The following is an 886,268-nucleotide window of genomic DNA, read 5'->3' as shown; positions in this document are numbered from 1 at the left end:
TGAAGAAATGTTATTAAAAGGGAAAGAGGGGGCCAGACTGATAGCACAGCAGTAAGGCATTTACCTTGTACACAGCTGATCCAAGATGGATGGTGGTTTGAATCCTGGCATCCCATATGGTCCCCTGAGCTTGCACCGGATGTGCCCCCCCCCATATAAAGGGAAAGAGAAGGTAACATATGTAAGAGAATGCTGGGTTGTCCAGAGAGTAAGAGCCTTCGAAGCCTCAAGTGAAAGAATGCCAAACTGCTCAGTCTGGTTATTTCTGAGGGTTGCTGAGGTAATGGCCCAAACAATGTCCCAGACTCCTTGTCAAGACTGCAAATGGTGGGCATGGATGCAGCTCAGTGGTAGAACGCATGTGTGGCATAGATAGGTCTGACTCTGCTACCCCTGACCCTTCCAAAAAAAAAAAAGTTGGACCCTCTCCCAACCCAGTCCCATGAACCTAGTCCATCCAGATGTCTGAATATCCTCAGGATAAATGGGAGACCTAGGGCATCTCATCGCCTTCATTCTTACCCTCTGTCTATTGTGGGTTTCAGAAGTAATAACCTTCATCTAACCCCAAGAATTTGGTATTTTCTGGCAGGATCCAGGATAATTTGTTGGCTTACAAATAGGGTAAGATCCTAAATTCTCCTGTCAGACAGACCCTGTCTGGCAACTTCTGACCATGAAGTGTGATAGGGATGAAAGTTTCTGGGTATTTTCTGTAGGGGTGGGGTGGCACATTCAGTTGTACTCAAAATTGTGCTATGCAGATCTTTGGCCTCTGCGGGGTCCTGAAGCTCCCCAGGGGGGCCCGGCCAGCAGGAATTAGCTGGGAAGACTTCTCAGACAACCGCACTCCTATTTTGCTGGGTAGAAAAACAACCACACCTGTAAAAATCTGAGAGAGGTTAATAATAAAGACCCAAGGCAATGTCTCACTGCTCAAGGGCAACTTTATTTGACTACAGCTCCTTCTTATATAGTGAAGGAGAAGGGGGCAGTACAAAGGTGATGTCAGTCATACTTTTGGCGCGAAGGCCCATACAAGGCAAGGATATATTTCAGGCTTCAAGGAACAAAGAAAGTAAAGCATTCTCTAAATAAGGAAGTGGGCAGTGGGCTAGGGGGCTGGATGACCTTCAAGCTATGATGAACGTGTTGTTTCCATGGAAATTTCTAGTGACCTTCTAGCTACATTCCTAATTGCTTAGCTATCAGGAGGTGGTGCAAGATGTGCTTGCCTCAGTGATCTTGAACAGACAATGTAGCATACACTTATTGATAACAGCCTAGTTCACTCCGGAATGTGGTCTTAAGGAGTGAGGCCTAGTTTCTGATAACGGTACCAGGCAGCTTTGCTCTCCTCCGGGCTAGAGTTAATTATATCCTGCAGCTGCACATTCCTTTCTCTATAGCTCAAAAACTTACAGCAAGACTGCATGTAGCCTTTATAGTGAAAGGCTGGACTTATGGCAGAAAGAATAGCAAAATGGCCTCAAACAAGTCACAGTCCCCAACAGGCCTCTGCTTAGGGATCATTGGTTGTTGGGGGACCATATGCAGTACTAATGATAAAATTGTTATTGAGTGTCTGGGATGAGACAGTTCTTTTTTATTTTATTTTATTTTGCTTTGTTTTGTTTTGTTTTTGGGTCACACCCAGCGGCGGCATTCAGGAGTTACTCCTGGCTCTGCACTCATAAGTCACTCCTTGTAGGCTCAGGGGACCAAATGGGATGCTGGGATTCAAACCTGGGTCTATTCTGTGTTGGCTGCATGCAAGGCAAACGCCTTACCGCTGTGCTATTGCTCCAGCCCCAGTTCTTAGGAGTTTTCTACTAATGACTTAAAATTTATTTATTTATTAATTGTGGGGAAGGCATACCTGGGTGTGCTCAGGATAGTGCTCATGGGGGTACTGGGGGAATCAAGCCTAGGTCAATCATGTGAAATTTAAGTGGCCTAACCACTGTACTATCATTCCAGCCCCTGACTCAAGAATTTTCTGTATGGGCTGGAGAGATAGCACAGCAGCAGGGTATTTGCCTTGAACGTGGCCGACCTGGGACAGACCTGGGTTCTATTCCCAGAATCCCGTATAGTCCTCTGAGCCTGCCAGGAGCAACTTATGAGCACAGAGCCAGGAGTAACACCTGAAAGCCATCGGGTATGCCCCCCCCCAAAAAAAAGAACTTTCTGTATGGGGGCTAGAGTGTTTGTATAACAGCTGTCTTGCACACAGCTGACCCAGGCTTGATTCCCGCACCCCATTTGGCCTCCTGAATAATACCAGATTTTGTAACTCTGTGTGTATGTGTGTTGTATATATGTATGTGTATTTAGTGCAGGAGATCAAACACAGCTCATGGATGCAAAGCATAATACACATTTTGTTTATTTTTGTTTTAGAGCCACACCTAGCTGTGCTCAGTTCTTTACTCCCAGTTTCTGCTCAGGGAACATTCTTTTATTTGTTCAGGGAACATATTATGGAAAATATTATGCTAAATTAAGAGGAGAAAGAGGAGGAGGAGGAGGAGGAGGAGGAGGAGGAGGAGGAGGAGAAGAAGAAGAAGAAGAAGAAGAAGAAGAAGAAGAAGAAGAAGAAGAAGAAGAAGAAGAAGAAGAAGAAGAAGAAGAAAAAGGTAAATACAGAATGATCTCACTTATATGTGGTATTTAGAATAACAGAATGAAGAAATGAAATGGTCTAAATGGGAGTTGCCTTGAACACCCTTCGCCCCAGAATATAGCGAGATGAAGGAAAGAAACTGAGTGAGAGGATAGGGTGCCAGAGGCCAAGTGGTCTCAGGTGCATTGGTAGTGTTAAAAAAGGACAGAATTGCGGCCGGAGAGATAGCATGGAGCCTTTCATGCAGAAGGTCATTGCTTCAAATCTCGGCATCCCATATGTTCCCCCGTGCCTGCCAGGAGTAACCCCTGAGCACTGCCGGGTGTGACTCAAAATCCAAAAAACACAAAACAAAACAAAACAAAAAACACAAAAAGGGCATAATTAAATATTCAAGCTAAAAGCAACAACAATGGAATCCAGGGACCCAAACTTTAACAATCTAAACTTAAAATGGGCCTGTTATGCTGGTAGGCTGCGGGCAGGGCGGATTGTGTGGGATGCCCTTGGGGAGCATTGGTGGATGGAGGAGGGCATTGGTGGTGGGATTGACTCTGGGTCGTTGTATATCCGAAACCTAACTAGGAAGGACTTTGTAAATCGCAATGGTTTCAATACAATCAAAATTAATAAAATGAATAAGAACAGAAAAAAAAAATAAAAATAATGTTTGTTTTGTTTCGTTTGGGCCACGCCCAGCGATGTTAAGGACTGACTCCTGGCTGTGCGTTCAGAAATCACGCCTGGCAGGCTCAGGGGACCATGTGGATGCCGGAGACTGAACCCGGGACTACGCCCGACAAGGGAGCACTCTTGCTAGCGGCAGGCTGAGACCCCGCTGCAAGTGAAGCTCGTGCCCTCTCGTCTCTCTCTGCTAAGTCGGACCCATTTATCGGAGTCCCCGGGCCACTTGGCACGTCTCAACGCGCACCTCCAGGCACCGAGTGCCACCGAGCGGACAGAAGCCTAAAACAGCTTGGGCGGCTGTCGGCATAGAAGCGCATCTTTGGGTCCAGGGTCCAGCTCAGAGTTAATTAAGTCTTTGCTTTGTGATGACTAAGTTGGTAGCTTAGTAGCTTGATGCTGCCGAGAAGTGCGGGTTTGGCCTCCAGAAGCGAAAACTAGGAAATGCATCTTGGAGTGTCTCTAGAGATGCTTGGTAAAGTGGAACTTTTTTGTTTACCTTACGCACTTCCCATTGATCTTCATCCTAATTGCATCTACACGACACTCACATATAATAAGTTACATATCTACTTACCTATGGTAAGTTCTTTTTTGGGGGGGTCCCTAGATCCTGGGGAACCCCAGGTGATACTCAGGAGGTTTTGTGCTACTGGGAATCCAGCCAGGGCCTTGCTCGTCTGTACAAGCCAGGCATTCAACGCTTCGGACCCTTCCCGAATCTGGATGGAAGTGACCCAGGTGCTGAGAATTCAGCTCAGGTCAGCCGTGTACAAGGCGATGCCCCCCCCCCCCTGCGGTACCAGCGCCCCGATGTTCCACTGGTTGAGATTCTGAAGTTCATAATGCTGCTAGCGACGCTTTGCCACGCTTACGTCTAACCCTGCGGGGACCCTCTGGGGGTGCTGCCTGGGAAGGGGCAGGGTCCCGGCGAGGCCGGCTCAGGACTTCCCCACCCGGGCTGGAGCGCCGCCCCCTTCTTTCCTTTCCGGCTCGGGTCCGAGGAGCCGCTCCCCCGAGGATGCCAAGGGAGCCGGGGGCGGGGCAAGAGGCGGGGCGGAGGCAGGCATTACTATTTCTAAAATGCATAGTTTCTATGATATATAGAATATAAAACTAAACCAACCTCACATTTTACTTTGTAATTAATGAACTGGCTTTTTTTTATTTTTGTATTTTGGTTTTTTTTTTTTGGGGGGGGGGGGGTCACACCCAGCAGCGCTCAAGGGTAACTCCTGGCTCTACACTCAGAAGTTGCTCCTGGCAGGCTCGGGGCCCATATGGGATGCCGGGATTTGAACCACCGACCTTCTGCATGGAAGGCAAACGCCTTACCTCCATGCTATCTCTCCGGGCCCCGATAGACGGGCTGTCTTATTTGCCTGGACACTCCCCTAGTATATGGTTACTATGCCTGATTAATTGAACAACGCTTATCCTTACCCTGTTCAATTTTAAGTAGGATAATATCGATTTAGTTGGTTAAGAAAAGAAAGGCTTATTTAGGAAAAGGAATCCCAAGAAAAACAAAATGTACGTGAAGGGATAAGCCTAAGTCCCTGTGAGGTAAGTTAATTTGAACAGAAAGCATTTATATATCATAGAAACCATACATTTTAGAAATATTAATGACTGCTCTCATTGTTCAGAACCTTATGAAGGGAAAATCAAGAAGTACATTGCTAAAGAAAGTTTTATGTTGTGTTTTCATACTAGTTCACTCAATTGCTTTTGGATGGCATATAATTATTCATCTGTCCCTGTTGGAAATGAATTTCTTTTTTTTTTTTTTTTTTTTTTTTTTGGTTTTTGGGTCACACCCGGCAGTGCTCAGGGGTTATTCCTGGCTCCAGGCTCAGAAATTGCTCCTGGCAGGCACGGGGGACCATATGGGACACCGGGATTCGAACCGATGACCTTCTGCATGAAAGGCAAACGCCTTACCTCCATGCTATCTCTCCGGCCCCTGGAAATGAATTTCTTATACCCACTTATTTTTGTTTCATCAGGGCCTTCAAATGAACAAACTCACAGTAGAAAAATGGTGGAGAAGAAGACAAATTATATTTTAATCATGATTACAAAAGTCACTCAAAAAGTTACACTCTCCAGGTGGTGTTTAAGGGACCTATGTAGTAATAGGGATTGAGCTGGAGTCTGTCACATGATCACACCTTATTCCCTATACTATCTCTTGAGTCCAATACATCTTTGAAATATTTCAAATTATTCTTTATCTTTAGTATGAGTGGGCTCATGTAGTGCTATGGATTGAACCTAGGACTCCCATATGCAAATACAGTTCTTTCAGTCATATTCTCTGGCCTCCAAAACCATTTGTTGAAGAGTTTTTTTCCATGAAGGACATGCTGTGTTTTTGTCATAATCTAACAAACAATAAACAAACAATAAATGTGTATATATATTTAAGAAATTTCCATTTTATTCTGCTGATTTTTATGTCTTTTGTTTATGGGTAACACCCAGTGGCACTCAGGGGTTATCTGTAGTGCGGTAATCAGGAATTACTCCTGGTGGTGCTTTGGAGACCCTATGGGATGCTGGGGATTGAACCCAGTTGACTGAGTAGAGGTGGAGGTAGGGTAGAAGTAGAGGTAGAATAAAGGCAAGGAAAGCCTTTACCTGTAGTACTATCAATCAGGCCCCACGTGTGTCTGTTTTTATACATTATTAGGGTTTTGAATTGCTATTGTTTAAAGTCAGAGATGATAACTCTGTTTGCCCTCTACCTCCCCCCAACTCCAGGATTGGTAACTTGAGGTTTTATGTTGTTCCAGACAAATTCCAATATTGCTTGCTCTATTTCCTTGAATAATGCAATTGGAGCAGGTTTGGATAAATAATAAAAAGAGTTAGATTACATGAAAAAGATTCAATGCCTGGCATTTCATGGACTCCTGGCATCACTAGCTATAAATACTAGAGGCCTGCATGCATCTGCAGGAGTGGCCCTGCTGGTCTCCAGCACGGCAGAACCTGAAGAGCATAGCATCCTTGTGCACCAGAACTGAATAGCCAACTCTATGGTTCTGTTATTACCAGGAATGGACCTTGGGACTCCTGAACTTTCCCAAATGTAAAGGAATGTGTTAGGGATTTTGATAAATATTATTAAATATGCATATTGCTTTGGATAGCATTACTCTTTTTTGGGGGGCGTCAAACCCGGTGACCCCCAGGGGTTACTCCTAGCTATGCGCTCAGAAATCACTCCTGTTTGGGGGGACTATATGGGATGCCTGGAGATCGAACCACAGTCCGTCCTAGGCTAGTGCCTTGCCACCACTCTGGCCCAAGGATAGCATTACATTTTAAACAATATTCATTCTGCTACATGAAAAAATTTTTCAGTTCCTTTGTATTTTTAATTTATTTTGTTTATACAGATTTTTATTTCCTTTGTTTAATTTGTTCTAGTACATTTGATTCTTTTATTTTTATGGTTGTTGGTTGTTTTTGAAGCCACATCAGGTGCTGTTCTGAGGCCTGGGCAATATTTGAGACCATAAGTGCCATGCCCAAAAGAATTATTGTTTTAATTTTTATCTCCCTGATGATTAGTCAAGTGGAGTATTTTTTTTTCATGTGCCTTTTGGCCACCTATATTTCTTTGAGAAAATGTCTGTTCATTTCTTCTCCCCATTTTTGGATGAGGTTGGTTTTATTTCTTGTTAAGTTCTGCCAGTATCTTGTATATCTTAGATATTAACCTTTTATCAAATGAGTATTGAGTGAATAATAGTTTCTTCCACTTTGTAGGTAGCCTTTGTATCCTAGTACTGTTTCCTTTGAGATGCAGAATATTCTGAGTTTAATGTAGTTCCATTGTTTGTCTCTATTTTTACTTGTTTGGACAGTGGTGTTTCCTCCTTGAAGATCCCTTTAATCTCAATGTTATGGAGTATTTTGCCTGTTTTCTTCTATGTATTAAATTGTTTCAAGTCCGATAACAAGATCTTTAATTCATATTGATTTTTACCTTTGGGCATGGAGTTAAAGAGAGGTCTAAGTTCAATTTTTTGCATGTAGTTGACCAGTTTCCCCAACACCACTTGTTGAAGAGGCTTTCTTTGCTCTACTTTGTATTTTTCCCCCTTTATCAAAGATTAATTGGTTGTCATTCATGACTGAGCGGAAAGTTTTCAGACATCACAAAAGGACTTAGGGGAGAGAATAAGTGCATGTACGGAGCCTGTAGTTATTCCCAGGACAGTATGCTTCAAGGGCGGAGAAACCCTGTATCTCTTAGGCCAAGGGAATTCCCTTTCTAATCTCCTCAATATTTACTGTGCCTATGCCAAAAAAAAAGCACAAATTAATTTTTTTGGTTATTGTTATTGTTTCTTGTTTTTTGTTTGTTTTGTGGTTTGTTTTGTTTTCATCTCAGGTTCATGGTTATTGTTTGGTTGTTGTCTTTATTGCTGTGATGCTTATTGTTGTGGTGCTTTTTGGGTTCTTTGTTTGATTTTTTGTAAAATGATATAGCCTCTCGAAGGACTCTTCCCTTTTTTTGCTTGTTTGATTTTTGTCCCCCCTTTTTTTTCTTTCTTTCTTTCTCACAGAACCACATAACTTGAACCATCTTGTTCTACCTCATGAATTGGAGGAGAAATAATGGAGGGTACCAAGACCAAACAGTCATATGAGCATCGAGTAGAAATAAAAAACGATCAGACTTGAATAACAAATCCAAAGCCAACGACAACAGAATCTATACCCAATCTACAACAAGCTAGACACAGAGGGGGCCACTTATACTCATATCCTGGGGGCCAAAGTAGTAGGATATGGGATGCATGCTGGGAACAGGGGTAGAGGGAGGAGAGAAGACAACATTGGTGGTGGGAATGCCCCTGATTCAATGGCACTATGTACCTAAAATATTACTGTGAAAGATTTGTAATCCACTTTGGTCAAAATAAAAATTATTTTAGAAATTATATATTATATATGGCATATATTGTATTTTATATAATCAGATATAAATATATAAAAGTATATACATTTAATAAAATACAAACTTAAAATTTTATATAACTTTATAAAACCCATTTTCTATGAGTTCTCATTTTAATGCATGATTTCTTAATTTTATAAAGTTATTTAATCTCCCTTAAAAATAAAAAGATTAATTGGTTGTATACCTGGGGGGTAGTGTCAGAAAACTCAAGTATATTTTATTGATCTGAGGATCTGTCTGTATTCCATACCATGCTGTTTTAATAAATATTGCGTTGTAGGACAATTTAAAGTTGTTGCAAAGTGATGCCACTCATCTTCTTTATGCCAAAATTGCTTTAGCTATTCATGGGCATTTACTTATAAAATAAATTTATAGATAAATTTATAGAGTGTTTGATCCACTTCTTTGAAGAGTGTCATAGGTATTCTTAGAGGGATTGCATTAAATATGTACAATGCTTTGGCATATATTGCCATTTTAATTATATTAATCCTCCCAAATCCATGAGCAGGCTATCTGTTTCCATTTACTTGTGTCCTTTCTGTGAAGAGTGGAGCAACGGGAGACTGGCTGCATCTCCTGGCCTATAAACCCCAACACGTATAGAAAACACCACTAATGGGGTGGGAGAGATAGCCTGGAGGTAAGGCGTTTGCCTTTCATGCAGGACAGCAGTTCAAATCCCCGAATCCCAGATTGTCTCCCGAGCCTGCCAGGAGCGATTTGTGAGCATACAGCCCGGAGTAACCCCTGAGCACTGCCTGGTGTGACCCAAAAAAAACAAAAAGAAAGAAAAAAGAAAGAAAGAAAAGAAAAGAAAACACCACTACAAGTATGACAATGGGAGACAATACAGGTCTCCTTGTGTCCTTTTTTATTTCTTGAAGTAGTGTTTTGTAGTTTTATTTGTATAGGTTTTGGGCCCCTTTATTTAACTTGATTCCAAGATACTTGATTTTCTGAGGCATAATTGCAAATGGGATATTTTCTAAATGTCACTTTCTTCTCTTCATTATTTGTATAAAAAATGTCATGGATTTTTGTGAGTTAATTTGGTAGCCTGCCACTTTACTATACAAATCCATTGTTTCTAGAAGCTTTTTTGGTAGAGTCTGTAGGATTTTCTAAATATCGCATCATGCCATCTGCAAACAGTGGTTTTGGGGTCACACCTGGTGATGCCTCAGGGTAACTTCTGGCAATACTTAATTCTTTTTAATGCAATTGTATATGAGTTGGTTTTCTTGATTTCTTTCTTTTCTACTTTATAAAATATTGATATAGAAATGCAGCAGATTTGCCATTTTAATATAAAGATTTATCATTCTTGACAATTTCTTTCAGTGGGGTTTTTGGTTATGCATGTGTTTTGTCATGTCATCTTTCAACAATTATAGTTTTATTTTTTTCCCTTTAATTTGTATTCCTTTTATTCACTTCTTTGTCTAATTGTTCAAGTTAGTACTTCCAAAACCATGACAAATAATCATGGTGAAGTGTATATCCTTAATTTTTACTTAACCTTAGAGGAAAACCTTTTGTTTTTCAACACTGAATATGATTTTAGCAACTGATATTTTATATTCGGTCTTTATTATTAAGGTACGTTTATATATTCTAAGTCTATTCAATTTTAAACTCATAAATGGACTTTGTATCTTATTAAAAGTTTGTAAAATTTGGGGCCAGAGAGATAGTATGGAAGTAAGGGGTTTGCCTTGCATGCAGAAGGATGGTGGTTCGAATCCCAGCATCCCATATGGTCCCCTGTGCCTGCCAGGGGCGATTTCTGAGCATAGAGCCAGGAGTAACCCCAGAGAGCTGCTGGGTGTGACCTCCCCAAAAAAAAGTTTCTAAAATTTCTTATTATGATTATGTGACCTTTACCTTTATTTCCCCCTTTTTTTGTTGATTCCAACTTATTTCTATTACTATTTAACTTACGTATGTTAAGCTATCTTTACATTCTTTTAATAAGCCCAACTTGGTAATGATCTAAAACTCTTTTAATGTGTTGATTGGTATGCTAGATGCTGAAGATCACTGCATCGATGCTCATCAAGGATATTGGTTAACAATCCCCCAACTAAAATTATTCTGCATAAAGAAAATATTCTTAAAATGAAGACATTTTACTGAACAAGAAAAATTATTTGCACACCATACATCCAACGAAGGTATTCATAGCCATGATTTATGAAGAAAAGGTACAACACAAGGACAATAAAATAATCTAATTTAAAAATTTTAAGTAATCTAATTTTAATATAATTAAATCAATTAATTTTAATATGATAAAAAATCTGATTAAGAAAACAATTCTCGCTCAGAGATATACAAATGAACATGAGCGCATTTAAAACTGTCCATCAGGGCCCGGAGAGATAGCACAGCCGCGTTTGCCTTGCAAGCAGCTGATCCAGGACCAAAGGTGGTTGGTTCAAATCCCGGTGTCCCATATGGTCCCCCGTGCCTGCCAGGAGCTATTCTGAGCAGACAGCCAGGAGGAACCCCTGAGCACCAATAAATAAATAAATAAATAAATAAATAAATAAATAAATAAATAAATAAATAAATAAAATTTCCATCATCATTTATTATCAGGGAAATGCAGATCTAAACCACAGTGCTATAGTATCTCACATCTTCGAGAGTGCCTTCAAAATGCATAGAAAGAATAACTCGTGGTGAAAGTGTGGGGAAAAAGTCTTGCACACTATTGGTGGGACTGTAAATTGATTTAACCACTATGAAAATCAGGATGGAATTTTCTCTAAATTCTAAATATACAACTACCACTTAGTCAAACAATCCAATCTCAATCTCAAGGTATCTTTAGTAAAGAACATAAAACATAGAAAGCATAGATTTGAGGGACTAGTACAGTGGGTAGGGCATTTTTCTTGTATACAGTTGACTTAAGTTTGATTCCTGACACCCCATATGGTCCTCTGAGCATTCCAGGAGTGATCCTTGAGCACAGAGCCAGAAGTAAGACCTGAGTACCACCAGAAAACAAAATAATAAAATAGACCCTGTGTTGTTGTTTTTGAAGACATCCAAGAAATAAACAAATTTAGTTAAAGAGCTGATTGTGGAGAGTGGTGAAAAAGATTATTTAAGGGCTTTTTTTGGGGGGGGGAGGGGTGTCACCCGGCGAAGCTAAGGGGTTCTGGCTCTGCACTCAGAAATTGCCCCTGGCAGGCTCAGAGGACCAGATGGGATGCCGGAAGTTGAACCAGGGTCTGTCCTGGGTTGGCCGTGTGCAAGGCAAACGTCCTACTGCGTGCTATTTCTCCCTATTTAAGGGTTCTTAATTTGAGTTACTGGAAAACAGGCATCAGCAAAGAACTCTTCGGATCCTATCTTCACATATTTGTCTGCATCTTTCCCAGAGGAATACCATTTACAGAGACTTTGCTCTAGCTTCCTCTTCTCTTCACAGACCCTTTTTGAGATCAAAGACCCACTTAAGCTTGGTTAGCATTAAAAAGGGACTTTCACTAACAACTAGCATGACAATGTTAAAGAATGAGAGAAGGGGCCAGAGAGATAGCACGGAGGTAAGGCGTTTGCCTTATATTTAGAAGGACGGTGGTTCCAATCCCAGCATCTCATATGGTCCACTGAGCCTGCCAGGAGTGATTTCTGAGCGTAGAGCCAGGAGTAACCCCTGAGCGCTGCTGGGTGTGACCCCAAAACGAACAAACGAACAAAAAAGAATATTTGGTGTGAAATAAACACAATTAAGTTTTCTTGTAGTGTTCCAGACTAGAATGACTGACGAGACCACTCAACTGGAATAAAGCTTAACACTTTAATTCGTCTGCCAACAAGATACCCCAGCCTGGCCAGCCGGGGTCATCCCCCGAAAGAGATGAGCCCCGCCCAAAGTCATGATGAGAATTATATAGGGAAGGGATATAGGGAGGTTCTAGCTTTCTGATGATCCCCCAAATGATTGGTTCCTGCTAGAGGTACCTTCCTACTGCTCCCTTGTCCTTCCCTGATAGGCTGCCTGGTATGGCCAGTAGATTGGGGCAAGGTCTATGGAAATAGGCTCACACCATGTGGTCCTTACAAAATGGTGTTTCTCCCTGTTCAGAACCAAAGAAGAAGCCTCCCATGTGATTTTTACAAAATGGCGTCCTTCTTTGTTCAGAATTCAGGTCCCAACATTCTGTTATTAAAGTAGAAAGTAATAATGTCTTTAATCCATTTGGATTTGACTTTTGTGCATGGTGTTGGATGGAGTTTCAAGTTTGCTTTTTTACATGTGGTTGACCAGTTGTCCCAACATCATTTGTTGAAGAGGCTTTCCTTGCTCTATTTTGCATTTTTTATCCTTTACCAAATATTAAATGATTGTATGTCTGGGGTTCATTTTCTAAATACTCAAGTCTATTCTATTGATCTGAGGGTTAGTCTTTATTTCAATACCATGTTTATTTTGATAACTATTCCTTTGTAATCTAATTTAAAGTTGGGAAAGTGATGCTTACCATCTTCTTTTTCCTAAGGATTGCTTTAATAATTCATGGGTGTTTGTTCATCTAAGTGAATTTCAGGAGTATTTAATCCACTGCTTTGAAGAATGTCATGAGTACCCTTAGAGGTATTGCATAAACCTGTACAATGCTTTGGGGGAATACTACAATTTTTTTTTTTTTTTTTTTTTTTTTGGTTTTTTTGGGTCACACCTGGCAGTGCTCAGGGGTTATTCCTGGCTCCAGGCTCAGAAATTGCTCCTGGCAGGCACAGGGGACCATATGGGGCGCCGGGATTCGAACCGATGACCTCCTGCATGAAAGGCAAACGCCTTACCTCCATGCTATCTCTCCGGCCCCGAATACTACAATTTTTAACAATTGATCCTCCCAATGTATAATCAGGGAATATGCCTCCATATCCTTGCGTCCTCTTATTTATTGAAGTAGTGTTTTGTAGTTTTCTTTGTATAGATTCTTCATCTCTTTAGTTAAGATCAAGGTATTTGAGCTTCTTTTTTGTTTGTTTGTTTGTTTTTTGGGGGCCACATCCAGTGATGCTCAGGGGTCACTCCTGGCTGTGCACTCAGAAAATGCTCTTGGCTTGGAGGACTATATGGGATGCCGGAAATAGAACTGGGGTCCTTTCTAGGCTAGTACTTGTAAGGAAGATGCCTTACTGCTCCATGCCACCTTTCTGGCCTCGGTATTTGAGTTTCTTTGGTACTATTGTGAATGGGATTGTTTTTATAATGTCTATTTCTTATCTATCATTATTTGTGTTTAAAAATCTTTTGGTCTGATAAGGCACATGAAAAATTCTTTATATCATTGTCGGAGTAACTGATTTTTATTCTATTCAGGATCATTCTTCTATGCTTGTGCCTGCCACGCATGGACTGAAAGTACCTCTGGATTGGTCCATTATCCCTATCTGTTCTCCAGAGTGGTCTTTCTCTTCCCAATAAAGATCTCAGTTCTCAGGAAGAAGCTGGTTTTGGTTTATTTTTCTATAACTAGTCTATCTGCTTGCTGGTATCTTTTGCTAGGGAGCTGAAAGCTTGTGGTGGAATTTTCCTGAACCTGTTTTATTCTCCGCAATCTTTCATTGATTATTTCTAATGTCAGCATCTGCTTCCAGACCCACACTCCCCAATCCCTTGGTATTAGATATGAAGCTTCTACTTCAATCTTTAAACATTGGGGAGATGCAAATCAAAATAACAATTTTAACATATCACATCACAGGGACTTGTATACATCAAAAAGATTAACCAATGTTGGTGCGGGTCTGGGGAGAAATGAACTCTCATTCATTGCTGATGGGAATATTGACTGGTCCAGCCATTTTTTTTTCTTCTTTTCGTAGCCCTCCCCAAGGAGGGGAGGGTGGGGCAAGAGGGGAGAGAAAAAGAGGGAGGGGAGAGAGAGAGAGAGAGGGGAGAGAGAGAGAGAGGGGGGAGAGAGAGAGAGGGGAGAGAGAGGGAGAGAGAGAGAGGGGGGGAGAGAGAGAGAGAGAGAGAGAGAGAGAGAGAGAGAGAGAGAGAGAGAGAGAGAGAGAGAGAGAGCCTCTGAGCAGGGCAGGAGAAAATGGAAAATGGTCTAGCCTTTTTGAAAAACAATATGGACATGCCTCAAATAAACTATGTGATCTAGCGATATCACTCTCTCTATATAGTGATATATAGAGAATATACCCTGGGGGCCCCAAAAAACAATGTAGAAAAGGCAGCTGCACTTCTATGTTCAGCAGTTTTCACAACGACCAGAATCTGGAAACAATCCAAGTGACTGAGAACCTACGAATGGATAAAGAAACTTTGTTGCATCTATGCAATGGAATACTATGAAGGTATAATGAAAAATAAAGTCATACAATTTGCTTATACATGAATGGATATAGAAAGTATTATGCTGAGCAAAATAAGCCAGAGGGATAGGGATAGTGATTGCACTCATTTGTGGGTGGGGAAGGAGGGAGATCGGGGCATCTACGGTGGGGATGTTGCACTGGTGAAGGGGGGTGTTGTGTTTATGACTGAAACCCAGCTACAATCATGCTTGTAATTGTGGTGCTTAAAGACTTTATTAAAAAAAAGTATTTAAACTAAAACAAAATAAGATAGTAATGGTATTATTACCCAAAGTCAATATAGCCAAGGGCCAGGAGGACTGTTCTATAGTAGGAATCTTGTTACAGAAAGAGGTGGAGTGCAGTTCAAGCAGAGAAGGGACTACTGTGACAATGATAGTTGGAAACGATCACTCTGGACAAAAACTGGTGTTGGGGCCAGAACGATAGCACAGCATATAGGGTATTTTCTTTGCACACAGCCAGCCTGAGTTCAATCCTTGGCATCTCATATGATTCTCGGGCCTGCCAGGAGTAATTTCTGAGTGTAGAGCCAGGAGTAACCCCTAAGCATAGCTGGGTAAGTCCCCTAAACAAACAAAGAAACAAATAAAATACTGGGTGCTAAAATGAGGTTAATATGCCCGATACTCCTTCAGTAACAATATTGCAAACCATAGTTCCTAAGAGAGATGGGGAGAGGAGAGAGAGAGAAAGAGAAGAAAATGTCTGTCATAGAGGTAGGGCTGGGGAAGCAGGAGGTGGGGAAAGTCAGGGAGGGAAACTGGGAACACAGGTGGTGTTATACACTGGTGAACGGATTGGGTGTTGGACATTGTGTGACTGAAATTCACTCATGAACAACTTTATAACTATCTCAAGGTGAATGAGTTAAAAATTTATTAAAATTCTTTTGGCCTGGGGAGATGGTTCAGGGGTTGGCCTGCATGCTTTGCATGCAGTAGAGTTCTGTATTGCTCCCCAGAACCATGTGGGCCCCATCTTTAATAGTGGCCCTGCTGGCCCCAGCACCAATTGGCTGAGTTGATGGTGAATCAGTGGGAGTAATGAGAGGCTCCGGGGCTCTCTGCGTATTGCTTGATAGAATAAAGTTTTTTTTAAAAAAAATAAAGGTTATGTATGAGTTATAGTTAACTTACTCCCCAAATGTATCCTCTTTAACAGTGGCTTAAGTTAACTATAACTTATACGTACCATTCTTTTTTTTTTTTAAACTTGATTGATTGATTGATTGGTTTTTGGGCCACATCCAGGGGTGCTCAGGGGTCACTCCTGGTTCTGCATTCAGAAATTGCCCCTGGCAAGCTGGGGGACCATATGGGATGCCAGGACTAGGACCAGGTCCTTCCCAGGTTGGCCACATGCAATGCAAATGACTTACTACTGCTGTGCTATCTCTCTGGCCCCTATAAGTACCATTCTTTAACAGGGAAAATAAGGATAACTTCTTGTGTTATTCAATATTTGTTGAGCGCCAACTCCATGGCACAGGGCTAGGGATATGACTGGGTATAAGGATGCCCTGTTTGGGGCCTGAGTGATAGTACAGCACATAGGGTGCTTGTTTGTATGTGGCCGACCCAGGTTTGATCCCCAGCATCCCATATGTTTGGTTCCCCTACACTGCCAGGACTGATTCCTGAGAGCAGAGCCAGTAGTATGGAAGAAATGATGAATGTTATCCCAAAACAAAACAAAACTAAAAAAAAGTATGCCCAGATCCTTTCTCCAGAGTGTCATGTAATGAACCTCCTGTTCTTTTCTGTTGATTTACTCTTTGACACTACAAATATTTTTGGAGACATACTGTTAGCACAAAGCTCAGTCACATTTGGGCTGAATAAACTTTTCCAATCTGGCCTTCATGTTTTACCAACATGTTTAATAATGTTGCTTTGAAGAAAATGTGTTATGCATTCCAAGCAACTTTTGTTGAGCAAAAAGGAACCAAACATCAGTAACATTTCTACAGTTATCTCTTTTTCTTTTTCTTTTTGTTTTTTGGGCCACACCAGATGTTGCTCAGGGTTTACTCCTGGCTCAGAAATAGCTACTGGCAGGCACGGGGGACCATATGGGACACCGGGATTCGAACCAACCACCTTTGGTCCTGGATCGGCTGCTTGCAAGGCAAACGTCACTGTGTTATCTCTCCAGGCCCTACAGTTATCTCTTAATAAAAGAAGGGAAAGTTGGAATTTCATAAATTCATATCACTACAAGATTCACAACTCTCAACAAGTGAATTTCGTTTTGTTTTGTTGTGGGATCACAGCTGGAATTAATTGCGCAGGGCTCACTACTTCTGGCTCTTCACTCTGGGGTCACACTTGGCAGGCTTGAGGAACTATGTGTGGTGCTGAGAATTGAACCCTGGCAGATTCCAAGCAAAGCTAGTACCCTAGGCACTGTACAATGGTCGCAGCTTCTTGGCAACTGATTTCAATGAGAGCTGACTATATTTATTGTTAGATTGTACATGTTTTTCCAGTGAGAGTTACTGATGGTTTTCAAATTTATTTTGCATAGTCACCTTCAAAACTAAAAGCCCAAAGCTGTGAATATCTGTGATCTATTTATCCATTTAAGAACATTTTTATTAGGGCCGGAGAGATAGCACAGCGGCATTTGCCTTGCAAACAGCCGACCCAGGACCTAAGGTGGTTGGTTCGAATCCCGTCCTCCCATATGGTCCCCCTTGTCTGCCAGGAGCGATTTCTGAGCAGATAGCCAGGAGTAACTCCTGAGCGCCGCCGGGTGTGGCCCAAAAACCAAAAAACAAAATTATTTTGAAAGAGCCAATTAATTTTGGAAATAATTTAGACTTAATACAAATATGAGACTAACGAATCTCAAACAATAAGGTTTTATATGACCCCCTGTATTTACTTTGGATCTTTCATCACAAGAAAGTTAGAAATCATTTAAGGACTTAACATTTGAAAGTATATAAAGAAAAAAATTATAGAAAGTAGCAAATATAAGGGCCAGAGCGGTGACACAGTGGTAGGGTGTTTGCCTTTCATGGCTAACCTAGGACGCTAACCGGCGTCCCATATGGTCCCTCATAGCCAAAAACAATTTCTGAGCACATAGCCAGGAGTAATCCCTGAGCGTCACCGGATGTGATCCAAAAAACTAAAAACAAAAACAAAAACAAAAAAACAACCAAATATTGAGTTTTAATAAAATACAGTTAAATGTCTAATTCATTCTCCTTTTCACTTGCAGGAATTATGGCTTTTTCATGTTGATGTGCATTGATACTAGATTTTTTAAATATAGATTGGCTTTTTGGTCTCACCCAACTTACATTTATGAAGATAGAATTTTGCATGTACATATGCATACAATATTCTTTTAACTCCATTTGTTACATAATAATAGTATGTTTTTGTCTATACCTAACTATTCACAGGGCTTACTCCTGGCTCTGCATTCAGGAATCAGTATCAGCAGGGCTCAGGGGACCATATGGGGCTGTGAGATTGAATCCAGGTTGGCTGAGTGCAAGGCAAGAGCTTGTACTTGATGCACAGTGATATTTTTAGATTAGAATATTATAATCATAGGAGATACTATCTGGTGAGTGCTACTCACATCAAGACATTTTTAAAATCTGGTTTTAATGAAACATTTCTCATATCTTTTTTCTCCCTTTAGACATGTGAAAGTTGTAAATAACATATTTTACCTTAAATATTGTAGTACATATCACCTAATAAAATGTATTCTTCCCTTTATTCCTCCTACTTTGGTTATTTTTATTAAGATTCCTTGGTTTACAATGCAATTAATAATGGTTTAGCATGTACTTAATTCCAACTCCACACCCATTGCCAATGTACCTCCTCCTTCCTAATCCCAACTCAGTTTTGTGGATCAATTTTCCCATTTTGTTGCCTTTGGAACAAAGGCATGTATCTTTAAGTCATGTATCTCTAAGTCACACATATGACAGAGATTATTTGGTATCTATTCCTTTCCTCCTGACTTGACTCAGCATGTTATCATCCAGTTCATCCATGTTGCTGCAAATAACAATTCAAATGCTCAATTATAGGTGAATGGATCACGAAGTTGTGGTACATATATGTAGTTCTTTTTTTTTTTTTTTTTTTGGTTTTAGGGTCACATCCAGTAGTGCTCAGGGGTTACTCCTGGCTCTATGCTCAGAAATCACTCCTGGCATGCTCCAGGGACCCTATGGGATGCCATATGGGATTTAAACCACCATCTTTCTGCATGCAAGGCAAACACCCTACCCTCCATGCTATCTCTCTGGCCCCAATACTATGTACAAAAGACATCTTCTATATAATATTTATGTATGATTTTTGGTCTATACCGGAGGTGCTCAGGGGTAGTCTAGCTCTGTATTCAGAATGGACTATGGTGGTGCTCAAAGGGAACATATTTGGTGCTGGGATTTTACTGGGTTTGGCAGAATGCAAGAAAAATGCCTTACTCCTTGAACAAGCTCTTTGGAACCCATAATATTCTTTAAATTTTTATTATTTTATTTTTTTTGCTTTCTCTGAAGCACCATAATCTATATGACTATTAGTGACAGGGTTTCATGTATACCAAACTCTCTTCCAATGTTTGCTTTCCTTCCCACTGCCTCAGGGTTCTCTTCTAATCACCTTCTCTCCCTAACCCTCTGCCCAATTTTGGTAAATAGAATTCTGTAAATTGGTTCTCAGGTTTTGTAATCTTTGACCATGTGTTGTTTCCACATTGTGTTTATGTATTGCAGAACAGAGATAATAAAACCTAAAAATTAATATTTTGAACAGAAAAATAGTTCAGGGGTTAGAAGAAGATGCCTTGCGGGGCTGGAGTGATAGCACAGAGATAGGGCATTTCCCTTGCAAGTGACTAACCCAGGACAGACCTGGATTCCATCCCTGGTGTCCCATATGGTCCTCTGAGCAAGGAGGGATTTCTGAGTGCATAGCCAGGAGTAACCCCTGAGCATCACCGGATGTGGCCCCAAAACAAAAACAAACAAACAAAAACGAAGTAGATTCCTTGCATGTATAAGGACCCAAGTTTTATCCCAACAGGTAATGGTATCCAAATAGTATTGATGAGTTCCAGCAGTTTTGGCTCTAAACTGTAGGGTGTTTGTCCTCCTAGTTGGCCAAGCATTACTGGGATGGCCCTGGTCCAGTGAACACTGTTTGGGAGGCCACCTTCTCCCAACATAGGACACAGATCATTTCTAACTTTCCACAGAACAAGTTTTATTCTTTTATTCTTTTTTTATTATAATACTAATTTTTATTTTGACCAAAGTGGATTACATATCTTTCACAGTAATATTTTAGGTACAAATTGTCATTGAATTAGGGGACTCCCCATCACCAAAGTTGTCCTCCCTCCACCCCTGTGCCCAGCATGCATCCCATATCTCCCTCCCTTACCACCTGGACTGCTAGTATAAGTGGTCCCCTCTGTGTCTAGCTTGTTGTTGTATCGATTCTGTTGTTGCTGGCTTTGGATTTGGTGTTTAAGTCCAATCATTTTTTATTACTACTTAATGATAATACAACTGTTTGGTCTTGGTACCCTCCATTATTTCCCTTTTAATATGTGAGGCAGAACAAGATGGTTCAAGTTATGTGGTTCTGTTTGAAGAAAAGAAAAAATAAAATGGGGCAAAAATCAAACAAGCAAAAAATGGGCAGAGTCCTTCTAGAGACTATAAATATCAATTTGAGAGAAGGGAAAAATGAAGAGAAACACAACAACAATGTAAAAAGAAAAATCAAACAAAAAATCCAAAAAGCACCACAGCAATAAAGACAACTACCACACACTAACCATGGTCCTGAAATAAAAACAAAACAAAGCACACACACAAAAAATAACAATAACAAAACCAAAAAAATTATTGTGATGCCTTTTTTTTCTTTCTGCATAGGCACATTAAATATTGGGGAGATTAGAAGAGAAATTCCCTTGGCCTAAGAGATACAGGGTTTCTCTGTCCTTGAAGTATACTGTCATGGGAATAACTACAGATTCCCTACATGTTCATTTACTCTCCCCTAGGTCCTTTTGTGGTGTATGGAAACCTTCTGCTCATTCATGGATGATAAAATCAGACCTCTGTATCTAAGGATCTTGGTATCTGCACAGTCAAAGATGGAGCCTAGGATGTAGTCTTTCTTTATGGTTCTAGAAGTAACCTTGTCCTCCTGGCAATTACTACCCCCTCTTTTTTATGTTGGTTTTTTTTTTTTTTTTTGTGAGCCACAGTTGGCAGTGCTCAGGCCTTACTCCTAGCTCTGTGCTCAGTTGGGCTTAGTGGACCCATACATATAGAGTGCTGGGGATCAAATCTAGGCCAGACACATGCAAGGCAACTGCTCTACTGTCTATACTACTACTCTGGCCCATGCCTTTTTAAGGCAAGTCATATATATGAAATTGACTAGGAAATCATTTTGAGTTCGAAGTCATTCAGTTAGTATTATGCTTTAGCAGTGTGAAGGCTCAGATAATTATTAGTAAGGTCACTATATTTGCAGACTTTCTCATCACGTATTCATTTATCTTTACTTAAATAAACACCCAATGGATGGCACAATGCACGGCAATGCCGCCCGCTTTATCAATCACTCATGTGAGCCCAACTGCTTTTCGCGCATCATCCACGTGGACGGCCAGAAGCACATTGTCATCTTTGCCCTGCATCGCATCCTGCGTGGTGAGGAGCTCACTTATGACTACAAGTTCCCCATACAGCAACAAGCTGCCCTGCAACTGTGGTGCCAAGTGCTGTCGGTGCTTCCTGAACTGAAGCTTTGGCTGCCCAGCAGGATAACATCCAGAATTCCTGCTGCCATTTTACCCTGCCTGGGGATTTCCTAGTTCCTCCCAGAGCATCTCATCCCTACTTGTGTTCATGGTGGATGTGGGCATCCTAGTGGCAGCCTGTGATGCTGCCCCCAACCCTCCAGTCCACCCAGCAATCGCCCTCTACCTACTCTGGGGGCCCAAGATGTAGATACTGTACAAAGGTTTCTAAATCCCTTCTTTTCTATGCCCTTTTTTATTTAAGAGGGTGGGATCCCAGGTGGGAAACCCCCCACAATAAAGTCTGTCAATGTTGGAGAGAAAAAAACACCCAGGATTAAAATCACAAGGTCATATCATAAATGATGTGTTTAATTTTTAAGAGAACATGAAAGTATTATTTCTAAAGTCTCTACTCTCTTAAAACACTATCATTCAGATATAAAGTCATTCTACATCTTTACTGTTAGTCACTATATCTCTCATCATATTTTGGTGATAGTGGTCTGTGTATATAGGGAGGAGAGCATTATCAGGGATTGAATTCTGGGCCTACAAACATTTGAGACATGCACTCTATACTGAGCTATATTCTTAGTGCCCTACTGTTGATATTTGAAATTTTACTTATTCCAATTAATATGTGATTGTGTATCATATTATTACCTTTTTTTTAAAAAATATCTTTATTTAAGCATCATGATTAATGAACTTATTACCTTAATGAAAAATGTTCAACCCAGTTTCTGGGGACAGGAATAATAGATGGTATTAGAAAAACTGTCAGAGTACAGCCCCGGGTGAACAGGCTTGAAGTAGAGGCTCCACCAGGATTAAGAAGACAAGAGACATAATATAGCAAAGCATGGGGCCAGGGGAATTCCCAGCTTTGTGAACCTAACACTCCAGTTGTCCTCCAAGTATAATATTGCTTAGTGGGAGGAATATTGCAACATGGGAGGAAAGGAGAATATTAAGAAAGGTACCTATCTGATGCTAACCACACCTAAATGGGTCTTTACATCTAAAAGGGTGTGTGTGAAAGGAAGAGGACTAGGGCAAAGTCTTGGTGGATTGTCTCTTCCTCTGGGAGAGATGGCAGACAAAAGAGCGAATACTCTTTGTTGATGCCTGCTTTCAGGTAATTCAATTTAAGAGGCCTAAAATAATCTCTTCCACCATTCTCTATAGACTATGAACTCTAAATTTATTTCTTAGATGTCTTTATAATACAACATAATACCTCATTCCACCAGTATTTTGTCTTTTCTTTGGTTCTTTTATTTTCACTCCTTTTCTTTTTCTGATAATATAAACCAGTGCTTCTCAAATAGTGGGGCGCCCCCCCCCCACCCGGGGGGGGGGCGGTGAGGCTCCATAAAGGGGCCGCATTTGACGTCGGCAAACACTGTCATAACAAGCTAAGCCCTGTGTTTATGTCTCTGTATGTCTCTGGAGCTGAGAGTTTATGTGTCCTGCTTCAAACCCTGCTTTGAAAAGCTATGCAGTGCAAAATGTGCTCATTGTAGTCATTAATCCTGACATCACCTCTGATGAAAAAAATCAGCTCAAATTATTTTATATATTTTTGTTTGGTTAAAGTTTTATTTATTTTTTTGTTGTTTTTTGGGTCACCTGGCAGCGCACAAGGGTTACTCCTGGCTCTATGCTCAGCAATCGCTCCTGGCAGGTTCGGGGGACCATATGGGATGTCGGGATTCGAACCACCGACCTTCTGCATGGAAGGCAAACGCTTTACCTCCATGCTATCTCTCCGGCCCCGGTTAAAGTTTTTTTTTTTTTTAATAAATAAACAAATTACAGTCATGCAGGGGGCATGAAAAATGTTTTCTTCTTCCTAGGGGGACATGACAGAAAATAATTGAGAAGCACTGATATAAACCAAGACCTGAAATTCAAGTCTATCCAGCCAGGTTAACAGAGTTTTCCTGGTTGTGCTCAGTATTTACTCCTAACTCTGTATTCAGGGATTATTCCTGGTGGCCTCAGAGAACCATCTGCACCAGGGTCAATTGCATGCAAAGCAAGCATCTAAACACACTATGCCATCTCTCTGGCTCCTGCACTGATTATATTTTTACTTCCTTGTAGTGGGTAAATTATTTTTAACAAAGTTTTGTTTCTTTTTCCTTCTTATACAACACAGAGATTTCGCTTAATCTAAAAAATGATGGCATTGTAGAACATATATTTAATTTTATAAACTATTATTTTACCATTAGCCCACTCTTCAAAATTTCTATTCAACATAATAATTCTCCAACTAGTTTTTAGCAAATATTCCCTTTAATTCTCCTAAAAATGATTATAAATTTTCTTCCTTAAAACTACATCTATAAGAAAAGACTTATGAAGCATATCTTAATACTGTTGATGTGTAGTCTGGAATAATCAGAAATGAGACACTTCAGGGGTGAAAGGAGGTTGGTTGGCAATCAAAGTCAAAGAAACAGCATGAAAATGGCAATACGATTTAAAGTACATTTTAGGGTTCATTTCCTTTAGAATTAAAGTTCAGTTTGAAATAATTTTTCTTGTAGTTCTATATATATTCTTGTCACTTCCCAATGAAGATTCTGATATACTTTAGTGCCATTCAAAGTAAATTTTCAGAAGAAAAAATTTGAGTGATAGAATAATTTATCCTTTTCTAGTTGACACGGAAAACAATAATATTAATTTTAAAATCAAAGTTTTTACCCATGAGAACAGTCTACAGCTGTCTTTCCTATCACTAAGTTGGCGGAGTAGAGTTGATTTGTAGTTCAATAAAGATTCAAAATGTTCAATTAAATGGAAGTAATGTTTAGGGATATCAAAATGATAAATCTGAAGAAAATCGGAGTAAATATGAATTTTTCAAGGAAAATGATGAGCAAAAATAAAAGGAATTGGGAAAAACCCAATTTCCTGTATTTTCTCCCAAGACACACACCACTTCGAAAATAAGATTGAAATAATAATACAAGGCAGTAGTGAGGAAAGTCCCAAAGGACAGTGTGATTTCTATAAAATAGACTTCTAGTTGATTTTTGGATTAATTTCCCTAGATATGGCAAAAGAACCTAATAAGTGTGTGTGTGTGAGACAGACAGACAGAGAGAGAGAGAGAGAGAGAGAGAGAGACAGACAGACAGACAGACAGACAGACAGACAGACAGAGACCAAGACAGAAACAGAATGTTTGAAGGCCTTTCATGTAGCTGATGGACTTCCAGGAGAGACCTCTGAGCATACAGCCACGAGCCAGAGTTGTGTATGACCCTTCCTCCTCAACAAAAGAAAACCTAACTTCCATATTTCATACAGTTCTTTTTTGGTATTTGGTTTAGGGAGAGGTGATTTTTAATAACGAACATTAGTGAACAACCAGGTGTGGAGATGATGGCTTACAAATGGTTTATTGGCTGAATACATTTTAATCACTGTACTATCATGTTACATGCCATTCGTGCGAAATAACTGACCCCAAATAGGATGGCCACATTTGCATCATTACATACTGCAGATGAATCTCAACAAAGGAAATTAAAATGTTATTAATATATCATTAAGAAAGGGAATGTGGCAGATTAAAACCTATATCTACTGGTTACATAATGATAAAATATCCTTCCAGGGCCCAGAGTGATAGCACAATGGTAGGGCATTTGTCTTGCATGCCATTGACCTGGGTTCGATCCCCAGCATCCCATATAGTCCTCAAGTACCACCAGGAATGATCCCTGAGTGCAGAACCTGGAGTAGCCCCTGAGCATGAACCAAGTGTGGCCCCCAAACCAAACCAAAACAACAAGAAAAACAAAAAAAAATTCTTTCAGAAAGTTGAGGCATTTCCAAAAATAATTTAATCAAACAATACATTTTATTTTATTGTGGGTTTTTGGGCCACACCAGTGACACTCAGCACTTATTTCAGGTTCTGTATTTAGGGATCACTTCTGTTGGACTAGGGGAACCATATGAAATGCTGGGGATCGAACCTGGGTCAGTTGCATACAAGGCAAATACTCTACTAGCTATACTATTGATCTGGCCCCAAACAAATTTTAAAATAAAAATGTTAATTAAAGAATTTAAAATAGCAGGGCCAGAGCCATGGCACAGTAGTAGGGTGTTTGTTTGCCTTGCATGTGGCAACCCCGGAAGGATCCTAGTTTGGTTCTTGGCATCCCATATTGTCCCCCGAACCTGCCACGAGCAATCTGGGTGCAGAGCTAGGAGTAACCAGAGTGCCTCCAGGTGTGGCCCAAAAACCAAAAAAAAAAATTATTTTAAATAGGGCCCCAGAGTGATAGTACAGTGGGTAAGGCACTTGCTTTGCACTTTGCTGATCCAGGTTCATTCCCTGGCATCCACTGAGAACCAACAGAGGGAATTCCCAAGGACAGAACCAGGAGTAACTCCATAGCATCACTGGATATCCCCCCCGCCAAAAGAAACTAAAATACATTTTTATAATTTTTATAAGATCACAGAGAACAAATTTCCAAATCAGTTTGTCTGTATCACTCTTAGAGATGACTCTAAATTTCTAGTTTTAGAGAGAAAAAAAAAATAGATTTATATCCCTGCAGGGCTGGAGTGGTAGTATAGGGCTTAAGGCGCTTGCCTGGCACGTAGTGAATACCAGTTTGATACCCAGCATTACAGACCTAAGCACTGCTAAGACAGATCCCCATGTGGCCCAAAAGACAAAACGACAAAAACCTGGGGGGAGGGGCTAAAAAGATGCTGTAGGACTGGAGAGTGTGTCATGATTCTTGCCTAAACATGCATCAGACACCTATTCAATCACTGGCATTGCATGATCCCCCAAACATTTCCAGTAGTCCCTGAGCATTGCTGGGTATGACCCAAACTTTTCCCATCTCATCAGTGCTTTATTATCTTTCCTATATAGCAGGATTCTCCACTTTTTGAGTAGCAACACTGAACAATATTTTATCACTTGCCAAGAAGGCAACATAAGGCCCAACAAAACCAGCCAAATGCAGAAATGAATATTAATTATAAGAGAGGATCTGGGAGCCATGAACAATAACTGAAATGTTACTTCTGAATCACCACTTGTCTTTTGATTCCTGTTTGTCCCAAGAACTGCACATGTGTGTGCTCACTTTGGTAGTACATATACTAAAATTGGAACAATACAGAGATTAGCATGGCCCCTGCACAAGGAGGACACAACAATTCGTGAAATGTTCCATAAAAAATTTCACATGTAATTTGAATGCTTTTTTTCAAAATGATGCCAGCTTTGTGGTCTATATCTCCAGCAAATATGTAACCATTTAAAATATATAAAAAATGGAACCAGAAATATAGCATAGGGGCCCCATAAATACTTCCAGTAGTGACCCACAAAGTACCAAAAGGTATAGATCAGTGGTTGGCAACTTTTTTTCAACTGAGCCAAAGACTGAAATTTATTTTTAGAACAGCACAGGGCAGGCCCTGACAGAGGCTCGGAGCAGAGTCAAGACTCCTGGAGTGGCTGCCCGGTGCACAGAAGAGCCAAATGGAAAGTGGAAAGAGCCACGTGTGGCGTGTGGCGTGTGGCTCACGAGCCGCAGGTTGCCGACCACTGATATAGATCAACTCCTAAAACTCAACTATAAACAAGAGGATAAACACAAAAGTTGTTAGGGAGACACAGGAAGCATCTTTTTATTTTCATACAGGCCATATTTTACCATTTGAAAATATTATTTACATAGGGTATAGCTGACACATACTCAAGAGACTGTAAATGGTATAACGTCTTTCTGTTGCAGCCATTCAAGTTAAGAAATAAATATGACTTTCAAGGAACCACCTCAATTTCTCATGAAAGGGAATTCTATTATTCAAAATAAACTCGTTTTGGTTTGCTTGGTTTCTTTAAGGATCTTGAATTAATCTTGTGAGAATTGTGATTGTTTCTACTTCTGTTAATTTGTACTGAGTTGGGGCTGGAGCAATAGTACATCAGGAAGGTTCTTTGCCTAGCATGAAGTAGGCTCCCCTACGTTCAATCCCCGGCATTCCATTTTGGTTACTCAGACCCTTCCAGAGTAGATTCCTTAGTGCAGATTCAGGAGGAACCCCTAAGCACCGATTTGTGGCCCCAAAGAAAAACAAAACTGCAACAAGTTTTATATTTGGTAGCTGAATATGTTTCCATCATACGTTTCCACTGCATTCTACAAATGCAGTGATTTCAAACAATACCCATACATTGCTTGAGGTTTTAAAGTCAAGAGTATAGGTATAGGGGCCTGCGAGATAGCATGGAGGTAAGGCGTTTGCCTTCCATGCAGGACGGTTGTTCGAATCCCGGCATCCCATATGGTCACTGGAGCCTGCCAGAGGCGATTTCTTTTTTTTTTTTTTTTTTTGATTTTTGGGCCACACCCGGTAACGCTCAGGGGTTACTCCTGGCTATGCGCTCAGAAGTTGCTCCTGGCTTGGGGGACCATATGGGACTCCGGGGATCGAACTGTGGTCCGTCCAAGGCTAGTGCAGGCAAGGCAGGCACCTTACCTCTTGCGCCACCGCCCGGCCCCCAGAGGCGATTTCTGAGCATAGAGCCAGGAGTAACCCCGGAATGCTGCCGGGTGTGACCCATAAACAAAAACAAACAAACAAAAAAAACCAAAAACAAAAAAGTTTAGGTATAGGCTTAACTAAATTCTGTTGGGTCAAAATCAAAGTGTCAGCAAAGCTGTCCCCATTTTGGCTGGCAGAATTCAGAATCTTGTAGTATTGAGAGTGGAACTTCAGGCATCAGCCAGGGAGCTCTGAGTTTGACATTACCTGATGTTTCTTCCCAACAAGTTGGGAGTTGACTTATTTTTCAAGGCCAAGATCAGAGTATTGTTTACTGTTTGAATCTGACTTTTGCTCTATTCATTACAGGAATTTTTTTTGGGGGGGCCCACACCCTTACTCCTGGCTCTCTGCTCAGAAATTGCTATTAGCAGGCACGGGGGACCATGAGATGCTGGGATTTGAACCACCATTGGTCCTGGGTCCGCCGCTTGCAAGGCAAATGCCCTACTGCTGTGCTATCTCCCTAGCCCCATACTGTAAATTTTGGGGGGCCCCCCAGAGAACAGGGGCTAAGGCCCTTCTTTGCATACTGCTAGCTCTGGATGGATTCCCAGAACTGCATATGTCTCCTAAACTGCCAGATTGGGTCCAAAGCTGACCCAAATCCCTCTATTTTTCTTCTTCCAAAGAGTTCTGCTGGACCTAATTTTTTTTTTAAATTTTGGTTTTGGGCCACACCCAGCAGCACTCAGGAGTTAATTAATCTACCAACAGAAATGACTTCTGTCAGGCTTGGGGACAATATGGAATGTTAGAGATTGAACCTGGGTCTGCAGCATGTAAGGCAAATGCTCTCGCTATAGCTCCAGACCCCATATCCTATTATTTTTTAAATTAATTTCTATTTGGATCACATGTGGTTGTGCCCAGGTCAATTCCTTTTTTTAAATATATATAAAATCTTTACTTAAGCACCATAATTACAAAAAGATTATTTATAGTTTAGTTTCAGTCATAAACAGAACACCCCCCTTCACCAGTACAACATTCCCACCACTGATGCCCCCGATCTCCATCCTTCCCCCACCCCTGCTTGTATTTGAGACAGGCATTCTACTTCTCCCATTCATCAACTCTGTCATGCTAGTTGTTAGTGTAGTTATTTCCCTAACAGCACTCACCACTCTTTGTGGTGAGCTCCATATTGTGGGCCTGTTCTTCTGGTCCTTTACTCTATTGTCTCTGGGATTATTACAATAATGTCTTTACTCTTTTTTTTAAAGCCATAGATGAGTGAGACTATTCTTTTTTTTTTTTTTTTGCCACACCCGGTGTTGTTCAGGTGTTACTCCTGGCTATCTGCTCAGAAATTGCTCCTGGCAGGCATGGGGGACCATATAGGACAACGGGATTCGAACTACCACCTTTGGTCCTGGATCGGCTGCTTGCAAGGCAAACGCCGCTGTGCTATCTCTCCGGGCCCCGAGTGAGACTATTCTATGTCTATCTCTCTCCCTCTGACTTACAGATTCCATGAACAAGAGATCACTCTTTGTAACAGGATTTAAGAGAACCTTATGTTAATCAGTTGTCCTAGCTCTCTGACCCATGACCTTTTAAGGAACTCATCTGTGGTCCAAGAGTGCAGAGTTTAAGGCACTTTGTATGTGACTAGCCCTGGTTCTATCCCTGGTACCACATATTGTGGTCCTTAGAGCCTCACTATGTGTGATCCCAGAGCCAAATCAGGAAGGAGTACATCCCAAACACCAATGAGTGTGGCCGTCCAACAAAGCAGAAACGAAGAGCACCTCCTGTGAAGAGTACATGTCGCCCACCCTGGATAATCCCTTTAAAATATAACCGATTAACAGGTTTAGACGCTGGTAAATGCAGTTGACTCAGATTGAGGTCTGTTGACTTCAGTAGAAATCCATTATTGATTTCTATAATTGATAAGAATAATTGATAAGAAAATCAGGTGTGTGACATATATATATATATACACACACACACACACACACACACACACACACACACACACACACACACACCTAAAAATTCTAGTGACTGTCAGTGTTATCTAGGCTGAGGTGGAAGATGAATTCGAATCTGTCATGAGAAGAGCTTTGAGGGAGCCAAGTCCAGGCAGCAGGTAGTTGCACATGCATATTGTGCCTGAAACAAAGTACTCACGATTATAGAAGTCCAGGTATCTTAGCAACATACATGACCATCATGGCTCAAGTGCAATCATTACTATCTTTACCTATGAGTATCTTTGTCCATTTTTATGCTTTGGGGTCATACCCAGTGGTTCTCAAGGTCACTCTTGATGGTGCTGAGGAAACTTATGGGTTCAGGGACCAAACTGGGATTGGTCAAGTGCAAGTGCGGCGCTACCTTCTGTCCTATAGCTCTTATTTGATAAGCAAGTGTCCATTTCCACGCTGGTACAGTGTGCAGCTGCCAAAAGAGAAAGGGTCTTTGCTCAGTGTTTTCAATTCACATACTTGCTTTCAGTTTTTCGGTTCGCTAAGTGGCTTGACATCCATTCCAATTTGTAACTATACTATACATTTCATTATTTGATCACAAATACCAATCGAACCCGCTGTCTACATCAGTTTTCACCTTTCGATAATTCATAAACAAGTCCGGAAAACTGCTTGTAAGAAGTGTTGGGGTTGGGGGCCTGCTCGGTGATGACACACATCCTGTGTCTCTTAGCCCCAAGCGACGCCTCTTCAGCCCCACCCCGGGCTCCTTTCCCCTACCTTCCTTTAGCCCCGGTTCACCGCCTTGATCGAGCTTTGGCCGCGCTCCCTCCGTTGCCCGAGGGCAGGCGGCTTCAGCTCCCCGCTTTTCCTAGTCTGCCTCCTCCCGTCTCCCCGGTGAAGGCGGTCCCGCCTGGGCCGGGCTCCGGACTCGGTCGGGGGCCGAAGCCCCCTCTTGGGCCCGCCGGTCGGGGACAGCCAGGCCCGGTGGATCATTTTTGGTCCCCTGGGCCACCGCAGCGGCCGGCCGGTGCCCGGCACGGAGGAGCGCGCCCCGAGTGGCGCCGGCCCGTCCCTGTCCGTTCCTCCGGCCAACGGCCGCCCTCGCCCCGGCGACGGGCGACGGTCCCCGCGCAGCCGGCCGCCCTGGGCGCCTTCCCGGCGGGCCCGGGGATTGCGATTGCGGGCCGGGCCGGGCCTCCGCGTCCGCCGCCGCCGCCTCCGCCGCCTCCGCGTCCCCGCCCCGAGCGCGCCGCCGGCTCCGCTCCGCCCCGCCCCGGCCCGGCCGCGCGTCCCCCGCGCGCGCCGCAGCCGCTCCCGGCCGGGTCGCGGAAGGGCCGCCCGGGGAGGGAGGGAGGCAGGCGGCAGGCGGGCAGGCGGCAGGCGGCAGGGGCACGGCGGCGGGAGAGCGGGCGGGCGGGCGGGCGAGCGCGCGCCGCCCCAGCCGCAGTTGCCACGGGCCGCGCTCGCCCCCTCGGACGCCCGACTCGCGCCCGCCCGCCCGGCCTCCCCGACCCGGCCCGGCCCGGCCCGGCCCGGCCCCGCCAGGGCGCAGCATGTAGCCGCCCGCTCAGCCCCGCGGGCCGCCCATGGGCCACCTGCTGTCCAAGGAGCCGCGCAGCCGCCCGAGCCCCAAGCGGCCCCGCTGCTGCGCCTGGTGCCGCCGCCGCCCCCGCCGGCCGCCCCCGCGCCGCGGCCGCCCCCCGGCCCGCGCCCGCGACTGCCTCCTCCGCGGGCCCTGCATGCTCTGCTTCGTCGTGCACAGCCCCGCCGCGCCCGCGCCCGCGCCCGCCTCCGCCGGCCCGGAGGAGGAGGAGCTCCCGCCGCTCCCGCCGCTCCCGCCGCTCCCGCCGCCCTCGCCGCCGCGGGCCGGGCCCCGCGAGTCCCAGGCCGAGTCCCAGCCCCAGCCCCAGCCCGCGTCCGCGTCCGCGTCCGCGTCCGAGCCCGCGCCCGCCGCCCACCGCCTGCGCGCGGCCCTGGCGGCCGAGGACTGCGCGGCCGCCGCCCGCCGCTTCCTGCTGTCGTCCGCCGCCGCCGCCGCCGCCGCCTCGTCGCCCGCGTCGTGCTGCCGCGAGCTGGGCCGCGCCGCGGCGGCCGCCTGGGAGCAGCAGGGCCGAGGCCTGCGCCGCGCCGGGGCCGGGGCCGGGCCCTGGCCGTGGCCCGCGCGCCTGCTGGGCCTGGGGCCGGGGCCGGGGCCGGGGCCGCCGCCGCCGCCGCCGCCGCCCGCCGCCCTGCAGTGCCTCCGCGGCAGCGCCGGGCCCCCCGCGCCCGCCGACATGGTGTGCAAGCGCAAGGGGGCCGGGGTCCCCGCCTGCACCCCCTGCAAGCAGCCCCGCTGCGGCGCGGGCGGCGGCGGGGGCGCGGGCCCGGCGCGAAGCCCCGACGCCGGCTGCTGCGGCTGCCCGGGCGCCCACCGGCCCCCGACGCCCGGGGCCCCCGGCGGGGACGCCGCCCCCTCGGCCGCCCCGCCGCCGCCGCCGCCGCCGCCACCGCCACAGCCGCAGCCGCAGCCGCAGCCGCAGCCGCAGCAGCAGCAGCAGCAGCGCGACGGCGGCGACGCGGACTGGCGCGAGCCCCCCGACGACCCCTGCGACCGCGCCCGGGAGCCGCCGCCCGACGCCCCCGACATCAACCAGCTGCCGCCCTCCATCCTGCTCAAGGTGGGTCCGGCGCGCGGGCGTCCCGGGCAGCCAGGGAGGCGGTCGGACGCTTCTGCGCCAGCCGTGGACTTGGGGGCCCGGCCCTCGGGCGCGGAGACCTGTTGCGGGAAAGTCGGCGGCGCCCGTTGCCAGCCGTCGGGCGCCCGCTGGGCCACTTGCGGAGAGCGTGGCTCTTTGGGGGACGGGGTGCGCCCTCCTGCAGCTGTCGGGGCGCCCTCGTGGCACGCAGGACGGATGGCCCGGGCACAGGCCACCGGCCGGGCACGGAGGGCTGCGAGGGGTGAAGCGACTGGGCCAAGGTCACGTGCAGGAAGCGGCGGTGGAAGTGTGTCTGTGAGAGAGAGTGTGTGTGTGTGTGTGTGTGTGTCTGTGTGTGTCTGTGTCTGTGTCTGTGTGACGCATGATGTTGCCTTCCTGCTTCCGAACGCGTGCCAGAGAAGCGCGCGGAAGTTGGCTCCAGGCAGAGACAGGTAGATGGGTGATTCTCCGCTCACGGCGGCAGGTGCCTGGGAGTCAGTGGGGTTGGCCTTCTGCAGCTTCCACACACTTGGGCCCTCCAAGGAACTTCTTTTGGGCGCGCAACAAGATGAGGAGGCGCAGGAGCTGTTCTGAAGACGTTCCTTTTTCTCCCTCCTCCCCAACCCCTGTCCCGCCAATGCTCACTCTCCTGGAGCTTAAGAAAGAGAAACTTCGGGGCCCCGAGAGAAAGTCAGTCCACGGGTGAGGCACAAGTGGGCCGATCCGGCAGATCCGTCTTCAACCGCCTACACCTGTTAAGGGTGGCGAGCCCCACCAGAAGGGACCCCTGGGCGCAGAGCCAGGAGGAACGCCCGAGACGACTGCTTGTGGCTCCCGAACCAAAATTAGTCCAGGCATTTTTCTTTTTGTAAGAGCAACGTCTATGTGATTTCCTTACTGAATCAGTAACTTCATCAGAGTAACTTGTTGCGAGTCGGCACTGCCAGCGATACAGTTGGATACAACTTTTTTGTGTATCTCTGATCCTAGGCATTTAGATCTGTTTCTGTTTACTTGAAAGTAACGTGACAAAAGAATAGGAAACCTTGATGTTTCTTTGTATTAAAATGTAACTATTTAACGTTTTCGGGGAAGGAGGGTCAAGCTACAGGTGTTCAAGGATATTCCTGACTTTGTGCTCAGGAGCCTAATAATGTGCTGGGCCTTGAACCCAGGTCAGTCATGTGCAAGGCAGGTGTGATACTTTCTCTGCTCCTAAATATTTCACTTACAGAGGTGTCAAGAACCTCCTCTCTAGCATCAGGACGTGTGTCTTAGGGCAGTGGGCAATTCTGAGCTCTTTCAATTAATGAATGATATGGGTCAATAAAATATCAACAATTGAGACTCATGGCGATGTATTATCAGAAACAAACACCATCTATTCTACTTTATCCTTACTATCCAAACCATTATTTTCAAAAGATGGGGATTTTTACATAAATAAGTAATAAAGAGAAAGCCCACAACATATACTTACTCATTGGTTGTGTTTTTCACAACTTTTCTGTAGACTCCTGAAAATTCGGTCTAGGAACATTTGGGAATTATCCGTGGCACTTCCTCTGTTGTGTTGGGTTATTAGACTTGTGTAGACTTTGATTTCTTACTCAGAATTTGTCTGAGATTCTTTGAGAGGTCTGGAGAGAGAGTCAGCAGGTAGGGGAGAGTGCTTGCCATGCACACAGCCTGCCTGGATTTACTTCATGCTACTATGTATGTTCCTCGAACCCCAACACCTTCAGGAGTGAGCACAGAGCCAGGTGTGAACCTTGAGCACTGTGAGGAGACCAAAACCGTAAAACCAAAACCCAACCCAACCAACCCAACCAAAGAAAATTAGTTTGAGGGTTTCTAGGTGATGTTCATTCAGGAATTCAGCATGATGTGAGCAATGAATGTTTGCAATGAATTGAAATAGAGGTTTTTCATGTTTCTCTCTCACTCAGGTAGAACTTAGGCTCTTGGTTTCGGGGCAGAGGCTGTGTTGACCTAGATCTTGCTCGCTGCTTTGCCCATTCCCGAGTGCAGTGCCCGCTGTAGCAGCACTCTACATATTTTGGAACCGTATATAGCCTAGTGTCCAGGCAGTATGGGCTGAGACTTGGTGAGTATGTGAGCATGCCATACCACTAAGACAAGTCCGAGTAATGTTTTTCTCACCAGTCCGTATATTTGGAACCACTGTAGAGTCCTGTAAGCAAATGAAATAAAGACTTCACATGACCGTTGAAGGAGTTTTACTCGGAGAAATAAACTTAAGACCCTCTGACAAGTTTTGTTTTTTTTTTTTTTTAAAGTATTATTGGAAGGTTCTTTGCATAGAGAGATTCCAAAGTCATTACTCTTACTTTTAGGAAATGAATCTTGTTTCCCAAACATTGGTTCGGTTCTGTGTCAGCGATGGCGAACCTATGGCATGCATGCCTGCTGTGGCACGCGAAGGCCTTGCAGCTGGCACGCGGGAAGGTCCGCAATTAAGGCATGCGGCTGGGGGGGGGGAGGGAGCGAGTCTGCCCGTGTGCCGGTTTCCGCTTTGCAGCTTACCTGGCAACAGGGCCGGACTGGCCATTGGGAGGATGTGCTGCATTTTGAGGAAATTGTTTGGTTTTGTGCGGCAGTTTGGGCACTCGGACTCAAAAAGGTTAGCTATCACTGTTTTATGTCTAGTACCTTGTTGTCTAGCAACAAGTTATAGTTGTAGAAGAGATAGAGGTGATGGGACTATTTAGGAAAGATATGTGAGGAAATGTTATTTAAAAGGTGGTTTTAGAGGCAGGCCAGAGCAATACTACTGTGAGTAGGCCCTGCGTGGCAGTGATCTGGGTTCATTTCCTGGCATCCCATATGGCCACGTAAGCCTACTAAGAATGATCCCTAAGAGTAGAGACAGGAGTTAGTCCTGAGCACCGCTAGGTGTGGCTCCTCCAAAGAGAAGCTTTTATGAAAAACTTACAGTTTTTATCAGAATAGGACAAAAAACGAAAGAAAAAAAACAACAACAAAAAAAATTCTTATGTTGCTCCATTGGTATATTTCTGGCTCAGTATTAACAAGAAATAACTTATTTGGGCCCGGAGAGATAGCACAGTGGCGTTTGCCTTGCAAGCAGCTGATCCAGCATCAAAGGTGGTTGGTTTGAATCCCGGTGTCCCATATGGTCCCCTGTGCCTGCCAGGAGCTATTTCTGAGCAGACATCCAGGAGTAACCCCTGAGCAACGCAGGGTGTGGCCCAAAAACCAAAAAAAAAAAAAAAAAAAAAAAAAGAAAATAAAAAGAAATAACTTATTTTTATGCTACTAATAGATTTTTTACATTCATTAAAACATTGAAGTAGTGCAAGTGAAGCATTTTACATACAGTTGAATCTTGACCAGTAACTTAACTATTGCTGCCACTTTAGAAGCTTCCATTTGTTTCCAGACCTATGCCGTTGAATATGGTAGCCATTTGCTCCACGTGGGTATGCTAAGTAGTTAACTAGATTTAAAATTAGTAGTTACAGTCTAGAGATCAGCATCATATGTGCCAATATGGGTATTGAACAGATCTCAGAGTATTTTCTTTATTATAAACAGCTCTGGGTAAATCTTCATGGCTTTTTGCATCAATGACATACACATTACATGTTCTGTCATCTTTTTTTGGGGGGGGGGAGGGGGATTGGAGGATACTAGTATAGGTAGAAGTCTTTCTTGGCTAATGAATACATGATTTACTTTATTCTAAAATGCTGCAAAGTATCTTATAGGGTCATATCATACTTTATTTAATTCTATATAAGGATGTTTCTTTCCATTTTATTACTAAAAGCATTGTTTATGGATATTTTTCTGAAGAAGAGATGAGGCTTTGTAGAGAACATAGCTCGCAAGTGTCAGACCTTAGGTTTAATTTTTGATACCAACAACAGACCCAAAATGTTTCCTGGGCATGATTTTTTAGGGCATATTTCAAGAACAGGACATTTCAGTGTTGAAGACTGAGTATATTTAGTTACTTTTATTTTATAATATATATATTTTATTATTTTGGGGGTTATACCTGGCATTGCTCAAGACTTTTTTTCTGGCTCTTCTCAGGGATCAATCCTGGTGGGGTTTGGCAACATGGGCTGGATATTTAACCTGGGTCAGCCTCATACAAGGCAAAATGTCCAAACCACTGTACTGTTTCTCCAGCCCCAGGTGTGTATGCTTCAAAGTATTTTAAACATAGAAAACACATTTTCTGTCTATTTTCTTCTTCCTTTTTTTTGTTTTTGTTTTTGTTTTTTTGTTTTTGAGTCACACCTGGCAGCATTCAGGGGTTACTCCTGGCTCTATGCTCAGAAATCGCTTCTGACAGGCTCGGGGGACCATATGGGGTGCCGGGATTCGAACCGCTGTCCTTCTGCATGCAAGGCAAATGTCCTACCTTCACACTATCTCTCTGGCTCCCAGAATGAATTCTTTTTTTTTTTTTTTGTTTTTTTTTTTTTTTGGGCCACACCCGGTAACGCTCAGGGGTTACTCCTGGCTATGTGCTCAGAAGTTGCTCCTGGTTTGGGGGACCATATGGGTCGCCGGGGAATCGAACTGCGGTCCGTCCAAGGCTAGCGCAGGCAAGGCAGGCACCTTACCTCTAGCGCCACCGCCCGGCCCCCAGAATGAATTCTTATTTGAAATAGTGAGCCTCACTGGAAATCACGATTATGTAATTTAAGAACAGAAGGGACCTCTGAGATCAGCCAGTCACTTCTCACCTATTCATGCAGAAATGTGCCGGAGATCCTCCCTTCTACTCAGGCTGGAGAACTGCAGTAACTCAAAGATGTTTCTGATAGTGAATGAATGGGAGACCCTGGGCTGGAACCCGGTTCAGTATTTCCAGGGTAGAGTTCTTTTCAACAGCAGTTAGTGTAAGAGGGCCTGTGCAACCTTCCCTCTTGGATTTTATGAAAGAGATTCCTGAATTGTGGTTGTGGTGGGGAGTGAGGAGCTTACACAAGATGACTTCTAAACCATCATGCGTCAGAGGCTAATTTTATAAGTGGGTCGTAGGGTTGTGTTGTGGTCTTTAAATATAAGAAACATGAGAAGCAGGGACTAGCTCTTCAAAGGTCAGTGTTGGAATAGCACATTCTGGAGTATGTAAGGCTGTTACTCTTTGGTTAATGGATTGCTTTGGACAGTTTTAATAAGCAACTTTGGTTTGCTACCTGTTGCCTTGTTGACTTTAAGCAACTCTTCCTTTTGAGGGCATAGACTTTGATGTTGCGAAACAACTATGTAGCAGTTTTATCAAATGATAGCAGATATCTCAGAATTATTATCCGGGCACTTGGGTATTTTGGATCTATACTTAAATTTTAGAAAATGTTTCTTGTTTAAATATCTTACTCTCTGACACTGCATCTACACTAGATGAGAAAACCAGTCTGTTCTCTTTATTAAAAACTGTTTAATAATACATGTATTCCTGGTAATATGCCACTAGTTATCAAATCTTTATTTTTACAGTTTTATTACCAACAGGTTGCTTTAATAATCAAGAAAGGTGTGTGTATGTGTGTGTGTGTGTGTGTGTGTGTGTGTGTGTGTGTCTACATCAACAGGTTGCTCTGGTATCAAGAAGGGTGGTGTGTGTTTTGAACCACACCCAGCAATACTCAGGGTTACTCCTGTCACGGCTCTGGGTACCATAAGTAGTACTGGGGATTGAATTTAGATTGGCTGTCTGCAAGTGCCTTACCTTTTTACCTCTGGGCCTATTAAGGAAGATTTTTATTTCTATTTTTGTTTTTGGACCTTGCTCTTTGCTCAGGTATCACTCTTGACTGTGCTTGGTGGACCAGTAAGGGGTTCTGGGGTTTGAACCTGGCTCAGGCATTTGCAAGGTAAGTGCCCTAACTGTACTACTATCTCTCTGGCCCTGAAGGAAGATTTTGTTTGTTTGGGGGGCATGCTCAGGGCTTATGCCTGGCTGTGCATTCAAGAATGACTCCTGGCAGATTGAAGGGCCATGGGATGCCGAGATGGCACCTCTGTCTTGCTGCATGCAGGACAAGTGCTCTACCCATAGTACCTGCTCCAGCCCCTGAAGGAAGGTTTTTTTTTTGTTTTTTTTTTGTTTTTGGGCCACACCCCCGCGATGCTCAGGGGTTACTCCTGGCTGTCTGCTCAGAAATAGCTCCTGGCAGGCACAGGGGACCCTATGGGACACCGGGATTCGAACCAACCACCTTTGGTCCTGGATCGGCTGCTTGCAAGGCAAACGCCGCTGTGCTATCTCTCCGGGCCCAGGAAGGTTTTTTATAAGATAAATATACTTGGAGAAAAAGCTATAGTTTTTGTTTGTATTTTGGTGGTTCTAGGCAATCCTGATGCATTTTTTACAAGTAGAAATATAAGTCAGGCAGTTAAAGGAAAATGGACTGCTTTTTCTAGCTTTCTAGATTCCTGGTAGGTGAGAGGGATAAGGTTGGATGTAGCGTTTCATGAATGCTTGAGTTAGGATTTTGGTATTTGATAATCTCTGAAATAGGTTCCAGCTTTGGCTGTAGACAGTGCTGAAATAGTCTCCATAGGAAATCCGAGGCTTTTCTTTGAAGGTTGGTGAGTAGTAACTAGTTTCCTGAAAGGTGAGATTTGTTTTCTTTTCCTTGTACGCCCATACATTTTGATGCTTTATATAAAGAGAGCAACTGTAGGAGGTCTCCTTGAACTCTTTGAGAACGTAAGGGAAGTGAAGGCAAGTACCCTTAATAGTAGTGCAATTGTTTAAGGGCGGGGACTGTGACTCAACGTAGGGCACTTAGCTAGCACCCGGAGATCTCTTTAACTACCATAAAATTTATAGTCAAAGGTGCTTATTGTTGGCTGCATACCCTATTTTATGGTTACCAAGTATTTACCTAGATTTAGATTGGTTTGCATCCTAAGTGTTGTGGTAATGGCCACTGTGTAGAGAAAAGAGTGAACTGCAATACACTGATTGTTTGTAGAGCACATACAAACATATATGTTGATGTATTCATTCTCTAGCACCCTCAAGAGAGGGCCTTGGGGCAGCCATACCTGTATCGGTGACGATATGAGTAACCACATCTTAGCTCCTAAATACTGTTTCTGCTGATTGGGATTAGTGTGTCTTGGAGAATTTGTGTTTCCAGATCTGGGAAAAGGAAAGAAGATAATAAATGCCAGGATACAAGAAAGTGCCAAAAATAATGGACATGTTGGAAGGGCACAGTATTGTATACTGTCTTCTCTCCAAGTACTTGGTGCTTGCGATTTCTAATCGAATTCTATAATTGGCTTTGGAATAAAGCTGATTTTTGTTGTTGTTAAATTTTATGGGGTTTTTGCTCTAGAATAACTATATGATGATTCTTGGGGGGGTCTATTAATTTGTGTCCTTGGGTTGACTTTCCAAGTCATGCTCACGAGGGTCTCTGCCGATCAGGGACTGCGCCTGGTGACTCTTGGCCCAGTGGCTAATGACTCAGTGCGAGGGGTTAAGGTGCTGTGGTGCTGGGTTCACCCAGGCCACTCGTGCTTGGAAACACCGCTTCCAAAACCCTTCCACACCCCTGTGCCGGAGCTGCATTTGCTGATGCTTGGTGTCCTCCAAGGCTGTATCTGCTCTTACTTGGGGACTACCAGGGCTGCATCTGCTTATGCTGAGATCCCTAGAGCTGTATCTCTTCATATTGGGGACCATGTATGTGTGTGGTGCCAGGGCGTCTCCCTCATGCAAAACATTAACTCTTTCTCTGGTATTTGTTTTAATAAAGTATACTAAATTATCTTAAATTATAGACAACATGTTTTAGAATCTATGACTTTTCTATGATGATATCTTAGAAAAATTCAGAAACAAATTTTGTGCCTCTGTTTGAAATAGCACCGTATCTAACACACCAGTATTTCACTTTCAACCATTTTCAGCACCAATCTTTAAGAAGGAGAAAATAAAGGCGTATATGAAAAGAATTGAAAAGACTAGAAAAGTTGGACTTGCATGAAAGACAAGAGATTTTAAAGATATGTATTGAATTTATAGGCTATTATTTCGTGTTTCAATAAAATCTATGTGTTGGATGTGTGTTTTAGAAATTCAAAAGAAGGGCCGGGAGAGATAGCACAGCGGCGTTTGCCTTGCAATCAGCCTATCCAGGACCTAAGGTGGTTGGTGCGAATCCTGGTGTCCCATAGGGTTCCCCGTGCCTGCCAGGAGCTATTTCTGAGCAGACAGGCAGGAGTAACCCCTGAGCACCACCGGATGTGGCCCAAAAACGAAAAAAAAAAAGAAAAAAGAAAAAAGAAAAAGAAATGCAAAAGAAGATTATAGAATGATAGACATAGACTGTTAACTCAGCTTTTAAATATATTTGCCCATTTTAAGTGTACAGTGTAGTTTTAGTAAATGTACAGTTAGTAAATGTCATTTATTTTTTTGTTCAACTTTGGTGCAACACCCAGCTGTACTCAGGACTTACTCCTGACTCTGTGTTCAGGAATCATTTCTGGAGGACTTGGGGACCATACAGGATATTGTGAACTGAACCCAGGTTGGTCACATGCAGGGCAAATGCTGTACTACCACTCCAGCCCCAACAGTCACTTAAAACAGGTATTTAAAACTACCTTCTTAACTTTTTGGCTTTCTGTAATTTAGTGTGGCTCCCAACATTATCCACTGATGTTTTCTGCTTTTACAGTTTTGTCCCTTTTGGGGGGGTCGTGAGTCACCCGGTGGCGTTGATGGTTCCTCCTGGCTCTGTGCTCAAAAGCTCCTGGCAGGCTCGGGGGACCATGTGGGAGGGATGCTGGGATTTGAACCATTGTCCGTCTCGGGTCGGCTGCTTGCAAGGCAAATGCCCTACTGCTGTGCTTTCTCCAGCCCCCAGTTTTGTCTTTTCTAGAAACTTTATGCAAATAGCATCGTGCATGATGTGACCAGGGGATGCTGTGTTGCATCTTCAATGCCTCTGGTGATACCTAATACAGATCCAGGTACCCAGGAATAGTCATGGAAAATAGCTGAACAAATTATATTTCTTAAATGCTTCTATAACTTGGTTTTAGCCATTTTCCTCATAATCTTTAACTCATTTTTCACAGTGCTATATGATAGCCAATGGGATTTTGTTTTCATTTAGAAATGAAATGGCTCAATGTAAGTGTTGGTTTGCTAGATATATTTCTTTATACACCTTTTTTGTGCTGCTAGGCATGAACCCGGTTCTCATGCATACAAAGCACCTGTTGAGCCATATCTCTGCCCTCTAGTTTTTCTTTATTATTGCTTTTTGGGCCACTATCGGCAGTGCTTGGGCCCATTCCTGGCACTGTGCGCAAGAGTAACTCTTGGTGGTGTTAGGGACCCACGTGTGATACTGAAAACTTGAACCAAGGTTGAGCATGTACATACAAAGCAAGTGCATTACCTCCTGTACTGTCTTTCTAACTTTGGATCATCTATCTTTAAAAGTATTGTCAGGTTCTGTGAGATAAGTATGTGAAAGCCTTAAGTTACAGTGTGCTGTCTGGAAGTTTACTAATCTGAATATCTTCTCACATTAAAGGAAAGAACCTTTCGTGACTTAAGAAATCTTTGAGTAGTGACCTGGTAATGATGCAATAATATCAGTCATTTCATTTTTTTGTTAATTGGCACATTTTGGTTGATGGATAGTTGTTAGATCTGCCAGTAAGGATCAAGAATATTGGACTTCTCATGAGAAGAGAGTTGTATCTTCATTTGGCCACCTATTCCATCATGTGTGATGCACTGTGACTACCTGCTTTTCAGCCTGATTGTAGTTAGGAGGAGTCAGGTACTAAAACCAAGAAGCAGAACAGGAGTTGAGGCAATGTGTACAGATTCCAAATGAGGTCCTAAAAGGCAGCTGCTGCTTGTCTTTTGAAGGGCTTGTCCATCTGGAATAGGAAAGGAAACTAATATGTACCCTCTAAATGAGGGCAGTGATGAAAGAGCAGTAAAATCATCCCTAGATAAATAACTTACATCCTTAGACTATCCATTTAGTCTGGACAGCTGTCACGTTCAAGCCCTTGCTAAGAGGCTTGAATTAAAGTAAGGACATTTCTGACTTGATGCTGTGTTTCCAGTGTTTTCCCCCCACCTTTTTACTTTATTATATATTTTTTTTTAGTTTTTGGGCCACACCTGGTGCTGCTCAGAAGTTACTCCTGGCTATGTGCTCAGAAATCGCTCCTGGCTTGGGGAGACTGGGGGATTGAATCGCTGTCTGTCCTAGGTAAAGACAAACATTGTGCCACTGCTCTGGCCCCCTTTTTAATTTTTATTTTATTTTTTTGTATGTATATATTTATTATAAATTTTTTTTTATTTTAACACCATGATTACAAACATAATTGTGGTTGGGTTTCAGTCATAACAAGAACACCCCCTTTCACGTGCAACCTTTCCATCACCAATGGCCCCGTCTCCGGCCCCTTTTTTTAATACTTTTTTTTTGTTTTTTTGTTTTTTGGGTCACATCTGGCAGCGCTCCTGGCTCAGAAATCACTTCGGGCAGGCACAGGGGGACCATATGGGATGCTGGGATTTGAACCACTGTCCTTCTGCATGAAAGGCAAGCACCTTACCTCCATGCTATCTCTCCGGCCCCAATACTTTTTTGTTTTTCATTCAGTAAATGTATTCAAGACCAGTTCTCGATTTGATACATTATTTGATCACATCAATTCTTGATTAGATATGTTATTTGATCTTTGGAGTATTCTTTCTCCTGGAGTCATTTCCTCCAACCCCTGAATCTTCATGTCTCTCTGTGTGTATATTTTTGTTTGGGGGTATTTAAAAACATTTTTTTTTTATTGAGTTGCTGTGAGATACAGAGTTAAAATGTTGATGGTTGAGTTTGAGTCATATAGTGTTCCAACACCCATCCCTTCACCAGTGCACATTGCCTGTCACCAGTTTCCCTCCTCCTCAGCCTTTATTGTTTTGTGTCACCACCAGGAGAGTCCATCTTGTGGTGCAGGGGACCACATGGTCCATGTGGTGGCCATTGAGCTCTCTTCAAGCTTGGATTTTAAATTTGAATTTTAAATTATTCAGCTAAAATTCAGAAATGCCTTTCAGTAGATACTCTGAAAAAACAATGAATCTGGGGCCAGAGAGATAGTATGGAGGTTAGGTGTTTGTCTTGCATGCAGAAGGATGGTGGTTGAATCCCGGCATCCCATATGGTCCCCTGAGCCTGTCAGGAGCTATTTCTTTCTTTATTTTTATTATAATTTTTTTATTTAAGCAATATGATTACAAGCATGATTGTAGTTGGGTTAGAGTAATAAACAGAACACCCCCTTCACCAGTGCAACATTCCCATCCCCAATGCTACCTACCCCCAACCTCAGCACTACTAATCAGAATCAGAGAATTCTTTTTTGGAGGGAAGGGCCTGTGTTATGCATTCTAAGACATTCCACAATATCTCTGGCTTCCCTTTGATAGTCCACAGTTGTGGCCATCAAAATTCCTACAGATGTTGCCAAATGTCATGCTGTTACCAGCTGTCCTACACACATCATTTTATTATTATTATTATTATTATTATTAATTATTATTTTTGCTTTTTGGGCCACAACCAGTGACACTCAGGGGTTACACCTGGCTGTCTGCTCAGAAATCCCTTGCCAGGAAGCTATTTCTGAGCATAGAATAACCCCTGAGTGAGTGCTGCTGGGTGTGACCCAAAAAACAAACAAAACAAAACAAAACCAAACAAACTGAATCTCATGTCTAAGTCTCTCCCACAGAAACCTAGATACACATGTACAGATGTTTATTAAATGAGGCATGCGCCTGGGAGAAAGGTAGTTTTCTGAGGAATTAGGTTATGCACATTTTAGCATTTTAATGACCAAAAGCGGGAATATTTAAACATGTGTTACTTACATATTTCTGTGTAACAAATTACGTTAACACAAACCTTACTTATTTTGTAGTTTCTCTGGCTTAGAAATCTGTGAGTGGCTTAGCTTAGTCTCTCTGATGTAGGGTTTTTCATGCAGCTGTAAGAGGCAGAGACTGAGGTTCCAGAATTCCTGTCTGAGCTTACGCAGATGGTTGTTGGCTGTTGGCCAGTTGGCAACTGGAACCCTTTCCCTCCTCTCTCCATAGATCCCAAAACACTGAAAGTGGAAGGCACGTTTTATAATGGTGACATCAGATGTACCAGCCTGTCATTTGTGCTATGTGTTGATCATTAAAAACATTGGCTATGTGAAGGTGAGTGCTCTACAAAAATAGGTAATACTGTTCAGTCCTCTTTGGATGACAGAAGACAGGCCTATTGATTGTGCAGTCTTTCTTCTTGGGACATTCGTCTGCTTTTTAGGAAAGCATCTAGTCTCAGGCGAGAACAGTGGAAAGCTACAGTTAATTTGTGCGCGTCATCTCCCTTCTGCCTAAAGCAAGAATCAGAATTTGAGAAACTACCAACTTTACTGCCAGAGAGGCTCGATTTGGGGAAATGAGTTAAAACCTGTAATTGCTATTGAAAGTGAGAATTTGGTAGGAAACCAACAGGAGAAATTCACTTCTTGTTGCAAATCTTGGGTTATGGTGCTAGGATGTGTGGGCCATACTGGAATTTAAGATTATTGGAAATAAGAGAATTGTAATTGTTGTATAAGATCACCATGTTCTTGTGTAGGGGAAATGCGAAGCGTGTGGAACAGAAAGTGAGGGCATATGCAGATTTGAGCCCACCTTGGATATGCCCACTCCTCATCTCCACCTACTCTTGAATCTTCTGGCAGGATGTGAGATATTTGTACATATTTATGTCCAAGTCTCTAGTAGAAAACTCTTGGCTTTTCAGGCCAGGGTCATCTACCAGGGGAAGCAGGGGAGTTAGTTCAGTGGGTAAAAGTACAAGTCTTGCATGTCCAGAGACTCTAGTACTGTCCAGGTACCTTGACGCTCCTTGACACTTCTAGGTGTGGCTTAGCTGGTGTACAGCTGGAATGAACCAAGCAGGGAACATAGGCAAGCATATTCTTTTTAAATGGGTTATTAAGTATTTTTGTAGTACATGGTAAGGAGTGGAATTGTTAAGTCATTTGATTTTTCTTTTCTTTCTTTTTTCTTTTTTTTGTTATGTATTCATTCTGTTTTCTGTAGCAGCTTGAATCTGAAAACCATCTCCCCAAGGTTCTGAACGACGATACCTTTTCCACCACTTACCCATGAGCACTGAGCCTTTATTTTTCCTTAAATTTTATTTATTTAAAGAAATGCACTGGGTGGAAATAAAAAATGATCAGACTTAAGCACCAAACCCAAAGTCAAAGTCAAAGACACCTGAATCGATACCCAATCTACAGCAAGCTGTACACAAAGGAGAACTCCCAGTAATAGTCCAAGGGGCAAAAGGGGGGGATATAGGATGCATACTGGGAACAGGGGTGGAGGGAGGACAACCCTGATGGTGGGAACGGCCCTAATTCTTTGTCACTATGTACCTTAAATATCATTGTGAAAGACTTGTAATTTACTTTGATCACAATAAAAAAAATTTTGTTTTGGGGTCACAACCGGCAGCACTCAGGGGTTACTCCTGGCTCCATGCTCAGAAATAGCTCCTGGCAGGCTCGGGGGACCATATGGGATGCCAGGATTATAACCACTGACCTTCTGCATGAAAGGCAAACGCCTTACCTTCATGCTATCTCTCTGGCCCCACAGTAAAACTTATTAAAAAAAGAAAAGAAAAGCACTGAGACTTTTGATATGTGAGTTGATACCTCATTTCTGTTTTGATTTGTATTTCCCTGATAATAAGTGATGATGTTTTGTATGTCTGTGTTTCTTGAGGAAGTTTCTCTTCAGGACATCTTTGCCCTCTTTTAGGGGTGTTTTAGCCGCACTCAGCAGTGTCAGAGACTGTTCCTGGCTCTGAGCTCAGGAGTGACCCTCGGAAATTCTTGGGGACCATATGTGGTGTCAGAATGGTGACTGAACTCTGAGGTTGGCTGCAAGCTTGGTGAACACCTAATCCCTGTTCTAATCTCTCCCGCCCATCTCCTTGCTTTTTGATCCCTCTTCTTCCAGTGCTTTATGTATCTTGGGTATTCGTCCTTTAGTACGGTGTATGAATGTTTTTCTTCTATCAAATAGGGTGCTTTATTATTTTTACTGTAGTCTCTTTAATTTGATGCTGGTCCCATTTATTTTTGCTTCTGTTTTCTTTGCTTAGTGGAATTAGTAATAAGACATCTTGAAGCCTGCCATCAGAGTTAGTTTTAGCAATTTTCCTTGATGTATTTCATGGATTCAGGCTTGATATCTTTAAATGTGAGTTATCACCCAACTATAAGCATGTTTGTAATTGTGATGCTTAAATAAATATATATTTTTTTGTTCTTTTGGGTCACACCCGGCAGCGCTCAGTGGTTACTCCTGGCTCTATGCTCAGAAATCGCCCCTGGCAGGCAAGGGGGACCATATGGGATGCCGGGATTCGAACCACCATCCTTCTGCATGAAAGGCAAAAATGCCTTACCCCATGCTATCTCTCTGGTCCCTTAAATAAATATTTTAATTAAAAAATGTGAGTTAGCTTGTCTTCTTTCTTTCTTTCTTTCTTTCTTTCTTTCTTTCTTTCTTTCTTTCTTTCTTTCTTTCTTTCTTTCTTTCTTTCTTTCTTTCTTTCTTTCTTTCTTTCTTTCTTTCTTTCTTTCTTTCTTTCTTTCTTTCTTTCTTTCTTTCTTTCTTTCCTTCCTCCTTCCTTCCTTCCTTCCTTCCTTCCTTCCTTCCTTCCTTCCTTCCTTCCTTCCTTCCTTCCTTCCTTCCTTCCTTCCTCCCTCCCTCCCTCCCTCCCTTCCTTCCTTCCTTCCTCCCTCCCTTCCTCATTCCTCCCTTCTTCCCTTCCTCCCTTCTTCCCTCCCTCCCCTCCCTCCCTCCCTCCCTTCCTCCCTTCTTCCCTCGCTCCCCTCCCTCCCTCCCTCCCTCCCTCCTTTCCTTCCTTCCTTCCTTCCTTCCTTCCTTCCTTCCTTCCTTCCTTCCTTCCTTCCTTCCTTCCTTCCTTCCTTCCTTCCTTCCTCCCTCCCTCCCTCCCTTCCTTCCTTCCTCCCTCCCTCCCTCCCTTCCTCATTCCTCCCTTCTTCCCTTCCTCCCTTCTTCCCTCCCTCCCCTCCCTCCCTCCCTCCCTTCCTCCCTTCTTCCCTCGCTCCCCTCCCTCCCTCCCTCCCTCCTTTCCTTCCTTCCTTCCTTCCTTCCTTCCTTCCTTCCTTCCTTCCTTCCTTCCTTCCTTCCTTCCTTCCTTCCTCCCTCCCTCCCTCCCTCCCTTCCTTCCTTCCTTCCTTCCTTCCTTCCTTCCTTCCTTCCTTCCTTCCTTCCTTCCTCCCTCCCTTCCTCATTCCTCCCTTCTTCCCTTCCTCCCTTCTTCCCTCCCTCCCCTCCCTCCCTCCCTCCCTTCCTCCCTTCTTTCCTCCCTCCCTCCCTCCCTTCCTCCCTTCTTCCCTCCCTCCCCTCCCTCCCTCCCTCCCTCCCTCCCTCCCTCCCTCCCCCCTCCCTCCCTCCCTCCCTCCCTCCCTCCCTCCTTCCTTCCTTCCTTCCTTCCTTCCTTCCTTCCTTCCTTCCTTCCTTCCTTCCTTCCTTCCTTCCTTCCTTCCTTCCTTCCTGTCTAGCCAGTTATTCTAGTACCATTTGTTGAATTCTGTCTTAAATCAACTGTCCTATGCTCCTTGCATTGTAATCCGGGATCACTCCTGGCAGGGCTTGGGGGCCATATGTGGTGCTAGGGATCAAATCTGGAACGACTGCGTGCAAGGCAAGTGCCATACTTATTGTGCTATTGCTTTGGCCCTGGATAGTCATTTTTACAACATAAGTCTTCCAAGCCATCATCATAGAATATTTTTTTTATTATTCTCTTTTTTAAGTTTCTAAGGATAAAAAGGTTTTAGCTTACAATTAAGAGAGAACCTAGGAGTCAGTACATAGAGACATATTTTCAGCACGCAGGGGCAGGGTGTGTGTGGTCAACACCTAGGGGTTGGTCCCCTCTCTTGCTGCTTAGGGGACCATGTGATGTGAATTTCGTTTTATAAAATGCTTTATTGAAACCATTATGATTTACAAAGTACTTCCTAGTTGGGCTTCAGATATACAATGTTTCAGGGCCAATTCCATTACCAGTATCCACCTCCCTCCACCAATGTTTCTAGTGTGCATCTCATGCCTTCATCCCTGTCCCCATCCAACCAGTATAACAGGCCCATTTTAAGTTTTGATTGTTAAAGCTTGGATCTCATGTTCTGTCCTTTCTCAACACCATCATTGCATAGGAGACCTTTTGGTCCCTGGCTCCCGTTCTTTTATATTTATGTTTTTCCTCCTCCACTCAATTTCTTTCCTTCTCCTCACTGTACTCTGGGATATAGAGTGTTCTAGACAAGTCCCACTTAAAGCATTGCATTTCTTCATGCAGTTATTCTAAATACCACATATAAGTGAGATTGTTCCGTATTTACCTTTCTTCTGGCTTACTTCATTTAACATAGTATCTTCCAGTTCCATCCATGTTGTATCAAATTGCATGATTGCATCATTTCTTACAGCTACGTAGTATTCCAGTGTATATAAGTGTCACATAGTCGTGATCCAGTCATTAGTTTTTCGACATCTAGGTTGGTGAATCCCAATCTTTTGCATGTCCATTAGCCTATATCCTATATCCTAATACTACAGAGTTCATCAGTAATTCATTTATCTAAAACTTCTGTTTGTGGGGCCGGGCGGTGGCGCTAAAGGTAAGGTGCCTGCCTTGCCTGCGCTAGCCTTGGACAGACCGCGGTTCGATCCCCCGGTGTCCCATATGGTCCCCCAAGCCATATGGGAGCAACTTCTGAGCACATAGCCAGGAGTAACCCCTGAGCGTTACCGGGTGTGGCCCAAAAACCAAAAAAAAAAACCCCAAAAAACTTCTGTTTGTTCTGTACACCTGTTGAATATATATATATTTTGTTTGTTTGTTTGTTTTGTTTTGTTTTGTTTTGGGCTCACACAGCTGTGCTCTGGGCTTATTTCTGGCTCTGTGCTCAGAGATCAATCTCTCCAGGTGGGCTCTGGCAAAGGACTATGTGGGAGCTGGGAATTGAATCCAGGTTGTCAGCATGCAAGGCAAGCCCCCCTGTTATAATCTTTCTGATATGACTCCTATTAATATGTATAGTGAATTTTTATTTCAAGTTTTGTACAACTCATCTGTAGATACTCTGTTTTATCTTTATCCATAAATTCTTTTTTTGAAAAATAGAAAATTTTTTTTTTGGGATCACACCTGGCAGCACTCAGGTGTTACTCCTGGCTCTACACTCAGAAATCGCTCCTGGCAGGCTCGGGAGACTCTATGGGATGCTGGGATTTGAACTACCATTCTGTATGCAAGGCAAATGCCTTACCTCCATGCTATCTCTGCGGCCCCCAAATAGAAAAGTTCTTTTGGTGGTTATTGTCTCAACCTGATTATTTGAGTCTCATGATTGAACTTTTTTTTCCAGACATTTTTATTTGTTTGGTACCACATCCAACTTTTCCTAGGGCTTCCTCCTGGCTTGTGTTCATGGATTATTCTTGGTGGTACTCTGGAAACCAACCTACATGAGGTGCCAGGGATCTAACTGGGCTAATTGCATGCAAGTGAAATGCTTTATTATATCTCTTTCGCCCCACTCATGGTTTTCTTTGGTTCTTTGTACAATTATTTTTTTCCAGCTCTCTTCTCCCATACCTTTTTTTTTCTCTCCCCTCCTCCTTTCCTCTTTCCCATCCCCTTTCAATTTCCCTTTACCTCCTTCCTTTCATTCCCTTCTGGGGTTCACATGCAAGGAAGTGCTGAACTATATCATCTGATCTTTCGCTTGTTTCTTAGCCTTTGGTAGGATTTTTTTTTTTGGTGGGGGGAGAGAGGGGAGGACACCAGCTAGGTTCAGGAAACACCCCTTGTGAGGCTCAGAGAATCTTATGCAGCAATACCAAAGGATGCAAATTTATACCTTCACCCCTGCACTATCTTTTTGGCCTTTGCTACATTTCAATTTTCATTCAGCTCAAAATATTTTCTAGTATTCTTGTTATTTCCCCCAGAACCCTTTGGTTGTTTTGAAATGTGTTGTGTAAAGGTCACCATTTTTGATTTTCCAGATTAAAATATGGTTTTGGGCCAGGGATGTGACTCAGAATTGAGTCCACGTCTCCATGCGTTAGGCACAACATTTGAGCCCTGCTGCTGTGAGAAAAGGGTTTTTTTTTAATTTGACATTTCTTCAGAGATGTGCCTTCTTTTTATTACATAATTACCAGTTGCAAGTGGTTGTTTTATTTTATTTTATAATTTTGTAAGTTTGGTCATTTTTGGTAACAGTGCTCCTTGGTTTTTTGTATTTGGAAGCTTGCATTTTGTTCTCACTGGGTGAAATCTTTCTAAATACCTGTTAGGTTTTTGGAGTTGTATTGCTCAGACCTTCATATGCTTGTTGACTTGGTGTTTTGTTGATTTAAGAGAGGGACATGCTGAAGTTTCCAGGTTTTGGCTTTGCTTTTTTCATTGCATTCTTTGGTTTTCTACTTTAAAACTGTTGTCAGAGTCATTGGGAATTGTGTTTTTTTAGGGAATTTTTAAAATAATTAATAGTAACCTCTTTTATCCCCTGTAAGTACAGTTTTCAATTATTAAAAAAAAAACAACACCTAATAAAAGGGCTGGAGAGACAGCTCAGAGGACTGGGTACATGTCTGTCATGTGGAGGTCTCAGGTTTGATTCCTGAACCCGCAGGATCCCTGAGCAGCACTGAGATGGCCTGTCAGTTGGGTCAATGCTACTGGTAGCAGTAACCAACACCCCTGAGCACACACCCTGTTGCCGCAGACCCACTAAGAACTTAAGAAAAAAGCATCTTTCTCATATGTAGATCCAGATTTTTATTACTTCATTATGAATGTTTTATTTTTTGTTATAATTTTCTCTTAAGTTGAAGAAGTTTCTTTGCCTTTTGTTTTAGAGACGTTTTCTTTTTTTCTTTTTTCTTTTCCTTTTTTTTTTTCTTGTTGTTTTTGGGTCACACCCAGCAGCGCTCAGGGGTTACTCCTGGCTCTACGCTCAGAAATTGCTCCTGGCAGGCTAGGGGGACTATATGGGATGCCGGGATTCGAACCAACATCCTTCTGCATTAAAGGCAAACGTCTTACCTCCCTGCTATCTCTCTGGCCCCAAAAGACATTTTCTTGCTTATGAAGTTTTTTAGTTTTCTTTGAGAGTGTTTCTGTTGTAATTCTTAAGTTGAAGAACTTCCTTTGCCATTTGTTTTAGAGAAGTTTTCTTGCTTATGAATTTTTTTTGTTTGTTTGTTTTTCTTGGAGAATGTTTCTGTTGTAATTCTTGAACTTGTAATCCTGGGCTGACAATTCCATTTAATTTTTTGGAAAATGTTTCTCCACTTTCTTTTTAAAACTTATTTTATTATTAATGAACTATGATTTGCAAAGTTGTCATTGGCTTAGTTTTAGGCATTTATTTCAATACCAATCCACTGCCTTTTGCCAGTGTAATTTGTTTGTTTGTTTTTGGGCCACACCCAGCAGCACTCAGGCATTACTCCTGGCTCTGCATTCAGAAATCATTCCTGGCAGGCTCCGGAGACCATATACGATGCTGGGGATTGAACCAAGGCCCGTTCTGGGTTGGCTACATGCTAGGCAAATGCCCTACTGCTGTTCTATCACTCCGGCCTCTGTAAATTATTTTTTAGACCATACCCAGTGACCCAGGATCACTTCCTTGGCTCTGCACTCAGGAATTATTCCTGGAGGTGATTGGGGGATCAAATGGGATGCCAGGGATCCAGCCCAGGATGGCTTTGTGCCCTACCTGCTGTACCATTTTTCCTGCCCTTAGACATTTTTTAAAGTAAGTTTTTCATTTTGAAATAATTTCAGAAAACTTTCAAAGATGGTACAGAAATCTTATCTATTTATTCCATACCCACTTTCAGTATCCCATGATTTTATCATCTTGCCTCATCATGATAGATTTCCCCAGACTTTGAAATCAGTATTGGCGTAGTAGTCAGTCCCTTCCGCCTTCTCTCCCTCATATTAGTTTGCAGTTCTCTATTGAGAACTCTATTTAGTTCTCTATTGCATGTAGGCAAAAACTAGTTAATCTCATGACTTTGAGTTTTTGTTTTCTTTGAAGTCAGAGAGCCAGCCCAAGGCCTCAGACATGCAGCCAGTTCTTCCACTGAGCTTATCCTTTGCCCTATGACCTTGAATTCTTTTCCAGTTTTAGAATTGTCATATGTGTAAGTTTAAGGTATCAAGCAGGTGGTTTGATCTGCATATTGTTGTGAATGATTTTTGTAATGGAGGTTTAGCTAAAAACCATTCTTTTATATATATATAGATATAGATAGATAGATGATAGATAGATAGATAGATAGATAAAAGTAAAGGAAAAAAGGACAAGAAATGTCTCCTTGTGATAAGAACTCAGGAATTACCCTGTCCCCAAATTTCCTTTGTATCCTGTGGCATTCCTAGTGATTGTTATTGTGCTGACATTCCATCTCTATTATTTACTTGTCTCCTAGCTGGAATCCTGTAACTTGATCATCTCCCTCTAATTCCTCTTCCACTCCTAAGTCTTAAATTGTTGAGTCCTGATTATTTGTAGAATGTCCTATAACTGGCACAGAAAACTTTCTTTCAGGGTTAGATTGAGGTTGGTTGTGAATTTCTATACAAAGTGGTAATTGTTTTGCTTCTGTTTGGGGGCACCCTTGTGTTGCTCTGGGGACCATATATGGTGCTGTGAATTCAAATGGGGATCAGTAGCATATAGGCAAGCTCAAGTGCCTTACCACTTGTTAAAGTCTTTCTTGAGCTATTTATCATTGCAAATTACATAAGTATATACAATTCTAAGGTCAGTCTAAAATTAGTTACTTTCAGAGAAGTCATGTTTCCTTTCATCTTCCTAATCCTAAAATGAAGTATCTTTTTATGTTTTTTTTTTTTTTTCTTTCTGGCAATATACAATTGGTAATACTCAGGGCTTCCTCCTGCTTTTGTGCTCAGGGATTACTCCTGATTGTGCTTGGGACTATCATGGGGTGCTGAGGACCAAATCTGGGTTCCACACTACCATTGTTCTGTTCCTCTTGCTCTTGTTCTGAAAAGTTGCTTGCATGCTCACCATATAACTTTTAACCTCAAAACATATATGCAACATGAATGTCCTCATTTTCAATCCTGTTCTCATACAAAGGGAGCGAGAATCTGTGTCCTTGACCCCTTATTAATAAATCTTGTCTTCCGGGCAATCCCTAATAGCTGCTCTTTCAGTAATGGCCCCTTGCGTTCAAGCGGCTTTCTGTTTTCAAAAGTCACTGTTTCTCATATGTGGGACATAAAGATATACAGCAAACGCCAAAGGTAGCACAAGGGAGAATTGATGCAAGTAATTGAGAGAGAGAGAGAGAGAGAGAGAGAGAGAGAGAGAGAGAGAGAGAGAGAGAGAGAGAGAGAGAGAGAGAGAGAGAGACAGAGAGAGAGAGAGAGTCTACGTGTGCAGGGGGTTGAGAGAAAGAGGAGAGGAGAGTCTGGGTCGTTGGCATGGGAATTATGTGGCCTTGGAATCATGTGCACAAGAAACCATCATTGTATTGTAAATCAGACCCTTAGTTCATAAAAAAGGTTACTTAAAAAGTTATAGTATATAGCTTGTGCATCTTAAAAATGTTTATTAGCACTTTATATAATATGATTCCTTTTCTTTATCCACAGATATTTTCCAACTTATCCCTGGATGAGCGTTGTCTTTCTGCGTCTCTGGTCTGCAAGTATTGGCGTGATCTTTGTTTAGATTTCCAGTTTTGGAAGCAGTTGGATCTTAGTAGTCGTCAGCAGGTATGGAATAGTATTCTAAGAAACACTCTAAAAATATATACTTTTAGCTCACGTCATTAGTCATTTCTTCTATCCTGTAGGTTTTAAAGGCAGTTTCAAATGACTCAATTTATATTTATCTGCTTTATTTTGTTATATATTCAGGTTAAACTAGTTTCTAATAGTGTAGAGGTAACTTTAGTGTCATTTTGAGCTACTTTTTAGTCTCTGTTTTTTTTGTCTTTCTTCCCTATTGTCTAAAATTACTAATACCATTTTTAGGTGTGGAGTGGTCATATTATGAATATGTGCTTAAATACAAAAATATGGCAGGCAGGGCCCGGAGAGATAGCACAGCGGTATTTGCCTCACAAGCAGCCGATCCAGGACCAAAGGTGGTTGGTTCAAATCCCGGTGTCCCATATGGTCCCCCGTGCCTGCCAGGAGCTATTTCTGAGCAGACAGCTAGGAGTAACCCCTGAGCAATGCCCGGTGTGGCCTGAAAACAAAACAAAACAAAACAAAACAAAACAAAAGGCAGGCATGTAGTCAGCTGATTTGCCATGTATTATTCTGTTTGTTTTTGGGACACACCTGGTGATGCTAAGGGTTACTTCTGACTCCGAGCTTAGGAATCACCCCTCGTGGGGTGCAAGGCCATATGAAATTCTGGTGATTGAACCTGGATCAACTGTGTGCCAACACCTTACCCCCTGTACTTTTCTTGTTTACAATTCTGTAAACAAGAATTGCTCCAGCCTTCTTGTCATGTATTATTCTACAGCTTTATACATAGTGATCCATTTGACCCTTCTGCCAGCGTTATGAATTGATGACATTATTCTTTTTAATAACATGGCGTATTACTGTGGTATTGCAATATAATGCATATATGCATTCTTACAGATATATTTTAGAGATGGAAGCAAAATGGATGAAGACAACATGTTTGAATACTTCTTTTTTTTTTTTTTTTTTTGGTTTTTGGTTTTTGGGTCATACGTGGAGGCATTCAGGGGTTACTCCTGGCTTTGCGCTCAAAAATTGCTCCTGGCAGGCATGGGGGACCATATTGGATGCTGGAATTCAAACCACCATTCGTCCTGAATTGGCTGCTTGCAAGGCAAATGCCCTACCACTGTGCTATCTCTCCACCCCTGCTTTAATACTTCTCTTTATTTTATTTTTTTAATGGTTTTTGGGTCATACCTGGCTATGCTCAGGGATTACTCTTGGCTTTGTGCTCAGAAATCGCCCCTGGCAGGCATGGGGGACCATATGGGATGCTGAGATTCGAACCACCGTCCTTCTGCATGCAAGGCAAACACACTACCTCCATGCTATCTCTCCGGACCCTGTTTTAATACTTCTTGTCAGGATTGTCTAATTCTTCTGGTCAGTTGCCAGTTTCATAATGGCAAAAATTAAGAACAGGATAGTGTTGATAGTTTATTGCAATCATTTTGTTAGACTTGATAGATTTATTTTTAAAATTTGGTCTTGTTGGAAATGTTCTTATGCCCCCATATATCTGATAGCACCACGTGGCTTTATATCTTGTTTGCGTAGGCACACTAACATGGGAAAATACTATACATACCAATAAGTTCTTATCTAATAAAAATGGAACACACAAATCTTGTAGTGCAATGAGACCTTACACCCTGAACATTTACATAAAGACCTGGCACAGGCCTCAGAAGAATGGGCATTCTCCATTCACCCCTTGATCTACAGAAGACATTTACAAACATCCAGGTTGTATATAACATACCTGGTGGCATTCCTGTACCAGGAAAGACCTACAGCTGCTTCTGACATCTTACTCAAAAGAAAACACCCCTTAACACTGAGAAGACAACAAGAACAAAGACCTGGCTTAACTGGACAGGGCTTGCTGTATTGCCCCTTAATTGTGAGGTTTGTCTATAACATCACCTGGAAGCAATCCTCTACCACGGAAGACCCTACCACTGCTACAGACATCGTCCTGCTCAAAAGAGACTTCCCTTAACACTGAGAAGACTTAACAACAACAACCTGCTTACAGGGAAAGGGCTTCCCTGCATTTGCCCCTTTCATGGTGAGAAGGCACTCCACATCATGACTTCAATGTAGGACATGCAGATTCCAGAATCTTTAATACAGAAAACATGAGACCAACAACAGAGACTGTGTGATAAGTGTGTTGGCGCTACGGACAATGTCTTGGAGTGAACAATAACTTTCCTGAGGCCTAGAGCTGGTCTTATGCCAGAAAAACTTCAGGGGTAGGATCTCTTTGTAATTTAGGCCCAAGGTTATTCCTTTCCATGCCTCTCATATTTTGGTGGGCCTATGCAACCAACAATTGCCACCTCTAACACCGGTTTTATACTGTGCTCCTTAGACTCTATAATCCTTAAAACGCACCCACTTAAAATTTGAGGTTAACTTAAGCTAATATGCATGTACATGGAAATGTAAAAAATACTATGCCTCTAATGTTTAAGGAGTTACGTAAGTTTGATGGCTTTAGATTGCCTTGTGTGCTGTTAAGAAGTATTATAATGTGCTACAATCTGGGGACTTGAGGGACAAAGTAATTGCACATGGATTCTGTTTTATTTATCTTAACTTTTTTTGGTGAAAGTTCAAAGTTAAGATATCAGCAAGGGGACTTCTGATAATTATGTTATGGGTGATTGTCCTTCCACTGTAACTTTACCTTATCCTCTTTCTTTGCATCTTTTGTTCTCATAATTCAAAATAAAAAAATTCAAAAAAAAAAAAAAAAATTTGCTTATCAGTACTTGGCATTGAAATAGTTCAGATAAGAATAAATTCTTTAGGGGCCGGAGCGATAGCACAGTGGTTGGGTGTTTACTTTGCATATCCTGGCTGACCTGGGACGGACCAGGGTTTGATCCCCGGCATCCCATATGGTCCCCGCCCTCCCCCCGGGATTAGAACCACCATCCTTCTGCATGCAAGGCAAATGCCCTACCTCCATGCTATCTCTCAGGCCCCTGAATTTTTTTCCCATGGGAGAACAGTACTTAGTTAATTGAAACTATTATAATGGAAAGTAATTCATTTCCTCTTTAGTAGTCTTGGATGTGTTAGCTACTTATTTCGAAGTAATAAAAGAACTCTCTTTAAAGGAATTGTACAAATATAAACAAAGGTAATTTCCAACTTGGCTCTTATTTCTCTATCTTTCAGTATAGTTCTTTTTCTCTTCTGTGTCCTAAATTTCATCATGTGCATTTCACCCTGACCCTGTATTTTTTTTTAAATCCTAACTAATGCTGACACTTTCCCCGTGTGGCTTTTGGGCAGGGGATATTTAGATGCAGGTTTTAAAACAAAATTAAAAATTAATGTACTGAGCACTACCAGTGGACACGACTGAGCACAGAGCAAGGAATAGTCTGAGTACCAGTAGGAATGCCCCAGAACCAAAGTCCTTCCAAAAAATCACATGAACATGTCAGATTTTTCCTAGATGATCCCCCTTTCTTGTAGTGTAGTCACAGGTCCATACAGCTTTTGTGTTAGTGCTTGTATATTTGGTGGTACCATGGGCCAGTGTTTGCTGGGCACTTGTACAGTTCCTTCGGTGATCGGAAACAGAGGCTCATTGGGGTCAGACTCCGCCATGGGGCTTGTGAACATTCCTGTGCTTACGCCAGTCAAGTCCACTTTGGGCCTTCATAGCCAGGTGTGGTGCTTACAGATATTGGACCAAGATGCCCCAGAGCAAGGGTGGCGAACACGCGGCTCTCCGGCTCCTGGCCAAAATAAATGCTGCTCTTTGCCTATCATGAATTGGTATACCGTGGCTCTTTGCCAAGTTCAGATTTTGTTCTGCTGCTTCTGAGGAGGGATCTCTGAGGAAAGATCTCCGAGCGCGGAGTCCCGTCTCCCATTCCTCGGAAACAACTGCACGGGCCAATGAGCGGGGGACACGTGGGTCACAGGTTGGGTCACATCTTGCCTTAGTTCTTAGTGTGGAGGACGCAGCACACCCTCACCGTCACTGCAGGATTTTGACCCTCACTCAAAATGGCAAAATGCTATATGTGTTTAATAGATTATTGTTAAAATTAGATGCTTTTGTGTGTGTTTGTTTTGGCAGGTCATGGTGTGGCTCTCTGACTCTCACAGCTTAAAATTTTGGCCTTTTGTGTCGAATTTGTTCGCCACCCCTGTCCCAGAGTTTCCAGATGGCTGCAGTGGCAGAGCTCCCAGAGAGTAGCACAGCTGGGGTCACTTCCTTCCTTCCTTCCTTCCTTCCTTCCTTCCTTCCTTCCTTCCTTCCTTCCTTCCTTCCTTCCTTCCTTCCTTCCTTCCTTCCTTCCTTCCTTCCTCCTTCCTTCCTTCCTTCCTTCCTTCCTTCCTTCCTTCCTTCCTTCCTTCCTTCCTTTCTCTCTCTCCTTCCTTCCCTCCCTCCTTCCTTCCCTCCCCACCTTCCTTCCTTCCATCCCTCCTTCCTTCCCTCCATCCTTCCCTCCATCCTTCCTTCCCTCCTTCCTTCCTTCCCTCCCTCCTTCCCTCCCTCCCTCCTTCCTTCCCCCTTTCTTCCCTCCTTCCTTTCCTCCTTCCTTCCTTCCTTCCCTCCCTCCCTCCCTCCCTCCCTCCTTCCTTCCCTCACCCCCTTCTTCCTTCCTTCCTTGCTTCCTTCCTTCCCTCCCTCCTTCCTTCCCTCCCTCCTTCCTTCCCTCCCTCCTTTCTTCCTTCCTTCTTCCTTCCTCCCTTTCCTTCCTTTCTTCCCCCTTCCTTCCCTCCCTCCCTCCTTCCTTCCCTCCTTCCTTCCTTCCCTTCCCTCCTTCTTCCTTCCTCCCTCCCTCCCTCCCTCCCTTCCTTCCTTCCTTCCTTCCTTCCTTCCTTCCTTCCTTCCTTCCTTCCTTCCTTCCTTCCTTCCTTCCTTCCTTCCTTCCCTCCTTCCTTCCCTCCCTCCTTCCTTCCCTCCCTCCCTCCTTCCCTCCTTCCATCCCTCCTTCCTTCCCTCCATCCTTCCTTGCCTCCATCCTTCCTTGCCTCCATCCTTTCTTCCCTCCCTCCTTCCCTCCCTCCTTCCTTACCCCTTCCTTTCCTCCTTCCCTCCCTCCCTCCTTCCTTCCCTCCCTCCTTCATTTTTTCCTTCCTTCCTTGTTTCCTTCCCTCCTTCCTTTTTTCCTTCCTTTCTTGCTTCCTTCCTTCTCTCCCTCCCTCCTTCCTTCCCTCCTTCCTTCCTTTTTTCCTTCCTTGCTTCCTTCCTTCCCTCCCTCCTTCCTTCCTTTCTTCCTTTTTCCCTTCCTTCCTTGCTTCCTTCCTTCCCTCCCTCCTTCCTTCCCTCCCTCCTTCCCCCTTCCTTTCTTCCCTCCCTCCCTCTTTCCTACCCTCCTTCTTTTCTTCCCTCCCTCCTTCCCTCCCTCCTTCCCTCCCTCCCTCCCTCCCTTCCTTCCTTCCCTCCCTCCTTCCCTCTCTCCCTTTGTCCCCTCTCTCCTTTCTTCCCTTCCTCCTTCCTTCCTTCCCTCCCTCCTTCCTTCCCTCCTTCCTTTCCTCCTTCCTTCCCTCCTTCCCTCCTTCCTTCCTTCTCTTCCTCCCTCCTTTCTTCCCTCCCTCCTTTCTTCCTTCCTTCCCTCCCTCCTTCCTTCCCTCCTTTCTTCCTTCCCTCCTTCTTTCTTTCCTTCATTTCTTCCTACCTGCCTTCCTTCCTTCCTTCCCTCCCTCCCTCCCTCCCTCCCTCCTTCCTTCCTTCCTTCCTTCCTTCCTTCCTTCCTTCCTTCCTTCCTTCCTTCCTTCCTTTCTTCCTTCCTTCCCTTTCTTCCCTCCCTCCTCACCTTCCCTCCCTCCTCACCTTCCCTCCCTCCCTCCCTCCCTCCCTTCCTTCCTTCCTTCCTTCCTTCCTTCCTTCCTTCCTTCCTTCCTTCCTTCCTTCCTTCCTTCCTTCCTTCCTTCCTTCCTTCCTTCCTTCCCTCCTTCCCTCCCTCCCTCCCTCCCTCCTTCCCTCCCTCCCTCCTTTTCTACCTCTTTCCTCCTTTTTGAAAATTTGTCAGGTCCTAGTCCTGGTTCTCTTGGTTGTGCTCAGGTGTCTATATATTGTGCCAGGGGTTGAAATGATATCAGTTATATGCAAGTTAAGTGCTTCACCCCTGTGTTTTCTTTATAGCTTGAAAACATAATTCCTAATGTATGGATTAATTATAGGTGAGGCAGTATTCTAATAAGAGAAGTAAAACAGCTTAAATTTATATACCATGACTTTAAAAGGTATGTGCCTTGCATGCAACCTACCCTGATTCAATCCCTGGCTCTGCTTAAGGTCCCCTGAACATTTCCAGAGTAAGCCTAGAGCATACCTGTGTGTAGTTCCAGTTATCTCCCTTCCTTTTAGTCCTCCAAATGGGGAATAAAACATTTACAATTCCAATGCAATTTTTGTTGGTAGTGAGGTGTTTATTTATTTATTTTTTGCTCGTTGCTCGGTGGTTTCTAGCACTATTTTTGATACCAAATGTGTGGAGTTTTTTCATTCTGATAAGACATATTTGATTCCAACTGAATGTCTAACAATGCATGTTTGCTCTGAAACTTGTGGGCTGAGCACTGAGATTGCAGATTAAGGCTTCGTTCCTGTAAGCTACCCCATGTCATGCCATATAGACCCTGAAGTTAACCATACTTCTGACTGATCAACTGTATTTTTCTTTCCAATTCTCTAGTTTGCTAGAATGACTTATAGAACTTATGAAACATGCTTTATGTTTATAAAATAGTATTTTTATAAAGGATACAACTTAAAGCCTTGCTAAGTGGAAAAAATGTGTAGGGCAAGTTAAGAAGTGAGAGGCTTAGAGCATCTTTCCCTTCTTTATTTTACTACCACCCAGCACTTGAATGTGTCTCCAACCCACAAGCTCTTCAGATCTCTTGAAGTTTTATCATCCAGTTCTTTGCTTCCTCTACCAGGATGTCAGTGACTTGGAGTAAAAGTTTTTTTTCTTTAACCAAGTACTGTTTGTTCTTCATGGTGATTATTTTTCATCCTGGGCTATATGGGGATATTAATCTAAGTCACTTTACTAGTGGTCTCTCTCTCTCTCTCTCTCTCTCTCTCTCTCTCTCTCTCTCTCTCTCTCTCCCTCTCTCCTTCTCTCTTCCTCCCCCTCTCTCCTCTCTCTCTCCCTCCCTCCTTCCTTCCCTCCCTCCTTTCTCTCTCTCTTCTCCACCTCACCCCAAGATAAAACTGAAACCCCTTTATTTCCCAATCAGAAGGGGAGGGTTGGGCGAGTGACTAAGGAGGGTATTTACATTTCCAAGGGACAGGTGAAAAGGAAAGAGAAAGATGGGGGAACATCTTTGTTTTGGGTAAAGGCAGAGTGTGACCTAGCACTAATATATTTCTTAATATATTAGTTCTTATGCTTTAATATAAGGTTTTTCTTTTTATTGTGCCATGTATGTTGTGAGCTGTATGTTCAATGATCTAATTACTTGTTATTGGAGGAACGTTTAATGAAAGAATACAGTAAATTTACACTTACTGCAAAAATTTAATTCTAAAATAAAAATGAGCCGTTCTAGACCAAACAGCCATATGAACATTGACTGGAGATAAAAAATGATCAGACTTAAACACCAAACCCAAAGTCAACAATAACAGAATCAATACCCTGTCTGCAACAAGATATACACAGAGGGAAACAGTTATACTAGCACTCTGGGGGCAAAGGAGGAAGACATGGGACACGTGCTGGGAAAAGGTGTGGAGTGATGACAACTCCAGTAGTGGGAATGACCTTGATTGTTAGTATGTACCTCAAATATTACTGTGAAAGATTTGTTATTTATTTGTGTTAGTTATTTATTTCATTTATTATTAATAAAAAATTTAATTCTATTGCTTTTTTGCTTTTATAGGTCACTGATGAATTATTGGAAAAAATTGCATCAAGAAGTCAAAATATAATTGAAATCAACATTTCTGATTGCCGCAGTATGTCTGATACTGGCGTGTGCGTTCTAGCATTCAAGTGTCCTGGACTTCTTAGGTATACAGCCTACAGGTGTAAACAGCTCTCTGACACCTCTATTATTGCAGTTGCCTCACACTGCCCTTTGCTTCAAAAAGTTCACGTGGGCAACCAAGACAAACTTACTGATGAAGGACTCAAACAGGTACAGTTTTCTATTTATAAATTTACTCACATTAACTCAATATTTTTGTATTTTTTTCTCCTCAGGAATGTTTATTTAGACAACATGATTTGTAAAGTTGTTCGTCACATTTATTTTAGGTTTACAATGTTCCAATACTAAATCCACTACCAGTGTCCCCATCCAATAGCTCCTTCTCTCCACCAATGCCCCACTTTCTGGCATGCTTATAACAATTTTATTTCATTTTACTTGCTCCAATGAAACTTTTAAAGGAATACAAATAAAATTAGCAGCAAATAAATCAAGTAAAAGTCAGCTTGTCATGATTAATTACATGTTTTTAACCTTTCTTAATCTAGTATAGGGCAACTATATGCACCATTAGTGAATGCCATACTCAGTGCCACATGATGAAAGTTTCTCCTGTCCTTTAAAGGAGCACTTATAACAGCTTCTTGCAAACTGATTTCAAGCCTATGAATTCCCTGAGCTGTTTCCTTTCCATGCTGTTCTATACAGTTCTTCAAATCTGAATCTTGAGTATTCTTGGTGAGATGTTCATTTTATTGTATTTTTGAACTATATATATTTTTTCATATATTTTTATATTTCCTTACTCATAGAGTCTCATTTGAAGGACTGTTGTACATCTTATTAGATTTCCTTAATATGCAGGTTTCTTCTTCTTTTTTTTAATCTTGCTGCTTTTGATATTCTGTCTCTGTCTTTGGGTTTGTCATTTTGAATATAATGTGTCTTAGAGTTTTCCTAATTGGGTCTATTTCCCTGGGACCCTTCAGACCTCTTGGATCTCAGTACCTGTAATCCTCAATTTAGGCAGACTCTTTTTTTGTGGTAAAAGCAGACTTTATCCGAAGGTACTAACTCTGGGAAATTTATAGTGATGATATGACTATTTTTTTCTTCATCACATGCCTTTCTGTTCCTGAGGGACTGCAATGATTCTTACACTGTTCTTCTTGAGCTCATCGCATAGTTCTCTAGTGTTCTGTCCATTTCTTTTCAGACTTATTTTTTACCTTCTGCTGTTTCCTACAGGTTTCCTCCTTCTCAATTTGGAACTCCTTCATCTTATGCTCAACTGCTGTTACCTGTTACTTAGAATTTCTGTTGAACTTTTTTTTTGGTCACACCCAGCAGCGCTCAGGAGTTAGTCCTCGCTCTACACTCAGAAATCACTTTTGGCAGGCTCAGGGGACCATACGGGATGCCGGGATTCGAACCACCATCCTGCATGAAAGGCAAACAAACGCCTTACCTCCAAGCTATCTCTCTGGCCTCTTCTGTTGAACATTTTATATCACCTACTATGCTCTTCACTTCTGTCATTTGATTGTAGTTTTTTTAAATCTCTTATACTTTATTTAACACCTTTCTCTTCACTTGTACATTGATCTCTAGCCAGAAAATCATTAAGGAAATATTGACCATAAAGGAAGAAATAATAGGGCTCTCTACCTCCAGAATTCCAATTCATGGGGCATTCTCCATGACCTTAGATTTGTTCCACAAATTCTCAGAAACCAGTGCTTTGAAAGTGAAAATTAATCACAGAAAAATGGAGATAAATTTAAACTCTTGGAAAGTAATCAATAATCAGATCAATAACAAAGAGGAAATGAAGGAACAAATAAAGAAAAAGGTTGGAAACAAATAAGAATGAAGTAATGAGTTACCAGAATATGTGGACACAGCAAAAGCTATATATATAAGAAGGGAGTTCATAGCAGTATAAACATTAATCAGTAAATAAGACGCAAACTGAAAAAACCTTACTAGGCCAAAGCAATAACACAGCGGTAGTACATTTGCCTTGCATGTGGCTGACATGGGTTTGATACCCAACATCCCATGTAGTTCCCCAAGCCAACTAGGAGTAAATTCTGGAGAAAGAGCCAGGCGTCCCTCCTGAGTGCCACCAGGTGTGGGCCCCCCAAAACATACATGCACAAAAAAAAAACAAACAAAAACACCTTACTGTATAGCTGAAGTTATAGCTATAAAAAGACCAAGTGTAAGATATTCCATAATAAAAATTAGAGTGAACATCAAGGAAATAAAAAAAAGTATAAAAGATTAGCAAAACCAGTAGATTTTTTTAAAAGAATAAAGAAGATCTACAAACTATTAGCTAGTCTCAACAAAGAAAATGCTAGAAAAACAGATTATAAATAAAAGGAGTTATGACAGATACCATGGAAATAGAAAGAATTTTCAGATATTTCTGTGACTAAATTTATGCATGAAATTAGAGAACCTTGAAAAAAAATAGATAACTTTTTGGAATCCTGTAACCACCAAGACTGAGTCAGGAGGAAGCAGAATATCTGAACAGAACAATTACAAAGAAATTGAAATAGTGTTGAAAAGTGTCCCCAATAAGAAAAGCCAAGGCCCAGATGGATTTATTTGTGAGGTCTTCCCAACTGATCTTCCAGGAAATTGAAGAAATAGGAATCCTCCTCAGCACTCTTTATGGGGCAACAGCAAACTAACATCAGTTAAAAGGGAAATTATGGACCAGAACCCCTGCTGAACATAGATGGAAGGTCCTTGACAAAAATGTTAACAAACTGAACCTAACAACACATTGCTGTACCCCACGATCTGGGATTAATCCCAGTGATTTAATATATGCAATTCCGTCAATGTATTATCAGTAGAAGGAAAGTCAGAAATACCTTACAAATAGTCAGAGGCAAAGAAAGCAGTTGTTAGAGCTAACCCCAACTCATGATAAAAATTATTGAAAAAGAATGGGGACAGGGGCCCGAGTAATATTGCAGCGGTATGGCATTTGCCTTGCACGCAGCGGCTAGCCTAGAACGGACCATGGTTGGATCCCCTAAGCCAGGAGTGATTTCTGAGCGCATAGCCAGGAGTAACCACTGAGCATCACTGGGTGTTGCCCCAAAACAAACAAACAAAAACAATGGAGAGAGAGGGAATTTTGCTTAATATAGTTTAAGTCAGTACAGTTTAAGGCATGAAGCTGCTCAGAACTTGTGTTGTGGGCCACAAACACCCCCTAGGGATGATACTCATTCCTCCCTTGTTACTTTTCTAATCTATCCTCCCACCCTACCCCCATTCTTTCAGGACCACTCTTGGCAGTCCTGGGGATCTGGTGCTGGGAATCCAGTTGGGATCCCACCAAACTCCAATAGTATATACCCAGTCTCTGAAATTTAAATTTTATTTGATCTATTTTATATTTGTCTGTTTATCTTATTTGTCTGACTGTCTGTCTGCCTTGCTCTCTCTTTATATCTAACCTATCTATGTTTTTGGGTCACACCTGGTGGCACTGAGGGATTACACCTGACTCTGTACTCTGAAATTACTCCTGGCCGGCTCGGGGAACCACATGGAATGCTGGGGATCAGATCCCAACATGTGTGCTTTTACTTTGGCCCTAAGAAAATTAACTTTTAATTCATACAAACAAAATATATTTTAAGGTATACTTGAAATCCAAACTAGAGTACAGAATGAAGGAAATGTGTTAATTAGCTTATAGTTGGCCTAATAGTTCGACTAAAAATAGTATTCTCAAGGCGAGAGAGATAGTACAGTGTTTAAGGTGATTGCCTTGAACATTTCCCATTTGTTCCCTTGAGACCTGAGAGTAAAGCCCTGAACATTGTCAGATGTGGCCCAAACCACCAACCATCCAAACAAACAAAAACAAAAATATACCTCAAAAGCAAACAGATAAATCACTACCACCAGTAACAACAACAAAACCATAGAAATCAAACCAATATTCTTTGCACTTTCTATATTATATACTTTCTTTGGAAATGGTCATTTGGTTTTTTTGTCTGAGATTATTTAATAAGTTTTGAGCCCCAAATTTTGTGAGTATTTGAATATGTAGTAATTTACTAGGCATTTTTTGTACTTTTTATCTTAAAATAACTTGAAATAACCACAAGGTAATTTATATTGAATTCAGTTTTTAAAAAAGGTTTAAGGTGTTGAGAGATTAAGGGCTTGACTAATATATATTTACTTTTCCTCAAGACTACATGTAAAAAAATAGTTCCCCAACAGAACTGAGAGGTTCTGAGAGGTATTTTTTAAAATAATATCTTTATTTAAGCACCATGATTACAATCATGTTTGTAGTTGGGTTTCAGTTATAAAAAAAAAAAACACACCCCTTCACCAGTGCAATCTTCCCACCATTAATGCCCCTCTTTTCACTCCTCTTCCACCCCTTGCCTATATTCAAGACAGACATTCGACTTCTCTCACTCACTACCATTTCATATATTTGTTTTTGTTTTGTTTTGGGGCCATACCTGATAGTGTTGAGGTCTTACTCTAGGTTCTGTCTTCAGGAATCTTGGGGGAGGGGGACCATATAGGATGTTGGTATTGAACTTGGGTCAGATACATGCAAGGTAAGCATCTTACCCACTATCCTATGACTCCAGTGTGCTTGACTAATTTTGGCAGATGGTTAATATAGGTTTTATTTTTAAGTCTAAAGTCATTTCTCCAGGCAGATAGACTATACTTTTTCAAAGGAACCTATACACATATATCATTCATCCATAGGACCTTTTGCAAATGTTTATTGAAAGATTAATTCCATTCATTGACTTTGTCAGGATTATTTATGCTCAGATTCAGGGGGGTAGTTCTTATACTTCCCAATGAAATAGAGTGCCAGTAAAATTCTTCATTTAATTTTGGTGTGAGTTGAGGTCAGATGAAATGAAGAACCCTAAATTTAAACGCTACTTAGGAATTAAATAAAAGCTTGATATTTAGAGATGTTTAGAAAAAAACTGTCCTGGGGTCAGAGCAATACTACAATGGGTAAGGCGCTTGACTTGAATGTTGCTGACCGGGGCAGTACCAAGGGGGATGATCCCTGAGTACAGAGCCAGAAATAAGCCCCAAGTGCTGCCAGATGTAGTTCCTCTATAAAATAAACAAAAATATTATACCAGATGTATTAATTTAACTTACTGTTGAGATTGATACAGTTTGTGAGAGTCTTTTGTGGGCAGCAGTAAATTATACAATCACCATATTGTTACTTGTTCTAATGTTTGTACTGTTTCATTTCAGTACAAGTATGTGTTTATTCCCTAATAGTATTTATAAATCTTTAAAGTGAAAATTATGCATATTTTTGAATAGTCAGGACTTTTTTGATGAAAATTTGTTAGATTTATACTTAATAATGAAGTATTTTTAAGTCCCATATGTATATTTATTTGTAAATATTATTTAGACACCATAGTTACGAGGTTGTTTATCAGGTTTTTTTTTTTGTTCATGATAGAGTTATAGTCATACAGTGTATGACTTTCACCAATGCATATTTCCTGCCACCAATGCCATTTTATTTTTTTGAAGTTCCATATATATATTTTAACATATGGATATAGAGGGATCAGAGAGACAGTACAGGATTTAAAGCCCTTTCTTTGCATGTGGCTAACCCTGGTCTCAGGTGGTCATCTGAGCATTAACTGGAATGAATACTGAGAACTAATGTTTGTGCCTCTCCAGCCAACACCCCTGTTCTCTCAGCATTTCTGGGTATATCCCTAGTGGCACGAGCCCTGATGAACTGAACACTGAACTTTTACATCTATATGCTGGTAGGGCTGGGAGTTCCACTAGGCTGCCTGAGCATCGCTTGGGATGCCCCTCCAGCAAAAAAGCAAAAACTAAAAAGAAATGAATCCAGTTTGTTACATATAGGCACCAGTTAAGCAACTGAATAGTTATAGTTGAAATAGAAAATAGAAAGTTTTAAATTTCTTGCTAGTCAAAAAAATTATGAATTCATCTACTATTTGGTGGTGTGTCTTTTGGGACCTATTTTCTAAAGTAGGACTCCTCATTGTGACCAAGAGTTCTCAGACACCAAGAGCGTGTGGAGAATTAAATTATCTCCAGATGGAATCCCACTGGTGAAAAGTTGCCTTCAACCTCAGACACTCAAGGCAGGACGGCTTCTGAGCCGGCACTGGACATAAAGGGAGTTTCCACAAATGCCCCTTGGAACTTCATTGGCACATAATAAACCCAGATTATTATCTGTGCTTCCGCTACAAATCTAATGTGTTAGAACTGCAGAGAAGTCTCAACACAGGTACTCACTTGTTGCTGATTTATTACCAGGGATACTAGTAGACAGGAGTCAATAATGCATAGCATGGGTCTGGGAAAAAGGTGCAGAGCTTCCATTATCTTTCCTGGCACCTCATTCTACCTCAAATACTCACATTCATCAACTCAGAAGTTTCCTGAGGTTCCTTCTCTCTCTCTCCTCTTTTTAAATGGAAGGCCTCTTTATAATCATGATTGATGAACTCATTGATGACAGTTGAATTAGGTTTTGAACGGCCTTTTCCTCCTCCTCCTCATCATTTTTTTTTTTAGCCACACCTGATGGTGCTCAGGACTTACTCCTGACTGCTCAGGAATTACTCCTGGCGTGCTCTGGGGACCATGTGGGATATCTGCAATCTAACCTGGGTTGGTTGCATACAAGGCAAATGCCAATCTGCTGTATTATTGCTCTGGCCCTGCATTCCCGTCTTTAGTGTGAGTAGCACACTGAACATGCCACCCTCTCTTTATTCTAGATATATTCCTTGGTAATAGAGTCCACTAGTTAAAGTATTTAGCTTTATTAACATAGCAACAGTCTTACCTGCACCACGCAGGAAATTTTAGGGACTTTGGGAAACTGGAGCCAGCAACTGTGGATAAAGGCCACATATCTGTGAAAAGTTTTCTTGTTTTTTCCAATGACTAAAATCAGTATGCTAATCTGGATGACCCCCCCTTCCAATCCTATTAATCAAAACTTACAACTTTTGAGATTCATTGCTTAAATCTTCCCTAGTTCTTGGAGGAACATTTTACAAATCCAGTGGTTGCTTCCACTTTTTATTGTTTTTGAATTATGAATTGATTATATATGAGGTATAATAATCTTACAGTAGTAGTAAAATTCTATTTTTCTTTTTTTTTCTTTTTTTTGGCCACATCCATTTGATGCTCAGGGGTTACTCCTGGCTAAGCGCTCAGAAATTGCCCCTGGCTTGCGGGGACCATATGGGACTCCGGGGGATCCAACCGTCCTTCCTTGGCTAGCGCTTGCAAGGCAGACATCTTACCTCTAGCGCCACCTAGCTGGCCCCTATTTTTCATTCTTAATTTTTCTTCTTTTTTTTTAAATTTGTATAGATTTTTTTTGTTGTTGTTTTTTGGGCCACACTCGGTGACGCTCAGGGGTTACTCCTGGCTTTGCGCTCAGAAATCGCTCCTGGCTTGGAGGACCATATGGGATGCCAGGGGATTGAACCCCGGTCTGTCCTAGGCTAGCGTGCACAAGGCAGATAGATGCCTTACTGCTAACGCCACTGTTTCAGTCCCTGAGCTGATATTTTAAAGATAAATTTTACATTTATCTTTAAGACATTAATTTTTTTCTTAAGAAATTATCTTAGTTACGTTACTTATACTGGAACCTGACTGCATTGTGGAGACTAGTATTTCCTCTGCATCAGTCTGTAAAGTTTTTTTGGGGGGGTTATCAGGTTAGGCCACACCCAGCAGTGCTCATGGGTGTTCATGATTTGGTGCTCAGGGGTATTCATGATTTGGTGCTCAGGGGACCATACTTAGTACCAGGAATATGAATCCTGGTCAGGGTACTGCGATTTCATGCAAGGCAAGTGCCTTCACTCCTATATTTCTCTTGGACCCCTCTGAAGAGCTCTTATTTGAATCTTTTTATTCTGATCAAATAGTGCTAACTACTCTTTCTGATATTATTTTTTTGGGCCAAATGTGGTGTTAGTCAGGGGTTATTCCTGGCTCTGTGCTCAGGGATAATAAGGATGGGAGACGATACTGGAAAACTGGGGATCAAACCTGGGTTGGCTCTGTGCCAGACAAACTTTCTGCTTTTTTATTGCCGAAGTCTTTTATCTAACACTATTAACTAACACAATTAGAAAGAGACTGGAGCTCATAGGTAATCTTTACAAAGTAGAATTGTTCTGTAAATTAGTACATAGCCTAAGTTCATTGCACATTAGTAGATTTTGTTCTATCTACACTATTCTGTTAAATATGAGCTTTCATCCACTTAGTATGACCCAGTTATGTTTATTTTTTATTCATTCATTATTCATTCATTCATTTATTGATTGATTGATTGGTTTTTGGGTCACCCCTGGCAGCGCTCAGGGGCTACTCCTGCTTCTATGCTCTTCTATGCTCAGAAATTGCTCCTGGCAGGCTCGGGGGACCATATGGGATGCCGGGATTCAAACCACCGTCCTTCTGCATGCAAGGCAAACGCCTTACCTGCATGCTATTTTTCTGGCCCCAAAGACTTATTTTCTAATGTATCTTAAAACTTAATATTTTAAGTATGCATTACACTTAATGTTTCTAGTAATTATGATGAAATGTCTAAAATTTCAGTTTTTAATAGAAGTTAAATACTATTTCATTTCCATTAAATAACTCCAAGTATGTTTATTAGTTAAATGATTTTTTTTTTGTTGTTTATGGGTCATGCTAGGTGGTGCTCAGGGGTTACTTGTGGTTCTGTGCTCAGAAATTGCCCCTCGCGGGCTAGGGGGACCATATGGGATACCAGGGATTGAACTGGGGCCTGTACTGGCTCGGCCGCAAGGCAAATACCCTGCAGCTGTGCTATCTCTTTGGACCCTAAATGTATTTTTATTATATACATCTTATTAAGCTACAACTGGGGGGAAAAGTCTCTAAAACAAGAAATGGCACAAAGGTTAAGGCACTGCCGACCAGGCCTACCATGAGTGCTGCAGCCTGGGTTGAATCCTGAATCTCATGTAGTCTCCCTCTACCCTGTTCCCAGCACTGCCAGTAGTGATCCTTGAGCATGGAGTCTAATCTAGGCCCTGAGAATCACAGGATTTGGATCAGAAACAAAAACATAACCAGATGCAGTTATACCTGGGGGTTATGACCTGTTCATTAGAAATAGTATAGTTATTTTATTACTATCTCTTTTGTTAGCAGTCATGATAGTAATATGAGAGTAGCCAAAAATATTGTTCATTAAACCAATGCTTTAGTTATTTGTATTTGATTTCTGTAGTTTAATACTTCAATCTTATACATAGGTCTCAGTAGAAATCCTGGATGTAATTGTTATTGGCACCTGGGAATAAAATGACACAAATATAGGTTGCATTGGCACATATCAGTTTGGCTACAGTTTTAGTTTTTAGATCTCCCAAGAACATTGAAAAATAACAAGGACTATTAGGAACAAACTTGCTACAGCTCTACAAATAGTCAGAACTTCTCAATGTGTGGTATATGTTATACTGAAAAAAAGACGATTTGAAAACTGTAGGAAAGCCTGGTGACATTTTCCCTTATCAGTGTCCCAGTGGCTTCACAGTTTAGTAATGGTAACAGTTTCTGAAAACATTACTGGAGGAGGACATGGGCTTTGATTGCAGAGAGCAGAGAAGGATTTATGCACCATCACAGATAGTCTCTCAGCAACCAATTGGAAGCACTGCTTTTGGCTTCATTAAGGCAGAACCATTTAGGTTGGTAAAGTAGTGGGTATTGAATAAAAACCCTATGAGGCAAATTTAAAAAGCCCACAGATAATAGGGGTAGAAAATAAGGTGTGAATCATGCAGTAGACCTTAGCTTTTTAATTAGGATGAGGTCTAGTAAATGAATGTGGGAATCACATAAAGTAAATTTTTCACATTCATGCTTTTTTTTTTATAAATAAATTCCTTAATTGAATCACCCTGGGTTACACAGTCAGAGTTGCTCATGATTCAGTTTTAATCATACAATGTACAATGACTCCTCATCAGTACACATTTCCAATGTACTACCACTAATGCACTAATGTCCCTAGTTTTCCTTCCTCCTTGCCCTCCCTTGCATGCCTCAGTGCAGGATTTTTCCTCTCTCTCTCTCTCTCTCTCTCTCTCTCTCTCTCTCTCTCTCTCTCTTTCTCTTTCTCTCTCTCTGTCTCTTTCTCTTTCTCTCTCTCTGTCTCTTTCTCTTTCTCTCTGTCTCTTTATCTTTCTCTCTCTCTCCTCTTTTGCTTTATTTCCTTTCAGACCTTTGCTATTTTCCTTTGCTATTGTTACTGAAGAAGTATTATGCATATCAATTTATCTCCTTTCAGTATCCAGTTCTTATCCAAGAGATCTTTTTAATCAGAGATAATTATTATCATTATTTAATATCAGAGACTATCAGTCTCTTTGCCCTAATTGCACTCCCCTCTCTTATTTGTTTAAGCTTCCTACCATGGACTTGTCCTCCTGGCCTTCATCTCTGTTATCACCAGATATTAATATGGTACTATCTTTCTTATATTTATCCCATAAATAAATGTGATCATTCTATGTTTATCCCTGTCCCTCTGACTCATTGTGTTCAGCATAATATTCTCCATATACATCTATATATTAGCAAATTTAATGACTTTATTTTTTCTAACAGCTACATAGTATTCTAATGTGTAAATGTACCAAAGTTTCTTTCTCCACTCATCTTTTCTCAGACACTTGTGTTGTTTTCAGATTTTGGTTATTGTGAATAGTGCGCAATGGACACAGCAGTGCAGAGGGCTTTTTTACACGGTGTGTTTGGGTCCCTAGAGTATATTCCTAGGAGTGGTAGTTCTGGGTCGTATAGAAGCTCAGTTTTTAGTTTTTTGAGGAATATCCATATTGCTTTCCAGGAAGCTTGACCATTTGACATTCCTACCAGCAGTGAATGAAAATCCCTTTCTACCTGCATCTACGCTAGCACTAGTTGTTCTTATTATTTTTGATGTGTGCCAGTCTTTGTGGTGCGAGATATCACACTGTTGTTTTGATTTACATCTTCCAGATGATTAATGATGTGGAATATTTTTTTCTGTGTCTTTTGGCCATCTTCTTTAAAGAATTTTCTGTTTATGTATACTTCCATTTCTTGGATGAGTTTATATTTTTTTTTTCTTGTTAAATTCTAGATATATCTTAGATATTAGTAAAGTAATTTTTTAATTATTTCAGTAAATGTTTGATTTATAAACTTATTTTTATGTATCTGTGTACCTGATATACAAACATAGTTCTCAGACAAAAGGAGGAATAATTTTAAGAATCAACTCAGGCCTGTAAAGACAAAGTCAAGGAGATTATTGCGTTGGGAAATTAAGGCCGTCAAAGCACCACTATTGGAAGAGAAATTAGAAGGCTTCATACATATTCAACCTTAAACTTTAATCTGTATATTCTAAATTTTCTGCAGGAAGTGGGATGAAAGCAAAGCTTTCCATGGTTTGGATAAGTACTATAGCACTTGATGAGTTTGTAAAGACTAAGAAAAATTTTATTAGCTTTTGTTTGTTTTGGGGGGTGGCTCTCACAGTCAGGGGGTCCAGGTGTCACTCCCAGCAATACTTGATCAGTTGAGTTCAAATGGCTCAGTGATCATGCTTGACAGTCTGGAGCTGTTCAGATGGAGCCTGCTGGGTCGCTCTTGTGGAGTTTGGGCTTGACTGCTGCCCCTACACATTTAGGGCTTGTGCCCTTGATCTCTGAAGTATCTTCTTACTCCCTATTTTTTAAATTTTATCTGTAGTTTAAATTTTTGACATTCAGGAAAATAACTGTTGAATCATTGGCTGACCACAAGAAAAACCTTCAGTAATGAAAGAAAGTAAATGTTAGGGAACAGGGAGAATCTTGATTCCAAGATCATGGTGTCCTGTGATCCTCGAATGCCCAGTTTTCAGCAACAGTACAAATCACAAGGCATGCATAGAAATTGTAAATTAGGGGCCAGTCAAATAGAGCTGAATGAACTGAAACCAGTCTTGAAAGGGTCCCACGCTTTAGACTTAGTGCTTAGTGGGTAAAGATTTTAACTGATCTTAATATATTCTAAGTATAGCAACCATGAACAAAGAACTAAAGGCATTGAGGATATTATTTTAATGAGGTAGATATTACAAAAGGAATAAGTAAAAATTCATGATGTTAAAAGTTCTTGGAGGAATTCAATACCAGATATCAGGTAGCTGTAGTTAGTTGACCATTAAACCAATACAAGACATTTGCAATGAATAAGCTGTTCTACATTAAGTGGTTAGTAATAGAAACTATCAATATATGAATCAAAAATATCCCAAATTCCTATTTTTGCCACACCATTATGCTCAGGGCTTATTCCTGGCTATGCACTTAGGAATCACTCTGGGCAATGTTTTGGGCACACTAAATGGGATGTTCGAGTGCAATCCCAGGTCAGCCATCTGTAAGGTATATGCTCTATCCACTGTATTTACTATCTTTCTTTGGTTCCAAATTCAGTCTCGAAATGAGAAACAGTTGTACATGAAAAGAGATTTTGAAATCCTACTTAATGGTCAAAACAAACAAGAAATCAACAGGGAAATAGAAAACTTAGACACCACTATGAATAAATCATATAAAGCAAACACGATGCAGTCTACTACACTTAATAGCAGGATGATAATCTTTTTGGGGAGATTCCTAAGAACTGCTCAGTGAGACTTGGTCTCTACTTTTAGACAGTTCTTTTTTTTTTCTTTATTTAAACATCTTGATTACAAATATGTTTGTGATTAGGTTTCAGTCATGTAAAGAACACCCCCAGTGCAACATTCCCACCACCAATCTCCCTCCATCCCACCCCACCCGCACCTGTACTCCAGACAGGCTTTCCAGTTCCCTCATTCATTCACATGATTATGGTAGTTCTGTGTGTAGTTATTTCTATAACTGCACTCACCACTCTTTGTGGTGAGCTTCATGAAGTGAGCTGGAAGTTCCAGCCCTCCTCTCATTGTCTCTGAGGATTGTTGCAAAGATGGTTTTTATTTTTCTTAAAACCCATAGATGAGTGAAACTATTCTGCGTCTCTCTCCCTCTGACTTATTTCACTCAGCATGATAGATTCCACATACATCCATGTATAGGAAAATTTCATGACTTCATCTCTCCTGCATAATATTCCATTGTGTATATGTACCACAGTTTCTTTAGCCATTCGTCTGTTGAAGGGTATCTTTGGTTGTTTCCAGAGGCTGGCTATTGTGAATAGTGCTGCAATAAATATAGGTGTGAGGAAAGGGTTTTTGTGTTGTATTCTTGTGTTCTTAGGGTATATCCCTAGGAGTAGAATAGCTGGGTCGATTGGGAGCTCAATTTCCAGATTTTGGAGGAATCTCCATATCGCTTTCCATAGAGGTTGGACTAGATGGCATTCCCACCAGCAGTGGATAAGAGTTCCTTTCTCTTCACATTTCCGCCAGCACTGATTGTTCTCATTCTTTGTCAATCTCTTTGGTGTGAGATGGTATCTCATTGTTGTTTTGATTTGCATCTCCCTGTTGATTAGTGATGAGAACCATTTTTTCATGTGCCTTTTGGCCATTTGTATTTCTTTTTATCAAAGTGTCTGTTCATTTCTTCTCCCCATTTTTTTTATGGGATTAGATGTTTTTTACTTGTAAAGTTCTGTCAGTGCCCTGTATATTTTGAATATTAGCCCCTTATCTGATGGGTATTGGGTGAATAGTTTCTCCCACTCGGTGGGTGGCTCTTGTATCCTGGGCAATATTTCTTTTGAGGTGCAGAAGCTTCTTAGCTTAATGTATTCCCATCTGTTGATCTCTGCTTCCACTTGTTTGGAAAGTGCAGTTTCCTCCTTGAAGATGCCTTTAGTCTCAATGTCATGGAGTGTTTTACCGACGTGTTGTTCTATATACCTTATGGTATCAGACCTGATATCAAGGTCTTTAATCCATTTGGGTTTACCTTCGTACATGATGTTAACTGGGGGTCTATGTTCGCTTTTTTGCAAGTGGCTAACCAGTTCTGCCAGCACCACTTGTTGAAGAGGTTTTCCCTGCTCCACTTAGGATTTCTTGCTCCTTTGTCAAAAATTAGGTGATTGTATGCTTTAGACAGTTCTTGGCTAGCTAGGCTGGATGGTTAAGTGTAGAGCTGTTTAGACCCTGTTGTACTATGTATCACCAGGACTACCATGGTGTCTGTGGGCCTACAGGCTAGACCCAGTGGTGCTTGGTGGGGTATATGCTAGAGTTCAAATTCAGCCCCAGTACTTGCAAAGGACAAATCCCTGTCTGTTGAGCTGTCTGCCCAACCCCAGAAAAATACTTTTTTTTTTTTTGCATAATATCTGGCAATGCTTAGGGCTTTCTCCTGGCTCTGCACTCAGGTATCACTCCTGGTGGTTTTGGAGGAAAATATTGGATGGCAGAGATTGAATCCAGGTTTGCTGAGTACAAGGCAGCATTCTACCTGCTGTGCTATCTCGTCAGCTCCAGAAAACACATTTTTAAGTGCATGTGGAACAGTCTCAAGATTACACCATATTTTGGGTTCAAGTTTATAGACAAGTTTTTACACATTTTTAAATATTTGAAAACATTTCAGAATCCTCTCTGAAAATAGGAATTGGTAGCAGAAGGAAATTGGAAGAATACAACATGTGGAAGTAATGACACTCTTTTTCTTCCTCTTCCCTTTTGCTGCTGTTGTGATGACCAGAGTCACACACACTAGTGTGATGCTTTCTTGTGTTTGCACATCTGGTTGCAGTATTGGCACAGTTGAGGCTGCTATTTGCATGGGTGAATGGTGCTTGCATATCTGCACACTGGAGGCCAAAGTTTTGGTTGTGGTGCCTCTGCATATCCTTGATGCAGTGCCTGCAGTGGGAAACTGATGTTCTCACATGCTCAACGGGGTGTACTCTTGGCCACAGTGCTCGCACATCTGTTGGTGTGGTTCCCTGGAAATGACACACTAGTTGCTGTGCTCATCATGCACAAATCGTGTTATACACTACTGATCACACTTTTGTGGGGAGCTATGGAGTCTCAGATGGTAAAGTTGCCTGGAGCACAATCAGTTCAAAGAATGTCACTGGGGATTGAACTCCCAAGTCAGGTACTGCTGTAACGGTCCTCCTTGGGGCTTTAAATCACATATTTTTATACAGCCAATGTATTAGAGAAGAACACAAGAACAATTAGAAAATATCTCAAAACGAATATGTGTTTTCACATTTATATGTAAATATAAATAAAATAAAATAAATTAAAAAATGATAAGATGCAACCAAAGCAGTGCTTACAGAGGCATTTTGAACTTTAACCATTTACTCCAGGGGTTGGAGCAATAAATAATACGGTGTGTTGAGAAATTTCCTTGCACATGTCTAACCTAGATTTGATCCCCAGCACTTCGTATGGTCCCAGAGCCTTGTTAGGACTGATCCCTGAGTAGAGAGCTAGGAGTAACCCCTGAGCACCAAAGGATATGGCCTAAAACCAAACAAAAACAATAAAAATATGCAAGAGAAAAAAGGTCTGAAATTAGTAACCTAAGTATACACCTTAATGAACTTGAAAGAGGAACAAAGAACATCTTCATAGAAGTTGTAGCCAGATCACTTTGGCAAGTAAAGAAAAGGTTTACAAAAGAGGAAGAAGGAAGCAGTAAAACAACCCAAATTTATTTTTTTTTTTTTGGCCACACCCAGTGGTGCTCAGAGATTACTCCTGGCTTTACGTTTAAAAATTGCTCCTGGTTCAGGGCACCATATGGGATGCTGGGATCGAACCTGCATCCATCCTGCGTCAGCTGTGTGTAAGGCAAATGCCCTACTGCTGTGCTACCACTCTGACCCCATTTTTTCAATTAAAAATTTGGGCTTGATTTTTTTCCAGGGGGTTACACCTGGCAACACTCAGGGGTTAGTCCTGGCTCTATGCTCAGAAATTGCTCCTGGCAGGCTCAGGGGACCATATAGGATGCCAGGATTTGAACCATTTTCCTGCATGCAAGGCAAACGCCCTGCCTCCATGTTATTTCTCTGGCCCTTGATTTTTTTTTTTTTTTAGAAAAGTGTTCAACTTTCAGAGTTTAAAGATTTGCCATTAAAAATTATATATGTAATGGAAAATATTTGCAAAGCCCTGAAGACCAATTGAAGACACAGTAGTGTTTTGAAAGTGTACTAATTTGTCACATTCACTTGTTTTTTTTTATCCCTCAAATTACCTATTTACTCCTTTCATGTGAATGGATTTTAAGTAATAGATTTTGGTGAGAACAGATTTTCAAAGATTAAGAAACATAAGAATTCATAATCTGTATTTATACACTATTACTTTGCTCAGCAGTACTTCTCCTGATAGCATTTAGAACTTTCTAGATAGACTTAAGCATTGTTCTGTCCAAGAGTAGTATATGTTTTGTTCTTTGACTACATTTGTTACACACATAACTATGGCTCAGCAAATGTGAAAAATACTTAAAATTCAGTTTTGCTTTACAAAATTCAACATTTTAAAACAGGCATATGTATATACATATTTTTTTGATCTTGATTTTTTTGGGCCACACCCAGTGATTCTCAGGGGTTACTCCTGGCTATGTGCTCAGAAATTGCTCCTGGCTCAGGGGACCATATGGGAAGCTGGGGATTGAACCGAGGTTCATCCTGGGTCAGCCACGTGCAAGACAAATGCCCTGCCATTGTGCATTTGCTCAGGCATATTGTTATTGTCTCTGACAAAAGCGTTAAAAACTGATTTTTAAAGGAAGAATATATAAAAAAATGTTTTGTTTTTTTTTTATTGCAGAAGAATACCTGCCAAGAAAACAGTTGAAATTTTATGTCATACAGTCCAGGAATTTAATACTAACTATATTATTCACAAGCTACTTAATAGTGGCAAGAACATTTAAACCCTTCTTTATGGTTAAAGTGGTGGCTATATATTTTCCTCTCAAATTCCTCTGTAAATATAAACAAACAGTATTATCGGTATATTTTTGATACAAGTATAATTCTTATCTTAACAAGAAACATTAATAACTTTAAGTAGTAGACCTTTTTTGGAAATCCGCAATCTTCTACATTAGAAAAGTTTTGTAATATTTCTGGGGCCGGAGAGATAGCATGGAGGTAAGGGGTTTGCCTTTCATGCAGAAGGTCATCAGTTCGAATCCCGGCACCCATATGGTCCCCCGAGCCTGCCAGGAGTGATTTCTGAGCATAGAGCCAGGAGTAATCAATCCCTGAGCGCTGCCGGGTGTGACCCAAAAAACAAAAAAAAAAAGAAAAGTTTTGTAATATTTCTAATTTGGGGGCCAGAGTGGTAGCAGAAGCGGTAAGGCGTCCCCTTGCCCATGCTAGCCTAGGACGGATCCCAGTTCGATTCCCGGTGTCCCTTATGGTTCCCAAGCCAGGAGAGATTTCTGAGTGCATAGCCAGGAGTCATCCCTGAGCATTATCAGGTGTGGCCCAAAAACCAAAAAAAAAATAAAAAATTGATACAGGGGCCGGAGAGATAGCATGGAGGTAAGGCGTTTGCCTTTCATGCAGAAGGTCATTGGTTCGAATCCCGTCATCCCATATGGTCCCCTGAGCCTGCCAGGAGTGATTTCTGAGCACAGAGCCAGGAGGAACCCCTGAGCGCTGCTGGGTGTGACCCCCCAAAACAAACAAAAAAACAACAACAAAAAAAAACAATAAAAACAAGACATTTGATGCAATTGCTCTAAGTAAAATCCAGATATTATCTTATACTACAGCTCTGTGTTCTGTAAAGAAATCCTCTCATAGTGGAGTTGCTGAACATAGTTTTAATTGTTTTTGTTTTGTTGAGAAATCCATGTGATATTTTTCATTTAGGCTGAACTAGTTTCTGTTACTGTGACAGTGACTGTCAATGACTGTCAGTGTCACAGACAGTGACAGACTTCTTTCTCCTGTAGACTTCTGCTGGTTCTTATGTCTTCTTTCTGATAAAGGCCCTTCTCATTGTTGTGAACTGATACCGCATTGTAAATTTGATTTGCATTTCTCTGTTTTACATGGTGATGGATTTTTTTTAACGTACCTACTTGCTGGCCTTCTATATAGTTTAAATATGTATCTTTTCAGTTCTCCCCATATTTGTTGAAATTTGCTATTTTATAATTGAGTTTTGTGAGTTCTCTATATATAAATAGGGATTAGCCCTTTATCAAATATATAGCATATGAATATATCGCAATCTGTAGAATCTGTAGTTAGTGGTACTTTCTGTCTTGTTCTTCTCTTTGTGAGACTGTGTGTGTGTGTGTATGTATGTATGTGTGTGTGCCCTGTGTGAGAGAGTGGGGGAAAGGGAGGGAGAGAGGAGAGGGATGGCAAAAGGGAGTTAGGGAGGGATGTTAAACTTCAAACGTGCAGAGCAAATGCTCTATGCTGAACTGTATCTCTTGCCCCAGTGAGTTTCTTCCCCTGTACAGAAGCTTTTTTTTCAGTTTGATGTGATCTCATGTATTTATTTTTGCTTTTATTTTCATGACTATGGAGTTGAAACAGAATCTCTGCAGTTGCTATTGAAGCCAGTATCATGGGGCATTTTGCCTTTGTTAAATGTATTTTATGTATTTAGATATCTAACATCTTAAGTCTCTAGTCTGTTTTGAGTACCTTGTGCAGAGTGTGTGAGAAACCAAAAGGGGTCCAGTTCTACTTCTTTGCATATGGCTACCCAGTCTTTCTTATACCATCTTTCAACGAGCTTTTCTTTCTTCATTTTATGCTCTTAATTCATTTACTTTATTATAAATTTAATGTCCATATATCTAATGCTTTCATTCTTTTTATTTATTATTTTGGTTGGGGCTAAACTTGGCGTTGCTTAGGGTTTTACTCAGGAATCATTCCTGGCAGTCTCAGAAGCCCTGTTGTGGGGTGGCTGGGGTTGAATCTGGGTCAGGCACATGCAATGCAGGTGCCGCACCCTGCTGCATTATTGTTCCAGCCCCATTTGAAGATTTATTTCTTTTTTCTCTTTTTTCTTTATTTAAATATCATGGTTAACAAAGTTGTTCACAATATAGTTGTTTTAGGCACTTAGTGTTTAGTGTTTAGGCATCAGTTCCACCACCAGTGTAATATTCCCTTCAGCACTCTCCTCAATTTCCTAGCCAACCCCCCAACTCTTCTCCCTTAACAGACACAAAAATTATTTTACATTGCTTGCTACAATTATATAGCTAATGAAATTATCAAAAAATGGTTCAAGTAAAAGAAAATTGGTGAAAATGGTTATATCTCACAATTAAATTAAAGTTGTTGTCTGAGGTTTATTTAAAAAAATTTTTTTTGGTTTTTGGGTCACACCTGGCAATGCTCAGGGGTTACTCCTGGCTCTATGCTCAGAAATCACCCCTGGCAAGCACAGGGGATCATATGGGATGCCGGAATTTGAACCACCGTCCTTCTACATGAAAGGCAAACGCCTTACCTCCATGCTATCTCTCCGGCCCCTATTTTTAATTTTTTTTTTTTTTTTTTTTTTTTTTTTGGTTTTTGGGTCTCCCGGCAGCGCTCAGGGGTTCCTCCTGGCTCTATGCTCAGAAATCACTCCTGGCCAGCTGGGGGATCATATGGGATGCCGGGATTTAAACCACCATTTTTCTGCATCTAAGGCAAACGCCTTACCGCTGTGCTGTCTCTCCAGCCCTATTTTTAATTTTTTAAAAAGTTTTTTGGGGCCGGGCGGTGGCGCAAAGAGGTAAGGTGCCTGCCTTGCCTGCGCTAGCCTTGGACGGACCTCGGTTCGATCCCCGGCGGCGTTCCATATGGTCCCCCAAGCCAGGAGCGACTTCTGAGCGCATAGCCAGGAGTAACCCCTGAGCGTTACCGGGTGTGGCCCAAAAACCAAAAAAAAAAAAAAAAAAGTTTTTTATTTAGTCACCATGAAATTACAAAGTTATTCATGTTTGGCCTTCTGACACTGTTTCAACACCAGTCCCTCCACCAGTGTTTACTTCCCTCCACCAATCCCCTTTTCCATTTTCCTTCCACCCATCGGTCTGCCTCTAAAAGGGGTATTTTTCATATCTATAAATTTCTCATTGTGATTTATGGTACACTGTTGTTGATAGGGCTTCACACATAACTTTGCCATCTATAGCATCTCTTCGTTTGTTTGTTTTTTGGTTTTTGGGTCACACCCAGCAGTGCTCAGGGGTTATTCCTGGCTCCAAGCTCAGAAATTGCTCCTGGCAGTCTCGGGGGACTGTATGGAATGCAGGGATTCGAACCAATGACCTTCTGCATGAAAGGCAAATGCCTTACCTCCATGCTATCTCTCCAGCCCCAGCATCTCTTCCTTTTCCCTGTTGAACATTTTCCTCCTGCAAAGTCATTGCCACCTCTCTTTCCTATCCCTCAGACCTCTTAGGTAGCATGTTTCCTACTGAATACCAGTTATGGTCTCTTTTCCATTATCTTTGGGCATTCATTATTCTCCCCATTATGTTTCTTAATATCCTGCCAATGAGAGAACTCATTCTGAGTCAGTCTCTCTCTGATGATTTATTTTTGAGCTCTCAATTTTCTTACAAATTCTGCTTGTTTTACTTCAGATTAATATAGCATAACACATAAAAGCATAGATTAAAATTAAAACATAGAAGGTACTGCAGGGCCAGAGCAGTACCTTGCCCTAGGGCCTAGTATTGACTCCTTTGGCCCAGTTCTGGAGTGTCATTGAGTATACCTGGAGCCTCATGAACGTTGTTGGGGAATAAATTGTAAAAAAAAAAGTGATATTTCTTTTTTTTTTTGCTTTTTGGGCCACACCCAGTGATGCTTGGGGGTTACTCCTGGCTGTGTGCTCAAAAATTGCTCCTGGCTTGGGGGACCATATGGGACGCCGGGGATCGAACCACGGTCTGTCCTAGGCTAGCCACATGCAAGGCAAATGCCCTACTGCATGTGTCACCCAAAATCAAGATGATTTTTATTTCTAAACTGACTCAAAATATCTAGAAATATACTGGAAAGTAATTTTTTGGTTTTGTTTTTGGATCACACCTGCCACCTTGCACTTACGTGTGTGGGAGATGTTCCTGGATGTACCCAAGAGGCCATTTACTCTTCTGAGGATCTACACTCAGCCCCTTGAATTATCTCTCTGTTTCAAGAACACACACATTTTAATTTTTGATTGTGTGTGTGTGGTGCTGGCCATGAACCCAGAGCTGCACACATGCAATGCGTGGACTTGATTGATCCCTGAACTAACTACTTCCTTAGCCCCCCCTCCCCCGCCCGATATTTTTCTTGTTATTTGTTTGCCCAATTGTGTGATTTGAACGTGAGCTTGACCAATGCAAGGCAAGACCCTATCCTCTGTCTTATCGCTCGACCACCTCACCTTTCTTTTTTTGCTCTCTATGAGGCACAGTTGGCCTGTGGTGTAAAACAAAGGCCTAAGGATGTGGTTCTACTTGGGACACATTGTGCCTGGGATTATCTGGGCCACCAGAGTGATGCTTGAGAACCTCCAGGGTTTTAGATGTCAGTTCTTGGGGACCATGTAACAATATTGGATAAAATAGGTCACTGAATGCAAGGTGTAAGATTTTCAACTCTGTACTATGTATCTGATCTCTCAACATTTCTATGCCTATGGTTTAGTTTTGAACTGTGAAACACCCACTGCTGGCAACAGAAAGGATTTGGTTGAAGTGATTTCACCAAGAGGAGGTATCTATATCTATATCTATATATCTATATCTATATCTATATCTATCATTTCTATCATCTATCATCTATCTCTCTATCATCTATCAGTCATCTATTTATCTATCATCTATAACTGTCTATCTATCATCTATCTTCTATCTGTCACCTATCTATCTCTATCATCTATCAATCATCTATTTGTTAATAAATATAATCAAATATATATTTGTTTTGATTCATATATATTGATATATATTTGATTATTTTGGGGCCACACCTGCTGGTGGTCAGGGGTTACTCCTGGCTCTGTGCCCAGAAATTACTCCTGGCAGGCTTGGGGGACAATATGGGATGCTGGGGGTCCAACCTGTGTACAAGGCAAATGCCCTACTCACTGTGCCCCCAAAGGGATATTTTTACATAAATATCTAAACCTATATGTATGAATCTACTAATCTACATGAATATACATACTTTCAGTTTGCCTCTTACTGCTCAGAGGGGCCTGGGAGAAAGTCTTTCTTCTGGGATATGATACAAAAAACCTTTTGTGACAGTAACTCATCCTAGTAAATGCCATCGCCAGTCTCTGACCCTTATTTTGGGGAGAGATTGAGTTTGAAATATCATGCTTTTGGGGCCAGATCTGGAGAGTTTTAGGGACTCTGGGTTCTGCACTCAGGGATCACTCTTGGTGGGGCCTCTGTAGAGGAGCCTCATAGAACACTGAGGAGAAAAAACAGCTGCTTACTTATTGCTGTCATATCTCTGAATGCCCTCCTTGATTAGCAGGTTCTGTGTTGTAGGTGTCAGCCACAAATCCTACCCTATGTCTCTGCCTCAAAGAGGTGGATTGGACTTTGAGGACATGCAAGTGTTCCAGGAAATTCCCTTCACTGTGGCTGTTGAAGAGAGTCTGTGACTCTCCAAGGGTCTGGTAGTTACAGCTGATAGTGTGGCAGAGACCCCCATAAGCCTCAGTCATCAGTTTACAGAAGCCTTCCCTGTAGCTCAGGCTCTGCAAGTGGAGACTGACATAGCATGGAGGTTGCAACCTCCCTGTTTCATTGGGTATGCAGGAAGACTGTCTACAGAGCAAGCCACGAACTTTTAAAGTATCAAAAGTCTGATAAAAATATTAATGACAGCTAGGAAAAATATGAAGCATACAGAGTGGCTTTGGGCTGTCAATATTTTCTTAGCAAAAGCTTTATGGGCAAGGAGAGATATTATGCAACTTATATTTCTTTTGGGCCACACCTGGCCACACTCAATGTTACTCCTAGCTCTGCACTCAGAAATCACTCCTGGCAGGCTTGGGGGGGGGACGGACCCTATGGGATTCTGGGAATTGGACCCAGGTCTGTTCCAGGTTAGCTGTGTGCAAGGCAAAAGCCCTACCGCTGTGCTATTTGTCCAGCCCCAACAACCTGTGTTTCTAAAAGACAACTTGCTCATCCAAGAATACCCTTCATATTGTCATTCAGATATCTTGGAGAAATAAAGGCTTTCTCTGGCAAACAAAAGTGAGTGGGGTTTAATTCTGAAATGTTGAAAGGTGAAACAAGTTAATTTTTTACAAGTGGAAAAAAGAAAAATATTTGGTAATAATACAATAAGCAAAATCACAAATATTTGGTAGTAATGAAGAGGCAAAAACACAAAAACACAGAAACAAAATATAAAAATGTAGAAGCAAAAACTCCAGTACGATTAGAACTGGTGTTATAATACATCATCTAGGGCATTTGCCTTGAATGTGGCCAATTCAATCCCTGGCATTGTAGATGGTTTGTTGAGCACTGCCAGGAGTACAACTTGAGCTTCACCAGGTGTGTCCCCCAAACAGATCCCCCCCAAAGATTATACAATAAACAACAGTGAAGAAGAAAAGGGCAGAGATTTGTTCAAGAGAATGCTTTGATAACAACATAAAGAAGATTACTTGCATGTGGATAAATGAATTTAAACAAAGACAACAAGCAATTAGCAATTCAAAAACACTTAAGAAAAAATAGGAAGGGATTGAGAGAATCACTAGTTAAAACAGACAGAAAACTAAAATAAAATTAATGAAGACCTTACATAGCAGTAATTATTGTATCACTATACCTTAAATGTGAGAGGTTTGAACTCAACAAAAAAGGATGAGTGCTTGGATGTTTTAAAATAATTTTTTAATTGAATCGCCATGAGATGCAAGGTTGTTCATGATTGAATTTCTGTCAGACAATGTCCAAATCCCATCCCTTTACTAGGATACATTTCCCACCACCGGTATCCCCAGTTTCCCTCCTGCTCTCTTCCCATCCTTCCCACTGTCTGCCTCTCTAGTAGACATTTTTCTACTCTTTCTCTCTTTCTTCCGTGACCCATTTCTTTTTTTTCCTTTTAGACAGTGTGGTTTGCAATATTGTTACTGAAGTGGTATCATCTATATATAACTTTACTAGGATTTTTTTGTTTGTTTTTGGATCACACCTGGAACCGTTCTGGAACTTGGCTCTGTGCTCAGAAATCACTCCTGGTAGGCTCCTGGGACCATATGGGATGCTGGAAATTGGGGTCCATCCTGGATCAGCAAATTGCAGGCAAACACCCTACTGCTCTGCTATCTCTCCGGCCCATATCACTTTACTAGATTTAAATTTTATTTATATATACAAAGAAACCTTATATTAAAATGAACATTTATAGTGAAACTGGAGTGTGGAAGTCAGCAACAGGAAGAAGGCAGAAGCAGTATAACGGTGAGAGTTGCAGTATAAATCCTTAAAGCAGTGTTATGGTGGATAAAATTTCGTTGTTTGAGATAGTATAGCTAGAACTTGAGGTGATTATACTAGAAAAAGGTCAGCAATTAATAGGCATTGAAGTAAAATTAAAGAAATTAATGGTTGATTTCACTCACATGTAACATAAATCACAAAAACATGAGCTCACAGATTGGGACAAAGATAACAATAAAAATATATGGTAGTTACCATAGGGAACAGGAAAGGGGCTGAGGAGTTCATTTTGATGGTACTGGAGTTTTGATAGTCGATGAGTGGAAATTACATAAAGAGGTGAAGATTTACTTCTAAAGCATTAGAATATTATAAATCAGTGACAAATCAAATAAGATTACAGATTATGGAACTTCAGTTTTAATTTTTATAATGGAAAAATGAAAAAAAATTGTTCCTAAAGTCTGTGAGCAATTTTATTCTTTAAAAGTGGTATATAGGTGCATATTGTGAATGCAGCTGATCAGAGTTTGGTTTATGCCTAGTACCACATGACCTACTAAACCAATGGGGCCATATGCCTCCCGCTGTGGATTAAAATTCTACTGGGGACCACAGATGAAAATTGCATTATTTGGGGGACCATGATGTAAGGCAGAGGATCAAGATGTAAGACGAAGGGCCACAGAAAGGATACATGGTCAGAATGGGACCAGGGTCTAGAAAAGTTTGAGAAACAGTAAACATTGTTTATGCTTCTTCCCCAGCATAGCTACAGGCTGAAATGCCAGCATATCTTCGAGTCTTGCCACCAAGAATTACTGGGTGTGGGGTGGGGTTCAGTATTTATCAGTAAGACTTAGAACGTCCTCACTCCTGACCACAAAGTCTGATTGAAATATAGTAACACTAGAATTACAGAATTACCATATTGATGGATCTATACTTTTCAGTTAAAAATCTTACTTGAAAAGCACATTGGGGCCTTAGCGGTGGCACAAAGCAGTAAGGCATCTGCCTTGCACATGCTAGCCTAGGATGAACCATGGTTCGATTCATCGGCATCCCATATGGTCCCCCAAGCCAGGATCAGTTTCTGAGCGCATAGCCAGGTGTGACCCCTGAGCGTCACCGGGTGTGGCCTAAAAATATACAAAGAACAATAAAAAAAAGAGAAAAGCATGTTAATCAAAGTAGTGTGACAGTTAACATAAGAATGAATATATGGGGGCCGGAGAGATAGCATGGAAGTAAGGCATTTGCCTTTCATGCAGAGGTCATCGTTTAGAATCCCGGCGTCCCATATGGCCCCATGTGCCTGCCCGGGTGATTTCTGAGCATAGAGCCAGGAGTAACCCCTGAGCTGCTGGGTGTGCCCCCAAAAAACAAACAACAAAAAAGAATGAATATATGGACTATTAAAATAGATGTACTGCTGCAGACGTGTTAGCGTTGCTAAGCAGAACCTTCGTGGGGTCTGGGAACCTTTCACAGGGAGAGAAGCGGGAGCATGAGTGGACGAATATGAAATAAATGAGACCACACAAAATGCATTGTATGGGGACCCTCATTCAAGAGATGAAAGACAAATTTATTTTTCAGCCGATGACATTTTAAGCACAGGCTCTGGAATGCAGGGTGTTGGCAGGGAGAACAAAAGAGTGGGAGATGTTCCGGAGAAAGTACAATGAGGGACCAAGCATTAAATTTACATATTAAAAGACCGTTCTTCAGGTGAGAGAGAACTCTGCCGGAGGACAGTGAAACCAGAACTAGAGATGTTTTTGGTTTAATAAAAAGCAGGATTTTCAAGATACCAGGAGGAGAGAGACAGAGATATTTATGATGTCTATGTAGTAGCCACAAAATAGATTTTAGGGGGGACGGAAATAATTGTTTACCATCATAGAGCTAGACTCAAAAACAAAGCTGTTGATGCCAGGTTATATGAACTAGCCTGCAGGGAACTTTTGGTGGGCTTTTGGTACTGATATTTCTTTGTCTGTAGGAGAGCTGAGGCTGGATTTCTATAGTGGCCAAATAGAGAGAAAAATGTAATGTTACTGCCATGTTGGTATTACCGCCAATGATCCACGCAAAGGGTCAAATGATTGACTTCGCTAAGCGGGCCTTTTGGCAAATAATTCTTTTAGAGGAAGGCACTGCACCAGGGAAGGGAAAAAACCACATCTGGTGTGTGCTTTCCTTAAATGGGAAGTAACAATGTACTCTTTCATCTAAAGTGAAGTGATTTTTTTTTTAAACCTTTATAGCAAGAATAAATGAAAGAGTACTCTTCAATAATTACTTCTGGAGAAAAATCATCAATATATGTATTTATCTACATCTATATATAACTCAGGGCTAGAGCAATAGAATAGCAGGTAGGGAGTATGCCTTGCATATACCAACCCAGGTTCAATCCTTAGTACCCCAGATAGTCTCCCAAGCCTGCCAGGAGTATGCTCTGATTAGAGCTGGGCATGGCCCCAAAGCATACATTTATGTGTATAAAGAAATACATAAATATATTTATATAAATTTTATTTATGTATATATAAATATATAAAAAATATACACATATCTATACACATCTATAGATGTATTATTTTAACCTAATAAATAGAAATTAACTCAAAAGTGGTAAAAGACTTAAAACTCTAAGTTCTTTTGAAGAACTTATAGGTATAAACTTATAAGTGTAAGAACTTATGAACTTATAGATATAAATTATTGTGATTTTAGACCTGGTAGAAGTTTAAGTACAGACAATAAAATAAAAAAAATTGACGAATTGAACTTTTTAAAAACTTTTATGATCCCAAAGCTATTCTGAAGAGATAAGAATATTCTTATTATGTATCTGGTAAAGTTTTAATATTCGGAATATATGAACTCAGAACTCCATAACAAAGCTCTCAAAAACCATTTGAAAAATGAGCTCAATACTTGAATAGATCTTTATCCAAAAATGCTATATACAAATGGCTGACAAGCAAATGAAAAAAATACTCAACATCATTAATCATTACGGACTTGGAAATTAAAACCAGTGACCAATTTACACTTACTCAAAACAAGAAAAGCCAGAAGGGAGTCGGATGTGCTAGTTCAATGGGAAAATTGCTAAAATAGTTTCCTGCTGTGGGAGACAGTTTAGTTCCTCAGAAGATTCTACAGAATTATTGAATTGCCCAATGCTTTTAGCCTACTTAAGTATTTTCCAAAATTATCAACAGTGATTCAAATATATACTTATTTATATTTCCATAGTGACATCATTGCCTTTAGTCATTAAGTTCATTAGTTCATTAAGAAATGTGTGAACGGTTCAGAGTGACAGTGGGAAGGCCCTTCTTGTCTTGCGTGAGGCTAAGTTGGGTGCAGTATTTGGCATCCCTTATAATCTGTCAAGTAATTTCTGAGAGCAGAGCCAGGAGTAATCTCTGAGGATTGCTATGTCAGACTTCCGCACAAAAAGAAACGTATGAATAACTAAAATGTGTATGCATGCAGTAGAATATTAGTTATATAATAGAACAGAATAAGGTACTCTTTTTTTTTTTTGGTTTTGGGCCACACCCATTTGACGCTCAGGGGTTACTCCTGGCTATGCGCTCAGAAATCGCTCCTGGATTGGGGGACCATATGGGACGCCAGGGATCCAACCATGTCCCGTCCTATGCTAGCGCTTGCAAGGCAGACACCTTACCTCTAGCGCCACCTTCCCGGCCCCAGAATAAGGTACATTTTACTGTAGTAATTAGTCTTGGATATTTTTTTTTTTTTTTGGTTTTTGGGTCACACCTGGCAGTGCTCAGGGGTTACTCCTGGCTGTCTGCTCAGAAATAGCTCCTGGCAGGCACGGGGGACCATATGGGACACCGGGATTCGAACCAACCACCTTTGATCCTGGCTCGGCTGCTTGCAAGGCAAACGCCGCTGTGCTATCTCTCCGGGCCCAAGTCTTGGATATTTATATGCAGTCTTGTGAGACAGTTCAGGAGTCAATGACACAGGCATCGTGTACACATGAGGCATGGAGCTTCATCCTTGTCCCTGTGTGACCTTTAATTCGTCTAATTCTTCTGCCCCAGCTCTGCAAGGCTCAGGGTCCAAGCAGCACCGTATTGTAGGGCCTTAGTATTACTTTAATTGAAATTTAGATCGGATCCAGTTGGCTATTGAAGGGAGTGGCCAGTGATCCCTTGGGCACAGCTTGGAAGCATCCTCTACCCTCAAGAAAGAATATATACAGTTTAGTAGGCCCAACATACATGTAAGGTTCTACTTACAGGAAATACCTAGAGTGACAGATTCACTGATATGAAGTTTTGGGAGGATTGAAGCAAGTAAATTGGAAAATTGGTGCTAAAGTTTTAGAAGTTTTTGTGTCTATTCTGTTTTCATGGAATATAATTAATGCCATTGATTATGTATCTAGGCTCAAAATAGCAAATTCTGTTAAATTTCTACTTCAGTGAGGGAACACATAAGCATCTAAGTTTTAGATTGTGATTTTCTTTTTTTTTTTTTTTTTTTTTGGTTTTTGGGCCACGCCCAGCAGTGCTCAGGGGTTACTCCTGGCTGTCTGCTCAGAAATAGCTCCTGGCAGGCACGGGGGACCATATGGGACACCGGGATTCGAACCAACCACCTTTGGTCCTGGATCGGCTGCTTGCAAGGCAAACACCGCTGTGCTATCTCTCCGGGCCCGTGATTTTCTTTTTCTTTCTTTCTTTTTTTTTTTTTTTTTTTGATTTTGGGCCACACAGTGATGTTCAGGGTTTACTCCTGTCTCTGAGCTCAGAAATTGCTCCTGGCTCAGGGAACGCTGGGGCTCAAACCCAGGTTCGTCCTGGGTAAGCCGCAGGCAAGGCAAATACCCTACTGCTTAACTATTGCTCTAGCCCAAAAAACATCAGTCTTAGGTCTCTTTTGTCTTTGAGTGATATTCAACTTGGAAAATAACTGGTCTATAACATTTATTGACCATCAAATATCTATAAGTAATATGCTTTTTGTTTTTGAGCCATACCCAGTGATGCTCAGAATTGACCGCTTCAACAGTTCTCAGACCCATATGCATGCTGAGACTCCAATCTGCACCCTTCTCCCTTAATAAGTATTCTTTCTACTTTTGGTTGGTTATACTTTGGGCACTGAGATTAATTCTTCAATGGTGGGATGCAAACCAAGGTCAGCTGTAGTAAGGCAAGTGCTGTAAATCATACGTCTCTCTGCTACTAAAAATTGTTATAATTTAACTTAAATCTTCTTTTTCTGGGGGAGAGGGACTTTAGATCACACTCATTGGTGATAGGGGTTATTCCTGGCTCTGCACTCCTGGCAGGCTTAGGAGGACCATATGGGATACAGGGAATCAAACCAGAGTTCATCTGGGTTTGGACATGTGCAGGCAAATGCTCTACTGCTGTGCTATCGCTCCGTCCCCAAACTTGAGTCTTCTAACTCGATGAGTCTGAGAATGGCAGTAGTTTAGTTAATTGAAAGACATTTTTGTTATAGAGTCACAGACTGGATCGTATAGGGCAGGGGTCTCAAACTCGCGGCCCTCCATACAACATTTTGTGGCCTGCGGCCGGCCTTCAAATATTGCAGTATTCACGCTTATTCGCTTACTGAATAATCGCAGTAAAAATCGCATTAGTAAGAAAAAAATCTCATTAAACATTCGCATACCCGGAGCAATTCCGTTCGGGGTATGCAAATGTTTAATGCGATTTTTTTGCGTTTTTTTTTTTTTTTTTTTTACTAATGCAATTTTTTATTGCGAATATTCGGTAAGCGAAATCCCTTATGTGGCTCTGCCTCACCCCAACTTTGCCTCCTGCAGCCCCCAGGTAAATTGAGTTTGAGACCCCTGGTATAGGGGTTATGGCACTTGCTTTATATATGGCCAACAACGGTTTGATCCTGGGCATAATGAGGCATGGCCCAGTAAACTAATTCTGGTATTACAAAAATCAGTATAGATTATATACATTAAAGATATCTACAAATAGATTTATTAGAAAATCTCTTGGTATAGAGTCAAAGCTTTTTTTTTTTTTTTTTTTTTTCTGGTGGGGAGGAGGTTTTTGGGTCATACTAAGAAGTACTGAAGGGCTCTTCCTGGGTCTTCACTTCTGGCCTTGTTCAAATGCACGTAGTGTACAGAGATGGTACCTGGATCAGCTCACGCAAGATACATGCTGTAAACACTGTTTTGTATCCAGGAAGTCTTCCGCACCATCATGAATCAGAGATGAGTAGTTGTAATTTTTTCTCTTTATTTTGATTAAATTGCATACATGATGCAACACCCATGGGTTCTTTATTTTCCTAAATTGAAGTAGAACAGAAACTTAAAGTATTTATGAAGCAACATGAATGTAACTCCTTTTCCAATATATTTTCAGTTATTGGTAATTTTATGGTAATCTTGTCTGAAACTAAAGCAACAGTTTTTATGTTTTGCTTTTATTGAATCATGGTTTTATATTTTATTTGATTTTTGTTCATTACGGTAATAGTATTTTTGCTTCTCATTTGATTTATTTATTTTGGGTTTTGGGTCATACCTGGCAGTTCTCAAGGGTTTCTCCTGGCTCTATGCTCAGAAATCGCTCCTGGCAGGCTTGGGGACCATATGGGATGCCAGGTTCGAACCACCATCCTTCTGCATGCAAGGCAAACGCTCCACCTCCATGCTATCTTTCCTGCCCCCTCATTTGATTTATTTGATATTTAATATAATTTTGATAATCACAATGGGGAACTGATTCTAGAAACAAATATCATTACCTTGTGACAGAAGTTTTCAGTCATAATTGAAGTTAGCAATGTGTTTACTTAAAATGTTTCTGTGTTAAAAAGGGAGGAAATAAAAGGAAAAAAAATTAAAATAAAATGTTTCTGTTGCAGTAAAACATAAAATTTACATTTCTAACTTTTTTCTTTCTTTTACCATTTTACGTGCATTTTTTGGGACGGTCACACCCAGCAGCGCATTCCTGTTTGTTTAGGGCTCATTTCAGACGTTGCCCAGGGGACCATATGGAATACCAGAGGTTCAAACCTGACTTGGCTGCTTGCAAGGCAAATCCCCTACCTACTAAACTATGACTCGGACTACAGTTTTGACAATTTTTAAGTGTCTTTTTTTTTTTTTTTTTAGTAACGTTACTTGAGTTTACAAAGCTGTGTAATTATTACCAATATCTATTTCCAGAAACTTTTCATTTTTTCAGATCGTAGGTTCACAACTATTTTTCCATTTTTCCTGCCTTCTCTCAACATGCTAGTTTTTGTCAGTATGAATCCTAGACATAATCTAGGTATATCATCATTCAAGTGGAATCATTTGATATTAATTATTTTGTTTTGTTGTTAATAGTGTTTGCTTAATCAAGTACACTGAGACAATTGGTGGCAGAACAAGGAGGTCTTTATTACACTGATTGATCAGACTGGTGGTTTTAGTCTAGGCAAACACCCGAAACTTTAGGCAAAGCTTAGGGGTTCAAGAGACTGTTTTTATTGGGCATTGCTCCAAGCTCATCATTACTTTGCATCATGCTGTGGAGGTGCATGCAATGTGGCATCTTATCAGCATGGCTACAGGGAGTTTCCTAAAATCAGCATTTTCTTAGCGTGGAAGTTCGTCCCAAGAGTAGACAGGGTGGACTAACTTTAGAACTTAACACTCACAAGCAAAATCATCTCTTTAGAGTACATGTTACAAGTCAGTTATAAAGCCAAATATACATATCGTAAGTTTTCATCATAACAGTTTCTGGGTTTCCTTCAACATCAGTGTTTTCAAGGCCCATTCATCTATGTTGTATAAGTCAGTTTCATTCCTTTTATAATTGATACTCCATTGTGTTTATAAAGTGCTTTTTTTTTTTTTAAATCTAGACACTTGGTAGTTTTCTGTATGTTTTTGTTGCTTTGTTTTTTCATTGTTGACTATATCTGATGGTACTCAGGACTTACTCCTGACTCTGCACTCAGGGATTACTCTTGCCTGGGATCATGGGACCATATGTACTGCCAGGATCAAGCCTGGGTGGGCAGTGTTTAAGGTGCCATCTCTGTTTCTTAACGTAAGATTGCAAAAGACTCATTTCACTCCTCACACCCTCCCCCAAGTTTATAGTGTCAGATAAAAGAAGAGTAATCTGTTACTGACCTCTGTCGTACCCAATTCCAGATTGCAACAGTTTGGGGGCTTGAGCGATAAAACAGAGTGTATGTTGCTTTTCATGCCCTCTGCTGCGCTGACCGGGCTCTTGGCACCTTGCCTGGAAAAATCCCTGACCACAGAGCCAGGAGCAAACCCCAATCACTCTCTGTGCGTTCCACAGTCAGACAAACAAGCAAATCGCAACAATTTTAGTCAGTACTTTCTCTGTTGAAACATTAGTAATACATGCATAATTTTTGTGTATAGGTGGTAGAATAGCATTTCCTTTGAGTTTTGTAGAAGATACCTGTTGTATTAAGATTATTAAAATGATTTCATATATATTCTGAACGTCATCAACCTCAGCAATGGAAGTTTGTAAACAATATAATTTGGACACTATATACCTTTTTGTTTTTTCTTTATGTTGAATTAAGTAGTTTCTTTGTGTGAAACAAAATGGTTCTATTTCAAGAAATTTAGAGGGCAGAGATTTAATGAATGGGAGAGAGGATTGGTAGAGAGAGAAAGAAAGAGAAAAATGGGGCCTGCGAGATGGCACTAGAGGTAAGGTGTCTAAGCCCTAGCCAAGGAAGGACCGCGGTTCGATCCCCCGGTATCCCATATGGTCCCCCCAAGCCAGGGGCGATTTCTGAGCGCTTAACCAGGAGTAACCCCTGAGCATCAAATAGGTGTGGCCCAAAAAACTAAAAAAAAAAAAAAAAAAAAAAAAAGAAAGAAAGAAAAATTAGGAAAGACGAAAGAAAAACCTTCAGCATTTCCAGAGTGGGAAAAACTAGAGGAGAGAAAGAAATGTATGTGCTTGCAAGAAAACAAGGGGTTAAAAGAAAAGCCCAAGGCAGTTTTAAACAATAGTAAATTTAGGGAAAAATATATTTGAGTTTATAAAGTGGGTCAGATTAGTGCCAGTTTGAAAATTTTGCTTTCATATCATTGTACTAGTTATTATACTAACAAGTGGGGTGGGGGAAGAAGTAATGTGTGATAGCAGAAGACTTGGACTTTAGTTCATTTTTTTGTTTTGTTTTGTTTTTTGGTTCACATCTGGTGACGCTCAGGGGTTACTCCTGGCTATGTGCTTAGAAATCGCTCCTGGCTGGGGGACCATATGGGTTGCCGGGGATCGAACCGCGGTCCATCCTAGGTCAGCCACATGCAAGGCAAATGCCCTACCACTGCACCACCTATCCGGCCCCATGGGCATTACTTTTAAGATCCTGAATTTGATCCTCAGTGCCACACGTTCCACCCTACTAGCTAGACCATCTCTGGGTTACCCTGGTGGCCCGTGAGCACCACCTACTGGAGTGATTCAGAAGTGACTTCTGTAAAAACTAATAAAACTAAGTATAAAATTATAATTTTTATTTTAAAAACACAATACAGTTGAGTGAAGTTATGAGATGATAAGGATTGGGACTTTTCACAGCTGATGCCAGTAAGTTTTGTTTGAATTGGTGATAAATATGGAATGCGAAGTTGAAGGCACAGCTTTCTTTTTTTCCTTTTTTTCTTTTTTCTTTTTGGTTTTTGGGCCACACCCAGCAGTGCTCAGGGGTTACTCCTGGCTGTCTGCTCAGAAATAGCTTAGCTCCTGCCAGGCACTGGGGACCATATGGGACATCGGGATTCAAACCAACCTTTGTTCCGGATTGGCTGCTTGCAAGGCAAACGCCACTGTGCTATCTCTCCGGGTCTTTTTTTTTTTAAAACTATTTCAGTATTTAATACTTCAGTATTGTTCTTAGCAAATTTCAGATGACATTTGGAAGACTTAATCTTGTTTGGAGGCTAACTCAAAATGGCTTGATGCCTTTTGATGCCTTGTGCTCAGGGGTTGCTCCCAGCAGTGCTTATGGACCATGTGCCAGGGATTGAACCTGGGTAGGTCAAATGTAAAACAAGCACTGTACTCGCTGTACTCTCCCTCCTCCTTATCTTCTTATCCGATGAGCCACACAAATGTTTTCAGTTGTCTACCTTCTTTGTCAACGGAAGTGTATATTTTTTCTAAGTATTTTTTAAATCATAAAAATTATTTTAATGTGAGGCTGGAGTGATTGCACAGCACATGTCTTGCATGTGCCCATCCCGGGTTTGAGCTCTGTCACCCCAGAGAATTTCCCAAGCCCACCAAGACTAATTCCTGAGTGTAGAACCTGGAGTAACCACTGAACACCAATGGGAGTGGCTCCCCCTAATTATTTCAGTAAAAACAGGTGACTTATTAAAATACACAGATTTTTCAAACTCATCCTGGGTACTGGGTACTGTGCAAAATTTAACATAAATTGAAAATGTTAGAAGATTACCTCCTAGCATTTTATAGAAAAAATGGAAAAATGCCTTTGAACTTTTTGCTGGCATTGGATAAAAGTTAATATAAGTTAATATAGTTCAATTTGTTTACTTGCTATGAAAGGAGATCCATTTTCATCTAGTGTTTCTAATCCTGTCTACTGTTCCTGTAGTTTCTGCTTCTGGGTTTTTACTAATTTTTAAGTCTCTCTCTCTCTCTCTCTCTCTCTCTCTCTCTCTCTCTCTCTCTCTCTCTCTCTCTCTCTCTCTCTCTCTCTCTCTCTCGATTTTGGGCCATACCTGGTGTTTATGTGCTCAAAAATCGCTACTGACTTTGGGGACCATATGGGACGTCTGGGGATCAAATCACAGTTCCTCCTAGGCCAGATGTATGCAAGGCAAATGCCTTACCTCTGTGCCTCCCCTTCAGCCTCTCTCTCTCTCTCTCTCTCTCTCTCTCTCTCTCTCTCTCTCTCTCTCTCTGTTTTCTTTTCTTTTTTTTTTTTTGGGTCACACCCAGCAGCGTTCAGGGATTACTCCTTGCTCTATGCTCAAAAATTGCTCCTGGCAGGCTCAGTGGACCATATGGGATGACAGGATTTGAACCACCGACCTTCTGCATGCAAGGCAAACACCTTACCTATCTCTCTGACCCACCCCCCCATATCAATTTGGTATACTGTAGTTTTCTCTAAAACTTCTCTTCAGTGGATTTTGAGGCTTTTCAATTCATTGTTTGGAAGGATCAATAGCAGCCAAGTTATTCAATGATGGTTTGAGAACCAGATATAATTGATTTTTAAGGCATTGCCACTTTTAGACTTTTTTTTTTCACTGCAGATAACCTAAACTCTTTTCTGAGCCTTTCTGATTTGGATGGTGTAGAATAGGTTTTACTTAAGTGACTATCTTTTGTGTTTTGTTTTGTTTGGGTTGCACATGGTAGTGACCAGGGCTTACGTTTTGGCTTTGCTTAAGGATCAATCCTGTTGTTACTGGGACCACGTAGGGTGCTGGGGATCAAACTCAGTGTCGTCACATGCAAGTTGAGCACCTTCCACAGTATGCTATCTCTCGGGTCCAAGAACTAGTATCTTTCTGTCCCTTTCAGTTTTATTTATTATATGGTCTTGTCTTCTTTATAATTTCATGATACTAATGGAATTCAGGGCATCTCAGAGCTCTGTAAGCATACATAGATATTTAGCTAAAGTTTTCTCCTTAGAACAGATTTGCCTGCTGCTATAGCCTGAAGATTCCCATCTGGACTTTGTGTGCATTAGGAATTGTTTTAGTATCTTTCTTTCACTGTTATCCTTAATGGTTTCCTCATCTTGGTTTTGTAATGGGAAATTACTAAGGGACCACGTGCAAGGAAATACATGCTGGGCTCCACATTGCAACAGTTTTGGGCACAGAGAGAGAGTGCTTGGGTAAGGTGCTTGCTTTGAGTTAGGCTAACCTGAGTTAGATTCCTGGCATCTCATATGATCCCCTGTGCTCCATGCAGAAGTATTCCTGAGAGTAGAACTCAGATCTGTGCGTTTTCATGATTTTGTACTAGAGTACAGATCCTATAAGGTTCCTAAGAATGTTTTAATAATGTGTGGAAAGTAGGTGTTTGGGAACACTGAAAATACCTAAAAATGTCTCTGTTTCACCTTTACTCTTTTTTGGGGGGTGGGGGGGGAGACTTACAATTTTGGTTTTCAGGAGCTGTTACTGCTTAGTGCTTGAGGATTGATGGCTGGCTGTGCTCAGGTGACCATGCAGTGCTAGGACCCTGTCTTACTCCGCGTAATGCCTACATTCCAGCCCAAGGAAGCTTTCTTCAGCCCCATTCTCACTCTTAATTTTGCCTGTGTCCAAAATTTGCCCTCATAATTTGCCGCTGTTCATTTCTTTCTGTATAAAAAAGTTTATCCTTTCAAAATCCTTAATTCTTTGTATGAAATCTATTTCTCTTCAAGCCTATATAATTGTTTTACAACAATACATGGTTCTTAAAGTTTATTATTTGACTTTCTTGTATATTTTTCTCATTGGTGCTAGACATGGAAATGAAGCTTCCCGGTCGGAAAGGGCCTATTATTTATGTCCTTTTATACTGGAATTCTTTATAGAACTGTGCTTGTGAATGCCCTGATTTTTCACTGTGTGCCCAGAACTTGCTCCTGGCTTGGGGGACTATATGGGACACCAGGGTATCGAAATGCAGTCCGTCCTATGCTAGTGCGGGCAAGGCAGACACCTTCCCCTTGTGCCACCTCTCCGGTCCTTCTTTGCATATTCTTACTTCTACTTGTGGACAATTTAGAATCTACTTTTTTGTTTGTTTGTTTTTTTGGGTCACACCCAGCAGCACTCAGGGGTTACTCCTGGCTCTACTCTCAGAAATCGCCCTGGAAGGTTCAGGGGACCATATGGGATGCTGGGATTTGAACCACCATCCTTCTGCATGCAAGGCAAACAACCCTACCTCCATGCTATCTCTCCGGACCCTAGACTTTACTTTTCTATGTTCACATTTTAAATTCACTGCAACACAGGGAACATGTTCATAATCATCATATGTGACCATTTTTCAAAGTATTTCTTTATAGTTCCTAAAGCTCAGGAGCATTTTAACTTGTTGAACAGGCATTTTCTAAGCTTCAACTAAATGTAGGACACTGGGTAGCAGAAATCTTTCACTGATAAAATAGACCAACGTCTGTCATCATGGAGTTTACATGTCTAGTGGAATATTTCACTGGTTATAGTGTGGCCAAGATTAAAATAGCAGATTATGGGGCTTTAGAGATAGCATGGAGATAAGGCATTTACCTTGCATGCAGAAGGACAGTGGTTCAACTTCCAGCATTCCATATGTTCCCCTGAGGCTGCCAGGAGCAATTTCTGAGCATAGAGCTAGGAGTAACCCCTGAGCGCTGCCGAGTGTGAGCCCCAAACCAAAACAATAATTAATAATAATAGATAGCAGATTATGTCACACATTTTACTGAATCAATTTTTTTTACCTGAAGTAAAATTTAAATGTTTTTAATTATAGAGCTTTTTGTTCTTAGAAAGTTCCCTTTGGAAGCAGCTAAGTATGCAGTGATCCGAAGGTGCTGGAGTTAGGGCAGGGACTGGGGTAGAGGGAATTTTAAGAAAGTACTTCTAACATCTTGTGTATTTTAGTCTCTCTCTCTCGCTTGCTTTCTCTTGCTCACTCTCTTACTCTCTTTCTCCCCTAGAGACATGAAATTAATTTTTAAGAGGAAGATTAAAGCATACCAACTTAAAAATTTTCACATTTTGGCAGGTGTTTACTTACATTTTAATAGCTCATAAAAACTTTATGAAAAAATTATTTATATTCTAGAATACTTTCTTTTTGTATTATAAAATTTCTGGGTCTGGAGAGATAGTATGGCAGTTAAGGTGCTTACCTTGCATGCAGCTGACCTGGGTTCAATCTCTGGCACCTGTATGATCAGCCCTGACAGGACTGATTCTTGAATAAGGAGCCAGGAGTAAGCCCAGAGCACAGGCAGGTGTAGCCCAGAAAATCCAGAATGAAACAAAGCAAAACAAAAAAGTAAAAAGAAACCCTCTTTTATTGTTTCTTTAGCTACATCATGCCAAATCTTTATCTCCTATTCCAACTGTTTAATACAAAAATTTAAGTATGCAGGACATTTCAAAGAAATTTACATTGAACTCTATCTAATACACCCATACCTGATTGTGTAGTTAAAATTTCAGTGTGTTTACTCTCAAAATTTCTTTCATAATTTTTTAAACTAAATTTGAATGTAGTTTTACAGGTACATGTTATAAAAGTTTTTTATTTGCACTAAGCACTTTAAGAAGATTTTGTGTGTGTGTGTGTGTGTGTGTGTGTGGTTTTTGGGTCACACCCAGCAGTGCTCAGGGTTTTTTTCTGGCTCTGTGCTCAGAAATCGTTCCTGGCAGGCATGGGGGACCGTATGGGACACCGGGATTTGAACCGATGACCTTCTGCATGAAAGGTAAAAGCCTTACCTCCATGCTATCTCTCCGGCCCCTTAAGAAGATTTTTCCTGCTGATTTACTCTCCTAGTGAATACAGAGGTGTTATTAGGTGTACTTTACATAACATTGGGTTTTACTTTTTAATGTAACCTTTTAAAAAGTAATATTGTAATACAGTTTATTAGGTAAGCTTAATTTTATTGCTAAGATGACTTTTGAAATGTAATATTCATAAGTAGCATTCACTTATAGCTTTCTCTATAATTTGATCATTTAGTCTCTATTGTAGATTTTGGAAAGAAATGTCTATAATTTGTTTTATATGATTTTTAGTGTTTTTTAATGGGAACATTATACCTGTTTTGTATATTAAGGTATACTACATATTAAGTGTATTATATACAATATATCTTATATAAGCATATTAAGGTACAATAAATATTTCATTTAGGAACTAACTAGTCCTTTAGTTTTTAGTTTAGTAAGTTTTAAAAAAATTAACAATACTGTATTATAATTTCTTTTCTTTTTACAGAATTAATGAGCCAGTGGAGACAAAGGGATTAGAAGTAGATCCAGAATCTCACGTATTAAATATTTTTTCATTCATGGGTCCTTTGTCTCACATTTTGAGCCTTTGTTTTATTACTTAAAATTTTGTATCACTAAGACTCAGGAGAAACAAAGCTTTTCTAGGTTTATTATAGATGGACATGAGTGCCATGTAGTTGGACCAGGAATGCAAATTAGCAACTTATACAATATTGTTAGATAGATGGTGGATAAGTTTATTCAATACTTTCCTAAATTTTAATGTCCTATCCTACTATAGGAGTACTTTTAAACAGTTATTAACTCCAGAAAATTATAGGAAATATACACTAAAGATAAGTTACTTTCAGTATTTTCTGAACATTCAGCCAATCTTTTTGTTTACAGCTGGGCTCAAAATGCAGAGAACTCAAAGATATTCATTTCGGCCAGTGTTACAAGATCTCAGATGAAGGCATGATCGTCATAGCGAAAGGCTGCCTGAAATTACAAAGAATATACATGCAGGAAAACAAATTAGTAAGTACTGGTTATCATCCTGTGTCTTACTATTGTCTCTTATTTTCTTATTCTTTATAACTCAGTTTTCTTTTGCTTTGATGCTTTACTTTATTTTATTATTATTTTTTACTTTGATGTTTTAGAGCGTGTTTTTCAACCTGACCTTCTGTGGGCCCCATGAATAGTCCAAGGGGTTTACAGGTGAAAATTGTATATAAATAGCGAGCTACTGTACAAGATTAAGGAACAAAATGGTAGGCCAGAGGTTGGAGTGGCACAGGAGGGGAAAAGGTCAAAAGGCCAAGATCAGAAAAAGGTTGAGAAACAGATTTAGGAAAAAATACTTTAAGAATGCGCTCAAAGTGGTGACTTCATAAATTGGTTATATATTTGTCTATGTGTTTGCTTGTGGCACTTGGATGTTCTAATTTTCACATTAGCTTCTGAAATATGTTTTATTTCAAATTCTGACAGTGAAATAACTGATAAATTGGAAAATCAATTTCAATTGCCTAATTTAAGTTGTCATGATTTGTCACTGTTTGTTGGATTGATTCTCCTAGAAATTGTGATGACTATACACAGGGATTTTTAATGTTCAGGAAGAGATACACTTGTACATTTGACCTTTCATTCATGTGGTAAAAAAAATGGGATTCAGTAAATTGAGGCAAATAATTTTGGTAATTACATAGAGTTTATTTTGAAAACATGTGTAACTCATTACATTTAAACGCATTTAAAACCATGTAATTTTCTTTATATATAATCAACATAAAATAAGGTATAACTCATATAACAAAATATACTACTTTAGTATTTATTTATTTATTTATTTATTTATTTATTTATTTATTGGTTACTGGACCACACCCAATGTTGCTCATGAATTACTCCTGGCTATGCGCTCAGAAATCACTCCTGACTTGGGTGATCATATGGAATGCCAGGAGATCAAACTGTGGTCCGACCTAGGCTAGCATGCGCAAGGCAGACAGATGCCTTATTGCTTGTGCCACTGCTCTGGCCCCAAAATATGCTACTTTAAAGTGAACAATAAAGTTTTTTTAAACCAGTTTTACAAAGTTGTGAAATATTAATGATTAATCTAGAATGTTTTATTATGCCTTCAAAGGAAACACTATACCTGAAAGGTATGATTTCTCATTTCTCTCTTTTTCTAGTCTTCTATTTACTAATTTGATTTCTCTTTTTTTGGGGGAGGGAACCACACCTGGTGGTGCTTAGGGTTTACTCCTGGCTCTGAATTCAGGGATCGATCCTGCTGGGATTATAAGAAACACTGGGGATCTAGCCCCAGACAACAATGCACAAGGCAAGCACTGTACCAGCTGTACTTTGTCTTCTGCCGCAGTTGAATTTGTCTTTATCTGTCAAGATATTTCATATAAATGGAATTGCATAATACATGTAACACTTAGTAAAATGTCTCAGGATTATGCACATTATCACATAGATTGGAATTATTTTGCTTTTTATGGTTGATTGACATTTCAAATTCATTTCATTGATAGACACAATAGGAATTAACAGAGAAAGTAACTAGGAAGAAATTAGTGGAGGTGCCGGTGCAATGGCGCAAGGGGTAGGGCATCTGCCTTGCATGTGCTTACCTAGGATGAGCTGCGGTTCGATCTCCTGGTGTCCCATATGGCCCCCCAAGATAGGAGTGATTTCTGAGCGCATAAGCTTTTCATGGTTTCTCAAATGAACAAACTGTATTTTGAAAGTTCTAGTTATGCTCATGGTTTTCTCTTATTTCTTAGTTTAACAGAACATAAAGATGTTCTACTAAGGAAGAGTCAGTTTTATTTGTGGTAATATGCACAAATATTTTGAGTTTATTGTAAATTTGAAGTAATTTTTCTAATAATAAACCTCTTTTAGTTAAGGTTTTTAGAAAGGTAAATTTAGAATTTGAACTTTTATATTTTACAATCGGTGTACAATTTACTTCTGGTTTTGGGTCATACCCGGCAGCGCTCAGGGGTTCCTCCTGGCTCTAAGCTCAGAAATCGCCCCTGGCAGGCATGGGGGATTCGAACCACCGTCCTTCTGCATGAAGGCAAATGCCTTACCTCCATGCTATCTCGCCGGCTCCCCTACAATTTACTTCTTTAGAACTCTTCTTTATTTCGTTGGGAACTATTTTGTATTTTTAGGACTAACAAAATAATGAGAAATAATGTATTCTTGCAGAACTATACTTTTAAATACTTTGGGTATTTTTAGTCTGAGAACTTGATAGTAACTTTTTTGATTAACAATATTTTTATGACTAACAATGACTGACAGCTGTTTTTTTAAAGGTAAGTAAAAATAGGTTAAACAAAAATTATATGCATATATAAAATTGAACTTTATTTGTAATTTCAGATAGGTATTATGAATATAAAAACTGTTATCTTAATAACTAATCGATGCTTAAGAGAATATCATATAGAAAGGATGCTGACAGATTTTATATGTGCAAATACTGATCATTAAACAGTTATTTTGTTAATTATCTTATTAAATTGGTCTTCGTTTTTTTGGGGGGTGGGTGTAGTTTGAGCCATACCTGGTGGTACTCAGAGATTGCTCCTGACTCTGCATTCAGAAATTACTCTGGTAGGCTCGTGTGACCACTTGTGGGATGCTGGGGATCAAACCTGCTTTGGCCACGTGCAAAGCAAATAAATAAATGCCTTACCCACTGTGCTATCACTCCAGCCCTTAAGTTGATCTTTTTAATAAGTTTTAAAGCTTTGAGGTCAGAGATATACAGGGTTAAGGGACTTCTCCTTAACCTTGCACTGACCCTGGTATAAGTTTTGGCACTATATTTTGTTACTGAGAGTCACTGTCAGGAATGATTCCAGAGCATTGTTGGATACGGCTCTAAAACCAAAAACCAAAACTTTTTTTTTTTAGTATAAATTACTTTATTTAAGGACCATGTTTCACATAGTTTACTTAGTTTATCATAATACATTTGTTTCCAAGTAAGTGGAAACAAAATTATTAAAAAAGAAAAGAAGGAAAAAGAAGAAAGAAAAAAAGTACAGCAACAAGAAAATATGTCAAAATTATTTATCTCACAATGAGGTCATTAAGTCATTGTCAGAAAGTTTAGAAAGCTCTTGTTGCTAGTTGATCATCGTTTTTTTGATTTCTGAACATTCGATGACTACACATTGAAGCTGAATTGGTGTGTTCCTGTTAGGATGATAGTATTAAAAATGCTTGGAGTTGTTGTATGGCTGTGAATGTGGCCACACGCTCTGGAATTCCAAGCACTATTGCTGATACTGTGGCTTTGGGGGTGCATGTTTTAGGCATGAACTTCCTGAAGTATGAGAAGGCCAGGGGAAGGTACCCATATCACTCCAGAAAAATTCTGTGGTGTCAACCCGAATACTAGCATATCTGGAGTTCTGGTCAGATCGGTGTTTCTGCCATGGCAACATTGTTTGTGGATGTGGCTTCAGCTGTCAGGTCTTCTAGAAGTATAGGAAGAAGGGGAGAGGTTGCCTACTCTCATCTAAGGAAGGCCTGGTGACTTCAACCAAAATACCAGCCTATGTGAAGTTTTGATCAGATTGATGTTTCTGCAGTGAACTGAGGAGGAGTGGCAAAACGGGGTCGGGATTTCTCAAAACATCATTGAACATGCGAAGCAATCTAGTAGAGTGTTTTTTTTGTTTTTTTTTTCCAATTGGGTCACACCCAGCAGTGCTCAGGAATTACTCCTGGCTCTGCACTCAGAAATTGCTCCTGGTGGGCTTGGGGGACCATATGGGATGCCAGGAATTGAGCCCAGGTTTGTCCTGAGTCATATGTGTGAGAGGCAAACGTCCTACTGCGTGCTATCGCTCTGGCCCGTAGTATTTTTTCTTTTTTTTTTTTTAAACATTTATTTATTTATTTATTTATTTATTTATTTATTTATTTATTTATTTATTTATTTATTTTGGGCACACCCAGCAGTGCCTTTGCATTACTCCTCGCTCTGGGCTCAGGAATCACTCCTGGAAGTGCTTGGGGGGACCATGTGGGATGCCAGGAATTGAACAGGGTAGGGTTTAGCCATTTGCAAGGCAAATTCCTGAGCTCCTGTACTATCTCTGTGGTCCCCATGGTATGGTGGTTTTTTAAATGATAAACTTTATTGATATTATTTTTAATTGTTAGGGGCTTTTGGGCCACACCCAGTTATACTCAGGACTTACGCCTGGCTCTATTCTCAGGGATCACTCTGGGTGGGTTCGGTTGAGTATATGGAATTGCTGGGGTTGAATCTGAGTCAGTCAGCATGTAAGAAAAACTCCTTGACCACTGTACTACTACTCCTGTCCCAATTTTGTTGGCTTTAAAAATGCCAGCTTGGTGGTTTTAATACTTTATAAAATACATTTTATTCCACATACATTAGTTCTCATATTATGCTTCGCCTTTAGATGGCAGCATTGTCTTTGTATATTGCAGAGACAGCTTTTGTGTCTTTGATAAAACTATAAAGATATAAAGCTCTTGTCTACAGAAGTTGTAGATATTATGGTTTATTTTATTTTATTTTTGTCCCTTAACCTTCGTGGGAACATTTTTTCTGAAAATAATTGCAAAAGCAGGTACATCTAGAATGTTAGAAAATGAACTGGCTATGTTGTACATAGTAAGATATTAAAACATTCTTATCTGTGATACTGATTTAACTGAAATGAACTTTTGTAGAGGAAAGGATTCCTGTGTTCATAAGTTTTACTTGGGTGGAAAATTAGTACAATGTCTTGATATTATAAAATTGAAACGAGTTATCATGAGGCAGATAATTGAGACATGCACAAACTTGCCGAGATTGAATTTCTGTTTCAGCAATTTAGAAATTTTTGAGTGAGACACTTACATGATTATATTTTGCATTTGCTATCAAACTTTTATGGAACTGTATTGCATTTATATACAGTACATTCTTATACTCATGATAGTTTTATATTACTATGTGCAGTATTGGCTATAAAGTTATGTACTGGATTGATTATGGAACTTTTCAGCACTTCCTCAGGAGACCTTGGTCCACTCTCAATGGTACTTGGCCAACCAGATTTGACAGTGCGTGCTAAGACCCTACATGGTAGTGATGGGGGCCTCCAGGCTGCACAGCGAGCAGTTCCAGTGCCAGGCAGCGTAAGAAGCTGAATCTAGCTCTCCTGACTCCTTAGTAGCTCTCCAGTCCTTAGGAAGTTATTTTTAAGTCGTATTAGTTAGTGGATGTGAGTATAGTATTGACCATCTTTAAAACCAATGAACAAGCAAAAGCAAAACGAACTACCTCCTTGGTTGTACTCTCTCTGCTTTACTCATTTTGCAGATTCTGCTTCATTTGGAGAGCTATTGACTCCGTTGTAAGATGATATGGGTGACTAAAGAGATGTTCTATTCTTTTTTTTTTTTTTTTGCCACACCTTGTGATGTTCAGATGTTACTCCTGGCTCTGCACTCAGGAAATACTCTTGTCAGTGCTGGGGTGGGCAGAACCATAGGGATGCTGGGGATTGAACCCAGGTTGGTTGCTTACAAGGCAAATGCTTTAGCTACTATACTATTTATTGCTCCAACCCCATTCTTTGTTTTTTTTTATCCTGATGTTGTAGTGTACTAGAATTTTGTGGTAAGTTTTGAAAGTAATTTCTGCATTAAACCTGAGGGTCAGCATACTTGATGTAGATGGGTATATGAGGTATTTTTAAAATTTCCAGATTTGAATTATGAACTAATACAAATTTCTGAATGATGATGTACTGTATTATAAATAGATTTAATAACATTTTGGGAAAGTGACTAGCATGTCTTTGTTTAAATCTTAGTTTTTCTCATAGTAATAATGATCATTTCCCCAACCTCAGGGTGATCTAGCTTTATAATATTCTGTGACCTAGTTCTTTGGCTACTGCTATAATATTATTTGTGACTCTATTTTATATTGAATAAGCCTTTATTATTTTTATAGTGTGTATATATGATGCCAGAGATGAAGCAGGATCTCAAGCCACTCACCAGGCTTTTCCCTTCTCAGTTGGACATATTTATGGCATAATTGAGGCAAATATATTGGAATTTATTAATTTTTATTTATTTATTTATTTATTTATTTATTTATTTGAATTCAGTTTATACTTTGATTCTGCTTTTTCTTACACTTGTACCTTGGGTTAATTATTTCTACTTTTGTGTTTCCATTTCCTCCTTTACAGAAAGGAAATAATAGCTAGCTCCCTCCCCTCAAAATGCTGTTTTTATGAGGATTATACAAAATGATTTGGTAAAGAGGCATGTTATTAAGTGCATAGAAAGTTTTTAGTACACAAATTGCTTTCCTGTTCTTTTTGCCCTACTTGACTTTCTGGAGCCTTATCAATTCAAACTGATGTGTGTTAGGCCTAGAATCACACATGTTCTTATTTCACACATTAAAGACCTGTAACTTCCTTTTCACTTTTGCTCTAATTTGGGTCTGGTAGGCATGTTGTCAATTTGGTCATGGAAATATTTGTATCAGTGCTTAAATAGCAGTAGTTATTGGAGAATTATATGAAGGTCTGCCTTTCCTGACCTTTTCACTAACCGTTCAGATCTGAAATACTAAGAGATTTTTATCTTCTAAACTCCTGATATAGTATTTCTCAAACCATTCCTTGTAAATGATTTTCCTTATACCCCCTAGACATAAATTATATTTATGAATGAGTACTAATAATTCATTTAAAAATAAATTTGGGGGGGGTCGAATGATAGATAACACAGGTAGAGTATTTGCCTTGTATGCGACCAACCTGGATTCGATCCCTGGCATCCCATATAGTTCCCCGAAAGTTTCAGGATGACTCTGGAGTGTAATGATTTTTGGGCTGCAGGGTGTGGCCCCCAAGCAAAACAAAACAAACTTTTGTATTTTAGGTATTTGGTTTCTTTGCTCTTTTCCCTCTTCCCCTACATCAAGCCTAAAGAGCCAGAGACATAGAACTCACAGGACTCTTGTCTTGTTTCAGATCAACCTGGGTTCTATACCTGGCACCATATAAGGTTGTCTAAGCACAATTAGGGGTGATCTTTGAGCACAGAGCCAGGAGTAAGACCTGAGGACTGCCAGATGTGGCCCACAAAACAATAAGAACAACAAAAAAGTAATGATATTTATGCCTTTTTTTTTTTTTTTTTTTTGGTTTTTGGGTTTTGGGCCACACCTGGCTACACTTGGGTTACTACTGGTTCTATGCTCAGAAATCACTCCTGTCAGACTTGGGGACCATATAGGATGCCAGGATTCGAACCACTGTCATTATGCTTGCAAGGCAAATGCCGTACCTCCATACTATCTCTCTGACCCTAATTATTTTTCTAATCTTATTTATACTCTGATATTTTTATAGTGTCCTCTTCATGGTGGTAATTCTTTGTTAGTTTAGGGTATGTTTTTGTCCAATGTCATAGTTAACAGAAGATGTGGGGTCTTTTTTATTTTCTTCCCATCAAATTTGTTAGTTGTTAGAGAAACTCCATTGATGGGAAATCACTTTTGGGATTCTGCATTTATTTGTTTTTATACATTTATACATTATTATAGTAAAGATACATTAAATTAGCATGCGTATCTTATGTGTACATTTCCTTCTTTTGACCCTTTAAAAATTTTAGGAAACAACTATTTCTTTAAAAAAATTGATGACCTTTGGGGTCGGAGAGATAGCACAGCGGTAAGGTGTTTGCCTTGCATGATAAAAAGATGGTGGTTTGAATCCTGGCATCCCATATGGTCCCCTGAGCCTGCCAGCAGTGATTTCTGAGCGTAGAGCCAGGAGGAGCCCCTGAGTGCTGCTGGGTGTGACCGCCCCCCCAAATTGACAACCTTTGAAAATAATTCTAAATTTGAAAACCTGTAAACCTGCTTCTGCAAATTCCTTTATTGTATCTTGACAATGAGTCATATCATCATATGTATATACATAGGGTTCTTTATACAGGATTTTTTCTTTATGCATAGTGTTAATGATAGTTGAAAAATTACTAGTAAAATGATAATTGATCAGATTTATTCATTTTCTAGCATTATGTTTTGGAATATTAGAAGTACCTTTTGAAAAAGGTTTGTATATTTCTACTGCTTTTTTAAAGCAAAACTAGATCAACTTACTTTTAGTACAAATTCTGACACAAAATCCGTGAGAATATGTAGTTAACAACTGAACTCATTAACATTTGCAAACGTGTGAATTTTTAGGAAATCTTTCGTTTTTTTCTTTTTTTAATTAAACAATGTAATGTACTATCTACTAAGTATAGGCTTGGCTAAACTTTTGTGGTTTTATTTGCTAATACATACTCTTTTAGAGCTGGCCTTCACTATTTTCACACCATGGGTTTGAAATTTTTGCCTTAAAGGTTTATAGTTGAGTTACAATACTTTGTGTCCTTTATTTTCTCTCAGAGGATTTAAACAAATTTTCAATTGCACTTGTTGAATATGTATTTCATAGTAACCACCATGAAATTTGCAGTATTTAAGAAGATGAAGAAGCAAAGATAAAAGATGCACATTCAGGAAAGCTTGGTTTCAAGCATAATCCTTTCTGCTGTCACTGCAACCCTAACTCTGTACCTTCCAGAACAAAAGAAACTGAATTGGAAATTGTGGGAGCTGGGGAGCATTCACTTGGCAGCCGGTCGCATGGCCCACAGGCGTTGTCAGGTCTCAGTTTGATGCCCTTTATTCTTGCTGACAGATGTGAGGTAGGGTCTACGAGGGGGAAGTCATTACTAGAGAGAGGGCAGTGTCAGATCAAAAGTAACCAGTGATCAAACAAGGTAAAGAGCTGTGGAAAGTAGGATCTCATTGTGGCCTCCACACCTGGCTGATCACTGAAGGGAATAGTCCTTATGTGTCAGGGCGAGTTGATTTTCTTTGATGTACAGTGAATTAGAAGTCAGAATAGAAACTTAACTGGAGTACAGAAGATTTTGACTTCCTAGTTTTTGGGCAGTTTAGTTGTTTAATTTTATTATTTAAAGACTCTTAGCTGTAGAAGTTATTTTCTATTTTGACCATAATGTTACAGCTTTCCCCTACTAGCACTGTCACCACAGCGCACTTAGAGAAAATACTTGTAAACACGTTCCTTGCAGCATAGTGCAGACTTTGGAGGGAGCAACTCTTCATGTCTTTCTTTCAAGCTTCTTACTATAACGTCAGTTGTAACATTTGGGTGACTGTAATGTTAGGTATGAAATAGAGAGTGCCCGAGTTGGACACATAATATGTCTTTTATGGGAAAATCTTTAAGTTAAGTAGGGAATATCAAGAAGTTGACTTGAATGAACTCCTTTGCTTCTGTGATTTTTATTGGTTTTATTTTGGAAAGTAACCCTTTCTATGGCACTGGAGCAATACTAAAATGGGTAAGGTGCTTGTCTTGCATGTAGCTGACCCATGGTCAATCTCTGGTGTCCATATTGTCCCCCAAACCTGCCAGAATGATCCCTGAGTGCAGAGCCAAAAGTAACCTTTGAGTACCACCAGGTATGGTCCCCAAAACCCAAATCCTTAACTCTCACAAAATCAGTTTTTCTCCTTCACATTAAAAACAATGATATGGGGCTGGAGTGATAGCACAGTGGGTAGGGCTTTTGCCTTGCATATAGCTGACTCAAGTTTGATCCCCAGCATCCCATGTAGTCCCCCAAGCCTGCCAGGGTGATTTCTGAGTGCAGAACCAAAAATAATTCCTGAGTGCTGCATAAATAAATAAATAAAAGCAAATATATGATACTTCTAGGTACTGTATCTCAACATTGGGCACTATAAATGCAGCTGAACTTAGTTCAGAACTTAGTTTTATCCTTAAATTCTGGAAATTATTTAAAATGATGAATTTTCATGCCAGAGTGATAATACTTCATAAAAGTGAATGAAGTATTTATAATTTTATTTATTTATATTTTTGGAGATGACATACCTGACTGTATTTGGGTGTTACTTCTGACGCTAGACTCAGAATTACTCCTGGAGATGCTTGGGGAACCTCCATAAAAGACAAGTGACTTGCCCTCTCCACTATTGCTCAGCCTCAATTTTTCTCGCTCCTTTTGGTTTCTTCAAAGGAGCAGTAGTTGGTTAGTATGTGGCTCAGTCATACAGTCCATGCCTTTCATGTGTAAGATTTAGATTGGAATTTCTCACACTATAAACATAAAAATAATGAGCCAAGGAATAAACTTACCTTTTCCTCTCTTGGTAAAGCTCTTGTTCTTTCTTGAACATGAATCTCTCTTTGTTTCCACACATATTCTTTATTTGCATTTCTTCAAGTAAAACTATTTTACTTCACACACACAGAAACGAATTTCCAGTTTGATATGTAGATGAGTGAAAAAAATTTTTTTTGTTTCTTTATGGGCTACACCAGTGGCACTCAGGGTTACTCTTGGCTTTGCACTCAGATATCACTCCTAGCAGGCTTGGGGGACCATATGAGATGCTGGGGATCAAACCTGGGTCCATCCGTGGTCATGTCAGCAGTGTACAAGGCAAACGTCCTACTGCTGTGCTATCACTTCCGCCCTGAATTGTAAATTTTCCAAATGATGTTTATTGTTAACACATTTTGAAGTTTCTTGGTTATTTAATACATTAATTAACTTATATCTTCATAAGATTTTGTTATATTGATCAGTTCAGGATTTTAGATATCAAGTGTTTTGCCTTTTTTTTTTTTTTTGTGGGGGAGGGGGTTATCCCCTGATGGTGCTCAGGGGATACTCCTGGCTCTCTGGTTCTCCTGGCTCTCAGAAATGCTCCTGGCAGGCACGGGGGACCATATGGGATGCTGGGATTCGAACCACCATTGGTACTGGGTTGGCTGCTTGTAAGGCAAACGCCCTACTTCTGTGCTGTCTCTCCGGCCCCTTTTTATAGCTACTATGTTTTATAATAAATACAACTAACAATAATATTTCAGGCATGCAATTTTGTTATACCACAGTCATCACCAAAATATTAACTTCCCCTTCACCACTTTTTATTACTTCTCTCCACTCCTCCCTTTACAGCTTGGTCCTATAGGCTGATTCTTAGGGTTTATTATCATTGGTCATTTCTATGTTTCTTTATACACCACATGAGGGAAGTCATTTAGTATTTTTCTTTCTTTGTTTTACTTTGCTCAGCATGAAATTTCTCATTAGCATCCGTATAGCAGTGATGTGCAAGATTTCGTCATCTTTCGTCACTGTATATGTAGGCCACAGTTTCTGTAGCCACTTACTCTTCAGTTCTTGGGCATGTTTCCACAAACTTGGTTATTGTTATAAATACAGAAGTGCAGATATCTTTATGAACTAAATGGCTTTGTGCTCTGGGGAAGGATGCTAGGAAATAGAATATAGACACTTAATTAATTCTTAATTTGTGAGTTGTTTCCATGAGGTAAAATAAAATCAATATATATGTATATATATTTAGGTGCAAGGAAATTTTTATAATAGTCTTTTAAGTGTCTTAAAAACAAAAATTAGGGGCCAAGCGATAGCATGGAGGTAGGTCATTTGCCTTGCATGCAGAAAGACGGTGGTTCAAATCCTGGCATCCCATATGGTCCCCCCAGCCTGCCAGGAGCGATTTCTGAGCATAGAGCCAGTAATCCCTGAGTGCTGCCAGGTATGACCCAAAACAAAAACAAAAGCAAACAAACAAAAAACAAAAATAAATTAGATTTCAGGTTCAGAGAGGTAGTATAGCAGGTAAGATACTTGCCTGGCATGTGGCCAGTCTAGGTTCAATTTCTGACATCTGATTTTACCTCACAAACTTTGCCAGGAGAGAATCCTGAGCATAGAGCCAGGTGTTATCCAGAAATATCAATAGGTGGGACCCAAAAATTAATAACAAATAATATTTTATATCTGCCCTCATATTGACACTAATCTTTTGCAAATGTGGTTGGTTATAATTAATCCACTGTTACAGTTAAGAATAGTCAGTATTCGAAATGGCTAATGATTTGTAAATATTGAGCAAGGTGATCAATATTGGTGATAAAATGAGCACATTTCCTCTTTGATCTTTTTCTTTTTGAACAAGTTATGATTAATAGTTTTTATGAGAATGTGGAATGCAAAATAAAGTTTACTTTAACCAATCAACAAAGGAATGCTAGTACATAAATTATGTCTATGTAAACATATACACTTGTCTATATGATTTAATAATAAGATATGTGCAATGATTGTAGATTGATGTGATCAGTGTTTAAATGGAGACTTCTTCTATTCCCTTTCCTAGAGTGCTAGCCTGTGCTGCTTTACGTTGTGAGGGAGTCTGAGGTCCAAACTGAGTGTTGATTTCTTTCCTTTCTGAAATAGATTGTGATTACCCACACATCACAAGGTGCAACACAGAGGCCTCTCAGCACAGCAGGGGTTGCACTGGTAACGCATTCTAGTGCCCATATATTGAACCATTGACCTATTTGGCCGAGACTTGCAGGAAGCCCTCTCTGGTTTCTGAGCACTGTTTTGGAAGGCTCCATGCTCAAATAATAAATCAGATAAAATAAATCAGATAAAATAATAAATCAGATAAAAATGGTTAGATTACATATGGATGATAAATGTAGTGCACAAAGTGTTTAGGTGATAGTTTGAGAAACCTCACGTAGTTCATTACATTGAGGTTTACCCATACTGCTGAAGAGATTGTACGGCAGGTAGGGTGCTTGCCTTGCATGTGGCCAACCAGATTTAATCTCTGGCTGTGGTTGCCTAGGCCCCACTAAGAGTCATCCTTGTGCACTTTCAAGTGTGGCCCCCAAAACTGTAGGAATGGCCCTAATTCATTGTCACTATGTAACTTAAATATTACTGTGAAAGATTTATAATTCACTTTGATCACAATCAAAATTATTTAAAATAAATCCCTAGAAACTACATTCAGATTTTTCTTGTATTTTACATTGCGAGGCACCTCCTAAGAATACAGCGTGGTAATTCTCCTGCATGGCTTTTTAAAGTGTTAAGTAGTATTGTAATGATACAATTGTATAAAGTTCTTTGCTTTTTTTCCTCATGTAGGCCAATCATTGAGACAACTTAACCATTTGGTTTAATGACTTGTCTTGACATCAATCCTGATTGACTTATGATATGAATATGTTTTATGATGGTTTGACATTACGGTGATTTGAAAGTGATATGCATCCCATAGACACTGTATTTTGAATTTTGAATCTTGGTCTCTTACTGGAGGCTAATGAAATGCTCTAAGATACTCTCTTGTGATACTGAGCAGTGTTCTGGTAGCTAGGCTAAGATTTTCTTTTTTTAGGTTAGATATGTTAAATGTGTTATCGAGTGAATGAATTTAAAGTTTTGATGAGTTTATTGGGTTGTAACTCCTTTATAAGTCGTGAAAAGACCTGGTCTCTGGGATATAACGATCCAGGGCCTCGGTACTTGCAATCTTTTGTGTACTGAAAAAGCAAGAGTACATTTTAAGAGTAAGAATTTGAGGGTTCAAGTCAATAATACAGTGGGGAGAGTGCTTGCTTATCAAGCAGCAGATCTGGTTCTGTCATGGATCATAGTTTTCTGAGCCCTGCCAGGAATAATAGAGCAGAGAGAGACTTTGAGCTCAGCCCTGAGCACTATCGGGTGTGGACCAAAAAGGAAAAAAAGGAAGAATTTGAAAATAATGGCATGAAGATAATATTTTATTTGCTAATGATGGTAATTTATCAGTTATTTCACCTTAATTGCCTAATTAAAGTGAAATATTTTGGAGATGATAATTAAGGGAGCTATTATAGCTACTACTTGGTATATTTATTACAGTGACTTACTGTTAGTTTTTTATAAAGATTCTTTGCTATTAAAGATTTATTCCATTGAGTAATAGTAGTTTTGGGGAGTATATGGGCAGTTGCGTTTGAAAAATTAAACATTATGAATTGAGTTTAGACAATATTACATTGGGTTAATGGTTTTGTTATTCTAATCCTTATAAGACATTGCCAACTATCACATAGGGAACTATATTATTAGAACCCTCCCTGAAAATAGCTTCTGGTTATAGTCCTAGGGAAAGCTAGACTTCTAACTATTGTTTTCTTTTACTATATTTTTACTTTGAGTTTTATAAAAGGTATTTTGATTACTTTTCTCATCTTAGAAATTAAGAACATTAGTTATTCATGTAGGGCAAAGCATTAAAGATGTTTTGTTGTATCTTCTCCTCTTTATCCCTTTTTTCTTGCCTTAATTTCTATTTCCTTGTAAGTGGATGGATATTCATCAGTACAAAAAGAACTATTTTCATAAGCACATTTTAATTTTAAAGCACCCTTTTTCTGAATAGTGTTTGATAGAATAGAAAGTGCTTTGGAGCTTGAATTAGGAAGAGAGTTGAATTTTATGTCCGCCCCTTGATGGAATGAATGACCTTGGTCTGATTGGCAGCAGGATACTGAAATACTGAATCAGAAACTTTATCTCAAAACTTGAATCATTAAGCTTTTTCAAAGGCATTTATCTGTCAGACTCGATAAATATTGGAGGTTAGCCACAATCTGAAAAGATTTCAGGGCCAGAGAGATGGTGCGATGTGTACCCTCTCGAGGCTGAGCCTGATTCGATCCACAACACCCTTCACGAGTGCCCCACCAGCTATATTCTTTTAGTGCAAATCCACGATGAAGTTCTGTATATGGCTCAAAAGAATAATAATAGTAAATTTTAAAAAGTAATAATAGTAACAATAGTAATAACAATACTTAATGATATTAATAACTAATAACAATACAGTAATAACAGTAACAGTACTGTATTTTCCGGCGTATAAGACGACTTTTGAAACAAAAAAAAGTCAACCGAAAATCGGGGGTCATCTTATACGCCGAGTATATCCCGAAAAATGTTTCAATATGCCGCTAAACGAAAATTGTCTGAACATTGCCACAAAACGAATTTTCCAACTCGATCCTGCACCAATCACCAATCTGAGCAAGGCTGCTTAGACCACCTTTCTAACTCAGCCAATCCAAGCAGGCTTTTTATGCATGCAAATTAGACAATGTTCTGGACCGAATCAACAGTCAAAAGCCTGCTCAGATCGGCCAGAGTCAGAGAGGAAGTCTATTCCAGTAGAACCTCTGAACTTTTGCTTGTTGTGATTGACTCACTATGTTGCAGCTCAGGAATGTTCTGCCTGATACAGCGAATATAGGCCAATGCTTTAACTGTAAAATTAGGGGGTCGTCTTATGCCCGGTCGTCTTACACGCCGGAAAATACAGTAATAATAGATATCTATGTTTTTTTAAATCGGAAGATTTTTTTCCCCTAATTTTAGAATTTAAGCACCATATTTATAATACTCTTAATAATAGAATTTTAGACATACACTATTCCAGTAGAATATCCTCTGCCAGAGTGTGTCCTTTACCAGTGTCCACCCACCCCTTGATACCCACCCCACAGGAAGACTCAATTCTGTAGTCTGACTCCAATTTAAAGGCCTTTTTCTATTGGTGCTGTTTCTACTCCTGTATTACTAATTTCCTTACTCACAGATGAGAGGGGCCATTCTGTATTTGACTTTCTCCTTCCGACTGACTTCACCCAGCATGTTGCCCTCTAGTTCCATCCCTTTTGTACTTAACTTTTCTTATAACCATTGTATTTTCCTTATCCACCTGTTATCTATTCTTGGGCACTTAGGTTGTTTCCAGATCTTGACTATTGGGAATAGCGTTGCAATGAGCACAGGAGTGCTAATGTCTTTTCAAAATAGTGCTTTAGGGTCTTTTGGCTCGATGCCTAAAAGTGGAATTGTTGCATCATGTGGAGATTCAATTCTTAGGTTTTTGAGAAAAATTCATACTGTTTTTATAGAGATGAGCCAGACAGTATTCCCACCAGCAAAGAATGTATTATTCTAAGTGCCTTTATATTGTTGATCATTTTAGTAAAACAAGCATGATCTCTATACATACTATTTTTCTCCTTTCCTGATTTTATTTTCTTTTAAGCTATAACTATGTTGATTGCTGCAATTTTTTTGAGATCATCAAAACTCCTAGTGACAGACAGGAAATAAATAAAAGGCTTAAGTTTTTTTGATTCTTTGTCCTCTGTCATATCATTAGAGAATATTTTTGTGTGGAAGTGGACCTTTCCTGTGGACCAGCTCAGAAAAAGGGTCACACAGCTAGACCTGGCTGCTGCCTTTTGTTGTTTAGTTTTAATATAAGGTATAAAGGTAGCTTTGTATCAGATAAAAATTTCAATTCTAACAGTAGCACTTTAACTATAGATTCCTCCTTAGCCATTTTGGATTTCATGTAGATAAGATTTCCTTATGGATAGAGTAGAAATCTTAAACTCTCTGCTTAGTATAATCACTGAGAAAAGTAAATGGACTAAGATAGTATATATATATATATATATATATATATATACTAGATAGTATATATATTATCTTTTATATATATATATATATATATATATTATTGTCCAGTCAGGCATCTTGTCAAATAGCAGTTGTTCAGGGGCTAGAATGATGGTACAGTGGATAGGACATTTGCATTGCCAGTCTTCAACCTGGGTTCAATCCCTGGCATTCCATAAGATCCCCTGGGCACTGCCAGGAGTACAGAGCCCCGAGTATTACCTGAACATTTCTGGGTGTGACTCCCAAGCCCAGACCTCAACAAAACAAAGCGAAAACAAATAGCACAAATGAAAACAAATGAACAAATCGTTCATAAAATGCTAGCTTTTCCTCTTGTTAACTTTCAATTACAATTTCTCTCTTCAAAATAAATGGAAACCTGAAGGTAGTCATGGCTAGAACTTTGCTGTTGTAGCTGAGCAATCTGGCAGCCTGGAGAAGTACTTATAAAGGTTGTATGTGCTTGGAAGAGTTCGATAAACTTGTATCTTGTAAAGAATTTCTGAAAGAGTCTTTTATAACCTAATGATGTTTACTTTTGTTTTTAAACTTCAGCTTTCTGCTTCTTTATTTTTCACTTTAAATTTTTATCTTGCCAAATTATTTAAGTTTATTTTTATTTATAACTCCTAATTTCTATAATTTCCTTTTCCTTGAGTCCTCATTCTTAGCAGTTAAATTCTTTTATATGAATTACATCATATCATCTGTAAATCATTTTAATTATAAGTAATAAGAATTATATTAAGTTTGGTTATATAGTAAATTTATTGGGCTAAAGCTATGTACTCTATTGATGCCTAACTGATAGTACAGTGAGCAGGGCATTTATTTGCCTTGCGTGTGGCCAACCTGTGCTAGACCCCTGGTATACCATTTGGTCTAGCAAGCCTGCTAGGAGTAATTCTTGAGTGCAGAGTTAGGAGTAAACCCTGAGTATTGCCGGGTATGAATCCAAAATCCAAAATCAAAACAAAACAAAAAACCCTGGGCAATATATTGTGGGAGTTCACATATTAATAGATGTTTTATTTTTGTCTTTTGGGGGAATATATTATTGCAGTTTTTCTTTTGACCCCTGTAACATTCTGCTATGTCTTCTTCAGTCTAGATCTGAGTATACATGTAATTCAAAAATCATTAAACATTTATGAACAAGTCTTTGAATAAACAAGTCTGTGTAAATGTCTAGGTTTGGTATAGCTGGGTTATATGGTAAATGTTTACATTTGCTTGTGAGAAATTGTCTAAGCATCTTCTTTAGATAGTTGCATTGTTGTTTTCCTTCTTCCAACAGTGACTGACACCATTTACACTGTATCCCTCCCAACAGGTAGCAGTGCCACACTTTCTAGTTTTAGCCATTTTGAATAGCTAGGAACCTACTATCACCTTCATTTGCATTTTTCTCTGATGTTGAATGACATTAATCACATTTTATATGCATATTAGCTCTTCATCTCTGTTTTTTTTAAATAATTTTTATTGTGACCAAAGTGAATTACAAATCTTTCACAGTAATATTTTAGGTACATCGTGACATTAAATCAGGGCCATTCCCACTACCAATGTTGTTCTCCCTCCACCCCTGTTCCCAGCATGCATCCCATATCCCCCTTTTTAACCCCCCCGGCTGCTAGTATAAGTAGTTCTCTCTGTGTAGCTTGTGTAGATTGGATATTGATTCTATTGTTGTTGGATTTGGATTTAGTATTTAAGTCTGATCATTTTTTTATTTCTACCCAATGTTCATATGGCTGTTTGGTCTTGGTACCATCCACCCCCCCCCCTCCAATTTATGAGGCAGAACAAGATGATTCAAGTTATGTGGTTCTATCTGAAGGAAAACAAAGCAAAAAACAAACAAAAACTGGGAGGAAGTCCATCTAGAGGTTATATAAATATCAATTTAAGAGAAGAAAGGGAAAAAGAAGAAAAACAAAAGACAAAAAATACAACCCCCCCAAAAAAACCCAGACAAACAAGAAAAACAAAACAAAACTACAATGACAAAAACAAAAATCAAACCAAAAACCTGAAAAGCACTAGAGCAATAGACAACAACCAAACAATAACCATGATATCGAAATAAATAGAAAAATAATTGTGTTCTTTTTTTTTTTTTTTTTTTTTTTGCATAGGCACAGTAACTATTGGGGAGATTAGAAAGGGAATTCCCTTGGCCTAGGAGATACAGGGTTTTCTCTGCTCTTGAAGCATACTGTCATGGGAATAACTACAGGCTTCGTACATGCTCTTTTTCACTCCCCTAAGTCTTTTTATGGTGCCAGGAAATTTTCCTCTCAGTCGTGGATGATAAAATCAGGGCTCTGTAACTAGAGATCTTGGTATTTGCACAGTCATAGGATGGAGCCTAGGATAGAGTCTTTCTTTACAGTTCTAGAAGTTCTGTTCCATCACTGTTGTTTTAATCAGTCTTCTGTAATTGGTGGTCTTGGTTTTTGCACCGATCCTAGGACAAAGCCTAGGATAGAGTCTTTCACTATGTTTCCAGAAGTTCTACTTAGTTGCAGTTGTTTCAGTCAGACCTCTGGAATTAGAGATCTTGCTTATTTTACAGATCCTAGGCCAAAGCCTAGGCTAGGGTTTTTCTTATTGATCCCAGGATAAGTTCTGCCCAGTCATGGTTTTCATGTGACAGTCGGTCTTCTGTAGTTAGTGATCTTGGTTTTTTTCCTCACAGATCAAAGGATGACGTGTCTTCTGATTTCATCTTATCGTTAGGCGATGAGATAAGACAACCTGCCATTTTCTCATTGTCAGTATGTCATATCAAAACTGGTGAATGTTGGTGTCAGAGCAGTATTAAGAATGTCCCAGAGGGAGTTTTGTTTCTGGAGTTGTTGTGGAGAACTGTGTTGGTTCTATATCTGAGATCTAGGATTTGGGATTTGATGGTCACTGTCTAATCACATGGAGCCTAATTTGACTCCACATGACATATATTCAGGGTGGAAGGCGCCCCTTTATTATAAAATATATGAATTCTTATCATAAAATTTCCCCTTTTTTGTATGCCTTTGCAAAAAGAAATGGTGCTATATTATATTGCCGGTGCATTTGCGGGTAAGAGTGTCAGGCTCCATCATCTCTGTGTCCTGGTATTGACCTGAGCTTGTATCCCAGGCAAGACTTTTTCTTGTAGGTTTTTGTACGAAGCAGAACCAAATCAGGTGAAGTTAAGGAAGAGAAGAAAAAAATATATGTATATATGTTTATATACATTCATCTCTGTTTTTTATTATTTGTTTATTCCCCTTCTATTTTTTGTTTTGTTTTTGTTTTTATCGGCCACATCACTTTGATGTGCAGGGGTTACTCCTGGCTAAGCGCTCAGAAATTGCCCCTGGCTTGGGGGGACCATATGGAACGCCGGAGATAGAACCATGGTCCTTCCTTGGCTAGCACTGGCAAGGCATGCACCTTACCTCTAGCGCCACCTCTCTGGCCCCTTGTTCCCCTTCTTTTTCTTTTTAATCCTAACTGATGGAACTCAGGGTAAGAGATAACTTAGGATGATTTCTGTACTCTTGCACACGGTACTTAGAATCAGAGAGATTCTAAGGGAAGAGATGAGAATCAAAGTTAAGACAGGTTGTCGTCTGTATCAGGATTTTCTTCTTTTCAGACCAAATCCTTTTTCATGTTTTTAATAGGTCTGTGTCTGTGTTTCTGTCTGTATTCCTATTACATGCCTCATTTTATTTTTTATTTTTGGTGATCATGAGTCAGCTCCATAGTTGAGCTGTTTTGGAACCATGCTCTATGGACAAGGGCTTACTAATTTTTGGAGATTTTACTTTCAAGATAACATTTGTATCTTCCCTTCAGGTGTCACTGCTTTCTATTTCTATCCCATTCTGGGGGTGGGGATGGACCACACCTGGCAGTGTCAGTTGCTTACTAGGATGGAAGCTGGAGTTGCAGTTCTGCTGCTTGATGGGCAGGTGCCTTGTGCTCTTTCTCAAGCCTCTTATTTCTGTTCTTACCTAGTTGCTTTGGCTACAACTTCCAGTAGTTTATAGAATAAATGTGACATATGTAGAGATAAATGGAAAGACTTTGCTTTTCTTTTATAATCTCTCTTAACTGTGTACCCTTTCTATTTTTATTTTTATGTTTTTTTATTGAATAAAATTGGCTACATTTAGTGTACATCATGTTTGTTTTCTGGCTGCAAGTTGACCATGCAGTGGTAGTATTAAACACAGTGTTGAATTCCTGCCTCTAGGGTTTTTACGTACAGTTTGTTTCTAAGCAATATTTTTTTCTTTGTTTTGGGGTTTTTGGGACTTTGTTCTTGCTCTGTGCTCAGGGATCATTCTTAGCATTGTTCCAGGGAACATATGGCATACCGGGGATTGAACCCAGAATCCTCATGCAGTGCAAGCTTCCTACCTCTGCTCTCCCTATGGTCTCATCTACGCAATGTTTCAAAGACTGTGTAGCCATTGATATAGCCCTATTGCCTTCATCTCCTACTTGGAAATGTCAAGTAAGTGGTAGCAGTATACAAATTAATTGAGGGGTCTATGGTAATATTTCCCCACTAATAATTGACAGACTTATTATTTGAAAAGTTACTTGTTTTAAATAAATCTCTTTAAAAAGAATGACTACTATGAAATCTTATTTCAAGTAGTTTCTATCTTTTTGTTGCATTTGTAGTTTTTTTTATGAAACATAAAGAAGTCTAATTGTATATTCTTTTCTTATATAAAATGTAGATTGACTTGCACAAAGGGTGGTATCTTTTTATGCAAAAGTTAAATTAATATATATTTTACTTTGAATTTTAACTTCAGAGATATGTCATAATCTGCAAGAACTTTCTTTGTCTTCATATTCTTGCATCCTTCTTTTCCCATATTCCACTGTACTCAGCTTATTTCTTGGTGAAAACACATTCCATTCAGCATTTGCCTTTCAACACTTATGTCATATGTACTCTATGTTACAAGAATTTTTATGTCATTTATACATGCATTTTTTAAATTTACATATATTTGCAGAAGAGATTCCCAGAATCAGGGAACATAATTCCATTGATTTTGGTAACTGTTTCCTCCAAAATGATAGAGGATAATATCATTTTGCATTCCTAGAAGCAGGCAAAATGGATTTAGAATCCTTGTTTCCTTCAGTCTTAACTGTCAGCTTACTAGACAGTTTCAGATTGATAGACAGAAAATGGTATTGAGGTGATTTTGATTTGTATTTTTTGACAAATCTGGTTGGGTGCTGGGTGTCTTTTCGGATGTTTAAATAATTTGGGTATCTTTGTGATTATTCGATTCTGGACTCATTTTGTTTCCAAGTTATTCATCTTCCTCTAAAATATACAGTAGAAATAATACTTCTTTTACGTAACTCGAGTTGTAAATATTTTTGAGTTCTGAATTTGAATTTATTAATTTCCTATAATGCTTTGCTTCATGGGATTTTTATTTAAATTTTTATTTTAATTCACACTTTTTTTTTGACCTGAATTTTGAACTATTGTTAGAAAGGCAGAAGCAGCACTTGATGGACTTGACTATCCCTAAGTAGTGGGCGGGACTGTATTAACTTACTTGCACAGCTTATTTGTGTGATAGATGTTCAAATATTTTCAGGGCAATAATATGCAGATATACTTATACAGTAACATTTTACATTTTTCTACCTTTCCACAAACCAAGTCAATTTTTTAGGTGAAGAAAGTGTGTAAAGATACAAGGGCCTTTCAAATTTTCACTCAAAATGCATGCACTTAATTTTTTTTGCATTTGGCAAGGAGCCCTTTTCTCCGTTCTTGCCTCAAAGAAGCAGAATAAATATTTTAAAGTCAGTTAATATATATTTACAGTAATTGAGATACCAGTTCTTGCCTTGTGAAAATCCTAATATATTTACTTCATTGTGGGTTGTTTGATATTTGAACATACTATATCAAGTCCATATATGCCATACTTAGTATGTAGTCATGATGTATTGAAAATATTTTTATTATCAATGTTGGACAATGTGAAAATTGCTATTGTTAGATATTTTGTTGTATACAAATTCAGGACACTTGCTAAGGTGAACAAGTTATTGATCATTTTATTTTAGATTTTTATCATAGTTTATTTGCAGGCAGACATTAAATCTGTACTTTAAAAATAATAAATGCATGATAGTTATGCAGTTAAAATTAGCATTATCTATGAATCGCTTTTTGTAAAACTAGAAATTGCTACTCAGATATGTTAATATGTTTCTGGGCATCAAAGTTTTAAAAGGTTATGAAATTGCTTAACTTCATTAGTTGTTAAATATAAAGTGTTTGCTTTTGGATAAATTAGCAATTTGACACTTAATAATAGATATTATTAATTGGAACAAAATTGTGGGAAACAGAAAAGATTTTGTATTTGCCGCAGATTTGTATTTAAATGAAATTAAAAATGATAAAACATTTGAAGTTTAGATTATAAAGATTTTATTTAAGATATTTTGGTGTTCAATTGACTTGTTATAGAGACTAAATCATTATAGACCAACCTGAGTCTTTTTCTGTAGATGATAGAAGAAACCAAAAAAAAATTTGGATGCTTTCCAAGAACTTGTATGTGTGCAGGAGAAGGTATAATCACTTGATTCCAGTCTGAGGTTTATTGTCAGACTTGTTTGATGGGCTTACGAACCCCCTCGTCCTCTCCCGGATGATAACTAGTCTGTTTTTCTCCCCTTAAAAATATTAAGAATTTACTTTTTATCTCAGGCCTGGTGACTTAGGCCATTTTGACTTCATATTCAGCTGACTTAAAAGAGTGAAATTTGAAAAATGAGAAACAAAGAAGAGCATTAAAGAGAAGGTAAGGAAAGAAATAAAATTTAAGGTAAAAGAACAGCAAGTTCAGGATTAAAAAGATGAATCCTACCATCTTATTTATCTTAAGTCAAATTTAAAAGCAAAGTGGCAAGGAGAGACAATAGCAACATAATGGTAAATATTTTAAAGGAGGATATCATTATGGTAGAAATACATTTTGTAGTAGGAAGAGGCTTTTTAAGAGAAGTTTTAAAATGTAAATTTTTTATGTAAAAATAATATGGAAGGTCAGTAATAGAAAATTATTTTTATCATGATTGATACTTATTTTTTATTCAGACATCTCAGGAACACATTCACAAACAAATAATGCTGTTTTTTTCTAGCTTTAAAAAATAGGAGCTCTTATATACTTAGAAATAAGTTGTAGAAAAGGTAATAGCTATATATACAGCTTTGGGATGGTTCTATTGTAATTGTACTGATTTAAAGTAATTCTATATTCTTTTTGTCTAAACTATTTTATAAAGGGTGTTTATAATTAGTATCCAAATTTTTGCATTTATTTAAAAGAACATTCTTTAAAATATTTAGGAAATATGAATCAGAGCTAAATTATTCGCATTATTTCAAATGTTTTATGAAATAAATTGTTTTCAAAATATCAAGTAAGCAAGTTTTTGTCGATTGCTTTGTTAATACTTGTTATCTGCCTTGTTAATCCTTGTAGCATTAGGCACACCATTGAAATGTACTAGGTACAGCTTTCCCTAATGGTAGTTCTTGTCCTAAACAAACTGCTTGAATCCAGGAATCGGGGTACTTAACTATAGGTATAATGACATACTGATGACTTTTACCCCTCTGATTTTTTTAAAGTTCATATTAATGTTTTTTGAAATGCCTTAATGGGAGTAACTTTTATTATTCAACAGAATACATTTTCTGTTGCTCCTAGTGCTTATTCTGCACTTTGAAGCATTAATTTTAAAAACTAGGTTGACTGTATAATTTCCACACTGTTATGTGGGCGAAAGTTTTAGATAAATGGATTATTTAAAATTTTTTCTTTGTTATGTTAGAAAAACCCATTGGGAGGAAATGCTGTGTTCTCCACCTGTGTCTTTCAGGGGAAGTAGACAAAGCAGAGTGTTTCAGCTGTGTCCAGTCACCTAGGATTAGTCATGGTTGGATTTGACCTTGACTTTGGCTCACATCACCACGTTTTTTAAATGAATATGTAATTTTCACTGGAATTTTTAAATGGACAATTAGAGCTTTTTAAATTTATTACTTTTAATTTCTCTGTCCTAAACATAATGTATATTAGGCCATTGTCCTCATAACAGTAGGTTGTTTTGACTTAAGATTTTGAATATTAAATCATGTGCTATTTAAGAGCAGCCATATTGTGTCTTTATATTATACACTATTGATTTTGTCTACACAAATTCTAAGTTTCTCAGGCTTATAAAAGTGAAATGTTCTTTGTTTCCTGCTTTTGATAAGCAGAGAGAGTGCCAGAGAAGCTGCAATAAACATTATTGATGAACAGTAATAAGAATAATAGTTCATATTTGAAAATGTCACATAAAAGGGGTAAAAGATTTTATGCTTTATGTCTTTCTGAAAATTAACCTTCACATCTTGTTGCAGAATTTCAGGGTGTTTTGTTGATTACTAGGGACCACAGGTGTTTGTATATATAGCTTTTAGCAGTATTAGGTTATTTGGGATTTATTTAAAATGCAAATGATTGCACATAAGCTAACACTGTACATTGTAAGGTGTATAATAAGTCAGTCTTATTTTTCATTTCTGTTTCTTATCTGTGCCTCTTCGTGTTTCAGTAAAGAGTGATTCTGCTGATGAGACATTAAGAGATGAATGTGATGAGTGTGGTGAAGCTCTATTTTGAGATGTGATGTGATGTGCTGTGCTGGGTATAGCGCATTGCTTAAAAATTAATCTAATTCAGTCTATATAGTAGTGTAAGTAGGATGGTAATTTTGGCAATATTTCGATCTGTCAATATGGGACATTTTTGCCTTCCTTAAGGTCTTCCGAAGACTCTTTGTTATGTGATTTAAAGATTTTATAGTACAGATCTCTCAACTCTAGTTAACTTGATCCTAGATCCTTGATGCTTTTGGACAGTATTTCGAATGTGCTAGATTTCTTCTATTTTTCTCTGATTCATATTTACACAAGCTACAATAACTTGAATGAGAAATGTGCCTGTCAAGGTGGCATACTGGGGATTGGGAGTGAATCTTGGAAACGTTGATGTAGGGAAATTGATGCAGGTGGTAGGATTTTGTGCTAGAACACTGTTGCCTAATAATTATCAGTAACTTTATAAATCATGGTATTTTAATAAAATAAAAAAATATAAACTTGATCAAAGTGATTAAGAATACAGGGCATCATTATTGAGATATTTCCTCCTCTCTATTAGTAACCCTAGCATTGATTTTTTAGGAAAGAAAAATATAATTTTTATACTTCCTAGTTGTATTTTAGTTTATTGTTTGCATAGGCATTGAAATGTTTTGCGAATTGTTTTACAAGTCATTTTGGGCAAGAATCATGCTTTTCATTTTATCATTGATTAATGATCTATCAGTGTTTACTTTCATAACTATAATTAAAAACCATTAAGTCTCATTTTCATATAGATACATTCATTAATAATTTCTACATTTAAATTGATAGGTTTATATGCACACATACTCTTAAAAATACTTTTATAGTACATTATGCCGTTATATTTCACTAATAGCTAAAATTTTGTACAGGTCCTAAAATAGATGTTTTATTTTCTTTTATGGTAGTTATTGAAAGTTTAACTTATTTTCCAAATATGACTTATGCATGCGGCCATGGTTATTTATAGCATGTATCTACTATAATAAGATTTGTGGAAATATTATCTTATTGTACTTAGTGTTAATTTAAGGCTGACATTTTAATTTTATTCCAGAATACTCAGTGTATTTTCTTCATCAGATTGTAGAAAATATGGGCATCATTAAAAGTACTCTTTATAAAGGTATTTTTTAAATGTATGATCAAGGTTTGGAGCTATGATTTTATTAAATGAGATGTGTAGGTTTAATTTTTGGAGAATTGTGTTTTTATAAGTAAATAAAATGTTAAAATATAAAGTGTGATTGAAAAGTTAACATTTAGCACATGCACATGGTAAACTTAATACCTGGTAGGACAAGATTTCTGATAGTTTTAACTATATATTGCAATTTAGTGATTACTGATATTCAGAATGTCAGCAACATAATTTTTTATATGTCCTATCTTGTATCTTCTGAATTTTATTATGTGATGGATTGTGTACTGTATTAGTTATTATATTATCAATTACTATTCTATTATAAATGACTATGGTATTGACAAGGTTAACCCGTTTTTAATCTAGATTTTCTATTAGAGAATAGGCAATATAGAACACAGGAAATAGATGCTGTCCTTAGACGTGAATTGTTCATGCTACTGTTTTTAATATCTTTGTAATTAAAATTTTTAATTTATAATTTTTAATTTAATCACCACTAGATAGTTACTACTAATAATAATGATATATTCTAAGTTGTTCATAATTAATTTTCAGTCAGACAATATTTACAACATTGTTTTAAATAGTCTTAACTTAAAAATTTACAGTCATTATTTCTTTAAGATTCTGAATGTCTGGTATATGACGTTATCATTTTTGAGTTTTGAAAAGCAATTCCACTAGTCATTTATTAAATACTAAATATATTTAAGTTTTAATTTGTGATCCGTGGCAGTTATTTGTAGAAGTTATTAAACAATATGAATTTAGAATTGGTATTAATGTTTAAATGCCTACCACCAAATATAATTCCTCTATTGTTGGTATCTTTGAAAATAAATTTGCCTAGCAAGTGTTTTATGGCATCATGTTTTTCTCCTTCATGGTTTTAGAATTCTGGGAAGCAGAAAAGATTTTACTGAAATTCTTACTTTTTTCTTAAACATAAGTTTAATTGGATTCCCAAGGTCTATTTTAGGAATCATAAAATCTTACAGTTCATATAGATGGCAATGTGGACCTTCTATAAACAGGCACAGTTTTCAAAAATCCTGTAACATGGAAGGCTTGAGCCTAGCAGCGCAGGGTATTTATTTGATTGCAGGCAGAATTGCAGAGGGATCCAAATTACATTTTGTGCCGCTTTCCTGTTAGTAACAATGAACACTTTATTGGAAATACCCTTTACATCCTCTTTGCTCTGTATTTTTATAAGTATATTAATTATTATAAATCTGTTAATGTTTTCTATCTTTGTCAATCTAAAGTACTGCTTAGGTTCAGAAGACATATTAAGGTATTCTTTAGATATTTAAAACTATTTAAAGCCAGTAACATTTAATTGAGTCACCAAATGTATACAGATTTAATTAAACTTTATTAATATTGGGGTAGTTTGTATGTTAGTTTACTTAAAAATATTTTTAAAGAGCATATTTAATACAAATGCCGTTCACTAAAATACGTATATTATGAGATCTATAAAAATTAACAATAGCAGAGTTTTTGGAGTTGAACAATCAACATGGCAGCACAAAATCATTTTAAAGAAGGATAATAATTTAAGATAAATAGAGAAAAAGGGAAAAACAAGTTCAAAAGAAGAGGGAAATACTTAAATAACATTAATGAGCCCACTTTTACTGAAGTAAAAAATAAACACATAGTTGAGAAAAGGAATTTTCTTGTTCATAGGGAACACAATTAGCTTGAGCAACCTATTTGCACTTTTATATTTTTGAATTGTTTAAAAATAAAATTAAGACTGAAGATTTACTGTAATTTAATATTTTGTGCATTAGAATGGTATGTAAGTTTATGCAATTGTAGTATATTGCAATTGTTAAATATACTATATTTCAAATGTTTATAAATACAAATGTAATGACACATAAATATAAATAAGATAATTGCTAAGCTTAGCTGACCTATCCTTTGCTGCTATTCAATTCTTTTTTTTTTTTTTTTGGTTTTTGGGCCACACCCGTTTGACGCTCAGGGGTTACTCCTGGCTATGTGCTCAGAAATCGCCCCTGGCTTGGGGGAACCATATGGGACGCCGGGGGATCGAACCGCAGTCCTTCCTTGGCTAGCGCTTGCAAGGCAGACACCTTACCTCCAGCGCCACCTACCCGGCCCCTGCTATTCAATTCTTACTGAAATGTAAATGAGCAGAATAATTTGGTATAATTTACTAAAGGTATATTTTACGATTGTTAGCTTATTCTCTATGAGTGACAGAACTAGGCCTATTTCTTTTAGTTCTTTCCTCACCAGTAGAGTGGTGGACTTCCATGTAGTGGGGTTAAAATTAAATGGCCTTAAGCCTTTGCTTGAAAATGATTGGCTTATCATTTTCAAAGTGAAATATCTGCTCCCAAAGGATGAATCTATTCCAGAAGCCTAAGGCTGGAAATAAATGTAAGTTGGAGGTAGAATTTATTTTGGAGTGTTTGTGTGACAGAAGAGCTTATTATGTTCTTGAACGTTCAGATTATTTATCAGGTAAAAAGTTGAATAGGTGATATATATATATATATATATATATATATATATATATATATACATATATATACATACTTAAAATTCTTTCTGTTCATTTAATGGGTAAATGTGAAGAAAACTCAAAAACAGTTTTGTATGGTTTGATCTATGGTAACTGATGACATATGCTTATGTGCAATCTTAACCTTCCAGGGGTCCTCAAACTTTTTAAACAGGGGGCCAGTTCACTATCCCTCAGACCATTGGAGGGTCTGACTATAGTAAAAACAAAACTTATGAGTGAATTCTTATGCACACTGCATATATCTTATTTTGCAATGAAGAAACAAAACAGATACAAATACAATATGTGGCCCGCGGGCCATAGTTTGAGGACCACTGCAAGGATCATGTAAAGGGGCCCAAGTGATAGTACAGTGTAGTAGAGGGTAGAGCACTTGCTTTGATGCAGCTGACCTGAGTTTAATCTCCAGCACCCTAAATGGTCCCTTGAGTCCTACTAAGACTGATTCCTAATACACAGCCAAGAATAAGCTTTGAGCATTGCCAGGTACCTTACACCACTATACTCCAAATAGTATCATGTAAAGGGGTAGGAATGTATCTTAGTGGTTAGAGCACAAGCCTTGTATGTGTGAGGCCTTGAGTTTGATCCCTGACTACTCTCTCCCCACCCCCAAATCACAGAAATGACCAGTTGAAATGTGTAATAAGTTAAAATTTATATTCTGGTTTATTTCATACGTTTCTTGGAAACCTCAAATCAGAAAATCAAACTCTACCATTCTTAGTTTAGTTTCTTGGAATGAAATGCATCAAGAATATGTTTTAACTTCTGAAATGATTATACAGTAACTTAGGAGTTGTTAGTATTGGAACACTTGAAGTAAATACCTGAGAAAAGAATCTTTATATGGATATGGAACAAATAATAGTAGAGTAAAAGTCATTGCTGTGTATTTGTCAAAGTTGTAAAAATTTTTATAGTATTTTAAAGGATAAAATTTTTACTATATTATATTATATTTACTTTAAAGTATAACAAATTCAGATTTGGAATAGCCGGCTTTCCCCCCTTACCTTTTAAGGGGTTCTTTAGATGGAAGTCACATTTATAAAAGTTTGTTTCTATGCCCATGGCTTTGCATTTGGGCAGTGTCATAGTATGTCATAGTATGTGTGACTGCTTAAATAGAAGCTACTTGTGAAATTACTCCCAGCCCACTATTGGGCTGTCTTCTGCTATAATCGGGTAATCTGCTACTCAGGATATTGAAACCTAGTGAGAAATTCTTTTTTAAAAAATAGAAAAGAAAAATCGCTTTTGTACATAATACTGTTGTTATATTGTTGTGCTTGCCTGCAATGTGTGTGTTTATACATACATATATATGTATGTGTGTGTAGTTCTTGGCATACAAATGGAGAATATTCAAAGGCTAGAATTTTTTTTACTTTTAAATTGAGATATAGTGATTGACAGTATTATTAATTATGGTTTCCCACGTACATACTTTTCTCACCACACCGTCACCAGTGTATCAATCTCCATCCCCTATGGTTCCCTGTGGCCCCCAGCAACAAATACACAAACTCGGTTTTGTGCATCAGTTAAGAGCTGACTTTATTTAAGAGTTGAAATTTTTTTAGGAGTTGAGTGGAAATCGGGATAGCATTTCTTTCTAGGAATCTTTGTGTAATCTATCATCACACAAATTATTGCATAGATTACATAAAATATTAATCTAACCAACAGTACTCTTTTGTTTGTTTTTTGGGTCACACCCTGTAGTACTCAGGGCTTACTCCTGATCAGTAATTGTATCGATCTGTCATATTCTATTTATTATTGTTACATGCTTAGTTTCATGTTATAACATCCCTATCATACCCCTTTAGCTTTGCCCTATGCTTACTCAGGGATTACTCTTCCGTAGGGGATGCTGGGGAGTGAATTTGGGTCAGCTGGACGAGGCAAGGGCCCTACCTGCTACACTATCTCTCGGGCCTCTCTACAATCCTCTCTAGTGAGAACTGTAATCATGAGGTTGTGATTTCTAGGCACCTTGAATTAGCATTGCTTCCAAACCAGAATTCTCTCTCAGAGAATTTTCTTAGGAGATGTTCTGATTAGTCTAGTGACATGGAACCCTAGCAGTGTTGTGTCAGGGCACAGGAGCAAATGTGCCTGGATTTCTGGTTTAGAGGTCAAGACTATGGCTAGAATTTTTATACTGCAAACATTCAGAGCACATACAGCTTTCTGTGGCATCTGCTTCATCTCTCCTTTTCCAAGCTACATTATTGGCTTTTCATATATATTATACCTAGGATTTCTTTCTTCTTCAGCTAAGACTAAATATAGTATCGGTATTTCTTTTTCTGTCTTCAGTGTAACTTTTGGTTTTATTTTGGAGGTTTGTTAAGAGTTTATACTAATAGCAAAAAAGAACTTGGAGAAAGAATAAAAGACTCTTAGGAAAGGCTTAGTCCAAGAAAATGCACAAGTGGTGCATTTCTGGGACCCCAAATCCCAAAGTCATTTTCTACATACTTCCCTGAATCATTTCCAAGGAGGAACAGGAAAATAATTAGTGATGAGAAATTATGTGAGGAAATGGTAGGTAAGTTAACTTTTCTGCAATAGGAAACTAAAGGTATGCACTTTTAATGATACATCCCTTCCCTATTTCTTTGTTTCTTTCACATATGAAACTAAGTTGTGTTTCTTAGTCCTACACTATTCCACACTGAAGCCAAAATGTCAGTGGTTAAGAGTTTGCCAAACATTTGGATAGAAAAAGAAAAGAAGGGTACATTTGAACTGGCACAGTGTATAGTGAGAGATTCATCTATGTGCATGTCAAGAAAGGGGCTGCTTCTAGGTCACATCATAGCTTTTTTCTGTAAAACAAGATAAACTCTGCTTATAGCACAATGAAGTATAAATGGTGGTGTCTAATACCAATAGGAGAAGGAGTCTGTAATAAAGTTAAATAGTTTTTAAATGCAAACGTTTGAGTAATATTTTCAAAATTAAAAAAAATTACTCAAGTTCTAATGGGAAGAATTTTTAAAATATACGTTACTAGTATATTTAAATTTTATATACGGTAATCACAATTTTATTTACTGAAATGATAGTTTAAATGGCAGTTTCTGACACAATTAAATATTTTGGAAGTTGCTTTGATGGAAATTAAATGTAAATAAAGTAGACAAATAATGGACAGAATATTTTAAAATTATTTCTGAGCAATAAATTGTTGTTACATATTGTAATAGGAGATAGTGAAACATAACAGAAGTTGAGTAATTTGTTTTAGAGTCATGGTAAGAGTATAATGCATTGTTCTTGTCAACAACTATCTATTTTTTAATTTTTGAAGAAAATAGTTCACCCAGAAATCTTACGTGGGAACTTGTGAGACCTTATGGTAAAAGTAATCTGTAGGAAATCATATACAGAATATACTGGTGATATATAGGATGACCAGAATTATCCTCAAACAGAATTGTTTAAAAGTAGCAATGGTGAAGGTGTAGTGTTGGAATTATTTGCCTGAGAAATCATTATTAATAGTAAGTACTGAGAACCATAGAGTCTCAGTTTTAACCCTTACAAAAGACCACCTTAGTAATATCTGAACTAAATTTTAGATTGATTCTTTGCATTTTGATAAAAGTTTGGAGTATTAGTTATTGAACGTGTGTTACATTAAATATAAGGAAACGAGAAGTAAAGAATCCTTTTCATTTCTTTGTTTTGCTTTTGTAAATTATAAAATCAATATATTCTAAAGAAAGCTTATAAGCTATAGAGCACAAATGGCAGCAATCATCACTATTTGTATCTGAATGAATACACTACACTCAGCCCTTTTCTATGTATATATGTTTTCTTTGTGTTTTCATAAAATGTACTTTAATGTATTCTGATCATTGTCTCATGCATAATGTCATCGAGCATTCATTCTTTGTTACTGGGAAGCATAAAACTGTTTACTATTTAAATCATTTCTGCTTTTTTACTTTATACTTCACTTTCTTTTCTTTACACATACATCTTAGTGTGTGAGTAGTATTTTGATAGTTTCTTTCCTCTTCCTCCCCTTAGTTTTGATATCAGTGAGTCATCCATGTTTGATTGTGGTGCTCACACATTTTAATTTGGTGCTCACCAGGAGGTGGAGTTTGCAACAAATTGGAATGCAAGGTACTACCAAAGGTTGTGCTTTGTTAGCTGTGTGGTGCTTCTACATAAGCCCCTCAGAGTTGCCCAGGTTGTAGTGCTTGCTAGGGGTTTGCCAGTTGTTAGACTTTTTGGCTATGCTTACCCAATGGGGATGATGACCATTAGTTGTGCTCTCACACAGGCTGTGGTATGGCTGATAGTTGCTGTGGAGTTCACAGCCAGGCTCACATAGCAGAATTGTCAAGCCTGGACATGTGGCGTGTGTGTGTGTGTGTGTGTGTGTGTGTGTGTGTGTGTGTGTGTGTGTGTAGCAGTGGTCCTCAAACTACTGCCTGTAGGCCACATATTGTATTTGTTCCCGTCTTGTTTCTTCACTTCAAAATAAGATATATGCAGTGTGCATTGGAGTTTGTTCATAGTTTTTTGTTTTTACTATAGTCAGGCCCTCCAACGGTTTGACGGACAGTGAACTGGTCCCCTGTTTAAAAAGTTTGAGGACCATGTGCTCGCTTCAGCAGCACATATACTAAAATTGGAACCATACAGAGAGGATTAGCATGGCCCATGCACAAAGATGACATGCAAATTCGTGAAGCGTTCCATATTTGAAAAAAAAAAAAGTTTGAGGACCACTGTAAGGCAGACACTGTAAGGCATTCGAAGCCACTGAGCTGTCCCTTGAGCAGCTATACATTATTTTTCTGGTTATAAATGTCAATGCATGAGACCTTTAATTATACAAGATACATTATATAGTACATGGCAAAATATTTTTATAGTTTTTTCAATTATCTATAATTGTTAATTTGTTTTTGCCTTATTTTATGTTGATGGATTTAGTTACAAATGTGATGCTAATTTAATTTATTAAATAAAAGCATTATTTTGTAACTGTTTCTAAAACTATCATGTTTGATTCTTCTTCAATAAATAGATTATACTATTTAAAACCTTGTAGTTCATTCTATTTATCCGTCATATTCTATTTAACTATTATTGTTACATGCTTAGTTTCATATTATTATGTCATCTCTATAATATACCTTTAGCTATGCCCAATGCACTTCCCCATATTTTATCTAATTCATCTGCAATTATTTTGTGGGACTGTAGTTCAGAGTTCAAAGTGTTGATGTTAGAAGGTATTTGATTTTATCATTTCCTACCTATTGGCAGGTTACCCTTCAGCTTTATAAATTTGTATTCTCATGGTATATGGCTTTTGCTTTCTTTGTGTCTATTTTGAAATATATGATGTCTATGTTTAAAATTTTAAATCATCAAAAATGTAATTAATTAGTAATTAGTGGGTTTGGGTTTATTTATTTTTAATTTTAACTATTTTTTCTCTTCCTTTTTCTCTTTTTTTGTCTTTTTCTCTCTTTTCATGTGATGAAGGAATGAGGGAGGGAGGGAGGAAGGAAGGAAGGAGAGAAGGAGGGGGGAGGGGAGGGAAGGAGGGAAGAGGGAGGGGGAGGGAAGAAAGGAAGGAAGAAGAGGAGGGAGGGAGAGAGAAGAAAGGAAGGAAGGAAGGAGAGAAGGAGGGAGGGAGGGAGAGAGAAGGAAGGAGAGAAGGAGGGAGGGAGGGGGAAGGGGGAATTTTAACTATTTTATTGGTGTTTTGGTCCATATCCAGCAGTGCTGCAGACTTACTTCTGGCTCTGTGGTCAGATAATTCCTTTCAAGTCTTCTGGGACATATATGCGGTGTCTGCACATTGAACCCACATCAGCTGTATACCAGGCAATCACTCTGCTTTCTGTACTATTGCTCTGACCTTTATTATTTGTTTTTTAAGCCCAAATAAGATTTTTCTTTAATTGATATAAAAAGATTAAAGAAGTGAGTGTAGAGTACAGGTGGGGGTGGGATAGGGAGGAGGGAGATTTGGGACATTGGTGATGGGAATGTTGCACTGGTGATGGGTGGTGTTCTTTACATGACTGAAACCCACCCACAATCATGTTTGTAATCAAGGTGTTTCAATAAAATATTATTTAAAAATAAAAGTTAATTTTCTTCTAATTATAGGCAGAGGTAACAAACATTTATATTGTTAGTTGAGAAATTCTGTAATTACTTAATATAATACATAAGAGAGTTTTCAAATTCAGATTTATAATTCTACCAACATTTTTACATTTAAAATATGTTTTGATGGCAGAATATTAAAGAGGAATCAGGATGCTAATAGTGATGCAGACTTGGTTTGAATTTCTTTTCTACCACTTATAACCAGGATCATCTTGAGAAAGGTTAAGCTCTTGAACCATATATTTTCTAGCCATAAAATGGGATTAACATTTACTCATAGGATTAATGCAGTTTCCGTGTGCATCATGTGTGATGCATGAGTCTGAGTCTAGGTACTCAAAATGAAGACTAGCGTTATTTATTACTGTTAATAATTCTCTGGCTCCTATTATTATGTTTACTACTACCAACCTTATTCTTACTAATATAGATACATAATTTTTCATTCTTTAATGTTAGTTGGTAATTTAAAAAGTGAGAAACAGCAGTTTGGTAGATGGGGTGAAAATGAGTCAAGGTTGTATTTGAAACTTTATAGAACTAAGTAGAGCAGAACATTTATTGGAATCATCTGTAAGTAAGAAGTCAGATCTTATTGGATGTGTCCTTTCATATGGTTCTTAAATGCCATGGTTTATCACATAAGTTAAGATATAATTATAGCTAATTAGAGATACTAACAAAACTTGTTAATAGTTACTTTATGTAAGCACTGTGGTTACGAAATTGTTCATGGTTGAATTTCAGTCATATAATGTACACCACCCTTCACCAGTGCACATTTCCCACCACCAATATCCCGTTTCCCTCCTACTTTGCCTCCTGCTTGCCTATGGGCCAGACAGTCTCTCTCTCTCTCTCTCTCTCTCTCTCTCTCTCTCTCTCTCTCTCTCTCTCTCTCTCTCTCTCTCTCTCTGACACTGTGGTTTGCACTATTGTTATTGAAGGAGTACCATGCATATCATTTTATTTCTTTTCAACACTTAGTTCTTGTCCAGAGTGATCAGTTCCAACTATCATTGTCATAGCTTCTCTACCCTAACTGTACTCTCTGTTGTTTGTGCCAAACTTCCTGCCACGGACTGGTCCTCCTGGCCCTCATCTCTATTTTCTCTGTATATTATTACCATACTATCTTTTATTTTTCTTATATCCCACAAATGAGTGAGATTATTCTCTGTCTATCTCTCTTCCCTTGACTCATTTCACTCAGCATAATAGTTTCCATATCCATCCATGTATGAGCAAATTTCATGACTTCATTTTCTTTAACTGCTGTATAGATGTACCACAGTTTCTTCATCCACTTCCCTGTTCTCAGGCATTTGGATTGTTTCCAGATTCTGGCTATTGTAAATAGTGCTGTGATGAACATAGGAATTTAGAGGGCTTTTCCTCAAAGAAGAAATATGGATAGCCAAAACACATGAAAAAATGTTTCTCATCACTAATCATTAGGGAGTTGCAAATCAAAATAGCAATGAGATGATCTCATACCACAGAGATTGTCAACATATCACACACAAAAAAATTATCAGTGCTGGCATGAATGCAGGGAGAAAGGGACTCTCATTTACTGATTGTGGTAATGTCGACTAGTCCAACCTTTTTGGAAAACCATATAGATATTTCTCAAAAATCTAGAAATTGAGCTTCCATATGATCCAGCAATACCACTCCTAGGGTTATACCCTAGCAACCCAAAAGCACCATCAGAAGGGCCTGCCTTTTCTTTATTTATCAAATTTTATAACAACATTTCTCTAAAGAAGCAGCTGGTTCCCATACTTTTCTGCTATTTTAAATATTGGGTTGTTTGTTTTATATTATAAAATTTTAGTAATATATTTGAATACTTCAGTATAGAGTTGTAACACATTAATTTGTATAGGATTCATCCCAAAACTTTAATGCTACCCTAAATCTTTCCCTTCCTTTCCTCCTTATCCTCCCTTGCTCCTTTTCTTTTCCCCTCTCCTTCCCTTCTCTTTCCTTTCTTCTTTATGTCCTCTTTCTACTTTGTTTGCTTTAATTTTATACATATATTTATGAAATTGATAATTTTCTTTCACCAACTATCTCAATTTGCATAATTAAGTTCTATTTGTTATGACCTGAATGGCATGATCTCTTATATTTTTTCTAAGTGGCTGAATAGTATTCCATTGGGAATAAATATCACAGAGAAGCAACTTTGCATTATAACTAAGATGCTTCAATAGGTTAAGATAAAGCTGAATTTTACGAAGACTATTTTGTCCAACAGAAACTGCTTTTAGCATGTCAATTTGTAATAAACTTTATATAAAGATTACCTTTCAGCAACTTGAAATATATAAGTTCAATTTTATGTGATATATAATAGGATTTTATTTATACTACAGAAGAATTAATATTTTTGGCTGGATAACTAAATTCACTTAACCACAAACATTTTCTTTCTTTTTTTTTTTTTTTTTTTTTTTTTTTTTTTTTTGGGCCACACCCGGTAATGCTCAGGGGTTACTCCTGGCTATGTGCTCAGAAGTTGCTCCTGGCTTGGGGGACCATATGGGACACCGGGGGATCGAACCGAGGTCCGTCCAAGGCTAGTGCAGGCAAGGCAGGCACCTTACCTTTAGCGCCACCGCCCGGCCCCACCACAAACATTTTCTGAAAAATCAATTTCTAAAATATTTTGTGAGACGATAATATATATTCAGGGGTTTGGGTTCTTGCCTTCGCAGCAGCTGCTTCTGATACTATCTCCAGTATCTTATGTGATTGTAGTAGCACTGCCAGATGTGACCCCTGACCACAGGACTGGGGATATACCCTTAGCACCACTGGTTGTGCCTCTTCACTAACATACATATATATACATACATATGCACAATGTTAAAGGAACTATATTAAGATAATTATCTTTTATGGTGAAAAATCTGTAAAATTTCTGTATTATATGTATTTAGGTACAATTGTTAAATAAAGGAATATTTGTCCTGATAGTGATCTTAGATTCTTACTTTTGGAGTCCATGAAGCAGAGTGATGGAAGTATAGTTTATAAGTCTGGCTAACATGCTTTGCATGCAACAGGCCTGGGTTGGATCCCTGGTTCTGCATGGTCCCCTGAGCACTGCCAAGGGAAGCTCTTAAGCTTAGAGCCAGCAGTAGCCCTTGAGCATTTCTGGGTGTGGAATATGCAAAAGTAAAAAGTGAAAGGAAAAGATTTAGGAACCAGTGACAACTGAGTCTGGAAGAGTATAACAAATCAGGTAGTGGCTTCAGCCTCAGGTATAACATATGCTCCCTGAGCACCACCAGATGTGATCTCTGAATACACAGCCAGGAGTAAGACTTGAATTCCTCAGGTTATGAAACAAAAGGGCCGAAGAGAAGGTTGAGAAAGTCATCATTATTAAAGTCAATTTATATCGAGATTTGATTTACATTGCTTTGCCATCACACCTGGTGATGAGCTTCTGGCTCATTCTGGCTCAGGGCTCATTCTTGGTAGGCATGGGGGACCCCATGGAGTGCCTGGGATGGAACCAACTGTTTACAAGACAAGTGCCCTATCTACCCACTGTACTATCACTCTGGCTTCCTTCTTTTTTGGTGGGGGGGAGGCTTTCCAGCAGTGCTTTTAAATCACTCCTTTGTGAAGCACTTTACAAATTTTAACTAATTAGAACTATTCTTAATGTCCAAGAGACAGGTATTATCAACTCCATTTTCTGAATGTTGAAACGAAGCATAGAACAATGACAACTAGTAAATTTCAGAGCCAACGTTAGAAGCTAGGCACCAAAATCTATGTTAACTACTGTTCTCTATATTACAGCAAACTGTTAAACCTAAAGTGACAAAAGATCTACAAAGTGGTAAAATTAAACTTTTATCCTTTCATGATTTATATATAGCCTAACATCACCATCATCATCATCATTGTCATCGTCATTTTTATTATTCGTTGCACAGCATGGAAAATTTGTTTTGTTTTGTTGCTAGATCTGTGTTTACTCCTGACACTGTATTCAGGTATCACTCCTGGTGGGGCTTGGAGGATCACATGGGACACCAAGATTGGACTCAGGTCAGCCGCACTTCTTCTCTGTTTCCCACAAATTAATTCTTCTTTTGATGTTGCTCTTTGGGTCACACCTGGCAATGCTCAGGGGTTACTTCTGGCTCTGCACTCAGAAATCGTTCCTGGCAAGCACAGAACCATATGGGATGCTGGGATTTGAAACACCGTCCTTCTGCATGTGAGGCAAACATCCTGCCTCCATACAAATTAATGGCCCCCACAAATTAATTCTTATTTTTTAAATAATATTTTATTTAAGCACCTTGGTTACAAACATGATTGTTGTTGGGTTTCAGTCATATAAGAGGACACCCCCCATCACCAGTGCAACATTCCCACCACCAATGTCCCAAATGTCTCCACCCTACCCCCACTTGTACTCTAGACAGGCTTTCTATTTCCCTTGACATTCTCATTGTTAGGATAGTTCACAATGTAGTCATTTCTCTACAAATTGATTTTTAAGGCTAACTAGAAACACTGGGAAGTAATCGCCCAGAATATAACAGTAAGTATACATCCATATTTTCCAAGAAAATATATGAAACTATCCTTTAATATCCTTAAAGCAAAAAGATCTTCTATACTATTCTATACTCCATCTATGTAAACAGCTATTAATAAGATTTTAAACATTTGAATGTAACTATCTTTGGATAATGAAGTCTGCTCCGAGTCTACATTATACCAGTATTATTCTGTCTTTAAGCACTCTCAATCATAAGCCTTTCATATTTGATAAAAATTTGTTGGACCAAACTGATGTTTTTAAAAGATAGGAATGAAAGCAGTCAGATTCACTACATGGTGAAGGACAATATTGTTTTTAGGACCTTTGGATGGAAAAATGGATGGCTGTTTCTTTGGATCAATCAGAAGCCGTTGGGAAAGTCTGAGCTTAACATCTGCTTGCATCTGACTTCACTTATTCCCTGGACTGTTTAATAATTCTCTTGGTCTTATTCTCCACTTACACTGAGCATGCCCAAAATTCAAGTTGTACCTGCTTCTTATCTTACCTACCTGCTTCCTTCAATCCTTTTCATCTGTGTACTCATTCTTGTGTAAAAACTCTTCAAAGATTCTTTTCTCTCAGAGAAGAGAACCTATGCTTCTATGTCAGGTTGTTGTCCGCATTCCTCCTGTGTGACTTTTGCTTAGCAATCGCTGCTCTTGCTAATCGACTCTTAGCTGAATCCATATGTGGTTTTTCTGAACATGCCTTTTATTTTCTCCGTTCCTTGCTTCAGATTCCTTTCTCTATTTTCCACAAGGCACATTTTTATAGACCTGTTGAATTATGACATCTTTATAAAGTAGGCATTGTCTCCTCTTTTTTTAGACAGGAGAAAGTAAAGCTCAGGAAGTGACCTTTCCCAAAACTGATCAAAATTCTTGCCCAGGAGTTACACAGAGAAAATTAGTCAGTTCCTAATAGAAGAGCTTTATTTCAGACATGCAATAATTATCGCCTAATTCAAAAATGTAAATATCATTGAGGCAGAGGAAAATATAACTTCTCCTTAGGGGGAATTGGACTGATTTTCAAAGTTGTGTCTGTATAAAGCTCAGGTATGAGTAACAGAAAAGGAGGATACTGTGTGGGAGATAGAAACAGATGCAGAAGAGCAGCTTTCTGGTTTAGTTATAAATAAGAGACTTATTTAGTTAAAATAAGAGACTTTCCTGTCTTTGAAATTAATTTGAATTCTTGGTAAGATAAGGAGAAAATTAAAGCAGATATCTATGCTTATATATTTTGTAAAGAGATTTAATTAAGTCAGAAATATTCACTGAAAGTGATAGTTTTACTTTTTTTAAAACAAATTTGTTTTTAATCTAGTTAAATTGTTTCTTAGAAAACAATTATAAATGACAATTAATGTTTTGGTTAGCTTCTAAATGCTGAGTTAACCTATCAGGTTTGCCTACTGATATAATAAATGTGGATAACATTAAACTATGACTAGTAAAGCAAAATTAGTAACTCAAATTAATGGAAAAATGGTTATGATTAAATGCTACTAATTGAAAAATATTTAATTTTAAAAGGATATAGTAGAATTCACATGGAAAATCTGACTGTTTACTATTTCAAATTACTTTAAATGTTTAATATTTGTGATTATTTGTTGAACTTAAAATTGTAATAAATAAAATAAAGTGATCTATGTTTCTTATGAAAGAAAAGGGGAAAGGAATATATGATCTTTCCATAAAAATTAGTAAGCAGTGATCAGTTTCCTCTGGTCATTTCTTTTAAAATTATCAAAGACTACAAAGAGCTTTTTTTATATTGCTACATTTTTTCCCTCTCCTATCTCCTTCCCCCTTTAATCCCTATTGCTACATTTTTTACATTTTTCATTTGGTGGTAAGAATGAGAAAATTTGAATTTGCAAGCATACATACATACCACCAGTCCTCATATTGATGGTGATATCACAGGTTAAATCATTCCTGACAAACTTTACTATATATTCAGAAAATGGATAGAAATGGAAATTAATATCATTAGTATTGAAATAGTTTTGATCTTTTATATATCTTGAGTAGATTTTGGCTGAGAATCCCTTGAATAAATGTTGAAAACTGCTTCTATAGTTGAAACACATATATTTTTTTCACATCTATTTTGAAACCATTTTAAGAGGAACAAATCTTTACTTGAAGTAAAAACATAAAAAACAAATAGACCTCTTTTAAAATTAGTCATTTCCACAGTAAAAGCAATTTAATTATATTTGCTTGCATTTGCCTAAAGTTGGAAGATTTTAAAAAAATCAACGGAATAGGCAGTGCTGTCAGGGGTGAATAAATTTGAGGGTATGTCTGTCATCTGGTAAAATGGAATTGAGCTGGGATTAGAAATATGCTGTAGTTTTATGTTTTCAGCCATACATTGCACTCACTATATATGGTTATATACGTTTTATATCTGTCAATTTAGAAATCATAGTTGAAAAAAAGGAACTATACTTAGAAATATACTGTGAATCTCAGTATCCTTATGTGTATTAGGAATATTATTTATATTAAGGCTTAATCATTTAGTCTTGTTGCTAATAATACCTGGGTCTGAATCAGAATAAATTGTACATGGTAACAATGAAGTTACACTATTTCATGCACTAGTCTTTTTTTAAATAGTAGTATTTGGAATTTAGAATATTATCTTTTAAAAAACATGTAATCTTATGTCTGGTATTGATATTTTTATATTAAAATTCTGCAGTTTTTAAAATAAAATTGTGAATTATTAATGAGCTATCATTGTACTATAAAGTGTAACTTTTAATTTAAAATTTAGTATTTATATAATGGAGTTCTATAGGTTAAAATGGAGCTTACTTATATAAGATAAATATAATATAATATATAATATAAATATAGCCTACATCTAAAGGATAATATATATTTTATATTCAACATATATTATGTAACATAATATATAAAGGATATTATGTATAAATATATAACCTATAAAGGATACTATGTTGAGTTCTGGACAGAAGTTTTATAGTAGGGTAGCCCATAAATTAAAAATATCCTGTTTCTTAAAGTTTTATTTCTGTATACTTAAACATGTAATAAGATATAAATAGATTTAATAACAGTAAAAAAATCATGATACTTATAAATTCACATAATAAACTTCTTTTACTTAAAACTTGAATTTCTTAAATGGTTCAAGGGTTTGATGAAGATCTCTTATCTCAATTGTAGGTATTTGGTTTGATGAAAATTTTCATTTCTATATATAGAACTATGTTTTATAACTGAATGTTTTCAAAGTTGTTCAAGCCTAGGCAATTAATAATAAGGCAATTTACTTTTTAAAAAGGGTTAATATATGCTTAGGCTGAAGCTCATTGGAAAGGTTCCAAGATACCTTACTAGAAACAAGAAGCAAATGTGTTTTTTTTTTTTTTTTTTTTTTTTTTTGGTTTTTGGGTCACACCTGGCAGTGCTCAGGGGTTACTCCTGGCTGTCTACTCAGAAATAGCTCCTGTCAGGCACGGGGGACCATATGGGACACCGTGATTCGAACCAACCACCTTTGGTTCTGGATCGGCTGCTTGTAAGGCAAACGCCACTGTGCTATCTCTCCAGGCCCAAGCAAATATATTTTATTTTATTTATTTTTGATTCACACTTGGTAGTGTTCAGAGGTTACTTCCTGGCTCTACGCTCAGAAATCACTCCTGGCAGGCTCCAGGGACCATATGGAATGCTGGGATTCAAACCACTGTCCTGCATGCAAGGCAAACACCCTACCTCCATGCTATCTCTCTGGCCCATCAAATGCATTTTTAACTTTAATTTGGGGGTTGTTGAAAGTTATCTTGTAAATCAAAATTGAATATCATGGTAACTTTGAGAGCAATTATTTTTATAGTATATTGATGCATCCTTGGAAAGTTTTTTGACTTTTGATGACTGCATTCATAAAGAACTAATTATTATATTTTGGAGGCTGGAGCAGTGGCGCAAGCAGTAGAGCATCTGCCTTGCATGTCTAACCTAGGACAGACTGCAGTTCGATCTCCCGGCATCCCGTATTGTCCCCCAAGCCAGGGACGATTTCTGAGTGCATAGCCAGGAGTAAACCCTGAATGCCACTGGGTGTGGCCCAAAATTAAAAAAAAAAAAAGAACTAATTGTTACATTTTGTGCCTATTTTACTAATTTTATTATTCTGTACATGTGTTTAGTTACATTGATGGCATCAGTATTTTCGGCTTAATTGGAATTGACCAGATGATTAATGATTGGCCCAAATTTATGGCATGTTTTTCAGAAAGATATATGAAGGATCATTCTAGAAATAGATATCCCGAGCTCTTACAGATTCCAGATTCCAATCTTTATTTATTTATTTATTTATTTATTTATTTATTTATTTATTTTTAGGCCACATCCTGTTGTACTCGGGGTTACTGCTATCTCTGTGCTCAGAAATTACTCAGGGGACCATTTGAGATGCAGGGATTTGATCCCGCTCCATGCAAGTCAAATGCCCTACCTCCTATTGCTCTGGTTCATAGATTCCAAACTTTTGATGACTTTTTTAAATTTAAAAATTGTGTCACTTTGGGGGCCGGAGATATAGCATGGTGGTAGGGCATCTGCCTTGCATGCAGAAGGATGGTGTTTCGAATCCTGGCATCCCCTATGGTTCCCTGAGGCTGCCAGGAGCGATTTCTGAGGGTAGAGCCAGGAATAACCCCTGAGTGCTGCAGGGTATGACCCCAAAACCAAAAAAAAAAAAAAAAAAAAAAAACCAAAAACAAAACCCAAATGTGTCACTTAGAAACTAGTTACTTACTAGGAAAATTGAAGTATTATGTAACCTATTCAAGAATAAACATTATTTTTCCAGTGTTGATTTCTTAAGAGTAAGTATCTGAGGGGCTGGAGTCATAGTACAGCGATAGGGTGTTTCCTCGAACGTGGCCGACCTGGGATGGGCCCAGTTTCGATCCCCAACATCCTATATGGTCCCCTGAGCCTTCTAGGAGTGAGTTTTGAGCCAGGAAACCCCTGAGTGCTGCTGGGTGTGGCCCAAAAAACAAAAATCAAAACAAACAAACAAAAACAAAATTATTTGACAGGCTGAAGAAATAAGATAGTACAGTGGGCAGGACATTTGTCTTGTATGTGGCTGACCTGGATTCCATTACTGGCATCCTGCATTAACCCTGGAGCCTGGCAAAGTAGTTCCTGAGTTTAGAACCAGGGATAACCCCTGAACAGTACTGAGTTTAACCCCGAAAACAACAATAATGACAACAGACAAGAAATTTGATTGAATTAAGACTGGTTTGCAATTAAAATGATAACAATAGTTCTGCATTAAAAATGACTTGTTTTAAAATTATTTTTCATTAGTATGCAAATTCATTAGTATTTTAGTACTCATCTTTGATTTTTCTAATTATGTGATTCATTTATTTAAATAGGTACCCAGTTATTTTTAAGAATGGATAGTAGAAAACTGAAGAACAAATTAAAACAAATGGTCACAGAATTAATAGGAAAGACAGACTAGTAATTTCCTTTTTGTTTTTCAGACTTCTGATTTCTATATGTAGTTTTCCTTAAATCAGGGAACACCAAAATGAATTTAAAAACTTACAGCTAAAATGCTAAGTGCCTACATAATTATTAATGCTTATTTCATAGAAAATATTAGATCTTTTAGTTTTTCTTATATACATATATTTGATTATATTTTTATGTTATGTAATCTAATTAGATAATATTTTAAGTATTATTTTAATACGTAACATACTGAAGCATATCTTTAATATTTTATAAACTACAATTCTTAACTTTAATCTTGAGTCATCACTGTTTTTAAACTAAAAGAATTTTGATCTGTAGACAGAACAATTCCATGTAGACCTTCACTGTTCAAACTTTAGGTAATAGAGAGGTAACCAGAAATACAAATCTTTCTTTTTTTTTTTAATCTCTTTACTGCCTTTTTATATGTAAAATAAGACAAATATTTAAGTTATTTTATGGTAATTAATAATTTGTAGTTCTAGGAACTGTGCTTCAGGGCTTCTCAAATTGTTGTGGTAAAATAAAAATAAATTTTAAGTATAAATACAGATCTTAAGATATAGGATATTTATGATTTAAATAATCAAACATTTATATAGAGATAATTACATAGAGATAAGTTATATGGATATAATTAAATAGAAATAAATTACATAGAGGTGTATAAAAGAAACATTTTTTGAAATATTTTATTTTTAACAGCTGGCCTGCTATAGATTAGATTATTTAGCCCACACATTTCAAGTCACTGTGATTTGTTTAAAGTATTCATTGTTCCATTTATAAAATGGTACATGAAGTTAAAATAGTCCTGAATCTGTCTCTGAATTGGATTACTTTAGTAGAATATCTTTGTTAAACATTCTACATTTGATTTTATTAAATGAATTATTATCTTCTGTACACGTGTGTGTATATTTTAATATTTTTAATCAAGTAGAAGATGTACTATCACTGAATAAAACTTTTGCAAATTACTTTAAAATACAGGACAATTTTGATCATTGATGTAAATATTAACTCATTACTAGCAGAACCAGCCAGTAATAACCAATAGTATCAATTAGCAGTAACCAAGCAGTAAAAAGATCTTTAGAAATGAAACACAATACATTACCATCTCCTTCTGGTTTAAAAATTGTGGGTGACAGAACTCAAATATTATTAGAGTTTGCGATATTAATGGACCCTTGCTTTTGAGCTTGAAAAGTTCATTTCAGTGTAGGACAGTTAGGTTCATTTGCCCATCCTTTCAGATGTTTTGGGAAGAAATATCTAATGGTTTTTCCATGACATCTACCCTTTTTTTCAGACACTCGACTGACATTTTATCGTGTTATTGTGTTCCACGCTATTTAGTTCCTCCTGGATCCTTGGGATTTCACATACACTGCTTCACTCAGCTCCTGCAGAGTGGATACTTTCCTAGGGATCCAGGCCTTACTGGACAAGCAGCCAATTCTGAATAGACGTACTAGACTTGTTTTAACAATAATTTTTAATATATTTTGCATTTCAAAGTATAGATGCTCATTTCAGTAATTATTGAAAAGTATAAGTCAGTGTTTTTTTTAAGGAAAAATATGTCCTTAATAAAAGGATCATTTTGAATAAGCCTAAGCACTGGCATTCTTTTTTTAGTACTTTACATTGTGATTTAAGCATTTTCTTTCTCTAATGTATGTCTTGTCATGTGAATTTGCTTGTGTTGACATAAACAAAACCAGACTTCAACAGTTTAAAATTATTCTGTATTAACGTAAAATACATTAATGTTATCTTAGGTTTTGGATTGGAGTCTCAGCATTATTTAGGCAGTAGAAGAGAGGAATCTGTGTAAGGTACTAAGTACTGCAGGTAGTTTGGTAAGCCATAAAGCTGTGATGCTACCATCAGTTTAAATGAAAAATAAAATTTGGGTAAAATATCGACTAAATAAACTTGTAGAACAGCAACAAATGTTTTGGGGGTTTTGGGGGTGTGTGTGTACTACTAATAAAGTAGTGTCAATACTGGCAGTTATGTAACAGAAGAAAAATCTATTTGTATTCTGATGACATTTTGACATGATGTAAAACTTAATTTTAAATGTCAATACTTTTTGGCTACTTTGCCAGTATTTCAGTGTGGATGTGCAAAAAGGGAAAAAATAAATGTGTGTATATTAATTCTGAACTCTCTAAATTTTAAGTTATGTTTTATTTTGAGAATGCATAAGGATTTAAATGATTAATGATAGTGAAATACTATCAGCTTTAAAAGATTGAATTGTGAATTGTGAAGCTTGTTATTCTCTAAATTAATTTTGAGGAAGATAGTGTTCTTTTAGGGGTGAACCATATTTTTAGTTGATTGAGAGCTTTGCTATTTAAAAAAAAATTCCCCCTTCTGATTATAACATTGCTTCCCATCTCTTAAAATGAATTTGAGTTGATTTTGTTTTATCATGATTAAGCAAGTTAGTAATCAGTGGCATTTAATTTTTGTAAAGGGAAACTTAGAGATTTATTTCTTTCAGTAGAACTAAAAAGCTCATTAATTTCCTCGTGATTTTAGTTGAGAACCAAACCTATTCTGTTACTGCTGTCCTTTGACTAGCAGATAGAAATACCTTTCTTAATATATACAGATTTTATAAAATCTAATTTTAATTAGTGTATTCTTTTTGACCTTTTGGCTAACTAATGCCTTTTTAAGTAGCACAAAAACAGCAATTTGACTAGATTAAAATTCTTTTTCTGGATTATTTTTTTCTCATGCTGTACTTTGTAGAATTTCTATAGTAGTTTGTTTTCTTTTCCTTAGAAAAAATAGTTAAGTATTGGATAAGTAGAAGTTATATGATATAGTGCTGCTGAAAATATATGTGGCAGTGACTCCATAAAATAGTTTAATCATGCTGATAAAAAGTAAAAATACTGCTTCAGAGAATGATTTATATTTAGAATTTATCAATATAATTGGTTCTTAAATTACTTATATAAATATTATATCATGTAAAAACCAGAATTATAAAAAATACAGTTTGCTTTATTTGTAAAACTAGAAAAGAAATGGAAGAATTTTAAATACTCAGACTTCCAAAGCAAGAATTAAATTGGTATACAATGGTAAAATTAGTTTTTTCTTAAATTATAGTGAACACTATAAACTTAATATTTATTTATAGATTTCTTTACATTATTTTGCAGTAAATGTTATCTTAAATTAATAAATTTTGATCTTAAAAATTATTTTAGCAACATAAAAAAACCTTCAAACTATATCTTCCTTTGATGCGTGAGTGGTCAGATGATTTTAAAATTAAAATTCTTTTGTAGAGTATACAAAATTATGTTTCTTCTCAAGAGAAAAGCAATTTAAATAGTTCCTATTTATTGTTTAATTATGATGTTTGACTTTTAGGAATTATCAGAATAAAAATGGTTTCATTGTACTGGAAATGTTTTTGAGACTATTTTTTTTATAAACGGAGATTGAGCACCACCTGTTGGTCAGACTCAATTCACTAATTCAGCAAAAAAAAATCGGAGGGGGGTTGGGTCACACCCAGCAGCGCTCAGGGTTTCCTCCTGGCTCTGTGTTCAGAAATCACTCTTGGCAGGCTCGGGGGGACCATATGGGGTATGAGAATTTGAACTGCAGTCCTTCTGCATGCATGCAAGGCAAACACCCTACCTCCCTGCTATCTCTCCAGCCCCTCAGCAAAAAAATTTTGGTGAATTAATTACATTCATTAACAATTGAGATCTTTAATTTGTTGAAATGAAAATTTATATCTAAAAACTGTAGTTCTTAAATTGATCAGAATGCTTTTATTTTTGTAGATTATATAATGATCAACTCCGCAATCTTTACTATTGTTCCCAACATTGTTATAAGTATGCATGCTATTGAATTTATGAAGTTATTTTTAAAGATTATTTTTGTTTTGGGAGAAAATGTCAAATTGGAGAACTACTAGATATTTGATTCCTGTTACTGTCTATTCATTACTTAAATGTTGCTAGATTTAATTTTTTTTAAGAAAAATGGAATCTTTGTTTTGTTTTCTCTCAACAGCTTGAAGTAGCCATGAATTCTTGCATTAAAAACAGCATCAATTGCTATTTTTAATGTACTTATTATAATCTTTGCCTTATGTTAAATGTTTTCTTTCACAATCATAGCACTAGTGGCATTTATAAAAAATTATGTTATAATTTTTATTAAATCACCATGAGATAGAGTTTAATTGTTTAAAACAAATTATTGACTTTAGATGTGTCTGTCTTGAGATAGGTACTAATACAAACATTAACAAGATAAACTGATTTTCTCAGCGCAAAGATAAGATATCTGAGGTGACATTTGGTACTCATATAAATATGTTTTTATTTATTTATTTTTCATATAAATATGTTTTAAGACTGTAGATGGCAGCTGTGGTACTTTGCTGCTGACATCAAATGAGAGCTAGGACTTTATCAAAGTCTTAACCCTCATCTATTAATAAAATATACAGTAAATAAATTAGTTCTTTGGGGTTCTAGGAAGAGTAGTCTTTTAGGTCCCACTTTCAAAGAAGAAATTGTTGCGTGTTTATTAGTTTTATGTATAAATAAACAAAAATAGTATAAATATGACCAAAATAAACAAACTTAAGAAAGTTACATTGCTATTTTGTATTTCTAAATGAAATGACTTATTATATGAAAATTGGTCCATGTAGTGCCAAGCTCTATTGTGGATTTTAAAATCATGAAATCTGTCACAATTTCTATTAAGTGCTGTTGCTTTTTCATAAATTTTAATGTCAAGTTCCAGTTTCTCCGCCATGAAAATGACTCTTCATTATCTTTTTTCATACTTTAATCATCTTCATCTCTCTATTTCAGTGGTGTCCTAACTAATGCTACTGTCTCAATTTTTTTATTTTAACCTCTCTTTAACAGTTCTGGCTAGTTGAATTTATTTTATTTATTACTAAGTTGAACCCTGATCCTATTAATTTTTCCTTTATTTTCAAATATTTAGTACAGTAAATTCTAAGTTTCTTCGATGGTATCCACTTGGACCTAACAGCTTGACTCTACTCTAACTTCCTGGACTTAATTTTTCTCCTCTTCTCCCCACCCTTTTGGAACCAAATGTCATTACTTTGTGAAAAGTCTTATCAAGAATTAATTATACCGACTTTGAACTTTACTAGCATTTAGTTCGTATTTCTCAAAAAGTTGTTGGTTTTTGTATTGTTTTAATTTGAATTCTTCAAAAGTGGTGAGTGACTTGAGTGTTTTTGTTTGTATGAGTTTTGAATTCTAAATTATTATTCTTTTTGTTTTGGGGCCATATCCGGCAGTTACTCAGAAACTGCTCCTGGTACCCTTGGGAAACCATACGGAATGCCAGGGATCGAGCCCGGGTCTGTCCCAGGTCAGCCGTGTGCGAGGCAAACAACCTACTGTTGTGCTACTGCTCCGGCACCGAATTCTACATTCTTAACATATTATTCATGGCACATGGGAAACTAAACAGAAAGTCTGTACTCTGGACGAAGAATATGATTAAATTCCAATTTATGTCTCCTGACTAAAGCTTATTTACTTAGTTTCTAAATGTGTTAATATATATCGTGTGGAGCCAGAAAAATAATACCAAAGGTAAGACTCTTGGCTGCTTTCTGCTGCTGATCCAGATTTAGTCCACAGCATGTAGTCCCCTGAGCACTGCTAGGAGTGATCTCTGAGCACAGAGCCAGAATAAACCTTGAGCACCATTCATGTGGCCCAGGCCCCACCTCCCAAACAGTATTTAGTGTACTTAGTACTTACATTTTTTTTTTTTTTGGTTTTTCGAGCCACACCCATTTGATGCTCAGGGGTTACTCCTGGCTACGCGCTCAGAAATCGCCCCTGGCTTGGGGGGACCCTATGGGATGCCGGGGATCGAACCACTGCGGTCGCCATCTTTCCTTGGCTAGTGTTTGCAAGGCAGACACCTTACCTCTAGCGCCACCTCGCCATTTTTTAAAAACTTTATTTATTGATTGGTTCGTTTTGGGGCCACACCCAGTGGCACTCAGGGGTCAATCCTGGATCTCTCTGCACCCAGAAATTGCCCCTGGCAGGCTGAGGTGCCTTACGGGATGTCAGGAATCAAACCAGGTCCCTCCCGGATTGGCTGCATGTAAGGCAAATGCCCCACTGCTGTGTTTCTCTCCGGCCCCTGTACTTAGTTTTGCATAATGTTCAATAAATGTTACTTATTATTTTAAAATAATTTAAATAATACAATTTGGAAAATTTAAATTTAATACTTTGGAAAAGTATACATGTTGGAAGGAAAGTTTATATATTTTTAATTTTAGGAACTGTGATTTAAATACTGGTAATGGTAGGGTTTCATTCATACAGGGTTCCATCCTACATTCTATACTAGAGTGTCTGTTTTCCTCTTCACTGTCCAATATCCTCTCCAATGATCAGCCCTTTAGTAAGCCAGGTCCAAAGACCAGTTAGCTCTATTGTGTTTAGCCATCCTGTATGGGATGTTGGGGAATTGAACCATGGTCTGTCCTAGGCTAACGCTAGCAAGGCAGACGCCTTACCGCTCCATGCCACCCCTCCATTTACATTGGCATCTCTACAGTACAGTAAGTAGTCCTTGTCACATAATACCATGATGGGATTCAGAATTTTTGTCTTTTTGAGTACTCAAAAATGGCTTTAATAACCTAGAGATTAAAGGAAAGAACAGTTTGAGAGTGGGAGAACTTCAGTTATGTTTAAGATGTCATAGAATATATCTGAGGACTATCAAAAGAAGGATATTGGTGTCTAAAATCCAGAGTCTAGACGATAGATATGGAAGTTATTTCCCATTCCAAACACATCATCAGTTTATTTTTGTGTTTGTAATGACGGAATGAAATGGACAAAGAAAGAAAAGCAATGGTTATTGAGAACGTAGCAAAACAAGTCTCCTTTTCTAGTCTTTCAAACTAGGGTGTTGTCTGGGCCACAACTTAAGGCCAAGTGGCGTTCCTGACTACTTGGCAGCTCCTTATCATGGAGTACCCAGGCATAAATGAATGAATGCCTTAGAATGAAATTCTCTAAACCAAATCTTCTGACACCTCCCTCAAGGAGCAGTCAGGAATTCATTTCTACAGTCTTTATATTTCCATTCTCAGTCAGGATTTTGATCTGATCAGCATCTTCAGGGAATTTATCATAAGAGAACAGAAAAACAAAAGTTTGGGGTACTTATAAATATGGGGGATGTCTAACTTTTTAGTATGATTATATTTTCTACTTGGTTTACTTGAGTAGATTGTAATTTTTTCATTTAGTTTTTAATATTTAAACAGCATAGTTTTATCTATTATAAAGCATTATCTGAATCTGAGTGTAAATTTTGGAAGCTGTGTTCTTCCCAGGAAAATTTAAATATGCTTAAGATGTTTAAAGTTAAGTTTTGTAACATCCCAAGACAATTGAGACGATGGCAGGAGGACCAGTCCATAATGGGAAGCTTGCCACGAAGAGCAGTGAGTGCACTTAGGATAGAGAAGAGACAATTAGGACACTGATAGTTGGAACAGATCACTGTGGACAAGAATTGAGTGCTGAAAAGGGATAAAATGACTTGCATAGTACTCCTTCATTAACACTGGTGCAAACCACAGTGTGTGTGTGTGTGTGTGTGTGAGAGAGAGAGAGAGAGAGAGACAGAGACAGAGACAGAGAGACAGAGAGAGAGGAGAGAGAGAAACAGAGGAAAGGAAAGGAAAGGAAGGGAAAGAGAGGGAGGGAAAGAGGAGGGAGATGAGAGAGAGGGATGGAGGAAAAATGCCTGCCACAGAGGCAGACAGGAGTGGATGGGTGGGAGGGAAACTGGGAGTTTGATGAGGGAAAAAAAAGTGCACTGGTGAAGGTTGGTGACAGAAACTCAAGTGACAGAAACTCAATCTTGAGCAATTTTGTAACTACGGTGCTTAAAGTCATTAAAAATATAAGTTTATATGTTATAAATCTTATCTTTGGACTTTTGAGTATTAATATTTCATGCAGAAAATAAAATATTGTAGCATACTTTTATTCATTTTAAAAATATTTTGTATTTTTTCATTTTGTTTTTGGAAAGATTATAGTTTGTGTGAGTATTAATTACTGTTTATGGTATTGATGCAAGTTACTCCACTATCACCAAAATATCCGAGAACATACATTGTAGAACTACTATTTTTTCAATTGTCATGTTTGAACATACCGAGTAGCACAATTAAATATACTGATATTACACATGTTAATCCAACCAAAGTGTGCAAATATTTATGTGAAAGTGTAGAATTGTGCCGTTATCCAGGCAGTTTTCCACAGGTGGGTTACCTGCTGTAATCTCCAGTATTGCTAGGCTTCTATAGGTTTACAGGTTGCTGAAATAAGCTGCAAGTCAACCTGCTGCTCTGCTGCAAGGGCTGCATGCTGTAGGGGCCTGAAGCCCCCAGGGACCATTGCTGCAAGGCTCACAGGTGCACAGGGGTCTGGCTACCAGGTGGGGTCTCATGCCCATCCAGGGATGCCAACCTGTAGTGATCACCTCGGAGGGGGTGGAGAGAGAGATATAAAGAGGAAAGAGGAGAGAGGGAGAGAGAGAAATTCACTAATCAGAGGTGACCAGGGAAGGGGGGAGAGAGAGAGAGAGAGAGAGAGAGAGAGAGAGAGAGAGAGAGAGAGAGAGAGAGAAGAGAGAGAGAGAGAGAGAGGAGAGAGAGAGAGACAACGAGACAACATCTTTTCAGGATTTATCTCTGGGACCCTGTGAACTGGCAGACACTTCTTTTATACCCAGCATGATAGGGGGACATGTCCAGATTCAGTTGTCATTACAGTGGGGGTATTCAAGGAGGTGTGTTCAAGTCCAGCTGATATTACATCAATAGAGAAAAATTATTGAACTTATGAAAGACATAGAGAAAAAATGGAGTGAGAAATATAATAGAGAATTTCCCAAATGAGTCATTTGAATTAAACACAATTCCGATTAAAATGTTAACTACAGTGTCCAAGAATAGCTAAATCAATTATTGGGAAAAAGATGGGAGAAATCTTAAACTGAACTATAAAGCCATGGTCATTAAAACAGCATGGTACTAGAATAAAGACATTTTCAGATCATTGGGATAGAATTGACTATTCTGAGAAAGACCCGCAGGTATAAAATAATTAATTTTTGATAAAGGAGCAAAAAATACAAATTGGAGCAAGTAAGGCTCTTCAAGGAGTGATGTTAAGCAATCTGATCAGCTAGCTACATGCAATAAAAGCGAACTCATGTAATGCCATGTACAAATCAAAATGGATTAAAGACATCGATATCAGACCTGAACCCATAAGGTACATAGAGGAAAATTTAGGCCAAACACTCCATGACATGGAAGCTAAAGTTATCTTCAAGGAAGAAACATCACTAGCAAAAAAAGTGAAAGCAAAGATAAACCAATGGGACTACATTAAACTAAAAAGTTTCTGCACCTCAATGTACTGGTGATTAGGATACAAATACTACACACGTGTGGGAGAAGATATTCATTCAGTAACCATCTGATAAGGGGTTAATATCTTTTGGCTATTTCTATGCCTTTCCCAATTGTTTCTGATTTTCATATCAGAAACCCACATCCTATACTTTCGTTCTCAATGTTTTCATTGTCGTTATTTTGTTGTTCTTTTTTTTTTATTACCATAGCTGATATTATTCCATTTTACTGATGTAATTCAGGAATAAATGTTGATTTAATTTTGACTACAACATTCAGCTACAGTGTTTTCTTCAACATTGGTTATTCTGATTTTTAAAATGAAATGGAAGAGTCAAACAATTTGAAGAACAATAGGCAGACAGTAAGGTATTCATTTATATGTACCAAAATCTATACCCTGCCATATAAATCAATAGTAGATTGTTATTTTTATGTTAGGTAATTAGTATGTTAGAGACATACTAAACCCTCCTGCTTTAGTGTTTATTTCTTTGGTCTCTTAGACTGGAGGCCGTGCATTTTCTGATTTTCATGTTCCTCTCTTGTTTTGTTAGTATACATTCCTCAAATACTTGATTGCACGTGGGGGGAGAGGAGAGGAGAGGAACCATAGTGGTACTGAGGTTCCACCTGGGGCCGGGGATTATGCAGTGTGTCAGAGATTCAGTTCGGGGCCTTACACATAGTGAGCATGTGTGCCACCCCTTGAAACCATTCTCTGATAGCTTCTCGACTAAGAAAGCATGACACCCCTTCCCCAATCCCTCCCCCCGACCCCACCCCCACCCCGCATTTCCTTAGTAGTCCCTAAACTCTGCTGGGAGGGTTCCAGGCTGGGTGTGGTCCTCATGAAAGCAGCAAAATAGCCCTTTCCTCTAGTGGCCAGGAATATGGCACAGTGATAGAATGCATGTTCTCACATGTAAGGTACCCTGGATTTTTGATCCTTGCAAAACCCAAACAAAATGTTTCTGTAATGGGCTGTTAGTGTGTTAACAAAGAAAAAGGGCTAAAAGTACTTGTATAAAATTAAATATAGAGTGGACAAAAAAAGAAAAACACCTAAAACAAAACAAATGAAAATACAGTATCAATAGAGTTATGTGACTCACTCAACCATCTGCACCTGCCAGAGATGCTTAAAGTGAAATACTCTTTTCAGTTCAGGAAAATTGTTTGGCTGTTTTTAAACTGCCCAATTCTTTGGTGAATGAGGAAGGGAAAGTAATAGTTTGGGAGGAATTGCTGCTTGTTGAAACTTTTCCCCCCTCTAATTTAATGCTGTCAAAGTTTTCAGGTTAGTTGAATTTGATAACTTATGAAGCACATGGAAATTCAGAAAAGGCAGTTAAGACCCCTTAAGTAAAAGAGACAATGTCAGTTGTAAAGCACGGTGTCACAGCTCTGTTTTCTTTAACATTACATAATTTATTTTAAATCTTGGTTTAACTGAAAACATCACAACTGTAGCATTGAAAGACTATTTAATTTCCATATAAAGATGACCAAGGTAAATTTAAATATAGGTTAACTTAAAATAATTTTTAATTGCCTATTGAAAGGTGTTAACGAGTAAGCTTGTTGGCTTACTTTTTGTGGCTTTTAAGTGGAAGCTCTGTTTCTGACATTGCAGAGAAGCCTTTTCACATAAATAACCTCCTATAAATCATTTCAAAATGTCTAAGTAAGGTCCTGAATAATAATTTTTTTCTTGAGTAGTCTGCAAATGACATCTCAGTCATTAACTACTTCTAGATAAAAGCATTTGCTAAGATTGAAATTCACTCAAAATTCTTAACTTGTTTAGATTGGCATATGCTGTTTATAGTATTGTATTTGACTGGTTTGTTGGATGTATGCTTTTTTTTTCTTAGTAAGAAATTTTACTGTTAGGTAGCTTGTCAGAGATCATTATAAATAAGGGATAAAAATCTTGGCGGTAGATTGCAGTGTTTTATACTGAACATTATTGATCCATAAAGACTTGAAATATGTTATTCTAAGGTTGTCATTTCTAGAAAGGATTGAGGAAGGATTAAGAAACTACATTGACAGAAGTCATCATTTTAATGACAGGCAATTTAGTTTGAGGTAACTGAAGCAAGGAAAAATGCAATCAATCATCACAGTAGGGATTTTGAGAAATGTTTACCAGTCTATAATGAACGTGTGTAGATCATCACGGTCATTTGATAGCTTCTCCAAACATAGTATTTTCATATTCTAACAACAATTCAAGCATCTAAACTACTATGAGCATTTCATAAATTTCTATCTTACAGTGAATGAGTGAATAGAAAGGATTAAATGTTGGAAACAGAGGCCAGAGCTATAGTACACAGATTAAGATGCCTTGCTTTGCATGTGACTAACCCAGGTCGATCCCTGTCACCACATATGGTTTCCTAAGCACCACCAAAAGGGATCCCTGGCTTTGCTCACCGTGACCCAAATTAAAAAAAAAGGAAGTACGAGATATTCAGAAATTTTTATTTCATTTTTTCTTTTTATTATTATTAGTATTATTATTATTAGTTGTGAAGCCATATGCAGTGATTCTAAGGGATTACTCCTGACTCAGTGCTTGAGGTGTTCTGGAGACCATGCAGTACCAAGGATCAAGCCAGGCCCTCTACCTGAAAATCATGTGCTCCAAATCTTTAGCTCTCTCCCTTACCCATAGGACCTATTTCTTTGGAATTGGACTGTTTCCTCCCCATGGACAGTATTTTCAGTCTGGCTAATAGATGCAGCTATAGGATAATTTAATAATGTGTCATATTTACTTTTATTTTCAGATTTTAATATTTAAAATTTTTCGTTAATTTGTACACTTAGTTTTTTTTTTTTAACTGCCTGAAAGGGAAATTCACATGCATTATATGAATTCTTTACTACCAAGATTCCCTCACCACATTAGCTCTGGTGTAATAATGGATAGGACTGCTGAGTGTTTAGTGAGTTTCGATCCAGGAACCAAACCCTTAGGTTTACTAATCTCCATATACTATATGTACAGTAATAGTATAGTGTTTGAATACATTGTTGGGATATGTATCATGTACTTTGCTTGTTTGTTTTTAGGGGCCACACCTGGCAATGCTCAGGGTTTATTCCTGGCCCTACACTCAGGGATAACTCCTAGAGGGTTTGAAGGAATACATGGGATTCCAGAGATTGAATCTAGATTGGCCACATGTAAGGCAAATGCCCTACCTGCTGTACCTTTACTTTCCATTATTAAAAAATTGGTATGGGGCCAGAGTAATAGTATGGTGGTTAGGGTGCTTAAATCGCAAACAGCTGACCCAGATTCAATCCCCAGCATCCCATATTGTCCCGCCCAGCCCACCAGGAGAGATTTCTGAGTGTGGAGCCAGGAGTAATCTCTGAGCACTGCCAGGTGTTGTCCCAAAACAAAAAATTGATCTGTATTAAAAGTCTGTTTCAATGCATGTCTTGAAAATAATGCCTTTCACTTATTTTTGAAGGATTCTGTGCCCAGCTGTTTCAAAAATGTTACATTTTCTATTACATTAAAAAGTCAATTGGAAAAAAATTAATGTCAAACATTTATAGTTCTGTGCGTATTTGTAGAAGCTTGGGAATACCCATCAAAGTAAAATTGTAAAAATGTACAACCTAAAATTGTTTACAATGTGGCCCTTTATGCCAAGTGAATTTTTTGATAATACCTTAAAATAATTTCTATCAATATTTCTTAATGTAAAAAACTAAAAATAAGATGCTTGTTTTTAAAAAAGTTTACTTATATTTAAATGTAAAGTTAAGAACTGCTTTTAAATATAAATTTTGTAAGAACCTTAAATATGCTGTAGAATGTATAAAATATTTTCTCAATCATTATTTATTAAACTTATTTTTTAGTAGTTAAACATTAAATTTAGAATATGGTTAGATTAATATTGGCTTCCTCAAACAGAAGTATTAACTTACAAGCACCTTTTGGTACTTATGTTTTTAAATTTTGAAAAAAAATTTTTATTTGGGGCCGGAGAGATAGCATGGAAGTAAGGCGTTTGCCTTGCCTGTAGAAGGACGGTGGTTCAAATCCTGGTCCCTCGAGCCTGCCAGGAACGATTTCTGAGCATAGAGCCAGGAGTAACTCCTGAGCATTTCCGGGTGTGACCCAAAAACCAAAAAAAAAAAAAACTTTATTTTTGTCATCTGTGCTTTAACTCTTTTATACTCATCAGGTGATTTTCAACCACTGACCTTTAGGTTGGTGCTGGTCTGTAGGTAGAAAGAGGATGAAAAGTTCTCATCTACTTCTGTCAATTTAGAGCTGATTTCTCAAACTTTTCCTGACTATATCCCCCTAGGTGATATTGTTTCTATTCTGCCCCCACCTCCAATTCCACCCTATTATCTGATTTCATTTGTGGACCACTTGTAATATCCTAGGAACCTAACTGTGGCGGTCATATGGTCTCCAGTTGAGAAATAGTGACCTTGTATGTAAAGAAAGTGATATTGCATGCCTGTAGAAGTTAGTTGCAGCCTTGAACTTGCTATATAAATATGATCTGAGGGCTCATGCTTTAATTTGTATTATCTCTGGTCTCTCCCAGATGCACTGGATGAAAATCAGCATTTTAATCTATATTTTGATTTTTGGGTCAAACTGGCTGTGCTCAGGTCTTACTCCTGACTTGAAAACTGGAATCACTCTTGTAGAGTTTGATAGACCCCATGTGGTGACAGGATGAAAACTGGGTCAGCTACATGCAAGATAAGAACCCTACCCACTATACTATCACTCCACTTCCAGAACCTGCCTTTTAACAGATGATAGTCATGCACACTGAAGTGTGAATTGCCCTATTAGAATGAGTTGTTAAACAAGACAAACAGAATGCTATTACTATATTATTACTACTAATGACAATGGTTAATTTAGGGACATGATGGACAAAATACAGTAAGCATTAGAATATTTTTGTTTGTTTGTTTTTGGGCCACACCCATTGATGCTCAGGGGTTACTTCTGGCTATGCACTCAGAAATCACTCAGACCGCAGTTCATCCTAGGACAGAGCGTTCAAGGCAAACACTGTACTCTGTGCCACCACTCCGGCCCCAGCATTGGAATATTTTTATGTTGATATTTCTGTGATGATTTTAACTAAAATGATGGGGGGGGCATGTGTGCCTTGTACAGAGCCAACCTGGTTTCAATTACATCATTCCATATAGTCCCTTGGCCCCATCAGGAGTAATTCCTGAGTGTAAATCCTGTAGTAACCCCCTGCACTGCTTGGTATGGTCCCCAAATCAACAAATAAAGTAAAGTGACATTGGGTTGAATATATCTTGGATTTAATAAATATGAATACTGGAAAAATGTAATATTGACTATGGTGACTTAATTTCTGTCATTAGATTTTTATATTGTTATTTGAACCATATGCCTAGATTTAAATATTGTGGTGTTTTTATCTTTGAATGAAATTAATTATCTGAAATTGAGCAAAAGTATTTTGTTTTCCTTTTATTCCTAATTATGTAGAATGATAACAAAAATTGTGTTTCACACAATAAGGAGCTTTTTAGAGTAATGAAATAATTAGTTAAACATGAAATCTCCCCCAAATCTTTTTGTTTGTTTTTTTGTTTTTAGTTTTTTTTGGGCCATATCCAGTGGTGTTCAGGGATTACTTCTGGCTCTGTGCTCAGACAGAGGTGGCAGGCTCCAGGAACCATACGGGATGCTATGGATCAAACTTGGGTCAGCTGTGTACAAGGCATTGGATCTACCCACTCTGCTACCGTTCTGGCTCCTTCCCAAAAATCTTTTAAAATATATAAATCAGGGGCCGGAGCAGTGGTGCAAGCAGTAAGGCGTCTGCCTTGCGCATACTAGGCTAGCCAGGAGTAACCCCTGAGCGTCACTGGGTGTGGCCCAAAAACCTATATATATATATATATATGAATCATTGGTCAAAATAGCAAATTGTTCTGTAATTTTTTCTTCAAGCAGTATTAATGTGTAACTTTAAGATATAATAACAAATTATTCTGTTATTTTTTCCTCAAGCAGTATTAATGTGTATAACTTTAAGATACAGAAAAAATGAATTGTGCTTAAGAAGTTGAAATATAATTCTCAACATTTTAAAATTTTCTCCATTTGTTTTATGTATACTGATACTGCATAGAATTGGGAACTCTAAACCTGTCAAATAGAAAATAATTGACTGCTTATTCATTTTTCACTGAAATTTTAGGGGCATTATACTCGGTACTGTCATACCAACATTTGTTCTTCTATTGGGGGGTCAGTAAAGCTGGCAATGATTGGGACTGATCTCATCTTTAAGAGTTGGAGTGATAGCACAGCGGCTATCACGTGTGTTTGCCCTGCCTGTTGCTGACCCAGCTTTGATCCCTGGCATCCAGTATGGTCCCCTGAGCCTGCCAGGTTTAATGTCTGGGGGCTGCTGGGTGTGACCCAAAACCCATAAAACCCCCAAATCTTTCTTCTTAAAGGATTAAAATCAATTTGGAGACTTACAGATAAAATTTGGACTATTTCAGCATTTTATATATGATGTTACAAATAAGACTTTTGTATATTATTTTCACAGAAGCTATGCTAAAGATATTTTTGAAGTTCTTGGATTTGGAGTACTGTGCATGGAATATGTATATATATAAAAACCTCTTAAGTTCTAAGAAGCAATGCATGATTTGGAATTCAGAGGGTCAGGAATATAATAAGATACCTTCGGCATTTTTTTTTTTGTCATTTTTAAAATACATGAACCGCATTTTACAATTGCTGCTTTTTTGTTCTATTTATTCATGTGAACATTTGCCAGCTTCTGTGATCTCCTGAAGTTCCCCCTTAATTTATTTATTTGCCTTTTAGAACCTTTCCCCTTAACTCTAACTTCTGATTCCGTAAAATACCTTGTTTTTATGACTGGGTTTAACTTACTTTAACTGACATTTCTTTATTTTTATTTTAAGCTTTTTTTGATTCCTGTAAATTTACAAACATTGTATAAGGAGCTAGCACAGACACATTTTGTTTCTTTACACTCCAGTGTGATTCAGGTCATATATTTTTCTATATACTCTCTCCAATAGTTAAATAACTTTTAGTGCTATTTATCATTTATTCTCTGTTCTTAATCACTCAGGACAGAGCTCCTAAGCCTTTGAATGTTCTGCATCCTCTTACATTGTAGATATCTAACTTGGGAGGAGAACCTTTTCTTTCCTTATTCAGGCGCAAAATCGTTCATGTTTAAAAGGTGCTAATTAAAAAAAAAAGTGCTGTAGAGGTTCTTTAAAGCAAACATTTCGCATTAAATATTGGAATATTTTGTTCCTTTAATCGCCTGTGATGCTTGGAGTAATTCCTGGCTCTGTTCAGGGGTCACGCTGAAAGGTGCTCGGGACACCATGTGGTGTGAATGATCTTGCCTACCATTGTACATTATCTCTGCGACTGCTCTACCTGGCTTGTGCACTACTGAAATGCTTCACTTTACTGGATTGATGATCCTTTCTAATCGTAGTTTCTGAAAAGTTGATTGTTATGGGCAATTTGTTGGAATCAATGGAAGCTATCTTAAGATAATGTTAAAATTTATAGAAAAGATTAATGTTTTTTAATGTCTTAATAATATTGGCTGATAATTCATAATTTTATAACAGTCATAAACATGCTATTTTAGGATATCTTTAATAAATAATGATATATGGAACTATAAGTTGTATTGGTGGCCACTCCTGTGATAAATTGTTTTTATTTGTAACTGAAGAAAATGCCAAGTAGTAGAGTATGAATATAAAATGAAATAGTTTAGCAAAAATAAATGGATTCATTGGGAGAACATGCACTCTAAGAACCCCTTTATATTGCTAATTCTTACAATAATGTTCTGTTACAATATCATACATGTTTCAGATATATTTTATGTATTGTTCGATTCAGCTTGTGAAGATTTTATTGAGAATTTTTGCATCTATATTCATCAACAATATTCTTCTATTTTTCTCTGGATTATGATTTTGGGATCATATTGGTGTCTTAAAAGAGTTTTGGAAGTGTTTCCGAAAAATAGGTGTTCTTTCTAAAAGAACGTCTTCTTGAAAGTTTGGCAGGATTTACTAGTGAAGCCATCTGGTTCTAGCTTTTGATTTTGGGAGATATTCACTTCTGTTTTGATTTCTGAATTTGTGTTTTCTTTGATTCAAACTCTGTCTTTCTTTTTTCTTAAACCTCTCAGTCTTGGGAGGTTTATAATGATTAAAATGTCTCCATTTCGTTTAAAGTGCCCAATTAAAAAATTGATTTTAATAACATCCTTAGGAGCCTTTGTATTTCTGTACTTAGCCTTGCTTGTTTCTGAATTTTTTGTTGTTGTTGTTAATATAACAAGTCACAACTTGATATGTTCAGAATTTGTAGAGCACAACATAATGTGTGATTCTGGAGATCAAACTCAGAGCCTTTGGACTCTTTCCCCATTCCCTCTGATTCTATTTTTGGAAGGGATTTAGGCCACACCCCTGTGCTGTTGATGGCTTTCTCTGGGTTCTGAGTTCAGGGATTATTTCTGGCAGTGCAAGATGGGCAGCAGCCACATGCATAACAAGTGCCTTAATTTTGGTACCTTCTCTCTGGCACCCCCCCTTTGATTCTGTCTTTCCTCCCTTGTTTTGGGGCCACACCCAATGATAGTCAAGTCTTATTTTGTGCTTTATGCTCATGAGCCACTCCTGACAGTGCTCATGGTACACATTTTGGTAGAATCTGGATGGGTCTCATAGGCACTTACACACTATCCTATCTCTGATGTTGCGCTCTCTCTCTCTCTCTCTCTCTCTCTCTCTCTCTCTCTCTCTCTCTCTCTCTCTCTCTCTCTCTCTCGTTAGTTTGTTCTTTCTTTGGTCATTACTTAGAAAGTGTGGTCTCTGCACTGTGTTCAGGGGTCACGCTGAAAGGTGCTCGGGACACCTTGCTTGCTCTATGGGTTACCTATTATGTTTTCCTATTATGAAGTCTAGTAGTTTTCTTCACCCCAAATCTCATTTCTCTTTTACATTTGATTAATTACTAAAATTATATCTTTGTGATATCACTGATTATTTTCTCAATATGATTGAACATATTCTTTAGTGTTTTTTATTCTACATATTATTTCATTTCTGTGCTCGTTATATCCAGTCTCACTGTTTAGGATTTTTCATATTTCAGTCTCTCTCTTCTCTCTCTCTCTCTCTCTCTCTCTCTCTCTCTCTCTCTCTCTCTCTCTCTCTCTCTCTCTCATGTTGTAGGCTCTCTGTCTCTCCCTCCATCTCTCTCTTTCTTCTTAGCCTAGATAAGGACTTACCAATTTTATTTATTTATTTTTCAAAGAACCAATTGATCTTTTATTATTTGTTTCTGTAACATTTATTTCTGCTCTGATTTTATTACTTTCTTCCTCCTCCTGACTTTTGATTTTTTTCTGCCCTTTTTTTTCTTTTTACTTCTAAGGTTAAATTATTCAAATCTTTTTGTGTGTGTTTTTTTTTAATGTGGCCCTCTACTGCTGCTTGAAGTACTAATATCATGCCACTAATATTACAATTCAAGAATCTGATACTTATCTTTTCATTTTGTCTCTGGGGAACTTTTCATTTTTGCCTCTGATTTTTTCATTGTCCCAAGGATTATTATTCAGAAGCATGAATTTGGATTTTGTTCCTAGTTTTTTTTGTGATGAATCTCTAGCTTTATAACATTACAGTGTTGATATGATCTTGAAAAGATTCATAATGTGATTTTAATCTCCACATATTTATTGAGACTTGTTTATGTGTCAATATATGATATATCTTTGAGAATATTTCATGCACATTGAGAAGGATATGTATTTATTTCTTTTGGTGTGAAAATTTCTGTCTGCTACGTTCATCTGTTCCATTACTTAACCAAAGGCCATGATATTTTTAAATATTTTTGTTTGAATGATCATCCATTGATGAAAGTGCTGTGTTGAGATTTGTTACTATTGTTTTACTGTCAGTAATTGTCTTACCACTATGAATAATTATTTTATATATTAAGGTATGTCTGTTTTGGCTATTAATGACTGTTATATTGGCTACTAATAACAGTTGGCTATTAATGGCCCTTATGTATATATGTTTTTTGTCATAATCACAGCAATTTTAGTTGAAACTTTGATTTATCAATTACAAAAATAGCAATTTTTACCTCGTTCCTTTGTTTTATTGGCTGTTAAGTACTGTATTCAGTCTTTTTTTAACATGAGTCGGTTTGTCTTTTGGTCTGATAGGAGTTTCTTTTATGTGCAGTGTAGATGGATCCTGCTGTATGATCCATCCTTCTACTTCATGCATTTTGCTTCAAACTGTTTACAGTTAGGGTGACTGTTGATATATGGGGCCTAATTACTATCATCCCATCTTATATTTTCTCATTGTGTTATATTTCTATGGCTTCTTTATTCATTGTGCCTTTTTATTTGGATGATTTTTTTATTTTTTTGTTTCTTGGGCCACACCCGTTTGATGCTCAGGGGTTACTCCTGGCTAAGCGCTCAGAAATTGCCCCTGGCTTGGGGGGACCATATTGGATGCTGGGGGAATCGAACCACGGTCCTTCCTTGGCTAGCACATGCAAGGCAGACACCTTACCTCTAGTGCCACCTCACCGGCCCCTTGGATGATTTTTTTTACTGGACTTTTTCTTTATTTCTCTATCTCTAGATTTTAGTTTGGTGATTACTGTGAGTGTATATGTATATGTGTGTGTGTATATATGTGTGTGTATATATATATGTGTGTGTGTATATATATATATATATATATATGTATATATAGTGTGTAATTACTAATGCTGAGCTTCCTCTTGGCTCTGTACTCCTAGTGGTGCTCAGGGAACTGACCCTCTGTGATACTGAGGATGGAGCCCAGTTTGACCACATACAAGGCAAGCACCCTACCTGCAGTGCTGTCTCTTCAGCCTCATCATAAGATTATTCAATTCTTTATCTCTAAAATAGATTGGTTTTGTGCTGGCATCAACCCATTGTCCTTAGACTATATAGACACTGTACTTTTCTTCTTACCCATTAATGGTAACAACCCATTGTTGTTGTGTCATATTATTTCTAATTCTGAATTAATTTTTTTCTTTTTCTCAAAGTTTTTTATTGGAGTCTTTGGATTTAATTACTTGTTTGAAAAAAATTGACAACTCTTTGAGTGGCATTGTGTTCCATTATCCACATTTTCAGACACAAGATCACCAGTATGAAGTTTTCCTTCAGGAAGTTTTCCATCAGGGAGGTCTCTTCACATATCAAAAGCTGCTGGACAACTTCATCAACGGTCACCAATGAACTTGCCGTTTCAAAGACATTCCTCAGGGAGCAGATCCCAAACTTCCGCTACCAGGTTAAAGTACTGACCTCTGGGACTCATCCCTGGCTAGACATCATGCTGTACTCAGTAATCACCTGGAGGTCGCCACAAACGCCTGTGGTGCCATGGCCCACCTACATTTATCAGGCACCTGGGTGGGGAGGAGAGAATGAATCAGCAGAAGTTGGGCTACTCTTAGCCCCCCTGACCAGGGCCAAATCAGTTTAATTCTGACTTAATATTGACATCTTGTTCAAGGTTTGGGGTTCTTATGTTGCTTTTTTTCGTTTTATGTTCAATATTTCTTGTATGGCAAGTCTTACAGGGCAACTCCATTAGCCTTTATGAGGAATGCTGCATTTCTTTATATTTGAACTGTAAGTTTGCAGGGTAGAGTGTTCCTGGGTGTCAGATTTTAATCTTATTTCCCTCTTTTCTAGCCTGTACTGTTTTTGCTCAAAAGTCCAATGAAAGCTTGGTTGAAGTTCTTTTGTATGCTATATGCCCTTCTTTCCCCATCAGGCTATAATAGTTTTCCCTTAACACTGACTTTTGATCATTTACAGCGATATATTTTGGTGTAGTTTTTTTTTTTTTTTTTTTTTTTTGCATTTAGAAATGTGGAATTTTTGATTGTTTTTTTTTGGGCCACAACCCGTGACGCCCAGGGTTACTCCTGGCTATGTGCTCAGAAATCACTCCTGGCTTGAGGGGCCATAAGGGACACTGGGGAATAGAACCGTGTCCATCCTAGGTCAGCCACGTGCAAGGCAAATGCCCTACCGCTGCACCACCACTCAGGCCCCTAGAAGTGTGGCTGTTTTATCAGTTTTGTGGACAGCAGGTTTGTTCTTTCTTTGGTCAGTACTTAGAGAGTGTGGTCTCTGCACTCTTCTTGCTCTATGGGTTACCTATTATGTTCTCCTATCATGAAGTCTAGTAGTTTTCTTCACCCCAGATCTCATTTCTCTTTACATTTGATTAATTACTAAAATTATATCTTTGTGATATCACTGATTATTTCCTTAGTATGACTGAACATATTCTTTAGTGTTTTTTATTCTACATATTATTTCATTTCTGTGATCATTATATCCAGTCTCACTGTTTAGGATTTTTCATATTTCAGTCTCTGGTAAAGTAATCCTTCTCTTGGTATATCTGTTTTCTGATATTTTAGACTCCTTTTCTATATTTGAGATTCTCTAACTTAGTTAAGTTTGCATAAGATACTTTATAAACTATCTGCTAAATCCTCCCATTTTGTGCCTTTAAAATTTATCTGTGGAGATTTTATTTCTCTCTAAATATTTTCATCTTGTTATTTCAAAGGGATGTTTTGAAGGATGTGTGTGGTTTTACATTTTCACGCCTGTCTTAACTTTTCCTGTAGATGGCGCTGTGGCTTTACAATGTTGGCATTTTATTTTATTTTTTTATAGCTGCTAAGGGAGACAAAATGAATAGGAGGCCAACAAACAAGCTCAGTCTTGCAAGTGGGTGGGGGGTGTAGTTTGAGGTGGGGTTCCATGCTGCTACTCCTCTCCCAAAGCCAGACTCAGTCTTGTGCAAAAGCTGCTCTTCCTCATCTCTACCTCTTTCCCCACCATTTTATCTGATACTTATTATCTGGGTGTCTTACACACCTGCTTTTTTTCCTGTTGTTTCTTTTCTTTATGATATTATTTATCATTTGTTTTTTGTCATTTTTTTTTAATGGGCCACATCTGGTTGTGTTCAGGGCTTCTTTCTATCTCTGCTCTCAGGAATCATTCCTGACGGTGTTCAGGGGACCAAGTGAGAGGCTGGGGTGGAACCCAGATTAGCTGCTTGCAAGACAAGTGCCCTCCTGCCTGCTGGACTATCTTTCCAGTCCTGTTCTTTTTGTTTGGTTTTTATTTTTTATTTTTATAATTGTCCTCAGTATTTTTTTAAAACAAGAATTGAGTCTTTAGATGTATTCACACTGCTGTTGTATTTTTTTTATTGTATTCTTATTATAGCTGTTGTATTTTTATATTAATTTTTTGTCTGTTTGGGGGTTACACCTGGTGGTATTCAGATCTTACCTCTGGCTTCACACACTCAGGATTTACTCCTAGCAATGCTTTGAAACATACGGGTTGCTGCGCCAAACCTGGGTTGACCTTATGCAGTATAAGCACCCTTGCCACTATACTGTCACTCCAGCCTCAAGTATTTTAAATTGTTATCATTATCATTATTTTAATTTTAGTCCACACCTGGCTCTGGGCTTGCTCCTGAATCTGTGTACAGGGAATCGTTCGAGTAGGTGCTGGGAGAAACGTAAGTGATGCTGGGGATCAAACTCCAGTTAGGCTGTGCTTTACTGCTGTACTTTACTTACTGTTAGCTCTGGTCCACTTAGCGCTATTTCTAATAGGGGCCACTCTTGGTAATACTCAGGCCAGCATTGTGGGACTAGTATGTAATGCTCTGGCACAGTGGTTATTGGGGATCGCCAGGTATGATGCCTGCAGTGCTCAGGGGCTGTAATTCAATTATACCATGGGGGTGGCACTCAGAATTTTTTATATGCTACATGTGTACTCTGTCACTTTAGTTATAACCTTGTTCCCAAATGGGAAAAAACCTTTATTAGCCCTTCATAGTGTTGATGAATTTTTGGCTAGATCCAGCTGTACTTGGGCTTATTGCTGGCAGGGCCATTTGGGGGTGCCAGCAGTGAACTGGAGTTGGCTGCGTGCAAGTCAAATACAGCATTAGCTAGTGCCTATCGTTTTCTTCCTTAATTTATTGCTTAAGGTATTAGTATATGCATTCTAATAATTCTGGCTAAGTAGATATTCCTAGTCCCTCAAAAATACAATAAATGAGTCCACACTTTTAATCGTATATGATATTTATGGGGATGAAACAATTATGGTCTCTGGGCCCACAGCCAGAGCCTCATTCTGGCTGTGGTTTGGTGCCCCCTCGTGGCCACTGCCTCCTGTTTTCGTTACGTGAACATGAGTTTTGCCATACAATTAATTTCTTGTCATGAATCTTAATTTTGTGGAGCTGATTGAAATGACTTGTATGGGAGAAATCTGGAGTACAGGAAGTCACACATTCCCTCCTGCTTCTGGAAGTGATGTTGCTTTGCATGGCTTTGGCCTGTTTTTCACTTTCCTTTTTTTTTTTTTTCAAAATTGATATCTTTATTTAAGCACTGTGATTAAAAACAGGCTTGTAGTTGGGTTTCAGTTATAAAAAAGGATACCCCTCTTCACCAGTGCAATATTTCCACCACCAATGCCCCCATTTCCCTCCTCTCCCACCCCTGCCTGTATTCGAGACAGGAATTTTATTTCACTCAATACCATTGTCATGGTAGTTGTCAGTGTAGTTATTTTTCTGATTGGACTCACCGCTCTTTGTGATGAGCTTCATATCATGGGCTGGTCCTTCCAGCCTCATCCCTATTGTCTCTGAATATTATTATAATAATGTCTTTTATTTTTTCTAAATCCCATAGATAAGTGAGACTTGTGTCTTTCTCCTTCTGACTTATTTCACTCAGCACAATAGTTTTCATGTCCATCCATGTTGTACCTCTCCTCAGTCTTACCCCCAAGGCAAGTCAGTAATGTATGTTTAGATATGTGGATCAGTTTATAGGAATGATTAATTGTTTAATTGTTTGGGTGTCTAAATTTCTTAGTCTGTTCTTTTCCCCAGGTCGCTATCTGTCTGGAAACAAGAATGGGGAAGTATTGAAAGTCAACCAACCTCTAAGCACTATAAATGTGGCATGGAACTAAAAGAATAGAATTCTTGCTGCTCTTTAGCTGCCTCTTTTCTACTTTCACGTCTCAAGAGCCTGGAGAGGCCCACCTTACCTTCTGATAGTGTCAATCAGGCCTAGGCTGCTAATTTGTGGTGGTGTGCAGGGAAGGAGCATCTGGGACCCATGTCTAGGGAGCCCCAGTGTTCCTGTGTCTTACCCAAAAAGCTCCCTCCAGAACTGACTCTAGCATCCAGAACTTTTATTCTTCTTATTCAGGAAAGTTTTCTGTAAAACTAGCAGAGAATCATACAAGAGTGATAGCATTTGCCTTCTGTGTTACTAACATAGTTTGATACCAAACACTAGGGTCGAGCACTTGAGCACTGCTGGGTGTGGCATCCAGTTTGCATGTATGCACAAATACACACATACAAACTCTCTTCACTTAACTAGGGTTTTGTCTACAGTTGTTTTTTTTTTTTTCCATGTGCAAGGCCATCACTCTTTTACCTGTATACTATTGCTCTGGCCTCCTTAATTGATCTGTTGACAAAGTTAGTAGTAGTTAAGGAAGTTTACCATCAAGATAGGAATAAGGAAATATGCTCCCTTATATGTAGTTACATATCAAGTTTCATCATAGCAAGATTAAAAATCCACACTCCCCCATATTTACTCATATCTATACCCCTATGTTTACTCATTACTGTACTATTCACAATAGCCAAAATCTGGAAAAAATCCAAGTGCCCAAGGACAAATGAGTGGATAAAGAAACTACATTTACACCATGGAATACTATGCAGCTGTAACTAAAATGAAGTCATGCAATTTACTGAATATTGGATAGACATGGAGAATATCATATTGAGTGAAATAATTTAGAGGGAGACAGACATAAAGGTCTCTTTTACTTGTGGGATATAAACAAAAATTTATTATGACAATAATTCCCAACTTTCTTAAGCCAAGGTTTAGCTTTTCATTCCAGTGCTTTTTGTGGCTTGTTTCTTTTTGGGATGGGGGGGCACATTTTCCATTGCTCAGAGCTTAGTCCTGGCTTATTGTTTGAAAATGCACTCCTGGCGGGACTCAGGGAATTGCATATGATCCGAGGGATTGAAGCCAGGTCAGCCAGATACAAGGCTAGCTTCTTACCTGGCCCCAAATGGTTATTCTGGTTTTGTTTTTTGGAGGTGGTGGTGGTGGTGGTGGTGGTGGTGATGGCTCACCTGGTGGTGCTCAGGGCTTATTCATGGCTCTGTGCTCAGTCCTTTTTAGGCTCAGGGGATCATATGAGGGTACTGGGGACTGAATCTGGGCTATATGTGTAAGGCAAATGCCCAAAACAGTGTATTATCTCTTCTTCCCATCATTCAGGGTTTTCTGTCAGCTACACTATAGCTGTAACAGGAATGTTTTTCATATTGGAACTTCTTGATATCTTTGAAATTATCTGATATCTAGTTTCTCGCACAGTAAAGTATGTTTCAGGTTTTGTCTTTTAGACAGTTTTTACTTCCCTCCCTCCCTCCCTCTCTCCCTCCCTCCCTCCCTCCCTTCCCTTCCCTTCCCCCTTCCTTTCCCTTCCCTTCCCTTCCTCCTTCCCTTCCCTTCCCCCTTCCCTTCCCTTCCCTTCCCTTCCCTTCCCTTCCCTTCCCCCTTCCCCCCTCCCCTTCCCTCCCCTTCCCTTCCCCCTTCCCTTCCCTTTCCCCTTCCCCCCTCCCCTTCCCTCCCCTTCCCTTCCCCCTTCCTTTCCCTTCCCCCTTCCCCCTTCCCCCTTCCCCCTTCCTTTCCCTTCCCCCTTCCCCCTTCCCCCTTCCCCCTTCCCCCTCCTCCCCTCCCCTCCCCTCCCCTCCTCTCCCCTCCCCTCCCCTCCCCTTCCCTTCCCTTCCCTTCCCCTGATCACTCCTTGCAAGCTCAGGGTTCCATATGAGTTGTCAGGGATCAAACTTGGGTTGGCTGTATGCAAAACAAGCTCTTTACCTGCTGTGCTATTGTGAAGGTCCCTATGTTATATATTTTAATCTAGCATATTGTTTTGTACTGACCATCCTTGATCAAATCACATCAGTTCCTAGCTCTCACAGCTTGACAAACACTGTTGTTTTGCTGTATTTTCTCCTGCTCATACTCTGCTGTGAAAATAACTGGTAGCACCTAGGGAATTGTTGTTTGTGAGAGTAAGCTTTAAAATTACAAAAACAGTTTATTTAAATAGAAATTGTGTAATTGCTTTTTATTATGATCTATAGATTAGACAGCCTTGGAAATATGTAAACTTTGGAACTGGTAATCTGAGTTTTGGTTATGTTTGTTTTTTATCTGGACTGCTAGGATCTAGTTTGTGTCGCTGGAATCTCTTTTAAATTCTTTGTGTCACTACTTTGCTCTATTCCCTGAGTAGATTCTTCTATTGGCGAGTTTTCTACCACCAAGATTATAGGTCTCTGAAGTGATGTGGCAAAAAGGAATTTAAATGTCATCTAGATTGACTTCTTGATTCTATTTAACAAAAGGAAAGATCGAGTGACTTTGCCAACGCAAAGGAAGAGCAACTGCCTCGAGCCCAGGCTGTCTTACGTCTTCTCTGTTCTTTGTACTATACTGCCTCATCTTCTTCACCAAAAGTTTGTCTCTTTAAATTTAAATGTATTGTTCTCTAGAAAGCTCACATAATTTTTCTTTTTAATGATCTTATCTTTGCTACTATAGTTCCTGAACTATAGAATGAGGAAGAAAAGAAAGTGAGCATTAAATTCCTCTTAATTCTCTTCAACTCATGCTCCACACTAGTCTAATTGGACTGCCATGATGGAATAGCAAAACTCTGGTTTTTAGCAGTGTTCTTCTTCATTCTTTGCTCCCCTGGGGATCAGCCCTGTCCTGCATGAAGGGACACGAGTAAGAAGTTTTAAGCAAGGCCGGAGACCAGGGGTTTTTACGAGGCTCTAATATCAAGACCTTTGAGGGTTCAGTTTGTGAGGGGAGTGTCCTTTCTGTTGTGTCCAGCTTGCTGATCGTGCTTTGTACCTGGCGAGACAGAGTGCAGAGGAGGGAGGCAGGAAGTGGAGCAGAGACATGTCTTCTCTTCCTGCTCTGCCTTTGGCCACAGTCCTGTTGATGAGCGGTTTACCAGATCTTTCCAATATGTGTATCATCAGTACCTCAAGTAATTTTTGCCCACTCGACTTGTCCTAGAAATCTCTGTGGCAGGCATTATTAGGTTGTGCTTGAATGTCTGCGTACACCAGCATCAAATTTCTCAGATTTTGCTTTTTTTGGTGCTGCCAGATATCTGTGAATTGACCCTCTACAGGGTCTCTCACTTTGCCTCATCTTCTCTTCTGTAAAGAGAAACAATTACAGGTGCTGACATTGAGGATTAAAGGAAGGGTGCCTACAGAGTCCCAGGTGTCCTGTTGTTGATAATAGTCATGAGCGTCTTCTAACCTTTCGGTGATTCTACCGTATTTACTCCATATAAGACTTAAAAAATCTTTGCCTGTTATTTAAAACCTGAAATTTAGCTAATTTTTTATGTTGAGGACATTCTATGGCAGTTTATTCAAGTTTTTTGATACTTTTGAATTACTCTAAGTAGGTAAAGAAATCTCTGCCTTTTTTTTATTGATGAGGGAAGTACTCAATTAGGGGAGAATCAGTTTTCTCTACTAGGCCTCTCTCTAAATATCTTAATCTGTTTCCTTTATACGCATATAAACTAAGCAAAGGAAATAAAAAATAGGAACAAAATAATCTGGTAAATGTCAGTAAGCAAGTTGTGCAGGAAAGGACAAGTATTAGTGTTTCACTATCTAGCTCAGCTTTGACTATTATTCATCTAGTCCTACTAGTGTAAACAGTACCTAGGAATCTGATTAAATTTATAACCAAGTTGGAGATACTATGTTTGTCTTGGAACTGGATAAACAAAATAAAGTTAATTTTTATTTTCAGATTCAAAATAATTTTTTTTGTTTTTTTTGGTTTTTGGGCCACACCCGGCGGTGCTCAGGGGTGACTCCTGGCTGTCTGCTCAGAAATAGCTCCTGGCAGGCACGGGGGACCATATGGGACACCGGGATTCGAACCAACCACCTTTGGTCCTGGATTGGCTGCTTGCAAGGCAAACGCCACAGTGCTATCTCTCTGGGCCCAGATTCAAAATTTTCATGTTGAAAATTCAACAGATAATTCCTAACTTGAAATCAAGAAGAAGCTGCATAAACTTAAGACTTAGAGAAATGAAGTAATTCCAAAATGATCACCTGAAAATTGGAAATGCTCTTAGAAGGGGAAAAGGCCAGCAGATGAAGTTTCTGCCAATCTTCAAAATCTTTTAATGTTATTTGCTAATTTATTGCAGATACATACATACATTTAATAAAATAAAGCCAAAAATAAATATAGTTTTGGAGCCTGAGTAATAATAGTATAGCAGGTAGGTTAGTTTCCTTGCATGTGGCTAGACCCTGATTTGATTCCTGACTCCAGGAGTGATCCCTGAGTGCAGAGTCCAGGGTAAACCCTAAGCATTGCCAATTGTGCCCCAAACATATATATGGATAAATATATAATTATACATAATTATACATATGTATATGTATGTACGTATTATATATGTATACATTCTACATGTATACATATTATACATATGCATATACATAATTTAAAATTGTCAACACATAATTTACTTAGTAATAGTTGTTGCAAATAAATGGTAATTGAATTAAAAATATCAATATCCCAATATCTTGGAATATTGGTGATGGGAATGTTGCATTAGTGAAGGGATTTATATATATATATATAAATAAATTAATCAAGGGTTTTGGAACCAGCTTAAAACATGAATGAACGGGCCCGGAGAGATAGCACAGCGGTGTTTGCCTTGCAAGCAGCCGATCCAGGACAAAGGTGGTTGAATCCCGGTGTCCCATATGATCCCCCGTGCCTGCCAGGAGCTATTTCTGAGCAGACAGCCAGGAGTAACCCCTGAGCATCGCCGGGTGTGGCCCAAAAACCAAAAACCAAAACAAAATATGAATGAAAATAAACTACAATTTGCTACTAAGAAAAAGAATTATCAGAAAATTTCTGTGAAAGTTGTCTTATCTTGAAATAGGGTCATTATATCATTGGCTGAAGGTTTACTAGGCTATTTATTGCTAATTAAGTGATCTGTAGTTTTTGTTAAGCTTATGTGGCTTCTGTCATAATTTCATATATAATTTCTTGCATTTCTACTGGGATGTCAGTATTAAAACTATGGAGGTATCATATTGCTGTGTATGTGGCCATCCTTTCCAGGACTTCAAAGATCTGTGGAGCTGGGCTAATGAACTCATACGATGGCAGCTGTGGTTTGTAGGCATGACTGTCTGGACTTTAGAATGTCCAGGTGTGAGGAGAGGCAGCTACCCTGGTACCAAAAAGTTCCTGGAAATGTCAGCCACAAAATTAGTAGTTAGGAACCTCTGCAGAGATTAGTGGAAAATTCATGAGGCTCAGTGCAGTTAATTGCAGTAACAGTGTACCTATGAGTTTTCACAGCTTCCTTTGCTTCTTTTTTGAGAAGTTAATTGTGTCTATGGTGCTGCTCCAATGGGCAGGCATGGCGGGGCTCTGGATCATGGGTGTGGCTCACTTTGGCTCCTCCGAGGCCAATCCAGTCCCTCTCCACTCCCTTAACCTGCTACTGTTGGTTACTTCTGTTCCATTGTCAGAGTCTGTTGGTTTCAGTTGACACTCTCCCTTTGCCTTTTTTTTTTTTTTTTTTGCTTTTTGGGCCACACCCTTGTGCCACTCAGAGGTTATTTGTGGCTGTGCGCTCAGAAATTGCTTCTGGCTTGGGGGACTATATGGGATACCAGGGTTCGAACCAAGGTACCGTCCTGTCCTGGATCAGTCACATGCAAGGCAAATGCCCTACCGCTGTGCTATCACTCTGGCCCCTTTGCTTGCTTCTTTATATGCCACACACGTATGAGCATTTGTTCTTCTCTCCGAGATTTAATTGGCTTAGCATGACATCCTCCAGTTTCATTAATGCAGTGGCACAAGGCAAGACTTCATCTCTTCTACAGTCGAGTAGTATTCCTTTGTGTTTGTGCATGTATGTTAATATATATAGCACAGTCTGTAGCCACTATTTGTCCTGTGGCATGGAGTTGTTTCTACGTTCTTAGGTATTATCAATAGTACTGCAATGAATTATAGACATATGTCTTTCCAAATATATGTTTTAGTCTTCTTGGGATTTATTTCACTGAGTGGATCATTGGACTTTATATAGCTCTATGAAATGTTTTGAAGTTTCTTCCTAGTATGTCCCACAGAGGATAAACCACTCAACAGTAAAACCAGAAATGAACTGAGGGTTCATTTTTTTCATTGTAAATGTTTATTTTGGAAACTGTATTGGCAGAGGTAAAGGTACTGAAAGATTCTTATAATAGTCATATGAAACAGGATCCATCTGCACTGTTAGATTGCGGACTAGTCCTTTGAGTTAAAGAAGTTAGAGTTGACAGCAATGCTAATGTTTAAAGGTCGTGCAATACCACCCCCCCCCTTTTTTTTTGATTAACTCTTTTAGATAGAGCCTCACTTCAACATAACCCTTTCTTGCATGCCCACCATCAGAAAAATTGTTTGGAAGCTATATTAGGAACATTTTTTTAGATCTAAGTATTATTTGTCTGAGGTTGTCAGAAAGAAGCTGAAAAATTATTTAATTTAAGACTCCCTCATTTGATTTTCAACCAGATGAAACAATATAAAGAATAGAATCTAAATATGAGCCCAGTCATTGTTTGGTCATAGTTTCATAAACTAGAAAAACTTGTTGCTGAATAAAGTCAGTTATTTGATTGCTAAAAAAGAGAAAAAATAATGAGGGCTAGAGTTATAAATAGTTGATAATATGTTTGATTGCATGCAGCTGACACAGGTTTAGTTACCAGCATGCCATTTGATTCACAAAACCCACTAGGAATCATTCTTTTTTTTAATTATTTTTTTAATTTTTATTTTTTTTTAATTTTTTAAGGAATCATTCTTAAAACAGAACCAGGAATAAGCCTTGAAGATCTCCAGCTGTGGTCCCAAAACAAAACAAGTGAACAAAATATAATCAAATCTGAAATCAGTTTTTTTCTTTTTTAAGAACTTAGCTTTGAATCTACCCATTAAACGTAAAGGTTAATGAGCACACAGTAAAATTTACTTACCAGTTATTAAATCTGTGATGTAGCTAAATTTGTAATAAAATATTGCACAGAAAAGATTGTAGGGCAACCAAATTGTTACTGAATCCGTGTGTGTGTGTGTGTGTGTGTGTGTGTGTGTGTGTGTGTGTGTCACAGAAAAGATTGTAGGGCAACCAAATTGTTACTGAATTCGTGTGTGTGTGTGTGTGTGTGTGTGTGTGTGTGTGTGTGTGTGTGTGTGCACGTGCAAAAACAAAGCAAAAAAAATAATTTTATTCAGCTGCTAACCACCTGAGAAGATGGAAAACTTTTTCTCCCAATTCATCTTACTTTCAGTCTGGAACTAAAAGTTTATAGAGAGCAGGTTGGAAACATAAGTTGGAAGAAATTTGTGATTGAGGGTCAAGGTCAAAGGCAAAAGGAGGGAGAAGGGGCAAAGAATGAAGGAGACAGGAGTTCTTTCTGTCCAGGCTGGCATCAATGTTTAATGGCTGTTGGGGATGATGGTCATTCCTTGCAAAACTTTGTGATAACTCCATTAAGAAATAGGCATTGCCAGGGTCTGATGATGTTTAAGGTTCTTTCTAGAGGGCAAGATGTGTTTTTCTCCCACTTCAACCATGGCTGGACCTTGTTTAACATTAAACATACAATGCAAGAGAACATCTCTTAGGGCTGAGAGACTTAACAAAGGCCAAATGGTAATGGAAAGTTATAAAAAGCACTTATCTGGGGTCGGGAGTGAAAGTACAGAGGTAGGGTGTTTGGCTTGCTTGTGCTGACCTGGGTTTGAATCCTGGTAACTCCTGAGCACCGCCGAGTGTAAACCCCCCCCCCCCAAAGCACATATCTGAGGAATCTACTGTCTTGTTATCTTACAAAATTAAAGCTAAAGTTCATATTATGATATATATGCACATATGTGTGTATCTGACATATATTCGTACATACTAACACACTGTGTTAAAGTCTTAGGAAAGTGGATCATATTCTGTTTATTATACAGTGACTTCTGCCATAGGTCTGTTCTATCTAAATGTTCTTTAGGATCTTGGAAAAATATTTTAGTATATTAAAGAATAAGTGAATTTATATTGATATATGTTTGTGTTTCTTCAAGATTGATTTATCTCTTTGACAGAGTTTATATTTTCCTATTCAGTTATACAGGCCCTTTGTATGCTCATGAAGGTCAAGGTAAATTGTTTTTAATAATGTTGTTAAGCCATATGACAATGAAATAACCATTAAGTGAAAAGATATTTTTCAGCAGTTCTGAGGACTTTGAGTGGAAAGGGTGAACTTTGTGCTGTTTTAACAAGTATAAAAATGCTTTGTGTAACTAGAATTTGAGAATTCATCCATTAGATTGTAAAGAATAGTAATACTACTTATTTTCCAGCTCTGTGGATGAAACAGTATTTGCCTTTCTGTTGTCAGAGAAATCCAATATCTGTAAAGCTCTCTTGGGTACACAGTTATTTTTGTGACTTTTAACCCTCTTGTCAACGTAATGCATAGACTGATAAGAGATTTCATGTATTGTATTATGTATTCAAATTCTCAGGTTTATGTGTAATGACAACTAATAAGGACTGTTGGAATCTCTATCAAATATATTATTATATTTTACCACGTTTTCGTAATTTTGTTGCATAAATTATTGAAGGAAGTTGAAAATGATATTCTTTCAGTATTCTCCATCCTGTTATTTTTTTCCTGCAGAATTTGTTATTATCATAGTACCTGTCTTTAAAAAGCTCATTGGTGGGCCAGAGTGATAGCACAGTAGTAGACCGACCCTGTACACACCTGGGTTTGATTTCAGTACCCCATATGGTCCCCTGAGCCTGCCAGGAGCAATTTATGAGCACAGAGCCAGAATTAACCCTTAGTGCTGTGTAGCCCAACCTGCCCCCGCCCCAAGCCATTTGGCTTGATCTTATATTTTCACTGGTTTTTAATCCTGACAATACTTTCCTACATTTCTTACATTCCTGTATTACTCACTTTCCCATCGTTGTTAATTAGACTAAATTCACTTCTTCAAAGAACTGCATAAATACAAGGATGTAATGCTACTGTTATATTTGTGTTTTTTAAAAGGTTTTTAGTGACGTCAATAGTACAGTCTTCCTGGAAGACAGCATAGCAAAATATCACATTTAATAGTAGGACAGCATTTATAGATATGCCACATAATTCTTTGCTTCAAATTATATAGTTACTGAAGAAAACTTGCACATTTCCAAAACATACTGGAATGGTCAATGAAGTATTTTTTACAATAGCAAAGGAAAATAAAAACAAACCAGGGATTGCTTTGGTATTATCAATAAGGTAATGGCTAAATAAATAAATCTGTATTTTCACATGATAGAAAAATTATTTGGCTATTAAGTAATTGAGAAAGATTATGCTTATTGGTTTCCAAGAAAAATAAAGAAGAAAAGAAAACCATAAAGCAGTGTTTCAAGCATGAAACTTTTTTTTTTGTAAAATTCAAAGCATTTTCGTAAAACAAAAATTTTTTTTGTAAGTCATACTAAGAAATTTAAGGTTGGATCAGAAATTTAAGATTTCATTTCTTCTAGAGAATGAAAGTGAAGAACAGAAGGCTTTTACCTTCAGTTCTATACTTCCGTTACTGTTTTTTTTTCCTAAAACTGATACATGTTCAATTTATTTTATTTTCATTTATTTAATTTATTTTTATTAGTTTATTTCTAAAATTTTCTCCCAACCTTCTACCCTTATTTCTACTTTGTGATAAAATAAGGCCTGCTATTACAATATCAAAAATAATTGAGTGATTGAATGATTATATAAAACACAACAATTATGTTTTCAGTAGAAAAAGATGGTCACTGAAAAATAGCTTTCAAAATAGGTCATTATTAAAAGTTATTTATTGTCTTGTTAGTTTAAAACATGACGTAAAAGGTCAGGACAATAATGGCTAAAGCCGATTGTTCATTAACTCTGGTAATCATTGACCTTAAAAAAAGGAGATTTGGTCTTCTAAATGATTTTCTGGAGTTGTTAATAACTGTATTTGAAGATTAGCTGTTATATTGTGGTAGTGACAAGCGTGCCAAAAGACATTGGCCCCATTCATATGAAAAATTATGTTTTTAGTGTGTAATTTGCAATAGCATTCATCAAAATTATTCATTCTTTCTGAAGGAAAAAAATTGATTGGTAGCAGTCACAGTGCCAAGGTTAGCATTAATGGTGCTGAAACATCTAAATTTCCTGGTTTTTAAACCTTTTAAAAAACCTTTGAAGACATTTATATGGCTTCTTGGAATGTAACAGTTCTTTAAAAAAAATAGCGTTTCCTTTTTTTCCTTGGATGAAAAATGTTTTTCTGGGCATCTAGGGCAGTTGTTAACTTTGCCCAACTATTTTTACATTCTCTTCATTCATTAGGGTTTACTTTGAGGTAAAGGGAGAGGAGTTGGCTTCTCTGCCCTAATGTGGTAGCCTCCATTGGGATTTTCCTGCACTCATATTTTATTTGTATAAGAATGTATCTGATTGTGGACAGATGACCTCTAATAGCATGTTCTAGAAAATGTGGAGAATGTTTTGTCTTTCTCATCTCTTCACTGTTCCTTAGAGTATCTTGCTTAGGGTAGTGGATTATAAATTGAGGCCAGAATAAATACGAAATAGTAGATAGAAAGCATTTCAACTCTGAATTAAAAAATGCAGGCTTGTCATGTGTCTTTTCCAACTGATGGATTTGCTTTCTTATGCTAAGACCATGTCCTTACAAAGGTCAGACACCAACCAGCTTCGTTGTTTGAATGAGTAAATGTAGAATTTTCCTAATGTACAATAAAATATATATACTATTTGTAATACTTGTTAAAATAGTGTCTGTGAATTAACATTTTCTAGCCAGGAGATTTTTTTCACCAGAGATGTATACTTTCCCTCGCTTTTCTCCAAATAAGATTATTTTACATAAAATTAACATATTATAGAATAAAATATGATAATTATTTTGCCCAAATTACAAGTAGGAATGATCCTTCACTTATGACATTTCTCCCCTCTGTCGTGGTTAAAAACTACATTTTGAGATCTTTTGTGTCAGTTGCATTTCTTATCCTTTTCCGTAGCAGGGGAAGAGATGAGCTTTCTTTCTTAAAGAACATCCATAGATGAAACATGTCCTGTCACTGCAGAATAAGTTTAGGCCTCTCTGAGACCCCAGGCCAATGCAGTGGATCTGTTTGCTGGTTGAGACAGGTAAAAGAATGGGAAGGAGAGCAAGATTTGTTATGAATTGAACCAGAATTTGAATTCTCAGATGGTCACTTTTTGGCTATTTCAGTGGCAAATATATTTTTAAAATTTCAAAAGGAGGAAAGTATTATCTTAGTCTGTGTTTATACTTCTTTGCTTGTCCTTCCCAGTATTCCATATTCTGTCATTTATCATTTCCTTTAAACTTTAGCAACAGGCTGTTACTCACTTTGAGTAGATTTGCTGATCGTAAGTCATATTAGATTTTCTTTCATTTGTGTAGATAATAAAAATGCTTTGGTTTCTTTTTCATTTATAAAAAGCTATTTTTACTGGATATAAAGTTCCAGTTTGTCAGCTTCTTTCAGCTCGTGAAAAAAGATGGTCTTGTTTCTACTTTTGTATCTGTTTTCTGATAATAAAAACACCCTACTATAATATTTGTTTTTCTTTTTTTTTTTTTTGGTTTTTGGGCCACACCCAGTAACGCTCAGGGGTTACTCCTGGCTATGTGCTCAGAAGTTGCTCCTGGCTTGGGGGACCATATGGGACACCGGGGGATCGAACCGCGGTCCATCCAAGGTTAGCGCAGGCAAGGCAGGCACCTTACCTTTAGCGCCACCGCCCGGCCCAATATTTGTTTTTCAAATTCCAACTATAGAGAGATATTGCAAATTTTTTTTGCTTTAGAAATGCAATCATGGTATGTATTGGCACCTATTTCTTTGATAGCCACTATGTTTTCAGTTTTCTTTTCTTAAATATGTAGTTTTATTTATTCATTTATTATTCAAACTCTAAGTACAGGTTGAATTCCACATGCATTGTCTTTCTCTGGAATTTTGATGACATGAGCATGACGTCATTTGCTCTGTTGACCAGGTGTGCTTTCAGATTGGGTACTTCCCACTATTATATATTTGTCTCACTGATGCTTTCTCTCTTTTCTTGTCTTCATTCCATGGTTGTCACTTTTTTCTCTTGGTTGTTTGATTTTTCAGGTTCTAAAAATCATATTTGATTTTTTTATATCCTTTCTTTGCTGAGACTTTATTTCATTTTTTTGTCTGTTTCTTGGCCACACCTGGCGACTCTCAGGGGTTACTCCTGGCTATGTGCTCAGAAATTGCTCCTGGCTTGGGGGATTATATGGGGAATTGCGGTCAGTCCTAGGTTAGCGCATGTAAGGCCCTATCACTTGCGCCACTGCTCTGACCCCTTTCTATTTCTTTATTTGCTTATTATACCAGGTTTCTTTTTCTGAGAAGCTGAGAGCAGGACCTTAGTCCATATCTTGTATTTTCTTTCTGTTCCCCCACCCCCTAATCGTATGCTAGATATCAACTTGGAAGCATCACAAGATACAGTCTGATAAAAAATCATAGGAAGAACTTGAAGAAGGCAAACACCCTACCACTGTGCTATCTCTTTGGCTCCACTACTTATTATTTATGTTTAAGTGAAACTGTTGGCACTTGGAGCAGTGAAGTATAAACTGGTAAATAAATGCTTTGTGTCTAGATCTTATGACTCTAGATTTGTCTTATTCATTTGATATTGCATGGATATCTGTCAACTTATTTCTTTTTGTGTACACAGTTATACACATAGTTTTTGCCAATTTCTGACTGGTATTGTATATGAGAGAGATCATACTGGAATCTGTGGTCCTGAATAATATAGGATTCCCCATTTTGATAACTTGCATCCCTTATCCTGCTATTCCGTACACCACAAGCAGTATTAATTTTCTTCTAAGTTACTTTATCTATCATGCTATAAGATTATAAGTTCTTTTTGGGGGGTGGGAGTTTGGGTCACACCTGGCAGTGCTCAGAGTTTTCTCCTGGCTCTTCACTCAGAAATAGCCCCTGGCAGGCTCTTAGACTATATGCTATGCTGAGCATCAAACCACCATCTCCTGGGTTGGCCATATGTAAGGCAAACACCATACTACTGTGCTATCTCTCCGGCCCCATAGATTATAAGTTGTTCTTCCTTTTTTTTTTTTTTTAATATAATTTACTTTATTTAAAGAGCTTGTATCACGTTGTTTGATCATAATACATTTGATTCCAGGTATGAGGAAGCAAAATTACTAGAAAAAGAAAAAAAAAAAAGTAAAGAAAGAAGGAAGAGAAAAAGAAAAAAATACAGTGACGAGCAAAACTGGAAAATTTTGTATCTCCGATAAGGTCATTAAGTCATTGTCAGAAAGTTTGGAAAGCTCTTGTTGCTACTTGATCATTCTGTTTCTTCATTTGTTTCTGAACTTTAGGTGACTTTAGATATACATTGGTGTCTAAATTAGTGTGTTCTATGGGAATAACAGTATTAAACAAAAATGGGTTTGTCCAGGAATTCCAAGCACTCTAGCTGATACTGCAGCTTTTTGGGGCCCATTTTAGGCTTCCAGAAGTACAAGAAGGCAAGTTAAGGGGTTGGAGATGTGCAAAATTGTCTGCACTCACTCAAAAAAAAAATCCTGGTGATATTAGCCCCAATATTGGCATACCTAAAGTTTTGGTTAGATTGGTGTCCCTGCAGAGAGCCATAGAGGAGTGGTGAAGTGAAACAGAGCCATTGGCAAAGTGGCAGTTGTGATGGGTGCAGCAAGCGTGGTTGCTTTAGGGCAGGGACTTGGCCTTCCTAGATTGCTAGCTTTCAGCTGCATGTCTAGTGTACCCATAATTTTTCACAATTGAAAATGTGGGCTTCTTGAGAGTGGAAAATTAAGTCAAGACACCTAGCGACGAGAAGTCGAATGTTTTAGGAGAGCATGGGCCTGAAGAGTGAGCCTTTAATTTAAAAAATGAAATAGGTACTGGAGAGATAGTACAAGATTTAAGAATTTTTTTTAGATCACATAGTTGTGATCCCACATATGGTCTCCTGAGCAGTGACAGGAGTTATTCTTGAGCAAAAGTCAGAAATAGCCCCTTAGCATCGTCATGGAGTATGGCTCCAAAACCAGATAAGAAAATAGAGGGAAGCTCATTGCTAGTAATATGCTATTTGCCGTGTTTGAATCACTGATGCCACGTATAGATACCTGCACACTTCTAGGGGTCATTCCTGAGTACAGCACCAGGAATAGCCTCTTAATACTCTGAATTGTGTATGTACCTGCCTCCCCAAACAACAGCACGGAATGATTTGCATACTGTCTTTTTTTTTTGTTTTCTCTGCCAGAATGAACTTTAAAAAATAGCTTGTTTACATTTATGTTACTTAGAATGTCTTCCTTTGTGAAGGTCGCAAAGCTTACTTGGTCAGGGTATAAAACAAAGCAGACATCTATCTTTCTATTATTGTGGGAACCTTATAAAATAGGGGTGGGGCTTGATAGGCTATTTGAAATGTAGGAAAGAACATTTAGGGAGCCGTGAATATATTTGTTTGACATGATGAAAAATGTATAACCTAATTTTAGGTTTTGTTTTTTGATGATAGGTTTTCTTGTTTAAAGAATGTTAACATGAATATGTAAGAAATGTTCTATATTCATACATTAGGGTGTTTGTACTCTCCCTTTTTTTAAAACAAGTGATTATTGTCTTTCATTATCATTAAAATACAGATTGTGGGCTTCACTCCTTGGTTAGATTTTATTCATCTTGGGAAGCATTTTCTCCTGTTAAAATATTAAAGCCTAATTTGAAATATTTTCACAAACGCAAGTGACTTTTTGAAGGTTGTACTCTTGCTTCTGTGCATTTTTTTTGCATATTATATATCAACCTCTCCAGGATAGATGTGTTCTTTGTTGTTATAGACTATTACACATTTAAATCGAGTTTTCTCCAATATTCATGAGTTTAATTCTTTAGTGTAGATGTGACCTTACAGTCACAGATAAGGAACTTGGCTACATCTATTTATACCCTGGACCTTGTATTGAAGAGTATTGCAAACACTGAATTTGTGGTATGTGTGTATATATATATTCATACATATATATGCTTTGTTGTAGAAATGGAATGTCAAATCCAAGTGCTCTTAGAATGAGATGCAACATTAAATATAAAATCAATACAATAGGCTTTTAATGGTGGATTCAATGTAGTATATATACATGTCGATTTTTAAAGATGCAAACTGGAAATCTATATAATGATACAGTGATTTTTCTTCAAAGAAAAATCAAGTATGGAGTAAAAAATCACAAGCATCACTCATGTCAGATAAAGATAGAATCAATATAAGCTAATAAAATAGCTATCTGTAACACTTTTTATATGACTGCTAATTTAAGTAAATTGCAAAGTATAGGAAAATCTTTTGTATTCAGTTCAGCTTGTTACTGACTTTTCATTTGTTTTGGGGCTACACTTGTTGATGCTCAAATCTATTGCCAACATGGGGGAACTTAAGAGTTGGCTCCTGTGGTCTCAACAGGACTATTGGAATTGAATCTATGCTTCCTGCTTGCAAAGTATGTGTTTCTTGGCCTGTGTTAATGATGTTTTCCCAACTGAAAGTGACATTTAACTTGCAGATTTCCTCTGGATACATAATATAAGTATGGCAAATACGCATAGAGTAGGATTATTATGAATTGTCATTATTTCTTTGGTTTTTGGAACCATACCTGTCCGCACTCAATGACACGTTGAATTTGTGGGACCATTTTTTGGTGCCCAGGGTTTGAACCTGAGTCTGTGTGAAACAAGTGCTTTATCTTTTCTCTCTTATGTGCTTACTCTGGCCCTACAAGTTAATTTTGTACAATAGTTTTTGAAATGCTAGTTTCAAGAAATTAAAGAAAGGAAATATATATAAAGAGATATAGATATAATAGAGGCTAAACTTTATTGAACACTATGTAGAGTGTACACACAATTCATATATGTTGTGGAATTGTGTACAATACTGCAATTTGTTGCTCCCTCTCCACAATTTCTGGATTATAAATAACTTGGTTAAGCCATGCAGATGTGGGTGGGATTACCACTAGGTGATAGATTTGATTGAGAATCCTAATGTTATTTTTTTGGGGATTAAATAAAAATTGGCATTTCACTGATACTAAAATTAGTACCTAAAATGATAGTGGGATATTAGCAGCCTAAGAATCGCATCACAAAACTCAAGAGAGACTTTTCAAATAAAGCAAATTAGTATTTTGTTTCTGGACTCAACTATGAGACTAATGTGAGGTATTAGCAATCACTAGTCTGACTCAGAATGTTAGGCCAGTCCAAGGCCTCTTTTTACGTTGAAGGCAAAAAGAGGGAATTAAAACAATCACTTGAGGGGCCAGAGGGTGGCGCAAATGGTAAGGCTCCTGCCTTGCCCGCGCTAACCTAGGACGAACCTGCAGTTCAATCCCACAGCATCCCATATGGTTCCCCAAACCAGGAGTGATTTCTGAGCGTGTAGACAGGAGTAACCCCTGAGTATCACCAGGTGTGGCCAAAAAACGAAACCAAACCAAAACCAAAAAAAACAAGGGGGCTGGAGAGATAGCATGGAGGTAAGGCGTTTGCCTTTCATGCAGGAGGTCATCAGTTTGAATTTCAGCATCCCATATGGTCCCCTGTGCCTGCCAGGAGCAATTTCTGAGCATGGAGCCAGGAATAACCCCTGAGCACTGCCGGGTGTGGCCCCAAAACCACACCAAAAAAAAAAAAAAAAAAGGAAGAAAACAAAACAAAACAAAAAAATAAAACACTTGAAATTGAAAAAAATGTATGTATGTATGTATGTATGTTTAAAACAGTTAGTATAGATTTAAAATGCTTTTCTTTCCTATTATCAGATAACAAAGATTTTGGAGCTGCAGAAAGAATATAGTAGTTAGAGCACTTTATCTTGCATGTGACTGACTCAAGTTCAATTTCCGGGCCCCCATATGGTCCACAGATCCATACCAGGAGTAAGCCCTGAGTACCCCAGGTGTGGTTCTCCAGGGAGGGAAAGACAATGGGTATAAAAGATTCAGAAAAGACATGGCAAGTAGACCTGAAAAAGGGCTAGGGTATCAGCTAGAAATGGGGGAGAGGAAGACAAATAACATGAGAAGTATGCAAATAGAGGTGAAAGAAGGAAGCTGAGATGCACAGCATAGTTTGAAAATCTCAGTAACCTGTCTTTTCCACAGCTGATTTTTAACATTCTTGAATTTAATATATGCCTTTTGAAAAAGTAAGTAGCTCTGATAGTCAGAGTTCTCTCACTCCTCTTTGTTTTGCTTGCCTTCTGAGACTTAGGTTCATTTCATCCTTTATAGCAAAATGTCATTTAGAGTTAGATGTTTCAGAATTCAAGTTGTATTTACCACTTCCTTTTTTCACCCTTATTTTCTCACATAGCACATCTAAAGAATCAAATTTTTGTAAATCTTCTGTCTGGAGGATTTAGTTTAGCCTTCAGTCATACTCTTGGGAATTTCTCTTTGATATTCTGTAAAATGAATTACCTCACTAACCACATCTATTAATTGAAAGGTTTTTTTGGAATCTGATGTTTAACAGAAAGGAAGGGATTTTACTTGTAAAGAATTTTAAACTTTTTTCCTGTGATATGACCAAAGAAGTACTGTATGTTTATGAAACTATCATTATGTTTACATGCTAAGTAATTTCAAATTTAAGAATTCAAATGGATTTTCTGGTTATGCTTTTATAATTGAGAATGTTGTAATGAAGAGACCACTGGGCTCACATGTAACCCTGAACAGGTTTGTTAACTTTTCTATTACTTCATTTGTAAAATGGAAATTTTACCTTTCTCTTTATCTCAGAAGATGACTATATATAACTCTTAAGTGTTAGAAGGTAAATATTGTTAAATACACATATGGCTATGTTCACCATTAGATTACTTTTAGTCACTCTCATTTACTAAAAGATGAGCAAATGCAGAATAAATTCTCTTTTTTTCGATGATCCAAATATTGGATTTCAATAAAGTAAAGTAAAATTTGTCAAAGAAACTTGTGAGCAAATGGAAGTAAAGTGGGTAAGTCATACATAACTTGTCATAGATCTTTTTAACAGGGACAAAGATCTAAGCCATTAGTTCTGTCTTCTTCTCTAATAATACTTTTATGCGTAACTTATAAATCTTTTTACCTCCAGTCTGTCTTACTTTTCCAAACACAGACTAACACTAAGCAAGATAGAAAGAATAAAAATCATAGGTCAAATAGGCAGCTAAGCGATCTGACGCTTGTTGGACACTAATGGAATTGTAGACTTTTAGAAAATGATTAGTTATGAATTTCAATGTCCTTGTTGACAAAAGGTCAGTTTTTGTAAAATTGTAATAAATTTTTAATGAGGTTTAAAAAAAATCACTGTGTTAGATTATCACCATAAAACCTATGCAGTTAGTTTTTCATATTAAGCGTCACAGAATGTTTTCTGCTAAAAGGACAATAGTAGCTGTGACTTTTTAAAAAGTTTTGTCTTCTATGTATAAATTTTTAAAATACATACTTAAATATGTACCAATTAATGTGGTTTCAGAACTGCATGGAGCTATTGGCAAAAACGGTTGGCAATAGATGAGTAATTTTTGAAATAACATCATTAGTAGATGGAAGGTTTCCTTAGCATTTTCCCCACTTTTACCTATCTTTGACATTTTCCATAAAATATTAGTTTTCTTTATGCTTCTGATTTGCTTAATGAAATAATTGTGTGATCATTATGATACAAAATAAGCCTATTGTTGTATTAATATGTATTCTTAAATAATCCTTTTTTCCTCATGATATAGAAAAATAGTATTCATTACAGTCCTCTGTGAGATTGGTATCAGGTGTGTAATTAGGCTTAGCTTGAAATATTTGGGCAGAATTATAATAGGTATAATTTAGTCATGTGTTTGATCCCTTTCCATTTAAAGTATATAATTATAGCATAATATAGAAAAAGTAATAATTTCTGATTTCTACATGTGATAGTGTCAATATATTGCCATAGATTTTTCAACATGTTCCTGATATGAGCTGGCCTATATCTCTTTTTTTTGGGGGGGCACACCCATTTGACCCTCAGGGGTTACTCCTGGCTAAGCACTCAGAAATTGCCCCTGGCTTGGGGGGACCATATAGGACGCCGGGGGATTGAACCATTTATGGTCCTTCCTTGGCTAGTGCTTGCAAGGCAGACACCTTACCTCTAGCATCACCTCTCCGGCATATATCTCCTGGCATATATCTCTTAATAATTGTATGTAGCACAGTACTTAGTGATTTATTGTCTGATCATGGTTTCAAAGAAACCCTTTTATGCCTAAATAATCTGCATTGAGATTTCCTTTTAAAATTACTAAAGATAAAATGATTATAGTAAATGAGGAACTCAAGACGTAGATTCTGTTGAAATGATTTAAAGTAAATCCATATCAAGTATATTGACTTCATATTTAGCAATTTCCTTTTCTTTTGCAAATGTCAGTGTGTGGGTTTGGGAAGGGGATAATTCTGTTTGAAAAGAGAATATTTTGTGGTGTATTACTTGTGAGTGTACATCCTGCATTCTAATGTGAAAGAATAGTAAAAGCAAGGTGAAAATGGAAACTTAGTTTTGCATAGATATTGAAGACTTGAACAAAGAAATTTAATCCATTTTATCCAGGTATTTAGATAAAATTTCTCTCACTTAAGATTTTTATCAGCAGAGTAGTTCTTCACATACTGCTTGCTAGTTGTTCAATGTGGTCTATGGCTAAGCGGTTTCACTGCACCCCTTGGTGAGATAGTTGGCTTTCTCCTGGGGGACTAGCCATGTTCCATAGCCACATCCTGTCTGAGGCCAGAATATTCCTATTTAGCTGCTCCTGTTTGTTCCTGCTGGACTTTGAAGTACTGTTTTCCCATTATCTACCTTCCCTCAGATTCTTGAATAAATGACTCCATCAGTCAGTGGGGCCACTGCCTATTGCACTTCAAGGGAAGCCTATTTCCTAAGTTCTATGTTTCTCCTATTACCAATAAAATGGATTTACTCAATATCAAGTCATCACTATTCTACCCAGCTTTCGACCTCCGCAATTCAGCGACCTCTTTCCCTTTCATTTCCAGTCTCATCTACAGGCTTTGGGAAGCTGAACTGAACTCAACTGGGGTCTAAAGCACAAACGGAAATATTCCCAGGAATCTCACTGTGACCGTGACTTATCTCTCCTACAATCTCGGCTCTTATTGGCAGGGGCTGTACTGAAGAGGAACATGAGGGATTGTGCACATGCTAGGTACTGGAATAGCTGTTGAACTGAAGGATGTAGCAGGCTAGGAAATTCTGAATGATAGAAGCCCCTAGTTGGACACTCTGTAAATGTTCCTTTTTTATTTTCAAGGCCATCGATGATTTAGTGGATGGGGTAGCCTTCATTATTCGGGTTACTAATTTTATGCTTTTTTAAATCGCTGACCCATTCAACTGCTTATTGCCTACTGCAAGACTGCAGGGATACTCTCATTACAATACCTCTTGCATAGAATCTTATCTGGCTCTTCAGCTGAAGCTTGGAGAGTTGAAACATATGGGAATATTTTATCCTTTGGTTCTAAAGCTCATTTAGAAGCTAACTAAGTGTGTTGCATTAGACAGGCTTTCTTTTGCATTTAGAAGAGGAGGCACTGGGACAACTCTGACTTCAGTCTATGAAAAAAATAAAAGTTAGCTTTACTCTTGGAAAATTGTCTAGTGGTGCAGTGGTAGGGCATTTGTCTTGCACGTGGCTGACCTAGGACTGACTGTGGTTCACTTCCTCGGCATTCCATCTGATCCCCAAGCCAGTAACGGTTTCTGAGTGCAGAGCCAGGAGTAACCCCTGAGGCTCACCGGGTGTGGCCCCAAAACAAAACAAAACAATTCAAAAAGGAAAAAAATGTCTAGGAAGTAGACTCGCCATGTCCCTAATCCAAGTTCTTTTTCCTTGGCTGTAGAAAGAAGACTTTCCATAGTCGTTGTCATCTTTTTTTTGCTTTTGAACCACACCCAGTAGGTCTCAGGGGTTACTCCCAACTCTGTGCTCAGAAATTGCTCCTGGCTTGGGGGACCCACATGGGATGCTGGGATTTAACCACATCCATCCTGGGTCAGCTCAGCTGTGTGCAAGGCACATGCCCTACAGCTGTGCTACCATTCCAGCCCGATAGTCTTCTTTACTATTGTATATTTTGGTTTGGAGGCTATACCTAGCTCTGCTCTGGATTTGCTTCTGGCTCTGTCCTCAGAGATCTCTCCTAGCCATGTTTTGGGGGCTATAGAAAATGCCAAGCTTTGAACTTGGTTTAATTGTGTACAAGGCAGGTCCCTTACCCAGTTTACTATCTCTCAGGCTCTGGAAAGAAGACTTTAAATTGGTCCTTGTGGTCCCAAGTGAGAAGAGATCGTTACATTGCTGATTTTCTGTTTTCATTGTCCAGTTAACTACATAAGTAGAATTTTTTCCCCTCGAAAATCCTGTCTTTAGCTTTGTAATTTTTCTTAATCCAAATGTGCTACATGTATAGAATCAAGATCAATCAAATATAACATTTCTTGTCACTAATGAGATAACTCACACCAGTGAGAATGGCACATATCAGAAATATGGGGATCAGGGGCCGGCGAGATAGCATGGAGGTAAGGCGTTTGCCTTTCATGCAGAAGGCCATTGGTTCAAATCCCGGCATTCCCTCTGGTCCCCCAAGCCTGTCAGGAGCAATTTCTGAGCATAGAGCCAGGAGTAACTTCTGAGTGCTTCTGGGTGTGACCCAAAAACCAAAAAAATAAAAAATATATGGGGATCAATCTGTGTTGACAGGGATGGGGAGGAGGAAGAACTCTCATCCACTATTGATGTGAATGTTTTTGGTTCTACCCTTATAGAAAAAGGGATGGAGACTTATCATACTTTTTACTTCTTACTTTCTCAGCAAAATTTTTTAAATGTTACTTTCTCAGTAAAAAAGTGGAGATTTCAGATTTCTCAAATCTCAAACTAAGAATGGAGCTGCCATATGAACCAGCAATATTACTTCTTGGGTAGCTGCTCCCAGGACATAAAGCACTTACTCAAAAGGGTGTATTATGTCGTTATTCATTGCAACTAATTTAGCACAATAGCTAAGAAATGGAATCAATCTTGGTATTCAATGATAGATAAGTGGATTATGAAGATGTGGTAGATATACAGAATGGAATACAGTGCAGCTATAGTATATACTATGCAGCTGCTAGGAATGATGAAATCATGCAATTTGAAAGCATGGCTGGAACTAAATGATAACGTTAAATTTAAGCAAGTCAGAAAAAAGGATAAACAAGATGATATCCCTTATATGTCGTATTAGAATAACTGGATGAGGGAATGCAATGTATGAGAAAAGGATTCTTGGAGCTGGAGCAATAGCACAGTGGGTAGGGTATTTATCTTACATCCATCTGACCTGGGTTCGATCCCTGGCATTCTAAATGATCCCCAAGCTTGCTGTGACTAATTTAGGAGTTTAGAGCGAGGAGTAACCTTTTAGTGCCACCAGTTATGGCAAAAATTAAAAAAAAAAAAAAAAGGAGGGTTTTTTGATCACCCTTGAATAGAGAGATTGGTAGAAGGACAGAAAAAGAAATTTAGGGTATCAAGGTGGGTGGGAAGTAACAGGCAGGAATCAATGGCCTTGGATATATTAGTAATCTGGGGAATGGTATAGCTATGTAACCAAACAGCAGGTTCAAATCAGTTAGAACATGAAATCCAAACTATAGTAATGAAACTTAGAAATGTGCCAGTCAAGGTGGCAGGCTGGTGAGGTGGGAGTGGGCCTAAGGACACTGGTGCTAAGATTGATGCTAGAACAATATATGTCGAAAACTAAACTATGAATAATTTGATAAATCATGGTGTTTTGATGACATTTTAGAAAACCTGTAACCTGTAAACTATAACAACTTTTGTGATATGTTTAAATAAAACCCAACCCAGGAAAACAGAGATTTAATGATGCTAAGAATATTTTGTTGGGGCCCGGAGAGATAGCACAGCAGTGTTTACTTGCAAGCAGCCGATCCAGGACCTAAGGTGGTTGGTTTGAATCCCGGTGTCCCATATGGTCCCCTGTGCCTGCCAGGAGCTATTTCTGAGCAGATAGCCAGGAGTAACCCCTGACCAATGCCGGGTGTGGCCCAAAAACAAAACAAAAAAAAGAATATTTTGTTCTCAAGCTGATACAATCATGGTTTCCCCTTCTATAATCATATTTTATGTTACTTTCCACAATAATTTAAAATATCCTCATTCTTTTTAATTGCTCTGTATAGAAAAATTATTGTTATTAAAAGAATTTGTTTTTTAATATTGAACCAAATGGACACACATATATACAGATAGTACCTCACTTACTCATTCACTCACTCACTCGCTCATTCACTTATTCATTCTTATTTTAGGAATTTCTGCTTTATGATAGATACTCTGCAAAGAATTAGAAATAGTAGATGGGATCATCACATACTAAACAGGGAGAGAGGTTGTTGGGATGAAGTTAGAAATGGATAGGGAGGAGTCAGATTGGGTAGTGCCTTGGAGGTTAGAGCAAAGTTTGAACTGTATTTTTAGAGTAATTAGTACCATTGGAGAATTTTCATTATGACTTGATCAGTAGAGAGAATTGTGGAGTTAAGATATCCAATGTGTAGGCTACCAAAAATGTTGAGAATGACGACATGATTTAGACTATTTCTTTTCCAAATAAATAATCCCAATATGTACCCAGAGCCATCTTCTACTTATATTGGGAGGTTCTGCTTAAATATACTTGTTAGGTTTAATTGTGAGCTGTTTCTGAGTTCATTCAATAATACTCATTAGGGAACTTATTTAAAGTTTATATTTCTAGTTCCTGAGTTAGTAAGTTTTGGTTGAAGTATAGGAAAAATTTTAGTTTTAAAAGTTTTCTGAGTAAGTCAAAAATATTTTTATATTAGCAGGATTAAACCAAATAAATTATAATTATTCTATAAAGGCATCCTTTAAAATGTAATTTACAGAAAGTAATTTCATAAAGGTAAGCATTGATTTTACATTTTAGAGCTATACTACAAATTGACTTCTTCCACTGATATGCTAGTAGTCATTTCCAGAAGTTCAATCTTCAAAATAAACAGACTACAAAACCCTTTTGGCTTGAATGAATATCCCTTATTCTGAAACGGATCTGAACAGTGTGTTAGGGAAACTTTAAAATTTTAAAATAAATGTAATTGTGTTTTCTTATTTGTATTTTTAAAAACTTTACTCAATCTTGCTTTTTTTAATTCTTTTTTGTTTGTTTGTTTTTTGCTTTTTTGGGGGGGCCACACCCTGGAACGCCTCAGGAGTTACTCCTGGCTGTGCGCTCAGAAATTGCTCCTGGCTTGGGGGATCATATGAGACATCAAGGATCGAGCCAAGGTCCGTCCTGGGTCGGCTATGTGCTGTGCCATCGCTCCGGCCCCAATCTTGCTTTTTTAAAAAAAAATTCAATCCTCTCTAGATGTTTTCTTGGGTTACTGAGTTCTTCTTTGGTATTCTAATTTGTCATTTTTTAAACCAGCTCCTTAAACACCCACCAACTCCTCAGCTTTCTTTTCTTTCCTGGGAGAGTTCTCAGTACATATAAGACTATCACTTCACTAACTCCACAGCCTTTCCATCTGAAGAATATGAAAAAATAAACAAAACTGATGACAGTTCTCTTCAAATTTTTTTTGGCAACTAGAATTGTTTTTAATTATTTTATTTTTAATTTTAAAATTAAAATTTTAAAATACTAATGATATACAGTAAATAAGAGTAAATTGTGTTTGTGATAGGTAGAACTATTCTAATACCACATCAGTTTTCACCTATTCCCACCATTATTGTAGAATGTCCGCGCACAGTCCTCCACATGGACAAGCTTGGTTCAGCATCTATAACCTGGGATCTGTCCTTGTCACTCACTGGGACTGGAGATCTCAGTCAAATGCAAGATCTGATACATGAAACACAATGTAGTGCTTATGAGACAAACAGCAGGAGTTTCAAAACCTAAGACTGAAGTTTAATATTCTGCTTCTCTACTGGTTTTGAAACACTAATTGGATTAATTTAATTTAGTTACCGATTAAACCTACTAAGTTCAGGTAATTTGTCTTTTGAACAAGGGAAATCATCCCAGTTGGTAGCTAGAGAGCACTTAGCTCCACACATTGTAGAGCCAGCAAATCTCACGGCATTTATTATTCGGATCTTTCTACACTTTCTTTAACTCTTGGGTTTTTGTTGTTGTTAGGGATTTGGTGATACACCTGGTGATACTGAAGGGTCGTTCTCAGCTCTTTGCTAAGGGATCACTTCTGGAGCTGCTTGAGGGAACATAAACTGTGGGGTGTTCAGTACAGGGCTCACCACAAGTAAGGCAAGTGATTTCATGTCTGCACTCTCTAATCCCGCCCCCTCTTAAAATTCTTTCTTTGACTGTTAATACCCAACACACACCCAGAATACAATCCCCCTCACGCCTGATTTTCACCAGGTGGGGGAATTGCGGGCAAACAATTTCAGGAATTACAGAATCAAGAACTCATATTTATTAGTAGTAATTCTGCAAGTAAAATCAGGGACGCTTTTGCAGTTTTTCATCTAGTCAATATACTTTCACCACTTCTAGCCACCTATTGTAGTTGCTTACTATTTTACCACTTTCTTGGCCTCTTATTCTACCTGTTGGAGAGAGGATTTGCTGTTGTTCCTCATTTGCTATAAAAAGATACCATCCTTTAAGAGACTCATGATTGAGTGCAACTCCAAATTGTTTATGAGAACCAACATCCTCTTCCTTTTCCTTTCCGTCCTGAATTTCTGTTTTTTATTTGTCTATTTGCCCTCAAAAGATTTCTGATGTGGTGCAACTTGGAAGAGTTATGAGACCAACATTTTCTTACCTTTCCCTTTGGCCCTTTGCACTTCTGTTTTTTATTTGCCTCAGGTTTAGCAACTAGAGAAAACCTCCTTCAGATTTATAAATGAAAGCTCCACTGAATCTTGTGCATATTTATATTATTCAAGTTTTTCATGGTTCTCTTGACTCTTAAGGCACAACAGACATTCTTTATTACTGATGCTTTTCTTTGTTGGAGCACTAAATGCACCTGCATCCCTTTCATAGAGATATAAGAGTATACCTTGACTTTTAGAATGCCAGCTTAAGGAGTTGATAATTTATTTCTGCCATGCAAAGGGGTGACATAATGAAATCTGAAGTTCATCTTCTTCTTCCTCTCACATCCTTGACTAAAGATTGAAACCTGCTTTTCAAGCTAATCCCCCTCGCCTCATTTTCAAATGATTTCTCCCATCTTCCAATTCTGAGTTCAGTTTTTATTCACAAAGAAATTCTTACTGTTCTTGAACTACTGCTGGTTATCCCACAGTCTATGAGTTAAATATGAGCCTTTCAGTCAAGTCATTTCAGAATGGAGTTTTAAATTTGTTTCTTGCAGTATGTGGTCTTTTCAACTTTTCAGTGATGCCAGGGCAATTGTGTAATCACACAGAGCATTAATAAAGGAATGAAGCCTTCACCTTGCTTCATGTTCTTCACTAAAAACAAATCTCAAAGCATGATAGACCTAAGGTTAGAATTTAGATTGCCATTAAGAAATAAAAGATTGGGGCAGGCCAGGTGGTGCTAAAGGTAAGGTGTCTGCCTTGCAAGCGCTAGCCAAGGAAAGATCACGACCACGGTTCGATCCCCCAGCGTCCCATATGGTCCCCCCAAGCCAGGGGCAATTTCTGAGTGCTTAGCCAGGAGTAACCCCTGAGCGTCAAACGGGTGTGGCCCCCCCCAAAAAGAAATAAAAGATTGGGCCAGGGAGCTAGTTAACTGGGCTGCAGAACATGATTTGCAGAAGTGCTGGAGTTCTGCAACATTGGTCTCTTAAGCCCCACTGGGAGCATGAAGAACTAGTAGGTGTGGTTCTCCCAGGCTCACCCCCAAAATAAATCAAAAAACAAAATGAAGGTCAGTCCAGGATTAGAGGAAAATATTTGTGAAACAAATACCTGATTAAAAAAAGGAATATCTAGAATATTAAAGAACTCTGTAAGCATTGTAAACTAGTAAGAAGACAAGCAGTGTAATTTGCAAATAATTTGCAAGAAGGAACACTCAGTACACTTCCAAGAGAAATGAAAATTCATATTGATACAAAGAATGCTTGTGAAAGATCATAGTAGCATTTTAATGCTATTCTATTAAGAAAAAGTTTTCAACTGGTGAACAGATATAAAATAGCATAACTAGAGAAGTGAATTCTATTTAGCAATCAAATGAATCAAATACCAGCTTAGAGTATTCCTAAACACAGAGCCAGGACTAAGCCTTGAATACAGCTGGGTCTGGTTCCTCAACAAAACAAAACAATGTAATCGTTTTGCAGGGTTTCCTAGGACTGCTGTGCTTGAAGTCCTTTGTAGCTTGCTTATATTGATGGCTGTAGTCAAAAGAGAAAGACAAACCAAGCAAAACTTTAATTCCCTTTTTTTTTGTTTCCCTGAAGGCTTTAACTCCTTCAAGCCAATCTTTCTGGTGTCCTTAATCCTTATGCTCCTCTTCTTTCTTTTAAGATAGATATAGATCATTCTTGATATTGGAGTGAGATTAAGACATTTTACCAACTAACAAATAGTTGACCTGTTATCTCCCACCTTTTTAAAATGAAGATTGGGCTTTATTAACATCGGTATTTTTAATGTCTTAAATATTTTCTTGTGAACATAGTGTTTTTAAAAGCTGAGTATCAGGGAGGTGCATTGTTAATTTATCAGTGGCACCTCTGTCTAATATGCTTAGGCATTCTTTACTTTTGAAGGCAGAATTAATCTTTGATCAGATGTATATCAGGGGTACTGTTGGTTTTATTATTTTACAAAAATGTTCTTGTGATTGTCTTAGTTTAATACTACCCACCCACATATATTTTTGAATATACAGGATAGATAAGGAGAATACAAAGAACAGAATGGTTCTATTAAATCAAATGCAAAGGGAGACATAACTACTGCTATTTGAAAAACTAATATAGATGTTTAATTAGCTTTCTTCTTGTCTTTGAGGAAAGGGAATCTGAAATTAAACTGATGAGAATGTTTGGATCTTCTTATATAGGTGCAACTTTGTGGAACAGTGAAGAAAATCTTGATTTCATTTCAAGAATATATACATATAGATAGATAAAACAAGGTAGTTTTAATTTAATCTTAATTAGAAAGGTGTGAAGGGAGATACAAGAGTACATAATCAAGAAAGAACATGGGCTTCTCTAGAGTGGAAATAAGAAAACAAAGGAATATAGAGACAAGCAAGCAAGATACATGTTCAAGAGAGAATAGGGATATGAAGAACAAGCCAAGAAGATCTTATTTTTAACCAGGGACGTTTTTTGGAGACAGTAGAGAGACTAGGGGGAGGAGTAGGCAGTGATAGAGGATAGGGAGAGAAAGTCATTTTATATTTAAAGTATGGCTAGGCAAAAAATAACACTAGTGCCTGCAAAGCTTTCACATGCCTCTGTGACTAGACATTTGTTCAAAATAGAGATACTTGGACCAGTGAAAAGCCCAAAGGGCATAGCACATGCTTTGCATGCTAGAGGACTTGCTTCAGTACCTGTCATAGCATGGTCCCCCAAGTATGCAGAGCTGGGATTAGCCTTTGAATATCACTGGATGTGATCCAAAAGCCAAAAAAATATGTGAGTGTTTATGTATATATATGTATAAACATATAATGTACACATATATTATGCCTAATAATAAATGAAGGAAATAAATTATTTAAAGAAAAAGTGATTCATTTAAATTTTTGAATTTTTTCATACTAATAGTGAGAGATTGTTCAGGATACTGATTGGTATTAATTGGAGCTATCTGAATGACTATACTAGTTAGAATGATTGATCAGTTGATCCAGTGTGCTTGGGGATGAGGGGGTCTTCTGAACCTGGGACTTTGGGTAATGCTATTGAGACTGTCAAGACCAGTCAGAATGGCTGCCTAATGGAGGTTAAAGTGTTCTTGAGAGGGAAAGGATGAGGTCTTGGTCTTGATGAAATTATGATTAATGGGTGAAAGGCAACAAACTTCTAAGTGAGTTGATATGTGGGATAACCGAACAGTGAGAAATGCTATGAATAAAATCAGAGTGAGGCATGAAACAGAGTAGCTGGACGGAGGACTTGTTTTTATGATTTTAGTGAGAGTGGTGTTGAAATATCATATGCCTAAAACTTATTTACATATAGCTTCATATATTACGATTCTTTAATCACATGTAAAGATTTATATGTAAAGATCTTTGTAAAAATATAGATAAAAGATTTATATAAATCTGTATATAAAGATCTTTATAAAGTGTTTATAAAGACATTTTTAAAACTAGTTTGCTAAAGTTTCTCTTTTTTTAGACACACTCATTTCTGTCAAAGAAATATAAAAACTTATTATCAGCATCACCATGAAAGGAAGTATTTTCTGTTGTTCTTAAAATTGCTGTATTTTTGGGACCAGAGAGATAACATGGAGGTAAGGCATTTGCCTTTCATGCAGAAGGTCAATGGTTCGAACCCGGGCATCCCATATGATCCCCTGAGCCTGCCAGGAGCAATTTCTGAGCATAGAGCCAGGAGTAACCCCTGAGTGCTGCCAGGTGTGACCCAAAACCAACAACAACAAATTGCTGTATTTTTTACTTGGTTTATTTTGGGACCACACTTGGTGAAGCTCAGGGGTTATTGCTGATTACATTCAGGAATAACTTTTGCAGACTCATGGGAACCTATGGGATTCTGGGGATGGAACCCAAGTCAGCCACATGCAAGGCAAATACCCTACTGGCTGTACTATCACTTTGGTCACCAAATTGCTGCATTTCTAGTGTCTTCCTCAAGACTTCATGTAGCAGTCAAATCTCTACAGGTGCTGCTTGTGTAGAACCTTTAAAGATTCCTGTCTTTAAAGAACTTTTTTTTTTATTAATACCTTTATTTAAACACCTTGATAAGAAATATGATTGTAGTTGGGTTTCAGTCATGTAAAGAGCATCCCCCTTCACCAGTGGAACATTCCCACCACCAATGTCCCAAATCTCCCTCCTCCCCACAACACCCTCACCTGTACTCTAGAGAGGCTTTCCACTTTTCTCATTCATTCACATTGTTATGATAGTTCTCAGTGTAGTTATTTCTCTCACTGCACTTACCACTATTTGTGGTGAGCTTCATGTCGTAAGTTGGACCTTCCCGCTTTGTCTCTGAGGATTATTGCAAAAATGTCTTTGATTTTTCTTAAAAACAATAGATGAGTGAGACTATTCTGCATCTATCTCTCTCCCTCTGACTTATTTCACTCAGCATAATAGATTCCATGCACATCCATGATTAGGAAAATTTCATGACTTCATCTCTGCTGACAGCTGCATAATATTCCATTGGGCATATGTACCAGTTTCTTTAGCCATTCATCTGTTGAAGGGCATCTTGGTTGTTTCCAAAGTCTGGCTATTGTGAATAGTGCTGCAATAAATATAGGTGTGAGGAAGGGATTTTTATATTGTGTTTTTGTGTTCCTAGGGTATATCCCTAGGTGTGGTATAGCTGGATCATATGGGAGCTCAATTTCCAGATTTTGGAGGAATCTCCGTATCGCTTTCCATAAAGGTTGGACTAGGCTGCATTCCCACCAGCAGTGAATAAGAGTTCCTTTCTCTCCACATCCCTGCCAACACTGTTTATTCTTATTCTTTGTGATGTGTGCCATTCTCTGGGGTGTGAGGTGGTATCTCATCATTGTTTTGATTTGCATCTCCCTGATGATTAGTGATGTGGAGCATTTTTTCATATGCCTTTTGGCCATTTGTATTTCTTCTTTATCAAAGTGTCTGTTCATTTCTTCTCCCCATTTTTTGATGGGATTAGGTGTTTTTTTTCTTGTAAAGTTCTGTCAGTGTCTTGTATATTTTGGAGATTAGACCCTTATGTGACAGGTATTGGGTGAATAGTTTCTCCCACTCAGTGGGTGGCTCTTGTATCCTGTGAGCTATTTCCTTTGAGGTGCAGACGCTTCTCAGCTTAATATATTCCATCTGTTTATCTCTGCTTCCACTTGTTTGGAGAGTGCTGTTTCCTTCTTAAAGACGCCTTCAGTCTCAATGTCATGGAGGGTTTTACCTGTGTGTTGTTCTATATACCTTATGGTTTCAGGTCTGATATCAAGGTCTTTAATCCATTTGGATTTTACCTTCGTATTAAAGTTTCTATAACTTTAATTTATATCTAATACTGCATGGCCTAAGAAATGCTATTTTTTTCTTTCGGGTCCTTTCAGAGGCTGGTAGGCACTGGGGCACTTTTGGTGCCAATCTTTTTCTTAAGGCAGAGGCTCTGCATCAGACCTCTTCCTCTTAATTTCTATGAATTTGTAGACTGTCTTTGGCATTTCTTGGCTTGTGGTAGTATAATATTGGTACTTAAATTATTTTTCCTATGTATGCATCTGTGCCAATTTCAACTTTTTTTCTAAGTATCCTAGAAAACTCCATTCTAGCTCCATATATATATATAAATTGCTTTACTTCCAAATAGTGTCACCCTGAGATGAAGGGACTTTGAAATGTGAATTCTAGGGAGATTTAGTTTAGTTATTTGGCAATAAAAAAGTATACATATGAATACATTCTACAGGACTGAACTTAGAGACACTCAAGTTGGTGAATGTAGCCAGATATAAAAGATAGCATATATACAATTTCAATCTAACTAAGAGAGGGAAATGCAGAGAAATGGAAAGTTATGAATTTTGGAGAGCAGGAAGTGATCGCTAATTGCCATGGAGTTTCTTTTTTGAGGTGATGAGTGTGTTCTGTAACTAGATATTGATGATTCTAAAATTCTAAAACTAAGAAATGTGCCTTCCCTTTAAATAAGTGAATTTTATCATCTGAAGTACATATCAGATGTGTACGTGTGGAATTAGCTGTGTCAGTTACTTTGAAGATGTATAAAAAAGATGGGGTGACAGAAGAGAATGTGGGTTCAAGCAGACTTTGTTTCATAAACCACAGAAGATGCCACAGCATATTTCTGTACTGATTCATGTGCTTCAGTGGAAGTGGAAATAATGATGCCAGCTAGGGCAGAGGGACAGTTGAGGAGCCAGCTCTTGAATTCACTAGAACACAATTGTGAATGAGCTTTTTCTATTTCTCTTCCTTCCCTAGGTGACAGATCAGTCAGTGAAAGCATTTGCTGAGCATTGTCCTGAACTTCAGTATGTTGGTTTCATGGGTTGTTCAGTTACTTCCAAAGGAGTCATTCACCTTACCAAGGTAAGCAATATGGCATTTCTAAGTCCATGTCCCATTTCTATGTCTCATTCTTGTCTCATCATACCCTGAGTTGTTAAACACAATGAATGAGAGGGGAGGGCAGACAGATAGTAAGAGATGGGTTAAGCAACTTGCTTTGTATGTGACCAATGTTGATTTGATCCCAGCATCATATAGGACCCCCGAGCACTGTTCTGGTCACTCCTAAACACAAGAATAGGCCCGGAACACCAAGTGAGGTTTTCCTTTCAGTATCTGAATGAGAAATAGTCAGATCATTAGAGAAGTCTATTTGCATGTGATAAAATTGAAATTTGTTTTAAGTCAGCAATACCGAAACTATATTCTCACATTGGAACATTGCAATTAAACTAGAGACTTCCAAACTAATTTGGTCTACTGCCCCCTTCTCAGGAAAACGAAAACCAAACCCTCTGTGTGTCTTGGCAACCTACCTTTTTAGGTGAACGAACAAAAGGCACACCCTAAGTTGCTCCTGAAGTCGTGGCTCCCTGGTGCCTCACTGGTTCTAGCGGGCCTTAAGGGTAGTCTCCCACTTTGGGAAATACTGTTACAAATAAACACGTTCTCTTTGCTAATGATCAAAAAACATATGCATTAAAGAAACGGATAAATGGGAAAGGAACTGTTAAATGTTGACTATTGTAATGCATTGACTTTTTGGGCAGAGCTTTTTGAACCACATCCACAAGTGCTCAGGACTTATTCCTGGCTCTGTCTGTGATCAGGGAACACTCCTGATAGTGCTCAGGGGATCATATGGAATAAAGGGAAATGAATCTGGGTCAGTTGCATGCAAAGCAAGCACATTGCCCACTAAAATATCTGACCAACTTCTAATGTATGTTTTAACTGCTCATATAACACTAGTTTCTTTGAACATTTGACTTTTTTTTTTTTTTTGAACATTTGACTTTTGACAGTGAGAGACTTTGGGTCACACTAACAGTGCTTGGGGCTGCTCCCACCTTTGTCCTCAAGGTCACTTCTTGTAATCCTGATGGGGGCATGGAAAATTGTGGGTGTCATTGATCAAATGGGGTCAGCTACATGCAAACCAATTCTCCTAGATTCTGTCGTATCTCTTTGGCCCTTAACATTTAACTGTTAAGAAGTGAAGATAGCCGGGCCCGGAGAGATAGCACAGCGGCGTTTGTCTTGCAAGCAGCCGCTCCAGGACCAAAGGTAGCTGGTTCGAATCCCGGTGTCCCATATGGTCCCCCGTGCCTGCCAGGAGCTATTTCTGAGCAGTCAGCCAGGAGTAACCCCTGAGCGCTGCCAGGTGTGACCCAAAAACAAAAAAAAAAAAACAAAAAACAAAAAACAAAAAAAAGAAGTGAAGATAGCCCATGCAGTTCATTTGATGAGGCATATGTAAGATGAATTGAAGTGATTGTATGTGAAAAACTCATCTTAAAACTTAGTTTATTTATATGTCAAATATATAAAATTTCATATTTTAGCAATGATAAAATGCTTATTCTTTTGTCATTTCTCATTGTCATCTCTATTGCTTTCCAAGCAATTTATTAATTTATTGGAATTATTAATTTATTGGAATTATTTCGTTCCTACCTTTTATGGAAAAAATAATTTTTCTTAACTTTATCTGTGTACTCTCTGAAATTTGTCACATCAGAGTTTTTAAGTGTCCATGCTGTATTTAGGAGAATGGATGTGTCTTACCTTTCCACCTAATCACTGAGGAACTTTTTATCTAACCTCCCTTCATTTCACTGCTATTAAAGAACTGCTGTGTTTGCAACACACTACTGAAATGAAACAGGTCTAATCCCTGGTCTCTTCCAGCTTTGTCCCTTCAGGTTTCTTTACACTTCCACTTTAGTGGGAAATAACATTTTTCATTTCTTCCTGGGAAAACTACAAATGTTTATGAATTACTAGGACTATGGCAGTAAGGCCCAAGGGGAGGGGCTAAGCTCTGCTGTCACTTTCTGTGTGATCTTGCTTCTGCACTTAATAGCTAAGTGGGCCAAGTATTTTTCAGGATATTAATTAAGTGATATATGCAAGGTGTTTGCCTCAAGTTCAAGAGCACTGTAAATGCTAAGTAAATATACCTACTAATGTTAAAGTAGATGCTTTATTATCAAAATTGTGGAATGTCAAAGCAAGCTGGGAGAAAAAAAGTTCAATCACTGTTCTAGTGTATTTGGAAGAAAGCCCGATATTTTCTTATGTCTGATCAGCTTTAATTATATTTTGATGTTCACAGCCCAGAGCTAGCAGAGAGGCATGTTATCCTCAGCTATTGCTCTATCAGAACACTTTCGGCTAACGAAGACCATATGTGACCATCCTTTTTTATTCATTTTCTATAACCTTGGCCTGAAATCTTGGTAGATGAATATCTTTCTAGTTACAAATGCCTTTGGAGGAACAGATTGTGCACAACAAGTGTTATGACCATATGAGGAATTTTTACGATCACTTGAAATTGTACTCATTAAGGACAAAACAAGACTTATTAGATCAGTGAGTGCTTCCCTGAGCATTTTGAGATAGCCAAAAATTATGGTACATTGGTACTTATAAAAATCAGAATTATTCTGTGACAAAATAGCAGCTACAGCAAATGCCTATGTTGGAAGTCTCAATTTGCTGAGAAGGTTCTTAAGATCATAGGCCAAGATTTCTGGTTTGGCCTGTCAGCACTCAGAATCTATTGGACTCATATCAAAGCTGATCTACAAAGTTTTGAGGATCATCTTTGTTGCTCAGGAAAGTCTTTGATGAGAGGATTGGTCTGTGGTATAACTTTGTTTCATTTACTGAATTCAAGGAAAGACAAAGTGGCATTTCAAGCATGTCTAGGTTTTATAAATTAATTGCTTAATCTTTAATAATAATGGCAGAATTCACATTTCCATAAAATAAAATCTTTTTGTTTATAATGTTTGCATTTTACCAGTGTTTCATACTAAGGGTTGTAATAAATATCATTTACATTTGTAGACTGTTTATGATTATATAAATGCTTCTAGAAAGTTATCCTATCCTTATTATATCATGTGATATAATTTTAAAATATATGATATGGGAGATTGTTGAGAACCTTTGGTTTCAGTGTTTGTATTACTTAATAAAATGTCTCATCAGACAAGTGGTGTAAAAATATTTGTGCCTGAAAATAAAAAACTATATCTTATTGTCTAGTTCATGTGCCTGGATTTGGTTATCTCTTGTTAGGGTCTCTTATACTGAGGAGAATCAATGAATTTAGGAATTGTTGGCCTAGTGGGGATTTTACCATGTTCTCTCTAAAACTAAGAAACATCAACTCTTTAGTCTGTAGAGAACCAGATTGTTAAACCAAGTTTCAGCGAACAGAAGATTGGAAATAGTTGGGAGACAATTACTATCCCATTCTTGCTCCCCTTTGAGGTTAATTTTACATTGATTTTTTTCAAATCATTATTTACTGACTTCACATCTTTAGTCTTCAGTTGGAAGACTAATATGAAGTAGAATTAGGAAAAGGAAATCTTTCTGACAACTTCTTAAACACTAGAAATGTAAGTATAGGAGTAGGTAGGAATGAATGTATGCAGCTTGTAAAAGATCAACTGAAGCTTATTGGGCTGTTTTTGCTGCTTATCCAAGAATTTTAGATGCATTGTAGGAATCAATGACAATAACTTTTGAGGCTTCTATTAATAGGTAAAAAAAATGTTAGTAGCAGACTTGGATTTCTTTCAGCAGAGGTATGTTCTGTCATACCATTTACAAATATAAACTATAAATATATATGTAAAATATTTCTGCTGTTTTTTGAAAGTAAGTCCAATAAATGCAAATTATACATTAAAATTTCTTAGTGTCAAGAGTTTTTATGTCTAAATATCATTTAGGACATGTCAGATTGCACTATAAATGTAGAATGAATGCCTCTGGGATACTTTGTAAATAAAAAATGAAAAGGACTCCAAGGCAATTTATAAAAATATCACAAATGTATAATGATGTAATAAAACAAACAAAGCTTTAGTTCTTTGCCTGACTGCAGTGGGATACTAGGAAACCAGCTCATTCTTCCTACATGCAATGAATGTTCTCTGTCCTTTGAGTTAACTGTCTAGCCCTATTTTTAAAACATCAAAAAAAGATATACCTGAGTATTTACTGATGAAATTATACATTCTTAGGGATTTTATTCATAACTTTAGGAATTGGATAAAAAATCAAAAGGAAAACTGGACAAGAGAACCATAAGGGAGTCCAAATATGACAAAACATAGATAATTAAGCAGAATTATTGGACATAGGTACTTTTTATACATTGCTTTTGCTTATATTTGAATATTTTCATAACAGTAAGGGTTCAAAATGTTAATATAATGTAATATAATCATGCTACTTAATATCATACATTTTCAAAATGAATAACAAGGAAAGATGATGATTAATATATGTTAACATAACACAGTTGAATAAATATAGCTGTCAAGTTGGAAATGTCAAGGTGGCAATTTAATTTTACTAGTGGTTGAAGAAAAAGCCTCAGAATTGCTGTGAGTTCATAAATATAATACTTCAGATATATTATGAATTGATATATATCATATTAGTTCAAATCAGTATTCAGTAATACATTGTTTTTAAAACTCTTACGATGGGCTGGAGTGAGAGTACAGTGAGTAAGATTTTTGTCTTTTATGTAGCCAATCCAGGTTCAATTTTTGGCATCCCATATGGTTCCCCAAGCCTACCAGGAGTGATTTCTGAGTGCAGAGACAGGAGTAGGCTCTAAGCACTGCAGAATATGTACCCCCAACAAAACAAAACAGAACAGAATGAAAATTTCTAAGATGGTGAAGAATTTTTGGACAAAAGTTTATTTTTTATGATAAAATACTATTTTATACTATATAATGTAAGTCATATCTATTCACATTTATATTAATGTAAATTTAGACTTGTCATATATATATATATATATATATATATATATATATTTTTTTTTTTTTTTTGGTTTTTGGGCCACACCCAGCAGTGCTCAGGGGTTACTCCTGGCTGTCTGCTCAGAAATAGCTCCTGGCAGGCACAGGGGACCATATGGGACACCGGGATTCGAACCAACCACCTTTGGTCCTGGATCAGCTGCTTGCAAGGCAAATGCCACTGTGCTATCTCTCCGGGCCCTAGACTTGTCATATTTTTATGAAATTCATATTCACTAGAGTGAATTATAGATATGTTCGATTTTTAGAATGTTGGTATACTTTACTTTTATTTATTTAATTATTTTAGATTTTGGTCACACCTGGCTATAGTCAGTGCTTACTCCTGGCTCTACTCTTAGGGATTATTTCTGCCAGTACTCAGGAGCAATATAGAGTATTGGAGATGGACTCTAGTTTAGATGCATGCATGGCAAATGCCCCACCTACTGTACTAATTAATTCTAGCAACCTTTCTTTTTGTGCTATATTAGAAGTTATTGTTGCGTAAACTATCCAGTTTGTAAATCTGACTTGAATTCCTGCCGCATGTCCAGCATAGGTTAATTGAGAGTTTTATTTCATGGGTTGGGGGATTGGGCCACACCAACCTTTGCTCAGGACTCCTTCTGGTTCTGTGATCAGGGATCACTCCTGACAAGGGGTCGGACCTATTGGATTGAACCTGGGTTATTCGCATGCAAGGCAAGTGGCACTATCCTGTACTACCATTCCAGCCAAAATAATTTTAGGAAGGGAATTGAGAAACAAAATGCCCAAACTTCAGATATTTTGGGGACCATTTCATTAAAAATCTCATTTATTTAAAAAGTGCTATGGCTGAAAATATAAATTTTTTCTAAAGGAGAACAAAATTGATTTTTTTTCAGTCAATTTAAACTAACCTAAAGAATGTTCATTCGTGCAGATAACTCAATTTTAATTTCCCTTTCCTTGTTTTCTTCAGAGACTAGAAATGAAAGGAGAACTTTCTTGCCTTTTAAGTTTCCAAATAGCTGATCAATTAGAATGCCTTATTATAATGGAAGACATAGTATTTTTCTGTTGTAGAGATAATACTGCCGTTTTGTCATAGACCATAATTTCATTTGATTCTGATAAGTATGGATAATTCATTGAATTTGAATCTACAAAATACCAATTTGAGATGTGGAAATTATGTGTTTTCTTAGTTCACCCAGCACTGAAATAATTCCTATTGAATATGACCCACTGAACATTGGGGGGGGGGATATTTTTTGGAAACTATGTATTCAATTAAGAATTATACAAAGGTAGAATGTTGAGAATGGAGGCAGTGGTTATTGGTTCTGTTGATAGATCCATTGATAGATTTTTATTGACATTTAATCAAACTGTTTATGTATTGTTATTAAAGCTAATGATTGACTTTAGGCAAGTCACCCAATCTCCTTTATTCAGTTTCCTATTTGTAAAATGATAACAATGGTATATACATACATCTAGGGTTGTAGAGAAATGTTTGGCAAATAGCCAAAAACTATTAAGAGAGAATTAAAGGAGAAAATACTTATAAAATGGAATGTTTTTAACTCTAGTTAATTTTGTTTTTGGGTTATACCTGTCAGCACTTAGGGATTACTCCTGGCTCTGTGCTTAGAAATCACTCCTGGCAGGCTTGGGGAACCATATGAAATGCCTGGAATCAATCTGGGTTGGCCAGATGCAAGTCAAACACTCTACCTGCTGTGCTATCACTTCAGCTCCTCTATTTAAATTTTTGTGTTCATTTCACTTCATTTGTTTGTTTGTTTTTTGAATCATGCCCAGCTGATTTCATGGCTTACCCTTGGCTCTGTGCTTAGTGCTTATGCATGGCGCAGTGCTTTGGTAACTATATGGATGCCAGGGATTAAACCTGGGTTGGCCGTGTGCAAGGCTAACACTCTACCTGCTGCACTACTACTCCAGTTTCCATTTTATTTTATTTTTTAATTGAAGTAATTCTGGTTTTTTTACATGCAAAATCGTAATTTAATGAGCATGAAGAACTATGTAAGTGAAATTAGGGGAAGAATTATGTACAAATTTCAAACAACATACTCCTAAAAGGTGAACTTTTTGGGAATGAATTTGGAATGTTAAAGTGGTTGGTGAGTTCGGAGCAAATAGATAATGAAACGATATGCTACAATAGATAAGTAACAATTAGATTCTGATAGTCCTTACACACTGTTATATGGGTTGTTGTTGTTGTTTTTTTTTTTAAGTAATGCGGTACCACTTTTACGTAGAAGTCATTTCTGTTGTATCAGCACTCTGACAGAACAACTATAACCAAACAAAATATACATAGAAAACAAAATGCTACACTAGCTGAAGTTATTGGAGTCTACAGACGTGCAGGTAGATTTGGGGAAAGAGTGAAAGTCTTTGAAGAGAAACTGGTAGCTTTTGGATTTGCAGTTTCTGGCCTGAGGGTAGCACACTTTGAACACAGAGAGAGGCTACAGCTCTATGAGAAACCTTGACATCTTTCGTGTCTTTGAAAGTTAGTTTGAACCAACAATGATCATTTTCAAGTAATGCTTCAGTATGAGCTCAGAGACAAAAGTAGTGGCTTAGATTGAGTTTTGCTTATAAGCCATGCCTAGATTTCATATTGACCTCTAAATTACATAGGTACAGCCCAGAGCGAAACATTCCTATGAGGGATAAATGAACTGAGCAGAGATTGGAGATTCTATTGAAGAGACACACTTCTATGTGTGAGTCTAAGTTAAGATTTGAAAATAAACAACCCCCACATTTTTCAGAGTAATAATATAGAACCCAAAGACTCAGAAATGAACAGTATCTATAGGCAATCCAAACTTATTCAACAAAAGACAAATTAGGACACCATATCCACTTTCAAAAGAAAGTCAATGAGATCAAATGTTGAAGTGAGAAAAATAATGTCCAACACCTTAGTGCCTGGGTTTGATTCCAGGCACTGCATTTAATTTGCTGAGCCTTGCCAGGAGTGATCCCTTAGTGCTTATCCAGGAGTAAAGCCTAAGTAATTCTCAGTGTGGCCCAAATGACAAAAAAAAAAAAAAAAAAAGTGTGTAAAATAATTAAGCATATATCACATTTCTTGTTTGTTTTCTGTTTTGTTTTGTTTTGTTGGGCCACACCCATTTGACGCTCAGGGGTTACTCCTGGCTATGTGCTCAGAAATCGCCCCTGGCTTGGGGGGACCATATGGGACGCCGGGGGATCGAACCTCGGTCCTTCCTTGGCTAGCGCTTGCAAGGCAGACACCTTACCTCCAGCGCCACCTACCCGGCCCCCATATATCACATTTCTACAGAGAAAAATACATGTTTGAAAAACAAATTATAGAACTAGAAAATATAGTATCAGTAGTTTCAAATTCTCTAAGCTTAACAGAATGGCAATAATAAGGAAAGCATTGATCATCTTGAATGAGTCCTCATTACTCAATAAGACTTCTAATTACTGTCCACATTTTTATGCTTTAGAATATGGCAACCCCACTTTTCATTTCCAAGTGGTGTTTTGTTTCTCCTTTAAATGTTCCTCAGGCTGAAGAAACAATGAACCAGATAGAGCTTTCCTGGCTTGATGCTGACATGGGTTTGATTTCTGAAGGTCTCCTGAGTGATCCCTGAGTGTAGATGCCTTGTTTGCTGATGCCAAGATAAAGAATTCTTGATAATTTTCTCTCAGACTCCAGTAGATCAACTTTTTGCTAGGGGTCAGTGGAGCTCTCCTCGGGGATTTGCTTTTCGGGACTGTTTCTGTGAAAATTGAGACATCTGCCAGGTGATAGGTACCCCCTCACAAAAAAAAAATCTTACTGTATATAGACATTCCTTATTTTTCCTTTGGAGATCTGATTTACTGATGATGTATTCCTTTAGCTTTTGTTTCCTGAAAACACATTTCACTTTTCTGAGTGATAATTTAGTTAAGTTGAGTCCTCCTGGTTGTGGGTCTTTTTCATGAAGACCTATGTCTGGGTCATAGCTCTTCCTTCTGAACAGTCAAGATACTGTGATAAGATTTGCTGATACTCTTCTGAGGGTTCTCTTATATGTGACTTTTTTCTTTTTTCTTATTGTAATTAGAACTCTATTTTCATTCTTGATGGTTTTCTAGTTCTCACTTTGTTTTGGTCTCCTTGAAGCCCTAGGGCCAGTCCTAATGATGCTCATCCTGGCCATGCAATACCAAGAAATCAAACTCTGGTTTTGCATGTTTTGTTTGTTTGTTTGTTTTTTGGTTTTTAGGCCACACCTGGTGACGCTCAGGGGTTTCTCCTGGCTATGCGCTCAGGAGTCGCTCCTGGCTTGGGGGACCATATGGGACACCGGGGGATAGAACCACGGTCTGTCCTAGGCAGGCGCTGGCAAGGCAGACACCTTACCTCTAGCGCCACCGCACCGGCCCCTGGTTTTGCATGTTTAAGGCATATTTTATGCCTCCTTTAGCTAACTCTCCAATCCTTTTTTCTTTTTTTCCAATGGAAGCAGCCAGAGATATAGTACAACATTTACCTTGAATGTGACTGCTCTGGATTCGATCCCTGGTACCCCTGCAGTCTCTGAATTTCCAGGAGTGATTCCTAAACTCAGAGCCAGGAACATGCTGATTGTGTGTCTCTTTTCTCTTTACTTTAAACTTACATTCGTAGTCTAACTCTTTTCATGGTGAGGAAATTTTTTGGTATATTTTAACATAAGAATTCTTCCTCTTTCCCTTTTCTCCTTATGGAATCCTTTTGATGTGTATGGTTCTTAAGTAAATGTCTCTCTGCTGGTGACAGAGCAAGTGCTCTTTGGCTCTCAAGTACAGGCTGTCAGACCTTGCTTGTGTTGACTGGGACACATAATGGGTTCTGAGGCCCATGTGGAAACTGGCTGTACTGTGGGAATTCTTAAGGTTACTCTCTCTGTGTTGGGGGTATGCCTTGTTTGCTGGTGGCCCAGTGTTGATTGGAAGGGTCTGCCTGTCTGTCAGGATAAAGAACTCTTGATAATTTTCTCTCAGGCTCCAGTAGCTCAGCTTTTTGCTAGGGGTGAGTGCATCTCTCCTGGGGATTTGCTTTTAGGAACTGTTACTGTGGAAATTGAGACCCAATATGGTGTCCATAAGCCAATCCATGAACAAGAAAGTACCATCCTGTAACTCTGATTCCTTTCAAACCTGTGGTTTCTAGCTCTCATTTTAGAGTTGAGATCATAGGATTGTGAAATCAAGTATCAGGCACAATCTGTACCTTAGAAATTGCTACCTGATTATAGCTGATTATTCTGCTGCCTACAGGGTAATTTTTCTTTCTTTCAGCAGTTCATCTGGATTTTTGCCCTTTTGTCAGTTTTTTTAAATATAAAAACAATTTTCAATGTAGATTTGCTCTGAGCACAGTATTTGCTTCATTGCTTCACCACACCTCTTCATTTGGGCATCTTGACCTCGTCCTCCTTATAACTCTTTAGTTATAGTCATTTAAATTATTTCATTGAGAGAAAATATGAAATGATTTTTTGTGATAAAAAATCTTAACTTTACATGGTATTTTTACATGATATGTTTTATTTCTTTAAAACAAATGCTGACTGTTGATTATTTATCTACTCTACTTTTTCCTCACTTTTAACTCTGTCTCTGTAAGGGTAATTTAGTGGTTTATTTTACACACTGAAAGATAAAGTAGTTTTTAATAAAAAATAATTTTAAATTCCTAAAATTTAAAAGAAATTCCTGTTGTCTTTATTGCTTTGTTGCTTATTGCTGAGGTGCTTTTCGGGTTTTTGTTTGTTTGTGTGTGTGTGTGTGTTCTTATGTTTTTCTTCATTTTCTCCTCTTAAATTGATATTTATTGCCTCCTCCCATTTTTTTGCTTGTTGATTTTTGCCCCCACCCCTTTTTTCTTTCCTTCTAACAGAACCACATAAGTTGAACCATCTTTTTCTACCTCACAAATTGGAGGAGAAATAGTAGAGGGTACCAAGACCAAACAGTCGTATGAACATCGAGTAGAAATAAAATATGATCAGACTTAAACACCAAATACAAAGCCAATGACAACAGAATCGATACCCAATCTACAACAAGCTAGACACAAAGGGGACCACTTATATTAGCAGCCCAGGGGCACAGGAAGGGATATGGGATGCATGCTGGGAATGGGGTGGAGGGAGGACAACATTGGTGGTGGGAATGCCCCTGATTCAATGTCACTATGTACCTAAAATATTACTGTGGAAGATTTGAAATCCACTGTGGTAAAAATAAAAATTATTTTTAAAAAATTTACCTTGCTTCATACAAGTTTGAAATAAGTAATGTTATGATGAAAAAAATCCCAGGTTAGGGGCCGGAGCAAACGCACAAGTGGTAGGACATCTGCCTTGCACACTCTAATCTAGGATGGACCACGTTTCAATCCCCCTGCATCCCATATGGTCCTCCAAGTCAGGAATGATTTCTGAGCACATAGCCAGGAGTAACCCCTGAGTGTCACTGGGTATGACCCAAAATCCAAAAAAAAGAAAAAAATTTTTTTCTACCTTAGCAGCATCCTGATTTAGGAGAATTTACAGTTGCATCTTACTACTGTTGCCCAAACTAGATCCTTTGATTTTTGTTTTTCTCAGGATAGACCATGTTTGTGTAAACTATAACATTTTTCACCATTATGTCAATAATAATCATTCAGTGAGGCTCCTATTTTTGCATCTTATAATGACCATATTTTCCAACATATAAGACGACCCTTTAACCCATGAAAAACTTCCTGAAAGTCTTAAAAGTAAGTTACTTCTTAAAAGTAAGAGGGGGGCAGGTCACTCGTCCCTGCAGCTGGAATAAGTTTCAGCATGCCGTATACCAACTCCCGACTTTTAGGAAGTTTTTCATCAGTTGAAGGGTCGTCTTATACACCAGAAAATAAAGTATTTAATGCATTAAGTAGTTCAGATGTGTATCTTTGCAACATTCAATGCCTATAACAACAGGATACATCTAAGAAATTGAACCTGCTATTGGGTATATGAGTTCTTGAATAATGTGATGAAGATTTGCATCCTAAACTCCAGATATCCATGTAGTAAGTCAGTATTATATAGTTTAGCTAGGTGGTTCTAGGTCATTCCTGATGGTTAGGCATCTCTGACTTGTAAACTTTGTCCTTACTGATCTCTTCAATATACAGTGACTTGCCCTTAGGTGCCCTGTCCCCTCAATAAACTAAAACTGGAACCTACCTTATGCTGCATTCGGTAATATGGTCTGAGTCTAATGTCTGTGGCTGGAACATGGGGACCTTTTCCTTTATGGTGCTTACTGCTTGTAGTTAATCAACCTGGGCTTGCCTCTCAAGCACTTTGTTCCTTTGATTTTTTTTTTCTTATTTCCTGGCTTTATGGACATCCGTAAAACTTGCTGCCTTCCTGCTGTCTGCCTGGGCATTGGTGACAGGTCAAAGAGGAAGTGACCTTACCAGAACCTCTTTTATATCTTACATTGTCCAACTGCCCCTCAATTATAAGTTTTGTTGCTTCCTCTTGAGCAAGTAATATTAAAGGACCAGTTAAATTAATAAAATTGCCTTGGGCTCCTTTCCTCCCCACCACTCCACTTCCACCTGAACACACTGAAAACATTAAGTCATCTTTCAGTTTGGGAAAGTCCAAATATGTAAAAAACAAAACAAATGAGGATCTTGACTGCACCTATACTTCGATAAAATAGTTTCTTCAAGTCTTACATATAGAGCTATGAAATGAACAGATGACAAACTTTTCTGAAAGAGCCCTTTGTTGCATATTAATTTTAACTTTTATTTTATTCTGTTTTTTGTTTGTTTTGTTTTTGGGTCACACCCGGAGGCACTCAGGAGTCACTTCTGGTTCTGTGCTCAGGAGTTGCTCCTGGCAGGCTCTGGGTACCATATGGGATACCAGAATTTGAACTGGGGTCCATCCTGTGTTAGCTGCGTACAAGGCAAATGCCTTATCTCTGTGCTATCACTCTGGTCCCATTTATTTTATTCTTTTATTTTTATTATTTTGGGAAGCAAGATTTAGAGCTACACCAGTAGTGCTCTCAGGAATTTTAACTGGGTTCTGCCACATGCAAGGCAAGCACCTTACCTCCTCACTCCAGTCTCACTGGCTTTATATTTTAAATATTGCATTACTTTTGAAGAGGGGAGGAGGAGTAGAGGAGTTGACCCACACCTGGCTATGCTCCTGGTGGTAGTTGGGGACTAGATATGGTGTTCGGAATAGAACTAGTCAACTTGTGTACAAGACAAGTACCCACCCCTCTGTACTACTTCTCTGCTTTTTGCTTTTTAATATTGTCTTCAAGTCTCTCCTTTTAATTATACCTGGATATTTATTGCGTTTTTTTATTGCAAGGAAAAAATTGTGGGTTTTTTTTTGGGGGGGGGCCACACCCATTGATGCTAAGGGGTTGTTCCTGGCTATACACTCAGAAATCGCTCTTGGCTGGGGGAACTTATGGGATTCTGGGGGATCGAACCAAAGTCCATCCTAGGTCAGCCTTGTGCAAGGCAAACGCTCTACCACTACGCCACTGCTCTGGCCTCTATTGCAAGTATTTCTTTTAAACAAGATTCTGATTTTATTTATCTGGTCTGAGGTCAATCCAGAATGATACTACATTTTTTGACTTACAAATTCATTCATGCTTTTCCCCAATTCATACTTAACATCAATTGTAAATACTTAACATAAATTCATACTCGACATAAGTTGTATTGAATATTTGTGTGAATTTTAGTTTCATATTTTATACATAATGATTTTTGGACATGGATGTGTTTCCCTCTCAAAATCACCAGAGGATTTGTAAAGAAGCCAGGTTTGGTATTTAATGAGAATAAGTTAAAAAGTAATTGATAAATGTTATAAGTATAAAAAGAGAAAGATTTTATTTATCAATGTAAAGATAAACATTTTTGTGATTCTGAAACATTGAGAATAGAATTAAATAGAATCCAGTTTACATAGAAACATCCAATTGATTTAAGACATTGACAGTTCTATTTACTTAATAATTTTGAACATTTATAAATTTTGTAGCAGAATTTTATTTTTGATTCATTCAGTTGAGTAAAGTCAGACTTTTATTGTATCTGGGTAGGTCTAGTGAGTAGTAGAGACATTCCTGCCATGCTCTCATAATCTATTCAGTCACTTACACACTGAAAGTCAGCACACATGAAAATATGTCAGTTGCCAGTCAGAGGGAATTCAAAAAAAAGTTTCCTTTACTTTCTATTTAACTTAATAATATCTTTATTTAAGCACCATGATTACAGACATTTTGTAGTTGGATTTCAATCATAAAAATGAATATCCCCCTTCACCAGTGCAAACTTCCCACCACCAATGCCCCTTCTCCCTCCTGATTAGAGGTTTCTTTAACGTTATTTACTGGAGTGTGATTTTTATGATTATCTATAAACTCCCAACATTTAATAGGCCTCCTGGATACAGAAATATGAAATATGTAAATTATGTTGCGTCATTTATTGCAACTAGTATTGCAGTCATGTTCTTTGGAAGGAGGGATTTCACCTCCAAAGTTAGTCTCTAGTTGGGAGTTATTTCTGAGAGACAATAGGAATATGTGTTTGGAAATTTTAGCTTGGACTCTCAACACTTGACCAGAATCTGGGTTTACATATTAGTTAAAATGATTTATTATATGGTTCTTACTTTTCAGATTGAGTTTTGAAACCAATTTGATTCTAAGCTCCTTTTCTAGATACTCTGGTCCAATAATAGAGTCCAGCAAGGTTCACTGCAAGCAGTTGAGCTCCTCAGATGTTTACTTACCAGTCCCGAGCTATCGCGGGCATTTAGACAAAAGCTGTTGATGACAGTGTATTTATAAAACATCTAGGAACAGAGCTGCTTCCTCTACTGTAGACTTTTCTCAATTGATTGCATCCCAGTGGGATGATTGGCGATCAGCTTCCCCCCATGGAAAAGCCTCCTACTGGAACTCTTTGTGTTACATTTCTTAGAGGTAATGCTTGGTTATCATGTTTGATCAACGGCATCTTTTCAACATGCAGTTGACTATCAATCTTGTATCTTTAAAAGTGAAACAATGTCTCGTGCCTAAGAAAGCAATTCAATTTTGACCGACTTGAAAAGAGATTGGGAAGCTGCTGGGAGCTCCTTCCAGCCCGGCTTTCTCAGAGAAGCTAGCGGAGTAGAGCGGTCATGGGTTGGAAAGAGCTCCACGAGAGGGGCGACTGCTTTTCACTGTTGGAAGCTGGCACCGCCTTCTCCCTGCTCTCCTTATGATTAGTGTTTACCCTGGTTCTTTTTGCCCTTGATTTTTTTTTTAGGTACACTTTTTTTTATGGCATGGAGGGCTTTACACTGTCTACAGGTTGCTTTTTATGGAAGGCAGAAAGGTCAATGTTTCTCAATGTTTGAGAATCACAAAAATGTTTATCTTTACATCAATAAATGAAATCTTCTTGCTCTTTTTTATACTTACAGCATTTATCAATTCGTTTTTAACTAATTCTCATTAAGCACCAAACCTGGCTTCTTTACAGAGGCAGTTTCTCTAGTGATTTTGAGAGGGAAATCAGGATTTGGGGGTGGGGGGTGGGGGGTACACTCAGATGTGTTCAGAGCTTATTTCTGCCTCTGCACTCAGAGTTCACTCCTGGCAGGCTACGGTGGGAAGACCATACCAGGAGTTGAACCTGAGACAGACATGCAAGGCAAGCACCCTGCATGTTGGACCATCTCTTCAATCCCCAAGAAATTGCTTTTTGCCTCTCTTCAGTCTTGAGGTGCTGGTATCTTCCTGCTGTTGCTGATATCTGTGGTTTCTACTGCCATCTGCACTTCTCTTTTTAGTTTATACTTCATCAGAACTCTCACTTTCCTTTACGAATTCCTTATAAGTACTTATAGCAGTTTTCCTGTTTATTTCCAGTGTGCCATTGGTTTGAGGGCATGTTTAAAAGATAAGAATTGGGGCTCGAGTGGTGGCACAGTGGTAGAGCTTTTGCCTTGCATGCGGCTGACCTAAAATGAACCTCGGTTAGATCCCCTACTGTCCCATATGGTCCCCAAAGTCAGGAGCGATTTCTGAGCACATAGCCAGGAGTAACACCTGAGCGTCACAGGGTGTGGCCCCCCCAAAAACAAACCAAACACACACACACAGAAATATAAAGATAAGAATTGATCATTCTTTTCTCTCAGAGAATCTTGTGACCATGGTGATCAAAATTAAGAATTACATATTGTAAAATTTAAATTAGACTTGACCCTTCTTGAGACTACCTTTAGCCTAAATTCAGACAAGATCTAACTGGAGAGATATGGCCGCTACTTACATGACAATTAAAAATAATGATGCTACAAAGTCATGATGAAAGTCCCAAGATTAGACAGAGGGCTGAATACTTAATTATAAAGAAGATGGTTTTTACTTCTGCTCCTAACACAAATAAAAATTCATCAGCCTTATAACTGTAATGTTAAATAACACAAGTGCATGAAAAGGAAAATATTAGACTAAATTGATTTTGTGAACTACTTATTTGAATTATTGGCTATCTTAGTTGGTTGTTATATTTATACAAAAGTAGAATCAATAAATTTGTTTATTGTAAAACATTTCGGAAAATCTTCATCATACTTTTAAAAGATGTGTTGACATATGTGATGCATAAAGCATATGAAATTAAATCAAAAATTAACACTTAAAATTACCTTCCTTGTATGCGAGATACTTTCATCTTAAATTTTCTCTCAGCTGGCTGAAATGGAAATAAATGGTTGTATCAGTGCTTGTAACATTGCATATTTACATCAATGTTAAAATGATTTTTTCAGTTCACTTTGTGTTTATTTACTATAATAATATAATTTATCTTTTGTTATTAAATATAAAGGAAAACTATCTAGAGTTTTATTCTGATAGCAATTTTTAAAAATGATATCCTTTAACACAGTGATTAATCTACGATTTTAGAGAATCATTTTTAACTTTTAACATTATGTGTACTTAGAGGAGTCATGAATTACAATTCACAGTTTCAAATTTAAATATAATGTAAGCTGAATGTTGGGGCCTCTTGGTATTAAGGTTAGAAATCAGTTAAAGAAATAAGTTAAAGAATCAGGAACCAGAGTAATAGTACAGTGAGTAAGGCACTTGCCTTGAATGTGGCTTACCCAGATTTAGTTCTTGGAATCCTATACACTGGCATAACTATAGTTTTGGTCAGTTTGGCATCTCTGCAAGATCAGTGGTTAAGTGGTGAAACGGGGCCATTGGCAAAGGAAGGTTGTGGTAGTGGATGTAGTTGGTGTGGCTTCTGGACAGATTGTGGATCTGTTAGGTTGACATGACCAGGCCATTTTTGGAGTGAGTGTCGGCACTCTCTCCAACTCCCTCACCACACTTTCTCATACTTCCAGAAGTCCTGAAAACCAAAACGCTGCCCCTCAAACACCATGTCTCCATGTCTGCATTTAGCCAGCTCCCTAGCTTCACTTTAGTCTTGAAATACGAGGCTGTGAAAAATCATGGCTGCACTAGCTGTGCAGCTGAAAATGGCAGTTTTGCAAGGAGAGTGTGGCCTCACCAAAGCTACAGCAGCTGCATCTACTACTCACAAGTGCTGCTTCACCAATGACTCAGATCCATCACTTAACCACTAATCTCTGTAGAGACATCAAACTCCAGGGATTCAGGCCTTTTTAAAGGAACTTCCTAGAGAAAAGGGGGAAAGGAGAAGAGTGAGGTAGACCTTTTGCAGGGTTTCTTTTAACAAATTGACATAAATGTTGATGATTCAGAGATGATTGATAATATGCCCAGGTTTTGTGTTTCTTCTTGGGTCACTGAGGATTATCCAGATCCCTGGAGAAACACCAAAGAGCATTTTCTGGTGCCACTGACAGGGCATAATGATGTCTCTGCAAATGTAAAATCTTTTCCTGGTGGTTCTTGGGGTGGAATTGGAATTTGCCTGATATACTAACTATGACTCGTTCAGCTTTTATTGCCATTTCTATACTCAATAGCAAGCTTTAACCAACCTGAGGTTCATGCCTAGTTGATGAACAACTTATCCAAGTAAGTTCTGATCTAGATGTAGAAGTCAGAGCACACTGAGGTCTCAGAGACAGTGATCTCCCACTTCGAGATGGTGATCTCCATCCCATCCTCCATAGTCTTAGATTATGTTGCTTGGGACTGTATACTCCTGTGCTGTAGGTCTCTGACTCACATTCTACAAACAGCAAGGGGTCACATACTAGGGACATTAATTTTTTTATCGAATACCATGAGATATACAGTTATCAAGTGTTCAGGATTGAGTTTCAACTGGATAGTATTTGAGCTCCCAAATTTTCATTGGTGTCCACTTCCTGCCACCATTGTGTCCCCAGTTTCCCATACAACCCCCAGCCTGCCTCTGTGGCAGATACTTTTTAAAAATTTCTTTTTTCCTTACAGGCACTGTGGTCACTATACTGTTACTGAAAGGATATCATGCATATCACTTTACCTTCTTTCAGCACCTAGTTCCTGATCAAAGTGATCATTTCCCACTATCATTGTTATAATACCTCCCTTCTCTGACCTAATTAAACTCCCTTCCACATTGCGAAAAGCTTTCTACTAATGGCCAGTCCTTGTGGCCCTCATTTCTATTGTCTTTCAGTATTATTCTTAGATTTTTCATATCCTGTAAATGCCTACAATCATTCTATACCCTCTCTCACTAACTCATTTAACTCAGCATAACACTCTCCATGTTCATAATGTGTAAGCAAATTCCCTTGTATAGACATATCAGTGTTTCTTTATCAACTCATCTGTTCTTGGGCACTCAGATTGTCCTGTGATGAACATAGGAGACCAGATACCTTTCTGCATTGTATTTGTGGGGCCCTGCGGTTATATGGTACATTTCTAAGAGTAGTATTGCTTGCTGGGTCATATGGTAGCTTAATTCCTAGGGTTTGTTTTTTTTTATTGGTTTTTTTTTTTTTTTTTTTTTTTAGGAATGTCCATATTGTCTTCTTTTGGGGGGGTTTGGGGGGGTCACACCTAGTGACACTCAGGTGTTACTCCTGGCTATGCACTCAGAAATCGCTCCTGGCTTGGGGGACCATATGGGATGCTGGGGGGATGGAACCATAGTCTGTCCTATGCTAGCATGGGCAAGGCAGACGTCTTCTAAAAAGACTGAACCACCAGAGACAAATGAGGGCGATGCCACCTTCCCCCTCATTCATGCCAACACTGGTTGTTCTTTTTCCCTCCCTTCCTTCCTTCCTTCCTTCCTTCCTTCCTTCCTTCCTTCCTTCCTTCCTTCCTTCCTTCCTTCCTTCCTTCCTTCCTTCCTTCCTTCCTTCCTTCCTTCCTTCCTCCCTCCCTCCCTCCCTCCCTCCCTTCCTTCCTTCCTTACCTCCCTCCTTCCCCCCTCCCTCCCTCCCTCCCACCTTCCTTCCCTCCCTCCCTCCTTCCCTCCCTCCCTCCTTCTCTCTCTTTCTTTCTTTCTTTCTTTCTTTCTTTCTTTCTTTCTTTCTTTCTTTCTTTCTTTCTTTCTTTCTTTCTTTCTTTCTTTCTTTCTTTCTTTCTTTCTTTCTTTCTTTCTTTCTTTCTTTCTTTCTTTCTTTCCTCTTTCTCCCTTCCTTCCCTCTTTTCCCTCCCTTCCCTCTCTTCTTCCCGCCCTTCCCTCTTCCTCCCTCCCTCCCTCCCTCCCTCCCTCCCTCCCTCCCTCCCTCCTCCCTCCCTCCCTCCCTCCCTCCCTTCCTTCCTTCCTTCCTTCCTTCCTTCCTTCCTTCCTTCCTTCCTTCCTTCCTTCCTTCCTTCCTTCCTTCCTTCCTTCCTTCCTTCCTTCCCTCCCTCCCTCCCCTCCCTCCTTCCCTCCCCTCCCTCCTTCCCCTCCCCTCTTCTCTCCTCTTTTTTTGGGGGGGCTACACCCATTGACACTCAGGGTTTACTTCAGGCTCTGAAATCGCTCCTGGCAGGCCCAGGGGACCATATGGGATGCCAGAAATTGAACCTGAGTCCATCCCAGGTCGGCTGCATGCAAGGCAAATGCCTTAACACTTGCTATCTCTCAGACCTTGGTTGTTATTTAATTGTGATGAGTGCCAGTCACATTGTTGTAAGGTGGTATCTTGTTGTTTTGATTTTCATTTTTAGTATGGTTAGTGATACAGAGCATTTCTTCATATGCCTTTTGACCATTTGAATTTCTTCTTTTAAGGAAATTTCTGTTCACCTCTTCTACAGAGGCCAATTTTTGAAAAATTAGTTTAGGCAAGTTTTAGTTTGAGGTTCAGAAATGAAGTTTGAGGCTAACAGATTTTGGGGTTTTGGGGGGTGAATTAGGGCCTCTTTCAGTAATGCTCAGAGCTTCCTTCTCATTCTGTGCTTTGGTATCTCTCCTGGTAGTGTTTGAGGGGCCATATGTGATCCTAGGGATTGCACCTGGGACAGCAACACTTAAGGCTGCTGGTCCTATCTCTCTATTTTCACTGTTAAGAAATTTTTGCTATGTTTAGGAAGCCTAGTTTTGTATTTTAAACTTGGAAGAAAGGGAAGAGACAAAGAGTGAGTGAAGGAAGAAAGGAAGGTAGAAAGGAAAGAGGGAGGGAAGGAGGAAGGAAGGAAGGAAGGAAGGAAGGAAGGAAGGAAGGAAGGAAGGGAGGGAGGGAGGGAGGGAGGGAGGGAGGGAGGGAGGGAGGAAATTAGAGTAGGAACAGGAAGTCTATAATTCCAAACACAAGAAAACATATATTCCAGAGTATTTATTTACTTCACAATCATTAACATCATTTCTTTTTGAGACAACTTCATTTAGGAAGTTTTGTGGAGCATTGAAGAATTGATCAGTTCACTTGGGTTGGATTTGACACCCTTTGGTTTTGGGCTATTGGCAATTCGTTATTTTATGTTCCTTTTTCAAATAATGTTGTAAAACTCATCTAGAAGATATTTATAAAAGTTTTGACACATGAAATGAGTTGTATGGATGTAAAAGTGACTGAAATAGGTCCAACATGCCATGAACTGTCTATTTTTTTAATTGCTCTCTGAACTTGGGAGGAGAAAATTAAAGAGGTATGGTATCAGTCCAATTACATGCAATAATCTCTTCTTTCTGATATTCACATTTGACTTACATTATCTAAGCTTTAATTTTTTTTAACCTATGTAAGTCAAACAGTGTGAACATTTTATTTTTAATTGATAAGAAGTTCTGTTTCTTGGTTCTTGCTGGGTAAAGTGACAGATTACTTAGTGCTGCCAAATTCAAGTGTAGTGTTTGTAGTTTATTACAAGCTCTAGAAATCTTATATAGAGAATAGAATGGGATTTGGTAGAGAAAATCTTAGAAAAAGTCAATTAGAGATTGTGCTGCCTGCCAGAGTGAAAGAGGAAAAGCAGAGGATACATTCTAGTTGGTATACTAGGAAGCAAAAATCCAATTAACAAATTCACATTGCTGCAGCAGAAGACAGTGATTAAAATTTGCGGGAAGTAGTCAGAATTTCTGCAACACATGTCAAAACTCTTGACAACTACACAGGCTTTTCAAAAACATTCATTTTACCTAAAACAATGTAAATAAAGAACTGATTTTGTGTTTTGTTCTAAAATGACCACTGTCTGTATGAAATTATTATAGTTTAAAAATTGTGCTTAAAGTTACTAATTGTAGTAAAGTTTATATGTGAATGCATCACTTTAAAAAACACAGGATTTGGTATAGTTTGCATTTGGTACAATTCAGTGAATTGATATTTGATTTTTGGAAATGGAAATAACATTGTCTTTAAAGGTTTGTTCCCTGTTTCACATGTGCTCACTCCCATTAAAGATTCCAAAAATGTGTTGAATGCCCCCAGTGCTGTGTTAGATACTGGTGACACAGAGGTGAGTAAGCCGTGGTCTCTCACCTGCAGTACTTTGCCTCGGACTCTAATGGGAGGAACATATACTTAATTAGAAAAAATGGTAAAGTCCTAGTGGGAGAATGAGTGGCATTAGTGAGTGGCCAGAGGGCAGAGGTTGTGGTGGGGCACCTCTGGAGGCTTTAGAGCTGGGTCTCTCAATTATGCTTTCAGAGGAGTTGAAGCTGACCATTATTTCAGGGTGTGTGTGTGTGTGTGTGTGTGTGTGTGTGTGTGTGTGTGTGTGTGTGTGTGTGTGTGTGTGTGTGTGTGTGTATGTGTCACAATTGCTTTTAATGCCCTTTATTTGGATTGTCTAGGTTACTATTCTAATTGATATGAATTCTTGCATATTAACCAGAATTAATTTCTTCACAAGTATAAAATAAAACCTACTGTGATTATACCTGGCTATCCTAATGAATTCAGGACATTTATTTTTGATTAGTACTTTCATATATTAAATATCTAAATATAAGTGGTATTCATGTATTTATGACTCCCCAAGCTATTTGGTGCCTTTCCTTTGTTTAACAATATAATTATATAATACTGTATAGAATAGATATATAATATATATAATAGATATATAATCTAATAGGATATTCAAAACTAAATTCGCATCTTACCTACCTAATTTATTTTAGTTTATTGCAGAAAGAGAACCTTTCTCTTTCTAATAAGGTTGACCCCTTATTAGTAGCTGTATCAAGGATGATTCGTTTCTAATGGGCATCATTCTGTTAGGGATGGCCTGGTTGATATTTTTGTATTAGGCTAGTATATTTCCAAGATTCATTAATTTTCCTTCTCCTTGAAGTAACTGGGCAATGAGATATTGCTTTCTCACTGCCCAGTGAGGAAGGCTTGTCCAAATGTGCCATAGTTGGTTTGGGCTGACTTAACAGATTTCAGAGAAAAGTAGCAATGCACAGTAAAGTATTTTGAAACACTTGGAATGTGACTTGGAATATTTTTTTTGCATTTAATTTTTTTAATATATTTTTTTATTTAAGTAACATGATCATAGTTGGGTTACAGTCATAATCAAAGTACCCCCCCCTTGACCAGTGTAACATTACCCCCTCCCCCCTTTCTACCCTGTGCCTGTATTCGAGACAGGGATTCTACTACAGTTATTTGTTTTTAAGTTCAGTAAGTTGTATTTTTTTTCCTTAAAGGATAAGAGTAAAAAAATATAATGAAGGTGTGATAGTGGCAGTCACCGTTGTTTGCATAAGTCCAGAAAAATGGGGAAAATGGAAAAAAAATCCTTGACCTGATTACAAAAAGCCTCACCACAGAAGTTTATTGGCATAAGAACAACTCTGGGTTCCAGGCATACCAGTCCGTCCAACTCGAGTCTTTCTCCGTGATCCCGGTGAAACTTTTTCACACTTTAGCTATTGTTGGTATCAGATTCTTATATTTAAAGACTCTGGATTCTGTGCATTTCTATCATCGATGTCAGGATGATGTGGAGCATCTTCTAGTTTCAGCATACCATTAAATGCGGAGCGATCTGCCCTGCATGCAGACAGTTGCTGAGTCATCTGGGTGTTGGGAGCACTCTTTGGAGTAAGTCAATGCCACAGCAGTGGTAGGTCTTCCCTGGTAGAGACTTGGATCCTGGTAATGTTATAGACAATTGTGGTTGTTTCCATAGATGGTATCCATTGTTCAGGTGTGTGTGGGCGATGCCCATTCTTCTGAGACCTAAGCCAAATCATTATGCCAATGTTCAGGGTAAAAGGCCTAATTACATTACTAAATTTGTGTTCCCACCTCTATTAGATAAGAACTTGTTTGCATATGTATTATTTTCTCATTTTAATGTGCCTATGCAAAAGAGAAGCAATGCCTCAAGATATTGTTGGTGCATCTGTGGGCCGAGGAAGAAAGTCCAACATTCCCCGTAACTTGGTACATACATGAAATTTATACAGAGATACTCTTCTACCAGTATTGTTTATAAAACAGATCTCAAAGGGGGAAAATCAAACAATCAAATAACAAATCCAGTAGGCAAAATTGTCACTATATGAGGATATTTGAAAAGAGTTATAGATGTTAAGGGAATACATCTGAGATATACAAAGGAGATACACGTGACCCTTTTATGTTTTAAAAATAGTCAAGAGGGAGGGGGGTGTTTTCAAGACACCACTTTGGTCTGTGATTTGGACAAGCGAAGAGAGCATGGAGCCATGTCCTCCCCATGTTGCCTGCTGAAGCTTCTGACTCCCCCGAGAGGCGTTTGCTTCCTAATTGCTGGAAGTTAAAAGTTCAGCAGTTCCTTCCCAGCCCCTTGCAGGAACAAGGAAGCCTGGGGTGTCTTTTAAATTGCACCTCACGGGAACCCACTTGCTGGGACTCTGAGCAGTTGTCCATGAATAACCCTGAGGACGGGGAGGAAGGAGAGAAAAAGAGAAAAAGCCGAGGCTGCTCTTTCACCTTATTTTGGCCAAAAAGCCTACATCATGGAACCTTGCCATGACACATTGCCTGCTGAAGCTTCAGACTCCACCAAAAAAATTACTGTGAAAGATATAATTTTTTTTATCTTTATTTAAACACCTTGGTTACAAATATGAATTGTAGTTTCGTTTCAGTCATGTAAAGAACAACCCCTTCACCGGTGCAATATTCCCACCACCAATGTCCCAAATCTCCCTCCTCCTCACCTCACCTCCATTTGTACTCTAGACAGGCTTTCCACTTCCATCATTCATTCACATTGTTATGATAGTTCTCAGTGTAGTTATTTCTCTCACTCACTCACCAGTCTTTGTCTCTGAGGATTATTGCAAAAATGTCTTTGATTTTTCTTAAAACCCATAGATGAGTGAGACTATTCTGCATCTGTCTCTCTCCCTCTGGCTTATTTCACTCAGTATAATAGACTCCATGTATATCCATGTATAGGAAAATTTCTTGACTTCATCACTTCTGATGGCTGCATAATATTCCATTGTATATATGTACCACAGTTTCTTTAGCCATTCATCTGTTGAAGGGCATCTTGGTTGTTTTCAAAGTCTGGCTATTGTGAATAGTGCTGCAATGAATATAGGTGTGAGGAAGGGATTTTTGTATTGTATTTTTGTGTTCCTAGGGCATATTCTTAGGAGTGGTATAGCTGGATCATACGGGAGCTCAATTTCCAGGTTTTGGAGGAATCTCCGTATCGCTTTCCATAAAGGTTGGACTAGATGGCATTCCTACCAGTAGTGAATAAGAGTTCCTTTCCTTCAACATCCCTGCCAGCACTGCTTGATCTCATTCTTTGTCATGTGTGCCAATCTCTGTGGTTTGAGATGAAACCTTATAGTTGTTTTGATTTGCATCTCCCTGATAATTAGTGATGTGGAGCATTTTTTTCATGTGCCTTTTGGCCATTTGTATTTCTTCTTTATCAAAGTGTTCATTTCTTCTCCCCGTTTTTTGATGGGATTAGATGTTTTGTTTTTTTTTTTCTTGTAAAGTTCTGTCAGTGTCTTGTATATTTTGGAGATAAGCCCCTTATCTGATGGGTATTGGGTGAATAGTTTCTCCCACTCAGTGGATGGCTCTTGTATCCTGGGCACTATTTCCTTTGAGGAGCAGAAGCTTCTCAGTGTAATATATTCCCATCTGTTTATCTCTGCTTCCACTTGCTGGAGAGTACTGTTTCCTCCTTACATATGTGTTTAGTCTCAATGTCATGGATTGTTTTTATCCATGTGTTGTTTTATATACCTTATGGTTTCAGGTCTGATATCAGGTCTTTAATCCATTTGGATTTTACCTTTGTACATGTTGCTAGCTGGGGGTCTGAGTTGCTTTTTTGCAAGTGGCTAACCAGCTTTCAATGCTCCATTTAGGATTTCTTGCTCCTTTATCAAAAACTAGGTGATTGTATGTCTGGGGAACATTCTCTGAGTATTGCCTTCCATATTCCTTTTCCAAGGAGTGATTTAGCTATTTGAGTGTATTTATTGTTCCAAATGAATTTCAGAAGTATTTGATCCACTTCTTTGAAAAATGTCATGGGTATCTTTAGAAGAATCACATTAAATCTGTACAATGCTTTGGGGAGTATTGCCATTTTAATGATGTTAATTTTGCCAGTCCATGAGCAGGGTATATGTTTCCATTTCCGCATGTCCTTTCATATTTCTTGGAGCAGGGTTTTCTTTCTTTCTTTTTTTTTTTTTTTTTTTTTGTATAGGTCCTTCACGTCTTTAGTCAAGTGGACTCCAAGATACTTGAGTTTGTGTGCACTAATATGAATGGGGTTGTTTTCTTAATGTCCATTTCTTCCCTATTATTATTGTTATATAAAAAGACTATTGATTTCTGTGTGTTAATTTTGTAGCCTGACACCTTGCTATATGAATCTATTGTTCTAGAAGGTTTTTGGTAGAGTTTTTTGGGTTTTCTAAGTAGAGTATCATGTCATCTGCAAATAGTGAGAGCTTGACTTCTTCCTTTCCTGACTTGTATAAGAATTTAGAGGAAAGGCTTTTAGTTTTTCTCCACTGAGGTATGATATTTGCCATTGTCTTGTGGTCGATGGTCTTAACTATATTGAAAAAGGTTTCTTTTATTCCCATCTTGCTGAGAGTTTTGATTAAGAATGGCTGTTGGACCTTATCAAATGCTTTCTCTGTATCTATTCATATGATCATGTTACTTTATTTGTCTTGTTGATATAGTGTATTATGTTGATAGATTTACAGATGTTAAACCATCCTTGTATTCCTAGGATGAAACCTACTTGATTGTAGTGAATGATCTTATTGTTGATACATTGGATCCTGTTTGCCAGGATTTTGTTGAGGATCTTTGCATATGTGTTCATCAGGGATATTGGTCTGTAATTTTCTTTTTTTTGTAGCATCTCTGTCTGGTTTTTGTATCAAGGTGATGTTGGCTTCATAAAAGCTATTTGGAAGTGTACCTGTTTTTTAACTTTCATGAAAGAGCCTGGCCAGGATTGGTAGTGGTTCCTCTTGAAAGGTTTGAAAGAATTCATTAGTGAATCCATCTGTGCTTGGGTTTTTATTTTGGGCAGACAGTTGATTACCGTTTTAATTTTCTCAATGGTGATGGGGATGTTTAGATATTTTACATCTTCCTTATTAACTGTCGAAGGTTATAGGAGTCCAAGAATTTATCCATTTCTTCCATATTCTCATATTTGGTGGCATAGAGTTTCTAAAATTAGTCTTTGATTACCCTTTGAATCTCTGCAATATCTGTAGTGATCGTCCCCTTTTCATTTCTAATATGAGTTATCAAGTTTCTCTCTCTTTGTGAGTTTTGTCAATGGTCTATCAAAGAACCAACTTATGCTTTCATTGATCATTTGGACTGTTTATTGGGTTTCCACTTCATTGATTTCTGCCTAAGCTTTGTTATTTCCTTTTGTCTCCCTATTTTTGGTTCCTTTTGTTGATCATTTTCTAATTTTATGACCTGCGTCATTAGGATATTGAGGTATGCCCCTTCTTCCTTCCTGATGTGTACTTGCAAAGCTGTAAATTTTCCTCTCAGGACTGCTTTTGCTGTGTCCCATAGATTCTGATAGTTTGTGTCTTTATTGTCATTTGTTTCCGGAAAATTTTGATTTTGTCTTTGATTTCATCGCAGACCCACTGGTTTTTTAGTATCAGGGTATTTAATTTCCAGGTGTTAAAGTTTTTCTTATGTGTCCCTTTGTAGTTCACATCTAATTTTAGAGCCTTGTGGTCAGCGAAGGTAGCCTGCAAAATTTCTATTCTCTTGAGTTTATGGAGGTATGTTTTATATGCCAGCATGTAGTCTATCCTGGAGAATGTCCCATGTACATTGGAGAAGAATGTGTATCTAGGTTTCTTTGGGTGGATTGTCCTATATATGTATAATTACTAGTCCTCTTTTTTCATTTCTCTTTTCAGTTCTAGTATATTTTTGTTGTGTTGAGGTCTCCCACAATTATTTTGTTATTATTTGATGTCCTCTTTCAAATTTGTCAATAATTATATTAGATAATTTGCTTGTGTCTCATTGGGTGCATATATCTTAATAGTGTGATTTCTTCTTGTTGCACATATCCCTTGATTAGTACAAAGTGTCCATCCTTGTCCCTTACTGAGTCCAATTTTTGTGTCGTCTGATATTAATATTGCCACCCCAGCTTTTTTAAGGGTGTTGTTTGCTTGAATATTTTCCTCCAGCCTTTGATTTTGAGTCTACATTTGTTCTGACCATTCAGGTATGTTTCTTCTACTCAGCAGAAGGTTGGATTCATTTTTTTTGATCCATTTAGCCATTCTGTCTCTTAACTGGTACATTTAGTCCATTGACATTGAGGGATATGATTGTCATGGGATTTAATGTCATCTTCGTGTGTAAGTTTTGTGTGTCTGTTGGTCTGTCTTGTCTTAACGTAGACCTTTCAGTTTTTCCTTTAAGGCTGGTTTTACATCTGTAAAGTTTCTGAGCTGTTGCTTATTCATGAAGCTTCCTTCAAACCTGAACGTGAGTTAGGCTAGGTGCAGTATTCTAGGTGAATGTTCCATATCATTCAGTCTTGTCACAATATCCCACCACTGTCTTCTGGCCTTGAGAATTTCTTGTGACAGGTTTGTTATAAATCTTATTGATGCTCCTTTGAATGTAATTTCCCTTTTTGATTTTGCTGCTTTCAGTATTCTATCTCTGTCTGTAGGATTCGTAATTGTGACTAGCATGGGTCTTGGGGTGTTTTTCTTCAGGTCTCTTTTACTCTTCGGGAATGTAGGATGTGATTGCATGCAGTCTTTAGCTCTGGGAGTTTCTCTGTGATGATGTCTTTGACTTTTGATTTTTTCTGTGGATATCCTTCCTGGGCCTCTGGGACTCCAATGATTCTTATGTTGTTTCTGTTGTGTTTATCAAACTCTCTATTTCTATTTTCATCTGTTCACATTCTTTAAGTACTTTTTCCATTGTCTGATCCTTTGCCTTAACAATCTTTTCCAATCTCTTCTGCTGTATGGAGTTGTTCTGCATTTGATCTTACAGTTCACTGATTGTCTCCTCAACTGCTGTTTCCCTGCTGGAGAGGCTTTCCATTGAATTTTTCAGTTGAGCTACCGTGTTTTTCAAATATGTTATTTCAGTTTGGAATTTTCTGATTTCTTTCTTTGTGTTCTGTTCAGTTAGAGCTATGTTTTCTTTGATTTTCATGAGGATCCTCTATATTTCTATTCTAAACTTCTTATCTGAGAGGTTAATCAGATGGTTTGTATTTTTTTGGTCATCAAGCTATAATCTTCATTCTTTATGCATGGTGTTTGCCTGCGCGGTTTCCCCATTGTCATGCTTGTTTTATAGCTTTTTCTACGTGTTATGGTGGTATTCATTAGCTAGAAGCAGAGCAACCGCGCTCCTGACACCCAGCAAAAATCAGCAGGAATCACTCTGTGGCCGGTTGGACTCACCTCTGAATCAGGCAAACCCTCTGGTAGGAATGCTGAATAAATCCAAATCTCCAGCCACTGGATGTAGCAAGGCCCAAGATGACTGCCACACTCCTGTTGTCCAGCAGAAATCAGCAGGAATCAGTCTGTGCCAGTTGGACTCACCTCTGAGGCAGGCAAACCCCTCTGGTAGGAATGCTGAAGAAATCCAAGTCTTAGGCTGCTGGGAGCAGCACAGCCCAAGATGACTGCTGTGCTCCTGGTGCTGAATAGAAATCTGTACGAATCAGCTATTCTTGGAATAGTTTTTCTTTTTTTCTTTTCATTTTTCCTTCTTTCTTCCCCTCTCTTCCCTTCTCTTCCCCTTCCCTTCCCTTCTCCAGTTGAAATAGTTTTGATTTTGAAATAATTTTATTCCTAATGGTGGGAGGTAGGGGCAAGGTTATGTAAAGAGGGAAAGGGGTAAAAAAGATTAGATAAAATTTCCAGATATCCTAACTGTGATTCATTCAGCCTTTATCACTGTTTCCATATTTAAGTGCCAGCTTTAACTTCAATTTGAACTTGGTTGTCCAACCAAGTTTTGCTCTATTTTAGATGCTACACCATGCTGAGGTGCTCAGGGATACTGATCTCCCACAGTCACTCTCTATTCTGTACTCCACAGGCTCAACTCACAATTTATTCTTTTTTTTTTCTTTATCTTGCAAGATTGGTGTTACAGGTCTATTCCCTTTCACCTGCCTATTCTAATCAGGAAGTGCCATCTCTTTCCTATTGCTATGAGAAGAATCAAAATTGCAGTTTTTGATCTTCATGTGTTCTTTTAATATTGTTAATTTTTGTTTGGGAAAGCTTAATGGTGATCTAAGTCACCATCATTAAGTGAAGTAGGAAACTTAGGAGTATCAACAGGTTGGAAAGCAAGTCACTGAGAAGCAGGTCTTTTGAGTGAAGGGACTGGACAATGATGAATGGTGTATAAATTTTAAGTTATGATTCTGAACAGAAAGTCCCAGATAAACTTGTTAACCAAGGCAGGAAGGGGGAATGTAGCTACTGAAACAAATAGTACATTAATAAGTGTCTGTATGAAACCTAAAACAATACAGAATGTACTAAACATAAAGATTCCCAGCTACAAACATGTGTATATATGTGTGTATATGTATATACACACACTTTTATATACCCTTTCTGAAGATTGGATCATGACCAGTTGGAAAACTCCATTCTTAGGCTGCTTTTATCTTTGTCTCCTTTGTTTTGATTGCCAGAAAAACCCTATTCTGAGCCACAATTTCAGGTGATTGTCTGGTTTAGGTCTGCCTAATGTCTAACATCTAATGATTTTATTTAATTAAATGTCCTTGCTTTCTCACCTAAAGATGCTTTTGTTGTGATTGGTGAAAAGAACTCCACACTAGTTACCACACTGGTGGAACTTGGATTCCAACTAGTATGGGCCACATGCAAGGCAAAAGCTTTCACTCTGTACTATTTCTGCCAGTTCTTTGGTTGCTTTCTCTGCCCCTTTTGCTGTGCCATTGTCTTCTTTTGTAATCTCTATCCTGGTCAGTTGACAGGGTTTTCCCTGTCTTCAGCAGCATCACCTCTCTAACCCCTTGATTGGACTCTGTTCCCTAAAGATAATAACTGATTGCTAAGAAATCCAGTCTCCCCAAAACCAGAGCTCACAGGAGGTAATTTCATTCTAATTGACATTTGAACATATTTAACTAGACGGAAGTTTTTATTCTTTTCATAAATTATTATCTCCAATTAACTTTACAGAAATGATCATCTTTAGTCTGAAAATAGTGATACATATCTTCCACCTTTGCCAAGGTTCTTGGGTTGCTTCATCCACTGTAGAAAATCTGTATAGTTGGGATTTTTTTTCACATTTTAGTTTTCTTGGGTGTTAAGAAAATCTGGAAGCTGCTTGAGTCTTTTTATATCTTCCAAGCCTGTGTTTCCTAGGTAATATTTTAGTGATTCATTTTATACTTAAGTAAATACATGGCCATACTACTCATTGACTAAGTTTAAGTCTTAAACATGAACTGCTTATAAGTAATATTTTTCTAATAAAAGCATTATCAAACTGAAACTCAGTTATCTCTGATCTAGATTTTGACTTGAGTTTCTTTTAAAATACTTTGTTGTCTAGGGTTGTACCCTAGGAACCCAAAAAAACATGCAGAAAACCTCTCTGCATTCTTATGTTTATCACAGCACTATTTAAGTAGCAAGAATCTGGAAACTACCCCAGTGGCAACTGTGGTACATCTACACAGTGGAATACTATGCAGCTGTTAGGAAAAATGAAGTCATAAAATTTGCTTTTACTTAGATGGATATTATGAGTATTATGCTGAGTGAAATGAGTCAGAGAGAGTGGGATAGAAATAGAAAAATCTCACTCACTTGTGAGATATAAGAAACATAAAAGGTAATATGGTAAAAATAACCAAGACCAATGTAACTGAGTGCCAGGAGGACCAGCCCAAGGTAGGAAGTTTGCCACAAAGAACAGTGAGTACAGTTAGAGAAGAGATGGGTTCACTATGACAATGAGAGTTGAAACAGACCATTCTGGACAAGAACAGGTGCTGAGAGGAGATAAAGTGACATGCATGGTACCCTTGTCTTAACAATAGTACAGGACATAGTGTTAAAAAGGATGGGTGGGGGAGACAGAGAGAGAAGTGAAATGCATACCCTGGAGGTAGCAGAGGCATGAGTGGGAGGGAAACTGGTTTTGTGCACTGGTGAAGGTAGTGTACATTCTATAGCTGAAACTCAATTGTGAACATTTTTTAACCAAGGTGCCTAAATGAAGTAATTATAGATTATAAAACAAAGTAAAAAATTCCTTGCTGAATGTTTAAGATTCGGAGTATGTACGTAGAAGATCATGGTTGTATGGCTCTGCTAACTCAAATCTTTTGTGACTTGTATGGCCCAAGAATATCAGTGAATTTACAAGCAAAGCAAGTTTAATTAAAATGTCAGTTTTCCAAATTCATTTCAGACCATGAAGAATTATTTTAGGCAGCTTTTTATGAAACACTGGAGGGCACCATTATGAAATTTTCATAGCAGGCATAGGGAGGTGATGGATTTGACAGAGCTGTTGTTTGAATAAAAATACCACATCGCATGTGCTGTAGTGATGCTGGGTCCTGGTAATTAGCCTCCTAGAAGTGCCTTTGGATGCTGTCATATTGCGAGTTGAACTTGCCAGAATGGTCCCAGGGAAGGTCATATAATCATCGCCAGTGGCAGTTGGTCAACTTATGAAAAACGAGCCCTAATTGAATTGGAGGGTAGAATACTTTTTCAAGATCTCAGTAGCATGCAGGCATGTGATAGCTGAAATGGACCTATTTCCCCAGGTATGAGTATGCTCTCCAATGGAAGGGTAAGAAATGTTCTTCCTTTGGACAAGAAGTACAGGTAAAAATCAGCACGAATGTCCTAGTGTAAACATATGAATCTCTTTGCTAGAAGGAGGACTGAATTCAGGATTTTACAAACTTTAATCAATTTTCTAGAATTAGAGTTTTATTGGGATGATTGCTTCTCACATTCCTCCATTCTTCAAGATAGATTTGGATTTTCCAAATAATAAAAGTCTCACAGTAAAATTTGCCAATTTATTTTTCAGTTGCATTAGAAGATCAGTTGAATTTAAATCACTTAGAACTTTGAGCTACAGTTAGCTCCTCTAATATGATGGCACATAAGTGGCTTAAACTTGGTCTGTAGGGGCTGGAGCCGTGATGCGGAACAATGTGTCTGCCTGACTGGCGCTAGCCTAAGATGGACCATGGTTCAATCCCCCAGTGTCCCATATGGTCCCCCAAGCCAGGAGCAATTTCTGAGCGCATATCCAGAAGTAACCCCTGAGCATCACTGAGTGTGCCCAAAAATCCAAAAATAATAATAATAAAACCCTTCGTTTTTAATATGCCCTTTTATTTTATTTTTTAATAATTTTTATTTTACCAAAGTGGATTACAAATCTTTCACAGTAATATTTTAGGTACATATTGACATTGAATCAGGGGAATTCCCACCACCAAAGTTGTCCTCCCTCCACCCTCGTTCCCAGCATGCATCCCATATTCCTCTCCCTTAATATGCCCTTTTAAAGTAATTGATGATGTGATCATTTTTATTGTGAAAAAATATACTTACATAAAGTACTTTTATATGTGATTTAAGTTTTTATTTCAGTGGCCTTAATTTTGATGGAGAGGTATTTTTCAGTGAAGAGAGCTAAGAGATAAGTAAGACTTCTCGAAGTTTGTGTCAGAGGTTTGGCTAGACCCCAAATATGCACATTAGGAGAAAACAACTACTAACATATTTGTAATCATGGTGCTTAAATAAAGATATCATTTTAAAAACTAGAAATAAAATAAAATGACAAAAGTGGGAGATATTTGTGGCTAAGGTAAAAATGTTTGCGTTATTTCTTTCTAGGGGCGCTAATATAGGGTAATTGGGAGGCAAAAGGGATGCTGTGTATTTAATTCGACAGAACTATATTTTAGAGTTCCTTTATGCATATGGTTAGAAATGGCAGGACTTATCCTCAACATTCACCAGCTTTAATAGTCCTGATTTGGAGAGTGTTTTCAAGCAACTATTTGGCTCCAGTTCATATATTTATATTGGTCTTTTGCTTTTATATAGACAATGGTGTGTGGTCAGCATCAGTAAGATTATATGTATTTGAAGAAATTTGAAATTTTTTTAAATGTGGAAAACAAGATAGAGAACTTTACTATGGGGAACATTAATAAAAGTAGCATAAAATTTAGCAATGATTGGTTCTCTGACATATTTTACAAGTTAATCATGCATCATGAATAAGAGAACGTGATCAGTGAAACTGTTTTATACACTTTTTAAGTTTTAGTGAAAAGTATTTTGTGGGTTGTTGCTTTGTTGTTGTTGTTGCTGTTGTTGTTTTTGGACCACACCTGACTGTGCTCAGAGATCACTTCTGGCAGGTCTTGGGAGAACAACCCCTATGCCATTAGAGATTGAACCTGGAACGGTCATATACAAGGCAAGTGCCATACCATCTGTACTATCTCTCCATCCCCCTAGTGTAAAATATTATGAAAAGCACATCTTAATGAAAGGGAAAAGATAGTTAATTCACACTGATATGTTCATAAAACCTTTCATGAGTATTAACAAAAGAGGGATTAAATAGAAGCTAATTATTAAGTCTGTCATCCCAAGACTCCTTCCTTACCTCCATCTTGCATGAAGTTGATGAAGTTAACAAGAATAGAGTGTTGCAGCATCAGAATATATTAGTTTCCTAGAAAGCACCTCTTGGCCACTTAAATTATACCTATAGGAGAAGGTTCAGTGAACCAACAATATGCAACCCCAAAAGGGCCATCCATCATGGGGTTTAAAGTACAGTGGATAGGACACCTAGCTGGCATGTGACTGACACGGCTTCAACCCTGTCACCTCATATGGTTCCCTGAGCCCCAACAGAAGTGATCCCTAAATGCATATCCAGGAATAATCCATGAGCACCACCAGGGTGACCCCCAAATTAAAAAAATAATAAGAGATTTCAGGTGGCTATGAATATTCCCCTTGTATTTAGGTAATCTAGTCTTCTGTTTAAGGAAACTGAAACTTTTACAGCCCTTCTGGTTTGATTTTCGATTGCACAGCAGAGTACTACATGGTTGGCAGCTGAAAGCAATGTATTTATTATTTGACTATTTTTATGGGTCAGGAGGTCAGGCACTTCTGTTTGGTTCTCTGCCTAGTCCTCCAAGGCTGCACTGAACTGCACTGCACTGCTTCTTGAAATAGCTTCAAGTCTCTTTATATATTTAGTGCTCTGCAGTTCACATCCAGTTGTTGGAAGAAGCAAGTCCCTCATAGTTGGAGGACTTATGCCCCATTTTTCTTCCAGTCAACAGCCAGAACTACTCTCTCCTTTCCCTGAAGGCCTCTGGAGGTCTCTGAGTTCATTTCGCAGTGTAGCCAATTGAGAGAGATCTCAGAACCAAGTGCTCAATTGATAATATCAGTGTGTCCAGTTTTGTCTCTTTTGATTACTCCCAATGTCAGCTATTTAGGACCTTAATTACAGTTGCAAACAGAAGTCTCTCTGGTCTTAGAAAGTCTCACCCATCTATTCCTATCTGTGCAGTGTGGTCCTGCTCAGACTGGCAGGGCATGGATTCAGTTCTGGCAGGGCTCATCATATAATTCTTCTTACCACACTTATGCATCTTCCCCCATTTTTCTCAAAATGAAAGGCTGATCATAGTATGCTTTGACTCTCCACAGCTGCTTCCAGACAACGACCTTTCACATAAAATAATGATGACTATGGCTTGTGTAACACTGACACTTAGGGTCTGCTGCACTGTGCCATTGCTACTCTTTTCCTTTTGTCATCTTCCTATACTCCTGGTTCTTTCTCATCCTTTGTGGAGATATGGGCACTTGATTCATGGTCTCATACATGGCCTTCCACAGATCTCCAAGCCAGACATTACTCCAGATAATTCTAAAAGCACAATACAAATGTATTTTCTTAGAATACCAGAAGTCCAAGATGAGTCTTACTGTTAAAGGTATTTACAGGTATTGCAAAGTTGTTCAATTTTGTGTTTTATACAATGTTCCAACACTCATTCTTTCACCAGTGTTCATTTCTTACGACTAATGTCCCCAGTTTCCGTCACGCATGTCTCAAGAGTATCTTCCCCCACCCATTGCCTGCCTATGTGACTGATACTTTTCTTCTCTCTGTCTCTCTCTATTTCTCTGTTTGTCTCTCTTTCCCTTTTTCCTATTAGTCACCAAGGTTTGCAATCCTATTGGATATTAATTTACCCAGTTTTTGTCCAGTGTGATAATTTCCATCTATTATTGTCATAGTGGTTTCTTCTCTATCCTAAATATACCCCCCATTCCTGTTGGTTTGATCAAAGCATGTTTTTCTTACATTTTTAATTAAAATTACATAATTAATATTATTAAACTGATTTACCAAGTTGTATTATATTCATTTTAAGGCATTAAATGATTGAACATCAACTTCACCATCAGTATGACCTTCCCTTTACCCGTGTCCCATCCATCATCATAGCCTGCCTCCTTGAAGGCACAAACATTTTTAATTCATATTGTTTGGTTCAACACAAAAAAAATTTGAGTTACCAATACTTAGATCATTACTGATAATTGTTATCATTATTGATAATTGTTATCTCTCCATGTGTTACTAAAATAAGTGTCTAAGCATCTACAAAACATCCAAGGTTGTCTATAACATCACCTGGAGGCAGTCCTCTACGAGGGAAGAGCCTACAGCTGCTCTGACATTGATCTACTCAAAAGAGACTTCCCTTAACACTGAGAAGACTTAACAAGAACAATGACCTGCTACTGGACAGGGCTTGCTGTATTGCCCCTTAATTGTGAGGCGAAACTAGAGGATACTCCACACCAGCCTGACTTCAGTGTAGGATGTGAAGATTCCAGGATCTTTAATACAGAAACCTGATGCCAACAATAGGACTGCATGAAAAATAAAACTGTATTGGCACACCAGACAATGACTTGGATTGAATAAACTAATTTGCCTGGATCCTAGAGTTGGCCTTATGCCAGGAAACTTCAGGGGTAATGGTCTCCTTGTATTTATACCAAGGCTATTCCTTTCTACGACCCCCATATTTTGGTGGGCCTATATAAACAATATTTGTCACTCTAATACCGTTTTTACTGTGCCCTTTTAACTACCCTTAAAAAAAAAACCTCTTAAACTTTTGATGTTAACTTAAACTAATATGTATATGTATGGATATATAAAACTACTATGCCTTCAAAGTTAAGGAGTCACATTAATCTCATGGCTTTAGGTTGCTTTGTGTACTGCTAAGAAATGTTATAATGTCCTACAATCTGGGGACTTGTGGACAAAGTAATTGTACATGGGTTCTGCCTTATTTTTCTTAATGTTTTTTTGACTGTAAGTTCAAAATTAAGGCGTCAGCAAGGGGATTTCTTCTGAGAACTCTGTTTATGGGCGATTGTTCTTTCACTGTAACTTTACCTTGTCCTCTTTGCATCATTGTTCTCATAATTAAAAATAAAAAATTAAAAAAAATAAGTGTCTAAGGATTTAGTGGACTTTGGTTAGTACTAGTTGAACCTTCTGTGTTACTATTTAGGCTCACTGAATTTGGTACATTATAGGAAATTTTCCTATCAGATTTTCTGTGAATGTAGAGTGCTAATACTATAAAAATTTTTGTTTGTTTGTTTTTGGGTCAAACCTGGCAGTGCTCAGAAGTTACTCCTGGCTCTATGCTCAGAAATTGCTCCTGGCAGGCTCCGGGGACCATATGGGATGCCGGGATTTGAACTGCCGTCCTTCTACACACAAGGCAAACACCTTACCTCCAAGCTATCTCTCTGGCCCCTAATACTATAAAATTTTGAGGTATCATATAGTACAGGATCTATAGATCTGGAGCAAATTGGTGGCTTAGCAGTTAGATCAGGTTAAGTCAAGGAGCTGGGCTGTTTCTGTCAGAGAGAGTCAGGTCTGGCATTGGGTTGCTGTCATCATGCAGAAAGGGAAATCTGTGTGTCTCTCTGACTTTCCCCCTCCCCAATCCTGAATATGCTGTGGAGGTATCAGCCCTGACCATACTACCTAGGAAGTAGCAGGGACCATTAATTTTCTTTTTTATTAGTAGCTAGGCTGTTTTTCTGCCAGGAAGATGGCAGGTGCTGGATTTCCTGGTGGTGGTGTGGGTGTGGAGTGACAGACCCAAACTCATTTTGGGAAAAAAAAACTTAGAGGTTTCAGTCTTATAGCCTGATCCCACTGAACAAATTCAGCAACTAATATTATTTGAGTTCAGCCAAGGAGCTGCACTATTTTTGTCAGAAAGAGCACGTAAGGTGTGGTGCTGGGTGGCTGTGATTGTTGCAGAAAGAGGATCCTGCCTTTCATCTATTCTGAGCATTTCATAGAGGTATCAGCCTGGATTAGTCTACCTAGGAATTATTGGTGGCTATTATTTTCTTTTGGAGAGGAGCCAGGCAGGACACTTGGTAAAGGAGCCAGGACACTTGAAGATCCAACTATTGTTTTATTAATATCTCACCAAAGAGTTCATTTTCTCTAAGAGCTGAGTATTATTCCATGGTATAAATGTATTATAGTTTCTTTATTCACATATCTAGATAATTTTAGATGTTTTTCTCTGGGGGGGGGGGTGTCACAGTACACCATTTAAGAAGTTAGGATCTAGCAAGTCCATGAATTTCTGTGAGTTGCTCTAGCAAGTTAATCATATCTAAGAAATGAGTATTGGGCACCTTTGATCTCTAGCCAGTTGGTCAGAAGCACAAGTAATAACCTGGTTTTGTGCTATCAGCTGCAGTGGGAGGAGGACGTCACAACAATATACAATCTGTTTGAAGCCTGGGTCACAGCCTAGGATTGCTCTTGGGGATAGATAGTCTTGGAGATATTTGTTTGGTTTTGGTTTTCTGGCCATACCTGCAGCACTGAGGGATTATTACTCTTGGCTCAGAAATCACTCCTGGCAGGCTGGGGGTGCTATGGATTGAACCCAGGTGGGCTGCCCTACTTGCTGTACTATTGCTCTGGTCCCTAGTCTTGGAGATTGTGTCCCTGACTGTGAAATTGGTGCAATTTCTGAGTAGGAACTGTCCAGTTGAGCAGAATGGAGTAAGATTCTCTAGCTGGTGTTTGAAATTTCTCCTCTATGTAAAGAAAACTTCACACACTCATATTGGAATTGAGTTGCCTTGACGTGTATGATGAAATTAAATTCTTGAAGGTTATTGGTCAGAGGTTCTAATTTTATTTATTTATTTTTTTTTGGTTTTTGGGCCACACCCGGCATTGCTCAGGGGTTACTCCTGGCTGTCTGCTCAGAAATAGCTCCTAGCAGGCACGGGGGACCATATGGGACACCGGGATTCGAACCAACCACCTTTGGTCCTGGATCGGCTGCTTGCAAGGCAAAAGCCACTGTGCTATCTCTCCAGGCCTAGAGGTTCTAATTTTTAAATAAATTTATTTGAGCATTATCATCTGTGTTTCCATGTTACAATGTTCTAAAACCATATCATGCACCAGAGTATTAGTATCTCCACCATTGTCTGTCTCTTTCCCCCTTTCCCTTCCCACCATGTTGAGGTTAGTTCTGTGTTTTGTCATTGGCCAATTGGTATTCCCTCAAATTTCCTCTTATTTGTTTTGTTTTTTGGGCCACACTGGGTGGCGTTCAGGGGTTACTCCTGGCTCTGTGCTCAGAAATTGCTCCTGAAAGGCTTGGGGGACCATATGGAATGCCAGGACTTAAATGAGGTTGGCTAAGGCAAACACCCTACCAGCTGTGCTGTAGCTCCAGCCCCACCCTCTGATTTTTTAATATTCCATATATCAGAGAGAACATATTGTAACTATCACTCTTGGTTGACTTTAATTAGTATGACACTTTCCAGATCCATCCACGTCTTGGTAATTTGCAAGATCTCATCTTTTCTGTTGACTTTCTATTTTGGCCAGTTCTCATATTCTCAGGGCTACCAGTATTTCTTGATTCTTTTTTGTTCACTTTTTTCTTTTTCTTGTCACATTTTTTTCATGCTCAAAGCTCAGTAAAAGTAGTTTGATGTTATTTAATAATTCAAATATATCTTGCTTCTTTTACAACTAGCTAAGTTTAGCTAGTAAAAGTTCTCTATAAAGGTTCAGAGGATTATATTGGGCCTATCTTGATAATCCAGGATAATGTCCTGATTTAAAAGTCTGTAACTTTAATCTTGTCTGGAGTGTTTCTTGCTATATATGGTGATATTAGTTATGGGAAGTATAATATGCTCTGCATATCACCAGATTAATTCTTTGCATGCAACTAACTAAAAATAGCTTACTTTGAAATGTAACTTGTTTAAGGAAGATAATTAAGATCCTATCATCTTTGTGTAAATGACATTATTTATTTTCTTTGGAGACTAAAAATCAGGGGGAAGATAGGAAGCACCAGGAAAGGAACAGAGAAATGGAAGAAGTGGGTCAGTGGTAACTGGAAAAAAATCTTTGCTTCTTAAATGGTGTTTTGATTTTGACAAGGTGGCATCCACAACTGAAAATAGTACAACTTGGAGTACAGTCCATTGATAAAAATGTCAACAATATAGCTCTGAATTAACCACAGCTTTTTAGATGTTTCATGTTTACAAAATTGTGCGTCTATTAAGAAATGCAAAATGATCTTAAGTCTGAAACTTAACAGTAAAGAGAAAATGAATATATGAAATTGCAGATATTTAACAGCTAACCCACTCACTAGGTTGCTAGCTTTTGATTTTTATTCTGCTCAGTAAAATTGTTTGAATTTTATGTCTATTGCTATTTACATAGCCACTATGTTTATCAGTTTCTTATTTAATATGCAAAATATTAATTATTGAATAACAAGTTAATTTGTGCTCAAGTTTAAGTGACACTCTACTTTGTAAAAAATATAGTTTTCAGATGGAATGTATATTTATTGCTCTCTTCTTTTGTTCTGTTAGCTAAGAAACCTTTCCAGCTTAGACCTACGTCATATCACTGAACTGGATAATGAAACAGTGATGGAAATTGTCAAGAGGTGCAAAAATCTTAGCTCTCTCAATCTCTGTTTGAACTGGATCATAAATGACAGGTAATGTTGTTTAACATCTCAAAAATGCTTTCTTGAGAAAAGAGTGTACTTTTATATTAATTATCATTGTTGCAAGGCCTGCCAGCTTTAACGAACATTGATAAGATAGATAAATTTGGATTTAGAAGTTTTCTAGATGCATACATTTTTATTTGTAATCAGATTTTTCTGTGTTAATTTTTGACACCCATAAATGATAATATCAGTCTTCTGAATTTTTCTTTGCCATCCATCTAGGATATATTGTTTATTTGACCTTTTTTTTTTTTTTTTGTTTTTGGGCCACACCCGGCGGTGCTCAGGGGTTATTCCTGGCTGTCTGCTCAGAAATAGCTCCTGGCAGGCACGGGGGACCATATGGGACACCGGGATTCAAACCAACCACCTTTGGTCCTGGATCGGCTGCTTGCAAGGCAAACGCCGCTGTGCTATCTCTCCGGGCCCTTATTTGACATTTTTAATACTTTTGTAACTATTAGACTTTTCTATTCGCTTTTCAAGAAAAAATGACAATGGGAAAGTATTTCAAACATTTTGTTTCAAATTCTTTCTCAAGGATAACATTTTATTCTCCATATAAATCATTGACTTTGGAAATAGAATCATGTCATAGTTAATATATAGTGAGAATTAGTTTAAAGTGGATATTTTCTTCCTATACATAGACTGAACTCCTTTTAAAAATAGCATGTAAAAAAAGAAGCAAGAAACTTTGACTTTTATATATTTTAAACAAGTGCAGAGCAATGGACTGGTATTATCTATTTGGTTAGGTGGTTCTTAAGCACTAGAGAATATTCTTGTCCAGTGACTTGTCAGTACTTTTCTTTAATTTACAAGCAGGCCACTGAAAATATTTTGAATTTTCAGTCATAAGCTTTATGTCAGCTAAAATTAGAACCTCTTTAGACTCAGGATTTTTTCACACTGATGCAATAATTTATTGTTTATATTAGATACTGTTTTAAATTTAAGCAATCTATACATTTAATTTCCTTTTTTACTTAAAATTAATTAGGTAGGATCCTTTTCCATAATTTTGGTTAATTCTAGTGAAATATTTTCAAAACATTACTCATTACTCTTATGTCACAGTTTTTACATTGGCTTTTTATTGGTAGAAAAAGTCATAATTTAGACTGGATTCAGTAATTGTTTATAAATGGTATTTATGGTATTTACTTTTGAACTAGAGTCACCAAATGAAGTACAGAAATATATAAAAAATGTTAGTGAAGATTTTGAAAGTTTCTTTTTTTCTGATCATTTTAAAAAGACTCAATTTGTATGAATCTAAAATATGTCTGATTTTTTATGACTAATAAAGTTAAATACAAAATGAAATGCTATTCTCTGGTTTTAAGCATTTTTACATTAGCCAATGTTGAAATAACCTTAGATTTAAAAGTAGAAAACCTTTTTTGCAGAAAATATGTATAAAGAGTTTTTGTCTTTTATTTTGTAATACTTTTCTGTATGCCTATAGCAGAATACCTATTTAGAAGGATCAAAATTAGAAGTGGCAGAGGTAAATGAGAGGTAGTTCATCTGTGATTTATAAGGGTTCTCGCTTAAGTAAATATTCTACTTTGGCATCATTTAAAAACAAAATAGGTTTAGGGATTTCCAGTTTTCAACTTCTTGGAATATTTATGTAGCCACAATGGGGTGTTTACAGATAGGAATGGGCCTTCTCCCTTGCCTTGATTCCCTCTGATAGGCTACATTAACTCAATTCTCACACTTCCAATCATATTTTCCCCCTCAAGTATGATAATCATTTGATATGTACTATCGAGATTTATTTGCAAGGAATGAAAGTGTATTTTTATGTTTTTTTAATGGAAAAGTTTGGATTAATTGAGAAAACATGCATTTTAATGAGGTTGAGCAGTAGAGTTTTAAAGATCAAACTCTTTCAGGTTTTAATTACACTACTTGCACTTACCCTGTATACTGTAATAGAAGTTTCAAACATTAAAACCTACTTTGCAGTATCATCTAAATTACTCATCTCATTGTTCTTGCCATTCTCTATCACTAAGATAAGTAATATTTGTAATTATATTGGTATAAATCTAGAACTTCCCGTCAGACTTAATTATAATTTCAGCACTTAGCTGAGATGGGTCAGTAACCTTTCATATACTGAGCACTGGAATGCACTAATGCATTTAGCCTATCAATTAGCATCTGTTTTACATTTCTTCATTATTATTATCCTCTGGTAAATCAGGAAGCATTTATTAACGCCTTACTAATACTTGGCGCTGTTTCTTAAGCTATGTTCTTGCGTCTCTCAAAGACTGATCCTTTAGGTGACATAGACTCACTGACTGAGATAATAGTGAACATTGTCCGGATAGAAGGCAGGAAAGTAACCTTTGTTACCCAGGTAATTAATTGATGGGCAGTTTACATATGTTCTCCTTTAATCCTTTCAGCATCTTTTGTTCAACCGAAGGTCACACTATCCCCATTAAATTTAGGGCATTTATTTAACTTTTCTACAACTTTTAAGGTGGATGTATTTTTTTCATAATTGTTGTAGTAAAAACTAGATGAGGATAAGCAGCAGCAACAACAACAAAAAACTGTTTATTTAATTAAGTTGAATTTACCATTTTAAGCTGGGATTCATATATAATTGACATTTATGCGTGATTAAATCTTTTAAACCAGTGTCAGACATTTATTTTATAGTAAAAATATAATAGAATATTTAAATGTTATTTTACATAGTACAGAAGAAATAGAGTTTGTGTTTAATGTTAATAAAGGACTTCACATCAAGAGATACTTTGGCATTCTTCTCATATCTTTAAATACAAGTTTTATCTTGGAATTTCAAGGTATTTAGCTGTAAATGATTTTGAACTTAAAATGTAAAAATATGTCATCAATGAATTTCTTTTTGTTCCTGGTACCTTTTAGCATTTTGTGATTTTTGAACTTATCTCTGTGACAGAAACATGCTGTTTCTTATCTTTGTTTTTCTGGAAACACCTTTTGTGTTTAGAGAGTTAAACAGCATGGTATTTTCTTGTATTCAGAAGGATGGTCTAGTAGTCATTTGACATTTACCATTGCTTTTGAACACAAATAAAATCCAAGTGGCTTATGAAAAGAGGAGACTGACTATTTCTATCAGTGATTTAAATAAAACATTGGCTTGTTCTGTTCTCTGCTCTATGATTCTAAGTGTATTGAAATGTTTATTTGTATTTGATATAAATCTTAGGTTATATTGTATTTGGTTGGTCTTCACTGTTTTTTGCCTATTTGGTATCGAGTCCAAAAAACTGTATGCAAAAATCTGATATGCTTCAAACAGAATAGTACCTTTATAGTGTCATGCTACTGGGGTACAGTGATTGTCTTGCACACGGCCAATTTGATTTTGATTACCAGTATCTCCTATGAGTCCAAGCTCGCCAGGGCTGTGATCCCTGAACACAGAGCCAGGAAAAAACTCTGAGCACTAGGTCTGGTCTCCTTCAAGATGTACAGTGATAACCTTTTAATAATAATTTTGCCTTTTTTCCTCAAGGAGAATTAAATGCAATCGACTGATCTCAACAGACCATTGTAAAAATTCTTTCTAAATTTTAAATTGACTATCAAAAACCAGAACTTATTTTTTAAAGCTAGTCTTGAAAAAAAGTAATCATGATTGAGAAACCCATTGTCAAATACATGATTTTTTTTCAGTGGCATGGGCTGGAGAGATAGTGCAGCAGATAAGGAGCTTACCTTGCCTTTGGGTTTGATTCCTTACACCCCTTATGTTCACATGACCATCAACATGCGTGGACCCTGAGCCAACTGCCAGGAGTAAACTGTGAGCACTGGCAGGTGTGGTCTTTCAAAACAAGATCTTCAGCGGATGGGCTCAGGGGACCATATTGGGTGCCAGGGATTGAACCCAGGTTGACTGCATGCAAGGCAAATACCCTACCTGTTAGGTATTTCAGTTATCTTGTAATTAGCTTGCTAGAGAGTGGGAGAGGGAGGAGGGAGGAAGAAGGTGTGTGTGTGTGTGTGTGTGTGTGTGTGTGTGTGTGTGTGTGTGTGTGTGTGTGTGGTGTGTATTTAAGAGAGAGAGAGAGACAACGAAAGAGAGAGAAGAGATCAGGGAGAGAGAAGAGAGAGGAGAGAGAGAATTGATTTTTAAATGCAGTCCTTTTGTCACGGACACTTGGTTGTCTCTAGATTTTGACTACATGCAAAGATCTTTTCTGAGAGTAGTGTGTTGCCTTGGGAAAGATGATGAGAAATGGAATTGCTGGGGCATATGGAAACTAAATTTCCAGTTTTTGAGAAGCATACATACCCCGTCTACATATTGAGTTTTTTTTTATGAAAATTCAGGTGTAACTATAAAAAGTTAGTTCCCATTTGAAATCGAGTAGTTCTTTTAAAGTTGAATCTAATAAAATATATGAACAATAAAATAAAATAAAATTTCTCCCTAAATTAACATTATTTAGATCTTAACACTTCTATTCACTGGAGAAATTACAGAGGAGGGAATAATTCAGCTTAAAATAATCTAAAATGTTAATTTTCATTGACTACCTTTTGAAAAGAATAGCTGATTTACACTTTGGATTCAAACCAGAGTATTATTTAAAATGTTTACTGATCTCTAGCAAGAATTAGGCAAGTTTACTAAATTCTCTCCATCTTTTAAAAATTAGGTGTTTTTGGACAACACCTAATGTGCTTAGGGGTCAAACTATGATCAGCCACAAGCTCTACCCACTGTCTGGCCCTAAAATAATTTTTTAAATAATTTACTTGCTATGCTATGCTATAATTTACTTGTATTTCAGTCCTTTGTTTATAGAATCATGAAAAATCTTAATAGAATTTTTCTTTTCTTTGTCACTGTATAGCACTTTAAGTGTTCTCTCTAATCTATTTTAAGTGTACTTGGTTTGAAGTTATAGAGTGACAGATCATTCTCGCTTTTAGAGAGACTGACAGCACCTCAGCTAATGTAAAACTCAATGCGGCTTTCTATAAAGATTTTTCTAACGCCCTTGATCTTCTTTGGATGTTTATTCTGTTTCTTCTTCCAAATTTCTGTTGATTCAATAATCAAAAAAACGATGACATTTAGAAATAAAGTTCAGAAAGGATTTGAGCAGGTGTTGGTGGTATAAAATATTTGCTGAGTGTCCATTGTGTTTTATTTCGAAGAACTGTTTTGTGAACATATGCTATGTATTGTATTTGTAAGTGTTCAAGGACTGCATGGATAATCTACCATCTTCTGTGAATGTCATGTCACAATGGACTTAGAATTTTATTTCATTTCAATCCCTTAATATTACTTAACTCTCCTAGAGATTAGGTTTAAAGATTGCCCAAGGGGGACAAACCTATTCATTAAATCCTGCAGGCATAGTTGAATTTGAGTTTGAGAATATTTTGTTTTCTATTAAACTTAAGTGGTGTGGAGGTGAGGAATACATTTCACCTTGAAGCACAGAATTTGAAGTTACAACAGTTTTGGAAATAAAGAGGCAGCAAAAATAATGCTCACAGTTGAAACCACTCCAGGTTGCTATTTTGAGCATCTTTGTCCTGTCTGGCTCCAAATAGTGTCTAATACTGTGTCAATAGTGTAGCTAAAGTAGCTGGGTGAAATTTGGTGCATTCGAATTTTGTCTCGGTTCCATAATTTGCAAATTTTTATGTATGTTCTACCATATTTATTTATACTGTTTCAAAAAGAATAGTAAAATATATGATTGTATTCAAAAGGTTTAGGGATGAGAATAGATGTTTCTGAGCTGGTGGCAGTTAGTTTGAGAAATATGTTTTGATGCTACTTTTTTATTTATTTATTGATAATTACTTGTAAGGCCATCCCTAGAAGGTAAAGTACTGGAGTAACTACAGTGAAGCTTTAAAATTCACTAAAATTTGAAATCTTTTGTGTCCCCAGAGGCTGTATATTATATTTCTTTAAAGCATGACTAATTTTTGTAGTGTTTAGTGAGATCATAGTATATAATACTTCCTCCTTTTGGACCAAGGTTATTACCAATAACTAATAATAGCTGCTACTTATATAGTCTGTGTAACACTATGTTTTTATACACTTTTATTCAGTGTTTTATAAGTACCCTGAGGAAGAAATGATTAACCATTTTCAAACAAAGGAATCAAGACCAAGAAAACTTAGACAGCTTATCAATAATACATAATAGAATTCACTTTTGTGTGTCTTCCAAGTCTGATGTCTAACTCAATAAGGATCCCTGTCCTCCAATACCTTATTCTACCTCAGACCAAAAGTGACCTAAAATCACGATCAGCTGAGGACAGTCCCACAAGCCTAGTCTAGTTTGGGGTTCCATAGGGCTTTGCATTTTGACTGGCCATGTTGCCTTCTGTGTTACCAAGTGCTCTGACTTGGGTGATAAATCATAGAGGAATTCTAATTCAGAGATTGTATCTTCTTGTGTTCTTAGCATTGCTGGGATGTATTGCCTTCTCTTTTTCTTAGAAAATATCTGTGAAATGACAAAGTTTTTTTTCAATGGATTTTACTTTAATGAAATTCTTCAAAGAACAATATATTATGTTCCAAAGATTGAAATTATACATTAAATGAAATGACTGAATATGTTGTAATCAATTTATAGAAAGTTTCAATAGAAAACTTAAGCTTTTAAATCATATAAATTTACATAGATTAAAATGTTTTAAATGAGTTTCAAGTATTATCTTGTATTCTTTATTCGTAGAAAACTATAATTAAGCAAAAAATAAACTAAAGCAAAATTAAGTACTACAATTTTACTATATATTCTAGATATTAAATAGGCTTTCAAGATGTATTTTACATTAAGATCTTATTTTTAATATATTTTTATTTAAACACCTTGATTACACACATGATTGTGTTGTTTGGGTTTCAGTCATGTAAAGAATACCACCCATCACCAGTGCAACATCCCCATTACCAATGTCCCAAATCTCCCTGCTACCACCCAACCCCTGCCTGTACTCTAGACAGGCTTTCTATTTCCTTCATACATTCTCATTATTAGGATAGTTCGAAATGTAGTTATTTCTCTAACTAAACTCATCACTCTTTGTGGTGAGCTTCCTGAGGTGAGCTGTAACTTCCAGCCCTTCTCTCTTTTGTGTCTGAAAATTGCTATTGCAAGAATGTCTTTCATTTTTCCTAAAACCCATAGATGAGTGAGACCATTCTGCGTTTTTTCTCTCGCTCTCTCTGACTTATTTCACTCAGCATTATAGATTCCATGTACATCCATGTATAGGAAAATTTCATGACTTCATCTCTCCTGACAGCTACATAATATTCCATTGTGTATATGTACCACAGTTTCTTTAGCTATTCGTCTGTTGAAAGGAATCTTGGTTGTTTCCAGAGTCTTGCTATGGTAAATAGTGTTGCAATGAGTATAGGTGTAAGGAAGGGATTTTTGTATTGTATTTTTGTGTTCCTAGGGTATATTCCTAGGAGTGGTATAGCTGGATCATATAGGAGCTCGATTTCCAGTTTTTGGAGGAATCTCCATATCGCTTTCCATAAAGGTTGAACTTAACGGCATTCCCACCAACTGTGGATAAGAGTTCTTTTCTCTCCACATCCCTGCCAACACTGCTTGTTCTCATTCTTTGTGATGTGTGCCAATCTCTGTGGTGTGAGGTGGTACCTCATAGTTGTTTTGATTTGCATCTCCCTGATGATTAGTGATGCAGAACATTCTTTCATGGGGCCGGAGAGGTAGCATGGAGGTAAGGCGTTTGCCTTTCATGCAGGAGGTCATCGGTTCGAATCCCGGCGCCCCATATGGTCCCCTGTGCCTGCCAGGAGCAATTTCTGAGCCTGGAGCCAGAAATAACCCCTGAGCACTGCCGGGTGTGACCCAAAAACCACAAAAAAAAAAAAAAAAAAAAAAAAAAGAACATTCTTTCATGTGTCTTTTGGCCATTTGTATTTCTTCTTTGTCAAAGTGTCTGTCTATTTCTTCTCTCCATTTTTTGATGGGATTAGATGTTTTTTTTTTTTTTTCTTGTAAAGTTCTGTCAGTACCTTGTATATTTTGGAGATCAGCCCCTTATTTGATGGGTATTGGGTAAATAGTTTCTCCCACTCAGTGGGTGGCTCTTGTTTCCTAGGCACTATATCCTTTCAGGAGCAGAAGCTTCTCAGCTTAATATATTCCCATCTGTTAATCTCTGTTGTCACTTGTTTGGAGAGTACAGTTTCCTCCTTGAAGATGCCTGTAGTCTCAATGTCCTGGAGTGTTTTGCCTACGTGTTGTTCTATATATCTTACGGTTTCAGGTCTGATATCGAGGTCTTTCATCCATTTGGATTTTACCTTCGTAAATGAGGTTAACTGGGGGTCTAAGTTCAATTTTTTGCAAGTGGCTAGCCAGTTATGCCAACACCACTTGTTGAAGAGGCTTTCTTTGCTCCATTTAGGATTTTTGCTCCTTTATCAAAAATTAGGTGATTGTATGTCTGGGGAACATTCTCAGAGTATTCAAGCCTATTCCACTGATCTGAGGTTCTGTCTTTATAACAATACCATGCTGTTTTGATAACTATCGCTTTGTAGTAAAGTTTAAAGTTGGGGAAAGTAATTCCTCCCATATTCTTTTTCCCAATGATTGCTTTAGCTATTCTAGGTGTTTATTGTTCCAAATGAATTTCAAAAGTGCCTGATCCACTTCTTTGAAGAATGTCATGGGTATCTTTAGAGGGATCGCATTAAATCTATTTAATGATTTGGGGGAGTATTGCCATTTTAATGATGTTAATCCTGCCAATCCATGAGCAGGGTATGTGTTTCCATTTCCGTGTGTCCTCTCTTATTTCTTGGAGCAGAGTTTTATCGTTTTCTTTGTATAGGTCCTTCACATTTTTAGTCAAGTTGATTCCAAGATATTTGAGTTTTTGTGGCACTATTGTGAATGGGGTTGTTTTCTTAATGTCCATTTCTTCCTTATTACTATTGGTGTATAGAAAGGCCATTGATTTTTGTGTGTTAATTTTGTAGCCTGCCACCTTGCTATATGAGTCTATTGTTTCTAGAAGCTTTTTGGGTTTTCTAATTAAAGTATCATGTCATCTGCAAACAGTGAGAGCTTGACTTCTTCCTTTCCTATCTGGATTCCCTTGATATCTTTTTCTTGCCAATCGCTATAGCAAGTACTTCCAGTGCTATGTTGAATAGGAGTGGTGAGAGAGGACAGCCTTGTCTTGTGCCAGAATTTAGAGGGAAAACTTTTAGTTTTTCTCCATTGAGGATGCTATTTGCCCCTGGCTTGTGGTAGATGGCCTTAACTATATTGAGAAAGGTTCCTTTCATTCCCATCTTGCTGAGAGTTTTGATCAGGAATGGGTGTTGGACCTTATCAAATGCTTTCTCTGCATCTATTGATATGATCATGTGGTTTTTATTTTTCTTGTTGTTGATGTTTGTATTATGTTGATAGATATACGGATGTTGAACCGTCCTTGCATTCCTGGGATGAAACCTACTTGGTCATAGTGGATGATCTTCTTAATGAGGTCTTGAATCCTATTTGCCAGGATTTTATTGAGGATTTTTGCATCTGTGTTCATCAGTGATATTAGTCTGTAATTTTCTTTTTTGGTAGCATCTCTGTCTGGTTTAGGTATCAAGGTGATGTTGGCTTCATAAAAGCTATTTGGAAGTGTTCCCATTTCTTCAATTTCATGAAAGAGTCTTGCCAGGAGTGATAGTAGTTCCTCTTGAAAGGTTTGAAAGAATTCCTTAGTGAATCCATCTGGGCCTGGGCTTTTGTTTTTGTTTAGACATTTGTTTACTGTTTTAATTTATTCAGTAGTGATGGGGTTGTTTAGATATGCTACATCCTCTTCATTCAATGCTGGAAGATTATATTAGTCCAAGAATTTATCCATTTCTTCCAGGTTCTCATTGTTAGTGGCATAGAGTTTCTCAAAGTAGTTTCTGATTTCCCTTTGAATCTCTGCCATATCAGTAGTGATCTCTCCTTTTTCATTCCTGATACGAGTTATCAAGTTTCTCTCTCTTCCTTTCTTTTGCCAGTGGTCTATCAATCTACTTTATTTTTTCAAAGAACCATCTTCTGCTTTCGTTGATCTTTCGGATTGTTTTTTTGGTTTCCACTTCATTGATTTCTGCTCTCAGCTTTGTTATTTCCTTCTGTCTCCCTATTTTTGGTTCCTTTTGTTGAGCACTGTCTAATTCTATGAGTTGTGTCATTAAGCTATTCAGGTATGCCCCTTCTTCTTTCTTTTTTTTTGATTTTTGGGCCACACCCTTCAGTGCTCAGGGGTTACTCCTGGCTGTTTGCTCAGAAAAAGCTCCTGGCAGGCATGGGGGACCATATGGGACACTGGGATTCGAACCAACTACCTTTGGTCCTGGATCAGCTGTTTGCAAGGCAAACACCGCTGTGCTATCTTTCCGGGCCCCCTTCTTCTTTCTTAATGTGTGCTTGCAAAGCTATAAATTTTCCTCTCAGTACCGCTTTTGCTGTGTCCCATAAATTATGATATTTTGTGTCTCTATTGTCATTTGTTTCCAGGAAGGTTTTGATTTCCTCTTTGATTTTATCTCGGCCCCGCTGTTTATTCAGTATTAGGCTGTTTAACTTCCAGGTATTAAAGTTTTTCTTCTGTGTCCCTTTGGAATTTACAAATAATTTCAGAGCCTTGTGGTCAGCAAAGTTAGCCTGCAAAATTTCTATCCTCTTGATATTATGGAGGTATGTTTTATGTGCCAGCATGTAGTCTATCCTGGGGAATGTTCCATGCACATTGGAGAAGAATGTGTATCCAGGTTTTTGGGGATGGAGTGTCCTATATATATATCCACTTTGCCTCTTTCTTCCATTTCTCTTTTCAGGTCTAGTACATTCTTGCTGGGTTTCAGTCTGGTTGACCTATCAAGTGTTGACAATGCTGTGTTGAGGTCTCCCACAATTATTGTGTTGTTATTGATACTATTTTTCAAATTTGTCAACAATTGTATTAAGTATTTTGCTGGCACATCATTCGGTTCATATATGTTTAGGAGAGTGATTTCTTCCTGTTGTACAAATCCCTTGATTAATAAAAAAATGTCCATCTTCGTTTTTTATAACTTTCCTGAGTATAAAGTTTGCATCATCTGATATTAGTATGGCCACTACAGCTTTTTTATGGGTGTTGTTTGCTTGGATGATTTTCCTCCAGCCTTTTATTTTGAGTCTATGCTTGTTCTGACTATTTCTTGTAGGCAGCAGAAGGTTGGATTGAGTTTTTGATCCATTTAGCCACTGTGTCTCTTAACTGGTGATTTAGTCATTGACATTGAGAGAAAGAATTGTCCTGGGATTTAGTGTCATTTTTCTATGGAAGCTTGATATCTCTGTTGGTCAGTTATGTCTTAAAATAGGTCTTTTAGTTTTTCTTTTAAGACTGGTTTTGAGTCTGTAAAGTTTCTGAGCTGTTGTTTGTCTGTGAAACCATGTATTCTTCCTTCAAACCTGAAAGTGAGTTTTGCTGGGTATAGTATTCTAGGCGAAGCATTTATTTCATTGAGTTTTGTCACTATGTCCCACCACTGCCTTCTGGCCTTGAGTGTTTCTGGTGACAGGTCTGCGGTAAATCTCAAGGATTTTCCCTTGAATGTAATTTCTTTTTTTTGTCTTGCTGCATTCAGAATTCTGTCTCTATCTGTGGGGTTTGTCATTGTGACGAGGATGTGTCTTGGGGTATTTTTTCTGGGGTCTCTTTTATTTGGTACTCTTCGGGCATGCTGGATTTGATCGCTTGTATTCTTTAGCTCTGGTAGTTTCTGTTTAATGATGTTCTTGACTGTTGATTCTTCCTGGAGATTTTCTTCCTGGGTCTCTGGGACTCCAATGATTCTTAAGTTGTTTCTGTTGAGCTTATCATAGACTTCTATTTTCATCTGTTCCCATTCTTTGACTAATTTTTCCATTGTTTGATCATTTGCTTTAAGGCTTTTTCCAATCTCTTCTGCTGTATGGAGTTGTTATTCATCTCATCTTCCAGTGTACTAAGTCTATCCTCAGCTACTGTTAATTTGTGGGAAATCTCATCCATTTTTTTTCTTCAATTCATCTACTGAGTTTTTCAGACCTGTTATTTGACCTGAAATTTCAGTTTGGAGTTTTCTGATTTCTATCTTCATATTCTCTTGATTTTTATTAGTGTTCTCTTTTATACTTTTTTTGAGTTCTGTAAATATCTTTCATATTGCAACTCTAAACTCCTTTTCTGAGAGACTTACTAGTTGGTTGGCCATGTTCGGGTCATCTGGGTTGCCGTCTTCATTCTCTATGTCTGGTGCTGGCCTGCATTGTTTCTCCATTGTCATACTTGTATTGTAGGTTTTTCAACTTGTTGTGGTTGTATTCATTGGCTTAATGGCTAAATTGGCTCCTCCCTTTCTAGGCGTGTAAACTCACCTTCAGGGAAGGCTAGCCGTTCGCAGATGAGCCACACACAGGATGAATTCAGGCCAAGAATGCAGCACAGCATAGAAGACAGGCAGATAGGGGTGCTGGCTTCAGAGTTCCAGCAGAGTTCAGTGACTTCCCCTTTCTGGGCGTGTAAACTCATCAAAGTTTGTTTCTTTTACTAAACACACACACATAGTCACATATATTCTAAACAGCTAACTTTAAAATGAAAAGCAAATTTTTCCAACAATCCTGTTTAAAAGTATTCTTTATAAATTATTTGAGGGAAAGTAGAAAGTCTTATATTTATGTGTTATTTTTTAGTTAGCAAACCATTGACTTGTATTTGTATCAATAGATTTTCTTAAACTACTTGAATAATTTCAATGTTGGAACCCTAAGTTTATTTCCAGATACTGTACAGTCCCTGAGCTAGATATTTTCCAAACAATAAAAGCAAGCAAAGAGAATTTCAGATTAATTTTGTATATTTATTTTTGTCTATAATGTTTATATATATGTTTTGAATTAGTGATACAGAAATGAAAGGAATTTCGCCTAAGCTTTTTTTTTGTTTTTGTTGTTTTGTTTGTGGGCCACACACGGTGGAGCTCAGTGGTGTTCCTGGCTCTGTGCTCGGAAATCACTCCTGGCTGGCTCGGGGAACAATGGTGAAATGCTGTGAATTGAAATTGGGTTGACTGCATGAAAGGCAAACACCTTTCCTTCTGTATTACTGCTCTGGCCCCAACTGCCAAGATTTTCTTACCTTTTTAAGTAAATAATTGCTATAATTAATCTGTACATTTCCTCCTAGTATTTGTGCTTTTTCAAAAGGATAATAGTCTTTTTCTATAGAGAGTGCAGAACATTTTCTTTTTTTTTTTTTAATAAAATGATTTGTATATGTGTTTATCTAAAGTTTAACTTTGTAGTCTACTTCATTATAGTTGTCAGGTAGTGATATGTGATAGTAGTTCTGATATGATCTCGTCAGTGCCTCTTGCATGTATTCAGCTTGGCTTTGATTTTTTTCTTAAAAAAATTATTTTGGGGCCTACTCAGTGATGTTAGAAGGAGTTACTTCTGGCCTTGCACTCAAGAATTCCTCATGGTTGGTTCAGGGGACCATATGGGATGCTGGGTATTAAACCCAGGTCGGCTATATGCAAGGCAAATGTACTACTTGTTACTACTACTCTGGCCCCCTTTGCTTTGATTTTTAACTTAATTTCTACAGTTGGGATGGAAACTGATTTTATTGATTAGTTTAACTTATAGATTATGCCTGTCCACAATTTTTTATCTCATAAAGTAATGTGAATTTTTATGATAGTGCCAATTTATTAGTGGTAATTTAAGATTTACATTTTGTTATGTGCTCCTAATTAACATTAATAGTACAAATCACAACAGTTCCATATGATTGGTCATCATGGATATGCTATACCTCAAATTCTATGATTGGTTTTGTATTTTTTGAAGAACATAACATCAGCACAAGGGCTAGGACTATGACTTTTGAGCACAATGGTCTTGTATGGTCAGACTCTGTGTTTTTTCCGACGACCCATTTATCTGACTCCACATCAGTACTCTGACCTCTCCCTCACAAAACAGAAAAAGATCATAAACAGATATATAAAAACCACATGTTTTGTATTATGAACTCAGAATTTTGGATACAATTATAGGAAAGAATGGGACACACATTTTATTTGATGATGAATGCAATGTTATGTATCCAGGACTTGAGGTTTTCTAAGTTTGCACTTTAAACTTAAGTAGTGAAGAAAATAGTCATTTATTTTCTGTAATGATTCATTCATTCATTACATTTTCTTTGGCAACGAAGAAAATGTTTTTTAATCAATTACACTGACGATCAGTTACTGCCTGCTTAGACATGTCTATGACCATCCCATTTTCCCATACTCCTCCAAGAATTTCCTTCCTCTCAATGTCCAATGAGAATTAGCAATTCAGATAACTCATTGTTGTCAGAATTTTAAAATAAATGATAAATGAAACCCTGTAAATAGTGAAAATATGAGAAAGATGATTAAATCTGACATTTTTCTTGTAAATGATTTGAGATGATAAATATCTCCGGTGATTAGTTATTCATTTAGGGCAATGGATTTTGCTTCAGCTTAAACTATTTTATGAACAGTGGCATCTACAAATCTTTTAGAAGGTAGGCATACACAAGTTTAACCAGAAGAACAACTGTGGGAACCTGATTGTGAGAATTAAACATGGCGTACTCGGCATGTATGTTTCTGGGCTACTTTCATGTGAAGAATTTTTTTTATTTTATTTTTCCCCAAATAGCCGAAGACATAAGTCGTGTTAGAATACCAGTGAGGTCAGTAGCTACAGGGAAACAGAAAATGTACCTACATCCTTACCTACATGATAAAATGTTCCCATAAAATAATTCTTTGCTTACTAAATTTGGGAAATAAAATCAAATTTGTTTTATCCATAGTTATAGTTGCTACAAATAATTTCACCCAAAATGAATGAGTTCGTGGGCCAGAACTGTGAGTAGGGCATTTGTCTTGTGCTACACTGTCAACTAAGGTTCAATCTTACGGTCTTCAAAGCCAAAAAAACCCCAAAAAAACAAAAAACAAACAAACAAACAAAAAGTTTAAAATGAATGGGTTCCTTTATATGTAAAATAATAATGATGGTAGTAAGTGACTGCTGCCTCTTTCTAATGTGGACTGAATTCACAGCATGTCTCTCTATTGGTGGCATATGGATTCTTATGTATCTGTGTAGATTGTTTTAATTTTTGCATTTCTCTCCTTGGAAGGAGGACCTGTGGCTTTCTCTGGTTCTTTGCCTTCTCCTCTGCTCCCAGAGGCTTCCAGAAGGCTAAGAGCAGAAAAATAATTCAATCCACGTGTGCTGAGAGAATTGTAAATGCTGCTTTTGTAAGATGAATAAATCTGTTTTTAAATTTGCCTTGAACTCGGGCTGAAATCCAGGCAATTGGCTCAAATGCTCTTTTACTTCCAGATTTATTTATTTCTGCATATAGTTGATACCTAATAAAGTGAGGATTTAAGGTCATTGTCTGAGTTCAGAAAATGCTTGCTTTTATGCATTGCAGGCTATTTATCTGAGAACCGAGACTCATTTCTGGAACAATAAATTGTATTTTATTGTTGCTCTTTTAATAGGTTCTCTGAAATACTCTAAATGAAGAACTAGACACTTCACTTGCTTTCCAAGTGGAATACTACCTAGAATTAATTGAAAAGAGGCAGTTAAAACGTTTTTTTTTTTTTTTTTCCACTTTTGCTTTTTGGTGAGAAAAGTATGGTTAAGGTTACACATTTTTCCCTAGCTCTTCTTGTGTCACTTTTAAGTCCTCTTTAAATGTATGTTTAATATTTGGCTAATTGCTACCGGAGACCAAAACATACTTATTAAGGCCAGGTTCACATTAGAACAATTATCTGGTTAATTGCTCTGGAGCAAAAATAGGCTAAAAATCATCGAAACATCAAGTTGTGAAGGCACTGGCAGGAGTTTCCAAACCACCAAGCATACCCACTGCATATCACATCAGCAAAGCAATTAATTTAGGCTAATTGCTTTTCTGTTTGTTCAAGATGCACTTTGGAACTGTCTTTGGAATCCATAGCAATTAAGATTAGTAAGCAATATAATTATAGAATTTTAAAGGAGTCACTATTTTCAAATGTGGTAACTTCCATTTGAACCTATAGTGTAGTAAGAGTTCAAAAGTATACATTTGACTAGGTTCATATATACCTATTTTGTAAGAATTTTGGAGGACTTTGAAATGATGAAAATGAAGCAAGGGTACTATATCTACTTAAAAATTTGATTTTAAAATGAGTTGAGTTAGATGACCTATTATGGAATGATAGCATGGAGTCATTTTTAACTCCTGTCAATAAGAATCAACTGATTTCAGTAATGTATATAAGGGTGTTTTGTTTACAGAGGAGCAGAAGAAATACCTAATCCCCAACATCTCTAGACAAGTATGTGTTTGACTTTTCATAAGATAATCAGGGTTTTTAAGTGTGTTGAACATCAGTTCTTGAAGTTCTGTGATATAGAGAATTATAATTTGGCAGAACTAATTTGCCGAAAATGGAAAAACTGTAGTTTCCGTGTGTGTGTGTGTGTGTGTGTGTGTGTGTGTGTGTGTGTGTGTGTGTGTTTTCAGCAGAAATTCAACTGAAAAAAATTAAGGCAGGTTGAGGAATATGTTGTTTATGGGAAAATAGGCATGTCATTAATAGGTGCATCTACAATTATTTTTTTGTCTGCTGTATTGTGAAACAGGGTAGTTAGCTCTTTCCCCTTTCTCCTTTGGTTAGGAGCAATTCTGTTCATCCATAAGATTAGTGGTCTCTTCCAGCTCCTATATTCTCTGGAGCAAATGCCTTGTGTTATTTTTGTTAAAGACTACAGCTCTAGAAGTGAATCAAGAAACATGAATGTTTGAGGAAATCCAGAGAGCAATGTTTATTTTGTGGCATGAAAAGAAAGTTAGAAAGATATAGATTAAATAAGGTTCTGGTACAATGAAGGTAAATATCTAGTTTTGCTTTAGCATCTACTTTTTGCTTATAAATAAAAAATTTTTGTTTTTGTCTACTTAATTCAGTATGAATAGATCGCTGGGTATAGCTAATTAGCTGCATGACAGAACACAACTTTTCTCTAGTGAATATTTGCATGGAGAAAAATAATATGTATGTGCCTTTAAAATATTCTTTTACTATGGTTTGTTCTCCACTTCTTCCTCCTCTTTCTCCTGATCCTCCTTTCATTCATCTTCTTCCATACTTAGTTTCTAGAAGTGCTGTTTGCTACATACTTGATCCAGATTTCTTGGTATTATTTGTTGTGAAATGTTCAATTAAAAAACTTCTTCAGGGCCCGGAGAGATAGCACAGCGGCGTTTGCCTTGCAAGCAGCCTATCCAGGACCAAAGGTGGTTGGTTCAAATCCCGGTGTCCCATATGGTCCCCCGTGCCTGCCAGGAGCTATTTCTGAGCAGAAAGCCAGGAGTAACCCCTGAGCATCGCTGGGTATGGCCCAAAAACAAAAATAAAAACAAAAACTTCTTCAAAATTAAAAAGTACAGCCAAATGAAGATGCATTTGTTGATTAGATCAAAGAGGAAAGTGTTGAAAACTCATATCTTAGAACACAGAAAAATAAATTCAGGTAATGGTATCTGGATTTGAGTTTGCATGTTGGTCATATCTTAGAACACAGAAAAATAAATTCAGGTAATGGTATCTGGATTTGAGTTTGCATGTTGGTCTTCTGAAATGTGCCATTGAATACACGGGGAGAATTACTCCAGTTGGAAGAAAGCCCAAATAGGGCTCCAAATTTTGGCCTCCAGAATGTGCATTGTGAAATTATTTTGACATGAATGATAATATTTATCATTACTTTGTGCACCTAGAAGGTTTCACAGTAGTGTAGCTACAATTGTTTTCCTTTCCTTTATGCATGCTTTGTTTCTGTTACATTGCTTTGTTTTCCCATCAAAAATGGTATCTGTTTCTTTATCCTTTTCTGGGCCGAGTCTTTATACAAATTTTGTTTTGGGGCCACATTCATAGTGCTTAGGCTTAACTCCTGCCTCTGCACTCAGGGATCACTCCTGTATTGATCTAGGAACAATAGGGGATGACACATAAGGCAAGAGCTCTGCCCACTGTGCTCTTTTTTCTGGGGCTGATTAAATATGATAGAAATTTGTGGAGCTTAGAGACCAGTGAAGTCTCCAAGAGAGCTTGCAACTTCTTTTCGACCAGTACCAGAAGCCTGCCTAATATCTCTGAAGAACGGAAACCATATCAAGAGACAAGTCTAGTTAACAGCCAAGTCTAGATGCCAGACACAGGAGTAAGGCTGCTGTACATCATTCCATCTCAGTGAAGCTTGTAGATTCCTACAGTCAGAAGAATGGGAACATGTTGCACTGGTGAAGGGGGGTGTTCTGTTTATGACTGAAACCCAACTACAATCATACTTGTAATCTTGGTGCTTAAATAAAGATTTTATTAAAAAAAAAAAAAGGGGGGGGAACAACAGAATGGTTCTGTTAAGTCCAGTAGAAATGGTCTATTCCTGACATTTTGAGCAAAACAGATTTTTTAAGAGTTAATGTTGAGCGGGCCCAGAGAGATAGTACAGCGGCGTTTGCCTTGCAAGCAGCCGATCCAGAACCAAAGGTGGTTGGTTTGAATCCCAGTGTCCCATATGGTCCCCTGTGCCTGCCAGGAGCTATTTCTGAGCAGACAGCCAGGAGTAACCCCTGAGCACCGCCGGGTGTGGCCCAAAAACCAAAAAAAAAAAAAAAAGAGTTAATGTTGAGTATTTATTATTTCAGCTAAATTTGGGCTTTTTATTTTGTTTGTTTTTATTATCAGCCATTAACCAAACTTCCCTTGTTGGAGATAATTTTATCAGGCAAGGTGTCAGCAACTTTCATTATCTTAATTCTCATCATATTTGTGGTTTATTTTATAGATGACTGAAAATTAGAGCAGGAGTGGTAAGTATATTGCAGATGTCCATAGTCAGTAAATTTAATGTGGATATGTGTGACCTCTGACCTCAATCCCATATTTCAAGTGGCCCCAGTAGCTTACTCTGAATTAAGAAGCATAATAATAATAATAAAATAAATAAAAATTAAAATAAGAAAGAAACATGATAGAAAGCAATAAGCAATTTGTTAAACCTACCTCTAGTGTCTGTTCAAGGGTTTGCTGAATAGTGCTAAGATTAAATATTCCATAGAAGAAATTAGAATTTTCAGTTTTCAGTGTTCGTGTTCATCTTGAGTACTTTGGGGGTCACATGAGTCTCTGAAATTATGAGCCTGAAAATTCTGTGAATACACATGTTTAAATACAGCAAAACTAGAGATTGGTTTTATAAAGAATAAAACTCATTTTCGGTTTTAGTAGTTCTTAGAATCTATCTTTGATGTTTGCCGATTATGGAGACTTGAGAGTTATGGCTGGGGCCAGAGAGATAGGAAGGGGTTAAAATGCTCGCCATGCATATGAATTATGCAGCTTTGGTCCGTAGGCCTCCATAATGCCAGGAGTCATTCCTGAGTGTAAAATTGAGGAGTAACCCCTGAGCACTTTTGAATATTGTCCCCTCCTCACTTTTTTAAACTGTTATTACTGCCATCAACAACTGTGTTATCTAAGAATCTTGCCTTTGATGTTGTTGTTGTTTTGGGGCCATACCTGGTGGCACTCAGGAGTTATTTCTGACTCTGCACTCAGAAATCACAGCTGGCAGTGTTGGGGAGACTTGATGGTTCGCCAGGGATAAGCAGACATCCTCCCTGCTGTGCTGTGGCTCTGCCTCTCATGTCTTGTAAGGACACAACTTAAGACAACAATGGTACTAAAACCCACTTGAAAAATTCCACAAATAGAGACTTCCATCTTTTAAATGTTTTAATTTTAACTATCATCTTATTAAGCAAACATCGGAGAACCAGTTACTAATAGTTGATCCTGATGCCTCTAGCACCGTCCATTGTGTTCTAGGAGCACGCAATGATCAAGCTGCTTCTGGCTTTTATTGCCTGTTAAATAAAACCTGAGAACATTTCCTTCATGATTTATTAGAGTAGCTGGAGAGCTAGTTTTATTTGGGAAATACAGTTGCCACTCACTTTTCTTTTCTATTTTTGGTTTTGATTAATTGCTTTTTTTCTTTTAATAAATTACCACTCTATTTGGTGTTTTGATATTTTATTCTGTTATTCATGGGCACACCTATTTTTCTTTATATGAATGTTTCTGGAGCGTATTATTTTCTTTTTCAGTTTTTTTTATTTAAACATCTTGATTACATATATGATTGTGATTAGGTTTCAGTCATGTAAAGAACATCCCCTTCACCAGTGCAACATTCCCACCACCAATGTCCCAAATCTCCCTCCATCCCACCCCACCCCCACCTGTACTCCAGACAGGCTTTCCAGTTCCCTCATTCATTCACATGATTATGGTAGTTCTCTGTGTAGTTATTTCTATAGCATATTCACCATTCTTTGTGGTGAGCTTCATGAAGTGAGCTGGAAGTTCCAGCCCTCCTCTCATTGTCTCTGAGGATTGTTGCAAAGATGACTTTTACTTTTCTTAAAACCATAGATGAGTGAGACTATTCTGCATCTCTCTCTCTCTGACTCATTTCACTCAGCATGAAAGATTCCATGTACATCCATGTATAGGAAAATTTCATGACTTCATCTCTCCTGACGGCTGCATAATATTCCATTGTGTATATGTACCACAGTTTCTTTAGCCATTCGTCTGTTGAAGGGCATCTTGGTTGTTTCCAGAGCCTGGCTATTGTGAATAGTGCTGCAATTAATATAGGTGTGAGGAAGGGGTTTTTGTATTGTATTCTTGTGTTCTTAGGGTATATCCCTAGGAGTGGAATAGCTGGGTCGAATGGGTGCTCGGGAGTATTATTTTATATTTGTAACTAGAGGAGAGCAACTTGCATTTTTTTTCCTTTCAGTTTCAGTGTGTGTTCTGATAGGTTGCAATTTTCTTACATAGTTACATTTTATAAAAATATAGGAATTAAAACTAAACTAACTGTGGTAGAACTAGTTTTACCACAGTCACTGGGCTTCTAACCAGCAGTTTACTAAATGCCAGTTAACTGAATAAATGACATTAAAAATTAGTGAATATAAGATTCACTAATAAGATGAAAAGGGAAAAAACTTTTTAAGTGGTAAAATAGAGCAAGTCAAAATAGTCAGTCAAAACAGCCTAGTACTTTTAATGGCTATAAAAGTAGCCTTTAGGGACCGGAGAGATAGCATGGAGGTAAGGCGTTTACCTTTCATGCAGAAGGTCATCGGTTCGAATCCCGGCGTCCCATATGGTCCCCCGTGCCTGCCAGGGGCAATTTCTGAGCATGGAGCCAGGAAAAACCCCTGAGCATTGCCGGGTGTGACCCAAAAACCAAAAAAAAAAAAAAAAAAAAAAGTAGCCTTTAGAGCTGCCACATAAATGTGACTGAAGAGTAAAAAGGATATTTGCTGGATTCTTTAACACAGAGGGTGGTTTATGTGTAGACTAGAAGTATATAATTTCAAGCTAACTGGAATCAGATTAACCTCATTGGATTAAAATAAAATTGACTTAAAGTAAGGGGAAAAACCCCAAAGGAGATATCTTTTGGCAGCAATAGTTTAAAAAAGGGGGATGACAAAATACGTGAAGGCAATATTCTGACTTTCTTTAGTATACTTAATAAGAAATATGAAGAGAAAAAAGATTATTTTATTCAGCATCTTTATTCAGCATGGATTTACTGACACTTATGGAATTATAGTATTAAAAAATCTGCTCTTAATATACAAATAGTGTTTAGGATAGTATTGGAATTGGAAAACTTTGGTAGCTTACTAATGCTGTAGAGGACTTTGGGAGCTCTTCCTTTTGCTAATGGCTGGTGGCAACTGTCTATCGTCAGGAAGGATGTAACAAAGAGATTGTTAGTCCTGGTCTGAAGGACATTTAGATATCTACACATACATATTATTGCTACCTGGCTATCATCTCCCATTTTGAAAACAAAACTTTTAAACAGAGAGGTCACAATAATTTTACAGTAATAAAATCACTCCTGTCACTTATTATATGCACATACGTTTTTTAAATTTTGGGGGTATTTTTGGGAAGGTGGGTGCGTACTGCAGAGCTACTCAGGGTTTACTCCTGATGGTGTCCAGGGGTCTGTATGCAGTACAGAGGAATGAACTTTGGCCGCATGTTAGGCAAGTATTTGATTGTCTCTACTATTGCTCCAGCCCTTACTTGTGATTTTTACAGTATTTTTCTAATGTTTAATTTGTTTGCATTTATCATTTTTAATTTGTCCCTGTGAGTTTTTCAAGGATTTTTAGTTCTCTGAATCTCAGTTTACTGGAGTCAGTTGCATGTACTGCATCCTTTAATATTTCCAGCTGCTGAATTATTTGTGTATAAACACACTGCTCTTGAAGAAGGGATTTAGAATTTGTGGGCTGGGGAAATAGAATAGGGATTAAGACACCTACCTTGCTGTCTCTAATCCTAGTTGATCCCAATACTGTATATTGTCCTCTGAGCACTGTAGTGGGCCCCTCAGCACAGAGCAGGACTTAGCCCTGAGTACTACTGAATGTAGCCCAAAACTGTTCAAAAATATTTAGAATTTGTGATATGAATGCTAGTGTGCATTCATATTGTATGTATAAAGAGAATTAATATTGCATGTACAGATGAGAATGCAGGATAGAATATAAGCTAGCTGTAACTCTAGACAAGTGTCTTTTTGTTTCTTTAACACTCAAGTTTACTCTTACTTTATAGGCAGGATAGTTTCTATAAGAATTTTGTTGAAAGAAACTCTTGTCATAGACCTAGACTGTGCTAACTATTCAAACAGTTTATCTTCAGGAAAATAACATTGATTTTTCATAATCATATTTGTAATCTGGGCTCCCATTTCTCAGTGTAAAAGATATTTTCTCATTGAAATGATCCTTTTTAAAATTCTAAATAAACGGACACTTTTTTCTTTAACTTTTAAGGCTTGTTTTTACAAGGAAATTCTTTATATGGTCATTAGAGGAAATAACTTTTGACTATAAGGACAACAGGGAGTCATTTTTGTTCAGTTTCTCTTCAAATGTTTTGTGGTTCTAACATTCACAATTTTTTTTTTATTCTTTGTGACATACAAGTAAGTTAGACTTTGGGCTTTGTATCTGAGTTCTCAGACATGTGCAGGGCCATACTCTGTCAAGTATGTATTTTTTCTCCTCCCAAAATTGTTCATCATCTCCAGATGAGTTATTTTTTTCTATAGATCTTTCTGAAATTTCCCTTTCTTACCCTTTTTGATCCCTTCCCAAGAGAGTTTGGCTTTCAGGTGATTTACCTGCCCCTTCATTCTTTTTTTTCTTCCCATACTGAGATGTATGGGAAGAAGTGTCTGCTTGAAGTACAGATAGTACTGCAAGGTGGGCTCTTGACCTGCATGCGATAGACCTGGGCTCATCCACTGCACCCCATAAGTTTTCCACCCCATTATTACCAGGCATGCATTCTGAGTGTACAACAAGATGTAATCCCTGAGCATTGCTGGGTGTGACCTAAAAATCTATCATTCAATATGTGTCTGTTTGACTTTTAAAAGATTTAGTCACTGATGACATATTTTTTTCAGGTAATTTGCCCTTTTTAGCATGATATTCTTTCCATTTCTTTAAATCTGCAGAATATTTTCTCATTGTTGTCAGTGTCACTGATGACATTTTCATCACATTCTTGACATATTCATTTTATAATACACAGTATTATAGAACTTTTTGGTCAGTGACATTTTGGCAAACACTTGCCAGTGGCCACCAGAAAAGGTCATTTGGATTCGGAACAGTGAAATAAATTGTCCTCAAAGGTTTTCCTTCATTCTATTGACTTGGGCTTGCTGAGGTAGTTGAGCATCTGGGGTACTTTATATGTTTGTGTTGTTTATTTTTTTAACAAGTTTGTCTCAAACTTTTAAAATGTATAGTCTCGGGGCACAGTGGCGTTTGCCTTGCAAGCAGCTGATCCAGAACCTAAGGTGGTTGGTTCGAATCCCAGCATCCCTTTTGGTCCTCTGTGCCTGCCAGGAGCTATTTCTGAACAGATAGCCAGGAGTAACTCCTGAGCACAGTCGGTGTGGCCCAAAAACCAAAAATAAATAAGTAAATAAACAAACAAACGAATGAATAAATAAAATGTCTAGTCTCTTTGTAATATGGGGGTGGAATGTTTGTATGCTTAAGCAACTTTCTAAAACAACTTGTTTGTGTATCATTAGCTCATCAGAATGGTAACTTGGGCAGTAGCTGCTTTATTCCCATTGAAGCCTCTTATCTTCCTGCAATTTGACATTGAATGTTTGAAACTACAGCCACTCTTGAAGGATGTTGACTGTTACTCAACAGTAATACTTAAATGTCACAATTACCTGGTGAAAATGAGACAGCACATATTCATACATTTATATAAATGTATTTTGGATTAAATTGACAGTGTTGGTTCAAATTCTTAAGTAGAGGTTAAAAAATGTAGCAGTGCTGTTTTTCACAATTAGGCTCCTTACTTAACACTTTAACTTTTTTGTTTTGTTTTTTGGTCACACCCAGAGGCGCTCAGGGGTTACTCTTGGCTCTACACTCAGAAATTACTCCTGGCAGGCTCGGGGGACCATATGGGATGCCGGGATTTGAACCACAGTTCTCCTGCATGCAAGGCAAACACCCTACCTCCATGCTATCTCTCTGGTTCCAACACTTTAACTTTATATTTTACATTTATTTTATTTTATTTTATTTTATTTTATTTTATTTTTTTTAATTTTTTTTTTATTTAAACACCTTGATTACATACATGATTGTGTTTGGGTTTCAGTCATAAAAGGAACACCACCCATCACCAGTGCAACATTCCCATCACCCAAGTCCCAAATCACCCTCCTCCCCACCCAACCCCCGCCTGTACCCTAAACAGGCTCTACATTTCCCTCATACATTCTCAATATTAGGACAGTTCAAAATGTAGTTATTTCTCTAACTAAACTCATCACTCTTTGTGGTGAGCTTCCTGAGGTGAGCTGGAACTTCCAGCTCTTTTCTCTTTTGTGTCTGAAAATTATTATTACAAGGGTGTCTTTCATTTTTCTTAAAACCCATAGATGAGTGAGACCATTCTGCGTTTTACTCTCTCTCTCTGACTTATTTCACTCAGCATAATAGATTCCATGTACATCCATGTATAGGAAAATTTCATGACTTCATCTCTCCTGACAGCTGCATAATATTCCATTGTGTATATGTACCACAGTTTCTTTAGCCATTCATCTGTTGAAGGGCATCTTGGTTGTTTCCAGAGTCTTGCTATGGTAAATAGAGCTGCAATGAATATAGGTGTAAGGAAGGGGTTTTTGTATTGTATTTTTGTGTTCCTAGGGTATATTCCTAGGAGTGGTATAGCTGGATCGTATGGGAGCTCGATTTCCAGTTTGGATAGCCACTTGCAAAAAATTAAACTTAGACCCCCAGCTAACATCATGTACAAAGGTAAAATCCAAATGGATTAAAGACCTCGATATCAGCCCCAAAACCATAAGATATATAGAACAGCACATAGGCAAAACACTACAGGACATTACAGGCATCTTCAAGGAGGAAACTGCACTCTCCAAGCAAGTGAAAGCAGAGATTAACAGATGGGAATATATTAAGCTGAGAAGCTTCTGCACCTCAAAGGAAATAGTGCCCAGGATACAAGAGCCACCCACTGAGTGGGAGAAACTATTCACCCAATACCCATCAGATAAGGGGCTAATCTCCAAAATATACAAGGCACTGACAGAACTTTACAAGAAAAAAACATCTAACCCCATCAAAAAATGGGGAGAAGAAATGAACAGACACTTTGACAAAGAAGAAATACGCATGGCCAAAAGACACATGAAAAAATGTTCCACATCACTAATCATCAGGGAGATGCAAATCAAAACAACGATGAGATACCACCTCACACCCCAGAGAATGGCACACATCACAAAGAATGAGAATAAACAGTGTTGGCGGGGATGTGGAGAGAAAGGAACTCTTATCCACTGCTGGTGGGAATGCTGTCTAGTTCAACCTTTATGGAAAGCGATATGGAGATTCCTCCAAAAACTGGAAATCGAGCTCCCATACGATCCAGTTATTTTATTTTTTTAAAAAAATTTATTCAAACACCTTGATTACAAACATGATTGTATTTGGGTTTCAGTCATGTAAAGAACACCACCCATCTTTCTTCTGTGGTTTTTATCCAAATCTGTTTTTCATGAATTATACTTGGAGAAATACATCTTATTGTTGTCTTTATATCCAACAAACACGATGAATGAATAGAGCCAGTGAAATTGAAAATATTTTAAGAAGCAGTATTTCTAATGTATAGTTTAGCTGAGAAAATGTACTTTTTCAAAAAGAGAGAAATGAACTATTTGGTTGTATTTACTCTGACTTTTACGTATTCCAAGGATTTATTTGAAAGAAATTTCAAAAGCGCCTAAGTATAAGATCCAGATTCTTTTGTTACCTGTAGTTTTTCTCCCTCACTTTTTTCCGTCTCTTCTTTTTGTCACCTTTCTTTTTTCTTTCATCTGGGTTCATTTAATTACATTAAATGACATTGTGACTCTCCGACTCTCAAATTCTTCCCTTAATTTTATTTTTTTAAAATCAGGTAACTTAGTACTTAGTTGTTTGTGTGTGTTTTTTTTTTTTGTTGTTGTTCGTTTTTTGTTTTGTTTTGTTTTGTTTTTAAAGAACATGAATTCTCTTCTGTAGAGCTTGGGTGTATCTGAAAGGTTTTCAAGTCCAAAACCTTCTTCTGGACTTGTTTTTCTCTGCTAAAGGAGCAAGAGGTCACAGTGGACAGCCTGAAGGGAGCCATTTCACATGCGAATTGTCCTTCATTCTCTCTTGCTCTGCCTTTCCAGCCTCATGGCTTGCAAGTTTATTAAAATGCTAATGACAGTTATTCTGTTTTTATTGGCAGCTCTTCAGATTTGATTATTGATATATGTGAGCAATAACAGAGTGCAGCATCAAAGTCTTACTAGACTATTTTCCTAAGACTTTTATCAGTGGAAATATAAATGTTACAAAGTCAAATAAATTATATGTCATTTTCAAAAATCTGTATAAAGTGAAATGTTATAAAAGAATTGCAATTTGTTTGAAAATGAGCTTTTATTGGGTTAGTGACTAAATTCCCATGAACTCCTTCCTTATGAATGATTTTATTTTTGTACAGGGTGAAATTAACAATCACTTTATTTATAGGTCATATTTTCTTTTTTTTTGGTATTCATATTTTCTTTAGTTATGCTAAATCTGTGATGCCTTTTAAAGCTTAAAATCCTTAAATAGAATCAGGGGAGTAGCTCAGCAATATAGAATTATTGATCTGTAAGATAAATTTGTAAGATTCTACATTAAATCTCTTACATCACAAACTCAGACAGACATTTACACACACACACACACACACACACACACACACGCATGCACGCACACACACACACACATGGAATTGTGGTTTTGGCCAAAATAGAATTAAAAAGTGAAAATAGCAAAGACAAAATCAATTTTGAACAGTAAGCTATTTTCTCATTGGTATAATTCAGAACTATACATTTCTCCTGTGTGGAAAATGAAACATTTGCAATGCAAAATTTTGTAAAATAATATAACCCTGTTAGTCACTGATGAATAATAAAAAACAAAACCGAAATCTCAACAGACAATTTTTTTTACTGTGTCAGAGATTTTAAAATGAAAGAGTCAACCAGTGATTTTTTTATAGCACCTGTTTCAACTCATTATGGAATCCATGTTTTTTAAAATCCAGATTTTAAAAATCCATGATGAAACACACAAAAGGATTTATGATTATATGAGTTGCTCGTAGTAATCTCTCTTTTGAGCATCAAGAGCCTTTAATAGGGTGAGTGTACTTTAATACCAAGATCAGATTTATATATCTTAGAAAACGGGGCTACACACTGATGAACAGCATTAAATTGACATAATGACTCTTGGTGGTTATAAATGTAGCTTTTTCCTACTTTAATTGGCTATGACTAGACTGACCTTTTCTCTATAATTGTAACTACCGTACAGTAATTAGACAAACCACTATTTCTTCTGAAATAGAGTAGAAGAGAAAGCTCTCAGTCACAAGATTAGAGAATACAGAGTAAAATTGGGTTGGCATTCTGTTGGGAGAAAATGAGCTATCAAAGAAGAAATGTAGTTTTCCCAAATTATTTTCTGCATTGGGTTTAATATCTGAACTAAGGATAAAAGTCCCTGCAGAAAGTTCCTTTCATGTTCTTAGAGTCAGTGCTCCTGCTTAAGGTAAAAATTTACTCCTGGAAAGAAGTGGAAATCAAAAGAGAAAATCAATTAAGATGTTACTTTTGATGAGTGGAAGAAGTGTAGGAGCAGAGAGGTCCACTCACATTCCTCTGATAATAGTTCTAAAATTAATTCCTGTAGTGTGCTGAGCAGTTCCACCTTCTCCAGACTTCCACAGTCAGGCAAGATTTTTGAATGTGATCCTTGGTGAGAAATCATCTCACCACTCCTAAGGTCTGGCGACAGTTAGGGGGAACATTTCCTTAGTCTGAGGGCAGAACCCCTTTTCCACCCACCTTCCCTTTTGCCCGCTAGTGAAGACAGCTGTCAATTCCAGAAGGATCCACAGTGGAGAAGTAATAAGGTTCTGGCAGAGAGGTGGGAGAAAAAAATTTTTCAGCCACCAAAATTTTACATCAACTACCACCCTATCTAGAAGGCCTTGGAGAAAGTGGTTGTAGCAAGTTGAAAGAAAAAAAAAAACAATATAGGAAATGCAGACTTTTAAGTGGGTAGATGTTTTCCTTGCATAGGGCTGACCCAAGTTCAGTTCTTAGCGCTAAAATAATCCTTCCAGCACTGCTAGAAGTGATGCCTGTACAGAGCCAGGAGTAAGCCCGGAACACAGCTGGGTAGAGTCCCAAAACAAATAAGAGAGGGTGGGAAAAAGAGGGAATGAGGAAGGAAATAGGATTGGAAGGAGGGGAGAAGTAAGGAAAAGTGGTCGGGAGGGAAGGAGAGAAGGAGTAAAGAAAGGAGGATTGGAAGAAGGGAGGAATATAGACTCAACCAGTGGGTTGACTCTTTGTACTCAAGCCCTACTTCTTAGTATTCCAAGGCCTTCACAGAAGCAACCACTCCCCACCAGATGTATATATGACCAATGAGTTATTCATGGCCACTGAGTCCCCCCCCCCGTTAGAACAATCAAAACATATTTATTTTCCCTATATGTTAAAAAAAAAAAAAGAAAGAATGCTTCGAGTAGAAATTCTGCTTATGCAGAATTGCTCTGTAAGTCACTGGCAATCAGTTAGAAAATCTATGTGGAATCTTCTTGAGTCAGCTAGAAAAAAGTGTAACTGATATATAAAAGACAGTTTAAGGAGTACAATATACTATAATACAAGTTCTATCAAATTTCATTGTGTAGTCATTTAAAAACATCCACAAGTGAGCTTGAGAGATACTGCAGGAGGTAAGGCACTTGCCTTGAATGCCACTGATACTGGTTTGATCCCTTTACCACGTGGTCTCCAGCACAAGCATTCTTAGGAGTAGTTCCTGAGTACAGAGCCAGGAGTTGCTCCTAAGCACCATGAGGTATGGCCCAGGGGATACTGGCATCTTATTCCCCCAAACAAAACCAGAATTGTCTACATGTGCAAATTGTAGATCATTAATTCCAAGAATAGGAACAGCAAACCTAGGTTTCAGATGCAGACTTGAAAGGATTGAAGAGAAGTGATGAAAATGGAAATCAGGAATGTCATATATAATTACCCAGAAATCCCTTGACTCTGTCAGAGGCAGGTATTGCTAAGCAAAGAACTCCCTGAAATCTTACAGCACAGATGTTCTGCTTACTGCCCTGTCGCAAATGTATAACCATGGTAGATGCTTAATAACTATCTACTGAATGTGGAGAGTAGAGGAAATGATACGCAGCCATTTCCTCCTATATTTCTTGGATTACACAAACAACTGCGCATACCAACGCTTAGTAACAAAACAGGCATGTGGATAATGTTGCTTTCAAGAATTCATTTAGGAATGGAAAATGTAACATTGGGCAAGCTGGCATGATCTCTTTTGATTCCTAGTTTCCTGATTTGGAAGAATGAGAATAACTAGCTTGAAAAGTTGTTAGGAATTTAAAAACTTAGAACAGTAGTTAACAGATTCAAAGTATGTGACAGTAGGCTCTGTAGTTTTTCTGTAGTGATGTGCAGGGTGAATATTTTTATGCTGTGTGTGTGTCTGTGTGTGTGTGTGTGTGTGTGTGTGTGTGTGTGTGTGTGTGTGTGTGTGTGTGTGTGTTGGGGTGAGAGCAGGGGCATTTCGTCTATACCCAGATGTGCTTACAGCTTACTCCTTGTTCTTTTTTTTTTTTTTTTTTTTTTTTTGGTTTTTGGTTTTTGGGCCACACCTGGCGGCGCTCAGGAATTACTCCTGGCTGTCTGTTCAGAAATAGCTCCTGGCAGGCACAGGGGACCATATGGGACACCGGGATTTGAACCAACCACCTTTGGTCCTGGATCGGCTGCTTGCAAGGCAAACGCCATGTGCTATCTCTCCGGGCCCTTACTCCTTGTTCTTTACTCAGGGTTCAATCCTATTGGTGTTTGGGTGGTACAGGGGATTGAGTCCCACATTAGCTTTGTGCAAGGCCCTAGACAGTGCTTTAGATGTGTGCAGTGCCCTAGAGCTACATATATAGCTTTATTTATTTATATATACATATATTTATAAACATTTATATAAGTAAATATTTAATATGTATGCAAATAAATATTATAAAATGTATTATATATAAAACTTTCTTAGTGTTATATGTTATTATTAATCCCTGTAGACACTTTCTACTGGTTCTTTTTGTGTGTGTGTGTTTGGGCCACATCCGTTTGATGCTCAGGGGTTACTCCTGGCTAAGTGCTCAGAAATTGCCCCTGGCTTGGGGGGGGTGACCATATGGGACCCCAGGGGATCGAACTGCAGTCCTTTCTTGGCTAGTGCTTGCAAGACAGACACCTTACCTCTAGCGCCACCTCACCGGCCCCTCTACTGGTTCTTTTTAAATTAAACTTAATATTAAAGTTGAATATCATTATTTCATAAAAACATTACAAAAGTTTCAGGTGTGCATCATTGAAAACCAACATATACACTGAATTGCATTCAGTTCTTCAAAATATTTTCGCCATTTTGATTGTAATACCAGGATTTACAATACTATCAATCACACTTCTCATGCAAACAACATTCTAACACTAACCCCATCATGAGAAAGCCTGTGTTTTCCACCAGTGTCCCAAAAGACCCTCCCCTCCATTCTGTAAATAGAATCTTCAATTTTGAAGACTTTGACCATTTTTATTTCCTTACTGTCTTTTTTTATTTTAACCTACACATGGGGATGATTTTTTTTTTTTCATTCTGGAGATGGTGACACTTATACAACTCTTGAAATTTTCAACTAATGGTAAGTCAGTAAATTTTTTTTCAAAAACTTTCAATATACAATATTTATGTGAAATAGGTAAGTCTACAAATGTAAATTTCAGTAAAAGTAAAGAGAATTAAGAAAAATTCAATGGGAAAATATAAATAGACCTATGAAAGCCTTAGAGTATGTATTATTATAAGGAAGGTAAAGTTGACTATGTAGTAGAAAGTATTAGAGACACTATTTAGGTATCTGTGTTAGTAAGAAAAAGATTATAATAAAATCTCCATAAAATAAAAATTAAATAATCTTACTTTATCAGATATAGAATATTCAATATAAATGAAATGTTAACTTTTTCAAAATGTATAAAATCCCTCAGTTAGCTCTGAATATACAAACTTGTTAATCGAGTAGAAGGCAACTATAAGAGACATGAGTGAACGCGATGCTCAAAGCAAGTGCTGTGAGAACTTGGCCCTTTTTTTGGTCACACCAGCATCACTCAGGGTTAGTCTTGGCTCTATACTCAGAAATTGCTCCTGGCACGCCCAGGGGACCATGTGGGATGTCAGGATACGAATCACCATCCTTCTGCGTGCAAAGCAAATGCCTTACCTCGAGCTATCTCTCTGGTCTGAACTTGCTCTTTTAAAGATGCTCTTCTTCTAATACTTGTTGCAAGACTGGTTTCAAGGCGATGAATGAATTCCCAAACCGAGGCCTGCCCCTGAAGCTCTGTTTTGTTCCTTCAACCCTCAATAATAATCTAACTGGGCAGTGCTCTTAGTTTTATGTTCATTTCATTATGTTTTGGAGTTTTTCTATTTGATTCTGTTTTTACTGGGATCCTTCTGGCCTGTTGGATCTGGTGCCTGTATTGCTTCGCTCTGGGACATTATCTATGATTTCATTAATTATTGGTTCTTCATTGAATTTACCTTTGTGCTCATTAGGAACTGATGATTCTTACATTGTTCTTGGGCTCGTACTCTTATTTTCTGCTTTTCAGACTTTATTCATTCTTCTGATAGTTTCTCTCTGCTTCCTCCACTCATCCCGGAGCTCTTTGATCTTTTTCTCCTCTGTTATTCTGCTGCTCTGACCTTCAGTTGAAGTTTTTATTTTTTTATTTTTTTTTTTTTGTCTTTTAATATCACTACCTTCCTCTTCATTTATGTTTGTTTTTTTCTGAGTAGTTTTCTTGCTTTGGGTCTCATACATTCATGTGCATTGTTGACTGCCTGTGCAATAATTACATATGAGATAGAGAATCAAAGGTCTTAAATGTTTTAGCCAGGACATATTATAAAGCAAATTTCTGTTCCTTTATATTCTTTCTTACATTACATTCTTCTGTCTTTATAGTCTTATATTCTTATTTAATCATCAATCTAACACTAAGTCAGTCTTGAGTGAATTACTGTAAAAAAATCCAGGAAAAGCAAAAATGGAGTTTTAACCTACAAACAAATTTTAACCTACAAACACATTTTTTGGAAGTGAGCTGTCAACAGTGTGGATATTAGTATTTAGAAAAATAGTTCTGAAGATAAGGAGAATTGCATATTGCTCTAAATTACAAGTGCATTTTGTACAAAATCACATACTAGAATGGATTTGTTTTGTTTACGGATGTCAGTTTTTCTTCTTAACCTCTATAATTTAGCCTGAAATATTTCTGTCATTGATTTTAGAAAAATCATTTCAATCAGCACCTTGATTATTTAAAACCTGACAGTAAACTTCTTTCACCTCCTTTTGTTGGGGTGGAGCATACTTTGTGATGCTCAGGGATTATTTCTGGCTCTGCACCCAGGAATTACTTAACTTCTGGTGGTCGTCGGGAGACCATATGGAATGCAAGACTAGAACCAGGGTGGACTGTGTGCAAAGTAACCGTCCTTCTTGCTATACTGTCTCTCTGTTCCTCTGACAGCAAAATTCTGTTCTGTGTTTGTCTACTAAAATTTGTAAGCATTATATGATACTTAAGAATGAGTTTCCTGGGGCCAGAGAGATAGCATGGAAAATATAAAATATAAATAGATAAAATAATAAAATATAAATGTGAATATAATTTATAAATTAAAATTTACAAAAATTATAAATTATAAAAAAATAAAATAAAAAGTTTCTTTTTGGTTTTGTTTGGGGCCACACATGATGGTGGTAGGGGTTACCCCTGGCTCTTTGCTCAGAAATTACTCCTGGCAGGCTCAGGGGGACCATATAGAATGCTGGGAACCAAACCTGGGTCGGCCACATGCCACTGTGCTATCGCACTGGCCCTCAATGTTTGTTTTCTCAGAGCAATCTGTGCTATTTTAGTAGCATCTTCTTTTACAAACAAAGGTGTATATTATACATTGTGTTTTTGTATTTTTATTATGTAACTTATGCATAATTTCTTTGATATATGTCTATCATTAGATTATTGTCATTTTTAAGTGCTTACTGATAATAATTTTTATGCTTTTATGCTCAGAAAGTGCTCTCTGTTTTATGTATATAGTCACCTGTAAGTCACCAGGATTTTTATGAACTACAGAGGGAGTATATGTCTTGTGCTCTATTGCAAATAGGTAAGAATTGGCAAAGCCACAACTTTACTCCAAACAGTCTGACTGCAGGGCTTAAGCTCATAATCACTAAGTACCATGGACACATGCACAACCTGAGTTGGTTATCTCTGAATATTTTTACACATAGAACTTATTTGTGCCTCTCTTTTGAGGTTCATTGTTTTCTTATTTTAGGCTAAATGGATTTCATATTGAATTTAGTCTCGTATTCAGTAATTTCATTCCTATGATATCATTTAAGATGGTTGTTATTGGTAAATAGCAATAAAATCTTTGCACTGTTCAAATCTATCTATATGTGAGTTGAATAACTAACGAGCATTCTGAATTTACACTGTTACCTAATAGATTTAAAGTTAAACCTCTCCTGGCTTGAAGGTTAGATAGCATCTGAAAATTATGATAAAATCGACCTCTTTTATTTTCTTCATATTTGATTGTATTTTCTAAGATGTTAATGGGGAAGTTACAGTATTTAATGCTTAGAGCTTAATTATTTACATCTACTTGCTTTTCCACTAAAATTTCTTTTCTTAAAGCAGGTGTATATTAAATGAACCTAAATGACAACAGATAGTGAATGAAAATTACCTTTTTTAAGGCAATTAGGACTGAAGGATAGTTTACAGAAGTGATTAATACATTCCTTTTATTTTACATTGAACATTTGAAAATCTGACATTTGTTTTATTCTTATCAAGAATAAATTATTGACTTTTAAAAATAATTAACTATGCTAAATGGCGATTCTCCTCAAATAGTGCCATTACATAATTTATTTTGTATGTAGTATAACAAAATGAATAATTCAGCTATAGCTGGTAGGGTTTTGTTTTTGTTTTTGCTTTAAAGAAAACCCTAATTTGAATTCACTGATTGTTGAGTCTTTACACAGTGTACCAAGAATTGTTCATAAAATACAGCAAATATTATATTTTAAAATAAATTAAAATATTGCATTAAATTTAGTTGCCTCTGTCTCGAAAGAAAATGAACCTTCCTATAAAAGATACCATGGCATATTTATATAACTATATTTACATATACCATATTTTAATATGAATTTTGAATTTTAAATATTTTACATATTAAGAGCCTTTTATATAACAAAGTAAACAACAAAATGAACAATTTTGAATGGAAAAGTTGGAAATGGACACTTGGCTTTTCATTCAGTAATTTTTTCCTTCCACTTTACATTTGCATGGTGTTCTTTATTTGCTTGTATCCCCCTACTCCTCAGTTTTCGCAGTTCTACTCATAGACAAATTTATTTGAACTTAAAAGTCAGGCAGTAACTACCAGGTTCACTTTATCACATGGTAGATCTTCGTGTTTCCTAAAGCAAGATCCAATGCTTTTGTGTTTTGAATGAAACTGATTACATTTTTAATAATTTGTTAGAAAAAGGTAAAGAATAGTTAATTCAGAACATTATGCTAAAAATTTCAATAAACTCTAACAGTTTCCTCTGCTCCAGAAATTTTTTAACTTCTGATTTTGTGGAAAAGGCCATTCTTTTCTTGTTGAAGCGGTGTGATATGGATAGTATGTACAAAACTACAATTTGTAATAAACTGCATTAATTTCTACTTCTCTAGATCATTATTAATTGATAGCTAATGCATATGTCTTGTTCTTAGGTTGAATATATCCATAGAGGATTTTGTTTTTTCAATTTTATGTATTCAAATATGTATGTTTTTGAGCATCTACTTTATCTTTTTTTTTTTTTTTGTGGTTTTTGGGTCACACTCGGCAGTGCTCAGGGGTTATTTGTGGCTCCAGGCTCAGAAATTGCTCCTGGCAGGCACGGGGGACCATACGGGGCGCCGGGATTTGAACCGACGACCTCCTGCATGAAAGGCAAACACCTTACCTCCATGCTATCTCTCCGGCCATCTACTTTATCTTAATATGGTTCTAGATGTTGGGCATAAAAATAAAAAATGTGGAATCCTAGCCTTACAGGATATCTACATATCAGAGAAGGGAATGACAGATTTCTAAATGAATAACTGTAGCATAATATTCTGCTTATCAATATAAGTCATGAGAAGCATAAAATAAAAACAAAACCCTACTAGGGTAATAGAAATTTTCACACCTACTTCTATTTTTGATGGCCAAAACTCTTAGTACCACTTATATAATTACATTTTTAAATTAAAATTAAATTTTACCACAAAATGGGGAGTCGGAATAATAGGACTGGGGATAAGGCATTTGCCTTATACTGGGTCATTCTGAGACTTCTATCTTTCTTACCTCTTGTTTTCCCTGCAGCTCTCCTTTCATTTTTGAGATGTTTTCTAATCCCTTCCTCAGTTTTCTTTCTTAAATGTTACGCAATTCTTTTTTTTTTTTTTTTTTTTTTGGTTTTTGGGTCACACCCGGCGGTGCTCAGGGGTTACTCCTGGCTGTCTGCTCAGAAATAGCTCCTGGCAGGCACGGGGGACCATATGGGACACCGGGATTCGAACCAACCACCTTTGGTCCTGGATCGGCTGCTTGCAAGGCAAACGCCGCTGTGCTATCTCTCCGGGCCCATGTTACCCAATTCTATTTCTGCATTACTTCTTTCTCTTTTGTCTCACATATTTTGAAATTAATTTTGTCTTTCTAATCAGATATTTAAATCATTAGTATTTGATGGAAGGTGAATCATAATGAATTAAAAAGTACTTACCACTAATATTACTCAGACATAGACCTACTGCCCCATTAGTGGTATTGACCAGCTAGTGTTTGGGACATATTTGACTCCCAGCCTAGTCTGGGAACTTCCTGAAAAGAAACTTTTGCAAGCTGATGTGGCTCTGGACACCTAAGTAGGACTCAGAAACATTAGTGTTCAAACCATTTGAGCATTAACTATTTCTAAGACAATTATAAATATATTTTTGTGCAACAATTATTTATAAATGCTCCTGACATTGGTGAGTGTTCTTGTGTATTTTACCCTTTATAACTTGATGGTCCTGGTCTTGAAAAAGTTTTGTGTTCAGAAAGGGAAAGTGGTCTTTTATATGTGTGCTTCTCTATGTCCAAGCGTGTGTGTGCGCGTCTGCACATGCATAAGCAGGGAGCAAACCCAATTTGACCTGTGAAACAAGTACTGGATCACTGAGCTATGTTCTCTGCTCAATTATTTTTATTTTATTTTTTTTTGTAAAGGATGATGGTTTATATTGAGTGAAACTTGCTTAGGAGGGAAAATATGTTCAAGAGAACACAGGCTTCTCAGAAAGAAAGAGACAAGCAAGCTAACTATGCATTCAAGAGCTGGAGAGCAACTTAATTTCATTTAAAGTGGTCTAACTCATTCATGAATGTGATGGTCTGGGCCAACTATAAGTAAAACTGGAGTTTCCACTTAGTTGGTTTGCACAATAAACCAGAGGTTTCTCTTCAATTCTGAGTTCACTAATACTTTTACTTTATAAGGAATTTTTCAAAAGATTAGGTTTACTGATACAGTTATTAGTGATACTGTTATTATGAGTTGAAAAGATGAAGTTCTTCTTTTTTTCATTTTTTTTTATTTAAACACCTTGATTACATACATGATTGTGTTTCAGTTTCAGTCATGTAAAGAACACCACCCATCACCAGTGCAACATTCCCATCACCAATGTCCCAAGTCTCCCTCCTCTCCACCCGACCCCCGCCTGTACTCTAAACAGGCTCTCCATTTCCCTCATACATTCTCATTATTAGGACAGTTCAAAATGTAGTTATTTCTCTAACTAAACTCATCACTCTTTGTGGTGAGCTTCCTGAGGTGAGCTGGAACTTACAGCTCTTTTCTCTTTTGTGTCTGAAAATTATTATTGCAAGAATGTCTTTCATTTTTCTTAAAACCCATAGATGAGTGAGACCATTCTGCGTTTTTCTCTCTCTCTCTCTGACTTATTTCACTCAGCATAATAGATTCCGTGTACATTCATGTATAGGAAAATTTCATGACTTCGAAAAGATGAAGTTCTAAACTAAATAAATTCAGTGTTGTCTTGTAGTTGATGCCACAGTTGGGATTCGAATTCAGTTCATGCTTTGTGTCATAAGCATTTCTTTTCTGTTGAGTAATGGTTTTAAATTATTTAAATATTAATTTATTTTTGGAGAGCGATTTTATTTTTGTGGCAATCAGGGCTAACTCCTAGCTCTGCAGTCTGGAATTACTACTGGTGGGCTCATGGGAACATATGGGATGCCAGGGATCAAAACTGGAATAGCTTCTTGAAAAGCACATACCCTACCTGCTTTAGCATCACTCTAGTAAAAGAGAGAACTATTTTGAAATTTGCTTTATGTGGTACCTAGCACCTTAGGATCACCAAAGAAAACTTGGCATGCCATTCAATTTGAATTTCAAATAGAAAATTATAAACACATTGTAAGATTTTATTTCATGTAGTATTTGTTTTCTATTTGCTAAACCTGCTTTTGTACAGTTTCTAATATTCTTTTTTCTAATTCACCTCTTCATACTCTAGAGACAGGACAGGAGTTAAGACACTTGCCTTTCATTTGTCAACCCTGTTTTAGTCTGTGGGACCACTAGGATTGACCTCTGAGCTGAGAGCCGAAATAACAGCATCACTGGGAATGACCTTACCTCACTTAATTCTCCCACTCCCATGTGCTAATTCATAATGCCTTTTCAACAGGATCTTGTCCTTCTCTGTGGTACTTTGTATTTAATGCTACTTGTTTTGCACCTGTCTCTTCACTTCTGCGAGACTGACATTTCTGGAACGGTGGTAGTTAGCTTTAAACATTTTGATCTTTCACCTGTTGAAAAAAAATGAATCCTTAAATCTCTAGTGGCTTACTAACCACTTTAGAGCCCGGGGCAAAACTATTAAACAACCTGTCAACTTGTAACTCTACATATTCTTCTCAAAGTGTCCTGCCATACTTTATATCAGGTATCAAAGTTAATCAAACCATAACAATATATAAAGCACATTGATCAGTCTCTGTTGGATATGAGACTTAAACTTAGAAACTTATCTGTTAGGGAACAAACTGTGGGCTGAATAGAAATGAAGTTTTGCTGTACAGTAAATATTTCAAGGTCAGGCCCGGAGAGATAGCACAGCGGCGTTTGCCTTGCAAGCAGCCGATCCAGGACCTAAAGTGGTTGGTTCGAATCCCGGTGTCCCATATGGTCCCCCGTGCCTGCCAGGAGCTATTTCTGAGCAGACAGCCAGGAGTAAGCCCTGAGCACTGCCGGGTGTGGCCCAAAAACCAAAAATAAATAAATAAATAAATAAATAAATATTTCAAGGTCATAAAATACCACAACTTACCCTCATTTAAAATTTAACATTTTGTTAAGTATAGGTTTTTTTCACTATTTAAAAATATGCATGTATATATAAATTACATAAAATATTGATTGGTAAGTAATTTTTCTATCTTAAAATTATATGATTTCGGTTAATATTTGGGGGGAACTGAAGATCTTATATCTAGTACCTATGAATGAGGTTTTGGTTTGCTTATTTTCTCCTTTTGCGGGGGGTGGGGGTGGGGAAGGGGATGTTTGGGTCAAGGCCGACAAAGATAAGGCTTACTCCAGACTCTACTGAGGGCTTACTTCTGATGGTGCTCAAGGGCCCACCAGAAGTGGGCACTGAATGCAATCAAATACAGTGCTGGGCATTGAACCAGGTTCTGCCTTCCATCAGCAGTGCTGCTTTAAACTGTCTCTTCAGCCCCCACTCTATATATTTTTAATATCTTAGACTTCTATTTCATTAGTCATAGAGACTGAATATAAAATATCTAGCATTTTAATATTGAAATAATCAGATAGTAAAAGATACCATAGCAGCAAAGTTTAAAATACAATTCATGCTTCCATTGTTTTTGTTTGTTTTGTGGTTTTTGGTTTTTTATTTCTTACCATTGGGTTTTCTTGTGGAATAATGAATCATTTAAGTGATTTTTTTTTTTTTCAGCCTTTGATATTACAGCTTCTAAGAGTAAAGAATGACATTGGAGCATATTGTATTCATTATTGTAGACATAAAGCATATTGTTCATCCCTAGATCACTTACTTTAAACATCTGCCAGGTTTTTCACAGAGGAAAAAATTTAAGTGGAAACATAGGTGTTCTTATTTAAATTGCTTTTTCATTTTGCATAATAGAAAGATCAGTTTTGGTTTCTCTGGGTAACATTTCAGTCTAGGTCACAGTTACTTTCTCCAAAAGTTCTACTGTCGTAATTATCTGTCTTTGCAAAGTTTCTTCTGGGTGTATTCAGATGTCTCTGCTCCTCTCAGGATTGCCCTCTTGACTTCTGATTTGGGAATTAAGATTTTGATAGAAACCTTATCTCACCTTCCTATGTATCCAGCTTCATTATAGCTGATAAAGTCAGTTCCACAGCAAATACAGAACACTGAAGTTGTGACAGACAACCTAGTACAAATCTTTTAGGAGACAAGTTACAAGATTGATTGACAGATTGTCCGATAATTTTGTGAGTGAAGCAAAGAGAATTTTCTTTATTAACCAATAAGACAGATGGGCCCAAGTTTGATGGGCTTAGTTTAGTTCTGCTTATGTTTGGATGACTTCTTTTTTTTTCTTTTTATGGAAAGCAAGATAAGCAGATACAATATGCACATTGAGGCAACTACTATATAAAATGCTATATTTGAAGCTCTTATTCAAAGCAAATTATGAAGAAGTTAGAGACAGGAGGGAGTGTGGAATGGACTGACTGAGGACTTCAGCAGACTGTTGAGGCTAAAAGGATAGGCCTCATCCAGAGCCTTATGGTATGTTACTTAAGCTGGCTTTTTGAGGACAGATTGGTTAATATAGAAACCATAGGGATGAGGGGCCCACATGAAACCTAAAGTTGTTAGATTCATCAATGATGCTGAAATCATTGTGTGGAAAGTTGATGGGAAAAAGATAATTTCATAACCTCACAAGATTATTGTGAAGGGCAAAGGAAGGTACCTATACAAAGGCGAAATTCAACAGACATTACCTTAATCAAGTCTTCAATCCTCACCTCCAATATTGGAAAAAAGGTCATTATGTGCCTTGTGATGTGATTCAGCAGAAATACAGCATCTCCTTTGGTTTTCTTGCCAGAAATGCTTCATCTGAACTTAATCACCAAGCAGTGTTCAGGCAAATTGAGGGTATAGAACATTCTACAAGAATTCTTATGGACTCTTTAAAAGGGAACATGACCATTAAATACCTGATTCTCCATTAGACCTGGGTTGGAAAAAAAAAAAAGTAACAGTGAGAGGGTAGGTGCAGGTATAAGAGGAAAAATAAATGTACCAGCATTTAATTTCTTGCACATGATGATTATGTTGTGATTTAAGAGGAGATTGCCCTAGTTCTTAGCAGACATGTGTTATGGTATTTATGGACAGAATGTTATGGTTTTGAAGCTTACTTTCAAATGTTTCTGCAAAGAGAAAAATGTGTGTTTATCATGCAATGAATGTGAAATGTTAACTATAAAGTTAGCTGGTTCATAGGTGTATAGTTTACTATGCCCTTCTTGGCAAGCTTGAAAATGTTTAAAATTAAGATAAGAATTTGTTTTTATTTTATTAAAAACAAATTAATGAGACTCAGATTCCTAACCACATCCATAATGAAAGTTAAAGGGGTACAGATCCAGGAGAAACCAACTCATAGTTTTCTGACAACAATATTCCTTCTTTAATGCAGTGGACTTAAGAACAGGAAAGTAGGTCAATAGGTTCCTCCCTCCCTCCCTCCCTCCCTCCCTCCCTCCCTCCCTCCCTTCCTTCCTCCCTCCCTCCCTCCCTCCCTTCCTCCCTCCCTCTCTCCCTCCCTCCCTTCCTCCCTCCCTCCCTTCCTTCCTCCCTCCCTCCCTCCCTCCCTCCCTTCCTCCCTCCCTCCCTCCCTCCCTCCCTCCCTTCCTTCCTTCCTTCCTTCCTTCCTCCCTGCCTGCCTGCCTGCCTGCCTGCCTTCCTTCCTTCCTTCCTTCCTTCCTTCCTTCCTTCCTTCCTTCCTTCCTTCCTTCCTTCCTTCCTTCCTTCCTTCCTTCCTTCCTTCCTTCCTTCCTTCCTGCCTTCCTTCCTGCCTTTCTGCATCTACATGAGAAAATATATGGAGAATATGGGTGTCTTAAACTCAGGATAAAATTTTCCTGTTCAGAATAGCAATAGATAATTCATTTCAACTTGGTCTGAGAAAGAGTTGATGTGCTATCTTGGCTGTCTAAAGAGTATGGGCTGATAACAGATTTGTATTTGGAAGACTTAGCTACCACTGCTGTCATGCACTTCTCAGAGCTGATGCACCATGGGTACCATGAGTACCGAACAGATCTAGATCTCTCTTAATGTTTCACCTGTGTTTAAATATACTTCCTAGTAGATAAGCTTAAATGTAAATTATTCGCACTGAAGTGAAATAAATGTGTGAGACAACAGTCACGGTGGCACTGAGTCTGTGCTCAGCTGGCTGTTCCCATCAAGCGGTATGTGTGGTCCTTGGTAGAGGAGTGCTTAGGACCACTAGGGCCACACCTGACAGTTCTCATTGTTTGTTTGTTTGTTTGTTTTTTGCCATTTTTCTTGCTTTATTCAGATTCCACATATGAGTGAACTGTTTGGAAGCTACCATTCACTTCCTTATTTATTTTACTTAGCATAGTCATTCATTCTGGTTCTGTCCAGTTTGTCACAAACAGCACAACCTCATCATTTTCAGTGGTCAAGTAGTATTTCATTCAGCATTTATTCCTCATTTTTTTTATCCATTTAAAGGATAACTCATTTGATTCATTTCTGTGTTGTAAATTACGCTGTTCTAAACATAGAAATGCAAACTGTCAAACTGTAGTCCCTTTAATTGAGTGTTTTCATATCATTAATATATATCTATAAGTGTGGTATTGCTATATATAATGTGACATTCTATTTTTTAAGGAATCTTTATATGTTTTCCATAAAGGCTGTATCATTTTTTATTCTCATCCACAATGCACTCTTTTCTCCACATTCTCACCAAGACTCGCTGTTTCCATAGGCTTCTTTGCCATAGGCCATGCTCACCAGAATGAATGAGGTGCTAATTCATTAGGATTGGCTTTTTGTGTTGTTGGCTTGTGAAAGCTATTAGATTTTTGATGCTGTTACAATGTCAGGTATGATGTACAAATATATTTTCCCTGTTGTTAGGTTGACATTTAGGTCTTGGGTAGGTTTTTCCATCCTTTTTTATTTCCTGCGTAAAAAGCTTTTACGTTTTATTTAATCTCATTTATTTATTCTTCTTTTGTCACTTATTTGGAGTTGAGTCTTCAAATATAGCTCTGACTTTGAACCTAGAACGTGTCACCTATGTTTTTTCTCTCTGTATATATTATTTAGTGTGTGTACTATCCAAAATTTTTATTCTGTTTAGATTGACTTGTGTGTGTAGTGTTAGCGATCAATTTACCCCTTACACACATACACATTTGTTTCACATTTGTTGCAGAGGTTCTTTTATTCTTTTCTATATTAGCTCCTATATTGTAGATCAGATGTCCATTCATGTGTGGGAAGATTTCAGGGGTCTTCTCTCCACTATTGGTATGCCTGTTTTTTTTTTTTTAATATAATTTTTATTTTGATCATAGTGTCTTACATATTGTTGACAATAACATTTTAGGTACATATTTACATAAAATCAGGGGGGATTCCCATCACCAAATTGTCCTCCCTACCCCTCCGTTGTTGTCCTACCTCTCATTTCCTCTTCCCTCACCCCCCAGGGCGGTATGCCTGTTTTAACTGCTTATACTTTGTAATTTGAAGCGAGGGAATGTGCGAGGGAATCTTTTTTTGGGGAGGGGCCACACCCATTGGCGCTCAGGGGTTATTCCTGTATATCTGCTCAGAAATAGCTCCTGGCAGGCACGGGGGACCATATGGGATGCTGGGATTCGAACCAACCACCTTAGGTCCTGGGTCAGCTGCTTGCCAGGCAAACGCCGCTGTGCTATCTCTCCGCCCCCTTTTATTTATCTTATACCTTAGAATTGCTTTGATTTTGTAGTTCCATGTAAATTTTAGAGTTATTTCTTCTGTTTTCCTTGAAAAACTCCATAATTTTTATTAGGGATCATATTGAATGATGCTTTGAAATACCAAAGTCAATTAGACCATTTTATATTATCATATCTTATGTTTACTCTAATCCATGTACAATGGATGTCTATTTCTTTGTATTTTGTTTGATTTTTTTAATGATATTTTTTCAGTGTTAATACAGATCTTTCATCTTCTTTGTTTACTCTCATATATTTTATCACTATTAATGCAATTATAAATGGGATTGCTTCTATATTTCTCTTCATTAAACTCACTGTTTGCATATAGAAATGAACAGATTTTTAAGACTTGATTTTGTAACCTGCCACTTTACTGAATTCAGTTATTCACAGTAAATTTGTAGTAGTTTTGTTTTTTAGGGATTTCTGTATACTAGTACTATTAGAAATAGCAATTTTTACTCTTTCAGTTGGAATTTCTTTCATATTTGCCGAATAGCTCTATACCATGTTGAAAAGTAGTGATGGAGAAGGATTATTTTTGGCTTTTTCAGATCTTAGGTTTCAGATTTTTACCATTGAATTTACTACTACTCGAGTACTCTCCAACTCTGTTTTTTTGTTGTTGTTGTTGTTGTTGTTTTGGGGGGTGGGTTTTTTGTTTTTCTTTTTTTCTGCTCTCTCTCTTACTTATAATTAATTTTATTGATCCTTTCAAAGAACTTAGTCTTGGATTTCATTGGACTTTTGTATAGACTTTTGTATCTCTGTTTATTTATTTAGACTTTAATTTTCTTATTTTCTCCCTTTTAGTGACTCTTGGTTTCACCTTTCCAATCTTTTCAGATGTAAGGTTAGACTGATTATGTGGGATTTTTTATTGTTTAATGTTGTGGACCTATATTGCTATGAATTTCTACTGCTATTTCACTCCCTCATACAAGATCTTGTTTTATTTATTCTTCAGGTACTTTTTAATTTATCCTTCGACCTCTTCAAGCTTTATTGAGCCACATATTATTAAATCTCCACATGCTTAAGGACTTTCCATTTATATTTGTTATTAATTCCTAATTTCACACAATTGTGATAGGAAATTGTATATTATTTCATCTACACTTATTTATTTATTAAGATCTTTCACTCCCAGCACATGACCTGTCCTGATGTTCCATGTGCACTCAAGAACAATGTATATTCATTTTTTGGGATGGTTGTTTTTATTTAGTTCATTTTATTGCTTTCTTCTTTTTTTTGGGGGGGGGGTTTGGGTCACACCCGGTGACTCTCAGGGGTTAACCTGGCTATGTGCTCAGAAGTCGCTCCTGGCTTGGGGGACCATATGGGACGCTGGGGGATCGAACTGCAGTCTGTCCTAGGCTAGCGCAGGCTAGCCTTACCTCTAGCACCACCACGCTGGCCCCTACTGCTTTCTTCTTTAATGCTAATATTTGCTTTCTAATTTTTAATGTCTTATCAATTGTAATATTCTATTGACCAAATACAGCACAATTATTGTGTTTCTGTCAGTTATTCTTGAGTTCTGTTTTTGTTTGTTTGTTTTTGGGTCATACAGTACTCAGGGGTCACTCCTGGCTCTACGCTCAGAAATCACTCCTGGCAGGCTCGGGTGATGATATGGGATGCCGGGATTCAAACCAGCGTCCTTCTGCATGGAAGGCAAATGCCTTACCTCCATGCTACCACTCCGGCCCCATTATTGTGGTCTGTTAATAATTGTTTTGTATATATTTCCCACCCCTCCAGTATTGTTGATACTATTAAGGAACATTGGATCTTCATAATGGTTTGATCTTTTAAGTTTACATATATATGTAATATTTATCTTCATCTCTTACCACCTTTTTTGTTTGAAGGTTTTTATCATACATGAAAATAGCAGTTTTCTCTATTTTTTTTTTGTAATTTTATCTTTTATCACACCCTTTCTCAGCAATTTACTCTTGTCTTCTCTTTGTCTGAGACTCTGACATGCATGGATAGATGACTTCTACTTAAAAAACATTCTAGCCATTCTTCATCTTTTGCCTGTATATGAACATTTACTTTGGGACATATAAATAATGATTCTCAACCTCTGAATTTATAAGTTGTTGAAGGAAGGAACACATACCTATAAGTCACTGCCATTTTGCAAGCTACATTGGTGTATGTGGCACAAAGCAATGGTGATCAAGAGAACAGATGTTGAAATAATGTAAGCAGAATTCTCATTTCCCATATCAAAGTCTGCTTTTTTCATTAGCAAAGTGAGATGCCCCAGATTTGCTTATGACACATAGTACAGTGATTGCGGCTTCCATAGCATATTGACTGAAACGTAGTGAGCACTTCAGGGTAATAATAGTAATGGATTTGTTATGACTTACTGAAGGGTAGAGAGGACTCCCAAGCAATGCTTTTGGAACTGTAGGGCCACTTGGTAATACATTTTTTTGGGGGTCACACCCGGCAGTGCTCAGGGCTTACTCCTGGCTCTATGCTCAGAAATCACCCCAGGCAGGCTAGGGAACCATATGGGATGCCGGGATTTGAACCATCATCCTTCTGCACGCAAGGCAAATAAATGCCTTACCTCCATGCTATCTCTCTGGCCCCCACTTGGTAATACTTAATCAACTAGTTTTATAGTTCAGTGCTGAGACCTGAGGGTATAGTGCTACGTTTGCCTTGCAGTGCAAGTGCATGCACGGTTACCAAGCTGTATTGGGGACTTCCTGACCACCTCTAGCCATGTGGTGCCTCAGGTTTTTCAAAGTCATCCCCAGTCATGCGCAGAAGGTTTTGTGGTGCTGGGGCACAGCCCTATAATACCTCATTCACCCTTGTGTTGATGGAGTTCAGAATTCTGTACTTTTTTCAAAAATGACAGCATCATTACTGTTTAGTGTCATTTATTAGAATGATTAGATTTATAAAAATCTGGGGCGGAATGTCCTACCAGACATATCTTGTGTTATGTCCTACCAGACTTCTGATTATTGATTTATTTTTAAATTACGTTTTATTGGGGAGGGTGTAGAGCACAGCTGACGGTGCCCAGGGGCTATTCTGTGCTGTGCTCAGAGCACCATCACCCTAATGATGGTGCTTGGAGGAGCAGATGTAGTCCCTAAAGTTCAAACGGGGACTGAACACGTGCCAGGCAAGCACGTTGCCTCCTCCTGTGCTCTGTTTCCAACCCAAAGGTTTTACATTTCATTTTTTGCCTGAGAAATGCAATATGCTTTTTTAAAATTGACTTTTATATTAAACATTCTGTTATTATCTATAGATTCTTTGGTGCTTTCTAAATAGTCACGCCTGTAAATGGTGAAAATGTGTTTCTTTGCTTTTGCTGTGGGACTTCTGTTTTACTTTTCCCTGAGACTGGACTGTAAGATTCTTATTAATTTATAATTTTTAATTTTGTTCTTGAGAATGTTTTACTTTTCTCACATGTTTTTTTCACTTCAGATGTTTTTTTTTATTTTCTATATCTTTTGTCTGACTTGGTTTTAGAATGATAATTTAGTTTTTTTTAAGTGCATATATAATTAATTGCATGCATGCAACTTTTTTAAAAATCATTTTTTAAATTTTTAAATAATTTTATTAGAAGCACAGTGGTTTACAGTACTGTCTAATGCAAAATGTTCCAATACCACACCCTTCCCTGGAATATTAATTTACCTCCACCTTGTTTGTTCGTGCTGTACCTCTCTTCCCCTTTCTCCCCCTTCCTTCCCCTTTTGTTTCTCCCTCCAAGCTCAGTTCTACAGAGTAGTTCTCAGATTTTGTGCCTTTGACCATTGACTGTATTCTGTTTCTTTATTGAATTTTCATCTGTTTGTTTGTTTGTTTTGGGGCCACACCCGGCGGTAGTGCTCAGGTGTTACTCCAGGCTCTGTGCTCAGAAATCACTCCTGGTCGGCACATACACTCTATGTTTGCTCTTTTTGTGGTTATGTTCTCCATTTTAATGTGCATGCTTTAAACAAAGTATAAAAAACTATATTTTAAGTGTTATTTAGAATTGGTTTATGCAATTAATGCTTATTAATATTTATTACCCTTCTACTGATCATTTTTTACGTGTCATCCTTGTGCAGGGGCCATGCTAATCTTCTCTGTATCGTTCCAATTTTACTATATGTGCTGCCAAAGTTGACCAGTTCTCCTGATCTTGGCTTCTGTTGTCTTTTGACCACTATTTTCTGCTTACTATTTCTTCTTGGAACTCAAAGCTTCCATCTGGGATCATTTTCCTCCCATCTCCCTGGAGTTCTTTAGAATTTCCTTTAATGAGAGACTCTTTCAGCTTTTGTTCTTTTGACTATGCCTTTATTCTTTTGGAAGATAGTTTGAGTATGGAATTCTAGTTTACAAGTTATTTCCTGAAAGTTCAGTGAAAATATTTTAGTGTATTCTGGTGTTCTTATAAATCTGATATTTCTTTATAGACTATCAGTTTTTACTTTATGACTGGTTTTAAAATACCTTTTAATAGCATGGTATTTTGTGATGATGTATTGGGGTATAGATTTTGTAATTGCTAAGCATGCAATTTACTGATTCTTGGATTCAGGATTGGTGTTTATCAGTCTTCCAAAATCCTTGGTACTATCTTTTTTAAAATGTTCCTTTTCCATATATTATATGTTTTGGAATTCTGAGTACGTTTTCACCTTGCTACATCTCTCAACTCTGCTCAGTATGTCCAAATGTTCACCTTATATATTTCATCTCTTTATCTTTCTGCTACATTCTGCTTAATTTCCCCACATCAGTCTTTAACTTCTTGATGTTGTCTCCTATTTTAAGAAAAGGGCAATGACAGCTAAGATCAAGTACTATATTATATAACAACTTGGTTCATAGAAGTTAAAAAAGATAGTAATTTGCTGTTTTCCCATGACATTGGTAGAATAATCATAGTCATATAAAAATGAAAATTTTAGTTTCTTACATAATTATGTAGACTAAAATAATATAATTTTTCTAAGGTTATTTCCAAAAACTATTCCTGTCTCATTTTATATTTCTGATAAAGCAAATCAGATATTTTTTCTAAAATTTGCATTGATTTTAGATGGAATTGGGAGTAATAGTAAGGTTTTGTTTATAATTTTGCCTTTCCTCTGTCATCTGTATCAAGTTCTTCTCATGTGTGTTTGAAAAAAGAGTCTTTTTTTTTCTTTTTTTTGGTTTGTGGGTTATTCCCAGCAGCACTCAGGGGCCACTCATGACTATGCTCAGAAATCGCTCCTGGCAGGCTCAGGGACCATATGGGATGCCAGGATTCAAACCACTGTCCTTGTGCATACTATCTCTCCGGCCCGTGAAAAAAGAATCTTTTGACAAGTAAAATATATTATAATGATCTATTTGGTTTATCATCAGACCAATAAACCTAAATGTTTTATTAAAATTGGAAGTTCTATGTTTATTTGATCTGAGTTGTTGATTTATTTACAGCTCCTTTTAAAAATTCAAATAATTTTCAACATGACATATTAAGACAAAAAGTCTCTTTCAAAATTAATTTCTACAAAAAGTGAGAAGCAGAGAAATGATAGAACTACAAATGCTGATAAAATTAAAACACTGCCTCTAAAAATATAAATGTAATTGGATATAAATATAAATATAATTGGATAATTTATGAATGTTTGCATCTTATTTTTATCAATTAAGTATATAATTGTTTTCTACTTTTCTGTGAAGTAATGTCCTCAAGATTCTGTTCTTGCCTGTTTTCTGTGTGCATAGTACTTTCAGTGGATGTGAATGAGGCCATAGGGTGTACACTACCCTTCAACAATGCCCATTTCCCATTGTCATGTCCCCAGTTTCTCTCCCATTCTTCCCTCTGCCTGGCTCTGGAAGGGACATTTTACTTTTCTCTTTCTCTCTTTTTCCCCCCTTTTAGGCACTGGGGTTTGCACTATTGTAATGAAAGGGTGCCATGCATATTGCTTTATCTCCTTTCAGCACCTATTTCTTGTCCAGAGTGATCAACTTCAACTATCATTATCATAGTAGTCCCTTCTCTACCCTAATTGCACTGCTTACTACTGTGCTCTGGTGCTCTGGCCCTCATCTCTATTGTTTCTGGATAGTATCGCCATTTTTTTTTATCTTATATCTCACAAACAAGTAAGATCATTCTATGTTCCTCTCCCTCTGACTTATTCCATTCAGCATAGTACTTTCCATATCCTTCCATGTATAAGCAAATTTCATGACTTCACTTATACTAACTGTTGCATAGGATTCCATTGTGTAGGTATATCACAATTTCTTTAGCCACTCATCTGTTCTTGAGCACTTGAGTAGTTTCCAGATGCTTGCTATTGTAAAGTGTGAACATAGGGATGGATCATATGGAAGCTCATTTTCTCCTTTTTTGAGGAATATTCATACTGTTTTCCAAAATGGATGAGCCAGTCAGCATTCCCATCAGCAGTGAATGAGAGTCCTTTACTCCTCACTTCTGAGCCAGCACTGGTTGTTCTTGTTATTTGTGATTTGTGCCAGTCTACCAGTTTGCTACAATCCAAAAGGCTGCATTTATATGTCTCAAAGACTTGAATTATGTTTCCCTAAGATTTAAGTCAGGGAGTATCATTGTCTTAGCCACTTGGTTTCAGAGAGGATCAGATCAGAGGACCTGATCAGAAGGGGACAGTTCTTCTCTGACTGACTAACATGAACATGAATTAGAAAGGATCCCCAGAATTCTTAAAGAAACCAAGAGTAAAACAGTTCTCACCACTACATGGAGATTTACATCAGCAGAGACAACTCCAGACTTAGTGTGCATGTGCAGGGTCCAGAGCGGGCTCCTGGCTCCATGAAGTCTCCCTGTCACAGGGAAAAGGATCTCTAGATCCAGAAAAGTAGATTTGGAATTGACCATTTTTCATGTCATGTGAGGTGAAAAGTTAATTTAGATTCAAATATCATGACTTTTGGTGACAGGAAACTTACTAGCTCTCTTTGTTCCTTTCTCTCTGTCTTGGTAGTCATTGACTCTAAATTGTAAAATTACTGCTTTAAAATAACTGCAGTTACGTTTTGCAGCTGACAGGACTTACTCATTCTTTAAAGAACAAAAATTTTGGAAACTAACTCAGGCACCTACAGTTCTAATTTTAAATAACTGTTTGATTTCAAATAACTGTTTGGAGCAGCTGTCCTTTTTCTGTTAAACCCCTTTCCTTATTTGCAGAACTTCAGGCTATAAATTTGGTGTCCTAGACTTGCCCACAATATTATTGTAATACAAATATTGTGAGACAAATCTTTTGTTAGCAAGTAAAAAGAAGAAAAGGGGAGAATGAAGGAAAGGTGCAATATTATGTATTTAATGAAGCTGAGATGTATTTAAAGAGGGAAATTCTTAAGTGAGTTTGTTAGGTGAGAAGATAAGATGGAATGTGTCATGCCCACATGACATAGTGTTTATGAGCCTTTAAGCTCTTAGTATTCTGAGAGAGAATATGAGATGCTAAAGTCAAACAGATCTCTGAAAATTCAAGTTCTCTTTCCACGTAAATCCTTACTCATTTGGTATGACTGTAGTTAATCCTTTGTTTCTAATGGTTTTTTTTTCTTTGTTTTTAATGTAATTGTCCTACAAGCACATCTTAAGACACTACAACAGAAGTAGAAAGTGATCTGACAAGTAAAACAATACATTTATTTTAAAAAGCTAAAACAGAGGCTTGAGTTAGATAGTACAGTGGGTAGGGTCCTTCCTTCCTTCCTTCCTTCCTTCCTTCCTTCCTTCCTTCCTTCCTTCCTTCCTTCCTTCCTTCCTTCCTTCCTTCCTTCCTTCCTTCCTTCCTTCCTTCCTTCCTTCCTTCCTTCCTTCCTTCCTTCCTTCCTTCCTTCCTCCCTCCCTCCCTCCCTCCCTCCCTCCCTCCCTCCCTCCCTCCCTCCCTCCCTCCATCTTGGGCAGACCCCCAGTGTCTATCCTTGTACCTAATTTGGTCCTGAGCTCCCCCTAGGGGTGTTCCCTGAGTACAGAACCAGGATGGCCCCAAAACAAACAAATTAAAAGCTAAACCTGTTTCTTGGTTTACCATTTACCATTCGTATAAACTGGAATTTATTCAAGTATATGGAAAATTGTGTCCTTTGTTGCCATAAAGAGAAACTTTTCTAAAATTCTGGTAATAAGTTTTCTTAAGTGTCATTGATTCCTTGGTTCTTTGAGTTTGATTTGAAGCAGCCTAATTCCAACAATACATATTTAAAATGTTATTGTGCTTTTCTGTCAGATTTACATTTTTAAATGTAGAAAAGCCTGAATCTAGCTAAATTACTTGAATATTAAGCACGTTTATTTTCAATATATATGGAGATTCAGAGTCATGAGCTCTATTTTACTAGTTTCTCCTGGTAAAATAGACTACCTAAAAGATTTTGTCAGTTTCATTCATATTATGATTTAATTTAGTTTGAGAATTTCAGTAGATTATATGTGTTAAAGAAGTTTTTGATAAGAGAAAGTATGCAAAATCTATTAGACATACCGTATGAGCAGCATTTATGGAATGTTTTAAAATATATTGGCAGTACAAAATTACTCAGTACAGGTTTTTTATTATTATTATTTCTGCCTATAGCAGTAACTATCAAATGATTAGAAATGTTGGAAAGCTTGGTCTGTCTTTGAAAGAGAAATCTGCAAAAGTCTGTATCTACCTTTGGCCAGTTGCCAAGTATGCCATGTATTATAGCATTTTAATATAATTTTATTCTTATTTCAGATTTTAAGATGTTTTTATCCATGGGAAATTGCTTTCTGCTGTTGACAAATTATTAAATGATGGCCATTTTATGTTAGACATTATCCTGGTATGTGTGTGTCTGTGCCCATGTATCCATGTGCGCTGGCTTATGAGAGTACATAAAGTTAAATCTAGTGATTAACTGTTTGTCACATTATTTTGGATTGATACAGGATTAACACCTTTTAAGAATCCGATTCCTAATTGCATCTGCATGAATGCTTTGAAGGCATCAGAGTACAATCAATTGTAGTAGATTATAATGGCCCAACAAAATAGACATTTCATTTGTTTGCTTAAATAACTATTATTTTTACTTGGCGTTCTTCCTTCCTTCCTTCCTTCCTTCCTTCCTTCCTTCCTTCCTTCCTTCCTTCCTTCCTTCCTTCCTTCCTTCCTTCCTTCCTTCCTTCTTCCTTCCTTCCTTCCTTCCTTCCTTCCTTCCTTCCTTCCTTCCTTCCTTCCTTCCTTCCTTCCTTCCTTCCTTTTCTTTTCTTGTCTTGTTTTCTTTTTCTTTTCTTGTCTTGTTTTTTTTTTTCTTTTCTTTTCTTTTTTCTTTATTTCTTGGGTCACACCTGATTATACTCCAGGATGTTTCTGACTCTGCCTTCAGAAATCACTCCTGCAGGCTCAGGAAACCATATGGGATCAAATTTGGGTGGATCATGTGCAAAGCAAGTACATGCTGTTCTATTGTTTCAGCGGATTTTTAATTCCTTTTAATTTGATTTTAGTGTGTTGAAAATACCCAAGAACTATAAGTATGAAAGCCAGAGAGAAGTTTCTAGATGTATCAAATGTCTGGGATCATTTATTAGTCTATAAAAATGAGTTACTAGTCTATTTTTTAAAAACTTTAGGTGAGGGGATATGCATATAATGTCTATGTGATTATTTTCAGCCATATCTTCTCCAAGTAGTTAAGAGAGTTTTGTTGTTGTTTGTTTCTAATTTAAGATATCTTTACAGCTTCTTGTTTTATTGAAGAATTTGAAATTTTCATTTGCATTATTCATGCAAAAATAGATTCTTCCAGGGCCAGAGAGATAGCATGGAGGTACAGTGTTTGCCTTGCATGCAGAAGGACAGTGGTTCAAATCCCGGCATCCCATATCGTCCCCTGAGCCTGCCAGGATCGAGTTCTGAGCATAGAGCCAGGAGTAATCCCTGAGCGCTGCCAGGTGTGACCCAAAGAACAAAAAACAAACAAAAAAATAGATCCTTCCAAATTCATCTGGGAACAAATTGTACAAGCATCCACAGACAAGACATGTATCTAAGATTTCATGCATCTGTGGTGTGTACAAGGCAATAGACAGTATAAATGATAACACATTTTTGTCACAGATTATAAAATTGAATATTAATACGGAATGGGAATGAAAGATATTTGGAGTTGGTTCAGGAGTGTTTAGGAGAATCATGTGGTGCTGGAACCAAACCTGAGGCCCTCACATTCAAAGCATAAGCCACAACTTTTGGAGCAATATCTCTGTCCTGTAACATTTTTTTTCATAAAGAAAATGAGTTATGTTTTGATTATAAATAATGAACTTAATGTAGAATATACAAAAACTGGTATGTAAAGATGCCTATATGAAATATATAATGAATAATCCAATATTATTTTCATTAAAAACAAAATAATGTCCATAGTTTATACATAAAATGATAAAAGAAAAATGTTCAGTTGTGCTTTACAAATTGCTAAATTACACAGTTCATATAAACTGATTACTAAATTTCTACAGCATGCTTTTATTGTAGAAGCTGCAGTTCCAGTGTGAATTTAATGGTTACTTAACATGTAGCCTTACAAAACCTACAACTTCAAAACAAATCCACCATTTTATCTGTGGGGGAAAAACAAACAAAACTGTAGTATGAACAACCTTGTAACAACAGTGTTTAAATAAATAATTTTAAAAATATGTAAATTTTAAGTATATAAAGAAAACCAAATCTTCCCAAATGCTAACTCCTTAGAACTTTCCTTAGTCCTGTGTCTCATAACACTCGAAGATTTGTAACCGTCTTGGCCCATATACCATCCTACATTTATAGCCAAAAAAGAAAATAAAAGAAACCAAATAGAACAGAATCAAAAAACCTGCTGCTATGAATAAATACATTAATAGCATGTTCTTTTAATATGTAGGTCAATGCTGTTTTTTAGTTAAAAGGTGTTAGCAATCTTTGTGCATTTATTTTCTTTTGTAATGATTGCTCTAGGATAAAGTTTCTTCAGTTTAAAAATAAATGGTGCCCAGTTCTTCTCAAACTTTTAAAAATATTTTTCTTTTCAATTAGTTTTTAAATGCAGTGATTATTATTACTTATGTTAACTCCAAGGGGAGAAATCAGTTAACATATTGATGCTCATAAACAGATAGCATTTTTGGACAGTGGTGCTCTGATGAATGCCAGAATGCTGCTGCTTGGATTTAATTTAAGGAAATAATGAGCATCTGGAAATTTAAGCCCAACTGATTTACCATTCTCCATATCTTTTTGGTTCTATATAGATTAAGCTCATTAAACACCTTTTGAGGATCTCCTTTTGCTGGAAGTAACGTGAAAAAAAAATTCCCAGAGCAGTCTTTGAAAAATTACTATTTGCAAAAAAGATTACAGGGGAAGCAAAACATTGTATTCAAAGTAATTATACCTACAGTTTAGCCTCTTAGAGTTTTTAAGTGCCAGTGCAAAAATGATAATGGTTGAAGGAGAGAGTATTTTGAGTTGAGATAAATTAATGCTAACCAAAGTGAGTTAGAATGTGTTTAGTTTGAGTGGGTATGTATTTACACATGCTTATTTTCTTATCCTAATGTACTTAGAATATAGTCCTTAAAGTGACACAGATTTAAAAAGAAATGTTCTAGTCCTGATTTGAGAGAACTGATAGTCTACTAAGCAATCCACATTGAACCAATGATTAAAGTGTTGGGAGGTGCCAGGAAAATGCAGAGCTATGTACTAGCTCTGTACAGAGTTATAGCAGAAGGAAGTTTACCATCTCAGCCTGGAGTGAAAGCTCCAAGGTGTGTACTGTCAACTCACTTAAGCATAGCAGTGTGGTACCAACTCACTGAAGGACTCACAGATGAGCAGGATGAGGGGATTTTCCCATGTGGCCCTGGAGGATTACAATACTGGGTGCACTGGTCTGGAAACATAGAATAATATCCAGCATGACATTGCTGGAGTGTCTCACTGGAGAGTGAAAGAATAAATAACTAATTTTTGTGGAGAGCAAAGAAGATTTAAGTAAGTGATATGAATTGGATCCCAGGTTTGAATATTTGGACATTACTTTAAAGATTCCTTACACTTTCAGATTAATTGGGGAAGTCATCTGATAGTTTTTACCAATAGGACTCATGTGGATATATTTTTATGTGGTGAAAATGCCCTTTGTTCATTGAAATAATACTTATTTGTTCCTACATTGACTTGGAGGTTATTGGAGATGGGTTACAATCTAAAAGAACCTGGCTTGGCCATCTTACAAAATAGCAGGCACACAGTTTTGTTATCCTATTGGCATGTGGGATAGAAAGGTTCCTATTTATGGTATTGTTTTGACAAGAGGAAAAGGGACACGAGAAACTACTAGGTCTATGTGTATTTGGGGGTCAGGTCCAGGAAAGGGCTCCATGGATGTTTCTAATGAAGGAACTGGGGTCTAGAAGCTTAGTTAGCACATTTCCCAAGTAGCTGAGCTATTCTCTCTAGCTAGTGAGACTTTCCATGGAACAGAACTTGGCCATAAGCAGGAACACCATTTTTCCAAGAATAGAAAATTTTATTGTTAAATAGAGGTTGACAGGCAGGAGATCAAACAAGAGAGGTACATAGAGATTACCATGAAGGAAACTTTTAATGACAGACGGCATTTCAAATATAGCCATACAAAACTTAGAACACATTTAATGGCAGAGAAGTGTCTTTGCCTTTCCCTCTTTAAGACATAAAAAGAAAGTTTAGATTTAAGGTTTAGGAAAATTAAATTCAGGGAAACAAGTTGGGTGAGCCAGGCAAGAGATGACAGTAATGTGTAGACTTAAGATGGGGATATGGAGAAAGAATTAGGGGAGATAAATTCAAAAATTTGGAGAAAAGATTAATGCATTTCTGCATCAGTTTGGTATGATCATGAAAAAGAGAATCCTCCCCCCCTCCCCGGCTCCCTCCCTGGCTCACTCCTTGTCTCCCTCCCTCACTCTCTCCCTTTTTCCCTCGCTCTCTCACTTGCTCCCTCCCTAGCTCCCTCTCTCCCTCCCTTTCTCTTTCCCTCTCTCCCTCCTATGTACAGGGCAAGTGCTCTTCCCCTGAGCCACATTGTCTTGTTTTCTTCTGTTTGGGGCTATACCCAGCAATGCTCAGGAGTTACTCCTGGTTCTGCAATTGGGAATCATTCCTGGCGGGCTATTGAATGCCAGGAATTGAGCCTGGGTCAGCCAACATTTGCAAGGCCAACACTTTTACTCACTGTACTATTGCTCCTGTCCTGATTTCTTGTAGTTGTAATTATGTGGTGTTAATTCAGTTATTCATTGAATAGCGTGGGTTTATATATATATATATAGATATAGATATAGATATAGATATAGATATAGATATAGATATAGATATAGATATATAGATAGATGTTTATGACACTGAGGATTGAGGAAAATCTGAGAATGGATTTGTGTGGATTTGTCTAAATGTTCTAAGTTTTGTAAGGCTATATTTGAAGTAGCCATTAAATTCACGCTGAAATTACAGCTTCTACAATAAAGACATGTTGTATAGCTTCAGCAGTCAGCTTATATGGTCTGTGTAATTTAGCAATTTGTAAATTACATTGAACAGTTTCTTTCATCATTTTATGTATACAAATGTAAACATTATTTTCCTTTCTATGGAAATAACATTGGTTTATCTATGTCTCCGATAGGCATCTTTACATATCAGTTTTTGTGCTTCATTAAGTTCATTACTGATACCCCAGCCATCTTTTAAGGAGCATTATAAGGATCATGCTGACATTAGTGAAAGCTGTTTTAGTAGAGAAGTGGTAGTGGGGAAAACTCTGATAATAGTGAACTGAGCATAGCTAACCATTTTAAGATGGAAAAGCGTTGATAACAGTATTTCAAGGCTGAGGTAAAGGAGATGATAGTTAGAAAAGGACATAAGTGAGATGTCGGAAAGAATAAAGGAGTAAGAGGACTATAGAACTAACCTTGAAGAGATGAGAGGAGAGAGAAGAGCGAGGAGAGAGACACACATAGAGACAGATACAGAGACTAATTCTGACACTCTTTGGAGAGTAGATGCTGATGGTATGGTTTGTGGAGTCCAGAAGTTGAAAGAATGCAAGCATGATGGCTTCTAATTATTCTTTGAAGCCTAATGAGTGCTCAGATAAAAGCCGAAGGCAAGAAAGGAATGGGGGAGACCCCTGGGACAGGAGCTAAACTTTGGAAATGTTGCTGTGGGAGGTGGCAAAGATAGCTGACCAGCAGAAAATAGAAATGCTGAGTGGTTTTGAGAGCTTGGAAACCATAAATTTGGAGTGGCACTAGTCCACACGATGGTTGTATTTCCTCCAGCAGAACGCAACAGCCAAGTTATAAAAACCTGAAAAATGTGGATTGGAACTGAATCTGGAGATCTGGGAACTCAGGATGGTATATGACAGCTATCAAGTTCTATAAATTCCTTATGTATGTGACAGAGTCAGCTGAAAATCCTATGAATTCTAAAATTAGCAAATGCTCTCTCAGGTGCTGAATACACATAATTCAGGCCTAGTTCAAGCATGTCTCCTATTGAACCCTGGACGTGATCTCTGCATGTACCCTCTCCTTCCACCCTACACATACTCACAGTGATAAAATTACAATATCGATGTGAATGAAAGTATATCTTGTTCTCTTTTAAATTGTCTTTTAGATAATTATGGCATTGCTTTTCCTGTGTTTCTGAATGAGAGAAAGGAAGAAAGTATTTTAGTGGCTTTAACTTTTTTTTTTACCTATGATTTACCTTTCACCAACTCAAGTAGATTGTTTATTTGTTTGCCATCTGGCCCAGCTATTCTGGTCACTTGAATATGGTAAAGCATAAGATTTACATAAAGTACAAAAGTCCTTTTGCTAGAGTCTGTTTTAAAAGTAATTGGGGACGGGCAGAGAGATAAGACATTGTGTAGGGCTCTTGCCTTGCAAGAGGCCAACCTGGATCCAATCTCTGGTCTCCCTGTACACCACCAAAAGTCATTTCCAGGAGCCAGAGCACAGTAGTTAGTATGATGCCTTGCATGTAGCCAACTGAGATTCTATCGCTGGCATTCCATGTAGTTCCCCAACTCTGCTAGGGGCAATTTCTGAGTGCAGAGCCAATAATTAACCCCTGATACCACTGGGTGACAAAAAAAAAAGTAATTTCTGAGTACAGAGGCAAAAGTAGCCCCTGAATACATTCAAGTGTGCCCTCCAAATTAAACAATCAGAATAACTTTGAACACGGTCTGGAATAATAATAAATCATTTTGCCAATACCGCCATTGTCCTTTTTAAGGTACTTAAATTGTCTATGTATTATAAATATTAACCTTGAGAACTTTTATGGAAAATTACCAAAAGTAGTCATAGAAATTGTTTTAGAAAAATGAAACAAAGTAATTCAAAACTCAAAACTTTAAGTAGCTCTCCTGTTAATAACTAGCTTTGATATCAGAGGTGTTGTCTGTAGAAGATCACTATCTTGGCATGATATTGAGTGTCTTGGAAAGTCCTTCAGTTTTCACTCCACTCCATTTTCTTTTTTCCTCCCATCTTTTAAATTTTCATTTTGTTCCATAGCTATTATAGATAATTGGACCTGTTGGGTTATTATTAGGAAAAAGGTTACTACTAAGATACCTGCCCAGACAATTCGGATATCAAATTGATTTTCTGTCTTTTTCTAGAAACAGATAATTCCTAAGTATAGTTCATTTTCTGCAGCAGATAATTGTCAGGCAGTGATAAGCTCTGGAATAATTAACTACTCTCATCCATGTGCGGTTATCATCTTTAGCAGCTTTCCTGAGTGCCGTGCTACTTTACTACTCCTATGCATGATTACCAGCAGGCGATCATGCCAAGATTTTAAAATACCAAGGTGATGGGTGAAGTTCATGATCCAGCAAATGTGGGTGATAAGGAGCAACCTGTCCCAGTGTCAAAACAAAGAGCATAGATGGATTTACCAAATGCAGAAGAGAGAGCTGCAACTTAGCTTCTTGGGATCCCATCTAGAAACACAGCCTTGATTACTGGCTGTGTATATCTGAGCAGATGACCTGTTCTATAAAGTGAGGGTGAAATTAAGTATTGTCAAAGAAAGTACAAGGTATAACTGATCGGTATTTCAAGAGGATTTTGGGGACAGGCAGGTGGTTGGATCACCCAAGGTTTTCCGAGGAGGTCCAGGGTCCCTCTTAGAGATGTGACTTTATGGTGGTCATCAGTTCACTGTGAGGGCCTGAGGCTATGGTGCTTCTGTGCCTGTTGTTGTTCAGGGTACCACACAGTACTTGGGATCAGACTGGGATTGGCTGCATGCAAAGCTGTGCCTTACTCCCTCTACACACACACTCTCCAGAATTTCCTGCTTGTTTTTCCCCTCTCTGTATATAATGATTAACATGATTTTGTTCCTAGTGGAAATGTGTGGAGTTTATTCAGATCAGTTCATGGAAACTTTTAAAATGATCTTTGTTAATGTTCTTTGTAAATGTTCTGATTTTTAAAAATCTTTATTTTTATTTGTTTAAAAACTGTCTGATACTAATTATCAAAGTGAACTTTTTAAATTTAACCCAAATATTATCAAATATGCACCAGGCTTAGCCATATAGGTGTCCCTAACATCACTGGTGTGGCCCAGTATATCACTAGCTCTTCTGGGTACAAACAGCTTTGTTTCTTTGGTTTCTTACCAAGAATCACCTAGACCTTCTGAGCACTGCTTGGCAGCCCCCAAATAAAATAAAATTTAAAAAGAAAGAATAAAATGTAGACTTTTTGCCTGTTCTATTGAAATTTCATTCTAGTTTACTTCCTGCTGTTTAACCAATGTAAAATATTGTGAAGAATACACAGTAAGAAAGTCTGGATGTGTTTATATAACTAATGAATAAGTAGAGAAGATTTGAAGTGGGGGCTGACTTACACAGTTTGTACCTCAAGAATTTAGGAAGTTGGGCCCGAGCAGTGACGCTAGTAGTAAGGCATCTATCTGCCTTGCAAGGGCTAACCTAGTATGGACCATGGTTCGAACCCCAGGTCCCATATGGTCCTCCAAGCCGGAAGGAATTTCTGAGTGCATAGCCAGGAGTAACCCCTGAGTGTCACTGGGTGTGGCCCAGAAAGAAATAAAAATTTAGGAAGTTACTCAAGCCCCACTTACTGCCTCATTTTTACCCTTTTGAATCTAAGTATTCAGCTGACTACCACATTTCTTACTGAAATCCCTTAATTTGGAAGGAAGTAGTGTCTTTGGGAGCTCTCTTTGCTCCTTCAGCACCATCTCCAAGTCTATGGGGAATGAATGAATGAAATTCTTGGTCATAAAAATTGAGCCAGTGCTCTGTGGACATTACAGGAATGGAATGCACAGATAATTACTCCCCATCTCTTTGACACTGTCAGGCTTCTTTAACAAGAAACTCTTAAGAGGTCAGAGTGATAGCATAATGATAGAGCATTTGCCTTGCACACACGGCCAACCCCAGACAGAGTCTGGCTCAATTCCCGGCATCTCATATGGTCCCCCGAGTCTGCCAGGAGTGATTTCTGAGCGCAGAGCCAGGAGTAATTCCTGAATGTCATCTCCGGGTGTGACCCAAAAACCAATAAAGAAATAAAGAAATTTTGAAGCTGCTATTAAGAGGAATACACAGAAGGATCTCCAATAATATCCATTGTCATAACATTAGTGAAAAATAAATCTAGGCCAAGAACGAATCTATTCCAGGAAGTTTTTTAATCAGTTCACTTAAAATTGCATTTTCCAAGAATTTATTGACAAAGAGCTACATTAGACAGGTGTTTTCTGCCTTTTTAAAATTTGTGGGTTTCTAATTACAGTATAATTTTGGGTTGTGAGAGACTAGAAATACTTCTTAAATATATAGTGACCAAAGATGCATTTCTGTGATATAGCAATGATTAAATCACTAATATATTATGTGCTTTACCAAATCCATAGATATTGTTTTTGGCCATAAAAAAAGAGGCAGGAAAGATAGTACAGTAGGTGCTTGCACTTTCTTTGCCTATGGCTGACCTACATTCAATCCCAGGCAACCTACATACTCCTCTGAGCACAGAGCCAGAGAACTCCGAGTACTGCTGTGGTTCTCCAGTAAAACAAAATAAGATGCAAATGCATATATTATTAAGAAATATTTATTTATTAGTATACTAATACATAATATATATAGCTGCTGCTTCTTGGTATTGGGCTAATTAGTGATTCCCTAAAAAAAAAAATCCAGATCTAGGTCATTTAAAATTTGTGGATGTTTAAAAGAAAGATAGAGGGCAGGCCAAGTCCCTGCCCTGCAAAAACCATGGCTGTTACACCCATCACTCACAATCTCTGCTTTGCCAGCGGCTCTGCTTCTCCACTCCTCTATAGCTCTCTGCTAGCTACAGGGATAAAATCTGACCAAAACTCCAGATATGCCCATATTTGGTCTGTCACCATTAGGGAATTTTTGGAATGAATGTGGTGGGTAAACTCCCCCCAACACTCTGCCTTCTCGTTCTTCAAGAAACCCTGATAGCTGAAAACACACCCATAAAAAACTTCAGTATCAGCAATCATGCTTGGAAATTCTGGACCACTAGGCCATGGTTACAGTCTAGCAACAATCCAATTTTTGTAATACTGTCATCCCCATAGGAAAGTGTAAATTTAGACACCATTGTGTATATTGTGTAATATTCATAAACAAAGGAAATAACAGAGTTATCAACTATTATTGAAAGTTTATGAAACTTTCTGCTAATGACTTAGTGACCTCATAATGAGATAAAATAATTTTTACAAATTTTCTTGTGCTAAACTCTTTTTTCTTCTCTTCTTTTTCTTTTCTTTTTTTAAACTTTTAAATCATTTTGTTCACACTAGCCGGGAAACGGGTGGACTATGATTTAAAAAAGAGAAGAAAAGAAAAGATGAAATCATTTTTGAGGGAGTAAATAATTGATGGGAGCCAGAGAATTAAGGTGCATGATTGGCATGCAGCTGACCCCCTCGATGCCCTGTACCGTATGACACCTCAGGTATGTTCGGAATAGTCCCAGGAACCCCTGGCACCACTGAGGGCAGTGTGGCTTTCTTGGGCCTTTGCATTAAACTGCTCCCTAGGTTGACAAAGAATCTCTGGAGGAACCCCCAGCCTCTTGAGCACTGCAATGTTTCTCCCAAACCACCCTTTGCCCAAAGAAAACAGTTGAAGAAAGAGGAAATTTACTGGATGCCTTTCTTTACATGTTTCATGTTTTGCCTCCATCCTTTTACTCAGAGTGTCTTTTATATCACAGTCCTGGTATTTGAACTATTTCTCCCGTGCTTAATCTCTGTTCCCCACGTTCTTCAGAGTGAGCAACCTAGTGGCAACACTCAGCTGATGGGCATTTATCACCTTTCATTGGACCTTTTCCCTCAAGGCAGTGAATATTCATTCACACAATTTCAGATTTTTCCCAAAGGTTTTTGATCCATGGTTATATGAAAGCTTTTTTATTCATGTTTTTATGCAAAATTTAGGAAAAAAGCAGCATGACTGAAGTCTATAAATGACAACACTTTTAACAATGGTTAAAGATAATGATGCACTGACTTAGTATTGAGTTTTCATTGTTTAATAGTTAAATGAAATGACTTAATTTTTGTTTGATTTTGGGAGGTCACAACCAGTTGGTGCTTACTCATGGCACAGGAATCATGCCTGGAAGTGCTTGAGGATCATATGCAGTGCTGGACAAGCAAACCAGCTGTTCTCTCTCTCTCTCTCTCTCTCTCTCTCTCTCTCTCTCTCTCTCTCTCTCTCTCTCTCTCTCTCTCCTTCTCTCTCTCCCTCCCCTCTTCCACCCTCTCTTTCCTCCCCCTTTTTTCCTCCCTCTCCCTCTATCTGTCGCACATACACCCAAGTAATATTAAAAGAAAATAACAAGGTCAAAATATTTTCTAGAACATTGTTTACTTGAATCAAAGACAACTAAAATTATTTTAGAGTTTTGAAATTTACTACTTATTATTTTTCTAAAATACAAAATCTTGGAGCCGAAGAGATAGCATGGAGGTAGGGCGTTTGCCTTCAATGCAGAAGGACTGTGGTTCGAATTTTGGCATCCCATATGGTCCCCCGAGACTTCCAGGAGTGATTTCTGAGCATAGAGCCAGGAGTAATCCCTGAGCACTGCCGGGTGTGACACCCCCCCCCAAAAAAAAAAGAAATACAAAATCTTTTGATTAAGTACTTTTTTTATTTTAGGGACCACACCTTATGATACTCAAGGGTTACTCCTGACTCTGCACTCAGAAATTTCTCCTGGCTTTGGGATACCATACAGGACACCGGGGGATTGAACCTATGTCCATCTTAGGTCAGCCACGTGCAAGGCAAATGCCCTACCACTGCACCACTGCTCTGGCCCCATTAAGTACTTTTTTTGTGTGTGTGGTGGGGACATACCTTGTGGTACTCAAATCTTACTATTGATACTGTATTTTCCAGCATATAAGACGACTTTTGAAACAAATAAAGTCAACCGAAAGTCGGGGGTCGTCTTATATGCCAGTATATCCCAAAAAATGTTTCAATATGCCGCTAAACGAAAACTGTCTGAATATTGCCACAAAACGAATTTTCCAACTCGATCCTGCACCAATCACTGCAAGCTGCTCGGACCGTCTCTCTAACTCAGCCAATCCAAGTAGGCTTTTATGCATGAAAATTAGAATGTTTTGGACCCAAATCTACACTGTCAAAAGCCTGCTCAGATTGGCCAGAGTCAGAGAGGAAGTCTATTCCAGTAGAACCTTTGAACCTTTGCTTGTTGTGATTGGCTCACTGTGGTACATACAGTTGCAGCACAGGAACATTCTGTCTTATACAGCAAATATATAGGCCTAAACCTATGTTTTAACTGCAAAATTAGGGGGTCGTCTTATATGCCGGCAAATACATATTTGTGGTGTCCAGGATTGGCACCTTAATCACTGTGCTGTCTTTCCAGGCTCATACTTTTATATTTCTTTTTTATTTGTTTGATTGTTTTTGTTATTGTCATGAATTGTTTTGTTTTTGCAACATCCTGGCAGTGCACAGACCTACTCCTAACTGTGCTCAGGGATCTTTTCTAGGTGATTTAGAGAATCAGATCTGAGTTAGCAAATGCAAGTCAAATGTTCACTTGATTTGCTATTGCTTCAACCCCTTTTTTATTTCTTTTTATTTTTAAAGCAGTTTATTTATTTATTAACTGATTGTTTGGGGGCCACACCTGGCACTGCTCAGGGGTTTACTCCTAGCTCTGTGCTCAGAAATCACTCCTGACAAGCTCAGAGGACCTAATGGGATACCAGAAATCAAACAGGGTCCATCCCAGGTCAGCCACATGCAGGCAAATACCTTACCACTGTGCTATCTCTCCGGCCCCTGCCTTTGTATTTCTTAAAACAGATTGATTACCTTTAGTCAAAGTTAAAATAAATTTTTTAAAGAAACATTAACTTTATTTTTAGTAGAATATACTAGTGTGATTATGATTGTATATATATATATATGTTTATATTCCAGTTACTCTAGGTAATAAATAATTTTATGGAAAACATCCTTATATTTTTGCCTTGACATTTATTGAAGTAAATTAAGGCTTGAAATCTTCTAAAATAATGAAAATATAATTATTGTAACTATATAATGACCATTATGTTATTATAACAAATACTGTGATAATTATATTTTGCTTGCTAACCTGTGTTCTAAATTCCCTCTGCAGTAAGGATTTATATTTTGATGAAAATGTGGTCTCTTGCTGCTCTGAGAATATAAGTGAATTCACAGAGGTGATTAGCTTATAAGGACTGTATCCTCGCCCTTCACTTTTTTCCTAATGGAATGTTTTATTAGGATTTTCCTTCAAAGGTGAAGGGTTCTCATTATTAAAACCAATAATATGGTCTTTCCATAGAAGCATTTTCTTTACCACAATTTTAAATCATTTATAGTCATCCTATTAATGAGTACTCTGGGGGTATCTTCATTTGTGATTTTGGCAGTTGAATTCTTAGGCTGTTGCAAGTCTTTCACAAATGCCTCTTCAAGCAAACTACTATTACCAAATAGTCATGAGTTTTATTCGAAATAGAATTTAGCACTTCCAATAGGGTGTCAAGGAAACACATTTATTATTTAAGATTCATTAGATGTTCAAGGACCTCTTAAGATAACCAGGAAGAAATATTTAACTAGCGTCAGAAATAACTTGAGCAAGAAGTTTATATAAAATAGCATAAAACAGGAATAGATCAAAATCTATTAAAAATGCTTCTATTTCTGTTTAAAATGTTATTTCATGTAGCAGAGTTAAAAACCACATACATATGTTCACTATCTTTCTAGAGTCCTTTGCTCATGTCCTAAAATGGAAAAATACTGTAAAATTTGAAAAATAAAGATTTTAAACATCTGAAATAATGATATTTTCAGTTATTCTCTGTTTTATTTTTGTTTGTTTTTTTTTATTGTTTGATTTTGCATCCCACCCCATGACATTCGGGGGTTATGCCTGTTTATGCATTCAGTAATCGCTCCTGACTCGGGGGACCATATGGGACGTTGGGGATTGAACCCAGGTTCATCCTGGGTTAGCTACATGCAAGGCAAATGCTCTACTTCTGTGCTATTGTTCCAGCCCCCTAGTCTCTGTTTTTAAGAAACGAATTCTAGGGGCTAGAGTCATGGCACAGCAAGTAGGATGCTTGCCTCAGCATCCCATATGGTCCCCTGTTCCCCACCAGGAATGATTCCTGAGTGTAGAGCCAGGAGTAACCAACAGATTTGGCCCCAAAACAAAAACAAACAAGCAAAAAGAAACAAAACCTAACTGAAAATATATTCTTTAATTGATTTAAAACCATTGGACAGTGGGGAGAATTCGTAAAAAAATTATCGTATTATCCAGTGATTCCACTCGTGGTTATCTCTCCTGGTTAGCTACAAAAAGTACTTTGTAAGATAATTTGTACACCTTAGATCTTTGCAGCACTATATGTAATACCAATGTTTAAAAACAACCCAAGTGGGGCCGGAGAGATAGCATGGAGGTAAGGCATTTGCCTTTCATGCAGGAGGTCATTGGTTCGAATCCCGGCGCCCCATATGGTCCCCTGTGCCTGCCAGGAGCAATTTCTGAGCCTGGAGCCAGAAATAACCCCTGAGCACTGCCGGGTGTGACCCAAAAACCACAAAAAAAAAAAAAAAAAAACACACACAAAAAAAAAACAACCCAAGTGTCCAACAACAAATGAGTAGATGGTACCTCTACACATAGGGGTATTGCTTAGCTGTTAAAAAAAAGGAAATTTTGTCTTTTGCTATGATATTGATGGAACTAAAAAGTACAAAATAAAAAAGAAAAAGACAAATAGTAGATGTGTATAAAGAAACTAAGCAAAGAAGATCCTGTGTCCAACGTAAACAGGCCTTTTAATCTGATACAGAATCTTGGCTTGTGTGGTCCTAATCAAACCTATCAAGAATTAAGGAAGAACCAAGGATTAGGGAGTAAGTGGTTGACCAAAGTCCTATGGACAATGACAGTGGTGGAGACATAGGGCATTTGGTGGGTACATGTGGCTCAGTAGCATTGAGTCCTTAAACAAGCATTCTTGTCAATCAATTTTTTAAAAACACAAAGCCTGCTTTTTCAGTACTATGCAGTTGTATTAATTGAATATATAGTATCACCTCAGCACATGGTTAATGCAGTCATATCCTTATATGAGTAATATTATTATGTAGTTAGAACACAAGTGTCAGTATGTACAGAGTTAAAACATGCAGTGTGATACTGAAGTTGACTTTGTTTCACACTTTGCACCTGAGTGGATGATAATTGTGCCTATAAAGTAGCAGAAGAAAATAATTGGTTTTATAAATTTTCAGCAGGCAGAAAAAGTCTTTACAAATGAACTTGTTCTTGCTTTTTACATTTTACCACCTGGAGTAAAATCTTGAACAGATAGCCTTTGTAAAAAAATCCATATAAATTGATTGTACATATAATAGCCCCTGATATCCCATTCATAGACCTAATAATTACACTGACACATAATCATTTCATTGTATTTGAAGATCATCTCCCCAAACTCTCTGGCTTTATCCAGACATTATGGAGATATATTTTTCTTTTCCACTCCCTCCCACAGCTTGTTGATTACAACGATATGTGATGCGTTCCTGATTTTAAGGTCTCTGAAGATGAATTTTCTTCTTCTCATTTCTTTCCTATTCTGAATCATTTTGATACTTCATAAAATCCATGTCATATTTTCTTGCTTATATAATTGTATATTAACATTTAATTATATTAATTGTTATATTCATGTTTGTATTATATGCATGAAAAATCTTGGCAGGATCATGAAAAATAAAAATAGCTTGTATATAGTCTGTTATTTAAGTTATTTTTCATTAACATTTTACTATTTTGATACAAAATTATGATAAACAACTGTTTATTCTGACTCTTTAATATCTATATTGATTCTTACATTGCCTAAGCTCTTTTTATTAGATTATTAAGTATATATGTATAAAAGATAGTTATTTAAATAAAAGTCTGTGTAATGCAAGAAAATAACCTTCCTAAAAATTGACTTGGCATTACTTTGAATTTGAAATATTTTAGAATATAAACCAATAATTATTTTTAATTCTTTTGAATGGCCTTTATTCTAGTAGAATTTTAGAACAGATTTTAAAGCAATCTATCATGATAATGAATTACTACTTTAAGGAATGCTATTTGATATATTCTCAGGAGTTATGTAACTACCATGACATATTTTTACTCAGTAATTTTCATCTCAGTAGAGACATATTTAAATAAGTAATGTTATTCTAAATTGTTCCTGAAGTCTTTTGACTTCTTTTCACTGTATAGAAAATATTAAGGTTAAAACTGCAAAGTGATTGAAGCTAAATGGGAGCCTACTCTGATTATAAAGGAAAATGATATTCAATTAGACAATTTCATACCTGTGAGACTTTTCAACAGATAGTGGTGGGTTGTCTATTTTAAGAGCATACATCAGACTGCAAATGGATTTCTTTGAAATATGTGTATGCAACCTGCTTGAAGATGCATTCGCTTAATTTACCATACTGTCATCCTGTGAGTGACAACTAGTGAATACATTGCATTGATTTCATAATACCTGACAGCCTATACAAGGGCAGAACAAATTGGTAAAATCCTGCTTCGTGAAAAGACAGTGCTAAAAGAGCTTTCTTTTGGTTTTCTCTTTCTTAACTCATGCGTTCTGTCAGGATGCAATATAGGTAGATTGATTGCTTACAGTTGAAAGAAAATACTGAATTCAAATTTTTTGCTAACAATAATCAAGACTTGAGTGCATTTTAAAGCCAATCTATTTGGTGCAATTCTCTGAGAATGCAGTTCTCAGTAGCAATTGGTATCACATCTACTTAAAAATCACATCAACCAGAAAATTCCATTTAAATAGCTAAATGGGGAAATGAGTTCCTACATACTATGAACATAAATGTAAAAACTAAACTGAGTTGAGCTTGTTTTTATATTGCAGATATTTAAATCCCAGATGTTCCTGCTAATAGTGTATATATATGATTGTGAAAGTTTATTTTCTTTACTGTTACCATTGTCTGCAGAATTGTGCATTGGTTAGCTGTACTGCATGCCCACTCCCAGTACTTAAAGTGCTTGAAAAAATTGAGCAACAGATCTTCACATTTTAAACTGTGCTTCATATACTCTTGTTGATTTTGGTCTTTTTTTAATCAAGCTATCATCACAGCCATCAAAAGTGTTCTGTTAAGGGAAGCTTTCTTGGTTGTATTTGGCATAGATTTTCTGTATGCCACAAGCCAAATGTTTTTGTGGTGATAAATAATTGGTGGCATGTTAACCCTTTCATGTTTATCTAGTTCATGATCTTCTGTTTTATTGTAATAGTGTTGTCAGCATGAGGTTGAACCCAGTCTTAGTCTAAGACACCCCTCGCACGACTGACTGGTAACACTCAGCATACTGTGCTGAAGAGGAAGAACATAAAATATTGGTCTCTGTCTCAGTGAAAGTAAATAATGTGAGTGGATAATGATTAGTTTTGATTAATGGACAATTATAGAAAAACAGTAATTTTCAGTCAAGAAGTTGGGTGGAGATGATGCTGTTCCTAGAAAACTCAAAACTGGTAATTAAGGTTTCCCCTAATTAACACATAATGTATTGAATAACTTGTTTGGGTGCCGCACCCAAGTGTTCTTGAGGGCTGTTCTGGCTTCATGTTTATGGACTGTTTTAGGGGTTACTCTGAGGACAGTTCAGTGTTGAGGATTAGCTTCTAGTCTCTGACAGTAAAAAGTAAAGGGACAGTGGTCTCTTGGGGCCCTCTTCTTGAACCCTATTAATCAACTTTTAATTCCTTCCTTTGTAATTTGATTGAATCCATTAAAAGAATTTGAAATTAGACAAGAAGCTTTTAAATTTAGCTTTTTTTGTATTTATTTCATCTTTGAGGAGACACCCAGCTTTGCTCGGGTCGTTCTCCTAACTCTGCTCTTAGGGATCACTCCTTGTGGGCTTTGGAGAACATCTGGTATATAGGAGATTAAACCTGGGCCAGCTGTATGCAAGAAAAGTACCTGCCCGGCCGAACTGTCTTTCTGGTCCTCAAGAAGGTGTTGTTGTTGATTTAATGCCCCAAACTGTGACCTCTCTATCTTGCCATCTTAACTGTAGCTTTTTGGAATAGGATTTTAAAACTCATTTAGCTGAAATCATCATACTAGGGGCTGGATACTTCCTTTGCATATGGCTGACCAGGGTTCAATTCCTAGTACTACTTGTAGTCCCAATTTCCTGCCAGCAGTATTCAACAAGCACAGAACCAGGAATAAACCCAGAGCACTGCCAGATAGAGCAAAACTCAGTTAAACAAAGATTTTTGTTTGTATTAGAAAGAACAACAACCTGCTAATGAATTTCCTCTTCCATAATTCTTTGATTTCCTCACTTCTTTTTTATCATCTTCTAACTATATGCACCTCTTTTTCTCTGAGGAAATAAACATTGTATGACAGTAACTTTGAAACAAAGTCCTATTAGTAAGGCTGATTCTGCATTTTACTTACAGGAATAGAGAGTACATTGATGGAACTTTCCAAATTAAGATGCATAATCCCCTTGTTTCCGCAGTTTCTAATATTGTTTTCTATAACATTATGATTTTGATAGTGGTTTGGCATTTTGTTTGTTTCTTATTTTGTTTCACTTTAATTTGTTTGCTGCCATGTCCTCAATTTGTACTATATTGTTACTTTCTTGTAGAAAATTAAATGAAACATAATTTTAAAACTTACGTTTATGACTTTATCCTTATTTTTCTTGTCACAGCAAAATAATAAAGCAAAATGCAGAAAGGTTAAAATAAGATTGAGATCATTTTGATTCTTCTTTGAACTAAATGCTTTGTCTTTGCATAGATTCCAGTGAGTGTGATTCTCTCTTCAGTGGCTACTGAGATGTTTGCCTCTGTTCTTGATCCCTGATGATTCCCCTCCTGTTTCTAAATACGTCATTCAGAGAACTAATGAATAGATTAAACTTTTTTATCTGAAGTTTGCCTTGCCGTTTTTTAAGTCATGAAAGCATTTTCATCTCTTTTTTTGTTTGTTTGTTTGTTTTTGTTTTTTGTTTTGGGGCCAGACCTAACAGTACTTAGGGGTTTCTCTTGACTCTGCACTCGGGAATTACTCCTGGTAATACTCAGGGTACCATATAGAATACTTGTGATTGAACATTGATAGGCCACAAGCCAGGCAAGGACCCTACCCACTGTACTTTATCTCCAGTTTTGACCATTATTTTATGATCTTATTTTATTGAAAGCATTATAATTTATAAAATCTTTGATAGTTGGGTTTTAGACATATAATGAATCAGGTCCAATCCCACCACCAGTGTCGACCTCCTTCCACCAATGTTTCCCAAGATATTTCATACCACCTCTCCTGTCCCTCAGCCTTCCAGTATACAGGCCCATTTTAAATTTAGATAGTTAAAGTTTGGGTCTCTTGATTCCATTGTTGTTGCTGTTAGCTTGGGTATTTACTTCTGTCCTTTTTAGCACTACCTATGCACCTGAGACCACTTGGCCCCTGGCTCCCATCCTTTCATATTTGTTTCTTTCCTTCTCCTCGCTATACTCTGGACTAAGGGTATTTAAGACAAGTCTTTTTTAGATCATTGTATGTTTCTTCAGGCAGTTATTCTAAATACAATACTAAGTTATGTTCTGTATTTATCCTTCTTCTGGCTTACTTCATTTAACATAATATCTTCCAGTTCCATCCATGTTGCTGCAAATTGCATAATTGCATCATTTCTTACAGTTATGTAGTATTCCGTTGTATATTTGTACCACATCTTCATGATCCAGTCATCTGTTGTTGGATATTTAGGTTGACTCCAAGTCTTAGCTATTGTGCTGAGTGCTGCAATGTGTAGCAGGATACACATCCTTTTGAACCTTATTTTAAAGACTAGTCATTTAGCTGACCCGTGTAATATAGTTTCTTTAAGAACTAATGATACATTTGCCAATATTTATAAGTATGTATAATAAAATATTAATAGCCTGTGATTATTGTAATATAGACTGACAGTTTTTCCTAGGGCCATAGCTATCTTGAAGGCTATTAATAATTTTTAATCTGAAATAAAAATAGTCTTATTTGAATTAGATGGAATTTCCAAGCCTATTACTTCAGCAGAAAAATTAAAAAATACTTAGTGGATTAACAAAGGATCAGAATCAAAGTTCAAGAGAGAAAAGTGAGCAAACCTTATCTAGTTTTACCTCCAAAACATCCCAAATGATGTCTAAGAAAATATGGCCTTGGGCTGGTATCTCCTCTGCCAGGGTCTAGCCTAGGATCCAATTTTTATCCTCCCTGATTTTGAAACTGATCAAATTAGAGGCTAAATTATGCTCTCTATTTTAGTTAAGCCATGTGCTATTTGTTGGGTTCCCTAGGACTATCTCTGGTCTACAGCTGACCGGAAACTACTTGCCTCTGCACGTCTCAGAACTGCACATGATTGCGCTAAAGAAAATTCTCAAAAGCCCCATTCCATCAGTGTAATCTAAAATGAAGAGGTTGGGAAATAGAAATTTTTACACTTGTGGGCTCTCCAAATTTTTGTTGACTCTTTGGCCCTTTGGACTGTGAGAAGATTCTGGTGTTTCCATGTGGCTCACATTTTTAGAACAATAGCAGCTTATTTATGATCTAAGGCCTGGGAGTGTTTTTTCAAGGGGGTCCTTATAGGATCCTTTGTTTCCCAGTACATTACAAGAGGGCTCCAGGTGGAAAATCACATAAATAACTGTGGAGGGCTTGCATGGCATGAGATTAAAGGGCCAGCTTCTAAAATGGAAGACACAGGAAGCAGACAAGGTTAGAAGAGGCTACATTTAGAAAAGGTTGAGAAACACCTAATGGTCTAATGTAATGTTTTCTAGTATATCTCTAAGGGTTGGATATTATTTGGATGATTTATTATCATAAATGCACCTTGTTTTATTGATCCCTATCTTATCTATTTTGGGGTTTTGAGCCACACCCAGTATTGATCAGGGGTTTCTTCTAGCTTTGCACTCAAAATCACTCCTGGTGGTGGTCCTGGGACTATATGGGATACCAGAGATCAAATCCAGGCCAGCAGTGTGCAAGGCAAGCCCCTACCCATTATATTATCTCTCTACTCTTTATTTTGTTTGAAAAGTATCATTTTAAGCTTTCCACACATAAACAGTAAGAGTTATAGTAACAATGAAGTTATGTGCTATTACCCATCAAAATGTCTAATACTAATACAGTGTTGGGCAACCAACACTGTTTAGGTCATTGAAAATCATCTGCTGTTTTTTAAGTCTGGAGAGATAACTCAAAGCTGTGGAGCACATGCTCTGCATACAGGAGTCTCAGCTTCTCTCACAGGGCCTGAACACCAAGCCAGGAATATCTTTTAAGGACCACCAGTCATGGACCAAGAACAAACAAGGTCTGAGAAAATTCCATCCCCTATCCCTCACCAAAGACTCATAGCTATTCAGAGATTCAGCCACAAATTTTAAGCATCTCATTTCAGATTTCTTTTATTTCTGTATAACTTAAATTCCAATCTACTCTTACTAGTCTTATTTTAATTTTTCTCCCTGATCATGCTTTTATCTATATTTGCAAAACTTAGAAGTTTCTCTTTGTATTTTCCTGGATTTTGGGAGCACTGTCAGTGCTTAGGAGGCTGTTCTGGCTCCGAGTGAAGATTGCTTCTGGTGGTGTTCAGGGGACCATACAGGCGATAGAATACTGGGGTTTGCTTCTTGCAAGGCAAGTTCTTTAACCCTCTGTTATTTCTCCACCTCCTCCATAATTTTTTCTGAGCATTTCTGTTACTGTATAGAACACTCAAAAGAGGATATAACATGTTAGATCCTTTAATTCTATATACACATATTGCATGCTACTTTTGTGTGTATGATTTTAAATAATTCCTTTAAAAATTGAATTGTAGAATTGTATGGATTTTTAGTATTCTAATAACAAGGAGAAGTTTCTAACCTACAACCATTTTCCTTGAGTAATTAGGTAATTTTTGGACTAGTTTAGTTGGACATGGAATTTTATACTTAGAATATTGCCCTCGTCTTTTTCCTTTCTTGAAAAGGGGATATTTGATTGCAGTTAAATTGTGAAGTTCTAAAGCTATGTTAGCTAAATTTTTTACTATGTCAGCAAGCAGAATATTGTTTGCACTTCTTTGCTTTTTAAATGCTGCTCAGGGAGCTGCGTAAGTTATAATTGATGCACAGAAGAGATTTCGAATTTTATATGCCTATAAATTGGCACTGCTACATAGACTAGAAAGATGAGATTGGAGAAGTTATTTTCCCGTGAGAATGATACAAATTACTGTCAAACTGTTTATGCTTGCTGTAAAAATATTTTCTATGTACAGGTATTTGCTTACTAGCTGGGTAGCATGCTTATTAAAGTAGAATAACGTTTTGAGCCAAAGTGAAATGTTTTCAGTACACTGCATATTGTTGTAATAGGCTAACTTAGTCATTTCAGAATTTAAATACTTTTAATTGTTTATTTTCTGTATAAATTCAGATAATTTTGCTGAAATTCAGAACTTTAAAAAATCAAGAGAAAAAAATAAAATAAAAAAATCAAGAAAATGTATATGATCCATCCTTTAATTTTGTGTGTGAAAAACCTGAGCCCATTGTCAAAGATGTAGAAGCTTGCGTAAATGAAACTAAACTTAATTTTTCTGTGTAACATTGCTTTGTTGTTTTTTTTTTTTTAACTTCGGTTCATGTTTAATGAAATTGCTGTGTTTAAAGTGTATTTATTGCAGGAAAATAAATTATTTTTCTTATCAACTTTATCTTAATCTCCAGAAAAACTGAAATTGTAGGGTGTGGAGTAAATCTGTAGGGTTTATTTGGTGAAAATGACCAAAACTTGATAATTATGTTCTTAATGAAGCATAATCAGAAACAGTTTTCAGTGTTTTTCTTGGTTATCAGGGCAATTTAATAATGTCTACTTGGTTACGGGAAATGCTTCTGTGCCTTGAATAAACTGACAGTTGCCGATCATATTTGGGGTATCTTTTAATATAGTTTCATAAAGACCGATGACGAGCATGCATTCTGTCTATTATTGTGACTTAGGGAAGGAATGCAGAGCCCCAACATTACAGACGAATTTCTTTGTTCTTACTGTGAGTGACTTCTTCTAGTAATAATGAGATATGGGTTATATATGGGGATGCTGACTTGAACATTTCAGAGGATAATCTCTTAGGGTTCTCCCCCCATTGCCTTGTTGCAAAATACCCTGTTTGCAGTGGTTGTTTTTCTTTGCTTTTTTGCTTTTGTAGTTGTACAAAGAAACAGAGGAATCAGATTCTCAATTAATGAAAGTTGACAAAGAAACAACAGCTAGCTAATAAGAAACTTGCTTTCACTCGGCTCTGGGTCCCACCCACCCCCACTCTGGGAGGAAATTACACTCAAAGGAAAAGCAATTGATATATCTTTACTGAAAATACAAGAAGCACTAGGATTTGTTGACATTAAAGTTGTACCTGTGAAAATGAAAACTTGAGTTACTTTTTTTTTTAAGACATAAATATAGATGATTGCCTATCTACCTTCAATTATTCTAAGTGTCTTTGATATTATTTTTGAGCTTTTTCGGTGTTGTGCTGATGAGGTTGAGGGAATTTAATAAGCTAATGTCCTTTTCCAGGGAAAAAGTATTCATCAGACTTGGAATAGTTTTATAGAATTTTGATTTTTCAAAAATATGTTTTTGTTAATATGGTACGGGAAAGGAAAAAGGAAAGTTTGTGGAAAGAACCTTTTCCTAATAATCCTTTCTAGCTTCTTTTTACAAAAAGAAATACCTTAAGGACTTGTTAGGCACTTTGGTTGTTGTGACTGTGGAAATCAAAACCTTAAATGCTGACATTATTGTAGCATATTACACACGTCATAATGACAGTAAAGAATAAATGTTTTTGAAAATTCATTATGATCAGTAGGAAGTCGTGGTGCAGCTAAAGAATAGAAAGTGAAAAGTCGGACTCAAAGGTGAGAAGCTGTAATGCTGTCTCTCAGCCAGACTAAGGTCATATGTTGGGAGTATCAAAAGCAGATGCTCTAGTGAACAGAACATTTGGCTAATGAATGTGGTCGCCCCACCAATAATCAGGGGTAATGCTGTTTCCTTGCACTTTTTTTTTTTTTTTAGAAAGCTGAAGAAATGAGAGTGTGAGACGAGAGTCAGTGCTGGGTGGCTGCTTCTTATGGGCATGTTTCCGTAAAGTCCTTTACTGACAAAGAATGTAATAGAAATGATAGACTCGTTTGCTGTGCCTCACTGAATTTCAGTATTTAAGCAAAGGTCTGGCTTTTATATGATTGTAAAATTGACATCTAGTTTTAAATTCCTGTGATGTTTACTTTCTAAATATAGATTTTCTCCCTAGCAGAGAATCTATGTATCTGTCCTCTTGTGTGTGGCCTCCCACTCATGGTAACTTAAGGCTGTTGTATGTTTGAGAAAAGTACAGAAGTACAGAGGTGCTTTTAATACTCTGTTTATATTTTCTGCCAGTGTAATTCATTTGTGATGCTTTCACAAAAAGTTGGATTTTATTCTTTACAGCCTAATATTTTGTGAGAGATATATGCGTATATGTATCTGTATGTTTTTACATTATGTAAATTATATTAACATGATAGATGTAGCTAGCATGTATCTGAGACCTGATTAATCCTTTGTAAGAATTAATTCTTGCTAGTCTTGATATTTCTATTATGAAGGGCCAGTATATATTCAAACTTTAGATTTTAGAGTATAGAGAATAATATTGCAATGCTCTTTTTGAAGATTTTGTTAATATTTGTTATATTGATTTTACTCTCCTTTCTATACACAGAATTATCCAAATAAAGGTAATATAAAAGTATAGAGTAACAGTGTCATTTTTACAATAATTTTGAAGAGAACATTTAAATTGTGACTATGTTTTTTAATCCATACGATTTTTATAACCGATTTCTTTTGTAAAATAATTATAAATTGCCAGAGAATTTAAAAATGCTTAATTCTTTTTAATTTTTGTCATCTTTACTGCATGGGAAAGTATACATAGTATCTGCCATAAATGTCACTTTTTTAAATATTGTAGCCTAGCTTGTTTAACAATTATTTAATAGTGACAGACTAAACTGAAGCCTTTTCATCAAAATGAAGAGCATAATAATATAATAAAAGAAGACCCATTCATTCATTTGTTAAGAAACTGGCAGGTGCTGCTCTAGACACTTAAAATGCATCAGTGAAATCTTTGCCTGAGACAATAAGCCAGTAAGTTATTTTCTCCATGTAAAGAACCTGCCTGGTCATAATGGTAACATTCAGATATGCATTGAGTACACAGAGTCTCATTTTCTGGCCATGCAGTTAAAATGGCATTTTATTTTCTGTTATAAAATAGTCGTTATAACAATGGTTACATCTGAAATTCCACCTCTTAGAAAGGCAAGCTTCAATACAATGGAATTGTGCACAGAGCTTTTACCTTGATATAAGGCATTGTTTATTTTTTAAGAAAAACAGTTTCATGAATGATGGAAGATAACCATGTACACTCAATATATACATTATAGATATGTGTGTAGGCATATATGTATATACATGCATAATAAAGCATAAGAATTGTTAGTATTTTAGTAGTAATCAATAATCTTGACAAAGGCTTTTTAAAAATGGAGCAGATTTGGATAATATGTGCTATTATAAAAAACTAATTTGAATAAGTTATTTAGATGAAGGATCAGTCTCTATGACAGAAGGCTGAAGGAACAGAATAGGAGGGCTTCCTGCTTCTTCTGCTCTCTCCTTTCCCAGTGATGAAGTTATGATGTTGATCTTAGCTAAATTCCCATTGCCCTACACATGGCTTTTGGGATATAGTAAAGGATAAGTGGATATTAATTGTAAAACTGAACACTGTATATGTCCCATGTATCATATGTTAATACAATAGTAGCTTACTGGAAAAATAAAATAAGCAGTGAGACACATCAGATTCCAATCTCTGTTTGTTTTTGTGCTTTGGGGCAAACCTAAATGGTACGCAGGGCCCACTCCCAGCTCTTAGTTCAGGGTTTGATCCTGAAAGTACATAGTAGAGCATGTGGTCGCCAGAGATAGAAACTAGATCTTCTGCCTGCAAAGTATGCACTCAGCATGTTGAACTCTCTCTCTAGCCCATGCATCTTTGTTTTGTAGTGCATTGAACCCAAAACCTTAGACGCACAAGCCAAGTACTCTACCTCTGAACTACATCCTTGGCCCTGATCCCACTATTTGTAAACAATCCTGTGTTTTGTGAAATTCTGTCCCATGCAAATCTAGTTTAATTGAATATGTATTTGGTCTTGTTCTCTGGAACTATTTAAAAACATAGAGAAGCAAGCAGGAATTGTTATTGTTTTAATATAGAGAAGCAGCTTAATCTCAAGATGAATAGACTATGAAGGCCTGTGTTCTCATTACACAGACACAACTGCAAAATGTCTAATTATGTAAGAGGTTTCTACTCTGGGTTGGAATTATGTGCATGAGAAACCATTATTAATCATATTGTAAACCACAGAATTTCAATTTCAAAATTACTTGAAAGGAAGAAGCTTCACCTCCACAGCCATCTCCTCATTATTGTATTAGAACTACTGACTGAATTTTTGTCAAAAATATGAATGTCATACTTTGGTCCTTTCAGACTACATTCCAGAACTTTCTTCATGAGTTTTAGAGAGATGGGAAAAGACATTCTTTCTAAAGTTGAGGCTTCTGATTTTCTCTGTGTTAACAATGGGCCCTATTATGCTGCTTCCAACTGAGCAAGGCTAGGAAGAGCTTCACAGCTGGCTGGGCACCTGACATGCCCAAGGCAGGTACTCTGACCTGCTCATATAGCCCCGGTTCCTCCTGGGGAGAGTAGCAGTTTCCATTCCCCGAAGTGCCTAATTTATTCCAGGCTATGAATAGAATGAGCATGTTGATTTGGGACTAGTGGTGTTCCCCTTACACAACCTCGGGACATGATTATCCACGCCAGGGTCAGATGGGAAGGGCCCATCTGACCCTGTGCTAGTCCTTACCCGGGGCACTTAGCAACAATGATATGAGGCTGCAGGAATGTCACTTAGGCTCATATTTACTTATATTGTAATGAGCTTTTGATATCCACTTATCTGAGCCCAGATTCCTAGAAACCTTGACTTAAAAAGTGTGTTAACTCTATGAGTAATTTGATGGAATAGATTGATACATGAATCAGGAAAACAATCATTTCAGGGTATTGCCTCTCAAATTACAAATCCTTTCCTTTTGTTTACAGTGTATTCGGAGCTGTAAGCTAGATGCTATCAGTGACAATAGAGATAAACCTGGAAATATCGTTGCTACTTCTGAGACAAAAGTCTATAGATACAGCAAAATGTTCAAATAACTAGAAGGCCTGGAAAGATCATCTGGTGGTTATCTCGCATGCAGTCAACTTCAGTTTAATTTCCAGCACTGCATATGTCCCCGTAAGCATTATTGGGAGTTATTTCTGAGCACAGAGCCAGGAGTGGCCCTGAAGCACTGTCATAGATGAGGGGAAAAAATGCTTAAATTACAAAAGATTAAAATAATTTAAGTGGCACTGGTCAATTTATGTGCTTGTTGTATTAGATATTTTTTAAAGACCTAAAAATAATTCATGCTGAGACTTGAAGGGTAAGGCGAATCTGGAATGCAAAGGACTGGAGATAATTAGCAGAGGAAGGGAGCTACCAAAAAATAGGAAGTTTTCCTGGAAGAGGTGACATTTTATTTGAATCCTTGATGATAAATTCGGAGTTCGTTGAAAGACAAGATTAGTAAGAACTTTCAGCTCATAGTTAATCAGCTATGTAGGGATAGATCATAGATCATAGAGTGTACTAGTAAATACAAGAAGTTGAGTTTACCTTTGTGAGAGAGGTAAATAGAAAGCAGCACTTGGGAAACTGCAGATGTCTTTCTAAGAATTGAGAGTTTCATATGTAGAAGATAGAAAAGCACTGAATCACTTGTACTAAAACCAATCAAAAGCCAAAACAAAACACCTCCATCCAGTGGAGAAGTGAAGAGAGTGGAGCCAGGAAACCTGACAGAAGACAATTGCAGGTCCAAAATAAGTAATGGCAGGTCTGAAAAGCATGGCAATGACAATCCTTCCTAGGAATCCTTAAAGATGTTTATCTTTGTGGTCTAAAGCTGAGAAAATGAATGAGTCTAGAAATCATTTGAGTGGGTTTTTTTAAGCTATTTATTTATTGGTTTGGGGCCACGCCTGGCGATGCTCAGGGATTACTCCTGACTTTGTGCTCAGAAATCGCTCCTGGCAAGCTCTGGGGACCATGTGGGACGCTGGGTATAGAACTGGGCCTATCTCAGGTTGGCCACATGCAGGGCAAATGCTTTAACACTGTGCTATCTCTCCAGCCTCTAAGTGTTTGGTTTGAGCATCTGTTAGGTGAAATTCTGTTATTCAAATTGTTAGAAAGAGACTTAACAGATTTGGTGTGAAAAGAAGAAACTCAGATCTAGATTGATAACAGAGAATTTTTTTTAATTTTTTATTTTTAATTATGAGAACAAAGATGTAAAGGAAGAGAACAAGATAAAGTTACAGTTGAAGGACAATCACCCATAAACAGAATTCTCAGTAGTCCCATTGCTGATATCTTAACTTTGAACTTTCAGCCAAAAAACATTAAGAAAAATAAAACAGAAACTATGTACAATTACTTTGTCCCTCAAGTCCCCAGATTGTAGTACATACTATTTCTTAGCAGCACACAAAGCAATCTAAAGACATAAAACTTATGTAACTCCTTAAACATTGAAGGCAAAGTACTTTTTTATATTTCCATGCACATGCATATTAGTTTAAGTTAACCTCAAAAGTTTAAGTGGGTTTTTCTTAAGGATTAGAGTCAAAGGAGCACAGTAAAAACGATGTTAGAGTGGCATTATTGTTTGCATAGGCCCACCAAAATATGAGGGAGATGGAAAGGAAAAGCTTTGGCCTAAATACAAGGAGACCCTACCCCTGAAGTTTCCTGGCAAAAGACCATCTCTAGGCTCCAGGCAAACTAGTTTGTCCAATCCAGATCATTGTCTGTAGTGCCAACACACTTTTATTTTTCACATAGTCTCTGTTGTTGGTATCATGTTTATGTATTAAAGATCCTGGAATCTGCATATCCTATATTGCAGTCAGGATGGTGCAGAGTGTCCTCTCGTTTCACCTCACAATTAAAGGGCAATGCAGAGAGCCCTGTCCTGTAAGCAGGTCATTGTTGTTGTCAAGTCTTCTGAGTGTTAAGGGAAGTCTCTTTTGAGCAGGTCGATGTAAGAGCCATAGTAGTGTCTTCCCTGGTAGAGGATTGCTTCCAGGTGTTGTTATAAAAAAACCTTGGATGTTTTGTAGATAGCTTCCCTGGTTCAGGGGTGAATGGAGGATGCCCATTCTTCTGAGGCCTGTGTCAGGTCATTATATCAATGTTCAAGGTGTAAGGTCCCATTGCACTACAAGATTTGTGTGTTCCAATCTCTATTAGATAAGAACTTATTTGTATGTATAGTATTTTCCCATTTTAATGTTCCTATACAAACCAGGAACAATGCCATGTGGCGTTATCGGTGCATATGGGGGTCATAAGAACAAGTCCAACAATCTCCATGACATGGTTCAATCATAAGCATTAAACTGAGGGACTCTTCCACCAAAATTCCTTATTGAACAGCTCACAAAGAGAAGACAAGATAAACAGTGGGTAGAATCGTCACGGTAAAAGAATGTTTAGAAAGATTATAGCTGTTAAAGAAAATACACATAAAATATTCAAAAGACATATGGGTTCATTTTATGTCTTTTGAAATAGTTGGGGGTTGTTAAATCAAATGCACGACTTTGGTCTGTGATTAGAACTGTGTAGTACTGAAGGATAACAGAGAATTTAGCATGGCTTACCCAACCAGAGCGTTCATTTTGAAATGACTAGAAAGTTGAGTCTGAATCTGCAGATTGAAGTAAGTAATGGAAATAAGAACTTTGAGTCCTCAGAATAGGATCACAATGAGAATCATGTAGATGGTTGGGTCTTAAAGAAAAGTAGGGACCCAAGAGTAACACTTAGGAAAGTACAAATGGGTTTTGAACCATGAAAATCTCCTGGGGTAGAACAATACATTCTTTAAGATAGGCTGCCTGCCCACTGTTGTGTGATACTACCAAATAATGAAAACTTTAAACCCACGTAACTGCTTCCTTATTTGTGAGAACATGGTGACAAAGAAGCATTTTTGAAAGAATTTCCAAACTATTCCATTGCCTTTTGCAATTCTACATGGTATTAATCAATAACAAATGAACTGTTGTACTGAACTTCAGTAAAAGAATAAAACAAAGCTGTATTGTAGAACTTCTAAAAATCTTTAATAATACGTACCTATACAATAAATTTTCAATTAGAGGTTATAGTTAGTACTTCCAAGTTTTCTTTTTTATAATGGCAGATTCCTTTTCTTTTTAGAATACCTACTGATATCTCAAGGTATTACCAACACAACACACCTCTTGTCTATAGAATTTAGTGTCATCTTCATGAGATTATTTTTTAAATAATTTTTATTGTGACCAATGTGAATTACAAATATTTCACAGTAATATTTGCGGTACATAGTGGCATTGAAGCTGGTATTCCCACCACCAGTTTTGTCCTTCCTCCACCCCAGGTCCCTCCTTTGCCCCCTGAACTGCTAGGGTAACTGGTTCCCTCTGTATATAGTTTGTTGACGATTGGCAATCGATTCTATTGGTGTTGACTTTGGGTTTGGTGTTTAAGCCTGATCATTTTTTATTTCTACTCAATGTTCATATGACTATTTGGTTCTGCTACCATCCATATTTTCCCCTCAAGATTATAATTTGGTTTTAATATTTACATATAAAAAACACTCATTTTAATGAGTTTTAATTCTTTAAATAAATGTGTTCAATTCTTACTTTAAACAAGTTTTAAATCTGAAGGCTATTTTTATAGGCTCCCAAATGACTAGATTTATTACCATTAGTAACTAAATTTAAGAATTACTAATTTCAGGGCCGGAGAGATGACATGGAGGTAAGACATTTGCCTTTCATGCAGAAGGTCGGTTGTTTGAATCCAGGCATCCCATGTGGTCCCCCAAGCCTGCCAGGAGCAATTTATGAGTGTAGAGCCAGGAGTAACCCTTGAGCATTGCCAGGTGTGACCCGAAAAACAAAAACAAAAAGAATTACAAATTTCTTAAATATAGTAATTTCAGGTTATATTTAAATACCTAATTTTTTATTTTCTTGATTAGTGATCAAGAAAGTTGCTGATAAAATGTACAGATTTAATTTTCCTGAGAATTTTACATAAAATTTAATTCAGATAAAATATTTCACATCAAATTTGACTAAATGATCTTTTTTAAAGATTTCATACTATAACCCCTCAATGTACTTGATTTCCTCAAGAACATTTGAATTTATCAAGACTACCTTAAAATCTTAGTCTTCTTGTGTCCTTAAATATAAATTATAAACTAAAAGTCTTTAGTATGTATTAACGAGTCTGTTTTCAAGTGTGTAAATTTAATTACATTAGCAGTAAATTTTTTTAATTTAATTTTTTGGGGGGTTGGCCACACCCGTTGATGGTCAGGTGGTACTCCTGGCTATGTGCTCAGAAATCACTCCTGGCTTGGGGGCCATATGTGACACTGGGGGATTGAACTGTGGTCCGTCCTAGGCTAGTGAACACAAGGCAGGCGCCTTACTGCTTGCGCCACCACTCTGGCTCCAGCAGTAAATATTTTATATGAAAATGTAAGTTTAGGGCCCGGAGAGATAGCACAGCGGCATTTGCCTTTCAAGCAGCCGATCCAGGCCCAAAGGTGGTTGGTTCAAATCCCGGTGTCCCATGTGGTCCCCCGTGCCTGCCAGGAGCTATTTCTGAGCAGACAGCCAGGAGTCACCCCTGAGCACCACTGGGTGTGGCCAAAAAAAAAAAAAACAAACCCAAAAACAAAAATTAAAAAAAAAAAAAGAAAATGTAAGTTTATTAAAAGCCAACTTTTAAAAAATACTCTAAGAATTATTAGCCAAAACACAATGGATTTTATAATATGTTAGATTCCTTTAAGTGTTTTGGATACCCTAAATATCAAATAAATTATCTTTCATCCTAATAACAGCCTAAAAAACTATTTTTTAAAATCTAGACCATCATTATGAATTTAATTTCTTTGCTCTCTGATGTTGCAAGGTCACTTACCTGACAAATGATAGAAAATTGTCATCTCACTCTTCCTGAAATGTTAACTATTCAGGGTGTTAGTAACTCTGGAAATTAAAAATCTGGTTTTCATTCCAAGATGAACCTGTTCGTATTGTTTTGAGAGACTACCTAGCAATGTTCAAAGTTTATTCCCAGCTCTGTTCAAGGATCACTCTTGGAAGACTCAGGTGACACTATAGGATGTTTGGAAAACACCTTATCACTAATAGTATCAATCCAGCCCCAGGCTGGGTTTTTTTGGGCAACTTTTTATTTTGATTTGGTTTTTTTGTGCCTGTAACTTTTTCTACCTCATGATAAAATGTCAGACAATCTCACTTCTGTGCTATATAAAATATCTGGATGAAGAAATGAAAGGTGTAATGTAGTAAAGAAGGGAGGTGGTGCCTTAATCATCCTTAACTCAGAATGTAGAGAGGAGAATGGCAGAGAAGGCAAGAAGCAAAGACGGGAAGGAAGAACATAAGTAAAGGAAGTAATGGGGAAACAGGGGCCAAGACTTTGGTTATATTGGTGATGTGGGAGAGTGGTAGGGCTATATATACAAATCACAGACTCCACAACACGGACAACTTAATCTCAAAGCTGTAACCACTGAACTTTGTAATGCACCTTCCAAGATGGCAGCCAAGGGTTAGGGATGGAGGCAGGAGATGATTGAGCACTAGTTTGAGCACTAGTACTAGGAGTTGACCCTGATGGTGAACTTGATTTTGAATAAATCTCAACTATTATTAATTTTGTGATTAATGGTTATTTAAATGAAAAAGTTAAAAAGTAAAAATAAAGTGTCATTCATCCCTCATCCCATTTTTCTATATATAAATCTCCTTTTAATTTCTATTTTGATTGTCCAGTTTGAATCGGTATTTTTTGCTCCTTTCTGGGCTTCTAGAATTTCCCATTACGTGACTTGGTTCTGGTCTACTTTCTATTTTAATTTTTCTTCTTTCTCCTACACAACCCATCTGGAGTCTTTTTTACTGATAATCAGGCTTTTACTGCATTTTTATTACATGCTTTCTTCTACTTTCTCTTGTTTCTCTGTTTTACTACAATCCTTCTAAGGAGATTTTGTGTTTGCTGTCATCTTCAGTTTGATGAGATTCTATTACATCTTTTCATCTTTCTTAAAGACATGATTTTTTTCACTGAAAATTCTAAGTCAGTGATTATGTTAGAAAAAGAAAAACATGAATCAGAAGACAAATCTTGTACAACAGTCAGACAGTGTTTTTATGTAATTAAAATGAGCTTTAAACAATTCATTTTAATCTCTTTGCACTTCAGTTGCCTCAGTCTTTAAACTGTACAGATATCTTACAGCAGAAGGCAGTCAGTTTAAAGAAGGGGCGGTCATAGGGCCTCATTCATCTCTTGATGCTTACACCATGTCTTGTTTACTTGCTCATTATTACATGGACTGCATGTGTGACATAATTTGTAGAACTACTCAGAAAAAACTACTTTTCACTGGAAAGTGAGTTGTGAAAACTCAAATTGGGATATTTTAACCTTTCAATCTTTTTTCCTAAAAACTGAAGAAGACAGAAATATTGTACCTGCATTTCTATACCTCTCCAACCACTCCAGTAGACATAACTGAGTATTGAATTCTGGATTGGCCTGTGCTTTCCATGTTGTCTCAGGTTTCTGTGTTAGAACAAGTGAGTCTGTAGGATTTATCTAGAAGTATGTCTGCATGAGGCCAGTGCTGTAAGTTAAGGACCAATATACATGTTTATGAAGTAAGAGCCTTAAATTTTTTTTCTTTAAAAGATTTTATGAAAGCACCATGATTTACAGTTATTTATAGTTTCGTTTAGATTTATAGTGTTTCAGCACCAATACTACCACCAGTGTCAACTTCCCTTAACCTATGTTCTCACTCTCCAGCTGCCTTCTTTATTGGCATTGTTTTAAGTTTGATTGTTAAAAGTTTGTGTTTCGTGTCTTCAGTGTTGTCAACTCTAGTTTTGTTGCTAGGATAAAGAAAATGTTTCTTTTCTTTGTTTAAATTTTTTTTAATTGAATCACTATGAATTACAGTTTTTCATGATTGAGTTTCAGGAATACAGTTTTGTGACACCCATCTTTTTCACCAGTACACATTTCCTACCACCAATGTCTCCCCAGTATACATACCTTTATGACAAACACTCATTTTTCTTAATTTTACCTCCCTCTGCACTTTACTTATTTGGGGCCATGCACAGCAGTATTCAATGATTACTTCTCGCTCTGCGCTTAGGAAGCTTAGCAAGCTTTGGGGAGTTTATTGGATACTGGCGATTGAACCCTGGTTGGTGGTGTGCAAGTCAGGCACTTTCACTCACCTCCACTTCACTCAGCCCACCTCTTTTAAGCACTGTAGTTTACCTTATTGTTAATGATAGAATACTATGCATCTCACTTTATCTTCTTCCAGCATCTAGTCCTGGACCAGAGGGACCACTTTCTTCTATCATTGTGATAGTAGTTCTTTCCCTCACCTATGCTCTTTCCCTATTTCCCAGTGACAGGCTTTCTACTAAGTACCAGTTCACCTGCTGTTCATTTTGCTTTTGGATTTTAGTTATTCCCTCACTATTTCTTTATATCTTTCATATGACTGAGATCAATTTATCTCTCCCCCTCTTTCTCTCAAATTTTCTGAATTGTCAGGTGATTGATGTAGTCATTTAAAATTTGGCTTGGGAACTTTGATCATGTATACCAGGGGTCTCAAACTCGCGACCCATGGGCCATTTGCAGCCCTCCATACAACATTTTGTGGCCCTGCTCTAGAGGAATCTTTTTTTTTTTTTTTTTTTTTTTTTGGTTTTTGGGCCACACCCTGTGATGCTCAGGGGTTACTCCTGGCTATGCGCTCAGAAGTTGCTCCTGGCTTCTTGGGGGACCATATGGGACGCCGGGGGATCGAACCGCGGTCCGTCCTAGGCTAGCGCAGGCAAGGCAGGCACCTTACCTCCAGCGCCACCACCCGGCCCCAGGAATCTTTTTTTGTTTTGTTTTGTTTTAGTTGTTTGGGTTATACCCCCCAGTGTTCAAGGCTTACTACTGACTTTGCACTCAAGGATCACCCCAACTTTGCCTCCTGCGGCCCCCAGGTGAATTGAGTTTGAGACCCCTGATGTATACATTTAAAAGAGTATGGTAAAATGAAATGGCTATGTTTGGGTGACTTTCCTTATAGAATTAGAGGGACTCTGTTAATATTCTGGATAAGAAAAGAAATCTGTCACATGTTTGTCACTTACCTTGGTTCTCTGGACTTAGGACAGGAAATTCTATCCAGCAGCTTCAGAGCAATATTAAAAAATGATGTAGCATCACAAGTCAATGATAAATATGTTCACCCTAAGAATTTAAATGTGGTGAGTAGATGCAGCACTGTGATTAGCATTCAGTGGCCTATGCCTAATACCCTTTAGAGGCATTGAAAAGCCAACCAAGCTTGAAACATTCTGCAGTGTGCCAGGCATTTGTGTGCTCCATTCACCATCAGTAAATTTTGCCTATTTGAATGTCTTTTTGATATATACACAGTTTGAAGAACAGATGACCACAAGTAGGATATGAAAGTGTAAATATCATAGACTATCATAAAGAATGTAGGTCCACTGACCATGAAAAACCTTTGTTTTCCATTACTGGTCATACTATTATTTTCTTGACTTGTTTTAATCAGACATGTAAAGGTGTGAACCTCATAACAACAACACTCAATATAAATGATGATTTGTATATATTGTCATGCTGAATTTATGGTAACTTGAAAACCAGAAACAGTAGTTTTCAGAGAATTGAAAAATAAATTCACTTATAGTGGCAAATAAAAACTAAATGTTTTGGACCATATGGCTCTGCTCTTAGGGATCAGTCCTGACAGAGCTTGATATAGAACCTGGCCCAGCAAATGCATTAACCACTTTAAGTTCTTTAGTCTCTTTAGCCAAGTTTTTTAAAGATGTTTTATTTATTTACTTTTTCTGAGGGGTGGAATGTCACTGGGGCGATGCCCAATTGTGCTCAGGGATTCCTCCTGGCTGTGTTCATGAAGCTCTCTTGAAAGTACTTCGGGAACGAGCTAAGTGCTAGGAACAAGCCCAGATTGACTGCATCTGATGCAAGTGCCTTACTCACTCTATTATCTCTCCAGCCCCTTAAAAATACTTTAATGGCAAATAAATTGTTATGCTGCAGACAAGCCCATAAACAATAATAAAGTTCCTAAAATTGGAAATGGAAAATCAGTGCATCTTATATTTTGTTGACTATTTTTTATTGGAGACATTGATGACCAAAATCAAATTTTATGATTTTCATATTCAGCACTGCTGTGTAGTCCAAATAACAATGACCATAAGTCTATTTCTATAACCGAAGACATGCAAAACTATATTCAAATGACTGATTATAAGATTATCTTATATGCAAAAATACCTAAAGAAGAAACTTAAATGTGTATATTTATGTCTCACTTCTGTTCTGCTTTTTTTACAGTTTATTTATTTATTAATTGATTGGTTTTCGGGCCACCCCTGGCAATGCTCAGGGGTTACTCCTGGCTCTGTGCTCAGAAATCGCTCCTGGCAAGCTTGGGGGATCATTCGGGATGCCAGGAATCTAACTGAGTCCGTAGTGCATCAGTTGCATGCAAGGCAAATGCTTTACAGCTGTGCTATCTCTCCAGCCCCTCTGTTCTTTTTATTTTTGTTTTTGTTTTTTTTTTTTTAACAAAAAGACATTCTTCGGAGAGCTGTTTCAAACATAGCAGTCAGGGATTATTGTAGGGTTAAAACATATATTGTGTAAGGGCATTCTGCAGAGGACATTCATGAGTATTTGATGGAGTCCTGGTGTCTGTTAGGAGATTTTCTGCCTCTGAGGAAGATATCTCCAAATTATTTTTACTCTTTGCACAGTCAATATTTCTCATTTATTCTCTTGGATCGACTTTCTTACATATATTTCATCATTCATAGTTTCTCCCACCCATAACACAGAAAGCAAATTTAAGGAATAGAATTTTCCGAGTACACAGTTTTTTTCCTTCTACAGTTATTGATTTATATTCACAGAGAGCAGCTATAATTGTTCTTTGGATTGTTTTTTTGTTTGGAGGCTGCACCCAGTGTTGTTCTGTGCTTACTTCTGCCTCTGTGCTCAGGTGATGCTTAGGGTCCACCTTGAACTGGGATCAGCCACATGTAAGGCAAGAGCTTTCTCCCCCATGCTATCTCTTTGGCCAACATTAGTTGTCTTAAAATTACAGCTGCTATTGGGAACAATACTCTGAGCTAAACGTCTGATTTTATTAGCAGTAAACTGGTCTATATATATTTATAAAAAAGCTTAATTAGGGTAGTGAAGTACTAGTTTTCCGATAATCAGTTATTTAGCCTGCATTCCTATTTGATACTAATCAAACTAGATTTTGCCGACTCAGCTTGAGTTTGATTCTCCCACTCGCCCCATTTCCCTTGAGAGATTGCTTTCATCTGCAGCTGTCTTAAATGGACACACTGTAAAGCCACCATTATTTCTTTTTGTTTCATCCAGTAACCCAACTAGTAGCAGATACTCAATACATATTTGTAACTAGGTGATTCAGTAACCTGAGGAGTTGAAAAGTGAAGATAATCCAGTAACTTTTAAAATCACTTATTTAGAGGCCGGAGCAATAGGGCCAGAGCGATAGCACAGCAGTAGGGTGCTTGCACACGGCTGACCCAGGACTGACCTGGGTTCTATTCCTGTCATCCCATTTGGTCCCCCAAGCCAGGAGCAATTTCTGAGTGCATAGCCACAAGTAACCCCTGAGCGTCACTGGGTGTGGCCCAAAAAGCAAAAAATATCATTTATTTAGCAACCATAGGGGTGTTAGATGTGAAAAGAGGCTGTTATCCTCCCCTTCCCCCAGTTATACTCACAGACCCTCACTCCCAACTCCCAAAAAAATGTAACCATTTACCTCTCTTGCTTTCAGGGCTTAGAGGACTCAGTAGTTTTAAAGTATTACTAGTAAACAATCAAATGCAATCAAGCTATGTTAGCCATATTCGAATCTTTCAGTTCTCCCAAATAGAAATTGGAACTTCTTGGGGCCGGGCGGTGGCGCTCGAGGTAAGGTGCCTGCCTTACCTGCGCTAGCCTAGGAGACGGACCGCGGTTCGATCCCCCGGCGTCCCATATGGTCCCCCAAGCCAGGAGCGACTTCTGAGCGCATAGCCAGGAGTAACCCCTGAGCGTCACCGGGTGTGGCCCAAAAACCAAAAAAAAAAAAAAAAAAAAAAAAAGAAATTGGAACTTCTTGATTCCTGTCCCAGGCTTTCTCTGCAGCACTGACACCTCCACAGGAAAGTTTTTAAAGTCCATGGGCCAGAGAGCAGACAGGTGTTGGCCCCTCATGTGACTGACCCCTATTTGATCATTCGCATCACAGAGGGTCCAATGAGCATTGCCAGAAATTGTTTCTGAGCACTGCTAGATATGACCTTAACCTTGCACCCTCACCCCAAAAGAAGTTTAGAGTTAAATCACAAAGGAGAAGGAGGCAAAACAAAACCTAAATTTTCTTCCACTTAGTTACTATGTGTTTTGTAATGTTAGAGAAGTGACTTTCTGCTCTACGCAAGCCTTGATCAGTACAATATTAGATAGAGTTATTGGCAGGTTGGACATAACTACCTAATCCCACTTTGTCTACACCTTTCCTAATCTATTAGAGGGCAACCATGAGTGAATGCCAGACTTAATAGCAAAAGGCATTGAGAAATTTGTCTTGACTATGACTCCCCTAAATTGCTACCTGTCTAAAGCTTTGTACCTCTGCTTCAAATTATCTTTGAATAATAATATGATTGCATAGAGTGAGTTGTTCATTTCAGTGATGTTTTCTTGTTTGTATTTATTTCCTTTTTAATTTTAGGCACCATGGTTTACAAAATTATTAATGGCAGAGTTTCACGCATAAAACATTTCAGCAACATTCGTCAGTGTCCACTTTTGTCTCCATTGTCTTAAAATCTCTGCTCACCCTTCCCCTGTGGTAAACTTCCTGTTGAAGATTAGTTCTCCATTTCTGTTGCCTTTCAGTATTTGTTATTTCCTTTCTATGTTTCTTTCTATCAGGTGTATTAGAGATCATTCTGTATCTGTCCCTCACCTTTTGACTAACTTCACTCAGTCTGATATTCTCTTAAACTGTCCACATGGCAACAGATTGCATGATTTTATCTTTTCTTAAAGCCAAGTTGTATTCCAACAAATATGGATATCCATAGTTTCTTTATCCAGTCATCTATTCTTCAATACATGGGTTGTTTCCAAATTCAGGGCTCTGTAACCAATGTTGTAAGGAACACAGGAGTGCAAATGTTTTTCTGAATAAACTCGATTTTTTTAAATCCCGCCCCGTCAAGATAAAAAGCAAAACAAATCAAAGAAAAAAGCTAAGCATTTTATTAAAATGCTATTGTTAAACATAGACTACTTTTTTCTTAGGGTAGGTTGTTATGAGACAATTTACTCCCTGCTTTGTGCTCAGGTCACTCATAGTGGTAGTGAGGGGGTCCAGGGTTTCATTTGTGATACCAGGGTTGGAACCAGAGTAGTCTTCATACCTTACCCTGTGCCTTACCCTGTGCCTTACCCTGTGCTCTCTCTCTCTGTCCCTATGTTTAGACTATTTGTTGTTGTTGTTGTTGTTGTTGTTGTTATTTTTGGGTTTTTTTATTGGGTCACACCCAGCAGTGCTCAGGGGTTCCTCCTGGCTCTATACTCAGAAATCACTCCTGGCAGGCTCAGGGGACCATATGGAATGCTGGGATTTGAACCACCGTCTTTCTGCATGCAAGGCAAATATCCTATCTCCAGGCTATTTCTCTGGCCCCAAGTTTAGACTATTTTTACTTTTAACTTTGAAGGATGTCAGCATGCCATTTCTCTATTATAATTGATTTGGATTATGCCTTCATCCTTCCGTCTTCTGATGATGCTTTTCCCTTCCTTCTGTCTTTCTCAAGCAACAATCAGGTTTTTTTTTTTTTTTGGTTTTTGGGTCACACCTGGCAGTGCTCAGGGGTTATTCCTGGCTCCAGGCTCAGAAATTGCTCCTGGCAGGCACAGGGGACCATATGGGGCGCCGGGATTCGAACCGATGACCTCCTGCATGAAAGGCAAACGCCTTACCTCCATGCTATCTCTCCGGCCCCAACAATCAGTTTTATGACCAAATAAATGCCCTAGTTCTCTTATTTCATTCAATCCATTCCTTTTCTATCTTCGTTGGGTGGTTGGATTTTGTGGTTGTTTTCCTCTTGGTTATGGGATACATTTCCTTGCTTCACCTTTTTATGCCTGGTTATTTGCTTGTCGATAAATATGGTGAATATTAGGAGTTTGGGAGCTGATTATTTTTTAGAATGCCTTTAAATATTTCTAGGCTTTGGCCTGGGCTGCAGTCAGTTCCTTGGATGCAGCTTGATCATCTGTAGCTTGCTTTCAAGCTTGGAGAGATAAGGACAAAGCTGCTTTTGTTCAAGAACTAATTTGGCCACATTAGTGAACCATTGTCCTTCTGATCCCCTGTGGACCTGCTCTTTCTGTCTAGGCCCATGGAAGCCTCTTGTGTTTTGGACCTTGTGGGCTTCAGACGAATATCGTCCTACTTACCTCGGAAGTGTTTTTTGTTTGTTTTCCCTTTTTCCTTGTGGAAAACAAACGAGGCTCTTCACCCAAACATTCATCTGACTCTTGCATATATCTCTGTGCATTTGCTCATGTGAATATTGTTGTTTTGTTTTGTTTTGTTTTAATATAGCTGCTTCCTTTCTTTAACTCTGCCCCTGGGCTTCTAGCCCCCTGGTGTTCTACAGTTGGAAGCTCTGTCTCCGTAACTGAGCAAGACTGTGAAGCTCTGTTTGGGATCTCCTTCTCCATGCTGTGATCTGGAAATGTTCCAGGCAGTGGATGAAGGGCTCATCCATTTTACTTGTTTCTCTGCTGCGAGATGGTTTTCTTGCATGACCTGTTATTTAGTGTCTGAATGCCTTTTTTTTCTTTTTTTCCAAAATGTGTTCTCTACCTTGGTGATTGTCAGAGACAGGGAGGCAAACCTCATCCTGTTTTCTTCAATACTATCAGCAGAAATTCCAGATTTTATTGAATCTATTCATAAAAAAAGTTATGATACTAGAGAAGTATTACAGGCATGCTAGCCTTGCACACAGTCAACCTGGGGTCTGACCCCTGTACTGCATGATTCCTGGAGACCCACCAGCAGTGATCTGTGAGCACAGAGCCAAGAGTAAACCCCAAGCACAGCCAGGTGTTGCCCCAAATTTAATAATTACTTCACCTTGATCTCATTGATTTAACTTCCTAGGTCTTTTAAGAAGAGTCCTAAATGAGAATCTTTTGCTTTGTTCAAGATAGAGTGTGGGGCTTGGTTTATTTTATTTTTTTATTTTTGCTTTATTTATTTATTTATTTATTTATTTATTTATTTATTTATTTATTTATTTAATTTTATTTTTTGCTGGTTCCATCCAGCAGTGCTCAGGGGTTACTCCTGGTTCTATGCTCAGAAATCGCTCCTGGAAGGCTCGAGGGACCATATGGGATGCCGGGATTCGAATCACCATCCTTCTGCATGCAAGACAAACACCCTACCTCCATGCTATTGTTCAGGTCCCATGGGGCTTGGTTTAACTCTCGTGAATAATGTCTAAACTTCTGCTCACTTTTCCAGGATGGGAGGAAGCAGTCAATTTTCGTGGCAAATGTTTGTTGATGATTTATTCTCTGATAAGATTTTGTTAAGTCATCGGTCTGAGGAACTGAATCGAGTACAGTTTTAGCCTAGTGGACAAAACTGGCATGAACAAGTTTGTAGACTCTTACAAGAATTCTGAGAGCTCAGAAGTTCTTAGAACGTTAATGTGGTGTAGAGAGGTCTTTGCAGCTCATGTATAGGAATCATCCCTTTAGAAATAGTTCTTTTCTTAATGCTCTAGAAGAGGTGGCTTAAATAATTAGACAATAGGAATATGTTGATCTGCTTTTCAAGTAAAATTTTTATTGCATTTAGCTTGCACTATCATGACTATTTTTATTGACAACTCAAAGACCTGAAATATAGAATAGAAATCTAAGTTGTGTAGACCTGCTTAGTTTCTAATTATCATATCAAACAGTTCAAAAGTACCAATTCAATCAAGCCTTCATTTTAAGTACTGCTCCCCCTCCTTTTCATTTTTTTTTTTTGCTTATTCCTGTTCATATTTTCAAAAGCAGTGTCTGCAGATAGTTATTTATATGTATGAATTCACTGGTTCATTCTAGTGCGAAATAGGTCATTCTGGAACAGTGAGAAATGTGATTGCTGAATTTCAAGCAGTTTTGGCTGCTCAGCTGGATCTGTAGAAAAGGAAAAGGGGTCAGGCCAGCACTTGTTGAAGCTTTTCTGTGGCTATTGTCCTGTGAATGAGACTCACTGCTGGTAGATGTGGATTCTTTAGTAGAAGACTGAAATTCTACATTCAATCCCTATTTGAAGATTTTATTTGAACTCCTAATTAGTCCCTAAAAACACACAAAATACCATTCTAATTAAAGTATGTGGGGCCTTTTCTCCTCAGGAGAAATTAAGTGGTAGTATAATATTTTTTCAGGCACAAGTCTACTTTTATTATTTTTTTTATTAAAACATTCTAATGTCCCAAACAAGAGAGAATATCTCAGTAGGATTGGCAAACAATGGGTTTTGTCAAAATAACAAATTCTTCTATATGAAGATGAAATATTTAGAAAATACTTTACACTCATTGGTATTGAAAATTCAGAGCTTTTTTTTAATCCCCTGTGGGATACAGTGTGGGTCACACCTTGTGATTCTCAATAGCCATTCCTGGCTCTGTTCTCAGGAGATACCCTTGGTGATACTCAGGGTTTACTGAAGTGACTGTATGCAAGTCATATTCCTTATATTTTGCACTATCTGTCTGACCTCTAAAAATTGAAAGCATATTCTCCGCATGGAAATGAGGGCTCTCCATAGAAAATATTTACTTTTCTAAAATATTTTATTTCCTTATTTATAATTTTCTGTATTCTTCCCTTGACTATTACTATCATTGAACTTGTTGCAATGACTTGTAACATGTGCCTGACTGTGGCATTGAAATGTTGTTCTACTGTAGTGTTTACCAGGGACACATATCAACTTTTCATGCATACTGAGCTTCAGACTCATTTAGTTGAACAACTACTTAGCAGGGTCCCATTCTTAGTGGAGGCATGATGAAGGTTACTGAGTACTCACATAGTGTTCCCAAGGTTGACCTTATGAGGTGGTACCTGTACATTGTTTTATTGTTGCCTTCACCTGGAGTCACAGCCCTTGCTAGTCACAGACACCTGGCTATGGTGCAGCCAGAAATTGTGTGTGTTGCCATGGACATCAGTTATTTAGTCAACTCAAACTTCAGAGCTGTGAGGCCTAGGTGCAGCACAAGTGGACTGCTGGGGCGTTGAGTTCATGACCTAATGCTTGCAGGGTAGGTATTTTATGCCATTGTGCTCTTTCTCTGGGTCCCTAAGAAACTACTTCAAAGCAGTGAAATAAAATAAAAAAAAACAACTCGATGAGAGACTCATTAAAATCTAATTCCCATAGCCAAGTGGCAGTTTTGTTTATGACACATATATTCATCCATTCATTTGTTTTTGTTCTCTGAATGGCTTACCTCTAAAGCATTCTAATTATGTCTACTAATAACCAATTATGAAATAGCAGAAATTCTCTATTTGGAAAGGCCCATTTTATTTCATTTCAATTGTTAATTTAAATAAATAGCTTGTATTACTGAATACTTTGTTTTCGATTAAACTTGAAGAGAAGGACTTCTGAGAGATTAATTCAAAAGTACACTTCATATTCTGCGAAGGTATTCTTGAATGCAGTGATTTTTCTCAGCTCCATCTTAAGTGAAGACAGGATCTGGCCAGAAACAGAAGTTGATGAGGTGACCTCAGAGCCAAGAGATGCTGGGGGATGCAGGGGAAGCTTGGGAAGCCAGGGGTCGTGCAGGAGCTGGGGAAAACAGGAGGGGCTAGGGGGGCATCATCACTCCAAGAGTGGCACAAGGAGCAGCTGTCACAGAATATCTGTAAACTATACTCATCACTTTAATAACAGCAAACTGAAGAAGAAGGGCATTTTGCTCTGTCATGTAACAGACTTCTAAAAATTATTATAAAGAGAATAACTTATTTCTTGGGTGTTGAGAGTGGGCTTAATAATAGAGCTGATGTGTTATTCAAATAACATGAATGTCTCCGTGACTATTAAAAATGGTGCGCAACATTTTAATCCTGTACTTCTCTTTATCTGCTTTTCATTTTCTTGATAGGCATATGTAGAAAAATAACTGAATTTCTAGTTTTTAAAATGATAGCATGTTTGAGAAGCATATTGAAATGCCTCATGAAGGGGGCACTGGCTCTTCATTATTCTTGAGTCCTTCCTCTGCAAACCCTAGGTGTTTTCCTGCCCATACTCCTTTTTTTATTCTCCTCAAGGGTGTTTAGTTTTGGAGGTGAGAGGTGAGAGTTTTTTTTCACTTGTTTTGTTTTTGGGTTTTGCCTACTGGGAAACCAGATCTAATAATATTTCTATCCAGTTTGTCTTGTTTTAAATAAGGACAAATACAGGATTCTCTAAGGTGTGATGTTCTACTTAGTGCTGCAAAATACAGATTGGCAAATTAGTTTTTACAGCAAGAAATCCAGTGGGTAATTAAAAAATTGAACAATAACTTCTAATATCTTTATTAAAATATAGCTCTATCAGGAGTGATGCTATAGAGTGGAAGGTGTTTGCCTTGCATGTGGTTGACCTGGGTTTTATTTATTCATTTATTTATCTATTTATTTATTTATTTATTTTTTACCTGGGTTTGATCCTTAGCATTCCATATGGTCCCCAGAGCACCACAGGAAGTAATTCCTGAGAGTACTGAGCCAAGAGAATCCCCTGAGAATTGCCAGAGGTGGCCCCCAAACCAGTGTGTGTGTGTTTATGTACAATATATAAACATATATGTAATAACATATATATATATACACAAGTGTTTATATATCATATAAACACATAAAAGTGTGTATGTATATATCTACACAAAGAGAGAGAGGGTACATTCTAGGAGACTAGGACTGTAGTGCGGTGGGTAGGGTGTTTGCCTTGCATGTGACCGACCCCAGCAGCTCTTATGGTCCCCTGGAGTCTACAGAAGTGATCCCTGAGACAGAACCAGGTGAAAGCCCTGAGCATCAGTAGGTGTGGCCCCAAACCCAAAATCATATATGTGTGTATACATTTATGTATAACCTAAGCTGGTCTTTCTTATATATATTCATTCATGAATGTATCTAATCATCCTTAAATGCTCAGCCCCTATATCTAAGAGATCTTAATAATTCAAGCACTTTCCCTGGGGTTCATCTTTTTGTTTATTCTTTTGCAAAGTTGCTCTTTCTTGACAATGGAGGTACAACAGTGAGAAACACATGTTCATAAATCCCACCTTAGTGAAGTTACATTACAGAAAGTCAGGCTGTTACTTGCACCAAAGATTGTCCCACTAAAAGGAATATGGCAAGTAGGGCTGTTCCTGGAAGCCACTGTGTTTCCATGAATGGTGAGGATGTGACTTATGGAGAAAATTGCAGTAGAGACTGAGGACATTAAGGAGTGAATAGTACAAATCCACAAGAAAACTCTTAAGGTAGAGTTCTCAATAATGAGTCCACATTTTTTGATGTTTGGGAAAAGGAGAATATATGGGACACTGCGGGGTCAAACCAAGGTCTTTCCTAAGTGGCTGCATGCAAGGCAAATGCCCTACCGCTGCACCACCACTCCGGCCCTACCTTTTTTGTATTCTTTATGCTATTGAACCTTTGCTGGCCAAACATATATATATGTATGTATGTATGTATGTATGTAATTATATTGTAGTTTTATATTAAAGGTTTTCATTGAAGATATTAGTGATAGGATCTATTGGCTAGGTGATCACATTAAAAAAAATAACAACATGAATAACAATTGACTGTTTTACAACAGAGGTAATGTTCCAGTTTTGCACTTTTACTAAGAAACCTACCTTGAATTTGAAATATCATGTCATTGGTAAGCAGAATGCTATATTTTAAAATTTAAGCTACAGGATGTTTGGGAAAGTTTTTCAAACTGAATTAGGAATTTTACATAGATATGTAACCCTGATGAAATTGTTCTCTTTTGCCCTGATTACTTTTCAGGTTTTATCCAAGCCTATTTAAAACGATTGTTTTATGTATGTTAGGACAAAACTGGGTAACATGGAATAAAATCTCTAAAGATAGAAAAATTAAATAGACTTACAGCTTCAAAAGATGCTATATTTGCAAAGTACCTAGTAATTCCAGTAGTAAATATCTATTCCACTTTATGATTGACTTTATTATATTATTATATTGACTTTTTCTTATTAGTCAATATTATGTCTTTTATTTAGTCTGACTTTACAATGCTTAAAATAGTAAATGTTATTTGTAGGGAGGAAATGTCATAAGAAAATTGCTTTGTCATAATCTTAAATTAGGGGCCAGAGATATAGCATGGAGGTAAGGCATTTGCCTTGCATGCAGAAGGATGGTGGTTCGAATCCCGGCATCCCATATGGTCCCCCGAGCCTGCCAGGAGCGATTTCTGAGTGTAGAGCCAGGAGTAACCCCTGAGCACTGCCAGTGTGGCCCCCCAAAAAATATTATCGACATGAGAAAGAGCACGATTGAAATATTTGTTTCAGAAATTCTTGAAATAGTTAAGCATTAGTAGGAAAAATATGCCTGTCTCACTTTTGCTTAAGCATCATCTCAAGAGGTTTTAAGTTTTATGTTTTGCGTTGTTCATCATCTGCAGAGCAGCAATATTAATGAAAGTGAAATGGGAGACTAGGGAAAAAGTTTGGGAGCAAACTTTTTGGATCTGCAGTGTGGACTTATGGAGGGTAAGCCCAAACACACACCCCCCCCCACACACACACACACTCAGAGTCACAATGAAGACATAATTTGAGTTTTACAAATTTTACCTATGACTAAGAAAGATGAAATAATTGGTGCATAATCCTGCGTGTGTTGAAATCATTATTAGAATTCAGGTATGTCTGGTTTCGAAAGTTTATAAATCACCACACTTAGTATAAACAAGCTGTTTTTAGGCCCAAGAAAGGAAAGGCTTCTAATGACTTCCTTTTCTACTAGAGATTGAAAATCGACTGATTTGGGATTTGAAATGGTCATTGCATTCTAAAAACAGTACCTGCCTGTCATTCTCCACTTGGTTATTGGAGGATTAGAATGGCTGACCCTTTCCGTGTGTCTCCATGTTTCATTTCCCAGAGCCTCACTTTCAGAAGACAGTATAACCCTTTCATTTGTAATGCCCGTCTCTTTCGAGGATAACCAGAAGCCACATGTAATCCTCCTTCCTTGAAGCCAGTGAAACTGATTGAACTCTCAGCTCCCTCTTGTCCTAACCACATGCATCCTTGTTGGACTGAGTACCCTGGCCCAAGGGGCTGAATCTCTGGGAACCTGGGAACCTATTAGAATAAGTCTCTGGCAAATGCATCATTTTTTCAAGTGTATTTTTTGTTTTGTGCTGTTTTGCTTCTGTGATGTCTATTTTAGGATTTTTGAATACTCTATCCTTACCATCTATTTCTCTTTGCTAAAATAGTTCACTTTTGGACCTTCAAGCCAATGTCTGTTGTGCTTTTAAACATGTTTGTGTTAGTTAGTTAGTTAATAAAAAGGCAACAGATTGGGTGATCATTAAAAGTAGCCCTTTTGCCCAATCTTCCTGCCCATGTGCCATTGTAAGGCATAGGCGAAGATTGCTTGTAAAATTGTCATCACACAGTATATTTAAAATGTCAAATTCTTTTTTGGTGTAAGTTAATGTTAAAATACAGAAGAGAGGTAACCCATTTAGTGCAAAAGGCAGTTTCTAAATGAGAAGAATTAGCTGGGAACAGTGTTACATTAATAGATACTGCCAGCAGCTGGATTCTGCATACAAAACACTGTTCATGTTTTCCTTGAACTCCTTTGATTGGGCCCAGCACTGAGTTTATACTGAATGGGCTCAGTCTGGTCCTTGGCAAGCACCAGGGAATAATGAATAGTAGAACATCGAAAGGCTTAAATGTCCTGGCACAAGCCCTGTGTTGGTATGATGAGCTAACCGTGGAGTTGTTCAATGAGAAGGCCCTGTGTCCCTTTGCAAATAAAATCTTGGCCTGTAGACAGAGGTCTATGTACACACATTGAAATTCGCTGTCTTCCTTCTATGCTATTCCATTCATAATTAAACTTTGAAAGCGAAGTTCTGAAGAGGTTCTTGAATGCCTTTCCTCCTAGCATGCCAACAAACAAGTGGTTGATGCAAAAATGACATAGCTCTACCCTTTTCTTTGGTTGCTCTCCGAGATTCACATCAAAGACTGGTAGAGCAAACCCTTAAAGCTAGAGCAGTACACAGACTTTCATTACTGCACCCCCATTCCCTGTTTCTTTGTTCTGAAGGCTGTAGTTAATTTATTACAATTTTTTTCCATGGAATAAAATCCGATGTTCAGATCTTTTCTACGTTTATGTTTACAGCTCTATCACTATTTGTAGCGAAATGTCTAAATTTGTTTCAGTATATCTAAATTTCGAGAATGAATTTATCTTCTTATGAGTACTTTTGCCTTGAAAGTAAAAGAAAGAATAAACAAAAAGTAAGCACTACTAATGATCCAAACTGTGATAACTTATTCTTCCTTTCTGAATCTTTATTGTTTTAATTAATTAATTTTGAAAATAAAGATTCTATCATCTGTAAGAATAAAAATTCTACTGTCAGGCCCTATCAGAGAATAATTAAAGCAGGGAATATAAACATATTTAAGCCTTGTTGTTGATCTCTAAGTGACCAGCAAGTTTTAAATGAGCCATTTAAAAATATATTTCAGTTCTGTATTTGGGAACAAGGTTCCTGAAAGGGTATAAACTGCTAAATATGGAGTTACTCCTGGCTCTGCGCTCAGGAATCACTACTGGCCGACCTGGGGACCAAGCCAGGGGGACCGTGAATGAAAGCAAGTTGGCTGCATGCAAGGCAAACAAACACCTTACCTTCTATACTATTGCTCTGGCCCCTAAATAGATATTTTTAATAGGTAAACAGTTTTAAACAATGGCTTGCTATCATAGCTTTATAGAACTGTTGTTTGCTAAAGAAGCAAAATTTAAGAATTTAAGATACCCTAGAAAGTTTTAAAAAGTTTCATGATATGCAAATAATGCTATGATATATAAAGATTTTCTGTTGAAAATGTAAATATGTGGTCACTATAGTTATAAAAATCATGCTATAATTAGTTGATTCATGGAAATGCTAGAATCCTTAAGATCATTAGTAATGTTAAATTGGTCTTTAGTTTAGATCAGATCAATCACAGATGTCAGTCCTTCAGAAATTACTCAGACATTATTCAGACAGAATACAAGCAGTAAATCCATACCAGGCACAGTCTTTTCAGTAAAAGTAATTAGAAAAACAATTGCATTGTTATAGTTATGACTTATTCTGCACAAGGAAAATTTAACAGTCTCAGTTAATAGAATTAAAGCTGTTCTTTGTGTCAGTAGTTACCTGATACGTAATACCCTCATATACCATGTACAAACTCTGTTATACCTCAGTTTAGTTTAGTTTGATCTCTCATTTGTACATATGAATTAAGTATTTAAAAGTTCATTTATAATGCTGGGGTAGTTCAACAGACTGAACACATGCTTCACATGTGGGGGAGATTGGGCTTGGTCCCCTAAGCATCCTATGAGTGACTCTCTAGCAAATAATTAGTAGTAGTTTCTGAGCAATTCAGGTTATGCTTCCTCAAAAAAAAAAAAAAAAAAAAAAAGACAAATGAGTACAATGTTAGTACTTTGTAGTTGGGGATACGTAGATAATGATAGATTTCCTATAGAAAAAATTTACTTCAATGAGACTATAATGTTAGTGTTAGAAGCAAAGAAAACCCAAATGTATCCTTATGATTCAAATAACAAGATACGTTATTGATGTCACTTTTGGTTCTGGTGCTACTTTTAGTATTTTTAAAGTAAAGTATTTACGTAGCATAAGAGTGCAGGTAACAGATAATCTCTTCTCTGAAATGTGTTATATCTTTTATGTATTTATGTAAATAGTTTGTTTATTTCTTCAGTTAAAAATATTTGGCAGGAGGGCTGCAGCAATAGCACGGCAGGTACTGTGTTTGCCTTGTATGCAGCAGACTTTGGTTCAATTCTTAGCACCCCGTATAGTTCCCCACTATTGCCAGGAGTAATTCCTGAGTGAAGTCAAGAGTAACCCCTGGACACTACTGGCCCAAAACCGTGGGCAACTATGTGGTAAATACAAAACAAAACAAGCAATCAAACAACAATAAAAGTACATTTGACAGGACCAGAGTATAGCAGTATAGAGTATAGCAGAGTATAGCAGGACACTTGCTAGGTAGGACACTTGCCTTGAATGTGAGTAACCCAGGTTCTGGTTCCATACCAGGCATCCCTATACACCCAAAAACTCCACTAGGGGTGATCATCCACATGAGCTCCAGCAGAAGTTAACATTCTCTCTCTCTCTCTCTCTCTCTCTCTCTCTCTCTCTCTCTCTCTCTCTCTCTCTCTCTCTCTCTCTCTCTCTCTCTCTCTCTCCTCTTTCTCTCTCACTTTCTCATTCTCTCTTCTTTCTCTCCTCTCTCTCTCACTCTCTCATTCTCTCTCTCCTCTCTCTCACTCTCACTCTCTTTCTCTCTCCCCCCTCCTCCCTCTCTCTCAGAGAAATAGAAAAATGTATGTGATCCTGGATATTTTTGTTTTGTTTTGTTTTTGGGCCACACCCTGTGATGCTCAGGGGTTACTCCTGGCTATGCGCTCAGAAGTTGCTCCTGGCTTCATGATCCTGGATATTTTTAAAGAAATAATGAAGACCATTTATATAATCTGTGATCTGGGTTAAATTTCTTTTCTTTGAACAGCATAATAAATCAGTCAATAAGCAGGACTTACTGAAGTAATTGCTTTCATGCATCTGAAAGTACATATGTGTCTTTGTTCGCTCAACTAATAGGCAGAATCTCCTGAGTTTCCAGTAAATCCAGAGGTGATTGAGACTGAAATATTTCCTGTCCTGAAACTTTCATTGTTAGGGGTGTGATTAGATAAATGAGTTGGAAAACTATGGCATCAGATAAAGTGTCACTGGGAGAATGGGTATCATGAAGTCTTTATACATTAGGTGGTCAGAGAAAGTTCCTCTAAAGATCTAATCTCTATTTTATTTAAAAAATGTGAACACTTGGGTTTTACTGGTCTAGTCAGAGACCAGACTAAATGCCCACAGATGGGTCTTTACTCAGTGATCGTCCTTTATTCATCAGCACACCACACTATGCCTTTCTTACTTCTTTTGCCTTAGGGCACTTTAATTTGGTGCAAAGCTTGAAGAAGGCCATCATTATTTTGAAGCATCACTCTGACCAGCCCTCTATGCTGCCTTGAGTTTGTCCAGGAAGCTTTTTCCTTTTATACTAATCAGTCATTCATTTATTTTATTTCCCCACGCTCTCTCTTATTTTCTTCTGCCTCTTGGTACAAAACTCTTGTCTCCCAAAGGTTGTTTTTGGCTATTTAGATATCTGAATCTAGAACAGTATGCCCATTGAACAAGCCTGATTGTTCTCCTCTGTCTTCCACTCTATTCCTCATTTCTTTCAAACACATGTTCTTCCTTCAGAGTGACATAGGCACCTATCCTAGTATTGTTTGGGACAGTGACCCAAAGTTTGATGTTAATTATGAACTGCCTTATAGTGCCACAGTGATCTGTGGCTTATTTCAGAACTCTTGCTTGTGTCTGAAAAACACTTGGTTTTCCATTTGCACAGGAGTACTGTTACTGATGATAAATTAATGGCTTCTAGCTGAGCTGTAAAATCATTTTGCTAGATTGGGGTTTCCAAGCCTAAGTAAATTGTTGGATTTTCCAAGGATATCTAGTATGTGTGAACGAAACCAGATAGAATATTTTGTATTTTAGTAATGACTCATACAGTTTGAACTGCTTAACTTGATAAACCTGCAGACATAACCATTTGAAAAACAACAGTGTATACCTAGGAAGAGAACTAGGTTGATAGGATTATAATGCTCTTTACACAGACAGATGAAGAGCTTTTCCAGCTCTTTCGAATTTTAAACTTTTAAAGGCTAATTTTATCTAATTAAAGTTGTGTTTTTGAGTAGACAGCCAGTTCCTGTTCAACATTGATTTTTACCTGTAGGTAGCTGTTTTATCCATTTTCCTTATTTTGAAGAAGACAGTTCTCTCCATAAAATTTACTTCTTCTTTTCAACCAATTGAATTTGTGTCAATTTGTTGTAGAATGACTTAAAGGTGGAAATGCTATGAGCTATGTGACTTAAACAACACATTTGTCCTTATTGTGAATAAAATGTAACTGTACTTGTCACTACCTCTGGCTTAACATTTACAGATGAGTGTGTGGAAAGTTTCCTCACATATATTTTAATATCAGCAAATATGATTACAATTTATTGAAGCGATAGAAAAATGATTTCAGTTGTCAGAAATCAGCTGGATTGTAAATACATTTGTATTAATTTGAATAGCTATTTGATTTATTTTAAGTAGTATATAGGGTTAAGTCAAGAGGAATCCTGTGTTCTCAATTTCGTTGTTAATATCTTATTAAAAGAATTAATTTGAATTTTATATAGCTTGAATTTTCTCAAATAATGGACATAAATACCACTTGCTTTCCAACAGTATGGTAAAGGTTAAATAAATACCACCTTTCAAGTGAAAAAGCAATTGAGGTTCCCACTGATTTCTGTTCTTACTTCTTCCTACTTCATTTTCATATCATAGGTAAACAACTTTGCCATCAGATGGTATTTGTAAAAATTGCTCAGAGGTCTTTAAAAGTAAAGTTCTGAACACAAGTGAAACACTTACCATTAATAGGAAGAATGATACATATGCCCTTCCTCCCCAAATATAAACAGATGACATGACATAGTTTTTAAATGAATCCCTTAAATGAAATATTTTCTTTCTGAAAGGACTCACTTATATATTAAATTGGAAGCTAAATATATTACTTACCATATTTTTTTCAAAGAATCGAGATTTATTTTATTCTTTCAAAGTTGTGATGACTGATAGCAATGCGTTTTTCTTTCCATTTTAAAATGCTTTGTTAACATGCATAAAAATAAGCATGATGAGATAAACATAAAGTTAAATTTTCATAGAAGGTCACCCACTCATTTTCTTTTCTGGACCTTTGTATCTATTGAAGTTGATAGGAGTTTTCGAAATCTAAGCTTTTAAAATCATTTTCTTTTTGCTTCAGTCTTTATACGGTCCCCACTCGTAGTAAATCAGGTCATGATAAAAATCCAAAATGCTTTACATTTGTAGAGCAGAATATGAGTCCATTACATACCTTGAAAGTAATATATTTTCAATTACCAAAAGACCTTTTTGCCCATAAAACAGTAGGAACACATTTACAGCTTGGTGTGATATAACCACGGGCCCATTTTTCTACATGAATGAAATATTTCAAAATATTTGTTGTCTGTGTGAATGAGCAGAATGGAGATCAGAAATAGTTTTATTAGAATTTAAAGATATCGGAGAGACCTGAAACAAGGAAAGGCGAAAAGGCCTTCTGCATTTATTTTTTCCAAATCACTTGTACTGTTTGTTTGCACAGGTTTGGCCTGCTGACATTTGTATTATGGAAACTTGAACATAAAATAGCCATCTCTCTCTCAAAGGAGCACCAAGCTTCCCAAGGCCCAGACAGGCTTCTGGATGTAAAACGAAGAGATACATCATTGATTCCCTTCCCCCCAATATCAGAAAGATAATTTTGTGATTTTAGGTGTTTCCCTCATGTTTGGTCATGTTTGCCTGATTAACATAACTTGCCTCAGAGATCTTCATTAGTACAAGTAACTGGAAAAAGAAAGCTTGCGTTTTAAGTGCCAACTTCTCCATCATAACTATTTTAAGTTGATGAGACCATCTCCTAACTGTACAGCTTTTAGATAGCAGATTCTAGGCACCTGTTACAGGTGGGGTAGCGGATCTGTTTAGTCTCCTCAACAAGGAACAGAAATATAGAAATGTGAAATACAGAGCAAAGCTGGCCAGAGCAGAGCGATAGTAAGTACAGCAAGAAGGGCGCTTGCCGTGCACTCAGCTAACCAGGTTCAAAGATCCCCAGCAAATGGTGCTCCAGGAACTGCCAGGAGTGATCCCTGATAGGAGAGCCAGGGTATATACTGATGTTGAGGACAGCCAGATGTGTCCCAGAAAAAGAAGAGTAGAGTAAGAATTTATTTTGGAAGCAGAAAGTATATTGTGGACGGCATTGCAGATCTGGCAGACCAGAGTGGTGGAATGCCTGAGGATGTGTTTCTAGGTGACTGGGACCATTGATGAGTCTTAATTGTGCAAAAGGTCTTCCCAAGGTCTCGGGTTCTCTTCCTTCTTGCTGTTGACTGCCTAGAAAAGAGAGGTGTGAAAAGCCCCAGCTACAACCACTTCCAAAGTCTGCAGGCGACCTTTGGCATTTTTCCCAGTGTTCTCATCTTCCGCACCATTATTACAACTACAGATTTTGACCCTTAACCTATAGACTTTGTCTTGCCCTTTTTTTTTTTTTTTTTTTTTTGCAATTCACAGTAATTGAGGAACTGCAAAGGGAAATTTGGACATCTAAAATTAAGGATTCATTGTTCATGCAAATGTGTTCTGGCTCCAGCATCTTGAATCTTTGGCTTTCTAAGTACTTAAGACTTTGATTTTTAAAAAAATTATGCTCCATTTCTTTTCAGATTATCATACATTTACATCGACTTCTTGAAATAAAGTTTCAGCATTAGAATAAAACACAGACACCCTACTGAGTTAAAGATTTTAAATCTTATTCTATTGTACTTACCCGTAGACAGATCCACCCACTTAACTCTCAGGTCTACCTATAATCTTTGCAAATATAAATGCTGTGATACTACTAAATCAAAAGGTGCTCAAAAACTGTCAGTGTCGGATGATGAACCTGAGTGGTTAGTTAAGGAAATTCTTCTAAGACGCTCAACATTGTAATATATAAATTTTTTATTGGTGACCCTTAGGGAATAGCTGTGTGTAAATTTTCTTTTTAGCATTTAGATATATTTCAGAAAGGATTTTTTGTTAGTAATTTAAAAAAAAATCTTCTTTAGTAATCTTTTTAATGCTCCACATCAGTGGATTTGACTTTGCCTCACCAGAAAATTTTGCTTTTGCTTAGTAATCTACTGGCCAGTGTGTGCATCCCCATTTAGCCCCAGGCAGAGTGGAAGGGGTATGCTAGAATGAATTTGCGTGTACCTTGAGTATGTATAGATGTATGTGTGTGTTTGTGGGATGTGCTGGGGACTGTACTATGTCCTCATGCTTATACTACATTATACTCCATTGAGCTACATTTTTGGCTTCAGGGTTAAGCCTTCCTTCCTTCCTTCCTTCCTTCCTTCCTTCCTTCCTTCCTTCCTTCCTTCCTTCCTTCCTTCCTTCCTTCCTTCCTTCCTTCCTTCCTTCCTTCCTTCCTTCCTTCCTTCCTTCCTTCCTTCCTTCCTTCCTTCCTTTTCTTCCTTCCTTTCTTTCTTCCTTCCTCCCTTCCTCCTTTCCTTCCTTTTCCTCCTTTCCCTCCCTCCCTCCCTCCCTCCCTCCCTCCCTCCCTCCCTCCCTCCCTCCCTCCCTCCCTCCCTTCCTTCCTTCCTTCCTTCCTTCCTTCCTTCCTTCCTTCCTTCCTTCCTTCCTTCCTTCCTTCCTTCCTTCCTTCCTTTTCTTTCTTTCACCACACTGGTGACACTCATGGGTTACTCCTGGCTCTGCGCTCAGAAATCGCTCCTGACTTGAGGGACCATATGGGACTCTGGGGATTGAATTTCCTTATAAAAATCGAGGAGCAACAGTCTTTGTGAAAGTTAAGTATATTCCAAACCCTATTGGGTTTTATCTTTTTTTTTCAAGTAGATTTAGATTTCTAGAGGGATAATTATCACTAGTTGGTTTTTTCTTATAAAATGCAGGAAAAGGGGGCCGGGCGGTGGCGCTAAAGGTAAGGTGCCTGCCTTGCCTGCGCTAACCTTGGACAGACCGCGGTTCGATCCCCCGGTGTCCCATATGGTCCCCCAAGCCAGGAGCAACTTCTGAGCACATAGCCAGGAGTAACCCCTGAGCGTTACTGGGTGTGGCCCAAAAACAAAACAAAAAAAAAATGCAGGAAAAGAAATTTTGAAATGAGATGCTGCACCAGACACTAACTCAACACAAATAAAACCAGCAGCAAACAAAGTAGAATACCTACTGCTTTTGATAAATTATACAACTTGGGCCTTAATTGGTGCTCCCTTGGAAGAGCACTTGGAAGGATGCTTTTCACTCTTTGGCGAAAGAGTGACTGTGTATGTGTCAGGGTGAAAATTCAGTTATTAAATATTTTATTATTTGTCCAAGTAAATGGCTTAGAAATAGTTTACTCCCCTCACCATTACTGATTTCTCTGGGTAATCTCACAGATTAATTATATACTTATAATTTGGGGATTGAAGAGAAACACTCTAATTATTCCCTCAATAATTCTTTCTTCAAAATAACAATTAAATTTTATAAAATGTACACTGCATCTTTTTTGTGTGCACCGAGTGAGTGCTTATTTTTATTCAGTTCCTTTGGGAAACATTCATCCCTTTGGTATATAATTGAAAAGACCTGCTTGTGTCTCATTTTGGCAGGAAAACATTTAATGAAACCTTTACATTTCTTAGCAATAAAAAGGAAACAAGTACAAATTTTCTCAATATTCCCTGTTCCCACCACCACCACTTTTGTTTGTTCGGGGGCCCAAACTAGCATTGCTCAGGGAATACCTCTTCAGCACTCAGTAGCCACTATGTTTGGTGGATGTTTTGTCATTTTATCTTAGTTTGTGTAAATATTGGCCCACTCCGTGTCATCTTGTTTAATTTTTCAAGGCCAAATTTGCTACTGTTGCTGTTGTCACCTTTCCCTGGCCATTAAAAATGCCCCAGTGGTGATGAGAGTGATAGTAGAGTGGGTAATGTGCTTGCTTTTCATGTGGCTGTCTGGGGTTCAATTTCTGACAATCATATGGTATTCCACCAATAATAATTACTGAATGCAGAATAAGGAGTAATCTCTGAACATTGTCAGTTGTAACCCTAAAATCCAAAAAGAAAAGAAAAGAAAGGTCCATATGAGGGCTGATCAGTGTGTCTAAGCTCAAAGTTGCTTTGTCTCTGATCTATAATTGCAAGCAAGGTGGTAGTTAATTTCTATTATAATATTCATATGGATTTTAACTTTAAAGGAAGTGATATATGAGACTGAATAAAAGAATTAATACATGAGTCAAAATATTCTTAACAGACTGTAGAGCACTGATAAAGTGAATTCTAGAATTGCAACACCGGAGGGTATTGTATTTTCTAGACAGGTATTTGACAGAAGAATCAGCAGAAGAAATATGCTGTTATAGATTATTTGACTTTTAATAAAAGTAAATATTTTCTTTTTTTTTTCTTTTTTTTTTTTTTTTTTTTTTTTGGTTTTTGGGCCACACCCGGCAGTGCTCAGGGGTTACTCCTGGCTGTCTGCTCAGAAATAGCTCCTGGCAGGCACGGGGGACCATATGGGACACCGGGATTCGAACCAACCACCTTTGGTCCTGGATTGGCTGCTTGCAAGGCAAACGCCACTGTGCTATCTCTCCGGGCCCTTAATAAAAGTAAATATTTTCTTACAACCTATTTTAATCTAATCTGAAATATAATGTAGGATCATTTTATAACAATTTGGTAGGAGTTCTTAGATGCACTTCACTATAACTAAAGTGCATTTTGTAAAATGTAGATTTAAAAAATTTAAACAATGGAATTGCAGAAAGCTGTGTAGACCAGAATGTAGGTTTTCCATGGAAGAGGCTAAAGCTCAACCCCCCAGCTCTGTGCATGGTCCCAACATCATATAAACTTGTCATTAGGAAAGCCTTTCATTGACCCAGAGACTATGAATATATGCAAAGAAAATTCTAATATCAGAGGGTCATTGAAAGTTTCACTCAAGAGATAAAGGTCTAGCTTAAATTCAGGAAAAACACAGGTCTTCCCTGCTGGTGGTTTTGGAGGTTATGGTGGTTCTTCTTGACTGGTGAGTAATCGGGCAAGAAGAAAACATATGTGAAAAATTGCCCCAAAGTTCAGAGACCTAAATCATGTGCCTGGTATACACAAGGTCCCAAGTTGGATCCTGGCATTGCAGGGACTTTGAATACCTCTGGATGGCCTAAGTGAATACCTAAGTGGGCCCCCACCTAGCCTGGGGCTGGGCAAATTTGTCCTGCCCAACAGCCTGGTTGAGTATCACCAAGAGGTCACTCTCCCACCTCAAGAACGATGCCTCATGTACCCCCACACCAAGCGCGCGCGCACACACACACACACACACACACACACACACACACACACACACACACAAATCCAAAAGGTTATATCCTTTGGATGAGAGTGAAAATTTATCACCAGCCAATGAGGAATATGGTCAAGGGTAAAACTAACAAAAGGGAAGGTACAGGACTGTAGAGTTATGTGACACTTGACTTTTTCTATCCTCAGAGCAGCTAGATCAGTTCAAGAGATTGGGGCTCCATTAAACTGTGGGGCTTGTATTTCATTCTTGGATAAATAATAGGACTGTTCTCTGAGACAAGCACCCCAGAGAAGACCCATCAAGTGTTCAGGCTTTGCCTATGAATTCCGAGTTGCCTTGTACACATTCATTTAAATTGTCTCTGAGTGGTCTTCATGTATCAGTGGTCCTCAAACTATGGCCCACGGGCCACATATTGTATTTGTATCTGTTTTGTTTCTTCATTGCAAAATGAGATATGTGCAGTGTGCATAAGAATTCATTCATAAGTTTTGTTTTTACTATAGTCAGACCCTCCAATGGTCTGAGGGACAGTGTTTAAAAAATTTGAGAACCCCTGATAAGTGAATTATGTGTTAGAGAGACACAGCAAGGTTGTGAACACCAGTGATTGTTCTTATAAAACAAAAACAAAAAAAAGGGAGGCAAGGCATATTGGGCCAAGATCTCGAAGGTCATTTAATGACTGGATAGAAGAAAATGAGAAAAGGAGAGTGAAATTAAAAGACTATTGTGTGGTAGAAGTTAAAAAGAAGTGCCGAGGGAATGATTATGCCTGCGAAAAGTCAGCAAAAAAAGATTGATGAGTGGATTTTGGGACATGAATGTCTTCAGTTACTAGAGCCTGAAATGTTTTGATGAGGCAATGAGAATACAACCCTTAAATTACTGAGTTATTGAAGTTATTTATACCTTTAACTATATTAGTTTTAAAGAAAACCTGCATTCCCAAGTGTGATCTTTTTATTGTTCAATTGATCCCCAACTTTACAATGGTAGTTAATTAAAAAATGGGATTCACCGAAAGAAATTTGCTTCTCAGCAAATTTTTATTGAAAACGCCTATTTCTCATCTCCTAAATGCTTGAGTCTTACCTAGATTATACATCAAATCCCCCTTTAATAAAAAAGGAAAATAATGAGAAAATGGTTGTTGCAACAAAGTGACTTAACAAAAAAAAAAAAAAGACAAAACTGGTGACTCAGGAGAATTATCACATTGCAGGTCTTGTCAATTCTAAGTAGGTTCTCAGCCAACTTAATTGTATTAAATAATGTCTTCCTTCCCTTACCAGAATTTCTTCTTTATGCACGTAAATGAAAGGGCTTATCAAAGGAAGGTAGTTACAGGGGAGGGTAAGAATAGGGCAGAAAAAAAATCTATTAGTTTTTTTGTTTATAGGGAGTTGGTAAGGTTTTTATAAATGGAAATTATTTTGCTTTTTTTTTTTTTAACTTTTTATACTGTGGAAGTGAACGGAGACTGGAGCTATCAGTATTGTGTTTTGTATATCCTTTGGTTTGAAGGGCCATACCTGGTGGTACCCAAGAGCCGCTTTCTGGAGTGCTTTGGAGCCAAGGGTGGTGGGGCATCAGCTAGAAATTACAGTTGCTCGGCATGCATGCAAGCCCATTGAACTGTCTCCCATCTCACTATTGTGTTCACTGACTGAACAGAAACACACACAGTCATGGAGGTTGGGGTCTAAGATGCTTATTGTTTTTGGTGGGGAGCCACTCCTCTTGGTGCTTGCAGGACCATTTAGAGCCTGGGATAGAACCTAGATGCCAGGCAATTGTACCAGATTTTTTTCTTTATGTGGAGCAAGCACTCTAGCCCACGGGACCATCTCCTTGACTCTCTTTGAGTTGTTTATTGAGGTTCTGCTCCTGTAGAATGCAGTTTGCTGCTAGGTTGAGAGAGCTGGAGAGTATCGTGCACAGTGAAGTTAGTCAGAGGGAAAGAGAACACACAGAGTGATCTCTCTCATATGTGGGATAGAAAGAAACAAAATGATGGAACAAGGAATGCCCCAAAACAAAGAACATGAGAACTGGTCTTCAGAAGGAAACATGCCACCTGAGAAGGCTGAGGGATAGGACTGGAAGGAAGAAAGAAGACTTGGAGGAGATTGAGTAGAAGGAAAATTCCAGCTGTGATGCATGCCAGAGATTCAGTGGCATGGCCATCCCTGGTAGGAGTGCCAGGACTAAGATCATTTGTCTCAGCAGCCTGCCTGGGGCAGAAATGACTAACCACTTAACCTTTCCTCCTTCTGCCACTGTTGTAGGCTGCTGCTTGGGCTCTATGCTTAGATAACTCAAAACTGTAAACTCAAATTAACATTCTGACATCTGAGTTTGGGCTTAAGTTACTACACTGAAGAGTAAAAGAAAACCAGTTGTAGGAATTGTGTTAATTTATTTATCCACTTTACAAGTTCTTAGTTCCATGTGGGACCACCTATTATAAAGATAGGAAACAGATTCTATTATATATTTTTTTATTTTCCTGAGTATTTTTATTGGTATTTTTATAAAACATAAGCTTTTGATTTCTCTGCCTTACTAAGTGGTTGAAATTGCAGACTGACACTTATTAATTATACCAGATTTCTAGTTTTAATTAGAGAAACTCTTCTGAGACTAAACCTTTTTACCATTAGACTGTTTGAAACCTATGAGATAAAAAAGGCAGAGTTCTTTCAGAAAATTATTTACATGATTTTAATTAATGATTATAATCTCCATGGTCATTTTTGCAAAAGAGCATTTAATCCCTTAACCGGTTTTCATGATTTGCATTTTTCAAAAACATGTCAGCCCTGCAGGCTTATTATGAGTCACGTTTGGTTTTTTTCCCCCCAGATGAAACTTATTTTGGGTGAGTTTTATTTTGCTTCTGCTCTAAACCCTGTGTCCTACCCTAACACCTGTTTCTCATGCAGAGCAAACCAATTGGTAGAAAAGTAAAGTTTGCTTCCTTTAGCCAAGACAGAACATAGCCCTTGGCAAGGTTACCTTTGAAAACAGTTTTTCATGCAGAGACCGTATACAAGTAGCATTGCAGTTGCCTGCTCCTCTGACTAATGAAGGGTCTGAGCGATAGTGTATTCTTTTTCATTGCTCGGGGCACGTAGATGTAGCATTTCTTCTGAGAAAAGGCACTCTAGCGTTTCAAACAGAAGCAAGAAGTTTAACCTTCCAGGAGGAAGGTCAGTGTTAGTTTTTATTGATAAGACAGAAGAAAGCTACTTTATAATAATATGAAAGGTAGATTCTTTGCTATGTAGAGAGGATTAAATCCTGAGTTTTTCACCTTTCTTAGGAAAATCAGTCTGTTTTCTATTTTCAAAGATAGAAGAAGACTAAGAAGCTTCCCCAGCTTCCTGGTTTAGATTCTCCACAGAGCCTCCGAACTGATGCTTCTTCCCGCTGGTCCCCAGCTAGGAAGCTTCAGTCAGAGTAAGTTAGAGTTTCAGCCCGGCTCCGTCTTGCTGCTTGCTGCATTGCCTAAGTTTGTTTAGGTTGTGTTAAATCTCATTTCGTGAGAACATTGTCATGCCCATAGGCTTCAAACTGACAATAGTTGACATTGAGTGCGTGTGTGTGTGTGTGTGTGTGTGTGTGTGTGTGTGTGCGTGTGTGCGTGCAAATGTTTTATGCCATTTCAGCTTTTTGGGTTCCATTTTAACCATTGAAACTTTTTAGGGCAGTACTTCATATTATTTTTCTTATTTTTCACTTTTTATTCATGATCATCAAAGATAAAATAATTGGGTACAGCAGGTAAGGCGCTTGCCTTGCTTGTGGCCAACCAGCTCTGATCACTGGTATCCCATATGGTTCCCTGAGCACTACCAGGTGTCCCCCCCAAAACAAAAAAAAATTAAAAATAATAAAAGTAAAAAGAATCATGAAAAATTTAAAGGATTTCAGCAATAATGATACAGTATTGCTTTCCTGAACAAATGCAAATAGCTGACAAGGGCAACAGGTACTTGAAATAATGAAGTTTCTTATCTCAGCACAACTTATTCTCACCCCATATATTGCAGAAATTTACTTTAGTTAAAATAATTTTTTTTTACAATTCTTTGGTCAGAAGTGATCTAATTGTAGTATGGTTCAATTATTCTTATACTTTTCGGGTGCGGAAGGAACAGGTTGGGCCAGGCCACACCTAGCAGTGCTCAGGGCTTACTTCTGGTCCTGCATTCAGGAGTCACTCTTAGGTGGATTTGGAGAACCAGAGGGGTTGCTGCAGAGCACACAAGTGCCTGCTGCCTGCAAGACAAGTGCTTTACCTACTGTGCTATCTCTCAGAACCCAAAATTCAATCTTTTTCATCAAACATTGGAAATAAATGACTAAAGAAGAACTAGAGAAAAAACAGTAAGCCCCCCACTCTCTAAGTATACACATCTGTTCTATAGATCTATTTATACTTCTCTATATATAGTACATATAGATCTTTATATTGTATATACATATATATGTCTATGCATATATATGAGGATATTATTGTTTCTCCTCCAATTACTGTCTAAAGTGGCATATGTTACATAATTGCATACATTAGATATATAATATTTCATATTATACACTTTATAATTGCATATTATGTATTATATAATAACAGCATATAACTATTTTGATTATTTTATTTTGGGCCACGCCCAGTGACATTCAGGGGTTCCTCCTGGCTATGCGCTCAGAAATTGCTCCTGGCTTGAGGGATCCTATGGGACACCGGGGCGGGGCTATAACCACTGTCCATCCTGGGTCAGCCACGTTCAAATGCCTCACCGCTGCATCATCGCTCTGGCCCCAACTGTTTTGATTATTTAAAGAAAGAAGTTTGTAAAAAATTCTTCTGAGATGTTTGGGGTTCTGGTTTTTGTTTCCAGCACACTTTGTAGATAACAGAAATATATTTTCAGGACTTTTCGGTGTTTTTTTTTCCTTTTTTGGTTTTGATTTGCTACCACACCTGGTGTTGCTCACTCCTGGCAGGCTTGGAGGACCATGTGGAATGCTGGGGATTGAACCTGAGTCTGCTACTAAGTACAAGGCGATTCCCTATCCACTGTACTATCACTCTGACTATCCACTGCATTATTTCTTTGGCTCCTTATTATTTTTTCTTATGTAAGTTTTTGTCTCAATAAGAAATCTGATATTAGTAAAAATTTTTACTAAATTTTCGTCAGCTATGAGAAAGCTGGCTTGTCAGGTTGTAGTTGGGAAATTTTATAATAACAAGAACAACTTGCTTTGTGTCAGGCCTTTATTTTTGGCTCTTATTGATAATTCTGAGTTATTTGATTTTTATAAAGTGCCTTGAGTTGTATCATCATTTTTAGAGCGATAAAACCAGAGGCAGTTATTGCTAGAAAGTGATAGAGCAGAAAGATGAGTACAGGTACTCTATGAGTTGACTGCCGGTGGTTAAAACATGGCTCTTCTATGCTGTGAGCCAAATTCTGTTGCAGTCTTCAGCGCCTGCAAACAGATCCTTCGGGTCAAGTGATTTTGACTGCTTTAAGCAGGCCTTTTTTGCAAATAATTCCTTTTCAGGAGGGCACTATACCTTGTGGTGTGTGCCTCTCCTGAGTGGGATGTGGCACTTCTATTTTAATATTTGGGTATTGGGTCCCTGAAGGGACTTGGAAAAAGGCACTATGATATTTTCTCAAAAGATTCTGTGATTTTTTTTCCAGTTTTCCTGTTTCCTTGTAGTTAAATATGTAAGTGAGAGAGGGGAGATGGAGACAGAATTAAGCCTGCATGCCCTGTGGTCCAGGCTCCTGTGGAGATGCTCTGCGTGAAGGCTTTGTTCATATTAGATATAGGATTGTGAGGCTATGAGCTTAAGCTTTTCTTGATGACCTTGTAGGGCACAGAGTCCAGGGGGAGAGGGGATGTTTAGCTAAGTTTATAACACTGAAGGTTCTTGGAGAGCAGGAAAGTAGAGAAGGGAAGCCAAATGTGTTGTACTGGGGCAAGACCTAAGAGAAGGTAGAGGCTGGAATGTCTCTGCAATACCCAACAATTGAATGTTCTACAACAATGAGAATTGTCAGTTATTATAGCTTGTCCTTGCCCTTCCCATTTTTTTTTTTAATTTTGGGGCCATACGTGACTGTTCTCAAGGAGCAGTCCTACTTACCAGATGTGGTGCAAGAGATTGAACTTGGGTCCGTGACGTGCAAGGTAAGGAAGGACCTGACTTCTATGCTGACTCTCTGGCCCCTGAGATAGCATTTTCTAGTGAAAAAGGCTCTGTATTGCAGGGGTCTCAAACTCGCAGCCCATGAGTTGTTGCGGCCTCCATACAACATTTTTGTGGCCCACGCCGGCCTTCAAATATGCGATTTTTATTCATTAAGCGAATAATCATGAATACTACAGGATGATCTTACCCAACTGAAAGCTATTGGTAAGTATTCTCAACGTGTTTAAGCTGTGAGGTTTTTTTGGTAAGTTTAGTGTATTAAATGCATTTTTGACTTAAGATATCTTCAGCCCTTGATGGGTTTGTGGGAATGTAAACTCAAAGGAACTGAGGACAGTCTCTCTGACTTGAAACAGATGAATCTAAGACAACTTTGTTACTAGCTGCGCGCTTTCTTAGTAAAGGCAACTGTGAACAGGCAAGGGCTTAAATTTTCAGAGTGAAAAGCTGAGTGTTTATGGGTCTGGCTTAGGCAGGGTGCTCGCCTTACACGCAGTAGACCAGGACTCAATTCCCAACAGCTCATAATGCATCTTGACCCCTGCCAGAATTGATTTCTGAGCACGGAACTTGAAATCTGCTTGAAACACTGCTGAGTAGCTCCAAAGGTGCCCCCCCCCCCCAAATAAAAGATGAGTGTTCACATATGGCTCTTTATATGTGGCTGTGATGTTCAAATTCGCCTCTTCTCGCAAAGGAATGATTTCTTCTTTACTGGACAGGAAAAGCAAAGCCTATTTAAACATTGTTTCTCAGTTCTGCCTTGCATGCAGTTAACTTCAGTTCAGTTCTCTGCTCTGCACATGGTAACCTAAGAATCCTCAGGAGTGATTACTAAATACAAAGCAAGAAGTAAATCCTGCACACAGTTGGGTGCAGCCCCAAAACTAAAACAAACAAAAATAAATTGTATTATCAATGTCAAATATAATTGAAAAATATAATTGAACAGGAAATTTCTTGATCACTTTGGGTAGGAGTATTTATAGCCAGATCACTGACTTCCATAATTCTATGATAAAACCTAGTTTTAAATACAGGTAGCCTTTTATTTATTTATTTTTTTGGTTTTTTGTTTATTGGGGTCACACCCGGCGGTGCTCAGAGGTTACTCCTGGCTGTCTGCTCAGAAATAGCTCCTGGCAGGCACGGGGACCATATGGGACACCGGGATTTGAACCAACCACCTTTGGTCCTGGGTCGGCTGCTTGCAAGGCAAACGCCGCTGTGCTATCTCTCCAGGCCCAGGCTTTTTTTTTTTTTTTCTTTTTTATTGATTTATTTATTTTATTATTTTTTTGTGTGTGTGTGGTTTTTTTGTCACACCCGGCAGTGCTCAGGGGTTATTCCTGGCTCCAGGCTCAGAAATTGCTCCTGGCAGGCACGGGGGACCAATACTGGGACGCCAGGATTTGAACTGATGACCTCCTGCATGAAATGCCTTACCTCCATGCTATCTCTCTGGCCCTGGCTTTTATTTTTTAAATTACTCTTAGGAAGCCAAAGATTTCTGCTGCAAACGGGTTAGCATTGCTAAGCAGAACCTTCGTGGGGTCCGGGAACCTTTCACAGAGAGAGAAGCGGGAGCACAAGTGGACGAATATGAAATATGAAATAAATGAGACCACACAAAATACATTGTATGGAGACCCTCGCCCAAGGGACGAGAGACAAATTTACTTTTCAACAGATGACTTTTTATAAGCACAAACTCTGGTATGCAAGGTGTTCTCAAAGAGCAGAAGAACAGTACAATGGGGAAACAGGCCTTGAATTTACATATTAAAAGACCATTCTTCAGGTGAGAAAGAACTCTGCTGGAGGTCAGTGAAATCAAAGCTGTTTATGTTTATGTTTATGGTTAGCAAAAAGCAGGTTTTTCAAGATACCAGCAGGAGAGAGACAGATATTTTTTTATGTCTATGTAGTAGCTGCAAAATAGATTTTAGGGGGGACAGAAATAATTGTTTACCATCATAGAGCTAGACTCAGAAAAACAAGCTGTTGGCGCCAGGTTATATGAACTAGCCAGCAGGGAGCTTTTGGCGGGCTTTTGGTACTGACATTTCTTTGTAGGAGAGCTGAGGCTGGATTTCTATAGTGGCCAAATAGAGAGAAAAATGTAATGTTACAGCCATGTTGGAATTACCGCCAATGATCCACGCAAAGGGTCAAATGATTGACTTCGCTAAGCAGGCCTTTTGGCAAATAATTCTTTTAGAGGAAAGCACTGCACCAGGGAAAGGGAAAAAACATGTCTGGTGCGTGCTTTCCTTAAATGGAAAGTAACAGAGATCGTGCAGCAGGTAGAGTGATTGCCTTACATGTTACCTGACGTGGTTTGATTCCCAGCACCACATATGATCTTCTGAGCATTGCCAGGAATGATTCCTGAGCACAAAGTCTGTAGTTAGCTCCCAGCACAGCCAGGTATAACCTCCACACCCAAAATGTGTAATCAGCTACATAAATCTGGTTTGGGGTCTTCTCTAAAATACTTTAAAATCCATTTTAATCCTTTTCATCAGCCATGTCCCAATGTCAACCAGGATACTCTGCAATAACCAAGCAAGGATCTGAGACTGTAAGTAGTGATCAAAACCGCACACAAAAATGCTGTGTAATGTCATATACTGAGCCTACTATCTACCTCTGTGTCTTGGTGTTTTTTTGTTTGTTTGTTTTTGTTTTTGGGCCACACTCAGCAGTGCTCAGGGGTTACTCCTGGCTGTCTGCTCAGAAATAGCTCCTGGCAGGTATGGGGGACCATATCGGACACTGGGATTTGAACCAACCACCTTTGGTCCTGGATCTTGTTTTTTAATTGGATCTGTGCTCTCAGGGGCTCTAGGTTGAAATGAACAACAATGTAGAAATGATATTGCATTCTTGAAGCCAAGCCAATTAATCACTAAATGCATTTCAGAGGAGTTACTTTTAAATAATTGTGCAAATTAGGCCCTTTGCAATTGCTGGTTAGTAAATCAGAGACTAGTCTACATGCAACCTCAAATACGTAATATACCACAAGTTTACAACATATTATTGCTGGAGCCAGAACAAAAGTACAGTGGATAAGGTACTTGCCTTGCATGCAGCTAACCTGGTTTTAATCCCTGGCATTCCATATGATACTTTGACCTTGCCAGGAATGATTGATGAGTATAGAGTCAGATATGTCTTGAATACTGCTAGATATGATCCAATTATTTTTTAAGAGAACACCTTTATTTCTGATCCCACAAAATAGACATTAATTTTTTATAAACCCATGGGTTCCCGAAAGAACCTATGTGCATACATTTTACTGTATTAGGAAGACTTTGGCATTTTAAGGGTGATCTCTTTTCCTCTGATTGCTTCTTCTGATTTTTAAAGATTGAAACAGGTAAAGAATGACTTACCATGTTTTCCGGCATATAAGATGACTTTTGAAACAAAAAAAAACGAAAATCGGGGGTCATCTTATACGCCTAGTATATCCCAAAAAAACGTTTCAATATGCCACTAAACGAAAATTGTCTGAATATTGCCACAAAACAAAATTTCCAACTCGATCCTGTACCAATCACTGCTAGGCTGCTCGGACCGCCTCTCTAACTCAGCCAATCCAAGCAGGCTTTTGATGCATGCAAATTATACAGTGTTCTGTACCCGAATCTACACTGTAAAAAGCCTGCTCAGATTGGCGAGAGTCAGAGAGGAAGTCTATTACAGTAGAACCTTTGGATCTTTGCTTGTTCTGATTGGCTCACTGTGGAAGATACAGTTGCAGCACTGGAACATTCTGTCTTATAAAGCAAATATATAGGCCTAAACCTATGTTTTAACTGTAATATTAGGGGGTCGTCTTATATGCCTGGTCTTTTTCATAGCACAGAAATTCCATCTTGTGACATCCCTTACACCAAGGGACATCAAGTATATTATTTTTTTTTTTTGGCCATACCCGATGACTCTCAGGGGTTACTCCTGGCTATGTGCTCAGAAATCACTCCTGGCTTGGGGGACCATATGGGTCCCTGGGAATCAAACGAGGTCCATCCTGGATCAGCCACATACAAGGCAAATGCCCTACTGCTGAGCTATCCCTCTGCCCCTCAAGTAGATTATTTTTATTTCTAACCAGAAGGCATATTATATCTTGAAACTTGAATTTGAGGAATATATTGAAAAGTCTATAAAGGGCAGTTGATGGAGAGAGTTGCAGGATCATGTTGCCCATTATTACACAAATTGTTTTTCAGCAACATACCCCAGGCTTCCCACTAGACTCATTAGGCAGCACCCTGTTTTCTAGTAAGCCTTCCCTGGAAGTTCAGTTCCCACTGACCCAGGACTGACCAACTCACTCATGGTCCACATTTCACTGTCTTCTACAGCAGTAACTTTGGTTTCAGACCTCTAAGGTGGTGTTCCTGGGAAGGTTTGTTTAGTGATTGTTCTGGATTCATAAGTACCCCAGTTAGAGGCCAGAGAGATGGCATGGAGGTAAGGTGTTTGCCTTGCATGCAGAAGGTCGATGGTTTGATTCCCAGCATCCCATAAGGTCCCCAGAGCCGGCCAGGAGCGGTTTCTGAGCATAGAGCCAGGAGTGACCCCTGAGCGCTGCCGGGTGTGACCCATAAACCAAAAGTAAACAAATAAATAGCCCCAGTTAGTTCAGCGCAATAGACAGGAAGGTGTGAGCACACAACTGGGATTCTGATCTGTAGAGACAATGCCTCAGAAAATGAAGCTAATATTCAAAGAGAAGAGGAGACACAAAGTAGGATTTTAGTATTCCTGCTTCTTTTTTTTTTTTTTTTTTTTTTTAGTTTTTGGGTCACACTCAGCAGGACTCAGGGGTTCCTCCTGGCTCTACGCTCAGAAATTGCTCCTGGCAGGCTCAGGGAACTATTTGGGATGCCGGGATTCGAACCACTGTCCTTCTGCATGCAAGACAAACTCTCTACCTCCATATCTCCTGACTGTGCTCAAGGGACCATTTGCATTGCTGTGGTTTAAACCATAGCCTTAGTTGTGCTAAGAGCCTTGACTTTTGTACTATTTCTCCGACCCCTATATTTTGACCCTGTAAGGTCTTTCAACTTTTTCTCTAAAACCATAGTTAGGTGGAATAAGTTATGAAGAAACTAAGATGATGACTGGCTTTAGAAACGGGAGGATAGTGCAGTGGATTTTGGCATTTGCCTTGCATGTAGACATACAAGTACTGTCTGTGGTTTCTGGAGCACCACGAGAAGTGACCTTTGAGTACAGAGCCAGAAGTAGCCCCTGAGCACCACGGGGTATAGCACACCTACCCCTCTATTTCCACTTCCCTCCAAATAAGATGATTAGTTTTAGACATGTTAAATCTTAGTTGAAGTCTGTGTAATATTGTCAGATAATATGCTAGTCACAAGTCCAGCTTATCACCTGTATTTCTAGCCCACTCGATATAAATTATAGGTTCTCACAGATCCTTTGATTAATTTGCTAGAGTGGCTTTCAGAACTCAGGAAACTCAATTATTCAGTAGATTAGCAATTTATTACAAAAGAATATAACTCAAGACTAGCCAGTTGGAAGAGAAGCATTGATGAAGGTAGAGGAAAAGGGCATAGGGCTTTTATGCTTCTCTAGGTAGCCAAACTGGAAACTCTGCAAAGCTGTTTCTTTGGAATTTTTATGGATTTTTTTTATTATTATTTAAACAAGATTGATTGAATAATTGGCCATTGCATGTGATCTCTTACTCCTTTTCCTTCAATAGCAGTCTGGGGATAGGATTGGAAGTTCCAACCCTGTAATCACATTCTTGATTCTTCTGTCAACCAGTTCCCATCCTTAAGTGCTTCATAATTAACATAACAAGAGAGAGCTATATGTCTCAAAACTAGAAAATTACTGTAATTGAGAGCTATAAGCCAGGAACTGTGAATGAGGACAGAATGTGCATAGAAATACATTTTAAATATTTGAATGACTAAAATTAAGTAATTTATTTATATGTTATATAAATAATTATATATATTTAACAGTGTCACAGTATTTCATTCCAAAGCCCCTGGAGACACCATTAGATCCCTGCTAGTAAATGAATTAGTTAGGCTGAAGAAATAGTACAGCAGGTCAGGCACTGCCTTGCACACAGCTGACCTGGGTTCATTCCCCAGCACTTCCTGTGGCCCCCTGAGCCCACTAGGAATCATCTCTGAATGTGAGCCCAGGAGTAATTACTGCTGGTGTAGCTCAAAAAATGAAATTAAATTAAAAAAAGGAAAATGAGGGGGCAATCAGGACAATAAAGATATGGAGAAAAAAGAATTTTAAAAGAAGGGTATTTAAAAAAGAAAAGGATATTTAAGAAATCTAGATATTACACAAGTTGTCTAGGATATAATCCTAAATTGGATTTTGACGTACAAAATTCCGTGACTGATGTTTCCAGGAATTTTGACCAGCATCTCAGTTTTTGGAATGACTCCTAAGATTAGCACACTGACCACCATATGGCTTCAGTGCTAGAGCTCTTATTTGAAGCTCATGTAGGCAGGTTTCTGCAGGCTTACTCTTTGATGCAATTATCATCCACCACAGATGTCTCTTCTGAGCTATTCACTGTCCCACTGATAACTGCTTCATGGTCTCACCACCTTCCATCTGCCTGTATATGCCATTTGCATTGTCTGCATCCAACTGAAGGTTGTTTTTGTTGTTACTGCTGGTATTGTTGTTTGATAAAATGACCAATCAGATGGTGTATACCTAATATAATGGAGATCATTTTTCTCTCCTTTCTCCCTTTACCTTTGGTGAAGTTGTCCTCTAAAATGTAGAGGAGAGAAACTACATTATTTGCCTGTACTTATTAAGGAAAGAGGAAAGTGTGATAATGACTTGAAAGGAGAAAAGGGAAAATCTATTTTGAATTACAAAATTTGAACCTGAAGAAAAATGGAGTGATAGAGACAGGGGTCTAAATGAGAGGAGGATAAAAGATAGTTCTGAAGTAAAGGGAAACTGAGATTTGATGTGGGGAGGAGAAAAGTTGCTTCCTCTGAGACATCAGGACAAGGTCAGAAGAACAGAATGCTCACCTACTCTGCTCAGATGGAATTGAATTGGTAGAAAGTTGGTGTCATTTTGAATCTGGGTAGTGGTTAGTATAAAGGGACATCCATGCATTATCATGACATTACCTTTCCCACTGGAGATGCCTAAAATGAGATTATGTGTTCTAATTTCTTTTTGTTGTTGTTGTTGTTTTTTTTTTTTTTTTTTTTTTTTTTTTTTTTTTTTTTTTTGTTTTGGTTTTGGTTTTTGGGCCACACCCGGCAGTGCTCAGGGGTTACTCCTGGCTGTCTGCTCAGAAATAGCTCCTGGCAGGCACGGGGGACCATATGGGACACCGGGATTTGAACCATCCACCTTTGGTCCTGGATTGGCTGCTTGCAAGGCAAACGCCGCTGTGCTATCTCTCCGGGCCCAGTTTTATTTTATTTTGTTTTGTTTTGGGTCACACCCACTGGCACTCAGGAGTTACTCCTGGCTATGCACTCAGAAATCCCTTCTGTCTTGGGGGACCACATGGGACGCCGGGGGATAGAACCACGGTTCGTCCTAGGATAGGTCTGTCCTAGGCTAGCGTGCAAGGAGATGCCTTACTGCTTGCACCACCACTCCGGCCCCAACGTATTCTAATTTCAAAACTTAGGAGGTAGTGTATGATACAAAGCGGGTTTTGTTTTGCTGCTATCACTAAATTCTGAATCAAGTATTGCCTATTTCAGCTTCAAAGACAGACTATTTTTATTTCTTAATTTTGATTATAATACCATGATTTACCAAATTGTTCATATTACAGTCGTTTCAGATGTTAAATATTCAAACCCCAATCCTGTGCTACTTCAGTCTCCCAAACCCCACCATAGCCACCTCCATGCAGGAACAAACAAATTTACTTCTATTGTTACTAAACAAATGCTAATGAAATTATCAAAACGTAGATCAACACAGGTCATTTGGAAATGATTATTATTTAGTGATGTCACTAAAGTCACTGTCTAAAATTTACCTGGCTGTGGTTGGTGTAGTTGAGTCTGCTATTACTGTTTAAAATCACTGGTCTTGGTTGATTCCTTTGTAACTTGCCCATCAGATTTCCTGTGATACTACTGGGGCTGAATACTATAAAATACTGAGGTGATTTCTACTTTTAAAGCAGCATATTAAAATGTCAGTTCAGCAACCAAGCTAACAGTTACAAATTAGAGAATTTCAGTGAAACAATTGAGTTGTTTCAAAGTGCCACTGTGGATGGCTATCCTATTTGTTTCTTGCTACATTAAATTTCAAAATGGGTCAATTTTGGGCCCGGAGAGAAAGCACAGAGGCTTTTGGCGTGTTTGCCTTGCAAGCAGCCGATCCAGGACCAAAGGTGGTTGGTTCAAATACCGGTGTCCCATATGGTCCCCCGTGCCTGCCAGGAGCTATTTCTGAGCAGACAGCCAGGAGTAACCCCTGAGCACCGCCGGGTGTGGCCCAAAAACCAAAAACCAAAAAAAAAAAAAATAAAGGGGTCAATTTCAAAATTTTGAAATGAGAGAATTTTGGGAATACTGGATTGTAATTAGCTGAAATATTCCTCCCCTTTTAACCAGCCATTGCATCTGAATAGTATTTAAAAGTAAAAACAGAGTAATTGCTTACAATGGTAGGTAGGTGTGCCTATTATGTAGTAGGCCTTCAGTTTGCTACTCATTACCTCATATCCCACCCCCTTTTCCCTGAACACCACCTTTTCTGGACCCTGAGCAATTAATGTTTGAGGCTCTGGATCTATAAGCATTACAGGGAGTAGGCTTTAAAAATAAAGTGAAATAAAAAAGATATAGAAATATCTTATTGACTTAATTTGCAAAATTACTGAAAGCCTTTTTCAAAAGATTTACTTCTATTCACCCAAATATTTTCTTTAAAATCTTGCTGCAAATTAAAATCGCATTTCCCAGTGGAAGTTGCATAGTACTATGTATTCTGGGCTAGAGATCTATGTTTCAGAATGCCTTTATGGAAGGCTGCACTCTGGAACTATGCAGCCCTAAATTATCTTAATCTCACTAGTCCAGATAATAAGGACCAAGGTTGGCAAAAACTGTCTGAAATAAACCATATATTTTTAATTAAGTGACATTAACTTAGATATCTTTATATCTATGTTTTCAGAAATGCTGAGATTCTTGCAATTGAGGCTTGGCTTACTCTAATGAGTTTAAACTAATGAGTAGTGTTTTGATCTGTGCAATAGAAGCCACAGGAAAAGCAAATGTATCTTGTGTGATAGGCTCAAAGTATTTGCAGTGAGAAAGTGGATCTGTTAAACAAACCCTATTGGTCACTTAAAAACTATCTCAATTTTGTTTCCTTCCTTTTGGATTCACTTTTTAATACTTTTATGAAATACTTTGTATCTGCCAACATGAGGGATAATATTGTTAGGAATAGAAAGAACTGTGGAAATTGTCTTTAAAAGTTTTTATCTCTGAGCCTTACAGTAGCTTTTAACTGGCTACCACACTTGCTGAACATGTATGCAGTCCAGAAGAAAACTGTCACCACCTACCTACCTGTGAGATATTACTGAGTCTTTTACAGTTTCTTTGTAAGGTCTTAGTTGATATAATAGGATGAGATATAATGATATAATAGTGGGCATACTAATTTATGATAATGCTTACAACACTAAAAAGAAATCTTGCTGATTTTTTTGTTGTTGTTGTTGTTGTTGGTTTTTGGGCCACACCCGGCGTTGCTCAGGGGTTACTCCTGGCTGTCTGCTCAGAAATAGCTCCTGGCAGGCACAGGGGACCATATGGGATACCGGGATTCAAACCAACCACCTTTGGTCCTGGATCTGCTGCTTGCAAGGCAAACGCCGCTGTGCTATCTCTCCGGGCCCAGTCTTGTTGATTTTAATGTTTTGGATTTTGTTGACTTGTGTTTTGTGGTGCAGGTTATGAACCTGGTGTTTTTCTTTCTTTTTTTGGGGGGGAGGGGGGACACCTGTTTGATGCTCAGGAGTTACTCCTGGCTAAGCGCTCAGAAATTGCCCCTGGCTTGGGGGGACCATATGGGATACCGGGGGATTGAACCGAAGTCGAGATCTTTCCTTGGCTAGTGCTTGCAAGGCAGACACCTTACCTCTAGCGCGACCTCGCCGGCCCCAAACCTAGGGTCTTTCACATGAAGGCATGAGTGAGCTATGCCCCTGAACTGTATCCCTGACTTAATGTGTTGTGCTAATCATACAGTGATATTGATATGAGGCCATGTGTCCAAAGAAATAGTTTCAGCAGAAGTAGAGGAAATTGAAAGCATCTAATGTAGATGAATAATTCTCTTTGTATGAATATTCTACGGATTCGTTTTGTACTTTGACCACTGGAGTGTTGTATAGCTTCAAAATAATTAGAGTTAGTAGACTGGAACATAGAGGGATAAAAAGTCATTTATCAGCACTTAAGAGAAGTTGGTTCCAGCCATTTGCATGAGGAAGATTTTGAAATGAAAAAGAGATTTGTAAAGAGTTGTCAGCTCTCATTTCTTCCACCAGCTGTTTGGGGCATGACACCATTTGAAACCAAGGAAAGTAAAAGAGTGTTCTTGACTGCCTTAAAACAATCTAGAAGGGAAGGCAGAGTGAAGGAAGTCAGAAGTAATCTTCTCCTCCTCCATACATCAGCAGGAAATTAAGTTTATTTCTACAATTTCCTGACTTAACGTTTATAGGATCTAACTTTATAATAAGAATGGTTTTCTTGTAACCTTTTCTTTACCAGTCACTATTTTCTGTTTATGCCTCTATAGGCATAACTCTCTCTCTCTCACACTCTCTTCAAGAAGTATAGCCCTCACTTTTCCTGCATACTAGTCTCATGCATAGTCCTGACCTTTTATTTCGTGTAGGCACCTTTCCTTCTCATTCTTTTTGTTTGTTTGTTTGTTTTGTTTTGTTTTTGGGTCACACTCAGCAGTGCTCAGGGGTTACTCCTGGCTCTGAACTCAGAAATTGATCCTGGCAGGCTCGGGGTACTATATGGGATGCCAGGAATCGAACCACTGTTCATCCTGGGTTGGCTGCATGCAGGGCAAATGCTCTACTGCTGTACTATCTCTCCAGCCCAAATAGGAGAACCTTGCTATAAACAAAACAGTTCAATTAACTTGTATTTCTTTAGATCTATAGTAGCTCTTTTAAAAATCAGTAAATGCAGATAATAGGATGTAGATGATGTTCTAGCAGTAAACAATATTCAGTTGTAAATTTTAAGGCCTGTCCTTTGTATTAGTCTTCTCTCAATTTTTGTCTCTAAAAGAACAACATGTGCTTTGCATTACTAGAATCAGCATATAAATGGAGGGAGAAAATGGATGGAACCACGACCAGGCAGTCGTATGTTCATTTGGGGGAAATAAAAAATGATCAGACTTGAATACAAAATCTAAAGTTAACAACAACAGAATCGATACTCAATCTACATCAAGCTGTACAAGGGGGAACAGTTACACTAGCATTATGGGGGTGTAAAAGAGGGAGAAATGGTGCATGCTGGGAACAGGGGTGGAGGGAGGACAACACTGGTGGTGGGAATGCCCCTCATTCATTATCACTATGTGCCTTAAATATTACTGTGAAAGATTTGTAATTCACTTTGACCAGAATTAAAAAAAGAAAAGAAAAAGAACAGCATATGCTTTGAATTGGATCAAAATAGTTCTTGATGTAAAGAAAATATTTCTTGGGGCCAGAGCAGTGGCATAAGTGGTAAGGCATTTTCCTTGCACACAGCTAACTTAGGATGGACCACAGTTTGATCCCCTAGCGTCCCATATGGTCCCTTAAGCCAGAATCAATTTCTGAGCACATAGCCAGGAGTAACCCCTGAGCATCACTGGGTGTGGCTCCCCCCCCCAAAAAAAAATTCTTGACGTATAAAAAGTATTTCTTGTGTGTGTGATGTCATACCCACACCTTGGTCATTTATCTTAACGAAATATCTTGACATCTCAGCAAAATCAGATCTTCTTTAAATGTTCTCTCACACTACTGCAAGACCAAGAGAATTCATTTGCTCTAGCCAGCAGTGATACATGAGTTTCACTGTTGTTTTTATTTAATCTGTGTCAGTGTCTCCATTGCGAGTGCTATTTTCTTGCCATTTATTGCAGAGCAAAGACTGGAAACATTCATCTTGTCTAACACTTAGCAAAAGTAAAATCTGTTAGCAATTAGAAATATTTATATTTTATTGGCATAAAAGAGACTTACTTTTGCTAGTGTGTTTAACAAAAACATCTTTGACCCAGAGTATTTCATAGTGCTGTCATGGTAGTTGACTTTTGGTATTCTGGTAGTATGTCAAAATATTTAACAAAATTAAATGCTTTGTACCGTATGTATTTTTAATTATGGCACATTTTTACAAGACTTCTTTGAAGCAAAAAATCAACAACTTTGTGATATCCTCACATGTTAAGTAAACCATAAAGAATCTAAAAATTAGTATCAAAGTGTTTTTTTAAGTACATTCTATCAGAAAATATAAGTAAAAGTGAAATATCAACACATGAAGTTTAAACAAGTAAAGTAGTAGAGCAGCTGTTAAATGTTAGTTAATAAACGTCCAAGTTTAATTACCAGGAAAGAAAACTGCAATTTGTGAAAATTTGCTGCTGCATAATTGAAATTTCACGACATGACTTACATGATGAAGTCTATTTTGGAGTGTTATGCTAGCTCATACCTTCAGTTTGGCCTAATTTTTTTTTTTTAATTTTCAAAAGTAAATGACAGATACATAAGTGTGAACTAAATCTTTGTTTTCTAACTATGTGATAGTTGAGATTAACTCTGAAGTTAATTTATAACTCAGTTTAATAGGCAGTTATGAAGGAAGACATCTACATCTCTGGAATCTGTCATTCTTATCACTTTCTCTATACCCTTACAGAAATAAAACACAAAATCGTAAATTAAAAATAAGGATCTAGGGGCTGGAATGGTGGCACAAGCAGTCGGGGATGTGGAGAGAAAAGAATTCTTACCCACTGCTGGTGGGAATGCTGTTAAGTCCAACCTTTATGGAAAGTGGTATGGAGATTCCTCCAAACACTGGAAATTGAGCTCCTATATGATCCAGCTATACCACTCCTAGGGATATACCCTAGGAACACAAAAAATACAATACAAAACTCCCTTCCTTACACCTATATTCATTGCAGTGCTATTTACAATAGCCAGACTCTGAAAACAACCAAGAAGTCCTTCAACAGATGAATGGCTAAAGAAACGGTGGTACATATATACAATGGAATATTATGCAGCTGTCAGGAGAGATAAAGTCATGAAATTTCCCTATACATGGAATCTATTATGCTGAGTGAAATAAGTCGGGGGGGGGAGAGAGAGAGAGAGAGAGAGAGAGAGAGAGAGAGAGAGAGAGAGAGAGAGAGAGAGAGAGAGAGAGGAGAGAGAGAGAGAGAGAGAGAGAGAGAGAGAGAGAGAGAGAGAGAGAGACTCAGAATGGTCACTCATCTATGGATTTTAAGAAAAGTGAAAGACATTCTTGAAATAATTTTCAGAGACAAAAGAGAGGAGGGCTGGAAGTTACAGCTCACTTCATGAAGCTCACCACAAAGAGTGATGAATTTAGTTAGAGAAATAGCTACATTGAGAACTATCCTAACAATGAGAATGTAAGAAGGAAGTGGAAAGCCTGTCTAGAGTACAGGCGGGGGGGGGGGGTGGTGGGGGAAGGAGATTTGGACATTGGTGATGGGAATGTTGCACTGGTGATGGGGGGCGTTCTTTCATGACTGAACCCAACCACAATCATGTTTGTAATCAAGCTGTTTAAATAAAATATTATTTTTTAAAAAAGAATAAAGAAGAAGTAACCCCTGAGTGCCACTGGGTGTTACCATAATAAAAATAAAATTAGTTTTTCAGTGTTTTATTTGATTTGATTTGATTTTTTTATTTGATTTATTTATTTTTGCTTTTTGGGCCACACCTGGTGACGCTCTTGGCTATGTGCTCAGAAATTGCTCCTGGCTTGGGGGACCATATGGGATGCTAGAGGAACAAACCACGGTCCATCCTAGGTCAGCGTGTGCAAGGCATATGCCCTACCACTTGCACCACTGCTTCGACCCCGAGTTTTTCAATATTTTATATAAATTACTAATTATTTTTGTTACATCTACTTTTTTTGGGGGGGGGGCACACCCGGCAGTGCTCAGGGGTTACTCCTGACTGTCTGCTCAGAAATAGCTCCTGGCAGGCACGGGGGACCATATGGGACACCGGGATTCGAACCAACCACCTTAGGTCCTGGATTGGCTGCTTGCAAGGCAAACACCACTGTGCTATCTCTCCCGGCCCTGTTAAATCTATTTTTTACTACTTATTCTCCATTAGATAAAGACTATTTTAAGGGCTTTAAGGTATAGCATGAGTTCAGATATATATGATATTTTGACCTTGCTTTGTTAGAGTTATCAGAAGAAATTATTTAGAAGATAAATGAAATTATTTCATATGTAAAATATATTTTTACCTTTCATTACTTATTTGCTTTTATGTTTGCTTCTTCAATGCTCATTTTAAAGATCCAATGCTTTATTTAATTTCAGGTACTTATCATTTATTTTCATGTACTATTCAAATTCTTGAAAGTTTTATGTATTGTTATTTGAGGAGCTAAGAGTAAAAGAGACATTCTTTTGTCTCACATGAGATAAACATAATTATAAAATAGACACTAGTTTTGTTAAAATATCATATGAAAGTATAAAAATATGACTTCTATTTAATATCCTACAAATGTAAGAAAATGCATAAATGGTAAAAAGATTTCATTGCAGTTGATAAGAAATATGGAGTTGATGGAAGTTATTTTTTTGTTGGAATTGTAATTATTATGATTAATTCTTTTATTTAAAGTTAAAGATTTTGGGGGAGGCGATTTGCGTCCTAAGGAGTCACCCTGATGTTTCTTGGCCACCTGGACCAGGGAGTCATTGAATATGATATTCTTTCATCCCACAGTACCAGGGATTACCTGGGCCACCCCAGTGGTGCTCTGTGGCCTCCAGGCTACACGTGTTATGGCTTAAACACACACACACACACACACACACACACACACACACACACACACTCACAGCTGCTTACTCAAAATAGCCAGCATGCAATACTATCAATGCAAATTTATGTTGAGTGAATACAGGTATGGGTGTTTAATGCAACATAGTGCCTTCATTGCTAATAGTACTGGTTAGCAAAATTTCTCCATTAGATTTGATACCTTCCTTCTACGTTTTGATTTTTATTTGTATTTTGTTGTCTTTATTGTTGTTTTTGCCTTTGGAACATATCCAGCTGTGCTATGGGCTTTCACTTATGTCTCTGAGCTCAGGGATCACTACTGGTGAGACATGGGATGCCAGGGAACAAACCCTGGTTAGCTTGGTGCAAGGTACAAGGTAAGTGTCATACCTACTGCACTATCTCTCTTGCCTCATACTTAGTATTTTGATCTCTCTTTCATCTCTGATAAGGTATTTTAGGTTTGGAATCTGAAAAGCCCTAGTTTCCCTTTCTACTCCCCACCCCCTTTTTTTTTAGCATTTGGAAATTTCTTCAAAGAGGTATCTTAGAGAAAATCCCTTCAGGATACTAATCAGTAGTCTTGTTCTCTTAGGAATCTGAAGCCATCAGCCAAAGCTGATCACTTTGGCAATCAGCTCTTCCTCTTAGGAAACTCTCTTGATCTGACTCGGTCAGATATGATTGATATATTTGATATTTTTGTGGGCATTGTGCAGCACCCAGCTGTGCTAAGAGATTACTCAGGGCTTTGAACTCAGGAATTACTACTGGTGGTGTTCAGGAGACCATATGGGATGCAGCAGATTGAAACTGGGTTTGCCATGTGCAAGGCAAGTGCCTTACTCACTGTATTATAGCTCCAGCCCCCTACTTCACATTTCTTTTCTTTTCCTTATCACCTCTTACTTGATGGCAGTAAGAATTTTACTTCAAAACCCCAAGATTACTGGACAAGGGGACCCTTCTAAAACCCAGATTAAGATATTTTATGCTTGACCTCAGTTGATCAGTTGTTTATCTCTTAGGCAGTATATTCCATGTGATCAATGAATTTATTTTCATATATATTATATGATAATCAGATGTCTTATATATCAGCCTTCAACTGTTGGATTTAAGAGTAAGAAGTACAATTGAATTATTTTACGTAATCATTCCCTTCTGCAAAGATTCATAACATCATTCTATGTTATGCCACATAAGGGATTAAGTGACATGTGTGGGGTTATTTTGTTTTTCTTGTTTTTGTTTTTGGTATTGCCTGGTTATACAATTTGAGGAATTATTTGAGAGTACTTTTCCAATAAAGATGTGCAAACCCTTCGACAAAGTATTCTACTTTTAAGTGTTTTTGTAACACCACAGTCCTGTATTTGTGAAGTAATGCTGAAGAATATTTACTATATAGGTGTTATTTGAGTATACAATGTACATTTTTAAAATAGCAAATTTTGCTGGTGCTGTTCAAAATAAAAATTGTTGAAACTATATGTGTAGTTTCACTTTATGTGGAACAATATCATAAAATATTTTATGTAGACCACATATACATGTATATTTTCATCTACTTGTAAGTACATAGATAATATCTGAAGATAACTCAAGGAATTACTACTAGAATAGTCTCAAGGGAAAGAAATATAAAAAAAGAAGAGGAAAGAAAGCTTCATTTTGTTGTTTTTGTTGTTGGTTTTTGGGTCACACCCGGCAGCACTCTGGGTCTACTCCTGACTCTATACTCAGAAATCGCCCCCAGCAGGCTCGGGGGACTATATGGGATGCCGGAATTCAAACCACCGTCCTTCTGCATGCAAGGAAAACGCCTTACTTCCATGCGATCTCTCCAGCCCAAAAGCTTCATGTTAATTCTTTTTTTTGGGGGGCAGCCACACCCAGCGGTGCTTAGGGGTTACTCCTGGCTGTCTACTCAGAAATAGCTCCTGGCAGGCACTGGGGACCATATGGGACACCGGGATTCGAACCAACCACCTTTGGTCCTGGATCGGCTGCTTGCAAGGCAAACGCCGCTGCGCTATCTCTCCGGGCCCTCATGTTAATTCTTACCATTGAAACATTTAAATGTTTTGCCTGTTTCAAAATAAATTAATAGTTAAAGATTTAACTTAAGGCCGGTGAAAAAGAAAAAAAAACAGATTTAACTTAAGAGATCAGAGAGGTAGTACAGAAGGTAAGTCCTGTTTGCATTACATGCAGCCACAGCAGCTTAAATCCTGATTTAAATTCCTGACACCACATTTGGTCCCCTGAGAACTACCGAGGATCACTACTGATTACAGAACATGGAATAATCCTGCCAATGATGGTGTAATACCCCATACCAATGAATAAATAAATTTTAAAAAGGGGGCTGGAATTGAGAACAGATGAGTAGCTGAAGAAACTGGTACATCTATACAATGGAATACTATACAGCTGTTAGAAAAAAGAAATCATAAAATTGCTTATGCACCTATGGATATGGAGATTATTATGCTGACTGAAGTGAATTAGATGTAAATGGATAGACATAACATAATATCACTCATTGGTGCAATATAAGAAAAATAAAAGATAGTGGGTAATAATATCCTGACTATCAAGATGAGGGTCAGGAGGACCAATCCATGGGAGGAAGCTTGCAGCAAACAGTGGTGAGTGCAGTTCATAGTGCAAACTGCAGTGTCAAAAAGGGAGAAAAAGAAAGGGATGAGGGAGGGAGGGAAAGAGAGAAAAGTAAGATGCCTACCCCGGGGGCAAATGGGATGGTAGGGTCATGGGAGAGAAACCAGGAACATTGGTGACAGGAAATGTGCACTGATGAGGGATGGTGTACATCCTATAACTGAAACTCAAGCATGGCCAGTTTTTAACCATGGTGCTTAAATAAAGTAATTATTAAAAAATAAAAAATTGGGGCCGGAGAGATAGCATGGAGGTAATGCGTTTGCTGTGCATGCAGAAGGTCGGTGTTTGAATCCTGGCATCCCATAATGTCCCCCGAGCCTGCCAGGAGCAAATTCTGAGCATAGAGCCAGGAGTAACCCCTGAGTGTTGCCAGGTGTGACTCCCAAAAAAAATAAATAACATAAAATAATAAAATAATAAAAAATTCTGGGGCCAGAGTGATGGCACAAGACATAAGGCCTTAGTCTGCCTTGCTCGCGCTAGCCTAGGACAGACCTAGCCTAGGACCAACTGAGGTTCAATCCCCCGGCATCCTATATGGTCCCCCAAGCCTGGAGTGATTTCTGAGCACATAGCCAGGAAAAGCCCTGAACATCACCGGCCCTAACCAAAATTAAAAAAATAAATTAAAAAAAGCTGATACACACACAAAAAAAGGTCAAATGATAATACTGCTGGTGGGGCGTTTGCCTTGCATTTAGCCAACTCTGGTTTGGTGCCTAGCATCCTATATGATGTCCTGAGGCCATCCAGGAGTGATCTGAGTGCAGAACCTGGAATAAGCCCTGAGCATCAGCATGTGTGCCTCCCAAAATGATAATTAAAAAAAATTAAACTAAGTTCAAAGCATCCAATTTACAGACTGTACACCCTGTGAGATTCTCTGGCTGCGAAGCAGACTGCTCCAATATGATTCAACAAGCTCCCCTAAAATACAGTCCCTATGTCATATGGGCTGTGACCAGGTACAGTTCAAACTGCACCAGACATGCCAGATGCAGGAAGTGTCATAACACTGTCATTCTAAATTGGTGCTGTCTGTTTGTGTTTGGTTGGTGAGAGTTCACCTCCTCGATGCTTCTCAATTACCTTGTAAGTCAAAGGCATTTCTTGAGTGCTAAGATCCTTGGACTCACCAACTGTGGTGAAGAGAGATAAGGTATGACCTTCCAGAGGTCCAACCTTGCCCACCCTCAGCAACCGTGGTTGTCACCTCACTGGCAGGACATGAGAACTAGGCAATTTACTGCCCAATCTTACTAGCTGGAGCTGCCTTGAATTTGAATTTCAGTTCTTTAGTTTTTACTGCAGAGACAAAAATGTGCTCAAATCCCATGAGAAGTAGGAAATGAGTGCTCATTATCGGCATTATGAATTGTAAAATTATTTCTCAGAAAGTGAAACTTGAGAGCCTCATAAAAGAATATTCCCTCTATGTATAATAGCTCAGAATAGAATCAAAAACCCTGTCAATGATCGACAAATATAGGTGTGTTTGCAATTGACGTTAATAAGTGGGGCCATAATGTTGGTGACCCAAAAGTGATCTATTTCATATTTAAAATATCAAGAAAAGTTATCTTCACAAACATGAATATTTAAACACTATTGCTTCTCAATATATTAAACATGTGAACATGCCACATCATTTTTATTGCCAAAAAGGGAAAATAATTAAAACTATAAAAAGCTGTTCTTAGTGTCATTTTAATGTGCCTTTGTTATTACCGTTTATCTCAGAGCAATAATATGAACAAGAAATTGAGGAATAATGCATCAGTAATGCATCAGTAACACACCAGTTTATTCATCGCCTACTTTTAGAATCCCTATTGTTTTTCATCTCTGAAAACTACAAAGAAAATAAGATATACTTAATATATATGTCAATTTTGTATTACAGAATTTTAAAGGTAAAGATTTACTTCCCATTCTCCCAGACCTTCAATTTGATATTCCTCTTTGTCTGATTTTACTCTGACCTAATATCCTTAAAAATAAGGGATTTTTCTGTTCGTTTTAATAAATGCACTTAGGGAATAAACTGTCTGCAGTACAAACTGATCCCAGCATGCTTACCAATCCAGTACTTGGTCTGAAAAATTATGAGGCCTTATTCCCACTTAGACCTGCTCCTTTGCCTAGGAGTTAGTCTTAGCTGAGGGGCCTAAAATGGGGAGAGCTTTGGACTGCAGAGGGTTACAGTTTAGGTTTTTAATGTTAAATAGTTCACTAAATAGGTTTTACCTTCTATTTAACATCACCTCAGGCTTGCTGTAGCTGAGAGGTGAGGATCATTCCTTGAATAGTTGATGAGGAAAAAATGGGTTTTCTCTTAGGCTTTAGTTAACCAGAGCAATCTGGTACTTTCTTTCCTCAGAGTTCTTTCTCCAAAAAAACACTCTGGTGTCTTTCAGTTCTCTGGAAAACAGCGCCTCCTGAGTTCATTGAAGAATGTCAGCTTTCTCTTGGGATAAATAAAGATAAGATGGTTATTGAAAGGAAAGATGGACTTACACACACATGAGTACACCCATACATACTCTGGGTGCAGAATGCTTCTTGATATATTAACTGAAAAGAAGCATGATTTTGCTGGTCTCTGTTATAGATGTATATATGACACAAAAAGAAGCCGTTAAAATATTCAGAAAACTGAAAGAGATGTAAGAAGTGAATGGAGGGAAGATAGCACTGTTTCTTTGAAATTTGATATTTTTATATTGTTTCTGTTTTTGGAGTTCATCTGGATGCTTCTCCTTAAAATATGCATATATCAAAAAGATAGTGAGAAAGAGAATAAACCACAGAAAATATTTAACACGGGAAAATATTTTGTAAATGGTTTACTCAGACACACCTCACAAAATGTTGATATGCAAATCTCCTTGGTATTAAAAGCCTCTGGGGGAGAATATGATGTTGTATTGTGCTGAGGGAGTTTATATGTTTAATGTGTTTCCTGTAACAGAATCAGTTTACTCCTAGCTACTGAATAGCTTTTGATTGTTATTTGTGGTTCCTCTTAGAGATTCTCTCCATTTTCTTTCCATCGTGAATAGCTGATGTTGTTGTTTAAAAAGTTTATGTTCTTCTTAACTGCTATCTAAACTATTAAAATTATGAATTTTATGTAGGTAAATTTCTGGCTTTCTGTGGGATAACCCTCATCTCTGGCCACATGCATGATGTCTGTATGCTAATGTGCTTACTTAATCTTTTATACATTTTATTTTAATAATATAGGAATGCCAAGCTACAGAAGAGCAAATGAAAAGGTCATTTTTTATTCATGTTCTACTGAATGTTCCTTCTGCTGATAACTCATTATACATGCAGTTGAGCCCAATTTTTTCCAAAGTGGAAGGCATACCAAATTAAACCCCAAGTTTCACAACTAATGTTTCTTTTGTAAGACGAGTGCTCTCCACCTTTTCAATTTTATATATTCTGACGGCTTGCTACTCATTTGTGCTTCTCTCTTCTTTGTGATAGTCAGTATTTCGAATCCCATTTCAAGCAGAAGGCTGCCACATTTCATCAGAGAAGAGGCGATAAACACATATCGCACTTTTAAATATGCAGGCTTTCATCTGGGGAGCTCAAAGTGTTTTCTGCATAAGTAGCATTTTCTTGGTCTTTTTTTTCCTTTCCTTCTTTCTTTTTAAAGTAGTAAAATTGAAGCATAGAAAGTTTAAATAACTGAAGAAAAGCCACACCTATAACAATGGAAATCATGATTTTAATTGACTACATAGCTGTGAAAATATTCAGGATTCCTTGACCTGACTATCAATTTATGTGCTCTGCTTGAAGAATTACAAAAGTGTTCAATTGAAATTGGTATGTTTAGGTCATTGCCCAGTTAGAAGAAATAGTAGCATAAGGAAAATGAGCTCCAGTTCAGAGTAACTTCATGCACCTTGTTATTCATTTAGTATACTTTAAATATCAAAGTTCTAAGAATCAATTCAACTGAGAAGAAAATGTATTTCCAGGGTCAGACTTTTGAATATTTGTGACTGTGACTGACAGGACCCAGTAAAAGGGTACTATTTCTCAGGGTACAGTCAGGGGAAACAGAAAAAAAAAATCTTTCTAATGTTTAACTTAATAAAAAGGCTGGCGGCTAGCTGAAGTACACCTAGCTAAGCATTAATGGGGGTGTTGTTCTGTCACATTTTCTACCTGATGAGAAAAAAATTTGAGCAGTGCTTTACTGTGTTAATTATGTATTATATTACTACCTCATCTCTAAATCAATTTCGTCTTCATTTACCTGAAAAATGGCGTGAAGCCGATTTTACCAATACCAGCCATTTTGGGGGTGTGGGGGGTTTGATCCACACCTGGTGGCGCTGAGTGGTTACTCTTAGCTCTGCACTCAGAAATCATTTCTGGCATGCTCTGGAAACTATATCGGATGTTGGGCATTGAACACTAGTGGGCCACGTTTGAGGCAAATTCTCGACCCACTGTGCTATATAGCTCTAACCCTACCATTGTATTTCCTTAGCTATGATATGCCTGTATACATATACATTTATAGATGTTTAGTAAATTGTAGCTCTATGTAGTTAGCATAATATTACATGTATGGCAATTTAGAATTGCCTACTAAATTATTATGAATGTAAAAGTATTTCTTTGGATTTTTTCTGTTTTATTTTAATCTCCATGATTTATAATACTATTTTTCATGACCTAATCAAATTGTATGGAAACCATTGTGATTTACAAAGCCCTTCATAGTTGGATTTTAGACTTACATTAAGTCAAGGGCCAATCCCACCGCCAGTGTCAACCTACCTCCACCATTGTTCCCAGAGTGCATCCCATCCCACCCCGCCCTTTCCCCAGCCTTGCCAGTCTCACAAGCCTGTTTTAAGTTTAAATTGTTAAAGTTATGGGTCTCTTGATTCCATTGCTGTTTCCTTTGACTTGGATATTTAGTTCTGTCCCTTTTTAACACTACCAATGCACCTGAGACAGCTTGGCCTCTGGCCCCCATCTTTTTTCATATTTGTTTTTCTCCTCTTCCACTCAGTTTCTTTCCTTCTCCTTGCTGTATTCTGGGGCCAAGAGTGTTCGACACAACTCACATTTAAACCACTGCATTTCTTCATACAGTTTTTCTAAATACCATGTATAAGTGATATTATTCTGTATTTATCCTTTTTCTGACTTACTTCATTTAGCCTAATATCTTCCAGTTCCATCCATGATTTCTCCTAGGAAACTACTATAAAACCACTGTCTAGGAAGGAATAATGAAATATAGTTCTTTTTCCCTTTAATAAGTCTTAGAAAAGTTAGTAATTCTGCTGAGAGTTGTAAATGCCTTCAGTGCGTGGGGTGGGGAGTAGATTGTGGGTGTAGTAGTCTTAACACATATATTAGGATTGTCAGTCACCTGCTTGATAATCTCACTATGAACATTTCATGCTTAAAATTATAACCTAAGACTGATACTCAGAACACTTCCTTTTAGAGGAATTAGTACAGCCGGAGACAGAGGTTCTATTATGTGTGCATGGTACTCCATTTTGTCAGGAAGATACCAAGGCTACACCTCCTGAGAGAGGCAGTCTCTCATTAGCAGCACAGCTACTTTCCAAAACCCAGAGATCTTAGAGCAGGTTCTCAGTCCCTTTAGGCTTTGGCTCATTCATATGTAAATTGAGTGATAAGGCCCTCCAGGCCCTGCCAAGATTTATAATCCAAGATCTTTGCCATTTAGTCTCATATGCCTAGGGGCCATTCTTTGTCTTTGCTTTGGATAATACACTTTGGGTCTGTACCTGGTAGATAATATACTAAAGGTTCTATGGGATAGCAATTAATATTAAGAGAAAAATCACTTTGTGCTTCAAACCCAGAGTATTTTCCATGTCAAATAATATGAAATGAAAGTTGTTCCATGGATTAGTAATGTCTTATTCTTAGGAAACACTTGGTCAAGCAAGTGCAACAGAGCTTCTGCTCAGAGCTTTACCTTGTGTGTGAGCTTTATGATCCAAGAATCTGATGGGAGAAGGATGGTTCCAGTTATTTAGCTGAAATATTTGTGTTTGTGAAAAGACTTTGTACCTCTGTGCTGTAGGAAACAATGGATTTTTATTTTTTGGTCTGTCTTCATTCCATTCATAGAGATTGACTCAGAGATCATTAGATATTGTGTTCCTCTTCTGAAAATATCTTCCTATCTTGTTTTGATTTGTGTTGTGGTTTTGTTTTGACTTGAGGGCCACACTAACATTCTCAAGGTTTCCTCATGGATTTTTGCTCAGGGATACCTTCAGAGGTGCCTCAGGGTCCACAGGTGGTGCTGGCATTGTACCCAGACTTATGCAAAGCAAGCACCTTCCCAACTCTACTATCTATCTTGGCTCCTATCTTTCTTTCAGTCTCTAGAGTCAATTTATACAGAGTCACCTGTCTGCATTGTATTACAAGTTTAGAGCTAGGATGCAGTATAAGAAAATCAGAACTAGGAATCTATTGACATTGCCCAAATTTTACTTAGTGTTTTGAATGTATTCCCATCTCTAGCTTATAGAAAATGTCCATAGAAAAGGAGGAGAGGGCAGAGCAATAACACAGCGGGTAGGGCATTTGCCTTGCACTTGGCAGATCTGGGTTAGATCCCTGGCATCCCATAATGTCCTTTGAGCCTGTCAGATGTCTGAGTGCAGAATAACCTCTGAGTGCTACCAGGTGTGGCCCAAAAACTAAAAAGGAAAATTAGTGGGAAAAGTGTGTGTATAATTCTTCTTCTTCTTCTTTTTTTTTTTTTTTTTTGGTTTTTGGGTCACACCCGGCAGTGCTCAGGGGTTACTCCTGGCTGTCTGCTCAGAAATAGCTCCTGGCAGGCATGGGGGACCATATGGGACACCAGGATTCGAACCAACCACCTTTGGTCCTGGATCGGCTGCTTGCAAGGCAAACGCCGCTGTGCTAGCTCTCCAGGCCCGTATAATTATTATTCTAAATAATTTTTCTACCTTTAATTTTTTTCCCCTAAGAAAAAACATGGACTTTGTCACATAATCACATTGAGCTCAGTTAAATAAAAGCCTGCCACTTACTAAATAAAATAGTAATCGTGAACATTTCTGCATTTGTAAAATAGTAGGATGATAGAGTTTTATGAAATGAAATGAAATAAGTAGATATTTAGCAAGTTATCAACTGTTGTGTACTCACTAACGTTAACTCCCATTATTCTTTCATTGTCTGATGGAAATGTCTTAGACCTAGGAGCTTAGGAACTTGATCTTATTACAGTCAATTATTAACCTGTTGCTAAATATCCTATACATTATTTTTGGTTAAATCATTATAAAAGTGTTATTACTGTCTTTCTAACAAGTCTTATGATTTGTCAAATGAGGATAAATTTACCGTAGAAGGTATTATAAAGTATAAGCTGAGATGATGGATGTATAATTAATTTCAAAAGATTTTTAAAGATACCAATTAATACTTAGTATTCAAAGTGACAATTAGTCTGACAGTGGAAACTTTTTGTTTGCAGTAAAGTATCTATTCTAATGGGATTGCTGAAAGAGCATATACTGTTTTAAAAAATCTCTTAGGACAGATTTTAGATAAGTCTCTGAGTCTCTACTTCCATCCTACATAGGAAAATTTATATAATTTAAACATTTTTGTGTATATTCTTTGATCTTCAGTTGCAAAACCATTAAAGATACAGAATTTTGGAATGTTGTGGATTTACAATTTAGCTGAGTTGTATATAGATCAAATTTAGGTCGCAGAAAAGCTTCAAAAAAGAAAAATACAAGTGGGGAGCTGCATTTTAAAACATACTTTTGGGACCTCTAAATGAGAAACATCTGAAAAATATGTTGTTGAGAAATTTTAAAACTTTTATTTGGGAACTATGGCAAAATAGTTTAACAAAAAATATCTTAACAAATTCTTATGTAAAAAGACCTATTGTTTACCTTGATATCATTTAATATTTTTGAAATTTTATTATTATTATTGTTATTTGGGTTTGGTTTTGGACCAAGCTCTATTGATCAGGCCTACTCCTGGCTTTGCTCCGAGGAAACACTCTTGGCCAGGCCTGTGTAGCATATCTTCATATGCCAGACACCTAACCCAGTTCAGCTCCATGCAAGGCAAAGTGCCTTTCCTGTTGTATTGTCTTTATGGTACCTAAAATTTTGTTGATTTAGTGTCACACTTGGTAGTGCTTATGGCTTAACTCTTAGTTCTTCTATACTGACAGATTAGTACTAATGGTGCTTGGAGAGCAATTTGTGGTTCTGGGATCAGATCAAGGTTCATCATGTGTAAATTTTGTGCCTCCTGCTTTTCTATCTCTCAGATCTCTAAAATAGTTCATATAAAGTTAAATGTAAGTTACACAAAACAAAGGTGCTGTAGACATTACAATTTTGTTCAAGTCTTCTCTAAAACATTTCTTTTATTTTTTTTTTAATTTTTATTTTGATCATAGTGGCTTACATATCTTTCACATTAGTTTTTTAGATACATATTAACATTGAATCAGGGGAATGCTCCATATTTCTTTTCAAACTCCTTCTCTGAGAGGCTAATTAGATGGTTGGCACTTTTTGAGTCATCAGAGCTGCCATCTTCATTCTCTATGCCTGATGTTGGCCTGCGTTGTTTCCCCATTGCCATGCCAGTTGTGTGGATTTTTCTACACGTTATGGTGGAGTTTATCGGCTAGAAGATGTGCATAACAGTGGTGGTGAGTCTAACCCTGCTTGGGCATTTCTGGCTTACCTCTGCTCACACAGCTTTAGCAGTGTCTTCTACACGGGGGTTGGTCTCAAAATTCACACTGATGATCTGCTGCAGCCTTTTGTAATTATTTCTGATGGCTTAGTACGAAAGGTTTAGACCTTTTTTGAGGGAGGAGTATAGTAATATTGAAGTCTGGAGTATTACTGGAGTCTCCCAGTATTACTGAATCCCAGCAGTGCAGACATGTGCTGTGCTGGGGTCTGTTATGTGGGCTTCACATGTCCGTGCTTTGGGTCTGCTTGGTGCTGATTAATCTCATGTATTTGTGTATGCAGAGAAGCATGCCAGCTCTTTGACCCCTCTTCTTAGCCTCAGAATTTTAGGTCTATTAAAACATTACATTTTTCCATTTATTTAGAAATATGTCTTAATACATATGTCAAAGGCATTTTTTATGTATGTACCTTGTTTGACAAAACTAATAGTTTTGAAAACATTAGCTAAATCCTATTATTTGATGGATCTCCATTTCCTCATAGAGAGATCTAGATTATTTGGGTAGATCTGAATAGCCCTTTTTATTCATAAATCACTTGCCCTTAGGTGGATTTTTTTGTGTAACTTTATACATACTTACATACATATATATACATACATACATATATATACATATATATATAGGGGGCCAGAGAGATAGCATGGAGGTAAGGCGTTTGCCTTTCATGCAGGAGGTCATCGGTTCGAATCCCGGCGCCCCATATGGTCCCCCGTGCCTGCCAGGAGCAATTTCTGAGCCTGGAGCCAGGAATAACCCCTGAGCACTGCCGGGTGTGACCCAAAAAAAAAAATGATTCAATACATATATATATAATATCTTTAAGCACCATGATTACAAATATGTTTGTAGTTGGGTTTCACTCAAAAACCGTAAGCATTGCCTATTACAGGGTATGGTCCAAAAGCACCCCCCACCAAAATAAAATCAACCTGTGAATCATTGATGAAAACATTTCAATCATCTCAAAGTTTATGCTTAAGTTTTTGACATTTTCAGGAATCCTAGTCCAGGTATTTATTTTCATTTTGTAAATGACAGCAAAAACTGCTTCAGAGATGTTTTCCTGAGAGTTCGTGGTTGAGTGCATGATTGCATGAATTTCTATAAACTTAATTTTTATTTCTGTTAGCAGTACTGTAGCAACACCATCTACAAGAAATTCTCTTCAATACACAGTTATTGATTTATCACAAACCTTTGTTGAAAGTAGGAACTTTCTAATGTTGAGAATTTTAGTATAAAAATTGAAGGAATAAAAATCATTTAAATAGTTTAAAATACTCATTTTCTAATGAGAATTACTTAATAATGTGCACTGTAATTGAGTATGTATGAATATCATTGGATTGTTCTGCTATTTTATCATCACAGTAATTCTATGAAATTATTATTTCCATTTATATTAGGGCAATGAACCATAGAAATTCAACATTCTGGTGGGCCTATGCAAACAATATTCGCCACTCTAACACCATTTTTACTGTGCTCCTTTGACTCTAAACCTTAAAAGAAACCACTTAAACTTTTTTTTTTTTTTTTTGGGTCACACCCGGCAGTGCTCAGGAGTTACTCCTGGCTCCATGCTCAGAAATTGCTCCTGGCAGGCACGGGGGACCATATGGGACGCCGGGATTCGAACCGATGACCTTCTGCATGAAAGGCAAACGCCTTACCTCCATGCTATCTCTCCGGCCCCACCACTTAAACTTTTGATGTTAACTTAAACTAATATGCATGTGCATAAAAAAGTAAAAAAAATACTATGCCTTCAATGTTCAAGGAGTCAAATAAATTTCATGGCCTTATATTGCTTTGTGTACTGCTAAGAAAAGTTATAATGTACTACAATCTAGGGACTTGTGGACAAAGTAATTGTACATGGGTTCTGTTTTATTTTTCTTAATGTTCTTTGACTGTATGTTCAAAATTTAGGCTCAGCAAGGGGATTTCTTCTGAGAACTCTGTTTATGGGTGATTGTCCTTCCACTGTAACTTTACCTTGTCCTCTTTCTTTGCATCATTGTTCTCATAATTAAACATAAAAAATTAAAAAAAAAAAAAAAAGAAATTCAACATTTTGGTCCGTAGTCAAAAAGTTTCATAAAGTGAAACTAAATTCAGACCAAATTTCTGCTAAGTCCTAGATTTTGCTTTGTTTTCAAATTGACTTCCTTTTAAAATTCATCAATTTTTTGGAAACTATACATTTAAAGTAATATCCTTCTATTATTTCTATACCAAGATACTATAATTAATTTAGCTTATATTATTGTGTTTGCAGTAATAAAATTGTGAGCCTACCAAACAAAGTCATTGATCATTTCCTTACATTGGTGCATCCTATTTCTTAGAATCTTGCACATCCCTTGGCCATCTAGTATAGCCCATATGTTTATACATGAAGAAATAAATAATACCAGACGACATTCCAGAATGGTTTTGCTAATTTATGCTCCTGCCACGGTTGTATCTTTTCCCCTATATCTATCTCACAGCAGTATATGAAAGTTGACAACTGAGTCCAAGGGGCTTTTTTTTTTTTTGAAAAAAATAATCTGCTTCCTGAGTGAGAGTAGATATATCAAATAATCAGACTCATGGTTGCAACTGTGACAGCTTCTAGATAGCACACAGTTCTCTGCATTTTTAAGAGGCACTGTCTGGTTTCTAAATGCTTATCTATAATTCAAGATTTTATTATGCTTAAATATTCAATTCTGTAATTTTAAAAGTTTGGTTTAAAGAAATTATATTATGAAATTTTATGTTTTGTTTCCCAAGGTACAGAGTTATGTGCTTCAGCATTTTTACATAATGTGATTCAGCATTTTTATATAAACAATAATTGTCATTTTAAATAAACAATCAATGTCATCTTAAACAGCCAATATAAATTTAAAATTTATGATGACAAGGAATTCTGGCATAGAATTTTAGGATCATTATGTATTAATTTAATCTGATTTGCTACCTTTTGCATTTTCTAATAGCTTTGAGATGGGGCCTATAATTAAGTCAAATATACAGCAAGTTGCATTTTATTAAAGTCAGTTTTCATTTGTGTGTGTGTCTGTGTGTCTGTGCCACACGTAGCAGTACTCAGGACTTACTCCTATTCTGTTCTCAAGGATCATACCTAGAAGGCTCAGAAAACCATTTATAGTGCTGGGGATTGAACTCAGGTCAGTCCCATGAAAGGCAAACACTTTACCCACTGCTCTGGCCCTTAGGTCTTTTTGTTGTTTTTGTTGTTGTTGTTGTTGTTGTTGTTTTTGGTAACACTCAGGGGTTACTCCTGACTCTATGCTCAGAAATTGCTCTGGGTAAGCTCGGGGAACATATGGGATGCTGGGATTCAAACCACCGTCCTTCTGCATGCAAGGCAAATGCCCTGTCTCCATGCTATCGCTCTGGCATTTTTTAAGCTTCTGCTTCCTTCTTTTCCTCTTCCTCCTGCTCCTCCTCCCTCTTGCCTCTCCCCCCCAAAAAAAAACAAAAAACAAAAAACAAAAAAACCTGGTCACACTGAGGGGTTCCTCCTGGCTCTGCCTCAGAAATCACTCCTGGCTCAGGGACCATATGGGACGCCAGGTATCAAACTCAGATCCGTCCTAGGTTAGCTGAGTGCTAGGCAAACGCCCTACTCTTTTGCTTTCACTTTTAAATTTTTTTAATTTTTAAATTTTTTTTAAAATGCCCTTTTTAAAATTAGAACATGAATTAAAGCAGGAATAAAACCCAGACAGAGTTTTGATGCAATTTACATATTAATTTTGAATGCTGATAATTTTTGGTGTGGAGATGGGATTGGGCTACATCCGTGCACTGCGTAGAACTAGGATCAGCTTTGTGTAAGTCAGATGCTTTATTCCCAGTTTTTCTGTGTGACCCTGGAATGATGTTTTAAATAAGATGTTTGTATTTTGGAATTTTATAGTACTAATTTAATATTTTCCTTAGGGTTGGAGCTATTACTCAACAATGAAGCACATACATAGCATGCATGAAACCAGCCTTTAGTTCCCAGCACCACCAACAAACATAAGGCTATCTTTTTTAACATAACTTTGGGAAGATAGCTCATATTAAGCTTTATTTATTTCCTTTTATTTTTATTTTTATTTGGTTTTTGGGCCACGTCCGTTTGATACTCAGGGGTTACTCCTGGCTATGCGCTCAGAAATTGCCCCTGGCTTGGGGGGACCATATGGGATGCCAGGAGATCGAACTGCTGTCCATCCTACGCTAGCGCTTGCAAGGCAGACACCTTACATCTAGCGCCACCTTCCCAGCCCCTGTTTCCTTTTATTTTTAAATTTTGTAGACAAAGTTTTTAATTGAGAGTCTATTGAGTGTGTGGGGCCTCCAATGCTACATTCAGGAGAACTGAGAGGAGCATATGTTGTTGAGGATGGAACCAGGGTGAGGGGCATGCAAGACATGCACTCTAACACTTGTGCTATCTCCCTACTCTCATTTATTTATTCATTTATTTACTTAAGTCACACAATTAAGGTAGAAAATACAATGAGTAACACCAGATTGAGGGCAAAAATGGTAACATCATTGTATAAGAATTTTTTAATTTGCCTTTTATTGTGGAAAAATTTTAATGCACAGGGGTCGGAGAAATAGCACAGTGGTAGGGTGTTTGCCTTGCATGCGACTGACCCAGAACAGAAAAAACAAACGAACAAAATTTTAATACACAGACATAGAGTCTTATGATAGACCTTTGTTTACCCTTAATAGTTATTGATATTTTTTAATATGGAACGCTTCACGAATTTGTGTGTCATCCTTGCGCAGAAGCCATGCTAATCTTCTCTGTATCGTTCCAATTTTAGTATATGTGCTGCTGAAGCGAGCACAGTTATTGATATTTTAATTGTGATTTTCCTCACTGGATCCCTTTAATTAATCTTTTGGTTGTTTTCTTAAATTTAGTCTTTGCCAAATAGCCACTTGCAAATACTTCATTTATCTTAACAGATGATTTTTTTTTCTTTTTTGGCCCATATTCTGTGACGCTCATGGGTTACTCCTGGCTATGTGCTCAGAAATCGCTCCTGGCTCTGGGGACCATATGGGACACTGGGGATCAAACCAAGGTCCGTCCTAGATAGGCCACATGCTAGACAAGTGCCCTGCCACTGTGCTATTTCTCTGGCCCCAAATGATTAATATTTTTATTTGGTAGAAATATTTGTATACATACCTGATTGTTCTCAGGGGCTGCTCTCATCTCTATGCTTGGGAGTTGTTCCTGGAGGTCTTTAGGAGATCATGGGATGCCAGGAATTGAACTGGGGTCTGGCACATACAAGGCAAAGAGCACCTTGCCTGCTATACTATTTTTCCTACTCTCAGATGAAAATTTCAAAATGTATACTACTACAGTGCTTTTATTGCAACTAAAGCAATGCTTTATTAAAGATTTTTCTTTACTGTATTCAAAGTAGGATGTAAATGAAGTTACTTTTGCACTTGATGTATATATCCCTTAAGTCCCTTTTAGTGTATTTGTGTCTCCTCCTTCTTCCCCACACAAATATACTAACCTTAAACCTTTTTTAACTCCTTTACATTTCCAGGTTATTTATTTCTTTGTTAGGCTTGAAAAATATATTAAGTTATTATTTCACCTAATTTTCTTTCAGTTTAACTGGCAATATACCTGACCTTTCCATATATTTTATTTGCTAGTTTCTTGGTTTTGGTAGTGTTTCCTAGATGTTTCTTGACATATCTTATTATATTCAGTCATGAGGTATATAATGTCTGGGGATAATGAAGTAATAACAGTTCAGAGATGTATCATTTAATATGTACAAAGAAGTATTATAAACATTTTTGCCTGTGCCCATTCTTTTTATACTCATTAAAAATCTTTGAATTAGCTGTGAGGATATGAGGCACAGAAGGTTGAGCACCTGAAGAGGACAGTCTGCCTAGATTTGGTGATTTCATTTGTACTTTGCCATTCTGCTTCTCCATGACACTGACATCTTTCTTTTACCAGGAGGAAATGTTCTTCCAGATTCCTCCAGCAAATATACTGTGTTAATAACTATAAGCAAGTCACCTTAAAGGTTTTGTGTGTGTGTGTGTGTGTGTGTGTGTGTGTGTTTGGCTTTAGGTCACACCTGACAGTGCCCAGGGCTTGCTTCTGACTCTGTGCTCAGTGATCACTCTGACAGGGCTTGGAGATCATATGCATTTTCAGGTATTGAATCAGAGTTGACTATATACAAGGCAAATGCTTTCACCCTTTATACTGTTTCTAGGCTTTCAGTGTATATATTTTAAACAAAACAAATTTTAAGCTCTTTATTATACCTTACTTGAAAATACCATGTAAAATCAGATTTTTTTATATTTACTCTCACATTGGCAAATTGTGATTATTTTCCTTGTTCTGCAATCAAGCAGTCTTTTGGGGGTACACACCCACCTGTGTTCAGGCTTACTCCTGGCACTGTGCTTAGGAATCACTTCTGGAGGGGCTCACTTGATCATACAGGGTGCGGGAACCAAATCCACGTTGGACACGTGTATGTTCCTTACTACTGTACTATCTCTTTGGTTTTCTCACCCTAATCTTTTTCGGTTTTATGCTGTATTTTGGGGGCTACCTCCCGGGCAGTACTCAAAGCTTTCTCCTGGCTTTTCACTCAGGGATCGATCAGATCACCGGAGGCAGACTGTGAGGGACCACATGTTGTGCTGTGTTTCTAACCCAGTTTGACCCCATGCAAAACAGACACCTTCCCTGCTGTACTATTGTGGGTATCCCCTCCCCCAACTTCTAATTTATCCCACCTGAATGATCAGAACTGCTCACACCTAGAATGGGGCGGTAGAAGAGTCTGCATAGGGGAGTGAGAAGCGGAAAAGGACAGTTGGAGAGAGAAGTGTAAGAGAAGCATCATCATCAGAGATTCAGCATCAGATTTGGCATCAGCAATTGAGCATCATCACAGAAGCAGCAGCAGTAGCATCACCAAAGGGAGTTAGTCAGCCTGGAAGCCAGTTAGGAAGCCTGGAAAAAGCAGCTGAAAGAGAGACAGAGGCCGAGAGAGCCAGAGGGAGTAGAGAAGTAGCTGCTAGGAAGAGGATTAGTATAAGAGGCCATGTGAGGAGGTGTGCATGGTGGTAGGGACTGTGAAATAAAGCTGGTTGACTCCTGGAACTTCACCAGACTGCCTTGTGAATCTCTCCGCCCTCACCCTGCAACCTTCAGACTGGCCAGGCCATGGGGGCTGCGGGAACCAGGTTGAGCCCAGCAAGGCCTCACCATCCCCACTCCAAATCTAGGACTCTTTCTTTTATATTAAGACAACATACTATCATATCACTCAGACCCCTCAACTTAATCTTCTCTCTTTTTTTTTTTTTTTTGGTTTTTGGGCCACATACAGCAGTGCTCAGGGGTTACTCCTGGCTGTCTGCTCAGAAATAGCTCCTGGCAGGCACGGGGGACCTTATGGGACACCGGGATTCGAACCAACCACCTTTGGTCCTGGATCGGCTGCTTGCAAGGCAAACGCCGCTGTGCTATCTCTCCGGGCCCTAATCTTCTCTTTTAATAGCAAGACAACTGGGTCAGAGCAATGGTATAGCAGGTAGGTCACTTGCTTTGATGCAGTTGACCAGAATATACATGCACTTTGTGTCCCCTGAAAATACTGTACATATCACATACACATCAGTGCTTGACTCAGACCCCAGAACTGGTCCTTACTCTATTGCCCTTGAAGGCTTTTCTTTCTCTATCATGAAGCGTGTCATCATCTTGATGATGGTAATACAGGCCCATGCTTTACTCACTTTTGATAAGCTGCTTAAGACAGAGTTGGTGGATCCAGGAGGAAAGAAAAGACTTAGTAAAACTAACAAATAATAGGGCCAAAGAGATAGAGGTGATTTGCTTTTTACATAACTAACTCAAGTGTGATCTCTGGTAGTACATACAGTCCAAACACCACCAGGAGTACTAGCTGAGCACAGAGACAGAAGTAAGCACAAGAAGTAAGCACAAAAAGTAAGACCACAGATGAATGTGGTCCCCAAACCAGAAGGAAAACAAACAACAACTAAAAGCAGAAAATGCGCTATATAATCTATGCCAAAAATGTAAGATGTTACTATTTTGTGAGTATATTTAGTAATAAGCAAGTTTATTTGGGAAATAAGGGCAGGGAAGGAAAGGGGTAACTAAAACTATCTCTAGACAGAACATGGACTTCTATTGAGTGCAAATAAAAAAACAGAGTGCCTATCCTAAGCATGGATATGCTGGCCATTTCCCCAGGATGAGGAAGTGTGCACTAAAACAAGATTATGCGTATCATAGGCAGATGCAGGTCAAAGAGACAGGACAAGGTTAAGAAATTCTACATCTAAAGAGGAAATGCAGACAAGCTTTGGAAATGAAGATCAGATTACATGTAGTTATGAAGTAAATGCCTATATAAAACCCATCTATTAGAAGGGATATAGAGCATGAACAAAATATTCAGGGGTTTGAAGGAGGGCAAAAATGTATATGAGTGTCAATGTTATGAATAAGAAGTTATTAAATATAATAGAAGCAAATGTGCTGAATTTTCCCAGTAAACTTATTGCATACACTGGAAAAGTCAAAGGAGATACTATCTATCTCAAATTCAATTTACCTGGGGGCCACAGGAGGCAAAGTCAGTAGTAAGCTTTGAACATTGGGGTGTGACCCAAACAACTAAAACAAAACAAAACAAAGAAGATTCCTCTAGGGCAGGGCCATAAAATGTTGTACAGAGGGCCGTTTGTGGCCCTTGGGCCACAAGTTTGAGACCCCTGATCTATAGTATCTATTCCGAGCTAAGTGAAAGACGCCACTAAGCTATGATAAAATTTTAATGCTATGACTACTAAGTATAACTTGCCATTAATTTTAGGAAGCTCTGAACTTTGTACTTTCTGATCAGGAAGTAGTATCATTTATCTAAATTTATTTTCTGTCCATGAAAATTTGACTACAGGACAAGAAATAGGGCTGAGAACCACCTGTATGAATAATATCCCAGAAAACTCATTCTCCAGCACTGCATGGCCCCTGGGGAACTGCTTTTATGTAGCTCTGGTGGTTTCAACAGTGCTGTGGAGTTCTCCCACCACAAATTGTTTGATTGGGATATGTGTAGACCATAAAAATAGATAGGGCACTTGCCTTGCCTGAAGCCAACCTGCAAGTTCTCACACCACTTATGGACCCCAAGCCCCAGCAGGAGTGATTCAGAGCACAAGATCAAGAGTAAGCCTGAACAAATATGAGTGTCACCCCCCCCCCCCCCTTAAACTTTTTTTTTGTGTGGGATTGGGCCATATCCAACAGCACTCAGTGCTTACTCCTGGCTCTGTGCTCAGAAATTGCTTCTGACAAACTCGGGGGACCATATAGGATGCCAGGCATTGACCAAGATGGCTCTGTCCCGGGTCAGCCATGTGCAAGTCAAATGCCCAACCACTGTGTTATCACTCTAGTCTAACCTCCCCTTAAAGTTGATTGCAGAACGAGGAAAATAGTACAATTTGTTAATGTGAGAGTAAATATTCAACACTGAATATTCAAAAGTAAGTTCAGCTCATGGCCAACTATGGCCCCCAAACTGAAAACCAACCAAATAAATCCTTTGGTTGTTTGAAAGTGATATAGATAATTAATGATGCAGAAGTCAAAAACTGCTTCTTGTGGGCCCGGAGAGACAGCACAGTGGCGCTTGCCTTGCAAGCAGCCGATCCAGGACCTAAGGTGGTTGGTTCGAATCCCGGTGTCCCATATGGTCCCCCGTGCCTGCCAGGAGCTATTTCTGAGCAGACAGCCAGGTGTCACCCCTGAGCACCGCCGGGTATGGCCCAAAAACCAAAAAAAAAAAAAAAAAATGCTTCTTGAAAATTTTTATATGGTTTATAACTATAGGTAAGTCGCATCCATTTTTAAACATTAATATGCTGAAAAACTAAATGATCCACAAGATTCTGACTTTAGTTTTCCATATTCATGAGTTCAAAATCCAATATATTTTTGTTTCATTAAGTAGCAGACCTTGATCTTGTGAGGTTTCTAGTAGTACAGTCAAAGTTAATAGCATCTTTTTTTTTTTTTTTTTTTTTTTGGTTTTGGGGCCACACCCTGTGGTGCTCAGGGGTTACTCCTGGCTGTCTGCTCAGAAATAGCTCCTGGCAGGCCCGGGGGACCATATGGGACACCGGGATTCGAACCAACCACCTTTGGTCCTGGATCGGCTGCTTGCAAGGCAAACACCGCTGTGCTATCTCTCCGGGCCCAAAGTTAATAGCATCTTATTTAAAATTGTTGTATTCATGTCTTCAGCTATTATTGGGTTACTGATCCTACCCTAATCAATAATTTTACTCCACCATAGGGTGTGATCTGGTGATAGTATATTGGATTGTTCCTTACTTGGTATTCTCCCACTCTAGGGTCAATAAAAGTAGCAGTCTGCGGAAGGCAGGGGCTCATTCTTTGGCCTTCTTCCACTGAGCTGCGCTCCATCTTAGGAGCAGATAGCTTGGGTGGTTTGAATTCCTTGCTCAAACACTGAATTTCCTGAACCCATCCTTGTACCTCTTCACTGTGTGGATTATTTTCTGTGGATCTCTGTAACTGGAACTGTTTCCCCACAGGGGAATGGGAACTGCCTTTCTGGTCTGGGAGCTCAGTGGGACTCAAACCTCAACAAATCTCCTAGAGAACGTGACTCTTCAAGTTATATTTACTATATATTAAAAAAGTACTTTCAGTTACATTCAAACATCTTCAACTATAGTGGCTGATATTTAGCGTATTTAGTAGCTATCTAATTGTAGTTTGTCCTAACTTTTCTTTATCTTGAGCCTTTTAGAGTACTTTAAAAAGCTTTGGTTCTTTCTCTCATGATTATATTTGGAAGCCAAATTTATGGGGTTCTTTAAATACCTTATATTTTCTTGATTAATATATGTTAACTAGACCACAGGTGTTCTGTTTGTTTATGGTTAGAGAAAAAATTTGACTGTCTAGTTGGGAATATTAGTATTTTTCTTTTCATTCAAAAATTTCTGTGGTTTTCTACATGGATTTGTGAAGACTTATGTTCATTGTAAAGAGGCTATGAAGATGATTACAATGCATCTTTCTTAATTTCTTAATTTGTCATTCTTGGACAATTTATTTAAATATATCAAAATCATAAAAGAATAAAACCGACATTTTCAAGACAATTTCATGAAGAAAACTGCATGATTTCATTAATTGCCAACTAATGCTATAGTTGTTCAATTTCTGACAAAAATGTTTTTGTGCACTTGGTGATAGACAAACAATCTATTTTATTGGTCATAACATATATAGTTCTTACATCAAATATTCATGTTAGAGTAACACTCTTAATTGTGAAGCTTTATGATGCTTAAATAGGAGAGCGCGATTTGAGTTGCTTTTAAATTGGTTCCCAACCTAGAGTTTCATTCACAAGCGATTACATGGAAAATGATAGAGAATATAATGTTTAGGGGTATATGAAATGACGGAGTTTGTCTCTGGAAGTTATCTAATTAGTGTTAAGTAGCTTGCTTCAGTACTCAGAACTCACTTTTGGCAGTGCTTGGGAAATGATATGTGACGGTAGGATCAAATCCAGATCAACCATGTGCAAACCAAGTGCCTTAATTCCTCTGTGTCTCAAACTGCAAGTAGTATTCTTTAATTGTTTTCTTTTTAGTGTCTTTCATAACTTAAAATAAGATCTTCCCCTATGTGATTTTAATTCAAATTAGTATATTACATCTTAAATGATACTCCTTTGTGCCCTATGTATTATCCAGAGAATAATAAAATTTATTAGGCACTGTATTCATTTTCTGTAACTACTCTAATAATTTTTATAAACTTGGTAGCTTATAAACAACAGATACTCTTATACCGTTGTTAAGTTAAGGCAGCTAAATCCAGTTTCACTCAGTCAAAATCAAGGTATCAGAGCACCAAAGACACAGTACAGCTGGTGGGCACATGCAGCCCATGTATTTCCCTGAGCCCTGCTGGTAGTGATCTAAAAAACAAAACGCAAAATCAAGATTTCAAGGGCCAGACAAATAATACGGTAGGTAGTGCACTTGCCTTGCACACAGCCAGACTTGAGTTCTATCCCCAGCATCCCCAATGACCCCCATAGTCCATTCATAAATTTCAAGCCCCTGAATACAGGGCCAGGAGTAAGCCATGAGCACTACCACGTGGGCTCCCAAACAAACAAACAAACAAACAGAAAACCCCAGCAAAAAAAAAAAAGATCAAGCAAACAAAAATATCAAGACATCAGTCTCCTCTTCTTTTTCGCTTCTTTTTTAATATTCCTATGTCATGACTATTTTGCTCCGTCTCTGCCTGCAGGGTAATAATAGGCCTTTCTCCTCTCTGTGAAAATCATCATCTGCCACTCTCATAAGTACACTTGTGAGTGTATTTAGGGCTCACCCAAGTAATCTATGATAGCCATTCCATCTCAGAATCTATAATTTGATAACTTCACCAAAGATCCTTTTTCTATATAAGGTAACAGTTACAAGTTGCATGGTTTAAGAACTCATATCCATGGTGGCCATTATTCAATCTATTATAACCATTGTGCCAAGTTCTATACTTGAGTCTGAAAATAATTATTAAAATTTTATTGCTCTAAATCTCTGCTAGGCTCTGTCTTCAGTGCTTATCTGCTTCCCTCACCTACCAGGCCTGTCCCTTTAAAAACTGCGTAAAATTTTTGATTTCACATAACCATATTTAACATTCTTGTTTTTTGCATCTATCAACATTAAAGCCCTGAGTGCTAGGTTTTGTTTTGTTTTGTTTTGAGAAATATATGTTAGAAAATTCTATTTTATTCTAAATAACCCTTTAGGGTGGGGGTTATTAAAGTGGACAAGAATGGAAATTCCTCCTGGGAAAAATCTAACTTGTCCATCTTTGTATCCATATAGTTAGGGGGAAAGTGAGGTTTGTAAATGTTTGTCAAGTAACTAAATATACCTTTGCAAACATTATGAAATGTGCCCTTTACAAATTCTTGGAAGTAAGATTGTAATTTCCATTTCACAGAAAAGATCTGGAGAACTTGAATTGCATTCCAACTTTAGGACTTTATCTTCCACATGAGTACAACACACACATGTCTATAGTCTTAGCCTCTGAAACATTTATCTTCTAGATCATAGATTTTCTACATGAAACATGAAAAATTATGAATTTTGGCATAGTTAAGTTGTTATAATAATAATCATGTACAATATACTTAATAGCTTTTTAAAAAATAACTTCTGAGAAGCTAGTTTCTCATGAATTAAGGCTTCAGTGGTATTAAGAAATATAAGGAAGGGAGATACAGAATATTTTACTCCCTATTGAAATGTCAGCTTCTTCCTAGAAACCCTTCAAGCATATTTGGTCTTTCCTGTGGCTTCTTTTGGTCATTATGATTTTTAAACTCATTGATTTTATGAATCTTATAAATAATCATATATCCCTTTATATATTGTCTCCTTGAAAGTTTATTCAGTGACCTAATTCTCTTACAGAAACTTATGAGAACTGAGTTACTTGAATTCTTTCATAATAAGGATATACCTGATTTTACTGTCTCAGTACCATGATATTTTCTCTCTTCGTTGAATCTCTCAGATGTTCTTTTTATAGTTTTGTGTAATGAACTTTATGCTGAATTGAGGTTGGATGTAAATAAGGAGCTAAAATTAATTTATTAAGTAGTAATTATTAATAATTAGTAATTAGAAGTTATGAATTATAGAAATATAGCATAGATATTTAAATAATGTTATATGCTTATATACTACGTATTCAAAGTATTATATATCTTCCTTTCCTTTACGATATTTTTTTCAGAACCTGAAGTCATACCAATGATACAGTAATTCAATTATTGGTCCGCTGAGTATATGTCATTCACTGAATAGCATATACTGCTATATGATTACATTTTATATTTTTCATCATCCTTTTCAAAGTATTCATGCTCTGAATTGCTATTATTTTCCCCATAGCCCCCAAATTTACTAGATGGCAGAAATGCGTATGTGTACATGACATACTTATATTTCAATAAAAGTTCACAACAAGGGATTGTAGCCTGACTTTATTTTCTTTTAAAGACTATTCATTGCAGGTAGAGCACTTTTGTTCTACTTACCTGATATTGCTTTGATCCCTAGCACCTTTTATGGTCCCCTAAATACCAATAGAAGTGATCCTGAGCACAAAGTCAGGATTAAGCCCCGAATACTGCTGGACATGGCACCTACTCAAACAAACAGACAAAAAATTAATAAAGTAAATTTGGTTACTCTGAGAGAAATTTTACAGTATACTCAGGACCTAATGAAGCAAAGGTTGACCAGTTGACTTCAAACACATTTTCCAGATAGACCTTTGTTGTTGTTATTGTTGTTGCTGTTGTTATTGGACCACACCCAATGATGCTTGGCTTATTCCTGGTGGTGCTCAGGGGATTTTATGGGGTTCTGGGGATCAAACTTGGATTCGCTACATGCAAGGCAAAAGCCCTGCCTGCTATATTACTGCTCCAGGTCCAGATATTACTTTAAAATGCTATTATTCACTTTCCCCTCTTTATTCTACTGATTATTTCATTTCTCCTCAACTCTCAATAACAGAAGCAGGTTTGTCATTTAAAAGAGTACTTGAAAAAATTGATTATTTTCTATGTAGAGCAATAATGTTGATGTCGGTGGTATATTTTTTTCCACGGGTGTTGGGTATGTAGACAGATCAGTACCTATATTAATAGTACATTCAAAATCATGCCAGAGATATATTGTTCATTTTCATTTCCCCTTTAGATGACAGAAAGCTGAGTACAGGAACTCAAAAAGAGTTTTTTTCTTGCTTTTTTCTTGCTGACTCTGAGACACAAGGTTGCCTACAAGGTGCTCACTGTCAGAAATAGTGAAATGTGCTTCTTTTCCATGTTTACTCACTGGCTTGCTTTTGTGTTTTTTCCAAAGAGGAAATTGATTTCAGGGAGCATAAACCTGTTCCCAGGGTTTCTGTCAGTCTTCTATAGAGATTATTCACTTTACACCACTTTTTCAACTATAAAAAGATGCAAATCCCTTTCATAGAGACTAGATTTATGACTAGTCCAAACAAAGCAACTGCGATTTAAGTTAGAGCATTTCAAAGGTTAGACTTTTAAAATTGCCTCACTATATAGTTCCTAACAGCTATATACTCATGACTTAATGACAGATTATTAAGGGGAAATGCATTAATTCTATTTATTATGTACATAAACAGATGTACACATATACATCAATGTGTTGATATGTTTATATGTTATTGACAATCAGATATGTATAATAGATTTAAGAAGAATTTTCTGAATGTATGTTTTATAAAGAAATGGGCTGTTTTCGTTTTTTTTCTGAGCCACACACCAGTTAGTGCTGAGACTATGTCCCCCTCTTTTCTGGGGGTGGTGGTAAGATGCACGGGTCACTTTGGGCTGTGCTCGAGGGATTGAAATCATGCATATAAAGTATGTGCTTTAGCATGCTCCTAGATATCTCTCTGGGCCCAGAAATTCAAAGATGTGCTTGGGGGTAGGAATTTGGGGTACACGTAGTGATGATCAAGAGTTAATCCTGGTTTTGTGTTGGGGATCATATTGGAGTCTGCCACATGCAAGTACCTTAACCTCATTAAGTTTAAACCACCTTAGACCGATACTATACCTTTTAGCCCTCAGAAATGAACTTTTAATGAAAGGAATTCAAATGAGCTGATAGCCTGAAAGATAAGTAAGGTTCAGTAGTTTTCCTCTGGACTTTCTAGGTTTCATTCCATTGTTTTTACTTGAATATTGTTTAAGAAGAAAATGTTTCTCTGTCCTTTGGGTAATAAAAATGAACTAGAATCAGTTTTCATTCTTCTCTAGGGATTAAGAATATGCAAACTGGTCACTACTTAGAAGAGAATGATTGGGTTATATCCATTATTGTAATTTGGAGCAAAAATTATGTGGACTTTGTATCTCTTTTGAATAAGAAATATAACTGTCACTTCTCTTTATTAAAGTAAAAAGGTTATGTCTCTGTGCACACATAATGGACCCAAACAACCAAACATGACCAGCTGCCTCTCTTGCCTATAAAGGTGAAAGCAAAGATAATTTCACTTTTAATATGAAATATAATATATTCTATATAATGTAATATGGAAGAAAAGAAAAGTAATGCTATGGCAATAAAGCTTTGGAAGTGTGATATTTTTTTTGCTTTTGTCTTGTCTTTGAGTTGAGCAGTGATGACCATGAAGTTTAAAAAGATTCGGAATTCAATCTACAATATCAGTAAAGTCAAATTATATGGTTTCCTTGAATTCTTCAATAATCTTTCTTTTTTTCCTTCATGAATTAGGAGGCTATGTGGTTCCCACTGCCTAGAATTTTTTCACTCTTTAATCTAGTTTTGATTGTTGTTTGCTTGTTTTGGACCACGCCCGGAGCCAGAAGTAAACCTTCGGTATGGGGTTACTCCTGGCTCTGCACTTAAGGATCATTGCTGGTGGGCTTGGGGGACCTTTTGGGATACCAGAGATGATTGAACTGAGGTCAACTGCAAGCAAGGCAAGAGCCCCACCTGCTTCACTCTGGTCTAGAACTACCCTTATTCCTTCTCCTTTCAGACACTTACAGGAAGCTTTCACCATTGTTTCTCCCAAGTAGAATATTGCTAATTTTTTTGTAACTACTATTTAAAATCACCTCCAAAAAGTCTATTTGCTTGATTAGATGAGAAAGTTTGTAAACTTAAAAAATAAAATGAAGCACTAGCTACAAACTTCCTGAGTATGGGTGTGAAGCACATGGGAAACATTTGGAGTCGAAACAGTTGACCTGCTTTTTTTTCTTTGTGTCTAATTTCAGCTCTCTAATTATAAATTCTTTCAAAGATATCAAATTAGGTATTCTCTTCGCCATATTTTAAATACGTCTTTGTAAAATAAAAATGTATGCCATTTACAACCACTTTCTCAACCAAAACTTTAAGTACATCTGATATTTAGAACAAAGCATAGCTAAAGTGAAACCATTTGTTGGAGTTTTTAAGTGTCTTTACCTACTGTGTTTTATAGCCTTTGGAGAAATTGGCTTATCCAAAAGCAGAGATCCTGTGCTTTCCCAAGTGAAAAGGAAACCTTTTGTCAGCATCTTGTCTGAGTTAACTCCTTGACTATATGGGTCATGGGAGGTCTTTGTCAAACATCAGTCTCTGGCTCTATCACAAAACTAGGATTGAGGCACAGACCAACTCCCAAAGTACAGAGGTTAAAGAGGCAATTAATCACTACAAAGCTGAATTGCTAAATCTTCTGGTATAAGGAAGTACTTAACTCCTTTCTGTATGATGGCTGAAAGCTCATCTTCTGGATGCTTTTATATTCCTCTAAAATAATTTAACCACCTTAAACATGAGCTTATGTATGCAGTGTCGGTTAACTTAAGACTTTATCAGTTATAGGACTGATAGTAAAAGGTAAGGGCAAGAGTTTATCATGAATTTTATGTCTAATAGATCACATAAAATTTAGTTTGGTTGTTTGGAAAACTAACAAGTCTCTTTGAAATAGTTCTAGGTTTAACTATCACATTTTTTGTAGTAATAGTAGTAGTAGTAGTAGGAGGAGGAGGAGGAGGAGGAGGAGGAAGAGGAGGAGGAGGAGGAAGAGGAAGAGGAAGAGGAGGAGAAGGAGGAGAAGAATGAGGAGGAGGAGAAGAAGAAAAATTAGGAGGAGGAGGATAAAGGATAAAAAGGAGGAGGAGGTTATTCCTTAATGTCAAAAGTAGGGTCTATGTAGTGTTCCATTGTAGAATGAATCAAGTGATAAATTTAAGGACTTTTGTCTCTTTCAGTTCTGGAATATAATATTTACTTGCTTTTTTGTTTGTATTTTTGTTTTTGTTTTTGGGTCACACCTGGCAGTGCTCAGAAGTTACTCCTGGCTCTATGCTCAGAAATCACTCCTGGCAGGCTCAGAGGACCATATGAAATGCTGGGATTCGAACCACTGACCTTCTGCATGCAAGGCAAACGCCTTACCTCCATGCTATCTCTCCGGCCCCTCTGGAATATAAATTTGCAATAGAGATCATAGCAGTTATTCAGATAGTGATGCTATTTTTTCAGCCCTTGTGTACTAATATTTATAGTAACAGCCAAAATAAGTGGTAGTTGATCTCTCAGTTTAAAGTATTATATCCATCATTGCACATTAATGTTATTTTCTCATATATTTTAACACTTCGAATACATAGATACTATAGCTCCAGACTCTCCTAATTATTTCCAGCAATTTGAATTCAAAGGTAAACTTAGTGTTTACCTATATTGTTGAAAACAAAATCTTAGTTTTTTTTCTTTTATTTTTTTCCTCTGAGGATTGTTCAGTAAAAAGTAGATCAAGCTGCAGTATTGTGATTCGGTATAGTTAGGATAAAGGATGATGAGACAGTAGCTAAAATTAAAAATAAATATTGGCTAATGATAGCTAAAAAGTGAAAGTATATTTATCACAGTTCGGTTAGTTTGCTCTCCCTTCTCAACCCATCTTGAAGGGTAAAACTTCAAACTTTTAATGTTTTTATTTCTTAGTAGTTTAAAGAAAAGAAACGTTAAAAAAAAAAACTGTTTTGGGGCCGGAGTGGTGATGCAAGCCATAAGACATCTGCCTTGCCTGCGCTAGCCTAGGATGGACCAAGGTTCGATTCCCCTGCGTCCCCTATGGTTCCCAAAGCCAGGAGTGATCTGAGCACATAGCCAGTAATAACCCCTGAGCATCACTGGGTGTGCCCCCCCCAAAAAAAAGAAAACCTGTTCTGCTGAAAAAAATTTTAATTATCCTAGTAAACAAATCACATTAATATATTTTACTAATGAAGGAGCAAAATATTTTGATATGATAATGGTGTTTTTATAAGATATGGTTATATCTTAATGTACTAGAAAATATTAAGTTGTAGAGCTCCCTTCTTAGTGCTAACTCCTAGTAAGGCTTATGTTTGTTGGAGAGGCTCTGTTTTCCTCAAAAGTCTAGCATCTGCTGGTCAAGATGGTTTTGTTTTGTTTTTATGTATTAACTTTTTTTTTTTTTTTTTTTTTTGTGGTTTTTGGGTCACACCCGGCAGTGCTCAGGGATTATTCCTGGCTCCAGGCTCAGAAATTGTTCCTGGCAGGCACGGGGGACCATATGGGACGCCGGGATTCGAACCGATGACCTCCTGCATGAAAGGCAAACGCCTTACCTCCATGCTATCTCTCCGGCCCCTATGTATTAACTTTTAATAGCATTTGTTTCCAGATCACTTGTTGTGTGTGGTCTGTCTCACATGGAAGTTTACTTTCTCCTTTGTAGGGTTTCACTATCCTTGATTAAACTGGCTTCATTTCTCCACTATTGAAGTAGGAAATACCTCAGTTAATCCTAAATTTACCTACTTTTGAGAGAATAACTTTTGTAAGTAAAAAATTAATGAGTGTCTCAAGATAATGACTAATAACTGATAGAGCTGGTGACATTTCACATGCACTTGCCCAGTGGTATATTAAGAATGTGCTTTAAGCAAACACTTTAGAATTTTAATTATATGGCAAATCTTAAAGGAGGGAGATGTGGGATGCATGCTGGAAACAGGGGTGGAAGGAAAACAACACTGGTGGCGGGAATGCCCCTCATTCGTTGTCACTGTGTGCCTCAAATATTACTGTGAAAGAATTGTAATTCACTTTGACCACAATAACAATTTAAAAAAATTACATCTTCTAGAGCAACTATCACTTCTTTGAGAATAACTATAGAGGTTTGCATTGAAAATCTACTTATGTATATTTTTGGCATTATGTTGCTAATGGGCTGGGGTAGAACATTCATAAGACTGTATTTCATAAAAACAAAGCATAGCACTTTGATGCCATCTGTTCTTTCCTAAAATAGTCTTTTCTATTTTTATTTTTACAATTTAGACCACACCTAGCTGCTGTACTTAGGGCTTCATTCTGGCCCTGCTCTCAGAAATCACTCCAATTGGGGACCAGGGAACCATTTGTGGTGCAGAGATCAAACCTTGTCTATTTGCAAAACAAGTTGCCTTACCTGTTATAAGATCACTCCAGCCTATGATATAGTATTTTCTTTGTCATATGTGCACTAGTTTAAGGGAAAAATAAACTAATTTTGTATGCATGCTATTTCTGTAACATTAAGGCGCCATGTTAGTAGAAAAAAATCTATGAATGAATTTGTTTTAAATATAAAGGAAACTATATATTATATTAATAGTTTCTGTGTTTATTCATCCTGTTTTATCTGAAATGTTTTTATAGTGAAGAATAGTTTACACCATGCATATATATACTTGGAAATCATGCCTATTCATTTACTATGCTGTGACTGGATTATTCTTTCATGAATCTTGATTTGAGGCTTTGGAAAAAAATCAATCAGTTATCATTATTCTTTCTGTAAAATGCCAAATTTTGATGACTTTGCTGTTATTTAAATGACCTGTATATGAGTCTGGATAAGCTTTTGCAGTGTAGAATTAGACCAAGTCTCTTCTGTCTAGATCCTAGATCATTATAAGTCTCTCTCTCTCTCTCTCTCTCTCTCTCTCTCTCTCTCTCTCTCTCTCTCTCTCTCTCACACACACACACACACACACACCTTTGTCTCCTCTCTTCTCTCTTCTCTTTCTCCCTCCCCACCCCAATCCCATACCTTTATTCAAGTTCAAATCTGAGATGGTTTTGTTCTCCTTTTTAAGTACAAGAAATAGGATATTGAAGTGTCCTTTCTAAAACCTTTCGAGTAGATCCACTTTAGTCATGTTTGCATTTTAAGATGCTTCAAATTTGGTCTACATGTTTATTCAACCTTAAACATACCTCGTTTCCTATTGCACTTATTTGTCAATTTCTTTATAGCACTCTGCGTAGTTTTTACTTTAAATTTTATGGGTTGGTTTTTGCCTGTTCCATTTTATCTCTCCTTGAAGATAGATCTATTATTCAAATATAAAAGTGACTTATGAAAGAACTTCCCAAAGTTTATTTAGAAATTCACCAAGCCACATACTAATGCATCTCTAATGGGGACATTTCTTTTCACACCTCTAAGGTGATTGAGCCTGTCCTTTAAAGTGAGATTTGCAAACCAGTGGCTGGCAGCTCCAATTAGCTTCTTTGGGGTTTGAAGCACATCACAAACAGTAACAAGGTCTCCTAGGACACTCCTCTTGCAAGCAATGTAGTCATATTTCCTCATTAGTTCTTTACAATTGTCACTAATGCCATGTTCCAGCTCTTGAGTAGGAGACAAAAAAAACATTAAAATGTGGTATGTATATAGAATGAGCCATTGTTTTCCATAATTCAAGGCTCTTTTGAATTCCTTTGATAGTTTTGAAGCTTACACAGCTTAATTCATTAACCTTTCCCCTTCCCATAAATCAGGTGATTAGGAATTTATTGCTAAGGAAACAGATTTTCTCTCCACTGAATCTTAAGCAGTAATTCTGCCTTCTCTTTAAAAACGAAACAATATGCATTATAGCTCACAAAAGTAACCTTTTTAAGTTGCTTTTAAGTTTCATCAAATTTTTGAGGTATATTTTGGAATACTATCAAAAGCAAATGAGCATGACATTATGATATTATTAAAAATAATTCTGGAACCTAGGTCCTTCGGAGCAGGTTTTCTGGCCCTTTTCAACATTTTTTTTGGGGGGGGGGTGTTGGGGCCACAACCGACGGTGCTCAGGGGTTACTCCTGGCTGTCTGCTCAGAAATAGCTCCTGGCAGGCACAGGGGACCATACGGGACACTGGGATTCAAACCAACCACCTTAGGTCCTGGATCAGCTGCTTGCAAGGCAAACGCCGCTGTGCTATCTCTCCAGGCCCCTTTTTTTTTTTTTTTTTTTTTTTTTTTTTTTTTTGGTTTTTGGGCCACACCTGGTGACGCTCAGGGGTTACTCCTGGCTATGCGCTCAGAAGTCACTCCTGGCTTGGGGGACCATATGGGATGCCGGGGGATCGAACCGAGGTCCGTCCTAGGCTAGCGCAGGCAAGGCAGGCACCTTACCTCTAGCGCCACCGCCCGGCCCCTCCAGGCCCCTTTTTCAATATTCTAAGAAGTTTTGATATATTTTTTCAACAGTCAGTACTCAAAAAATTTTAAATTGTTGCAATTTTTAAAATTTCTCTTCAATATCCTGCCAAAAACATAAAAGCAAGAAAATATCATGAGGGGAGAAAATTCAGAATAAATGAAAATGTTTCAATGAACCTAGGATATTGATTGGGGAAATTTTTCATATAGGCCCTTCCTTGTTTAATGGGGAATAATGGTATGGAACTTCAAAGAAGGTAGATGACAGACAGTTCTGTGGCTCAAGAGTAGTTATTCCCCCTTCTGAAGTAAGACATCTCCCCTTATTTTCCAGATCTTGGGAAAATAATTTAGTATGTTTTTGTTTGATATTCATAGACTCTTTTAGCCATATTCTCTGTATTTTTCCCTTCTGCTATTTTCCTGTATTACAAAAGTTTTTTTTTTCTTTTCAATTATCTTTTTTACAATCCCTTACCTAGTTCTGCACGAAATGGAAATCTTTAACATGACTCATAGTCTGTTGCTTCTGTATTATAAGAAATAAGATAGAAAACATTTGAATTGTTGACTCTGAGACTATTTATATAGCTCACAACAATGTCACTTTCTCCAGCAAATTTGTTTATCACTGAATTGAGATTAACAAGTATTATCCTGAAGCTGGAGAACTAGTATATAGCAGGTTGGGTGCTTGTCTTACATTCTATCTCCATGCTGTGTATCATCCCCTGAGCACCAGCAATAGTAATTCCTGAGACAGAGAGCCACAAGTAAATCCTGAGCATCACCTGATATGACTCCAAAACAAAACCATCTTATACAATGTTTGTAAATCAGAGAGGGAATAGGAAAGTAAAAGTTTAAAATGGGTCACTGGTTGTCTCATTTCATTTAATCAGTACTGTTCCTAGAATATCTCTTTAAAAACTTATACTAAGTAAGGCAGGGTTAAGGCAGGGTGGGAGGGAAACAGGGGATATCAGTGATGGGAGGGTGCAGTGGTGAAGATGGTGGACATTCCATGACTGAAAGCCAAAAATGAATAATTTGTAGCCACGTGCTTAAATAAAGCAAATAAATTAAAATATAAACGTATACTAGTGCTTGCTAAAAAAAAAAAAATAAGACTTAGTTGCTTAGATTTAAAAGCATATATTTGATGCACTAGAAAAGTCTCTTGTATTTGTACACTGCAAGCCTGACTCCTTTAATAAAGATTAAACTCTTAACAGGTTGACTCTTTTAACACAGATTAGAATTACCAAGTAGAAATCTGTCTAAGGACTTGTGTTACCCCAGGATATGTCTTGGAACTATATTCTAGAATGAACTTTTAACCATTTGGGAGAGGGGCAGGTATGATAATCTACCCCTATCTATCTTGAGTCAGGTACCTCATTCCCACAGATTCAGAGACTAGCCCTGAATCCCACTGAAGCTTCATCTCTCACTGTGCCAACAGGAAAAAACAAACCACTTCCATTTTTATCTCTCAAAGTAATAACTATTTGTTCTTTTTTTATTTAAAGAAAAACAAAACTATTCCATCAGCCAAATGCCCCAAAATGACCTTCCTTCTCTGGGAGATGACCTGCCAAGGTCACAAGCTAGTTTTATAGGGAGGGGATGAGGAAGGTTTTATCTACTGATGATCTTTAAAACAATTGTCTGTTTTGTAGGGTACCTTCCTACCACTTTCTCATGTCCTTTCCAGATAGACTACCTGGTCTGTCCACTTAGCTTGGAGCAGTGTTAATGGACACGTATCTTAAGAAAGAGAACCCTAACGTGTGGTTCTTTACAAAATGGCGTCTCTCCTTGTTCAGAACCCAGAGCCCCACATTCGCTCCTCTTCTTAAGGACCTGAGTCAAATCCTTGACTCTTCTTGAGGTTCCTTATCCCCATCCTTGCATATGGGCACATACTGGGACCTTAGCACAAGCATCTTAACTGCACCTATGTGTGCCTGAATAAAATGGCTGAGGAAATTAATTATGCAAGGACTTACTAGGAGCATAACAAAAAGAATATAAATGTGGCAATTATCTGGGAGGCAGAATCTTTCCGTTCCTTCAAACTGTCCACCTGCAGCAGTTTCCCGCCTTCTATGACCAGGATCTGTTTCCCTTGGGCTATACACAGTCCACCTTGTTTTTAAGAACCTTAGGTCCAAACTCCTCCTGATCTGCAGGGCTATTTCTATTAAGAAGTCCAGAGAGTGCTCTAGATGTATTCACAATCAACAATCTTTAGCAACTTCTGGGGAAGTCTGATCCTAGGCTCTCTTCTACTTTATGCTTGATGGTGGGGCTTACACTAGTACCTTAGGCAGTGTTGAACATTGGCTAGCTCCTCCTTCTTATTTGCCTTGACTGATACTACTTTACTAAGAAGTAATTCTGGGTGCATTCTCTTAAAGGCCCTCTTCAAAGCAATAACTAGTTTTGCTATTGATTTGAATGACTCAAGCATCTGCTTTGATGTTTTACTAAGAATTTCAGTTTGCATTTACAGAACTTCACGGTGTTTCCTCTGTCTCCCTATGAATAATATGATAATAAATTAAAAATTAAATTTTGCTGCAAATCTTTCAAAGAATGGAGTATTTTTCTCGTGTTCTATTTGAATAATAATTCTTTATTGTGTGTAACTTCTAGGACAGTGGGTATGATTATAGGGTTATGAAAAGTATTTGGAAACCCTTATGCAGCTGAACTTAAATGACAATATCCTGGGTCAGTGATGGCTAATCTTTTTGAGCCCGATTGCCAAAACTGCCGCACAAACCAAAGAATTTTCCTCAAAGTGCCAGCACATCAATTAAACCTTAATAACAAGATTTTAGTATCTAAAAACTCTTTAAATTTTTATAAATTTATTAATTGCGGACCGTCCCACGTACCAGCTGCAAGACCTTCGCGTGCCACTGCTGACACGCGTGCCATAGGTTTGCCATCGCAGTCCTAGATGATGCCTTGTGAGAGCAATGTGCTTTTCTCTTGTAATTTTCTTTTAAATATGAAATGTACAATTGTGACTGGAAAGACAGATCAGTGGGTAAGACACTTGCCTTGCATTCACCCAACCAGGGTCAATCACTCTCAAGGAGTGATACTTGAGACTACAGCAGGTGTGACCCCCAAAATAAGCAGAAGGTAAAAAGTGCTTTTTCTCTTGAAAAAAATTAATAATTATATGTCATACCGCTGACATATGTGAATATATTTTATATTCACAGTAACTTTACCTCTGTGATTAAGTAAGAAACCTAATGCCCATGATCTTTTATATCTTTCTGCTAGTGTGCATCCAATGATTATCTTATTTTCTTTGTTTTTTTGGGGGGGTTGGGGTCACACTCGGCAGCTCTCAGGGGTTACTCCTTCTCTATGCTCAGAAATCGCTCCTGGCAGGCTCGGAGGACCATATGGGATGCCAGGATTCGAACCACCGTCCTACTGCATGCAAGGCAAATGCCTTACATCTGTGCTATCTCTCTGGCCCCGATTATCTTATTTTCAGTGAATATCAGTTCTTGTTTCCATTAATTTTTATGACCATAACAATTTGTAATAAATTATTTAAAATTCATGTTTATATGATTTACTGTATTTTGTTGTCAAGCTCCATCTAATAGCTCCAAATGTATGGTTTTATATTTGATTATTAAGAAAGCACTAAGCGGGGCCCAGAGAGATAGCACAGTGGCATTTGCCTTGCAAGCAGCTGATCCAGGACAAAGGTAGTTGAGTCAAATCCCGGTGTCCCATATGGTCTCCCGTGCCTGCCAGAAGCTATTTCTGAGCAGACAGCCAGGAGTAACCCCTGAGCACCGCGGGGTGTGAGCCAAAAATCAAAAAAAAAAAGAAAAAAAAGAAAGCACTAAGCGGGGCCGGCATGGTGGCGCTAGAGGTAAGGTGCCAGCGCTAGCCTAGGACAGACCAAGGTTCGATCCCCCGGCATCCCTTATGGTCCCCCAAGCCAGAAGCGACTTCTGAGCACATAGCCAGAGTAACCCCTGAGCATCACCGAGTTTGGCCCAAAAACCAAAAAAAAGGCACTAAGCGAATTTGTGTCTGTCACTTGACTCCATGTTAGCTATGATACATACACATAGAAACATTAAAGATATACAAAATGTATCTACAGGCAGCAAATAAAAATTAATGTATCTGCAAAGTTTTTTATAGTTAGTGGAAGGAGATGGTAAGGGTTTTATTATTATTATTATTATTATTATTATTATTATTATTATTATTATTATTAGTTGTTGTTGGACTGGGGTTTTGTTTTTGTTTTTTCCAAACTTGGCATTGCTCATAGGCAACTTCTGGATCTGTGCTCAGGAGTGATCTTGGCGGAGCACATATGCATGAAGAGGATTCAAACCTGGTAATGTGCTGGAAGACAAGAACTTTAACTGCCAAGGCCAGAATGATAGTACAGCAGAGAAGATGCTTGCCTTGTATGCAGACAGCCTGAGCTCATTTGCTGGTGTCTCAAATGGCATCTTTAACAGCACCAGGAGTAATTCCTGAGCATCACCAGATGTAACCATAAACAAAACAAATAACCAAAAAAAGAACCTTAACTGCTGTGTTATCTCTCCAGCCCCAGGATCAGATAAACTAGTTAGACTTCCTTTAAAAAATAAAAACTTTATAATTTCTAGGCCCTTTGATTTTTATCTTTAGCAGGTGAAAATTAGAGTATTTTTAAAGTTAAAACCAATTATGGTTATTGCTTACAGTGTTTATTTCTGGTCTAACCTTTCTTTTTTTGTTTCACTTTGTTTGGTTTGGGTTTTTGGTCCATACCCAGCTATATTCAGGGCTTACTCCTCGAGGTCTGTTAGAACCATATAGAGGCCAGGGATTGAATTTATGTCAGCCTCATGCAAGGCAAGCAATGTACCTACCCTCTGTACTTTGGTTCTGACTACAGCCCTTCCTTTTTATGAGTATGTTAAAATGTTACATTAAAAGGAGATTTTAAATCACATTTAAAATTATTTTTAAATTTAAAAATTTTTTCTTAATAGTTATGGTTTATAATTGCATTGTATTATTATTTCAAGTTTTTGCTTAAGCCATGGAAAAACTTGTTTCTATATAATAATTTTTAGATTGATTTCTGTTTGGGGGCCAAACTACAATGCTTACGAATTAGTTTCTGGGTGAGCTTAAACCAGAGTCAGCCATGGTAAGCCAAGCACTTTACCCTGTTTTTCATCTTTTATTCTCTTGTGTCATAAATTTTTAAAGCTAGTCTAAGCTGAACGTGTATATGCTTATTCTGATGATCTTTGAAATGTTAATCAATTAAAACAGTATTCCACACAAATATTTTAAAGGAGAAATGTTTTCTCTATCTAATTTAACCTTCAATATGAATTATGTGAAATAAAATTGTCTAAAATTCCCTGACATTTTATGAAGATGCGTACAAGTAAACCAGACAGCAAATAAAATATATGACAGGCAGAGATGGATACTCGGTAATTTCTTGATGGATTATACACACAAGTATCAAATTACTTGATCCTTTCTTCCTAGAAAAGGTTAATGATTTTCTTTTTTTGCTTTTACCCTTTTACTTATCTGATATTTATAAAGATTAAAACAGAGACTGCACTGAAGAACACATATGCCTTTGCCAGTTAAGTCTGGACAGGTTTTTCTGATATTACAGGGTACTAAGTCATGTAATAGAATGGTGTTGTTAATCATTATTTTTAAAGTTCATTCAGCTTTGTACTATAAGTTCTGCTCAGTCTATTTGAATAGGGTGAAGACTTTAAATCCTACTATGTCTATTGAAAGTCCTATAGCTATACAAGATTTTATTTAGAATATTAAAATTAGGAACCAGACTGATAGTATAGCAGAGAGGGAAATGGCCTTGCATGTAGCCAGCCTTAATTTTATCCCTGATACCACATATATTTCATTTAGCCCATTAGGAGTGATCCCTTTACTCAAAGCCAGTAGAATGCCCTAAGCACTACTGGGTGTGACCCCTCTAAAGTAATCAAAAACAAACTATTCACACATAAATATAATTTTCTTTCATATTTAAAGCCTTGTTATTTCTTGAAATAGTTGATCAAAACATGTGTAAGAGGTTGGAGTAAGGCATTTACCTTGCATGGTGCTGCCAGGTCCCCTGTGCCTCACCAGGAGTCATCCTTGAGCTGGAAGTAAGCCTTGAGATAGTCGGGTGTGGCCTCAAATTCAAATGAAAACAAAGAAATCCATTTGTATTTCAAAAGACAGACAGCACTAGGATTAAGGCACTTGTCTTCCATGAAACCAGCCTTGGTTGGCTCTTGAAACTCTAATGGTCCCCTGAACTCAAATAGAAATGATGTCCGAGCACAGAGCCCAGAGTACTCCCTTAGGATCACTGACTGTAGCCCCAGATCAGATCCCTATAAGCAAAAACACAAGCATGTTTCAGTGTTAGCATGCTATCAGTTGTGATTATTAGTAATTGAAATGGACAATGTTACATGTGTATTCCACAGTTTAATTATAGTTGATTTCATATTAGTTTACTATATGTAATATATCTTCATTCTATGAATATATTTACAAGTGTTTTATTACAATCTGTGCCATTATCCTTATAGAAGTATCAGTGTTCATCCTTTTAGCTTTAAAATATGCACCAGTCCCAAATGTACTTAATTAACGTCATTTAGTTATTAGAGCACTTGAGTTAAAAGCAAGGAATGTAATCTCTTTTCTAGAAACACCTTGAAAGAGGCTTGTTGAAAGAAGAGGGCGTTGGCATTCATCAAACGCTGACCTCTCCCGTTCTGCTCTCAGCCAAACTCCTGCTAATTTCACTTGAAATGCATTAGTGTAACTCGCCACTTCCTGTGTGTGTTGCAGGTGCGTGGAGGTCATCGCAAAGGAAGGGCAAAACCTGAAAGAGCTGTATTTGGTGTCCTGTAAGATCACAGATTATGGTATGTAATGATCATTGTCCGGGTCCTTGTCAAGAATCAAAATCTTAAAAAAAAAATCTTTGAAAGCTTTTGATAAGAGTCAAGATCTACCATCTCATGGAGAGTATTTATTTGAGCTCTCGATCATTCAAAAAAAATAATTCATGAACCAAAGTAAAATGAACATGTGTATCAATTTATTGTCATGTGCAATATGTTCTATCAAATGCATTACTATTACTTCAAATTCCAAACTTCTCAATGCACTGAATTTTTAAAGCATCTAATTTTGACTATATATGTCAAAGATATACATGTGTATGCCAGATATCATTTGTGTTTGTATGCATGGTTTTAAAATCTCTGAATTTTCAATATCGTTTCGAAGAGAAGAAAAGCAATTTGTTTATAAAAAGTATGAAGTAATTAATCCCTTTGCAGTAAACACAAAAAACTGTTCATATTTTGTTTATATTTTTTATTTGTTACTTTGTATATTTAATGTAAATGTAGTTTAAATCAATTATTTGAAACTTTTCATTGTTCTCCTTTCTGATTTTTGTTGTTGTTGTTGTTGTTTTGTTTTTTGGGCCACACTCAGCGGCACTCGTTAGTTACTCCTGGGCTCTGCAGCTTTGGCAGGCTCAAGGTGCCATATGAATCGAACCCAAGTCAGCTATGTATAAGACAAAGGCTCTACCTGCTTTGCTGTCGATCCAGCCCTCCTTTCTGATTCTTATTTTTAATTGAGACTGTGTTTTCTAATTAATGAAATTAACCATTCAGGTAATTTTTATTTTTCTGTTTGAGCTTTTTTTTTTTCTAGCGTTGATATTTGTGAATAATACAATCTAGCTGACCAAACTGCTCTGGTTGGGATTTCAGGAGTTTTTAAGAGTAACTGAATATCATTTATTTTGAATGCATATTTTGGAAAAACTCTAAAATTTAACATGAAAAAATTTAGCTTAAAAATGGCTTCAAATTTTAAACTTCATTTCAGTGTGGGAAATATACCATATTTGTATTTATCCAAAGAGTTTCTGGTTGTGGGGTTTGTTTGTTTGTTCTTTTTTTGGTTGTTTTTGGTTTTTTGAGCCACACCTGATGACGCTCAGAAATCATTCCTGGCTTGGGGGATCATATGGGATGCTAGGGAGTCAAACTTCGGTCCGTCCTGGGTTAGCGTGGGCAAAGTAGATGCCTTACCACTTACTCCACCGTTCCAGTCCCTTGTTGTGAGGTTTGGTTTTTCCCCTAATTATATCATTCAAGAGGAATGTTTTCTTACATTTTCCTTTTTTTGTAATTTGTTTTCTGGTTTGTATATTAGATTGCCACTTAGATACAGTAAAATTGAAACTTCAAGTATCTTCTTTTTTTTTTTTTTTTGGTTTTTGGTTTTTGGTTTTTGGGCCACACTCGGCGGTGCTCAGGGGTACTCCTGGCTGTCTGCTCAGAAATAGCTCCTGGCAGGCACGGGGGACCATATGGGACACCAGAATTCGAACCAACCACCTTTGGTTCTGGATCTGCTGCTTGCAAGGCAAATGCCGCTGTGCTATCTCTCTGGGCCCTCAAGTATCTTCTTAATGTCTTGATTTCAGTATGATTTCTCTGCCCAATACCAAACATTTACACAATACATATAACTTTAATGAGTACAATTCATACATTCATTGGCATTCAAGATTTTTCACCTGTAATTTCCCTCTCTGCTTCTTTAACCTTTTCTTATATTCTCCTATTTTCCTCTTTGCTGCCAACAAAAGATTGCTAAAGCCATTATCTATGAATTAAATTGCTTAGTATAAAATCTTCAAGGTCTTTCTAAAAAAATGTCTCTGAATTAACATTGTGTTCCAGCATCCATCCATTAAGTAGCCAGTTTAAAGAAATGTTCCAGAAAATAACAGTGAAAAGAAAGGCTTTGAACTTGGAGCAAATTTAGGATCAAGTTTTCAATTCTTTGGCGTTATGGAAGGTTTTGCTCATCTGAGTCTCAGTTTCCTCATTTGGAAATGGGAAATTAATGTCTGACTTTATGCCACCATATATCTAGAGTCAGCACATGATCTGCTGGTGATAATTGTTGCTTTCCTAGAAAGGGAAACAGAGATACACAAAGTATTTTCTTAAATCTTTCCTTTTCTTGTTCTTTCAAGAGGTTCTTGGTGATGTTATTGTTTATTGTTATTGTTTATTTTTGTCTGTACTATTTTTGTCTGCTCTAATTATTAATTCCACATTTTGAGATTTTCTGATGTTTTTCTTCTTGGTAAAGCAGAAAACCATATTAAAACCTTACCAATATGGTTTACATTCAGTTGTCTCTGAATTATTTTAGTCAGAGATTCTCAATACATTAACCTATTGATGCCTTTACCTTACTCAGCATTAATTAAATGAGAGCTTCTGGTTGATGGGCCCAGAAAGTAGTGTTTTAAGACCTGCCTACATGCTGGTTCTATCAGTCACAGTGAACAATAACTAAGCTTGTTCACTTGAGAGGAACAATTATGTCATTTGCTAATTCCTCCCACACCTTTTAAGAAGAAATGATTCCTTTCTTATTTGAGCTCTCAAACTGAATGTCCACTTCTCATTTTCATCTTCCAAATCATCTGACATTCAAAAGCTTCATGGCAAAGGTCTCTCTGCACCTGTTAATTCTCTTCTTCAAGATATTGGGGGTGTAATGGAATGAGAGAGACAAGTGAGATTCACTTTCACTTTCACTGCTATTTGATTATACAATCAATAAAACAAGTTATGGAAACTCAGCTCAGCCCTTTATCCTGGTACTGTGCCATGAAGAGTTTTTGTCAAAAAAAAGACAGAGAACAAGGATTATTTGTTGTAACCAGAGAAAATTCATGTTTTTCAGAAGTAACTGCTCTGCTCAGCGAGGCTGTTTATTTCCTTGCCTGTGTTAATTATCTTTTTTTAAAAAATAAAAAGCATGTTTTATTTCTTCTTTAAATACATATATATGGTCCTATTTAGGAGACCTTTTCAACTGTGGAGGCTGTTTATTGTGAATTTCATGTTATATCAAATACTGGTGGGGTTTTATCGTTGAGAAGACCATCTGATGATTTCATTTGCTGTTACTTTCTTTACTCATAATCAAGCCTGTTATGTCTCCTGCTCCCCTCTTGATTCTGTGGTAGTGTATCCATCTATCCCTTTATTACAATATGGTGAACATTTTGAAGCTTTGCAGGCTGCATTGGTTCAGAAAGGGCAGCTTGCTTAGCACCTAGATTATTTTTAATTTTTGTCAAGATTGTTGCAGGTGTTGAATGTATTCACCTATTTAGCAACACCTGGCCAGCTTGTTTTAAAATTATGTTCATCTTAGCTGATATATGTTACAGTTGTCATAAAGAGAAAAGCCATCATTCTAATAGGCTCCTCATTTCCCAAATTGATCATAGCTCTTTATGGTAAAGGGTAGCAATTACAAACAAATCAATAATTCAGACATAACTAAATGGAAAATACAGTCTTGGGAAGTTACTCCCTGAAGGGAAATCTAGTATTTTAGATTTCACTTTTCTTTTTTTTTTTTTTTTTGTGGTTTTTGGGTCACACCCAGCAGTGCTCAGGGGTTATTCCTGGCTCCAGGCTCAGAAATTGCTCCTGGCTGGCACGGGGGACCATATGGGATGCCGGGATTTGAACCGATGACCTCCTGCATGAAAGGCAAACGCCTTACCTCCATGCTATCTCTCCGGCCCCTAGATTTCACTTTTCTATCACTAACAGATATATGTTACAGGTTTTTAACAGATAATGTTACAGGTTATATAAAAGTTGGAGTCAGAGAATTAGATGAAATTTCTTGCTTAGGCCCTTCTTTTCTTTATGACCCTGAGTACATTCTATAACTTACTTGTTTTGTTGTAGGTTAAGCAAATCAAAGATATTGGAAGCCAATATAAAATATGTGTCTCTTGCCAGGTAGCCTTGTGGATATCCCATAATTGGTGCTTCTAATAGAATTGTCTTTCCTTAAAAAAAAAGAATAAACCTGTCCCCTCCTCCAAGTGAGGTTTTTGTGATTGGGAGAATCATTAGCATTTTCCTGCTTTCATTTCTATGGGAAGTTGCCAATCTGCCCTGTGTCTATGAGCAATAGAGAAAGATTTCTTTGGAGTTGTGACCACATTTGTTTTTATAGGACCACTCCTAAGAGGCCTAGAAATATACTCTAGGGCAGGGTTTCTCAGCTCTTTTCTGACAGTGAGCCCTTCATGTTCCCATCCTGCCAGTTGACCCTTTGTGCCACAGTCTCCCCAGTTTATGGACTTTTCATCTGTGACCCCTTTGTAGTATGAGAAATGTGCTTTAGAGGATATTTTTTGTTGCCCTTCTTAAATGGTTAAATAATCTTTTCATGAAAGAGAATCTGTAAATACTCAAATATTGGCATCAATGTTGCTACTCCACAAGATCAGTCAGCCCTGAGACTCCCTCAGACCCTCTCACTTTGGGCTTCCCCCTCACACACACACATTGTACCCTTTACATGGCTACTTCAATGTTCATCATCTTTCAATGATGAAATACCTTTAACCTTCATCACAAGATTTACCATATAAATTTTTCTTTTGCTCTGAGGACAGTATCTTTTTTTTTTTAATTATGACAAAAATGCAAAGAAAGAGGACAGGGTAAAGTTACAGTGGAAGCCCAATCACCCATAAACAGAATTCTCGGTAGTCACATCAATGATATCCCAGCTTTGAACTTTCAGCCAAAGAACATTAATAGAAACAAAACTGAACCCCTGTACAATACAATTACTTTGTCCCTCCAATCCCCAGTTGTAGTACATACTATTTCTTAGCAGCACACAATATAATCTAAAGACATTAGACTTATGTAACTCCTTAAACATTGAGGGCAAAGTACATTTCTCTAGTTCCATGCACATGCTAACTAGTTTAAGTTAACATCGAAAGTTTTAGTGGCTTGTTTTTCTTAAGAATTGGAGTCAAGGGAACATAGTAAAAAATGGTATTAAAGTGGCATTTGTTTGCATAAGCCCACCAAAGCATAAGGGACATGGAAAGACAAATTATGGTCTAAATACAAGGAGACCTTACCCCTGAAGTTTCCTGGCACAGGACTGACTCTAGGCTCCAGGCAAATTAGTTTGTCCAATTCAAGTCATCGTCTGTAGTGGCAATACACCTCCATTCCTCACATAGTCTCTGTTGTTGGAATCATGCTTCTGTATTAAAGATCCTGGAGTCTGCATATCCCATATTGCAGTCAGGATGGTGCAGAGCATCCTCTCGTTTCACCTCACACTTAAGGGGGACTAGAGAGAACCATGTCCTGTAGAGCAGGTCATTGTTGCTGTCAAGTCTTCTCAGTGTAAATGGAAGTCTCTTTTTAAGAGGTCGATGTCAGACCCTTGGTAGTGTCTTTCCTGGTAGAGGACTGCTTCCAGCTGTTGCTGTAAAAGACCTTGGATGTTTCGTAGTTAGCTTGCCTGGTTCCGGCGTGAATGGAGGATGCCCATTCTTCTGAGGCCTGTGCCAGGTCATTATATCAATGTTCAGGGTGTAAGGTACATTGTACTGAGATTTATTAGATAAGAACTTATCTGTATGTATGGTGTTTTCCCATTTTAATGTGTCTATGCAAACAAGAATCAATGCCATGGGGCGTTATTGGTGCATCTGGAGGCAATAGGAACAAGACCAGCAATTTCCATGACATAGTTCAATCATAGGCATCAAACTGAGGGACAGTTCCACCAACAATCCTTACTGAACAGCTTACAAAGAAAAGACAAGATGAAAAGTGAATAGAAACATCATGGTAGAAGAATATATAGAGAGTTACATCAGCTAAAGAAAATACCCATAAAATATTCAAAAGATATATGTGTTCAATTTATGTCCTTCTAAATAGTTCTGGGATTTGTTAGATATACTGTATGTCTTAGGTCAGAGATTAGAACTATGTGTTACTGAAGTTAAGGAGGGTAAATCTGGGGTACTGATGGTTGGAAGGAGCGAGTGCCCCCGCGCGGTTTGCAAAATGTAGACTGGTATGAAATTACCAGTGACAGACTGAGTATAGCTAAGCAGCTATCTGCCACCCACCAAATCAAACTCCACCCCCTAAGCCCCACCCTAGGCCAGTGCTGAGGACAGTATCTTTATTGTCAAGGAGACGATTGCTTATTTGGTTATCTATCCAATGATCTATCTATCACTTGAGGTGGCACATTAATCTGCATTCATTCAGACAATAAGTAATGATAATTTCTTCCTATATGTAGAGTTCTATACTGGATGCAGGTTTTTAAAGTTTCTGTAGCCCTAGAGTATTCATTTTACTGTATCCACATGGAAGAGTTTGCCTGCTTTATTATTATACTTTATTAAATACACTTCCTCTAATCAAGAAGAATGGAAAGGAGTAGCTTGCTGACATTAATCTTTGCTATTGTGTAACCTAGTGTCCATCAGTTTATTGACAGCTATTGAAAGATTAATAGGTCATGACTACCTTCCTTCTTTATGGGACAAGAGACCTCTTTGACTGTTAATTAACCAAAATTTAGATCCCAGATACATTATTAAAATAAACATGTTGAAGAAACAAAAAGAAATATCACCAAACTAAGGAGTTTGGGCTTCACTACTATCTAAAAACTATCAAATTTTAAAAAAATCATATGACTAAAACTATTCTGCTCTTTGTTACATCATTTTATTTGTATATTAAGTATTCATTATATCAAATGATGTTCCATGTAAAATTTAATTTATGTATTTTCCTTTTGTGTTTTGTTTTCAAATTGGTCTTCCAAGTGTTCTGAGATTCCTGTGTAAGGTTCAAGCCATTTTGTCAAGCAAGAATAGCTCTAATACTTAAAAAGTGAAAGAACTTTATAAAATATATTTGAAGACTAAAAGATAGTCATTTTTTACTGTTGATTACTTACCACTTCTTTATATCATTCAATATAGATAGATAGCTTTTATTGTTTCTAAGAAAACTTCTTTTATATCATTTCAATATAGATAGATAGCTTTTATTGTTTCTAAGAAAATAGTAATAAATTAGGGCCTGAGCAGTGGTGCAGCGATAGAGCATTTGCCTTTCACACAGCTGCTCCGGGGCAGACCACAGTTCAATTCCCTGGCATCCCATATGGTCCTCGTGCCAGGAGCAATTTCTGAGCTCATAGCCAGAGTAGTCCTTGAGGGTTACTGGGTATGGCCCCAAAACAAACAAACAACAACAACAAAAAAAAACAAAACAAAAAAAAAAGGATTAAATTGCCTATTTTTTGGCAATTGAGCTCCCATATGATCCAGCTATATCACTCCCAGGGATATACCCTAGGAACACAGAAATACAATAAAAAAATCCCTTTCTCACACCTATATTCATTGCAGAGTTATTTACAATAGCCAGACTCTGGAAACAACCAAGATGCCCTTCAACAGATGAATGGCTAAAGAAACTGTGGCACATATACACAATGGAATATTATGCAGCTGTCAGGAGGGATGAATTCATGAAACTTTCCTATACATGGGTATATATGGAATCCATTATGCTGAGTGAAATAAGTCAGAGGGAGAGAGATAGATGCAGAATAGTCTCACTTATCTATGGGTTTTAAGAAAAGTAAAAGACATTTTTGCAATAACTCTCAGAGACAAAAGAGATGAGGACTGGAAGGTCCAGCTCACAAAATGAAACTCACCACAAAGAGTGGTGAGTGCAGTTAGAGAAATAACCACACTGACAATTATCATAACAATGTGAATGAATGAGGGAAGTAGAAAGCCTGTCTAGAGTACAAGCGGGGGTGGGGTGAGAGGAGGGGGATTTGGGACATTGCTGATGGGAATGTTGCACTGGTGAAGGGGGGTGTTCTTTACATGTCTGAAACCCAACTACAATCATATTTGTAATCAAGGTATTTAAATAAAGATATTAATAAAAAATTGCCACATTTTCTACTGTTACAAATTGTCCTGTTTCTATGTCCATCTTAAAAGTTATTTCTTCTTGATTTATAATTCTTTATTTTGTATTGGAGTTGCTCACCATGTACTAAGGTTCTACTGATTTAGTTTCTTTTGTTATCTTTCTTCTCAGTACTGGGCATAATTTTTCATCCAAAATCTAGTATTTAGTTATATGTTTTCTGATGCCTTTTTTTTTTTTTTTTTTTGCCAAAAAGCCAAGAAATCATAAACCTCATCCCATCCACCCCTCACCTTTTGCTGGGGGAGGGGTCATTTTAAGACTACAACTATGTAATCTAGTAATAAAGACTGAACAATAACAGTGCTTAGAAATAGTTAACTCTAAATCTGAAATATATTGATAAGGACTTAGCTAAAATATTTGTTCAATAAAATATTTCTATAATAAGTTCATGTAAACTCATTTTTATATAGTAGGTTTTTAAAGACTTAAGTTATATAAACTACTTGAATGATTATTAGAGCTGATCAGATATAAAGCTAAATATTATGAAAATATATGTGCTAGAAGCCTGAGTTCTCGCCTCAACACCACATGATCTCTTTTAGATGAAATAAATTTGTTCCAGATCAGTTATTTTTCACAATTATCTTTAAACTTCCCTGCTCAAGGTCCATGAGAACCCAACTTGACATTTTTTTTTGGCTATACTATAGTAATAGAATAATTATTGATAAATACCAATACTCTGATAAAAATGTGATCTACATCAAAACTTTCAGTAGTTTATCAGTGATAGAGTGCTAGAACTAAAATGGACTAAAATGAATACCAGGATCATTGCTATAATACTACATTACCTGTGTTCCATACAAGAAACCATTTTCTAAGGGCTGGAGAGAGAATGTAAGATTTAAGATACTTGATTTGCACAGAGCTGACTCCCAGCTCAGTCTCCTAAAAATTGCTGAAAATGATCCTTGTGGACAAAGCTAGGAATAGTCCCTGAGCATCTCTGGGTATGACCTCCCCTCTCCTTTAAAAACAAAAAAAAAACCAAAAAAAATCTGTTTCGATGTTTAAACTTCCTTGAAAGTAGATGTTTTGCACAGTAGTGTGTTCTTTATTACAAGATTTACTCAAGCCCAAACAATTTCTTAAACATTATGTGAAAGATGGAAGTATTCAGTAAGTGATAAACTTATCTGATGTTTAAATTTCCTTCAAATCCTGGAACTTACTTATGGTTTGTGTTTCAGCAAGTGTTTACTTGTATTTATACTGACTGAGTGCTGATAAGAAGTCATAAATATGTGACTTATATTGAAAAAGAAGATAATTGCACTTAAGATTTTTATAACATTAAGCTGTCAAATATATGGCAGGGCTCAACAAAACAGAATCATCAGATATTGACATGGCTGGGAAGAATTTGCAGTAGAGAAGGCTTGTATGGGGAGACAGGTGAAAAGGAAGGCAATTTGAGGTAGTACAGCACTAAGAAAGGCTCAGAACAAGATCAATTGCCTGGATGGACATGTTTGTACATATTTATAAACCTAAAGAAAAAACAGAAATCATCCAAAATAACTACATGTACACACAGGCAAATTTTGAACAAATCTTAGGAAAATATTCTAATTGAAAGATCACGATAAATTCCAAATTTGATCTCAAATTTTTCTCTCTAATTTATCATTCCCATGGAAACAACTTTATTTAACATATATAAAAGGGAACACATCTTTGATTTTTAGCTACTAATCAAGAATCCAGCTTAATTGAAAGACATCCAAGAAAACTTTTCATAAAAGTACAGTTACAATAATGATGATGATGATACCTTTTTTGATGTTTACTGTGGGCATTGTATGATTCCCATGTCTTTCACTAGGACCATTTTTATTCAAGTTTGCAGATGTGGTATCTGAGACTGGGATACGCTCAGATTCACATAATGTGACTAAAAGTATCATATGGATTCAATTACTATAAGATAAGCCCCTGTTCAGGTGCCAGTTGTAAAATATGAAAATATCCACAAGCTGGTGAGACTGCCCCAGTCACCATGTTTCTTTTTCTTTTTTGTTTTTGGTTTTGGGCCACACCCGGTGGTGCTCAGGGGTTACTCCTGGATGTCTGCTCAGAAATAGCTCCTGGCAGGCACGGGGGACCATATGGGACACCGGGATTCGAAACAACCACCTTTGGTCCTGGATCGGCTGCTTGCAAGGCAAACGCCGCTGTGCTATCTCTCCGGGCCCAGTCACCATGTTTCTAATTTCTTAGGCAGACAGGTCTGATGAAGCAGGGTAGTGGCAGAGAAATAAGACCAAGCCAGTCAGGAGATTCATCAGAGTCAGTGTGCTTTTTTTTCATGGCCTATTTGCCTCATGGCCTCTCTCTGCCATGTGATCTCTCTCCTGGAAACCACCCCCCAAATCCAGGAGGGAGAAGGTCAAGTTAGATATAAAATTAACTATGCAGTGGGCTTTTACATCTCAAAAGAAGATGTTACTGGGAAATGCAAGATGGTGGAAGGTTTACCTTACACAATATTAAGTCAGTTCTTGCATAATCACTCATAGGTCAGTGATGTGCTTAAGAGTATTTATTACTAGAAAGCTGATCCCATGTGACCAGGTGTGCCCATCTGTGTATCTTTAAAAAATGGCACAGAGCAGCTGTCCTATGAGATCTAATTATATAGTTATAGAGCTTAATTGGTTTAATGTGCTTATTCATTATAACTTTGTTTTGTTTGACACCAAACATCAGTTTCATGCTGTGATTAAACATTCCCTAACAAAAGGTGGAGATTCTCATTTATGTTCAGGATTTGTTCAAATGTTCAACAAATATCTTTTTTTTTTAATTTTGATTTTTAGTTGGGGCCCTATACAGCAGTGCTTAGGGCTTGCTCTTGCCTCTGTGCTTATGGTGCCACTGGTGGTACTCTAGAGACCATATCAGTGCCACGAATTGAACCTGGGTCAGCAATGTGCAAGGTACCACCTTATTTGCTCTATTATTTCTCTATCCCCATTCCAATTTGTTAACTGGTTTACATGCAGATAGTTTCTCAAATTTTTCTAGTTTTCATGTAGAAATTGCTTGATTTATTTTATTTCTTTACTTTTGGATTACACCTGACTGTGCTCAAGACTAATTTCTAGCTCTGGGCTCAGGAATCTCTCCTGGAAGTCCATATTAGATTTCTGGGACCCATTGCCTGTTAGCTGCTTTCAAAGCAAGTGCCTTACTAGTATTATTACTTTTGCACAGGAATGATTTTATGTTAATAGTTAAAGTATTAGCAGAGAGAGAGAATTGGTGTGCATGCTTAACATATTAAGGTACATTGCCTCTCCCCACCCAGTACCACTAAATCAAAGTTCACTGAAACAATTCTATACAACTATATATGATGTGACTTTAGTATCTTAAAGAGCAGGAATTTCCAGGGATACGCAACTGTGTCATTCCACAAAACATAAATAGTAGTTATATTCTTTATTTTCCTTAAAATTGATTTTAGAGTAATCATCTGTCTAGTTGCCCATTATTTTATTTCATCTGGAATCCTCTCATCTAAGAATTTCTCTGTGATGTCAGAATTGAATCTGGCATCTGTTTATTTGAGATTTGTCCTCTGACTTCCTAGCTTTATTTCTCCTCAATTTATGATGTTATATTATAACATCATAACATTACATATCACAACATTACATTGGGTTGTGGGGTAGTATGGGAAGGAACCTGGGAACGTAGGTGGAGGAAGATTTATACTGGGGATAGGATTGGTGTTGGAACATTGTATATCTAAAACTCAACTATGGTTAACTCTGTAAATCATGGAGCTTTAATTCAAGTTTTTAAAAGGGAAGGGAAATGCAAGAGCTATGTTTCTTCTTTCTGAAATTTCAGATTCTTCCTCTACTTAGAAATGTTTTCTTAAAGTTTTATTCTCTCTCTCTCTCTCTCTGTCTGTCTCTGTCTCTGTCTCTGTCTCTGTCTCTCTCTCTCTCTCTCTCTCTCTCTCTCTCTCTCTCTCTCTTTCTCTCTCTCTCATTTTTATACCTAGTATGGTGATGCTCAGGAGTTATTCCTAACTCTGCATTTAGGAATCACTCCTGGTAGAGCTTGCAGGGACTATATGGGATGCTGGGGATTGAACCTGGGTTGCCATATGCAAATCAAGCACCTATCTGCTATCCTATCACTCCAGTACCAGGTTTTACCTTCTTTTTGAGATAATTTTGCCCTCCCCAGCTGATATTTGATTAATGCTCCTTTACAGTTTAGTGCTTATTAGTCTTCAGACATTTGGTATCTGATTTATTTCGAAAACAGAACAAAATGAAACAATTAGCCAGGTTTTCCATTAGAAAGTGATTGTAGTACTCAAAAGCATAAAAGAATTAAACATTAAAATAATTGGTTATACTGTATGCCTATTACTAATTAGATTCGCATCATTATGTTTACTAGGAGATAAGATTATCTCTTCCTAAAAGATGTTTCTTTTTTATTACTAGGACTTTTTAATATCAAGAAAACTTTCCTTTGTCAACCTTTTAGTTTATCGTAATTCAGTTCATGTAAGAAAGGATAGAAGAATGCACAATTATTTTTATTTGCCAGTTTTCACAATAATCACTTGGGTTTCTCTCTCTTTTTCCCCCTAAATGGTGCTTTGGAATATCGCTTTGATAGTATCATTTTTAGACATTCTAGTTATTTTTCTTATTGGGTTATTTAGATTTCCTGTTAGTAGAAACTCCTTCAAGTTGCTTTCCAGGTCTTTTTGACATGGAGTGATGTTGTCAAGATCAACTGTACTCATGGTGTGCATCTTCTGCTGGATTACTTCAGCTGTTTTTCTAAATAACTCTTAAAAAATATCAGTAAGAATTATGTCTTGGCAGGGGAATTACATACAGTTAGGGCTTCCGAACATACCAGAAACTTCTATTTCTTCCATTTTCTTCTGTATTTCCCCCATTTTTTTTTGTTTGTTTTATGAAGATACAGAGATGGAGCATGACAAAGAAAACTAGTTCACCTTTTTGTTTTTTTTTGTTTTGTTTTGTTTTATGCCACACCTGACGATGCTCAGAGCTTACTACCAGCTCTGCTCTCAAGTATGGCAGTGCCAGCAGCCCATATGGGAGGCTGATGATCAAGCCCCAGTGGATCAGTTTCAAGGCAAGTGGCCTTCCTGCTAGAATATTCCTGCCCAGTAGTTCCACCAAACATGTGTTTAGGCTCAACTTTCCCTCCAGTATATTCATAGGAACCAGGCCATGCAGTCAATAAATTGTGCAAGAGCAGAAAACTGATGTATTTCCTTGGACACTGTTCATTAGAATCAGAAGATACCCCAAATTCATCAAGTTGCATATTGATTTTATTATCTCTGAAATTAACAGTTTCTCTTGCTTCCATCTCTTACTTTGGGGACTTAGAGTCTCGAAAAGATTCTCTTGATGATTTCACTTTGGCTCAGTATTAAATGGAAATTTCTCTAGAGGCCTTCACCCCCAAAGTAATCTTGTTAATTTTGTTTCATAATTAATTAAATCAAACTTTTTTTAACTTAAAGTCTTCACTTGAATACTTATCTGGAAACATTCCTTTGGTTTTGTAAGATTTAGTCACTTAGAATTTATCTGTCAAGTGTGTTTCTTTTATTGGGTTTATCTGTCTGACATTAAATAAATACTTTGAACTTTTCAACTTTTCAAACAATTGTATGGAGTTGACGTGGCAGTTCTGGCTTATGTGCCTCTGTGCAGTGTACTGAACCTCTGAAAGCAGCTTGTCTTTTATTGACAATGACTGGGTATTGGCAGAGAAAAAGAGATTTTACAAATTAAATGAAGTAAACAGAAGAAAGTGTTCTCTAGCTTCAGAGAATTGTAGTAGTTTGCTGTGTGTTATATCGAAAGAATTTAACAATGAATACTGATATGCTGTGAATTTTGCTTGTCAAGGAACTTTTATATGGTAAATAATTCTTCAAAGCAGGAAAAAACATTCTGCAGAAAGTACTGTTTTGTAATAGATATTTATAGTATATTTTTCATCACTTTCTGGAATTAAATTGTCCATTGTTTTTCTTTCCTACTATCTCTTTCCTTATATATTTATTGCTCTAGGAACGCCCTATGAAAAAAGTTTTGGTTTGCAGAGATTTTTCTTTTCTCTTATAATGATCTTCACTTCTGTTAGCTTTTAAATCAAAACCAGACCCTTGCATAAATCTCGCCTCTTCCTTGACCTCTGTGTGTTTGAAAACCACTCCTAAGTCAGTCTTAGGAGATCAGCTTTAGAGATTCAAAGATCAGAAATGCTTTGAGATAGGCGAAGGACCACACTGTCAAGCAAAACACTGCTCACGACCAAGCTGAAACTCTCCAATTTAACACTTTCTGAATGAGCTTCAAGAAAATATTGTTGAAATTAAAATCTTATCTGATAGCAACCCCAACCTTCTTTTAAATGAATGAGAATAATATATATATATATATAAATACATCTGTATAATATCATACACATATATGCTATATATGGATATATATCATCATAGTAAATAATTTTGAAGCCAATTTGAACAGCAGTAAGGAGCTTAACATTTCAGCTCTACAAAATAAATGAGGTCTTTGAAATTCAGTCATTTCTATCTTATGTTGCTGCAAATGTACTTGGCTTTTTTTGAGATGCGTACCGTCTGCTCTGGTTTACATAAAAAATTAGGTGAAATCTGCTAAAGCATTCCTTTCAACTTTGCATCACAACGCACCTTGCAATCAAGGTTTGCAAATGATTTACTTTCTAAAAAATTAAAAATTAGAACATATTCAAGAATGTTGTCTTTTAACTTGAATTCTGGGAAAAAAATTTTGAATGGCAGAAACAGGATGAGTTTATTGAGCACCATTCTCAAACCTGCACGTAATTTGTGGTGTTTTGTTGCTTTTCATATGTGATCATTGTCAAATAATACTTGTTGACTATATGTTTGTGTGTTTATATTATTATAAAATTCCCTACTGTTCACATGTATGTTTGTCCAGATTTTCAGTCATTGTTCTTTCACTCCCATTGCATTTGGTACTTAAGTTTGGGGAATGCTCATGAGTTACATACATATTGATCTTCATATTTATCCTTTGGAAGACTCACCATTCGGGGGAAGAAACAGTGATTCTAATTCTGAAGCTCCTGGGGACAAATTGTATATCTAAACAGTCACAACCTGAGGAAGGAACCCTCCCTCCAAAAAATGTGAAAAGCCTCAGTCTTTTCTTAGTTACACTGTTTTTTCCTTGCAGCTCACATTCATCATTTTACTAATTAGACTACTGATTGGAAATATACTTTCAGATTTATGAAAAAATATTTCATTTCTTATCCAAGATAATGTTTTAATTACATACATAGCATATGCTTCTGTGGTGCTGGGCATCAAATGCAGGACTCATGCATACAGGATTTGTGCTTTGTTACTAAGTTACATTCCTAGCTTAAATTCATTATTTCATTACATTTTGACACCTACTATAATTTCTTAAAATGTTCTGATACATGACAAGGTTCTTTAAGACATGTCACACATACAATGGACTCCAAAAATATTTACCTTTCTTCTTCAACTTTAGGAAATCAGTTCAAATTTATAGAATTAGACTTTGGAGCCGTGTGGTGTATTTTGGGGCTATTACAAATCTATCTAAATCTACAACCTGCTAGGAAAGATATAATCCCTTCCAGCTCATGATTGTAGTATATGATTTGTGCAGACTTGATTCTGCCTCACAAATGCACTTAGTATTTTCTGAACTGAACATCTGTTCCAGGCCAGGCAGTTTTCTGACTGTCTGGGTTCAATCCACTGATTGACTGACTGAGAGTCAAACCGTTTTCACTAACACATACTCAATTCCCAGCCACTATGGAAAAGATGGGCTCCAGGGCCAAAATTGGACCCTGCTAACAAAGTTTGCTTTCTACCAGTATTAATACACAGTGAATGAAAATGCAGTGACCTATATTCTTCCATTTAAGTCCTTAAAAATTTAAATTAAAACTTTGTCAACAGTAATTCTAACCATACTGAGGCAAAAAGAGCGTTCCCTGCAATCTGGCAGCACTAAATGTAATTCATAACTATCCAAAATCCGTTTTCTCTGCATAACTTTTAAGAACACTCCTGATGTCTTGAAAATTCCATGCAATTTTCTTTAAAAGTTGGTTTGGAATGCCACTGTGCATCTTGAAGCCCACATACAGTGAGTTAAATTACAGCAATAGCATATTTCTCAAGCACCATATAGTTGCAAATCCTTTATCCTGAAGTACATAGTAAAGGATTTTCTCCTTGAACAGCGAAGGTAGGTGAACTTCGGAGTTGTTTCAATTTAACACATGACGTGCTGCACACTTAAAGCTGTGTTTTTGCCATTGCTTCATTTTCTTCTTTATTCACCCCTGATTTCCATAAAGGGAATTAAGTGCATAATACTGCTTATAAAACTGGACCTGCATTATCACTACTCTCAAAGTATCATTTCCTAACCCTGGCTTCTCCAAGTCCTTTTTATGTTTAGCATGTTCTCCTAAATGCAGAGTAGAGACTGTTTCTTCTTCACCACCATACCTAACTTATCTTTACTGGTCTCTGACACAGTAAATTACATCACTATTTGCATTTTCAAGTGAACAAAGCTTGGGTGTTCAAAAAGTGAATGCCTCATTTTCTGCATACCTTTCATCACACATATTAATAAGGTAGATTAGCTCTATTCTGAAAATGGATATTACGTAGAGCTAGCTATTGTAATAACTATACTTTTCACTTAATATTTTCACTGTTTATCTCTCCCCCTTATACTTATAATGACAGCAGCTACAAACAATTTTCTCAATATTCCTGAATGAATAATTTAAAATATTACTTATTTTTATGACTAGGAATTTGTTGTCTGTCCTGAGTCGTATACAAGCATAATTCTTTTTTTTTTTTTTTTGGTTTTTGGGCCACACCCGGTGACGCTCAGGGGTTACTCCTGGCTATGCACTCAGAAGTCGCTCTTGGCTTGGAGGACCATATGGGACACCGGGGGATCGAACCGCGGTCCGTCCTAGGCTAGCACTGGCAAGACAGACACCTTACCTCTAGCGCTACCTCGCCGGCCCCATACAGGCATAATTCTAAGGAATACTGATAATTAAACTCAGATACCTTGTGTGTTATTGTTTCTACTATGTTTCCAACTAAACATTTAGTCCTCCTAGGCCACTGTTGGCCCAGTGTTCTCAGAAGAATAAAGGGGGCAGAGCCAGGAAGTTCTTGTTCAGGGAGGCAGCCCATCCACCACCTCAGACAACATTAGGGAAGCAGCTTCCTCATCAATTTCTTGAGGACTCAATACAAGAAGATGAGATCCAGAGTATCTCTAATGTCAGCTTTTCAAACAACCAAGCACTAAATGATTTAGGTCTCATTAGTCAGGAGAGATAGCAGCTTGCATCACCAATAATTTCATACCCAGTTGTGAGTTTGTTTTTATTTTTGTATTTGCATCTCACTTGGTACTGTGATCAGGGGTTACTCCTGGCTCTGCATTCAGAAATTACTCCTTGAAGGGCCGTATGTGATACCAGGGATCAAACCTGGGTCAGCCATGTGCAGGGCAAATGCCCTACTCTCTGTACTACCACTTCGATCCCTTAGTGCTTTCTCTTTGGGGTGTTGTATTGAAAAAGTTGTAGGTCTTACACTCCAGGAATTCCAGGATCTGTGGAGCTAGGCTGATGATCTGACACAATGGTGATTGTAGGACTTATCGGTAACTGCCAGTGATTACAGATATATGGAAGGGTGGAGAAATGTGCTTTACATTCTATTTGTATTTCCAACAAGCTGTTAGAAATGTTGATTCCTATGAACCTATTATTTTTTATACAGAAGGAATCAGAAACTCAGTTTCTCTATTTTTAGAACCAGACCTCTAGTCTTCTTTCTTAGCCTGGGATAATGTTTTCTTCTACAGTGACCATCCCTCACATTTAAGCACCAGGTTTCATGTGTGGCTTTGTAAAGAGTTAAAAAGTAGGGTTAAGGATTGGAGAGATAGTACCATGGGAAGGGTGCTTTCCTTGCATTACAACTAAAAAGGTTTTAATCCCTGGCGTCTTATGTGGTTCCTTGAGCCTATTCAGGAATGATCCATGAGTGTAGAACCAAGATTTTAGCCCTGATCACCACCAGTTGTGGCACCAAAAAAAGTAGATTTATTGTTCATATAAATGTCATGGAATAACTGAACACTTTTTCTTTATTGTAATGTTTTAGTTTTCTTTGTTAATTTGTAATATAAATTACCTTTGGAAGTATATAATTTATTACCTGATAGATTAGAATTTCATCATAATGGGGAAAATTGTGCTCATTAAATTATAAAGCTTCTGTACTCTAACTTCTTTATCAATATCACATGGCATTGTTATTTACATATGTTATATGTGATATTTAATCGGTTTCACACTTAAGAATTAACACTTTGCTTTCTTGAAGTTCTTATGCCTTTGTTTTATGACTTCTTATGCATTGACAGTTTTGACATTTTGACATTAGTCATACCTTTGTTAGTAATTGTCTCCCTCTCTCCTTTTTTTTTTTTTTTTTTGATTTCTGGGAACATCTTTCTCTTTGCGCTTTTACTGTTCTCCATTTTTTTTTTTGTAACGATCATCCTTATGCATTTCTTTTGATTTATTTATCATGCTTAGAACTTGTTCTCACCGTGTGGACAGCCCTAGGATGAAGGGAGCAGATGCGGACTGTAGGTCACCTGGAGAACTCAACTTTTAGTTGAGTTTTAGCAGGCAAGAGAGCAGGAGCCACAGTATCCTAAACTTAAACCTGAAACTTAGTCTCATATCAGAACATTTTGAAAAACAATTTTGAAACTCTCTTCCAATTTACTATTTCTTCATCTCAAATTTGTTCTATATATTACCTATTGTATCTGAACTTTAGCTATTGTATTTTTAATTCTTAGAAATTCTGAATTTCGAATGGTCATTAGGCAGCTCATATTTTTAATTTCACTTTTACTTCTTGAGTTTAAATACAATGTATTATATTTGTGTCTTGTACTTTGCTGTCCTGTGGGGGTTTGTTGTTGTTCTTTTCCTCTTGGGTTTCCTTTTTGGTTTTTCCTTTTTGGTTTTCATTCTATTGGGTGGTATTTTGTGCTTTGTTTGTTATGTCAGCTTCTATTTGGGTATGTCTGGGAAACCAGTGGAAACTAGAACTGGATTAGCGCCTGGGGTTAATATCAATTTGTAGGTCCATTATTTTAATTTTTGAATCGGGATTTGCACAAGCAGGAAAAGGATGATTCCTATTTTAGATTCAGAAAAGAGTTGTGTTTTTGTTTTGTTTTGTTTTGTTTTTGTTTTTTGGGTCTGACTCATGTTCAGAAATCACTCCTGGCAAGCTCGGGGGACCATATGGGATGCCAGGATTCGAACTACCGTCCTTCTGCATGCAAGGCAAATGCCCTATGTCTATGCTATCTCTCCGGCCCCAAGAAAAGAGATTACCTATGACGAATTCTCAAGAGAAAAATTTTCCTATCCCCACCACATTAGCATTTAGGGCCTTTAAACTTAGGTTTCTAAAATTAGCAAGTATCCTCAGATAAATCTGTTATTTTTTCTTAATTTTGGGTCCATAATTTGTTTTGCTTACTTTCATTTTTAAAGGTAATTCTATATCATAAAATTTACCCATTTTAGTGCACAATATTACTCATATTTAGTGCGCTGATATGATCATTTTAGGGAATTAACAGAATTTACCTTCCTTCCTTCTATTTCCTATTACTACAATACATTTTTGTGTGTTTGTTTGTTTGTTTGTTTGTTTTGGAACCACACATAAAAGTGCTAAGAAATTCCTACTGGAGGTACTCCAGAAACATACGGGATGCTGGGGATTAAACTTGGATTAGCTACATATAAGGCATACAAGGCAAGCACCCTGTCCATTTCTGCACCACACAATACAGTTTTAAAATATTTCCCACTATAGAATAATACTCATGTTTGTTTATAGTAAATCACTATTGCCATATCTAGCCTCTAAATTTTTCTTTTCTGAACATTCCATATAAATAGACTTATTGAAGGTGCAACACTCTGCATCTGCCTTCTTTCACTTCCTATTATGTTTTGAAATTCATCTGTATTGTGACATGTGACATGTATCATGTATTGGGTTTTTGTTGTAGGGGGAGTTTAGGTTTGTTTTTGTTTTTGGGCCACACCTGGTGATGCTGGGTGTTAGCCTATGCCTTATTTTACCCTAAACAAAGATCATCCCTGGTTTCTTTGTATCTATTTGTTTACAACTTGGTTTTACCCAAAACAAAGGCATTCCCCAACTTCCTCTTTCTTTTCAACAAGCCCTTTGATTTGTAAAAGTCCACCTGGATAGGTACTTTTACCTTTCTTTCTCTGGACATTCCCCCTCCCAGTTGATTTTGAACTGGTAAATAAGGACAATTATTAGTTTTGGCTGGTCCAGAAAGACCAGGAGGTGAGAAGCCACCCAGCTCCATAATTCTCTCCTGACTGGCTTGGTTTATTAATTCACACATGACTCTGCTTCAGACTCTCTCACCCCGGGTTGGAAATACAGTGTGGGGATTTATTTTACATTCAGGAGTTACTACTGGCTCTGCACTCAGGAATTAATCTGGGCTTAGGGATGCCAAGGTTCAAAAATGTTGGTTGCATGCAAAACAAGAATCTTACTCACTATGCTACTTCTCTGACCCTATTGTGTTGTTTCTATTGGTACATGATACTCCATTTTTATAGCTATTCCTCATTTTATGTATTCATGCACCAGCTGATGGGCTGGAAATGTTCACTGGTGAAAGAATGGGTGAAGTCGTGAAATGGCTGAAACTCAATCATAAACAACGTTTTAGTTATCACAGTGATTAAATTAAAATTTTATTTTAAAGAACCCACAAGAAAGAAAACTTAATATTCTGAGTGAAGTTAATCAGGAGACAGAGACACAGAAAATGATCTTTTATGTAGGATATAAGGAAACACAATAGGGGAATAAGAAAGGCAACAGAAAATGAGGAATTTGTTTTCAGTAAGAGGCTGACCACAAGGTGTCATGGAAGGAATGGTTGTGGATGAGTTAACTTGAAAACCGTGTGGAGTGAAGCAGACACTCGAGTCTAGTGGAAGCTGTGGTCCTGGGTTGCATTATGGATGATACCTGATGAGTAACAGTACTATAAATCAGTGTCTAAAATATTTTATAAGTACATAGTAGAAAGAACTGGATTTTTTTTTTCAAAACACAGAAAGAAAAAAACTGAAAAATTATCTTTACAATTTAAATTAAACCCCAAATCTTTTCTGACCCAAAGTTGAGTTACGTACCCTTTCCACTAGAATATATTGCCTGTGTAAAGTATTTTCTTTCATGATCTCAGTAAGTATGGTCTGACTCTTTAGTGGGCATGTGCAGATGAACTAAAAGGAAGTTTAACATTTACCTTACTGCTGAGCAGGTGGGTGGACAGGAAAGATATTACCTTCTTGGCCAAAGCAATAGCACAATGGGTAGGGCATTTGCCTTGCACCTGACCACCCGGATTGGATCCCTATCATCCTATATGGTATCCTATGCCTACTAGGAGAAATTTCTGAGTGGGAAGACAGAAATAACCCTTGAAAGCTGCTGGGTGTGGCCCCAAAACAAAAAGGATACTACCTACTTGGGATGGCAGTGGGTAAAGCGATTGCCTTGCTTACATATAACTAACTTGGGTTTAATCCTTGGAACCCTATATGATGTCTGAGTCTTCCAGGAGTGATCATCCCTGAGCTCAGTGCCAGAGTAAGCCCTGAGCACTGCCCTTGTGGCAAAAAAAAAAAAAAAAAAAAAATCAACAAAACGTATCCTCTTTATGAGATTTTATTCAATATCTGTCTCAATGTCCTGAAGGAATAAAGTTAGAAATATAATGTACATCTAAGAGAACTACGATGGTTCAGTAAGTTTGCTTATCTCAAATATCATCTACTTGAAGTCAAAGGTTTTGACATTAGTGGTTTGATTTTGCTTTCTTTTGTTTTGGTCACACCCAGTGATGCTCAGGTCTTAAATCTGGCTCTGAGATCCAGAAACCAAACCTGGCTCAGCTGTTGCAAGACAAGTTCCCTACTCGCTGTACTATTTCTAAAGCCCAGGAGATTTTAATCATTTGAAGTTTAGTTGACCCTGGTTCACAACTCAGTTCTGCTTAGTATTTATGAAAAAACAAGTCATTAATTATTTAGTCTCATCAGATCTCAGTTTATTCTGTTGCGAATCATATCTTTGTAAAAATTCAGTAAATCAACTTGGATCTTTTTAGTTTTGTTGTCAGAAAAATTACTTGTATTCATAAACTGTTTCTTCCTTAAGAGCTACATTTTTTATATCAAAGATATATGGAGAAAGAGAAAGGAGAGTCAGGCAGGAGGAGGTTTGGCAGGCCCACGCCATGCCGGAGGCCTGCTTGGCCAGGCCTAGGGGGGGTGCGGGATTTGGGTAACCCCAGCACCCCTCTGCCGCCTTGCTCCAGATCTCCAGGGCTTCCCCGGGCCACACCCCTGGGCAAGCCGGTGAGTTGGGTCCCTTGGTGGAGCTTGAAGGACCCTAGGCCTTCCCCCACTATCCATGCGGCTCCTTAGGGAGGGTCTGGGTGGGGCTCTGAACTTCTGTTCTCCCAGCTTCTTGAAGGATCTCTCCTTCCTGGGAGCCGGGAGTCAGGCAGGAGGAGGTTTGGCAGGCCCACGCCATGCCGGTGGCCTGCTTGGCCAGGCCTAGGGGGGGTGCGGGATTTGGGTAACCCCAGCACCCCTCTGCCGCCTTGCTCCAGATCTCCAGGGCTTCCCCGGGCCCACACCCGCTGGGCAAGCCGGTGAGTTGGGTCCCTTGGGGGAGCTTGAAGGACCCTAGGCCTTCCCCCACTATCCATGCGGCTACTTAGGGAGGGGTCTGGGTGGGGCTGCTGAACTTCTGTTCTCCCAGCTTCTTGAAGGATCTCTCCTTCCTGGGAGCGCGGGGAAGTCAGGCAGGAGGAGGTTTGGCAGGCCACGCCATGCCGGAGGGCCTGCTTGGCCAGGCCCTAGGGGGGTGCGGGATTTGGGTAACCCCCAGCACCCCTCTGCCGCCTTGCTCCAGATCTCCAGGGCTTCCCCGGGCCACACCCCTGGGCAAGCCGGTGAGGTGGGTCCCTTGGTGGAGCTTGAAGGACCCTAGGCCTTCCCCACCACTATCCATGCGGCTCCTTAGGGAGGGGTCTGGGTGGGGCTCTGAACTTCTGTTCTCCCCCAGCTGCTTCTTGAAGGATCTTCCTTCCTGGGAGCCGGGAGGTCAGGGCAGGAGGAGGTTTGGCAGGCCCACGCCATGCCGGTGGCCTGCTTGGCCAGGCCTAGGGGGGGTGCGGGATTTGGGTAACCCCAGCACCCCTCTGCCGCCTTGCTCCAGATCTCCAGGGCTTCCCCGGGCCAACCCCTGGGCAAGCCGGTGAGTTGGGTCCCTTGGTGGAGCTTGAAGGACCCTAGGCCTTCCCCCACTATCCATGCGGCTCCTTGGGAGGGTCTGGGTGGGGCTCTGAACTTCTGTTCTCCCAGCTTCTTGAAGGATCTCTCCTTCCTGGGAGCCGGGAGTCAGGCAGGAGGAGGTTTGGCAGGCCCACGCCATGCCGGTGGCCTGCTTGGCCAGGCCTAGGGGGGGGTGCGGGATTTGGGTAACCCCAGCACCCCTCTGCCGCCTTGCTCCAGATCTCCAGGGCTTCCCCGGGCCACACCCCTGGGCAAGCCGGTGAGTTGGGTCCCTTGGTGGAGCTTGAAGGACCCTAGGCCTTCCCCCACTATCCATGCGGCTCCTTAGGGAGGGTCTGGGTGGGGCTCTGAACTTCTGTTCTCCCAGCTTCTTGAAGGATCTCTCCTTCCTGGGAGCCGGGAGTCAGGCAGGAGGAGGTTTGGCAGGCCCACGCCATGCCGGTGGCCTGCTTGGCCAGGCCTAGGGGGGGTGCGGGATTTGGGTAACCCCAGCACCCCTCTGCCGCCTTGCTCCAGATCTCCAGGGCTTCCCCGGGCCACACCCCTGGGCAAGCCGGTGAGTTGGGTCCCTTGGTGGAGCTTGAAGGACCCTAGGCCTTCCCCCACTATCCATGCGGCTTAGGGAGGGTCTGGGTGGGGCTCTGAACTTCTGTTCTCCCAGCTTCTTGAAGGATCTCTCCTTCCTGGGAGCCGGGAGTCAGGCAGGAGGAGGTTTGGCAGGCCCACGCCATGCCGGTGGCCTGCTTGGCCAGGCCTAGGGGGGGTGCGGGATTTGGGTAACCCCAGCACCCCTCTGCCGCCTTGCTCCAGATCTCCAGGGCTTCCCCGGGCCACACCCCTGGGCAAGCCGGTGAGTTGGGTCCCTTGGTGGAGCTTGAAGGACCCTAGGCCTTCCCCCACTATCCATGGGCTACTTAGGGAGGTCTGGGTGGGGCTCTGAACTTCTGTTCTCCCAGCTTCTTGAAGGATCTCTCCTTCCTGGGAGCCGGGAGTCAGGCAGGAGGAGGTTTGGCAGGCCCACGCCATGCCGGTGGCCTGCTTGGCCAGGCCTAGGGGGGGTGCGGGATTTGGGTAACCCCAGCACCCCTCTGCCGCATTGCTCCAGATCTCCAGGGCTTCCCCGGGCCACACCCCTGGGCAAGCCGGTGAGTTGGGTCCCTTGGTGGAGCTTGAAGTCCCTAGGCCTTCCCCCACTATCCATGCGGCTCCTTAGGGAGGGTCTGGGTGGGGCTCTGAACTTCTGTTCTCCCAGCTTCTTGAAGGATCTCTCCTTCCTGGGAGCCGGGAGTCAGGCAGGAGGAGGTTTGGCAGGCCCACGCCATGCCGGAGGCCTGCTTGGCCAGGCCTAGGGGGGGTGCGGGATTTGGGTAACCCCAGCACCCCTCTGCCGCCTTGCTCCAGATCTCCAGGGCTTCCCCGGGCCACACCCCTGGGCAAGCCGGTGAGTTGGGTCCCTTGGTGGAGCTTGAAGGACCCTAGGCCTTCCCCCACTATCCATGCGGCTCCTTAGGGAGGGTCTGGGTGGGGCTCTGAACTTCTGTTCTCCCAGCTTCTTGAAGGATCTCTCCTTCCTGGGAGCCGGGAGTCAGGCAGGAGGAGGTTTGGCAGGCCCACGCCATGCCGGAGGCCTGCTTGGCCAGGCCTAGGGGGGGTGCGGGATTTGGGTAACCCCAGCACCCCTCTGCCGCCTTGCTCCAGATCTCCAGGGCTTCCCCGGGCCACACCCCTGGGCAAGCCGGTGAGTTGGGTCCCTTGGTGGAGCTTGAAGGACCCTAGGCCTTCCCCCACTATCCATGCGGCTCCTTAGGGAGGGTCTGGGTGGGGCTCTGAACTTCTGTTCTCCCAGCTTCTTGAAGGATCTCTCCTTCCTGGGAGCCGGGAGTCAGGCAGGAGGAGGTTTGGCAGGCCCACGCCATGCCGGTGGCCTGCTTGGCCAGGCCTAGGGGGGGTGCGGGATTTGGGTAACCCCAGAACCCTCTGCCGCCTTGCTCCAGATCTCCAGGGCTTCCCCGGGCCACACCCCTGGGCAAGCCGGTGAGTTGGGTCCCTTGGTGGAGCTTGAAGGACCCTAGGCCTTCCCCCACTATCCATGCGGCTACTTAGGGAGGGTCTGGGTGGGGCTCTGAACTTCTGTTCTCCCAGCTTCTTGAAGGATCTCTCCTTCCTGGGAGCCGGGAGTCAGGCAGGAGGAGGTTTGGCAGGCCCACGCCATGCCGGAGGCCTGCTTGGCCAGGCCTAGGGGGGGTGCGGGATTTGGGTAACCCCAGCACCCCTCTGCCGCCTTGCTCCAGATCTCCAGGGCTTCCCCGGGCCACACCCCTGGCAAGCCGGTGAGTTGGGTCCCTTGGTGGAGCTTGAAGGACCCTAGGCCTTCCCCACTATCCATGCGGCTCCTTAGGGAGGGTCTGGGTGGGGCTCTGAACTTCTGTTCTCCCAGCTTCTTGAAGGATCTCTCCTTCCTGGGAGCCGGGAGTTCAGGCAGGAGGAGGTTTGGCAGGCCCACGCCATGCCGGTGGCCAGCTTGGCCAGGCCTAAGGGGGGGTGCGGGATTTGGGTAACCCCAGCACCCCTTCTGCCGCCTTGCTCCAGATATCCAGGGCTTCCCCCGGGCCACACCCCTGGGCAAAGCCGGTGAGTTGGGTCCCTTGGTGGAGCTTGAAGGACCCTAGGCCTTCCCCCACTATCCATGCGCTCCTTAGGGAGGGTCTGGGTGGGGCTCTGAACTTCTGTTCTCCCAGCTTCTTGAAGGATCTCTCCTTCCTGGGAGCGGGAGTCAGGCAGGAGGAGGTTTGGCAGGCCCACGCCATGCCGGAGGCCTGCTTGGCCAGGCCTAGGGGGGGTGCGGGATTTGGGTAACCCAGCACCCCTCTGCCGCCTTGCTCCAGATCTCCAGGGCTTCCCCGGGCCACACCCCTGGCAAGCCGGTGAGTTGGGTCCCTTGGTGGAGCTTGAAGGACCCTAGGCCTTCCCCCACTATCCATGCGGCTCCTTAGGGAGGGTCTGGGTGGGGCTCTGAACTTCTGTTCTCCCAGCTTCTTGAAGGATCTCTCCTTCCTGGGAGCCGGGAGTCAGGCAGGAGGAGGTTTGGCAGGCCCACGCCATGCCGGAGGCCTGCTTGGCCAGGCCTAGGGGGGGTGCGGGATTTGGGTAACCCCAGCACCCCTCTGCCGCCTTGCTCCAGATCTCCAGGGCTTCCCCGGGCCACACCCCTGGGCAAGCCGGTGAGTTGGGTCCCTTGGTGGAGCTTGAAGGACCCTAGGCCTTCCCCCACTATCCATGCGGCTCCTTAGGGAGGGTCTGGGTGGGGCTCTGAACTTCTGTTCTCCCAGCTTCTTGAAGGATCTCTCCTTCCTGGGAGCCGGGAGTCAGGCAGGAGGAGGTTTGGCAGGCCCACGCCATGCCGGTGGCCTGCTTGGCCAGGCCTAGGGGGGGTGCGGGATTTGGGTAACCCCAGCACCCCTCTGCCGCCTTGCTCCAGATCTCCAGGGCTTCCCCGGGCCACACCCCTGGGCAAGCCGGTGAGTTGGGTCCCTTGGTGGAGCTTGAAGGACCCTAGGCCTTCCCCCACTATCCATGCGGCTCCTTAGGGAGGGTCTGGGTGGGGCTCTGAACTTCTGTTCTCCCAGCTTCTTGAAGGATCTCCTTCCTGGGAGCCGGGAGTCAGGCAGGAGGAGGTTTGGCTGGCACTGGTAATCTCTGTCCAGTCTACATTTTCAAAATCGCGCGGGGGCTATTGCCCCCGCGCGCAGAAGAAACATTAATAGTACTCTCACAAGAAACATTACTAGTACTCACTATCATTGAATTATGTTTTTATGTATGCAGAATGTCCATTTTGTACTCTGCCCTTTTGCATACCCCTTCATAAGTTCATATTTCTCTTTAACTTCTTTAACTCCTATCATCATTACTCCTTTTTTACCCTTTCTAACTTAAGTACTCTTGAGTCCTAATTCACAGACCAAAGTGGTGCCCTAGAGTTAACACCCACACAACTATTTTAAAAGGCATAAAAAGGACACATATCTTTTCAACATTTTATGCGTGTTTTCTTTGACGGCTATAACTTTTGCTAAATACTTTCTTATACAGTGATGATCCCCCCCATTTTTTTTTATCTTCTCTTTGTGAACTGCTCAATATGGAATTTGGTGTGAAAGAATCCCTCAGTTTAATACTTATGTTTGAACCAAGTCATGGGTCTTGTTGGAAATGTTCTTATGCCCCCATATATCTGATAGCACCACGTGGCTTTATATCTTGTTTGCGTAGGCACACTGACATGGGAAAATACTATACATACCAATAAGTTCTTATCTAATAGAAAGGGGAACACACAAATCTTGTAGTACAATGAGACCTTACACCCTGAACATTGACATAAAGACCTGGCACAGGCCTCAGAAGAATGGACATTCTCCATTTACCCCTTGATCTACAGAAGACATTTACAAAACATCCAAGGTTGTATATAACATCACCCGGAGGCATTCCTGTACCAGGGACGACCCTACAGCTGCTCTGACATCGATCTACTCAAAAGAGACATCCCTTAGCACTGAGAAGACAACAAGAACAATGACCTGTTTACTGGACAGGGCTTGCTGTATTGCCCATTTATGGTGAGGTTTGTCTATAACATCACCTGGAAGCAATCCTCTACCACGGAAGACCCTACCACTGCTCAGACATCGTCCTGCTCAAAAGAGACTTCCTTTAACACTGAGAAGACTTAACAACAACAACAACCTGCTTATAGGACAGGGCTTCCTGCATTCCCCTTTCATGGTGAAGTGAAACGAGAAGGCACTCCTCATCATGACTTCAATGTAGGACATGCAGATTCCAGAATCTTTAATACAGAAACATGAGACCAACAACAGAGACTCTGTGATAAGTGTGTTGGCGCTACGGACAATGTCTTGGAGCGAACGATAACTTTCCTGAGGCCTAGAGCTGGTCTTATGCCAGGAAACTTCAGGGGTAGGATCTCTTTGTATTTAGGCCAAGGCTATTCCTTTCCATGCCTCTCATATTTTGGTGGGCCTATGCAAACAACAATTGCCACTCTAACACCGTTTTTACTGTGCTCCTTTGACTCTAATCCTTAAAACACACCCACTTAAAATTTGAGGTTAACTTAAGCTAATATGCATGTACATGGAAATGTAAAAAACACTATGCCTCTAATGTTTAAGGAGTTACGTAAGCTTGATGGCTTTAGATTGCCTTGTGTGCTGTTAAGAAATATTATAATGTGCTACAATCTGGGGACTTGAGGGAAAAAGTAATTGCACATGGATTCTGTTTTATTTATCTTAACTTTTTTTGGTGAAAATTCAAAGTTAAGATATCAGCAAGGGGACTTCTTCTGATAATTATGTTATGGGTGATTGTCCTTCCACTGTAACTTTACCTTATCCTCTTTCTTTGCATCTTTTGTTCTCATAATTCATAATAAAAAATATAAAAAAAAAAAAAAAAAAAAAAAAAAAAAAAAAAAAAAAAAAAAGAAAGAATGAGGTAAAGGATTTTTAGTCATTTTATTAGCATTGTATATGGCTTTTACACAGCTAGAGTAAACCCAAACTGACTTTTAAAACTTAAAAAAAAAAATCACTAACAAAATAAGATGCTAAATAAAGCTTGGGATATTATTTAAAAAAAAAAAAAAAAAAAAAAAAAAAAAAAAAAAAAAAAAAAAGAAAGAGAAAGGAAACTAAGAGCTGGGATTTGATCAGGAAAGATTTCAGGCTGGTGAAAGAGAGAGATAATTTGGACAGGAGAACTGGACACTGGTACACAGTCTTATGAGCAGGGGTAAAATCAGGCATGTTGTATGTGTGGGAACTTGCAGAATTTGTGATGCTTTCTAAGCATTTTAACTTTGTTCAGGATGTTAGCTTTTTTGATCAAATCATGCCATAAAATTGAGTAGTTTCTTCTGTCTGAGTATCTAACTATGCTTTGTTGCTTCATCAGCTGCAGATTTCAATTTTCCAGCTTCTTTAGTGTCTGCATTTTTCCATGTCTACAGTTTTTCTCTTTTCATGTTCCATGTGCCATGTTCAATTTCTTTTAGAATAGCAGTTTTTATATCTTTTATTAGGTTTCAGAGAACTAAGTCAAATGCTTCTTGATTTAATACTATTGATTTAATATTATTTATTTTTATTTGATAATATTATTAAGTTAAACTTTGAATAAGACCAGACTACTTAAATTTCTTGCTAGACATCTCGTATAATTTTTCTAAAATAATTAAAGATCTTGAATAATTTATAAAAGCCCTAAAAAATTTTATGTTTTTAGGGTTTTGATTACATTGAATCAAAAACTCAAATTCTTATGGTATATATATATTTTTCCTCATAAGGAAGAGAAAATTGGTAAGGCTTTAAAACAAGTCCTACTGGAACTGATGAAGTGCATCTTTGTTTTTTGCTTTGTTTACCTTGAGAGTTGTGACTTCAAAAACTTTCTTTTCAAAGGTGTTCGTTCTCAAAGGAATGTGCGTCTTAGATGAATCAGGCTTAGTTGAAAATATTTGGCCTGGGGCTGGAGAGATAGTGTGGAGGTAGGGCATTTGCCTTGCATGCAGAAGGATGGTGGTTCGAATCCCAGCATCTCATATGGTCCCCCGAGCCTGCCCGGAGCGATTTCTGAGCGCAGAGCCAGGAGTAACCCCTGAGCACTGTCAGGTGTGACCCCCTCAAAGAAAACAAAAAACAAAAAAAGAAAATAATTTATATTCTGTAAATATAAATAATATATAACATATATAAACATAATAAAAATATATGTGAAAATACATATATATCAAATAATTACTATATTCTTTATTTGTGAGTGTTTGAAAGTATTTGCCAACCGAAAAATACAAAATGCCCCTAATAGTGTTAAAATGACCCAATGACATTTTAATTACTTTAATGTCTTTTTAAAAAATTTACATTAAATTATAATATATGTAGAGAAAATAAACATAGATAACACAAATTACAAAATTCACCGAATTTTTGCAAACTGAGTTACACTCTATAACCAGGATCCAGATAGAAATAAATTTCCCAGGGTCTACATGTCTGCCCTCTACTGTCATCACTAACTCCAAGACTAAGTAGAATCATTGCTTCTTTTTTCTTTTTTGGATACGTTCTTCCTCTTGGCATATTTACTTTGAGATTATTTAGTTCATGATTCTGCTGTTGATCAATAGTTTCTTTCTTTTATTGCCATATTGTCTTCATTATGAGACTATGCCATAACTTATGCCGTAACCTGTTTTTCCAGTCACCTATCAGTAAAATTTAAGTCATATCTAGTTTTTGCCTAAATTACAAGTAGGGCGATTGTGAGTATTTTTTCACAAGTCTTTATACTAATATTGGCTTTCATTTCTCTTGAGCATTCAGGAATAGAATGGCAAACTTATTTTAAGTGTCTATTTAATGTTCAGGAAGGACTAACTTTAAAGAGAGAGACAATTAGTAGAGGGGTTAAGACACTTGCTCTGCAAGCAAGGCCTTGGTTTGAACCCTAGCATAGCTGGGACTGACCCTAAACACAGAGTTAGGAACAACCACTCATCAGAGGTTGTGACCCAAACTCTCCCTCCCACCGTGCAAAATGAAGCAAAGTACTTTCCAGCATTTGTTGTGCCGTTTTTAGTACGATATGAGAGTTTCTCTTGCTCTACAGAGTTTTCAGCACTAGGTCTGGTCAGTCTTACAGTAGAGCCATTTTTTAGCAAGTGAGTAGTGATGTAAGTACTGAGGCTTTATATAATTGATTTATATGTGGCTTTGTAGCATTACTTCTAAAAGCTTAGGTTTATTTCTCTTTCTTTTTACTTAAAATCTTTGTTAAGTGTGTTGTATTTTTTTAAATAGCCAGAAACAGGTCTGTAATGGATTGACATGTCATGCTTACTATTTTTTCCCTTTTTAAGTTCTTTATTTAAAGATCTGTGCTTCTCAAAGTTATTGTTCGTTGAGTTACAGGCATATGTTTACTCTTTTTAAATATGTAATTTTGATACTGTCCACCCAGAACTTAAACTGCTCGTGAATTACCTTGAACTTCAAAGAGAAGGAGGGAGACTTACACAACCGAATTTGCTCTCCCACAATTGTTCTTACTTAGAGCAATGCAAATTGTAACAAAACAAGTTATTTTGTTATTTTCTTCTTTAACATTTGGAATGATTTCACATAAAAAGGAATAATTTTGTTTTTCAAAACAATTTTTTGAGACCAAGGCATGATCCTTTATTTTGAAATCTCCTAGAATAATTAGGGAAAAGACACAATTTGGGTTTATGAATCCGTGTTTATTCTATTGATGGATCAGTATTATCCTCTCTTCCAAGTCTAATTGATTAATATGACAAATTATTTCTAAAAAATTTACAGATATAAAATTTATCATCTTGATTTCAATATAATTTTAGAAAACATAGGCTAGCTCATTCTTTTTGATCTCTACTCAGAGAAGAACCTGTATTTTTGAGCACTTGGGTGGTATTTAAAGTGAACTTGCTATGATGCATTAGGCTTTATTCCCAAATTGTTTGACTGTAGCATCTTCTTCCAGGTGGAAGTTTTCACTTTTCTACCTGTTTACTTTAACATTTATATATACTCCAAATTGTGCCATGACAACAAGGATTATTATTTAAAGGATTGCCTTAGGAATAATAACATTGGGGTTAAGCACTTGTCTTACATTCAGCTGACCCCAGTTTGATCTCCAGAATCACATATGGTCTCCTGAACACCATCAGGAGGTGGTCCTCAGAGCTCCTCTTCTTTCCCTACAGAATGACTAGTGACACATATCTTTATTTTCAGCATTTCCATTTGAAAATGGAACACCCTAGAAAAATATATATTAGATATAATGGTTTGAGGGAAATAGGACATTTTCCTATTACATAAAGCCTTCTTTGCATCTGTGTATACAATTCATTGCTTTGTCATATTACTGTGAAAATAGTGAATTGATTGACACTGAGTTTTTACTGCTCTATCAAAAATGTTAGAAAAACTCTACTAGGTGTGGTTTTGGTCAGAACATACTTGCAAACAGAGGTGGGTATTTTTGTTTGTTTGTTTTGTTTTGTTTTTGTTTTTGGGTCACACCCGGCAGCGCTCAGGGATTATTCCTGACACTACGCTCAGAAATTGCTCCTAGTAGGTTCAGGGACCATATTGGATGCTGGGATTCGAACCACTGTCCTTCTGCATGCAAGATAAATGCTTTACCTCCATGCTATCTCTCTGGCCCCAGCAAATGGAATTTTATTAAATACACCTATATTTAATTTCTTAGTGATTACCCATGAGTAAAAAGTGAAGAATAAGTACTCATCACTCATGCAAATTTAAGAAATTTCTACCCCCCCCAGAATATTGAGTATTTGAGGGGGCCAATGTGATAGCACAGTGGAAGGATGTTTGCCTTGCACGTGGCTGATTCAGGTTTGATTTCCAGCATCTCAAATGGTTCCTCCCAGCCTGCAAGAAGTGATTCCTGAGCACAGAGCCTGGAGTAACGGCCTGAACATGGCCAGGTGTGACCCCAAAAAAATGGATTGCATGTATATATATATGCATATTGTGTGACATATATAGTATGCATAGAAAAATAATAATTCTTTAAACCATTTTAGCAAAATTTTTCATATTTTAAAACATTTTAAATTTGATTAGTTATCAGTTTTACTTGTTATTATTATGTCTTCTATTGCATTTATTTTTGTAATAGATCTAATTATTCAACCTTTTTATATATAAGGTTACTAATAGTCATTGTATGTATTAATTTTAGGAGGTATATACTTACAGAAACGGTTTTATTAGTATATACCTAATGTACTAAAACAAAGTTTCAATAATGCATATTGACATTTGAATTCTTTTCATGTAAATGGAGATATTTATTTATTGTATTCTTAGTACAGTGAAACAGATCAGCATAAGTAAGTATTGTTTGTGTTATGTTGCTCTGACAATGAAATAAACTATTTCTGGGGAATAGCACAGTGAGTAGGGCATTTGTCTTGCATGTAGCTGACCCAGGTTCTATCCTCAGCATCCCATGTGGTCATCTGAGCCTACCAAAAGTGATTTTTGAGTGCAGAACTAGGAGTAACCTCTGAGTGCCACTGAGTGTGTCCCAAAAACCAAAATAAATAAAGAAAGAAATAAACTTTTTTCTTGTGTTTATTTTTTTGTATTTTGACCTTAAAACTAAACTTAAAGCATTGATATTATTTATAACTGGAAGTCATACATGACAAAAAAAATTAAATTTAAGTAATTGTTCACTTAAGGTTTCCTTCTGTTCTCTCAGTTACAATTGATTTAACAGCTAAATTTATAAGTTTGAAAAGCATCCATCAGTATTAGACATTGAAATATTTACACCAGCTACAGATATATTTTACCTCATAAATTTATTATGGTCAAGTAAAGTAGTTTAGTACTGGTGATTATAAAAGAATATTTATTTCAGTCACATTAGATATTATTATAGCCTTCTAAAATTGCTAGGTTTTATGTTCTTAAATGTTTATTTCATGGAAAGTTACAAATATTTATCCATCTCTACAAAAAAAAATAACCAGAAATCTATGTACTATTGCTTAATTTCAGCATTTACCAAAAGACATCTCACTTATTTTGTCTATATTTTCTCCTTTCCTACCTGCTTTCCAATACCGAAGGAAATTGAAAAGAAATTATGTATACAGTTAGAAATTGGGATATTTAATCACTTAATTAACAGAACTTTGGCTTATGTTTACCATTCAGTTGATTTAGCCAACTGCAAAGTTAGAGATGTTTAACTGTTACCTCGTGCATAGTCTGATTGTTTTCAGACAAATGGAAAGCATTAGTGATCCCCACGGAATTAGTTGCCATAGTCTAATACTGATTGTTCTGAAGTATTGTAAGCTATAATAAAGGTGGGAAAAGTCATGTGGATATAGATTTTTTGACAAAAGGCTTTAAGTTACTTTATGTTATGTATCTTGGCAGTATGACAAAAAAAAATGAAGAAAATAACAGAACAAGGAGAGTCCTTTAAGAAGGAGTGGACCTGAGTGGTCAGGACAGTCTGAAAGCACACATCACAAGTACAAAGAGAATGTCTCTCTGACTCTGACAAGCTTTCAACAGAAAAGCTAGAATGTTCTCTGAGGTAATCCTGGAATAGGTATGCAGTCTGCACCAGTTCCTCTGAACTTTTAGCTTTCTCTTGAGGCACTTGGCTGCATGCCATATCCACCTGATGCCAGCGGTACAAGGACTAATCATCCTTAGACGTGGCATGCTCCGAAGGTGCATATAATTCTTTCAAACACTGAAATAGGATCACAAAACTGAGGCATCTATTTCCAATTAATTTGGTCACAGGAGTTTATCTGTCATCTTTGTTCTGTCACAGCAGTTTGTGGTAAACCTGCTTCACATTGGGATTATCAAATATTAAGAACAGTGGATTGCAGAAATTTCCCCCCAGTCAATTCTTATTTTTGTCACTTTTGGTTTAAAGTAGATGAAACCTAGCCATGGGTTTAAAAATGAACTTGACAATTTTCAAACTTCCATGAAAAGGAATTGGTCAAAACTTCTGGCATGATGACTATAGTTGGTTCTCATATATACCCTATTAATTCATTGCGATTTTCTACAAGAGGATTATATAAAGTTTTAAACTCTAGGAAAATATAGATAACTTCAGTAAAAAAAAAATAATTCTATCATTGCCAAAAAAGCATGCCTAAGAATTCCAGGGTATAGCTTTCTTTATTCAGTACTAAATAGAATACTAAAGAACATGAAAGCTAATTTTATTCACTTTACCTGGACATGATAATTTTTCTCTGAATCAAAAACAGATAGGAATTTAGATGACAAAAAAACCTTTTTTTTTATTTTTATTTGACTTTGACTCAGGTGTTTTGTCCTATTTTGAGCAAAGTAAAAGGTCATTTGAAAGATGCAGTTGTTCTACGGCGAGTGGGCATTGAAATCGTATGCCTAACTTCCTTGGTCTTGGAAATATATCTGATAGTTTGAGTGACTTCACAGTACCATGGATGTGTCTTTCTTAACATTGTCCTTGTAACTGTGTTCACTGTATATATAGTGGTGTGTGTGTGTGTGTGTGTGTGTGTGTGTGTGTGTGTGTGTGTGTGGACCACGAATTTCAACCAGGGTCATTCTGGCAAGTGACCACATTGACCTCATTGCAGCATCTCTTTTAGCACCTATATAAACTTTATTTTTACTTTTTCTTTATTTTGGGGGCCCACACTCTACGATGCTCAGGATTACTCCTGGCTCTGTGCTCAGGGATCACTTCTGGGGGTCTCAGGTACAATCTGAAGTCCTGGAGAATCAATCCCAGGTTGGTTGAATTCAAGACAATCTCCCTACCCACTGTACTATCTATCACCTTGGCTTCCTCTCTGAATTTTTTAAATTAGAATTAAGTGTGATTTCTTTTATAAGTTTATAATAGGAAGATAGAAGTAGCATGGCTTTTTAAAAACTTACGTTTTAAAGGCAGATGTCAGGACTGACTACAGAATCACTTCTTTTTTTTTGTCACCTCATCCTTTTTGTTTATTTAAAGCACATCAAGTCAATCAGAAATTCCTTCCCAACATCTTCATCCACATTTCTTCTTTTGTCTATATCTTCCTCTGCTTCTGTTACTCCCCAACCTTGCAGACTTTGTTCATGGTCAGCATTGCTGAGTGTTAACAGACATGTTATAATGCTTCCACCCGAAGTCACCCGTGAACCCAAAAGGATTCCCTACGTTTTCTAGTTAATTCTTGTTTTGTTTTGTAAAGGGTCTTTTTCTATCAACCCCCTTTTTCTCTCCATTTGCCATATTTCTATTGGCTTTTTTTTATGAGCTTAATTTTTATGATTATTTTTTTTCTCAGATGTCTCAAGCTTGGACTCTGCAGCTCAGAGAGAGGGGCATTCAGGATTCTGAAGGACTATAACAGGGCAGATATCAGTCTGGATAAGGAAATAGATCCAAGAGAACTTCATAGTTTGCTCTAGAGAATATAGAAAATACTTTTATCTAAAAACATTATTTTATCTTGATTTTTAAAATGGTTCATAATACAGTTGTTTCAAAGCATTCAACATTCTGCCTTACATCAGTGTGACCTTCCCCTCCCCACTGGCTATAGTTTCCCTCCCAAAGCCCAAGCCTGTCCCCTTAAAGGCACAAACAATTGTACTTCATATTGCTTTTCACAAACAAAATGACAAACCAAATTATCAAAAATTGGACCAATAAAAAGTCAATTATGTGATCATTGGGTTATACCCTCAAAGTGGTGTTACTAAAGTCGTCTGAGGATCTACTGAGTTATATGAGGATTTACTGGTTGAGCTGAGTTAGTCATTTGTGGTATTGTTGTTAGTCATTGAGCTTGGTGCACTTCTACACAACTTCCCATCAAATTTGCTGTGCTCCTGATGACCTTTTAGTACTGTAAAATTTGAAAGAGGTAGGGTCCGGGTGAAAATCATAGCAGGAAGGACATTAGCCTTGCATATGACTGACCCGGGCTCAATCCTCAGCATTCTATATGGCCCTCAAGCCTGTCAGGAATAACTTCTGAGCAGACAGCCAGGAGTAACCCTGAGTGCCACCAGGTATGGCCCAAAAACAAACAAAAAAAAAATTGGAAGAGGTGTTGCATGGCTGTATATGCAACTATGTTCTTCAGGAGCTGTGGGGCTGGGCTGTTTATATGGCTGCGGAAGTCAGGAGAGGCAGCTGCTATCTTAGCTGGAAGAGAGGGGAATCTGCTCACCCACATTGCCACAAGGCTGAGAGTTTTCAGCACAGAGAGAGGTCCACCTGGGCTGATTTGGCAATTTGGTGACTTGTTGAGGTTCAGTTGTGCAGAAAAGGACTTTTACGAAACTGAGAACTAGAAGAAACAGAGGCTGATGGAAAGGGCATGGAGGTCAGAAAGAAAGAGAACAGCTTGATAAAAATGGAGGTGCTGATAATCAAACAACTTTCCAAACCCTTCTCTGATAATTATGTCTCCAATCCCCATGATGCAGTGGGGCATGAGGAGAGCAATGGGCTGAAGCAGAAACCTGAAAACTCCTCCATTTGTTCCCTTCCTTGATTCTTGATCATAAAAGAAATGCTGCAGACCCTTAATTATGAAAGTACAACAGGCCATGAATGTAATTCATTGCCTGATAAAAGGAGCACTTGAAGTCTATTTACGAGAAATCTATTAAATATGACAGGAAGACAGATTACACTCCATTTCTTAACATGACATTATAATCAGGACGTATGCTCAGTAAAGTGATTTATAGAAACCTTGTCTGTGAGTCCTATCAATTAACTAAAACTCGGCATAAATGAAATGTAGCGGCAGTACCCTGAGCAAATGGATTGTTTCTCCTTTTCTGCTCCTTAGCAGAGAAAAGTTTCATTTGAAAATAATGGTGGTGTTTTCATAGCAAGTTCATTGCCATGTATTGTACTCATCAATGCATGGAATATAAAGATCATAAAGCAGAGTACTTTCTCCCAACTATGTTTGAATGCTGCAGAGTTTGTTATTATTTGAACTTTGCATATTTCCTTGACATCCTGACATAAAATTCTTTTGTATAGATTAGGTCAGCATTGATGACCTGCTACTCAATCCTTAAAAGCATGCCCTTATGTATCTTAAAGAAAAAAGATTCTTTTTTTTTTTTGGGGGGGGGAGATTTTTAAGCTCACCTTCATAAGCTCTTCTATTTTACAAATCAAAGAATTATTATGTGTATTAGTTGTTTACCAGTTAAAATTTAGTCTGTCTGACTTTTAAGTGGAGACTTTAATATTTTCTTTTTTTATCTTTATTTAAACAATCTAAATTACAAATATGATTGTGATTAGGTTTCAGTCATGTTAAAGGAACACCCCCTTTCACCAGTGCAACATTCCCACCACCACATGTCCCAAATCTCCCTCCATCCCACCCCACCCCACCTTTACTCCAGACAGGCTTTCTCAGTTCCCTCATTCATCTCACTGATTTGTTGTAGTTCTCTGTGTAGCTTATTTCTATACTACTGCACTCACCACTCTTTGTGGTGAGCTTCATGAAGTGAGCCTGGAAGTTCCAGCGCACCTCCTCTCATTGTCTCGGGATTGTTGCAAAAATGTACTTTTACTTTTTCTTTTTTTTTTTTTGCTTTTGGGCCACAACCGGTGACGCTCAAGGGTTACTCGTGGCTACTGCGCTCAGAAGTAGCTCCTGGCTTGGGGGACCATATGGGACACCAGGGGGATCGAAACCGCAATCCGTCCTAGGCTAGCGCAGGCAAGGCAGACACCTTACCTCTAGCAGCCACCCACCAGCCAGCCCCCTTATTTATTCTTAAAACCCATAGAAGAGTGAGACTATTTGCGTCTCTCTCTCTTCCTCTGACTTTATTTCACTCAGCATGATAGATTCCATGTACATCCATGTATAGGAAAATTCATGACTTTCATCTCTCCTGACTACTAACATAACTATTCCATTGTGTATATGTACCACAGTTTCTTTAGCTGTTCGTACTGTTGAAGGGCATCTTGGTTGTTTCCCAGAGCCTGGCTATTGTGAAGAGTGCTCGCAATAAATATAGGTGTGATGAAAGGGATTTTTTGTTTTGTATTCTTGTGGAATAGCTGGGTCAAATGGCTGAGCTCAATTTTCCAGATTTTGGAGGAAATCTACTTTTCGCTTTCCATAGAGGTTGGACTAGATGGCATTCCCACACAGACAGGTGGATAAGCATTCCGTTCTCTCCCATCTCCTGTGGTGTGAGATGGTATCTCATCTTTGTTTTGATTTACATCTCCTGAGGATTAGTGATGAGGAGCATTTTTCATGTGCCTTTTGGCTATGTGTATTTCTTTTATATCAAAGTGTCTGTTCATTTCTTCTCCCCATTTTTTGATGGGATTAGATGTTTTTTTCTTGTAAAGTTCTGTCAGTGCCTTGTAATATTTTGGAGATTAGCCCCTTATCTGATGGGTATTGGGTGAATAGTTTCTTCCACACGGTGGGTGGCTCTTGTATACTTCAATATTTTCTAATGCATTTTGCCCTTGTATTTAAGGTTCATCCTTGTCCTTTTTTTCTTAAGGAAATTATGTGAAAATTTTCTCATTAAAATATTATAATTAAAAAAAGATATTATATTTAGAACCCCACATTTTATTATTCCAGAACTTTATCAAAAGTGGAGCAATAATGCTTACCATTGGTCATAATGAATGGTACTTAAGATCTCCTTTTACGTATTTGGTCTAAATAAAGTCTATTCAAGCACATTTTTCTCCAAAATGAGGAGTTAAGTTTGGCACTGCAATGAAAAAAAGTATAGAAAAAATGATAGTCTGTTTGAATCTTTCTATACCAGTATTTACATCGTTTTACATCTGTTTGTCATTGATTAGTTTTTCTCCCCTCTACACTATGAAAGAATGTCAAGAAGATCATCTTGGGAATGTCTAAGCAAGAGTAGTAGCAGAGTTCTAGGAGAAAGGCTCTGCCCTGGTGCTATTTTTTTGAGTTAAATTTGAAATAGGAGCTGCCACCACCAGCTGAGATTTCTATAAAATGAATTCATTGTCTTTTGGTCAAGTAAAGAAAGCATTTCATTAAACCCATGGGACATGTGAAGCAAAAAGAGAGGGGAGGCTTATCTAATTAGTTCTTTCTCTCCACCTATCCTAGCCTGTCTGAGCACATTTCACTCTGCTTTTCCAACTTTCCTGCTAGCCAGGAGTTGCTGCTTGGTCAAAATTTCATTCCCCATGATTCAGAGAAGAGCACTGCTCAATGGCTTTGATCCTTCTAATATCTTCTGAGGTCTACGAATGGCCAGCACAGAGTTCATATAAGAAAGAAAATTAAAATATTAGGGTATTAGCCTCTCAAATAGAGGGAGAAACAAGGGAGGACACCAGGTCCAAACAGATGTATGATCACTGATAGTAAGCTAGACAAAGAGGGAACCTCCTACTCTAGCAGCCTGGAGATGATGGTGGGGGATATGGGTTGCAGAAAGGGAACGGGGAAGGGGGGGAGGACAAATTTGGTGGTGGGTATTCCACTGATTCAATGTTAATATGTACCTAAAATACTAATGTGAAAGATTTGTAAGCCACTATGATCAAAATAAAAATTAAAAAAAATACTGGGGCATTACCAGGATTTTAGCCATCAGATTATTTGCCATTGAACAGGGTGATGAATGAGATCAGCAGAGTTAATTTTGTCCTTCAGGTTTTCTTTCATTTCCCCATTGCCTCCTTCTCTAGCATCAAGCTCTACTGGACTGCTTCCCACTCTTCATTACACATTTTATTCTCCATCCAGTCTCTGCCTTTGCTCCTCTTTCTCTCATGGCCTCATCTCTTTCTTTCCATGATTTTCAGCTCCCTACTAATAACCAAACACTCATTTCTCTCCTGAGAATGCAATACAGGATACTCACTAAGGAGGATACATGGGTAGATCTGTCTGAGTTTTAGCCTTATTCATTTAAATTAAAATAAGTTTTAGCTTATTCATTTAAATTTATTTGTACTCTGGATCTGAAAATGCGTTTTAATTAAGCTTAGTATTTGCAATCACGTAAGATGCATTTACTCTGAAAGCTGATCTTCAAGATAATTTACTTTCCTTTGTATATTCAAAAGGTAAATAAATGGGTTCTGTTTCGTAAAAATCTTAAGTCAAGAAAATAGTCCTTTCATTGGGTTGTAGCTGTATACACGCCTTTAAAATGATGCTCTGTGAAGAATAGTTTAGGTTCATGATGCATACTTATTAAAATGAACAATGTAAGTCCTGGTTAGCTTTTTAGTCCTCAAAATAGAAACGGTCATTATCATAATCAAGTCCCTATAATAGAGTCCTTCCTCTCTGAGAGGAAACCTTGATGCTTCCTCATATTCCAGAGGGGCTTTGAGAGAATTAGCCTCTGCAAGCACAGCTGTCAGACTCTGGGTCCTCAGCAAGACACTCTGGGGTGGACAAGACAACTTTCCAAAGGGCCAAGGAAGCAGAAACTGATTTCTTACACACCATTGCATGGTTTAACTAACATAACAAATGCCAAATTATTGCCGTATCTAATGGGGTGGGTGGATGTTTATTCTGTGTGGCTTACCATGGATCCCTTCTAGAAATGTGTATGTCTGCTGTGATTGAAATGCTAGAAATTTAAGGAAATGGCAATGATATGATTAGCTTGACTCCATCATTTTAAAAGGGTTTATTTATCTAAAAGGCAATTAAAATCATATTGTGACTATTATGCTTTCATTTGATAAATTATCCCTATGGGAATTGCTTCAGTAATTTGTTGTTTAAGCCAAAGTGTGTATGTTTGTACATACATGGGTGTTTTGAATTTACTGACTTGTGTATAAAATATGCTTGAATGAGATCAGTGAGTACTTAAGGTGTCTTATTCAGTTTGCTGTTCACTGGACATAATTATATCCCGTTTTTACAGATTAGACTGTTGAGGTGTGAGAAATTGTCAAGTAACTTGTCCGTTATCCCACATCTAATCAGAAGCACACCAAGAGCTTTAGCCCCACTGGCCCCCAGAATCTGTGCTCACCCCCTACCTGGTTCCCATTATCCTATGGCTTCAAGAGTACCCTCGTTATCTTGCTAGAAAGGTAAACTTTCAAGCACCAACCAGGGTTGACTAAGTCAGAAACTCTGAGGATGAGACCTGGCATCTATGGACATGTGAAGCCTGGGTTTCAGGCTGTTAGGTTCTCCCTGTCCTCGATATCTGCTCTAATATGCTCTGCAGGAAGGTTCTGGGCCTCTGGTGGCTGAGAAGCAGGCCCTGCCTGCACTGATTCTCCCCCTTCAGCAAGACAGCGTCCCCCTGCCCACTATGTCCCATTGTACGCGCTATATCTTTCCTCCCAGACCCTCTTTTGCACTTGCTGTCTTGAGTGATTCCCACCATACAATGATTCTTAATTAATTAGAATAATTAGTAAGTTTAATGAACAAGATATTTGCTCCGTTTTCTCTTGATCCAACTTCACATGGATCCCAGGCAATAATGCGGCAATGCCTCCTCTCCCCTGGAAATGATCAGTGTGTATGTTCATAAGCTTTGTTTTAAGTTGTTGGTTTTGTTTTTTGAGCCACTCCTAGGCAGTGTTCAGAGCTGTCACTCCAAGCTCTGTGTTCAGGGATAAATTCTGGTGGGGGCTCTGAGTCCTATATGTGGTGTTGGAAGGAAACGCTGCATTGGCTAGCTAGCCGAGGCAAGCACCCTACCTACATTCTTCTTCCAGCCCTATCATGTTAGCTTTGTGAATCTCATTTCCATTGAGTCCAGTCCATGGATTTCTGAGGAGTTCAGGGATATATTTTGGGTGGCTATAAATAAATGTCTAGCTTCTATCTGAGGCCCACAAATGCCCCTCTGAGCAGTGATAAGCCAAGCATCTCTTTTTATGAAAAAAAAAAGCCAAACTCTGACAATTATCTATGTGGGAACTTAAGAAAAACTAATCTTGGACCCTGTGGTGTTTTCCTTTGAAAACTGGAATAATATTACCCAGCTAGTAAAGCTGTTGAAAATCTAGCAGTAATAGAGTTAAAGCTACTAGCATAATAGTTGAATATTTATTGAAATGTATACATTTATTCTTTCTCTGGAAGATGCAGAAAATTAAAAAGGAAATAAATAATAACTCATAAATTAACAAGATGGAGATAATAACAGTCACCAGTCATTTCAATACACATTTACGTTGAATAGACACCAGGTTTACAGAACAGTAGGTTATGATTGTTTATATGCCTGCTTATAAAAAGAAATTATAAAAAATTCTTATAAAAAAGAATTATTTCCAGTGAAAATTTTAGTACAATATTGAATAAGATTTAATACTTTTTCCACCTACATCTAACTATATTGTCTGCCAGTAATAGTGATGAGGGTTAGACATGTTATAATTTTAAATTTTTTTAATTTGGTGCTTAGTTCGCAAATATTTTGGACTTATTCCATCTGTATCTTCATTAGCTTCTAATGCCTCGGTTGGAAGGAAGAGAGGTGATTAACGCTTAACCCTGCCTCTTATTCTCCTGTTGTATTCTCTAACTTACTATTCTACTGTACCTACAAGAAGGTGCAGCTTGAGATCTTAAGTTTATGGGCTTTTTATGTCAAAATCTCTTTCAAGATCTCTCTTAAAATTTTGCCCATTTTTTTCTCCCATTGCTTACCATAATATTAAATGTGCCCAAAATGCAAGAGAAGAAAATGGCATTGAAGAAAATTGAAACAAAACAAAACAAAACAAAACAAGTGTTTCTTTTTTTTAGTCACTTCTTACCTCACAAGATTGATCATCCTTGTGGACAGGCAGCTTCCTAGAGTTACATTGAAAGCACTGTCTACTCAAACATGGAAAGTTATAAATGGACATCTCTTCCTCTCATATCCCAGGCACCAGCACCTTCTACTATTTGGGTTTCCCATCAAGAGCCCCCTTTCAGTTTTCATCCAGTATCTAGTGCTAGGTAACCCAGTAACTTTTTGTTGCCTGATATTACATATGAGCTATTAGGAAGCATGAACAATTAAAATCATATTTTTGCCACATCTATTTTAGATGTTCTATATTGACTTTGTTTTTGTTTTTGGTTTGGAGGCCACACCTGTCAGTGCTCAGGGCTTGCCCCTAGCTCTGCACTCAAGGATCACTCCTGGTAGTGCTTTGGGGAACCAGGGATTGAACCCAGTCAGGCATATGCAAGACAAGTGCCTGACTAGCTTGTACTATCACTCCAGTCCAACTATAGTACTTAATTTCAGTTTGAGGATAACCTAGCAAAGAGAAGAAATTCTGTTAGAGAAATTTACTGCTGCTTCTTCCAGGGAGAGAAGACAATTTTTTGCTTTCCTTTTTTTTTTTTTTTCCCCCTGGTTTTGGGCCACACCCGGTGGTGCTCAGGTCTTACTCCTGGCTATCTGCTCAGAAATAGCTCCTGGCAGGCACAGGGGACCAGATGGGACAGTGGGATTTGAACCAACCACCTTAGGTCCTGGATTGGCTAGAGAAGACAAATTTTTGAAGTTAAATCCTAAGTCTGCAATGTGGTTGTAGTTCAGCCTGTGGAAAGTATGAGATTGTGTTCACTTAGAAAGCACTGGCAGAAATCTTGTCTTCAGCTTTCAAACTTTTTATATTTATACCTTTAATATCTGCAGAAATTGTCCTATTCATAATCAGATATTTGAAAGAAATTATAAAAGAAGAAAAATTACCATTGCCAGCATTCAGACATACAAATAAACTCATTCTACCTTTTTATTCAATCTATGTCAACATTTTTTTTTTTAATTTTCACCAGTGGTGCACAGGATTACTCCTGGCTCTGTTCTCAGAAATCACTCCTGGCAGGTACAGGGGACAATATGGGATGCCAGAAATCAAACTGCGGTCTGTCGAGGGTTGGCCACATGCAAGGCAAACGTCCTACTGCTGTGCTATTGCTCCGGCCCTACATTGACATTTCTTAAATATAAGACAGAGGAGTGTTCCTTGTACACTGTTATCCTAAATTCAATCCCGGTACCACATATGGTCTTTGGAGTCCCTTCCAAAGTGATCCCTAAATACATATATAGCGGTGCTTCTCAAATAGTGGGGCACGAGGCTCTGTAAAGGGGGCACATTTGACCTCAGCAAACATTGTCATAACAAGTTAAGCCCCATGTTTATGTCTCTGTATGTCTCTGGAGCTGAGAGTTGCTGTGTCCTGCTTCAAACCCCACTTCGAAAAGCTCTGCATTGCAAAATGTGCTCATTGGAGCCATTAATCCAGGGATTACCTCTGATTTAAAAATCAGCTCAAATTATTTTATATATTTTTGTTTTGCAGGTTAAAGTTTTTTAATAAAGTTATAGTCGCGATGGGGGGCGCGAAAAATGTTTTCTTTTTCCTAGGGGGGCATGATAGAAAATAATTGAGAAGCACTGATATATAGGAATAAGCCCTGAGCATTTCTTGGAATGTCTACAAAACAAAAAGAGACTAAGGGTTACAGTAATTCAGTGTTTATGTTATGTTTACATTATACGATAAGTTAGTATTAGATTCACTATTGGGGTTATTAAATTGGAATATTAAACCTTTCCTATATAGAACTGTATTACTTATATCAGCCATCTTAAGCTTCTTTTCTGAAAAAGTTACGTTTTTACTAAGGTACTGTATAGCACCCAAAACATCTCAAAGAAAAAGCCTCCTCATGGAATCTTACCAATGGAATTATGGCTTTTTGCATGGCGATTACTCCTAGAAGTGTTTAGGGGACCACATATTGCTCAAAGTCAAAGCTGATCATCTGCATACAAAACATATGCTCAGTCCATTGAGCTTACTCTCTGGCATTACAAATGAAATTTTTGATATTACTTATAAGCTTGTTATTCAAAGTCTGATCAAAAAGATAAACTGTCAGACATGTATCCTGATTGATTCAGATTCATGTGTCCTTTTTTCATTTATAGAATTTAGTGAGCGTTATTGAAGAAAGACAATGAATTTAACTTGCCTCCCCTTCCCCTGTTATATTTTACTACTTCTTATTCTACCCCATTCACAAGAAACTAGAATCTTATTTTTCAGGGGGGGGGTTGTTTGTTTTGGGCTTTTTGAAGGCTACACCCAGTGATACTCAGGGGTTACTCCTGGCTATGCGCTCAGAAATCGGATGCATGCTGGGAACAGGTAGAGGGAGGATAACATTGGTGGTGGGAATGCCCCTGATTCAGTGTCACTATGTACCTAAATATTACTGTGAAAGATTTGTAATTCACTTTGGTCAAAACAAAAATTATTTAATAAAAAAAAGAAAGAAATTGCTCCTGGCTTAGGGGATCATATGGGACGCCAGGGATCAAACCCAAGTCCTATCTAGGTCAGCCACATGCAAGGCAAATGCCCTATTGCTGTGTTATCTTCTGGCCCCTAGAATCAGTTATTTTTAAATCATTATAAGCACAGCTTGATATATTAAGTTTATTAACTATTTTGATTTATTTTGATTTAATGATTTTTTTATAATCTTTATCCTGCTCCTTTCATTTTATGTCACATTCCTCTAATCCTGATGTCATTATTACAACGCTAAACACTATATTAAATTAACCAAATTAACCAAATATCAGTTAACGACAATTTTTTTTCAAGTGCCATTTAAGGTAGTCTGTTATGCAATACAAGTTAAAAGTGTACTTACTTTAAAAGTTTTTTATTTGTATTTTTAATGTTGAATGTCAAGTAAACAAGTATCAAATATTAGGAAAAATACCTTACAAACTAATGGTATATTAGAGTTGTAGTGATATGTTATATAATTTTTGTATGTGACCAATTTACTTGGACTTGAACCTATTCTTATTAATTAAACATATTTCAAAGATTGTAAGAAAAATAAGATTACTTTAGGGATGTGAATTCCCACATATTTTTGGTAAGCCATCTAATTTGGTAGATTTTTGTTACCCAGTCTTTTCCTGGAGCTAGTGTTCAGTTGACAGTACATGAAGGAAATGAAGGGAAAGGAGAAATATTTCAGCATTTTTGTAGGTAGCCCATAACTCAATAACTAGACACTTCATATCTAAGAATTGATGGTATTGAAGATGAGAACTTTTCAAATTCTTTTATTCCCAGAATACCCAGCACTTTTACTACATTTTTAGGACAGTTGTCTAGGGCATTCTGTTGATCTAAATAAATGATGCATTAACATTATATACAGACAGTGTATATGCCAGCAGAAAATTAAATGGCAGAATTGTGTGTTTATACAATTCAATTCCAAGGTCAGTTCACTACCTCTGTTCTGAAAATCATAGTTCAGATTTTGTTCTTCATTTAATAGATGTTCCTTCTGTTAATAGCACGTCCTTTTATCAAATATTTCATCAGTCAAAATCTAGTGAAATAATGTTTTGGTAATTCTTTCTTGACCTATTTCTGTGCCTTTTTAAAAACAAACTAACCAAGTAATGTACAAAACATGCTAGCTAATAAGTGGAAATAACTGAAATGGAATAAAATAATTTAGGAAATAAGAGATGCGATATAGTATTTAAATTTTTGTTAATAAAAATATTTATGATTATCTATTAATGGAATTGTTCTTTAATGGACAGTGTTCACTTTTTCATTTTTATTGTTTATGTCATTTTATTGTTTGTCATTGTTTATGACAATATGAGAGAGCTAATCTGAAGAAAATTTCTGTATTATCAAATATTTTAATAGCAATTAGATGCATTTAACCAGTTAAAATGACTAACAATGAAAGCTGTGCAATTATAGTTGCTTTACTATTTTGTATTTCATTGTGTAGAGTATTAAATTTTTGTTTTTTGGGGGGCCACACCCGGTGACACTTAGGGGTTACTCCTGGCTATGAGCTCAGAAATCGCGCCTGGCTTGGGGGACCATATGGGAAGCCGGGGGATTGAACCTCGGTCCGTCCTAGGCTAGCACAGGCAAGGCAGGCACCTTACCTCTAGCGCCACTGCACCAGCCCCAGAGTATTAAGTTTTAATTTTAAAAGTTTGAGTCTTAGTAATTGGAATCTTGGAAGCTAACAGCATTTGATCTTAAGAATAATTTTTCACAAAGATTTCTTTCTTCCTTCCTGTAGTTACTCAGTAAGGATTTTGTTCAATCAATCAGCAATTTGATCTCATGATATTTATCAGGTCCCATATGGGCTTCTGTGTTTAGAACTTGGGTTGATTATGTGTAAGGGAAATACCCTAACTGCTATACAATTGTTTTGGCCCCTAAACATGCATTAAACTTTTTTTAGTATTAAACAAGTATTATTTACAAAGATATTGAGTTAGGTTTTAAAAGTTGGGTTTTAAGCATAAAATATTAAGAATTTTCTCTTAAAGTTCTGTTTTATCAGACTCAGGAGCCTGTTAGCTGGAGAGCTTCAGGATTCTGTCTTGTCACCCATGTTAGAATTCCTTTTGTATTTTCTTTTCTGTCCTGGGTGACAGCATCAAAGTCATGCTGAGTACATTTGGAGATTACACTAAGCTAACAGGAGTTACAAACACTTGGAAAGCAGGAACTTGAATCCAAAGTGATCTTAATAAATTATATAAATCACATTTCAAAAATAGAAAACAAATCCAAGGTTATATCCTGAGGATAAAAAGCAAACTAGACTGCAAGGAGGAAGATCATCTCAGTTAAAAAAGGCCTCTGGGGCTCAAGCCCAACTAGACACATCCCAACTACTAAGACCGTCTTTACTATTCAAATAGCTCTGTTCACACCTCGGTGGCAAGAACCCTGCCTTCCCCTAGTTGAGTTGAGCTACCTTCCAAAACTTGTTCCAGGCCCCTAAAGCCCTACTGTAAGCAATGGGGGAGTAGGCATAGGGATGCTGCTTGTGTTCAAGGGCCCACAAGTATGGGTGCTGACTCCCCATATATTCAGCTAAGGTGAACACTTGTTGACTTTTAGCTAACATTCCTTTTAACTCATATGGTGCTATATTGAGGGGGTTGTTTTTTGTTTTGTTTAGCTTATATAATTTATTATTAAGCTTTTATGTTGAATTTGAGTTTCCAAGTTATTGAAAAAAATGTGAAAATTTGAATAATCTTTAAAAGAAAAAAATAAATTCTTAATGGGTGTAAAATAGGTCATGTATGGAAGATTAAAGGAGTTTGGTCACTTAGCCTAGAAACTAAGAAGCTAAGAAATGACTCAGTAATTCTCATATCATACAGAGTCTTAGAAGAAACATGATGTTGAGTATTCTATCTCAGCAGAAGAAAGAGCAAAATCAAGTTAGCTTGAAGTAGCAAGGGAGAGCTTGCTTTTACATCGAAAACATTCCTTGATGACAAATTACCATTAAGCATTGTCAAAGGTTATCAACAGACATAATGAAATCTTTGAAGACATTTTAAGAGAACATATAGGGGCTGGGTAGGTAGCTTAAAGGAGTCTGAGTTTGATCCCTGGCACCATCAAATGATTCTCTTGTATACCCTCCAAGTTTAGTAGCCCCGGTCACCCAGGCTTCTCTTTACTGGGCCCTGAACACCTCTGGGCAACCCTAGTCACCTTAAGCACTGCAGTCCAAGCATCTTGGCAACACCTACATGAGCACCTGATCCTTCACTGATCTCCTCCAGGCCACACATGTATTGTCTCCTCAGGCTCTTGAGCACAGCTAGGAGTCCCCCACAATTGTAAAATGGGTTGGACAGTCACCTAGTTGGAAGATATAAATAATAGCCAAAACCTCTTGAGATATTCAAGTTTTTTTTATCCAGTTTATATGTTTATATATATATCCAGGTTATAAAATGATAGTCTTTTGTTATCCATATAGAAATATTAACTTGTTTCATAAATTCTATCACAACTTTATTTTAAAGAATTCATGACATCATTTATAGTTTTTCTGGTTGGTTTTTCGTTTGTTTGTTTGTTTGTTTTTGTTTTGTTTTGTTTTTTTGGATTTTGGTTTTTAGGTCACTCCCGGCAGCACTCAGGTGGCTCTGTACTCAGAAACTGCTCCTGGCAGGCACGGGAGATCATATGGGATGCTGGTATTCGAACCACCTTCTATCCCAGATTGGCTGCCTGCAAGGCAAACCTTCCCTCTGTGCTATCTCTCCGGCTCCCATTGTCCTGTTTTTAAATAATAATACTACCTGTTTTTTTGTCAGTGATTCTACCATTGGTTGTTGAATGCCTGTTCTGTACAAAGCACAGTGCTCAAAAGTCTGTGAGTGATACAAGGAATGGGACTTTCCTTCATTATCTTTCACAGACATTTTCTGGACACTTAACTGTGATGCATCACAGAAACCAGGTATGTATGCAAAGTCAGTTTGAACTAGCTCACAGTCTAGGAAGGAAAAGCAGCAACAAGAATGACAGAAAGGAGAGCTGAGACCCAAAGGAAATTCAAGTTGAAGGTGTGAGCAGGAAGCTTTGAGACACAGGGAGTAGGAGAAGCATCTACTACTGATAGGCATCTTTGGGGGAAACCAGGTTGCTGGAGATGAATTGGGTTGTAGTGAGAAGGGAGCCCTCTGAGCTCTAAAATGCCAAAAGGACTCTCATATGTACTGATTGTTTCTACCTAACAAGATACATAGAAGCATTTGTTTCATTTTAGCAGCTGAAATGTTATCGATTCTGTCCTTTGCCCTTTCTTTGATCTTTTAGTAGAACACTAAAACCTGATTTATAGTTAGCTCAGTTACAAAGTGACATACGTGTTTCTATATTCAGCATGCACAGAGAACACATGCCACACAGTAGTTGCAGGGAAAATGTGTCTGGAACATACACACAAACCCTCATAGCAACTTAGAAGATAGAACCTAATAAAATAGTAGCCTGGGTTTATACAGAAAAGAACTCTGAAGCTCGAGCTAGTACCTTCGTAGTGAGGATACTGTGTTAGTACTCTGACTAGTGGACCTTGAAGCAGTCCCTAAGTGTAGTTGTGAAGGTTGGTGTCAGAGATTTTCAATAAACTGGAGAAAGGGAATGCTGGTAAATCTGATGAAGACTTGGGACAACAAACAGGGCTGTGCATGAGTCATCATACAAAGAAGTGAAATGAGAAGTTGAGCTATGTGCTTGGAGGCATTCTGGAGTTCCTCCACAGTTCCCTTCATCCGCCTAGAGTCTTCTGTGCTCACCTAGTGTTTCTCACCAAGAACTTGGCAGAAGCAAACCTGAAATTTGCATTGTGCTCTAATTATTCCTTGAAATATCAATCTTGCTGGAACAAATTGACAATTTAAAAAAAAAACATTATTGTGAAGCTTTTTATTGTGTACTTGACAATTGAATTCAAGTTTTTTACTTTATTTCCTATACTTTCTAATATAATGTGTTTCAAATCTATTGGACATTTGAGGACTCATTGAGAATGCACTTTTCTTCTTATATAGTACTTCTATAAGTGGTTTCCTCACAGCTCCTCGGCCAAGGATATCAGGAGTTAAAGACCATGCCAATGCAATGATGTTCAATAGCTCTGTTTGTTTTGTGTTGTTTCTGTTTGGGGACCAACCCAGCTGTGTGCGGGCATACTCCTGCCTCTGTGCTCAGGGATCACTGCTTGCGGTACTGAAGGCAACCCTATGAGGTTCCAGGATCAAACTTTAATAAACTGTGCAAGACATTTTTCTGCTGTACTATCTTTCTGGAGTCTTTATATCTGCACTCTCACTGGAAGGGTGCAAATGCAGTAACAGAGGCAGCAGGTTTAACTGAGTTTTCCTACACTCTAGCAAAATGGATGGTAAAATACTCCAGTGGGAAGAAAAGCACCAGCTATTGGGTCTTTAGCCATTACCAGCTGCCAGCAGAAAGCATTTCCTGTAGGAATAGGTGTCATTTTTTAATAGGGAACCAGTACATCCAAAGAAGTAGCCTTTTATCTTTTTTCTTATTTGTATGTTTTGTTTTTTGAGCCACACTCAGCGATGCTCACGGGCTACTCCTCTTTGCTCAGAATCACTTCTGGCAGGCTCAAACAGCCATATGGGTTGCTGGGGATCAAACCTGGGTCAGCTGCCTGAAAGGCGACATGCCTTACCTGTTGTGCTATTGCTCTGGCCCTGAGAAGTGGCCTTTTTTTTTTTTTTCCGTGTTCTGCTGTTTGGCAATAGCATAGCTTCTGGCCTAGAATTGGAAAACTATCACTGAAGAAATGAAAGTTAAGGGCAGCAAACACTGTTGGAGTGGAAAAGGACAGTCAATGTCCTTTATTGGGTCCTAGAAGCTTTATGAAATATCTTCTAGATCAAAACGGTGTTTTGTTTCTTATGCATGCACTGCGTTGGTAAACTTTATACCCTATGCTAATGTTCCAGCAAGGAACGTAATTCTTAGTTGCATTACTTACAGTAGGGGAGCGGAGACAATTTTGGATGTGGATTTAATAGCAGCAAAACTATGACTGCCCCTCAGGTAGTGTTCTGGAAGTCACTAGAATCTTCACAATCGAAGAGCAGGGTAAGTTCCACCTGTTCAAATGTAGCTCCCAGATTAGTTCCAGTATCAGAACTGGGTGCCAAAAAGGTAAATTGATCCAGATGATAAAAACTCCTCAGCTAAGCATTCAGCTGACCAAACAATGCTCTCTTTTCTAAAAATTTGAAGATAAGCCTCCATTCATTAGATTTCCAAATATGCAAATGTATCCTAGTGAGAGTCTTCAGAAAACATGTTAAAATTAAGTGTTGTGGTATCAGTGTTTAAAATACTGAATTGTAAGTCATTGCCTAAATAGCTACTAACCTATAATAGGAATTCATAATTGATCAAACCAACTTATTCCCACTATCCACATTACACTGTTCAAATTGGGTTAGAAAATTTTATGGAAATGTGGTCCTCCAGCATGCTTTAAGGAAAGATCAAGGAGTTGTTTAAATTACAGCAATACTTCTTCAAAACTGCCAATTCACTTGTCTGATAATCAGTGCTTCCAACATGCTCAGTTTAGGAAACATGAAGTTTTAGAGCCCTGAAACTGGATTACCTGAAGGAAACTGGTGCTGAACTTTGATCTGAGGGGAGAGAAAGTATTTAGCAAGGGCATCTGAAATGATTTTTGTCTTGTTCATTTGCTTGTAGTCCTGAATAATATTAAGATGAGCTTCTGAGTAGCTTTTCTTTGAATAATAGAAACATATCACTCATTTGCCTATTCTGGTTAATTGAAATGTTGCTCTATGTCAGTTAAAGAAATAATCACCCTTTCTGAAAACATTTCTGAAATGCATTACAGTCTCTCGTGCTTTATGAAACTAGCGTCTATTGAAGTACACTAAACATAAGCCAATATTTTCTGGATAGCTTAGTTGTGTTGGGTCCCACAGGAACCAGTGAGGTTTAGAAAGCCATTTATCCACACTTTTAATGACCCAAGATCACAGGTTTGGCAAACTTTCTGTAAAGAGTCAGAAAGTAAATATTTTAAGTTTTTCAGGCCACATGGTTCCTTTTTGCTTTCTACTCAATCATGGTTCTGCCATGCAAAAGTCGTAGACAGTATTTGTGAAGTGAACAAAGCTGATTTTCAGTAAAACTTTGTTATTAAACAGGCAGCAGGTTAAATTGGTTTCCAGACTGTGGCTTGACAACCTCTGAATCAGTTACATCTTTTTTCAGTTATTTTTTGAAGTTCATCATGGTCATTTCTTAATGTTTTGATGTTAGCATGTTCCTTCTTTTAGCAATATCTCACCCCTTTACATTGATTGCTTTTGTTGTACTTTGAAGTATAAGAAAAAATAAACTAGCTTGTTAGGATTGTCCCTAAAATAAGTCATTCTACTCCAAAGGAGGGAAAAAAGGCTTTCTCATTGGGTATATTTACTATGCCTTTTCTTCCCAACATTTGCTTTTCTCTCTATTTCTAGATTTAGCCAAGTTGTGAATGTATAAATTTGTTTCTTGCATTGAAAGACTTTTGTTGTGGTCTAATGATTATTTTTTGTCTCCTTTGCTTTAAAACAAGAGTAAAACTGTCCACTCTATTTTCATGGGTATAGGCCAATGTGCTTGCCTGTTTTCCATGTTTAAAAATAGTTCATTGATAATAACATATGCGAGCTCTAAAAGAAATGAAGCTTTGTCTTGAACTCACTAGGACCTCTCAGCTGTCTGTGTGGCTGAGTTGCTAAGAGCACTGAACCTTGGTTCAAATCTAAGCTCTGTCACTCATAGCTCTGTAGCAAATAACTGAATTTTTCTGAGGCTCAGCCTTTTCTGATATAAAGAGCCTAAGTGTTTCTCTCTAAGAACATAGTGTTTCTTGGATATTGTGACTCATCCTCCTCTTTTTCTTCTTTCTTCCTCTAAAGATGAAAATCATCTGTCAGCTTAAACCTGGTCACGATATTTTCAGTTATTCTATTAAGATTCTTTTTTCTTGGGGCCTGAGTGATAGCACAGTGGTAGGATGTTTGCCTTTTATGCGGCTGACCCAGGTGGACCTGGGTTCGGTCCCCAGTGTCCCATATGGTCCCCCAAGCTAGGAGCAACTTCTGAGCACAGAGCCAGGAGTAAACCCCTGACCATCACTGGGTGTGGCCCAAAAAAGCAAAAAAATATTTTTATGAGTTTATCACAGAATAAAAGATAATACATGAGATTATAGGAAATAATGGGTATCACTTTAAAATAGGTGACCACAGCAAAACTTGGAAGTGAGGACTTGGGAAAAAGCTGAAGTCCAAAACTGGAAAATGTAGGGGTTGGAATGCTTGCCCAGCATCTGGCTAGCCTTTATTCGAGCCTTGATATCATATCACCAAGCATTTTTGATGCAACCTTAAAAGCTCATGAAAATGTGGGTGGCCCAGGCACCACAGAAACCCAGCAGCAACTCGTTTTAGGTCCTTACAGAACCTCTAATTTGGTCAGCCAGGAATAGCTGAGAGGTGTCCCTAGAGCTCCTGAACATTGCTTGGGCAGAACTGCCTACCAAAAAAAAAAAAAAAAAAAAAAAACCAAGTTAAAAAAAGCTGCAGCCAGATACAGAAAATACTATTTTATCATATTAACTCTGCTATTATAGACCTTTACAGCATTATTTACATCTAATTTAGAGTGCATATGAGGTAAAATATTGAAAACTTTATTTAACAGGCCCTAATATAAAGCTTGCTAGCTTTAGGAATAGGTGATAAATTTAGCTGTCAAAATTGGTCAGCAACAACTTCCACAATAGCACATCCTAAGAGTTTCAGATCCTTAATTCTGTTATTCAATATCTTGGTTGCTGTCAGCATAATAGAAATTTTGGGAGATCCAGCTTTCAAAGCAGCTACTCTCCAGCAGTTATGGTCTAGTAGTTTCTGTGGAAACATTATTCTAAATTGATTTGTATACACAATTTAAAATGTAAACAAAGAAAAAATCCAACTTATATGGAACCCAATAATGAAACAAATATCATCATAACTTTTGAGGCAAAAGTTATCCCATTTTTAAAATGATATGAGACAAGGTTTTACAATGACAGAATAAAAACACTTATGCATTCTTTTGAAAGTCATCCTCAAAACTAGAAAAAGGAAAGCAAAAACATAAAATTCAGTTGTAATTAAAGTAAAATATCCCAGCACCCAGAAATCTACCCTGTGCCACTGAAACATTCATTATAAGAATAATACACAATTGAGATAATGAAAGCCTTTGGAAGTAGTGGAGTTGCTTGTATAGTAATGTGAATAAATTCTTGCCAGTGAATTTCGGTAAATGGAAAACTATTCCATGTTCATGACTTGGAAGATTTAATCATGTTCAAATGTCTCCATCTTAAGAGTCAATGCAATTATATAAAAAAAAGTTCATGGCATTATTTAGATAACTAGAACCCTTAAAAATCATATAAGACTAATTACAACCCTAAATATCTAAGGCAATTTTTCCAGTGTTGTTGTTTCTTTGTTTTTACATCATTTCCACCAGTCCTTGGGACTTACTCTTAACTCTGTGCTCAGGAATCGTTCCTGATAGTATTGGGAGGGATTGATGGGGGAACACAGCATGAAATGCCATGGATCAAACCCTGATTGGCTGTCTGCAAAACAAGCACCCTACCTTCTTGAACCTAGGCATGGGAACCTTGAGAAAGAACAAAGGGCTCCATGCTCCTTGCTTTCAAATTATATTGCAACCCTATATTAATAAATATAGCACTGCCATTAAATACAGAAAGACACAGATCAGTGGAAAAGAATGGAAGAAATAGAAATAAACCCACACATATAGGCAATTAATTTATAATTAAGGAATAAAAATATTTCACACAGAAAGGATATTTCTTTGATAAATGGAGTTAGACCCAGTAGTCTGCAGAAGAAAAAATTACAAAGGGGGCCGCTCTTTTTTAGCACTTATATTTATTATCTCAAAGTGGGTTAGAGACTTTAATATGGACCTGAAACCATAAAACTCTCAGAAGAAGACATAGGCAGTAAGTTTCATGACTTTGATCATCTGATGATTTGGGGAACTTGACACCTAAACTAAAAACACAAAAAGGCCTTCTGCACATCTATATTCATTGCAGCACTATTTACAATAGCCAGAATCTGGAAACAACCCAGAGGCCCAACAAAGATGAATGGCTAAAGAAACTGTCTTTTTTTTTTTTTTTTTTTGGTTTTTGGGCCACACCTTGTGATGCTCAGGGGTTACTCATTGCTGTCTGCTCAGAAATAGCTCCTGGCAGGCACGGGGGTCCATATGGGACACCAAGATTCGAACCAACTACCTTAGGTCCTGGATCGGCTGCTTGCAAGGCAAACGCCGCTGAGCTATCTCTCCGGGCCCAAAAAACTGTCTTTTAAGACAAGGGTCCTCAAACTCCAATCTACAAGCCACATGAGGCCTGTTGAGGATTTGGATGTTTTTGGGGTTTTTTTAGTTTGTTTTTTTTTTATTTAAACACCTTGATTACATACATGATTGTGTTTGGGTTTCAGTCATGTAAAGAACACCACCCATCACCAGTGCAACATTCCCATCACCAATGTTCCAAGTCTCTCTCCTCCCCACCCGACCCCCGCCTGTAAGGATTTGATGTTTTTGCCACCACTGCCTGTCCTGCTTAGCAGCCTATTCTTCCCATGTATGAAATGTGCGCATGTATGAAATGTGCACTCTCACACTCCAGCTCCCTTTCTTCTCTCTGTCTTTTAACTCCTACTCTCGGTCTCGAGAGGGGTCCTCAAACTATGGCCTGCCAAAAGTAGGCCCATGGTTCCCATTGAAATACTGGTAAGCTTCTTGATTTAACTTTACTTGTTCTTCATTTTAAGTATTGTTTTTGTTCCTGTGTGTGTGTGTGTGTGTGTGTGTGTGTTTACTTCAAAATAAGATGTGCAGTATGCATAGGAATTTGTTCATAGTTGTTGTTTTTTTATTATTAAAAAATACTATAGTCCGACCACTGGTCTCAGCCCCCTGTTTTAAAAGTTTGAGGACCCCTGCAGTAAGAGCTCCAAAACTGCATACTTGTACTTATCTGGGATATTTTACTAATAGAGTCCCAGAGGGGCTGGAAGTAGAACATAGCATGTAGGGTGCTTGCCTTGAATGTGACAGAACACACTCAGCAGTTGCTCAGGGCTTGTTTCTGGCTCTGTGCTTATGGATCACTCCTGGTGGGCTACAGAAGACTGGGGATCAAACTCTGGTCAGCTGAGCACCAGGCAAATGCTCTACCTACTATATACTGTGGTTTTGACCCCCCAAAAAAATACCTTTTCTGAACTCTTCACTTGTTTCGGGGGATAAATAATCAAAATATCTATTTCAGAGGAGTCAGTTGTTTCATCATATTTAGTTTCTGTGTGTATTTAGGAATGTATTTCCCTTTAGAAATTATATGTCTGTACACTGCACCATGTCTCCTTCATGAACATTGGTCTTAATTCAGAATCTCTAGTAGTACAAATTGGACTAGGCATAGCTTTATTTTTATTTTTTCTATAAGGAAATAATTTACCGAGTAATGGAAGGGTTATGTTTAAAAACATAGTTGAGGGGCCAGAGCAATAGCACAGCGGTGGGCATTTGCCTTGCTTGCAGCTGACTCAGAATGGACCTGAGTTCAATCCCTGGCATCCTGTATGGTCCCCTGAGCCAAGAGCGATTTCTGAGCACATGGCCAGGAGTAACCCTTAAGTGTCACCAGGTGTGGCCCAAAAAACTAAAGCCAAAAATGAATAAATAAAAACATAGATGAAGAACAAATGCCCTATCTAATATTCATCTCCTTTGCATTTACATAGAAAATGTGTATTGATTTCAAAGGGTCTTCTCTAGATCTCAAAACAAGAACTGGATTTTTATATCTTCCAGCTTCTTATTTTTACCTAGACAGACAGATACATACATACAAATCTCATTGGCCTGCTCAGTAACTGGCATGTATTTTAATTTTTATAAGTCTGTACAATGACATAACAGGCATTGTTTTAATAGACATTTTTTAGCAGACTACTGCAGTTGATTTATGCAGCTCTTTATGTTTACTCCTATAAAAAGACCATTTTCCTCTTTTGTTTTTATTTTCCAAACATGCCAGGGTCACTAAACCCCTTTAGAAATTGCTTTTCAATAGTCATTCTTTGCGTGGAAAAACTACAGTATATACCTTAAATGAAATTCAATCAACTACTTTTATGGTGACTGGACTTAAAAGACATCAGTGAAAATACCCACACAAGCTCTTCAGATCAAGGCGTTTGTTTCAGCTGACTTTAGTATGTACTTATCCATTGTGCATCAAATAATGAGCAAAATAGGCAGACTTCTAATAAGCAAGTACAATATAGACAAAAGAGAGCACTGATTTAAGGTCCTAGTGTCAAATGCGGTAAAACACTCTGTTTATAGCAGGTCAGGCTTGGGTTTACAATTAGCACTAATTACCAAGAAAAAAATCAAAAGCAAGGCTTTCAGGGAGGACATTTTTCAGTGCAAGATCAAAGCCAGTCTCTGCAGAATAGGGAAGCCTCCACCACTTAATTGCACTGAAGTGCTAATTGGATTGTAAGGAACTTTCATGAGTTCCTCCAATTAGCCAGCCATCCCTGACTGAAGCTCAAAAAGAAGAGATTATGAGTTTTTAGAGCTTTTGTCTATCTGGATATCATTTGTATACCTGAGTGAATGTAGTTCTGCCTTCTTTTTATGCAAATGGAGGCCTTTGGGGTCTCTGTTTTTTAGCCTTCTATTAATAGCTTTGGAGGTAAAGCTATCTATTCTCTTAGAAAGCCTCAACTTAGCACTAATGATAATGGGGCAACATTTAATGGGAACTATCATTTTTTTTTTTTTTTTTTTTTTTTTTTTTTTTTGGTTTTTGGGTCTCACCTGGCAGTGCTCAGGGGTTACTCCTGGCTCCATGCTCAGAAATTGCTCCTGGCAAGCACGGGGGACCATATGGGACGCCGGGATTCGAACCGATGACCTTCTGCATGAAAGGCAAATGCCTTACCTCCATGCTATCTCTCCGGCCCGGGAACTATCATTTTTATTAAGTTTCTTCATTTAAAATATTAGAAATGGGTGTTGCTTCTTTTTTTTTTTTTTTTTTTTTTTTTTTGGTTTTTGGGCCACACCCGTTTGACGCTCAGGGGTTACTCCTGGCTATGTGCTCAGAAATCGCCCCTGGCTTGGGGGGACCATATGGGACGCCGGGGGATCGAACCGAGGTCCTTCCTTGGCTAGCGCTTGCAAGGCAGACACCTTACCTCCAGCGCCACCTACCCGGCCCCGGGTGTTGCTTCTTGACTCAGGATTTTTATCTCAAGCAATTAGGACCCAGTGGGGATATTTGTATTACCTTTTGATATTTATATTACATTGACTACTATTCACTTAGTGTAATTTTCTGAAAGAAATAAGGCATCAGTTATTTCATGGTGCTTATTCTCAGAGTAGCAGAACAACTCCCTAGAGTTGTTCATCAGTCTATTAGTGCTTTGTGCATAGATTACATCACCTATAATTTTTATTGTGGGTTGATCATACAAATAGCAACAAATCTACTAGTTTTACTACACACAGAAGCTCATATGACACTATGATCTGTTTGAACAAAATTATTTATTTGAATATAAGGAAAAATGAGTATCTTTGCTTGGTGCCAGGTTATCTCTATACAAAGTGAAGTAAGAAATCGACAACAGTACTGCGAATTCACATATCTGTTTTAGATTGGGACTGTAATAAATCTTGAAAAAAAATTCTTACTAACTTAAAATCTTAAAAAAAATATTTATACTCTTCAAACTTTGCTTATTAGGATATTGGCCTCTGTATCCTTCTTCCTGGAAACGAAAAATAAATATTGAAATGCTTGTAAAAAATCTGAGTTTTAAATATTCTGAATTATCTATTGATTAATTTTATTAGCTAAAAAAGAATCTATTTCTCATCCTTCTTTTTTTATTACTCTACCCAAGGTAGAGTTTCCAAACTATTGTTGATTTACATCTACAAAATTTGAATATTCTAAATCCGTCAAAACAAGATTGTTATAGAAAAGCAAAGTGATTTCCCACATTTCCAGAATTGATTGCAAATTGATATTTCTTGTGTGTGTGTGTGTGTGTGTTGTTGTTGTTGTTGTTGTTGTTGTTTTTGGTTTTTGGGCTACATCTGGTGACATTCAGGGGTTACTCCTGGTTATGTGATCAGAAATTGCTCCTGGCTTGAGGGATCATATAGGTCACCGGGGGATCAAACTGAGGTTTGTCCTAGGTTAGCCGAGTGCAAGTCAAATGCCCAACTGCTATGCCACTGCTCTGGCCCTGTTTCTTGTTTGTTTGTTTGTTTTTTGGTTTTTGAGCCACACCCGGTGATGCTTGGGGGTTACTCCTGGCTATGCTCTCAGAAATCGCTCCTGGCTTGGGGGAACCATATGGGACCCTGGGGAATGGAACCACAGTCCATCCTAGTCTAGCGTGCAAGGCAGATGCCTTACAGCTCACTCCACTGCTCTGGCCCTGATAGGTGCTGGAGCAACAGCACAGTGGTAGGGCATTTGCCTTGTATGCAGCTGATCTGGGACCAACCCAGGTTCAATCTCTGGCATCCCATATGGTCCGTGGAGCCAGGAGTAACCCCTGAGTGCCACCTCGTGTGGCCCAACCTCCTGCAAAAACGTTTAAAGATAATGAAGGTACTAGGAGAGACTAATGGAACTAATTATGCATTGGTCATTTTACATGTTTTAGTCTATTTCCAAAAAAATAAGCTAACTTTATTTTACAGGTGAGAAAACTTAAGCTTAGCTTCCAGTGATGACACAAGCATAGAAGACTTACGCTTAGAAAGATTTGTTGAATAGCACAAGGATAGGGACAAAAACCTTGTTTTTCTAAGTTCAAAGACTCCGTTTCTCAGTATTGGAAATGAGATCTCCCTCTTCTTGGCATGTTTGGTCTTATAGCACTTTGCACATTTCTTATGTAGGACTTGTAATCATTTATATCATATTTAACATTGCTATTGCTTACTTTAATTTTCCACAGTCATTTTGGAACAAGGGCCTTTTTTGTTTTGCCTAATAAAAGTTCCTGATTCACAGTAGCCTTTGATTAGTGAGTTTCTAGACGGATGAGTTAGTGTCAGAACCAGGAGCTTCTAACCCCAAAGTGAATTCTTTAGATATTTTGGTACCGTTCTGTAATTTTAGAATATGCAAATTAGTGAAGGATTTTTTTAAAATCCAAGAAATAGTAGCCAGAAAATATAGTATTATTTTTGTGATTACATCTTTCTAAAGTTTTAAGTGTTTTTCTGTTTTTTAGTTCTCATCATGAATATATAGTTTACTGTTATAGGAAAAGAGGGTGATATTTGTGCCATGAATTTATTCAAATGTCTTTTTAAAATTAGGTTATTGCATTGATTAAAATAACTGTCTTCTCTGTAGCATCTTTTATTTTTACCAGATTTAGGAAGACTCTTGTATAGATACTGAAATGACTGGTTATGATAGGAAATTTATCAGTTATGTAAATGTATTAGTATCCACTTCAAAGTCATACCTTACGAAGGTTTCTGATTAAACATGTTTCCTTTATAAAATGTAAAGCTTATGTTTATTTTTAAGAGAAATTACTCTCATGTAGTTGCAAAATAACCCTAAATAAACTAGTTCTTAGCTCCAAAGTTATAAAATGCTTCTAGGAATGTAAGAAACATAAAAGCAAAATATTTGCTCTTGTATAAGCAATAACATCTCTAATGTTTCTTCCAATTTTATCCAATGATAATTGCCCTAAGTGTAGATTCTTTATCCACAAATGATAATAGCATGTCTTAAGGCCTGAAAGAATAGATCAGCTTTCTAAAGTACACCTCCCGTCTCCAGGGTACTGGATGGTCAGGACCACAGTAACCTCTGGGGTTGCTTGAGGGAAACATTCCTGTTTTCTTAAAGAATCTAACTTTTCAAGTGGTGCTTAATCATTTTTCTCTGGAAAGGAGTAGTGGGCACCTCTGGAGTAGGTCATAAGTCCCAGTAATTGAAAGTTATTTACATTGTGGGATATTAGTCTTCATTGTGAAAACAAATCATTAAATAAAAAAATGTGAATAGAAACCAGAGCAATACTATATATTTAGGAGGTAGGGCACTTGCCTTGCATGTGGCCAACCCTGGTTCTATCCCTGCCTGGCATCACATATAGTTTCCCCCAAGGCCTACCAGCAGTGAGTCCAGAGTGCAGAGCCAGGAGAAAGCCCTGAGAATTACCTGTTTTATCCCCTTCCCAAATAAACAAAAATAATGTTAACAGTTTCTTCCTACAAGTTTCTTTTGCACTATAAATCCTAGCCTTATACATATGTATATAAAGCTATCATATATAACTATATTTTAAAATATTCTATAGTATGCTTAACATAAAATTTACGATTGGAACCATTTCTAAATATATTATATGGCAATATTAAGTAATTACAGTGCTATGCAATCATTACCATTCTCCTTTTCCAGAACTTATGCATCATCTCAATCAGAAACTTTATGTATTTCATTTAAAATTTTAAATTATGATTTATATTTATAGACTTAGATTAAAAAACATATTTAGCCATAGCTATATAATAGAATATGCACTATCTTCTCTATTATTCCAAATGCATTTCTTATGAGTCACAATTACTATAAGAAATTAATGAATTAAAACTAACAAAAGTTCAACTTCCCAAACTCCAAATATCCATTTCTTCTACTAACCCAGTTGTTTCCTTTGTCTTTACTTTTGCTTTGTTTTTGTTTTGGAGCCACAGCCAGGGAAGATCAGGGTTAACTCCTGGCTCTAGACTCAGAGGTTACTCCTGGTGATGCTCGGGGGACTTTATGTTGTGCCAAAAATTAAATTTAAGTTTGTTGTGTGCAAAGTGCCCGAGTCCCAATCAAGAATCTTTTGAAGTAAAATATTTGGGCTGGGGAAATGACACAGTACATAAGGGCACATGACCTACCCTAACTCTCTCCCTCCCTCCTGCCTTCCATCTGGTTGTATTCAGGGCTTATCCCTAGCTCTGTGGTCAGGGATTACTCTTCATGGGCTCACAGGAACATAAGAAGTTCATACAAGGCAACTGCTCTAGCCACTGTACTATTTTTCTTTCCCTAAATGACCCCTTTTTCAATCCTTGGCACTGTATGCTCACACACACACACACACACACACACACACACACACACACTCATTTGACAAATTTTAGTATATGTGTTGCCGAAGCGAGCACAACATTTGACAAGTTTTAAGAACAAAACCGCTCCCACCCATCAAACAAAGTGATCTATCAGAAAAATATTTTTACGTCAGTTACATTTTATCCGCATTGTGCCAGGTGGCTGTTGTGTTGTTTGGGGAAGGACATATCCAGTAGAGTACCCAGAAGTATTCACAGGACCATTTTGTGCTCCAGAGCTCCAGTCCTTCCTTTATGGTAACTTTGACAGGTTTGGACTTGTTTTATTACATTTGCAATTCAAACTTGCATTATCTCTGATAACGTCTGGTGCCCTTGTGTCCCTCTTGACCCTCATCTTCTACCACTGTTTCCTAAGTTGACCAGAAGTTGACCATCCTTGAAGTTTCATGTCTGTGCACCTTGTACATCTTTTTGTTGTTGTTGTTGTTTTAAACTATTCCTGGTGATGCTCAGGGGTACTCCTGGCTATGCGCTCAGTAATCGATTCTGGCTTGGGGGACCATATGGGATGTCGGGGGATCAAACCACAGTCCATCCTAGGTCAGTGCGTGCAAGGCAAACACCCCACTTGCGCCACCGCTTCGGCTTGTCCTTTTGTAATCTCCTGCATCTCTCACTCCCTCCATCCCTCCCTCTCCCCTGCCCTCTCCTCTCTATTTATTTAGGTTTGGGGCCACACCCAGTGATGCTCAGGGGTTATACTGTACTATCTCTCTGGATCCTCAGATAGGTTCTTTTTTTTTTTTCCCCTTTGGGCCTTCCGGTGGAGACCAGAAGGCCTGCTGGACCAATACTAAAAGAGCTGTAATACTGTCAGATAGGTTCTTAATATTACTTCTTTTCAGCTCAAAATTTACCTTTTCTGGTAATCTTCTTAGGCACACAGCCTACCTATTGGTGCTCATAACTTCCTGTGCATATTTGCTAATTATCTGCATGACAGTAAGAATTAATACTGACTTACCTTCTTTCCTTCTAGACTGTCAACTCCCTCAAGTGCAGTGATTTGCTTTCTAAATGTTTCTATTTGAGCTTCCTAGCAAGGAGGAGTCAGCCAATAGTTATTAGAATAGTGTTTGCAGGCTTATAATTTTTCCAATTGATTCAGGAGCCATGGATTGCTCCATTTTGTATTTCACTCCAGTAGAAACTTTTAGTGATTCCTTTAAGAGAATAGATGAATGAGCAACTGTGCATGTCAGGCGACATCATCAGGGCAAGTCAAGTCCCAGAACCAACTAGAAAATAAATGAGTGACTTTGGGCCACATGAGAAGTAGGGCATGGCAGAGAAAAAATAAAAAGGAATCAAGATCAGGAAGCACAAAGTTCTCTACATTTGCCTTTCTACTCATATAATTTCTGTTCTTGATTAATCAGAATATCAGTTTCCATAAAAAAAACAATAAGGCCCTGGGACTTGAGTCACGTGAGAAGGAAGGTACATAGATTAATTTTAATCATTGAGAACAGACATACTGAAACATTCCCTGCAGTAAGTATGGATTTTATTACATAGTGCTGAATAAACCTCCCACAGTTTTATTTTTGTGAGGCCGTATTATTTCCAAAGAGCAAAAATTAAGAAGAAAAAGAACACATAGAAATGAAGAATTCAGAGGCTCTTTCTAGCCACAGCTACCACAAACCACTTTAAGTTTTCTGTTCTATGTCAGTCTCAACATTATTGGAAGGAACCTGAAAGAGGCGGTTTTACAAGCAGCAGACATGACTTCCATTATTTTAAGAATCATTAGAACAAAACTTTTTCTAATGGGATTGGGAGTATGTGACTTTTTGTTATTGTTGTTTGTTTGCTTTTTACAACAAATCTAATTCCACTAAAACAGAACATAAAACAGAGTGATAATTAGCATGCATTTCCCAGTGTGGCCATCAAAACATACGTAATGAATAAACTAGTGAATTTGATGAGTGATTGACTAGGGCTAAAGAATTGATTAGGACCAGGTGAAAGGCAGTGAAGCCCGTCAGAAAATGCAGAAATAAAATCAGCATCAAAAAGTCTCCTCTGTGTGTGTGTGTGTGTGTGTGTGTGTGTGTGTGTGATTGTACAGCAGCCCTGTTTATTAAATGATCGTTGTGACTTGAAGTGCTGCAAGTTTCTGTGTTACTAAGAAAAAAGTTGAAAATATACAAAGTTCTATATTATTCCTAAGCAATTAAAAAAAAAGCAGTCTTTGTATTCTGCGAGGGTTGCTACGATTGGATTGATAATCTTCGTCATCAACACTAAACTAAGGTTAGGGGCCAGCCTGAAATGCTCCCTAGGGCTCCCACCCCGAGGGAGAACAATTCCATGGTCCAAACACTCATCAGAAACATCACGGGCTATTGTGCATGAGGAGAAGGTCCTTTGATGTAAGTAGCCAGGCTGTTACCATGGAGACTACTACAAGATTCAAGTCACTTCCTGATACTAAAGCACCTGATCTTCATGTCGCCACTAATTTCCACGGAACCTTGACCATACTTGACATTTTAAACTCTAATACGACAATTTATTTTAAGACACGGGGTGAGCGCTCCATCATTCGTTAAGCTGAAAATGCAAACTTTTGGGAAAAAAAACCTGCAAGCATCTCTCTAAAATGGGAAACTAATGCGCTTTTGCCTTCATTGTCTTGTTTCTTCGTATTATGTGTGAGCAAAAGGCTTTTATGTTGCTGTTGAATATAATTTTGAGTGTTTGAGTGTTTGTTTTTTTTAAGGAGGCACAGACCTGTCTAGGGCAAGGAAAATAGGTCACAGTGTTTGCTGGCAGTCGTAGGACCTCAGAGAAGACTGTTCTTTAGGGCCGTGCTCCAAGCACCCACAGAAATGTGGCTTTTAGAGCTGTGGCGCCATTCGTGATTCCAGTCATCCATTAGCATTGTTCGTGCAGACTTCTGATGAATGTGACACCTTTGGGGTCTGTCTGGTTATAGAAGGGGCAGTTGCTGAGAAATGGAGAATCTGGGTGACTTTTCATGGAGAGGTGGGAGAGGGCTTTGTGTAATAGAGTCCTCTAGGTGTGCAGAACACAAACATACAGCGTTTTGTTTTAGGATCACATCTGGCATTGTTCAGGAGTAATTTATGGTTTTGTACTTGGGAATCACTCCTAGAAGGCTCAGGGACCATCTAGGACGCTGAGGATTGAACCCAGGTTGGCCTAATACAGAGCAATTGGCCCTTCTTACTTACAGCAAGAACCTGCAGTTTCTTGCAAGCTATTTCTAATGCATTGTGTTGTTGTTGTTTTTCCCAAACTCTGTGCAACATCAGTTGAAATGAAATTAAAGAAGAAATGGAAGAAATAGGGAAGCCTGAGGATAAAGGAGCACAGAATAAATGTCTCCCATTAAACAGCAGAGACTTTTGTGTTTTGCTGCCTTTTCAGGAGTTTTCTTCTGGCATAAATATGAGGGTTATTAAAATTTAGTTAGAAAAGACTGATGGCCAGTGAGCTGAACTTAACCCCCACCAAAAAAAATTATAAAGGAATAGTTTTTAATTCCCTGTAATGAGAGCAATGGGGGAAAAAAGTGGGCCAATGTGTCTCTTATTTTCACTCATAATTCTTTTTTATCCATGTCTCTTCATCTGTGTGGAACACAGTTGACTCATAAGCATGAGGGGGAGATTATTATTCTCTTCACCTGTGCTACATGGTTAGTAATCTCCCTAACATGAGATCTTTTGTCTGCCTCGTCAGTAGTCAAGAATTCATTATGATGGGGGGGCCTCATCAGGATGCATTTTTTTTTTTTTTAGGCTACACCTAGTGAAGCTCAGAGGTTACTCCTGGCTATGAACTCAGAAATCGCTCCTGGCTTGGGGGACCATATGGGACACCGGGGGATTGAACCACGGTCCATCCTAGGCTAGCACACACAAGGCAGACATGCCTTATGCCCTGCGCCATTGCTCTGGCCTTAGGATGCACTTCTTAATGTCCATGTCCCTCAGCCCAATGAATAAATGAGGTTATTGAAAAAAAAAACGCTCGGAGAAAGTGGGTGATAGGGATTCATTCTTAAACAGTTTTGTTGTCTTCTCAAGCCAACTGAATCGTTAGTGTGTCTTTAACACAATTATACTTTACACATTTAAAAAATATTTCTATTGCAGTAACAGCTCATTTTAACATTGGTTTTCCATCATGCATAATTACAAACCAACGTCCAAATACTACATGTTATTCATGCTTAATAATGTATAGATTGTGTACTATGCAGACAAAATAGTATCAAAAGTGTGTTTGGTAATGTGTGTTTTGGAGTGTTTGAGCTTGCAAAGGAGCTGTTTTTGCACCCAGTGTGAGCAGAGAAGTATACAGTTATATTGGGGGAACAAGTGAAATGTGTCTTAATTTTTAGGAATCGGGAGTTAAAAATCTGTAAGAACGGGGCCGGAGAGATAGCATGAAGGTAAGGTGTTTGCCTTTCATGCAGGAGGTCATCGGTTCGAATCCCGGCGTCCCATATGGTCCCCCGTGCCTGCCAGGAGCAATTTCTGAGCCTGGAGCCAGGAATAACCCCTGAGCACTGCCGGGTGTGACTCAAAAACCACAAAAAAAGAAAAAGAAAAAAGAAAAAAAAATCTGTAAGAAGCTCTGAAAAGATGATCATCTATAGTTTCTTCTTTAATGTTTTAACTAGAGTGCTAATGTTAAGTGATGTACTTCTATATGTATAATCCAAGTTGGAACAAAAGATTATTTTTAGTCATATATATGTACATATATAAATATATAGTTTTGTAATCTGTCCTGAAGCCATTTTTCTAACCCATGAGAAGATCTTAACTTCCTCTCACTTTATTCCAGTGTGAGAACTGTTTATTAGCATGTTACTTCCTGATCTACTAATTGGCTGAGGACAGTAGAACAGTCGGTGGGACCAGATGTTGTTTACACCCCACTCTTCCTGGGTCTCTGTCCCCATTAGCCTCACCTGGCTTGCTTAGAATTCCAGTGCTTTGTGTCCTGTTAGCTATGTGCTTCTAGTGTAAGGACTCATAATTGGTGACATAAATGGTGAAAGCACACAGGAAATAAAGAAATAACCAAGAAGTGACTATATTAGCTCTATTAAGCAAAGTAGCAGAATCATGAAATATAAAACCAAAGAAATCACCTTCACAGTCCTGAAGATGGCAACATTAGTTCCTAATGCTGAATGGGACTATACAAGTAGATTTGCTCTTTTTCCAACGCTTTGGGTGCCTAGGTTTGAGCACAGAAAAGTGTTTCAATTTACCTTTGGTGTCACTTCTCAGTGCTTTTCTTGACTTCCAAACTGTCCAATGAGCGGCTTCTCTCCAGCCCTCTCCCACAAAATTAGCTTCTCAGGGCTTCATCAAATCACCTTGACTTGGGGGAGGCAGGACAATCTGTTTTGCAGTATGTCCTTTAGTCTCTCAGCAGCATATGTCATTATCACTGTGGGTGTTGTCCAAATAATGACATCTTTAGTAGTCTCTCATGCCAGTCTCTTAACATTAATTTTACTTTTAGCACAAAAACTTTGTATGAAATATGAAAACACTCTTTTGGGGGAGGGCCCCAAGTCATAAAGAGTGAAGTGACTTGCCACAAATGTGTACAAGAAAGGACAAGATTTGGAGCATCCTGTATGCCTGACTCTGACTGCACTATTCCTTTTGTCTCTGAAAGAAACCTGTAGACTCAGCAGTACCAAGAACTAAGTCCTAGGTACAGCAGAGATTGCAAACCTTGTTTTGCAAAATAATCACTGGAAAAGTAGAGTAAAATTTCAGATTCTAGTTCTACCAGTGGAGATTCTGGTTAACTAGTATCAGATGATTCTAAGTGCAGATCCAGTTTGAGAATTGACTTTGTAAAGTTACCAGTCAAATTTTCTGTAACCAATCATTATAATTTTGACTTAAAGGAAAAAGAAATGAACTATTCTTGCCACATGATGGTTCATTATTTGATCATTTCAATCTCAGTCTCTTTACTATGCTAAATATTTCTTCTCAGTCTACTTTTTCCCTCCCAAGGAAACGAAGGGTTAGTTTTGCTTCATTAATCCAGATTAATTTAGGGTTATTGTCTTTCTGTTTTAAATTGAGGTATAATTGACATGTAACATATTGGTTTTAGGTAAACAACCTAATGATTCAAAGCAATCTAGATTACACCCATTTTATGTATAATGACAGTTTTTTTCCTTGTATTGAGAAGAGGTCATTGATTTTTTGTTATAACATTTCAAATATTGCCAAAGGTTTTGGGGGGGGTGAAATTTGAACTTTATTACTGATATCAATAGGTGTGTTTGCTAATCCTTTCCTTTGGCACTTTCAGCCATAAATGTTTTTAATTAGTGGACACAACTAATTTTAAATAATCATTAGGGAGACAGGTTATACTGAGACCAGTTTTCAAAATAAATTATTCTGAGAACGTGTCTCTGAAATAATAACAAATTGAGGGAGAAAATAGATAAAGTTTCTTTTTTGTTAAGAGGCAATTTTTTCATTTAAAGTATTAGTTTTCCATAAGCCAAGGCATTTTTCATGGAGAACGGCTGTTTGTGACACTTTGCAAAGTGCCGCAACATTTCGCTAATTTCCAAAAGGTCTCCTTCAGATCGATTGCGACCTTATCAATAGCAAGATCTCATTCATCTCTTTCGGAGACTCTTGTCACATAGGGCTGCACTGCGTTCTGAGCTGCCTCCGCTCTGATGGCAAAAATCCCATTCAAGGGAGTTTCAGACTCAGTTTATGGTGAAGCAGCATCTTTGTGATCTTGTTGTTGTTGTTGTTGTTGTTGTTGTTGTTATTGGTTTTTAAAAAGTGAAGCATTTTTGTAATCTTCCTGAGTTATTTTTGAATTTTAAAAATAAATCACACACATACTACTGACATAAAATTTATGACTTTTATTTTAACACTAACTGCTGTTTGAGAAGAATGAATTTGTAATACGTCTCGTGAGTTCATTCTTTTCTGGGGGTGTGATTCTTTTGGAGCAGTATGTCCTGTTAAATGGTTTAATATTGTTACTTTATGTTATTCTATTATTTGTTACAGTGTTCAAATATATTAAGACAGTGGAATTTCTTGTAATTTACTTCTACGATAATTTTAAAAGATAATTCTTTCTTTGAAAAATTTAGAGCTATTTCCCTAAGTGCCTCACATGTTCCATATGCTAAGGTAGGCAGTTAAATTCATGGTATTGAATTTCCTGGGTAGCTTGTGGAATAAATACCAGGCTTTACACGTTAGATTTTATATCAAAGCTGTAATTGTGCAATCTGTAGTTCCTTGATTACATTTTATATATAATAAAAACACAATAAATTAATTTTATCCTGTAAGTAGCCACTTTTCATTTCTTTCTGCTTTCTATATTTATTAATTTTCTAACCTTTATAACTTTCAATATTACTCTGCCGTCATTTCAAAATCTACGATCAAAATTCCTTTCTCTCCATCTGCTATCTTTTCATTTATCTCTCCTTTTAAATTGTGTTTCCTCTCCTGTCTCCTCATGAATATGCTATGGTATGTCAGCTTTCTTTGACTAATTAAGGAGGGAGAATGATTTCTTTGCTTTTGAGATTGTCATTCTTCCTGTGTACCAGTCTAAACAATTAAAATCAGCTGTCTTTGCCTACTAATGATTCGCCAAGTTGGATGTGGGAAATTGCATTAGGATGTTTTCCTTTTAAGGACCCCTGCATTCTTTAACAGCGAGCCTGCCATTTGTTGTTCTCCAAGCCTATTGACTGGTATTCAGTCAGTGCACGGTTCAGCCTACCTTCCAGCCTGATCCTTCTTAATGAGACAGAACTCTTTTCTTAAAGTTGTTGCTCTTTAAAATTACTTTTGTGTGTTTTCAAATATGTGTCAGGAAAATATTTAATTGGCTTCATTGGAGTAATATCCATAATACATAATAGAGATATCTCTGATGTTATTTTGTGCACAACTATTACTTAACCTTTGTCTTTGTTTGGAAATATTATGTGAAATGAGGTACTCTTCTAAGAAAAGTATACATTCTGAACTCATTTTTTATTTCAGTATTCAAAACTTATCAGAAACATGTTCAAGCATCTTGCTCATGCATTGGAGCTATGCCAGACAATAACAAGTTAGGCAGAAAAAGAACTCAAATACATTGCATTTATAGAGTACTTACTCTCTGCAGAAACCTCTTCTGGACCTGTGAGGATTAAAAAAGAAGTTAAAGTTTGGTCATTAGTGACACAGTACAATATGTGATTAAGTATCAAAATAATTGGAGAACTCAATCAGTCCTCTGTGGTTTCAGAAGAAAGGGAAATCAATATAAATTGATGACCTTGGAAGGCTTCATTGAAGAGCTAGAATTTGCATGTGTCCTTGAGAGATAGATGTTTGTACGTACCCTCCATATCAAAGATCTTCTATTGATCATATTCAGAAAATAAAAGGCAGGCACCAAAGGTGATTTTAGGATTTCATGTTAGGAAAACCTAGAGAAAGAGTTGTCATTTGTGGGGGAAAATATTTGAAAGAGAAGTTTGGGCTTTGGAAGGTTGGGTGTGTGGTCATCTCTAAGAACATAGAGATACAGGAGACTAAGTGAGACACCAAGTCGAGACATAGGATCAGCAGGATCAGCACCAGATAGTAGAGAGCAGACAACAGAAATTGCAGAAGACTTTGTTCTTCTGCCCTCCCTGACACCAGTTAGGTGGGCAAATTTAGTCTCAGCTTCACAGTTTCATCTTCCATCGTTTATAAAATAAGAGAATCCAGAGAGTGCTGTGTTGTAGCATTTCAGAAAGAGCCACTTTCAGAGTTCTCCACACAGAAGCCATAATTGAACCACAAAAGTACATCTGACCTCTAAATAGAAAAAGGAAATATTTGGTGAAAAGGACCAGCCTCTAGGGACATTGTAGCTTCTAAATGAAAGAAGACAAAAAATGTGTTGCTGCAGGCGTTTAATAGTGTCAGGAGAAGAGATTACTAGCAGATGGAATGACAGAAGAGGAAAACCAGAGGTGTTCAAGACAGTTTCAAGTGTCCTGTTTTCATCTTGTCTTGGGTCTTGGGTCTGCCACTAGACATAGACATGTGCCTCTCTCTGGAGTGAATCTTTTTTTTTTTTTTTTTTTTTTTTGGTTTTTGGGCCACACCCAGCGGTGCTCAGGGGTTACTCCTGGCTGTCTGCTCAGAAATAGCTCCTGGCAGGCACTGGGGACCATATGGGACACCGGATTTGAACCAACCACCTTAGGTCCTGGATCGGCTGCTTGCAAGGCAAACACCGCTGTGCTATCTCTCCGGGCCCTGGAGTGAATCTTTTTAAAAGGGCCTAATAACAAATCGCAAGCTATACTCATGGATTTCACCTTCTTCTAGCGTTGGATATTCATTGATTAAGCATCAGCAAAGTTCTCTTACTGATTGCTCTAAAAAAAGGTGAATTTCTTTAGGGTGATTTTCATTCACATGAGCAGAATAAATTAGAATAGGAGTTTTAGTATACTATTTTGGTCAAATTATTCAAATAAGTAATTTCTGATTTATTTTTCTATTTTTGGTTTTTGGGCCACACCTATTTTGACGCTCAGGGGTTACTCCTGGCTATGCGCTCAGAAATCGCCCCTGGCTTGGGGGGACCATATGAGACACCAGGGGATCGAACCACGGTCTGTCCTATGCTAGCGCTTGCAAGGCAGACACCTTACCTCTAGCGCCACCTTCCCGGCCCTGTTACAGTATTTGAAAACATGGTACCACTGAAAAACGGCATTTAGTTGTCTGAGCTATTTGATGGACTGTTGAAATAATACAAATACACTTGTAAGCCCCAAAACAATACAACTTAACCCCCAAAACTTAATCAGAAAGTTTATCATTTAAAAAGGTCTTCAAAGTTTTATCAGTGCTTTCTTTCAATTTAACTTTTTAATCAGAAACAATTATATCCAGCCTGATGCAGCAAGTAAGACGATTGCCTTGCATGGAGCGAACCCAGCCAAAAGGCCCATATGATCCCGTGAGCTCTCTGAGAAGTGCAGAGCCAGTAGTATGCCATGAGCACCACTCAATGTGACCCAAAAACTGAAAAAAGAAAGGTGGGGAGGCAGGGAAGCGCAAGGAAATGATCATATTTTATTAGAATACCATCGTGTCTAAGCAAATTTGTAGCAGCAATTTACAAATAACTACTAAGTTTCATCCCCAGAAATGACAGCAGAATGGTTTCAGTAAGTTGGAGGCAGATATGGAAATTTGCCAGAATCTGTTTTTCACTCTAATACATCAAAACTAGCAATGTGAGAAAATAAAGCTTTATCCTAGCAGAAGAGATAAAATTTTAGAAAGATCTTTATAGAAAAGTACAATGTATTAATTTTTTTTTTTTTTTGGTTTTTGGGCCACACCCGGTGACGCTCAGGGGTTACTCCTGGCCATGCGCTCAGAAGTCGCTCCTGGCTTGGGGGACCATATGGGACGCCGGGGGATCGAACCGCGGTCCATCCTAGGCTAGCGCAGGCAAGGCAGGCACCTTACCTCTAGCGCCACCGCCCGGCCCCATAATGTATTAATTTTTTAAAAAAAATGGATCATCCATTATTTTTTCAGTCATTAAACTGGCAAAAAAATTATACTTATACTGAATAAGAGTTCAAATGATCTGTTTTAGGTGACTATCATTAACAGTTTAAGATTGTTGAGCTCGGCCTCGGAGAGATAGCATAGCGGCATTTGCCTTGCAAGCAGTCGATCCAGGACCAAAGGTGGTTGGTTCGAATCCCAGTGTCCCATATGGTCCCCCGTGCCTGCCAGGAGCTATTTCTGAGCAGACAGCCAGGAGTGACCCCTGAGCACTGCCAGGTGTGGCCCAAACCCCCCCACCCCCAAAAAAAGATTGTTGAGCTCAGATGATATTCTCCTAAAATATTTTTCTAATGTTCACTGTCATGAAGATTTGCTCATTTGGTACAGATTTTTTTAAAACATTATAAGAAAATGTGCTTAAAATTGTATTTTTCTGGGTGGGGTTGTTTGTTTTTAAAGACCACTTTGAACAAGTAGAGATTATTTATATTCATCCCATAAAGTACACTGGAGAACTCTTATGACTGTGGACCTAAGGAAACACTCTCTGGACTTCATCTTTCTTTACCTCATCCTTCCCAGGCAGCTCTCTTTATTAAAGTACATGTCATAAAATGAGTTGCCATTTTAAGCACAACTTTATACTAAATGCTTTAATATATGGTTTAATTTAATTCTCACAACTGTTTGTCATTATTGTAAGGAGAATCACAGAAGTCAAGAACCGGAAGTCTGAGCCAGGATTCCAAGCCTGTTGCTTATTTTCAGCTCTTATTGATTACTTGAGTTTGCCATCTACTCCAGCAACTTGCTCAGTGCCAGGGATATGCCAGGATCTTCCCCAGGGAACTCAGTCTAACAGGGTAGGGTCAGTACCTTTCCTAGTGTGATTCATTTGCAGTGCCAAGCTGCCAATGTGGGTTCAGCCCCCCAGTACCCAGTGACAGGATCTGAAGCTCTTGTTTCCTGCAAAACTTCATTGTACTAAATGCTAAAGTTGCCAACCAGCAAAAACTCTGCATACATTGAATATTTTCATTACTGTCTCACCACCATGCATTTCTCAAGTGTTTTGGTTGTCTATCCATGACGAATAAGGAAGAAACACTACACAGGAACAAAATAAAGCCTACCCCTTATCCTGCATGCATTCAGAAGATATTTATGCAGCGTAAATCAGAACTCGCAGACACTCTGCACCTGTGAGTCCGAGCTGGTAATGGAAGTCCCTTTTTTTGCTATCACCCTGTGACCTGCTGCCTGACCAGGCCATTATAACAGCGGCAGTAGGGACTGCGCGCAGCTTCCCCATGATGACAGCTTTGCCACTGTGAGCCTGCCATTGATTAGTACATTAGTGGGCAGCCACCCTCCCCATGCCTGGTCGTGACTATCACACAAAGCAAACACTCACTCTCTTGGATGCTGGTATTATAATTTGAAAATTAGTTTTGCCTTCATGGCTGCATCATATTTGGAATCTCTCTTTGATGTTGTTATTAGTTTGGGCTCCTGGTGCTCATGATAACTGTCACACATTAATCACGACCATCATGTGATTCTTAATTTGCTCGATTATGACAAATGGATTTAGACACAAACTTGCAATTACCTATTTTGAGGTTAATAAGAGATTGGGGGGTATAATTGGTTCCCAGATATTCAATTTAGGGAAATTATTTCTCACCCCGCTCTAAAACATGTTCAAAATGAGCATTTTGTATTTTTGACTATCACTGCAGAACTGTGCCAGCTGAGACCATATGGGATATCTGAGCATAGTAATATACCCCAAATTTTTACCTGAACAGAATATTTGTGCATTATATGTCATGTATGATCTTAGCTACTGACTCATTTGTCCACTCCATTTTTATCAGTATCTGAAAATTAACCTAAGCCATTTTACTTTGTAAATACCATATTCTCCTTGGGGAAATGAGAAGTATCATGTAGAGATTATTCTAAGAATTAATCTTTCTGCAGTTTTGTTAAAATGCGGTGGCGTTAAGATATTTGGTATTTTATTTTATGCTGTTTGTTTTGGGGCTACTCCCATCAATGCTGAGGGATTACTTCTGGCCCAGCATTGAGGAATTACTCCTAGCTGTGTTCAGGTGACCATGTGAGATGATAGAAATTGAACCTGGTATCTGCTGTACTTTTTGTCCAAGCCCAACATTCAGATACTTGTAAAAGTTGCTGTGAGTTTTAATTTTCCTTTGGACCTCTTTCATTATGAATTGCACATGCAAGTGATTTAATATTTAAAATCAGCACAGAGATAATCTTTTTGCCTGAGTAGAGAAATCTTATGAGCTTCTTCCTGGTAACATATTTCTGTCATTATTTTATATGGTTTGCATAGACTAGTAGTTTCCTTTTGCCACCATTGTTGTCCCCTTCCACATGGTATCCTGTTCATGTCTAGTGAATGTGCACATTCACCTAGTCCAGAACCTTCCATGTTTACTAAAATGCTCTTAGTGATCTGTCAGCACAGACACAGATCATGCTACCTATCATTGTAGCTGCATACAGTTGTGTGGTGGAAATGTGGAAAGCCTCAGTGCAGGATGTTCAGAAATCAGCCAGAGTGGAAGTTTTATCCCACAGAGGTTAAGAGTTGAGGTTCTGGAGTCAACTGGTCAGGATTTGATTCGTCTTTTTGTGTTTTTCCTGTCGGACTGTGGGCAGGTCACTTCCAGTAGTTTTCAAACTTTTCCACCTGCAGACCAGCACTGGTCCACATAAAGCAGTTGAAACCACTGACTTAACCTATATCAATTTTCTCATCAGCAAAATTGCAGTATCTATCTTATCAAGTTTCTTGTGGGGATTAAATAGGTAATTTTGTAAAGCGCTTAGCACATCAAGTGCTTAGTAAATGTTAGTCTTTAATACTAAAGCCTTGCTCTTATACAAAGAGGAAATTATTTCCACATGGCTCCTTGAGAAGAATCATTTACCCAGTATTCAACTTTTTAACATTCAGTTGAACATTCAGTTCATTCTGTATTTGAATAGTTCCAATAATTACAATTGATGTCTTCATCATAGGGGGTGCTGTGGTTCAGTCCCAGCTCCATCATTAAAATATATGTAATGTGTTCTCTGTAAAATGGTTTTTAAAAAGGTACTTGGAAGTATCCTGTCCATCAGATCTTTTAGGTTTTTTCTTCCCAAAGTTAATTCACCTCATTCCCTTCATTATTTCATAGAAGACACTGTTGGGGAGCCTTTTACCTTCCTACTAAATTGGCCCTCAATTCACAGGTCAATGTTGCTATTAAAATGTTGTACAAGGGCCTGGAGAGATAGCACAGCGGCATTTGCCTTGCAAGCAGCTGATCCAGGACCAAAGGTGGTTGGTTCAAATCCCGGTGTCCCATATGGTCCCCCGTGCCGGCCAGGAGCTATTTCTGAGCAGACAGCCAGGAGTAACCCCTGAGCACCGCCGGGTGTGGCCCAAAAAAAAATGTTATACAAAAAAATAAAACCACAGCTTATCTGCTATGTACTACAACTTCGGTTTGATATATAAACAAGTATTTTGCTCTAAGGCTATTTAGTTCTTTCTTTTTCTGTGTGTGTATTGGGGTAGGGAGGCAACCCTGTCACCACTATATTCTATTAGATGTGTGAGTGCATCTAAAATTCTTAAAATCTTTTCACATTAGCCAAGAATATTCCATAGGACAATTTCTTTTAAAAGATTGGGAACCAGGAATATGGTAGAATGCAAGTCTCAAATATGGGGGGGGGGCACAGTTGTGTCCACATGGGGATGGGCAAAGGCAAGACTTCGGGAGGAGTCTGGTGTCAGCCATCTCCTTCCAGTGTCTCAGGTTCTTGCTGCACTGTCAGGAAACTACTCCCTACACACTGTGCTATTGCTCTAGCCCACTTCTCTTGGTTCTTGACAGCCCCAGGTCTCAGTGGCTCTTACAGCCCTGTAAACCATAATTTGGTACTATTGATATTTTGACTTTTGTCCAAGACTTTCTTTTTTTTTTTCTTTTTTTTTTTTTTGTGGTTTTTGGGTCACACCCAGCAGTGCTCAGGGGTTACTCCTGGCTCCATGCTCAGAAATTGCTCCTGGCAGGCACAGGGGACCATATGGGACGCCGGGATTCGAACCGATGACCTTCTGCATGAAAGGCAAATGCCTTACCTCCATGCCATCTCTCCGGCCCCATTGTCCAAGACTTTCTATAGTTAAATGCTGTATTCCCATTATTGACATGGCAATATGGAAAGGGTATGCTAGAATGGGCTTACTATTTTTAATACAAGTCATACACAATATAGAACATTTGGACATTACATAAAAAGAGGAAAATGACACTTTATTTCATCCTTTAAAGATAACCACTATTTTTTCCTTATTTTTTATCCTTTAGTTTTTGGGTCACACCCAGAAGTGCTCAGGGCCTGTCTTGGTACTCAGGGCTGGATTCTAGCGGTACTTATTTTCCTGCGGATCAAATCAGGGCTGCCTACATGCAAAATATGTGTTGAGCTTCTTATATTATCTCTCTGGCCTGCCCCAGATTTATTGTTTTCTTTGTTTTTGTTTTTTCTAGCTCACAGGACTTTTGTTTGTTTTCTTGTTTGGATTGAGGTTGGTTCTGGAGTCATACCCAGCTGTCTTCCTGACTCACTCCTGACTACATTCAGAGATCATGCCATGCAGGGGTTGAGGAACATATCGAGAAGAAATGCCTTGTTTATTTTTATACAGAGAATAGGTGCTCTATCTTATTCAAATAACACTCTTTGAGCCCTATCCAAGAGCTGCCATACACACACGTAACAGTCAGGTTCACTTTTTAGTTGAATCTTTTAGGCTTTTGTTCTTGTTATCTTGGTTTTTTGGACTAAACTCAGTGGTTCTCTGGGCCTTCTCTTGGTTCTGTGCTCAGGGGTTGATCCTGATAGTGCTTGTCAATGTTGGCAGTACTTTGTAGTACTAAGTATTTAACTGGAGTGCTGGTTGCATACAACAAGCACTGTAATCTCTGTACTAACTGTCCAGCCTCAGCTCAGTTTTATAGCATAAAAGTATAGTGTAAAGAGAGATTCAGTAACATCTAGTGATAGAAAAGAAAGGTAGAGGGAAAGCAGAAGCAATCTGTCTGGTTGCTTTGCTGAAAGAAAACTAGAAAATGATGAGTGCAAAGCACTGATTCCATTGCATGGCTGGGCAGGCTTCAGAGCAGCAGAGAAGTAGGTGAATTCCACTCTATTTTGGAATCTGTGTCCCCAGGACTTGATGGTTTGTCAAGAGAAGCCAGGCCTGGGGCTGGACAGCAGGTAGGGTGTTTGTTTGCACGTGGCAGACCTGGGTTAGATCCCCTGAATCCCATATGGTCCCCTGAGGATCACCAGGAATGATCCCTGAGTGCAGAGCAAGGAGTAATCTCTGAGCATTGTCAGGTGTACTCCTCTCCTCAAAATAAAATAAAATAAAATAAAATAAAATAAAATAAAAGAGTTAGAGAAGGCAAGACGTTGGGGTAAAGCCTCAAGTTTGGAACTTCAGCCACAAGACGACTGTCAGGACATAAAATGCAGTTTCTTAGGAGAACAAGTTCCTTACTGTTAAGTATATAGAGGCTAAATCAAGAGCCCGCTAACTAACTGCCCAAAGGACCCTGACTTCCCAGCTCATCACCTATTTATTCGGATCTGAACAGTGCCCCACCTTGAAGGTCGTAGGTGGGAAAGCAGGCGGAGAAATAAATATCTAAGAGAAATATTCTTAAACCCTCAATATACTTAACACCTTACATTACATGTATTGGAAAATATTTCAGGGTGTGGCTAAATTAATTGATGGCATGAATTCAAAGAACGTATTTTCTTTAATAAACTTACCAGTCTTATTACCTTATAGTCTCAAGGAAATTGGTGCATGACAGTAACCTTTTCCTTTTTAGTCATAGTACCTTGATAGATTATTTTTTACTATAGAAGAAAATGTCTTTTCTTCTGGGAGGAAAGTTGCCAGGCAGCAGTTCTTATTTGTTTCTTTTTGTTGCCAAACTTTTCTGTTTCCTCTGACATATTTCTATGAGATTAAATCATGGGCAAATATATCTAAACACATCTGTTCTGTTCAGAATATGTTTCAAATGCTTAAGTGGAAAAGGTAATAATAGAGCTAGAAAAGGTGGACTCCAAAAGAAGTATAGAAGTTTAGCTCTGTGAGGAACCTAAAGATAATGTCTGCTCAGTGGCTCATAACGAAATCAAAGATTAGAGGCATTGTTCTAATCCACCCTGGTGTCTAATTCTTCATGCTAGGTTTATCTCTACTGCTCTGACTTTCTCTATGAAGTTATTTTCTAGATCTCTGTTTTTTTATAAAGCAGCCACAGGAACCAGGGAAGGGAGGTCCCCAATTGTACATTAAGGAAGTAGTTAACTTATTCCTCATTGGTGGGAACAATCCTAGAAAGAGCTATGTATGACAGATACATGTTTTAGGGGTGAGTACATAAGGAGATGAGAAGAGGGAGAAAGCATAGAATAGAAACTCTTGTAAATATTAACTGCACAGGATCAGGATCACTTAAACTCAAACCAGTAGCTTAAGAAACAGTAAGCTTTAAGCAACTGGGGAGCAAGATGTAGAGGTTGCCCCTTTCTACCCCTCAGAGCTTCAGGCCTCTGGGCAGAAAGCAACAGACTTGAGGCATTTCGAAGCTAGATCTGAGTCCTTGAATTTGTGGTCCATGACAGTGCCAAGGTGATGATTTTGAGCTTCACTGTCAAGAGTTTGACTGTGAGCCATCATTTTCTGATCACCCACTCAAAAAATATATATGATCCACATAGGCATGAGAAGAGGCTGAAACTGAAGTTCATTGAGAGAAAATCGTGAGGAGAAAAAGTCAATCGTTTTGCCTTTGGGATGTGATTCAAGTAGCAGAACACATGCTGTGCATGTAGAATGCTTTGGATTTGATGCTGGACAAGACACAACCCCAAACAGTGCAGAGTATGACTCTACCAACAACAACAATCATGATGTATCTCTTTTATAATAGAGGAATGAGGTCAAAGCATATTACTGGAACTTTCTTTTAAAGTTCTTTTATTTCCTTTTCAATATGTAATGGTCCAGATGGAAAAATAAGAAATGGTGCCAAATTCTTTAAGTATTCATTCCTGCTAACCACTAACTATTCTTCTTCTTTATTCTTTATGGGCATTTTTCTGTGAGTCAAAACCAAGCAAATACACTATTTTTGTTGTCCCTAATTTGTTATGGAGTGATGCTGTATTATATATTCTGTTTTGTATTGTACTTGAGCTTAACCCATCTCAACCTAAACTGCATGTAGACTCTGCACTAATGACAGTTTCAAGATGCGCATTTGTGTTCAGGATTAAGGGAAGATTCATAAAAGTAATAACGCTAGAACATTGCATATTGTGCTTATGAATTGCTTTTCAGTCGGGGCTTCTAGCACCTTAGGCACAGAGTCAGCTGCCCTAACCTTGTATTAAGCTATCTTGTAATATTTGAGTGATTGGATTATTCCTTCTGTCATCTTACTTGCAAAAGGGAAAAAGTTAAACTGATAAAAGTTAAGCCATGAGTCTAAAATTGGTGGCACAGAACTTACCAGTTTGTTGTAAGGGAATGGGAATAACCAGTTGTTATGTGTTATGACAACTTCCTTTAACAAAGAATTGTCTTCATGAAGGGTAATGCACATTCAATATCTGTAACCCAACCACAATCAGTACTTAGGTAAAGAAACTATTAAAAAAAAAGAAAAGATTTGTCTTCTATTGTTATTTACTTATAAAGATTGTGGGCTATACCTGGTAGTACTCAGGCTTTACTTATCATTCTGTGCTTAGGGATCATTCCTAGCCAGGTGTGATAAGATTCCACATTAAAACTTTGAAAGAAGGAATTTAGATAAAGAGAATTTAGATAAAGACATACTCTTAAGTTTACATTAGGGTGAGGAAATGTGACAGAGATGCAGGTGGCAGCATTGGCAGTTTTCTGAACTGGATAAAATTGGGGTGAGGGATTGCTGTGGAAATTCCTGGATGTCTTTCCAGAATAAGGAGACTTTAACTTCAGCCCTAGACTTTTCACAGAAGAACCAGTGTGGAAAAGGATGGCGAGGAAGCTCCCTAGTCAGTATATGTTAGATACTCTGAGCACAACCGTTAGGAACTGAGGACATATTCTTACGGTAGCACTATTTAGACTGAGCCAACAGGTACTTCACACATCAGTACCTTTCAGCAGCCTTCCCTGGACAGTGAGCACCCCGGCACTTTTGTGTTGGCAGCACACATATCACATGTGCGCTGTTACCCCCTGGCATGTGAGCAGTCAGAGCAAGCAAGGCCAAGGACCAGTAGTTCAGCCACACAACATTTAGTGATTGCCATCTGGGTGAGATCCTCAGTATCTGTCCTCACTCTCACAGCTGAAATAGTTTATTTCTCTAGTGCCATTTGAGTTCTGCTGGGAGCAGGGGTGCATGGAAGATGCTGAATTTGGCACCACTTTAATTCTTCAGTCCTTTCAACACCGAAAGGCTTCTCTTCTCTTTTGAAATGTGAGTGCTAACTTGAAGAAAGTGAGGGGTTTCTCCCTGTTCTATCTCTAACGTGGAATCAGGATTATATCCATCCTCGACCACCAAGTCTTGCGTTAATGGAACTGAAACTCTCTGGGGAAAAATCCCAAACCTCTTTAATGTTCCCAGGCACTTAAGTTTACATTAAGACTTTCACATTAGATGAGGTGTCTATAAAAATACATTCTTGCAGCCAAGTCCCTAAGTGGCTGCAAGTTTCTTCTCATCCAGAAAAGTGAAGCATCAGTCTTCCTACCCAGCATCTGAAATAACTCTCAATGCTGAAGAAAGACTCATTATGTTCCTCAGCCAAGAGTGTTGTGCAATTGCCATGACAGAGCTTAGCTATGACAGAAAAATAGCATCAAGGTCCAATTGGATTTTTAATTATTGTCACTCAAGATGCATTGATAATCTGCATTTTAGGAACAGATTTGCTGTGGATATTAAAAGATAAATGATTGGTTTTCTTTTGATTTTTTTACATATAGTCTCTTTTCCTTATAGTTTCATCATCTAGTATTGCAACAGCATTCTGCCAGAAAAAACTTTGATTTAAGAATATAATCACAAGGGGCCAGAGCAGTGGTGCAAACGATAGGGCATTTGCCTTGCACGCTAACCTAGGACAGACTGTGGTTTGATCCCCCAGTGTTCCATTGGTCCCCCAAGCCAGGAGCGATTTCTGAGCACATAGCCAGGAGTAACTTGAGCATCGCTGTGTGTAGCCCAAAAGGCAAATATATAATCACAAGCCAAAGTGTATTTTTTTCTTTAAAGCTGTACTTGTTCTATTGAGGTTTTTGTTTGTTTGTTTGTTTGCTTTGCTTTGCTTTTGGGGGTTTTATTTATTTATTTTTTTTAAGTTTGACACATTTTACTTGCAACTTAGCTTTATCAGTACTATGAGGTGCAAAAACATTCCAAGGGCCCCACCCGTTTAGATCCCCACTTAGGGGATCCCAACCAATTTGGAACCAACGTCTGGGGGTACCATCCACCCCAAACCCACGGCGAAAACCTCACGCAGGAGCTTTTGGGGGTTTTAAAAAGAAAGTGTTTTGCCATGCCACATTGTACTTAAGGATTCCTCTCAGGAATCACCGCTATTGAGGCTTGGGGAACTATTCAGGATGGGGAATGGAAACTGGGCCTTTTTCATGCTCAGTCCTCTGAACTGTCTCCCAGGCCTCTCAAGAATATTTTTAAAACCGTCAATATCAGTGTACAGCTGTGTAAAATTCTCTAGTGTCTAATGTTACATATTCTCAAAGCTCTCAATATGGTTTATTGTTATTGTTGACGCTATGTTCTGGAGCCAGGGCCCACACCTGGTAATGTTTAAGACCCATGGAGTGTTAGGAATCAAACTCATGGTCTCACATGCAAGGACATGTTCTATCACTAGATCTAGCCACATGCCTGGCTAGGTTTAGCAGTTACTTTGTGGAAGGCATTTTTACAATCTGTCTTGGGCAAAATTTTCTATGTTGGCTATAAGTTTTGCTGCTCTTATATTAACTGGTTAATAGAGTCAGTTTATTTTTTATTTCATCAGTAGATACTAGATGACACAAAGCTGATTCTCGGCCTACGTTGCATATTTGAATACATTTTTTAAATGTATTTCAAATAATTTTTTATTTTATTTGTTTTTTTTTTTTGTTTTGTTTTAGGGGGGCATACCCGGCAGCGCTAAGGACCTACTTCTGGCTCTACGCTCAGAAATCGCCCCCTGCAAGCTTGGGGGACCATATGGAATGCCGGGATTTAAATCACTGTCCTTCTGTGTGCAAGGCAAATGCCTTACCTCCATGCTATCTCTCCGGCCCCTTATTTGTTTTATTATGTGGTTTTTGGGCCACACTTCGTGGTCCTTAAGGGTTACTCCTGGCTCTGCTCTCAAAAACCACTTCTGGCAGGCCTAGGGGACTGTAGGGGATGCCGGAGATCGAACCTAGGTCAGTTCGGTTCTGTGCAAGACAATTACCCTACCTTTTGTGCTATTGCTCTGGCTCTCCAAGTAATTTTTAAAAGACTTATGTGCAGAACCTCTCAGAGTAATTGAATTTGATTCTCTGGGAGTGGAGTAGAGACTACAACATCGCTTTCCTTTTTTTTTAATTTTTATTTTGGGCCATATCTGGGTGTGCTGAGGACATACTCCTGGCTGTACACTCGGGGATCACTCTTGGCAGGACTTGGGGAACCATATGCAATGCTGGGACTCAAACCCAGGTTGGTTCCATGCAAGGCAAAATGCCCTCCCTACTGTACTATCACTCCACTTCAGGTTCCAGTATTTTTTTTTACAAGAGTCTTCTATGCTTCTGATATGCAGTTGAATTTGAGAACTTCACCGTTTTCTATGTAGACCCAGTTGTATGCTCACCCTCCTATACACATCCTCACCCACACCCTTTTGTCAATGTGGAGGAAGTCAGACTCTTGTTTTTTTAGTCCATCCTAGCATGGTCCTAGGACTTCTCCTGAGAATGATAGTACACTAGCTGCATAACCCTTCAGTTGCTCCATTTCCTCAGACTGGACCTCTCTACTAGGCCATTCTTTGTACTTGTTTGGTTATTTCACTTGCTGCCACTTGTCTCCAAAATTCTGAGTTACTTAAGTTTGGATCTACGTCTTAAAATTCTTTTTTTTTTTACCACTTAGATTATTACGTCTTCATTTAGATGAAAGAGCTGTATCATAAAACTGCATTTCCTGGGAAGCAGTAGTGTGGGTGCTGGAATCAAATGTCCTGGTTTCAGCTAGAAGTTTTATTGTTTTCTTGTTTTAACTTCATTATGTACAAAGGATAATAATACTATTTCCTACTTCCTGGGCTTATGAAAATTAAAGGATAGGCTCTTTGTAAAGTATCTCTAGGGTGCCTTAATATATCATAGACATTGCATAAATGCAATCAGTCTGGTCTAGATTTATTGAGCCCTAAACTCTCTTTGTTCAAACACATTTTCTGCTGGCCTTGAGAGAGTTATATACAGAACTACATGAAAAAAATGTTAGAAGACTTAGAGCAGGACTCTCAAACTCAATTTACCTGGGGGCCGAAGGAGGCAAAGTCGGGGTAAGGCAGGGCCGCATAAGGGATCTCACACACACACAAAAAAAGTTCTCAAACGTCATTATTAACAGTTTTAATTATTTTTTCTGATCATGACTAGAACATTGAGTGACGATCATGAATAGTTCTTCTGAACATGGCATCTTTTGCCTATTCCTTGCTGCCAGAGACTTGACAGCGCTTCTTCTCACAAATCCGAACCACATTTTGCTTTAGAGAGGAAGCAGTTGAGACCCTCAGTATGACTTGAAGATGATCATCATTAAGTCTAGACCTGAACTTTGACTTATTGAAGTTCAATGTGGAGAATAACTTTTCACACAAATATGTACTCCCAAAAAGGCACATGGTCCGCTTGAACATTTGGGAAAGCTCAGGGAAGCTGGGGGCAATTCTATCAAAAATTGCCCATGCATGTCTACTTTTCCACTAATCTCCCTGAACTTGGCTTTGAGATCAGAGTTGCATTGCAGGTCAATGAGCTCCATTTGAAGCACAGGAGGGGTATCTTGCACATCAAAGGAAAAGGGGTCCACAAAAATTTGGAAAGTGGCTCTGTGCTTTTTGAAGTCTGCAAATCTGTGATCAAATTCTTTCTCTAGCTTAAAAATAGCATCAGCATATTTCTCACCACTGAATGGTATGCCTGCATCCACAAGTTTCTTGCATGCTGGGATATGGCAAAAGTTTGTCTGAGAGAGCTGGGATTTTCATAACACAAGTTTTGTGGAGAATGCTCTCACATTGTCATAGGCAGCACTGATAAGCTACCCCAGCCCTTGTAATATCTTGTTTAGTACATTCAGCTTATGTGTGATGTCAACAAGAAAAGCTAAGTCCATAAGCCATTTGTGATCACTCAACTCAGATACAGCATTCCTATCCTTCTCCATGAAGGCTTTCACTTCTTCTCTCAACTCAAAAAATCTTTTCAGGACATTTCCCCTGCTGAGCCAATGTACCTCGGTGAAATAGAGCACAAATCCATATTCTGACTCCATTTCCTCTAAAAAAGCATGGAACCTCCTGTGCTTTAAGCCCCTGGATCTGATTTGGTTAATGCATTTCCTGACAACAGACATCACATTGTCACAAGGCAGGCATTTACTGCAAAGGGCCTGGTGATGGATAATGCAGTGAAGAGCAATGGTCTTCTCTACACCCTCCTCTTAAAATTTTTTTGAACAAGTGCCGCCAGTCCATTTTTCCTCCCTGTCATCAATGGCGCTCCATCGGTTATTATTCCAACAAACCTCTTCCATGGTAAACCTGCATTCTCAATGGCATCACACAGATGCCAAAATATCTCATTAGCGGTGGTCTGGCCATGCATTGGAATTATTGTGAGCAGCTCCTCTGTCAATTCAAAATTGCAATCAACACCACGGACATAAATTGTGAGTTGTGCAGTGTCTGTTATATCTGTGCCCTCGTCAAGAGCAACTGAGTATGCATCAAAACATTTGGCTTTCTCAGACAGTTGATGATAAATGTCACTTGACATGTCAGAAAAGCGCTCTGCCACAGTGTTAGCAGAAAGGCTGATTTTGCTAAACTGACCTTTCTTTTCTGGACAGATAATACTTGCAGCCTGTAACATGCATTTTTTTTAATTTTTATTTTGATCATAATGGCTTACATATCTTTCACAGTAGTATTTTAGGTACATATCAACATTGAATCAGGGGAATACCCATCAGCAAATTTGTCCTTCCCCCTCCCAGTTCTACAACCCATATACCCCACCATCACCCCCCGAACTACTAGAGTAGGTGGTCCCCTCTTTGTTCAGCTCACTATTAGTGATCATATATCTGTTTGGACCTGGTATTCTCCCCTGTCTCCCCCTCTATTTAAGAAGCGGAGCTAGATAAATCGAGTTATGTGTCTTTTTTTGAAGAAAAGAAAAGCAATAGATTGGAGTACAAAATAAGAGGAAAAAATGTCAAATATGCTGAAAATAGATGGAGTCCTTCCAGAGAATTTCAATCTCAGTTTGAGAGAGGATGCAATAAAGGCAATTGAAACACCAGCACAATGCAGAAAAGAAATATCAAATTAAGTATCCAGTGAGCACCACAGCAATAGAGACAAGCACCACACAACATACTCAGTTCTGAAATCAGCTCCTGCTGAAGTGCAAAAAGAAAGAGAAAGATAAGATAAAATAAAATAAAATAAAATAATATTGGAGACATCAACTTCAATCTCTACCAGTGGTTCTCAAACTATGGCCTGCGGGCCACATATTGTATGTGTATCTGTTTTGTTTCTTCATTGCAAAATAAGACATATGCAGTGTGCATAAGAATTTGTTCATAAGTTTTGTTTTTCCTATAGTTAGACCCTCCAATGGTCTGAGGGACAGTGGCCCCCTGTTTAAAAAGTTTGAGGACCCCTGCTCTACACTAATATAAAGATATCAAAAAAATCAATCGATAAGTAAATATGTGGAAAAATGATTGTTTTGTGCTTTTTTTTTTCTTTTCCCCCTGCATAGGCACAGTAACTATTGGGGTTTCTCCCCCCTGAAGTGTACTGTCATGGGATTAAGTATAGACTCCTTGCATGATCATTTGCTCTCGCCTCAGTGCTTTCCTGGTGTATGGAAGACTTCTGTTTCGTCATGGATGGTAACATCAGACCTCTGTATCTAGAGATCTTGGTGACTGTGCAGCTCAAGGAATGGAGCTTATGATGAAGTCTTTCTTTGTAGTTCTAGCAGTTCTGTTTCTTCAGTGTCGTTTTAATCCATCTTCTGTAGTTGGTGGTCTTGGTCATTATGTTGCTTCTAGGATGGAGCCTGGGATAAGTCTTTGGTTATGTAACATGCATTTTTTTTTTAACAATCCTTCTGTGCATGGTTTCCCTGCCTTAGCAATCATCTCACTAACCATGTAACTAGCTTCAACTGATGCAACATTCTCTTTGGTTGCTTTCTTGAAGAAATCTTGTTGCCTCATTAGACATGCTTAAGACTGGCAACCTGCTTGGCTCTCTCATTTCCTTGATATTTTGCACATTCCTCAGCATGTTTAGTTGAATAATGGAGTTTCAAGTTGTATTCTTTGTGCACTGCAACTTTCTCTGAGCAAATAAGACATGTGGGGATGCCCCTGTGCTCAACAAAGAAATATTGCGTCTCCCACTTTTCCTGAAATTGTCTGTGCTGGTCATCAGTCTTTCTCTTCACTGCAGGCTTTGATGAAAAGGTCTGACAAAATCTAATTCTGTAATAAACTTCTTTCCCTTCTCTCCTTTAGGCCTCCAATTATGCAAGGGACAGCGGGCAGGAGCAGTGGAAATGACGTCTGCGCTAGGCGCAAAGTATTCGCGACTATTTGCTTACTGGATATTCGCAATAAAAAATCTCATTAGTAAGAAAAAAATTGCAAAAAATCGCATTAAACATTTGCATACCCCGAACAGAACTGCTTAGCATATGCGAATGCTTAATGCAATTTTTTTCTTACTAATGCGATTTTTATTGCGATTATTCGGTAAGCAAATAATCACGAATACTGCGATAGTTGAAGGCCAGTGCGGGCCACAAAATGTTGTACGGAGGGCCGCAAATGGCCCGCGGGCCGCGAGTTTGAGACCCCTGACTTAGAGTAACAGAGGGCACAGAGACAGTACAGCAGCTAGAATATATGCCTTGTTTGTGGCACACTCACATTTGATCCCCAGAACCACAGGGATCCTTTATGTCCTGTCAGGATTAATCTCTAAATTCAGAACAAGGCCTAAGCCCTGTGTACCACCAGGGATGACCCCTCCATCCCAAAACAAAAGAAGAAAGAATAAATAGAGGATCTAGGAATTCAAAAGTATATGTCATAGTAAGTGTGAAATACTTTAGCATGTTATTTGAACAGAATTATTAGAACATTCTATACATTTGACATGAATAAGAAATGCTTGAAGTGGGGTGATGCTTCTGAAGTCTGACTTACAGTACCTATCAAGGGCAAAAGCTGACTCTGAACTTTGTACTCTAAAGTAATTTGAAGTTAGAAATAGCAAACAAAATGAAGGCACAACTGTACCCTCTCTAATATTGTACTGCTGCTATCAACCACCCGGGTTGAAATCAGATCAGCAGAATCCTTCTTGGTGGGTGTTCTCATTGTGAAGGTTCCACCAGTTTTAAAGGGAGAAGTGAATTCAACCTGAAAATAATGTAGTTGTAAACATCATTAGTACATTTCCACCCCTTGACTTTGTAGGTAAATGAAAATAGTGTCAGACTCCTTCCTGTAGCACAATGTCTGGCTTATCATTTACACTCGATTTGAATGATGAGTATCCGTGATTCATTTCTCATTCCTTCCTTGACATATTTAGGAATGTTGGTTGGAATGAAGCATTCAAATTTATGGCAAATTTTCCGACCCCCAAATAATGTTACCGTGATGGAAGAGTTTGAGAATTTTAGTGTTACAGACTAGATGTTTGTAGTTTCTAGATTTTGCACGAATATAAGTAATTGAGATCATAACTCAACTGGTTACAGTTCTTTTCTGTATTTAATTCCTATAAATAATTTAAAATCGACACAGAATTGATAATGACCAAAGGGTAAAGGATCACTATTACTCAGGTGCAACATATGGTTGTTTTCTAGAAGATATGTTTATGGTAGTGTTACGTGTGGGTTTATGGGAAAATCAGGTTGGAATCACTTTGAAGATTACACTAATATAGCATCACTAAGCAGCTGCAAATTGTATTGCTTTACTCACCTACTCACCATCTCTTAGAATTTAAGGAGTTTTTCAATAGCTGAGGCTGAATTTATTTTTAAAAACAAAATTCATTTGGATACACATTTATATGAGATCTGCTTATTCTTGTGTTTAGTATTTGCAGACAACATTGCTGGTTCTCACTACCATCTGTGAGCCAGAGGATAAGAGACAGATGAGTGACTCATCACCCTTTTTAACCTTGGGTCATAGAAACTAGTGACTTTGCTGCTTCCGTTCCTGTTTCCCACATAGTCTTTCTCACTTTGGACTGTCCCATTTCTAGATGACTGAGAACCAGATTCATCTCAGCCCCTCTGTTTTCCCAGGATTGTTTTTTTCTTTTTAGCTGCTTGGTTGTATCATTTTGAACGGTGCTTCACTGGGTTCTTTAAAGAATTTCTAATGCTCATCCGGCTTACGTTAATCCCATTTCAGGTCACCATAAAGCAGTTGTTTTCATGTCTAATCGGCATGCTTGTGTAATCCACAAGAAGCCTCTTGTCAAGTGCACTTCTTCAAGCTGGCAGGCCTGCTGTGGGGCTGGACCATGTTATTTGTGCTCTGCTCTCATTGTTGACTATTAGCTCAAGTCTTACTCACAGGTGATGCTGATGAAATCGTGCAGATGATCAGATGTGGTCAGTTCAGGTCTGCAGCCATGTACTAGAAGGTTGGACATTCGTCACTTTGATCTTGACCTTGTTGCTACAGTGAGTGCACACCCTGTCTGCCTGACTCAAAGGTCATGCTGCCTTTCTTGATTTGATTTTCTACTCTGTCTGTCAGTGCACCATTAGGCAGAGTGCTGCCAGTGACCCCTGTAATCTCAATATTACCAGTGAGTGGTGTGCGGGGTTATACTGATGGAGACAAGTCCATGATCTCATGCTGTAATTCAATTCAGCATGTATTTATTGCACACTTGCAGTTTTTCCAGAAATATGCCAGGTGCCACTAGATAGAAATCCAGGCGCCATTTCTCCCTCCAAGGAGTTTATGATGACAAAAGTCTATCTCAGTACTAAAAGGGACAGATAAAAAATGTGCTATTGAAGGTCCAAGTAAGCTATTGGACATTTCGGTCATTGGACTTATTCTCAAAAAGACCTGTACCAACAAGCAGTCTTTCTGGCATGCAAGTTGGTTGATACTAGTAGCCCTTGAATAATGGTCTCACAGGCTTTTCATGATATTCAGAGCTGTTAAATGGAGTTTCCCAGAAGACAAAAATCACAGTCTAGCACTGGCTTCTGAGCCCTTAATTGCACTTGCAGAGAATCACTGCACACAATAGATTGAATCAGACAGGGCTGATTTGCATCACTGCTTCACCTATTGGTTATTTCGCATCTTGGCCTGTTTGTGTTCATATATTTCTTGGATGCTTCCTATAAACCAAATAAAACTATTAACACTAAATTGATTCACACCTTTTAGTATGTATAATGGGGACATAGAATTTTTGCTTAATAATAGGACTTTGTGGTCACTTAGGTTTTATCTTGATTTCTTCTTAATTAGGAAACATTTCCCTGTATTTATATTCCTGTACTCTCATTGGCCTATGGTTGTTCTCAATGGTAAAATGTTCATCTAATTTTTATTTTTCTTTGAACTACTTTAGATCACTAGCCTATCTAACACCATACAAAAATATGTACTAAAGACCATTTTAGGGTGGATAAAATGGGCCAGCTTGTTTCTCATGTAACACATAACCAGGAGAGTTTAACCATTGTAAATATTTAGGACAATGGTCTTGTCAAACCCCTCATGTTTACACTTGGGACTTACAGGCCCAATGTTGGGTCAAAAGTCAGTATAAAACAGGAATGGAGGCTCTGATGTTTCTAACTTGGAAATGTTTTTAGAAAATTCCACAAGCAGCTCTCTGTACTGTGAAAATAATAGGCTGCTTAGCACATCTCCAGTCTTCACCTACATAAGGGCCTTTGTGTAACACATCAGTCATTCTTCTAATGTGGAGTCATCAATAGATTCGAATTCAAGAAAAGTAGGACAAAAGAGGACTTGTTAGATCTGCCAAGGTAGTAGGTGGTGCAGAGGGAGGAGAAATAGTTAGCCAGAAGACAAAAGAAAAACAGCAGCAAGCTGAAGAGGATTCTCAGCCACTGGGAATTATTTTAGAAGAAATAAATACTGTATTAGGTGACTTACAAGCTTCTTTGACCCTCCGTTCAACATAAGTTGAATTATCTTGCCACACAAACCAAATAAATCTTAGGGAAAATTGGGTACTTTGGCTTTTTCAGCTAATAAAAATTTGTAGAGATTCAAGTGTACAAAATAGACAGTAAACATTTAAGTTCTATATAGGATAACTTCAGAGTTAGTAATAAAATACTGCACTCAGAGAAAACAAATTAATTTTCAGATTTGTCAACATTAGTGTAAATTAATGTAAATTTTAAGGAAATTAATCAGTGCAAGTCTTCATTAGATAAATGGCTGTTATATTTGCAATAATACCATAAGTAAGATTTCTTTGGAGCAGATGGCTTACAGCAAAGTGGCTATTTCATAATGAACTGCAGTGTTACTAATATAGGCATATTAATATGACCATGTGTTGCAAGTTGAAAAAAGAACTCCCCATTAAGTTTCTCTATGCTACTTGGCTGTTATCTACAGCAGTATCTACAGTGGATAATATTCTTTCTTTGCATCTTTACATACAGCCAACCCAGTTCAATCCCTAACGCCACACACGGTCCCCTGAGCACTGCCAGGAGTACTCCCTGATTACAGAAATGGGAGTGAGCCCTGCTCTTCACCAGGTCTGCCCCCTACACAAAAAGCAAGCAAACAAAAACATGCAGCAGTGTCTGAAGCCCGATTCACGTCTTCCAGATTTCTTGAGCTTGAAGTTTCCTAGTTGATTAGCAGGTGTCCTGCTTGTTCCTTCCCTTCTCCCTCCTGCCCCCATCCTTTGCTATGCTGCTATGATCTTAGCTTCCCCTAAATTGCCTCCTTGTCTCTTCAGGCTAAATTATGGAATGAGATTTTTTTTATTTATTTTTTTTTTCCACCCCGACCCCTATGGAATGAGATTTAATGAAACCTATTGGACAAATTGATGTAGGCATTTCTACTTAGCTGTGTTACAAACATTCCTCTTTGGCTTAATAAAGGGAAAATAGCCTTTTATGTCAGCTCACATATTTACATTTTGCAAAATGCTTAAAGAAAAAATGCAAGTAATTCTATTGGACCTATCTTTTATTTTATCATGATTTCTAAAGTACCAGGGTAAAACATATTTTTAAGTAAAAAACTTGAAAGAACACTATCACCTTTTTTTTCACTACCAAGACATGAACTTAGGATCTCTATTTAGGTGTGCTCTCCACCACTGATACCTCCATAACTTCACTTACCTTCTTTCTTTTATTGGGTTGTAGAGTGTATTCCCCATCAGTGTCCTCAGAGGCTCAGTGATCCAAGATCACTCCCAGCCCTTAGCCTATTGAGCTCTCATTTCTCATCAACTATCTTTCATGTTATTTTCTCAATGACTGCGGAAAGTATTCTTTTGCTATTTACTTTAAAAGAAGAATGCTATACAATATTGCAAGATGAGGCACATGCACATTCCTTTCTACATATATATATATATGTATACACACACACACACACACACACACACACACACACGTGTGTGTGTGTGGCACTTTTTGTTTTGTTTTTGTTTGGGGGCCACACCCAGTGATGTTCAAGGGTTACTCCTGGCTATGCACTCAGAAATCGCTCCTGGCTTGGGGGACCATATTGGATGCCCGGGGATCGAACTACGGCCTGTCTTAGGTCAGCTGCGTGTAAGGCAAATGCCATACCACTCTGCTATCGCTCTGGCCCCAACACTTTTATTTTAGAATCATTATGAGAATCAAGTGCATTATTTTGTTTGTTAACTTTGAATTTTGCAGGATACTTAAGGCAAAATGTAGCATTTACATATTTCTGCTGCCTGTTCTACTAATATTTTTTAAATGACAGCAATTACTTGCAAATCAATTTTTAAGAGTTCTTGATTTTCAAAGCTTGCTATTCATACATAACAACTGAGGAGTCTAATTAAGGTACATATTTCACCTTCTTTTAAAAAATGGAATTTTGAGCTATATCTAAACACACCACTTTTTATTTAAGCACTATCCATTATGTTCAAGTGCAAAATGCCATCATCTTGTTGCTTTCTCTGGGGACAGATGACACAGATAACCTCTATAGAACGCACATTTAAAGCACCCACCCCTGAAAACCCACAGCTATGGTACACTGCATTTATGTCGCACTATAAATAAGAGTATTGTTTTAAGCCAATATTTGGTTCTAAACTTTTCAAAATGATTTTACATGTTTTACTAAGAGTGCTAAAGGATATGGTTAAATATGCCTAAGAAAAATGGTTTGAAATGCATTCCTGTATTTCCATAAGAAAGTAAATGCAATGCATAATAGGAATTTCAACTTTGGAGACTTATGAAGCCACGGAACCCCAAAAATATTCAGAAAGATAATTCTTTGACCTCATTCTCTCCAGTAGGACATCGCATACTACACTTCACATCCAACTAGAATCTGTCTAGTGAAGGAGTGGGTAGTGAAAGAATGAAAAGAAATTGAAATGGAGGAAACTAGGAAAGAAGGAAGACTGTCTTTAGTAGTGGAACTGTGTCCCTTGTCTCCAAAGGAAAACAAAGTCTTTTTTAAAGTTATCCAATTAAAAAAATGGTTAAAGACTTTTCTCAAGTTTCTAATTATTGTAATGTGGGGATACTAATTTTCAAGTATTTTTTTAAGTTCACCAGATAACATTGCCTCCTTATTCTGTCTACTCTTATCATCTACTTTGCATGCAGTGCCTTTATTGTATTGGTAATTAATCAAACATGATTCATTAGAATTGTGCCTTTCAAAATCTACAATTCAATATATAGAACAATGTCATTTGAGATTAGCATTTTGCATTTTACATTGTTACTATTCTGCAATGAAAATAATTCCTTTCCTACAGGCTAGATTTGTGGAAAGTAAAAGAGGTAAGGCAAGGGTAAGGTAAGGGGGGAAACACTTCAGTACCACGAAAGCATATTCTATAGATTCCCTCAAAACAGACCATACTTGGTGCATCACTGGGTCTGTTTACATGGTAGCACAGCAATAGTCCCTTGTCGTTGTTTTTGTTTCGAAGTCACATCCTGAAATACTCGGGATTTATTCTGAGCTCAGAGATCATTCCTGGTAGGCTCAGGGGACCATAGAGGGGACTGGAGATCAAAGCCTTGAACAGCAGTGTGTGGTGTACAAGTGGCTTACCCTTTGTATTATTTTTCTGGCCCCTGACTGTCCCTTGTAACAGAAGCATCCACTCTGCTTCTGTCACCATGAGCCTTCTCATGTTTCCTTTCTATGAATCATATGTAAAGCTAATTGTGCAGTTGTGAATAAATTTATATCTTCCCCTCTCTCTCATGGTCTTTCTCGTTTGTGTTTGCTTGTTTGGTTTCTAAGTAGAAATAAATAGAATGGTTCAAGTTAGACAGTTCAAAAACAAAGTATTTTGGAATGAGTCACAGGTTTTTAATGTCTATTATAACCTCACACCTTGCAAAAGGAGGACTGGTCAGGATGAAATCCACAATCAAATAAAAGGCAAATTGACAAAAAATGAGAGAAAAGAATATTGAGTGCATTTCAATGACCATATTTTAGCTCTATCAGGATCAGGGTTTTGTTAAAAGACTCCACATCTTGAAAAGATGCCCAGCTGCTGCATCTTCCCAGGTAGATGTGTCTCCAAGCTGAGAACTGGGGAGCCCTCTCAGAATGGAGTGGGTAGATTCCCCTCCTGCTCAAAGGCCCAGCAGCTTTCACCTGACATTCTCCAGCCCAGCTCCAAAACTGAACCTCATCAAGCTGCTAATCCACCATGGGACATGTGGAGCATGTGGCCACATACCTGGCCATTTAACACCTCCATATTTCATAGCACTGATGCCCAGAAGGACAACAGAAATATTTATTGGAAAGTTGCAAAAAAAAAGCCCAATGAGTGAAAACAGTGACACATTCAGGCTCAACTAACACCAAGTAGCTCAGTAAATTCTCAGACAGTGACTTTAGTAGCACTGTTTGTGGTGTAGCAATTATCACAAATTCTCTCTTATTGATCTATTACCTTGATCGTTCCTTTTTCCATTTTGTTTTAACAAGCAATATGAAGTAAATAAATTTGTGCCTGCTAAAGGGGCAGGCTGAGGGGTTAAGTGGGAAATTGGGGGCATTGATAGTGAACACGATCTTGGAGCATCACATGGATGGAACAACTGTACAATGAACAACTTTGCAAATCATGGTGTTTAGAAAATTTAAAAATGTTGTCAATGTACTTATCACAAATGCACAAGAAAGGCTTGAGGTTTTCCATTTCTTTGAGTTCCAGTTACTCAATGTAAATTATTCTTGAAGCAAATCTAGTCGACATTTAATAGGTATCATTTCAGGCACTGGTTATTATTGTTAAATCTGTGGTTGTAATTTGAATATGTGGTATGTTCAACAAAACAGAGGATTTTGTGCGAATTGATTAGTTTGGATAGAAAAAACATTTTACCCAATGTCTGTCAATTTAGTTATCTGCCAATTTTAACCTATTAAATATATTTATGTGCATCAATAATTAAATTCAAATCATATCCGCCAACCATTTGTAAGATACCTAGTACTTAAATTGTAGCATTCTCAGAATAAGCTTGCATGTTCAATACCACTTTACGTACTATTTCATTGTTTTGTTTTATGGTCACACTTGGTAGTACTCAGGACTTACTCTTGGCTCTGCATTTGGAGATCATTTCTAGCAAACTCCAGGAATTAAATGTGATGCTGGAGACCAAACCCAGGTTGGTTGCATGGAAGGCATGTGTCTTACAGACCCTGTTCTGTATCATTCTATACCTAAAATAAAACCACTAAGACTTTTATTTTTTTTTTTTCAATTTTTTTGGAGACCACACCTAGCAGTACTAAGGGCTTACTCGTGGCTCCCCTAGAGGGGATCAACAGACCATATGCAATGCTAGAGTTTAAATTTGTGTTAGCTGAATGCAAAGCAATTGCTTTACCCACCACCATACCACTCAGCCTATTCTAATTACATTTTTATGTTTTAATAAAAATAATTACCTTAAATCTAATTCATAGAATTTCTTGTGTATATTCATAATCAAAATTGATTAAAAATCTTTTATATTTTTTTTTCTGGGGCAACGCACATTTGTCTTATTCCTGGCTCTGCAATCAAGGATTTTGGCAGGGCTCAAGGGAACATATGGGGTGCCAGTGATTGAACCCATGTCAGCCGCATGCAAGATAAATGCCTTACCTGCTGTTCTATAATATCTCTGCAGTAGGCCCCTACTCCCCATATTCTTTAGCAGGCTCCTTGCTTTTTGTGGTTATGGATACCTCAGGCATAGAGGCAATTTAAATTGAAAACATAGTCTTAGATATAGGTTATATAGGATGTTCTCCGATCTGCTTTCTTTTCCTTTGCTCTTTACTCTTATTTTAACAAGTATCATTAAACAGAAATAAATCATATACCATTCAAATATTTAATATTGCCTTTTACTCTTAAAACTCTTTATCCTACACAAAAGAATAAAAAAGTTTAGTTCATTCAATGATTTGATACATGATGTGAAATATGGTTTTCTTTTTAAAGAAATAAAATTAATTTTATTAAACATATTGGAGTTGAGAGTTTTCATTTAGTGGAAGTGCATAAAGTATGTTGAATAGTGTAGAGTGAGTGCTTTCCTGGACAGGGAACAGCAGTGCTTTCTTGTCATCCAGAGTTCAGGGATCAGTCTTGAACTCTATGAGAAGCAATGCCCTCTCCTAGCCAAGCAGAGTAGCCTTGCCAATTTGGGCTGTGGCAAAGCCAAAAATAAATCTAAATGCTTTTTTTTTTTTTTTTTTGGTTACACCCAGCAGTGCTCAGAGGTTACTCCTGCCTCTATGCTCAGAAATTGTTCCTGGCAGGCATGGGGAACCATATGGGATGCCGGGATTTGAACCACCATCCTTCTGCATCCAAGGCAAATACGCTACCTCCATGCTATCTCTCCGGCCCCCTAAATGTTCTTTTTAATATAGAGAACCCTCGCTAATATTCACCATAATTCCACCTGCTACTACATGGATGTCATTAAAATAGTCCATTTGGTATTTATAAAAAGACTTCGATGTAAATATTTTGCTTAAAGGTGCCTTTTATCCTAGGATACCATTAATTAACATACCTGTTTAGATTTTAGGCATAAGTGATTTCCCACTTACTCAAAGTTTATGTTACCACACTATCACACTAGCAATCTACTACTACTTCGAGTTCTCCCCCTAGTCTTTGGATTCCATGTACTATTTGTTAGTATCATTTTTGTGATATGAGTTCATAGATTCATTTTCAGTTAGTTTTGTCTGTTCTTTTGCTTTGCTGCTTTATATATGTACATATGCATAAGTTCATTCTTTTTCTGACTCACCTCACATACCATTAGCTTTTTCAGTTCTACTCATGTGTTATAAGAGGCAGGACTATTTTTCATTATGCCTCAGAAGGATTTCATTGTGCATACATCCCATCTTTCTTTATTCACTTATTTATTCCTGGGCACTTGTTTTGTTCCTTTTCTTTACTGTGTTAAGTAGCAGTACAGTGAATATGCATGTGCATATATATGAAGTGTCACATTCTCTAGCTCCCAGACAGGAAAGACTTCCCATTCCCCTTGTCCGATTAGGTCAGGGGAAACAGTACCAGTTGTAGAGATGCGCAGGAAATAATTCATACAGTGAAGAGTACAAGAATGGGTTCAGGAAATCCAGTGCTCAAGCAAGGAATTCAAACCACAAAAGCTTTCTGCTCCTAAGATGGAGTGCAGCTCAGTGGAAGAAGACCGAAGAATGAGCCCCAGTCCTCCTCAGACCCTGGCTTTCATTGAGCTTTCATGGACAAGAATCAGTTACCACCCTTGGGTGGGAGCAGAATACCAAGGAAGGAATAATCCAATATACTATCACCAGGTCACATTCTAGAGTGGGGCACAATAATTGATTAGGGTAGTATCAGTAGCACAACAATATCTAATCCAGTTAGAATTTTTGTGTTCGTTTAATAGATACAGAGTGAAATATCTGGATCATATGGTAGATCTACTTTTAGAATTTTGGGAATCCACATCCCGTTTTTCATAGGGGCTGAACCAGTTTGCATTCCCAACTGACAGTGAATTAAGATTTTTATCTCTATCATGTGTCTTTGGGGTCTCAGCTATTCTCATTGTGACATGACAGCTTATTGCTACTTGGATTTAGATTTCTCTGATGAAAAGTGATGACCAGCATTCTTCTGGCTTACCTGTTGCTTTCTATATGTCTAGTAAAGTATCTATTCAGTTCTTCTCATTTTTGTATGGGGTTGTTTTCTTCTTGTTGGCTTTTGTGAGTTCTTTATGTGTCTTTTATGTTAGCCCTTTAGCAGATATGGTATGTGAATATAGTAACTGTGCAGAAGCATTTTAGTTTGTGCAATTCTCTGTTTTTATTATTTTGCTTCTCTTGTTATTGGAGTCTAATACAAATTTCCTGAATACTTCATGGAAGTCAGCATAATGGAATGTTGTGCCTATATTTTTAAATATATTTTATGCTTTCAGACCTAACATTCAGGCATTTAATCCATTCTGAGCTAACTTTTGTGTAGAATATAAGATGGTTTCAATGCCTTGCAGCTGGATCTCCAGTTTTTCCAGTACTACATACCAAAAAGACTTTTTATTTTCTGTTTTATACTTTTTCCTCCTTTATTTTATTTTTGATTTTAGTGCCATGCCCAGTCATGCTCAGGGGTTACTCCTGGCTATGTGCTCAGAAATGTGCTCCTAGCTTGGGGGACTAACCATTGGGATTGAACCATAGTCCTTCCTAGGTCAACCACATGCAAGGCAAACGCCCTACCACTGTGCCACCACCACTCCAGCCCCCTCCTCCTTTATTTTAAATTAGATGTCTATATGTGTGAGGATTTAATTCTGAGGATTTAGTTCAGTTTGGTTGGTCTGTGGGTGTATGTTGATTCCAAAACACTGCTATTTTGATTAGTATAATTTTATAGTATAACTTTGTAGAGGCATCTATATTTTCCAAAGAAGTTGAAATAAATTTGTAATTTGAAATTATGCTCCTTCTATTCTTTTGTCTCCTTTGATTAAATCTTTGAACCTCTTTGATTTTATATACCCACTACCCCCATCCACCACCACCCTTGGTAAGTTTGGTTCTTTAGACTAGTTCTCATTATTCTCTTACTATACTTCTTTACATCCCGCATAGGGGATGCATCTGCTTCTCTCCTTCTGACTGACACCACTAAGCACGATACCTTCCATTTCCATCCATATGATTTCACCTTTTCCAATAACTAAGTAGTATTCCATTATGTTTATGTCTCACAGTTTCATTACCCACTCACCTTCTTGGCTGATCAGGTCATTTTTATGTCTTGACTATGTTAAGTAATTGTGCTGCAGTGAACAGAGGAGAGCAAAAGTCTTTGAAATGTTTTTCGCCCTTTTTATAAGAAATGACATTATATGGAAGCTCAGTTCTTATTTTTTTGAGAGGCATAGCATCTATACTTTCCAAAAAGTCAGTAGTCTGACCACCATGAAGGTTACTTTTTTCTACATCAGCAAGTCAAGCCTTTTAACTCAAGCCATCCCTAACCATATTATTTTTATTTTTCCTTTGTATATTGGTATATCACATTAATTGATTTATATATATTGAAACATCCTTGTATCCTTGTAATGAATTTTATCTAGTTATGATGGTTGGTCCTTTTAATATATTGATTAATTTCAGCTTTCCAAGGTCCTGTTGAGGATATTTGCATCTATGTTCACCAGGGTTTTAGTTTGTTGTAATTTGTGTGCAAATGAGTAAGGTTTCTGACTGCTGTTGGTATCAGGATATTAAACTCACCTTCTTTCCGAAAAATTTAATACATAGGGACGATTTAATACTGCTTTTGCTGTGTCCTTAAGTTCTGATAGTGTATGTCTTTATTCTTGTTTGTTTCTAGTATTTTAAATGTTCTGTTACATTTTTTTAAAATTTTTATTCAGTAGTATTTTTTAGGTAGTCAAGAACAGGCTGTATAGTCTCCAATTTTCAGCTCTCCTGTTATTATTGATGCCTAGTATTGGTCCATTGTGACCTCATTTAAATGTGTATGACTTCATTGACACTTGTTTTTCTGTCTTAGCATGTGGTTTATCCTTAGGAATGTCCTATGTGAACAAGAGTTCAACTTGTAAGGGATAGATAGTCTTATAAATGTTTATTAAATTCATATGATATAATTACTCAATTAAGGCTATTGTTTTCTTTTTATCTTATGTCTGGCTATTTTGTCAAATGCAAAAGTGGTAAAAATTTGACCATTTTGTTAAATGGTAAAAAAAAAGGACAATTGTGAGTTCTTTACTTTGTGTATTGTTATTCATATCTTCTTGTATTAGTAGTAAAATTACTATAATTACTATGTACCATATATAGGATATCTATCCCTTTATATAGTACATACACCTTAATTAATGTTAAGTCCCTCTTCTTGAGATTTGGGGTCAGGGGGTGAGGGAATAGCAAAAGGTGCTCACAGAGTTCAGGGGCCACTGTGGCAGCAGTTTGTCCAGAGGCACAGAACTGACAATTCAGCGCTCTGGCCCAGCAAAGGGGTGCTGCTTCAATCCTAGCAGTGGTGGGGGCAGTCAAGCCACCCAGGTAGCACTTGGGATCATACAGTGCTGAGGATCCAACTTGTTGGCATGTACCATGCAAAGTGCATACAATTGGGCTTTTTGAGCTATCTCTTAGGCTTTTATTGATGTAGTGATCCTTTAATCACTATATAATGTACATTGCAGTCTCTGATTACCTTTTATACTTTGAAGTCTGTTTTATATAATATAAAAAATGTCTTCTGCTTCCTTTTTTAGGCTGACATTTCCTGAAAATGTTTTATTCTCCAAACTTTTACTTTGAACCTGTATTTATTGTTAAATTTTATGAAGGTCTCCTGTATATAGTTGAAAGATGAGGGTGTTTTTTTTTTATTTTGCTGTTTTCCTCAGCGATTTTTGTCACTCTGCATTTTGATTGGTCACATAAAATCATTTACTGTTTAGAGAAATTATTGATTTCATTGAATTCATTGCTATTTTTCTATGTGAATTTAGACCATTACTAACACAGTATACCTTTGGTTATTTGTTTTAATTTGGTGGCTAGACCCAACATTGCTCAGAAGCTCCTCCCCACTCTGTGCCCAGAGGTTAGTTCCAGCAGTTTTCAGGGGCACCCTGAATCAAACCCATGCCTCCTGCATGTTAGTCTTGCTCGGAGCCTTTTGGGCCACATCTCTATCCCCAACTCTGATTTAAATAGAAATTCTCTTGCTTTTACTTTTGATATCTGTCATTTTTGTAGTTGATTAGAATCTATTTCCCTTTTCTTATTTTCTTCTTGGGGGGGGGGGTGAAACATCCAGAATTGCTGAGTTCACTCCTGTGCTCAGGGTTCTCTTCTGGTGGTGTTCTGGATACCCCACATTGGCGAACCTATGGCACATGTGCCAGCAGTGGCACGTGAAGGCCTTGCAGCTGGCACGTGGGAAGATCCCCAATTAAGATATGTGGCGTGTGCCACAAGTTTTTAGATATTAAAATCTTGTTATTACGGTTTAATTGATGTGCTGGCACTTCTGAGGAAATTATTCGGTTTTTTTGCGGCAGTTTGGGCACTCGGACTCAAAAAGGTTAGCCATCACTGTATGCAGTGCAAGAGATGAAACCAAAATTGGCTTCATGCCTGTTTGTCTTTTCGGAACCTTTTAATTTTACATTGAAATTACCATGGGGTTTACACTAAACCTATAGCACAGATGAAATTGAAAGCAAATAAACCTTGGGGCTGGAGATAACAGACAGTGGTTATGGCACTCGCTTTCACACCACTAACCTTACTGCAATCCACAGCACCACATATGAGCCCTACACACTGCTAGAAGTAATCTATGATCAAGAAGTCAAGAGTAAATCCTGAACACAACTGGGTGTGACCTGACACCCCCACCCTCCCGCAAACGCCCCCACATACACAGAGTTGCGATTATTACTCTTCTCTTCCATGATTTATAGTTTTTAGTTATCTTACTACTTACAAATGGGATTTCTTTTTTCTGCGAAGCATTTCTCAGAAGACTGTTTTGTTAGAGATAAATTTCTTCAACTGTGATCCGTCAAACTCTTAATGCCTGCTTCAGTTATGAATGACAACCTATCTAAATGATCCACAATACCATAGGGCCAGCGCAGCAGCATCACTTCCTTAGGTTCTCACATTCAGCCACTGGTCTTGTTGGCCAAGTACTTCTGGGAATGAGTCCACAGCCCCCTGTGCACCTTCAGAAGCCAAACCAAAATAATCAGACTGGTATTAGATAACACTGTTATGCAGATCAATGAAGATTTTTAGTTAAATATTGAAAAATGTCATAAAATAAATTCTCTATTTTCATGAACAATCCATTTATTGAATATGTAATAATGCCTCCAAGTTGCTAAGTAATATATGATGTACAAAAGAGAATGAATGATTTTTTTCATAGTTTTTCATTTCCCTGAATTTTATTTAGGTACCATGATTTATAATATTGTTAATAAAGTTTCAGGTATACAATGTTCCTAAATGGATATACATTTTTATTAATTTTTTATCTAAAGCATTGTAATTTAAAGTTTTGGAGAATCCTTTGAGTAAATTCCCAAGTGGAATTGCTGGGTTATAAGGCAGCTTAATTCTGAATCTACTGAAAACCCTCCATACTGGTTGCTCTAAAGGGTTGAACCAGACTACATTTCCCTAGCTTGCTGCTACTCAGGCACACTGATCATCAGGGGCCACTTTGTGACAGGGATGAAGCCATAGGACCTCTTGCATGCCAGACATGTGCTGCAGCCATGTGCAGTTTCCCAGGCTCAGCTTGGTCTTCTTTGAGTGGTCATCAGAGATGCATTGAGCCTCCTTATTTATTGCTGGAGGACAAGCTAGAGCGAGCTGTGCAAGACCTTCAGCTGTACTGTCCTGGATTCCTCCCCAAAAGTGCTGCAGACACTGTGAGCACCTGTGATCTCATCAACAAACGGAAACATTCTTAGTACTGTTGGATTTCTTTGGCATCTGATTGCCAATCGCCAGATTTCTGATAACAATATTATTCATTAACAATAACTTTAATATTATTTGTTTTTTGTGTGTGTGTTTTTGTTTTGGGACCAAGACTTGCTTCTGGTTCTGTGCTCAAGGTTCACTCCTGGTGAGCTCAGTAGCCATATGTGAGGTCCTGGATTTAATGAGGGTCAACTGCATGCAATACAAGCACCCCTGTACTATCTCCCTAGCACATAAATCAATATCTATGATTGAAGAATAAAATTTAAAATTAGTGTTGAGGGGCCAGAGAGATAGTTGCAGGGTGTTCGCCTTGCACGCAGCCCAACCAGGATCAAGGGTGGTTCGAATCCCCACATTCCACATGGTCCCCTGTACCTGCCAAGAGCTACTTCTGAGCACAGAGCCAGGATTAAACCCTGAGCGCCACTAGGTGTGGCCCAAATAACAAAAAATAAAATAAAATAAAATTAGTGTTGAATTATTTATACAATTTAAAAACACATTTTAAATATTTGGAATTTGCCTAGCATATACTTATAGAATACTCTGCCGTAACTTAATCTTTTAATAACAATAAGTTAATGTTTGCCCAATAAATCTTTTTAAAAGTAATTTTAAATCCTTTTGGCTAATTTATCAGATTTAATAAAGTCAAATGAATGTGGCTCATTTTAAGTAAAAAGACTACAGTAGGAAAAGAAGCATCAGGAAAAATCAGAAATCGCAAAATAATTAGATTTAGACCTTCAAAGGCATTTTGTTCCCTACCCTCCACTCTCTCCCTGCGGAAATAAAAGGACGAGCCATTTAAAAACGAATTCTTCTCTGAAGACTTTCTTTTGTTTAGTCTTCACAGTTTTCAGTATTGACAGTGAGTTTCTTTTCACTATCAATATGGCTAGATTCTTTGAGGTAGAGATTTCACCTTTCATTGCCTTGTGTTATTTCCCCTCTACTGAACTATGTAAAAAAGGTATATGCTAAAATGGCAGTGCATGCGATAGAGATGCTTCGATTATTCACTTCTGCACAGGAGAATGTTTTCCTTTTCTCTGATGCCAGTGCCTGCTTTCACAAGAAATTCTTCTTCCGGAGAGGTAATTAGGAAATACATAACTTGTTTTTAAGAATAGGCTTCCTGCAAACGGCTGCTTGTGCTTACTTTCATGATGGCAGCAAAGACAACAGGCCTACAACTAAGTAATAGATGAAGGAGCCTAACATGGCATCATAGGGATATAACCCTTTTGCTCATATAATAATAATATATTAAGAATTAATTCTGTGTTCAGACCACCGGCTCTTTCTCTTTCAATTCTGCCTTTTCAAAACCAAATTTTGACACTATTTATCTCTGTATAAACTCAATGTGTAAATTAAAACTGTTACTATTTAAGTTAAATAGTAACCTATAAGAAATGTAGAAGTATCTGAGTTGAACTTCAGTATGTAAAATAAGGACATAATATTATTACCAAAGGTATTAGTGCCTCTTCAAAATGAGTACTAGCAACTATTTAGGGAGATCATCTTTGCTGATTCTTGAAATATGAAAGTAACTTTTTGTCAGTAGAACTAATCGTAGAGCCAAATTCTCTTAAGTAAACAAAGATTTAAAAGAATGACTGTTTCATGGCTATGAGTGTGATGAATTGCTACTGTATATGTATTTTTCTTACAGAGCTAGTCAAACGCTTTTTTCCCTTTAATCTTAGTGAAAAGCATTCCTTAGAGCTTGAGAAGCCCACATTGAAACCCTGTTTTCTCTTTATGTATGTCTGCATGCTGCTCTTTTTATTCAATTTTAACATCTGCCCACGTCTGCACCAGTACACTAAGAGCCATCATGCTTTCCCATGTTAATTATTATTTAGAATTTCTTTGTTATGGTTGAGAGGAACTATTTAAGACACTCTTTCCTCAGCATAGCTTACTATTTTTAAATACTAAGCAGGCATGGTGAGAAATTCATCATTTTGTAATACGATTGCCATTCTTAAAATATATGGGTATATTATATATAAATGCCAAGTAAGGTCAGTTGGAAGAACAGGTGCATTTGAAAAAGGAAATGGTAATAACATGATATGAAAAAAGCCATGTTTAGCCCCATTCTCATTTCTTGGTGTAGATGCAGGTTGTCAGTCATCATATGACCAAAAAAAAAAAAAAAAAGATTGGTTATATTGGAAATCAATTTCTCACTTATTTCTCCTAATGAGAATACTTATTTGAAATTTAAGAACTTTTTAAGATAATTACTATGTTACTAAAAACTGTAAACTTGTAATAAATAATATGCTCTTATATATCCAGTTTTATTTATTTGGGAACCATTGTCTTTTAACCATTCATAACTTTCCAAGATATTAGCTGGAAAAATTGTTCTACGTATTTCAGTTATATACATTTTTGTATAAAGTAAACGTTTATAGTTATTGGGCAGGCAGGGTACTCAATAATCTGAGATTTTGTTTTTTTTTCATAGGATCTTAAATAATTGCTTCTTTCTCCTATAAATCTCAGGTAATACAAGTGCAGTAAGGATTGCTCCACATTTTGCCCTCATACAATTAATAGCTTATAGCATGCAATGTGTTTTTTGAGCCATTTTAACAATATAGTTGTAATGTAATAGAGCTCCACTGTCTATTATTTGACTCTGTATTTCTTACAACATGTAGCTCTGCATGACTAGTCCAAAATATATTAACCTTTAACATTTTATATATTCAAGAAAAATTTATTTAGTATATATTTTTCTATTTTATCGTTTTATTAAAAAACCATTGAGCTTTAGGGATCTCATTTTAATAACCACTAAGACCTGTTCTATAGATGAGTTTAAGTTAGCATGTTTTTAATTGCTCATATCCCCCTTTGTATTTTATTTTATTGCTTTTAGGTGCATCATTATTATTTTGTTTTCTTTAAACTTGGGGTCAATAATCATATTATGCTTTGTTTTTAAGCAAAATTTAAGACACTAGTAAAACAAAAACAATGTTTCTATTTTATAGTATTGTCAAATTATTAACTGTTACAGTTATGCAGTACTGTATATACAATGGACTATTACACAGCTCAAAGGAATGATGCTGCAAAATGCATAGAACTGGAAGATACCATGTTAAATGAAGTAAGCCAGAAGAAGAAAAAATGAATCTAAAATATTAATTATCTGTGGGATTTAGAATAATTGTATGAAGGAATACAGTGGTTTAAATGGGGGTTGTCTAGAACATCCTTGACCCCAGAGTATAGTGAGGAGAAGGAAAAGAATTGAGTAGAGGAGAAAGGGGGACAGAGACCAAGGGGACTCAGGTACATTGCTGGTATCAAGAAAGTACAGAACTCCCTCTCTCCTCTTTCTCTCCCTCTCTCTCCCTCTTTTTTCTTTCTCCCTTTCCTTTCCTCTTTCCCCTTTTTCTCCCCCTCTCTCTTCTCTCCCTTCTTCTCTGTTCCTCGCACCCTCTTTCCTTCTCTTTCCCTCTCTCCCTGTCTTCTTTTCTCTCTCCCTCTCTCCCTCTCCCTCTCTCCATCTCTCTTTCTCCCTGTCTTCCTCTCTCCTTACCTCCCTTACTCTTCTCCCTCCAGCTCTTCCTCCCTCTACCTTCTCTCCCTCACTCTCCCTCAATCTCTCTCCTCCTTCTTCTGCTGTTCAGAAATACAAAGAAAAAAAAAGAAAGTACAGAACTAAATATTCAAACCACAGAATCAACAACAATGAAATCATGAGACCCAGACTTCAGTAACCAAAGTGAAAAAGGTACCTGTAGTAATATTGGGCTGTGGTGGGGTGATAGTGCAACGGGATGGACTCTGGGAACATTGGTGGAAGGAGGCTGACACTGGTGATGGGATTGGTGCTAAAATATTGTATGTCTAAAATTGAACAGTGATGAATTATAAATCACAATACTTTAAGTAATATTTTAAACGTATGCAGTACCAAAAAAGAAAATTAACATTCTTGAAATACAGGATATTCCTAATTTATTTTGAAACAGAAAACAAGTATTGTCCTTACTTCTTCTTGTCCCTGACTCCTTATATATTACTATATTTTAAGTAGTAGCAGTAGTAGTAATAATAATAACAAAGGAAACATTTATTTCTTTTCCTAACAGAGTACATCTATTCTCCCTTCCAAAATTGTGACTTGAGAAATGATTTTAAACAAGTAGGAATTTCACCAGAGATACTACCACATCTATTCACAAAATTAATCATTGTCATCTCACCATACACAAGGGAATACATATAGATTTACTTATTTAAGAGTTGTTGAAACATTTGAAAAGGGTGTTCATTGTCAAGTAATTTGGGTTAGCTATATTATAATCATTTATAAGCTATTATCAGCTATTATAATCAGTAAATGACTGCAGTTCATACAAAAAACTTTCTTTGACAGTAAGTATGTTGACAATAAAGCCCACATGTTATAAGATCTCTCTATAAGCTCAAAACAAACAAATGTGACTTAGGTAGACTCCCCACTCTTTTCTCAAGTATAATATTGTGTAAATTGTGGTAATATTGCGATAAAATCTTTGACTATAAAATTGGCTTCATTATGTATAACTGCTGAACTAAAAGCATATTCCTTCCTTCCTCCTTCCTTCTAACTTCCCTGCCTTCTTTCCTCTCTTCCTCTCTTTTCTTTTGTGTTTTGGGGTCACACCTGGAAATGGTCAGAAGTTATTCCTAGTGGTATTTGGGACCCTGAGAATCTAACTTAGGTTAACTGCAAGAATGGCCAATTCCCTACCTTCTGTACAATCATTTCAGCTCCACCATAATCATGTTGTTTTTTTTTTTTTTTCTTTTACCTAAATCTCTGTTATGTTATCTAAAATTGCAGCAGGTTGTTGGAAGGAATTTGGAGACATTGGTATAAGGAAGGGTACACTGATGGTAGAATTGGTGTTGAAACATTATATGCCCCGAAAGAAACTTGAACATTATATGCCTCCCGAAATGAACAATTTTGTATATTAGTGCCTTAATGAAAATTAATAGAAAAATTTAAAAATTAAGTAAATTTGCAGCAGGTATTAATGAGTATATTTGAGTAATTAAAGTTTGGTTGTGAAACAAAAGAAGTACTTCTTGGGAGGGTTGGGGGGAAAAAAAAAAAGAAGCACTTCTTAAGTTGCATTTATCTTATAAAACTGTTTTGAATCAATAAAGCATAGAATTTGGCATGATGCATGATACTGCAGCCATACTTGGTTGATATTGGCTGCTTTCTTCATCATTATCAATATTATATATTATGCAGAAAATATCAAATTCAATATTGAATAAATGCATCAGAGTTCTATATATACCCATCATTTCAAATTCATTGTCTCTGCATGACTAAGATAACAATGACTATGTAAGAATTCTCAAGAGTTGATTCCGAAGCAAGGACTTGAATGCAAGTAATTTATTTAGGACTTTACTTCAAGAAGCAGTGATGTGGAGATGGGAGTAGAACAGGGGGGAGGTGAAGAAGCCATTAGTGGCCACATTCTTGAACACATCCTTGCTCTAGTGGATCTTTCTTAGAAGAGTGATCCATCTCTCCCTTAGGAGTCTTCCTGGAGATGGTGACTTGGAACCTGCCTTTAGAAGAATGTTTCCTTCCCAAGGAGTAGGAGCCATATGCTTGGGGTTGGAGTGTAGAGTAGATATGGGATTTGCCTTGCATATGGCTGACCTGGGTTTGAGCCCTCATACAGTTCCCAGAGCCCCACCAGGACAAAACCCGAAGCACTGCCCTGTGGCCTCCAAACCAAGAGCAGTGCTATTGTTATCTGTCTTTGTACCATGTTGCTTCTGGAGAATTAGTGCTCTGGAATTTCCAGCAGTTCTCACATATGATACAGGAATGCTCTGGACCCGATTTCTCCCTCAGCAGAGTCATGAACGCTTCAATAGGAATCATTGGCTTTTTCAGAAATATTTGTGTAGAAGCATTGGGAGGCGCCAATAGTATTACTTCTACATAGAATTTGCCCCAGAAACTTATAGTATAAAGCCATTGAGACAAGTTCAAAATACAGAGAAGCAGGAGGCATGGAAATGTACAAATACTGGGTTCATATTTCTCTTTTAATAATGAGAGTATTATGGGAACACAGCACCTGACATATAAAGGCCTCACGCATTTTCCTTTTTCTTAAAAACATTACAAGCAATTGCTTGCCACAATGCTACATGTAAGATTGGTCTCCATTTTTTGATGAGCTCTTTTATCCAATTTGAACTTAATTTTATAGCATCTATATGAAAAATCAGCCCTCCTCTCCCTCGTAGTTGCTGAACACTTGACACTCCAAAGTAAATTGAATCTTTACATCAATTTTCCAGGAAAAGAAGCGATAAAATGTTTGTCCTTGAGGTTCCAGTTGGCAGGGTCAAAAGCAATTCTTTTATTGTATTATACCATAACACAAATCAGAAAATGCAAAGATTTCAGAATTGCTCTATTTCACATATTATCTTCTTAGCTTGACTCTGCAGCTGAGCAAGGATGTATAAGGCACAAGAAATTTTGTTGAATTTTTAAATTGGTCTTAAGAATTTTGTGATGGATGGTTTACTCAATTTAAAACAGATCATCTGGTGAAATTGCTTTGAGGGTAAAAGGAGGGTTCCTCAGATTCTTTGTAGGGCAGATCCTTTCAATTACTTAGTAAAGTCCAGAATTGCTAAACTGTAAAGTATGAAGACTCGGGGTACATTGGTCATGAATATGATGAAAAGACAATTCTAGAACAAAAGAACAGTTGCAAGTGCACAAATTATCTACCTGAAAGTTTCACTGAGAGTACTGGCTTGCCTAGTTGTTTATCCTTTTTTTTACCCAGCTTATTTCAGAATAATATAAACCTAATTAATGATTATTAATTTGACACAAATCTTCAGGCAAATGCCTAGATACCATCTGGAGCATTTTACTTGGTTACATGTAATAAATATTTCTCTAATAAGACTCCTTGTTCCCAATTAGAAATGTAAGTGGCTCTTTGCCATGAAGCTTAGCTTTTAGTAAATCCTAAACTACATAAATGCAGGAAAATATATTTTATGTACTTCCTTCACATTTTGGTCATATCCTGGTGAAGGCTACAAATGAAAGAAAGCTTCAAAGAAACACTCTTTGTGTAGTTGGATCTGGGGAGCACAGAAATAGCCTTTTTCTCAGACAGAATTTCTGTGTTATTGCATCCAGATTGCTTCTCTTCCCAGTCCTCATCTCCACTCCTATCCTGTTTAATTTCCTTAAGTACACCTATCACTCCCTGGTGGTCTTTATTTATTTGTGCTCCTTTATTTATTTGTAAGTTTGTCTGCCTTCTCCCGCTGGAATGGTACTGCCATGGAGAAAGAGAATTTATCTTATTCACTGTTATACCCCAGTGTCAAGGACAGTGCTTTCCACTGAGTAGGCGCTCAATAAATTTTTGTTGAATGAATCAATGAAAGAATGGATATTAAGAATCTCATGTCCTTGAAAATAAACGTAGCATATCAAGTACCTTAGTGTTTTAGGAAAGCACTTTAACTCTTTCTAGTTTAAAAACGCATTTTATTTTTCATTGCAGCAAAATAAAACTATGAAAAAGAGACATTACAGGACTACAAGGCTGAGCTGTTTGTTGACGTCAGTCTCTCTGACCAGGAAAAGAGTTGGGAAAGTGAGCAAGAGTGGACACTCTGGGTCAGAGTATGAGGCAACTATGAAACTATAGTTGGGGAGTCCCTGGGATTAAAATGATCTGAATTAGCCAAGAAATGGGAGAATCAATTGCCCCGTAAATTTCTACTTTCTGTCTGCACTCAGGCAGCCCCCAGCTATTCATTAGTTACAGAAGACCTTTACCCAAGACCAACCAAGTCATATAAAAACGTTATCAGTGCAAAGGACGAATTTAGTGTTTTTGAGGTAAACAGGCTATGGGGCTTCTAAGCAATCTAGCTCATTCCTGTCTGAAATTACAGGTCATTTATTATTTTCACTATTTATCTAGCACCTTTAGTGCACTAGTGCTATTTAACCTGGCCCTCATATTTATCCATAACTACACATTTGCAAAATCCATTGCTATAGAACCACTTAGCTTTTGATTATTATTATTATATATTGACCTCACATGTAAAGTTTTGTTTGAAAAGGGACTTTAGGACCTGGAGAAATAGCACAGCGGCATTTGCCTTGCAAGCAGCCGATCCAGGACCAAAGGCGGTTGGTTCGAATCCCGGTGTCCCATATGGTCCCCTGTGCCTGCCAGGAGCTATTTTGTGTGACCCAAAAACCAAAAAAAAAAAAAAAAAAAAAAGGAAAGAAAAGAAAAGAAAAGGAACTTTACCACTAGAACAAGCTCAACTAGCTTCTCAGCATCTTAACACTGGTAGGGAATTCTTTAGGTACTGGAAGGAATATGTCTGTTCCAAAACACAAAATGATTGCTTTCTGTATCGTCAAGAAATTTTCTGCTCCCCAAAGAGGCTGGGAAATCTCCAGGCTTAGTCTTGATATCCCATCACTTAAGTGAATGCTTGTTGTTCCTTTTTCTTTTTCCAGATGGCAGATGACCCTGTGCCTTTGGGTAATCGAGATAGAAAGTTGGGTTTCTACCTGTTATTAAACTGACTGACTTTTTTTGTATGTTTGTTTGTTGACTGAATAAAAAGAATCTGGATATTTATAATTGCTTTTGTTGTATTTCCCAAGATGTGAGTATGATAGGAGATTTTATCTTTAAGCAATACATTGATCCATGTACTTAGTGACAGATGTTGATTTAAAAAATATTTTTCAGTCTTGAAGAAATTGAGTGCAGCTTAACTGTTAAACGGACAAACCAGTTGTGGGAGCCAGAACGAACTCATTCTCGTTCATCGAGTTCTCAGGAGAGTTTTATTAACCTACAGTGTCCTTGGGGTCTACTTAGTCTTCTTCCCAGTGGGGCCACCCCCACTGGGATTGAACCAGTTGAGATCCTTATATAGACTCAGCATCTTAGCCCAAATGAAGACAATCTCATGTTGCCTTTGAGTTTATTTGGAGGGAGAAATACTTTTAGGAACGACAACAAAAAAAGATAATTGAAAAGCTCTGTATTCATCTTTCTGTGCCGTAGGACATTGATTTTTTTTCCCCAGACATCATAATGTATTACATGGTGAAATAGTACCACAGACCTCCATACATATTAGTGACTCTGGTGCCCACAGCACACTTGCAAAGTTCCCAAATCAGTATGCCATGCGATATTTCTGTCTGACCTCAATCCATTCTGGAAATAAAATGTCCCATGCACTAAGGGAAAGCAGACCTTAGCAGCCACTCTCTGGCTTACCGAGCATCCCTCTGTATCTGCACAGGGAAGCCAAATACGGGCATCCTTGATCAGAATCTGATGTATGAGTCTCAACTCTGCTTTAGGATCCTGGTTGCATGGTGGTAACTCCCAGTAATTTTGTTTTGATCTCTTGACAGAGGAAACAAGAGCTTTATTTTCAGCAATATCCCTGGCCGAATCTATTATCCTTGTCTTTTTAGCATAGCCTATGGAAAATGTGGAGCTCTACTACAACCTTCGTATCATAAATATGGCACATAAAATGCAGCTGAAGGAGGTGAGAAACAAACCAAATTGCATTCCCAAAGAAATAAGTCCTGACAAAATCTGAAAATTTAATTAGAATTTGGAAGTAAATGTTTAGAATTTTCATAAACTATCCCCAAATTTCTTCCTTGACTTTACCCTTTCAAAGGATGGTCTGGACGAAAATCCAGTCTACCGTGAGTGATGGACAGCTTCTCTACCCGACAAGTCCTCTTGAGACTCATCATTATTAAACAGACTTGTCATATATAGGCCGCATTCTGAAAATAACTGCTGACATCAAATAAGTACATATACGTCAAATAAGATGTATACAGACTTGCACAATATTTACAATAATCCCCTCCACTTCCTCCTCTTGCTCATTCTCTTTTCTTCCTCCTCCCCCTTTTCCTTTATTTCTTCTTCTGCAGAATAGAAGGAAAATAAGTCTTTGCCAACTGGGTCTTTATGTGAGTATTTAGTATGTAAATGCAAAAATAATCTCTGTAGATTCTACAGCATGAATTTTGACCTCTAGTGTATTTGGCACATATGTTCTTTTACAACTAACATAATGGAAATAACTCGGGGAAGTGCAGCATTGCTAAAAATTTCTAAATAAACCTCATGGACTAGAATATAGTTACTGTGCTAGGAGTATTAGAATATTTTTCAAATAGGTTAGAAATAAAAAAGTCAATGACCACCTTCCTCATCCCCATTTCAATCTGAAATTTTCTGTTCACAAGATGTGCTTCTCAGATAAGCAGCATATGCTATTTTATTCAGTTTATTATAGTCAAACTATTTTAATATTTAGGATATTAAGTATTTACCCTGTGGATTTTAACATCATTATTTCCCATGTCATTATAGTGTATGTATATTTATGTAATACATATTTTATCAAGGAATAAACAAAGAAAAGCTATGAAATATAAAGAAATTATAAACTGAAGCCTTGATATGAACAACTTAGCTCCTAGTGAGATAGATCGTAGAGCAATTTTCATTGCTTTTAAGGAAAGCAAAAACTTCTGTTGGTGATATATTATACCATGAAGACCTCTTAAACACTTAGCCTTGGTGAACATTAAACCTGTCTCTTCAACAGGTTTATTGCAGGATTAGGCACTTCCTAGAGAAAGATTCACTCTGTCTTTGGCATTGATATAAATCTGGTTTCTGCTCAATTTATAAAAAGGTGCAGTACAGAAGTCATTTAGCTTTCTCAGAAGTTCACTTTAGAATTTGGTGATATGGAGTTATTCATGTCCCAGAACTTATTTCTATGCCCTTCAAAGATGATCATTTAAAATGATAATTACTTCTTGGGTTTATATTGTGATAACTTTTCCCAGTCCTTGTAGTGATTTTTATTCAGCAAAAAATAAAAAATAAAAAAGTGCTAACTCTAGACTTAAGTCAATATGAAGATTCAAATTTACAGTTCAAACAGGAATGTCATAGTTTAAGTCCTTGGTTCTCAGTTTGTAAATTTGTTTAGAAAGACTTCATAAGTTTTTTCTTTTTATTTTATTTTGACCAAAGTGAATTACAAATCTTTCTCAGTAATTTTTTTAGGTACATAGTGACATTGAAATCAGGGACATTCCCACCACCAATGTTGTCCTCCCTCCACCTCTGTGTCTAGCATGTTGTAGATTGGGTATCGATTTTGTTGTCGTTGGCTTTGGATTTGGTGTTTAAATCTGATCATCTTTTTATTTCTACTTAATGTTCATATGACTGTCTGGTCTTGGTACCCTCCATTATTTTCCCTTCAATTTGTGAGGCGAAACAAGATGGTTCAAATTATGTAGTTCTGTTTGAAGGAAAGAAAAAATAAAATAAAATGGGGCAAAATTCAAACAAGCAAAAAATGGGAAGAGTCCTTCTGGAGGCTATAAATATCAATTTAAGAGAAGAAAGGGAAAAAGGAAGAAAAATATAACAACAGTACTAAAAAAATTTTTTTTAAATCAAACAAAAAACTTGAAAAGTACCACAGCTATAAAGACAACAACTACACAATAACCACGGTCCTGAAATAAAAACAAAACAAAGCACATTAAAAAAGAAAACCCATGGGGGAAAAAAAAAAAGACAACCAACAACAGTAACAAAACCAAAAAAAAAAATTGTGCTTCTCTTTTTTTTTTCTTGCATGGGCACAGTAAATATTGGGGGAAATTAGAAAGCGAATCCCCTTGGCCTAAGAGATACAGGAGTTCTCTGCCCATGACGTATACTGTCAGAATAACTACAGGTTCCATACATGTTCTTTTACTCTCCCCTAGATCCTTTTGTGGTGTCTGGAAACTTTCCGCTCCATTGTGGATGATATTTTGAAGTATTTAATGTCTGAAGAAGATGCACAGCACAACTTTTGCTTAAGATTTGACTGTGTTTTATATCTGCAGCATGAAACTAGACTTTAAACTTTGGTTTGGTTTCATTAGTTAGTGTTTTTCTAAACATTTACTAGCTTTCTACCCTACTCTTTGTTATAAGTGCTAGAGATCTAGCAGTGAAGAAGAAAATAGCAAAAATACTTGGAGGGAGTTGCTGGAAAGAGAGAGAAAAGAGAGAGTAATTTTCTAATGTAAGTAAATAAGTAAAATCAATGAATATGGAGTCAGAAAGCAAATAAAGCAGGACAGAGTCAATGGGAAGTATAAAAAGGAAGAAGAGGGAAGGCCATACTTGAACTGGACAAGATGTACAGGTAGCTGAGAGTCTAAATAAGGATGATTTGGAAACAGGTAGATTGAAATGTTTGGGTGAAGATAACCAAACGCCCTGCACTTTGAACAAGACGTACTTGTTTGTAGAACCACAGTAAAGGCAAGTAGAACAACATCTGGTGAAGTGCACAGATGGAAAACAAGGAGAGAGAAAATGTGGAGCTAAAAGGGTCAGAGTACATAAATCTTTATGGCATCACTCTGAGCAAGGTAAGAACAAGCTAATGGTTCTGAAATGATGAGAATCTTGAGCTGACACACTTTAAAGGGAGCCCTTCGGCTGTTCATGATAGTAGGTTGTACTGAGATAGAGACAGATGGAGGAGTGGTCAAAGATTGTTGCTCCCATCACTTTGTCGATACTGAGAGGCTGCTAGATTGGGGTTATGGATTTTAGAGGTAAGGAAGGCCAAGCCAACAAGACTTTCTAATGAAGCAGATGGGTGTGAAGAGCAAGAGAGCCATGCCAGCTAGCCCTCTTGTCCCATTTCGGAGTGTCTTCTGTAGTATCCAAAATAAGAAATTCATTTTCCATTTAATCAGATTGCTTCTTATTTTTTCTTTCTAAATTAATGAAAATCATTTCCTTGCTCTATAAAAACAATAAGTAACCAGCAGTATTTGTTGCAAAAGTAAACAAAATTTTATTCTAGCATAACAGAATAAGAGATGTTGCCAGAAAACTGATATCAAGGTTTGGGACTCTATTGCACTAGCCCTAAGAATAAGCGAGAAATCACAAGTACAAGCCAAGGGAGGGGCATGTGCAAAGTACAAATTTAAATCTGAACAAAAATTTATATCTGACCTCCCTAATCTCAGAAACCAAATCGTAAGAAGGGAGAGATGGGTTGAGAGAGCTAATAGGGCATATTTGACAACTGAGAATCAACAGAGGAATCCACACGTTGAAATCCACACATTCCATGTCTTTGATGATCTCCAGGTCCAATGACTGCACTTTCAAAGCCCTTAGTGCAACTTACTTGCTGTGCTCCTCTACCTTCACTAGAGCCATCCTCTGCAAATGAATAAGGTGATAATGAATAAAGTGGCGTCAAAAAGAGACACATAAAAGGTTTCCTCTGACACTTATCCACCATTAACATCTAAGTGACGCGGTGCTAAATAAATAGGAAGACCTTTAAGCAATTAATCCTCAATCAGCCGGTGAAAGATAAAGATAAGTTTTACCTACTTGTGTCTTTATTTTTGGTGGGAGAAATTTCATTGCTATTTAACTCATCTAAGTTCTTGCATTACTTCATTTTACCCCTCTCTCCCTCCTTTCCCCTCCTACTTCTAAGCTTCCTTTAACTCATTTTGGAACAAGTCAAAATGCAACAAAATCATGCATTCTAAACGGATTGCTTAAAATGGAACTGAGTTCATTGATTAAATATGAAAGGGAGCATCTTTAGTGAAATGAAATCCAAGTTTTTAAATCTCCACTGAACATTGGTTAGTCTTAAATCATCCTGGCACTAGTTTCTTCATACAATTTTGCATATCAGGTGTTTACAGACGAAGTACTAGATGAGCTCCAAGTACACTATGCCATTTAATGTCAATGAGCTAACCCTGTTTATTCCTGCTCCACACTTAGCAGTTGAAATAATCTGCATAAAAGTGCTCAGTATGCTACAATTAAGAAGCATGATTGTCGAAGGCGCACTCTTGGTTCATTTTTTAAAAAGACCATCTGTTTCTTGGTATGCTACTTGTGCAGGTTTTCCTTTCATCTTTCACCTTTAAAGGAAATATCCTCAGCTTCCTAAAGCTTGGGATATTATTTAGTTCTTAAGTTTTTTAGACTGTTCTTTCTGTGGATTTTCAGATGTGGTTTTAGCAGCATCCTTAAATATCATGTGAACTCAGGAATCTTAGAAACCAGAATAGGAATCGAGGCAGGCCTACCCCATGTCAGCCTGCATTGGTTCCTTCTAACCAGCCCTCAGTTTCCTGTTAGCAACTGTATTGTGAATCCAATTAATAACAGTCGCATTAATAATGTACAAGAGTTGCAATTAAACAGGGCAAAGTCTATTTAAGGTTTATATATTTAAATATAAGAAACTTTTACTTGTTTCCTTGAATTGTCCTTAGAAAAGAAAAAAAATTAAACCCTAAGAGACTGGGAAATAAGAAATCCTAAATAGAATTCTTTTTTTTTTTTTTTTTTTTTTTTTGGTTTTTGGGCCACACCCTGTGCCGCTCAGGGGTTACTCCTGGCTATGCGCTCAGAAGTTGCTCCTGGCTTCTTGGGGGACCATATGGGACACCGGGGGATAGAACCGCGGTCCGTCCTAGGCTAGCGCAGGCAAGGCAGGCACCTTACCTCCAGCGCCACCGCCCGGCCCCCTAAATAGAATTCTTAAGCCACTCGTTGCTATGTCCTAGTGACTCAACTTTGATCATTCAAAAAGATTAAATTTTTAGCCATGTAGAAAAAAAAATGATTTCTTATTCCCAATGTTTTTGTTTTGGTGGTGCTTAAGGCTTACTCCTAGTATTATTCTCAGGGATCATTTCTGGCCAGTTTAGGATTCCAGGTATTAAACCCAAGTCAGCAGTGTGCAAAGTAAATGCCCTACTCGCTGTATTATTGCCCTGGCCCCTTTATTCCTAGTAATTTTAATTCTGAAAGCAAACTTACTTAAACACATCTGTTTATACATGTTATTTTGTGGGAAATGAAGAGGATATAGGTAAGCGGTAAAAGACACTTTAGTTAAATGACACATTTTATGCACAGCAGCCACAGGAAATAGGATGGCTTGTTTAAGGCGTTTATTTTCTCATAGACGGAAAAGAAAGATGTTTGTATAGCCTGTGCTCTGGAATAGAAATAGAACATTTTAGACTTGACTTTATTTGAAATGATTGAACTTAATGCTTATTTATCGTTGAATTTCTTGGAGGAAAGTACACTCTTTTCAGAAATCATATATTCTCTAATCTCTTTATTTGGTTTCATTTCTAGCTCATGAAACGACATTAAAAAGATAAACAGGAAGTGATGCATCGTTTTGTAATTTGAGGAGGGTGTGGGGGCCACATGTAGCAGTGATCAGGAATCACTCCTGGCAGAACTCTGGACACCATATAGGCTGCCTCTGTGTTGCCAGGGATCAAACTAAGATTGGCTGCATGCAAGGAAAACACTCTACCTGCTGGACTTCCAGGCCTTCAGCCCCAGGAAGTAATGCAGCTTTAAGAAAAATTACAGTATTAGATAAGATATTGAAGTAAACAGGCTACCCCCTCCCACACACAGACCCATGTTCACCTAGGACATACATAAACTGAGGTTCTTAAAATGTGACCCTAGCTACAGTCTGTCTTCTCAAATACTACTGTGCATTGGATTACAGATATTAAAAGCATCAGCTTAAACCATGTTTAGTGGTCTTACATTTTATAGGACCACTAAATATAGTTTAAAAAATCGAAACCCTGTGAAAATAAGGTCCTGATTAGCATAGTCCCAAATGACATAGTATTTGGAATAAATTAAGGACATAAAAACTGGAATATGGACCTAGTGTTCACTGCACCATCTACTTCAGCTATGGGTGCTTAGGCACAGTCTCTGCACTGAACAGAAGAATCTTTAAGCAGCCAACTTGGGTTCTTATTGGACTGTCTCAACAGAAAGAAAATCCGTTGTCTGGCGCAAAGTATTGAGTGAACCTTTTGGGGTCTTTTGGCAGGGTTGGGGGTTCAGGGCTTATTCCTAGCTTGGCACTCAAGATATCCTGATAGGCTCATGAGGCCACATGGGACACCAGGAATTGAACCCAGATTGCATACAAGCAAGCATCCTATTGCTGTACTATCACTCTGCCCCCTGTGGAACGTTTATATAGTGAAAAAACTTACCTGACGCCTTTTTTGGTGAGTGTAAAGACCTGGCACCCGCGTTTTCTTTACTGGTAGATGTATAAAGTCCTTTGAACCCATGGACAACATTAGCCTGTTGGAACACAGAGGGGACTAGCAATAACGATGAAATGTTTGGGAAGTCAAGTTTGGGTGAAGTTTATGGTTCCAGCAGTTGAACCGAGTGACAGGTAAGCTAAGAGTAAATACACCTTATATAGCTTATATAGCACCTTATCTAGCTATTGATTTATTATAAGTTTTTAAATTACTTTTAGTTTTACATGCAAAAAGGTATATTCAGGTTCCAAAATTATATGTCCCCGGACTAAGTTACACAAGAACAATGCAGCTCACTGTAAATTTCTTAGAAGCTTAGGAGGGAAAAAAAATCTCATTACTTTCATGCATTCTTGCAGAAAAGACTGTTGTATATTTGTAAATTTGGTGGAAATTTTTCTTCTCACATAAAGAATAAACCATTCCCCCACCTCAAACCCCTACCCAATCTGGGAAACCGCTCTTATGAAATAGCAGTTCTCTAAAATAAAAGCACCAAAGACATATTAACTAGAGCTCTTTTTTTATTGTTGGCATAGAATAAAAATCAACATTAAATCTGAGACCATTTTTAGTGTCAGATTCCCAGATCTAAAATAGGGTATACAAATAAAAAAATTGGCAAAAATGTTTTACTTATGTTTTATGCAGCTTGTAATGGTTGAGACTCTTCATTTAGAATTCAAACATACCCCTCCAGATTCCATATGGAATAAATTTTGGGAAGTGCCAAAAATAATGAAGAGATGCTTGGTCTAAGAAAATAATATATTAAAAAATTTCAATTATAGTAAGGAACTAGTTTTTCTTCACACAAAAAGATAGTTTATTTGTCTCTCCATCAAACAGTAAAATGTAGTGCAGTGTTCTATCCAGATCTTTTTTAAAGCCATCAATCAAATAAATGGAATATTGTCATTTATGAATCTTTTGGGTTGTAATTAATAAAAACACCAGCTCAACTGACTGAATCCAAAAAGTAGGGGTGGATTTGACTAGCTTATGAAACTGAAGTTGTTGTTCTAGTCATATTCTTGGGTTCCACCATTGTTTTGCTGCAGTTCACACTTTACCTTCTTCGATATATTAGTATTGTCTTTAGATCTAGTGGTATCACAAAGGACTGTAGTAGTGCTAGACCTAATGCCTTGTAAATATTGCCTGAATAAAATGGTATCTTAGCATTCTCAAAAGTTCTGGGCTTAATCTTATTGCACTGGCTTAAGTCTACTAATCACTGTTGTCAGATATATGGCATTCACAGGGATATGAATGCCATAGTTTGAACTATGCAAAATTTAGAATAGTTTGACTCCAGAGTTCTTGATGGACATGATCCCACCTTAGAAGAGCTCATATTTTGGGACTTCCATTGTTTCTTACAGTAAGATTAGAGTGTTCTTTGGACAAGGAATGAAAGGTGGTGACAGAATAATTGGGAGGCAGCTAGCACCTCTCTTGCCCAAACATATACCCAGTTAAGATTTTGGCACCTATTGGCCTGTTTATTTTTTTTCTTTTTTTGATTTTGGGGCCACACCCATTTGATACTCAGGGGTTACTCCTGGCTAAGCACTCAGAAATTGCCCCTGGCTTGGGGGGACCATATGGGACACCGGGGGATTGAACCGCGGTCCTTCCTTGGCTAGCGCTTGCAAGGCAGACACCTTACCTCTAGCGTCACCTCGCCGGCCCCGTGGCCTGTTTATTTCTTAAGAGAAATCATTTCATCTCTTTATTTGGATATTTCCAGTAGGGCAATTGTATCCTTACTTTAGCTCATCAATTCTTAACTCTTTGGACAAAATCCATTTTCAAAGCAGGATCATCAGTATTATCAGCATAGATGAGGAGAATCTTCTCTAGTGACTCAACTACCTCATTCTTGCACAAAATGGCAACATTCTCCAGTCTCTCTAGAAACATCCACTACTTTGGTTTCACTGACCCTCTTGCAGGGTATGGGTAAAAACAACTTCCAACAGGGAACATCTTACTTTTAGATTTTGCATAAAACCTTTAATGAAATCTTTCTTTCGATTGCTCGGGATCCATAGGGTGGACTCAGAGTTACACTTTATATTCATCAGCATGTAAAATTGCTGTTGTGCAAAAAAAGATCATAGGATGGAATATGCAATTTTTACTTTCTATTATTCCTCTGACTCTATAAACACATCCAGATATTCCTGTCGTGCATGGTAGATGCTCTTGTGCCTTTTGTGACATCACTAAAATTGCTTTGACCTGCCTTGGTCCTAATTTGGATTTGAGTTTCTGCTCACTGCTGCCAGTATTTACAAATGCAATTTGAGTACAAGTCTTTTGGATGACAAAGTTGTGCACTTTCTATATTATTGCATTTTAATTGCATTGATAATTGACTGTTCTTTGAAAGCATGTATGATGTTATAAATACAACTGAAATTTCTTTCATCTACCTTTATACTCCCCTAGTGGAAAGTACTGTGACAAGTGTAGTGGTTGTTCTTCCTATCTCTATATATATTTGTAGTGTAAACTCTTCAAAAGCAGATGATATTAAGATGAATTATACTGTAGATATCATTTCCACTCAACAGTATTCACTTGAGATTTGTCTATATTGTTATATGTGTAGAGATTCCAGGAAATGAACAATGCATATTGTGTTTATTGTGTTTTTCTGTTGATGAACATGAAGTTCTTTTTCATGTTTCATTTTTAAGAATTTCTTAAAGACAAAATTTGTTTGGCTGGTTAAATCCCTGCTCTTTACCTACAAGCTGTGAAACTTTGAGCCATTGCTAAACCAGTGATATAATTTTTACTTTTTTTATTTTTGTGTGTATAGAGGGGGAGGGCTGTGGATCATACCCAGCTGAATCAGGGATTGATTATTCCTAACTCTGTGCTAAAGGGATCACTCCATTCTGGGCTCTTTGAATCATCTTTTCGGCATCAAATCAGTGATTCTTATCTGCCAATCTACAGACCAGTGCTGGTCCAAGGTGTGGAAAATTTGAAAGGTACTGTTCTAAATAATCTGAGCTCCATCTCCTTCACCACTCAGCAGTTATAGGATTAAATGAATTAATAGGTTTAAGATACTGACTAACAGGCTTGGCACATAGTAAGTATGCCGTAAAGTTGTTATTATCATAAATGTCTGTGTCCTGAGTTAGTGTTCATTTTCAGTTTAATTGGTACTTCTGAATTGCCATCTATATTGGTTTCTAACTCCCTCAACAATGAGTATATTTCTTTTTCTCATTCTTTTTAACTCCATTGATTACCAAACCTTTTTATTCACTATTCAGTCTGATAACATACCCTCTTGGAGGCATTTTAGTTTGATTAATAGGACTGGAATATTTTTATGGATTTTTATTTCTTTTCTAAATTAGTTGCCAATGTTCTTTTCTAAATTATTTGTTGCCATTATTCCTTTTTGTAGTCATTTGTCAAGCTTAAAAAAACTGTGCGTATATATGTATAATTATGATTTTTGTGCCACACCCAGTGTTATTCAGAGATTTTTCCTGTCTCTAGAAACAGGAGTGATCCATAGCAGTTGATTAGTGCAGTCCAATAAAATTCAACCCTTTAAAGAACAAATACTTTTGTATTATAAATAAGATGCAAATGTGAGAAAATACTTGCAGCATGTAACAAAATGTAACTATCAAGAATATGTTTTAGGAGTCAGATAAATAATATAGTAGTTATAGTTCTTGTAAACCATGAATTGAACCCCAGCATCATATATGGACCCCCAGTTTAGATATATAGCTGTATCATTCCTCTATACCAGTGATATGCTAGAGAATGCTTGACTACTTCCTGCCTCCCATTGCTTCCCATCTCTTACTTCTATCCTCAATTTCTTTTCTTCTATGGAATGAAGAGTGGTGTAGACATCCTCTTTTCTATACATTTCTTTTTTTTTTGGTTTTTGGGTCACACTGACTGCACTCTACACTCAAAAATCGCTCCTGGCAGGTTTATGTAACCATATAGGATGCTGGGATTTGAACCACTGACCTTCTGTATGCAAGGCAAATGCTTTACCTCCATGCTATCTCTCCGGCCCAACATACATTACATTTTCTTGTCTACTTTTTCTATCTACTACATATTAGTAAGCTCAATATGTTAGTCCTTCTTCAGGCTTAGTTCATTTAACATGATCCTATTTTTCTATAAGAATGTTTCATGATTTCAGTCTATGTAACTTATTATTAGTTACTATTATTAGTATTATTAGTATTTATTATTATTCATATTAATAACTATTATTAGTTATTTGTCTGCATGATATTTTGGGGGGGTTTTGGTCACACCCAACAGCACCCAGGGGTTACTCCTGGCTCTACACTCGGAAATCACTCTTGTCAGGCTCAGGGGACCATATGGAATGCCAGGATTCGAACCATATCCTTCTGCATGAAAGGCAAACGCCTTGCCTCCATGCTATCTCTGCAGTCCCTGTATGATATTTTTTAATTTAAATGTGTTATTTTACTATATGAGAATGCAGTATCTTGAACTGACCAACTTCCTAACTAATACTCTCCATATTTATCCATGTATAACCAAATTTCATGACTTTATTTTTTAATCAGCTGCATAGTATTCCATTGTATAGATAGATATACCACAGTTTCTTTAGCCACTCATCTATTCTAAGGCACTTGGGTTGTTAATTGACTTTCTTTGTTAGTTTCCAAATTGGTTTCATTATTGCTCTTTCATCCTTAAATGTTTCTTTCCTTGAATTCTCTAGCATGTCTTATAATTTCTTTGAATTTTTTTTATCTAATCTCACTTTATTTAGTTTCTTTCCATACTATACCCAATCTATAATGCAAGCAAATGATTCGGAACTACACTTGAGTGAATTGTGATGGCTTCACTGTGGTTCAATGTATGTAGCTGGCCAAAAATAAACTGGTAATTTTACTGTTCTAAAGCAGGTTCTCAAGGTGTAATCAATATATACCCAGTGCACTAACTTCAGCACCACCCAGTAAGTAATATAAGTATTAAGTATGAAGTAAGGTAAATATAAATGTGTGTTTGCCTTCCTCAGACTGATATTTATCTCCGAAGCATTTTAACTTCCTTGAAGAACAAACCTCTCTGGACGGGCCTAGTTCCAGTAGCATGAGGTTTACCTAATTCTCTTCAGATTGTGTGGATAAAGTGTGATTAACACCTGGTAACAACCTGCTTCCTCTTTGTGCAAACCCCATCCACTCACCTTTCTGTTTCTGCACATTAATTTTCCATCTTATTTCAAGTCAGAGATTTATTGTGTAGGGATCTGAAGGAGATGCTGTTATTTGTATTATATTTTCTTGAACATTTCCTGAGGCAAATGTCCTTAATTAGTGAGATAAGAAAGATTTTGCTACATAATCTCAGGATGCAGGATAAGCAGGGGGAAATGTTTTATTTAAGAGGGGAAAATGCTCTAAATGCCTTGGAATAGCTCTCCTTTGTATTTCCATCATTCACATTGTTGCTTAAGGAATTTGAAGACGATGGCAGTCAGCCACCTTTCTAAAGTTCCATGTGTACTCATTAGGCAAGGCAGCTAATTATTGTTTGAAACTCTGTTAATATAAAGAACATGCAAGTTATGTGTAGTTGTTGCTGCTGAGCAATCAACATTATTCACATACTCTTAAGTATCATTATTTGAATTTGACAGTCTTGAGGCACTGTACACAAATTGTGGTTCTTTCCATGGAAACTTGGCACAATAGTTCTTTTCTGAAGTATTTGGGATCCACATAAAGGAGTTAATAAGGAGTCTTCAAAGTGGTCTGACTGGAAATACTCCCTGCATTGTTTTTACTCAGTCTGCATTGATTCCCAGTATAGAGTTCCACTTGAATTTTTTTCAGTTCCTTTCAGAATCTCAGCACATATTGTTCTGTACATCTACTTCTATTCATTTAAGTATGAATATGAGATCATCACAGGTTCAGTTCATCATAATTAATACAGGGGCCATGTAGATTTACATAGCTATGAATATATATAATATATACATATACATATGTGCAGCATATATGCATGTAATATAATATATACATAGCCCCTATATTAATATATATTTATTATTATATATTTTATTGTAGTGTTATATAATAACATTATATATTAATATATATTTTATATTTACCATTTGCTCTGTTACAACCATCATTGAGTGGCATCACAGAATGAACCTCTTCAGATCACTTCCCAGATCTAGAAGACTATTGAGAATTTTCAACTTGTTCAGCTTCTCAAAGCAGCATTTTAGCCTGGAAGGAAGACCCCAATCTACATTTACCATCTTGTAGTCGTGTTTTTTTTTTCTCCTATTCATATGCTTATTGAAACCCAAAAATTTCTAATGTCTCTGCTTCCCTAACCTCTTTTCAGAACACTTCTTCATCAATTTTTGTTAGGTTGATGTCCCAGGGCCAAACTCACTTCCAGTTCTACTTTTGTTTCTTCCTTACTGCTCAGTCACTTGTGGGATCCTCCCTCTACCACTTAGACCAATGACTTTTTTTAAATTTTTATTGAGACCAATGTGAATTACAAGTCTTTCAGAGTTATATTTAAGGTACATAGTGACAGTGAATTAGGGCCATTCCCGACCAGTGTTGACCTCCCTCCACAGGTATTCCTAGCATGCTTCTCCTGTCTCCACCCTTAGCCTCCTGGACTGCTAGTCTAACAAATCCCTTTTGTGTTTAGCTTGTTGTAGTTTGGATCTCTTGATTCTATTGTCTTGAATTTGGGTTGGGTATTTAGGGCTGGTTTTGTTGTTATTGCTTGTTGTTTTCTTCATTCAATATTCACGAGATTGGTTGGCCTGGTACCATCCACTTTTTTCCCTCAATTTATGAGGCAGAACAAGCTGATTCATGTTCTATGATTCTGTTTGTTTGTTTTTTTAAAGCAGTATGAGCCCCTTCTATGTAGAAGCTGAGTTTAAATTTAAAAGAAGAAAAAAAGAAAAAGAATAAAACAAAACAAAACCACACCAAACTTTAAAAATAGAAAAATAAATAGGGGGTGGGAGCTGGTGTTCTTTTTTTTTGGGGGGGAGGTGTTTTTGTTTGGTTTGGTTTATTTGGTTTTTGTTTTTTGGGGGGTTTTGTTTGGGTTTTGTTTTGCATAGTCACAGTAATTGGGGAAATTAGAAAAGAAATTTTCTTGGCCTAAGAGATACAGGGCTTCTCCATCCTTGAAGCATACTATATTGGGATCAACTTTAGGCTACGGTTATGTTCATTGTCAAACCCAAGACTTTTTTTGTGTGTTTGTTTGTTTGTTTGTTTGTTTTAATGATGTCAGGAAATGTTCTGCTCATTGTTGTTGTCAAGGTCAAAATGCTGTAATTAGAGATCTGGTTTTTGCACAGGTCCTAGGACAAAGTCTAGGATAGAGTATTTCTTTATGGTTCCAGAATTTCTGCTCAGACACGATTGTTGCAGTCATTCTGTAATTAGTGCTCTTGGTTTCTGCACAGCTCAAAAATTCCGCCTGCAGTTAATTCCCTATATTGAGTCACTGGTATATGTACGAGATTGAACATTGACTGTCCAACTCCGAACCCCAGATCTCAACCTTAGAACTGACACAGTTCCCTGCACCAGCACCGGGAACCAAACTCCCCTGGGGGAGTTCCTAATAACACTCTGGCACCAACTTGCACCAGGCTAGGTGCATTCAGCATCTTGATGATGAGAACAAAGTAGCAATTCTTCTGATTTCATCTCACCATTAGGTGATGAGGTTGGAGAATCTGCCCTTAAATCAAATTGTTACTTTGTTCTCAAAAATGTCATTTAAAAACTGTTATCTCCATTCTCTCATTTTCTATATCTCATTTTCTAACATGTAACCATTGTGCTTGGAAACTGTTAGATACTAACAATAATTTGAATATCTGGATTTCTCTGCATACAGAAGAGAGTATATACTGGTAAGATTAATAAATAAATCTAGCCCATGACTAAGAAGAAGACAAACAAAAGAAACATTTTTTATTTTTATTAATTAATTAATTTTTGGATTTTGGGCCACACCCAGTGGTACTCAGAGGTTACTCCTGGCTCTGTACTCAGAAATCACTCCTGGAAGGTTCAGGGGACCATATGGGTTATATAATAGTACCCAGGTCTGTCCTGGGTTGGCCACATACAAGGCAAACACCCTATGGCTGTACGGCTGTGCGGCTGTGCTAACTCTCCGGGCCAAGAAACAATTTTTAGCATATAATGTCTTTTAATTGTGTATTTGGTTGGGTCCTTTTTTTTTGGTAATTGTTTTGATTGCTTTGATAAATTAGAGGCTATAAAGCAGAGGTCTTTAAACTATTGCCCGCGGGCCACATATTTATTGTATTTATTCCCATTTTGTTTCTTCACTTCTAAATAAGATATATGCAGTGTGCATAGAAATTTGTTCAAAAATTTTTTTTACTATAATCTGGCCCTCCAACAGTCTGAAGGACAGTGAACTGGCCCCTGTTTAAAAAGTTTGAGGACCCCTGCTCTAAAGTGAAGTTCAAATGGAAAAGGCTCCACCATGACAATGATAGTTGGAACTGATCAGTCTGGACAATAACTGGGTGTTGAATGAATATAAAATGATATGCACCCCTTTATTAATAATAATGCAAACTACAGTGTCTAAGATGTAAAGAGAGACAGAAAGGGGGAGGGAGAGATGGGAGGAGGGAGAAAGGGAAAGGGAAGGGGGAGAGGGAGGAGAAAAATGTCTGCCTCAGGCAGGCAGGGGTGGAGGAGAGAAACTGAAGACATTAGTGGTGGTAAATATTCATGGGTGAAGGGTGGTGTATATTGTAAGACTGAAACTCAATCATGAACAACTCTGTAATCATGGTGTTTAAATACAAAATAAAATAAATTTTATTTAAAATAAAATTAATGTAATCAAGGAACAAGAAGAGGAATGTTATTTAAATAAAAGGAAAAATAATTAGAGGCTTTAGTAAGCCAGGCACTAGCCTGTTATACCTGGAATGTTTTATATATATATATATATATATATATATATATATATATATATATATATATATATATATATATATATATATAAAACATTCCATATTTATTTATATACTGAGTTTGTAATTTTGCATTTTATCTATTGCATAGTTTCATTGTTCTCAAAGAATATCTAAAATATTGTGACTAATCTTTAAAGCCAGCATCCAGGGGCTGGAGCTATAGCACAGTGGGTAGAGCGTTTGTCTTGCATGTGACCAACCTGGATTTGATCCCTGGCATCCCATATAGTCCCCTGAGCTTGCCAGGAGTAATTTCCGAGTGCAGAGTTAGGAACAATCCCTAAGCGCCACTGGATGTGGCTCATAAACCCCAAAAATAATTTTTAAAAAATAAAGCCAATACATACTAATTTTTCCATTTATATCACTGTTAACTTTAAATTAGTCATCTTTTGAGACTTTTCCTTATTTGCACTCTAGTCACACGTCATGGATCTTTAGTGGGTAAATGTGTTAAGTGCAAAATGGTCAAGGAGAAGTAGAGGATGATGGGTATAGAAGTGCAAATTAATGATGAACATCTCATTTCGATTATCAATGATTTATAGATGTCATGGCATAATTTTTGGCCACATCCAGCTGTGCTCAAAGCTTGTTTCTGGATCTATGCTCAGGGATCACTTCTGGCAATGTTCAGGGATTCATATATGGGATCGGAGATGGAACCCAGGTCAATAATGCGTAAGAAAGGGCCTTACCTACTGTATTATCACTGTCTTAGACATCGGACTCACCTATTGTTGTAAGATTTCCATTGTGATTCAAAAGTTGACTCTAAATCTGAATCTGACTGAGTCTTACATTCATTTTATATTACTCTGCAGAATGGAAATGACTACAAGAAATATGCCAAATTGAAAGCAAATTAGGTGTATTGTAAGAAGAGCATTACAAACTCCAAATATTGCATAATCTTTACCACTGTGTAGCTTCTTGATCTTCTTAATTTTTCTTAAATGTTTAAATGAATGGTTATCTTGCTCCTCCTTACTTGATTTGAATATCTTCGGTTACTTTACTAGACCATTTATAAAATTTACATTTTTAACTGTGTTCATGGATGTACTTTTTATCGAAGTCCTTTTTGTTTTCTTTCTATTATGAGTTTCATTTAATTATCCATTATTAGGAGGGGAGAGGCTGAGCCTGGAATAACTAACTGTCCACTACTCTTTAACTGTTCCTGTTGTTCATCCTCACCTGGATCAAAGCCTTCCATTATGTGATACAAATAGCACCTCTGTTACGAAAATGGAATGAGGATTAATTGGACAAATTTATGTAAAAGCAGTTAACATGATGTTGCCATTGCTATGTTCTTTTTCATATCTCAAGCAGATGCTATATCCTATTTTAACTTTATTTTTTTAAGATTTAATCCATCACATTATAGTTGAACATGTGAAACTTTAAGTACTACTTTTCGTGTGTGTTTATTTACATCAGCATGTGCTTACAAAATATAACATAACTTGAATGCCTGTGATGTTTAAGGAATGTGCTTTCAACAAATATGTTTTAGTAAAACTATTCTCACTGTTTGACTGCCCTGTCATTTAGTTTCCAAGAAAAGGTCAAAACGCACATTTGGGCCCAGGGAATTTAACCCGATTTGCTGAACTCCCTGAGGAGAGGGGGTGGGGAGTTTTGCTTTAGGCGTGCAGTCTGCTTCTCTTCCCTTGCAGTTCATTTGGGCATAATATTAGATTGGTTCCCAACATGGTCATGCCCTTATATTCCTGCTGAGAGTGACTGCAGGCCCATACTTCATTCTCAGGAAATGTTGCCCAAGGGCTCAGAGGTAGACTCACAAATTACCACAGGAGGCCGCCGCTGCCTGAGGCAGGTGAGGCCAAGAGAAAATATGAAACATATAGAACTTATTAAAAGGCAGTCTCCACCCTAAAAGTAGGATTTGAAATTCCATTATGAAAATAATTCCAGATGGATCAAAACTTGAAAATGATCTTTTTGCGTACACAAGTTATTGCTTCATCTCTGTATCCAAAGAGAAGATATTTATTTGTACGTGTAGACACGGATGCATATGTAATTATTTTTATATGTATGTTGAAATTATGTGTCTAATTTTATTTGATTCTGGTGATATTTAATAAGAAATGTCTGCAGTTTTGTGTATTGATATATATTTTAAGGCTCATTTTAATTTGTATGCTAACTAATTATTAATGTATAAGTGTGAGTAACTATTCCATACACCTTGTTCAGTATTCAAAAGTAGATTACGTGAGAAATCAAAGCAAAAGAAATTATTAGAATAATGTTGGGGAACATTTTGTTCAGAGAAAACTCTTTTAGTAACATATCAAGTATTTCATAAAATATTTAAGAGAACACAATTTATTATATAATAGGAATTTTTTGTTATGTTCACACTTATTTGGCTAAAAAAATTTAAACTTACAAAATAAATTTAGACATACACTCACAATTACTAGATAATCACCAAATGACAATATTTTCATCTACTCAACTTCACAGCAGTAACTTTTAAATTGATATTAATTTTAAATTATGTTTAAGCATAAATTTTATCTGTATTATAAAGGTATAGAAAAGTTGTATGTAATATGTTTAGCAAAATAATTGTTGAGCTGACCTGCGGATGATGTTGGAAACAAGAAGGAAGGAGTCCAATTTATTTGAATGTCCCTTCTCTCTTCTCTACTTTTCTTCCCTTTTCTTTTCATACCTTTTCTCCTTCTGTCCCACCTCTGGACTTGATGATGATATAAAATTAGAAGATTTTAGAGTTGCTTGTAGAATAACAAGTCTCATGGCAAGTCAACATGAGTCATAATTCCAAGAGTAATTATACCTAAACATTGAAGTTGTTAGTGATTTATAACTTTGATCATTAAGTGACTTTATTTTGAGAAAATACCCTTTTATTTTTTGTTCTTGCATTCAGTTATAGGCAGTAATAAACATTTCAGTATGAACCTCTGCATATGGCCGGGCAGGGAGATTGTTGAAAGGGTTGTAGCACATACTTTGCATGTGGAAAATCTAGGTTCAATCCCTGGCTCTAGTTCCCTTAGCATTGCCAAAACGATCTGGAAGCACTGAGCTGAGTGAGGACAAATCGAAACCTCACAGAAGTAACACAAAACCTCCTTATACAAAGCCAACACAATTGGCTTGTTCTTCTTTTTTTTTTTTTTTTTTTTTTTTTTTTGTGGTTTTTGGGTCACACCCGGCAGTGCTCAGGGTGTTATTCCTGGCTCCATGCTCAGAAATTGCTCCTGGCAGGCACGGGGGACCATATGGGACGCCGGGATTCGAACTGATGACCTCCTGCATGAAAGGCAATCGCCTTACCTCCATGCTATCTCTCCGGCCCCAATTGGCTTGTTCTTCAAGCTCCTATTCTCCCTTCAACATGTATCTCACTTGTTTGTTTGTTTGCTTATTTCCACTCTGGAGAAGCCTGTCTTCTCTTGAACACATTTAGCCTCTTTCTCTCTAACATATTTCTAAGCAACTTTCACTCAATAAAAACTACCTTGCTTCATATACTTCACACACACACACACACACATACACACACACACACACACACACACACACACACACGATAGTCAGTAGGTGTTACTTACCTGTTAAAGTATTTTTTGTTCTATGGTTTGTTTTTTTTTTCTTTTTTTTTCTTTTTTTTTTCTTTTTTTTTTTATTTAAACACCTTGATTACATACATGATTGTGTTTGGGTTTCAGTAATAAAAGGAACACCACCCATCACCAGTGCAACATTCCCATCACCCATGTCCCAAATCTCCCTCCTCCCCACAGAAATTTACAAGAAAAAAACATCTAATCCCATCAAAAAATGGGGAGAAGAAATGAACAGACACTTTGACAAAGAAGAAATACAAATGGCCAAAAGACACATGAAGAAATGCTCCACATCACTAATCATCAGGGAGATGCAAATCAAAACAACAATGAGATACCACCTCACACCACAGAGAATGGCACACATCACAAAGAATGAGAACAAACAGTGCTGGCGGGGATGTGGAGAGAAAGGAACCCTTATCCACTGCTGGTGGGAATGCCGTCTAGTTCAACCTTTATGGAAAGCAATATGGAGATTCCTCCAAAAACTGGAAATCGAGCTCCCATACGATCCAGCTATACCACTCCTAGGAATATACCCTAAGAACACAAAAATACAATACAAAAATCCCTTCCTTACACCTATATTCATTGCAGCACTATTTACCATAGCAAGACTCTGGAAACAACCAAGATGCCCTTCAACAGACGAATGGCTAAAGAAACTGTGGTACATATACACAATGGAATATTATGCAGCTGTCAGGAGAGATGAAGTCATGAAATTTTCCTATACATGGATGTACACGGAATCTATTATGCTGAGTGAAATAAGTCAGAGAGAGAGAGAAAAACGCAGAATGATCTCACTCATCTATGGGTTTTAAGAAAAATGAAAGACACCCTTGTAATAATAATTTTCAGACACAAAAGAGAAAAGAGCTGGAAGTTCCAGCTCACCTCAGGAAGCTCACCACAAAGAGTGATGAGTTTAGTTAGAGAAATAACTACATTTTGAACTGTTTTTTTTTTCAATGAATTCTTTATTTAAACAATTTATTTAAGCAATTTTGGCTATAAAATTGTTCATGAGTTTCAGTCATAGAATGTATACCACCCTTCACCTTCACCAGTGCACTTTCCCTCCCACCAATGTCCCCAGCTTCCAACCTTCCACCCATTCCATTCCCCCACTTGTCTCCAAAGCAGGCATTTTGCTTCTCTCTCTATTTCTCTATGGTCTTTCTCGCTCTTTTTTTGACACTGCAGTTTGCACTATTATTAATTAACGGGTACTATGCATTATCACTGTATTCACTGTATCCCCCTTCAGCACCATTTCTTTCTTTCTTTTTTTTTTCAGTTTTTGGGCCATACCTGGCAGTGCTCAGGGGTTACTCCTGGCTGTCTGCTCAGATATAGCTCCTGGCAGGCACGGGGGACCATATGGGACACTGGGATTCGAACCAACTCAGCACCCATTTCATATCCAGAGTGATCATTTCCAACAATCATTGTCATAATGGACTTTACTCTAAAGCACTTATTGCTCTTTGTATCAGGCATCCAACCATGAACTGGTCTTATTGGCCCAGTCATTGATTGTCTCTGGATATTATTTGCCTTCTTATTGATTTTGAGTTGTTTTGTTTTGTTTTAATGTGTAACTTAACTTTATTCCAAAGAAGGCTTAAAGATGAATTATAGAGCCTTGGAGATTATTGCTTAAAAGGTTAGAGCATCGTTTTTTATTCAATAAATTCTTTATTGAATCACTGTGGGGTACACAGTTAAAGTTGTTCATAACTGTGTCAGTCATAAAATGTCCAAAACTCATCCCTTCACCAGTACATATTTTCCTTCCTAATGTCCCCAGTTTTTCTTCCACCCTCCTCCCTGTTCCCCGCCTGCCTCTGTAGCAAACACTTTGTTGTCTCTCACTCTTTTTTCTTTTAGACCCTATGTTTTGCAGTATTGCTACTAAAGGGGTATCATGGCTTATCATTTTCTCTCTTTTCAGCACTCAGTTCTTGTTCAAGTGGGAATTTCCAGCTACCATTGCCATAGTGTTTCCTTCTCTTCCCTAATTGCACTCCCCACTATTTGTGGGAAGCCAACCCAAGTGCCTGAGAACAGAGGAGTAGATAAAGAAACTGCATCTACTTTTACACAATGAAATACTGTACTGCTGATAGGAAAAATGAAGTCGTGAAATTCATTTGTACATGGTTTGATATGAAGAGTATTTTGCTGAAAGAAATGAGTCAGAAAAAGAGGAATAGACATAATAGTTTGCACTCACTTGTGAGATTTTAAAAATAGATAGTATGATAATAATACCAAGATAACATAGAGATGAGAGTCAGGAGAACCATTCCATGGTAGGATGTTTGTTTTGTTTTGGGTTCACATAGGGATTACTTCCTGCTCTGCACTCAGGACTACTCCTGGCCATGCCAGGGAGCAATTTCAGGTCAATGTGGTAGGCAAGCACCCTACCTGCCATACTATCACTCTGCCAAAATATTCTTATCTAGTGTGTATATCTAGAGTTGATCTTAGGTTCAGGCCCAAAACTTGGTTATGAAAATAAAGAAGGTTGGGTTGTGGGTTTTTTTTTTTTCATCACTTTAATGTTTTCTATGGTTAGAAACTAATTTGAACACATTAGAAAGCTGGTTTTTCTGTGAAGACTAAAGGCTAGATTACAATGGGGCAAGAATGCTGGGAAACAATGGAGTAGTCAGAGGTAATAGAGGCAGGATCGAGGTGGCAGAAATGGACCCTCATTTATCTATGAACAGAAGCAAAATAAGAGAATAGACAGTACTGAGCAATGACAAATCCTTGTCCTTGGAGCACAGAGCCAATTACCAAATACTGAGGGAAGAGGAAAGAAAAATATGATAAAGGTGACGGTGGTGGAAGGTCACAGGCACTTTGAAAGTGGTGGCCTAGTAACTTAGTTTATCAGTACCATAAACTTTAATACCATCGTTACTACTCTAATTCAAAGCAATTACAGGAATTTCTAAAAGTTACTAAATATTGAAGTAGAAATAAGAAGAAGAATGATGACTCTTGGTTCGATTTAGACCACTCATTTGGTGTCATCACTAAAACAAAGAGAATAATAGGTTTTCAGTCAAGAATTGTGACTTTGGGGGCAAGAAAGATAACTCATAGGGCCACAAATTATACATGGAATTTTAATGTCTTATTTTCAGAAAAATTCTGATTTTCATCTTTTAAATTAAATGCCTAGGTGTATAGAACTCCCAGATTCAGTCCTCAACACAGTGTGGTTTCCTAAACACAGCTGGCCATGCAAATGTAGAGGAGGCACCAAGCATCACTGACAAGCTCAGAAGACAAAGTGGGGGCCCGGAGAGATAGCAGAGCGGCGTTTGCCTTGCAAGCAGCCGATCCAGGACCAAAGGTGGTTGTTTCGAATCCCGGTGTCCCATATGGTCCCCCGTGCCTGCCAGGAGCTAGTTCTGAGCAGACAGCCAGGAGGAACCCCTGAGCACCGCCGGGTGTGGCCCAAAAACCAAAAAAAAAAAAAAAAAAAAAAAGACAAAGTGGAAAAAGGAATTGTAACTTTATTTCATGGACATGTTACTTATTAATTTCCTTAGAATTAATAAATCTATTAGAAAAGTACCAGAGGTACAAGCACAATATAAGAAGAAGCATTCAGAGGCTGAAGTGATAGCACAGCGGTAAGGCATTTGCCTTGCATGTGGCCAACACAGGACGGACCCCAGTTCAAATTCCGGCACCCCATATGGTCCCCCGAGCCTGCCAGGAGCAACTTCTGAGCGCAGAGTCAGGAGGAAATCCTGAGCAATGCCGGGTGTGGCCCAAAAACAAAAAAAAAGGAAGAGGAGGAGGAGGAGGAAGAAGCAGCATTCATACTATACTATTGAAGTTTATTTTAGGATGAATTGTAATCTAAAAAATCAAAATGCTATTTTTATAAATGTGTAGACTATAGGTAAATCAGAAAAATGCTTTGCCATTCTGGATCACTTTCAACTCAAGAGACTAATTTTGACAAGGTGAAGTGGTCAGAGATATCACAACAGTCAAGCTAAAAATCATAGTGTTCCATTAATTTGCACTCTCTTTATGACTATTTTTAATCTTTTCTGGATAATTTGATATATCTTCTCCTCCTCCCACAAATGGTAAATATTTTGTAGTTAAGGAACTATCCTCCACCTTAGCCCCTGAGTTCTGTCTTCACCTTCATTAGATGCAACCAGCATAGTGCCTTACTATAAGAATATAGATTTGAGGATTTGATGTGCAGGACTATGAATTCCAGCTCTACTTTTTTTTTTTTTTTTTTTTGGTTTTTCAGGCCACAACCTTTTGATACTCAGGAGTTACTCCTGGCTAAGCGGTCAGAAATTGCCCCTGGCTTGGGGGGACCATATGGGACGCGGGGGGATCGAACCGGGATCACAATCTTTTCTTGGGAGACACCTTACCTCTAGCGCCACCTCACCGCCCCCCAGCTCTACTATTACCTAACTTTTTGTCATTGAGTAGATGACTTCATCCGTGTCTGCTCAATTTTCTCTTTAATGTAGCACTATGCTAATAGTACTTATTAGATTGGATCCTTTGAAATTGATAGTAATTGTTTCTACATGTTTTATGTGATTTAATTTCATGCTCTATGATATTATAGTGAGAATAAGATGCTTTTTATTTATTTATTTATTTATTTATTTATTTTGCAGGGAGGGGTACTTTCAGCAATGCTCAGGGCTTACTCCAGGCTTTGTTCTCAGGGATCGCTTCTGGTTGTACTCAGCTGACCACATGAGTGCCAACCTGGGTTAGCTTTATACAAGCAGCTTGTACTTGCCCACTGTACCATATATCCTGCCCTGATTATGTATTTTAAACTTGCAACTGTTAAGGAAAGTTAAAATGCTTGAAAATGTAAGGCAAAGAAACAAGTATATAGTTATCAACTTTAACATAAGTGAAATACAATTATTTCACAGAAACACGTTGTCTAAAATTTTTCTTTAGTTTAGGTTACAGATCATTACAATAACAAAGATGGGATCAAAGTACTTAATGGTTTCTATCTTTATTACATAGAGGTTCATGAAATATACCAGGGAAATATTTCAGTTCCATAATTTCCTGAGATAAAACAGAAAATTTCTGTTCTCTTCACATTTTATTTAGTTGGTGCAGTGAATGATGGTTTTTATTAAACAAACTACAGTAAAATTTCAATTGTCTGGAGATCAATTATCAACCAGCTTCAACTGGAACACAAACCAAAAGCCTGCAGGTTATTTAAAAAAACACAAAGTGTGCAATTAAAATAAGTACAACAAAGTACATGCATAAAATCTTCTGCTCTTTTGTTTTTAAATTTCCATAATAAGAACTTTTAAAAAATAAATAAAGGCAGATAAGAAAGTACAAAAAGATATTTTTAGATAGTCTTCTAGAATATATCATCTTCAAGGAACAAGCTACTTTTCTTTATGGAAGAAAGAAAACAGTTTCTGAGGTACCATATTGTACTTAGATACTAAAAGGGAATACTAATTTGGGAATTCTTAGAATGTTAAGAATACTGACACTAACCATTGCCCTAAGAGGTTTGTGCAGTGGGAGGTAACAATACATGATAACTGCTCTCCTGTCCTTTGGCATTCCTAGTTCTTTTAGTACAGGTAAATATTTAAAGCCACCTTGTGATCTCATAGGGGAATAATATATTAAAATATGGAAACAAATATCTTGTCCTTTTCTCCCACGTATTCATCCCAGCTCTGTCCGCTATTGTGACAAGTGACACTCTCTGATTTCCAAGTTGTCCAACTCTATTAGTAGTCACTGGAAAAATAACAATAGCCACAGGGAAGAGAAATACCTAGAACAGCTCTGTGTAGAACAGTCAGAGCAGAGATTTCAAGTTGGGTTTATATATCATGTCATCTCATATGTTGTGTTTAACTCCCAGAATGTTGATCACCATGACATTTTGTTCCTGTGACAGGATATTTTCTTTCATTTGCTATCACTTAAGTATTTGGATGCCCTAATTCTTGGGAAAAATTGATTTTAAGTCTTTCTTGAAGAACAGAAGATGTAGCAACACCAAATCTACATTCATAAAGAAACTGGGAGCTTGGGAGGTTAGATAATTGCAGTGTATATAGTTCTTGAGACCTTAGATGATTGCAATGTATGTAGTGTCTGTCTAGTTTGCCACTTGCAGAGAATTTCAGTGTCTACAATACCCACATCTCCATTTTCTCCCCAACATTGCCTCTCAAACAGTTGAGTGATAGCTTTTTATGTTTGGATTTTTTTTTCTAATGGAGCAACTAAAATGGAATGGAATAAGCTATTTGTTTCTTCTGGTTCTCTATCAAAAAGTAAAGAACCACATTCCTTACTTGTTGGACAACTTGAGAAATCAAATAATCTCACTGGTCACAACAGTACAGAATGTCAGGAGGAATGGTTTCTCCCAGGAGCTGAGAACAAGTGATCTCTTAGAAAATGATTCAGTTAACTTTATTGATTCCAACATGGAATCACAGAGTGAGTTTTAAAGGAATTAAGGAGAGGAAAGGCAGAGTTAGTCAGTTGAAGGGTGAGAAATGTTTTGCTTTTTTTTTTCTTCAGGAAAAACATTCCTGTGTGTGATACATAAAGGGTGTCTGTGTCAAAATAGTACGGTAAAGCAGCTTTGTACATTCACTTTACCTGTGTGGCCCTGTAGGCTCTTGTCTTCTTATTCTGAACATCACTTTTTATTACAGTAGAATGTAATCATAATAATCAAATTGCGTAAGTGCTATTAGAAATACAAAGAGTGGGCCAGAGTGATGGTACAGTGGTTGGATGTTTGCTTTGCACACTGCCAACACAGTATGGACCTGGGTTCTATCCCTGGCATCCCATAGGGTCCCCTGTGCCTGCCGAGGTGATTTCTGAGTGCAGAGACAAGACTAACCCCTGAGTGCTTCTGGGTATGGCCCAAAAACCAAAAAAAAGAAAAAAGAAATATAGAAGTATGTAAAACTTCTCAGAACCATTGCCACTCAAAGTAACTAAAGTGAGTAACTTTGAGCATATAATTTGAGCCACACTGTCAGTATTTCATAACCTGAGGTCCACAAAAATGTCAACTTGGGGCCAGTGAAGTGGCGCTAAAGTTAAAGTGTCTGCCTTGCAAGCTCTAGCCAAGGAAGGACTGCGGTTCTATCCCCTGCTATCCCATATGGTCCTCCAAGACGGGCAATTTCTGAGCGCTTAGCCAGGAGCAATCCCTGAGCATCCAACGAGTGTGGCCCAAAAAAAAAACAAAAAACTAAAAACTAAAAAAGTCAACTTAACATAAAGTTAGGGTAAGACAGTATGTTTCCGCTACCTGTTTATTTCACTTAAGTGCATTCCTTCTTTAACACAATAACAAATAAATGAGACTGCTTTTTCTAGGTTAATAAAATTCATTATAGATGGAGAATAATTGTAGATACTATATGAATTTTATAAGAAAGCAATTAAAACATACACTTCTTTGTTTCATTGTGCCCTGAATTATAGCTTATGTTCATGGATGTGATAATACTGAGTATAAAGAATGAAAATATGTTCCAGTTGTTAAGCCCTTCATTATGAGAGGAGAATAATGAGAACAAATCCTCAAATCCTCTTAGATATAATGCTCTTTTCAGAGAGGCTTACTTTATTGAGCATCATCTAAATGTGTTCTCAAAATTAACTACGTTGCACTTTGCTCATTTTTTTTTCTGAATGCCACTTTCTGCTTTTTTAAATTCACATTAAAATCATATTATTGTGGGCCTAGGGAGATAGTGCAAAAGGATGGAGCTTGGCTATTGCATATATAGAACCATGAGTTCAAACTCTCCATACCCTCAAAATTACCAGGAGTAGGCCTAGTAACTCCAGAAGTCTGGAGTGGCCTTGTGCACTGCTGGAAAACCAGCAGCACCTTACCAGTCCAGAGCCCTGAACTGTCAGGCCCTCACTGTAACACTGGGAATGGCCTCTAGAACCCTCATCTCTAAATCCTCAACATCTTGAAAACGCCTCCGAAAAAAGAGAGAGAGATAATCACTAAATTTAGATGATTTTACTGGACTTTGAAGTCCCACTAACCTAAAGAGAAGCTTTACGGAATAGTTTTAAAAACAAGTAGTATAATTGTGCACATATACAAAGAATTGACAAGTACCTTACTAATCTTTAGTTGGATATTTCTTGTTAAAAGCATAAAATTTCAGAGAACTGTTCTCTGCAAAGTGTACCAGTCTCTGTGGCATGAGATGGTACCTTATTGTCGTTTTGATTTGCATCTCCCTAATGATTAGTGATGTGGAGCATTTTTCAAATGCCTTATGTTTTCCAGGAATTACTTACTACTCATCATCAATGATATGTTTTTCTGCCTTTACTTTGGCTTTAAATTTTGTTTTTTACTAAGTGAGTATCTAACATATCACTTGGAAAGAGATTGACCTTTTACTTAATTATATATTTCAATCAAGCCCAATAGAAATATGATTTTTAATTGCAAAAAAAACTGAAAACAAAAGGAAAGATGTTAGATTTACCATACCTTTTCTAACTAAGTAAAATCTTGCCTTCTAAAATCTCAAAAAAAAATGTTATGAAAGGAGTTATTTTAAAACTAGGAACAGAGATAGAGCAGATAACATATCAACACATTTATTTTAGAAAGCAGAAATCAGAATGAGAAGGACTAATTGTCTAATGATTCAGAGGAAAGTGTGCTTACAATGCTGTGTGTTTTCAAAGAGGACATCTATGACACGTGGGCTTGTTGGCTTCTGAATTGGCGTGAGACTCAGTTTCTTAGAGGCATCTGATACTCTAAATACCATGAGGACATGGTCAACCATGCTTAGGCAACTGGGCATTTGAGTAAAGCTTCCCAAATACAGATGGGAGGAAATGAGAAAAATGAAGACACAGGAAATAGGCAAAGCAGAGAATGAAAGAAAACACTTAAAACTTTCAATAATCTCAGAGATAAGAAAAAGTAGAAACAATGACAATGGAAAAATTATATATATATATGTATGTATGAATGAACATATATAGCCAAAAGTAAGAGAGGAGGAAGGAATAAAAATGTTGATGAGTTTTCTCATCATTACTCAAAGGTGATAGATTCTAAGTATAAAATGTTGAATTATTTATTGACTCCAAATTCTGAAATATGTTGATAATTTTTATATTACATACATTCTTTTAGAAGTACTATATTTTGAGGTAAAGTAATTCCTTAATTGTAGTTCTATGATACTTTAATTTCAGTTCACTTTACCTATTTTGATTTAGGTAATATAAAGCATGTTTCATGTTGCTTGCTTTCTTTCTTCTTTCTTTCTTTCTTTCTTTCTTTCTTTCTTTCTTTCTTTCTTTCTTTCTTTCTTTCTTTCTTTCTTTCTTTCTTTCTTTCTTTCTTTCTTTCCTTCCTTCCTTCCTTCCTTCCTTCCTTCCTTCCTTCCTTCCTTTCTTTCTTTCTTTTCTTTCTTTTCTTTCTTTTTTGGGTTTTTGGTTTGGGGGGCACACCCAGCAGTGCTCAGGGGTTACTCCTGGCTCTGCACTCAGAAATCATTCCTGGCAAGCTTGGTGAACCATATGGGATGTTGAAGGTTGAATTACATTGGCTGTGTGCAAGGAAATGCCCTACCCACTGTGCTATCTTTCCAGCCCCATTATGTTGCTTTCTTTACCAAGAAGGCCAAGAAGCGATAGTGTTTTTTTCTTTTGCTATATTTCTACACAGAAGGTGCTAGGAGAAGCTTACCATCAGTGGTAGCATTTCTGAATGATCAGATGTGTTAATTTGGTTAATTAGATTTTCATAAATTATGCTATTTTCAGTTAATTTATGGAAGTCATTTAAAATGTTAATGTATTGGGCCGGAGCAGTGGTGTGGAGCAGTAAGGAGTCTGCCTTGCCAGCGCTAGCCTAGAATGAACCGCAGTTCGCTCCCCCAGCGTCCCAAATGGTCCCCCAAGCCTGGTGTGATTTCTGAGTGCATAGCCAGGAGTAACCCCTGAGCGTCACCGGGTGTGGTACCCCCCAAAAAAGAATTAAAATGTTAATGTATTATACAATAAATTTGCTTTTATTTGGATGCTAGCAATGTGAATAGAAAAATTTTAGTAATATTTATCAATCAATAAAATGTCTATTATTTGAGCCATATGATTCGTTCAGCTGCAATGACAGTCATTTGGACATTGCTTAGAATCTTTTTGTGTTCTTTTTTTTTAACTTTTTATTGTGGTCAAAGTGAAATACAATTATTTCACAGAAATATTTCAGGCACATAGTGACAATGATTGAAGAGCATTCCCACCACTAGTGTTGTCTTCCCTCCACCCGTTTCCAGCATGTATCCCAGTATGCAGAAAATAACAGAGTTGTATTTATAGTTTCCTGTATCAGTTGTTTCTTTGGTTGCAAGTAAGTAATGGACACAGGAACAACTAATTTAAATAAATACAAAACTGAGAACAAAGGCACAGAAATTATTGGGAGATAATAGGGTTATTGGCAGGAGCCAAATAAAACCAAGGCCTTGGAAAGAACTACTACTACTCATGTAGTACATATGCTGGTAGACTGGATCCCTCTTGGGGTGCCCACATGCAACTGGAGCAGGTCTAACCCTCTGCTGAGCTCACCAGAGTTCACCCATGGAAAGGGAAATCAGAGATTTGTCACCAGAAAATGGGCACGGATGGACGTCAAACTCCCCATGTCCCTTTCCTTGCCTCTCTTTAAACCTGCAGTTAAGTGAGCTTCTTTCCCACTTAGCTTTAGAGTAACTAGCTGATTTAGTTTCCTTATCAGATCTGTTCCTTCATTTCTTTCAAAGTAATTACAGGCTGCTTCTTCCCTGTCTCCTGACACTGATTATTAGCTAAAGCTAATTCATCAGCTAGATATAGGTGAAACACCTTTAGCTATCTTTCAGGAAAAGCTTAGTAAATTATTTGTCATTCTCCAACCCAAGAAATGTTCTCCCTGTAAGTAAAAGTTTATTAGATACCATGAGAGGTCTTTGAGTTCAGCCATTCTCTGTCTCAGCTATAATTAGAAAGCTAGACAAATCATACCAACTCCAAGGGAAAAAACTCCACACACATACTCTTTAATAAATCCAATTTATTCTATTTGCTTGGTATTAACAACTGTTAATGTTATGTCCAAATTCCCTTCCTTCCTGGTAGAAAAGAACTGTATGGCTGCAGCCAGTACATACAAATGGATACTTAATTACTTGGCACAGCGGGGCCTGTGATCCATCACTGCAATGTAGACGTGAATGCTGCCAATTGTCAGCTCTTGCCAAACTACCTTGTGTTCTATGGTTGATATCCCAATCAATGGTGGCATTGCTCCAGAAACAAATACCATGTCGATGTCAGGTACTCATTAAACCAATCGGTCGAGTCCTTTGCCAGTGATTTTCAAACTTGGCTGTGTATCAGAAATCACTTGATGATCGAACCCAGATACACCCTGCGTGTGCAAAGCAAATACCCTACTGCTGTGCTATCACTCTGGTACCAATATAAACTCCAAAATATATTACTACAAAATTTTCTAGAAATTTTCTTACTAGTGACAGGGAAGAAAGAACAATTACCACAATGAGAACCAGGTAGAAGAAGAAAGTAAAATGTAATCTAATATATTGTAGATGCCTAAGTTGAAAACTTAGATGCCTAAGTCTCATTTATGTAAATGAGACTGAACATTATATTATATTGTCTTAAAGGATTTGAATTTTTTATTTACATAGGTTAAAATCACATAGCAATAAATCATCACAAATTGACTTTTACTGATTTATTGTTTTATAATTCCATTTGCCATTTCTTTAAGTTTTGTTAGGAGCAAGCAATATGAAATAAATTTGTTATGTGCCTGCCATGGGGGCAGGCTGGATATGGGAGGAAACTTGAGAACATTAATGAAGTAAAGGTCACACTGGTGTTGGGTTTAGTGTTAAAATGTTTTAGAGAACTGAAACAACTCTACTATTAGACACAAGCTAAACCAAAATAATAAATAAATTTTAAAGAAAAATAATTTTAGGAATTGAATCTTGTCACCACTACATGTTTACACTATGAATGTTGAGAAAAGAGAGAAAGCCTACTACAGACAATACTAAGTTCTCTAGGTGATCTATCTGTAAAACCTTCTTAAAGCCTTTGCACAGCCTAAAGCCACTTCCAGTGGCAGGGAGAAAGGCTGTGGAGCACATCCTGATATGTGCAGACTTTGAATTCAGTTCCTAATACCACATGGTGCCCCAAGGAGACCCCTACCCCATGGAGACCACACACTGCCTGTTGCCTTGGAGGCCCTCAAGACCTTGTTAAATGTCTTAAAAGACATTCACATTACAGTGCTTAAACCATCTGGTGTCTTTGATAGAGCAATGCAGGGAATGACACCCAAGACTCCTGAGTACTGCTTGGGATGCTCCATTCCCTCATGAAGAGCAAATAAAATATGACCAATATTGAGAAATTTTTAAGTGCAAAATATGTAAGGGATATAAATGTTACCTATAACCTCCCCCAAAATGTACCTACAATCATCACAGTGACTATATGCTCTGTAGTCATTCAAAAATCGTTTTTCAAAGGATGGAGAGATAGTACAGAAGATAGGATTCTTGCCTTGCCCAGTGCCAACCGGGGTCCAATTCCCAGCATACCATCTGTTCACCCAAGTTTGCCAGGAGTGATCCCTCCATGAATGCAGAGCCAGGAGTAAGTTCTGAGCACTGCTGAGTGTGGCCCAAAAAATTCAAAAAAAGAAGATAAAGTATTTTTAGAATAAAAGAAAATATGTAAATTCTACATATTACAAAACAGACCACTTTCTCTGAGTGTTTTTCCACAAGTGCTTATAATTATGACAATTAAGGTGCATATCTTTTGTTGTTTATTTTAGAACCATATCTGACAATGCTCAATACTCTTGGCTCTGTATTCACGGATATCTCCTGAAAGGTCTCAGAGAACCCTAAGTGCTGTCAGTAAGGCTAGCAACTCACCCATAGCATTATTCTTCTAGCCCTGAAAATACATGTATTTAAATGAATGTATAGTGAGTAAAAAACAAGTAAAGCACCTAGGCTAGTGATGGTATAAAATGAACAAATATGATATACTATGGATGGTCTTGTCCATGAAGTTTATATCCACCAGAAGAAAAACATTTTCCTATAACAAAGCACACAGCTTTGAAAAAAATTTTCTGTCAAAAATTTCTTTCAAAATAGTTTACCCTTCCTCTCCCTAAAAGGGACCCCAATTTTTTTCTCTTAAGCTTTTTTTTTTTTTTGTCTTTTCTTTCTCTCATTCCTCATCCTATCTTTAAAATGTATTCCTAATTCAACTCCTCTCCATTTCTGCTCTATAGCCTGGGCCAAGACACTCTCACTTCTTGTCTGCAAATTCTATTCATTGCCCTCTAGTCTCTCGGCTTCTGTTGTATCTTCCATACAATCTGTCCTCACCCCTGAAACGAAGTCCTTTGAAAACTTCACTTAGATCATATCACTGCTCAACCCCCAATTTTTTCTTCAGAATTGTCAGTGACTGTGGTGTATCTCTCTAGTGGCACTCACTGAAGTCACATCTTGCTCTGCTGCACTCTGGGGCACATTACTGTTTGTGTCTGATGCTCTATGCTCCCAGACATCTGGAAAGTTCACTTCACAGTGGTGGACATGGCAGATCTGTGACAGACACTAATGTACTTTATCATATCCATGAACCAACATACTTAAGCCCATAATTCACCTTTCATGAAGTGAGAAAATCTAATATAATGTCAGGATCTTGAAAAGGATGCATTATTCTTTGAGACATAATACATGTATTTATGCAGCAGAAATGAAAAAGAATCATTGAACCAGGAACTTTAGGTTCTTGGCTAATGTAGAGTGGTTAGGCTTTATTTTCCTTGCTCATCTTGAATTCTAATTCTTAATAAGGGGACTATTAATAGGGAAACCTAACATTTTTCACTCAAAGGATTAGTTGCCTAAAAACAGAGTAGAGGACCAGATTCCTATCAAATGAAAGTAAGTTCTATATATTCTCCTTTGCCCATTCCATGACTGAAAGACACCTATTCAGAAAAATTTTACACTTATCCAATAAAATTTTTATCTTTCTACTATTAAAAACTAGGTAGCAATAAAGCTAAAGAAAGGCTATTTTTTCCCAATGATCTTTGGGGGAATTTTTTTTCTTCACCTGAGCTCTTACATTTCCATCATCTTCTTTATATCATAGGAAAAGAAGTTACTGCTGCTGATAAGTAATTCTGTGTTTTTATCATTCCAACATACATAGACATAGGAGAGCCTGTGACCCCAAAAGGTCATGGGCCAACTAGCTAGCTCCTGTTATAAGTCAGGCAATACTTGTTTGTTACTCTATAAAATATCTTCACAGTCTGAAATTTTCACAAATGAGTATTTAGAGTTTCTATAGGCTTAATTTTCTCCCCTCTGCCCCTGAATTTACCTGCTTATTTTTAGAAACTTTAAAAATCATTTTGTCTTCAGAGCATAGACTTAGTTTATTTTACCAGTGCTTTCCTTCAGCTTTCATGAGAATTATCTGTTGCTTAGAAAACTATTCTTTGCCATATAATCTAACAATAAGAAAATTTCCTCTATGCCTTTTCCTTCTTGATCGGTTTAATAATAGATATTTACAGAGCTATTGCAAGGAATGAGACATAATGTTAGGGTTTAAAAACACCGCATGACACCTTAAAAAGAAGCAAGTCATTAGTTTTTAGGGAAGAGAACATTAAAATTCACAATAATGTAATCATTTCACAGCCTTCTGCTATGTAAAGGCATTCAGCGGTTTAGCTTATTCTTTTTTTCCTTTTTCCTTTTCATTTTGGAGAGGGAGGGAGAGAAAAAAGAGAAAGGGAGAAGAAGGGGAAGAGAGGGAGAAGAGAAGGAGAGGAAAGAGGGAGAAGGAGGGCAGTGGAGAGAGGAAAAGGTGAGGGAAGGGAAAAGAGGGAGAAGGAGAAAGAGAGGGCGGGAGAGGTGAGGAGAAGGAGGAGTCAAGTTTGGCTTTTTTATTTGTTTGTTTGGTTTTTTTGGGCCACACCCATTTGATGCTCAGGGGTTACTCCTGGCTAAGAGCTCAGAAATTGCCCCTGGCTTGGGGGGACCATATGAGACGCCGGGGGATCGAACAGCCGTCCTTCCTTGGCTAGCGCTTGCAAGGCAGACACCTTACCTCTAGCACCACCTGTCCGGCCCCAGATTTGGCGTATTCTTACACAATGCTGTACATCAATTACCTCTCAGTAATATAGGAGAAAGAATCCACAGTTAGGTACCAATTTCTATTCTTCTGAATGGCTTTAATCAGAGATGAATAGTAATAAACCATGGCAAGTATGGCCAGAATTGTCTCACATTACTTATCAGGCTGTAAAAGACTCACTCACTTTGGAAACATTTAGACAGTTTTTGTGGTGGATTTACTGTTGTTTGTATTCTTGTTGGGTTTCAGCCTGGTTGACCTATCAAAGTGTGAGAGGGCAGTATTTGAGGTCTCCCTCAATTATTGTGTTGCTGTTGATATCTTCTTTTAGTTTTGTCAGCAATTATATTAAATACGTTGCTGGTCCCTCAGTGGGTGCATATGTGTTCAGAAGTGAGACTTCTTCCCGTTGAACATATCCTTTGATTAGTATGAAATGACCATCTTTGTCCTTACAACTTTTTTGAGTCTGAATTTGCAGAATCTGATATTAATATGGCCACTCTAGCTTTTTTAAGGGTATTGTTTGTTTGGATAATTTTCCTCCAGCCTTTGATTTTAAGTTTGTTTGTTCTCACTATTCAGACGTGTTTCTTGTAGGCAGCAAAATGTTGGATTCAGCTTTTTGATCCATTTTGCTACTCTGTTCCTCTTAACCAGTGCATTTAAACCATTGACATTGAGAGAGATAATTGTCATGGGATTTCGTATCATCTTGGTGTAGAAGTTGTATCTGTTGGTCTTTCTTGTTTTAGAGCAGACCTTTCAGTTTTTCTGTTAAGGCTGGTTTTGAGTCTATAAAGTTTCTGAGTGTTGTTTATCTGAGAAGCCATGTATACTTCCTTCAAACCTGAAAGTGAGTCTGGCTGGGTGCAGTATTCTAAGTGAAGCATTCATTTCATTGAGTTTTGTCACTATATCCCACCACTGCCTTCTGGCCTTGAGGGTTTCTTTGACAGGTCTGCTGTAAATCTTAAGGATGCTCCTTTGAATGTAATGCTGCTTTCAGTATTCTATCCCTGTCTGTGGGATTTGTCATTGTGACTAGGATGTGTCTTGAGGTGCTTTTCTTTGGGTCTCTTTTAGCTGGTACTCTTCGGGCATGTAGGATTTGGTTGCATGCCATCTTTGGCTCTGGGAGTTTCTCAGTAATGATGTCCTTAACTTGATTTTTCCTGGGGACTTTATTCCCAGGTCTCTGGGACTCCAATGATTCTTATGTTATTTCTGTTGAAATTTTCATCTGTTCACATTCCTTGAGTATCTTTTCCATTGTCTGATCATTTGCTTTAAGATTCTTTTTTTTTTTTTTTTTTGGTTTTTGGGCCACACCCGGTGATGCTCAGGGGTTACTCATGGCTATTCGCTCAGAAGTCGCTCCTGGCTTGGGGGACCATATGGGACACCGGGGGATCGAACCGCGGTCCGTCCTAGGCTAGCGCTGGCAAGGCAGACACCTTACCTCTAGCGCCACCGCCCGGCCCTGCTTTAAGATTCTTTTCTAATCTCTTCTTTGGGGGGGGGGGTTGAGCCACACCCGGCGGTGCTCAGGGGTTACTCCTGGCTGTCTGCTCAGAAATAGCTCCTGGCAGGCACGGGGGACCATATGGGACACCGGGATTCAAACCAACCATTTTAGGTCCTGGATTGGTTGCTTGCAAGGCAAATGCAACTGTGCTATCTCTCCGGGCCCTCTAATCTCTTCTGTATGGAGTTGTTCTGTATCTGATCTTCCAGCTCACTGATTCTGTCCTCAGCTTTTGTTACTCTGTTGGAGAGGCTTTCTATTAAAGATTGAGGTTTTTATTTCATCTACCAAGTTTTTCAGTCCTATTATTTTAGTCTGAAGTTTTCTGATTTCTGTCTTCGCGGTCTGTTCAGCTCAATCTATGCCTTCTTTGAGTTCTAAGAACATCCTCCATATTTCTACTCTAAGCTCCTTATCTGAGAGGCTAATTAGGTGGTTGACATTTTCAGGTCATCGGAGCTGCCACCTTCATTTTCAATATCTGATGTTGGCTTGCATTGTTTCCCCATTGTCACGTTTGCTGCATGTTTTTTTCTACATTTTATGGTGGAGTTCATTTGCTAGGAGATGTGCGTGGCTGCAAAGCAAAGCAGCTCCTCTGGCCCCACCCTGCTCGGGCATGTCCAAGTCACCTCAGTCTCTCTACTTTTGTTTGAAAGTACATCCAGCATTGCTCAGTGCTTACTCCTGACTCTGTACTCAGGTTATCATGGATCGAATCTGGGTCAGTTGTGAGAAAACAAGCACCTTACCAACTGGACTATCTCTCTGGCATTAGACACTTTCTTAAGAAAAACACACTGATTTTCTTCTTATATATTCACCCAGGGAAATATAAGCATCTTTGCTTATATCTCTTATATTTGTCGAAAAGTTGTCTGTGATAGCCCAAAAGTAGAAATGAGAATACTTCTCCTGTATAGTAGAATATTATGCAGCATTCCCAGCAAATACATTGAACCCCAGAAGGTGAATCAGTGGTTTAAGGCACTTGCCCAGGAAGTTCAAGTCCCAGAGTTTTTTTCCCACCTCTACACCATCCCAATAGCTCTGTTCCTATGTTTCTCTCTGGTAAAGGTTAGGATTATAGCAGTGGCATAATAAGCTTCCAGAGCAAGGACGAGGACTTGACTTTAAGCTCTGACGCACTCATGGATTGAGAAACACAACGTGTATGATCCCCAGCAAGGAAAAAGAGAGAAATGGCTGTCAGTGTACATAACAGTGTGGATAAATTTCACAAAGGTACTGAACATATTTATTTAAGATACTTTTATTCAGGATACTAACAGTTTCAAAAGCAGTATGAGAGGGATTTACCTAGCATGAAATTAAAATAATTGTAAAGGACACAATTGAGATAGGAGTTATACAATGTAGTTTATACAAAAAATTTAAGTGTCAAACTGTAGAAAATAATAGTTAAATTTCATAGCCATTAAAAGAAATATATACATTTGAAAGTAAAATCCAGACTTTCATATATATATATATATATATATATATATATATATATATTTATGCACAACCGCAGTGCTCAGTCTTTCCTCCTGGCTCTACACTAAGAGATCACTCCTGGTGATAATGAGGGATCATAGGATGCCTGGGATCAAAAGAGGGTTGCTGTGTACAAGACAGTGTCCTACCAGCTATACTGTTGCTTGGCACTAAAACATTATATTTTATAATTTATATTAAAAGTAATTCTGATAACAAGCAACTTTAACTTTTATAGTAAAATTAAAATGGAGCTAATTGTCTAGCTTCTAAAATATGTAGATATTGTTTTCTTTTTAATTTATTTAAATAGTGTGTTTATAGTTGATCATAATACATAGTTAATCAAAATATATAGTTGATCGTAATATATAATACATTTCAGGTAAATAGGAGCAAAATTATTTTAAAAGAATTAAAATGAAGGAAAGAAAGAGGAAAAAAAGAAGGAAAAGAAAGAAAAAGAATACAGAGACAGGGGCCAGAGAGATAACATGGAGGTAGGATGTTTGCCTTGCATGCAGAAGGACGGTGGTTCGAATCCCGGCATCCCCTTTGATCCCCCATATATCTCCAAAGAGGTCATTTAGTCATTGTCAGAAGGTTTAGTAAGCTATTGTTGCTAGTTGACCATTTCATTATTTCATTTGTTTCTGAACATCAGATGGTTTTAGATACACATTGGCATCTAAATTGGTGTGTTCCTACGGGGATGACAGTACTAAACAAAAATGGTGTTATTGTGTGGCCATGAATGCAGGAATTCCAAGCACTGTTGTTGATACGGTGTCTTTTGTGGGGCATATTTTTGCCTTCCAGGGCTTCTGTGAGTACGAGAAAGCGGAGCTAGGGGAACCTGCACTCACTCCACAAAATAAATGTCTTGGTGGCAACAGCCCACATGCCAGCATACCTGAAATTTTGATAAGATTGTTGTCTCTGCAGAGAATAGTAGAGGGGCTATTAGTGAAACAGTGGATGTGGGTGATGGGTGTCGCAGGCATCGTTTTAGAAGACCCGGGATCTGGCCCACCCTCTCCTCCGAGATTGCCATCTTTGAACTATGTGGCTGGTGCACCCATAATTTTTCACAGCTTGGTTTACATCTCGCTTGAGAATAGAGTGTGTCGATGGGCTTGGCAGAGTGCAACATAAAACGTATTTCTTTAAAAGCCAAGTAAAAATGTTTGACTTTATTTATACGAAGTTTCCATGCAAGAATACTAACATGCATGACTGGAGGTTAGAAGGCTTTTTATCCCTTTGGGGGCAAAGAGTGGTGACTAGATTTGGGGATGAAGGACTTCAGACATGCTAGCGATGCTTTGTATGCAGTCTGGACACTGATACATAGCTGTTAAGTCTCAAAAGTTATTCATTATCAGAACTGGTGGAAGTTCAGAGGGGAATGTGCTTACTACGCCAATACCCCATATGATTCATTGAGCTCCACCAGGACTGGTCTATGAAACCAAAGTCAGGAGTAGGTGTGGCCCCTAAACAAAACAAAACAATCTGCTGTTATCTTTAGGATTTGTGCATTTGTGTAGAACACTCATGCAAACAGAAACATGAGCAGTACTTGATTTTCAGAGGAGTGTTCTCCCCATTTACTACTTTGAAAATGTCATAGTCTATGGGGAGGTCTAGCATCTTGAAAAAGAATTCCAGCATATAAGAACATCTGATGCATGCTGCAATAAAAATATGAAAGTATTCCCATGAAGGAAGGGAAAGTAATAATAGAAAAAGGACAACCTGGAAAAAATAATAGTGTGAGCAGAGACAGTAGATTGTGAGTAATAATAGGGAGGATACATTTCTCTCTAAAAGTGGAAGGAAAGTATGCTGATCAAAAATAAACATAGGAGATTACTTGCTAGAATTCACAGCTGTTTGAGAAACAGAATGGTTTTTAAATATCAGAGTACCTAAGTCATTCACGTCTGCAAGTTGAGCGCTTTTGTTTTGCGTTGACTGACATTGCCCAAGTTGTAGGTTATTTTAGTGGTTCTCAGCCCCAGCTGCTCCTGGACAATCAATGGAGTTTTAGAGATGCTCTTGAATCAAAATCTCCAGGGCTGGGAATTGGGTTTCTGTTCTTCTCTGGACACCCGTGATTTGCCTGAACCCAGAGGACAAGGAACTGTTGCTGTAGTTCCTGGGTGCTGGAGGCAACCTTCTCTGGGTCTGACACACAGCAAAGTGTCGTTTCTTTGTTGCTGGAGCTTCTGTGGCTTCCTCACAGAAGATAGCTTTGCAGTTATTTCTTTGTATCTGTGCCAAGAAATGTCTCTGCAGATGGCTTTCATCCAAGTATTACATGAAAGATGTAAATTCTCCTGTTAAATTTTGACCCTAATTCTTTTAAGCACTAGGATATTTTGTCCAACTTCATTACAGGGACATAGATCCATAGTAGATGACACAGCTGGGAAGGACACGATGGCATGCAGGTCACTTGTTAATGCACGCACATGACTAATCCTCGATGAGGAAAAATATATTTTTAGTATTAACGTTTCTATATCAGATTTTTCAATGTGAACCTAATCGCTGATTCTACTTAGAAATTTTTCCTTCTCTACATATTCATTCACATATCTATTATTAGCTTTCCCATTACTTCAAGGCTCTTTATTTTGAAATACTTTTAGGATTAAAAGAAAGTTGAAAAAATGGTAGTGTTCATAATATATATATATATATATATATATATATTTTAGTCTTGGTTTTGGTTTTGTTTTTGTTTGGGGGCATGACCAGCAATGCTCAGGAGTAACTCCTGCCTCTGCACTCAGGAGTCACTCTCTGGGAGTGCACAGGGGAGCATATGGGATACCAGGGATTGAACCTGGGTCAAACATATACAAAGCAAGCACCTTATCCACTGTGGCCCCCCGTATATATTCTCCACCCAGCACCCTTTTGTGTTTATTTACTTTCAGAATAGCTACAATGAACAAACTAGAAAAATGAGCATTGAAGGAATAAATAAGATTCAACTGTAAACTTTATTTGAATTTCATCAGTTTGTTCCCTGTTTTATTATTTAGAATCCAATCCAGGATCCTACATTGTATCTAATTACCATATCTCACACTCCTCCAATCAGAGACATCGCTTCATCTTTTATATCACTTTGACTTTTATGAGTTCTGGTAATTTATTTAGTAGAATGTTCCTCAGTTCAAGTGATATTTTGCTATGAATAGATTGAGATGATTCATTTTGGCAAGAGACCAGAACAAGTTAGTGATCAGGTGGTAAATGATGTTGACACTTGTTATTGCTCTTGATATTGAACCCCATCATTTGGTTAACATAGAATCTGCTGACTCTATCCATTGGGTATCTTACACAAAATATAAAGTTACTATTTTCCCTTGGTAATTAATAAATATTATTGGCACTATGACAGTATGACATTTCCATCCACTGACCGAATTTAGCATCTATTGGCAATCTTGTCTGCATCAATTAGTCCAATGGAATGGAATGGTTTGTTGGAGTTTGTGTATTTCTCTTCTTCCTCCCACATTTGTTCATCAACATGCTTTTGAAAAGAGAGCTGTTCTTTTGTTGTTGTTCTTTTTTTTGTTTTGTTTTATTTTAGGGCCAAAACCAGCTCTGCTCAGGCCGTACTCTTGGCTTTGTGCTCAGGGATCATTCCTGGCAGGTTTAGGACCACATGGGATTATGGAGACCAAATTCGGTTAGCCACATGCAAGGCAAATGCCCTTTCCACTGTACTAGCACACCCTTTTCACTGTATTATCATTTCAGCCCTAAGAAGAGTTGTTCTTTCTAGACTATTTATTTGTATGAGAATAAACTTATGAATGCATATGTGATTTCTGAATTACTAATTATAATGTTCACATTGTTGTAGCCGTGGCCGCTGGTGCTCTTGATTGTAGTTGTGCTAATTTTACCTGTCCTTTGGTTTTTTTTTTTATATCTTAAAAAGTTTCTAACTAGGAGCCAGAGAGAAAACATGGAGGTAGGGCATTTGCCTTGCATGCAGAAGGACAGTGGTTCAAATCCTGGAATCCCATATGGTACCCTGAGCGCTGCCAGGTGACCCAAAAAACAAACAAAAAAAAAGTTGCAAACTAACTTATTTTATTTTTCCCTTGCTTGATCCTACAACCATTTTTCTAGGAAGCTGTAACTTATTTTATAAAAGAGAGCTATTTAGAGACCAAAATCTCATTACTCGATTATTGTTCTTGACAAATTATTGGTCCTAGATCCTTTCAGTGAAAAAGCTAAGAAATGTATGTCTATATACTAAATCATACAAACACATATCTTTTCATTATTATTTTTATACCTACTTATCTCATTTTCTGTATGTATATACTAAAAGACATGCTTCATTTTAATATCTCTGAGTCCAAGTCAAAAGAATATATTTGTTTTGTGGACCATACCCAATACTGCTAGGGTTTGCTTCTAGTTCTGCACTCAGGGATTGCTACTGATGGGGCTCACTCTTTTACACACCCCAAGGTGTTTTTATGGAACCAATAGACTTTTCACTCAGGTCTGGGCGATGACGTCCCGCCTCTGTAGCTGAAGATCTTGTTATTCGCATAGATTATAGGGCGAAGGCTAGGAGAGAGATTTTTTTGTTTGTGTGTTTCTTTGTTTTCTTGTTTTTTTTTTGTTGTTGTTTTTTTATGGTTCTAAGATTTCTGTTTCATCACTGTTGTTGTAGTCAGTCTTCTGTGGCTAGTGGACTTGGTTTTTGCTCAGATCCTAGGTCAGAGCTTAGGCTCTAGTCTTTCAGCATGGTTCCAGATGTTCTGCTCAGTTGCAGTTGTCAAAGTCAGACCTCTGGGATTAGAGCTCTTGGTTTTTGTATGAATCCTAAACTGAGGCCTAGTCTAGGAACTTCCTCATTGGTCCCTTGCTAGGTTCTGTCCAGTCCGCAAATACAATGTTTCTATTTAGCACCTAAAAACACTAACTTCTTGGCTTGCTTATAGAGTAATCATTAAAGATGCCTCAGATTCCCTTTACCGTTTTTAGAGAAACATAGGATTTTTCATGTTCTCTCTCAACCCTTAGTAGGGTCACACAATCTACTGACCCAGGACCAGCATGCAAGTAATGTTTGTCATCTTTGAAAACACATTGAGCATTTTGTTCTGAAAGGCATTTCTTTCATCTGTCTTCCATTGAGTTTCTCCTATAGACCATGGATCTCTCTATAATAAATAGTGAAAATGATGACACCCCCAAATATGTTAAGAGTTTTTCTTGGTCATGGGGTACCAATAGAGTTAAGGTTGGCTATTGTTCCTATGACATAAAAATGTAACTCAAACCACCCAGCAAACCTTTGGTAAGATCATCTCTGTCCTGTCTCACCTCCCCAGAAAGCTAAATGCCAAAATAAAAATTGCAAAGATAAGAATATTCACAAAAGCTTGGGGCCGGAGCAATGGCATAGTGGTAGGGCGTTTGCCTTGCATGCATCAGAGTGCGGTTCATCCCCTGGAGTCCTCAAGCCAAGAGCGATTTCTGAGCAAAAGCCAAAGTAACCCCTGAGCAACACTGGATATGCCCCCCCCCCAAAAAAAAAAGAATATTCACAAAGTAGTGGCATGAGTAACTGTAGGGGAAATATTGTTTTCCTCTGTGGCATTTTCTCTGGAAAGCCCTGATATTGTGGACCAGGAAGAAAACTGCTTAGAGAACTGGAGCACTTGTTTGCATGGAGGAATCTGTGTTTGATTCCGAACACTACTTGGTCCCCTGAGATCTGCCAAGAGAAAGTTGAAGCACCGAGTACTGCAGAACTGCCCCCAACATCTCTTCCTAAAAAATAAAATACCCAGAAAGATTTAAATCACTGAGATAATTAGCAAAGAAATTTTTCCTGGAGCCATAAGAGTTAACACTTCTTTGCTCTTATCTATCTAGTCGATTGGAAAATAACATCCGCCTTTAATGTCACAGAAATCAACTCATCCTGCCTTTCTTAGAATGAGGAAATGAAAATATAAAAAAATTAAAAAAAAAGAATGAGGAAATGATTAGCAAATAATTTTCTTTCCTTTTTAAAATTTGTGCCATTGTTTTCAAGGTTTTTCTTTCCAGACCAGCACTCTGTAAACTTCTTCGTGCTGATGGTATTGAAATGGGCTTTTCTGCTCCACGAGTGCTGAGGTGGGTTGTCTGTCAAGTTTCAAGAGCAGAGCACAGAGCCACCGTTTCCGATTGGCTGCCCTGACAGGGATGGGTTATGGAGCAGGGATAAATAGTCACACTGAGATTAGAGGATAAGCATCTGCACCCCTGGGTGGCACAATGCTAAAGAGTCAGGAAGATTAGAGATACTGTCATCACTTCAATGAGAGTCTCCATTTTTATGTTAATGGAAGAAAGGCTTCTGATATGGGCTGCTTAGCCACTGTAACAAGCGCATTCCCTTTACTTATAGTCTAACATGGCACCAATTAAGTTCAACTGTATGTCTAATGAACTTCTAATTCCTAACAGCTACAAGAAGGACTAATGGGGAAAAGGCTATATACTTTCACGTCTTACAGATCACAAACAGCTGGAAAGAATTATGCCATATTATGTACACCTCACAATGATGTTCACATGGATTGTTCTTTTTAAAAAAATTCAAGTTACTTTAGAGTTTAGCCTCTCTGGGGGACCATTGTGTGTATTTATTATAATGTGCTTTTTTTTTTAAATGTATTCCTCTGCTAGTTTACAAGCTTGGAAATACAGGTAACCTTGTGATGAATAAAACTGATAAAAATTTGTATTTCGGTGAAAGGGACGTTATGGAATCATTATTCACTTTGTGAAAGGATTTGTTAAGGGCAAGCTTCCCCAAAGCATTTCAAATTTCATTTCATTTACAAGACATTTCATTTCTACTCAGTATTTGAGGAACAAATTTAGTAAGGAAATGGGAAAACCCATCAGAATAAGATAGGGATCCCTGATGCTGCTAACACATGTGCCTTTTCTCTCCCACAGCACTGATAGCCATTGGGCGCTACAGCATGACCATAGAGACGGTCGATGTCGGATGGTGTAAAGAAATTACAGACCAAGGAGCCACCCTGATCGCACAGAGCAGCAAATCGCTGCGATATTTGGGGCTGATGAGATGTGATAAAGTAAGCGTTCTCGATCACATTTGTTTTCTCCATATCAGAGCAGTGAAATGGCTTGATCTCATTGTCTTCTCTCTTTCTCCCCATAGAATATGCATCCATGCACATGACTGTACTGTCAGAGCCATGCATTGTGAGATATCTGGTGTTCTATATTACCTCGGCATATCTCTTTAAAAATGGAGCAGAGAAAGTGATTTTTAGATTTATGCATTAAGAAAAGAAGCAGTCATAAAAACTTCTGCAGCTTAGGTTTTTGACCTGTCCATATTCTCTGGACCACAGCTTTCGAAGTTTGTTATCATAGCATACTGCAGCGTGCATGATTATCACCAGAAAATCCTATTTGGTTCCAAGTTTCTTGTGACATTAAAGTTGAAAGAACAGTGGCATCTAATTTTTTCACAATTTAAACTGTATGATTTTAGTGCTCTTATCTAGCCTTGCCATTTGGGCATAAGAAAGAACCAGTGAAGGAATATTATATGCAAACTGGTCTCTTTCCACACTTACAATGTCACTTTAAGCTGAACACAAGGTGAGAAATCATCCCGTAGGACGTGCTGTTGAGGGTGTGTGGCATTGGCCGAAAATGTGAGTGTGAATTTGGAAAATTAGGCTATATTTAATCTGATGCCCCTCAAACACTAAGAAGAAAGGTAATAAAAAATCTATATGGATTGCTGGCAGTAGAGAGATTATTCCCCCTTTGTCACGTCCATCTTTCATATATATTGAGTCAAAGAAATTTCTCCTTGCACTGTGAAGGAGAGAAATTGGAAGCTCAGAAAAAGTAATCCTGGGCTAGAGCCATAGTTCAGCAGTCTTGTGCTCTGCTGACCAGGGTTCAATCCCTGGCAATTTATATGGTCTCCTGATTACTGCTTTGAATATCTTAGTGCAGAGAGAGAAAGGAGGAAGTCCTGATTATGACTGAATATGGGGAGAGATTTAGGGGGAGGTAGGAAGGAAAGAAGGAACGAAGGGACAGATGGACAGTAAGACAGTCATTTATTAAAGGCCATGCATAATTAGTTCAACGTAGGTCTTGGGTCTTCAGAGTTGGTTGTCTGTGCTGGTGGCTCAGCCGGGGCCATTTCCCAGCAAGAGCCTGCTTCTTTGGTCAAGATTCACCTCAGACTGTATTTTGAAAGACTTTGTAAACCACAGTGTTTAAATAAAGTAATAAAAAAATTTTAAAAAGAAAACCTGACACTGAAAATAAAAATCAAAACAAATTAATTGCCAGTGAACATTTAGAAAAAGAAAAAAAGATTCACCTAGGATTCTTGCCCAGAGCTGGCCTTTTCAATAATTTACACATGTGTGCTACTTTTGCAAATGGTGATTACAGACAAATCTAGCCAAAGAAAATGAACTAAATGTGCATGTCTCTAAAGGACATGCATTTCCTAAATGTAGCCATTTGGGGGCTAATGGAAGAATGGTCTAAAATCCTTCATGTGCTTTGTCATTTTTGTTAATTGACCTAGTTCTTTTTTTTTTTTTTTCAAATGCTTTCAACTATCAACTTGGACTAGGCCTTTGCCAGTTAGTTATGTTTAGAGAGCTTTTATTATCTATTCACAGCCCAGTCTTTTTTTAAAAAGCCATCTCTGTTACTAAGCAACAGCGTTGAGACCAGGAATTGCAAGTCTCCCTCTGATTTCTTTACTAAAATCATGACTAACATGTGACTTTAAAGCAAGCTAAAATGTGGGGCCAGAGAGATGGTACATTGGGTAAGACACTTGCCTTGCTTGAGGTCAACCAGGTTCCATGCCCAGCACCACATTATGGTCCCCCATCAGGAATGATTTCTGAGTACAGAGCCGGAAGTAAGCCTTGGTCACTGCTGGGTGTAGCCCCAAAACAAAAAATAAAGGGTTACTACCTTCCATCAATTATTCAAGAGAAGAATTGCTTATTATTAGTTTGGTTTGGGTCAGACCTGACTGTATGGGGGTGAGGGGTGGAGGGTGGGGGATACATGCTTATGGTCTGTGTTCAGATCATATAGGGTCCTCTAAGACCTGCCAGTGAGTTCAGAGCCAGGAGTAAGCTTTGAGCACTGCTGAGTGTGGCCTTCAAATAAAAACGAAATAAAATAGAATAATTTAAAAGGGCCACAGTAAGTAAAAGATTCTAGAAATGACAAATAGAGCTCCTCAGCTTCCTCTTTTTTAGGGGTGGGTCCACACCCGGCAGTGCTCAGGGGTTATTCCTGGCTCTGTGCTCAGAAATTGCTCCTGGCAGGCTCAGGGGACCATATGGGATGCCGGGATTTGAACCACCATCCTTCTGCATGCAAGGCAAACACACTACCTCCATGCTATCTCTCTGGCCCCTCAACTTCCTTTTAAGGGGGGAGTAATACCAGTGCTCCCTAACATGAGTATTTACACACCAAAATGTAGTCATTAGAACATGCCCATGTACCCATATTCATTTCAAAAATTCTGTTTTGGCTGCATCCTAGATTTGTTCATGTCCACAGTCTTCAAAGCCAAATTAGGAGCATCGAGGCATTTTTGTGCTGGCCTTCTTTTCTTATTTTCAGATTAAGATGAGTCTCTTTCATGAGTAGATAGATAGATTGATAGATCAATAGACAGATATAGAATTATCTCATTCATATTAGGGACTTGTAGATACACAAGGTGACAACATAGGTCCAAAGGCAATATAATGGGAGTATTGATCCACATAACTGAGTTGGTGGGGTACTGAGTTTGAAAAAGTGGAGGGACACTGGGATTCTTAGAGGAAAATGTGGGTACACTGGCGGTAGAGGTGGTGTTAGAATTATGCACAGAAAAATCATCATTAACAACACTGTAAATTACAGAACCTTAATAAAATAAGCCCTTTCAAGTCAGAGATCATACTATACAGAGGTTAAGGCTCTAGCATTCCCAGGTGGCAGTACCAGTTATGGTGCTTGAGTGACCTTGGTGGTGTCTGGTACCACAACAACTGAGCCACATAGCACTCTTTGGTACTGACATTGAATTATTGCTCAGCTTGGTCAAGACCACAGAGAGTGGCCCTCAGGTAACCTTAGCTCTGCTTAAGAATAATACACACACACACACACACACACACACACACACACACACACACACTAAAAAGAAAGGATTCTCTTATTTTTAGTGGCTGGGTCACATCCAACAATCCTCATGGGTTACTCCTGGATCTGCACTCAGGAATCACTCCTGGTGCACTTGGGAGACCATATGGGATGCGAGATTTTGAACTTGGGTTGGATGCATGCAAGGTAAGCTCTCTACCTGCTGATCTACCTCTCCAACCCACAAAGAACTCTCTACTACCTAAATACAAATTAGTCCAAGATAGGAAGTGGGCAATGTTCCGATAAGCTTGATGCTGAGCCTGCCTCTCCAGCATCCTTGAGAACTATCAAGGAGGCCATGAGGATAGGACTTACCATACTACACACAAACGTAAGTGTTTCCACCTAACATGAAACTGACTGTTGAAGAAGAAGGCAGAACCAGCAGCTAGTTGGATTTCAGAAAATGTATGCTCCACAACCACAGATTGTTGAGAAAATTGTCATCAAGATACAGAGAATATTTCTTGCAGCAAAGAGGCCAGAGGCTCTAGACCAAAAGTTCAGGTTCCAAATCTGGGTTCTGATATTTATGTCATCTTAGCAGTTCTTTCCCTCTTTGTGCCACTGACTCCTCAATCATTGGATGAGCAAGGCCAGTATTGTAGAATTCTGAATATCTGCCCGAGTAAATTTGTTTCTCTCTCATCTTTACTAGATGAAAGTTCCCTGTTCTTGATGATTGTACCACATTATTTTTTTGGTGTGATGGATCTTGAATTTCCAAATGAGAAAGAATGTTAATTTTTCTTTCTCTTTTCTTTTTCCTTTCGATCTTTTTGGAGTAGTGCAAGGAAACAGTTAATACACCCCCTAAAATGTAAAATGGAGATGACTTTCTACATAGAGAAATACATATTACATTTTAAACACACTCTATAAAAGAGAACTAACACCTTTGGGGGATGCTCTGGGTTAGGTATGCATCAGTTGACTAGCTCAGGCGTAGGAATGAAGCAAGATGTGGAGTGAGAGCAAAGAGGGAGTTGAAGATATAATTATTCAGATGGACAGGAAAATAAAACAAGTAATAAGAAAACTAAAGGAGAAACTAACAGTAAGAACAGGAGCCAGCCTTGTAATTAAAATATAGAGACAAAAATCAACTCTAACTCAACGGCGACATTTGTGCTACCAGTGCCATTTGCAGCATTTGTGCTGTTTGCAACATTCTGTCATTTGTGCCAAAGGACAAAATGAATCAGAGGCTCAAACCCTTCCCTGTACCTTAGTCCAGTCTGCTCACCACTAATAACTCATTATTAGCGGGTAAGCTGGAGCTTACCCACTGTTTCTCCATATCCACTGGAGCCACAGAAGGGAGCTATGCAGGTCAGCGGTTTACATAATTAACCCCCTGTCAGGAGTGCTGTCAGTGGGATCTCTGCCCTGGGGAGGTGCTGGGGTTTGTGAGGTCACTGTGTTGCATTGCTTATGGTCTGTCAGCCTGTGGTTCTGATAAATAATTAAAGATTAGGTGCATCGTCAATCACATGTAGTTCGTTTTGTTGGGGGCCACCTATATTTAATTGAAAAAGTATCCTTTCCTGAGCTTTTTTTCTGACTTGAGCTTTTGAGGAGTTGTAGAAATAACAAAATGCATTGTATTTGTTGTAACTAAGAGCGCTGTCTCTCTCTCTCTCCTCACTCTTACATACATTAGGTAAATAAAAGCAGATTAGAAAAACTAAACCTACTTGTTGCAGATAAAAGCAGCATAGACTGATCAGTGTCTAGGGTAAATCGTGGCAAATTCGTTTGCTTCAATTTTGGTTAAAGTGAGGAAACCTCCAGCCAATGGGCGAGTGCAGCATTCCCTGGACACTTGCTTGTAAAGTGAGGACGTGCATTAAGAAGCCCCTGTTGGAGGAGCTTTTTTGATTGTCAGATGGATAAGCATATTAGAGGCTTTACTTTGGGGTTTGAAGCCGACTTCACTTAATCCCCTAAACTTGAGTGCATTATAAAAGCCAAGAGGAGAAAACGCTGTGTGAGATGGCTTTGATGAATTGGGGTAAGCTAGATTCTTAAAGACAGTTTTCAAAGACTTCTTTGACCTTGGGAATTAGAGATGACCTGAAATCACCTATCAACTTAACGCACATTTATTTGGTGATTTCTTAAAATGACTTGTGAAGTCAATGGAATGCTCTTAAGAGAGCAACATGTTTTACTCCACTTTCCACAGTTTGAGTCAGTGGCTTGGGTCATAGAAATTATTTTTTTGCAACTTCAGTGAATTCTAGGTTCTATATAGATCTGTTTCTTCTAATAATATGTTTTCCTCATTCCTTACAAGGCAGTTTGGATGCAAGACAGAACTGAGAGAACAAAAAATATGTCATGGGAAAGCTGTAGGGCAAATGGAAATGCAGTGTTCAAGGTTAATGAAAACAGTTTGGGGTAACAAGGTTGATGAGAAGAGAGGCAGCCCAGTAGTAGCATGGCGTTGGCTGAAAAACCAGACCTCGCCAGAGGCAACCTGGCTGGTTTGGGAAACCTGGTGATAAAAATGTAGTGGTAGAAACCTCTACAGTGCATGTTCATGCAGAAGTTTGGAGACAGAGGGCCTGAGTTATGAGCAGAGAATCACTTCATAAATGTAGCAATTTTCAAATGCCAACCCCTCATGAAAAGCAGTTGGATAGAGAAGTGCTGAAGCTTTTAAAAGCTCCCTTTCACTTTCTTTTTCTTTTTTTTTTTTAACTTCATGCAGAACTAATTTTATACACTGTTCATTTGATTTGAAAATGCCAGCGTCTGGGGTATCATTAAAGAGCGTTATTGAAGGAACCACTCTTGGCAAAGCATATTGCCTAAAATGCTTATTAGTTCTTATGTCCCTGTAGAGAGTCACAGCTAGGACTGAGACAATTGTGCCTCGATTTACCTAATTCTGCTCCCCATCCCCACCTTTGCCTGGCACTGGAAGGTGCCTTTTGCTAAGAGGCTGCTGCTTCTTGGCCTACAGAGGCACCAGGAGGGCCTTGGGGAGCACATTACTTAAGGAACAGACATAAATAGATTTTGAAAGGTCCACCCTAATGTCCTATGACCAAAGCCTCTAGGAATTTCTTTGATTTCTAGTTGACATAAATTAGAATTACACAGGCGTGAAGAGTTTGCCCAGAAAAGATCAGAGAAGCTGCCGGGGGTGGAGGATAGGGGTGGGGGGACCCGCCTTGTTGTGATCCTATTGATTATCCAGCGGCCTTTGGGCCAGGGGCCTTCGTCCAGGCTGACTATTATTGATCCCCACCATGGAAATCATTGAATTAATTCATTTCTCATCCAACTGCCATGGCCAAGACCTTTCTTCTCACCTGCCTCAGTTCCTGAAGAACTAGGTGGAGGAATGAAATAGATGGTTTTTCTTCAGAAGAAATGATTTCTTCAGGTGCTGTGAAATCCATGTTTTTACACAGAGTTCCTCATTTAAATAGGAGAGAGGTTTGCTGTAATCAAATCAATAAGAAACCAATACAGAAAACCAGTAATAGAAACCAGTCAGCACTTTAAAGCCAGGAATCTGCTTTCCAACTTTAAAATATCAAGAGCCAAGTTTTGTTGCCCAATTTAATGTAAAAATATTCAGGAAAAATTGACCACTGCATTTTTCAGGAAGTAATTATGGTAAGAGAAAGCCTTAACCACCTAAATATTTCTGGGGAGAAAATAGAGTTTTTATCAGCTTGTTTAGGACTCATGAACAGGAAAGCCCTATGGGGAAAATAATATATGACTCTGTAACTAATATACTGAACTAACTGGAAAAATCAGTTTAAGGGAAAAATAATTTGTGGGACACTGTGTCCAGGAGTGTTTGGGTAGCAATTCAGCCATGAAACAAAGCATGTACCTACGGGGTTCCCTCTTCTCTACAGCATCTGCACAGCTGTATCCAGATTGCCCACAGCCATAATTTAAGATTGAAAATGTATGTTTTATCAAAGAAAATAAAGTGCAAAAACAAAACCCAACATTCTGTCCTAATAAGGCAGGGCTGGTTTTGACTGTATCAGATTGCACAGGCCAAAGTCTCGGGGCTGCAACTTGGAAGCAGCCAGGCTGCACTGCCAGGCTTGCCGCGAGAATGGGACAGTGAAAAATGGCAAGGAACTCCGGCTGGCACTCTGAAAGTCAGACTTAAGTCCTTCACTTGAAGTATCAGCATCTTGTTCCTTTTGCTGATAAAACAGTTTCTCCAGGTGATTTTCGCATAGGAGCACTTTAAAACACATTTTTACAACCCTCTTCTGATTATTCCTGGTAATTGAAACAGGGAAAAACACATCAGCTGAAATTCAGAGGTTCACTCTCAGCCTCAATTTAGCCAAGTGTTCCCATCTCTTCTTCCCACCCTATTCACGTGAACCACTGCAAAGCCAGAGTGAAGGCTTTTCTTGTCTTAAAACATTAAGCCAAGAAACAATAGTGTGGAGACTTGTGGCAGAGGTTACAGTCGTGGGCACTAGTATAGACTTCTAGGTTTTCAAATTCTGCTTCCCTCCCTCTATGTGGAAGTTGGAACACAACCCCTAAAAGTCTCTGTTTTACCACCTCAAAATCGCAGTAACAATATTTACCCCATAAGATTGTTAGGGGATTAAATGAGATAGTGCGATAAATTACTTAGCCTAAAGACATGAATACCTTAAGCACTCAATAAATGCCAGCTATCTTTATTACCATTATTATGTATGATGCATAATATACACACACCTGCTCTGCAGTCTTATATCTGATAGAATAACCATCTGGTCCAACAGGTTTGCAGAATTCAAGCAATGAATATAAATTCACTTGCTAAGATCTCACAAAGAAAAACTAGGCCCTTGAGATGCAGCTATTATTTTTTTCCGGTAGAGAATGGAGCGCAGGCTCTCACATACATAGGCCTGTGCTCAAGCTGATGAGTGATTCCATGGCCTCAAACAGCAATTTTTAAAGAAACAGTAAGATCTTTCATTGTTTTTATTGGACCAAGTAAATTATAATCCCACTTGTGAAGAGAGTTGAAACAATCTCAAAGCTAGAAAAGTACTAAAAGAAAGATGCTTTCTTTGCACATGGCAGGCCCGAGTTTGATCCCTAGCAGCACATCGAGTTCCCCATGTACTGCCAGGAGTGATTCCTGAGCACAGAGCCAGGAACAAGCCATCCCCCCAACCCCTGCAAAAAAGGCAAAAAAAAAAAAAAAAAGTGTGTGTGTGTGTGTGTGTGTGTGTGTGTGTGTGTGTTTAAAGCCTTTATTTCTTTATTTCTTAGACTTGCCAAGTCAGCTAGCCAGTGTCCAGCCTGGGACTTGTTTGCTTTGTTCCTTCATGAAAATCAAAAACTCCCTACAACACTTTCAGGGAGTAATGCAAGTAGTTGCTGACATTTTGCTTGCTTCTGTTTCGGCATTGATGGAGAGTGATTTTTTTTTTCTTGGAAGACGAAGAGGGCTTCGTGCTCCCAAATGCTGGAGGGTGAATGGAACTTTAGGATGCAGTTTGCCCGAAGGCGCCTCGGAGCTTCATTGCTGTGCAGTAAATAATCCCTCTGGAACTTTGATTTGGCTTTAAGTAATTATAGGACAGAATTAGGTTGCAGGATCATATTATTTTTTCTCATTTAAAAATAGAAATGTACCATCACTTCCTTAACAGAAGTTCAGATTAGATCTCTGAGCTCCCAAGCTACTGAGTCCACAAAGCAGAGGGAAGGATGATCCGAACTGGCTCAGGAGATGTTGGGGGAACATCTGCAGGAGACGGTGGGTGAAGGGTTTACTCTGCTGGGCTTCATAAAAGCCCAGAAGTTTACCAGCAAAAGCAAATGTTCTCCCCAATTGCGTTTTTACTTTTATCATGTTTTCTCTATTGACTTAAGAAATCCCCATCAAGCACCTTCCTCCACCTTCAATATTGCTAAGATGATCAGAAAAAAATTAGTGAGCAAAAGAGCATTCATACCCTGTGGAGCCAGCCCATAGTCCAAGGGGAAGAGGCAAGAAAATAAGCAAGGCCCTAATATTCCACAAAGGCTGTTGGGAAAGGCAGCATAGTGAAGTCAGTTGGTGGCCTGATCCTGATCCTACCTCCTAAACTTAGGTAGAAAAAAAACCTCTTTTTACTATTCTTATTTGATTGGTTTATCATTTGGATTGTAGAAATATTGTACTGCAAAAAACAACTTTGAAAATCTTGAGAACCTGCTACTGCTTCAGAATGTGAGAGATAGAGCCGGATAGTATAGTGTTAGGGCACTTGCCTTGTGTATGGCCAGCTCAGGCTTGATTCTCAGCATCTCACATGGTCCCACAGGCACCACCAGGAGGAACTACTGACTGCTGAACCAGGAGTAACCTCTGGTCACAGCCAGGTGTGGCCCAAAATGGGAAAAAAAAAAGTTATAGGATAGGACTGAAGAGATGGTGCAGCACCTAGGGAGCTTGCCTTGTACACATGTGACCAAGTTGACCCCTATGGTCCCTTGAGCCCTGCTAGGAGTCACCCCTGAGTATAGAGTCAGAAGTGAACCCTGAACACCACCCCTTACTCCAAACATATACACATAACAAAAATATGTGATAGGCTATACAATTTATAGATGATATTTATATAATATATTTTATTATCCACATATTTATAGGTATTATATAAATTAGCTAGACAAGGAAGTCGATGTAAAAATTGATACCTTGGATTTCCTGAATGCAGGGGTCTTGAGTACAACCCAAAGATCAGGGGCCAAAGAGATAGCACAGTGATAGGGCATTTGCCTTGCACTCAGCTGATCCAGGACGGATGGTAGTTCGAATCCCAGCATCCCATATGGTCCCCCGAGCCTGCCAGAAGCGATATCTGAGCACAGAGCCAGGAGTAACTCCTGAGCACCACCAGGTGTGATCCCCCCAAACAAAACCAAAAACCAAAAAAAAAAAAAAAAAACTACCCAAAGACCAGAGACTCAGAATTTAGACTCAGTCACAGAATATAGGCACCTACCAAGTTACTGAGCACAGCGGCCATCAGAATGCAGGCCTGCAGAGCTGATTTCTATGGGAGGACTGAAATTATTACTCGTTTTTTAGATTTTTCCTTTAATCTTTGCCACAGAGTACATTTTTGCTGATGTGAGTTGTTTTTTAGGAGACAGGTCTGCTCCAACAATTCTCCCCAAAAGAAAAACTACAGCTCAAGAAAGATACTTTTCCATCTCACGCTCTCTGGTGACTCCCACTATCTTCAGCTTTGTGTCAGAAAACAAAGACTGAAATCCGCAAGGCTGTTCAGCACGAAGGCCATTTTTCAGTTCAGAAATTTCTGCCCCTCTTTTGTTTTTCAGTGTACCTGCACAAACGTCATTTAGAACCCCCTCCACAGTGCTCTAGGATGCACTTACTACTCATGCGGTGACTCCATCAGTTATCTGATCAGAGCCCAGTTTTCTCCACTCTCCGTCTCTCAACGCACAGCCTAGAGCACTGCAGACAAAGCCCCATGTGGCTTCTTTAGCCCACCGTCCCACACATGACATTTGGATTGTAATCTGCGTAGAGCATGGACATCTACACAAAAAATAGGATTTGTACAACAGACAATTCCACGGGTACCAATTTATGGCCTGAGAATGGCCGATGAAAGGCCGAGTGCCGAGAGAGCTTACATTTGGCTTGAAACCTGCATAGGTGCAGAATGACTTGGTAAAACAGGAAATAAAAATGTCACTAATTTTTCTCTCTGACAGACTGGTGGTTGGACTCCTGTCACACTAATCTCTAATTAGAGGCTTCAGGTTGGTGAGCTCTGGTTCTCACTTAACACGGCAGGCGTCCCTGGAATCCCCATCCTCCCAGGTTCTCTGCTGCTTTCTCACTGTGCTAATTCAAGTGAATAGAAGCAATGCGAGTGTTAACAGGCAAGCCACATTTCATGAAAAGGAGACAGCATGAAGCCAGGCCTGTTGTGATATTGACAGACAGAGCATAGCACTCCCAATCATTGCAGATTCGAAAGGGAATGAGTGCATTTGAGAAAGTTGACTGAATTTATGAGCCAGGTTCTGTGATCTGCATCATGTTTTAGTATATGGCTCTCTCTGCTTTGGGATTTTAAGATCAGAGTTTCTACCTAAAAGCAAATCCATTATTCCTATATGGAAATACATATACATAAATATATATTCTAATGGTCTCCGCTGTTCTCCTTGGTTTGGAATTTTTTGATAAAATTTTCTATGTCAAAGCAAATCCACTAACCCTATATATAAATAAACTATATATACAAATATATGTGTATAAGTATATATATATATATATATATACATATACATATTTATTTCTAAAGGCCCTCCTCTCTTGGTCTAAGGCCCAGGTATCAAGGTCTGAATAGAACACAAAGGGGACTCAGGAGTCAGCTGGCTCCATATATGACTGGTGGCCTTTAGACTCTTAATAATATATGCAGCTTTTCTTCTTTAAATTATATCAAATGCTTAGTCATGTGTGATGCTATTCTCACCTCATGGGTGATTCATTGAGGCAGCCTTGTCCACGTGAGAACTGGACTTAGGGGCTGAGGTTGAAAAGGGCCATTTGACCTTCCCCACACTGACAGAAGAGAATCCTTTATCTGAGACTGAATGCTGAAGGAGACAAAATCAGTTTAGGTTTACCACATTTTATTCTTGACAGGGATAAATATCTAAAGACTGGGAAGACTTCTAAACTAAGGAGCAAGAGTTTTCCCCTCCAGAGGGCATCACTCATTAGAATAGAGGGAAAGAACGAAGAAGCTTCATAGCTGCAAATAATCTGAGAAACCCAGTAAGATGCCTGTACCCAACCTGGTTTGATTCCCAGTGTCCTAAGCCTCCCCTCCAACAATAAAAAAAATAAAGAATATGAATTCAAATATTTCCTCTAGATTCCTAAGTGTCAAAATTAATTGTACCCTTTAAGAACTCTTTAATCAGAGGCTTTAGAAATCAGCCAGTCTATACCTGAGCTGCATATTAAAATCTCCTAAATATATTAAAAACTGCCAGCGCTGGAAAGGCAGCACAGAGGTTAGGGCACATGGTTTGCATGCTGCCAGACCCCATTTTATCCCCAGCACCACTGTGTGCTTCCTAAACATTGCTAAAAGTAAATAATAACCTTTTTTGGTTGGTTGGTTGGTTGGTTGGTTTTGGAGCCACACCTGAAGGCACTCAGGAGTTACTCCTGGCTCTGTGCTAAAAAATTATTCATTTTAGGGGGTGCCTATATGGGATGCCATGGATCCGACCCTAGTCGACAGACGTCCTACCTGCTGTGCTATCAATCCAGTCCCAAAGCCAATAATCTTTTAAACTTGAAACTGCTGTGGTTAGGGGCCAGGGTTATAGCTTGAGAGGTAAAGCCTATGTCTTGTATGTCTGAGGTTCCGAGTATGAAATCGGACACAGTTTCCAAAGACAATGACCAAAAAACAAAGCTCAAAAAACATATATACACATTAGCAGATGCCACGAGCCACTTCAACAAGAGTCATGTACAGTTGAGATATAGTTCAGGCATCCAGTTGAGATCTGGCTTAGTTTTCAAAGCTCCCAGGTGATTGCAGCGAGAACTGGGCTGAGACTAATCCATGGTTGCAATTACAGTTGAGTTTATTCCCCACTGATGGGCATGTATCAGACATTTCTTCTCTAGGAATCAATGTGGAATTAGCTAGAGAATAAAGAGCCTCAGTTTGAAGAAGAAAGAGGGAAATAAGGAAATGTACCTATACGAGATCAAAGGTGAGGAGCCTTGATTACACCTGGTCTTCTCCCCTGCCACTAGGGATCTGGGAGACAAGAGCCTTTCTCTGGGAGATTATAAATGTGGTGCTAAACTCCTACTTCCTCGGACCTCTGTTTTCTAACTAGAGGGGACAACAGCATGTTGTGGAAGGTCCCCAGCAGGAACTGACAATTACTACTTTGCAAAGTGAGGGAAAGAGAAACATGGAATCTGCAGGCTAAGGGGACAGAGTGAAGAAGTCAATGTATCTTTTGTTGTTTTATTCTTTCCTTTTTTTTTTAATTGCTTTTTGGGCCACACCCGCATTATGCTCAGGGGTTACTCTTGGCTCTGTGCACAGAGATGACTCCTGCTGGTGCACAGGGGATCATATGAGATGCCAGGGATCAAATCCAGATCAGCCACCTGCAAGGCAAGCACTCTCCTTATTCATTTGTTAAGTATCCTTATTAAAAAAAAATAGTTTCTGCTGTGCTTAGGTGACTCACCTCCTTTCCATGCACATTTGAGGTACTGCCAACATTCCTATTATCTATATCTGATTCATGTGTTATGTAGACATTTGGTGAAAAAGCAATTAGACTCATTTGAATAGGGCCTTGCCACTTGGTGAATGGCAGGTTCTGTGGAAAAACCAGTCGGGGTTTTCCAGAGAGCCAGCACACTCTGGGAGAAGCAGAAGACTCATTGCCTGAGAGATAACACTCAGCCCTAGGGATGCTAGGAGTCAGCCTCTGGGACTGTTAGCAGTGAGTGGCATTGCCCAGGGAGATTGAAGAATGACAAACCAGCATCCAGGGAGAGCCCAGAATGTGGAGGCAGGAGCTGAGTGTGCTACTTACAGCACATCTATGTACATTTGTAGACCCCTCTACCCTCCTCCTACCTCCAGAAAAGGAGGGAGTAGCCGTTTGTCTCTGCCCCCTCCACAGGACTGTATCAAGAACTTATTTAGGCATACACTTGAATGTGTTGGATGAGCCCAAAGAAAGGCTAGATGGGCTGCTTGAGTCCAGCTCACGAGCAGTTCTTTTTTCTTCCCTGAATGATGTGTGTATTTTTGGTGCTTGTGTTACATGGGCTGATGCCTCCTGATCCTCCAAAAGTCCCCTTAAGTATCACTTCTATTGGCAAGCCCTTTGGAACGCTCTTGGTGAAGGTCGGTGCATACTAAGTGCTTCTGCCCTGCAGACGTTATTTCTCAGGCTTTGCTGCAACTGGCATCGTTAGCTTCCCTGCTCCAAGAGGAAAGGCTCCACATCTATCAGCCACGCGGGCCATTCTGCCTCTGAGTGGTGGACACATGCAGTGATGCAGAGCGGGAGGAGGAAAATCTGGTTGCTGGCATGGAGGCAGTAGAGCCTGCATCTTCCTCATGAGGCCATCTGTGCTTCCCAATCTCCACACTCACTGGATCCTGGGCGACTGACATTTACTGTCATTTACATCCCTAAGAGCTCAGCCATTTTGAAGAGAGGGCAGGGGCTCTGGCTGTGTCTCTGTATAAACTCCACTCTTTCCCCTTTTAGTGTTACATGGAAAAGGAGTGTCGGTGAGCTTTTCACTAGCAAGATATGATGGGCGGGCTCTATCCCAGCATGGAGTCCCGTCCCCCACAGAGTTCACTACCTGCCATGATGCAGGCTATGGTACCTGGACTGCTAGTGTCCAAGAAGTCCAGGTCTCACATCCCAGCTGCCATTACCTACCCTGTTAGCCCTGCTTTGCTCACAATTCATCTAATTAATTGCCTAGGAAAATAGTAACTGTCCATTGTTGACCGTTTTTCTCTTCTTCCTTTTCCATTCTCATCGGCATAGCAGTGGACTTTTATGTACTCCATTGCTATAAATTTGTCAGTGAATGAAACCAATAAGGTCTAAGAATATGCTAGATGATGTGTATAGGATTGAGAACAAAGAAGTGCCTAAAAATACTCTTTGCTTTCAAAGAACATACATGTCATATATTTTTATTATTGACATTTTAAATGTAATGTTACTTTTTAAATTATTTATTTAAAATTATTTAAATTCTTTTTATGCAGACGTTTTACCATGCAAAAAGTTAAAGAGTTTCATCATATTATTGAAATATAAGTTTAATATACCACATATCATATACCTCCCCAACAAGGGCCATGACCAAGAAATATGAATATTTTATAAAATGCCTCCAAGAGTAAGTAAGAATAATATTTCTTCAAATTTTATCAAAAGACACATTTTCTAGTAGATATTATCTGGGAGGTTCTTGAGAGTAGACTTATACGACTTATACTCATCTGGAACTTTTGGGGAAAATATTGTTATGGCAGTGATGATATAGCCTAAGGCAGGGGTGGTGAACAGGATTTGACCCTCACTCAAAATGGCAAAATGCAATATCTGTTTAATATATTATGTTAAAATTAGATGCTTTTGTGTGTTTATCTGTTTTGGCAGGTCACTACCGTGGTGTGGCTCTCTGACTCTCACAGTTTAAAATTTTGGCTCTTTGTGTCGAACTTGTTCGCCACCCCTGGCCTAAAGGGTAGGGAATCTGATTGAGCTGAATTATAAGAATTTCCTAATAGGAAATTAGAAAAGTTCTCTCCTCATGTTCCATCCTATCGGCACCAAATAAATAAATAAATAAAAGGAAACTACAGTGTGATTTACCTTAATTAGGATAGCAATTTGTCTCACATTTTCAAAAAGCGCTAATAGACGTTAACTCAAAATAGATTAAAATATCAGACAAATTGTTACTACTTTAAAAATAATTCTAATAAATTTGAAAATGTAAATTATGGTTATGAGTCTTTGGAGATATATAGCCTGTGGTACATATATTTTCCCCTTTAATTACAGTAATTTCTTCAATAGATACCATTGCCTGTTTCCTTAGCAAGATGTGCTGCATTTTTCAAATCTCCTATCTCATGTAATAGAGAAGTTGCTATTGATTGTTCTCAGCAAGGGTGAAAGAAACTGCAGAAAACCAGGAGTCATGGTAAAATATTTATAGCTTCACCCTTATTTCTTTTTAATATTATGTACATGTTATGAGTTAAAACCAAGAATGGTTCTTTTCATTTGCGGGAGCAGAGTTGTGCATGACAAAATGTGGATGTGGATGGCAGGATTTTAATGGCCAGGCCCTCCTATTGTCTTCATGCCAAACTCCTCATCTCAAGTACCAAAGTTCTTAAATGTGCATAATTTGTCTTCTGAGGAATTAAGGAAAGTAGCTTTCATATACAATTTGTCTCTCTCACTGCATAGCCAGGACACACTCTGAGTAGAAGTTAGAACCTTCCCTGGTCTGAGCACATATATTTCCTTTGAATAACTTCTACCCAACAAAGCTCTAAAATGGAATATTTTAATTTCCCCCTGCTTTGCTTTCAAGAATTTATAGAGCAGTTAGCAAAAAAAAATTGCTTAAAAGATACATAATATGTATGAAAGAATAAAAATGCTATAAAAGGTACTCGTTTTCTATAATTACACTAAATTTAATTTCTGTCTGTTCATTCTTACCCATAGCCAGAATGAGTACACATTCTATATGACTGATCCAGGTGTACCTTACATTAAGTAAGAGAAAAATAGAAACTCAAATTTTGGTATACCAAAGGATATTTAAAACACACTAGGAGATAGAAAAATTAATCCTATTATAAAAGTTTTTATTGAAGTAAACATCAGGGGTATAGAGATAGTTTGGGAATATTGCCTTGAGTGCATCTGATCCAGGTTTAATCCTGCCTGGCCCCATATCTTGTCCTCGGAGTATTTTTCAGTGGTGATCTCTTAGCACAGAGCAGAGTACAGCCAGGTATGACCCCAACCTTGAAAGAAAATACATTAAAGAAAACAATTATTCCCTAATTTATTTATTAGTGTATGAATGTTTAATTGTGAGTAATTCGAAGTCTTTATGTAGCATGTGTGCTTAAAGTAACTAATACTGCTTTTTGGAAAAATAGTGTTCACAGATGGATATTTTTATTATAAAAGCTGGACTTCTGGAGCCAGAGTGGTAGCAAAGTGGTAGGGTATTTAATGCCTTGCATACAGCTTGACCCAGGATGGACATGGGTTCAATCCCTGGTATATGGTCCCTCGGGGCCAGGAGTGATTTCTAAGTGCAGAGCCAGAAGTAAACCCTGAGCAATGCTAGGTGTGGCCCCAAAACAAACAAACAAACAAACAAACAACAAAAATAGCTGGACTTCTAGGGTCAGAGAAACTGTGCAGCTGGTAGGCTACTTGCCTTGCTCACAGTTGACCCAGTTTGATCCCTGCCTTCTCTCTAGTCCCCTCCTCCCACCAGGACTGATCCCATCCCGGAGCACAGCCAGGAGTAAAGCCTGGTGTTGCTCTCAAACAAACAAAAAAGGAAGAAAAATAGTTTGAACCACTGTTGACAAGTTGATTAGAAAAGCTGTGCTGTAGAAGTCAGCCTCTACCTTTTTGGTGAGTTTAAATGTTTTCAGTTAAGTTGTTCAATAAATAAGTCAGAGTCTCAGACTGTTTTTTCCATTTAAATCTCCAATTATATAATGCTGACTTTCTGCATCCTCTTTGACACAACAGCTTCTGATTTCCTTTAATGAGGCCTGTGTTCATTTGGTGAGAAGTCAGGGAGGAGGGAATATAACTGCATCATGGAAAAATGAGGTGAATAAAAGGGTTTCCTGAGAGTAAGCACTTAAAACCTGGAGGGTAGAGGAAGTCTTTTGGAAAGTTCTGGAATCTCCATAAAGTATTAAGATAGAGTCAGTTCTCCTTGAAATATGCTTTAAGGCTTCTGTCTTCACCTTTGATAATTTTATTTCGAACATTGCAACTAATTTTAATGAGCTTTATTTCTGAATTATCTCAGAAGTGTAAAAGTATTGAATATCATATAGAGAACTGGTCGCCTTAATATACTATTAATTAACTCCTGCATTCAGTGACTACTTATTGAATTAACTGCTATAATAATAAAAGCTACCATTTGGTGATTTCTTTTCTCGCAGGTATTTAAAATAACTTTTTTTTTACTGAACATGTGCTAATAGAAAACTAAATAAATACAAGAAACAAAGAACAATCCTATATAATTATTGGCAGTTCCAATTTGATGTCCTTCTGGGTCCTGATTACATAAGTACACAACAAGCGCATAATGCTACTAAAATTGTGCAGTATGTATCATGCTTCTTTGTACACAAACCTGAGCACTTGCTTCTTTCATTCCTTCCTTCTCTCCTTCCTTTTTCTTCCTGCTTTTTTCCCTTTCTCTTACTTTTTTTTTTTTACTCTTTTTTTTTCTTGGGGGAAGGGAGTATTTGGTTTGGGGTCCAAACCCAACAGTGCTCAGGGCTTCCTCCTGGCTGTGTGCTTGGGAATCATTTCTGGATTGTGCCAGAGAACAATATATGTTGTGCAGAGGATTAAACTAGGACAGCTGCAAGTAAAGCAGGTGACCTATCCACTGTATTGTTTCTTCGTGTCCCCCCCCCCTTGTAATATTTTATGTTCCTAAATCATGCCACTTACACACATGAATATTTATCATTTCAAAGTAGGGACTCTTTTCTAAATTGCCACACTGTTAGCCACATTATTGCAATTCATCCGTACAACAATCACAGGACATACCATTCTTTTTTTTCTTTTCTTTTCTTTTTATATACATCTTTATTTAAGCACCATGATTACAAGCATGTTCATAGTTGGGTTTCAGTCATAAACAAAATACCCCCTCTTCACCAGTGCAACATTTCCACCACCAATGCCCCCCATTCCTCCCCTATCCCTGTCTGTATTCACGACAGACATTCTACTTCTCTCAATCTTGAATATTGTCATGCTAACTGTTAGTGTAGTTATTTCCCTAACAATGTTCACCACTCTGTGGTGAGCTTCAAATTGTGAGCTATTCCTTCCAGCCCTCCCAGCCCTTAACTCTATTGTCTCTGGGCCTTAAGACATTATTGTAATAAGGACATTAATACGCTTATCCTACTCACACAATTAAGGACCCAGATCTTAAAGCACTGAGACCAGAATTCAGAGGTGTTTTTGGTTGACTCCATATGAGTCTATGATAGGAAGCATGTTCATGTTTCTTCTGATTTTATGCAGTTGGATAACTTCCAAGAGAAAAAGTAGTTTCAGGTTTCCAATGCTTTTTGTTCAAATGAGAGAAACAGGCCAATAAAGAGATGATTACAGTATGGTGTAAGTGTGCAGGGATAGGAAACCAGCCTTTGGGGTGCCCACTACAAGTGCTCAGTGAAGGCCAAAGAAGCCCAGCTTAGTAGGGTGCGACTCAGGGAGAGAAGCTTCCTAATGGAAGGAATTCCATAGCTGAACATCAGCTTCTGTGAAATCACTGAGGTTTCCGACTTTGCCTTGCTCTTGTATTTTCCTTTACATTTAGAATTATTTCATTATTTCTTCACTAAAAACTATACTTGGCTGGTGAGTACAAGAACAATCCCAGCTCTTGTAGATCTTAAGTTAGACTAGAAGAAACAGACATTAAACAATTAAAAAGTAAGTTTTTAAGGGTGGATCCATAGAATAGCTGATAGGTCACTTGCCTTGCACACAGCTAACCTGGGTTGGTTTCCCAGAACCCCATGAGGTCCTCAAGCCCTCAAAATTGGTCCCAGAGCACAGGGTCAGGATTAAGCCCTGAGCACTGCTGGGAGAGTTTCCCTTACTCCTACAAAAAGAAAGAAATTAAGTTGAGATAATAGGTACTATGGTACTATGTATTGTCGAAATAAATTAACCTGGTTGTCTGTGTTTGGGGTAGGGAAGTTTTATAAATTCCTTGGGAAAATGACATCAAAGTTAAGAATCCAAGACTGAATTTTAAAGTAGGTATAAGTCGAGAATCACAGAGTTAGATTGTAAAGTGTTCCAGGTAAAGAAAGCAAGTGTTGTGGACAGAGAACACCTACAGCTTGCAGGGATATTTTTGTTGTTGTTTTATTTTGTTTTGGGGTCACACCTGGCAGTGCTCAGGGGATACTCCTGGATCTGCCCTCAGAAATCGCTCCTGTCAGGCTCGGGGGACCATATGGGATGCTGGGATTCGAACCACCTTCCTTCCACATGCAAGGCAAAACGCCTTACCTCCATGCTATCTCTTCGGCCCCATTTATACAGTTTAGTAATATGACAATAGCCAGAGTATCAAAAACAGATAACTTGGACTAAAGAAGGGATTGCCTCCCGGATGTCCTTGCTGCCTTGACTCAATAAATACCAGGATTCAAATGTAAATGTAAATTTTTTAATTACTACATTGTTTTAAATTTTATTTAGCTATCCACTAATGTTTAACCCTGTGTTGTATATAAGCTTTACAAAATCTGTTTTGAAACATGGATTTAAAACAACCCATTCAAAATGATGTTCTTATTGTTGATCACCTGTCTATCACAGAATGAACTACTTTACTAGCTGGCTTGAATTTTGAATGAAAGTCAATTTTCGTAGAAACCAGCCCTACATAGATACATATTCTGGCAAAGGTTAAATAACATAAGCACTGTTTTAAAAAATGAACTCTCAATTTTTTAATGAAAGGTTATATATAATGTAGGTTTCCAAATCATTCACAAAGCACTGTATTTCAGAAAAGTACAGACGTCTGGATACGTTGTGTCCTCAAGCTTCTAACTAGATTTTCGAAGTATAAGACGGTGAGATAGTTTTGGGTTTTCTTGGTGGCTCTGATCTTTTTCAATAATGGACAGACTCGGAGAGGGAAGAACAAAATTGTCTCTCGCACACACCTTTTAGACCTGCTTACTCAGTATAAATGAAATATTGATGTATTTGGAAATGCCCAAGTGTTCAATAAAGATTTTAAATAAAGCTACCTTAAAGTTGTGGTTCTTAGGTTAATCATTTATTTATCTAAAGGATGAAGGAAACTGTCTAGTTCTGTGATATGAGCTGCAATCAGCTTAAAAATAATTGACAAATTAATCCCTTCACAGCACAGCAATTGTAAAAGTGTTAGTTTTAATTAGGCCTGTCTGATTGCCTTGTCTAATCAAGAATCAAGGTGGTATCTTTGATGGTTAAGGTCCATTGGGGCCATCTCTGACCTGCCAGCCATGTATGTTTTAATTATTGATTCCTCACATTTCAGCCCTTTTCACAAAAGGACTGGGAGTTGGCAATACTTTAACATTTCAAGGAAAGAAAATTTATTTTGCTGAACACTCACTTCCACCTAGACCCTCTGGATATTCTCCACCAAGCAACAACTTTTCCCTAGAAGAGCTGTGAGAAGGGCTACAATGATAGTCCAATAGTTAGGATACTTACCTTATATGCCGCCAACCCTGGTGGTTTGATCCTTGGCACCCAGTGTGGTCCCCTGAGCTCTCCAGGAGTAAGCCCTGAGCACTGTTGGGTTTAGCCCCCAAACCTAAATAAGTAAATAAAAGTTTTTTCAAACTTGAGATTGTTGATAAAGTAAATGATCTAATTAAAATGTTGTCTTACTAAACTTTCTCCCCTGCTTTTACGCATAATTTCAACACCACACCCATCACCAGCGTACCCTCTATCCTATGTCTTTCGAAGAAATCTCCAGCAGTGAATCTACTCTTTGAGTGGGCATAGTGGTCAGACAAAATGAAAAAAAGATCTTTTTTGCCACCACCAAGATGGAAAGTGAACAGCCCATGCACTTGGCCTCAGTGGTTCCCACGGCCCTGTGATTGACAGCCCCTCTCTCTGCTTGCAGGTCAATGAAGTGACCGTGGAGCAGCTGGTGCAGCAGTACCCACACATCACTTTCAGCACCGTCCTGCAGGATTGCAAGAGGACCTTGGAGAGAGCATATCAGATGGGCTGGACCCCCAGCATGTCGGCTGCCTCCTCCTAACACTCACGCCCACGTAGGTCCGCAGGCCAGGAGAGGTTGTCAATTTGGGGTGGGTGATCTCTTTGGAAACGTTTAAACTGTAACGTGTCTGCGTGTGTATCCAAGTGTGTATATTTGTGTCTTGTTTGCATATTGCATAGCATAAGCGCAATTGCTATTTGCTCCCCGGTGAGCTGTTCTACTCTTTAAAAGGAAAGCTTTGAAAGCTATAAACCTTGGCGTTTTTAAGTTCAAAGGCTTCTTTCTCTAAAAGAAAAAAAAGTTGTGGTTTTTTTTTTTTTTTTTTTTTTTTTTTTTTACGATAGAATAAAACAGTTGGATGAATTGTTTTTGCAATCTAATAACTGCCACTTTTAGAGAGCTCCAAAATGAAAGTGGTGGCCCTCTTTTCAGAAGGGGCAGAATTGTGCATGTCTGTTGATGTCAGAACAGAAGGATGTTGCACTAATTAAAATTCTAGAAACCAGAGTTTTTCAAGGTCTCACACACACACACACACACACACACACACACACACACACACACACACAAAGATAGTCTCATGCGCTCTTGTACTGATGAATCTTCACTGGCACAGGGATCTTGTCCTCCAAATTCAGCTCATCCACAGATGCCCAACTTGCTATATGGTGCCTGGTTTAGAAACTAAAGAGAATTCAGCCTTCCGTTAAACTTTTATGGAGATAGCAATCTGAACTCCCCGTGTCAGCTCACAAAAGTTATTAATTATTCATCCTTCCTAAAATGCATTCTGTTGAGAACTAAATATTTTAGTTGAGTTTCATGTTAATGGTGTGTTGTGTTAGCTTTTTGTTTTATGGATAGTAACTGGTCAGGATATATTTTAATGATATTTAGAGCTAATCTTAGTATCATTCATATTAAACCACCAATGTAATTAATAGTGTGCAGTTATTAAAAAACCTACAGATCATTTAATTATTTTTTGTTAATTTTGGTAATTATGAAAGTATATTTCTGAAATTTGGGGGTAGTCATGTAGATAAAAGATTAATGAGTGAGATATAAGTAGACAATCTTCCTATTAAATTTTTTTTTTGCTTTGCTTTGGGCATTAGAACAGGTTTTTGGGAAATATGCATGTTACCATCTTTTGAATAGTTCTGCAGCTGCAAAGTTCTCTTTCCGGTTAGTGTATAAGTTAAGAAGAAAAATTAGAAAATCTTTTCATTAAGATTCTGTTTACATTTGTCAAAAGTACGCATTTGTTTAATTAAATTTTTCCATTTTTCATTTAAGACAATATCAGTAAATGAATATGTGTTTTGATTTCACACATCTTTTATGATGAATTCAGAGTAGGGACTCAGGCTCAAATCATCTTTCCTGCGTCTAGATTTATATAGTCAAGACAGCAGGGAGCCTTTTTAAGCTAAAGAGTGATGATTATCTTTTACAGTAGAATTAGATATAAACCCTGACTTGTGAATTTCCTATTTATTCTTCCTCAATGTGGACATAACTGTTTTTTAAAATTATAACAAATATGCTGGTTTTTAGTTTCACTTTATAATCCCCAATATTGCTCAAATGACACTAGTTCTAAGAAACAAAAGTTAGCTTTACATTCGAATGCCGTTCATTTATTTATAATGAGTCTTTTTTGGTAAGCAGTTGTCTCCTTTGATTATGTCAGTGTTTCTGATATGGCATTTTTATTTTTATTTTTATTTGTTGGCTTTTAACCCAGTCAGTTAGGAAAATCTAATCAGTAAGCACCAAGGGTATTTTCCCTTTACTAAATTCATTACTAAATTAATTTAAAGGGAATGAAATTGGTATAAGAAAATAAAAGGGTTGCCATTAATAAGCTCTGGGTCTTTTTACACATCAAACTGCATCAGTTTCCTATTTCTTTCCCCACCATGGAAAAATATTAATTCACAAACTTTTAACTGGTTTTTAATCCAAAACTAATTTATAAGACAGTATGTATAGTAAAGTAGCTCGAGTGAATAAACAAAAGTTTAATTTTTATATATGTCACATTATATTTTAAATAGGTAAAAAAAGAAAAAAGAGAGAGCCATCAGTAATATAGATGGTACCATTTCAGTTCAAAGTTGTAATAATCTTTAGAGTATTATAGTTCTGTTGTCAAATGGTTTCAGAAGTGTATACCTTTTAATGTTGCATTGTTTTAATCTAAAGTACAGCACTATAACATGCTTTAGCTTGGGGGGGAGGGTGGGCTTGGGAGGGCCTCACACTTACCTTTAAAATGTTGACTAATCCAGAAAGCCTGTTGCAAAATAACCTGGAAAACTGCTTTGGTATATTTGTAGAAATCTGTAGAAATGTCATACCTGACCTCAAAGCATTAATCTCAAAAAACAACTTGCAAAAGCATCACTTTGAGTGATACAGTCATGGTTGTTAAATGTGTTCTCATTAGATGCTTGAAAATGAGGCTTAAAATGATTTTTCTGGGCAATATAGAGTTTCTTTTTTTTGCTTAGAATGTCATAAATATATGTGAACACATTTGATGCAGGGCTTTTTATCCTTTCCAAAATGTCAACAGTATTTTCAGAATAAAGACTATGAAATATATTGCTGTAGTGGAAAATTCTGGTCCTTTGTCTTTAATGTCTTTTTGAGTGGATAAAGGAAATTCACCCAGTTTGTAGTTTCTATATTTCTGTGAATCTTTTGACCTTGCAATGGGTTGCAATAAAAGAGAAACAAAACACGGTGTCTGTTGTTTTATTTTAGATACAATAAATGCCAGGCTGATGCTGGCGGATGTGATGCCGGCTAGGGTCTGTGTCCTTGTGTGATTCATCACTGATTTTATGTAGGTTCAACTCACCCAGAATAATAAACAAGACTATGTTTAGGCGCTTCTAATTTGGCTGGTGATCGCTGCAATAAGATTGAAACCTCGAAGAATTAAACAAGTAGGTTGTTTAAAATCTAGTTCTCTAAACACTCATTTACTTAGCTATTTACCCAATTTTTCAGTAGTGAATAAAATGAAGCATTTATTGAGTTAAAGACATGTGCCAGACACTGGAAACTTCATGATAAATAAAACCCATTTCCTCCAGTTGCTCAGAGCCTGGTGAGAAGACATTTTTAAAAATTAGCAATGGCAGCAGAGTACGACAGATGTTAATAATGGACATAATTATGGGAAGTCTCCTAAGACAGAGCTGCAGCTTGGGAAGGAAGAGCTTTATAAGAAGGTGGAGTTTTTAATAAGGGTGAAGGAGTTGCAGGGATTTACCAGACGTACTGCATGGAGACAGAAGGGGCAACCTGGAAAATAGAAAATGTCTGGAACGGTATGAGAAAATGAAGTGGCAAAATATGTGTGGAGATTGAGGTAACTGAGCAAAGGGGGAAATACAAGATTTGCTCAGTACAGGCATAAGATAGAAAAATGTTGGGTGGACAAAGGAAAGGGAAGTATAAGCTTCCCATGACCTACTCAAGATATTAGACTGGTAGGAAAGTCAAGTCTGCTTTATCACTTTTTATAAAGTTCACCCTAATGTCATTCAGCAAGCAGAAATTTAAAAGCACCCTGTTGGCACTTTGAAATAAAGAGTTTGAAATACTTTCTGCTATATACCATCTAATTTTTTTCATTAAGATCTACCCAAATAGAGGTGGCACTAGAGGTAAGGTGTCTGCCTTGCAAGCGCTAGCCAAGGAAGGACCGCGGTTTGATCCCCCAGCGTCCCATGTGGTCCCCCCAAGCCAGGGGCAATTTCTGAGCGCTTAGCCAGGAGTAACCCCTGAGCACCAAACGGGTGTGGCCCGAAAAACAAAAAAATAAAAAATAAAAAAGATCTACCCAAACAAACACACAAATACTTTGTAAATTAATGTTTCTTCAAAAAAGCATCATTATTTACAGAATAAGAAATAAATCTGTAGCAGAGATCATCAAACAGTTCCCTGGCCAAACCTAGACAAATTAACATTTTTTGTAAGTAAAGTTATATTGGAACATTCCCACATGCATCTGTTATTGTTTTGCTTATGGTTGCTTTTATGCTACAGAGCAGAAATGAGAGGTTGCGAAAATAATATTTACTACCTGGCATATGAAAGGAAAAGTGTTCTTGCTTTTTGTCTCAAATTTGTGTGTCTTTCAGACTGATCAAGCCAGCATCAACTGAAAATCATTTAGAACTATAAATTCAAAATCACCCCAGACCCATTGCATTCAAAACAGAAGGAATAAGGTCCACCAGTCTGTTTTAGAAAAACTGATGTTTCTAATGCATATCAAACCTTAATCTCTGCAAAGAGAAGCTTAGAAGTTATTAAAATATGGGATACTATATTGATTATCACAGACTACGAATGTACAGAACACTGACCCCGTGAATATTGGAAATTCCAGTTTCTAGAAAGGCTTCTATAATCCCTTTTACAAAGTGAAACAAATTGAGGGTCAAGAAGATAGAGAGTAAGGCATTTGCTCCACATATGACCACTCTATAGGCCACTCTCACAGGTTTTAGGGGATTATTCAGAAGAATTTGTATGTGATTGGTGCTAAACTATATTACCAACATTTTTGGAGAACTGTTCAGTCTCCACATTTTTAATAAGTCTGTTTGTTGTTGAATTTTATTAGCTATGCATGCAAATGTATATATAAATATGTTTCCAGCTCTTTATCCTATAGTGTACAAATATTTTTTCCAGTTTACTAGATGTCTTTTTTATGATAGCGCCACCGTGCCAAAGCATTTTTGTTTGATATAATCTTATTTTTACTTTTCTTTCCATTGACATTTGGAGTTGAATGCCTAAATAAACTACATATGTCAATATGCCTGTGTTTTGTTCAATGATTTTAGGGATCTAGATCCTTAATCCATCTGTGCATAGTTGAGCTAAAGGTTATTTTTTTTTTATTTTTGCATGTAGCTATCCAGCTTCCTCAGTACCAGTTTTGAAGGGGCTTTCTGGTCTTCGTTAATGTTAATAGAGGCTCCCACATCAAAAATTAACTGTCGTGGTCGGAGTGATAGCACAGCAGTAGGGTGTTTGCCTTTTATGCCACTGACCCAGGATGGACCTGGGTTTGGTCCCCAGTGTCTCATATGGTCCCCCAAGACAGGAGCGATTTCTGTGAGCATAGCCAGGAGTAACCCCTGAGTGTCACAGGGTGTGGCCCCCAAAACAAACAAACAAAAAACTGTCCACCACTTAGCTTTTTTGGTATCTAAATTCTATTTCAGTGGACTGATTCTATTCCAATACCACACCTTTTTGATTACTTTAGCTTTGTAGTATAATTTAAAGTTGGGTATGCCCAGTATCACACACATAAAAAGAAAGGCAACCCCAAATTATAGGGAATGCAAAATCTTTTATCTTTCCCTCAAAAGTTCTTTGGCAACTTGCAGATATTTTGTCTTTTTATAACATTTTGGTAATGTTTTCCTACGTCCTTAAAAAAACGTCATTAGAATTTTAATAAGAATTGCATTGAATCTGTAATATTTGTCTTAGATGGTCATTTTAACTATGTTAGTTACTAATCCATCAACATGGAATATTTTCTGTGTCTTATTCTAAAATTAATGTATAATTTTAGGGTGTTTTAGGGGCACTCCCAATCAGTGCCTAGGAAATCTTGTCCACTGATTATTCTCAGCTAACTGAGCTATTAGTTCAATACATGAGTTTGAGGATGCAAATTAAATTTCTGTCAATTGTCTAGCACATGCCTGAACTTCTATACTATCAGCCCCTTCAATATTTTTTTAAAAATATTTCCCCCTTTTTATTGCAATATAATTATTTTTAATGACTTGGATGTGTCTTTTGCCTTTGTTGATTCCTAGATTCTTTTTGTGAAAATTATTGTATATACAATGAAGTCACTCTTGTTGCTAGTTGACAATTCTGTTACTTGGTTTCTGAACATTAGGTGCCTTCAGATACACACGAGAGGATAATAGTATTAAACACAAATGGGCTTGTCATGTGCCTGCAAATGCAGTAATTCCAAGCACTATTGCTGATATAGCTGCTTCTATAGGGCATGTTTTTGGCTATCAGGTCTTTCGAATATGAGAATATGGGGCAAGGGGGCCTGCACTCACTACAAAAAGTCAGCCCAAATACTGGTACACGTGGAATTTTTGTCAGCGAGCCAGGGGAGTGGTGAAGCAGACCCGTTGGCAAAGTGATAGTTGTAGGTGATGAGTTCAGCAGGGTTGGTATTAGCAGGGTAGGGATTTGGCCTGCCATCTTCTCCAGAGACTGCCAGCTTTAGCTGCATGGCCAGTGTTGCCAATAAATTTTCACAGTGTGGTAAACATCTTTCAAAAACAGAGTAGGTCTATGGAGCTGGCTGGGTGCAGACATGATGACTGCTTGATTTCTAGATTCTTGGTTCTCTCCCCATCCCATTTTTATTAGGGTATTTGCAATTGTTTGCAACAGTTTTTTTTTGGTTGTTGTTTTTCGGGCCACACCCGTTTGATGCTCAGGGGTTACTCCTGGCTAAGCGCTCAGAAATTGCCCCTGGCTTGGGGGGACCACATGGGGCGCGGGGGGATCGAACCGCGGTCCTTCCTTGGCTAGCGCTTGCAAGGCAGACACCTTACCTCTAGCGCCACCTCGCCGGCCCCTGGCAACAATTGTTAATGGCAGTTTCATGCATATATCATTCCAACACCATAACAATCACCAGAATGTCCCACTTTTCTTCATCAGTGACCCAAAGACCCCACTCATTCATCCTTTCCTCACTGCCCAAGGTTAGTACTGTAAACCTTTTGCTTTTGACCATTTATTGTTCTCTTACTATGTAGCTCTATAGCTCTATTATTTTCAGAGATAATTTTCAATGTTTTTTTTAAAAAACTGAGTTAATTTTTAAATTTTTTAAATTTCGAGGTGTTTATGATTTTTATCCATTACTTTCAATTTATTATTAAATCAAAATTTTAAAGCATCATACTATTATAGGAAAGTTGATATAATCTCTATCTTCTGGATTTTATGAAGACAAATTTTGTAGCCAAGCATGAGGTCTGTTTTAGAGAATGTCCCATGTGCCCTGGAGAAAAATGTATACTCAACTTTTGGAGAGTAAGGACCATATATATGTCTTCTAGTCTCATCTCTTCCATTTCTTCCTTCAAGTCCAGTGTTTACTTGAATTTTTGCCTAGTCAATTTATGTAGCAGTGATAGAAGCGTTGAAGTCTACCACTACTACTGTGTTGCTCTTATTATCTTCTATCATGTCTAATAATTTTTTAATTTTTATGGCTCATCATTAGGTGCAAATATTCTTAGAAGTGTGAATTCTTCTAGACCTATTAATCCCTTGATCATTAAGAAGTGACCATTCCTGGACCTTGTAGCTTTTAGAAATTTGTAGTCTGTGTTGTCTAATATAAGTATGGCAACCCCAGTCTTTTTAAGAAAATTGTATTCAAAATGTATTTTAATCTTTGACTTTGAGGGTTTACTCTTACTGTTGTTCAGCTGCCTCTTATAGGCAGAAGAAAGTAGTTTTTTTTTAATTAATTAATTTTTTTTTTTGGTTTTTGGGTCACACCCGGCAGCAATCAGGGGTTACTCCTGGTTCCATGCTCAGAAATCGCTCCTGGCAAGCTCAGGGGACCATATAGGATGCAGGGATTCGAACCAATGACCTTCTGCATGAAAGGCAAATGCCTTATCTCCATGCTATCTCTCCGGCCCGAAAGTAGTTGTTGTTGTTTTTTAATCCATACTCTAGCTCCTGATTGGTTCATTCAGGCCATTGGTGTTGAGTGAGATTATCAGATGAAGGAATTTAGTGCCATCATTTTATTGGAGTTATGACTGTGAAGTTTGTCTTATGTATTAAAGAAGTTCCTTTATTGCTTCTTGCAATAAAGGATTTATTGATTTATTGATTTAAAGGCTTTAACTTTCTACACTGTTGTTTGCCCATGAAACTTTGTATTATTTCCTCAAACGTGAATCATAATCAGGTCTAGAGAGATAGCACAACACAGCCCTGATCTGGCATATAGGTGACACAGTTTCCTTGCCTACAGCTGACACAGGTTTCATCCAGCACCACATATAGTCCCCCAAGCACTGCTAGGAGTTTTCCTGAGCACAGAGTTAGAAGTAAGCTCTGAGAATAGCTGCATGTGGCCCAGAAAGCATTAAACATGACCTTTAATTAATTAGGACAAAGTATTATTCTTGGGGTGGTCATTTCATTTCAGGTTAGTTATCACTGTTGTTTTCACTATATATCACCAATCTCTTAAGGCCTGTAGAGTCCCGTTTGATATATCTGCTATGAATCTTCTGACAGTTCTTTGTACCTGAGTTCCTTTTTTGATCTGGTTGTTTTCATTATCCCATCTCTGTATTTTACTTTTGTTATCCTGATTACAGTGTGTCTGTCTAGGTGTTTTCCTATTTGGTCTGTTTTTACTGAGACCCCTCAGACTTCTTGAATCCCGGTACTACACTACTTAACTCTGGGAAATTCTTACTTATGGTTTCTTTTACTAGAGTTCATTTTGAATTCATCTTTATATTTATCTTCCTATCCACAGGAATTCCAATGAGTCTGATATTGTTTCTCTTGAACTCATGCGATATTTCTCAGATGTGCTGTTCATTTCTCTTAGACATTTTTTCTCATCTTCTGAGTTTTTTTTTTTAGTTTTTTAATAATATCTTTATTTAAGCACCATGATTACAAACATATTTGTAGTTGGGTTTCAGTCACCCTCCTTCAGAAAGAACACCCTCCTTCACCTGTGCAACATTCCCACTATCAATTCCCCCTTTTTCCTCCTCCACCACCCCCTTTCAAAACAGGCATTCTACTTCTCTTACTAATTAACATTGTACTGGTAGTTCTTTGTGGTGAGCATCATATCATGAACTGGTCCTTCCAGCCCTCATTTCTATCGTCTCTGGGCAATAGTGTCTTTTATTTTTCTTTTCTTTTTTTTTCCATTTCTTCCAGGTTCTCGTGTCTTATGGCATAAAGTTTCTCAAAGTAGTCTCTGATTACCCTTTGGATATTTGTATTATCTGTAGTGATATCCATCTTTTCGTTTCTAATCTGGTTTATTACATTTCTCTCCCTTTCTTTGTGAGTTTTGCTAGTGGTTTATCAATCTTGTTTATTTTTTCAAAGAACAAATTTTGCTCTCATTGATCTTTCGGATTAGTTTTTGGATTTCCACTGCATTAATTTCTGCTCTAAGCTTTGTTATTTCCTTCTACTTATTTTGGGTTCATTTTGTTGATCATTTTCTAATTTTATAAGCTGTGTCATTAAGCTATTTATGTAGGCCCTTTCTTTCTTCCTTATGTGTGCTTGCAAAACTATAATTTTTCCTCTTAGTATTGCTTTTTCTGCGTCCCACAACTTCTGGTAATTTTTCTGATAATTCTAAAAACTATTGAGATGCTACTTCCTCTTTAGCCTTCAAGCCTAGATCTTGGTCTTCAGCCCCCAAAGTGCCCTGCTATGATTATATTTCCCTACCATTGAGTTAGGAACTTGTGTATGTTTGGGGGAAGGTAGTAATGGTTGGGGGCAAACTTAAGAAAACACAAGGGCCTCAGTCCAATAGGCAATGGGGTTCCCCTTGCTAATGAGTTTTTGCAGGGTAACAATGTTCTTTCTGGACTATTGAGATGCTACTTCCTCTTTAGCCCCCAAGCCTAGATCTTTGTCTTCTAGGCAACATAAACAGACTAACTGGGGGTCTGAGAGTGAGAGAGACTGTTGTCCTTGGGATAGGGAGGTGAGTACACTAGTGATGGGTATAGTGCTGGAGTTATGTGTATGAAAACCATTATTAACAGTACATGAGCCACAGAATCTTAGTCAATAATTTTTTTGGGATTTTGAGCCACACCTGTTGATGCTCAGGGGTTACTCCAGGCTGTGTGCTCAGAAATCCTTCCTGGGATGCCTGGGGATTGAATCGTGGTCCGTCCTAGTCTAGCACAGGCAAGGCAGACACCTTACCACTTGCACCACTGCTTTAGCCCCTCAATAAATTTTTTAAAAGAAGGTAGGTGGGTAGAAATGAGAACAATAGAATAATAATATAATAAGAAACATAGAATATGATAGATAAAATTTAATAGAAAGAAATGAGAGATTCAGAATAACCCCTGCCAGCAAGATGATGAGAAGTTACACAGATACTGTTGTGACCCCATTTCTCTGACCTGCAGGGTATAATATGGAATTCTCCAGGGCTGTGTGAGGTCACCAAAATGCCTCTGGTAACTAATCCCTGACTTACTTTTCAGTTGCATAATGCTGATTTCAGGATTATAAGGAACTATGGGGTTAAGGGTATGGATTTTCCTCATTGTGAGATTTCTTTCTCTGTGAGAATATCCATCTCCCTTCAGTCTCTCTGGGATTTTGTCTTCTAACTGTGGTTCCTTGGGATTGCAGGTATGTTTCTGAATGAGAAGCATCTTCACTGTGGCTGTTGAGATTTTGTATTTAGATGCAGTTCAGTCAGAGAAAGGGATATATGAGGTGGATGAATGACACTTTAAACTACAAATCTATCTGAAATCATCTTCCGTCATTTATGAACCGAGATAGAAGTCAAAAGACTGTATTCCGACGCAAGACATTTGGAAGGAAGAGGAAGGAAACTGTTTGGAAGAAACAGAATAGACTATGAGGCTTATTCCCTGATAGTAAACACAGGCAAAAGAAGCTATTATTTGACAAAGGTTTTTTTTTGTTTTTTTTTTTTAAGGAAAAAGAAACCGGGAGCAATGGTAAATTTTCAGGGTGATGGTTACCTTTAGGCATTCTAACTGTGGACTGGACTTTTAAGACCACATGGAAGACCTCCATAGAACCTAGACTATTCTGCTTCTTAAAGTAAAGTGTGGCTTCACAGCATTTGTTTTATTAAAAGCGTTATATATACATATAACAACTTGTTTTTGCATACATTATTAAATATTTAAATGCATAAATTTTGATTTTGGTAGCTGCATATCAAGAATCACTAAAGCTAGGTGTGAGTTTCCCTGCCTCTGTAGTAGTGAAGATTTTCTCTTTATGAAGCAGAGTCCCATTTCTAAGAAGGTGGCACAGTTGAGAGAACCTTTTAGACTCATCCTTCTCCCCTTCAGTGTTGGATTTCATCTCTTCCTGGTTTCTGTCTGATCATCATTGTAATTCTAAGCATAACCCTACCCAACATAACACAAAAACTTTCATTTGAAAGGACAAAAGCATACCTTTGCTCATTGCTGCATTATTTACAATAACCTATATATACACAATGGAATTCACCTCAGCTATGAGAAAAGATGAAATCTTTCAGTTTGCTGGAAGCTGAATGGTATAAGAGGAAGTCAAGCAGAGCAACGTGAGTCAAAAAGAAGAAGACAAATAAATGCCAGATTATCTCACTTATATGCGAATATGCAGAAAGAAAGCAAAAGATTTGTGAAAACAAACTTAAAATACAGCCAATAGAACTGTGATCTGAGGGTGTAGGAGCAGGCAGGGGTGGTGGAGGGAGACCTTGGGATATTGGTGGATGGTTCCTGGCACTCTGGTGATGGGCATGGTATAACAGCACTCAAATATAAAACAATCGGATGGTGTCATTGAAAAATGGGGGACCAAGAATTATTTGCCTGTTTTTGAAGGCCACACCCAGCTATGCTGGCTTACTGCTGACTTTGAGATCACTCCTGGCAGAGCTTGGGGGCATAGGGAGAGCCAGAGAGCAAACCTGAGTCAGCCTTGTACAAAGCAAACACCTGCTTGCTGTTCTATCTCTCCTGTCACAAGAATTCTTGAATTTTCAGTAAAGAATCTGTCTTTATGGTGTGGAGACAGCTGTGAGAATTCTTGTGGCATAGCCCTCATGTCATCACAGAAATCAAAGGGTCACACTATATGTTTTGCAAAGCAACAAGGGATCTTTTGTTATTGTTTCACTTATAATTACACAGATGATCTGTTAGTAAAGCCTTTGCATAATACAGAAACTTGTCTAATATGTGTCACCCTTTCTTGAAGTTGGGAATCCTAACTAGGGTCAAATTTATCCATTTTGTTACATGAATAAATCACAGCGTATTTATCTATACTGGTATACATTAGAGTGTTTTGGTTTGGAGTATTGGGCTTATATTAAATTCAACCACAGGGAAGTTTACATTGTTGAAGGCATTGGTGTTAAAACATTGTATGCCTGAAATCCAATCATGAATAACTTTGTAATTCCATGGTGACTAAATACAAATCTTAAATTAACACAGGGGTCAGAGAAATAGGACAGAGGGTAGCATGTTTGCCTGGCACCTGGCTGACCTGAGTTCAATTTCTCAAATACCATATGGTCATTGAGCTTACCAGAAGTGATCCCTGAGCATAGGAGTAAGCCCTCAGCAACAAAAACAAAACAAGATAAATTAAGCAGAGATTCTCTAGATATTTAGTAGAAATGCAGTTATATAACTTTATCAGTTACTGAAATGCTATCATCTCTAGAGAATAAACTTCAAAATGAAAATCATCTTTAAAAATAACCATATGGAGCAAATCCTGTTCTATGATTCTGCTTGTTATTAGCCCAATAAAAGATACCCCAAAAGGCACACATTGTCTCACCTGTTGGCCACCACATGATATAAGAGATAAACCCTTTTTCTACAGTTTCTACATGTTTAGCATCACCTAATAGATCTTGTAGAGAGAAGCATCAATACTGAGTGCACTAAGGATTCTTGGCTTGACCAGGCTTGTGAAATTCACACAAATGAAAATTAGTTTCTAAAGAAGGGCTTTTTAATAAGAAATGCTAGGAACCAAAGCAATAGTACAGTGAGTAAAGTGTTTGTTTTGCATAATGCTGTCCAGGGTTCAATCTCCAGTACCCCATAGATTCCCCTGAGTTCTGCCAATAGTGAATCCCACAGTGCCAGGAAAAGACCATGAGCACAGCTGCTGTGACTCAAAAAGCAAAATAATGTTAGCAATAATAATATAAAGAAGTGCTATTTAAAAATAAAAGATACTGCCTTGGTGGGCCTATGTGACTATCAACAAGATCTTTTAAATAATTTTTTTTAATAAGTAACTTTAAGATGCCTGGAGAAAATTGATAAGACTTGTTTTATCACCAGAAATACTTCTGCATTTCAGTTGCATATCTAACAGCTGACTCATTTAGTAGTTCAGCTGGATCATTGGATTCAAGAGAAATTTGTATACTTTTTCCTTTATTCCAAATCAGAGGATTAATTATTATGCAAAATTTATGAAAATATGGAGAAAAACACTGGTAAGTACACTGATCAAAATGTCAATAATTGGATTGAATGTGAAATTGTTTTTAGGTCCTCTTCTGATGGCTGGATTTGTTTGAATGTAAATTACTGCATGCTTAGTTCATTTCCCTGCTCTTTCCTGTGACTTTTGAGGAATGCTACTGTTATATGGCCCTACCTAGTTCTTATAAATAATTAAGATTCTAAACAACTATGTGATCAGAGTCTCATACCTTCAAGGATGAGTGGTGTCAGGAAACACACACTAGATGTCTTAAAACACTCTGTATTAACTCGAATAGGAAAAAGACAAAACCTGTATATGTACAGTCATAGTGTGGTTGTGCAGCAAGCACCACATAAGGATCAGGCAGGTCAAAGAATAGGGTATTCCTGGCACCCCACAGCTTCCTTTTGCAAGATGTCAACACTTTCCTAGTTCTGTCTTCCCATTCTCTTCTCTTTGTTGCTTTGGAGACCACGCACACTTGGCTGTGGTGCATGGGATACTATAGCCCCTTTGTATATATATATATATATATATATATATATATATATATATATATATATATATATATATATATATATATATACTGGGGGATCACAGTGCACAGTGCTGCCAGGATGCTTGGAGCCTTGGGGCTAGTGACATGATTGAACACAGAGCCTCATGCCTGGAAGGCATGTATTTGACTACCTTGCTTTTGCCAAGACCCAATTTTCTCACTTCTATTTGGAGATTACAACCTGTATCATCTTTTAAGATGTAGTTTTAGTTTGAACGTTGTAGGAAAACATCATGTCATGTGAACAATGTAACAGGATCCTCTTTGTACCTGAAAGTCTTTGTAGCATCTATTTATTCTGCTCTGTGTTAGCTAGTATATAAGACCCTATGTACTTTAGTATGTAAGACTCTATGGAATGAATGCTCAATGCCACTACTTATCCATTTCTACTGCTGAAAAGCATTCGGTTGTTTCTAGTTTGGGGAAATTACAAATGTTACTAGAAACATTTTGTACATGTCCAGGGCAGACAAACCAATATTCCTGGCCAGCAAACATGATCAGAGAATCACTAATACTTGCATAGCTTCCATTCATTTAGGTTGATGCCTTAATATTTTTCAAATGAGTCAAACCAATTTACCTTTTCACAAAGCAAGTATAAAAGTTCTCATGGATAGGGCCTGGAGAAATAGCACAGCGGCGTTTGCCTTGCAAGCAGCCGATCCAGGACCAAAGGTGGTTGGTTCGAATCCCGGTGTCCCATATGCCCCCCCCCCCCCGTGCCTGCCAGGAGCTATTTCTGAGCAGACACCCAGGAGTGACCCCTGAGCACCGCCGGGTGTGGCCCAAAAACCAAAAAAAAAAAAAAAATTCTCATGGATAGCCTTTGTTTCATATTGTCATGTAATGTTTTCTTGTCTGCATCCTATTGAAAATTAAAATTTTGACTAATTTACATTTATTGACCAGTTAGAGTGGCAAAATGACTATATGAAGCAAAGTTGAGTGATCTGGAAGTCCAGATGAAAGGAAAGTCACACACACACACACACACACACACACACACACACACAAAAACCCAACCCTATTTGTTATAGAATACACAGATATAAAATGAAAAAGTTACAGATTCCTGAAAGGATTTTGCATTTAGATTGCTTCAAAACTGCATTGTATTTTATATTCCTTTGTAAAGTAGTTGAAACTAGAAGACATAGATTTTGAGAGTTATTTTGGGTATTGGTTTTGGTTTTGGTTTTCTTTTGAATTTAATTGTTATTTGTGAGAGGTTCAACCTAATAATGAGTAGCTCTACCACTAACAGAACTATAATTCTTAAAGTTTTGTTTATAAAGAGATCAAATTTACTAGAAGGGTGCTTCTAGTACTATATATACACATTCTGTGCAGTGACAGAAGGGGCCTAATGCCCCCAAACACCTGTATTCTCTTTCTTTCTCTGGAATTGAAATCCAATTCAATGGAGAGTCACAATGCACATCTTTCAGTTTCCTTTGTGGCAGTGTAAGCTCAGTCTCTGAAATAATCACATAAATTGTTGGGAGAAAATTTGTGGACGCCTCCTTAAAGAGTAAAACAGCTCTGTCCCTTTGCCCTTGATCCTTTTCTTCTCATCTTCCAGCGTGTGGTGTGCCATAATGCTTGGAATGTCAGGCTCCATCTTGAATCTTATGAATTGACAATGGAAAAATGGAACAAAAAGTTAAAAGAGTTGTGGGTCCCTGATGTCTGCAGAGACACATTCCAGATCCATTTATCTCCTGGGCTTTCTTTAAATAAGTGACATATACTTTTATTATCTTGTTTTTGCTATTGCTAATAAAAGTTGATGCAAATCTTAAAAGATAAAAGTATCATCAGACTTTTATATACATAGTAAATCGACAAGCACACAGCAATTTTAGGTCGGGCATTTGCACCATATCTGGCTTTACCACAAGGATTACTCCGGACTCTGTGCTCAGGTTCCACTTCTTGCAGGCTCAGAGGAAATGTATAGTGTCATAGATGAACCCTGAGGTGAACTGTGCCAGGCAGGTGCCTACCTGCTTTGCTGTCACTCTAGCTCACATGAAATGATTTTTGTACAGTCTGTTGTACAGGACTTCTAAAAACCTTTAAACCAAGAGTCTTGTTTGAAATTACTTACAGGTCTTGAGCCAGTCCACTTTTTGGTAACATAGTTTCCTCATCTATAAACAAATCCATGACAATAGTTCAATGGTTCTTATTTTTTCTTGTTATTTCCTTTAAAAAGCTCCCAGACATAGACCACATTTATGCTACTTGAAATATTGGCATTACTATTTTTTCGATTTGAATGAAGCTTTTCTAATAAACAAAAATCCCTGTCCCCTCCATTTCCAGAAATATTTTGCATGCAAAACTCAAAGACCACATGTTCGCATGATCCCAACCCATTGGTGTTATGTTTTGAATGTAAAAAGACAAATTTGTTCAGGAAACTCCTCTGCTTACAAATGTATTCCGAAATTTTTAAGAGGCTAGAACCAGTCAGTGATACAAATCAAATAAATAAAACACATCTCACAGTGCTGAGACTCAGAACTGTGGCTGAGGCAATGAAATAGTTTTATTTTCTAGATGACTATTTTTCAAACTAGAAATATGTTTTGCATCAGTGATGTGTTAAGGTCAAGTCAAGAGAAGAGACAATATGTCCCATGTCACAGAGACCAGGATAATGAGAGTGTTCTCTGGGACTAGCACAGAGGCTGTTCATTTCACCGGCAAAAGGTTATATCAGACAGATTGTTTCTCATTTGATGTCTTAAATTAAACTGCTGACATGACCTGCCTCAAAGTAAGAAACATACGTGTTTGCCAAACAGACCCTAAAGAAAATCTCTGCTTAGGAAAGTTAGTTCCTTTAGCAGCAGTCTTGTAAGTTATTTTGCTCTTAAGGTGCATTTAGAAATGGAACTTTGGTTTCAACTGCAATAAGGGGGCGGCTCCCCAGGAGGACTTGAGGCCTGGTGGCTTGTCAGAGTGCTATGGGACAAAGATTGTAGGCTATCTAGCTCTTTCTGTTTGGTCTTGTTTCGTTCAGGGGTCCCACCCAGAAGTGCTCAGGACTTATTACTGGTTCTGTGCTCAAGGATCACTCCTAGTGGAACTTAGAGAACTATACTTGATGCCAGGAATTAAATGAGAGTCAACTACATGCAAGGCAAGTAAGTATAGTACTAAGTCCCCAGCCCACAATCTAGTTCTTAATTAAATTATCTAATAATTGAATAACGCCAACATCAAAATGCACATGACATCAAAAATGAATTCATGCAAATAACAAAGTACCAACTGTTTGGTAGAATGAGAATTAGTTCCATTCTGCTGCTGTTTTGCGTAGTTCTACAGACATTTCCACTCCCTTCCGAAACAGAACTCCCAGAGGATTAAATGCCCTGGTAAATGAATATTTACCCCAGACCAGCATCACATTTCACATTGTGATTCACATCACAGTCCACTCTGTGCCATCACAATTCGCATTTGAACAAGATGTCCAGCTGATTCCAAAGTTCTGGTCATATCTCAAATAAGAGTAAATGAGAATGGTTGGACCAGTCATAATGCTTAGATTTGGAGCATTCAACTGTGAATGTAACAAAAAAGTCTGGCTCATGTTGAGTTGACAGTATAATTAAGAAGGAAGAGAGTTCGATAAGCAAGTAACAAGGAAGAATTCATATTTCTTTTTTTTTTATGATTTTTGGGTCACACCTGGCAATGCTCAGAGGTTCCTCCTGGCTCTACACTCAGAAATTGCTCCTGGCAGGCTCGGGGGACCCTATGGGATGCCAGGATTCGAACCACCGTCCTTCTACATGCGAGGCAAACGTCTGACCTCCATGCTATCCTTCCAGTCCCCAAATTCATACTTCTTAATATGAAAAGTACCAGGGCAAAAAGTGTGATAAGAGAGTGTTGATGCTAATTGGAAGTGGTTCTATTTATAAACAGCAATCCAGGTATTCTGCCACCAAGAGAATGAAATATGGGTAAAAATGTTGAGACACAGAGGGGAACTGGAGGCTGGGTAGTCTGAGGTTCTGAATGGTGATCCAGGTCTCTGTGTGGAGAGCAACACATTGCCAGTTGATCTCTTCATCTATTGACTAAAAGTGTAAATACCCTAAGTGACCGATTTGTGGGTAGTTCCAAGAATCAGATCAGCACAAGAGAACTATCAATCTTTTGGCCAGGTTCTCAGCTCTAGAGCGACTGTTCAACAGTGAATCCTAGTGCACTTACAAGTAGAAGTGAAGAGTTGAGTTTTATGTACATTCTTAAGGGCTCCTGATAGCCATATGTAAAGCCAGTCCAGAAGTGGTATCCCTTGACCTCCATTCTCTCACCTCCCCACCTGTCCTCCAACATGCTCACCTTCTGCCTTTCATTATCCTCTGACATCTCCTGTTGACTTGTTCCAACTTTTTATGGTCCTTCTCCCAGAGACTTACTCTTTACTTAAGAGCCTTTGCCTAATAACAGATAAGATTCATCATTTGCCTTCATTCATCTATGGCTGGAAAATGGGTAAGAGCCATGCTGTTGATTAAGTGATATTCATAATACATACTCCTTCTTTAACAGTAGCACAAACCACAGTGTCATAAAGGGAGGAATGAAAGGAAGAGAGAAAAGTAAAATATCTGCCAAGAGGAAGGCAGAGGAGAGGGTTGGAGGGAAACTGGGAACACTGGTAGTAGGAAACATGCATGGTGAAGGATGGTGTACATTCTACTCATGAAAATCAATCATGAGGGGCCGGAGAGATAGCATGGAGGTAAGGTGTTTACCTTGCATACAGAAGGTCAGTGATTCGAATCCCGGCATCCCATATGGTCCCCTGAGCCTGCCAGGAGCGATTTCTGAGCATAGAGCCATGAGTAACTCCTGAGCACACACACACACACACACAAAAAAAAAAAATCATAAAAAATTATAAACGTGGTGCTTAAATAAAGTAACTATTATTGTAAAAAGAAAAGAGCCAGTCTGCTTTGTGACTCCTGAAACTAGAATAATATCTACCTGTTTGTCCCAATTATTAGGTCAGCAGGTCAATAGAGGTGACCATCTTCGAGAGACTCCCCTATGCCATTTAATAAAACAGATGCTTCCCCCAACCCAGCCGCATATAGCCAGAAGTTGACTGCAGTCTACTTCCTGGAGTTTATTCCTCACCAACTTTCAGTTCTTTCTGGTTAATTTAAGAGAATGTCTGTATTTGGTGTTTCTGTAATTTTATTTTGTGTTTCAGTTGAGTAAGTGTTGCTGAATATCTGTAGAATGTGTGATAATTTTTTGTAAAAAACTCAATAAAAGAAACATTAACATAGGAAAATATTTTATGTTGTGTAAAGCACTTGGCTGAGGACATGTTTTAATGTATTATATCAAAATGCTACAGACGCTGAGCAGCTAGATTACACGAGCAAGCTGGGTTTAGCACTGACGGAGGCCCAGCTCAGCATTTCTGGGTTGGGTGAAGGAGACCAGGGAGGCCTGGATCAGGAAAAAAGATTAATATCAGAGGTCTCTTTTCATTGAAATAGGAAGGTATGACCAGCTTCACACAAAGCACTGTTCTAGGTTCCTTGGATGATGCATTAAGGAAACTACATAAAACCTGCCCTCTTAATTGACAAGAAAGAATAGTGTAGATATAAACATAATTCATTTGTGGGAATCACTGAGCAAAACACGGTGTAGGATGCTATGAAAGATAAAACAGATGTGGTCCCTGCCCTGAATGGTTATAGAAAGTGTCAAATGTAATGAGCAGTTGATTTTGCATTAATGAATTACATCACATGTTTTAGCTGTTCACATTTTTTAAAAATTTACACACTGTAGTTACAAGATTGTTTGTAATAGTTTTCTTTTACAGATAAAGTTCATGATTGAGTTACAGTCATACAATGTAAAACAACCTTCACCAGTGTACATTTCCCACTACCAATGTCCTCAGTTTCTCTCTCACCGTCCATGATACCCTCTTTCCTTCCATTACCCTCCCCTGCCTGCTTCTATGGCAGGCATTTTACTTCACACACACACTTTCTCTTCTTTTTAGACACTGGTTTGCACTACTGCTAAGGAAGGGGTGCCATGTATTGAATCACATTTTTTAAACCCTGAGTCTTGTTGTCCGTCACAGCTCCTTCATAGGCTTTTATTTGTAGCACTTTGGTGACTTGTGGACTCGCAAAGGCCATGCTTCCCTTCTGCTGATTGTGCTAATGGTCTCCCCGCAATACCCTTCTTAATACTCCCCTCTGTAGTAGATTCTTCCGCAGTAAATGTTCTTGAGCATCTGTGTGCTGAAGGAACTGACCCTGCTCTTTGCTTGCTGGGCTTTAATCCGAGGCTGTCTGACTATTTAATACATGTGCTCCGAACCTTAATCACAACTTCAGTGAATGACAGCATGCCCTCAGTCTAAGTGGACAGTCCAGAATTTGTTCTGTCTTCCCTGTTTCAGAGTTTCCATAGAAAGCCTGTAAACCTGTAGAATTCAGAGCATGGCATCAGGCGTGTTTTGCTCCTTGGAAAACATTTGGTTGTGGGAGGTTGAGACATTTTTCAGCCATACTTCTAGCACTCACTTCAGCCCCCTTCCTTCTTTCAAATTACCTGATTGGAAACTAAAGACATGCAGTCAACCTCTAAGCCAACAGTTTGCCCCTCAATCCATCCTGAAGCCAGACCTGAGCCATCAGGGGCCTTTCTGCTGTTGTTCTAAACCCCTGCCTTTCCTGCACCATAAAATTTAGTGCTGCATTAATGCTCCTCATGACTCATTGCAGAAGAAAGCCGAACTTCTTAGCCCACTTCTAAAGGGTTGTTGATCCCCTGACCCACACAAATGCAATCGTCATTGAGAAAATATTGGAAAAGGTATTTTATGGGCGGCTGTGGGACACTAGAGTTTTCCTGTGCTGCAATGGAAGCTGTAATAAAAGTACCGTGACTTAAAAGCACCAGAATTTTTCCTTTTGCATAAAAATAATCTAACAATGGAGCAAAAGAAATAGGAAGTATATCAATTTTTAATAAATACAAGCCACAAAATAAATTTAATAAATTATAAATGATAAAATTATTGAAAAATTAAATATTAAACATCCTTACATAAAAATGTAAAACATTTATTAATTAGGGATTATTTTCAGAGTAATACTTGCACTTTAAATGGCTCTTTACTTTGTTGCCATCCCCTGTGGTAGACCTGGATATGGCCTGACTGGATTTGTGTGGGGGCTGCACCAAAGCCACATCACACTTCCTTTTCCTACAGACCTATCAGTGTGGGGTTGCTGAAAGGAAAGTGAGAACAGGGAGCAGTGGTAGAATTCTCAGGACTGGTGTTAAGGGCACAAACTGAGAGGGTTTATGTGTTTGTTTGTTTTCAATAAAAAAATAGTGAAGAAGAAAATAAGAACATTCCTGATTCGACTGAACATTTTGTCAGGAATCTAGAAGAAATTGTTCTACAAACATGTCTGCCTCCTTGATGGGAGCTTTAAGAGCAATTCCTAACCTAACTCATTCAGTCTGGGAAAAATGAGGAAGGAAAACAGTGAGATAGTGCAGAGGTGGAGAAGACTCCCTTTACCCAAACGGTGGGTGCTTCTTTCTTTTTTACTCCCAGATCACCCACCGTTTGAGTAAAGGGAGTCTTTTGCACCATTTCTCCCTTCCACATCAAGGACTCAATGAGTAGAACTTGTCTACCAGGAGTCACAGTGTGGTTTGGGTGAAATGCTCACTCTGCACAAGAGTGCAAGTCTTGTTTCCTAGGGCTCTCTTAAAAGCACAGGGTGGGAGATGCTCATCCCCAGCCCACCATACCTGTACCTGTCAAGGCCAGCATCAACTGCAAAGAGCTCTAGCCCTTCCTGCTCTTCCAGGGCAGCCTCAAAAGGCCATGGGCTCCAGATTGCTGCCTAGGTTAGCCTCCTCTCATCTGCGCTGCAAATCCTTTTCTCCTCATTTCTCTCTCTGTTGGTAATTAATCCCTGTCCATCTTTTGCTTCTGAAACTTCCCTAGTGTCTCCAGAGACTCAGTCTGCAAACAATTGGCACTGAGCTTCCCAAGAAAGCAATGGCAGTAAGGAAGAATTTTAAAAGCCAATCACTATTTTATTGGCAATCAAGACCCATTTTCTAACACCATGTAATAATCATATTGTTAACAGATTCCTCCATGGTGAATTGTGAGGGTATATTAGCAGCAGAAAATGTACCAGTAAGAACAATAAGGTTCCTAAATCATACAAAGGTGTAAACATAGTTGGATTTGTTAGCCTAATTGTCATTGTTACATCATAAAAATTACCAATAGCTGAAGAGAAGAAACTGGAAGGCAGAGATGTAATGTTGAGAGTTTCTTTGCCTCCACACACGAAGGACTCATTTTCCTTAGCTTGAGGGGCAAGACAGTGTTCTTGGCAATTTCTTCAAACCGAAGCATAAGTCAGGGATTCCTAGTCTAAGGAGTTGAAGCAAACAATACGGGTCTCTTAATCCGAGACCAGAGCTTTGGTTGGGAAACTTGTGACCTTGCTGTATGAACAATTACCATGTATCAAGGATGAATACCCTCAAGGAATTTGTGGAAAGTTTAAGGGGGGAACCAACAGAGACCGCTAATGTGATTTTGAATAAAGCAATGTTATTTACAATGGAGAGTTATTCAATGTTCTACTAGTTTTATTGAACAAGCATTGACAAATGTCTTTATGTAAGTTTAAAGTGTCATCATGATGGTTCACTGACACATGCAGGTTACTCACTTATCTGAAAGTACATTAGTAGATAGTATGACTTATTACATTATTTGGAAGGCTTTGGGAATGTTAGTACCATTCATTTACTTACAAAAAAACTAATTATTTTCAGACCCCAAAATAACCTACAAAAGAGCACTAAATTGGAATACTATTGGAGTACTATTGGAATGCTCTCTCTATACAATACATATATTATGACATGGTTACTACAACAGGTTTAGTTAACATTCATTATTTTAAAAAGATACATTAAGAAGTAAAAGAATTTTCCCCTTATAATAATAAGTCTTCTCAATGACTTTCTTAAATATTCTGGAGAAATATTAGTTAGAATTATCATGTTGTACATTATATCCCCAGTACTTCGTTATCTTATAACTTCTTTTTTTTTGTTTTGTTTTTGTTTATGATTTGGATCACACCTGGTGGCACTCAGGGGTTACTCCGGCTCTGAGGTCATAAATCGCTCCTGGCACCAGAGAGATAGCATGGAGGTAAAGCATTTGCCTTGCATGCAGAAGGTCGGTGGTTTGAATCCTGGCATCCCATATGATCCCCTGAGCCTTCCAGGAGCGATTTCTGAGCATAGAGCCAGGAGTAACCCCTGAGCGCTGTTGGGTGTGACCCCCCCAAAAAAAGAGAGAGAGAAAGAAAGAAAGAAAGAAAGAAAGAAAGAAAGAAAGAAAGAAAGAAAGAAAGAAAGAGAGAGAAAGAAAGAGAGAGAGAGAAAGAAAGAGAGAGAGAAAGAAAGAAAGAGAGAGAGAAAGAAAGAAAGAAAGAAAGAAAGAAAGAAAGAAAGAAAGAAAGAAAGAAGAGAAAGAGAGAAAGAAAAAGAGAAAGAAAGAAGAAAGAAAGAAAGAAAGAAAGAAGAAAGAAAGAAAGAAAGAAAGAAAGAAAGAGAAAGAAAGAAAGAGAGAGAGAAAGAAAGAAAGAAAGAAGAGAAAGAGAGAAAGAAAGAAAAAGAGAAAGAAAGAAATAAGAAAGAAAGAAAGAAGAAAGAAAGAAAGAAAGAAGAAAGAAAGAAATAAGAAAGAACGAGAGAGAGAAAGAAAGAAAGAAGAAAGAAAGAGAAAGAAAGAAAGAAAGAGAAAGAAAGAAAGAAGAAAGAAAGAAATAAGAAAGAAAGAAATAAGAAAGAACGAGAGAGAAAGAAAGAAAGAAAGAGAAAAGAAAGAAAGAGAAAGAAAGAAAGAAAGAGAAAGAAAGAAAGAAAGAAAGAAAGAAAGAAAGAAAGAAAGAAAGAAAGAGAGAGAGAGAGAGAGAGAGAAAGAAAGAAAGAAAATGAATGAATCACTCCTAGCAGGCTCAGAGGACCATATGGGATGCCGGAATTCGAACCACTGTCCATCCTGGATCAGCTGCGAGTGAGGCAAATCCTCTATTGCTGTGCTATCTCTCTAGCCCATCTTATATCTTCTTTAACTCCTCTATTCCTCTTCCCTCTACCCCTCATACACTCTGGCAATAACATTTTTTCTCTTTTGATATGCATTTGATGTTTTTATAATTAGATTCCACATATAGTGAGATCTTTCTTTGACTCACCTCAATGAGATCTAGCATGCTCTCAAGGTCCAGTCCCCTGTTAAAAATGGCAAGCTTTCTTTCCTTTCTTCTTATATCTGAGTAGTAATTGTGTGTATGTATATCTTTATCCATTCTTGTCCATTCATCCGTTTATAGATGCTTAGTTTTTTTCTATGTCCTGAAGTTTCAAATATTCTACGTTGAACATGAAGGTGTAGACAGCTTTTCAAATCAGTGCTTTCATTTTCTTTGTATATATTCCTAGAAGTAAAATTGCTGAATTATACAGTAGTTCTATTCTTACTGTATTAGAGGCTGCTCCAAACTGTTTTCATAGTAGCACTTACCAGTTCACTTGCCCACCCACAGTGCACAGGCTCCCTTCAATCTATATCCACATCAGCATTTGTTTTCTCTTGTCTTTTTGATTATGATCATTCAAACTGAAGAGAAGTAATAGCTCACTGTGGTTTTAATTTGCATTTCCCTTCTGACCTGTAACATTGAACAACTTTTTTATTTTGCCAGTTTGCCATTCAAATACCTTCTTTAGAAAAATGTCTATTTGTGTCCTTGCCCATTTTAAGCTAGGATTATTTTATGTGCCTTTTAAAGTATAGCTTCTGGCACTCTAACAGAGCTTAGTAGAGTCTAAATGATTATCAGTTGGATGACCAAGACATCCTAGTTTGAAAAGACTTTTTCAACTTTTTGGTTTTATCACCTAAAAAGCTTTATTAAGAGAAGTCACTTTAGGACTGGAGAGAGAGCACAGTGGGAAGGGCATTGCCTTGCTTGTGGCTGACCTGTGCTCAATCTCTGGCATCCCATGTTGTCTGCTGAGCCTGCCAGGAGTAATTTTTGAGTGCAGAGCCAGAAGTACCTCCTAAATGCTGCTGAGTGTGGCCCAAAAACCAAAGTTAAGATTCTTGGCTCCAGGAGCAAGTAGGTAGGAATAGTGTCAGGGTCACTTGGAGCAAATAGCTGCTCAAATTTGTGAGAGCACCCAATTGGTTCCTCCTTTTTCCTTCCTTGAACAATTGTAATTGGATCTCTAACAACCCTAATCAGAGAATGACTAGCCCAAGTCAAGGGAAGTAGAAACCAATGCTGGGTAAATGGTGACAAAGGAGGCCATAAGCTCAGATATGGATCTGACAGATCGGTCTCCTTTGGGCATCATCACAGGAGGTCAGAAGCTCTCGTTCACCTCTGATTTTATCTAAGAGAATTTTATCTTAGAAACCCCATGAGATAGTTGTTCTCTGAATAATCCATAAAGAAGTGATCCCAAAAAGTTAAATGGTAAACTTTGGGGACACTGAGAGGTGCTCTTCATGATGCTGCAAGGAAGGCTCTGCTGGCCAGCTGTGGGGAACACTTTGGACATAGAGCTCCAACTGTCAGATGGGCTCTGATCAGTGTCAGCTGCAGAGGGAGCCTTGCTGAGGTCATTATGTTACCAGAGCAGCTATGCTTATGGCTGAGTGAGGTGGAACAGTATGCAGGCATGATCATCACAGTATATCCTGATGGTCTACATTTATTCTGGGGTGGCTGCAACTGGATAGTCTTGCTCTATCATTTTACTTCTTCCTTTGCCTAATGCTTCTTTCCAATCACTGTTATTAGTGAGCAGACAACATGCACACTACATAATAGTATAACATATTGTATCTCAAATTCATCTCAGCATCTGCATCTGGAGCATTTATTCTATTCAAGTTTTGAAAAAATTTTGAGTCAAACAGTAAGGAATGGAGGTGAAAACTATTCCAATCCTGGGAATGGAAGCTGGGGCAGCTATCTATTATGTAAGGGGCAGTCCTGAAGCAGTAATTAGGGGTTGGGAAAGCAGTTTCCATGTGTCAAATAGTTAAACTCTCCAACTTCTGGGAATCAGGTGAAGCATCAAAGATCAAAGCCACCATCAAGAGTAGATGGATTATGGGCCAAAGAGACAGTACAGTGTGTAGAACACTTGCCTTGCACGTGTCTGACGTAGGTTCAATCCAGGCATCCCATATGGTCCTACAAGACTTCCAGGACTGATACCTGAGAGTAGAGCCAGGAGTAATCCCTGAACACTGCTGGGTGTGACCCAATTTTTAAAGAGTCTAGGATTCTTGTCTATGAAGCTTTGGATGATATGGTATAGACACATTCTACTGATGTGGGTGACCAGAATAAGATGTGATGGTAGTAGAGAGAGGTATCCAGAAGAGAATTTATTAGAGTTTTAGGGGAACTCAGACCATTGAGTCAGACTTTGGATTAGGTGGCCTGTTGAGTGGTCTAGACACTTGTCTCTTCTCTCTTGCAATAACTATGTTATTTATCATAATCACTACAGGACCCAACAGAGATATTCTAAAAAGGTATTTAATAGGAATAAATGAGGGCTGAAGGAAGTAAAAACAGTACTTACCAAAGTGGACTCAGGTGGGTTTAATTTTTGGCACCATAAAGAGTTTGTGAGAATGCCTAGAAGTGACCAGTAATGAGAATAAGCACAAATGATGACTGGGCTGATTTGGTTCAACCAGTGTCTATGACTTCAGCTCTTACTATGTTTGGTATTTTGTTTTAGTTTGTTCCCCACAGGTGGGATGGCCTGAAAAGCAATATGCTCAACTGTCACATGGATGGTCAAATGAATGTTGGATGGATGACTAGTTGGATAGAAGAATAAATGGAGAGAAAGAATAGATCCTGCATGCACAGAAATTTACAGAGAAGAAAGATGAGTATTGTATATCAGAATGTTTTGGAGCAGCAAATAAGAGAAAAATCTGACTCTAAGTAGCATAAAATATGGTATTTATTATTTTATATAAGAAATCTGGTGAGGTCTGAGAGGTAGTATAGGTAATGAGGTACAAGCTGCCTGCATGCAGCTAAGCCAGGAGCAAATCCCTGAAAACTTCTGGGTGTAGTAGCCCAACTCCTATCCTTCTTCATAGATAAAGCCTGTTGACAGAAACTTTAAGGCTTACTTCTATAGTGGAATAATATTACTCAGGGCTCAGTGGCTCTCTGTGTTTTCATTTGCTAGCATCCTCCTATGAAGTTGCTTCATAGTCTATTTTTTCATGGTTGCAAGACAGCATCAGTAGTTACTGGTGACAAAGTCTCACAAGAGACTCCACAGTAGTTAAAGGTTGTTACTTCTTTCTCCAGGGAGAAATGCTGTGTCCATCACAACTGGATGTATTGATTGTAGTAACAAATAATCCCTATATCACAGTGAATTACAATAATAAAAGTCCATTACATGCTCAGATGCCAAGTCACATGCCCACTCCACAGATTTATTTTTTTTAACTTATTGAGTCACAATGAGATAAAAACTCACAAAATTGTTCATGATTGAATTTAAGTCATACAATCAAGCACCCATTTTATCACAAGTCCATGTCATCCAACAGTTTCCCTCCCCATCCCCAGCCTGTCTCTATGGCAGACACTTTTTCTTTTTCCTTTTTAGGCATGGTGGTTTGCAATACTGTTACTGAAAAGGTATCATCCATATTACTTTACCTCCTTTCAGTACCCGTTTTTGTCCAGAGCAATCTTTTCACTGTCAGTGTCATATTGGCTCCTTCTCTGACCTGACTGCCTGCCCCACCCCATCCCCATTGCAGCCAGTATTTTTTACTAAGGACCAGCCCTCCTGCTTTGTATTTCTATTTGTCTTCTCCTGCTATGTTTCTTTATATCTTGCAAATGAGTGCGATCATTCTGTCTGTATCTTCTAACTGATTTCACTCAGCATGCTACTCTCCATGTCCATCCAGACGCATTCATATTAAAGAGAGTTTCAGATTTTATGATTGTAAGGGGGGGAAAGGCTCAGAAAACCAAGCTCCTGCTGTTGAATCTTTAGGCCTGAGAAATTCATAGGTAACTTCCCCGTGCATTTTATCCAACACAATTCTCCATAGCCTTGCCTCACTCCAAGAGGGTGATGAGGCACAGCTTGTCATGCATGCATAGTAATGATGAACTGTCTATTAGTCAACATTCGTTATACCTTCCAAAGCAGCTTTACTCAGAAGTCCCAAGTCTCTTAGACCTGTGTCCCCAGAGTTGGTACACATGATGGGACTAAATAAAAACCCAACCAAGGGAAATGTTTTCCTTTAAATCCTCTGGGCAAAGAAACATTTGTGCCAGCAAGTCAGCAAGAGGGTCGATGTTAGTAGAAAAACAACAGCACCTACTGTTTTCTATCAAAGAACTTACTTGGCAATACCTCTGATTCAATTATGAAGGCCTTCACAGAGGTTCTCTTTTAGATTTAAAAAGTAATGACGCTCATAGGTTAGCACCTTGTTCACTGACAGTTCCTTAATCACCGTGGTAGGACAGACCAAAATAGATCCTGTAATGGGTACCATTAAGGATTTTACCTTCATTCCTAACAGCTTTGAGTGATGAATGATGAACTTTAGACAATAAGAAAAGCTGTTTTGCTAGCTTTTCCAGAAAAATATTGAATTCAAGCAAGCCCTCAAATGAAAAGTCTTTGAAATAAGTATTTTATTTTTTAGTTACCCAGAGTTAATGAAATACAGTAGAATGAAGACGTTTCTTCCATCTTCCTTTCTCTCAACCCATTTATCCCACTATAAAATAAAACATTATAAATAAAGTGCTGTTACCCTGTTTGCCAAGATTTGGGGCTCAGAGTTTGTGATTCAGTGGCAGCAGGGGGGGGGGGCGGTTGAAGTGCACAGTTGAAAAGGGAGAGGAGTGGCAGCAAATGGGTGAGATTTCAGAAAAGTCCACTCTAGCACCCCACTCAGATGAAAACTGCTCTATTTCTGGATGGGTATAAACCTAGAAACTTTTTTATTTATAACCTTTTTGAAAGATAAAACAGAGGGTTGGGAGATGGGTTCAAAATCTTTACTAAGTTTATGGTACCAACTGAATCCCAATTCTGAAACAGGTGGTGACGATGGTGTGTATGTGTGTATATGTTCATACTCACATGTACACACACGTGAGACATATGGCCATTTTATATAGCTAAACATATGAAGGTGGTTTTTCATTCACAGATGGTATAAAAAAAGAGAGGCATTTATTTTTTCATACAACACATTCCTACATTGTGAGCCAAGGCCTCCAGGGAGGATCACAAACAAGGCCATTCAGCGTCCCTAATGAGTTTCTTGATACTTGCAGGTCACCTTCAACGAAAGATGAATAAGACTGGTTAGGTCAGAGGTGCCCCGGGTGACTAAGACAGCAGACGAGCCATGTTTATTTCCATAAGGCTATATGAAAAAGTCTAACTTGTAACATTTGCTTCAGACCCATCCACCTGTTGGAGGCAGCTGCAAGAACAACATTTATCCAGTGGACTAAATTCTTCCTATGGCACTTAGCCAACTCTGCATGCCAGCTCTCCCGGGATGGCTTCTGGGCTGCAGAGAGAGGCAGGAGGTAGCTCTTCTGTGGCAGCTACATTGTCCTTTTCCTCTGGTGAATCAAGCTTTGATGCTTTCCAAGGCTTTCCTGCAGCTAGGAGAACACATTGGGGATCCAGAATGTCCAATCAGGGGACCACAATGCTGCACAACTTAAAAGACAATGATCCCACTGGGGCTTTTGACAGTATGAAAGAAGAGTTAATTAAATATCATTGTAAAATTAAGTAGCATGGCTATATATTTTAGAACAAGTGCAATTATGCCTTATCTTGGAGTGTTGTAAGTTCTTTGTGATGATGATGTATTAACAGAAATTTTCCCTGACTTCTAGAAATCAGTGAAGCTTTAAAAATCACTTGGTTCAGCAAGTGATTTCTCAATCTCTTATAAACTCACTTCCTTTTATGAAGATGAAGGAAAAAAGTCCTGAGGCAATGTGACAGACAAACGCCTACAAATTTCTTGACTTAAAATCTACTCCATTGCCATTTTTTATTTGCATTTTAAATAGAGATAAAGTCTACATCAAGTGACCATTACAACAAGTGGTCAAACATCCTCTATGAAATCTCTTCAAAGGTGCTATGACTCGAAATGGGCAAGTTTTCCATCAGAGTAGGTCATTATTTCTCAAGCTGTGCACGAATTAAAGCAATGGGTTGGGGTTTAGAGATAATGTTGTATGGGAAATAGGGCAGTTTTTGTAAAGGAGGTCCCACCCACAAGAGGCATCTAACTCAAGAATCAAGAGATCTTTCAATTGAGACTCAAAGAACATGAATTCTTAAATTCTCACCTCACTGAGACTTGCCTGGTGAATTGTAACCTTCCTGACTTCTATGACTTCATATTTGTTTCCTGATCTTAGCAAAGATATGAGTTAGCAATGACTTAGAAAAATCTTTGGGATGCATTACCTCAGGCTGGAACCTCATGATCATTCTCTAGGTATGGCCAATCTCATAGCTCACTTTGAGGTTTTCCAGACATTCTGAACCAACAGGATGTGTCTGACATCAGAAAGAGTTGCAAGTGTATAATCTAATGAATCCCAAGATCTGTAGTTGGCAAGTTATAGAAAAGTAGAGGGTATAGTGATGATCTATTGGCTATAGGCCAATAGGTCCAGGGAAATCCAATGTTTTCATTTGAGTCTGAAAACAAGAAAACAATGACAACCTAATATTAGAGATATTAAATTTGAATGAATCTTCTCAACTATCAGTGAACAAAGAGAATTCTCTATCATTTCTGGCATCAGCAATTTTGTTCTCAAGTCTTCAGACCCACCTACATCAGGAAGGGGTCTCTGTTTAATCTCTGATTCAAATCTGTTACTCTGACCCACAAACAGCCCCTATTTTAACAGCTGGAATACTGCTTAGGCAAATATCCAGGCACCTCATGCCTTAAATGTCCTACCTTAAATCAGTCCTCATAACTCTCCAACTTTGCTTGTTCTGAGATAGGAAAAGATTTTTACAAAAAAATATATTTTCTTTTTGTTGCTGATTTTAAAGAGGAGAGAGTAAATTCCACCATGACTAAAAGGAGAGGGATGACCGATGTTATTATTTCGAAGGATACCACTGAATGACCTACCTGTGAGGTCATCACTTTGCGATCATGCAAGAGGCAAAAGACAATGAAGAAATGACTTCATTCCCTGCCTCAGTGGCAGGATACATGTCTGAGTTTTAGCTTCAACCACAGAAACTCCTGTATCTCTGTATGAAAAACTTGTCATAAAAAACTTATCCATAATTTTCTCTTTTGTAATGAATGACCCTGATAATCTCAAAATGTTTACCATAGGATTTACTTAGGAACTTTATTCATGTCTTATGTCCAATTTTTTGGCTTTTTGTGTGCATGTGTGCATAAAAATGTGTGTTTATTCATCTCTAGGAACTGTTTATATAGAAAAAAGGACACTTTTCTTATGTAAAGGTTGCATTCCCCCCCCCCTTTTTTTTTGCTACTCCTATATGCAAAGGTTTTTTTTCTTTATCCTGTACATGAATTAATCAATCTCTTTCTTTATGGGTTCTCACTGTTAATGCTAGAAAGAAATTTCTTATACAAAAATTATATAAAGCATTAAAGTTTCCTTCTAATAGGTTATTTTTTGTTTGTTTTGTTTTGGGGTCACACTCGGCAGTGCTTGGGGGTTACTCCTGGCTCTACACTCAGAAATTGCTCTGGCAGGCTTAGGGGACCTTATGAGATGCTGGGATTCGAACCTCTGTCCTTCTGCATGCAAGGCAAACACCTTACCTCCATTCTAACTCTCTGGCCCTCCTTCTAGTAGTTGTCCTTCACATTTAATTAATTAATTAATTTTGGTGAATAATGTGAAGTTATGACTCCAATTTCATCTTTTAGCAAAGAATGCTCTTATCTCAACAATCAATATAAAAAGTCTATATTTTAATACCATATATTAAACTTTATACATATTTTATTTTTTAATTGTAAGCTCTAATCTATACCAAAGGTTTCTCATTTTATTTGGAAGCCCCACACTGTTTAAATATTAGACATATTTATTATTATGTTAGAATATATATACATATATATTCAAATTGGTCTCTAACAGCCCTGTACTGTCTAATTGCTCTTCAGAAATATCCAGGCTCTATTTTGATTGTTTATATTTTCATATGATTTTTTTGCTTTTTTTTTGGGGGGGGTCACACTCAATGGCACTCAGGGGTTATCCCTGGCTCTGCGCTCAGAAATTACTCCTAGCAGGCTCAGAGGACCATATGGGATGCTTGGAATCACACCACCATCTGTCCTGGGTTGGCTGTGTGCAAGGCAAATTCCCTACCACTGTGCTATTTTTCTGTTCCCTCCACATAAATTTTAAAATCATTTGCTTTAAATCCCGATAAAAACCATTCAGACTTTTACAAAGGGCATACAAGAAACTAAGAGTGAGTCTTGGGAGAAAAGACTGCCTGATAGAGAACATTTGTGGATCCTGGTGGCATCGAAGATTCCAGGAGATTTTGATGATTTCTCACCAAAGCTTTGTAGATGTGACTGTGAGCTTTGCATATTAGAACTATGTGTTATAGGTAGGCCAAATAACCCAGAAGTCCATGTTTAGAAAATATCATGTGTTTTTAGGGCATTCTTGTAATATGCTATCTACATAGACAGCACAAGACTTACAAAATATATTGCATTACTTTCTGATAAGATTGGCCTTATGGAAAAATTATGAAGTTGGTCATTTCTACCCCTTCTTTATTGTTCAATAAATACATAAATAAAACAATACTATATTGTTTCTCCCAATATAGTATCTATTCTATTCCAGCTATCAGGATTAATCCCATATTCTCTCCTATTTTCATTTCATCAAAATCCATTCTTGGGAGTAAATCTGATACCAATCATTTATAGTTTCATATGAATTGTTTTCTCTCTCTAACAGAGGAAGGAGGGATTACATTTTATTTCTGAGTCTTGAACTCCTGAGAATAATGGGAGGAAGCTGGAACCTTTCAGGACACAAATGTGTCCCTGGAATTTTCCAAGCTGACCAGCAACTTTCAAGTCCCTGTTTTCAGGCTTAAGAGGACCCTGTAGACTTCAGGAAGTTCTCTTCTCACCTTCCCTCCCATGCTATGAAAGGCATCTCCAGAAATGCATGTGACTTCAATGACCCACAGAAGCTTACAGAAGGAATACGGGGGGGGGTGGGCCCGGAGAGATAGCACAGTGGCGTTTGCCTTGCAAGCAGCCGATCCAGGACCAAAGATGGTTGGTTCGAATCCCGGTGTCCCATATGGTCCCCCGTGCCTGCTAGGAGCTATTTCTGAGCAGACAGCCAGGAGTAGCCCCTGAGCACCACCGGGTGTGGCCCAAAAACCAAAAAAAAAAAAAAAAAAAAAAAAAAAAAAAAGGAATACGTGGGGGGCGGAGATATAGCATGGAGGTAAGGTATTTGCCTTGCATGCAGAAGGATGGTGGTTCAAATCCCGGCATCCCATATGGTCCCCTGTGCCTGTCAGGAGCAATTTCTGAGTGTAGAGCCAGGAGTAACCCCTGAGTGCGGCCAGGTGTAATCCCCCCCAAAAAACAAACAAACAAACAAACAGAAGGAATACAGTTGCCATGATCTGCCAGGGCTTGACAATGTATATTCAGCATTAGATTCTTCCCCAGATAAGCCAGAAAGAGTGTGATTAGAAGCAGATAACTGGAGTGTTTTGCATGCAACTTCTACCTTACACATACAATGTCATCCATCTTAACCTCTTGCAGCCACACCAGGGAGTTTTTTACATTTTGTTTACTGATTGTCCTTGGCCAGCCCTTAATGTTTTTGTCATTTCAAGGATTTTGCTTAAAGTTCAGCCAGCCTTGTTTCCTTGGTGCATTTGTCAGCTTCTCTCAGCACTGATAACTGACTCTCATGCCACAGAGTAAAATGCAGCCGCTTTATTGGCATTTACTGGTGTGGTGCTTGGAGCTCGGCTGTTGACTATTTTAATGAGCAGAATCTCCCTCTTTACATTCAGGTGCTTTCTGGCTCCTTTTGGAAGGCCCGAGTCCACAGTGACTCCGAGTCCGTCTTCTGTAGGCCCCTTGCTAAGAACCTGGCAAGCATTCCTTGATGTGCCTCAGGCACTGGGCTCCACTGCTACTGCTTTGGATGGAAATCCTGCCCATCTCTAAATACAGCATTTGAACAGTTGAAAAACCCAGACTTCACCCTCCAGTGTAAGGGGAGCCTTTGGAATAAAACTGAAAGGAATGTGAGTTCACTGGAGTTCCCAAATGTACAGCACTTCATCTGTAAAGACTGCAGAATGACTCTGCTTCAAGAATTAACTGCAGCGAGTGCTTTCAAGATTCCACTTTTCTCTGACAGAACAGACTGCTTCCCTCTCTGCTTCAAAACTTAACACAAGATGGAGAGCCAAGAGCAAGCATTTCCCGTGGCAGAGCCAGGTCAACACATCCTCCTTGACCATTCTCACTACTCTCCTCCGCCTTTGCTTAGCCTTCAGGATGATTCGTATCACTAAAGCAGGTGTGCAAGGATTATGGGCGCTTATTTTTCTTAAAATATGGATAATTTTTGGTGAGATACTGACTGAGGTGGAGAGTATCTACATTTCTTTTTTGGTTGTTTTGTTTTGGGGCACACCCAATGATGCTCAGGGGTTACTCGTAGTTCTGCATTGAGGAATTACTCCTGACAGCACACAGGGGGATCTTATGGGATGCTGGGATCGAACCCAGGTAGCATCATACAAGGCAAGCATTTTACCTTCTCTATTATTTCTCCCTCCAGACCCTAGAAGCTATATTTTTCTCCCCTTACTTTTATTCCCTCTGAGGCAGTCCCTAGTGCTGAGAGAACAACAGTGACACATGGGGTAGGGTGGTAGGAGGGGACACTTTTGGATCTTGGGGTTTCTGTTAAATAGGTGTCTATTTGTCTTTATTTCTTTGCTCCTGGTTCCTTAACCCTACCACCCTACTCAGGTTCTCAGTGCTGTAATTGGCATCAGAGTATCATCTTACTATTGAGACCATTTCATGATTCCTGCCACATTGCGGGCCATGTGCTGTTCTGAGGCTGATCATTTTCTACAAGGCCATTATTAATCTTAGGCTGTTTGCCTATATTTACTTCATTTTGTCACTAAGGAATGAAGCTGCATGTTTTATCTGCTCTTAGATTTTGGAAAGTACCTTCTGCCATATCTGCAGAACCAGTTTCTTCCATCTAGGAGCCTTTGTTTCAATTCTACCTACCCCTCTTCTCAGTTCCTCAGTCCAAGAAATCTGTTATAGTCTGAGAATTAGGAAAGAAGACTTCATTTTAGTATTTCTCTCTTATGCCTGCTCCTCTTAAACTCTCTGTGATTTTTCTCTTCTAAGTATTTGGTCCTCACCCATTCCTCCCACCCCATCAGGCTTTTGGAAGACAAAAACCAGAAAAGCATTTTCATTTCCTCCCAATAAAGTATTTTTCCCTGTTTGAAGCAATAACCCTAAAATGGCCTTTCTGTTTGAATGGGTATAAAATACTTTGATTAATATTTCAAAAATGTTTCTCTGCCAAGAAAGATAGCTTAAGCCTTTTCCTAGAGGCTTCTTCTAGTGCTGCTCCTAAAACTCGTTGGCTAAAGGAAGATGCAGGAGTATATGTGGATGAAAGTTTGGTCAAAGTCTCTGCATATGAATATAGTTTTAAAACGATGGCTGTTCTTCAAGTTTATTCCTATATTTTAAAGGATTTTCTTCTAATATACAGGCTGAAGAAAGGGCTGCGTCTCCTCTAAGGCTTTAAAACTGTGATCAACACAAGGGTTTCTTCCAGTATAATTAGTCCTGTTCTGGGTCTACCTTTGTTATTATGGCACATTCAAGGGTGAGATTTAATAAAAATTCAAGCTCACTAGGGCTTGGAGAGATTCCACAGGGGGTGCTTGCCTTGTATGCAGCTGACCCAGGTTTGATCCTACACTCAATATAGTTCCCCAATCTCCACCAGGAGTGATCTTTGAGTGCTCGAGGCAGAAGTAAGCCTTGAGCACCATTGGGTATGGTGCTCACACAACAAATCACATTTACGTGTCTTTAAAGTATTTTCCTTATTTAGAATTCAATATTTTCTTTTTTTTCTTTTTCGGCCACACCCTAACACTCAGGGGTTACTCCTGGCTATGCACTCAGAAATCGCTTCTGGCTTGGGGGACCATATGGGATGCTGGAAAGGGGATCAAACCGTGATCAGTCCTAGGTTAGCACGTGCAAGGCAAATGCCCTACCGCTTGTGCCACCGCTCCAGCCCCTTCTTTCTCTCTCTCTCTCTTTCTCTCTGTCTCTTAGAATTCAATGTTTTCTTTAATGTGAAAATTTCTAATAGATGTAAGTTATAATTTTTTTATGCTTAGAATGCAATTCTAAGTGTATTTTCAAGAAAACTTTCAAGTAAGTGTATCTCATTTAAATTTGCTTTTTAATGACAAATCCTTTTGGCATATTGTGTGATCATGAATTTAATTTTAAAATGAGCACTTTTATTAATTATATCAATTAGAATTAACAATAGCATTAAAGGTGCTGGAGCAATAGTACAACGGTAGGGCGTTTGCCTTGCACGCAGCCGGCCCTGGACGAATCTGGGGTCAATCCCTAGCATCCCATATGGCCCCTTGAGCCTGCCAGGAGCAATTTCTGAGCACAGAGCCAGGAGTAACCCCTGAGCACTGCTGGTTGTGGCCCAAAATTCCACTCCCCACATAGCATTAAAAATGTAAAGGGATCTTTGTATCCTTGTCATCGTGTCCTTTGAGGTGCAGAAGCTACTGAAACTAAATCTTGAACAACTTTGTAGCTATGTATCTCACGATGATTCACTCAACATTTAAAAAAATGTAAAAGACATAAATTAATAAGATAGAATTATTTTGAAATTCTTGAAGATGGTGCAGAAAACACAGCTGTTGGGCTCAGTATCAACATATAGTGACATGTAGGTAATGACTAAAATGTATACTTATGCAGAAACATAAATATGTGAATGGAAACACTCAGAGTGGGAAAATAGGGAGAGTAGATAAAACCTAGTGAGAAAGAAGAGAGTGAACAAAAGCATAAGGTTCCATAATTTTGTTTGATAGCCAATGATGCAAATATTTCATCTTCATTCTGCCTTTTTAAAAGGAATCAAGATTCAGAAGTTTTAGAAGTTTGTCCAAGTTTGCATGTCTATTTAGTTACCAATATTGGCTTTGAATCTGAATCTGTGAGATGCACACGTGTCATATCTGTGACATCGCACAACCAAACTGTGGCTGTTTTAATGTCCACAGAATGCCATAAATGTGGCCATGCTTGCTTGTGTTTTTCAGAACTTATAAAAACCCAGGCAGGAAATTGTCTAGCAGGACTACAATAGATGTTCTTCAACATCTTAGTATCTAGTTAACACATTGGAACAAGGTTGGCTATCCCAAGTCTTGTGGAAGATATTTATTTGATCAGTGCAATTTTTCAAGAGAGGATTCAAATCTTTAGCAAGCACATATTTTATTTTTTGAGAAACATTGAGTGATGACGGGAGTTTTTGCCTCACACCATCACAAATTTCCCAAGAGAGTTAACGAAAGCTGGAAATCTTGGTAACAGTCAGAGAGTGCAGTATTCCACTCACAATTTAAAAGTAATGTGGCACCCTTGCATGAAATGGCAATAAAGTCTGTGTGGATTTTAAGTGAAGAGGATTTGGGCAGGGTAGTTCTCCACACAGAGGATGGATTAGAAATAGCAGGTGATACTATATTTCCCATAACAGATTCATTCTGAGACTGTCTAGCTATTTGTGGTTTAAATATCTTTCCATTTTTCCATGTCTTCAGCACATGACTAGAATTCAAGCATTTTTATATGAAAGTCAGTTTTTACATATGACACTCATTTGCTAGCACTTTAGTTTCCTTGGGAAAAAGATGAAATCAATTCAATACTATTGAACTGAATACTATCGATACTATATGATCTACTATATATTGATACTATATGATCCTTTGCATAACATTCTTGGTACAATATGTATACTGTTTAACTTATACATATGTTTTATGTATAACTGACACCTTAATAACTGATTTGAGACTTCTTAAAACTATTTTATTTCAGAAGCAAAAATTTATATAGCCTTTGTCCAAACTGAACAGGGCAAACTCTTCACAAACTTTTCCTTATTTTTCTTTTATAGTAGCAGCTCAATCCTCTTTCTTCTAGTTAACCTGTGTGCTGATTTCCAACTCTGCAAATTGAAGAGAGCCCTCTCTAAAAGCTTGCTGTTATCTAGAAATGAAACAAAGAACAAGTCAACCAGTTACTCATCCTCTTCCAGGAAAACTGCTTTAGTAAACATTCTTCTCCATCTTCTTCTCCAAAGTACATTTATTTATTGAAGTCAGCAAGAATAAAAAATACTACAGGCACATTAGAAAATAACACTTTTTCCTAGTTTTAAATTAAACCCAATGCATTGAAGCAATAGCTTGCATTCCCCTCAAAAAAACTGGGATTATCTCAGGCAGAAAAAGAAAGTCAGTCTCTTTCAGAGAGGAGACAGTTGTGTTTATCACTCACTAAGAAGTTTGACCCTCCCAAATTGTTGGGTCTCAGTGAGTTAGATTACATAACATAGGAACAGATCAATCAGCCTTTTTTATAGTATTTTCTAAATACTGAAAAAAGAATCCAGACTTTTTAGAATATGAAATTCATATCTGAAGCATTCCATTATTACAACAGGGAAGTTTCTTAAATTGTACTTTTCTTTATCCTGGTTGGAGAATTTCAACCACAGTTGAAGTCACACAAATTTTGAGATTCTGAGTTATGTAACCTTCACCAGAGGTCTGTTTAGTAAAGCAGATCAATTATGGAGTCCAGGATGATGATGGATGATGGTGAGATGGATGGAGGGGCCTTTTTCCTCCAGCCTGGGCCACGAGCCTCCAATCCCCTTCAGCTGGCGGGTGTGAGGGTTCAGGGTAGCATTGAGAAGAAGACTCACAGCAGTCAGGTTTCAGGAGACATCAGCTTTATTCAGGGCCCTAGCCAACAGGTGTGGCTTCTATCATAACCTTTCAAACAAGCTCCATTATTAGCCCTGCATTCAACATGTTTCTTCTCGCTCCATCCTGCCAACTCTCCTTCTCCTCCTCTCGTGTTGAATCCTTCTTAATCAATCCCCTTCCTGATCCTGAGGCAAAGCTTTTGTTACCTACCAAGGATCCCTCCCAGAAATGGCAGGTCTTACCATAAGGTAAGGTTACACAGGAAGAATGGAGGATGGGGGTAACAGGTGTAAATTTTATTTTCCATAGCAAAAAAAAAAAAAAAGTGGATTTCTTTCCTATCAAACTAAACCCAACCTCGTTGTTTTTCTTTTTGAAAACAACATCTATTTGTAGTTGAGGCTTCACCTATTCAACTTTTTTTTTTTATGTTTTTGGATCATACCTGGTGATATTCAACAGTTACTCCTGGCTGTGCAATCACAAATTACTCCTGCTCAGGCTCATGGGGCCATATGAAATGCCAGAATCAAATACAAGTTGTGTGTGTGTGCAAGGTAAGTACCTTACCCATCACTATCAGTCCAGCCACACCCCCATTTAACTCTTCTTCTGCACTGTGTACCCTGGAATCCAAGATTCTCCTCTGAAAGAATGTTAAGGGAACGTCTGTCCTGTGAATTCCATGAGAGCAAAGGTTGTATTTGCAGCTTTAAGCACGTTGTTGAGCACAGAGAATACTCAGGAAGTGATGGTTGTACTAAAATGCCATTGGGGAGCAAATACGTAGGTCAGTGTCATAAAGTGAGGGACACAGCCAGGATTTGAATAGAACCACCTAGCCTGCAGGTAGTAGCCATTCTACTCAAGAGGTCTTGAGTGAAGGTGAGTGGAGGTGTATTTGCTAATTGCGTTTAAGATACAATCCTCTCTCCTTATGAGATTTGTCTATTCCTTTATTTGTTTAAGCATGTAGCCAGGAAGATGTCAGTAAATGAAAAGTGGAATGGCCATATTTTCAATGGCTGGCTATATAGGCAGCTTTATTTCTGTATGTGACATTAGTGCTTAAAAATATCAAGACCCTCTTCTTGCTCTAGTTGTAAAAGTTAATCTACTTTGATTTTTCCAATCTGACTTTCCAATTTGGCTTTTAGAATCAAAATCTAATTTTACTTTTTTTTGTCTTGCCACAGCTTATATATACAAAGAAAAAATAAGTTATAGATGAAGGGGGGAAAATCAGTCTATAATCAGTTTATAAACACATTAACATGTGTCATTTCACTCTGATACCTCTTGGCTCTGAATTCAGCTGTAATGGGTCCAGCAGTGAGCATGGCAGTGGTTTTGTAGGAAGTCAAATAATCCATTTTAGTTACGTGTTGCCATATCCTTAAACAATGCACCAAGCATGGAAATGTTCAAAATATCTTTCCTTCTGTCTGATTCCACTTGAATCAATTCAGATTTGGCATCACTGCTTTCTGAAATATTTTTGATTGTGGAGCATCTGGTGATTTTTTGTGGGTGAGAAAGCACACCTGGTGGTACTCAGGGGTTACTCCTGGCTCTGTTCAATTCTCAGTCCTGGTAGTCTCTGGGGACCATATGGGATCCTGGGAATCAAACTCAGGTCAGCCATATAAAGACAAGTGTCCTACCTGCTGTACTATCTCTCCTCCCCCATAGTTGATGATTTTAATAATTGAGTGCATAGGAGAGAATGAAGAGAAGGAAATTGGATTTTAAAACACAATGGCCAAAGAAAGCTAATTTAAAGTGGTGTTTGGTTTTCCAAAAAAAAGGTCCCCTATGTGATGCTACTGTGTAATTGAATGGATTAAGAAACTTCACTGCTGTCTCCGTGGAGGTCTCGGGGTCAGCCTTGAGCCCTGGTACCTCACATTAAACAAGTCTGTCAATTTCCCCTCAGATTGATTTTTCTAGAAGGTCTGAAGGCCTTGTCTTATTTCACCTTATTTCCACAGAGGTTCTTAGCATTGTTGCAAACTTCCATTTTCTTTTGTTTCAAATTGTGAAGTGATTATTTTTTTTCTCTCTGAGAGATAACCAAAACAGAAACCTCTGAAATGAAAACTCCTATTTTAAAATTTAGACCATGTAGGCGGTCAACCGATTTTCCATTATTTATTTTTCTCTATTGGAATGAATCACTCTTTAAGGATCGCCAGTTTTCGCTAGTTTACCTAGAGTTGTGTTCTGCATTTGATTTTGTCCAAATATAAACTTACAAAATAGTCTCAAGGTAACAGGTTTTCCTTTTCAAGAGAAGTTGTTAAACACCTGTGGGTTGACTCTAAATAGACCTAGAAAATACAAAGGGGACTAATTTTTAGGAACTGATCTACCTACCCAATGTCATCTGCAAGAACTCAAGTTCTTAGTAAAGATTCTAACTCCAGGCTTTTTACTCTAAAGAGTTCCTTTGTGTTAAATATTGGATCTCTAGTGTTTTCTTTTTCCTTGTTCTTTAAATTTTAGTCATGTTCTGTTAGTTCCAAAAAAGAAAAATCACTTTTATTCCAATTTTGTTTAAGAAAGTTCCTTAAAATGACTTTTAGTCTTATGACTTCCTTTTAAATTTTTTGGAAAGCATATAAGGAAAACCACATTTGCATAAGCAGAATCAATTATGTCTTCCATTGCTGTCCTTCTACATACTTAGCTATTTCTTATTTAAATAAGAAACCTTAAAAATAGACATATTGTGCACTTTTTGTTTTCTTAATCTTTCATACACTGTCTTCACAAATATGACATTGTTTTCTCTGCCCTTCTGGGCTATGACCTCGGGACCATAGGACCTGTCATCCTACCTTTTACAGTGTGACCTGCCCCCAAACTCTCCAGCCAGTCACTGTGAAGTTGAATCTAGAACCCTGGTCTTTAGAATCCTCCACCATGAGCATTTCAACTGTATCCCTCTGCTTAAACCGTTCATAAAAGGCTGCTGACTCTTCAAGTGGATTCCCTAATTATTTTTCTTTTAAAAAGTGGAAATGGCAGGGCTGTAAAAATAGTACAGTGGGTCCGCGGTTTGTTTTGACTTAGCTAACCCAAATTCTATGCCTGACATTTCATATGGTTCCTTGAGCGCTGCTGAGATAGATAGATTCCTAAGTGCAAAAGCCAGGAGTAACCCTTGATCATTGCCTGCGGTGACTCAAAGGCAAACCAAAAAAAAAAAAAAGTAGAAATGACCTCTGTCTCTTCAATAGTACAATCATATTACCACGTGAATATGGGGATTTTTTCATATCTATATTCTTGATAATTACCAGTAACCATATCCATATTCATATCCATATTAAATAATCTTGATAATTACCAGTAGTAATTCTTTTTGTTTTCCTACCTGCTAATTTATTTGTTGTTTTTATACACACACAGTACCAGGTTTGAGAGAACGTAAACAGATTTATCCAGAAGTTTTTGAATGCACCACATCTCCTCTGATCTTGGAAGCTAGACAAGGACAAGTCTATTTTAGTACTTGGGTGGGAGAGGAAGTAAAGCAGGTATCTCTAATGTCTGAAATGTTACCATTGTCTCTTTCATTTCTTTGTTACATTTGCCACTGATAGTAATGCAAATAATTCTCAGAGACGAGAAATATTAGGTACAATTTTTACTATATGTTATCCTCCATTACTGATACAAATCATAGTAATATGTATTGAGCTCAGTACCACCAAGTACTTGGCTGAACATTTCATCTCTCACCCAATGGCAGGTTCTGTTGTGAACCTCATTTTAGAGTTGAAAATAGAGACTTAAGTAGCAAAGAAAACTTGGCCATTGCTTCTTACACTGTTAAGCAGTAGGTCAGGCTTTTGAACTCACTAGATTTGGCTCTGCAACCTTTTAACAATCATGCTCTACTAATGATTTTCCTTCCCAGAGACATCCACGTTAGTGTCAGAGACCAGAAGGAGATCATGGACATTAGAAAACTATGAGCACACAAATCAGGTAAGTTATACTGTGCTTCTAGCAGAGAAGGCTTCATGGAGAAGCGGACTAGGGTCTGTATGCTCTTGGAAGCCAGAAGTTCTAGGCTTGACATGGCGAGGGCATTCCACAGCTAAGACCAAAGAAACATGGTTACATAGAGTATGCTTGAGAATTGCTAATTTGTTGTCATTGGAGAGGAGTTCTTGAGGAATAAGATTATGGATAAGAAAACAAGTGATAGAGGGCTATTGTTCTGAGGTAGCATGTATATACTTCATGTACATACTTTACAAGCCCTGGATTTGAGAACCACACAAACACACACACACACACATTGACAGAGCACATGTTGAAAAGCAGAAGGTAAAGCCAGATTACAAAGACCTAAAATATTCTGTGCTGGGTTTTAATGGCTTTTCTTTTGGAGCAATAAAAAATCATGAAGTATTTTAATAAGATAAGTATGATTAGACTGTGGTGAGGAAAATTTGAGTCTAGAGAAAGAATATCATTTGTCATACTATTGAAATAACCTAGAAAAGGCAAGAATGACAGTATCAATTATATATCTTGTCTAACAAATTACTCCAAAATATAATGGTTAAAACGATCAACATTTATCATCTTATAGTTTTGAGAAATCAGTAATGCAGGCATGGGGTTTCTCATAGATTACAATCAAAGCTTCAACCAAAGCTGTCATCACCACACTATGTGGCATGAGTGAGCCTGTCACCACCCTTTTGTGACTGTTGGCAGGCCTCAGGGTCTCATGGAGAGTTGGCTATGAAATCATTACCTTCCTTGACACAGGGTCTCTTTATAGACTCCTCTCAAAGTGGCACCTGGATTCTCCAAGGGCAAGTCCTGAGAGAGAGGAAGAGGGATAGAGAAAGAGAGAGAACAAGTCAGAGGACAGAGTCTTTTGGGAACCCAACTTCACCATCATGCCCATTATTTTCTATTATATTCTATTTTTAAAAGCAAATCACCAGTCCCAGAATACTCATGATGGAGAATTGCACAGGGCATGATACCAGAAAGCAGTGTCAGACCACTGGGATTAATTTTAGAGGTTGCTATCACTCCAGTCTTCAGAATATCTTGTGGAAAGGTTCCCCAAGAGGTAGTCAAAAGACTAAGGAGCCCCTTCTGGCAAACATTAGCTCACTAAACCTGAGTTCAATGCTAGGATTTAAGCATGTGGTTCACTTGGGCCTTAGAGTGCTTTGGGTTATCCAGACCATGTAGGTGGCACTAGAGAATTTTCAGGACTTCAACTGGCAATATTCATAGGCCATGTGTGACTGAGGAACAAATCCAACATTAACCCTACATTATCTGTCTGGCTTCCATTTAAATGAAAAATAAAACCACACATGATTATAAATAAGTATAACTTCTAGGTCAGCTCATCCTATCTGCTTGCACAAAGCCTCATTCCAGAGAGGGGAAGGTTTCAGGACATGGTTGGGAATTGACAGGGAGGTCAGCCAATGTGTATAGAATGACTGATATCTTAAGATGGAGGAACTTATGCTAAGTCTCAATTCAGGGTTCTGGGCAATGGAAGTACAGAGCTGCAGATTTATAAAATACATTGTCTTCACCACAAAAACTTCAATTCTACTCATTACCACATGATCCCTTCTACTCAACTTATCCACACTTCTTGGCCTAGAATCTCTGGAAAAGGACCAATGAACACAGCTTGGGAGTTCCTCACCTCCCAAACAGAAAAGATATATATCTGAAGTTGAAAGGAAAAGTTATCTCAGTGTATAATTGGGAGGTCACTTATTTTAGTAACATTTGAAATAGGGGCCATACAACAATATATTCTCATTTACTTCATAAATAGTCAAGCGCCTTCTATATGTAAGACGCCACATTAAACTTTAGTAAGTACTTTGCTGTATTATTTTTGACTCTTAATAATAAACTTTTATCACTTTAGAGTAATAATACCTTTCTGATGGTGTAGAAATGTAACGAGGAAAGCTCTAATATTCTCTCCTAACATTGCCTCAGCATGACCAGCACTAGGAGTGATGATCTTGACAAAGGAAACACCTCATACAACCAGCTCATGTGAAGAAAAGGCAATGTTTTAGTTACAATTAAATATACTTTCTCCATGTTCAAGCTGATCTAAACAAGCAGCACAGAATGCAAAACTGACCAGGACAAGGAGTTCAAATTCACTATTGCTTTCAATCCAGTAACTCAGAGTAAATTGTTTTGCATGTACCATTATTTGAGTTTATGGTCTGGAAACTCAAATGATTCAGGCAGGGACAGTCACTGCTTGTCTCTACTCAAGGTAGATTTCCTACTTTAATTTAAAAAAAAATAAAGTGATCATTTAAGGCCATTTTATAGGTAATTCAATCAGATTACATCTGATTATAATAGACACCAATACAACCATAACAATCTATCTATAAAGACTTAATGCCCAAATGATAACTCACTTCTTGCAAAAAATATTCAAAGTAATTAAGACGGTATCTTAAAGTTGGATGAAATTGGATTTTACTCATATCCAGATAATTAAGATGAGTCAGTGGTTTTTCTAAACTCTCCAGATCATCGCTTTCCTTCCCTCTTGGGATCTATGTGAACAGCTGAATCCCCAGGCACCGTAAGTAAGAGTGAAACTGGCAGCACCCTGTAATTGAGTACAGAATCCAGCTATTACTCAAGGAGCAGAGAAGTTACAATCTTCGGATAATTAGATGCTCAGACTGTCAACACTCAATGAGTTACATTAACACAGGAAAAATACGATGTATTAGCGGACAACTTTTAGGAGAAATATAAGACTAAATCTGTCCTAATCAAACTTTGCAGGAGGAGAGATATCTTTGGAGCCAGGGAAATAAAACCACTGTTTTACATAAATTTGTTTCTGGTCTTTCCATGAAGTTACTCCAGATCACTGAGATGTAAGTTCTGTCATGAAACCTGACTCCTGTGGGTAAGAGGAAACTTGATCAAGAAGCACTCTAGGAGTTCTCCTCTCTCTCTCTCTCTCTCTCTCTCTCTCTCTCTCTCTCTTCTTCTTCTTCTTCTTCTTCTTCTTCTTCTTCTTCTTCTTCTTCTTCTTCTTCTTCTTCTTCTTCTTCTTCTTCTTCTCTTTCTGTCTCTCAATCTTTTTCTTTGTGAAATCATCCAGAGAGCTGCCCTTGCTTCCTTCTTGTTCTCTTCCTTCTTTGTGTATCTGTTTATCCACCTTGACTTATGACATACTCATGACTGAATTTTTTAAATATGTTTTATTTAAACACCTTGATTACATACATGATTGTGTTTCGGTTTCAGTCATGTAAAGAACACCACCCATCACCAGTGCAACATTCCCATCACCAATGTCCCAAATCTCCCTCCTCCCCACCCGACCCCCGCCTGTACTCTAAACAGGCTCTCCATTTCCCTCATACATTCTCATTATTAGGACAGTTTAAAATGTAGTTATTTCTCTAACTAAACTCATCACTCTTTGTGGTGAGCATCCTGAGGAGAGCTGAAACTTCCAGCTCTTTTCTCTTTTGTGTCTGAAAATTATTATTGCAAGAATGTCTTTCATTTTTCTTAAAACCCATAGATGACTGAGACCATTCTGCGTTTCTCTCTCTCTCTCTCTCTCTCTCTGACTTATTTTACTCAGCATAATAGATTCCGTGTACATCCATGTATAGGAAAATTTCATGACTTCATCTCTCCTGACAGCTGCATAATATTCCATTGTGTATATGTACCACAGTTTCTTTAGCCATTCGTCTGTTGAAGGGCATCTGGGTTGTTTCCAGAGTCTTGCTATGGTAAATAGTGCTGCAATGAATATAGGTGTAAGGAAGGGGTTTTTGTATTGTATTTTTGTGTTCCTAGGGTATATTCCTAGGAGTGGTATAGCTGGATCGTATGGGAGCTCGATGTTTTTTCTTTTTCAAGCTTACAAATTTATATGTATTGGGGAGGTGGACTATTACATGTATTAACAAGAGGGTGGAACACTCCCAGCAGTGCTCAGGAGCCATTCCTGGTTCTGTTCTGTGCTCAGGGGTGAAGAGGAAATGCTCAAAGGACTTTCAAAGAACATAATCAATGTTGGCTACATTGCAAATCCAGTGTCTTAACCCTTTCTAATCTCTATGGCGCTCTTTATGTACTTAAGGTTTTTTTTTAATTTTTAATATTATACAAAGCATGTGTCATAGATCTTCTATTTGGGGTGAAGAGATGGATATTTAGATATTTTGAGTTACTTATCTAAATTCATGTACATTGGATGACAGGATGAGGATGATAGATTATTCCTTTTCAAACCATCTGGTAAAAATAAATTCACAATATATCTCCTCACTATTTTCATGTCATAGCTGCAAGCTTAAGTCCTACAATGTACATATTTACTTCAAATTCAGAGTTTCTCTTCTAAACAGCTCCATCATTTATTTGATTGTTCGCTCTTGAAACAGATCCTCCACCCACTACCACCAACACGTATACCTTGTGCCTTGAATTGTATTCTAGAAAAGTAGACCAATAACCTCAATTTCCCAACTTATCACAGTGTTTGGATATGGTCACATGTGTTTGGAGAACTTGGACAGACATGAGCCAATATTTCCATACAGTTTAACAATCCTATATTTGTTGTGAATTAGGAAAGTGGCTCAAATGGCAGAGTACATACCTCACATACAAATGCCTGTGTACAGGCTTTGATTCAATCTCTGATACCACATGCCCCCTCCAGCAGAATTATACCATCACTATGAAATATAGCCCTGGTAGTGTCCAGAAAAAAAAGCATTAAATATGTGAGAGAGTATCCAGACTTGGCAAGAGCTAGTACCAAACTCAAGATCTCAAATGACGGAGACCCTCTGAATTGCTATGTAATGAAATGATTTTTTTCCCTTTTTTTCTTTATTTAAACATCTTGATTACATATATGATTGTGATTAGGTTTCAGTCATGGAAAGACCACCCCCCTACACCAGTGCAACCTTCCCACCACCAATGTTCCAAATCTCCCTCCATCCCACCCCACCCCCACCTGTACTCCAGACAGGCTTTCCAGTTCCCTCATTCATTCACATGATTATGGTAATTCTCTGTGTAGTTATCTCTATAACTGCACTCACCACTCTTTGTGGTGAGCTTCATGAAGTGAGCTGGAAGTTCCAGCCCTCCTCTCATTGTCTCTGAGGATTGTTGCAAAGATGACTTTTATTTTTCTTAAAACCCATAGATGAGTGAGACTATTCTGTGTCTCTCTCTCTCTCCCTCTGACTTATTTCACTCAGCATGATAGATTCCATGTACATCCATGTATAGAAAAATTTCATGACTTCATCTCTCCTGATGGCTGCATAATATTCCATTGTGTATATGTACGACTTTTTTTTTTGTTTGTTTTTCGGCCACACCCGGCATTGCTCAGGGGTTACTCCTGGCTGTCTGCTCAGAAATAGCTCCTGGCAGGCACGGGGGACCATATGGGACACTGGGATTCTAACCAACCACCTATCACAATCTTGTTAATTTTTTCAAAGGACCAACTTCTACTTTCCTTGATCTTTCAGATTGTTTTTTGATTTTCCACTTTATTGATTTCTGCTTTCAGCTTTGTTATTTCCTTCTGTCTCACTATTTTTGGTTTCTTTTGTTGGTCATTTTCTAATTTTGTGAGCTGCGTCATTAAGTTATTCAGGTATGCCCCTTCTTTCTTCCTGATGTGTGCTTGTAAAGCTATAAATTTTACTGTCAGGACCGCTTTTGCTGTGTCCCATAAATTCTAGCAGTTTGTGTCTTCATTACAATTTGTTTCCAGGAAAGTTTTTATTCCCTTTTTGATTTCACCTCAGACCCACTTGTTGTTCAGTAGCAGGCTGTTTAATTTCCAATTGTTAAAGTTTTTCTTCTGTGTTCCTTTGTAGTTCACTTCTAATTTCAGAGCCTTGTGGTCAGCAAAGGTAGCCTGAAAGATTTCTATCCTCTTGATTATATGGAGGTATGTTTTATGTGTCAACATGTAGTCTATCCTGGAGAATGACCCATGTACATTGGAGAATAATGTGTATCCAGTTTTTTTTTTTGGGATGGAGTGTCCTATATATATTCTAGGAATATATATATATATATATATATATATATATATATATATATACTAGTCCTCTTTATTCCATTACTCTTTTCAGGGCTAGTATGTTTTTGTTGGGTTTCAGTCTGGTTGACCTATCAAGTGTTGATAGGGCTGTGTTGAGGTCTCCCACAATTATTGTGTTATTATTGATTTCTTCTTTCATATTTGTCAGTAAACGTATTAATTTGCTGGTCTCTCATTGGGTGCATATATGTTTAATAGTCTGATTTCTTCCTGTTGCACATATCCCTTGATTAGTACATATTGACCATCTTTGTCCCTTACCACTTTTCTGAGTATAAAGTTGGTATCATCATATATTATTATGGCCACCCCAGCTTTTTTGAGGGTGTTGTTTGCTTGGATGATTTTCCTCCAACCTTTGATTTTGAGTCTATGTTTGTTCTGACTATTCAGATGTGTTTCTTGTAGGCAGCAGAAGGTTGGATTCATCTTTTTGACCCATTTTGCCATTCTGTGTCTTTTAATTGGTGAATTTAGTCCATTGACATTGAGCGAGATGATTGTCGTAGGATTTAATGTCATCTTTGTAGATAAGTTTGCTGTGTTTGTTGGTCTCTCTTGTCTTAGAGTAGACCTGTCAGTTTTTCCTTTAAGGCTGGTTTATCATCTGTGAAATTTCTGAGCTGTTGTTTATCCATGAAGCTGTGTATTCTTCCTTCAAACCTGAACGTGAGTGGGGCTGGGTGCCGTATTCTCGCTGAGGCATTCATTTCATTCAGTCTTGTCACAATATCCCACCATTGTCTTCTGGCCTTGAGAATTTCTTGTGACATGTCTGCTGTAAGTCTTAGGGATGCCCCTTTCAATGTAATTTCCCTTTTTGATTTTGCTGCTTTCAGTATTCTATCTCTATCTGTGGGATTTGTCATTGTAACGAGGACGTATCATGGGGTGTTTTTCTTTGGGTCTCTTTTAGCTGGTACTCTTCGGGCATGCAGGATTTGATTGCATGTAGTCTTTAACTCTGGGAGTATCTCTTTGATGATTCTTCCTAGATATCTGCTACCTGGGTCTCTGGGACTCCAATGATTCTTATGTTGTTTCTGTTGAGTTTATCAAAGACTTCTATTTTCATCTGTTCTCATTCCTTGAGTACTTTTCCCATTGCCTGTTCATTTGTCTTAAGGTTCTTTTCCAATTTCTACTGTTGTGTTGAGTTTTTCTGCATCACATCTTTCAGTACTCCGATTCTCTCCTCAGCTGCTGTTACCCTGCTGGCGAGGCCATCCATTGAGGTTTTCAGTTGAGCTACTGTTTTTTTCAGATCTGTTATTTAAGTTTGGAGTTTTCTTATTTCTGTCTTTGTGTTCTGTTCAGATCGATCTATGCTTTCTTTGAGTTCTTCAACATCTTCCATATTGCTATTTTAAGTTCCTTATCCAAGAGGTTAATCAGGTGGTTGGAATTTATTAGATCATCTGAGCTTTCGTCTTCATTCTCTGTGCATGGTGTTTGCCTGTGAGGTTTCCCCATTGTCATGCTTGTAGTGTGGTTTTTCCTGCGTGTTGTGGTGGGGTTCATTGGTTAGAAATAGTGCGCTGCCATGAAGCAAAGAGCCGTGCTCTTCTGGGGCCTCTAGGTGACAGTTTTTTGGGGGTGCACTCCCTAGGCCTCTGAGGAGACCTTCAGGTATTCAGAAACACAGACAGGCACAGGAGAAGTTTCCCTTGAAAATGAAATGATCTTTACCAGTCTCTGAAATGTTGTCCATTCCTTCTCAAAACTTTTGGGACCATGTTCTCCACTCACTTGTAACTATGGCATGTCTTGTTAATTCACATGTTTTCTTTCTCTCCCCTTGCTTTCCCTTTACTCTTTCCACAAAGGAATTTCTGTTACTTCTGGTAGGAGGCTTGAATTTTTCCTTTGTTTTATTTTCCACTAAGAGTATCCGCAATGTCCACAGTCCTTCCTAGATCACATTCTCACATTTGATTGGTGTCTTCTAGATACAATGTTTTTCCACCAGAACAGCAACATCAGTACTCAGAATTTAACTCACTGGGGCTTGAAATTCAGATATTCCATAGCACTCCAAAACACACCTTTAAAAAATGTCACAACAATGAATTGTTTTTCCAATATTTTAATATTGTGAATGAATTTCATCCCCAATAACCTTTCTTATCATTTTTGGTCTTACTTTGATCTAATTGTTTAAGGTTGTTGTTGTTTTTAACAGTCCACGAGGATGTTTTCTCTGTCTGCTATTCTTTCTTTCTTTTTTTTTTTTTTGTGGTTTTTGGATCACACCCGGCAGTGCTCAGGGGTTATTCCTGGCTCCAGGCTCAGAAATTGCTCCTGGCAGGCACGGGGGACCATATGGGGCACCGGGATTCGAAACGATGACCTCCTGCATGAAAGGCAAACGCCCTACCTCCATGCTATCTCTCCGGCCCCCTCTGCTATTCTTTCAAGCTTAACAGCACTTGATCTTTCATCACACTACAAGTGACATAGGCATAATAGTAGAGTGTCATGGACATTTTTGAGTTAGAGGTACAGTAACTTCATACAACACCACCATAGAGTTTAACATTACTATAAACTAAACAATAATGAAAAAGAATCAAGGGATTGATCTTTCAAAAAACAAAGGAGGTTAGGACACTAGCTATATCTTTGGCTTGCCTAATTCAGATGAATAAATTTTATAATTGTAACTTGGACAGCCTAAAAGCATCCCCTGTCACTTGTCTTTCAAAGTCAAGTATTGAAAGAAACCCTGTCTTATATGCCAGCGATTTAGCGACTGTTGAAAATGCCATTTAAGGAAAGTAAAAAAATGAAAAATCTTTATGAAATGTAATGAAAGTTAATTTCCATAGACACTTTTCAAAATTAACTAGTTGAGACACCTTACAATTTTTGCATAATTCTAAAAATAATTAGATCACAATGTGGATTAATTTCTTGTCACATTTAATTTTTTAGACAGGCTGTTGTTCAGTTGGACACCAAAAATAAAAAAATTCCCAATAACATTACCTTTCCCCCTCTTGTATACTGTCTTTCAAAATTAAGTTTAGGCTTCTTATAACTAAGACTGAACATTAAAAAAGAATGTTCAGGGATAGGATAAATAATATAGTGGGTAGGGTATTTATACTTGCATTTGGTGGACCCAAGGTTCAATTTCTAGCATCTTTATGTTACTTTGAGCACTGCCAGGAGTAATTCCTGAGTACAGGTCCAGGAAAAAGCTCTGGGCATTGCCAGGTATAACCTAAATCCCTTTGTCCAACCCAAATAAAATTTTCAGTCTGTTTCTTTTTTTAAAGTCATTAAATAATAAAAGTGTCGATTGAGAAAGTTTTACATTGACTTCTTACAATATTGGAAGTAATGTTGGATAATTTTATTCCCAGAGCCCCAAATGTGAAGGTTAAACATATCCATAATGCCTATTAACAATACACCTGTTGCTAAAGTCTTTGAGTCCAGAAAGATACAGATTTTGACCACAGCTCTGCCATTCACTCTCTATTGACATTTCCCTCACCCCTCTCAGCCTGGTTTCTCCCTTTCTCTGAAAATGGAAGTTAATAAACCTTCTCCTCAGGACATCATGGTGATGAAATGAAAATCAATGCAGAACACTTATCAGAGGTTAGAGTTCCGTATAAGAAAATTATTCGGAGGAAACCACTTGCTTTCAGGACATGACAAAAATATTGTCCACTTGGAGTCAAATGAAGACTTACAGGTAAGGAAATGGCTTTGAAGTTGAGAAAGTGCACAGGGATCATTTAACCCTAACTCGAAGAAGCTGACATTGAAGAACTTTAGCTTTAAGCTTGTGGTAATTTCATGTCACTGCCCATATTTCCCTGGAACTACGTGACCTTTGAACAGCCACCTGACCTTTAACCTGTTGTGTTGAAACTCTCCCAACAGGATGTTTGTCAGGGGTTGTAGAGTTAAATAATTAATGATGGTGCAACAGAGAGGAGGCCTGTGTGAAAAGTTTATGGGACCTGATGCTTGAGCATCTGTGGAAATATTCAATAGCTTGAATGCTGGGGAGTTCAGCTCTGAGGATAGGCCAGTCCAAGTGGGTGGGCTGCATTAATTCATGGGCTAAAATTTCTCTGAGGAAAGATGGAGGTGAACCAAGAGTAAAGTTAGGAATCTGGGTCTCTGAACCTAAATGGACAAAAGCGCCATAATACACCAATTTCTCTGTCTCCATTTCTTCTGGCTACACTGCTCTTCTCTGACTCCCCTGGAATAAAATTTCAGAATTCAAAAAGTCCAGCCCTACCACTTTGTGGCATTTGGAGAGCTGCATCATGTTTGTGACTCCAGTGACATCCACTGACTCATCTCTAAGTCAGAAGTGGCATTTTTCTATAATTATAGAGCTTGTTAAATTAGATGAATAATACAATCTTCTCAATGAGCATTGTCTAGTACCCAGTGTGTGCCAGTGCAATTTAAGAGTGGGTCAGTCCTAAATTTCTGGACAATCCTCCAGAAAGAAAGGGAATCCAATAAAGAAGCACAAGGCCAAAAAAAGACAATGGGGTGTAAAGAACAACACTATGAGAATATCAACAAAGTTAAGGGGAGTCTTCTTAGAAAACAGAATAACTTGACAGACATATGAAGAAGCCATCTGCCCAACCTGACATACCTGGCACCCTACCACGAGTCCTTCTGCATGCCCTCTTTTTATTTTCTTATTATCTGCACCCTGTCTGTTCTAGACTTTTGTCAACTAGCCTTTAGAAATGCTTAACCTCTAAGAAGTGTTTTGATCAGACTCCTGCAGTCATCAGGTGAAAGATTCCTTTGTGTCAGAGATACCTATGCATTTCCAGGAAGACATAGAGCCACTTTGGAGAATGGTTTTGGTATTCAGGGATGAATCCTTAATAGTGGGAGGATTTATCTAGGAGAGATTTAAACCTTTAATCCTTTCTATGTGAATTGAACAGGAAAGTAGAAGGGCTCATCAGATGAGTACCGAGTCTACCATTTCAAACTTATTCTCTGGTAACCTCACTCTGTCCAAAAGCTTTACTTTATTTCACACTTATATGCCTCTTCTTATTGTAGGAGTCTCTGCTCCAGCCTTATTAGGCTCTGTGAATACACTCACTGCTTCTACACCTCCTCCTTCCTCATCTCTCTCCTTATGGTTAGAATTGCCTCTGAACATATCTTCAGTCCTTTTTCCCCAAAGCAAAATTGACCACTTCATCTTTAACTTCTACTGTATCTTTGCTTGTCTGGAAACCTTACCATCTCAGAGGTTAATCAAGGCCAGGAGATACTACTGCCTTGGATTCCATGTTACTAGAGCATAGTGGAATTCAATTCCTGTATTAATTTTGGAATTCCCTTAATTCTGGCTGAAGAGTTAGTACAATGTGTAGGATACTTACCTTAAATCTCCTCAACATGCTGCATTTTAAGACCCTTGCAAACAGATTCTAAGTTTTATAAAAAATAAACTAAATTATTTAGAAAAAAAATACCCTTCCCATAATACTTTTTATTAATAGTTCAAACTTCTAATTCTTGCATGTCTTATCTTATCCTAAATCGTACCCTCGTTCAAACTCTGAATATATTTGTAAAATTTACTAATAATGAGCCTGAGAGACAGCATAGAGGTAGGGCATTTGCCTTGCATGCAGAAGGACAGTGGTTCAAATCCCAGCATTCCATATGGTCCCCCAAGCCTGCCAGGAGCAATTTCTGAGCATGAACCAGGAGTAACCCCTGAGTGCTATCAGGTGTGATTCCCCCCAAAATTGACTAATAATGCCTTTCATCCTACAGTTATTTGTCCCCCAGTGATTCTCTAATATGTAATTTATACATTGAGGTATTAGAGAGCCCCTCAGATACTTTTAATATTTAACTCACTCTTGGATGAATTCTGGGAATTTTTCTGGGTCAGTCACTTGGCCCCCATACTGTCTAGTTGTCTTCCAATCTTCCATCCCCCATGAGTTGAGTGACAGCTTGTTTCAATGGTCAAGACCAATAACTACCCACCCCCCCTTGAGCCCATGTCCCACACAAGTCAATCTCTGAATCACTGCAGTGGGCCTTGCCAGAGTGGTGGCCACTTCTGGGTGGAAGGTGGAGAGGGGAAGAGAAGGTGGAAGGGAAGAGAAGAGAGAGATAGAGCTCCCAGCTGCATGACTGTCAGGGGCTTCTGGTGGGGAAATCTGATGGAGTCAGGAGGTGAGAGGAGGACCAGCTGCTTAGTAGCTATTTATAAGACTGTCATATGGGAAAATATGTCTGGCCAGCAGAAGCAAAGGGGGGGTGTTGGACTGAACTGGCTCCTTATTTAGCTTTCTGACACACACACACACACACACACACACACACACACACACACACACACACACACACACACACACACACACAGCCTAACTGTGAGAATCTACTCTGTGTGGAGACACCTGGTCAAATCTGCCTCAGTCGGATGGTGGGAGAGAATGTTGACATTTCTCAATGGAACTGAAAAGTGGCAGTGCAATGGAATTTTCAGCAGGAACAATAAACTTTTCTTCTACCTTCTTTCCCTTCCTTACGCAATCTCTGAGGGCTCTCTTCAACCCAGCTTCTTTACCCAAAAAACCCAGGAGGGCCAACCTGATACTCATGCAATATTAGCCAGGAATGAATAGAAATGGAGTTAGACACTGCTTAAATCTGGGCAGGAACGTCACAGGCTGGAGACTTTACAAAACCAGCTAAGTAGCAGGAAACTGTCAGTTGGTTTCCTAGAGTGGAGGAAGGTTAATAGTGTGGTGCATTTGGGGTTTGTTTGGGGACCAATGTTATTTAATGTGCTTATTATTGATTTGGAAAAGTGAGTAGATAGTAAGTTAGTAAAGGCTGTGGAGGGCACTAAGTTATTTTACTTAGTAAACACCACAGAGATTTGGGAAGAATTCAGAAAGGGTTTTCCACGAAGTTAAAGAAATTAGAAATGAAAACATCTTGTTAGATGATGTATTCCATCCCAGTGGGCCAGCTCAGAATTGTTGTCGACAATAGAAAATATTTTCTAGAGTCTAATTCAACCTCTGTTTTCAAATGGCTTAAATGTACTCACCTTCCCCTGGGAGTAGTGAAACTTCATCTCTTCCCTATTGCCTATCTCAGTTTTCCCTTTAAAAAATCTGCCTATTATGCTTCACAGTTGGTTATATCATTGGAGTAAGTGATCCTTGTGGTTTTTCACTATTTCATTTTCTATACAAAACAAGATTGTTAACCTCATATTACTCCTAACCAATTCTGCTCCTCTTTTTTTCTTTCATTAAACCATTTTATTATTATTCATTCTTCCCTTTGTACCCAAATACTTCACCGTCACTTATGTTTCCTTTGGGTTTCAAACACAGTATGATGCCAGGGTTAAAATGGCACTGAGTTTCAAGAAGGGAGATAATTAGTGAAATATTGTGCAAGTATATCTTTCTTCTGCACTTCACAGTATCCTGTGCTTGAAGCTCAAAGTTCTAAAAAACATACTTTGCAAGTGAGTGTGTTGAAAATTCATCTCCATCTTGACAACAAGACTCACTTCCCAGCATTCTCCAGTCCCAAGTATCCATGTAACTGAAATTATTTGTGCTTCAGCTTACTATTGGCTGGCAAACTGGTTTGCAATTTTCAATTCCCAGAACAGGGAGTTCTGGACTCCAATAAGCTCCACCTAGCATTTCTTGTTGTTTATACTTTTAAACATGCTGAGAGATGCAGCAACTTAATGAGAAATGACTTTTTAAATACAAGTCAATTGTTTTAAAACTGATACTTGCATGGAAAATATGACTGGAAAATGAAGTGTAGTATGTGTTCAGTCATAATGATGAAAAAGTCTTAAATGTTCTACTCCGTTTTCAATGTGGTCTTCTCATTCTAGCATATTCTTATGTGCACCCTCCCACCAGAAAGCTTCATGAAAATTAAAATCTCCTTTGAGCATTGTTGGTATAGAAGACGAGTTTTATAATGCACTCAGACTAGCAAAAATACATTCTTTATATTTTTCTTAGATTGACTTCTCTTTTCTGGGAGAAAATCTGGTACTCTCATCTCAAGGTAAATACATGGGGAATCATAGAACCATGGAATGAAATGAAGCACATGGTTTTGCTTTTAAGCTCACATTTTAAACACAAGCAACAAACCCAGAAACTAATCCTTGAGAATCAAGAAAAAAATTTAACCAAATATAATATAACAATATACCATGTTTTAGGAATCACAAGATGACTACAAGTTAATTGAGAGCATTATAGGCATTATAGAAGAACTCAGCTCCATTTATATTTCTTGTCAAAAAACAATTTTTCTAGGATCTCAAGCAGTGTGCTTGCCTTGCACGTGACCAATCTGAGTTTGTTCTCTGACTCCCAAAATTATCTCCTGACCACACCACGAGAGGTCTTTGAGCACAGTAAGCCTTGAGCTCAGCCAAAAACAAAATCAAAGAGCGGTTACTGTCTTGATGAAAAGTATCTTCTGTTTTCATTTTTTTGTTTTCGTTTGGTTGTTAATTTTGGGGGTAGCACACTAAACAATTATTAGGGCTTACTCCTGGCTCTGTGCTCAAGGATCACTATTTGCAGTACTGAAACCATATGTGAAACTGGGATAGAACCTGTATTAGTTATTGTAAGGTTAGAATCTTACTGGATGTAACCTGCATAGCCCCTGAAAAGTACCTTCTTTTGGAGGAGCACAATTGGGAGTGCTTTATTCTTGGCTCTGTGCTCAGGGATCATTCTTTCTTTTTTTTGGGGGGGTGACTCTCGGGGTTACTTCTGGCTATGCGCTCAGATATTGGGGTCCATATGGGATGCTGGGGAATCAAATCGCAGTCCATCCTGGGTCAGTCATGTGCCAGGCAAACGCCCTATTGCTGCACCATTGCTTCAGCCCCTCAGGGATCATTCTTAATCAGGTTGGGGAACCATATGGGATGCACAAAATTGAACTGGGCCAGCCATGTACTGGCAAATGCTCCACCAGTTATACTATCTCTCTGGCCTAGAAAGTACCTTCTTAATTAAACTGTGCAGATTTGGAAGTTTTAGAACTAGATATAAAGTCTCAGGAGTAGAAAATGTATTCCTATTTTATCTGTATAATTATTGTATAAACATCAGCAATCAGGGTATTCCAGATATTCTAAATGGATCATTTTCACATCAAAAATAAATAAAATTCAAGAGAGGAAAGGGGAAAAGGAAGAAAAACATCACAAAAAGACAAAAACAAAACAAAACAAAAACATCTGAAAAGCACCTATGCAATATAGACAACCAAGCAATAATCACCAGCCAGAAATAAAAAGGAAAAAAGAAAAAGAAAAAGAAAAGTGCTTCTGGTGAAGAATTATATATATATATTAAAAAAAAATTTAAAAAAAGGGGCCGGCGAGGTGGCGCTAGAGGCAAGGTGTCTGCCTTGCAAACGCTAGCGAAGGAAGGACCGCAGTTCGATCCCCCAGCGTCCCATATGGTCCCCCCAAGCCAGGGGCAATTTCTGAGCGCTTAGTCAGCTTTCTGGTGGGAGGGTGCACATAAGAATATGCTAGAATGAGAAGACCACATTGAAAACGGAGTAAAACATTTAAGACTTTTTCATCATTATGACTGAACACATACTACACTTCATTTTCCAGTCATATTTTCCATGCAAGTATCAGTTTTAAAACAATTGACTTGTATTTAAAAAGTCATTTCCTGAGCATCAAACGGGTGTGGCCCGAAAAACCAAAAAAAAAAAAAAAAAAAAAAAAAAAAAAGAAAGAAAGAAAAGTAAAGAAAAGAGGGGCTGGTGAGGTGGTGCTAGAGGTAAGGTGTCTGCCTTGCAAGTGCTAGTCAAGCGCACCCCATATGGTCCCCCCAAGCTAGGGGCAATTTCTGAGCACTTAGCCAGGAGTAACCCCTGAGTATCAAATGGGTGTGGCCCCCCAAAAAACAAAAAGAGAAATAAAAAAGAAAAAAAAATAAGGCCTCCCAATTCTTACCACAGGCTGTGTGTTCTTTACACTGACTGTATAGATAGAAGAGGTACAGTAAATGCTCCCCATATACACCTCAACCCAGGCCCTTTGCCTGGTGTGTATTGTGAATTGGGGGACAAAAAATTGTGCTTCCTTCCCCCCCCCTCTTTTGCATAGGCACAGTAAATATTGAGGAGAGTAGAAAGGGAATTCTCTTGGCCTAAGAGATACAGGGTTTCTCCGCCCTTGAAGCATACTGTCATGGGAATAACTACAGGCTTTGTACATGCTCTTTACTCTCCCCTAGGTCTTTTTGTGATATCTGAAAACTTTCTGCTCAGTTCTGGATGATAAAATCAGACCTCTGTAACTAGAGATCTTGGTATTTGCACAGGTCATAGAATGGAACCTAGGATAGAGTCTTTCTTTACGGTTCTAGAAGTTCTGTTCCAACACTGTTTTAATCAGTCCTCTGTAATTGGTTGTCTTGGTGTTTGCACTGATCTTAGGGCGGGGCCTAGGACAGAGTCTTTCATTATGTTTCCAGAAGTTCTGCTCAGTTGCAGTTGTCTCAGTCAGATCTCTGTAATTAGAAATTTGGTTGTTGTACAGATCATAGGCCAAAGTCTAGGCTAGGGTCTTTCTTATTGGTATAAGTTCTGCCCAGTCATGGTTGTCACAGTCAGTCTTCTGTAGTCAGTGATCCTGGTTTTTGTACAGATCAAAGGATGATATGTCTTCTGATTTCATCTTATTAGGTGATGAGATAAGACAACCTGTTCTTAGATCAAGTTGTTGTCATTTTCTCATTGTCAGGATGTCATATCAAAACTTGTGATGTTGGTGTCAGAGCCATATTAAGAAGGTCCCAGAGGGAGTTTGGTTCCTGGAGCTATTGTGGAGAACTGTGTTGGTTCTATGTCTGAGATCTAGGGTTTGGGGTTGGATGGTCCCTGTCTAATCATATGAAGTCTAATTTGTGTCCACATGACATATGTTCAAGGTAGGAGACACCCTGTATTGTAAAATGTATGAGTTTTTATTCCTAGTAGGTAAGAACTTGTTTCTATATGTATGCTTTTGCAGAAAGAAATGGTGCCATATTATATTGCTGGAGCATTTGGGAGTGAGAGTGTCAGGCTCCATCATCTCTGTGCCCTGATTTTGACCTGATTTTGACCAGGCAAGACTTTTTCTTGTAGGTTTTTGTACTAAGCAGAACCAAAACAGGTGGAGTTAAGGAATGAAAAAAAACAAAAACAAGACAAAAATATATATACACACATATATAAAGGAAGACATAAAAATGAATTTTAAAAAAGTAATTATTTTGTCTTTTTGTGATGTTTTTCTTCCTTTTCCCCTTTCTTCTCTTAAATTGATATTTATAACCCTCTAGATAGATCCCTCCTGGCTTTTTTTTGTTTGTGTGGTTTTCGTTTTTTTGTTTTTTTGTTGTTGTTTTTGTTTGTTTTTTCATTTTTTTCTTTTTTTTCCTTTCAAACAGAACCACATAACTTAAATCATTTTGTTCTGCCTCATAATTTGAGGGGAAGGAAATGGAAGGTACCAAGACCAAATAGTTGTATGAACATTGAGTAGAAATAAAATAAAAAAAAAACATTAGTGTTAAACACCAAATTCAAAGCCAAGCTAGACACAGAGGGGACCAATTATACTAGCAGCTCAGGGGGCAGAGGAGGGGGATATGGGATGCATGCTGGGAACAGGGGTGGAAGGAGGACAACACTGGTGATGGGAATGCCCTGGGTTCAATATCACTATGTACCTAAAATATTACTGTGAAAAATTTGTAATCCACTTTGGTTACAATAAAAATTATTAATAAAATAAATAAATAAATAAATAAAATTCAAAAGTCATTGTCAATAGAGTCCTTATGGGTCAGTAATGGAAAATAATTATCTTCTTATCTTCTCAAGTACTTTCCAATCTCTTGGCAAGATCTTTCTCTCTTTTAAAAATAAATTCTTTAATTGAGCCACTGTGAGATAAAATCACAAAATTATTCATGACTGAGTTTCAGTCATACATGTACAACTTCCTTCACCAGTGCACATTTCCTGCCACTTATTTCTCAAATGCCTTCAGTTTTCATCCCCTTCTCTGGCCCTCCCCCTGCTTGCTCTGTGGCAGACATTTTTCTTCTCTCTCTCTCTCTCTCTCTCTCTCTCTCTCTCTCTCTCTCTCTCTCTCTCTCTGTCTCTGTCTTGCTCTCTTTCTTTTTTTCTTTTAGACATGGTGTTTTGCAATATTGTTAATGAGGGGATATCACGCATATCACTTTTTATCCTTTCAACACCTAGTTCTTAACCAGAGCTATCATTTGCAACTATCATTGTTATTGTTATCTGCCTTAACTGCACACCCCACTATTCGCGGCAAGCTTCCTACCATAGTTTGGTTGTTCCTACCCTCATCTCTATTGTCTTTGAATATTATTATTACATTATCTTTTCATTATAGTCCACAAATGAGTATGGTTCTTCTATTTATATCCCTCTTCCATAGACTCATTTTGCTCAGCATAATACTCTCCATATTCATTCATATATAAGCAAATTTTATGACATTTTTCCTAACAGCTGTGTAGTATTCATTTGTGTAGATGTGCCACAAATTTTTTATTCATTCATCTCTTTCTATATTAGGGTTTCTTAAATATTTTCCAATCATGACCTCTTCATTTGGTTTGGTTTTGGGCCCACACCCAGTTGTTCTGAGACTTACTCTTGGCTCTGCTCAGGAATTACTGCTGGCCATTGCTTTCATGTAGGAATCTAAGTTGATTCAACACATTGAACCTTGGTTAGCTGCATGTAAGTAAGGGCCCTCCCCACTTTACTCTTTCACCTGCCCCAAAAGACCTATTGTGGGAAAGATTTTTATGTGACCCAGGTATATAGATATATAATAGCTATGCAAATCAATCAGTTGCTGATAATAAATTATAAACAATTTATTTTGAGCATTTGGAGAGATACTACAGTGGGTAGGGTGCTTCTCTTGGATGCAGCTGACCGAATTTTCATACTCAAGCACTACATATAGTCCCCTTAGACATGCCAGGATAATTGAGCACAGAAGCAAGAGTAAGCATTGAGGACTGTCGGGTGTGGAAAGAATAAACATAAATAAAATGATATATTTTTAAATTTTGGACGTCAGAAACTCAACTCAAGGGACGGAGAGCATACATTGTATACAGGAAGCTTAGATTTGATTCCTGACATTCACATGATTCTCTTAGTACCAGAGGACTGATCCCTGAGCACAGATATAAAGTAGCACCTTGGCACTGTTAGGTACGCACCTCCGATTGTTATTTTAAATTTATATTTTAATTAATGACACGACAGGATGGCCACCCAGTTTAGGAAGCTTTGTTCTAAAAGAAACTGCAGTGGATGCTGTGCATTATAGCCTAAATACCATTCCCCACTCCCAGTTCCTCCAAGTGTGGGTGGAGGAGTGGATTGCAGAGCCCTGACCTACTCAGGTCACACCACAATGTACTTCACCAGCACCAGAGGATAATCTTGAAAAATATCCTCTAGTAAAATTATATTTTTAAACCTTTTTCTTTGAGATAGTCTATTATTGTTAGTCATACTTTTCATGAATGCATCATTCTAATTCCACACCCACACCAGAGAGCCCGTTTCTCTCCACCACTGTCCCAAAAGCCCCTCTCAACCTACTCCTAAATTCGATTTTTTTGCCACACCCAGTGATGGTCAGGGGTTACTACTGGTTATGGGCTCAGAAATTGCTCCTGGCTTGGGGGACCATCTGGGACACCAGGGATCGAACCAAAGTCTGTCCTGGATCAGCCCCGTGCAAGGAAAACACCCTACAGTAGTATAGTGCTATAGCTCCACCCCCTCCTAAGTTCAATTCTATGATTTTGATCATTTGTTGTTTCAAAATGTGTTTCTATCCTTAAAATCTCATATTCTTGTTCTCTTTCTCTCTGTTTCTCTGTGATGACACCTATTCTTATAGATGAGTACAGCTAAATTCCTGGAAATCCAAAAAATTGTAAATCAATGATACATTGTTTAAGATTCCAAAACATATTTCTACAGGCTTACTTTAAGGCTTACTTTTTTATTTGTTTATTTTTTGTTTTTTTGGGCCACACCCAGTGATGCTCCGGGGTGACTCCTGGTTCTGTGCTCAGAAATCACTCCTGGCTTGGAGGACCATGTGGGACTCCACTCCTGGGATCGAGACGCAGTCTGTTCTAGGTTAGCCACATACTAGGCAATGCCCTACCGCTGCACCGTCACTCTGGCCCCTAGAGCTTACTTTTTTAAGTATATATTTAAACACTATACAGCCATGGAGTTAAGGAATTTGGCATTTGAAGGTGTGGTTAACTTACACACCTTCAGGGGAATCTGACCTAAGAAACTTCTGCAGGACAAGCATTAACTTCAGGACTGAAAACTCAGAGCCCACCTAATGCACCTTCTGACAAAGTAGTCATCACTTATTATTGCTTAATTATAACATTGCTCTATTCCAATCAGAGGCTCTAAGAATCAATGAAGCTTCTTCTTAAAATGTATATCCTTAAGTTAGACTCTTAGGATGTTACCCAGACTACTAAGTCTGGCAGAGATGACATGAAGAAATAATAGCCTGTTTCAGGACACCCAAGAAAAAGGGTTCAGGGTAGTTTACCCATTGCTTTCCTCCAGCATTCCAATAATGCCAGGCATATAGACTGTACTCAATAAATGTGAAATAAATGAACAAATTATTCAAAATCAGGTAGCGGTTCACAACAAAACCCTACAACTCCTGACCCATCGCTTTTTCTGCTGCAGGTATCCAAAATAATAATAATAATAAAGGCAACTTTCTTATCAATATCATCATTATCGCTCCTTTGGTAATTGTTTGTTTAACATCCTAAAATCTCTCTCAGCAATGATAACAAAAATTAAACTACCCCAAAAAGCTGCATTCTAATGGACGCTCTTAATAATCATGCCACCAAATTCAATTGTACAATCTCTACCACCAGCCCCCACTTCAGAATTGTCTGTGCTAGAAAGATGATGGATATGCATATTAGTATCTGGCTGTAATGAATCCATCCATTATAAAAGCAATAGCAACTGCAATGGGGATTCTGAGCGTGGCGAAAACATCTCCAGTGCCTTGTAAACACCTCAGCCTTCTGGCAGCACCCCTGTGGGCCTATTTACTGCCTCCACCATGCAAGGTAGCTACTGTCTAATTATACACAACTGGTTTGGTTAATCCTGTATAATAATAATTAAAAACAATTCATAGTTTTTTTTCTTTTACTCTCTTTATTAACTTTAAACTTTTAAAAGCCTTAGTGGTCCCTGTAGAATCAAAAGCTTATTAAAATATCAAGACATGAGAGCCTTTTCAAGTGCATATTATTACATTTGTTTTGGCTAACATGACAAGGCCCAAAAGAAACTCAGCAGACTTTCAGAGATCAAAACAAAGGCATTGGGAAAGAAATGGGAGCACCTGTGCAATGTCACCCAGAGTGAAAAGAAAACAGCAGGCCCCCAGGAGCGTCCCTCCCGTGATAGGCCAGATGGGCAGGCCAGTGTCAGGGGACAGTGGACGACTCTGAGGGAGCAGCTGCACCTCCTCTGGGAGGCCCCTCTGGGCTCTAAGGGAGCCTTTGCTGCCTTGACTACTTCAGAACCCTTAGTACGAGATCCAGCCTGAAATCAAGAGTAGGCCTCACACGGATAGAAAACACTAAGTGCAAAGCTGTCTTTGGTGGCTATTTGGGGAATGGAAAAATAAAGTCTTGCTTACACATACAGAATGCCTACGCACATTTGTGGAATCTATCATCCCTCCATTTATCTTCTGTGGTCCTAATACAGTATATGCCCCAGGCCACTTTATTTCTTTGCCCCCTTTGCAAACTCCCCTTGGCCTTATTTCACCTCCTTTTAGATTGGTACAGGGAGGGGGAGGAGGGGTCGAATTATTGGGACCAAGTTGTGTACAAGATGCAATTACACTGCTGCTTGGGGTTGAGATCTGGCCCTGCAGGCTCTGCAAGTCACTCCAGGGAATGGGATCGACTCATTCCCGAAGTAGATCCTACTTACTCCCTTATCAAAGAAATCCATAGGCGCTTTGGTATTTCAGAGTATTGTGGTTGGAATGTTGGGCAAAGAAGATATCCCCCTGCTTACTAATCCTGTTTAGCATTTACAGAAATGAACTTTGTAAACCTCAATTGGCCTGATCCTTATTTTAGACACTTTCTCCCTCACTATCATCTCTATTGAATGCCATAACTCAAAATCCTGACAATTCCCTCATTTTTATTTCTAGCCTAAACATCTCTCCCCACTTTAGAGGTTTCTACCCAACAGTTTCTCAGCACCTCCCAACCCTTTCCTGTCCATTTGAAGGTCATGTTTCAAGTTCATCCTGTTGACCCAGGAAACTTCTGGTTTTCTACTGACAAATCCATTTTTGGTGATGCCCTCTCAGCTCAGTGACACAATTCAGCCTTTCTTGTTGCTCAGGACAAAATAGCAACATCCTCCTAGAATCATCTTTTTTTTTTTCTTTTTTGCACCTATCCATACCTTCACTTCAAAATTGCCTATACACTAGGCCTCCTGTCATTCCTCCAATACTGATAACATAGTTCGAACCTCTCTGAGCTCTAGTGAATTATTACAGCAATTAATGTGATATATAAGGGCTACATCTGCCCTTTTGTCTGTTCCCCATATTCTTCATTGGCTGAAGAAATGTCTTACCTTGAAGTAGTGTAGAATAGGAAACTGTATAAGCAGAGTGGTAGTGGGAGTCCAGTCCTCAGAGTGACCCCTTTGAGAACCAGCCAAAGATGATAGGTTATAAATCATAAAGTTATGACTAAAAAGACAGAACAAAAGAGCCAGGCTGATTTGGTTGCCACTGCAGAGGACCAGATCACAGAAAATGAAATACCATTGGTAACAGAATGTATCCACTCTAAGGACTCTCAGCAGCGAGGGGTTTGTTTTGTAGCCCTCCTGGTCAACGCATCTCGAAACCATTATGAAGCAGTCAGTTGAGAAACTTAATTTTTTTGCTCTTCTCCCCTTTGTTATACACTGTGCTACACTGCCAAGAATCATCCTATCTACGGCTCTCAATACCTCTGCATTAGTCCTCAATTTCAGGTGATTGCATCATTGGGGTCCATCTAGATATTAATTTAATCTCTTTACTTTCTCATCCTAAAAATGGTCTCAGTGTGCTGATTAAGCAAACTTTCTTTGGGGGGGATTGGGGCCACATCCAGTGGTGCTCAGGAGTCACCCCTGGCCCTGCACTCAGAAATCACTCCTGGCAGGCTCAGGGGACTATATGGGGTGCTGGGAATAGAATCTGGGTCCTTCCAGGGTCATCTGTGTGCAACACAAATGCCCTACCACTGTGCTATCACTCCAGCCCCCTAAGCAAACTTTCTTACAACACTACATAGTCCCACTTCTTCTAGCCTTTCTTCTAATGTCTGCAGCTAGAACTTTTACTCAAAGTCGATGACATACCAGTTTGCTCAGTTTTTCAGAGTCAAACTTATTTATCACTTTCTAAATTCAATATGAGCTTCCACCCTCCCTTACTTCCCATGCACATCTCTTTAGCCACTCTTTAACCTCACTCCTTCAACTATAGTTTGTTTTAATTCCACTCTTTTTCTCTGGCTATTTCCTCTACTCAAAATAGTCTTCTTCCAAAAATTTGTAAGGTAAATTAGCATGCTTTAAATCTTTGTACAGGCCACATTTTCTCCGAGACCTCTAAGAGAGTATGACTCAGTCAATGACATAAATTTATAACCTGAAAGTGTGCAATCATCTTCAGAACAATTTGACATTTCTCTGATGTTCAGTGCCTTTGAGACAACCACAGGCCAGCTAGGGTTTCATGGTATCACATGTGGTTCAAACTTGCATGACTCCATAGCAGACTGGAATCTGAATGATGACTGCTTTGTCACAGTAAGTTTGAAAAATAATAGTTCTGGAAAATTTTCTCCATTGTTTCCAGCCAATCTGATCATTTCGTTGAACCTTTCTTCTCTCTCTCACTCTTGGCTTTGGGACCATATTTGGTGGTTCTTGGCTAACTCCTGGCTCTGTGCTCACAGATCATTCCTGATAGGACGTAGTAAACCAAATTTAGTCCTGAGATCAAGCTGGTATCAACCAAAGGCAAAACAAGTGTCTTATATTTTGTACTATCCCTCTAGCTTTGCCTCTTTTCCTTTCAGGATTTGTATACTCCTTTTATTCCACTCCACTTGGTTACCTTGGGGAGAGAAGAGGGAGAGGTGAAATCCGAGAAACAAAGTATATAATGCTTGGCATCTGCTGCTTCTGTTACTGAAAGTGGAAAGGAACTGAATTGAGGGGATTGGGCAGAATTAGCAAGAGATTGAATGGGTCTACTGGAAATTGGTTCACTGAGAAAGATGGGGAATTGTGGAGTGGGGTTGGGATCAGGAGTTCACCAAAACTCTCCTGGGTGAGCACGCATCCAGTTCAGCTGAAGCTGCAACAAACTCTTTCCCAAGCAGATGGGGTGCCTACTTCCCAGCTTAGCCCTGTGCTCACTACCATCCCTTACTATGCCCGTACCCGACATTTCTCCTTTTCTTTCTATCACCTGTAGTAAAGTAGTTATCTTGATCAGGGAAGCATGAAGGGCTCTGACATTTTAATTATCATCTGTCTCCTGGAACAACAGGAATAAGAGGAAAAACAAATCCCCTACGAGTTGTCTGCTGGAGGGATTTTGCTAGCTCTTCTCTTACACTATGTCTCCTTGTATGTGAGTGTGGTCCAAGGTGGGAGATGTGGGAAATTAAAGAGTGTGTATGATCAGAGGGAGCCTGGGATCTGATGTGGAGTGACAAGAGAACAAATGCCCTCTTGACTCACTTCTTAGCACTTCTGTGGTACATAGAACGGTGTCATGATCTCTCTTGGTCTGTTTCCTCATCTGAGAAATTGGGTTCACTAATATTACTTGATGGATGAGACCATCAACTGTCAACATAAAATGTACAACAAGGCCCTTAGCACAGAACTAGATATCTTATAAGCGTTCAAACAACAGGCAGTGGCAATGTGAGTTTTTAGGAGGTTTTCTTTAAGAACATTTTACCAATGTGTGGACACTTGCATCTCTGACTCTCACTGTCGAAGTTGGATGATGCTTCTTCTCCCCTCCCAAAAGGTCATCCTAGTAAGTTGTGCATATGTTACATGACTGTGTAGAAATAAAATGGATAGGGACTAGAGAGATAGTACAGGAGGTAAGGAAGGCATTTGCCTCTAATGTGACAAAGCTGAATTTGATCCCTGGCATGCAATCAGATCCTCCGGGGACCTCCAGGAACGATCTATGAGCAGGGAGTTAGGAGTAGTTCCTGAGCACCTTTGGGTGTGGGCCCCAAATTTAAACATACAAAAATTAGATTAGTTAAAGTCGCTTACTAGCTAACTACCTTGGATGACTCAAATAGGCATAATAAAATCAAGAGAAGAGAAAGGCCAAGTAAGGCCATGTGAAGACTCAGCTCTCCTTATTTCATCCTTTGCAGATGGAAGAAGGATGGAGGACACAAAGCAACGAATGGAGGCCTGACTTGATACTCTGGAAAATACAGAGAAATGGGTGTTTTTCAAGCACTTTCAAAGAGAATGCAATCAACTAAATGGCTTGGTTGTAATGCTTTCATGCACACAGACACACACAGACACACACACACACACTCAAGCCAAAACCATTTCAAACTTTGGAGATCTAAGAACTGTTAAATAATTAATTTGTGTTGTTTTAAGGCTGTAGTTTGGTGCCCTTATGTTACAACAGCAATAGGAATTTAAATACATTTTTGTCTGCTGTTTAGAAAGCTGTACAAAAGTATGTTTTTTATTTATTTATTTTTTGTAATAGTCATTTAACATTCAGCACAAGCTTGCTAAACTCCTGCTATGTGCTTAGCGTTGTTCTAGGAGCCAGGGGAGAACTGGAGGAATGCAAGAGCGTCTTCTAGGACTTAGCATCTAATTAGAGAAAATAGATGTCTAGAAAATAGACATGTACAGATGAAATTTCTGATATAAAGTGTTCGAAGAGGTACAGGAAGGCAGTGCTTGTTCTCTATAGGGGCTGGTGAAGATCTGCAGAGTTCATAGGCTTGACATTCCCATGGAACAATTGTACATGATTCATGATGTATTTCTGAAGGAATGTGTCTGGCTTAACTTTCTGCTTTTGTGATTGCTAAAGATTGATACTAGGACAGAAGTGAGGATGTGGACTAACTCCATTACTCCTTAGCTGACAAGCCAAGGATAAAAATGCCCCTTTATCCTTCCCATATATGCAATGGGGATAGATTATTTAGAAATTTTATAAGGATTAAGTTCAGACATGACATATGAAATACTTTGTAAATGATAAAGCACACCTAAAAAGAAGCCTTTTCTGCCCTCTAATCTCTTTTCTGAAAGTTGATAGCCAACTGGCATCCTTAAGAGTTAGATATGAAAGCAAAAGCTAAGCAACCTCTGGCTTGTCCAGAGACAATCAGATAAAGACTTAGGGTGCTTTGGAGGAAACTGCAAATGACAAATGAATCACTTCTTTTCTTTAGCCTGATGTCTCTGCAAACACCAGAATAGAGTGTAGCTTCTATAACAGCACTGCTCAGAAGTGGAGCCCAATGTCACAAGATGAGACTTCACAACACTTAGCAGGAAAGGTGGGACATGTGGAAGTGTCTAGTTAGAAGGGCATCATTTCATGAGGGATGAGGTTTCAGTGACACGTGAAAAATTGAAAAATTCATTGCACATGAAAAATCTTTGAGTTCAAGGGCATATATGGTAGTAGAGATCAGGTTGCTTTGGACAAGGAAATCCAGTGGATAAGAGGTGCCAATTAAGCTCCTAATCAAAAATACCTCTATATTCATAGATTTTATGTCTGCTGTTTATTGAATTCATGAGTGCAGAACCTGTAGACAGGAAAAATAAAACCATCAAGTCTGGTGTTTTTCAAGGGTCAACTGCACAAATAAATTCTCAGAGGTTAGAGTCAAAGCAGTGTTTGGAAGGCCCTTCTTTTTCTTCTTAGGCTTCACACTGAGCAATATTATTGGTCCACATAGCCATCCCAGTGACCCTAATAGCACCAGCTCACCCTGAGAACATCATACAGGAAAGATTTGAAAACAGGAAAGCAGTGTCTCTTAGAATGCAATTTCAGAACAGAGCAACAACCTGCTAGAAATACAAGTTCTACTCGATGGAGAACTGTGGTGACTTACAGTTTTGAGGGTTTTGAATGTATTTAAGAGTACAGGTTCCTGCTATCGTGCAGAAATTCTGCCCACTCATAGTCTTACTTCTTTTCAGAAGGATAGCCTGGCACTTCTACTTCCCTCTCTTAGAATAAATGGGTTTTCTCTTGGACCTCAGAGAGCAGAAAGTCTGGTTTGCCTGGAAAGTATCAATTTTACCATGGAAACTTCTTGTTTCCAGAAACTCATTTGCAGGTAAGCAGTTTCGTTCATCCTAACTAGAAAGGGCTTGATTTGGGGCAGAGAAATAAAACACAGGTTAAGTCACTTGCCTACCCTGTGACTGTGGCTGTGACCCAAGTTTAAATCATGTAAGTGCTTTAAGTTCCCTGAGAAATAGTGACTAGTGTGCCCCCAACCCAAAAGAGAAGACTTCTTGATTGTTTTGTGATTCTGTCACTAGTTTTTCTCCTTTTGAGTTCTTCAAATTTTTTAGTGACATTGCTCCAGTCCAGACTTCCATTGCATGCATTCTTACCTACTGAAGCATCTCGAATCACTGGAGGGCAAAGAAGATGGGGTTAGAATGAGGTAGAACCAACTTAATAGTGGTTCCATCCACTCAATCTTCCAGCCACTAGTCATCTGTTCAATCCTATGTATCACTTTGCTTGTTTTTAATTTTGTTTGCCTTTTTTCTAAACTGACACTGCAGATATTTACTGGTAAAATGTTAAGGACACAGAGGTAGCTAACCAATTTACTTAGCTCATTGTGCCTGCAATTTCTTCCTCTGTAATTCCAATGAGAATTCTAGAAACCTCTTCATAGAGCTGCAAGGCTGTGAAATTATAGACAAAAAGCACATTCTCAGATAGGGCACTGCCAACAAAACACAGGCTCAATTTTCCATTAGACTTGCCTTCTCTCAGCTCCAGCGCTCAGGGTTGATGTCACTGTCCAAAGCAGCCCCGCAGTGTCTTCCTAAGCACCCTATTGATCTGAGCAATGCTTCTTCACCTGTCTCTATGGTCCTGCACTTCAGACATAATCTAAAACATAGTAATCCCAAATGCTCCTCCATCTCTGTCTCCTATGACATCCAAAGCTCATATTTCCTATAAAAACTTACAAAAATAACATCAAACTTGAATTGCTCAAAAAAAGTCTTTTTGAATCTTCTGAATTTAACATAGTCCTTGCTTTGTTTTCTCCAGTTTCTTTTTGTATTGGGTATATTGTTATACTTCCCCTACTATCTCTGCAGAGCCAGGCAGAAAGGTGTGCGAACAAATGAAGCTCTTGGAGAGATTATTTGTGTGATTATTACACACACAGGGCTCTGAAGTCTCAAGGATTTTAGGCTCTGCAGCAGAGAGACAGACAGGATATTAACGAATTAGTCCACCTAAGACAAGGTAGAATTTTGCAGCTGAGGGACATTAAACTGAATATTTTCCTGAGGCTAAGAATGTGTATCCATGATGGTAGATTGTCCAATCTGTAGGAGAACTCAGAGCTTCTCTGTGTCTTTGTCTCTGTAACTTGGCTAGATACAACGTTTCCCCACCTCTTGGTTTCCTAAGGCTGGAGAGCTTGGTGAGGCTTTCTAGGAGCCCCTTTGAACATTCTTTAATGTCTTAAGAAATTGAGAATGTACAACAGAGTTCATAGACCAATGCTCCCTCCCACTTGAACAGCAATGTATATACTTAAGCATGGCAAATCATTCAACTGTCTCTATGATTTTGAGAGCTATAAATGCTATTGCTACATTGAATTGTAATATTTTGTTATAATGGACTTATGATGACTATGTAGTAAAAGTTGTTTTTCAAAAAATACTGTATCAAAAGCTACAGTGGTCTTTTTCTCAAAGGAGATGTAAACCAAGCCATAAAATATCATGGGTATATGGTCATTCAGCAGAAAGCTGGACATCTTAGGATCAGAGCTTGGGCCAAGCTCTCATCACTCTGTCAAAGCCAGAGTTTAGACATGAGGCTTAGAGTTTTGTCTTGCACTCCTCCACTTGCTTGAGGTCATAAAAGGGCACTTTCATTTGGAATACCTGTTTGTACAGTATAACAAAATAGATGTGAGAGCACCATCACTGAAGCACTGAAGAATGTAACTCCTGGTGAGTGTAATTCTATAAGTACTGCAACCAAAAGAGGGAGAGGGAGAGGAAGAGAGAGAGAGAAAGAGAGAGAGAGAGAGAGAGAGAGAGAGAGAGAGAGAGAGAGAGAAGGAAAGGTGAAATAAGCAAATATAGAACTACAATTTTTTTTTCTGGAGAGAGAGTACAGCAGAATAGCATATAATTCACAAGTATAGCCAGAAGTTAGTCCTGTGCACCACTGGGTGTAGCCTGAACTCCACTCCCTAAAGTAAAATTTCATAGCTATAAAAATTAGTGTAATTTTGGGAAAGAAGCATAAACATTGTTAGAAATATACTGCAAGTGGAATTCTACTCTCTTGAAAAAATTTAATTATGTTCTTTAAAATATCAAACAAAAACTACATAAAACTTCTGGAAATAAAAAAAAATCTGCCTTATTATTTATCTATCTAGTTTTTGTCGATGTCATTGTTTTGATGTGGTTATTGAACTTGTTGTCTTCATTTATATTTATATATCTATTTTCTTCCTTTCTTTTCTTTTTTTATGTGCTCTGCCATGTTTTTATTTCAAAATCATGGCTTTTATGTAGTGCTTACCTTTATTGTCGGAGTGCTCACTGGATATTTTATTTGGCACTTCTTTTTGTACTGCTGGGGTGATTCACCTTTCTCCCCTTCGTCTCTCAAACCGATGACGAGAGCCTCTAGAAGGACTCCACCCGTTTCTGGCATTTTAGATTGTTACCCCAGTTTGTTACTTTTCTCTTCTTCAAACAAAACCATGTAACTTTTTTTTTCTTTTTTTCTTTTGTTTTTTTTTTTAATGTAATTTTTATTTTGATCATAGTGGCTTACATATTGTTGACAATAATATTTTAGGTATATATTTACATAAAATCAGGGGGGATTCCCATCCCTAAATTGTCCTCCCTACACCTCCGTTTTTGTCCTACCTCCCATTTCCTCTTCCCTCTCCCCCAGGGCGTCTAGAATATGTGGTCCCCTCTGTATCTAACCTACTACTTAGTAGTCTTGCATCAGTTTGGTCTTGATGCCTCCCTGATTTCCCCCTCTAAGTGGGGGCAGGGCTAGCTAGTTCAAGTTGCGTGGTTTTGCCTGAAAAGGTGAAAATATATAAACTGGGGGTAAAAGTCTAATACCCCGAAGATGGGCAGAATCCTTCTAGAGGTTCTCATCATCGATTTGGGAAATGAGTGAGAGAAAGAATGTGAAACACTCCACCAGTACCAAAAGAAGTGTCAAATATCCAGTGAGGACTCCAGCTATATCGATAAGCACCACAAAAGACAGATAATCAAAATAAAACAAAACAAACAAAAACCAAAAACAAACAAAAAACAAACAAACAAACAAAAAAAAACACGCCGTGGTCTTGAAATAAGAGACATGGCGTAGCCCCTCTCGAAAGAAAAGGAAGAGAGAAAAGAAAAAAAGTAAATAAATAAATAAGGATATCTGGGGACAACGATTTCAATAATCACATCCAAACAGAGAAATCGACCAAAATAGCTAGGTAAATAAAAATAATAATAACAATAATAAATGAAGGTAATATATATACATATACATATACATATATATATATAAATGTCCAAGGTTTTGTGTTTTTTTTTTCCCTTCTGCCCTGGCACAGTAAATATTGGGGTCATTCGAAAAGGAATTCACTTGCCCTATGCGATATGGGGTTTCTCCGTCCTTGGAGTATACTGTCATGGGATCAACTCTAGTCTTTGCTCAGGATCATTACTCTCCCGGTGGTGGGTTTTTTTATTTATTTATTTTTTTTTGGTGTGTGGAAGACTTCTGCTCTGTCCAGGGTGATGCAATCAGAGCTCTGTGTTTAGAGGTCTCAGTATCTGTACAGATCCTGAGATGGGACTTATGGTGAAGTCAGTCTTTGTGAATCTAGAGGTTCTGTTACCTCAGTGCCATTTTAATCCGTCTTCTGTGGTTGGTGATCTTAGTCTTTGCCCTGAACCTAGGATGGCATCTAGGATAGCGTCTTTCTTTGTGCTTCCAGAAGCCCCTTTCCGTTACAATTGTCTCTGCCGGACCTTTGGAACTGAGGATCATGCTTATTGTGCAGGTCTTAGTTCAAACCCTAGACTAGGGCTTTTTTATTGGTCCCAAGATGTATACAGTCTGGTCGTGGTTCTCGTATCCAGTCATCTGTAAAACACAATCTTGGCTTTTGGACCTACCAAAGGGTGCCACGTCTTCTGGTTTTGTCTTGTCGTTGGCTGGTGAGGTAGGCTAAACTGCTCTGAGGTCAAGTTGTTCACATTTTCCTCATTGTCGGGATATCGTGTTTAAGCTGGCCCTTGTTGTTGACCCTGCAGTACTAAGGCTGTCCCAGATGGAGTTTGTTTCTTGCAGCTGTTGTGAAGAGCTGTGCCGTTTCTATGTCTGGGATCCAGGGTTCAAGGCTGGTTGAATGGTATCTAATCACCTGAGGTCTAAGTTGATTCCACATGACATATTTTCAAGGTAGGAGATAACCCTGTATTGTAAACAACTATGAGTTCCTATCTTTAGTAGATAAGATCTCTTTTTTTTTATATATGTAAGATTTCCCCTTTATTTAGTGTGCCTTTGCAGAGGGAAGTGGTGCTCCATTATATTGTCGGTGTATTTGGATTGGACAGAGTGGGTAACAAAAATAGGTCGCATACCCAAAAACGATTATAAAAAAAAAAAAAAAAGAAATAAAAGTGTATGTGCCCACAAATATATATGTAGGGCAAACATTTAAAAAAAAAAAAAAGGAGAGAGATAAAATGAGTTAGCGAAGTTTTTAAAGGACCAAAGTGGTGCAAGAGACTACTTTACATTTGGGGGAGAACATGTAAAGAGGTGGTGTATTACAGGTCTTATGCCTATGTTGAAAGTACAGTTTTTCCCGTTGTCTTTTGGATTTTTCTTGTGGTGTGTGGGTTCCCAGGCATCTTCCAATCACTCCCCCTGACCTTCTTCATATTGGTAAAAATTTGCGGCAGGGAATTCTTGGAAGAGTTCTTGCATTGGGGATACTATTGGACCTAAGTCCGGTTTCAGGAAACAGTCCACGTTAGGGGGAGATGGTAGGGAGGGTCTCGTAGCATGAGTCTTCAGGGAAGTTGGCTGTCTTTTCTTGCAGGAGACGAGGTGTGGGATTGGCTGGGTGTCCCCTCGCCTGGGTGCTGGGTACTGGTTCGTTGGGTAGGAGGTCGATCTTGATGCCTAAGAGATTAGGGACTGAGGGTGGAGAGTTTTAATATGGTGGGAGATCTGGATGGGATTGAGGGGTGATGGGATAGTTGGATTTCCGGGGGGGGGAAGGGGAAGGTATATGGGAGGGGTATGAAGGAAGAGAAAAGAGAAAATACCATAGAAAGGGAGAAGAGAAAGGGGAAAAAGTAAAGAGAAGAATAGAAGAGAAAAAAAAGAAAAAAGTAGCGAGAAGAAAGGAGAGAATAGCAAGGGAATGCTGGTTTGGTTGAATGTGTTCGATGACTAGAGCCTGTAGTTTAGGTCTGTACGTCGTCACAGGTACTGCTTTGGTGGTCTGACTGGTCCCGTGCTTCAATTCCTAAAAGAAGGTTTAACCTAGAAATAAAGTCTATGTTAAAGAGTTTTCTCGTGGCCATCTCGTCTTGCAAACAAGGTATGGTATCTCGTGTGGTATCCCGAGTTGCCATCTTAGTTTGTCCGCCCTTTGTATCTAAGGGTGCCTGTGGACAGAAAAGCTGAGAGGTTATTTAAAATGTATCAAAGTAAAGGAATTAAAACGTAGTGTTATGGTATATTGCCATTGCAGTCCGTGATTTCCTGTGGTGTTCTATACTTGTGTTCCTGTTTACGATCTCTAAGGGATTATTGTGAGCTTTTGTTGTGGGGGTCTGATTACGTACCTGTTCTCTCTATGTTGCTGTTTCTGTTGTTGCTGTTTTCTTTGTGGTATAATGAGCCGTCAAGAGTTTGCGTTGTTCCTTTTTCATGTATTTTGGACACTGCTCCCACGTATATGTTGACTATTACAGTGTTCGGAGTTTCTACCCTGTTAAACCCTGTTGTATGATTGTTAGGTATTAGTTGTGTGTAAAATATATGTTCTAGGTGTTTCAGAATAGTGCTACCATTCTGTGTTTATCTTTTGTCTTCTGACTTACTTTGTTTAACATAACATGATCTAGGTCCATCCACGTTGCTGCAAAGTCTGTGATTGTATCATTTCTAACTGCCATGTAATATTCCATTGTGTATATGTACCACATCTTAATGATCCATTCATCCGTTGTTGGACATCTAGGTTGGTTCCAAGATTTGGCTATTATACTGAGTGCTGCAATAAATAGTGGGGTGCATACGTATTTTGGAATGAATGTCCTTCCATCTTGTGGATATATGCCTAGGAGAGCAATTGCTGGGTCAAATGGCAGCTCAATTCTGAGTTCTTTGAGCACTCTCCAGACTTTCCTCCATAGGTGTTGGACTAGGGGGCATTCCCACCAGCAGTGGATGAGAGTTCCTTTCATACCGCATCCCCGCCAACAAAGGTTGTTTCCATTATTTTTGATGTGAGCCATCCTCACTGGTGTAAGGTGGTATCTCATTGTTGTCTTGATTTGGATCTCCCTGATGATGAGTGAAGGTGAGCATGTTTTCATGTGTTTGTTGGCCATCCTTCTGTCTTCCTCAGAGAAGTGTCTATTCATTTCATCTCCCCATTTTTTATGGCTTTATTTGGTTTTGGGGGGCTCAGCTTTCTGAGTGCTTTGTATGTTCTAGATATCAGCCCTTTATCTGATATGTCGAGTGAAAAGATTTTTTCCCATTCTGTTAACTGTCTTCTTGCATTAAGTAGGGTTTCTTTTGCCATGCAGAAGCTTTTAAGTTTAATGTAGTCCCATTTGTTTATATTTGATGCTAATGTTCTTGCCATTGGTGCTCCATTCTCAAAGACCTTTTTGATGTATAGGTCTTCGAGTGTTCTGCCTATTTTATTCTCGATAAACTTTATAGATTCAGGTCTGATTTCAAGGTCTTTGATCCATTTTGAGTTAACTTTTGTATAAGGGGTGAGGTATGGGTCAATCTTCACTTTCGTACATGTGGTTTTCCCGTTGTACCAACACCATTTGTTGAATAGACTTCCTTTGTTCCATTTCAGGTTCTTACCTCTTTTATCAAATATTAGTTGGCTGTATATCTTGGGGTTTATGTCTGGGAATTCTGTTCTGACCCACTGGTCTGAAGTCCTGTCTCTGTTCCAGTACCATGCTGTTTTGACTACTATGGCTTTATAGTATAGTTTCAAGTTAGGTAAGGAGATGCCTCCCAGATTTTTGTTTTTCAGTATGTTTTTGGCTATCCTGGGTCTTTTGTGGTTCCAGATAAATTTTATGATTGATTGTTCTATTTCTTTAAAGAATGGTGTCTGGATTTGGATAGGGATTGCATTAAATCTATATAGTAGTTTGGGTAGGATAGTCATTTTGACTATGTTAATTCTACCTATCCATGAGCATGGGATGTTTTTCCAATTCTTTAGATCGTCTTCAATTTCTTTCTGAAGCATTTTGAAGTTTCCCTGGTATAGGTCTTTCACTTCCCTTGTAAGGTTGATTCCTAGGTACCTGATATTTTTTGATACTATTTTAAATGGTATTGTGTTTTTAATCTCTCTCTCCTCGATTTCGTTGTTTGTATATAGAAATGCTACTGTCTTTTGTGTATTGACTTTGTATCCAGCCACTTTGCTGTATTGGTTAATTGTTTCTAGGAGTTTTACTGTGGACTCTTTAGGATTTTCGATGTATATCATCATATCATCTGCAAATAGAGATAGCTTGTGTTCCTCTTTCCCAATTTGGATTCCTTTGATTCCCTTCTCTTTTCGGATTGCTATTGCTAGGACTTCTAGGGTTATATTGAATAAGAATGGAGAGAGTGGACAGCCTTGTCTAGTTCCTGACCTTAATGGAAATGCTTCTAGTTTCTCGCCATTAAGTATAATGTTGGCTGTAGGCTTTTCATAGATAGCTGTGACTATCTTGAGGAAGGTTCCTTCTAACCCTATTTTGCTGAGTGTCGTTAACATGAAAGGGTGTTGGATCTTGTCAAATGCCTTCTCTGCATCGATTGATATGATCATGTGGTTTTTGTTTTTCTTGTTGTTGATGTGAAATATAATGTTGATTGATTTGCGTATGTTGAACCAACCTTGCATTCCTGGTATAAATCCCACTTGGTCATGATGTATGATCTTTTTGATGAAGTGCTGGATTCGGTTTGCTAAGATTTTGTTGAGTATCTTTGCATCTATGTTCATTAGTGAGATTGGTCTGTAGTTTTCTTTCTTGGTGGTATCTTTGCCATCTTTGGGAATGAGTGTGATATTTGCCTCATAGAAGGAGTTAGGGAGGATTCCTGTTTTTTCTATGGCTTGGAAGAGCCTATGGAAAAGTGGTAGTAAATCTTCCCGGAATGTTTGGTAGAATTCACCTGTAAATCCATCTGGGCCTGGGCTTTTGTTCTTAGGGAGTTTTTTAATTACATCTTCAATTTCCTCTGAGGTGATTGGTCTGTTTAGGCTTTCTAGTTCTTCCTTTTCCAGTCTTGGAAGAGGGTGTTTGTCCAAGAATCTGTCAATTTCTTCTGGGTTCTCTATCTTAGCTGAGTATAGTTGTTCATAATATGATCTTATGATATGTTGTATTTCTTGAGGTTCTGTTGTAATCTCTCCCCTTTCATTTGTGATCCTACTGATTTGGGTGTTTTCCCTCTTCTTTTTGGTGAGTTTTGCCAGTGGTTTGTCTATCTTGTTTATTTTTTCGAAAAACCAACTCCTGGTTTCATTGATTTTTTGTATTGTTTTTTTAGTTTCTATGTTGTTTATTTCTGCTCTGGTTTTTATTATTTCTTGCCTTCTGGTTGTGGTTGGATTTCTCTGTTGCTGTTGTTCCAATTCTTTGAGGTGATCTTTTAAACTGTTGGTTTTGTTATTTTCTTGTTTCTTGACATAGGCCTGTATCGCTATGAGTTTCCCCCTAATTACTGCTTTTGCTGTGTCCCATAAATTTTGACATGTTGTCTCTTTATTGTCATTTGTCTCAAGGAATCTTTTTATTTCTTCCTTGAGTTGTTCTTTGATCCAGCTGTTGTTGAGCAGCATGTTGTTTAATCTCCAGGTATTAGTTTTTCTCCATTGTTTCTTCTTGACATCGATTTTGAGTTCTGTTGCATAGTGATCTGAAAGGGTACTTCTAATGATCCTTACCTTTGTGGTCTTATATAGGTTGGTTTTGTATCCCAAGACATGGTCTATTCTGGAGAAGGTTCCATGTGGGCTCGAGAAGAATGTGTATTTATTCTGCTTTCTGGGGATGGAGGGCTCTATATAAGTCTATTAGCCCCAAATCTTCTAATTTTTCATTTAGGGCTCTTATTTCTTTGCTATTTTTCTGTTTGGTGGATCTGTCCAGTGGTGATAGTGGAGTATTGAGGTCCCCTACTACTATCACATTTCCCTTCATGTGTTTCTCCAGGTTTACGAGCAGTTGCCTCACATATTTTGCTGACTCTACATTGGGTGCATAGATATTGACCAGGGTTAGTGTTTCTTGATCTAATGTTCCCCTGATCAGTATGTAGTGACCCTCTTTATCTCTGACCACTTTCTTGAGGTTGAATGCAATTTGGTCTGATATAAGAATGGCTGTCCCTGCTCTTTTTTGTTTTCCATTGGCCTGAATAATTACTTTCCATCCTTTGATTCTAAGCCTATGCTTGTCCTGTAGCTGTAGGTGTGTTTCTTGTAGGCAACAGAAGTCCGGTTTATTTTTCCTAATCCAGTTCTCTACTATGTGTCTTTTAATTGGAGAGTTTAGTCCATTAACATTTAGGGAGATTATTGAGAGAGAGGACTGTTGTGCAGTTGTGTTGTTTAGGGTGGCTTTTGTTACAATCGGGGGTTTGGATTGTGTAATTCATCTCTGAGTAGGTCGTTTAGGATCGGCTTTGTTTGCACAAATAGCTCTAGTTCGGTCTTGTTTGAAAATGTTTTCAGTCTGTTCTCCCATATGAATGATAATTTTGCCGGGTATTGGACTCTAGGTTGGAAGTTTCTTTCATTCAGTCGTTTAAATATGTCATTCCACTGTCTCCTTGCTTGAATTATTTCGATTGGGAGATCTGGTTTGATTCTTATGTCCCTACCTTTGTACTTGAGGTTTTTTTTCTCTCTTATTGCCTTAAGAAGTTCCTCTTTCTCTTTGTTTTTTGCCATTTGGATTACTATATGTCTTGGTGTAGGTTTATTAGGATCTATCTTACTAGGAACTCTCTTGATTTCCTGGAATTGCCCTGAAGTTTCATTCCAAAGGGTGGGGAAGTTCTCTGCTATTATCTCTCTGACTACTTGTTCTTCCCCTTTCCCTATTTCCTCCCCTTCTGGTATACCCACGATTCTTAGATTGTTTCTTTTGTCCTTGTTCATTAGGTACTGGACTTTTCCTTCCAGTGCTTTGCCTTTTATTTCTTTGTTGGTTTCTTGGTCATTTTTTGTTTGCAGTTTTCCTTCGAGTTCTTCGATGTGTTTCTCCAACTCTGTGTTTCTGCTAGTAAGGCTTGTTACTTTGTCTGTTAATTCCTTCACTTCTTTTTGAATGAACTCTCTCATACTCTTTAACATTTCTTCTTTAATTTGGGTGATTCGTTCCTCCATAGATATCTTATACTCGGTAGCTAAAGTTTCTCTCATTTCTTTTATTAGTTCTTGTGTTTCCTTCCTCATTGCTGCTTTTAGGTCACTTTCCCACAAATCTGTGCATTTTGGCGGACTTGGATATTTGTTAGGGTTTGTCTCCGTATCTTCAGATCTTAGGGTTCTCTTTGATTTACCCATATTTCCTTGTGTTTATTGGTGTGCTTTGGAGAGCTGTTTCTTCCAATTTCAGTCTGTTTTGATCCCCTGTGGTGTGGGAATGGGTCCCCTCCCTGAGGGTGGATCTAGTGGTACTGTTGGGTGGGCTTGCCCCGGTTTGGCTCCTCTTGTGCTCTTTTTGTGGCCTGATTCGTTGCTTTGCCCTATTGTTGTCAGCTATTTCTGGGAGGCAGGAGATACCCGACGGGGGGCGGGCACGTTCACGCTGTCCGCGTGGGTGAGCGGAACTTCCCTACCTTCCTGTGGGCAAAGGACCCCCAGCAGGAGGAAGGCAGCCGGTCGCACGGTCGGGGCGGGCGGGAGGCACTTCATTACCCTCCCGGGGGCAAGGGAACCCCAGCAGGAGGCAGGCAGCCGGTTGCAGGGTCGGGGCGGGCAGGTGGGATTTCCTTACCTTCCCTGGGGCAAGGGAACCCCCGTAGGAGGAAGGGAGTCGTTCGCGTGGTCGGGGCGGGTGGGAGGGACTTCCTTACCTTCCCGGGGGCAAGGGAGCCCCAGCAGGAGGAAGGCAGCCGGTTGCAGGGTCGGGGCGGGCGGGAGGGACTTCCTTTCCTTCCCAGGGCAAGGGAACCCCAGCAGGAGGCTGGCAGCCGGTCGCGCGGTCGGGGCGGGCGGGAGGGACTTCCTTACCTTCCCGGGGCAAGGGAACCCCAGCCGGAGGAAGGCAGGTGTTCGCACTGTCGGGGCGGGTGGGAGGGACTTCCTTACCTTCCCGGGGGCAAGGGAGCCCCAGCAGGAGGAAGGCAGCCGGTCGCACGGTCGGGGCGGGCGGGAGGGACTTCCTTACCTTCCCGGGGGCAAGGGAACCCCAGCCGGAGGGAGGCAGGCGTTCGCGCGGTCAGGGCGGGCGGGAGGGACTTCCTTACCTTCCCGGGGGGCAAGGGAGCCCCAGCAGGAGGAAGGCAGCCGGTCGCACGGTCGGGGCGGGCGGGAGGGACTTCCTTACCTTCCCGGGGTCAAGGGAACCCCAGCCGGAGGGAGGCCGGCGTTCGCGCGGTCGGGGCGGGCGGGAGGGACTTCCTTACCTTCCCGGGGGCAAGGGAACCCCAGCCGGAGGGAGGCCGGCGTTCGCGCGGTCGGGGCGGGCGGGCCAAAACCATGTAACTTTATCTATCTAATCCCGCCTCCCAGTTACAGGAGGAAGGCACAGAGGAGACCATGTATTCTCGCAGCCCCGGGGGTGAGGGAGGAAGATATGGGAGGTAGGATGGGAACGGAGGTGGAGGGAGAACAATTTGGTGATGGGAATCCCCGATATTAAGTTAACATGTATCTAAAATATTATTGTCAACAATATGTAAGCCACTATGATCAAAATAAAAATTATATTAAATAAAAAAACTGCTTTACATTCTGTTCTGTTTGTTTTTCTTATATACTATTTCTCTGCTGAAAAAGATGAGGATTCAAAAAGTTAAAATAATCCAAGAAACACTATGAAAATGTATTTAAAATTCAGAATTTTTAATAGAAGGCATTCTCTATCTGTTGTTTTCAAACATGAAGGCATCAAGTGTTGTGTGTCATGTGCCCATGCAGGGTAGAGAGAGCACTAAGGATAGCTTGCCCAGTAAGCTTGAGTCCCTAGGATCCCTAGTCCAGAGGGTGTACTGAGCTCCAGACCAGCATGCAATATCACATTGCTGGGCTAAGAACTGACCTGTCAATCCCAAACTGCCTCAGAATATTTCCAGGGAGTGTCCTTAAATTTTATGTGACTCTCCCTGATAATTTATGTATAAAAAACAATTTATTACTTTTTTTGTGAAGCTGCCACTCATGTAGCAACTTTGCTCTAGTTCATTCTCTGATAGAAAAAAGTACAATTTGTTTTGAAGGGCAAGAAAGAAATACACCACCCAACCATTTATAAGTCACATTTTCTCTCTAGTTTTAAAGGCGTTTCTTAGCTTTTTAAGAAAAGAGAATTAGTATAGAGTATTTCCTGGGCAAATCTTAAGGCTAAAAACTGAAGGAAATGGAAACAATAGGTTCTGTGTTTGTCTTCTTCCCCCATAGCTGAAAACTCTTCCATATGTTTGCTGTTACCCCTCCCTGCTCTGCCATTCCGTCTCTCTGTAATTTCCGGAAGGTGGGTCTCCACTTCCTGTTTCTGTTTGGTCTTTGAGGTGTCCTTAGGAACTTCTGTCTGACTTAAATAGTCTCTCTTCCCGCTGAAAGGCCGAGTGAAAGGTTGTCCTCAAGTTGATAACTGGAATTCTCAGAATTAAGGGCCTTAAACCACTTATTAGGGTATGAAGTGCATTTTGTCACTCACCTCTTTGGGGCCAAATCCCTCTTTAGAATTCAATTGACTGCAGAAAGAGAAATAAACAATCTTTGACTGTGAGCAGCAATGAATGTGTCTTCCGTGCAGAGGTGAGGAGACAGTATGGGATCCATTTTCAGCAATAATATATTGACTGCTGCTTCTGGGAATTAAGGAACATGGATAAGGCAGAAGGGCAATGTCTCAGACTTTGGATAAGGGAATTGATTGTGTTCCAGCATCTGGCTCCAATTATTGCTTTTTGGGGTGTATCTGGGATGACATAGAATACTTACCCTGGCTTCATACAAAGGATGATTTAACATAGACGCTCAGTTGACCGTATTTCATTCAGAATTACAATTAAAACTGGACTGAGGATAGTAAAGAGCTACACAGATAGTACAGAGGGTGTAAAATAAGAATCCATGGGTTGTGGGTATCTGTTTGCCTTGCATGCAGCCAACTGGGGTTCAGCCTCTGGTGCCCTGTATGGTCTCCTGAAATCACCAGGAATCATCCCTGAGCACAAAACTAGGCGTATTCTCTGAATACTGCTCAATATGGCTCACAAACAAACAAAAACAAATGCAATTAAAAATTCTACCAAACTTTGTAAACGTTGTGTGGTCAAAACTACCTATAAAACTCTAGTGTATATAGCCCCTACAGTAACTCTTCTATCCTCTCATCCCCCAATCCTGATCCATTATCCCTCCTTATTTAACCCTCTTTACTCTCAGTTCTTAACACATTAGGCACCGAGACCAACCTCCTGCCCCAACAAACTACCACCCAGCTCCCAAAACGAAAAGACACCCTCCAAGTCTCACAACTCATGCCCCGGCAAGAAACTACAACCAACTCACCTGCTGACTCATGCTATGTGGCCCTTCTCACCACCCCCAAATGTGAACTGTTGCATGGTACCGGATTCAACTCCAGAAGGACCCCCAGCTCAAGGACACTATCTGATCCCTTAATGCTGCAAATCATTTCTCAAACTTAACAAGACCAGAATATGTGATAAAAATGCCTTAGATTTCACCCCCCACCCTATATTGCCTTTGTATGTTTAATATATCTATACTAATGTCTCTTAGGGTGTTTATTCCCAAACATAAAGGTAGCCTCCTCCATCACTTTTTCTATAATTACTTTTAAAATTCATTTTTATTTCTTCTATTTTATATAGATACTTATTTTTTTTTAACTTCGCTTGTTTTGGTTCTGCTTGGTAGGAAAACCAAGAGTCTTGCCTCGGATAAAAGCTCAAGTCAAAAGCAGGGCGCAGAGATTGTGTAGCCTGTCATTCTAACCCCCAAATGCATCAGCAATATAATATGTCACCATATGCTTTTGTATAGGCACAGTAAAAAAGGGAAAACCTTATGCACAAAAGCAAGATTTTATCTTCTAGGGATACAAACTCATACGTTTTATAATGCAGGGGCGCCTCCCACCCTGAATGTCTGTCATGTGGACCCAATTTAGACTCCATGAAATTGGACAGTGATGGTCCAATCCCAAACCCCAGATCCCAGACGTAGAACTGATATAGTTCCCTGCAACACCACCAGGAACCAAATTCCCCTAGGAAATTCCTAATACCACTCTGGCACCAACTTGAGACAGTTTTGATAATGACATCCTACCATGGGAAATAGCAACAACTTGATCTAAGACCAGGTTATCTTACGTCACCACCTAATGACAAGATGAAATCAGAAGACACGTCATCCTTTGATCTGTGCAAAGGCCAAGAGCGCTAACTACAAAACACTGACTTTGAAAACCATAACTGTCAGAACTTATCCTGGGACCAATAAGAAAAACCCTACCCTAGGCTTTAGCTTAGGACTTGTACAAAAATCAAGATCTCTAATTCAAGAGGTCTGACTTTGACAACTGAGACTGAGCAGAACTTCTGGAACCATAATGAAGACTCTATCCTAGGTTTTGCCTAGTATCTGAGCAAAAACTAATACCACTTATTACAGAAGACTGTTTACAACAATGATCAACAGAACTTCTAGAACTGTAAAGAAAGACTCTATCCTAGACTTTGTCCTATGACCTGTGCAAATACCAAGATCTCTGGCTACAGAGGCCTAACTTTATCATCCACAACTGAGCGAAAAGTTTCCTGGCACCATAAAAAAGACCTTGAGTGACCTGGAGAGATAGCACAGTGGTAGGGCGTTTGCTTTGTAAGTGGCCAACCAAGGACCAAAGGTGATTTGAATCCAGGCATCGCATATGGAACCCCGTGCCTGCCAGGAGCGATTTCTGAGCAGATAGCCAGGATTAACCCCTGAGCACAGCCGGGTATGCCCCCCAGAAAAAAAAAAGACCGTGGAGTGTGGTAATGAGCATGTACGAAGCCAGTAGTTGTTCCCATAGCAATATGCTTCAAGGGCAGAGAAACACTGAATCTCTTAAGCCAGGAGTCTCAAACTTGCAGCCCACGGGCCGTTTGTGGCCCTCTATACAACATTTTGTGGCCCGAGGCTGGCTTTCAAATATCACAGTATTCGCAGTTATTCACTTACCAAATAATTGCAATAAAAATCACATTAGTAAGAAAAAAAATATCATTAAACATTCGCATACCCTGAGCAGTTCCATTTGGGGTATGCAAATGTTTAATGCGATATTTTGCAATTTTTTTCTTACTAATGTGATTTTTTATTGCGAAAATTTGGTAAGCGAATAATCGTGAATACTTTGCGCCTAGTGCAGACGTCATTTCTGCTGCTCCTGCCCGCTGTCCCTTGCATTATTGGAGGCCTAAGGAAGAGAAGGGAGAGAAGTTTATTACAGAGTTAGATTTTGTCATACCTTCATCATGATTTCATCAAAGCCTGCAGTGAAGAAAAGATCGATGAGGAGCACAAACAATTCAAGAAAAGTGGGAGATGCAGTATTTCTTTGTGGAGCAAGGGGCACCCCCACATGTCTTATTTGCTCAGAGAAAGTTGCAGTGCACAAGGAATACTACTTGAAACACCATTATTCAACTAAACATGCTGAGGAATGTGCAAAATATCAAGGAAATGAGAGAGCCAAGTGGGTTGCCAGTCTTAAAGCATGTCTAATGAGGCAACAAGATTTCTTCAAAAAAGCAACCAAAGAGAATGTTGCATCAGTCGAAGCTAGTTACATGGTTAGTGAGATGATTGCTAAGGCAGGGAAACCATTCACAGAAGGAGAGTTTGTTGAAAAAAAAAAAAAAGCATGTTACAGGCTGCAAGTATTTTCTGTCTGGAAAAGAAAGGTCAGTTTAGCAAAATCAGCCTTTCTTCCAACACTGTGGCAGAGCACATTTCTGACATGTCAAGTGACATTTATCATCAACTGTGGAAGAAAGCCAAATGTTTTGATGCATACTCAGTTGCTCTTGACGAAGGCACAGATATAACAGACACTGCACAGCTCACAATTTATGTCCATGGTGTTGATTGCAATTTTGAATTGACAGAGGAGCTGCTCACAATAATTCCAATGCATGGCCAGACCACCGCTAATGAGATATTTCGGCATCTGTGTGATGCCATTGAGAATGCAGGTTTGCCATGGAAGAGGTTTGTTGGAATAATAACCGATGGAGAGCCATTGATGACAGGGAGGAAAAATGGACTGGTGGCACTTGTTCAAAAAAAACTTGAAGAGGAGGGTGTAGAGAAGGCCATTGCTCTTCACTGCATTATCCATTAGCAGGCCCTTTGCAGTAAATGCCTGCTGTGTGACAATGTGATGTCTGTTGTTGTGAAATGCATCAACCAAATCAGATCCAGGGGCTTAAAGCACAGGAGGTCCCGTGATTTTTTAGAGGAAATGGAGTCAGAAGATGGAGACGTGCTCTATTTCACCGAGGTACGTTGGCTCAGCAGGAGAAATGTCCTGAAAAGATTTTTTGAATTGAGAGAAGTGAAAGCCTTCATGGAGAAGGATGTGAATGCTGTATTTGAGTTGAGTGATCACAAATGCTCATGGACTTAGCTTTTCTTGTTGACATCACACATAAGCTGAATGTACTACACAAGATGTTACAAGGCCCGGGGCAGCTTATCAGTGCTGCCTATAACAACACAAGAGCATTCTCCACAAAACTTGTGTTATGGAAATCCCAGCTCTCTCAGACAAACCTTTGCCATTTTCCAGCATGCAAGGAACTTGTGGTGAGAAATATGTTGATGCTATTTTTAAGCTAGAGAAGGAATTTGGTCATACATTTGCAGACTTCAAAAAGCACAGAGCCACTTTCCAAATTTTTGTGGACCCCTTTTTCTTTGATGTGCAAGAAGCCCCTCCTGTGCTTCAAATGGAGCTCAGTGACCTGCAATGCAACTCTGATCTCAAAGCCAAGTTCAGGGAGATTAGTGGAAAATCAGACATGCATGGGCAATTTTTGAGAGAATTGCCCCCCAGCTTCCCTGAGCTTTCCCAAATGCTCAAATGCACCATGTGCCTTTTTGGGAGCACATATTTGTGTGAAAAGTTATTCTCCACATTGAACTTCAATAAGTCAAAGTACAGGTCTAGACTTAATGATGATCATCTTCAAGCCATACTGAGGGTCTCAACTGCTTCCTCTCTCAAGCCAAATGTGGTTCAGATTTGTGAGAAGAAGCGTTATCAAGTCTCTGGCAGCAAGGAATAGGCAAAAAATGCCATGTTCAGAAGAACTGTTCATGATCTTAGCTCAATGTTCTATTCATGTTCAGAAGAAATAATTAAAACTGTTAATAATGTTGTTTGAGCACTTTTTTTGTGAAATCCCTTATGCGGCCCTGCCTTGCCTCGACTTTGCCTACTGTGGCCCCCAGGTAAATTGAGTTTGAGACCCCTGTCTTAGGCCAAGGGAATTTCCTTTCTTACTTCCCAATACTTACTGTGCCTATGCAAAAAAAGAAAGAAAGAAAGAAAGAAGAAGAAAGAAAGAAAGAAGAAGAAAGAAAGAAAGAAGAAAGAAAGAAAAGAAAGAAAGAAAGAAAGAAAGAAAGAAAGAAGAAAAGGGGGGAAGCACAAAGCCTTGTGACTCAGCAGTCCTTTTGTTTATTTTCTTTTTCTCTTTTTCTTCTTTCTTCTTTTCTTTTCTTTCTTTTCACTCTTGTGGTTATTTTTGGTGATCTTTTGTTGTTGCTGGGTGTTTTTCTTTTAGTAGTTACTGCCTTTTATTGTTTAAACTGTTGTTTGTTGGGTTTTATTTGTTATCTTCTTCTTTTTCTTCTTCTTTTGTCTTCTTCTGGCAGAACCACACAACTTGAATCATCTTGTTCTGCCTCATGAATTGAGGGGGAAAATAAAAATAAATTGTGCCATATGAACATTGAGTGGAAATAAAAATGTTCAGACTTAAACACCAAACCCAAAGTCAATAACAGAATTATTACTCTATCTACATCAAGCTATACATAGAGGGCAATAGTTATACTAGCACTCCGGGGAGCAAAGGAGGAAAATATGGGACACATGCTGGGAAAAAGGGTGGAGGTAGGACAACCCTGGTGGTGAAAATGGTCCTGATTCATTGTTACTATGTACCTTAAATATTACTGTGAAAGATTTGTTATTCACTTTTGGTTACAATAAAAATTATTTTTAAAAAACTACCTATAAAACTCTACATAATCTATCAATTTATTTTAAATTCAGAGCTCTAAAATCAATCTACATATTTCGTTTATCATTTTCAGTATTGTTTATTTACTATTATAGTTAGTGGGTTTTCTTTTCTCCATTGGTGTCAGCTATGCTCCTAAATTTTCTCTTCCTTCAGAGTCAGGATAATTCCTGAGCACAGTTGGGTGTGGCTACCAAATGAAATTAAGAAATAATAAATAGCTGCTTCAGAGGTGGGTCAAGATGTACACACACTGATTCCTGCTGGTTTTAGCCAGGAGTCAAAACTGCAGAAGCCATCTTGGGCCATGGTGTTTCCAGCCGCCTGAGACTGGATTTCATCAGCGTTCTTGCCAGCGATCCTGCCTGCTTCAGAGGTGGGTCGGGACATATACACACTGATTCCTGCTGGTTTTAGCAAGGAGTCAGAAGTGTGCAGAAGCCATCTTGGGCCATGGTGTTTCCAGCTGCCTGATACTGGATTTCATCAGCGTTCTTGCCGGCAATCCTGCCTGCTTCAGAGGTGGGTTGGGAGGTACACACACTGATTCCTGCTGGTTTCTGCCGGGAGTCAGAAGTGCGCAGAAGCCATCTTGGGCCATGGTATTTCCAGCTGCCTGAGACTGGATTTAATCAGCATTCCTGCCGGCAATCCTGCCTACTACAGAGAGTGCTTGGCTGGCTCTGCGCTACTGCTGTGACTTGGATAACCCTGAGGGCTTGAAGGGAACTCTTTGCTTTGCTTGTCTGTCATCCCTGAATACTTTAAGCTCTCATCAGAGGACTAGGAAGCACACACCCCCAAAACTGTCATGTAGAGGCCACGCACTCTTCTAACCAATGAAACCCACCACAACACGCAGAAAAAAATCACACTACAACTGTGACAATGGGGAAACCTCACAGGCAAACACCATGCACAGAGAATGAAGATGATAGCTTGGATGACCTAAAAATTTCAACCATCTGATTAACCTCTCAGATAAGGAACTTAAAATAACAATATGGAACATAATTGCAGAACTCAGAGAAAGCATAGATCGATCTGAACAGAACACAAAGACAGAAATCAGAAAACTCCAAACTTAAATAACAGATCTGAAAAAAACAGTAGCTCAACTGAAAACCTCAATGAATGGCCTTGCCAGCAGGGTAATGGCAGCTGAGGAGAGAATCGGAGTACTGGAAGAGGAGATGCAGAAAAACTCAACACAACAGAAGAAATTGGAAAAGAACCTTAGAACAAATGATCAGGAAATGGAAAAAGCACTCAAGAAATGTGACCAGATGAAAATAGAAATCTTTGGTAAACTCAACAGAAACAACATAAGAATCATTGGAGTTCCAGAAGCCCAGGTAGGAGATCCCACGGAAGAATCAACTGTCAAAGACATCATCAAAGAGATACTTCCAGAGTTAAAGAATACATGCAATCAAATCCTGCATGCCCAAAGGGTACCAGCTAAAAGAGACCCGAAGAAAAACACCCAAAACACATCCTCATTACAATGACAAATTCCACAGATAGAGATAGAATACTGAAAGCAGCAAGATCAAAAAGGGAAATTACATTCAAAGGAGCATCCCTAAGACTTACAGCAGATATGCCACAAGAAACTCTCAAGGCCAGAAGACAGTGGTGGGATATTGTGACGAGACTGAATGAAATGAATGCCTCATGAGAATACTGCACCCAGCCCAACTCACATTCAGGTTTGAAGGAAGGATACATAGCTTCATGAATAAACAACAGCTCAGAAACTTCACAGATGAAAAACCAGCCTTAAAGGGAAAACTGAAAAGTCTACTTTAAGACAAGAGAGACCAACAAACACAGCAAACTTATCTACAAAGATGACATTAAATCCCATGACAATCATCTCTCTCAATGTCAATGAACTAAATTTACCACCTAAAAGACACAGAGTGGCAAAATGGGTCATAAAGATGAATCCAACCTTCTGCAGCCTACAAAAACACACCTGAATATCAGAACAAACATAGACTCAAAATCAAAGGCTGGAGGAAAATCATCCAAGCAAACACCACCCTTAAGAAAGCTGGGGTGGCCATATTAATATCTGATGACACCAACATTTATTCAGAAGAGTGATAAGGGACAAAGATGGACACTTTGTACTAATCAAGGGATATGTGCAACAGGAAGAAATCAGACTTTATATATGCACCCAATGAGTATGAGTGACCAGCAAATTATCTAATATGGTTACTAAAAAATCTCAAAGAAGAAATCAATAATAACACAATAACTGTGGGAGACCTCAACATAGCCCTGTCAACACTTGATAGGTCAACCAGACTGAAACCCAACAAAAAAAAATACTAGCTCTGAAAAGAGAAATGGATGAAAAAGGACTAGTAGACATATATAGGACATTCCACCCCCAAAAACCTGGATACACATTCTTCTCCAATGTACATGGGTCATTCTCCAGGATTGACTACATGCTGACACATAAAACGTACCTTCATAAAATCAAGAGGATAGAAATCTTGTAGGCTACCTTTGCTGACCACAAGGCTCTGAAATTAGATGTGAACTACAAAGGGACACAGAAGAAAAACTTCAACGATTGGAAATTAAACAGCCTGCTACTGAACAACCAGTGGGTCTGAGATGAAATCAAAATGGAAATCAAAACTTTTCTAGAAACAAATGATAATGAAGATACAAACTGCCAGAATCTATGGGACACAGCAAAAGCAGTCCTGAGAGGAAAATTTATAGCTTTGCAAGCACGCATCAGGAAGGAAGAAGGGGCATACCTGAATAACTTAATGACACAGCCTCAAAATTAGAAAATTACCAACAAAAGAAACCAAAAATAAGGAGACAGAAGGAAATAACAAAGCTGAAAGCAGAAATCAAAAAGCAATCCGAAAGATCAATGAAAGCAGAAGTTGTTTCTTTGAAAAACAAACAAGATTGATAGACCATTGGCAAAAATCACAAAGAAAGAAAGAGAAACCTGATAACCCATATTAGGAATGAAAAGGGGGAAATCACAACAGATATTGCAGAGATCCAAAGGGTAATCAGAGACTACTTTGAGAAACTTTATGCTACTAAACATGAGAACCTAGAAGAAATGGATAAATTCCTGGACACATAACCTTCCATGGTTAAGTAAGGAGGATGTAGTATATCTAAACACCCCCATCACTATGGAGGAAATTGAAACTGTAATCAAACATCTGCGTAAAAAGAAAAGCCCAGGCTCAGATGGATTTACTAATAAATTCTTTCAAACCTTTCAAGAGGAGTTACTACCAATCCTAGCCAGGCTCTCCATGAAATTGGAAAAACAGGAACACTCCCTTATACCAAAACCGACAGAGATGCTGCCAAAAAAGAAAATTGCAGACCAATATCCCTTATGAATGCAGATTCAAAGATCTTCAACAAAATCCTGGCAAATAGGATCCAATGTGTCATCAAGAAGATCATACACTATGACCAAGTAGGTTTTATCCCAGGAATGCAAGGATTGTTTAACATCCGTAAATCTATCAACATAATACAAAATATCAACAACAAGAAAAATAAAAATCACATGATCATATCAATAGACACAGAGAAAGCATTTGATAATGTCCAATACCCATTCTTGATCAAAACTCTCAGCAAGATGGAAATGAAAGGAACTTTTATCAATCTACTTGAAGCCATGGCAAATATTATCCTCAATGGAGGAAAACTAAAAGCCTTTCCTCTAAATTCTGGTACAAGACAAGGCTGTCCGCTCTCACCACTCCTCTTCAACATAGTACTGGAAATACTTGCTATAGCGATCAGGCAAAAAAAAGATATCAAGGGAATCCAGACAGGAAAGGAAGAAGTCAAGCTCTCATTGTTTGAAGATGACATGATACTCTACTTAGAAAACCCTAAAGACTCTACCAAAAAGCTTCTAGAAACAATAGACTCATCTAGCAAGGTGGCAGGCTACAAAATTAACACACAGAAATCAATGACCTTTTTATACACCAATAATGATAGGGAAGAGATGGACGTTAAGAAGGCAATCCCATTCACACAAACTCAAATATCTTGGAGTCAACTTGATCAAAGGCATGAAGGACCTATACAAAGAAAACTATAAAGCCCTGCTCCAAGAAATAAGAGAGGACAGATGGAAATGGAAACACATACCCTGCTCATGGATTGGCAGGATTAACATCATCAAAATGGCAATACTCCCCAAGGCATTATACAGATTTAATGCTATCCCTCTAAAGATACCCATGACATTCTTCAAAGAAGTGGATCAGGCACTTTTGAAATTCATTTGGAACAATAAACACCATTGAATAGCTAAATCTCTCCTAGGGAAAAGGAGTATGGGAGTCATTACTTTCCCCAACTTTAAACTGTACTACAAAGCAATATTATCAAAACAGCATGGAATTGGAATAAAGACAGACTCTCAGATCAGTGGAATAGCTTGAGTTCTCAGAGAACGTTCCCCAGACATACAAACACCTAAGTTTTGACAAGGAGCAATAAATCCTAAGTGGAGCAGGGAAAACCTCTTCAACAAGTGGTGCTGGCAGAACTGGTTAGCCACTTGCAAAAAAGCGAATATAAACCCCCTGTTAACACCATGTATGATGGTAAAAATCCAAATTGATTAAAGACCTTGATATCAGACCTGATACCATAAGGTATATAGAACAACACGTCGGTAAAACACTCCATGACATTGAGAGGAAAGGTATCTTTATGGAGGAAACTGCACTTTCCAAACAAGTGGAAGCAGAGATCAACAGATGAGAATACATTAAACTGAGAAGCTTCTGCACCTCAAAAGAAATAGTGCGCAGGATACAAGTGCCACCCACTGAGTGGGAGAAACTATTCACCCAATACCCATCAGATAAAGGGCTAATATCCAAATATATAGGGCACTGACAGAACTTTACAAGAAAAAAACATCTAATCCCATCAAAATATGGGGAGAAAAAATGAACAGACACTGTGACAAAGAAGAAATACAAATGGCCAAAAGGCACATGAAAAAATGCTCCTCATCACTAATCATCAGGAAGATTCAAATCAAAACAATGATGAGATACCATCTCACACCACAGAGATTGGCACACATCACAAAGAACGACAACAATCAGTGCTGGTGGGGATGTGGAGAGAAAGGAACTCTTATCCACTGCTGGTGGGAATGCCATCTAGTCCAACCTCTATGGAAAGCGATATGGAGATTCCTCCAAAATCTGGAAATTGAGCTCCCATTCAACCCAGCTATTCCTCTCCTAGGGATATACCCTAGGAACACAAGAATACAATACAAAAATCCCTTCCTCACACCTATATTTATTGCAGCACTATTCACAATAGCCAGGCTCTGGAAACAACCAAGATGCCCTTCAACAGATGAATTGCTAAAGAAACTGTGGTACATATACACAATGGAATATTATGCAGCCGTCAGGAGAGATGAAGTCATGAAAATTTCCTATACATGGATGTACATGGAATCTATCATACTGAGTGAAATAAGTTAGAGGGAGAAAGAGACGCAGAATAGTCTCACTCATCTATGGGTTTTAAGAAAAATAAAAGTAATTTTTGCAACAATCCTGAGACAATGAGAGGAGGGCTGGAATTTCCAGCTCACTTCATGAAGCTCACCACAAAGAGTGGTGAATGCAGTTATAGAAATAACTACACTGAGAACTACCATTACCATGTGAATGAATGAGGTAACTGGAAAGCCTGTCTGGAGTACAGGTGGGGGTGGGGTGGGATGGAGTGAGATTGGGGACATTGGTGGTGGGAATGTCGCACTGGTCAAGGGGGCTGTTCTTCACATGACTGAAACTTAATCACAGTCATATTTGTAATCAAGATGTTTAAATTAAAAAGTTAAAAAATAAAATAAAAAAGATTAAAAAATAACTAAATGATACAGTAATAAGTAACTAAATAACACAGTTCTTTTGGAGTCTTTTGGTATCAGCCTTCTTTCTTGATGAGTATTTGACCATGTATAATACTTCTTCCAGATGTTTCTATTTATCCCAAATATTCATGTAGAAATAAATCTTAATAATTGAAAGATCCAGCATTCAAATGGGAGTAAACGTAGATGAGCCATAAACATTTCAGTCTTGTGCTCCTTCTAAGCTCCATTAGACACCAAACATATTCATTGTCTTGAGTGGTCAGTCTTTATCTTGCTATTTTGGTCAACCAAAATAGAGGTTCTACATTATCCCCTGCACCCTCCAAAGAAATGTGTTCTTCAAAAGCACAAAATAAAAGATAAGATTGTCTGAAGGTGAAGAAGTTAAAATTGGAAATTTTTTCCTGCCTTTATAAAAGAAATATTACTATGAAATAAATAAATAATAAAGAAAATTAAGAACAGACAGGGAGATACTATCATACTTTTGTATTTGCTAATCTGAGTCCAGCATGACCAAGCATTATTCCAATCTTTGTGTGGAGCTTGGAAAACACATTGGTTATTTGTCTTCTCTTTGCCTTTTCTGTGCTTCCTCAAGACCTTCAAGGACCAGCACTGCTAGAAAAATTGCTTCTACTACTCTGAAGCCTCATATGTGTAGATGATTTTAGCAAGAGTTGTGGAGCAAAGAGGATACTTGAGTTCTTATATGATAGAAAAGGTACACATTTTTGTTCTAAACAGAGGATCCAGATCAAGAAGAAAGGAGTGAGGGATGATTTCTCCTTTTCTGTCTGTGTGTATTATTTGTTTAGTTTGGGGCCATGTTTCCAGTTTCAGGGATTACTCCTGGATCTATATTCAAAAATTACTCCTGGAAAAATCTAGGATTGAATCTGGATCAGACAAGTGCAAGGCAAGTACCCTACCCACTGAACAGAAAGGTTCATATTTTTTCAGGTATAGAATAATACATATGAGGTTCTTATTTTTGTTTGTTTGTTTTTTTCTGAGGAAACTGCATGTTGCTTTGCACAATGATTATGTTCACATTTTACCAACAACATAGAAGTAATTTCCATATCTCAACATCCTATCTAATGTTTGTTTCTTTTCTTTTAGATGACAGCCATTCTCATATAATGTGATATCCCTTTGCTCTGTTTGGTATTTTTCTCATAATAAAAGATGCTAATAAAGAAATATCCTTTTTTGAGAAATGAATAATAATCCACTCTTCCTATTTTTCAGGCTGTCTGTGTTGTTGAGATTTATGACTTCTCTATATATATTGGCTATCAACCCCTTGCAAATGCAAAGATAAAGCCTTTTGAAATATTTCTTACTGACTAAGTAAATACTAGTATTTAAGTATTCTATAGAGGGGCTGGAGAAATTTCTGAGTGCAGGGCCAGAAATAACCCCTGAGCACTGCAGGGTGTGGCCCAGAAACAAAAATAAATAAATAAATGTGTTTTAAAAAAGAATTCTTTGGAAAGAAGGGATGCGACCAGAACTAGTAATTGCTTATAGACATCCCAGATTTCCAAGAGAAACTAAACCAATGTACACATTTTGGGAGGAGAATAGCCTGTGGGCATATCTGAAACCTTCTTCAAGAGCTGGATGGTGCCACGTTCTGGCATTCTATTGAGAGCATCTAAGATTTTCTTGGTCAGCATCAAGGCAAGGCAGACAGTAGCACTAGAGAAGCAGCATTTTTTACCTGGGGACCACGGAGACCTCTGTTGTACTGTGAGATTATTCGAGTAACAAGTAAAATAATATGTAAGTAGGGGGCCACAACATGATAGTAGGGGGCCAATAGCAGGACAGAGGGGATAAAAGAAAGAAATGATGCTGGAAGTCACTACAGTTAGATAAGGGTTAAGAGACTCTGGTCTATAGCAGCAGTTTGCAATCACTAGTCTGTAAAACAGCATGAAAAAAGCTGTTTATTTGGGGTCATACCCAGTGGTGCTCAGGGGCTTTTCTTAGCTCTGTGCTCAGAGTGACCCTCGGAGCACAAGATTGCACAATAGAAAATCGGTTCCAGCTAATGGATGCCTTGAGAAAAAATACTGTCAGATACTGCAAGTTTTAAAAGAAGCTAGGAATTTAGATTTGCATATGACTCTTGTATGAATGCTAGTTCAATTTATAAGAAATATAACAGATCCAATCTGTGGATGGCCATTGGCTACTTTTTACTCTAATACTCTGGCATTAATGCATTGTTTTCCAAGGTTGATTATAATGACTGTTTTATAAAAATATAGTATTTCTGAGAAATTCAACAAAGAGTGGTTCTCTGAGATGTGGTTAAGGCAATGTGGTTAAAGCTTATACTTTAAATAAAGAGGGATGTTCCAAAGAATGTGTTACGAGAGGATAGCATATTGAGTGAAGCCAGTTAGAAGGCGAGTAGCACATAAGAAATGATATGGGATATAATGAAGGATTTTAAATGATTAACAAATGGCCAAAGACAAAAATAGAACTGGAGAGGTGGTCTACAAAACTGAACTTCTTTGTGGGGGATAGAAAGGGAATGAATGAAAGGGAAGCTTTATGGAGAGAAGCCTGGTGGGTGTGGTGTTGGAATGATATGTGGGTAAATTGGGGGGTGGCATCTAAATACAAACAGCCACTTCTTACTACCGACACTGGTCCAGGTTGTTATTACCTCCTACTTGGATCACTGCAGTAGTCTTCACACTCATCTCTCTGTGTCTGTTCAATCATGTATGGCTGACTTTATCACATCATGTAATGGCATTGAGCCAGTGACGGGCTATGTGTACAATAACGTCCAAACTTGTCTCTTTGTGTCTACAACTGTACATGACTGACTTCAGCATATAATGACATTGAGTCAATGATGACTTTATATACAACAAAACCAAAACTCGTCTCTCTGTTTTTGTACAACTGCATGTGACTTCACCATGTAATGACATTTAGTCAAAGAAGGAATTGGTCAGAGTAAGTAGTGTCCATATGTCATTGTAGGCCAATCATTCTAGGCTTGTGTAATTACACTCTCTGACATTCACAACCAAAAAATTACCTAAGAACACTTTCTCAGTGCACAACCCTGTTGTTAAGGGCTACATAATTGTAATTGTCCCTTAGACCATGATCTTTTCAAAGCATGTCAAGACCATCTCCCTTTCCTACTTAAAATGTTGCGATTTCACTCTGAGCTAAAACCCAAGCCTTTCCAAACACGGAGGGAGGCCTCAATGCTGATGGTTTTTTCTGCTATGTGACTCCATTTCTCATTCCTCTCTCCCCCACTAATTCTGCTTAGCTACCAGCTCTGGGCATTCATACTGGCAGTTTCGCCTCCTTAAACACTCTTCCATATAATGTCTCACTAATGAAAACACCATCCCTAATACTTTCTTTTATAAAATTCATTCACTGGGAACCAGGAATGATAGTTCAATACTAGAGGAATGTCTGAGGCTCTGATTTGATCCCCATACCAAATACATCTTGAAAAATAAAAATATGGGGAATATTAGAATAGTATAGAGAATAGTATAGTAGTATAGCAGGTAGGGAATTTCTCTTGCAAGAGGTTGATATGGGTTTAATTCCCAGAATCATATATAGTAACCCAAACCAGCCAGGAATAACACATGAGCACCATTGGGCATAGCCCAGACCAATAAATAAATAAATAAACAAATAGACAATGTTTCAAAAATTTCTGAGGCTGGAGAAATATTAGAGTATGTAGGCATTTGTCTGGGATGGAGCAGACCCACATTTGACCACTGGCATCCCATATGGTCCCATGCTTTGCCACCACCACATGCTTTGCCCTGCTTTACTTTTTCTTTTTATCCATACACACAACTCTTCCAATATAAAATTTTTATGACTATAATTCACTGATGCAAAAGTTCATTTTCATATCAAAAGTTAATTACTTCCAAATAGGGAAAAGAAAGTGTGGAAATATTAGTCTGTTTCATTCACTGATGCTCTCCAGTGCACTGCCTTGTGCTTATACAGATTATAGGGGATCAATATAGCTTTATTGTGAGTTTATAAAGCACTGGAAAATGTGGAAGCCAGTCTCTGCAGAAATCACTGTGGCCTAACAGTGCTGTCAAAAAAAAAAAAAGGCAGGGCAGCCTGTTGCTTGTCAGGATTGAATCTGGAGATCTGGGGACTGGTCCACGTGTCAGGACCACACACAGTGAGTGCCCAGAAGAAACAACAAGGTCCTTCCATTGTACTTGTTTCTAGGTACCACGGGAACACATAGGCCTGGAAGTGGTGGGTCTTAAAAGAACGCATATGAGGAGAGTCCCTCGCTTCCAAGGCATGTTTGAAACATCGTCTAGAATGACATCTCTTTGGCAAGAACTCAGTCCCCGTAGCCCTGACTAATGTTCCGTTAAGACCTTGAGGTAGTCAAAGCATTCCTCCCAGGAGCTGGATTGAGCCCTGGCAGAAAGACAGGCAATCCATCCCTGCGTGCTGGCAACTGGCCTCTCTTCAACATCTGTTCCCTTCATTTTCCCTGTTACCACACACAAGCCAATTAATTTTTAACTCCATTAACATAGACTTTCTCCACACCATCCTCCACTCTCGCCCTTCTCTCAATGATCTTCTTGTAGTCCTATTCTCTGGAGAGGGGCATCCTTACATTTTCTGAGAGGCTTGATCCATCAGTGGAGTCTTATTTCAACCTCAGCCCACTAGACTTGTAAATGAAATTGCACACCACACAAGCATAGCATACTGGCAGGCTTTTTAACTCGGAAACTTGAGCTGCTTGCCTAGCAGAGAGATGCTACTGCTGACTGGAATTCCCTTCCCGTTACCTACCCAGCCTGGTCCCACCTAGACAGAGAAGTCCCGGATTGATGACTCTATGGGGAAGGGCCCAAGAGGGAGCCTAAAGCAACGCAGCTCAGGAAAAGGACTTTGCCTATAGAGTTTTGTGAGAACTATGGACAGACCGTAGTTACCCTGACAAATAACTCCGGAGAGGACAGTTTCAGCCTCTGGAGTGCCTGAGAATTAGGGAACAAACCCTATTGAATCACTTTGTGGCCGACAGGACAGGAGCTTTATAGCTTCAAGGTTGGCCTGCACCGAGTCTTTCATTTAGGCTCATCTAACAGTCTTCGGTGTTTGGGTCACATTTATCCTCCCTCCAGGCTTTTGCTCGCTTTATAGTTCCACCCCAATCTTATTTTAAAGGCCACTTTATCCTTTCCTCTTCTGTGGACCTTTTGTGACGACACTAATCCAATGAATTAAACATCTGAAGATTGCCTGAATCCCAATTCCCCTTACCACAGCTTAGTGTTTCACCGCTTTGGGTAATTTCATAAATATTCATTCTTTCTCCTACAACTTTATCAAATGATACTCACCATAATACAATGCTATTACAATTATGTTATAATAAGGAGGTCTCAGAGAGGTTCAGGATAGTATGAAATTCAGGTGTAGTTTCAATGTGAAGAAAAATGATATCCACATTGGAGGTGAATACATAAAGGATTTACAAGATGATCCATACAATGAGGGAAAAACAGTATTTTAGCTTATTTTGATTTTTATTTTATTTACATTATTTGGGGGATCTGGGAGGGTCCCATCCTTAAGTCCTCAGGGACTGTGTATACAGGAGTGACTGCTGGCATTGTTCGGGAGATCATATTGGTGCCAGGGATATGAATCACAATCGCCTGTATACAAGGCAAGTGTCTTAAGCCCCTAATTATTTCCCTGGCTTCAAATTTCTTTTTTATATTTACTTTCCAATTTCATCTTTTGTATATTTTAATTTTTTATTTTTAATTATGAGAACAATGATGCAAAAGAGGACAAGGTAAAGTTACAGTGAAAGAACAATCGCCCATAAACAGAGTTCTCAGAAGAAATCCCCTTGCTGACGCCTAAATATTGAACTTAGAGTAAAAAAAAAAACATTAAGAAAAATAAAGCAGAACCCATGTACAATTACTTTGTCCACAAGTCCACAGATTGTAGGACATTATAACATTTCTTAGCAGTACACAAAGCAACCTAAAGCCATGAGATTTATGTGACTCCTTAACTTTGAAGGCATAGTAGTTTTATATATTCATGCACATACACATTAGTTTAAGTTAACATCAAAAATTTAAGAGGTTTTTTTTAAGGGTTAGTCAAAAGGGCACAGTAAAAACTGTGTTAGAGTGGCAAATATTGTTTGCATAGGCCCACCAAAATATGGGGGTCATAGAAAGAAATAGCCTTGGTCTAAATACAAGGAGACCACTACCCCTGAAGTTTCCTGGCATAAGACAAACTCTAGGCTCCAGGCAAACTAGTTTATTCAATCCAAGTCATTGCCTGTAGTGCCAATACAGTTTTATTTTTCACACAGTCCTATTGTTGGCATCAGGTTTCTGTATTAAAGATCCTGGAATCTGCACATCCTACATTGAAGTCAGGCTGGTGTGGAGTATCCTCTAGTTTCACCTCACAATTAAGGGGCAATACAGCAAGCCCTGTCCAGTAAGCAGGTCATTGTTCTTGTTAAGTCCTCTCAGTGTTAAGGGAAGTCTCTTTTGAGTAGATCAATGTCAGAGCAGCTGTAGGGTCTTCCCTGGTAGAGGATTGACTCCAGGTGATGTTATAGACAACCTTGGATGTTTTGTAGATGTCTTCTCTAGATCAGGGGTGAATGGAGAATGCCCATTCTTCTGAGGCCTGTGCCAGGTCTTTATGTCAATGTTCAGGGTGTAAGGTCCCATTGCACTACAAGATTTGTGTGTTCCCATCTCTATTAAATAATAACTTATTGGTATGTATGGTATTTTCCCGTTTTAGTGTGCCTAAGCAAACAAGAAATAAAGCCACGTGGCATTATCAGAGTATATGGGGGCGTAAGAACAAGCCCAACTTGGTTCAAACATAAGCATTAAACTGAGGGATTCTTTCACATCAAATTCCATATTGAGCAGTTCACAAAGAGAAGATAAAAAAAAGGGGGGGGGTCGTCACTGTATAAGAAAATATTCAACAAAAGTTATAGCCGTCAAAGAAAACACCCATAAAATGTTGAGAAGACATATGTGTCCTTTTTATGCCTTTTGGAATAGTTAGGTGGGTGTTAACTCCAGGGCACCACTTTGGTCTGTGACTTAGGACTCTACAGTACTTAAGTTAGAAAGGGTAAATGAGGAGTAATGATGATAGGGGTTAAGGAAGTTAAAGAGAAAAAATGATCTTTTGTAGGGTTGAGCAAAAGGGCAGAGTACAAAATGGACATTCTGCATACATAAAAACATAATTCAATGATAGTGAGTACTATTAATGTATCTTGTGCGCGCGGGGGCGCTGGCCCCACGCGATTTTGAAAATATAGCCTGGAAAGAGATTACCAGTGATTGCGTCAAGAAGCTGGAAGGCCAGAAGTTCAGAGCCCCACCCAGACCCTCCCTAAGGAGCTGAATGGATAATGGGGGAAAGCCTAGGGTACCTTCAAGCTCCGCCAAGGGGCCCAACTCACCATCTTGCCCAGGCATGTGGCCCAGGGAAGCCCTGGAGATCTGGAGCAAGGCAGTAGATGGGTGCTGGGGTTACCCAAGTCCGGCACCCACCCCTAGGCCTGGTTAAGAAGGCCTCCGGCATGGCGGAGGCCTGCCAAACCCCATACTGCTAGACTCCCATCTTTTGTATTTTTTTTAAAGAACTGTCTCCCAGGTTCTTATGAAGTCACAAACCTCAGAACCACCAAGGAGTTTGTTTGCTGTCTGCAGTTCTTACCACCGGGTCTCACAGCTCGGAGAACAGGATGCTCTAACTGTATCCCAATTTCATCTTTTTGAGATTTATATTGAATATATGTAATTAAGTATACAGGTAGGTTAATATAGCTAAATTATTGGTGAGCATAATTTATTGAGAATAATCTATTAATAAATTATGTGAAAATATCAGAGAAACTAAATTTAAAAACTTTTAAGATGTAGGATGCTTTATCAAATCACTGTTATATTTCTAGCATAAAAGGCCAAACAGGAAAATAAGAATCTTGCTTTGTCTACTACATATTCCTACATAAAGTTAAAAACAAGCTGATCTTTGTTTTGTTTTAGTTTGGGGCTATACCTGGCGGTGTGCAGCACTCCTTCCTTCCTTCCTTTCTTCCTTCCTTCCTTCCTTCCTTCCTTCCTTCCTTCCTTCCTTCCTTCCTTCCTTCCTTCCTTCCTTCCTTCCTTCCTTCCTCCCTCCTTCCCTCCCTCCCTCCTTCCCTCCTCCCTTCCTTTCCTCCCTCCTTCCCTCCCTCCTCCCTCCCTCCCTTCCTTCCTCCCTCCCTCCCTTCCTTCCTCCCTCCCTCCCTTCCTTCCTTCCCTCCCTCCTTCCCTCCCTCCTCCCTCCCTCCCTCCCTCCCTCCCTTCCTTCCTCCCTTCCTCCCTCCCTCCCTCCCTCCCTCCCTCCCTTCGTTTCTTCCTCCCTTCCTTCCTTCCTTCCTTCCTTCCTTCCTTCCTTCCTTCCTTCCTTCCTTCCTTCCTTCCTTCCTTCCTTCCTTCCTCCCTTCCTTCCTTCCTTCCTTCCTTTCTTCCTTCCTTCCTTCCTTCCTTCCTTCCTTCCTTCCTTCCTCCCTTCCTCCCTTCCTTCCTTCCTTCCTTCCTTCCTTCCTTCCTTCCTTCCTTCCTTCCTTCCTTCCTTCCTTCCTTCCTTCCTTCCTTCCTTCCTTCCTTCCTTCCTTCTGGCTCTGAGGTCAGATAGCACTCCTAGTGGTGTGCAGAGAACTATACAGGTTGGCTACATACAAGGCAAGTGCCCTACCTGTTGAACTATTGCACTGGTTCAGTTAATCCCCATTTTTTGTTGTTTGTTTCTTTGTTTTTATTTTATTTTATTTTTTTGTGGGAGGGCACACTTGGCAATGTTCAGGGATTACTCCTGGCTCTGCACTCAGAAATCACTTTTGGCAGACTCGGAGAACCATATGAGATTCTGGGACTCGAACCTGGGTCCATCCCAGGTCAGCAGCAAGCAAGGCAAATGCCCTACCACTGTGTTATCACTCCAGCCCCAAGTTATTCTTTTTTTTTAAATAAAAATAATTCATTAAAATAATTTATCATAGTTTCCAACAACAAACCATGAATATTTTCCGCTTTAAAAGTACCAGGACTTTGGAGAAACCTCCCTTTTTGGTGGGCTTAAAAAATAGTATATAGCATCTGGGCAAGTAGCTGACCCAGGTTTGATCTTCAGTATCCATAAAACCCAAAAAGAATGCCAGGAGTAATACCTGAGCGCAGAGCCAGAAGTAATTCCTGTGCACCCAGAATGAGGCCTCCAATCCAAAACTAGATGAATGAATAAAAACTTAAAAGTATTTGATTATGACATTTCAAAATACAGAGATTTATGAACACTATGAGTTGTGGAACCAGGAATACTGAGTACTATTTTTTGATACATGTAATTAGTGAGTTAAATGTGAATTGGTCTACTAAAGTCATTATAAGTTTTAACTGACTACTCACGTTGTTGGACATAAGCAAAGAGAAATAAGTGACTTAAAAGAGATAGATCTAATAGATGGACCCAAGACTTGTTATTAACTTCATGTGAACTTTATTATGTAGTCAGAAGTTAACTATAGGCCTCGGTCATTCAACCCTTTCATATTCGAAAGAAAGTTCTAGTATTGGACTGGTCCTGGAAAATAATGTCTAAATTCTTGTACTAGCCTTGTTTGATCAAATTATCTTTGTATCCTTGAAACTTTGGGGAAATAGATAGTTCATTTTAATGATGTTTGTTGGAGAGATATGAACTGTGGTGTATCAGTTTGACCTTCAGAGCAAGGTAAGATTTAATAAATAGAGTCAACCACATGATTTTGTGACCTATACGGTCATGGTCTACTTGGCCACAATGTTGGACACCAACATAGGAGTGCAGAGGGTATTATTGTATTGTGTTTTAGTAGTCCTAAGGAATGTCTTTAGTAGTGGTATTTCTGCATCATATGGAAGCTCAATGTCCAGATTTTTAAGGAATATACATATTGTTTTCAATCTGAACTAGACTGTATTCCCACCAGCAGTGAATGAAAGTTCCTTTCTTTCCACATCTATGCCAGCAGTGTTTGTTCTTGTTCTTTATAATGTCTGCCAGTCTCTGTGGCATGATATGGTATCTCATTATTGTTTTAATTTGCATCTCCTTGATTATTAGTGATGTGAATCATTTTTTCATGTTCCTTTTTGCCATCTGTATTTCATCTTTGAGGAAATGTCTGTTTATTTCTTCTTCCCATTTTTTTGATGGAGTAGATATTTTTTCTTGTTAAGTTCTATCAGAATCTTGTATATCTTAGATCTTAGCCCATTATCTGATGGTTATTGGATGAATAGTTTCTCTTATTCCACAAAGTAATAATGCCCTCTGCACTCCCATGTTCATAGCAGTACTTTTTACAATAACCCTAAAATCTGGAAACAACCCAGATGCCCAACAATAGATGAGTGGCAAAAGAAACTATGGTGCATCAACACAATTGAACACTACACAGTTATTAGAAAAAAAATGAAGTCTTGAAATTTGCCTATATATGGATGAATTCGGAGCCTATTTTGTTGAGTGAAATAAGTTAGAGGGAGAGAGATAAACACAAAAGAATCTCACTCATCTATGGGATATAAGAAAAATAAAAAAGACAGTATACTAACTAGTAAAACCCAGGGACAATAGAGATGAGGGACACACCAATCCATGATATAAGCTTACCACAAAGAGTGATAATTGCAGTTAGATAAATAACTACACTAAAAATTACCATGACAATGATAGAGAAAGAAATACAATGACTATCTCAAAGACAGGCAGGGATAGGGAAAGAGGGAAATGCGGGACATTGGTGGTGGAAAAGTTGCACTGGTGAAGAGGGGTGTGCATTTTATAGCTGAAACCCGATTATGAACATGTTTGTAACCATGGTTCTTAAGTAAATAAATGGTTCTTAAAAATACTGTTTGTCTCAAAATAACAGAAGCTAATAAAAGTAGGGGGAATGTTATCACTGGATTTTGTTTAAAAAAAAGAAAAGAAAAGAAACCCTGGACACCAAGGCAAAGATGTTCCTGGTTTCAACATTATATTTGTTGTTCTAGTTCAGTACTTGGAAAATTGCCTGTGAGCTCTACTGAGACTGAATAACTGGGATCTTAGACTCTATTTTAGAATGTATCTTAGTTTCTGCCCTATACCTCTTTGCTGATTTTAATATATGTCTATTTACTCTAATAAACTACAACCTTAAGTAAAACATTTTTAGTGAATCACTCAGTGTATTCTTGGGTAATTCCAGAACAGTAGTGAGTATATTCATAATGTAAATCACACTCTCTCCTATGATGAGATTGTTTGGAGGGGCCGGGTAGGTGGCGCTGGAGGTAAGGTGTCTGCCTTGCAAGCGCTAGCCAAGGAAGGACCGCGGTTCAATCCCCCGGCGTCCCATATGGTCCCCCCAAGCCAGGGGCGATTTCTGAGCGCTTAGCCAGGAGTAACCCCTGAGCGTCAAACGGGTGTGGCCCAAAAACCAAAAAAAAAAAAAAAAAAAAAAAGAGATTGTTTGGAAGAGAAACATGAATGTTCGAGAAATAAAGTGACATTTAGAAGTGCCTGGAATACAATAAACACCTAGCTGCTACAAGTGCACATAAGTATTATAATAAAACAATTCTTGAGATAACTTAAACAGAAGAAATGTGCACTAGCTACAAGTGTGATGTGTGTTGTGTATGGACACATGTCTACATATTAGCTTCTCCTAAACCGTGTACTTGCTGCTTCCTCATATCAGCACTTATTTTATGTGTTGATATGCTATTAATAATGTTGGACTTAGTAAATTTTAGAGAAAAATATGGACTATTTGCTCTTTCTCTTTCCTGTGGATGTAGCTTCCATTGCCAGTGGCAGTCATCATTTGCAGTAAGCTTGAACTGATGCTGATGGCAAAGTAAAAAGATGGTGGAAAATTCCACACACACACACACACACACACACACCCTCAAACACCCAGTTTTTGATTCTTGAGCTATTGAATCTTGCAATCTGCACTATTTATAGATTTCTGGTATGACATAACACATTTCATTATGTTGAATCACTTTAAATGAGAGATTCTTTCATTTGTCACATATAATGAAAAGTCTTACTCAAATACAACCCAACTCCTTAACTGATTTTTAACTTTATACTACTTTGTTTTGGAAAGTCTAAAGACAAAGAAGCTTTTCTTGCCTTCATTCAACTAGAATTTCTGAATTGCAACAAAGAAAGCAAGAATTCAAACTGACTTGACTACCAAATGGTTGTATTGATGTACATCAAAGGAAATTTTGATGAAATGTGAGCATCAAATGTGGTTTGATGAGGAAACCATTTTCTCTCCTACTTTTCCTCTGCAATCTTTCCTCAGGGCCAGTTTCCTCTGAAGACTGGTGCTGTAATATTACTACTTCTAGTAAGAGGCTTATTCCATCTGCTGCCCATCCGGAAACTAATGCCCACATGCGGGCATATGGGCTCCAAGACAGAACACCACTTTTGTTTAAATGATAGGAAAAGCCATTCAGCTTAAGAGTAGGTGCATGACTCAGTCCTGGCTTTGATGAGATTTTATTATGACTTCTTTTCATCACATGGAAGGAGGTATGAAGGGCAAAGTAATGTCCTGTGCTTTGTGCCCCTCTGCGACTGCATATAAATACACAAGGAAGAAGCTGCTGCCATGCTGAAGCCTAGTGGATCATGGAGGTTCTGTTGCAAAATCAGTGAAGCAATGTTTGCAATCTCTCACGTCTGATCTTCTTGCGCTTCGACAGTAACATGTTTCTTTAATCAGGTGTTTAGTTTACATTTGGCTGAAAGTATGGTTACTAGCATTTAGACTACTAGCAGCAATGAGGGTTGCAAACTTCCTTGTTCATCTAAGGAGAGACATCTTCTACTCACTACTAAAGAAAAGTCCTAGAATCTAGGACCTAGATTTTATCCTGGTTGAATCATCTGAGCAAAACTGATTATGGTATGGGGATGGACTATGTTTGTAGGTGATTATCTTGATCTAAGATGAGTTTAATCTTTCTCAGACTGAAAAAGATCACGATGAAACTTTCGAAAGGGGGTTAAGGGTAATCCGGTGTTCACTCCGTACTTCAAATCACACATACAAATAGTAATATGCACCCTGGTAACCAGAGTGGTAAACTGCTCAGCTATTGCTTCAAAAAGAACTTTATGTGGAGTGGTTCAACTGACAGTCTCCGACTGTGCCTCTTCTTGCTCCACCCTGGTGTTCACACTGAGGATGGATTATTAGTTTCTGGTTGTTCCTTCCCTGTGGGGGACCTCTACTGTCAGTCTTGCTCTTGGGTTCTCCATTCGTCAGGATGAGATGTTCACAGATCAGCCTTCTGCTCTCTGGGGCCCCTCCTAACCCAGGTTGTTTCTCTTCTTTCATAGGTCCAGACCTGCCTAGCCCTTCCACATCATCTACCTGCCACCTTCTTCTCTTCCTCTTCCTCATTTGCTCTCTGTCCCTGTTCCCAGATAGCTTTCCACATCCAATTCTTCCATACATTCTGCTCTTCAGAACCTAAAACAACAACAATCATCAGCTAGACAATTCAGTGGTGTTCCTATTTGAACACAGAAGTGCCTTAATACTTAAGAGCCAGTGCACCCACTTTCTCCCTAAGAATAAGTGCAGTCTCATTCTCTCTAAGAGTGAGAGCACTCTCATTCTAAATCTAAGTTTACCTTCATTCTCCCTAAGACTGAGGCATCCTGAGGCCTCACTTTCCTTTCTAGTCCAAGCCTTGGTGGCATAGCAAATATTTCAGATTTTGTAGACTTCATGGTATTTTTTTAAACTAATCAACTTTATTGTTTGGAAGCAAAAGGAACAAGAGGCAATCTGGGAAAAAGTAAGGAGGGCAATGTTTCTATTAAAACGTATTTACAAAACAACAGACAAACCAGAAAGCAATTGAGCCCTAATAGACAGAGTTGAATAGAAATAAAGGAAAATTAAAAACTAAAGTAAGATAGTTTGAATGAGATGTAATGATATACTAACAACCATAAAACAAAATGAAATAAAAGGAACATTTTAACAGTCTCCATAGCATACAATTAATGCTAATATTAAAAAATTACTATGGAAAAATACAAAGAAAAAATCAGCCATAATTCCAAAGCCATTTCCATAGTCCAATCCATAAATCCCTTTTAACTTTGGTGTGATTTCCTGTCAGTAAATTTTGACCAATATTTTAGTAATTTTCAATAACTTTAAGTAATATTTCCAAATTCTCTATTGTTTCATATTCTTGTGCATTATGCTTTCATTATTAGAATATTATATACCATTATGAATTTTTAAAAATTAATTTGTAGTGGTATAATCCTCTACTGTATGTTCTATAATTTAGTTATCCTTAATGAACATGTGTAAGATTGGTTTAAAAATCTCATAGGAAGGGGAGTTGAAGATTTACCTGATAAGACTTGTTTTCTTATATTCATTTCTCTTGGCTTCTGGGTCATACCAGACTATACCTAGTATATTCCTGACTCTCCACTCAGGTATTACTCCTGGCAGTGCCCAGGAGTAATATATAGTAATATATAGTATTATATAGTGCTGATCATCAGAACCAAGTTGGCCCAAACAACTCACCTGCTTTATTATCTCTCTCACCCTAATTCTATTATTTTTATTCTGGGCCTGGCAGTGCTTGGATAGTAGGGGTCACCTAAAGTTGCTCCCAACAGATCTTGGCAGGGACACACAGTGGTGCTTGTGCAAGGTGTACTTGAGACAATCTGAGCCAAATCCAATAAAATGGTATTTAGGCAGCATGAGAACCTAGAATTGAATTTATGGTCTTGCACATGCTAGTTCTGTGATTTACCACTTGAGCTTTCTCTCTAGGCCCCAAATATATCTATATATTAAAAGATACATGAGCTGAAGAAGCAGCTCAAGTGGCAGGTTTATACCTATCATGTATGTGACCCTATGTTGAATCCCCAGGACCACATGTTCCCCTAAACACCACTGGATGTGGCCCTTTCAATTAGAAACAAATAAAAAACTAATCATATTTTATGGCATCTAGTGAAATCATTTTGGATTCCAGGTGGGGTGATGGCTCAAAAGTCTGGAACACCATCACTAATCATCAGAGAGATTAAAATCAAAACAATGTGAGGTACCATCTCATGCCACAGAGACTGGCACACATCACAAATAACAAGAACAGTAAGGGCTAGCAGGGATGTGGAGAGAAAGGAACTCTCTTATTCACTGCTAGTGAGAATGCTAGCTAGTTCAGCCTTTATGGAAAATAATATGGAGATTCCTCAAAAAAACCTGGAAATTGAGTTCCCATATGATCCAGCTATACTACCTCTAGAAACACAAAAATACAATTCAAAAATGCTTTCTCACACCTATATTCATTGCAGTGCTATTTACAATAGCCAGACTTTGAAAACAACCAAGATGCCCTTCAACAGTGGTACAAACGGTGGTACATATACACAATAAAATATTATGTAGCTGTCAGATGAAGTCATGAAATTTTCCTATACATGAATGTACATGAAATCTATTATGCTGAGTGAAGTAAGTCAGAGGAAGAGAGTAAGGCAAGAATAGTCTCACTCATCTATGGGTTTTAAGAAAAATTAAGGACATTACTGTAATAATGTCCAGAGACAATAGAGATGAGGGCCGGAAGGACCGGCTCACAATATGAAGCTCACCACAAAGAGTGGTGAGTGCAGTTAGGGAAATAATTACTCTAACAACTAGCTATCATGACAATGTTAATGAGTGAGAGAAGTAGAATGCCTGTCTCAAATACAGGCATGGATTGGGAAGGTGGAAAGGGGGATATTGGTGGTGGGAATGTTGCACTGGTGAAAGGGGTGTCTGTTTATAACTGAGACACAACCCAATCATGCTTGTAATCATGGTGCTTAAATAAAGATTTTATCTTATAAAAAAATCTGGAGCACATAGAACTAGGAGCACTTCAAGCTCCTTCCTCACTAAGTAACTAGAGTAGTTCCCCCACATAGTAGAGTGAGACCCAAAACAAAGAAGGATCTAGAGTTCCTTGCAATCTTACAGAAATTCACAAGACACAATAGAATTAAAATTCTAAGAACTATAAATTAAAAAATGAAAAACTTGGGGCTAGAGTAAGAGAACAGATGTAAATCCTTGCCATATATGTGGCTAATCTAGGCTTATGTATAGTTTCCTGAGCCCACCACAACTATTCTCGCTGATGGAAGATCTAGGAGTTAACCAGTAGGTGTGCCCTCAAAACAAAGCAAAAAAATAAAAAAATAAAAAATAAAACAAAACGAAAGAGTGAAAACTTTAAGCAGGGGGGCAGAACAAATAATAGGGCACTTCCCTTGCATGTGACTGACTAGGGTTTGATCCCCTGTGCACCTTGTAGTCCTCCAACACTCTCAGGAGTGATCCCTGAGTGCAGAGCCAAAACTTCCTTAGTACTACTTGGTGTGGCACAAAAATTTTTTTAATTAAAAAAAGAAGACAAACAACCACAACAGAATGTTTCCTGGCACCATAAAAAAGACCTTGGGATTCGATAATGAGCATGTCTGGAGCCTGTTGTTGTTCCTATGACAGTATACTTCAAGGGTGGAGAAACCCCGTATCTCTTAGGCCAAGGAAGTTCCCTTTCTAATTTCCCCAATACGTACTGTGCCTATGCAAAAAATAAAAAATAAAAAAAAAATCCACGAAACCTTGCCACAGCAGCTTCCCTTCCCTTTCTTTTCCTTCTTTCTTGTTGTTTTGTTGCTGTATTTTTTGTTGTTGCTTGTTTTGGTTTGGTTGTTCCTTTTTCTTCTTTTATTTATTTTTAATTTTTTTGATTTTGGGGTCACACCTGGCTGTTCTCAGGAGCTATTCCTGGCTCTGCACTCAGAAATCACTCTTGGCAGGCTTGAGGAATCATATAGGATGCCGGGATTCAAACCTCCATCTTTCCTGGATCCGTTGCATGCAAGATAGCACACCCTACTGCTGTGCTATCTCTCTGGCCCCTTCTTCTTTTAAATTGATGTCTATTGCTTCTAGACAGGTTCCTCCAAGTTTTTTTCCCCCAACAGAACCACAGAACTTGAATCATCTTGTTCTGCCTCATAAATTGAGGGGAAGGGGAGTGAATGGTACCAGGAACAAACAATCGCATAAATACTGAATGGAAATAAAAAATGATCAGACCTAAATACCAAACTCAAAGCAAACAATAACATAATTAAGATACCCAATCTACAACAAGCTACAAACAAAGGGGACCTGTTACACAAACTGTTCAGGGGCAAAAGGGAGGGAGGTATGGTATGCATGCTGGGAACAGGGAGGATAACACTGGGGGTGGGAATTGGCCCTAATTCACTGTCATTATGTACCTTTAATATAAGTGTGAATTCTCATTAGTCACAATACAAATTATTAATAAAAAGAAGACAAAAGCAAAGTTTTAGCCAAAAGTTTCCCAGAATACTCATCAAGTTCTGCCTCCTTTTTATTTTTATTTTTTCTTGAAGACCTATTCTACTGCTCAAGACTCTGATACTCAAAAATATGCTTTGAGAAGAGGTGTTTGAAGGTTTTTCTATCGCAGAATGGATCTAGATGGAAAGCACAGTTTGCCAAGTACAGTTCTATTGAAAATCGAAATGCCTTTGTGACTTCAATAGGTAAACCTTTAAGAATGCAATTAATGAATGTGAATATAATACATAAACTTATTTTGTTTCTCAGTTAATTCTTAAAAACCCTTTTGTTAAAGTTAGGGAGTGTATTGAACAGATGTCAAAAAGACTGTATATGGTCACTGAACTGAGGCAAGAAATGAATTTATTAATCCTACTACAATTGCAGTCTCAACATAAATAAAAGACTTGGAACTCTGGATTTAAGAGTCATAGATTTCTATAACTAGAAAGGCATGATAAATGATGAGAATTGGTAGGATAATTTCAGCATAAAACATAATGACCGAATATTATTTATATTTTATTACATATCAAGGGTATTGCCATGTTAAAATTTCATCTTAAAATATAAATCTAAAGAAATGTTCATCTGCACCTGTATTTCTAAAATCCCCAGATGAAATTGGCACTGTGAATTTGTCAGCTCATTGATACTCTTGTCATTTTGTGGAAACAAAGACAAGGAAAGAAATTTTCTATTTTTCAAGGGGTTCTGCTTCATTTTTCCTAGGAACTTATATTAGCAAGAACCAGTTGAGTATTCTATTGTTGGGAATAGGGATTTCAACAGCTGTCTGTGAAAGGAAATTACTATCTTATCGCCAATGACAAAAATTAAGCTTGAATTTCTAAATATAGGGAGGCCATACAAAACACCTTCAGTGCCATTACAAAAGGGCAAGCTCCAGGCTAATATCCTTTTTAAACAACTTTCCGGCTGTCATATTAGGAAGATGAGAGCTGTTTTATATAAAAAAAAGTTGAATTAAATGCCAGAAGCATTGCAAATGGGATCAAAATGCTCATAAAGTATCTCTATTTTTAAAACTAGTCACCTTTACCAAAGAAGTTCAAAAGGAAAAAATATATACATAATTAGAGAATTAATTTGTTTTACATAGCTCAGATGTTGTCCTTGGTCTATTTTATTAGGCAGAAAATGATAAACAAGAAAATCATATGAATGCTTTAAAATAATTTGTATTCTTCTTTATTTTCATGTATAGTACCACTTTTGTTGGTATTTTAGCAAAATCTCTGCAAGATATTGCTCTTAGAAATGCCCCATTTTATATTATCAATGCTGTAATCTCTTTGACTAAGTCTGGATACTTGGCAATAGTATTTCACATTCTAACACACATGCCTTCCACTGTCCTTACTAAAGCATCACCCAATCTCTTGCAAAACTGAAATTATGAAACCATTTGTATTTTATTACTGGTAATGGACTAGAATGCAGTATATTTAACTTTATGACTTCAATTTACCAATATTATTACTGTAGGTTATATTCACCAAATTTTTTTCTATAGAGAGCTTGCTTTTCTTCCTACTCTTGAACCAGATCAACACTCCTAAAACTAATTTGAACTGAGGAAGAAGTTTGAAGTGTATCATAGAGAGTAGAGGGTTACTGATTTTTTTCAGTTGTTGTTGGTGGTGGCATTGGTTTGGGATACCCCATACCAATGCTCAATCCACGGTCTTTTGTGATGTGCTTTGGGACCATGCAGTTCCAGGACTAAACCCAATCCTCCTGTATAATAATATTTTTAAGAAAAAAGGAAGTTCCTGGGGCCAGAGTGGTGGTGCAAGCTGTAGGCCGTTTGCCTTGCACAGTCTAACCTAGCACGGACCGTGTTCAATCCCTGACATCCATATGGTCCCCCAAGTCAGGAACAATTTCTGAGCACATAGTCAGGAGTAACTCCCTGAGCATCACCGGGTGTGCCTCCCAAAAAAGAAAAAAAGGAAAAAGGAAGTGCCAGAGTTTAAAAAAATATATCATATCCTCTTTTTATTTGCTTCTTCCTCTAACTCCACTTAGATTCTGGAAATCAAGGCTATGACTATTTACTTACTTCCTTATTTTGCTTAAAGGAATGTGTGAGTAGTTCTTTCATTTTTATACATTCTCACCTGGGACTAACACTACAATTTCCTGGATTAAAGACTACTATTAAATAAATTTTAAATGCATATCACTTGATGAGACAGATTTCAAAGATGCAAAATTAATGAAATATTAGGATTGGTATTCTAAATTCAAATTATATTTCTGTAGATTCCTCATATGAACATAACAGTATAAAGTCAGCATTGTTTTGTCTCTCTTCCATAAAACAGCAAAAAGATATTGAAATTTCTGTAAACAGCAATTTCAGTGAGAAGAAAGAACAACGATACAATGAACAAAATCTAAAATACACATAAGATACATAAAGCTTCTAGAGAAAACATGACAGAATGTCATTATGAAACAAAGGCAAGGACAAGCCACAGAGGCACTAAAGAAAGAAAAAATAATGACCTAGAATTCTTCATATTGAAATTTTTCTTATGAAAAGACTTAAATAACCAAAAAAGTACAAAATAAATATGAAAACCATACTGGAAGAAAATATATTTCTTTTACCTACTTGTGCTTGCATTCAGAATATGTAAAGAACATCAATAACATAACCAACAAAAGGAAAAATTCCAATAAAAATGGGCATTCTTAAAGCCAATGAAACTACATTGAACTCCTACCTTCAACAAGATTGCTTTCACCTTGACACATTTCAAATTTGAGTGAGAGGTCCAAACCAACTGAAAGTTTAATAATTATTTGGAAGTACTCAAAAATATTTGCCATTTATTAAAATTAAAATATAGATATCCAAGCAATGAAAGAGATTTTTCAAGTCTTGGGCTGGAGCCATAGTAGGTAGGTAGAGAACTTGCCTTGCATGCAGTCAACCCAGGTTTGATTTCCCAGTATCACATATAATTCCCCATTCATCACCAGGAGTAATTTCTGAGAACAGAGCCTGGAGTAACCCTGAGTACTAACCCAAAATACAAACAAAAGAGGTTCTTAGAGTTTAGGGAGTATATAAAATGTGAAGCTTCCATTGTTCATTAGAGGCATTCTCTTTCTAGCACTAAGATAATGCACATGAAAGAAGTTTCAAAAACAAAACAAAACAAAACTTGGATATTGAACTTCTAGTCTGCAAAATGTGAAGATAAATTGCTGAAGCTGCCAAGCCTATATTTTCTTTGACAACAATAGCAATCCAATAAAAAAGTAAAGAACATTCAAAATATGTTGCCATTGAAATTATAAATATACCACAAACTATATTTTCATTATTTTTAAGGAAGTTAAAAGATGCCTTCAGGGAGACAATAATGTAGGAAAAGAAGCTATAGAAAGAACACCAATGGCAGATATGAGACATGACATGGCACAACTAAAGAAAGAATTAGAAGAGAGGTCAGAGAGAGCACTCAAAGGGATGGGGTGCACACTTTGCATGAGCAACTCAGATTCCATCTCTGACACCACATCCACATGCCCTGGAGCCACACCAACTGTGCCTCTGAGTATGGACAACCTTTGTGTCTGAAAAAAAAAAATGCAAGAAAGGAGTTGGAGAGATAGTTCAGTGTGTAGCGTGCTTCCCTTACATGCACCTGATCCAAGTTTTATATCTGGCATCCCAGTTAGCCCCCAAGCACTGACAGACATGATCCATGAGAAGGTCAAGGAAGCAGTAGGAAGGTTCCCCTAGAGTCTAGAGGGCCAATCATTTTAAAGATTATCAGAAAGTGAGGCCGGCGAGGTGGCGCTAGAGGTAAGGTGTCTGTCTTGAAAGCGCTAGCCAAGGAAGGACTTCGGTTCGATCCCCCCGGGTCCCATATGGTCCCCCCAAGCCAGGGGCGATTTCTGAGAGCTTAGCCAGGAGTAACCCCTGAGCATCAAATGGGTGTGGCACGAAAAAACAAAAAAACAAAACAAACAAACAAACAAAAAGATTATCAGAAATCTGGAACTTTCTTATATCCTTTCCCTATATAATCTTCCTTGTGACCTTGGGCGGGATTCATCTCCTTTGGGAGTTTGCCCTTCTGGCCAGTGTGGGTGTCTTGTTGACTGATGGATTAAAGTATTAAACTCTAAAAAAAAAAGGTTCCCTGAGTACAGAGCCAGGAGTAAGCCATGAGCATCAACATATTGGTTCAAAAACAAACAGCTAAAATTAGAAGAGAAAAAAATTTTATAAAAATTAAATAGAAGTATCTTAAGGAGAAAAATGAAAATATAGCTTAATACCAGTGGTTAAACGAAGTAAATATTTCAAGAGTTAAAAATGAGGGACCAGAATGATAGCACAGTAGATAGGACATTTGCATTGCCTGTGGTCAATCCAAGTTTGATCCTTGGCATCCCATTTGGTCCCCAACTCTGCCAGGAGTAATTTCTGAAAGCAAAGCCAGGAGTAACCCTGAATGCTGCTGGGTGTGGCCCAAAATCAAAACCAACCAAAAAAACCCAAAAAAGTGTTAAAGTGAAAAGAATTTGTAAAGAATAGTTATAGGACAGAGCCAGAAAAAGATGACCCAGCATTCATATAACTAGTCTTAAAAAAGAGATAAAACCTCCGGGCAAGTAATTCAAAGGATTGGAACATATGGCTGGCATGGACAAGGTCCAGGTTTGATCATTGATACCTTATGATTTATACCATTATGGAAGACATCCCCAGCCCACTAACATTTATTTTTAAAAAATCAAGAAAATGGGAAAATTTAATATTTGAGATAAAATCCATGATTTTAACCATTATAAAAACTGAATTAAGGGCCAGAGTAATTGTACAGTGGGTAGGGCAGATTAGGTTTGATCTCCAGGGTCCTGTATGGTCCCCATGGCTACAGGAGTGATCCCAGAGCTCAGAGCCAGGAGTAAGATCTGAACATTGCCAGGTGTGCCCAAAACAAAGCAAAACAAAACAAAAAATTCAATTAACTTTATAAATCATATGTTTATGCTGTATAATAGAGAAAATGGAGCCAACATGGCCAAAAGAGACATCACTATAAAAGATACTTATCCATATATATCATATAGATAGGATATCATATACATACACACACACACACACACACACACACACACACAGAGTAAAACCAATGTATCACATCACCTGTGGGGGCTGGGAGAAAGAGGGAGAGATTAGGCTAGTTTCAAATATCTTCAAAGCAGCTTTCAACACTTTAACATTTGGAGATATTTAAAGAAAGAATGTGGGAGCCAATGACTTTATATTCAGCCAAACTTTTATTTTCAGTAAATGTAAAGACTATAGACAAAAGTTTTTAACATACAAAACTCAGGAAATAGAAAAATATACACTTCTAAAATATCAGGTTAAGTCTGTTCCAAGTATCTGCATCTCCATGAAAGCAGTAAGAAACTGGCAAAATCGTCTAAATTAACTTTTTCAGCACTTTGGAAATTATTCAAAACTCTGAAGCAATCAATTAGAGTATTTATTCAAGACAAAAGGATAACTTTAAATATGAAAAGTATTTGAAGGTATGGTGATTGAAAAATGTATACATGCCAAAAGAAAGCTTAGGAGAATCTGAGTTGCTATACTATTGTCAGATAATTGACTAAAATATTATTTTATTTATTATTTTTAATAATATCTTTATTTAAACACCATGATTACAAACATGACTGTAGTTGGGTTTCAGTTGCAAAAAAGAACATCCCCTTCACCAGTGCTTTGAAAGTTTTTATTACTAACCAGAAAAATAGTCTAGTGGGTAGATCACTTGCTTTGCACATGGCCTACCCAAATTCAATCTCTGGCATCCCATATGGTTCTCAAAACCCTGCCATGAGTAATCTCTGGATGCAAAACTGGAGTAAGCTCTGAGCACTGTAATATATGGCCCCAAAAGAAAACAACAAAACCCTGCTTTTCAGTTTTAGAAACAATTTTTAACTAAGTAAATTAAACCTAAAGTAAGCAGAAGAAAGGAATAAAATGAAAACTAAATAGAAATAAATAGAATAATGGGAAAATAATGGAAAATATCAATTGAGTCAAAAGTTGGTTCACTACAAAGATAAGAAAATTAAGAAATCTTTAGCTATAATGAACCAAAAAGAGTTAAAGTCTCAAATTACAAAAGTAAAAAATAAAGAACACTGTACTGATTTACAAAAAGAAAAGAAAAGAACTTAAAGTGTTTTATAGGAATGCTAAACAAATTTGCTAATCTAGGCAGTGTAGAAAAATCCATAAATGGTATAACCTACTAATATTGATTCAAATGAAATGTAAAATTTAAAAAGAACTGTTTTAGAGAAATTAAATTAGCAATTTAAAACATATTTTAAGAAATACAGCAACAGGTATTTATCATTGGGTAAAGCTACCAAATGCTCTCTCTCTAATATATAATGTGTATAATATAAATATGTATATGTATATTAACTATTCATAGAAAAACCTTCTATGAATAGTTAGTGCCATTTTTATAGTTTTGTGGTCATACCGGTAATACTCAGGTCTTACTTCTGGCTCTGTCCTCAGGAATCACTCCCAGTTAGCTATGGAGACCACTTGAGGTTGCTGGGAATGGAACCTAGCTAGGTAGGTCTGATGCAAGGCAAGTGCCCTATTCTCTGTGCTGTTGTTCAGACCCCTTACCATCTTTTTTAAAAATCCCTTTAATAAAAATCCAAAGCAGGGAAACTTTCAAACTTCATATTCTATAAATCCAAGGTTGTCCTGATTCTGAAACCAGACAAGGGCATCATAAAAAATTGTTTACAATAAAAATTATTAAAAAAGTACAAGCCATGGGGCCGGGCGGTGGCGCTGGAGGTAAGGTGCCTGCCTTGCCTGCGCTAGCCTAGGACGGACCGCGGTTCGATCCCCCGGCGTCCCATATGGTCCCCCAAGAAGCCAAGAGCAACTTCTGAGCGCATAGCCAGGAGTAACCCCTGAGCGTCACAGGGTGTGGCCCAAAAAAAACCAAAAAAAAAAAAAAAAAAAAAAGTACAAGCCAATATACAATTAACATAGATGCCAAAGTTCTCAATACAATGCTAAGAAACCAAATTCAAGAATACGTTAAAAAAGTATACACTCTAATTCAGTGATACTTATTTTTTTATTATAGCATGATTTTCAACATATGCAAATAAATATGTGTAATAATTATATCAATGAAAAGAAAAAATCATATAATCTCGTAGATTCACCAAAAGTGGTTGGTGAAAGTTATCATTCTTTTATAATTAAAAACATTCTAAATAAAATAGTACAGAATAATTGTAAACCCAACATACTATGAGCCATATATGACAAATCTTGCAAGCGGTATCATATTCGATGCCAAAACCTAAGTCTTTCACTTAAGACCATGGCCACTCTCTCACCATTATTACTTCAAATTCAGATTCTAGAAAATGCAATTAGAGAAGAAAAAAATATTAACAGACTTCAAATTGGGAAGAAAGGAGTAAAACTATGTTTATTTCCTGATTACATGATAAAAATTAGCATCAAAATTACCCAAAAGTGTAATAAAGTGTCTGGCTGCAACATGAATATATATAAAGAGGTTACATTACTATAAGCAAATAATGAACTAGCTGAAAGAAAAATCATGAAAGCAATTTCACTTACAATTGCATCTAAAAGAATTATGCCTGAGAATAGATTTAACCAGAAAAATGATATAACTGCACAGAGAAAATGATAAGAAATTGTTAGAAATAATGCATGCTATTGGAGAAAATTGAACAGCCACATGCAAAATTATAAAACAACTAGTAATCTCACATCACACATGAAAAGTAATTCAAAGTGGCTTAGACTAAGAATCACAAAATACTAGAAGAAATCATAGGTTGTATATTCTTTGACATCACCATTTGAAGGCCCAACTTTAATAAGGAGAACAAAACTAAACAAATGTTGTTATGCAAACTAAGAAAAATTCTGCACAATGATAGAAATTATCAAAATGAAAAGATATCCCACTGAATGGAAAAGATTAATTGTATCTCATAAGTGAGATACAAAAATTCATTAGGGAGATATTTCAATAATCTGGAGCCTCACTTATATGCATGAAATCTAGGTTCAATCATGAGTACCAACAGGTGTGATCCCAAAAGAACAACTAAAATCAAAATTAAATAAAAAGTTTGTAATGCTGGGCTAGAGACTGTACAATGATTAAGGCACTTGCATTGCACTTGTAAAATCCCAGCAATGCATCCCTAGGATTGATCTCACCAGGATTGATTCCTCTGCAGAGTCAGGAGTAAGCCCTGAGCACTAAGAGGAATGACCCTCAAGTTAAAAAAAAACCACAAAAACCAACAACAATAACAACAAAACAACAATAAATAAAGCCACACACACAAAACAAAGAGCAATAAAAAAATCTTATACCAATGAACAATAAAAAAGCAAGCAACCTGACTAAATAATAGATCTAAACAGACATTCTCCAAAGAAGACACGTAGATGACCTAAAAACCTATGAAAAGATCTTCATTATCTTATATTTCTGATGAAATATAGATCAAATAACAATGAAATATCACCTCTTGTGAGAATGACTATTACCTCAACAAAAAGAACACAGCTCAGGATATGCCTTCACCAACTTGAGTGTCTGCATCTATATGGGAGAACCAGGTTCACTATCCATTACTGTTTGGTCCCAAAGAAATTTTTACTTGATGACTAATTATTTTTTGCAAGGGTGCAATAAATCATCAATGGGCAGAACAAATTATCTTTTGAACAAGCAATGCTGAGACAATTGGATATCCATATGTAAAATAATGAAGTTGAATTCTACCTCATGCTGAGAACAAAATTAACTTAAAATGGGTCATAAACCAAATGAAAGAGATGAAACTACAAAATGCAGAAGGAAACATTGAACAAAATCATCAAGAGTTTACATCAGACAATGCTTTCTTAGACACAAATGAACAAACAACGAAAGAAAAAATAGATGAATTAGATATATAGGAATTATTAAGATTAAAGCCCTTGGTGCTTTGTAGAATACCATCAATAAAGTGAAGATATAATCCACAGATAGTACACAGTGTGTATAGAATACATTAAAATGATTATCATTCAACAACAGTTTTTTTCTTTTTCTTTTCTTTTTTCTTTTGGGGGGGGGGGTTGGGGCCACAACCAGTGATGCTCAGGGGTTCTCCTGGTTATACGCTCAGAAATCTTTCCTGGCTTGGGATCATATGGGACGCCGGGGGGATCAAACCTAGGCCAGAGTCTTTCCTAGGCTAGTGCAGGCAAGGCAGAAACCTTGTTGTTTGTGCCACTGCTCTGGCCCCAACAACAGCGTTTTTAATGGGCAAGGGATTTGAATAGATATTTCTCCAAAGAAAATATAATTACTGATAATCTTAGACAGTTGGTCTAAGATCCTTTGGGATGGGATATTCATGAAACCCTATCTATTAACAGTATCGTAAACTACAGTGCCTAAAAGGAAAAGAAAAAAAAGAAAAAAGTACCTAGTGTCAGAGAGATTGTACAGTGGGCAGGGCGCTTGCCTTGACTTTTCCAATCCCTGGCTCTCTATCCAGTCCCCCAAACCCTGCCAGAAGTGACCCTGAGAGCAGTCAGGAATAAACCTTGAGACTGGATGTGGCTCCAAACATACTGGTATAAAGTGTCTGTCTTACCCTGTGCAGTCCTGTTTCCACTCATTATTCGAAGAGGTACCCACAACTCCGCATGAGAGAAGCCATAGTTTCATATGAAAGCTGAGGATTTCATATAGAAATATTAGGTAATTAGTGTTGCATAAGTTTGTATATATGTAGTGAATCATAATATAAGTAAATCTTGAATGGTAATACTGTGTATAAATTAATTATTATAGAAATAAAACTTTATTTTTGAAAAAGTAAATACAAATATTTAATTTTAAAGTTTTATAAAATTTAAATTTAGCAATTATAATTTGTCTTTCACTTAATTTTAAAATATAATTGGACTCCACGTCTGATCCCCAGCAAGCATAACCAGAAGTGATTCCTGAGTGCAGAGCCAGGAGTAACCCTTAAGCATCATCAGGTGTGGCCCAATCACACACAAATACACACACACACACACACACAAACACACATAACCAAACAACAAAAAAAGAAATTTAACTGAAAGGAAGATAAGAAAAATGTGGCTAAATATGTTACTTTAAATTCTCTATTTTTTGTAGTATTAGTTCCCTAAATATTAGAAACACATCAATAAATATCTGACCTAAACAAAAAATATTCAGTTATTTTTACCCTGGCTGACTTTCAGTCATAAAAATTTGACACTTTTGGGGCTGGAGAGATACCATGGAGGTAAGGCGTTTACCTTTCATGCAGAAGGTCATCGGTTCAAATCCCAGCGTCCCATATGGTCCCCCGTGCCTGCCAGGAGCAATTTCTGAGCACGGAGCCAGGAAAAACCCCTGAGCACTGCTGGGTGTGACCCAAAAACCACAAAAAAAAAAAATTTGACACTTTTGCATATTATTTAATTTTGCTATTACAAATATTTATTAAGATAAAGAAGTAAGTGTTTTGTTTTGTTTTGTTTTTAATTTGTGGGGCCAGAGAGTTTTTAAGATGCTTGGATCCAATTTCCACCGCTGGTCCACTGAGCACTGTTAGGAGTGATCCTTGAGCGCCAGGAGTAAGCACTGACTACCACTGCTAGCAGATCCCAAGACAAAACAAAATGCTAGCTTTAATTTATTATTAATCTATGAATAAAGTGTAAATTTATGTTATTTAAATATGCTATATTGACCAACATTTGCAGACTTCGAAACTTTGAGCATAGTGTGGAGTAGTAGATACTTTCTCAGTGATATTTCGGAGTAAATGATGAAATTTCCAATTATGGCTTAATTTTTCTATTTTATTTTCATATGTTTAATGAGCATGAATTGTTTCATGAGAATTGAGAAAAGAGTTTAAATAGAGGAGAGCTTAAATCTTTTTTGTATCAGCAAAATTATTCTAGCAGACTTTACTTCTCTATTTAAAATATATATTATCGGAGCCAGAGAGATAGTTCTGAGACTTAGGCACTTGCTTTGCACATGGCCAACTCCAGTTTTATCCTTGGCACTCCATGTGGTTCTCCAAGCACTGCCAAGAGGGATGCCAGAACACAGACCTGGGAGTAAGCCCTGAGCTCAGCCAGGTGTAGAAATAAAAGAAAGTGAGAGAGAGATAGAAAGAAATATATAAATATTAAATCACTGACATCGACTATTTTTTTCTAGACATTGGTGTTATCAACAAGTATATACTTTGAAATGGCAGTGGACAAGATGACCTTTTATTCCCCTGTTCTTACACTCGGTTTTGCCACCGTGAAATCACCTTAGGCACTTGGCAAACATCCTGTGGTCACTCTGACTACAAAATAATTGTTATTCTCAGTTCTTTACAAAGACTTGGAGACTGTAAACAATCTGAAGGTCAGGGGAAGTCACCCCATTTCCTTTGTAGCTAACTTTAAGCACTCATGACTTTAACTGTATGGAGAACTGGAGGTGCATTACAATTCTGGGAGGCTTTGATTGACAATGTCGCATGAGAGCCCATCCAAGAAATTAATCTGTGTTAGAAATAGTGAGATTCCCCAAGGCAGTTTGGTTCTTTTTCACTTTTCCTTAGAGCTAGACAGGATTATGGTGGTTCTTCTCGTCCTTAAGAAAAGATGGCATGCAGACATCTGGACAGCAACTTTTCTCTGCGTTTTCAGCAGGCCAACTTGCTGGTCGAAAAGTTTCAACCTTCTTCACAAATGTACTGAAATGTCGACATGCCAAAAGATAGAATCCCTCTGTGCCAAAGTCCGAGTGATGGGGCCCAACTGATTGATAATGGAGACACTTGAAAGACAATTACAGAGACATAGAAGCTGTGTCCAAAGCATCTTCCTTTGTCAGCTCTTCAGAAACTCCTTCGTAACCATGGTGTTCTTGAAATAATCTTTCATGTGAAATATTTCAAATGTCACATTACAATTGTTATGCTTCTAGCAAGGGGTGGATTTTCATGGAGCAAAAAAGGAGAAGTACTTTTGAATGTAACCCTTGAGAAGACAGGAACCAATTCTTCTTCATGATCTGATGGCTTTCAGTTCTCAAAGACCAGCAGAAGACCCGACCTAGGCATGATAGAACTTTGAAGTTTCCAGACCCTAAGAGATCCAAATGGCCTTGAAGTTCATGAAGTTTCACCTCAAACCCGCATGCCCTCTATGCCCTCCATTTCCTTCAATCCACACCTAGAATCCCCATTCTTTAACTTAGTGATCTTTGCCATTAGAGGATACGCCGCATCTTACATAAAACCAAAGTCGTAACTTTGTCTAAGTGCTCCTGCCCGACACTGTCATTCCTTGCAGAATACAAAGGAATATACCACCGAAGACAAATCTATACAGGCATATCTATTAACATAAGCCAACGCTATTAGCATATTATGTATTAATATAGCAAAACACTGTCAAAAATGAAATAGACCAGGCCAGCATTTGTTTATTTCTCCCATAAACAATCAGAGACATGATCGAGACCAGATCTTAAACAAGGAGCTTTAGGATTGTAAGGCAGACCTTACACAGCCATCTTAGTTGTGCTGTGTGTTGAAGGAAGTGGTCAACTATTTTACTTAGCTAGAGATAAAAATCCCCTGTGCAAATGGGAAGGGCTGAACGCTATCTTTTCCCCCTCTGACTTCTGCTGCCTCGGTCTGCTGAAAGATGTTCTGGCTGAACGAACCTCAAAAATAGACACAGTGATGGTGATATATTGTGGCCCTTGAAGAATTTAATTGTCAAATTGACATTTATCAAAAGCTTCAGTGCATTTGAAAGATAAATTGTGCAAGTTTGGTTCAGATCAAAGCGCTCCTGTCCTCCATTCAGAGCACAAGCTGGCTTCAGCGGCAAGTCAAGTGTGAAAAATGATCCCCTTCTAGTCCCAACTCCTTTAAGCTCGGCACTGGTGACAGATAATCAGAAATTTAAATGTTAACCTCTTCAGAAAGTTCTTAAAATAATGGAGAACCCAATGAGACCGTTTGTATTTGAAAGGAATGCTAAATAATTTAGTGTTCGGGCGCAGGATGCACTGTGCCGGGCAGATAAATGATGAAACCCCAGCACAGACTCTCTTCAGTAGTTGCCACACTAATTACAGATCAATTACTTCCCCGTTGTTTGCAACCTTATCAAAGAATGGTAAATTTACTGAGAGCAAAGTGTGATAAGATGACTTTTCATTATTACAGTAGATTTGTTGAAACAGCTTTGACACTGAGATTAATAAGAGCTCTCCCGGAGGTAATAGGATCTGTGCGCATATAGGGAGAATTTAAGAGCTAGAAACCAGATGCAAGACACTATCATAAAAACTCTTCCTCGCATTAATTGTTATCATGAGGATGCTCATAATACATAAGTAAGGCGGGAAACGACCCATTCACTGAAACTCTCCTAAAACAATGTGGCTCTATACAGAGAAAGGCATCTTGGATATCAAAGAGAAGTGGAAACAGGAAAGAATGTGTTATGTGTGCTGTGTAGTGTGTTGTGTGTGTGTTTGTGTGTGCATTTATGAACACTTTGAAATTCCATTTTCATTAGGATAATCACAAAGAGATGATCTGTCCAGTGTCACTATCAAAGCAAAACTCATTTTTGAGTAGGTTATCAGTGTACTCTTAATAAAGTTAAGACTAATAAAGATTTGGGGTGGTTTCTTGTGTCACACAGCAAAATTCCTCCTAGGTACAAAGGTCTAAAAGAAAACAGAGGGTTCTCGGAGGCCAGGGAATTTTTCAAAATGAAATAAGTAAGATTCAATGTTCTTGAGATAGCAAGTGGCCAATATGCAATCCAAGTTTAGTTTTATTTTTAAATTTGAGATATAATTGATTGATTTATATTAATTATAACCCAATATAAAAACACTGGGGTTCTAAACACAGGATATGCTTTCAGGCTCCATCTTCAAACCTCCTAATAAGCCCAAATTTGAGTTAGACCAAAAACACCTCTGGAATTGTTTATTCAAATCCACAAATTATTGCCATTCCAAAATTTATTTTCTGGCTAGAGGAATCTGTGGGAAAAGAAGAGGAGCTTGAGTTATGAGAGTAAAATTTCAAATCCCAAAAGAGGTGATTGAGGAGGGAATCTGGGAGGCAAGAAGCAGTCTTGGAGAAAAGGACAGTGGAAGACATTTTAATGCTTTTTGTAGTAATTTCCCCCTGACATTTTAAAGGAATTAGGAGACTAAAGGGTAAAGGTCAGATTTCTTTGTGAATTGAGAACTAGAAAGGGAAAGACTCGGTAAATTTGTGAATCAGTCTTAAGTTGTTGGACATGCAGACCTCTAGTGCTCTGGAGTGTTGCTGGTGGGAGTGTAAATGAATATGGTTTTCTTTAAATGGTGTTTACTGTTTGAGGAATTCTAGGCAATTTAACTTTATATGATTATCCTCAATTTTACAGCCTCAAATACAGACACTAAAGACCCACAGCAGAATAAGTCCTCCCACAATACTTTCAGAAGCAAATGTGATCTGGAGGTTTGTACAATATTCAGTGTCAGTGGCTCCCCTCAAGAGTAAATCAGAAAAATTGGTAAAAATGCTAAGAAAGCCTGAAACATCATATCTGAACAACTAAAGGAAAAATGATAATGACAGTAAAGATATAAAAATCAACTTTTCCCCCAGCGATCTGAGCCTCAACACCTTCAAGATAACAAGATGGTAAAGCAAATTTATAAGGTATTGCTTCTCGTCTTCATCTGTGTGTGTCTTTTGTATCTTTTGCCATTATAAAGCAAACAATACTATGAGAATAATAAAATGTCGCCTTTAAAGTTTTTCTACATTAGTCTAGAAGGTGGCAACTACCACAGTAACAAAACCCAAACAAACAATTGTGCCCCTTTCTACTCAGTGGGCTATTTGGAAGGTGATAATAGAGAAGTGAAATCTCTGCAGAGTCATTGTAAAACCATATAGTGGAATTTCCAGCCTAAATTTCTCTGCTCTCATTGTAGGCCTCTCCCTTTACCATCTAGCCTCTTATGGGCTGGGTTGGTTTTATTTCACTCCTGATGGTTATTTGGATGTGGCTGCATACATAGTTTTGCACAGTCAGTTCTGTGGTTCTGTGGCAGCTTTGTTTTCCTTCATCTTCAGAATCAGGCTGGGAAAATGGTATTGTATGTATGTGTGAGCTACTCTTACATACAGAGAAGAACAGAAGGTGCTGGCCTGGTATATGAATTACACATGTTGAGAATATTTAACATGGATTGTCTCAAAGCAGATGTATTTGATGTACTGAAACATGTGCATATTCAAAAATCACAAGAGGTGTTAGGAAAGCTGATCAGTTCTCTCCATACTTCCTGCCCAGAATGTCAGAACAAAGGATCACTTCATGAAATTGAAAGACAGAGATTTATGAGGGGAGGAGGTACAAAATGAAAGGAAATTCCACTTCACGTTGCATTCATTCAACTTCTGTATCTACTTTCATGGAAATCCCTGCCCTAATACTATAGTTGGTATCTAATAAGGTTAATTTCTGACTTGGACAAGATTTAGTTGATATTAGCAAAATAAGATGAGCTTTGGCTTTGGGTTTTAAACAATTCTTAAAATGGCTGATTAAACCCTTCAGTGCATAGTATTGGCAGAGTTATTTCACGGAAGGCTTTTATTTTCCTTCCTCAAAGGCACTACTATAAGCTGGTGAGTGAATTTTTTCCTTCGGAAAGTCTTGTTTTTGACAACACAGAATACCCTTTGTTGAAGAGACGGCTTTATTTTCAGGTTAGCTGTCCTTGTATAAAGCATTAGGGCTGAATCTTATATTGCTATTGTCAACATAGTATATGCTCATTTAAGAAAAGAGAAACTACTTAAAGAGATAAAGGCTACTTTTTATTGACTTTGACTTTTTAATGAATTTTCTTATAATCCCAAATTTTCTATTATGAAGGCTATTGGCTTGATAACTGGTTCGCTTGTGATATATAATCATGCTCATTTAGAATTTTACATTTTGTCTTTGACAGCATTTTAGCATAAGCATTTTCTATGTTGTTATATAATCTTATAATCATCATAATGGTCATCCATTTTTAGAATTCTTTCCTTGAAATAAATTCCTGAAAGCAGGATTACCAAGTCAAAGAACAATGAATATTTAAAAATATTCAATGAATTTGAAATGCATATATATATTGATAAGTTTTTGTGATTCCATATTCTAATATTCAAATAAGAAAGCTCCTTTTGGGCAGGATATTAACAAAGACATCAATTGTAAGCCATTTTGAGTAATCTGATGTTCGCTTCTTCATACAACTCAGACCAGAAATCTCTACTATATTTTGCTTTCTCTGGCACTTATGCCATGCCAAGTGGTCATCATTTTTATAAACTGTCAACTTGCAATCTGGTTTGTTGGCTTTTTTTAAAACAACTTTTTATCTTTTCCACAAAGCATGTTTTCCGTTTCTTTTGTGGTAAATATCAACCATTGCTTCCTTAAAGCTTCTTGAAGACATTTTTCTTTAATTATTGATATAAATTGAACTGACATTTTCTTCTTACCACCCCGTCAGTGCCAAGGATTAAATCCAGAACCTTGCACTTACAAGACTAGCACCAAGCTACATCCCCTACACTTGTCTTCTTTATACCCCTCAGGTGACAGTAAATTAACTTGGACATACTCAGGGGCAAATATAAGACAAATTAGAATGAGACAGGATTTTAGAAAAGGTATTTTTGTATGGGGGAAGATTTTATGCCACATTCATAAATTTGCAGAGTTGGGGAGGCACACTGGAGGTTGAACAGGCATAAGTTTCATGCAAGGTAAGTGTATTTACACTTTACATTTATACCATGTACTCTCTTCATTCATAAGTAGATTTTTTTTTTTTTGGTTTTCAGACCATACATGCAATACTCAAAGCTTACTCCTGGTTTACATTCAGGAATCACTTCTGACAGGGATGGGGAGAGGGCATAAATGAACCTGGAGAATGAACTGGTTGACTAGATACTTGCAAGGCAAGTGTGTTATCTGCTAGACTATCTCTCCAGTCCCCATAAATATATTTTAAAAAACTATATTGATAACTTGATGCTCTAGGAAAGAGAATTTATCAGGAAGGCAAAAGATAGGTGTTATGGTCAAAAGTACAATCTTATCATCAAAGTAGAATTGGAAGACCAAATGACGCATTTTGTCTTTGACAAATCTGAATTATCCTCTATCCTGGACTCACATCCCTGCACAACTTTTGCCCTGGATATGTCTATATTTTTACTGTGATATTAAGCAACTGTGCCAGCCTTCTGAAGGTCATGCATGGGTTTCATGCTGGGAACGATAGGGGAAGCAGAAAGTCTGTTCCTGAGCTTAGTGAAGCCAGGGCTTTCAGACAAAAGTTGAGAAAATGGTTGTCCTTAATCAGACTTTAATGAAAGAAATTGACATCAGACTCTAAGGCAGCTTCTAGGCAAGTTTATCAGTTCTGTGCTGTTTAATTTGATAAATATATTTTTAAACATTGGGCAAACTCGCATAAAAGTTATAATTATTTGCACAATTTTATTTATAAAAGCATCATGATTTACAAAGTTATTTACAGTTGTGCTTTCGGTATATAATGTTCCAGAAAGGTCCCACTACTAATGATAAGTCCCTTTATCAATATCCCAAGATCTCTCCCGCAACCCCTTCTACTCCATTTCCAGCATTCACCTTGAAAGGCACATTTTTAAGTTTGGTTATGAAGTTTAGACCTCATGCATATTTTCTCTATTGTTGACTCTTTGGGCTAGATATTAGTATTCGTAATTTCCTTTTAAAAATAAAAATAAAACTCAGGCACAAAGCACTGATATCTCTATAAGCAACTGACTCAAGAAAATGGTACTTAATCCTGCTGAATAAAACAGGTCTGTTGAGGGAGAGTACCTTGGCATGACAGCACTTTTCTTGGCTACACTCCCCAAGAAAAAAGGGCAATTTTTATTTACATGAAACCTTCTGTGATATTTAAAACATTACATTATGACATGAGGAATGGAATCAACTTTTGAAAAAACAAATCAGGGTATAATGTTATATACACAGTAGACCCCAATTTGACAAAAGTGACATTTTCTATGCATATAAAAATCTGAAAAGAAAAAGTATACAATGTTAATTGTAACTGTGTCTAAGTGGTGGGATATGAATAATTTTCCTTGAGACATATTTCCTTTACTCTCCTTGGGTCAGGGTTTTTAAATAGGAGAAAGTTTTAGAAACTCTTACATTTAGCAAGGTAAATTAACATCCTAAAACTTTTCCTTACAAAGATATTAGTTGTTGGCTTAATGACATTGTGCTCTCTATTGATGGAACTCAATATTCAAGTCAAATAATTAAATGTATATTTTCTAACTTTATAATAAGAAAACCAAACTGTCTTTCATATCTTTCGCTGTGATATAAAGTCAGTTCTTTTAACAGTCAATGCAACGGACAAATCTCTGGAAAACAGGGACAAACGGGGAAGAGGATATATCTGATATATATTAGCCTTTAATACATTTTAACTAAATAGTAATTCACTCCTTCTCTTCTGGGTTTCAGGGAAAAGGCATACATAAAAATGACAAAAGAAGTTAAATCTAATTTATCCATTGGTATGGAGGGTGGACTCCATTTCCTCTTTTTGCTTCTATTATGTGACATTTTTCACAATAAATTGAGGAACTAAGATGCAGGTTATGATAAAAATGTTGCCAAAGGATGGACAGTCTGGAGAGAATACATCTAAATTTTGGTTTGCTAACCTTAAAATAAAATCATATCTAACATTGCTACAAATTTACTTGGACTTAAAAGGAAATTGCAATTAAGGGGGCACAAATTTATGAGAAACCTAAAATATGTCTCAAGGAAGAACAATAACAACAAAAAAAGCAAGGTTTTATGGAGAGAAATCGGAGGACGAGGTAACGATTAATGAAGTAACTACAAGATAAAGGCCAGTGGTGTGTCTAGAGGCAAATTGGTAAAAGGTCACTTCCAACCACCCTTCAAACAAGGCTGTTCCAGTAGTTCTTGCTGCTTCTTGGCATAAAGTGATTTTGCCTAGTTCGTATAAAATCATTCTGAGAGAGGTTGCCCAGCTCCATTGTGCAATGACTCCAACTATGTCAACATTTTTCTGAGAATAAGATAGGCATTTAATGAGTAAGATTTTTCCCTGTGAACTATTAGTAATAGATAGTAAACATTATTTATTAACAGGACAACCAGACATGAGATTTCTTTTTCAACATGCACACCTGATTGTAAGAAAAGCCACTGAAACCATTCAGTTTGATATGAATGGGTAGAAATCTCACAGGGACAACTGATCCAGACCCTGTTCCACATTGATTTATTTTACAAAGAAAAAGCACTGCATTGAATCAATGTTCCTCAATTAGCTGAATGTATTTAGACATCCCTAAACAGAGCCTGGATCTCTATAAACATCTCTTGCATTCTTGCCTGGAGATGAAACAGGGAGAGTCCATTTAGAAGACCATGTAAATGATTTTACGCAGTTCCTTGAGGGATTTTGAAATGACTTCACAGGAAACGTTCTCCTGCAGGTATTAGTTGTGTCCTGTAACGAGCACACTTTGTGCTCCTGATCAACCTTCAAGGTTTCTCCCTGGCTCCATCTTCTTTTCAGCCTTTCCTTCAAGAGCACCTAATGAAGCCCATTCTCTCAGGCATATTTTCTAGTTGCAACTATAAGTATGTTTTTCTCTCTTTGGAAAATTGAAGGAATTGAGCTCTTTCCCAAACCAGGACACTTCCTTTTGCTGTCTCTGAGTTGCCTGTGAGTTATTTGGCTCTCCTTCCTCTCACACAGGGGGAAGGTGGGCTGGTGTCACCCATCAAAGGACTCTAGAGTCTAGAATCATGGAGGTTACACAAGTAAGGAGTTGGAAAATCACACACAGAGATTCCCAGTTCTTTTTCTGAATAAAGGAGTATTTTTATTCATGAGCTCCCATCTGGCAGAGAAGGTGTCTTTTTCACTGATAAGTGTCTCTCCCTTTGTGGCAGAGAAGTCCAAGGAGAGTGAACTTTTTCCTTTGTTCATTTACGCCCAAGGAAAGGAAACGTTTCTGACAATGTTTCGTGAAAAACTATTTTAGTCCATGTCCTCTCTGAGCACTGAAAAGCTTTTTGTTGTTGGCCCATTCCTGATGGTGTTCAAGAATTACATCTTATTCTGCATATAGGATGCTGGGGATCAAAGCCAAGCAAAGAAAATGCCCTATTCTTTGCCCTATGTTTCTGGCTTCACCACTGAACAACTTTGAACTATTTACCTCAGGATGTATCCACACTCAGAGGATTAAGATATTTGTCCCTCTGAGAGAAGAAAAGAACTTTGCAGCGCTCAGGGGTTACTCCTGGCTCTGCAATCAAGAATTGCCCCTGGCAGGCACGGGAGACCATATAGGCTGCCGGGATTTGAACCAACGTCGGTCCTATGTCGGCTGTTTGCAAGGCAAATGCCCTACGACTGTGCTATCTCTCCGGCCCGAAAAAGAACATTTTTTTTTGTTTGTTTTTTGGGCCACACCCGGTGACATTCAGGGGTTATTCCTGACTATGTGCTCAGAAATCGCTCCTGGCTTGGAGGACCATATGGGACGCCAGGAATCGAACCCAGGTCCATCCTGGGTTAGCCATGCGCAGGGCAAACGCCCTACCCCTGTGCTATCACTCCCCCCCCACCCCAACAAAGAACATTTTAAGACAGTAAATACAACTAAAACCATTAGCCTACACTACAGTTTTTGTCTGTCTGTTTGGTTGGTTGGTTGGTTGGTTGGTTGGTTGGTTGGTTGGTTTTTGGGTCACAGCCAGCAACACTCAGGGTTCCTCCTGGCTCTCCTCTCAGAAATAGCCTCTGGCAGGCTCGGGGACCATATGGGATGCCGGGATTCAAACCACCGCCCTCCTACATGCAAGGCAAGCACCCTACCTCCATGCTGTCTCTCCACCCCTACACTACAGTTTTTGACATTAGAACTTCAACAGAGAAGGAAACAGTAACTTTTGATTGATGGCCTCTGATTGAAACCAACTTGCAAATAATCCAGTCTACAAAGATTAAAAAAAAAAAACACCACACAATAACACCTGACCACTCACTGTGTTCATTCACTATCCAATGTCAAATGTTGAACACATTGTATTCTGAAAAGCTATGGCTTAAACATTCTAGGCTGGAGCCATAGGATGGTGGGTAATGAACTTGCCTTGCATGTGGCTGAGTCAGGTTTGATCCCAGGCACCACATCTTCTCCCTGAGCCTATCAGAAGTATTTCCTGAGTGCAGAGCCAGGAGTAACTCCTGAGCAGCACCACATGTGCTTCCCCAACAGAACAAAAAGAACAGAAAACCAGACGGACTCAAATCTCATTCTTCATTAAAGACTAGTCTATGACTTTCCACTTGCCTCCCAAATTAACACTGGCTTTTTAGGAATATACCCATTTATCATGGTGTAAATAAACTGGTGCAGACACAGGTGAATCTCAGCATTGCAAATAGAAAATCTCAGATCACTAACAGAGACAAGGACCTTATGAGTTCCTACATACCATGGTTCTCATTCCTGTTCTTGCTTAATAACTCTGGTTCCATTTCTCTTGGGACAGAATCCAGTACCTCAGACTTCTCGTCAGAATCCTGCCTGTCACTGCTCCATCACAGCTCCATCTCTCATATAGCCAACCCTGACCACCCATCACTCTCCTGGTACTTAACAACCAGACTAAGACACCAGTCTTCAATTTCAGGAGAGGGACCGAGAAAATCTGTAGCTCTTCTCTGTCTTCAAGGGCCCCTGAGATATGCTACCCTGTGTTTACCTAAATCCTAGAAATGAGTCTAATTGCAGATTCCTTACCACCCCAATCACAAGAAAGGGAGGCTGCCAATTTTTCCCATGTAGAGGGGCTGGGCTTCACCATAAGTATATGTATGGGAAGTCGAATTGAAGTAAGCAAACCTAGTATTTACCCTGACCTGAAATTATTAACTTGGAGGTCTTATCAGGGCTTCTTTTTTTCTGTTATGCTGTATAAACACAATCCTTCGCACTTAGGCTTTGCTTTTGCCTACTGAGAGCAACCCAGGAGCTGTTCTCAACCGCCTGCTCACACCATGAGGGTAAGTCATGATCAGGTGTGAGATGTCACAAAACATTTGTTATCGTAGAGTTTCTGAAGCCTGCTAAGTATTTGCTTGCCTTTTTTTTCCCCTAACAGGAGAGTTTTCCAGGCTAATGGCAACCATCTCGAAGTCTAGTTACAGTTAGAATCGCCCTGACAGCACCCTTGAGAGTGTGTTACACATGTGAAAGTCATCTAGTATGGACGCAGAAAAAAACGCAGCATTGACGAACTCCACAATACAGCCCTGGAGGATGTAGTCATGAAATAAGAGGGAGTTTACTGCATCACTTACTCCAGTGAACTCCCATTCAAAGAAACTATAAACACACACCACACTCTCCCCCCCCCCCAAAGCAAGAAGGACTGGAACACCCCAGATTCCAAAGAGCTGTGGCTCCTCTGCTCATTAATTGCTGCCCAAGCAAGTCCAAAGTGGCCAGGCTCCCCCTGTTCCAAAGAGACATGTATACATTAAATGGGGGGTTTTCCCCTTTGCAAATGGAAGCAAAGTTTAGGACCTCATTACAACTTACTAAACTCTGGGCCAAGTTATCCTTGACCCTTTTACAAACACTGCTCTGCAGACCTGTTTGCAATTCAGAATTCAACAAAACCTTCACTAAGAAGCAGAATGCAGTTTTTCAGCTTTCAAAGAGGAGTAAGGTCCAATTCTTAATGGCAAGAAATTGATAAGGGTGGAGGGTAAGTGTCCAAATAAAGGCAAAATTAGGCAAAAGATGATAATATGTTTGAGAAGAAGCACAAAGTAGTAGGCTGGGAAGCAGAGCAAATCATTTGGCTAGTTGTGTTTTAGCCCAAGGTTTGCCTACAATTGAGACTGTGACAACAGTCAGACAAGTGTGGCGCCTGATCCTTCTCCCAGCAGAGAAGCATCATCCAATATGTCCACTGGACCACTGAGCAAAGGTAAATATGAGCCCTTTTAGTCAAAAATCATTTCTCAAGCCACATTCCATCCGAAGACTTGTAGACATAGCCTGTTTGCATGAGGTTATATGTAAAAAGGATAAATACAGAGTAGGGGGAAAGTCTTCTTCCTCTGGACATTTGAAAACCCATGGCAGGATGCTCTGCTTGGTTGACATATTAAGGCACGAATTTTATCCCCAAGTTCTGCTCTTGGCTGAATGCCCTCTTGCAAGGCACATTTTCCGAACTGCCCTGCATCTTCTAGCTTAGGTGTGCCTTCCCAGATGAGCTTTTCTTGAACCTGGTAAAATGCAGACTGTATTGAAATTCTTTTCCTGCAGCTTTCTTACCTGCCTTGTGGATGGAAATCAGGAGCCCCTGGGATGTAGAGCTATTTAAAAATAAATGTGGCATATGTAACCATAGCAAGCGATTATATCAATTCTAAATGGACTTTGCCCTAAGAAAAATAAAAAGCCAAGCTTTGGGATTTTATTTCATTTACCAGAACCCCAGTGAATTGAGCATGATTGAAGTGCTTGTGTTTGGCTGGGCTCCTCGATGTAATGCTGGCTTGTTGGACTGGTTTGAGTGGACCCAGCTGTAAAACTAAGAAGCCCCTCTGGACACAATTCTCTTCCCAGATGCCAAAAATACCTCCTCTTTGAGAAGCGAGAGGAATAATTCTGCTCCAACAATAGGACATTCTTTCTTCTTGAAGGTTTTATTTTTTCAGGGACTAGGAATGGTGCAGGAGGTTATTCTCTGCCACAAGGCAATGCTTAGAGCAGGGACAGAGCACTAACCTAGTTAAGAGATGGGGAACTTGATCCAGAGTCCCAAAGAGAAATTGTTCTGTTTCTCTTCAGACACAGCACCCTTGTCTCTAGCGTGCATCCATTTTGTGTTGGTGTCTGTGCACACATGGAAAGGCTGCTCTGTCAACATTGCCATGAGGGGACCAGGAGCACTAAGATTTTTCAGGATCCAGTTTGGCTTCTGTCACCAAGTGCCTCTCCTTCACACAATTACTTTCAGAAATAGCTTAGCATACCATAGTTCAGCAGTGTGGATATGGTTGCAGGAGGCAGGCACGTGTGTGGATTTTGTTGCCTCATTGAAACGTCTCATAGAAACCTTAGACCTCCTATATTTTTCAACAAAGGCATATGCAGTGGTTCTCTGTCTCACACCACCTTGTAAAAACAGTTGCCTCCCACTTTCATTGCAGCTCACCACTTAGTTCAAAACTCTTGCTTCTTCACAGTAAAAGTTATTTAAAATAAAACGAACAAACATAAAAACACCCAAAACTCTTACTTCTGGATTCAATTTGAACAACAGTGCAGGTTCAGACAGATACAAAAACAAAAGCAAAGCATTATCTCTTTGTCTAATGTAGACTTTCAAATTGACTAGAACTCCTGGGATGAAACAGAAGTGGAGGATTTGCTTATAAAGATCTCTCTCTTCTCTCTTACACACACATTCTCTCCTCCCCTCTCTCTCCTCTTGTTTTAATTTATTTTTTAGTTTATGGGCAACACCCACGGATGCTCAGGGCTTTCTGCTACTCTGCACTCAGGGTTTCCTGATACTCTGCATTCAGAAGTCACTTCTGGTGGTGCTTAGGGGAGATGGTATTATAAGGGTTGAACCTGGGTCAGCAAGGAGTCTGTACTATCTCTCCAGCCCCATCACTCTTTCCTTTTAATTGAAATTTTCTGACCAATCAAAAAGGCAAGGAAAGTCCATTGGAAACAGAGCATCTCAAGTAGCCATGCCAATGGAAAACCAGAATGAGGTTTAAATCTCATCCAGCTCCTTAGTCCCTTTAAGAGAATCATAAATTTTTAAAGAGCGGTGAGTCATTTCCCCCAGGTTCTCAAGGAATTACGAACTTCTTACAAAACCATACTCTGAATGGCTCTAAGCATCCTAGAAATGTGTAGAAGCTGAGGCGATGCGTTCTGAAAACAAACAGGAAAGATTTTATTTGCTTCTTCACTCTTAATAGCACTCACTCCTTTCTGTCATGTTGGGGCTGATCTTCCTGACAAGAGAATTAGAGCTTGTTATATCAGGGTTGTGAAGGAAGGGTGTACCTCGCCAAAGAAAGCACAGTGTTATTTTTCTTAATTATTTTAGAAATGACATCTTCAAGACCATTGCGTTTCTGTACTTAGAAGAAGCTAGAATAACCACCCATTTCCCGAGAACCAATTTCATAAACTTTGCAGTCAATTCCCCACCCCACCCTCCCTCAGCCCTCACCATGGTCATGAGACAATTCAATGATATGGGTAAGTTTGCAGAATGGTAGGAACCCATTACATGTAATCAGGAAAAAAAATATTATGGTGCATACAGATGGACTGTTTCACATAGTTCAGTTAGTTTAGGTTAAAAAATGTTTTCTCTCAGGAAATGTCTTTAAACCAGGGCTACATTTTATTTAATGATGTGGAAAAATTCCACAAAATATCCTTATGAGAAATGTATTTAATTTTCTCTTTTTAAGCCAGTCAGCAAGTAAAGTGAGCTGCATATTGCTTGCATTACTAACACCGCCTGGCAGAGCGTGCTGAAATATGCCCGGTCACGCACAGTCGAGGTAATGTTTGTTGGGAACACTTGGTATGGCTGCTTAGCACTTTCCAGTAACCGATCGACTTAGGCTGCCGAAGATTTCTGCAGGAATACTGACAGATGCTGAAACTCAGAGTAAATTCCCCTTGCCCTTTTCTGTCCCTAAGAGCAAAGGAATAAACAAATATGTATTTTGGGCCTTACTATACCAGGCCCACAACTTTCTTTCAGCACTGAGGAAAAAAGTATTTAGGTTGAGTTCTGAAAGTGCTATCACAAACCTTGGTATCTTCAGGGCAAGCCGAGTGAAAGAAAAAAACAAAGACACAAGAAATATGACTGATCCTTAGACATACGTCTTGCCTATTGCTCTGGCCTACCACCCGAACTCATGATGGGTCAGTTTGTCCAACCTGGGTTATTTGGTTGCTCTCTCTGACCTTTAGTGGAGGCGAGCTTGGTCTCCTCTGCTCTATAAACATTGCCAGGCAGTAATGAAATTCACAAACTATGTGGGATTCGGTTATGAAAACCACTGGGTTGACAGTGATAAAAACTGTGCTAAATTATCTGTCCCCCCTATATTTACAATTTGCAAACTCTAATTTTTACTTCAGGTAAAAAGCAAACTACGAAGATGGACTGATTTGTGATAGAGGTAAATGTGACAGAAAATTTGTGGCGCAAACTAAAATGATATAATTTATTTAAGATTTCCTCTTAGTTGACCTTCAGTCTTGCTTTTAGCTCAAGGCTACTTGCTTGAACACTACAAAGACAATGTATGTTTTTCAGAAGTCAAATAGGCAAAGGAAAATCGTATTAGCAAGGCTGTTTAGGCATTTTAATTCTGGTAAAACTGTCACAGGATAGTAGGGGTTTTTTTGTAATAGAATTATCTTCTGCAAAATTTAAATATGTACAATGAGTCTAAAATGTGTACAGAATCAGAAAATGAACAGAAAATCTGTGCATTAAGAGTAAAAGCACAGAAAAACACTAATCCTTGACCTTGGTAATGACATTAATTATAATTATTTATTTTCCCACTGAAGGTTAACAGTTAGAAGTTTTTAATGTGCTAATAACTCTTCAAGAGGATGTCAATGATCTGTTAAAAATGAAGTATCAGTGTTACATAGGAAGAGCTTCTGCCTTCCAGCCTACTGATTAACTTGGGCCTTGGGTAAACTTTGGGACATAGACTGGCACAGACAGTCACTTGAAGCCAAGTGTCTGACTTTATCTTAATCCGATGGGAACAAAAGGAACTGCTGTCCTGCAAGACAGTATATCAGCTCTTTGACCCGGAGACAGATGTTATCTCATGCTTAATAGAGGTTATTTTACACAGAGCTTTCAGTTTCCTGGGAAACATTCTGCTCTTCCCGAAGGAGGACAGGAACTTCTCTTAAATTAAAATAGTGTGAGAAACAAAGATTTCCTCAAATCGTTGATTGGACAAATAGTTGATTCCCCTCACATGATGTCCCAATTCATTATATCTCATATCAGATAATTCTGAAATAAGTGTCCACTTAACCTACAATGCACTAACCAAAGGAAATGTGTAACGTGTTGAACAATGAAAATAAGTGTAATCTCCTTTGTAGGCAACCAATTAATGTTTATTTATTTTCATAGGATTGGCTAATTATAACAGTCACTAATAAAAATGTTTATACCTGAAGCAAATATGGTTGATGATCACAAAAAATATATATGTGTCTCTGAGCCAAAGAGATGGTATAGTGGGTAAAGCATTTGCCTTCCAGGTGGACTATTGGAATTTGATCCCCAGCAATCCAAATGATCATTCAAACCCCAAAAGGAATGATCCCCACCCAGTGCACCCCAAACATATATTTATACACATATACTATTCCTACTATAATTTGACATAGTGTTTTATATGTTAGCACCTACAAAATAAAATATTATAAAAAATAGGATTACATTAAACTGAGAAGTTTCTGCACTTCAAAGAAAATAGTGACTAGGGCAAAAAGTCACCAATGGAATGGGAGAAATATTCACCCAACATTCATCAGATAAGAGGCTAACATCTAAGATATACAAGGTACTGACAGAACTTAATAAGAAAAAATGTATAACCCCATTGAAAAATGGGGAGAAGAAATGAACAGATATTTCCTCATAGAAGAAATACACATGGCCAAAAGGCACATGAAAAAAATGCTCCACGTCTCTAATCATCAGGGAGATGAAAATCAAAACAAGAATGAGATATCATCTCACGCCACAGAGACTGACACACATCACAAAGAACAAGAACACCATTGCTGGCTTGTATTTGGGGAGAAAGGAACTCTAATTCACTGTTGTGGGAATGCTGTCTAGTCCAGCCTTCTTGTAAAACAGTACGGATATTACTTAAAAACTGGGCATTGAAGTTCCATATGATCCAGCCTAGGGATAGACCCTAGGACCAAAAAAACACAATACAATAATGCTGTCTGCACTTCCATATTCATAGCAGCACTTTTACAATAGCTAGAATTTGGAAACAATCTAGATGCCCAACAACAGATGAGTGGCTAAAGAAACTGTGGTATATCTATACAATGGAATACTATGCAGATAATAGAGGAAATGAAGTCACAAGATTTGCTTATACATAGATTAATTTGGTGACTATTATGTTCAGTGAAATTAGAGGGAGAGAGCTAAAAACAGAATGATTTATAAATAAAAGACAGTATAATAATAACACCCAGAGGCAATAGGGATGAGTGCTGGAAGGACCAGCCCATGATAACAAGCTTATCACAAAGAGTGATGAGTGCAGTTAGAGAAATAACTACATTAGCAGCTACCATAACAATGATAGAGAGAGAAATATGCCTGTCTCAAAGACAGGAAGGTGATGGGGGAGGAGGGAAGTGGGAGGACAATCGTGATGGAAAACTTGCACTAGTGAAGAGTGTGTGCATTTTCTGGCTGAAACCCAATTAAGAACATGTTTGTAACAATGAAGCTTAAATTAAAAATTATTTATTAAAAATGAAATCAGGACATGCCAGGATTCCTGCTCCTCTCCTACGGGTATGGCTGGGAATCTGGGCAGACAGCTGGCCAATGGCCTCCTGGGCTGACCACAGTTGAGGAGACCGAGATCCCCTCATGCCAAACTGGTCTTCAGGGCCAGGTCTGGCAACTGGGCTCTGGGGGGAGGGGGGAGGAGGGAAACTCCTCCCGTATTCATACTGGACCCCCTGCAGCGGCGTCTTTTCTTACTAATACTCATTTTCATAAAAAATACTTTTTAAGCATTATCTAAAAATGTTCTTCATTCTAGACAGTTCCTAGGAAAGGAAACGGAATACCAAAGATTTGGATGATAACACTCTAATAGATCTTTTTTTTTTTAATTTTATTATTATTTTTTATATATTTTTTTATTTAAGTAACACGATCATATTTGGGTTACAGTCATAACCAGAACACCCCCCCCTCAACAGTGCAACATTACCCCCTCTCCCTTTCCCATCCCCTGCCTGTTGTCAAGTCAGGCATTCTACTACAGTAGTTTGTTTTTAAGTTCAGTAAGTTGTATTTTTTTTCCTTAAAGAATAAGAGTAAAAAAAAATATAGTAAAGGTGTGATAGTGGCAATCGCCAATGTTTGCAGAGGTCCAGAAAAATGGAGAAAATGGGAGAAAAAATCCTTGACCTGATTACAAAAAGGCCTCACCCCAGAAGTTTATTGGCATAAGACAGACTCTGGGTTCCAGGCATACCAGTCTATCCAACTCCAGTCATTCTCAAGGTCCCGGTGAAATTTTTTCACACTTTAGCTATAGTTGATATCAGACTTTTGTATATCTCAGATGTATTCCCTTAACATCTATAACTCTTTTAAAATATTCTCATTTGTGACAATTTTGCCCACTAGATTAGTTATTTGATTGCTTGATTTTCCCCCTATGAGATCTGTTTTATAAGCAATACTGGTAGAAGAGTAACTCTGTGTAGATTTCACGTTTATACCAAGTTTCGGAAAATGTTGGAATTTATTCGTTGGCCCCCAGATGTACCAACAATGTTTTGTGGCATTGCTTCTCCTTTGTATAGGCACATTAAAATGGGAAAATAATACATATACAAACAAGTTATTATCTAATAGAGATGGGAACACAAATTTGGTAATGTAATTAGGCCTTTTACCCTGAACATTGGCATAATGATTTGGCTCAGGCCTCAGAAGAAAGGGCATCGCCCACACACACCTGAACTATGGAAACAACCACAATTGTCTTTAACATTCCCAGGATCCAAGCCTCAACCAGAGAAGACCTACCACTGCTTTGGCATTAACTGACTCCAAAGAGTGCTCCCAACACCCAGGTGACTCAGCAACAGTCTGCATGCAGAGCAGATCACTCTGCATTTTATGATATGCTGAAACTAGAGGATGCTCCACATCAGCCTGACATCAACGAAAGAAATGCACAGAATCCAGAGTCTTTAAATATCAAATAGATCTTTAAAGTCAGTCTTTATGGACATGACTTTCTGTACTGACTCCAAGTCGAAATCACAATTCATATATATATATATATATATATATTGTATAGCCCCTGTCATGTATTGCCTCTCCCCTACCCCTGTGTCTCTTCTATCCCCTCATCTCCTAATCCTGATCCGTTATTTTCCCCTAATTTAACCCTCTTTACCCTCAGTTCCTAACTCAGTAGGCACCAAGATTGACCTCCTGCCCCAACAGGCCAACTCCAGCTCCTCAGTGAAAGACACCCTCTGGGTCCCCGTTCTCATGCATAGGCAAAGAACTACAGCCAGCACGCCTGCTGACTCATGCTTGATGGCCCCTCACACCCCCACCAAATTGTGGACTGTTGCACGATACTGAGGAACTGAGGAATCGGCCTCAGCAAAACTCCCAGCTCAAAGACACTATATGGTCTCGTAATGCAGCAAAGCATCTATCAAACTCAATTCCAAGGCCTGTGACTCGAAAAGTACCTTGGCTTTTACTCTCCACAAGAATATAAAAACTTAATTGGGAGTCTTATATTACCTATGGAAGCTCAATACCTGTATAACAATACATCTTAGATGTGTATTCCTAAATATACAAGTAGCCTCCTCCACCACTTGTTTTATTTGAATACCTTTTCTTTTTAACTCAGTTTTATTTATTTGTTCTATTTTAATATATACATTTTTTTTCTCTATCCTTACCATTTTTGGTGCTGCTTGGTACAAAAAGCCTTGACTGGGATAAAAGCTCAGAACAAAACCAGATGAAAGAGACTGTGTGTGCAGCGTGTCATCCTTACCCAGAATAGCACCAGCAACACAGTATGACACCATAAGTTTTTGTATGGGCACAGAAAAAAAAAGGGGGGGGGGAACCATAGACACAGAAACAAGATCTTATCTTCTAGGGATAAGAACTCACTTTTTATAGCAGAAGGGTGCCTCCCATCCTGAATATGTGTCAGTCCAATCCAAAACCCCAGATCCCCGAAGTAGAAATGATACAGCTCCAGGCAACACCACCAGGAACTAAGCTCCATTAGGAGATCTATAACACTACTCTGGCACCAACTTGTGCCAGTTTTGATATGACAACGAGGAAAGGAAAACTTGACCTAAGACCAGGCTGTCCTATCACATCACCTAACACTAAATGGAAATCAGAAGAGATATTGTCCTTTGAACTGTGAAAAATAAGAGCACCAACAATAGAAAACTGACTTTGACAACCGTGACTGAACAGAGCCTACCTTGGGACTAATAAGGAAAGCCCTACCCTAGGCTGTAGCCCAGGACACATAAAACAACAACAACAACAACAAGATGTCTTATTGCAGAGGTCCAACTTGGACAACAGAGATTGAGCAGAACCTTTGGATCCATAATATCCTAGGCTTAGGGACTGAACAAAAACAGGGACCAAGTGTTACAGAAGACTGAACACAACAACAACGATGTATAGGAACCTCTGGAACCTAGAGACTCTATCCTAGACCCTGACCTATAACCCGCGCAAATACCAAGATTGCTAGCTACAGTGGCTTGATTTTCTCACACACAACCGAGAGGAAACTTTCCTGGCATCACAAAAAAACCTTTGGGATGGGGTAATGAGTATATATGGAGCCAGGGGTTGATCCCATGATGGTATGCTTCAAGGATGGAAAAACCCTGAATCTCTTAGGCCACAGGAATTCCCTTTCTTCCCCAATGCTTACTGTGCCTATGCAAAAAAAAAAAAAAAAAAAAAGTGGGGGGAACGCCAAACCCTACCACTCCAGCACCATACTTTTTCTTGTTTTGTTTTGATTTGTTAGTTTTTGACTTTATTTTCCTTCTCTTTTTTCTTCCATTTTTCTCTTTCTTTTTCACTCAAGTGGTTATTATTTAGAGATTTATTTTTATTTTTATTTGCTGGGTCCATTTTTTTCTTTTTTCTTCCATTTTTTTTTCTTTTTTTCCTCTCTCTTCTTTCTTTTTTTGGTAGTTGTCACCAAATTTTTTTCTCCCCTTTTTCTTATCCTTTTTATCTCCAATGACGGTGGAATAGATGCTCAATCTACAACAAGCTGTAAAGTGGAGACCAGTTGCACTAGCATTCTGGGGTGTAGAGGAGGGAGATATAGGCTGCATACTGGGAATAGGGGCAGAGGGAGGACAGCACTGGTGGTTGGAATGCCCCTCATTCATTGTCACTATGTACCATAAATGATGCAGTGGAAGATTTGTAATGCACTTTGGTCACAATAACAATTAAAAATAAATGAAATCAGTTAATATTTTGACTATTTTTTTCTAGTTCTTTATTTTTTCCTCCACCCCACCCCAAAGCCTCCTAGTTCTTTATTTAATACAGTATTTATTTTTCTAACTTAGCTCTCATAGGTTAAAATGTAGACAAAGGGTCTGGGGGAAAAGATAAGCAGTAATTAAGGCTTTCCATACACCAACCCTACTTAGATTTCAGACACTGTATGGTCCCTTGATATTCATCAGACATGATCCCTGAGCACACAGACAAGAGGAAGCCCTATGCACAATTGTGGCCCAATTGTGAGTACCCAAATATGGGTTGAGTGGTTCCAATTTCATTCAGAGCTTAAAACCACAAGAACGGACCCCTAACTATAGAGCCAAAGCAACTCCTGAGTATCACTGGATATGGCTCCGCCCTAAAAATTGGAACAAATAGTCTTCAATATTTTTCTATTCCAGAAAATATTAATGCTAGACTCTTCCATTTCATATCTTGCATTGGACTATTCATCTTATAGTCTCTTTTCGAAGTGAGAGTGACCTCCATGACGCATATTATGTTTGTCTCTTCATAACTAGTTTTTTTCTATCATCTTTTCTGACTTTAGGAATAATACATATTCATGATGAAACAGCTTGAAAAAGACAGAGAAATCTAAATCTAACGTTGGATTAGTTATTTTTCACCACTTTGTTGTCGTTCCCCAGAAAGAATGTAAATTGAATATTGATTTTATTTTTTTTGCTTCAGAATATATCAAGATTATAACTGCATATTGATTCAATTAGTCTTTGAAGCAAGTGTTTTCAGAATTCACTATTTAGAAGGAGTGAATTTAGAACGAGTTTTTAAATATCTAGTATCTCCTGAGACCAGAACATCTTTCTAATTTCCAGAAATAATTCCTCTGTACTAATAGATGATGGGACCCAATTCTCAAACCTTCATGAAGGGAAAATTTCCTAGAGGAATCCAAGGTTTAAGTACGAATAGAACAATTCCGGTTGTATTACATGTCCTGACCCACACCACGACCATTCACATTGAAATACTCCTGGGACCCCAAAATGAATACCAGCTGGCTTCGGAGAGTTAAAACACTTATATATCTTGGTCTACATAATGACTTCCTGAAAGACTTTATTCTCCATCAACCAATTGCTAAAAATGACTGCAGGGGAAATTTTTGTCTTACCTCAAGTTTCTATTGTTTCAACTCTTCTCTTAAGGCCTTCTTTTTTATTCTACTCTTTGTGAAACGTATCTTTAACTGCAGTTTTTCATTCAACTTCTAAATGGTGCTATGCAGTTTACATGAAGATTTTCAATAATCTGTCTTTGGTACCATCTGTTTATCTAACTCATCCTATTTTAATTTAGTCTATGCATTTAATCCTTGGAGAGCTATAATTATAGTCAGGTAGTTTTTTATTTTTCACATTATATTTTATCTTACAAAATGTCTTGTTTCTGGAGAAGTCATTTCTCTGCTGCTTCATCCTACAGGAATTGTTCTTTCTTGCTCTGTTGCTTTACTTTTCAAAAGTACAGTGACCTTCAGTACCTTTAACTCAACATGCTGCCACAAGCTTAAGTCTAACTATAGCTTGCTGGGGACTTTTATTTTATGTCTTTATTTCGGTTTTCCCCTTTGTTTTTCTGTTTCGTTCTTATCACTCCTCTGTACTAAATTTGTTCACTGGGGTTGCTGCTGCTAGTAAGAATTGTACAATTTCAGATTCTCACTTAATTTAACAGATTTTTCAGAGCTTCATTATGCTTAGTGCTCTTAATCTTTTGTATGTTGTGTCTAACCAATGTGACTCCTTCATGGCAGCAAAGGTAATTTACTTAAATTAATCAAAATATTCCCTAGTGTCTTGCAGGGTACTGAAAGTGAGTTAATATGTATTGACTTATTCGATACTCAACAGGTATTGAATAAAAGAATGAACGAGACTCCCTAGGTCTTACCATAACTCAAAAATCCTCGGTATTTCTCAAGCATCATATCATTATATATAATAAAACACATGCCATCTAAGGAATATTTCAAAGATATTTGAAATATTTGCAGATGTAATTTTGAACGTACTATTGAGAAAAAAGAACTTCCATTTAGTGCAGAGATGGTCTTGATGTGGTATTGCAAGGAAAAATAGAAATTGTGGTGAACAGCACTTCCTTAGTTGTTCTAAAATTTTGTGTCCTATATCTATTTATTATCCCCAGAGGCATGCAGCCCCCTAGCTACACACATTATTCTGTGCATTGCCCTCTGACCTCAGCTCACTCTCTGCATGGCTTCCTACAGCAGCTCCTTGGAGTGACCACACCATTGCCCGCAGCCATTTCTCCATCCTTAGCCTGAATTTGCACCAGGACTGGACTACTGAGCTTCAAAACTATGCAAACCTGTGCTCCTACACTCGTGCTGTTGACCTTTCTAGCAAATTCTTTCTTATATTTCAAAGTTATTTCCTATAACTCACACACATTTTATCTTCTTTCACATGACAAGCCTTTGAATACTTTACTGATGAATATCACATCCCCCTGAGTTGCTTCGGCTTCATTGTTTTTTTCCCCTCCCACCAATTCACAGAGGATATTAAATAGAATCTTTTGATTTCCTGAATTAGTCTTCCCCTCTTGTCTTTTAAGTTTTTTTTTAATTCACAAACTGAACCTAGTTTGGCAGAGAAATTGTTTGAACCCTTGTGGCCTCATAGTTTGGTGATCATATTTCTCCTAGTTTAGCCTGAAATTGGACCATTTTATCTTTCCTTTGGCTTAGTTTGAGTTGAAAGCCTTTCTTTCAGTTTGACCCTGTCTCTGCCTTGTATCTAGTTTTCGCTATTGTACTTTCTAAAATGTGCAAATACCTTTTTGAATTAAAATCTGTCATCTGCAAGGTCAGCTTTTCTTTTTCTTTGAGTTTGTCTCAATTCCAAAGGTCACTTCATGTTCTTTTTGCTATAAACTAATCAACCCCCTGATTTTTGCTAATTTCTTTTAGGTTATTCTGTGAACAAAAAAACTGCCAGCTCTTCCATGTGTCCCTATAGGTCTGGGTGGGGTGGGATGGTGGTGGTGGTAAATTGTCTCTCACCTAGCAGGTATGTCTTATACCTTGGTGGCCCAGTCTCCTACTTCTTGAGATAAAGGAGGGGCAGTTAAAAGAAGTTTCTTGTCACACAGTGGCATACTTACTTCATTGCTGTAAAACAACAATCTGGATGAGAGTTTGGGAAGAATAATTTCTAATTAACATTAACTGTATTAGATTGTCATATGGATATATGGCAAACTCATGGAAGTAATAAAGTTGAAAAGAAAAGACATTCACTAGTTTTTAGGAGAGTCTATGTAGTGGTATTCTTATGAGACCAGGAATTCGTGGGAAGATATTGTTATATAATCATGATGCTTTCTTAAAAAAATTGTTAGGACAATGATAGTGTCTCAATGGTAGAATAGTCTCTGTGCATAAGTGAGTCCTTAAGTTTGATTTCTGGAACCACAAAACAAAACAAAAACATTTTAGAGATAAATAATTTATTCATTTATAATTGACATGATTTTTGTTTTATTTTATTTATATGTTTTTAAGAAGTCAAGAACAAATCAAGGCCTTACCCAAGGCATATGCTTTCCCATATCCTGCTAATATTATCATCTCTTTGTGCTTATTTATCTTCTTTACCAATAATATTGCTGGAAAATTATTTGATAAATAAATTAATCAAATAATAATAGATAAATTAATTGATAAATTGCTGTAAATATACTTGAAAAATGTATAAAACACCCAACCAATGTTTTTATATCAGCTAGTCTCTGTCTGATCAATGTTTTCTCTTCTAGGTGTCAGTAGGTGTGTGAATAAAGGAGACTTTAGAATTCAGCATGATATGAGCTTGTTTTGTTGGAGAACTCTCAGGCTCTTAAGTTTCCAAAATGCCTATCATTTGAAATTGAATTAGGTAGGACCTATCTACCAAGAAAATAAGAACAGTTTGAAGGTGATGTGCTGGGAAATTATTTCTAATGCAACTCATCTATTCTGCCCTGAAAAGTCCATCTAGGATGATTATATGGACACTTTCTCTGTCCAGAACCCTTAATGACTCTCCCTGGTCCAGCAAGGTTGGGATTACCTGGGAAGGAGGGGGAAATCTTATTAGAAATTCAAATGATCAAATTTGATCAAATTCAAATGATCAATACTGATCAATGATCTGACTGCTGCATCAGAAACTAAGCTCTGTAGTATAGTCTGATGTACTGCACAGCTGAGGACTACTGGTTTCTATCTGGGAGAACTGTGAGACTATTCTTTAACCTCATGACTATATTTAAATGGTCTTAATTTGAAAATGGCATCCTCCAAACTCCAATCTAAAGTCAAAAAATTTGGTTTGAAATTACCCGAATATGTTTTGTCTTCAAATTATTGGCTTATCAAACTGGTTCTTCCTGTCTTTCTTTTTGGTTTTTGGGGCCACACACTGTGGTTTTCAGGAATAAATCATGACTCAGTGCTTAGAGGTCACCACGACAGTGCTCAGGGCACCATATGCAGTGCTGTAGAATTGAACTCAGAGAGCTCATACTGAGCATAAGTTCAAGTCCATGGAGCTATCTCCCCAGCTCCTCTTTTGCCTTTCTTTGCTCTCATTTGTTTTTGTAGAAAACTGCCACTCACCCCTTAAAGTCCTAAATAATACTTTATTGAAAAAGCTTCCCTGACTATTATTTTCTGCTCTTCAATATCCTATGGAAGTTCTTTCTACTCTTTTCTAGAAAATTTTGTCACTAGTACTTTTATGATCTACAAACATTGGCTACAAAGGTTCGCCTCAGTCTCAAATGATTGTTCTTTGACTTCAGTCAACTCCCAAGTTTTCAATAACCTCAGACATTTCTCATTGATATTCTTACCCTGTATGAACTCATTCATTGGTTTGGCTTCAATTTTCTTATGATCAAAAAGAAGAAAGAGAGATGGGAGAACAGAGTGATAGTACCATGAGTAGGGCACTTGTCTTGCACTCAGCTAACTCAGGTCTGACCTCTGACACCCTATATGATCCCCTGAGTTCCACCAGAAGTGACTTCTGAATACAAAAGAGGACTATGTGCCCAACATCTCGGTGCAAATAAAAAAAAATTTACAATGTGCGTCTACATACTCTTTACTAGATTAAACATTAGTATTTTTCTATACTTTATGCCATAGTATGTGAGTCATACATATAACATATGTCATGTATCTCCCTATTACTTCCATTGTCCACTCTATACATCTATCAACTCATCTGATTTTTTAGTCTATCTCAAAATTAATTCCAGCGTCATTACACTTATCTTCAACTATTATAGCATGCATGTCAGTAACAAAGCTTTGATATTTGTTTACAGATTCTTTTCATTTGGAGTAAAATTATTTATAATGAAAGGCACAAATCTTAAACAGTTCTAAATTTTGATCAAAGTATTCAAGTTCCTTAAGTAGAATGAAAGTATTAGTTATGCTTTGATTAGTTTTAGGGGGGAGGTCTGAGAAAGCATGTGTATTCCATAGGAAGCACAGTATTCCATAGGAAGTAGAATTTTTAGGCCATAAAGTAGCTCGTACCTATTACAAGTTTTCTCTTCTTTTTTCTCTTCTTCTGAGTTTTATCTTCTTCTAGCTTATGTTTGAGAATTTTAGTAATTTTATATCTTTGTCAACTTTTAATCTTGTTTTACATTTTAATTTTCCTTGTGGATATGCTTATTTCATTAAATTTTAACTTTCATTTCCCCATATTAATTAATGATGTCAAATATCTTTTCATAAACTAGCCATTCATTTGTCTTCATTTTAGGGAGTGGAGAGAATGGGAAACTATCTGTGCTTAGGAGGTTTACTCCTACCTCTGAGGTCAGGAATCACTCATGGTGCTTGAGGGTGCTGGATTTGAACCAGGATTAGTCAAAGGTAAGATAAGCACCTAAATCTCTGTATATCTATTTATACCACATATACACATATATGAATGTATATCTTTTGCTTTTAAATATATGTTCAAATTTGTCTCTCTAATATTGATTTATTTGTCTTTATACTTTAAGTTATAAGTTCTTTGTATGTTGTATATGGTATTTTTTTAAGCTATATGTTTGGTCAATATTGTTTCCTAATCTTCAGTTTTCCTATTAAATTTTTTGCCATGTCTTGTGATTAGATAATATTTTAAATGAAGTTTTTTCTTTTATGATTAATATTTCATTGTTCTATCCAAAATAAACCTAGCCTACCTTCAAATTGTGAAGCAATTCTCTGTCCTTGTTTTCTTGCAAATGTTTCTAGCAGTGGCTTCTATGTTAAACTCTCTTATCCATCTTGATTCTCTTATCCATCTATATTGATGTGAGGTAGGGGTTAAGTTTACTTTGTTCAGATTGAATTTATTGTTATACCCTGATATTTATTATAATACAATTGATAATAATTTTAATTTATATGGAATTACTTTGATACCTTGGTCAAAATTAAATGACTACCTAAATTAATGAATATTACTATGCTTTCTATTTTGTTCCATCTCTCTGTCAGTCTTTATAACAGTGTTACCTTGCCTTTACTACACTAGTATCCCAGAATATTTTACTTCCCAGGTAGTGAAAGTTCTCAAACTTTCTTCTTTTTTTTTTTACAATAATTGAACCAAATATATACAGACTGTTACATTATTTTTTGCATTATTATATAAATTTTAGAAACTGACTATAAAATTTTAAGAAAACCTATTTATTTTACCCTAAATTTTTATGTGTTGCATGTTATTTATTACCCTGTAGATAAAGAAATATGAAGAAAACACTTTCTTTAATAAAGTCTTGGTGCTAACCACAGGACAGAAAGACTTTGATAGCATAGTTTAGGATTCATTTAATTCTAGTTTAAAAAATTCCTCTTTCTATTCTGGTAAATTTATATAATTTTATTTAAATATTATAATAAATATTTTTCTACAAGCACAGATAAAGAATGCACCTCAATGCTTCATTAAATGTTTTCCCCTTGAAAGGAGAGAATGTTCCCAATTCATCACCTCAGTTGTTTCCTCTCAGGAGTCTCTTTTAACAAGGATTATTGATACAGAGTGCAGTTGATTTTTGCCTGGATTCTGTCTACTCTTCATCATTTTAATCATCGCTATTATCACCACTATAGCTGATATCTTTTTGTAGTTCTTCCATTGCCCCCACAAGCTTTTCTAAGATTGTAATTTCTATTTCTCTTAACTCTTACCTCCAGGAGCTTGGGAAATAGCTTAGTGTCTTAAGACACTTGCCTGGCAAGCACAAAATGATGAGTTCAAAGCTCCAGAGTTGCTCTTACACACTGAGGGATGCTTACAGTTCTTCTGTTAAGACTTCCCAGTAGAAAAGGATCTACAAGACTCAGAGGCTTAAGAAATGTTCAAGGCATGAGAATGGAAAACCCTCCAACACCATGCACCAGCCCGATCTTTTCTAACTTATTTTTACTGTATTGACTTATTTTTCATTTCTCTTCTCTCTTATCTTTTGTTTCCCCCTTCTTTCTCTCCTAATCTGTATCTTAGCCAATTATTTATCTTTTCTTAACTCAATTATTCTTAAGAGCTCAGACCCAGCTTAAGAGGGTCAGGCCTCCAACAACAACCTAAGAATAGATCACTAATGTCTGTCTTTATGTGGACATGAGCTTGTAGACAGTGGACTCTGCTCTGATTGCCAAACTTAAAATGTAAACAATCCATGCCTAAAGTGTATATAACCCCTCTATATATTATCCCTCCATCTCTTTCAGAAATCCTTCTATCCTTTCATTCCCCCAATCCTGATCAGATATCTCAGCCTACTAAAGCCTCTTTACCCTCAGTTCTTAATTCATTAGGTACTGAGGCCAACCTCTTGCCCCAATAAGCCACCACCCAGCTCCCAAAGCAAAAGGACACCCACTCCGCAAGACATTACAACCAACACTCCTGCTGACTCATGCTTTATGGCTCTTCTTTTCACCCTCCCAAATGTGGACTGTTGCATGTTAGCAATTCAGCCCCAGAAGGACCCCCAGCCCAACAACACTATCTGATTGATCCCTATGGCTTCAAATCAGTTGTCAAACCCAACAAGAACACAGTGTGTGATGAAAATGTGCCCTGGATTTCATCCCCCACAAGAATATCTCAAAAGATTTAATGGGGAAACCTATATGTCCTTTATATGTTTAATACCTGTATAATAATACCTCCTAGTCTGTTTATTCCCAAATGTAAGGTAGACTCTTAAATAACCTTTTTTCTTTAATTCTTTTTTAAAATATTTTTATATATTTCTTCTATTATATATATATATATTCCTCCTCTTTAACTTCACCTGTTTTGGTTCTGCTTGGTACAAAAACCTACAAGAAAAAGTCTTTCCTGGGATACAAGCTCAGGTCAAAACCAGGACACAGAGATTTTGTAGCCTGATATTCTTACCCCCAAATGCACCAGCAATATAATATGGCACCATTCTTTTTTGCAAAGGCATATCTAAGAGGGGGACATTTTATGTATAGAAACAACTCTTATCTACTAAGGATAAGAACCAATACATTTTATATTTCAAATACTACTCCCACCCTGAACATGTGTCATGTGGATCCAACTTTGACTCCATGTGATCAAGCAGCGACCGTCCAATCTTGAGACCTAGATCCTAGACATAGAACCAACACAGTTCCCTGAAACAGCACCAGGAACCAAACTCTCCCCCCTGGGAAATTCCTAATACTGCTCTAGTACCAACTTGTGCTAATTTTGATAAGACATCCTGACAAAGAGGAAATGGCAATAACTTCATCTAAGAGCAGGATGTTCTAATGGTATGATGAAATCAGAAGACATGTCACCCTTTGGTCTGTGCAAACACCAAGATCGACAACTACAGAGACTGACTTTAATAGCAATTAAAGTCTGGACAGTAAGACTGGACAGTACTTACTCTGGGACCAATAAGCCTAGGCTTCGTCCTAGTGCCTGGACAAAAACCATGATCTCCAGTCCCAGAGGTCTGACTTTGACAACTGCAATGGAACAGAACTTCTGGAAACATAATGAAAAAACTCTATCCCAGGCTTCATCCTAGGATCTGTGCAAAAACCAAGACCACTGTTTATAAAAGACTGATTACAACAACAGTGATGGAACAGAACTTCTAGAACTGTAAAGAAGACTCTATCCTAGGCTTTGTCCTATGACCTGTGTAAATACCAAGAGTTCTGGTTAGAGAGGCCTGATTATATCATCCACAACTGGGTGGAAAGATGCCTGGCACCATAAAAAGACCTTGGAGTGTGAAAAAGAGTGTGTAAGAAGTCTATAGTAATTTCCATGACAGTAAGCTCCAAGGACGGAGAAACCTGGTATCTCTTAGGCCAAGGAAATTCCCTTTCTAATTTTCCCAAAATTTACTGTGTCTTTTCAAAAAGAAAGAAAGAAAGAAAGAAAGAAAGAAGAAGAAGAAGAAGAAGAAGAAGAAGGAGAAGAAGAAGAAGAAGAAGAAGAAGAAGAAGAAGAAGAAGAAGAAGAAGAAGAAGAAGAAGAAGAAGAAGAAGAAGAAACACAAACACAAACACAAACACAAACACAAACACAAACTTTTATGTAGTTGCTGGTTTAGGTTTTTTGTTTCTTTTTGTTTTGTTTGTTTTTGTAGTTGCTGGGTTTGGTTTTTTGTTTGTTCTTTTTTTTGCTGTTGTTGCTTTGTTGTTTTTTGTTTTGTTACCTTTTTCTTCTTTTTTCCTTTTCTTCTCCTAAATTGATATTCATAACACCTGGAAGTCTCCACCCAGTTTTGTTTTGTTTTGTTTTGTTTTTCTTTTCATCTCCAACAGAACCACATAACTTGATTTATCTTAATCAGACTCATAAATTGAGGGGGGAAATGAATGGTACCAGGACCAGACAGTCATATGAACATGAAGTGGAAATAAAAAATGATCAGACTTGAACACCAAACCCAAAGTCAATGCCAACAGAATTGATACTCAATCTACAACAAGGTATAAAAGTGGGGACCAGTTACACTAGCATTCTGGGGGATAAAGGACAGAGATATGGGATGGATGCTCGTAACAGGGGTGGAGTGAGAACAACACTGGTGGTGGGAATGCCCCTCATTTATTGTCACTATGTACCTTAAATATTACTGTGAAAGATTTGTAATTCACTTTGGTAAAAATCAAAATTGAAAAATAAAAAGAAATGTTCAAGGCAGACATAAAATCCTGACCTTAAACTCTGGTGCTATAAATGCAATAAAGTGATTCTGATCACCCCACAGTCTCCAGTATCAGCCAAGGGTGAAAAGGAACCCTGACATCAGACCTGTATAATGCCCCTAATTAATGTGCTCATTTACAGAAACAATGGTCTGCAATGGTGAAGAAAGTTCAGGGGTCAATAGAGTCAGTGGAGGTGTTAAGGATCACACTTGCTATTTCCTAGTACAAAGGCTGACATTTAGTCATCCTTGGTAAAAAAAAGTCTCACTAAATTCCATGCAATAGCATTTCATTTGTCCATGCTAAGATATTGTTGTTCTTACAGCAAAATATGAGACACACCCTGATAATATTGTCATATGCTCCTCTAACACTACAGTTCTAAAATTCTGAAGACATCTGGATAAGTTGGTTCAGTTGTCTGTGGCATTACATGGGGTTTTATTCAGAAGTAATTTAGCCTTCCCCTCTTGTCTTTCACAGTAGTAAATTATTTTCATAGTGTCTAAGGACTTCTTTATACATCATGCATGTCTCATTCCCATCTTAAGCCATCTTTATGTATAACTCAAAGTAAAGATCGTCATGCCCCACTGATTTCTATCAACCAAACATGTTGCTAAAATTCCAATTATGATGACTCTGAGTCAGTCATAGAAATTCAGCTCTACAGTTTAGATTTTCAAATTTTACTATTAGCATAGATGTCATCATTCATGTTTTCTTTGCATTAAGTTATAATATAAAACACTTTGTACTGAACTCTTTTTGCAAAGAATAAAGCATAGTATGCCTCAGTATCCTTAGTCTTAGAAGTCAAACTGCTTTTTCAAAAGGAAATATATAGTGTGTCTACCACACATTCAACTTTGTATATACTATATGGGTATCTCTAGAATTCTGTTATCATTAATTGACTCATGAATTAGGAATTTAAAATCTCCCAGGGATGTACCTATATTGATATTTGATCACTGCTGCTAAGATCAAAAAGACGAACTCTTCACTTGATGAAAATAGGGAAGAGTTAAAGGATTTGAACCCTGGGATCTCTGAGAAAATGGCTTCTTATTTTCCCATGAAGGTAAATGGTAGAGGAAAAAAGGGAAAAAAAACCTAACATTTTGTATATTAACTTCTGGCTACCAATAAAGGCTGTATCGCAATTTCATCAGCTGGTGAGAAAAATGTTATAGATCAAATTAAGCATAAATATATCAGTTGCTATAAATACTATTTTGCGATGTGAAATTAAATTCAGGAATGTTTTCCATGTCTTCATCCATTTTATGAAATAGACACCATATTTGTAAGCTTAATTGCTTTGGTTGAAAGGGTAGTGAAAAAATAGGAGCATTCTCAGCTTAATTTTATAAAGATCACATAGTAATGGTGACAGGTGGAGCCACGTGGGGGTGGTGGCAAATTGGTCTTCTGTCCCAAAAGTCAAAGGCATGCTGCAGACATCAGGGAAATGTCTCGTGGTTGGGAAAGGTAAGGAAACACAGCAGGCTGGGCTTTGATACCTAGGGCTTTCATTTTTAATTAAAGAACGTAACTCTGGTGAAAAGTCATCTTATCATCCTATCTTATATAGAGCTTGGATTATTGCTCTGTATAGAAAAAAATAATTGGGAATGAGCCTAACTGGATAGTGCCCAGAAGGTGCTATCTGTCTAATGAAATGGCAAACAAAAACATTTATTGAGCATCATCTCACTGACTTCTTGAATCACTGTGAATGAAGCACAAATTCCATCCCCACTTGGTGAATGAGAAAACTTCTCTTAAGAGTAAACAATCAAATTTCTGAAGGTCCTAATAAAGGGAGCGTGCATTCCAGAAGTAGACATTCACTTCAGACTGCACATTCACCAGGCATGCTGGAGTCTCAGAGCTCCCTATCTGCTTGTAGCACAGATTAGATTCGTCTTTTAATTTGAGTTGTCTCTATACTCTATGATATAATTGTTGATTCGTGTATGTTTATTTTTGTGTAGCCACATTTGATTAAAACTAAGTGAACATAATCGACTGTATCTTTCTTCCAGGCTGGGTACCATTCTGATCTTCCCTCTTTAATATCTTAGCACACTCACAATTTTAAATTTGCTTTTCCTTATGTCTCTTCAGGATCTCTTTCCAATAAAAAAAGGCTTTGTCATTCTTTGGAAAGAATATGAAACAGCTGTTTATTGTCACACATGTAATAGACTTTTTAGACCATTGAAAACTAATAGCTAGCATCTCCTGTCCCTACCTTTTCTTTCCTGAGTCAGATAGTTTTGACCTCCACCTTCTCTTTGTCTTCCTCCTCCTGCTTCATACATAAATTACTTCCACACAGGGCTTATTTCCAGAATTGCTTATTATTTTCATTCTTGTCCTCCAGACTCTGCATCTGGATGTTCCTATGTCACTAAGGACATTGCCATACAGTGCTGAATTTAGAGCATATGGGAAAAATTTTAAACATGTCCACAGGAATATTTTCTGTTGTTTTACAAATTACAGTCAAAGATTCAAGAAAATTATGGTTTTCCTGGTTCTCGGATGGTCTTTTGAAAACACTAATGAAAGATAGGAAAAGCATAGGCATTTGGGTTGTTTTCTGGTGTTGAAGATGTAAAGTTCTTTAAAGTTAGTGTTTGCATATTTGAATATATAGATGAAGGAATGCCAATGGCTTTGGGAAGTAAGAGTAGAAAATCTACTTTTCTATTTAAATTTTACTTTTTGTGTAGGAGGAGTCTCTCAAGCACTGCTCAGGGAACTAAAGAACTAGGGAACTCATGGAGATATGCCCAGCTGCGCAAATCTATAGACCCAATACTTAGGTCCCACAATGTAGTGTTTATGTACCCCTATAATATTGGGATCTGCTAGGGCATCACCCAGAAAAACTGGGGGTGGGTGATGCTGTGTTAGAGCGTGAACACACAGGTATACACCCCTAGTCATCTAAATTATCTCCTTGGGCCAATGTTACTCATTTTAAAAGTCTGATATGACTCTGGATAAGAAATAGGTGCTGAAAAGAGATAAAGTAATAGGCATGATACCCTTTCATTGATAATATTATTGCAAACAACAATATCTGAAGGAACAAAAGGAAGAGAGAGGAAAGTAGAGAAAGAGAGAACGAAAAATGTCTGCACAGTCACGTAAAGGGGAGAATGGACAGAAACTGGTGACAATGGCGGTGGGAAATGTGCACTGGTGAATGGTATTGTATATTGTATGACTGAAACTCAATCAAGAACAACAGGAGTGAAAGCACGTTGGGTAGGATGTTTGCCTTGTGCGTGGTTTATCCAGGTTCAATCCCGTTTGGTCTCCTGAGCCTACAAGGAGTGATTTCTGAATGCAGAACCAGGAGTAACCCCTGAGTGCTGCTGGATGTGACCGAAAAAACAATAACAAAAACCCAAACCAAAAAAAGAGAACAACTTTGGAATTCTGAAAAAAAGATAAAAATCCCCAACTGTATTATGAACAACCTTGTAACCACAGTGTTTAAAGTACTTAAATTAAAAACATTAGGTAAAGTGTTAGAAAGATAATGAGTAGAACACTTGTCTTGAAAGAAGCTAACTGGGTTTTTTCACTGGTTTGTTCACATAGTGGTCTCCAGAGCATAGTGCAGAAACAAACGAAAACATAAAATAAAAGGCAAGGCTCCACAGTACAGGTAGTACTGGTGAAAAAGCATAGTAGTATGACATAAATAAAATGGAAGAAAATCTCAGCACTATCAAAAAATTGAAGAAGTAGAAAATTTTTGTTTGAAAAGAAGGAAATGAGTTTGTTTGGTGTTATTTGCTTTAGCAACTGGGTAAAGAAACACTAGGCAACATGGCAAGGAATGGAAATTTGGGGCAGGTTTTTTAAAATTATTTAAGTGAATTAACTTTACCATTGTCATTCTAGCAATGAAATATGCAGATGCTTCTTGACTCACAATGGGTGCACATTCTGATAAGCCCACTGAAAACTGAAAGAGTGTAACAAAAACAATGCATTCAATAAACCTACCCAACAAGCATCTCAGTTACGTTGCCTAGTCTACCTTAAAAGTGTTAAGAGCATTTACATTAGGTCTACTGTTGCTCAATTATTTTGAGTTTCATCTTAGAATAATTGCCTTTTTGGTTTTCGCACCAGATACAGGAGATCCAGGCGGTAATTTTATAGATGAGAAAAGAGTGATGTAATATTGTCTATGACTATGCCAGGCAGCTCATTAGACTTGGGTTGTACCACGACTGACAAGAAACATGGTTCATTTTGCCAATTAAAATACTAATGAAGGCATGAAGGCATAGAAGAATCAAGGATCAAGAAATTTTTAACCCAAGGCTGGACACGACGAGTACAATAGATGAAGTTTCTTCATGCTTTGCATGTGGCTTACTAGTATTCAACACCCTGCATACCATATTGTCCCTTTAGCAAACCAGGAGTAATCTCTGAGCACAGAGCCAGAAAAGCCTTGAGTACTGCTGGTTCTGACCAAAAACTTTAAATTAAAAAAAGAGAGAGATCACTGTCACTCTATGCCTGAAATACAACTGTGAAAGATTTGTAATTCACAATGGTCTCAATAAAAAATTTAAAGAGAGAGAGAGAAATGCTTAATCCTTTTACCAAAAATAGCTTTCAAATGTTCACAGGGGTGCAGAAAAGTATTCATTGGGTCCAGTGAGCCCCAGGAAACTGATTATGATAGTGGAGAGCCACAGCACGTACTCAGGGAAAAAATGTAAAGGGCTCTGAGACAAGTGTCTTTCCTGTTTGGTTTCAATATGACTACTAGTGGTGCTCTCTGCAAATAAGATTCATGTCACCAACCTGCTCACAGCCATTGGAAATATTCTCACTGTTCTAAGAATAAAGGCCAGACCCTCATTAGGGCCTACACTGTTACGCCACTCAAAAGAGAGAGAATGGGGGCCTTCTTAGGGGGTCCTCCCAGCCTGCATTTATTTTTTGTTTGTTTGGGGGTCACGCCTGGCAGTGCTAAGGGTTTACTCCTAGCTCCGTGCTCAGGGATCAGTAATGATGGTACCAGAGTAAGGGGAACCATATGTGGTCTCAGAGATTGAACCCAGTTCTGCCACGTGCAAGGCAAGTGCCTTACCCCGCTGTACTATTTCTCTAGCCCATGCCTATGATCTTCTGAGTCTCGAATGTGATCACATCCTGAACAAAATTAAATTCTACTTGATTCTGTGAATCTCATACCCAAAGGCTTTCCTCCAGAAAGTCTTCTAAGTCTGCATCTGCAACCTGGGATTCTTTTCTTAAGGTTACAGTTTATTTTTTTAAAGTACATGTACTAGGGAGTGGGGGCACAGGTTTTTTTTATTTTGGTTTTGGTTTTGGAATCATACCCAGCAGTGTTCAAAGCTTACAAACGGCATCAGAATCACTTTTGTACTCAGAGGTCACTTCTGGTGGGGTTTGGGGCAACATGTGTGGTGCTAGGGATTTATTGTAAGTCAAGTGCCCTGCCCTCTTTACTATCTCTCTAACCCCTCAGCTGTGTTAATACATTCATCAGCTTCACTAAGTAGTTTACTACTTAGTCTCCTATTAGCCTTCAGCTCCTAAGCAAGGAAGACTTACCTAATCCATTGAACTTGTCTAAGAGCCTAATTTAGCCCCCAACCCCCAAGTAACTCTCAATGAATATATTTTAAACGAATGAGTAAAGGCATGGACTAACCTGTGCTTTCCTTCAGAAATTTTAAATTCTCTAAAGGAAGTAAAGTGTTAACCAGATATCAGAAGAAAATTTTAGTACTGTTTCCTCTGCTTCCATGCAGTGATTTATTTTAAAAGGCAGAACCCTGCAAGGTCTAATCTTCTCTTCATTTTATATAGAAATCAGTTCATTAAAACAACCTCTAACTCTACCTGGTATTCTCATTTATTCCCCATATTCTCTGGAATGAATATAAGTAGTCCTTCTTAGGGTTCATCTTCTTTACAGAACTCAGAGGGAGAACATTTTACTATAGGTTAATCAACTGCAATTTTTAAAGCACCCTAAGTTAAGGCATTGACAGGCAAATGCTTATGAAAAGAAATATATAGATCACATGCTGTATATATGCATAGCTATCAATTCATCTAAAATGGTGAGTTTTCATGACTTGAAATAGAAAGGATTGGATTTAGGAAAGAAAATCATGACTGTCAGTTTCCACCCCAGACACTCACCCTCTCTGGCTGAATCTGCAGTATTCTGTGGAATCTGTAGGCAGTCCTGATTTCCTAAACACTGGCTGTAGGACAAGTACTTCCCTTCCTAATGAAGCTTAGCTTAGTGAGTCATCATGCCAGCGGCACTACTCTCCCAGGTTCCCACTGCTGTCTATTTCCAAACCAAATTCCAGAAAGAGCACACATCTAGAGGCAGGCCTCCGAGCTCTGTGTAAGTCTGAAGTGTACATGTCATTTCTAACTTCTCACTCTTTCTAGAATCCTCCACAGTGCACTAACTGCCGCCAGCATGGTCAACTTCAGTGACCAGGATGAGAAGAAAGGACTCAACGAGTCCTAGGTGCTTGCTGACTGTGCCATTTGAGGAATGTCTCTTTTAGCATGCAGTAACAAATGGACATTGAATCATCCACAGGGTCGTGGTAGAGTCCAAGTCAAATATAACAGACACTGACTGGCTTTCTACAAATGGTGAAAATGGAGAAAACAAATTGTTTTTACTCAGTAATTTGATACTTCTGCCATTCAAAATTTATTTTTTCTTCAGCTATTTGAATGTATGGAAAAAATTCATTTTATTCCATACCCCCACAAAGGAATAGATAGATTTTTCTCAATTTGTTCTAAGTGGACCTTTCCTAGGAAGTGTGTTATCTTGATATAGGAAACTCACTGTTGGTGGAGGCCCTTTGGACTTTGTCGGAAAGTTTTAACACTACTTCAATAATGCATATTATTTAAAATAAAAGTCATGATGAGACTAGAGACTGAGAAGAAGCTCTAGTTATTTCTTAAACCTTTTACCCTGCTTTTTTTTAAGTTAAAGAAGAAATCACCAATGCCCTTTCATACCTGGATCAATGAAATTTAGAGATGGGTTACTAGTTTTCTAAATTTGTGGGTTTACCTGTAAATAAGTTCTCACTGAGGACTAGAAACAGAAACTAGACTCCCAAAGTCCCAGAGTGTAAAAGATAAATTCACTTTCTTGTGATGGGAAATTCCACTCATCTATCTTTGATTGGGCCCAGGTTCCCTGCCATGTGATTCTTGATATTCCTTTTGTCTGCCCACATTGTGTTTAAAAAGCAATTTTGTTCCAGGGGCTATACTTAGCAGTGCTTGGGACCTACTTTCTTTGGGATTTATATCATTGAAAATTTTCCATATATTTATTCTTAAATTTTATGTTTTCTCTACTAATCTATTTCATGGTGATATAGTTGCCCATCCTCAGAGGGGGAACCCATTTGGTGTTGGGGATTTATGGATTCTCAACCATATTCACTATATTTTCACTGCTCTCTTTTCTTTTTTTTTCCTCACTTTATTTCATATATGGGCTATAAGTGCTGTGATCAGAGCTTACTTCTGGCTTTGTGCTCAAGGATCATTCCTGGTGATGTTTGGGAGATGATAGATGATGCAAGGGATTGGATTGAGTTTGGCTGTTTGCAAGACAAATGTGCTACCCACTATCACATCTCTCTCTCTGGCCCCTCACTGAAATTTTTTTAAAGAATAAAATTTTCTTAAAGAATAGTCTGAATCCACACTTCTTTTCTTCACCATCCATGTTTTTCTAAAATTCTCATAAGTTTTTTATTCTGCCACTAAATCTGATTTCACTAAGATTTTAGAACTCTACTTAAACAGCATTTTAATATTACTGTTCAAATTTAATCTTTGGGAGTTGGACATTCTCATTCTTTTTATTTATTTATTTATTTTTGGTTTTTGGGCCACACCTGGTGACACTCAGGAGTTACTCCTGGCTATAAGCTCAGAAATTGCTCCTAGCTTGGGGGACAATATGGGATGCTGGGGGATTGAACTGTGGTCTGTCCTAGGCTACTGCGTGAAAGACAGAAACCTTACTGCTTACACCACCGCTCTGACTCCATTCTCATTTTTGTTGTTCCTAATAACTTCAGTTTTTCACTGAATTCCACAAAGACCCTCTGGTCTTTTGTCTCTTTTATTCCTTTGGGGGAGAGTTTATGTCATGTCATGTCATTCATGTTATGCTATGTTATATATTGTCATGTCATGTTATACTATGTTATGTTATGTATTGTCATGTCATGTTATACTGTTATTTCATGCTATGTTGGATTATGTTATATGTCTCCTACAAAATATGAATACCCTGAAACTTTAAAGGTAAGTAGGAAAGATGGAAAGGAAATAATGTATGTGAGTGAGAGATTATTTTGTAATCAGAAAATGACAAAGATTGCTACAATAAGGAATATAGTGTGTACTCCACAGCAGGGTCCCCCCTAAAAGCAAGAACTTGAGGACCTACTCAGAAAGTGAAGGTATGTTCACAGTCTTAGCACAGATTGGACTATTCTATGCTAGTGTATCTCAAAACAGCAGCCACAAGATATCAGAAACTAAGATCAGATCAAGAAATAACAGTGTCAGCCTCCAGAAATCTGAGTGAAAGATAACTTGGAAAAGATTCAGACCTTCTACTCAGCATTCAATATAATTTCAAAATCTGCCTCCCTTAAGCATTTATGCAACAAAAAGATGCTGTGTGTCATGAGATATGGGAGGAAGGATGTTGATACTGCTAGTGAAGAAGAGTTGGAACATTGCATGCCTGAAACTCTATTCATAACAATGTTGAAAATAATGTGTGTGTCATTCTGCTAGGACCACATATGCAAAATGGAAACTTTCTGCCCTTTTAATCATACTAATAGGGCAAATAATTAAACCATTAAATCCTTTCTATGACAGTCTTTATAGTCAAATCTCCCTAAAGAAATTTTAGTAGCATGTAATCCTAAAGAGAGATCGTTTTATATTTGTTTGAGTGTTTATTTAATACATTTTTCTCCCTCCCTATAGATGGCAAGTACCACATGAGACTATGTGTGGTAAGTGTTACATCAAAAATGTATATGTTGGGGCTGGAGTGATAGCACAGGGTAGGGCATTTGCCTTGCATGCGACCAACTAGGCACAGATCTGGGTCAATCTGCAGCATCCTGTATGATTCCCCAGGAGGGTTTTTCTGAGTGCAGAGTCAGGAGTAAACTTTGAGCGCTGCTGGTTGTGGCCCCAAAACGTATATGTTAACATATAAACATGTGACTTAGACTACCATAAGTAGTATATGTAAATAATAATATTTATAATACATATATACCAATATATTCAGAAAAACATTGATTATTATGAAAAGATTAAGCTATGACCGAATCATGTTAGCACTGTAACAAAATAAGTAAATATGATATTCTATTTTTTGATAATAAAAATAAATGATTTGGAGCATTCTGTAGACCCTACAATGTGTCTTTCTTTTCTTTATATTTTTACTGTCCCCATCATAACCATATAATCAGACATGGTCTATCATAACTTCCATTTTATAGATAGATAAGCATAGAGACATAGACTTTATATAAATTGTTGAAGGTAACACAAATGGCAGATAATGGGGCTGTGGATTTGAGTCTCCATAGAGATTTGGAGACAGCAGCCTAACCTGCTGTCCACCACCACATTCTGCAGCCTGATCCTACTGGTAAAGAGACATAGAGTTGACTGTGTTGAAATTAAATACTTAAAGAATTCACACTTTTTGTGATGAGCCTCTAAGGAAACTCCATGGATTTGTGCAATTAAAATATAATGCTATAGTTTTTATCTGGTAGTGGTAAGAATAGGATAAAAGAAATACAGAGGCATTCATATATGCAAATCATAATTTTCAAATAATTTCAGGATGTCATTCCACAATTTCATAATGTGATTGAATATATGTCATCTAAATACACCCAGAATGACAGTATTCACAAAGAATTCTTGTTAATTTTAGCATGTAAGCTCACCTAGAATTTTTTCTCAATATATTTTAATTAGTTCAATTTAATCCTGACATTGCGATTCCTTCAAAACTCCCTTTGAAATGTCTCAATAGTTTCCCTTTCTTCTATTGCCAAATCGTCATCCTGGGAATGATTCTTGAGCACGGAAGCAGTAGTAAGCATTGAGTACTATTGGATCTGACCTGAAAGCAAACAAAATCAATATGTTTTCATCTTTATTGAGTAGTAGTATAGCTTCCAATAGATTTTGCATCTTAGGATAGGGTACTTGCTCCACTGCTATTTCTGTTGGACAGATTGTGATGTACTTGTCTTCTAGATAGCTTACACTGGTTAAATCTCAACGCTGCATATTGTCCCCAGAGTACAGTCAGGAGTGATCCCTAAGCACAGAACCAGAAGAAAGCCTTGAGAACCATCAGGTGAGGCTCTCAAACAACAACAAACAAAAAGATCATCTAGGAGTTCTGTGGAGCACTTCATTAGTCAGCCTCTTAGTAGTGCTCTGCTGGGATCGGACAAATATATGCCCAACTTCAGAAAACACATTTTTTAAACTTACTGTGATCACCCTCCACTGGTTTTCCTTATACAAAGACACTTTCTTTTGTATATCTGAATAAAAAGACTTTCGGTGATATATAAACACATTCTAACTTGAACCAAAATATAATCTCATCATTTAACATTTTAATTCAAGGGTAAAAAAAATAAATATTCCTTACCTCCAGATACTTAGTGTCTTAGCTATGTAGCTTGGTAAACACTATCATCACACATTGGCCCTAAATACCTTCCTCATCTCTGTGCTGCAATATCTCTCAGATGGATGATACTCATCTTGACCACTGCAATCTCTAATTTTCTTTTTATACTTTTGTATTTCAGGGTTCAGTGGAAATTAACTGTTTACATGAATGGAACTGAACTTCTGAATTGTTCATTGCATTGAATGGTCTGAATGCCTTGGACATCTCATGTTCTTTTAGCACCAAAACTCTATAGTCTTTCCCCCACATATGTAGAATATACAAAAAATGTCAATAGGTTTGAAGCATACAGAAAGAAGCAGGATATTAAATTATGCAGCCTACCAGGTTATCTTTTTAATCTAAAGTGGGTTGATCAGCCTCATACACAATACATTTTTGTGAGGCAGTTTATTGCTAGGTTTTGTTTATTTTTATTTGTGCCAAGTGAGAGCTTTCCAGGAATGTTCATTTAAAATCTAGAAATTTTTATTATATTTATATTTAGCATCAGAAGAATTAAATTATAAGGAAAACCATTCATTATGTAATATGGAAAAAGAACAACTAATGTCAACTGTATTTGAATGAATTATCCATTCATTTGAGCTCTGTCTCCAGACTCTTCATTAAGAATTTATCATTTTCTTAGAAGGAAAACCCACTATACAGTGACTCCATATCAATATTTAATGTAATAGTGCCTAGAGCACTGGATTGACTTACTTATTGTGAAAATGGAAAAGGAAATTAAGGCTCTACCCTATTTTCAAATGGTGGGACTCTCAGATAAATTACAGTTTTGTTGTTGTTTTTTACATCCCGGGAGTGATAATGATCAGAGTCTCTGTGTTCATTGATATGTTCTTGCTAGTTTCATTTTGTCAGACTTAACTGTTGAATTTAATGTTATCGATCAGTCTGGAAAGTGCTCAGCTTTCCTAACTCTCCCATGGTTATATGATTTGGCTCTGCTTTGTCAAGAAAAAAAAAGGTTAGCTTCTTAGTCTTCTTCATTGAGTTTCTGACACATCTGCCAGTTTCCCTATATTTTCTAAGGGTCGTTCTTCATGCCCTAATATGTGTAGCATATTAGCAAAATTCCCAATAGATTTTTGCTTTACTTTTTACATCTAATACATACATGAAAGGTAACATATTCCTGACAATTCTTTTCCTATTTCTTTGCTGCTTGTCTGTCAACCCTTCACTGACCCCAGATGCTGACTCTGACATAATAACAAGTTTATCCAAACCTAAACATTGTATAATCTAAATACTGGGAACATTAAAAGAACAGACATTAACCAATAAGGGCAGAACTATTTTGTTCAGTTTCACTTCATAGCATGATTTGGGGTTACACAGCAATGGGACTGGGGTCTTATCTTCCTTGTTGCTGGCTTTTCTTCCGAGATGTCTGGCTAGTAGAGGTACAAGAAAACTGATCTCATGCAGAAAGATCTGAAGGATTTCCCATAGTCTATAAATCTAACTGAAAATATTTCTATATAAAATTGTGTCACAAAATTTCCTCGATGTTCTCTTTCAAAAGTACTTACTTAAAGTAGCCCTTAGAGCATTTCGCTGTACTCACTGCTCTCATTAGCAAGTTATCACAAAGTAAGAGAAACTTCTCCATGGACTTAAATGAGAATAGAACAGAAAAAAAGTAAGTGCCTTGGTAACAAATCAATTAGACCAGGAAAGAGCAACTCCATACCAGATTCTAATCACTATTTTAAAGTCAAAATATAGCTCTTGGTTCTTATAACTTTCAACCCTGGCATTTCATGTTGATTTAAGACCATAATATTCTGGATCGTGTATTACAATTGCCATCCAAATGAATCAGTACCAGGAAATTAGCTCTTTATAACAAGACAGCTCACCACAAAATGCATACATGATACCCCCACTCCTCATCTACAGACAGAGTCTTTTGCCCAAATTTCTGTGGTGAGTGGGTTTTAAATCAGTTAGCCAGCTGCAGAACAGAGAACATTCATTAGTCACCCCTATAGAAATAAATTTCTGATGATGCATTGTTTATCTGAGGAGACATCTTCCAACTGCTTATTAATTATAAATAATATATCTATTTAGTAACTATGTATGATATAACATTTATAATTGGTTTATATAAATGCAGGATTGAATATATAAAAAGTGAGTATAATATGTCAAATTGTGTATTATAATGTATTCAAAAGATACTTTGAAGTATATTGATTTGTAAGAAATTTTCCTTATATATGAAATATCCATTCATCATTCTTCATTTGATGACCTTGTTATCTTTGAGGTTTTCTTGGCTATGTAATTTGGGAGTGCGGAGTCCAATTTTCAATGTCAAGAGTCTACTGGTGATTCACCGAGTCTCCTAAGATCTTTCCATCTCCTGGATTTGCTTTAGAGATGGGCTCATGATTCTGCTAGAGACAATAAACCTCTCTTTTAAGATCTCAAATGAAGTTTATGGTGAAAAAATCTCTACCTGAAGGTAGCCATCAGAGAGAGACATCTCAGAGGAGGGTAGATTCAAGAAGGGGAGAAAACAATTACTTTGTTTTTTTTTTTTCTTCTGAAAATATGAATTGAATAATTAGGGAAATCTGTAAATAGCCTCTTCACTTTACTCTGATTTTAAACTAAAATTCTGAGAGAGACATCTCAGAGGAGGGTAGATTCAAGAAGGGGAGAAAACAATTACTTTGTTTTTTTTTTTTCTTCTGAAAATATGAATTGAATAATTAGGGAAATCTGTAAATAGCCTCTTCACTTTACTCTGATTTTAAACTAAAATTCTGTCATCTGAAAGTTAAATAGACTTGATTAGTACATAGGTTCACTAACGAAGTAGGTGAAAGAAATGCTCTACATTCAGTTTTTCAGTATTTCTATGAGGAATCTAACAGAGTTTCTCCTGAAACCTTTGTGGATAGCATGCAGAATGTGGACTGGGTGCAAACACAATCAGGTGACTTCATTAATAATTGAAGAGTCATGTCCCAGAATGCTAATTCTATGTCACCCTGAAGGAAATGTTAAGGTGATGAGCCTCGGGGGTTTTCCTTGGCCCTGTCCTTTCTGACATACTTATCAAAGGTTTGGATGAGCACACTGATGGCTTTCCAAGCCAATTCTATAGATGACAAGATGATTGGAACACTGGATAGTAAGTTGTATAACAGAGACAAGTTTCTTAAACTATAACCTAGAGTATCTGAATAGCATTTTAAGGAAAAAATTTGAATTAAATTTAAAATGAATTATACAAATAACAGATATTATAAGCCTAGTTAAGTTCAATTTCAGCAGCATGGAAGGGCTGCCCACATAATACATAAAGAGCTCTATGTTCATTGCATAAAGAGAAACCAATTGGGATGGAAAAGATGTCATAGTGAACAAATCATGATTAGACTGGTATGGCAGAGGATGTAGAGCAAAAAGAATAAATGTTTTAATCTAGTTCTTTTTATCTAATCCTGAACATCTAAGGATCTGAAGCAATGTAACAAATCACATAAGCAGAAAGAATAAAAATTACCAATAGAAATGTTGGCAGTCCTCCCATTTCTAATACTTGCCACTTGAAAGTATTTTCCCTTTTGAGGAAGGAAAGGTAATTTTTCTCTGAGAGAGAAGGTAAGTAATCTTACATAGTCAAGGGTAAAAAGAAACAGAAAACTAGGTAGAGAAAGATGCAGGAGGCCATTGGCCAGCTGTCTGCCCAGGTTCCCAGCCACACCCGTAGGAGAGGAGCAGGAATCCTGGCATGTGGGATCGTCTGGGTCCAACTGCCAAAAATCAGACATATCTTGAGGGAGCAGCAAGCAGTACTGGAAAGGCAGTGAGGCTGGGAAGGAGGTGCCGGGAAGCACACGAGTGGGCCAGGGAGCCAGGGGGCAGCAAGCAGTGCCGGAGAGGTGGTGAGGTTGGGAAGGAGGTACTGGGAAGTTCATGAGTGGGCAGTCGGAGAGTCACCATAACAGGTATCCCAGGAGGACCCTGAGTCCTGAGAGAGGCCAGATGGCGCTTGAAAACTTTCGCCAACTAGCCAACGTGTCATAGGCAGCCTGGGGGGGGACAGAGAACCAGAAGTGGCAGTGACTAGAGGGCCAAGAAGGAAGCACAGGCTGACTCCCAGGTGGGGGAGGTGACTCATCTAGGCTCAACGATGCCCTCTGCCACTGTGGCCAGGAGCGGACTACACTGTCTCACAGGAAAGAGAAGTGGTTGTCCAGGCTTGACTAGAGGATGGGGAGGGGCCAAGTCTCAGCAACATACCCACCAAGAACAGCACTCCAGAGAAGGGACCCGGCCCCAACATACAGGTGGCAAAAGTAATCTGAATTCAGAAGGCACTGCACTCTAAGCCACACCAATATAAGCAAAGGATTATGGGTAGATCAAGGAAGACCCTGAATCCAAGGGTTATGGAAAGGATCGCTAATACATTTCCAAGTCCTCCAAAATGCACAGACCCAACAGAAGAAGATCTTAAATTAGCCAAGAGGAATGACATGCAAGTCATGTTAAAGAAAATGAAAGAAACAATAGCCAGCGAATACAAGAAATTCATGGACAAACAGATCAACCAAGTAAAAGAAGAATTGTTACAAAATATGAGAGACTCCATGCAAACAGAATTAAAGGAATTACATACAACCGTAGAAAGCCAGAAGAGCAAAATCACACAGCTCGAGAATCATCTTGAACAAAGATAAACTGCAAACAAAAGACAACAAAGAAGCCAACAGAGAAATAGAAGGTAAAGCACTGGAAGTAAAAGTCCAGTATTTAATGAACAAAGACAAAAGAAACAATCTAAGAATTGTAGGTATACCAGAAGGGGAGGAAACAGGGAAAGGAGAAGAACAAATAGTCAGGGAAATAATAGCAGAGAACTTTCCCACACTCTGGAAAGACACATCTGAGAAAATTCAGGAGGTGAAAGAATCCCCAATAAAATAGACCTTAACAAACCAATACCAAGACACATAGTAATTCAAATGTCAAGAAACAAAGAGAAAGGCGACTTACTTAAAGCAATAAGGAGAAAAAACCCTCACATACAAAGGAAGGAACATTAGAATCAAACCAGATCTCCTATATGAAATACTTCAAGCAAGAAGGTAGTGGAATGACATATTTAAATGACTGAATGAAAGAAATTTTTAACCTAGAGTCCACTATCCAGTGAAACTTTCATTCACATGGGAAGGAAGACTAAAATCATTCTCAAACAAAAATGAACTCGCATTATTTGCACAAACAAAACTGACCCTAAATGACCTACTCAGAGATGAATTACACAATCCAAACCCCCGATTGTAATGACAACCACCCTAAACAACACAACTACACAACAGCCCTCTCTGTCAATACTCTCCTTAAATGTTAATGGACTAAACTCTCCCTTTAAAAGACACAGAATAGAGAACTGGATTAGAAAACATAAACCAGATTTTTGCTGCCTACATGAAACACACCTACAAGTACAAGATAGGAACAGGCTTAAAATAAAAGGGTGGAAATCATTCCCTGAGCTGCACAGCCACCAAGATCTCTAGAAACAGAGGTCTGATTTTACCATCCAAGACAAAGCAGAAGTCTTCCACACACCACGAAAGCAGCAAGGGGAGAGTAAATGATCATGCAAGGAGTCTAGAGTTAATCCCATGACAGTATACTTCAGGGGTGGAGAAACCCTGTATCTCCTAGGTCAAGGGAATTCCCTCTACAATATCCCTAATAGTTACTGTGCCAATGCAGGGGGATAAAGAAAAGGAGAGAAAAAAAAAGCACAAAACAGGATGGAGCACCAATGGCAAGAACTTTAGCGTCAAACATAAACAAATGGGACTACATCAAGCTAAAAAGCTTCTGCATGGCAAAGAAACCCTACTTAACACAAGAAGACAGTTAACTGACTGGGAAAAAAATCTTTTCACCCATCATATCAGATAAAGGGCTGATGTCCAGAATATACAAGACACTCAGAAAGCTGGGTCCTCCAAAACCAAATAAAGCCATAAAAAATAGGAAGATGAAATGAATAGACACTTCTCTGAGGAAGACTGAAAGATGGCCAACAAACACATAAAAACATGCTCACCTTCACTCATCATTAGGGAAATCCAATGAGGATGGCTCACATCAAAAATAATAGGAACAATCTATGTTGGCGGGGATGCAGCATGAAAGGCACTCTCATCCACTTCTGGTGGGAATGCCTCCTAGACCAACACCTATGGAGAACAGCCTGGAGAGTGCTCAAAGAACTCAGAATTGAGCTACCATTTGACCCAGCAATTGCTCTCCTAGGTATCTACCCCCAAGTTGGAAGGTCATTCATTCCAAAGTATGTATGCACCCCACTATTTATCGCAGCACTCAGTATAATAGCCAAGTCTTGGAACCAACCTTGATGTCCAACAACATATGAATGGATCATTAAGATGTGGTATCTATACACAATGGAATACTACATGGCAGTCAGAAATAATACAATCAGAAACTACACCTGCCCAGTGGGGCCCACTGTGAAAAACTGTGAGTGCTACCTGTGTATGTCTGTCTACTGTCCTCTTGCGTGAAACTCTTGGGAGTGGGGCGAAAAGAGGCTCCAGAAAACTTGCTCTCCCAGAGGCCATTTTCAGGGCGGGACTCCAGAACATAAAAACCGGCAAGCTTTTGCAGAAGCCGGGTCCCCTGTTTGGGACATCAGGCTGGGAAAATCCACGAAACTACGCCTGCCCAGTGGGGCCCAACTGTGAAAAACTGTGAGTGCAACCTGTGTATGTCTGTCTACTGTCCTCTTGCATGAAACTCTTGGGAGTGGGGCGAAAAGAGGCTCCAGCAGAGCACGGCCACGTAGCGAAGCTCTTTCTAAGAAAAACATCACAACAAGAAGAAAAAAATCACACTAAGAACTGTGCTATATCACAGAAGCAAGCATTTCTCTCCGGACTGTCTTCTCTGTTGCATGCTCGGGCCTAAGATTTGATCCAGTGTGAGGCTTCATCCACAGAGGACTCCCCTCCCTTAGAGGCAAGTGAGCCCATCCAGAAAGGGTGGAGCCAGAGGAGTGTGCTGCCTCCATCATATAGCCAATGAGTACCACCACAACACGTAGAAAAACCCACAACACAGGTCTGACAATGGGGAAACAACGCAGGCCAGCATCAGACATAGAGAATGAAGATAACAATTCTGAGGACCAGATAATGACCAACCAACTAATCAACCTCTCAGATAAGGACTTTAGACTAGCAATATGGAAGATGCTCAAAGAACTCAAAGAAACCATGGATAGAGTTGAACAGAACACTAATAAGAACCAAGAAAATATGAAGACAGAAATCACAAAACTCCAAACTGAAATAACATGTCAACTAACAGGCCTGAAAAAGTCAGTAAACGGTGTGAATGACAAAATGGATAAGCTCTGGGACAGGGTATCAGAAGTTGAGAATAGACTTGGTGCTGTGGAAGATGAGATACATAACAATTCCATACAGCAGGAGAGATTGGAAAAAACTTAAAGCAAATGAGCAGACAATGGAAAAATTAGTCAAAGAATGGGAACAGATGAAAATAGAAGTCTATGATAAGATCAACAGAAACAACTTAAGAATCATTGGAGTCCCAGAGACCCAGGAAGAAAATTTCCAGGAAGAATAAACGGTCAAGAGCATCATTAAAGAGAAACTTCCAGAGCTAAAGAATATATGTGATCAAATCCTGCATGCTCGAACAGTACCAACCAAAAGAGACCCAAGAAAAACCACCCCAAGACACATCCTAGTCACAATGACAAATCCCACAGATAGAGACAGAATTCTGAAAACAGCAAGATCAAAAGGGGAAATTACGTTCAAGCAAGCATCCTTGAGATTTACAGCAGACCTGTCACCAGAAACACTCAAGGCCAGAAAGCAATGGTGAGATATCGTGACAAGACTGAATGAAATGAATGCTTCACCCAGAATACTATACCCAGCAAAACTCACTTTCCAGTTTGACGGAAGAATACATGGTTTCACAGACAAAAAATAGCTCAAAAACTTTACAGACACAAAACCAGTCTTAAGAGAAAAACTGAAAGACCTACTTTAAGACAAGACTAACCAAAAGACACACCAAATTTTGATATAAAGATGGCATTAAATTCCAGGACAATTCTTTCTCTCAACATCAATGGACTAAATGCACCAGTAAAGAGACACAGAGTGGCTAAATGGATCAAAAAACTCAATCCAACCTTCTGCTGCCTACAAGAAACGCACCTGAATAGTCAGAACAAACATAGACTCAAAATAAAAGGCTGGAGAAAAATTATCCAAGCAAACAACACCCATAAAAAAGCTGGAGTGGCCATACTAATATCAGATAATGCAAAATTTATACTCAGGAAGGTTGTAAGGGACAAAGATGTACATTTTATATTAATCAAGGGGTATGTAGAGCAGGAAGAAATCACTCTCCTAAACATATATGCACCGAATGAGGGGCTAGCAAAATATTTAATACAACTGTTGACAAATCTGAAAAATAATATCAATAACAACACAATAATTGTGGGGGATCTTAACACGGCTTTGTCAACACTGATAGGTCAACCAGACTGAAACCCAACAAGAATATACTAGACCAGAGGAGAGAAATGGAAGAAAGAGGCCTAGTGGATATATGGATATATATATATATATATATAGGACACTCCATCCCCAGAAACCTGGATACACATTCTTCTCCAATGTACATGGGACATTCTCCAGGATAGACTACATGCTGGCACATAAAACATACCTCCATAATATCAAGAGAATAGAAATTTTGCAAACTACCTTCGCTGACCACAAGGCTCTGAAATTATTTGTGAATTCCAAAGGGACTCAGAAGAAAAACTTTAACTCCTGGAAGTTAAACAGCCTCATACTCAATAACCAGTGGGTCCGAGATGAAATCAAGGAGGAAATCAAAAGGTTCCTGGAAACAAATGACAATAAAGACACAAACTATCAGAACTTATGGGACACAGCAAAAGCAGTACTGAGAGGAAAATTTATAGCTTTGCAAGCACACATCAGGAAGGAAGAAGGAGCTTACCTGAGTAGCTTAATGACACAGCTAATAGAACTAGAAAGTGCTCAACAAAACGACCCAAAAATAGGAAGACAGAAGGAAATAAAGCTGAGAGCAGAAATCAATGAAGTGGAAACCCAAAAAACAATCTGAAAGATCAACGAAAGCAGAAGTTGGTTCTTTGAAAAAAATAAACAAGATTGATAGACCACTGGCAAACCTAACAAAGAAAGAGAGAGAGAGAAACTTGATAACTCATATTAGGAATGAAAAGGAGAGATCACTACTGATATGACAGAAACTACTTTGAGAAACTCCACGCCACTAAAAATGAGAACCTGGAAGAAATGGATAAATTCTTGGACTCTTATAATCTTTCACGGTTGAAGGAAGAGGATATAGCATATCTAGACACCCCCATCACCATTGATGAAATTAAAATGGTAATCAAATGTCTGCCGAAAAACAAAAGCCCAGGCCCAGATGGATTCACTAATGAATTCTTTCAAACTTTCCAAGAGGAACTACTACTAATCCTGGCAAGACTCTTTCATGAAATTGAATAAACGGAAACACTTCCAAATAGCTTTTATGAAGCCAACATCACCTTGATACCTTAACCAGACAAAGATGCTACAAAAAAAGAAAATCGCTGATGAATGCAGATGCAAAGATCCTCAACAAAATCCTCGCAAATAGGATTCAATGCCTCATTAAGAAGATCATCCACTACGATCAAGTAGGTTTCATCCCAGGAATGCAAGGATGGTTTAACATTTGTAAATCTATCAAGATAATACACAACATCAATAACAAGAAAAATAAAAACCACATGATCATATCAATAGATGCAGAGAAAGCATTTGATAAGGTCCAACACCCATTCTTGATAAAAACTCTCAGCAAGATGGGAATGGAAGGAACCTTTCTCAATATAGTTAAGGCCATCTACCACAAGCCAGAGGCAAATATTATCCTCAATGGAGAAAAACTAAAAGCCTTCCCTCTAAATTCTGGCACAAGACAAGGTTGTCCTCTCTCACCACTCCTATTCAACATAGCACTGGAAGTACTTGCTATAGCGATTAGGCAAGAAAAAGATATCAAGGGAATCCAGATAGGAAAGGAAGAAGTCAAGCTCTCACTGTTTGCAGATGACATGATACTCTACTTAGAAAACCCTAAAGAATCTACCAAAAAGCTTCTAGAAACAATAGACTCATATAGCAAGGTGGCAGGCTACAAAATTAACACACAAAAATCAATGGCCTTTCTATACACCAATAGTAATAAGGAAGAAATGGACATTAAGAAAACAACCCCATTCACAATAGTGCCACACAAACTCAAATATCTTGGAATCAACTTGACTAAAAATGTGAAGGACCTATACAAAGAAAACTATAAAACTCTGCTCCAAGAAATAAGAGAGGACACTTGGAAATGGAAATGCATACCCTGCTCATTGATTGGCAGGATTAACATAATCAAAATGGCAATACTCCCAAGGCATTATACAGATTTAATGCTATCCCTCTAAAGATACCCATGACATTCTTCAAAGAAGTGGATCAGGCACTTTTGAAATTCATTTGGAACAATAAACACCCTCGAATAGCTAAAGCAATCATTGGGAAAAAGAATATGGGAGGAATTACTTTCCCCAACTTGAAACTGTACTACAAAACAGCATGGTATTGGAATAAGGACAGGCCCTCAGATCAGTGGAATAGGCTTGAATACTCAGAAAATGTTCCCGAGACATACAATCACCTAATTTTTGATAAAGAAGCAGGAAATCCTAAATGGAGCAGGGAAAGCCTCTTCAACAAGTGGTGTTGGCACAATTGGATAGCCACTTGCAAAAAATTAAACTTAGACCCCCAGCTAACATAATGTACGAAGGTAAAATCCAAATGGATTAAAGACCTTGATATCAGCCCCAAAACCATAAGATATATAGAACAGCACATAGGCAAAACACCCCAGGACATTACAGGCATCTTCAAGGAGGAAACTGCACTCTCCAAGCAAGTGAAAGCAGAGATTAACAGATGGGAATATATTAAGCTGAGAAGCTTCTGCACCTCAAAGGAAATAGTGCCCAGGATACAAGAGCCACCCACTGAGTGGGAGAAACTATTCACCCAATACCCATCAGATAAGGGGCTAATCTCCAAAATATACAAGGCACTGACAGAACTTTACAAGAAAAAAACATCTAATCCCATCAAAAAATGGGGAGAAGAAATGAACAGACACTTTGACAAAGAAGAAATACAAATGGCCAAAAGACACATGAAAAAGTGCTCCACATCACTAATCATCAGGGAGATGCAAATCAAAACAACGATGAGATACCACCTCACAACACAGAGAATGGCACACATCACAAAGAATGAGAATAAACAGTGTTGGCGGGGATGTGGAGAGAAAGGAACTCTTATCCACTGCTGGTGGGAATGCCGTCTAGTTCAGCCTTTATGGAAAGCGATATGGAGATTCCTCCAAAAACTGGAAATCGAGCTCCCATATGATCCAGCTACACCACTCCTAGGAATATACCCTAGAAACACAAAAATACAATACAAAAACCCCTTCATTACACTTATATTCATTGCAGCACTATTTACCATAGCAAGACTCTGGAAACAACCAAGATGCCCTTCAACAGACGAATGGCTAAAGAAACTCTGGTACATATATACAATGGAATATTATGCAGCTGTCAGGAGAGATGAAATCATGAAATTTTCCTATACATGGATGTACACGGAATCTATTATGCTGAGTGAAATAAGTCAGAGAGAGAGAGAAAAACGCAGAATGGTCTCACTCATCTATGGGTTTTAAGAAAAATGAAAGACATTCTGCAATAATAATTTTCAGACACAAAGGAGAAAAGAGCTGGAAGTTCCAGCTCACCTCAGGAAGCTCACCACAAAGAGTGATGAGTTTAGTTAGAGAAATAACTACATTTTGAACTGTCCTAATAATGAGAATGTATGAGGGAAATGGAGAGCCTGTTTAGAGTACAGGTGGGGGTCGGGTGGGGAGGAGGGAGACTTGGGACATTGGTGATGGGAATGTTGCACTGGTGATGGGTGGTGTTCTTTACATGACTGATACCCAAACACAATCATGTATGTAATCAAGGTGTTTAAAAAAAAAATAAAAAATAAAAAAACAAACAAAACAAAAAAACAAACAAAAAAAAGATATCAGCAATGGGACTACTGAGAATTCTGTTTATGGGTGATTGTCCTTCCACTGTAACTTTACCTTGTCCTCTTTCTTTGCATCTTTGTTCTCATAATTAAAAATAAAAAGTTAATTAAAAAATCAGATATATCTATATTATTCCTACAAGAATCACATAATAAAGACAAACAAACAAAATCCCAGAGAGAAAAATTGAAGCAAGTATCTTTAATGCATAAAAAGGTAAGAGTTGAGATTTTCATATCTGTTAAGCCAAAAAGGTAATAATATAACCATTATATAATGATTAGGGGGAAATTACATACATCAATAATACATTATATTACCAATATATATGCATCCAAATACAAAGCAAATGAGATGCCTAGATCCCAACACAATATAGTAGGAGGGTTTTAACATTTATAGCAATGAAAAAATGTTTGAAAAAATTACTTATGAAATGTAATAGTCTTATGTAAATTTTTATTAAAGATTATAAATACACATGGGGCCAGGAAGGTGGTGCTTGAGGTAAGGTGTCTGCCTTGCAAGCGCTAGTGTAGGACGGACAGCGGTTCGATCCCCAGGCATCCCATATGGTCCCCCCAGGCCAGGGGCAATTTCTGAGTGCATAGCCAGGAGTAACCCCTGAGCATCAAACGGGTGTGGCCCAAAAAACAAAAAAATTAATAATAATAATAATAATAATAATAATAATAAATGCACATTATTTTTAAGTATGCCTGGAATGTTCTCTAAATAGATGATATTCAATGTGTCCAACTCCACAAACTTGCTGCTCCACCTCTCCAGGTGAGGTTAATCCAATACAAAAATCCCTTCCTCACATCTATATTCATTGAAGCGCTATTTACAATAGCCAGACTTTGGCAACAACCAAGATGCCCTTCAACAGGTGAATGGCTAAAGAAACTGGTACATATACACAATGAATATTATGCAGCCATCAGGAGAGACAAAGTCGTGAAATTTTTCTATACATGGATGTACATGGGATCTATTATGCTGAGTGACATAAGTCAGAGGGAGCGAGATAGATGCAAAATAGTCTCACTACCTATGGGTTTTTAAAAAAATAAAAAGACATTTTTGCAATAATTCTCAGAGACAAAAGAGAGGAGGGCTGGAAGGTCCAGCTCACAACATGAAGCTCACCACAAAGAGTGATGAGTGCAGTTAGAGAAATAACTACACTGAGAACTATCATAACAATGTGAATGAACGAGGGAAGCCTGTCTAGAGTACAGGTGGGGATGGGGTGGTGAGGAGGGAGATTTGGGACACTGGTGATGGGAATGTTGCACTGGTGAAGGGGGGGGGTGTTCTTTACATGACTGAAACTCAACTACAATCATATTTGTAATCAAGGTGTTTAAATAAAGATATTAATAAAAAATTAAGAGGACTTTGTAGATTGGGAGGTCGACTCCTCTCTCTTATGAGCAGGCCCCAACAACCTGCATCATTCTAATGGGCTAAACTCCACAGCTCCTACCAGCTCCTCAACAAATTTCTCATTGCTCACAGTTACGCTTCTATCATTGGGTGAAAATGGGTAAGGAAAAAAAAGAGCAATTTCTTGGAGAGTTCCGGGGGACTGACTGACTACAAAGATTCACTCCCAGAACAACAGTAACAGAGCAAACCTGTTGGGGATGATGTGTAAAAGCCCACCAGTTCAATGACAAAAAGCAATGAAGAAGGTTCAACTATTGTGAACCAACTCAGTAAATCCTCAGAGAAATAACTTTAGTGAGGATGTTTAATGGGTTCAAAAAATGATGGCATAGGTAGTCAACAAAGTGCAAGAAATTATGGGAAGTAACATAAAAATACTACAAGCAGAAAGGAGTATTGTAGGTAATATAAAATAATTTGATAGGAGCTTTGAGCAACAGAATAACAGCAGAAAAACAAAAGATTGAGGTTTTGCTAGATAAGATGGAGGAAACTTTATAGAATAACAAATGTTAGAAAATGTATGAAAGGAACAACATACCAAAGAATTATGGAATTAGTTTAACATGAATAATAAAAGAATTATTGGACTCCCTGAAGAAGACTGATGAAGTCTAGTTCGGTCGTATGAACATTAAATAGAAATAAAAATATGATCAGACTTAAACACCAAATCCAAAGCCAACGACAACAGAATAGACACCCAATCTACAGCATGCTAGATGCAGAAGGGACCACTTATACCAGCAACTTGGTGGGTGGGGAGGGTGGATAAAGGAGGGGAATATGAGATGCATGCAGGGACTGGGGTGGGGTGGAGAGAGGACAACATTGGTGGTGGGAATGCCCCTGATTCAATGTCACTATGTACCTAAAAAATTACTGTGAAAGATTTGTAATCCACTTTGGTCAAAATAAAAATAAAAAAATAGATAAAAATTTTGAAGGGTTGAGGTATATAAGCAATCATATACAAGAGGTGCAAAATGTCCCAGTAAAATTATACCCAAATATGAAAACTCCAAGACACAGTGTATCCAAACTGACAAAAATACCAAAAATAGAGACAGAATATTGAAAACAGCAATATAGATAAATATAATAGAAAAACTCAATGAAATAAACATATTAAGAATACTATTTCCAGCTAGATTATCATTTGGATGTGAAAAATACAGAGCTTTTCAGGGACTGGCAACATTAGGGAATTTATAGCCCTGAAACCAGACTTTAAAGAAGCATTAAGAAGTATTTTTAAGGCAAGTCAGGGATTAGAGAGATATTACAGTAGATAGGGCACTTGCATTGCACACAACAGACCTGGCTCAATTCTCAGCATTCCATATGGTTTCCTAAGTCTACTAGGAGTAATCCTTGAGTGCAAAGTCAGGAGTAAGTCCCTATCACTACCAAGAGTGGTCCTCAAACAAAATAAAATACTGCTCTGCTATTAAAGATATAAAAATTGTATTTTTATGGATAAAATAACTATACATTTATATAAACTATAAAATAATTAAGAAAGGTGATTCTGCTTAGATATGGAACAAAAATAAAGAAAAACTGTTAAGAAAACAACATCAACAATAGCAAAAAACAAGCAAACAACCCCTCAAAAAACAAACACCACCAACAAGGCAAGTGCTAAACAGTGTTTAACAGAGGGACTGGAGTGTGTGCAAAATTAGCTCATGGTATTTGATTAATGGGATGACTTGGTGGTGAGTCTCTGGCATGTATTATGTTAGTAAAACTAACCCTCCAAAATGCTATAATCTTGTTACACAATGAGAAATCAACTAAAACAGGAGAAGGCTTACACAGTAATATCACAATACTAATTTATAAGAAGTGGGCTTCTTAAAAATATGTTTAAAATTTTACCAGCAGTGTAAATTGATGTAAATTGGTAAAATGCATCCTATTGAAGATGCATCAAGCTTCCAGAGGCTCCTGAAACATCTAAAAATTAACTTTGCTTTGAAATTCTGCAGGGAGGGAGCCAGGCTTACTTTAGAACTTGTTCTTATAGGTTCCCTGCTCTTGCCTTTAGAGACAGAAATCAGTGATGATATTTCCCATATTGGGATTGACAAGGCCTAATGGATAGGCAAGAATTAGGGTAAAAGTATGCTCATCATCCTTCTGTATCCATATTTTCCCCTTTGGGTAAAGTTCAAGCTCCTGAATAGGTCTAATTCTTAAGAAATTCTTGAAAGGTTTTATCACACTTAGAAACTAGTTTTCCAGCCTAGACAGACAGTTGAAACCCCAGAAGAACTTAAACACTGATACCTTTGCCCAGAAAACAAGTTCAATCAGAATCTCTGAAAACAGCTCTTATATGTCTGAACTTGATTGAATATCTCCCTAAATGGTGATGAAAATGTTCTGGAATTAGTGCAAATGATAGTATAACCTTTCGACTCAATGAAAGCCACTCACTTGTACAATTCAAAGGAGTAATTTTTATTGTATGCTCATCTTCCTTTAATTAAGAAAAAAATGCATAGGTATGTTACTCTAATATAAATCTTGGGCTAAAAACCTGTTAGATTGACCAGGTTTCCCAACTGGGTGTGTACCGTACAATGTATTTGAGAGATTATTGGAGACTTGAGAGTTTTCACTTCCCATTTCAGGTCTTCTCTACTGGGTGATAATCAAATGAACACGATACATATTTATAAGAGAAAACAATATTATTTATAGAAGGGGAATCTACATAGGTGTGAAGAATCGAAGACGGTTAGGCAAAATAAGAGTATAAATATACACATATAAGTTAATTTGAACAAGAGAGGGGCTAAGGATATGGGACTTCGATGGGATGTAGGAAAACTCACAGGAAGATGAAAAGATCACATATTTGGCAAACAAATGTTGGCTGGGCCATGCAGAAAGCAATGAATAGGACAAGAGGAATTTTAACAGATTTCCCAAAGTGCCTCCCTGTTTCCCACACCAGCTCCTCTTGTGCTGTGGTTATCTTTGGTGATAATTCTCTTCCGGAACAGGTCCTATACTTAAATGCTTTAGGCATTTAAAGTAAAGGTTATAAGCTCTTCCAAGTCTTTGGTTTTTAACTGACCTTCTTTTTTTTTTTAATTTTTATTGTAGTCAAAGTGAATTACAATTATTTCACAGAAATATTTAAGGCACATAGTGACAATGAAGGAGGGGCATTCCCACCACTAGTGTTGTCTTCCCTTCACCCCTTTTCCCAGCATGCATCCCATATCTCCCTCCTTTGCCCCCCATAATGCTAGTGTACCTGTTTCCCACTTGTATAGCTTGTTGTAAATTGGGTATTGATCCTGTTGTCATTGACTATGGATTTGTTGTTCCAGTCTGATCATTTTTTATTTCCACTAAATGTTCATTCAACTGTCTGGTTTTGGTACCATCTATTTTTCCCCCTCAAATTGTGAGGCTGAACAAGATGATTCGAGTAATGTGGTTCTGTTGTAGATATATAAAAAGATAAGGGAGAAGAAAAGAAAAACAAAAACAAATACAAAAGCAAAAGGAGAAAAAAAAAAAGAAAAGAAAAAAAGGAACTAGGGGGAGTCCTTCTAGGTGTTATAAATTTTCCTTTAAAAGGAGAAAGGGAGCCCTCCTCCCCCCCCCGCCCCCCCGCCAGGACTCCTTCTGCCTGCCCAGTAAGCAAGTGCACCTGGACGCCCAGACCCTCCGCTGGTCTGGGACTGCCCTGTCCCCCTCAGGACCCCTTCCACCCACCCGGTAAATGTGCGGACCTGGGCGCCCTGACCTTTGGCTGATTTGAGACCACCTCCACCCGCCCCTGCATCGCCTCTGCAGGCCCTGGGCCCCCGAAACTTTGGGCTGGTTTGAGACTGCCCTTCCCCCCAGCAGGACACTCTCCGCCAGCTGGTAAGCGAATGCACCTGGGTGCTGTATCTTTGGGCAGGTTTGAAACCTCCCACCCCCATCTGCCACACCAGGAATTGCTCGTACCTTGGCGTGGAACCTTTGGGCAGGGTTGAGACAGCCAGCTCCCCTCCCCAGGACTACGAACTGTGTGAAGGCAAGAGATTATCTAACTTGCAATGCATAGGTCCAGTCATCTCAGACCTAACACTCGATTTCTTCAGATAATCCCACACTCCATAAAACAGGATAGCAAAACACTGAAGCAGCCTGTAATCTCCCAATCATACTTAAACAAGCATCTGGCTAAGGAACAATAAACTCTAAATCAAATATTCCTTCAAGCACCTCTAATACAATCAGTACAGCAGTCCATTTTATTAAACAACCAGAAAACTCAACATTCAAAACCAAGAGATGCAAAGAAATATGGGTAAACTAAGGAAGACACTAGCATTTGGGGAAATAGAGAGAAGTCGTATTAAGTTTCCAAGTCCACCAAAATGCATGAGCCCAATAGATGAGGACCTAAAAGCAGCAATAAATGCTCCAGCACGGGAAATCAAGGAATCACTAGCTAGGGAGATTAAGAAATTTATAGATGAACAATTCAACCAACTAAAAGAATAACTTTTGCAGAAGATGAAAAAATTCATACAATTGGAATTAGGGAAAATAAAAGGTATGCTAGCAAGCCATAATAGTAGAATTACACAGAAGAACGCATAGGGGAACTTGAGGGAAAACTATAAAACAACAATGACAAAGAAGTCAATAAGAAAGCAAGAGACAAAACATCGGAGGAAAAGTTTGGTACCTAATGAACAAAGAATAAAGAAATAGCCTACGAATGGTAGGAATACCAGAATTTTGTAGGAATCACCTAAGGAGCTGGAAAAACAACAACAAAGAAATCCAAACACAGCCAGAAGAAAAGAAATAATAAAAACCAGGGCAGAAATAAACAACATAGAAACAAAGAAAACAATAACAAAAAATCAATGAGACCAAGAGTTGGTCTCTCGAAAGAATAAACAAGATAAACAAATTTCTGGCAAGACTCACACACATACACACACACACACACACACACAAAGAAAACACCCAAATATAGTATCACAAAAAAGGGTGAGAGATTATAATAGAACCCCAAGAAATACAAGACATCATGAGGCATACTATGAACAACTGTACTCAGTGAGACTAGAAAACCCGGAAGAAATGGACAGATTTCTGGAAAAATAGCATCTTCTGAGTGGAAAGTTTCCTGGCACCATAAAAAGACCTTGGGTTGTGTAAATGAGTGAATATGGAGCCTGTAGTTGTTCCCATGGCAGTATGATTCAAGAGCTGTGAAACCCTGTATCTCTTAGGCCAAGGGAATACCCACTGTAGTTTCCCTAATATTTACCATACCTATGCAAAAAAGAAGAAGAAGAAGAAGAAGAAGAAGAAGAAGAAGAAGAAGAAGAAGAAGAAGAAGAAGAAGAAGAAGAAGGAGAAGGAGAAGGAGAAGGAGAAGGAGAAGAAGAGGAGGAGGAGGAGGAGAAGAGGAGGAGGAGAAGGAGAAAAAGGAGAAGGAGGAGGAGAAGAAGAAAAGAAGAAGAAAAGAAAAGAAGAAGAAGAAAAGAAGAAGAAGAAAAGAAGAAGAAAGAAAGGAAGGAGGAGGAGAAGAAGGAAAGGAAAAGAAAAAAGAAGGAAGAAGGAGGAGGAGAAAAAGGAGGAGGAGGAGGAGGAGGAGGAGAGGAGGAGGAGGAGAAGGAGAAAAAGGAGAAGGAGGAGGAGAAGAAGAAAAGAAGAAGAGAAGAAAAGAAGAAGAAAGAAAGGAAGAAGGAGGAGGAGGAGAAGAAGAAGAAGAAGAAGAAGAAGAAGAAGAAGAAGAAGAAGAAGAAGAAGAAGAAGAAGAAGAAAGGAAGGAGGAGAAGAAGAAGAAGGAGGAGGAGAAGAAGGAGGAGGAGGAGGAGAAGAAGAAGAAGAAGAAGAAGAGGAGGAGGAGGAGAAGAGGAGGAGGAGGAGGAGGAGGAGAAGAAGGAGAAGAAGAAGAAACACAACCCTCTTTTTAAGAAGCTGCTGGTCTGGGTTTTTGTGTTTTCTTTTCTTTTCTTTACTTTTTCCCCCATAGCTGATGGTTTTGGCTTTTGGTTTATTCTATGTTTATTCTGTTTGTAATTTTGTTGATTCTCCCTTGTTGTTTTTGTTTCTGCTTTGTTTTGTTTTACTACCTTTTTCTTATCTTTTTCCTTCCTTCTTCTAAATGGATTTTTATAACACCTAGACGGACTCCTCCTAGTTTTTCTCTTTTTTTGTCTGCCTTTTTTTTTCTTCCCCCGATGGTACCAAGACCAGACAGTTGAGTGTTCACTTGGTGGAAATAAAAACTGATCAGACATAAATACCAGGTCCAAAGTCAACGACAACAGAATCGATACCCAATCTACAGCAAGCTGTACAAGGGGGGAACAGTTTTACTAGCATTAGGGGGTAAAAGAGGGAGATGTGGGATGCATGCTGGGAACAGGGGTGGAGGGAGGACAACACTGCTGGTGAGAATGCCCCTCACTCATTATCGCTATGTGCCTCAAATTTTACTATAAAAGAATTTTAATTCACTTAGACCACAATAAAAAAAAAAGAAACTCAATTTACCATATGTATAAATGATGATGCTCTTGAATTGGTTTAAGACTTGAGTATTGAAAATGATTTTGGAAATTATGTATACACATACAATATAAATATTATAAATAGAATATATAAATACATAATAGAATATATAAATAGAAACCCATCTTATAGCTATAAATGCATATAATTTAAATTTTTGATTTTATTGTTTAATTAGGTTATCATTACTTTTTGTTTTCTGTTATATTTGATATTGTCAGAAATCAGTCTTTTTTCTATGCATGTGTTCATACTTCTTTTTTTTTTATTTAAACACCGTGATTACAAACATGATTATAGTTGTATGATTACAGTCATGTAAAGAGCACCCCCCTTCACCGGTGCAACATTCCCACCACCAATTTCCCAGATCTCCCTCCTCCCTATGCCCCTACACCTGTACTCGAGACAGGCTTTCTACTTCCCTCATTCATTCACATTTTATGATAGTTTTCAGTGTAGTCATCTCTGCAACTGCACTCATCACTCTATGTGATGAGCTGCATGTCCTGAGCTGCACCTACCAGCCCTCATCTCTCTTGTCTCTGAGATACTGTTAAAAATGTCCTTCATTTTTCTTAAAGCCCATAGATGAGTGAAACCATTCTGCATCTTTCTCTCTCCCTCTGACTTACTTCACTCAGCATAATAGATTCCATGTACATCCATGTATTGGAAAATTTCATGACTTCATCTCTCCTGATGGCTGCATAGTATTCCATTGTGTATATGTACCACAGTTTCTTCAGCCACTCATCTGTTGAAGGGCATCTTGGTTGTTTCCAGAGTCTGGCTATTGTAAATAGCGCTGCAATGAATATAGGAGTAAGGAAGGGATTTTTGTATTGTATTTTTGTGTTTCTTGGGTATATTCCTAGGAGTGGTATAGCTGGATCGTATGGAAGCTCAATTTCCAGTTTGTGAAGGAATCTCCATATCGCTTTCCATAAAGGTTGTATTAGACGGCATTCCCACCAGCAGTGAAAAAGAGTTCCTTTCTCTCCACATCCCCGCCAGCACTGCTTGTTTTCCTTTTTTGTGATGTGTGCCAATCTCAGTGGCGTGAGGTGGTACCTCATAGTAGTTTTGATTTGCATCTCCCTGACGATTAGTGATGTTGAACATCTTTTCATGTGCCTTTTGGCCATTTGCCTTTCTTCTTTTTCAAAGTGTCTGTTCATTTCTTCTCCCCATTTTTTGATGGGGTTAGTTGTTTTTTTCATGTATAGTTCTGTCAGTACCTTGTAAATTTTGGATATTAGCCCTTTATCTGATGTGTATTGGGTGAATAATTTCTCCCACTCAGTGGGTGACCTTTGTATTCTGGGCACTATTTCCTTTGAGATGCAGAAGCTTTTCAGCTTAATATAGTCCCATCTGTTTATCTCTGCTTCCACTTGCTTGGAAAGTGCCGTCTCCTCCTTAAAGATGCCTTTAGTCTCAATGTCCTGGAGTGTTTCACCTACATGTTGTTCTATATACCTTATAGTTTCAGTTCTGATATCAAGGTCTTTAATCCATTTGGATTTTACCTTTGTACATGGTGTTAGCTGTGGGTCTGAGTTCGCTTTTTTGCAAGTGGCTAACCAGTTGTGCCAACACCACTTGTTGAATAGGCTTTCCCTGCTCCATTTAGGATTTCTTGCTCCTTTATCAAAAACAAGGTGGTTATATGTCTGAGGAACCTTCTCTGAGTACTCAAGCCTATTCCACTGATCTGAGGGTCTGTTTTTATTCCAATACCATGCTGTTTTTATAACTGTTGCTTTGTAATACAAATTAAAATTGGGGAAAGTAATGCCTCCCATATTCCTTTTCCCAAGGAGTGCTTTAGCTATTCGAGGTTGTTTGTTGTTCCAGATGAATTTCAGAAGTATTTGATCCACTTCTTTGAAAAATGTCATGGGTATCTTTAGAGGAATCGCGTTAAATCTGTACAATGCTTTTGGAAGTATTGCCATTTTAATGATGTTGATCCTGCCAATCCATGAGCATGGTATGTGTTTCCATTTCCGCGTGTCCTCTCTTATTTCTTGGAGCAGTGTTTTGTAGTTTTCTTTTTATAGATCCTTCACATCTTTAGTCAGGTTGACTCCAAGATATTTGAGTTTGTGTGGAACTAATGTGAATGGGATTGTTCTCTTAATGTCCATTTCTTCCCTATCATTATTAGTGTATAAAAAGGCCATTGATTTTTGTGTGTTAATTTTGTATCCTGCCACTTTGCTATACAAATCTATTATTTCTAGAAGCTTTTTGGTAGAGTCTTTAGGGTTTTCTAAGTAGAGTATCATGTCATCTGCAAACAGTGAGAGCTTGACTTCTTCCTTTCCTATCTGGATTCCCTTGATATCTTTTTCTTGCCTAATCGCTATAGCAAGTACTTCCAGTGCTATGTTGAATAGGAGTGGTGAGAGAGGACAGCCTTGTCTTGTACCAGAATTTAGAGGAATGGATTTTAGTTTTTCTCCATTGAGGATAATATTTGCCACTGGCTTCTGGTAGATGGCTTTGACTATATTGAGAAAGGTTCCTTTTATTCCTATCTTGCTGAGAGTTTTCATCAAGAATGGGTGTTGAACCTTATCAAGTGCTTTTTCTGCATCTATTGATATGACCATGTGATTTTTATTTTTGTTGTTGTTTATGTTGTGTATTATATTGATAGATTTACGGATGTTAAACCATCCTTGCATTCCTGGGATGAAACCTACTTGATCAAAGTGAATGATCTTCTTGACGAGGCACTGGATCCTGTTCGCCAGGATTTTGTTGAGGATCTTTGCATCTGTGTTCATCAGGGATATTGGTCTGTAATTTTCTTTTTTGGCAGCATCTCTATCAGGTTTTGGTATTAAGGTGATGTTGGCTTCATAAAAGCTATTTGGAAGTATTCCTGTTTTTTCGATTTCATAAAAGAGCCTGGCCAGAATTGGTAGTAGTTCCTCTTGAAAGGTCTGAAAGAATTCATTCGTGAATCCATCAGGGCCTGGGCTTTTGTTTTTGGGTAAATTTTTGATTACAGTTTTAATTTCCTCAATAGTGATGGGGGTGTTTAGATATGCTACCTCTTCTTTATTCAACCGTGGAAGGTTATATGAGTTCAGAAATTTATCCATTTCTTCCAGGTTCTCATATTTAGTGGCATAGAGTTTCTCAAAGTATTCTCTGAATACCCTTTGAATCTCTGCAGTATCTGTAGTGATATCCCCCTTTTCATTTCTAATACGCGTTATCAAGTTTCTCTCTTTCTTTTGCTTTGTGAGTTTTGCCAATGGTCTATCAATCTTGTTTATTTTTTCAAAGAACCAACTTCTGCTTTCGTTGATCTTTCGGATTGTTTTTTGGGTTTCCACTTCGTTGATTTCTGCTCTCAGCTTTGTTATTTCCTTCTGTCTCCCTATTTTTGGGTCGTTTTGTTGAGCACTTTCTAGTTCTATTAGCTGTGTCATTAAGCTACTCAGGTAAGCTCCTTCTTCCTTCCTGATGTGTGCTTGCAAAGCTATAAATTTTCCTCTCAGTACTGCTTTTGCTGTGTCCCATAAGTTCTGATAGTTTGTGTCTTTATTGTCATTTGTTTCCAGGAACCTTTTGATTTCCTCCTTGATTTCATCTCGGACCCACTGGTTATTGAGTATGAGGCTGTTTAATTTCCAGGTGTTAAATTTTTTCTTCTGTGTCCCTTTGCAGTTCACATCTAACTTCAGAGCCTTGTGGTCAGCAAAGGCAGCCTGCAAAATGTCTATCTTTTTTATTTTATGGAGGTATGTTTTATGTGCCAGCACGTGATCTATCCTGGAGAATGATCCATGTACATTGGAAAAGAATGTGTATCCAGGTTTCTGAGGATAGAGTGCCCTATATATATCTACTAGGCCTCTTTCATCCATTTCTCTTTGCAGGTCTAGTATATTTTTGTTGGGTTTCCATTTGGTTGACCTATCAAGTGTTGACAAGCCTGTGTTGAGGTCTCCCACAATTATTGTGTTATTATTGATATCCTTCTTCAGATTTGTCAACAATTGTATTAAATACTTTGCTGGACCCTCATTCGGTGCATATATGTTTAGGAGAGTGATTTCTTCTTGCTGTACAAATCCCTTGATTAGTACATAATATCCATCTTTGTCCCTTACAACTTTTCTGAGTATAAAGTTTGTGTCATCTGATATTAGTATGGCCACCCCCGCTTTTTTAAGGGTGTTGTTTGCTTGAATGATTTTCCTCCAGCCTTTGATTTTGAGTCTATGTTTATTCTGACTATTCAGGTGTGTTTCTTGTAGACAGCAGAAGGTTGGCTTCAGTTTTTTGATCCATTTCGCCACTCTGTGCCTCTTAACTGGTGCATTTAGTCCATTGACATTGAGAGAAATAATTGTCATGGGATTTATTGCCATCATTGTGTAGAAGTTTGGTGTGTTTTTTGTTCTGTCTTGTTTTTAGAGTAGATCTTTCAGTTTTTCTTTTAAGGCTGGTTTTGAGTCTGCAAAGATTTTGAGCTGTTGTTTATCTGTGAAGCCGTGTATACATCCGTCAAACCTGAAACTTAGTTTTGCTGGGTGCAATATTCTTGGGGAAGCATTTATTTCATTGAGTTTTGCCACTACGTCCCACCACTGCCTTCTGGCCTTGAGTGTTTCTGGTGACAGGTCTGTTGTAAATTTCAAGGATGCTCCCTGGAATGTAATTTCCCTTTTCGATCTTGCTGCTTGCAGTATTCTATCTCTATCGGTGGGTTTCATCATGGTGACTATGATGTGTCTTGGGGTGTTTCTACTGGGGTCTTTTTTAGCTGGTACTCTTCGGGCATGCAGGATTTGGTCACATGTTTTCTTTAACTCTGGTAGTTTCTCTGTGATGATGTTCTTAACCATTGATTCTTCCTGAAGATTTTCTTCTTGGGTCTCTGGAACTCCAATGATTCTAAAGTTGTTTCTGTTGAGCTTATCAAAGACTTCTATTTTCATCTTCTCATATTCTTTGAGTAAATTTTCCATTGTCTGATCATTTGATTTGAGGCTTTTTTCCAATCTCTTCTGCTGTGTAAAGTTGTTATGCATCTCGTCTTCTAAAGCACTAATTCTATCCTCAGCTGCTATTAACCTGTTGGAAAGCTCATCCATTATGTTCTTCAATTCGTCTACTGAGTTTTTCAGACCTGTTATCTGATCTGATATTTCAGTTTGGAGTTTTCTGATTTCTATCTTCATATTCTCTTGATTTTTATTAGTGTTCTGATTTATACTTTCTTTGATATCTGTTAGCAACCTCCATATTTCGTCTCTAAACTCCATTTCTGAAAGACTGCTTAGGTAGTTGGTCGTTGTTGGGTCATCAGAGTTTCCATCTTCATTCTCTATGGTTGAAGTTGGTCTGCGTAGTCTCCCCATTGTCACGCTTACGCTGTGGGTTTTTCTACGTGTTGTGGTGGTACTCATTGGCTAGGTGGAGTGCGCGGCCGCGAAGCGCAGCGGAGCGGCAGCACTTCGGCCCCCAAACACTCACCTCAGCTGAGGCAAGCCGTCAGGGGATGCCAGGAGAAGTCCCCAAATGTCCACAATCCACAACTCCAACAGAAAACACACGCCTCAGGAGACACGCCTTGAAGAGATTAATGCTGAAGGAGGTCAAAGTTCCCAGGTTGATGCAGGCTGGGGGAGGTCCCAAAATGTCTGCCGGGCCTAGGGGTCCAGCAGTCAGCCTGATCCGCAACTCCGGCCCCCAAACACTCACCTCAGCCGAGGCAAGCCGTCAGGGGATGCCAGGAGAAGTCCCCAAATGTCCACAATCCACAACTCCAACAGAAAACACACGCCTCAGGAGACACGCCTCAGCCGAGGCAAGCTGTCAGGGGATGCCAGGAGAAGTCCCCAAATGTCCACAATCCACAACTCCAACAGAAAACACACGCCTCAGGAGACACGCCTCAGCCGAGGCAAGCCGTCAGGGGATGCCAGGAGAAGTCCCCAAATGTCCACAATCCACAACTCCAACAGAAAACACACGCCTCAGGAGACACGCCTCAGCCGAGGCAAGCCGTCAGGGGATGCCAGGAGAAGTCCCCAAATGTCCACAATCCACAACTCCAACAGAAAACACACACCCGTGTTCATACTTCTTAATATATGTTTGTTATATTTTACTTGGTTTTAAATTTTTCCAAGTAAAACTAATCATGTAATAAAATTGAAATAAAATATTAAAAAAAGATCCTAGGCATATGATCTGCAGAATGTATTTAGTCTCTGCTTTTGATAAACCTATGCTCTTTATTCTATATTTGCATTTGGGGGACTGGCACATGAGCAAATTTGTAATCAAATGGCATCAAATACCAAAAAAAGGGAGAAAGGGGGGAAAAAGAAGAAAAATGTAACAAAACAAAGCAGAACAAACAAAACAAAAACAATAAATACAATAGGGCAGTAATAACAAAGTACAGAAAGAACAAAAAAAAGAACCCACTTCCCCCCCCCAAAAAAAACCAAAAGAAAACAGAACAAAATAAAATAAAAAAAACTAAAAAAAAACAACAACAAACTAGCTACTACTTAAAAAGGTTTGTTTCTTCTTCTTCTTCTTCTTCTTCTTCTTCTTCTTCTTCTTCTTCTTCTTCTTCTTCTTCTTCTTCTTCTTCCTCTTCTTCTTTTTCTTCTTCTTCTTCTTCTTCTTCTCTTCTTCTCTTCTTCCTTCTTATCTTTTCTTCTTCCTTCTTCTTCTCCTTCTCCTTCTTCTTCTTCTTCTTCTTCTTCTTCTTCTTCTTCTTCTTCTTCTCTTCCTTCTTCTTCTCTTCCTTCTTCTTCTTCTTCTTCTTCTTCTTCTTCTTCTTCTTCTTCTTCTTCTTCTTCTTCTTCTTCTTCTTCTTCTTCTTCTTCTTCTTCTTCTTCTTCTTCCTTCTTCTTTTTCTTTTCTTTTGCAAAGGCACAGTAAATATTGGGAAAATTAGAACGGGAATTCCCTGGGCCTAAGAGATACAGGGTTTCTCCACCCTTAAAACATACTGCCATGGGAACAACTACAGACTCCATACCCACTCAGTTTTACACTCCAAGTTCTTTTCATGGCACCAGGGAACTTTCTGGTCAGTTGTGGGTGATGACATCACGCCTCTGTAGCTATAGATTTTGTTTACATAGGTCATAGGATGAAGGCTAGGAGAGAGTTTTGTTTTGTTTTGTTTTTTATTTAAGTAAAGTTTTTTTTTATTTAAACACCTTGATTACATACATGATTGTGTTTGGGTTTTAGTCATGTATAGAACACCACCCATCACCAGTGCAACATTCCCATCACCAATGTCCCAAGTCTCCCTCCTCCCCACCCGACCCCCGCCTGTACTCTAAACAGGCTCTCCATTTCCCTCATACATTCTCATTATTAGGACAGTTCAAAATGTAGTCATTTCTCTAACTAAACTCATCACTCTTTGTGGTGAGCTTCCTGAGGTGAGCTGGAACTTCCAGCTCTTTTCTCTTTTGTGTCTGAAAATTATTATTGCAAGAATGTCTTTCATTTTTCTTAAAACCCATAGATGAGTGAGACCATTCTGCGTTTTTCTCTCTCTCTGACTTATTTCACTCAGCATAATAGATTCCGTGTACATCCATGTATAGGAAAATTTCATGACTTCATCTCTCCTGACAGCTACATAATATTCCATTGTGTATATGTACCACAGTTTCTTTAGCCATTCGTCTGTTGAAGGGCATCTTGGTTGTTTCCAGAGTCTTGCTATGGTAAATAGTGCTGCAATGAATATAGGTGTAAGGAAGGGGTTTTTGTATTGTATTTTTGTGTTCCTAGGGTATATTCCTAGGAGTGGTATAGCTGGAGCGTATGTTTTGTTTTTTACGGTTCTAGAAGTTCTGTTCCTTCCCTGTTTTTGTTATCAGTCTTCGGTAATTAGTGGTCCTGGTTTTTGCTCAAATCCTAGAACAGAGCCTAGGATAGAGTCTTTCAGTATCTTTCCAAAAGTTCTGCTCACTTGCAGTAACTGACCTTCTTTTAAGGCAATTCATATGACAAAGAATAAGATTTGGGCATCACATATTCTGCTCCTAAGTAAAGAGTTTTTGAAAAACATTCAAACCACAAGGGGTTCAGATACTATGGGTCCAGGTAATGATGAGAATACCCAGAGTTAAAACCCCAGGAAGACATATATATATATATATATATATATATATATATATGAAATGTGTAGCTAAATTTGAGACAATTGGTTCAGACCAGGATAAACAGCCTATACTCCTTTGAGAATGCCTTATCTGGGAATTGTTGCAAACTATGGCTCTTAGTTCCACCCTAGACCTACTGAGGATTGATCTAACAATCTGCGTTGTAATAAACCCTTTCAGGGAGTTGATCAATACTACAGTTTGAGAATAGCTTCTCTAGAAAATTATGTTCAATGTAATTATCTTTTTATTTCTTTAATCCTTTTTCCTTTGTAGAAATCTTATTCAAGAGATAAAATACTTATTTATATAGTCCACCATACTAAATAGGAGTGACTAAGAGTTCTAAATCCTGTGTAATCTATGTGGAACCAATGAAATGAGAAACTACACAAAAACACAGTTTTTGTTTACTGGAGGAATGGGACATAGCTATAATGTTCAGGGCTTAATCTTGGCTCTGGCTAGGGGATTATTCCTGGCGGTACTCAGCCCTATATGAGGTTCTAAGAATTGGGCTGCCCTGTGCAGGGAAAGAGTCTTAACACCTGTACTATCTCTTCCTCCAATAATGTTTTTTTCCTAACATATAAAATCTTATTTTAAATCTCACCTAAGTTTTAAAAGCCAGAATTACAAACTACAACTTGCATGATCTGTTATTCCTTTAGTTCTTATATTTTCAAACTCAAAATGTATTTTGTAACTTCAAAATCTTTCCTTAACCTTTGCATTGTGAGCTAAAAAATCTTTTTCATCTTGGCTTTGATGAATAAATGATCCTTCTTTCCCCTTTTGATAGCCAGTTGAGAACATAATTGAAATAGTTACAACACTGTAGAAAAATAACATTGTTTAGGATTTTGCTTTCCAAAGGTTCAGAGTAAGAAGCCAAGATTTAAAACTGAACTGAGTATTTTAAGATGCTTTTTATCTATACATAGCCCGCAGTATTAGAGTTGTCACTGAATCATTAAGAACGGTCTTTCAAGTGAAGCAGCTCTTCCTCAATTTTCAATATTTGTGGACACTCTCCTAAGAATATTGATCTAAACTCAGGCTGCAAAAATGATTGGTTTATTTGTCTTATGGTAATGGCATTCTAATAGAACAGGGCTGCTGATAACTACTCCCCCTACACTCATTACTTCTAAACAATATCTACTAGTAGAAGTCTCAGAAAAGGAGACTCAACCCACTTTATGTGAGAGTATGATAGGCTCACACACACATCCAGGTTCATTAACATAGAGATGACACAGCAAGAGTTCTGAAATCTGAGTTGAGATTATTCTTTCACTTAGACAAAGAGAGAAACTAAAAAACAAGATTTTTTTTTCATGGAAAGAATTAAGTTTGGCTTTCAAGTTCTGTCAGTGTCAGAGCATAGTTTTATGTACCTCAAATTTACTTCTTATTCTTTCCCCAATTAAAAAAATTTCAATTCAGCCTGTCAGGCATGTGCCTCAACCCACAAGCCTGTCTCATTCTCACCAGGGCTTTGCCATAGCACCCATCACCACAGTGATATTCAGGTCTCTCTCATGAGACTTGAGAAGAGCACTCCGAACATGGAACTCCTTATGCCTAGAGAGGAATGAGTAAAAGAGATGTGGGAAAATCGTGGAAATAGGTCAAAGATAGTTATTAGTATCTTTTATGGAAACTTTTTAGTGTTTGATGATGAAGAAAAATCTGAGAATAGGATTGAAAATGATTGGAGGCAAGGCCGGTAGATCTTGTGTAAAGGAATTATTTAGTTTGGGCTATCTAGATAGTATAGAGCATAGGGCACTTGCCTTGCATACAGTCTGACTTGGATTACATCCTCAGCACCTGACATGATCCTCAGAGCCCTGCCAGGAGTGATGTCTGTAGGCAGATCCAGGACCACTAATAAATGGCTCAAAAATAAAAGAAAATAAAAAGAAAAAACTCAGTGGTGAATGAAGTCTTAAAAGATCAGATACTCATTTTTATACATATGTTGAGAATTACTTTCAACAAGATCAGGTGAACAGTTTTCACTGAGTCACTGTAATTCTTTTGCCTTGGAGATTCTGGGAAATCTTTTAAAAATATGTTGCTAAATGTACTTCATGTACATTTCTCGGAACTGCCCAAATCTGGAAAATAATTTTTCACTCACTCTACATGAACTTCATTATCAAAATCATATCAGGAATAATTTTCAATATTAATCATGCAAAAGCATAGAACTATTATCTTTTACTCATAACATATCTATAATCTCCTAAAGTAGATAATTATATAATTATATGCAACATGATCTAGGAGCATAACAGGTGCATTTCAGAGAAGGTACAGACTATATGACAGCATAAGATCTTCTCAAGGATAAATTTCTTAAAAAATTATCTAGTAGTTCATAAATTTTACCACCTGCAGATAATAAAAAATACTTGATAACATACTTAACTCTGTTTTTCTTCTTGTGCTCGAATTATTCCTTCTGTAATAAAAAAAAACATTGAATTTTTTCTTTTCATTATATAACCAATCAAAACACAATGAATTATGTATTAGCATTAAAGTTACATTATATACTATTTTATAATAGCATGTATTATTAGGGCCTCAGTAGAAAAATAAAAAATCCATTTTTATAGAGTTAATAATTTTTTTGCTATAATAATATAATAATTATAGAGTTTTACATGAGAATGTGAAATAAAATATCCTACATTATCATTAAAAAGTATACATATTAACTTTCAAATAGCATAAAAATTTATCTATATTTTTGGCTTGAAAAGGAGCCACAGTGATAGAACAGATTAGGGTGCTTGCGTTGCATGTTATGTGTTTGACCCAGACTCAATCTCCCGCATCCCATATGGTATTTCCAACCAATAAGGAATAATTACTAGGAGTGATTACGAGGAGTATCCCTGAGCACAACCAGTGTAAAGCAGAAGCTGAAGATGAATGAAAGAAAAGAAAGGAAGGAAGGAGGGAAGGAAGGAAGGAAGGAAGGAAGGAAGGAAGGAAGGAAGGAAGGAAGGAAGGAAGGAAGGAAGGAAGGAAGGAAGGAAGGAAAGAGGGAGGGAAGGAGGGAGGGAAGGAGGGAAGGAAAAAGGAAAAGAGGGAGGGAAGGAGGGGGAAGGAAAGAAGGAAGGAAGAAGGAGGGAAGGAAAGAGGGAAGGAAGAAGGGAAGGAAGGAGGGAAGGAAGGAAGGCATTGCTTTAAGATCAAAATTAAGAAACCTCAGTGGTGGTATGATTGTAAAAGCAATTGAATAAACCATCTCTCCCTAGTTTTCACAGAAAATTCACTATATACGGAATTCTAAATGTGAATCTAAAAATGGTATGTTTTGTAAAGCTACTTTAAAAAATTTAAATTATATTTTAGAGTAGTTTTTTAGGTTCATAGCAAAATTGAACAAAAAGTTGAGAGAGTTCCATATACCCTAGTCCCACCACACACTACCTCTCTGCTCTCAACATCTCCCCCACTAGCATAGAGCATTATTTTAATTGATTTCCTCTTAATGCTGAACTCTCCTTAATTTCTTTTTTGCTTTTGTTTATTTTGAGACTCAACTAGCAGTGATCCAAGCTCTATGCTCAGGTTAACTCCTGGCTATGCTAAAGAAACCATGTATTGTTCCAGAATGGCTAAAGAAACTGGTACATATACACAATGGAATATTTGCAGCCCTCAGGAAAGATGAAGTCATGAAATTTTGCAATACATGGATGTACATGGAATCTATTATGCTGAGTGAAATAAGTCAGAGGGAGGGAGATAGACACAGAATAGTCTCCCTCATCTATGGGTTTTAAGAAAAATGAAAGACATTTCTGTAATGAGGCCCAGAAGGACTGGAAGGGCTGGAGGGACTGGCTCACAATTTGAAGCTCACCACAGAGTGGTGAACTCTGTTAGGAAAATAATTACACTAATAACTAACATGACAATATTAAAGAATGAGAGAGGCAGGGGTGGGGGAGGAAGGGAACATTGGTGGTGGTGGTGGGAATGTTGCACTGGTGAAGGGGGGTATTCTGTTTATGACTGAAACTCAACTAGGAACATGCTTGTGAAAAAAGAAACCCCGTGTTGTCAGAGATCCAATTTCGGTTTCCAGCATGCAAAGCATATGCTCCAGTCTAATGAACGTTTATAATATTTTATAATATATCTATAATATTTTATAATATTTTTATTGAGGTACCATAATTCCAAACAATGTTCCAATGTCAGTCCCACCTGTGTCAATTTCTCCCCACCAATGTCCCAGGTTCCCTTCCACCCATATCTACCTCCGTGACAGGAACATTTTGCAGCTTAATTATTGTAGTTTGGATCCTGTTTGCATTATTAGTGGTTCTGTGGGTTAGATATAAACATGTACTACACTGTACTTTTTCTTTTTTTTTTTTTTTTGGTCACACCCAGCGGTGCTCAGGGGTTACTCCTGGCTGTCTGCTCAGAAATAGCTCCTGGCAGGCACTGGGGACCATATGGGACACCGGGATTCGAACCAACCACCTTTGGTCCTGGATCGGCTGCTTGCAAGGCAAACGCCGCTGTGCTATCTCTCCGGGCCCTACACTGTACTTTTTCACCTGTTACCTCCTGTTTGCTTCTTCTTACTCCTCTCTTTAATTATCACCTCCTCTGGACTTTTCACTTTTATAATCAAGTACCAATACTTTGCATTCTTTTGTCATGTTATTCTATATACTACAGGTAAGTGAGATCTTTAGTATTTACACTTTTTCTTCTGACTTTGTACTCTTTTTTTTTTTTAATTTTTTTTTTATTTAAACACCTTGATTACATACATGATTGTGTTTGGGTTTCAGTCATAAAAGGAACACCACCCATCACCAGTGCAACATTCCCATCACCCAAGTCCCAAATCTCCCTCCTCCCCCCCCAACCCCCGCCTGTACCCTAAACAGGCTCTACATTTCCCTCATACATTCTCAATATTAGGACAGTTCAAAATGTAGTTATTTCTCTAACTAAACTCATCACTCTTTGTGGTGAGCTTCCTGAGGTGAGCTGGAACTTCCAGCTCTTTTCTCTTTTGTGTCTGAAAATTATTATTACAAGGGTGTCTTTCATTTTTCTTAAAACCCATAGATGAGTGAGACCATTCTGCGTTTTTCTCTCTCTCTCTCTGACTTATTTCACTCAGCATAATAGATTCCATGTACATCCATGTATAGGAAAATTTCATGACTTCATCTCTCCTGACAGCTGCATAATATTCCATTGTGTATATGTACCACAGTTTCTTTAGCCATTCGTCTGTTGAAGGGCATCTTGGTTGTTTCCAGAGTCTTGCTATGGTAAATAGAGCTGCAATGAATATAGGTGTAAGGAAGGGGTTTTTGTATTGTATTTTTGTGTTCCTAGGGTATATTCCTAGGAGTGGTATAGCTGGATCGTATGGGAGCTCGATTTCCAGTTTTTGGAGGAATCTCCATATCGCTTTCCATAAAGGTTGAACTAGACAGCATTCCCACCAGCAGTGGATAAGAGTTCCTTTCTCTCCACATCCCCGCCAACACTGTTTATTCTCATTCTTTGTGATGTGTGCCATTCTCTGGGGTGTGAGGTGGTATCTCATCGTTGTTTTGATTTGCATCTCCCTGATGATTAGTGATGTGGAACATTTTTTCATGTGTCTTTTGGCCATGCGTATTTCTTCTTTGTCAAAGTGTCTGTTCATTTCTTCTCCCCATTTTTTGATGGGGTTAGATGTTTTTTTCTTGTAAAGTTCTGTCAGTGCCTTGTATATTTTGGAGATTAGCCCCTTATCTGATGGGTATTGGGTGAATAGTTTCTCCCACTCAGTGGGTGGCTCTTGTATCCTGGGCACTATTTCCTTTGAGGTGCAGAAGCTTCTCAGCTTAATATATTCCCATCTGTTAATCTCTGCTTTCACTTGCTTGGAGAGTGCAGTTTCCTCCTTGAAGATGCCTGTAATGTCCTGGAGTGTTTTGCCTATGTGCTGTTCTATATATCTTATGGTTTGGGGGCTGATATCGAGGTCTTTAATCCATTTGGATTTTACCTTTGTACATGATGTTAGCTGGGGGTCTAAGTTTAATTTTTTGCAAGTGGCTATCCAATTGTGCCAACACCACTTGTTGAAGAGGCTTTCCCTGCTCCATTTAGGATTTCCTGCTCCTTTATCAAAAATTAGATGGTTGTATCTCTGGGGAACATTTTCTGAGTATTCAAGCCTATTCCACTGATCTGAGGACCTATCCTTATTCCAATACCATGCTGTTTTGATAATTGTTGCTTTGTAGTACAGTTTAAAGTTGGGAAAAGTAATTCCTCCCATATTCTTTTTCCCAATGATTGCTTTAGCTATTCGAGGGTGTTTATTGTTCCAAATGAATTTCAAAAGTGTCTGATCCACTTCTTTGAAGAATGTCATGGGTATCTTTAGAGGGATGGCATTAAATCTGTATAATGCCTTGGGGAGTATTGACATTTTGATGATGTTAATCCTGCCAATCCATGAGCAGGGTATGTGTTTCCATTTCCGTGTGTCCTCTCTTATTTCTTGGAGCAGAGTTTTATAGTTTTCTTTGTATAGGTCCTTCACATATTTAGTCAAGTTGATTCCAAGATATTTGAGTTTGTGTGGTACTATTGTGAATGGGGTTGTTTTCTTAATGTCCATTTCATCCTTATTACTATTGGTATATAGAAAGGCCATTGATTTTTGTGTGTTAATTTTGTAGCCTGCCACCTTGCTATATGAGTCTATTGTTTCTAGAAGCTTTTTGATAGAGTCTTTAGGGTTTTCTAAGTAGAGTATCATGTCATCTGCAAACAGTGAGAGCTTGACTTCTTCCTTTCCTATCTGGATTCCCTTGATATCCTTTTCTTGCCTAATCGCTATAGCAAGTACTTCCAGTGCTATGTTGAATAGGAGTGGTGAGAGAGGACAGCCTTGTCTTGTGCCAGAATTTAGAGGGAAGGCTTTCAGTTTTTCTCCATTGAGGATAATATTTGCCACTGACTTGTGGTAGATGGCCTTCACTATATTGAGAAAGGTTCCCTCCATTCCCATCTTGCTGAGAGTTTTGATCAAGAATGGGTGTTGGACCTTATCAAATGCTTTCTCTGCATCTATTGATATGATCATGTGGTTTTTATTTTTCTTGTTATTGATGTTGTGTATTATGTTGATAGATTTACGGATGTTAAACCAGCCTTGCAATCCTGGGATGAAACCTACTTGATCGTAGTGGATGATCTTCTTAACGAGGCATTGAATCCTATTTGCCAGGATTTTGCTGAGGATCTTTGCATCTGCATTCATCAGTGATATTGGTCTGTAATTTTCTTTTTTGGTAGCGTCTCTGTCTGGTTTAGGTATCAAGGTGATGTTGGCTTCATAAAAGCTATTTGGAAGTGTTTCTGTTTGTTCAATTTCATGAAAGAGTCTTGCCAAGATTGGCAGTAGTTCCTCTTGGAAAGTTTGATAGAATTCATTAGTGAATCCATCTGGACCTGGGCTTTTGTTTTTCGGCAGACATTTGATTACTGTTTTAATTTCATCAATGGTGATGGGGGTGTTTAGATATGCTACATCCTCTTCCTTCAACCGTGGAAGATTATAAGAGTCCAAGAATTTATCCATTTCTTCCAGGTTCTCATTTTTAGTGGCGTAGAGTTTTTCAAAGTAGTTTCTGATTACCCTTTGAATCTCTGTCATATCAGTAGTGATCTCTCCTTTTTCATTCCTGATACGAGTTATCAAGTTTCTCTCTCTCTCTTTCTTTGTTAGGTTTGCCAGTGGTCTATCAATCTTGTTTATTTTTTCAAAGAACCAACTTCTGCTTTCGTTGATCTTTCGGATTGTTTTTTGAGTTTCCACTTCGTTGATTTCTGCTCTCAGCTTTGTGATTTCCTTCTGTCTTCCTATTCTTGGGTCCTTTTGTTGAGCATTTTCTAGTTCTATTAGCTGTGTCATTAAGCTACTCAGGTAAGCTCCTTCTTCCTTCCTGATGTGTGCTTGCAAAGCTATAAATTTTCCTCTCAGTACTGCTTTTGCTGTGTCCCATAAGTTCTGAGAGTTTGTGTCTTTATTGTCATTTGTTTCCAGGAACCTTTTGATTTCCTCCTTGATTTCATCTCGGACCCACTGGTTATTGAGCATGAGGCTGTTTAACTTCCAGGTGTTAAAGTGTTTCTTCTGAGTCCCTTTGGAGTTCACAAATAATTTCAGAGCCTTGTGGTCAGCGAAGGTAGTCTGCAAAATTTCTATCCTCTTGATCTTATGGAGGTATGTTTTATGTGCCAGCATGTAGTCTATCCTGGAGAATGTCCCATGTACATTGGAGAAGAATGTGTATCCAGGTTTCTGGGGATGGAGTGTCCTATATATATCCACTAGGCCTCTTTCTTCCATTTCTCTCCTCAGGTCTAGTATATTCTTGTTGGGTTTCAGTCTGGTTGACCTGTCCAGTGTTGACAAAGCCGTGTTAAGGTCCCCCACAATTATTGTGTTGTTGTTGATATTATTTTTCAGATTTGTCAACAGTTGTATTAAATATTTTGCTGGCCCCTCATTCGGTGCATATATGTTTAGGAGAGTGAATTCTTCCTGCTCTACGTACCCCTTGATTAATATAAAATGTCCGTCTTTGTCCCTTACAACCTTCCTGAGTATAAAGTTTGCATTATCTGATATTAGTATGGCCACTCCAGCTTTTTTATGGGTGTTGTTTGCTTGGATAACTTTTCTCCAGCCTTTTATTTTGAGTCTATGTTTGTTCTGACTATTCAGGTGCGTTTCTTGTAGGCAGCAGAAGGTTGGATTGAGTTTTTTGATCCATTTAGCCACTCTGTGTCTCTTAACTGGTGCATTTAGTCCATTGACGTTGAGAGAAAGAATTGTCCTGGGATTTAACGCCATCTTTATTTCAAAATTTGGTGTGTCTTTTGGGTAGTCTTGTCTTAGATTAGGTCTTTCAGTTTTTCTCTTAAGACTGGTTTTGTGTCTGTGAAGTTTCTGAGCTGTTTTTTGTCTGTGAAACCATGTATTCTTCCATCAAACCGGAAAGTGAGTTTTGCTGGGTATAGTATTCTGGGTGAAGCATTCATTTCATTCAGTCTTGTCACAATATCCCACCACTGCTTTCTGGCATTGAGCGTTTCTGGTGACAGGTCTGCTGTAAATCTCAGGGAAGCTTGCTTGAACATGATTTCCCCTTTTGATCTTGCTGTTTTCAGAATTCTGTCTCTATCTGTGGGATTTGTCATTGTGACTAGGATGTGTCTTGGGGTGGTTTTTCTGGGGTCTCTTTTGGTTGGTACTCTTCGGGCATGCAGGATTTGATCACATATATTCTTTAGCTCTGGAAGTTTCTCTTTAATGATGTTCTTGACCATTGATTCTTCCTGGAAATTTTCTTCCTGGGTCTCTGGGACTCCAATGATTCTTAAGTTGTTTCTGTTGATCTTATCATAGACTTCTATTTTCGTCTGTTCCCATTCTTTGACTAATTTTTCCATTGTCTGCTCATTTGCTTTAAGTTTTTTGTCCAATCTCTCCTGCTGTATGGAATTATTATGTATCTCATCTTCCACAGCACCAAGTCTATTCTCAGCTTCTGATACCCTGTCCCAGAGCTTATCCATTTTGTCATTCACTTCGTTTACTGACTTTTTCAGTCCTGTTAGTTGATTTGTTATTTCAGTTTGGAGTTTTGTCATTTCTGCCTTCATATTTTCTTGGTTCTTATTAGTGTTCTGTTCAAATCGATCCATGGTTTCTTGGAGTCTGTTGAGCACCTTCCATATTGCTAGTCTAAAGTCCTTATCTGAGAGGTTGATTAGTTGTTCAGTCATTATCTGGTCCTCAGAATTGTCATCTTCATTCTCTATGTCTGATGCTGGTTTGCGTTGTTTCCCCATTGTCACACTTGTATTGTGGGTTTTTCTACGTGTTGTAGTGGTATTCATTGTCTATATGATGTAGGCAGCACACTCCTCTGGCTCCTCCCTTTCTGGATGGGCTGACTTGCCTCTAAGAGAGGGGAGTCCTCCGTGGATGAAGCCTCACACTGGGACAAATCTTAGGCCCGAGCATGCAACAGAGAAGACAGTCCAGAGAGAAATGTTTGCTTCTGTGTTATAGCGCCGTTCTTAGTGTGATTTTTCCTTCTTGTTGCAATGGAGTTCTTTCCTTAGAAAGAGTGCACGGCCGCGTAGCGAAGTGGAGCGGCCGTGCTCCTCTGAGCCTCTTTTTGCCCCACTCGCAAGAGTTTCACGCAAGAGGACAGTAGACAGACATAGACAGGTCACACTCACAGTCTTTCACAGCTGAGCCCCACTGGGCCGGTGTACTTTTGCGGATTTTCCCCGCCTGGTGTCACACACAGGGAGCCAGCTTTTGCAAAGGTTAGCCGGTTTTTATGCTCTGAAGTCCCTCCCTGAAAATGGCGTCTGGGCGAGCGAGGTTTCTGGAGGCTCTTTTTGCCCCACTCGCAAGAGTTTCACGCAAGAGGACAGTAGACAGACATAGACAGGTCACACTCACAGTCTTTCACAGCTGAGCCCCACTGGGCCGGTGTACTTTTGCGGATTTTCCCCGCCTGGTGTCACACACAGGGAGCCAGCTTTTGCAAAGGTTAGCCGGTTTTTATGCTCTGAAGTCCCTCCCTGAAAATGGCATCTGGGCGAGCGAGGTTTCTGGAGGCTCTTTTTGCCCCACTCGCAAGAGTTTCACGCAAGAGGACAGTAGACAGACATAGACAGGTCACACTCACAGTCTTTCACAGCTGAGCCCCACTGGGCCGGTGTACTTTTGCGGATTTTCCCCGCCTGGTGTCACACACAGGGAGCCAGCTTTTGCAAAGGTTAGCCGGTTTTTATGCTCTGAAGTCCCTCCCTGAAAATGGCATCTGGGCGAGCGAGGTTTCTGGAGGCTCTTTTTGCCCCACTCGCAAGAGTTTCACGCAAGAGGACAGTAGACAGACATAGACAGGTCACACTCACAGTCTTTCACAGCTGAGCCCCACTGGGCCGGTTTCCTTTACGGATTTTCCCCGCCTGGTGTCACACACAGGGAGCCAGCTTTTGCAAAGGTTAGCCGGTTTTTATGCTCTGAAGTCCCTCCCTGAAAATGGCATCTGGGCGAGCAAGGTTTCTGGAGGCTCTTTTTGCCCCATTCGCAAGAGTTTCACGCAAGAGGACAGTAGACAGACATAGACAGGTCACACTCACAGTCTTTCACAGCTGAGCCCCACTGGGCCGGTGTACTTTTGCGGATTTTCCCCGCCTGGTGTCACACACAGGGAGCCAGCTTTTGCAAAGGTTAGCCGGTTTTTATGCTCTGAAGTCCCTCCCTGAAAATGGCATCTGGGCGAGCGAGGTTTCTGGAGGCTCTTTTTGCCCCACTCGCAAGAGTTTCACGCAAGAGGACAGTAGACAGACATAGACAGGTCACACTCACAGTCTTTCACAGCTGAGCCCCACTGGGCCGGTGTACTTTTGCGGATTTTCCCCGCCTGGTGTCACACACAGGGAGCCAGCTTTTGCAAAGGTTAGCCGGTTTTTATGCTCTGAAGTCCCTCCCTGAAAATGGCATCTGGGCGAGCAAGGTTTCTGGAGGCTCTTTTTGCCCCACTCGCAAGAGTTTCACGCAAGAGGACAGTAGACAGACATAGACAGGTCACACTCACAGTCTTTCACAGCTGAGCCCCACTGGGCCGGTGTACTTTTGCGGATTTTCCCCGCCTGGTGTCACACACAGGGAGCCAGCTTTTGCAAAGGTTAGCCGGTTTTTATGCTCTGAAGTCCCTCCCTGAAAATGGCGTCTGGGCGAGCGAGGTTTCTGGAGGCTCTTTTTGCCCCACTCGCAAGAGTTTCACGCAAGAGGACAGTAGACAGACATAGACAGGTCACACTCACAGTCTTTCACAGCTGAGCCCCACTGGGCCGGTGTACTTTTGCGGATTTTCCCCGCCTGGTGTCACACACAGGGAGCCAGCTTTTGCAAAGGTTAGCCGGTTTTTATGCTCTGAAGTCCCTCCCTGAAAATGGCGTCTGGGCGAGCGAGGTTTCTGGAGGCTCTTTTTGCCCCACTCGCAAGAGTTTCACGCAAGAGGACAGTAGACAGACATAGACAGGTCACACTCACAGTCTTTCACAGCTGAGCCCCACTGGGCCGGTGTACTTTTGCGGATTTTCCCCGCCTGGTGTCACACACAGGGAGCCAGCTTTTGCAAAGGTTAGCCGGTTTTTATGCTCTGAAGTCCCTCCCTGAAAATGGCATCTGGGCGAGCGAGGTTCTGGAGGCTCTTTTTGCCCCACTCGCAAGAGTTTCACGCAAGAGGACAGTAGACAGACATAGACAGGTCACACTCACAGTCTTTCACAGCTGAGCCCCACTGGGCCGGTGTACTTTTGCGGATTTTCCCCGCCTGGTGTCACACACAGGGAGCCAGCTTTTGCAAAGGTTAGCCGGTTTTTATGCTCTGAAGTCCCTCCCTGAAAATGGCGTCTGGGCGAGCGAGGTTTCTGGAGGCTCTTTTTGCCCCACTCGCAAGAGTTTCACGCAAGAGGACAGTAGACAGACATAGACAGGTCACACTCACAGTCTTTCACAGCTGAGCCCCACTGGGCCGGTGTACTTTTGCGGATTTTCCCCGCCTGGTGTCACACACAGGGAGCCAGCTTTTGCAAAGGTTAGCCGGTTTTTATGCTCTGAAGTCCCTCCCTGAAAATGGCATCTGGGCGAGCGAGGTTTCTGGAGGCTCTTTTTGCCCCACTCGCAAGAGTTTCACGCAAGAGGACAGTAGACAGACATAGACAGGTCACACTCACAGTCTTTCACAGCTGAGCCCCACTGGGCCGGTGTACTTTTGCGGATTTTCCCCGCCTGGTGTCACACACAGGGAGCCAGCTTTTGCAAAGGTTAGCCGGTTTTTATGCTCTGAAGTCCCTCCCTGAAAATGGCATCTGGGCGAGCGAGGTTTCTGGAGGCTCTTTTTGCCCCACTCGCAAGAGTTTCACGCAAGAGGACAGTAGACAGACATAGACAGGTCACACTCACAGTCTTTCACAGCTGAGCCCCACTGGGCCGGTGTACTTTTGCGGATTTTCCCCGCCTGGTGTCACACACAGGGAGCCAGCTTTTGCAAAGGTTAGCCAGTTTTTATGCTCTGAAGTCCCTCCCTGAAAATGGCGTCTGGGCGAGCGAGGTTTCTGGAGGCTCTTTTTGCCCCACTCGCAAGAGTTTCACGCAAGAGGACAGTAGACAGACATAGACAGGTCACACTCACAGTCTTTCACAGCTGAGCCCCACTGGGCCGGTGTACTTTTGCGGATTTTCCCCGCCTGGTGTCACACACAGGGAGCCAGCTTTTGCAAAGGTTAGCCGGTTTTTATGCTCTGAAGTCCCTCCCTGAAAATGGCATCTGGGCGAGCGAGGTTTCTGGAGGCTCTTTTTGCCCCACTCGCAAGAGTTTCACGCAAGAGGACAGTAGACAGACATAGACAGGTCACACTCACAGTCTTTCACAGCTGAGCCCCACTGGGCCGGTGTACTTTTGCGGATTTTCCCCGCCTGGTGTCACACACAGGGAGCCAGCTTTTGCAAAGGTTAGCCGGTTTTTATGCTCTGAAGTCCCTCCCTGAAAATGGCGTCTGGGCGAGCGAGGTTTCTGGAGGCTCTTTTTGCCCCACTCGCAAGAGTTTCACGCAAGAGGACAGTAGACAGACATAGACAGGTCACACTCACAGTCTTTCACAGCTGAGCCCCACTGGGCCGGTGTACTTTTGCGGATTTTCCCCGCCTGGTGTCACACACAGGGAGCCAGCTTTTGCAAAGGTTAGCCGGTTTTTATGCTCTGAAGTCCCTCCCTGAAAATGGCGTCTGGGCGAGCGAGGTTTCTGGAGGCTCTTTTTGCCCCACTCGCAAGAGTTTCACGCAAGAGGACAGTAGACAGACATAGACAGGTCACACTCACAGTCTTTCACAGCTGAGCCCCACTGGGCCGGTGTACTTTTGCGGATTTTCCCCGCCTGGTGTCACACACAGGGAGCCAGCTTTTGCAAAGGTTAGCCGGTTTTTATGCTCTGAAGTCCCTCCCTGAAAATGGCGTCTGGGCGAGCGAGGTTTCTGGAGGCTCTTTTTGCCCCACTCGCAAGAGTTTCACGCAAGAGGACAGTAGACAGACATAGACAGGTCACACTCACAGTCTTTCACAGCTGAGCCCCACTGGGCCGGTGTACTTTTGCGGATTTTCCCCGCCTGGTGTCACACACAGGGAGCCAGCTTTTGCAAAGGTTAGCCGGTTTTTATGCTCTGAAGTCCCTCCCTGAAAATGGCATCTGGGCGAGCGAGGTTTCTGGAGGCTCTTTTTGCCCCACTCGCAAGAGTTTCACGCAAGAGGACAGTAGACAGACATAGACAGGTCACACTCACAGTCTTTCACAGCTGAGCCCCACTGGGCCGGTGTACTTTTGCGGATTTTCCCCGCCTGGTGTCACACACAGGGAGCCAGCTTTTGCAAAGGTTAGCCGGTTTTTATGCTCTGAAGTCCCTCCCTGAAAATGGCATCTGGGCGAGCGAGGTTTCTGGAGGCTCTTTTTGCCCCACTCGCAAGAGTTTCACGCAAGAGGACAGTAGACAGACATAGACAGGTCACACTCACAGTCTTTCACAGCTGAGCCCCACTGGGCCGGTGTACTTTTGCGGATTTTCCCCGCCTGGTGTCACACACAGGGAGCCAGCTTTTGCAAAGGTTAGCCGGTTTTTATGCTCTGAAGTCCCTCCCTGAAAATGGCGTCTGGGCGAGCGAGGTTTCTGGAGGCTCTTTTTGCCCCACTCGCAAGAGTTTCACGCAAGAGGACAGTAGACAGACATAGACAGGTCACACTCACAGTCTTTCACAGCTGAGCCCCACTGGGCCGGTGTACTTTTGCGGATTTTCCCCGCCTGGTGTCACACACAGGGAGCCAGCTTTTGCAAAGGTTAGCCGGTTTTTATGCTCTGAAGTCCCTCCCTGAAAATGGCATCTGGGCGAGCGAGGTTTCTGGAGGCTCTTTTTGCCCCACTCGCAAGAGTTTCACGCAAGAGGACAGTAGACAGACATAGACAGGTCACACTCACAGTCTTTCACAGCTGAGCCCCACTGGGCCGGTGTACTTTTGCGGATTTTCCCCGCCTGGTGTCACACACAGGGAGCCAGCTTTTGCAAAGGTTAGCCGGTTTTTATGCTCTGAAGTCCCTCCCTGAAAATGGCATCTGGGCGAGCGAGGTTTCTGGAGGCTCTTTTTGCCCCACTCGCAAGAGTTTCACGCAAGAGGACAGTAGACAGACATAGACAGGTCACACTCACAGTCTTTCACAGCTGAGCCCCACTGGGCCGGTGTACTTTTGCGGATTTTCCCCGCCTGGTGTCACACACAGGGAGCCAGCTTTTGCAAAGGTTAGCCGGTTTTTATGCTCTGAAGTCCCTCCCTGAAAATGGCGTCTGGGCGAGCGAGGTTTCTGGAGGCTCTTTTTGCCCCACTCGCAAGAGTTTCACGCAAGAGGACAGTAGACAGACATAGACAGGTCACACTCACAGTCTTTCACAGCTGAGCCCCACTGGGCCGGTGTACTTTTGCGGATTTTCCCCGCCTGGTGTCACACACAGGGAGCCAGCTTTTGCAAAGGTTAGCCGGTTTTTATGCTCTGAAGTCCCTCCCTGAAAATGGCATCTGGGCGAGCGAGGTTTCTGGAGGCTCTTTTTGCCCCACTCGCAAGAGTTTCACGCAAGAGGACAGTAGACAGACATAGACAGGTCACACTCACAGTCTTTCCCAGCTGAGCCCCACTGGGCCGGTGTACTTTTGTGGATTTTCCCCGCCTGGTGTCACACACAGGGAGCCAGCTTTTGCAAAGGTTAGCCGGTTTTTATGCTCTGAAGTCCCTCCCTGAAAATGGCGTCTGGGCGAGCGAGGTTTCTGGAGGCTCTTTTTGCCCCACTCGCAAGAGTTTCACGCAAGAGGACAGTAGACAGACATAGACAGGTCACACTCACAGTCTTTCACAGCTGAGCCCCACTGGGCCGGTGTACTTTTGCGGATTTTCCCCGCCTTGTGTCACACACAGGGAGCCAGCTTTTGCAAAGGTTAGCCGGTTTTTATGCTCTGAAGTCCCTCCCTGAAAATGGCATCTGGGCGAGCGAGGTTTCTGGAGGCTCTTTTTGCCCCACTCGCAAGAGTTTCACGCAAGAGGACAGTAGACAGACATAGACAGGTCACACTCACAGTCTTTCACAGCTGAGCCCCACTGGGCCGGTGTACTTTTGCGGATTTTCCCCGCCTGGTGTCACACACAGGGAGCCAGCTTTTGCAAAGGTTAGCCGGTTTTTATGCTCTGAAGTCCCTCCCTGAAAATGGCATCTGGGCGAGCGAGGTTTCTGGAGGCTCTTTTTGCCCCACTCGCAAGAGTTTCACGCAAGAGGACAGTAGACAGACATAGACAGGTCACACTCACAGTCTTTCACAGCTGAGCCCCACTGGGCCGGTGTACTTTTGCGGATTTTCCCCGCCTGGTGTCACACACAGGGAGCCAGCTTTTGCAAAGGTTAGCCGGTTTTTATGCTCTGAAGTCCCTCCCTGAAAATGGCATCTGGGCGAGCGAGGTTTCTGGAGGCTCTTTTTGCCCCACTCGCAAGAGTTTCACGCAAGAGGACAGTAGACAGACATAGACAGGTCACACTCACAGTCTTTCACAGCTGAGCCCCACTGGGCCGGTGTACTTTTGCGGATTTTCCCCGCCTGGTGTCACACACAGGGAGCCAGCTTTTGCAAAGGTTAGCCGGTTTTTATGCTCTGAAGTCCCTCCCTGAAAATGGCATCTGGGCGAGCGAGGTTTCTGGAGGCTCTTTTTGCCCCACTCGCAAGAGTTTCACGCAAGAGGACAGTAGACAGACATAGACAGGTCACACTCACAGTCTTTCACAGCTGAGCCCCACTGGGCCGGTGTACTTTTGCGGATTTTCCCCGCCTGGTGTCACACACAGGGAGCCAGCTTTTGCAAAGGTTAGCCGGTTTTTATGCTCTGAAGTCCCTCCCTGAAAATGGCATCTGGGCGAGCGAGGTTTCTGGAGGCTCTTTTTGCCCCACTCGCAAGAGTTTCACGCAAGAGGACAGTAGACAGACATAGACAGGTCACACTCACAGTCTTTCACAGCTGAGCCCCACTGGGCCGGTGTACTTTTGCGGATTTTCCCCGCCTGGTGTCACACACAGGGAGCCAGCTTTTGCAAAGGTTAGCCGGTTTTTATGCTCTGAAGTCCCTCCCTGAAAATGGCATCTGGGCGAGCGAGGTTTCTGGAGGCTCTTTTTGCCCCACTCGCAAGAGTTTCACGCAAGAGGACAGTAGACAGACATAGACAGGTCACACTCACAGTCTTTCACAGCTGAGCCCCACTGGGCCGGTGTACTTTTGCGGATTTTCCCCGCCTGGTGTCACACACAGGGAGCCAGCTTTTGCAAAGGTTAGCCGGTTTTTATGCTCTGAAGTCCCTCCCTGAAAATGGCGTCTGGGCGAGCGAGGTTTCTGGAGGCTCTTTTTGCCCCACTCGCAAGAGTTTCACGCAAGAGGACAGTAGACAGACATAGACAGGTCACACTCACAGTCTTTCACAGCTGAGCCCCACTGGGCTGGTGTACTTTTGCGGATTTTCCCCGCCTGGTGTCACACACAGGGAGTCCTGACTTTGTACTCTTAACATGATAGTCCCCAGTTTCATCCAAGGTGCAGTGAATTACATTATTTTATCATTCCTTACATCTGTGTAGAATTCCATTTTGTGTATGTATCAAAATTTCAGTATCTACTCATCAGTTATTGGACACCTGGGTTGATTCTAAATCTTAGCTATTGTACTGAGTGCTGCAATGAAGAATGGTGTACATATGCAACTTTGAAAGAACATATATATTGGGGAATATATACAAAGAAGTGGAATTTCTGGGTCATATAGACCTCAATTTTCACTTTTTTTTTTTTTTGGAGAAATTCTCATCCTGTTTTCTATAGGGGCTTAACCAGACAAAACATTCCTAACAGCAGTGATTTAAGTTCCTTTTAAAGCTATTTTCCTGAAAAAATTATTTTCAGTTTTGTATATAAAAAAATGTTTGCCTGGGACCTTACACCCTGAACATTGATATAATGACCTGGCACAGGCCTCAGAAGAATGGGCATCCTCGATTCACCCCTGAACCAGGGAAGCTATCTATGAAACATCCAAGGTTTTTTATAACAACACCTGGAACCAATCCTCTACCAGGGAAGACACTACCACAGCTCTGACATCGACCTGCTCAAAAGAGACTTCCCTTAACACTCAGAAGACTTGACAACAACAACAACCTGCTTACAGGACAGGGTTCTCTGCATTGCTCTTTAATTGTGAGGTGAAACGAGAGGACACTTTGCACCATCCTGACTGCAATATAGGATATGCAGATTACAGGATCTTTAATACAGAAACACGATACCAACAACAGAGACTGTGTGAAAAATAAAAGTGTATTGGCACTACAGACAATGACCTGGATTGGACAAACTAGTTTGCCTGGAGCCTAGAGTTGGTCTTATGCCAGGAAACTTCAGGGGTAGGGTCTCCTTGTATTTAGACCAAGGCTTTTCCTTTCCATCTCCCTCATATTTTGGTGGGCCTATGCAAACAACAATTGCCACTCTAACACCGTTTTTACTGTGCTCCTTGGACTCTAATCCTTAAAAAAACAACCCACTTAAACTTTTGAGGTTAACTTAAGCTAATATGCATGTGTATGCAAATGTAAAAAAGTACTTTGCCTTCAATGTTTAAGGAGTTACATAAGTTTTATGTCTTTAGATTGCTTTGTGTGCTGCTAAGAAATATTATGTACTACAATCTGGGGACTTGAGGGACAAAGTAATTGTACATGGGTTCTGTTTTATTTTTCTTAATGTTCTTTGGCTGAAAGTTCAAAGTTAAGATATCAGCAATGGGACTACTGAGAATTCTGTTTATGGGTGATTGTCCTTCCACTGTAACTTTACCTTGTCCTCTTTGCATCTTTGTTCTCATAATTTAAAATAAAAAATTAATTAAAAAATGTTTGCCATTCTCCTGATGTGAGATCTCTCATTGCTATCTTAATTTGGATTTCCCTGATAATATGTGATAATATGTGAGACTTTTTCTTACGACTACTAGCCATCTGTCTGTTTTCAGAGAAGTATCTATTCATTCTTTTCCCCATTTTGGATAGGGTTATTGATTTTTTCTTGTTGATCTTTGTGAATACCTAAATATCTCTTTATCTGATTACTATATGCAAATGTATCTTTATATATATAGACATCAAAGGTGTTCATGACTGTTGGCAAATACAATAGATGTAAAAATAAGCAAATGGGACTACATCTAAATCCTAATATCATTTTTAAGTATTGCCTTGACTCCACATAATAATTTTGGCATTATTGTTTCTTCGAATCTATGAACACAATAATTTTCAATGTCCTGATATCCTCCTATTCAATGTATTTCATAAATGACTTACAGTAACATGGCATAGATCTTTATTATTTCTTTTGTGAAGTTGATTTTTAGTACTTGATATTTTTGGACACTATTTTGAATGAATTGAATAGTTTCTTTTTCCTCTACTTATTTATTTGCACATAGGAAATTTTTGTGCATTGACTTTGGAGCTTGCTACTTTGCTGCATTTATTGTTTCTCAGTGCTTTATAGTGAACTCTTTGGAAATTCATGTATATTATCATGTCATCTGCAAATAACAGTAACTTGACTTTCTTCCTGATTTGAATCACCTTGATTTATTTTTCTTGCCAGATTACTGTTGTTTGGACTTCTAATATTATCTTGATTTCAGGAGGAAACAGTGACCATCTTTGCTTTGTACCTGATCTGAGAGAATATTTTCAGCTTTTCACCACTGGGAATGATACTGGGTTTCTTATATAGGTGACCCTTACTATCTTGAAGAAGTTTCCTTCTATTCTTATTTTGTTAATCATTTTTAATCATGACTGAACCTTGGGTTATGTCAAAAACTCTGCATAAATTGCTATAAACATTAGAATTATATCTTTTCTTTTGTTAATATGAATATGTTAATTGTTTTGCATATGTTGTACAATCCTTGCATTCTGGAATGAATCTCAGGGATCGTGTGTCTGATATTTTTGATATGTTGTTGGATTCAAATTGTTAATTTTTGTTGGGATTTTTTGTGTCACGGATTTTTGTGTCATGCAGGAAATTGGTCTGAAATTTTCATTTTTAGTATTATCTTTATTTGTTTTGGGTATTCATATAATTTTGGCTGCAAAGAAGCTGTTAAGAAGGATTTTTGTTTCTTCTATGTTTTGCAAGAGTTTAATGAGTAAAGATAGCAAATCTTTGAAAGTTTGATCAAAATCACAGTGGACCTGTTTGAACCAGAGTCTTTGCTCTTGGGGAGATTTCAAATTATTGTTTCATTTTTATTGCCTGTGATTAGCGATTCCAGTTTTTTCTGTTTCCTTCTTGCTTAGTTTTGAGATGCTGCATGATTCTAAGACTATGCATTTCCTCTAGGTTCTCCAGCTTACTAACACAAAGTTGCTCATGGTTACTTTTCATGATACTGTGAACTTTTGAGAGATCTTCTCAATTTCTACTCTGTATCTCTGATCCAAAATTTTTTTTGGGGGGCCACACACGGTTACACCCAGGGGTTATTCCTGGCTATGCTCTGGATATTATTCGTGGCTTGGGAGACTACATTGGATGCTGGGGATTGAGCCGAGGTTCATCCTAGGTCAGACACATGCAAGACAAATGCCCTACCACTGTGCCACCCCTTCAGCCCCTATTTTCTCTTTTATAAATTAATCTAATCAAGGTTACTGTATTTTGTTTGTTCTTTTAAAGAATCAACTTGTAGTTTGATTTTCTTTTTGTTTTGTTTCTTGGTTTCTCTATCATTGATGTATTTTTTTTGGGGGGGTGGTGGTCATACCTAGTGTTTTCAGGGATTATTCCCCACTCTGAACTCAGAAATCCCTCCTGGTGGGCTCAAGAATATGGGATGCTAGGGATTGGAACCCAGGTTGGCTGTTTACTGTTGCTTGGGCCTTATATCTTTGATTTGCTCTAATTTATATTATTCCCTCTTTTCTACTAATTTTGAGATTCATTTGTTATTTCTTCCTGAGATGTTTGAGATTTATTTAAATTATTAGGTTAAATATTTTCTTCTTCCATATGTAGACCTATATTACTACAAATTTCCCCCCTTAGTATTGCTTTTGTTTTTCCATAGAAGTGGTAGATTACTTTTTATTCACTTTTTACTTTATTATTTTTTGTTTGTTTGGGGGCCAAACCCATCTCAGGTCTTACTCTGGCTCTAAATTTCAAGGATCCTTCCTGGCAGACATTAGGAACCATCTATCAGAGATAGAACCAGGGTCAACTGAATGCAACACAAGTACCTTACTGCTCCACTATCTCTTCAACCCCATATTCTCTTCATTTTGAGAAATCATTTTTTAATATTTGTAATCACTTAAGTTTTGACAAATGTTATATGACATATATCCATTATAGTATCATGTAAAGTAGTTTTACTATCTTTACAGTCATTTTACCATATTCATTTCTCCCTCCTCAAAAAACCCTTAAACTTCTAATCATTTTACTATCTTCATGACTTTGCCTTTTCCAGGAAGTCAAATTGCTGAAATGACCCACAATGTAGTGTTTTTGGATTTGCTCCTTTCACTTAGTAATAGGCTTGTGGATTTCCTCCATCAGACCAGAAAGATAGTACTAGAGTCAAGGCACCTGTGGCCAACCATGGTTCAATCCTAGCATAGCACATTTGTACCAAATGTGCACTCAATCATAAAAAATATTTTCTCTGTGTATTTTTTCTCTCTGTGTATTTTTATAAATGTTTGCACTGAAAAACATTTCTTTGTCTAAATGTGTTAGAGCTATTTTATTTATTTTATTTTAAATTTTGGTTAGGATTATGGTTAGGGTATTAATGTTAGGGTTATGAATATGACTAGTGATAGAGTTACAGTTAGAGTTAGAGTTATGGGTAGATTTTTTAAGTTTAGGGTTAGGTAAATTTTGAGTGTTAGGGATATGGTTAGTATTAGGGTTAGGGTTATATTTAGGTTTAGGGCCTGGCCTAGGGCAAAGATTAAGGCTAGGATTAGAGTTGGTGTTTTGTTTTGTTTTAAATTTTTATTTAATCACCATGTTTATAAAAATTTCCATACTGGGGTTTTAGTCATAGAATGTATACCACTCTTCACCAGTGCAATCTTCCCACCACCAGTGTTCCTGCATTTGCCTCCCCCACCCCAATCCTCTCTGTCTCTCTCCCTCACTATCATTGTTGTGGTTAGTGCTCTAGCTGCACTCACAGCTCTTTGTGGTAGGCTTCATGTCATGAGCTGGTCCTCCAGGCATTCAGCTCTGTTGTCCCTGAATATTATTGCCATACTATCTTTTGTTTCTCTCTCTCTCTCTCTGTTTCTCTCTCTCTCTGTTTCTCTCTCTCTCTCTCTCTCTCTCTCTCTCTCTCTCTCTCTCTCTCTCTCTTTGCTTTTCTTTGGTCACACCTATAATGCTCAGAAGTTACTCCTAGCTGTGCACTCAGAAATTGCTCCTGCCTTGGGGGACCATGTGGGACTTTGGGGACCACGGTCCATCCTAGGTCAGCCACATGCAAAGCAAAAGTCCTACCACTGCACCACCGCTCCAGTCCCATCTTTTACTTTTCTTATCTCCCGTAGATGAGTGAGTCTATCCTATCTCTATCCTATTACTTCTGGCTCATTTCAATCAGCATAATAGTCTCCTGTCCATTCAGGCATAAGCAAATTTTATAACTTCATTTTTCCCAAGATCTATATAGTATTCCATTGTATAAATGTACCACAGTTATTTTAGTTTGGCACCTGGATTGTTTCCAGATTCTTGCCGTTGTAAATAGTGTTGAGATAAACATGGGGATGCAGAAGACATTTTTGTATTGTGTTTTTGAGGTATTAGGATATATCCCTAGTAGTGGTATTGCTAGATCATATGGGAGCACATTTTCCAGCTTTTTGAGGAATATCCATATTGTTTTCCAGACCATATTTCCACTAACAGTGAATGACAGTTCCTTTCTTCCCACATCCCCACCTCTTGTTCATTGTGATGAGTGCCATGTTCTGTGGTGTGAAATGATACCACATTGTGGTTTTGATTTGCATCTCCCTGGTGATTAGTAATGTGAAATATTTTTTTCTCATGTGCCTTTTGGTCATCTGCATTTCTCTTTGAGGAAGTGTCTGTTCATTTCTTCTCCCCATTTTTTGATGAGGTTAGATTTTTTTTTCTTGTTAAGTTCTGTTAGCCCTTCTTTATCTTGGATTTATCCCTTTACCTGATGGGTTTTAGGTGAATAGATTCATTCTCCCATTCTGTGAATGGCCTTTGTATCCTACTCACTGTTTCCTTTGAGGCTCAGAAGCTTCTCAATTTAATATAGTCCCATTTGCTTATTTCTACTTCCAATTGTTTGGTCAGTGGTGATTTTCTCTTTAAAGATGCCTTTAGTCTCAGTGTCATGGAGTGTTTTGCCCACATTTCTTCTATATATCTTAGAGTTTCAGGTAAAGTCTGTGTCATCTGACATGAATATGGCCTCTCCTGCCTTTTTAAGGGAGTTGTTTGCTTGAATGACTGTTCTCCCACCTTTGACTTTGAGTCCATGTTTTCTCTGGCTATTTAAATATGTTTCTTGAAAGTAGCAAAACGTTGGATTCAACATTTTGATCCATTTTGCTGCACTGTGTCTCCTAACTGGTGCATCTAATCCATTGATATTGAGAAAGATTATTTTCATGGGATTTAGGGCCATCATTTTTTAAGAGTTTGGTGTGTTTGTTGGGTCTCCCTTGGCTTAAAGTAGACCTTTCAGTTCTTCTCTTAAGGTTGGTTTTGAGTCTATAAACTTTCTCAGATGTTGTCTATCTGTGAATCTGTGTACCTTTCCTTCAAACTTGAAGGTAAAGTCTGGCTGGGTGAAGTATTCTTGGCGAAGCATTCAATTTGTTGAGTTTTGTCACTATATCTCACTACTGCCTTTGGGACATGAGGGTTGCTTGTGGCAAATCTGATGTAAACATTAAAAATGCGCCTTTGTACATTATTTCCCTTTTGATATTGCTGCTTTCAGTATTCCATCCGTATCAGTGGAATTCATCATTGTGACAAGGATGTGCCTCGGGCATTTTTCTTTGGATATCTTTTAGCCAGAACTCTTTGGCCATATAGTATATGGTTGCATATACTCTTTAGTTTGGGGAGTTTTCTACAATAATGTCATCAACCGTTGATTTTTCTTTTGGGGGGGGTTTGGGTCACACCCGGCAGCGCTCAGGGGTTACTCCTGGCTTCCCGCTCAGAAATCACTCCTGGTAGTCTCAGGGGACCACATAGGATGCCGGGATTCAAACTGATGACCTTCTGCATGAAAGGCAAACGCCTTACATCCATGCTATTTCTCCGGCCCCAATTTTTCTTTTTTTTAATAATATTTTATTTAAACACCTTGATTACAAACATGATTGTGGTTGGGTTTCAGTCATGTAAAGAACACATTATCAGTGCAACATTCCCATCACCAATGTACCAAATCTCCCTCCTCCCCTATACTCTAGACACCCACCTATACTCTAGACAGGCTTGGAGATTTTCTACCTGGGTGTCTGGGACGCCAATGATTTTGTCTTTATTCAGTTTATCACAAACCTCTATTTTTTATCTGTTCACATTCTTTGAGGATTTTTTCCATCATCTGATCATTTGTTTTAGGGCACTTTTCCAGCCTTTTCTGTTATATGGAGTTGTTATGCATCTTATTTTCCAGCTCACTGATTCTGTCTTCAGCAGTTGCTACTCTGTTGGTGAGGCTTTCCAGTGAGGTTTTCATTTTGGATACCAAATTTTTTAGACCTGATATTTCAGTTTTGAGTTTTCCTATTTCTACTTTCATGTCCTCTTGATTCTTACTTGTTGTTCAATTAGTTCATTTATGGATTCTTTGAGTTCTTTGAACATCCTCTAAATTTCTTCTCTAAAGTCTTTCTCAGAGAAGCTATGTATTTCTCAGAGAGGCTGGTACTTGTTGGGTCTTTAGATCCATCATCTTGATTCTCTAAGCCTGGTGGTGTTCTGAGTTGTTTTCCCATAGTGTACTTTGCAGTGTTTTTTTTTTTTCTTCTTCCTATGAGTTGTGCTGGTATACATTGTTTAGGGGGTAATCTTAGCTCCTCTTCTTTTATGTCTCTGAGCAGGAGAAGCCTCTGTTCCCTCAGTGGAAGAGGGGCGTCTTCAATCAGATTAAATAGTCCTTTGGGGAGGGGGCACTCATCCCTTTTGCATCAGGGCTTCTGCCAGATTTGGCTTTAGTTGGGGTTTTTGCTGCTTTTTTGTCTCTGAGCAAGAGAAGCCCCTCAGCCTAGTTAATTTATTTGTTCAATCACTCTCTGAATAAAAAATCTTGGATGCTTCACATTTTGATAACTTTAACTAAAGCTGCTATCAAAATTTTGTGCAGGCTTTGTTAGAAATATGAATTTAATTAATTATGGTATGTACCAGAAAGTACAATATGGTAACAGCATATTTTATTTTCTAAAACACTTCAAAGTTTTCTTTATCTTTCATGGTGAATGTACCAATTTGAATTGTAACCTGTAGCAAATAAGAATTGTTACTATTTGAAATCCTTGCTGACATTTGTTTTCTATAGTAGTCCAGATTATTACATTCTATTAGGTGCATAGTGGTATCTTATTTATTTTGTTTTTGTTTTGGGTGAGGCACATCCAGCACATCCAGTGCTTAAGGTTACTCCTGACTCTGTGCTCAGGCACCACTTCCGGCAGTGCTTTGGAAATCGCAACTGGTGCAGAGACAGAACTCAGTTTGGCTGCATGCAAGGCAAGCACCCTATCCATTACATTATCCATCTAGACCCTGTTATTTATTTTGAATCTAATCTATATGATTCCATATTAAAAATGGTGCATAATTTTATCTCATATATGATGAATTTGAATTTCCTCCATCAGGCCAAAGATGTACCTGTCTTACATAATTTATGTCTTAGAATTTGGCAAATGGATATTCAACTTTATTGTTGCTATTGTTTTATATAAACTTCTCTATGATCAGACTGATTAATAATAAATAATTGCTCTTCATTTATTCTATATTCAATGCTATTCTTGTCACACATGAAATTTTCTCTCTGGGGCCTGGGGTATATAGTTCAGCAGCCCTGTTTATAAGTTTACAAGTTTATTAGTGTACAAGTTTATAAGTTTACAAGTTTATAAGGTCTCAAGCTTCGTGCCTAGCCCAAAGCTATCTGAGAGTCTGGTAATACAACGGCTTGGTAATACTGCATGCAAGTACCACACCACAACTAAAGGCTGAAACTCCTGCTAAGCACAGCACTAAAGCATCACAACCAGGAATGTATGTGAACCTTGCCCAGCACAATAGCAAAAAAAAAAAAAAAAAAAAAAAAAAAAAAAAAAGGAGGACAAAATAAAGACATAGATGTGTAGGAAGTCAGAAGAAAACAAGTTCTTTCCCCGGAGAACTTATAATTTGATATTTCTTGCTGTGTGAGTCCGCACATGTGGTTAGAGCTTCAATATTTAAGTGGTAAGGGTCTGCAGTTCATCCTATAGCCCCAGGATTGTAACCTTGGCTCTATTTTTTTTTTCTGTATATAGTAGAAATTGGCAGTCTTTGGTATTATAACAATAACCAGGAGAACTTTTGTTTGTTCTGTTTTGGGCCACACCTAGCAGTCAGTGCTCGGGGATTACTTCTGACTGCACTCAGAGGTCACTCCTGGTGGTGCTTGGGGGACCATATGGCCCAACTAAGATTTTTCCTTAATAAGAAACTACTAAAATTTTTTCCACCATTTTTTTTATCTATCTGAACTCCTAAGCTTCTCTAAAAGCAATGCATAATACTACTACTATTGAAAAGAACAGAACACATTTGGGAGTTGCAGAGTTAGGCTTGGAGCTGTAGAGGGCCATGGTGGCAGCTGCTGACTTGGTAATAAAGCCCAAGAGAAGTGTTCATGTGTCCCATGAACATTCCATTGAGAATATGAAAACCTCAGCCTGTGTTCTTGCAAATCAATATCTGTGCTCTCTACCCCTGTGTTTCCAAGGTACTTAGCTTGCAGTGAAGTATCATTTTTCCAATGCTCTCACAAGGTGTAGTCTGGGTTGGCAATCATTGTTTCATAAATGGTTGACTCCAACAATAATATGTAGCTAGATCAGGGTTTTCTCTTTTACACAAACCAATATTGGCACCTTTGTTATAAGTGTGCATCATTGTTATAGCATGAGCATGCCATCTATTTAACTTATAAATATTATATTTATTTAATATTAATACATGAAAATTATACATTACATTTTATATAGACTAAACAATATAATATTAGGCATAAAATTACTACAATATTAAGTATAAAGTTCTTTTCTTTTCTTTTTTTTTGTTTTGGGGTCACACCTGCGATGCTCAGGGCTTAATCCTGGCTCGGGGGACCATATGGGATGCCGAGAATTGAGCCCAGGTTTGTCCGGGGCAGCTGCATGCTAGGTGTCCTACCGCTGTGCTGTACTATCTCTCCAGCCCCAAGTATAAAGTTTTAATTAAATATTTAGTCATATCAGATATATTAAGTATGAAATGTTAACTTAATATTACATATAAAATTACTCAGTCTTACACACTAAGCATATGTAGTCTTGAAAAAATATAAATAGGAACATCAATTTAACCCTCCAACCTCCTGACTGCTCCTCTTTAAACTTCCTGAAAGTTCTCCATGTCCTTAATTATAGAGTTGGAATCTCTGCAAAAAAATAAATAAATAAATAAAAAATAATTTTTCATCTGTCCCATCTTTCTGCACTCTATTCCCTTCCCATTGTCACCTTCACTGTTCTAGAAAGGAAAAGAATATCTACTAAAAGATAAACATGACTTTTTTAAATAAGATAATGAATGTTCTGAGCAGCCTGTAACTTTCTTATCATACTCTTTCATCCTTTTCCATCTTTCTGTGCAAAATCATTGATTCAAGTTTCTCATCTAAGAGCCATATGGCCTTTGGTGGGCCCTCAGGCTATTCCAAAGGGGCTACAAGATAAAGTTGTATAAATAGGGACCTTAACTGTGGGGGCCATCTGGTAGCACTGAAGATACAGGAATAAAACAAGGTTAGAAGAGGCACAGTTAGAAAAGGAAATACTGATCTAAACCATAGTACCTGAGGGGTAGAATTCATCAGCATATCAGGTTTATCACATTTGGTATGTGATTATAAATTTAGTACAATCAGACAAATATTTGGATGCATAAATAATTCACTAAATTTATGTACTTAACGCTAGTGTCAAAACCAGATTTCCTAGTTTATTAGGAATGTGTTTGAGGAATACGTTACTTGCTTTATATACCACCAACCCTGATTCAAACCTCCAGCGCCTATTCTGGTCCCTGAGCACTGCCAGGGGTCATTCTTAAGCACACAAATGAGTAGGCCCTGAGCAAAGTGGGGTGTGGTCTAGCATCTCAGCCCTCCCCCCAAAAAAAAACAAAGTAATGTATTTGACACTAAAGCAAATAGGTAGAGAATGAGAACAAGAGGTCTCAAGTAAAAATTAATTATTGTTAGTTCATGCTCATGACATGATTTAACTACTATGAGTTCTAACGTTTTTCTAGACAATTATCTACATGAGGCTAAGATGTAGATAAGTAAAAATCATGTTTATAAAGACTTATTCTAAGTACTGGTTGGTCGCCCTCATAGGGCAACGCATCAGTCTCAAAAAGACTTATTCTAAAATAATGACTAAAAGAAAGTTTAAAATTTACTGCATGAGGGGGCTGGAGAGATAGCATGGAGGTAAGGCATTTGCTTTGCATGAAGAAGGACGGTGGTTTGAATCCCGGCATCCCATGTAGTCCCCTGAGCCCGCCAGGAGTGATTTCTGAGCATAGAGCCAGGAGTAACCCCTGAGTGCTGCCGAGTGTGACCAAAAAAACAAAGAAACAAAAAAAAATTTACTGCATGGTGTTTTAACCCTGTCTTCAGATTCCCTGATGGTGACTTGTAACATATTTTAACTATAGTCTAAAAGCAGAACTTAGACAGTAATTTACTACTGTTCAAAGGACTGTAGATATTGTTTGGTTTTTGTTTATTTTTCTTTTTGTTGGTTTCTAGGCCACGCTCTGCAGTCCTTAGGACTTACTCCTGTCTCTGAGCTCAGGGATCACTGCTGGAGATGCTTGGGGGATCATTTAGGGTGCCAGGGATCAAACTCAAGTCTACTACATGTAAAGCAAGCAACCCTACCCACTGTATTATCACTCCTTCATTAGTTTGTTTAGTTTTACTTCATTTTTCACATACTAATTTTGTGTATGTGTTGTTCAATACAATAATGTTACCTATAGATAGATAGATAGATAGATAGATAGATAGATAGATAGGATTACTGCCACCACAACCAAGATAGAAAGCTGCTCTAGCTGCTCAGATATACTCTTATATTATCCCTTTATTAGTTATACCCAATTCCACGCTTTTTCCCTGATGACTTTTAATAACAGCTGTCTCAATAGCTTTTTATTTTTAAACAAACTAAACCATAAAGTACAAAGCCTTCAGAGTTTAACATTTTTCACTCAGTACCTTGGAGATCCATCCAAATAGTTGCACACAATACTATATTAAACCAGAAAGTGCAAAGAAATAAAAACTGCATTTTGAAATCTCTGTTAAACTTATTTATATGAAATATATTGACTTGAATCTCTTAAAATCATTTAGAATATTTTCATCCTAATTAAAATTTGAATGCTTATAGAGCTGGAAAAATGGTACAGAAGCTTGCCTTGCACATGCTCAACTCTTGTTTAATCCCCAGCACTGCATATGGTATCTCAAGTACTTCCAGAAGTTACCTCTAAGCCAGGAATAAGCTTTGAGTACTGCTGGGTATAGCCCCAGAAAGTAGATTAAACATATAATTTTAATTCAGGTATGATTCGTTTTTATGTTGTTGGAAAACATTAATGAAGGTTTTATGTATCTACTGGATAAAAATAGAAATTTATACTGCACCATTTTGAAATAATAGTCTTCAACATGAAATAATACTCTTCAATATGATTTTAAAAAAAATCTCAAAATGCTACTCAAAGACTACCAATATCCAGTAAATATTTTATTGACTTTTGTTAAGTAGAAATATAATTATAGTAAGATTGGTTTGGGACCTTGCTTAATTTGCAGGTTTTTTTGATCTTCCTAGTCCTGTGAATTTTTCTTCTCTGCCACAACCTTTTATTATTGTCACTCTTTCAAAATGCTATTACAGTATTTCTATTCAAATGCAGTTTGAATTTTCTTCATACTTTTTAGTTACTGACAGCTATCAGTTTTGTGACAGGTAGCATTTATGATAATATACTCACAAATTGTTGAAAGAAAAGTGAGTGGTTTCTGTCTTGGGTTTAAGAGGTTAAATTTGATTTTATTATAATGAGACAGTGAGACAGTCTTGGTTTTGCAGCTGTGAGCCTACTGGAGTTATTATGCTTTATTGAGCAAAAGCTTTTTTCCATGTTTAGCCATAAGACATTCACTCTGCAAGAGGAAGGTTCTTATCTTCGTTCGAAGATTTGATTTTTGAGTAGATTTTTGAGAGAGATTTTATCCCACTTATGCTCTGCTTATGTTATACAAACATATAGGAAAGTCCCCCAAATTCATTTTCTCCAGGAAAACCATTTTTTCTTCAGCTTTTACCCTTTTTGATTTGCTGACTTCACTATCAACTACTTTTTCATTCTTAGACAAGATAAGAATTTCGAAACTTTCAATTTCTTTGGCTCATTTTTTTCCATATACTTTCCCAGCTACAATCTTTTACATAATCATTCTGATTTGTCAAACAAATATAGCAAGAGACCTATAAAATATATTTTCTTAATATTCTTTTTAATTTTGGGGCCACACCTGAAAGTTTGGGGATCACATGAGTTTCTGGGTTCAAACTTAAGTTGGTTGCATACAAAGCAAGCACCCTATTATCTGTGCTATCTCTCTAACCCCTTTTCTTAATTTATTAAAGTTCTTAGACTTTAATAAAATGAATACAACCCCAATCTAAACTTTAGAATATAAATGAACAATTCATAAATGAAGGAAAATGCAATAAATTTATGAAGAAATGTTTGTCTCTGTTGGAAACTATAGAATTTTTTTTTTTTTGGTGTTTCGGTCACACCCCATGACGCTTAGGGGTTACTTCTGGTGCTCAGAAATCGCTCCTGGCTTGGGGGGACCATATGGGACCGAATCACGGTCCATCCTAGGCTAGTGCAGGCAAGGCAGATGTCTTATCCCTTACGCTCCAGCTCCAGCCCCGGAAAGTATAGAAATTTAAATTTATAAAGCAACAGTACTAATTCTTCTTTTGATCAAGAATGTTCATATTTGGCTAGGGCTTAGTGAAATAGACACTTCATTAAGTCTGGTATGAATACAAATTTATGTAACATTTTCAAAGACAATTTTGTGGTACAAATCTGGTACTTTTGTCATTTACAAATATTTAATATCATCATGATTCATTTCATTTACAACATATTATAATGGAAGTAAACTACATGTACAAAAATAATAAATGGCAAATAAATCATGGACTAATCATAGTTATGCAATTCTGACAATGTCCAGAAATCATTAAATAAAATATGACTTTTGAGTGACCTCAATTTTGTTCCGCCAAATATATATATATATATGTATATATATATATAAAGATAAAAATATTTTGGGAGTATAAGAATACTTAGCTAAAATCATTAGTAATTATCTCTGTGCAGAAGAATAATATTTGCTATTTCTATCTTACTATACTATCCAAATATTTTATAATGTCTATTCAGCTGGGAAAATAGAAAAGCATAAGAGATATCGAAAAAAAGCATGCAACATTTTGCAATGCAATATTTTTGCATTTCAATAATTTATAATATTTTAAAATCATGTTAAACTGATTTAAAGTACTGTAATATAATGAAAGTCCTGTGTTGAACAAATTCTACCTCTTTTGTCTTTTATTTAATTTAACCAACAGGAATTATATTTGTTTTTTTCCTTCATGTATAAATCTCATAGATCTGCAAATTTCCTTCTACTAAAGAAACGTGAGTAAAGGTTAATGAATGTGTTTTTTCAATTTTTGTAAAAATTGAGCTGTCAATTATAGCTGAGGAAGTAGTTGTTAGCAAGCTCAGTTATAAAACATTACTGATGCAGTGTTGTAATTACAGAGTACCCTTGTCCTGGGAAAAAATCCCCAGACCCTTCCCAGGGTCAGAGTAAAATTATAAAGGGTAATTGTCCCCATAGACTGAGAAGATCTGGCTTACTTGAAGTGATTAAAAAATATGTATTGATTACCTTATTTTACCACATATTTCAGCATTTTTATATAAACCTAAGAAGAAAGGAACAAAGAAAGGCTGCAGCCAGGGCCCAAGTGGTCTTGGATGCATTGGCGGGGAAATAAATAAGAGCAGAACTAAATATCAAAGCCGAAGTCAACTATAACAGAATCAAGGGACCTAAACTTTAACAATCTAAACTTAAAGGGGCCTGTTAAACTGGCAGGCTAGGGGCCAAAGGGTGGTGGCATAGGATGCCTCTGATTGCATTAGTTGACATTGGTGGTGGGAACTGCCCAGACTCAATGTATATCTGAAACTCAACTATGAAGGACTCTGTAGATCACAAGTGTTTCAATACAATAAAATTAACATATATATGTTTCAGTTTAATCATTCTGAAAGTTTTACAGTGATACTCTACTATAATTTAAAAAAATGTATATCTTGGGTCTGGAGCGGTGGCCAGGTCATTTGTCTTTCATGCACTAACATAGAACAGTTTGTGGTTTGATCCCCCAGCATCCCATATGGTCCCCCATGCCAGAAATGATTTCTGAGCACATAGCCAGGTGTAACCCCTGAGCATCACTGGTGTGGCCCAAAAAGCAAAAAAATTGTATATTCCTAATGACTAGTGATGTTGAATATCTTTTTCTGTCTTTAGTGGGTGTTTGGCTATATTTTGTGATGTTTGCTTTTATAACTTTAGTTACATTTTGTTGTTTTGTTTTGTGTTGTTGTTTTGTTTTGGGGCACTCAGGACTTATTCCTGGTTCTATACTCAGAAATGACTTCTGGCAGGACTGGGGTACCATATGGGATGCCAGAGATCAAACCTGGGGTTACTTGCAAGGCAAAAGCCCTGTCCACTGTGTTATCATTCTAGCCCCAAGTTTTGGTAAATTTTTACAAATATAGTCATCTTCTACTTATTTGAAATTTTCTTTGCACATTCTCTTAGGTATTTTGTGAGATCTGTAATAAAAATATGTTTCTCTTGTTTTTATCCCCCACTTTCAATGACAAAATTTTTTAATAGATCAATTTAACTAATTTTAATGAAATCAATATATCCATCTATTTGTTTTGTTTTGGGGGCCACCCTTGGTAGTACTCAAGGGTTACTCCTGGCTCTGTACTCAGGAATCACTTCTGGCAGGCTGGAAGATCCATACAGAATGCTGGTGATTTAAACAAAATTGGCCTCATGAAAGGCAAACGCTCTAAATAGATGCATCTTTTTTTTTAATGCTTAGTATTTTTCATTTCCTTTAAGAAATCTTTGCTAGTCTATTGTATATGAATAACTGATTTTTATCACAGACCCTTATATCATTCCCCAAGCTAACCAATCAGTAGTGATCTTTCCCCTAAATACCACCAGATATGGTCCAAAACAAACAGATAAAAATGTCTGTTGTTATGTTTTTTTTTTTCCTTTTCCCTCTCTGCTCTTAAACTGATAGATATAGCCTTAGAAGGTCTCCTCTCATATTTGCTTGTTCTATTTTTTGTTTCATTTTATTATATTATTATTTATTATTTATTTTTCTCTTTTCTTCAAATAGAACCACACAACTTGAACCATCTTGTTCTGCCTCACAAATGGAGGGGGAAATAATGAAGGGTACCAAGACCAAACAATCACATGAACATTAAGTAGAAATAAAAAAAAGTTCAAACTTAAGCACCAAATCCAAAGCCAACAACAGAATCAATACCCAGTTCACAACATACGAGACACAGAGAGGACCACCTTTACTAGCAGCCTGGGGGTTAAAAGAGGGGGATATGGAATGCATGCTGGGAACAGGGGTGGAGGGAGGACAATATTGGTGGTGGGAACACCCCTAATTCACTATCACTATGTACCTAAAATATTTCTGTGAAAGATTTGTAATCCATTTTGATTAAAAGAAAAAAATAGAAAAAGAAAAGTAAAAAAAAAAGAAGAAAGAAAGAAAGTTAGATAAGACTAAAGTAAAAACATAAATAAAAGAGAAAAGCACCAAACCTTTATGTCATTTCCCTGAAAACACAGAATTATACCTTGGTCTCAATGAACTAGGATTCTAGTCAAATCTGGTTTTTAAAATTCTGAATTTCTTCAAGTTCAGAAACTTGAAATAGAAAAAACTTGAGAACCCAGCCTGTGCAAAGAGAAATAAAGAGTGATATTATCATGACATTGAAAAAAAAATCTGACGGGAGCCAGATCCCTGCTCTGTGGGTTTGCAACACAGGCCATCTTGAATTGACAAGCAGCTGCCTTGAACAGGCCCGCCCAGAAGAGCTCTTGACAGCAGGTCAACAGAAATGATCTGACCCTACCCAAGAAGGGTGGAGCCAGAGGAACACAGATATAAAGATCCTCAACAAAATCCTAGCAAATAGGATCCAACACCTCATGAAGAAGATCATACATCATGACTAAGTAGGTTTCATTCCAGGGATGCAAGGACGGTTTAACAAATGTAAATCAATCAACAATACATCAATCGTATCAACAAAAAGAAAAATAAGAGTCCTAATCATATCAGTAGAAACAGAGAAAACATTTGATAAGGTCCAACACCCATTCCTTATACAACTCAATAAGATGGGAATGGAAGAAACTTATCTCAATATAGTCAAGGCCATTTACCACAAGCCCATAGAATACAATTAATGGAGACGAACTAAAAGCCTTCCCTCTAAAATATGGTACAATACAAGGCTGCCCCTCTCACTACTCCTTTTTAATATAGTACTGAAAGTACTTGCCATATCAGTTAGGTAAGAAGAAGATATCAAGGGCATCCAGATAGGAAAAAAAGAAGTCAAGCTCTCACTGTTTTTTGTTTTTGTTTTTTGGGTCACACCCAGCAATGCTCAGGGGTTACTCCTGGCTCTATGCTCAGAAATCACTCCTGGCTGGCTGGGGGGGGGGAGCATATAGGATACCGGGATTCAAACCACCATCCTTTTGCATGCAAGGCAAGCGCCGTACCTTCATGCTATCTATCCAGCCCTGCTCTCACTGTTTGGAGATAACACAATACTGTATTTAGAAAATCCTAAAGACTCTATCAAAAAGCTTCTAGAAATAATAGATTCCTATATCAAAGAGGCAGGCTATAAAATTAACACAAAAAAAAAAAAACAATGACCTTCTTATATACAAATAGGAATAGAGAAGAAATGGACCTTACAAAAACAATCCCAGGGGCCACAGTCGTGGCACAAGCAGTTAGGCATCTGCCTTGCCTGTGCTAGCCTAGGCCGGTTTGATCCCCTGCCGTCCATATGGTGCCCCAAGCCAGGAGCGATTTCTGAGGGCATAGCCAGGAGTAACCCCTGAGCATCATCGGTGTGGCCCCAAAACCAAACCAAACAAAAGCAAAAAACAATCCCATTCACATCAGTGCCACAGAAACTCAAATTACCTTGAAATCAACTTAACTAAAGAGGTTTATAAAATTAACTTTTAGGAAAGAAATAAATAGCTAAAAAAACATCTACCTTAGTTCTTTAAGTAAAAAAATAAATCCTGAAATTTTGATTCTGTCTAAGTTATAGTAACAAAATACTGCTTGATAAAAAAAATCAGAATTTATTTTTTCACAATCCTAAAGTGGACAATCCCCAAATTAGGGTGACAGGATTGAGGGATAACAATTTAAAAAATAAAAATACCAGCAAAAATGCCTGACTTCAAGTTACTCAAAATCCTCACTAATATTAAATATGACCTTTTTTATTTTAAGAGGTTTTCTTTAAGAATGAAATAATCTTCTATAGAAAATATTTCTATATGGGACATAATTTCCTAACCCATTTGATGTTTAAAATCTCCTTTAAAGGACCAGAGAAATAGCACAGCAGGTAGGGGCTCTTGCATTGCATGTGGCTGACTTGGGTTCAATCCCTGACATCCCACTTGGTACCCCCATCACTGCCAGGAATGATTTCTGAGTGCAGAGTTATGAGTAACTCCTAAGCATTGCCAGTGTGGCCAAAAAAAATCTACACACACAAAAATATCCTTTCAACTGTCATGACAAAGAGGGACTAGCAGTTTAAGTCTGTAAGTATTTTGCTCTATAGTTTTTCAAGTTGTCACTCCGTCTGATGCCTTATTCCTTCGTCCCCCGGCACTTTCATTTTTTATTTTTCATTTTAATTTTTCAGTTACCTCTCTTCAAGATTTTGTGGAAAAACATTATTGTTTTTGATATCCCTGTTTACAGTGGTGGGAGTTAGGCCCACTAGTTTGCAAGCCAGTCTCTGTCACTTAATAGCTTTCATCTGTATCCACTCTGTCTCAGATTTACCACCTGTCAAATGGAGAAATTGTTGCTTTGAGTAATTTAAGTTAATGAATTAAATTATTAAATTCAGTAATCATGTTAAATATTATATATGAAGTATTGAGGTAACAACTGAGTAAATTAAATGATAAATTGAATTTTTATAATAATCAATGGTAGAATTGAACTGTTATTCAGTTCTTCCATTTAACTCATTCAGTTATTTCTCCATTTGACTATATCTTCTGAAAATAGACTCCTCTTTTGTTTGTTTGCTTTTTGGCCATATTCAGCAGTGCTCGTAGCTTACTCTTGGCTCTGTACTCAGGTATCACTCCTGGTGGTTAGTGCTTTGAGCCAGGGATGGAACCAGGATCAGCTGCATAGAAGGGTAAGCTCCTTATCCATGGTACTATCTCTCTTGTTTCAATTTTTAGAATATTAATAAAATAATTTAAGTAAAATGTTTACTGAATACATACTTCTGACTAAATAATTCTGAGTAGTTAATTTATTGATGTTTGATTCTGCAGTGGCCTCATGTGGCTCTAAAGACTGAACCCATTTCTAGCCCCATGAGCTATCTCTCTCTGGCCCTCAGTTAATTAACTTAAAAGTTAGAATTGCTGTATAGTATAATGTAATATTTTCATTGTATTTTGCTATATAATGACTGTGTAATCACTGAACTAAATGATTCTAACTTGAGTTCCTATCCCTGAGAATCCTTCTATCTTAAAAATTTTATAAACCAGTGACATAAAAATCATGCCCAATTAAGTAGTGAATTCCATCTTCTTAAATCTCAAATTGTTTGTCTACATATTTGTCTTCTTTTTCCAGACCATTGTCTCTATCTGATTGGATATTGACCAAGTGATTGATAGTTGTACAAAACACTTCAGGGCAGTTCTTTAGAAAGGACTAGAAAGCTATATAAATTCCTTGATCAAATTTAAATACCCCTAAGCAACCTCCATTAATCTTGAGTACCCCAAGCTGTTTCCCATAGATTCTCCAAATTATTCTGAAGCACTATGTTCTGTGTAAGAATGAGTTGACCCACAAAGAAAATATGATTCACTACTTTTTAATAGATGTTAATAAAGAATAAACTATATTCTATGAATGCATTTATGACATCAGCCCACCATTATGTCTTGTTAATTCTAAAGAAGATATAGCAAATGCCCTAGTCAAAGATCATAGTATTTATTCAGAAATTAAATATAATATTCACAAAACAAATTGCCATTTAAGTTTATTGTTTATTGCTCTTTCTACATTAAAAATATTGGATTTAGTGATTTTTCCTAATATTTTTTATAACTCAGAGGTCCTTATCATTTTTTTCTCACCAACACATTGCAACTACACAACATTTTCTACTCGTTTCTGTGTGTGAGTACTTGTATGATGTGAATTTGTGTGTATGTACATATGCATACATTTAAGTATCCATGTAAAAATATGAAAAACATTGCCTATCGTAGAAGACCAACTCAGCTGGTTTTAATCATTTAAATTTATATTTATCCATTTAAAATTAAATTCAAATAGTTCTAAGGTGAAATGGGGATATAGACAAAGCAGAATAATGGAAATAAGGCAAAAATTATATAGGGGTCGCCCCTAGCATTAGCTCTTTTAAACTGTGAAGTGATTCCCGAGAGAATCCGAGGAAGCTCGATCACTTGAATCATTTCAAATTGGACTGGACTGAGCTCCGGAGAATATACCATTGGGAGTCATCATGCTTCGACAGAGAAAGACTGAGAGATCTTTTCCAATTCTAATTGCCATGATCCTATGTAATTCAATTTGAATTGGCCTTGCTATTGTAATTCACAAAGATCCTATTTTTACTAACTCTCTTTCAAAATCCTGCTTCTGATACCACTACTTTATAAGGAAAATGAAACTCATAAGCTTGGTTTCCAAGTATTCATTGAATTACACTCCTTATTCCTCCTGGGTTTTTTCCCTCCTGTCCAGACAGACTGTTTTTGCAGACTCAGGATCTGCACTCCTGGCGGGCAGACAGTGATTATCAGCACCTCCTGCTTTTATGCATTAGAGCTAGGCGTTAGTAGGTAAGGGTGAGGGCTGACAAAGAGATTTTCAAAACTGGTCAGCATAAATGCTTCCAGGAGGCCAATTCCAGATAATCTATTGAAATGTAGATCAAAAATATTGCCAGCCAGGGCTGAATCCCTCTATCTATTGTATTTAAGCACAAGCAAGAGAATGCTTTTGTGGGTGAAAATAACAAAAGTCATAATGGGGAAGAGTCGTCTGTTCACATCATTTGGGGGTTAATTTTGCAAAATGGTTGCCATTCTGTCTGGGTCTAGTGTCTGTCTCAGCCACTTTATTTGTTTTGAGATGCTTCGGGGTTAAGGTCCCTGGAGACAGGAGTCCAGGAGGCCTTCTGGTTTCCAGGAGCCAATTTGCAAGAAGATCTAAGAAGTCCTAAGTAAACTTTGGAATTTACAGGTGTGCCTCATTTTACAGAGCAATTCTATATCTGAAATGTATTGAAAGGTAAATGTTCAAGAATTGAATTTTAATAACCCATTGATAGTTTCAATTGGTAGTGGCCCTTGGTCACTTAATAAAAATTGAAGTAGATCCATAATGTGAACTATTTAAAAAGCTAACAATGCTTTTGTGACTTAAGTGTCTTACAGCTTAAATTTTTTTCTTTTTTACATATATAATGTTCTGAAAATTTGGTATAAGATTTGCAAACATTCCCCAAGCATTTATTATAATGCCTCAAAATTTCAGCAGTAATATTTTAAATTAATAGTGATGAATCCCATTTCCCTGTAGTGATGAATCCCAATTCCCTGTAGTAGAGGGAATTATTTTATACAATATATTATTGTTAAAATATTAGCAACCTAATCTAAGTGCATGAGTATGTAAACAATGAGTGAATATTCTATACCACCAGCTAAAATTTTTTGTACTCTGATCTATTCATGTGTTTATAAGGTAGAACTTAAAAAATAAAATATTCGGGGCCGACGAGGTGGCGCTAGAGGTAAGGTGTCTAAGCGCTAGCCAAGGAAGGACCGCGGTTCCATCCCCCGGTGTCCCATATGGTCCTCCCAAGCCAGGGGCAATTAATGAGCGCTTAGCCAGGAGTAACCCCTGAACATCAAATGGGTGTGGCCCGAAAAACCAAAAATAAATAAATAAATAAATAAAATAAAATAATTAAAACAACAACAATAACAACAAGACTTTGGGCCAGAGCGATAGCACAGCGGCTAGGGTGTTTGCCTTGCACACAGGTTATTATATGGGTTATTAAACCCATTTGGTTATCGAACCCAGCATCCCATATGGTCCCCTGAGCCTGCCAGGAGTGATTTCTGGGTAGAGCAAGGCATAACCCCTGAGCACCACTGGGTATGGCCAAAAACCAAAACCAAAACGAAAGGACCTAAGAATGATACCATGTATGAACATTTTTAGATAAGCTCACAAAAAACTATTTGCTACAGGAATTTTTCATATACTTGTGACTTAATATATATCACTACAGGGTATTTCCATTATACATTAACACTAATCCTTTATTTGGAAGTATTTGAAATATACAGAAAAGTGATAGAGTAATAAAAACCTACCACTCAGAATTTTTTGAAATAACATATATCCTATTTGTTTTTTAAAAAATAAAAATAGAGGGGCTGGAGAGATAGCATAGAGGTAGGGCATTTGCCTTGCATGCAGAAGGACGGTGATTTGAATCCCGGCATCCCATATGGTCCCCCCAAGCCTGCTGGGAGTGATTTCTGAGCGTAGAGCCAGGAGGAACCCCTGAGTGCTACAGGGTGTGACCCAAAACCCAAAAATTAAAATAAAATAAAAATAGAGGCTTATGCATTAAAAGAAATAAAACATTGGGGCAGGGGGAAAGAAGTAAAACATTTAAACTCTACCATAGTATTATTTACTTTTTTCTTCTCCAAAATAGCTTCTCTCCAGAATCAGGAATGTACTTTGCCTATCTACTGCCTATATTTTCACACTTGTATATGAAAAAACCTGGAGCCAAATATTTTTTTCTGAGCTCTAAAAGTGTCCATACATGGTATCTTCATTAAGCCTTGCTTTTTTATATTAAATATTTTATTTTTAAGTTCTACCTTATAAATACATGTAAATGAAAGTATAAAAAAATTTAGGGACCAGAAAAATATCACAGCAATAGGACATTTGCCTTGTACATGGTGAACCCTGGATGGACCCAGGTTTGATCCCCGGCATCTCATATGGTCCCCAGAGCCTGCCAGGAGTGATTTCTGAGCACAGGGCAAGGAGTAACCCCTGAGCACCACTGGTGAGGCCCCAAAACAAAACAAAAAAGAATTTTAGCTAGTGGTATAGATATTCGCCTATTGTTTACATACTCTTGTGCCTAGATTAAGTTCCAAATATTTAATAATAGTATGTAGTATAAAATAATAATTCCCGCTATTAAAGACTATGCAGCACACCTCATTTACAGAGATCAAGTTTCTTTAAAGAACTATAGTTTCTGAGTATATAACACACTCACCTTTAGATTCTAAGAGATTGTGCCCCAAACTATAATCTCGCCAAAATAATGTTGACAAATTTATCTTTGCCTTTTTGAGCTTCACTTTCTGACTGGAAAAATTCCTTCCCTTTTCAACTAGTAATACGATATTTGCTATTTTCACATTTTTGTCTTGGTTCATCTGGATTTTATTTTGTAGTATGATGGTAAGGAAGGAATTTATTTTCATCAGAAGAGTAAAATTACTTACAATGAAAACAGGTGATGTTTTGTTTTGTTTTGGTCTTGAGAGGCACTTTCAAAAGCTGCTCAGGTGCTCCTGGGGCCTCCAGAAAGAGTCCATCGACCAGGCCCAATGATTTGGTGATACTCCAAGAACCCCACCAAGATGTTCTCAGAAGCTTCCAGGTAACATCAGGTGATGTTCAAGATGCCATGATATACAAGGATATACCCTGGGCATGCACCCTACCCCCTGTACTGTCTCTTTGGCTTCAGGCCTGCAGATTTTTTTAAGGTCACTTTTGCACACACCCACATCTGTACTAAGACTCAATATTTCCATTTTCAGATGTGTTGACTTTCTGCTAAATTATTTTAATAGCTATAGTGATACCACTAAAGTATGCTTTCTAATGAAACAGTTCCTTCCTTCTTATTTTTCTTCTTCAAGTTTGTCTCCTTTGATCTTTATGCTCTTATGTGAATTTTAGAATCCCTGTTTAGTATATTTTTAATATTCCAAATTGTTCATTAGAATATGGGCCCTTTTGGGGAGGCATACTTGGTGTCTCTCAGGGGTTATTCCTGGCTATGTGCTCAGAAATCACTCCTGGCTTGGGGGAACCATATGAGACACCGGAGAATCAAACTGTGTCGTCTGTCCTGGGTCAGCTTCGTGCAAGGCAAACAAACGCCCTACCACTGTGCCATCACTCTAGGCCTGAATATGTAACCTAATTATTTCACTTATACCACTAAATATAACTTATTGGTAATTTGTCAATATTAAATGTTTGAAAAAAACACATATTTTGCGATCTATATTCTTTAAAGAATTACGAACTTCTCAGGGCCAGAGTGATAATATAGCAGGTGGGGAATTTGACTTGCATGCACCTAACCAGGTTTGATCCCTTACACCCCATATGGTCCCCCAGTCACTCCAGGCGTGATCCTTAAGCACAAAAGCCAGGAGTAAACCCTGAGCACTGCTCAGCTGTGGCGTGGAAAACCAAAAATAAACAAGCAAACAAAGGTGAGCTTCTCCTATTCCCATTCCTCTGCCTTTTGATTTCCATCATTTTAATCTTATTTCATTGTTTCCTCTCACAAGTTTCATATCTATTTCTGAACCAAGTTTACAGATTCAACCCTTCTTGTCCTGCTATAATATTTTGTAAATCTCTCACTGCCTCTATCAAATCAAATTTATAAATAACTTGCAGAGCAATGCTTACCCTGCTTTTATCATGTCACCTTCTGTGAGGTGAAGGGAGGTGTGTCAAAGTGATGTTTGGTAAGCCTTTGGGACCACACCAGCAATTCTTGACCAATTGGGTCTCCAGGGTTGCACCCTTGATGCTCAAGGTACCTCACTGTCCCCAGAATCCAACACTGTAATGTCTCATGAACCCTAACATGCCACTTTATTCCCCCAAACTGTGATTCTTATTGGCCTGCATGGTAACCTTCACATCACACTCAGCAAGCTGAAAAGGCTTGAGTTAGATGATTGATTCGCCCCAAGTAGCAAGTTCAAGAAAGAAAGTAGAACTCTGCTAATCTAGAGCCTTCTGGTCCCTGAACCAAATCTTTATCTCTCTTATGCACTCCACCAAATATTCTAACAACATCTCCAAAATGATATTGGCACTGTATTTATTTTTCCTTTAAATAAAAACCCAAAAGAAACCTGACTTCGCTAGGGTTTTTTCCAAACGGTTCTTGTTCTTTCCCACTGCTCAAGAAGTACAAACTTTCATCTAAAATCTAGTCTCCACTTTCAATTGGATTACGTTTCACCTTCTTGGAAATATGTACTTGGGGACCTATTGCTGTTGCTATTAATAATAAAAACAGCTCTTGATGTGTCCTTAAAATGAATCAGACTTTTGAAAATGTGGCCTCACTTCGCTTCTCTCCCACAGAATTGGGATTTGAATTCCAGAGAGGTCAAGTGACTTGTCCACTGATCTACAACCAGAAGAGCCTAAGTCTCCCTAGTGAGTTTAACACAGCTTCTATGCTTCTGAACTCTACTTACTGGATACTTTTAGCGGTAGATTACTCTTCTAGTTTTGTTTGGTTTTGGTTGGGGAGGAGGTCGGGATACATGCAGCAATGCTCAGCAGTTTCTCCTAGCTCTGAATTCAGGAATTACTCTTGGTGGTGCTAAGTGGACCACATGGAGTGCCACGAATCAAACCTGGCTCCACTGCATGCAAGGCAAGCACCTTACCTGTTGTACTATCTCACTCCAGTCATAGATTATTCTCGAATGTACATTGTGCTTACTCTTATTCTTTTGGTACATTCTTCTTTTTTTTATAATTTTTATTGTGACCAATGTGAATTACAGGTCTTTCACATTATATTTAAGGTACGTAAATATACAGTGACAGTGAATTAGGGCCATTCCCACCACCAGTGTTGTCCTCTCTCCACCCCTTTTCCCAGAATGCATCTGATACCTCGCCCCTTTCCCCACTGGACTGCTAGTCCAGGTCCCCTTTGTGATACATTCTTGTTTTTACTTTTTCTTTATTTTCTTCAGTGCCAGAGAGAAAATCCAGGACTTCAAGTAGGTCTGAGTCATACTTCTGCTCCTTTGAAAAGATTCCTATGTTCTGTCATAAACTGATGGTCTAGAAGACTAAATATCCTCCAAATAGATGATCAGTTAAGACAATCTTAAGGTGACACTGTTTCTGAAAGCAGCCAGCCTGAGAGCACGACTTGTTTGGTGTTCTATAGATAAATCCAAGAAAACATTTTCTGATTCATCATTTACAGCCCTCTTCCACATATAGTATGTTGTTAAAAGGAACAAACAATACCTGCTGTGGGATATCCACTATCAGCAATTATGAATGTATTCCTCCAAACATTATTTTGTAAAGAGAAACCACAAAAGCAAGCAAAATTGCTGAAATAAATATATTTATATGTATTATATAAGTACATATTACATGCAAATATTGAGGTCCACTGAACATAAAGTTAAAATAGAACTTTTCAGGGATTTGAATGAGAGTACCCATTGGTAAGTTTAACATGGATAGAAGTCTTGTGTCCATGTTATCCTGAGCAATCATCTTCAAAGACCTAGTTAAATGAGTTTTAGAGATTTTATCACTGTTCGATTTTTAAAACGTAGCATAGAAGGTAGAGTTTTTGGCTTGCTATGGTTGACCTGAGGTTAGATCCCTGGCATCCCATATGGTCCCCCAAGCATGCCAAGAGTAATTTCTGAGCACAGAGGCAGGAGTAACTCCTGTATGTGGCCAAAAAATTTTCACAAAGCATTTAAAAAATACTTTTATGGGACTAGATAGCACAGAGTTTACGAAATTTACCGTGCCTTGGCTAACCCTAGGTTTTATGCCTGACTCTGAGTATGATCACCTAAAGCAGTGATGCCCTAAGCACAGTGCTAGAAGTCCTCTGTACCACTTAATATGGCCCCCAAACAAACAAATATTAAGATAAATACTGATATGCTATATTTTAAGGAGAAAAAAGTTTACAGAGAAAGTTGGGAGAACAGAGAGTTCCCATATACCCCTTCCAGCAGTGTTACCCACTCCTATCTTTCTTATTTTCAACATCTTTAACTCTTGTGGTATATTATTATTGATGAGCAATATTAATACATGCTATAATAAAAGACCGAATTAAAACTAACTTTAATTTTTTCCTTTTCTTCTTTTTCCCTCAAGTTGTACTTACCACTCTTTGTGGTAAGAATCACATGGGCTGGTCCTTCTGGCCCTCATCTCTTTTGTCTCTGGGTATTATAACCATGCTGTCTTTTCTTTTTCTTTTTTTAAAATTTATTTGTTTGTTTGTTTATTTATTTTTAATATATTTATTTAAACACCATGATTACAAACATGGCTGTGGTTGAGTTTCAGTCACACAAAGAACACCCCCCTTCATCAGTGCAATATTTCCATCAATGCACCCCTTCTCCCTCCACCCACACCCTTCTATTTCTCTCACTCATTAACATTGTTATGGTTTTTTTGTTGTTAGTGTTCTAACTGCACTCACCCCTCCTTGAGGTGAGCTTCATATCATGAGCTGGTCCTTCTGGCCCTCATCTCTGGGTATATTACAATAATATCTTTAATTTTTTTTAAAACCCAGAGATGAGTGAGCCTATTCTGTGTCTATCTCTCTCCCTCTGACATATTTCACTTAGCAAAATGGATTCCATGTACATCCATGTATAGAAAAATTTCATGACTCATCTCTCCTGATGGCTGTATAATATTCCATTGTGTATATGTACTACAGTTTCTTTAGCCATTCATATGTTGAAGGGCATCTTAGTTGTTTCCAGAGTCTGTCTCTGGTAAATAGTGCTGTGATGAATATAGGTGTGAGGAAGGGTTTTTATATCGCATTTTTTTGTGTTTCTAGGGTATATCCCTAGTAGTGGTATAGCTGGATCATATGGGGCTCAATTTCCAGTTTTTTGAGGAATTTGCATATTGTTTTCTATAAAAGCTGAACTAGAGGGCATTCCCACAAGCAGTGAATAAGAGTTCATTTCTCCCCCCATTCCTGCCAACATTTATTGTTCTTGTTCTTTGTGATATGTGCCAGTCTCTGTGGCATGAGATGGTACCTTATTGTTGTTTTGGTTTGCATCTCCCTGATAATTAGTGATGTAGAATATTTTTTCATGTGCCTTTTTGCTATTTGTATTTCTTCTTTGATAAATTGTTCATTTCTTCACCCCATTTTTTGATGGGGTTAGATTTTTTTATTAAGTTCTGTCAGTAACATGTATATCTTAGATATTAGCCCCTTGTCTGATGGGTATTGAATGAATAGTTTCTCTCATTCTGTGGGTGGCTTTTATATCCTAGGTATTATTTCCTTTGAGGTGCAGAAGTTTCTCAGCTTAATATAGTCCCATATAAAATAAAGAAAGAAAATTAAAAATATATATAGTCCCATATAGTCCCATCTGTTTATCTGTTTCCACTTTTATGGAGAATGCTGTTTCCACCTTAAAGATGATTTTAGTCTCAATGTCATGGAGTGTTTTACCTACGTGTTGGTCAATATACCTTATGGTTTCAGTCTGATACCCAGGTCTTTAATCCATTTGGATTTGACCTTTGTGCATGGTGTTAGATGGAGGTCTGAGTTCGCTTTTTTGCAAATGACTGATCAGTTGCTCCAACAATAGGCTTTCCTTGCTCCATTTTGTATTTCTTCCCCTTTATCAAAGATTAATTGATTGTGTATCTGGAGCACATTTTCTGAATACTCAAGTCTATTCCACTGATCTGGGGGTCTGCCTTTATTCCAGTACCATGCTGTTTTAATGAATATAGCCTTGTAATAAAATTTAAAGTTTGGGAAAGTGATGCCTCCTATAATCCTTTTCCCAAGGGTTGCTCTCTAATAATCTGTGGGTGTCTATTGTTCCAAATGAATTCCAGGAGTGTTTGATTCACTTCTTTGAAGAATGTCAAGGGTATCCTTAGAGAAATTGCATTAAATCTGTACAATGCTTTGGGGGGGGGGTATTGCCATTTAATGCTGTTAATCCTGCCAATCCATGAGCAGGGTATGTGTCTCCATTTCCTTGTGTCCTCTCATTTCTTGAAGCAGGGTTTGTAGCTTTATTTGTATAGATCCTTCAGGTATTTAGTTAAGTTGATTCCAAGATATTTGAGTTTGTGTGACACTAATGTGACACTAATGTGTATGGGGTTGTTTTTTAATGTCCATTTCTTCTTTATCATTATTGGTGTATAAGAAGGCCATTGAGTTTTTTTTGGGGGGTACACCCAGCAGCGCTCAGGGGTTACTCCTAGCTCTACATTCAGAAATCGCTCCTGGCAGGCTTGGGGAGCCATATAGAATGCCTGAATTTGAATCACCGTCTTTCTGCATACAAGGCAAATGCCTTACCTCCATGCTATCTCTCCGGCCCCAAGGCCATTGATTTTTGGCTTGTTAATTTTGTAACTGCCACTTTGCTATATGAATTTATTGTTTCTAGAAGCTTTTTGGTAGAGTCTTTAGAGTTTTCTAAATATATTAACATGTCATCTGCAGTGAGAGCTTGACTTCTTCCTTTCCTATATGGATGTCCTTGATATCTTTTTCTTGCCTAATTGCTATGGCAAGAACTTTCAGCACTATGTTGAATAGGAGTGGTAAGAGAGGACTGCCTTGTGTTGTACCAGATTTGAGAGAAAAGTCTTTTAGTTGATCACCATTGAGAATAATATTTAAATTAGCTTGTTGTAGATGGCCTTCACTATATTGAGAAATGTTCCTTTCATTCCTATCTTGATGAGTTTTTATCAAGAATTGGTGTTGGACCTTATCAAGTGCTTTCTCTGCATCTGTTGATACAACCATATGGTTTTTCTTTTTCTTTTTGTTGATATAGTGTATTATGCTAATTGATATACATATGTTAAAACATCCTTGCATTTTCCTGGAAGAATCCTATTTGGTTGTGTTGTATGACTGTCTTGATGAGGCATTGGATCCTATTTGTCAGAATTTTGTTGAGGATCTTTGCATCTGTATTCATCAGGGATATTGGTCTGTAGTTTTTTTTTTTTTTTCTTGCAACCTCTCTGCCTGGTTTTGGTATCAGTTATGTTAGCTTCATAGGTGAGTTTGTTTCTAATTTTTCAATTTCACAAAAAGAATCAGAAAAGGACTGGTAGTAGTTCCTCTTGAAAGGTTTGAAAGAATTCATTAGTGAATCCATCTGGACCTGGGCTTTTTTGGGGGGGAAGACTTTTGATTACTTTTTTTAATTTCCTCAGTAGGGATGGGTCTATTTAGATGTGCTAGATCATTCTGGTTTAACTGTGGAAGATTGTAGGAGTTCAAGAATTTATCCATTTCTTCCAGGTTCTCATGTTTCATGGCATAGAGTTTCTCAAAGTAGTTTCTGATTATCTTTTGGATACCTGGAGTATCTGTAGTGATCTCACCCTTTTCATTTCTAATCCTGTTTATTAGTTTATCTCTTGCTATTTCTTTGTGAATTTTGCTAGTGGGTTATCAATCTTGTTTATTTTTTTAAAGAACCAACTTTTGCTTTTGTTGATCTTTCAAATTGGTTTTTTTTTTAATTTTCATTTCATTGATTTCTGCTCTAAACTTTATTATTTCCTTCTGCCTACCTCTTTTTGGTTCCATTTGTTGATTATTTTCTAATTTTATTTTTATTAATAATTTTTATTTTGACCAAAGTGGATCACAAATCCCTCACAGCAACATTCCAGTTATATAGCAACATTGAATCAGGGGCACCCCATCATCAATGTCTTCCTCCCTCCACCCCTGTTCCCAGCATGCCTTTGCCCCCTGGGCTGCCAGCATAAGTGGTCCCCACCATGTCTAGCCTGTTGCAGATTGGGCATCGACTCTGCTGTAATTGACTTTGGATTTGGTTTTCAAGTCTGATCATTTTTTATTTCTACTCAATGTTCATATGACTGTTTGATCTTGGTGCCCTCCATTATTTCCCCCTCAATTTGTGAAGCAGAACAAGATGGTTCAAGTTATGTTGCTCAGTTTGAAGGTAAGGAAAAAAAGAAAAGAAAAAAGTGGGGGGGCAAAATTAAACTATGCAGGCCCCTTCTTCCTTTTTGATGTGTGCTTGTAAAGCTATAAATTTTCCTCAAAAGAATGCTTTTGCTATGTCCCATAAATTCTGATAGTTTGTGTGTTTATTGTCATTGTTTTCAGAAATGTTTTGATTTCCTTTTTGATTTCATCTCTGACCTGCTGGTTAGCAGTGTGCTGTTTAATTTCCAGGTGTTAAAGTTTTTCTTCTGTTAACCTTTTTAATTTATTTCTAATTTTAGTGCCATGTGATCTGAGATGGTAGTCTGTACAAGTTCTATCCTCTTGATTTTATGAAGATATGTTTTATGGGCCAGCATGTGATCTATCCTGTAAAATGACCCATGTGCATTGGAGAAGAATATGTATCCAGTTTCCTGGGGATGGAGTGCCATATCTATCTATCTATCTATCTATCTATCTATCTATCTATCTATCTATCTATCTATCTATCTATCTATCTATCTATCTATCTATCTATCTATCTATCTATCATCTATCTATCTCTATCTGTCTGTCTGTCTGTCTGTCTGTCTATCTATCTATCTATCTATCTATATCTACTAGTCAACTTTCTTCCATTTTCTTTTCAGAGCTAGTATATTCTTGTTGGGTTTCAGCTTGGTTGACCTATCAACTGGTGACAGGGCAGTGCTGAGGTCTCCCAGTATTATTGTGTTGCTATTGATGTCTTCTTTCAGGTTTGTCAACAATTGTATTAAATATTTTGCTGATCCCTCATTAGGCATGTATATATTTAAGAGAGTGATTTCTTCCTACTCTATGTATCCTTTGATTAGTACAAAATGAGCATCTTTGTCCCTTATAACTTTTCTGGGTCTAAAGTTTGTGTCATCTGATATTAATATGGCCACTCCAGCTTTTTTTTTTTTTCTTCTTTATTTGAACATCTCGATTACATAAATGATTGTGATTAGGTTTCAGTCATGTAAAGAACACCCCTTCACCAGTGCAACATTCCCACCACCAATGTCCCAAATCTCCCTCCATCCCACCTCACCCCCACCTGTACTCCAGACAGGCTTTCCAGTTCCCTCATTCATTCACTTGATTATGGTAGTTCTCTGTGTAGTTATTTCTATAGCTGTACTCACCACTCTTTGTGGTGAGCTTCATGGAGTGAACTGGTGTTCCAGCCCTCCTCTCATTGTCTCTGAGGATTGTTACAAAAATGACTTTTATTTTTCTTAAAACCCATAGATGAGTGAGACTATTCTGCGTCTCTCTCTCCCTCTGACTTATTTCACTCAGCATGATAGATTCCATGTACATCCATGTATAGGAAAATTTCATGACTTCATCTCTCCTGATGGCTGCAAAATATTCCATTGTGTATATGTACCACAGTTTCTTTAGCAATTCATCTGTTGAAGGGCATCTTGGTTGTTTCCAGAGCCTGGCTATTGTGAATAGTGCTTCAATAAATATAGGTGTGAGGAAGGGGTTTTTGTATTGTATTCTTGTGTTCTTATGGTATAGCACTAGAAGTGGAATAGCTGGGTCAAATGGGAGTTCAATTTCTAGATTTTGAAGGAATCTCCATATCGCTTTCCATAGAGGCTGTACTAGGCGGCATTCCCACCAGCAGTGGATAAGAGTTCCTTTCTCTCCACATCCCCGCCAGCACTGATTGTTCTCATTCTTTGTGATGTGCGCCAATCTCTGCAGTGTGAGGTGGTATCTCATCATTGTTTTGATTTGCATCTCCCTGATGATTAGTGATGAGGAGCATTTTTTCATGTGCCTTTTGGCCATTTGTATTTCTTTTTTATCAAAATGTCTGTTCATTTCTTCTCCCCATTTTTTGATGGTTTTAGATGTTTTTTCTTGTAAAGTTCTGTCAGTGCCCTATATATTTTGGATATTAGCCCCTTATCTGAAGGGTGTTGGGTGAATAGTTTCTCCCACTCGGTGGGTGACTCTTGTATCCTGGGCACTATTTCTTTTGAGGTGCAGAAGCTTCTCAGTTTAATGTATTCCCATCTGTTGATCTCTGCTTCCACTTGTTTGGAAAGTGCAGTTTCCTCCTTGAAAATGCCTTTAGTCTCAATGTCATGGAGTGTTTTACCGATATGTTGTTCTATATACCTTATGGTATCCGGTCTGATATCAAGGTCTTTAATCCATTTGGATTTTACCTTCATACATGATGTTAACTGGGGGTCTACGTTCACTTTTTTGCAAGTGGCTAACCAGTTCTGCCAGCACCACTTGTTGAAGAGATTTTCCCTGCTCCACTTAGGATTTTCTGCTCCTTTATCAAAAATTAGGTGCTTGTATGTCTGGGGAACGTTCTCTGAGAACTCAAGCCTATTCCACTGATCTGAAGGTCTGTCTTTATTCCAATACCATGCTGTTTTGATAACTATTGCTTTGTAGTACTGTTTAAAGTTGGGGAAAGTAATGCCTCCCATTTTCCTTTTTCCTAGGAGTGCTTTAGCGATTCTAGGGTGTTTTTTAAGTCTATGTTTGTTATGACTATTCAAATGTGTTTCTTGTAGGCAAGAGAAAGATATATGTCATGGGATTTAGTGTCAACTTGGTGTAGAAGTTTGTTGTGTCTCTTTGACTGTCTTGTCTTAAAGTAGACCTTTCAGTTTTTCTTTTAAGGCTGGTTTTGAGTCTCTAAAGTTTATGAGCTGCTATTTATCCGTGAGGCTATGTATACTTCCTTCAAATCTGAAAGTGAGTCTGGCCGGGTGCAGTATTTTAGGCGAAGCATTCTTTTCATTGAGTTTTGTCACTATATCCCACCACTGCCTTCTGGCCTTGAGGGTTTCTTGTGACAAGTCTGCTGTAAATCTTAAGAATGCTCCTTTGCATGGAGGTAAGGCGTTTGCCTTTCATGCAGGAGGTCATCGGTTTGAATCCTGGCGCCCCATATGGTCCCCTGTGCCTGCCAGGAGCAATTTCTGAGCCTGGAGCCAGGAATAACCCCTGAGCACTGCCAGGTGTGACCCAAAAACCAAAAAAAAAAAAAAAAAAAAAAAAAGAATGCTCCTTTGAATAAAATTTTCCTTTTTGATCTTGCTGCTTTCAGTATTCTATCCCTATATGTGGGATTTGTCATTGTGACTAGGATGTGTCTTGGGGTGCTTTTCTTTGGGTCTCTTTTAGCTGGTACTCTTCGGGCATGCAGGATTTGGTTGCATGCTGCCTTTAGCTCTGTAATTATGTCCTTGACTATTGGTTCTTTCTGAGGATTTTCTTCCTGGGTCTCTGGGACTCCTATGATTCTTATGTTGTTTCTGTTGAATTTGTTAAGGACTTTTATTTTCATCTGCTCACATTCTTTGAGTATTTTATCCATTGTCTGATCCTTTGATTTAAGGTTCTTTTCCAGTCTCTTCTGTTGTTTGGAGTTGTTCTGCATTTCATCTTCCAGCTCTCTGATTCTGTCCTCTGCTGCTGTTACTCAGTTGGATAAGCTTTCCATTGAGTTTTTCAGTCCTGTAATTTTAGCTTTGATTTCTTTCTTTGTGTTCTCTTCAGCTTGAGTTCTATGAGCATCCTCCATATTACTACTCTAAACTCCTTGTCTGAGAGGTTAACTATGTGGTTGGTACATTCTGGGTCATCAGAGCTGTCATCTTCATTTTCTATGCATGCTATTGTCCTGCATTGTTTACCCATTGATACACTTGTAGCGTGGCTTTTACTGAGTGTTGTGGTGGGGTTCATGGGCTAGGAGATGCACACGGCTGCTCCTTCCTGCTTCTCCGTTTCCTGGCTGGCAAACCTTGATGGGATTAAGTTCACTGGGGTCTTGCTTGGCAGTCTCTCGCAGGGACCAGAAAGCCAAAAGTGGAGGAATGCAGAGGCTTTTAAAAGGCACCAGGCAGGAGATAGTACCACCTTGTAGCTGGGACCTCCTACCTGGCTGGTGAACCTTGATAGGGTCTTGCTCGGCAGTCTACTGCAGGGATCAGGAAGCTCCTAAATTGACTTTAATGTTTTGTTTTAAACATTCAGAGGGGGGCCAGAGCGGTGGTGCAAGCAATAGGGCATTTGCCTTGCATGAGCTAACCTAGGACAGACCAAAGGGTTTGATGAATGTATGTTGACTTGTAGCCATGATTAGAGCAATATCAAAAATATTTTATTTTAATTACTTGTTGTTTTGGGATTACATTCTGCAGTGCTTAGGATACTTGGGTTTCCATATGTTAAGTATATATTCTAGTCTCTGATCCATTTTCTCAACCCTCCCAAAAAAAGACTAATTAAAAAACTAAGTTTAGTCCCAAAGTAAATTTTGGGGTTAGACAACTTAGTATTCCTGGAGGCTGTCGTTGGTCTTATGGCAGAATAATTCATGAGTAAAGTCTCCCTATTTTTAGGCCAAAGATTTTTCCTTTCTATTTTCCTCATATTTTGCTGTACCTATGCAAAACAAAACAATAAGAATAGCAACAAAAACCCTGCCCCCCACACACCTTTTTTATTGTGTTTTTTTTTATCTCTTATCTTTAAATTGGGGCTCTTATTTTTTTCATAGAGACTTGGGACATGGCTTACTTTATTTTATTACATATTACCTTATTTTTCTATAAAACTAAGAAGAAAGGAATAAAGAATGTTGGGGGCCAGGGCCAAATGGTCTGATGCACTGGAGGGGAATAAATACGGACAAAACTAAATATCCAAGCCAAAGTCAATGATAATACAATCAAAGGACCTACACTTTAACAATCTAAACTCAAAGGGGCCTGTTACACTGACAAGCTTGGGGGCAAAGGGTGGTGGGATAGAATGCACTCTGGGTCCCTTGGTGGAGGGAGGTTGACTCTGGTGATGCGAAGGGCCCTGTCTCATTGTATGTGTGAAATTCAACTATGAAGGACTCTGTAGATCACAATTGTTTTAATAAAAAAGTAACTAAATTTAAGCAAATAAAATATAAACTAAAATATGATATTTTAAAAATATTATATTTAACTGTTTAAAAAAGTTAAACTAGAATACTTAAACTTAAAGAAATTTCTCCTTGGCATTTCTAGAATACAGCAAAATAGCAAAAGTTAAGTAATGTGTTTTTTTAAAATCATAGTTATTTTGATAAAAGGTACTGTCAAAATAACAAACCCAAATACCACATATTCCAGTTAATACTCTCTCATATACTACTCTCAAGTTTTGGCATCAATACTTCATGGTTAAAGATTGTCTTCCCTTGAGGATCACACAACCATTTAATTTTTGTTTTGGCATTTGGTCTATTGTGTTTAAGAGGTTCTACGAGAAATAGAATTGATGACTTAAAACCACAAAGAAAAGATTAGATACTTACTGGTTTTAACTCACTATTATAGCTTTTTTTTTTTTTTTTTTTTTTTTTTTTTGGTTTTTGGGCCACACCCAGCGGTGCTCAGAGGTTACTCCTGGCTGTCTGCTCAGAAAATAGCTTAGCTCCTGGCAGGCACGGGGAACCATATGGGACACCGGGATTCAAACCAACCACCTTTGGTCCTGGATTGACTGCTTGCAAGGCAAATGCCACTGTGCTATCTCTCCGGTCCCACTATTATAGCTTTTCATGTTGTCTGGTAGTTTTTTCTTCTCTCCCCAAAAAAGCTTAATTAAATGTCTAAACTCTTTTAGTATCATTTATCCTTCAGTATTTGAAGAAGTTTCACCAAAGTTGATAGGAGGAAGGCTAGAGTTTTTCTTCTGTACTTTGGAATCTATCAGATACCACTGTCTAGCCTGATTGAACACTGTTGGTTCTTTCTTACATAATTAATATATTTTTATTAAAAATATGGAATGCTTCTCGAATTTGCATGTCATCCTTGTGCAGGGGCCATGCTAATCATCTCTGTATGTATTGTTCCAATTTTAGTATATGTGCTGCCGAAGCGAGCACAGATTCTTTCTTCCATAATTATTAAAGTCAAGAAGTCCTCCCCCCACCAATAAGAGAATAAGGAACTGGAAAAATAGTTCAGTGAGTAGAGCACTTACCTTGCACATAGCTGACCTGGGTTCCAACTCTGCTACCACATATGGTTCCTCTAGCATCAACAGGAGTGATCTCAGCCATGAAAAAGCTCTGAGCACAATCTGGTATGGCTCCATATGTACCCCAGACCCAAATAAATGAAAATCAGAAAGAGTGAATTTCAAGAGTGAAGCTCTTGATCCAACTATTTAGTTCCTCACAGAACTTTCTTGTGAGTATATATTCATTGTAGTTCCCTCAAAGACTTACAGTCCCTTGATTCTACGTGAAATCAAAAGTGAGGTTTTTTCCATGTATTTTCCTTCCTGTAGATGAGGTGCTATTTTGTTTGGTCATTGTTCTTCCTGTTGTTGATTTTGAGACTCAAAATCCAAAATGTAATGTACAATATTTCATCTGGAGATGAGTTTAACTGTTGGAGACATTTGGCATATGTCTAATACTAAGATTTAATAATATTGAATACTAAGATTTAGAATAACTGGACAGACACACTTTTTGGTGGTTTCAAACAGTAGTTAGGGGTAGGCTCTGGCATATGGCCAGGTGAAGCCCTGGGGTGCTGTTAACAGACTGCAGTGCATGGGACATCTGTTGTAAAAACTAAAACTGAAGGACTGAGACCTTGTTCAGAGTTTTTGACAGTAAACTATTTTTGTCATCTTGTGTTGAAATGCTTTGCATTTCAAAGTATAAATGTGCTGAAATATTAAAACATTGCATCTTGCTTTTTAACATATGATGTCCAGTAATAGTGCAAAACTATGTTTCCCTGTCACCTTGCTCGAGAATAAAGCTGCACTATTTGCAAAGTAGGTAACTTCAGTTGTCACTCAAAATGTAAACTGTCATAAGGGGATAAGAGATTAACTGATTTCACCAACTTTTATGGTGTCATTATTTTCCCCTCTAACTACCTTCTCAGTATCATTGCTGACAAAGATGTTTGAAAATGGAAGACAATTAGAGGCTTTTTGTTTATGAAAAATGAAGTGTTCAGGCACAAAAGAATTCACAGTGGACCGCTTATAGAATGTTTAAAATCTCCTTTCATTAAAAGATTTTCTTAAGTGGCTGTTTGTCACTTAATAGGAATTCCTGTTGTTATTACTGTCATTTTTATGCATAAACACCAGACTCCTTCGATTTCTAGTCTATCCTTTAGAATTTCACATTCCTAGGTTTCAAGTTGAGCTACTTCTGAATATGTTTTCATCTTAAAATTATATTATATTATAGTGTCTCTAAAAATATACCAGAAAGATCAGTGAAAACTGGTACCAAAAATCTAGATCCTACTCACAGATGTATTTTGCTTAGCCATAATAGAATTTAAAAGTGTTTTATTTTCCCAATGAGTTGCCAATATTCAGAAAACATATTAGATTGCTAATATATATATATATATATATATATATATATATATATATATATATATATATATATATATATAATCTGGGTATATCGACCAGGGTTGTGACTCAGTGATAAAACCCATGTTTCACACATAAAACCATGAGAACAATTTCTGGCATGTTGAAAATGTTTTTTTTTCTTTTTGGTGCCGTATTTTAATGTTTTTTTCTTTTTTTAAAAAATTTTTGTATTGTGGCCAAAGTGAATTACAAATCTTACACAGAGGGCCCGGAGAGATAGCACAGCAGTGTTTGCCTTGCAAGCAGCCGATCCAGGACCAAAGGTGGTTGGTTCAAATCCCAGTGTCCCATATGGTCCCCCGTGCCTGCCAGGAGCTATTTCTGAGCAGACAGCCAGGAGTAACCCCTGAGCACTGCCGGGTGTAGCCCAAAAACCAAAACAAAAAAACAAACAAAAAGAAAACCCCAAAACAAATCTTACACAGTGATATTTAAGGTACACAGTGACAATAAATGAGGGCCTTTCCACCACCAGTGTTATCCTCTCTTCATCCCTATTCCAAAGCATATATCCCTTATCTCCCTCTTTTATCCCCCAGAATGCTAGTGTAACTAAAAGCATATATGTTAATAGTAATGTAAACCATTTTTTTTTGCAGTTCCAGATATTTTTACTAGCGGTTTCTTAAAGGTTTAGAGTCAAAAGAGAGGTCCCTGCTCTGTTGGGGGGCAGAGGAGGGGACCGGGGAAGGAATTATCTTTGCAGCTCTGGAGCTGACAGTGCGGTGCTGAGATTTCCCGTTTCCTGTGCCAGGAGGCTCAAAGATTTGGAACGAAATAGCTTGACCGAAACTTGAACTATTTGTGCAAACTAAGCCGATCCTAAGCGACTTACTCAGAGACGAATTACACAATCCAAACCCCCGATTGTAACAACAACCACGCCACACAATACAACTGCACAACAGTCCTCTCTATCAATAATTTCCCTAAATGTTAATGGACTAAACTCTCCAATTAAAAGACATATAGTAGAGAACTGGGTTAGGAAAAATAAACCGGACTTCTGCTGTCTGCAAGAAACACACCTACAGTTACAGGATAAGCACAGGCTTAGAATTAAAGGATGGAAAGTAATTATTCAGGCCAATGGAAAACAAAAAAGAGCAGGGACAGCCATTCTTATATCAGACCAAATTGTATTCAACCTCAAGAAAGTGATCAGAGACAAAGAGGGGCACTACTTACTGATCAGGGGAACATTAGATCAAGAAGTGCTAACCCTGGTCAATATCTATGCACCTAATGTAAAGTCACCAAAATATGTGAGGCAACTACTGACAAACCTGGAGAAACACATGAAGGGAATTGTGATAATAGTAGGGGACCTCAATACTCCACTATCACCACTGGACAGATCCTCCAAACAGAAAAATAGTAAAGAAATAAGAGCTCTAAATGAAAAATTAGAAGAATTAGGGCTAATAGACTTATATAGAGCCCTCCATCCCCAGAAAGTAGAATACACATTCTTCTCAAACCCACATGGAACCTTCTCCAGAATAGATCATGTCTTAGGATACAAAGCCAACCTATATAAGACCACAAAGGTAAGGATCATTAGAAGTACCCTTTCAGATCACTATGCAACAGAGCTTATAATTGATGTCAAGAAGAAGCAATGGAGGAAAACTAATACCTGGAGATTGAACAACATACTGCTTAACAACGGCTGGATCAAAGAACAACTCAAGGAGGAAATAAAAAGATTCCTTGAGACGAATGACAATGAAGAGACAACATGTCAGAATTTATGGGATACAGCAAAAGCAGTACTTAGGGGGAAACTCATAGCATTACAGGCCTATGTTAAGAAACAGGAAAATAACAAAACCAACAGTTTAAAAGATCACCTCAAAGAATTGGAACAACAGCAACAGAGAAATCCAACCACAACCAGAAGGCAAGAAATCATAAAAACCAGAGCAGAAATAAACAACATAGAGACTAAGAAAACAATACAAAAAATTAATGAGACCAGGAGTTGGTTTTTCGAAAAAATAAATAAGATAGACAAACCATTGGCAAAACTTACCAAAAAAAAGAGGGAAAACACCCAAATTACTAGGATCACGAATGAAAGGGGAGAGATTACAACAGAACCCCAAGAAATACAACATATCATGAGATCATATTATGAACAACTATATTCAACTAGGCTAGAGAACCCACCAGAAATCGACAGATTCTTGGACAAACACCCTCTTCCAAGACTGGAAAAGGAAGACCTAGAAACTCTAAACAGTCCAATCACTTCAGAGGAAATTGAAGACGTAATTAAAAGACTCCCTAAGAACAAATGCCCAGGCCCAGATGGATTTACAGGTGAATTCTATCAAACATTTCAAGAAGACTTATTACCACTGTTCCATAGGCTTTTCAAAACCATAGAAAAAACAGGAATCCTCCCCAACTCCTTTTATGAGGCTAATATCACACTCATTCCTAAAGAAGGCAAAGACACCACCAAAAAAGAAAACTACAGACCAATCTCACTAATGAACATTGATGCAAAGATACTTAACAAAATCTTAGCAAACCAAATTCAACACCTCATTAAAAAGATCATACATCATGATCAAGTGGGATTCATCCCAGGAATGCAAGGTTGGTTCAACATACGCAAATCAATCAACATTATACACCACATCAACAACATGAAGGACAAAAACCACATGATCATATCAATCGATGCAGAGAAGGCGTTTGACAAAATCCAACATCCGTTCATGTTAAAGACACTCAGCAAAATAGGGTTAGAAGGCACCTTCCTTAAGATAGTTACAGCTATTTATGAAAAGCCTACAGCCAACATTATACTTAATGGCGAGAAACTAGAAGCATTCCCACTAAGGTCAGGAACTAGGCAAGGCTGTCCACTCTCTCCACTCTTATTCAATATAACCTTAGAAGTCCTAGCAATAGCAATCCGACAAGAGAAGGGAATCAAAGGAATTCAAGTAGGGAAAGAGGAACACAAGCTAGCTCTATATGCTGATGATATGATGATATACATCAAAAACCCTAAAGAATCCACAGAAAAACTCCTAGAAACAATCAACCAATACAGTAAAGTGGCTGGATACAAAGTCAATACACAAAAGACAGTAGCGTTTTTATATACAAACAATGAAGTTGAGGAGAGAGAGATTAAAAATACAATTCCATTTAAGATAGTATCAAAAAATATCAAATACCTAGGAATCAACCTTACAAGAGAAGTGAAAGATCTATACCAGGGAAACTTCAAAACACTTCAGAAAGAAATTGAAGACGATAGCGTCAAAAGAGCACTGTAAAAACAATGTTAGAGTGGCAATTATCGTTTGCATGGGCCCACCAAAGTATGGGGGTCAAGGAAAGGAAAAACTTTGGCCTAAGTACAAGAAGACCCTACCCCTGAAGTTTCCCAATATAAGACCATTTCTAGGCTCCAGGCAAACTAGTTTGTCTAATCCCCGGTCATTGTTTGTAGTGCCCATACAGTTATATTTTTCACAGTCTTTGTTGTTGGTATCATGTTCCTGTATTGAAAGTCCTGGAATCTGTATATCCTACATTGAAGTCAGAAGGGTGCAGAGCGGCATCTAATTTCAACTCAGAATTAAAGGGCAATGCAGAAAGCCCTGTCCAGTATGCAGGTCGTTGTTGTTTAAATCTTCTCAGTGTTAAGGGAAGACTCTTTTGAGTAAATCGATGTCAGAGCAGAGGTAAGATCTTCCCTGGTAGAGGATTGCTTCCAGGTGATGTCATAGACAACTTTGGATGTTTCGTACATGGCTGCCCTGGTTTAGGGGTGATTGGAAAATGCCCAAACCTCTGAGGCCTGTGCCATGTCATACACCTTCAGGGTGTAAGGTCCCATTGGACCACTAGATTTGTGTGTTTCTATATCTATTAGATAAGAACTTATTTGTATGTATAGTATTTTTCATTTTAATGTGCCCATGCAAACAAGGAATAATGCCACCTGGCGTTATCAGCGCATAAGGGGGCCACAAGAACAAGTCCAACAATCCCCATGACCTGGCTCAAACATAAGCATTAAACTGAAGGACTCTTTTACCAAAATTCCTTATTGAATAGTTCACAAAGAAAAAAAAAGATAAAAAAAAAGTGGGGAAAATAGACAATCTAACTTAAGACAGTGGACACAATTGTCACCGTTTAAGAAAATTTGTGTGTTCCCATCTCTATAAGATAAGAACATATTTGTATATAATTTCCCATTTTAATGTGCCTATGCAAAGGAAGAACAGTATAACATGGCGAGATTGGTGCCTATGAGGATGCTAGAACAAGTCCAACATTCCAATTGACTTGGTTCTTATATAAACATTAAATGGAGGGACACTTGGGGCCGGTGAGGTGGCGCTAGAGGTAAGGTGCCTGCCTTGCAAGCGCTAGCCAAGGATCAGGACCACGGTTCGATCCCCCGGCGTCCCATATAGTCCCCCCAAGCCAGGGGCAACTTCTGAGCGCTTAGCCAGGAGTAACCCCTGAGCATCAAATGGGTGTGGCCTGAAAAACAAAAACAAAAACAAAAACAAAAAAAATGGAGGGACACTTAAATGGAGGGACACTTCTACAAATTTCCTTATTTAACAAATACAAAGGGAAGGAAAGATAGAGAGGGACTCTTTCACCAAAATACCTTATTGAACAGTTCACAAAGAGGAGAAAAGATAAAAAGTGGGGAAAATAAACAATCTAACTTAAGAAAGTGGACTCAATTGTCACCGTTTATGGGAACTAATCAGAAACCTAGTATGGTAGCAACCACAGTTACACAATGAAAGAAGGAAGAGGCCAAGAGGCCGCTGAGAGTAAACAAGTAGGTAAAGATTACTGGCCTCTTCCCAGCCTGAGAGTCCATCCTCTCATTTTTAGTTTGAAAATATATGGTACCCCTACCCATACTGGTCTCTTCCCAAACTGAAAGTCCATCCTCCCATTTTTATTTTAAATATATATGGTACACGCGGGGCCAAGTGCCCACGTGTGGTTTTTGAAATGGAGACCAATGGGGCCTGGAGAGATAGCACAGTGGCGTTTGCCTTGCAAGCAGCCAATCCAAGACCTAAGGTGGTTGGTTCAAATCCTGGTGTCCCATATGGTTTCCTTTGCCTGCCAGGAGCTATTTCTGAGCAGACAGCCAGGAGTAACCCCTGAGCACTGCCAGGTGAGGCCCCAAAACAAAACAAAACAAAAAACAATTGGAGACCAATGAGAAAAAAAATACCAGTGAATGTCACGACATATTGTCCCAGCATACCAGTGCTGCAGCAGCCTGCCATCCACCCCATGTGTCCCCCCCTTTGTGTCGGGAGAGAAAGGGGGAAAGCCTGAAGACCACAATAGAGTCCACCTGGGCCAGCAACCAGGGAAGGCCTGGAGTCGGGGAGGAAATAGGGGAATGGCTGGAGGCACACCAAGCCTCCCAGCACCCCCCAAGCTAGGGAGAATGCCTCTGGCATGGGGTGTCCCCTAACCCCATACCTGGGAAGAGTTGGCCTCCAGGATCAAGGCACCGGAAGCCAGCTATCTGCCCGGCCCCTCCCTCTGCTCCTCCTCTCTAGAGTAGGGAGGGGGGAATTCTGGAGACCCCTAATAGAGTCCACCTGGAACCCACAGCAGGCCACTTGAGGTGGCAATCAGGCCAGACCTAGAGTCCAGGGGGAAATAGGGGAATGGCTGGAGGCCTGCCAAGCCTCCCAGAAAAATTTTAAAAATAGTCTGGATAGCTCTCATTCCTTAATAGCCTCCTGGATTGTCCCCAGCCGTTCACCATTCACCTGCCTTGCAACTCATCATTTATGTTTACAATTGCTACAGTATTGAGTTTAGCAATTACAGTTGTTCTATACTTAGTGCAGCCTAGTTTCCAGCTCATAAACAGACTTAACAAGTTATATCCCAAGCAAGAATGGTGATCCTGGGGTCTGTGAAAGAATGGAAGGGGAAAGGTCAAGATAAAACCATATTTTAAACTGAAAACAGATTCAGAAACTCCTGTCAGCTTCCTACTATCATCTCTGTGAAGAAATTTTCTCAAGATGAGTGAGGAGACGGTAGGCCAGGGAGTGGAAATAAAAAATTTACAACCATCTTCAAGGGTCTCTGCTGCTGAATTGGCCTAGGTATCATCATTCCTAAGTGTCAGCCTCTAGTCCTGGCCTGTGTTCTTGGGGGCACTACTGGAATTAGAAATGGGTACCAAGAAAATGTCTATGTTGTGTAAGTTATTCCAAAGGAGGGAGTTTCTTTCTTTTTCTTTCTTTCTTTCTTTCTTTCTTTCTTTCTTTCTTTCTTTCTTTCTTTCTTTCTTTCTTTCTTTCTTTCTTTCTTTCTTTCTTTCTTTCTTTCTTTCTTTCTTTCTCTCTCTCTCTCTCTCTCTCTCTCTCTCTCTTTCTTTCTTTCTTTCTTTCTTTCTTTCTTTCTTTCTTTCTTTCTTTCTTTCGTTTTTGGGCCATACCCGGCGTGCTCAGGGGTTACTCCTGGCTGTCTGCTCAGAAATAGCTCCTGGCAGGCACGGGGGACCATATGGGACACCGGGATTTGAACCAACCACCTTTGGTCCTGGATCGGCTGCTTGCAAGGCAAACACTGCTGTGCTATCTCTCCGGGCCGGGAGTTTCTTTTATTTGAAGCAAAGAAAGTTGAGGTCCACCCACTGTGGTGCTCAGGGACTACTCCCAAAATGGTACTTTTCTGGCAGTGCTTGGTGGAACATTCTGGGTCAAGATTAGACCAGACTGGACCAGAGTGATAGTACAGTAGGTAGTGCAGTTACCTTGCATTCAATGTAAGTGGGCTCAATCCCAAGCATATGGTATGGTCCCCTCATCTCTGCCAGGAGTGATTTCTAAACATTATTGGATGTGGCCTCAAAACAAAGACCAGACCTTCAGATGGAGCATGAGCTCCAGCCCTTTCAGCTATATTCCTGTATATTAGACAGGATAGAAACAAAGGTGGAGAGAACAGCAATCTCAAACTCAAAGCATAAGGACTATCAACTCCAACTACTGAAATTTAAATTTTCAGGCAAAAATATGGCCACACTAGGAAAAGACAAAGTTGCTTACTGGCTTTCATGTTTCCTTATAGGACTCTGAGAGATGGATAAATTGAACTGATTCAGGCATTGTGTTCTGCCTGTGCTGACCTTTGACTTGCACCTGAATGAGTCCCTATTTGATACCCAATTCTCTTATATGTCGCAGATTTGGTGTTTTAGGGTCCAGAGTTGAAGGATGAGATCACAAAATTGCAGTAAAGCAAAACAAAACTTTATTCTGTCAGCCACAAATTCTAAACTGACAGGTCAAAGCAGTCTCCCAGAGAGACTCTTGCCAAGGTTAAAAGCCAGTTTTTATAGGGAGGATAGGAAGAGGTATGAAAAGGATATGAAGAGCTTCTGATTATCTTTAAGATGATTAGCTGTTGTATAAGGTACCTTCCTATCACTTCCTTGTGTCCTTTCCAGGTAGGCTACCTGGTATGGCCAAGTAGCTTGGAGTGGTGTTAATAGAAATTTAGACTTGAAGAAGAGAAGCCTAACATGTGGTCCTTTACAAAATGGAGTCCTTCCATTTTCAAACCCTAGGTGAACATATCATCCTTTATCCAAACGTGAGCTCTTCAAGAATGTACGTGGGAATTGCTTCTTAATAACTCCTGTCATGGGGGAGTCTAGCAGGAGGAGGTTTGGCAGGCCCCCGCCATGCCGGAGGCCTGCTTGGCCAGGCCTAGGGGGGGTGCGGGACTTGGGTAACCCCAGCACCCCTCTGCCGCCTTGCTCCAGATCTCCAGGGCTTCCCCGGGCCACACCCCTGGGCAAGCCGGTGAGTTGGGTCCCTTGGTGGAGCTTGAAGGTACCCTAGGCCTTCCCCCACTATCCATGCGGCTCCTTAGGGAGGGTCTGGGTGGGGCTCTGAACTTCTGGTCTCCCAGCTTCTTGAAGGATCTCTCCTTCCTGGGAGCCGGGAGTCTAGCAGGAGGAGGTTTGGCTGGCACTGGTAATCTCTGTCCAGTCTACATTTTCAAAATCGCGCGGGGGCAATACATTAATAGTACTCCCACAAGAAACATTAATCGTACTCTCACAAGAAACATTAATAGTACTCACTATCATTGAATTATGTTTTTATGTATGCAGAATGTCCATTTCGTACTCTGCCCTTTTGCATAACCCTTCATAAGTTCATATTTCTGTTTAACTTCTTTAACTCCTATCATCATTACTCCTTTTTTCCCTTTCTAACTTAAGTACTGTTGAGTCCTAAGTCACAGACCAAAGTGGTGCCCTAGAGTTAACACCCACCCAACTATTTTAAAAGGCATAAAAAGGACACATATCTTTTCAACATTTTATGGGTGTTTTCTTTGACGGCTATAACTTTTGCTAAATACTTTCTTATACAGTGATGATCCCCCCCCCATGTTTTTTATCTTCTCTTTGTGAACTGCTCAATATGGAATTTGGTGTGAAAGAATCCCTCAGTTTAATACTTATGTTTGAACCAAGTCATGGGTCTTGTTGGAAATGTTCTTATGCCCCCATATATCTGATAGCACCACGTGGCTTTATATCTTGTTTGCGTAGACACACTAACATGGGAAAATACTATACATACCAATAAGTTCTTATCTAATAGAAATGGGAACACACAAATCTTGTAGTGCAATGAGACCTTACACCCTGAACATTGACATAAAGACCTGGCACAGGCCTCAGAAGAATGGGCATTCTCCATTTACCCCTTGATCTACAGAAGACATTTACAAAACATCCAAGGTTGTATATAACATCACCCGGAGGCATTCCTGTACCAGGGATGACCCTACAGCTGCTCTGACATCGATCTACTCAAAAGAGACACCTCTTAACACTGAGAAGACAACAAGAACAATGACCTGCTTACTGGACAGGGCTTGCTGTATTGCCCCTTTATGGTGAGGTTTGTCTATAACATCACCTGGAAGCAATCCTCTACCACAGAAGACCCTACCACTGCTCAGACATCGTCCTGCACAAAAGAGACTTCCCTTAACACTGAGAAGACTTAACAACAACAACCTGCTTACAGGACAGGGCTTCCAGCATTCCCCTTTCATGGTGAGGTGAAACGAGAAGGCACTCCACATCATGACTTCAATGTAGGACATGCAGATTCCAGAATCTTTAATACAGAAACATGAAACCAACAACAGAGACTGTGTGATAAGTGTGTTGGCGCTACGGACAATGTCTTGGAGCGAACGATAACTTTCCTGAGGCCTAGAGCTGGTCTTATGCCAGGAAACTTCAGGGGTAGGATCTCTTTGTATTTGGCCAAGGTTATTCCTTTCCATGCCTCTCATATTTTGGTGAGCCTATGCAAACAACAATTGCCACTTTAACACCGTTTTTACTGTGCTCCTTTGACTCTAATCCTTAAAACGCACCCACTTAAAATTTGAGGTTAACTTAAGCTAATATGCATGTACATGGAAATGTAAAAAATACTATGCCTCTAATGTCTAAGGAGTTACGTAAGTTTGATGGCTTTAGATTGCCTTGTGTGCTGTTAAGAAATATTATAATGTGCTACAATATGGGGACTTGAGGGACAAAGTAATTGCACATGGATTCTGTTTTATTTATCTTAACTTTCTTTGGTGAAAGTTCAAAGTTAAGATATCAGCAAGGGGACTTCTTCTGATAATTATGTTATGGGTGATTGTCCTTCCACTGTAACTTTACCTTATCCTCTTTCTTTGCATCTTTTGTTCTCATAATTCAAAATAAAAAAAAGATTATAAAAAATGTAAAAAAAAAACTTCTGTCATATAACAGCATAACTGTGACATCACTCAGCCAACTGGGACATTGAATTTTAATACTATGGACTGGTCAAGCTTTCTACAACTCTGCCCCATCTCTTTGCCTCAACCCCCTGAGACTTTAGGACTCTATGGATTTAGAAAAGCTAGAAGAGATCATCCTGAGACTTCTAGTTTGCATGAAGCAAACCTTGCAAGAAACAGCCTTCTATGTTCTCTTGGTCTGATTGGAGCCAGACTGTGTACAAATGCCTTTGAACTGAGAAAACTTGCAGAGCCCTATCAGACAGAACTAACTGATGCAGATTGCTCAGGGTCCTTTCTCACCCTCTGGCCTCCTTGCCATGCCTCATAGCAGGATTTTTTTTTTGACATTTTTATACATGGAATATATGTCCACTGTGTTCCTCAATTGAACATGCTTATTATTCTCCCTCATGGCTGTATGTGAAAATTTGCTGGAAAATTCCCAAGATATGTATAAACTGTGATGCCACTATACTGGGTACAAACCAGATCCTCTGGTCTGACTCTTCAAAGCTGCTCTGTCATCCATTCTGTTAGTCTTGCTCCCCAACTTTCATTCCCATAAAAATCCTCTTTCTAATAAGTTGTTCCAAGACTCATCTGGACAAGCCCCACTCTCAGAGCAGGCTGGTGAACTTCCAGCTTCTAGCTCATTAAAGAACTCTTTTCTCTTCTGAGAACCGGAAGCTTTTGCCAGCATGGTGAATAGCAAGGCTCCATGCGTAAGGCCTTTTTACCAAGCTTAGGGGAGCTGCAGGGCTCGGGCTGCCCCCAACAGCCTTCCCTCTCCTTCCTTCCGGACTCCAAGGCTATCCCTGGGTGCCTACCCAGGGGGCCAGTGAGGTGGGTGCTGGGGAGGATTTCAAAGGAGACCCCAGGCTTTCCCCAACCCCCACCCTGCACAAGAGGGGCTGGCTTGGGGAAGTTGCTGGCAACTTTCCTTCCCGCCAGTGTCCATTCTCAAAGAAAGTATAGATAGTTTAATAGGGTATCATAGAGTTTAATCTATGTTTATAATATAGAGAATGTTTATGTTATATACTTCCCTTCTCCTCTGGGCTCATCACCTTACAAGCTCATTTCTAGACCTTTACTTCCTCACCCCCACCACCTATTACCCCACATTAAACCCTTTTTACCCTCAGTTCTTGGCTCCTCACAAAGCAGATCTTTATCCCCACTCAAGCCAGCTGCCAACCAGCTCCCAAAGTGAAAAATAGACTCTTAGCCTGAGAAGAAACCAATACTCTGTTTTTATTTATTTACTCTCAGTGGCCTCCTATCTTCTAGCTTCCATGTTGCTACCATACTCGGTTTCTGAGATGCCCCAACTCAAAGACATTTCCTGATATGGGACTACTGGGAGACTTGTAGACTCCAGAAGGCCAAATCACAGACCCAAGTGGTGTCCCGGATTTATCACCCTCCTCCCAACTACTTCTAAAGACATAAAAGGGACATGTGTATCTCCTTTGTATATCTTAGATCTATTCCGTTAACATCTATCACTCTTTTGAATATCCTCCTATATAGTGACAATTTTGCCCACTGGTTTTTTCCCCCTTTGGGATTTTTTCAATAAGAAATTTTGGTAGAAGAGTCTCTCTGTTTAGAATTCATGTTAGAACCAAGTTACAGGATTGTTGGACTTGTTCCCTCAGCCCCACATGCACCAATAATACCTTGTGGCATTGTTCTTCTTTTGAATGGGCACATTAAAATGGGAAAAATTACATATACAAACAAGTTATTATCTAATAGAGATAGAACAAAAATTTTGTAATGCAGTTAGTCCTTATACCCTGAACATTGGTATAATGACTTGACTCAGGCCTCAGAAGAGTGGGCATTGCCCATACACCGCTGAACCATAGATACCATCTATAAAAACAACCACCATTGTCTATAACATCACCAGAAAGCAAACCTCTACAAGAGAAGACCCTACCACTGCCGTGGCATTGACTTACTCCAAAGAGTGTTCTCTTAACACCCAGACTCAGGGGTTGGACAACCTAGTATGCCTGGAACCCAGAGTTGGTCTTATGCCAGAAAACTTTAGGTAGGGGTAAGGTCTTCTTGTATTTAGGCTAAGGCTTTTCCCCCCATTTTTTCTATATTTTGCTGGGCCTAGGCAAACAACAACAATTGCCACTATCACACCATTAGTACTGTAGTTTTTAAATTCTTATCCTTTAAAAATAAAGAGCTTACTAAACTTAAAAATAAAGTAACTGTAGTAAAATGCCTGCTTTGAATACAGGCAGGGGATGGGAAGAGGGGGCCATTGGTGGTAGAAATGTTGCACTGGTGAAGGGGAGGTGTTCTATTTATGACTGAAATCCAACTACAATCATGTTTGTAATCATGATGCTTAAATAAAGTTTATATAAAATATTGGGAAATATTTGTATAGGATATTTCACAAAAAGTTGTACCTCTAGTAAAAATTCTAGAGACATTGCATTAGCTAATGATTTCTTCACATCCATCAAACTATTTTTCATAAGGGAAATGTGGTGATAATTTTAAATAAAAATCCTTAAGCAATGGGGAAAAAAAGCCCCACTCTTATAATCACAACCATCTTGCTAAGGTCAATGGAGACTCAAGCCTCTCACTAGAGGTCCCCACTGCACCCAAATAATGGAGAAAATGAAGATCCTTTCTTGATTGAGGTGAAGAGAGGAGAATTTCTCTTCAATATGTATCAAAATCACCCAGAAACTTAAGACAGTTATGGATGTCCAGGAATTCAATTTTAATGATTCTGGATTGGGCCTAAGCAAGAAATTTTTGTTGTTCTCCAGCACCTCAAAGATTCTCAGTGATTTTTGGTGGGCTTTCTGCCATTTCCTTCATTTCCCCACCTTCTAGGGAACATGTATCCTCTTGTCTTTCCTCAGTATTATACTGTGCCAACAGGTTGGCAGGAGAGACCTAAAAGTGGAATTTCATCTCTGGCCCCAACCTCTCTATTCTGAGTCATCAGGAGATAGCAAAAGGTGGAATAGAAGAGGCAGAGTCAGAGATAGATTTGACCAACTGAGGTCTTTATTGGAGGGGGCGAGTGCTCTCCTGGTGAGATCTGACAATGTCTGCAGAGGCTGCCAGCAACCTATAGTAGGGTTATATAGCTCACATCTGTTGGGGAAAAGTGCTGGAGGCATGTCCAGCTCCCCTCCAAGCAGATGGGGTGAATTTTTGAGCTAGTCCTTATCTTATCTCTTATGGTTGGGGCCAACATCTTTGTTTTTCCTCTGTTTTTGTTCCTTGTGACTCATGGTATGTATGTGCAGACATCCAATGTCTTCAGGTCTAACTAGCCTTTCTCCTGGTGGGGGTGTGGACTACCTGATTTTCACCCAGCAAATCTTACTCTGGAAGGTTGGGGGTTGTAATAAAGTGCTTCTGTCTTTAAGTGGAAACATGCATTTCTTCTCAAAGGCAACACAATATTCTTAAAAACCAAACAACCAACTGAGCAAAACTAATGCACAAGAGCAGTTTCAGATCTTGACCTCACAACTATGATTTTACAAGTACTACTTGGGTTAGTACATGATCACTCCACAGTGCCACATAAACAAATGCATTAGCTTATTATCAAATTGACTTTTGACCTCAGAGAATCACATTAAGCCCATATTTAGGGGGCGTCAGATCTGTATTTCCTGAAATACAAATCAGGAGGTGAGTAGGAAACGTATCTTTCATGGCTGGGAAGACCCACACAACTCGGAAAGAGCTGGGCTGATTTTGAACTGTTTGGTAAGAAGCTGGTGCATAATAAGAACGGTAAGTTTGCACAGTTTGAAAGGGAACCAGCCGAACCAGAAGGAACACTCTCAGGCAGGAGCTAGGGACTGACAGTGAGGGTTCGACACGGAAAGAACATCACTTGAATGGCTCCAATTTAAAGCAAGGCTGGCTGCTTATGATGGCTGGTCTCAGCATCCCTGGTAAGTGCAGCCTCCTCCAGGGCTCCTGTTTGCTGGGCATACAAACTGCCCCACCAAGGCCGTTGTCTCCTTGTCTCTCTTTTTTCTATTCCTATTGTTTTGTGACACTAACCAAACCCAGAACTTGCACTTCACATACCCCAGCCCTTAATCTAAGGTGCTGTCACCCTCCCCACATTATCCAGTGGTCATACAGCCAGTAGAGACACAGCCAGAGGCAAGAATGAATCAACATCCTTTAAATATCCTTATTGCTGCCTCTCAGAAAATCTCTGAAGGATTCTGTATAACCCAGAAAAGCTTCTTGAGGTAATCATGCCTTGGCTCATTTTACAATTTCTTTATATTAGCATCTCTTCATCTCCATGTTTCATCTTCCTCCCAAATCTCAATGTCTTTCAAGTCTCACCATGGAAACTGATTTTTTTTTTCCCTGCTCTCTCTGCCTATTTTCCCCACACCACCTTCCTATCCCCAGTAGTTCCAGACTATGGTTCCTAAGCCTTTTCTATCATTGCCCCCCTCCTACTCAGACCCCTAGCTGAGGTCTGGGCCCTGTGGTCTTTAATATGTAAATTCCACAGTCCCGTTCTTATTCTAATCAGCACAACAAAAGACCAGGCAGGTCCAAGCTATAGTATCTGCTAGGATCCTTCCTCCTGGATCCTGGGAATGAAGAATAGGGATTGCAGTCACTGTTAGGAAGGAAATGAAAGGATTTATGGTGAAAATTTGTATGCAAACATATTTATATGTGCATATGCAGATGTACACATGTGTCACTACATCAACAGCCAGAGAGAGGTGTCATGTTCTATTGTGAAAAACTCAGGAATGATTCTGTCTGGGAATCAGAGGCCTTATGGAGAGAATTAACTTCTAAATTATGTTTTTTGCAAATGAAATTTTGCTGAAAGGAACTAAAAACTTCTCTCAATATTCCACTGTTGTTAATTTTACAGCAATGTAATATCAGTTACTGTTAATAGTGCTAATAAAGGTTAGATGTAGAGAGACAGGTCTGTGCGAAGCCTTTGCGAAAAATGGAAACACAGAATCTTTTAAAAGGTTCATAAAGCAGCATAAAATTCTGCTCACTTTTTTCATTGTTTGTATTCTTATTAAATTGAATATTCTGGATAACTTGGGTTGCCTTATCAGTGCAATTGTAGAATTTAGCATGGCGATGATTAAGTGAATAAATAATCCAAATCGGAATTTATGGAGCATTTGCACAGTGCCTGGCATTATGCGTATAAGCACAATATTTCGATCTTATGCTTTTTTGCTTTTGGTATTATGTATAGAAAGGATTGTTCTTCTATAAGATATTTTAAGGCGGGCTTGGAGAAATAGCACAGTGGTGTTTGCCTTGCAAGCAGCCGATCCAGGACCAAAGGTGGTTGGTTCGAATCCGGTGTCCCATATGGTCCCCGTGCCTGCCAGGAGCTATTTCTGAGCAGACAGCCAGGAGTAACCCCTGAGCACCATCGGGTGTGGCTGAAAAACCAAAAAAAATATATATATATTTTAAAGCTTATGTGTTCTAATTATTGAGAAGCCTTGTTCTCTTTTTTCTTCTTTATTCTTTCCTTCCCACTTTCTCACATCTCCTTTATTTTTTTATATTTAAATATTTAAACTAGAGTTGTCCAATACAAACATAAAAGCTAACTGCAATGTGAGTGGCACAATTTTTAATTTTCCTAATAGCCATTCTAAGAAATAAAAATAAATGTATAGAATTAATTCTAATAATAGATTTTATGTAACTCAATGTATTAAAATATTGTTTCAATGTTTAATTGAGAAGAGCAAATTACAATACAATATGTTGTAGTCCTTTTTGTAATGCAGTGTTTCAAAATCCAGAAATACTTCTGTGTTTTGTTTTGGGGCCACACCAGGGTTATCCTTGCTCTGTACTCAGGGATCACCCTGAGAGGCTCCGGGGACCATACAGATGCCAGGACTGGAACAAGGTCTGCCTTGTGCAAGGTAAGCACCTTATCCAATGTATTATTGATCCAGTCCCAAAAATATATTCCAGCCCAGAATATATTTTATATATTGAGTACATTTTCACTTAAATCAGCACATTTTTAGGCAGGTTAAAAAGCACTGCCTCCTCAACTCCTCCCCCCACCCCAACAAAATAACCACATTTCCAATAACTTATAGCCACATGTGGCTAATGGTGACTATTGGACAAGAGAGTTTTTGGTAATCTGAGTTAGAGATCAAAATTGCTAAACTCACTCAAGCTATTTCTAAATAAACATCCTTTTTTTTACTTAAACATCCAAAATGACTCACTTATTTCTATGTTTTTAACTTGTAAGTATGTACAGCAATCAATGCAAATTGCTAGAATGACTGTAGAATAGACTAATACATGATTTAATTTATTTTTACTGAGGTACATTATAGTATAATATTATATGCATTCTAGGCATACTACATCACTTAAAATCAACACATGTATGTATATGTTACATTTAAGTCATTAATGAAGGGTGAAGGTTTGACATTAATTTTTACTTACATTATTGACTTGTTTTAAATCCCTGATATCAGACCAGATGTTTGATAAATATACTACTCACAGTATATTTTGTGAGATTAATTTCACTTTTACAAAGAAATTGATGCTTGGTGATATTTAGTAACATGCTCAAGGTTTTGCACAATAAATTACAGAATCAAATTTGGAACATATTTGTCTGATTCCAGACTGAACTCTCATAACCACACCATACTGCCTTTTCCAGATAAGACCAAGGGCATAAAAAATAGCAGTGAAAAAGAGAGTATGTATTAATTCAATCATGTTAGGAAAAAAACCATTGCTCACTATAGCTGCTGAAATATTTTTCTTAGTTTGATGCTATTCATAGAGTAGAAAATATTATTTCATTGTTTACACAAGTTTTCGATTTGTTCCCAGAACTTTTATTGGAAAGACATTTAGAAAATTATTTTTGTATTCCTTTAAAGAAAGAAAATATATAACTTGTATGCTATGTTTTGAAACCCCTAAGTGATTTAAGAGTTTCACAAAGATATTAATGGTAGCGCCAAGAATTTATTGTTATCACAATATTCTTTTGAAACTCCTCTAAGTAACACTATTAAAAAAAGTTCTCTTCAGATTAACTTTACAAATTAGGATGATAAATTAGGTGAAATATCTTCTTTAACTATTATTCTGTAAGGTAGATTGCCTGCTGGAAGTCAGAAAATAATGCATCCTTGTGCATATGTAATTGTACAGATAATTGCCTCTATCATTTAAAAATATCATTTGACAAAATGGGTACCTATGATTAATTATATACATTTATCATTGAGTCAACTGGGATGCATTATAAAATCCATTCCCTAAATTCATGTATTTTTTTCTTCTTGTTTTTTTTCCTTCTAACTTATTTAGTAATTCAAATAGTTTTGCTCTTCCTTAAGCAGTAATTCACCTGCACATCTTTTGGATATTCACAGGTTACCTTTTGACTTAACATTAAGGATCAAGGATGATACTTAAAATTCCCCTTCTTGTTTCATGAAGGTGCTTCAAATTTTAAACTGGGGACTAGGATGTAGATCAGTAGAGGACAAGCTTCACACTTCCTGAATCAAGCTCACATGAAGGTGCTTCAAATTTTAAACTGGGACTAGATTAGATCAGTAGACACTTCACATGCGGAATCACCCAGCATCCACAATTTTATACATAGATATAGCTGAAATACCAGGGAATCACATTGATATTCAAACACCTCCATTAGGATCTTCTTAATCCCAAACCAGATATTGTTGGGCAGGTCAAATGAAAGGGAAAAAATAATTTTAATTATAAAAGATTATTTCACTGTTGTTAGATGATTCTTCATTGTTTTGATTTGCATCTCCTTAATGATCAGTGATGCATAGTTGTTTCATAAAGCTATTGGCCACCTATGTCTTTTTTTGAGGAAGTTTCTGTTGATCTCTTCTCCCCATTTTTGGGATGGGATTGATTTGTTTCTTGTTAAGCTTTACAAATGTTTTGTATATATGATATATTAATCTCTTGTCAAATGAGTGGTGAGCAAATATTTTCTTTCAGTCTGAGGGTGTTTATTTACTCTGATCATCCTTTCTTTTGGGGTACAGAAGCCTTTCAATTTGTTGTTCCATTTGCTTATCTTTACATTTCTTTACTTGACCAATGACACTGAATCATTGAAGAAGCTTCTAAGATCAAATACAAATCAGAAAAATAATGAGATATCATCATATCTTACCAGTGACATTGGACAACAGCAAAAAGAACAAAAATTGCCAGTCATAGTGGTGGGGAGGTCCTTATCCACTGCTGATGGGAAGATCTTCTAGCTCTATTCTTTGGAAACAACATGGTCACTTCTCAAAAAACTTGAGAATTGAACTTCCATCTGACCAGCAATTCCACTTCTTGCTATTTACTTCAAGAATCCCAAAACTGTTTTGAAAATACATTTGCACAGCCATGTCCATTGCAGCACTATTAACAATCATCAAAATCTGGAAACAAGAAAAGGAGGAGGAGGGAAAAAAATCTGGAAACAACCCAAATGTCCAAGAACAAATGGCTGGAGAAACAAATGGTTGGCACACACACACACACACACACACACACACACACACAAACAAACACACACACAGAATTAAATATTATTCAGTGATGAGAAGATTACATCATGCAATTTATCCCCCTTGGAAGGAGCTGGAGAAACATGCTGAATGAAGTCAATCAGGAAAGTGACAGACACAGAATTCTCTCTTTTATGTGTGGGATATAAAGAAAAAGTAAAAGAGTAACCAATGGCCAAAAGCAACAGAATCTGAGAACTAGTATCCAGAGTTGAGCTTATCCTGAGAGTGAGGGTGGGGTAGGGCAGAGATGGGGCAGGACTTGAGGGTGGTTCCCTGGAATGATGGATGGTTGGCTGGTGAAGGGAAACAGACTCTGGTGGAAATGTGGTTCTGGACACATGAAGTCCTACCATTTACAGTATTGTAGAAAACAATGTCTAGTATGAAATTATACACATGTGTATATGTGTATAAATCCTGACATGTAGAACATACCTAATGTGAATAAATATTATAGACAATATGGGGTTGTAGTGATAGTACAGTGGGTAAGTCTCTTGCTTTGTATGTAGACAAATCCAGGTTCAAGTACTGGCATCCCTGAGCACTACCAGAAGTAATTAAGTGTGAATCCCACCTCCAGATAATAAAAATTACCTGTAAAGAAACATTTTTTTTTGTGAGGCCCCTTGTTCTCTCCTAGCTTCTGTGCTTCTGTACTTGCCAAAAATTTTAGAACACCCTGATTCTCTCTTTCTCTTTCTCCCTCTCTCTTTTTCTCTCTCAAAACTCACCAAGTTCCACCCTCTGTTGAGTGCTCTATTCTTTCCTCAGAGATTGAATGAGAAGTCACAGTAGAAATATGAGTTTCCAGGGGCCAGAGAGATAGCATGGAGGTAAGGCATTTGCCTTGCATACAGAAGGTAGGTGGTTCGAGTCCCGGCATCCCATATGGTCCCCTGAGCCTACCGGGAGCGATTTCTGATCATAGAGCCAGGAGGGGCCCCTGAGCGCTGCCGTGTGTAACCCAAATACAAAAAAAAAGGAAATATGAGTTGCCACATTTATGACCAATTTTGGTCATAAATTCCAATTATCTTGGAAAAATCATTAGAAGCAATGAGTAATCCTAGATCTAGTTAGCCCTCAGTTCTCAAGGAGAGAAATCCAGCTCCATTTGCAATCCCAGTCAAATCCCTTCCTTGTTTGGCCTCATTTGCCATGTGTTGACGTACAATGTGCTATTTCATGGAACAGAAACCAAGAAAATGCTTCTAAAGGCTTTTAGCATGAAGGTAGAATGGGTCCCATACTTCTATGGCAGATTGCCTTCTCCTCAAAATTGTTTATATTTTTATTATAATTTAGGACCAGAGGGACAGTTTCATAGGTAAGACCCTGGCCAACCCCAGTTCAATCCCATCATGCCATGTTGTCACCTGAACACCACCAGAAGTGATCCCTGAGTATAGAATCAGAAATAAGTCTAAAGTACCACCAGGCTGGAGCCGGAGAGATAGCATGGAGGTAGGGCGTTTGCCTTGCTTGCAGAAGGACGGTGGTTTGAATCCCAGCATTCCATATGGTCCCCTGAGACTGCCAGGAGCAATTTCTGAGCATAGAGCCAGGAGGAACCAACCAGCCAAACAAACAAACAAACAAACAACCCAATAAAGTACCACCAAGTGTGGCCTCAAAAACAAATAAACTTGTATCAATATATTTATACTAGAATCTAGAGAACACAGTTACAATATTGTTAACATTAATGGCTTAAACTTTTTTCTTAATTAATTAATTAATTCAACAATGGCTTAAACTTTTTTTTTTCTAACTTTTATTTGAGTTTTATTGGGGGAAGAGGGACTCACAGCCTATGGTGATCAGGGATTATTCCTGGCTCTGCACTGAGTAATTACTCCTGGTGGAGTTTGGGGATGCCAAGATCCAACTCTGGTTGGCCATGTGCAAGGCAAGCACCCTACTCATTATGATTTTACTTGAATTCTGCATTATGATTTTGATAAATAGTTGCTGAACCTTCATCACTACCAAAGTGCCCAACACCCTCTACCATCTCCTTATGTCATTTTCAGGTGGCTCTTGCTTTCCTTTTGCCCCCACCTCTACTTGGTCATCTGTTTTATATTCCAAGGTCAAGTTTTGTCAAGATTTTTTATTGTGGGTTTCTTTCATTTGCAAGTGGGTATCTTGTGTTATAAATTTGGTGAGGCCAGGGATCAGTTCTTCTTGTGGATCTATATTTAAGCCATGGCACATGATTGATGTTGAATCATACTCTGAAAAATCAAATAATTCAACAGCAAACTTCATGGAGACAAATTTTTTATCTTGGTTATTGGGCCACACCCAATGGTGTTTAAGGGCTACTCCCCATGATGTACTCAGTAATTCCTTGCAGCATTGCTCAAGGGACACTGAAATGCCAGCAATGGAATGGGGCCTCACACTCTCAGCCAAAGTTTGTGTCCAGCTCTTAGAGCATTTCTCCAGCTCTAAACAAATTATTAATATCCTAATGACCTCAGAACAAGGATATAAATTAAATGTTTCAGTTTCATGTTGATTTGGGACCATCTGGGGTACACAAGAAATATTGCTAGCTGTGTGTACAGGACTGACTGACCTCTAGCAGTGCCTAGGGGACCATATGCTATGCCAGGGATTTGATCAGAAGTCATCTGCATGCAAGCCAATTGCCTAAGCCTGGTACATTTTTTCTGGCCCATGAGCTAAATGTTTAATGGCTTTGTGCTGAGGTTCCTGGGGAAAAGGAGAAGCTATGAATTTGATTCATCTGTTAACTGGACCAGGCACCCTTTCCCCTGACTAAGGAATTATAATTGTGAATTGATCTCTTTGGCACCCTTTTTGACTGGCTTCCTCTGAGGTGGGGGTGGTGGCAAATTCCTCCTTTACAGATGAAGAGAGCTTCAGTGGGTCTGGATTTTCCTGCAAGATCTTTCTTAGGCTTAGTTTTGTCTAACTCTGTTGGGGTTCTTTGTGAAGAGCTTCCCTGCTTAAACCTTCTGAAATCTTACATTTCTCAATCTCTGAGAGGCTCCTCACTTCTCTTCCTTCCTATCTACACTATTCTTTTTTTTGCCCAATTCAGAGACTAGGTAATAGAAATAACTAAAAAGGAAAAAAAAAAGCTAGCATGCCATTTAGTTTCATAATTCAATGTATATTACTTTAATATTTCCAATACACTATACCCAATGCTAAACTCTGGAGAAGTAAGGTTAAGTAATTGGACAAGAGGAAGCACATGAAATGCCACATAAATGTGCAGTTCCACTTGGGGATGGGGGGTACAAAAAATAGAACTCAGTGCCATGTGATTTTTTAAGGATCGATGTAACTCTTTGGGTGAGAAGACATGTCTCCAAGGAAGTAGCTAGTTGAGATGAGAAGGATGAGAACAAGTTAAATAGAAAGGAGCAGTAGAAGACTGAAAACAGGGCAAAGCATAGCTTCTCCATGGCTGGAGAGATCAGGTGGCTGGAGTTAGTGGCTACAGTGAAAATTCTATAAGAACAGGTCAGAAAAGACAGGAGTCATGTTGTGCTAATTTTGGTTGTCATGTTAAAAATGTTATCATCATTTTGAGAGGCATAGAAGTCATTCAAGTGGTTTATTGGTGCCATATCAGCAGTAGGTCACTGAGCAGCATGATGGAGAAGAGATAAAAGTGAGTAGTGAAACCAGGTTGAGGTAACTTCATATAAAAAAGAGAAACTGAGTAGCATATTTTTTCATTTCTTGTAGAAAACCTGAGCTTTTGCATTAGAAACTCTATCAGCTATAAATTCTTATTTTGAAGTGATGGAGGTTTTTGTCCTGAAGTTTGCATATTGTACTTTTTATATAGTTTTAACTATTTTAAACTATTTTTATTATTAATTGAGATAGGGCAATTTATAATAGTGATAATGATGGTTTTACATGTTCATAATTCCAATACCACATCCATCATCAGTGTTCCTATCTCTTTCCTCTAAGGATCCTAGTGTCCTACCCTTTCAACCCCTACCCCACACTCATTTGTGTCAATCAATTTTCCCATTGTGCTGTCTTTGGCTCTTGTTGCTACAGACTTTCTTTCTTTCTAAGTAAATTCACTCAGCATGCTATTTTCTAGTTCTATCTGTGGTGTGGCAAATTGCATGATTTTATTCTTTATTGGAGTTTCATAGTAATCCATTGTATATATCTCACAACTTCTTGATCTATTCATCTTTTGTTGGTCATTTGGGTTTTTTTTTCAGATCTTACCTTATACAAAGTGCTGTGATGAATATAAGTGTTTATATAGCTCTTCAAATTAATGTTTCTGTGCTTGGAAGTTAGATGCCAAGAAACAATATCACTGATTTATATGGTAGTTCTATTCCTATTTTTTTTGATAGATCTCAGTATTACTTTCCATAGTGGCTGGACCAAAAAACATTCCCACCAACAAAAAGATGAGAGTTCCTTTCTCATCACAACCCAGCCAGCAGTAGCTGTTTCCAGACTTTGGGTATGTGCCATTCTCACAGGCATGAGATGATCTCTCAATTCCACACTCCTTTTGAACTTGCTGGTTTGAAATGCTACAGTGCAGTCAGATGAAAATTGGTTCTGATGAGGAAAAGCATTATATGCCAGTGCTACATGTTGGGAGATGCCAAAAAGATCCCATGTGGGAATGTGGCCATTACCAATCATGTTAGTGTAGAGGAAGAGAGGGACCTAAATTAAGTGCCTGTATAATGAAAGAATGGCAAACATTTCGCAGTACTTGTTAGTGTCCTCTGTCTGGCTCAGGGTTGGGAGACCTGGTTGAGTAGAGAAAAGAAACTAGTGGTAATAGGAGTGTGTTTGGAAGCTGTGCAATAGCAAACCCTCAAGGCTGAGGAAAACTCACAAAGGTAACCAGTGGTTTCATAGCTATGGAGGCTTAAAAAAAGACAGAGATGGTGGAGGAATCTCTCTTTCTCTCTCTCTCACACAGCTCATTTGAGGAAGTCAGCCAACAGCTCTAGAAGAATCTTCTATATAGTGTATCATCAAAACCTTTCTACCTCTTTTGACTTAGAAATTATAGGTAGATAAGACAAGGTAAAATTCCACTTTCCATCTCACTTCCTCAGGACATGTGGGTGGTTCCATCTCTGGAAAGCAGATGTACTTCCCACTCATCTGTGACTGACAGCCAGGAGCATCGATGTGAGAATTTGATAGTAACGGCAAAATGACCCCTCCAGGGTCACTAAACTCTGTCTTCTGACAGATCTGCCTGAAATGTGGAGATGCCATGGTATTAAATCAATGAGTGAGTGAAGTGGGGATTTGAGATGAAACTAAGCATAGCTTCCTTTGATTTACCTTTTCATTTTTCATGCTGGGTTTTATGTTAGAAAAAGAATTACTTCTGGAGAAATCATATGCTCAAGTTTGCTCACCCACCCAAATACAATATTCTAAGAGAATCAGAAGGACATAAAAGTTAATTACACTCATTTATGGGTCCAGACTGAAAATATTCCTCACATAGTATAGCACGTGCCTTGTCCTTGGGTAGTCCTGGGCTTGATCCCTAAGATTGCAGAGTCCCCAAGCCCGTGACCATGGATGGGAATGTTCTCCATGACAATTAAAAATAATTCTCCATTCCATGAAATTTGTTTTTACTGAAGGAAAAAATTCTCTTTATCAAAGTAAAGTATAAGTATTACTAATTCTTAATTACTAATTCTAATTACTTTAATTACTGTTGAGTAATGAATAAAAATTATCACCAATTATACTTGTAATGTCCTCTATCTCAGAAATGTAAATCAAATTTGTGAAAGATTATCTTTTGGGGGGGAATTGGGCCACACCCAATGGCTCTCAGTGCTTACTCCTGGCTAGGCCCTCAGAAATTGCTCCTGGCAGACACTGGGGACCGTATGAGATGCTGGGAATTGATCTAGGGTCTGTCCCAAATGGGCCAAGTGCAAAGCAAATGCCCTACTGCTGTGCTATTGCTCCGGCCCCCTGAAAGATTACTTTTTAGAAAAATAATATTTAAACTTTTATTTTAAATACTCTAAGAATAATCATAATTTAAGAAAATATGTTAACTTTATTATATAACAGGCTATCTCCATATTTACTTAAACCAGAAAAGGATGGAATCTCAACTATTTTAAGTTTTTGGATTCTTTTTTCTTTGTTTAGGTGTTATGGGCTTACTCCTGGCTCTGTGCTCAGGGACCATTCCTAGCATGACTCATATGGTCAGTCTTGTACAAGACAAGTACTGTCCCCTCTAAACTATATCTCTGACTCCCAGGATTCTGTGAATTGGGATTTAGAATGGGATCAGTAGCATTGTTCCTTAATTCTTTTTGTTTGCTTTGTCTTGTTTTTCGGCCACTCCCAGTGATGCTCAGGGGTTACTCCTGGCTATGCACACAGAAATAGCTCCTGGCTGGGGAATCATATGGAATGCTGAGGGTCAAACCCAGGTCTGTCCTAGGCTAGAGCGTGCAAGGCCCTTATGCCCTGCTCCACCACTCCAACCCCAAGTTTCTTAATTCTTAGCTGGAAATTTCTCAGGCTCTATTTACTCAGGTTAGATAGTTCTGCTTTGGGAAATGGACTGGAACAAGATAATTTTGTATAATCCATGTCTCTTTTAGCTAGAAGTCTAGTTTCAGTTTGTCCTTATAGCATTGGGCAGCATTGTAAGAGGAAGAAGGGAATGACAGATTTCTTTGGAAGTGGAGCATTGGCCCAACATTGCTTCTGCCACATTCTGTTAGACAAAATCAGTCACAAGGTCAGTTCAGCTTCAAAGAGGAAAGATTCCATCAATTGATGTAGCTAACTGTCTACGACAGTGGGCCAATTTTTTAACCTCTCTAATTCACCAACTGGTAGAGGAAATATAGAAAAGTTGAGTATCATCTTTGAATGGAAAATGTCTTTTTGTTTTACTGTGATGACTACTTCAATCTAAGATTGTTTTCCAGTTATTTTACTTCTTTAGAATGTCTTTTTTTTTTTTCTTCTTTTTTTGGTTTTTGGGTCACAGCCGTTAGCGCTCAGGAGTTACTTCTGGCTCTATGCTCAGAAATCGCTCCTGGCAGGCTCGGGGGACCATATGGAATGCTGGGATTCAAACCACTCTCCTTCTGCATGCAAGGCAAATGCCTTACCTCCGTCTGACTATGACAGTGGGCCAATTTTTTTAACCTCTCTAATTCGTCAATTGGTAGAGGAAATATAGAAAAGTTGAGGAACATCTTTGAATGTAAAATATCTTTTTGTTTTACTGTGATGACTACTTTAATCTAAGATTGTTTTCTGGTTATTTTTACTTCTTTAGTAACTATGCTGTATCTCCATGCTATCTCTCTGGCCCCTCTTTAGAATGTCTATTAAAATTTCTAATATTTTCAATGGTGCTAGGCCAGGATAGCATGATATAATTCATCAAGACAATGTGAAACTTTTTAGTGACAATACATTTTACATAGTTGGTATGTGGCTGGGGAAACTTATAGAAAAATTACAGAATTATTGGGGAAAGGCATTTACTTGACAAATAATGCTATTTCCATTTTCTTTAATTTCCTCTTATTAAAATGGCAAATTCAGGTCACAGAATAATTACCTAAATGAAACAGAATGGTAAGATACTCTTACCATTTCACTTTGTGATATGTGGGCAGCTTCAAGGGCATTTCATGGAAAAGAACTTTTGAAATTACTTTGTATGCGTATCGAGAAAATAAAACTTTCTGATGTCTTGGCTCAAACTGAATAGGATCTCACGTTAATAGTCCCACTGTAACTACCTTTAAGATGATTATTATTATGCTATTAGTGTAAGTAATATTTATTAGCACTTAAAAGTAAGCAGAATGCTAGAGAGCTAGCAATAAAAGATCCTGGTGGATTTCAAGAAAACGACTAAGACAATGCAGTCTCCCCATCCCGAGGAAAAGCAAGCAATGTGGTTCAGAATCAAGCTGAAACAATAAATCCTCATTTCATTTAGTATATATCACGGCCTCCTGCAACTCAGAAGGTAGCCTACTGAAAAAGGGGGAATATTGTCCTTTAAAATGTAGCATTTTGGGACTGAAAAGAAAGCATAGCTGGAAGAGTGCTTGCTTGCATGCAGCCGGCCTAGGTTTGTTCCTTAGCACCACGTCTGGTCCCCTGAGCTGCCAAGAATGATCTCTGAGCACAGACCCAGATTACAGCCTGTGTTCTACTGAGTTTGGCCTCAACTCACCCCCACTCTCCACACAAGTGGCATTTTAAGGCACTTCCCCCCCCCCCCCCTACACAGGTTTCAGTTAGAATCAATATTAAAAATATTTCTTATTCAAAAAAGTGTAGGTTCATAATCCTCTTTAGTCCTAAAACCACAAATTTACAGTGTTTTCTATAGAAACTGTCTTTAGCACTATTATTTCAAGCAAGATGACATGCTCTTTAAAAAGTTACACCTTAACCTGCAAACTTTAATAGCATCACAATAAATTATTTTGCAACATTGGCATAAGGTACTTGAAAAAGCTCAGACTTAAGTTTGTGAATCTGCAGTATAAGAACAATTTTCCTTCAAAATTAAACTATCTGCAGTGGTAGAGTACTTGCCTTGCACATGGTTGATCAGGGTTCGAGATCTCACATCCGATCTGATCAATCAATGAGTATTACTCAAGGAGTAATTCCTGAGCACAGAGCCTGGAGTAACACTGAGCATGGTCAGATGTGACCCCTAGACGCCCCACAAAATACTGTATTAAAAAAGATTAAGTAATATTTAAAAAATCCAAACAGTTGAAGGACTTAAACACACACACACACATAACACAGCCCCTAAAAATACCAGAATCCTAATCTCCCCACTACAAAAGAAGACTTTTATCTGAAAACACACACACACACACACACACACACACACACACACACAAATTGAGGAAAGACTTTAAGTTTTCCATAATTCTACACTTTGCTTTGCTTAGCCAGGTTAGATCCTGGAACAAAAGTAAAGCTGAGGCTAACAGGGGCTTAGAAACGGCATTTCCTATTTCAAGAAATCATGCTCACTGACTAAGGTTATATCCTCTACTCATCTTTAAATAGAATTCAGACAGAAGTTGATGAAAATCTTGGGTGGTAACTGATTGAAAAATAAGTTCCTTTTCTGTCAGAGTAAATACTCAGATATATGCTATACATGCATTTATATTTATAATCGCATCAATGATATAAAAATGTGTTTGCTTTTGGATGGTATCTAAGCAAATAAAAGAGCATAATACATTCACAAATATATGCTTTATGGGTGATGGAAGTGAACCTGGAAGGAAACAAATCCAAAACAATTAATTTTAATATGAATAAAAACCATTCTTTCTGAAATTGCCATTCTTTTTTTTTGTTTTTTTGTTTTTTTGTTTGTTTGTTTTTGGGCCACACCCAGCAATGCTCAGGGGTTACTCCCGGCTGTCTGCTCAGAAATAGCTCCTGGCAGGCACGGGGGACCATATGGGACACCAGGATTCAAACCAACCACCTTTGGTTCTGGATTGGCTGTTTGCAAGGCAAACACCCGCTGTGCTATCTCTCCAGGCCCGAAATGTGACATTCTTTGTGGGGAAAAAAAGATAGCAATACTGTAGATATCTATAATTACCAATGTAATGAACAATACAACTTTTTTCTTTAAGGGCATGCATATTCTGTAAAGGCATGTAAGATTATTTAATCAGAAAGAACATTCTAAGACAGGATAATTATGCTTATTTGATCAGTTAGATCAACTTTGTAAATGCAGATAAATTTCGTTTGATGATTTCTTTGGTAAAAATCTATGAAGGGGAATTACATAGCATTTCAAAGGATATACATATTTCAAATAATAAAAGGTAATGTGAAAATTTCTTATGGGAATAAAATCATCTACCAATTTTTGTTCTATGGCTGAAATTGGCACTATAACTCCGTTGCACATAAGCTAAAATATAGATAATGAAAAATGATGTGAAAATTGGGTCTTGTTTGCTTCTTTTAAAGTCACATATAAGCACATTTGTAATATACAAACCTGGTTACATATGTGGTCTGATTAATATGAATGGTTTTTCAACATGACTGCTCAAACTTCTATAGGTTTAGAAGTCTGAGAAGTTTCTATAAAAGTTATTATTTTAAACAATGTTTTAAGGTGGGACAACTGACAAATTTATCATTTCAAAATAAATATCTGAAAAGCAGGGGCCGGAAGAGATAGCATGGAGGTAAGAGCGTTTGCTTTTTATTGCAGAAGGTCTGTGGTTCAAATTCCCAGCATCCCATAAGGTCCCCGAGCATGCCAGGAATGATTTCTGAGCGTAGAGCAGGAGTAACCCCTGAGTGCAGCGGGTGTGACCCCCAAAACACAAACAAACAAAAAAACCTGAAAAGCATCTTTCAGTGATACTGCAGCTGTTAGCAAAACTTCTATCAGATCATAGACTTCAATAGAAAGAAAGGCTTAAAATAGACTCTGGAAGCTGCAGGTAAGTTTAAGAGAGAGCAAATGAGGCACAGGTAAGGAAGTAAGAAGGGGTGCACCATTTCTCTTCATACTTTAGGTCACGCACAGAAAAGAGGATGAGATCAGGAAAGAAACATCTCGGAAATTCTCTAAGAAAACAAAATTATTTCTAAAGATTTCCAAAAAAGATGTTATAAAAGGAAAGGAGAGGAGGAGGCTTCATGAAATAACTCCAGTCTGTTACTGTGAGAATTGAATGCCAGGTGATTGCTGGAACCTGAGTTCTTGGGTTTTCCAAATATTCTAGGGAAATAGTAGGATTCACTTAGATAACATTCTGTGAGTCATTTGTTTGGAAATCATCTGTGCATTTTGACTAATGATTTAATTTTTATTTGATAATACTTTAAAATACATCTAAAATTTTTTTAATAGGGGCATGAACAATAACGCAGTGGTAGGGCGTTTGCCTTATCCTGGCTGATATGGGAGGGACATCTGTTCGATCCCTGGTCTCCCATATGGTCCCCAAGCCAGGAGCGGATTTCTGAGCATATAACCAGGAGTAAGTCCTGAGCATCACCGGGTCTGGCCCAACCCCCTCCCCTAATTTTTTTATATAACAAAATTTTCCAACGAGTTAATTTATTATCTAATTTACTGACTAAATAATATATGCTTTTCCTGTGACTATATATTCTGAATTATCGAGTCTGGGTTACCAGTTCTAAATGAACAGCTGTATGAATCTAGAGTTACTTAGTTTTACCACTGTGAAGTTTGAATCACTAGCTGGTTTTATGCATTTATCCGAATAGTTGATCCCATAGAACTTCCCCTCTGTCTTAGATCAATTAATGCAGAAGCAGTTCAAACTAATCTTAAAAAAAGAAAAGAAAAATTCATCCATAATCAAAAGGAAGCTTTGCTCTTGCAGCCATATCTTGGGATGACATTCTATTTTGTGATTTGTGAACATTATTATTTTAATTTTAGCTTGGGGACCACATCCAGTGGTTCTTGAGGTCTACCCCTACTCTGTGCTCAGGGACCACCCCTTGTAGTGCTCAGAAAAACGATAAGGCACAGGGAACTAAACCTGCCTTTGCACTCAAGTGTTCCAGACCTTTGATTTATATTCCCAGCCGACGAACATAGCCTTTAGAAGATCACTTCATTTTAATAGAGAGAATCAAAATTTAGTTCCTGAAGTATCAGCATTGCTGGTTTGATGGGTAGCTAGAACATTTCTCCAGATAAATAAGGCTAGAACTGACTTTTTAAGCCTGAAATATTGTGGTTGTTAGTGTAAAAGTAAATTATCTGGAGTAGCAATTCTCAATCCTCTGTGCTCATTACAATTCCACGGGGAGCTCTGAAACTGGGCAGAGCCAAATCCTCACCCCCAATCAGGAGCCGACCCTGGGCATTGTTATTTTTTAAAAGCTCCCTAGTTGAGTCTAATTTGGAGCCAAGGTCAGAACACTGATCTTGACAGTTCAAGGACAAAAAAAGAGAAGTAAATATAATCCTATTTCTGTTTTCCTTTGACATCTAATGATTATTGCTTCAATCCACTGGTTTTAAATAACCAGCCAACTGGGTTGCCTGTAGTTTTAATACTAAACATTTTAGAAGGCAGTTAAGTAAAGGCCTTTACCATTCTTTCCTACTGGACTTGTCAGGTCTCAGTTCCCTGCAAGTCCATTTCAATCTTGTGAAAAAAATCACAGCATTCCAAAACTTGCTGCACTTTTATTCCTGTGTTGTAGGTACTTTGCTGTTTTATTTCTATCAGCCCTGCAGCTCCTTGTATACTTGGTGAAATGCTGTTTATCCTGGAAAGGCAAGCTTCAAAGTCGTGTAAAAATAAATGATTATATGTTACGCTCATTTGTGTAACTGAAAATCACTTGAATAATTTCCTGAAGAGATAGTCATATTACCTACAGAGTACAGTTAATGTGACATTGCTCAGTTACTACAAAATAATAATCATTTGGTGCTATAATCTCAAAAGGAGACATACGTTTTTGAATCACTGAAGTAAGCATTTGAGTTATATTCTCAATAGTTGTAAATTCCAATAGCTTTTATTTCAAGCCCCTGAATAATTTTAAGGAAGAGTAAAAGGTATGGTTTTTTTTTTGTTTGATTGTAGTAGAATTATTCAGATTTGAAACAATTTAAAGATATTTAAAATAGTAAGATCTTATTATTCCTCTCAGAATGTATGTGTCTCAAATAAGAGAAAAATGGATATAATTTTTCTTGTTCATTTTTAAAGAACTCCTTTGACTTTGATGCCACAGGAAGCCCTCTTGCTCTTGTTACCTGATATTTCCTGACTCAGATAAGGTCTATCATTTTCACCAAGACAAGAGCTGTGAATTCTCTTCTTAAAGATACTGGTCTCTTGAAAGGGCCCAGAATATTTCTCGCAAAACAGTTTCAGTCACATGAACACTTATTA

At 38.3% G+C, this 886,268-nt stretch overlaps 1 protein-coding gene and 7 non-coding genes across 8 annotated transcripts; 4 read left to right on the top strand and 4 right to left on the bottom strand.

The window, feature by feature from the left end:
- The first annotated feature begins 26,594 nt into the window (after positions 1-26,594).
- On the top strand, positions 26,595-26,698 carry LOC126002268 (U6 spliceosomal RNA). Its single transcript, XR_007493024.1, has one exon. It is a non-coding gene; the product is annotated as a U6 spliceosomal RNA (small nuclear RNA).
- Positions 26,699-31,602: 4,904 nt separating this feature from the next.
- On the top strand, positions 31,603-605,293 carry FBXL17 (F-box and leucine rich repeat protein 17). The gene is made up of 10 exons (XM_049769100.1): positions 31,603-32,168; positions 32,265-32,673; positions 54,522-54,644; positions 62,511-62,768; positions 102,552-102,683; positions 205,325-205,432; positions 246,461-246,591; positions 420,794-420,870; positions 580,640-580,782; positions 602,442-605,293. Exons 1-10 carry the CDS (start codon positions 31,603-31,605, stop codon positions 602,580-602,582), a joined length of 2,088 nt encoding a protein of 695 aa, XP_049625057.1. The 3' UTR covers positions 602,583-605,293.
- On the top strand, positions 136,255-136,361 carry LOC126002134 (U6 spliceosomal RNA). Its single transcript, XR_007492909.1, has one exon. It is a non-coding gene; the product is annotated as a U6 spliceosomal RNA (small nuclear RNA).
- LOC126002240 (U6 spliceosomal RNA) lies at positions 294,969-295,080 on the bottom strand. Its single transcript, XR_007492999.1, has one exon. It is a non-coding gene; the product is annotated as a U6 spliceosomal RNA (small nuclear RNA).
- On the bottom strand, positions 396,416-396,522 carry LOC126003201 (U6 spliceosomal RNA). The gene has a single exon (XR_007493736.1). It is a non-coding gene; the product is annotated as a U6 spliceosomal RNA (small nuclear RNA).
- On the bottom strand, positions 485,631-485,692 carry LOC126002415 (U7 small nuclear RNA). Its single transcript, XR_007493127.1, has one exon. It is a non-coding gene; the product is annotated as a U7 small nuclear RNA (small nuclear RNA).
- Positions 605,294-661,926: 56,633 nt separating the features above from the next.
- On the top strand, positions 661,927-662,061 carry LOC126002568 (small nucleolar RNA SNORA51). The gene has a single exon (XR_007493254.1). It is a non-coding gene; the product is annotated as a small nucleolar RNA SNORA51 (small nucleolar RNA).
- A 191,105-nt stretch (positions 662,062-853,166) lies between these two features.
- LOC126003140 (U6 spliceosomal RNA) lies at positions 853,167-853,277 on the bottom strand. The gene has a single exon (XR_007493679.1). It is a non-coding gene; the product is annotated as a U6 spliceosomal RNA (small nuclear RNA).
- Between the last annotated feature and the right edge of the window lie 32,991 nt (positions 853,278-886,268).

The sequence above is a fragment of the Suncus etruscus genome, chromosome 2, assembly GCF_024139225.1.
Source record: "Suncus etruscus isolate mSunEtr1 chromosome 2, mSunEtr1.pri.cur, whole genome shotgun sequence".
In the NCBI taxonomy this organism is placed as follows: Eukaryota; Metazoa; Chordata; class Mammalia; order Eulipotyphla; family Soricidae; genus Suncus; species Suncus etruscus.
This window is presented reverse-complemented; position numbering and strand designations above follow the sequence as displayed.

Bases quoted from the DNA above. Each gene is read 5' to 3' on its own strand.
- FBXL17 (XM_049769100.1), top strand. From the start codon at position 31,603: ATGGGCCACCTGCTGTCCAAGGAGCCGCGCAGCCGCCCGAGCCCCAAG. The intron at 32,169-32,264 runs GTGGCCCGCGCG...CCTCCGCGGCAG, and splicing joins GCCGGGGCCGGGCCCTGGCC to CGCCGGGCCCCCCGCGCCCG. The intron at 32,674-54,521 runs GTGGGTCCGGCG...CTTTATCCACAG, and splicing joins CGCCCTCCATCCTGCTCAAG to ATATTTTCCAACTTATCCCT.